The sequence below is a fragment of the Moschus berezovskii genome, chromosome 6 (assembly GCF_049115385.1).
Source record: "Moschus berezovskii isolate FMDL1 chromosome 6, NW_MosBer_1.0, whole genome shotgun sequence".
Taxonomy (NCBI): domain Eukaryota; kingdom Metazoa; phylum Chordata; class Mammalia; order Artiodactyla; family Moschidae; genus Moschus; species Moschus berezovskii.
The window spans coordinates 15710174-16863606 of record NC_142465.1 but is presented as its reverse complement, the minus strand read 5'-3'; the positions used below and the strand labels follow the sequence as shown (position 1 = coordinate 16863606).

General features: G+C 39.0%; 3 protein-coding genes, 1 long non-coding RNA gene and 2 other non-coding genes across 15 annotated transcripts; 3 read left to right on the top strand and 3 right to left on the bottom strand.

Moving 5' to 3' along the window:
• The first annotated feature begins 231000 nt into the window (after positions 1–231000).
• LOC129537321 (small nucleolar RNA SNORA18) lies at positions 231001–231132 on the top strand. The gene has a single exon (XR_008681988.1). It is a non-coding gene; the product is annotated as a small nucleolar RNA SNORA18 (small nucleolar RNA).
• Positions 231133–360476: 129344 nt separating this feature from the next.
• Positions 360477–822336, bottom strand: TMTC2 (transmembrane O-mannosyltransferase targeting cadherins 2). Of its 2 annotated transcripts, XM_055396593.2 has the most exons (12): positions 821570–822333; positions 645107–645677; positions 596945–597773; positions 565539–565653; positions 531366–531451; positions 530684–530868; positions 529503–529581; positions 505360–505481; positions 475168–475249; positions 442676–442790; positions 429446–429509; positions 360477–363136 (listed from the first exon to the last, which is right to left on the bottom strand). In XM_055396593.2, exons 1-12 carry the CDS (start codon positions 821650–821652, stop codon positions 362957–362959), a joined length of 2511 nt encoding a protein of 836 aa, XP_055252568.1. In that variant the 5' UTR covers positions 821653–822333; the 3' UTR covers positions 360477–362956. The 2 variants fall into 2 exon arrangements, with proteins under 2 accessions (XP_055252568.1, XP_055252569.1); XM_055396594.2 differs by lacking the exon at positions 475168–475249 and having other exon boundaries at positions 362979–363136; positions 821570–822336.
• On the bottom strand, positions 486147–486251 carry LOC129537290 (U6 spliceosomal RNA). The gene has a single exon (XR_016037753.1). It is a non-coding gene; the product is annotated as a U6 spliceosomal RNA (small nuclear RNA).
• Positions 822337–822409: 73 nt separating the features above from the next.
• On the top strand, positions 822410–841236 carry LOC129537180 (uncharacterized). Of its 6 annotated transcripts, XR_016037553.1 has the most exons (11): positions 822410–822823; positions 823157–823923; positions 830543–830795; positions 831018–831175; positions 831404–831478; positions 832046–832135; positions 837984–838114; positions 839242–839281; positions 839459–839533; positions 840641–840674; positions 841105–841236. It is a non-coding gene; the product is annotated as an uncharacterized LOC129537180 (long non-coding RNA). The 6 variants fall into 6 exon arrangements; XR_016037550.1 differs by lacking the exons at positions 840641–840674; positions 841105–841236 and having other exon boundaries at positions 823157–823504; positions 823729–823923; positions 839459–839728; XR_016037554.1 differs by lacking the exons at positions 840641–840674; positions 841105–841236 and having other exon boundaries at positions 822410–822751; positions 839459–839728.
• A 179770-nt stretch (positions 841237–1021006) lies between these two features.
• On the bottom strand, positions 1021007–1146458 carry METTL25 (methyltransferase like 25). 3 transcript variants are annotated; one of them, XM_055396598.2, is made up of 13 exons: positions 1146215–1146458; positions 1118627–1118791; positions 1118038–1118144; positions 1113318–1113911; positions 1110078–1110225; positions 1080093–1080187; positions 1069259–1069288; positions 1066102–1066175; positions 1048591–1048684; positions 1035935–1036009; positions 1035295–1035366; positions 1033628–1033736; positions 1021007–1028009 (listed from the first exon to the last, which is right to left on the bottom strand). In XM_055396598.2, exons 1-12 carry the CDS (start codon positions 1146456–1146458, stop codon positions 1033644–1033646), a joined length of 1791 nt encoding a protein of 596 aa, XP_055252573.2. In that variant the 3' UTR covers positions 1021007–1028009; positions 1033628–1033643. The 3 variants fall into 3 exon arrangements, with proteins under 3 accessions (XP_055252573.2, XP_055252574.2, XP_055252570.2); XM_055396599.2 differs by having other exon boundaries at positions 1021007–1028006; XM_055396595.2 differs by lacking the exon at positions 1021007–1028009 and having other exon boundaries at positions 1032969–1033736.
• CCDC59 (coiled-coil domain containing 59) lies at positions 1146376–1152857 on the top strand. 2 transcript variants are annotated; one of them, XM_055396603.2, is made up of 4 exons: positions 1146376–1146798; positions 1149073–1149385; positions 1150614–1150713; positions 1152360–1152857. In XM_055396603.2, exons 1-4 carry the CDS (start codon positions 1146648–1146650, stop codon positions 1152519–1152521), a joined length of 726 nt encoding a protein of 241 aa, XP_055252578.2. In that variant the 5' UTR covers positions 1146376–1146647; the 3' UTR covers positions 1152522–1152857. The 2 variants fall into 2 exon arrangements, with proteins under 2 accessions (XP_055252578.2, XP_055252579.2); XM_055396604.2 differs by having other exon boundaries at positions 1146673–1146798; positions 1149029–1149385.
• Positions 1152858–1153433: the final 576 nt, after the last annotated feature.

Here is a 1153433-nt window from a genome sequence, read left to right as displayed (position 1 = left end):
ATTTTGTTAAGCATAGGGAGTCCAGAACATATGGAGTTTGGGAGTATTTGTGGTCTTGCCCTTTTCCCCGATTAGGTTAAGTAAATCTGGGCCCAGCAGCATCAGAGGAGGACTCTACTATTTATTCTTATCTTTGTAGGAAAGTGCCCGTTCATCCCTGTTTTCTGTCACTAAGCTAATTCTCTATCCATGACTAAACAATTCCTCCCTGGATTCATTGCAATTTCACAGTAACTCACATTCTTAGAAAATAGCCCTTGATGAGGAACTTTGCCAAAATCTAAATGAAGTCTAAATAACATATACTCCCTAGCCCTCACTAATTTATTATTTTAGTTACCCACTCAAAGATCTATAATAGTCAAGCATGATTTCATTTTACAAAAACCAGGTTCATTTCCTACTAGAAGGGCATATTTATTTATTCTTTCAGCATTCTTATTCTTTAACATAGATTCTACTGGCTTATTGGCTCCAGACTTTGTACCAGATAAAACATAAATAGTCCTAAAGAATTATTTACATTTAAAATGTCAATAGAGATTTTAAATTATATTATATCTTACTAGGTATTATTCACATAAACCTTATAAAAAGATATTTCAAGAAAGCAAAGTAAAATAACCCCATAGTTTCCTTAGTCAAAACAAAGATATGACAAAAACTAACTAAATAAAATGTTTATGACGACATAGATTGTTCAGAGACAGAACTGAAAGACAGAACCATCAGTACTAAGAATAAATTCTAAAGACTAGAGATATTCAAGTATATAGTAGATAAAGCATCCCAGAAGATGGAGAAAGTGAGAATGAGAGAGAAAGAAAAGAGTAGGAAAGTATGTTACCTCACCTGTACGATTCTGAGATTTTGTGCTTCTATTAAATTATTTGTTACTATCTCTAGAATCTAGTTATTTCACAAGAGCATGACATTCTCCTTAGAAAACAAAAATCATACCAAAGGGGGGACTATGGAATTTTATTTTGTTATATATATCATGAAGAAAAGGCTTGACTCTTTTCTAGGAAACTAGATTTTACTATATGTATCTTTTTATGTAGTAGCATCGATAATGTGATCACTGACCTAGAGCCAGACATCTTGGAATGTGAAGTCAAGCAGGCCTTAGAAAGCATCACTAGGAACAAAGCTAGTGGTGGTGATGGAATTCCAGTTGAGCTATTTCAAGTCTTAAAAGATGATGCTGTGAAAGTGCTGCACTCAATATGTCAGCAAATTTGGAAAACTCAGCAGTGGCCACAGGACTGGAAAAGGTCAGTCTACATTCCAATCCCAAAGAAAGGGAATGCCAAAGAATGCTCAAAATACCGCACAATTGCACTCATCTCACACGCTAGTAAAGTCATGCTCAAAATTCTCCAAGCCAGGCTTCAGCAATATGTGAACCATGAACACCCAGATGTTCAAGCAGGTTTTAGAAAAGGCAGAGGCACCAGAGATCAAATTGCCAACATCTGCTGGATCATGGAGAAAGCAAGAGAGTTCCAGAAAAACATCTATTTCTGCTTCATTGATGATGCCAAAGCCTTTGACTGTGTGGATCACAATAAACTGTGGAAAATTCTGAAAGAGATGGGAATACCAGACCACCTGACCTGCCTCTTGAGAAACCTGTATGCAGGTCAGGAAGCAACAGTTAGAACTGTACATGGAACAACAGACTGATTCCAAATAGGAAAAGGAGTACGTCAAGGCTGTATATTGTCACCTTGCTTATTTAACTTATATGCAGAGTACATCATGAAGAACGCTGGGCTGGAAGAAGCACAAGCTGGAATCAAGATTGCTGGGAAAAATATCAATAATCTCAGATATGCAGATGACACTACCCTTATGGCAGAAAGTGAAGCCTCTTGATGAAAGTAAAAGAGGAGAGTGAAAACGTTGGCTTAAAGCCTAACATTCAGAAAACAAAGATCATGGCATCTGGTCCCATCACTTCATGGGAAATAGATGGAAAAACAGTGGAAACAGTGTCAGACTTTATTTTTTTGGGCTTCAAAATCACTGCAGATGCTGATTGCAGCCAGGAAATTAAAAGACACTTACTCCTTGGAAGGAAAGTTATGATCAACCTTGATAATAGTTTAAAAAGCAGAGACATTACTTTGCCAACCAAGGTCCGTCTAGTCAAGGCTATGGTTCTTCCCGTGGTCATGTATGGATGTGAGAGTTGGACTGTGAAGAAAGCTGATCGCCCAAGAATTGATGCTTTTGAACTGTGGTGTTGGAGAAGACTCTTGAGAGTCCCTTGTACCGCAAGGAGATCCAACCAGTCCATTCTAAGGGAGATCGATCCTGGGTGTTCATTGGAAGGACTGATGCTAAAGCTGAAACTGCAATAATTTGGCCACCTCATGCGACCAGTTGACTCACTGGAAAAGACTGTGATGCTGGGAAAGGTTGGGGGCGGCAGGAGAAGGGGATGACCGAGAATGAGATGGCTGGATGGCATCACCGACTCTGTGGACATGAGTTTGAATGAACTCTGGGAGTTGGTGATGGACAGGGAGGCCTGGCGTGCTGTGATTCATGGAGTCGTGGAAAGTCGGACACCACTGAGCGACTGAACTGAACTGAAATGAACTGACTGATCCTGTTTAAAGAATAATGTTCTATATTTTTAAGCCATTACAGTTAACATATCCTCAAGGGTTGAAATTGTTCCATGAGTCATAGCAGGTCAAAACTGGCAGAAAATGGAACAAATAGCTCTTTTTCATTTCATTTTTGTGTAATTTTTCATTTATACATGCTAAAAAAGGGCATCTGTAGTTTTGTGACTTAGCATGAATACTCTAAAATATTATTTATCTTTCCAAACCCCTTGATAACAACTGAACTAGCCAATTTCTCTGTACAGTAAGAATTAGAAATTAACATTTGCATTTGACAATAATTTATCATTTCTTTCCAACTCTGTTACTTGCAATTTGCTTTATTTCTTTGATTTTGATTTCAAAATTATCCTTCCACATGGTATTTTTTTAAAACAACACTCAATACAAAGTGATAATGGAGATTCTAATAACTGCCTAAGATATTTAAATTCAGTTTCTTTTCCTCTTTTATAAGGGCCATATTAGATTAACATTTTTTTTTTTACTGTTCCAGTGGCCCCTTCTCCTTTTGTATCATTATTCTTTCAGTTATACATGAATAAAATTCTCATTAAAAACATTACAGAAAAAACTAAAATTCCTTTCACATCATTGTCAATTCCACTCCTCAGATGTAACCATCATTTTTACAAAGATACTCTTGTATTTTTATGCATTTACATCCATATATGCACCCACAGAAAATACACAGTATGGTTATGTAGTTTTAAAAAAAAAAGTACAATACCTTAGACATCTATCCTACTACCTATCTCTTTTTAATTCTAACACCATATTCCATACAATGGATATATCACTATTTATTCTCTCACAGGTGGGCATTTAGTCATTTCAAAATGTGTATCAATAATACTATAGTGAATATCCTTATATCTGTTTTCTTAAGCACACAACACTTAATATTCCTTCCTTTCTATTCCTTACCTGAGTCAGCTTCTATTAAATATCATTCAGGGTATCTCAAATATTATTAATCTCTAAAATTCTACATAATAGTATTATTTTTTTTATTATCCTCAGAATATGGTTTACTTTTTGACACTTAATATAGCCTAGTTTATTTTACAGCTACTTGTCTACTCCTTGGGATATCCAGATAATTTTCTTAATTTTCACCCATTAATCAAATCTTTATAAGAATGTTCTATGTCACAAAATATTGTTCTAAGTACTAGGAATATATAAGAGACAAAACACTAGAGGCTCTGCCCATATGAAAAAGAAAGGACAATCTTGCATATCTTTATTCTCTTTCAGTGCTGAGCATATCATAATTGATAGAAATGTTCAATAAATCTTTTGCTAAGGCTGATTTATACTATGCCATAAATAAATGAGATAAACATAACTATGTAATAGTGTGATAGTTAATTTTATGTGTCAACTTGTTTGGGCCATGGTGCCCAGCTCTGTGGTCAAACATTATTCTGGATGTTTCCACAAGGATAATTTTAGCTGAAATTAACATTTAAATCGGTGGTTTTTTAATATGGTAGATTGCCTTTATACCATGCATGGGCATCAGTTGAAGACCTGAATAGAACAAAAAGCCTGACATCCCCTGAGCAAGAGAAGATTCTGGCAGTAAGATGGCCTTTGAACTTAAACTGCAGCAAGTCCTCTTCCCTAAGTCTTCTGATGGCATCTGGGCCTGAATAGGAGATTTTGAGCATGTCAGCCTCCATAATAACATGAATCAATTCCTAAAACAGACACATGTGCACATTCACACACACACACAATATCATATTGGTTCTGTTTCTCTTGAGAGCCCTGACTAATGCACAGAGAGAAAATAGTGAAATGGTTTAGTTCTTACTTGGGACCATGGAGAGGTTTTGTAGTAACTTCTACACTTCCACACCCCACTTTCTGAGAACTGCCAGCATCAGACTTGACTGTGTACATGGTAGGAACACTTCTCATTGGAAAATTGTACTTCCCCACTCTATTAACAAAATAAAGCTTGCAGATCTGACTCACTTTGACCAACAAATGTGTATTATCTATGCTATTTGAAAGCATATGCTATTTTTGCTGTGCTACACAAGCAGCACGTTATGACAGTATGAAAGATGGCTCCTTCATATTAAACCCCAGAGTGAAAAGGCATAGAGACTACAGCTTTGACTAATTTACAAGTGCTGAACATAAATGTGAACAAGAGATAGGCCTTGCTTGTTCTAATGATTTTGCAACTTCATTACTACAGCAAAAGTAGCTTTAATGGACTAGTACAATTGACCCTCGAACAATGAGGTCATTAGGTACATCAATCCTTTGTACAGCCAAAATTCCACATATAATTTAGTCAGCCCTCCATATATATGGTTCCTCCATATCTGCAGTTCCACATCCATAGATTCAGCCAAACGTAGATTTTGTAGAACTATCATATTTATTATTAAAAAACAAATCTTTGTAAAAGTGGAACCCTGTGTTCAAACTCAAGTTGTTCAAGGGTCAATTGTACTGTCTCAATGGATTATTGAACTAATGCCTTCACCCATCTCCAAAAAAATTTATGAAACATATTTTGTGTGTGAATGGATGAATAAAAGTACTCCTCCCCCTTGTCTGCTATATTTAAAGTGGAAAACCAACAAGGACCTACTGTATAGCACATAGAATTCTGCTCAATATTATGTGGCAGCCTGGATGGGAGGAGGGTTTGGGGAGAATGCATACATATGTCGGAGAGTATGTAATTCCCTCGGTTCTGTCTCCCTGCAGCAAAAATTTGCAGCAGCTGACCAGTGTTACAGCTTGGTTACAGTTCAACTTTATTTGGCAAGCAAAGGACAATACATCCTCAAGGCGTGAGGGCAGGACAACCCAAAACACGCACACAGCTCAATTTTGGCTCCTCTTTTTAAATGTTTATTTCTCCTCCTCCTGAGCCTGCCCTATGTAAATTGGATGAGCCAGAGGGGCTGTTTGCTTCACCTGAGGTTCTCACTCTGGCCCTCGGACCTTCCTTTGTTCTATTTTTGTGGGCTTTCTCCTTTCTTTGTCTTTTAGTCACCATCATTTTGGACTCCTTTTTCCTATTCTAACTACCTAAAACTCCTCCCTCAAGAGATGGGCAGCCCAATTCCGTGGGAGTAGGGGCGTCGAGGTCTCTGGCTACTTTCTGCTGAGCTGGGACAGCAAGGGGCATTGGGCCTCCCCTTCTTGCTCATCTCAAGCCTCAGAGTCCTTATAGTGGTGTCCATCTAAGGCTGAGTGATATTTTCCATGGTCGGGTGTAGTTTTATATATCCTTGTTAAACTGGCACTGCATGTTGTAGCTTGCTGACCTGGGCAGAGACAAAATGGGTTAGACAATTGATAATACATGGAGCAATCATAAGCACCATCAATATGGTGACAACAGGGATTAGTAGGGGCATTAGCGAACTCCCAATTCCCCCTCGCCAGGAGAAGAATCCCCCAAAGAGAGATTGTAGCCACCCTGTGAATTCTCCAGCTCATTCTTTGAAGTCCTGTAGGATCTGAAAGGAGAAGGAAATGGCAACCCACTCCAGTATTCTTTCCTAGACAATCCTGTGGACGGAGGAGCCTGGTGGGCTACTGTCCATAGGGTCGCAAAGAGTCAGACACAACTGAAGCAACTTAGCATGCATGCATGAATTGGAGAAGGAAATGGCAACCCACTCCTGTATTCTTGCGTGGAGAATCCCAGGGTCAGAGGAGCCTGGTGGGTTGCCATCTATGGGGTCTCACAGAGTTGGACATGACTGAAGCGACATAGCAGCAGCAGGATTTGAAAGTTTTTCTTGAGGGCTGTGAGACTTTAACTTAGCTGGAGGTATTTACCCAGAAACAACACATCTCATTCAATATGGCTCAAGTCTCTCCTTGTTCAGGGATCAGGAGATCTATCTCCTGTCTATTTTGTGTTGTCCCTGCCAAGCTGTGTTGGCTCTTTAGAGCTATCCTGAGATAGCTATCCTCAGAAACTTAATTTTGGGGGTGGTCATTAGAATGGCACTCATTTGTAGTCCTGAATAGGTATCTGAGATCTCCCAGGGGCTCACAGTTGTATTGAGTGCCCGCTTCTGTTTTCTTCAATGGCTTGATTCATGAGTAGTGAATCCAGGAGTCATGTCCTGGTTTCTTGACTGCTGTGTGGGCAGAAAGTATTACAGGGTAGGGGCCCTTCCATGTGTGCTGGAGTTGAGCCTTTGGTGACCCATCCTTCCAGACTTGAATTAGGACTTGAGTCCCTAGAGCGTATACTGGTGGCTCTTTAGAATCTTTTGGAAGAGGCTCACCTTCAGTATACCTTCAGTATATGAAGGAGTTTCTGGCAAATTAGTCTGTGGAACGAAGGTGGCAACCCCTGTTAGGTCATTGTTCTGTAGCACTGCTCTCTTAGCTGGCTGATCAGCTGGTTGGTTCCTTTATGCCACTTCGTGCTCCCTTTTTGGTGTCCTTTACAATGGGAGACTGAAACCTCTGCAGGGAGATGTACTGCCACCAAGAGCCTAAGGATTTGATCACTATACTTGATTCGGGACCTTTGGGTGGTGAAGTGGCCTCTTTCTTTCCAAATAGCAGCATGTGCATGTAGCACCAGAAAGGCATACTTGGAGTCAGTGTAAATGGCTACTCTTTTTCCTTTTCACAGCTCTAAAGCTCAAGTCAGGGCCATGAGCTCAACTAATTGGGCTGAAGTACCTGATGGCAAAGGTTTAGCCTCTATGGTCTCAAAATTGAAGACTACTGCATATCTGGCTCTTCTTTTTCCACTGAAGACAAAGCTGCTTCCATCAGTGTACCAGATTTCCTCAGGGTTGGTCAGAGGATCTTCTGACAATCCCTCTCAGGGTTTTATCCAGTGGTCCAAAGTTTCTAGGCAAGGGTGAAAGGGGAGAGAGCCCTCAGGGGTAGGCAGGAGGGTGGCTGGGTTAAGAACCTCACAGGGGGATATAGTCAGGCCTGGATTTTCCATCACCACTACTTGATATCTGAGGATTCTCTGATCAGACATCCATAATGGCCTCTCCCATCCAGGAGTTGCTTCACTTGGTGGCTGGTAAAGATAGTTAGTTTGGATGTGGTGAGTAAGTAGCACCCGTGTCAACCAAGAAATTCTCAGACCTACTCACCACATCCAGTTGCACCCTTGGCTCCAGCTCCATGATGGTTGACAGGTGGGCTGGCTGGAGCAGGCTGCTTCAGTCCTGTTGAGCATCATGAGGGAAGGCTTGGTGCTTGACCTTGAGGCTCTTGGGTCCCGATGGCACAGTGCTGCCCAATGTCTAAACTGATGGCATTTTCAGCAAGTCATTTTAGGAGAGTTGTCGCGGTTTGAACACTCTTTGGACTAATGTTCTGCCTATCTACATATTAGGCATTTGCCTCAGTGCCTTGTCTTTTAAGGACTCAGGGTTTGCCATAGGGCATCCCTGGAGGGGGGCCATCATCTGGGCATGCCTTGTCTCTTCATTTTCTCCCTTTCATAGGCCTTGGCCTCCCTCTCCTGTTCTCTGTTATAAAAGGGATTAGTGGCTATCTGGTCCATCTCATCTAAAGGGGCAGCAGGGTCCTGCTGCTGTAGCTGTTGTAACTTTATCCTGATATCTGATGCACACTGTGACAGGAATTCGGCCTTTAAAATCACCTGTCCCTTGTAAGAGTCTAAATCCAGATTGGTAAACTTTTTAAGGACCACTTTTTGCCTTTCCAAAAAGGCAATGGGGATCTCATTGGGCTCCTGAGTTATTACTGAGACCTGGGCATAGCTGATTACTTTTTGCTGGGATGCTTTTAGTCCTGCGTTTACACAGATCAGAAAATAATCCCTTTCCCAGATGTGCTCAGGGTCATTATAATTCCAAATAGGATCTGAGGAGGGGACCTCAGTTTTCCCCACTGTGTATTTATCACCTGACATGTGAAGCCCCGTAGCATACCTTCAGGCTTCCTTTAAGACCCTATCATACTCAGGGTCAGATAAAGTTTGACTAAATATGACCTTGATATCCTTCCATGTCAAGTCAAAGGCCAAGGTAATGTGTTGGAATGTATCCATATATTTTCCTGGGTCATCTGTATAGCTTCCCAGGTCTTGTTTGATCTGTCTTAGTTCTAAGAGGGAGAAGGGCTTGTAGACCTGGGTTGATCCAAATTCTCCTCCAGTTTCAACTAAGGGACATACTTGATCTGGTTGCTATTGAGGGAGTACTCCCGGATATCGGGGCATGTTTGTATACAAGGAAGGAGGATCATGCAACTCGGGAGCTGTGGGAGGTGAGCCTTCTTGGGGGGGGGGGGGGCGGTTCCTTCTCTTGGTTGTCTGTGCCTAACAACATTTGCCTAGTAGGCTCACTTTTAGGGCATACAACAATCCCATACTTAAGACAGAGTTCCTCTCAGTCATGTCCGACTCTCTGCAACCGCATGGACTGTAGTCTACCAGGCTCTTCCATCCATGGGATTTTCGAGGCAAGAGTACTGGACTGGGTTGCCATTTCCTTCTCCAGAGGATCTCCCTGACCCAGGGATTGAACCCAGGTCTCCCACATTGTAGGCAGACGCTTTCCTCTGAGCCACCAGGGAAGTCTCATATCTATTAGTCAGAAGAAAATTTGGACATAGGGAATATCTATCCATTTCCCTTGTCTTTTGCAAAATAAGTCTAGCTGCTAGATGGTATTTATACAGTTCTGTTTTGCCACAGCAAAAATTTGAAGTGGCAGACCAGTGTTATAGCTTGGTTACAGCTCAGTTTTATTTGGCAAGCAAAGGAAAATACATCCTCAAGGCGTCAGGGTGGGCTAAACCCAGGCACACAGCTCAATTTTGCCTCCTCTTTCTATATGTTTTTTCTCCTCCCCCTGAGCCTGGGCGATGCAGAAGGGCTGTTTGCTTCACCTGAGCTTCTACTCTGGTCCTTGGACCTTCCTCTGTTCTATTTTCATGGAATTTTCCCTTTCTTTGTCTTTATTTGGATTCCTTTTTCCTATTCTAACTACATAATCCCAAGGGAACATTTCATGCAAAGATGGGCTCAATAAAGGACAGAAATGGTATGGACCAACAGAAGTAGAAGATATTAAGAAGAGGTGGCAAGAATACACAGAAGAACTGTACAAAAAAGATCTTCACGACCAGATAATCACGATGGTATGATCACTCACCGAGAGCCAGACATCCTGGAATGTGAAGTCAAGTGGGCCTTGGGAAGCATCACTACGAACAAAGCTAGTGGAGATGATGGAATTCCAGTTCTGCTATTTCAAATCCTGAATGATGATGCTGTGAAAGTGCTACACTCAATATGTCAGCAAATTTGGAAAACTCAGCAGTGGCCACAGGACTAGAAAAGGTCAGTTTTCATTCCAATCCCAAAGAAAGGCAATGTCTAAGAATGCTCAAACTACTGCACAATTGCAGTCATTCACACACTAGTAAAGTAATGCTCAAAATTCTTCAAGACAGGCTTCATCAATACATGAACGTGAACTTCCAGGTGTTCAAGCTGGTTTTAGAAAAGGCAGACGAACCAGAGATCAAATTGCCAACATCCATTGGATCACCAAAAAAGCAAGGGAGTTGCAGAGAAACATCTGTTTTTTGCTTTATTGACTATGACAAAGCCTTTGACTGTGTAGATAACAATAAACTGTGGAAGATTCTTCAAGAGATGGAATACCACACCACCTGACCTGCCTCTTGAGAAATCTGTATGGAGTTCAGGAAGCAACAGTTAGAAATGGACATGGAACAACAGACTGGTTCCAAATAGGGAAAGGAGTACATCAAGGCTGTATATTGTCACACTGCTTGTTTAATTTATATGCAGAGTACATCATGAGAAACGCCGGGCTGGAAGAAACACAAGCTGGAATCTAGACTTCCAGGAGAAATATCAATAACTTCAGATATGCAGATGACACTACCCTTATGGCAGAAAGTGAAGAGGCAATAAAGAGACTCTTGATGAAAGTGAAAGAGGAGAGTGAAAAAGTTGGCTTAAAGCTCAACATTCAGAAAACTAATATCATGGCATCTGGTCCCACCACTTCATGGGAAATAGATGGGGAAACAGTGGAAACAGTGACAGACTTTATTTTTGGGGACTCCAAAATCACTGCAGATGGTGATTGCAGCCATGAAGTTAAAAGATGCTTATTCCTTGGAAGGAAAGTAATGATCAACCTAGACAACATATTACAAAGCAGAGACATTACATTGCCAACAAAGGTCCGTGTAGTCAAAGCTATGGTTTTTCCAGTAGTTATGTATGGATGTGCGTGTTTGACTATAAAGAAAGCTGAGCACCAAAGAATTGATGCTTTTGAACTGTGGTGTTGGAGAAGACTCGTGAGAGTCCTTTGGACTGCAAGGAGATCCAACCAGTGCATCCTAAAGGATATCTGTCCTGAGTGTTCATTGGAAGATCTGATGTTGAAGATGAAACTCCAACACTTTGGCCACATGATGCAAAGAGCTGACTCACTGAAAAATACTCGGATGCTGGTAAAGATTGAGGGCAGGAGAAAAGAGGACAACAGAGGATGAGATGCTTCGATGGCTTCACCGACTCAATGGACATGAGTTTGAGTAAACTCTGGGAGTCGGTGATGGACAGGGAGGCCTGGCGTCCTGCGGTCCATGGGATCGCAAAGAGTCAGACACTACTGACCGACTGAACTGAACTGAATACATATATATGCATGGCTGAGCCTTTTCACTGTTTACCTGAAACTACTACAATATTTTTAGTCAGCTATACCCCTATATAAAATAAAAGCTAAAAAGAAAAAAAAAAGAGAGATTTTGTGTGTGAATGGATGGATAAAGAAATGTAGTCCTCCTACCCCTCTAGCTATAGGGTCTACATATATCTCAGTGAATTCTGAAATAGTTTTTATATTAAAAGAGCTTAATAATCACTGAAAAATACATGATGCAAAAGAAGATATTTACAGTAAGTTGCAACAAGTATTCTAAGAAAGAAGCTTCAGTAGATTTATGTGTTATTCTGATATACTCTGCATTTTAGAAGTTCTCATATGAGAGAGAAAAAAAATACTCTTTATGCTTAAGATGTACAGCTCTAAGACAGAATTCATTCATTAAATAAAATATATATCAATACCAACTCTACTAGAGCATATAGGAAGCCCTGGTGGCAAAGGAGACATGGTATCTGCACTACTGGAGCTTATATTCCAGAGAAAGCCTGTAGCAATCTAGGGTTTTTTTAAAGCATATAAAGAAAGTAATTAATGCATCTAAATGTCAGCCTTCCTAGGAGTAGTATATATTAAATTAAAATCTTAATATTTCCTGTCAACTCTGCCCTTCAACTATTACCCCTTACTGATTGCCAGATTGTGAGCTGGATGAATGAAGACTACTTTGGAGCTGTTTACTATGAATATATATATATATATAATATATAAATTATATATATATATAATAAATTTTCAGTAAAAACATGTTTGCTAATATTTATATATATGTAATGTCTGTATCTTTGAAAACTACTGTGTTGAACTTATAATACATACTTGTTGTTCTCAAATAAATTTTATTCTTCATTCACACATCAAGTCTTTAAGAATAATACTTATCAAGCTAGGTGTTTGTTTGCTTCAATGACAGAGTTAGAATCCCAAGAATATAATGCATGTGAAAGGAACATGTAAACTATGAATCACTAGTTCTCACAGGCAGTAATAATAGCATCAGTTCAGTTCTGTTCAGTTCAGTCGGTCAGTCGTGTCCAACTCTTTATGACCCCATGAATCACAGCATGCCAGACTTCCCTGTCCATCACCAACTCCCAGAGTTCACTCAAACTCATGTCCATTGAGTCGGTGATGCCATCCAGCCATCTCATTCATAGATAATTCTAAATAAATAGTTGAAATTCCATTTATACCATTTATTCACTCATTCATTCCTTGGGGGATGGGTAAGGTAATCCTCAAGGCATTACCAAAATAATACAGGACTGCTGGCAACTGCTTGGTTGCCTAAGGCTGCTGTTTATGTGAGGGCATCAGGAGTCTTACTGGGAATTTTAAAGGAAATCCTAGAGAACTACATGACAAGGAAACTTTGAAAATGTCCAACAGGACATATTTTGGAGTTTTGAATGTACACATGTCCAGGAGAGACCTAGGAGAAAGAAGGCACCAATTACTCAACGATAGTTGACACTGTGGAGGCCCACATAAGCACTGTGATAACCTAAGGCTATCCTGTAAAATTTGAGAAGCTTGAGGTGAACCTTCTTACACAGAACCCTTTGGCAAATGGTAGAAAGCATACAGGTAAGATCCCCTGGAGAAGGAAATGGCAACCCATGCCATTATTCTTGCCTAGAGAATCCATGGACAGAGGAACCTGACAGGCTCCAGTCCATGGGGTCACAAAGAGTTGGACACGACTAAAGAAAATTAGCACACAGCACACAAGGCCTTTAAGGAAGACTAACTGATGACTGACAGACCATTAAATTATACTGACCTAGAGTTGATCTCTAGGAAGCAGATATAAAAATAAAAACAAGAACTTAAAAACAAAAAGATAGTAGAAAGCTCAGTGTCCACACACCACACAGGATACAGAAACAATAGAATTAGTCCAGCAAGGTTGTTAAACAATAAGCAGCAACAAGGGGAAAAGGGCAACAACAGCAAGTGCTAGAGAGTGAAGCAACTCCATGTCAGAGTAAATACACCTCTAAAATGCCCCGTTTTCAACCAAGATTTATGAGACATGCAAACAAAAAGGAAAGTAGCCACCTGTACAGGAATGGGGGAAAACAGCTGTGGTGACCCAAGGATGAAAGAGCAGATAAAACCCAAGGAGGGTCTTGGAATACAGGAACAGAAAAACCAGACCCCTATCATCCTGCCCTCTCCCATGTTGTAACTATTAATGGATATCAGGTCCTCCTGAGCAGTATAACCTGCCTCCCCTCCTACCCCTAAGGGAGAAGGTATTTGCCTTACTCTTCCCCCACTCAGGATATATGCTTCATCCAATCAACAAATGACCCACAAGACCCCTATCCCACTCCTTGTACCCTGGGTATAAAAGTGGACTAAAGACCACTGCTTAATGTCAGTTCTCCCTTGAGCTGGCCCACTATTCTAACAGTATCTCCCACTCTAATAAGCTTTAATTGCCTCTCATTCTGTCTCGTGTCTGGAAATTCTTTTCCAACCTGCACATGGACCATGATAGCAGACAAAAGAAAATGTTCCAGAGAAAGACAGGTATTGGAATTTCTAGACAAAAATTATTATCAGTTATTATAAACATGCTTTATTTTTTAAGGAAATTAATAAAGAGTGAATGAAAAGTGGGAGCATGATGTCTTGTCCAAATAGAGAATATCACTATCAATAAACAGTAAATTAGAAAATTACCAAATAAAAATTCTGGAGTAGCAAGTACAATAATTGAAATGGAAAACTGACGAGAGATTCAGCAAAAGAGTTGAACTTGTAGAAAAAGAATCTCTGAACTTGAAAGAAGTCAGTTTAGACTTCTCAGTCTGAGAAACAGAATCAAAGAATAATGAAGAAAAATGTAGAAACCTTCACCAAGCTATTGGTTAACACCAAGTATACCAACACACACCTGTTGAGAATTCTAGAAGGAGGAGACAAAAAATATGGAGAAAAAAATGGAAGGAATAGTAGCTAAAAAATTCACAAATTTGGTGAAAAATATGAGTCTACTCATTCAATAAGTATAAAACATAGAAGTGATCCACACATCTTAGGCAAACTGGCAAAAATCAAAGACCAAGAGAGAATATTGAAAGCAGCAAGTGAATAATGACTTAAGTAGCCTCAATAAGATTGACAGCTCATGTCTCATTAGAAATTATTGAACCAAGAAGACAATGGGATAATATCTTCAGTTTTCCAAGAAAAACTGTCAGTTAAGAATTCTACATGCAGCTAACGTTTTCTTCAAAAACTAAGCAGAAATTAAACATTTCCAGATAAACAAAGTATTCATCACTAGCAAATGTGCCCTATAAGAATATTAAAGGGAGTCCTTGAAGTGAAGTCGCTCAGTCGTATTGGACTCTTTGCAACCCCGTGGACTGTAGCCCACCAGGCTCCTCCGTCCATGGGATTCTCCAGGCAAGAATACTGGAGTGCGTTGCCATTTCCTCCTCCAGGGGAGTCCTTAGGCTGAAACATAAGGACATTTGATGGTAATTCAAATCCACACAAAGACACAGAGTACCAGTAGAAGGAACCGCATAGGTATTAAGATAATCAATTTTACATATTGATTCTTCCTCTTTCCATCTATTAAAAAAACTGTATAAATCAAATAGCTATAAAACTTTTCATATAATGATGTAATTCATTTGAAGATTCTACAATTGAGGAAAGGCAGAATTATAACCAAGTTTCTCTGTATTACTTAAAGTAATAATCTGTACTAAATACCATACTGAGCACTGAATAAATAATAACAACATGGTGAATGTAACTTACTCCTGATAAACTTACAACTGAAGGAGGAAACAGAAGTTATGTTTAATATAGCTTAAATATATTTTAATCTTGCCTCTGCAGATTTAGTTCATTTTTAAAAACATTTACTATATAATCTTATTTGCAAAACCAGTTCATATTGTAAAATCAGTCAAATCTTCCTTTAGGTTAGGAAAAAATATGCTAACTTTATTTTTCAATTCTACTTTAGTGAATTTTACAAAATACACGAAAATAATTAGAAGTAGTCAGCTAGATAATATACAGTAGCAAAAAGCATTATGTCAAAAGCAGTGCTACAGATCTAGTACAGTTATTTTTACAATGTAGGAAATTAATAAATTAGTATGTTGTTTCCTATTATTTTACTAATAAATCCATATGATGAATAGCAAATATTAAAAGTTATTTATGAGGTAAGGAATTCCTTTGGGGTATGTACTTTGGCACATTCCTCAAAAGTTTAGTTTAGCTTTTTTGAATAAGTAAGAAACAAGAACAAAAATTTAGTATCAATTTCATTCTACATGACTGTACTTTTCTAGTATTCATTTTATTGTAGTAAGAACACTTAACCTGAGATCTACTTTCTTAAAATGTTTAATCATACAATGTATTATTTTTGACTATGATACAGTGTACATAGATCTAGATATAGTGTACATTTATCTTACTTAACTGAAACTTTATGCCCCCTTGACAAGCAACTCCTTGTTTCCTCCTTCAACCAGCCCCTGCAATCACCATTTCACGGTGCACTACTTTACACCTCATATAAATAGAATTATGAAATATTTGTCTTTCTGTTATTTTTAAAGTTCATTAGCATAATGTTCACCAATGTTGTACCATGTGTCAGAATTTTTTAAGGCAAAATGAGATTCTCTTATATCCATATACATTTTCTTTATCCATTAATCTGTTCATGGACATTGAGGTGGTTTCCAATTCTCAGCTACTGTGGACAGTGGTGCAATGAACATGGGAGTACTAATGGGAGTACTAATACTCTGAGGGGGATTCTGATTTCAATTCTTTTGGATTAATATCCAGAAGTAGGATTGTTGGTTCTATTTGACAGTTCTCCTTTTTTGAGGAACCTCCGTATTATTTTCTATAGCAACCAACAATATTAACACTTGGTCAATTTTTTCTTTTCTAATAGTCATCCTGACAGGGATGAATAGATAGCTCACTGTGGTATGAATTTGCATTTCCCTGAAGACTAGTGACACTGAACATTTTTTCACATACACTTTGATCATTTTTATGTATTTTCTGGAGAAATGAATGGTCAGGTCCATCAGTTCAGTTCAGTTCAGTTGCTCAGTCATGTCTGACTCTTTGTGACCCTATGAATCGCAGCACGCTAGTCCTCCCTGTCCATCACCAACTCCCAGAGTTCACCCAAACTCATGTGCATCGAGTTGGTGACGCCATCCAGCCATCTCATCCTCTGTTGTCCTTTTCTCTTCCTGCCCCCAATCCCTCCCAGCATAAGGGTCATTTCCAATGAGTCAACCCTTCGCAAGAGGTGGCCAAAGTACTGGAGTTTCAGTTTTAGCATCAGTCCTTCCAATGAACACCCAGGACTGATCTCCTTTAGATTGGACTGGTTGGATCTCCTTGCAGTCCAAGGGACTCTCAAGAGTCTGCTCCAACACCACAGTTCAAAAGTATCCATTCGTTTTGAATCGCCAGTCCAGGTTCGATGCATGATACAGGATGCTCGGGGCTGGTGTACTGGGATGAACAAGACGGATGGGATGGGGAGGGAGGTGGGAAGGGGGTTCAAAATGGGGAACACATGTACAGCCGGGGCGGATTCATGTCAATGTATGGGAAAACCAATACAATAATGTAAAGTAATTAGCCTCCAATGAAAATAAATAAATTTAAAAATAAATAAAATCATCAATTCTTCAGTGCTCAGCTTTCTTCACAGTCCAACTCTCACATCCATACATGACCACTGGGAAAACCATAGTCTTGACTAGATGGATCTTTATTGAAAGTAATATCTCTACTTTTTATTGTGTTATCTAGGTTGGTCATAACTTTCCTTCCAAAGAGTAAGCGTCTTTTAATTTCATGGCTGCAATCAGCATCTGCAGTGATTTTTGAGACCAAAAAATAAAGTGACACTGTTTCCACTGTTTCCCCATCAGTTTGCCATGAAATGATAGGACCAGATGCCATGATCTTAGTTTTCTGAATGTTGAGCTTCAAGCCAATCTTTTCACTCTCCTCTTTCACTTTCATCAAGAGGATTTTTACTTCCTCTTCACTTTCTCCCATAAGGGTGGTGTCATCTGCATATCTGAGGTGATTGATATTTTTCCTGGCAATCTTGATTCCAGCTTGTGCTTCCTCCAGCCCAGCATTTCTCATGATGTACTCTGTGCATAAATTAAATAAGCAGGGTGACAATATACAGCCTTGACGTACTCCTTTCCCTATTTGGAATCAGTCTGTTGTTCCATGTCCAGTTCTAACTGTTGCTTCCTGACCTGCATACAGGTTTCTCAAGAGGCAGGTCAGGTGGTCTGTTATGCCAATCTCTTTCAGAATTTTCCACAGTTTATTGTGATCCACACAGTCAAAGGCTTTGGCATAGTCAATAAAGCAGAAATAGATGTTTTTCTGGAACTCTCTCGCTTTTTCCATGATCCAGTGGATGTTGGCAATTTGATCTCTGGTGCCTCTGCCTTTTCTAAAACCTGCTTGAACATCTGGGAGTTCATGGTTCACGTATTGCTGAAGGCTGGCTTGGAGAATTTTGAGCATGACTTTACTAGTGTGTGAGAAAAATACAATTGTGCAGTAGTTTGAGCATTCTTTGGCATTGCCTTTCTTTGGGATTGGAATGACGACTGACCTTTTCCAGTCCCGTGGCCACTGCTGAGTTTTCCAAATCTGCTGGCATGTTGAGTGCAGCACTTTCACAGCATCATCTTTCAGGATTTGAAATAAGCTCAACTGGAATTCCATCACCTCCACTAGCTTTGTCCATAGTCATGCTTTCTAATTTCCACTTGACTTCACATACCAGAATGTCTGGTTCTAGGTGAGTGATCACACCATCGTGATTATGTGGGTTGTGAAGCTGTTTTTTGTACAGTTCTCCTGTGTATTCTTGCCACTTCTTCTTAATATCTTCTGCTTGTGTTAGGTCCATACAATTTCTATCCTGTATCGAGCCCATCTTCACATGAAATGTTCCCCTAGTATCTCTAATTTTCTTGAAGAAATTTATAGTCTTTCCCATTCTCTTGTTTTCCTCTATTTCTTTGCATTGATTACTGAGGAAGGTCAGGACCATAGACCAATTTTTAATCCAATTTTTAAATTTTTCCCTATTGAGTTGTCAGATTTCCTTGTATTTTGGGGGTATTAACTTCTTATATATGGTTTGCACATATTTTCTCCCATTCCACAAGTCTCCTTTTCACTCTGCTGCTTTCTTTGCTGTAAAGAACTAATTTAATTTGATATGGTCCTGCTTGCTTACTTTTGTCTTTGTTGCCTCTGCTTTTGGTGCCATAACTATGTAATCACTTCCAAGACCAAAATCTGGAAGCTTTCTCCCTGTTTTCTTCTAGAAACTTTACAGTTTAAAGTCTTCCATTTCAATCTTTAATCCGTTTTGGGTTGTGTGTAGTTTAAGAGCCCAGTATCCTTCTTTTGCATATGATTTTCCATTTTTTCTCAACCATTTATCGAAAAGACTATCCTTTTCCGATTGGGTTTTCTTACCACTCTTGAAGATCCATTGACCTTAAATGTCTGTTGTTGTGCTAGTCTTGTACTATTTTGATTACTATGGCTTTGTAAAATATTAATAGCTTAAAATGAGGCAGCATGATGCCTCCAGCTTTGTTCTTCTTTAAGAAAGATTTGGCTATTTTTGAACTTTTATGGTTCTACATAAATTACTTATCTGTTAATAAAAGCCATTGGAATTATGATAGGGATTGCATTAAATCCATAGATCACTCTGAGAGCACAACATTTCTTTCCATTTGTTTTTGTCTTTTCTAATTTCTTTCATCAATGTTTTACAGTTTTCAATATATATGTCTCTCACCTGCTTGGTTAAGTTTATTCTAAAGTATTTTAGTCCTTTCAATGCTACTGAAAATGAAATTATTTTTCTAATTCCCTTTTCAGGTAGTTTGTTGTTAGTGCAACTAATTTTTGCATGTTGATTTTGTATCCTGCAACTTTACTCAATTTGTTATCAGCTTTAACAGTTTACCTTTCATTGTGGAGTTTTTCGGGGTCTATATATAAGAGCATGTCATCTGCAAACACGGACTGTTTTACTTCTTCCCTTCCAATTTGGATGCTTTTACTTTTTCTTGTCTAATTACTCCAGCTATGATTTCTCATCCTATGTTGAATAGAAGGAGTGAAAGCAAGCATTCTTGTCTCATCCCTGATTTTAGAAAAAAGCTTTCAGCATTTTACCATTGAATATGATGTTAGCAATGTGATTTTCATATATGGCCTATATTGAGACAATTCTCTTTTATTCCTAGTTTGTGAGTTTTTATCACGAAAAGTGTTGAATTTTGTCAAATGATCTTTTCTTTTGCATCTACTGAAATATGATTTAATTCCTTGTTCTGTTAAGATCAATTAACATGATGTACCATCCTATTTGGAGAAGGAAATGGCAACCCACTCCAGTATTCTTGCCTAGAGAATCCTGTGGACAGAGGAGCCTCGTGGGCAACTGTCCATAGGGTCACACAGAGTTGGACACAACTGAAGTGACTTAGCATGCATGCATGCATTGAAGAAGGAAATGGCAACCCACTCCAGTATTCTTGCCTGGAGAATCCCAGGGATAGGGGAGCCTGGTGGGTTGCCGTCTATGGGGTCACACAGAGTCTGACATGACTGAAGCAACTTAGCAGCAGCAGCACCATTCTAATATGTTGAACCAATTTTGTGTCCCAGGGATAAAGTTCACTACGTCATGGCGTGTGATCCTCATGGATACTGGCCTGCAGTTATATTTTCTTTGGCATCTTTGTCTGGCTCTGTTATTAGGGTAATACTGGACTCATAAAATGAGTTTGGAACAGTTCCTTCCTCTTCAGTTTTTTGGAAGAATTTGAAGAGAATTGGCATAAATTACTCTTTAAATGTTTGATAAAATTCACCATTGAAGCCAACAGCCCTAGGCTTTTCTTTGTTAGAAGGCTTTGACAGCTAATTTATTCTCTACATCAGCTATAGGTCTATTCACACTTTCTATTTCTTCATGAATTGACCTCTGTAAGTTGTATATTTCTAGGAATTTAACCATTTCGCTAGGAAATCTAAACTGTTGACATAATAGTTCATAGTAGCCACTCATGATCCTTTTTATCTCCATGGAATTAGTTGTAATGTCTCCTCTTTCATTTATGATTTTAAGTGTTCTTTTCCTTAATTTAGTTAATGGTTTGTCAATTTTGTTTTATTTTGAAAACTAACTCTTTATTTTGTTTTCTACTATTTTTCTCTCTTGTTTATTTTTGCCCTCATCTATTATTTCCTTACTTTTGATAAATCTAGATTAGTTTGTTCTTTCTTTACTTCCTTGGGGTATAAAGTTAGGTTGTCTGATTAAGATTTTTTTTCAGTAGGCACTTATCATAAACTCTTATTAGTACTACTTTTTGTTGTATCTCTTATGTTTTTTATGTAATATTTTCATTTTGGTTTGCCCCAGGGTATTTTCTAATTTCCTTCTCAATGTCTTCTTTGACTCAATCATTGTTAAATTTCTACATATTTGTGAATTTTCCAGTTTTGCTATTGATGTCCAGTTTCACTCCACTGTCGTCAGAAAAGATACTTGGTATAATTTCAATCTTTTTAAATTTTAAACTTCTTAAATTCTTAACTTCATTAACTAAAATTCATCTTGTGAGCCAATATGAAATTTAACTTGAAGAAAATTCCATAGGCATTTAAGAATGTGTATTTTTCTGCTGTTGGATGAAATCATCTGTATATGTCTATAGATCTGATTTTTCCATGTTATTTATATCCTCATATAAGTTGATTCCCTATTGATCTATCTAGATGTTCTAGTTTCTCCTTTCAACCAAACAAAAAGGCATAATATGTTGAAAATTGTGTCTAGTACCCAAACATTATTTGGTAAAAGTCATTCTTTAAAAGAAAACATAAAAGACTAAGCATTTTGTGGAAACAAATAAGGAAAGGATTGACTGTGATTCAGACAAATTCCATATGATTTGATAAATGTCATTTTTCCTACTTTTTAAAAATATATATTAAGTCTCAAAGAAATAACATACAAGTTTTATCTTTGGATTTTATCCAACATACCTAGATTATTTTTGCAGACCTAGAAAATACTTTAGTGATGCATTTTTAAAAAACTTATTCTTCTTCAACTTTTATGACTGTTTTTATTTCCAACTAATAATATATCCCAGAGACGAGGGTCTAGAAGAGTTGAGAAGAATTGTTTATGATTAAATACATGAAAATGCCACTTTTAAGTAGTTACTTTTGCTCTGAAGGACTGTTCCATTAGGGGAAAAAAAAAGTATGTTTTAAAAAAGGAGGGAATGGAGATGGAAGTAAGGATAAGGAGACAAATTATTAAAAAAAGAGAAGTGACCTCATATTCAAGACCATATACAACCATATATTTGAATTCAGAATATCACAAAAGATGGGAAAAAATCCAACTTGTAAAAATCATGCTTCATTTTGAAAATGATATATACATGAAAATACCTTATTTTGAATAAAGATACATATACAAAGAGAGGAAAAATGAGGAAGCACTCAGGCTTTAAGATACCTTGGTGAACCATTAAAGGATACCTCCATTTGTCTGTATCCCAGAGGTTATTATATATAGGAGCAGTGCCCAAAAGCAAGATTGGCAGCAATAAAAGGAATGGTCAGAGGATTGAGGATTACCTTACATTTGTAAAGGAAAAGTGATAGTGTGAGTCCAGGAATATCTCAGGCAGAATGATTTTAGGAAAGAGGACATAAAGTTGATGTAGAAATTACCTATGTAACGTTTTGGAACTCTCAGTTTGATAAGCAATGATTTAAAAACAAATTTCTGAGCCACCAGGAAAGCCCCTTGGAAACAGGAGAAAGCTGATAAAAGAGGGAAGAGAAGAAAAACAAGAAGGAAAGAGGCAATGACTTAATTTGGCAATAGGTCAGTCTAGTAGAAAGCTGCACAGGGAGAAATTAATGATACAGGAGTGGTCAAGAATTTTTAGCATTATGGTTGTTTCTTCCCAGGGATTCTCACGTTTGGGCACTCATCTACTTGTGTAAATTGTCTTTCTGAGTAAATACTGGACCTCTGTTCAGGTCAGTCACTCAGTTGTGTCCAACTCTTTGCGACCCCATGGACTGCAGAATGCCAGGCTTCCCTGTCCTTCACCAACTCCCAGAACTTGTTCAAACTCAGGTCCATTGAGTCAGTGATGCCATCCAACTATCTCATCTTCTGTCATCCTCTTCTCTTCCTACCTTCAATCTTGCCCAGCATCAGGGTCTTCTCCAATAAGTTGACTCTTCTCTTCAGATGGCCATCGTATTGGAGCTTCAGCACCAGTCCTTCATATAAATATTCAGGGTTGATTTCCTTTAGGATTGACTGGTTGGATCTCCATGCTGTGCAAGGGACTCTCAAGAGTCTTCTCCAACACCTCAGTTCAAATGCATCAATTCTTCATCACTCAGCTTTCTTTACGGTCCAACTCCATCATCTATACATGCTGCTGCTGCTGCTAAGTCACTTCAGTCGTGTCCGACTCTGTGTGACCCCATAGACGGCAGCCCATCAGGCTCCCCCGTCCCTGGGATTCTCCAGGCAAGAACACTGGAGTGGGTTGCCATTTCCTTCTCCAATGTGTGAAAGTGAAAAGTGAAAGTGAAGTCGCTCAGTCGTGTCTGACCCTTAGCGACCCCACAGACTGCAGCCTACCAGGCTCCTCCGTCCATGGGATTTTCTAGGCAAGAGTACTGGAGTGGCTTGCCATTGCCTTCTCCGCATCTATACATGACTACTGGAAAAACCATAGCTTTGACTAGATGGACCTTTGTTAGCAAAGTAATGTCTCTGCTTTATAATAGGTTGTCTAGGTTTGTCATAGATATTCTTCCAAGGAGTAAGCTTCTATTAATTCCATGGCTGCAATCACCATCTGCAGTGATTTTGGAGCCCAAGAAAATAAAGTCTGCCACTGGACTTACGGACTTGCTTTTAACAAATAATATTACAAAACTGATTAGATGTCAATTCTAAGATTAGATACCAAAAAAACATAATTTCAGTTCCTGTCTTTCCCTCTCACCCTTATACACCTCACCCTGCCAGAAGGTGGGGGGAGGCTGAAGAGAGGGGGACAAACTGCCATGTTGTTTTTAACTCCATGCAGAGATCTTGACGGCAAACAACTGAGATTTCCTGCCAATAAACAGCCAGACCTGAGGTCTGCTAACAGCCATGTGAATGACCTTGAAGGCTCCCCTACTAGGATAACTGTAGCCCCAGCCCATCCTTTGCATTGCAAACATGTGAGAACCTCTGAGTCAAAAACACACAGCTAAGCTGTACATAGATTCTTGACCCCAGAAACTATGAGACAATAAATGTTTGCTGTTTGAAGCTACTATGTTTTAAGGTAATTTGGTATATAGTGATAGATAACTAATATAGACATGATTATCTACTATGCTATATTTGAAGTGCTTACTTCAAGTATCCAGTAAGAAACAAAAGACTAGTATAGAATCCTTAAGAATCAGTATCAGAAGTTTTATGATATTAACAATAATACATAGATGAACACATATTTATGGGCTTCCATGGTAGCTCAGATTTAGACTCTTCCTGTAATGCAAGAGACCCTGGTTCAAGCCCTGGGTCAAGAAGATCCCCTGGAGACAGGAATGGCTACCCACTCTAGTATTCTTGCCTGAAGAGTTTCAAGGACAAAGGAGCCTGGAGGGCTGCAGTCCATGGGGTCCCAAAGAGTTGGACATGACTGACTAACACTTTCGCTTTCTTTCACACATATTTATGAAAAGTAAAATTAATTCAGAAAGTTAAAGTCTCTGATAAGCCTTTCTAATTCTAAAGCTAAAGTCACCTTTCTTCATGTTCTGTTCATTCCCATCTCGTGTACATGTCCACTCCCATTTCCCGCAATGTAGACCACGTGCCTGTGTGGGCACACACACTGGAGAAGCAGGTCTACCACTGCTCCTGGATAAAGATTAGGCATTTTATGAAGTGCCTGAGGTGATCGGACATAATGAAGCGACTGAACTGAATTGAGGTGATTCACATCATAATACAAATTTAGGAAAAAAATGCCATTTTTGGTAGTTTTCCGCAACCATCCTGATTCATGAAAACTATTCTAAGTAATCCATGCCACTCCTCCACCTATTTTTTAACCTATATAATAAAATCACATATTTGTCATCTGAAGAATTCAGTTACAGAGAAAGTGACTACAGTTAACAAAGCTGATGAGAACACTCCTTACAGTATATTTGACTTCTGATTTCTCAGTTTTGATGAAATGGCACTTCTGAGCCACAGCAGGAGCTTTCTTTTTACAAGGTTCCAGCAACATGTCAGCATCCCCCATGAAGATAGATGTCAACATTACATCCAGAGCAGAGATACTGAAAATCACTGGGTTATTTATTTTAAGGCTTCAAAATACTGTGAGGTAACGTTCATTCTATGTATTTTAAGAATGGTTTTATTTATTCATATACTTGAACCTCTTTATAACACTGTCCTCGGATTCCTTGTTTCAAATTGCATCACTTTATAACTTTTCTGACTTTTAAGTAGTTCATACAGAATCCATCACACACTCATTCCACACTCCATTTCATACAAAAGGTAAAAGATTTTTAATCCAGAAATATGCTTTAAGATATATGCTTATTATGAAAGAATTTCTCCTCTTGTGTATACTCTGCACAAACTAAACCACATTACTCACACTGAGTCTATGCATCCATTTGGAATATGCTTACGTAGAAGAATTTTTCCATCAAATAAATAAGAGCCACAGATTCTGTTCTTAACGAAAGAATCCATTATACATTTAAGTAAATGTGACTCTGCTTAAATAGTCTCAATGCTTTTTAAAATTAACTTGGCTTATTGTTTGTTTTCCAGGGTGATCATTAAAGGACAAAGCAAAATGTTAGAGCAAAGCATTATTGGCAAGCTTTGCTTGTTTGCATCTCTCTGTAAATGAGTAGCCAGTGGAACTTCTGTGTTTATGTCAGTGTTCCAAGCAAAGCATCTCTCTCAGCCTAACATCCTTTCAACCATTAAAGTCTTATTTATTATCAAATCATCCTGTTCTCTTCATATCCATTGCCGCTGCCTTACTTCAGACTCTAATCACATTCTCCTCTCTCTTAAATTTTAATGCTTTAAATTTTGAAATAATTTCAAACATACAGAAGAGTAGCCAGAACTCCCATGATCCCCTTAAATCAGAACAGTTAACATTTTACTACATTTGCCCCACTGTGCCCCCTCCATATACATATATACACACGTTTATACACACAGACAAAGTGTATATACACATGTACATAAATATATGCAACCCATGGACTGTAGCCTGCCAGAATCCTCTGTCCACTGAATTCTCCAGGCAAGAATACTGGAGTGGGCTGCCATTCCCTTCTCCAGGGGATCTTCCTGAACCCGGGATCAAACTGAGGTCTCCCACATTGCAAGGCAGATTCTTTACCCATCTGTGCCACTAGGGAAACCCCAAATATACACACATATATATCTAAGTCCTTTCCAGAAACCTTTTAAACTTTAAGGATAATTGTTTTACACTACTGTGTTGGTGTCTGCCATATAAGACGTGAATCAGCCATAAGTGTGTATATATGTGTATCCTCTCCCTCTTGAACCTCCATCCCACCCCTCGAAATTGTCACAAAACACCTGGTTGAGCTCCTGTGTTACACAGCAACTTCCCACGACCTATCTTACATATGGTAATGTATATGTTTCAATGCCATGACAGTAAGCTACAAATGCAATACCCCATTATCCTTAAACTAAAAGACACATCTATATAAATTACTATATAACCCTTCAAATCCGGTGAAGGCAATGGCAAGCCACTCCAGTACTCTTGCCTAGAAAATCCCATGGATGGAGGAGCCTGGTAGGCTGCAGTCCGTGGGGTTGCTAAGGGTCGGGCACGACTGAGCGACTTCACTTTCACTTTCACACATTGGAGAAGGAAATGGCAACCCACTCCAGTGTTCTTGCCTGGAGAATCCCAGGGACAGGGGAGCCTGGTGGGTTTCCGTCTATGGGGTCTCACAGAGTCGGACACGACTGAAGTGACTTAGCAGCAGCAGCAGCTGCAGCAACCCTTCAAATCAGTTATTCAAAACTGTTAACACCACCACCTTCTCAGACCCCAGTCTAAATTTGCTTGCTGTACCAATGTTGTAGACCAAAGATGACTGCAATGACTTCACTGCTTCTCCCACTGATTTGTGCTGTCTAATTACTCTTCCCTTGAATCAGGGTTGACACCAATAACTGCTCACCAAGATTATGCATGGTGTCTAGAGCTGCCATAGAAAGAAGTCTGACGTCCTGACACCAACATGCTGGAGCATCTACAGCTAAGTAGTTCCTTTGAAAGCCCCAACTGAACCCAGTCTTTTGACCATATCTGCCAAGGCCTTAGAAATATGATTGAGGCCATACTGGGCTCTTCATTCTTGCCTACCTGTGTCCGTTCAATACCACACTATAGAGAACAATTGTTCAGGTAAGCCTGGCCCAAATTCCTGACCTAAAATGTCATGAGATATAACACGATGACTGTTGCTTTATGTCACTACATTATGGGTAACCCTTTTGCCCAGAATTTGATAAAACATCTCCAATGTGTCTTTTCTTTCCAGTCTAATATCCTAGAAATATGTTTATATTTAGTGAGTGTGTATTATAGACCTCTTCAATCTGGAACAATTCTTGAGTCCTTCTCAATCTTTCATGTCCTCACAGTACAAAGAGAACAGGCCCTACAGTCTGAAGGGTGGGTTTCGAGCTAGGCCCATCAACAGAGCCTTCAGGACCAGACTCAGACCATGCATTCTTGGCAGGAAAACCACAGAAATGACAGTGTTCTTTGCAGTGCATTACATAAGGAAACACACAATGTCAACTTGCTCCAGCATGAGTGGTATCAGTGCTGATGACCTGGCCTGTGGTGTCTAGCAGCTTTCTCCACCTTAAATTCACAACTTTTCTGATTGGAATTGAATAGTGTTTGGTGAAGAGGTATTCTACTAATAACCTTTCCTCAAATTCTACCTACCAGCCTTAGCATCCCTGGACAGTTTCGAACTTAAACTCTTCTGATGGCTGTTAAATGGTGAATCTCTATTTCCAACATTTTTGGAAGCTCTGAGGAATAGCTTTCCATTTCTCTGCATTTACCTTCTTGCTTGCTTAATTAATGTATGCTAATACATGGTGATAGACAGGGAGGCCTGGCGTGCTGTGATTCATGGGGTCGCAAAGAGTCAGACATGACTGAGCAACTGAACTGAACTGAATACATACTAATATATTAATAGATTTTGTTTTTTTAAATCAATAATTAATGACTTTCACTATTTTAATATTCAAGTCCTCCTCTATTCATCCATTGAGACTGCCTTGAAACTAGTTATTTTATTCTTTTGTAATATTTTATTTTAGAGGACTCACTTTTTATGAACAAGATGAACAAGACTTTGGACCTTCTCTGCCACAACCTGTCATCAGTCATTTCTCCTTTAAGGGAGGGTGATATTTAGAAAGCAAACTTGGGGCATGTGGGTCGCTCACTGCTCCTGAAACATCATTGTTTCTAAGCCTGCTAAGAACTAGGAAACATTTGTATGGCATCTAACATACTGCTACGTATGTAATACCTGCACATACTAGTTTACCCTGATGTCCCATTATCTAACAGACAAGAGTCACTTCAAGTCTTCCTCATATCCGTGATTATATTAAATCCCCTCCATATTTGAGAAACAACTCAATATATTCATTCATTTCTTCAATTTACTTATTTGTCTACTTTAACCCATCTTCCAGCATATAAGCCATCTCCTCCTGTCGCTGCTTCTGCAGCAGTCCCTCATGGCCCTGTGTCCTCTTTTTCCAAGCCTGCCATCTCATGCCACCATGGAGGAGCTCTTCAACTCAGGACTGATTCTTCCTCTGATCCCCATCCCTCCCTCACTGTTCCATGTCTTTGACCACTGTACTGACTATTCCAGGAAGGATGCAGAAGAGACTAAAAAGTGGGGAAATGGGAAGCAAGTAGATGCCCTTGTTCTCCCTTGTGACACAATACCTTTAACAAAAATTTTTTTTTGGCATATAGTAGATTTATAATGTTGTGTTAGCTTATGAAAATAAAAATGAACATAAACCAATGGGATCAAATGAAACTGAAAAGCTTTTGCACAGCAAAGGAAACCATAAACAAAAAGACAAGCATCAAAATAGGAGAAAATGTTTGCAAATGAAGCAACTGACAATGGATTAATCTCCAAAATATACAAACAGCTCAAGCAGCTCAATATCAGAAAAGCAAAGAGCTCAATCAAAAAATGGGTGCAAGATCTAAATAGACATTTCTCCAGAGAAGACACAAAGATGGCCAAAAAACACATGAAACATGACCAACATCATTGATTATTAGAGAAATGAATACCTTTTTAACAGTTCTTCTTGCCCTGATCCATCCCCTATCTCATCTCTTTTCTACTCCACAAACTTTAGACAGATTATTCTTAGAAAGAATATAATGTGTAGTGAAAAAAATAGGAAGTTGAAAATAAACAATCCAATTATGCATTCTTACTCTTCCACTTACTTGTGTTACTATGGACTTTTGAGTTAGGGTCTCAGTTTAAAATAAGGAAATAGTGCCTATCTAGAAGATGTGTTGCAAGGTTCCAGGTTGAGTATGCAGAGTGCCAAGAACATAATTGTAGGTGTTGTGGCGGTTGTCAAGATGAAAAATTCTAACATGATTCTGAAACTCCTGTTCAAAACACTTTAATGTAGAATCCAATAAAAAATTTAAAGCCTTTCAATACACCTCATCACCTACAGTATAAAATCTAAACTCGTGTTATCTTAAGCTATTTTCCATGACCTGGCTTCAGCTCACATCTCCCGCCTCACTTCTCAACTCACTCCAATTGTCACTTACACCACAGTCAACTTAACAGTCTTGTGTTTCCTTGACTTTAGTGTTTTTCTCTTTGTATGCTTTGAACATACTATTACCTCAACTGAAATATATCTTTTCCTAATATCCAACTATTGCTACATTTTTATTTATACTTTACTTACACTTATTTGAAGTTAAGTTCATATCCCTCTGGAAAACTCCCTTGACCATATCCAAAATATAATAAAATTAATTCTTCCATTCATTGGGCCAAGACTCAGGTGCCTTTATTATGTATAACACTTGTCACACATGTGGCAACTAATTATACACACATACACACATACCTGCCTTACTAGATTGTGAACTCATTGAGGATAGAGAGTACATCTTGCTCATTTTGACATTCACAAGACACTTTCTTATGAATAGTTCAGTCTCACCAATAATAAATCTTCAGTAAATATTTAATAAAAAATAAAAATAAAAATAATAAATAAAATAATAATAAATCTTCAGTAAATATTTAATAAAAATCCTTATACTTATTTTAATAATTAGAATAATCAATAATTATTGATCATATATTAACTACTAATCACTCAGTACTGTGCTAAAGCACTATCAGTATTTTTATATAAAAAGAAACAGCATAAAGCTCTTATGATCAATCTAGAAGATTTCTACCCTATAAAGAAGAAAAATAAGGCTCATTCGAGTCACAAATTTGTATAAGTTTGCAGCATCTAGTAGAACTGACATCAGAGCCTAAGTTATTAATATATCTGTAATGCAAAAGATACATAGTATCTTCATGATATGAACTTGAATATTCATCATACATACCTGAATATCAAGATAAATATAAAGAAACCATAATCTTAAGATAGGCTTGTCACATTTATATCTCATTTTTAGTCTGAGATAATGAAATTGAGGTGAAAGTGAAAGTTGCTCAGTCGTGTCCAACTCTTTGTGACCCCCATGGACTATACAGTCCATGGAATTCTCCAGGCCAGAATACTGGAGTGGGTAGCTGTTCCCTTCTCCAGGGAATCTTCCCAACCCAGGGATCAAACCCAGGTCTCCTGCATTGCAGGCGGATTCTTTAACAGCTGAGCCACCAGCAAAGCTCAAGAATACTGAAATGGGTAACCGATCCCTTCTCCAGTGGATCTTCCCAACCCAGGAATTGAACTAGGGTCTCCTGAGTTATAGGCAGATGATTTACCAGCTGAGCTATCAAGAAAGCCCTTGACACAAGAAATCATAAAGTAGCTTAGCTAAACCATTAATATTTACTTTTATTATTTTTGACACAATAAATCATTAAAAGCTACTTTATAATAAGCTACTTTATAATACTGTATTATAATATAATATATAAGCTACTTTATAACACTGCATTCTTGCTAACCAAATTGCTTACAGAGGATCTGAACTGACACTAGCCCCTCCCTGGAGCACATGCCCTAGATAAATAGCCTGAAGAGTCACAATTAAATGTAAGTTCATAATACAACTCCTCTAATGGCCCTTGTGACAAACAGTTTCCCCACTTTGCAGTCTTCCTTTATTGTGCTCCTTAGATAAGATACTCAAGTAGCCTATCAAGCTCCTACTCTTTTTGTTTTCAACTGATTATTCTGGACTTACATTCAGTTCAGTTCAGTCTATTAGCTGTGTCCGACTCTTTGCGACCCTGTGAATCACAGCACGCCAGGTCTCCCTGTCCATCACCAACTCCCGGAGTTCACTCAAACTCAAGTCCATCGAGTCGGTGATGCCATTCAGCCATCTCATTCTCTGTTGTCCCCTTCTCTTCCTACCCCCAATCCTTCCCAACATCAGAGTCTTTTCCAGTGAATCAACTCTTCGCATGAGGTGGCCAAAGTATTGGAGTTTCAGCTTTAGCATCAGTCCCTCCAATGAACACCCAGGATTGATCTCCTTTAGAATAAAATGGTTGGATCTCCTTGCAGTCCAAGGGATTCTCAACAGTCTTCTCCAACGCCACAGTTCAAAAGCATCAATTCTTCGGCAATCAGCTTTCTTCACAGTCCAACTCTCACATCCATACATGACCACTGGAAAAACCATAGCCTTGACTAGACGGACCTTTGTTGGCACAGTAATGTCTCTGCTTTTTAATATACTATCTAGATTGGTCATAACTTTCTACATATAAGTTAAATAAGCAGGGTGACAATATACAACCTTGACGTACTCCTTTTCCTATTTGGAACCAGTCTGCTGTTCCATGTACAGTTCTAACTGTTGCTTCCTGACCTGCATACAGGTTTCTCAAGAGGCAGGTCAGGTGGTCTGGTATGCCCATCTCTTTCAGAATTTTCCAGTTTATTGTGATCCACACAGTCAAAGGCTTTGGCATAGTCAATGAAACAGAAATAGATGTTTTTCTGGTACTCTCTTGCTTTTTCCATTATCCAGAGGATGTTGGCAATTTGATCTCTAGTGCCTCTTCCTTTTCTAAAACCAGCTTGAACATCTGGAAGTTCATGGTTCACGTATTGCTGAAACCCGGCTTGGAGAATTTTGAGCATGAGTTTAATAGCGTGTGAGATGAGTGCAATTGTGCAGTAGTTTGAGCATTCTTTGGCATTGCCTTTCTTTGGGATTGGAATGAAGACTGAATTTTTCCAGTCCTGTGGCCATTGCTGAGTTTTCCAAATTTAAGAAGTCCCAAATTCTCCAGTCATGGACTTTATTCAAGGCATATGCCCCATGTCCTGCAATTTCTCTGCTTGCATCCTGCCTTAACCTCCCCATGAGGCCCCTTAAGGTATGCCATGTACCTTCTCCAGGAAGTAATAAACTTCTCTATATCAAATCCCTTGTTATCTACTGTTAAACCAAGGCTCACCATATAGGACCTCAGGGTTCTATGTTAAAAATGATAATTTAACAAGGTCACAATGTTAGATCACATGTCAAGAAAATGAGCTAAACATCTTATATGCATGAACTCATTTAATGAGTCACAGATAAGAGAAATGATATCCAGAGAATCTGAATGCCTTTCACACAGCCAGTGAATGGCAGAGCTGAAAATTTTCTGTTCTAATTTAAAGTTTATTTTACTGAACCACTTTGCAATCCTAGAACTTTCAAAATATAAAATACAGCCATCCTTTGTACCCATGAAGACAACACATAACATAGATTTGGGTACCAAAAAATTAGACTGGAAATAAATTTTAGAAAGAGGAATTACTAACAGGATAAGGTGGGAGTTGGTAACCTTTTTTTTTTTTCTGAAAAAGACCATATAGTGAATATTGTAGGGTTTGTGAGCCATAAAGTCCCTGTCACAGCTATTCAGTTCTGTGGTCATAGCAATAAAGCAGCCAAAGGCAATACATAAATGAATGAGTGTGGCTGTATTTCAATAACATTTTATTTTAAAAGTAGTAGACCATAGACCATGGTCCCCTGGACTAAAGAACAAAATATCTTTAATCAGAAAAAAACATTGAAAACCTATTGAGGCATTTTACTTCAAGGCCTATATTTCAAATGAGTAGTAGGTAGTATAGAAATGACATAATACGAGGAAAGGATATAAGTGCAAGTCAAATGTGGAAACTGTTGGCTTTACTGAAAATGCCAAAACCAAAAACTACCATGAGTCAGATAATGTATAAGATATTGCATGGGCTTCCCTACTGGCTCAGATGGTAAAGAATCTGCCTGCAATGCAGGAGACCTGAATTCGACCCCTGGGTTAGGAAGATCCCTTGGAGAAGGGAATGCAACCCATTCCAGTATTCTGGCCTGGAGAATTTCATGGACAGAGGAAACTGGTGGGCTACAATCTATGGGGCAGCAAAGAGTCAGACATGACTGAGCAACTAACATGTATAAGCTTGATGGAAAGAGTTTCTCAGAAATATGTGTTCACTAGTTCACAATCACTGGGAAATCAGAAGTAAAGATTGTGTCTCTAGGTATATGCATTCACATAGATTTTACTGTGAAAGAATCTTTTAGCATCTAAGACCTTTCTGAAAACTATTCTCACAAATATTGTTATAAGTAAAAGTCAGTCAGTTCAGTAGTTCAGTCATGTCCGACTCTGCGACCCCATGGACTGCGGCATGCCAGGCCTCCCTGTCCATCACCAACTACCGGAGCTTACTCAAACTCATGTCCATCAAGTCAGTGATGCCATCCAACCACTTCATCCTCGGTCATCCCCTTCTCCTCCCACCTTCAATCTTTCCCAGCATCAGGGTCTTTTCCAGTGAGTCAGGTCTTCATATCAGGTAGCCAAAGTATTGGAGTATCAGCTTCAGCATCAGTCTTTCCAATGAATATTCAAGACTGATTTCCTTTAGGATGGACTGGTTGGATCTCCTTGCAGTCCAAGGGACTCTCAAGAATCTTCTCCAACACCACAGTTCAAAAGCATCAATGCTTTGGTGCTCAGCTTTCTTTATAGTCCAACTCTCACATACATGACTACTGGAAAAATCATAGCTTTGACTAGACAGACCTTTGTCAGCACAGTAATGTCTCTGCTTTTCAATATGCTGTCTAGGTTGGTCATAACTAAGAGTAATTGACCTCAAATGTTAGTGGACATTAAAATCATTTGAAATGTTCATTAAACATGTTGACACCAGTATCTCCAAGTCTTGGATAGAGCAACCCAAGTTATTCTCATGGGGATGATCCAGAACCATGCGTGAGAAATTCTTAACTAAAGCAAGGATTCCATGTATGGCATGTATTATACCAATGAGGAGTTTTCGGGAAACAGAAAGTAGATTCTACTGGCCATCAGGGATAGTAAACAACCAGGAATAGATTTGAAAATAACATGGTTACCTTCTAAGATGGGATATGGTTCTCAAGAGAGAGTTTTTCTGGGAAGTTTTGTGTTTAGGAATGGGATATTAAGAAACTGCTCTCATCCAGATTGATGGTAAACCAGGGACCTGATCATTTAGCAATGGTATCTACTTGTCTTCTGAGTTTCTTAATGTGTTCATTTCCCACTGCTTCTATAACAAATTACAACAAATTTAATGGTTTAAAAATCAAAACAGTTTATAGATTTGCAGATCTACATGTACAGTCTTGGTTTATTGGACTAGAACCAAGATTTTGACAGGGCTGTGCTCCTTCTGAAGGCATTAAAGACAATCAATTTCCTTGCCTATTTTAGCTTCCAGAGGTCACCTACACTTCTGTAATTCCTTCAGCCATCTTCAAATCCAGTATCAGAGAATCTTCCCATGTCTGATTCTAACTCTTCTCCTTGCTTCTTCCACTTTAAAGGGATATTGTAATTCTATTAGGCCTAGTCAAATAATTCAAGATAATCTCATTTAAAAATCAACTGGTTAGCAACCTTCATTTCATCTGTAATTTAATTCCCTGTTGCCATGTAACATATTTACAGGTTGTTGGGATTAAGACTCAGACACCTTGGAGAGGAGGGATTACCCATAATTCTTTCTACCACACCGAGAGAAGCTTTTTCTCTAACCACAAGAAAATAAGGAGTAGGAAAAGAGAGATTCCGTAAGAAACAGAGAGTAGACTCTTATGAATGTTAAGGGTATTGAAGGTGCCATGTCAAGTAGCACCATACACAGAGTATAAGTTTCAGGCTAGTACAATTCAGCGATGGAAAAACCAGAAGGAAGTGAGCAACACAACATATGAAGCTGCAGAGGGGAAAAATATGATCACAGAGCATGAAGTGAAAGACCTGTTGTCAGAAAGGGAAATAAAATGTGTTATGGTCTGAAGGTTTGTATCCCGCCCCCCATCATTCATGCATTGAAGCCCTAACCCCCACTGTGGCTATATTTAGAGATGATAATCCAAGGAAATAATTAAGGTTAAATGAGGTCATAAAGGTGGGGCCCTAATGCAATAGGATTAGTGTCCTTTTGAAAAGAGACACCAGAGATCTTTCTCTACCTCCGTATGTTAACACACAAAGAAACAGCCATGTGAGGACACAGAAGGGAGCTGACCTCCTGCAAGTCAGAAAGAGATCCTTCACCAGAAACCAAAGGTTCTAGAACCTCTATCTTGAACTTCAAGCCTCCAAAACTGTGAGAAAATAAGCAATTGTGCCTGCCTGCCCCCAACCCAGTCTGTGATACTTTATGACAGCTTGAGCAGCCTAATACAGAAGGGGGAAAGGACAAAAGTCAAGGCAAAGAACTATGAGCCCAAGCAAGAATACAGATTCATGTGTATAATTTATAGATCTCAAAGTCTGGAAAATGCATTCCTATGATTGTTACTAAGTCAAACCTAATGCCAGGTCAATTGTCAATATATTCTTTTTTAAGTAAATGTTTAGAAATATCCCCTGGAAACTATTTTTATAATAATATTAAGATTAACATTTTTCATTCTTTCAATAAAACTCATTTATGACAAAACCAGATATTTTGGAATATTTATTGTGCATTTATACTTATAGGTTACTAATGTATAAAATATATAAATATGGATAAATCTAAATATTTAGATGCATTCACTTTATAGTTAATTGGAATGCATTTATTCAGTAAGAGACCAATTACTCCAAATTTCAAATTAAAATTGAAGCCTCACTGAAAAATAAAAATTCCATTTGCCTCCACAGGTCACTCATTTTGTATTCACAAGTCAATCATTCTCTTTGCTTGAGTAAATTTGTTTTCAAAAGTAAGTATTTAATATGCATTACACCTTTCGCTATATGTAAGGTTAAATAATCATAGAACTTTAGAATCTGAAAATAAGATATTTCATTTTCCTAGTCCTTCAATTTATTACTAAAGAAATAAGCATTCATAAAACAGACATAAATATTCTTGTAACCTATAACCCTCTAGTTTTCCCCTTGCCTATAATTTTGTTTCATGCTAGAAAGTATAGCAGCTACATCGAAAACAGGATGGTTTGGGTAGGCAGTTGCTTAGAAAGGGCTTATGGGAAATGGGCTAACTGGAATCCTGTTTGAACTTGAATGAATACTGCTTTGCAGGTATCATTGAATCTAGTAAGCTGAGCTTGAACATTCAGAACTACATAAAATATGTGGAATAAAAGTCTATGATCATTGGCCATCTGTTGGCTATTCCTTTTACACAGTGTCTAGCAAATTTTACCAAGAAGTCACAGTCATAGTGAATAGGGTATGTTGAGCTCAAGGGAAAGAGTGATTAAAGAAGTAACATTAATCTAGAATAGTCTACTTAGAGATTCGAACACATCTGAAACAATGAAATAAAAACTTTACATATTTTTATTTATATGTAAGAAAATGCAGCATAGTAGAAGAGCTTACTACTGAGACATTCCCTGCTTACAGTTGACATCAAGAGAAGATTCTAAAATGCTATGTTTGAGGTAAAGTTGGCAGTACTATTCTTATCATTAACTTGTTCACTTTTGGTACTAAGAGTTTTGATTAAGAGTGACATACTCCTTTAGAATGTTCAAGATTTGGACAGAATGAGAATCATGCCAGTAATTGAGATTGATTGTTGCCTTGAGAACCCCATGAACAGTATTAAAAAGCAAAATGATAGGATACTGAATGAAGAATTCCCCAGGTCGGTAGGTGATGAGATGGATGGATGGCTTCACCAACCCGATGGACATGAGTCTGAGTGAACTCCGGGAGTTGGTGATGGACAGGGAGGCCTGGCGTGCTGTGATTCATGGGGTCACAAAGAGTTGGACACAACTGAGCGACTGAACTGAACTGTACAAGTTAATGCCAAACTGCAGCCTTTTTATACACAATGCTAAGTGTAGGAGAAAAGAGGAGGGGAAAGCTAACAACTGATTTTCTTACTCTCCTTGACAAAGAGAAGGAAATCCCTAAACGCAGCCATTCACATAGTCCTGGATGTGCAACATGCATAGTAACTGAACTTTATACTCTTAAGCTTCGAAGCTACATATTTAGATTTAACTACCAAGAAAACCACACAAGCCCTTTCTGAAATTTGCTTCTTTCTTTACCAATTAATTTAACAAGCCACATTAGTCAAACTAGTCAAACCATCTGCCAATATGGATGGCTCCCAATCTACAGTTAGAGCACTGCCAAACTTGTTTCTCATTTGCTTCTTCTCCTGATTCTTAATACATTTTAATGAGGTTAAAGATAGAAAAATAATCATTCACACTTAAACAACCAGCTCATTCTTATCATTCAAAAGAATAATAGAGAAATCCTAGTGAAAACACTAATGAGTAACAGGAGTCAACCCTAAATCGAAAAATAAGATGCAGAATTGAGGAAAAAATCAGATTTCATTAATATCTTAATGTAAATTCATGAATAAATTTTAACTATATATTTGCTTTTTCAGCGTTCTAATGAAATACAAATATTTAAGAATGTAAATAATAAACATGATACATAATCATTGAAAATAAGGTAGTTAGCAGTTCCCCAGCCAGAAGTGATCGGATAAAATAAAAACGAGAAATCATAGATATATATCAAGTAAATCTGCTCATTGTTTTACAAACATTTCAAAGGATATGTACATGCCTTGTAACTTCTGTAACATAAGCCTGAGAATAGTCATAAGGAAGATTGTGTAAGCCATCATGCCTGCATCAGTTATCACCAGCTCCAGATATTAGGATGGAAAAACCACATCAACACTAACCTAGTGCCCTGAGACAATAAAAAGGATATTAGCATAGACTATCCTCTTAGGCTTCTTCCATTTCAAACTTACTATAGCACTACCTGAGAACTTTACAAACAAAAGCCCAAGAATTTGGCTATCTTGTTTCTCATCAGGATGCCAAGTCATTGCTGCTTTGTTTTCTTAGAATAATTTTTTTTAAATCACTAGCAAACATTATATATAAAAACACGCCAACTACAATAATAGTCAGAGAAGCTCTAACTAGTATAGGACACAAAGTTTCACTCTACTGGGTACAGAGAATAGGAAGAATACTAAAGACACTAAGTCCTAAAGGATTTCATGAGAAGAACAAGGCACACCTGTTGAAGGAGACATTTTAGGAGTTTACAGAAACTCAGGAAAAACTCCACAGGGACTACAAAGTAGAAGAATATGCAGTTGTTTAAAGAACAAGAAGGACTAGGGTAAATTAAGAAGTGAAATTTAAGAGTGAAATCCACATAGGAAGATGGTGTAGAATGTTTCAGAAATGTGTCTGGAAGAGAACAAAAACCCAGCCTCTCTAGAGAAGAAAATCATAGATAATTAGGTAAAAGGCAGAGTAGACAAAGTTCATATTCAATATTTAGAGGTTTCTTTTTAACCCACATTTCCAAACCTTAGTTTCAGTATCAACAAGCAAATAATCTAAATTCCTAGACATGGATGTGAGGGTGGGGAAATAATCTGAACAACAACTGCAACAAAACCTAAGAGACAGTCAAGAAGTGAGTTCACTCCAGGAAATTTTTATCACCTTTCCGAGCTTATAGGTCAACAGTAGGAAACGTTTCTAAGCATTGGGAACAACTGCAGGATTTTAAGCACAATGACAATTTAAATGATGCATTAAAATTCTTATTCATATGTGTTATATTACTTAATCTCTCAGGAAAGAATGGTATAGGCAAAGCAGTGTTATGGAAAATTTATCTGTAGAACTTAAAAAACATATTAGAAAAAGTAGGAGATACTTTAGAAGGCTATTACTTAGAACAACAACAAAAAGAAAATCGCTAAGAAGATTGTGAAGGAAGAAATCTGGTACACTTCAGAGAAATTAAGAAATTTTAAGTTACCTTCAGAACCGGAGGATAAATTCAGCCAAATCAAGGAACATGGTGGACTTAACGTTGACTTCCTGAAACTGCAATACTTTGGCCACCTCATGCGACAAGTTGACTCACTGGAAAAGACTCTGATGCTGGGAAAGGTTGGGGGTGGGAGGAGAAGGGGACGACGGAGAATGAGATGGCTGGATGGCATCACCGACTCTGTGGACATGAGTTTGAGTGTACTCCAGGAGTTGGTGATGGACAGGGAGGCCTGGCGTGCTGTGATTCATGGGGTCGCGGAGAGTCAGACACGACTGAGCGACTGATCTGATCTGATCCTGAGGAGGGGATTAGTCCACACCTCTTGCTTAGCTTTCCACTGATCCAGAAGATAAAAATACAAAGAAATTCCAAACCATTAGGCTCATAAACAGGTATCTTCAGGTCTGAAGAAGAGAAAGCAGATGCTACAAGCCAAACAAGGTATTAAGCCAATGCTTCCCAAAACTACTCTGTCAGCATGACCTGAGAACTGTTAGCTATTGAAATTACTGAGCCCTCTGCCTCATCTACTAAACTACTTACTCCTGAGGTAGAGACTGAGTCTGTGGTTTAACAAGCTCTCCAGGTGAGTCTGATCTACGCCCAAGTCTAAGCGCCAGTGGTATAGCTAGTATTATCAAGGAATAAAATTACTGAATTCAGCTCAAGACCTGAGAGAGCAGCTTCTTGACAAAAGAAATCTAGTCAAAAATCTAATTGGCTCATTCCAGGGGGTAATTAAGGACTTGAGTTTGCACATGTCCAAATCATGCAATCTTGTTAGAAATGATGTCCCTGAAAATGCACAGAAGCATAAATTGAACAAAACATCAAAGTGAACAGTATTTTATAAGACCAAATCAATTTGATTTTTCATTTAGCTCTCTTTGGAATTGCCCAATGCCAGCTCCTCCTCCTAAGCACACAATTTGCTCTATTAAAATGATAGAACTTATAAACCCAGGGAAAGGAAGATATTTGATAAAGTTTTGTTCTATCATAACATGTAGTAATATGTTCCTGCAGATTCATATTCAACTGAAAAATATATTCTATAATAGTTCATTTAATAATATATTTCATTACTATTAATTTCAGAATTGCTCCTCTCCTAGTTTTTTTTTTTTTTTTTTTCAGCACATGCCTGGCAAATTGTTTCTAAACTTAGACAAATGCAGTAGAAATAAAAATTTCAAAAGCCCATCTCATAGTACCTATGATTCTTTACTATGAAATGATCAACGTTATATTCTTAACTAAATATATGATTTTATTTTGACATGTCAGTTCTTCTAGTTTCCCCATAGAACAGCCTTTCCAAAAGGGAAAAAAAAGGAAGTGAGAGAAACTAAAGCCATTAAAGCTTTGATCTCTTACTTATTTCACTCAGTTTCAAAGTCAGACTAGTTATAAAAGTTCTAGACATGCCACATTATGTTTTATTTCTGCATTATTCCTTTACTTTTATATAGAATTTGGGAATCATATCAAAGGAAATATTTTAAATCATTCCAGACTCTAGGTTAGTACGATGCAGCTTGTATTTATTTATGAAATTTCCCATCCTATAACTATCCAAGTTTCATTACATTTGGTGATCTGAAAAAGAAGGTTCAGTTACCAAATACACCCAAATTGTGAAGGTTTATATAAAAAGATTTATCCTTCTGCTCTGAGCTAATTGTTTGGTTTATGGAGATCCCCATAAAAGTAGTCAAAGAAAACTTGTGCTTAAATAGTGTGTTTGCAAGCTCTGTTCTTGAAAAGAAATGCTCTGAAATCCCTTCATGAGAATCATCCTTTCATTGGCAAGCAAAATCCTCCTGTTGTCAATTCAAAGTTTTGCTATATCTTGAGATTCGATCTTTTACCTACTACCAAAAAAAAAAAAAAAAATGGAAAATATCTATTACCATTACAATTGTCTTCCCACATAGCCATCAAAACTTAAGAAGTCTTCAAAATGTGTTTTTGTTGTTTAGTTGCTAGTCATGTCCAACTCTCTGGGACCCCGTGGACTGCAGCACATCTGAATCCTGTCTTACATTGTCTCCTGGAGTTTGCTCAAATTCATGTCCATTGAGTCAATGATGCTATCTAACCAAAATGTGTAGATGTCACTAAAATGACATTTGTGCTTTCCTGATGGGACAGGGTTATTGAAATGGTTTATATGTAGAGAACATTATTACAGTCATTCAATTTTATAAAGTTTGTTATACACATAAGCAGTGGAAAGGAGAAATGAGATTTTAGAACTCCATATTTCTGTAGTACACAGCCATATTGAGTAGCTGAACCTTGCTATTATACAAGTGATGTAGATGCCTAAAGAACAGCCATATTTTCATTTAAAATCATGTTAAATTTAAAACTCTTACATCAATATAGTTCTCTCAGACTCACACTTACCAAATTTATTGTTTCCCCCTTTCTAATTCTAGAGGGAAAGTTAGAAGCCTTAAAAAAGCATTGTTTTCAACATTTAAAATTTAGTATCTTTATATACTCCTTCCTTTCCAAAAAAAGAAGGGGAGAGGTCAAATAACTGAGTTTTCCAATTAGAAACACATACATGCATGTATGTAGGAGCCAGGACATGTATCACTTCACACATCCAAGTAAGCAAGGATACCAGGCAATATTCAAAGGCATTATGTTAAGTGATAAATGAGTGATCTCTGAATCTGGATGGCAAGACTAATTATTATCAAATTCTCCCCATTAAATTTTATATATTTTACAAATCCACCTAATTACAATTAAAATCCAAGGAGATTCTCTTATAGAACTTAGTAAGATGATGTGGGTGCATAGCTATACTAGATAATGTGGGACGATACACCAGATACAGGAAAAAGACAACAACCCTATTTAAAATTGAGGAAATTAAACAGAGAGCAATTAGCAGAAAAAGAAATAAATAGAAGATCCTTAGACTTGTCAGTGACCAGAGAATTGTACATTAAAATAATAATGCAATATTATTTTTTCATCCAATTGGTCAAAAGAAAAAAAAATCCCCAATACTTGTTCCTAATAGAGGTATGGTGAAATAAGGTAATGTTCCACAGTAATACCTATCAAACTCTAAAATATTTACAAGTTTTGATAAAGCAAATTTTTACTAAGAATCCATCCTTCAGAAATATTTAAACAGAAAGCAGAATATAAGAGTATATTCAGGACAACATTTTCACAGCAAAGCATCAGAATCGTAAAATCCCATGTTTGACATGGGATGAGAATGTGCTAACAATATATAGATTATCTGTATTACATTTTCAAAAAGAAATATTATGTGCATATATGTAATGATATGCAGGCTATAAAAATTTTATAAATGCAATGGGAAAAATCTAAAAGGATGGTAACAATAATGTAATAAAAATAATAAAAATAACCAATACTGAATAATCACTATATACCAGGTACTGTGTTATAAATTTTTGTAAACTATCTCAGTTAGTCCTTTTATCAACCATGTACTATGTGGTACTATTTCACAAACATGAACCTGAAGATAAATATAAAAGTTTCAATAATATTACATGGTGGAGAGGAAATAGGGATGAGGGTGGCTACTCAAGTGAATGTAGATTTACACTTTTAACTATTATATCATTGGAATTTTAAAGAAACCATGCATATGTTAGTTTACTAATTAAAAACTTAAAAAAAGTTATAATACAACAGAGAACATGTTAAATACTATAAGCCATAACATGGTAATAAGGTTTCACAGAGAGACAAAATTCTGATTGAAAAAGAAATATCATTTATGAAGGAAGCAACATTTGAGATAGGCCATGAAAGATGGGTAGTTTCAAACGGTGAACAAAAAGTGCTTCCACAGAGCCTCAAAATGAATGACAGAAGGGCAAAAAAAAGTAAGTACAAAATGAATCCAGGAAATAGCAAAGAACTGCTTAATGGGTTCTGAAGAAGTATTTAATGGAATAGCAAGAGAGAGAAGAGCTATAGGAGGGCTTGTGTGCATGTGTTAGTTGCTCAGTCGTGTCCAACTCTTTGCGACCCCACGGACTGTAACCCGTCAGAATTCTCTGTCCGTGGAATTCTCTAGGCAAGAATACTGGAGTGGATTGCCATTCACTTCTCCAGAGATAGGAGGGCTTAAATGAATCTTACATGTCCGAGAAACAACGAAGCAGAGTAGGAGATAAAGCTGAAGAGCCAGGAGGATTTAAAGCATTTTGCTTTACTTATGACTAGAAAGTCAACCCTTTGGATTAAACTAACACAGAAATTCTTCAAAGACGCAATTCCCAACCTATGGGTCACAGATCCTTGGAATTATGCAACTTTATGCAGGAGGTTCACAAATCCACATACTTACTAATTTTTTTTAAAATGTCTATAGTATAAGCTCTTGAATTTTCAAAGTGGGCCTGCTTCCAGGCTGGCTGCCACAATAGAAAAGGTGATGGGGTCAGTTTCTTCTTTTTTTTTCCCCATCTGAAACTCTCATTTCTGCTTTCCCATACCATGGGCTATTTCTACGTCCTCAGGATTGAAACAGGGGAAGAAAAAGAGACAAAGGACAAGAAAACCTCCCTTGACTGACTCAGATATAATTTGGTGTTAATTTCCCTTAGGCCGGCCAGTTCAAACAAAAGCAAACAAAAAAACCCATTCTTTTTACAGGAGATTATTTCCGATTCTTCAGAGCACTTCCATTGCTGGGGACTTACTAGCAGTGTCCTCAGCCAAGGCTCCTCACACTGTGGGTGAATGCTCTTTGCTCAAGAAACTATAAAAAAATTTTATTTGTGAGTTACCTTATTCCTCTTAAACAAAAGCTTACATTTTTTTTCCTGGAAAATGGATCATCTTTGGCCTGAAACAGCTCTGAGCACACAAAGTATTTCAAAAGCTACCATGTCTCATTCTATCATACGGGTTGCTCTCTGTCTACCATCTCTTGCCTCTTGGCTTTCTCAGGTGTCGATATAAAGCTATGTTCATCCAGCCAATTGGAGACATAGGTGAAGTTCTTCAATTTGTCTCCTTGAAGACCCTCTAGGCTCATGTAAAGAGGAAACCACCTCTTCAAGGTGGAAGAAGGGGTCAATAGCATACTAGCATTCTTTCCATAGAACCACCCCCTTGACACACACACACACCAAATTTGGACAGTTCTATGCCAGCTCTTTAATATACTTGAACTAGGTGAGGAGCTGAGGATTACAAAGCATATATTGGACCATCTCTCCATCCTCCTTTGCAAGTCCTGATGAGATTCCATCCTTGCTTGGGAATGAAGAGATATTTGGCAGAAAAAGTCTTGGAATTTCTAGAAACTAATGTTGAGTCCTAATTTAACATCCAGTTACAGACCTAAGTAATCTCGAAGTCTGAAATTAAACCTAGAAAAATTAAAATTGCACTCTCCATGTTCTTTCTTATCTCCTCCATACCTCTGCACATGTTGTTCTTTCTACATAAGTTAATGAGCATTAACAAATGTATACTCTGTGAAACTACCATGCCAATCAAAATATACAACATTCACCTTGCACTAGAAAATTCTCTCCTGCTCCTTAGCAATGAATTTTCCACCCTAACGCCACCTTAAAAGTAAAGTCTCTCAGTCATGTCCAACTCTTTGTGACTCCATGGAATGTAGCCTACCAGTCTCTTCCAACCATGGGATTCTCCAGGCAAGAATACTGGAGTGTGTTGCCATTTCCTTCTCCGACACCACCTTGCTGCTGCTAAGTCACTTCAGTCGTGTCCGACTCTGTGTGACCCCACAGATGGAAGCCCACCAGGCTCCCCCATCCCTGGGATTCTCCAGGCAAGAACACTGGAGTGGGTTGGTTACCACTATTTTGAATTCTATCTCTATAGGTTAGTTTTGCCTATAGTTTTGCCTATCTTTTTCTGAACTTCATATAAACTCATACAGCAAAATTTGGCAAGCTATGGCTCATGGACCAAACCAAACGTGACACCTATTTTTGAAAGTAAAGTCTTAGAACATAGCCCCATTTTCACCTTGTTTATTACTGATTTCAAGCTATCATGGCAGAGCAGAGATAGAGACTATATGGCTCAGAAAACCTAAAAGATTTACAAACTCTACAGAAAAAGTTTGCCAACCCCCAACATATAACATTAACTCTTTGTGTCTGGCTTCTGCCCCTAAGCTTTTTTAAGAGATTCATCCATGTTGTTACATATCTCTATGTTTTTTTACAATTAATCATCCCTTCTTATTGCTGAATAGTATTCCACTGTGTGAATATAATAATTTATCAAATCCTTTGTGGATTAAAATTTGTAAAAGTCTTGGCTATTAAAAATAACAGATCTAATATAATGTTTATATTACAAATAATACAGAGAGTGCTGTAATATAAACAGAATGGCTTTTTTAAAGCCATTGTTGTTCAGTCATTTAGTCATGTATGACTCTTTGCGACCCAGTGGACTGCTGCATATCAGGCTTCCCTATGCTTCACTATCTCCCAGAATTTGCTTAAATTCATGTCCATTGAATTGATGATGCCATCCAACCATCTCATCTTCTGAGATTCCCTTCTCCTCTTGCCTTCAATCTTTCCCAGCATCAGGGTCTCTTCCAATGAGTCATCTCTTTGTATCAAGTGGCCAAAGTATTGAAGCTTCAGCTTCAACATCAGTCCTTCCATGACTATTCAAAGAATAAATACACTTAATTTTGCCAAAGCCCAATTTACCATTTTTTAATGTTTACTGCTTTATATAACCAAAGGAATCTGCCTACTCCAAGGTTATAAAGAATCTCTACTACTTTATACAAATATATTTATTTTGGTTTTATATTTATGTCTATAGCCCATAGTGAATGTATTACATGTAAAGCACTAAGTCAGGTTTTATTTAGTTTGGATTTTTTTTTTTTAATGCAGATATTCAGTTGTCTCAGTATCACTTGTTGAAAATTATCATATCTCACGAAGACTTCCCTTGGTAACTTTGGTGAAAATCAACTAATATACTATGTGTAGTTCTATTTCTAGAATCTATCTTCTATTCCATCAATTTATAAGTCAAGTAAAAAAATTACTCATTTTTAACTTTGTAAAAATTGTTTTAGCTATTCTAGGTCCTTAGCATTTTCATGTAAATTTAAAATTATTGTTCAAATTTCAACAAAAAGGATCTGCTGGAATTTTGATTGTTATTCCTTTGACTCTTCAGATGAATTGAGAGAGATTGGATACTTGATAATGTTGAGGTTTCCAGTCTATGAATTTGGTATATCTCTTCACTTGTTTGCATTTTCTTTCATTTCTCTAGACAATGTTTAGTTTTTAGTTCATAGGTCTTGAACATCTTTTGTTCGCTTGTATATATTTTACACTTTTTATTTGATTGGAAATACCTCTCTATTTTATTTTCTGTTTCTTCGTTGCAGAATTTTAAAATACTATCATTTTTATATTGATCTTCTATCATGTGAATTCACTAATTTGACTTCTTAATTCCCTCAGTATTTTAGAAATATCTTACGATGTTCTACAGAGATAATGTTCTGTTTATATAGAAAGTTTTAATTATTCCATTCCAATATTTATGTCTCTTTTTTCCCTTGCATCCCTGGAGTGGCTAGACAATTTTATTATGTCATTATTTGTCCTCCAAGTTATCCATTGTGCATTTTATTGAAAATACAGGTCACTCTTTTTCCAGATTCCTGTTTCCTCCCTAGCCAAGAATCAAAGAAATGATATATATTTTTGGCTCTAGGTTTGGGCAGCACATCACTTCCAGTATCAACTTCCCTGTGAGTCAAGTATGCTACAATTACAAACAACTCCAACCTCTCCGTGACTTACTACAAATATTTTTTTGTTCATGTTATATAAGAGCTGCTGGTTCAGTGAAACTCTATTCCAGCTGTGGTTCAATTACATGTATTCTTTATCCTGATCCAGGTTGAAAGAGCAGTTTCAATTTGGCAAATACCCATTTCCATCTGCTAAGCTTAAAACTGTTTTCCAGAATCGATTTCCCTCCGAAACTTCATGTTAGAGTGGATCATAAGACGATTTTGCTTTATATACGCAAGGCAGAAGTGAACCAGTGACCATTATTGCCTGAAGAACATCAGAGTAAGGTATCATGATGAACAGATGAGAAAGTCAAAAGTTTATGGACTCAGCACAGATAACACTACTTATACGTAGACTGGGGGCACTGTAATTTAGTCTCGCTCTTTTCTGCTCTGCATTTCAGTATCCTTTTATGAATGCTATCTTATTGACCAATAGTGGTGTCAGGAACACTAGATCACCTTATCTATATCCTAAGAAACATGTATGCAGGTCAAGAAGCAACAGTTACAACCAGGCATGGAACAAGGACTAGTTGAAAATTGGGAAAGGAGTATGTCAAGGCTGTATACTGTCACCCTGCTTATTTAACCTATATGCAGATTACATCATGTGAAATGCCAGGCTGGATGACACACAAGCTTGATCAAGACTGCCAAGAGAAATACCAACAATCTCAGGTATGCAGATGATGCCACTCTAATGGCAGAAAGCAAAGTGGAACTAAAGAGCCTCTAGATGAGGGTGAAAAAGGAGAGTAAAAAAGCTGGCTTAGAACTCAACATTCAAAAACCTAAGACCATAGCAAACAGTCCCATCAATTCATGGCACATAGATGGGGAAAAAGTGGTAACAGTAACAGATTTTATTTTCTTGGTCTCCTAAGTCACTGCAGACAGTGACTGTAGCCATGAAATTAAAAGACACTTGCTCCTTGGAAGAAAAGCTATGACAAACCTAGACAGTGATGACAAACCTATTAAAAAGCAAAGACATCACTTATCCAACAAAGGCCCATCTAGTCAAAGCTATGGTTTTTCTAACAGTCAAGTATGGATATGAGAGTTGGACCATAAAGAAGGCTGAGTGCTGAATAATTAATGCTTTCAAATTGTGGTGCTGAAGAACACTCTTGAGAGTCCCTTCATCAGCAAGGAGATCAAACCAGTCCATCCTAAAGGAAACCAACCCTGAATACTCATTGGAAGGACTGATGTTAAGGCTGCAATACTTTGGCCACCTGATGCAAAGAGTAGGCTCATTGGAAAAGATGCTAATGCTGGTAAAGATTGATGGCGGGAGGAGAAAGTTAAAACAGAGGATGAGTTGGTTGGATGGCATCACTGACTCATTGGACATGAGTTTGGGTAAACTCAGGGATAGTGAAGAACAGAGAAGCTTTCCATGCTACAGTCCATGGGGTCGCAGAGTCGGACACGACTTAGCAACTGAATAACTCCCCAGTAAATGTTTGGCTGTCGGTGCACATAGCAAAATACCTCCCTACAAACTTCTCTTTCTTTGCTTAACTTCTGAGATTCATTAATGATTTCTCTGATATTCAAAATCTCTGTCTATATCTTCTTCACTTCTTTTGACATGTAAGTTCTAATTCTCAAAATAAATTCCTCATCCTATAAAACTCATCATAATTGTTCCCCTTGTAATTCCTGACTGATACACCCATTTTCTGACACAAAGGACATTTAAAGTAATCTCTTAGATATGGCATAGATCATCACTCTTCATAAACCATTGGCATTGGCCGAAACATGTTACATTGGCCACACAGATCACTGATATGAATAGGAACATGAAGGTATAAATATTTGTCAAAATAATATAATTTACCATTATTATATATCCTTGAAGCAAGCACTAGAGTATATGTTTGGAATAATCATTGAGAGCCCTCAGAAAGGTTTGAGGATGGACACAAACTTACTCGAATTTCATGACTGACTATATGTAAAGGATATTTTGCACAGTCAACTCAAGACATAGCTATACAAGAACAAAGGAAACCTGTAAGTAGTGATACATAGGTGTTCACCATGATAAACTGGCAGCAAAGTAAGTAACTGTTCATATTAAAGTTTCAACTGTCCTTAAATAATCTTTCCATATTCCCTTTTAAAAATCCAAAATCAAAGAACTCCTTGGAGTGATGTCAGCAACAAAGCTAAATAAAGCATCTCTCATTTGTTCCCCTTCCTCAACAATAATTTGGCATCCACCCACAGTACCTTGATGGGAGCTATGGGATTCAATACAATATGCCACAGGACCCATAAAAAGCCTTGCCCATCCATGTACTGGGTAAGAGGATACGGATCTCAGCACTAGCTGTGGATCCTGCAGTGTCCTGTGAACTGGCTCCAGCCCCTCTCAGCCACAGTCCAGGAGACTCTGGAGAACACTATCCTAGACAATCACCCACAGACAAAAGAGCTTTTGTGGAAGTAAAACTTTCCAATGGAGAAGTTCCAGACGACCACTGGAGGGAAAACACACACACACACAAATTTGGACACATTAAAGAGAGAAACAGGAAGAGTTTCATTTTATCTGAATTATCCTCTCCCCCAACATGGTACTGCTAGTGCCAAGAGAGATAATCTCAGTCTATGATTCTCCTACAGGGAAAAGTAAAAGTGTGTGAGTGAGTCCCTGGATTCCCCAGCTGTAGAGAATGCAGCCAAAGAAGCCCATTTCTCTCTCACCTCATCTGTGACTTACACAACTGGGGAGTGAGAAGAGACTGAGACAGCAGACAGGATCTTCAGAAGGCGTTAAAAGGACATGGATCTTACCAATTACACTGGTGACTCTATGAATAAGCCTGCCCATGAGCCACTGGGGATGCCTTGCACATACACCCCGAACCAGCCAATCGTCACCCCTAGTGCTCTGCACGTTTTACCCACATATATCCCCATCATGTAGCCAGCTCCTTGTGCATACTCCCAACAGCAATGACAGAAAGCTGACAGACAGCTAGTGAGCATTTGCAGAAATTCTGCCAGAACCTCTGGGTCAGAGAAAACCAGCAAATTTGAGCTTTACTTCTGACCTTGGAAAACTAAAAGGAAGACTGTCAGCACCCAGGCTGATGCTTAGCAGAATCAAGAAAAGTCATATAATCTTAAGAATTTTGTCACAAGAGCTAGCAAGAAACATCAAGCAGGTATATCCACAGAAGTTCTGAGAAAGCCTCAGAATTTCTAGTAGCTGATAGAAGGTATTTCTTTTCCAAAGTAACTTGATAGAGACTAGGAAAGATGATTGCTACTTCAAATGTGAAGACAGAAACCCTCAAGAAAAATGAAAAGTCAAAGAATGAACACACCACCGAAAGATCACAGTAGTCTTCCACAAATCCATGTAGATATACAGTTTACTCAATAAAGAATTCAAAATACCTGATTTCAGGAACGTAAAGGAGATCAGTCCTGGGTGTTCACTGGAAGGACTGATTTGAAGCTGAAACTCCAATACTTTGGCCACCTAATGCGAAGAGCTGACTCATTTGAAAAGATCCTGAAGCTGAGAAAGATTGAGGGCAGGAGGAGAAGGGGACAATAGAGGATGAGATGGTTGGATGGCATCACCGACGTAATGGACATGGGTTTGGGTGGACTCCAGGAGTTGGTGATGGACAGGGAGGCCTGGCGTGCTGCAGTTCATGGGGTTAGAAAGAGTTGGACATGACTGAGCGACTGAACTGAACTGAATGAGTATCACAATTTCAAACTATACTATGAAGCTGTAATAATCAAAACAGTATGATACTGGCATAAAAATAAAAACATAAATCAATGGAATAGGATCAACAGCCCAGAAGTAAATCCTCCCATATATGGTATATTTGACAAGGGAGCCAAGAATATAGAAAAAAACAAAAAACCCAATCAAAAGATATTCAGTGTCTGTCCTAATTATCTATCAACAAGTGAATGGATAAAGACAATGTGGTGTGTGTGCGTGTGTGTGCGTGTGTGTGTGTGTGTAATGGAGTATTACTTGGCCATTAAAAAGAAATAATACCATTTGTAGCAACATAAATGGACTGGAGATTTTCATACTGAGTCAAGTAAGTCAGAGAAAGATCAATATCATATGATATTGTTTATAGATAGAATCTTAAAAATGAACTTATTTATAAAACAGATTCATAGACTTAGAGAATGAACTTATAATTACTGGGGGAAAGTGTTGTGGGGGAAGGATAGATTGGGAATTTGGGATTGACATGTATATACTCACTGTATTTAAAATAGAAAGCCAACAGGGACCTACTATAAAAATAATTTAATACAAAAATTACAAATAAAATAGAAAACTAATAAAGATCTATACCTAGTATATAGCACAGACAACAGTACTCAATACTCTGTGATTACCTATATGGAAAGAGAATCTGAAAAAGAGTGAGCATATGTATTATACAACTGGTTCACTTTACAGTACAGCAGAAACTAACAAAACATTGTAAATCAACTATACTCCATTAAATTTTTTTAAAAATCCTGTTGGAAAAATTGGACAATCACATGCAGAAGAATGAATTGGACCCCTTCCTTATAACATACATAAAAATACACTCAAAATGTATAAAAGACTTAAATGTAAAGCCCAGAGCTATAAAACTCCTAGGAGAAAACATAGGGGAAATTTTATTGATACAGATTTTGGCTGTAATTTTTTTGATATGTCATCAAATGCACAAATAACAAAAGCAAAAATCAAAAAACAGGACTACATCAGATTAAAAAGTTTTTGCATAGGAAAAGAAACAAACAACAAAATGGCAACCTACAGAATGAGAGAAAATACTTGTAGTTCACATAAATGATGAGGGATAAATGCCTAAAACATAAAGAAGACACACACACAATCTGATTTAAAAATGGACCGAATAACTATATAGATATTTTCCCAAAGAAAACATACAATACAAATAGCCAACAGGTATGTGGAAAGATGCTCAACATTAGTAATTATAAGGGAAATGCAAATCAAAATAAAAATGAGACATTCAGCTCAGTGGCTTAGTCGTGTCTGACTCTTTGCCACTCCATGAACTGCAGCATACCAGGCTTCCTTGCATCACCAACTCCCAGAGCTTGCTCAAACTCATGTCCATCAAGTTGGTGATGCCATTCAACCATCTCATCCTCTGCCATCCCCTTCTCTTCCTGCCTTCAATCTTTCCAGCATAAGGGTCTTTTACAATGAGTCAGCTCTTTGCATCAGATGACTAAAGTATTGGAGCTTCAGCATCAGTCCTTCCAATGAATATTCAGGATTGATTTCCTTTAGGATGGACTGGTTGGATCTCCTTGCAGTCCAAGGGACTCTCAAGAGTCTTCTCCAACCACAGTGTTCAAAAGCATCAGTTCTTCAGTGCTCAGCTTTCTTTATGGTCCAACTCTCACATATATTCATGACTATTGGAAAAGCCGTAATTTTGACTAGATGGACTTTTGCCAGCAAAGTAATGTCTCTGCTTTTTAATATGCTGTCTAGGTTGGTCATAGCTTTTCTTCCAAGGAACAAGTGTCTTGGAGCAAAGAAAACAAAATCTGTCATGGTATCCATTGTTTCCCCATCTATGAAGTGATGAGAGCAGATGCCACAATCTTCCTTTTTTTGAATATTGAGTTTTAAGCCAGCTTGTTCACTCTCCTCTTTCACTTTCATCAAGAGTCTCTTTAGTTCCTCTTTGGTTTCTGCCATAAAGGTGGTATCATCTGCATATCTGAGCTTATTGATATTTCTGCTGGCAATCTTGATCCCAGCTTGTGCTTTATCCAGCCTGGCATTTCACAAGATATACTTTTGCATATAAGTTAAATAAACAGAGTGACAATATACAGCCTAAATGTGAGTGCAGTGCAAGTGCAGTGCAAATTCGCTTTAGTTGTGTCCAACTTTTTGCCAACCCTTCGACTGTAGCCCACCAGGCTCCTCTGTCCATGGGGACAGTCCAGGCAAGAATACTGGAGTGGGTTGCCATGCCCTCTTCCAGGAGATCTTTCCAACTCAGGGATTGAACCCACATCTCTTACTTCTCCTGCATTTCTAGGCAGGTTCTTTTTTTCTAGTACCACCTGGGAAGCCCAGCCTTGATGTACTCCTTTCACAATTTTGAACCAGTCCATTGTTCCATGTCTGGTTCTAACTGTTGCTTCTTCACCTGAATACAGATTTTTCAAGAGGTAAGGTGGTCTGGTATTCCCATCTCTTGAATAATTTCCAGTTTGTTGTGATCCACACAGTCAAAGGCTTTGGCATAGTCAATGAAGCAGAAATAGATGTTTTACTGGAATTCTCTTGCTTTTTCAACGATCCAACAGATGTTGGCAATTTTATCTCTGGTCCCCCTGCCTTTTCTAAATACAGCTTGAACATCTGTAAGGTTTTGGTTCATCTACTGTTGAAGCCTAGCGTGGCGAATTTTGAGCATTACTTTGCTAGTATGTGAAATAAGTGCAATTGTGTAGTAGCTTGAACATTCTTTGGCATTGGTTTTCTTTAGGATTGGAATGAAAACTGACCTTTTCCAGTCCTGTGGCCACCGCTGAGTTTTCCAAATTTGCTGACATAATGAGTGCAGCACTTTCACAGCATCATCTTTCAGGATTTAAAATAATTTCAGCTGGAATTTCATCACTCCACTAGCTTTGTTCATAGTGATGCTTCTTAAGGCCCACTTGACTTCTCACTCCAGGATAACTGGGTCTAGGTGAGTGATCACACCATCATGGTTATCTGGGTCTTTAAGAATTTTTTTGTATAGTTCTTCTGTGTATTCTCCATATTATTGCAAATGGCAGTATTTCCTTCATTTTCATGACTGCATAATTCTCCATTATATCTATCTACTTGTCTGTCTTCCATCTATTTTATCTATTCATCTGAAGAGGGTTACTTAGGTTGTATCCATGTACTGGCTATTGCAAACTATGCTGCAGTGAACGTGGAAGTGCAGATATCTCTTCAGGTTCCTGATTTCAATTATTTTGGCTAAATATCCAAAAGTAGATTGCTGAATCACAGGATAACTTTACTTTTATTTTTTTTTAAGGAACATCTACACAGTTTTCCTTATTGACTGTACCAATTTACATTCCCATTAAGAGTACACAAGGATTTACTTTTATCCATATGTTCTCTGATATTTTTTGTCTCTCTTTGATAATAATCACCTAATAGGTGTGAGGTTCAGATGAACAGATAAAGAAGATGGAAGATCGATAAGTAGACAGCCATAATGGAGTTTTATTCAGTCATGAAAATGAAGGAAATACTGCCATTTGTAATAACGGATAGATTCTGAGGGCATTATGCAGTGAAATAATAGAGAGGAACAGCTACAGTATATGATATCACTGATATGTGAGATTTAGAAAAATAAAACAAAAATCAAACTCCCAGAAACAGACAGTAGAAAGGTAGGTTCCAGGGGCTGGAGGGAGGGGAGATAAACTGTCAGTCAATAGCTGCAAACTTCCAGTTATAAGAAGAATATGAAGAAGTCGCTCCATTGTGTCCAACTCAGCAAGTCCATGGACTGACTATAGCCCACTAGGCTCCTCTGTCCATTAAATTCTTCAGGCAAGAATACTGGAGTTGGTAGCCTTTCCCTTCTCCTGGGGAATAAATATAAGTCCTGGGGAATCTATGTATAGCATAGTGACTATAGTTAACAATGCTGTATTATATACTTGAAAATTACCAAGAGAATAGGTCTTTAACATTCTTAACAAAAAAATGGCAATTACATGAGGTGATGAAGTGCTAACTAGCTCTATTATGGTTACCATTTCTCAAAAATAAGTGTATCAAATTATCACATGGCACACTATCGGGGACCAGCCTCGATATGGCCCAGGGTATCCTCGGGATGAATGGCATTGGCATCAGCAAGAGAAAGAGAGAGAGAGAGAGAGGGGGGCTGATGATTCCTTGGTTTATGCAGGAAACCAATAAAACCCCAGCACGGGGTTTGCTCTGTTTACGTAGGCCGCAGGCACCCTCTCGAATCACTGGAGGTACGCCACCAGGGCACCCCCTCAAGTGGGTCTTAGAAGCCCAGGCAGATAAGTAAACACAGAGGGCCCAGCGCTCCAAGGATCTCAACCAGAAAAAGGAGAGTAGAAAAAAGGACGGAAAAAGAGAAAGAATGACATGGGGAGACCAAGCTTCAGTGAGCAAGGCCCAAAACTTTATTTTCCAGTGCTGCTTTTATACCCTAAGTTGTGCACATAAAAAATAGAGAAAGAGAGGTACAGAGTCACGACAAAATCACGCGGGGTCAGCAGTCTTGACCCTTATCAGGAGCAGGGCTTATTTTTGTATGTCTCGTGATATACAAAAGTTTTAGGTGGTTTACATCATCTTCTGGCCAGGAGACCTGCTAACAGTTTATGGCCCTCTCTCCTAACGAAGGTTAGTTAGCTAGAAAAAGGCTTATATTCTTTTAAGGTGATTTTCCTAGAGTCAGGTGCTAGACACATGACAAAGTTACATTCCTATAAGGCAAAGGTGTAGTGAGCTACAAGAAAGGACTTTATTAACTTAAGATCTGATGTGGTTAAATCAAAGGCTACTACTTATTTTCTCTATATGTGATTAATATATTTTCCAAGGATACAATAGATAGAGGAAACTTTGCAGCAAGCATTGATTCAACAATGAAATCTTTTTTAGTACTATTCTAATGATTTTAACGTTTTCAACAAATTCCTGTATTTTAGAATATTAGGTTTTTTTGTCCTTGCATGGCTGGGAGGCTGTAAACAGTCACATTCGTAGTTGTAAGAGCCTGGACAAACTTGTCATGCAAGTTAGAAAGCTATCAGAGGGGCTTGGATTGGAACACTCCTATTAAGCCAAGGAGAACTTTTTAACTACAGCTCTGAATTGTTTTCAGAGAAAGGTGGTTGGGGGGAAGCCCCCGTAAGTATTAGAGGACTTGATAAGAGGCGTAAGATAGTAAGGCAGTCAGACTCCAGTTTTCTTTGGGGTAGATGCTCAGGTAAGTCCAGGGGGTTCCTCGAGTCCTGATTAGCCTTTGCCCGTCAGGTCTCTTCCCCAATTGACCTTTGCCACGGGTAGGATTTCCCTCGCTGGCTCCTGGCAGCACACTTTAAATCTATACATTGTTATATGTTAATTATATCTCAATAAATCTGGGAAATTAATTTAAAAAAGAATCATCAAAGGCATGCTCAAGGATAATATTTGAACTAAATATGAAAATATTGAAATACTACTCTGTTCAAAGATGGTTTCAAGGGTTAACTTGTCCCCTCAACTAGCACTTCATATTAGAGAATGTTATTCTTGGTCAACCAGGCACTGCTCTCTCTCTGCAACTTTTGTGTGTGCTTGAAAAAGTGAAGGTATTGGTTGCTCGGTCATGTCTGATTCTTTGTGTCCCCATAGACTGTAGCCCACCAGGCTCCTCTGTCCATGAAATTCTTCAGGAATACTGGAATGGGTAGCCATTCCCTTCTCCAGGGGATCTTCCTGACCCAGGGATCAAACCCCAGTCTCCTGCATTGCAGGCAGATTCTTTCCAGTCTGAGCCAGCAGGAAGCCCAGTGTGCTGGAACAAGAATTTAAAGGCAATAGGTTCTTAGCAGAAGGCGAACGCTACATCTTGTCTATGCTAGTATTCTTTACATATTTTTCTACTGCAGTTGAAAATCACACTTCTGAAACAGGGATCTTGAAGGATCTTCTCACTTGGTTATAGTTAGTAACACACAAACCTTTCTGAGCATTGTTAGGAACAAACCGAACAACCTAACTGAGGTGGCAGAGAAGTCAGCTCTGAAGGGTTGTCTCCTGCTGTGCCATTTTAATTGCTTTCTGACTTCACAGAAAGCTGACATTTTCAATGAAGACATCAACGCTAAGGCGGAGCCAACACCCATAGCTTTATACTGCCTCACATTCCAGACTTACAAATATTTTTAGCTGTATCAAGTCCATAGTGCCAAATATGCTCTATTACATCCATTCCCATGGAAACAGACCCAATGTCAAAAATACAGGATTATAAATTCACTGCCTGATGGAAACAAAGAAAGGAAAGTCTTCTTTGCTAAAAGAATAGAGCTCTTATTTGAACAGCAGCAAGAAAAAGTCCTGTAGCAGGAACAAGGAAGACATAAAAAACAACCGAAAAATTACCTTTTGTTTCAAAATGTTGAGTTTTCCCAAAGGGAAAAACTATAGTTTGAAAGCTGGAATTGATCTATTAGACACATTTAATGATAAAATAATTTCAAGTGATGTCAGCTACTTAAGGCTGGAAATTATTTTCAGGGCTAGTCATTCTTTTTTTTTAACTGAACAGCAGCTTGCATGGAAAACCGTACTTAGTACAGTAGCCCACTTATCCACTATGACACCAGTCTCTAAACTCTGCCTCTTGCCATTCCACCATGTCACTCAGAACCCCTAATAACTTTCCTTCTCTAACAAAAAAACATGGAAAGTCCATCATCTGGCCTTCAAGCTTGTCCAGAGTCTGACTCCAAGCCCACAAGGGCTTTACTGTATGCACTGCCTGTGCACATCAAAGCAAACTGAGACAGCTGGTTGTGTTCACTGCCTGTACATTGCTGCTATCTATATTTTGTTCCCATTTTTCCCCCGAAGTAAAAGTTCTGACCCATCATTTCCACATTTTAAAGTCCACCTATCCTTCAAGTCATGCATCAAATGTGACTTCCATTTTGAAACCTTCCTTCATTGGCCCTAGCCATGACGTTCCTTATTTCTAATATTCTCATAAACCTAAGACCCACTGTTTTTAATTGCCTTTCTTTCCTAGATATTTTTTCCATCATCACTAGACTATAAACCAATGCATGAATTTGAAAAACACACAATTAATGTTTAGTAAATATTACTAAAAATAACCAGTAATTAAGATGCTGAAATTTTTATCTACATAAAAATTTAATATAAATGTAACAAATTCCGGGAGCACTTAAACCAGAAATAAAAGGCCCTTATAAATCTCAGTGCTGCACTGAAAGGGCTGGGATAATAATTTACCCAAAACACTCATATTTGATTCAGAAGAGCTTGATAAGTCAGGGTGAGGATGGCTGATACTTTAGTATCTTTCTTTTATAAATGAGAAAATGTATATGGCTTATCCAGTCACAGTGGAAATCAGAGCTAATATTGGCATGTGGTTTCATTTATGAAATCATTAAAATATTTCCTTTGATATGGACTGGAAGGTTTATAGAATTCAAATATTCTCCCTTACTTCTCTAATAGAGATGCAGACTTCAAACTTCAACTACTGTTAATAAGTAAATGCTCAGGAAGAAGCATTTTCTTATCTCTATTGCCAGAATTGCCTCCAGATCACAAATGACTGACAGATATCAGGGTTACTATCCTTCATAGATCAACCTCTTATTTTGCTATTAATTTGGGTCCCCTAAAAGTGATTTAAAGAACATGTCCAATTTTTAGGATATTTGCCTGGGATCAGTTAAAAGGCCTCTAGGTACTTACAATTAGCAGTTTAAAACTTAGACATTACTGAATTAAATAAAATCCGTTTTCCAAGCCTCTCACCTTTCTTAATTTGATGATTACTTTTCTTCTTGTTGCAACTGATCTCTGTTTAACCTAAGCATTCCTGATAGAAAAGGAAATAAATATTTTTACTTTAAAAAGAATCACAAACCTGATATATTTAACTCAAGTATGTATAAACTGAGTTTATGAGTGGATATAACTTCAACATTTTTAGGCATTCTTTATTGCCTTCTTGATTTGCAGCTTTGATGAAACAAGCTGTCATGTTGCAGAGGCCCATGTAGTGAGGCGCTAAGAGATGCCTATGGAGAAGGCAATGGCAACCCACTCCAGTGTTCTTGCCTGGAGGATTCCATGGATGGAGGAGCCTGGCACGCTGCAGTCCATGGGGATGCAAGGCTGAGCAACTAAGCCACCTCCGAGAGATGCCACAGCCAATAGTGAGGATCTGAGTCCTTCAGCCCAGTGATGCACAAGGAACTGACTTCCGCCAACAGCCGAACAAGTGAGCTTGGAAGCATACACTTCCCCAGCTGGGCTCTGAGATGACTACACTCCCTATTGACACCTGAATTTTAGGGTTTGTGAGGAACCTGAAAAACGGAACCCAGTGAAGACTTGACCATATTTCTGACTCACAGAAACTGTGATGTTAAACATGTGGTTGTTTCAAAACACTAAGTTTTGATATATTTTTAAAAATATAGTAATAGAATATTAATACCACATGCAGCAAAGTTCTCAGGAAGCTGATTCCATCATCAGAACCAAAGATATAGCTCATAACCTAGGCAAAGCAATCAATATATTTCATATTGAAATACATGGTGACTGACTTAGACATGTGGCCTAAATTGCACATTCATAATGAACCTTAAACCATCACAGAGAATGCTAATGGGAATGCTTAAGAAATCATACAGTCCTGGGAGTAGCCAATAGTCTTCCTGAAGTCACAAAGGGAGCTAATCATACAATGAATTTGAATCCAAAACCAAGTGACAGAAAGAAATTTGATCCTCAATATTGCTAGATATGACATCAAGCCTTGCTTGAAGTGAGTGAAGCTCTGGGTTTTTCAGTTAAATATTACCTAACCTGGGATGATGAGAAGGAAACGGCACCCCACTCCAGGGTCCTTGCCTGGAGAATCCCAGGGATGGGGGAGCCTGGTGGGCTGCCGTCTACAGGGTCGCCCAGAGTCGGATGCGACTGAAGTGACTTAGCAACAGAAGCAACCCAGGATGAAATGAATTGACTGATAATTTGTAGCAATAAAATTTGCATTCCTCATATATTTAACTAATTACAATTAAGAAATTCAAAAGACATTAAAGAGAACCCTAAACCTTTTCCAAGTAAGTGATAAAATATACCTCCAATAACAGTAATAGTCATAGTCATAAAAAGCATGTAATGAAACTAAATATTGAAAGATGACAATTGACCTAAAATGAACTTCAATGAAAGTAACAGATAAACAATTCAAAAAAACATCAACACAATTTAACTATGTTTGATTGCTTTGTAGTAATTAAACATCAAAGTTGACACTTATAAAAGGGTAAGTGAAGCGGCCGCATAAAGTGCCTAAAAGCCAACTTTTTTGAAGGTAAGTTTTGCAGTCTATTAAGAAGAAAAATAAAAATGCCCCCTGTGTAGAAGGTTTGGAAATTGAATGGACGCTTAAATAGCTTTTGAATTATCTCAACTGTATAGGGAAATTTTCCATAACTTCAAGAATTTTCAATATTATTTTCAATAGAATATTATACATTTTTTCCACCTAATTCCCCAACTTAATAATAAAATTTTCTATTAGATCACATTATTCAAAAGAATGAAAAGAAAATTAAATCCTGAAAGTTACAAGAACAAAGAAAGGCCCTCATTAATGAGAAAATGGATCACAGTTTCTTCTCTGTGATAGGAAATAATGTCTGCATAGCCAACAACCCAAGTAGCAGAACTGTTCCATTGGTCTGAGCCTTTTAATATCTTCAGCTAAAGAGATCATAAATGAGTGTATGTGTGCTTAGTCGCTCATTCATGTCCAACTCTTTGCAACCCCATGGACTGTAGCCTGCCAGGCTTCTCTTTTCTGTCCATGGGGATTCTCCAGGCAAGAATACTGGAGTGGTTGCCATGTCCTCCTCCAGGGGGTCTTCCTGACCCAGGGATTGAACCGAAGTGTTCCTCGTTGTACAAGGATTCTTTACCATCTGAGCCACCACGGAAGCCCAAAAGAGATAATAAATCATCTGACCTAAATGTTCTGCCCTATTTGCATAAGCTTAACAATTTTTGAAAGTTCTAGAAAACCTTAATATTTCCCTGTAAAATTGCAAATGTCAATTATTTTCATAGCTATGTAAAAGTTCTACTGGGGCTTCCCTGGTGGCTCAGTGATAAAGAATCTGCCTACCAGTGCAGGAGATGTGGGTTCAATCCTTGGGTCAGGAAGACCCCTAGAGAAGAAAATGGCAACCTACTCCAGGATTCTTGCCTGGAAAATCCCATGGACAGAGGAGCCTGGTGGGATATAGTCCATAGGGGCAAAAAGAGTCGGACATGACTGAGCAACTAAGCACAGCACAGCATAGCACGAAGAATGTTTTTCCCTGGAGGAGAGGGGCACGACAGAGGATGAGATGGTTGGATGGCATCACCGACTGGATGGACATGAGTTTGAGCAAGTTCCAGGAGTTGGTGATGGGCAGAGAAGAATGGGGTGCTGTGGTCCACGGGGTCCCGAAAAGTCGGACACAACTGAGTAACTGAACTGAACTGGACTGAAGGCGTAGGATACCAAGTCATGTAATGTATCGAAAATGAAAAAAATGAACAAGGTCACTGGAAAAGAAAGGATCTGAAACCTGTTAAGATACAAGGTGAAATCTGAAACAACAAATTCCTAAGATGTTCCCTTTACCCCCACCCTTGTGAATCTAGTGGCTACAGCGGAAGGAGGAGCAATTGAGAGGAAACTGAAGAAAATCGTGGTAATTTATAAAAAGGAACTCTGCTTGACTTCTATAGGGTGCCATGTAAAATGTGTCCAAATCATCATCATCATGGTCAGCATCATTACCCTCCTCCTCATCAAACTTCCTCCCCTCACCTGGTTTCTCTTTTAATTCAGGTAAACTTAAAAGCCCAGGAGTCATAGCGACAGGGAGAACAAGCCCTGGACATCTTAACTCATTAAGTAGAGTGGATCTTGGTTTATACCAGAACTAGAGATACTCATCAAATACGGTCTTATTTTCTATATCATAAGGCTCTAGGTCCTAATACGCAAAACAGTTTCAGTCATACTCATTATGATACAGAAGTTTATACTTAAACCCTTTAAACAAGATATTTAATAAGTGTTAAATATGTGAATTAACTTTTTACTCTGCATGTATTATATACAAAAAATACTGATAGGAAACTTGAAAAGTTGACTGATTATATGATTTATGAAAGAAATAAAATGAAGTCACTTGGTTGTGTCCGACTCTTTGTGACCGCATGGACTCTAGCCTGACATACTCCTCTGTCCATGGGATTTTCCAGGCAAGAGTACTGGAGTAGGTTGCCATTTCCTTTTCCAGGGGCTCTTCCTGACCCAGGGATCAAACCCAGGTCTCCCCAACTGCAGCAGACTCTTTACCATCTGAACCACCAGGGAAGCCCAAGAACACTGGAGTGGGATAGGGTAGCTTATCCCTTCTCCAGGGGAATCTTCCCATCCCAGGAACTGAACCAGGATCTCCTGCACTGCAGGTGGATTCTTTATTAGCTGAGCAACCAGGAAAGCCCCATAAGGCTCATGCCTAGACCTTAAAGTTGGGAGAGAAAATACTCAGCCCTCCCTCAGTCTCTGTCTTCAGACTACCTTTTCCATTTTTCTTTCTTTAAATTCAAATTAATGCATCCAAATGAAGTCCTGAGCCACTTGTCCTACCATTTTGTCAGCCACTTCCAACTCTAAATGGCAGTTTTGTCTCAGAAAGGACTCTGCTATACTTGTAAACTTATATATCATTTTAGGTAAACGGACTAATGCATATAAATGGTAAATAACATTTGATACTATAAAAAGTTAATTTCTATATGCCCAATTCAGTTCAGTTCAGTCGCTCAGTCGTGTCCGACTCTCCGCGACCCCATGAATCACAGCACGCCAGGCCTCCCTGTCCATCACCAACTCCCGGAGTTCACTCAAACTCATGTCCATCGAGTCGGTGATGCCATCCAGCCATCTCATTCTCTGTCATCCCCATATCCTCCCGCCCCCAATCCCTCCCAGCATCAGAGTCTTTTCCAGTGAGTCAACTCGTCACATGAGGTGGCCAAAGTATTGCAGTTTCAGCTTTAGCATCAGTCCTTCCAATGAACATCCAGGATTGATCTCCTTTAGAATGGACTGGTTGGATCTCCTTGCAGTCCAAGGGACTCTCAAGAGTCTTTTCCAGCACCAAATAAATAAGTCTTTTCCAGCACCAAATAAATAAAATTATTCAATTAAAATAAACCAAGAATCTAAATTAATAGCCAGCTTGCTACCTTGCAAATAGGCCAAAGTCAACTGCTAAGTGCTAAGTCAATTCAGTTGTGTCTGACTCTTTGCAACCCTATGGACTATAGACCACCAAGCTCCTTGCTCCATGGGGTTTTTCAGGCAAGAAGACTAGAGTGGGTTGCCATTTCCTTCTCCAGGGGATCTTCCTAACCTAGGAATCAAACCCATGTGCTTTATGTCTCCTGCATTGGCAGGTGGGCTCTTTACCACTAGTGCTACCTGGGAAGTGCAGCAGTGAGCTAATTACAAGTTGAGGTAGACTGGAGTGTTACTGGCTGAGCATGCTTTAACCAGATCTCAAACTAGCAACACAATTAGTTAAACTGATGAATAAAGGATATTGATCATGAAAGGAGTATAAGTCTGGCATAGTTAAAAATCCAGCACACGACATATCTTCATAGTGAAGAATGATGGAATATATTAGGCATTTGTTCCAGTTTTAAGAAAAGTTGTTTCATGACTCTGCCATCCTTGCCTCCGATCATGGGCCCAGGGTTGGTTGCCTAGAAGACTAAAAATCTAGAAATCCAAAGCGATCACTCAAAAGTTAGCAGTCTTATATAGATTGACAGTGACCAACAAAATCAATGGGATTCTCTTTCTTAGCAAGTTTGAATGTATGACTTATAGAGAACCAATAGGTTTCAGACTAGACAAAAACAAAAATCATTTGAAGAAAAAACAGAGAGGAATTATTGATAAGGACCAAAGAGTAATCAAGTCACCGTTCTGCTGCAGGCATGGAGGAGGAGGGGGCAAGAGTGGGCAGGGGTGAATGGTAGGAATAGTGACACTTAATACTTAAGGGCCAGCCGCCACCCTATGTGCTTAACATGTAGCAACTCATTTGTTCTTCAAAAATACAAAAAGATACCTTTTTTATCTGCATTTTTTAGAAACTATAGCATCTGCCCAACAGCTTAGCGCTGAGAATGTGCTGAAGGCATAGGCTCTGAGACACAGTGCTGAGCTTTGAATACTAGCTCTGCTGTTATGAGGACCAAATAAGGTGATATTTATAAATGTGCTTAATACAGTACGTGGCACATAGTCATCACTATATAAATGTATATGCACGCAGTCGCTTCAGCTGTGTCTGACTCTTTGCACCCCTATGGACTGTAGCCCTCCAGGCTCCTCTGTCCATGGGATTCTCCAGGCAAGAATACTTAAGTTGGTTGTCATCTCCTACTCCAGGGCATCTTCCCGATCCAGGGATTGAACTTGTGTCTCTTGCATTGCAGATGAATTCTTTACCCACTGAGCCACCTAGGAAGTCCAATATCAATGTTTAGAAGTTTACAAATATATAAACAAACATTTAAAATGTGAAGTCAGGCAGTCCAAGTCTGTATTATTCAGAGATCTCTAGAGAAACAGATCCAGTCGGATATACCAAGATCTCTACAAAGGGAGATATAGGAACTGGCTTACACAGTTAAGGAGACTGAGAAGTTCCACAAACTTCTGTCTGCAAGCTGGAGATACAGGAGAATTGGTGGTATAATTCATTCTAAGCCTGAAGGCCTGAGAACCAAGGAAGATGATGGTGAAAGTACAATACTAACTCCCATTTCAAGACTGAAGACATGAGACCCAGAAGTGCTGCTGGTGAAGTAACCGAGTCTAATGACCCAAGAACCAAGAGCTCCAATGTCCATGGCCAGGAGAAGATGAATGACTCAGCTCAAGGTGAGAGAGAGAATTTACCTTTTCTCCACCTCTTTGTTCTATTTGGACCCTCAACAAATTGAAAGATGCTCACCCACATCGGTGAGGGCAGATCTTCTTTAGACTGACATTTACTGATTCAAATGTTAATCTCCTCTGGAAACACCCTCACGGATACATCCAGAAATGTATGTTTTACCAGCTATCCCAGCATCCCTTAGCCCAATCAAGTTAACACATAAAATTAATCTTTATAGATTCCATATCTATGCTGTTAATCATTATGGTTGTGCTGCAAAGTGAGAGGAAAAATTGAGAGCTGTTATTTTGATGACACACTTACAAAAAAATAATAACCAAGGTGCTAAATAAAATATGGCCATTTTTACAGTCTTCTGGCTTTCTAATGAGAGGAAAGGCATTTTGTTAGGTTCTGTAACCTAATATCTTGGAGTGTTTCTCTAAGCCATCAGGTTTGCTTTTGGCTTATTTGTCATCAGCGTACCAGTAAGAAACAAGAAACTTTCCAGCATTTACTCCTAAAAACGTCTTTCTTCTTTATGGTGTGTGTGTGTGGAGGATTCCCCAGTGTACCAGATTCCACTCTTTCATTATGTGCAAACAATCTGTGTTGGTACACAAAATCAATGCCTCAGAAATTACCAAAAATCATACGCACATCACATATCATAGGTCTGACTGAAAACAGGTGCAGGATGTATATTCTTTTAATCAAGATATATTTTAGAGGCAGCATTTTTGGGGGGAAAAAAGGCTTTAAAATTATCAATAAATTTTTGGGAAAAATCAGCATATTCATTAAGCATTAATAACCAACAGATTATTGATTGGGCATCCCTGGTTGTTCAGACAGTAAAGAATTTACCTGCATTCCAGGAGACCCTGGTTCTATCCTTGCATTGGGAAGATCCCCTGGAGGAGAAAATGGCAACCCACTCCACTATTCTTTTTTTTTTTTTTAGTTTATTTATTTTAATTGGAGACAAATTACTTTACATTATTGTATCGGTTTTGCCATACATTGACATGAATCTGCCCTGGGTGCACATGTGTTCCTCATCTTGAACCCCCCTTCCACTTCCCTCCCCATTCCATCCCTCTGGTTGACTATTCTTGCTTGGAGAATTCCATGGACTACAGTCCATGAGTCACAAAGAGTCGGACACAACTGAGCAACTAACATGTTCAAAATCAATAGCAATACTTAAAATAGAACTTTTAAATCTTAGAGTTTGTATTTAAAAGCTTCTCAAGTTGAGATATTCATAAATTATTACTGAGGAATTATCTAGCCATTTTATAATAATTTTAGTACAGAGATATTAGAAGCAGGAAAGTTCTTAGGATAAAAGATCCCTTTATATATTTCTAAAGACAGTAAGTAGAGAAAACATGTATAAAATTAACATTGAGAATAATTTCTCAAATGAAGTTCTCTGCAAACACTGAAAAATTGAAAGGTTGGATTTAAATACAGGGGTCACCATAATAACCCCATTTTCCTCAATTATGTGAATAATTAGGTAACAGAAAAGATTGTTCTTGAATTGCCCAGATACTAGTGTCAAATTGTCCAGTATTAACTGTATTATGTCTGTCACAATTGCAATACCTTTGTGACTGTAGAGCCAAACTATTTTTCTCCTCATTTAAAAATCCCTGTAGGTAGTTGCTCATGCATTCAACTGTAACTTATCTGTAAGCACAAGTCAGTAAGCCAGAGTGGGCAAATTCAGCTAGATCCCATTCTGAAGTTATGGAAAAAAGAAATTATTTCTCTATTTCCTGACCCTACTGAGATAAGAGAGGGCTCAATTTCAGTGACACTTAATTCCCATGTGTTTCTCAAAAGCTTGGAGCAGAATTAGATATTTTTTAATCTAATGCCAAATTTATGTATCCTTTCTTCTACACCAGCTGGTTGTTCAGTTTCAAAAATAAATCCTTTTATTTAATATGAAATTTAAAGAAGGAAAGTATTTCTGTAGTTTCTTTTCTTTCCATTGATTTATTTTAAAACAAAACAAATGAAATGGTGCATGCAATCAAGATTTTGAAAAACTATACCCAATGAGGAATGTTGTATAATATCAGGAATTCTCTACAGGAATAGGAACATAATTAGATGTTATTTCTGAACCAAAATTAGAAGAAGACAAATCATAGGACAGTATTGTAAAGCTGTTGATATCACTTTCCAATCCCTCAATTTTGTTCCCTGTCTGATTTAAATAAACTTGAAAAGTTAAGGCTATATTCATTGCAAATCACTAAATTTATCTGGATTGAGTAAAAAGAAAATCACCCACATATATTCATCAGATATAACAAAAAGTCCTGAACCGAACTGAAAACAAAAACTGTAAAATTATATGATATTTCAGGTTTATGACAACATAATTTAAGTAAGACTTACATTTACTTCACTATCACACAAAAATAATTTCCCATAGTTTTGTCAACAAAAGTCCATCTAGTCAAGGTTATGGTTTTTCCAGTAGTCATGTATGGATGTGAGAGTTGGACTATAAAGAAAGCTGAAAGCAGAATAATTGATGCTTTTGAACTGTGGTACTGGAGAAGACTCTTGAGAGTCCCTTGGACTGCAAAGAGATCCAACCAGTCCACTCTAGAGGAGATCAATCCTGGGTGTTCATTGGAAGGACTGATGTTGAAGCTGAAAATCCAATATTTTGGCCACTTGATGTGAAGAGCTGACTATTTTGAAAAGACCCTGATGTTGGGAAAGATTGAAGGCAGGAGGAGAAGGGGATGACAGAAGATGAGATGGTTAGATGGTATCACCGACTCAATGGACATGAGTTTGGGTAAACTCCAGGAGCTGGTGATGGATAGGGAGGCCTGGCGTGCTGCGGTTCATGGGGTCACAAAGAGTCAGACACGACTGAGCAACTGAACTTAACTGAAACTTCAAAACAAATGCCAAACTCCAAAGTTTTGACTGACATATATTTCTTGAAGGGGCCGTCAATTGATACGTATAAGAACAGTCATAATAGTAAAAATTATTCTGGTAAATTTGGGTATATGACATTCACAAGCATCTTAAAATAATTAGATTTTGGTCCTCAACTACTTTATCTAGTCTGTACTGGCATTAACTCTCAAAAGGGAAAAAACAGTCTGCCATTAGAACTGTTTGCCTAAAAACAAATACATCTGATAGCAACAGGAGATGCTACATAATTTGTTACCTAATTTTGCTAAACTGAACCAGAAAAATGAATCACTTATTTCTGTGAAGAAACATATGGTGCAGCAGTGTGCCTGAGCTGGCCCATACCAGCTCACAAAAAGCTGATTATTTAATTTTCAATAATTTTGCAAGGTTGTTGTTAAACATAGCTATTATTAAAAATTAAATCATAGAAATTTACAATTTGAAAAATCCTATATTAAATTCTGAAGCTTCATCACTTCCTAATTATCTTCAGTTCAGTTCAGTCACTCAGTCGTGTCCGACTCTTTGCGACCCCATGAATCACAGCATGCCAGGCCTCCCTGTCCATCACCAACTCCTGGAGTTCACTCAAACTCATGTTCACAGAGTCAGTGATGCCATCCAGCCATCTCATTCTCTGTCGTCCCCTTCTCCTCCCGCACCCAATCCTTCCCAGCATCAGACTCTTTTCCAGTGAGTCAGCCCGTCGCATGAGGTGGCCAAAGTATTGGAGTTTCAGCTTTAGCATCAGTCCTTCCAATGAACACCCAGGATTGATCTCCTCTAGAATGGACTGGTTGGATCTCCTTGCAGTCCAAGGGACTCTCAAGAGTCTTCTCCAACACCACAGTTCAAAAGCATCAATTCTTGGGCGATCAGCTTTCTTCACAGTCCAACTCTCACATCCATACATGACCACTGGAAAAACCATAGCCTTGACTAGACATACCTTGGTTGGAAAAGTAATGTCTCTGCTTTTTATTATGCTCTCTAGGTTGGTCATAACTTTCCTTCCAAGGAGTAAGCGTCTTTTAATTTCATGGCTGCAATCAGCATCTGCAGTGATTTTGGAGCCCCAAAAAATAGTCTGACACTGTTTCCACTGTTTTTCCATCTATTTCCCATGAAGTGATGGGACCAGATGCCATGATCTTTGTTTTCTGAATGTTGAGCTTCAAGCCAACTTTTTCACTCTCCTCTTTCACTCTCATCAAGAGGCTTTTGAGTTCCTCTTCACTTTCTGCCATAAGGGTGGTGTCATCTGCATATCTGAGGTGATTGATATTTCTCCCAGCAATCTTGATTCCAGCTTGTGCTTCTTCCAGCCCAGCGTTCCTCATGATGAACTCTGCATATAAGTTAAATAAGCAGGGTGACAATATACAACCTTGATGTACTCCTTTTCCTATTTGGAACCAGTCGGTTGTTCCATGTACAGTTCTGACTGTTGCTTCCTGACCTGTATACAGGTTTCTCAAGAGGAAGGTCGGGTAGTCTGGTATTCCCATTTCTTTCAGAATTTTCCACAGTTTATTGTGATCCACACAGTCAAAGGCTTTGGTGTAGTCAATGAAGCAGAAATAGATGTTTTTCTGGAACTCTCTTGCTTTCTCCATGATCCAGCGGATGCTGGCAATTTTATCTCTGGTGCCCCTGCCTTTTCTAAAACCTGCTTGAAACTCTGGGAGTTTACAGTTCACATACTGCTGAAGCCTGGCTTGGAGAATTATCTTAGCGTATCTTACAATTATCTTTGCTTTTGATATTATTTGCCTTATTTCTTTATGGTGGAAAAATATAGTGTGCCACTACACACCTTTTCCCAGTTTCATGTTTTGTCGTCATTACAGTAACTTGAAGTCTGTCATTGCAAGAATATTTACACCAGGGTAACTGGGAAACCCTACAAATGGAGGCTTGATTGATTGTTTTCTTAATGGCCCAAACTTAATTCATAGAGAAAATGTTAATACTGTAGAGATAACTTAAAGTATATTATGGCTGTATCTGTTCCTCTGTGAATAGAACACAATAGCGAGGAAATATTCTTCCAGTATTTGAAAAACATTATTATATTCAACAAAGAAGTTGGTAATATCATTGTCAAATGAGTAGAATTCCAACATATGTCTTTATAGCTTCATTTATATTATTCTTAATGCAAATGAAAATATCAAGCAACAGTCATGTTGGAAATACAACCATTGGCTGCAACTATAGCTTGTCTATAGATACAGAAATTTGGCAGAAGCCAAACAGAGCATTCTGTGAGAATCAATTAGCTGTATGGAACTTACAATAAAGAGTATCGTGTACTTTATTACTATTTGTAAAATGTGCTATTCCTGCTTTCTATCTGTGATGCTTATAATAAATTTTAAAATATCAACTGTTTTGTTTTAGAGAAGTGAGTTGTTAAACTTTTACTGGTATACCAGAGATTTTGTGTCTACCTTGTCCTAACACAGGTGGTGAGTAGTTCATAAGATGTGTTCTGGATGTCTATGGAGCAGCTGAACCTCCTTGAAGTGAATGGCATCGAGATCTTCCCTAACTGCTATGGAAGACCGTGGCAGTTTTCCAGTTAAGGGGAGGAATCTTCCCTGTCACAACTGTGGCCACATTTGATTGTACAGAAAATTTTACAATAAACTGAGGTGAACAAATGGTAGGTGTGGCAATGGCTCTGGTTGAATTATCTATCCCAATACAAGGGATTAGAAAATTTCAAAAGTTATTAATTCAGAAAATTACAATGTAATCAAGTTCTTTCACCTTTCTTTTCTGCCATTCTCACTATTTTGATGTTTATCTTTCAAATAGTTGAAGCAGCTTCCAACTATCATATCCTCACACTGAAACATCAAACAGAAGAGCACAAACGTTTTCCTTACTTTGCTTCCTAAAGGCAAGAAAAACTCTTGCAGTCAACTCCCAACAGACTTTCTTACATTTTGCATCATATCACTTACACACTCCTAACTCAACCACTGAAAACAAGGGGATTGAATTACCTTGACTGATACCCTCTCCATGTCACACTCCCCTGAAACACAACGCATCCCGACACCTAAACAAAACTGAAGTTAGAGGAGAAAGTTAGGTTTGTAAGCAATGGAGTCTGCTGCAAAAATATTCTCACTTTAAGACAACTACTTCTGAAACTTTGGATGGAGGAGAGGGAAAAAGAAAACTAAGCTTCGGTAAAAGAACCCTGATTTATTAAATTATTTAACATTTTTATATATGGAGTATTTTCCACCTAGAATCTTCTTTACCAGGCTACCCTGCTGGCTCAGCAATAAAGAATCTGCATGCAATGCGAGAGTTGCACAAGACACAGGTTTAATCTGATCTCTGGGTCAGGAAGACCCCCTGGAGGAGGGGATGGCAACCCATTCCAGTATTCCTGCCTGGAGAATCCCACGGATAGAAGACCCTGGCAGGCTACAGTCCATAGGGCCGTAAAGAGTCGGACACAGCTGAAGCAACTTAGCACACACGCATACTCTTTACCAGATGCTGGGAATGCAAAGATAGAAGATCAAACTTTGCCCTCAGAGAATTCAATTTTAATTCAGCAGACAGTAAATGAGCAATTATAATACATTGTGATAAGAATTCTAATAGATATGTCCTCAGCTGGGTCATCTCTACATTGACTGTGAACTGAAACAAAAATGAAATCTGATACATCAGCATATATGAATTTTTAAAAAACCCAGATGGGTAAATTCTGATGGGTGGGCCTAAATCTATAAGAATGCCAAACCAGGTTCATATCCCAAGTTCCTCCCGTAACTTTCAGTGTAACATTGAGCAAACTCTTTAAATATTTGGTTATTTAGTTTCCTCATCTTTAAAAAGTGAATAAATTTATTACATAAAACTTAAAAGTAAGAAAAAATAATACCCATGAAGTGATATCTTATGGGACCACGATGAATGATAACTAATTTTATATAATGAAAGATGTTTTTTGCCTCCCCATCAGGAGAAAATATAAATAAATTTTAAAGCAGAGACACTGAAATTGCAAAATTATTTTCAACTAAATTGAAAGATTTTCTTAAATTAGCTGAAAATTAAGATTCTCAGAGTAACAAAAGTGTATATGGAAACTAAAAAGCAAAAATATGAGAAAAAATATGTCATAGAATGTTCCTTTTTAGCATCAGGATACTTTAACTTTACCAAGATTTCAGCTGTTCAGTGGACAAATCTGTATTGGGTGAGATGCTTTTCAGATTATTCACTGTTTTCCATAGTCTTCAAGACTCCAGAAAGATCATGGAGGAAAAGAAAAGAAAATCTCAACGGTGTGTAGTACGATTAAATGAATGAGTGAATAAATGAATTTCTTCATGGTGGCACACTTCTGCCACATTATGGCTCCAAGCCAAAATTACAGGATCAACTTTTTAAGACAGGAGCCAGAAATGTCTTCTTTCTTATTTGCTTTCTTCCTTTTTCCTTTCATTTACCATATCATAATTGTGAACATCAAGTGCAACACTGTACTAGATTCCAGGAATACAAATAATGTCCACCAAGATCTTAACTGTAAAAAAAAAAATACTATCTAGTGAAAGAAAGGAATATATAAATCAATGAAACATATTAAATACTTCAAATAGATGCATGTACAGCACATTTGAGGAGTCTATTGGAAGGAAAATATAATTTTTAAAAAAGATACCAGGTGTATGTGATACATAAAACTTTCAGAAACTTAATTATCTGTCTCTGTGCTTAATTTAGGGAGAAGCAACTATCTCTATTGGAATATACAATATCTGCTTCAATAAAATCACTGAAACATAAATTAGAAAAGCACCACAACCTTCACCTCTTCAAGTGATGCAGTACCAAGCACCACTATCTAAATCATTCAAATCATATAGTTGTCTATCAAATTTAGTGATTCCCTAGGGATTAAAATTCACAGCAATCTAACCCTTAGCAACCCAGGTCAGCATTTTGATCTACCATACTACCAAAGACATCTTCCCTCTGTGTGAATTCTTCCTTCACAATAAATAAGGTTCACACATGGGAAGATGAAGAGCAAGTAAGCAAAGAGAGCTTCAAAGAGTCTTTCATTTGCCCCTTTTGATTTATCTTTCCAGAATAAGTAATGACTACTTCTCTAGATTAGCCTAAAAATAATTTTTCCACCTCTCCAATCACATTAAATGCCCTCTAGCCTGATTTATCATTTCCTGAAATGTATGATTTTAAACTGAACACAATATTCAGATAAAGTTCTCTTTCAAACATCTTGTAAATAATGGTAGTTTAGAAGAGAAAATAGAATTACATTCTTTTGGAAATTATTAAAATATATACGAGTTTTTGATGCTAAAATAATATTATTTTAAAATCTAAGATTTAAAAATTTTAAAATCTGAAATCTTATAAGAATGATAAAAAGAAAACAGTAAGCCCATAAAAATAAACAAATAAAAGCTAAGATGGAAAGTCATTTATAAAGGTATTCCTTTAACGTAAAAAGAAAAAAAAAAAACAAAGGCTTTATATGAGAGGTTACTTTGCATTTCCAAGTGTCAGTCTTGAGAAATCAATATTACGTTCCTTATCATATACTAGTTTACTGGGAAATATAATTTTAAACAAAAAAGCTTTCACATGATTGATTACGTCAGGTTATCACTGCTTTGTGAGCTGATTTTGAATACTGATACACTTCAACTTGACTTGGCAGACCAATTACCCTAACAATTTTTTGTCCAGAATTTTGACTAATTGTTAGTCTGTCTCCAGCAAGTTTAATTTTCTGTGACAGGTTTATTGGCTAAGAGCACCAAATCTTTGAAAAGTTTCTAAAGAAATTAGAAAGTTTTGACACAGCATTTATTTATCCATTCACTTATGCACAACCGTTACTCACGTGCACAAATTTGGGACACCTAAGACATAAGAAAATAGAAATAAAATTAATAAATCAAAATTTGTAAAAAAAAAAAAAAATAAGTGGAAATCAAGATTCAAAAAGCATTTCAATATATAAGCCATTACAGGATACATAAAACTGAGCGTTTTTATCATTTAGGCTTCTTGATAATTAAAGTAAAAGGAGAAAAATGTGATCAGTTACCATATATCTCAGAAAGTCTTTTTTGTTGATAGGATTAAATTGCAAAGAAAATGTTTTACATACTGCTTAAACTCCACAACCTTAAGTGGCCATATGGAAATAACCTTCAACTATTCAAAAAGCAGAGAATAGAATATCACAAGATGCCAAATTTCATTAGCATTAAAGCACTGCTCAGTGAACATGCTGTATGGATACAAAAGCCTGGCTTTCATATATGGGGCTGGTCACCTTGAATTATCAAGAACACACTCATAATATTTGAAATGCTTGAATCTATTAATACATATGATCTTACTGAATATTCTTTTGTCTCTGATAGTTCCTTATTTTCATCTTAGTATTTTTACAACTGGAAAAATAACTATTTCTTTATCATTTTAGGCTTATAGCAAAAGACCATTGTTTATCTCAGATCTTTTTCCTTTGTGGGAACACTACATAACTATAGATATTTCTTATCTGTAATAACGGGTCAATATCTTGTCATTCTCAGGTTAAATTAGCTTTCAGCAAAAGCCCTTCCACATTAGGAATCATATAATAGAAGTAGCTTTTATAACACTATGCTGCATAAATGCTAATAAAAACAAACATCTCTTACTTTTTTGTTGTTGTTTCTAGAAAGTAAGTAAATCAGAATGCCTAAAAGGTGAAGCACTTTAAAATAAAACCAGGTCAAGGGCAGTGCCTGAGAAAATAAACCTTTCCAATCATTAATTCAGGATGGCCTAGATATCACTAGGTAGAATGTCACACACACAAAATTTGCTAATGTGATACTCTAGATGTGAATTTACTGATTCTCGATTATTTCAACTAATTCTGAAATGTTTGGGAAATTGGTTGCAGTGTAGCCTATTCATTGCATTTGCATACAAAGGAGGCAGAGATTGACGTTATACCTTTAGACACACACACCTTTATTATTGTTATCATTCCTCTCCTCCCATCTCTAAGAAACACACAGAAAAAATTGGCATAATTCCACATATTCAAAAGAGAAAAGCTTGTTATATTCTCCTCTGAATCCATATATTACAATGTAAGGGCAGATTTCAAAATAAATGAGGTAGTGGATTTCTGATTTATCATGCAATGTATTTAGTGGTCAAGACTAAAGTCAGAGAAAGACAAATATCACATGATATCATTTATATACGGAATCTTAAAAAAAATACTAATGAAGTTATGTTCAAGATAGAAAATACAGTCACAGATGTAGAACACAAGCTTATGGATATCAGCAAAGAAAGGGATGGGAGGGATAAATCGGGAGACTGGGATTGACATATACACAATACTATGTATAAAATAGATAATAAGAACCTACTGTATAACACAAGTCTCTACTCATTATCTGTAATGGTTTAAAAGGCATCTAAAAAAGGGTGGATATATGTGTATGCATAACTGATTCACTTCACTGTACAGCAGAAACTAACACAATATTTTAAATTAATTATACTCCAATAAAAAGTAATTTTAAAAAAAGAATGCTCAGAAAAAAAAAAAAAAACCCACTCTACTCCCTGCCTACATGTTACTATTTAAAATTACCTGCTAGGATTACCCAGAATGGCTGACATGATGTTGAAACAGAAGAATAAAGTCAGAATTCTGGCACTATCTGACTTTAGGAGTTATCAGAATGCTACAGGAATCAAGACAGTGTGGTAAGTGGGGAAAAACAGACTAGTGGAATAAAATGGAGAGCCCAGAAATAGACCTCACAACTACAGTCAAAGAAGCAAAGACAATATGATGAGGAAACATAGCCTTTTAGATAAACAATGCTTGACAACCAGACATCTACATGAAAAAATAAAAAATGGGCACAAGCTTATCTTCTTCACAAAAATTAATTTTAAATGGATAGTAGACCTAAATGACATGGAACAATAGACTGGTTCCAAATAGGAAAAGGAGTACATCAAGGCTGTATATTGTCACCCTGCTTATTTAACTTATATGCAGAGTACATCATGAGGAACGCTGGGCTGGAAGAAGCACGAGCTGGAATCAAGATTGCTAGGAGAAATATCAATAACCTCAGATATGCAGATGACACCACCCTTATGGCAGAAAGTGAAGAGGAACTCAAAAGCCTCTTGATGAAAGTGAAAGAGGAGAGTGAAAAGGTTGGCTTGAAGCTCAACATTCAGAAAACTAAGATCATGGCATCTGGTCCCATCACTTCATGGGAAATAGATGGGGAAACAGTGGAAACAGTGTCAGACTTTATTTTTTTGGGCTCCAAAATCACTGTGGATGCTGATTGCAGCCATGAAATTAAAAGACGCTTACTCCTTGGAAGGAAAGTTATGACCAACCTAGAGAGCATATTAAAAAGCAAAGACATTACGTTGCCAACCAAGGTCCATCTAGTCAAGGCTATGGTTTTTCCAGTGGTCATGTATGGATGTGAGAGTTGGACTGTGAATAAAGCTGAGCACTGAAGAATTGATGCTTTTGAACTGTGGTGCTGGAGAAGACTCTTGAGAGTCCCTTGGACTGCAAGGAGATCCAACCAGTCCATCCTAAAGGAGATCAGTCCTGGGCGTTCATTGGAAGGATTAATGCTAAAGCTGAAACTCCAATACTTTGGCCACCTCATGCGAAGAGTTGACTCACTGGAAAAGACCCTGATGCTGGGAAGGATTGGGGGCAGGAGGAGAAGCAGACAACAGAGGATGAGATGGCTGGATGGCATCACCGACTCGATGGACATGAGTTTGGGTAAACTCCAGGAGTTGGTGATAGACAGGGAGGCCTGGAGTGCTGCGATTCATGGGGTCACAAAGAGTTGGACATGACTAAGCGACTGAACTGAACTGATCAACTGGCATGATCTATGAAAGAAAGAAATAAGCTGGACTTAATTAAAATCTTAAAAGTTTCTGCTTTGTGAAAGACACTATGAGGAGAATGAAAAGGCAACCCACAGACTTGTATAAGAAAATATTATACAAATATTGTACGAAAATATTTGCTAAAGACATTTCTGATAAAGGATCGCTATTTAAAATATAAAAAGAATTCTTAAAACTCAATAATAAGAAAAACAACTGGTTAAAAAGTTGGTCAAAGACCTTCAGAGACACACCATGAAAGAAGAAAGGCAGGTAGTAAATAAGCATATGAGGTGATGTCATAAGGGAAATGCAAATTAGCACAACAATAATATATCACTACTTACCTATTAGAATAACCAAAATTCAAAACACTGACAACACCAAGTGCTGGAAAGGACATACAGCAACTGAAAGTCTTACTCATTGCTGGTAGGAATGCAAACTGGTGTAAATACTTTGAAAGACAGTGGTGGTTTCAAAACTGTATATACTCTTACCATATAGTCAAGCAATAGTGCTTCTTAGCACTATTCTTAACACCCATAGGAGCTGGAAACTTATGTCCATACAAAATCTGCACACAAATGTTTATAGCAGCTTTATCTGTATTGACTAAAACTTGGAAGCAATCGAGATATTCTTCAATGAGTGAATGGCTAAACTTTGGTATATTCAGAACGAAACATTCCTTAGTGCTAAATTTCAAAAAATAAACACGAAAAATGAGTTATCAAGTCATAAAAAGACATGGACAAATCTTAAATACATACTACTAAGTGAAAGAAATCAATCTGTGAAGGCTAAATACTGTATGATATCAACTATGTGACATTCTGGAAAAGGAAAACCATGGAGACAGTAACAAGATACTGATTGTCAGGGGTTAGGAAAGAAGGAGAGATGAAGAGGTGGAGAAGAGAGGATTTGGGGCACAGTGAATCTAACTCCATATGACTCTATAATGTTGGATAAATGCCATTAGCCATTTCTCCAAACCAATAATAAGTGCCACTAAAGGTGAATCCTAATGTAACTATGAACTTTTAGTGATATTACGTGTCATTGACAGTTCAGTTCAGTTCAGTCGCTCAGTCATGTCCGACTCTTTGCGACCCCATAAATCGCAGCACGCCAGGCCTCCCTGTCTATCACCAACTCCCGGAGTTCACTCAAACTCATGTCCATCGAGTCGGTGATGACATCCAGCCATCTCATCCTCTGTCGTCCCCTTCTCCTCCTGCCCCCAATCCTTCCCAACATCAGAGACTATTCCAGTGAGTCAACTCTTCGCATGAGGTGGCCAAAGTATTAGAGCTTCAGCTTTAGCATCAGTCCTTCCAATGAACACCCAGGACTGATCTCCTTTAGAATGAACTGGTTGGATCTCCTTGGAGTCCAAGGGACTCTCAAGAGTCTTCTTCAGCACCACAGTTCAAATGCATCAATTCTTCAGCGGTCACCTTTCTTCACAGTCCAACTCTCACATCCATACATGACCACGGCAAAAACCATAGCCTTGACTAGAAGGACCTTGGTTGGCAAAGTAATGTCTCTGCTTTTTAATATGCTATCTAGGTTGGTCATAACTTTCCTTCCAAGGAGTAAGCGTCTTTTAATTTCATGGCGCAATCAGCATCTGCAGTGATTTTGGAGCCCAAAAAAATAAAGTCTGACACTGTTTCCACTGTTTTCCCATCAAGTGATGGGACCAGATGCCATGATCTTAGTTTTCTGAATGTTGAGCTTCAAGCCAACCTTTTCACTCTCCTCTTTCACTTTCATCAAGAGGCTTTTCAGTTCCTCTTCATTTTCTGCCATAAGGGGATGTCATCTGCATATCTGAGGTTATTGATATTTCTCCTGGCAATCTTGATTTCAGCCTGTGCTTCTTCCAGCCCAGCGTTCCTCATGATGTACTCTGCATATAAGTTAAATAAGCAGGGTGACAATATACAACCTTGATGTACTCCTTTTCCTATTTGGAACCAGTCTGTTGTTCCATGTCCAGTTCTAACTGCTGCTTCCTGACCTGCATACAGGTTTCTCAAGAGGCAGGTCAGGTGGTTTGGTATTCCCATCTTTTTCAGAATTTTCCACAGTTTATTGTGATCCACACAGTCAAAGGCTCTGGCATAGTCAAGGAAGGAGAAATAGATGTTTTTCTGCAACTCTCTTGCTTTTTCCATAATCCAGAGGATGCTGGCAATTTGATCTTTTGTTCCTCAGCCTTTTCTAAAACCAGTTTGAACATCTGGAAGTTCATGGTTCATGTATTGCTGAAGCCTGCCTTGGAGAACTTTGAGCATGACTTTACTAGTATGTGAGATGAGTGCAATTGTGCAGTAGTTTGAGCATTCTTCGGCATTCCCTTTCTCTGGGATTGGAATGAAGACTGACATTTTCCAGTCCTGTGGCTACTGCTGAGTTTTCCAAATTTGCTGTCATATTGAGTGCAGCACTTTCACAGCATCATCTTTCAGGATTTGAAATAGCTCAACTGGAATTCCATCACCTCCACTAGCTTTGTTAATAATAACAAGTATACCTTTCTGGTTAGTGATGTTGCTGAGAGGCCATATATGTGTGGAAGAAGGTGGTACAGAGGAAATCTCTCCACCTTTAACTCAATTTTGCTATGAATCTAAAATTGCTCTAAAAATTTCTATTAAAAAAATTATCTAGGATTTATCCCTAGTAGATCCAGGTTTTCTTTGAGGCTAAAATAACCTTATTGAGAAAAATCCTAAAATTACATGACCAGAAATTTAAAGGAAAAATATGTATGACAAGTTTAATTCCATTCTAAAAGTCAAAGTTTATTGTATATACTGTATATATTTTTATATTGAAGTTCTTGTTATATAATAACATATTTGATTAACTTTAATATTATGCTAACATACTTGGATATTTACTAATTATTTGTCAAAGAGTCAGCTGAATATTCTACATGCTATTTCATTTAAATCTCATGATAATTCTTAAGGTGAGTATACTCACCTTTTACTACAGATGCTGATTGCAGCCAGGAAATTAAAAGATGCTTACTCCTTGGAAGCAAAGTTATGACCAACCTAGATAGCATATTAAAAAGCAGAGACATTACTTTGCCAACCAAGGTCCGTCTAGTCAAGGCTATGGTTTTTGCCGTGGTCATGTATGGATGTGAGAGTTGGACTGTGAAGAAAGGTGACCGCTGAAGAATTGATACTTTTGAACTGTGGTGCTGGAGAAGACTCTTGAGAGTTCCTTGGACTGCAAGGAGATCCAACCAGTCCATTCTAAAGGAGATCGATCCTGGGTGTTCATTGGAAGGACTGATGCTAAAGCTGAAGCTCCAATACTTTGGCCACCTCATGGGATGAGTTGACTCACTGGAAAAGACTCTGATGCTAGGAGGGATTGGGGGTGGGAGGAGACGGGGACAACAGAGAATGAGATGACTGGATGTCATCCCCGACTCGATGGACATGAGTTTGAGTGAACTCTGGGAGTTGGTAATGGACAGGGAGGCCTGGCGTGCTGTGATTCATGGGGTCGCAAAGAGTCAGACACGACTGAGCAACTGAACTGAAAGAACTGAACTGATACCTAACAGTATACTGTTGTTTTCCCCAAAGGGCATTGCCCTTTGTTGTAAAATAACGAACTTGAAACTGATTTCCATTTTTCTTTATACTCTAAGAGAGATACAGAAAATATTTAAGCTTTTTGTGCAAATCCTCTTAATAAAATCTTTGCTTTTAAAGTTGATTAAGTATCTCTTCCTAATTAAAAAATAATCTCTTAATCAAGGCTCTTTTAAGTACTCCTTCTTAACAACTTCCTGCCTCACTCAAAATAAAAACCAAAGTGCTCTTCATGAAGTCTAAGGCTAGTCAAGAAGCAACAGTTAGAACTGGACATGAAACAAAGACTGGTTCCAAATTGAGAAAGGAATATATCAAGACTGTTTATTGTCACCCTGCTTATTTAATTTATATGCAGAATTCATTATAAGAAATGCTGGACTGGATGAAGCACAACCTGGAATAAAACTCAACATTCAGAAAACTAAGATCATGGCATCCAGTCCCATCACTTCCTGGCAAATATATGGGGAAACAATAGCAACAGTGACAGACTTTATTTTTCTGGGCTCCAAAATCACTGCAGATGGTGACTGCAACCATGAAATTAAAAGACGCATGCTCCCTGGAAGAAAAGTTATGACCAACCTAGACAGCATTTTAAAAAGCAGAGACATTACTTTGTCAACAAAGGTCCGTCTAGTCAAAGCTATGGTTTTTCCAGTAGTCATGTATGGATATAAGAGTTGGACTATAAAGAAAGATGAGCACTGAAGAATTGATGCTTTTGAACTGTGGTGTTGGAGAAGACTCTTGAGAATCCCTTGGACTGCAAGGAGAACCAACAAGTCCATCCTAAAGGAAATCAGTCCTGAATATTCACTGGAAGGACTGATGCTGAAGCTGAAATTCCAGTAATTTGGCCACCTGGTGCAAAGAACTGACTCATTTAAAAGACCCTGATCTTGGGAATGATTGAAGGTGGGAGGAGAAGGGGACAGCAAAGGGTGAGATGAGATGGTTGGATGACATCACCAACTCAATGGAGATGAGTTTGAGTAAACTCCGGGAGTTGGTGATGGGCAGGGAGGCCTGGAATGCTGCAGTCCATGGAGTCGCAAAGAGTCGGACATGACTGAGCGACTGAAATGAACTGAACTGAACTGAACGGAAGGCTACACGATCTGGTGTCTCATTAGCTTTCAGATCTTTGAAGATCATGTTCTTTAAATATGCTAGACAAGTACTTATCTTTGGGCCTTTACATTTGCTGTTTGCTCTTCCAAGAATAACCTTTGTTCAGGATTCATTCCTTCACATCCTCAAGGTCTTTCCTCTCAGTGAGTTCATCCCTAGCTATCCTACACAAAATCAACCCATTCAAACATCTAAAAGCAACCCATCCAAATATCTCACTCCATTGCCTTGAGGTTTTTTTATCCTTAACATCACCGACTCCGGCGGCACAGACGCGGGAGACGCCGGCCCTGGTGGCGCAACATGGGAGACGCACCCCTGGGGGGAGACACCGGCTCCAGCACAACCGACCATGCGCAGAAAGGTGGCTAAGAGGAGCTACCCGACGCCCAAGGTCAGGGTAGTGGCTAAGTGGAGCTGCCCCACGTCCAAGAGGCGGTGGCTGCGCGGGCACAGGAGGGCTGAGAGGAGCTACTCCACGGTCAAGGTCAGGAGGGGCTGCCTTGATGAGATACCCCTCATCCAAGGTAAGGTACAGCGGCTGCACTTTGCTGGAGCAGCTGTGAAGAGATAGTCCACGACCAAGGTAAGAGAAACCCAAATAAGACAGTAGGTATTGCGAGGGGGCATTAGAGGGCAGACACACTGAAATCATAATCACAGAAAACTAGTTGATCCGATCATAGGGACCACAGCCCTGTCTAACTCAATGAAACTAAGCCATGCCATCTGGGGCCAACCAAGGCGGACAGGTCATGGTGGAGAGGTCTGACAGAATGTGGTCCACTGGAGAAGGGAATGGCAAACCACTTCAGTATACTTGCCTTGAGAACCCCATGAACAGTATCAAAAGGCAAAATGATAGGATACTGAATGAGGAATTCCCCAGGTCAGTAGGTGCCCAGTATGCTACTGGAGCTCAGTGGAGAAATAACTGCAGAAAGAATGAAGGGAAGGAGCCAAAGCGAAACAAATACCCAGTTGTGGATGTGACCGGTGATAGAAGCAAGGTCCGGTGCTGTAAAGAGCAATATTGCATAGGAACCTGGAATGTGAGGTCCATGAATCAAGGAAAATTGGAAGTGGTCAAACAGGAGATGGCAAGAGTGAATGTCGACATTCTAGGAATCAATGAACTAAAATGGACTGGAATGGGTGAATTTAACTCAGATGACCATTATATCTACTACTGTGGGCAGGAATCCCTTACAAGAAATGGAGTAGCCATCATGGTCAACAAAAGAGTCCGAAATGCAGTACTTGGATGCAATCTTAAAAATGACAGAATGATCTCTGTTCATTTCCAAGGCAAACCATTCAATATTACAGTAATCCAAGGCCATGCCCCAACCAGTAATGCTGAAGAAGCCGAAGTTGAACGGTTCTATGAAGACCTACAAGACCTTTTAGAACTAACACCCAAAAAAGATGTCCTTTTCATTATAGGGGACTGGAATGCAAAAGTAGGAAGTCAAGAAACACTTGGAGTAACAGGCAAATTTGGCCATGGAGCACGAATGAAGCAGGGCAAAGGTTAATAGAGTTTTGCCAAGAGAACGCACTCGTCATAGCAAACACCCTCTTCCAACAACACAAGAGAAGACTCTACACATGAACATCACCTGATGGTCAACATTGAAATCAGATTGATTATATTCTTCATAGCCAGAGATGGAGAAGCTCTATACAGTTAGCAAAAACAAGACCAGGAGCTGACTGTGGCTCAGATCATGAACTCCTTATTGCCAAATTCAGACTTAAATTGAAGAAAGTATAGAAAACCACTAGACCATTCAGATATGACCTAAATCAAATCCCTTATACAGTGGCAGTAAGAAATAGATTTAAGGGACTAGATCTGATAGATAGAGTGCCTGTTGAACTCTGGACGGAGGTTCGTGACATTGTACAGGAGACAGGGACCAAGACCATCCCCATAGAAAACAAATGCAAAAAAGCAAAATGGCTGTCTGAGGAGGCCTTACAAATAACTGTGAAAAGAAGAGAAGTGAAAAGCAAAGGAGAAAAGGAAAGATATAAGCATCTGAATGCAGAGTTCCAAAGAATAGCAAGGAGAGATAAGAAAGCCTTCCTCAGCGATCAATGCAAAGAAATAGAGGAAAACAACAGAATAGGAAAAATGAGAGATCTTTTCAAGAAAATCAGAGTTTCCAAGGGAACATTTCATGCAAAGATGGGCTCGATAAAGGACAGAAATGGTATGGACCTAACAGAAGCAGAAGATATTAAGAAGAGGTGGCAAGAATACACAGAAGAACTGTACAAAAAAGATCTTCACGACGAAGATAATCACGATGGTGTGATCACTCACCTGGAGCCAGACATCTTGGAATGTGAAGTCAAGTGGGCCTTAGAGAGCATCACTACGAACAAAGCTAGTGGAGGTGATGGAATTCCAATTGAGCTATTTCAAATCCTGAAAGATGATGCTGTGAAAGTGCTGCACTCAATATGCCAGCAAATTTGGAAAACTCAGCAGTGGCCACAGGACTGGAAAAGGTTAGTCTTCATTCCAATCCCAACGAAAGGGAATGCCAAAGAATGCTCAAACTACCGCACAATTGCACTCATCTCACACGCTAGTCAAGTCATGCTCAAAATTCTCCAAGCCAGGCTTCAGCAATATGTGAACCGTGAACTTCCAGATGTTCAAGCAGGTTTTAGAAAAGGCAGAGGAACCAGAGATCAAATTGCCAACATCCGGTGGATCATGGAGAAAGTAAGAGAGTTCCAGGAAAACATCTATTTCTGCTTCATTGACTATGCCAAAGCCTTTGACTGTGTGGATCACAATAAACTGTGGAACATTCTGAAAAAGATGGGAATACCAGACCACCTGACCTGCCTCTTGAGAAACCTGTATGCAGGTCAGGAAGCAGCAGTTAGAACTGGACATGGAACAACAGACTGGTTCCAAATAGGAAAAGGAGTACGTCAAGGTTGTCTATTGTCACCCTGCTTATTTAACTTATATGCAGAGTACATCATGAGGAATGCTGGGCTGGAAGAAGCACAAGCTGGAATCAAGATTGCCAGGAGAAATATCAATAACCTCAGATATGTAAATGACACTACCCTTATGGTAGAAAGTGAAGAGGAACTAAAAAACCTCTTGATGAAAGTGAAAGAGGAGAGTGAAAAGGTTGGCTTGAAGCTCAACATTCAGAAAACAAAGATCATGGCATCTGGTCCCATCACTTCATGGGAAATAGATGGGGAAACAGTGGAAACAGTGTCAGACTTTATCTTTTGGGGCTCCAAAATCACTGCAGATGCTGATTGTAGCCATGAAATTAAAAGACGCTTACTCCTTGGAAGGAAAGTTATGACCAACCTAGATAGCATATTAAAAAGCAGAGACATTACTTTGCCAACCAAGGTCCATCTAGTCAAGGCTGTGGTTTTTCCCGTGGTCATGTATGGATGTGAGAGTTGGACTGTGAAGAAAGCTGATCGCCAAAGAATTGATGCTTTTGAACTGTGGTGCTGGAGAACATTCTTGAGAGTCCCTTGGACTGCAAGGAGATCCAACCAGTCCATTCTAGAGGAAATCAATCCTGGGTGTTCATTGGAAGGACTGATGCTAAAGCTGAAACTCCAATACTTTGGCCACCTCATGCGACGAGTTGGCTCACTGGAAAAAAGTCTGAAGCTAGAAGGGATTGGGGGTGGGAAGAGACGCGGACGACAGAGAATGAGATAGCTGGATGGCATTACTGACTCTGTGGACATGAGTTTGAGTGAACTCCGGGAGTTGGTGATGGACAGGGAGGCCTGGCGTGCTGTGTTTCATGGGGTCGCGGAGAGTCGGACACGACTGAGCCACTGAACTGAACTGAATGTAATAAATCAATTTATTTATCATACTTATTCTCTGCCTTTTCCCTCTCTAGTCTCCAAGATTACCTGTCCTATATTTGGTGTTTAATAAATATTTTTGAGTTAAATACTTCAACCAAAGTCAATATTCTGCTTAAAAGTGAGCAATCAAAGTAAAAAACAAACAAAAAACTGATACCTATTTGATCACTATGCAATATTGTTCTCGGAGTTTTATAGATGCTATATAAAATAAAACAATGACATATAACAATAAGAAAGAAGAAAGTAAAATTTGTTTTTTACATGGTTATGACCATTCTTTTCTTTAAGCTACAGCTTTTGTACAACATACAGAAGTAAAAAAAAAAAAATTAGAGATTTAAATAAGCTGTCCAAGTATATGTGATAATTCATATCTTGCTTATATTTTATCAACATAAAAATTTTGAAAACCACCTGACCTTATCACAACAGCATCCAAGATACATGTCTTAAAATAAAATTTAAAACAAATTATAGACTTTATATGTATAAAACTATAAAAATTTAGTGAGAGAAGAAAGCACTGATCATTTGAGGAGAAAATTCAATACTAAAACGATGCCACTATTCACAAATTAATTTAGTATTAATTTTTGCCAGAGTAAATTTCAGATCAGTTACACCATGAAAATATAAATGATTAAACCAAAAGTAACTAAAGAAGATAGTAAATTGAGTATTTCTCTAATATTAAAATGAGGGTAGCTACTCTTAACATGGAAATAAAGAAACCACAATGACAAATGTTGATGTACTTAAACTATATTTTAAAACTTTTATTTAAAAATCATGTTAAGCAAAATAAATACAAACACCAAACCAGGAAAAAATATTTGTAACATATGGGAAAGTCAAAGGTTGCTTATTCTCACTATGGAAATTGTACTTGGAAAAAAATAAGAAAAATATGTTTACCTTCTATGTTAAGGAAAACAGACATTCACAGAATACATTAAATTAAAGCAACGTCAATAGACTAGAATACCTAGTGCTGCCGAACTTGAATTACAAATGGCACCTGCGCACTATTTGTGTGACTGTAAAGCAAGGCTGCTTCGGGGAGACGATTTGCAAAGTGTTTCAAGAGCTCCTAAGTGTTTATATAATTTATCCCATCAATTCACTTTGGAAAGTGCTGTTCAGGAAAATGATCATAAGAACAGAAGAATCTGTTTTTACTGTTTTTATCTAGAATTATGAAAAGTTGGAAACAACCTAAAATTTTATATAAATAATATGCATAAAGAATATAAGTAATATTTTATATAAATATATAAACATATTTAAGGATTTTTTGCAAGTGGAAAATTCTCACCTATAAAGTTAAATGAAAATGTGGCTCTCAACATTGTACTTTCTGATGATGCCAATTTTACATAATACAAATATATATTAGCTATTCAGTTCAGTCGCTCAGTCGTGTCCGATTCTTTGTGACCCCATGAATCACAGCACGCCAGGCCTCCCAGTCCATCACCAACTCCCGGAGTTCACTCAAACTCACATCCATAGAGTCGGTGAGATATTAGGTATATACAATATATAAGCACCCAATGGAAATTATTATTTTAAATGTTTTTGCATGCTATTTTTTCTGATAAGCATAAACTTACTAATTTAGCTTTCGAAACAGAAGTTTATGATTATATTTTACATGAGTTGGGTTGGGGAAAGATGGGAATAAAGGTGACTGTGTCCTCTTTCCATCCTAAGAAATCATGGTGTTAGGTGGAGTGGGCAAGATCAGTGATTCAGGAGCCAAACTACTAGGCTCACATCCCAATCAGCTTCCTATCAGCCATGTGAACTTGACAATCCCTGAGAGTCTCTGCCTCAGCTCTCTTACCTGTATAGTGAGAATAATAATAATAATAGAGGCCTCACTGACTTGTGGAAGGACTGAAATAGTTAATGCTTATAAAGCCCTTAAAACCATCTCGGGACATAGTAGGCACCACATAAGTGCTAGCTATTATTATCATTGTTAGCACAACTCTACTCAACTGATAGAGCCCTCAGGCAGTCATTTATTCCAATCCCCAATGTCTAGTCTCAGCCTTGTGCTTTGAATATTTTTATTTTAAGGAGTGAAAATGTGTTATGGACATTATGCCACACTGGTGAATGGCAGTATTAAGTCAGATCAAGCTGGCAACTAAGTTTTATATGCTTTGTGAAACCAAATTTGTCTCAAAGGAATGATTTTTTTAACAGATGTCTGAGTACCATGGAAGGTGAATAAATAGTGGACTACTATTTATCTATAATAGATTTCACAATATGTAGTTCAATGGCTACAAATTTACTGATAAAATCAGGACTGTTGAAACATACAGCTCATTAGAAATATACATAAAAAATACAGAAAAGCACAACCTGTACCTCCCAGGTGGTTCACTTGCCTGCTAAGGTTTCTTTATGAAATCAGACATAGAACCTCTGGATTGGAAATGATTGAACCAATGCACATTTTCCCTTTGGGTGTGTTCCATGCTTCTTTTCAACTTATAATTCCAAACTGAACTATGGGTATGGATACATTAAAGATTCCAGGTGGAATTTTCAAGCAATGAGGCAAGGTAATTTACTGAGCTATTAACATGTATTCTGTTCTCACTGAACTTTTCCATCCCCACATTCCCATAAGGTATCCAGATATTTTTTGCCCATTATCTCAAAAGAGGCTTGTGATCACAGGGACAACTGCATTAATTGCCAGTAGTCTCTCTTCTCAGCTTTTGTGTTTTGAAAATTAGATTTCAAGGATGAGAGGGTAGTGATAGGGTAAAGTGGAAGAAGAATATTTTGGACAAATGTAGGATCAAGGAAAAATAAAAAGAAGAGGGAAAATGCTGAGTGTCATCACAGCTAAGGGTAATGGAGGCCATTGGATCCAGAGAAAAGGTGGGAACACATTTCCTGTCCCTGGCAGCCCCCCGTTATGTGGTAGGAGTTCAGCTGGGGGCTGTATTGCGGAGTTGGACCTACTGCATGGAATTACAGACTTGGGAAAAAATCTGCCCCCACATTTGAAATAAAAGCAACAGAGATAATTATCCCCAAGCTTAAACAAGCAATCTATCAGCAACTACACAGATAGACTGACAGCTCGTGGACAGTCTTCTATTTGCCAGGTTTTTGTACAACAGGAAGAGGGGCTGCCCCCAGTAATCAAATGACTGTGATTTTTACAAGCCTGACTTTCTATATGTTCCAAGTCTAACTTAATCACATGTGTATACGCATGTGTGTATGACATTTCTTGTCCATCTGAATTTATAGACGATGACTCATAACTTATAAAAATGTAATATAAATATCAATATTGTTGCATATGAGAAGTATACTCATAACACACAGGAAAAGTTCCAATTCTTTTATCTCCATGATTCCCAAGTTGTTGCAAGACTGAACAAGAGCTTATATTGTGTTTTTGGATCAAACGTTGTAAAAGAGTAATAATAAAAATATGATTGCATTCTATTTTCCACTTTAAATAAAATGATAGGTTTCTTTTCAAAGTCACAAGTTAAATTGCCACACTGATTTTTTTTTTAAGGAGCAGAGTTGAAGTTAACACTACTTGCATATTGTATGAACTATCTAGTGAAAGGAATCATAATACTGAAATTTAGCATCCCTTTACTATCTATTGAGCAAGTCAAGCCCATTCTACACAAAAGACTGTGTGACAGTATTGAAGAATAAGTAACAAATCATTATTATTTCCTTTGCTATTCACTGAAGGAATGCTAATCATAATTAATGTGCATGTAATGTATTATTTTATAGGAGTGAGGCCACACAGTAGCATTAATTATAAGACGTTCAATTCCTCTATTAAAATGCTCAGCAATTCTCTTTAAGTCCCAGCTTTCAAAGAACCACTCGGCCATGTTTTACGTTCAAGGTGAATCTGGGGTGTGATGGATCTTTCAATCAGTAAGAGATAAAAGGAAATGCAAATTGCTTTTCCCAATCTCTGTGCTCGCCGCGCATCAGATTAGAAAAATGTTGCAGAGCTTTCTTAGGCTAGCACAATCCATAATTATGACAGAGGAAGAGAAATTCTTTTTCTCCAAAATAACCATTTAATGGCTGAAAAAAGCAAGGAAAAGACACCTGGTCTTCATGAAGCAACCTCTGGTCTGAAAGCATCTCTTCCCAAGAACATCTCATTTGAAATCCTGATTCTAGGGTTATTATCCATAGTTGACTATTTTGGTGCCTAAGATTTACTGCTCTAGTGTAGACTGACAACTAGGTGTATTACTGAAAATGATTAAGTTGTATTCTGTAAGAGATTTAAGGCCGGGTTCAAATACATACGTTAACTTTACCCAAAGCGGTCATACCACTTTTTACTTTTGGAACAAGCCATATCACAGCTCACAGCAATTCAGATGCTTAAGTCAGATTATTTTCTACAGTTGACAGTGCAAGAGCTATGCTTCAGACAGCCTCTCGTGTCCAAAGGCATGATCAACCATGTCAGGAAAGCGGGAGCACTGTCACAGTGTATTACGACGTCTGTGATTTGTCTTCCTGACAACATCACGGTCTTTTGATTTACATGGACAGGACTTAAAATAAATGAGTGGAATATTCCCCAAGGCATATAATCAATTGCATCTGTTGCAGTCCCGGTATTTCCTTTGCCCTGTTTATACCATTACTGCCTCTACTAAAGCAGTATTATCCTAAGTGTTTCCATGAATATGTCCTGGCACCAGCTCACAGCACCACTGCTATGCTACAAACTCTCTCAGCCTCAAAGGACCATGGCTCTATTAGCATTGCTCCAATGTGATATTGATTGTGATAAATGTTATGCGAGAAAAGAATATACATTTCTTATTGCATTTCTTTGTATTTTTGTGTTTGATGACATAACAGCAAACTGTGTGCAGATGAAAACATCTGTTAACAATGGTGAGGTAATGTTGCTGTACTGCAAAATAATGTAAAAATAAATGACTGGGTGTTTCTGAACAACATTCTCTGAAGTCTATAAAAATTGGAAGTATTTGACTTTGTTGTAGGAAGATTAGGAAATATCAGGCAAGAAAATGTGTTTTGCATTTAAAACAACATATGGTGAAATCAGACAATATTTGTGTGATAAGATGTAGTCCTAGAAAATGACTATATCTTTGTATATATTGTTTAATCAGTTTACCTTACTGACAGGCTCTATTAATTTATATGCCCTATATCCATTTTGGTATCTAAGTAGATGAAAAATATTAAGTTTAAAACAGGAGGGGTTAACATCAATAGGAAAAGGAAAAAAAAAGATTAAATAAAAGGTATTATTCTATAAAACTAAATAGAAATGAAGCCTATAAACTTTTTAAGTTTCCCTGAATGTTTGCTTTAATTTAAAAATAGTATCTTATACCTTGTTATATGTTTTAGTACATAGGATGTCTCATAATGTCATGGTTTCACAAAGAATTTTTTTCCTTATTAAATAAGTCATTATTCAAACCTATAAGATTTTCCTAGTAAAAATGAAAGAAACCTGGTAATGAAATGATTCCATTCTATGCAATCTAAGAATCCTTTGTATTCAATTTTATATAGAAACAAGATTTTGCTTTTCATGTTGGAAAATATATTAAAGTTTAACTGCTCTACAGATTTTAAAATACATCCAATAGTTTATGTTAGATTTTAATATGTCTTTGCAGATGCTTACAAAGAAGTGAAGAAAGTAGTGATTAAAGTATTATTCAAAAAAAGAAAAAAACTCCAATGCTAAATGAATGTTAAATTTTTATCCTTAGTTTGACTACCATGGATACAGTGATGTATCTTCTTAAATTTCTGCTAGCATTTAAAATGAAAAATTCTCTAAATCAATCTAAATGAATTACCTATCATTATTAACATCTTACATTAAAAATTTTCAAAACTGAACCTGTTACTAAAATATTAAAAGATTTGACATTTAAAGCATTATACATTGCAAGTGTTTTTACTTTAAAACTAAATTTTAGATGTTTTCACTTTTTTGTTTTATCTTATCATTTCCTAATCCCAAATACAACCAAATACAAGCAAAATATAAGTACAAAATATGCATCTATATTAGTGGCAACTTATTGCCACTAATTCATTAAAATAAATTCAAAAGTATATAAATATCCATATATGTATTAGGCATTAGTGGTTATTTATGCAAAGGGAAAATCTGATTTATTAATGTCACCAGTTTCACCACTGTCACATGACTCTCATTATGACATGGCTAAAATTATCCTGTAAAGTTTTTTCATTAACCAGCTTCCCATTTTATCCAAAGGTACAATAGGGTCATGGAGAGCAGAGACTGGTCCAAAGAAGGACTGGAAAACTCTACAACCGCCCTTGTGGTCTTGTTAACCGACTAGCAAGCTTGAGGCAGAACTACACAAAACCCTCCAGTGGTCTCCCTATCCCTCAGAGTCAATGCTGAAATTCTTACCATAACCTGCCATATCCTGCACGATATGACCCCATGAGTTCTGTGCCCTTGTATCCTATACATGCCCCTTACATTTCCTCCTCTAATCCCACTGCAATCCTAGAAGCTCTAAGAACATGCCAAGTATGCTCCCACCTCAGGACTTTGCATTATTTCTTCCCTCTGCCTGGAACAGTCTAGCCACAGATTCAGTCAGTCAGTCGTGTCCGATCCTTTGCAACCCCAAGGACTGCAGCACACCAGGCCTCCCTGTCCATCACCAACTCCCTGAGTTTGCTCAAACTCATGTCCATTGAGTCGGCAAAGCCATCCAACCATCTCATCCTCTGTCGTCTCCTTCTTCTCCCGCCTTCAATCTTTCCAACTCTCACCTTCAAGTCTTTGCTGAGTGGATTTTTTTCAGTGAAACCATCCAATGTCACTAGCAACCCACCTGTCTCTAAGCACTCTACACCCTCCCTCATCTGTTTATTTCTAATACACTACATGCCTGATAATGAACTATATGGTTTCCTTGGTTTTTAATATGTTGCCTGATTTCCTCACCAGCATGTAAGCCCTTGAAGAATGTGGATTTGAGGTGGAGGACATCTTTATTTTACTCTCTTCTATCTCCAGCACATTTGGCACAGGGAAGACACTTATAAAATATCCTGTAGTATGTTTTATACTATTGGGAATTGGGAAGACTATGGAATAAAAAATCTCATTTGAGAATCATAAAGGATTTCATTTTCTTGCTGATAAACACACCAGAGGATTGCTTCTTATGAAGCAAAGTTCTGAAGATGTAGGATACTGATTATTTACTTCCTTTTTGTCACTTCCAAGGTGGCCAAATCTTGAGACCAAGCTGTTGTATTTAAAATGATGAAAATATTGTACAGCAAAGGCTAGGCTCTAAAATTCTGTGACTCCAAGTTTTGCTCTTTGTCATTGGCAGAAATTGGATTATACCTGAGAATCCTTCCCACTGTTAAAGAACACTTTACCAAAATATTGATTTCTTAAAGCTGTTTTATACAGCCAGACATTTTGTGATATACAAAGAATTTACAGTTCAAAACATTAACCTTCATATAGGAGGATTTCCATTCAAGGTTAATGGACTATTTAGACACAAAACCATTGACGTAAATTGTAAGTCGAAAGCCAAGAGTGTGTTATGGCATACCCTGTCTGTTTAAAGGAAAAGGTGAAGTTCATTCTGTTTCAAGAACTGACTCTGCAACGTGCTGTGCTTAGTCGCTCAGTTGTGTTGGACTTTTTGCAACCCCATGGACTGTAGCCTGCCAGGCTCTTCTGTCCATGGGGATTCTCCAGGCAAGAATACTGGAGTGGGTTGCCATGCACTCCCCCAGGGGATCTTCCCAACCCAGGGATTGAACTCAGGCAGATTTTTTACCATCTGAGCCACCAGGGAAGACTCTGGGATAGAGAACAAGTTCTATATATAATCTTGGACATGAAAAGGATGAAGGAGATCATTTTCCCTAATTCCTTCTTTTCACAAATGTACTGCACATAAGAATTAATAAGGAAATGTTTGAGGAATAAAATTAAGGAAATTGAAGACAATTATATGATTTGTGTTAATTCATATGAAGTGGCAGAGCAGGAATAGAACCCCTGATTTCTCACTCACAGCAATAACCTGAAGGAATAGAAAGCTGAAGTGAGATTATAAGAATTATTCTTATATTTTTTTCATAAGGACAATTTTGACAAAGAATAAAATAGACTAGAACGATGTTTCCAAACTTACATAGTTTTTTAAAAATCTAAATTCCCTAAAGTCCCATCGTGGACAATATGGATCAGAATCTGACAATCAGCAACCTAGATATCTGTCTTTTTAACGTGTACCCTCAGTGACTGAAGGTAAGCTAGTTTGGGAAACAATAGACAATGGGCAGGTAGTTCCATTTCTTTTGGTCCCACAACTAATTAACGATGATAATTAAAAAGTATCTTTTGCTATCAGTTTTGTTGTAAAGAGTGAAGAATCAAAAATTGCAGCATTTACCCCAAAATTAATCCTCACCCCCCAGTCCTGAGACAAATGCTTTCTCACTAACACTTCAATATTTTACACTCAAACCAGAGTGTATGTCAGTTTCTCTCCCAATCCCTCTCTCTCGTGTCCTTTTCCTGAGTTTCTTAGTTCAAAGAAAGTTCTCGGAATCTATAGATTAGAAGCGAAGTTTAATATCAAAAAAGTCTAAGCTATCTGTAGTTAAGGTTGAAAGTATTAGGAATTTATGTTAATTTGCTAAAATTCAAATGTAATATTTATTTCTCAAATGTGGCATACTTCTCAACAGATGTTCATTCATCCATAGAGCTATGCTAACTTTAGCCTCAAGTTTTAATTTTTTAGAGTCTGTCTACTTTAATTCAAAGAAAAAAAGATAAAGAGCTACTGAAAATAAACTATTTTCAATAGTTCTAAACACAATTTTTAAAAATTTCTTATAAACTATTTCTCGTGATGATTATTTTCATGTTTATTTTCATTTGAAACAAAATTTGTTTTTTTTTTATTTATTTTAATTGGAGGCTAATTACTTTACAATATTGTATTGGTTTTGCCATACATTGACATGAATCTGCCACGGGTGTACGTGTTCCCCATCTTGAACCCCCCTCCCAACTCCCTCCCCATATCATCCCTCTGGGTCATTCCAGTACACCAGCCCCGAGCATCCTGTATCATGCATCGAATTTTCAAAAGCACTATTGGTTAGTCAAATTGTCATACTTGATATCTGTTTCTATTTTCCTATAGACAAAACTGCAGAAAAGGAGGAAAAAATATCAGGTAAAATTTTACATAGAGTGTTCTCTGTGTGCTAAGTCGTTTCACTTGTGTCCAACTCTGTGCAACCCTATGGACTGTGGCCTGGTGGGTTGTGGTCCATAGGCATCATCAATAGTGTATCACTGTTCAACATATCAGGAGAGAAACTAGAACTAATTTTCACTGATGCCAGGAAGATCACAGTACAGAAATAAAACATGACATATTCAGGAAAAAAAAAATTAACTAAGAAAATCAGTAATTTCTTAGGAAAGTGAGGGACTTTTGAGAGACTTCTCTGAAAAGCATCCAGAATAAGCTTTCAGGCAAGTGTTCACAAATGTTAGGAAGTACACACAGTTCCAGTTTATGGTAGTGCAAAATTGATATGCATTTATTTAGTAGAAATCATATTTGAATGACAATCTTTTCCTAGGCTAATAATTTGCGGTGCCATATTATCTCTGGATGCTGGACAGAGAGATGGGATGGACAGTGCCCAGTCAGCCACGTGACCACGAAAGGAAACAATTGATACACTTACAAGTTCTATACCCACACAACCATCCTATTTTTCACTTCTAGTACTGCATTCAATAAAATTACATGAGATATGTAATACCTTATTTTAAAATAGGTTTTGAGTGGGATAATTTCGCCCAACTATAGACTAAAGGAAGTGTTCTGAATACATTTAAGGTAGGCAAGGCTAAGCTGTCATATTTGGCAGGTTTGATGTATTAAATTCATTTTCAAGTTATGACATTCTCAATTTAAGATGGGTTTATCAAGGCATAATACCATAAGTCAAGGAAGATATGTACAATAAAACCAATAGTCATTTTTACATATGCATATTTTAGGGTTTGGACTCCATAGATTCTGAATAAATAGATTAGTCTTGAAACTCAGTAATCTGTAAGCTAACAAGTACTTTAGGTAGTGTTTGGACTAAAAGTTTGAACTTTTCACACTATAATGTAGTTTAACTCAAACATTATCACTTTTGAAAATTACACATCAGATTTAAGAAAACAGTGGGTAAGTAAATATTCCCAACTAGGCACTTCAGTGCCACAAACACTCTTTTCTGCCCAAATTCACTCCCAAAAGAAAATGGAAAACCTCCCCCAATACTAACAAAATAATATTTGGTCTGGGCTGACATCTCCTCTTACTAGATCAGAAAAGGAAGTTTCAAAGAAAGATCTTTAATGTTTTCTCTGGATCATCCAATTCTGACTCCCAATAAAATCAGAAAGCTTATCTCTTAAAATGTTAATTTCCATATTAGATGCTTGTTTGTTGAACAAACTGGACTGAGTACAAACCACTGTATGCCTCCTGGGTTCAATTTTCTCATTATAAAAATGCTGCAAAAAAGAACATATTATGAATATTAACCAAATATGGAATTACTCTAAGAAAAGTTTTATGAGAAAGCCCCTCCAAGCTCCTCCTTTAGATATTAAGCAGTTTCTTCAGCCTACTTGTTTATTTATGCTTATGAAACTGGTTAGAGCCATTTCCTTCCCTGAATAAACCCTGGCCTTTCAGATAGGTGTTCTGCAAACACCTAGAGAGTTGGTAACAGACACTCCCACTTAACATGCCTTTCCTTTTCACAACGGTACTTCTCAAAAGAGGTCAAGCTTTGTCAGAATTCAGGGCAATCGTAATGATTTTTCTTTTCCCTCAGATCATACGAGATATAAACCAAAGCTGGTAATAAGAATTGGGGATTTCATCAAGTATAGTAAACATATCTTTACCATTCCTGCATATTCCAGGTAATGCAAAGTTTAAGTGACTGGAAGGAGGCTACTATAGAAACTAAATGTATCCATCAAAATCTGTGAATACATGACTCAATAGGAAATGAAAAATCCTGTTAAACATTAACATAGAACTTTAAATAAATTTAACAAAACAAACAAACAAAAGAAGACAAAACAAAACTGTCACAATCTCCAATTTTTGATTAAACATGAAAAAGAGGTTCAAGGTAGGGATTGAACCCAGGTCTCCTGCATTGTAGGTGGATTCTTTACCAGCTGTGCCACAAGGGAAGCCCAAGAATACTGGAATGGATAACCTATCCTTCCCAAGAATACTGGAGTGGATAACCTATCCCTTTTGGATCTCAGGGATTGAGCCAGGGTCTCCTGCACTGCACGTGGATTCTTTACCAACTGAGCTATCAGGGAAGCCAAAGGTAGAAGCAGGATATTTTAACAACCAGAGGCTTCTTTGTTCATAATAGGTAGCACTTACAAAACCATTGTAAAAAGACTTAGATCCTAGTTTGAGCTTTTTGACTAACTAGCTACATGACCTGCAATCTCATTTACTTTCTTGAAACCTCACATTCCTTAACTTTAGTGGTAATCTATTACTGTCAGCAATCTCTAAATACTTTAACAGGTTGAAGATTCTTTCATTCTAGATTAATCAGAGAAGGGTTTTTACTGCTAGTTTCTTTGGGCGGTTTATAAAAAGAAATGCCTTCTCTGGTTAGCAAACAGGGAAAAGGAAACAACTTCCAAGAGACTATTCAGAATAACTTCAGAATCTTACTTCCCAAGCCAAGGGACTGGAAATATGTTGATTTAATTTTGACAAAAACACATTCTTCAGCATCTAATGGAAAGAAAATTTTAGATGATTGAAGAGTATTCAAAGAGCTTTAGGACTTCAAACAGCTCTTACGAATCATTTTACTGACTTTAAGTATTTGATTCCAGCGTATGGATTAAATTCTATAAGAGTATAAACAGGTCAAATATTAAGCCAGTAAAGGCTTGAGAAAAAATAATTTAGGCATTCGCTTGCCTTCAGTTGTCTGTAACTGAATTATCTACAAATGTGGAAAGGTTTTCAAGTGCCTTACATGTATTACAAAATTTAACAAAATATCAGATTTTTCTGTTCTTTCTCACTTATTATTATTATTAAAATATTTAACTGGAAAAAGACTTTACATAGATGAAAATTAAAAAATCTCATGAATAATTTTTCACTCTTTAAGAAACATTCTAATTATGTAACTTTAGGGGTGGGGACACAATTAGAATGTTTCTTAAAGCAGTCAAAAATTATTCATGAGCTTTTTTGCTTTTATCTGTATACAGTCTTTTTCCAGTTAAATATTTAGAGGAGGGGATAGGGTTCCCTGGAGGCTCAGATGGTAAAGAATCTGCCTGCAATGTGGGAGACCTGGGTTCAATCCTTGGGTTGGGAAGATCCTCTGGAGGAGGGCATGGCAACCCACTCCAATATTCTTGCCTGGAGAATCCCCATGGACAGAGGAGCCTGGTACAGTCCATAGGGTCACCAAGAGTCAGACATGACTAGAATCATGGACACTCTAGAATCCATGAAGTATCTGGATTTGTCGATTTACAGATGAAAATAACAAAGCACACTGAGGTAAAGTGAATTACCAAAAATCAAACAGGTATTTAATGACCAAGCAAAGCTATATTATGGGTCTCCTTACACCTGAAGCTCTTCTCTTTGCACTCACTTATTATTTCCAAGGTTCTAGAAATTAGTCAGGGGAAAACAGGTCTCAATGTCTGAAAAGCATGGTAAACACTGCATATATATTCCTTTTTTCAGAAACTCACTAGGCTCTTCAGTGAAAAAAATATTTCACTTTGTCTTGTTCAGTTCAATGGCCTCACTCTTCCTCTGCTACTCGTCACTGTGCCTACATATATTGCTATTTAATATGTTATTACATTTACTATGCAATCCTTAGAGTATTTGCTTCAGCTTAGAGCCAAATTCTGTCCTAAAATTTATAAATTGAAAGAGCTACATTCATTACTAACATTCATCAGCATAAATATAGATAAAATACTTGGAAATGGACTTTAAAAACACTAGTTGAGGGAATGAAGAACAGAAATTTAGCTTAGGCTGAAGTTACCTACACAGTTATACTGACCAGGAATTCTGGACTGAATGTGTTAGAGGACCTAAACACACTTCTGACATTTGTCCAATTGACTGCACGAAACTTGAATTCAACAATGGCCTAGGTTTATTAATTGAGGTTCTAGAACTTCTTCAGTAAAATGTAGATGAACGATACAGAAACTTAGGAAAATAGGATTGCTGACATGAATTTACCACATAAGACCTAGTTGTGTATCCCCTAGATGGCTCAGAACACGCTGAGAGATAATAGGGGAAGTAACAAGCTTGAGAACTACAAAGTTCACTGTACTCTGCAGAACAGATTCCTATGTCATCAGAAGTGCCAACCCACTCTGGTATTCTTGCTTGGAAAATTGCTTCGACAGAGGAACCTGGTGGGCTACAGTTGACGAGGTGGCAAAGAGTCAGACATGACTGAGCACACATGCACCCACATCATCAGACTGAACAGCCTACCTATTAATTGAGAGGGAGTCCATTCTGTCTTTATGGAGAATCACAAAATAGATACAATCTGCACTGTTTGGTGATGGCTTATTCAATATGTGATTTGTTTCAGACCAACCCTGGGGTAACCCTAATGATTCTTACCTCCTGGTGTTCATGTCTTTGTGTAATGCCTTCCCCATGAATACAGGTGGGGTCTATGACTTGCTTCCAACTGATACAATATAGCAAAGGTAACTGATGTCTCTTTGGTGATTATACATTAGATGGCTAAGGCTATAGGCAGCCACTCCCATTATACACACACACAGACACACACAGATAGCATCCCAGAAGGGAGGTTGTAGACTCTCTATATGGTCTTTGAAGAAGTAAATAATCAGCTTGCAGAAGTTCATGAGTCAAGAATCTATAGGATTCCTCTACAAACCAAGGGTAGCTCCAGTTGATAGCCAGGAAAAAAAAAATTCTGGAGCCTTTAATCAATTTAAATTCTGTCTCAGTTGACTCTCTATAAGAGAGTACACTCTGTTTGATATTTTTATGGCAGCCCTGTGTGTCCCTGAGCAGAACGCAACAAAACCATGCCCAGATCCCTAACCCATGGAAACTGTAAGATAATAGATGTGTGTTGTTTTAAGTGGCTAAGTTTGTGGCAATCTGTTACACAATAATGGAAAACTAAAACAGAATTCCTGAGACTGAAATAGATGGTTAGCATTTGAAAAATAGGAGTGAGGGGAGGACTGGATGATCTGAACAAACAAAACACAAAGACAAAAATCTAGGTTTAAAAAAATAAGGCCTTGTTTGATTTCACACAATGAGGAATCATAGCCCTTTATCCAATTTTTTTCCATGTTGTTGCATATTACCCTTAAGTGAAAGTGATTCTAGAACTAGAAAAAAGAATTTGGTAACTCTACCACAAATAATATGGGACTTGTGGGTTGCTAAGACTAGCAACTTATGTTGGTCAGGTTACTGATAAACAGTTTTAAAATTAATTTATCTTTATAATAGGTTAACTGACACTAAAAAAAAAAAATCACCCTATAATCCCCCCCATTACCTGAGCATGGATGGGAGGAGTGTGCTCAGCAATTAGGAAGTTCAGGACTCTTTGATCCATGAAACTGAGAGCAGTCATGATCAGAAAATCAGAAGAGCCATATGTAAGTCCATGCTAGTGTCTTTTCTACCAAACATCTGTATGTGTATAAACGTGTGTACATCAATATACACAGACACACACACACTCATATAATCTCCAATGGAAATCCAAATACAGTACCATTATGAATGACATCAAAGATGCAGATGATTTCTACCACACCCTCACTTGTTTATCCTATCAGAGGATGACTGGATAAGGAAAGCTTCAGGGAGGGGGTCTTCAGTCAGGTCTTGGTGGTCCAACTGGTAGAGAGAAAAAGAGCATTCTAGAAGAGTCTTACTAAACTGGGCCTGTCATGTATCATTCATTTAACTGGTCATCCAATATTCATTGAGTACTTGGTATATGGTTTTTTTCCTTGGCCTAATGCAAGGGTTTCATCCAAAAAACTAAGATCATGGCATCCGGTCCCATCACTTCACGGAAATAAATGGGGAAAAAATGGAAACAGTGAGAGATTTTATTTTGGGAGGCTCCAAAATCACTGAAGATGGTCACTGTGGCCATGAAATTAAAAGATGCTTTCTTCTTGGAAGAAAATCTATGACCAACCTAGATAGCATATTAAAAAGCAGAGATATTACTTTGCCAACAAAGGTCAGTCTAGTCAGAGCTATGGTTTTTCCAGTGGTCATGCCTGGATGTGAGAGTTAGACTATAAAGAAAGCTGAGTGCTGAAGAACTGTGGTGGTGGAGAAGACTCTTGAGAGTCCCTTGGACTGCAAGATCAAACCGGACAATCCTAAAGGAAACCAGTCCTCAATATTCATCGGAAGGACTGATGCTAAAGCTGAAGCTCCAATACTTTAGCCATGTGATGCAAAGAACTGACTCTTTGGGAAAGAACCTAATGCTGGGAAAGATTGAAGGCAGGAGGAGAAGGGGACAACAGAGGATGAGTTGGTTGGATGGTATCACCAATTCGATGGACATGAGTTTGAGCAAACTCTGGGAGTTGGTGATGGACATGGATGCCTGGCATGGTGCAGTCCATGGGGTTGCAAAGAATCGGATATGACTGAGTGACTTAACTGAACTATGTGTGTATACACACACACACACACACACACATTGTATTAATTATGGTGATGATAGTTATGTTCATGATTTACTCCTTTTATTAAGGATATCTAGTTAAGACAATAAATAAACTACAAGGATCGTGAACATTACCTACCTAGAGACAAATTCAATGACTGGTGGGCTCTACATAGGAAAAGGTAACTGTATCTTCCTTTGTACAAAGAAAAGTTACATTGTTCTGTGTGCCTGCTCAGAAATTCAGTCATGTCTGCCTCTTTATGACCCCATGAACTGTAGCCTCCCAGGCTCCTCTGTTGATGGAGATTTCCAGGCAAGAATCCTGGAGCAGGTTGTTGTTTTTTTCTCCAAATGATCTTCCTGACCCAGAAAATTGAACCTATGCCTCTTGCACCTCATGAACTGGCAGGCAGATTCTTTACCACAGCATTACCTGGGAAGCCCCACATTGTGCTCAGTTCCGTTCAGTTCAGTCGCTCAGTCGTGTCCGACTCTTTGTGACCCCATGAATCGCAGCACGCCAGGCCTCCCTGTCCATCACCAACTCCAGGAGTTCACCCAAACCCATGTCCATCGAGTCAGTGATGTCATCCAACCATCTCATCCTCTGTCGTCCCCTTCTCCTCCTGCCCTCAATCTTTCCCAGCATCAGGGTCTTTTCAGATGAGTCAGCTTTTCACATCAGCTGGCCAAAGTATTGGAGTTTCAGCTTCAACATCAGTCCTTCCAATGAACATCCAGGATTGATTTCCTTTAGGAGGGACTTGTTGGATCTCCTTACAGTCCAAGGGACTCTCAAGAGTCTTCTCCAATACCACAGTTCAAAAGCATCAATTCTTCGGCGCTCAACATTCTTCACAGTCCAACTCTCACATCCATACGTGACTACTGGAAAAACCATAGCCTTGACTAGACGGACCTTTGTTGACAAAGTAATGTCTCTGCTTTTTAATATGCTATCTAGCTTGGTCATAACTTTCCTTCCAAGGAGTAAGTGTCTTTTAATTTCATGGCTGCAATCAGCATCTGCAGTGATTTTGGAGCCCAAAAAAATAAAGTCAGTCTCTGTTTCCACTGTTTTCCATCTATTTGCCATGAAGTGATGGGACTCGATACCATGATCTTAGTTTTCTGAATGATGAGATTTAAGCCAACTTTTTCACTCTCCTCTTTCACTTTCATCAAGAGGCTTTTTAGTTCCTCTTCACTTTCTGCCATAAGGGTGGTGTCATCTGCATATCTGAGGTGATTGATATTTCTCCCAGCAATCTTGATTCCAGCTTGTGCTTCCTCCAGCCCAGCGTTCTCATGATGTACTCTGCATATGAGTTAAATAAGCAGGGTAACAATATACAGCCTTGACATACTCCTTTTCCTATTTGGAATCAGTCTGTTGTTCCATGTCCAGATCTAACTGTTGCTTCCTGACCTACATATAGGTTTCTCAAGAGGCAGGTCAGGTGGTCTTGTATGCGCATCTCTTTCAGAATTTTCCACAGCTTACTGTGATCCACACACTCCATTACCCTTACCTGGAAAATCTCATGGACAGAGGAGCCTGGTAGGCTACAGTCCATGGGGTCACAAAGAGCTGACAGGACTGAGTGACGTCACTTTCACTTTTACACAGTCCAAGGCTTTGGCATAGTCAATAAAGCAGAAATAGATGTTTTTCTGGCACTATCTTGCTTTTTTGATGATCCATCAGATGTTGAAAACTTGATCTCTGGTTCCTCTGCCTTTTCTAAAACCAGCTTGAACATCTGGAAGTTCACGGTTCATGTATTACTGAAGACTGGCTTGGAGAATTTTAAGCATTACTTTACTAACGTGGGAGATGAGTGCAATTGTGTGGTAGTTTTAGCATTCTTTTGCATTGCCTTTCTTTGTGATTGGAATGAAAACTGACCTTTTCCAGTCCTGTGGCCACTGCTGAGTAGTCAAGAGCAATTGATTATTGCTTTTGTTGTTGGGAAGATTCAGTATAGATAAACTGGAGATAGTGAAGGACAGGAGAGTTTGGTGTGTTACAGTTGCAAAGAGTCAGACACAATTTAGTGTCTGAACAACAATAAAGCAGGGGTAGTGGGATGAACACTGGCAAGTCAAAGGAATAGACTGCTGTGGACACTCTCCATTGGCCAATGGGCTACCTAGGATATTTCCACTCCCTCATGTCATCTATACTACAGAATCTGGCATTTTCACCTCTGTTTACAGCCTGGGATATAGGTATAGATATGCTCCTGCAAATTAGAAGTAGTCAGGTCACATTTAAAATGTGGAGGTGAGGCAGAAGCCATCATCCAGCTGAAAGTTCTTCTGAAAAGTAAGGCAGGAAAGACAGATTTTTAAGAGGTGGCTTGTGATGGGTCAGCCTCAGCTTCCTGTTCCCTATATTACAGACACTGCAAAGTGTTCTGGAAATCACTATCTCCAATCAGCTCTTCCAGTACTTTCAACAGTTTCATAACACAAAGTATTACTCAAGCACAGTATTTTGTAAGCAGGATTTTACAGTCCTTTCTGCTTAAAATATCCAGACTAATCCACAAGAAGGAAAAGAACAATTGTTCTTAATAGGATAAGTAATATTTACAACAGAGACACTGCTTTGCCCACAAAAGTCCATATAGTCAAAGCTATTGTTTTTCTAGTATGTCATGTATGCATGTGAGAGTTGGACCAGAAAGAAGGCTGAATGCCAAAGAATTGATGCTTATGAACTGTGGTGCTGGAGAAGACTCTTGAGAGTCCCCTGGACTGCAAGGAGATGAAACCAGTCAAACCTAAAGGAAATCAATCCTGAATATTCATTAGAAGGACTGATGCTGAAGCTATAATACTTTGGCCACCTGATGCGAAGCGCCAAATCATTAGAAAACGCCCTGATGCTGGAAAAGATTGAAGGCAGAAGGAAAAGGGGATGAGAGAAGACAAGATGGTGGAGGGAATCACCAATTCAATGGACATGAGTTTGAGCAAGCTCTGGAAGATGGTGAAGGACAGGGAAGCCTGGTGTGCTGCAGTCCATGGGGCTGCAAAGAGTCAGACACGATTAAGTGACTGAACAGCAGCAACACTTACAACAAGAAAAAACAACTGTAAGAAACATGCTCAGTGGCAAAATATTTCAAACTTTCCCTTGAGAGTAAGAACTAGTAAAGATGCCAACTATTGCTAATTTTATATTTGATATAAACTATATTTCAAATCAGGGTAATAAGACAATAAGTAGAAATAAGAGGCATAAGACCAGAAAGAAAGAAATGTCATTATTCACAGATAACATAATTCTTAAGAATCTACAGACATATGCTATATTTCAAGAGTCTATAGAATGAGTGAATTTATCAACATACCAGATCAAAATACAATAATCAACTGTACTGCTATATTCTGACAATAAACAAATGGAAAATGGAGTTTTTAGTGGTACCTTTTACCACAGCATCAAAAAACATAAAGAATCTAAGACTATCTAATGAAATATGTGCAAAACTTCAAAAGAAATGAAAAAGATGAAACAGAACTGTGATTCTTTTTTCTCTCCTATACATCTGTCAGTTCCTTAAGAATAGGGGCTGTCATTTCTACTTGTATTCCCTTGGGATCTGGTACAGTGCTTACCATATATTAGGTGCTCAAACAGTTGAAATACATTTAAACACACCGAATTTTATACGATTTTAACCATTATTTCTCAATCCATACAAGATGTGCTATGTACTTAGTAGCTCATTTGTTTTCAACTCTTTGTGATCCCATGGACTGTAGCACACCAGGCTCCTCTGTCCATGGAATTCTCTAGGCAAGAATACTAGAGTAGGTAGTCATTCCCTTCTCCAGGGGATCTTCCCAGCCCAGGGATCAAACCCAAGTCTTATTGTAGGCAGATTCTTTACCATCTGAGCCACCAGGGGATAATTAAATCTTTTCACAATTAATTTTCTATTCTAAAAACTGACATTATGGGGAAAGACATGGGGCTAGTTAAGGAGAAAATAAATTTTTAAGAGAAAGGCAATCCACAGCACCTGGTGAAATGAGACTGAGGGTAAGAAAGAGTATCATCTCCAAGTATTAAATTTAAATTTCTCACTGCTCTATAGGAAATAAATTGCACATTAAAAAACATCTGCTTTTTTTAAAAAAATGTTCAGCTTTTATGTAAATTACATCTCTGTTTCCTAATTATTTTAGACTGCTAACTTTGATTAAATACAGTAGGGAAATAATATAACTCCTTAAATTTCTTTTCATCTTAAATTCACTGCCAAAAAGATTGTGAGTTGAATTGACTGACAACTTAAATGTTGTTATTCTGATTAGATGTTTGGAACCCCAAATTTCACATATTTTCTTGCACTAGTACCTACTGAAATGGTTTCGTGAAAGATGTGTTGGTTTTCTAAAAGTTTTAAATATTGGAGATGCCTAGAAATTTAAGAGCAGTGCTATTGTGGTCCCTTTGGACAGGGGGACCTCACTGTATCTTCTAAGAGCTTTGAGGTATGGGGTAAGTAACTTTTGATATAAATAATACTATTAGCAAATATTACTTGTTCACTCCTGTGTTCTATGCGTTCTAGTGACCCTCCTAAACAGTGTCCCAACTAGGGCTGCTAGAACACCTGATATCCATGTCACTCTTCTTTCTATCAGTGGTATCCAGAAAATAGTAAAAAATAATAATAACAATAATAATTTGATGACTGAAAAATGAATGAATGAAAAATGAACATTATATCTTCACTTTTAGTATAAATAAATAAGAAAGGCAATAATGCTCAACACAATTCTTCTCCAACATACTACATGTTATAACACTGGAACATCCCCCCAAATATATGAAATCTCTATCTTTTTACTTAAACTTATCTCAATCTCCCATTTATAAATGTCTTACAAAAAAAAAATCAGTCTAATTTGGTTTAAAACTCAGTTTTCCTAAGTTACTCTTTAGTCAGTTTAGGATTCTCCCACTGCTGCTGCTTCTTGCCTCTTCCCCAGATGATTTCTAGATTTAGAATAAGTCTACACATAATTTCATGCATCAAAGGGGAGCTGTACATTGTGTAAATCATGTGTACATAAAGACAACCCAAATATGAGCAAGTGATGCTAAAGCTGAAACTCTAATACTTTGGCCACCTCATGCGAAGAGTTGACTCACTGGAAAAGACTCTGATGCTGGGAGGGATTGGGGGCGGGGTGAGACGGGGACGACAGAGAATGAGATGACTGAATGGCGTCACCGATTCGATGGACATGAGTTTGAGTGAATTCCGGGAGTTGGTGATGGACAGGGAGGCCTGGCATGCTGTGATTCATGGGGTCGCAAAGAGTCCGACATGACTGAGCAACTGAACTGAAAAGCTATTTATTCAGGGCTTGCTATAGGTAGGAGTCAACCATCATCACTCACATTTGGCAGAGACTCAAAGGCAGAGAGAGAACTAGTAAGTTTTGGGGGAGGGAAAAAGGAAAAAAGCGTATCACTGGCATAGGAAAGTTAAAAGTTGGCTACCTAAAAGCAGGACATCCAATGTCATTGGTCAGGGGATATAGATGTGCAAAATCTTGGGAAACTGGCAGTTATTGATCCAAGTATTAACCTTTGGGGGCTGATTGCTACAGAGAATGTGGTCTGGCTTCCTGAACTGGTTGCTTCAGGACTTTGGGTCAGTTTCATTTTCATACATGGTTTGCCCATTGTCCACGCATCATCTCTACACTTAGCCCAGAATGGTTGTCTGCCATTTCTGGCCTCTGCTGAGTTGCCCTTTGTTACCTTATTGGTGTTGGGCTAAGTCACCTGACCCAAATAAAAATATTTATGTTGGCTGTAGCCTATAAACTCTGGTCATCAGGAACAAGCACATCGTGAGGTTCCTTCCTGCCATCCTGTCCTCCTAGCCCTTTCTAGACTCCTCTGAAGGGAGCAATGAGATGTGTAGCAGATGCTGGGATGCTGCTCTCGGACATGCTGGATTCTGGCCATCTCAACATCATCTTCTCACGACCAGGTTATACCAAGTTTAGAGAGATGGCAGCTCCGTGTGCTAAAGAAGTTGGCTCCTCTATCATCTCTGGTGCTTTCATTGAACTTTCTGTCTTCCTGCTTTTCTCTAGAATTTACCATGGCAAATGGGACACTAGATCTTTTCTTAAACCAATAAACTCCAGTTACTCTCCCTCTGATGCTTTTACTGCCCTTTAATTTAAAAGGGGGGCTTTTGTATCAAAAGCTTTTCCCATTCTACAGTTTATGGACTCTATTCTGAGTTCTGGGTTCTCTAGGGTTTAGTACTGGAAGTTTAAAGCAAACATTTTGGAATTAAAACCAGGGTAACAATCAAACATTCTCCCAGAAGCCAGTTTCATGGCTATACAAGTTAACACCAGGGCTCTTTTTGTAAGGCATTTTTTTATTTCTTTGCAGTAATCATCTTAAAGACTCAAAAGTCAAGATTTAATTTTTTGTTGGTTCTTCAGTGTTCCTATCTTATGGCAGTGAAGAAAAAGCCATTATTTTCTTGTTACTGGCTGAAAGCCATTGAGAAGAACGGGGGGTGGGGGTGGGGGGCAGATAGGATACTGCACATGGAAGAGAAAAGGTTAATAAAAAGAGTTGAATAAATACATTACAAATCTCTTCTCATATCTCTTTAAAGCATCATTTTTAATGTGCTTTCATATATATTGATTAATTTGATTCTCAAACAGTTCTGCATAGAGATACAGTAACCACTTCTGCTAACAGAGAGGTCCAGAGACTTCATCAAAGGTCACACAATTAAAAATAGCAGAGAAAAGATTAAAATTCCAGAGAAAGCACTTGTCCTTTAGCAAACTTAGAATATATAGTAGGAGAACACAGTAATAAAAGTGGCTTTTGTTACAGCCATTCCTTAATAATGGGTTTAGAAAGCTTTTCTTTCATTAAACATTCAATATTCTTTGCCTACAGGGAGCACACTTTCCAGGATAAAGTAGAATCTGAAAGGGAAATTGATCCTAATTATAAAGAGAGAATACCAAGAATAATCAAATTGCCACTGTACTGTTTTTTTTAAAACTCTGCTTGCAAATAAATATTTTATATTTATGATTTATAACATTTAATTTAAACTTTTGGGGAGAGGGAGCAAGATGGCAGAGGAATAGGAGAGCAAGACCAATTTCTCCCCCACAAATTCATCAAAAGGACATTTGAAAACGCTGAGTAAATTCCACAAAACAACTTCTGAATGCCGTCAGAGGACATCAGGCACCCAGAAAAGCAGCCCATTGTCTTCAAAAGGAGGTAGGAAAAAACATAAAAGATAAAAAATGAGACAAAAGAGGTAGGGACGGAGCTCCGTCCCGGGAAGGGAGGCTTAAAAAAGAGAGAACTTTCCAAACACCAGGAAACACTCTCACTGGCGAGTCTGTGGCGAGCCTTGGAACCTCAGAGGGACACCTAACCAGGAGGAAAAAGAAAGAAATAATTAAAACCCACAGATTACCCGCCAAATGGTAACTCCCAGCAGAGAAGCAGCGCAGACGCCCGCATCCACCACTAGCAAGCGGTGGCTGGGCAGGGAGGAGCCGGCTGAACTGCTTAGAGAGAGGACCTGGCCTGAATGCCATGAGGGCAGTCTGGGGGAGCTGACTGGAGATAGCAGAGCAGACTGTGGGGTAGCTACCCCGCGAAAAGGCAAAAAACCCTAGCCTAAGACCCTGCCAGCCCCGCTCACAGAACAAAGAACTGAGCAGAGCTAGCTGGCTGTGGACAGCCCATCTCCCACTGAGACAGGCAGGGGAAAGCAGCCATAGCCGGAAGGGGGCAACTGGGGCCCCAGAGAGGCATCTGATAATAAACTGCAGGCAGGCTTCATTGCAAACCAAGACTTCATGGGTTTCTGACTGGTCAACATCCGCCCAAGAAGGTGCGCTGGCTATACACCCAGAAAACTGAGCGGGAGGGACCGGGGAGGCGATAATTTGCACCGACCGTGCTCTCCAAACACCTGGTCACCTGAGCTGCTCGGACCAGGGAAGGCACAAAACGCAGGCCCAACCAGTCTGTGCCTCTGTGGAGTACCCGAGTACCTAAAACTGAGCTGCTCAGACCTGGGAAGTGCCTACAACCCAGTGCCAGCCTCAGATAGATCCCAGCAGAGCAACCTAGAGCCTGTGCAGCGTACACTGGGACAACACATGCGCCGTGAGCAGGGGCAAACCCAGTGTGGCCGAGACACTGCGAGCACTCTCCACAGACACCAGAGATATTTGTCTGCAGCATTCCTCCCTTCCCAGAACAGGACTGAACAAGTGAGCCTTAAAAAGTGTCCACCACCGCCCCCTAGTGTCAGGGCAGAAAATAGACACTGAAGAGACCAGCAAACAGAAGCTAAAATAGAGGGAACCACCTTGGAAATGACAGATAGAGAAATCTAGAGGCTACTCCAAGAATAAGACTGAAAACCAGAGGCAAGAGGCTTAAGCCCAAATCCTGAGAACACCAGAGAACACTCCTGACTCCAGGGAATATTATTCAATAGGAGCTCATCAAACACCTCCATACCTACACTGAAACCAAGCACCACCCAAGGGTCAACAAGTTCCAGAGCAAGACATACCAAGCAAATTCTCCAGCAACACAGAAAAATAGCTCTGATTTTCAATATACAGGCTGCCCAAAGTCACTCCGAACCCAATGACATCTCATAACTCATTACTGGACACTTCATTGCACTCCAGAGAGAAGAAATCTAGCTCCACCCACCAGAACACAGACACAAGCTTCCCTAACCAGGGACCCTTTACAAGTCACCCGTCCAACACCACACACAGCAAGGAAACTACATAATAAAGAGAACTCCACAAACTGCCAGAAGAGGGAGACGCCACCCCAAGCACAGCAATATAAGCAAGATGAAGAGGCAGAGAAATAGCCAGCAAGGAAAGGAACAGGATAAATGTCCACCAACACAAACAAAACAGGAAGATATATGGAATCTACCTGATAAAAGAATTTCAAATTTTGATGGTGAAAATGATTCAAAATCTTGAAAGCAAAATGGAGTTACAGATAAATAACCTGGAGAAAAGGATTGAGAAGATGCAAGAAAGCTTTAATAAGGATTTAGAGGAAACAAAAAAGAGTCAATATACAATGAATAATGCAATAGATGAGATCAGAAACATTCGGGAGGGAACAAACAGTAGAATAATGGAGGCAGAAGTCAGGATAAGCGAGCTAGAAGATAGAATTGTAGAAATAAATGAAACAGAGAGGAAAAAAGAAAAACAAATTAAAAGAAATGAGGACAATATTAGAGACCTCTGGGACAATGTTAAACGCCACAACATTCGAATCATAGGAATCCCAGAAGAAGAAGACAAAAAGAAAGACCATGAGAGAATACTTGAGGAGTTAATAGTTGAAAACTTCCCTAAAATGGGGAAGGAAATAATCACCCAAGTCCAAGAAACCCAGAGAGTGTGAACAGGATAAATCCAAGGCGAAATACTCCAAAACACATATTAATCAAATTAACAAAGATCAAACACAAAGAACAAATATTAAAAGCAGCAAGGGAAAAGCAACAAATAACACACAAGGGGATTCCCATAAGGATAACAGCTGATCTTTCAACAGAAACTCTTCAGGCCAGGAGGGAATGGCAAGACATACTTAAAGTGATGAAAGAAAATAACCTACAGCCCAGATTACTGTACCCAGCAAGGATCACATTCAAATATGAAGCAAAAGCTGAGAGAATTCAGCATCACCAAACCAGCTCTCCAACAAATACTAAAGGATCTTCTCTAGACAGGAGACACAGAAAGGGTGTATAAACTCAAACCCAAAACAATTTAGAAAATGGCAATGGGATCATACTTATCAATAATTACCTTAAACGTAAATGGGTTGAATGCCCCAACCAAAAGACAAAGGCTGGCTGAATGGATACAAAAACAAGACCCCCATATATGTTGTCTACAAGAGACCCATCTCAAAACGAGGGACACATACAGACTGAAAGTGAAGGGCTTGAAAAAGATATTCCACGCAAATAGAGACCAAAAGAAAGCAGGAGTAGCAATACTCATATCAGATAAAATAGACATTAAAACAAAGGCTGTGAAAAGAGACAAGGAAACTACATAATGATCAAAGGGTCAATCCAAGAAGAAGATATAACAATTCCCAATATTTATGCACCCAACATAGGAGCACCGCAATATGTAAGACAATTGCTAACAAGTATGAAAGGGGAAATTAACAACAATGCAATAATAGTGGGAGTCTTTAATTCCCACTCGCATCTATGGATAGATCAACTAAACAGAAAATTAACAAGGAAACACAAACTTTAAAAGATACAATACACCAGTTAGACCTAATAGATATCTATAGGACATTTCACCCCAAAACAATGAATTTCACCTTTTTCTCAAGCGCACATTGAACATTTTCCAGGATAGATCACATCCTGGGCCATAAATCTAGCCTTGGCAAATTCAAACAAAAAAAAATGAAATCATTCCAAGCATCTTTTCTGACCACAATGCAGTAAGATTAGATCTCAATTACAGGAGAAAAACTATTAAAAATGCCAAATATAGAGGCTGAACAACATGCTGCTGAATAATGAACAAATCATAGATGAAATCAAAAGAGAAATCAAAATATGCATAGAAATGAATGAAAATGAAAACACAACAACCCAAAACCTCTGGGACACTGTAAAAGCAGTGCTAGGGCAAGGTTCATAGCAATACAGGCACACCTCAAGAAACAAGAAAAAAGTCAACTAAATAACCTGACTCTACACCTAAAGAAACTAGAGAAGGAAGAAATTAAGAACCCCAGGGTTAGTAGAAAGAAAGAAATCTTAAAAATTAGGGCAAAAATAAATGCAAAAGAAACAAAAGAGATCATAGCAAAAATCAACAAAGCCAAAATCTGGTTCTTTGAGGGGGTAAATAAAATTGACAAACCACTAGCCAGACTCATCAAGAAACAAAGGGAGAAGAACCAAATCATTAAAATTAGAAATGAAAATGGAGAGATCACAACCGACAACACAGAAATACAAAGGATCATCAAAGAATCCGTTCGTCCGTCCATCCGTCCGTCCATTCTGTCGCCCAGTCATGTCCAACTCTTTGCGACCCCGTGGACTGTAGCCTCCCAGGCTTCTCCGTCCATGGGATTCTCCAGGCAAGAATACTGGAGTGGGTTACCGTTTCCTTCTCCAGGGGATCTTCCCGACCCAGGGATCGAACCCGGGTCTCCCACACTGGGGCCAGATGCTTTAACCTCTGAGGCACCAGGGATGCCCAAAGAATACTATCAGCAATTATATGGCAATAAAATGAACAATTTGGAAGAAATGGACAAATTCTTAGAAAAGTACAACTTTCCAAAAGCGAACCAGGAAGAAATAGAAAATCTGAACAGACCCATTGCAAGCATCGAAATAGAAGCTGTAATCAGAAATCTTTCGGCAAACAGAAGCCCAGGTCCAGACGACTTCACAGCTGAATTCTACCAAAAATTTAGAGAAGAGCTAACTCCTATTCTACTCAAACTATTCCAGAAAATTGCTGAGGAAGGGAAACTTCCAAACTCATTCTATGAGGCCACCATCACCCTAATCCCAAAACCTGGTAAAGATCCAACAAAAAAAGAAAACTACAGGCCAATATCACTGATGAACATAGGTGCAAAAATCCTTAACAAAATTCTAGCAATCAGAATCCAACAACACATTAAGAAGATCATACATCATGACCAAGTGGGCTTTATCCCAGGAATGCAAGGATTCTTCAATATCCACAAATCAATCAATGTAATACACCACATTAACAAACTGAAAAATAAAAATCATATGATTATCTCAATAGATGCAGAGAAAGCCTTCAACAAAATTCAACATCCATTTATGATAATAACCCTCCAGAAGGTGGGAATAGAAGGAACATACCTCAACATAATAAAAGCTATATATGACAATCCCACAGCAAACATTATCCTCAATGGTGAAAAACTGAAAGCATTTCCCCTAAAGTCAGGAACAAGACAAGGGTGCCCACTCTCACCACTACTATTCAACATAGTTCTGGAAGTTTTCACCACAGCAATCAGAGCAGAAAAAGACATAAAAGGAATCCAAATTGGAAAAGAAGAAGTAAAACATTCACTATTCGCTGATGACATGATCCTCTACACAGAAAACCCTAAAGACTCTACCAGAAAACTACTAGAGCTAATCAATTGTAAATTATATCCTGTAAAGTTGCAGGATATAAAATCAACACACGGAAATCCCTTGCATTCCTATACACTAATAATGAGAAAATAGAAAGAGAAATTAAGGAATCTATTCCATTCATTGTTGCAACAAAAAGAATAAAATACTTAGGAATATATCTACCTAAAGAAACAAAAGACCTGTACCTAGAAAACTATAAAACACTGGTGAAAGTAATCAAAGAGGACACTCATAGATGGAGAAATATACTGTGTTCGTGGATTGGAAGAATAAATATTGTGAAAATGAGTATACTACCCAAAGTAATTTATACATTCAATGCAATCCCTATCAAGCTACCAATGTTATTTTTCACAGAGCTAGAACAAATAATCTCACAATTTGTATAGAAATACAAAAAACCTCGAATAGCCAAAGCAGTCTTGAAAAAGAAGAATGGGACTGGGGGAATCAACCTGCCGGACTTCAGGCTCTACTACAAAGCCACAGTCAAGACAGTATGGTACTGGCATAAAGACAGAAATAGAGATCAATGGAACAAAATAGAAAGCCCACAGATAAATCCACACATTTATGGACACCTTATTTTTGACAAAGGAGGCAAGAACATAAAATGGAGAAAAGACAGTCTCTTTAACAAGTGGTGCTGGGAAAACTGGTCAGCCACTTATAAAAGAATGAAACTAGAACACTTCCTAACACCATACACCAAAATAAATTCAAAATGGTTTACAGATCTAAATGTAAGACCAGAAACTATAAGACTCCTAGAGGAGAATGTAGGCAAAACACTCTCCGACAGAAATCACAGCAGGATCCTCCATGAAAATAAACAAATAGGACCTAATTAAAATTAAAAGCTTCTGCACAGCAAAGGAAATTATAAGCAAGGTGAAAAGACAGCCTTCAGAATGTGAAAAAATAATAGCAAATGAAGCAACTGACAAAGGATTAATCTCCAAAATATACAAGCAGCTCCTTCTGCTCAACTCCAAAAAAATAAACGACCCAATCAAAAAATGGGCCAAAGAACTAATCAGACATCTCTCCAAAGAAGACATAAAGATGGCTAACAAACACATGAAAAAATGCTCAACATCCCTCATAATCAGAGAAATGCAAATCAAAACCACAGTGAGATACCATTTCACACCAGTCAGAATGGCTGCTATCCAAAAGTCTACATGCAATTAATGCTGGAGAGGGTGCAGAGAGAAGGGAACCCTCTTACACTGTTTGTGGGGATGCAAACTAGTACAGCCACTATGGAGAACAGTGTGAAGATTCCTCAAAAAACTGGAAATAGAACTTCCACATGATCCAGCAATCGCACTGCTGGGCATACACACCGAGGAAATCAGAATTGAAAGAGACACATATACTCCAATGTTCATCGCAGCACTATTTATAATAGCGAGGACATGGAAGCGACTTAGATGTCCATCTGCAGACGAATGGATAAGAAAGCTTTGGTACATATACACAATGGAGTATTAGTCAGCCATTAAAAGGAATGCATTTGAATCAGTTCTAATGAGGTGGATGAAACTGGAGCCTATTATACAGAGTGAAGTAAGCCAGAAAAATACCAATACAGTATACTAAAACATATATATGGAATTTAGAAAGATGGAAATTATAACCCTGTATACGAGACAGCAAAAGAGACACAGGTGTATAGAACAGTCTTTGGGACTCTGTGGGAGAGGACGAGGGTGGGATGATTTTGGAGAATGGCTTTGAAACATGTATATTATCATATGTGAAACGAATCACCAGTCCAGGTTTGACGCATGATACAGGATGCTCGGGGCTGGTGCACGGGAATGACCCAGAGGGAGGATAAGGGGAGGAGGGAGGTGGGTGGGGGGTACAGGAAGGGGAATTCATGTACACCCGGGGGGGATTCATGTCAATATATGGCAAAACCAACCAATATAATATTGTAAAATTTAAAAAAAATCACGGGTTAAAAAAAAATTTAAACTTTCAAAATTTTACAGCTGCTTAACTATAAACAAGTATTTCATTCGGTTCAAAACTTATTTTCGAAATTTATGTCTTTTATTACCTATCTTTTAGAAAGTGAGATACAAGAGTTTGGAACAGGTTTAGAATTAAATTTCTGTTTTAAGCTTCTTTCCTATGACAATCTTCAATCACTCTTTAGCAGTCACCAAAAACATAAATTAAATCAATAATTACATAACACTTTTTCTGCTATTAATTTAGCAGATTTTTCAAAGGATAATATTTTATGCCAGGAGAAGAAGTTGAGCCAGGACCTAATATAAATTGCTATTAGAAGTGTAAATTGGTTTAACTTGTAAGAAAAAAATTTAGTGGTTGAATAGAAAATCATATCTGCTACAGAACATTCTATGGATTACCATTTTCTAGCCCTGATTGTTGTCTTGAAGCTAATTTGCAACTTTTTGTAAGCTTTAGCTAGCTAATATAGATAAATAAATGCTATCCTGTCTGCTGTCTGGTTCAAAATTAGGAAAAGAGTATGACAGGCTGTATATTGTCATCCTAAAAGATGATGCTGTGAAAGTGCTGCACTCAATATGCCCGCAAATTTCGAAAACTCAGCAGTACCCACAGGACTGGAAAAGGTCAGTTTTCATTCCAATGCCAAAGAATGCTCAAACTACCGCACAATTGCACTCATCTCACATGATAGCAAAGTAATGCTAAAAATTCTGCAAGCCAGGCTTCAACATTACATGAGCCAAGAACTTCCAGATGTTCAAGCTGGATTTAGAAAAGGCAGAGGAACCAGAGATCAAATTGCCAACATCTGTTGGATCATCAAAAAGCAAGAGAGTTCCAGATAAACATCTACTTCTGCTTCATTGACTGCACTAAAGCCTTTGACCGTGTGGATCACAACAAACTGCGGAAATTCTTAAAGAGATGAGAATACCAGACTACCTTATCTGCCCCCTGAGAAACCTGTATGCAGGTCAGGAAGCAGAAGTTAGAACCCAACACGACACAAAGCACTAGTTCCAAATTGTGAAAGGAGTACGTCAAGGCTGTATATTGTCACCCTGCTTAACTTATATGCAGAATACACCATGTAAAATGTCAGGATGGGTGAATCACAAGCTGGAATCAAGATTGCCAGGAGAAATATCAGCAACCACAGATATGTAGATTATACCACTCTAATGGCAGAAAGTGAAGAGGAAATGAAAAGCCTCTTGATGAGAGTGATAAAGGAGAATGAAAGAGCTGGCTTAAAATTCAACATTCAAAAAACTAAGATCATAGCATCCAGTTCCATCATTTCATGGCAAATAGAAGGGAAAAAAAGGAAGCAGTGACAGATTTTATATTTTTGGACTCCAAAATCACTGCCGTGAAATTAAAAGATGCTTGCTACTTGGAAGTAAAGCTATGACAAAGCTAGATAGCATATTAAAAAGCAGAGACATCACTTTGCCAACAAAGATCTATATAGTCAAATCTATGGTTTTTCCAGAGTAATGTGCAGATATGAGATTTGGACCATAAAGAAGGCTAAACATCGAAGAATTGATGCTTTCAAATTGTGGTGCTGGAGAAGACTCTTGAACATCCCTTAGACTGCACAAGATCATACTAGTCAATCCTAAAGGAAATCAACCATGAATATTCATTGGAAGGATGATGCTGAAGCTGAAACTCTGATACTTTGGCCACCTGATGGGAAGAGCTGATTTATGATGCTTGAAAAGATTAAAGGCTAAAAAGGAAGAGGGCAGCAGAGAATAAGATGGTTAGATAGCATCACTGTTTCAATAGACATGAATTTGAGCAAACTCTGGGAAATAGTGGAGGACAAAAGAGCTTGGTATGCTGCAGTCCATTGGGTCATAATCAGACAGGGTTTAGTGACTAAACAACAACAACCCTGTTTCCTAGTGACTTTAATTGCCTTATCATGCTCTGTGAAAATAACCAGTGTTGCCTCAATTTGCTATTCAGTTAGGGATCATTTACTTCATATACATTTGTGCTATTTTGATATTTCCTTTGAAATAGTTATGACATTTGCCCGGTTCCCTCATTTCTTATAAATAAAATAATTTAATATATGTTCATTTTATGTCTGTGTGAAAGTTGTGATTTTATCTTTTCCTGAAAAGTTGTTAAGAAAACTTTTTGGAAAATTATTTGTCAGTTCAATTGGCCTTTTGTGTCAAAGGACATCCAACCTATGGATATGGAGGGCTACCTATGGGGCCACTTTGTTAAAGGGACTTGAGCAGCAACAGAGAATCTGTGGTGAGGCAGGGGAAGTGGAATAAATTCCAGGCAAATATGGAGGGTTAACCACTGCAGATGCTGATTGCAGCCATGAAATTAAAAGACGCTTACTCCTTGGAAGGAAAGTTATGACCAACCTTGATAGTATATTAAAAAGCAGAGACATTACTTTGCCAACCAAGGTCCATCTAGTCAAGGCTATGGTTTTTGCCGTGGTCATGTATGGATGTGAGAGTTGGACTGTGAAGAAAGCTGATCGCCAAAGAATTGATGCTTTTGAACTGTGGTGTTGGAGAAGACTCTTGAGAGTCCCTTGGACTGCAAGGAGATCCAACCAGTCCATTCTAAAGGAGATCGATCCTGGGTGTTCATTGGAAGGACTGATGCTAAAGCTGAAACTGCAATTCTTTGGCCACCTCATGTGACAAGTTGACTCACTGGAAAAGATTCTGATGCTGGGAAAGATTGGGGGCAGGAGGAGAAGGGGATGACAGAGAATGAGACAGCTGGATGGCATCACTGACTCGATGGACATGAGTTTGAGTGAACTCCGGGAGTTGGTGATGGACAGGGAGGCCTGGCGTGCTGTGTTTCATGGGGTCACGGAGAGTCGGACATGACTGAGGGACTGAACTGAACTGAACTGTGATTACCAAAATCATGAAAATCAAACTACGTGCCCGAATAACTTCAATTCAAGAATTTGTCCTAAAGATGTAGTGAGAGATTTATTTACAATGTTAGTTTCAATATTATTTACAATAACAAAATGTTTATTTTATAAATACTATTTAAAAATTAGAAAACAATTAAACTTTGGCTGAGCATAAAAATAATAAAAGTTGTGAACTATTAATAAATAAATTCAGTAATGTTGAAGGATACAAAATCAGCATACAAAAATTAATTGCATTTCTGTATACTAACAATGAACCATCCAAAAAAAAAAAACTGAAAAGTAGATACATTTCCAATAGCATAAAAAGAATAAAATAGCTGGGAATAAAATTAAACAAGAAGATGAAAGATTTATACACTGAAAACTACAAAACAATGCTTAAAGACTTTAAAGATACATATAAATGGAACAATATTCATAGATTGAAAAGTTTAAAATTCTAGATTTCAAGAGTAACCAAAATGATCTACATATTTAACACAATCCCTATTAAAATCCCAGCAGCATGTTCAGCAGAAATAATCTATCCAAAAATAATACGGATTCTAAAGGAACCCTGAATAGCCAAAGCAATCTAGAAAAAGGAGAACAAAGTTGAAGATCTCAAAATTTCTGGTTTCAAAACGTATTACAAAGCTACAGTCATCAAGACAGTATGATAATAGCATTAAGACAGGCATACAGACATAGATGAACAGAGAGCCCAGAAATAAATAAGTACACACACTCAAATGATTTTCAAAAAGGGTGCCAACTATTCAATAAGGAAGGGATGGCTTTTGAAGAAACAATACGAGAGAAATGGATATCCACATGAAAAAATGAAATTAAATCTTTACCTTAAATAATATACAAAATTTAGCTCAAATGGATTAAAGGCCTAAAGGTAAGAGCTAAAACTTTAAAACTCAAAAGAAAATGTCAGGGGAAAAATTTATAAGACTGAATTCGGTAATAATTTCTTACATAGGACACCCAAGGCACAAGCAACAAGAGAAAACAATTGATCAATTGGGCTCCATTAAACATTTAAAGTTCTGGGCACCAAGGACACAATTAACAGAATGAAAAGATAAACCACAAAATGAGAGAAAGTATATGCAAGCTCTACATATGATAAGGATTTATATCCACGCCACATAAAGAACGCCTGTAACTCAACAAAAACAAACAACCTGATTAAAAAATCGGTCAAGGGCTTGAACAGTCATTTCTCCAAAGAAGATATACAAACTGTCAAAAAGTTCAGGGAAAGATGCTTGACATCGCTAATCATTGTTCAGTCGGATTCTTTGCAACCCCATGGACTATAGCCCGCCAGGCTTCTCTGTCCATGGACTTTTTCAGGCAAGAGTGCTGGAGTGGGTTTCCATTTCCTACTCCAGGGGGTCTTCCTGATCCAAAGATCAAACTCAACATCTCTGTGTCTCCTGAATTGGCAGGAGGACTCTCCCAATGTACTATCACTGTACTACCAATAATTAGGGAAATGCAAAGCAAAACCACAATGAGAAACTGCATTTCATACACTTTAAAATGGCTATGAAAAAAATAAAAAATTATAATGTTGGTGAGGGTCTGGAGAAATTTAAATGCTTGTGCACTGATGGTGTACTATAAAATGGTACTGCTGCTGCTGCTGCTGCTAAGACATTTCAGTCATGTCCGACTCTGTGTGACCCCACAGATGGCAGCCCACCAGGGTCCCCCGTCCCTGGGATTCTCCAGGCAAGAACACTGGAGTGAGTTGCCATTTCCTTCTCCAATGCATGAAAGTGAAAAGTGAAACTGAAGTCGCTCAGTCGTGTCCGACTCTTCGCGACGCCATGGACTGCTTCTAACCCTCTATCATAAAGCAATTACTAACTTATCTATGCCCCAAATTCTTCATTTGTTGAACAAGAAAAATTGATTTCATACATGTGAAACACTTAGATCAGGAAGATAACAAATAACAAATATTCAATTAAGGTGAACCATTATTATCTCCAGGAATTAGAGACCTTGTCTGAAATCAGACAGCCGAAAGTTTGTAGGGTCATAGTGTCAATTCAGATGTACTGGATTTCAAAAGCCAGGCTATCAAATATCAAGTGAAATACCATCTCAGGTGAACGTAGTCATTAAAATGATATTTTAAAAAATGTGGCCAGGGGTATGTTTGTATATATCAATCATATATATATTTCTGTTATATATTCACACATCTATTGAAAAATAGAGGAAAACTTTCAATTCATGTGAATAATTTCTCAGTAAAAATACATTTACAAAATACAAAAGTTTCTATAGAAAACAGTTCAGATGTGATAAAGCTCCCCTATTGCAATATACAGAAGCTCTCACAGGAAAATTTGATCTAACACATCATAATTAGCTTTTGTTTTAATGTATCTTTATTTCTACTTCATGTATCATAATTTACATTGCATAGAAATAATTGAATGATAATGCATAATTATTTATATTCTAAAAGGATAAACCTCAGGTTTTTTGTTTCTTCTTGGAGAGTTTATTGAAATTCTTCATCATTTAACTAAAAATCTCACATAGAAAACAGCTGGATTTAATATTGAGCAGTTTTTGTTTGTTGTTTTTGTTGATATTTTTAGTATTTAATTTTCCATGTATTTAAAGAGAGCAAGACAACCCCCAGCATGCCTTTATCTGGCTGTTCCTTCTTTTAAGGAGCTTTCAATGAGATGTGTGAACATGTGCTTATATATCTAAAATCAGTTGGTCATTGTTTATATCAGGGAAGCAACGGCCCATGTCTTTGCAGTCATTACCTTTATACTCCTGTGAGGCACAAATTATCTCCAGAAGGTAGCTGATTGTACAGTCAGAAGAAAGAAATTAAGACATAGAAACCAGTATGGGAGGAAAGTTGGTGTTTCACAGTATGACTGTTTTGTATCTTCTGAATTTTGTAACACATACATCTTTTTTTTTTAATGATAGCAAATAAAATGTTTAAAATTGGGGGAAAAATTATTCTCTGGGTCATACCAAGAAAGAATATTTTATGGTACAAAATCTTTACCATTTAATTTTATCAAATACACAAAATGTTTCTTCATGATACATGTGAAAATAGTTTGTTGACATTATAAGTAATTACAGATTATGATACAGTGATTACATGCTAAAAAATTTTGATTTTAAACTGGGTTAGGTATAAAGAACACAGACTTACATCCACCTTCAGGAAAACGTGTATCCTGATTAGAGAAAAAGACATGTCTGTTAATCAATATTTTAAAATGTACTAACACAACAATTGACTGCTCTATGTTATGCACTGTTCTAAATGCTTGAAATGTTACCATATATTTAATCATTACAATAAACCCATGAGTAGATATTCTTACTAGTCCTAAAGTCCATTGGAGAAACCAAGGCACAGAGGATATAAATAACATGACAGTTAAGTTCATAGAATCAGTAAATGATAGAGAAAATATAGATTCAAATTTGGATCTAAAGACAACACTCAAGTCTTAAGTTAAAGTTCCTCCTGGCTTCTGAGAGGCAGACATTACTTGAAGTCTTACTGCCCCAGGGGAATAAATAGAATTCCCTTGATATTCCTAATTGTGCCCCCTAGACGAGTAGAAACTTGGTTTCCCAGGTGGTGCTAGTGGTAAAGAACCGGCCTGCCAATGCAGGAGACATAAGAGATGTGGGTTTGATCCCGGGGCCCAAAAGATCCCCTGGAGGAGGGCGTGGCAACCCACTCCAGTATTCCTGCCTGGAGAATCCCACGGACAGAGGAGCCTGGTGAGCTACAGTCCATGGGGTCACCAAGAGTCTGACATGACTGAGCAACTTAGCAGCAGCAGCCGGCCTAGAAACTGCTGCAAATAATGTTAAATTCCCAGAGACTTCAGTTCCTGTGATTCCCTCTCATTTGGGGCTCCAAGACCTCTAAATTATGCTTTATGTCTTCATTAACATGCATATAAAACTGAGCTCACTTTCAAGTTGGGAGGAAAGATTATCTTCAATCAATTTTAACAGATTAATCTTTAAAGAATGCATGGGTAGGAATCTGAGAGTATGCAGTGGACAAGGTAACACTCCCAACCCAACTCCCCTCACTCATCTTCCTCGTTACATCCTTCACCCCTAGCAGCCATCAAGCCATTTTAACAAAGAAATACTGTATCTTCCAAGAAGACTTCGGCTCATAAAAATTACGTTCACTATGTTTTCCACACAAGTAAAATAAAAATGCAAAACTTCTTAACAGGCAATATACTACTGGCCAGGTCAGAAAGAGCTTTGCCTCCAAGGCATTTAGATTTTGATGAGAGAAGAAAGATAATAACATAAATAAAGAAATATATTACAAGATGATCAGAGCTTTGCAACAACAACAAAAATACAGTAGGCTTCAACTCAGACTGTAAATTGGGTGGTCAGGTTAAACCTGTCCTAGAAAATGACATTTGAACTGAGAGTTCAAGAAGAGGAGTCCGATTAGACAAAGAGAAAAGTCAACATTCAGAAAACAAAGATCATGGCATCTGGTCCCATCACTTCATGGGAAATAGATGGAAAAACAGTGGAAACAGTGTCAGACTTTATTTTTGGGGGCTCCAAAATCACTGCAGATGCTGATTGCAGCCATGAAATTAAAAGACGCTTGCTCCTTGGAAGGAAAGTTATGACCAACCTTCAGTTCAGTTCAGTTCAGTTCAGTTCAGTTCAGTCGCTCAGTCGTGTCCGACTCTCCACGACCCCATGAATCACAGCACACCAGGCCTCCCTATCCATCATTAATAACATATTAAAAAGCAGAGACATTACTTTGCCAACAAAGGTCCTTCTAGTCAAGGCTGTGGTTTTTCCCGTGGTCATGTATGGATGTGAGAGTTGGACTGTGAAGAAAGCTGATCGCCGAAGAATTGATGCTTTTGAACTGTGGTGTTGGAGAAGACTCTTGAGAGTCCCTTGTACTGCAAGGAGATCCAACCAGTCCATTCTAAGGGAGATCAATCCTGGGTGTTCATTGGAAGGACTGATGCTAAAGCTGAAACTGCAATACTTTGGCCACCTCATGCGACGAGTTGACTCACTGGAAAAGACTCTGATGCTGGGAAAGGTTGGGGCGGGAGAAGAAAGGGACGACCGAGAATGAGATGGCTGGATGGCATCACCGACTCTGTGAACATGAGTTTGAGTGAACTCCAGGAGTTGGTGTTGGACAGGGAGGCCTGACGTGCTGTGATTCATGGGGTCGCAGAGAGTCGGACACGACTGAGCGACTGAACTGAACTGAACTGAACACAAAGCCCTAAAGTAGTAGAATCACTATGGGTTCTTAAAACAAACGACTAAGAACGAAAGCTAGTATGGCAAAATAGGGAGCAAAGAAAAAAGAAGTCCATCACAAGGTCAGTGATGGTGGCAGAGGTGTGTAGAAGTACAGTATTTTTATTTAATTTTTATTGACAGATAATTGCTTTACAGAATTTTGTTGTTTTCTATCAAACCTCAACATGAATAAGCCATATATATACATATATCCCCTCCCTCTTGAACCACCATTTTTTTAGCTAGAATGAGAACCTTGGTTTCATTATAAGTTGCATCAGTTTGGATCAATCAGAGATGCAGAACCACTAGGAATAATACAATAAAAGGGATCTTAGTGCATTGTGGGAGCTGGTTAAACAGTTTGTCTCACTGTTATTTGTCTAGTTCTGAGCTTGAACTCATTAGAGCAAATATTTGAGAAAAAAGATGGGCATAAAGTAAGGGTGTAAAAGGACAAACTGGACTTCATGCAGACGACTAAAGGCTGAACTGGACACCACCAAGGGCAAACTGGGCAGGCTGTGGCAACAACACCTCTCTCTACATCGACCTCTGGATCATAAAAACAGATGCTACTTCACCTTCATCTTCCAACGCTCAAACCCTTGTGGCCAATGCTAGCCCAGAATCATACAGGGAAAGGAATTCTGGGGGACACAGCTCCAACTTAGTGGATAGTTCCAAGCAATGGAATGACATCTTCTGATTTTTAGAAATCATCCTAACAATTGTGGTGTGGTGGTAATTAAGTGATGGAAATGAGTCAAGTCGAACAAGTGTTATTCCAGTAAAGGTTAGCAACCTGTATGAGAGGAGAAAAACATTATTTGTATGTTTGGGAAGTTCTGTGGTGTGAAACCTCCACCATAGCCAATTTCAAGAACTAATTTAGCAACTAGTTCACCAAACTCCTGAAAATTGAGCAATTGGCTCTCATGCACTGGTTTCAGTCAGCTGAGAGATGAAGACTATGTGAAAATGAATTTCTGACATTTGAGGCTGAATGAGTCACAGCTGATACGGTTCTTCATAGTGGCCCCTCCCTATCCCTAAGCAAGCTTGGGCACCTTGACTTTCTTCAGCATGAGATACTTTCTTGGGAGGTTCCTTCAACATTCCTGCAAAGAGATCCTTCATGTACAATTTCAACATGTCTTTTAAATGTGTGTGTGTGTGTGTGTGTGCAGGTTCAGTCATGTCCAACTTTTTGCAACCCCATGAACTGCATCCCACCAGGCTCCTCTGTCCATGGAATTTTTCAGGCAAGAATACTGGAGTGGGTTGCCATTTCCTTCTCCAGGAGGGTCTTCCAGGAATCGAACCTGTGGTTTTTGTGTCTCCGGCACTGGCAGGCAGATTCTTTACCACTAGTGCCACCTGGAAAGCCATTTAAATACTGTACATTAAATCAGTGTCAGCTCAAGCAGGATCCCCCAGTAGAGAAGATGAAATGAGCCATGGCTTATCATGTTCAGCCATTGCAGTTTGACTAGAATTTGGAAGAAAAAAGTAAGAAATGTGTAGAGCTCACAGCAATGCAAAAACATTGAGAGTTGCTCTCACAAGAGAGGGCATCCCTAAGGAAGGAAGAGAAGGTTTCTATTCTACAGAGAGGAGCAAATACAAACCATAAATTATTGCTCAGGACACAGGAAAGTGATACAATATTAAATGTCTCTTCATGAAATGGCTTTCATCATTCTTTACTTTTTTTTACTACCTAGAGAAAAATCTTGTGACTTTTACACCATAACAGAACAAGTAGAAAAATGTGATATGACTCAGAACTTATATAGTTGATTTAAAATCTATCATATTTTTGAGAGTTACAAAAATCCTTCACTCTGGGACAACAGGTAATAAATAACCCAATCATGTGGAGTCCATGCTTCTCTTGCTCACCCTCAGCACTGTGATGCTGATGAAGACTATAATATTTCAGTGAATTTTGTACAGAGAGACCTATTTAGAGGCTGTCAGAGAAGACACAGCATTATTTTTATAAGCTGATTTCTCATTTGGAGTGAATCCTAGGTTTTTCAAGCAGAATGTTACATAGCAAGCCTCAAGGTTGGGAAGTCATTAAAAGGGAATCTAATTTTCCATACCCATCCAATGTTTGCACTATCTCTGTAGTACTTTTGAATATCTCAAGGCAGAGCTACAAACTAAATGCAGGTTTTCTGGTTTCTCATTTTTTTTTATTACTGGTATTTATTTATGTGTTCTCCACTTCTTAATGGAGTCTCTCTTTCTCATATAGGTAGATAGATATATACATATAGACAGACATTTATGATAAATAGCGCTATGGTTATATGGGTGGTATCTTTAAAGCCCTAGGTATGTGGAGTTCATCAAGGCTATACTACTTTACCTTGTATACTCAAGATGAACATGTTTGTGGAAGTCAGGCAGTTATACCAAATTAATTGAAGAGGTAAGAATAAAGTAATTATTAATGAGATGATGGTCTTGGTAGTCACCTAGCAATCCACCATTAATAGACAGATGGCTTAGGATGACTGAAGGATTAGGAAGTTACTCGGGCTTCCCTGGTGGCTCAGAGGTTAAAGCGTCTGCCTCCAATGCGGGAGACCCGGGTTCGATCCCTGGGTCGGGAAGATCCCCTGGAGAAGGAAACGGTAACCCACTCCAGTATTCTTGCCTGGAAAATCCCATGGACGGAGAAGCCTGATAGGCTACAGTCCACGGGGTCGCAAAGAGTCGGACACGACTGAGCAACGGAACGGAAGACTTCTAAGATCTTCACTTTCGGATACTTCAGAAGTCAATTATAGAAATGGCCTATGGGTCTATGAATGGAAACAGGGTATTTTCGTTAATATAGCTCCAAAATAAAGCTTCCCATATTAGTGGTATGAATAACCATTGTATTAACGTGAGTCAGGCATTAAGATAAGCTAAGAGGAGAGTGAAAAGGTTGGCTTGAAGCTCAACATTCAGAAAACAAAGATCATGGCATCTGGTCCCATCACTTCATGGGAAATAGATGGAAAAACAGTGGAAACAGTGTCAGACTTTATTTTTTTGGGCTCCAAAATCACTGCAGATGCTGATTGCAGCCATGAAATTAAAAGACGCTTGCTCCTTGGAAGGAAAGTTATGACCAACCTTGATAGTATATTAAAAAGCAGAGACATTACTTTGCCAACCAAAGTCCGTCTAGTCAAGGCAATGGTTTTTCCTGTGGTCATGTATGGATGTGAGAGTTGGACTGTGAAGAAGGCTGATCGCCGAAGAATCGATGCTTTTGAACTGTGGTGTTGGAGAAGACTCTTGAGAGTCCCTTATACTGCAAGGAGATCCAACCAGTCCATTCTAAAGGAGATCAACCCTGGATGTTCATTGGAGGGACTGATGCTAAAGCTGAAACTGCAATACTTTGGCCACCTCATGCGACGAGTTGACTCACTGGAAAAGACTGTGATGCTGGGAAAGGTTGGGGGCGGGAGGAGAAGGGGACGACGGAGAATGAGATGGCTGGATGGCATAACCGACTCTGTGGACATGAATTTGAGTGTACTCCGGGGGTTGGTGATGGACAGGGAGGCCTGGCGTGCTGTGATTCATGGGGTCGCGGAGAGTCGGACACGACTGAGCGACTGAACTGAACTGAACTGAAGGCCTGTATAGCTCTTTTTTCTTTTCGTCTCTTTCAGTTCAGTCGTCTCTTTAGGAAAACTCAAAAGCTAGAGGTAATTAGATGTCTGGGAGTTGAAATCATCTGAAGGCTTGCTAACTTAAATTGATAGGAAATGAAGGCAGCAGACTCCAACCTTGGCTAGGGCAATTTTTTTTTTTTTTTTTTTTTTTTTAGTTCTAAAGGCATCAATTCCAGGGGGACCAGGCTTTCCTTTCTTTTATATCCTAGAATCAGATGCAACAGGTATGAGACTTCTGTGTAATCACAAATGCACCAAAATTCAATGGGAGAGAATATAGATTCCCTACATCTCAACAAGAGGAGTATTAGGGATATAAGAAGAACATATAGGAGGGAAATACGTTTGAAACTAGTTTTGAGAAATATAGTTTCCCCCTGTATGCCGACTAGGTTCCCAAATTCATATATTGCCATGGGAAATGTGCTCTCAATTCTCTCTAAAATCCCCAAATCTAATCTAGTTATAGCATGAGCCTTAAATTAAGGGTCTTATTATCTAAATCAGGTCCAAATACATATGGGGCTCTTTAATGTGATTATTTGCATACAGTTCCTTCAGTACCATTTCTGTTAACCTGAAGAACTGTGAACTGAATTTATATCTGCCTTATACACACCCAGCACACAGTGGCGGAACATTCACAGGATAACTGCTATGGACACTTCTATTTAGAAGGGGTAAAAACAAGGGATACTAGCAAGCATTGCCCTATAGCTATTTTGATATCTAGCACATTTCTTATTTAAACTAAGTCCTACTGTCTGAGAGTTGTTCTTTGTGGCTCTTTGCTTTGCCTTCTGAGTCTCCCTTCCTTTTCTGTAAGAAATAACCCATCTTGCCAGCTCAGCAGTCCTCTCAGCCTGCATCCTTATATCACAATGACTAAGTTTTAAGAGTAAGCAGCTCACGAGAATCAAGAGGAATCTGTTGCCTCTTGCAACCCAGCCTTGGAAACCACGTAACATCATTTGTGTTGTAGTCATAAGCTCTCCAGATTTTAGAATAGGGATCACAGCCCATACACCTGTGTTAAAGATGAATTTTGAGATTAGCTTGTGGGACTGAAAAAAGTGTTTAAGGCATTCTTGAAAAATATTCCATAAGATGGTATGGGAAATCTGAAAGAACTTTTTGGCCAACCCAATATGATCAGCTGTACTAGCGATTCTGTTTCTCTGTTTGGTCATTTTAAACTGCAGCATTTTGACTCACTCTTCGGAATTTTAATCCAGTTTAGCTAGTATTAAGTAAATATAGGTGTGTGGGGGGGGTGGGGGGAGGCTCCCTGGTGGCTCAGAAAGTATAGAATCTGCCTGCAATACAAGAGACCCTGCTTTGATCCCTGGGTCGGGAAGATCCCCTGGAGAAGGGAATGGCTACCTACTTCAGAATTCTTGCCTAGAGAATCTTGTGAACAGAAGAGCCTGGCAGACTACAATCCATAAGGTCACAAAGAGTCAAACACAACTGAGCGACTAAAAACACTGTAGGTAGAGACATTCTTACATGGAGGCAAGGTGGTCAGGGACTTAATGTGTGTAATAGGAAGCCCTATTCAAAAAAAAAAAAAAAGTACCCTTTTCCCTTTGTATTAGCAAAGATTGACTAGGATGAAAGAGGGAGAAGCCTCAAAAATATAATGTCTCTGAAACTAATCATCTATCTCATGCTTTTTTAACATTTCTGAGTGGTCTGATGGATAGTTAGCTCTGTTCCATGTAGTCATTTAGGGACTAAATGCCTACTACTACTTTCAGTAGTTGAATCCCAACATATTCTTGCAAGGGCACCATCCAACGCAGCAAGAAGTAGAAAGGGAAGTAGAAAACAAAGTACTTACAAAGTTTATATGGGCCCGATCTGGGCGTGGTCTGAGTTTACTGTTTCCATTGCCAGAACTCTATAACATGGCATGCTGCTGCTGCTAAGTCACTTCAGTCGTGTCTGATTCTGTGTGACCCCATAGATGGCAGCCCACCAGGCTCCACTGTCCCTGGGATTCTCCAGTCAAGACTGCTGGAGTGGATTGGTAACATGGCATACCTAACCCTCAAAAAAGGATAGGAATAGAAGCACAGTTGGCACCCAGGATGAAGAGGTCATATATTTTCCTGAAAAGTAGCATCCAACTTCTCCTGTTCCACCAACTGCTTATGAACCACCATCTTCCTATTGCTGCTGCTGCTGCTAAGTTGCTTCAGTCGTGTCCGACTCTGTGCGACCCCATATCCGGCAGCCCACCAGGCTCCCCCGTCCCTGGGATTCTCCAGGCAAGAACACTGGAGTGGGTTGCCATGTCCTTCTCCAATGCATGAAAGTGAAAAGTGAAAGTGAAGTCACTCAGTCGTGTCTGACTCTTCAAGAACCCATGGACGCCTACCAGGATCCTCTGTCCATGGGACTTTCCAGGCAAGAATACTGGAGTGGGGTGCCATTGCCTTCCTCTTCCTATTGCTGCTGCTACTGCTAAGTCACTTCAGTCATGTCCGACTCTGTGTGACCCCATAGACGGAATCCCACCAGGCTCCCCCGTCCCTGGAATTCTCCAGGCAAGAACACTGGAGTGGGTTGCCATTTCCTTCTCCAATGTGTGAAAGTGAAAAGTGAAAGTGAAGTCGCTCAGTCATGTCTGACCCATAGCGACCCCACAGACTGCAGCCTACCAGGCTCCTCCATCCATGGGGTTTTCTAGGCAAGAGTACTGGAGTGGCTTGCCGTTGCCTTCTCCGTCTTCCTATGGCTAGGCTGAAGCAAATCTCCAACTCTGAATATCACTTATGCAGTTGAGTCTCTCTTCACACCCCTTGGAGATCCACAACACACCCTATACCCTTCTTTGTTCTGGGCTATGCTTGAGACACTGAGCTTAAGTCTTCATCTCCTAGACTTGCTTGCCCTCTGGCTTCTGGTTGGGTGTGGCCAGTGGGAGGTAGAGAGAGAAGAGCTAAAAGTAGGAGGAAAGAGGTCAAACTATTGATTCCCTCCCCCTATTCTCACAGCTTTGCTGGAGCTTCTAGAGGTTGGCCAGTTTTCCACAATGCCTGTCCCTTTCTGGATTCTAATAACACCATTCCCTCTTATGGCCCCTTTAGGTCAATGGTTTTTAACAGCTTCCCCCAAGGCTAATTTCTTACTGTTTCTCTGGTTTTCTTGGCTGAATCTCATAACCTTTCCTACTCCTCTCTAAATAATTCCTTCATTAAACAGTTCTTAGTTAGACTCTTTGAGATGTTATTTATTTTCCATCTTGTCTTTGAATGATACAGTCGTTCTATGGATTTAATTTGATTAGACATATAATTATGAGGAGCCTGTTTATGCAGGTATGGGTTACATAAAATAAAAATGGATTGCCTGTTTTAGTTACCTATTGGATGCAACAAATTATATCAAAATTTAGTGTTTAAAAATCATTTAGTATTTTGGGGTAAGGTATCTGGGAACAACTTAGGTAGGTCCTTTGACTCTGGGTATTCCAGAGGCTACCATCCAGCTGTCAACCAGGGTGCAATCATCTTAAGACTTGACTAACAGAAAATCTGCTTATAAGCTCATTTATATGTTAGTCAGAGGCCACCCTCAGTTTCTTGTCATATGGGCTTTTCCATAGGGAAGTTCATACACAGCAGCTGGCAATATTTGAAGGAAGCAAATGAGTGAATAAAAAAGGACAAATAAGACAGAGAATCTTTCTGTAAAGCAGACTCTGAAGTGACATCTCACTGTTTTTGTCATTTGTTCTCATTAAAAGCAAGTTACTAGGTTCAGCCCAGAGATAAGGCAAGGGGATTATACACGGAGAGGAGAATCAGGAGGCAGGTCTCACTGGGACATATCTTAGAAGCTGCCTACTATATTCCCTAACCTGCCCAACATCCCTGCTGTATCTCTGTGTGCAGTTTGCAAGAACTATCATTAAAGACTTTTGAGAGTATAGCCTACAAACTTCTATTAATACCTCTTATCCTTTACACATCACAAGTCAGCATAACTGACTGCCCATCATCAGAAGCAACACAGCTAATGCACTCACTACAATATATATATATATATATATACATCAACTAGAATCATACTGCATCACTTTTAAATGAAAATCATTGCATAAAAAAGGGAAAAGATAGAATCTAGAAAAAAATTGCAATCAGTAATTTCTTGACATTAACTGCTAAGTAACCAATCCTACTCTGCATTCTAATGGAAGCACTAACTGTACACAGTCCCTTGCTTTGTTCTTTGTCTCCCTTTCCAGAGTGTGAAAAATATCTATAAACTCCTTTGAGTACAGATTATTCAGTGGGTCCCAACAGAGAGTTAAACACAGAGATAGAATAAAGTTACTTTTTTCCTTTGTTATAGCCTACTATAGACATGTCCATTTTCTAAAGCCATGCCATCTTTTCCTTGAAAATAATATTTGTATGGTGGAAGGAATTTATTGAGTAAAATTAGATTTTCAAAAGGATCAGCAATAGATGTAGACTTCAAAGTAATGTAATTTACACCACTGAGCTTCTTTTGACCTGTAAATATGCAACATGCCTGCTGTCACTTTCTTGCTCAATCATGGGAGATGCAGAGCATCAGTCTTTGAAAGAAGACAGATGACCCTACAACACACCAGGTCTCCAGGGCTCCTTAAAAATGGGGTATCAAAAGAAATTGCATTTTGTTTTTGAAGTACTGACCAATAAATGACTCTGCTGCTCTGAGTTCTTTTTTAATTCTGTTAAATCTCAAAACCAACTAAAATATCAGAACTCTTTTAAGAAATAGTATAATATTGAACAGATTATAAATTAACAGCCAGCAAATTTAATTGAGTTCATTTAACCTTGTGAGCCTAAAGAGATATTTTTAAAGTATAAAGAGAAAAGAAGAGTAAAGTGTGCTCACTAGACCAGCTTTTCCCATGTCTTCGGGCATTAATTTTGTCCTTTTAAGTAAGAAGTTCCTATTAGTTTTTGAATTTCCAAATGATAAAATATCACATTCAAAAGAGCTTATTTTAGCACTGATTTTTATCTCCTGAGTTAACAGAAAAATTAAATTCAAAACACAGCAAATTGTACCACTCTATGAAAGTGGTTCGTTAACATCACTTCCTACATTGGTTTCTTCCTTTTTTATTCTTAAATTCAAATCTCTCCTCCATTTCAATGCATGCATTATGCTGAAAGTCAGATTCACATTCACTAACTTCCCTCTCATAGACATGATTCCCACTATGGTTAAATGATTAGCATTGACTCTCTCCTTAAGTCACCATCTTCAATTTTATGTTATCATTCTTCCGGAACTCAGAAACTTAATAGCACTTTGACCCAAATCAAGTGGACTTTGCAATTTTGCTCCCAATTCCAGATATCTTCCTTGTATTTGATGACACTTAATCAATCTTGGGTGTTCATTGGAAGGACTGATGCTGAAGCTGAAACTCCAATACTTTGGCCACCTCATGTGACGAGTTGACTCACTGGAAAAGACTCTGATGCTGGGAAGGATTGGGGGCTGGAGGAGAAGGGGACAACCGAGAATGAGATGGCTGGATGGCATCACTGACTCGATGGACATGAGTTTGAGTGAACTCTGGGAGTTGGTGATGGACAGGGAGGCCTGGTGTGCTGTGATTCATGGGTTCGCGAAGAGTTGGACATGACTGAGCGACTGAACTGAACTGAACCACATCATAAATGTTCTACTTTTTCTCAAAGAGATCACCCTTCCCTTGAGTGATTTCTTGATCCTCTCTTGCATCATCTCCAGAGCTTTCCTCCATTGCTGTTTTGACTGACCATTATGGTCCAAGCTCTCATTACTCTGTATCAAGACTAAGGCAACAACCTCTTTAATGATATTTTTACAATTTGTCCCTCCCTAGGGCATGTTGAAGCTGAAGTTGCAATACTTTGGCCACCTGATGTGAAGAGCTGACTCAATGAAAAAGAGCCTGATGCTAGGTAAGATAGAGGACAGGAAGAGAAGGGGATAATAGAGGATGAGATGGTAGGATGGCATCACCAACTCAATGGACTTGAGTTTGAGCAGACTCAGGGAGATAGTGAATGACAGCGAAGCTTTGCATGCTACAGTCGATGGGATCACAGAGTCAGACACAACTGAGCAACTGAACAGCAACAACAAGTGCATGCTGGAGTCAGTTTGTAGCAGTTTCTGAGAGTGGTTTGTAAAGTTTTTAGGGATTTTGCCAGCTAGTCTTTAACAAAGTATTAAAATTAAAATATATAAACTTACACTGAAATGTATTACTTAAAAGTAATAAATATGCATAGCTCACCACTTCCTACTTTGCTACATGGTCTTGAATTTATTTACATCTATTATATCTGTAAGCATGGACACAGATATATAAAGAGAGACTACTATATATCTCACCTGTTTTTCTTTAAATGATGTTTGAAATTGGCCATGGTGGGAATATTAACAACACAGAAAACAGTAAATCCTACAAATTAGGACACTGATTTTTAGAGAGGAAGTTGTTGAATGTTTGCCAGGACATCAGTGTCGCTGCAAACTGACACATCAGCCTCCTCTGGCGTATCTCTTTCTTGATAAGGAGCTCATAATCAGATATGGGTGCTGTATTAGTTAGGGTTCTCTAGAGAAACAGAACCAATGGGATCTATAGATAGATAGGATAGGAAAGGATATATCCATAAATAGGATATCTATGTACAGACAGCTATAGATAAATAGATATTAATATAAAGTAATAAGAAACTTATTATAGGAACTAGCTCACACAGTAATGGAGTCTAAGAAGTCCCAGGATCTGAAGCCTGCAAGCCAGAGAACCAGGAAAACTAGCAATGTCATTCATTCCATGTCCAAATGTCTGAGAGCCAGAAAAACCCCAGTATAAGTCTCAATCCAAGTCAAAGGCCTGAGAACCAAGAATGTCGACGTACAAAGGCAGGAGAAGAGGGATATTCCACCCTACACAGATGGCAAATTCGTCCTTCTTCTACCTTTTTGTTCTATTGGAACTGTCAGTGGATTAGATGATGACTAACTGCAATAGGGAGGGCAACCTTTTCAGTCTACTGATTCAAATGCTTATCTCTTCAGAAACACCCTCACAGATACACCTAGAAATAATACTTTACCAGCCATCTGGGTGTCCCTCAGTGGAGTCAAGTTGACACATACAATTAACCCTGCCAGGTGCCTTTGGTCAGTCAGCCGTGGAAGATCTGCCGGTCCAGTGCCAGTGGAGACGTACACCTGGTCTGTAGCTATGGCTTCAGATGAGATGCAGGCACAGAGACAAGTGATGTGATGTAGGAGAACAGAGCACAAAGCTGGTAAATCTGAGAACAGAGTGCAATCAACAAGCCCCGAGACAGCTAAGCTCAATAACAAAAGAAGAGCTTTCTCAGGTCACGTAATGACTCTATCTCATCTAAACTGTCCTAAATGGAAAAAAAAAAGAGAGAGAAAATTCTCCTCTCCAAAAGTTAACATTAAACAAAATTATCAAGGAGAGAGTTTATAAGTTGTGACTTAAACTAGAACACTTTGTGGCTGTATCTTCAAGTATAATCAGCAATATGAATTGGATAATTCCCATTCAATAAGTGTGCTTCAATATCTTTGAAGTTTACTGCGTAATTTCTCTGTCCCAAATGCAGGATGTTTAGGACTTTAATCTTTTCTCCTTTCTTATTATTTGTGAATCATGGGTTTTGCCTGAAAGCATTTTTAGCAGAATGTTGTAGAAAAACTTTTCTTATTGTATTATAATATCATTTGTTTGACAGTACTTTTATTATCCATATTAATTTCAATATTCTGAATTGATGTTATTTTTTATATATATTGTCACACTAAATTTTCCTAAAAAATTGCTTCCCTAAAAACTACATAGAACAAATTTGTTATTATTTCATGATAACTACTTTGATAAATCACTACATTATAAAAGGTAACACTTAATTTAAATGTTTTATTAAAAATATTTTATATATATTGCTAATGTTAGTTACTATGTTAATTTCTAAAATCCAATAGGAGTGTTAGAATATTAATATTTCATATCTATAAATTCCACATTAATGTTTTCCAAGACTTACCCTCTAAAAATCTTCTAGTTGTCTACACAGATAAAGAATTTTCTATAAATAAAGACAATGCAAAAGTGAAAAGCACTTGCAATTAACCTGTTGGAGCTAATGAAACAAAAAATACTTTTATTGTTTCTGAGTTATTCAAATTTGTTATAAGGAACATGAACAAAAAAATGGAATTGAGAGGTGACTGTTAAAAACAGTAAACTTACTGTATAAATAATTCTTTTTATAGTGTATTATTAAAGGATTATCACTAAAGTGATGGCTTGATAGTAACCCAAAAACAAAATAAATTAGTGAAATATTTCTTTCTACATTCCTCTTGAAATATCAGCACCATGTCCTCTTTGTTTGAACAATTACAGAAGTCAATATTTTAGCTCCATTTATATGTGAGAGAGTCAATTCCTAGGAAGGTTGACAAAAAGTCCAGGGTCCACAAGAGGGGAAAGGGGTTGAAGGCCCTTGAGAAGAAGAAAGGGGTGTGAGGCTCTCAAGTAAGAAAAAAGAACAAACATTTATTTCTACATTGCTTTGTCTTAATCAATATAAAAATGTATCTTACTCAAAGAAGAAGAGGTGGCAAAAATATACAGAACTATACAAAGAAGACCTTCATGACCCAGATAACCACAATGGTGTGATCACTCACCTTGAGCCAGACATCCTGGAAAGCGAAGTCAAGTGTGCCTTAGGAAGCATCACTAGGAACAAAGCTAGTGGAGGTGATGGAATTCCAGTTGAGCTATTTCAAATCCTAAAAGATGATGCTGTGAAAGTGCTGCACTCAATATGCCAGCAATTTTGAAAAACTCAGCAGTGCCCACAGGGCTGGAAAAGGTCAATTTTCTTTCTAATCCCAAAGAAAGGCAATGCCAAAGAATGTTCAAACTACCGCACAGTTGCACTCATCTCACATGCTAGCAAAGGAATGCTCAAAACTCTCCAAGCCAGGCTTCAACAGTACATGAACCATGAACTACCAAATGTTCAAGCTTGGTTTAGAAAAGGCAGGGGAATCAGAGACCAAACTGCCAACATTCACTGTATCATCAAAAAAAGCAAGAGAGTTTTAAAAAAAAAAAATCTGCTTTACTGACTATGCCAAAGCCATTCACTGTGTGGATCACAACAACTGTGGAACATTCTGAAAGAGATGGGAATCCCAGACCACCTGACCTGCCTCTTGAGAAACCTGTATGCAGGTCAGGAAGCAACAGTTAGAACTGGACATGGAACAGACTGGTTCCAAATAGGAAAAAGAGTACTTCAAGGCTGTATATTGTCACCCTGTTTATTTAATTTATATGCAGAGTACATCATGAGGAACGCTGGGCTGGAAGAAGCACAAGCTGGAATCAAGATTGCTGGGAGAAATATCAATAACCTCAGATATGCAGATGACACCACCCTTATGGCAGAAAGTGAAGAGGAACTAAAGAACCTCTTGATGAAAGTGAAAGACGAGAATGAAAAAGCTTTCTTAAAACTCAACATTCAGAAAACTAAGATCATGGCATCCGGTCCCATCACTTCACGGCAAATAAATGGGGAAACAATGGAAACAGTGACAGACTTTATTTTCTTGGGCTCCAAAATCACTGCAGCTGGTGACTGCAACCCTGAAATTAAAAGACATCTACTCCTTGGAAGAAAAGTTGACCAACCTAGACAGCATATTAAAAAGCATAGACATTACTTTGCCAACAAATGTCTGTCTAGTCAAGGCTATGGTTTTCCCAGTAGTCTGGTATGAATGTGAGAGTTGGACTCTAAAGAAAGCTGAGCACTGAAGAATTGATGCTTTTGAGCTGTGGTGTTGGAAAACTCTTGAGAGTCCCTTGGACTGCAAGAAGATCCAACCAGTCCATCCTAGAGGAAATCAGTCCTGAATATTCATTGGAATGACTGATGTTGAAGCTGAAACTCCATATTTTGGCCACCTGATGCGAAGAACTGACTCATTGGAAAAGACCCTGATGCTGGGAATGATTGAAGGAGGGAGGAGAAGGGGACAACAGAAGATGAGATGGTAGGATGGCATCACCAACTCGATGGACATGAGCTTGAGCAGGCTCCGGGAGTTTGTGACGGACAGGGTTGCCTGGTTGTCCATGGGGTCCCAAAGAGTCTGACATGACTGAGAGACTGAACTGAACTGAACTGATCTTGCTGGAGGATATGTTTCTCCTTAACAAGAACTTTCCAACTAATCCTACAATCTTAAAACATGTGTACTATAGGAGTGGGTCTGGTAAGATCTTTCTATTGTTAGTTCTAATCCTGTTATCTTAAGATATATGTTGTGGGAGTAGGTCTGAGAAAAGTGTATAAGGTCTTGCTAAGATGAGAGAAGGAAACGGTAACCCACTCCAGTATTCTTGCCTGGAGAATCCCATGGACGGAGAAGCCTGGTAGGCTACAGTCCACGGGGTCGCAAAGAGTCGGACACGACTGAGCGACAGAACGGAACGGAACGGAAGATGAGAGAGGGGGGCACTCTCTGTCCCCTTTGATGTCTGTGTCAGAAACTTTCTGTGTTCTTTTTCACTTTAACAAAACTCTGATACACAAAAGTTCTTGGGTGATCAAGCCTGATCCCTGCTCCTGAAGCCAAATCTTCTTCTCCGGAGATCACGAATCTGATATTGTTCACCGTAAGCTATAATACGCACTTAATTTTTGTTGTTGTTGTTTTCCACACTTTCTTTAATGAGAAGTTAATATTAGTAAGGGTAAGTTTCCACTGAAGTTTGTTTTATTTTTGGATAGAATCATCCAAGTTCTCTGGACCCAGTTTTCTTGCACATGCATCTTAAAAAATTAAGCAGAGAAATCAGCAAGAGGGTGGAAGTGACTAAATCCACATCTACATATCTGTGAAGTGATACGGGTTGGGAAGTTACCCTGGAGAAAGGAAAGGATACCTACTCCAGTATTCTTGAGCTTCCCTGTTGGTTCAGAGGGTAAAGAATTTGCCTCCAATTCAGGTGACTTGGATTCAATCCCTAGGTTGGGATGATTCCCTGCAGGAAGGCAAGGCAGCCCACTCCAGTATTATTGCCTGGAGAATCCTCAGGGACAGAGAAGCCTGGCAGGCTACAGTCCATGGGGCGCAGAGTCAGACACGACTGAGCTATGAAGCACAGCACAGTGCCACCTTGGAAACCTATATGAGCCATATGGAAGGGTTAATATACTTTATTGAAATGTTCTTATTCCAAATCTTCAAGTAACTGGTCCCCACTCAACACTCAAATCTCATTTAACTGTCCATTCTTCAGAGTGACAATATAAAATATGTATTGTCACCCTGCTTATTTAACATATAAGCAGAGCACATCATGCGAAATGCCAGACTAGATGAAGCAGAAGCTAGAATCAAGATTGCCAGAAGTATCACTAACCTCAGATATGCAGATGGTACCACCCTTATGGCAGAAAAAAAGAGGAAATAAAGAGCCCCTTGATGAAAGTGAAAGAGGAGAGTGAAAAGCCTGGCTTAAAACTCAACATTCAAAAAATGAAGATCATGGCATCTGGTCCCATCAGATCATAGGAAATAGATGGGGAACAATGGAAACAGTCACAGACTATGTTCTTGGGCTCCAAAATCACTGCAGATGGTGACTGCAGCCATGAAATTAGAAGACACTTGCGGGTCCTTGGAAGAAAAACTATGACAAATCTAGACAGTGTATGAAAAAGCAGAGACATTACATTGCCGACAAATGTCCATCTAGTCAAAGCTATGGTTTTGCCAGTAGTCATATATGGATGTGAGAGTTGGACTGTGAAGAAGACTGAGCACTAAAGAATTGATGCTTTTGAACTATGGTGTTGGAGAAGACTCTTGAGAGTCCCTTGGTCTGCAAGAAGATAGGAGATCAAACCAGTCAAACTTAAAGGAAATCAATTCTAAATAGAAGGGGATGACAGAGGATGAAATGGTTGGCTTGCATCACCTACACAAAGGACATGAGTTTAAGCAATATGGTGAAGGACAGAGAAGACTGGTGTGCTGCAGTCCATGGGACTGCAGAGAGTTGGACACGATTGAGCAACTGAACAGCAACTTAACAGTGAACATTCTGAGTCCATATCTTAAGCAAACACTAACTTAACACCCCATTTATATTCTCATCATTACATGCATAGGTGGTTAAAATGATCTGAACTTCAGTTCCATTTCAGCTTCAGGATTAGTCCTTTTAATGAATATTCAGGACTGATTTCCTTTAGGATGTACTGGTATGATCTCTTTGCAGTCCAAGGGATTTTCAAGAGTCTTCTCCAACACCACAGTTCAAAAACATCAATTCTTTGGTGTTCAGCTTTCTTTACAGTCCAGCTCTCACATCCATACTTGATTACTGGAAAAACCATAGCCTTGACTAGATGGACCTTTGATGGCAAAGTAATGTCTCTGCTTTTATTTTTTAATGTATTTATTTTAATTGGAGGCTAATTACATTATAGTGTTGGTTTTGCCATACATTGACATGAATCTGTCTCTGCTTTTTAATATGCTGTCTAGGTTTCTCATAACTTTTCTTACAAGGAGCAAGCTGCTCATGGCTGCTGTCACCACCAGCAGTGATTTTGGAGCCCCCAAAAATAAAGTCTGTCACTGTTTCCCCATCTATTTGCCATGAAGTGATGGGACCGGATGCCATGATCTTAGTTTTCTGAATGCTGAGTTTTAAGTCAACTTTTTCACTCTCTCTTCCACTTTCAACAAGAGGCTGTTTGTTTTTCTTTGCTTTCTGACATGAGGGTGGTGTCATCTGCATATCTGAGATTATTGATATTTCTCCCATAATCTTGATTCCAGCTTGTGCTTCATCCAGCCTGGGACTGTGCATGATGTACTCTGCATATAAGTTAAATAAGCAGGGTGACAATATACAGCCTTGACATACTCCTTTCCCGATTTGGAACCAGTCTGTTACTCCACATCCAGTTCTAACTGTTGCTTCTTGACCTGCATGCAGATTTCTCAGGAGGCAGGTAAGGTGGTCTGGTATTCCCATCTCTTTCAGAATTTTCCACAGCTTGCTGTGATCCAAAAAGTTAAAGGTTGTGATATAGTCAACAAAGCAGAAATAGATGTTTTTCTGGAACTCTCTTACTTTTTTGATGATCCAGCAGATGTTGGCAATTTGATCTCTGGTTCCTCTGCCTTTTTTAAATACAACTTAACTACCTGGAAGTTCACGGTTAATGTACTGTTGAACCTGTTTTAGAGAATTTTGAGCATTCCTTTGCTAGCATGTGAGACGAGTGCAATTGTGTGGTAGTTTGAACATTCTTTGGCATCGCCTTTCTTTGGGATTGGAACGTAAACTGACCTTTTCCAGCCCTGTGGCCACTGCTGAATTTTCCAAAATTGCTGGCATATTGAGTGCAGCACTTTCACAGCATCATCTTTTAGGATTTGAAATTGCTCAACTGGAATTCCATCATTTCCACTAGCTTTGTTCATAGTGATGTTTCCTAAGGCCCAAGCGCTAGGAATCCAAAATGTCTGGCTCAAGGTGAGCGACACACCATTATGGTTATCTGAGTCTTGAAGATCTTTTTTTGGACAGTTCTGTATATTCTCGCACCTCTTAGTATCTTCTGCTTCTATTAAGTCCAAACAATTTCTGTCCTTTATCGAGTTCATCTTTGCATGAAATGTTCCCTTGGTAGCTCTCATTTTCTTGAAGAGATCTCTGGTCTTTGCCATTCTATTGTTTTCCTCTATTTTTTTGCACTGATCATTGAGGAGGGCTTTCTTATCTCTCCTTGCTCTGAGGAACTCTGCATTTTGATGCTTATATCTTTCCTTTTCTCCTTTGCCTTTAGCGTCTCTTCTTTTCTCAGGTATTTGTAAGGCCTCCTCAGACAGCCATTTTGCTTTTTGCATTTCTTTTTCTTGGGGATGGTCATGATCACTGCCTCCTGTACAATGTCACGAACCTCTGTCCATAGTTGTTCATGCACTCTATCTATCAGATCTAGTCCCTTAAATCTATTTCTTACTTCCACTGCATAATCATAAGGGATTTGATTTAGGTCATATCTGAATGGTCTAGTGGTTTTCCCTACTTTCTTCAATTTAAGTCTGTATTTGGCAATAAGGAGTTCATGATCTGAGCCACAGTCAGCTCGCAGTCTTGTTTTTGCTGATTGTATAGAGTTTCTCCATCTTTGGCTGCAAAGAATATAATCAATCTGATTTCAGTATTAACCATCTGCTGATGTCCATGTGTAGAGTTGTCTCTTGTGTTTTTGGAAGAGGGTGTTTGCTATGACCAGTGCATTCTTTTGGCAAAACTCTTCACTTAGACCTGGTTTAACCAGACGGTGTCTATACCTGGCACTGGGATAGGCTCTAGGAAGGCAGAAGCCCCTGTTTAACTTAATCACTGTTGATTGATCAGCACTGAAACACTGTGGGTGATGAATAATTATTTGTTGAATAAATGATGAATCTGCCTTAATTATCTAACTCAATGTTTAGATAACCAAGCATATAACAATTAACAACAGTAGCAAAAGCCCTGTCATCCATACACTATTTTTTAGACTATGAATAATTTGATATGTAATAATATGAATCTTCTGTCCAATTCTGTGAAGGACAGCTGACTTGATTCAGGAAGCAAAAGCTTGTGGAGGTCAAGTGACTTTTCTTAAAGGCCTTAACGATAGTGTATAACTAAAAGCAAAGCTGAAATAAAAATACAGATCTTAAGTGGACAGTTTGACTCTCACTATAAGCAGAGACATTACTTTGCCAACAAAGGTCCGTCTAGTCAAGGCTATGGTTTTTCCCGTGGTCATGTATGGATGTGAGAGTTGGACTGTAAAGAAAGCTGATCACCGAAGAATTGATGCTTTTGAACTGTGGTGCTGGAGAAGACTCTTGAGTGTCCCTTGGACTGCAAGGAGATCCAACCAGTCCATTCTAAAGGAGATCAATCCTGGGTGTTCATTGGAAGGACTGATGCTAAAGCTGAAACTCCAATACTTTGGCCACCTCATGTGATGAGTTGACTCACTGGAAAAGACTCTGATGCTGGGAGTGATTGGGGGTGGGAGGAGATGGGGACGACAGAAAATGAGATGTCTGAATGTCATCACCGACTCGATGGACATGAGTTTGAGTGAACTCCGGGAGTTGGTGATGGACAGGAAGGCCTGGCATGCTGTCATTCATTGGGTCGCAGAGTTGGACATGACTGAGCGACTGAACTGAACTGATGCCATATGGAATCATGAACATTTTGTGTACAAAGATGGTAGACCTGCACAGGCAGAATTCTAAATAAACAATACATTAGAAACTCATCATCCACCTCTTAATTCAGCTTAACTGGCAAACATCCCCAGATATTCATGATAAATCTGTGCATTTAGTTCCCTTCCCCCATGCAATATGTCATTACCTGCTGACAACAGGAGCATATTTTTTACCATAGAAATCTCCTCTACCCTAAATGAAGAGAAAAAACTAATTATTCATTACCTATTAGTCTGCACAATTATGTAGCTGCTTATAATAAGTCAAATGCCTGGATGAAAATTGGCAGAGAAATAGGGCATAGAATAGAGAACCAAAAGTGCTATATCCTTCCCATATAATGTGAAGATAAGTAAAGGACTTAGCAGGAAGGTGAACTGATTAATGAACAGAGCAAACTATTCTATGAAGAGAGGGTCTTCACTGCAACAGGTCTCAGTGACAAATAGCATTTAGGATAAAAACATGAATATGCATTCCAAAAATTCTCTAGGCATACTTAAATTTGAAGCCATTTGGAAATCTAAAAATATAACGCACTTTGGTGCTGGTGGTGGTTTAGTCACTAAGTCGTGTCCAATTCTTAAGACCCCATAGACTGGGAACCTAGCAGGCTCCTCTCTCCATGGGATTCTCCAGGCAAGAATACTGGAGTGGGCTGCCATTTCCTTCTCCAGGGGATCTTCCTGACTCAGGAATCGAACCCATGTCTCCTGTATTGCAGGCAGACTCTTTACCAACTGAACTAAAGGGGAAGCCCATAATGCACTTTAACTTTCTAGAAAACACCACAAACTTATAGCTACTGAACTTTTTTCCCAAGTACATATCTTTTTACTGTGAAGATTAAGAACTGAGGAAGGGGACTAAGGAAGGAGTCTGGTGAGTCCACTTTTTAATCCACTATTCACTCAGGACAGGGATAAAGCCTTAGACAGGGAATGTAAAGACTCTCTTAGACCTAAATAAAGCATTATCTTAGTGCTAGACTAGTATCACCAGGGAAAGCAATTTCTCTGAATCACTGAAAGAAAATAAATCATTGAAAAGTCAGAGGATCAGTGTGATTCTAGTAGAAACATGTGCAAAAATAAATTAAAAAGTGCCTTAAATGTATACATTTGGATCAAAGTTTGGAAATGTGCTATTTCTTAGTATTTTTCAAGACTAATTTATAGCATTCTCATTGTTTTATGAACATTTCAGTAGTTAACCTATGCTGGTCATATTAATGCAAAAGGATAACACTATATTTGTCTAATTCCATTGTAATGATTAAAGTAAAAAAAAGCAATTATTCAATTACCATTCAGAAACTTTGTTACTAGCTTGAAAAAATAAAAGTTTATCAACAAAAATTATGCTGGGCTTATCAGTGTACAGTAAAGCACAAAATATTTTTCTGTTGTCACTATGTTTTCAAATTTATTTAACAGTTATATTTAATAGAGTTCAATAAGAGTTTATAGAAAACAGACAACATGTCTGCTGTTGTACTAGGGATACAAATGATATGCAGATGAAAAAGATGTCAAAGCTAGTCTCAAATACAACATCTGAGCTCCTCTGTAACCATACATAAAATTGCCCACCTCTGAAAATATGATCTTGATGATAAAGTTTCATCTGGTGATTTAAAACAAACAGAAAAATCTTACTTTAAAGCAGATGCAATTTTAAAATTCCAAAAGTTCCTTAGGAGATTTATTTTCTGACCATGGTTGCTTCACATAATTGACTTCAACAATAAATATAATTTTCCTAAGCATGTTGATCTAGCTAATGCTATGGAGGTAACAACACAAAAGTAAAACCAATGTTTATATGTCTTAAACACCTCATGTGTACTGGGATCATGGCATTTAGTCCCATCACTTCATGGCAAATAGATGGGGAAAAAATGGAAACAGTGGCAGATTTTATTTTTGTAGGCTTCAAAATCACTGCAGATGGTGACTGCAGCCATGAAATTAAAAGACAGTTGTCCTTGGAAGAAAAGCTATGACAAACCTAGACATCATATTAGAAAGCAGAGATATCACTTTGCCAACAAGGTCCATGTAGTCAAGGCTAAGGTTTTTCCAGTAGTCATTTACAGATGTGAGAGATGGACCATAAAAAAAGGTTGAACACCACAGAATTGATGCTTTTGAACTGTGGTGCTGAAGAAAAATCTTGAGAGTCCCATGGACAGCAAGGAGATCAAACCAGTCCATCCTAAAGGAAACCAACCCTGAATATTCATTGGAAGGACTGATGCTGAGGCTGAAGCTCCAGTACTTTGGCCACCTGATGGGAACAGTTGACTCATTGGAAAAGACCCTGATGCTGGAAAAGACTGAGGGCAGGAGGAGAAGGGGGCTACAGAGAATGATATGATTGAATGGCATCATCAACTCAAAGGACATGAGTTTGAGCAAGTTCCAGGAGATAGTGAATAAAAGGGATGCCTGGTGTGCTCCAGTCCATGGGGTTGCAAAGAGTCAGACACAGCTGAGCAGCTGAACAACAACAGCAAAACACTTCATGTATTTTCTATAATTCTGTGTACTATTACCTCTGTTTCATATTCTTTCAGCTCGTAAAATAAATATACTTACTAAAATACACACCTTTCAGACAGGAATAATATGAAATTACTATTGTCTCGATAAATTAGTATAGATAATTTAATAAAAGGAAAGGAACTTAAAAGACAATTTGGCTACTTTACAATCTTATCAGTAACTTAGTTCCTTATTCAGGTATTGAGTTGACTCACTGGAAAAGACTCTGATGCTGGGAAAGGCTGGGGGCGGGAGGAGAAGGGGACGACGGAGAATGAGATGGCTGGATGGCATCACCGACTCTGTGGACATGAGTTTGAGTGAACTCCGGGAGTTGGTGATGGACAGGGAGGCCTGGCGTGCTGTGATTCATGGGGTCGCGGAGAGTCGGACACGACTGAGCGACTGAACAGAACTGAACTGAAAATTTTGATAAAGTATCAAAACTACAGATGCCGTAACTGCTTTTTTAAAATTTCTACTTAAAATTGTATCCCACCTTCCAAAGAATGATTTAAATCACTTAAAATAAGACTCACAGTCATATACATACATATATGTACAGGCATATATATATGTACACACACAAAAATGCAAAACTCTATACACACACATACATTTACACATACACACAGCTATTAAAAGAGAACAAGAATTCAAAATTCTATAAACTTAGAAAGATACAAACGATCATTCTTAAATTCATATACTTACCATGATTGAGACTGAATTTTGAGTGCAGTTTCTCGTTTACTTGCTTATTCCTCAAAAACGGTATGCATTATGTGGTACGCTTTATCTTTTAAAAAAAATGTTCTACTAGTATTAACTTCTAAAGTAAATTTGTCTTAAAAATCCTCACACAAGTGACATTTAACACTTAATCAATCACTGACAAGTTTTGAAACCTAACAGACTACTGACAAGATTTATAGTTTATTCAGGTATATTCCTCATAGTGTTGTTTTATGTATCAAGTCTCAGTGAGAACTGAATCAGTTCAGTTCAGTCGCTGAGTCATGTCCAACTCTTTGTGACCCCATGGACTGCAGCACGCCAGGCCTCCCTGTCCATCACCACCTCCCAGAGTTTACTCAAACTCATGTCCATTGAGTCGGTGATGCCATCCAATCATCTCATCCTCTGTTGTCCCCTTCTCCTCCTGCCCTCAATCTTTCCCAGCATCAGGGTCTTTTCAAATGAATCAGCTCTTTGCATAAGGTGGCCAAAGTATTGGAGTTTCAGCTTCAACAACAGTACTTCCAATGAACACCCAGGACTGATCTCTTTTAGCATAGACTGGTTGGATCTTCTTGCAGTCCAAGGGACTCTCAACACCACAGTTCAAAAGCATCAATTCTTCTGTGCTCAGCTTTCTTTATAGTTCAACTCTCATATCCGACATAACTACTGGAAAAACCATAGCCTTGACTAGACAGACCTTGGTTGGCAAAGTAATGTCTCTGCTTTTTAATAGGCTGTCTAAGTTGGTCATAACTTTCCCTCCAAGGAGTAAGTATCTTTTAATTTCATGGCTACAGTCACCATCTGCAGTGATTTTGGAGGTCCCAAAAATAAAGTCAGTCTCTGTTTCCACTGTTTTCCATCTATTTGCCATGAAGTGATGGGACTCGATACCATGATCTTAGTTTTCTGAATGTTGAGCTTTAAGCCAACTTTTTCACTCTCCTCTTTCACTTTCATCAAGAGGCTTTTTAGTTCCTCTTCACTTTCTGCCATAAGGGTGGTGTCATCTGCATATCTGAGGTGATTGATATTTCTCCCGGCTATCTTGATTCCAGCTTGTGCTTCATCCAGCCCAGCATTTCTCGTGATGTACTCTGCATATATGCGAAATGAGCAGGGTGACAATATACAGCCTTGATGTACTCCTTTTCCTATTTGGAACCCATCTGTTGTTCCATGTCCAGTTCCATGTTGTTTTATGTATCAATTCTCAATGAGAACTGAATACACAACATTAAACACAATTCAGGGAAGATTCTACTTCAAGAAGATAAGCTAATGAAATTTTGCTTTAGACACTTCAGGTTTCATCAGCTTGGTAGGGACATAGAATATTAGAATGCTCTTGTATTACATATAGTAACTAGCAGACCTTGAGCCACATATAATGTTCTTCTTGATTTGCCTGGCCAACATTTAAAATTGCGGGAATTCACACATCTGTAGTGTCTCACTGATGCTCTTGAAACAGATACTCCCCCCCACCGGGCCTGTGCTTTTGAATGTCCACCATCAACCGGAGCTGAGTAAAGACTCACCCTTTAGATACCACTTGGAACTGTTTCTTTTTCCTTCACCAACTCCCCTCACTCATTTTAATTACCTGCCTGGCCCTTTTAGACTAAAGTCATAGGAAAAAGTGTGTGAACTCAACAGCTATTCTGCATTCAAGATGCATTTCAAGATTCACTTGTAGTCCAAAACATACAAGCTTCACACACCTTTCCAGCATTTTTGTTGGAGGTTAAGAAATAGTCATAAATACACAGACTTTTCTTAAACTACTATAAGGCATATCTTTCATCATCTCTATGTTGTATATACACATAAGTAGAAATCAAAACATGCGGCTAAAATAAAATGGTAATTGCCTGTGAGTGGGCAGAGGAAAAATTTCTTTCACAGGATTCCAGTTCAAGATTTTTCCTTTAGCACAATTCAGAAAGTCCAATTCACTCATTTTTTTAAAAAAAGCAAAGAATGAAAAAAAAATCTGCTGATGGGATGGCAAAAATGGAATTTTCACACTTCTTAAAACTTAATGCTTTAGCATAAATTTTTCTGTATTATGTTGAATTGAACAAATATGTTTCTTTCCACTCTTGCTTACGAATTTCTTGGAAGCTATTTCCATGAGATTCAATTCCAATTTGATTGTTACAAAGCAAAAGTTAAGAGACTGTCACAAGAACTTGCAAAGTGCTCATAACAATTTGACTATTTTTAAAATTACAACTGTATTTTGATAGAGTTGAAATCTCTCCTGGATTCTTTAACTGAACAGAAATTCTAAGAGGGAAATGTGCCACATTTCCCTTTCCTTCTCAAATTGTTCTTATTTTTTTTTGTTGTTGTTATTATTTAAAGGGGTCATACAGAATACTCTGACAAAAAAAAACCTTTTATGATTAACTGAGAAAATGTCTTACAATATAGATTTCAGGAAAGTTTTCAGTCCTCCAGCAAATGTCAACACTGAAAACTTGGCAGATGTCTAATTATTATTGCAGTTTTTCAAATAGACCTTTTATGACTTACCAAGACTATGAAATCAGTTCCTTTTAAAGACCTCTCCTATATTATGTCAGATATCCTGATTTATATGCTATCTTTTGAGACTCAGTGTGTTTGGTCTGCCTTTGCTGCAAACATGGCAATACATCTTGCTCTCATAACTCGCTCCTGCTCCTCATCTTCCATCCCTTCCTCTGTCCAGTCATCAGAGTCTCTGAGGCAGTAAATATCAATGGTTCCTTTTAAGAGGCAGATAGAATAACCATATTTCTAGGCACTCCCAGAACAGCTAATGTCACCACAGTCCATTTGTAATAAATGCATGCTTAACTTTTTGATACTTAGAAGGCTAAGTACAATGTGTGATGGAGTATTTTAATTCACAGATTTTATTCACAGATATCCAATTAAAATATCTAAGGAAATTATCCAACTCTAATACTCAGTTCAGCAATTACCTAAGGTCCTTAGCATTGTTCTCTAAAAGAGGATATATGGGTTTTGAAATAAAACTCATGAATGCAATTTAAAACTGCTTAAAATGCACAACTGTTAGAGTTACCAGTGGATTGTGAAGCTGACCTTGAATGCTCCTTCAAATATGGTATAATCAAGCAGGAAAACTAAATGTTTTCAAGTGCTATGCTGAAGGGAACTTGAGGGAGAGAAAGAACCATGAATCCAGCTACATAATATACTTTACATTAACATCAACAGAAGACTATTAAATTTGTTTAAAGGAGCATTGGATCCGCATAGGATCACTGCCACATAGGATCAGACTGGCAAGTAAGACAAAAAGAGTCATAGTTCTTATTCATATGAAATAATATCAAAAGGCTCAGAAGCAACAGTGAGAATTTGGGACCCTGAAAGCTGTTACTCAGTTCCTTCTTTCCAGTATTAGATGAGTGTGTGCATGCGTGCGTGTGTATGTGTGTTTGCCCAGAACACATACTGTCTCTAGATAAGGATCTTGGAGTCTTTGTACTACCAGAGGGTGCTTCAGTTAGGTTTCAATTACAACACATCTTCATTTTATACTCCATAGAAGTTCATGGCTTACATGGCATCCTCCAGGGAGCCTTGCCTTCTAGATCCTGTGTTCTATTTTTCTGTAGTTTATTCTTTCCCAAAAAGATCCTGCAAAAGGCATTTCTGACACAAGATTTCTTCTCCTTAACAAATATTAGTCAGTTTACCTGGAGTGCCAGCTGACAAAACAATTAGACATGTCACCTGACTCCATTTTTTTACCCTCTTGGGTAAAGAAGTGAATGGATAGCAATCCAACTGTCTTAAAGTCTTTCTCTCAGAGATCCAGCCACATATTTCAGAGACCCCCAAATACCCAAAATTGAATGACTTCTGAAAATTCCCATCTCAATCCGGTAAGATTTAAACATTAGAATCACCTGATATTGAAGCTGAAATGCCAATACTTTGGCCACCTGATACGAAGAGCTGATTAATTGGAAAAGACCCTGATACTGGGAAAGATTGAGGGCAAGAGGAGAAGGGGACAACAGAGGATGAGATGGTTGGATGGCATCACCGACTGAATGGACAGGAGTTTGGGTAAACTCTGGGAGTTAGTGATGGACAGGGAGGCCTGGTGTACTGTGGTTCACGGGGTCGCAAAGAGTCGGACATGACTGAGCGACTAAACTGACTGAACTGATCATATGAATCATGATGGTAATCACATAGTTTCAAATGATTGCAGTCTGAACCCATATTGCAAATTATCATTAAATGAATTCAAAATACAGATATAAGAAGATACATATATATATATATATATTTCCTATAATAAATACTGCTGTCCAAAGATGGAGTTGCTTTTATTAGTTTTGCATTCAACAAGTAAGCCTAAGTACAGATTGTCTGAAACTGTATAATATCCTGAATTTAAAACAAAAAAACTTAATGAATTTCTTGCCTTTATTTAGTTTATACTTTAAAATAGCATAACAATAAATAAAAATGTGAGGAAAAAAACAACTCTTCTGAGGGAAGGCTTGAATGCTGTTGAAAACCCATAACAACAATGATTAACCCAGATTTCATAATCAAGGCAAAGTTTCACAAGGAAAAGATTATCTAAAGAATTTGTTAAAGAAAGCCATATAAGATTGGATAAGTGACTGTTCAAGTTTAACAACACAATGGATGAAAAGCCCAGAATTTATAGGAACAGGATGCATTTGAGAAATTGAAAGCACTTCAGTTTGACATAAAGCAAAGCTGAAGAACTGAGCAAAGGGTTTGATCAGCAAGTTCTGTTAATACATTTGAACTTCAGTGTAAGTGCAATGTATTCTCACTGAAGAATGCTAATCAGAAGCATGGCATAATGCCTTTTGGAGACGTGCAAGTCCGAAAATGGGATGGTACAACATTAAAGGCTGAAAAACAAACGAAGATAGTGTTGCAGAAATCCAGGTGAGAGATCAGTTCAGTTTAGTCACTCGGTTGTGTCCGACTCTGCAATCCCATGGACTGCAGCACTCCAGGCCTCCCTGTCCATCACCAACTCCCGGAGTTCACTCAGACTCATGTCCATTGAGTCAGTGATGCCATTCAGCCATCTCATCTGCTGTCGTCCCCTTCTCCTGCCCTCAATCTTTCCCAGCATCAGGGTCTCTCCCAAGGAGTCAGTTCTTCGCATCAGGTGGCCAAAGGATTGAAGTTTCAGCTTCAGCATCAGTCCTTCCAATGAATATTCAGGACTGATTTCCTTTAGGATGGACTGGTTGGATCTTCTTGCAGTCCAAGGAACTCTCAAGAGTGTTCTCCAACACCACAGTTAAAAAGCATCAATTCTTCTGTGCTCAGCTTTCTTTATAGTTCAACTCTCACATCCATACATGACTACTGGAAAAATCATAGTCTTGACTAGATGGACCTTTGTTGGCAAAGTAATATCTCTGCTTTTTAATATGCTGTCTAGGTTGGTGAGAGCTTTTCTTCCAAGGAGTAAGCATCTTTTAATTTCAAGGCTGCAGTCACCATCTGCAGTGATTTTTGGATCCCCCAAAATAAAGTCTGTCACTGTTTCCACTGTTTCCACATCTATTTCCCATGAAGTGATGGGACCAGATGCCATGATCTTAGTTTTCTGAATGTTGAGTTTTAAGCCAACTTTTTCACTCTCCTTTTTCACTTTTATGAAGAGGTTCTTTAGTTCTTCTTCACTTTCTGCCATAAGGGTGGTGTCATCTGCATATCTGAGATTTTTGATATTTCTCCCAGCAATCTTGATTCCAGCTGGTGCTCCATCCAGCCCAGTATTTCTCATGATGTACTCTGCATATAAGTGAAACAAGCAGGGTGACAATACACGGTCTTGATGTACTCCTTCCCCGATCTGAAACCAGTCTGTTGTTCTAACTGTTGTCCAGTTCTAACTGTTGCTTCATGACCTGCATACAGATTTCTCAGGAGGCAGGTCAGCTGGTCTGGTATTCCTATCTGTTTAAGAATTTTCCACAGTTTGTTGTGATTCACACATTTAAAGGCTTTGCCATAGTCAATAAAGCAGAAGTAGATGTTTTTGTTAGCAGCCTAAGTTGAGCTATAGCTATGGGGGAAAGCTTACTGGGCTGAAAAAATTGTGGAATGCTAAACAACTAGAAAACAAAGATTTCAGTGGATGTAAGGGATGAAGAGCGGAGAAGGCAATTGCAAGCCACTCCAGTACTCTTGCCTAGAAAATCCCATGGATGGAGGAGCCTGGTAGGCTGCAGTCTGTGGGGTCACTAAGGGTCGGACACAACTGAGAGACTTCACTTTCACTTTTCACTTTCACACATTGGAGAAGGAAATGGCAGCCTGCTCCGGTGTTCTTGCCTGGAGAATCCCAGGGACAGGGGAGCCTGGTGGGCTGCCGTCTATGGAGTCACACAGAGTCGGACACGACTGAAGTGACTTAGCAGCAGTAGCAGCAGCAGCAAGGGATGAAGAGGTAAGTCAAGAATAACACCAAACCAGATGGTTGGGCAACTGAGCAAAGGATTTGCTATGAATTGAGGGAGAAAACACAGGAAGAAGAGAGAACTGCAGGGAAAAAATATGAGCTTATTTTGTTGAATGGTAAATGTGAAAAGTTAGACAGAATAACTACATGTAGTATTCCACAGGAAGTTGGAAGAATAGATCTGATGCTAATAAGAAATATCTGGTTGAAATTTTTTATTTGGAAATCATTGTCATAGAGTTGGGAATTAGAGTCATAAAGTTGGATGCAATCTTTTAGGGGAATTTTCCCTTAAGAGAGATGAGAATGGAGCATAAAAATTATTACCAAGTAGAAGAAGACCTGGAGAAGGCAATGGCAAGCCACTCCAGTACTCTTGCCTGGAAAATCCCATGGATGGAGGCCTGGTAGGCTGCAGTCCGTGGGGTTGCTAAGGGTCAGACACGGCTGAGTGACTTCACTTTCACTTTCACACATTGGAGAAGGAAATGGCAACCCACTCCAGTGTTCTTGCCTGGAGAATCCCAGGGACAGGGCAGCCTGGTGGGCTGCCGTCTATGGGGTCACACAGAGTCGGACACGACTGAAGTGACTTAGCAGCGGCAGCAGAAGAACATGTAAGAAAACTGGTTAAGAGCAAAGTAAGAAAGGAACAAACTAGTGTGGTGTCATGGAAGCCCAGAGGATAGAAGGGCTTCTTCAGGAATGGAAACTTAATAGTAGTACATGATGCCAAAATGTGACTGAGAAATACCGACTGCATTTTCTGAAACAAGTGTGGTAACTCTGACAATACTAATGGAACACTGGTAGACAGAAATCAGATGGCATTCAAAGAGAAACGCATTAGGAGGTTAACAAGCCAAGAAAGCAAGGAAAATGAACCAAGGAAAAAATATTAAAAGAAAAAAGTAGACGATTTCAAGAAAGTTAAAAGGAGGTATATAGTCAGGTCAAAGAATGTTATTTTCTTTGATTTAGTTGATTTAGTTTTATAATGAGAGAGACAGTTCTGTTTACAGATTGATGCAAAGGAAAAAGAAACAGAAGAAGGAAAGGAAGAAGAAGAGGGATGACTCCACTGTATGTGTTCCCAGGAAAACAAGTGGAAGGATTAGTCTTGGAAGGGAGGAATGAAAATCAGCAAAGATGAGTGTGCTTGTCGTTTAAGTGACAGGGAAGAGATAATTGCTATTTTACATCACCATGTGCTCTTTAAAATAGGATATACAGCCACAGCCAAAACTGAAAGGGGGTCAAGAGTTTGAAGAGAATGGAAAAGGTTTGAAATTATGTTTTGTGGAAATTAAGTACAAGAATGCTGACTTGAGGAACAAACAAGCTTTGGAGACATTATTTGAAAACACTGTAAAGTAACCCACTGATGGGATTAGGGGTAGAGGGATTACTAATTCAAGAATGAGTCAGCCATGTTAAAAACGTGAAATAATGCCATTTGCAGTAACATGGATGGACCTAGAGACTGTCCTGATGAGTAAAGTAAGTCAGATCGAGAAAGACAAATATATGATACTGCTTATTTGTGGAATCCAAAAATATGGTACAACTGAGCAGGAAATTCAAAACCAAAGAAATTATTGCCAATTCAAAAATATTTTATTTTCTATATGGATAGTGACTTGAGTAATCAAGAGAGTGAGGGTAACCAAACATGGAATATGAGTAAGTGAAGATGAAAGGAAACTGGTCCAGGTACAAAAATGGAATCCATTTTTAAAAGTCAGGAATATTTTAAGAGGTTATGTTATAAAGTTGTATACAATAATACAAATATATAGCATAAATGAACCTAATTACAAAACAGAAATAGAGTCATAGAAGTAGAAAACAAACTTAGGGTTAACAGAGCTACCAATTGAGAGATTGGGACTGACATATACATACTATTACATATAAAATAGATAACTAACATGGACCTATTGTATGGGACAGGGAATGCTCTTCAATAATCAGTAATTACCTATACAGGAAACATTTTGGAAAAGAAGGTATATATGTATGTGTATAACTGATTCACTTTACTGTACACCTGAAACCAACACAGCATTGTAAATCAACTTATATCCAATAAAAATTTAAAAATAAAAAAGAATGAGTCATTCTCTGCTGTGATATTCTTCCTTGAAACCACACACACACAAAAAAAATTATCATCCTATTTTAAACCCTTCCTTGAAATAGTCCATTTCAATCAATTATATAGCTCAAGAATTGTGGTAGTTAAAATAATGGCAAGCCATTTTTGCCGTAAGTACTCCTTAGAATTCTCCTGACTAGACAGGACAGGGGGCTTCCCACCATATTAAATAATTCTATCAGAAATGTAAACAATTATATTCTTTTACAAATTTCTAATATTTCCTGTGGCCTTCTAGATATTCCTCTGTGCTTCTTACCTGAGTTTTTCACTTCAAAAGCTTGGAAATATGCAAACTCTTAAATATCAAATGGTATTTATTTTGTTAAGGTTAAATACAGATTTTGACACCAAAATGCCTGACTAGTGGGTGATTTAGGGCTTCACAGGTGACTCACTGGTTAAAAAAAAAAAAAAAAAAAATCCATTTACCAATGCAGGAGATGTGGCAGGAGATTCAAGTTTGATCCCTGGGTCAGGAAGATCCCCTGGAGAAGGAAATGACAACCCACTCCAGTATTTTTGCCTGGGAAATCCCATGGACAGTGGAGCCTGGCCAGTTCCAGTCCATGGGGTCACAAAGAGACACAACTTAGCAACTCAACAACAACAGTGGGTGGTTTAGGCAAGTTACTGACCTCCTCAGACCCTCACACTCTCATTGTCATATGGGAATAATCACCTTATAGGATATCACAGAATTAATACATTGGAGCATCTTAAATCAATGCCTAATACATAGTAAGCACTCGGTAAATATAAATTATCATTATTTTGTTGTAACTGGGGGACAGGTGGAGAAGGAAATGGCAACCCACTCCAGTGTTCTTGCCTGGAGAATCCCAGGGACGGGGGAGCCTGGTGGGCTTCCGTCTATGGGGTGACACAGAGTTGGACACGACTGAAGTGACTTAGCAGCAGCAGCAGCAGGGGGACAGGACAAGGCCTGTGTTATAGGCTGGCTGTTCATCACTCTATGTTCTTCTCCAAGGAATATATTTTGATTCAGGGCACAGTTCAGTCCAGCCAAAGTTCCACATTGTAATAAGAAACTGCCTCACCAGTTTAGTAGGCTAAGACTTCAAAAAGACTGATTACCAAGAAAACCAAAAGTTCTGGAAAATAGAGCAAGAAAAAATTATTTTTTATACCCATCCCATTTTTAAAATTAGATCCACTGCCTATCTTTTTCTGGGACCACTGTATTTTGGCCAGAGACTATTTTCATGGCTGGGTTAAATAGCAAGCAGATCTTACTGACTATAAAGGCTGGCAGACCTGGTAATGATTTACAGAAGGAGACTGTGGTGCCTACTTGTCTGAATAATTTTTAGGACTTGGCAGATAATTCTCGAGGACTTTTTAATTGTAGTCCTCAGAAAGCCAGAGGACAGGCTAATGACCTTCGAATCTTGCTTTCTTTCATTCTTGACTCAGTAACAGCAAATTCTCCATTTACCATAGTATGATATGTTTTACATACAACGTGAATATGATTCATTCTAATTGGACAGAGCATTACTGCCAAGGATGGCCGTGGATAGAGCTCCTTCCTGTCTTCTATATAAGGCAGGGGCCCTGCCTGTTGTTTAAATTAGCCTTTCATGCAACCACTAACTCAAATCTAGTGATGATTCAAGCCAGAAACAGTAATTTTATTTATATGATGTCTTACATAGAATGGAGGGCAGGCTAGTAAAAGAAAAACAAATCAGGAACAGACAATGAATTAAATCAAAGCTGCTTTGTATTTGGGATATATTCCAGTAGGATACGATAGTCTATCTACAGAGGTTTATAAGGACTTTGCCAATATTAATTATTCATTGTGCAGCTTACCATTTTTAGGGAACCTGGGCTAATGCTGGGAAATGTAATTCTCAGGGTAATACCTTCCAACTGAATGATACAAAACACAACAGCTTTAGCTTTCATGTCACTAGTTTAAAAAAATCATTTTTCAAGGCAATATTTCAGTGCATGGAATAAGTTCAGAAAGTTCAAAAGTTCATAATAAACATACTTCATAGCTTTGTTCAAAATGGTGAAGGAAGGCTTAGTGTGGGAAATACCTGTGTTTGATTCCATTGGGATGGCCCAGTATACACGGTGGATTATAGTTAGCCCCTATCTGCTTTAAGCTTTGTTTCCTTGCCTTATACCTAGAAATGATTTCACTGACTATAACTGCATTTTACATCAAATAGAAGATACTGACTTGTTGGTTTGGTTGGCAAAAACATGTTGCCATTTGTTGACGGGAAACCAAAACCCTGTATTCGTGAATGAAGTCATTTGTAATTCTGTTTGATGGGAAGAAGTCAGTTTGAAAGGAGTATTAAAAGAGACTCTGGGTTTTTGATGGATGTTAATAACAGCATGAGAAAAAGCCTCTTCCCAGGCATGTTTTATTGCTTTATTCTATCCTTAGGATCTAGCCTTTCAAAATGGGATGCATTCGCCTGAGCAGTGGAGAAGGCTTTTCCCAAAGAGAAATGCTGTGACAGCCTCGTCTTTGTCCATCCAGTGAAATGCTATTTGGATTGACTCTATGAGTGTGTCTTTAGATTTGGCATTTCTATAATGGAAATAATAATCATTACAATGCTTTGTTTTCCTGAAGCTCTTTTCTTTACAACTAACCATACTCAGGAGAGCTCTAAAACATAAATTAAATGATTTTTCTTTGTAAATATCTAAGTGAATGACTCTGTTCAGTTAGGTTATTTTTGAAAACTTTAAAATATTTGGCTTTTTACATTATCTTTGAATCACTCTTTATAGTCTAAGTAGCTGGATGAAAATGCAAATGATTTTCATATTACATTTCCTACAGCTGGACTCTCATTCACCTTAACTGTATTAGCTAATCATCAGGGAGATCCTATTCTTTAAGTCAGACTTGATTAAAACTCTACGGAAGTCATTCTCAGCAAGGACTAAAAAACGATTTCCATGTAAAATAAATCCTTGAGTTTAAAACAGACTTTAAAAGCCTGATATTCTAGCATTATTATATATGAGAAAGATGTGTTAGAAAATAAGATTTTATCTAAAAGTCAGTGGTAGGAGTTTAATAGGAGTTAATGAGCTAAAGAGAATTTCAAAAGTTAATCAGAAATGCGTTCTTCATAATAAGATGAGAAAAAAATTAAACATTTTGGGGAGGAGCTTTAACCATTTTTTAGTTTATTTCACAAGAAGAGATAATCTTATAATCAGAAGGACCTTTACAAATACTCCAGTTAATCACTAAGGTCTATAGTTAATTATAAAATCTGTGGACAATGGAAATTATATTGTCAATTTTTTTTTTTTAAGAATTAGCAAAGCTTGTGCTAAAGTTATTGTAGGAAAGGTAGACATGTATTGAAATCTTTAAAAAAAACTCTAAGATCAGCTTGCTCATTTCATAAATGCTCAAATATGAAAAGACCTACTTAATAATTAAATAGTAAATGTCAGTACAAGAGTTCTTGACACTGTCCATGTGACTGTCCATGTTTTTATATTCTGTAAAATATAAGCATTTTGAAAACCTGTGTTTTTTATGTGTATGTGCTGTGCTTAGTCGCTCAGTTATGTCTGACTTTTTGCGACCCCATGGTCTGTAGCCCATCAGGCTCCTCTGTCCATATGGATTCTCCAGGCAAGAATACTGGAATGGGTTGCCATGCCCTCCTCCAGGGGATCTTTCCAACCCAGGGATCAAACCAAGGTTTCCCACATTGCAGGCAGATTCTTTACCATCTGAGCCACCAGAGAACCCGTTTCATGTGTACGCAAATGGCTAAAAAGTTATCTTAAATAAGGAAACAAAATGAGGAAACAGTCCATGTTATGGCATTTGTGAAAATAACTGCATGAGTTACAATATTTGACTTTGAATAATATGAAACCTCCTACACTGACACTCCAGGTCAAAATGATGATCAGGCAAGTATTCCTAAATTGCCATTGTGTTTGACCCCAAATGCATTCTCCTTATCTTCTTCCCTAAGCTAATCCACTCTGACTTACCAACGCATAAAGACATGATGAATATATGCAAGCAAGACTGATCACTGAGGGTCAGCTAGGAAACATTTATCTCCAAGATGCTTCTTCATATGACAAATATTAAAAACATTTGTAAAATAACCAAAACCCTGTCAGTCACAACCAGAGGGGCAGACCAGAAGAAGAGGGTACCTGGTCAGTAATCACAAGAAGATTCTGTAACTGTTCCCTTTTTATTCTCTTTAGACCTCATCCCACCCCCAACATTTAGTTTCTACTTTATTCAATACACACAGACCGCTCTGCTCTTACACACACATGCTGTGCTTAGTCGCTCAGTCATGTCAGACTCTTTATGACCCCATGAACTGTAGCCTGCCAGGCTCCTTTGTCCATGGGGATTCTCCAGGCAAGAACATTGGAGTGGCTTGTCATGCCCTCCTCCAGGGGATCTTCCCAACCCAGGGATTGAACCCAGGTGGGTAATGTAAATTTTTTAAGCTGAAGATCCACAAAAGAATAGGCTTGAGTCTACTCTCAGTGAGAATCAATGAGGTTAGCAAGTTACACTGTTCTCATGTAAAAAGTTGTTCTTCATATATGTTGTGCCACAAGTGCAGTGACAGGGGGATATCGATTTTAAACGCTGTATAAATACCTTTTGAGACAATTAGTCAAGACAAACACTAACATTTGTTAAGTTCATTCAGTTCAGTTCAGTCGCTCAGTCGTGTCCGACTCTTTGCGACCCCATGAATCGCAGCACACCAGGCCTCCATGTCCATCACCAACTCCTGGAGTTCATTCAAACTCATGTCCATCAAGTCAGTGATGCAATCCAGCCATCTCATTATCTGTCGTCCCCTTCTCCTCCTGCCCCCAATCCCTCCCAGCATCAGAGTCTTTTCCAGTAAGTTCTCTTTAAATCTTGACAGCACGAGAAATAAAAATCTCTATATACTGCTCCCAAAGAATAGCACAGTTTTTATTAACTCAGGGGTATTTCCTACAGCAACAGGTGCATCAGTGGAATTAACTATTAATTATTTTAATAATTTAAAGTGATTAGGTACTTAAAATTCCTTTAGGAATTACATATTACATGTTATTAATAAATTCAGTTCAGTTAAGTTCAGTCGCTCAGTTGTGACCGACTCTTTGCAACCCTATGAATTAAAGCACACCAGGCCTCCCTGTCCATCACCAACTCCCGGAGTTCACTCAAACTCATGTCCATCAAGTCGGTGATGCCAACCAGCCATCTCATTCTCTGTCGTCCCCTTCTCCTCCCGCCCCCAATTCTTCCCAGTATCAGAGTATTTTCCAGTGAGTCAACTCGTCACATGAGGTGGCCAAAGTATTGGAGTTTCAGCTTCAGCATCAGTCCTTCCAATGAACACCCAGGATTGATTTCCTTTAGAATGGACTGGTTGGATCTCCTTGCAGTCCAAGGGACTCTCAAGAGTCTTCTCCAGCACCACAGTTCAAAAGCATCAATTCTTCGGCGATCAGCCTTCTTCACAGTCCAACTCTCACATCCATACATGACCACTGGAAAAACCATAGCCTTGACTAGACGGACCTTGGTTGGCAAAGTAATGTCTCTGGTTTTTAATATGCTGTCTAGGTTGGTCATAATTTTCCTTCCAAGGAGTAAGCGTCTTTTAATTTCATGGCTGCAATCAGCATCTGCAGTGATTTTGGAGCCCCAAAAAATAAAGTCTGACACTGCTTCCACTGTTTCCCCATCTATTTCCCATGAAGAGATGGGACCAGATGCCATGATCTTCATTTTCTGAATGTTGAGCTTCAAGCCAACCTTTTCACTCTCCTCTTTCACTTTCATCAAGAGGCTTGTTAGTTCCTCTTCACTTTCTGCCATAAGGGTGGTGTCATCTGCATATCTGAGGTTATCGATATTTCTCCTGGCAATCTTGATTCCAGCTTGTGCTTCTTCCAGCCCAGCATTCCTCATGATGTACTCTGCATGTAAGTTAAATAAGCAGGGTGACAATATGCAACCTTGGCGTACTCCTTTTCCTATTTGGAACCAGTCTGTTGTTCCATGTCCAGTTCTAACTGTTGCTTCCTGACCTACATACAGGTTTCTCAAGATGCATGTCAGGTGGTCTGGTATTCCCATCACTTTCAGAATTTTCCACAGTTTATTGTGATCCACACAGTCAAAGGCCTTGGCATAATCAATGAAGCAGAAATAGGTGTTTAGTGTGTACATTAACTTGATGTATAACACTGTGTTAAATAAAATAGGGAATATATGGAAGTATATCATACAATATACACTTTTAAGGAGTTTATATCTTCTTAGTAAGACAACAAAATATACCCATGGGGAAAGTTATATTGTAATTGTATGTTAATAATGATGAGTATAAACATTATTTCTTGTTGGACACAACTTAGTGATTGAACAACAAACAATAACAACACCAACTTGAGATGTTAATACTATGCAGATACTAATGTATTTATTAACATTATATCTATGGGAGATTTAACATGCAAAAAATGCTAGAATTTATGTCATCTTTTCTAAACAATTGTCCCAAACTTATTGTAGAAATTAAAAAGTATTTCCATTATCTGTATATCAAAAGATATACATCTTTTTCTGTTGCTCAATATAAGTGTTCAAAGATAATAATGCTGTACATATATGAATATTTACATCTGAAAAAGGTTATTAGAAAATTCAAGATATTTCTGTTAATCTAGCAATGCTTATCTCTAGGACTCCCTTCAAAAAAAAATTACTAATTTCTTTCTTTATCAATTTTCAAGTTAATTCATTTACAGGATTTTTTTCTTATCCCCTTACTTACCAAATAAATCAAACTCTTAATTTTTTTTAATTGAAGTTACTTCCTGGCCTTCAGTCCCAGAGAGTACTGTAGCTGATTTACTGGTTCCCACATCAAACATACAGCTTCTATCTGTTTTCTCCAACTACTTTTTCTCCAACTGATATCTACAGAGTGCCTTTTCTGGAATCACATTTTTAACAATCCTGCTCAAATTCTGAACACCAAATTGCCTTTCCTTGAAAAATGTCTGAGGTCTGTACATGTAAGATAAGATAGTGGAAGATGACATAGTCTATGCAATTTGTCTACAGAAATCTTCTCCAAATGATCAATGACCACCTTTAATGGAAATATGGTTTCAATTCTCCCTTTGACAGATGGTCTAGTCTACACTCCCAAGAGATATGTTTTCCTTGTCAACCTTTTTTTTAACGTACATGCTAGTGTTTGGGGCCAATTTAATAACTATATTACCCTGTTGGTGCTATTCTGAGTACCACATTTGCTTTCACACTGTTTATGTTTTTCCAGTACAGTTGTGCATATACATATGTAGTATAAGAATATATATATATATATATGTATATATTTTTAAACTCAGTTTTCAGTGTGGTCATTTCAAATCTAGAAGGAAAACATCCAAATTCAACATGTTTTTATTTTTATCACTAACAGCCTTGAATCACTGACAGTTGGGCAGATAATTTAGTAGTGTAAGTTGGTTAATTGTTTCAAGAGAATATAACGTCCCTGTCTTTAACTTTGACAAAATTCAATCAAAAAGGATTTGGGGTCATCAATTATGCTGTGAAACATCACCTCCCTCCTACTGCCTCTCAGACCACAACCCTCAAATACTTAACCAAACAATCAAACTAGCTAAATTAGGAATCAGGTCCTACATTAAGAGGATTCTAGAAATGCTACTGTCCTAGGACAGAGAACCAGTTATGAAAAATCTTCAAGTGATTGTTGCTGCCTTTCTAGCTTTGTATCTTGCTTTATATTTAAGTGACTATATATCACCTGTTTATCTGCTCGGAATTATGATTTCTCCTTCAGGTTCCAGCTGTCTAGACTTAGGATCCTCTCGTTTTGCAATTTCTTGGTAATTACGTTTCTCTTACCTGGGAAAAGTTCAAAACTGAAATTGGATTTTTGGAGATCACATTTAGGGATGTGGTTTTCACTATGCTCAATCACTATCAAATACAATGTAATTTCATTTAGTGAAGAGATCTAATTTAAAGGAGGAAATAGTAGTTTGTTAATAAGTTGCTTTGCTTCAATGGTTCTATGCATTTTTATTTAAACAGTGGATGACAAACGGAATGGACATGAAAAAAATGTGAAAAGAGTTGAAATAAATTCAGTCTGGTGTTTACACAGAAAGATAATTATTTTTCAGAAAAACCTTTATGTAACCAAATGTTACTTGTCAGTTCAGTTCAGTTCAGTCGCTCAGTCGTGACTGACTCTTTGCGACCCCATGAATCACAGCACGCCAGGCCTCCCTGTCCATCACCAACTCCCGGAGTTCACTCAAATTCATGGCCATACAGTCGGTGATGCCATCCAGTCACCTCATTCTCCGTCGTCCCCTTCTCCTCCCGCCCCCAATCCTTCCCAGCATCAGAGACTTTTCCAGTGAGTCAACTCGTCGCATGAGGTGGCCAAAGTATTGGAGTTTCAGCTTTAGCATCAGTCCTTCCAATGAACACCCAGGATTGATCTCCTTTAGAATGGACTGGTTGGATCTCCTTGCAGTCCAAGGGACTCTCAAGAGTCTCCTCCAGCACCACAGTTCAAAAGCCTCAATTCTTCGGTGCTCAGCTTTCTTCACAGTCCAACTCTCACATCCATACATGACCATTGGAAAAACCATAGCCTTGACTAGACGGACCTTGGTTGGCAAAGTAATGTCTCTGCTTTTTAATATACTATCAAGGTTGGTCATAACTTTCCTTCCAAGGAGCAAGCGTCTTTTAATTTCATGGCTGCAATCAGCATCTGCAGTGATTTTGGAGCCCAAAAAAATAAAGTCTGACACTGTTTCCACTGTTTTTCCATCTATTTCCCATGAAGTGATGGGACCAGATGCCATGATCTTTGTTTTCTGAATGTTGAGCTTCAAGCCAACCTTTTCACTCTCCTCTTTCACTTTCATCAAGAGGCTTTTGAGTTCCTCTTCACTTTCTGCCATAAGGGTAGTGTCATCTGCATATCTGAGGTTATTGATATTTCTCCTGGCAATCTTGATTCCAGCTTTTGCTTCTTCCAGCCCAGCATTCCTCATGATGTATTCAGCATATAAGTTAAACAAGCAAGGTGACAATATACAGCCTTGACGTACTCCTTTTCCTATTTGGAACCAGTCTGTTGTTCCATGACCAGTTCTGACTGTTGCTTCCTGACCTGCATACAGGTTTCTCAAGAAGCAGGTCAGGTGGTCTGGGATTCTCATCTCTTTCAGAATGTTCCACAGTTTATTGTGATCCACACAGTCAAAGGCTTTGGCATAGTCAATGAAGCAGAAATAGATGTTTTTCTGGAACTCTCTTGCTTTCTCCATGATCCAGCGGATGTTGGCAATTTGATCTCTGGTGCCTCTGCCTTTTCTAAAACCTGCTTGATCATCTAGGAGTTCACGGTTCACATATTGCTGAAGCCTGGCTTGGAGAATTTTGAGCATGACTTTACTAGCGTGTGAGATGAGTGCAATTGTGCGGTAGTTTGAGCATTCTTTATCATTCCCATTCTTTGGGATTGGAATGAAGACTGACCTCTTCCAGTCCTGTGGCCACTGCTGAGTTTTCCAAATTTTCTGGCATATTGAGTATAGCACTTTCACAGCATCATCATTCAGGATTTGAAATAGCTCAACTGGAATTTCATCACCACCACTAGCTTTGTTCGTAGTGATGTTTTCTAAGGCCCACTTGACTTCACATTCCAAGATGTCTGGCTCTAGGTCAGTGATCACGTTATCGTGACTATCTTGGTCGTGAAGATCTTTTTTGTACAGTTCTTCTGTGTATTCTTGCCACCTCTTCTTAATATCTTCTGCTTCTGTTAGGTCCATACCATTTCTGTCCTTTATCGAGCCCATCTTTGCATCAAATGTTCCCTTGGAATCTCTAATTTTCTTGAAGAGATCTCTTGTTTTTCCTATTCTGTTGTTTTCCTCTATTTCTTTGCATTGATCACTGAGGAAGGCTTTCTTATCTCTCCTTGCTATTCTTTGGAACTCTGCATTCAGATGCTTATATCTTTCCTTTTCTCCTTTGCTTTTCGCTTCTCTTCTTTTCACAGCTATTTGTAAGGCCTCCTCAGACAGCCATTTTGCTTTTTTGCATTTCTTTTCCATGGGGATGGTCTTGGTCCCTGTCTCCTGTACAATGTCACGAACCTCTCTCCAGAGTTCATCAGGCACTCTATCTATCAGATCTAGTCCATTAAATCTATTTCTCACTTCCACTGTATAATCATAAGGGATTTGATTTAGGTCATATCTGAATGGTCTAGTGGTTTTCCCTACTTTCTTCAATTTAAGTCTGAATTTGGCAATAAGGAGTTCGTGATCTGAGCCACAGTCAGCTCCTGGTCTTGTTTTTGCTAACTGTATACAGCTTCTCCATCTTTGGCTGCAAAGAAAGTAATCAATCTGATTTCAGTGTTGACCATCTGGTGATGTCCATGTGTAGAGTCTTCTCTTGTGTTGTTGGAAGAGGGTGTTTGCTATGACCAGTGCATTCTCTTGGCAAAACTCTATTAGCCTTTGCCCTGCTTCATTCCGTGCTCCAAGGCTAAATTTGCCTGTTACTCCAGGTGTTTCTTGACTTCCTACTTTTGCATTCCAGTCCCCTATAAGGAAAAGGACATCTTTTTTTGGGTGTTAGTTCTAAAAGATCTTGTAGCTCTTCATAGAACCAGTCAACTTCGGCTTCTTCAGCATTACTGGTTGGGGCATAGGCCTGGATTACTGTAATATTGAATGGTTTGCCTTGGAAATGAACAGAAATCATTCTGTCGTTTTTAAGATTGCATCCAAGTACTGCATTTCAGACTCTTTTGTTGACCATGATGGCTACTCCATTTCTTCTAAGGGATTCCTGCCCACAGTAGTAGATATAATGGTCATCTGATTTAAATTCACCCATTCCAGTCCATTTTAATTCACTGATTCCTAGAATGTCGACGTTCACTCTTGGCATCTCCTGTTTGACCACTTCCAATTTGCCTTGATTCATGGACCTATCATTCCAGGTTCCTATGCAATATTGCTCTTACAGCACCGGACCTTGCTTCTATCACTGGTCACATCCACAACTGGGTATTGGTTTTGCTTTTGCTCCATCCCTTTATTCCTTCTAGAGTTATTTCTCCACTGATCTCCAGTAGCATACTGGGTACCTACCAACCTGGGGAATTCCTCATTCAGTAGCCTATCAGTTTGCCCTTTGATACTCTTCATGGGGTTCTCAAGGCAAGTATACTGAAGTGGTTTGCCATTCCCTTCTCCAGTGGACCACATTCGGCTGTGGTCCATGTGATCAGATCAACTAGTTTCCTGTGATTATGATTTCAGTGTGGTTTGCCCTCTGATGCCCCCTCGCAATACCTACCCTCTTAGTTGGGTTTCTCTTACCTTGGGCGTGGGATATCTCTTCACAGCTGCTCCAAGAAAGCGCAGCCACTGCCCCTTACCTTGGATGAGGGGTATCTCCTCAAGGCCGCCCCTCCTGACCTTGAACGTGGAGTAGCTCCTCTCGGCTCTCCTGCGCCCGCACTGCCACCGCCTATTGGACGTGGGGTAGCTCCTCTCGGCCGCCGGCCCTGGCCCCAGGCATGGGGTAGCTCCTCTTGTCTGGACCTCTTTGTGTGGTCGGTTGCACCGGGGCCGGCGTCTCTCACGTACTATCTAGGTTGGTCATAACTTTCCTTCCAAGGAGTAAACATCAGCCACTTGTAAAAGAATGAAACTAGAACACTTCTAACACCATACACCAAAATAAACTCAAAATGGATTAAAGAGCTAAATGTAAGACCAGAAACTATAAAACTCCTAGAGGAGAACATAGGCAAAACACTCTCCGACATAAATCACAGCAGGATCCTCCATGACCCACCTCCTAGAATACTGGAAATAAAAGCAAAAATAAACAAATGGGACCTAATTAAAATCAAAAGCTTCTGCACAGCAAAGGAAACTATAAGTAAGGTGAAAAGACAGCCTTCAGAATGGGAGAAAATAATAGCAAATGAAGCAACTGACAAAGGATTAATCTCCAAAATATACAAGCAGCTCCTGCAGCTCAATTACAGAAAAATAAGTGACCCAATCAAAAAAATGGGCCAAAGAACTAAACAGACATTTCTCCAAAGAAGACATAAACATGGCTAACAAACACGTGAAAAAATGCTCAAAATCCCTCATAATCAGAGAGATGCAAATCAAAACCACAATGAGATACCATTTCACACCAGTCAGAATGGCTGCTATCCAAAAGTCCACATGCAATAAATGCTGGAGAGGATGTGGAGAGAAAGGAACCCTCTTACACTGTTGGTGGGAATGCAAACTAGTACAGCCACTATGGAGAACAGCGTGGAGAGTCCTCAAAAAACTGGAAACAGAACTGCCATATGATCCAGCAATCGCACTCCTGGACATACACACCAAGGAAACCAGAACTGAAAGAGACACATGTACTCCAATGTTCATTGCAGCACTGTTTATAATAGCCAGGACATGGAAGCAACCTAGATGTCCATCTGCAGACGAATGGATAAGAAAGCTTTGGTACATATACACAATGGAGTATTATTCAGCCATTAAAAAGAATGCATTTGAATCAGTATTAATGAGGTGGATGAAACTGGAGCCTATTATAGAGTGAAGTAAGCCAGAAAGAAAAACACCAATACAGTATACTAACGCATTTATATGGAATTTAGAAAAATGCAAATGATAACCCTGTATACGACACAGCAAAAGAGACACAGATGTATAGAACAGTCTTTTGGACTCTGTGGGAGAGGGTGAGGGTGGGATGATTTGGGAGAATGGCATTGTAACACGTATGTTGTCATATGTGAAACGAATCACTAATTCAGGGTCGATGCATGTTATAGGTTGCTCGGGGCTGGTGTGTGGGGATGACCCAGAGGGAGAATAAAGGGAGGAGGGAGGTGGGAGGGAGGTTCAGCAGGGGGAACTTATGTAAACCCGGGGCGAATTCATGTCAATATATGGCAAAACCAACCAATATAATATTGTAAAATAATTTGCCTCCAATAAAAAATAAATTAATCACTTAAAAAAAAAATTTCCTGGCTGAAGTCAGCATCCACAGTGATTTTGGTGCCCAAAAAAATAAAGTCTGACACTTTTTCCACTGTTTTCCCATCTATTTCCCATGAAGTGCCTTGCTACTTGTTCAATGACACTTAAATCTTCACAATACATATGTTTATACTTTAAGCCTAAAGTTTTCACATTAATACCTTTTTCTGAACAATTACAAGTCTATCTATTGAGATGAGGAGTTTGATAAGCTTGATTTTTACTTGTCCATGTGGCTTTGGGCAAGGAAGTCTAAGACTGTGTACATAGGCCTATGTATATCTTGGTGCTTAGTCTCTTCATCGTGTTTGACTCTTTGTGACCTTTTGGATTATAACCTCCAAGGCTCCTCTGTCCATGGGATTCTCCAGGCAAGAATACTGGAGTGGGTTGCCATTTCCTCCTCCAGGGGATCTTCCTGACTCAGGATCCAAACTCACATCTTCCATGTCTCCTGCATTGCAGGATGATTCTTTACCCATTTAGCTATTGGGGAATACCCAATGTATATCTTGCTGCTGCTGCTGCTGCTAAGTCATTTCAGTCATGTCTGACTCTATGTGACCCCATAGACGGAAGCCCACCAGGCTCCCCCACCCCTGGGATTCTCCAGGCAAGAACACTGGAGTGGGTTGCCATTTCCTTCTCCAATGTGTGAAAATGAAAAGTGAAAGTGAAGTCACTCAGTCAAGTCTGACTCGTACCGACCCCATGGACTGCAGCCTACCAGGCTCCTCTGTCCGTGGGATTTTCTAGGCAAGAGTACTGGAGTGGCTTGCCATTGCCTTCTCCGATGTATATCTTGGTTTAGGTTAAATATCAAAACTAAATCTCACAAGTTTATTCAGATACCTACCAGATCTTTCAAGCCAGCTTAAACTTCCCTAGGATCAACTCCTTGACTTCAATGGTTCAGAGTCTTATGGTTAGAAAGATAGTATCCACACCAAATGAGCAGAATTTCTGTGGGAAAAATCTAGCTACCAATACTTTGAAAGGCTCCTTAGGTTTGAGAAGTGCTGCTCTATTCAATATGCAGTTCTTTGGCAAGTATGATCTACCCTCCAGGATGTTATTACCTTCCTGAAGAGATAATAGAGTTGAAAAAAATGTCAGTGACTACTGGGAGATAATTTTGATATAGCATGCACTCTGGAGTCAAGTAAATATGCACTTAATTCTGGGCTCTGCTGATCACTAGATATGTGACTAAGAGCAAGTAGCTAAACATCTGAGAGTCAATTGTTTCATTTGCAAAATGTTGACACCACAGTACCTCAAGAACTTGTTGTGAGAAATAAATGTCAAAGGTATTAGTGAGCAAATTAGAGACAGTGTAATGTCTGTATTGTGAGTTAAAAAATAGTTGTACTAACAGATTCCAGTGAAGACTGTTAAGTGAATGAGGAGCTTAATAAGGATCAAGAAGTAAGTGGAGAAATTTTTATATGAATTTAGCTGTGGCTGTGCCTACACAGAATTATGAATCAATAAGGATAACTATAGCAGCAAATTAAGTCAAAGCACCTGCTAAACTGTTCTTTTAACAGAATTTTCACCCCTCTGTTTCAGGGTTTTACATATTGACTATGAAACACACTTCTATGATTTTAATTAAGATATTTAAATCTCATTCTAGTACAAGGATATAATTTTAGCAAACTGCTACTGAAAGGGTGACCAACTGCCCTAAGGATTAAGGAGTTACTTTGGATGTAGGACTTTAGCTGCTCAAAGTCCAGTTATCCCCAGCACACTGGGACTGGTATCCCAGATGCTTAAAATCACACTGTTGTCTCTCTACCTCATCCAGTTCTCTGTATAAGCTACCCATTATCCAGATCCTGGCTGTGTATCCTACAGATAGCCACACTTAATGCCTGCTGATTTCCTTAACTGGGTTATCTAAACTTTCCACTGATTCTTCCCATGATTCTTCCTTTTCTAAATTAAGTTGAATTCATTTCTGATACTAAGAATCTGATTGAAACAGCCAAATCAACCAGGAGAATTCTGAGCTGTTATAGTTACTATGCCTTTTCAAATCTTTTCCATGACTACAAATATGTTTTATGAGGCAGGGATGTCAAATAAATGATTGTTCATAGTAGGTGATAAAAAAAGCGACCATTCGATGAATATATTTTCTCACTAGGGAAGCTTGATACCCACTAGCTAGCGCATGACCAAGTCTGTCATACATCTTTATCATGACAGAGGGGAAGATCAGGAACAGAGAACCTGGACACAGCTAGAAAAACTCACTGTTTTAAAAAATGAGGTTTTTTTAAAAAAAGAACCAGAATTTGAAAATTTAGGAATGTCCATGGAAAAACCATGAAAACAAAATGCCCCTGTAAGTAAAATGTTATGTGTTAGAAAGATTGTGGGAATGACTAATAGCCAAGAAAATCAAAACAGCAAGTTTTTCAAGTTATGGTTCTATGATTAGTTAGAATGTTCATTAAATACACCTTTCCACCTTGCCAGAGTATTATCTCCTTGCAAATGCCCACAGAAATATAGTTATCCCCTACTTATATATTGTTTTTTCCTTGGGAGAATCTTGCCTGGCTCTCAGCACTGTTCTATCTTTTTCAGACGTTTCTGTTCTCAGTCTGCTTTTGAAATGTTATGGTTCAATGTCTAATCAAAGTTTGTGTTTGTCAGGTCATTTTTATTTTTAAGCTCAACCTTTCAAAGAAAGAATGTCAGAGCATTTCCATTTTTAACTTCTTTTAAGGTTCACAAACTATTGGGAGTTTCTGGAATTTTTTTTGTCCTTAGAGAGTTTATTTTTAATTTACTCATATAGCTCTAATTTTAAAAGTTCATATTTTTCCAAAAAAATTGGACAACATATCTCTCAGTAGTTAGCCAAATGAAATGAAGAAATTCATATATTCATTCCTTTCCCCTTCAGAGATTTCTCCCTTAGAGACTACACTCAAAAATTGTGTAAATAGCTAATGTGGAGTCCAAAGACACTACTATTGCCATTAGAGAAGAAAACTAGATTTTAAGGAACAAGCCAATTGAAGGTATAAATACAAAAATTAAAAATATATTCTGTGTTTTACTTTGTTAATATCACATTATGAACCCAATCCAATCACTATATTACCTTGATAGAGTATCATATACTTGCTGCTACTGCTGCTAAGTCGCTTCAGTCATGTCCGGCTCTGTGCAACCACATAGATGGCAGCCAATCAGGCTCCCCCTTCCCTGGGATTCTCCAGGCACCAACACTGGAGTGGGTTGCCATTTCCTTCTCCAATGCGTAAAAGTGAAAAGTCAAAGTGAAGTCGCTCAGTCGTGTCCGACTCTTCGCAACCCCATGGACTGCAGCCTACCAGGCTCCTCTGTCCATGGGATTCTCCAGGCAAGAACACTGGAATGGGGTACCATTGCCTTCTCCATCATATACTTACTTGTCTTAAATAATCTATATTGCCACTATTTTCCTTGTTCAAAATTAATAGTTCCCTTTCTTCTCTCCTTCTGAATTCTTTTCTTTCTTAATAATTCAGATAAAGAGCCATTAGACAGTTCCAAACAAAAAAGGAGAGCCTGGCAGAAGTTGATATCATGGAAACTTCCAAGTGGGACAGCAGCTCAGTGGGATTGGAAAATTTAAGAAATTTAAATTGAGCTTTCTCACTGAAAGAGGAAGAAATTGAAAATACGGGGAAAAAAAGGAAATCTAGATGATAAATATATATGCTTTAGCTCAGAAGAGTCAGAGAGTCTGGGAACAGTGATACTCCAACAGCAATCAGCACACATTCACTAAGACCTACTCTGGCTCCTTTGATTAAAGAATCAGTTTTAGAGGCAGAGCAAGAAAATCACAGAATAAGCCTAGAAAATGTTATTCCAGCAATTATGGAAATGCCCAAAGGGTGATGGAATCATATCAGAAAGACACAGAAGCTAACTTTGCCCCACTGGCATAATCTGGGACATTTTGTATCAAAAAACTTAGTAATAATAACAAAACATATAAGAATAAGAATGAAATAAGAATCCATAAGCCCACACTGAAATAAATAAATAATAACAAAGTTTTCCATACAGTAAATTACAACAAATAAATGCAGAAGAAATGAAATTTGAAAATTACCACTTGTCAGCCATAATCATAATAATTAATTCGGCAAAAAAATCCACAAAACTAGTGGGTAAAAGTTGAATGAAGAGTGGGGTATTTATGTAGCATAAAGTATCTCCCCACAAAATATATACTAATTATAAAATAGAAAACAGTAGCTTTACAGTGGAAAAATCTAGAAGACATCATCTTACTCAAGTGATCAAGGTGAAGGTTACCAATGATGGGACAAAACAACCCAAAAATGATGTTTTACAGGGAAAAGGGCACAGAATCACTACTATGACATTCATAGCCTGACTGTAAGAAGAGGAAACACCAGACCATGCCAAATTCTACAAAATAACCAGCCTGTAACCTTCAAGTATGTTAAGGTCACGAAGGACAAGGAATGAATGAGGAACAGTCCCAGATAAGACAAATACATCCAACAGAGGATGCTGAATTAGATCCTTTTCCTGTAAGAGACCTTGTAACAGTGGGTGAATTTGTTTTATATAAAAAAGCATTTTATGGGATTTTCTGCAGTGTCCTTAGAACTTTTCTACAAGTTTGAAATTATTTCAAAATACAAAGTCCAACTTCATCACGTTTATGGACAAGGAAACAAAGGCAAAATGTCGGCCAGTGTCAAAAAGCTAATGAGCATCTGATCAGGCACTCCAATTACAAATGACCATTGCAGTCTTCTATCCACTGGACTCTCTGTACTAAAGTACAAGGAATATCATCCCATAAGGTCAGGGATTTTTTGTGTGTGTACACCGCTGAATCCAGGGGCCTATAACTGTGGTAGACTCCCATTCAGTGATCACAATTACTCTTTGGATTATTACGACCAACCTAGATAGTATATTAAAAAGCAGAGACATTACTTTGCCAACCAAGGTCCATCGAGTCAAGGCTACCGTTTTTCCAGTGGTCATGTATGGATGTGAGAGTTGGACTGTGAAGAAAGTTGATTGCTGAAGAATTGATGCTTTTGAACTGTGGTGCTGGAGAAGACTCTTGAGTGTCCCTTGGACTGCAAGGAGATCCAACCAGTCCATTCTAAAGGAGATCAGTCCTGGGTGTTCATTGGAAGGGCTGATGCTAAAGCTGAAACTCCAATACTTTGGCCACCTTATGCGATGAGTTGACTCACTGGAAAAGACTCCGATGCTGGGAAGGATTGGGGGTGGGAGGAGAAGGGGACGACAGAGAATAGGGGAGAGAGAACAAGATGGCAGAGGAATAGGACGGCAAGACCACTTTCTTCCCCACAAATTCATCAAGAGAACATTTGAACACGGAGTAAAGTCCACAAAGAAACTTCTGAATGCTGGCAGAGGACATCAGGCACCCAGAAAAGCAGCCCATTGTCTTTGAAATGAGGTAAGAAAAAAGATAAAAAGAGAGATAAAAGAGGTAAGGATGGAGCTCCGTCCCGGGAAGGGAGGCTTTAAAAAGAGAGAGGTTTCCAAACACCAGGAAATACTCTCACTGGTGAGTCTGTGGTGAGCCTTGGAACCTCAGAGGGCCACATAACCGGGAGGAAAAAGAAATAATTAAAATCCACAGATTACCTGCAAAACGGTAACACCCAGTGGAGAAGCAGCGCAGACACCTGCATCCGCCATTAGCAAGCTGGGGCTAGGCAGGGAGAAGCTGGCTGAACTGCTTAGAGAGAGGACTGGGCCTGAATGCCATGAGAACAATCTGAGAGAACTAACTGGGGATAGCAAAGCAGACTGGGATAGCTTCCCTGCAAAAAGGTGGAAAGCCCTAACCTACAACTCCACCAGTCCTACTCACAGAACAAAGGACTGAGCAGTGCTGGCCGGCTGCAGTCGGCCCATCCCCCATCCCCCACAGAGACAGGCAGGGGAGGGCAGCCAGAGCCGGAGGGGGCATCCGATACCAAACTGCAGGCAGGCTTCGTTGTTAATCAAGACTTCTTGGGCTTGGGCCAGTCGATATCTGCCTGAGAAGTTGCGCTGGTTGTACACCCAGAAAAACGAGTGGAAGGACCGGGGAGGCGATAGGTCGCAGCAACCGTGCTCGCCAAACACCTGGTCACCTGAGCTGCTCAGACCGGGGAAGGCACAAAACGCAGGCCCAACCAAGTCTGTGCCTTTGTCGAGTACCCAAGAACCTGAACTTGAGCCGCTCAGACCTGGGAAGTGCATACAAACCAGTGCCAGCTTCAGACAGTTCCCGGCAGAGCAACCTAGAGCCTGTTCAATGTACACTGGGACAGCACATGCACTGTGAGCAGGGGCAAACTCAGTGTGGCCGAGATGCTGTGAGCACTCCCCACAGATGCCAGAGATATTTGTCTGCAGTGTTCCTGTCTTCCCAGAACATGACTGAACAACTGAGCCTTAAAAAGTGTCCACCACCGCCCCCTAGTGTCAGGGAAGAAATTAGACACTGAAGAGACCAGCAAACAGAAGCTAAAACAGAGAGAACCACCTTGGAAATGACAGATAGAGTAGTCTAGAGGCTACTCCAAGAATAAGACCAAAAACCAGAGGCAAGAGGCTTAAGCCCGAATCCTGAGAAAACAGAAGTCTTGACTTCAGGGAACATTAATCGATAGGAGCTCATCAAATGTCTCGATACCTACACTAAAACCAAGCACCACCCAAGGGTCAACAAGTTCCAGAGCAAGACATATCACGCAAATTCTCCAGCAACACAGGAAAGTAGCCCTGAGCTTCAATATATAGGCTGCCCAAAGTCACTCCAAACCCACTGATATCTCATAACTCATTACTGGACACTTCATTGCACTCCAGAGAGAAGAAATCCAGCTCCATCCACCAGAACACTGACACAAGCTTCCCTAACCAGGGAACCTTGACAAGTAACCCGTCCAACCCCACACACAGTGAGGAAACTACATAATAAAGAGAACTCCACAAACTGCCAGAAGAGGGAAAGGCCACCCCAAGCAAAGCAATATAAGCAAGATGAAGAGGCAGAGAAATACCCAGCAAGTAAAGGAACAAGATAATTGCCCACCAACACAAACAAAAGAAGAAGATATAGGGAATTTACCTGATAAAGAATTTCAAATTTTGATGGTGAAAATGATTCAAAATCTTGAAAGCAAAATGGAGTTACAGATAAATAACCTGGAGAAAAGGATTGAGAAGATGGAAGAAAGATTTAATAAGGACTTAGAAGAAATAAAAAAGAGTCAATATACAATGAATAATGCAATAGGTGAGATCAGAAACACTCTGGAGGGAACAAACAGGAGAATAAAAGAGGCAGAAGACAGGATAAGCGAGCTAGAAGATAGAATTGTAGAAATAAATGAAACAGAGAGGAAAAAAGAAAAATGAATTAAAAGAAATGAGGACAATATTAGAGACCTCTGGGACAATGTTAAACGCTCCAACATTCGAATCATAGGAGTCCCAGAAGAAGAAGACAAAAAGAAAGACCATGAGAGAATACTTGAGGAGGTAATAGTTGAAAACTTCCCTAAAATGGGGAAAGAAATAATCACCCAAATCCAAGAAACCCAGAGTCCCCAACAGGATAAACCCAAGGCGAAATACTCCAAGACACATATTAATCAAATTAACAAAGATCAAACACAAAGAACAAATATTAAAAGCAGCAAGGGAAAAGCAGCAAATAACACACAAGGGGATTCCCATAAGGATAACAGCTGATCTTTCAACAGAAACTCTTCAGGCCAGGAGGGAATGGCAAGACATACTTAAAGTGATGAAAGAAAATAACCTACAGCCCAGATTACTGTACCCAGCAAGGATCTCATTCAAATATGAAGGAGAAATAAAAAAACTTTACAGACAAGCAAAAGCTGAGAGAATTCAGCATTACCAAACCAGCTCTCCAACAAATGCTAAAGGATATTCTCTAGACAGGAAACACAGAAAGGGTGTATAAACTCAAACCCGAAACAATATAGAAAATGGCAACGGGATCGTACTTATCAATAATTACCTTAAACGTAAATGGGTTGAATGCCCCAACCAAAAGACAAAGGCTGGCTGAATGGATACAAAAACAAGACCCCCATATATGTTGTCTACAAGAGACCCACCTCAAAATGAGGGACACATACAGACTGAAAGTGAAGGGCTTGAAAAAGATATTCCATGCAAATAGAGACCAAAAAAAAGCAGGAGTAGCAATACTCATATCAGATAAAATAGACTTTAAAACAAAGGCTGTGAAAAGAGACAAAGAAGGAAACTACATAATGATCAAAGGGTCAATCCAAGAAGAAGATATAACAATTCTCAGTATTTATGCACCCAACATAGGAGCACCGTAATATGTAAGACAATTGCTAACAAGTATGAAAGTGGAAATTAACAACAAAAGAATAATAGTGGAAGACTTTGAAACCCCACTCAAACCTATGGATAGATCAACTAAACAGAAAATTAACAAGGAAACACAAACTTCAAATGATACAATAGACCAGTTAGACCTAATAGATATCTATAGGACATTTCACACCAAAACAATGAATTTCACCTTTTCTTAAGCGCACACGGAACCTTTTCCAGGATAGATCACATCCTAGGCCATAAATCTAGCCTTGGTAAATTCAAAAAAATTGAAATCATTCCAAGCATCTTTTCTGACCACAATGCAGTAAGATTAGATCTCAATTATGAGAGAAAAACTACTAAAAATGCCAACATATGGAGGCTGAACAACGTGTTTCTGAATAACGAACAAATCATAGAAGAAATCAAAATATGCATAGAAATGAATGAAAATGAAAACACGACAACCCAAAACCTCTAGGAATCTGTAAAGCAGTGTTAAGGGGAAGGTTCATAGCAATACAGGCACACCTCAAGAAACAAGAAAAAGTCAACTAAATAACCTAACTCTACATCTATCTAAAGAAACTAGAAAAGGAAGAAATGAAGATTCCCAGGGTTAGTAGAAGGAAGAAATCATAAAAATTAGGGCAGAAATAAATGCAAAAGAAACAAAAGAAACCATAGCAAAAATCAACAAAGCCAAAAGCTGGTTCTTTGAGAAGGTAAATAAAATTGACAAACCACTAGCCAGACTCATCAAAAAACAAAGGGAGAAGAACCAAATCAATAAAATTAGAAATGAAAATGGAGAGATCACAACTGACAACACAGAAATACAAAGGATTATTAGAGAATACTATCAGCAATTATATGGCAATAAAATGGACAACTTGGAAGAAATGGACAAATTTTTAGAAAAGTACAGCTTTCCAAAACTGAACCAGGAAGAAATAGAAAATCTTAACAGACCCATCATAAGCATGGAAATAGAAGCTGTAATCAAAAATCATCCAGCAAACAAAAGCCCAGGTCCAGACAGCTTCAAAGCTGAATTGTACCAAAAATTTAGCGAAGAGCTAACTCCTATTCTACTCAAACTCTTCCAGAAAATTGCTGAGGAAGGGAAACTTCCAAACTCATTCTATGAGGCCACCATCACCTTAATCCCAAAACCTGGTAAAGACACCATAAGAAAAGAAAACTACAGGCCAATATCACTGATGAACATAGATGCAAAAATCCTTAACAAAATTCTAGCAATCAGAATCCAACAACACATTAAGAAGATCATACATCATGATCAAGTGGGCTTTATCCCAGGAATGCAAGGATTCTTCAATATCCGCAAATCAATCAATGTAATACACCACATTAGCAAACTGGAAAAGAAAAGTCATAAGATTATCTCAATAGATGCAGAGAAAGCCTTCGACAAAATTCAACATCCATTTATGATAAAAACCCTCCAGAAAGTGGGAATAGAAGGAACATACCTCAACATAATAAAATCTATATATGACAATCCCACAGCAAACATTATCCTCAATGGTGAAAGATAGAAAGCATTTCCCCTAAAGTCATGAACAAGACAAGGGTGCCCACTCTCACCACTACTATTCAACATAGTTCTGGAAGTTTTGGCCACAGCAATCAGAGCAGAAAAAGACATAAAAGGAATACAAATTGGAAAAGAAGAAGTAAAGCTTTCACTGTTCGCTGATGACATGATCCTCTACACAGAAAACCCTAAAGACTCTACCAGAAAACTACTAGAGCTAATCAATGAATACAGTAAAGTTGCAGGATATAAAATCAACACACAGAAATCCCTTGCATTCCTATACACTCATAATGAGAAAATAGAAAGAGAAATTAAGGAAACTATTCCATTCACTGTTTCATCGAAAAGAATAAAATACTTAGGAATATATCTACCTAAAGAAACAAAAGACCTGTACATAGAGAACTATAAAACACTGGTGAAAGAAATCAGAGAGGACACTAATAGATGGATAAATATACCGTGTTCATGGATTGGAAGAATAAATATTGTGAAAATGAGTATATTACCCAAAGTAATTTATACATTCAATGCAATCCCTATCAAGCTACCAAAGATATTTTTCACAGAGCTATAACAAATAATCTCACAATTTGTATGGAAATACAAAAAACATCGAATAGCCAAAGCAATCTTGAGGAAGAAGAATGGAATTGGGGGAATCAACCTGCCAGACTTCAGGCTCTACTACAAAGCCACAGTCATCAAGACAGTATGGTTACTGGCATAAAGACAGAAATAGAGATCAATGGAACAAAATAGAGAGCCCAGAGATAAATCCACGCACTTATGGACACCTTATCTTATGGACACAAAGGAGACAGTAATATAAAAAGGAGAAAAGACAGTCTCTTTAACAAGTGATGCTGGGAAAACTGGTCAGCCACTTGTAAAAGAATGAAACTAGAACACTTCCTAACACCATACACGAAAATAAACTCAAAATGGATTAAAGATCTAAATGTAAGACCAGAAAGTATAAAACTCCTAGAGGAGAACATAGGCAAAGCACTCTCCGACATAAATCACAGCAGGATCCTCCATGATCCACCTCCCAGAATACTGGAAATAAAAGCAAAAATAAACAAATGGGACCTAATTAAAATCAAAAGCTTCTGCACAGCAAAGAAACTATAAGCAAGGTGAAAAGACAGCCTTAAGAATGGGAGAAAATAATAGCAAATGAAACAACTGACAAAGAATTAATCTCTAAAATATACAAGCAGCTCCTTCAGCTCAATTCCAGAAAAATAAACGACCCAATTCAAAAATTGGGCCAAAGAACTAAACAGACATTTCTCCAAAGAAGACATAAACATGGCTAACAAACACGTGAAAAAATGCTCAAAATCCCTCATAATCAGAGAAATGCAAAACAAAACCACAATGAGATACCATTTCACACCAGTCAGAATGGCTGCTATCCAAAAGTCTACATGCAATAAACGCTGGAGAGGGTGTGGAGAGAAGGGAACCCTCTTACACTGTTGGTGGGAATGCAAACTAGTACAGCCACTATGGAGAACAGCGTGGAGAGTCCTCAAAAAACTGGAAATAGAACTGCCATATGATCCAGCAATCGCACTCCTGGGCATGCACACTGAGGAAACCAGAACTGAAACAGACACATGTACTCCAATGTTCATTGCAGCACTGTTTATAATAGCCAGGACATGGAAGCAATCTAGATGTCCATCTGCAGACGAATGGATAAGAAAGCTTTGGTACATATACACAATGGAGTATTACTCAGCCATTAAAAAGAATGCATTTGAATCAGTTCTAATGAGGTGGATGAAACTAGAGCCTATTATACAGAGTGAAGTAAGTCAGAAAGAAAACCACCAATACAATATACTAACGCATATGTATGGAATTCAAAAAGATGCAAATGATAACCCTGTATGCTGCTGCTGCGTCATTTCAGTTGTATCCGACTCTGTGTGACCCTATAGACGGCAGCCCATGAGGCTCCCCTGTCCTTGGGATTCTCCAGGCAAGAACAATGGAGTGGGCTGCCATTTCCTTCTCCAATGCATAAAAGTGAAAAGTGAAAGTGAAGTTGCTCAGTCGTGCCCGACTCTTAGCGACCCCATGGACTACAGACCACCAGGCTCCTCCATCCATGGGATTTTCCAGGCAAGAGTACTGGAGTGGGGTGCCATTGACTCCTTTGTATACGAGACAGCAAAAGAGACACAGATGTATAGAACAGTCTTTGGGACTCTGTGGGAGAGGTTGAGGGTGGGATGATTTGGGACAATGGCATTGAAACATGTATATTATCATATGAGAAACAAATCACCAGTTCAGGGTAGATGCATGTTACAGGATGCTTGGTGCTGGTGTGCGCGGATGACTCAGAGGTAGGATAAGGGGAGGAGGCAGGTGGGAGGGGGTTCAGGAAGGGGAACTCATGTACACCCGGGGCAGATTCATGTCAATGTATGGCAAAACCAACCAATGTAATATTGTAAAATAATTAACCTCCAATAAAAATTAAAAAAAGAGATGGTTGGATGGCATCACCGACTCGATGGACGTGAGTCTGAGTGAATTCCGGGACTCGGTGATGGACAGGGAGGCCTGGCATGCTGTGATTCATGGGGTCGCAAAGAGTCGGACACGAAAGAGCGACTGAACTGAACTGAACTGAACTTTAGTACTTTTGACTATAAGCAACTGGACATGGAACAACAGACTGCTTCCAAATAGGAAAAGGAGTACATCAAGGTTGTATATTGTCACCCTGTTTATTTAACTTCTATGCAGAGTACATCATGAGGAACGCTGGGCTAGAAGAAGCACAAGCTGGAATCAAGATTCCTGGGAGAAATATCAATAACCTCAGATATGCAGATGACACCACCCTTATGGCAGAAAGTGAAGAGGAACTCAAAAGCCTCTTGATGAAAGTGAAAGAGGAGAGTGAAAAGGTTGGCTTGAAGCTCAACATTCAGAAAACAAAGATCATGGCATCTGGTCCTATCACTTCATGGGAAATAGATGGGGAAACAGTGGAAATAGTGTCAGTTCACTTCAGTTCAGTCGCTCAGTCGTGTCCAACTCTTTGTGACCCCATGAAACACAGCATGCCAGGCCTCCCTGTCCATCACCAACTCCCAGAGTTCACTCAAACTCATGTCCACAGAGTCGGCGATGCCATCCAGCCATCTCATTCTCTGTCGTCCCCTTCTCCTCCCGCCCCCAACCTTTCCTAGCATCAGAGTCTTTTCCAGTGAGTCAACTCATCACATGAGGTGGGCAAAGTATTGCAGTTTCAGCTTTAACATCAGTACTTCCAATGAACACCCAGGATTGATCTCTTTTAGAATGGACTGGTTGGATCTCCTTGCAGTCCAAGGGACTCTCAAGAGTCTTCTCCAACACCACAGTTCAAAAGCATCAATTCTTCGGCGATCAGCTTTCTTCACAGTCCAGCTCTCACATCCATACATGACCACGGGAAAACCATAGCCTTGACTAGACGGACCTTGGTTGGCAAAGTAATGTCTTTGCTTTTTAATATACTATCTAGGCTGGTCATAACTTTCCTTCCAAGGAGTAACCGTCTTTTTATTTCATGGCTGCAATCAGCATCCGCAGTGATATTGGAGCCCAAAAAAATGAAGTCTGACACTATTTCCACTGTTTTTCCATCTATTTCCCATGAAGTGATGGGACCAGATGCCATGATCTTTGTTTTCTGAATGTTGAGCTTCAAGCCAACCTTTTCACTCTTCTCTTCCACTTTCATCAAAAGGCTTTTGAGTTCCTCTTCACTTTCTGCCATAAGGGTAGTGTCATTTACATATCTGAGGTTATTGATATTTCTCCCAGCAATCTTGATTCCAGCTTGTGCTTCTTCCAGCCCAGTGTTCCTCATGATGTACTCTGCATATAAGTTAAATAAGCACGGTGACAATATACAACCTTGACGTACTCCTTTTCCTATTTGGAACCAGTCTGTTGTTCCATGTACAGTTCTGACTGTTGCTTCCTGACCTGCATACAGGTTTCTCAAGAAGCAGGTCAGGTGGTCTGGGATTCTCATCTCTTTCAGAATGTTCCACAGTTTATTGTGATCCACACAGTCAAAGGCTTTGGCATAGTCAATGAAGCAGAAATAGATGTTTTTCTGGAACTCTCTTGCTTTCTCTATGATCCAGCGGATGTTGGCAATTTGATCTCTGGTGCCTCTGCCTTTTCTAAAACCTGCTTGAACATCTGGGAGTTCACGGTTCACATATTGCTGATGCGTGGCTTGGAGAATTTTGAGCATGACTTTACTAACGTGTGAGATGAGTGCAATTGTGCGGTAGTTTGAGCATTCTTTGACATTGCCTTTCTTTGGGATTGAAATGAAGACTCACATTTTCCAGTCCTGTGGCCACTGCTGAGTTTTCTAAATTTGCTGGCATATTGAGTGCAGCACTTTCACAGCATCATCTTTCAAGATTTGAAAGAGCTCAACTGGAATTTCATCACCTCCACTCGCTTTGTTAGTAGTGATGCTTTCTAAGGCCCACTTGACTTCACATTCCAAGATGTCTGGCTGTAGGTCAGTGATCACAGTATTGTGACTATCTTGGTCGTGAAGATCTTTTTTGTACAGTTCTTCTGTGTATTCTTGCCACCTCTTCTTAATATCTTCTGCTTCTGTTAGGTCCATACTATTTCTGTCCTTTATCAAGCCCATCTTTGCATGAAATATTCCCTTGGAATCTCTAATCTTCTTGAAGATATCTCCTGTTTTTTCTATTCTGTTGTTTTCCTCTATTTCTTTGCATTGATCGCTGAGGAAGGCTTTCTTATCTCTCCTTGCTATTCTTTGGAACTCTGCATTCAGATGCTTATATCTTTCCCTTTCTCCTTTGCTTTTCACTTCTCTTCTTTCACAGCTAGTTGTAAGGCCTCCTCAGACAGCCATTTTGCCTTTTTGCATTTCTTTTCCATGGGGATGGTCTTGGTCCCTGTCTCCTGTACAATGTCACGAACCTCCGTCCAGAGTTCATCAGGCACTCTATCTATCAGATCTAGTCCCTTAAATCTATTTCTCACTTCCACTGTATAATCATAAGGGATTTTATTTAGGTCATGTCTGAATGGTCTAGTGGTTTTCGCTACTTACTTCAAGTTAAGTCTGAATTTGGCAATAAGCAGTTCATGGTCTGAGCCAGTCAGCTCCTGGTCTTGTTTTTGCTAACTGTGTACAGCTTCTCCATCTTTGGCTGCAAAGAAAGTAATCAATCTGATTTCAGTGTTGACCATCTGGTGATGTCCATGTGTAGAGTCTTCTCTTGTGTTGTTGGTCAGACTTTATAATTTTGGGCTCCAAAATCACTGCAGATGCTGATTGCAGCCAGGAAATTAAAAGACACTTACTCCTTGGAAGGAAAGTTATGACCAACCTAGATAGCAATTTAAAAAGCAGAGACATTACTTTGCCAACCAATGTCCGTCTAGTCAAGGCTATGGTTTTTCCCATGGTCATGTATGGTTGTGAGAGTTGGACTGTGAAGAAAGCTGATCGCTGAAGAATTGATGCTTTTGAACTGTGGTGCTGGAGGACTCTTGAGAGTCCTTTGGACTGCGAGGAGCTCCAACCATCCCATTCTAAAGGAGATTAATCTTGGGTGTTCATTGGAAGGACTGATGCTGTAGCCGAAACTCCAATACTTTGGCCAACTCATGCGACGAGTTGACTCACTGGAAAAGAGTCTGACGCTTGGAGGGATTCGGGGTGGGAGGAGACGGGGACGACAGAGAATGAGATGGCTGGATGGCATCACCAACTTGATGGACATGGTTTGTGTGAACTCCGGGGGTTGGTGATGGACAGGGAGGCCTGGCATGCTGTGATTCATGGGGTCGCAAAGAGATGGACACGACTGAGCGACTGAACTGAACTGAATGTTTTTAATCTCCATTTCCAAACTGCTATTTCTGATCATAATCAAGTGATAAGGAAAATGTTCACTGGTGCTCGCAGTCTATGCAACCTCTGAAAACTAAGAAAAAAAGTAATTTTCCAGTGTTTTTCAGGAAGCAGAAGCAGATCATGTAAACAGTAAAATAACCTACTGAGTTTTCTCTATTCTCACTTACACCTCTAAAGGTTGTGCCAATCCATTCATGCACTCACGATAAATGTCATTCTTTGTCCTTTATAATCTGCTGTGGCCTCCAACAGTGAGCGTAGACAGGTTAGTTTTCTCATTCCTTCTAGGAGAATAATATTGAACATTCACAGATACTTACAAATGCTTTATGTTAGCTCTTAACATGACTATAAAACCAAAACATCTTCATAAATCAAGCATGGAAAAGGCCACATAACCTTTAAAATTCAGGTGATGATATCATTTAATGTCATGGATCATGTAGTATTTCTGATACTACGTCATCAATTTTGAGTTTTCAAGTAGAAAGGTGTATTTATAAGTTCAATTTGTCACCCATCAACTCGATTCTTTAATTTGGGGCAAGAGAGACCATCTATCCAAAATACAAATACTGCCTAATGAAAATTTTTCAGTTGAATATTTATGGCTGACAATGGTAATTTACTGCTTCATTCACTCATTCAACATTTATTGCATGTCAGTCACTTTTAGTTAATGAAACTATTGCCAGAAAAGTACATACAGAAGTGGAATTTGATAAGACAGCTGCTGAAAGGCTGAGTAGGCTACTATCACAGGCCCTTTTTGAGTAGTGTGCCTATAGCACTCACTACTTTCACCAAATTATTATAGAAACTTTGTTGACACAGTGCTTCCTAAAGTCAATTAATTTCATTTTGGGGGAATTCTATTTTAAGCTCCTCAAACATTTCAAATCCTTAGTTGCCATGACACTCAGTTATATTTCAGACTTGATTATGGTATATCTATGGTATAAAGTATGAATATATCTTATCTATACTTTTAGTATTTTAACACACATTATTGATAATAAACACTTATTGAGTTAAATAATGACATGAATAAAGAAATGCCTGTCTCTCTCCTAGAGCTAATTTCTTAATTGAAATAGTATATTTAACCAAACTGAAAGAATATTATCATATGGCTCTTTCTGTCAAGGTTTGTAAATATAAGTGAAAAACCACATGGCTATGTGACCACTACTCTTATGACTTTTAAAAAGTGTTTGAGGATACAGGAAATTGTAAAGTTTTGCAAATTTATTGAAATTGGGGGGGGGGGTTTGCATTAGATGGAATTGCTCATTTAAAATGACCCCTTCCATAATTTATCCAACTTGTCTTTTCCCTGCATGCCAAAAAGTACACAAAACAATCATTTTAGAGAGAGCAGCATGTTCAGAGTAAAAGGACTCATAAAACCTTAACACAATTTAAATTATAAGGAAAACAGTAACAGATGATATTTTAAAGTCTAAAATAAATAGTTGCCCACAGTTTGGAGAAAAACATGATTTCAGAAATATATTATGTATTTCACATGAAGAAATCAATTATCCGTGTATATGCATCATAAAACAAGTAAGGGATTCTGTTATATCCTGATGACTCACTTCATTTAAAGGAAAACAGCTTCCAGAAGAGGTTAAGCTTTTGAAAAGAATAGTCTCTGAACAACAAGGACCTGCTGTATACCACAGAGAACTATATTCAATATTCTGTGATAAACCACAATGAAAGAATATTTTAAAAGAATGCATATGTATGCATAACAATCACTTTGCTGTACAGCAGAAATTAAACAATGTAAATTAACTATACATCAATTAAAAAAAAAAAGAATAGTCTCACTTTAGGACTCTGATCTCAGAACCAATGAAGTAGATAAGTCTTCAAAGAATACTAATCATCAAGTTTGTATATGAAAAGGGTTGTACTTCAATTTCTCCAGTTTGGTGACCAAACACATTACCTGAGGTTTCTACATTTCTTCAGAGTATTGGGGTAAGGATGGGGTGGGGGAGGAGAGGTTAGGGAGACTTTTTCTTACAGTGGGAATTAAGAAACTTCCAAGGTGAAAAGATAAGCTTGCACTTTATCTGCCCCCATGTGCTTTTCCAAGTATCAACTCCCATAATGCCAACCTGTAAGAGTTCACTTTATGTGGACACTATATTATGATGACAAAGCATAGATTTCTCTTTTCCTCCCTGATGTTACTTACAAGTAGTGAAGTTAGGGTAGGAGAGGAGTCATTTTTCATGGTTTGTTGTATTTGAAACACCAATACAGACTTTAATAAAACTTCTAGAAGTCAAAGGCATGTTTCTCCTTTCTCTTTATGATATCTAAGTGATATCCAAGTGTTACTGCTAAACCTCCTGAGAGTCACTGAATATGATTATATATACACTACATTTAATTAAAAGTTTCTTTTTTTAACTCATACAATGATAGAGTAATAGCATCATCCCAGCCCTTTGACTTGTCACAGGAATTTAACTAAACCAACAATTTGCTTATCCATTTGCTTCTTTCTCTCTGTTAGGTTTCTCTCTCTTTAATTTGTACTTTTACAGCCTTATTCTACTGTATTCTCTTAAGCTTTGTGTGTGTGTGTGTGTGTGTATTTTAAGCTTTACTGACGATGTGTTGTGTTTAGTCACTCAGTTATGCCTGACTCTTTGTGGCCCCATGGACCTGCTAGACTTCTCTGTCCATGGGATTCTCCAGGCAAGAATACCAGAGTGGGTTGCCATGCCCTCCTCCAGGGTATCTTCCCAACCCAGGGATTGAACCCAGGTCTCCCACATTGCAAGCAGATTCTTTACTGTCTGAGCCACCAGGAAAGCCCTTTATTGTGGTATAAGTGACAAATAAAATATTACTGTTTATTCTCACTACAAATATACCCAAGCGATTTCCAGGAGGAGTGAGATGTAAAAAATAAAAAATCACTTTTAGAGTCTCGCTGGTGGCTCAGTGGTAAAGAATCTGCCTGCCAATGCAGTAGACACGAGTTCGATCCCCGATCCAGGAGGATCGCACAGGCCGCAGAGTAACTAGACCTATGCGCCACAGCTACTGAGACTGTACTCTAGAGACCGGGAGCTGCAACTACTGAAGCCCATACACCCTAAACCCCATGCTCTACAACAAGAGAAGTCACTGCAATGAGAAGACTGCACACCACAGTTGGAGAGTAGCCCACGCTTGCTGCAACCGGAGAAAATGAAACAACAAAGACCCAGCACAGCCAAAAATAAATTAAAATTATTAAAAAATCACTTATAAACCATTTTTGAACAATGCATTTACATGTTTACAAGAGTACATTTATTAAGCTTCTGTTGTATGTCAAGTATACCCTTACATTTCTGCTTCCTCTCTCAAACAATAAGAAACTTTATAACAATTTTAATCTGAATATTAACTTAAATCATAAAATTACATAAATATATAATCATTTTCACTACCACAATAGGGAATTATATGGTACAACAAGATCATATACTAGCACCTTGGTATGTTTAAATGTTTAAACAGGACAGAAGAGAATCAAATAACACCAACATTTCCCTTATTAGAATATTTTAGAGCACTGTTCATTCAACCAATGGTCAAATTCGGTCATTTCTGTATATTTTCCATATGTACTTTTTAATTTCAATCTCTTATTTACTTAAATTCAGGTTTTTACGTAGATCAACACAATAACTAACCTAAATGGTTTCTGAATATATTTCAATTAATTTCTACCAGAGTTACTAACACTAAAAGTGCTACTTTTTAAAGTACAAATTTGACCATAACACAGAAGAAATAAATGGCTATGAACTGACAATTTTTGAAGCTGAGTAATATGGAAATGAATGCTCAATATGATATAATCAGGATTGTATATATGAAACTTTTCATAAAAATAACTGCAAGATAACCTTATATGATAACTATGGGATGCAACAATTTCATATTACAGACAGTTTATTTTCAGATACATGTATATTAAAAGTTTTGACTAAAGTCAAACAGAATCACGTATTTTATATCTTAGTTTATATTTCTAACGTCACCCTAATCATTCATATTAATAAATTTTAACCTCTTCCTGGAGAAAAAATTAATCATGAAGGGAAAATAGGAATAAGAAAGAACAAGCAAAATAAGAAACTAAGATGGAGTTTCTATTTCTACTGCAGCCCATGTGAATCATAAAATGAATTATTTAACCTTTGAGAACAGTCTCCCTGTGCATCAAATTACAGTTATTATTTAGTCTAAACACCACTGAAAATTCTTCCTACAGTAGTGTCATTATGTAAGTGCAAGCTGCAGTTAAATAAAAGTGGAACACAATTCGGTAAAACAAACTGAGCAAAGCCCTGCAAATTGGCAAGTGTTCAGAAGATGACTAAAAATTATTAGGAAGAACAACCCAAAACTTTGGTAATTTTACTCAAATAGCACAAGTCATCCACCTACAAGAACATAAATATTGCTCTTAGTCTTGATAAACCTTCCATGATCCTTCATTAAGCTGATTTTGATGACCTTAGAACTGATAAATGACCCTGTGAGATTACTGAAGATAGTCACTAAAATCAACGAACTTTCATTTTAGTCCTGCCTTGCCTCTAATCCCCCTTCAACTAATAAGAGCATCTCAAATTTCCTTTACAAAGCAATCCTGCCCCAAATTTTGGTTCATGAAATTCAGGTTCAATCAATACAACACCTTCTTTATGTAAGTTTAACCAATCGGTGAATCACATTCCACTGGTTCCAGCAATCAGTTCAGGGACAACATTTTTCCCAGGCCATCCTAAGACTTTTGGAGCATCTATTGGGAAAGAGAATGTTTCTTTCCACCAAGGTTAACAAGTTATAAGGGTGTGAGTCTGAAGTGACTAGCAGCCACTACGGCAAAGGCTTGGGAGGGGACAGTATTGGGGAAGAGCCACATTGAGAATGAATCCAACTCAGAGGGAAGCAAAGAGAAGAAAGTAAGTATTATATAACCTCTCTGAAGAGACTAAACTCATCTGTGCTGGACAACACTCCCCTGGACACTCCTACTACCTGAGCCAATAAGTTTGTGAGTGAGTTTGGTTTCTGTTGATTTTGATTTGTTGACACAATCTTGATCAATAAATTGCTCTATGGTTTACTATGACTTTGTTTTCTTATCTAAAAAACTGGTATAATAGTTCTCTTGAGAGAAGTAAATGAATTAATACATTTAAGGTGTTAGTCCAAGGCTTGCATATAGGAAGTGCTTATTAGTAGTACATGCAATTATGATAGTTTTTTTTAATATTTAAATTTTATATATCAAAATAGACAAATGATGGCTTTGCCTGTGACACCATCAGCACTGCTGCTGCTGTTGCTGCTGCTGCTGCTAAGTCGCTTCAGTCATGTCCGACTCTGTGCGACCCCACAGACGGCAGCCGACCAGTCTCCACCGTCCCTGGGATTCTCCAGGCAAGAACACTGGAGTGGCTTGCCACCATCAGCACTAGTGAGTGTTAAATATTCATGTAGTAGTATCACTTCATATTTTGAACACACAGAAAAGCATTCCCACAACTTTGCCAAATGTAAGACACAGTAAGTGATTCCTGCAGAATTGCTCTCTGTTGAGATTCAGTTCAGTTCAGTTCAGTTCAGTCGCTCAGTCGTGTCCGACTCTCTGCGACCCCATGAAGCACAGCACGCCAGGCCTCCCTGTCCATCACCAACTCCCGGAGTTCACTCAAACTCATGTCCACAGAGTCGGTGATGCCATCCAGCCATCTCATTCTCGGTCATCCCCTTCTCCTCCCGCCCCCAACCTTTCCTAGCATCAAAGTCTTTTCCAGTGAGTCAACTCGTCACATGAGGTGGCCAAAGTATTGCAGTTTCAGCTTTAACATCAGTCCTTCCAATGAACACCCAGGATTGATCTCTTTTAGAATGGACTGGTTGGATCTCCTTGAGGTACAAGGGACTCTCAAGAGTCTTCTCCAGCACCACAGTTCAAAAGCACCGATTCTTCGGCAATCAGCTTTCTTCACAGTCCAACTCTCACATCCATACATGACCACGGGAAAAACCATAGCCTTGACTAGATGGACCTTGGTTGGCAAAGTAATGTCTCTGCTTTTCAATATACTATCTAGGTTGGTCATAACTTTCCTTCCAAGGAGTAAGCGTCTTTTAATTTCATGGCTGCAATCAGCATCTGCAGTGATTTTGGAGCCCCAAAAAATAAAGTCTGACATTGTTTCCACTGTTTTTCCATCTATTTCCCATGAAGTGATGGGACAAGATGCCATGATCTTTGTTTTCTGAATGCTGAGCTTCAAGCCAACCTTTTCACTCTCCTCTTTCACTTTCATCAAGAGGCTTTTGAGTTCCTCTTCACTTTCTGCCATAAGGGTAGTGTCATCTGCATATCTGAGGTTATTGATATTTCTCCCAGCAATCTTGATTCCAGCTTGTGCTTCTTCCAGCCCAGCGTTTCTCATGATGTACTCTGCATATAAGTTAAATAAGCAAGGTGACAATATACAGCCTTGACGTACTCCTTTTCCTATTTGGAACCAGTCTGTTGTTCCATGTACAGTTCTGACTGTTGCTTCCTGACCTGCATACAGGTTTCTCGGTTTCTAATGACCCTGGAAGCTAATTTTATGAGTGGAGCTGGTTTGCTCTTTGCCAGATTTACTGCTATTGCCTTCAAGTACGTTAACAGTTCTAATACTCCCATTTAAGACTTCACACACTTGTCACTGTCTACCAACTCCTTCACTTCCTCATTCAACCAATAAACTTCCCAAGGTCCCTTCCATAAAACCTCAAGTCCCTCATCCTTATCACCTGCTATAACACTCACTTGACAAAACTTCAAACCTGGTTAAATACACTTCTTCACCTATTTGATCTGTTACACGTAGAGATAAGCAGCTGAACTGGCTACAGAAAAATACCTCTGAAGACTATGCTGATTGGATTCACTTTATTTTTAAGACATGAAATATCAAGTAGATTCTTACCAGTCCAAAGCATCCTTACATATTTTTTTAGTTAATCCCCCCATCCACAACACATACACACACACACACAATTTGATACCATCTATTTTTTTCTTCAATACTCCATTACCTTTACCCCTTTTACTCACTCTCAACTTGAGGCCTGGCTTCATGTTTCACCACAAAATAGAAATAATTAGATGAGAACTTCCACATTCTCCTAGAATCAAAGATAAAACTTACCTACCTTTGCATAGTAATAATTAGCCTTCTGTCCTGTCGCAGTGGATGAACTATCCTGGCTTATGTCTAAGACCAAACCCTTTAGGAACTGCACTGATCCCTTGTTGCATACTCGTGGCATTTGTTCCTATAGTTTTCCTTCCCTTCTCTCTTAAATTCTCAGTTTCCTCATAGTAGCATCCCCGTCAGTATATGAACTCCAACACACAAACATCCTGCACCACAGCAACAGTGTTGGGAGGACTGATTCTGGAAAATACTGTTGATTCTGATTTCCCAGCTTGAATTAGCACCCACACACCTTACTATCTGTGTGAACTTAAGCAATAGATTTAATGTCTCGGTCCTCAAGCTTCCACTAAAACAAAAATAACCACAGTGTCTCCATCCTATAGTTGATAAGAATATTAAATTAGATGTCTACAGAGCACATAGAAAAATGTCTGGCACATTGATATATGGCTTTATTAAAATAATAGCAATCATGTAAGTAAGTCGCTATAACAATACATCTGCTTCTGGGTATTGATCAGTTTATCTAAAGAACTATGCTTTGTTTGCACTGTCCTTACTCTCATATCCAGCAATTATTCCTGAACTCCCATCTCTCAGGCTTCTGTTGTCACTAAAACCACCCTTATCAAGGTCATCAACTTCTGCCTTCATGTTTCCAAACTCAGCAGTGATACCTATCTTACTGTGTTGTAACTTTCAGCAGCATTCATCAGATGATGTTTTCTTTTTTTTTTTTTTAATACTTTCTTCAGTGGCTCCCTGGTACATGCTCTCTTGACTCTTTTATTGACTCAGTCGTTATGTATTTTTGGACTCTGTAAGGGGCTTTTTCTAGTTTTTCTGATGTCTACACTAGTAATGCCCTGAAAGTATGTACTTCTCTATCTACTCTCATTTTCTAAGTGAGTTTATCCACTCCTATGGCTTAAATACTGCAAAAGGCTAATAACATCCAAAAGCCTACCTCCCTTACTGACCATTCACCAAAATCCAGACTTGTAAATCCAACTAAGTGTAAGCAAGATGATATGCTAAATTGAACTTTTGATTTTTTTTTTCTAAGCTTCCCTAATCCCGCTGTTTTAAAAATGTTCTCCAGTTTGGTGGAGAAGCAACTCCATATTCCAATTTTTCAAGGCAAAAACGTGAAGTCAAACCTGACTCCACTCTTTCTATCACATCTCATATGTAACATATTAATAATTACTATTCATTTCACTTCCAAAATATATCTGCAATCTTTCTCTCAAAATCTCTTCTCTTACTAACATGATGTGAATAACCATGATTTCTTACCTGAGTTAACACAACGGTCTGTAAATTCATCTCCATTTTTCCATTTATCACAGGTTGGGTTTTCCAGCATGCAGACAGAGATGGAACGCGGGGTGCCAACAGTGCCGTGGGGAGTAGTTGCTGTTGGATAGTGATGCCCACCAAATCACCGGATGAAGCTTCCGCCAGCCCTCCAGAGAGATCTCACACAGAGCGGAAATGGCAAGGCCCTTCTCCCACCCCACCACTTTGCTCAGTAACTGACTGGGGTCACTCCAAGAAGAGGGTGATCTCACTTAAAACTGAGGCAGAACCTGGAGGAAGCTCACCACCAGAAGCTATCAGCCATTCACGCACTTCGCAGCTGGGCAGTGCGTCCCTTCTAAAAGGGAATTCAGTTCAGTGCAGTCACTCAGTCATGTCCGACTATTTGCGACCCCATGAATCACAGCACGCCAGGCCTCCCCGTCCATCACCAACTCCCGGAGTTTACTCAAACTCATGTCCATCGAGTCAGTGATGCCATCCAACCATCTCATCCTCTGTTGTCCCCTTCTCCTCCTGCCCCCAATCCCTCCCAGCATCAGGGTCTTTTCCAATGAGTCAACTCTTCACATGAGGTGGCCAAAGTATTGTAGCTTCAGCTTTAGCATCAGTCCTTCCAATGAACACCCAGGACTGATCTCCTTTAGAATGGACTGATTGAACGTCCTTGCAGCCCAAGGGACTCTCAAGAGTCTTTTCCAACACCATAGTTCAAAAGCATCAATTCTTCAGGGCTCAGCTTTCTTCACAGTCCAACTCTCACATCCATACATGACCACTGGAAAAACCATAGCCTTGACTAGACAGACCTTTGTTGGCAAAGTAATGTCTTTGCTTTATAATATGCTATCTAGATTGGAGAAGGAAATGGCAACCCACTCCAGTGTCCTTGCCTGGAGAATCCCAGGGATGGGGGAGCCTGGTGGGCTTCCGTCTATGGTGTCTCACAGAGTTGGACACGACTGAAGCAACTTAGCAGCAGCAGCAGCAGGTTGGTCATAAGTTTCCTTCCAAGGAGTAAGCATCTTTTAAATTTACGGCTGCAATCAGCATCTTCAGTGATTTTGGAGCCCCCAAAAAATAAATTCTGACTCTGTTTCCACTGTTTCCCCATCTATTTCCCATGAAGTTATGGGACTAGATGCGATGATCTTAGTTTTCTGAATGTTGAGCTTTAAGCCAACTTTTTCACTCTCCTCTTTCACATTCATCAAGAGGCTCTTTAGTTCCTCTTTGCTTTCTTAAAGGCATAAATCATCCAGCTTCCAGAGTAGCCTTGCTCCTCTCCATCCTAGTCTGATTCCTCTGCCACTTATTTGACACACAGAAGCCAGTGTTGGCTTTAAAATATGAGGGAGACCATGTCATTCTTCTGTCATGTTTCTCGTGACACTCAACATAAACACCATGGTCTATAAGCCCCTACAGCACCTCTCCCTTCACTCTCCCCTTGACCTCATCCAAGCTGCTTTCTTTTATTCCCCTCAGTCCAGCCCCATCTCAGGGGCACTTCCACCAGGATCCTGGCCTTTGGTGTTTGCCCTATCTCAATCTCAATCTTTCTTTCTGAAATATCTTTATTTCCTTCTGATCCTTGCTTAAATGTTACCTTATTTGGACCATTCTCCCTGACCCGTTATACAAAATAGCCCATACACATCCCCTACCAGTCTCCATACCTAAATCTTATATGGGTTTTCTATATACTGACATTAAGTAGATCACATATTTATTTTACATAAGCTTCATGAAGGTAGTGACTTTTTTTGTTTTTATTAATGAACATATCTTCGGTTTCTAGAGCAGGCCTATAATGGACTCTAAATAAATATCTTGAATGAAAGAATTTTCTCCCTGCTTCCTCCTGCATCTTCCAAAAACATCTCATCTCAATATAGCAGCTAGTTGACACTTCTAAATTTAAATTAGTCCATTAGCGTTCACAGCCTTCTAATAATTTATTCTTGCAGTTAGAATAAAGTCCACAGTCCTTATGATGCTCTCGGTGACCTGGCCCTTGGACACCACTAATATAACAACCTTCTGCTTTTCCTCTTTCTTATTCCATACAAGCCACAGGGGCTTTTTGCTTCTTTTTGAACATACCCAGCATGTCTGACAGCCATTAAGTGTCTTTGCACTTCCTCTTCTCTTAACCCAGAACACTCTTCCACAAAGATGTTGCAGGAAGGGGGACCCCTTCCACGGCTCTTGTCTAACACTCAGAAATGAATTATCCGAGGAGACACATGTGCTTGACAAAGCAAGAGATTTTATTGGGAAAGGGCGCCCGGGCGGAAAGCAGAAGGGTAAGGGAACCCAGGAGAACTGCTCTGCTGCTTGGCTCACAGTCTTGGTTTTTATGGTAATGGGATTAGTTTCCAGATTGTCTTTAGCCAATCATTCTGACTCAAGAGTCCTTCCTGGTGGTGCATGCCTTGTTCAGCCAAGATGGATGCCAGAAAGGATTCTGGGAGGTGGTCGGACAGGTGGTGTCTCCTTTTGACCTTTCCTGAACTCTTCTGGTTGGTGGAGGTTTATTAGTTCCCCGTTCCTTACCAGGACCTCCTGTCGTAAAACAACTCATGCAAATGGTTACTGTGGTGCCTGGTCAGGGCTGGCAGTTTCAATCAGTGAGCTTCGCCTAACAAAGATATGCACATGGTTTTCCTCAGACTTTGCCCTCAGGCTGTATCTTGAAGAAGATTGTCAATCTGACTACCTTCAATAGCACCACCTCCTTTACAACACTTGTCACTAATTGATTTTACTCACAGCATTTATCACTACTTGATACATGTATTTATGTTTATAATGTGCTCTTCCTACCAAAATATAAGTTCCTTGAAGGCAGAGACTTTTTCTGGCATTTAATGACAAACAAAGCAAAGCCCACATTTATTTGTATAGATATCGTCACAACAAACACACACTTGAAACATCAATCTAATAGTTTCGAAATAAAGTCTAATAGTAAGACTTAGAGGCTTGGGTAGAATTAGAGAACCTGAAATATTTGGATTTTTTTCTTTTGGTAAATTTTCCCTCCATGTTAAGAATTATTAAAGCAAATATTATCTTCCCAAAAAATAACACAAAGAGAAATCAGCTCAAAAATCCCATTTTATTGAAATGTTGATACATCTTTTATATTAACTGAAAGAAGTTAATTCTAGACCTATTGTGATGGAAATTAATCTTCCTTGTGACTTTTACCTAACAGAATACAACACATGATTTAATGGATAATGGATCTGAATGCATTTCAGACCTCCAAGATTTTAAAATATTAAAGGCATACCTGCATTCTTCACCTGAGGTTTCCATGTGGAGGGGCTTTGCTGGAAAAAATTCCTGGCCTGTAGCCTTATACTTTACTCACTTTTCTGCGGGGAGGAGGAAAGCTCATCTGTTTGGCAGGTTTGGAAGGGGGGCCCAGTGTGCTCCCCCATCTTTCCCTTCTCGTCCTGAGAGGCAGCTGTCTGCAGGAAGCACGACTTTTCCCTGCCCTACATTTTACACAGTCAGGTGCCCAGATGGGATGGCAGTGGCTTTTTATCAATGCCCATGACTATGTAGGTACAATAAATTTTCACATGAAGTAATAGCAGGACTTCCTGGTACAGGCCAAGCCACATTTTTCCAAATATGATTTCCAGACACAATTCTTTTATCTGTGTCTCAGGTGCTTCCAAATAAAAGCTGAGAGAGGTATCATGCTTTGATGCACCAAGAAACCAACAACCACATCAATCTTCTTTTCAATTTGATAAATAATATGGCAATTTAATTTAAAATATTTGCCATGTCCTTTTATCCAAACACTATGACTTTAAAATACTTAAGTAATGCTTTTTTTCAATGCCTTGTTTTCTTTCTATAAAGGTCCAAAGGCATTTTAATGAAATAAAAAGAGTAAGAATGAATTTAGAAGATAAATTAAAGACAGGTTTCAGTGTCATAGAGTAGAGCCTCTTTAAAGATGGGCTTTCTTTTCTTTTGACTATTATGGGTTGTCAACCTCCATTCAGAAGAGAATAAAGAAAGGCACTGCTCCCTTGAAATTCCCACCTCACCTTGCCTAACCTTGAAGTCTCACATACCTCATTTCAAATCAGTGTGATAAATGACACCCAGCCCTTGTGACTCTTAGTAGAATTTCAATTAATCATAACTTTTAAATTCTATGATTCTCTCAGTCCTTTCTCACCTTGTCTCCTAGAAAATTTGATACATCTTGGTAATGTTTAAAAGCTGAATTTTTCATGGATTTTTTTACAGTCATCTCAATAAACCTGTCTACTGTTTTCAAAATAGAAGTATGTCTGGAATTCACTGCCTATTGAAAGAAGAATCCACTCTACAAGCATTAATTACAAAATAAGTGATATATAATGAATCTGCAAAGGGGAGGGGCAGTGGAAGTGGCCTGTGGTAATAATCTTGATAACAAACAAATTGCCATTAAAGGCTTTCAGGGCATTATAAAACATGACTAGAGAATTCCATGGACTGTACAGTCCATGGAGTCACAAAGAGTCGGACACAACTGAGTGACTTTCACTTTGAACAGAAAATTAAATAGACATAGAATGTCTTTTGTGGACTACTGCATATATGAATATAATTTTAAAATTCATATTTTTTTTTATGACAGACTTTAATACTAGATTAGGGGCTTCTCTGGTGGTGCAGTGGTAAAGAATCTGCCTGCTAATGCAGGTGACAAAGGTTTGATCTCTAGGACAGGAAGATCCCCTGGAGTAGGAAATGGCAATCCACTCCAGCATTCTTGCCTGGAAAATCCCATGGACAGAGGAGCCTGGAGGGCTACAGTCCATGGTGTTGCAAAGAGTTAGACACAACTGAGCGACTAACCAGCAAAAAATAGAATCCCAGGGATGGGGGAGCCTGATGGGCTGCTGTCTATGGGGTCACAGAGAGTCGGACACGACTGAAGTGACTTAGCAGCAGCAGCAGCAAACTGTGAAATGAGTTTGGTAGTAAGATCCAGTAGGAAATTGCCCTAGAACACAGTGGAGGTATGCTATGTACCTTGAGTTTTCATTTTTCTCTTCAGACTAATAATTAAATTTTTAATTGAGTGTGATTCCACCAACCCACCGCTAGTAAAAACCTTTCTTGCCAGAATCCAGCAGAAAATGAAAATATGAAGATTTAATGTTATCTCAATGACAACTCACGTGCACAATTTGGAAAATGATACAGATATGAATAAACATAATACAGACATGACAGCAAAAATTTTTAACTAAAAAATTCAGTAAAATAAAAATAAGAAAAACTTAGAAATTTTAGAGCAAATATCCATGTTTAATAAATACATATTGAATGAATAAATGAATTATTGTTTGAACAAGTAGATATATGGATTGAAGAATAAAGAAAATAAACAGCATTTAATAACAGATTGCTAAAAGCTGAAGAATATTTTTATTATAATACTGTGTGTATATGGGTGTAGAGAGAATGAAATACATATAATGCATATTTAATTATTAGCTCTAATTATAAAAAAAAATTGGAATGTCCTAATAAAAATAGTACCCACAATTTACATATGCCTATCATATACATTATATATTCACGTACTTTATGAAAACTAACATGGTTTAACAAGTCACATTTTGCCTAGCTGAAAACTTTAATACGTGTGATGTTCTATGCAGAAAATACCAATTTCAATTTTTAAATACCTGTTTTAAATGCTACAACCAAGATATACAGAAGTTTCTACCCGTACAAATCAGCCTTTTGTAGAAACAGAAAAAATAATACGTTTTTATAGCAACTGGAAGAATTTATGTTTTTCATATCATAAGGCTTGCTATCAAATCGCTTTGATCTCACTAACATATTTCAAAAAAGCATCATAAAAGTTTATAAGATCTTATCCAAACATTTTCTTAATTTAATATAGTAGATGGTATTGATGCTTGTTGTCCAGTCACTAAGTTGTGTCCAACTGTTTGTCACCCCATGAACTGCAGCACACTAGGCTTCCCTGTACTTCACTATACACTGGGTTATAAAATACAAATATTCACAAATGAGTGAGGTTACTAATAATCAAAGCAAAAACAATCAAAAATAAATTATTAAAGCAGCATTTGAACCTGTAAACAGGTTCACATCGAACTGCAATATTCATCAGCATAATCATAAAAAATGGCCACAAATGTTATCCGCAACTTCTACCTTGAAAGGGCACCAATTTTTATTTTAAATATCTTCAGTTTGCAGTAGATAATAATGAGGCTTCACACGAATAAGAAGTGTTTCTTTATTAAATTTAACTAGTGAGGCTTTAGGTTTTTGTCTTGCCACATTGAAATCTTTTATAAGAAATATATGTAAAATACATAATGAAAAACTCATAGCATATGTCAGAGATAGTTCTGAGCTTTCTTATCAAGGGCTATACAGTATATAAAAACTGCCTTTATGGAAACAATTTATAAACAACCTGCCAATTTCACTTTCTGCTCCTGGTAGAGCCACTGTGGGTTCTTATGGAAGCAATGAACTCCTTCATATTTACAATACATCAATTTAAAGTTTACACGTATTTTTACCTTTTTCATAACCACCTTGGATGTTAGCTCATCCTGACCTCCCAAGGGCCCTGGAAAGTACATCAAGTGTATCTTTTTTCTCCAGTTTTAGAAGTTAGGAAATACACCAATTTACAAGAACTATCTAGGAGGGGCTATCTAGTCATGTGTTCGCATGAGAAAAATAGTACTGTACTATAAGTCTAGGCCCATCCCAAATTCAAGAATTGCTCTTGTTTTGTATTCTGGTCTTAAAAATATATATGCTAAGGATCTGGAGTTAGATTTAAGTGTTCCTAGTCATTTACTCTTTCTGGTTATATAAGACATATCGAAACCAAGTTGCTCCTTCATAATTTGTTACATCCATATTAAAAAGCAGAGACATTACTTTGCCAACCAAGGTCCGTCTAGTCAAGGCTATGGTTTTTCCAGCGGTCATGTACGGATGTGAGAGTTGGACTGTGAAGAAGGCTGATCGCCGAAGAATTGATGCTTTTGAACTGTGGTGTTGGAGAAGACTCTTGAGAGTCCGTTGGACTGCAAGGAGGTCCAACCAGTCCATTCTAAAGGAGATCAATCCTGGGTGTTCATTGGAAGGACTGATGCTGAAGCTGAAACTGCAATACTCTGGCCACCTCATGCGACGAGTTGACTCACTGGAAAAGACTCTGATGCTGGGAAAGGTTGGGGGCGGGAGGAGAAGGGGACGACAGAGAATGAGATGGCTGGATGGTATCACCGACTCTGTGGACATGAGTTTGAGTGAACTCCGGGAGTTGGTGATAGACAGGGAGGCCTGGCATGCTCTGCTTCATGGGGTCGCCGAGAGTCGGACACGACTGAGCGACTGAACTGAACCGAACTGACTGAACATTTTGGGAAAGGTAGGTTTAAATATAGATATTTTCAGGTCAGTTTATGTTTTCTCTCAAAAAGTCACTGTGGTTTTGTAACCAAGAGACAAGTTCTGTGCCTCTGGACCTGTCCATCTGTCCCTCTCATGCTGTATTTGCATACACATGAGATGCTGTCATATAGACTTTAGCTTTTCTCATTGAAAATCAAAAGTAATAACAAATTTCCTGTTTCCCTGTATATTTCACTTCAAAATGCTCCTCTAGCACCTATCCAAATGCAAACAATAATTCATTATTCCTAATTTTTTTAGCAGACACAGGAACATGGATTCATCGCAGAGGAAAAAGAGTACTGGGCTAAGAATCAGGCCCTTAATTAGCTATGAGATGCTTGACAAGTCCTTCAGTGTCTCATTTTAGAGGGGATTCAACCATATAAGCACTAACGCTTCTAGCTCTAATATTTTATGATTGTTCAAAATGAAAAGAAATTGCTTATAGAATACATGTTATTTACTTACAATGTGTAAAAATAAAGATAAGAAATAGCATAGAGTGTAAGGTGTTAGTAAGAATAAGATCCTCAGATTGAAAGTCTGTTTCTGCCATTCCATTTATCAATCAGAAGTTTCCATCACCATCTTACCAGACCTAAAGTATAAATCAAAACACATATCCTAAGCATCCGTAAACTGATGGTCCTAAAAAGATACCAAAAAACCCCACAAAACCCCAAAACGTGCCTACTGCCACTTCTAAAGAACCAGAAGCAAAAGCAGGGTACTGAGCATGTTCCCTGCACTCAACACCACCAGAGGGGTGGACAAACCACACTAAGCCACCCTTTCTGACTGACCCTTGGACACACCCCTACCCCAACCCCATCTAAGGTACATGCTCACTCCCTACTCAGGGAGTGAGCAAAACAAGGGATTCTGTTGTTTGTTCTTACTCCCTCCTGTTGCAGCAGGGACCCCAATAAGGCCTCGCCAGAAAAAAAAAAGAACAAAAAACTGATGGTCCTAAAATGTTCAGGTCGATTTTCACCCAAGTTGGAGTTTTTGAAGTAGGAAATTTCATCTCTTCAGCCTATGCAAAAGTCTCTTGGGAGTCCATGTTAGGCAACACAAAGGTAGGCAATTCTTCAGGGTGTCAGGGTTGCGTATGTGAACTGTCAGTCAATATGTATTCACCCACGCATTTTAAGTCAGAGAAAATAAAGACAGTTTAAAATTTGAACATCAAGTCAGAAGTATAAATAAGGGGAAGGCATTTGGAATTGGCAATAACTTGCTATCAAAGTCTTTTTCAAATGGAGAATTTTTGATACTTCTTCAAAAGTTAATAGCAACAGACTGTACTATAATGGAGATATGATGATTCCTCTAACAACGTGGAGAGAGTTAGTGATCAAAGTATTATTAATTGCCCAGAGATGGTAGAAAGTTCATGCCTCAGCACACTGGTTCTAGTTTATTTATTCACTGAAAAATTTTGCTTCAGGAAATAAAGTGAGACAACTTAGGTTAGAGAGGAAAACAAGATATGTGAATGTACTTATATTTTTATACAACACTTTATCAACTATGATTTTTTATCTCATACCAGAAACAAATGTGGAAATGAAGCAGATCAATCTGAAGTCTCTTTGGTAGAACAAGACTGTAGGTCACTAGAAATGAAAAACAACATAAACATGCCCCTTCAGGATATTTCATCATCTTGACAATATTGGTTGTGGGTTTAAAACCTGTTTAATAGTCTGAAGAGAAACTTAAGTACACCCAGAAATTGGGTCAGTTAAGTTACACTCATCTCCGAAATACTCTCAGTAATGACATAAAAAGAAATTTTAACTTAAAACAATTACATCAATCAATTATAACTCTATTATCAGAATCAGCTAGAATAAGTCAGAAAACAGGTGGTCTAAAATCTCAGTGAATTATGATATCAAAGGTCAATTTTTACCAAAGCTAGGTATCTATCAGGAATTTTAAGGTTCAGCTGCATGTTGCCTCTTTCCAGAACTCAGGACTCTATCTGGAATATCGATGATTTTTGACAGAGAGAAACAAAACATGGAAAACTACCACAGACCCTTAAAGCTTCTGCCTGAAATTTACACAGGTCATTTACACCCATATTTCATTGGCTGGAGAAAATTGCAAGACCACCCCTGCATTCAGAAGGGCTGAGACAATTTCCTCACAGGATGGGGACATCATGGAACTAGAACTCTATGGGAAGAAAAACTGGAATGCAAGACCATTCTATTTGATGCCCACACATTGCTGTGTTACAATGTTGTGTAGAGTTTTAGATATGTAAACCTCAGTTTTCCATTGGCCAAAATACATTATACACTCTATGAAGTGATCATTCCAAATTAAAAGACCTTCCACAAGAAAACATGAACTGGGGAGCTATTCATGCACTATGTCTGTATTTAGTGAACAATATTCCATCTTTCTCTGGAATTCTAAATATCTTTGCCCCATTTTACAGTGCAAATTCTTTCTTTTGCTATCTTTATGCTTTAGGTTTACATTTTATTACATTTTAGAAGTTGAAATGAGGCAATAATTATATTGGTTAAATGCAGATTGGTTGAAACTGGAACTGAAACTTCAGCAGTCCAGATACCTGATCTGCTACTTATTAGTTATGGAAATTTGGCCACCTGACTTAGCTTTTCTGTATTTCAGTTTTCCTGTCAGACAAGGAGGGTCATATTATCTTTATCATGGTATTGCTTTGAAACTTTCAAGAGATAGAACACGGAAATGAACTAGAGCACTTCCTGGCATGCAAGGAACTGCATTTAAGTGAAGAAGACGGTCTGAAGTTGAAGTGAAATCTCCCATGTGACTAAAAACAACTTATTGGAAAATGCAAAAATGATCAATGTATAATTTGAGATAAATAAATTTGAGAAATAATCACCTGCATCATTTTTTTTCTTGAAAAATACTATTGAAATCAATTTGAGTAGGTCAAGAGATAATCAATGAACTAGTGTAAGACTCTAATATACATCTGACTGAGGCATTCTCCAACTGGAAGAGTCAAGTTTAATATTGAGGTCAGATCATATACAGGTTGAACTAAGACGGTGGTATCACATGCTACACCTAACATCAATTATTTTATACTCAAGAAGAAAATGACAGAAATTTTGCCAACAAGTTGCCCTTCAAGCATTTGCTTTCCCAATTATTCCCTCTCATCTTGATCTTCAGGCTGATCTCTCCATAGGTTTATTCCCTTCTGCTTAAGAACATGTCCCCAAAAGAAAAGCCTGTATTTGATACTGCTCACTCTCCAGCCGCCATTCTGTATCTTCATATTTCACTTTAAGAATTCCTGCAGAAATTTTTTAAAACAATCCACTGTTTAACACATGCAATTTGATACATTATGGAAACTTTGGTCTGGTTGTCCAAGTCTATTCCTATATTCTAAATCCTCAATTTCCTTCACTTTTTGAAAACATGTAACACTCTTGACCAAAATCTCCTTATTGAAATCTCCTTCCTCTTTCATATATGATATCTCAAAGCTTAGATTAGTCCCCTCAGTAAATCTTTCCTTGTTCTATATTCCTGAGTCTCCAACAAAAGTACAATATTAAATAAGATAATAAAGATGATGGCATATACACTAATAAAATATATTCCTAATGCAATAGCTGGCTAAAAAATGAAAATGGTATTAAATGTTCAGTTTGCAAGAGTGAAAACAAAAAAAACTAGAAAATCTTACTGAAGAATGATATACAACATTGAACAAATGGAAGCATGTTCTTAGATGAGAAGGTCTACAGTAAAAACAAAAGCCAATTCTCCCCCAAAATTTTAATTTAATGCAATATCGATCATAAACCTAAGGTATATTTTTTACGTGTTTTTAGAACAAGAAAAATTTAATTTAAATACAGAATAAATTTAGCAAATGTGTCCTAGAGTATTCAGAGGGAAACAAAGAAAATAGAAGGATGGAAGTAGGTAGTTTACTTTAGGTATAGCTTGGGCTTTCCTGGTGGCTCAGATGGTAAAGAGTCTGCCTGCAGTGCAAGAGACCCGGGTTCAATCCCTGGATCAGGAAGATCTCCTGGAGAAAGAAATGACACCCCACTCCAGTATTCTTGCCTGGAATATCCCATGGATGGAAGAGGCTACAGTCCATGGGGTTGGAAGGAATCAGACACAACTGAGCAACTTCACTTTCTTTAAATGTACTTGAAAACCACTAAAATAAAAACAGCTTGGTGCTGACAGAGGAAGAGAACAAGAAGAAAAACAAGGCAAGGCCTGCTCAATTATACCCAGGGAAACTAATTCTGGTTATTTTCTCTTGAGAGAATTGTTTGCTGATGTGAACTTAAACAAAATTATGTTGCTGAGAGATCATGAAATTTATGGTAAAGCACTAACCACACTTCCAGCTTGAGTCACCAAATAAAGTACCTGCTGGGACCAATTGATATCCTGTTAATGATACTAAGAAAATTTTTTAAAGATATTATACTTCTTTCTTATACTGCAGAAACCCACAGAAATGAGCATTTCTCAACCTATGTATCAGAGGTCCACTGTACCAAAATAAAACTTCAGAGATCCATTTACTGCTCCATGATCAATTAATTGTTAGCTATGACTGAGCCATCTCTCCTGAGTCTGGACAATTATACCTACCACAAAGAGGGTTGCTAATAATAAATGAGACTATTTATGTAAAAAGCCCTGGGCATAATACTTAGCATATATAAAATTTTTCGTGTATTGGTTTGCTTTGGGTTTGGTGATAAATGTCCAAAATAATTCCAATTTTCTACAGTTTTATGTCTCTTATAAACCACTTGGGCTATGTTCCTTTCTATTTCTTTAGTAAACCAAATCCCAACTCTGATATGTCTGAGTTTTCTTTGGCACATAAAGTTCATTAGCTTTATAGCAAACAGATTTTGGACCATAGTCATTTAACCTCCAGTTTTTTGACTGAATGTGTTCTGCTGAGAAAAAAATATATATAATGCCCCAAACTTGTTTATTCAGCAGTATAACTTCAAGAAACATTAATAGGCCTACCAGCCAAGCATAAACCTGTTAGATTTTGCTTGTGGGATCTGCTGTCACAGCTTCTAGTTATTACTCGCTCGAGTCTGGGTAAAGCATGGTGCTCTGCGTTCATGATCCAGCTTCCTCAGTGTGAACAGTTAGTGACAAGATTAAAAAATACGAGCTTCGAAAAGAAGCTGAATTTTCAGTGAGAACTTTAGCCTTGTTAAGCATGCAATTGGCATAATTTTAGAAAGAGAACAGAACAATTTGCTTCTTTGCATAAATAATTTAAGAATCAGCCACTCTGGTAGCAGCCACAATGAATGTAAATTGGTCTTTCTGCAGATTTAAGCTCTCCGGCATCAATAATAGAGGCTTTGACCATGGAGATCACAGTTGCAGGAAACAGAAGATAAATTTTCCAATTCAAATATCTTCTGTTTATTTCAGAGTATTTTTTAAACACTTGTTCTAAATGTTAGTGTTACAAGATCATTTGTTACATAAAAATAAATAAAAATTAAAATACGAGGTAGAAAAATTAAAGCATTCATGGAGGGGTTAATAAAGTCAAATCTACATGGTTTCAATAAATTTATTATTTATGTGGATAGTTTTGAGGGTTTTTTTTTTTCTGCTTTTTCCTTTTCTTTTGAACAAGGAAGAGTGAAAACTAGCTGTCTAGAAAATATAAGTTTATGGGCTACACCAAGAAGTCAGAGTAAACACACAGACTTTGTGTACAAATTTAGTGTTACACATATTTAGTGTAGAAGAGAGTGTAATAATTCCCTTGAGTTTATGGAGTTTTCCCTTTATTCCTTTATATTCCTGTTATTCTTAGAAAATAAAGTTCCAAGGTGATAAAAACCTTCTGGTTCATCCACATGGATGCCTACATCCATGCCCCTCTTGCATCAGATGAAAGGTAGTTCTACCAGAATCTCTACCCCGGCCCCACCTCTCCCTCTCCCCAAACAAAGGAGCTTGTTGGCATTTTTTGCAATGCTGAACTGTAGTACGTAGAGTTTCCCTGGTCATTACTTACTAAATGACAGTATTGTCTCCTCTCAATATAACAATCAATCAACAACCCTACTCATTTAAAACCAACCCCTACCCAGGAAGGGAGAGCAGCTATCACCTACAGTAACCAAATTATCAACTATTGGATATTGCCTTGTGGAACACAGTATGTTAAAAAATCTCCAATATAGCATTCAGTTCTTGGAGAAGGCAATGGCAAGCCACTCCAGTACTCTTGCCTAGAAAATCCCATGGATGGAGGAGCCTGGTAGGCTGCAGTGCGTGGGGTCGCTAAAGGTCGGACACGACCGAGCGACTTCACTTTCACTTTTCACTTTCACACATTGGAGAAGGAAGTGGCAACCCACTCCAGTGTTCTTGCCTGGAGAATCCCAGGGATGGGGGAGCCTGGTGGGCTTCTGTCTATGGGGTCACACAGAGTCGGACACGACTGAAGTGACTTAGCAGCAGCAGCAGCATTCAGTTCAGTTCAGTTCAATTCAGTCACTCAGTCGTGTCCGACTTTTTGCGACCCCATGAATCACAGCATGCCAGGCCTCCCTGTCCATCACCAGCTCCCAGAGTTCACTCAAACTCATGTCCATCCAGTCGGTGATGCCATCCAGCCATCTCATTCTCTGTCGTCGCCTTCTGCTCCCGCCCCTAATCCTTCCCAGCATCAGAGTCTTTTCCAGTGAGTCAACTCGTCGCATGAGGTGGCCAAAGTATTGGCGTTTCAGCTTTAGCATCAGTCCTTCCAATGAACACCCAGGACTGATCTCCTTTAGAATGGACTGGGTGGATCTCCTTGCAGTACAAGGGACTCTCAAGAGTCTTCAACACCACAGTTCAAAAGCATCAATTCTTCAGCGATCAGCTTTTTCACAGTCCAACTCTCACATCCATACATGACCATGGGAAAAACCATAGCCTTGACTAGACGGACCTTTGTTGGCAAAGTAATGTCTCTGCTTTTTAATATAGCATTATTTTTATAATTACCCCTTTGTAGCTTAAGAATCGGAGAAGGCAATGGCAAGCCACTGGAAAATCGCATGGACGGAGGAGCTTGGTGGAGTGCAGTCCATGGGGTCGCTACTAGTCGGACACGACTGAGCAACTTCACTTTCACTTTTCACTTTCACACATTGGAGAAGGAAATGGCAACCCACTCCAGTGTTCTTGCCTGGAGAATCCTAGGGATGGCGGAGCCTGGTCGGCTGCCGTCTATGGGGTCGCGCAGAGTTGGACACGACTGAAGCGACTTAGCAGCAGCAGCAGCAGCTTAAGAATATGCAGAAGCAAGAATCTATTGTTCTCAAACAGGAAAAGGGAAACAAAGATTTATCCTCTCCCTGAGCTCGCCTTGTCAATAACTGTGGGGTTTCTTCTGAGTAGATATGCTGGTAGTTAGATAATTGGGTCATTCTTTTCCTCCTTTTCCTATTTTTCTCATTCTCCTAATGATTTTCCTGAAGTTACCCCCCACCCGCTTTAGTATTATGAAATAGTCCAGTCACAAAGAAGTATAAGAAAAATAAAATGGAGGCTCACCTACCAACTAGCTAAGGAAAGAAAATAAAATAAGTTAATCTGAGGTCACTATGTCGTCTGCCTCCACACATTCCTGGGCTTCTCTGTGTGCTGGGAACCACTAGCTTACTTTTGTTATTTGTCATTCTCACATATTTTAAAACAGTTTTATTGTTATTATATGATGCAAATACCAACCAGCTTTTGAATTACTAATAACCTTGATTAATTACCTTGTCACTGTTTATGTGGGAAAAAATAAATTTCTACTGTTTTGAGACTTTGTGCCACTTGAAGCCAAATGTAATTCTAACTAATAATATCTTTCACCTATTTTTCACGTTGTACAATTTTCTTTTTTGTTTGTAATAGTGTTTTATAAGTTCTGCACACAAAATTTCATTGGCTATATGTATGTTACATTTAATAACTATCAGTAAAGGAGGCTGCATGTCCAAGACACAAAAAGTTGTGATTTTCATTGCAGTTGAGTGTGTCATGATTCAAGCTTTATAAATTTTCAATGTCATTTTTCTGCTATAGAATTCTACATGATGATGATTAAGGATATTTGAAAAATGAAGAGCAGTTATGTCTGTGTTTGAATACAAACTCTGATATTAACTAGTTAATTCACATTAAGAAAATTACCAGAAATAAACCCATGCACCTATGGGTACCTTATTTTTGACAAAGGATGTAAGAATATACAATGGGGCAAGGACAACCTCTTCAATAAGTGGTGCTGTGAAAACTGGACAGCTACATGTGAAAGAATGAAATTAGAACACTTCCTACCACCATACACAAACACAAACTCAAAATGGATTAAAGACCTAAATGTAAGACCAGAAACTGTAAAATCTTAGAGGAAAACACAGGCAGAACACTCAATGACATAAATCAAATCATGATCCTCTATGACCCACCCCCAAGAGTAATGGAAATAAAAACAAAAGTAAACAAGTGGGACCTAATTAAACTTAACAGTTTTTGCACAGCAAAGGAAACTATAAGCAAGGTGAAAAGACACCCCGCAGAATGGGAGAAAATTAAAGCAAATGAAACAACTGACATAGGGTTAATTTCTAAAACATATAAGTAGCTGATACAACTCAATACCAGAAAAAGCAAACAACCCAGTCAAAAAGTGGGAAAAACACCCGCATCTCTCCAAAGAAGACATATAGATGGCTAACAAACTCATGAAAAGATGCTCAATATCACTCATTATTAGAGAAATGCAAGTCAAAACTACAATGAGATGTCACCTCACACTGGTCAGACTGGCCATCATCAAAAAGTCTACAAACAATAAATGCTGGAGAGGCTGTGGAGAAAAGGGAACCCTCTTGCACTGTTGGTGGGAATGTAAATTGATACAGCTACTATGGAAGACAGTATGGAGATTCCTTAAAAAACTAGGAATAAAACCACCATATGACCCAGCAATTCCACTCCTAGGCATATACCCTGAGGAAACCAAAATTGAAAAAGATACATGTATCCCAGTGTTCATTGCAGCACCATTTACAATAGCTAGCACTTGGAGGCAACCTAGATGTCCATCAACAGATGAATGGATAAAGACATTGTGGTACATATACACAATTACTCAGCCATAAAAATGAACGCATTTGAGTCAGTTCTAATAAGGTGCATGAACGTAGAGCCTATTATACAGAGTGAAGCAAGTCAGAAATAGAAAGATAAATATCATATATTAACACGTATATATGAAATCTAGAAAGATGGTACTGAAGAATTTATTCACAGGGAAGCAATGGAGAAACTGTTCATACAGTTCATGGGGTTCCCAAGGCAAGAATACTGAAGTGGTTTGCCATTCCCTTCTCCAGTGGACCACATTCTGGCAGATCTCTCCACCATGGCCTGCCCGTCTTGGGTGGCCCCACACGGCATGGCTTAGTTTCACTGAGTTAGACAGGGCTGTGGTCCGTGTGATCAGATTGGCTAGTTGTCTGTGATTGTGGTTTCAGTCTGTCTGCCCTCTGATGCCCTCTCTCAGTGCCTACCATCTTACTTGGGTTTCTCTTACCTTGGACGTGGGGTCTCACTTCATGGCTGCTGCAGCAAAGCGCAGCAGCTGCTCCTTACCTCTGATTCTGGGTATCTCCCCTCAGCCACCGCCCCTACCCTCAGGCGCAGGGCAGATCCTCTCAGCCTCGCTCCTGCGCTGTGCAGCCACCATGAACAGTATGAAAAGGCAAAAAGATAGGACACTGAAAGATGAATTCCCCAGGTCGGTAGGTGCCCAATATGCTACTGGAGATCAGTGGAGAACTAACTCTATAAAGAATGAGGGGATGGAGCCAAAGCAAAAACAACACCCAGCTGTGAATGGGACTGGTGATGGAAGCAAGGTTCAATGCTGTAAACAGCAATAATGCATAGGAACCTGGAATGTTAGGTCCATGAATCAAGGCAAATTGCAAGTGGTCAAACAGGTGATGACAAGAATGAACGTCGACATTATAGGAATCAGCAAACTAAAATGGACTGGAATGGGTGAATTTAACTCAGATGACCATTATATTTACTACTGTGGGCAGGACTCCTTTAGAAGAAATGGAGTAGCCATCATGGTCAACAAAAGAGTCCGAAATGCAGTACTTGGATGCAATCTCAAGAACGACAGAATGATTCCTGTTCGTTTCCAAGGCAAACCATTCAATATTACAGTAATCCGAGCCTATGCTCCGACCAGTAACACTGAAGAAGCCGAAGTTGAATGGTTCTATGAAAACCTATAAGACCTTCTAGAACTAACACCCAAAAAAGATGCCCTTTTCATTATGGGGGACTGGGATGCAAAAGTAGGAAGTCAAGAAACACCTGGAGTAACAGGCAAATGTGGCCATGGAGTACAGAAAAAGCAGGGCAAAGCTAATAGAGTTTTGCCAAGAGAACACACTGGTCATAGCAAACACCCTCTTCCAACAACACTAAAGAAGACTCTACACATGGACATCACCAGATGGTCAAGACCAAAATCAGATTGATTATATTATTTTCAGACAAAGATGCAGAAGTGCTATCAGTTCAGTTCAGTTCAGTTCAGTCGCTCAGTCGTGTCCGACTCTCCGCGACCCCATGAATCACAGCACGCCAGGCCTCCCTGTCCATCACCAACTCCCGGAGTGCTATAAAGTCAGCAAAAACAAGACTGTGAGCAGACTGTGGCTCAGATCATGAACTCCTTATTGCCAAATTCAGACTTAAATTGAAGAAAGTAGGGAAAACCACTAGACCATTCAGATATGACCTAAATCAAATCCCTTATGATTATACAGTGGAAGTGAGAAACAGATTAAAGGGACTAGATCTGATAGACAGAGTGCCCGATGAACTATGGATAGAGGTTCATGACATTGTACAGGAGACAGGGACCAAGACCATCCCCATGGAAAAGAAATGCAAAAAAGGAAAATGGCTGTCTGAGGAGGCCTTAAAAATAGCTGTGAAAAGAAGGGAAGCAAAAGGCAAAGGAGAAAAGTAAAGATATACCCATTTGAACGCACAGTTCTAAAGAATAACAAGGAGAGATAAAAAGCCTTCCTGAGCAATCACTGCAAAAAAATAAAGGAAAACAATAGAATGGGAAAGACTAGAGATCTATTCAAGAAAATTAGAGATACCAAAGGAACATTTCATGCAAAATGGGCTCAATGAAGGGCAGAAATGGTGGAGACCTAACAGAAACAGAGGCTATTAAGAAGAGATGGCAAGAATACACAAAAGAACTGTACAAAAAAGATCTTCATGATCCAGATAATCACAATGGCGTGATCACTCACCTAGAGCCAGACATCCTGGAATGTGAAGTCAAGTAGGCCTTACGAAACATCACTAGCAAAGCTAGTGTAGGTGATGGAAACTGGGTTGAGCTATTTCAAATCTTGAAAGCTGATGCTGTGAAAGTGCTGCACTCAATATGCCAGCAAAATTTGGAAAACTCAGCAGTGGCTACAGGACTGGAAAAAGTCAGTTTTCATTACAATCCCAAAGGAAGACAATGCCAAAGAATGCTCAAACTACTGCACAATTGGACTCATCTCACACACTAGTAAAGTCATGCTCAAAATTCTCCAAGCCAGCCTTCAGCAATATGTGAACCGTGAACTTCCAGATGTTCAAGCAGGTTTTAGAAAAGGCAGAGGAACCAGAGATCTTGCCAACATCCACTGGATCATTGAAAAAGCAAGAGAGTTCCAGAAAAAAACATCTATTTCTGCTTTATTGACTATCCCAAAGCCTTTGACTGTGGATCACAATAAACTGTGGAAAATTCTGAAAGAGATGAGAATACCAGACCACCTGATCTGCCTATTGAGAAACCTGTATGCAGGTCAGGAAGCAACAGTTAGAACTGGACATGGAACAACAGACTGGTTTTATAGGAAAAGGAGTACCTCAAGGCTATCTATTGTCACCCTGCTTATTTAACGTATATGCAGAGTACATCATGAGGAACGCTGGGCTGGAGAAAGCACAAGCTGGAATCAAGATCGCCGGGAGAAATATCAATAACCTCCAATATGCAGATGACACCACCCTTATGGCAGAAAGTGAAGAAGAGCTAAAGAGTCTCTTGATGAAAGTGAAAGAGGAGAGTGAAAAAGTTGGCTTAAAGCTCAACATTCAGAAAACTAATATCATGGCATCTGCTCCCATCACTTCATGAAAAATAGATGGGGAAATAATGGAAAGAGTGGCCGACTTTATTTTTCTGGGCTTCTAAAATCACTGCAGATGGTGACTGCAGCCATGAAATTAAAAGACGCTTACTCCTTGGAAGGAAAGTTATGACTAACCTAGATAGCATATTAAAAAGCAGAGACATTACTTTGCCAACTAAGGTTCATCTAGTCAAGGCTATGGTTTTTCCAGTGGTCATGTGTGGATTTGAAAGTTGGACTATAAAGAAAGCTGAGAGCCGAAGAATTGATGCTTTTGAACTGTGGTTTTGAAGACTCTTGAGTATCCCTTGGACTGTGAGGAGATCCAACCAGTCCATCCTAAAAGAGATCAATCCTGGGTGTTCATTGGAAGGACTGATGTTGAAGCTGAAACTCCAATACTTTGGCCACCTGATGCAAAGAGCTGACTCATTGGAAAAGACCCTGATGCTGGGAAAGGTTGGGGCAGGAGGAGAAGGGGACGACAGAGGATGAGATGGCTGGATGGCATCACTGACTCGATGGACATGGGTTTGGGTGGACTCTGGGAGTTGGTGATGAATGGGGAGGCCTGGCTTGCTGCAGTTCATAGTGTCGTCAAGAGTCAGACCAACTGAGCGACTGAAGTGATGTGAATGGAGAAATAGACATAGAGAACACACTTATGGACATGAGAGGGGAGGGGAGGGTGAGATGTATGGAGAGGGTAACATGGAAACTTATATTACTATATGTAAAATAGATGACTAGTGGGAATTTGCTGTAGGTCAGGGAACTCAAACAGGGGCTCTGTACCAGCCTAGAGGGGTGGGATGGGGAAGGAGATGGGAGGGAGATTCAAAAGCATGTGAATGAAATATGTTTACCTGTGTCTGATCATGTTGAGGTTTTATAGAAAACAACAAAATTCTGTAAAGCAATTATCCTACATTTAAAAAAGAAAGTAAGTTACCCAGTTCTCTGATCCTCAGTGTCTTTGTCTAAAAAACCAGACGAATAAAAACAACTTACAGTGTTCAAAAGAAGAGCTAAAAGAACTAATGTGTACAAAACACTTAATATGAATATTGCACAGAATAAGCACTTAATAATTGGTACCTCCCATTATTTTTGGTACGATTGTTGTCATTTATCTGGAGGAAAGTAAGCAGCAATCATTTTATTCTGTGTACATCAATTCTGACCACTGGGTTACACCCTAACCCCTGGCTGTTTCATTGAGTATAACATTTCCCTTTTCTAGGCTGCATTTCAGGTTTTGCCAAAAAAGACAGGATGAAAAATTATATGAAAAGAGATCAAAGGATAACTCATAATATCAATAACAATCATTAACAATAATAATCACAAGATAATAGAAGCTGTCCTCAGAAGAACTTCACAGCTATTGCACAATTTAGTCTCTGCAATACTCTGTAAGGCAGTTACCATTCTACCAAAAGCTATTCCACTTGCTCAAAGTTACACAGAAATGAAATAGAAGAGAGAAAACTAAAACTTAGATTTCTTTGACACCAAAATCCTTGTTTTTACTCCATAGACAATAGTTTGAAAAGACAGATGGAAGCTATGGAGCCATTTTTACTCCCTCAATAATGAAAGAACACTACTAAAGGAAAAACACACTCCAGCCTTTGTATTCCCTAATGCCCATTCCGACCATTGGCTTTGATTCAACAGCATCATCAGTTCAGTCAGAACAGTAGTCAAGTGCAACGCTAGTCTCCACCAATTTACTTTTTATTTACTTTAGCAGATTTGTAGCAGGCAAAGTTTGAGTGAAAGTTGTAAAAAAGCATGGTGAACACAATTACGCTTTTGCATTTGGAATCTTTTCATTGTGCTGGAAACAGCCTTATCTTAGTCATAAATACACAGGTACACAAAATAAAATAAAAATAAATAAAAATTATAAATAACAAGTCACTCCATCTCTCTGAATCAGTTTCCTCATAGGCTCAATGATGGTTTGGTAGGATGGTCTCAAGAGCTGGAGTTCAGGGATAAAAGAGAAAAAGGAAAAGAACATTTTCAAGTTTTTTTGAAGGTGACCCTCCTGATTAGGTGATAAAAAGCTAAAATACTAAAAGGGAGTGTTTCTCATGCTTTTGGTGAGGCAAAAGGAAACATTTTGAAGAGCAACTATATACTGCATGATTTATTTCATTTAAAGGAATCAAATGTGGGTTTTTTTCTTTGTTTGTTTTTTGCATCTTGTCTCCAATAAACAGCTACAGAGCTGAGGCTTAAAATTTCTTCAGCTTCCCTGGAACCTATGGTACTGCATGTGATGAACCAAGTGGAACAATAAATAAGAGAATAATAGGAGCTGTCAAACTCCCTTTTTAATTTTGTTTCAAGTCAACAGAGTTCTCCACTGGTTGACTTGCCATTCAGTTCAGTTCAGTTCAGTTCAGTCGCTCAGTCGTGTCCAACTCTCTGCGACCCCATGAATCACAGCACGCCAGGCCTCCCTGTCCATCACCAACTCCCGGAGTTCACTCAAACTCATGTCCACAGAGTCGGCGATGCCATCCAGCCATCCCATTCTCGGTCGTCCCCTTCTCCTCCCTCCCCCAACCTTTCCCAGCATCAGAGTCTTTTCCAGTGAGTCAACTCATCGCATGAGACTTGCCATTACAGGAATGAAAAATAGAACACCCATTTATATACTCATTAAGAAGCTTTTCTGCCCTCTAGTTACATACCACAAATGACAACAATGAGATTTCCCACAGAACAAAAAAAAAAACCTTTCAGACCCCAGCAGTGACTTCAAAGAATGAACACAGGAGAAGACAGTTCTCTGCAGCAGCGTCCCTTCCCAGGTCTGCAGTGTGATATATGGCAGATCACTCTCTTCCTTGCATTTTATTGTCCCCAGATGCCACTAAGGTGTTAATAATGCTTATCACTGATCCCCTCAGTCAAGGTTAGGAGGCTAATGAGAAAAGACTATAAAGCAGTGAGTTAGCAAATAAGGTGCTCTGGAGATACACAGCCTCCTAATACTTTCAGAAGTTGTGTACCGCTGGCCGAGCCCTGCCCTGTACGACATACATGCCCCCTCCCAGTGGGGCTGTACCGTGTCCATGCGCACAATTCTCTGCATCCCCTCACGCAGAGAGTCCTCTGCCCTACATCCAGAACAACTGGAGCAGAAAAAGGAATACTTTGATCATCTCTGTACTCTACTTTTTGTAAAGTTGTAAATTCCTGACCATAAAATCAGACCACATAGTATGAAAACCAGGCCACATGGGCTCCTTCTGGCTAGTGGCTTGAAAACAGTTCAATTAAATGGACAATTCGAGCTCTTTACCTGTGTGCCAGCACCCCACAGTAGACACACCCTGAATAGGTGACGCTCATAGAGGGAGGGCAGGTGACTGAAGGAATAAAGTACAGTCTGCTTACAAAGATTATCTGGTGTATCAGTTAGGGATTTTCGGATAAAGAGAACCAATAGAAAGGATGTGTATCTGTGTGTGGAGAGAGAGATTCCCTTTAAAGAATCGCTTTGCACAATTCATGAGGGCTGCAAGTCCAAAATCTACAAGGTGGGCCAGCCAGCAGGACACTGGGAGAGGAGCCAGTGCTGTAGTTCGGGTCCAAAGGCTGTCCACTGGTTGAATTCCTTCTTGTTCAGGAGGTGATTCTTCTGTTGACCATCCACTAAACAGATGAGACCTACCTACATTATGGGGGCTTCCCCAGGGGCTCAATGGTAAAAAATACGCCTGCTGATACAGGAGATGTGGGCTTGATTTCTGGGTTGGGAAGATGCCCTGGAGAAGGAAATGGTGACCCTCTCCAATATTCTTGCCTGGAAAATCCCATGGACAGAGGAGCCTGGCGGGCTACAGTCCATGGAGTTGCAAAAGAGTCAGACACAGTTAAGTGACTAAACAACCACCTACATTATGGACGGCAATCTGTGCTATTCAAAGTCCATAAATTTAAATGTTAATCTCGCCCACAAAAACATACTTCTCCAGAAACATCCAGAGTCATGTTTGACCACCTATCCAGGCACTGCGACCCAGCCAAATCAACACACAAAATTAACTCTCACACCTTGTAATTATGTATTTACATCTCCATTTCATCTATTTGACTAAGGAAGCAAAGGGTACAAGTCTTTACTGTCTTTGTTTAAAGCCTAGCCTAGTACTTGATGTGCAATAAATTTATTAAACTGAAAAATGTTGGGTCTTGAGTCAGTACTCTTTATGCTTTCCTGCTGTTGTTCAATCATCGAGTCCTGTCCAGCTCTTTGCAACTTGGACTGCAGCATGCCAGGCTCCTCTGTCCTCCAATATCTCCCACAGTTTGCTCAAATTCATATCCATTGAGTTGTAGTACTATCCAACCAGCTCATTTTCCACTGCCCTCTGCTCTTTAGGCTCCTACACAGTACAACCTTTAGATTCTTCCTTGTGAAGTTACTTAGTCAAAATTTATCTCTTCTGGACTGCACTGTGTCTCCCCCAAATTCATAATGTTGAAACTCTAACCCCCAATGTGATTATAGTTCGAGATGGGGCCTTTAAAGAGGTCATAATAGTTAAATGAGGCCATGAGGGTAGCACCCTGATATGATATGACTGGTGTCCTCACAAGAAGACGAAGAGACACTGAGAACACAAATACACAGGAAAAAGGCCGCTTGAGGGCAGAGTGAGAAGGGTCCTGTCTGCAAGCCAAGGAGAAAGGCCTCGAGAGAAACCAATCCTGCGAGTAATGTGATCTTGGACTTTCAGTCTCCAGAACTCTAAGAAAAAAATTTCTGTTGTTTAAGTCACCCAGCTTGTGGTAATATTTTTTGCGGCAGTCCTGGCAGACTAATATACCCTCCAACACACTGTTCCCCAATTCATTAACAAACAAACCTGTCCAGTCCTGGCTCTGGATCAGAATAGGGGCCTGCAAAAGTCACAATGAAGGAAAAACAGTTGGTTTGAACTGATTGGAGCCAGTATGATATGTGAACAGGAAGAAATTGTAATAAGGTTCCTTTAAGGAAACGAAATAAAAATCCAAAAGAGGTGGATATATACACATTGGCTTCCTCTGCAAACCTGCAGAATACGAGGTACATTTTCATTTTCCCAGAGTAATAAATGGCATAGTCTCCTTCCTGGAATTTTTTTTTTAATAACTCAGAAGAGTTTTAGGAGTATTAGTCATTCATTCCTCAGTCTGAATTTGTAGTAATCTGCATTCTTAAATCACTGGAATCTGAAGAAAAGAGGGAGCAAAACATAATTCTGAATTCAAAGATCTTTAGTAGGGTGACACAGAGAATTATTTAATGTGGCCTTAAGTCAGAAACTGGGCTTCCCCAGTGGCTCAGATAGTGAAGAACCTGCCCACAATGCAGGAGACCTGGGTTCAATCCCCAGGTTGAGAAGATCCCCTGGAGAAGGGAATGGCAACCCACTTTAATATTTTTGCCTGGAGAATTCCACAGAAAGGGGAGACTGGCAGGCTATAGTCCATGGGGTCGCAAAGAGTTGGAACAACTGAATCACTAGTACCTTCACCAAGTCAGAAACTAGGGACTTCTTCCAAAATTTATCTAGGGTTGCAGGTCCCCTGCATCTCAGTGACAGGCCAGAGTCAAAGAACTTCAAAAAAGAAAATACAAAATTTCATGACCATTAAGTTTCTGCCTTTCAAAATAAAATCAAGAAGAACTTTAATGCCACTGAATCTCCTTTAAGAATTGCTTTTTTCTCATTATTCCTCTAAAATTTATCAAACTTTCCTATCTATGTTAGTTCCTTTGCTGTCCACAGCATTTTCTTCAAAAAGGGCTTGGCTCCTCTGCCTACATTAGCTATCTAAATCCTCATTATCCTTGAAGATACAAATGAACCACTAGAACCACTGTAAAGCCTTCCTTGACCAATTCAATAGAAAATTCCCATGCATCCTTTACCTCTTTTTGCTCTTTTTAGTCTTTTGACACTTGAAATATATACAAAACATCAATTGCCTTCTCGGACATTCATCTTAATCCACCAATTAGATAAGTTTTTCACATCAGGGAATATTTTCTACATTTAATGTGGGCTACATGAAACAATAAGGCTCAAACACATAATGTCTTCAAAATCTCTGCACTGACTTGTGAGTAGGTAAGTGATGAAACAGCAGTCTATCCTTGCTCCCAACAGTCTGCTTGCTCTTTAAGCATAAATTTCATGCTTATAACGATGTTTGGTATGTGAATATATGCTGCATGGAATGTCTGATGTGTAAGGAAGTAAGGCACCAAAGAATTCTAGCATGTTATGGAACTTCCTTTTACTTGGCATTTGACTGAATACAGATTTCTGCCTCCAACAGAGATCTGTATTCAAGGCTAGTGTTTTCCGGGACAATCCAATCATTTCTTCATAAAATATTATATTCCAATGTGTACCATTAACTCTGAGAAGTTCTGGAGATGTAATAGTTCGTATGCTGGGGGAGGAGAAGGGAGCAGGACAAATTTGTCTTCATGAAACTCCTAGTCCAGGGAGACAGTCATTATGAAGAACTACACAAATGAAGACAATGGGAAGGAGACCACACCTAGTACCTCTCCCTCAATCCATCTTTCCATTCATGCAATATTGCTATAATTGAAGTTCTCCAAAGGGAGTTATACTGATTTGTAAGAGCAGAGAGCAATGGAATTTGGTGAATGTGGCAGGCAGCATCTAAAATGGCCCACAGTGACCCTAATTTCTGGTATTCCCACTCTGATGTGTGAGCTGAATCTAGCGACTTGCCTTTAATAAAGAACACAGCAAAATTGGGTTTTAAAGATGATGATTTGTCCCTTGCGTGCACACTCTTTCAATGGCTTTTTTAGCCTCCTCAATTTGATGATGCAAGCTACTATGCTGTGAGTATTCAGTGGCAAAACTGAAATACCTCAAGGAATGGAGGTAGCCTCTAAGCAATAGCCTCTGAGGAACTCAGTCCTGCTAGAAACTACACGAGTGAGCTTAGAAACAGAACTTCGCCCAACCCTTGAGATGTCTATACCCCTGAATGACACCTACATTACAGCCTGTGGTGTCCTCTGCTCTGGAAGACTCAGCTACGTTGCACCCAGACTCTTAACCCCCAGGAACTTTGAAATAATATATATTTGTTGCTTTAGCTAAGTTTTTGGATACCATAATAGGTAACTAATAAAGTCAACCATATTGGGGAATATATTTCTGGGGATTCCCTTCATGTACTTTACAACAGGCATAAAGATGGAGAAGAGAATTTAGGCAGAAGAGAATATTCACAAAATGTAGTGTGCTGTGCTAAATATGTGGAGTTAAGAATTTAGGATTCTATGTTTTCTTTGTACATAAAACAAATTTATAGTAACCAAGGGGGAAAGGCAGCAGGGAGGATTAAATTGGGATATTGGGATTAATACATACCCACTACTGTATATAAAATAGGTAACTAATAAGGACCTACTGTATAACACAGGGATCTCTACTCAATATCCTGCAATGACCTATATGGGAAAAGAATCTAAAAAATAATGGATATAGGTGTATGTGTAACTGATTCACTTTGCTGTACACCAGAAACTAACATAACTGTATAAATCAACTATATTCCAATAAAAATTAATTTAAAAAAGAGAATTCAGGATTTTAGCTCAAATTTATACCCTGAATAGGTAAATGACCCTAACTGCACAAATACTGATGTCTATAACATTTCCTAACCTAACTGAACCTAAATTTGCTCTTTCATAAATTTAAGAGAAGAATTAGTTTAGAGCTAAGTTTCCTCCCTGAGAAAAATCCCTTCCTGTATGAAAACTTTGAAATTATTTCAGTGTAATTATCCTTTGAAATGGTCCTTTGTCACAGGTCCTGGGCCAACGTTCTAAGTCTGTATACTCCAACAGGACTGCTTTTGTCTTTCTCCTTGTCTTCTTTTTTTTTTTTTTTTTCAGTTAAAAGTATTTTTATTGAAAAAGCACAAATGCAAAGAAATGAACAGAGGAAAATTTATGCGTCGAACCTGGACTGGTCACTTATGATAATATACATGCTACAATTCCATTCTCCCCAATCATTCCACCTTCACCCTCTCCCACAGAGTCCCAAAGACTGTTCTAAATGCCTATGTCTCTTTTGCAGTCTCTTATACAGGGTTCAGGTTACCATTTTTCTAAATTCCATATATATGCGTTAATATACAGTATTGATGTTCTTCTTTCTGGCTTACTTCACTCTGTATAATTGGCTCCAATTTCATCCACCTCATTAAAACTGATTCAAATGCATTCTTTTTGATGGCTGAGAAATACTCCATTGTGTATATGTACCAAAGCTTTCTTATCCATTCATCTGCAGATGGATATCTAGGTTGCTTCCATGTCCTGGCTATTATAAACAGTGCTGCAATGAACATTGGAGTACATGTGTCTCTTTCAATTCTGGTTTCCTCGGTGTGTATGCCCAGGAGTGCGATCGCTGGATCATATGGCAGTTCTATTTCCAGTTTTCTGAGGAATCTCCACACAGTTCTCCATAGTGGCTGTACTAGTTTGCATTCCCACCAACAGTGTAAGAGGGTTCCCTTCTCTCCACACCCTCTCCAGCATTTATTGCATGTGGACTTTTGGATAGCAGCCATTCTGACTGGTGTGAAATGGTGTCTCATTGTGGTTTTGATTTGCATTTCTCTGATGATGAGGGATGTTGAGCATTTTTTCATGTGTTTGTTAGCCATCTTTATGTCTTCTTTGGAGAAATGTCTGTTTAGTTCTTTGGCCCATTTTTTGATTGGGTCACTTAGTTTTCTGGAATTGAGCTGCAGGAGCTGCTTGTATATTTTGGAGATTAATCCTTTATCAGTTGCTTCATTTGCTATTATTTTCTCCCATTCTGAAGGCTGTCTTTTCACCTTGCTTAGAGTTTCCTTTGCTGTGCAGAAGCTTTTGATTTTAATTAGGTCCCATTTGTTTATTTTTGCTTTTATTTCCAATATTCTGGGAGGTGGGTCTTGGAGGATCCTGCTGTGATTTATGTCGGAGAGTGTTTTGCCTACGTTCTCCTCTAGGAGTTTTATAGTTTCTGGTCTTACATTTAGATCTTTAATCCATTTTGAGTTTATTTTGGTGTATGGTGTTAGGAAGTGTTCTAGTTTCATTCTTTTACAAGTGGCTGACCAGTTTTCCCAGCACCACTTGTTAAAGAGACTGTCTTTTCTCCATTTTATATTCTTGCCTCCTTTGTCGAAGATAAGGTGTCCATAGGAGCGTGGGTTTATCTCTGGGCTTTCTATTTTGTTCCATTGATCTATATTTCTGTCTTTATGCCAGTACCATACTGTCTTGATGACTGTGGCTTTGTAATAGAGCCTTAAGTCCGGCAGGTTAATTCCCCCAGTTCCATTCTTCTTCCTCAAAATTGCTTTGGCTATTCGAGGTTTTTTGTATTTCCATACAAATTGTGAGATTATTGTTCTAGTTCTGTGAAAAATATTGTTGGTAGCTTGATAGGGATTGCATTGAATGTATAAATTACTTTGGGTAGTATACTCATTTTTACAATATTTATTCTTCCAATCCACGAACACGGTATATTTCTCCATCTATTCGTGTCCTCTTTGATTACTTTCACTAGTGTTTTATAGTTTTCTATGTACAAGTCTTTTGTTTCCTTAGGTAGATATATTCCTAAGTATTTAATTCTTTTCGTTGCAACAGTGAATGGAATAGTTTCCTTAATTTCTCTTTCTATTTTCTCATTATTAGTGTATAGGAATGCAAGGGATTTCTGTGTGTTGATTTTATATCCTGCAACTTTACTGTATTCATTGATTAGCTCTAGTAGTTTTCTGGTAGAGTCTTTAGGGTTTTCTGTGTAGAGGATCATGTCATCAGCGAACAGTGAAAGCTTTACTTCTTCTTTTCCAATTTGTATTCCTTTTATGTCTTTTTCTGCTCTGATTGCTGTGGCCAAAACTTCCAGAACTATGTTGAATAGTAGTGGTGAGAGTGGGCACCCTTGTCTTGTTCCTGACTTTAGGGGAAATGCTTTCAGTTTTTCACCATTGAGGATAATGTTTGCTGTGGGTTTGTCATATATAGCTTTTATTATGTTGAGGTATGTCCTTTCAATTCCCACTTTCTGGAGGGTTTTTATCAAAAATGGATGTTGAATTTTGTCGAAGGCTTTCTCTGCATCTATTGAGATAATCATATGATTTTTATTTTTCAGTTTGTTAATGTGGTGTATTACGTTGATTGATTTGCGGATATTGAAGAATCCTTGCATTCCTGGGATAAAGCCCACTTGGTCATGATGTATGATCTTCTTAATGTGTTGTTGGATTCTGATTGCTAGAATTTTGTTAAGGATTTTTGCATCTATGTTCATCAGTGATATTGGCCTATAGTTTTCTTTTTTGTGGGGTCTTTACCAGGTTTTGGGATTAGGGTGATGGTGGCCTCATAGAATGAGTTTGGAAGTTTCCCTTCCTCAGCTATTTTCTGGAAGAGTTTGAGTAGAATAGGTGTTAGCTCTTCTCTAAATTTTTGGTAGAATTCAGCTGTGAAGCCGTCTGGACCTGGGCTTTTGTTTGCTGGGAGATTTTTGATTACAGTTTCAATTTCCGTGCTTATGATGGGTTTGTTCAGATTTTCTATTTCTTCCTGGTTCAGTTTTGGAAAGTTGTACTTTTCTAGGAATTTGTCCATTTCTTCCAGGTTATTCATTTTATTGCCATATAATTGCTGATAGTATTCTCTAATAATCCTTTGTATTTCTGTGTTGTCAGTTGTGATCTCTCCATTTTCATTTCTAATTTTATTGATTTGGTTCTTCTCCCTTTGTTTCTTGATGAGTCTGGCTAGTGGTTTGTCAATTTTATTCACCTTCTCAAAGAACCAGCTTTTGGCTTTGTTGACTTTTGCTATGGTCTCTTTTGTTTCTTTTGCATTTATCTCTGCCCTAATTTTTATGATTTCTTTCCTTCTACTGACCCTGGGGTTCTTCATTTCTTCCTTTTCTAGTTGCTTTAGATGTAGAGTTAGATTATTTACTTGACTTTTTTCTTGTTTCTTGAGGTGTGCCTGTATTGCTATGAACTTCCCCCTTAGCACTGCTTTTACAGTGTCCCAGAGGTTTTGGGTTGTTGTGTTTTCATTTTCATTCATTTCTATGCATATTTTGATGTCTCTTTTGATTTCATCTATGATTTGTTCATTATTCAGCAGCGTGTTGTTCAGTCTCCATATGTTGGCACTTTTAATAGTTATTCTCCTGTAATTGAGATCTAATCTTACTGCATTGTGGTCAGAAAAGATGCTTGGAATGATTTAAATTTTTTTGAATTTACCAAGGCTAGATTTATGTCCCAGGATGTGATCTATCCTGGAAAAGGTTCCGTGTGCGCTTGAGAAAAAGGTGAAATTCATTGTTTGGGGGTGAAATGTCCTATAGATATCTATTAGGTCTAACTGTTCCATTGTATCATTTAAAGATATTGTTTCCTTGTTAATTTTCTGTTTAGTTGATCTATCCATAGATGTAAGTGGGGTGTTGAAATCTCCCACTATTATTGTGTTATTGTTAATTTCCCCTTTCATACTTGTTAGTAATTGTCTTACATATTGCGGTGCTCCTATGTTAGGTGCATAAATATTTATAATTGTTATATCTTCTTCTTGGATTGATCCTTTGATCATTATGTAGTTTCCTTCTTTGTCTCGTTTCACAGCCTTTGTTTTAAAGTCTATTTTATCTGATATGAGTATTGCTACTCCTGCTTTCTTTTGGTCTCTATTTGCATGGACTATCTTTTTCCAGCCCTTCACTTTCAGTCTGTATGCGTCCCTCGTTTTGAGGTGGGTCTCTTGTAGACAACATATATGGGGGTTTTGTTTTTGTATCCATTCAGCCAGCCTTTGTCTTTTGGTTGGGGCATTCAACCCATTTACGTTTAAGGTAATTATTGAAAAGTACGATCCCGTAGCCATTTTCTTTATTGTTTTGGGTTCAAGTTTATACACCCTTTCTGTGATTCCTGTCTATAGAAGATCCTTTAGCATTTGTTGGAGAGCTGGTTTGGTGATGCTGAATTCCCTCAGCTTTTGCTTGTCTGTAAAGCTTTTGATTTCTCCTTCATATTTGAATGAGATCCTTGCTGGGTATAGTAATCTGGGCTGTAGGGTATTTTCTTTCATCACTTTAAGTATGTCTTGCCACTCCCTTCTGGCCTGAAGAGTTTCTGTTGAAAGATCAGCTGTTATCCTTATGGGAATCCCCTTGAGTGTTATTTGCTGCTTTTCCCTTGCTGCTTTTAATATTTGTTCTTTGTGTTTGATCTTTGTTAATTTGATTAATATGTGTCTTGGAGTATTTCGCCTTGGGTTTATCCTGTTGGGGACTCTCTGGATTTCTTGGACTTGGGTGATTATTTCTTTCCCTATTTTAGGGAAGTTTTCAACTATTATCTCCTCAAGTATTCTCTCATGGTCTTTCTTTTTGTCTTCTTCTTCTGGGACTCCTATGATTCGAATGTTGGAGCGTTTAACATTGTCCCAGAGGTCTCTAATATTGTCCTCATTTCTTTTAATTCGTTTTTCTTTTTTCCTCTCTGTTTCATTTATTTCTACAATTCTATCTTCTAGTTCGCTTATCCTGTCTTCTGCCTCTGCTATTCTACTGTTTGTTCCCTCCAGAGTGTTTCTGATCTCATCTATTGCATTATTCATTGTATATTGACTCTTTTTTATTTCTTCTAAGTCCTTATTAAATCTTTCTTCCATCTTCTCAATCCTTTTCTCCAGGTTATTTATCTGTAACTCCATTTTGCTTTCAAGATTTTGAATCATTTTCACCATCAAAATTCGAAATTCTTTATCAGGTAGATTCCCTATATCTTCTTCTTTTGTTTGTGTTGGTGGGCAATTATCTTGTTCCTTTACTTGCTGGGTATTTCTCTGCCTCTTCATCTTGCTTATATTGCTTTGCTTGGGGTGGCCTTTCCCTCTTCTTGCAGTTTGTGGAGTTCTCTTTATTATGTAGTTTCTTCGCTGTGTGTGGGGTTGGACAGGTGACTTGTCCGGGTTCCCTGGTTAGGGAAGCATGTGTCAGTGTTCTGGTGGGTGGAGCTGGATTTCTTCTCTTTCCTTTAGAAGACAATGGGCTGCTTTTCTGGGAGCCTGATGTCCTCTGCCAGTATTCAGAAGTTGTTTTGTGGACTTTACTCCACGTTCAAATGTTCTTTTGATGAATTTGTGGGGGAGAAAGTGGTCTCGCCGTCTTATCCCTCCGCCATCTTGTTCCTTCCTCCCCAGAACACTGGATTCTTATATTCCACTTGGTCGTGGAGTATCTCTTCCCAGCTGCTCCAGCAAGGCGCAGCCGCTGAACCTTACCTTGGACGAGGGGTATCTCCTCAAGGCCGCCCCTCCTCCTTTGAATGTGGATCAGCTCCTCTCGGCCCTCCGGTGCCCAAGCAGCCACCGCCTCCTGGACGTGGTACAGCTCCCCTCGGCCACCGCCCTAACCCTGGGCGCGGGGCAGCTCCTCTCAGCCACGATTCTGCACGTGGTCGGTTGCGCCCGGAGCCGGGCGTCTCTCGCGTCTGCGCCGCCGGGAGCCGGGCGTCTCTCGCATCTGCGCCACCGGGAGCCGGGTGTCTCTCAAAACTTTGAAATTATTTCAGTGTAATTATCCTTTGAAATGGTCCTTTGTCACAGGTCCTGGGCCAACGTTCTAAGTCTGTATACTCCAGCAGGACTGCTTTTGTCTTTCTCCTTGTCTTCTCATCCCTTTTGCTTAGTTTTTTTATTCACATGAGATTTTAAACCAACAAATTATGACAGAGAATCAGCATGATTCACCACAATGCCTTTCAAAAATAGTAAAAAAAAGAAAAAAGTCCACTAAACTATACTAAAGTTTAGGAAGGTAGTTTCTATATTCAAAGCATTTGTTTTGTCTAAAAAAAAAACAAAGATTCAGATCTCCAGTTTTACTGCCTCTTAATAGAACAGATGATAGAAACAAAGTGAAGGAAATGGCATTATCTATTCATGACAGATGTTTCAACATATTTTAACAGCCTTGGTTGATATTTCTTTTTGTGTTCTTTTAAATAAAAAAAAAGTTCAATTACTATACTGAAATACCTTATACCAATGGCTTTAAATGGAAAATGTGGCTAAAAGCAATAATTTAGTCTAATCCAAAACTGGCTTGAGAGAATATATCGAATCCTTCAGTACAGGGTTCCTTCCTTTCCATGTGAATGACTCATAATTGCATTTCTGGGTTTTTTCCTAAGTAACCTCAGTTGTAATATATTTACACAGCAAATGGTGTAGCTCTATATCCCTGGTGTCTGTACACTACCAGGGAACTCTTTTGGAATTCGTTCATCTTTTTAGCTGAGGGCAATGGGATAAAATGAAAACGGGTGTTACTGGAACTTCTCTGGCAGTTCAGTGTTTAAGACCCATGCTTCCACTGTAGGAGGAACAGTGTCGATCCCTAGTCCAGGAACTAAGACCTTACAGGAGCCTGGGACAACCAAAAAACACAAAATAATCAGTGCTACCAGCTCCACCATAAGGAAATTGATGTATGGAAAGGCCTCCAAAACTGGATATGATCCTCATTCTAGTCAGAAATATTCATTCTGAACCACCTTCCTTCCTCCTGCACACACATACCCTTCTCTTATCAGATCCTCAAAGTTTTTGTTGAACTGGCAAAATAGTTTGATATCAACTATTGTTTTATGATATTTATTGAATTGAATAAAGAGATAAACACCAGAATGCACTTTAGTTCCCAGTTAGTCCCCCTATCAAATCCTCATTAAATTTATGGGATATTAAATAATAAATATGTGGAAAATTTTGTCATGATTCCATTACACATTTGTCATCTTGTGTTTTACAAATGTGTCATAGAGGAAGAGAGGACCAGATTCCAGAAGTCTGAAAGATAGCCCACATGTCGGTCAGTCAGTCAGTCAGTTCAGTCGCTCAGTCGTGACCGACTCTCCGCGACCCCATGAATCACAGCACGCCAGGCCTCCCTGTCCATCACCAACTCCCAGAGTTCACTCAGACTCACCAGCCATCTCATCCTCTGTCGTCCCCTTCTCCTCCTGCCCCCAATCCCTCCCAGCATCAGTCTTTTCCAGTAAGTCAACTCTTCACACGAGGTGGCCAAAGTATTGGAGCTTCAGCTTTAGCATCAGCCCACATGTAAACTACCTTAATTTGTAGAATAAGCAACAAATCAGGTATCAGTTTAATAATGGGTCACAAGGTAGAAAATATAATGACAATTTTGGAGGGAAGAGATCTTTGGAAAACTTTATCAGCTTTATTTCTTCTTATGAGAACAAGAATTTAAATGGTTTTATTATACAATATGCTAAAAGTTATTCTTAGCTCTGTTACAGAAACCTAGGAGCATAAACACCCTATTAAATGGACTCCAGCATGGAACACTTATGGCAAACCCAATCTGAAGATCATCACTCCCCAAGTCAAGGGAAGAAAGGAATGAAAGGGCCACATCATAACATGAGAAAACAGCAGACACTAGTAACAGATGACACTGTCCATTTGTTCATTTGTTCACTTATTCATCAACACTGAATATGCCTTTTTCAGCAGTGAGTACTAAGCTTGGCACCAGGGTTTCAATAATGAAATAGCCTTGTGTTTGATGATAATTAGAGTCTACGGAGGAATATAGTCAAGTAAACCACATTTGACGCATAAGCAATTACAGAGATACTGAAGATACTGGAAAGTCTGATAATAATTATAGACTCCCTTCCAAGAAAATGCATATTCTAAATATACAAAAGTTTAGTGTTCAATTGTAGACGTCTCCAGGACCCTCAAATATTCATCCACAGACCACTAAATACTACCACAGAGTCAGAACATCTGGTTTACGAAGTCTCACTAATTTGTATCTGTGGTGCCCAACTGTAGAATAGCAGCACGTAAGAAGTTCTCAGTGACCATGTGAACATTTTCGGTAGATAAAGCTTTCTGTGGATAAAAATATCCTTGCTATGGGCCAGATGCCCTTGGTACAAAGTAATTTCTAGAGACTTACCACAGTTGACTTAAACTTCAGTAATGCATGCCCTGTTGTACTCACATAATCATTTGTTTATAAAGTGCTGTTCCAACAAGCATAAGATTATTAACAAGGTTATTTTCATTTACCATGTTTCCCAACCAGGTCATCTACCAGAAGAATTAATTTATAAGGTAAAAAGTACAGATAGTCCAAAAGAATTGGCTCAGATTAAGTATGTGCTTGTGGTAAAATGAAATTCTTCACTGATATTTCTGGATTCATCCAAAGCTAAATCCAGACCTTTTTTTTGCAGCTTTAATTCCATGTTTAAACATTTTGAGGTTGCCAACACATAGGCTGCTAACTAAAATATAACTGAATAACATTAAAATACTTTTTCGATTGTCAATTCAAAACTTCCATGAAAAAAGAGATTTTTTTCCCCTTTTTACACAAATCAAAAAAAATCCAATAAAATGCACTTACGTATAGATTTAGATACCCTTGAAAATTAGCTGAGTTTCAATCAAAAATAAAAAGGAATAACCGAAACAAGCAAATGTTTCTTTTGGAAGGAAAGTGATTAACTAAAGTAGATTTATTTTTATAGAATGAGAAACTGAAGCTCAGATTCATAAAAGGGGCACTTGGTTATAGGGAAAATGACATAGTCCTATAGACAAAGCTTTCCATCTCTATCAATACCACTCTTTATAATAGTGAATGCTTTTGTTTTCAATTTTATTCATTTCTCTAGGCTAGATTTAGTTAAAGGAAAAATAAAGCAAAACATTCATTCATTGAAAACAAAATTCATCCACTTATCATGCATTTTTTTATCCATCCCATCAGTTAATACACTAAGTATCTATTGAGTAACTTCCACATGTTCTGCCCAAGGCTTGGAAAGGAGACCTGGCTACAGCAGTCAACTAGGGAACTGGTGCTAAGACAGGAAGTCGGAAATGTAAGCAGGAGCCCATCCAGAAGGCCTTGCTGGGATAGAAAAGAGCTCAGATTTTCTTACAAATGCAAAATTAACCCATTCAAAGGTTTTAGAGAAGGGTGTAATGCAAACCAACATATTTTAAATCAATCTACTCTTAACTTTGAACCTTCTGCTCTAGTAAAATTACAGTTTCTATCAAAACACACCTTGCATTTTTCTTTCTCTGTGATGCACAACTTCTTTCCATGTGGAAATTAACTTTTATACCAACTAACTATTTGATGATATGAAACTTTGAGGATCTAAAATACTTGACCTTTGAAAATCATTTAGGAAAAACATATTTGGAGGCATACTCAAGTTCAGAAGATTTTAAGTTCAGTCCAGAATGTTAGTTTCCATGACTATGTCACAGTGAGAATGCTGTGTCCACTTTACTTTGACTCTAAGAGTCTACTGATTTGTGGCTACTGCTTCAAACTGGCTACAAAAATATGCTTCTTTTTTATCTATGTATTGTCTTCCTCACACTTCTCTCAGGGTCACAGTATTGTCTTTCCTTGCCCTGACACTCCTTCATATCTTATTAGTAAAGTCAGCAAATGTATCATGTTACCAGGTTATCAAGAAACTTCTTTATACTAAACACCATGAAAGATATTACAAAAGACACACACAAAAGGAAACTCTTAGGGAAGAAAAAGAAGAAGAAGAAAATAACACAATATATTTTAGGCAAAGGCATAAATAAGATTATTTTAAAAAAGTGAAAATAATATTTATATTGCCAGCAAGTTTATAGGCAGATATGCATTTATTGAATACCAAATATGTTGTTCAACTATTAGCAGCTAATGTCATCATATGATTACTAGCACTGAAGAACATGCTAAACACTGTGCATACACGATCTCATGCAATCTTTCTAGCAGCTCTATAGTCAAATAGATGGGCACTGTAATTATTCCATATTATAAAGTAAGAAACAGAGAATTTGGCTCCAGAGCTTGGACACTTTAACCAGACTCTTTTCAAACTCCTAAAAGGATGAGAATCACTTGAAGAACTTGTTTAAAATACAGAGACATAAATACTATCATTTTTAGCAGGTTCTGAGATGAGGCCAAAGAATGTGAATTTTTATAAACTCATAAACTATCATTAATCACTACCACCACCACCAAACCATCACCCTAACCCAATGCAATGATTCTGATGTTGATAATCCATTAGCTACATTTGAAAAACTTTGTGCTATGATACACTATATCCCCTAGGACTGTATTAAAGTTTATATGCACACACTCACTGGGAAATAATGTTAAAATATTTTGATTCAATAGATCTAGGGTGAGCCCTGAGATCCTGTATTCCTGAAAAACTTAGAGGTGATGCCAACGTGGTTAGTCAAGACATATATTCTCAGTAGGCAAGACCAACTACAGTGCCAGAAAGTTTAAGGTTAAAGATATAAGAGATGTCAATTCTCTTTCATAAAGAATTTATACTCTCCATCAACAAAATGAACAGATAACCTATGAAATGGGAGAAAATATTTTCAAATAATATATTTGGTAAGGGTTAATACCCCCAATACATAAAGAACTCATATAACTACAGACAGTGAAAAACCATCTGATTAAAAAATGCGGAAGAACTTTGAGGTCTACCCCGATGGGGCTTTTTCTATAAAACCTACATTGTTGGAAATGCCTCAGAGAGCAACTATGTAGTTCCCTTTACTCATAAAAATACCTGTTATATCTGTGGGAAAGAACTACAAGAGAGAGCTGCCAATTAAACTATGTGCTCCAGTGTTCATCGCAGCACTGACTGTTTACAATAGCCAGGACATGGAAGCAACCTAGATGTCCATCTGCAGACGAATGGATAAGAAAGCTGTGGTACATATACCCAATGGTGTATTACTCAGCAATTAAAAAGAATGCATTTGAATCAGTTCTAATGAGGTGGATGAAACTGGAGCCTCTTATACAGAGTGAAGTAAGCCAGAAAGAAAAACACCAATACAGTATACTAATGCATATATATATGTGTATATATATATATATGTATATACTAATGCATATATATATATATATCGTTATCACAACGATAACCCTATATACAAGACAGCAAAAGAGACACAGATATATAGAACAGTCTTTTGGACTCTGTGGGAGAGGGTGAGGGTGGGATGATTTGGGAGAATGGCATTGAAACATGTATATTATCATATGTGAAATGAATCGCCAGTTCCCAGGCTGGTGTACTGGGATGAACCAGAGGGATGGAATGGGGAGGGAGATGGGAGGGGGGTTCAAGATGGGGAACACATATACACTCAGGGCAGATTCATGTCAATGTATGGCAAAACCAATACAATAATGTAAAGTAATTAGCCTCCAATTAAAATAAATAATTTTTTTTTAAAAATGAAAAAAATAAAAGAAAAACCTAACAAACTTTTTCTTTTAATCTTCGGTACTGGCATATCACAATGATCTGGTAAGTTCCAGGGTGTGATAACTTAAGAATGAATATTATTTGAACTTAATACATTTTTAGAGGGTGCCATTATGAACTAGGCAGATCCATTTTCTGCCCCTAAACATGATCCTATAATAAACTGCTTGAGGAAATTGCATCTCCAAATTTATAGGTGGGAAATTTTGAAGTGCATTCCATTGACGATCAAAGAGGCCCAACTAAAACAACTGTGGGCAGATACACGTAACAGCTGTGGATTGAGCAGAACTTCTTTTTGAAAGGGCTATCTTGAAGATTATGACTTTGGAGGAGCTAAGGTGATTGGCAGTGGAAAGAATCATAATGTGTGAAAATTCCTTAAAAATCTATTGACTTAAATCACTCTGCCTATATTACATGTAAAAAACAGAAACCCTTTACACTGTGGGGAAAAAATGTGGCAGAGGATCTGAATAGACTTTTTTCCAAAGAAGACATACAGATGGTCAATAGGTACATGAAAAGATGTTCAGCATCACTAATTACCAGGGAAATGCAAGTCAAAGCATAATGATATGTCACCTCACCTCACCCCTATTAGAAAAGCTACTATAAAATAGTCAAGAAATAACAAGAGTTGGTGAGGATGTAGAGAAAAGAGAACCCTTGTGCACTGGTGGTGGGAATTTAAATGGGTATAGACACTATTGAAAACTATGTAGAGGTTGCTCAAAAAATTTAAAAATAGAACTACTGTATGATCAAGCAATTTCACTGTTGGGTATTCATTCAAATAAAACAAAAACACTAATTAGACAAGATATACTCACACTAATGTTCATTTCACAATTATTTTCGATAGCCAAGATATTGAAGCAACCTAAGTGTGACAACCAATATTTAATAGATAAAGAAAATACACACAAATAGTCACACATACACACACACACAGAGGAACATTACTCAGTGACAAAAAAATAATAAAATCTTGTAGTCTGTAACAACATGGATGGATCTAGAGGGTATCATGCTAAATGAAATTAAGTCGACAAAGACAGACAATACATGATTTTATTTACATGTGGAGGGAAAAAATAAAAACACTAAATTCACTGATACAGAGAATAGATTGGTGGTCCAAGAGCAGGGACTAGAGGACAGACAAAATTGATGAAAGGGGGTATGCACTTCTACTTATAAGATAAATAAGTCATAGGGATGTGATATACAGCATCATGATGATAGTTAGTTATGCTGTATTGCATATTTGAAAATTGCTAGGATAAAAATATCTTCAATGTTTTCAACACAAGAAAAAATTATAACTATGGATGATGACAGATGTTCACTAAACTTACCGTGGTGATCATTTTGAAATATATACAAATATTGAATCCTTATGTTGTACACCTGAAACTAATATAATGTTATATGTCAATTTTAGCTCAATAAAATAAAGATTTGTAGTCTAGAGAACCAACTGGAGATAAAGTCAGATGCTCTGGGAACATGAGGCCTGTGGAGGGGGACGTGGCAGAAAGCTTACTAGAAAAAGATACATGAGTTGAGATTTTAAGGAAACAATCTCATTCCGTTACATGTTCTTTAGGAATTTATTTAATACAAGAAATGAGGCAAACACAGAAACAGCTGAAACAAGTCACCGAAGGCAGATACTTGTATAACTAATACAAATACCGTAGACCTTCATGGGAAGATTATTTCTGATTCTCTCTCCTGTAAACATGCCATACATTTATGAATGGTTTTATATTTATTAAATTACTTTTCCCAGTAGACAGAGTTTGTGGAGAGCAGAAACTGCCATCTTCATAGTGCCATCAATAGCCATCCCTTTGGCAAATATACAAGACCTATTTTATAAATACATGTTGAATGACTACTTCAGGCTACAGAAAAAGGAAGGTTTGTAGTCTGTGAAAACATTCCCCATATAAAGGAGCCTGAGAGATAATATTTTAAAATGGGAAAGAGTGCAAGATGCCACTACTACTCTGGTTCTATTACCTCTCATTTTGAGCACTTGTCAGTATCACAGAATGAAACCAAACCTTCGTGTTAAGTCTCAGTAACACAAGTATATATTGAAGACAACAGCACCAAACTTTATATAATTAAAGATTCTAGAAGATCATGCCTTTTGCTTTGTTGTAGTTCTTGTCAAAGACAATAATAGCATTGTTTCTCAGATTGTCTCATTCTTAACATTGTCAGTCCCACAGGGGTCAAAAGCATATGTAAAGACAATTAAATTACCCAGAAAAATCTCAATAAGGCTCAGTTTCATTGTATTGGACATTTGGGATTCAACAGATACATGGGATGTGGTCAGCTCTGTCTGAAAACTGCATTGGAAGGCATGCATATTAAAACAACTCACTGTAATACAGTGTGATTTGGTGAATCCTCTAAGGGCATGACCCAACAGACCTATCTTTTCACTCCACATCCCACTTGCCTGTGAAATACCATTCTGCCAGAAATCCTGAAGCTTTGTTGTTCTAGGTAAACTTACCTTCTTGGCTGTAATTATTTCATCAAAAGGCAGAGATCAGACCCAGAGGAGGCTACCCATTGGATGGCAAGCAGAGAGAGACTTTTTCATGAGAATATGGATTGAGTGAAATAAATATAAAAATCTGGGAGCTGAGTGCAGTCGGTAAAGTACTAGAATAAAATTCCACTTTCATTAGGGCTGCTTCCCCATAGTTGCTGCTGCTAGTCCCAGAGTTATGCTGAACTCTTTCACTTATTCACTGTATGACCATCAGCAAGTTACTTTGCCCCTCAGTGCTAATTTTTTCTGTGGTAAATAAGATGATACTATTGCAATGGGCATTATAGTATTGTTGAGTGCAGGGTAGCAGGCAGTCTGTGATAGACAGGCTTCTAAAATGGCACCAAATGATCTTCACCTCCTGTATCCACAACCATGTGTCTTTCCCTTCTCTTGCATGTGAGATAACCTTGCGTTTAACTAACAGAATATCACAAGGATAGCAGGATGGCACTTCCATGATAAAGTTACAAATAATTGTGATTTCTGTCTTGCTACTGGACTCTTGGTTGGCATTGATGAAGCAACTGCCATGCTGGAGAAGACTGAACAGCAAGATGCTGAAGGCCTCACTCCAACAGCCCTCAAGGAACTGAAAATTTGGAACTGAACTTAGAAGTGAATCTTCCCCCATTCAAGCATAAAGGTAATAGTGCCAATCCTAAGCTGATATCTGAATTACAGTCTTTTGAAAAGCCATGAAGTAGAAGACCCAGGCAAGCTACACCCAGGTTTCTGTTCTCACAGAAACTGTGATCTAGAAAACATGTATTGTTTTAAGCCTCTAGCAGGAGACATAAAAGATACAGGCCTGACCCCTGGGTCAGGAAGATCCCCTGGAGGAGGGCATGGCAACCCATTCTAGTATTCTTGCCCGGAAAATTCCACGGACAGAGGAGCCTGGTGGTCTACAGTCTCTAGAGTCACAAAGGGTTGGACACGACTGAAGCAACTTTTAGTATGCAAGCCTCTAAATTTGGGACTAATTTGTTATGCAGTGATAGATTACTAATACAAATGGTTATGTAAGTGAAGGATATTTTATCTTTTTCCCCCTTGAATCTCTTCCCATTTAATCTAAACTGACTACATTTTTGTATACAAAAGCAAAATAGCCACAGGTGAGATATGGAGAAGAGAGGGATTATTTCTGCCTGAGTGCAGAAGTAGGGAACAAAGAAGAAAACACGTGTAAAGAGATTTATAAGTGGCTAGAATTTTACCAAATAAAGCAATTTACTTTATTTACCAAGTAAAGTAAAAAATACATTTTATTTCATTTATAAGTAGCCAGAATTGTTCCAAAAGGAAAGTTAGGAACTGTAAGCAGAAGAAATAAAATGATCAAAAGCTAAAAATAGTAAGCTTTTCAACATTCTATTCCTAAAATTGTTATTTCAGTTCAGTTCAGTTCAGTCGCTCAGTCGTGTCTGACTTTCCGGGACCCCATGAATCACAGCACGCCAGGCCTCCCTGTCCATCACCAACTCCCGGAGTACACTCAAACTCATGTCCACAGAGTCGGTGATGCCATCCAGCCATCTCATTCTCCGTCGTCCCCTTCTCCTCCCGCCCCCAACCTTTCCCAGCATCAGAGTCTTTTCCAGTGAGTCAACTCGTCTCATGAGGTGGCCAAAGTATTGAAGTTTCAGCTTTAGCATCATTGGAGGCTAATTATTTTACAATATTATATTGGTTGGTTTTGCCATACATTGACATGAATCCGCCCCAGGTGTACATGAGTTCCCCCTCCTGAAAACCCCTCCCACCTCCCTCCTCCCTTTATCCTCCCTCCGGGTCATCCCCGTGCACCAGCCCCAAGCATCCTGTATCATGCATCAACCCTGAACTGGTGATTCGTTTCACATATGATAACATATATGTTTCAATGCCATTCTCCCAAATCATCCCACCCTCACCCTCTCCCACAGAGTCCCAAAGACTGTTCTATACATCTGTGTTTCTTTTGCTGTCTTGTATACAGGGTTATCATTTGCATCTTTCTAAATTCCATATATATGCGTTAGTATGCTGTATTGGTGTTTTACTTTCTGGCTTACCTCACTCTGTATAATAGGGTCCAGTTTCATCCACCTCATTAGAACTGATTCAGATGCATTCTTTTTAATGGCTGAGTAATACTCCATTGCATATATGTACCAAAGCTTTCTTATCCATTCATCTGCAGATGGACATCTAGGTTGCTTCCATGTCCTGGCTATTATAAACAGTGCTGCAATGAACATTGGAGTACATGTGTCTCTTCCAATTCCAGTTTCCTCGGTGTGTATGCCCAGGAGTGCAATTGCTGGAACATATGGCAGTTCTATTTCCAGTTTTTTGAGGAATCTCCATGCTGTTCTCCATAGTGGCTGTACTAGTTTGCATTCCCACCAACAGTGCAAGAAGGTTCCCTTCTCTCCACACCCTCTCCAGCATTTACCGCATGTAGACTTTTGGATAGCAGCCATTCTGACTGGTGTGAAATGGTATCTCATTGCGGTTTTGATTTGCATTTCTCTGATTATGAGGGATGTTGAGCATTTTTTCATGTGTTTGTTAGCCATCTGTATGTCTTCTTTGGAGAAATGTCTGTTTAGTTCTTTGGCCCATTTTTTGATTGGGTCGTTTATTTTTCTGGAATTGAGCTGCAGGAGCTGCTTATATATTTTGGAGATTAATCCTTTATCAGTTGCTTTATTTGCTATTATTTTCTCCCATTCTGAAGGCTGTCTTTTCACCTTATAGTTTCCTTTGCTGTGCAGAAGTTTTTGGTTTTATTTAGGTCTCATTTGTTTATTTTTGCTTTTATTTCCAATATTCTGGGAGGTGGGTCTTGGAGGATCCTGCTGGGATTTATGTCGGAGAGTGTTTTGCCTACGTTCTCCTCTAGGAATTTTATAGTTTCTGGTCTTACATTTAGATCTTTAATCCATTTTGAGTTTATTTTGGTGTATGGTGTTAGGAAGTGTTCTAGTTTCATTCTTTTACAAGTGGCTGACCAGTTTCGCCAGCACCACTTGTTAAAGAGACAGTCTTTTCTCCATTTTATATTCTTGCCTCCTTTGTCAAAGATAAAGTGTCCATAGGTGCGTGGATTTATCTCTGGGCTTTCTATTTTGTTCCATTGATCTATATTTCTGTCTTTATGCCATTATCATACTGTCTTGATGACTGTGGCTTTGTAGTAGAGCCTGAAGTCCGGCAGGTTGATTCCCCCAGTTCCATTCTTCTTCTTCAAGATTGCTTTGGCTATTCGATGTTTTTTGTATTTCCATACAAATTGTGAGATTATTTGTTCTAGCTCGGTGAAAAATATCGTTGGTAGTTTGATAGGGATTGCATTGAATGTATAAATTACTTTGGGTAGTATACTCATTTTTACAATATTTATTCTTCCAATCCATGAACACGGTATATTTCTCCATCTATTCGTGTCCTCTTTGATTACTTTCACTAGTGTTTTATAGTTTTCTATGTACAAGTCTTTTGTTTCCTTAGGTAGATATATTCCTAAGTATTTAATTCTTTTCGTTGCAACAGTGAATGGAATAGTTTCCTTAACTTCTCTTTCTATTGTCTCATTATGAGTGTATAGGAATGCAAGGGATTTCTGTGTGTTGATTTTATATCCTGCAACTTTACTGTATTCATTGATTAGCTCTAGTAGTTTTCTGGTAGAGTCTTTAGGGTTTTCTGTGTAGAGGATCATGTCATCAGTGAACAGTGAAAGCTTTACTTCTTCTTTTCCAATTTGGATTCCTTTTATGTTTTTTTCTGCTCTGATTGCTATGGCAAAAACTTCCAGAACTATGTTGAATAGTAGTGGGGAGAGTGGGCACCCTTGTCTTGTTCCTGACTTTAGGGGAAATGCTATCAGTTTTTCACCATTGAGGATAATGTTTGCTGTGGGTTTGTCATATATAGCTTTTAATATGTTGAGGTATGTCCCTTTTATTTCCACTTCCTGGAGGGTTTTTATCATAAATGGATGTTGAATTTTGTCAAAGGCTTTCTCTGCATCTACTGAGATAATCATATAATTTTTATTTTTCAGTTTGTTAATGTGGTGTAGAGGAACTCAAAAGCCTCTTGATGAAAGTGAAAGAGGAGAGTGAAAAGGTTGGCTTGAAGCTCAACATTCAGAAAACAAAGATCATGGCATCTGGTCCCATCATTTCATGGGAAATGGATGGAAAAACAGTGGAAACAGTGTCAGACTTTATTTTTTTGGGCTCCAAGATCACTGTAGATGCTGATTGCAGCCATGAAATTAAAAGACGCTTACTCCTTGGAAGGAAAGTTATGACCAACCTTGATAATATATTAAAAAGCAGAGACATTACTTTGCCAACCAAGGTCCGTCTAGTCAAGGCTATGATCTTTCCCGTGGTCATGTATGGATGTGAGAGTTGGACTGTGAAGAAAACTGATCACCGAAGAATTGATGCTTTTGAACTGTGGTGCTGGAGAAGACTCTTGAGAGTCCCTTGGACTGCAAGGAGATCCAACCAGTCCATTCTAAAGGAGATCAATCCTGGGTGTTCATTGGAAGGACTGATGCTAAAGCTGAAACTGCAATACTTTGGCCACCTCATGCGACGAGTTGACTCACTGGAAAAGACTCTGATGCTGGGAAAGGTTGGGGGCGGGAGGAGAAGGGGACGACCGAGAATGAGATGGCTGGATGGTATCACCGACTCTGTGGACATGAGTTTGAGTGAACTCAGGGAGTTGGTGATGGATAGGGAGGCCTGGCGTGCTGTGATTCATGGGGTCGCAGAGAGTCGGACACGACTGAGCGACTGAACTGAACTGAACTGACTGAATGTGGTGTATTACGTTGATTGATTTGTGGATATTGAAGAATCCTTTCATTCCTGGGATAAAGCCCACTTGGTCATGATGTATGATCTTCTTAATGTGTTGTTGGATTCTGATTGCTAGAATTTTGTTAAGGATTTTTGCATCTATGTTCATCAGTGATATTGGCCTGTAGTTTTCTTTTCTTGTGGGGTCGTTACCAGTTTTTGGGATTAGGGTGATGGTGGCCTCATAGAATGAGTTTGGAAGTTTCCCTTCCTCAGCAATTTTCTGGAAGAGTTTGAGTAGAATAGGTGTTAGCTCTTCTCTAAATTTTTGGTAGAATTCAGCTGTGAAGCCATCTGGACCTGGTCTTTTGTTTGCTGGAAGATTTCTGATTACAGCCTCTAGTTCCGTGCTTGTGATGGGTCTGTTCAGATTTCTATTTCTTCCTGGTTCAGTTTAGGAAAGTTGTACTTTTCTAGGAATTTGTCCATTTCTTCCAGGTTATTCATTTTATTGCCATATAATTGCTGATGGCATTCTCTAATAATCCTTTGTATTTCTGTGTTGTCAGTTGTGATCTCTCCATTTTCATTTCTAATTTTATTGATTCGGTTCTTCTCCCTTTGTTTCTTGATGAGTCTGGCTAGTGGTTTGTCAATTTTATTTACCTTCTCAAAGAACCAGCTTTTGGCTTTGTTGATTTTTGCTATGGTCTCTTTTGTTTCTTTTGCATTTATCTTTGCCCTAATTTTTACGATTTCTTTCCTCTACTGACCCTAGAGTTCTTCATTTCTTCCTTTTCTAGTTGCTTTAGATGTAGAATTAGGTTATTTAGTTGCCTTTTTTCTTGTTTCTTGAGGTGTGCCTGTATTGCTATGAACATCCCCCTTAGCAATGCTTTTACAGCACCCCAGAGGTTTGGGGTTGTTGTATTTTCATTTTCATTCATTTCTATGCATATTTTGATTTCTCTTTTGATTTCCTCTATGATTTGTTCATTATTCAGCAGCATGTTGTTCAGCCTCCATATGTTGGCATTTTTAATAGTTTTTCTCCCGTAATTGAGATCTATTCTTACTGCATTGTGGTCAGAAAAGATGCTTGGAATGATTTCAATTTTTTTGAATTTACCAAGGCTAGATTTATGGCCCAGGATGTGATCTATCCTGGAAAAGGTTCCGTGTGCACTTGAGAAAAAGGTGAAATTCATTTTTTGGGGTGAAATGTCCTATAGATATCTATTAGGTCTAACTGGTGTATTGTATCTTTTAAAGTTTGTGTTTCCTTGTTAATTTTCTGTTTAGTTGATCTATCCATAGGTGTGAGTGGGAATTATAGACTCCCACTATTATTGCATTGTTGTTAATTTCCCCTTTCATCAGTTCAGTTCAGTTCAGTTCAGTCGCTCAGTCGTGTCCGACTCTCCGCGACCCCATGAATCACAGCACGCCAGGCCTCCCTGTCCATCACCAACTCCCTGAGTACACTCAAACTCATACTTGTTAGCAATTGTCTTACATATTGCGGTGCTCCTATGTTGGGTGCATAAATATTTATAATTGTTATATCTTCTTCTTGGATTGATCCTTTGATCATTATGTAGTTTCCTTCTTTGTCTCTTTTCACAGCCTTTGTCTTAAAATCTATTTTATCTGATATGAGTATTGCTACTCCTGCTTTCTTTTGGTCTCTATTTGCGTGGAATATCTTTTTCCAGCCCTTCACTTTCAGTCTGTATGTGGCCCTCGTTTTGAGGTGGGTCTCTTGTGGACAACATATATGGGGGTCTTGTTTTTGTATCCATTCAGCCAGCCTTTGTCTTTTGGTTGGGGCATTCATCCCATTTACGTTTAAGGTAATTATTGATAACTACGATCCCACAGCCATTTTCTTTATTGCTTTGGGTTCGAGTTTATACACCCTTTCTGTGTTTCCTGTCTAGAGAAGATCCTTTAGCATTTGTTGGAGAGCTGGATTGGTGATGCTGAATTCTCTCAGCTTTTGCTTGTCTGTAAAGCTTTTGATTTCTCCTTCATATTTGAATGAGATTCTTGATGGGTACAGTAATCTGGGCTGTAGGTTATTTTCTTTCATCACTTTAAGTATGTCTTGCCATTCCCTCCTGGCCTGAAGAGTTTCTGTTGAAAGATCAGCTGTTATCCTTATGGGAATCCCCTTGTGTGTTATTTGCTGCTTTTCCCTTGCTGCTTTTAATATTTGTTCTTTGTGTTTGATCTTTGTTAATTTGATTAATATGTGTCTTGGAGTATTTCGCCTTGGGTTTATCCTGTTGGGGACTCTGGGTTTCTTGGACTTGGGTGATTATTTCTTTCCCCCTTTTAGGGAAGTTTTCAACTACTATCTCCTCAAGTATTCTCTCATGGTCTTTCTTTTTGTCGTCTTCTTCTTGGATTCCTATGATTCGAATGTTGGAGCGTTTAACATTGTCCCAGAGGTCTCTAATATTGTCCTCATTTCTTTTAATTCATTTTCTTTTTTCCTCTCTGTTTCATTTTTTTCTACAATTCTAATTCTAGCTCGCTTATCCTGTCTTCTGCCTCTGTTATTCTACTGTTTGTTCCCTCAAGAGTGTTTTTGATCTCATCTAGTGCATTATTCATTGTATATTGACTCTTTTTTATTTCCTCTAAATCCTTATTAAACCTTTCTTCCATCTTCTCAATCCTTTTCTCCAGGTTATTTATCTGTAACTCCATTTTGCTTTCAAGATTTTGAATCATTTTCACCATCAAAATTCGAAATTCTTTATCAGGTAGATTCACTACATCTTCCTCTTTTGTTTGTGTTGGTGGGCATTTATCTTGTTCCTTTACTTGCTGGGTATTCTCTGCCTCTTCATCTTGCTTATAGTGCTTTCTTGGGGTGGCCTTTCCCTCTTCTGGCAGTTTGTGGAGTTCTCTTTATTATGTAATTTCCTCGCTGTGTGTGGCGTTGGACGGTGACTTGTCAAGGTTCCCTGGTTAGAGAAGTGTCGGTGTTCTGGTGGGTGGAGCTGGATTTCTTCTCTCTGGAGTGCCATGAAGTGTCCAGTAATGAGTTATGAGGTATCATTGGGTTTGGAGTGACTTTGGGCAGCCTATATATTGAAGCTCAGGTCTATTTTTCTGTGTTGCTGGAGAATTTGCATGGTATGTCTTGCTCTGGAACTTGTTGACCCTTGGGTGGTGCTTGGTTTTAATGTAGGTATGGAGACGTTTGATGAGCTCCTATCGATTAATGTTCCCTGGAGTCAGGAGTTCTCTGGTGTTCTCAGGATTCGGGCTTAAGCCTCTTGCCTCTGGTTTTTGGTCTTATTCTTTTAGTATCTTCTAGACTACTCTATCTGTCATTTCCAAGGTGGTTCCCTCTGTTTTAGCTTCTGTTTGCTGGTCTCTTCAGTGTCTAATTTCTGCCCTGACACTAGGGTGCGGGTGGACACTTTTTAAAGGCTCAGTTGTTCAGTCCTGTTCTGGGAAGGGAGGAACCCTGCAGACAAGTATCTCTGGTGTCTGTGGGGAGTGCTCGCAGCGTCTAGGCCACACTGGGTTTGCCCCCGCTCACAGCGCATGTGCTGTCCCAGTCTACACTGCACAGGCTCTAGGTTGCTCTGCCGGGAACTGTCCGAGGCCGGCACTGGGTTGTATGCACTTCCCAGGTCTGAGTGACTCAAGTTCAGGTTCTCGGGTACTCCACAAAGGCGCAGACTTGGTTCGCCTAAGTTTTGTGCCTTCCCTGGTCCGAGCAGCTCAGGTGACCAGGTGTTTGACGAGCACGGTTGCTGCGACTCATCGCCTCCCTGGTCCCTGCCAATCGGTTTTCTGGGTGTACAACAGGCGCACCTTCTCAGGCAGATATCGACCGGCCCGAGCCCAAGAAGTCTTGATTAACAACAAGCCTGCCTGCAGTTTGGTACTGGATGCCTTTCTGGGGCCGCCGTTGCCCTCTCAGGCTCTGGCTGACCTCCCTGCCTGTCTCGGCAGGGGATGCAGTATGGGCCGACTGCAGCCGGCTCGTTTTGCTCAGCCCTTTGTTCTGTGAGCGGGGCTGGCGGAGTCTTAGGTTAGAGCTTTCTGCCTTTTTGCAGGGAAGCTATCCCAGTCTGCTTTGCTATCCCCAGTTCTGTCAGATTGTTCTCGCGGCATTCAAGCCCAGTCCTCTCTCTAATCAGTTCAGCCAGCTCCTCCCTGCCCAGCCCCCGCTTGCTAATGGCGGATGCAGGCGTCTGTGCTGTTTCTCCACTGGGAGGTACCAGTGGGTAATCTGTGGGTTTTAAAAAAAATCTTAAAAATAAAAAAAAGAGGGTTATGTAGCCCTCTGAGGTTCCAAGGCTCACCACAGATTCGCCAGTGAGAGTGTTTCCTGGTGTTTGGAAACTTCTCTCTTTTTAAAGCCTCCCTCCCGGGACGGAGCTCCGTCCTTATTTCTTTTGTTTCTCTTTTTATCTTTTATGTTTTTTCCTACCTCCTTTCGAAGACAATGAGCTGCTTTTCTGGGTGCCTGATGTCCTCTGTCAGCATTCAGAAGTTGTTTTTTGTGGACTTTACTCCACGTTCAAATGTTCTTTTGATGAATTTGTGGGGGAGAGAGTGGTCTCGCCATCCTATTCCTCCACCATCTTGTTCCTTCCCCATGATATCTGTTCTTAAGACTATTCATGAGGTGTTGCTGTGGGAAAATAACTTTGATGTTCTAGATGCTAGTAACAAAGGAGCATTTAAAAGTAAAAAAATAATTTCCTTCAAGATTTCTGTGACTGAGTCTGCTCTTAATATTTCAGAGGCTCTTTGCCAGGATTATTCTGCATTAGTCAGAAGGTAAGTTCTGCTGATTGCCGAAGAACTGACGCTTTTGAACTGTGGTGCTGGAGAAGACTCTTGTGAGTCCCTTGGACTGCAAGGAGATCCAACCAGTCCATTCTAAAGGAGATCAATCCTGGGTGTTCATTGGAAGGACTGATGCTAAAGCTGAAACTCCAATACTTTGGCCACCTCATGCGAAGAATTGACTCACTGGAAAAGACTCTGAAGATGGGAGGGATTGGGGGCAGGAGGAGAAGGGGACGATAGAGAATGAGATGGCTGGATGGCATCACCGACTCAATGGACATGAGTTTGAGTGAAATCCGGGAGATGGTGATGGACAGGGAGGCCTGGCGTGCTGTGATTCGTGGGGTCGCAAAGAGCCGGACATGACTGAGTGACTGAACTGAACTGAAGTTCTGCTGAAACAGCTCAGTGTTCTAAATAAACCCCTGTCCCAGTTATTCATCAAATCATCTGATCCAGTCTCTCATGTCTGCCTGATAACTCTGTTGTAGACTTATGAGCACATACCTAGATTCTGCCTGGTCCTTCGAAATAATTCCCAGATGGTAAAGCATATGCCTGCAATGCAGGAGACTCAGGTTCAATCCTGTGTATTGAAGATCCCCTGGAGGAGGGCATGGCAACCCCCTCTAGTACTCTTGCCTGGAGAATCCCACAGACAGAGGAGCCTGGAGGGCTACAGTCTAGGGGGTCACAAAGAGTCAGACACGACCAAGTGACTAACACTTTCAATAATTTTCTCATTAGACTACCTGTCTTAAATCTCATTTTCAGATTTGTTGCCTCAAAGCTATCTTTTAGATTCCACTGGCTATCATGGTCTAGGGCCTTCAGGTCAGTCTTGTGTATGTGTCCTGCCTACAATGGGGCTCATATAATGCCTCTGGGTCTTATTAGACTCTGACCTCCATGAAAGCAAACACAGTGGCTAATGTGTATGAGAAACTCAATTAACAATTAACAAATAAATCTAGTCCAGACACAGCAACCACAGTATCTGCTTCTGCGGGGAAGAAATTCAGACAAGTTCCCCTGTTCTAGACTACTTTGTCCCTTGGTACAAAAACAATGTTACCTTCCATATCTATAGAATTACATGGCAATTCGATGGTCAGTCTTCATTCCAATCTCAAAGAAAGGGAATGCCAAAGAATGCTCAAACTACCGCACAATTGCCCTCATCTCACATGCTAGTAAAGTCATGCTCAAAATTCTCCAAGTCAGGCTTCAGCAATATGTGAACCGTGAACCCTCCAGATGTTCAAGCAGGTTTTAGAAAAGGCAGAGGCACCAGAGATCAAATTGCCAACATCCGCTGGATCATGGAGAAAGCAAGAGAGTTCCAGAAAAACATCTATTTCTGCTTCATTGACTATGCCAAAGCCTTTGACTGTGTGGATCACAATAAACTGTGGAACATTCTGAAAGAGATGGGAATCCCAGACCACCTGACCTGCCTCTTAAGAAACATGTATGCAGGTCAAGAAGCAACAGTCAGAACTGTACATGGAACAACAGACTGGTTCCAAATAGGAAAAGGAGTACGTCAAGGCTGTATATTGTCACCTTGCTTATTTAACTTATATGCAGAGTACATCATGAGGAATGCTGGGCTGGAAGAAGCACAAGCTGGAATCAAGATTGACAGGAGAAATATCAATAACCTCAGATATGCAGATGACACTACTCTTATGGCAGAAAGTGAAGAGGAACTCAAAAGCCTCTTGAAAGTAAAGAGGAGAGTGAAAAGGTTGGCTTGAAGCTCAACATTCAGAAAACAAAGATCATGGCATCTGGTCCTATCACTTCATGGGAAATAGATGGAAAAACAGTGGAAACAGTGTCAGACTTTGTTTTTTGGGGCTCCCAAATCACTGCAGATGCTGATTGCAGCCATGAATTTAAAAGACGCTTACTCCTTGGAAGGAAAGTTATGACCAACCTAGATAGCATATTAAAAAGCAGAGACATTACTTTGCCAACCAAGGTCCATCTAGTCAAAGCTATGGTTTTTCCAGTGGTCATGTATGGATGTGAGAGTTGGACTGTGAAGAAAGCTGATCGCCGAAGAAGTGATGCTTTTGAACTGTGGTGTTGGAGAAGACTCTTGAGAGTCCCCTGGACTGCAAGGAGATCCAACCAGTCCATTCTAAAGGAGATCAATCCTGGGTGTTCATTGGAAGGACTGATGCTAAAGCTGAAACTGCAATACTTTGGCCACCTCATGCGACGAGTTGACTCACTGGAAAAGACTCTGATGATGGGAAAGGTTGGGGGCGGGAGGAGACGGGGACGACTGAGAATGAGATGGCTGGATGGCATCACCAACTCTGTGGACATGAGTTTGGGTGAACTCCGGGAGTTGGTGATGGACAGGGAGGCCTGGCGTGCTATGATTTGTGGGGTCGCGGAGAGTCGGACATGACTGAGCGACTGAACTGAACTCCAGAACAGATCTAAACTTTTCGATGTTTGATGCTGATGAGCAAAAATGTCTGAATGTCACAAAGGACAAGGATATCTGAATCCCTGAAAGATTAGAACAGTTGTGTCATCTTCCTACTTGTGAGACCCAAAAGGTAAATTTATGGGATTCAAACCCTGTCTACTTTTGGATGTTCATGTCTGGATCACCAATTTAAGCCACAGTTGGAAACTTTGAAATTTTTCCAACAAAAGATTCCTGGAATTTTTCAAACAATTCAGTTTAAGTTAAGGCAGAACGTTAGCATCTTCAATGAACTGTAGACAAAAGAGAAAGAGGTCATGCAATTCAGTGCTCAGAAACTGATGAGTACTGTACTTCAAAAAATATCTCTCCTTTGATGAGTCTGACAAGAAGAACTATGATAAAAATCTGTACCTGAAAGTGTTATTAGTGAAACAGGTCAGCTGTATTGCTCTCCCAAAGAACGTCACCCCTATCTGGAGCCTAGAAACACGAACTTTTCATGGAGAATATCTTTCTAAAGAGCACAACAATCAGGGTAAATGTCATCTTCATTAATCATCCTCTCATATAATAGAGTCAACTGTGAAATAGCATTAAGCATTAAGTCTAATTTCCTGAGGAGATGATGGGGAACCATGAAGCTTAAGCAACTATCAGCCCTAAATGTTAACTAAAATAAGACCCTTTCCTCACGTGCTTCTGACTTCTTTGGTTTTCCCCTTTTTCTTCGACCTCCACTCTCCCCACTATGCTATATGGAAAAGCAAATTCAAGGAAAAACTGAAAATGACCCGTAAATGAAAAGGTCATTTTAGAAAGAAAAGCAGCAGTCTGATAAATCCTGTTTTGTCAAATGGGATTTACTTTCCAATCAACTCAAAGTTCTATAAATATGAAACTTAAAATAATCTGACAAATTATAACTTGGACATTCTCTTCTGATCATCACAAAAAGAAAATATTCTAGTGTAACCTACTACAGTGACAGAGAACCTGGGAATGGCTCCTCAATTCATTGATAGCATTTTCATGAAAATTCAAGTTCTTTTCAAGCTATTTCTGTCACCTTCAAATATCATCAGGACTATTATCCTTTACTGTCCTTTAAGTGAAATGACAATTCACCAGTCGTTCACTTAAGGTAAAATCAATTGAAATATTACCATGGAACAGAATATTAGGTTGAAAAATAAACAAAACAAAGGTGGGATTTACTATCATGATCAAATACACACACACACACAAACGCAAAGACGATGCTAACAACAAAATCTCCTATTGTAGAGAAATAAATAAAAATCTGTAACAGAGTCAATAAAATGAACATATACATAAAAATATTTTTGTTTTGCAGACTTTTTTCTGTTAAAGACCAAATGGTAAATATTAGGGGTTTTGAGGTCAATATGCTTTTTCACAACCCATCAACTCTGCCCTGGAGAACAAAAACAGCCATAGACAGAGGCAATCAACTTGGTGTGGCTATGTTCTAAAAAGATTTATTCACAAAATAGGTGGCAGGTCACGTTTAGACTGGGGACCATGGTCTGCCAATCCTTGATTTATGTCAGTGAGCGCAAATTGCTAGCAAATTGTACACACTGGCTAAAATGAATGAATAGGTATACAGTGTAGACAGGATTTTTGATCACTCACACACAAATATATCTTATTTCAACAGAGAGGAACTGTTTCATGTGGTGTAACTAAATAATAGAATCTGACTTTCAGTACTAGAAGTGACCTAAAAAATGTCTAAAAATCAACCCATTAATTTTACAGATGAGTAAATGGAAGCCAAGAACATTTGAATGGCAGGTACTATGTTACACAGACTTTTTTTCTAAAAACATGAGCTTTCCAGAAAAAAAAATCTTAAGTAAAACATAAGACATAAATGCCAAAATGGAATCTCTCTAATGTGATAATAAGAGAAACATTAATTTCATGGGATTTTATTGTTTGTGATAAACACAAGCAACAATTTATTGCTTCTCTGTTATTTTTATTGCTCTACCACAATTGGCCACAAATGATGTTACTGAGAGAAGTGACTTTTTCTAACAAAAATAAACTGAATTTCCACCTACTATCATTGTGAACGAAATTGTGTGCAAAACAGCAGAGGTTCAATTTTATATGAGTAAGGTAGGATCTACTAATGTTTATAACCCAATTTCCCACTGTCTGACTTTGGTTATCAGGCAAATCATAATGTAAACCATGCTATCTACTATGTATTTGCCCCGCTGTTTCTCTAAAAAGAGGGTCTGCATATGGAAAAATTATATAGATATCTTTATTGATGGATCAATTGAGGGAAAAAAAGGTGTTATATTTGTATTTAATGGCCATTAAGTTAAAAAAAAAAAAAAACCCAAACCTCAGGTATAGATGTCTACTAGGAGAATTTTAAGGATAAATGCGCTTGCACAAACATACACACACACAAAGCCAAAGCAGAACAAAACCCAAATCCTCTCTTGTCAGGGCATTAACTTTGTATGGTATTTTAGGGACAACAGAGGAGGCTCTAAGGACTAGTTACTAGGGGTGGAATAAAGCATTGCTGTTGTTGTTATTTAGTCACTAAATCGTGGTCAACTCTTTGTGACCCAAGAGACTGTAGTCTGCCAGGTTCCTCTGTCCATGGGGTTTTCCAGGCAAGACTACTGGATGGGGTTGCCATTTCTTTTTCTGGAGGATCTTTTCAACTCAGGGATGGAACCCGAGGCTCCTGCAAAGTCCCTGCCTTGGCAGGCAGATTTTGTTTTTGTTTTTTTTAAACCACTGAACCACCTGGGAAGCCCAGAATAAAGCATGGATCAGTGCTAAAACCAGACAACTGATAGTAATTTGGGAAAAGAGTCAACATTTTATACCTTTCTATGTTAGAGGTCATGGAAAAAGAGTCATGGCCAATTAATTAAGAGAAAGTAAATACACTTAAAAACAAACAAATATGCCAACTTCAAGGTTGGCATTTGTAAACTTACATAAACTTGTTTATCTGAAAGAGAATTTCCCCTCTGGATAAAGCTTCATGATTCCTTTAAAAAAGCAATGCTTTCCCTATCAAAGTGAACAACCTTGAGGCAAACAATTACTCTTCCTCTTTTTCAATTTTCTAGTTGCTGAAATGCAGGTTTGGACTAGATGTTCTGTAGGTTCCCTGGAAGTCTCTAATTTTATGTGTTTGCTCAAATGCTTTGTTTTTTCTAAGTCATTGTCCAACTAAGTGAAACATTATCTGAACATTATCAAAACTTCAGTGAGATCATGGAATGAGGGGATAAAACCATTGGCCATTTCTTATTTATCTTTCATGAGAAAATGACTTTTCACCAGAATAAATTTCAACAAGAATTTTTATATCATAAACTGAATTACAAAGTAGCATAATATTTAAGAAGCTTTTAATGAATTAATCATGTTTGGAGAACTTCCTAAAACAATGGATAATGCTTTTAAAAGGTAACACATTTTTCTGATTAATGTTGTCAAACAACAAGGACTGTGTGTTAATGGCAAGAAGTTCTGTTAGTTCATTCAGGTATTACAGTGCCACTCGAGATTAATACATGGCATCTGGTACAGTATATCTCTGAAAAAAATTTAATTGGGTCATGAAAGTGAAAGTCATTCAGTCATCCAACTTTCTGCAACCCCATGGACTATACAGTCCATGGAACTCTCCAGGCCCGGATACTGGAGTGGGTAGCCTTTCCCTTCTCCAGGGGATCTTCCCAACCTAGGGACTGAACCAAGGTCTCCTTCATTGCCAGCGGATTCTTTACCAGCTGAGCAACAAGGGAAGCCCAAAAATACTGGAGTGGGTAGCCTATCCCTTCTCCAGGGGATCTCCCCAAACCCAGGAATTGAACCGGGGTCTGCTGCGTTGCAAATGGATTCTTTACCAACTGAGCTATAGTTACATTTTTTCTGTACAGAAAACTGACTGCCTCTGTGCTCTTGGATTGAAAGCTCTGAAAACTAACATGTATGTACCTAAAGGTTTAACTTCAGCAGAGTTAATACACATTTTAAATCTTTACCAATATCAATAAAATTCAAAACTGTTAACTGATTTGCCTATCTCTTGTAAATCACTAGTTCTAGGGAGATTTTCAAAATTTTATTTAATCAAGGGCAGACCTGTTCATTCACTTCTTTTTTGTTGTTCATTTGCTTGTTTGGTAAATATATATTGAGCATAAACTGTGTGCCAAGGATATATGGTTTTTTGATTTCTGCTACAATACCCAGAAAACTAATTGAGGGGGAAAAAAGCTTTGATTCTACTAGAGCTAGGTATTTAGACATGTAAAATTGTTTTATTTTTTTTCTTTTCTTTTTGATTAATGGTTCTTTTACCATTGGTGATATATGTTTTGCTTAATAATAACTTTACTTACTAATACAGGAATACCTCAGAGACATTATGGATTTGGCTCCAGACTACCACAACAAGGCAAATATCACAATAAAATGAGTCATATTGGATTTTGTGGTTTCCCAGTACTTATAAAAAAGTTATGTTTACACTTTAGTTTATTAAGTGTGTAATAGCATTATGTAAAAAAAACAAACAAAAAACCACAATGTACATACTTTAACTAAAAAAATACTTTATTGCTTATAAATGCTAAGCATCATCTGAGCCTTCAGTAAGTCCTAATCTTTTTGCTGGTGTACAGTCTTGCCTCAAGTTGATGGCTGCTGACTGATAAGGATGGTGGCTGCTAAAGGTTGGGGTGGCTGTGACAATTTTTTAAAATATGAGAACAGTGAAGTTTGACCCACAGATTGACCCTTTCATATTTTCTCTGTAGTGTCAAATACTCTTTGGTAGCATTTTACCCATAACAGAACTTCTTTCAAAATTGGAGTTGATCCTCTAAAACTCTGCTGCTGCTTTATAAACTAAATTTATGTAATACTCTAAATCCTCTGGCATTTCAACAATCTTCACAGTATCTTCACCAGAGGTAAATTCCATTTAGATAAACCACTTTCTTTGCATATCCACCCATAAGAAGCACTCCCCAATGTGAATGCTTTATCACAAAGCTACAGCAATTCAGTCACATCTTTATATTCTACTTTTAATTCTCTTGCTCTTTCTACAGCATCTGCAGTTACTTCCTCCTCGAAGTCTTGAACCCCTCAGTTATTCATGAGAGTTGGAATCAACTCCTTTCAAATTCCCATTAACGTTGATATTTGATATTGTTTCCATAAACCATAAAAGTTATTAATGGCATCTAGAACAGTGAATACTTTCCAGAAGGTTTTAATTTACTTTGCCAGATCCATCAAAGGAGTCGCTATCTACAACAGCTACAGCCTTAGAAAGTGTAATTCTTAAATAATAAGACTTGAAAGTTGAAATTAGTCCCTGATCCATGGGCTGCAGAATGCAGGCATGAAAACAACATGAATCTCATCATATATTTCCATCAGAGATCTTATGCAAGGCAATCAGGTGCAATGTCAGTGAGCAGTAATATTTTGAAAGAATCGTTTCTAAACAGCAGATCTCAATAGTGGCCTTAAAATATTCAAGAAACTATGTTATAAACAGATGTGCTACCATTCCAACTCTATTGTTCCATTTAGAGAACAAAGAGTAGATTTAGCAAAATTCTTAAAGGCCCTAGGAATTGGGGAATGGTAAATGAGCACTGGCCTCAACTTAAGGTTCCCAGCTGCATTCAGTTCAGTTCAGTCGTGTCCGACTCTTTGTGACCCCATGAATCGCAGCTGTATTAGCCCCTAACAGAAGAGTAAGCCTGTCCTTTGAAGCTTTCAAGCCAGGCATTAACTTCTCCTCTCTGGCTTTGAAAGTATAAATGGCATCTTCTTCCAACATAAGTCATTTCATCTACATTGAAAGTCTGTTGTTTAGTGTAGCCACCATCATTAATGATCTCCACTAGATCTTCTGGATAACTTGCTACAGCTTCTGCATTAGTACTTGCTGCTTCATCTTGCACGTCAATGCTATGGAAACAGGTTCTTTCCTTAAACCTCATAAGTCAACCTCTGCTAGCTTCAGACTTTTCTTCTGCAACTTTCTCACCTCTCTCAGCCTTCATGGAATTCAAGAGGGCTGTGGCCTGGCTCTGGATTAGGCTTTGGCTTAAGGGAATGTTGCGGTTAGTCTGCTCTTCTATCCAGACCACTACAGCTTTCTCCATATCAACAATAATGCTGTTTTGTTTTCTTATTTGTGTGTTTACTGGAGTGGCACTTTTAATCTCCTTCAAGAACTTTTCCTTTGCATTCACAACTTAGCTAACTGTTTGGTACAAGAGGACCAGCTTTTGGCCTGCCTCAGCTTTCGACATGCCTTCCTTATTAAGTGTAATCATTTCTAACTTTTGATTTAAAATGAAAGCTGTACATCTTTCCCTTCACTTGAACACTTAGAAACCAATGAAGGGTTATCAAACTGGCCTACTTTCAATATTTATTGCATCTCAAAGAACAGAGAGAGAGAGCTGAAGAGAGGGAGAGAGATTGGGAAGAGCGAGTTGGTGAAGCAGTTGGAATTTATCAATTTATCACACTAATTTATCAATTAAGTTCTTCAATATATAGTATTGGAGAAGAAACTGGCACCCCACTCCAATACTCTTGCCTGGAAAATCTCATGGACGGAGGAGCCTGGTGGGCTGCAGTCCATGGGGTCGTGAAGAGTCGGACATGAGTGAGGGACTTCATTTTCACCTTTCACTTTCATGCATTGGAGAAGGAAATGGCAACCCACTCCAGTGTTCTTGCCTGGAGAATCCCAGGGATAGGGAGCTGGTGGGCTACTGTCTATGGGGTCGCACAGAGTCAGACATGACTGAGGCAACTTAGCAGCAGCAGCAGCAGCAATATATAGTATAGTTCATGGTGCCCCAAGACAATTACAGTAACAACAAAGATCAAAGATACCATAACAATATCATAATAATGAAAACGTTTGAAATAATGCACAAGTCACCAAAATGTGATACAAAGTGAGCAAAGGCTGTTAGAAAACTGACACAGACAGACTTGCTTGACGCAGAGTTGCCACAAACCTTCAGTTTGTTAAAACATGCAGTACCCATGAAGCACAATAAAACAAAGTGCATTAAAATGAGGTATGCCTATACCTTTAAAACATAGATGGAAAACTATACCTCCATAAAACGGTAAATCGAACTGCCTCATCGTGCTGAGGACCCTCAGTCCCCAGGTATGATCCTCTGATTTCCCTGTTTCTGATCTTTGAGCCAAGATGCTCGATTTCCTAATCCAAAGTAGCTGGGTATCAGTGCTAGGATCTGTAGTCCTAGAATCCATGGGTACTGATCTCTTAAGACTTCATAGACAAGAGTTCCACAGAAAATAGCATGCGATGGCAGGGAGGCAGATGTCAGAAAGAAACAGCGATGGTAGTAATAAAAGCTATCAAGTGCCTCCCTGTCTGGTACTATGCCGCACTCTTCACATACAGTATTTCCTGTAATCTGACAACTGTCTCCCACTTTACAAATGGGAAAGGTGAGGTTTAGAGTGAGCTCAGAACTAGCTAGACTGAGTATAATTTAGTCTGACTCTGAGATTTCAGTCCTTTCAGAATATTCCAGAAGCATAAACAGACCAGGAAAGAGAGGTAAAAAAAAAAAAAAAAAACCAAAGAAATGTACCTCTCTGCTACTCCCCTAACCTATATCCCATGACAGAAGGAAATTAATCATTGTTGGTGTTCACAGCACTTTGCTAGGGACACTGTAGCCACTTTCTAGACAATGTTACATAAATGATAGTTTACTGGTATACTCTTCCTTCCATCTTTATATAGTGCCTTTGTGTTTATCATGGGAAAAAATCAACAAGTAAAATTAATATAAAATTATATACATATATGCAGGGTTGTACATTTATCACAATGAGAAATGTTGAACATTACAAAAGTAGATTGACTGGTTTGATAATCTATCAAGCAAACTCCAGGAGATGGTGGAGGACAGAGAAGCCTGGAGTGCTGCAGTCCATAGGATCACAAAGAGTTGAACATAACTTAGTGAATGAACAATAACACAAAAGTAGATATAAGAAAATATTAATAACAATTGTCCTTGGTTTCAAAATTGTCAGAGAAGGATCATGCATAAATATACAAAGCATCAAAAAGAACAAAGAGTGACTGCCAATTATCTCAGATTCTACTCTTGGCTAATTTCACCAAAATCATGTACCAGTTGGATTTATCATTTAGATCATCTTTCTGATTTAGAGAGGAATAAATTTATTTTATAAAGGGTGCTTATGACTTACATTCTCTTCAAAAATATCATCCCCTCATCATGTTGTAATGAGGCAAAGATTATATTTAAACATAGAAATCTGCACCTACTGAGGTTGAAAATGATTGTCATTTTTCCACTGGGACTACAAATTTCATTTCTTAGAACTAAACAGAACAGATTCAAAATCCTAAGCTTTCTCATTAATGGACACAGTAATATCAGTCTCTAAGCATAAACAGGAATTGAACAACAGAATAGCAAACAATTGGTCTCTCACACCTAAACAAAAATATCACAGTGATTCTATTGCCAAGTGTGAATGGGTGTAGAAGAAAGGGCATATGACAAGCAGAGAGCAGTAAAGAAAATAACTCCTCCACCCAAATATCGAGTTGGGTAGGAGGACCGGAGCAGCAGCAGATTCCTGATCCTCAGTGAAATGCCAGGGGTATGGGCTAGTTCTTTGGCATTCTTCTTGCTTCCTTCCTCATCTTTATCACAGGAACTTGGTTAGAGAATCTGGGCAATGCATTTAATGCAAACAAACAAACGAAAACTAAAACATGTGAAGTTCAGAAGGAATCCAACCAGGTCAATCCAGGCTCTACCACATAACACAGGTTGACGTGAGGAAAGCAATTTCTGCAAAATTCAATTTCTTACTCTCAAGACTGGAAATGCTACTTGTTTACACAGTTTGTTGAGATAATTTTAAATAATGATTTTAAATGCTAAGCACTGAGAGGAGATGCTTCTAAATTGATGGAAGCTGTGGCTGTTTTTGTTTTTAGTAATAACAGTGGTAGCAGTAATAGTAGTTAATAGAAGTAAACTACTTAGCTAGTAATTTACTAGCATGCACCCTCTCTTTATTATGAAAAAAGAGACTTCAGTGGTGCTGCTGAGTTAACCGTGTTCTTTTTCCCAATCCTGTATGTGGAAGTTACAGTGTCAGAGACTTTAGTTCATTTTTCTTAGACAATATCAGGTTCCCCCAAGATACACTAAAATTAATGGCCTAATCACATAGTCCAAGATCACTTCTAGTTACTCTCAAACCAGTTTTTCCATTGGTGACAGAGGGGCTGCTCCATGTTCAAACCCAGGTGAGGACACACTTCCCAGTAATTCATTTCTCAGCTGATAGAATGACCGTGATCATCAGTAAAATTTCAAAATCAGTTTTAATTCATAGCTTTTCTTAGACCAAGCGTCAATATTTAAATCTGCAGAAAATTGTAGTAAAAAATAAAACAGGCATTGACAACCACTATTAAGTCTGCCCAGTAAGCTAAAGATGTAAAAATTGGTAAATGATATATAGTGTTTAACAGAACCATGTGAGTGGAGTAGGAAATGGCAACCCACTCCAGTATTCTTGCCTGGAAAATTCCATGGACAGAGGAGCCTTGTAAACTACAGTCCATGGGGTCACAAAGATTGGGATACGGCTGAGTGACTGCACACACACACACACACACACAAAAAAAAAAAAAAGCTGTGTGAGGAGATTTTGATTAGTTTCAACATTCAAATTCAGAAAGTGATTGAAGTAAAATCCCCAATACATATTATTGCAAAAGGTTTCTTTTTTTTTTTTTTTTAACAGTTGAACAGCACATCAGGTAATTTAAAGTGTGTTCATAACAAACCTGTAAAGCTTGGAAACTCTTACTAATCCTCTGTCTTTGCAAAACTGCAGTTGACAGCACTTTCCACTAAATTAGAAATAATTTGAATTGATGAAGCCATTATTTCCTACTATTTTCTTTATATTCTGTTCTTTCTGCATTAAATGTTCAGTTTGGAAGATCTCAAAGTCACATCACCCCTACTTTCCAACTTATATAGTGAAAAATGGTTATTAATAAATGTAACTGAACTATCATTCTTTTTCAAAATATAAGGTCAGTGGAGTAGTGAACAAGTGAAAGTTAAATTGACTACTGGTAAAGTCGATAACCACTGACATAGATCTTAGTTATCACAAGAGACTTTCATCATACAAGGAAAATAAATAGTATTTTTTCTGAAAAAATTAATTTCCAAACTTTTTCTATTTTGAATTTCATGATAGTTTCACATAGTAGCTTATAACCTTCTTATTTCCCTGCTCACTTTTTTACTAAATGTATGGGTCTCTTTATGGGACTTTCAAACTTGACAGCATTTTCTCAGCTATAAGTAAGAAAATCATTTTCTTGACCCAAACATTCACTTCTCCTATATCTCTCTTCCTTTCACTAAAGTTTTCAGGTGAAAGCTGTCCTCTATCCTTCTATGGTTTGATTTTATTATTTCTGATCTACAAAAACTATGATGACCTAGGTCGACAACAATCTTTCTCTATAGTTTCCTTCCATCTCCACTTGCCATGATACATATAGCAGGCAAAGAGAAGTGAGAATAGGAAGGACATTTGTGACCCATTTTTAACACTCACCCAAGTCCAGCAGCATTAGGCTATTTCCAAGTTAGAATCTGTGTGATATCTTTTTGTCCCCACAGCCTATCCTCATCCTACTCCTGCTGAGACTTGGCTAAGTCTCTTTATTTTGTGTGAATTGTATTTCTGCAAAATTCTGAAATACATACTATTTTTCTTTCTGACATCCTATTCTCTAGACTATACAAGTGTCTGCTGCCTTTTAGAAGAGCAGGGTAGCCACCTCAGCCTCTAAAGAAGATGAAATTCTAGAAAGCCAGAAACTTTGGGAGGCTCAGAATTAAGGTTTTCGTTTTATTGTTTTTTAAAGATGACAAGATCACATCAAAACCACACCAATATTGTGATTCCTAAAATTTAAAGACCTTGAGTAATAAATTTTCATTAAATCATTTGATCAACTGGCTGAATGTAAATATGCCAATGAGACAAGAGGGAACGGGGCAGAGCACAGACTTTAAAAAAATGACAAGGCCACTGGGGAATACAACAAAAACTAGTAAGAACTCATTAGGCCTAAGACGACAGAAGATTCAACTTCCAGTAGATCTTGAGTTTCATTATATGCTTATTGTAAGACATTAGTCTATGCTAAGGGACACAACCAGAGGTGCCATGGCAGTTTTGAGGCTGCCCACAAAAGGCCAAAAATTGGGAAGTGGCCCAATTCCTGGAAATCTCTGCTTCTTCCCTATAATAGTTGAAATAATCCTCCTAGTCATTAGCTTATGAAATTACCCAGCCTATAAAAACTAATCACCCCATATTTCAGGGCCTCTTGCCTTCCAAGATGGCCCACACTCTGTCTATGAAATCTGTTAGCACCATAAATAAACCTACTTTCCCACTTAGCTCTTGGGGCAGAGCTCTCTTGCCTGCCTTTCTGTATCCTTTATAAGCATTTTATATTAATAAATCTACTTCTTGCCTATCACTTTGCCTCATGATGAATTTCTTCTGCACTGAAACAAAGAACCTGAGTTTCACTAAGTCCTGGGACAAGGTGTGTGGTTTCTGCTGGGAGACTGTGGGTTCAAGTCCCCTCCTAAGCCAGGGATGGTGTGTTGAAGTCCCAATTGAGGTGTGATAGGGTTTGAGTCCCAATCTGAGTTACGCAGTTCTGCCAGGATCCAGGGTAGGTGCTAGTAAAATAAACACAATCATCTCTCAAGGGGCTCATATTCTGTTAGAGGAAACCCACAGGTAAGCCAACGAGTGCTAATACAATGTGATATGTGGTATATAAGAGATAAACACAGAATGTTGTAATGTATACATATAATAAAAGCATAAAGGGACAGTAGCCAATCCTACAGGAGCTGGAAATAGGAAAGGTGGAAGAAAGAGAAACTGAAGTTGGATCTTGAAATACTTGAAGCAGTAGTTTACCAGGCAAAGGGAAGAGTTCTTCCATTTATGCTTTCTCATTTCAAAAACAATAATACGTTAAAACTTGAAAACTTTTTTTGTAAGCAGAAGATAAAAGGAATATGCTCATAACATCTTCCATTCTATATTATGCTAGTCCCTCAATCCCTGTGTAAGATGCAATTTACTCCCTAAGTAAATACTACCAGTGTCTTGGATCTCTCTCTTTTCCATTCAGCTCTTTATATTCTTCCTCATTTCCTCCATTGTATTTTCTCTGGACCCTTTCTTGACAACTACTCTTCAATTATCCAGAGATATCTTTCTCCGTTTCTAACTATGGAACTGCTGTCTCAGAAGCAAGATGCCTGATTGGGTACAACTTGATCTCCAGAGTATTTTTGTCCAGAAGTCAGAGTAAAGAAATTTAGTTTGGAGAAACTTTTATTCATTGGGCATTAATTCTACTTTCCTTTTTAATCTAATTGGGTTCAAAGAGAGGACCCAGTTTTCCAAGTGGATATTTTGTTTCTGCCTCAACATGTGACTGAGGAAACTTTCAGATGGAAGGAAGGCACAAAAGCCTTAGTCAAGGCAAGTTTACACTCAGAAAATAAGATTTTAAGCAAATAGTTCAGTTTAAATTTTATTTTTTTAAAAATAGCTAAGTTTAAATTATATTCTTTGATTCTATAAATGTATTCAAAAGTCACTTGAGCTTCCTTTGAAACTTTCTAGAGTTAATCCCTTTGCAGAGTCCCTCTGGTGCTTAAGTAAATAGCACTATTTCCCACCTTAGAGAAAATACTTGTTAAGGAAGAATTAACTAGATCTACAAAGTAGCTATTTTCTTATCTTGGACTCCCACCATCTCTAATTCCCACAAGGTCTTGACCCTGCTGCCTATGCAGCTGTGACATTTCTAGTATCCTTCCCTATAACACCCTCTGAAAAGCAGCTTATTTGATTTAGAAATAATATATTTGTTAAGTGTATTTTAGAAATAATAATCCTGTACTTTAAATATCATATGCATTTATACTATACACAAAACAAACTTAAGTTAAACTAGAATGACATATAATAGCTTCATGCTAAGTCGCTTCAGTCATGTCTGACTCTTTGCCACCCTGTGGACTATACAGCCAGCCAGGCTCCTCTGTCTATGGGATTCTCCAGGGAAAATACTGGAGTGGGTTGCCATGCCCTCCTCCAATAACAGCTTCAAAGAAATTAAAAGAATAATATATCCTAATCATGTTATCATTTTATAGATAAAGCAAGTGATACCCAGAAACTTGGTAACTGCTCAAAATTATATAACCTAATTGATATTAACAGCAGAATCAGTTTGAACTGGTATGAGAAACTCCTCACTTCTACTCCAATGTCTTGTCCACATTATATATTTTATAATTAACTTGTGGTATTAAATGAGAGTATTAAATGAGAAAATGCTTGCAAAGTCCTGCACTCAAAATGTAAGAAATTATCGATAAATGTCAACATTTGTGCTTGCTATTGCTGTAGCTGTTTTGGTTGTTATTGCCACACAAATATTGTAACTACTATAATGATAGCTGCCAGAATTATTTAAGATCAAATCATTTCATCCAGCATCTTGCCAGTCAGGGATTCTTAGCTTGGGGTCAAAAAGCCTTCAGTTCAGTTCAGTTCAGTCGCTAAGTCGTGTCCGACTCTCCGCGACCCCATGAATCACAGCACGCCAGGCCTCCTTGTCCATCACCAACTCCCGGAGTACACTCAAACTCATGTCCACAGAGTCGGTGATGCCATCCAGGCATCTCATTCTCCGTCGTCCCCTTCTCCTCCCGCCCCCAATCCCTCCCAGCATCAGAGTCTTTTCCAGTGAGTCAACTCGTCACATGAGGTGGCCAAAGTATTGCAGTTTCAGCTTTAGCATCAGTCCCTCCAATGAACATCCAGGATTGATCTCCTTTAGAATGGACTGGTTGGATCTCCTTGCAGTATAAGGGACTCTCAAGAGTCTTCTCCAACACCACAGTTCAAAAGCATCGATTCTTCGGCGATCAGCCTTCTTCACAGTCCAACTCTCACATCCATACATGACCACGGGAAAAACCATTGCCTTGACTAGACGGACCTTGGTTGGCAAAGTAATGTCTCTGCTTTTTAATATACTATCAAGGTTGGTCATAACTTTCCTTCCAAGGAGCAAGCATCTTTTAATTTCATGGCTGCAATCAGCATCTGCATGGAGAAGCTGTATACAGTTAGTGAAAACAAGACCAGGAGCTGACTGTGGCTCAGATCATGAACTCCTTATTGCGAAGTTCAGACTTAAATTGAAGAAAGTAGGGAAAACCACTAGACCATTCAGATATGACCTCAATCAAATCCCTTATGATTATACAGTGGAAGTGAGAAATAGATTTAAGGGACTAGATCTGATAGATAGAGTGCCTGATGAACTCTGGATGGAGGTTCGTGACATTGTACAGGAGACAGGGACCAAGACCATCCCCATGGAAAAGAAAGAAATGCAAAAAGCCTTAGGATTTCACAAAATATTTTAGGAGACTTGTAAATGTCCAGAAATGTGTGGTAAAGTTTTTGTCTGTATATTTGGAAATGTTTTATTTCTGGGGAGAGAAGTGATAGTTTTTATCGATTCTCAAGGTATATCCACGCTGCTGAATGTATCAGTATTTCAATTATTTTTGTTGCTGAATAATATTCCATTCCAACTGGCATTTGAACTGTGTGGACCCATTTAATGCAGGTATTTGTCAATAGATCCAACCAGTCCATTCTAAAGGAGATCAATCCTGGGTGTTCATTGGAAGGACTGATGCTAAAGCTGAAACTCCAATACTTTGGCTACCTCATGCGATGAGTTGACTCACTGGAAAAGACGCTGATGCTGGGAGGGATTGGGGGCGGGAGGAGTTGGGGACGACAGAGAATGAGATGGCTGGATGGTATCACTGACTCGATGGACATGAGTTTGAGTGAACTCCGGGAGTTGGTGATGGACAGGGAGGCCTGGCGTGCTGTGATTCATGGGGTTGCAAAGAGTCGGACACAACTTAGCGACTGAACTGAACTGAACTGAAAGACTATAGCACTAAACAGTCCATGGTTGGTTGACTCTGTGGATGCAGAGAAACCACCATATGGAGGAAAAACTGTAAGCGATACACGGATTGATTCTGCACTGCTCAAGGGTCAACTGTATACAGATATGTCACATTATCTTCATTCATTCATCAGTTAAACATTTGCGGTTTTTGCACATTTTGGCTCTCATTTATAATACTATGAAAAACTGCTGAGTCAAATGATAAATCCATGCTTAACATTCTGAGGATTTGCCAAACTGTTTTCCAAAGGCGCTACAGTATTTCACATGCCCATCATCAAACTATAAGGGTTCCCATTTCTCTACATGCTTGCCAATATTTGTTACTTCCTAAACAACAACAACAACAACAAAAGCTATAGTCACCAAACCACCAGACAAGTGCTCTCATCTCCCATGCTAGTAAGGTTATGCTCAAAATCCTGCAAGCTAGGCTTCAGCATTACATGCACAGAATTTCCAGATATCCAAGCTGGATTTTAAAAAGGCAGAAGAACCAGAGATCAAATTGCCAACATTCCCTGGATCATGGAAAAAGTAAGAGGATTCCAAAAAAACATCAACCTCTGTTTCACTGACTGTGCTAAAGCCTTTTACTATGTGGATCGAACAACCTGTGGAAAACTCTGACAAAAGAGATGGGAATACCAAACCATCTTACCTGTCTCCTGAGAAACCTGTATGCTGTCAGAAGCAGCAGTTAGAACTGAAAATGGAACAACAGACCGGTTCAGGACTGAGAAAGAAGTACGACAGGCTGTTAATTGTCATGCTGTTACATAACTGATCATCAAAGCTGTGCTGTCTGCTTAGTTGCTCAGTCGTGTCCAACTCTTTCCAATCCCATGTACTGAAGCCTGCCAGGCTCTGCCCATGGAATTTTGCAGGCAAGAATAATAGAGTGAGTTGCCATGCCCTCCTCCAGGGGATCTTCCCAAACTAGGGATCGAACCCAGGTCTCCCACACTGCAGGCAGCCTCTTTACCGTCTAAGCCACCAGGGGGACCCAAGAATACTGGAGTGGGTAGCTTATCCCTTCTCTAGGGAATCTTTCCAACCCACATCATGAGAAATGCCAGGCTGAATGAGTTACAAACTGGAATCAAGATTGCGAGGAGAGATATCAACAACCTCAAATCTGCTGATGATACCACTCTAATGGCGGATAGTGAATAGGAACTAATGAGCCTCTTGATAAGGGTGAAGGAGAGTGAAAAAGCCAGCTTAAAACTAAATACTAAAAAAAAATTAAGATCATGGCATCTGGTCTCAACACTTCATGGCAATAAATAAGGAAACTATGCAAACAGTGACAGACTTTATTTTCTTGGGCTCCAAAATCACTGCAGATGGTGACTGCAACCATGAAATTAAAAGACGCTTGCTTCTTGGCAGGAAAGCTATGACAAACCTAGACAGCATATTAAAAAGCAGAGACATTACTTTGCTGACAAAGGTCTGTCTAGTCAAAGCTGTGGTTTTCCCAGTAGTCAAGTATGGATGTGAGAGTTGGACCATCAATAAAACTGAATGCTGAAAAATCGATACTTTTGAACTGTGGTGCTGGAGAAGACTCTTGAGAGTCCCTTGGACTTCATAGAGATCCAAACAGTCCATTCTAAAAGAAATCAGTCCTGAATATTCATTGGAAGGACTGATGCTGAAGCTCCAATACATTGGCCACCTGATGCGAAGAGCTGCCTCATTTGAAAATACCTTGATGGTGGGAAAGATTGAAGGCAGGAGGAGAAGGGGACGACAGAGGATGAGATGGTTGGATGGCATCACCAACTCAATGGATGAGATGGTTGGATGGCATCACCAGCTCAATGGACATAAGTTTGTGCAGGCTTCAGCAGGCGGTGATGGACAGGGAGGCCTGGCGTGCTGCAGTCCATGTGTTCACAGAGAGTCAGACACAACTGTTCTACTGAACTGAACTGATACTGAAGCTTCATTAATTTGGCTACCTGATGCAAAGAGCAGACTCACTGGTAAAGACCCTGATACTGGGAAAGACTGAAGGCAAAAGAGGGTGAAAGAGGATGAGATGGTTAGATGGCATCACCAATGCAATGGACGTGAACTTGGGCAAACCACAGGAGATGGGGACAGGGACGCCTGGTGTGGGTCAGTCCAAGGAGTTGCAAAGAGTCGGACACAACTTGGTGATTAAAGAAAGCATAACTATCTTAGTAGGTAGGAAGTGATATTTTATTGTGGTTTTGATAGACATGTCCCTGATAAGTAATGATATTGAGCATCTTTTTGTATGCTTATTGGCCATTTGCATATTTTAGGACTATTTAGATAACTTATTTTTATTAAGCTTTTTTAACATAGTAGTAAAAGTTTCGAATATTCTGAGTATAAGACTTATCAGATATGTGATGTGAAATTATTTCCTCTCAATCTGTGAACTGTCTTTTCACTTTCTTAATGTCCTTTGAGGCACATAAGTTTTTAATCTTTAGGAAACTTGATATATCTATTTTTCAATTGTTTATGTTTTTGCAGTCATATATTACACTCCATTGACTAGTTTTCTCATAATCAGAGAAAACTAGTCAATCTGATCACATGGACCACAGCCTTGTCTAACTCAATGAAACTAAGCCATACCGTGTGGGGCCACCCAAGATGGGCGGGTCATGGTGGAGAGGTCTGACAGAATATGGTCCACTGGAGAAGGGAATGGCAAACCACTTCAGTATTCTTGCCTTGAGAACCCCATGAACAGTATGAAAAGGCAAAATGATAGGATACTGAATGAGAAATGCCCCAGGTTGGTAGGTGCCCAATACGTTACTGGAGATCAGTGGAGAAATAACTCCAGAAAGAATGAAAGGATGGAGCCAAAGCAAAAACAATACCCAGTTGTGGATGTGACCGGTGATAGAAGCAAGGTCCAATGCTGTAAAGAGCAATGTTGCATAGGAACCTGGAATGTTAGGTCCATGAATCAAGGCAAATTGGAAGTGGTCAAACAGGAGATGGCAAGAGTGAACATTGACATTCCAGGAATCAGTGAATTAAAATGGACTGGAATGGGTGAATTTAACTCAGATGACCATTATATCTACTGCTGTCGGCAGGAATCCCTTAGGAGAAATGGAGTAGCCATCATGGTCAAAAAAAGAGTCCAAAATGCAGTACTTGGATGCAATCTCAAGAACGACAGAATGATCTCTGTTTGTTTCCAAGGCAAACCATTCAGTATTACAGTAACCCAAGCCTATGTCCCAACCTGCAACGCTGAAGAAGCTGAAGTTGAACGGTTCTATGAAGACCTACAAGACCTTCTAGAACAAATAACCAAAAAAGATGTCCTTTTCATTAGAGGGGACTGGAATGCAAAAGTAGGAAGTCAAGAAACACCTGGAGGAACAGGCAAATTTGGCCTTGGAGCACGGAATGAAGCAGGGCAAAGGCTAATAGAGTTTTGCCAAGAGAATGCACTGGTCATAGCAAACACCCTCTTCCAACAACACAAGAGAAGACTCTACACATGGACATCACCAGATGGTCAACACCGAAATCAGACTGATTATATTCTTTGCAGCCAAAGATGGGGAAGCTCTATACAGTCAGCAAAATCAAGACCAGGAGCTGACTGTGGCTCAGATCATGAACTTCTTATTGCCAAATTCAGACTGAAATTGAAGAAAGTAGGGAAAACCACTAGACCATTCAGATATGACCTAAATCAAATCCCTTATGGTTATACAGTGGATGTAAGAAATAGATTAAAGGGACTAGATCTGATAGATAGAGCGCCTGACAGAGTTTCACGACATTGTACAGGAGACAGGGACCAAGACCATCCCCATGGAAAAGAAATGCAAAAAAGCAAACTGGCTGTCTGGGGAGGCCTTATAAATAGCTGTGAAAAGAAGAGAAGCGAAAAGCAAAGGAGAAAAGGAAAGATATAAGCATCTGAATGCAGAGTTCCAAAGAATAGCAAGGAGAGATGAGAGAGCCTTCCTCAGAGTTCAATGCAAAGAGATAGAGGAAAACAACAGAATGGGAAAGACTGGAGATCTCTTCAAGAAAATTAGAGATACCAAGGGAATATTTCATGCAAAGATGGACTCGATAAAGGACAGAAATGGTATGGACCTAACAGAAGCAGAAGATATTAAGAAGAGGTGGCAAGAATACACAGAAGAACTGTACAAAAAAAGATCTTCATGACCCAGATAATCACGATGGTGTGATCACTCTCTTAGAGCCAGTAATCCTGGAATGTGAAGTCAAGTGGGCCTTAGAAAGCATCACTACAAACAAAGCTAGTGGAGGTGACGGAATTCCAGTTGAGCTATTTCAAATCCTGAAAGAGGATGCTGTGAAAGTGCTGCACTCAATATGCCAGCAAATTTGGAAAACTCAGCAGTGGCCACAGGACTGGAAAAGGTCAGTCTTCATTCCAATCCCAAAGAAAGGCAATGCCAAAGAATGCTCAAACTACCGCACAGTTGCACTCATCACACGCATGTAAAGTAACACTCAAAATTCTCCAAGCCAGGCTTCAGCAATACGTGTACCATTAACTTCCAGATGTTCAAGTTGGTTTCAGAAAAGGCAGAGGAACCAGAGATCAAATTGCCAACATGCACTGGATCATGGAAAAAGCAAGAGAGTTCCAGAAAAACATCTATTTCTGCTTCATTGACTATGGCAAAGACTTTGACTGTGTGGATCACAATAAACTGTGGAAAATTCTGAAAGAGATGGGAATATCAAAAACCTCTTGAGAAACCTACATGCAGGTCGGAAAGCAACAGTTAGAACTGGACATGGAACAACAGACTGGTTCCAAATAGGAAAAGGAGTACGTCAAGGTTGTATATTGTCACCCTGCTTATTTAACTTCTATGCAGAGTACATCATGAGGAACGCTGGGCTGGAAGAAGCACAGGCTGGAATCAAGATTGCTGGGAGAAATATCAATAACCTCAGATATGCAGATGACACCACCTTTATGGCAGAGAGTGAAGAGGAACTCAAAAGCCTCTTGATGACAGTGAAAGAAGAGAGTGAAAAAGTTGGCTTAAAGCTCAACATTCAGAAAACTAAGATCATGGCATCCGGTCCCATCACTTCATGGCAAATAGATGGGGAAACAGTGGAAACAGTGTCAGACTTCATTTTTTGGGCTCCAAAATCACTGCAGATGGTGACTGCATCCATGAAATTAAAAGATGCTTACTCCTTGGAAGGAAAGTTATGACCAACCTAGAGAGCAGATTAAAAAGCAGAGATTACTTTGCTAACAAAGGTCCGTCTAGTCTAGGCTATGGTTTTTCGAGTAGTCACGTATGGATGAGAGTTGGACTATGAAGAAAGCTGATCGCCAAAGAATTGATGCTTTCGAACTGTGTTGTTTGAGAAGACTCTTGAGAGTCCCTCGGACTGCAAGGAGATCCAAGCAGTCCATTCTAAAGGAGATCAGTCCTGGGTATTCATTGGAAGGACTGATGCTAAAGCTACACTCCAATACTTTTGCCACCTCATGCGAAGAGTTGACTCATTGGAAAAGACTCTGATGCTGGGAGGGATTGGAGGCAGCAGGAGAAGGGGACGACAAAGGATGAGATGGCTGGATGGCATCACTGACTCAATGGACATGAGTTTGGGTGAAGTCCAGGAGTTGGTGATGGACAGGGAGGCCTGGTGTGCTGCGATTCATGGGGTAAAAGGGTCAGACACAACGTGAGCAACTTAACTGAACTTCACACTAGATCTTAACCAGAAAGCCAAGAAGTGATTTAGTTGCATATTTCAAGAACCATTACCTAATCCAAGGTGATAAAGATTTACACCTATTGCTTTACCAATAATTTTACAGTTTTTGCTTTTACAATTGAGTCTTTGCTGTTTTGAATTTATTTGTATTTACGTTTCAAGGTGGGAATCCAGCCTCTAGAATCAGTTCAGTTCAGTTCAGTCGCTCAGTCGTGTCCGACTCTCCGCGACCCCATGAATCACAGCACGCCAGGCCTCCCTGTCCATCACCAACTCCCGGAGTACACTCAAACTCATGTCCACAGAGACGGTGATGCCATCCAGCCATCTCATTCTCGGTCGTCCCCTTCTCCTCCCGCCCCCAACCTTTCCCAGCATCAGAGTCTTTTCCAGTGAGTCAACTCGTCGCACGAGGTGGCCAAAGTATTGCAGTTTCAGCTTTAGCATCAGTCCTTCCAATGAACACCCAGGATTGATCTCCTCTAGAATGGACTGGTTGGATCTCCTTGCAGTATAAGGGACCCTCAAGAGTCTTCTCCAACACCACAGTTCAAAAGCATCGATTCTTCGGCGATCAGCTTTCTTCACAGTCCAGCTCTCACATCCATACATGACCACGGGAAAAACCATAGCCTTGACTAGATGGACCTTGGTTGGCAAAGTAATGTCTCTGCTTTTTAATATACTATCAAGGTTGGTCATAACTTTCCTTCCAAGGAGCAAGCGTCTTTTAATTTCATGGCTGCAATCAGCATCCGCAGTGATTTTGGAGCCCCCAAAAATAAAGTCTGACACTGTTTCCACTGTTTTTCCATCTATTTCCCATGAAGTGATGGGACCAGATGCCATGATCTTTGTTTTCTGAATGTTGAGCTTCAAGCCAACCTTTTCACTCTCTTCTTTCACTTTCATCAAGAGGTTTTGAGTTCCTCTTTACTTTCTGCCATAAGGGGAGTGTCATCTGCATATCTGAGGTTATTGATATTTCTCCCGGCAATCTTGATTCCAGCTTGTGCTTCTTCCAGCCCAGCGTTCCTCATGATGTACTCTGCATATAAGTTAAATAAGCAAGATGACAATATACTATGATATAGCTGAAGCAGATACCCAAATGATCTACATTACTATGTTTAAGATCTCTTCTAACCAAAGGTTTAGTATAATAACTTTCAGTTTTATATAAAGGAAAATGGAAAACATGTATAATGCAATTTTAAATGTTAAACTGCAATTAAAAAAATGATCTTAATTAACATGTACACAGTAGAGCCATAGAGGGAGTGTCACATCATTAGCATTTCATTTAAACTGAGCCAATCACCTCTCAGATCATACAACCTAGAGCAGCTCACAGAGTTGTCACAACATGAGACCAGCTACAAAATAATCAAAATGAAGAAAGTAATGAGAAAGCCAATTCCTTGGCTGCTTGATATGAAGTCTGGAGCTCCCAAGGAGGAGAGAGAGGTCTAAGTCTCTTAAAGAGGAGATAGGGGTCTGGAATTCTCAAGGAGGAGGAAAGGACAAACTTTTTTTTTTTTTTTCTTCTCTACATTCCTTAATCTTAGTCACATAAAACGTTTTTTTCTTTAAGCCCAGAACTGATGATTACATAACAAACAACTCAGTTTAAACTCTATAATCTAAGGATTATATAACAACAATTTTTCCTGCTTAAGGACAGTTTCTCCTTGAAAACCTCCTGACTAATCCTGTTATCTTAAAACGTAAATTGTGGAAGTGGGTCTAATAAGATCTTTACAACCTTGAAACATTCTTTTGATTTATTGTAATAAGCAGTTTAAAAAGTATATAATTCCCTTTTCTAAAACTAGTGAGGGGGGCACTCTCCATCCCCCTTCTGATGTCTGCATCAGAATTTTCTGTCCCTTTTCATACTTTAATAAAACTCTACTACACAAAAGCTCCTGAATGATTAAGCCTAGTGTCTGGTCCCAAAGCTAAATCATCTTCTTCAGAGATCACAAATCCGACATCTTTCACCGTAAGCTATCATCTTGGGGGCTCGTCCTGGATCTTCTGGACGATGTAAGAACACTCGAGAGCTCTAGCCTCTCTACTATCTCGGTATACATACTTTCTGCTTTACTTTACTAACTTTACGGTGTGCTTGTGTGAATGAATGACACACCCTGCGTGAAGCAAGTGTTGAGCCCTGCTCTGTGGTTTCAAGGTGCCTCATAATGACTGAAGGCAGCTCCAAAAAGGGGAACCTTGTTGGGGGTTTATACTGACTTGCCAATGCCAAGTGACACCCCAAGTCCCTACAAAGGCCAGAGATGGGCAAAGCGTGTAGCCGGAACTTTCCCTTCTCAGTCATCTTTTCCTCGTCTCTTTGACCATTTTGTAATTGTGTGGGGAATTAGAACTACTAACCTAATCTGTCAGATCATAGACTTTCAAGGGAATTGTTATCTTAGCTGTTACTATGTATTTTTACTTAGACCCCAAGTATGGAAGCGCCTAGCCTTGCTAGGAGCTGAAAGTTACAAGAACACCTTTGGGAGCAGGGAGGAGCTCTAGCTCTAGGAATCTCTCAGGCTAGCGGTCACACTCTTGGCTGCCTGCCTCCGGAGCCAGATTCCTAAATGTGAATCTCTGTCATGGCTGTTCCTCCGATCTATATACATAGAAGCACTGCTGCTGACCATAAGGTTTTGAGGACACAGATTGGGAACTGCAGGATCTAATCAGATTGGAAGTACAGTGGGCTTCTTCCTTTGGTAGCACTAGCTCTTAGTGGACCAGAGGAGGCTCTCATATGGCTTTTGTCTCAACTCTCTAGATATTCCTTTTGTGGAATCTGTGGGAATGAACTGGAAGGGCTGGCTCTAGTAGCTTGAGAACAAAAATCACTTTTTCCTCGCTGGCCAACCCTCCACCACCTCTTTATGCTCTATTGGTGTGGTGACACTCAGAAGGGACATCTTGGTTGTTGTTCATCCCTTTAAGACTCACCATTTCTATTGCAGTCAGGACTGTACTCAGGGATGTGCATGGGCACACATAAGACGGATGCTTCCCCTAGTAGTACTAGCTTGGGAAACATTCTGAAAAGCTACTCTGCTCCACCCAAGGTGGCATCAGAGAAAAGGGCAAATCAAACAAAGGTCTTGGAGGTATGGAACTAAATCAGTCTAGGATACCATCAGGGCTACCCCTCATGCATCTCCACCCCGCCTCAGTGGTAGAACCGGGAGGGACGAATAAGGTGCCTGTATCAGTAAGGGATGGACTAAGTTCGACCAGGGAAGGAAAGCTTCGGTGGATAGTCTGTGTACACCTCCATCTAGAACAGGGAAAGATGCTTCTGGTGGAAAGAAGCCACGGCTGTGAATGCCACTTTTTTCTCTCTTACAGATGGGAGCTAGCAGTTTTAGAACCACTCCTTTAAAATGTATTTTAAAAAAAGCTGGGACAAGTTTGATCCCCAGAATTTAAAAAAGACATGCCCGATCTTCTTCTGCGATGCTGAATGGCCACAGTATCCTTTGAAAGATAGGGAATACTGAACTGTTATTGAAGGGTCTCAAATATAATACTGTTTCACGATTAGATCAGTTCTGTAGAAACAAGGTAAATGGGTAGAAGTGACATATGTGTTGCTCTTTCTCTCTCTGTGAGACATGCCAGACTTATGTCCTAAGGGTACAGATTTGGTGTGAAACCTTCAGCTCCCTCCTGTTCTCTTACTTTGCCCACGTATCTGGGGATCCCAAATGAACAGGCTGAAAATCGGGACACCCTTCCAGGAGGGGTTGCCTCAGTCTTCATAGAAATTCAAACTGTTCTGATTGTCATCAATACTATTTTGAGGATCCAAAAAGTACATAGAAGTCTTTATGGTACTAATTTTACTTTATGACCTTATTTAGAGTGATATAATACATGTCTTGGGACAGATGCTGACTCCTGACTTGAGAGCTTAAGTTTGGGGGGAAGCTACTACTACTTTTGGAGATGAATGGCTTAAAGGCAGAGGAAAGAGGAAACACGAAATAGCCCTCCTCCCCACTGGAGGCCAAGCAGTTCCTCTAACAGAGCCACTTTGTCCAATGTATTCTTGTAGGGCTCAAGAAATCACGTGCTAAGACTTTAAAATTATGCTAAGTTGGCTGATATAGAACAGGGAGAAAAGGAAACTCCTGGTGAATTCCTAGATAATTATGGGAGGCTCCCTACAAGTTTACTGATGTTGATCCTGAAAGTTCAGAGGGAGAAATGATCTTAAAAGATAGATTTCTTACTCAGTTGGCTCCAGATATCGCTAAAAGTTACAAAAACAGGAATTTGGACCAAATCAGTCTATAAAAAATTTGTTGCAGCTGGCTCAGACAGTATATTATGGTAAAAATTACACTTAGGAAAATAGGAAGGAAAAAGAACCTACAAAAAACAGAAGCCCCAACAATGGCTGTTAGACCTGCTCTGAAACAGCCTGAGGGAAAAAATGCCCAGAGGAACAGAGGTGTAAAGGGATGAGCTTGTTCTTACTGTGGAAAGGAGGGGCATCTCAAGCGGGATTGCCCTCAGGCATCTAAGCCATCCACAGCTCCATGTCTGGTCTGTAAAGGACCATACTGGAAAGGAGACTGGCCTCCGAGGTGTAGGCCCCAGGGGTCGGACTCTCAAGACAATCTGGACTGAAGATGCCTGGGGGTCCCCACACAAGCTCTCGTCCTAATTACACCTGAGGAACCCAGGGTATTAATAACTGTGGAGGCCAATCAGTCAACTTTCCTTTGGACACTGGGGCAACTTTCTCTGTGCTCAGTGGTCCACTTTCCTCCAAATCCACTACCTTAATGGGACTGTCTGGACAAGCCAAATGATATTATTTCAGTCATCCTTTAAGCTGCAACTGGGACTCTGTACTATTTTTCTCAAGTTTCTAATTGTGCCAGATCTCCCTCACCCCTTCTGGGGAGGGATATACTGAACAAGGTCCAGGCCTCTGTTTTCCTAAATATGGAGACTGCTCTTTCTCTCCTATTAATTGAACAAAATGTAAATCCTAAAGTGTGGGCTGATGGAAAAACTGGATTGAGCACAAAATGCTGTTCCTGTCTTTATCAAGCTCAAAGACCCTCATCTATTTTCACATCAAAAGCAGTATCCATTAAAGCCTGAGGTGTCAAGGAAAGGTTAAAACCCATCATTGAAAATTTAAAGGAACAGGGGCTACTAATTCCCTGTAACAGTCCATATAACACTCCTATTTTGGATGTAAAAAAGTCAAATGATAAGTGGAGACTAATTCAAGATATACAAATAAAAAGTGCCTAATCCTTATAACTTATTGTCTGAAATTCCTGAACAAGCCAAATATTTTTCAGTCACTGATTTGAAGGTTGTTTTCTGGAATTAAACCTATATTAAATCATCCTCTACCTATGACTTTAAGACAACTGAGAGGATTCTTGAGCATTGCAGGCTATCTTGGCATTTGGATTCTGGGTTATGGGGAACTTGTCTGGCCTTTATATAAACTTATAACTGAAACTCAGCAGTCCCAAACCAACAAACTGGCTTGGTCCCCAGAGACTCTTGGATTTTAAGTCTCTTCAAACTGCTGTCTTGCAGGTTCCCACTTTGAGTTTGCCCACACGATCAGAGTTTACTTTGTTTGTTACTGAAAAAAGGCTATGGCACATTGCTTACGGGTAACTGGTACTGTTGTTTTGCTAATGCCCAAAGCTCATAAGTTTACCAATGGACAAAATCTTACTGCACTGACTTCTCATGATGTAAGTGGGATCTTAAACTCTAAAGTTCAGAGCAACAATGTCTCCATCTTTAAAGCTGCTATAACTCAAATGGTATCAAAAGCTCTAGGAATAGAATATCATTCATATTGTTCCTGGGGACCCCAATCTTCAGAAAAAGTTAAAAAGGCTAATGACATTATTAAGAGGCATCTGCATAAGGTAACTAAGGAAACACAAGACTGTTGGTTTAAAGTTTTACCCACAGCTTTAATGGGAGCTTGAACTGCCCCTTAGAAGAAGGGAGTGTCTCTATGATAGACTGTTTGTGCACACAGATGTTGTCATAGATATTAAAGCCTTAGAACTAACTATTTGACTCAGGTTTCAGATTTTCAACCTCCTTATCAATTGAAGGCTTCACAAGATGGGTTTCTCCAGTTTAAGGAAAGGACTCTCTTCAACTCTGCGAATAGCTTCACCAACAACAATCATATGTGATGTTTCTTCTTGATCTCATGACATCTAGCAATCCTAAGATGGACTGATGAAACTATGGACATAATGTAACTTTTAATTTTGATTATGCTTTAACTTGGTTTAATGACTATTTTGCCTTACATTTGTAACTGTATAATGGGGTTTGTTCCTAACCATCTGAAATCGTTTGGGTTACAAATGGTTGTCCAGGCTCCTACAAGTGCCACAGCCTCCTCCAACCATTACTTGGGGCCCCTGGATCAAAGACCCTCAATATGAGGGTTAGGAGAATATGTTGTCTCAACAATTTAGGGACAGATGCACCCTATCACAGCAGAAGTAGCTATGGAATGAAAATGATGCCTCTTTCCCTTGGCAACATAATTCTCCTAAAAGAAAATGGGGGAATGAGAGAGTCAGTTCCTAGACAGGCTGATAAGAAGTCTGGGGCTCCCAAGGAAGAGAGAGGGGTCTGGAATTCTCAAGGAGAAGGAAAGGACAAACTTTTTTTTTTTTCTTCTCTACATACCTTAGTCTTAGTCACATAAAACATTATTTTCTTTAAGCCCGGAACTGATGATTTCACAACAAACAATTCAGTTTAAACTCTATACTAATTATACAACAACAATTTTTCCTGCTTGAGGACAACTTCTCCTTCTTGAAAACCTCCTGACTAATCCTGTTATCTTAAAATGTAAATTGTGGGAGTGGGTCTAGTAAGATCTTTACAACCTTGAAACATTCTTTTGATTTATTGTAATAACCAGTTTAAAAAGTATATAACTCCCTTTTCTAAGACTAGTGAGGGGGCACTCTCCATCCCCCTTCTGGTGTCTACATCAGAATTCTGTGTCCCTTTTCATACTTTAATAAAACTCTGCTACACAAAAGCTCTTGAGTGATCAAGCCTAGTCCCTGGTCCCGAAGGTAAATCATCTTCTTCAGAGATCACGAATCTGACATCATTCACCTTCAGTCAGTCAGTCAGTTCAGTCGCTCAGTCGTGTCCAACTCTTTGCTACCCCATGAATCACAGCACGCCAGGCCTCCCTGCCCATCACCAACTCCCGGAATTCACTCAAACTCATGTCCATCGAGTCGGTGATGCCATCCAGCCATCTCATTCTCTGTCATCCCCTTCTCCTCCCACCCCCAATCCCTCCCAACATCAGAGTCTTTTCCAGTGAGTCAACTCGTCGCATGAGGTGCCCAAAGTATTGGAGTTTCAGCTTTAGCATCAGTCCTTCCAATGAACACCCAGGATTGATCTCCTTTAGAATGGACTGGTTGGATCTCCTTGCAGTACAAGGGACTCTCAAGAGTCTTCTCCAGCACCACAGTTCAAAAGCATCATTTCTCCGGCAACCAGCTTTCTTTATAGTCCAACTCTCACATCCATACATGACCACTGGAAAAACCATAGCCTTGACTAGTCGGACCTTTGTTGGCAAAGTAATGTCTCTGCTTTTTAATATACTACCTAGGTTGGTCATAACTTTCCTTCCAAGGAGTAAGCATCTTTTAATTTCATGGCTGCAATCAGCATCCGCAGTGACCTTAAGCTATCAGTAATCTCTTAGGAAACACTTTGTTGTTGTTCAGTCACTGAACAACATATTGTGCGAAGTGCATCTAAGTATCAATGAAACTCAAACTTTGAGCAATTAAAACATCAAAGAAACTTTAATGTTTTTATAAGTACTAATTCAATCTCAATTCTAGAAAGTAGTATTCTAGCACAAATCAAACCAAGACGCTCAAATCATCAGCAAATAGATAACTTCTCAAGAGAATGTTAGACTAATCTTCGATAATCATCTTCAGTTCAGTTCAGTCGCTCAGTCATGACCGACTCTTTGTGACCCCATGAATCACAGCACACCAGGCCTACCTGTCCATCACCAACTCCCGGAGTTCACTCAAACTTAGTTATATCTAAATAGATACCTAGTCAGAGCAAACTCTCTCTAGACTGTTTTTTGTTACATTCTTAATTTCAGTTTAAAGATTAGGCAAACAAGGTAAGTAAAAGTGAAGTCGCTCAGTCATGTCCAACTCTTTGCGACCCATGGACTGTAGTTGGCCAGGCTCCTCCGTCCGTGGGATTTTCCAGGCAAGAGTACTGGACTAGGTTGCTGTTTTCTTCTCCAGGGGATCTTCCTGACTCAGGGAACAAACCCAGGTCTCCTGCATTACAGGCAGACTCTTTACAGTTCTTACCTTGTAAAGAACAAGGTAAGCAACCTCACAAAAGACAATTAACTGCAAGGAGGGGTGAAGACACCCACCTGTGTATGCAAAATGACCTATTGGAGTGACAGGAAAAAAAATTAAAAATCTCTACTTACAGTTTAAAAGAATGACAAAAAAACAATATTTACTGGTATTTAGCTATTAACATAATTTCATAGCAATATCATCAGTCTATATGAGATTCATATTTAGATAAATTCATGTTATGTGCTATTGTTATACCAAAGAAACAGAAGTTCCACAATGGAGAGTTTGATATGGTGGTCCCACTCATATATTTGTACTTTCAAACAGAGAGTATTTTAGTGTACAGGCAACCAAGAAGGAGATTTGCATATTATATTATCCAGTTGTAAATAAACTTATCCTTATTAAATGGGTATAAAACTACAGGATATTTTTGTTAAAAGTCATGAATTGGTGATATGAGGAAGAGAGAAAAACTGAACAATAAAAAGTTGCAGATTAAATCTTATAATCTTTAGTACCAGCTCATCAGCCACATTGAAAAATAAATAATAATAATCTAATCAAATCAGACAAGAAGTTGTCCAGAATATTGAAATTATCTAGAAGACTTTTGAAGTGTGAATTCATATATTATTTACAAAGAACATTTTTATAGACTTTAACATTAGGGCTTCCCTGATAGTTCAGTTGGTAAAGAATCTGCCTGCAATGCAGGGGACTCTGGTTCAATTCCTGGGTCAGAAAGATCTGCTGGAGAAGGAATAGGCTACCCACTCCAGTATTCTTGAACTTCTCTTGTGGCTCAGCTGGTAAATAATATGCCTGCAATGCAGGTTCAATTCCTTGGTTGGGAAGAACCCCTGGAGAAGGGAAAGGCTATTCACTCCACTATTCTGGCCTGGAGAATTCCATGGACTGTATAGTCCATGGGGTCACAAGGGTTGGACACAACTGAGTGACTTGCATTGCACTGCACTGTGACTTTAACAAGGACTGAGAAAGAAGTTAGTTTCCAAAATATCTTCATGTTATGAAGAGAACATTCGAAGAAAAAAATTTTGGGAAATATCTCTCCTGATGTGTAGTCATTGTCAAAATGTGTGCATATCAGCATTTTAAATGAAAAATTTGTCTGTACATTTTCATTCAAAGAAAGAGTTTTAGATATTTACAGCATCTGTTCAAAATCTAGATTTTGTTTGCTAGAATAAATTATTGACTCCCAGGAGAGACTAGAATTTAAGATGAATTCAACCTACAAATTTTTGCATAATTAGTGAAACAGTTTAAAATTGAATATCATGTTACATTAGCTTCAGCCAATGAAATATTTCTGCCATTTTTACACGTGTTTAATTTTTTTTAGTTTTGAGATATTTTTAGTTTTGGTATATATTGTTGAATAAGCTTAAGACATACAACATGATGACTTGATACATATATATTGCAAAATCATTATCACAATAGGAATAGATAACACCTCCATCATGTCACACAATTACCACTTTATGTATGTATGTGTGTGGCAATTGTGTGGTAGTTTGAGCATTCTTTGGCATTGCCTTTCTTTGGGATTGCAATAAAAACTGACCTTTTCCAGTCCTGTAGCCACTACTGCTTAACTGCACTCATCTCACACACTACCAAAATAATGCTCAAAAATTCTCCAAGCCAGGCTTCAGGAATACATGAACCGTGAACTTCCAAATGTTCAAGCTGGATTTAGAAAAGACAGAGGAACCAGAGATCAAATTGCCAACATCCGTTGGATCATGGGAAAAGTATGAGAATTCTAAAAAAACATCTATTTCTGCTTTACTGACTATGCTAAAACCTTTGATTCTGTGGATTACAACAAACTGTGGAAAATTCTGAAAGAGATGGGAATCCCAGACCACCTGACCTGCCTCTTGAGAAACCTATATGTAGGTCAGGAAGCAACAGCTAGAAATGGACATGGAACAACAGACTGGTTCCAAATAGGAAAAGGAGTACGTCAAGGCTGTATATTGTCACCTTGCTTATTTAATTTATATGCAGAGTACCTCATGAGAAACGAGGGCTGGAGGAAGCACAAGCTGGAATCAAGATTGCTGGGAGAAATATCAATAACCTCAGATATGCAGATGACACCACCCTTATGGCAGAAAGTGAAGAAGAACTAAAGAGCCTCTTCATGAAAGTGAAAGAGGAGAGTGAAAAAGTTGGCTTAAAGTTCAACATTCAGAAAACTATGATCATGGCATCCGGTCCCATCACTTCATGGCAAATAGATGGGGAAACAGTGGAAACAGTGGTTGACTTTATTTTGGGGGGCTCCAAAATCACTGCAGATGGTGACTGCAATCCTGAAATTAAAAGATGCTTAGTCCTTGGAGGAAAGTTATGACCAACCTAGATAGCATATTAAAAAGCAGAGACATTACTTTGCTAACAAAGGTCCATGTAGTCCAGGCTATGGTTTTGCCAGTAGTCATGTATGGATGTGAGAGTTGGACTGTAAAGAAAGCTGAGTGCCAAAGAATTGATGCTTTTGAACTGTGGTATTGGAGAAGACTCTTGAGAGTCCCTTGGACTGCAAGGAAATCCAACCAGTCCATCCTAAAGGAGATCAGTCCTGGGTGTTCATTGGAAGGGCTGATGTTGAAGCTGAAACTCCAATACTTTGGCCAGCTGATGTGAAAAGCTGATTCATTTGAAAAGACCCTGATGCTGGGAAAGATTGAGGGCAGGAGGAGAAGGGGACGATAGAGGATGAGATGGTTGGATGGCATCACTGACTCAATGGACATGAGTTTAGGTAAACTCCAGGAGTTGATGATGGACAGGGAGGCCTGGCATGCTGCAGTCCATGGGGTCACAAAGAGCTGGACATGACTGAGCAACTGAACTGACTTTGTATGGTAAAAACATTTCAAATCCATTCTCTCAGTGACTTTCATGTATATAATATAGTATTATTAACTAGTTACCATGCTGTAGTTTAGATTCTCAGAAGTTAGTCATTTTATAAGTGGAAGTTTGTATGCTATTTCTTCCATTTAAATGTCCTACTTCTATGATAGTCATTAATACCAACAATCCAAATTACGTGAATTCAAAACCTGACTCTTACATCACTCTAAATAATATTTAAATCAAGATTTTCAAAAATAGTGAAGCATATTAAAATATAACACATTGATTCTCTACAATGTTAATAATAATGTTAGATGAAAATAGAAAAGGATGCTTGTATTAATAATAAAAATTAAATTATTTGGAAATGTTATTACTCTACACTATTATTTTCAAATTCTATTATGAAAATATATATACAGTACTTTAGTAAGTAATTTTTTAATAAATAATTTTAGAAATTTTAGAGTATCCTCAAAATTATCATTAGAGTCTGTTATTGAAAAAGTTTGAAATCACCTCCACAGAAAATGTTGCACAAACAGGTTTATCACTCTCTGAATGTGCCTAATGGTACACAGTCATGTAATAAAATGGAAATAGCCCAGCACTAAGTGACCTAGATTCTAACCCCTTTAAAAAGTTGTAAAACTCGAGGCAAGTCAACTTCCCTCTCGGGCACATTTTTGCCCATCTGTAAAATAAAATGGTAGGACTGGCTAATCTCTAATGACCCATCTAGTCCTGAAATTCTGCTTTCAGGATCTTCTTTCTATGAGACTATGAATTTTCAGCTATATTATTCAATCATAATTACATGATAATTTATCATAGACTTTAATGATGACAAAGGACAAACAAAAAAGCAATGACTAATTTTGAGAAAATGAATAAAAATTCATATTAAATACTAGCTCTCTAGAGTATAATCACTCTGATTGATCATTTTTCAAGCACTGTTTCCTGCCGAATGTTAGACATAGTGCTTTGCTTTTAGAGGAACACAAAGATAATGTTATCCCTCTCAATTACATTCTACATAATACTTTATAAATAATAGCAGCACCGATAGAAAGCTCACATCATCATTTAATTCTTATTTTACAATGGGAATTATACATTTTTTTTTAAGTAGAGTTACAACATAATATTTAAAAGTAAGAAAATAAATCAACCTATGTAGATGATCCCAAATAAATGCATTAGAGGGAGTTCTGGTTTCTGGGTAAAATACAAAAGAAATTTCATATATTATTGATCTAGGCTTTGTTCCAAAATTTTCTACAACATATATATGTATCAGTTCAGTTCAGTCGCTCAGTTGTGTCTGACTCTTTGCGACCCCATGAATCACAGCATGCCAGGCCTCCCTGTCCATCACCAACTCCCGGAGTTCACTCAAAGTCATGTCCACAGAGTTGGTGATGCCATCCAGCCATCTCATTCTCTGTCATCCCATTCTCCTCCTGCCCCCAATCCCTCCCAGCATCAGAGTCTTTTCCAGTGAATCAACTCTTCGCATGAGGTGGCCCAAGTATTGGAGCTTCAGCATCAGTCCTTCTAATGAACATCCAGGACTTATCTCCTTTAGAATGGACTGCTTGGATATCCTAGCAGTCCAAGGGACTCTCAAGAGTCTTCTCCAACACCACAGTTCAAAAGCATCAATTCTTCGGTGATCAGCTTTCTTCACAGTCCAACTCTCACATCCATGCATGACCACTGGAAAAACCATAGCCTTGACTAGAGGGACCTTGGTTGGCAAAGTAATGTCTCTGCTTTTTAATATGCTATCTAGGTTGGTCATATCTTTCCTTCCAAGGAGTAAGCGTCTTTTAATTTCATGGCTGCAATCAGCATTCGCACTGATTTTGGAGCCCCCAAAAATAAAGTCTGATACTATTTCCACTGTTTCTCCATCTATTTCCCATGAAGTGATGGGACCAGATGCCATGATCTTCGTTTTCTGAATGTTGAGCTTCAAGCCAACCTTTTCACTCTCCTCTTTCACTTTCATCAAGAGGCTTTTGAGTTCCTCTTCACTTCTGCCATAAGGGTGGTGTCATCTGCATATCTGAGGTTATTGATATTTCTCCTGGCAATCTTGATTCCAGCTTGTGCTTCCTCCAGGTCAGCATTTCTCATGATGTATATCACTTCTCAAATCATACTTTTTGTTAGAAGGAACTAACTGTTGTTTTTTTGGCTCTTTAATGTGAAAAAGTGTAGACTATTTACTATAGTTTATTTACTATACTATAATTTACTGTACTATAATTTACTGTATTTATTAACTTACTCTAAAGTAAACATCAACCCCAAAATGCACATGCTTCTGAGATAGTTTTAGGGAAACAATCTTATAGACATGATTGAAAAAGTTAGCTTAATATACAATAATGTTTTTTTAAAAAATACCTGATTCACTGGAATTACCTTATTCGTTCAACAATTCAACAGATATTATCTAATGCCAACTCTACATTGTGCACTGTTGTAAATTTTGGCCATGTATTATGAACAAAACTCCTCTAAGAGTTTTCATTCTTGAGAGAGAAATAGTTATATGGCATTTTTGAGAGGAAATATTTATTTAATAAACAAATAATTCTTAATAGTGATGAACATGCTAAGGAAAAATAGAGCTAGTTTCTAAAAGTTATAGTGGCTACAATGTTAATAGAGAGATAGGATTCTGATGAGGTGTTTGAAAGATTTTGTTATGGAAAAGACTGGAGAAGTCTGGAATTTCAGATAATACAGAATCTACAGTCTGTCAATGTAATGAGTAGAAGAATATAGTTCACATGGTCTGGAATGGAACTGCAAACTCTGAAGACGTCACATGGGTCAGGAATATTGAAATGAACCAGGGGAAGGGATGAAGAGGGACATTTAAAGCTGTCCAAATTCTTGGTATATATGAGGGAGTAACTGAAATTAGAAAAGAGTCATGTTGAAAGTAGGCTTCCCAGGTGGTGCAGTGATAGAGAATCTGCCTGCCAATGCAGGAGACGCAAGAGACATGGGTTCAATCCCTAGGTCAGAAAGATTCTCCTGGAGTAGGAAATGGCAACCCACTCCAGTATTCCTACATGGAAAATTCCATTGACAAAGGAGTCTGGTGGGCTATAGTCTAGGGGGTCACAAAAGAGTCAGACACGACTTAGAGACTAAACAACAACAACCGAAGTTAGAAAACTTTCATATTTAAAGGTAGGAGAGATAACTGGACTTCATTAGCCTGGAATAATGAATGAGTTTTACAGAGAGGTGAAATATGATAATTTCTATAATTACTCAAAAAATTTAAAGAATGCTTAATTGATCTAAAAATCATAGTAAATCTAAATCTATATATATATATATGTTGGCATGTAGTAGAATGAGCATCATTTAGTTTGAATGATTATACAGACCAAGTGTCTTCAATAGACAAAGGAAATTACATCAAGGAAAAGAAAGGACATCAGAAGCATTCTGTGAGGAGGGAAGACAAATATGAGAGCAATAGAAAGAGCCAAGAAGTCAGCTAAGGAAGAATGAACCTTGGCCAGAGGAAAGCACAGACAATAAGAACTTAGCTACTAAAGAGGATGAATAATGAGAGGGACTTATACTTTTACATCTTACTTTTATGGCACACATATAATGACAGGAATGTAAATAAGAAATACAAAAATATGAAGTCAATTCAAATTTCTAGACACGGGACTTCTCCGGTGGTCAAGTGGCTAAGACTCTGCGCTCCCAAAACAGGGCTCCTGGGTTTGATCCCTAGTCAGGGAACTATATTCCACATACTACAACTAAAGACCTCACGTTGCAGCTAAAGATCCTATGTGCTGCAACTAAGACCCAGCACAGTCAAGTTTAAAAAAAAACAACAAAAAAACTACTGGACACTAGCAAACACATACATGTAGTATATAATGTAACGTACGTACTATAAACTGCAATACATATCAGACCTATAGTATTACATACACATTTTTTCTTCATAAGATGTTTAAGAAAGCTTCACTAATTCATTGTTTCAATAACTATTTTCTGAGCATCTACATACTATTCAAAGGCATAATCAGGAAAAGTCTGTTAAACATGAATATATAGAAACATTTGATAACCACAGTTTTCAAGACAACTGTGCTAAAACAATGAAGTAAGCATACACATTAAAATAATAAAATTATTTGAGTTAATTCTCTAATCTGGCTCCCTTTACCATACCTGATTCACAGAAATCTAAATATACAATTTTTCAAAGTCCTTAAGTTTAGAATCTTGGGCTTCCCAGGTGGTGCAGTGGTAAAGAATCTGCCTGCAATGCAGGAGAAATGGGAAATGCAGTTTCAATCCCTGGGTTCGGAAGATCCTGGACAATCCCATAGACAGAGGAGTCTGGTGGGCTAAAATCCATGGGGTCACAAAGATTTGGACATGACTGAGCACTCATGCAAGTTTAGAACTGTATACTCGTGTTAACACAAGCAGGATGGCACGTGAACTTCTGTTGCTGCCAGTTCATTAACTTTACAATCATTTTCCACCTTTTTCCATCATCTTTTTTGAGTTCACAAGTATTCTTTCTGAGTGTCTGAATGGTATACAAATACAAAAGATTATCCCATAGTCCAGATTAGTCACTGTGTGGCTAAAATCTTTTAACATCGTATCTTCTACTCCCTGAGAAATTTATTATTTAGCAAAATAATCTACTATCCAAAAAATTCTATGAAAGTATTTATAGCTGATGTATCTTAGTAGCATCAATCATTTCCCCATCTCCAGTTATTAAGTTAAACCACATGACAAGCTAAACTACTTACTAGAGGTGAAAATCAGCTTGAAGCACTCATAGAGGAGTAGACAGATTCTTATCACCAGTCCACTTAAAAATGTTTTCAAAATGATCAGGATAAAATCTGATCTATACTGAGTAAGAAAAGGCAACAAAGAAATTCAGAAAACCAATCAGCAACAAAAAAAGAAAATTGGTCATTTGGTCATTTCAGCAAATGACCCATAGTGTCAGTAAAAGTGTCTGAAAAGTGAAAGTCACTCAGTTGTGTCCAACTCTTTGTGACCCCATGTACTGCAGTCCGCCAGGCTCCTCTGTTCATGAAATTCTCCATACTGGAGTGGATAACCACATCCCTTCTCCATGGGATCTTCCCAACCCAGGCACCAAACCCAGGTCTCCTGCATTGCAGGCAGATTCTTTTCTGTCTGAGCCACAAGGGAAGCCCCCAAACTGTCCAACTGACTCCATTTTTTTGGAGAGAATTAGTTTCTTTTCAGCCACTGTGACCAGAGTATCATTAACACTTTAAACCTGTGTTTATGATAAAATTGTCTATACAATATTAGTGATAGATATTATAATGACTCCAAAAGGAAAGTTCCAGAAATTTAATATCTTTTTATGGGGGGAGAGAGAGAGAGAAGCAGATTATTTACCACAAGAAGTATTTGCCTTGTACATACTCCAGGTAAGCAGCTTAAAACTAATTTAGCACAACAAAAGAAAAAAATTTTTACTCTCCTTTTTACCACTCAGTTTTCAATGAGAAATTTCCTAAGACATTCTTCAGTAAATATGAGTAAAATATGAACTCTTCAAGTCAACAGCATTATTCAGACTATATAGGTTTTGGGGGTCATAAAGGAAATTTCACATCTTAAAATAATTCACTGGTAATTAAATCAATATTTAGGCTATTGCTCAGAAACAAAGACAGCAAAATGGGAGAAAGACATTTCCTGACATGACTCTCTCCTCTGCAAGTAGTTTCCACCGCTGTTAGCATATATATCATCCTTCTGTTAACTACAGATAACTTCTTGGTCTTCCTCCTTGCCTGTTTTTCACCCTTTCATTCTATCTGGAGGGCTGGGTTTGTTTTTCCTAACAGTATCTGAGATTTCTAAGCTACCACAACGGTGCCAGCCCACACTGTGCACAGTAAGTGAAGAAGAAACAATCTGGCGGTTGCTGTAACACTTTGCAAATAGAAACGCGTTCCTTCCGCTTGATTTTTGCCCCTGGATATCCGACAGAGCAATCATCAATCCACCGAATAAAAGGCAGGTTTCCCTTTCATCTTCCCTACATGTAAATTTGGCAATTTCAGATGGATATTTGCAATTCAAAGAAAAGTGTTGTTTTTTAATCATGTATTGGCATTTTTTTACACAGTAAGAAAATCTGTTACCTTCCTCAAGTTTTTTAAACTAAATTCGAATAAATAACTCTAGAATTTATGCCCACTACAATACCAAAGAACAAGACTTTTTTTTTTCCTTTACATGGATCCATATGACAAGATTTTTCATTAACTGTGTTGCTAAACAATATAGCAAACCATCAAAGGACAAGAAAACTGTTCTCACAGTTTGGGTACGACAAAGGTATTTAGTGAAAGAGTACTTACTAAGTTTGTATATGGGAGCAAAATTTACCAACAAAAAAATGTGTCTCTGCGGCATGAGGATTAAATTAGGCTGATTATTTTTAAGAAACAGAAAATTCAGGAACTTTTCTTGTTATTTCTTTCTTAACTGCCTAAAAATAATTTAGATAAAAGGCCTGTTCCCAGAATAAAGCTATGACGAGAGATATCTGCCAAGAACATGGGCCCCATGTGGTTGGGGGCCCTGGCGATCAGGGCACTCTCTGTCCCACTGTCCCCGCGTGGCCCATCATACATTTGCTTACCAAACATTTGCTTTTTGACTTCCATGGGAGTTTTCTTCCTCCCTTTTGAGTTCCCAAGCCACGACCCACAACATCTTCCTTTGCCCTTACCTGAAGATGGTAACTAAGGTGAGGGTTTCAGCCATTTTGGCAAATTACTCAGTCTTCTGCACTTCTCCCATGTAATTCATGTAATTTTAAACTTTAAAGTTTTTTCTCCTCGTCATCTGTGTCATGTCAATTTAATTCTTAAATCAGCCAGAAAGAAGTTAAAAAGCAGAGGAAAATTTCTGCCTTGCAAACAGTTGCTGTAGTTGGCAGGATTCAACTTCATAGGTTGGACACTTCCCTGAGGTTGCTGCAGCAAAGTGGAGATCCCAAGACAAGTGAAAAAGCCCAACAGAAGGTAAGAACTCTTACCATGTCAGTCTCCCTGATCTCCACCTGCAGGTTCTATTGGAAAGGAGGGTGGTAAGAATTTTTTCTGCTAAAATTAAGATTAGCAGGAGAAAACATGTGTGGAAGTAATTCCTTGGACTTCACAATTCTAGTCTGGTGGCTCAGAGGTTAAAGTGTCTGCCTGCAATGCGGGAGACCTCGGTTCGATCCCTGGGTTGGTAAGATCCCCTGGAGAAGGAAATGCAACCCACTCCAGTATTCTTGCCTGGAGAATCCCATGGATGGAGGAGCCTGGTGGGCTACAGTCCACGGGGTCGCAAAGAGTCGGACACAACTGAGCAACTTCACTTTCACTTAACAACTCTAGTAAATTTAACAGAATAACTCATGGCTTTATTGATCATTACTCTCCCAAAGATGGTCACTTTCCTTTTGTCTCTGTTGTGACCAGTGAGGATATCCTTTCTGATCTCTGCCATCTGGAAGGTGTACATACTGGTGTGTATCTGGTGGTCAGTCTTTGTGACCCCATGGACTGTAGTCTGCCAGGCCCCTCTGTCCATGGAATTTTCCAGGCAAGAATACGGAAGTGGGTTGCCATTCCTTTCTCCAAGAGATCTTCCCAACCCAGGGACTGAACCCAGGTATCTTGCCTTGCAGACAGATTCTTTACCATTTGAGCCACCAGGGAACCCCTGAGTAGACTGGGATCAAAGAAGCCACAGCCAGGTGATCAGAAGCAGGTAACACAGCAACTGGAGTCTGTTCATCCAGCTATGCTAGCTGTCAGGGGAGTTTATCATAAGGGGTCCCTGTCTATAAGGGATATTTTTCATCTCAACCATTGTTGTTTTGTGACTAAACTTGTGCAACAAGGGCCTTTACTTTCTTAGAATATTCTTGGGAGGGGACTTTCTAGACCATCTGAGGACTTCATCTTTTTGTACTCTCCGCTGACAATGCTTCTTGCAACCATAATGCCATAAAAAATGGCATCATTTTATGACTTATGATTAAGCCATAAAAAAGCTTCATTGGAGTCACTATTAAGATCCTACTTATCAATAACCAGACAGTGAGTCCTTTAAATTGGAAAAACTTCTAAATTGGTAATCTTTAGTGCACTTTCACAGCAAACAGTTGTTTTCTTGGTACCCAGGAAGGATCAAATTAAAAGGTGGATAGACAGAAATAGAATAGCTAGTCTTAAGAACTCTCGATTAAAAAAAAAAAAAAAACAGCTCAAGAAGTCTCATCAAATTTGCCTGTCAGTTTCCACTCATGTGCTTTACAGATGCTACCAAAAATATTAAGTTATTTAACAAAAGAACTTGAAGAACCCAAGGGGAAACCAAGGGCCTCTTCCCAACAAATTGGAAACTTTTGAGGGGTTTTTAAGAAATACAGTATATAAAGGGAAAGTCTCTCTCTCATGTCTGACTGCTACTGCAGAGAACTATTCAAAGAGGCAGAAGAAAAAAGAATCAAAGGAAAGAATTATGGGACTCACCCCAGCAGGACAAAAAATTTTAGATGATTATTAAAAAAAGATCTTCACAACCAAGATAATCATGATGGTGTAATCACTCACCTTGAGCCAGACATCCTGGAATGTGAAGTCAAGTGGGCCTTAGAAAGCATCACTACGAACAAAGCTAGTGGAGGTGATGGAATTCCAGTTGAACTATTTCAAATCCTGAAAGATGATGCTGTGAAAGTGCTATACTCAATATGCCAGCAAATTTGGAAAACTCGGCAGTGGCCACAGGACTGGAAAAGGTCAGTTTTCATTCCAATCCCAAAGAAAGGGAATGCCAAAGAATGCTCAAACTACCGCACAATTGCACTCATCTCACAGGCTAGTAAAGTCATGCTCAAAATTCTTTAAGCCAAGCTTCAGAAATATGTGAACCGTGAACTTCCAGATATTCAAGCTGGTGTTAGAAAAGGCAGAGGCACCAGAGATCAAATTGCCAACAAGTGCTGGATCATGGAAAAAGCAAGAGAGTTCCAGAAAAACATCTATTTCTGCTTCGTTGACTATGCCAGAGCCTTTGACTGTGTGGATCACAACAAACTGTGGAAAATTCTTCAAGAGATGGGAATATCAGACCACCTGAACTGCCTCTTAAGAAACCTATATGCAGGTCAGGAAGCAACAGTTAGAACTGGACATGGAACAACAGACTGGTTCTAAATAGGAAAAGGAGTATGTCAAGGCTGTATATTGTCACCCAGCTTATTTAACTTATATACAGAGTACATCATGAGAAACTCTGGGCTGGAAGAAACACAAGCTGGAATCCAGATTGCCAGGAGAAATATTAATAACCTCAGAGATGCAGATGACACCACCCTTATGGCAGAAAGTGAAGAGGAACTAAAAAGCTTCTTGATGAAAGTGAAAGAGGAGAGTGGAAAAGTTGGCTTAAATCTCAACATTCAGAAAACTAAGATCATGGCATCTAGTCTCATCACTTTATGGCAAATCGATGGGGAAACAGAGGAAACAGTGTCAGATTTTATTTTTTGGGGCTCCAAAATCACTGCGGATGCTGATTGCAGCCATGAAATTAAAAGACGTTTACTCCTTGGAAGGAAAGTTGTGACCAAAACTAGATAGTATATTAAACAGCAGAGACATTACTTTGCCTACAAAGGTCCATCTAGTCAAGGCTATGGTTTTTCCAGTGGTCATATATGGATGTGAGAGGTGGACTGTGAAGAAAGCTGATCGCCGAAGAATTGATGCTTTTGAACTGTGGTGTTGGAGAAGACTCTTGAGTGTCCCTTGGACTGCAAGGAGATCCAACCAGTCCATCCTAAAGGAGACCAGTCCTGGGTGTTCATTGGAAGGACTGATGCTGAAGCTGAAACTCCCAGACTTTGGCCACCTCATACGAAGAGTTGACTCACTGGAAAAGACTCTGATGCTGGGAGGGATTGGGGGCGCGAGGAGAAGGGGACGACAGAGAATGAGATGGCTGGATGCCATCACCAACGTGATGGACATGAGTTTGAGTGAACTCCGGGAGTTAGTGATGGACAGGGAGGCCTGGCGTGCTGCAAATCATGGGGTCGCAAAGAGTCGGACACGACTGAGCAACTGAACTGAACTGAGGAAATAGGATGAATAAAACTAACATCGATGGAGTTAAAACAAAAGTTTTAATATAGCACAACTGAAGAGTGAGTAGGCCAAAGGGATACCATGCTTTTCCCCTGACACTAAAGGGTCCAAAGCAAGTCCACTCTATTTACCCCAGTTTGGAGAAATTTAAAAATCCAGAAGGCAAAATTTACAGTGAGAAACCTAACCAGCAATCATTTAGGAGTAGCAGTTAGGCTGATTATTCTAACTAAAGATTGACAAAAATGGTCCGTTGTCTTGACCCCTCCTGGGGACCCAAGGCCTTTTATACAGAAGTGGGTAAAAGGGCTTGGGAATAAAAAGGAGATGTTACCTAGGATAACGGAGAAGGCAACGGCAAGCCACTCCAGTACTCTTGCCTGGAGAATCCCAGGGACGGGGGAGCCTGGTGGGCTGCCGTCTATGGGGTTGCACAGAGTCAGACACGACTGAAGCGACTTAGCAGCAGCAGTTACCTAGGATAACTTTTCTAGTTTCCAGTGGTTAAGACTCTTCCTTCCAATGCAAGGGGTATAGGTTCAACCCCTGGTCAAATTATTAACAAATAATTAATAAATAAAAAAAATTAAAAATAGAAGTTAACAGGAATCCTTGATGTAGTTACCCCATGAGCTATGCTACCAAAATCATTGGTGGGACCCAGAAACAATTAGATTAAAAAATGCAAGGATTGATAAGATTATAAAGGCTGGAATGTTTAAATGGGTGTTATGTGAAGAGGTTATGTCAACATTGTCTTAATGTATCAAGGGAATGGATGTTGGGTCTGACCAGGAACATTTTCCCTACCCAGTACTGTAAGACCAAGACTTGTCAATGGGGTCCTAGAGGAGGCAATGTTTAAAAGTATAAGAGTTCATGAAAATGAAGTGGAAGTATTTCAATGGACTTTATGTAATGTAGCTGCCTATTTTTCGGATGACTGTGTTATGAGGATGGGTGTCCTGTCTCACCGAGAAACATTCCCCCTCCCTGGTATTATAAAACAGGACATGTAAACCCCACCCCCCAACTTCAAGCAATGTCAATCAAAGATGCTAATGGGAGCCAGTGGGATAGTCTGAGACCACACAGTGTGACACAGAAGCTTGAAGCCAATTGTTCAAGGCTTAAGAGAAGCAACTATCTTTGTCTTGCAAACCTATACAAAATCAGAAATGAAAACACAGCCCACAATAAAAAAGCTAGAGATAAAACTACCATGCTGCTGCTGCGAAGTCACTTCAGTCGTGGCTGACTCTGTGCGACCCCATAGACGGCAGCCCACCAGGCTTCCCCATCCCTGGGATTCTCCAGGCAAGAACACTGGAGTGGGTTGCCATTTCCTTCTCTGTAAAATCCAGCAATTCCACTCCTGGGTACCTACCCAGAGAAAATGAAAACACTAATTCAAAATGATACATGGACCCCAATATTCACAGCAGTCTTAGTTACAGTAGCCAAGATATGAAAGCCCACCTACATATCCATAGACAGATGAACAAATAATAAATATTAATAGTATATGTATATAAAATCTTTGTACATATATATCTCACACATACACACACAATATTGAACACGGGTCAGCCATAAAAAAGAATGAAATTTTGCAATTTGCAATAATATGGATGGAGCTAGAGGGTACTATGCTAAGTGAAATATGACAGAGAAAGACAAATACTGTATATTTTCACTTACATCTGGAATCTAAAAAAACAGATGAAAAAAACAGAGAGACATATAGGTATAGAAAGTAAACTGTTCCAAGGGGAGGTGGGTTTGAGAGTGGGTGAAATAGGTGAACGGAATTAAGAGGTACAACCTACTAGCTATAAAACAATTCATAGGATATAACGTACAAAGGAAACAGAGTCAGTAATATTGAATTAACTTTCTGTGGTATATAATCTACAAAATCATCAAATCACTATGTTGTATATCTGAAATTAATATAAGACAACTACAATTTTTACAAAATTACATAAAAATAAATCTCCAATGAATGAATACATAACAATGATTCAGGAAGTTTTCCTTATTACATCCTTCTTAACTGCCTCAAAAGAATTTAGATAAAAGGCCTGTTCCATATGAGAGGTGTCAGAGAGTTATCCACAAAGAAAATGGGCCAGGTACAGTTGGGAAGTTTGACATGGGCTAGGATCAAAGTCCACTCTGTCCCACTGTCTCTGCATGGCCCAACAATTAGTTACCAAAAATTTGTTTTCCCATCTTAATATGATATTCCCCCTTTTAAAGTTCCAAACCACTGTCCCCACATCCTCTTTAAGTTTAGCTGAAGATGGTATCAAAGGCAAAGGTTTTGGCCATTTTCAGGGGTTAGTTTTCCTAGGTCTCTCCCATGCATACATATTAAATTTTTTTCTTCTGTTAATTTCATGTAAATTTAATTTTTAGACCAGCCAGAACTTAGAAGGGAAGAAAAAAATGTCTTCAGCAGTTGCAACTATATACAGCAATGGTTTAATAAGTGCTTAATAAAATAGCATCTCTGATGGAAATTGCTGATTTCAGCTAGTATCAACACTTTAATAAGATTATGATTCTCAGTATTTGATGTACAAATTAATACCTGATATTACTTAGAATTGGTATTTTTGCCTCAATACTAGAAATTTTATTTCAGTAAATATGTGAGTTCAGAAACCTCTGAATCTGTATTTGGTCACATGAGTTGAACATAGGTGACTCAGAAATAATTTGAAAAACACCCTGGCTACTCCGTATTGACTTAGAGCCAACTATGAGACACATAGTGTTATGAAATGAATTGTTCCCCTCCTCTCCAAATTAATATGTTGAAGTCCTAACTCTCAGTATGGTTGTATTTGCAAATGGGCCCTCTAAGCAAACAATAAAGGTTAAATGAGGTCCTAAGTGCAGGGTCCTGCTCTGACAGGATTAATATCTACAAGAAGGGACACCAGGGAACGTGCTCTGTCTCCATACATGCACTTAGGAAAGGCCAGTTGGGGATATGGCTAAAAGGAAGCTGGTTGTAAGCCAGCAAGAAATTCCTCACCAAAAACTGAATCAACTGGAACCTTGATCTTGGACCTCTAGCCTCCAAAACTGAGAGACAATACATTTCTTTTTTGAAGCCATTGCCATCTACAAATTGGCACTTGCCATCTGCCTTTACAAGGATGAACTTATGAGCCTCACAGCTGCTGACCTTCAACACTCCCTGTAAGGAGTCCATGGAGGAGACCAGGAATGAGTTACACTTGTGCTCTGAGAAAAACTGGCAGAGCAGGTCTTCAGACAGATATTTTCAGGAGATGATTTTATGAATCCAATTCTTGCATCTTCTTGTATCTATAAAAGCACTAAAACCCTTCATGGTGACATCTGCTCCTTGTGACCAGCAGTAACCTTCTGCAAAAAAGATATGTGCTTGATTGAATGAACTCCCCCTTCACCAATGACCTCCCCCCTACCTCTTTGGAGTGCTACCGCTCAGAGCTACCTGATTGCTGTCTCCCAGGCTACAGTCCTCATTTTGCCCCAGATAATAAAGCGTACAACTCTCACATGACACTTTTTTTCTTTCAGTTGACATCATCCAAGTTGTTGTAGCAAACTAATATACAGAGTTCTCATCAGAAGTTGTTTATTCTGGATCTCTGGAAACTTCCCCACCCTCCTTCTCTTAGCTTCTCTCCTTAGACTCTCCCTGAATACTTTATTTCACCTAGGGTATCTAATACATGAGTACAGTTTTTAATACTTCAAATCTGAATAACAAAATAGACAAAGCTATAGAAATACACAGAAAAAGCGGCAGAAACTACTCAAGTGTCTGAATCATTCACACTTATTGTAGCCTTCTTCCTTAAGACTTTCTAATTTGATTCAGTTGGTACTAAAATATTAGTGATTCTTAACCTGGGACCAATGCATACATTTCAAGAACAGTCAAACATTGCAAAATGTTGGGTACATAGAAATTTCTCTGGTGAAAGAATCTCAGTGGGATCCACTGACAAAGCTTCCCTTAAAATATAAAAATCTACCTACTTGAATTATAGGATGTGTTTTTCCAGATGTTAGATATAGGAATAAAGAGTTTCCCTTTCAACTTAACCTGTTAAAATAACCTTACTACAAAAGAAATAAGTTGCCCATAAAATGTTTAGCGGTTTATGGCTTAACAGAGAGAAGACAAAAGTATAATAGATTATTTCAAGTCCCGTTGTCTCCTTCAACCCTTCCTGAACTCTCCGATTAAGTGTAGTCATCCATTCCTCAAATCCGCTATCTTCCCCCGTCTATGCTGCCCATCTGGTGCTTATACTTTACATCAGCTTTTTCCAGTTCAACTTTCACCAGCAGTCATTCCTTCACCTTTATAATAATTATAAGATGCAGGTTGGAAACCTTTCTGGAACTGTGAATAAAGTCAAGACAATGTCTAAGAGAAAACCTGCACAAGGGCCACAGAACAGGATTTCTTTTTTTAAAAGCAAACATTACTTTAAAAAGAAACAAGCCCCCAAACTCTGCTAAGCTCACCTAGACTTACGTAATATCCAACCCAACTTCAGTTTTAGCCTCTCCTAGGAAGGGAATTTTCAAAGAAGGCAATGGCACTCCACTCCAGTACTCATGCCTGGAAAATCCCATGGATGGAGGAGCCTGGTAGGCTGCAGTCCATGGGGTTGCTAAGAGCTGGACACGACTGAGCAACTTTACTTTCACTTTTCACTTGCATGCATTGGAGAGGGAAATGGCAACCCACTCCAGTGTTCTTGCCTGGAGAATTCCAGGGATGGTGGAGCCTGGTGGGCTGCCGTCTATGGGGTCACACAGAGTCGGACACGACTGAAGCGACTTAGCAGCAGCAGCAGCAGTTATAACTGGAATGTGGGTAATTATGAATTTAGAGCTGACCCTTAAACAACGTGGGGGTTAGGGATGCCAAACCTCTGAACAGTCGAAAATCTCACAATTGCTTATAGTCAGCCCTGTATCCACAGTTCCTCCTTACCTTGGGATTCAACTAACTTGGGTCATATTTACTAAGGGAAAAAAAAAAATTCAGCATATCAGTGGACTATGCAGTTCAAATCCATGTTGTTCAAGCATCAACTTGTCTTGTGTTATCAAATTAGTTCTTCTTCCCTAGATTAAATATCCCTGAAAGACATCTTGAAAGAACAATAATGAGAAAGATGACATAGTACTGACTAAAATGAAAACTAGATAACAGCAGTCTTTTGGAAACAATTCAAACAACTTAGTCTGGGAATAGCTTGGATTCTCACATAAAGTATAAAATTGAGAGAGGCAGTATGACTAGAAAGCAGTTATCTGGCAGCCCTAACATTTCAGATGCTTTCAAAATGAGGAAACCTCCCAGTTTCTTCATCCATATGAGAAATTACAGTGTATGGCTATCAGTTGGGGCCAAAATAAACTCAAAAATTGAGGTTGACTTTCATTTTTAGCAATATGTCCAACTAGTTGGCCTAAGAAATCTTCCTGGTAGAGAATACCTAAGAAGAATGCATGAGTACCTCAGTAAAAACAGATAAAAAACCCTTAACACTAATTCACTGATGAGCTGGCAGAAAAATAAGGGAAATTCTCTGAAGCCAGAATTGTCAAAGTACAAACCCATAAAGTACTGAAACACTAAAAATGGCATTCCCAAGGAAGTGATTTTAACTTACCACAAGCCTTAGAACCTAAGTGTTAAAGAGAAAGCTTAGGTTTTCTGCAAGTTGGAAAGTCAGAATGGAGACTTTGACACAACTCTAGACACCCAAACAACATTCAACATCGCTGCACATGACAGAAACAATATTATATGTTGACCATAATCTTTTCTCTTCCTGGACACAGAGGAAGGCCCACTACCCACACTTCCTTGCCATTTTGGGGGGACTGTGTGACAGCTTGCTGGCCAAATAGGATGTGGGTGGGAATGATGTTCTCCATTTCCAGACCTGGCTTTCTAGAGGTAACATATAACACATTGTAAAGTTTAAAAATGTGGAAGGAAAGCTCCCTTCACATCAGACTTGGCATGAGGCATAAATCTTCAGTCTGTTAAGCCATTGAAATTTGGGAGTTTATTTTTAACTACATTTAACCTAATAATTTTGATTAAAATTATTCAACAAGAAAAAAAACAAACTTTGCTCCACAGAGAGAAATAATTGGAATACCTGCCCTCAATAGGATATAGTGCTGAAATTAATATTCACAGGTGTTGTGGGAAAAAAGTAAAATCCAAGCAAAAAATCAGAATAGCCTCAAAGTTTTTCAGAGTCCCCAATACTTTGAGGATGAAACACAAATTCTCTCTCTACAAACAGACTTTAAATCTAAGATCAAATATTCTCAAAGATATAATTCCTGAATATTACAAGTAAAAATAATAAAAACCGTAAGGAGACAAATGACCATGCAAAAGGGAGCAGAAACAATAAACTACAGAAGTAGAAAAGCAAAAGCTACCATTACTAAAATGGACCTAACAGAAGCAGAAGATATTAGAAGAGGTAGCAAGAATACACAGAAGAACTGTACAAAAAAGATCTTCACGACCAAGATAATCACGATGGCATGATCACTCACCTAGAGCTAGACATCTTGGAATGTGAAGTCAAGTGGGCCTTAGAAAGCATCAACAAAGCTAGTGGAGGTGATGGAATTCCAGTTGAGCTATTTCAAATCCTGACAGAGGATACTGTGAAAGTGCTGCACTCAATATGCCAGCAAATTTGGAAAACTCAGCAGTGGCCACAGGACTGGAAAAGGTCAGTCTTCATTCCAATCCCAAAGAAAGGCAATGCCAAAGAATGCTCAAACTACCGCACAATTGCACTCATCTCACACGCTAGTAAAGTCATGCTCAAAATTCTCCAAGCCAGGCTTCAGCAATATGTGAACCGTGAACTTCCAGATGTTCAAGCTGGTTTTAGAAAAGGCAGAGGCACCAGAGATCAAATTTCCAATATCTGCTGGATCATGGAAAAAGCAAGAGAGTTCCAGAAAAACATCTATTTCTGCTTCATTGACTATGCCAAAGCCTTTGACTGTGTGGATCACAATAAACTGTGGAACATTCTGCAAGAGATGAGAATCCCAGACCACCTGACCTGCCTCTTGAGAAACCTGTATGCAGGTCAGGAAGCAACAGTCAGAACTGTACATGGAACAACAGACTGGTTCCAAATAGGAAAAGGAGTACGTCAAGGTTGTATATTGTCACCCTGCTTATTTAACTTACATGCAGAGTACATCATGAGGAACGCTGGGCTGGAAGAAGCACAAGCTGGAATCAAGATTGTTGGGAGAAATATCAATAACCTCAGATATGCAGATGACACTACCCTTATGGCAGAAAGTGAAGGGGAACTCAAAAACCTCTTGATGAAAGTGAAAGAGGAGAGTGAAAAGGTTGGCTTGAAGCTCAACATTCAGAAAACAAAGATCATGGCATTTGGTCCCATCACTTCATGGGAAATGGATGGGGAAACAGTGGAAACAGTGTCAGACTTTATTTTTTTGGGCCCCAAAATCACTGTGGATGGTGATGGCAGCCATGAAATTAAAAGACGCTTACTCCTTGGAAGGAAAGTTATGACCAACCTAGACAGTATATTAAAAAGCAGAGACATTACTTTGCCAACCAAGGTCTGTCTAGTCAAGGCTATGGTTTTTCCACATCCACATGTATGGATGTGAGAGCTGGACTGTGAAGAAAGCTGATCACTGAAGAATTGATGCTTTTGAACTATGGTGCTGGAGAAGACTCTTGAGAGTCCCTTGGACTGCAAGGAGATCCAACCAGTCCATTCTAAAGAAAATAAGTCCTGGTTGTTCATTGGAAGGACTGATGCTAAAGCTGAATCTCCAATACTTTGGCCACCTCATGCAACGTTGACTCACTGGAAAAGACTCTGATGCTGGGAGGGATTGGGGACGGGAGGAGAAGGGGACAACAGAGAATGAGATGGCTGGATGGCATCACCGACTCGATGGACATGAGTTTGAGTGAACTCCAGGAGTTGGTGATGGACAGTGAGGCCTGGCGTGCTGTGATTCATGGGGTCACAAAGAGTTGGATACGACTGAGGGACTGAACTGAACTGAACCATTACTAAAACCATTATTATCACAGGGATAATATAAATGTTTCTATTAAGAAAATACTATATTAACACGATACACTAAAATTATAATTAAAGAGTAACAAAGTTTCTAAATTTACCATGCAGATTTGGAAAAACTCAATGTAATTTCTAGAAATAAAAATGCAATAATTGAATTTAGAAACTCCACATTAAACACTAATTACATTCTGAAGAGAGAATCAATGAATTGAAATATATGAAACTAATATTTAGAATGTAGCTCAGGAAAAAACATAAAATAGAAAAGAGCTAAAAATAAGATAGCCATGTGTTCTAAAATATGTTTATAAAATCTGACCTTAGTAATTAGAAATAGTACTAGAAACTCTGGAGCCTTAAATCTCTTTGAATTAATTCAACAGCAGAAACAGATATAGTTAAACAGAACTAGTAAGCTGGTAGGTAGGTCAGAAGAAATTATCCCTAACAAAACTTAGGAGGAGAGATGCAAAATACAGATGAAAGTAAAAGATTTAGAAGATGTAATGAAGCAATATAATAAACACTTCATTGGACTTCTAGGAGAGCTAGAGGGGAAAAGGGGAGAGGGATTATTCAGACGTAATAATATTTTCCAGAATTGATAAAAGACTCCTAGATTCAGGAAGCTAAATACATCCTAAGCACAATGAAATGAATAAATCTACAGTCAGAGCATCTAAGGAAACTGAAAAGCACCATATATAAAAAGATTTAAAAGCCCAACAGAAAAACAGAACCACTTACAACGTGCTTACCTTACACCAACAATTTATTTCTCAATAATGGAAGGCAAGAGAGAGTTGGATTAAATCTTAAAGAGGAAAAAAAATAACATTCAGTGTATATCCAATTTAACCATATTTTAAGAATTGGGGGTGAAAAAAGACATTTTTATGCAAACATTTACTAACATTATTATCATCAACAAATGCTCCTTAAAAGGAACTTCTAAAGAAAGGGCTTCAAGAAGAAATAAATTGACCATAAGGAATAAAAACAAACTAGGTTATAATAAATGAATTCAACTCAAATAAATCATTGAATGCTTGATCTTACCAAATCATAATATTAACAATGTATAATTAATGGAGTTAAAAACTAATGACAAGGGGAGTTTTGTTTTAGAATAGGTCAGAACAAGAAAGCACATTTACTTTAAAACTAGACAAAGCCAAATAAATTATAAATGTAATATTTTTAAAGCATCAGGGAACTTCAGAAGCAACAGACTAAAATTCCAGAAAGAAGAAAAACTCTCTCTTTTTTCTGTGAACAAGTGTTTTTCTCTTTCCCGTTCAGGCATTTTCTGATTCCAGGTGCCTATGGAGGCTCCGGCTGGGAAACTCTGGGCCTTGGCTACAGAAAAGAGAAACTAGCAAAATTTCAGTGATTCTGCAGGACTAGTGTGATAAACTGGAAACCTGGAAGTTTTTAAACTCACAACTGCTCTCCCCAAAGAACATTTGCTAAATTTTGTGCTAAACAGGAAGCTGAGAAACTAGGTGGAAAGATTCCTGAATGCATCGTGGAATTTCCAGATGGAAGTAACCTAACTCAATTAACCACCAGTCTTACCTTCAAGGAGCAGGTCGTATTTTGAAGTAATGTAAGCAGGAAGACCAAAGAGCTGAGCTAAGGTCTCTGAAGGACACAGCTAAATTTTCTGCAGTCTTCCAAACTGGAGGAGACAGAGATATACCGAATCTCTAGAATCTTTAGAATCAAACTCTGTGCAGGCGGAGAAGGAGCACAGCAAACAGAGGCAGGGGTATTGCAGAAGTGGGCTGGGTCTACCTAAAACAGAAACCCAGCCCCAACTTTAATTAATGTCTGATTGGATTCAGGAGTTCCAATCCTCACTCTTAGTATCAATAAAGGAAGAAAACGTTAATGTAGAGCCTCGAGAGTTAAAGCACCAACATGAATTAAGAAAGTACTAGAAGTGTGACGGCAAGAAAATATGACCAACTCTCATGAGAAAAGGAGAAGTGAGCCAAATACTGCAGTTGGCAAACAAGGGTTTGCAAACACGTCTGGTTAATGTTAAAAAACATGGAGAAGAAGAGAGGCAAAGTAGATCAAAGAGTGGAAAATTTAACAGAGAATTAAAACCTATAAAAGAGAATCCAATCCACATTTCATAAATAAGAAAAGAAAATATCTGAAGCTAAGAAATTAATAGATGAGTAGAACAGGAGACTGAACGCAGCTGAGAAAAACTGAACTAGAACTAGGTGCTAGAGTTTTCCGTGAACTAGGAATGAGGTTTTTAAAACACTGAAACAAACCAAAAGGAATGAGAAAGTATACACATACGAAGATGTAAAAGACTGTGGGACATTGTTTTTGTTCAGGTACCCCAGAGAAAACACGTTGATGAAAAGATCTGCCTTCATGAGATTTGATAGTGAGAGCTCTCCAGAAAAGCATTGTTAGGGAGTGAAGCATGATTGAGACGGAGAAACTAAACTGAAATGCAATTGCAAGAGAGGGCTTTATCAATCTTGCACAAGTTCTGGAACTGGGAAGGCCCTTCAGAGAGGTCCTGAATTGAGGCAAGGAAGCTGGGCACTTTGACTTCCATTCTGACCTGTCACTGAAGGCAGCTGCCTCTGAAAAGGCACCATAAACTTAAGCAAAGCCCAGCTCTTTGGCTGACAGCCAGGCCGAGATGGGCCTCAGCTGTGAGTTGTCAGAGTTCAACAATCCTCGTGGCTGGGAGAATGAGTACAGAACCTGCATTCGGGAAGGTTCCCCACAACCTCCACAAGCACTCACACTTGGCGCTACCTGCTGCAGCTTAAGTTCACCTACCTAGAAACAATTCCTCCTGGATTCTGGTCTATCTCTTCTGTGTAAATTTGCCAGGGCAAAATTAGTGGACATATTACAGCCCTCACAATTGCAACAGTTCCTGGAGATACAGTTGAATTTCATTGTCTTCCTCCTCTACTGACAATTCCCGAGTCACTCTTGGCTGCCACATCTACTGGTTTAGGTGCTTTGGGTGTGGGGTGACAAACACTTGTTCTAAGCATTATTCACTAAAGCCCTCCTTCAGCTGTGGCTGCTGCTCGTATTCACTCACCATCAAAACTGGGGAAAGAAATGATGAAGGACACATCATCTGAGTGGTAAATACATTCTTATCACCTTCAGTCTGCAGCAGAGAACTAAAGTCAATTACCCTTGCCAATATAGCACTTTCTTTTCTCGTCTACTGGTCTCTTGGAATGAGGAATCCAAAGTGATTAGATGGCAACCATGGAATAAAATTTCTTAGGAATCTGTGTCCCCTGATGGAAACATTCCTTCCCTGGGAACCAGGCTCTCTATAAACGTAAGCACTGGGGATTCAGTTAACATAAAATCTCCAAGTGGATCATGGAGAATGATGGTCTGTGAGTCCACTCCTATTTCCAGTATTTGGTTCTAGCTCCTTACATTGTGATTAATTAGGACCGAGCATTTTTCATGGTTGTTAGTTATGGTGTGTCCTGTGCCCTGGAGAAGGAGGCCTGTCCTTGCAGAGTATCATCCCTAAGATAACGTTCAGGTTGCACCTTTACAGTCCGTTCCATTGCTCTATCAAGCCAGAAGTTTCTGGGCAGTTGAGTAGGTGATGGGAACATTGGATCTCAAGTCATGTGCTCACAGCCACAGCTCCTTTGCATTAGAGGGCTTCCTGGTATGAGGCATGTTAAATCACATATCAGTGAATCAAACAACAATAAACTCTTACAGAAGGGGTGCTGGCTAAGGTTCTCTGAAGGCAAGTTAAACACATGTAAGAAATATGCGTCAGTTCTAGACAAATCACTGACTTCCAAGATGTTAGGAATCTGGTGTACTCAGTTTCTTACCAATTAATTCTTTGGTCTCCTTGAAGGGTGGGACCATCCTGAGGTATAACATGGGTCTCTTGCTGGCAAGCATGGTGGCAGCCCTGCTGAGTGGGAGCCCATGCAAACCCATCCTTGCCACCGGTGCTGTTTCAGGCCTGATCCCACTGTGCTAGGAGCAGAGTGGTGGATGACAGAGGTTAGCTGGCATCCACTGACAAAGGCTTTCTGTCTCTTTTGCTGTTTGATGCCTATTGTGTCAGTTTTCCTTGTATTTCCTCTCAGCTGTGAATGTCCCCTTCAGTATAGGCAGTGTGACAAACAGCAGACTCACTCAGGATTTTCGCCTTCAAAATGAGCTTGATGTTAAGCTTTCTCAGTACAGGGTGCTAAAGGAATCTTAAGGAAGGAAACAGTCCTAGGATATCCAGTGTGGGCTAGGCGTCAGCAGCGTGGAAGAGAGGACATCCAAAGAGCCTACCCCCGTCAAGGGCCTTGTGCATCTTCACTGCATTGCCTCAAAGCTATTTCAGTTTTCATATTCTCCACCATAATCAGCCTGCAGAGAACTAGTTCACTTTCTTGTCCATCCCTGCCACCCTGGACCAGTTCACTGTGTTGTGGTCACCACCCCAACCTGATCTGCTGAGCAGGATGTAACAAGGACTTTAGGAGGTTATCAGTACCAGAAAGAAATAAACTCTGTATCATTTCTGGGGCCCAGCATCATGGTCACATTTCTAGGAGTTAATTGGTCTGTAGAATGCCAGCAAAATCCCTTCAAAGAAAAACTATCATACACAGCCTCACTTAGCACTGAAGAAGTCATAATACTTACTAGGCATTTTTGGATTCCGAAGGCAAAAGTCATATTTGAGTGTTCTGCACTGATCCATTAAACAAGTAACTGTAAGTTTGAGAGTTATGGGGCTTAAAGTAAAAGAAAACGACATGAAGTCTGACCATAGTGAAACATGTTTATCAATTGGATTTTATGACCCAGCAAGTTCAATGACACTTAAACTGTCCAGTGCAGGAAGGGCTCTATACAGAACATTTAGGCAAGCCAAATAGGAGAATCACACTGCTGACCCCCAAGGGATAGAAGTAAAACTGTATCCTGGTTTTATACTTGTTACTGGATCTAGCAAAAGACTGAGTATCTGACCAGAGAGCATCCAGAGATCTTGAAACATGTCATGGATTGTTTTTTTCAACTGATTTACCCAGTTTTAGTTCAGTCATGCAAAGCAGTAATTAAAAACCAAGTGGAAATGGTACAAAAATGTCAAACTAAAGCAAGTCTACAAACACCCAAGTAAGCTGAGTGAGCAGACAGTCTAAATGTCTACACAGCAGCACATCCTGCTGTTTTGCCCCTGCTGCCTTAACCCACACTCATAGCCTTGTAAGGTTTCTTTATGATCAACAGACTAGAAAAAGCACCTGCCAGATTTATAGATGATGTTAAGAAGATACCACAAGATATTACAATAAACTGGTTTATGTTCATACAACAAATATTATTCAACAGTGAAACAAATGAATAGTAACTACATGTATCAAACAGAATCATCAAGAAAATGTAATTCCATGAAATGCTTTATGTAAAAGAGTATATTCAGTATGGGAGAAGGAAATGGCAACCCACTCCAGTGTTCTTGCCTGGAGAATCCCGTGGACAGAGGAGCCTGGAGGGCTGCTGTCCATGGGGTCACACAGAGTCAGACACGACTGAAGCGCCTTAGCATGCATGCATGCATTGGAGAAGGAAATAGCAATCCACTCCAGTATTCTTGCCTGGAGAATCCCAGGGAAAGAGGAGCCTGGTGGGCTGCCATCTATGGGGTCGCACAGAGTCGGACACGACTCAAGTGACTTAGCAGCAGCAGCGGCATATTCAGTATGCGTGCATGCTAAGTCGCTTCAGTCATGTCCGACTCTTTGCAAGCCCACAGACGTTATCCAGCCAGGCTCCTCTGTCCATGGGATTCTCAGGCAAGAATACTGGAGTGAGTTGCCATGCCCTCCTCCAGGGAATGTTTCTAACCCAGGGATTGGACCCATGTCTCCTACATTGGCAAGTGGGTTCTTTACCACTAGCACCACCTGGGAAGCCTCATACTTAGTATAACTCCATTTATAAAAAGATCTAAGACCAGAAAGCTAAAAATTAAAATATTTGGAGATGCATGATAGAAAAGCAAGGAATGATTAATAGAAAGTGAAGGATATATATGCCTTTCTGTATTTGGGCTGAGAAGCTGCAGTAATTCTGTTAGAGAAACACAGAGGCCTTAAAAGGAATATGTTATGTTATATATCCTAAGCTTGTGATTGATATATGAGTATTAATCTTATAGTCATTCTTTTTGCTAGTGGCTCTCAATCCAGGCTGTACTTTGGAATCATCTGAAGAGCTTTCAAAACCAAGAACAAGACACAAAACCTGACGCCCTGGCACTGATAGATTTATCCTGAGATGTTTGGGTTCAAATGTTTTCCAAGCGATTCTAACTTGCAATTAGATTTGAGAAACATTGTTTTACACTCTTAATGTACACTCTTTTGTATTTTAACACTTTTTTTTTTTTTAGAAGATCAAAGACACCGGAAATGAAGCAATTCTCGACTTGGAGTTGCGATATATTGACCCATTTTGCTTCTTGCTCCGTGGCAGCCAGGTCACACGGTAGTTTATTGGCTTTTAAGGACAAGCCACATAAATGTTCTCATGAGGTAATAACTGCTCCCACCCTAACTCAGTAAACCCCATTTGCTCCTTCTCTTTAGTCACCACCTCATCTGCCAATGAATTTTACCCTAACCTAGCACACTTTACGGAGAAGGCAATGGCCAGCCACTTCAGTACTCTTGCCTAGAAAATCCCATGGACAGAGGAGCCTGGTAGGCTGCAGTCCGTGGGGTCGCTATGAGTCTGACATGACTGAGCGACTTCACTTTTCCTTTTCACTTTCACACATTGGAGAAGGAAATGGCAACCCACTCCAGTGTTCTTGCCTGGAGAATCCCAGGGACAGGGGATCCTGGTGGGCTTCCGTCTATGGGGTCACACAGAGTCAGACACGACTGAAGTGACTTAGCAGCAGCAGCAGCACACTTTAGGCATCTGAAACACAGGCATTTTTCTTTGTGCTATTTATCCTCTGATGTTTCTCTTTCTCTCTTATTATCTCACTTTTTCCTGCCCTTATGCCTTCAGGCCTTATTATTTTGGCTTTCTTCTTCCCTTCCTGACTATCCCATTTAGTGCTTTTCTTTCCACTACTTTTTCTTCATGGAAATATCTAAACACTGACTTAGGTCTCTTCCTACATAAAAGAGATTATTTTATAAAGAAAAGAAGAACTAAAATGCATTAACTAAAGACCTTGTCTTTTAAATTTGTAAAAGAAAAAAATAATTTAACAAGGATATTAACTCTGACAGCTCTGCTTCAGGTTTTTCTCTATTTTTATAAGTTCCTAAAAATTATACAGCTTCTTGGACAGGAGTAGAATCAAGTTCTTAAATGACACGTCTTCAGAGTAGTGCTTTAATATCACTAAGAAACAGTATATTTTAAATATCCCTGAATCCAAATCAAAGATATCAAATGTGTAAAAATGAAAGGATGTTCATTTAGGATAAAATGCAAGAAGCTGAGCCCAATAAAATCAATACTAGCTCTATTTTTATCATGTAAACAAAGTGTGAACATTCAAGCTAATAACACAAAGGGGAAATTTAAGGCATGAAATGTTTCAAATTCCCATTACTGAACATAAGAGGCTTAAATGTTAACGGTATGCTGAGAATAATTGCATTTTTTCACCAGGACTTTCAAGAACTATATTGTGATATCTCAAACATTTTTATTATGCAAGTTATTGCAAATGAAATATTTTTCTAACACCTTTGAAGGACCACTTTGTCATCCTAAATATTTAATAAAAATAGAAATAGAATAATTTCTTAAATAGCTCTAATTTTTCGGATATTTTAATTTATTTTCAGACTGCAAGCATCTTGAAAAGAAGGAAACATACAAGGCTTATTCAAATGTTTATGACATTTTTCCATCATATGTTCTCAAAATATTTGATAGAAACAAAGCTTAGAGATCATAGTTTTCCAAAATAGTAGCACAAAAAGACAAATACCAGTTGCCAAGAAAATAGAATAATTATGTAAAAGTTGTTAACCTTTGAGAGAAGACTGATTCATTTAAGCATATTTCAAAAGATTCCTAGCTTCCAGACAGGAAACTTGTATAGGTCAAAATAGTCCTTTCAGAAAAGAAACCAAGATTAGGCAATTAACCTTTTAATCCACTTAACAGTTCAAATTCCCTTCATTTCAAAGTTATACAGGCAACACAAAGATAATTGTTGGAATAAAAGAGTGTTTATAAAAAAGTGAGATTATGGTTGGTTATGTGTGTCTGAGTGTAGAGGAATCTGATAATTAAAAGCGAAAAAGACAAGGTTATATGAGCAGATGTTTATTCCATAAGGGTATGCTTTTTTTAAAGAAGTTTTAATTTGAGGTCATTATTTTTATAACTCAATAATTTACGGTGGTGATAAGTATTTCATCCTGGATTTTTAAAAAGATAATATGTAAATAAACATTACACTTGGATAAAGAAAAATACCTACCTAATTACCTAGTAGTATCCACTAAGATGTACAAAGAAGACCTAGGGCAGAACAAAAGAACTCAATGTACTCTTGGAAGTGGATGTGAGAAGGAGGTGAATATATCAACTAGAGTAAACTGGGGAGTATCAGGATATTTATGCCTCTACCCAAGTGAGGATATTTGCTTTTAGCTTAAGTAGATTGGAGAATAATGGCAAACCACTTCAGTATACTTGCCTTGAGAACCCATTGAACAGTATGAAAAGGCAAAATGATAGGACACTGAAAGATGAATTCCCCAGGTCGGTAGGTGCCCAGTATGCTACTGGAGCTCGGTGGAGAAATAACTCTAGAAAGAATGAAGGGATGGAGCCAAAGCAAAAACAATACCCAGTTGTGGATGTGACTGGTGATAGAAGCAAGATCCGATGCTGTAAAGATCAATATTGCATAGGAACCTGGAATGTTAGGTCCATGAATCAAGGCAAATTGGAAGTGGTCAAACAGGAGACGACAAGAGTGAACACAGACATTCTAGGAATCAGTGAACTAAAATGGACTGGAATGGGTGAATTTAACTCAGATGACCATTATATCTACTACTGTGGGCAGGAATCCCTTAGAAGAAATGGAGTAGCCATCATGGGCAACAAAAGAGTCCGAAATGCAGTACTTGGATGCAATCTCAAAAACGACAGAATGATTTCTGTTCGTTTCCAAGGCAAACCATTCAATATTACAGTAATCCAAGCCTACGCCCCAACCAGTAATGCTGAAGAAGCCAAAGTTGAACAGTTCTATGAAGACCTACAATACCTTTTAGAACTAACACACAAAAAAGACGTTCTTTTCATTATAGGGGACTGGAATGCAAAAGTAGGAAGTCAAGAAACACCTGGAGGAACAGGCAAATTTGGGCTTGGAGCACGGAATGAAGCAGGGCAAAGGCTAATAGAGTTTTGCCAAGAGAACGCACTGGTCATAGCAAACACCCTCTTCCAACAACACAAGAGAAGACTCTACACATGGACATCACCAGATGGTCAACACTGAAATCAGATTGATTATATTCTTTGCAGCCAAAGGTGGAGAAGCTCTATGCAAAAACAAGACCAGGTGGACTGTGGCTCAGATCATGAACTCCTTATTGCCAAATTCAGACTTAAATTGAAGAAAGTAGAGAAAACCACTGGACCATTCAGATATGACCTAAATCAAATCCCTTATGATTATACAGTGGAAGTGAGAAATAGATTTAAGGGACTAGATCTGATAGAGTGCCTGATGAACTATGAACAGAGTTTTGTGACATTGTACAGGAGACAGGGACCAAGACCATCCCCATGGAAAAGAAATGCAAAAAAGCAAAATGGCTGTCTGAGGAGGCCTTACAAATAGCTGTGAAGAGAAGCGAAACGCAAAGGAGAAAAAGAAAGATATAAGCATCTGAATGCAGAGTTCCAAAGAATAGCAAGGAGAAATAAGAAAGCCTTCCTCAGTGATCAATGCAAAGAAATAGAGGAAAACAACAGAATAGGAAAAACAAGAGATCTCTTCAAGAAAATTAGAGATACCAAGGGAACATTTCATGCAAAGATGGGCTCGATAAAGGACAGAAATGGTATGGACCTAACAGAAGCAGAAGATATTAAGAAGAGGTAGCAAGAATACACAGAAGAACTGTACAAAAAAGATCTTCATGATGAGGATAATCACGATGGTATGATCACTCAGCTAGAGCCAGATATTCTGGAATGTGAAGTCAAGTGGGCCTTAGAAAGCATCACTACGAACAACGCTAGTGGAGATGATGGAATTCCAGTTGAGCTATTTCAAATCCTGAAAGATGATGCTGTGAAAGTGCTGCACTCAATATGCCAGCAAATTTGGAAAACTCAGCAGTGGCCACAGGACTGGAAACTGTCAGTCTTCATTCCAATCCCAAAGAAAGGCAATGCCAAAGAATGCTCAAACTACCGCACAATTGCACTCATCTCACACGCTAGTAAATTCATGCTCAAAATTCTCCAAGCCAGGCTTCAGCAATATGGGAACCATGAACTTCCAGATGTTCAAGCAGGTTTTAGAAAAGGCAGAGGCACCAGAGATCAAATTGCCAAGATCCGCTGGATCATGGAGAAAGCAAGAGAGTTCCAGAAAAACATCTATTTCTGCTTTATTGACTATGCCAAAGCCTTTGACTGTGTGGATCACAATAAACTGTGGAAAATTCTGAAAGAGATGGGAATACCAGACCACCTGACCTGCCTCTTGAGAAACCTGTATGCAGGTCAGGAAGCAACAGTCAGAACTGTACATGGAACAACAGACTGGTTCCAAATAGGAAAAGGAGTATGTCAAGGTTGTATATCGTCACCCAGCTTATTAATCTTATATGCAGAGTACATCATGAGGAACACTGGGCTGGAAGAAGCAAAAGCTGGAATCAAGATTGCCAGGAGAAATATCAATAACCTCAGATATGCAGATGACACAACCCTTAAGGCAGAAAGTAAGAGGAACTAAAAAGTCTCTTGATGAAAGTGAAAGAGGAGAGTGAAAAGGTTGGCTTGAAGCTCAACATTCAGAAAACAAAGATCATGGCATCTGGTCCCATCACTTCATGGGAAATAGATGAGGAAACAGTGGAAACAGTGTCAAACTTTATTTTTTGGGGCTCCAAAATCACTGCAGATGCTGATTGCAGCCATGAAATTAAAAGACGCTTACTCCTTGGAAGGAAAGATATTACCAGCCTAGATAGCATATTAAAAAGCAGAGACATTACTTTGCCAACTAATGTTCATCTAGTCAAGGCTATGGTTTTTCCAGTGGCCATGTATGGATGTGAAATTTGGTCTGTGAAGAAAGCTGATCGCCGAAGAATTGATGCTTTTAAACTGTGGTGCTGGAGAAGACTCTTGAGAGTCCCTTGGACTGCAAGGAGATCCACCCAGTCCATTCTGAAGGAGATCAGTCCTGGGTGTTCATTGGAAGGACTGATGCCGAAGCTGAAGCTCCAACACTCTAGCCACCTGATGTGAAGAACTGACTCACTGGAAAAGACCCTGATGCTGGGAAAGATTGAAGGCGGGAGGAGAAGGGGACGACAGAGAATGAGATGGCTGGATGTCATCACTGACTTTATGGACATGAGTTTGAGTGAACTCCAGGAGTTGGTGATGGACAGGGAGGTCTGGAGTCCATGACTCATGGGGTCACAAAGAGTCGGATACGACTGAGTGACTGAACTGAACTTTACTCAACTGAGACCTCTTATGGACTTCCCTGGTGACTCAGCAGTGAAGAGTCTGCCTCCTATGTGGGAGATGTGGGTTCAATTCCTGGGTCACAAAGATTCCCTGGAGAAGGAAATGGCAACCCACTCCAGTAATCTTGCCTGGGAAATCCCATGGACAAGAGGAGCCTGGCATACTACAGTCCTTGCGGTCGGAAATATTCAAACACAACTTAGTGTCTAAATAACAAAAACAGATGTCAAATAGGAAAATTTCAAAGTAACCCAATTTGTAAATGTCCACCTTTTTCTGATAATCCAGAGGCTAAAATTAGCTTAAATAACTGGGATATTGACTATCACACATAACAAAGCATCCAGAGGAGAAGACTCCACATTGATTGACTCAGCAGCATAATTACATTTTTAAAGGACCAGTTTGGGATTCCTTTTTTCCCCAGTCTTTCTGTACTTCCAAGCTTCATGTTGTCTTCATGCTGGCACATGAAGTAAAGTGGCTGTGTAATTTCCAGGTACTGGATTCAGATCCAGTAACAAGCCTACAAAGAAGCCTGTTTTAAGAGTAGAAATATCTTCACTAGAATCTTCCAGCACTTCTAACATTTCATGGAAGAGGTAGCCACATTCTATTTGGAACAGGTCCCTGATAAGGGGTAATTTAATATCATGTGGACAGACTATTCATTTGAGGTGAGAATGTTGTGGAGAAAACTCTAATATTAACAACATAATATATTTGAACTCATATGGCATTCATTATTTCATTTATTTAATAAATACTTTTAATCGTAGGTATCTATTATGTGCCACTAGACAAACAGTAGTAAACAAATACAGTCATTGGTTTTGATCTAATGCAGCTAACAATCTATCTGGAAAGGTAGATAGTTTTTAAAATTTTGGAAATAGCTTAATGACTAAATTTTTAAAAATACTATTGAATCTGATAAAATATGGATAAATCTATACATGTAAACTATCAAATTCTGGTCATTAAACTTAAAGAAGTAAATAAATGGAGAGATATTCCATATTCTCACATAGGCAACTTAATACTATTAAGATGTCAGTTCTTCCCAACTTGATCTATAAATTCGGTACAATACCAACCCAAATCTCAGTAAGTTATTTTGCAGGTATCAGGAAACTGATTCTAAAATATATATGGCAAGGTCAAAGACCTAAGTAGCCAGCACAATGTGAAAGGAGAAGAATAAATTACCTGACTTCAAGACTTACCATAGGGCTTCCCTGGTGGCTCAGTGGTAAAGAATTCACTTACAATGCAGGCGACATGGGTTGGATCCCTGATCTGGGAAGATCCCACATGCCACATGGAGAAGGCAATGGCACCCCACTCCAGTACTCTTGCCTGGAAAATCCCATGGGCGGAGGAGCCTGGTGGGCTGCAGTCCATGGGGTCGTGAAGAGTTGGACATGATTGAGCAGTTTCACTTTCACTTTTCCCTTTCATGCATTGGAGAAGGAAATGGCAACCCACTCCAGTGTTCTTGCCTGGAGAATCCCAGGGACGGGGGAGCCTGGTGGGCTGCCGTCCATGGGGTCGCACAGAGTCGGACATGACTGAAGCGACTTAGCAGCAGCAGCAGCAGCACACATATATTAGAAAGGCCAAAATCCAAACCACTGACAGCATGAAACACTGATGAGGGTGTGGAGCGATGGGAAGTGAAGTGTAAAACTATACAGACACTTTCAAAGAGGGTTTGGCACTTTCTTACAAAAGCTAAACATCTTACCATACAATCCAGCAATCAGGTTCTCTGGCATTCAACCAAATGAGTTGAAAACCATGTCCACACAAACACTTGAACACTGATATTTGTAGCAGCTCTGCTCATAACTGCCAGAACTTGGAAGGAACCAAGATGTCCTTTAGGAGGTGAATGGATAAAGACACCACAGTATATCTGGACAATAGAATATTATTCAGCACTAAAAAAAATAATGAGCTGTCAAGTCATGAAAAGACAGGGGAAACTTTATATGCATATTAATAAGTGAAAGAATTCAATCTAAAAAGACTAGATGATGTATGACTTCATCTCTGTGATATCTGGAAAAGGCAAAACTGTACACAGTAAAAAATGAAAAAAAAAAGTGGTTCTAGGGGTTGTGGGAGAGGGAGGAATAAATAGTCAGAGCACAAATGGTTTCTAAGGCAGTGAGGCTACTTCTTCCCAGATGATACTGAAATGAACTTTGGGTGAGTACAAACAATATAGATTGTTCATAGACTATAAAAAATGTACCACTCTGGTTCAAGATGTCAATAGTGGGGGATGCTCTGCATATCCCAGGGCAGGGGGTATATGGGAACTTGGTATTCTCCACTCGACTTTTCTGTGAACTTAAAATTTCTCTAAAACATAAAGTGTATTTTCTGATCATTTTTATTTCAATCAATTAAAGCATGGACTCTAATTTGGCTCAATTCTATGCTGAATTCACTTTGCTAAAGCCCCTTCATGACTATGCATGTATCCTTGGCTTAAATATGTGAACTGTGAATTTCCAGATGTTCAAGCTGGTTTTAGAAAAGGCAGAGGAACCAGAGATCAAATTGGCAACATTCACTGGATCATCGGAAAGCAAGAGAGTTCCAGAAAAACATCTATTTCTGCTTTATTGACTAGGCCAAAGTCTTTGACTGTGTGGATCACAATAAACTGTGGAAAATTCTGAAAGAGATGGGAATACCAGACCACCTGACTGGCCTCTTGAGAAACCTGTATGCAGGTCAGGAAGCAACAGTTAAAACTGGACATGGAACAACTGACTGGTTCCAAATAGGAAAAGGAGTATGTCAAGGCTACATTTGTCACCCTGCTTATTTAACTTATATGCAGAGTACATCATGAGGAACGCTGGGCTGGAGGAAGCACAAGCTGGTATCAAGATTGCTGGGAGAAATATCAATAACCTCAGATATGCAGATGACACCACCCTTATGGCAGAAAGTGAAGAAAAATTAAAGAGCCTCTTGATGAAAGTGAAAGAAGACAGTGAAAAAGTTGGCTTAAAGCTCAACATTCAGAAAACTAAGATCATGGCATTCGGTCCCATCACTTCATGGGAAATAGATGGGAAACAGTGGAAACAGTGGGTGACTTTATTTTGGGGGGCTCCAAAATCACTGTGGATGCTGACTGCAGCCATGAAATTAAAAGACTCTTACTCCTTGGAAGGAAAGTTATGACCAACATAGATAGTATATTAAAAAGAAGAGACATTACTTTGTCAACAAAGGTCCACCTAGTCAAGGCTATGGTTTTTCTGGCGGTCAAGTATGGATGTGAGAGTTGGACTGTGAAGAAAGCAGAGCGCTGAAGAATTGATGCCTTTGAACTGTGCTGTTGGAGAAGACTCTTGAGAGTCCTTTGGACTGCAAGGAGATCCAATCAGTCCATCCAAAATGAGATCAGTCCTGGGTGTTCATTGGAAGGACTGATGTTGAAGCTGAAACTCCAATACTTTGGCCACCTGATGCGAAGAGCTGACTCATTGGAAAAGACCCTGATGCTGGGAAAGATTGAGGGTAGGAGGAGATGGGGATGACAGAGGATGAGGTGGTTGGATGGCATTACTGACTCAACGGACATGGGTTTTGGTGAACTCCGGGAGTTGGTGATGGACAGGGAGGCCTGGCGTGCTGTGGTTCGTGAGGTCGCAAAGAGTCAGACATGACTGAGCGACTGAACTGAATTGTACTGAATTTGGCTTAAAACCTCTTCACTATTACTGTTCGGGGAGACACTGCTTTGGCAAAGATCCCTGGTGATCCCCTTTCTTGCTGCAAGTAAGGGTAAATCCTTTCTTCTCATGAACTTTGATTTACTAGTGTCTACTAGTTCAACAGCCACTAAGAAGTGAGCCCAGTTTTCAGGTCACAGCTAGGATAATGATGTCATATAAAGTATGCTCAAGAAATGTTTAGAATGAATAAATGTCAAACATTATTCTTCTTGCTACAAACAGAATGGTGACCAATATAGACACTACTTCAGGGAGCTTACAATTGAGAAGATAAATAATAAAATAGCAAGTTACCCGAAAATAAATATGGCAAGCTATGTGATAAAGGGAATATAGTATGCAATGTTTTCTTTGTTGTTTACTTTGCCAATTTTTTCTGGAGCCAGAGAGGCAACTAGTTTCATCATTCTATGAATTAACGGTAATGACTATTGCAGATGACTCCCAAATGTTTGAAGGTCAGTGTCATTAAATCACCTGTTGCCTTTCTTATTTGAGATTGCTCTCACCTCCACACTCTATGCTGATGCTGTATAAACAACGCTCAAGCCACACAAAACTTAAAATTAACTTGTCTCTCCACTAGTTACATCTAGGCAATAACATTACTGCCGAGGTAGTACAGAGGCCAGTTATTGGAACAAGGTTAAGTCCGGGGTTGTTTCCTACATGAAGACTCACATTCATTCAGCTGCTATTATCATTTTCATATCTTCAGTCTGATTGTAAACTTGTTCATCTCACTATGACTGGTATATATTAGTGGCCTAATCAATATTTGGTGAAGACTTGGACTGAAGCTCTGTTGGTGCCACCCTGTAAATGCCTCTTACAGAAAGGTGAACTGGATTCACTTCTCTTCTGTTATTAAGCGCTCCATCAGTGAATAGTATACTGCCCAAGTAGCAGAATTTGGCAAGTGTTTAATCCTACGCTGTTGGCATAATAACTTTGACTGTGTTCCAGCATTGTGTTCTTCTAGCAAGTTTAAAATCAACAATAGGGAGGTTACTTCTGGAATCTTCTTAGTCCTTAAACTGAAACCAATTGATCTGTAATAAGAAAAGTCACTTTAGGACACAATGCTTGACAGTGTCTATTTCACATGTATAGTGTCTAGAAAATTTACAACCAACTTTTCAGATGGATAATGGTTTCTTGTAGAGCCATTCAATTTTTTTCTTACTTGCTTCTACAGAAAATCTGTGCTCCAGGCTCAGGACTTTTTTTTCTTTTTTCTCCCTTCATGACACTGTTTAGAACACGGAGGATGTTTGCCATGATAAGAGGATTCCAGCGAGGACTTGTCACAAGCAATTGCATGCAATTTGGTTGAGTATGAGGTTGTGGGTGTGGATTTTGTGCTTGACATAATGTCTCTGCTAAATTACTGACAGTAGTTTGTGGCTGTTCTGACTGTTCAGGACTATCAAGCCCTGCAATATATTACACTCTTCTTTTTGATGTCTGGAGACAAACTAGATACTTTCTAACTTATTCTTTCCCTTTCAGACTCATTTCCTGTCTCAAGTCATCTCTATTATTTCCTGATTCATCTCTCTTTTTCTTATTCTCTGCCTTAACTGTATATTCTTTCCCAAAAGAAGAGACATTTTCTAATAATAATATAAATAATAATTACAATTTATCTTTCACCTATATTTTTAACAGAAAATATCTGATAATTAAGTACATGTGCATAGTTTCTTTGAAATTTTAAATACAGTTTATATCTTTCTTTGTTTAGTTTTAGGAGTTACTGGCTTTTGAAAAATATTTGCATAACAGTTTCCTAACTTTAGAGTTAGTTTTTGTAACATCTGCTAGAACAGTGTTTATTAAACTACAACATACGTATGAATTACCTGGGGATCTTGTTGAAATACAGATTCTGATTCAGTAGGCTTGAGGAGGGCCTGAGATACTGGATTTATAACAAGCTTCTGGGGGATACCTTGGAAAAGGAAGTGGAAGCCCACTCCAGTATTCTTGCCTGGAGAATCCCAGAGACAGGGGAGCCTGGTGGGCTGCTGTCTATGGGGTCACACAGAGTTGGACACGACTGAAGCGACTTAGCAGCAGCAACAGCTGGGGGATGCCAGTGCTATAGTATGCCCTGCTCTTTCAATGGCAGAGTGCTAGAGAGTAAAAGCTACAAAAGAGTAAAGACCTTCACATCCTTGCTCACCACTGCATCTGTTTTATCTACTGTAGTATCTGTTACACACTTGGTTACAAATAAAAATTTATTAAGAGAATAATTAACTCCCTGAATCATCCACACAGCACTGTGACAGAGCAATGGCAGACACTCTGCTCCCACTTTACAGAAGCTCCAAAAAGTACAGTGATTTGCCTAGGACTTCCCTCATGATCCAGTGGTTAAGAATCTGCTTCCCAGTGGGGGTTTCATCCCTGGTCGAAGAACTAAGATCCCACATGCCACAGGGCAACTAAGCTCATGTGCTGCAATGAATACCCAGTGCTGCCAAAATAAAAATGCATTCATTTGAAAAAGAAGCACAGTGATTTGCCTGTAGATCACAGAGAAGCAGAAACATAGCTTAATCTGATTGTCTAGTTCCTATTAACAAAGGACAGTAACTGCTCAACTTTCCAGTGTCTGCTCACTTATTTTTCCTTAGAAGATGTCAGAGGTTTCCAGTGATTTTAGTAACTCTAAATTTGACTTCCATGAGTAGCAGATGACTTTGTCTAGAAGGAAGCAAATTTATCTTTGGAGTGCTTTTATCTCCAATCACATGGCCATGTATAAGAGCCCTTGTAAAACTTTGGGTGAATTTTCCCAGAGACCAGTTGGGCCTGTCTCTCTTTGAATGGTAAAATTTGGGAATATCATTTAGGAGGGAGGAAGATTTAAGATTCTAGTTAACAAAAATAAGAATTACTTTAGCATCACTGTATAATTCCACCTAAAAAAAATTCACAAAGTACAAAAATTCAAGGATATAATCACCTTGTTAAAACTGGAATTGCAAAAACAACATAATCTGGAAAGAACATGAAGCTATCCTGTCAAGGTTATGATTTAGAGGCTTCTATTAGTCACTTCTGAAGTAGTGGGGGTAAATTATTCTCAAATGTTAGAAGCCACTTAACTGCAATGAAATATAGTTGAATGACAATTAGTCATTCTACTTCAAAGCATAGTAATGGACAGAACATAAACTTTCCAAAGAATCACACTAATTGTGCAATTCTTTAAAAAACCACTTTGCCAGGTCACTTTTGATTCAAGGTGTTTTAAACCATATTTTAGCAGGAAGTCTGACAGCAGGGAAAAATCCACCTGCTGAGTTACTACCTTTTAATTACTGAAATAAAGAACAAAGTAGAAAGCATGAAAACTTAAATAGAAAAAGCAAATTTAAAGTTATAGGAGAGAGATTACTGAGGTATTCTAAGGTTAACTTAGCTCTCCCATGTACGAGAGAAGAAAACCATATTTATTATTTCCCTCCACTGTCTAAGGAGAATAGATCTCAGAGAAACTCATTTGCACTGCTGAGTAGAGTGGCAAGCAAAGATAATTTTGAAGGATGCAAGGGAAACAGGAGACAAGAAGAAAAATAAACTAGAGCTAAATTGTTCTAGTGAAGAAAAGGAAGTGTGAATTTTATGAGAGGAAGGGTGAGGCAGCTTGAAGACTGGAGTTGTGGAAATAGACGTGACTACTGCCAAAGACACAGAGCAGAGGTAATGCAAATTTTGAGGGTTTTTTTTGGCTGTGCTACGCACCTGATGGGATCTTAGTTTCCTGACAAAGGATTGAATCCCAGCCCACAGGAGTGAAAGCTCTGAGTTTAACCACTGGACACCAGGTAAGTCCCTAGATGGAATTTTAAGGAAGTCTTAAAAGGTGATAGACTTATAAGCCCCCATATCTCTCCAATCTAGGGTTTCTCAGCCTGAGCATATTGCCATTTGGGGACTAGGTAGCTCCTCATTGTGGGGACACTCCTATGCACTCTACTCAGTGCTGGCCCCTAGGGACAGCAGCGTTCTCCTCTAATTGTGACAACCAACACGTCTCCAGACATTGCTAGATTTCTCCTCAGGCAAAATCACCCTGTACTGAGAACCACTAATCTAGTCCCAAACTGTTTGATAGGTCCACACAGGTTATCTGCCCTTCCGGGATCTGGTAGGGAAATGTGTGCCACGTTTTATTATGTTGCTGGTCCCCTTTGTTTGTTTCCCACAATGTGCAAGTTGGTCTCAGTGCAGCCCAGCACAATAGCAGAGGTTTCCAAGAGGGTCCAGTTACATTCAGATTAACCGTTAAGTGTTCCTGTCCAGAATATTTGCCCTAAAATTCAAGTACAGCCACAGCTCAGTTTGAATTATCACCTTAGAATGGAGGAAACATTGCATTCCTATAAGGACTGTGACGGGCAAGCCAGTGGCTATCGAACTGACAAGAGGTATGATGACAGACCACATCAAATGTAGAATAAGAGGGTGGGAATCCCCCCCTTAATCATGCTTTCAGTTTTTCACAGATTAGATATTTAAGGAAGTATTCAAGACTGGTCTGTCCATTGAAAGCATAGATGGACACAATGCTGTAAACCCTTAACTCTAATAAAATAATCCATGTGCAACTCTAGACTGAAAATTGCAGATCGACCCAACCTTTCCTTACATGATATGTCTTATTAAATTACATTATTTCCTGGAAAAAAGAAAATCAAAGAATGATCAGGTATCAGCAGATCAGTTCAGTTCAGTTCAATTTGGTCGCTCAGTCGTGTCCGACTCTTTGCGACCCCGCAGTGTCAGATTTTATTTTTGGGGGCTCCAAAATCACTGTAGATGCTGATTGCAGCCAGGAAATTAAAAGATGCTTACTCCTTGGAAGGAAAGTTATGACCAACCTAGATAGCATATTAAAAAGCAGAGACATTACTTTGCCAACAAAGGTCCGTCTAGTCAAGGCTATGGTTTTTCCCGTGGTCAGGTATGGATGTGAGAGTTGGACGATGAAGAAAGCTGATCGCCAAAGAATTGATGCTTTTGAACTGTGGTGTTGGAGAAGACTCTTGAGAGTCCGTTGGACTGCAAGGAGATCCAACCAGTCCATTCTGGAGGAGATCAATCCTGGGTGTTCATTGGAAGGACTGATGCTAAAGCTGAAACTCCAATACTTTGGCCACCTCATGCGACAAGTTGACTCACTGGAAAAGAGTCTGATGCTAGGAGGGATTGGGGGCAGAAGGAGAAGGGGACGACAGAGAATGAGATGGCTGGATGGCATCACCGACTCGATGGACATGAGTTTGAGTGAACTCCGGGAGTTGGTGATGGACAGGGAGGCCTGGAGTGCTATGATTCATGGGGTATCAGCAGATGTTTGCTGGCAAATGTGTCAACAAAAAAGAGCACTCACTTGCAACACATTTGCCAATTTCTGTGGTATAGCTACTCCCACTGTGGCCAGTTTCAACACTGATGCTGTCACTAACATGATGTCACTGAAGGCAGTGCTAGAAATTGGCTCTCTCTATGCTTCACTTGCTCAAAAGTGACCTCTGAAAGAGAAATGTCTGGCGGCTGTGAGGTATGTTACGAAGTAAGTTTTAAAAACATTGATCCACTAGCTGTTTTGGCATTTGAAAATATTGCCTTTTGGTGTCTCTTATCTTTCATTTTCTAGAATAAGTTGTGAGTGTGTGCATGCTCACTGCAACTCCTATGGACTGTAGCCCACCAGACTCCTCTGTCCATTGAATTCTCCAGGCAAGAATACCAGAGTGGTTTGCCATTTCCTCCTCCAGGGGATCTTCCTGACCCAGGGATCAAAGTGTCTCTTGTGTCTCCTGCATAGCAAGTGGATTCTTTGCCACTAGCACCATCTGGGAAGCCACCCTTATGATTGAAATCTCTGGGGATATTACTTGGTGCAGATTAACTAGAAACACTGGCGCATAAGGAAAAAAATTATTCTAAGCATGTAACATATTTACAGTTAGTATGTTATACACCTATAACACTGAAATCTGAAAATACATGCATGTGCGAGATGTTGTCTATGGAGTAATGATTAGAACATGCCTGAGTACTATATTGTATATAAAGCCTCCCAGGTAGACAGGTAATAGAGATGACCTAGGAGTTTAGAGATCTCCAGTACTATAATTATATGAGAACTCCGTGTCCCAAAGCTCTGTGTGTATAGAACAACATTGCACTTCATTCTAAAGAGCTTAAGAAAAGATGGAGAGATGTGTGAATTCTTATATTTATAACCATATGTAAACATTTGAAAGAGATTTTTCCTGAACATTTATAAAGAATGAAAAGATTCTCGTTGCCAAATTTGAAGAGTATGTGGAGAGCAGTTTAAAGAACTGGAAATGACTGGAACAAGGAAGAATCAACAATGAATCAACACGTTGGCCCAAGAGACTGAAAAATCTCACAGATTAGTGAAACCGAATTAGAATAAACAAGGAGAAAGTAGAAGGTGGTTACCCTGAAGGAATAAGAAAACTATGTGACACACTTGTGCAGTAAGTTGGTGGAAGCCTTCCTGGAGACCTGAGGTGAGCCTCTTGACCACCGAGGCCCCTGGGCAGAAAGGTTAATTTCCAACCCAAAGGCTCCTCAGAGCCAGGCAGGACCCTGGAATCTGCATTAAATGTGGTGAAGTATGATGCAAGCAAGACCACCATAATCACCCCGGCACTGCTCACTGAGAACTAGACCGCAAGGCTGGAGGAGAAAATTTGAGAAGTAACCCAATATTGCTTAACTCTTGGGAGAGGGAAATCCTCCCAGATTTCAGTGTCAAAAAATAACTCTGAAAAAACACTATCTGATCCCTATTAAAGACATAGGTGGAGCTAAGAGCTACAGTGGGCAGTTATTACACTCAGATCCATTGACGACGTCTAATACCAATGGATTTACCCTAATCCCTGGTCAGCCTACACCATATATTAACTTCCCCAGAGGTTTCAATGATAAAAGGCAGCAGAGGGTGTTAGAATACATAGCGCTCTCAATGTAAAGAAGATTGAGAAGCTGTTTTGGTTTGTCTATTTTTATTGTTGTTTTTAATAAGGAGAATATGACGGAAATATTTTATTGCATGCTTAAAATAAGAAATACATATTATTGCAACCTAGCACACACACACACAGAGAATTGCAGCAAAAGCCTTGCAAAATAAAACCTACTTATTTTCTGATCTACTATATTAGAATGAAAAAAGACTGATCTTATCCATTACCTTGATTTGAGGATTCATTAATGGATAAATACCTACATTTTGGAAACTATGTTATATAAAACCTCCCATTTCAAGGTGAATGAGTCCTATGGCTAAATTTTTCTACATAATAAAAGATTAGAGTCACACAAAGAGAAAGATTTGGGAAGGGCAAAGAGACTGGTGATCAACACTAGAAATAGACAGGAAAAACTGATTAGAAAGAAAAGGGGGTGATGTAATTTCTACCAGAATCAGAGGCATTTTGAGAAAAAAAAATGATATGATTAAAATGGACTTAAAGTTTTACCATATTAGTAGAACTTTAAAGCCATCCTTCTTCTGGAGGATAATATGAAGCACTGCATGTTATTAATATGGATTAAAATTCTACATTATTCTCTAGTGGCTTTAAAAGAGGTATATTAGTACCATAAAATCAATTTTTGGTCCATCATCAGCATTTAAAAAGACAGAATAGAAAATACCTGTGAGCACTGCATGTAATATTATTTGTAAACATATTGGTTTTAGTTATATATGCACATACACATGTTAAATGTTAATATGTGTACTTCATTACAACGTAAAACAATTTTTTTACTGAGGGATGGAGTCAAAACAATTTAAAAGCCACTGCCCTAGAATATGTTTGAACATGTATCCTAAGAAACACAAACCATGAAAGCAGCATTATTTATAACTTTAAAAAGTGGCAACTCTGAACATCCTTAGGCAGGAAAATGGATAAATAAACAGTGGTATTTTGATATCATAGAATACTAGATTGCAACAGAAATGAATACACTACCACTTTACAAAACAGCACTGATATATCTCAGAAAACATGTCAAATGAAAAAACTGTTCACAGAAGAGCATACATGGAATCACTCCACTTATATTAAGGTGCTAAAATAATCAAAATAGAAAATGCATGGATTAGTTACCACTAAGTTCCACAGATATGGAAAAATCATTTTTTTAAAAAAAGGAATAATAAGTCAGAGTTGTGATTACATCTTGGAGTTTGAAAGGACAGGAAGACATCTAGGGAAGTGTGCTTTTTCCATTTCTTAAGCTGATGTGGAGTGTAGATGTGTTTGCTTTTTTTGTTTGTTTTGTTTGCTTTGTTATACTTTTATATACAGATTATAGGCAGGTACTCTTTTGTACATATATTTTAAAATACAAATTCCTACAATGAAAAAATTGTTGTTGAAACAACATTCTTTTAGTTAATAATGGAAGAATAATTGCTTTGAATATTTTATATATAAAATTTTAAAGAATACCTCAAAAGTTTAAGAGCTTTTGTGTTAATTTTGGGTGGGATGTAGTTCTAAATATACAGTCATATCATCAAGAATACACAGAACTGTACAAAAAAGATCTTCACGACGAAGATAATCACGATGGCGTGATCACTCACCTGGAGCCAGACATCTTGGAATGTGAAGTCAAGTGGGCCTTAGAGAGCATCACTACAAACAAAGCTAGTGGAGGTGATGGAATTCCAGTTGAGCTATTTCAAATCCTAAAAGATGATGCTGTGAAAGTGCTGCACTCAATATGCCAGCAAATTTGGAAAACTCAGCAGTGGCCACAGGACTGGAAAAGGTCAGTCTTCATTCCAATCCCAAAGAAAGGCAATGCCAAAGAATGCTCAAACTACCACACAATTGCACTCATCTCACATGCTAGTAAAGTCATGCTCAAAATTCTCCAAGCCAGGCTTCAGCAATATGGGAACCATGAACTTCCAGATGTTCAAGCAGGTTTTAGAAAAGGCAGAGGCACCCAGAGATCAAATTGCCAAGATCCGCTGGATCATGGAGAAAGCAAGAGAGTTCCAGAAAAACATCTATTTCGGCTTCATTGACTATGCCAAGGCCTTTGACTGTGTGGATCACAATAAACTGTGGAAAATTCTGAAAGACATGGGAATCCCAGACCACCTGACCTGCCTCTTGAGAAACCTGTATGCAGGTCAGGAAGCAACAGTCAGAACTGGTCATGGAACAACAGACTGCTTCCAAATAGGAAAAGGAGTACGTCAAGGTTGTATATTGTCATCCTCCTTATTTAATTTATATGCAGAGTACATCATGAGGAACGCTGGGCTGGAAGAAGCACAAGCTGGAATCAAGATTGCCGGGAGAAATATCAATAACCTCAGATATGCAGATGACACCACCCTTATGGCAGAAAGTGAAGAGGAACTCAAAGGCCTCTTGATGAAAGTGAAAGAGGAGAGTGAAAAGGTTGGCTTGAAGCTCAACATTCAGAAAATGAAGATCATGGCAACTGGTCCCATCACTTCAAGGGAAATAGATGGGGAAACAGTAGAAACTGTGTCAGACTTTATTTCTTTGCTCTCCAAAATCACTGCAGATGCTGATTGCAGCCATGAAATTAAAAGACGCTTACTCCTTGGAAGGAAAGTTATGACTAACCTTGATAGTATATTAAAAAGCAGAGACATTACTTTGCCAACCAAGGTCCGTCTAGTCAAGGTTATGGTTTTTCCCGTGGTCATGTATGGATGTGAGAGTTGGACTGTGAAGAAAGCTGATCACCAAAGAATTGATGCTTTTGAAATGTGGTGCTGGAGAAGACTCTTGAGAGTCCCTTGGACTGCAAGGAGATCCAACCAGTCCATTCTAAAGGAGATCAATCCTGGGTGTTCATTGGAAAGACTGATGCTAAAGCTGAAACTCCAATACTCTGGACACCTCATGGGAAGAGTTGACTCACTGGAAAAGAGTCTGATGCTGGGAGGGATTGGGGGTGGGAGGAGAAGGGGACGACAGAGAATGAGATGGCTGGATGGCATCACCGACTCGATGGACATGAGTTTGAGTGAACTCCGTGATTTGGTGATAGACAGGGAGGCCTGGCGTGCTGTTATTCGTGGGGTCGCAAAGAGTAGGACACGACTGAGTGACTTAACTGAATTAAACTGATTATCTACATATTATAATTCCTTTTCCTCCTTTGTGTTATACTTCTTTTTGCTATGGTTGTTTTATGTCAGATTGTTTCGTCTATAAGTTCCAGAAAAATTAAAAAACATTTTTAATTAAAAAAGATTTTCTTTTAATCCACATGTAAAAGAAACAATATCTCACAATTGAGTGTAAGGTACACTATTCCTTTACAAAAATGTTATTTATTATAAACGATGATGTTATGAGCTAAAAAGCATCCTTCTAAAATTCACATGTTGAATTCCTAACCCCAAGTACTTCAGAATAAGACTGTGTTTGGAAATAGGGCCGTAAAGAGGAAATTAAGGCAAAATGAGGTTTGATTGGGCAGGACCTAATCCAATGCGACTGTTGTCGTTAAAAAAAAAAGATATTAGAATACAGGAAAGTAGGCACAGACGAAAGCTCACTCAAGGACACAGTGCAAAGGCAGCTCTCTGCAAGCCAAGGAACGAGACCTTGAAAACACCAAACTGTGTGTGTTGAGCTTCCAGTCTCCAGAACTGTGAGACAATACATTTCTGTTGTTCAAGCCACCTAGTCTATGGCATTTTGTTATGGCAGCCAAACAAACCAATTCAGGTTATATATCCTTATAATCAGAAAAATGGAGAAGGCAATGACACCCCACTCCAGTACTCTTGCCTGGAGAATCCCATGGACAGAGGAGCCTGGTAGGCTGTGGTCCATGGGGGTCGCTAAGAGTTGGAGACGTCTGAGCAACTTCACGTTCACTTTTCACTTTCGTACATTGGAGAAGGAAATGGCAACCCACTCCAGTGTTCTTGCCTGGAGAATCCCAGGGACAGGGGAGCCTGGTGGGCTGCTGTCTATGGGGTTGCGCAGAGTCTGACATGACTGAAGCGACTTAGCAGCAGCAGCAATCAGAAAAAAACTAAAAATTATGCTTAAAATCTGGTTCTAGCATGAACTAGCTGTGTGACCTTGACTGTATTACTTGAAATCTCCAACTGTTTTAAGGGATGAATAATATTAATACCTACCAAAAGGGAGGTATGAGAGGATGTGCTTGAAGTATTCAAAGTAAATGTAGCTATTATTAAAAGTTGTCAAAAATTTTAATGCTATCTCCACACAACTCAAAATGCATAAAAATATTGCTATCATGAGATCCAGTCATTTTATCCAATGGGGGAAAAATGCAGACAAAGATTTACACCACAAGACATTAGTCACAGTGTGGTTTATATTATCATAGAGTGGAAATAGTCCAGATATTTAAAAATAGCATGCGTGTGTTAGTTGTGTCTGATTCTTTTCGACCCCATGGACTGTACCCCACCAGGCTCCTCTGTCCATGTAATTGTCCAGGCAAGAATACTGGAGTGGGTTGCCATTTCCTTCTCCAGGGGATCTTCCTGACCCAGGAATTGAACCTGTGTCTCTCACATCACAGGCAGATTCTTTACCATCTAGTAAGTTAAAATATAACTACAAATTGAATATTTTGTAGTTGTTAAAAAACACTGTGATAATATTTATGACACATTAAGTACAAACAACAAAACCTTAAGTTATGCTATGACCTTAAAATATACCTAGGGAAAAGACTAAAAAGAAAGAGAGCATGTTAAGATTATTAATAGTGGTTATTACATTTCCCTAAAAACACAACCTACATGTATTCCTACCCAAAAACTAAATAAAATATAATTGAAAACGACAAAAATATTAGTGATCATCCTATCTTTAAAATATACAATAGAATTTAGATCTGTCTAAATAATTCATGTGGCTTAGAGCTTAAGCTCTGTAGGACTTAATAATCTAGAAATATTTCACTTCAGGTCAACAAAATTTTATTAGGCACTTGTTATGTGATAGGTTCTTATATACTAAGATTTCTAGAGACGTAGTGAGTCTTCAAAGGAGAGTTACAAATATTCCAGAAAATGAGAATAACACACAAAAAAGAGACAATTCTGTATTAATAGATTCTAAGTGGCCTATTGTATTATCTACTATGGAAAATTAACACTTCGTTATAAAATTTGAACTGCCCACAGCCATATTTCTTAAATAACTTCATTTGTATCACTCACAAGTTTTTTATTAATTTCAAATGCATATAAGTTATGTTACTTTATTATTTTTATACCTCCTTCTTTGTCAATCATTCGTAAACATAAAATTATCATCACAATGTGATATTCAATCTTAAGTTAAAAAAAATATAAGATCACAATGTAACAGGAAAGACAAAAAAAGTAAAGAAGTTATTTCACTCAAAATTTGTTGGCAATTTATTAGAACACTAGTACTTAGGCTTTTATGAGTGAAAAATTGGTCAGAAGGGATAACATTATTTTGTTAGGCGTACAAAAGTAAAAGTTGAATGGTGTGAAAAATTGTTTGACAGTCATTAAGCACATTACTAATTAAAACTCTTCTGCAACTTGCTGTATGAATAAGTACTTAAATAGAATTGGATTTAGTTCAATTAAGAATTTCTCTTTTTATGGTTCTTCACTGATGCATTGTTTCAAAAAATGAAGTGTGATACTACTATAAATTGCATATTATTATTTTAATCATGTCAATCTTTGCATAATTGGTAACTGTTAGATACACCATGGATATGTCTAATCTAAAAACATAAATATCAAATACCTTTTGTTTCCATTTCCTTGATATTTTCCGGTTGCAAGCAGAAAAAGTCATAATTATCGGACTGATTTTTTTCAAGTAATATTTAATGATCTATACAATAAGGACTATGCTGGAGGCTAAGTGAATAAAACTGACAAATTTCTTGCCCAAATGAAGATATCATTCTAGTGGGGAAGTTAAACAATAAAGAAGGGAATAAAATTATAATCAAATTAAATGCTGTTACAAGTGTGGTGAAAAATAAGAGCAGGTGGTAATAAAACAGAAGAAGTAAGGATGTGCAATCTATTTAGATGGTAATAAAAATCATCTCTGAGGCGAAGATCTCTGCACTGAAAGCTGAAGAATGAGAGCTTGACTGTGCGGCTGAGCTTTCTGGTCAAAGGGGTAAAAAGCCATGAGATTAGAGAAACAGAGAGGGGCAGATGATGGCAATTCTTGGATTTCATTTGAGACACAACAGGAAGTCAAAGGAGGCTCCAGGAATGAAAGTACCACGTTTGAATTTATATTTTTTAATACATTGTTTTGACTGCTTTTTGAGAATAAGTTGGAACGGGATAGGAATGAAGCAAGGAGAGCAGTAAGGAGGTTCTTAGAGCAGTCCAGATGAAGCATGATGGTGGCTTGCAGCAGAGTGCTAGCCATGGGAATTCAAAGTTCTGAGCATAAGTTGCTCAGGATCTGCTGATGGGTTAGATGCAGAGATACTGAGAAAAAGTAGAAAGCAGGCAGGATGCTTAGATTTCTGACTTGAGCAAGCAGGTGAACGGTGATGTCATTTACAAAAATTAGCAAGTGTGTATTTTGAGAGCAGAGAGTGGGCTCAGTTGTTCAGTCTGAGATGTGTGAAGTCTAAAGTGCTAAAGACAGACAAGTAAAGATACTGCATAGGACGTTAGATATACTAAGAAAAGAAGTTTGAGATGCAGACATTATCGCAGGGTCACTTACCTGGTTTATTCCGATAGCTGCTGACATTTCCTACCATGCAATAATGTGAACTCCGGAGGACTGATACATTTCTTTTTCATAGCTGTTCACCAAATTTCTGGTGCTCATCATGGTATAAATGAATTAATACTATGAACTTAAACCCCAGGCTTGACTATGTACATTTTTAATTGTGCAATATAAGAATTGTGCCATATAAGGGCTTCCCTTGTAGCTCAGTTGGTAAAGAATCAGCCTGCAATGCAAGAGACCTAGGTTCGATTCCCGGGTTGGGAAGATTCCCTGGAGAAGGAACTGGCAACCCACTCCAGTATTCTTGCCTGCAGAATCCCATGGACAGAAGAACCTCGTAGGTTCCCAGTCCACGGGTTCACAAGAATCGGACACAATTTAGCGACTAAACCATTACCATTACATATAAGAATTAAAAACATTAACAATGTTTAGCTTTTTTTACATGCTGCCTACCAGCTGTGTCAACTCCTAAAGTTGAGATTAAGATCTGGAAAACATCTTAAGAATCACCTAATAAAACTCCTCCTTTCATAGGTCAAAAAACTGGTGCTCAGACAGAGTGACTCAAGATTGTATTAGTAGCAGAGTTAGAAGTGGAACCCAAGTTTTCTTATTCCACAACTGGTGATCATTCTACTGCTTTTCTGATCAAATTCATGAAAAACCAATTTCCATGGCATAGAGATAACTAAAAGCTTCACAGAAGATCACAAACACTGCTTAAATTATAGACTTGCCTATGAAATAAATTCGCCTCAAAAATAACAAAATGTGGAATACTAACACACCATTTTTTAATTTACTTGCTCAAAGAACTTCATAAATTAAAGAGAAAAACACCCCCCACACACACACACTAAATGACTAAATGTTCTTTGGTTTCCAAGGAATTCTCTCACCAGGTCTTAAGAGTAGAGACATTTACGATGGAAGATGAAGTCACTTTTAAAAAGAAAACATTGGTTCTTTTGAATCTATGGAAAAGCAAATGTGTGTCAATATGCTGCTGACTCAATCATACCACAGTAACCAGATGAGATTATTCCACAGTGTTCCCTGACTTCTGAATACTTATGACATTTTCCCATATGAAGATGATGCCCAAACGACAACAAAAAAAATTTGCACAACACAAACATGGCCATGCTTAAGAGGCACACCACAAGGTCCTGCATTTCCAGCCCAGGGTGGATGAAACCTGTGCCACAGACTATACAAATTTTTCACGAAAAAGGGAACGCTTGGTTCTCATGCCATCTTTCATCGAGAGCTTTAAATAAAACACCCAATACTTCTTTTAGGGCTTAAAAACACAATAAATTTGGAAGTCCATGAAAGCTTATGACACACTTTGAGACAGCTAAGCCGTCAAGTATGGACTTCATATAGGGTTCTTTGGAATTTGCTGGATATAGTTTAAGAAAACAATACTGGCTCCTTGAAACTGACCTATGCCTTATATTGACTGCGAATTCAGACATGTGTGGCACATCTGGAAGGGGAGTCTGTCTGTAGAAAGAAATGAAGAGACTCGTGTAAAAGAATTAATCCAAAGGGAACAGAGCATCGATACATGAGCATGGTCCAAGGACATTAGCACCACTGTGAATTCATAATTTCCAACCTCAACTTGGAACTAAAAAGTGACAGAAACTCTCTGTTGTTTCCTGATTCAGAATTCATTCCAACCCTCCACAACAGCCATTGTAAACGCTGCTCTCCTAAAACCTCTAAATCCTACCCATTCCTTTCGCAAATGGTTTCACTTCCTGCTTCAGAGAGATAATAGAGGCAATCGGGTGTGAAAACCCTCAGCTCAACACTACCCGAATCAGTAAGCCTTTTCAAACCACAATCATTTTTTATGCTTTACTACTATTTCAGGATAAATGACATATTTTTTTTCTATTCATTTATCAATTAACTAAAGAATAAATCATTATAGAATGCTTTGAATTTCATCTTCTTTGGGGGGAACTCAACCTGTTGGTTATCTTCTCTCTTTTTTAAACATCTTCATTCTCTCCCTCTTTAATGAATCTTTCCCTCCTGGCAGCATTTAAACACATTAATTTGCCACATCTTAAAGAAACAGAACAATTATTCCTTTCGCCCTAGCTTCCTACACCCCTATTTCTTATCCCTGGTTGTCCTTTCCTTCCCAGACAAAAGACTCCAACAAGGTGTCTCTACCTCTCATTTATCTCCATTTCCATTCCTCCATTTAGTTCTCAACCCACCCCGAGTGGCTTTCAGCCCAACCATTCTTCCGAACGTGCTCACTGTTATATAACCAATGACTTCTATAGAGCAAAATCCAGCAGATACTTCTCATCCCTTCTCTTGAAGTATCATCAGCATTCAAAATTGTTGACTGCCCCCCTTTTTCTGCAAATAATTTGCTTCCTTAGCTTCTCTGATTGCATATTCTGTTCTCTGTTTTTTCACGGTATTTCTACGACCTCTTCCTCTCAGTCTCCAATGACAACACTACATTTTAATGCCCCTCAGGGTTCAGTCCTAGGTCAACTTTCTTTTTGTTGCGGATACTCCATCTAATCAATTCCACCTACTCTTACAAAGTGAATAGCCTCCCAAGTATATGCTGATGACTCTCAAAGTTCACCTCCATCTCAGAATTCCCTACTGACTCTCAGACCCATTTCTGACATTTCCAACATCTCTAGTTGAAGAAAGCAATTCACATTCATTTTGCAAACAATGTATTTATTACCTCTACCCATTCCTGTAGCTGTCAGTACAATCCTTGCTCTCCTCTTCAGTAAACAGAAGCACAAGTGACCAAGCAACTCTAGCCAGAAAACTGAAAGTCGCTTGACTCCTTTTTACCCGAAATACCCTCATAGCCAAACTGGTATCCTAAAAATTCTACCTTCTAATAGCTCTGGAATCTACTTCTCCCCCTAATCAAATTTTCAACTGTGGTTCAACTCCTCTATTGTAGTAACTTATTAACTGGTCTACTCTTGTGATTGCATTCTTAAAACTGTAGCCAGACTGAGTTTATAAAATACAATTTCTACTATATATAATCCCTGCTTAGAAGTTTCAATGCTTTTTACATTTTCACTACATATATTTGCTTCCATAAATAATATTGCTTTATTTATGCATTTAAATATTTTATACATGAACCAAATATTCCTTTGGAACCAGCCTTTTTAACTTTTAATCTTATTTTTTAATGTATTATCAACAATTCATAAGCTCCAAGGCATTTCTTTTCAACTGATGAATCGGGTTCCATTGTATGATTAACCCAGGGTTTCTTTATTCATCCCTCTATTGAGAATGGTTAGGTTAGTCCCAGTTTTTCACTGCAATGAGTAATAAATTTCTTGAAAATGTCTCTTGTTCATATATGTAAGGTCTCTTCAAAATACATACCTAGAAGACAACTTCCAAGGTCATGATGACTTACTTTTTGAGCTTCATTAGATACTGCCTCATCACACAGGACTGATACACTCCAACTTCAGGATAGTGGTTATCTGGAAAGAAAGGGATGGAGCAGGACCAGTGTTTGGGATTTTAGCTGAAGTGAAACATTTATTTCTTCAAAACCTGTGAAGCAAATGCAAATATTAGGCTTAATGATGACTAGAGAGGTAAGTAACATATTCTTTTCACGTTATTTTGTACTTTCAAACTATTTCATAATCCACATATGTTAAACCAAGCTTTCAGTGTTTTTCATTATCTAAGAATAAAATGCAAGTCTTTTATTGTGACTTACAAGGCCTCATTCATATGGTTTTCATTGGCCTTTCCAGCCTCATGGAAGAAAGCACCCTGCTCTTATCTGACCGAAGATGGGGTTTGATCTCAGGAATGCAGCGTCTTAACAGACTTTCCTGATCCTAATTCTCTGAGTTGACTGGATTCCCACATTTTAGCTAACGTTTTACTTATTTAGTTAATTATTCCACTGCCAGAATATCATTTTCAAACATGGCTTGAGGTGCCACTGCTTTTCCTCCAATTTACCCTGCAGTTGCCTACTTATTTTAATTACTTCTCAGCTCCCAGATCTCAGCCTAAATGGTATTTCCTCAAGAATCCTTCTCTGACCTTCTGAGGTTTTTAAAATTTTCCTCATTATACCCTTTTATAACACTCTTTCCTTCCCATTTTGCAACATCCCTTACATTTGTAATCATTTCTTCAATGTCTTTAAACAATTTATTGATTGACTGATTGATTGACTCTCTTGAATCTATCATTCCCATTAGACTCTAAGCCCCTTTAGGAGAGAAACTGTGTCTGTCTTGTCCAAAACTCTATTTCCAGCATCTAGCGTAATGCCTAGCACAAATCAACCAATAGTCACTGGGGAATGAAAGTGTCAGAGAAACAGTGCTGGGCAGGGTATGCTGGATCCTCCAGATCAGTTCCCAAACTCCAGTAGAACTATGAAGATCTAGGGCAAGACCTATGAAACAAAATAAAAAATGAAAATCACATTGCACAGATTTAAGAGATACTAAGACAAAGCGGCAAGACCTTGAGCACCATATAAGTATAGGTGACTCAGGCTGATGTTAAGTCAACTTTCCACTTTTGATGTGATAGTTGGTATGGGGTGGATCAAGAATGGGACACACCATTGTCTGAGCCACAGGCAAGGCTAGCCAGACATGGAATTGATAGGTAGTTAGAACAGGTAAATGGAGTCCAGAATGGTGGCGGCCAAAAGTCAAGGAAGGGAAAAGCCTGTGAAAGTAGACCAAAGGAAGGTCTGAGGACCACAGTGAGACCCTCAGAGAGAACAAACAGCCCTCCTGGCTAGCTCAACTCATACAGGGCAGACCCAGAGGAGGAGAAAAGTATATAAAAGGAGGAGCCAAAAGTGGGCTGGGGGTCTCTCTTCTCTTTGCGCCTTTTGGGTCACCATGCCCTCACATCTCGAGGATGTATTTTCCTTTACTTTCTAAATGAAACTGAGCTGTAACATGGAGCTGTAACACTCGTCCATCTGAGAGCTGTGACACTGGTCTGTCCAAGGGCTGTAACACTGGCCCCTCGCTTCACATTTTTGTTGTGAGGAGACAGAATTGAACAAATTACAAACTTCCCAGATAGAATCAAACACTAGGCTTCTGAGGGACAGGAGACATCATTGAGAGAATCAGAGAAGTGACCAGAATGGCATGTCTTAGTCTGGAGCTCAACATTTACAAGCTCTTGTGAGAAGGTATCAATTTATCACACAGTGGCTAGAGATAGAATTATAGAAATAAAAAATTGTTACTCTTCAGTCAGTTCAGTTCAGTTGCAGAGTCGTATCTGACTCTTTGCGACCCCATGGACTGTAGCACGCCAGGCCTCCCTGTCCATCACCAACTCCCAGAGTTTACTCAAACTCATGTCCATTGAGTCAGTGATGCCATCCAACCATCTCATCCTCTGTCATCCCCTTTTCCTCCTGCCTTCAATCTTTCTCAGCATCAGGGTCTTTTCCAATGAGTCAGTTCTTTGTATCAGGTGTGGCCAAAGTATTGGAGTTTCAACTTCAGCATCAGTCCTTCCAATGAATATTCAGGACTGATTTTCTTTAGGATGGACTGGTTGGATCTCCTTGCCGTCCAAGGGACTCTCAAGAGTCTTCTCCAACACCACAGTTCAAAAGCATCAATTCTTTGGCGATCAGCTTTCTTTATAGTCCAACTGTCACATCCATACATGACTACTGGAAAAACCATAGCTTTGACTAGATGGACCTTTGCTGCCAAAGTAATGTTTCTGCTTTTTAATATGCTGTCTAGATTGGTCATAACTTTTCTTCCAAGGAGCTAGCATCTTTTAATTTCATGGTTGTAGTCACCATTTGCAGTGATTTTAGAGCCCCCCAAAATGAAGTCAGTCACTGTTTCCATTGTTTCCCCATCTATTTTCCATGAAGTGATGGGACCAGATGCCATGATCTTAGTTTTCTGAATGTTGAGTCTTAAGTTAACTTTTTCACTCTCCTCTTTCACTTTCACCAAGAGGCTCTTTAGTACTTCTTCACTTTCTGCCATAAGTGTGGTGTCATCTGCATATCTGAGGTGATTGATATTTCTCCTGGAAATCTTGATTCCAGCTTGTGCTTCCTCCAGCTCAGCATTTTTCATGATGTACTCTGCATATAAATTAAATAAGCAGGGTGGCAATATACAGCCTTGACATACTCCTTTCCTGATTTGGAACCAGTCTGTTGTTCCATGTCCAGTTCTAACTGTTGCTTCCTGACCTGCATACAGATTTCTCAAGAGGAATATTTCTCATTTAAAATATAGAAATAAAAAGTGTGCTACATACTTAAATAAGGACAGATTGAAGGCAAAGAGAGTTCAAGTTTGCAATCTATGGCTTTCAATAAAAACATCTGCTTTCAACATTGTACCTGATCAGTTGTTACAAATTGTTTACATCCTAAGAATACAGTTATGCTATGTATACACACAGGGATGAATAATGCATCCAGAAATATCCTTCCCCTCAAAAAATTGTTTTTAAAAAATGAGTTATTTTGTCTACCTGATACTAAATCACTGAATTGACTGACTTCTCACATTTTATCTAGTTGCCTTAGTTATTCTGTTAATTATTTCATGCTAGACCGTCATTTTTTAACATAAACCTGGCATAGATAATGAAAACATAAGCTGTGTTAAAAGCAGCTCTCTAAATCCATAAGCTGTGTTAAAGCAGCATACCTCTTACTGCTGCCTTAGTGCCGTTATAAAACATATCACTTTCCTGACCTCCAAAGACATTCCTTGGGGTCAATACTGTAGATCCCATAATTCACTCAAAAGCTAAAGCTATTGTCAAGGCAAGAGTTACATTCCGAAGAGTCTTGATAAATAATTCATTGAATACATTCTTTTCCAGAATATCCCCCTGGTCATGAACTTGGTTCTTCTTCAAAACAGTGTGAATACTGCCTCAAAATTGAAGAGCTAGTTCAGTATGGACCAACTATAGGGGAAGCTGAGGTAGAAAGACAAATTTTAGTCTATAAACATTGAAGTAGATTGTAAATGCCTGTTGACTTGCAATTATGTTGCTGTCTTCCAGAGCAGCATTTGCAACCATGGGGTAGAAGAGGCAGGGAGAGAATCCACTGACTAGCAAAGAGATAGATGTCTGTGGTTCTTACAAAGTTCCCGGTAATGGTCCAGGGAAGAAGTAAAAACCCCAGATAGCTGTGGCCGTTGGAGAGGCGAAGGTGATACAGAATCAGTATGTCACCTATTTCCTCCCCTCTAGCTACTGTGTATTCACTGTTTCTCTAGATAGTCACACTAAAAGTGAAAATAATAATCCTTGTAAACTGCCATTTGCTGCTAAGTCACTTCAGTCGTGTCCGACTCTGTGCGACCCCATAGACGGCAGCCCACCAGGCTCCCCCGTCCCTGGGATTCTCCAGGCAAGAACACTGGAGTGGGTTGCCATTTCCTTCTCCAATGTGTGAAAGTGAAAAGTGGAAGTGAACTTGCTCAGTCGTGTCCGACCCTTAGCGACCCCACGGGCTGCAGCCTACCAGGCTCCTCCATCCATGGGATTTTCTAGGCAAGAGTACTGGAGTGGCTTGCCATTGCCTTCTCTGAGCAGAACTGTATTCAGTTTAACATTTGTCATGTGAGATAAACTGCATCATTCTGCAAAAATAACAGTCATGTGTGGCTTTGGCACACTGCCAGCATTTTCACCAGGCACTTTTGTCTTCTTGCCACTCCCATCCATTATCTAAGCTCCAGCATTTGCCCTCTCTGGTCCAGAAACATAACCTGCACCAACCCATGTGGTGTCTTAGAGACCTCGGCCTCAGAGTCCCACTGGAACGTGGGAGCCTTTAGAAAGGTTAGGAGGCCACGATCCTAGGATACTATGTCCCTGGGAATGACATCCAAGGGAAATCTTTACCTCTTTGCTGAACCTAACACAGTATCTGTCAAAAATACCTGATCAGTCATTCTTTTTCAATATTCTGTCTTTTCTATTTTGAATATATGCCACATGAGGACAGAAATTATATCTTTCTCGCTCACTATATGCCTGGAACATGGTAGTGATTTAAGAAGTAGTTGGTGAGTGAATAAATGTTTAGGGGGCGAATAGATAGATGGATGGATGGATGGATGGATAGATGGATAAACAAATGGGTAAAAGCAAACACTTTCTCATAGGCCCTTTGGTTTTACAGAGTGCAAAATTGTTTGAAATGAATCACCCCAATATCCCTACAAAATGGCATTACAAAAGAGAAAGAAAGCCTTGTTAAAGACTCTACTAAGTACAATTAATGATAAAAAAAGAAAATAAGGCCCTTTAGGACCTCTGTGTTTATTAACCTCACTAGGACTCCTAAGCTGAATAATATTTTCATTGTGTAATCTTAACATTTTTAATTCTAGTAAATTAATATGTGAGCATGCTGCTAGACTAGGAGAAACTATTTGCATTTTCCCTGGAATCTGCCCTGTCAATCATACCTCTAAATACAACTACAATTATTAGTGTTTTAATCAATTTCCAGATCTCATGGCTCCACAGACTGTAACGTGCAGTGAAGGCATTTCCTGAGTGAGACTGTTGTAAAGACTCAGAAATGATATTTTCCATGGAGGTGGGTATGTGCGTGAGGAAGCGGGGGAGGTTCCCCTGACCTCAGGCCTTCATATTGTCCAGGGGCAGCAACACAATTAGAATGAAATTTTTGAAAATCTAAAACATGAATTAGTTCTGTCCTAGAAGCCTTAATGTCCCTACTGTATTAGCTTTGTTGGCATTTATAGGGAAAAGAACTTCTAAGACATTTTATTTTCGGTGAACTTGGAGCCACATGTAAATACAATTTTTTTTTCTTTTTTGATGAGGAGTCCCTGCTAATATTTAATAATGTGAATCTGTGCTATGAAAATAAGTTCTTTGGTTGGAGATTACAACAGGCAACATTCCAGGGCAGGCAAGGCCAAAAAACTTATTATTATTACAATTTCACCTTCAATAATACTAGTCTGAGGCAACTAGTTTCATGGAAAATGTGTTTGGACTCAAACACATACGTTAAAACTGCCAGAAAATTGCAGAAACATTGAACATCTATTTAAGGACCAAAGAAGAAAACTGCTAGACTCATTAATGACATATCCTTTTGCTTACTGGTACTTAGGAGACCAGCTATTTTAATTTTTTGGTCTTCTTATAATTATGAGGGGCTTCCCAGGTGGCACTAGTGGTAAAGAACCGATCTGCCAATGCAGGAGCCATAAGAGTCATGGGTTCAATCCCTGGGTTGGGAAGATCCTCTGGAGGAGGGCATGGCAACCAACTCCAGTATTCTTGCCTGGAGAATCTCATGGACAGAGGAGCCTGGTGGGCTACAATCCATAGGTCACAGAGTCAGACATGACTGAAGTGACTTAGTGTATTTAGCAGGATCACACATTTTCAGACAGAAAACTGAAAAGGAATGATTGCTCATAATCCCCTATCTGTCTTTAAATAACAGGGTCCTTCTCCCCAGCCCGGTATCTCCTCCAAAAAAGAAATATTTTTAAACCAAGATTTCACCATTCATAAGGACTTATTCTTATATGCTATGAAATATCTTTAATTTTCAATTTCTGTGCTCTCAAGCCGCCTACTGTTCCTGTTGATTTTTACTTTGGACACCAGAGGAAGCAAAGGAAGCTAATATTTAAGGGTGATCATAGATGGTTGAAACAGTCAGGGGAGCTCATTACTATGCCATTATGTTTGGTACATAGACGCTTTCTTCTGAGGAAGTAAGGGATCTTAATTTCAAATAGGAGGTCAACTTTGCAATTCCCCTCTGAAACTGGCAAATTAAAACAAACAGGCATCTTCTATCGAGTATTGGGATTGTAATGGAAAGTAGTTGGGAGACCTGGGTTTGTGTTTTTGTCTGCCACTTGCTATTACTTTGGATTTCAGATCTCTCTGTTTTAATATCTTCTTCATAACCACAAATTATGGCCATGAAGAATAGAATAATGTATATGTATAATAGCATGTATGAGTATTATATATTTTTTTTAATGTTTATAATATACATTTAGGTTCCGTTGCTCAGTCATGTCCAACTCTTTGCAACCCCATGAATCACAGCAGCATGCCAGGCCTCCCTGTCCATCACCAAACCCCAGAGTTCACCCAAACTCATGTCCATCGAGTCAGCGATGCCATCCAGCCAGCTCATCCTCTGTCGGCCCCTTCTCCTCCTGCCCAGAATCAGAGTCTTTTCCAATGAGTCAACTCTTTGTATGAGGTGGCCAACGTATTGGAGTTTCAGCTTTAGCATCAGTCCTTCCAATGAACACCCAGGACTAGTCTCCTTTAGGATGGACTGGTTGGATCTCCTTGCAGTCCAAGGGACTCTCAAGAGTCTTCTCCAACACCACAGTTCAAAAGCATCTTCAGTGATCACCTTTCTTCACAGTCCAACTCTCACATCTATACATGACCACTGGAAAAACCATAGCCTTGACTAGACGAACCTTTGTTGGCAAAGTAATATCTGTGCTTTTTAATATGCTATCAATGTTGGTCATAACTTTCCTTCCAAGGAGTAAGCGTCTTTTAATTTCATGGCCGCAATCACCTTCTACAGTGATTTTTGAGCCCAAAAAATAAAGTCTGATACTGTTTCCCCTTCTATTTGCCATGAAGTGATGGGACCAGGTGCCATGATCTTAGTTTTCTGAATGTTGAGCTTTAAGCCAACATTTTCACTCTCCTCTTTCACTTTCATCAAGAGGCTTTTTAGTTCCTCTTTACTTTCTGCCATAAGGGTGGTATCATCTGCATATCTGAGGTTATTGATATTTCTCCTGGCAATCTTGATTCCAGCTTGTGCTTCTTCCAGCCCAGCATTCCTCACGATGTATTCTGCATATAAGTTAAATAAGCAGGTTGACAATATGCAGCCTTGATGTACTCCTTTTCATATTTGGAACCAGTCTGTTGTTCCATGGCCAGTTCTAACTGTTGCTTCCTGACCTGCATATAGGTTTCTCAAGAGGCAGGTCAGATGGTCTGGTATTCCCATCTCTTTCAGAATTTTCCACAGTTTATTGTGATCCACACAGTCAAAGGCTTTTACATATAAAAATAATAAGAAAGCTGTGGTACATATACATAATGGAATATTACTCAACTATTAAAAAGAATACATTTAAATCAGTTCTAATGAGGTGGATGAAACTGGAGCCTATTATGAGGAATGAAGTCAGAAAGAAAAACACCAATACACATATGGAATTTAGAAAATGGTAACAATGACCCTATAGGCGAGACAGCAAAAGAGACTCAGATGTAAAGAACAGACTCTTGGACACTGTGGGAGAAGGTGAGGGTGGGATGATTTGAGAGAATAGCATTGAAACTTGTATATTCAGTTCAGTTCAGTTCAGTTCAGTCGCTCAGTCGTGTCTGACTCTCCGCGACCCCATGAATCACAGCACGCCAGGCCTCCCTGTCCATCACCAACTCCCGGAGTTCACTCAAACTCATGTCCACAGAGTCGGTGATGCCATCCAGCCATCTCATTCTCCGTCGTCCCCTTCTCCTCCCGCCCCCAACCTTTCCTAGCATCAGAGTCTTTTCCAGTGAGTCAACTCGTCGCATGAGGTGGCCAAAGTATTGCAGTTTCAGCTTTAGCATCAGTCCCTCCAATGAACACCCAGGATTGATCTCCTTTAGAATGGACTGGTTGGATCTCCTTGCAGTATAAGGGACTCTCAAGAGTCTTCTCCAACACCACACTTCAAAAGCATCGATTCTTTGGCGATCAGCTTTCTTCACAGTCCAACTCTCACATCCATACATGACCACAGCAAAAACCATTGCCTTGACTAGACGGGCCTTGGTTGGCAAAGTAATGTCTCTGCTTTTTAATATACTATCAAGGTTGGTCATAACTTTCCTTCCAAGGAGCAAGCGTCTTTCAATTTCATGGCTGCAATCAGCATCTGCAGTGCGTTTGGAGCCCAAAAAAATAAAGTCTGACAATGTTTCCACTGTTTTTCCATCTATTTCCCATGAAGTGATGGGACCAGATGCCATGATCTTTGTTTTCTGAATGTTGAGCTTCAAGCCAACTTTTTCACTCTCCTCTTTCACTTTCATCATATTCTGTTCCGTTCTGTCGCTCAGTAGTGTCCAACTCTTTGCGACCCCGTGGACTGTAGCCTACCAGACTTCTCTGTCCATGGGATTCTCCAGGCAAGAACACTGGAGTGGGCTGTCATTTCCTTCTCCGGGGGATTTTTCCCCACCCAGAAACTGAACCCATATCTCCTGTATTGGCAGGCAGATTCTTTACACTGAGCCACCAGGGAAGCCCTAAATTATATATGTGTATGTGTGTGTATATATACACACAAGTATATAAAAATGTGCATATATTCCATATCAGTTCAGTTCAGTTCTGTTATATACCTATATATATAGGTTCTCTAGGAATGATAAAAATACTGTTTGTGTAAAGACATTTTTAACATTACTGTTGTCAGTAATCTCTATGCAGAGGAGTTGAGAGAAAGGAGTTGTAAGATGTCATTCATGGGCATTCTTGTGCCCTGCTTCAGGCCGTTTTCACGACTGCTGCTTCCCTCCTCAGGATCCCCTCAGGAGACAACAGAACAGATGTACACTCTTCCCTGGGCCTGGTCAACTACACACTTTGTATCCCAATCTTGAAGATGGCAACTACTGCAGTGGTGATAAATAGCAGTCCAGTCTGGCTGAAAACGGTTTGCAGCTGCCTACCCAAGAGAAACCTCTCAGTCTGGCAGAAGGGAAACGACATAAGTTTTACAATCAGACAAGCTCATTTTCTAATCATGGTTTATCACTTGTCTACTAACAGTTGGATCCTGAGCAGTTACTCAATCCTAGTAAATCTTGTAATCTTGGTTCCCTCCTACTAGATTAAAAAGAGCTGAACTACCTTTTAACAATATTGTAAGGCTTAAGTGAGAAATCAAAGTGAAGTTTCTGGTGCAGCTTTGTTCACTTGGTAGTTTTTAATATGTCTTCTTTATTTCATCCTCAATTCTTTTTCTGTTCTTCTGACAGCATCCAAGAAGCTATCAGGACCATTCATTGCAGACGCCTCTCTGAACCAGTACTCCTTGGCCCGTCCCCCGCAAAACCAGCATCTCCTCTAGAAAAAAAAGTGTTCTGTTTTTCTTCCTATAAACCTCAATGACATTCACTGGAAAAGTTATCCTTTTGTGATAATTTCTTGTGATCTAAAGTAGCTTTCCAAATAATTCTTTATTATGATTATTTGCTATATTTTGTAAACCAGACATTGGGAGAAAGCACTAAAGGTCTCTTATTGCTCTTCCTCTACATCACAGTATTTTGGTTTCTAAATTTTTTGTCTTTTTTGAAACCAAAGAAAGCTTTTCATCTGCAGTCTGTTCTTTTATAAAGAGTTACAAACTTTTAGAGTCAGTTTTGCTGTCAGTTTGCATTTATTTTACTTGAGTTCCCTAGTGGCTATGCCAAGAATACAATCAGTTGGGTGATTCAAAGAGAAATTCTGCTGGCAAACACTGATAAATCAGTAATGGTTATTAAAACCTCATATGATAAAGAGTCAGTTCAAAGAATCAGATAGAACATTTTCAAATGTCACGGCATGCTCTACTAAATGTATCACGTATATTGTCTAAATTCCACATGATCTCCAGCTAACAGATGAAAATATTGAGTATCTGAAAGATTTAATAAATTTTCTAAGGTCATATGTCAGAGAAAGATTTAGACACTGCTGATTCTTAACCATGGCTCTTTACACTAAGCAGTTAATTGTTGTTTTATGTGAAAGGGAACTGACACCAAGGGCTCTTCACTGATTTGAAGGAGGAGACGTCTTGTGTCCGGAATACCCAGGTTACTCTTCATTTTGACCTTGTCACTAAGATATTATGAGATGGGCTCCCTTCATATTTTCTTGAGGGGTTTCATTTAATATTAAGGAATGAAACACAAACATGGTTCCCTGCCTTTTTACTTTGTCTCAGTTTTCCATTTGTTTTCATGTTTTCTTTTTCATAATTCTTCACTTCTAGTTCTAATAAATGTATTATTTGTTTTCATCACATAAGGCCTTTTAAATCATCCCCATTCCTTAAAGGATAGGTATGGAATGAATGGAAGTATAAACAGCTCTATAGAGAAGTGAAAAATGCATGATCATATGAAATTGTTTAGGGCTATAAAAAGTGTGATGCTTTGAATATAAATGATGTTCCTTATCCTCTTTGCCCTATATTTCACTCTATTTTATATGTTAAAACAGCACAGATCACTGCATGTCCCAGAGAAGTACAGCCAGGCTGAAGCCCATGAGAAGTAACCAGGAACATTCCAGGAATTTTAACACTTGCAAAAACCACCTTGATTTGCCCTGTCCTTATCACCCACCTCTTGGTTGGATCCAGGTTCTGATTTAGGTCTCTTTTCTTTGTCTTTTGATTCCACCTCCGGTGCTTGGACTTTATGGCTGAGTGCATCTGGCTCTGGACTTGCATCTTCCCTGCTTTCCTAGGCCCTGGCTGACATTCACCTCTAGAGTCTTCTGCTCCTTGCTGCTTCAGGATCCACTCCTCTCTTGGCCTAGCCTCCAGGTCTCAAAATCATACACTCTGCTTAATGGAAAACTGTTCAAGCCAAAATTGTTATTCCCCAGTCATCAGATACATTTTCCCAAGGCACTGATCAATTTATCCATGTCTCCCCTGCCATCACATGATCTCCCCTGTAAAGTAAACATTCAGTTCAGTTCAGTTCAGTTCAGTTGCTCAGTCGTGTCTGACTCTCTGCAACCCCATGAATCACAGCACGCCAGGCCTCCCTGTCCATCACCAACTCCCGGAGTTCACTCAAACTCATGTCCACAGAGTCGGTGATGCCATCCAGCCGACTCATTCTCTGTCGTCCCCTTCTCCTCCCGCCCCCAACCTTTCCCAGCATCAGAGTCTTTTCCAGTGAGTCAACTCGTCGCATGAGGTGGCCAAAGTATTGCAGTTTCAGCTTTAGCATCAGTCCTTCCAATGAACACCCAGGATTGATCTCCTTTAGAATGGACTGGTTGGATCTCCTTTCAGTACAAAGTAAACATTAAGACAATGCAAAAGAGTTTTTTAAAAATCCAGGAGGTCGAGTAAAGAATGTTGCCATAAAGTAAAATAAAAGTCTTTACATGAGTGGCATATTTTTTCCTTTCTTATTCCCTTATCATGTAACATAAGATGTATTGACTTTATAGCATAGTATTTCAGGATTGTGAATTGGCATAAAAGCACTTAAGTTACTGGATATCAAGGAGAAGAGTTAGCATCCCTCAAGGACTTTCCTTCTCTTCTGGGGAAGGGGGGAATAATTGTATCATGTTTGGCAGAATTATGATATTATTTCTGTCTTTATTTGGGGATTAAGTATGGTTAAGGAGATGTGAATGGGTGCCAAGCTGACAAGAGGTGGACTTGTTTGTGATGGGTGATTTTACATGTCAGCTTGACTGAGCCATGAGGCATCCAGACATTTGGTTGAACATTATTCTGGATACGTCTGTGAGGGTGTTTCTGCATGAGATTAACATCTGAATTGGAGACTGAGTAATACAAAGTGCTCTCCCGTTGGTGAACCTCATCCATCTGTTGAGCGTCTGAACAGAATAAAAGGCTGAGTAAGGGAAAATGTGCCTTCTCTGCTTGTCTTTGTGCTCAGATATAACTCTTCTCCTGCCTTTGGACTCAGGTTCAGACTCAAGCTGGAACTTACACCTTCCACACTCCAGATTCTTGGACTTAAGCTCAGACTTGGACTGGAACTCTACCATCAGCTCCACCGGGCCTCCAGCAGATCTTGGGACTTCTCAGCTTGCACACTCTTGTGAGCCAATTCTCCTCATGAGCCAATAATAGCCTATTCATTCTCATTTTGTTTCTCTGGAGAACTCTTTTAATATACCTGTTCAACACGTAATCACTACTTGTCATTAAATAATTATTTATGAGATCATTTATGGTTCAACTACATATCCCCTGGGTGTGTTCATTTGCTCAGTCATGTCCAGTGCAGCCCGCCAGGCTCCTCTGTCCATGGGATTTCCCAGGCAAGAATACTGGAGTGGGTTACCATTTCCTCCTCCAGGGAATCTTCCCAACCCAGAGATAGAGCCCACATTTCCTGCATTGCAGGCGGATTCCTCACGGCTGAGCCACCATGGAATCCCACATATCCCCTGACTGTACTACAATATTAAAAACCATTGTTATTATAATTACAACATAAATTACAAGACTATCCACTACAGCAACAGTAATGACATCCCATCCTTGTTTTATACTTTAAAAATGCTAGGTCCAGGTTTTAAGTACTTTATGTGCATTAATTCATGCAATCTCTACAGTAAGCCTGTGAGTTAGATATTATTATGATCCCCATTTGTTAATAAGAAAACTGAGGCACAGAGAGATTATTTAATACACTGGAATACATGCACAGCCAGGCCTATAAACCTAGCAAGTTGGACCCAGATCGCCATCATGCAAAATGTATCTCACACTATTTTGCTTTGGAATCCCATAATGAAGGGCAGTAGTCTTCTTCACACTGTATTCTCTACACCCAAATACATGAGAGAGGCAGCTTGAAAGTATAATAATAAGCAAGGATGTTGTATCCTGGAGCTAGGGCCACTAGCTATGAATCCCAGTCCGAACTCAATCACTTTTGACTGTTTGATTGGAGGCAAGTTACTTAACTTCTCTGTGCCTCAGGTTTTTCACCAGCATTATTGTTAAAATTAAATAAATCAGTACTTGTAAAGTGCTTAGAATAGTATCTGGCAAATACTCAGTAAATGCTAGTTTTTCTAATGATGCTGGTTTTATTCATTAATTTATTCCCATCGCCCAGAAAAAGGCATATAACAAGAGATTCAACAAATATCTGATAAATTAAAGAATGCATTTGTTGTAGTCCATGTTGCATTCTTTCATCTGACAAGTGGGCTGCTTACTTGCTTACTTACTTCACCCCTTCATCACCTGTAATGTATGAGGCACTGCGCTAGAGACTAGGGTGGTGAAGCTGAGTAAGACATGATGCTGTTCCTGCGGCATTTGGAGCTAAGTACATAGACTGACGTAAGACACACAATGTGGCATCATGAGTAGAATAACATTTTAATATGAACATTAAGTCAGAGCAGATGATGGAACATCTAACTTGGGAGTAGAGGGGAGGAGAAGGTCCACAACCACCAGCGGTGTGGATGACCTTCTGCTGTGAGCGACCTGTAGTAACAAAGGGAAACAGACTCTTCTCATAACCATTTCCCCAAATATCAAGATAATGCTGCTGAGGACACTGGTTTGTTAGGAGAAGCAAACTCAGGTGTGACCTTACCCACAAAAAGATGAAATGGCTACCCATTTCTTATACACCAAACAGAAGCCAAAAAGGGTCTCCAGGCCCCTGCAACTCTTTTTATACTACTGAGACCAAACAGGTTCTAGGTCTAAAGGAAAGAAAGAGGGCATGTCAGTGAGGAAGATATTTTGCCTGCTAGAATCTAAATGCCCAACAAAGACTTCCTTCCAGATGGGGATGACTTTTCTCAGGTAACAGGAAGCCTGGCGATAGGTAGGTAAGGGCCTTGGTTCAGCTGCTTAAGAATTTTATCAGGATCTGAGGTCTAAGGTGCTGGCTTTGGCTTTTATATTCATCACTCCATAGTTGCAAGATAGAAGCTCTTGCCTCCAGATTTCACTTTTCTATTCAAGACCTGAAGCAGAAGGTAAGATGCCAGCCTTTTAGAAGAATGCACAGCCTTTCCAGAACCCCCCTAGCAGCCCTTTGCTTGCATTTCTTCGTCACATGGGCAATGCCAGCTGGCCTCGGGCCTGGAAAAGCCAGAGACAACTCTATCACAATTCACTGAGACAAAGGGTCATCTAACTTTTCTGTAACAGGCCAGATAGTAAATATTTTAGGGTCTGTAGGCCATATAGTCTGTGCCGTAATCACTCTACCCTGCCATTCTAGCCTCCATAGACTATCTAGAAATAACCAAGTGCTGCGTTCCAACAGCACTGTATTTATTGATGGACTCGGGAACTTGACATAACTCTCACATATTATGAAATATTATTCTTTTGATTTTTTTCAAACATACAAAATAATCTGAGGTCACAGCTGTATAAAAACAGATGGCAGACCTGATTTGGCCCAGGAGACCATAGTTCGCTGACCTCTGACTCAAACCAAGGACAATCCACCTACTGGATCTGGCCAAAAGTCTATGACAAAGTTGGTGTTCTGATCATTGACTCAGAGGGAGAAATGACTACTGGAGGGGAAACTAACAATGCAGCAGTAAAGGGTAGGTTTAATTTTCCATATGATATAGGATATATAGAAAGCATTTAGCATATGATGGGGACATATTTTAACTCCTTTCATTTTCCTCCATTTTCATTAAAATTCTTTCTTCTTTATAAAGGCCTTTTCTCTGCTCCATGAAAACAGCTGTTCTCCTGATTTTGATTTTTAAATAATATTAGAAAAGTTTTTTGGGGGAGGTATCTTTCAGTCAACATGGGACTAATTATTTCCTGTTGCCATACTTTAAGGGAAAGCTGCTGCTGCTGCTGCTAAGTCACTTCAGTAGTGTCCAACTCTGTGTGACCCCATAGACGGAAGCCCACCAGGATCCCCTGTCCCTGGGATTCTCCAGGCAAGAACATTGGAGTGGGTTGCCATTTCCTTCTCCAATGTGTGAAAGTGGAAAGTAAAAAGTGAAAGTGAAGTCGCTCAGTCGTGTCCGACCCTTAGCGACCCCACGGACTGCAGCCTACCAGGCTCCAAAGAGTCCTAAAATTATGAATTAGAAACTCTAAGTTTCATAAATGTTTCACAGTTTTCTTCCTGGCTTCCAATGGTGAGGGAAATGCAAATGAAAACTCAACATAGAAAAAGATACCCTGGGTTCTGCTTTGGCCCAATCTCATTATACATTCTCCACTTACAAGAGAGAGGGAACTAAAAAAAAAAAAAAAGATTTGTAGCAAGCAAAAAATAGGCTCCTTCTTTATATATTTAATTACAAAGGCAATTTCCTTTATAGCCTACTTACAGGAATACCTCTTAATATGTTGCCAACAGTATCACAACTTGTTTATTCAAAGGTTATGTGTGAAGGAAAGCTTTTTGATATTAATCAAGTAATTTGCTAGCATTGCTGGGAAAGGGAAAATGTTAACTTTATCCTGAAAAATGAAACAGCTCATTAATCAAGTTCACTCTATTGAAGACAATTATGGAGAGACAGAGAGGGCAAACAGGCCCTTCAGATAAGAAATTCCTAAACTGATGGTACTTTTAATAGGATTTGACATAGACTTCTGCATAGAAACTAATGAAGTAAATAAACTTTAATCACCTTACAAATCCGATATATCGGGTATTTACAAATTCAAAAGTTACCATTTATTTTTAATTGAAAAAAATCCTAATGAATGAACCAAATTCAAGAGCTAAATTCTTGCACATGAACAATTTAGTTGGTGTTCATTTATTATCTCCAGTTAAAGTTAAGAGATGAAACAGAATATGCCTGTTCTTAAAACATCTGTCTCATTTTTTGGTTCCCTCAGCAGCACACCCTTGTGGGTTTGAGACTGGGTCTCCATCCATCAATATTAAATTCTGCAGTAGGAGGCTTTTAAAACTATTTGTATAAATGTAGCTGAATGGATAAGGTTGCCAGATAAAGAATATGACAAATAACTCTGTTCTGGGGCAATATGGTACATTAGGAGGAGGTCTTTTTTCCTAGCATGATGAATTGCAAATATCTATTAGTCAAAAGCCAATGAAGAGTTAAGTTTTATAAGCCAGGCATATTTGATTAGTTAATAACATTAAAGCTATTGAGAGAAAAAAGAAGTTTCCATAATATTGCCAATTATTCCCCCAATTCATTTGCAAACTTTATTGTTACTAAAATTAAAAATTCACTAAATTGTATGATGTTAGCCATTATGGAAATGAAAATTAATACCACAATGAAATACCACTTCCCATCTACTAGGATTGTTACAATAATAATTTTAAAAGGGGGCTTCCCTGGTGGCTCAGGAGCAAAGAACCTGCCTGCCAATGCAGAAGACATAGGTCTGGTCCCTGCTCTGGGAAGATCCCACAGGCCACAGAGCAACTAAGCCCATGCACCCAACTATCGAGCCTGTGCCCTAGACCCCGGGCACTGCAGCTACCAGAGCCCCCACACCTTGGAGCCACGCTCCCACCAAAAGAAGCCACCAAAATGGGAAGCTCAGGTGCCACAGCTAGAGAGCAGCCCCCGCTCGTCACAACTAGAGAAAGTCAGCACAACAGCAAAGACTAGCACGGTCAAGAATAAATAAAGAAAAACATTTTAAAAAAGAAAATATTAAGTGTTGGTGAGGATATGGAGATGTTAGAACTCTCATATACTGGGGATGGGAATGTAAAATGGGGCAGGCACTGTGGAAGACAGTTTGGCAGTTGCTCAAAAAACTGAAATAGGATAATTCTTCAGTTCAGTTCAGTTCAGTTCAGTCGCTCAGTCGTGTCCGACTCTCCGCGACCCCATGAATCACAGCACGCCAGGCCTCCCTGTCCATCACCAACTCCCGGAGTACACTCAAACTCATGTCCACAGAGTCGGTGATGCCATCCAGCCATCTCATTCTCCGTCGTCCCCTTCTCCTCCCGCCCCCAACCTTTCCCAGCATCAGAGTCTTTTCCAGTGAGTCAACTCGTCGCATGAGGTGGCCAAAGTATTGCAGTTTCAGCTTTAGCATCAGTCCCTCCAATGAACATCCAGGATTGATCTCCTTTAGAATGGACTGGTTGGATCTCCTTGCAGTATAAGGGACTCTCAAGAGTCTTCTCCAACACCACAGTTCAAAAGCATCGATTCTTCGGCGATCAGCCTTCTTCACAGTCCAACTCTCACAACCATACATGACCACGGGAAAAACCATTGCCTTGACTAGACGGACCTTGGTTGGCAAAGTAATGTCTCTGCTTTTTAATATACTATCAAGGTTGGTCATAACTTTCCTTCCAAGGAGCAAGCGTCTTTTAATTTCATGGCTGCAATCAGCATCTGCAGTGATTTTGGAGCCCAAAAAAACAAAGTCTGACACTGTTTCCACTGTTTTTCCATCTATTTCCCATGAAGTGATGGGACCAGATGCCATGATCTTTGTTTTCTGAATGTTGAGCTTCAAACCAACCTTTTCACTCTCCTCTTTCACTTTCATCAAGAGGCTTTTGAGTTCCTCTTCACTTTCTGCCATAAGGGTAGTGTCATCTGCATATCTGAGGTTATTGATATTTCTCCCAGCAATCTTGACTCCAGCTTGTGCTTCTTCCAGCCCAGCGTTCCTCATGATGTACTCTGCATATAAGTTAAATAAGCAAGGTGACAATATACAACCTTGACGTACACCTTTTCCTATTTGGAACCAGTCTGTTGTTCCATGTCCAGTTCTAACTGTTGCTTCCTGACCTGCATACAGGTTTCTCAAGAGGCAGGTCAGGTGGTCTGGTATTCCCATCTCTTTCAGAATCTTCCACAGTTTATTGTGATCCACACAGTCAAAGGCTTTGGCATAGTCAATGAAGCAGAACCCCACAATTCTACTCCTATGTACCTATTCAAAAGAACTGAAAACATGTGTTCACATAAAAGCCTGCAAATAAATGTTTGTAGAAGCACTATTCATAATAATCCAAAAGTGGAAATAACTCATTAAAAAAAATGGTACAACAGAATTTCCAGCCTAAAGAAATTATCAAATGTTTTAAAAAATTCTAGGTAAATCATCATCTTTTAACAGTTGGGAGCACATTTTTATAACATCATGTAGTGGAGAAAGAAATATTGACAGCAGATGTGAGAGTCATCTGGGAAGGGAGGAACTGCCTTTGATTAGAGCAGGAGTCTTGAACTCAAATACCTCTAGAGGCCGAGCATAAGCAAGGGTGGCGGGGACCATGACACACACGGCAGAAAAGTCCCATCTGAAGGGAACAGCAACTGCCCACAGAGATATGACCCCAGTTGCGAGATATTTTGTATTTCAAGGAAAGCCAGAAACCCAAGTTTCTGTTTTGTCTTTTGTTTTTAACTCTGAATTCCTAAATATTTGTTCACATTAAAAAAAAAAAAAAAGTGTGGAGGCTAAATTCAGCCTGTAGGCTGCCAGTTTTCAAACTGTTTTAGGAAAAACACCTGGATAATCAGCTTTCCTTCCAGCAGAATAGGTTTGGAGGCTTTGCCTAGGAAGATGACAGGAGTTTTGAGATTGGAGTGAGCGCAGGAAAGAGGACTGCCTGAAAGGCGGCTGAAACCCATGGAGAGAAGTGACCAGTGAGAAACTCCACTCGCCAGGGCAGCTAGAGAAATACAGAAAACCAGGATGTTCAATATTCAATTTTAAGTTTTTGATTAAATCCACTCCATCACTGAAACCTTTTAAACTGGCCACATACACAAATGCAAATAGTTTTAGGGGAAACCAGAAAAGAAAGTGCTCTGAATGGCAGAGCAGTAAAAATAAAAGGCCAGCAGAGAACAATAAATAGAAGCTGAGGCTAACAGCCTTGGGATTTAAGAGGAAGGTATTAACGAGAACTAGGGAATGGCACTGAACTCCCCATAGAAGATGGGGAGGCCAATCATCAGGCTGAGCTCAGCTGCCACCTGAACTGCAGCAGAAAGCTTCAGTCAGTACAACATTTTGGTTAGAAGCAATCCATGCCAAACTCCCACTACTGACAAGCAAAGAAAGATAATAAAGGGGTTGTGACCCAAGTATTTGTACAACTGAGTGATTCTCTCCTCTTCCTCCTACTTTCTGACCATGTATGGATGTAGTTGGAATTGGTCTTCAGATCTGAGTGAAATTATTTCAGGCAGAAACACTCCTCAATCACATCTGATCCTCAAAGAGTAAGAGGATCAGAAAGGGAAGCAGGACTTCAGTGGTGTATTGATTGCGTCCATATCCATCAATGTCTGCTCAGGATTTAAAGTCATCAGATTAGGAGTCAGAAAGATCTGCTTTTGTACTGAACATTATCTTGAACAAGTCGTATGGCCATTGTAAGATTCTGAATCCTCATCTGGAGTTTGGATTTGAGGATTCTCTTGTCTACTTTGCCAAATTATTTTTAAGAAATAAGTATAAAAATAAAATGAAGCCTTTTGAAAACTGCAAAACATTCCACATACAAAAAAGACAATGACAATAGGAACATAATATTGAGAGTGAAAAAATGAAATAATTTACTCTCTTTATTCAGATTTATATCTATGGGAAGGACCCCACGGCCCTGCAGTTTCAAGAAGCAAGTTGAATGTCACATATCGGATATAAAGTCCTTAAGGGAGTTAAAGCCAATGGAGAGAGTTGATACAGTGGGGCGTTTGGGTGGTCACCTCATTTTCAGCACTGCTCAGAATTACTGCATGTGTTGCTTCCAGTAGTAGAGAATTTGTATTGCTTAATTAGAGAATTGTATTGTTTAATAATCTGGTTAATGTCTCCAAAATGAAATATGTTTAAAACTAAGACTTTTAAAGGTCAATTTGGAAATTTCTCTTATCCTAGAAATGAAGAGCCACAAATCTTCATTTGTCGTGTCTTCTCAATACCTGAGTGGTATTTCTTTTTCAGAATGATAGGAAAGTACCCTAGATAAAGGAGTGATTCAGCTTGTTTGTTGACAGGCACAGAGAAGAGTGTGAAGAAATGTGCCAAGGTGTTTATAACAATATCTTCAGAAATGTCTGCCCCCATGTCCTTTTGACCCTTGATTGTCTGGATTTTAAAAAATTCATCTTTGGACAAAAGCTTTGATCTCACTTTACTTCCTCTGCTAATCAAAACATCTCAAAGCATATCTCATTCCTGATAATGACTTCCTCTCCGGGAGGATCAAATGAACAGTCACTTATGTTTTGACTCATGTTTAGTCGCAGACTTTGCAGCCACACAGTGAGTTAGAGTGTGAGTCTGCGTGTGCGTGTGTAATGTGTGCAAGCACACGCATGTGCATTGCAGAGAGGAGATGGACAATGTTGGTTAAAGGGACTCACACAGATTAGTCCACGATCATGACTCGTAGCAAATCTATTTCCCGTTTCTACACTGCTGTAGAAAAATGGCAGGCAATTCATATCTTATTCTCAAGTGGCACAGTGCTGAAGAATCTGCCTGTCAATGCAGGAGACACAGGTTCAATCCCTGAGTTGGGAAGATCCCCTGAAGTAGAAAATGGAAACCCACTCCAGTATTCTTGCTGGGAAAATTCCATGGATAGAGGAGCCTGGTGGGCTACAGTCCTTGGGGTCTCAAAAGAGTCAGATACAATTGAGCAACTGAGCATGCATGCAGATTCATATTTCACAATTATTCTCTGGTCTATAAAAGGCTTTCATCTAGATTACATAGTTCATCTAGCTTGTACACTCCAAAAGATTTACATAGAACAGCTTCAAGTAAAACAAAAGATAAAAAGGTATCCAATTTCAACATGAAGGATCATATCCAATTTGGTTGTATTTACTGAAATCTTGCACGTGGTGCTTGTTGAAATCATTAATGAACTTTGGATCACTGATTCATCATGGCTAGGTCAGAAGAAATAACTGAGCAGTCATCAGATGACACAGAGAAGGCAATGAAACCCCACTCCAGTACTCTTGCCTGGAAAATCCCATGGACGGAGGAACCTAGTGGGCTGAAGTCCATGGGGTCGCTACAAGTGGGACACGACTGACTGACTTCACTTTCACTTTTCACTTTCATGCACTGGAGAAGGAAATGGCAACCCACTCCAGTATTCTTGCCTGGAGAATCCCAGGGACGGGGGAGCCTGATGGGCTGCCGTCTATGGGTTCACACAGGGTTGGACACGACTGAAGCGACTAGTAGCAGCAGCAACAGCATCAGATGACAAGAATGGATCTTTGGAAATAGTTTTGTCAATCCTAATACTTTTTCTGTACCATTTACTCAGTTCAACTGTATGTAGTTAGGCATGGTTGATAAATTTATCCTAAAATGAAGAGTTCATGTCTAAAATCAGGGACCCACACTGAATTTAGTAACACACTCATGTATGCCAGCCATAAAAAATCCATGAGCAAACCTTTACTGGTATCAACATTCTCCTCCAAAAAAGAAAGATGCTTCACAAACTCTAGGTGGCTGGCATTGGGCCATGGAGGATGCAACCTACAGCTAGGACTCGACATTTTACCTGCTGCATTTGATCGCTGTGAATGTATAAGCTATGACAGTTACTGCTCTAAGCTACAGCTCCTTCATTTGAAAGTGCAGAGGTCAAACCTAATATTTGTTCTTGTTCTTGTTATGATTTCCAAGAATATCACTTTGTGGCCACTTGAAAAGTAGACAAGGCTGTGGTCCATGTGATCAGATTGGGTGGTTTTCTGTGATTGTGGTTTTCAGTCTGTCCACCCTCTGATGGCAGGGAAGGCAATGGCAAGCCACTCCAGTACTCTTGCCTAGAAAATCCCATGGATGGAGGAGCCTGGTAGGCTGCAGTCCATGGGGTCGCTAAGGGTCGGACACGACTGAGCAACTTCACTTTCACTTTTAACTTTCACACATTGGAGAAGGAAATGGCAACCCACTCCAGTGTTCTTGCCTGGAGAATCCCAGGGATGGGGGAGCCTGGTGGGCTTCCGTCTATGGGGTCACATAGAGTCGGACACGACTGAAGTGACTTAGCAGCAGCAGCAGCAGCAGCCCTCTGATGGAGAAGGATAAGAGACTTATGGAAGCTTCCTGATGGGAGAGGCTGACTGAGGGGGAACAATAGAATGGGAAAGACTAGAGATCTATTCAAGAAAATGAGAGACACCAAGGGAACATTTCATGCAAAGATGGGCTCAATAAAGGACAGAAATGGTACGGACCTAACAGAAGCAGAAGATATTAAGAAGAGGTGGCAAGAATACACAGAACTGTACAAAAAAGATCTTCATGACCCAGATAATCATGATGGTGTGATCACTCACCTAGAGCCAGACATCCAGGAATGAGAAGTCAAGTGGGCCTTAGAAAGCATCTCTACAAACAAAGCTACTGGAGGTGATGGAATTCCAGTGGAGCTATTTTAAATCCTAAAAGATGATGCTGTGAAAATGCTGCACTCAATATGTCAGCAAATTTGGAAAACTCAGCAGTGGCCACAGGGCTGGAAAAGGTGTTTTCATTCCACCCCCAAGAAAAGCAATGCCAAAGAATGCTCAAACTACCACACAGTTGCACTCATCTCACACGCTAGCAAAGTAATGCTCAAAATTCTCCAAGCCAGGCTTCAACAGTACATGAACCGTGAATTTCCACATGTACAAGCTGGTTTTAGAAAAGGCAGAGGAACCAGAGATCAAATTGCCAACATCCGATGGATCATCGAAAAAGCAAGAGAGTTCCAGAATATCTACTTTTGCTTTATTGACTGTGCGAAAACCTTTGACTGTGTGGATCACATTAAACTGTGGAGAATTCTTCAAGAGATGGGCATACCAGACAACCTGACCCACCTCTTAAGAAACCTGTATGCAGGTCAGGAAGCAACAGTTAGAACTGGACATGGAACAACAGACTGTTTCCAAATCAGAAAAGGAGTACGTCAAGGCTGTATATTGTCACCTTGCTTATTTAATTTATATGCAGATTACATCATGAGAAACTCTGGGCTGGAAGAACCACAAGCCGGAATCAAGACTGCCAGGAGAAATGTCAATAATCTCAGATATGCAGATGACACCAACCTAAGGCAGAAGGTGAAGAGGAACTAAAAAGCCTCTTGATGAAAGTGAAGGAGGAGAGTGAAAAAGTTGATTTAAAGCTCAGCATTCAGAAGACTAAGATCATGGCATCTGGTCCCATCACTTCACAGGAAATAGATGGGGAAACAATGGAAACAGTGGCAGACTTTATGTTTTTCGGCTCCAAAATCACTGCAGATGGTGATTGCAGCCATGAAATTAAAAAACACTTGCTCTTTGGAAGAAAAGTTATGACCAACCTAGACAGACATTACTTTGTTAACAAAGGTCCACTAGTCAAAGCTATGGTTTTTCCAGTGGTCATGTATGTATGTGAGAATTGGACTATAAAGATAGCTGAACACCAAAGAATTGATGCCTTTGAACTGTGCTGTTGGAGAAGACTCTTTAGAGTCCCTTGGACTGCAAGGAGATCCAACCAGTCAATCCTTAAGGAGATCAGTCCTGAATATTCATTGGAAGGACTCAAATAGAAGCTGAAACTCCAATAATTTGGCCACCTGATGTAAAGATCTGACTCATTTGAAAAGACCCTGATGCTGGGAAAGATTGAAGATGGGAAGAGAAGGGGACAACAGAGGAGGAGATGGTTGGAAGGCATCACCAACTCAATGGGCATGAGTCTGAGTAAACCCTGGGAGTTGGTGATGGACAGGGCGGCCTGACGTGCTGCTCTTCATGTGGTTGCAAATAGTCGGACACGACTGAGCGACTGAACTGAACTGAATTGAGAAATGGTAGCAGGAAATGGCAACCCACTCCAGCGTTCTTGCCTGGAGAATCCCAGGGACAGGGGAGCCTGGTGGGCTTCCGTCTATGGGGTCGCACAGAGTCGGACACGACTGAAGCGACTTAGCAGCAGCAGCAGGCTAACTAGTCTTCAACATCGCTCACAGAGACAAATTTTCAAATGAATACAAGTCCAAACAGAAATTAGTGCTATAAAGAGAAGTGACAAAAAACAGATAACACTCCTTGACCCACTTTACAGAAAGAATGACATTTTGCCAGTATAGGTACATTTTAAAACTATCATCAACAGGGTAATTAGGAAAACAGATCTGATGGGCTATGATGAAACCTAATATTGATGTACTCTTCCATATCATTTAATGCAAAATTATTCCATTGATATTTAATAGAATACAACAGAGAAACACCCAAATCTTTGGTGGTATTGGACAGATTTCTAAAAACATACTTTAAAACATCATAATTTCATTGAAAGTTCCCCAACGGCCATCATCATAAAGTACAGACAAAGGCATATTTACAGAATAATAGTCTATTGCAAAGGAAACAAAAAATATCTAGATGTGAAGTATAATTACATATTTAAAATCACACAAAAAGATTAAAAATGAAAGCCTATTGAGATTATTAATTGGCTTTATGTAATTTGATAAGTTGATGTCTAAAGAATTAAAAAGGTAATTATTGCTAGAGTCAATGTGGTCATGACTTGTTAAGTGAGATCAGAAAAGGGCCTGCATTAAATCGAAGGTGATCACTTGTTTCTACTCCTCACATTCTGGTTCTTTGGTAACAGATGATCTAACACACAATACAAAGGGAGCGTCCAACTGAAAAAAGGCATTTTAATTATTTTATGACATTTTTAGTATTTTTGGAAAGAAATTAAATTGCTTGACTTCTCTCTCAATATGTTTTATAAGCTTTCATTATAGTCTCTAGCTGCTCAAAGATGATGCCAAGAGAATGTTCTCAGATGGGTTATTTCACTTTGAGTCTTCTGGGATAGAAAAGAAAGATACATGATAGAAAATTGTTTGAAAAAAGTGTTTCTAGGAGTCTTGAGCTATTGCTGAAATATAGAACTCTATTTTCTCCATCTCACTAGAGAACAGCTGATAGCTTTGTCTTGAATGAGGAATATACCTGTCAAATCCAAAGGAGATAGGAGAGAAATTAAATATATTTTAGATCGGAATTGATGGACAGTTCCAGTGGAAACTTCAAATGGGTTGAACATTTTTCCAACCTCTTCGCTGGTTGTACTATCCAGGCTCTTCTTTGTTCAACTTTTTCTCCCCTACAATAGAGTGGCTCAATCTTGGCAGCTTATTAAGCAACGAAAAAGGACAGTTTCAAACTATTCTAATCAAATTCTCCTCCCTCTGCAACAGAAACTTAATTATTGAGTGAACTCCGGGAGTTGGTGATGGACAGGGAGGCCTGGCGTGCTGTGATTCATGGGGTCGCAGAGAGTCGGACACGACTGAGCAACTGAACTGAACTGAATGGCAATTAACTGTTAATTCTCCACATGCCCATCCTTTCTCTTTCCAAAAAGAGAAAGGCTTTGGCTTTCACAAAAACATAGATTGATGGTCAAATAGAGAAACATGGTGGTTAATGTATAATCAACAATAATAATTAATTTGTAGTTGCAAAGAGTTGTTGATATCAGATTTACTGTGTTCAGAAAAGATGACATAGTTTTGGTTTTGTTTCATTGCTGAACTATAGCATAATCTTAAGATCCTAAGCTGGGCCAAATTCCCTACTTCATACATTTTTTTTTTTAAACTGTCATACTTGGAAGACCCTGATTCTCTAGTTCTGATCGTGGAGGAAAGTACAACCCTATTTTGCTGAGAGACAAGGGTGCAGCACAATCAGGAGTAAGCTATAAGGAAATCTTGAGCTGTTGCTGAGTAGAACACAAAACACAGAAGACAAAGGTGAAAATTTGACAGATGAAACTTCAATTATCTTGTTAAAACTGTTATATAACTTGATTATGCATGGCCTTATTCCTTGACCATAGGATAAAACTTAGCTGTAAGGATTTTATGTTATGCTAAACACCCTATGGATGTATGAGGTTACATTCCAGCTTCACAGTTAAGGAAAGCAGGGCTCAGAGGTATGAAATAACCCGTCCATGTCCCAAAGCTAGCAGGCAGCAAGCCTGTACCTGCCCTATGCTCACATGTCCTGTGTCACAAGAGAAGTCTGGCAGTGAACCCGAGTCTGGAGGTGTTTCCTCCACCTGCTCTGGTACTTCTTTAGCTATTCCATATTCCACGAATCACATTCTCTACTTCTCTTACAACAGATGATCATGAAGATTAAAGGAGGTTGCTATGAATGTTTCAGTTCAGTCATTCAGTTATGTCCGACTCTTTGCGACCCATTAATCGCGGCACGCCCACTCCAGTACTCCTGCCTGGAAAATCCCATGGACGGAGGAGCCTGGTGGGCTGCAGTCCATGGGGTTGCGAAGAGTCGGACACGACTGAGCGACTTCACTTTCACTTTCACTTTTCACTTTCACGCATTGGAGAAGGAAATGGAAACCCACTCCAGTGTTCTTGCCTGGAGAATCCCAGGGATGGCGCAGCCTGGTGGGCTGCAGTCTATGGGGTTGCACAGAGTCAGATACGACTGAAGCGACTTAGCAGCAGCAGCAGCAGCAGCAATCGCAGCACGCCAGGCCTCCCTGTCCATTCCAAGTCTCGGAGTTCACCCAAACTCATGTGCATCGAGTCGGTGATGCCATCCAGCCATCTCATCTTCTGTCGTCCCCTTCTCCTCCGGCCTCCAATCCCTCCCAGCATAAGGGTCTTTTCCAATGAGTCAACTCTTCGCATGAGGTGGCCAAAGTATTGGAGTTTCAGCTTTAGCATCAGTCCTTCCAATGAACACCCAGGACTGATCTCCTTTAGGATGAACTGGTTGGATCTCCTTGCAGTTCAAGGGACTCTCAAGAGTCTTCTCCACCACAGTTCAAAAGCATCAATTCTTCGGTGCTCAGCTTTCTTTATAGTCCAACTCTCACATACATACATGACCACTGGAAAAACCATAGCCTTGACTAGACGGACCTTGGTTGGCAAAGTAATGTCTCTGCTTTTTAATCTGCTATCTAGGTTGGTCATAACTTTCCTTCTAAGGAGTAAGCGTCTTTTAATTTCATGACTGCAATCAGCATCTGCAGTGATTTTGGAGCCCAGAAAAATAAAGTCTGACACTGTTTCCACTGTTTCCCCATCTATTTCCTATGAAGTGATGGGACCAGATGCCATGATCTTAGTTTTCTGAATGTTGAGCTTTTAGCCAACTTTTTCACTCTCCTGTTTCACTTTCATCAAGAGGCTTTTTAGCTCCTCTTCACTTTCTGCCATAAGGGTGGTGTCATCTGTGTATCTGAGGTTATTGCTATTTCTCCCGGCAATCTTGATTCCAGCTTGTGCTTCTTCCAGCCCAGCATTCCACATCATGTACTCTGCATATAAGTTAAATAAGCAGGGTGACAATATACAGCCTTGACGTACTCCTTTACATCCCACCAAAATTCACATGGTGAAAACCTAATGCCCATAGGTGATGGTTTTAGGAGGTGACTAGGTCATGAGGATAGATCCCTCAGGAATGTAACTAATGCCTTTATAAAAGAGGCTCAGAGATCTCGCTCACCCCTTCTACCATGGGAGGAGACACGAGAAGTCTGCAACCTTCAAGAGGGCCCTCACGAACCATGCTGGCACTCTAATAATAGACTTTCAGATTTAGCACTGTAAGAAACTGAATTCTATTGTTTATAACAATGGTCCCCATCCCTTTTGGGACGAGGGACCGGTTTCATGGAAGACAACTTTTCCATGGACCAAGAGTGCAAGGCCCCCAAGTTAAGTGATTTAGCCAAGTTTCCAAAATTAGTGGCAGTTATACAACAGCTATACAAATGTCAGATATTAAGAGGTCTTAGGATATGAAATCATTGTGCAATTGGTTCTATAAAAGTAGTTTTAACCTGGATTGAGTAACTACACTCTGAAACCAGTGAAGCCCATGTCTTTCTTTTCTGACATTGTTTTCTAGGCTGGCATATTGTGTCGAGAAGAAGAACATAAAATAGACCATAAATGAAAATTACGTTTATCATTTGCTCATGATCAACTTGATATTTTTGAAAACCACTTTTTAAAAAGTTGAGATTTGGGGATCAAGTGACTTTTTATTTGATGTTTTCATCCTAGTGATCACTGTTTTCACAGACTACACGTTTCCAGTACTAAGAAAGAAAAGGCATCTAAGGCTTGGTTATTCTCTTACAAGGGAAAAACTGGGTTTCCATGGATAATTTAAGAATTGTAAAGGACCTCCTTAGAGATCCAGTGGCTAAATCTCTGTGCTCCCAATGCAGGGGGCCCAGGTTCAATAACTGGTCAGGGAACTAGAGCCCACATGCTGCAACTAAAGGTTTGCATGACACAACTAGAGTCCACAGGTCACAACTAGAGTCCACATGCCGCAACTAGAGAGTCTACATGTCACAACTATAGAGTCCACATGCCACAACTAGAGAGTTCACACACCACAACTAAATAGTCCACATGCTGCAACCAAAGGGTCCACATGCCACAACTAGAGTCCACACGCCACAACTAAAGAGTCCACATATCACAAGAGTCCACATGCCACAACTAGAGAGTCTACATGCCACAACTAGAGAGTCCACATGTCACAACTAGAGAGTCCACATGCCACAACTAAAGAGTCCACATGCCACAACTAAAGAGTCCACATATCACAAGTAAAGAGTCCACATGCCACAACTAGAGAGTCTACATGTCACAACTAAAGAGTCCACATGTCACAACTAGAGTCCACATATCACAATTAGAGAGTCCACATATCACAACTAGAGAGTCCACATGCCACAACTAAAGAGTCCACATGTCACAACTAAAGAGTCCACATGTCACAACTAGAGTCCACATGCCACAACTAGAGAGTCCACATGCCACAACTAGAGAGTCCACATGTCACAACTAGAGTCCACATGCCACAACTAGAGAGTCCACATGCCACAACTAGAGAGTCCACATGTCACAACTAGAGTCCACATGCCACAACTAGAGAGTTCACATGCCACAACTAGAGAGTCCACATGCCACAACTAGAGAGTCCACAAGTCACAACTAGAGTCCACATGTCACAACTAAAGAGTCCACATGTCACAACTAAATAGTCCACAGGTCGCAACTAAAGAGTCCACACATCACAACTAAAGAGTCCACATACAACTAGAGTCCACATGCCACAACTAAAGAGTCCACATGCCACAACTAGAGTACACATATAACTAGAGGCCACATGTCACAACTAGAGTCCACATGCTGCAACTGAAGATCCCGCATGCTGCAATGAAGCTTGATGATCCTACATGCCGTGATTATGCCCTAGCACAGCCAAATAAATAAATAAAAGATGTATGTTTAAAAAGAATTATAATCATTACATCTCTATGTATTTTTCACTTAATTTAAATATTATTTTCAATACCATAGAATTTGCTCCTGACTATTTAAGACTCAACTTAGTTTAATGAAGGGATATTGCTAGAAAACTTGGCTTCAGCATTGGAATTGCCACATGCTGCAAGGGGAGAACAAGCTGAAATGACAATGCAATTAGACTAACTCTGCTATATTTGGTTTAGCAGTAGAGAAATATGTGCATGTACCAGGGCTTTAACCTTCTTGTTATGTGATTTTGGATGGTCTTCCTACAAGATGCAATCAGAGAGGACCCTAAATTGGCTTTCATTCCCTCTGCCACTTCGCCACACATTGACCTTTTATTACTGTTATTCCATAGAAATTTGAGATATATTTCTCTTTGGAATACTGCTGAAATTTGAAGTTTCTTATTCACTTGAAATTTCTGTGAAGTTTTCTCCCAAGTTTTCTAAAACATTCCTCCAACTTTTTACAACTGCTCTCTGATGTTATTGCATTGGTTCATTGTTGGCTTCCAAAGCGTGCAGAGAAGAGTTTTTGTTTAGCAAGGAAATTCTGGATCAAATGAGAAAGTTTCAAATTTGTGACACAACTTGCTTGAGGTTATTAAAAAACAAACCTACAGGAATCTACAAAGCTAATATCAAAAATAGTGTTTGCGAAGTTTCCAGAGATTCCCAAATTTCTCCTAGGTCTGTTAAAATCCAAGAGAACATAAGTATTACACCTGTAGAAGATTTTAAAAAAGGCTTATAAACATATTTGTTATCAATGCTTTATTGTTGAAAACAAAATCAAAATTCTCTGGCACATAAAACAATTATTTCTACAAAAGGAAAGCCTACAAAACTTGATAATTTATACAAATAACAGTTTCTCAAAAAAATAAAATTTTAATTTAGTAAACTTGTCTTGTGCTCTATAGTTTTAGCACTGTCTGCAATAACCCACCATAAATCCCTGAGCGGAGACATTTTTTTGACCATGTTCTGTAGACCTTCCCCAACCCTCCCCCCAAGTTGGTCAGTAACTAAGTCCAGCCCTGTAGTGAAAGGTGTCAGGGACATTTAGTTATTAATGATCCATGCATTTTATGACACAGGTCCAATTATTATGCTACTTGGGAACTGGGTCAACATGAAGGTGCCTCTACTGTGCAATCAGTGAAACTATCAAGAACCAAGTGTGTGAAGGGAAGAACAATAACAATTTAATGACACAAAATGTTAAGACGAGGAAGCCATCATACGTCAATAACTATTTAAATAAATAAAAATGTTAGACATTGAATTCACCTCTATATCCTTATATTAAATTCCTTTTTTTCTTTTTTCTTTGCAATTGCCAATGCAATAGAAGATGAAAAATATACCTCAACCCATGCTTTTGGTTTGACCATGGGTTTGTTGTTGTCAAACATTAAATATCATTCTGAAAACACAGTGATTCAGTTATAATTTAACTTTTGGCCCTTCAATGAAATGCCTAGCAATAAAATGTTACATATTTGGAGGGCCTTCTTTTAATGCCATTAACAAATCTCTCTCACTACATTATCTTTCTCACCAAAACACTAATGCCATAGAAGCACTACTTTAAATTCTTTACCCCATCATATTCAGATATGCAGCAAAACATACAAAATATGAAGAAACATATTATGATCTATTTGCACATATAGCTCCCCTTAAATGGGGATGCTGACCATATACACGTGGAATATGAAAGGACAAGAAACAAAGCTAACTTTAAGTTGCAAAGAACTGGCTTAATGAGTCAGGTTTTGTTATTTTGCTATGGCAGAATAATAAATAAATAAATATGTAGTGTACTGTATAGCTACCTTCTCTAGGAAGAAGTGCAGAGTGGATTGCTGTTTTTACAAAGTTAATTTTTAGTAACAAAGTTTGACTGCAAGTCAAAAAATGTTCAATAAATGTTTCTCTCTACTTCATTTATAGTCTTTTACTTGTGAAATGATCACTGAAGTGGTTACTAATAGGCAATGAAATAAAATGCCAAATTTGCTAGTGAAAAATAGTTTTCAACAGTGAAAAGCACTTGGCAGGAAACCTAGAAACACATGGACTAACGCTATAGTCTACTGCAGCTTAAAATAAGTCATTTTTTACGTCTTTTGGGAAGAACAAGTATGATTAAAAATAATTTCTCAAAAACTTATCAGCACTGCTGTTCTGGTACCTATTAGAAAGTGATTAACATTTCATACCAATTCTTTCCAAAATATAAAATTGTCGGTAACACTGTCACCCAGACTTGATTTTTAACCCAGCAACATCTGGAAGGCACAAAGCATCTTCCTTTTTGGACTAGCTGCTGGTTAGGTATTGGAACTAGAACACTTTTTAAAGTTCCTCTTGATTTACTTCCTTATATAAGCACGGGTATTAACTAGGAATAGCCATTTTACAAGGCAATTTCAAAAACCTAAGAATTAAAACAATGAATTCTCCTAGGCAGTTTTGGGGAAAATTGGTGACGTCAAAGTAAAAAATGCCTGCCTGGCACACATGGGCCTCTCCCCTCCCCTCCGAGGACATCAGTGAGAAACGTGGTTTGCTTTCTCCTGCACATCCATTACAGAACATGAAAAGCAAAGGATGCCCACATGATGGTGACATCTAAATCATAAAATGTTATGTGCCTCAGTCAGGAAACAAATATAGACTCTGACAGATTCTGACACAGTATTAGAAAAAGAAAAGTTTTCTAGGTTTTGGAAACTGATAAGTAGGCTGTCCCAAAGAGGGAAGGCAGCAAGGTTAAGACAAATGGCCAGCTCACCAGAATTCACACCACACTTGAATCACCTCCCATGAACTTGACCTTAATGGTTTACCACAGTTGAAAAGACACCCTTGACTTTCTCTCACAGTGTTTAAGGAACAGTATAATTTCTAAATTAGCTTTCATAAATGAACCACATTTGAAACTTACACCCCTTCCCCCTTTTAGAATGCCAAAAGATCCTGTTAAGTGCTTGGGTTTACAGTTTTATGGGTAACAATTATATCCTTCAGGAAATTTCCAACATTCCCCCCGTTTTTGGTGTTGATGGCTGTGTCCATAGCAAAGTGGATACTCCCAGAAGTGGCGGTGGCCTCAGGGAACCTCTGCCCCTGGTCTCCAAGTCCGAACTAGCTCTTGTCATAGCACTGCTGGGAAGCCCGGCTCCTTCATGAGTCTGGCTTTCACGTATGGAGGAGGGTGCGGTCCGGCCTTCCTGTGTCAGGTCTTGGATGTCTTTAGGCCTTGCTTTTCCATGATGTTCCAGAGTTTTCGGAGATTGGACTGTGTGATGATGTCATCTGGCTTGAGCTGTAGTGCCCGCAGGTAGTTGGCCTCAGCCTTCTGGAGTCGGCCATTGAGGTGCAGGATGGCTCCCAAGTTCATCAGAGCAGCCGGATACTGGAACCAGAGAGAGGAAGGAAAACGATTAACAGACCGTGCGAAGCTTTCCTCCATGGAAGACAAAAATCTTCATCCACTTATGCAAATGATTCCCTTATGTCTGGAGGCATTTTATGGAAGTAATTTAGCAATTTATACCAATAGATAAGGATACCAGGAAGGAAAAAAAAAAAGTTTTCAAACAGCTGCTGTGTACTTTGGGTTTTAAAGAGAGCAGGCAGTTAGATACGACTGAGCGACTGAACTGAACTGAACTGAATGAGAAAGTATAGGTTACATATGAAGACCTAGTAACCTAGTCAGACCATCCTTTCATGAGAAAAAAAGTTAAAAGGGATACAATTTTAGATGGAAAGAACTGAACTTCTTTTCAACTCAATGCCAAGAAAACAGAAAAGAACTAAGTGGGAAAAGGTGACAAATATGCGTCTTTACTGATGTTTTTAGGGTGAAAACCCTGAAAAAAATGCAAATGCAATCACTAAAACCCCTTCTAAATTTAACTCAAGTAGTTTAATGAGATAAAGTTTTAACCTTTTAAACTTATAATGATCAATGTTTAGAATAAATATAGCAATATAGTATGCAGCATGGCTTCCCAGGTGGCGCTAGTGGCAAAGAACTCACCTGCCAATGCAGGAGACCTAAGAGATGTGGGTTTGATCCCTGGGTTGGGAAGATCTCCTGGAGGAGGACATGGCAGCCCACTCCAGTATTCTTGCCTGGACAATCCCTATGGACAGAGGAGTATGAGGGGCTACAGTCCATAGGGTCGCAAAGAATTGGACATGGCTGAAGTGACTTAGCATGTACAGTAGTAGTACTAGTTTAATACAATGGTTCCCATACCCAAATTCTCAAACATTAGTTAACAATAAATAACAAGATCCTCCCAGAGGGGGAAAAAAAAAACAACACTTTGCTAGCTTTCTATGAGTAAGTGCTCTTCTGTTCTTGTCTTGTCCCTGGAACTTTCTAGCTAACAAAGTACAGTTAATATCTTGGCAGTTACATAAATGCATACTTCAAACATCAGATAAAACCAAAATTGTTTATGCTAAGATTACGTTTTCATTTTACAGCTGGTGTCAACTATTAATTTCCTGGCAACTCTATGATGCAGCCTAAAATAATCACAATTATTTTTGCAATTTAGTGTTTTTACAATGCAAGAATTTTTTTCAACTGAATTCATATGACTCTATTCTTTACTGTAAATATAATTACTTCTAAATCAAAAACTATGCTGGGGAGGGGTATGGTTGAATAACTCAGAGTAAATCAACTGGAAAAAGATGGATTTGGATTTGAAGAGATCTGGATTTGAATTCTTGCTTAACCAGTGGCTGTGACCTTGGTGAGGTTCCCTAACATATCTGTGCCCCGATTCTTCCATTTATGAAATACTGAAATAACATCAGTTTTTTGCATGTTGTTAGAGAGTTAAAGTGAGAAAATAAATGTAGTATAGTACATGCACATAATAAACACTCTACAAATGTCAAGTTCACCTTTTCTTGTCTCATTCTGCTCAAGGTCTAAAGCATGCATGTTTATGATTTTTGTGTTGTTACACATACTTTATAATTTTTACTCCAATGGCTGCCTAACATGTCTCTGGATGTATACCAAAGTTCTCTTAAGTCAGCTTCTGGGCACTATTTTCCAACTTTTCTGTATCCTTTTTCCTTTCCAAAAATAATGTTGCAAATATAAACTATTCCTGACCTTCAAAAACCTTTTGGTCAGGATGACTCCACACTTATCAAGAAAAATACAGATGGTCAACTTCTAATTTTAAACACCAAGCCAAATAAACATAGCTCTAAATTACATGTGCAGTGAATAGCTCCACATTGGGAACCTAAAATAACACCACCTACTCTGTCTTCCTAAAAGAACTCTGTTATCACACCACACATTATTATACTGAGTTTCTTGATGCTGCGACACATTTCTGAATTATGTTCACTCCCATAGCTTAGCACAACTGTCAATAAACAGCTACTAAATTGATGGTGAAGCATGTTCACAGCCTGGCTTGCTGGATATGCAAAGTTGATAAAATGTTCAGACTTCCTTCTGTCCAGAGTGGGAAGAAAGGAAATGGGGAGAGAGCCACAGTTGGAGGCCTTTCCTTACTAACCAGAAATAGAAAAGGCGCAGTGATGGGGCTGAGAGAATCTAAATGGCTCTGTGGGGTGGTGGTTATTTCTTGAACCACTTGATTATCAGAGTCTATACTTAACTATAATTGCAACTCAAGGGGATTATTAAAAACACTCAGAGGTTACAGAGTCACATTGCCTGGGTTCCAATGCCAATTCTGCCCCTGAAGATGAGTGAGCGTGGAGACTTCAGTTTCTTCTGGAAATGGGACAACAGAACCTGCTTCATAGGCTTGTTGATGTTATATGATCATGTAAAAGTGTCAGTTCCTCTTTTCTGTCTACTCATCATCTCAAACACACAAAACAGAATCTGTCAATGTGCCTGAATGACCACTGAGTCCAAACGCTGAGGATTTGTGAACTGGCTCTGCCTATACTAGGTCTGAAGCCTTTCTTAGGTTACACCTGGAAAAGCCAGCGGGGAACACAGATGGCACATAAACAGGCTCTATTATTGTTACTGAATTGTGGCCTGGGGTCCTTCTCCTAGACTACTTCGAAGTAACCTTTCTGCTGTCAAATGATGAAAAAAATTAATATTTTCTAAGAAAGCACAACTAGGAAATTAAATCTGCTATCAAAATAAGTTTGGAATGTTAATTTATAATGATGTTTTGAAATAATTATAATTTTGCATTATCCATGCTAATACTCATTAAGCAAAAGTAATAAAAAATAGACACTATGAAGTTAATGTGGGACAATCAATCTCTTGAAAGCTCACATATACTCATATACTCATTGTGTTCTTTAAAAAATAAAAATCCAAATAAACTAAAAACGTGCATACTTAAGAATATCATTAAATACTGTTAAGCAGTTATATACTTCTATGTTCAAATGAGACATTTTGGTTTAAATATGTCTATTTTAATAGAGTTTAAAAAAGTTCTAAAAAATTTTTAAAATTCTATGGACATATATAATGCTTAAAGCATCACTACAGCTTCTTACTTGAGTAAATAGAAACTGATGAAATTTACATACTGGTGTGCTCACCTGTGACATAAGTATCACTGCTTTAGGTAACTACTTTAATAGTCAACCATTATTTTGATAAACAGTTTCATGTTTTTGTTAAAAATTTATGAGTTAAAGTGCATACAGGTTGTTTTCTTATACGGTTGTTTTCTCTCTTCAAAGACAAGGGCTTTACCTTTTAAGCCTGTTATATGTCCCTTCCACAGCACTGACTAGGGTAGCTTAGTGGACGTCCACTGGACTGAATGCTTTCAGGTCTTCCAGCCTTGCTACAAAAAGCACCGGCATTACCTGGGAGCTCGAGAGAAACTCAGGATTTCAGGTGGCATATACTGAGTCAGAATCTAAATTTCAACAAGATCTCCCTGATGCTTTGTATGCTTATTAAAATTGGAGAAGTACGGTTCTGGAGATCATTTCCAGATTCTAGACTATGTCCTTTTAGGTCTTCTGAGATGAAGTTTCCTATAAAAGGATGAAGTTCCTATAGAATAAAGTATATCAGATCATATTCTATCCTTTCTTAAAGTAGGATTCTTCTCTTGACCATGTAATTATTTTAGGGATTAAATGTTCCAAAGAGACTTTATTAACAGAAGCCATAATGACTAAATATTGTTAGAAGGAGAGGGAATGAGAAGAATTTTCATAACCAAAGAAGAGCAAGTAAGTTTTCTAAATGCCTTTAAAGACTACCTCACTGTATAACTGAAAGGCAAGAAGTCCAGGTGACAGGCTGTCTGATTACACAGTGGTGTCACTGCTCTCTGCCAGCTGTGACTCATGGGCTGGGGAATAGAAAAGCAACCACAACTGCTGATGTCTTCCCTCACACACATCCTCCTTTATTAAAGACAGCCGATGAAATGTTCAGGATGTTAACCAAGGCAGTCAGGCAGCTTGCAACTCAGGAACATCGGGTTTGTACTCATCACAGCAAATGACACCGGCTCCTACTTCACAGACTAGAAAGGAGAACCAGATCTTTCTTGTTTCCTTGAAGAGAACAGATGCTTTACATCAAAGGGGTTGACTAGGAGCCATACTGAGGCAACAAATGACGTCGTTTCCAAGTCTCTAGGGAATTATGCTTTTATTGTTACTTTACTGTGGTCTTTGGCTTACTTCTTGAGCACTGGAAGAAATAAGCAAAATTAAAATAATAGATGCATACTGGGGTGGGGTAGAACAAAGGCAAAATTATGAAAGTCTGATTCTAATCGATTGCTCTTGAGGCTCTCAAGGAATCCAGCTGTACTCACAGGGTATTCTGATCACACAGGGTTAGAAAAAAAAGTCATCTTCCTTGCTTTGCCTATTACATACTCTTGGAAAGTTATCTAGGGAAAAGGGATAGTGAGATCACAAGGGGATTTAGGACTGGAAATTAATCTTTCTACTGGGAACAGGATTAAAATATAGAATTTTTAAACAGAGGACACTCTTTTCCTACAAAAAAGGAAAAGAAGGACTTGGTTGAAATGTTCTAGAGTTGAAAACCCACACAGGAACTGGTCTCTCTGTATTCCATTAGTCTCTGAGACCACTTCCTTTTTATGAAAATAAATCAATAGGAAAGAGAAGCTATGAAAAAGATGAAGCCAGAGAAAACAGTCTAATTTATATATCTATTTTCACTCCAAGTGTTGCTAAAATTATCCATATAGTTGTATGTTTACTGTTATAAGAATGAAATAAATTTTAAGAAAGACTGTCTCAAGTTAGCTTTACCTAGCTATTGCTCAGTTAATACATTACACATTTTGGGAATGTTTTCAAGATAACCACCTTTAACCTCCTTTCTGAATTTGCAAACTTAAGTGAGTCTGCATAGTCTTAAGTTTTTATTGGATTATTACTCCTTTTCAAGTAGTTATACATGATAACTTAATGAAGGTTGACTACTGCTGTTGAACTGGATTCAGCTGAAATTGCTTACCCAATTTAATTTACTGGAGCAGTAAGATCTTTTTGGGAAGTTAGAGATATCAAGGGAACATTTCGTGCAAAGATGGGCTTGATAAAGGACAGAAATGGTATGGACCTAACAGAAGCAGAAGATATTAAGAAGAGGTGGCAGGAATACACTGAAGAACTGTACAAAAAAGATCTTCACGACCAAGATAATCACGATGGCGTGTTCACTCACCTGGAGCCAGACATCTTGGAATGTGAAGTCAAGTGGGCCTTAGAAAGCATCACTACGAACAAAGCTAGTGGAGGTGATGGAATTCCAATTGAGCTATTTCAAATCCTGAGAGATGATGCTGGGAAAGTGCTGCACTCAGTATGCCAGCAAATTTGGAAAACTCAGCAGTGGCCACAGGACTGGAAAAGGTCAGTCTTTATTCCAATCCCAAAGAAAGGCAATGCCAAAGAATGCTCAAACTACCGCACAATTGCACTCATCTCACATGCTAGTAAAGTCATGCTCAAAATTCTCCAAGCCAGGCTTCAGCAATATGTGAACCGTGAACTTCCAGATGTTCAAGCAGGTTTTAGAAAAGGCAGAGGCACCAGAGATCAAATTGCCAACATCCGCTGGATCATGGAGAAAGCAAGAGAGTTCCAGAAAAACATCTATTTCTGCTTTATTGACTATGCAAAAGCCTTTGACTGTGTGGATCACAATAAACTGTGGAAGATTCTGAAAGAGATGGGAATACCAGACCACCTGACCTGCCTCTTGAGAAACCTGTATGCAAGTCAGGAAGCAACAGTTAGAACTGGACATGGAACAACAGAAAGGAGTACGTCAAGGTTGTATATTGTCACCCTGCTTATTTAACTTATATGCAGAGTACATCATGAGGAATGCTGGGCTGGAAGAAGCACAAGCTGGAATCAAGATTGCCAGGAGAAATATCAATAACCTCAGATGTGCAGATGACACCACCCTTATGGCAGAAAGTGAAGAGGAACTAAAAAGCCTCTTCATGAAAGTGAAAGAGGAGAGTGAAAAGGTTGGCTTGAAGCTCAAGATTCAGAAAACGAAGATCATGGCATCGGTCCCATCACTTCACGGGAAACAGATGGGGAAACAGTGTCAGACTTTATAGTTTTGGGCTCCAAAATCACTGCAGATGCTGATTGCAGCCAGGAAATTAAAAGACGCTTGCTCCTTGGAAGGAAAGTTAGGACCAGCCTAGATAGCATATTAAAAAGCAGAGACATTACTTTGCCAACCAAGGTCCATCTAGTCAAGGCTATGGTTTTCCCAGTGGTCATGTATGAATGTGAGAGTTGGACTGTGAAGAAAGCTGATCGCCGTAGAATTGATGCTTTTGAACTGTGGTGCTGGAGAAGACTCTTGAGAGTCCCTTGGACTGCAAGGAGATCCAACCAGTCCATTCTAAAAGAGATCAATCCTGGGTGTTCCTTGGAAGGACTGATGCTAAAGCTGAAACTCCAATACTCTGGCTACCTCATGCGACGAGTTGACTCACTGGAAAAAACTCTGATGCTAGGAAGTATTGGGGTTGGGAGGAGACAGGGACGACAGAGAATGAGATGGCTGGATGGCATCACCGACTTGATGGACATGAGTTTGAGTGAACTCTGGGAGTTGGTGATGGACAGGGAGGCCTGGCGTTTTGTGATTCATGGGGTCGCGGAGAGTCGGACACGACTGAGTGACTGAACTGAACTGAACTGAACTGTACCATGATGCTTAAAAATTAATGGTATAAACCTTTAAGAAACATATTCATGAAAAAAGTATTTCATATTCATGAAAAAACATATTCATGAAAAAAGCATACATAAAGGATCTCTTTATATTTACTGTGTCTTGTACATGGCAAATATTTAATAAACAATTACGGAATCAAAGTTTTTAAGATTATCAGGCTTGTGGAAGAAAACCTGTAACATGGACTGAGACAAAAGTAGACATCTTATTCCCCTCAGTTCCAACATAAATCCTTCTTGGTCCCATCGGCATGCTTAATGGTTTAATGCCAAGCTGCTGCTGCTTCCACTAAGTCACTTCAGTCGTGTCCAACTCTGTGTGACCCCATAGACAGCAGCCCCCCAGGCTCCCCCGTCCCTGGGATTCTCCAGGCAAGAACACTGGAGTGGGTTGCCATTTCCTTCTCCAGTGCATGAAAGTGTAAAGCGAAAGTGAAGTCTCTCAGTCGTGTCTGACTTTTAGCAACCCCATGGACTGCAGCCTACCAGGCTCCTCCATCCATAGGATTTTCCAGGCAAGAGTACTGGAGTGGGGTGCCATTGCCTTTTCCATGCACACATATACATTCATCTAACTGTCTTTTGGTAGCTTCATCCTCAAATCTCCCTTACACTCTCTTTTAATCATAGTATTTTCCTTTTTCCCAACTTGATTTAAGCCATAATAAGTTTTTCAGATTGTTTAAATACAATTATTTTGACAGAAAAGAAGAATAAATCAATGGGTAGCTGAAAAGACCAATGGGTAAAAGATTAAATGAATGAACACAAAGGTAAAGCCATACGCAGAGTTTCTTATTATGAATATTTCAGGGCATACAAAATTTCAGAGAATACTATAAAAACTGTGTTACTTGCCTAGGAAATAAAACTTTATAAAGACAATTGAAGCCCCCAAATATCTTTCACTGAACTCTCCTCTTCTTCCAAATAAAAACCACTATCCTGAAGTCAGTATTTATTGTTCCAATATATGATTCACAGTTTTATTTTTTGTGTGTCCACAGCAAATGTATGACCTTGTATATAAGTTTTCATTTTATACATTTGTCATTATCCATCATGGGATGCCAACCTGCCAAGCACTCACTTGGAACTTGAAATTTGGGCTTTTCATTTTGTTTATCTTTGTTGATATATGTGAGGTTTAGCTCTTTCACATGAATTCTGTTGAATGACTACCCATTTGCTGAAGGATGGGCATAGAGACTCTTTTAAAGGATGCTGCCACTATAATTCAAAAAGCTACATGAATCCCTACATTCATAGAAGCACTATTCACAATGGTCAAGAGAACGAGACAAATTAATGCCCAACAGACGCGTGAATAAAGAAGATGTGGTACATACATGCAATGGAATACTACTCAGCCACAAGAGAAGAACGCAGTAATGCCATTGGCAGCAACATGGCTGCCACTAGAGATTATCAGACTAAGTGAGGAAGCAAGAAAGAGAAAGACAAATATTATACGATCACTTATATGTGGAATTTAATATAAGACACAAATGAACCTGCCTATGAAACAGAAACAGACCCACAGACATAAAAACACAGACTTGTGGTTGGCAAGCAGGGCGAGGGGTAAGGCAGCGATGGATTGGGGGATTTGGGTTACAGTCAGAACGGATAAGCAACAGGGCCCTACCACACAGCTCAGGGAATTCTATTTGATAACCAGTGATAAACCATAATAAAAAAAGAATACAAAACGGATGTGTATATATATAAACAACTGAATCACTTTGCTGTATAGCAGGGGCTTATATAACACTGTAAATCAGCTATGCTTCAATTCAAAAAAACACTCTCATCTTAAAAAAAGAGGCTGCCATCAATATTCTTGTGAATATCTCTACACGAACTTGTGGGAGAGTTTCTAAGAGTGGAATTGCTGGACATGGGGGATCTTCAACTTTGCCAGATGTCACCAAATTACTCTTCTGTGTGATTGTAGCAAAATGCTTTAGCATCAAGCACCTTTATTTCATATCCTTAATAATACTTGGTACTGTCTAGTTTTTAAATTTTGCAAATTGAGAGTTGTAAAACAGTATCTTATCCTGTGTTTAACTTTTTTCCTGATTACCAGAGAGGTTAATAATATTTTGAGACGTTTATTAGGTTTTACATTTCCTTTTCAGTGATCCACTTGTTCTTTATTATTTGGACACAATAAGTTCTGTTAAGATTGTCAACTACATGGTGATATCTGAAAGGGAATTACTCAGCGCTCCCACCACCTCAAAATAGTTGGTAAATAAGACTATCTTGCTTGGTGTTTTCTTGGTCAGAGTCCCTTTCTCAAGACTGACAACCAGATAACCACTGTTTCCAAGGTGGAGAATCTGTTATACACAAAACAGAAAATCCTTGATATAGGAGCACTTTCAATATGGTGAGAGGATGATGGCGGCAATCTGGGCAGCAAGAGGCGCAGCCAGCACAGTGTGCCACAGTGACCATGGGTATCCTGGACCTCTGTATGTGGGAGAAGGATGGCAGCGCCTAGCGGTGCTTCCAGCACTCACAACAGATTTTCTTTATGGCCTAGTTCTTGGTCTATTCAGATTCCTTGCTTTCTGGCTTCTTCTTAGCTCCTTTTCTCAGGGGCAACAAGGAAATTTACGGTGAACATGTTTCATATTCTTTCTCTCTTTACCCCCCTCCATTTCTACTGGCCCTACCTGGGTTACTATCTTATACCATTCCTAAATGCTATCAGTCCCTGCGTCTCCCCACCTTCAGCTTCTTCCTTATTCCAATCCCTTTGGCTGGACCATTGGTCTTTCTTAAATACAATGGGGCTTTAGAGGATCAACCTGTGCTGAAAGAAAAGAATCCACTCTTCATATCAGTACTAAGAAACCCTTTACAACTTGGCACCCCACAGAAGCCCTCCATCTACATTCTGCATGAGCCACGTGAAACTTCTTTCTGCCAGGTGCTATTTGGACCATCCATTTCTCATCAAACTCCTCTTCTGACAAAGCTCTTCTTCCACTCTATTTCTGACACACTTCTGATCATTTCAAAAATGACCATATTCATAGACTACTGCTCTGTGTTTCCACAGTACTGTCTACATAGATTAATTGGCAACACTTACCACAGTGAATGATACCAACTTATTGTGTCTATCTTCTATGCTGGAGGGAAAGATAGTGAATTTACTATTATGTTACTGCCAAGCTCTGGCATGTGAAAGAAGCTCTCGATGAACGCTTTCTGAAAGAAGAAAATGTGTATGGTTTAGCAAAAAGAGGTGACCTTGGAGAGGTAAATTCTAGTCTAATCTCAGCATAGTTTAACAAACATTTATTAAACACTTACTGTATGTCAAGGTTGCTGCCAGATACTCTAAGTGATGAAAAAGAACAATATATATTTTCAGTCTGCATGTGGCCTGAGCTAACTTTAATTGCACACTTGGCATTTACCGCAAACTATTAGGGGGTGTACCTTCTATTACATATCATTTATGCTCCTGAAATTTATGAGGCAGACGAAACTGATATCTATGCAGCGTTTTCAGAACTATAGGGAACTGAATAGAAGAAGGCTTCACTGCTCTCAAGGAGTCACAGTCCAGGGCTTGACTCCATATCCTCCTATGCCAAAGAGAATCAGACACTTCTAACAGAGATATGAAGACAGAGCTATGGGGTGAAAGGAGATTCCCTCCTCATGGCTGTGAGGCTCTTAGACAAGATAGATGATCAGGTTGCTTCAAGTTCTTTATTCTTCCAAAATGAGAATGATAAATAAACCTTTGAAATGAATGTGTCATATCAAAAGCAATTTGTTACTTTTTAAAGCAAACTGCAGAGAGCAGAGACAGCAATGGAGAGATGCCTGCATAAAGCTGGGTTGCTGCTGCTGCTGCTAAGTCGCTTCAGTCGTGTCTGACTCTGTGCGACCCCATAGACGGCAGCCCAACAGGCTCCCCCGCCCCTGGGATTCTCCAGGCAAGAACACTGGAGTGGGTTGCCATTTCCTTCACCAATGCATGAAAGTGAAAAGTGAAAGTGAAGTCGTTCGGTCATGTCAGACACATAGCAAACCCATGGACTGCAGCCTACCAGGCTCCTCCGTCCATGGGATTTTCCAGGCAAGAGTACTGGAGTGGTTTGTCTGGAGATTCAGATGTCAGTAGAGACAGTTATGATGTGAAACCTTCTGAGATTAAACCAAAGTGGAAAAAAAATTGTTATTAAAAATGAAATATTAATACAACTAAACTATCTTTCACAAAACTTTAGGAACCAATGCAATGCTCCCAACTCAGAAATAATAGTTCTTTGCAAGTTATATTTTGACTACAGTCGTATTTTGAATAAAGCATCTCTGCAAAAAGATTTACCAAAGTGTACAACCAGCAAGGGAAAACAACACAGGGAGTCTAGCAATGGCAAGGCACATTCTGACAGATAATAGAAATGATTTATTCTGATTCTCAGTTTCAACACAGTATTTGTGTTTTAGAAACAGCTTTGAATAAAACAAAACAGAGATAGGTGACAAGCAAGACACTACACTGTATTAAGGGAGTGGTTTCAATTTGTCAGTTAGATATTTTATCCTGTGTGCTCAATCCATCTCTCTTACATCTGTCCCATCACAGCGGGTATTACAAGACTGTTCATTTAACTTTTATGATGGGTGTGATTGCCACAATGTGGGGTGCTATTCATTTCTATGGCAATCAAAATGCCAACAGCTGTGGTTTGGGGGATAACAAACAGTGATTGTAACAGTTACTTCAAAGGTAGTGGTGATTTCTAACAGATTTTAAAGTACATCTACTAAATTAAGGATAAGACCTCAGAAATTATTCTTCACCAAGGATGATTCTATTTCAAAGACAGGTTTTCCTGATGCCCTTAATTTCACAGGAAGTCTCTCACATGATCCAAATGGCAAATCTTGATCCCAGGCTACCTACATCTCCCTCACAGCTTTTTTCCTTAATTTTACTTCTTCTTCTTCTTTTTTTTTTTTTACTTTTTAAATGGAATGATTCTTTAAATTCTATAATGCTTTACAGTTTTCAAAAGTTTCACACACATTTCATATAATCCCATAATAACCCTTTTCTCCCCCATCTCTCACTCACAGTTTTTATAAAATGCAATCAGCACACTGTTTATCTTGATTTGCAGCAAGCATGTAGCTCATCATGTGTGCCTGCATGCTGAGTTGCTTCAGTCCTGTTGAACTCTGTGCGACTCCATGGACTGTAGCCTGCCAGGCTTCTTTGTCCATGGGACTCTCCAGGCAAGTATCCTGGTGTGGGTTGCCATGCCTTCCTCCAGGGGATTTTCCTGTGCCAGGAATCAAACCCACGTCTCCTATGGCTCCTGCATTTGCAGGAGGATCCTTTACCACTGAGCCACCGGGGAAGCCCCACATAGCTCATCATTTCAAAGAAAATGCCAAATAAAAGTTCTACCTGTGTGAGAAAATATATGACGGCTTACAGGGCATGTAGATTAGAACAATGGAAATAAGAAGAACATACTGAAGGTTAAAAACATTGAAGGAAAGTTTAGAGAAAGATGAGCACACTAAGCAAACATTATGTATCTCAATCACTACGAGCTGCCTTCTCTTACCAAGCTAGAGAGCAGCTACAAAAGCCCAGAGCATCTTCTCCTCCTGTTCTGTGAACCAAATTTCTTGTCTGTTTCTAGTCCAAATATGATTTAAGTGATATAATTCACTCTACACTTTACTAGTTTCTTTTTAGCATGAAGGGGAGGGAGGAACATGTGCATGCTTTCTCAATCACAGTCACATTACACAGAAGGATTTCCAGCTGTACAGGCCATCCAAATGTGTATGTGTGATGCATGAGTGTGAATATGTCTAATACAATGACTGCTCATTCCAAGCAGTTGAAACATGTCACTAGAATAATCATGTTGTTATTAAAATGTATTTTCAGAGATATGCTGGAAGCTGAGATTTGGACTTATAATACTTAAGAACTCAGCTGCCATGGAAGACGGAAACAGCTGATTCTTATTTTTCCCAGCGTGGGGAGGAGGAGGGCTGGCATTTTTTTGTTTGTTTTTTTGCTTGTTAATTGATCTGATTAAAAAAAAAATACAATATAGCAAGAGGCATGGACATACCACACTGACAGAATCAAAGTTATACTTGAATAAAGGCTTGACAGATGCCATGATAATCAAATTCAGGAGATTACTTTTAACCAAAATACATCACTTTTCTAATTGACTTCTATGTTTTCCAATGAATAGCTTTGATCTGATGGAGGTCAACTGAGAGACACTAGTTTGCATGTTGTGGAAATGATAGATTTGTTCCTATATGGGACTAATTGAAAATACTCATTTTTTAAATGGAAATGAGCATGTCAGAGACCTTAAAACAGTGGATTAATGTGAAGTTTGGGTTAGGCATACACTCTCTAAAGATGGATAACACATTTTTTCCCCTCTTATAAAGCAGATGGGGATCCTGGTGTGAATAAGCAGGATTAATGCAAAGGTGACAATGCCATTCAGAGCAATCATATTTCAGCATGACATTAGAAGGCAGCAACTGTCCACCCACAGAATGAGCAGGAAGAAACACACATCCCCGGGAGAACACACAAGAAACTTCAAGCACACAGCAAGTGGAGAGTTTTCCAAATGCTCTGAGTTAGGATGATCAGACCAAATGCAACATGCAGGAGCAAAGTAATTCCTCCAGAAACTATAAATCTCTCAAGGGACTAAAAGTAAAATGTAAACATACTGTCTGCTGCATGGCATTCTATTTGCACTTTCCTAGGACCAAGACTTTGTTGATACATGCTTGGAAAAATAATGATGCGAGGTCTGCACACATCATTTCAGAAAATATTCCATCAGGACACACTGATCAAGGTGAAGCCATGCTGTACTCCAAGCCATTACACTTGCCAAAATGTCACACCTGCTGAAAATGTAAAAATAAACATGGCTTTTGTGTATCAACACTCATGGCAAATCAAGGGAGGCTAAATGGCAGATCTTTTGCAACTCACATAGTCTCACATTCACACTTAAGATATCTGAAATGATTCAGAAACCCTCAAGATTTCTGAAATGTTCACATTCAATTGCACACTTGGCCTTTATTTCTGAAATGTTCATATCTGAATGTTGTCACATTCAGATTGCTCCTTCCAAGGTAAAGTCTGTAGAGTCAGCATATTAGAGGAAGACATTAAAGACTGGCTTGATGACATTTTTCTGCATAGTGCTTTCAAAATTGTAAATAAAACAGAGCTGTTATTGCCTTGACCTATTCTTATCTCTTCTCTGAGTAGCTATATTTTTGAAAACTCTATACACTTTCTTACCTTCCTTCTTTGATCTACCCTATTAATATAAAACAAGCAGGCAGGCAAGTTAAGCCATCAGGGAAGCAACTGTGAATTTCAAATACATTTACTGAACAGTCATTCACCCATACTTGCAAACAACAACCAAAATAAGACTTGAAAAGGAAGGTAGAACAAAATGAATTATTCCAATGATTAATTCTCACATGCCAACTTTGATTTCTGTTAGACTCACCTTCAAGGCCGTGTTAGAGAACCATAATGATTATGTGATGCATGTCAAATACATTTATAGAATCACAAAGTAATATGTTTCACCTACTCAAAAAACATAACTTTGTATTGACAATGCAACAGCCTTGAATAGTGATTTGATACCAGACCACGGAAAAAACTTGGCTACATTTCACCTCTACATGATTTGTATCTGAACAAGAGAAAGAGCTTCTCTAGAAGTACAAGGGAGGTACATCTCAATTCTTTCACCTAAAAAAACTGGAAGCAAGATCCTTTTATTTCTATTACATACTGACTATTCTGAAAACAAAGTATCTTATGAATACTTCACTAAGTATCTAATTAAACTACAGGTCATTTGTCTCATATATGTTTAATGTCCATTATATATAATAACTAAATCCAATTTCAGCATCTTGAAATGGCTCACAGAAATTAAGCTATGCTCTAATGCTTATAATTTAACACTTTCATTTACTTCTCTCAAAGATAGAAGTTTAAGAACTTTTTTGAAATTCTTTGGCTCATCCAAGAGAAGAAGAAATTGAGCAGTAATTATAAAGGCAATACTCTTAGAAAATTAAGTCCTGGATGCTAAGTGAACATGACCACTTATAGTGGATGAGAGTGCAGCCTCCAGCAGAGAAGCAAGAGGGCATGTGGCAAATCAGCAGGTCCATTCAGCTCCAGAACTTGAAGAACCTGTGAACCAAAATATTGTCTGCCATATCGGTAAATAAAGGATGTTGCCAGTCATCAAACCATCACATTACAGCTGCCCGCACAGTAAGCCCTAAGGAAAATCAGGATGCAGACAAAGAAGCTGCCTACTGCCAAGCCCATCTTGAAGTCAGCTGCTTCAGCCACCCCTGACAATGCACCCTGAGACAACTCAGGATGAGAAAACACAGGATACTGGTCCTAGTTAGCTAAACTGTATATCAAAGAAATGACTTCAATCAGCCCTGACTCTTGAATCTTTCTATACATAATATGGGCGTGCTCAGTTGCATCCAACTCTTTGTGACCCCATGGCCTATAGCTGACCAGGCTCCTCTGTCCATGGAATTCTCCACACAAGAATGCTGAACTGGGTTGTCACTTCCTACTCCAAGGGATTTTCCTGACCCAGGGATCAAATTCACATCTCTTGCTTCTCCTGTATTGGCAGGTGGATTCTTTACCATTGAGCCACTAGTGAAGTCCATTCCTATGCATGAAAAGAAAGTGAAAGTGAAGTCACTCAGTCATGTCTGACTCTTTGCGACCCTATGGACTGTAGCCTACCATACTCCTCCATCCATGGGATTTTCCAGGCAAGAGTATTGGAATGGGTTGTCATTGCCTTCTCCAGAGGATCTTCCCGACCCAGGGATCGAACCTGGGTCTCCTGCATTGTAGGCAGACGCTTTACCATCTGAACCACAAGGGGAGTCCTATGCACAGAAAAGGGCTAACTTCCCTAACTTGAAGTATCTGGTTTTGTTTTATTAACAGTAATGTTTTGATGTTCAGACTATCTGGTCTTTTGTTGCAAAAACTCAAATATATCCTGGCTACCAGCCCTGGCCTCTCTGGGAATAGTTTCTCAGCATTATCTGAGATGCTGTGTTTTGGGCTTGAAATCCTCAGAATGTTCCCCAGGTAAGACATAACTCTCATATTTTAGATTGTGTAATTTTTTTCAGTTGACAAGCCACAGTAGGACAGGAAGCAAGACCAACCCCAAAACAGGTAGATCAATGCATTGTGTTTCTTACTAAATAAACGGGATTTACACGCACTGGAGAAGGAAATGGCAATCCGCTCCAGTGTTCTTGCCTGGAGAATCCCGGGGACGGGGAGCCTGCTGGGCTGCCGTCTAAGGGGTCGCACAGAGTTGGACATGACTGAAGCGACTTAGCAGCAGCAGCAGCAGCAGGAAGGATGAAAAAATCTCTAACAATGAAATAAAAATTTCAAGAAGAAAGTCACTAAAGAAACATTTTGTAGGCTGCAAATGGTTAACACATGTCTTCTATAGTTCTATGACTAGAATTTCTAAAATATTGGGTTGGCCAAAAAGTTCATCTGTGTTTTTTGTAAGATGTTATAGAAAAAACTGAATAAACTTTCTGGTCAACTCAATATATAATTTGCATGCAGCAGTGATCTCATCCATTATAGTCAAATTTCTTTAGTTTCTTTTATAATAAAATTTGTTCACATTTTCATTCATCTAATTATTGAGCACCTGAAACTCCAATACTTTGGCCACCTCATGCGACGAGTTGTCTCACTGGAAAAGAGTCTGATGCTAGGAGGGATTGGGGGAGGGAGGAGACAGGGACGACAGAGAATGAGATGGCTGGATGGCATCACCGACTTGATGGACATGAATTTGAGTGAACTCTGGGAGTTGGTGATGGACAGGGAGGCCTGGCGTGCTGTGATTCATGGGGTCGCGAAGAGTCGGACATGACTGAGCGACTGAACTGAACTGAATGTTAGGGATTCAGTAGTACACAAAACAGTTCAAAACCCCAGGCCTTATGGAGCTCAAATTCTACTTGAAAGATACACATGAGAAAAATAAGTAAAATATGGACTTCCTTGGTGGCTCAGAGGTAAAGAATCTGCCTGTAGTGTAGGAGACACAGAGACCCAGGTTCAATCCCTGGGTCAGGAAGATCCCCTGGAGGAGGAAATGGCAACCCACTTCAGTAATCTTGCCTGGAAAATCCTATGGACAGAGAAGTCTGATGGCTTATATTTTTAAATGGTTGAAAACCCTCAAAAGAAAGAGGAATACATCAAGATACATGAAAATGACATAAAATTCAAATTTCAATGTCCATAAATAAAATGTCTTTGGAACATAGCCACATTCACTCGTGTATTGTCTATGGCCGCTTGCATGCTACAAGGGCATGCAAAGAGCTGGGTAGTTGCAACAGACACATTATAACTGGAAAGCCTAAAATATTTTCTGTCTGGTCTGCTACAACAAAAGTCTGTCAATATTAAATAGAGAGATTAGGAAAGGTCTTAAGAGAAGATGTTATCTGAGTGAAGGAGTTGGAGGAGTAAGCTCTCAAGGAGTGACTTGATCTGACTCATGCGTCAAATGCTGTGTTGAAGTAGATGAATAAAGAAGTCAACTGTAGTATTATAGGTCAGCAGCGATACTGATGTCTTTGACAAGGATAGTTGCAGAGGAAGTTGGCTTATGCAGCTAGGAGAATGAAATGATTTATTGCAGGGAAAAGGACAATGAGAGAAAGTGTGGGAAGATCAGGAGCTCAGTTCTAGACTATTTGCTTGAAGGTACCCCTGCAAATGAAGATACTCATTGGGCACTAAACAGATTAGTCTGGCATCCAAAGAAGAGACACTAGCTTGAAATACAAATTTAGGAATCACTTGGGGAGTCTTTTTGTTTCTGAATTTTTGGAGGCATAATATCATGTTGAAATGCTGATGAGAAAAATCTGGTACAGGGAAAAAATTAGTTAGTATGAGAGTCAGCGATACAGAAACAGAGAAACAAGAGGGAGGGAGGAGAGACTCAGAAAGAGGAGGGGTGACATCCTGAGTCAAGAACAAGATCACTGAGCGAAGAAATGAAGGGTTTGCCTCTAGCTAGCAGTACGGACAGTTTATCCACAACAAGAGGAAAGGGAGCATGAAAGGCACAGATGCTAACAGATGGTCAAATTTGCTGACGGGATACTGTGCAAGTTCCCTCTGATTACTTCTATGTTCTCAGTGAAAGAGGAAGCAAGGCCATCACTTGAGTGCGTGATGGAAGAAGGGCTGTGAATACTTTAGGTGAGACAGGTAAGTGTGAACATTCATCCAGAAAAACGTCAGACAGACCAGAAAATTGTAGTAGGTTTGCCTTGAAGTGGTGATACTGAGCTTAAAGTATATTGGCTTCTCGAGCTACATTTTGCTTCAACGTGCACACAAGGAACCAGCAGAGATGGATTCAACCAGGTGTTGATTGGGCCCCAAAGACATGATAGGACAAAAAGAAGCAAAGGAGCTGAGGTTGCATGCAAGGAAGTGATCATGACTGACCTTGAAAGGTAATCTCAATAAAGAGTAATGTGAGGTATGATGATCAAGAACACTCCATGGACTAGAGATTCTAGTTGTGACTGAAACATTCAGAAAGCTGGTGCCAGAGCTAGAGATGGCAGGCAGGTAGGCTGTGTGAAATGAGGTCATGGAGGCAGAGAAGAGCAATTGGTTAAGAGGGCTGTCTTGACAGAACACAGTTAATAAAACTGTTAAAGAGTTGGGCAGTGAATGATGGGCAATGCAGGCAGAGGAGAGAAATACAGAATCTTAAGGGGATTAGATTCTGGGGAAGAGGTATGACTTATGAAAACTAGGTTTTCTGGGGTGATATCTCTGAACAGGGATAGAAAACATGACTTAGATTAGCTCTGATGGTACCACAGGAAAAAATAACACACAATTTCATTAACAAATACTATCAAGCAGCAGTGTGAGGATAACATTTTAGTAATTTTTTTCCCCCCAAAATAATCACTACTTGCTTACACCTAACTTAAAGTTCTAAAGTAGCCTCTGGAACTTTAATCAAAAAATAAGCTTGGCACCAAAATCATTTCCTAAGATGTTTCTAATGACTGGTGAATACATTTCTTAATTTTATTATCAGATTGCTCTAGCAGCCTTGTAGTTCATGTGACTAGCCTTAATTTTCCAGGTACTTCAGTAGCTAAAAATAATATTCTCTAGGGAGGATTTCTGTCTGTCACTGCAAACAGCCAGAGAAAGCTACCAACCTCAAACCATCATATTTCACCTGCAGGGTCTTGACTCCATTGCAGGCTCTGCTTGGTAAATAGCACAAAGGCTCATGAACAGGAAAGCAGGGCTGCTAGTGGACTCCATGATGAGGAGAATCCTGCTTCTATAAGGGACTCACTACTTAGAATCTTCAACTCCAGTTTGAAGTTGTTTTACCCCTTGCCTGCAGAAGAGTGATTCTCATCTCCCCCTTAAAAGTACAACAGCATTTCAGAAGAAAAACATTATCCTATCCTCTACCAGAAGACAGAACCTCTGTGTTCTTCTCTACTGACCAAAGTAGACATCTTTGTGATTATAAAAGTCACTGAAATTTGAAAACGACATATTAAAGAGAAGTTGCTGCTGCTGCTGCTAAGTCACTTCAGTCATGTCCGACTCTGTGTGACCCCATAGACGGCAGCCCACCAGGCTCCCCTGTCCCTGGGATTCTCCAGACAAGAACACTGGAGTGGGTTGCCAGTTAGTTAACAACAATTACGGAGCCTGCATCTTGTGCAGAAGACCATTCAAAGTAACAGAGGGGTGCTAAAAGGAAAGTAGATTTCACTCTCAAAATGTTTTCAAACTCAAAGGAAGTGAAGAAGTGGCAAATATACAGATAAGCAATATAAACCAATACAAGCACACAGACAGCTAATGAAACACGCTGACATCCTCCTAGAATGTTATCCACTTTTGGCAGTACTCCACTTTGTTTAGCTTACCATTGAGAACCACTACACAACCCACAGTTTATTTATTGGCAGTATATGGTCCTTTTCCTATAATGAACTCTGACTGATTTGCATTTTGACATAACCTTTCTCTTATATTTCAGTCTGATATCATGCTGCAAGCAGGGAAATAATACTTCTTGCCAAAACAAAGTCTAATTTCATCCCCATAAAAAGAGAAGAAATGAATTTGCTTGTCTTCATCTATTCTCTCCCTTTATCATTAAGCAGCAAATTAGACTAGTGACCAAATATATTTTGTTCCTTTCTTCACTTACAGAAGAGTAAAAAGTGGCATACTTTTCATGCTGCCAGTATTGATTTTCCCAGGATGGATGAAGGATTTATGTGTCTACTTTTATTGTTGTCTATCCAAAATCATGCTTTTTCTCATGTGGGTACAAACTCACTTACAGGAATATCTGCACTCTAATGTCACTATGTAAGCTAGTCACATATGCACTGCTGTCACCTGCAGTATTTGAACTATCCTTATAATCTGAATTTGTTACCTGCTTTCTACACACCATTTCCCTAGTGAAAACAGCAGTAGCCCACTGTTAACCTTAAACATGACAAATCATTTTCATTCTCAGCACAATTATTTGTTTGATAGGCATTGTATACAAAGCCCCTAGATCTTTTTTAACCCTTAGTGTCTTAATGGGTCTGAAAGCCTGCCTTCCATTATTTATAATACAGCTATCTTACTTTTTTTTCTTTTTGCTATTTAAAATTTTTTCAAAGCACATACACTTATAAGATCTCAGACCCTGAAGGATTAAGTTGTTCAAAGTAACACAGCCAGCGATCAGTATTGCTGAGTCCAAACCCAATTCTTTCCACACTCTTTCCATTTCTCTTTCTGCTCTATTCTTCCAACTTGCCGTGATGGTAATACAGTGACTGTTTCATCACGCTAAACGCTGGCAGTGATTCACAGTGTTTGTCACAAACATTTGGAGAGATTGCATTGAGAGTATCCTGCATCCTTAGGGGCACAAGGCTAACTGGAAGACGGAGAGAATGACTGACAGAGGTATTGAGAGATACAGAGAACCTGCACCAACATGAATTTTCCATGATTTTCCTGAAACACTATAAAGTGTATCTGGGGTCAATGAAGCCATTCTTAATTTAGCCCTTATTTCTTGCTTCATGCATTCTAAGGGTGAAAATAAATCAATAACTACTTGAATAAACATGAAATTAATTTGTATCTTTATAATTGGTTCACTGCTTACAAACAACAGGATTAAGATTATAATGCTTAGATAGTTAAAAACAAAATATTGGTGTCCAAGATTAACCACACCAAATTTCTATTCAGGTTTTTAATCTCTGAATGCAAACTCATGTCACAAGCAATCATGCTAAATATGTTATTTTAATTTATTTGATTAATAAATATATTTTTCATTTATGAAGATCTATTGAGTAGAGAATGATTAAAAACATGGTTAATATTGTTTTCAGATATCCACCAAAGTATAAGGAAAACTAAGATTATAAAACATGAATTGCAAGGCAATTAGAGTAATAAAATAATTTTTAATCAATTAGAAGCATTAAGGATGTGCTCATAGCACCATACTTATTTTCTGGAAGAAAGTTCCAGAAACTTTGTAACACTTCAGTGATTACTAAGCCACTCCAGTACTCTTGCTTAGAAAATCCCATGGATGGAGGAGCCTGGTGGGCTGCAGTCCATGGGGTCGCTAAGAGTCGGACAAGACTGAGCGACTTCACTTTCACTTTTCACTTTCATGCATTGGAGAAGGAAATGGCAATCCACTCCAGTGTTCTTGCCTGGAGAATCCCAGGGACGGGGGAGCCTGGTGGGCTTTCGTCTATGGGGTCACACAGAGTCGGACATGACTGAAGTGACTTAGCGACTTAGCGAGAAGTGGGAAAGTCATCTTAACTGTCGCCATTCTTGTTAGTATTTGTTAATGGGAAAAAATAGTGTTCCAGATAAGCAAAATATAGAATTATCATCACATATATTTATCTCAGTTAAAAAGCATCACAATGGGGGTTTCTCCAAGCTATCTGATCTACAAAATTATATTTTGTTCAGACAGATTATTCCTGCTGAACAACAAAAAGACCTCAGATTTTAAAGGTGTTGATAAACTTATTCCTCAAAAAGGAGGAAATGTTTTAGGCAAACATACTAAAACAGTATATGCATGTGTGTGTGAGTGTATGTGTGTATGTGTGTGTATGTATATATATATACACATATATATATATCTCCAAAATAGCAAGTGGGAACAATTCTAGATTAATAGTAGGAAGATCCAAATTTTAATTTTTATTTTAGCACTTCCTACCTATATGACAGGAAAAATTATCCAACACTGCCAAATCAGTTTCCTAAATTAAAAAAAAGTAAATAGACTTACTAAAATAACCTTTGTTTTCCTCATTTGATATTATGAGGAATAATAAAGTAGGTATACAAACATTTGGCAAATGTATAAAACACTACAGGAATGTTAGATATTATTTTATAGCATGTTACCAAAAGAAGAGCCATAATACTTTAGTGGCAATGTACAAACTTCCAGATGACAGTAATGTCTTAGTAGAAAAAACTACATCAAGGGTGAAAATACATTATGTATAAGGGTAAGGTAACCAACCCCAAATTGAAAGAAAATTAACATTTTTGTCCTTGAATTTGTGGGGGCAAATTCTGTTTTGTATATTCTTCAGTTGAAGAACAACAACAATAAGTCTTACAGAATCTCCTAATCTGGTTCATTCTCAAGAGGCATCTGAGGAGACATAAATATTTGTGAAAAGAGCATAGACACAAATGCTGGAGGGATTTCGACTCTGGCAAAAAGTAAAATATATTAACAGAGCACGAGGAAATTCACAACAGCATATGGTTAAACTTCAGCTCGGAGTCACAAGTGTACATTGAGAATCCACTGTGAGAAGACTGAACGTTGTGCACAGAAAGAATTTTATTAGAGAAAAAAATTAAACTGAACTCATCTGGTTACCCATGGCGTTGTTGCTATTTAGTTTGGAAAATTTCATTACTGTTATAAATCTTCAACATAAACGCTAAAGACTAACACCTACTGTGCAAGAAAAAAGAACAAAATTAAGGTTTTTAATCAAGAAATTAAGAGCTCCCTGGGAAACAGTGGGAAAAAAGGATGCATCATATTTCATCCTTTTGCAAAAAAGGAAAGCCTGAAAACACACACACACACACAAATTAGACCTTTCAGCAGGAACTGGCATTAAGGACTTCCCAGGTGGCGCTAATGTAAAGAACCCACCTGCCAATGCAAGAGACAAGAGATGGGGGTTGGATCTCTGGATTGGGAAAATCCTTTGGAGGAAGGTATGGCAGCCCACTCCAGTGTTATTGCCTGGAGAATCCCATGGACAGAGGAGCCTGGTTGGTCACAAAGTATCAGACATGACTGAAGTAATTTAGTGTGCAATGGTATCCAGACACTCGTGATTATGGAGAAAAATCATTCAGCAATGGAAATAGATTTCTCTCTTAGTATAGCATATTCATTAAAAGTGAAAAGTGAAGTCGCTCAATCGTGTCCGACTCTTTATGACCCCATGGACTGTAGCCTACCAAGCTCCTCCATCCATGGAATTTTCCAGGCAAGAGTACTGGAGTGGGTTGCCATTTCCTTCTCCAGGGGATCTTCCCAACCCAGGGATCGAACTCGGGTTCCTGCATTGCAGGCAGACACTTTACCATCTGGGCCACCTGGGAAGCAGCCTATATTCATTAAAAAGATATGACGTACTCATACTAAAATCCTTAAAAGAGTGTAACATACCCTAATCTATCTACCAAGTCTTCTCAGTGGGTATTTAGGTTGTTTCTACTTTCTTTGCTGTTAGAAACAATGATGTTGAACACAGAGATGGTATTTGATACTGATTTTCAAGGATGGATTCATGGGGCCAGAGAGAAGAATAGGACAGCATGTATGGGCAGGAGAAGAATTTCAGGGGAATAGGAGGGTAAAGCTGCATGAACTTTCACAGCATGAAGAGTTCGTGGATGGTGGTGGCGCTGGTGATCAGGAGATAGTAAAAGTTAGTGCCTTGTATGGTTGCATGCACTGGGTAGGGGCACCTTTGCTAAGGTGAACTCAGATTTTAGATCTTTGGTTTCTGATAAAACTTCTGTTAGAAAAATGATTCCATTTCTGCCCATGAAGTGTGGGAAAAGGTTATTCTCAGTATTAGAAGTCAAAGAATATTTATATTTGTTATTTGAAAGAAACATGTGTGTGTTGGAAGCCACTTTAGTTGTGTCTAACTCTTTGCAATCCTATGGACTATAGCCCACCAGGCTCCTCTGTCCAGGGGATTCTCTAGGCAAGAATGCAAGAGTGGGTCGCCATGCCCTCCTCCAGGGGATCTTCCCAGCACAGGGATCGAACCGTGTCTCTTAAGTCTCCTGCATTGGAGGCAGATTCTTTACCACTAGTGCCACCTGGGAATCCTGGAACAAACATGTTGAGATACAATTCTCATGGCTAAATTAGAGGATCACATTGAGGAACCTGAGATTTGAGGCAGAGAAAGCAGTAGCTTGAATTAGAATCTTGGTTCTGCCACTAGTTAGGTATGTGACTGTAGGTAGATCACCCATCTTCAGCTATTTATTCAACAGCTATTTGCTAAGCATTCACCATGGAAAGACAATGTGCTGGTGTATAAAATAAATATACACTCTGCCCCCATGGAGATTACAGTCTTGTGAAGGGAATGAACATCAAATCATCACAAAACTAAACGAAGATCAACTATGATATAAACTATAAATATGAAGCAAACTGTAGGAAGAAAATGCAGCTCAGAGTTTTCCCTCAGTGATGATTGCCAAGTTGATATCAGAAGAATGAGCAGAAATTCACAGAAAAGGGAGGAACAAGCTCAAATTCTGGAGTTGGGACAAAGAAGTGCATGTGTAAGGCTCTGATAAAAAACTAGGCTAACAAGTGCTTGCTTGTTAGGAAAGCAAGGGAGAGAGAGACACGACTACTCACTCAAGACTCTATCAGAACTTAGTGAATGCAGGGCCCCCACAGACTTCCTTTCCCAGGGAGCTTCTCCCACTGAGAACACCACACATACTTTGGTGTAGGTATGGCAAACTTTCCGGATGTGACAGAAAACTTACTATCCCAAACAGTGGCTCTAAAACTATCCCATAGACTCTTTTAGAAACACAGAAGGCGTATTTGAATAATCTGTAAAGTACCTGTAAATTCAACTGAATAAAAGCAACTTGGTTTGTGTTGGTTCAAAGGGATGCATCTGCGATACTTGCAAGATGTTTCTTTCAATCATATACATGTCAAATGTTTATAGTAAGAAGAAATCATCAGATACAGAGCAGTCTTCCTCATCTGAATGTAAAATTCCACTTCTAATATTTAAGAAGAAAGAGCTTGTTAAGCAAATTAATATTGTAGAGAGGGTTTCCTGAAGACATATTTAACCTATGTGCAAGGCCAACTACTTTATAACACAGGGCTAACATGCAAATGAGAAGCTACTAAATGTAAATGAGTTTGTTCATTACAATGGTCTAGTAAGGCTCAGAAACGCATTATCGTCAGTGAAGTCACTGTGATAAAGTCATAAAGTTGCATTTCTATTAAAACACCGTCTTTCTCTATTTCTTTCATTCATTTACTCGCTCACTCACTAAATCTGCTCCTTGGGGAGTCTTCCCTGTCTCAGGATATGGCAATTCTACTCTTCTGAAAGTTTCCCAAGTAAGAAACCATGGGATCGTCTCGACTTTTCTCCCTCACACCCGACATCAAATCCATCATCTTATACGTAGGTTCTGCCTAAACATATGTACACACAGACACAGACACATACACACACCCATGATCATCCTACCTCTGCAAGAATTTTTTCTTAGTCATCTTTGTAGTTTCACTCTTTTTTTTCTGCTTTTTTTTAACCACCCTCCCGGTACACCCCAGATCTCACTCTTAATTAGCCCTAACATATCAAGTTTAGGCATCACAAAACCTTTTGATATCTTTCCACAAACTTTGGGTTTAAAACACTTATTCTTTGTGTACTCTTGGTTTTTTTTTTTATTGCTTTTCAAAATTTTGTTGTTTTCTGTCAAACCTCAACATGAATCAGCCATAGGTATACACATATCCCCTCCCTCCTAAATCGCCCTCCCATCTCCTGTCCCATCCCACCCCTCTAGATTGATACAGAGCCCCTGTTTGAGTTTCCTGAGCCATACAGCAAATACTCCATTGCTGCCCTGTAAATAAATTCTTCAGTACCATCTTTCTAGATTCTGTATATATGTATTCAGTTCAGTTCAGTTCAGTCACTCAGTTGTGTCCGACTCTCCGCGACCCCATCAATCACAGCACGCCAGGCCTCCCTGTCCATCACCAACTCCCGGAGTACACTCAAACTCATGTCCACAGAGTCGGTGATGCCATCCAGCCGTCTCATTCTCCGTCGTCCCCTTCTCCTCCCACCCCCAACCTTTCCCAGCATCAGAGTCTTTTCCAGTGAGTCAACTCGTCGCATGAGGTGGCCAAAGTATTGCAGTTTCAGCTTTAGCATCAGTCCCTCCAATGAACATCCAGGATTGATCTCCTTTAGAATGGACTGGTTGGATCTCCTTGCAGTCCAAGGGACTCTCAAGAGTCTTCTCCAACACCATAGTTCAAAAGCATCGATTCTTTGGCGATCAGCCTTCTTCACAGTCCAACTCTCACATCCATACATGACCACAGCAAAAACCATTGCCTTGACTAGACGGACCTTGGTTGGCAAAGTAATGTCTCTGCTTTTTAATATACTATCAAGGTTGGTCATAACTTTCCTTCCAAGGAGCAAGCGTCTTTTAATTTCATGGCTGCAATCAGCATCTGCAGTGATTTTGGAGCCCCAAAAAACAAAGTCTGACACTGTTTTCACTGTTTTCCATCTATTTCCCATGAAGTGATGGACCAGATGCCATGATCTTTGTTTTCTGAATGTTGAGCTTCAAACCAACCTTTTCAATCTCCTCTTTCACTTTCATCAAGAGGCTTTTGAGTTCCTCTTCACTTTCTGCCATAAGGGTAGTGTCATCTGCATATCTGAGGTTATTGATATTTCTCCCGGCAATCTTGATTCCAGCTTGTGCTTCTTCCAGCCCAGCGTTCCTCATGATGTACTCTGCATATAAGTTAAATAAGCAAGGTGACAATATACAACCTTGACATACACCTTTTCCTATTTGGAACCAGTCTGTTGTTCCATGTCCAGTTCTGACTGTTGCTTCCTGACCTGTATACAGGTTTCTCAAGAGGCAGGTCAGGTGGTCTGGGATTCCCATCTCTTTCAGAATGTTCCACAGTTTATTGTGATCGACACAGTCAAAGGCTTTGGCATAGTCAATGAAGCAGAAATAGATGTTTTTCTGAAACTCTCTTGCTTTCTCCATGATCCAGCGGATGTTGGCAATTTGATCTCTGGTGCCTCTGCCTTTTCTAAAACCTGCTTGAACATCTGGGAGTTCACGGTTTACATATTGCTGAAGCCTGGCTTGGAGAATTTTGAGCATGACTTTGCTAGCGTGTGAGATGAGGGCAATTGTCCGGTAGTTTGAGCATTCTTTGGCATTGCCTTTCTTTGGAATTGGAATGAAGACTGACCTCTTCCAGTCCTGTGGCCACTGCTGAGTTTTCCAAATCTGCTGGCATATTGAGTGCAGCACTTTCACAGCATCATCTTTCAAAACTTGAAATAGCTCAACTGGAATTCCATCACCTCCACTAGCTTTGTTAGTAGTGATGCTTTCTAAGGCCCACTTGACTTCACATTCCAAGATGTCTGGCTCTAGGTCAGTGATCACGTTATCATGACTATCTTGGTCGTGAAGATCTTTTTTGTACAGTTCTTCTGTGTATTCTTGCCACCTCTTCTTAGAATACAATATTTATCTTTTTCTTTCTGACTCACTGCACTCTCTATAACAGGTTCTAGGTTCATCCACCTCGTCATAACTGTGTCAAATGCATTCCTTTTTTATGACTAATATTCCATTGTGTATACATACCAGCACTTCTTTATCCATTCATCTGTTGATGGATATCTAGGTTGCTTCCATGATCTAGCTATTGTAAATAGTGCTGCAATGAACAATGGGTTACATATGTCTTTTCCAATTTTGGTTTCCTCGGGGTATTTGCCTACGAATGGGATTGCTGGACATATGGTGGTTTTATTCCTAGTTTTTAAAGAAATCTCTATACTGTCTTCCATAGGTTTTTAAAGTAACTTCCAAATCTGCATCTCTATCTCCCCTAATTTTCAGGCTTGTATTCAGTTGCCTGATCTGCACTGAAGGACATCCAGCAGTCATTATTAATGCACTGTATTGCCTATGAGAATGTTCATCTTTTAAGATTCCCTATTTAAATAACAAGTAGTAGAATTCACTTGATCACCCAAACTACAGACTCCTTCCTCTTCCTTACTTCCTTGCCCCTACTAAAGAATCATCAAATGCTGCCCATTTGAACTCCTAAGTACTTCTCAAATATGCCTGTTCTCCCTCTCCCACTTAGCACTGTCCTCGTCTAAGGGAGCTTATTAGTGTTCTCTTCATTTTGAGATGTCAGTTTATCTCCTCCTCTGTTCAGACAAGAAGGGCATAAGAGGTTCCTCTGTAGAGATGTAATAGGCACAAGCTGAGTATAAACTCATCTGCTACAATCCCTTGCTACCTATTTCAGTTCAGTTCAGTTCAGTCACTCAGTCGTGTCCGACTCTTTGCGACCCCATGAATCAGCACGCCAGGCCTCCCTGTCCATCACCAACTCCAGGAGTTCACTCAGACTCACGTCCATCCAGTCGGTGATGCCATCCAGCCATCTGATTCTCTGTCGTCCCCTTCTCCTCCTGCCCCCAACCCCTCCCAGCATCAGAGTCTTTTCCAGGGAGTCAACTCTTCTCATGAGGTGGCCAAAGTATTGGAGTTTCAGCTTTAGCATCAGTCCTTCCAGTGAACACCCAGGATTGATTTCCTTTAGAATGGACTGGTTGGATCTCCTTGCAGTCCAAGGGACTCTCAAGAGTCTTCTCCAGAACCACAGTTCAAAAGCATCAATTCTTCGGCGATCAGTTTTCTTCACAGTCCAACTCTCACATACATACATGACCACTGGAAAAACCATAGCCTTGACTAGACGGACCTTTGTGTGGAAAATTCTGAAAGAGATGGGAATACCAGACCACCTGACCTACCTCTTGAGAAACCTGTTTGCAGGTCAGGAAGCAACAGTTAGAACTGGACATGGAACAACAGACTGGTTCCAAATAGCAAAAGGAGTATGTCAAGGTTATATATTGTCACTCTGCTTATGTAACTTCTATGCAGAGTACATCATGAGGAATGATGGGGTGGAAGAAGCACAAGCTGGAATCAAGATTGCTGGGAGAAATATCAATAACCTCAGATATGCAGATGACACCACCCTTATGGCAGAAAGTGAAAAGGAACTAAAGGGCCTCTTGATGAAAGTGAAAGAGGAGAGTGAAAAGGTTGGCTTGAAGCTCAACATTCAGAAAACAAAGATCATGGCATCTGGTCCCATCACTTCATGGGAAATAGATGGGGAAACAGTGGAAACAGTGTCAGACTTTATTTTTTTGGGCTCCAAAATCACTGCGGATGCTGACTGCAGCCATGAAATTAAAAGATGCTTACTCCTTGGAAGGAAAGTTATGACCAACCTAGACAGCGTATTAAAAAGCAGAGACATTACTTTGCTACCTTCTTAGACTCTCACAGAAACAAGCCCAACAATACGCTGACAACTTTATTTGATACACAGGAAAAAAGTCAGAACAAGAGTTATAAAAAATATTTTACTGCCCTTTCTTCCCTGTTTTATATGATACCTTTGGGAATTCATTGGAGGTCCTTTCTCATTCACTGAACTTGGCAGCTGCAACTCTCAGACACAAAGAAAAAGAAGTCTGGAGATGTGTAAAGGGCTCTGTTTTCCTTTTTCCTATTCTTTGCTTTTTTGGTTAAGTTCAGTCAGGGCAGAAAATAATAAAATATGCAAAATATCACTTGACCACCTGAAGTTTGCAAGGGTTTCTTTTTTCTTCTCTAATGGTGCATTACCAACTATCTTGCTGAGCTACTCCACAGGATAAGGGAAAATGGACTCTGATAGCGGAATGTGTACACACACACAAATATACACACAGGGTAACATTGTGAACAGCCAACAGATTTCCTTATGTGCTGCCGAAGAGACAGAACAGGGATCTCTGAAGCACAAACAGTACTTCAATACTGAATACATCATATCTCAAAAATGTTCCGTATTACCACAATTACATTTCAAACCTGTGTGCAAACAGCTGTTTACATAACTATAGGGGGAATGACGCGTTACACTTTTGTTTAACTTTGCACGCATCTATTTCTGAAGAAAAGGAGCATCTGAGCTTTGCTTGTCTTTTTGTGGTTGTAGTAAATACAACTTGACACTGCTTCATAGAGGGATGCCTGATAGGGAACCTGTGATAAAAGGTTGGATTTTAATCATGGGGAGAGCAAGAACGTAGATGCTGTATTTATTTAACTGAACTATACAAAACTACCTATTATAAATAGAAACATGTATTTAGAAAGGTAAGGGTAAATGATGAAAATGATACAAATAACATGGTGAAGTCTGCTGATTGCTCCCCTAGTACAATCTGGTTTTCCCCACTCTGTCCTGGGGCCAGGCTTGGTCATGTAATTAAGTTCTCACCACTGAAATGTAAGCAGAATGGATATGTGTAACTTGTGTGAAAGAAAATTTTTACCCTGAACTTCCTTTCTTTTGTTCTCCAACACGTCAGGACACAGCCATGCCTATAATCAATTATGACTGTGCAGAAGAGGCTAATACTCTCGGGGGTGGCAGAATGCAAGAAGGAGTCCCTTAGAATCTCTTGGGGGCTTGGAGCAGTCAGGCCTGCCTTCTGTCACATTGCGTCCGGGTTGGGGGTATCTGGGTTTACGTGATATGACTGAATGTATATGTTAATCTACCAATGTTTCAATGAGGCAGAGCACCAGAGGAGCTCTTGGAGTGTTGAGTGTAAGAGGAACCTAATGAGTGTGAACTTCATTAGTAAAGTATTAGGAACAGATTCACATTTTAGAAACATCACTTGGCAGCTACCGGGAAATAGATCTAAGAAGGAAACAGACAATTCATGCAATAGTAGGATCACCCTGAGGTGGGTACAAGAGTAATGTGGGAAGAGATAGAAAGTGAGGGAAGACAGATTTGAGAAGAGAGGGAACACCTAACAAAAGGGCAGACTTGGAGCTGTGTCTATGTCTCTTGCTCAGTGCCAGGGCAGAGGATGGCACCATCCATAAACCCTGGGAATTCAATAAATGCTAATCTCAGAAAACCATCTTATCCAAAGAGGTTAACTTTTTGCAGACACTTGTGATATGTCAGCTGTATGACTCAATGCATAACAGTGGAAACAGAACCTTCAATATTAAATTACAGCAAATGAGTTTTCTCCCCAAAGGGCACAGATGTGTCACTTTTAGCAGGATATGATATTAGAATGAAGTACTTTAGTGATTATATTTCATTTGATTTTCCCAACTATAATTGGTTTCTTTCTTTTCTCCTTCCCTCAGCACATAAATTTCGGTAATTTTTTCCAAGGCAGACGAAATCTAAGAAAATACACCTACATCTAACCTTTCTCCTCTAAGGCTTCTGAAAATCAGGTATTTTAATGCCACACTCAAAATATCTAAACCATGGCAACAATCTTACAGAATATGACTGTGCCTAGTCTTTCCAACCAACTTATTAAAAATTTGATGGGAAAAGGAAGACATAAGAAACGGTAAATATGGGACAGGAAGATGCTGTTTCTCTCCATGTGCTCTGTCACAATTAAAATTTGAGTTCATGAGCCCATATTGACTGTAATCCTAGGATATATTCATTGAATTCTGCGAAATGTAGCAAGCAGAAAGCACATGCACAGAAACACAAAATAGACCATAAAAACGTGCCTTTTTGTTTTTAGGCTATCAAGCCAATCCCCTGTTCTGCCTTTATCAAAATGCAACACTAAAAACCCCTGGAAGCAACTCTGCCTAAGAAAGATCATGACCTAGCAGAGGTCAGCATTTAGAGTTGAAAGCAGTTTCTTTTGCTCACCACCATGCCATACTTCAAACTGAGATTCTCACGATGAGCCTGTAAAGATTTTAAGGATTTAAAATTTAAGGATTTTATAGCTTATGCTTTTGTTCTTATACTTCTAACAGAGGCATCATGCTGGCTAGGGAGCAGGCTATAGCAATTTGATTTAGTTCAAGAGTGCTTATTGGGCCCAAGTGATTACTTAGTTTGGTTAAATGCACATAAAAAATACAAAAATGTGTGTGCTGTATTGTGAATTAGTTATCTTCTAAAACAGTTCAGTTAATAATAGCAAGTACCAAAGAGTTAATTTAAAACAATAACAATTATAGTGACATCCATTGAATGCTCAAGATGTGCCCTTCAATTTTTTTTTCAATTCTCACACCAGCCCAACACAAAAAAAGATACTCAAGTTAATTTGAATGTAATGCAACATGTAAGTGGCTGAACCAGAATAAAAGCAGACGTTATACTCAGTTTTATAATATAGAAAAAGCACTAATGAGCAGATGTTCCAGAAGAGCCCAAGTTAGGAAGTATACAGAACGAAGCAATCCAAAGCTCACTATTATCACTCTGATTTTAAAATCAGGTGATAATACTGATGACAGCTAACCTTTGTGGGACACTTCCCTGGTGGGCTGGGCAGTAAGGAATCTGCTTGCAGTGCAGGAGACATTCGATCCATGAGTCTGCAAGATCCACTGGAGGAGGGAATGGCAACCCACTCTAGTATTCTTGCCTGGAGAATCCATGGACAGAGGAGCCTGGCAGGCTACAGTCCACTGGGTCTCAAAGATTTGTACATGAATGAAAGACTAATATATATCATACATACTATGTTTCAGTTCAGTTCATTTCAGTCGCTCAGTTGTGTCCGACTCTCCGCGACCCCATGAATCACAGCACGCCAGGCCTCCCTGTCCATCACCAACTCCCGAAGTTCACTCAAACTCATGTCCACAGAGTCGGTGATGCCATCCAGCCATCTCATTCTCTGTCATCCCCTTTTCTCCTGCTCCCAACCTTTCCCAGCTTCTGGGAGTCTTTTTCAGTGAGTCAACTCGTCGCATGAGGTGGTCAAAGTATTGCAGTTTCAGCTTTAGCATCAGTCCTTCCAATGAACACTCAGGATTGATCTCCTTTAGAATGGACTGGTTGGATCTCCTTGCAGTTCAAGGGACTCTCAAGAGTCTTCTCCAACACCACAGTTCAAAAGCATCAATTCTTCGGCGATCAGCTTTCTTCACAGTCCAACTCTCACATCCATACATGATGTGAATGTTTCAGGCACTATTTAAAGTGCTTAAAGTCTGTGAACTCCTTTGATTCTCAAGATGACTTTACAATTTAAGTACTACTGGGCTTCCCTGGTGGCTCAGAGGTTAAAGCGTCTGCCTCCAATGCAGGAGACCTGGGTTCGATCCCTGGGTCGGGAAGATCCCCTGGAGAAGGAAATGGTAACCCACTCCAGTATTCTTGCCTGGAGAATCCCATGGACGGAGAAGCCTGGTAGGCTACAGTCCACGGGGTCGCAAAGAGTCGGACACGACTGAGCGACTTTACTACTTACTACTACTACTAAAGCAGAAGTTGGAATCAAGATTGCTGGGAGAAATATCAACAACCTTAGATATGCAGATGACAACACCCTTATGGCAGAAAGTGAAGAGGAACTAAAAAGCCTCTTGATGAAAGTGAAAGAGAAGAGTGAAAAAGTTGGCTTAAAGCTCAACATTCAGAAAACTAAGATCATGGCATCTGGTCCCATCACTTCATGGGAAATAGATGGGGAAACAGTGGAAACAGGGTCAGACTATTATTTTGGGCTCCATAATCACTGCAGATGCTGATTGCAGCCATGAAACTAAAAGACACTTACTCCTTGGAAGGAAAGTTATGACCAACCTTGATAGTATATTAAAAAGCAGAGACATTACTTTGCCAACAAAAGTCCGTCTAGTCAAGGCTATGGTTTTTCCAGTGGTCATGTATGGGTGTGAGAGTTGGACTGTGAAGAAAGCTGATCGCTGAAGTATTGATGCTTTTGAACTGTGGTGTTGGAGAAGACTCTTGAGACTCACTTGTACTGCAAGGAGATCCAACCAGTCCATTCTAAAGGAGATCAGTCCTGGTTGTTCACTGTAAGGACTGATGCTAAAGCTGAAACTCCAATACTGTGGCCACCTCATGAGAAGAGTTGACTCACTGGAAAAGAGTCTGATTCTGGGAGGGATTGGGGGCAGGAGGAGAAGGGGATGACAGAGCATGAGATGGCTGGATGGCATCACCGACTGGATGGATGTGAGTTTGAGTGAACTTCGGGAGTTGGTGATGGACAGGGAGGCCTGGTGTGCTGTGATCCATGGGGTCGCAAAGAGTCGGACACGACTGAGCGACTGATGAACTGAACTGAATAACCCATTTTTCAGAAGAGGAAATTGAAAGACCGAGAGGTTAAGGAATAAACTCAAGATCACAAAGTAAATGGTTTAGTTGAAACAGGTTGATGTGAGAGAAGCCAGTCAAGAGAAGAATGCTAGCTGTTAAACTGTGCATGTGTGCGTGCCAAATCGCTTCAGTCAGGTCCGACTCTTTGGGACCCTATGGACTGTTGCCCTCCAGGTTCCTCTGTCCAGGGGATTCTTCAGGCATTACTGGAGTGGGTTGCCATGCCCTCCTACAGGGGATCTTCCCAACCCAGGGATCGAACTTGCACCTCGTACATCTCCTGCATTAGCAAGCAGGTTCTGCACCCCTCGCACCACCTGAGAAGTCCAGCTGCTAAACTAGGGGCCCACAATCTCATGGCACATTAGAATCAACCGGGTAGCTTTAAAAACTAGGGTGATGGGTTCTGTATTTGACCAATTAAAGTCAGGGTGTCTGGTGAGACTTAGGGCTCACAGTGTTGGGAAAGCGACCCAGGTGATTCTAATGCAGCTAGGGATGAGACTCACTGTACAGAACAAAGTCAAGACTACTATTTCTATTCTTAGAAAATTAACATTTGGGCTTAAGGTCAATGGCAGGAGGTAGATTAAAAAACTCAGTAGTAAATAGGAGAACTATTACTTCTGTTGTGATAGAAGATATTTTAGCATTGATTGTAAATAAAATCATTACAGACGACCTAAAAGAGAATCCCAGAGTGAATGTAGAATCCTGGGCTTGTTTAATGACTATCAAAGCTGACTTTCTTATTGGTCTTAATCAGATAGTAAATTTATCCTATTGTTTCCAGAAACAGTCTAGGAAAACTATATTAGAAGAGGCCTTGCAGATTTTTTTTCAACTGGGCTCAAATAGATGATTAATTTCTAAACCACCTATTTAGGTGTAAGAAATATCCCTCTCAGTTCAAGTGAACACACCCCATTATCTTCCTACTGTTTTACGAATAGGGTTTCAAACAACAAATGAAGTCCCAAGGAGAATTCTAGGATGCAAAATTGTTTGTAGCATGATAGGAACTATCTATGGACCACTTTTAGAAAAATAAAGAAATCTGTGCTTTCTCTGGGGGCAAATTTGAGAAAAAGATAAAGCAGATAAAAGATAAAACCTGGTAAGCCTTACCTGTTTAGGAAAGTGAAGACAAATGCTGACGCCACCAAGACCTTTTCCCAAAGCCATAGTTTTATATATATATGTGCATTCCTTGGTTTTCCACCCTTGTTCTACTTTTCCTCAACTGATGGAACTCACTGAAGAACTAATAGCAAGTGTAAATTGGGGAGTGGGCTCAAATTGAGTGCTCTCTTCCAATGATAAAGTGTTGATTCCACAATCCCATTAAAACCAGAACATCACCACCAGACCCCAACATAGAAGGTACAGTCAGCACTCTGGCCCTTGCTTCCTGACCCAAGAGAATCACTACCAGGCCAGACACAGTGATGGCAGGAAGAGCTGGGGGTGGTGGTGAAAAAACTCTCCCTGGAAAGCACACATACTGGTTTAGCCGATTTGTACCTTTTGTTTTTAAAATTCTTAACCACAATCAGGTTTCTTAAAATGTAGGCAGTTTTTCTTTTAGAGACTATACCCTTTCATTCATTCTTATGGTTGACATAAAACCCTAAATTCCCAGGGCTGTGGCTATGGCTTGTCATATTAGGTCTTTGGCACACTTTTCCTCTCCATATAGGTGCCATACCTTTTTTTTTTTTTTTTTTTTGGTCATTTCCCTCTTCACTGGTATTTTTGTCCTATTGTGCCTTCAAATTTCAAAATAGGTCATTCATAGACAATAGTACAGGTAAATAAACCACAAAATCTAGTCCTATTTTATTTCTACATAAAACTGACTAATGGGGAAGAAAACTTTTTGGCTTATTATTTTAAGTGTTTTTCACATACTCTTATTTTTAGCATTGACATATTTGTCATTAGTTTTTTTAAATTATTATTTAATTGGAGGCTGATTACAATATTGTGGTGGCTTTTGCCATACACTGACTTGAATCAGCCATGGGTGTACATGTGTCCCCATCCTGAACCTCCCTCCCACCTCCCTCCCTACCCCATCCCTCTGGGTTGTCCCAGTGCACTGGCTTTGAGTGCCCTGTTTCATGCATCCAACTTGGACTGATCATCTATTTCACATACTGTAATATACATGTTTCAATGCTATTCTCTCAAATCATCCCACCCCTATCTTCTCCCACGGAGTCCAAAAGTATGTTCTTTGTATCTGTGTCTCTTTTGCTGTCTCGTGTAAAGGGTTGTCATTACCATCTTTCTAAATTCCATATACACGCGTTAACATACTGTATTGGTGTTTTTCTTTCTGGCTTACTTCACTCTGTATAACAGGCTCCAGTTTCATCCACCTCACTAGAACTGATTCAAATGAATGCTTTTTAATAGCTGAGTAATATTCCATTGTGTATATGTACCACATTTCTTATCCATTCGTCTGTCAATGGACATTTAGGTTGCTTCTGTGTCCTAGCTATTATAAACAGTGCTGCGATGAACACTAGGGTACATGTGTCTCTTTCAATTCTGGTTTCCTTGGTGTGTCACTAGTTTTTTTAAAAAAGTCTTATATAGGGTAAATCACCTGTGGAGAGGGAGAAATGCCTTTTAGGGGCTAATTTTTTTAAAATATTTGACAAGTTTTCAATAAAGTCTGAATGGATTTGTAAAATCAGTTTGTACCTTATTAGTTTGTGTCTTGTAGAGAAAATTGAGGTCTCTAAAGCAGTCATCTTAGCATTGGATAAGGAAATGGCAACCCGCTCCAGTATTCTTGCCTGGAGAATCCCAGGGACGGCAGAGCCTGGTGAGCTGCCGTCTATGAGGTTGCACAGAATCGGACACGACTGAAGCGACTTAGCAGCAAAGCAGTCATACCATTGGGTCAAGCAAAGAAGTTTAAGAGTTAATATCGCTTTTCAAGGTAATGATAAATATACCTTATTTGGATTATATAGCTGTACAGCAGCTGGTTCTAAAGTTTATAGCTACTAATTCTAATAGATTTGTTATAACTTCTACCCCAGGCTGAGTTTCAGAAACTGAATAGATGAACACTTATTAAGAGACCCAACAATCTGAGTGATTCTGAATTTCCTGAGAGTATGAATTCATTTAAAATTTGAGAGAGCACCCAGTTCGTTAGAATCACTGTCTCCTGAGAGTCAGGTGAAGAGACCCAAGAGACCCAGGGTATGTGCAGGTCAGAAGCAGCAAGAAAACATTTCAAGATTCTCCATTCAGTGAAAGTTAAAAGATCAGTATTATTCCTGAAAATCTTTTTTAAAAACTCACTCACATGGCTCGTGATGCTTCAGTAAACTACAGTACAGCCTCTCAATGTGTTCTTGGCAGCCAGTCTCGTCGTGTTTGATTTTATTTCCAGCATTGTAAAAGATCATCGTGTTTTGTGCTGAGCAGCCCATGTTGTGGTTGGCTTGCATTTGGAGGCTGAGTTTTATTGGGGGAGGGACATGTTTAACACAACATGTTTCAAACACGAGAACTACACTCAGTGCTGCGAGATATCCATACTAGGAAAGGACAGGAAGCCAACACAGACTGAGAGGACAGAAGCTTCCCGGGAATCCCTTCACAATATTGACCAAGCACCTACTGTCTTCCAGGCACCACTGTATGTGCCGGGGAGAGCAAATACAGAAAACAAAGGCCTTGCCATCACGGAGCTCATGTTCTGGACAGCGGATGCAGTTAATACAAAGATGTAAGAAAATACGTAGGCTGTGTACGCTGATAAAACCAAAGAGAAAAAGTACAACAGGACAGGATAAAAGAGGTAGGTACTGGTATAGTGGTGTTTCCTGTGGGGTAGAATGGGAAATCTTACTGACACAAGTTGCTATTAATGTTTGCACAGAGAGTTTAGAAAGTGCCAAAGCTGGCCATGCTGCTATCTGAAGGAAAAGCATGGCAGCCAGAGGAAAGAATATGACTATAAATGCGTGGAGGAAGGAGCATGCTTGAGTCTGAGATGGGTAACACCGATCTGGTCACTGTTTATGTAACCTGGCAAGTGGAATTGATTTCTTTATTTACGAATTATTCTTTGTGAAGAATATATAGACAGATTCCTGCAATGTAAATAATTTAGCACTGGCTGTGGACCAAGAAGTATTTTAAGTGCTCTCTACATACTGTTTAATTCCCATAACAAACCCTCTGAGGTAGTTACTATTACCTCCATTTACAGAGTGAGCAAATGAAGCTTAGGGATGTAAGCAACATATCCAAGATCTCAGAGTGACAGGAGGTGAAGCCCTGTTGTACACCCAACCCATCTGATTACAGGGCCTATACTGCCTGCCAGGGCCTGTGAAAACAGCATGATTCCATTGGGAGAACACTGTAGAGACTGCTCTTCCCAAACCAGTGAAATCACCGAAGAATGCTATTTATAGCAGCACCCAGGAAACAGACAAAGTCTATGTACTACACAAGTCTGTGCACAATCCAGAAAGCATAACCCAAAGGTTCTTTGTGAAATATCATGTTGGAAGTATGATATTGAAAGTATGAAAAAAGTATATTTTTTCATTGATGCCATATGAGTGGAATATAGTTTTCCCTAAACATTAAAAATGTTTTGCTGCCATTAAGGCACATAAAATACGATTCATGACTAAGTGATGTGTTGTGATGGATATAGATTCCTAAAAACATGTAAAAATAAAAACTTGATTTTTAAAACACATTAAAATACATCTGAAGGGGTTTCACTATATCAAGGACCATTTAGCACTATATTCTGTAATTTCATGAAAACAGTTCAAAATAGACATTCAAAACATGTAGTACTGAATTGCCCTTTAACTTTCAAACTTTACTGATGGTGTATATCATGTTTTGTCATCATTCCTGCCTTCATTAGGAATTCTAACTTGTTCTGAGGCTATTGCCACCTAGTATCTGGCAGAACTTTGGTTATTGCCAGAGCCTAGCATGTTATAGTACACTTTAAGTAGCACATACAGATTTGAGGAGGTAATAAATTTCCATTAAGCCAGAGTTAAAAATTCAAGTTTTAAAAAGAACTGAGTCATATAATATCGCCATCCTACAGTTCCTTTCAAATAAACATCTTTACCATATCCAGCAACTTCAGTTTAGACATATGAGACATACTAGGACTGAATAAACTAAGGACTGCAACACTAAAGTGTTCCATCATTGTGATGCATATTAATCTTGGATAATCAGACCAGTATTAACCCCCTCCCTTTGCTTAACCTCAGTTTTTCTGTATTCCAGAAAATCTTATTTGCTTATGCTGATGATTTTAGAATAAATTGCCCTAGAGATATTACTACCACTGTAACTGCATCAGTGTGCAGGAAATAAAAATTTCTATATGAAATCATGTTATTATAAAAATGATTGTATAAGTAACAAGTTGAACATTTCTTTATGCAGTTACACTGATCAGAAAAAAAAGAGCAATTCTAAATTACTTATTAAAAGTTTCTTGCTGTAATACTCCATTAATGACAGTTCATTAAACAGATTAAAAATACACAATCAATTTAGCATATTTCCAAGTAGCTTTTTTTTTCCTTTCTAGGAATTTTTAAAAGGAGAATGTTAATATTATTTTATTTATAGGTAGGAGAATTTTAGCTTCTTGTATATTGAAACATTTAGTTCAGTTGCTCAGTCGTGTCCAACTCTTTGTGTCCCCACGGACTGCAGCACGTCAGGCTTCCATCTCCATCACCAACTCCCGGAGCTTGCTCAAACTCATGGCATCATCGACTTGATGGACATGAGTTTGAGCAAGCTCTGGGAGTTGATGATGGACAGGGAAGCCTGGTGTGCTACAGTCTATGAGGTTGTACTGGAAATCAAAATAACCTTAATATGTGATCATTCATATTATACATCTCACATACATCTTTTGACCATAATAAACATATAGTAGGAATAAAATAAGATCTGATGTGATACATCTATATCATTCTATAATAACCTGCATTTAAAGAACACAAATTAACAACTAAACTTTACAAAGAAACCACCAGGTAAGTAAGAGTCTACTGTCCAAAGTACCTGGCCTTCCAAATCCTAAACCAACATTTCACAACATCATTTTGCTTGCTTCAGCTTATTAAAGAAAAGGAAATAATTTCTATGAGAAAATGAGAAGCATATTTACTGTGGTTGCATAAGTCAGTCCAAGACAACCAATACATCTCAAGCAATATGAAAATAGTAATCTGTTTGCTATGTTTCTTAAAGTCCCTAAATAGTCCTTGAAGACAACATAGTGAGTTCATGCATTTTTAGGCACTGTATAAGCTGTGGAAAATGCAAACTTTCAAAACTCATAAACTATATAAACCACTCATAAAAAAAAACTAAGAAACAAGTAAATCCTAAGCCTGCATCAGCTACAGCTGTGATACAGCAGAAATCACAATATTCTTGTTTCTCATTATATCCCTGGTACTTATATTAGAACCTGACATATAACAGGCACTCTGCTTGGCTGGATCTGTATTCTGACTCGACCACTAGCTGTGAGATCCCGGAAAACTTACCCTGACTGTCTCTCCATCTGTAAATAAAAATGGGGTAGAATTGAACCTTTAATGTTTAACTAGTGTAGATGCTGTTAGGCTGAGATTTCCTGTTTTAAAAAAATTGTCTGATCTCAACATTATCATGTTTATCCTTCTACAAGTTATAGAGATATTGTTTGGCAATAATTCATAATACAAGCAGAAATACAGACCTATAATAGTTGTTTACCAACTTTTAAGTCACTCAATATTATCACTTCCATTTAGGTGAATGCTCTCTTTTATTTACCTCATTAAGTGTGCGAGAAAAAGGTTCCTAAGTTCCAAGCATGGAGACACAGTTTATACAAATGCGAATGTAAACACTGGGTTTAAAGCAATCATATGGTACTCCAGCGCTTGTGGCATAACCCATCATCTGCTCACCACACAAGTTCCTAACAAGAAGAAAATGTCTAGAAGTTACTGTGTCAATTAGCATACCGGAAAATAAAATGATAATGATATATTACTCAATGAAAGGAAAACTGAGCATATGTGCATGTATCCAGTAAAATTTCCAAGACTAATCAAAGTACATAATCTTCTCTGGGCAGCAAAATAATTCCCTCTTCAAGGCTTGTGGAATCTAGTGCTCTCAGCGTGAGGCTAAGAAAACTATAGCAAAAAGAAGACATTAAAGTGAAGAAAAGTAAATAAACATAAGTGAAAAATTATAAATGCTACATAGAAATCTCTTTCTAGACAAGTTCATAAGCAAGCACAGTTGTCCATGTATTTGAGATTTATTAAGAACAGCGACCTATAGAAATGCATTTTTAAAGCCCTTTGTTCTTTCATTATTTTCATATTGACATTTTTTCAAATATGGTTTTTCACAATTTCTGGTATCATTTTAATAATGCATCTAATCATGGATATCAATGTATGTTAAAGATATATTTATTATAGTAGCATTGATTTGCTGACTGTCATTGCTGCGGCTGCTGCTAAGTCACTTCAGTCGTGTCCGACTCTGTGTGACCCCATAGACGGAAGCCCACCAGGCTCCCCCGTCCCTGGGATTCTCCAGGCAAGAACACTGGAGTGGGTTGCCATTGCCTTCTCCAATGTGTGAAAGTGGAAAGTGAAAAGTGAAAGTGAAGTCGCTCAGTCATGTCCGACCCTTAGCGACCCCACGGACTGCAGCCTACCAGGCTCCTCCATCCATGGGATTTTCTAGACAATAGTACTGGAGTGGCTTGCCATTGCCTTCTCCGCTGACTGTCGTTAGTCAGTCTCAAAGCTGTGTCTGACTATTTGCAGCCCCATTGGCTGCAGGATGCCAGATTTCCCTGTCCTTCACTATCTCCTGGACTTTGCTCAAATTCATGTCCATTTAGTTACTGATGTTATCTAACCATTTCATCCTCTGCCTCCCACTTCTCCTTTTGCCTTCAAACTTCCCCAGCACCAGAGTCTTTTCCAATGAGTCAGCTCTTCGCATCAGGTGGCCAAAGTACTAGAGCTTCAGCATCAGTCCTTCCAATGAATATTCAGGGGTGATTTCCTTTAGGATTGCCTGGTTTGATCTCCGTGCTGCCCAAGGGACTCTCTAGAATCTTCTCCACTACTACAATCTGAAAGCATCAGTTCTTCAGTGCTCAGTCTTCATCATGGTTCAACTCTCACATCTGCATATGCCTACTGTAAAGATCATAGCTTTGACTATACGAACCTTTGTTGGCAAAGTGATGTCTCTGCTTTTTAAGACACTGTCTAGGTTTGTCATAGTTTTTCTTCCAAGGAGCAAGTGTCTTTTAATTTCATAGCTGCAGTCAGTCACCATTAGCACTGATTTTGCAGTTCAAGAAAATAAAATCTGTCACTGCTTCTTCTTTTTCCCCTTCTATTTGCCATAAAGTGATGGAATTGGATGCCATGATCTTAGTTTTTTGGATTCTGAATTTTAAGTCAGCTTTTTCACTCTCCTCTCTCACCATCATCAAGAGGTTCTTTAGTTCCTCTTCATTTTCTGCCATTAGATTTGCTGATAGGTATATAAACTAGCATGGGTTTCCCTGGTGGTTCAGAGGTTAAAGCGTCTGCCTCCAATGCGGGAGACCTGGGTTCGATCCCTGGGTCGGGAAGATCCCCTGGAGAAGGAAACGGTAACCCACTCCAGTATTCTTGCCTGGAGAATCCCATGGACGGAGAAGCCTGGTAGGCTACAGTCCACGGGGTCGCAAAGAGTCGGACACGACTGAGCGACGGAACAGAACGGAACGGATATAAACTAGCATACTTGTAATTATAAATAAAAGTTCAGCAAGCTGAAACAGATGAAAGCTATGATTATAAAAATTTAACAGGGACATCCTGGGTGGTCCATTGGGTAAGAATCCTTCTGTCAATGCAGGGGACACGGGTTCGATCACTGGTCCTGGAAAATCTCACAGGCTGCAGAGCAACTAAGTCCATGCAACACAACTCCTGAGCCTGAGTGACCTAGAGCCCGTGCCCTGCATTGCATGAGAAGCCCGTGCACCACAATGAAGAGCAGCCCAGCGCGCTGCAACGAGAGAAAGCCCGTGTGCAACAGCGAAGACCCGACCTAGCCCCCCACCCCAAAAGTTAACAAACAGTATCATTCTTTGGGAAAAGATAGCTGAACTTTACTAAGGAAAGAGAAAACCACCATTGCTTTCTCTAATGTTAGTGGAAAATGCAGTATATATTTAAGAAAAATAATTTGTCTTACAAGAAAACTAAATATGTGTCAAGGATTTTCATTCATTTCTTTTAGTAGCTTTTATTAGGATTCCTATATAAACAACCAATGAATATTACAAGTAGAACCAAAAAATAAACCAGTACAAATATAGATTCTTTGGGGGATATCCAGCTGTCTTTCATATGATTATACAGGTAAGTAGATAAGGATAGAGTAACTTATATTGAGAATAAGAAAAAAAAAGTGTTTGAGTTTGCTGAGATCTATCATATCACACTTCCAAAAAGCACATTTGATTATTTCTGCATGTAATTTAAGCAATTATTTTCTTTAGATATAAACTGTTGGAAGTATTATGTGTATATATACACATATATAAATATATAAATTATTTGCTAAATCATCCTAACAAATCTTTTCAAAATTACTTTTCTCTTGAAATTTTAGCATTCCTAAGCTGAAGAAGTTACTTTTAAAATAAAACAAATTCAGTGAATTGAGCATTTCAAACTCTTGTCACAAGATCTTTAATGTTACCACATTTGCCCTCTTTAAGTTGCCATTTAGTTTTCGGAGGGCAACATGTCATAATATGCTGCAGGGTATCTTAGAGCTGCCTTCCTGGGAATTATTTTGCTAGAGATTTCATTTAATAAAGTGACATAATAACAACAACCAAACAGAGATGAAAACCACACAGAAATAATGAGAGTAAGTCAAATATAAAAGCCCTATGAAATTTAGTCCTCTATAGTTTTACTTTTATGCTTGTATCGCAACACAGGTTCTGGACAACTGATAAAACTCTGGATACCATACCACAGTGGCCATTTGTTGGCACTTGGTATATGAGAAAGTAACAGTTGACTATAAGGAAAAGACTGAAAAAATTTGTAGCATACACATTTTTTTTTTCCTCCTTCTTTTAAAGATGTCATTCTTTCCAGCTTTCTTGTAGGGTCTGTTAGCAAAATTCTGAAGCAAATTCTTTTCAAGTTGATAAAGAAAACTCTTGATTCTGACCTTATCTAGTGACAAGAATTTTAACATTATAACAACTCAGCCTGGGGAAAATAATGTCATTCAGGATGACACAGATTCTCCTTGAGCAAAGGAGACACCCTTCTGAATCCTCTTTTTGAGGAGGCCTCATCTCTGTAGGCGGAGAAGGCAATGGCAAGCCACTCCAGTACTCTTGCCTGGAAAATCCCACGGATCGAGGAGCCTGGTAGGCTGCAGTCCATGGGGTCGCTAAGGGTCACGACTGAGCGACTTCACTTTCACTTTTCACTTTCACACATTGGAGAAGGAAATGGCAACCCACTCCAGTGTTCTTGCCTGGAGAATCCCAGGGACGGGAGAGCCTGGTGGGCTTCCGTCTATGGGGTCTCACAGAGTCACACACGACTGAAGTGACTTAGCAGCATCTCTGTAGGCCAATGTAGGCCTTCTCTTAGGCCTGCCTAGCCCAGCTGTAAAGAACTTTGGTAAGTTAATTGAGAATCTCTTCATCCTCCCTATCTGATCAAACTGGCTTGTCTTCCACAAGAATTCTGTTAAGTTGGTTTACCAAGACCACTCTTACCCTTGAGGTCTCAGTTATTTGCCATCCACTGAACACCCCCTGCTGCTTCTGCTGTAATTGGTCTCCCCTCCTTCCACAGTCATGACACTTATCTCAGGAGTCCTGAATAAAGTCTTCCTTACTATCTTCAAAAGCACAGAAAAATTCTATTTTTTTTAGCAAAGACACAGGACTTTCAAAAAGAAATTAATCCATTAGTCTATTCATTTCTCAGGATCTGCAAACTTTTGTCTTTAGGGTAAAGTATAATATTATTTTATGTGTAGATGCAAGAGTTCAGACAGATAACAAGTAGTTAGGAGTAGAAAATAAGGAAACAAACAAAAAAAGAAGTGGAATGTTTCAGTAAAATCAGAAGACAGATGGGATAAGAAAAAACATGGCTTTTTGTTAACATTTCAGGGTATCTTTAGAAAAACATGGCCCCATAAGACCAATAGAGGATCAGAAACATAAATGTCTGAAAGGTTAATAGAAATAAGAGAGAAATTTTATATAGAGTGGATTACTCAGTTCAGTTCAGTTGCTCAGTCATGTCCGACTCTCCGCAACCCCATGAATCACAGCACGCCAGGCCTCCCTGTCCATCAACAACTCCCGGAGTTCACTCAAACTCATGTCCACAGAGTCGGTGATGCCATCCAGCCAACTCATTCTCGGTCGTCCCCTTCTCCTCCCACCCCCAACCTTTCCCAGCATCAGAGTCTTTTCCAGTGAGTCAACTCGTCCCATGAGGTGGCCAAATTAATGCAGTTTCAGCTTTAGCATCAGTCCTTCCAGTGAACACTCAGGATTGATCTCCTTTAGAATGGACTGGTTGGATCTCCTTGCAGTCCAAGGGACTCTCAAGAGTCTTCTCCAACACCACACTTCAAAAGCATCAATTCTTCAATGAGCAGCTTTCTTCACAGTCCAACTCTCACATCCATACATGACCACTGGAAAAACCATAGCCTTGACTAGATGGACCTTGGTTGGCAAAGTAATGTCTCTGCTTTTTAATATACTATCAAGGTTGGTCATAACTTTCCTTCCAAGGAGTAAGCGTCTTTTAATTTCATGGCTGCAATCAGCATCTGCAGTGATTTTGGAGCCCCAAAAATAAAGTCTGACACTGTTTCCAGTGTTCTTCCATCTATTTCCCATGAAGTGATGGGACCAGATGCCATGATCTTTGTTTTCTGAATGTTGAGCTTCAAGCCAACCTTTTCACTCTCCTCTTTCACTTTCATCAAGAGGCTTTTGAGTTCCTCTTCACTTTCTGCCATAAGGGTAGTGTCATCTGCATATCTCAGGTTATTGATATTTCTCCCAGTAATCTTGATTCCAGCTCGTGCTTCTTCCAGCCCAGTGTTCCTCATGATGTACTCTGCATAGAAGTTAAATAAGCAAGGTGACAATATACAGTCTTGAGGTACTCCTTTTCCTATTTGGAACCAGTCTGTTGTTCCATGTACAGTTCTGACTGTTGCTTCCCGACCTGCATACAGGTTTCTCAAGAGGCAGGTCAGGTGGTCTGGGATTCCCATCTCTTTCAGAATGTTCCACAGTTTATTGTGATCCACACAGTCAAAGGCTTTGGCATAGTCAATGAAGCAGAAATAGATGTTTATCTGGAACTCTCTTGCTTTTTCCATGATCCAGCAGATGTTGGCAATTTGATCTCTGGTGCCTCTGCCTTTTCTAAAACCTGCTTGAACATCTGGGAGTTCACGGTTCACATATTGCTGAAGCTGAGCTTGGAGAATTTTGAGCATGACTTTACTAGCGTGTGAGATAGAGTGGATTACTACTCAGCCATAAAAAGAAAGAAATAACGCCATTTGCTACAACATGGATGGATCCAGCAGTTATCATACTAAGTGAAGTCAGACAGAGAGAAAAATATTATATGATATCACTTATGTGTGGAATCTAAAATATGACACAAATGAATTTACCTACAAACAGAAACAGACTCACAGATGCACAGAACAGGCTTATGGTCGCCAAGGCAGAGAGTGGGTGAGGGAGGGGTGGACGGGGAATTGGGGATTAGCAGATGCAAACTACTGACTGTATATAGAATAGATAAACAACAAGGCCCTCCTGGGAACTATATTCAGTATCCTGTGATAAATTATAACAGAAGAGAATATAAAAAAGAATGCATATAGGTATAGGTGTGTGTGTATATACATATATATATACATGTATGTGTATACATGTATATATATATATATAAAAAAGTGAATCGCTTTTATGTACAGCAGAAATTAATACAACACTGTAAATCAACTATACTTCAATAAAATAAATTAAAAAAAAAGACATGGGGAAGACCAGCTGCGGAAATAACCAAAGGGAATTATGAAGAACATAGTAACTGGGGGTGGTGGGAGGTCACATCCTTCTGATGGTGGCAGCTACTGGTCCACCCTAGCTGATATTTCCAGGAAGGAACATGGGCCAGTGTGGTTATCTTAGCCAAGATAAAAGCAAAGCAAAACCTGAATCTAGTTTCTCTGGAGGAGAAGAAACTAAATGTAATTTTAGTGTGTGGACGACAATTCAAACACTTACAGCTATATATCCACACAAAGGATACCCCCACAAAGAAATGTGAGTAAAAATAAACATGCTTGGAATCAGAGAACATAATTAAGTGGAATTCCTCAAAAGTTTTGATGTTCTTCAGCCTCAAAGTACTAAAGCTGATTTTCTCTAGAACCAATCGTCATGTAAGTTTCTGCCCATGCCTCACATCCCCTCAGCCTTTTCTGGTTGTAAATCTTACACACACACCACGTACACACATTTTCAAAAAAGTGTTCAAAAAATGACTGCATGTGGATTGTGATGAATAACAATACCCCAAGGATGGAAAAACCTTAAATGCAGCTTAGTTCAGTCCAAATACCTGACCCCACTCTAGGCCCAACTAGCCCACACCAATAGCTAGTAAACAAGTGGATTGTACTCAGCATGCTTGTCTTCCAACCATGAAGAACTATACAAGATGGTAAACAAAAGCAGTAACCACAACAGAAAGTCATTTTTTTCTGGTTTATCTAACATTTCAAAACAGAAGGATAACAAAAAGTAACAACAATGCAAGCAGAAAGAAATAAATGCACCAAAAACTCAACTTTGTAACTTGTTAGAAGAAAAGCAACATCCAAATAATTTGAAAAGAAGATCTACAGTAGAAAGAGGTTTGAAGACAGATAGGAGAAGGCAATGGCAAGCCACTCCAGTACTCTTGCCTAGAAAATCCCATGGACGGAGGAGCCTGGTAGGCTGCAGTCCACAAGGTCGCTACGAGTCAGACATGACCGAGCGACTTCACTTTCACTTTTCACTTTCACACATTGGAGAAGGAAATGGCAACACACTCCAGTGTTCTTGCCTGGAGAATCCCAGGGACGGGGGAGCCTGGTAGGCTGCCATCTATGGGGTCGCACAGAGTCGGACACGACTGAAGTGACTTAGCAGCAGCAGCAGGGACGTGATAGAACTAAAACTGATCCTGGCATCACTGAAGCTCTCAGGGTAGTGGGCATCTATCTTGCTAAAATTAGACATGAAGAATTAGAAATTTGATTTCTCTGGCTCTGTGCATAAATGTACATAACATCAATCGGATTAAGCCTATTCATTAACTGAGGTAGAATTTAGATTTGTTGATTTAAATGGGTATGTGTGAATAAACAACTGTTTTTGTTTCAATGACATCTCTGGGCCCTTTTAAAAAAACCATGTAAAGTGTAGGGTTTGGGAAACTAATGGCAATTTCTCTCTTGATGGAAACGTATTTATTCTGGGTTTGTCAACTTACTTCATTTTAAAAATCTTTTTTATTTTTTAAATTTTTTTGGCCACGTTGAGCAGCATGTGGGATCTTAGTTCCCCGACCAGCGATGGAACCCAAGCCATCTGCATTGGAAGTACAGTCTTAACCACCGGACCATCAGAGAAGTCCATTAACTTACTCCATTTCTGACTATAAAATGTACAGATATATTTGTAACTGAAATGACTAGTGAGAGTGGGAAATATATTTGCAATATTAAAACACATTTTACTCATAAAGTCAAACTGCTGATTCTGGGATCCATATATTATTAATGCCTAAAAGTCAAGAGACACATGGTATGTGATTTTCCCACATCACAGAACCTTGTGGAAAGTTTTGGAAAAGGCCATATGGTTTTTCCTCTATTTACAAGCAGAAATGTGGTTTATCTGCTTCCCAGACACATCATTATTAACTCTGTCATTTTTTTCCCCAAGGAGACGGCAATCTCAGTAATTTTCCCCCACCAAAATCCCCTATATGGTCAAATCTGAATCTGTCCTTCTGTCCTGCTTAACTTAATTTCATGGTCTTTTGTTCTAATTAGGGTTGAGGAATATCTTTCCACCAGAAAACAACTATAACTCAGAATATCTTCTGTCTCTTCTACCAGACAGTAATTCTTCCATGAGAGTTAATTTTTAACTTTCTTCCCCAGATTCTAGTCTCCATGGTTGTTTCTACTGCTTGGCCATCTCTCCCTTCCCAATCCCACTACCATATTTACTATTAAAGCGTAGTCCAAACTGAAAGTAATAGATTGCAGAATCTATGTACTATCTCAAAACACAGCTCCACTCTCTTACAGTAAGCTCATTTCTTTGAATCTCATTTCTCATTTGATCTTTTGACATATAATCATTGTTAAAGAGCCCAAATGGATAACATCACCTTTGGTTTTATAGAAACACTCTGAAATAATTTATGTTCTAAGTACCCAGGAAAGGTATACTGGATACATGTAATCTTCTATTGGACAGTCCAATCCTTGGAACACATTCCCCTTTAAATGATACATAGTGAATGCACATTGAAAAACATTTATAAAATATTACACATATTGGAAATATAAAGGATGAATACAACAATTACTGTAAAAGTCAGAGAAATGAATCAAAGCTAGAAGTAATCTACCAGTGATTTCAGAACTTTATTTAGAATTAGCAAAAAATGACAAAGGGCTAATGTCAGTGTCTCTACTGGCTTTTTCTTTTTTTATCATGTAAAGCCTATATAAAATGTTATCTACTATATGGCCCAGCATATCCAGCTACCCACAGGCCTCTGACTTCATATTCTATCCTTTTTGCCACAGGATCACGAGAGTCAAAACAATACGACAGTAGTAAATTACTACCTAAGCTCCCTCTATTTCTAATGTTTCCCCCCCTGTATCTGTATAGTCTATTTTTTCTTCTTCAGTCTCCGGGGAGGAAATAATCCTTTAGGATCTTCAATACTTTCTTTGCTCTCCCCTCTACTTGGACACATTTAAAACATCAAATGGGAGGGAGGTGGGAGGGGGCTTCAGGATGGGGAACACATGTACATCCGTGGCAGATTCATGTCAATGTATGGCAAAACCAATACAATACTGTAAAGTAATTAGCCTCCAATTAAAATAAATTTATATTAAAAAATAAACACATTCACACATACATATTCCCTTGAACACATATTTTTAACATTTAATAAGCACACACTTAATATTTCTTTGGTATTGCCTCTTCATTTACCTCCACACTTATTTATAGATTAAATCTAAACGCTCTGCTCCCAAGTCTCCATTTTCTTAACATCAAAAACTTCTGCTCATGTCACTGAATTCTTGAAGGTAACCAAGTAGTGGAGACTGTTCTCCAAAGTTGATATCTATGGTGATATCATTCTCTTCCTCAATGACATTATCCTCTTCTTTGGTACTATCTCGTTTCTGCAAATGACTCCCACATCTCTATGTCTCATGGTGGTCTTCCCACCAAGCACTTGTTCAGAACATCCCACAGAAAATCAGAACATCCCACCTCTCACTTAAAATCTGCTTGGTCCAAACTTAACACTTCCTTCTTGAAATAAACAACTCTTCTGTCCTATTTCTGTTTTTTTTTTTTTTTAACCCAAGTTACCGAAGTTCAAAAATTTGGAACATTTGTTGAGACAATTTTTCTACTTATATCCTATTAAATAATATTCCTGCTTTCTCTGAATGTTCTTTTCCATTCCACAGTGTTTCTGTACTTTAGGATCTATTATGTCTGTGCCTATACTATTCAAAGGACCTTTTATTTGGTTTTCTCAAAGCTGTATCTGTCATCTCTACTTTCCCAATGCAACTCACATCCTTCATCACATCATATAAATGTGATCATTTTCATTATGTCATCCTACTTAACACAATTCTGGAATATAAACTCCTCATTCTCAGTAAGGTATTCAATGCCTTTCACTTGGTTTCACATTATTTTTCAGTTCTATCTTCCCCTACTCTTCCTCTCTGCCCTTCCACCACTGGCAATATTAACCATGGCTGCTTACTGTTCCTTTGGCAAAGCTTATGCTTTCTGAGGCTGCTGCTGCTGCTGAGTCACTTCAGTCGTGTCCGGCTCTGTGTGACCCCATAGACGGAAGCCCACCAGGCTCCCCCGTCCCTGGGATTCTCCAGGCAAGAACACTGGAGTGGGTTGCCATTTCCTTCTCCAATGCATGAAAGTGAAAAGTGAAAGTGAAGTCGCTCAGTCGTGTCTGACTCTCTGCGACCCCATGGACTGCAGCCCACCAGGCTCCTCCATCTGGGATTTTCCAGTTTCTGAGGCTATGTCCTTGTTAATACATATGCTTCTACCTGCCAGATTTCTCCCTTTTCTGTTCATCCTGCTAAAAACTTCACCTATATATGTCCAATCATTTCAAGATTCTCTGTTTGTCAACTATGACTCAGTGTCTTCTAGGATCAGTCCAACTGAAAGTAACTTTTCCCTTCTGTATACTTGTCCAGCACCTAGCTTCCACAACTCACAGAGCCCTTATTATGTGCATCATTTACTGCCGTGAACTGTAAGGATTTGAGTCCGTGCATTCTCTCCCTCACTCTCCACCCACACTAGATCGCACATTTCTCAAGGTCAGGCAGGGTTAACTTTTCACAACTTGGAAATTCTACTGCACTTAGCATAGGGTTTTACATAATGTTGGAACTTAATTTAAAAATTAAGTTGAATGAATTCAGACGAAAAACAACTACATGCATAAAAATACAAAATATACAGAAATATAATTCCTCATCATTAGAAATTACTCTCTTCAACTCTGGGATTGACTAAAAGCCAAACAGAACTGGGTGACTTGTACTACCCAAATTCCCCATTATTCACATTTTAAAGAAAATTTAAAAACCCATAAATTAATGCAGAATTTGGCTTACTTCCCACAGGAGGAACAAAACATTTCATTTTAATGTTCCCTCGGGTCCTTAAGAATCAACAGTTTTTGATGTGCATAAGTGGGGGAGAAGACAGAAAAGCATTGCCTTTTTAAAGTACTCTCTATAGAAAGATCGATTTTATCTATAAAAGTGGAAAAACCTAAAATGGCAATGTTGGTAGTTTTCCCACTACGGAAACATGTTTTCATACAATAAGAAGTTTGATTTTAGAGCAATCACTCCCAGCAAAATAAAAATTAGGTATCATTTTTGTAATAGATGTATTTCTTTAGTCTAAATGTGCACTTCAGTAAATGCCTATGTATTAAATATCCCTGATGAAAAAATAGTATCAGAATCTAACATTTGAAATTATAGGTACCTGCTAATTTAGAATTCTCTCAGTACTCTTGCCTGGAAAATCCTATGGACAGAGAAGCATGGTAGGCTCCTACAGACCATGGGGTCGCAAAGAGTCGGACATGACTGAGCGACTTTACCCACTCACTCACTCATTATTTTAGCATTTGGGTCACTGGAATTCTTCAAATATTAATATTCCTGAAAGTCAATCAATAATTTTAAAGCAAGTTGTATAGAAAAATAAGTCTTTTGTAGACGAGAAAACATAAAACGATTCAGCATGGAACATCATGAAGGAATGGAATAGGTATTTTACTAAGAGGGAAATCCACCCCACAGATAATGAACAATCTTCTTATAACAAGTGGGTAGTACATGAGGGTTACAGTTAAAAATGTAACTTTGGATAGTTATGATCTGATACAAACACTGTTAGAAAATTCGCAGAGTTCCCCACATACAGCTACAGATTGTTGTAGCTGAAACTAAACAGAAAAAAATGCTTTATGAAAAGTGAGAGTAAGATTAGATTACCATATAGACAAGAAAAATAGAAGAGACAGTGAAAGCACATAAACAGGAAATCAGAGTTGAGGTCTGTTTACCAAGCTCTCATATAAGCAGGTAACTGAAATTTATTAAGTACAGAAATAACAAAGAATGTTTCTATGACAAAAGGAATAAACAGCTATGAGCGAGATAGATGTCAGATGGATGTTTTAATTTAGATCTAAATGTTAATAATTCAAGGCACGGGGCAGTTGTTTACATCAGTCTCTTCATTTCAGAATAGAAACCTGTATTATTGTCAAGGTCTGTATTTTATCAGTCTTGTCTTAGTGGCATCTTACTCGATTATGTACAGGAAACCAAACACAACTTGTAAAATAGATTAGAGAAAGATCACATATGTTGATCCATAAACTGTAACATCATTTACTATTGCTAAATATAAACCTCATATCCTATCCAAGTCTATAAACTACTTAATTTATTGTTACCAGATAAGGGAAATATCATTTGAATAAATGCATTTTTTTCAAAAGCCATTTACAGCATGTTTATGAAGAAACTTTCTGGGATTTCATAAATATGACTTTGAGTTAAATGTTGATTTTATGATTTGGCCAGTCATTTGAAATAAATACTCTCATAAGTCAGGTTTAAATCATGTGGTGCCCCATTGTCTTTTTCATTTCTGAGGTATGGTCAGAGAGTTCAGATAGCCCTTTTCTCACTAATCCAGTACAATGTGCTGAAATGGCCAGCTGCCCAACCACTTAACAAAAATAAAGTTGGCAGTCAAGGGACTGCTACTGGCTGAATAAACGTTGAACACACCATCATTTAGTATGGATATTAAGAGTGTTATATCTTCTATTATTGATTCTATCAATCAATTCTATTAATCCAAGAAAAGAAGGAAGGGTCAGAGGGAGGAAGTCAAACAAAAAAATCCTGATTCCTGTCTTCAGTGCACTTAAAATAATAAGTTTAAGGTTGTAAGTCCAATCCTCTTCTTAGAAATGTCACACAAAGATGCTCAACTTGGGCATATACAAAACTGTGCCTCCTGCATATTTATGTCCCCTTGCAACTCCTAACTCCCTTTTCCTGATCTGTTTTTCTTCAAAGCACTTACTGCTGTCAGACATATTATATACTTTATTTATCTGCTTCTGTTCTGTCTCCTCACCTCTAAACTCCTAAAAGCACAGACTCTTTTCAGTTTTGTTCATTGCTGTGTATCCAGTGTCTGGCTCTCAACAGGTGCTCTCTAAATATTTAATAAATAAATGAGGAGACCATTATTTTTTTGTTTTTCTAGACTTCTGGTGTATTATCTAAGACACAATTGCATTTTTTTCCATCAAGCTTTTTTCTTATACACACAGCAGCCTGGGCTACAATGTGATTCCACTTACTAGCTGTGATACTGGGTGAGTTATTCATTTCTCTGAACTTCAGCAAAACAGGAATCACAGAAGTATCTGTGTGTTGTTGTGAGAGATGACTGAGAGAATTCACATGATGTACTTAACTTGGTGCTTGACACATAACAAATGTTTAATAAATTTTAGTGCTACTTGTTCTTACAACTATTAAATTATTTTCTTCTGTTGCAAACAGCTTACTGATTCTTAAATCACCTTGTAGTTAATGACATTGGGGACATTTAGATTCAAGAGCTAAGGTTACATGCAGCTGAGTCTCCTGAAAAAAAAAGCTACTTCCTGTGTGCACTGCTTTCAGGAAGCATTAATCGTTCTCTTGTTCCATACTGTATTTCAATTAATTGTTTATGTTCAGTCGTCTCTGCTACACTGTCTGGGTTTTTAGAGTATAAAATCTCTGTATTCTGTCACAAAGCAGGCGCGCTATAGATGTTTGTCCGATGGTGAGTTACTGTGAAGAAATGGGACTGATTCCACTGTTTGCAGTCACATCAATCACATCGCACATGCACTACCATTCCTTCTTGAAAACGACATTTCTCAATAGCTCGTAGAGACCTGGAGAGCAGAGTGGGGGCTTTAGTGTCGGAGAGCGACGCAGAGCAGTGTGGGTGAGAGCAAAGCAACGGCATGCGGTGATGCGCCGCGAATAAAAGCCTGCTCAGAGATCGATCTAAAACCAGTTCTTACACTCTCATAAGTTTTACTCTGTCTCAGTAGTAATGATCTAATGTCCACCCATCTTACTTTACAGAAGTGTGACTACTCAGGGAGAAATTCTCATAAAAAAATACTTGATAAAGTTGAAAAGAAAAGTTATTTGAAATGAGGACTATGGAATAGGGGCATGGCACATCAAGGCTGCATGTTGTCACCCTGCTTATTTAACTTATATGCAGAGTACAGCATGAGAAATGCTGGGTTGGATGAAGCACAAGCTGGAATCAAGATTTCCGGGAGAAATATCAATAACCTCAGATATGCAGATGATACCACCCTTATGGCAGAAAGGGAAGAAGAACTAAAAGAGGCTCTTGATGAAAGTGAAAGAGGAGAGTGAAAACGTTGGCTTAAAACTCAACACTCAGAAAACTAACATCATGACAACTGGTCCCATCACTTCAGAAAAAACAGATGGGGAAACAGTGGCTGACTTTATTTTTGGGGGCTCCAAAATCACTGCATATGATGACTGCAGCCATGAAATTAAAACATGCTTGCTCCTTGGAAGAAAACCTATGACCAACCTAGACAGTATATTAAAAAGCAAAGACATCACTTTGCCAACAAAGGCCTGTCTAATCAAAGCTATGGTTTTTCCAGTGGTCATGTATGGAAGTGAGAGTGGGACTATAAAGAAAGCTGAGCACAGGAGTATAGGGCGCATGGCTGAGAAAGGACACATGGCAAAGGTGCACCCATAAAGATGGCGCCTGACGGATGTCAGGAGGGCGTGGCCCCAGATAATCACAAAAAATTGTGATTGGCCCCTGAACACTTCCCCTTGCATGAACAGTGCATGATCACCCTAGACCTCTGTTGTGACATCAGCGCGTGACGACCTGACCTTTAATATGATTGGAGCCGACCACAGGAAGTCCCTTGCAAAACCCCCACGCTTGCCTTTATATATGGAGAGCTTGTAACAATAAAGCGGAACTGCCTTGACAGAACCCCCGCTGCATCTGAGTGTCCTTCTCTGGGCGAGGAGGGCTGCGGGGCAGGCGGCCAGCTCACCCTTCCCCTGGGGTTTCTTCCCCACCGCTCCGGCGCGGGGAGGCAAAACGGGCTCCACATCCGAGGCCGAGGATTTGCCAATGCCTTGCTCTCCCCCGCAGCGCCACCGGGGGAGAAGCAAGGGGACCCTACATCTGGCGCCGTGACTCGGATTCCCTCGGAGAAAGAGAGCCCTCATCGAACAGTCTTGAAAGAGAGATGACGAAAATGTTCCACGAGCCTATGTGCGATGCTCCCATTGAGGAGTGCAACCCCAAGCCAAGTATATCAAGGTTGAAAAGAAACCTTCAAGGGTGGGCGCTATAATCCTTCTGTCCCCCTCTCTCTCTTACTCTGGGAGTTCAGTGAACAGCAATCGCTCATGGGCGTAATTGAGGCTACCTGCCCAGCGCACTCCCTGGGGGAAGCCAAAGACCCCTCGAGCTGAGAACTTAGTAACAGGAGCCCAATTGGGTGAACCCCCTCTTTGCGCTTCCCTTTCTTTCTCTCTCTTCTTGCCAAGAGTGAGGCCAGAACCCCTGTGGGCACCGGATGGGCACTTAAAAGCCGATAGGGCACCCACCACTTTAAGACTCCCGTGACAGGATAAGGGGGTCACAGAACAGGCTAGAGGCCCCTAGGGCGCCCGCCCCCATCAAGAAAATTTCCGTGCAATGACAAAGGCACACAGTTCCATAAGCATCACACAGGTCCAATCACTTGGCCACCACCGCTCCCCATAGGACCTTTCTTGGTGGACACTCTTGGCAAACGTGCCTTCCTCTGTCTGCTCACCATGGGGACTGCCATTAGCAAAACCGATGAGCCCGCTCTGAAGGCTCTGAAGTACATGCTTAAAAGTAGAGGACTTGAAATCTCTGACACCCAGGCCGTCAAAGTCTGGGGGGCTATTACCAGATTAACCCCATGGATAGATTCGGCCAACCTATTCTCATGGGATACCTGGGATAGGGTCCAAACTCTAGCTAGAAAAAGGGAAATCCAAGACGGAGAGGAGCCACCCTTGGGGTTCTACCCCACAATCTCCGCCCTTAAGACCTGTTTCGCCCCTGAAAAGGGACAGGTAAATGAGGGAGAAGCCACTACCCATAATACCGAGAGGCAATGGGAACAATTTGACGATGAACGAGCCACCATAAATTCCGGGGAATTAAAGAAAAAACCACTATAGCCAATAATTTATGGCCTCCCTCGGGGAAGAAAAAAGGTCCAACAAGACTGAAGACTTCCTTAGCACTCCCAGCGCCCCAGAGGCCCCAACTTATAAGTCTAACTTGTATCCTCCTCTAGCCCTCCCTTTCAATGGGGGACTCAATAACGTCCCCCCTTGGAGACTGGAGGAATCCCCATGGAGAGGAAGGACCTACCCTGAAGACCCTTGGGGGACACCGTCACCATTTAATGCAGACTCAATACAGGCCTTTCCCGTAAATGTAAACTCCAGGGGGAACCGGCTGGCGGCCTGGTACCCTTGGGAAGCCCAAGACCTAAAAGAGCTCAAGAAGGCGGTGGCAGATGGCCCCAATTCTCCATAGGTGGAGACTATTCTCCAGGGTTTGGCTCATCAGCCTTGCAAGACCCAAGATTGGAAAATGCTATGTAAGGTGGTACTCCCCAGTAACACCTACATTAAGTGGTGTGCTTTTTTCAAGGAGGAATGTCATGCCCAAGTGGAAAGAAACCAAGCTGCTAACCTCGTCATCCCTGTAACTTTCGGGATGTTATCCTGGACGGCAGATCAATGGAGCACGGGACCCCAACAGGCCACTATCCCTGCTCCTTATACAGACCAGGTGCGAGCCATATGCCTAGCCACCTGGAGAAAATTAGCTGAAGGTCCCAGCGAACCCCCATATCTGGCATTACCCAAAAAAATAACGAGGACCTCTCCACCTTCATAGATAGAGTAGAAAAAAGCATGCAAAGAAAGCTCCCCCCAGGTCCCTTAAGAGATCAATTTGTCAAAATGCTGGTATGGGAGGGAATGAATTCCGACCACAAGGTGGCCTGCGCAGGGCAGAAAGATCGATCCATGGAATGATGGGTGGTAGCCACCAAAGATATTGGGACAAAGCACCACCAAACTCAAGCAATGGTGGCTGCAATGGAGGCTCAAACCAAGGCAATAGCTGATGCCCTCGCCTCTGCCTTCAGCAAGATGCCCATGGCCCAGGATGCCTCCCCTGAAGGGACCCTCAAATATCAAAAAACAGGCAATTGTTTTCAATGTGGGAAGGAAGGGCACTTTAAAAAGGACTGCCCCCTGAGGCCGGGGAGAATTGGAAATAGAGGGCCACCTACAACCCCTTGTCCGCGCTGTATAAAGGGATACCACTGGAAAATAGATTGTAGGTCCAAGTTTGATAAAGACGGGAAACCTTTAAACTAAATGAGGGGCACTCCCCAGCCCCGTCATCCCAAAGGGAAGCCCCAAGCCCTCCTCCTGGGGTATGCCAGCCTAAGGTTACTGAACTCTCCCAAGAGATGTCTGATAGATTAGAAAAGCCCTTCCCTGGGTGCAATTCTACCAGAAGGCCCCCTTACCAACTAATGGGCATTAATAAGCCCTGACCTACCAGGCAAGAGATCAAATGGACTGTCCCTATAGTATCGGGGTTGAGACCAAAGATGGATATAACAATAGGAGGAAAAAGATTTAGATGTCTAGTATACACCAGGGCAGACAGAACTATACTGAGGCAAGAAGAGGTTCCTCCCATGTGGCCTATGGCCGAGGGACCTCAACTAGCGGGTGTCAGGGGCATTACATCCTCCAAGGAATCCTCCAATTGGCTCAAATGGGAAGATCCTGACGGCTCCGAGGGCCTAGTCCAGCCCCTCATCACCACAGGACTCAATGCCAACCTATTAGGACAAGACATTCTAGGGCAAGCTGACGCCTGTATAACCACTGACTATCAGGGTTTTTACCAAGATTTATTAGATGAAGAATATCAACAGCAATTCCAACTTCCCGGAATCCCCAACTACCGGGGGGAATCCAGAATTTGAAAAGATAAGGAAGGGAGAACCACTGACTCGATGGAAGCCTCACCCCCAATCCTAAAGGCCATTGCTCCCTTGGCGCCCCCTATCATTTGGACGCCGGGACCCCCTATATGGGTGGAGCAGTGGCCATTTCCCCTTCCCAAACTCCAGGTGTTACAATCTTTAGTAGAGGAACAACTTAAATTGGGACATATCCGGCCATCTAACAGCCCCTGGAATACCCCCATCTTTGTTATCAAAAAGGCCTCTGGAAAATGGCGCCTCTTGCAAGACCTCAGAAAGGTTAATGAAAGGATGAAAATTCAAGGGACACTCCTAAGAGGGATGCCCTGGGTCCCCGCAATTCCTGTCACCCTGCACCTCCTGATAATGGATATTAAAGATTGTTTCTTTTCAATACCTCTGGACCCACAAGAGTATGAGAAATTTGCCTTTTTGGTACCTTCTATTAATTATGAAGGTCCGGACAAACGATATGAATGGGTTATCCTACCTCAAGGGATGGCTAACAGTCCATCCTTCTGTCAACAATATGTGGCTATACTCAGCCCATCCGACTGCTATCTAACATCTTATTATACTTATATATGGATGATATCATTCTTGGGGCACCTAATACCACCGAGCTCACACGGGCCTCCAAACTACTATTTGATTGTCTCGCCCGGGGGCAACTCATAATTTCTCCTGACAAAATCCAGCATGTCCCGCCTTTCAAAGTCCTGGGGACCCAACTTACCCTTGAGGTGGTCTCCCCCCTTAAACCACAGATCAAAGAAACTTATTCCTTGGTTGAGCTCCAAAGCCTTCTGGGGGAAATTAACTGGCTGAGGACCTGGATCCCCATATCCACAGGGGACCTAATGCTGCTGCTGTTGCTGCTAAGTCACTTCAGTCATGTCCGACTCTGTGTGACCCCATAGACGGAAGCCCACCAGGCTCCCCTGTCCCTGGGATTCTCCAGGCAAGAACATTGGAGTGGGTTGCCATTTCCTTCTCCAATGTGTGAAAGTGGAAAGTGAAAAGTGAAAGCGAAGTCGCTCAGTCATGTCCGACCCTTAGCGACCCCATGGACTGCAGCCTACCAGGCTCCTCCATCCATGGGATTTTCTAGGCAAGAGTACTGGAGTGGCTTGCCATTGCCTTCTCAAGGGGACCTAATACCCCTCCTTAATTTGCTAAAGGACAAACTCCCCCACAAAAAAATCACCCTGTCCCCGCCCCATAAACAAGTTATTAAAAGGGTTCAACAGGCTCTCGATACTGCTCAACTCTCTCGCTACGACCCCACTCAAGAGCTTCAATTATGGTTCTTGGCCTCCCCAGAGACACTCCTGTCCGTGCTAATATAAACAGACAAACTCTTACAATGGATCCATGTCTCTCTGCGGGGAGGACCCCGAGTCTACACCTGCCTAGACCAGATGGTTGATCTGATACAAAAGGGAAGGGACACTTCAATCAGGTGCTTTGCCCATAAATCCAATAAGATTGTTATCCCCTACAGATTAGCTGACTTCCAATGGATCCAGAGAAACAACAACCTAATGAACTTAGCTTTCGAAGGGTTCTTGGGAAAGACTGACTGTCACTATGGGCCTCACAAATGAGTTGCCGCCTTTTGCCAGTTTCCCTGGAGGGCACCTCAATTATTTCCTTCCAAGCTCATAATAGATGCCTCCAACATCTTCACAGACGGAGGAAAGCACGGTACAGCCACTGTCATCTTTGAACCCTCCTCAGCCCCTACTGGCGCCCCCCACCAACACCATTGCCCATGCCAGGGCTCAGCGCAATACAAAGAACTCTTTGCCGTCATTCTGGCGCTCTCTAAGTCTCAGGTCCCATGAATCTTTTTACCGACAGTCTCTATGTGAAAAATCTGCTCCCTGGGCTTCCCCAATCTCATATTCGGTTAGATGATAATCCTATTACCCCTCTTATGATACAGGCACGCAGGCTCCTTCAGGCAAGGGATCAACCTATCTATTTACATCACCTCAGAGGCCACCAAAACCTGCCTGGAATGCTATCATTAGGGAATTCCATGGCAGATCAGCTGGCATCTACCCATGTATACACACTCCAACAGGCACAGGATCTCCACAACCTAACCCATATTAATTGGAGAGTCCTACACCAAAGGTTCCCACAAATACCTATCAAGGATCTAAAGAGGATCATACATACCTGCCAGTCCTGTACCCCATTCTTGCAGGTTCCTCCATTACAATCACCAGGGGTTAACCCTCGAGGACTAAAACCTAACATAATATGGCAAACAGATGTTACTCACTACGCCCCCTTTGGTAAACTAAAATATATCTTTGTATCTGTAGACACATATTCCTGTGCCTGCTCGGCCACCGCCCATACAGGAGAAAAGGCACCACATGCCAAGAGTCACTTTCTCCAATGTTTTGCTACTCTGGGCCTCCCAGCCCAAATAAAAACAGATAACGACCCTTGCTTCATAAGTAACTATTTGCAAGATTTTTTTAAACAATGGAACATCCAACACACTACAGGCATACCCCATAATCCTCAAGGACAGGCTATAATAGAACACCAAAACAAAACTTTAAAGCTGCAACTACAAAAACAAAAAGGGGGAATAAACCCTCATCAGCAGTTAGGAATAGACCTTTTTACTTTAAATATTTTAAATTTTTCAAAAAATGAACCACTCACTCCATTCCAGAGACACTGGTCCAACCAAGAGCCAAGACCAGAGATAACAGTTAGATGGAAAGATCCCCTTACAGGGTTATGGAGAGGGCCAGACCCACTCTTAACATCAGGAAGAGGGTTTGGATGTCTGTTTCCCACAGGGGAAACAAGACCCATCTGGATACCAGCAAGGAATCTTAAATATCTACATGATAACCACCAATCAGCCCAAGAACCATGAAAGTTCATGAGGCCGCCTTCTACTTTGGATCTCTTACAGATTGGCAACTAAGAGGCCTTGTCAAAGGCTTAGATGAACTCTCCCCTTGCCACCTGCAAATCCCAGGATCATCGGCCTAACTGTGACCTGCCCTCGGACCCCATAGAAATGACCATTGTGTTTGTATTAGCTGCACTGTTAAGTGTGCTCTTTGCTATAGGCCTTGCATCTGTTGCCCCAGAGGAGTGGCCTCCTGCACTCCGCTTCTCTCTAGCGCTGGGATATCTTGCCTGTTGCGGCTTACTATCGATAGCTTATTCCTTTGTAACGACCTATCACTCACGCTTTCTGACCCGCTCACTGGCATAACGGTTTAGCTATGATCTTCCTGTGCCTCACCCTGATGGCACTCCCCGGGCTTTTAGACACTGCTTCCTGTCCCTGCTCAGAAATTATAGCTATGTCCATTCCTCATGCTACTGCATGACCCCTACACCATGCACCATGCGCATCAACAGCAAACAGACCAAGTCCCTACTCACTGTTAAGGTGCAAAAGACAGGGAGCCAAACGAGCAACTGCTATAAGCCAAATGGGAAAAACATATGTTTTTACCCCTGCACTCACACTGGATACTCAGATGGAGGTGGGATACAAGATACTAACAAGCATAAGGCACAACAGCAATACATAAATAATATAATTACCCAACTAAAGGCGATTCCTGAACCTTACAAATGCACAGACCTACTCACTCAGCTGAGGCCTCTCCTGCACGCCCCCCCACCGACGATCTACACATCACCCGCCTCCTCAACTCCTCCTTCCAATTTTTTCAGAGTTCACAAAAAAAGCCCTCCGAGGCATGTTGGATATGCATGTCACTAACCCCCTCACTGCATTTCGCAGTCCCTTTGCCCGACACCTGGGTATTAGCAGGCAATTACACTCTCAAAACCAACAATACCACCGAAAGTATCACGCAGCTTACTGGGCCAGTCGCTGATGATGTCTTGCTTGCCGTCTCTTCAAATCTAACTTGCCTTCTTAATACTTCATCCTCTAATGCTTCCTATTATAATGACACCCACCCTTGCACCTCATGGGTCCCATGGAACAGTACAAGCAACTGCACCAGCCCTGGGATCTTTCTCCTCTGTGGGACCTATGCCTATTCCTGCCTCCCTCCGGACCCTACAGGGTGCATCTTGGTTTTCTTAGCCCCAGGACTAATCTTCATCAATGAACGGGATATGGATCAAATTGTTGACCATCATGAGGGGTTACCAACAAAGCCTCCTCACAGAGGACGGCGGGCTATCATTGCTCCTATCCTAACCGGGACTGGCATAGAGACGGCCCTAGGTGCTATGATCGGGGGCATCTCAACTTCTGCTCATTTTTATTACAAATTGTCTCAGGAACTTAATGAAGACATGGAACAAGTGGTAGAGTCCCTTGTATCCGTCCAGAGACAGATTAATTCACTGGCCGCAGTAGCCCTACAAAATAGACGGGCCCTTGACCTCATCACTGCGGAAAATGGGGGAACCTGTCTCTTCTTGGGGGAAGACTGTTGTTACTTTGTTAATGAAACGGGCATAGTCCAGGGAAAGGTAGAAGAGTTAAGAGATACAACTGAACACCGGATAAAGGAATTATAAAACTTTTACAAGCCCCAAGGCCTATGGCATCAATTCCTCCCCTGGCTGCTCCCCTTCCTGGGACCAATAATGATCATTGTTATACTTCTTTTAGTTGGACCCTGTCTTATCAACCTTTTCCAGAAGTTCCTGCAGGAGTGGATTCAGACCATTTCCTGGGAACAAGTAAAGACCATTCTCTTTGCTCAAATACGGGGGACAGACCCAAAGTCCCGAAAGACCCATGATGACCATCTGCCAATAGGTTACAAGCCTAAGATGGGGGGCACTCAAGCTGCCCCAACAAGCCAATCTACTCGCCCGGGACATAAAGGGCCCAAAAGCCTCAACACACGATGGGTCTAGGGTCCAATGGCACTTACACAAGGCCCTTTACTAGTCCTGCCCCTGTCCAATACAATATACCTCCATCCAATGTCATCCCAAAGATCGATTATAGGCCAAGCCCCTTGCCACAAAGCCTGAGTCCGGACAGCCCTCCAAAAGACCATCAGCCAGGTCTTAAGCTGCCGGGGCCTATGCTTGACTGGATAGCCAATGACGGGTAAGATCCCCAGAGGGGGACAACCTAAGACAGGCACAGTCCCTGAGTCTCCGGCGAGGCCATGCGGGTGGCCCCCGATGGCCCCCAAGAAAGACCCCACAAATAAATAAAAAAGGGGGATATATAGGGCGATGGCTGAGAAAGGACACATGGCAAAGGCGCACCCATAAAGATGGCGCCTGACGGATGTCAAGAGGGCGTGGCCCCAGATAATCACAAAAAATTGTGATTGGCCCCTGAACACTTCCCCTTGCATGAACAGTGCATGATCACCCTAGACCTCTGTTGTGACATCAGCGCGTGACGACCTGACCTTTAATATGATTGGAGCCGACCGCAGGAAGTCCCTTGCAAAACCCCCACGCTTGCCTTTATATATGGAGAGCTTGTAACAATAAAGCGGAACTGCCTTGACAGAACCCCCGCTGCGTCTGAGTGTCCTTCTCCAGGCGAGGAAGGCTGCAGGGCAGGCGGCCAGCTCACCCTTCCCCTGGGGTTTCTTCCCCACCGCTCCGGCGTGGGGAGGCAAAACGGGCTCCACATCCGAGGCCGAGGATTCACCTATGCCTTGCTCTCCCCCGCAGCACCACCGGGGGCGAAGCAAGGGGACCCTACACAGGAGAATTGATGCTTTTGAACTGTGGTATTGGAGAACACTCTTGAGAGTCCCTTGGACTACAAGGAGATCCAACCAGTCCATCCTAAAGGAAATCAGTCCTGAATATTCATTGGAAGGACTGATGGTGAAGCTGAAACTCCAATACTTTGGCCACCTGATGGGAAGAACAGACTCATTGGAAAAGACCCTGATGCTGGGAAAGATTGAAGGTGGGAGGAGAAGGGGACAACAGAGGATGAGATGGTTGGATGGCATCACCGACTCAATGGACATGAGTTTGAGTAAACTCTGGGGGTTGGTGATGGACAGGGAGGCCGGGCGTGCTACAGACTATGGGGGTGCAAAGAGTCAGACATGACTGAGTGACTGAACTGAACTGAACACAGCTTGAGGTTTGACCACATGCAAGAATCAGTGAGAGGTTAAGAAATCCAGATGTATGTAACATCACAGCAAAAATACTTTCAAAGAACTTATGTTAATAGTCATCCAAATTTAATAGTGCTAAAACCTGTATTCAAATGATAAAAATATACAGTGCTTTACACAGGATAGTAAACAGCAAAATGTGTACCTCTGGAAACAGAAAGAAGCTTGAGACTGGCAGATTTTATGGTTGAATCAGCCATTTAGCATGCATTCAAAAGAAGAGATCAGAGAGAAAAAACCCCAGTATCAAAAGGTTTCTATGTCTATAACTCTCACATGCTGTGAATCTATCTCCTTGAGTAATGCTTCTCATTAGGAAGGTACTTACATTAGGCCGCAGTCTGGCTGCCAGATCATAATACTTCTCAGCTGCTTCATTGAGGCTAGCCTGTCTGTTAAAGAGAAAAACATCAAACTATATTAGTTATTTCAAAATTTCAGACTGATGAACAGAATCATGATGCAGCAAAATAATATTAACTTTTAAAAAAATCACAAAGTGTAAGTGTGAGTCACTCACTTGTATCCGACTCTTTGTGACCCCATGGACTTAACAGTCCATGGAATTCTCCAGGCCAGAATACTGGAGTGGGTAGCCTTTCCCTTCTCCAGAGGATTTTCCCAATGCAGGGATTGAACCCAGGTCTCCCGCATTGCAGGCAGATTCTTTACCAGCTGAGCCACTAAGCCATGTCAATCAAATAATAAGCTGACTAAGCAGAAAAAGATAATTAAAAATTGAATGCATGCAATGTACTTGTGGATCTTCCAGGGTGGCTCAGCAGTAAAAGAATCTTCCTGCAATACAGGAGATGCGAGTTCAATCTCTGGATTGGGAAGATCCCTTGAGAAGGAAGTGGAAACCCACTCCAGTATTCTTTCCTGGGAAATCCCAAGGACAAAGGAGCCTGGAAGGCTACAGTCCATGGGGTCACAGAAAGAGTCAGACATGACTCAGCGACGAAACAACAAATAATGTACTTTGTCATGATCTTTTAGGCATTGTAAATAATATCTCAGTATCTCAGCCTAATCCTATTCAGCAGATATTACTGTAAATTTACACATTAGAAATTAGAAATGTCATTTTTCTTTTCCAAGACAAGATAATATGTTACAGGGTTGAGATTCTCCTGCTTCAATACGATGTCCCAGAAAAACCCTTACTTTTAAAAATAAATTGTCAAGATTACTATCTAGCTGTTTTTGTTTTAGGAAAATCATAAATGTCTGCAGTTTTGTTTTCTTTTTTTAATCTGTATCTATCTATACAGTTACTTTCTTTTCAATTCAGGAGAAGAAACTTTCAATGTCTGTAGTCTACCAAAAAAAAAAAAGTCAGCCTCTCCCTCTCTTTGCTCTCTGGCCACAAGGGTAGGCACGTGATGCAGCCTCAGCTAAAGGGACATTCTTGCTTAGGACCTCGATTCCTGAGCAAATGGCTGTAAGATGAAGAAACAGAATTACTCACAATGGTAGAGGCAACAGGGCTATGTCCTTTCAGACTCTTCCTGTAAAGAATTGTTATTGGATGTCCCGCTTCTTTCCAGGAAGAGCCTGGGGTACCTTATTTCTTGCTGATTCAGGCTTCCAGCCTGTCTTGAATTTTGCAGTTCCCACAGCCTTCAAATAGCAACCGTTTTTCTTAATTACCACAAAATACCGTGACTGTCACAGCTGACTGACACAAATAAGATGTACACTAAACTTTATAGATAAGTTTGTGTATTGTCTATTCTTGCAATTCACAGCAAACTCATTGCTTCAGCCAACTAGTTAATAGAAGAAATCAAATGTCTTGAGTTTCCAGGAAGTCCAGTCAAAAAGCCATTAAAACATGGTATGCTTGAGACTTTCCTGGCAGTCCAGTGTTTAAGACTCCGCACTTCGAAGCAGGGCACATGGGTTCAATCCCTGGTACAGGGAACTAAGAGATTACATCCCACATGGTGCAGTCAAATAAATAAATAAAATATTAAAAACAAACAAACATAAAACAATACGTTTTATGATCATGCCATGCTGCTTTCAGAAAACCTTCCAGAACAGTAGATAATAAGAGTTAGAAGCTCTTGCAGGTTGCACTGTAGTCTGGTGAGCATATTTGTGGGGTTGAAAAGAAACGCTATAGAAAAAAGACAAATTCAGCTTTAGATATATGTACAGCACAGTTATAACATGAACAATAGTAGTTAATGCCTTGAGGTCCTGCTATTAAATGGAGTGTTCTCCTGAAACGGTGACATGAAGAAGCTTTTGAGATAAGATTGTAAAGAGGCCAGGAATAAAGAAAAGAAACAAAAATTAACCTTTTCAACTAGAAAGCTACCACTCTCTTTAAAAGAGAAGGCAAACTGGGCATACCTATAAAATTGAATTTGCACTTTGGTCAGGCCACATAAAAACTATAAAGACATATACCATGCAACCATAAAAATTATAGGAATAAGTGAAGACAACATTTCTCCAGAGAGCAGGACATATTTTTCTAATTTTTAAAGGAAAAATAATTAGAAACATTGCTATTTTTAATGGGGTTATGAGAAAGTAAAAACCCTTGACTTAAGACTCTACTGGACTCACGACATGTTACACTGTGCTGTTGCAATTTATATTCTCATAAATGTTGAAGTTCAATTTCAATATGTCAAGAAAAGTGCTTTAGTCTGGTATGAAACTGTAAAAATTCTCTCGCTAGAGTATTTAATGAAGGCTCCCTCAACCAAATTATAAGATCACTTTGGTTCAGATTCATTTGGAAATTTGAACCAGAATTCATTAGGTCATGCCCTGGAAAGGTTTTCTCCAGAGCAAAATAAAAGGCATGGAGGTAGGAAATTAGAGTAACTTAATACTACAAAGAAGTAGGTCACTTTGAAGCAAGATAAACCAGTGTATGTCAAATATAGAAAGTATGGCTATCATTAATATTCATCTTAAGGACATTCAAAGTCATGAGGTATATAAGGATCAAAAGTGGAACTAAGGAATTCACTGGGTAAAATGCCTTTAAAATAATAATCGATGCAACTGAAAAAAGGTTTCTCCCCCTAAAAGGGTTATCAGTCTATCAAGCCTTCCCTGTCTTCAGTCCTTTGAATTTGAAAAAGGAAAAATCTAGTTTAGATGACTTAGTCTATTAAGCCAGAAGTAGAATTAACGATATTCCATTTAATAAAAAAATATAAATAGTAGAGTTTATTATATTTGCTATATAATTGTGAAAATTAATTTTGACTCTTGAACTTTGCCTCTAATATTAAATGGCTTTTACTGACTAGTTATCAGGAATTTATGGCAACACATGTAAAATTGTGGGGAAAACAGTTGTATCAGCTCTACCCACTCAGTCTTCATGTATATGCTTGTTATATTCTCTACAAAGAAAACTCTTGAGGAGTTGTCCAATGTCTACTTTATGGCCTAAGCTATACTGCATACTCCCCTCTGCAAGAAGCATCCGGGGAGTACTTAATAAATCTTAATTGTTAAAATGATTGAATCATTAATCAACATTTGAAAATTGAGGAAATTAGCAATATTCTGATAATTGCTTAGGGGATTTTAGTAAATACTGTCTAAAAACTTAATCACTGTTGTTAAAGACTGATTACAGGACTCAGGTTCCCAGGATTACTGGGATCAAACTATTTAAAGAAGCTGATAAGATATATTTTTCCTGTATACCCATATTTTTTATTTGTTCACTATTTCTTTTCTGGGACACTAAATTCTCTATCATTTATAAAATTCCATGAATTGATTACTGCATTTGCCAGTTACATCAGTACCATGAACTGACTGCTATTATTAACCACATTTCAAAGATGATTAAAATTAGGTTTAGAGAAGTTGACATCCCCCAAGTTAACACAGCTGGTAAATGGTTGAGCTCGAAATCAAAGACTCTAAAGCAAAATATCTGAACCTTGACAAGACCAGGCAGATGTCTCTATAAGCATCAGATATATCAGAAGGACATGTGATACATCGTTCTGTGGCAGATGATCACAGTAGTTCCCATCAAATACTAAGAAACGAATAAAACATGTTATTTGATTATCATGATTTAAAAGTAAGAAATGAGATTCGAAACAGTAAAAATATGGAGAACATTTGCAGTGACAGGTTTTACTTCCTGCATGACCCTAACTCCCAAACTAATTAGAAGTAAACTTTACCAGACCCAGTTGAGAAAGGACAGTTTGAGAATGGTGAAATGCATATCATGTTTTGCACTATGAACCTCACCCTCTCCCAAAAATGGGGGAAGAAGAGAAACTCAGGGGAAAGGCAAGGAACTAGGGAATGAGAAAAAGCAAGAACAGTGTTTGGATACTCACTTTCTTACCCCCACGATCTCCTATTTTTGGCGGCAGGAGTGTGTGAGATCACAATTAGACAGAAAACGGAACCCTAAGTTTCCCACTATGTCCAAGTAGAAGACTCAGAATGTGTAAAGGGGAAAGCAGTTGGCTCTGCCAAGAGATCTCCCAGGCCAAATGAAGATACCCTTGTATTCTGGCCACAGTACATTTTTAAAAGTCAGGAATGAGATAGTGAGGAAGAAAAATTACTCTTACCAGGAAAGTACACTAAGTCCAGATGGGTGACCATCCTCATCTAAGATGTCACCTTGAGTCAGCATTATGTCCCCTGTGCATGCGTGCTCAGATTGGTCCAAATGTTTGTGACCCCATGAAGAGCAGCCCACCAAACTCTTCTGTTCATGGAATTTTTCAGGCAAGAATACTGGAGTGAGTTGTCATTTCCTCCTCCAAGGGATATTCCCCACCCAGGGACTGAACCCACATCTCCTGAGTCTCCTGAATTGGCAGATGGATTCTTTACCACCGAAAGGAAAGTACATTATGTCCCTTATATAGAAAATAAAGAGTTAATCACTATGCCAACAATAGACTTCAACTGCAGACTCGTACAAAGGCTCCTTTCTTATTATTAACTCCTGCCCATCATATATGTAAGGCCTTCTTTCTCTGCATATTATCTGTGGCGTCTTGGGGCCAGAAAAGATAGGAGGTAGAAAAAGCCAGATGGTATTTGTAAACTCAACTATGAAGTAAACCCTGACTTCTGAAGAAATCACCAGATTGGGCTAATTGTATTTTTGGTCTTTAGATTCAGTTTTTCTGCCGTCAGTGAAAAGACAGGCTTGGAGTTGAAACAGATAGTAACAAAAGTCACAAATAAATGTCATCATTTGATTACTATGGGGTTCTATTTTGCACAAGGGACTATGAAGCTTATATGCTAAAAATAAAGAAATTTTGTATTACTAATTCTTCTCTCTGATATGATTTTATATCAGAAAAGTATCTTTTAGAACACAGGTTTAGACTCAATATTCCGACAAGATATGTATAAAAGAAATCTGGGGATCGATTACGTTATGAAACAACAACTTAACATATCTTGTAAAATGAGGAGAATCTAATTAAAGAATTATTTACAATTACCTACATTTTTATGTATTCTGTGAAAGTTGGTAAATTTAAATGACTTCTTTGAGAATACAGAAAATAAAAACTCAAGTAGCATTTAGAAGACTCTCTTTAACTACAATTATTAATGCTTGTGAATGGCCAATTTTGAATTAAAAGTATTTAATGTGGATAATAATCACTATTTGACTCATCTAAAAGATAATATTAAAGTCTTGGTGATCATCTTCAAGAATAAATTATGAGCATTTTTTTTTTTAACTAGAGAGCTGTTTGTTCCCTGTATCATGAAAGTAGAGTGAAATAGTAGCTGAGGTTTCCTGGGTTTGTGCCAACTTGCTAAACTTACATTTAGCTTTAAGTAACTCAAAGCAGAGCCACATTTTAATTCTAGTTGATCAATGTATGGTAGAACAGATGTAGAACTGAAATAAACAAGGACATAAAAATGTATGGAGAATCTTAAATAGCAAAATCAGAGTCACATATATATATGAAAATAATGGAGCAGAAAAAAATCATTGTAATGAAACTCCTAGAATTAACTGTTAATGATCATCAAGGATTCTCAAATGAAAACTCTCAGTCAAGAAATCAAAAGTGGCCTCATGGTCTGTAGGCATCCATCTCAATGCTAAACATCAAGGAGAGAGAGGCAAAGCATAAATGTAGCAGTAACAGAAGAAAAGACTTTATTGATGCTTCAGTTTTACAAAATAATTCCTTAATGTTAGACATTTCTTGATGTCCCATAAGAGTGACAGCCCATTCTTTAATGGCCTCAAATCTTTCAGGGCTGCTAAGGAAAGGTTAAGCCTGTATCTGTAAAGATTACACAATAAAAAGAGAGGAAATGGGGAAATGTACAGCAGCAACGTCCACTACAATATTCCCATATAGTACTTATATTAAAGGTGTAATGCTCATGTGGAGAGACTGGGTTGAGAGGGATGACCAAAGGACAGGCAATAGGAGAGGTCCAAGAACCAACATCATAAGCATCACCTGGGACTTTCTTTGGAAGGGTAAAACCTCAGGTACCACCTCCACATCCTAAACTAGAACACGCAGTGTGACAAGATCTCTGGTGATTCACGATTCACACATACATTAATGTCTGAAAGGCATGGAGTAGGAAGATGCCTACCTTCCTTCAACCTCATCTGCCATGCCTCTTTTAACAGTTTTTTTTTTTAATTTCTTGGCCCTATTTATTTATTTACTATTATTTTTCTTTTTTTACTTTTTGGCTGCGAGGGATGTGGGATCTCAGTTCCCTGATCACGGATTGAACCTCTGAACTCTGCAGTGGAAGCATGGAGTCTTAACCACTGGACCAGCAGAGTCCCTTTGCTTTAAAGACCTTACAACCCATTACAACCTAGTTGAAACAAGCCCTTCCTGACCAAAATTGGTCAGAAAAGTACAGTTTATAAATGGAAAACCCAGTAACTTTTCGAGTGGGCTTTGATAATTTGCTAAGTATTAAAGAAGAAAGCATATGACCCAGAGGGCCTTGGAGATATTTCCAACATCCAACATATGTGTGCATGTATGTGTGCATGTGTATTCATAATATGCTCTGAGAAAATAATCTGACTTTGTTCCTTTATCCCTTAAGAACTTCAATTTTATGTCACTTCCATTAAAATTATTTGAGAATATAAACCAAAAGATAATCTTTTCTCAAATATTCACTCTGCTCTCTGAACATTAGGGAAACATTGGGAACCTGTTGGTACAGTGTAGGTTTGCTTGTCTTACTACCTTAGGAAGCAGTGACAACTTGGACCCTTAGACCTGGAAAAAAGGAAACTGTGGTTATCTCAGCAGTATGACACTATCCTAAGATGATATGTCTAAAAACTTAACATCTCCAAGTACAAACTTGGAGTTCACTCTCCTATGACTATGAATCTACTTTCTAAAATTTATCAAAAAGGGTAATTTAATAATATTGGAAGGATCTCACTATTTAGGATTTACATATTTGAAAATCTGTTGCTCCCTGTAAATCCTTTTTCCATCAGTAAACTCAGGAGTCACAGCTTCTGGGTAATTGCTCAGTTATAAAGATGTGAGAGAGTTAATGGGACACAGTGAAAACAGTATTAAACTTGGCCAGAATATGCTAAGCATAAATCCCAGCTTTACCAACCGTGGGAAATAACAACTAACATTGAGGCTCAGTATCTTCATCTGTAAAATGGGAATATAAATATCTTCTTCATATATGTGCAATTATAATTAAGAAGGTGACACATAAAATGTAAAATATGGTCCAGGTAGACAGGAGGTATTTGAATAAATGCTACTTTTGTTCCTTCATTACCCTATAAGTGGATTAAAAATAAAAGAAAAAAAGCTTCTCATCATAGCCCATGAATGCTGGAGTAAGTTAAATTTGTTTTCAGCATCTCAATACTTCCTCTCAGGTGTCAAATATCCTTGTATGCTTTCAAGCTTCCAGTTCTGGGAGAACACTGAATAAATTCATTCATACAAAATGCTTCTAACAGAATAATTGATTCAATACTTTCCTCTCACAACTCTATAGACATAACTCTACTGAGTTTTAGTATTTTAAATTCCTTTGATATTTTCCTTTGATGATAACCAATCTGCTTTTTTTTTGTAATGCTCTCATCTGGAAACATCCAGTACTTTTTCCTTTTCCATTTTATTTGAAGTACTAAAAATGTCAACACATGTAGTCAATGTTCTAATATTATGTGAGGCCTTCAACATCTGTGATCACTCTTCCTGTAAATATATTTAGTAATTAGCCAAAATGTGGATCTTGTCTTCCCAAACAAGGCAAAAGCCAGAAATTCCCTCATCTTCCAGCTTTCTTTCAGCCAAAGGTCAGCACAAAACTCAAGTTCCATCAATCAGATGCAATCTCATGACAGTCACAGTCAGAAGTAAGCATAATGGGCTGGGCATGGAGGGGGCGGTGGGGGTAGGACAGCTGCACCCAGAATCGTCATCTTATGAATGTGGTGCTTGCTCTTCTTGGTTCTTTGTGGGTGATGATGACAGAGCTCTGGATTCTAAAATCTGCTGTGCTGCAAGTTCAGTTCAGTTCAGTTCAGTCGCTCAGTCATGTCCGACTCTCCGCGACCCCATGAATCACAGCACGCCAGGCCTCCCTGTCCATCACCAACTCCCGGAGTTCACTCAAACTCATGTCCACGGAGTCGGTGATGCCATCCAGCCATCTCATCCTCCGTCGTCCCCTTCTCCTCCCACCCCCAACCTTTCTCAGAGTCTTTTCCAGTGAGTCAACTCGTCACATGAGGTGGTCAAAGTATTGGAGTTTCAGCTTCAGCATCAGTCCTTCCAATGAACACCCAGGATCGATCTCCCTTAGAATGGACTGGCTGGATCTCCTTGTGGTACAAGGGACTCTCAAGAGTCTTCTCCAACACCACAGTTCAAAAGCATCAATTCTTCGGCGCTCAGCTTTCTTCACAGTCCAACTCTCACATCCATACATGACCACGGGAAAAACCATAGTTAGGCGGTAGAAATTATTTCTGGTTATGTAGAGTACTCTCAATCCTGTCAGAAGAGCCTGTGGACTGTAGAATTCTCTACAATAAATCCTATTTCTGTTTAAACTGGCAAGAGTGGATTCTTTAGTGAGCAACTAAAAACAGTGACTCAAATAAGATAAGTTTAGGGGTAGATCTCTTTTCATTAATTTTACTTTTAATATGATGATTAAAGACCTTCTTCCTATCTTGGAAATTTTCTCTGTTGATAACTGTTTATCTGCTCTAGGTTCTCTTTCAAAAATTTTCTATTTACATTAAAATCTATATAACAAATACAATTATATGTGTATATATGCCATATATGGGCTTCTCTGACCCCTCAGATGATAAAATACCTGCCTGCAATGCAGGAGCCCCAGGTTCAGTCCCTGGGGTGGGAATATCCCCTGGAGAAAGGAATGGTTGTCCACTCTGGTATTTTGGCCTGGAGAATTCTATGGACTGAGGACCCTGGGGGGCTACAATCTATGGAGTAGCAAAGAGTTGGACACAACTGAGAGACTAGCACTTCACCTTTTCATTTTTGTGCCACATATAATAGCATATAATTATATACACATATTCATATATACAGACAAAAGTATCACATACTACATGTGTACATGTACATATTACCTGTATATAAGTAGTATATAAACACTACCTATATACTATGCTGCTGCTGCTGCTGCTAAGTCACTTCAGTCATGTCCGACTCTGTGTGACCCCACAGATGGCAGCCCACCAGGCTCCGCCGTTCCTGGGATTCTCCAGGCAAGAACACTGGAGTGGGTTGCCATTTCCTTCTCCAATGCGTGAAAGCGAAGTCGCTATATACTATACATGTATATATAACTACATGTACACAGCTGTATGCTATATGTAATTATACAAATATATATATAACTACTGTCTATATATCATTCTCATTCTATCCTCCAATCTTTTATCCTTTCAGTCATCATATTCATATTTTTAGAGTTTGTCATTAAGTTCTGGGAAAATATCTATAATTTCTATTTTAATTATCTATCTATGAATTTTACAATGCCCCCACTGTAGTTATAAACTCAGAGATCCTATTAATCACTGAGTACATTTTTCTGATGTTATATGACCCCTCTTTTCAACAGCCTATTTTAACAGAAACATTCAGTTTGGACAGGTTAGATTACACTTCAATAATAGACACGTCCTAAATCTCAGTGAAGGGACAAAATTTATTTTGCACTCATTCAACCTATCTAATGCAGGTGAGAAAGGAGGTTTGTCTCCCATTGATTATTTCCGGATCTATTTCCACTGACTCCTCCAATTTTGGCTTGAAAGTAACGTACATCACATTCACACATTCAGTGACCCAAGAAGACCCAGGGAGGCCTTCAACTTGGGAGAAGTCAGGAAAGTGCAGTCCCATTATGTTTTTTGAAATCAGAAGGCCAAATATATTTGGTGAGCCGCATTAATACTTCCACACCACGTAGCGCTCTTGTGAATCACCTTGACAAAAGAAATTGGTGGTGGTGGTTTAGTTGCTAAGTCGTGTCTGACTCTTGCAACCTCATGGACCGTAGCCTGCCAGGTTCCTCTGTCCATGGGATTATCTAGGCAAGAATACTGGGTGGGTTAATTAGAAATGTTCTAATTCTATAGAAAAAAATCTTCATCTACTATTGAGAATTAAAATGAGTCTGTTAGAAATTTTGTAAATTTCTAGCCTCTTAAAGGTCTGAATAAGATAAAGATTTTCCCCTTAATGGGCTCTTCCAATCTAGTTTCTTCTAGGGGAATATTTCTTTTTTTCCTCTCTTCCTTTTTGGCTTTTGTGATGAGCAGCTTTTTGTCTATTAACAGATTTATTGGGTCAACTCACTGGGAATTAGCCTAGGAAAGGGAAGTTAAATGAGGATGCTTCAAATCATGTCTTGAACTCTAACATTTCTTAAATTGCTGATTTTAGATCTTAGGTCAACCATTAATTCAAGACACAGCCAGGGAGACTTCTGCCCTTTCCCTCACATCCAACTCATCACCAAACCTTGCCAATTCTGTCTCCTAAATATCTTATGAAAGAACAGCGTTCTTGAGGAAAAATTAACATCAAACTCAATTTACCACAATGTGGCATTACCAAGGGAAATATTAGATGCAACATTGAATAAGCAAAATCTTGACAGCTAACCATTTTGATAAGGCTGCATTCAAGGGAAAACCAATAGCCTTTCTCATTATTTTTCAGAAAACCCCTAAATTTTCTTGATTAATAAGGGAAGAGGCTGGTGTTCAGCTTGCACAATAAGCATTCAAGAAATACTTGAATTTGACAGAGCTGAAAAAACAATCAAAAACATTCACAGGAGCTGCCACCCAGCTGACTAGGATGTGGGCAGGCTGCGGTGGCCACACTCGCAGTCCCGATAGGACACTGACTGAATGCAACTTGATGAGGAGTGCATACTGCAGAAAGCTGGAGAGAAGGTTTTGAAAAATACATCCTACGAATTTCCACGTTGCCAATGTATAACGAAACTTTCCACTGGTTTCTAGCACTACGGTAACTGAGGAAAAATTACAAGTGATATATTTAACAAGGACCTTTTATGTAATTGTTCTTATGACGAACATTGGTAGACCTTGAATTTCAGATATTGATTTAATATGTAGCAAAATGCCTTGTTGATGCAAGTATCTATTATGATTAAGATGAATTAGCATCTAGAAACTTGTGCACGCACATTCTTGTAAATGGTTTACTGTGACTAAAAGCATAGTGTTTTATTCATGAAGAACAAAAAGTCCCCTTCCCATCACAGCACCTGACCTTGTCATGCATATTAAACCTGTCTTTTAAAAAAATTATCCTTCCATTGAAGGTTCTTGAAAACTGGTTACAATTTATTTTTAAAATATACCAATAGTTTATTGAATCCTGATTTCTCTTTGAAAGTATCTGCTTTAGGAATGCTAAGCATTAATGTGAAATGAAGGTATTCAATGAAACCTCACAGTATTCTTTTTCCTCTCAGACTTTGAATTTCTTCTTAAAAATTTATTAAAAGCCAAGGAGGAACCACTAAGATATAGTTACATTAATAATCTCAAATTATAAATAAAATCTCAAGGTAATTTATAAAACTTGCTTTAAATATTGGTTCCTGGTGGGTACGTGATTATAAAAGGACAGGATGCTTGTGGTGATGGAAATCGTCTGTATTTTGACTGGAATGATGGATACACAAACTGATACGTGTAATAAAAGTGCACAAAACTAAATACACACAGATACACACAAGGGTATAAGTAAAACTGGGGAAACCAATAGATTAGTATCAAGGTCAAAATACCAGTTTTGATACTGTATGGTAGTTCTACGAGATATCACCATTGGGGAAAGTGGATAAATTGTATAGGGATCTCTCTGTGTTGTTTCTTAACTGCATGCAAATCTACAATCATCTAAAAAACTTTTATTTTTAAATTCTCCTCAATTTTTCTCAAAAGTCCATGTTTTAAAATCATCAAAATGTAGACCAATTGTCTTTTATTCTTCTTCCCAGGTAAGAGTGATCTATGTAATCAGGAAATTCCCAGAAGCCAGGCTCTGAGTCATAGTGGGAATGTTACCTAAGGAAGCATTGGCATGGAGATTTTTAGAGTGTATTTCAAGTAACTGCATCTGAAAAGGGGTGTACACATGGCTATTAGAACAAATAATGCTTTTTGAAAAACTGTATAAATCATTCGAGTTTCGTTAAAACATTCTCATTTAATGCATTCACTTTCATTTTATACTGACACAAAAAAATGTTCATATGCCTTCTAATTGTTTTAAATTTTTGCAATTAGTCTCCAAAACAATCTTTCTGAGAAGAGATGCATAAATAGGTCTAAAAACATACTATTTCAACACATAACGACAGTGTTAATTATAGGCCCATTTGAGAATTTGATAGGCCTTCAGTATATTTGTGGAGAAGGAAACGGCAACCCACTCCAGGGTTCTTGCCTGGAGAATCCCAGGGACGGCGGAGCCTGGTCGGCTGCCGTCTATGGGGTCGCACTGAGTCGGACACGACTGAAGCGACTTAGCAGCAGTAGCAGCAGTATATTTGATAATCCTCTCTACTATCAAGCATAATAAAATATATTCATGTGCCATATTCAAAATAATTAATACAAAAACACAAATACTAAGATGCAGTTGACTAACTGACACAATGTTCTGTCTTGGAGACATTTAATTAGACAATTATTAATTTCAATTTTGCAGTTTTCCTTTTGTATTTTATGGACAATAATTTTTTCATGGAAAAGGGTCTCAAATAACTTTCAGAGAATCCTAAACACTCATATACCCTATATACTGGGCACAAAAATTATAATGAATTAAATAGACCCAAATGATTTTAACATGATTAAGCAGCATAATTCATTTTGGAATGTAGTGTAAGGTGGTACTTACAATAAGGGGAATTAGTATAATTGATTAAATTATATTAATTTAATAGGTTTAAAGCTATAGTGTTAGTCTTTTCAGGCACAGTAGCAAAAACTAACCTGAGCATGTGGGCAGCATTGAAGACAACGTCAAACTCTGTGCTGTCCAGCTCAGCAGCTTTTTTTGCCATCTCAGCTGCTTCAATGAGGCGGGCTTCTTCCAGAAGAAACTGACCTGCAAAGAATGAAGTCAAGTGAGCTGAAACCTAGAAAATAATAATCCTGTGAAACAACTAAAGCTGCTATAGAGAAAAATGTAAGAACTCTGGTAAAGGTGATACAAAGCTAAGATTTATGTATGCCGCACATCTACATGCTCATTATTCACGTATACTTTATATGCCTTTCCCTTAATTGCAGAATATTGTAGTGCACCAAATCTGTTACATTAATACATTTTTTTCTTAAAAATACTCCGTAGATTATTGAAGCAAGAAACAAAATGAACAAATTTAAAGGTATGTTACAAACATGTAAAATATATATATACTTTTTAAGTATAACAAAACAAAAATATTTCTGGGAAGATTTTAGTTTTCTGATGGTCAAAGCTGCTGCTGCTGCTGCTGCTAAGTCACTTCAGTCATGTCCAACTCTGTGTGACCCCATAGACGGCAGCCCACCAGGCTCCCCTGTCCCTGGGATTCTCCAGGCAAGAACAAAGGAGCAGACTGCCATTTCCTTCTCCAATGTGTGAAAGTGAAAAGTGAAAGTGAAGTCGCTCAGTCGTGTCCGACCCTTAGCGACCCCACGGACTGCAGCCTACCAGGCTCCTCCATCCATGGGATTTTCTAGGCAACAGTACTGGAGTGGCTTGCAGCCTATTAAAAAGCAGAGACATTACTTTGTCAACAAAGGTCCATCTAGTCAAGGCTATGGTTTTTCCAGTGGTCATGTATGGATTTGAGAATTGGACTATAAAGAAAGCTGAGAGCCAAAGAATTGATGCTTTTGAACTGTGGTGTTGAAGAAAACTCTTGAGAGTCCCTTGGATTGCAAGGAGATCCAACCAGTTCATCCTAAAGGAGATCAGTCCTGGGTGATCATTGGAAGGACTGATGTTGAAGCTGAAACTCCAATACTTTGGCCACCTGATGTGAAGAGCTGACTTATTTGAAAAGACCCTGATGCTGGGAAAGTTTGAGGGCAGGAGGAGAACGGGATGACAGAGGATAATATGGTTGGATGGTATCACCGACTCAATGGACATGGGTTTGAGTGAACTCCGGGAGTTGGTGATGGACAGGGAGGCCTGGCAGGCTGCGGTTCATGGGGTCACAAAGAGTCGGACACAACTGAGCGACTGAACTGAACTGAACTGATGGTCAAAGCAGGGATTAAAGCACTATGTTAGTTGTGCTAAATCTATAGCTCAGGTGCAATATATTTCAGTAAGCCACTCATCAACTGGTTTAAACATTAGTTGTTTCACCTATGTAAGTCACTATAATCATTATCATTTGCATCACTAGTTCAAAATTTAATTATTAGCTATAAACCTCTGAGACTCTAAGGTGAGAGTTGCTTGTAGGAAAAAAAGATATATTACAATAAGTTGATTTTAATTATTGGTCCTTTAAAGCAGCTTTTGTCTCTGATGTGTATGCACAGTACTACCCATATTAAGATACATTCATTTCCTTATCTAAGTAACACTAAAATTACTGAATAGAAACATAGAAAGTTTGGTTTAGAATTATCTTATAGATTGACTACTAAACATGGAAGAATATTCACAAATTCAGATTTTTGAGATTACTTTCAGGTCAGTTTTGCAAGGTTAGAATTATTGCAGCTAGAGCCACACAATTCTTCAAAACTCTCTCTTAAGAACTGTTGTATGATGCTACCCCAAAATCATATTGTAAAGGCAAAGAAAGGCGAAAAAAGTTGGGACCAATTTTAAGGCTGTAAATATGCAAACCGAGAGAACAGGCTGCTTTCTATAGGTAAGGATTTACTAGCAGCAAAAGTAATGATGTTAAGTCTTATTTGATAGAGATAATCAAATGAAAATCAAATCAAGGGAGGACAGAGGTATAGAGAAACCACTCAGGCAATTGACAGGCTTATAGAGTTGTTTAATTTTATTATTTTTGTTTGTTTGAGATTCCCGTTTTCTTAGAGTTCAAGACTTTAACAATATGAAATATTGCTGGAATAATAATATGCAAGTCCTAAGGCATACAAAGAAAGTGAAAAACTTTAAAAATGGTAAATTCTTTGCTTACTTCTTATCTAGTAAATATTACAAATTATCTTCTGACCTAAAAGACGGTTCTTAAAATACAGGGGAAACTTTCTACTTTAAGGTAGAAAAGCCACAGCCACGACCACAGTCACTGCTTGTACTTAAGTGTGGCTTCTAAACTTCAACTGGTAAAGAGTGGTGAGTAAAGCTAGGCCTAGGCTTCTAATCCTACTTTTTGACAGGAGTTGGAGGTCCTTTAGTTGTTTCTACAAAACGTTTTATATCACTTTCTTAGTTTTTCACATAACATTTGGCGCCTTTCTCATCTCCCAAAAAAAACGTAATTTTGGGATCAGAAAATGATTAAGAAAACAGAGTTGTAAGTAGTTATGTTGATACATAGAAAAATGTATTACTTAAGGAATTCATGTAGACATTAACTCTACAGACATGTTGAAATGAGATTCAATTTAAAGTATATGAGGTTTTAATAGAGTAGGACAAAGATAGACAATCTGCAGCATGCTGAATATTAATATCTCTGCACATATGCCTTGGTACTGGATACCAGGCTAAACTCATTTTTCAGTTAGTTATGCTTCTTACAGATTAAAAATTAGAACATAATATTAATTGCTACCTATCTTTAAGGCCTATTTACCTAACTAAATGTATTAATAAATATACTAATTACTTATGTGATATTTAAACAAAGGATAATGTAGGAATTTATTAATCTTTTTCCTTTCCAGACAGTTATTAATTCTGAAATGTATTCTGTATTAATAGAAGGGAAATGCAACAATTAATGGAATAATGAAAGTTATTTTATTATTTCAGATGGTAAAAGGAAAAGGAGATATATTAGTTCTGGGTAAAAAAAAAAAAAAAAAGAAATCTATACCGTCCATGCAGAAACAGAGGGACAGTGACAAGAAGACAATGGTGATGAAGACAATGGTACTCAATGGCCTAAAAGGACAGTTGATATGCAATGACCAGGTCAAAGCCTTTTAAGTTCTACTAATGCTGAACATATCTCTGATCTTCATCAACAAAAAAGAAGAGTAACTAACGAGTTGTGTAAAATCAAATAGGCATTTTTTAAAATATTTAAAAACATTTCCTTACAGTTTAGGTAAGCTTTGCCACAGAACGTAGAATTTGTAGTAGTTTTCAAGATCCAAAAACTACACAAAACACATAAGTTTTAGTACTGCAAATGGTAACCAAAAAAAATAAAAAATCCTATATGATAATTTTCTAACAGTAGGATTCATTTATCATATTGACATGCAGAAAAACAATAATACAACATATGAGTTAAGTATCTGCCTAATTCCCTCCATTCTGTTCACGGTATCATAGATCTCAATAGTCCAGTTAGTGTTCTGCTATGACAAAGCTATAAAACATTAGGCAATATGGATCATGTGGTATTTTTTAAGTGAATTTGAAAATCTGAACCAAAGTCAAAAATATTGATACATTGTTTTTATACTGTGTTATCAGTTCAGTTCAGTTCAGTCACTCAGTCGTGTCCGACGCTTTGCGACCCCATGAATTGCAGCACGCCAGGCCTCCCTGTCCATCACCAACTCCCGGAGTCTACCCAAACCCATGTCCATTGAGTTGGTGATGACATCCAGCCATCTCATCGTCCCCTTCTCTTCCTACCCCCAATCCTTCGCAGCATTAGGGTCCTTTCAAATGAGTCAACTCTTTGCATGAGGTGGCCAAAGTATTAGAGTTTCAGGTTCAACATCAGTCCTTCCAATGAACACCCAGAACTGATCTCCTTTAGGATGGACTGGTTGGATCTTCTCGCAGTCCAAGGGACTCTCAAGAGTCTTCTCCAACACCACAGTTCAAAAGCATCAATTCTTTGACACTCAGCTTTCTTCACCGTCCAACTCTCACATCCATACATGACTACTCGAAAAAACATAGCCTTGACTAGACAGACCTTTGCTGGCAAAGTAATGTCTCTGCTTTTAAATATGCTATCTAGGTTGGTCATAACTTTCCTTCTAAGAAGTAAGCATCTTTTAATTTCATGACTGCAATCACCATCTGCAGTGATTTTGGAGCCCCCAAAAATAAAGTCTGCTACTGTTTCCACTGTTTCCCCATCTATTTCCCATGAAGTGATGGGACCAGATGCCATGATCTTTGTTTTCTGAATGGTGAGCTTTAAGCCAACTTTTTCACTCTCCTCTTTCACTTTCAAGAGGCTCTTTTGTTCTTCTCTTTCTGCCATAAGGGTGGTGTCATCTGCATATCTGAGGTGATTTATATTTCTCCTGGCAATCTTGATTCCAGCTTGTGCTTCCTCCAGACCAGCCTGACTCATGATGTATTCTGCGTATAAGTTAAATAAGCAGGGTGACAATATACAGCCTTGATGTACTCCTTTTCCTACTTGGAACCAGTCTGTTGTTCCATATCCAGTTCTAACTGTTGCTTCCTGACCTGCATACAGTACACTGTGTACTGTGTTATACAGTAATCGTTTGAAGTAGAGCTCACAATTGATGGAAAAATAGAGCAAAAAGCATTTCAAATACACAGAACCAACATAAATAAAGAAATAAAGATATGCTAGGTTTCCTCTACATAATTATCCAAAGATCCTAAATTGATATATTATTGGGGAATAACAAAATTTACCCTTACTCCTAAAAGACTACCTTAATCGCTCCTCTTCTACTAGCTTCTTCTATTATTGCTCCCACCATACCCCGGCTCCAGACTCTGAACTACTCTGCTTCCCTTAGTGTAACTTGTTGCTTCACATCCTTATTTGGCCCTCAACTCTCAGCCTCTACGGTTTCTCTGCCTTGTCCTGCCCCAATCTCCAGGCTGCCTATCTTGCCCACCTAGCATAATAGGACATGTTTTACTTCCTTTCTAAACACTCCTTCCTTCCTAAAACACTTCCTTTTTGGTGAAGCCTTTGACCACTTTCCAGTAGAGTTAGAATTGCTTACTGTTTAAGTTCACTGTAATATAATTTACTAGTCTAAACTAGACGACTTACAAGAGTAAAAGAGAATTGTATTGTTAATTGTACTGGAACAGAGGCAATAAACCAGAATTGTTCCACCATGACTGCCCCACTTATAGCACATGTACAGGTTGATTATCTCAATCCTCTTGTCTTGATTACTACTGGGAAGTGAACTGTTTTATACAATAAAGCACTGAATCAGTGTTAGGAGAAGTGATCAATACTAGCAAGTGAGTCAGAAGTACTCTTCACTGAAGAATATAAAGGTTGACCATTGAGCCCACCAAGACTGAGCCAGATCCTGAAGCTTGGTGAGTTGGATCTCCTACTGGGGCTCTGAGATTGAGGCTTCCCAGGTGGCTCAGACGGTAAAGAATCTGCCTGCAGTGCGGGAGACCCAGGATCAATCCCTGGGTTGGGAAGATCCTCTGGAGAAGGGAATGGTACCAACTCCAGTATTCTTGCCTGGAGAATCCCATGAACAGAGGAGCCTGCTGGGCTACAGTCCATGGAGTCTCAAAGAGTCTGACACGACTGAATGACTAACACTTTCACTTTCATTCTGAGACAAGATTGAATCAGGACACTTCGTGGAGTGAAGGGTGCTAGAAAGGAAAGGAAGAAAACTTGAGAAGGGCAGGCCCTCTGGGAGTCCATCCACATTGATAGATCTGTAAGACCTGAAAGGCCTTTCTCAGTGGTTCTCCAGTTTTAGGACGTATCACAATCACATTGAGGACTTGATAAAACAGAAAGCTAGGTCCTGTTCCTAAAATTTCAGATGCAGTGGGTCTAGGGCAGAGCCTATGATTTGCATTTTTAAGAAGTTCCTACAGAAAACTGATGCTGCCAGTACAGGGCCCACAGCCTAAGAGCCAGCTGTCTTATGGGAACAAGAAAATGAATGTTTTGCACCATACCCTGGACTCCTGTCTGCGATTAGCTACCAGTAAGACTGAGCTCTTCTGGAAACAACCACATGTGCTATGCCCTCCGTCACATTACAGGCATAATGACCAGGTTCTACATACATGTACAGCTAGAAATACATATGTATATGAATAAGAAATACTATATATAAGTTTACTCTCTCAAACTCAAAATGAGGAGATTTAAGAGTTTTATTCCTAACAGACTAGATGTCTGAGAAATCACTTCTCTTTCACATACAGTAGACAAACACATTCTTTGTGTTTGATAATTGAGCAGAATTTCAAATAAAGAAACCACAAATATTTAAGTAAAATGCATTTTGTTCTCTGGGTGTACTGTGCTACTACACCTTATCATTATTTCTTTGGTTTGTAATTTGTTTTACTCAAGTTAATTACAATCATCTTATTTCCTTGTATCCAATCAAAGGGAGAACAACAACAACAAAAACATGAAGAGTTAAACAAAAAATACATTTGAGGAGGGAACGGCAGAAGAGAAAAGAAAAAGAGAAAACTTTCTCCAGAGGCCCAGATACAAAGCGTAAGTACCCTCACAGGGGAAAGAAGGAAAGCAGTTGAGAGTTTTGAATTCAACTATTTCAGCATTAGAGGTGTGCTGCTTCTTCTCTGGACAATTCTCTCACTGAACAATTTAACTACTTTGTAGATTCTTACCAACATATCAATATGACAAGCCTGTGAAGATCAATCTTTCATTAATTCCTGGATTTAAAAAGCTGCCTGAAAGGTAGAAACCCGTAAAATTGTAAGCTGGCCTTACTGTAGGTTCAAGACGTTCTGCATTTAAACTCCCATGATTAGTTGGGACTGTGATTTCTCACTACAATATTATGAAAAACTCAGTCTTATGATCAATGCAACTAAATTAAAGAACTAAAACAATTAGTAATAAGTGCTATGATAATCCAGTTCTCTTGAGGAAAAATCACTCATACAAAGAAACTTTAAAAATGGTTAAAGACAAAGGAAAATCTTTAACTAGAACAGGGAATTTTTGTTAAAATAGTTCCCCTTAGAGAAGACATCAGGTTATCAAAATATATCTATGTCTATAATATATGTCTGATTTCCGATATCACCCTATCTCAAACCATCCTCCCCCATGGATAACAGCAGTAACTTCCTAATGGGTCTCTACACTTCTGCCCCTGATGCTACAGGCTACTCTCAACACAGCAGTCAGGGATCCTGTCATTCTACAGTTGGCTCAGGAAGTTGGAAGTCATTACACCGGACTGTCCTGCCCGACATGACCAACCCGGAGTTCCACCCTCCATCTTTCCTTCAGTCCTCTGACCTCATCTTTGTTTGCTACTACTCTCCCTCTTGTTCACTGCATCTATATTAGGCTCCTGCTGTTCATCTAAACACATCAGAGTAACAAAGACCCCTTCACCAGGGTCTTTCTGCATTCTTTCCACCTGGAATGCTCTACCCCAGATATTACAGTGGCTCACTCTCTTAACTCCTGGCACACAGTGGGGATTTACTAAATACATATTCAATGGCAGGACTGAATTAACCTAGTCATAGCTCTATGTGGCTAACTGCTTCATCTTCCAGACCAAGTTAGAACCTGGCCAGCCCAGGTCATCAGGCACTTGCCTATTCACAGCCTCTCACCTCACGGTCATTTTAGGCAAGGCTGCAGTGAATGGTCACACATGCACAGTACACAAGGGTGCCATTCACAATGATGTCTCTGTAAATGTGCCTCTTGTACTTGAGCAACAATGTGCCCCGATTTTAGACCTTTGAATTTCCCTTAGAATATAAGTGATCCAGACATCAATTATATTAATACAATCAAAGATATTTAATTTCAGAAAAGTTCAAACTATGTAAGGTGTCTAAAATTTATTATATTCTACTGCACTGTGAAATAATACCAAACATTTGGGAAAATAACAAGCTGAAGATTAAAGTATCCAACCCAAGATATGGGAATATGAAGATAAACTCAACATTTATTTTTGGAAAAGCTTCCATCTAGCAGTGTTCTTGCCTGGAGAATCCCAGGGACGGGGGAGCCTGGTGGGCTTCCGTCTATGCGGTCGCACAGAGTTGGGCACGACTGAAGTGACTTAGCAGCAGTGGCAAGCAGAGGAAAAGGGAGATTATGAGGATAGTTTAACTATAAAATGTTTATAAATTTGAAAAGGGAGCTGAGCAAGGTACCACAAGCAAACTGCATCATTTCTGGATGGAGGTGAATTGCTTGCCTTTGTTCAAATTATAATCAAATTTAAGTATACATAAAGGGCACAATGTAAGTGTTCGGTTCAGTTCATTTGCTCAGTCATATCCAATTCATTGCAACCCCATGGACTGCAACACACCAGGCCTCCATGTCCATCACCAACTCTCGGAGTTTACTCAAGCTCACGTCCATTGAGTCGGTGATGCCATCCAACCATCTCACCCTGTCATCCCCTTCTCCTCCTGTCCTCAATCTTTCCCAGCATCAGGGTCTTTTCAAATGAGTCAGTTCTTTGTATCAGGTGGCCAAAGTATTAGAGTTTCAGCTTCAACAACAGTCCTTCCAATGAATATTCAGGACTGACTTCCTTTAGGATGGACTGGTTGGAACTCCTTGCAGTCCAAGGGACGCTCAAGAGTCTTCTCCAATACCACAGTTCAAAAGCATTAATTCTGGAAAAAACCATAGCCTTGACTAGATGAACCTGTGTTGGCAAGGTAATGTTTCTGCTTTTTAATATGCCGTCTAGGTCGGTCATAAATTTTCTTCCAAGTAGAAAGCATCTTTTAATTTCATGACTGCAGTTACCATCAGCAGTGATTTTGGAGTCCAAAAAAATAAAGTCTGTCAACTGTTTCCACTATTTCCCCATCTATTTGCCATGAAGTGATGGGACCAGATGCTATGACTTAGTTTTCTGAATGTTCATTTTAAGCCAACTTTTTCACTCTCCTCTTTCACTTTCATCAAGAGGCTCTTTCCTTAGATCTTCTTCACTTTCTGCCATAAGGGTGGTGTTATCTGCATATCTGAGGTTATTGACATTCCTCCCAGCAATCTTGATTCCAGCTTGCACTTCATCTAGCCCAGCGTTTCTTATGATGTACTCTGCATATTAGTTAAATAGGCAGGGTGACAATATACAGCCTTGACATACTCCTTTCCCTATTTGGAACCAGTCTGTTGTTCCATGTCCAGTTCTAACTGTTGCTTCTTGACCTGTATACAGATTTCTCAAGAGGCAGGTCAGGTGGTCTGGTATTCCCATCTCTTGAAGAATTTTCCAGGGTTTGTTGTGGTCCACACCGTCAAAGGTTTTGGCATAGTCAATAAAGCAGAAGTAGATGTTTTTCTGGAACTCTCTTGCTTTTTTGATGACCCAACGCATGTTGGCAATTTGATCTCTGGCTCCTCAGGCTTTTCTAAATTCAGTTTGAACATCTGGAAGTTTACAGTTCATGTACTATTGAAGCCTGGCTTGGAGAATTTTGAGCATTACTTTAATAGTGTGTGAGATGAGTGCAATTTTGCAGTAGTTTGAGCATTCTTTGGCATTGTCTTTCTTTGGGATTACAATGAAAATTGACCTTTTCCAGTCCTGTGGCCACTGCTGAGTTTTCCAAATTTGTTGGCATATTGAGTGCAACACTTTCACAGCATCATCTTTTAGGTTTTGAAATAGCTCAACTGGAATTCCATCACCTCCACTACTAGCTTTGTTGGTAGTGATGCTTCCTAAGGCCCACTTGACTTTGTGACTTCACATTCCAAGATGTCTGGCTCTAGGTAAGTGATCACACCATCATGATTATCTGGGTCATGAAGATCATTTTTGTATAGTTCTTCTGTGTATTCATGCCACTTCTTCTGAATATCTTCTGCTTCCATTAGGTCCATACAATTTCTGTCCTTTATTGTCTATTGCTAACATTTGGAAGCAATTATTTATACCTGAGAGCTCTTCCCAAAGATTCAGATGACTGGCACAAGAATAAAAGTCACTGTGGAAGTATTTGGATTGACTGGTTTTGACATGTAATAATGGTTATGACATCTAATTATAACAAGAGTAGTGAAGTTGAGCAGAGTTGAGTGAGCCCTTTCTGTTCTGTTTCTAACTGGGGAGGTGAGTAGTGAAGTTCTGATAAGATGGGTGGGTAATAACCAAATGCGCAAGATTTAGACTAGCTTTTGGAAAGAGATTCTACTGAAGAGAGGCTACTTGTTAAATGTGCTCATTACGCCTGGGAGAATTAAAATTAGAGAAGAGAATCTTTCTTTTAGTGAGGTTTGCGCTCAGTCTTCACACCAATCTCTCTCTCCCTTCCCTTCCAATTTTGCTTCATGTTTTTGTGCTTTGGCAGTCTGAGTTAATAAAAGCTCTGGCTTACTGAGACAGACCCAGAGTGATAACTGTGCCACAGTTACTGGCTAAGAAAACAGGTGGGCCAAGAAAACAAGGAAAAGGACACCCAGGAGATCAATCTGGACAGTTCAGTTTGAGGCTAGAAGGCCCTGGAGCTGTCCCTATGTGACCATGAGGCCAAGAATCTGGCCTGAATTGGACAGGTGGCACAAAAGGTGTCCAGGTCAAAGGAGATTAGGCGATTAGCAGGCTAGGGCTCTGTGCTCACCCAGAAAGGAGGCCAGGAAGGCTAGCGTTCCTTTATTGCTTTTATTTCTCCCCTGACTCTTTTCAGAAGGGCTATGAAACTCGGGGAGGTACAAGGACTATCAGATGGAGAGTGGGAATTAGAGGGAGCAAAGAGGGAAAAGAGGGAGGCCCAGGGAGGAATTGAAGAGATCAGAGAAAGGGGAGGAGTGGTGTGGGGGCATGGAGTGGGGAAGCAACCGATCCCATTATAGATTTAGTAATAAAGAGATTCAATAGGGATCAAGCATGCTCCATCAAGGACAAGACGTTCATGCTAAGATTCCAAAGAGTCTGAGTTTCATCACCTGAAGATGAGGACAAAGCCATAACTAGCTGAGGGATACAACCTAATTAAAGACAGGGGGAAGTAGTCACATTTTGTTCTAGGATGTTGTGTAATCTTGAGACAAGCGAGCTGTAAGGAAAGAGATGCGACAGATGTAGGACTCGAAGGCAGACACTGCACTTGCTACGGAAAGGAACATGCCTCTGAGACTATGTTAAGGTGGGTGGTAATGAGACTGGAGAGAGGTGGTCAAGGAGCTGGCATCCTCTGCTTAAGAAGAGCTCAGTCTTTTCACTGTGCTCTACAAAATTCCTGAGGGATTGTGGGAGATATTCACTTACAAATGCGTCCACAGGGGCACAGAGGCGTCAATGGCAGGATACACAAACTTTGGGAACAACTATCTTACTTAAGCAGAGGCAGACTGCAAACAACCTCTGAAGCACATTCAGACACTGAATGAAATATCTAAGACTGGGAAGACAGCCTCCCTCCCTCCTTGTCTCTCTCTCTCCTCCCCAACTCTTCTTCTCTTGTTCCTAATTACTTGTCACTTATAATCCTTCTTCTTACAAGCAACTTTTCCCTTTCTCTCTGGTCTTTTTGTCTACATGCTGACAGGCAAGGATTTCTTCTTTTTCTTAATTCCTACATCTTTATTCTATCTCCCCTTCCCCTAATTTCTGTCCTTTATACACTTTATTCAAAAATTGTTCAATACAATTCATTCATTCTCCAGGATATTAGTATGATTCTCACTATAATTTTAAAATTATTATAATTTACTCAGCATTTAACTTATATGCAGAGTACATCATGTGAGATGTTGGGCAAGAGGAAGTACAAGCTGGAATCAAGATTGCTGGGAGAAATGTCAATAACCTCAGATATGCAGATGACACCACCCTTATGGCAGAAAGTGAAGAGGAAATAAAGAGCCTCTTGACGAAGGTGGATGAGTTTGAGTGAACTCCGGAGGTTGGTGATGGACAGGGAGGCCTGGCATGCTGTGATTCATGGGGTCGCAAAGAGTCGGACACGACTGAGCGACTCAACTGAACTGAACTGACGAAGGTGAAAGAGGAAAGTGAAAAAGTTGGCTTAAAACTCAACATTCAGAAAACTAAGATCATGCCATCTGGTCCCATCACTTCATGGGAAATAGATGGGGAAACAATGGAAACAGTGACAAACTTTATTTTCTTGGGTTCCAAAATCACTGCAGATGGTGATTGCAGCCATAAAATTAAAAGATGCTTACTCCTTGGAAGGAAAGTTATGACCAACCTAGATAGCATATTAAAAAGTACAGACATTACTTTAACAACAAAGGTCCATCTAGTCAAGGCTATGGTTTTTCCCGTGGTCATGTATGGATGTGAGAGTTGGACTGTGAAGAACGCTGATCATTGAAGAATTGATGCTTTTGAACTGTGGTGCTGGAGAAGACTCTTGAGAGTCCCTTGGACTGCAAGGAGATCCAACCAGTCCATTCTAAAGGAGATCAGTCCTGGGTGTTCATTGGAAGGACTGATGTTGAAGCTGAAACTCCAATACTTTGGCCACCTCATGCGAAGAGTTGACTCACTGGAAAAGACTCTGATGCTGGGAGGGATTGGGGGCGGGAGGAGAAGGGGATGACAGAGAATGAGATGGCTGGATGGCATCACCGATTCGATGGACATGAGTTTGAGTGAACTCCGGAGTTGGTGATGGACAGGGTGGCCTGGCGAGCTGCGATTCATGGGGTCACAAAGAGTCAGACACGACTGAGCAACTGAACTGAACTGATGGCTTCAGAGTTAAAGGTAACATATAACAGATGAACAAAGAGTATTTCATCATTCACTGAAGCATAGACCTAAAATAAGTTATCCATGTTTGACAAGATAAATAGAAAGTCTTCTATCTCTGAATGCCCCAAATAATGATAAAAGGTGATTCCCAACTTTCAGTGTATTTGACACATATGGTATCACCCACCAATAAAGCATCCATAGATGTAAATGGCAACCCACTCCAGTGTTCTTGCCTGGAGAATCCCAGGGATGGCGGAGCCTGGTGGACTGCCGTCTATGGGGTCGCACAGAGTCGGACACGACTGAAGTGACTTAGCAGCAGCAGCAGATGTAAAATATCTGTGTTTATCCCTTACACTGACATAGAGATGATGACAGTGCAACGTGGTAGTCAGGAGAGTTTCAGTTCAAATGCTGCCTCTACATTAAATAGCATTGAAATCCTAGGTAATCTGCCTTATAGCATGATGACCTCACCTTCCTCATTACAACTGGAGAGAAGTAACCTCACCACTTAGCTTTTTTATGGGGATTAAATGAGATGCTATATGTTAATTTCTTAGGATATAAAAGCACTGAGTAAATGTTTGCACTATTATTATATTTGATGAATTCATTAAGGAAATAGAGTATTTAAGAGAAATCAGACAAGATGCCTTTCTCTACTTTTTATTCCTTTATCACATAATTTTTAATGTCTTAAACTTTACATATTGAGTTCTATTAAATAATTTTTGGATAATTATTTGATTCTTATAATAATTTTCCTATCTTTTCTACAGACTGAGCAGTAGACTAAGATGCTTATTCTTTCACATTTTGCTAAAGTATTAATTACTTCAAAAACTAATAGGCTTATTAAAGAAAACAAAATTAAAAATATTAAGCCTGCCCTCCCAAATTAACTGCACAAGTCCAAAAAGCTAAAATTCTTGACATTTTTCCTCATTTTACTTTACTTTTTTAAATTATATAGTTATTTTGTGTAATTTATGATTCTTCATGTACCATAATATATAATAGATAGTTGCTCCTGTTATTATTATTCTTTATAAATTTAATCTAGGATTTATAATATTTCCTCAAAAGGGAATAACCATAGTTTATTTAATTATTTTCCTTTTTGGGGCATTTAGATATTTAAAATTTTTTTTTCCTCTAATAGCAATGCTGTGCTCCAGTTACTTTGCTGATAACCTTAAACATAGAAAAAAATTAGTACTTTCCTAAGATATATTACCAAGAGAAGAATTACTGAGAATACACACTAGAGCAGCGGAAAGCGATTCATTGTTACTTAAATTTGATTTCTAATGAAATTGTATGTTTACCTATCTTTTAAAACTTGCTCTATTTCTTCTTTTGAGAATTATTTGTTATTCTTACTATACCCCTTAGTCTTTGTGTTCTGTTTCACTCATAGTTCTATAGAGTTTCTCACATCTTAAGTAGTCCTATCTTTTACCTTTTGTTTCTAAGTAAACTATTTCCTACCATGTAACTGTCCTTTAACTGTCTTCTTTTTTTGAAACACATAAATCATGTAATTTTCCCTTTATTTTTGGTTTGTAAGCTTAGCTAATTCCTTCCTTATTTCTTCATATTTTACTCCTGGGAAAGTTTTAATTCTAAAAGTCTGTGGAGAGTATCTCACATAAAATGCACTCTGGTATGAAGATTAAATTATATTAAATTACTAAACATATTGCTATAAAAGTGAATTTAAAAATAAAAAATCTTAGGCAAGAAGTAAATTGCTTCGAACAACATTTAGAAAGATCCTGTTCTAATTACACACCTGTGAACTGCCTGTACTGTCATTGAGCAATAAAGGCACACAAAACATTGATATTTTAGCAAAATGCTTTAGTCTGAAGCACTGAACGTAACTGGAATCTCCATGTAACTTTTGCTAAGGCTAAAAACATCTATTCATTTTCAATTAAGAAAATATCATTATTAGTTCCTTATTTAATTTTTAAAACTACTCTTATAATTTCTGAAGTGATTAAAAATGAAATGCTACAACACAACCAATCTCAGTTTACTGTCTTATCTTAATTATGAATAATAAAAGCAGCCACACGCCTCTCACCAGTTCAACCCATTAAATAGTTTTCAGGCTTTTTTAAGTGTTCACTGATGAAAAACCAAACCCAATATTTTAACTATTTCTACCTTTAACTATTTAAAAAGTGACTACTTTTTAAAATGAAATTTAATATATATAAATTATTCTGAAGAAAAATAGTCTATGATGGTTACAGTAGAAAGTTCTGGACTTAAAAGTTGAAAAAACTGTATTTTCAAGTTCTTCTCCCACCATGGACATATGTTGAAAATTTCTGATCTGAGAGTCACTTGAAAATTCTGAACTTCTACTGTTTTAGCCAAATGTAATTGCGATCCATTCCTACCTCACAAAGGTTAAATAATGACCAAACAAGATCAGTGTCAGAAAACACTGGGTAAGATCAGAAAATGTTAGACAAATGTAATAAGAAGTTTTCAGGATTCTAAACTTGTTGATAGTAATGATTTAAACAAAAAACAGATAATTATAGCCTTTAAAAAACTTCACACTTCTCTTTAGGCCCAAGATGAAAAATGATTAGCTCTCATAATTTGGATGTACTTCAGTTTGGATGTATATTCCCTGTGTTTCCCTTAGCATCTAACTATGGTTCTAGTTCTATCCTTGAACTATTCCCAGATACATGCTATACCTTCTCCTCAAGCATTTTCTCTGGTTTAATGTTCTTCATTGCATCCTCTCTCTTCTACACTTTTGTCTAGAGAACTCCTACTTATCATTTACATGCATCAGTCATAGCTCTCCTGCACCCCAACAACCCAGGTCAAGTCCACTTGTTGACAGTGTGTCTCCTTTTAATAACTAATTGTAATTATAATTAAATCATCATTTTTATAATTTGTGCCTCCCTTTCCAGTTTTCAGTCTACAGTGGGGCCTGTCTTATGCCCCACTGTACCTTGATGACACTGGGGAGAATCCTGCTGCCCCTTCCAACTCCCACCCAAGCACAGGGATCTCTCCATCTCCCTTGCCTCTTGTTTGTAGAAAAGTTCAAGTCTCCTCAGTCACAAAAGAGCAAACTCAAGTAGTTAATGATCAGGACAACTGAGTCACAGAATCTTTCAGTTTCTGATACACATTTTTGAGTTGTTTTACAGATATTATAACTAATTGCTCACTGAATTCTCCCGGCAAGAATACTGGAATGGGTAGCCATTCCCTTCTGCAAGGGATCTTCCCAACTCAGGGAATGAACCTGGTCTCTCCTACACTGCTGGCAGATTCTTTACTGTCTGAGCCATAAGAAAAGCCCCAACTATAACTACTATCAGAGGGGAAAGCTAACTGAATGACGACCACACCACAGCCATGGCATAGGCTGCTCTATCTTGAGCAGAACTGGCCTCCAGAGAAAGGAATTAACATTATTGTTCATAATAATTGATAACCCTGTGGGCGTCAAAATAATTGTAGCTTGCTCTGCTCATATATGTAAGCAGGCAACTAAGATTGTCAGCAAAGATACGCTACAGAGCCATGTCAACATCTACTACTCTAAGAATATGGTGCACTTATGTCAGCAGGAAATTTTAGAACACAGACTTTCACCCCTAATCTCATACAGACAGAATAAAGTGAAAGTGAAAGTGAAGTCACTCAGTCGTGTCCGACTCTTTGCGACCCCAGGGACTGCAGCCTACCAGGTTCCTCCCTCCATGGGAATTTTCAGGCAAAAGTACTGGAGTGGGGTGCCATTTCCTTATCCAGGGGATCTTCCCGACCCAGGGATCGACCTCCGGTCTCCCACATTCCAGGCAGACGCTTTAACCTCTGAGCCACCAGGCAAGTCCTAGAGACAGAATGCTGCTGCTGCGTCACTTCAGTCGTGTCCGACTCTGTGTGACCCCATAGACAGAACCCCACCAGGGTCCCCCGTCCCTGGGATTCTCCAGGCAAGAATACTGGAGTGGGTTGCCATTTCCTTCTCCAATGTGTAAAAGTGAAAGTGAAGTCGCTCAGTCGTGTCCGACCCTTAGCGACCCCACGGACTGCAGCCTACCAGGCTCCTCCATCCATGGGATTTTCTAGGCAAGAGTACTGGAGTGGCTTGCCATTGCCTTTCCGATATAGTCACTAGCTGTCTGTTAATGAAAGAAACAGAGACAGAGTAGTGTCTGACAAACGGAGATTTGTAAGACTCTTCTGCCCCTTTTCTGTTTGTCTATTTCTGTTCTGCTTAAACCTTATAGAAATGAGATCACTAGAACATTTAACCTAACTCCTGACTTACGCTCTACTGAATGCCCACAATATCTTGCCTAACCTGTTGATTCTTTCCCTAGATTAGAAGAAGAACGAATGATTAAATAGTTAAAGAATGACTAGCTTTCTATGCCCAGCAGCCCCCTTAGCAGTTCTTCAGGCAGACAACACAGGCAAGGTAACATCTGAAGAGATCATGAGGAGTCAGCTAGCCTGCATGCAATGGAAAAAGATGCAGAGTTTGACCTCTTGCCTTGATGATTCTCAGAGATCCGTCCCCCCTTTTGCCTTTAAAAACTATCACAGCTAAGCAGAATCTTCTGAGCTGCTTTCAGGACATGAGTCTGCCTTCTCCCCAGATAGTCAGCCTTCTGATTAAAGCAGCTTTTCCCTTCCACCAGTACATGCCTCTGGAGTATTGGTTTTTGAGCAGCAAGCAGTCAGACCCGAGTCTGGTAACAGTTATGGTGCCTGATAAATATTGAGTTGCAGGAGGAAGATCAGGATGGGTCACTATAGGGACTTCCCTAGTGGTCCCATGGCTAAGACTCTGTGCTCCCAATGCAGGGGCCCCAGGGTTCGATCCCTGGTCAGGAAACTAGATCCCACTTGCCACAACTAAGAGTTCATATGCAGCAACTAAAGATCCCACATGCTGCAATGAAGATCAAAGGTCCTGCATGCCACAACTAAGGTCCAACACAGCCAAATAGATAAATAAAATAAAATTTTAAAGTCTTAAAAAGGACTCATCATTATATAGCTGAATCCTTGGAAATGAACATCATTGAGAGAAAGGATCAATTATAAAGAAAAGGAGGCTAAAGTCTTTGCTCTTAGAAACATATGGTTAAGAGATAGATAGGAAAAGAAGAACCACCCAAGGTCTACATAAAAATGTACTTCTCATTAGAATTTCGGAGAAGGCAATGGCACCCCAGTCCAGTTCTCTTGCCTGGAAAATCCCATGGACGAGGAGCCTGGTAGGCTGAAGTCCATGTGGTCGCACAGAGTCAGACACGACTGAAGTGCAGCAGCAGCAGCAGCAGCATTAGAATTTATCACAATCTGCTCCCTTTTAATTTTTTATGCTTTGGTGATTAATATCTAGTGACTTGACATCTGTCCAAGATTTATGCATAGTAGGTACCTTATAACAGACATACGGATTTTAGTTTATCAGTCTACATCAAATTTACTACTATGCATTGTAAAAAAAAAATTATAAAATATTCTTTCTGACAAAATTGTCTCCCAGTAATCCTTTAAAACACAAAACAAGACCAAGAAACAAGGAGGGACTTGTCTTGACTTTCATTCTTTTGGCAGAAGCTTCCTGTTGGAGCCAAAAGAAAATTTATGGAGAATCCCTTTGCTAACAGGCACAGAAGAGACATCCAGGCACCAAATGCTCACTTATTAATAAATTAAATTCTATAAAGACCAGATATGATTTATTTTATGTGGACATGGATATTCACTGTAAGCTTGATGAGATATGAACACATTATACTAGTACCAATAGCATAGTTTGAAACCTATTTCTTTTACATTGCTTAAAATTTCTGATGAAAGACCAGTGAGAAATTAAGCATACATTAGTAACAATGCGAAATATGAGTTGGAAAACAATTTGGAAGCCCATATCAATCTTTTCACTTTACAGATGACTCTTAATCCCAGAGACTATATGTACCACGTAGGCTACATTTAATTAATTTATTAAACTAGTTTTATAAATCTTCTTAGCTTTCTTTCCTGAAAGTCAACACGAAGAAAAAAATGGCAGTTTCTAATGTAATCCCTTCTCCCAAGGCATAAAACCAGTGGGTTCAAAACACAAGTAACTTTATAATAACACTTTTAAATACTGCCTTCTAATTGCCATTGCAGTCACTCTAAATTCCTATAATATCCTCTGTCTAGTGCCAACTGGATGGCATATTTCAAGTCAAACGTACCATTAATAAGCCAAAAAACAAACAAGCAAACAAAAAAACCCCACAATCACCATGCAGAGCGACTTTCCAACAGAACAAAACTCACCCACTCTGGCATGCTCATTACCATTTGCAAAAGCATTAAAAAAAGACTCAGAACAACATTTAACATTTCATTTACATTACACAAATACTCATTTAACATTAATATTTCATTTAAACTTTTATTTTTAGGCTGAAGTGTCATTATTCATTCAGTCCATGGGCAGAAATACCATTAAGAATATCCATAACAGTAAGTGGGAAAAAAAGTGATATAAAAACCATAGTATGTATCCTCTTGGACAAGGAGTAATAACAAAATTTAACATAACAAATTTTCAGTCAGTTTTGGAACCTGTGTCCAATTTTAAAATTAACTGAGCTCAGCATTTATTGTGCATTATTGTGATATGGTAATATGCTAGACATTGATGGTGCAGAAATGAAAAATAGGTCCTTCCCGTTAATTACCTCAGAATTTTCTAAGGAAGGTAAATGTATAATTTCATTATAAATATTTACATCCCCACAACCACTCTGCAGCCTAAGTCACCATCATTCTTGCCTGTGAAATAGCAATTGAGTTCTCTTTGCTCTACTCTGATCCTTTTCTAATCTTGTCTCACCACATGGTTCCTTCCATTGCTCTTAAAATAAAAAGTGAACTCCTTAGCCTGGCTACAGAAACCTCCTGGGCTTGGGGGCTCTACCTCTGCCTGCTCTTCAGTCTCATCTCCTTCCACTTTTCCATCACGTTTAATAAGCTCTGGTCATAGTAGCCTCTTTTTTGCTGTGAATACAAACTTGCTCTTGCCTATGACCTTTGAACTTTGTTTCTTTGTCTGAAATGCTCATATCTGGCTCTTCAAAGTGTGGCAAGATTTAAAATATCAGCTGAGATTTCAAATATCACCTCCTTAAAGATGTTTCACCTGACTATTTGGTTTCAAGAATATTTGTACTCTACTTCCTATCACATCAACTTCTGTAAAGGACATCATCCTATTTATTATCTACATAGCACAACTTCCATTCTGAAAATAGACCAGTGCTTTGCATCTTATACAAATTAAAAGTAATAAAAACCCTTTGCTAAAAATGATGCTTTTGAACTGTGGTGCTAGAGAAGTCTCTTGAGAGTCCCTTGGACTGCAAGGATATCCAACCAGTCCATTCTAGCAGAGATCAATCCTGGGTGTTCATTGGAAGGACTGATGCTAAAGCTGAAACTCCAATACTTTGGCCATCTCATGCTATGAATTGACTCACTGGAAAAGACTGATGCTGGGAAGGACTGGGGGCAGGAGGAGAAGGGGACGACAGAGAATGAGATGGCTGGATGGCATCAGCGACTCGATGGACATGAGTTTGAGTGAACTCCGGGAGTTGGTGATGAACAGGGAGGCCTGGCGTGCTGTGATTCATGGGGTCGCAAAGAGTCGGACACAACTGAGCGACTGAACTGAACTGAAGAATTTTAAGTTGTGATTTATATGAACTTGACATTCTAAAACTACACAAAAGGGCTGACAAATCTGTTAGGGGACGTGCACTGATTGAAATCGCCCACCCTAGCCAGGCACCACAGTAACCATTTGCATGAGTTGTTTTACGACAGAATGTCCTGGTAAGGAACAGGGAACTAATAAGCCTCCACCAACCAGAAGAGTTCAGGAAAGGTCAAAAGGAGATACCATCTGTCCGACCACCTCCCAGAATCCTTCTCTCTGGCATCCATCTTGGCTGAACAAGGTGTGCACCACCAGGAAGGAGTCTGAATCAGAATGATGGCTAAAGACAACCCAGAAATTAATCCCATCACCATAAAACCCGAGACTGCGAGCCTTGTGCCAGAGCAGTTCTCCTGGGTTCCCTTACCCTCCTGCTCTCCACCCGGGCGCCCTTTCCCAATAAAATCTCTTGGTTTGTCAGCACATGTGTCTCCTCGGACAATTCATTTCTGAGTGTTAGACAAGAGCCCAGTTTCAGGCCCTGGAAGGGGTCCCCTTTCCTACAACAAATGCGACTCTGGTGGGATTCTTCTTCACTGAGACTCACATCCTGACCACTTGGGGTACTCAGGGGCCAGCTTGCCTGCCAATGTACCAGACCCAGCAGCCGCAACTCACACCCTTTTGTCCCTGGTCTCCTCCTGATGCGGACAACTGGCCAGAGTGCCCTGACCGGTAAGGAACAAGAGACTTTATTGACCTCTCTCCCCTTCCCTCTCCCTTTCCTCTCCTTAACCCTTCCCATCCTTCCCCGTTTTTCTAGTCCCCCAGTCCTGGATGCAGGAATCTTGTCGAATGGCCTCAGCCTGAAGCCTGATCATCTCCTCTTGGCAGAGAACTAGAATTCTGGTTCTGATTTCTGGTAGGGCCAAGTTCCAGTGCTCCCTTCTCTGGAGGCCCAGGGTAAAGTCCCATAATGCCTGGGTATCTACAAGTGGCAGGAGACGTCTGTAAGGCCACTCCTTTTGCCCCCCTCTCCCACCTCCTCCCCTTTCTTCTTTCAACCTGGCTTCCTTTCCTCCCTTTGAAATCTTTGAAGACCTGAGATATTTTCCTTTACTCTGTTAGTACTTGGATCTGAAGTTCTGTGTCTCTATAGAAGGTTTTCTGAGAGACTGTATTCTTGTATTTAAGGGAGTGTCTGATGAGGACAGCCAGGTCTATATGTGTGTTTAAACTCTGTGTTCTGTGATTTTTGATGGCCATTTTGCTTTGTCTGGCCACCATTTGGTTTAGACCAGCCACCATTTTGGTAGAACCTGATTTTCTTTCCCTGTCCCTTGAGACCAGGGCTCTCAGGAACACTTATCCAGACCATCTCTAACTCCTGAGATTGAGGGAAAATGGGAAAAAGCCTTTAAAAATTTTATTTATTCCAACTGTTTTTTTTTTTATAAACTAGTAAATTTTATATTGTAACATCTAATTCATGACTAAACTTAGAAAATGAAGCTAGATCTTGCACTGTGTCTGTCTAAATATGCCTTGGTATGTCTCTCTGGGTAATATTTTTGAGGTTAATTTGTAAATGAGCTCTCTTTAATTGGCTTAAAAAAAAGTAAGCATTTACAAATCAAATAATTCTAAATTAAACAGTAAATTCCAGGTTCAGGTGAACTGGGAAATATTCAGTATTAAATACCTGATATTAATGTTTGTTTGTCAACCTATCTAATATAGACATGTCCTAGAGTAATTAACATTAAGTAGAATATTTTCATTGTACCTAGGTTTAATATAAGTTAAATATTATATCTGTTACAAGGTTGTCAACAAGGAAATTACCTCGAGTGAAGAAACTTCTAAAAAAATGTAAATGAGATATAAGCTTTGATATAAACTCAATTAAGAATAATCATTCTCTGGAAATATCTGTCTAAAATAGTCTCTCTAGACTGGTGTAACGTAAATTTCTAAGGTTTGTGTTAAGTGTGCTAATTGTTGGAAGTCTATTGAATAGTTAGGTCATTTTCAATTAAAATAATATTTTGAAACATTTACTACAAAATCCTAATTTCCTTTTACAGAAAAACTAAAGAGATTTGGGACTATAAATGAATAATATTTGGTGCCATCCTAAAATGTTATAAGAAAGCAAGGGTTTTAGAAATTATCACTGGTATTTATGCTCACCAATCTATAAAATGCTAATGTAAAAGTTCTTGGTTGCTAAAGGAAAGTAGGAAGTGTGTTTTCAGTAAAAAAACAAAAAAAAAAGGTGTGAAAAAATACTAAAAAGAGTTATGCATGATCATGATTTTCTAAAATTGGATTACAATTAGTTAGTTAAATGGATTTTGTTAGGAATGATACAACCATAAAATAACTGGTTACAGCTAACTAGGTCCAAGATGGCAGAGCGGACTTTCACTAGACCTTAAGCCTTGGTATTTACACCCATTGTGACATATCAACAAGCTAAATGATACACCCATCAACATTGATTAAATGTGACCAAATGTTCTAAACCCATTTAATTGATCTTTTCAATAAAAATTCCTAAATCGAATTCTTTTGAAGTTCCTTTGACCTCTAGTTAACTTTGGGGTGCTTCAGAGGGCCCCTGAAACATCCCAAAGAGAGACAGTAAACTGTGTTTATTTGGTTGGCTAAATTACATGAAAAAGATTATCAAATGAGTAATAAATCCTCTCATGTTATAATGTAAATATTACTAATATAGATAGCCTAGAAATTATATGCAGCTCTTAACATTCTGATATGTCCTGGTATTTTAATGAAAAATCCAATGACTTCACAAAAGTCAACAAAGGACTGAATGAACCAGCGAATATGCTTATAACTTTCATGGTTTCAATCTGAAAAACTACAGGTTTGAATCTTGTGTTTTCCAGGAGAAAGGAAAACCTTCCTCTCAAACTAATTATGAAAATAATTTGGTAAAATTATACGTTATAAACAAAACAATTATATTTTCTCTATCTGACTCCTCCAGAAATTTGAAACTCTTAGGTTTCCAGTAAGTTTATCAAATGAGCTAAGAAGGTTATCTCACTAACAGGTACAAAAATCTCAAGGAATTTTTGAGACCTTCAAAAGGGAAGAATTCACCTAGATTTGTTAGGCAAAATCTGTGATAAGCCTTTGGTGTGAGTTTCCCAGCCCAGATTTATTTTAAAAGTTCAGTCTGAAATTCTATAAATGTTTCAGCAAAATAAAAAGTCTATGATCACTTGTGGTTATATAAATCATCAGACCAAAATTGGTGAGAACAGACCTATTTTGCAAATAAGCTAGCCTTAATTAGGTTATATTTTATAAAAATGAGGGTAATTTTAGGGAGAAAAAGATGTTTCAATAAATGTTAAATCCCAGTTTGTTAAGGGAGGTCTGCACATAGTAAGACTCATTTCTTGGATAGTTCTTTGATGCTATGTGATATTAATTTAAATTTTAATTGAATTCTTTTTTTTTTTTTTAGGATTTATTTATTTTTTTGCATTACAATAGTTTAATATGAACAATCAGAACTAATTAACAGTATAACAATATTTTACAACTGAAATAATTAAACTATAAAATTACTACATAAAACAGGTCTGATCTAGCTTATTTACTTTCTATAATCTCTTCAGTGCTGCAAAACCATTTATTTCTTTTTTTTTTTCATGTTTTAATAAACACTTCGTCTTTTTGTATTGCTTTCTTTTTCATCACAATAATAGAAATATAACACCATATATCACTGTAAAACACATTTCCACATAAATGCTGATAAGCACAAAATATTTTTCATCATTTACATTTTAACTGTAATAATATATGGCAGGATTAAAGCTGCATCCATCATGTGTCTAACTAACCTTGCTGTAATGAATTTTTAAATGTAATGGTTTCTGTCGCAAAGTAAAATTGTACATAATGTCTAGTGACACAGTACGCTGGTGGATGGGTGGTTTTGGAAAATGGAAATGCAACTTCATTTTTAATTAGATTTATAAACTTCACCACCTCCTTAATTGAATTCTTAAAGAACACCCTAAGTTTGTTTCTGAAGCTTATCTCAGTAATCTATCTGTGGATGAAGATCAGATGCCTCATGCCCTGCAACCAGGACTGGAAAAAGACATAATTTAAGGGACTGTCTCCAACCTGAATGGAAGGACTTTTTTATCAGGTACTCTTAACTAGCTCAGGCACAATGAAACTGAAGGGAAATTAACTCTTAGATTAGTTCCCACTTCCAAAGGCCCCTACACTGGATTGGTCTATAGAGAAGACAGCTGACCTGATCTCACCTTAAAATGATGCTCAAACAGAGGAGAAACTACGCTACACCAGGATGAGAAGGTGACGACATCAGAGGTGGACAGCTTACCCAAGATGCTGGACCTGATTCGTATGATCATTTATAATGTTATCTTGATTTCTTAGACCTTTGCATATAAATCAAATGCTTTTCTATCATAGGACTCATCCTATGCTAGTTTTAGAAATCAATCCAATTGTTGGGTTTGTGGCCAATTACCTGTGTCTAGTTCTGGGTTACCTTGGTAAATTTCTCTACTACAAGACTCTAACCTGTTGTCCCTGAGAAAATTTACTTTAAAAAAAATTACAGTCATATTCAGGTCACTGTGATATTACCAGATGGGATCCCTTCACCAGGCCAATTAATAATGCCTGCTCTGACTCTGGCCATAAATTTGAGCTTTCTTCTATTACTCAAGCTCAATCAGAGCAACAAGAAAAGTTTCAGCAGAGGAGAAAAAAAATCTCCCACAATTATGGGATGGATTTATATAGATAACACCAGGCTATGGTAATTTAGGTTTAAAGTCTCCTCAGGGTTGGAAACAATTAAATCATACTAAGGACAACAAGAGATCTTTTCAAGAAAATTAGAGATATCAAGGGAACATTTCATGCAAAGATGGGCTCGATAAAGGACAGAAATGGTATGGACCTAACAGAAGCTGAAGATATTAAGAACAGGTGGCACGAATACACAGAAGAACTGTACAAAAAAGATCTTCACGACGAAGATAATCATGATGGTGAGATCACTCACCTGAAGCCACACATCTTGGAATGTGAAGTCAAGTGGGCCTTAGAGAGCATCACTATGAACAAAGCTAGTGGAGGTGACGGAATTCCACTTGAGAATTCCTGAAAGATGATGCTATGAAAGTGCTGCACTCAATATGACAGCAAATTTGGAAAACTCAGCAGTGGCCACAGGACTGGAAAAGGCCAGTCTTCATTCCAGTCCCAAAGAAAGGGAATGCCAAAGAATGCTCAAAATACCGCACAATTGTACTCATCTCACATGCTAGAAAAGTCATGCTCAAAATATCCAAGCAAGGCTTCAGTAGTATGTGAACTGTGAACTTCCAGATGTTCAAGCAGGTTTTAGAAAAGGCAGAGGCACCAGAGATCAAATTGCCAACATCCACTGGATCATGGAGAAAGCAAGAGAGTTCCAGAAAAACATCTATTTCTGCTTCATTGACTATGCCAAAGCCTTTGACTGTGTCGATCACAATAAACTGTGGTACATTCTGAAAGAGATGGGAATACCAGACCACCTTACCTGCCTCCTGAGAAACCTGTATGCAGGTCAGGAAGCAACAGTCAGAACTGGACATGGAACAACAGACTGGTTCCAAATAGGAAAAGGAGTACGTCAAGGTTGTATATTGTCACCCTGCTTATTTAACTTCTATGCAGAGTACATCATGAGGAACACTGGGCTGGAAGAAGCACAAGCTGGAATCAAGATTGCTGGGAGAAATATCAATAACCTCAGATATGCAGATGACACTACCCTTATGGCAGAAAGTGAAGAGGAACTCAAAAGCCTCTTGATGAAAGTGAAAGAGGAGAGTGAAAAGGTTGGCTTGAAGCTCAACATTCAGAAAACGAAGATCATGGCATCTGGTCCCATCACTTCATGGGAAATAGATGGAAAAACAGTGGAAACAGTGTCAGACTTTATTTTTTTGGGCTCCAAAATCACTGCAGATGCTGATTGCAGCCATGAAATTAAAAGACGCTTTCTCCTTGGAAGGAAAGTTATGACCAACCTTGATAGTATATTAAAAAGCAGAGACATTACTTTGCCAACCAAGGTCCGTCTAGTCAAGGCAATGGTTTTTCCCGTGGTCATGTATGGATGTGAGAGTTGGACTGTGAAGAAGGCTGATCACCGAAGAATCGATGCTTTTGAACTATGGTGTTGGAGAAGACTCTTGAGAGTCCCTTGGACTGCAAGGAGATCCAACCAGTCCATTCTAAAGGAGATCAATCCTGGATGTTCATTGGAGGGACTGATGCTAAAGCTGAAACTGCAATACTTTGGCCACCTCATGCGACGGGTTGACTCACTGGAAGACTCTGATGCTGGCGGGAGGAGAAGGGGACGACCGAGAATGAGATGGCTGGATGGCATCACCGACTCTGTGGACATGGGTTTGAGTGTACTCCGGGAGTTGGTGATGGACAGGGAGGCCTGGCGTGCTGTGATTCATGGGGTCGCGGAGAGTCGGACACGACTGAGTGACTGAACTGAACTGAACTTTGCCAACAAAGGTCCGTGTAGTCAAGGCTATGGTTTTTCCCGTGGTCATGTATGGATGTGAGAGTTGGACTGTGAAGAAAGCTGATCGCCGAAAAATTGATGCTTTTGAACTGTGGTGCTGGAGAAGACTCTTGAGAGTCCCTTGGACTGCAAGGAGATCCAACCAGTCCATTCTAAAGGAGATCAATCCTGGGTGTTCATTGGAAGGACTGATGCTAAAGCTGAAACTGCAATACTTTGGCCACCTCATGCGACGAGTTGACTCACTGGAAAAGAGTCTGATGCTAGGAAGGATTGGGGGTGGGTGGAGACGGGGACGACAGAGAATGAGATGGCTGAATGGCATCACTGACTCGATGGAGGCGAGTTTGAGTGAACTCCGGGAGTTGGTGATGGGCAGGGAGGCCCAGCGTGCTGTGATTCATGGGGTCGCAAAGAGTCGGACACTAGTGAGCGACTGAACTGAAGGACAATCAGTCTAGTATCACCAGAAAACTGGGCTATATGCCTTATAGGTGGTGCCAGTATATAATTTCCCTGGAAGATAAAAATTCTACAGAGTAGACCATGTCAGATGACCTAAGATATACTGGGCCACATCTAATGGAAGCTCTTAACTTAAGTCTTACTTGTGATTTTACTAATACTGCTGGCTATGTTATTTGTATTTCGCCTGTTTTACAAAACTGCTGTTTCGTGCACTGCCAAATGTGTGACTGAGGCCTCTGACAGAATAATATATAGTTCCATATGAGATCAATGATGGTAACAGTATAACTCTAGATATGGGAAGAAGCAACAAGAAGAAATATTTTCCTGGACCAAGAGGCTAGTAAGACAGGTGGTCCAGAGAATTTTGGATACTGTTTTATGGACTAGTCCAGTAACAGCACATTGAGTGGCCTATCAATAAAATCTTTGTCAAACCTGAGAAAGGACATTCTCAGCACCATATGATAAAATGGTCATGAAACGCCCCCCTCAAAATCATGGTCAAGTTTATAAGCAAAAAGGGTCTCTGTCAACTGAAGACTGACACTTGTCATCTACATCTAGAAAGATTAAATCATGGCCACTGCAACTAATGACTTTCAATGCCCCTGAAAGTAGTTCAGGGTGAAAATCAGGAATAAGGCACTCTGTGCTCTGGGAAAAACTGGCAGAACAGGCCTTTAGATAATTAGATCTTTTCAGGAGAAGATTTTATGAGTTCCAATTCTTGCATCTTCTCATACCTAGAGAAACACTGATGTCATTAATGGTGACATCTGCTTTGGCTATTAAGAAAAATTTTACAACTAAAAGTCAAAATAGAGTAGCTATGGTTCAGAAATCCTGGGAAATAACTATTTCCCAGATATCCTGAGAAATGATATTATGGGTGTAATTTAAGATTAGACGTTGTATTGCTAAACACTTGAGTTTTCTGAGTCATGTCAGGCTTAGAGGCCACCATTTTCAAACCAATGTCTGCTGGAAGCTAGTAACTGCAACCTTACTTTTTATAAAACTAGGCAACTGGCTACCTGGCTACAAGTCTCCCCGAAGTGCCAGGTCCAGACTGGGTTTCAGGCCTATTCTTCTAAAAAGAAATGAGATTTATTTTGTCTATTAAAATTCCAGTTATCTCTCCTCCAGCTACTTCTAATTGGGTCTGTTACAACAAAATGGCAGACCAAGGGATTGAGATTTTAATCATACAAGGCTCAGATCTAGGACTTGGAACTCAGGAATACTTCCAATTCAGTGTCTCTTCTGAAAGCTGAGGCAGTCCTATGCCCCATTTTGTCAGGAAGTTATCACAGTCATAGTTGCCCAGTTCCCTAAATTAAAACTGAGCAGGACTCTGTGGGGCTCTGGAGTACAGATCTGCTGTGTGTTCTCCATTTCTTATCTGTAGGATATAAGCTTCATTCAGCCTCCTTGACCTTCCCTGAGTTCCAGTGGATGGATTCAAACAAGTGCTAATCAGGGAAGGGAGGGGATACAGAAACAGAGGAGAAACAATCAAATGGTGGTACAGCCTTGAGACAGGCTCCTGGTTTCTACTCAAATAAATATGCATAACAATGTCTTTGAGTTCCTCTACAGAACTGGAGCCCCTACCCAGGTGGAGGATGGTGACTTTAGACTAAATACAAGACTCCTGGAGCATAGCTCTGTTGCTTCACCACCAACCAATCCAAAAAAAAAAAAAAAAAAGTCACAAACCCTGCAGCCCTCACCCCAAATGTTGCCTCCTGTTCCTGGGGACCAGTGATGACAATCCTGTTAGGTATCCTGTTTGGCCCTTTTCTATTTCATCTCTGAGAGGAGCCAACAGTTTCAAACTAAATTGCTGTTATTACCAGGGTGAATGTTGGTTTCAGTCAAAAAATACTTGATTTAGATCTAGTAGAGAGAGACTTCCGCTCTGCTGGGCAGGACTATGCCCAGGTACAGCAGGAAGAAGTCACAGAAGAAAGAGACCTCCGCCCCAATTCCCAAGAATTATCTTGAGTATGAAATGAAGTCTCTCAGGGGGAAGCTGTTAGGGGGAAGTTCGCTGATTGAAACCACCCACCCTGGCCAGGCACCACAGTAACCATTTGCATGAGTTGTTTTACGACAGGAGGTCCTGGTAAGGAACGGGGAACTAATAAGCCTCCACCAACCAGAAGAGTTCGGGAAAGGTCAAAAGGAGCCACCACCTGTCTGCCCACCTCCCAGAATCCTTCTCTTTGGCATCCATCTTGGCTGAACAAGCCATGCACCACCAGGAAGGACTCTGAGTCAGAATGATTGGCTAAGGACAACCCGGAAACTAATCCATCACCATAAAACCAAGATTGCGAGCCACGTAGCAGAGCGGTTCTCCTGGGTTCTCTTACTCTCCTGCTCTCCACCCGGGCGCCCTTTCCCAATAAAATCTCTTGCTTTGTCAGCACATGTGTTTCCTCAGACAATTCATTTCTGAGTGTTAGACAAGAGCCCAGTTTCAGGCCCTGGAAAGGGTGCCCTTTCCTACAACAAATCCAAAATAGCCATCTACCTACCCAGCCACCTTGTGTCTGTCTACAACAGATGCTTTGTGTCTATCTAATTGTGTCTTTTTACAATGTTGTGAAAAGAAATGGAATATATATTATAGGAGAAAAGCAATGACGGCTATCAAGGGAGCCAAAATTTAGTTACTTACAACTAACTTGGGCAAAAACTTCATCTCTCTAGGTTTCAATCTACTGATTTGTACATCAGAGGTTACATTAGACAAATTTAAAAGAACTTGTCAGTTCTAAATTTTACTCATTTGAAGCAGACTTCTTTTAAATAAAAACTTTAATATTCCCTTAAATGTACATTTTAAAATAACTTGAGCACAGGGAGATAGGAATATCAGGCACTCAGTTATGGGCTTCCTATCCATTTGTAGTTATTTTGTCTTAACTACTCTTTTTTGATGCCCTATTGTTTGACTCCTTTCCATTTCCTATTCCAGAGTGGGGAAATATTGAAACTATTCATAAAAGCATATTTAATTATGCAGTCATCCCTCTCTTAGAAAACAAATGTACTTCTAATAATGGCTATATGCCAAAAATTTTTAAATAACCAAAGAGTACTAAGAAGAATTAGTTTTACACATGCATTTACAGAACATTTATCACTATTTTCCTAATAACATATACAATAAAGAATCTATTGTATTTTCTGTTAAAACTAAATCCAAAAATTTCTTCTGAAAGGAATACTCCCTATTACCACCCCAGGAAAAAGAAATTCAGGAGAATATTGAAATATAAAAAATAAATTAAAAGGTTAGTAGTGGGTAAAGACAGAGAAGTCAGAATAAGGGAGTTAACTCTTAAAATTAATAGTGTTTTTTTTCCCCCAATGGCATTTCAAATGAACCAATAATGAAGTTTAAAGGAATTGGTTGTGAAAAACCTAAAGTATATAATAAAATTAAAGGAAAGAAGCTTAGACAATGCAGTAAGTAGAATTAGTTTGAAGTACAGAAAATGCAAGCAGAAAGATAGGATTTTAAAAAATAATAATAAAAAACCTATTTCATAAAATGACAAGAGGTCTTTCAGCACTCCAAGAAAATAATCAGGGAATTACTTCAGTTCTGCAGGGGTACCCAAAACAGTATGCATGAGAAAACCCTAATTTAAAATACTTCATATAAGAAAAACTGAAAAAATAAACTAAATTCTGCAGTAAACTTAAATCAGTTGACTACTATCTTAACGTGGCAATAAAACTGCATTGTGAAAGAAAGTCAGGGGTGGTGGTGCAGTTAGTTGCATGAAATTCCATGCTGTGCTATGCTGAAAAGAAAATGTCACAACCCTACATTTATAAACATATACACACAATATATATAAACAAATGAACTGATGGTTAATTAAGTGTATCCTCCATTTTTTAATTTTCATTTTACACACTCATAGCCCATCATTGATTCATTTTTACCAGCTGGAAAATGAGAGAAGGAGTGCAATATTATACAAATATATTAGTTTTATTTCCTCAAGATATTTCATTCCCATTCATCTTTAAGTTTTCATCACCTGATAATAACTTAACTCATCAAAGTCAATAATGGTCAAAAAAATTCTTTTTCCAAGGGATCAGCAAAAGTAAATGCTTTTCAGCTCCTTGAAAGCTATTGAAAATGCAAATAAGATAGAAATCAGTACATCTTACCTGACACCAAACCAGCTATATACATCTCCTCATCTAACACATGACTCACTACTAATGACAGTGTGGAGTGTAACAGAGTTGTTATATAAGTTCATTCTGGACTGGTTAAGATAATCTGAGGGTAAACCCAATGAAAGACACATCCTTTATAGTCTACAGTTTTTATCCTTGACCCCAATCTCAGGCCTTTAGAGGCTGGGATACCTCCAAATCTTCCAGAAAGCAAGATTTTGTGGGCAAAATGTAAGCCTCTAAAACTTCAAAATATTACATTCAGTGAGTAATACATTATCATTTAGAATGAAAAGAGAACTAATATTAACATTTTAATTATGTACCATGCATCAGGCAAGGAGTGAGATGATTTGCTTATGAGATCTCATTTAAACTCCAAACTGAACTGGGGAGGTGGGGAGGGACTGAAAATACCTTTCACTACTAAGTCCTACAAAAATAACTAAAGGAAAACATAAGGCATAGCCCTTGTTACCATGACTGCTTTGAACAAGAAGGGAAGACTACAACTCAAGGCTATATCTGCAATGGCGAAGTCAATGTCCTCTCAAAGTGTCCTTTATCAGTGCAACCTGAATCTCATATCAGCATTCATCATAATTGTGGGGGACATGGAAAAAACTATCAACCACTCACCATAATGCATGTAACAGTTTCCTTTGGTGGGGTCCAGCTCAATAGCCTTCAAGAAGAACTTTTCAGCCTCACTCTTACGACCCTTGAAAAACAGAGAAAATGGATGATTCAGCAGCACATCATGAAGGATTCTTCACCTCCTGGGCCCGTATGAGGTAGACTAATGTCTACCTGGTACTCATCATCAAAAACCAGTGCTTTGTTTTTATCTAAATGGGATGACCAAGCAGAATGTGTTGAGAGAGAAGACTGAAGTCAGAATCCTGGAACAACATCAAGATTAGAAGAAGAGACAATGAGAATGAGTTCATCAAAGATGTCACAGAGAAGAACCAGGACAGCAAGAGAAAAAAGGGAAAAAATGGTTTCACGGAAACCAAAAGGATAAGAGACTTTCAGGAATGGTGGGAAATGTGTTTTCATTTTCTGTTTTATTTTCTCCCTTCAATTTACGTTGTCGACATTCATTCATTCATTCTTCCTTGTAAAGAATGATGATCATTTTAGCTTTTGAGATGATTTGTCCTAATGTTTACTTTATATAGGAAGAAACTAAGTCACAAATACTGTTTATCCTTGCTGCTGTCGCTCAGGACTAACTACATCAGGATTTAGTCTAAAGCTAGATCTTCTCCCTAGCTACAGTTTTAAGTAAACGTTACCATCAATCTCAGAAGAAACTAAGCAAAAAGTAGGAGCAAAGGCTTATATATAATAAACTGATTTTTCATGAAATAATAGCATAATCCCGGCAGATTCTAAAACTAGACATTCTTTGCTGTGTTGTAGCTTCTGAACCAAAACTGCCTACAGTGTAACAAAAAGGGGGTGACTCAAGGTAACAGAACAGTCCAAAGAAGACCCTTCCTGAAAAAGCGCTGTCCTGTACGGCAAGGGTAAAATGAAGATCTATGTTAACTGGGTGGAAGCAAGCCATGGGTGGTGCCCGGAAGCTGTGGGTCTATAGAAAAGAGAAACAATCTCATCTGATCATTCCTTCTAATTCATACACTGTCTACCACATTAGCTTCATGTGATGTCTTTCTTTCCCCTTCACAAATATATTTTTAAACCACTTAAATTATCTCCTTAACAGGAGATAATTATTCCAAAGATAGAGGTATATGATTAACCTAATATTCTACATTTTATGCAACTTTGACTCATGTCTCCAAAAGACCTCTCCTTTTTGTTTATTCATTTCACTTAAAAAGTTTATTCTGTTGCTCTTTTATTCAGCCATTATTCCAGCAGCTAGTGATAACTATACAATCAGACCACTGACTTTCTCTTTCATTTTACTAATGCTACTCATGTCAATAACTCCTGTATAACATAAGAAACATTTGGCCAAATATCCAATAATTAAATATTAAAAATTCTCCTATGATATTTCTCACAGTGTTTTAAATTCAAAGGAAAGCACAAGCAAAATACTTGCTACACATAATACCCTTTGTTGAAGTTAGTAAGAATTAGCAAGAATCTTACCAAGATAGGATCCCCTAAATGATTAAATAATTGTGATGAACTAGGCAGTCTATGATATGAGCTAAGAGCACAGATTTCAGGAGGCAGAGCAGCTCTCATACTTTTGTAGCTAAATGACCCTTGGAGAATAATTTCATCTATTAGCTATAACTTTTTCTATTACAAAAAAAGAGGGCAGGTGGAGCACAGAAGATTTTTTAGGGCAATGAAACTATTCTGCATAGTACTATAATGAAAGATAACATGTCATTCTACATTTGTCAAAAACATATAGAATACACAGCACAAAGAGTGAACCCTAATGTAAACTATGGCCTTTAATTAATAATAATGTGTCAGTATTGGCTCATCAGTTGTAACATGTACAAGACAAGTTCAAGTTAACACAACCAGAGAAGTATAGGAGGAAAAGAGACTATATGCCAATTCAATATCTTCTGCTCAATTTTTTTGTAAACCTAAAACTAAAACCTAAAACGAGCACTTATTATTTTTTAATATGATGATAATAAAATCTATTTCATGTGATTACAGAATTATCTGAAAGGATACACATGAAGTAGTTGTTACAGTAGATAGGCATATTCTACGCTTATAATAAATGTTCAGTTCAGTTCAGTCGCTCAGTCGTGTCCGACGCTTTGTGACCCCATGAATTACAGCACGCCAGGCCTCCCTGTCCATCACCAACTCCCGGAGTTCACTCAAACTCAGGTCCATCGAGTCGGTGATGCCATCCAGCCATCTCATTCTCTGTCGTCCCCATCTCCTCCCGCCCCCAATCCCTCCTAGCATCAGACTCTTTTCCAGTGAGTCAACTCGTCGCATGAGGTGGCCAAAGTATTGGAATTTCAGCTTCATTTGTAGAGTGTTGTTATTGTTCATTCGCTAAGTTGTGTCTGACTCTGTGACCCCATGCACAGGCTCCTCTGTCCTTCACTCTCTCTTGGAGTTTGCTCAAATTCATATTCCTTGAGTTGGTGTTGCAATCCAACCATCCCATCCTCTGTTGCCCTCTTCTCTTCCTGCCCTCAAACTTTCCCAGCATTAGGGTCTTTTCCAATGAGTTGGCTCTTTGCATCAGATGATCAAAGTACTGGAACTTAAGCTTTAGCACTGGTCTTTCCATTGAATATTCAGATTTTATTTCCTTTAGGATTGACTGGTTTGATCTCCTTGCTGTCCAAGGGACTCTCAAGAGTCTTCTCCAGCACCACAATTAAAAAGAATGAATTCTTCGGTGCTCAGCCTTCTTTAGTGTCCAGCGCTCACATTCATTCATGACTACTGAAAAAACCATAGCTTTGAATATATAGACCTTCATCTGCAAAGTGATGACTCTGCTTTTTAAAATGCTGTCTAGGTTTGTCATAGCTTTTCTTCCAAGGAGCAAGCATCTTTTAATTTCATGGCTGCATTCACCATCTGCAGTGATTTTGGAGTCCAAGAAAATAAAATGTCACTGCTTTCACTTTTCCCCCTTCTATTTGCTATGAAGTGATGGGACGGGTGCCATGATCTTAGTTTTTTGAATACTGAGTTTTAAGCCAGCTTTTTCATTCTCCTCTTTCATTCTCATCAAGAGGCTCTTTAGTTCCTCTTCACTTTCTGCCAATAGAGTGGCATCATGTGTCTATCTGAACCTGTTGCTCTTTCTCCCAGCAATCTTGATTCCAGCTTGTGATTCATCCAGTCTGGTATTTCATATGATGTACTCTGCATATATATACATACATAGTATGCAATAAAATACAGAGTTCTGAATGACAAACACTGTATCTTGCTTTATTCAGAGCCTCAAAACACATGGTCAGTTTTTAAATCATCACTGGAAAATAATATACTAAGAATTGCACAAGATAATAAAAGAAAGATACAAAATGGAAACTATCATTGTTAAAGAGTCTGGACAAATGTTTTATGCAAAAATATAAAGGCGTCTGTGAACTTTATTCCACTTAAGTTTTAAGGACAGAAGAGAAGAAAGTGGCTCACTTACCACTGTCATGGTAAACAGTGTCGTAAAATCCTTATGTGTATGGTCCACTGGCAAAGCAGCAGTGGTGGTGGTGTAGTTGCTAAGTCATGACTGACTCTTGCAACCCCATGGACTGTAGCCCACAAGGCGCCTCTGTCCATGGGATTTTCCAGGCAATAACACTGGAGTGGGTTGCCATTTCCTTCTCCAGAGGATCTTCCAGAGCCAGGGATTGAACCCGGGTCTCCTGCACTGCAGGAAGATTCTTTACTGACTGAGCTAAAGCAGCAGTATATAGCTTTAAAAAATAAATCAGAATTCAAAGGCCAGTCATCTCAGGTTACTCAAATGAACCAGGTTATTACAAACAGTGAGCCCTACCACCTCCTAGATGCAAAACAAATACATTGAAGGCCAGAACATTCTTTTTTGTGGGAAGCTGCAAACCACCAAGTAAAAACCTGTCTTCCTACTTTGATCACTATTTAGTCAAGTGCCAAATTATGTGGAGAATAAAAGTCTCAGGAGAGTATATAAAATTTAAGATTCAGCCAGACGCATAAGCCAACCAAACACACACATCACTGGATCATAGGAAGGGTGGTAGGGAGGTAACACTAAGTTTAATCAAGTTTACTCTTTTCACTCTTACTATTTTAGAGGGACTTCGGTTAAAAAAGTAGAGAAGAAAAAATCATGTCTCAGCAGGTTTTTCTTGGCATCGTTTAGATTATGTCAGCATTTCTACAAGCAAGTATTATGGAATTTTCTCTGGTTATACAAAACCCCTCATATCAAGCATCCTTACTCATTGCGTGTATTGTCTGGGGTGTTTGGACATTTGTGGTGATTGAGAAAACCAAGAAAAAGGGACTGTGGTCAGTGTGAAAAATAAGGGAAATGTGAGTGGAGTGGCTTAGTTTCCACTGCCAAGTCTATGACTTATTTGCATATTCATTTGTTTTTTTAAATTTAAAATTTTATTGAATTCCTTTTGCTGTGCTAAGTACTAAGGATATAACCATTCAACTGAACCACACAGAATGTCCCTTGCAAGTCCGAGTTGCAGGAAGCACATAGAAAACAAGTAAGCCAATAAGCAAGGGAGTCAGCCGCAGAGAACTGAGGGCTAACAATGACTTTCTCTGATTCTCATTGAGGAATCTAGCCTGGAGCCGAACAAGCCTCTGTTTGAATATTGCTGCCTCTATTTATTTAGCTGTGTGACTCTGAGTATCTTTTGTAACATCTCTGAACCTCTTTTTCCTCACTGGGAAAAATGAACATAATACCAATTTTGAAGGGTTGCTAAAAACTGTTAAGTCAAGTGGAAATTACTGGTTTCAGCAATTTTATATAATCATCTGAGATTTTTATTTTCCTCAGAATTTGGCACTTGAGTAAACAGTGATCAAAGGAGAAAGATGGGTTTTTTCCTTGGTGGCATAGAAAGCTCTGACATTCTTTGATTTTTCTCCTATTTCCTCAAAAAAAAAAAAAAAAATTCTTTCCACCTTGAAGGCCACTATCTAGTTCCTAATTACCAAAATTCAAAAATACTCTGTAGAACTTTATGTCACGGTAGAAACTAAGCTTCACAATTTTCCTATAAAATGTCTCCCATTCCTATCACTTTCCCCTTCCTCCAATAAAAGACTCTTCCAGCTCACATCTTCAATGTTACTATATATTTCAGATTTCCTGACTTATAAAGTTTGCAGCACTTAACTGAGTATGAAAAAGACAGACTCGAGATTAGTATCATTTAAATTCATGAAAAAAAGCATCCTCAATCAGAACCAGGCTTGGTCAGGTCCTATTCTGATTGGTAGCAGTAAAACATACACATTAACGTAAATATTCAGTAAAGTTTAGGTAGCCTATTCTACAGCGTAAGATTAGTTCTCAGCGCATTTATTTTGTTTTCTAATTAAACTGGATGCTACTTTCCCTGTTCAGAAACAGGTGCCCACCTGAGCATGTATACAAGGTAAACAGTGTAACTTTCAACAGCTGATCAATGCTTTTTCCAACTACAAAATAAAGCAATATAAAAATAGATACTTAATATTTACACATACACAATTCCTCCCAAACCCAGAGCTCCTACTTAAGGAAGCACTCAGGAATATTAAACATGAGAGAATTATATGTTATCAATGGCTTCATTTTTAAAAGTTGACCATACACCAATTTTTTAACTTATTTTTAGTAGCAAATCACTCATTGTATCTACCTCCCTACACACAAGTGTGTTTTGATGCCACAGCTTAGAACTGCTATTTTACTGAATGACCTGAAACATCAAGATTGTACATTCTTGCATATATATATTTATAATGTAAGTAGAATACTAATCTTGTCCTCTAAACTAGATTACTCCCTTAAGACTTTACTTTTTTATCGATAGCATTCCAAATATTCTATAAATATAATTATCAGTCAACAAATGAACAGGCCAGCACTATTTTCTTATACATAACTTAATAGCATACAGTACTCTTTAGTTATTCACGTGTTCACATTTTCAGTAAACTACAGAGCTATGAATAAAGCAGTAATTTCTCCACTTTATATGTGGAAACTGCCACACGAGCCAAGGTCTGTGCTGTGCTTAGTTTCTCAGTTGTGTCCAACTCTTTGCGACCTCATGGACTGTAGCCTGCCAGGTACCACTGTCCATGGGGATTCTCCAGGCAGGAATACTGGAGTGGGTTGCTGTACCCTCCACCAGTGAATCTTTCCAACTCAGGGATTGAACCCAAGCCTCCTGATAAACCATAAAAAATGGTCCTCAGATTAGCCTGATTCTCATCCAAATATTTATATCCCAATAAGGGATTACTTGTGCCTTCAGCATTGGTAGGAACACCAGATGTGGGCATGGGTGTTCAGTCATATCCAACTTTTTTGCAATCCCATGGAAGATACAGCCTTCCAGGCACCTCTGTCCACGGGATTCTCCAGGCAAGAATAAATGGGTTGCCATTTCCTTCTCCAAGGACCTTCCTGACCCAGGGATCAAACCTCTGTCTTCTGCATCTCCTGTATTGGCAGGCAGATTCTTTACCACTAAGTCAACTAGGAAACCCAGTAACATCAGTTGGAATAATGTAAAAAATAAACCAGAGGATTTTCCTTAGGTCGCCCTACTCCTATTTAGATGCTGCTTTAAGTTTACTGTAGAAGAGTCTTTTTCTGCGATTGTGATCCAGCAGTCACTTCCATACATTTAGTGTTTATTTTGGGGAAATGTCTGATGATGGTAACTGTTGCTCATTCATTCAAATGTGTATCTCCATGGACAAGAAATAAGAAAGGGAAGCAGCCAATAAAATGGATCTAAAAGCGTATATGGGCTTCCCAGGTAGTAAAGAATCCACCTGCACTGCAGAAGACCTGGGTTCTCCCCTGGAGAAGGGAATGCAACCCACTCCAGTATTCTTGCCTGAAGAATTCCATAGACAGAGGAATCTTTGTCTAGTGGGCTATAGTCCATGGGGTTACAAAGAGTTGGACACGACTGAGCATGCAAAAGCATATATGCAACTCAGTATGTGCATGCTCAGTCCCAAGCTCCTCTGTCCAGGTAATTTTCCAGACAAGAACACTGGAGTGGCTTGCCATTTCCTAGTCCAGGGGATCTTACCCACCCAAGGATTGAACCCACGTCTCTTGCATCTCCTTCACTGTCAGGTGGATTCTTTACCACTGTGCCACCTGGGAAGCCCAAAAGCTTATATATAGTTTGGTAAATGTGCTGTTTACAGCTGCATTACAGTTTGAGTGCAAAAGGAATCGCAATAAAACAGCCTTGAAAAAATAATTTGTGAAGGTCCTCATTTACAAACAGAAGAAGCATTGTTTGATAGTACATCTTAACATCAGTGTTTATATGTGAAGTGTCTTCAGGATATAAAACGTTTACTTCTCATAAGAAATAGATCATTTAAAAAAAATCTAAAAATTGAATTAAATCTTACTAATGAAGATGATTTACATCAAATCATTTAGTTCTAAAGTCCCTCTCTAAGTCATTATGCATAATAAGCCAGAGATAACCCTAATTAAAGGCAAAGTGAAGGGGCAAGGGAAATGATAACCTTCAGGATGAAATACTTTATTATTATACTACAACAATATTTACAGCAATATGTGAACCATGAACTTCCAGATGTTCAAGCAGGTCTTAGAAAAGGCAGAGGCACCAGAGATCAAATTGCCAACATCCGCTGGATCATGGAGAAAGCAAGAGAGTTCCAGAAAAACATCTATTTCTGCTTCATTGACTATGCCAAAGCCTTTGACTGTGTGGATCACAACAAACTGTGGAAAATTCTGAAAGAGATGGGAATCCCAGACCACCTGACCTGCCTCTTGAGAAACCTGTATGCAGGTCAGGAAGCAACAGTCAGAACTGGACATGGAACAACAGACTGGTTCCAAATAGGAAAAGGAGTATGTCAAGGCTGTATACTGTCACCCTGCTTATTTAACTTAGATGCAGAATACATCATGAGGAACGCTGGGCTGGAAGAAGCACAAGCTGGAATCAAGATTGCCGGGAGAAATATCAATAACCTCAGATATGCAGATGACACCACCCTTATGGTAGAGAGTGAAGAGGAACTCAAGAGCCTCTTGATGAAAGTGAAAGAGGAGAGTGAAAAGGTTGGCTTGAAGCTCAACATTCAGAAAACAAAGATCATGGCATCTGGTCCCATCAGTTCATTGGAAATAGATGGGGAAACAGTGTCAGACTTTATTTTTTTGGGCTCCAAAATCACTGCAGATGCTGATTGTAGCCATGAAATTAAAAGACGCTTACTCCTTGGAAGGAAAGTTATGACCAACCTAGATAGCATATTAAAAAGCAGAGACATTAATTTGCCAACAAAGGTCCGTCTAGTCAAGGCTATGGTTTTTCCTGTGGTCATGTATGGATGTGAGAGTTGGACTGTGAAGAAAGCTGAGCGCCGAAGAATTGATGCTTTTGAACTGTGGTGTTGGAGAAGACTCTTGAGACTCCCTTGGAGTGCAAGGAGATCCAACCAGTCAATTTTAAAGGAGATCAGTCCTGGGTGTTCATTGGAAGGACTGATGCTAAAGCTGAAACTGCAGTACTTTGGCCACCTCATGCGACGGGTTGACTCACTGGAAAAGACTCTGATACTGGGAGGGATTGGGGGCAGGAGGAGAATGGGACGACAGAGTATGAGATGGCTGGATGTCATCACTGACTCGATGGACATGAGTTTGAGTGAACTCCGGGAGTTGGTGATGGACAGGGAGGCCTGGCGTGCTGTGATTCATGGGGTTGCAAAGAGTTGAACACGACTGAGCGACTGAACTGAAGTGAACAATATTTACCAGAATATTTACCATCAAATTATCAGGGACCCAAAATTTGACATTCATTTTTTAGGGGCAGAATACTTTATAAATATATATATATAATATATATAAATATAATAATTTAAAAATAGTAGAATAATGTTACAAATAAAAAAAATGAATGTAGCTAAATAACTTAGTGATAATAGTTTGTGTTTCTCACTGAATTGTCCCTCAAGTTTCACTGTCTATAACTGTCACGTCTTTTGTGATCTCTTTTCCTAAATGTCCCACAGCAGAAGCCACTTCACAGACACTTGGAATATATTGTCATTAAGCCTAAACATATGTCAAATTAAGGGCAGCCAGTGGTGACAGGGAGTGACCTCACAGTGTCCATGGGTAGCATCCAGAATAAGTGTTGAGACCTCAGCAGGGAGGTATGGCTCTGGGGCATGCCTGGGCAAGGCTGCAGCCCAGAACCACAACTCCCAGACCTGAGCAAAGCTTCCCTGAAACCCATCCCAGGTCCCACTGCACAGCCATCAGACTTCAGGGTGAGGAATTAGCTCAGACCCAGTTGACTAAGGCAGCTTCCTTCCTAGGTTTTTGAATACCAATAAGCCTTCAGATTTAGGTGAACCTTTGGACAGGAGGAGGCCACCAAACTGCTTGAAACGAAATGGAAGCCCAAGTGGGATAAAAGCCTGCAGCAGACTGAATTTCATTAGAAGAAGTTAAAGCGCATCAGCCATATGCAGCTGGTATTCTGGCTTCAACGTCAAACGAGTTACATTAGCAACAGGCATAAATCAGCAGCTTGTTAATACCAAAATATAGGGGTCAATATCCCTAAAAAAGGTATGCTACATTTACTCAATATCCAATTTACCTAAAAGGTAAATTCATACATCGAGGTGTTATTATTCATCTATTAGCAATGTTGCTCCCAAATTACAGAACTCAGTATTCCTGATGGCTCATTAGAAACCGCACTCAGCTAACACACAGCTAAAGTATAGAAAAAGATGGTAAGATATTCCTGGGAGTAATTTGATATACCTCAAAACTTTTAAGTCACAGATACACTTGGCTAAACAATTACATCTCTAGTTATTTGTCCTAAGAAATACCTGTAAATTCCAAGAGGTAGCTATTTATTTTCATTACAGCATTGTTTATACAAATTCAGTGTCTACCAGCACAGACTTGGTTAACCACATGCCATTTCAAGGAAATATGTATCTATTAAAATGATTTTGTAAAAAGTAGTTAAACCACCAGACATTTTATGATCCATTTCTAAATGAAATAAGCAGGTTGCAAGATGTGCTTATGTTCTAATTAACTTTTTTTTAAATGAAAGAATATTTTAAAGAGGAGGCTAGCACTGCCTCTATCACTGGCTCATTTTACTGCTGGATTTCAAAGGTGAATGAGAGGGTTGGTTCTCTGGTATCTTAAGACTGATGCAAAGGGAAGTACACACCTAAAGTAAACTATTAAAAAAAATACTGCTGCGTTAGTGTCAAACTAAGTGTCCTGAGAACACAGAACAACTTCATCCACTGGAAAGGGAATTATTCAGAGATGTGACATTTCACTACACAGAAATGAAATAAGCTCCCGCTATGTCCCATGCTGTGTTACAGTCCTGGTAATGAAGTTCCTGCCTTCCTGCAGTTCACACTCTAGTGGTGGAATGGCAGTTCACACTCTAGTGGTGGACTGGCAGTTCACACAGGAGCAGTGACACTGTCGGGCTAAAGTAGTTTGGTAAAAAAAAAAATCACAAAGGCTAATGTGAGAGAGCAATACACACTGGGGAGTTTGAGAAAGTCGTCAAGAAAAGTCTCTGTTGATGCTGGAAAAGCAACCTAAGTAAAGGAAGTGAGTGAACCATGCAAAGATGCGGCATGTTTGGAATGTTAGCGCCTGACAAGAAAACCAATATGGCGGCAGGGGAGTAAACCCCACCAAGAATCACAGGGAATGCACGTGAGAGGCTGGGGTGATCAGACTGCCTAAGGCCACGTCAGCACCGTGAGGGGTCTGGAGTTAACGTTTTTTGGTAGTAAAAGTCACAGTTTCAATACTGGATGTCACATGTTGCGTTGACTTGTAGCATTTCCTTGGTGTTAACCAGCAAAGCCAACCAACAGCCTCTAGGAACGACACAAATATGGAACACTTCATGAATGTACGTCATCCTTGTGTGAGGGCCGTGATAATCCTCTCTGTATCATTTCAACTTTAGTGTATGTGCTGCTGAAGCAAGCCCTGGAATTTCCCTTAACTAGAACAGAACACCAAGGAGGGTTTCAGATAGAAGCACAACATGATCTCACACACTTTTACAAAAAAACCTGAGATCTGGACCGGAAAACTGACTGCATCAGGCACAGAAAAAAGGGAGACCACTTAGGAGGCTGTTAATACTCCATGGCAAAGACTAGGGTAAAAGCAGTGGAGCCAGTGAGATGTGGCTAGATGTGGAGTATCTTGCAGATGTATGACTGATAAGATTGGATATAGGTATAACATAAAAAAAGGAGTCAAAGACAACTCCATAGCTTTGGCTTGTGGCACCTAGGTAAATGAAGATATCATTTATATACATGAGAAAGATTTCTTGAGAGCAAGTGTTGGTAGGAAGGGGCATGTGTAGTGGAGTAATCAATTCTGATTAGATTGAGATGCTATAGCAGGAGAGTATGGAGGACAAATTCAGAAAGCCTGACCAGAGAGGAAGTCACAGATAAAGCCTTGGCAAAAACACCAGATATCTGGTAGCTTCCCTGAGAAGTTAAAAGAAAACTTGCAAGAATGCCAAGAGGAAAGCAAAAAAAGAAAAAAGGGAAAAAACAAAACCAAACAAAAACAAAACAAGCATTCTATTTAAAGCATGGTTTCAGTAAAAGAGAAGAAAAAATATATTAAATTATTATATAAAATAAGTACCTTGACTTTCACAATATTTGAAATATTTTATTAGTAAAAAAATAAATTATACATAGCTTTCTATATAGCTTTGACATTTATGAGTAAGATAATAGTTAAGATTTTAAGGTATTCATACAAATATCCAATTTCTAAAATATAATGAAAGATGCTTAGCTTTATTCAGATATCCTGTTATATAACAAATTTTTACTTTCTTTCTACCTCTGTTCACTTGCATATTTTCCCTTCGGCTTAAAGAGGTCATCCACACATACTACAATAACATTTCAGTAGGAGATAATTAATTTGATAGGATACAACCACATCTTAAGCTCTATCTGAGCTAACTGCTTAGGCTGTTACATTGCATTGCTACCCTAAACTCAGTTAAAACTCTTCTCCATCTATAATATAAATATATGAGAATATTTTATTATCAAAATGTCTGAGGATATTGTGGTAAAGTAAAAATTTTCTTTAAACTCATTTATAATTAAATTGTGTTTTCTTTAAACACATATAGACTAAAATTTTACTTTCAGTTCAGTTCAGTTCGGTCGCTCAGTCGTGTCCGACTCTTTGCAACCCCATGAATCACAGCATGCCAGGCCTCCCTGTCCATCACCAACTCCCAAAGTACACTCAAACTCATGTCCATCAAGTCGGTGATGCCATCCAGCCATCTCATTCTATGTCGTCCCATTCTCCTCCTGCCCCCAATCCCTCCTAGCATCAGACTCTTTTCCAGTGAGTCAACTCGTCGCATGAGGTGGCCAAAGTATTGGAGTGTCAGCTTTAGCATCAGTCCTTCCAATGAACACCCAGGACTGATCTCCTTTAGAATGGACTGGTTGGACCTCCTTGCAGTCCAAGGGACTCTCAAGAGTCTTCTCCAATACCACATTTCAAAAGCATCAATTCTTCGGCGATCAGCTTTCTTCACAGTCCAACTCTCACATCCATACATGACCACGGGAAAAACCATTGCCTTGACTAGACGGACCTTGGTTGGCAAAGTAATATCTCTGCTTTTTAATATACTATCTAGGTTGGTCATAACTTTCCTTCCAAGGAGTAACCGTCTTTTAATTTCATGGCTGCAATCAGCATATGCAGTGATTTTGGAGCCCAAAAAATTAGTCTGACACTGTTTCCACTGTTTCCCCTTCTATTTGAATGAAGGGGAATGGGACCAGATGCCATGATCTTTGTTTTCTGAATGTTGAGCTTCAAGCCAACCTTTTCACTCTCCTCTTTCACTTTCATCAAGAGGCTTTTGAGTTCCTCTTCACTCTCTGCCATAAGGGTGGTGTCATCTGCATATCTGAGGTGATTGATATTTTTCCCAGCAATCTTGATTCCAGCTTGTGCTTCTTCCAGCCCAGCCTTCCTCATGATGTACTCTGCATAAAGTTAAATAAGCAGGGTGACAATATACAACCTTGACGTACTCCTTTTCCTATTTGGAAACAGTCTGTTGTTCCATGTCCAATTCTAACTGTTGCTTCCTGACCTGCATACAGGTTTCTCAGGAGGCAGTTCAGGTGGTCTGGTATTCCCATCTCTTTCAGAATGTTCCACAGTTTGTTGTGATCCACACAGTCAAAGGCTTTGGCATAGTCAATGAAGCAGAAATAGATGTTTTTCTGGAACTCTCCATGATCCAGCGGATGTTGGCAATTTGATCTCTGGTGCCTCTGCCTTTTCTAAAACCTGCTTGTACATCTGGAAGTTCATGGTTCACATATTGCTGAAGCCTGGCTTGGAGAATTTTGAGCATGACTTTACTAGCATGTGAGATGAGTGCAATTGTGCAGTAGTTTGAGCATTCTTTGGCATTGCCTTTCTTTGGGATTGGAATGAAGACTGACCTTTTCCAGTCCTGTGGCCACTGCTGAGTTTCCCAAGTTTGCTGGCATATTGAGTGCAGCACTTTCACAACATCATCTTTCAGGATTTGAAATAGCTCAACTGGAATTCCATCACGTCCACTAGCTTTGTTTGTAGTGATGCTTTCTAAGGCCCACTTGATTTCACATTCCAAGATGTCTGGCTCTAGGTGAGTGATCACACCATCGTGATTATCTTGGTCGTGAAGATCTTTTTTTGTACAGTTCTTCTGTGTATTCTTGCCACCTCTTCTTAATATCTTCTGCTTTTGTTAGGTCCATACCATTTCTGTCTTTTATCCAGCCCATCTTTGCATGAAATGTTCCCTTGGAATCTCTAATTTTCTTGAAGAGATCTCTTGTTTTTCCTATTCTGTTGTTTTCCTCTATTTCTTTGCATTGATCACTCAGGAAGGCTTTCTTATCTCTCCTTGCTATTCTTTGGAACTCTGCATTCAGATGCTTATATCTTTCCTTTTCTCCTTTGCTTTTCACTTCTATTCTTTTCACAGCTATTTGTAAGGCCTCCTCAGACAGCCATTTTGCTTTTTTGCATTTCTTTTCCATGGGGATGGTCTTGGTCCCTGTCTCCTGTACAATGTCACAAACCTCCGTCCAGAGTTCATCAGGCACTCTATCAGATCTAGTCCCTTAAATCTATTTCTCACTTCCACTGTATAATTATAAGGGATTTGATTTAGGTCATATCTGAATGGTCTACTGGTTTTCCCTATTTTCTTCAATTTACATCTGAATTTGGCAATAAGGAGTTCATGATCTGAGCCAGCATCTCAGATTGAAGGAATAGAGGCGGGCTATTCGAAAAGGTTGAAGGTAGAGCCCACCTGGCAGATAGATTACATGAAGGAATTCGTCCTTATCTGTTTTGTCAATATCACTCTAAGGGTTGTGTGGATAACAGTTGTAATGGGAACAGAAGGATGCAGGCAGATTAATCCAGGCTTTTAAAAGAGAGTGATGGGCTGATAATGGAGAGGAAGATTAGTGGGCTGACAGGAGGGATATTTAGGTAATACAGATAGGATTTCAAGATGGATAGGACAGGGAGAGCCTGTGAGATGGAGGTCACAAAGATGACCTCAAGGTTTCTGATCCTGAAACTGAGATAAAGTAAGTAAATAATGGAAAAAGACCAGGTTAAGGGAGGAAAATCACAAGCTCAGTTCTGAGAATTATACAGACTGAGGGACCTTTGAGACATCTGAGCTGTCAAAGATGTGGTTTGTTAGTCAGGCTGAGTCAAGAACTGAACTGAAGTAAGGTACAACAGTATTTCAAGAAGACACGAGTAGTCAATTACGTCAATTTCTGAAAAACACCCAATTGGCTTAGTGACACAAAGATCAGACACTAGTAAGTTCAGTCAGGTGTCTCTTTACAGAATAACAGGTCTTGAAGCCAGAAGGAGTGGGGGACAGTCTGGGGAGAGGGTTGAGGAAACTGATGCCCTCCGTCAATATGTCTGGCTCTGAAGGAGAGGGGACATGATCATGTCAGTAGAAGAGAATGAGACATATTGAGTGTTTGGAAAAAGAACACAGAAAATCAAAACATAAATTGAAACTGGAAATAAAGATTAATGTGTAGATTTATTTTTTAATAGTTGAACTGAAAATTAAAAGAGAAAACCTCAAAATTCTAGAATTCTTAGTTAACTTTCCAATTATAACCAAGGCCAAAATAAACCAGTCTGGAATTCTTTAAACTGAGTCTTTTCTTTCCGGGTCCCCTAAGAGAACATTTGATTCCTGCTTTTCTTGTGACCCTTACCAGCCCCTTACCATATGCACTCTTATTCCCACTTGTAATCTCTTCTAATCGTAAACCACTGTAGGAGATTGGTTTAGTCAACACACTGGAAAAGACTCTGATGCTGGGAAAGGTTGGGGGCGGGAGGAGAAGGGGACGACAGAGAATGAGATGGCTGGATGGCATCACCGACTCTGTGGACATGAGTTTGAGTGTACTCCGGGAGTTGGTGATGGACAGGGAGGCCTGGCGTGCTGTGATTCATGGGGTCGCGGAGAGTCGGACACGACTGAGCGACTGAACTGAACTGAACTGAACTAGCCAAGAGCTGGGACTTCCCTGGTGGCTCAGACAGTAAAAGCATCTGCCTACAATGCGGGAGACCTGGGTTTGATCCCTGAGTTGGGAAGAACCCCTGGAGAAAAAAATGGCAACCCATTCCAGTATTCTTCCCTGGGAAATCCCACTGATGGAGGAGCCTTGCAGGCTACAGTCCATGGGGTTACAAAGAGTTGGACACGACTGAGCAACTTCACTTTTGGCCAAGGGCCAGATGCTGTGTGTGTGTGAAGTCTCTTCAATCATGTCTGACTCTTTGTGACCCTATGGACTGTGGCCCTCCAGGCTCCTCTGTCCATGGGATTCTCCAGGCAAGAATACTGGAATGGGTTGCCATGCCCTCCTCCAGGGGATCTCCCTGACCCAGGAATCAAACGTGAAACTCTTACATCTCTTGCCTGGGCAGTTGGGTTCTTTCCCACTAGCACCACCTGGAAAGCTGCCAGATGCATGGTAGGTAGTCATAAATGCATGAAAACTTTAAATATCTTGGAAAAGCACATACTGAAAACACACTTCATACTCTCATTGGGAAGTCCTGTTGCCTCCATGATAGTGTGTAGGCTTCAGTGGGTAAATCTGACAAAATCATGAGGCTCGAGTGATACCCAGAATGTCACCCCTGTCACTTTTGTCAATACCTCTTCTATACAAGGGGAAAAAAAAGAAACCATAATTTCAATTAGCCTTCCGTGGTCCATAAGCTGGCACCACAAGTTGATGAAAACAGACACTAACAGGACACTTTAGATGGACAAAGCGGTCCATGTGATCTGTTTCAGGAATCAGTGTCATTGGAAAGCCCCCAGATTTAGCTATTGCAACAACTCCAACCATTCGGCTACACTGTTTGTGCAAATGGGTGCTTCTTGTTTGTCATAAGAAATTGCTGGATTGCTCCATCCCAAACTGTTTAGCCATGACTTGGAAAGCTGCTATGCTGATTGGTCCCCAAAAGGCAGCCTTGGCTCACAGAGCACAGAAATGACACTTGTGTTCAGAAGTTAAATCCCATGGGGATGGTTAGGAAAGCTGCATTGTGAGAGTGAAGAAGCAGGAGTGCCAACAACAGCTGCATTGCAGCTGGGTCACAAAGGAGAACAAGCAATCCCTTGACACCATAAAAGGTAGTGGATGACAGGGAGGCAATCTCTGCACCTCCATTTGTCACTGGCAGGCTGCCACAACTCAAAAATCCAAATGCTTTCACAAGAAGATAAAGCCAGATAGAAATAATTCCCTAATTTCATACCTTTCTTTGGTCGAAATCTTTAGCAGTAAGGATAGAGAGGGTTATTTAATTTATTTAGATGTAAACTTCTTTGATGACTGAACCAGTATACTGAATAAATGCACGGGATTCAGTCGCAGAAAGTGTTAGTCACTCAGTCGTGTCTGACTCTTTGTGACCCATGGACTGTAGCCCACCAGGCTCCTCTGTCCATGGAATTCTCCAGGCAAGAATACTGGAGTGGCAGCCATCTCCTTCTCCAGAGGATCCAACCCAGGGATAAAACCCATGTCTCCTGCATTGCAGGCAAATTCTTTACCATGAGCGCACTAGGAACCTGGATTCTAGTCTGGTTCTGATACCAAGAAGATGAATCACCAAGGAAAGCCACTAATTTGAATAGGTTTGCTTTTCTCAATTGTCAGTCAAAGGATATGGACTGATTAAACTCTACTGGTTTAAAAAATGGAGTTCAATTCAGGGAAGTCATCATTGGTTAAAAATTCAGATTAAAGAAACTTAAGCTCTTAATTCACAGTATACTCCTTTGCTTCCATTGCTTTTCAATCCATGACAGAGAAAAGGAATGCCAGTTCCTTTTTGCCTAGATCCAGCCAGCTGACACTGAGACTGTGGATAGTAGCCAAGACCTAAAACTCACTGTATTTTACTTTAGTATCAAACAAAATTAAATGGAATTGGAATGAATGACCCCCTTATTTTCTTCTGAAAGGACTTTAAGGTAAAGATGCCTATCAAAGGTAAAATGTCCTGAAAGTGAAAGTGGCTCAGTTGTGTCCAGCTCTTTGGGACCACATGGACCATACTGTCCATGGAATTCTCCAGGCCAGAATACTGGAATGGGCAGCCTATCCCTTCTCAAGTGGATCTTCTTGATCCAGAAATTGAACCAGGGTCTCCTGCATTGCAGGAAGATTCTTTACCAACAGAACTATCAGGGAAGCCAAAGTGTCCTAGAAAGGTTCTTATACCAACCAGACCACATGCATATTGAAATAGTATACTGTGCTTCTCATTTTGTAAGTAGTTCTCAGAAGTAATTCTGGTTTGCCTGAAACTACACTACGTTCACTGTTATAGTTCAAAAATAATAGCCACCCCTTCTTGGTTTGGACAAGTATTTTACAGTTACCCTAATTCTTGTTTCCCTCTCACAAGTATTCACCTAAATCAGACAAGTCAACAATGGCTTGCAATTGCAATGACACTGCAGTATCAGCTGAAACCAGGAGACTCCAATAGCAGCATCGGTGAGGTCTTACTGTGACCTCAGCTTCCTATTTCTGCCACACTCCTAACAAAGAAGACATGAACAAAGATATCCTTTCACAGCACAAGGCCATCTGATCTTTGTCAAGTGTAATTAAGTTTCCATTCATCTCTGCTTCCCCAAGACAGATTTTTCTGGGAGTCTGTTGTCCTAGCGCGTTGCAATTCTACTTTCTCTTTACAGGTTATATGATAAGAACAGAAACACTGTAAGAGCAGCTTACTACATGCCAGGTGCTATTCCAGGCACTTTCTGTGTATCGTCATATTAAATCCTTATATTACACCTGAAATATTATTATTATCTGTTTTACAAAGTAAGAAACTGAGGGGGCAGTGAGATTAGTCTACTTTGTCCAAGGCACAAAAGCTTGATTTGTCAGAACTGGGGTTCAAACAGAGACAATCTGGTTTCACAGTTAAGGTATTACATTATTGTAATATACTGGTAATATACTGTAATACTGCTCCAGAAGTTTATTACAAGGAATCATTATGCTATTTAAAGATGAGCTTAATGGAGCAGGTCTACCCATACACTCATGCACCACCACCCCCACTCCCATCCCTCAGCAGAGATTCAGAGAGTATCCACTGTATGCCAAGCACGGTGTCAGACAGTGGATTATGAGATGACTCCTGCTCTTATAGACTGAATAATACCATGGTGACTCTGGAAATGGGCATTTACCAACTGCAAGATCATACTTAAAAGGGCTCTCATTGTACATAGTACCTAAGGAGAAAACAGAAATGAAGGAATCTGTTGTGTCTGAGCAAGTCCAGGAAGGGGAGGTCTCAAAAAGGAGGTATCATACTTCAGCTGGTTCACAGACAGAGAAAAAGTTGGCCAACATCGAGACAACAGACTACCTGCTCAGTCCAAGTGCTGGTGGCTTACAAGTTCTCTTTACAATATCCAAATTCAGGAAATTATTAAGAAAGTCAGTCTAATGGAGAAAATGTTCCTTGTTTTAACACCATTAAAATACCCTGCAGCTAACAAAGGTTCATTTGATACCAACCATCTCAAAACCCACATATTTGAAAAAATAAGGTTACTTAACAACACAAGTGACCAAATATCTACTTTTCCTAGTCTAATAATTCTTGAGTTACCTTCTGTGAATAATAAACTTCTGTGACTTACAAAGAAAGAGCTACTGAAATTAAATATTAAACAATGTTTAGTAAGCAAAGCTCATTCACTTTAATTTCCAGAGTGTGAAGTGACCAGAGGTAGTACATACACAATTATAGGAACCTTTAATCCAGGCAAAAACGGAAGACACACACACACAGTAAATGGTCAGAGACTGGCAGATTACCAGGAGAATGAGTTTGTGTGTATAACTGCGTATGACAAGCATATCTGCAAACTGGATCCTTCCCAAGTCTCAGCAGAGTGTGCGAGGAGAAGTGTATACACATGGGTGTTTTGGCATTATTACAGAATAAGATTTTCTCTCTCTTAAGAGAAAATGTGTAAGATCATAAGAAAATGTGGGTCATTAAACAGGAAAAAAAATCAAGTACAGAGGTGACAGAGAGATGGAAAATAGGAAGTCTGAACTTCTCTGCCTCTAGATAGACAATTTAATAGTCTATTTAATAGTCTTCATTATCTAATGAAAGGTCTAAATTATCTAAATTATCACTGTCAACATCTCATGCCCTCTTGATCTCGACTGGAAAAATGTGCCATGAAGGCTTCGTAGAACTCATTAGATATCAACCTCCCAAATAGTCTTTGTCAAATTAGGAGCTATGAATTGATGGGTACATTTTAAGTAGTAATTTTGATGACCTGCTGGAAGCCAACTGTGGATTAGCCTGAGAGTGAGAGACTCCTGAAGGCCAGTCTTTGGGTGGAGGGTGTGGTTCCCACTCTTTCATGGTCTTAATGTCCAAAGAACCCAACAAGGTTCTCAGAGTAAAGAACCAAAAAACATCCCCTCCTGGTGAAGGCAGGTGAAGAAGAATAACCTTTGTGAAATATACTCCATTATGAATTCAACATATCCAACATCCCACACACAAAAATTACATAGCATGACAAAAGGAAAGAAAAACACAGTCCAAAAAGACGAAGTTAGTGTCAGAACCATACTAAGGTACTGAAACATGAAACACATTATAACTGTCAGAAAAGAAACTTGAAATAACTATGATGAACATGTCAAAGACTCTAATGGAAAAAGTAAACATGCAGAAACACATGTATAGTGTATGCAGAGAGAAAATTCTAAGGAAGAATGAAAAGGAAATGCTAAATATCATAACAGAAATGAAGAATAAATTTAATGAGATCATTAGAAGACTCAACATGACCACAGAAAGAATCAATGAATTTAAAGATAAGTCAATAGAAACTTCTCATACTGAAATGCAACGAGAAAAATCAATGAAAAGTACAGAACATCCAAGAACTATAGGAAAATCTCAAAACATGTAACAAACATACCAGTAACTGGGATATCAGATGGGAAAGAAAGACAAAGGGCAGAAGAAATATTTAAAGTAACACTGATGCACAACTTTCCAAAATATAATAAACGCCAAACCATAGATTCAGAAAACACAGAGAGCACTAAGCCAGACAAATTCCCCAAATAATAAGCCTAGGCATAGTGTGTCCAAACTACAGAAAACTAAAGACAAAGACAAAATCTTAAAGTCAGGGAAAAGAAAATACCTATGGAGAAATAAGATTAAGAAATACATTCGATTTCTTGGACATACTTGGTGGTCCAGTGGTTAGGAATCTGCCTGCAGGGGACGTGGGTTCTATCCCTGATCCAAGAGGATTCCACATACCTTGGGACAATTAAGCCTGTACGCCATGACTACTGAGTCCTCGCACTACAACTACTGAAGTCCACATGCTCTGGGGCCCCTGCTCCACAACAAGAGAAGCCATCACAATGAGAAGCCCACACGCTGCAGCAAAGAGTAGCCCCTGCTTTTATTTTTTAATGTTTTTTTTATTGTGGTAAAAGTCACATATTGAACTGTACAGTTCAGTGGCAATAAGTACCTTCACATCATTGTGCAACTCTCACCATCATCCATCTCGAATTTTGCACCTTCCTAAACTGAAACTCATTAAACACTAACTCCCCATTTTCCTTCCCCACTCCCAGGCTCTTTAGGCATCCACCAGTATACTTTCTGACTCTATGAATTTGACTATTCTAGGTACCTTGTATAAGTGGAATCAAACCTAATGTATACTGAAATGCATTATTAAGGTTAACTTAATATACGTCCTATGAACAGATTGTATCTTTTCTTCTGTGCCATATAGTAGGCTCTCATTAGTTATCTATTTTATACATTGTAGTGTATAAATGGCGGAGAAGGCAATGGCAAGCCACTCCAGTACTATTGCCTGGAGAATCCCATGGATGGAGGAGCCTGGTAGGCTGCAGTCCATGGGGTCGCTAGGGGTCGGACACGACTGAGCAACTTCACTTTCACTTTTCACTTTCACACATTGGAGAAGGAAATGGCAACCCACTCCAGTGTTCTTGCTGGAGAATCCCAGGGACGGGGGAGCCTGGTGGGCTTCCATCTACGGGGTCACACAGAGTCGGACACGACTGAAGTGACTTAGCAGCAGCAGCAGCAGCAGTGTATAAATGGAGGAGGGCATGGCAACCCACTCCAGTATTCTTGCCTAGAGAATTCCCATGGACAGAGGAGCCTGGCGGGCTACAGTCCATGGGGTCACAGAGTCAGACATGACTGAGCACAGCACAGCACAGCACAGCAGGAGTGTATATAAGTCAATCCCAATCTCCCAATTTATCCCACCTTCTCTCTCCTTGGTGTCCATATGTTTGTTCCCTATGTCTAGTGTCTCTATTTCTGCTTTGAAAATAGGTTCATCTGTACTATTTACTGTTTATGAGGCTTCAGAAATGAAATCTCTCACATTTTAGAACAGACGTGGCTTCATTTACATATATGCCTCTGTGTATAGATCTGTTTGTATAAATATACACACATACATATGTCCAGATGGGGAAAAAAAAAGGCAACTTTCTTTTGGAAGTGTTGGTCCAATCACTGGAATGAAAGACATTTACTTTGAAAATGTATGCGGTCAGTACCACCTTTTATAAAAGTAAAGTAAAGCTAAGCACTCAGTCATGTCCGACTCTTTACAATCCCATGGACCGTAGCCTGCCCAGCTCCTCTGTCCATGGAATTCTCCAGACAAGATACTGGAGTGGGTTGCCATTTCCTTCTCCAGGGGATCTTCCCTACCCAGGGCTTGAACCCAGGTCTCCTGCATTGCAGGCAGACTCTTTAACAACTGAGCAAAATGTAAACATGGGTTTAAATAAGCATGCTGTTTTAATAACTAAAGATGCTCAAATTTTCTTCTATTAAAAATTATCAAGCTAGAAAAATATAAAATATAAATTATAAATGAAGTTTAACTCACATTAAAATGTGTTCACGCTTTATTACAGAACAGGAGAGTCAACATGATGCAACAGAAATAACAACAAGGTTGAAATTGTGATGTTAGGTTAGGGTGTATCATGGTCAGTCAGTCAGCGGTATCTGACTGTTTTGCAATGAACTGAGCCCACCAGGCTCATCTGTCCATGAGATTTCCCCAGCAACAATAATGGTGTGGGTTGCTATTTCCTTCTACAGGGAATATTCCTAACCCAGGGATCAAACCCATGTCTCCTACATTGGCAGGCCGATTTTTTACCACTGACCCATCTGGGAAGCCCAGTATCATCTTATTTACCCCTAAATAAAAAGCTAACATTTCTTTTCAAACATAGCATCATGATACTTAGATGTAAAGCCAGGTATGATTATTTCACATGACTTTCAATGCCTGAGAATTTGAGTATTTTGATTTTACTATTTCTGAGAATATCTGGCAAAAGAAAATCTCTCTTAACAATGACTTTCAATAACTGACATACAAAAGCAGAATAAAAGTCTGAGATACTTCAGAGGTACTTGGATTCTTAGGTCACTTGGTGGCAACAAGTAGAGTAATTATAAGATTGATTCTATAACTATACCTAAATTTAAAAAAAGATTGATTCTACATGTCAAAATGCATAATGAGAACTATCAGATTCATTATGATTTAGAGTAAAAATAATACAACGATAAGTGAATTACTGCCAGAATGCTAGTAAGTTTAGACGCGGCAACTTCATATAAAATGTTTAGCTGAACACTGCATTGAATCAAATTTTCTTCTATATTTCATTCAATATTTCAGTAGCACAATATATGTGATATACGCCTTTTCTTTTCACAGAATAAGTTTTGTGACTTCAACGGTATATATCCATAATAATCATTCAGTGAGTCACAGGAAAATTTTTTGTTTCCTGCTCCCTCCAATCTAAACATGACTGTACGGTGATTATAATTAAACAAAGGAACCTAAACGTTAGTCAACGTGCAAAGTGGGAAGAGTTTTGCTTTAGAGAAGACCAAATGGAAAAATAATCTCAGCTCTAAACAGTAATAATCATTATAAAAGGCCCAAGGAGACACACAGTGCTGCACTTCAAGATAAACTGCACTGCCACCATTCTAGCCTGGGGTATGGAACTTTTCTATGGAACTTCAAGTACTTTCACAACTGGAGTTTTATGTAGCCCAATTAACTCTGGCTAGACACAGAAATCTGGCTCAGTGCTTCCATGCAGTAGCCAAAATAAAGGTTTGCTGTGTCAAGAATTACTGTCAGAGTCTCCCATATCCTTCCTTCTCTCTTACTAATCTAACAGCCAAGTTCCTTTTACTACAATTTAGATCAATACTAATTTTACTGGCTCAAAAAAAACTACAAAATAGTTGACTGAAATAAACTGAACAAAGACACAAGGAGGACCAGAAAAAAAAAAGTAAGGATGGACACGCAACTAAAGTACATACATGGTTTTAGAAACAACTATAAAACCATTTGAAACATGGTGATAATGGAAACTTATTCCTTCCTTTCTCAATGCTTGTCCAATTTTAAATTCATGGCATTAGTCCTAGGTAAGAAAGTTCAAATAAGGAATAAATCACAATTTTGAAGAGAACTTGTGTTTAGTATTTTAACTGGACATGACATTGGTATGAAAGCTCTATATATCCTATAGTTGGGTCACCCAGGCCCAACTATGTTTAAACATGGAGGCTACCAATGACCCTAAAGCAAAACTATTTTCTAGGGCACCCTGGAACATTGATGATTGAGTAACATAGGACCTTAAAAGTGCCAATAGCCAAAAACAGAAGTCCTAAGTTCATGAGCTATAAAGCTTAATAATGAAAATGTGTTTACCCATTCAAACTAAACTAGTATTTAGAGGTAATGCCTAAAAATAAACTATTTTCATATCTTATCGGGAGGCAGGAGCACTAGCTTACTTTTAGCATCTCTAATCAGGTATAAAAGGGAGGAAAGCATCACACAAAATTATTTAATATAGAATGTATATTAATGATGCTAATTCAGAAGTCCTTGAGTATGTATTCAATTCTACTATTGAGTAGCTTATTTATTCTTGGGACATGTCTTAAATCTTAGAAGCTCAGTTTTCTCATTTATAAAAAGAAGGTAGTACTCATCATAAAGCTTCAACACATATCATTTCACATATTATTTCAACACATATCAATCAGAGGCATTCAGGAGATGTACACCCTCTTGTGCCCACCTCCCCTTCCAGGGTCTTAGAGGTAATGCCTAAAAATAAACTATTTTCATACCTTATCGGGAGGCAGGAGCACTAGCTTACTTTTAGCATCTCTAATCAGGTATAAAAGGGAGGAAAACAACACACAAAATTATTTAATATAGAATGTATATTAACGATGCTAATTCAGAAGTCCTTGAGGATGCATTCAATTCTACTGTTGAGTAGCTTATAAAATTGCACTGTGCCCACTCTATAATCAGGCCACTCTAATTCATTCACTCAGTATATGCCACTGGGAATTAGAGTGGTGCCTTAGCGTGGATTAATAATCTCAAAGCACACGCTGGCAAATGAAGGGACTAATGAGGACATGAGATTCAGACTAGGAAAACAAGAATATTTAAAAATCAGCTACCTGTACACCTTTAACTGAAATAGTTTGTTGTTGTTTAGTCACTAACTCGTGTCCAAATCTTTGGGACCCCTTAGACTGTAACCTGCAGGCTCCTCTGTCCATGAGATTTCCCAGGCAAGAATACTGGCATGGGTTGCCATTTCATCCTCCAGGAGATCTTCCTGACCCAGGGATCAAACCCATGTCTCTGTGTCTCCTGCACTGCCGGCAGACTCTTTACAGCTGAGCCAATGGGGAAGTCCAACTTGTATAGTACTATGTACTATACAGCAATTACATCTAAATAAAACTGAGGAAAAGTGACACATGTCCAGCCCTTACATAACTTAACAAGAGAAATATAAAGGAGGGTGCAAGGACAGTGGCTAAGATTGTGAAATGCCTTATACTAAAGATATAAAAAGATAAGTAAAGACTTAGTCTCTGCCCCACATTCAGGGTCAAAAGACATAGATTTATATCTGCCATTCAATTGAAAAAGTGCCACTACAGACATACTGAAAATCAGCATCATAGAAGTATAGAGAAAGGAAAAAAAAAAAAAAAACCAATTGCTTAAAAGATGCTGGAAAGACATCACAGAGGGAAATAAAATTCGAACAGGCAGAGAGAGGAAAAGGACATTTTTGTCAGAGGAATAAAAAAGGATTTGATCTACGGAACTTGTCAAAGCATTCTGGGAAATCCTAAATCTTTTTGAACTTTTCTAAATACTATCTATACTAAAAATTCTTAAAGAAAAATTTGTACAAAAATGTTCTGAAAGACATACCGCTGGCTATAATAAAAGCAGCAACATTTTTTTTGTCAAAATTGTTTCAGAAAAATATACAATATTGAAATCTTAATATACAATATAAGTCTAATTTTGTTGTAACTCAGTCGTTGCAAGTCAGTTGCAAAGTACATATTTTATCTTTGGTCAGTTCTGATGGAACAGTAAAAACACTATTTCAGTTCTTTTCCTCTCTCTTCAGAGTAATAGCCAATTCCATTTTATAATATTTTATATTTAAAGCATTCAGAAGTCAAAATGTGTGGCATTTTCTACCTTGCCAATTTCATGTTAAGTCAATGGCATTTTACCAGGCTAAGAAGCCCAAAATTAGACAAAGGCAATCCACTGGGATCAGAAATTTGCCAAATCTCATAATTCAAAAAGAAACTATTAAGGATGGTTTTGGACTTTTTGGCACTGTGAGTTTAAGCCATTCCATAATAGGGTTTATATTTCATCTAATCAGCAGGTCGGAAACTATAAAAGTTCTGTTGGTGGGGGGATTAGAATTTGAATTGTAATACATGTCTTTTCTTCCCTTCCTTCCATATGCTTCAGTAAATTAAAACTGCTAAATTTTGTTTTTAAAAATATCTTCTTAAAAATAAAGCAGCTTATAAAATCATAGCTTTAGTATAGGAAACTTAAAATATTCAGGCTTGAAAACAAGAAGGAAAAATAAAGGATACGTGGTTTCTATATACAAACTTATGTCACAGTCTAGGTATATTCAGAATTAGGTACAGATAAGTTTTCAATGTTTTTCTTTTCCAAGTGATTTTATTGGAGGAAAGATAAATCAGGCATTTGAAAATTTTATTTTTGAAGGTGGTATTTTTTGAAGGTGGTCATTTATCAATCTAATTTAAAATGTTTCTATTTTAATTCCATAAGAACATCTCTAGGCAGTAGTGGCAGCAAGAGGTATATTATGAATTCTCTTCTTATTTGGAGCTGTGTGAATTACCATCCTATCAGAATAGGAAATGGAAAAGGTTTTCGTAAGGTAAAACACATTTTTTTCTAACGGATTAGACTAGACATAGGATGATCTTGTAAATGGCTCAAGGAGCAACTCATACCCTCCAATTTTGAGTCATGTTCTTTCCCTTTCTCTGTTCCTTAATTTCTTTCATAATTCTTTCTTTCATATATTTTATTTCACTTTTTTTGTTTGTATATGAAAACATTTCCACATCTTTATTCTCCTACCCTTCAAATGAAAAGTGTTTTGCCATCACTTTTTAATTTCTAAAAGCTCTTATTTTTTCATATCTATTTCTTTATGTCATTCTGCACTCCACAAAATGCTATATTACCATCTCGAACGATTTTTTTTCCTCTGTTCCCTCATTTCCGTTTGCTAATCCATTTGTTTCAGCTCCAATCTTTTACATTTGAGGGTTTCCTAATATGACAGATGATCACTGATTGCCCATTGTTATTTTACAAGTTGAGTTAATAAAAGCTGAATGAATTCCTTAGGCTTAAACGTGCTTTCTAGACTGGAGTCACTTTTGTATGTCTGGTGAGGGAGCTAGTCATTTTCAGAGATCTCCAAATGTAGGTATGTGGAAATCTTTTCCCCAGAGTGATTCAGTTTTTCCAGATAAAAATGCTACCATTTCTTGGGAGGTGATGTTTGTGTATATGTGTTGCCGGTGGGGGGTTTCAACTCTTGTGTAGTTGTGTTCTGCATGTACTAGGGGAGGGGTACTGACAGTCTGAGTACTCCACTGGAAAACATTTGATCAGGCCTCTTTTCATTCCCCTCTGCATTCCACCCGCGACTGAGCAAGCTGTTCCAGAGTTACGGAGCTGTCTCATTCAACCTTTCCACCACTAAGAACATAGCTTCCCTTGACTTGCAGTGAGCGCTTGGTCACCAGGGCTGTGCACACAGGGAGAGACAACTGATTCCCCCATTTTATCCTCCTTAATGCACTCTCTTCTGTGTCAGCCTCTACCAAGTCTTGAGTCTCTAGATTTCTTATTTTTATCCCATTCCAAACCTCCTTTAGACTGTGGTTTATTCTGTTTTGATGAATCAGTTGTAACACCTCTTGCTGCTACCTGAGTTCCAAAAATCAACTTAAATTTCACCTCCCGTCCCATTCTGATTGTTCCTATGCGGTTATTCCTTCTCAATATTTTTTTCAGTAAAAGTTTATTCTGATTTACTCACACAATCACCATTTCTGTGCTCACCATTCTTTTCAAAACCCACTCTGTAAATCTCCTTCTAGATTTAAGTATGTTTTTTCAAAAGACACGTTTAGTGTCATCTTCTGCTAGAGTTTTCAGTGAACTGACTTTAATTTCCTGGCCTAGGAATTCCTTGCTCATTCAAGTTAAGTAAATTCAAAACCCAAACCCCAGTGAGGGGAGGACAGTGGTGACAAATTCTCTGCAAAGATTTCAGATTCCATGCTGAGAAAGGCAAACTTTCATGCTGCCCTCTTTTATCAGTATGTGAACTTTTTCTACATTGTTCTTTCACAGAGGATACATACTTTCCTACTTTATTTAGACACCTAATTCCTGGCCTTCTGTTGCTCCAAGACTTCATCTCTTATTCATCAAGAAGGAAAGACAAACAATAAGCTCCTTCCCATGGGATGTTAAGACTAGTAAACTATCCCAAATCAATTTTAAGATCAGCCTACTGTTCACTGTTCTGGTGTTTAGTTACTGTGTTATTTCCATCCTGGGGACATTCTCTTCCTACGCTTTCAGCTCAGATATGCATTAAGAGCGTATCTGTTATATTTTATTAAGCATACCTAGATGTGTTGTAGTGAGGCATTTTCTGGTTACTTAGTCTGCCTATACAATCTCTTTAATAGCATTTTAGTGGTATCTCAGAATGGAAAGGTAATACTTGTGATTGTTTAGCTTATCATCTTCTATGGGAAATAACATTATTTTTAAACAATTATAAGATACCTTCCTATGAATTTACTTAGGAATTACTTTCCTGACCATTTTCTCTATGTTTTGCTAATATTCAATTATTTTTAGTAACACTGGAGAGAAATGAAGGGATATGACTAAAATAACATAGACAATAGATTTAGATTCAGACTGAAGGCTGCTGCTGCTGCTAAGTTGCTTCAGTTGTGTCCAATTCTGTGCGACCGCATAGACGGCAGCCCACCAGGCTCTGCTGTCCCTGGGATCCTTCAGGCAAGAACACTGGAGTGGGTTGCCATTTCCTTCTCCAATGCATGAAAGTGAAAAGTGAGGGTGAAGTCGCTCAGTCAAGTCTGACTCTTCCCAACCCCATGGACCGCAGCCTACCAGGCTCCTCCATCCATGGGATTTTCCAGGCAGGAGTACTGGAGTGGGTTACCATTGCCTTCTCCAGATTGAAGGCTAGTTGTACCATTTATTAGTTGGTGAGCTCAGAAAAGTTATTTAAATATTTTGAACAATCTCCTATTGTAGAAAACAAAAAAAATGTTATTACTTTGAAGCACATAAAATTACAATTTTTGTAAGTCACAGTGGTTGACTATAAACAAGTCCTTATGCTTCCAATATAGCTTTCATAGAAATATGGCCAAGAGACTCATCACATAGTGGGTAGCCAAATTATGGGTGCATTTCTCTTAAAGAATGACTTCCAGTTAATAGGAATTCTAGGTGACACTGATGGACACACATGCAATATCTTATATAATACTTGCTTTCTGGAAAGAATCAGGTATTATAGCCAATCTGGGGTTAACAATGGCTTACAGAACATAATCTTTATATAAATATTGCTATTTTGACAAGTTCATTATATAATCACACATTTTGGGCTCTCCATTTCTACATTTCAACCAAGTTACATCAAGGATACACATCATACTTTATCTATGGCAAACCCCATAGCCAAAGGAACTCATTTTTCTATATTTTTTTGTATATTGTTCTAATTTAGTATGACCATCATTACATCCTAATAGTCTGGATTAACTGGCCAGGAACAGGTACCTCAGACCCTATCTACCTCAATCTGCACAGGAGAACCAATTTCTAAAGGGTGAAAGAGACAGTTACTCACTGTTAGAGCAAGCAGTTTCCCATAGGTAAGATGAGCGGGGATGTGGTCAGTCTTGGATCTCAGTGATTCCATATACCAATGCTCTGCTTCAGGGAGCATGCTTAATCGCATGTACGCTTCACCTGAAGAGAATCAAAAGAAAATCAATCTGACAGTACAGTTTTCTAAGAACATTTGCAATGGCATCATATCACATGTTTATATTCCATACATTTTCAGATTCTGTGAGAAGTACTCTCATCCATTATCTCACTTGGTTCCCCTAAAGTCATCATCACATCAATTTCACAGATGAGAAAACTTGTGTTTGGCAAAATTAAGTGAAATGCCTAAGTCAAAAATGTAGTACTCAGTAAAGCTTTGCTTTTTTTTTAATCTAGAAATGTCTCTCAATCATATGTGCTTTGCCACCATTTCATTTTTTAAGGTTGGGTCTTTCTTATCTACAATCATTTGTTCTTTTTTATTCATATTCATTCTTTCCTTTACAAACTCAAGTATTTACAGAATAACTACTAAGTGGAGAGTATTATGCAGGACCTAAACAACAAAAGTTCAAGGTCCTACCCACTAAAGTTGAAAACTCTGTTGAAAAGTAATATTAAATGAAGAAGTTAAAGGGAATTCCTTGGTGATCAAGTGGTTAGGGCTTCATTCTTCCACTGCAGCGGACACAGGTTCAATCCCTGCAGAAGCAATGGGGCATGGGTTCGGTCCCTGGTCTGGGAACTGAGAGCCCATAAGTGATGTGGCTGGGGGGAAAAAAAAGAGCTAAAAATATTTGGGATGAAGCATTGGTGCTAGATCTTAGTTTTTTCAGAAATTATTTACATTTTAATAAGTAAAATTTACCAGTTTCATTTGGCAAATCCAGTGAATATGTGACAATTATTTAGCATGCCCATTATTACCAAGTGCAAAGCTAGTCTAAGGTCTTTCAGCTATTATTTTCTACTTATATAAATTTTGCCCTCCAAAGAGCTTTTCATTAACACCCAAGCAAGAGAAAAAAATCAGAAATAAGCCAAAAGTGTATCAGTTGCCTTCTTATCACCACCCACCTCTCTTTTCTACACTTATAGTTTGAAATAATATTCCACTTGATAGGAAGATTAGATTGTAAAATGACTTGTGTATTTAAGTTAAATATTAGTTATATTAAATACTTCAAATGTAGAAACTACTCAATTTCTGAGACCAAGCAACAAACTGGTGACCTGCATTATTTTTCAAGCAGATTTTTATAATAGCTTAACTAATCATAATTGTGATGGCTCTTTCCATTTAGAGGAATAATCAGAGGATTTCCTAAATGTATCACCCACACTGGCTGTACATCTTTGCTTCAAAGAAAGAGCTAGCTTCCTTTTATTTTAATAAAATTCTCTTTACATTACCACAGTGTTGTCAATACAAATATGTTTGATGAATTGAATTGATCTGAGTCTCCAGGCCTTTTGAGTGCCCTTTGCTCAACCAGTTAGTAAAAAATATTGGTGACAAATTACATGTAACATAAACAAAAATGTATGCACCACTCACACATCTATGTGTTTCTAGTTCTGAGAACAGTCCTTAAACTATATTATCATAAAAATGATAGCTTGATTTTTTTTCCCTAAAGCTTAAAATGTGTTTACATTTAAAAAGAATTTGGCTAGACTAATCAAGTGCTCAGGTTGAGATGCAAGAAATACTGAAGCAAAGACCGAAGACTAGAATAAAATACACAAAATACTCATAGTTGTTAAGAGTGGTAGGATTAGGTACAGATTTTTTTTCATGTTTTCATGTTTCTGTAATAATTATATTGTCTTATTATCACATCTCATAATAAGTTAAACACTTCCAGGCAATTTTCTTTTTACAATGTTGAACTAATAAACATTTCCAAATAAAGCAAACAGTAATCTTTCTTAGGAAGAGTGAACTGCTTCTTTATACTGCTGCTGCTGCTGCTGCTAAGTCGCTTTAGTCGTGTTTGACTCTGCGCAACCCCACAGATGGAAGCCCACCAGGATTCCCAGTTCCTAGGATTCTCCAGGCAAGAACACTAGAGTGGGTTGCCATTTCCTTTTCCAATGCATGAAAGTGAAAAGTGAAAGGGAAGTCGCTCAGTCGTGTCCGACTCTTAGTGACCCCATGAACTGCAGCCTACCAGGCTCCACCATCCATGGGATTTTCCAGGCAAGAGTACTGGAGTGGCTTGCCATTGCCTTCTCTCGCTTCTTCATACTAGATATGATTTATATAAAAAATATAAAATCAAATATTAAAAAATTTAAAGCAATTAATGATAAACAAAATTTAACTATCTCTGAAGTGGATTTTAAAGCCAGTAGAAATTTCAGAGTCAGAGCTGAAAGATGGGTCTGCTTTATGAGGTTCTGTTTCGAATTAACCTGAAATTCTACTGATAGTCTTCAACTGCTCATAGATCACTTTTTAGAAGTTGACAATCATTGCATTTAATATGGGTCAAGGCAATGGTTTTTCCCGTGGTCATGTATGGATGTGAGAGTTGGACTGTGAAGAAGGCTGATCGCCGAAGAATCGATGCTTTTGAACTGTGGTGTTGGAGAAGACTTCTTGAGAGTCCCTTATACTGCAAGGAGATCCAACCAGTCCATTCTAAAGGAGATCAATCCTGGATGTTCATTGGAGGGACTGATGCTAAAGCTGAAACTGCAATACTTTGGCCACCTCATGCGACGAGTTGACTCACTGGAAAAGACTCTGATGCTGGGAAAGGTTGGGGGCGGGAGGAGAAGGGGACGACGGAGAATGAGATGGCTGGATGGCATCACCGACTCTGTGGACATGAGTTTGAATGTACTCCGGGAGTTGGTGATGGACAGGGAGGCCTGGCGTGCTGTGATTCATGGGGTCGCGGAGAGTCGGACACGACTGAGCGACTGATCTGATCTGATCTGATCTACTTTTATTTAAAAAAACAATGAATTTTTAGAACAGTAAGTTATAGGCACAGAGAAAATACAGGAGAATGCTAAGTCCATGGTGCTTTTGAGATTCAAATTTTCATATTTAAGTGGTTGATATTTGAAAATCATTTCAAGAAGCATACTCCTCCTTTTTTCCAAGTCAGAAATCTATCATTATTAAAACCCATTTTGAAATGAAATATTAATTTGCTAACTACTTGACATATTTTGTTCAGTAAGAACTCATATGCAACTTATTAAGTTATAAAGCTAGTGAGGTGGGAAAATATAAAAGGACCATATATAAAAAATATAATGTAATAATGCATCTTGGCAAGTATATAAAAAATGTAAATAACAAGCTTTCTTAGGTTCTATTCATTACAGCTCAGAAAAACTTCATGTAGTCATTCACTGTATCTCAGTAATAACGATGACAACAGCATTCACTGAATGTTTTTTGTGAATTAGGGTAGCAAACTACGAGGAGCGACCTCTGACTTGCATGTACCTACTCCTCCCATTCTATACCTCTGGGTGCACAGGTTTTCTCACTTAGCCCCACACAGGTCCTCAACACCTCACCCTCACTGAGCCAGTACCAGCTAACTTCGAGATTACGTTTGTGAGAGGAAACATATTTTCAGCCTCTATATTAGTTGCTCTGCACCTCATTTTTTTAAATTAAGTAATGCCCTTAATTAACCTGGATTTTACAGATGAGAAAATTGAAAAGCAGAGCAGCTAAATGAAACACACAAAACCATGAATGTAGAAAGCTGCAGTTCAAACACAGGACGACCTATTTCAGTGCATTGCTAATCTGCTGGCAGTGAACAATCACTAACTTTCCAAGTCTCCAGCTCAGGTGAAAATTATACTTTGTCTCACTTGTGGGAAACTGTTTTCTAGCTTGTGATACACAGGCCATCAAGTTCATTTCACTTTGCCTTGAGCTTATCTATTGAATTAAAGGAGTAAGAAAGAGCAATAATAATCCATGGTTGACCTTTAAAAACGTTCCTGACTCAAATTGGAATCAATTCTTAACAAGGAAATATGTAGCACATAAGATGTACTTTAGTTCTTAAGGTTAACCTTAACACAAAAACAGCTCATAAAGTGGTAATAAAGATGCAAAACCAAAAATGCAAGAAAATAATCATGGATGAATTTAGATGTGTTTAAAAGGCAATTCAATAAAGGTTCAGGCAACAAACAATATAAGCCCAAGTTCTTGCTGTATTCCTGGCATGGCCAAAGTAGGAGCTTCACATTTCTCATTTCTAATTCATACAAGGGGCTTTTTATGAATGAGGTGAAAGGCTCAGGAATAACAAGTGACCTGCACAGCTAACAATCCTATCTTAAAAGTTTTGGGGACTCTCCTGACATGTCAGTGGTTAAGACTCGGTGCTGTCAATACAGGGGGTGTGGGTTTGATTCCTGCTTGGGGAACTAAGATCCTACATGCTGTGTGGTGTGGCCCAAAGATTAAAAAATGTTTGAAAGTCTTGAAAGTCCATGCTTTTTGCCACGGCAGCAAGCAGTTACCAATCATATAAAGTTTACTACTTATTGAATATCCACTGAAGTATTAAATGTATTAACTTTATGCTTTTATATTATTCTTACACTCTTAAATAGTATTAGTCTCATTTTACAAATGAGGTGACTGTGGGTTACTGAGCTTAATCAACTTGTTCAGGGTTCAAAAACAAGCAAACGACACTGAAGATTCAGATTAGATTCTCTCTCTTTCTACCATACCATTTAGTCCAAATATGTAAAAAAAAATTAGAGAAGAAATAAAATAACTTCAAAAAGTACCATCACTGAATTCAGCATTAGGAGATAGAATGGTGTTTATGTAATTCTTCAAGCTTGATTAAAATAGTAAAATCATAAAAATTCATAAAGGAAATGATCACAGGAAAAGAAAGTTCAGTAAATTCAATAAGGAAGAGAATGAATATACTTGATTAGGAATAGGGTGCAGGAAGGTGGGTTAAGTCATCTTCTGTGGTACTGTAATTCTTCTTAACTTACAATAATAGAAAAAAATGTTTATAGCACCCAGGAAGAAAGAAGCAATGATGAGTATTTTTCTTTCTCATCCTACAAAAAAAAAAAATGATATAAAGGAGGCACTTTTCATAAGAATTCAAAGATGTGCTGTGTGATGATACAGTGATCAGGTTCATCACCCAGATTTATTTCTGCTTCACTCACAGACAAAGAGGATTTGGATGTCTCCAGGCTGGCTTCAGGCAGATATAAACCAGTTTCAGATGCAGAACAAATAATGTCACTCTTCCTCCCTAAAAAGCCCTGATCTGAATAACCCAGGCAAAGCCTAACTCCTTAAAGGAAAGGATGCTAGATGATTGATGATGTAAGAGTCCAGATATCAGTGATTCTCAAGTTTCAAGTTACTGGACAGCTCAGTCTACAGATAAAGAACAGGGCAAACAGGGGTGCATATTACCACTATCTGCTAGTGTTACCTTTTGTTTTTCCTGCTTTTGCACAAAGTCATACATTTCTATTTCTATATTTCAGTTTAGATTCCTCTTTTTCTCCCCTTTTAGATTTATTTAGATAGAAGTGGCACAAAGCGCCGTAAAAGTTTAAGGTATACAACATCATGACTTGACATACACTGTGAAATGATTACCACAATAAGGTTACTTGATATATTTCATATAGTATAGATATAAAATAATGCTTATTTCCATTGTCACGAGAATTTTGAGGTTCTATGCTCTAAGCAAGTATATCATATAGCAGTGTTTAACTAATATATGATATTGTACATTATTAAGTTCAGTTCAGTTGCTCAGTCCTGTCTGACACTTTGCTACCCCATGAATCACAGCATGCCAGGCCTCCCTGTCCATCACCAACTCCCGGAGTTCACACAATCTCATGTCTATCGAGTCGGTGATGCCATCCAGTCATCTCATACTCTGTCGTCCCCTTCTCCTCAAACCCCCAATCCTTCCCAGCATCAGAGTCTTTTCCAGGGAGTCAACTCATCACATGAGGTGGCCAAAGTATTGGAGTTTCAGCTTTAGCATCAGTCCTTTCAGTGAACACCCAGGACTGATCTCCTTTAGAATGGACTGGTTGGATCTCCTTGCAGTACAAGGGACTCTCAAGAGTCTTCTCCAGCACCACAGTTCAAAAGCATCAATTCTTCAGCAATCAGCCTTCTTGACAGTCCAACTCTCACATCCATACATGACCAATGGAAAAACCATAGCCTTGACTAGATGGACCTTGGTTGGCAAAGTAATGTCTCTGCTTTTTAATATGCTCTCTAGGTTGGTCATAACTTTCCTTCCAAGGAGTAAGCATCTTTTAATTTCATGGCGGCAATCAGCATCAACTGTGATTTTGGAGCACCAAAAAATAAAGTCTGACCCTGTTTCTGCTGTTTCCCATGTATTTCCCATGAAGCGATGGGACCAGATGCCATATCTTTGTTTTCTGAATGTTGAGCTTCAAGCCAACTTTTCCACTCTCCTCTTTCACTTTCATCAAGAGGCTTTTTAGTTCCTCTTCACTTTCTGCCATAAGGGTGGTGTCATCTGCATATCTGAGGTGATTGATATTTCTCCTGGCAATCTTGATTCCAGCCTGTGCTTCTTCCAGCCCAGCATTCCTCATGATGTACTCTGCATATAAGTTAAATAAGCAGGGTGACAATATACAGCCTTGACTTACTCCTTTTCCTATTTGGAACCAGTCCGTTGTTCCATGTACAGTTCTGACTGCTGCTTCCTGACCTGCAGACAGGTTTCTCAAGAGGCAGGCCAGGTGGTCTGGTATTCCCATCTCTTTCAGAATTTTCCACAGTTTGTTGTGATCCACACAGTCAAAGGCTTTGGCATAGTCAACGAAGCAGAAATAGATGCTCTTCTGGAACTCTCTTGCTTTTTCCATGATCCAGCGGATGTTGGCAATTTGATCTCTGGTGCCTCTGCCTTTTCTAAAACCTGCTTGAACATCTGGAAATTCACAGTTCACATATTGCTGAAGCCTGGCTTGGAGAATTTTGAGCATGACTTCACTAGTGTGAGATGAGTGCAATTGTGCGGTAGTTTGAGCATTCTTTGGCATGGCCTTTCTTTGGGATTGGAATGAAGACTGACCTTTTCCAGTCCTGTGGCCACTGCTGAGTTTTCCAAATTTGCTGGCATACTGAGTGCAGCACTTTCACAGCATCATCTTTCAGGATTTGAAATAGCTCAATTGGAAATCTATCACCTCCACTAGCTTTGTTCATAGTGATGCTTTCTAAGGCCCATTTGACTTCACATTCCAGGACGTCTGGCTCTAGGTCAGTGATTACACCATCGTGATTATCTTGGTCATGAAGATTTTTTTGTACAGTTCTTCTATGTATTCTTGCCACCTCTTCCTAATATCTTCTGCTTCTGTTAGGTCCACACAATTTCTGTCCTTTATCGAGCCCATCTTTGCATGAAATGTTCCCTTGATATCTCTAATTTTCTTGAAGAGATCTCTTGTCTTTCCTATTCTGTTGTTTTCCTCTATTTCTTTGCATTGATCGCTAAGGAAGGCTTTCTTATCTCCCTGCTATTCTTTGGAATTCTGCATTCAGATGCTTATATCTTTCCTTTTCTCCTTTGCTTAGGTCCATGAATCAAAGCAAACTGGAAGTGGTCAAACAGGAGATGGCAAAGTGAATGTAGACATTCTAGTAATCAATGAACTAAAATGGACTGGAATAGGTGAATTTAACTCAGATGACCATTATATCTACTACTGTGGAGTAGTAGAAGTGGAGTAGCCATCATGGTCAACAAAGAGTCTGAAATGCCGTACTTGGATGCAATCTCAAAAATGACAGAATTATCTCTGCTTGTTTCCAAGGCAAACCATTCAGTATTACAGTAATCCAAGCCTATGCCCCAACCAGTAATGCGGAAGAAGCCGAAGTTGCACGGTTCTATGAAGACCTACAAGACCTTTTAGAACTAACACCCAAAAAAGATGTCCTTTTCCTTATAGGGAACTGGAGTGTAAAAGTAGGAGGTCAAGAAATCCTGGAGGAACAGGCAAATTTGGCCTTGGAGCACAGAATGAAGCAGGGCAAAGGCTAATAGATTTTTGCCAAGAGAACGCACTGGTCATAGCAAACACCCTCTTCCAACAACACAAGAGAAGACTCTACACATGGACATCACCAGATGGTCAACACCGAAATCAGATTGATTATATTCTTTGCAGACAAAGATGGAGAAGCTGTATACAGTTATCAAAAACAAGACCAGGAGCTGACTGTGGCTTAGACCATGAACTCCTTATTGCCAAATTCAGACTTAAATTGAAGAAAGTAGGGAAAACCACTAGACCATTCAGATATGACCTCAATCAAATCCCTTATGATTATACAGTGGAAGTGAGAAACAGATTTAAGGGACTAGATTTGATAGATAGAGTGCCTGATGAACTCTGGACAGAGGTTCGTGACATTGTACAGGAGACAGGGACCAAGACCATCCCCACGGAAAAGAAATGCAAAAAAGCAAAATGGCTGTCTGAGGAGGCCTTACAAATAGCTGTGAAAAGAGGAGAAGTGAAAAGCAAAGGAGAAAAGGAAAGATATAAGCATCTGAATTGTACATTATTAGGCTGGTGCAAAACTAATTGCCGTTTTACATGGTGGAACGTTGCTGTTTGATATTGAAATACATTCTTAAACAAATGTGGCTATGTTATACATTATTTTAATGTGTACTTCTCAGTTCAATTTTTTTTTGCTAATGAGTTATTACTTGCTGTTAATTTTATATTTATTTTAGACTATATAAATGATGTTAGACAAGAAGCAAACTCAAGTGATTTTCTTATTCAAGCTCAAAATAGATCATAAAGCAGCGGAAACAACGCTCAGTGTCAACAACGCATTCGGCCAGGAACTGCAAACAAACGTACAGTGCAGTGGCGGTTCAAGAAGTTTTGCAAAGGAGACTAGAGCCTTGGAGGTGAAGAGTATAGTCACTGGCCACTGGAAGTTGACAAAGACCAACTGGGAGCAATGATTAAAGCCAATCCCGTTACTACTACAAGAGAAGTTGCCAAAGAACTCAATATGGATCATTCTATCGTCATCTGGAAATTGAAACAAATTGGAAAGGTGAAAAAGCTTGATAAATGGGTGCCTCATGAGCTGATTGTAAATCAAAAAAATCATCATTTTGAAGTGTTGTCTTCTCTTATGCTACACAAAAACAAACCATTTCTAAATCTGATTGTGACATGGGACAAAAATTGGCTTTCATACTACACCCAGTGATGACCAGCTCAGTGGCTGGACCAAGAAATTCCAAAGCACTTCCCAAAGCCAAACTTGCACCAACAGTCATGGTCACTGCTTGGTGGTCTGCTGCCCAACTGATCCACTAGAGCTTTCTGAATCCCAGTGAGACCATTACATCTGAAAAGTAAGATCAGCAAATTGATGAGATGCACTGAAAACAGCAATGCCTGCAGCTTGTAGTGGTCAACAGAAAAACACAATTTCTGTTGGGCCCAAAACAGAAAGGGCCCAATTTTTCTCCACACAACACCTGACCACACATCACACAACCAACATTTCAAAAGTTGAACAAATTGGGCTATGAAGTTCTGCCTCATCTGCAATATTTACCTGACTTCTCGCCAACTGACTGTCACTTCAAGCATCTCAACAACTTTTTGCAGGGCAAATCTTCCACAGCAGGCAAGAGGCATAAACTGCCTTCCAAAAGTTCCTGAAATCCCAAGGCATGGAATTTCATGCTACAGGAATAAACAAACTTATCTCTCATTAGCAAAAAATATGTTGATTGTAATAATTACTATTTTGATTAATAAAGATGTGTTTGAACCTAGTTAAAATGATTTAAAAATCACAGTCTGAAACCAAACAGTTGGTCCAATTACTTTTGTACCAACTTAATACATCCCTGGAAAAAGCAAGAGAGTCCCAGAAAAACATTTATTTCTGCTTTACTGACTATGTCAAAGCCTTTGACTGTGTGGATCACAATAAACTATGGAAAATTCTGAAAGAGATGGGAATCCAAGACCACCTGACCTGCCTCTTGAGAAACCTATATGTAGGTCAGGAAGCAACAGTTAGAACTGGACATAGAACAACGGACTGGTTCCAAATAGGAAAAGGAGTATGTCAAGGCTGTATATTGTCACCCTGCTTATATAATTTATATGCAGAGTACATCATGAGAAACGCTGGGCTGGAAGAAGTACAAGCTGGAATCTAGGTTTCCAGGAGAAATATCAATCATCTCAGATATGCAGAGGACACCACCCTTATGGCAGAAAGTGAAGAGGAACTAAAAAGCCTCTTGATGAAAGTTAAAGAGGAGAGTGAAAAAGCTGGCTTAAATCTCAACATTCAGAAAACTAAGATTATGGCATCTGGTCGCATCGCTTCATGGGAAATAGATGGGGAAACAGTGGAAACTGTCAGACTTTATTTTGGGGGGCTCGAAAATCACTGCACATGGTGATTGCAGCCATGAAATTAAAAGACGCTTACTCCTTGGAAGGAAAGTTATGACCAACCTAGACAGCATATTAAAAGGCAGAGACATTGCTTTGCCAACCAAGGTCCGTCTAGTCAAGGCTATGGTTTTTTTTTCCATTGGTCATGTATGGATGTGAGAGTTGGACTGTGAAGGAAGCTAATCGCCGAAGAATTGATGCTTTTGAACTGTGGTGCTGGAGAAGACTCTTGAGAGTCCCTTGGACTGCAAGGAGATCCAACCAGTCCATTCTAAAGGAGATCAGTCCTGGGTGTTCACTGGAAGGACTGATGCTAAAGCTGAAACTCCAATACTTTGGCCACCTCATGCGACGAGTTGACTCATTGGAAAAGACTCTGATGCTGGGAGGAATTGGAGACAGGAGGAGAAGGGGATGACAGAGGATGAGATGGTTGGATGGCATTACCGACTCAATGGACGTGAGTTTGAGTGAACTCTCGGAACTGGTGATGGACAGGGAGGCCTGGCGTGCTGTGATTTATGGGGTCGCAAAGAGTCGGATATGACTGAGCGACTGAACTGAACTGAATACATCCCTAGTATTTTGTATTATAATGGAAAGTTTGTACCTTTTGACCACGTTCATCCAATTTCTCCACCCTCCAAATTTCCTATTTGAAAAAAAAAACAAATTTTGACTACCTTTACCAAAAGTAGTCACTCTTAACTCTTAACAGTAATTGTTAAATTTCTTTTTTTGATTCTTAAATATGTATCTTGCATATCAATTTAGGTTAGCCAACATGGATAACGCATATGATGGTAAACCTAAAGTTTAATGAGATAGCATTCACTGTTGCCTTCTGGTACTTAAAATCTTTTGACAAAGAGATATGTTTATCATATACATTTATACTATCAAACTTTTCTAAAATTTGATTTTTAGGTGTACATGAAACAAATAATACAAAAAACTTTTAAAAAATTACTACTTGAAATTTCAGTGTTTAAAATCTGTGTTTAAAAATGTAATTTCCTAGATATCATGTTTAGAATGAAGAAAAATATCAAGGAAACAATAAAACAATAAAATCAAGGAAAACAGTAAAATGGTAAATGGCTGGGAGCAAAGTCACAGTGAACAGATAAACATGAGTGAAAAAGGTTATGAAACAGAACTTCCTATACCTTGCTATAATTTAAGGAGTTATGAAAGTTTCAGAAGTATGTTTGCAAAATACTGGGATACCAGCACCCTGGGGAGAAAGGCTATCTTTATAAGAGGCCTCATATAGGTTGCAGGATTTTTTTCTGGCCTCTAAAGAATGGGCACATTCAGACTATAGCCCCACATGTTTTCTAGCAGATTTCCTCCTGCTGATAGGGTGAAAGCATCTCATTGTCATTACTGCAAGTGTTGCAGGATACTTTGCCTCAAGTTAGGCATTCTATGGTAATCTGGCTACTTTCCAAGCTTTCCCAGTTTGAGGAACAGGCTGGCGACTAAGTTAATCATTCCCTTCTTATGGAATACTTATTTTCCATTTAAGATATCAGGTTTGTTCCAGTGATTTTTATAAGTAGTGTTTCTCTGTGCTGGTCATTTTTCTTTTAATGAGCACTTTACCCATGTTCAAGTTTGTTATTATTTATTTTATATATATTACTGTTCTTCCCTTAGAAACTAATTTTGCATAGAATATTAAAATGAAATATTTTAATTAATTGACTTATTAACTTGGTTTGTCTCATCTGGTAAAATTATTTATAATTATGATGCAGTACTGAATTATGAGATATAAACAAAAAGAATAATAAGATGACTGGGTTTTTAATTCTTATTTTGCCATTAAAACTTTGTATGGTTGTAGACAAACAGGTTATTTGAAAGGGACTTAGTTTTTTTATTTATTTAATTTGGCTTAATCGGAGGATAATTACTTTACAATATTGTGATGGCTTCTGCCATACATCAACATGAATCTGTCCATAGGGACAGATTCATGGCCATAGACAACATGAATCTGTCCCCCCAATCCTGAACACCCCTAATACCTCCCTCTCCACCCCATCCCTCCAGGTTGTCACAGAGCACAGGCTCTGGGTGTCTTGCTTCATGCAGGAACAAGCACTGGTCATCCATTCTGCATATGGTAATGCACATGTTTTGATGCTATTCTCTCAAATCCTTCTACCCTCCCCTTCTCCCACTGAGTCCAGAAGTCTGTTGTGTCTCTATTGTTGCCCTGTATGTAGGATCATCAGTTCCATCCTTCTAGATTTCAGATATATGTTCAGTTCAGTTTTCAGTTCAGTTCAGTCGCTCAGTCATGTCCGACACTTTGTGACTCCATGAATCACAGCACGCCAGGCCTCCCTGTCCATCACCAACTCCCACAGATCACCCAAACCCATGTCCATCGAGTCAGTGATGCCATCCAATCATCTCATCCTCTGTCATCCCCTTCTCCTCCTGCCCTCAATCTTTCCCAGCACCAGGGTCTTTTCCAATGATTCAGCTCTTCGCATCAGGTGGCCAAACAACTGGAGTTTCAGCTTCAACATCAGTCCTTCCAATGAATACCCAGGACTGATCTCCATTAGAATGGACTGGTTGGATCTCCTTGCAGTCCAAGGGACTCTCAAGAGTCTTCTCCAACACCACAGTTCAAAAGCATCAATTCTTCAGTGCTCAACTTTCTTTATAGTCCAACTCTCACATCCATACATGACTACTGAAAAAACCATCGCCTTGACTAGACGGACCTTTGTTGGCAAAGTAATGTCTCTGCTTTTTAATATGCTGTCTAGGTTGGTCAAAACTTTCCTTCTAAGGAGTAAGCGTCTTTTAATTTCATGGCTGCAATTTCTTTTAATTTCTGCAGTGATTTGGGAGCCCAGAAAAATAAAGTCAGCCACTGTTTCCACTGTTTCCGCACCTATTTCCCATGAACTGATGGGACCAGATGCCATGATCTTAGTTTTCTGAATGTTGAGCTTTAAGCCAACTTTTTCACTCTCCTCTTACACTTTCATCAAGAGGTTCTTTAGTTCTTCTTTCCTTTCTGCCATAAGGGTGGTGTCATCTGCATATCTGAGGTGATTGATATTTCTCCCAGCAATCTTGATTCCAGCTTGTGCTTCATCCAGCCCAGCATTTCTCATGATGTACTTTGCACATAATTTAAATAAGCAGGATGACAATATACAGCCTTGATGTACTCCTTTTCCTATTTGTAACCAGTCTGTGGTTCCATGTCCAGTTCTAACTGTTGGTTCCTGACCTGCATACAGATTTCTCAAGAGGCAGCTCAGGTGTATGTGCAGATATATTTGTTAATATACCATATTTTTCTTTCTCTTTATGACTTGCTTCACTCTGTATAATAGACTCTAGGTTCATCCACTTCTTTAGAACAGACTCAAATGCGTTCCTTCTTTAGCTGAGTAGTATTTCATTGTGCATATGTTCTACAACTTCCTTACCCTGAAAGGTCCTTAGTTTTACCATCAACAAAATGAGGAGCCAAGACTAAATAACTTTTTAATCTCCCAAATTAGATAATAATTTATAGACAATCACTGTCCAGTAATCTGTATAGTTTCATAAACCAGTGACTATACCCTAGTTTAAGGAAATGTCAAATTGATGGATTTTCTAGACGATCTATTCAAGACTGACTAGATCAAGTCCTGATTACTACTATAAATTTATTTTTAATACTTATTACTTAATTATAGCTACTCATTGTTGAAAGTCTGAAAGGTGGTACTTTTAATAAATCAAATGAATCCCATCAATCACAGATACTGATTAGTAAAACTTTGTTTTTTCCACAGTTTATCTAAACATTAAAAAAGTAAATTATAAGTAAAACAATCTGCTAGTTTTAAATATTTATGTTCCTTCTAGCAGTTTACTGCATTAAATAAAAATATGCTGTATTTTCCAAAATTATATTTTCTCATTCAATACTAACTGCTTGTGTATTCAAATTCCCCTCCCACATTCTTGTAGGTACTAAACCTACTTTAGCAATTATCATCCTTTTCTTTTTTTAATATACATCTTTTTATCTTAGAACACATATACAGCAGTGAAATCCTTGAACTAATGAAAATGCATATATTGTTTTTGTTTTCTGTTGTTTTTTTTTTTGGCTATACTGTGGGGCTTGTGGAATTTTAGTTCCCTGAGCAGGGATTGAACCCAGGCCCCTGACAGTGGAAGTAGAGAGTCCTAACCATTGGACTGACAATGAGTTCCCAAAAAATGCATGTTTTCACAAAATTTTTCCACAAAAGTTTAACCATCAATAGTTTTTAAATTGTGAGTCATTGTTTAATGATTTTAAGCCAGTTTTTAATAAAGACATTTATCTTTATCTTATGATAGGCAAAAGACATTTAATAGCTTTTCATTTCAGACTACTTTAATTTTTACACATGCAAATCAGGTTGACTTTTCCTGTGTAAATTTATCACTAATGGCAACCCACTCCAGTGTTCTTGCCTGGAGAATCCCAGGGACGGGGGAGCCTGGTGAGTTGTCGTCTATGGGGTCACATGGAGTCGGACACGAATGAAGTGACTTAGCAGCAGGAGCATTATGCACAAAAAACTATTCCCTACCACAGGGATATATATTCACCTTTAATTACATAGTTTCACTATTAAAATTAGCTACCTATTCCATTTGAAATACATTCTGCCATGTGGTGTGAGGCAGATAGCTAATTTCATTCTTTCCAAACATTTAATCAATTCTCCTAGAAAAACTTTTACGAAAACACCCTTCCCTAAAACATATTTAATTTCACATTTATTATCTATAAAAAATTAATACATTTTGATCTGTTTCTAGGGGCAAGTCATTTTAGCATCAAATTTAAGGGAAATCCTTGAAGCTAGAAAGACTGGTTTTAAAGCAAAGAGAGGAATTGCAGGGGAAAAAACTGAATAGTTGTTTCATTAAATTGAAACACTAGAGAGTCGGACACGACTGAGCGACTGAACTGAACTGAACTGAACTGAATCATGAGGAAAGAGGTTAAACTTCAGTGAAAGTTTGAAAGGTTCCTAATACCTAGTGTTACATACTGGAAATATTTGATGTGTCATCAAAATTTAACTTGAAAAAGAGCCAGAAGCCTATGTCAATGTAGTTCTTTTTGCAACTGGGTATCCTGAAATTCTCTAGGCTTATCAATTTCCTTTATGCTTTCAAGGAAATAAATCACTAAAAATAATCAATCAACAAATGTTGGAGACAATCCCATAAAATGCTCAGAATTTCCCAAAAAAGAGAAAGTGAGACTCTCCATATGTGTGTGTGTGTAATCCTCTCCCTCCAAATATAATACTATCCACAAGATAATCACAATAAAATAAAATGGCTTAATAGAACTGAAATATTTAGAGACTACTAGAAATATATGTAAGGAATTTATAAATTGTGTTGAGAAAAACCCAAAGTTTATTCCAGAGAGAAGAAAAAAGAATAAGTAAATGTAGTACTAGTTTGGGAAGAATTAATGAAAATAATAGTATTCAGAAAAATAAGTTATAAACATTTGCAGGAAACCATAGAAAAGTATAATAAAAGCATTTTTGATTTTATATACATCTTAGGAATATACTTCATATGTATGGATTAAGCAACAAGGCCTTGTAATATGTAATGAATAATGCATTTTATACTATAAATTTTTATATGAATGTTAATCACTAAGAGAGATCAGAAATTTAAAAATTCATCCTATTTTCAATGAATACTTAAAATAAGGTTCTACTAACAGCTCATAGAACCCTATGCTCATAATTACATGCTTGGAGGAAAAAAAAAAAAGACTTGCAATTTGGAACAAAACTCATGTTCTATTTTAATTCTTTGTTCAATCTGAATATGACAATAACTTTTATCATTATAAATAAAATCACAACTATGTAACAGCTCATGGGGGAGTTAAATGAGATTTTCTTGTAGAAAACAATCTCTCCGTACCTATTAGAAAAAACAGATATAAATATATACACAGCAAAGGACATACAATTAGTAATGTACTTAATTTTTAACTTCATTTGTATTTCTGGTCTATTCTAAATATGTGCAACAAATGATCATTTTCTTGACACTGATTTTTTAAGACTGCATTTTTCATATATGGCTTTTTCCTTCTTCATGATTATGTCTATTTCATCTCAATGTCATCAAAACTGGCATCTTTTAAGAATGCCAGGATTTGAAATTTAGTTAATTTTCCAACTATAGCATAACAATACATTAATTCTCTAAGAACAATCCCACTGATATTTATTAACCAAATAAAAGATTCATTCCATGGAAAGCATCCAATGAAAGAGCAAATTATACATGTTTTTTTCTCATTTACTTCTATTGAAGCCTCAGAAAACATATTTTAAAGTAGAATATATTGAAACTATTTGGGAATCAGATAATAAGGGTATAATTGGGTATTAATTTGAATATATTCATTTCTTTATAACTCAATTTAAAAATAAAGTTTTTAAGTTCAGTCTTTTCCTTTACCACTAAACTGGCATAAGTATGAATTAATGGAACAGGTGGGCTTGTGTGGTTTTAATAGCAGTGAAATATAATCAACTGTCTCATATTTCCAGGAAAGCAAGCGACATCTAGACCTAAGCTTGATCCTTCAGCAACCCTAGTACTGGCAAGAAAATGTTCAAACTCCCCATAGGGACCATATATCTTCTGGTCCTGGGTTTAATTGAAACTTTAAACAAAATATATTACCGATTTAATGCAGCTGAACTGGAGGCTGGCCTTTGTAGTGTATAGACTAATGCCTAGCAAATTAATGTCTGTAACTATAGTATGTAATGTAGAATTTAAATCAAGCGTGAATGGTAAAAAGAGGAAAAAAAACACTACAGTTTTATACTAAGAAATGAACTTTTAGGAGCAAACTGTGTACATACATTTTATATATTTATTCTTTTTGATACACAGCCAAAAACTCATGATTTCCTTTTATTATTGGCTCCACAGCTTACAAAGTGCATTTCTAAAATGTGCTGGTATTGGTCTTATCCTTTCTCCTGGTCTTGTCTCTTCTGATGATGCAGAAATAAAAGTTCAATGAATAGATTTACCTCAAAAATTCAAAGTTAATATTCTTTCTGGAGGTAAACAAATCAATAGCTAATCCAGTTATATAGTCATATCATATTTGAAAGGCTGACTCATAGATTTTTAAGAGTGCCAATGGGAGGAATCATAAGAAAATCACCAGAACTCAAAATAGGGGAAGCAGGTGGTATAAAAAGCTTAACACTGCTGGAGTGTTAATGCTTCCACACTTGAAAGATGTGAAGTTCAAATCTCACACAGTAAAAAACCATCTTTTCACAGTCAGCATGCTAAATGACTTGAGCATTCCACTTAAGAACCACCAGTCACAGAAGAAAAATTAAGCATGTGAACCATCCTGTGAGAAATTTACTCTGAATATTTCTAAATATACTCTGAAAACAGTGATGTAAACACATACACACACATAGATACACACACTGGAATAATTCAACAAAAAGAAATCATTTAGCTGAAAAGCCAGTTGTACAGAGGCTGAAAGAAAAGCAGACTTCTTTGACAGCCAACCTACTCTCTGAACTCAGTACAGAGTTTACATCCTTCAAGTGAGTTAGGATAAATTTACAAGTGAGAATTTTGGTGTTTTGTTATCAGGAGATGCATTTGACATCTTTGTCAGTTCTCCTCACCTAAATAAGAATAAGGAACCTAAAGTTCCCTGATAGCCATTTATGACACAACTTTCTCATCCCACAAGTTTACTTCTAAAAAATACAAATTTTAAAATTTGTGTAAGCTTTTTACTCTAAAAAAATGCCCCAATAAATTCATTGTGTGGTCTATTTATTGGTTCTTTCACCATTCTCACTAATGAACTCAAAGTGGGGAAATTTCACAAAACTGAAAATTAGGTCACAAAATTTCTTCTTTTTATGAAACATTGTGAGAAGAAAGCATCTTGTCAATCTTAAACCTATGTAAGTAAAAGACTTGTTAGTTGCAGGCTAACGGATGAAAATATATTTTCCAGTACTGAGTTACAGTTTTATAAGTAACAGGGGTGTGCACCAAAAGAGTTCTAGGAATTATCAGAAATAAGAGAATCAAAACAGTATTTTCCTAGGAGATCAAAATAAAGGGAAATAAGTTAATAAATAGCAATGATTATTATTATGCATTTCCCTTGGAAGAATGCAATCACTTCTTATAGTAAAAGCATGTTACCCAACACAGACATTCATTAAAAAAAAAAAGACAAGATCTATACACAAATTGGGATAATAGTATCACATTAGAAAAAAAGAAAGCTTGAGATTTTCATTGGTTTGTTTGGCAAGTCAACATAGTATAGCCTACATAGTGATAAAATATTCTGGAGGCTACAGTAATACAATTAGCCATTTGCTTTATAGCCATTTACTTATTAAGGAAAGATACTAGAGTTTTAGCCTAATTGTAAACTCATTTAAAAAGTTCTGTGAGAGCAGAAACCGTATGGACTATTTAAGTTTCACCCCACCACCACCTCTATATCCTGTCCCTTGTATCTTTAAGATTTTTTTTTCTTTTTGCATACAGATTTTTCTAAATATAGTGATTGCAGACTGCAACAAGGCATTAACTCTAGACTCTCACTCCATGAATTCATCATGCCCTTTTGTTCTCAAGATATATTACCAAGATGAAACGGCCCAAATTGCTTACGTAATTAAACCCAACAATCACTTTGCATTGAGAAAGCCAAGTAATTTTAAACAGTAAATAGGCTTAAAAATGACCTTTGGAATTGGAAAGATTCATACTGATAAAATTGAAACTTACAGACTAATTTAGTTTCCCACAATCTCTTAGGATTATTCAAAAGCAATGCTTAAGTATACACAATAAGGGAAATAAAGAGAAAGAAAAGAAAAAAATGAAGGTGGTTAAAAGTTATCCTACATATAAAAATTTTTAATATCTTGCATATTTTATACATATGTGATGAAACAATTTTGTAGGTGTTTCATTCTTTTTAAGATAAAAAGGTGTTTAATATATATTTGACAGGGAATGATATCTATATCCATATATCTATATAGCTGTATCTATACATAAATATAGATATTGTTATTGTTCAGTCACTCAATCAGTATTGAGTTGGATATTGTTCAGTATCCAACTCTTTGCAACCCTATGGACTAAAGCATGCCAGGTTTCCCTGCCTTTACCATCTCCATATGATAGTTTTTAAATGGTTAAAGATAAGTTATATTGATAGAGTAAAAAATGCCAGTTTTGGTAAGACTGCTAAATAGGAAACACATTTAAATTTAAATCAGGAAACTACACTTCTGTTTCTAACACAAACAGTACAATCCCAAACAGATCAACCTAACTCTTTGGGTGTGAATTTCCAGCATATAAAATAAAAGATTATGTTAGGAGGATTTTAAAATATCAATCTTCTATCTCTAACATTCTATGATTCTAAAAATCATTTACAATTTGAGAAGAGGAGAAATTGAGAATCAATAAAGGCCTACAATGGGTGTCAGAATAAAAAATAATTTCAGAATAAAGAGTAATTTTGACTAAGTCTAGGGGGAAAATATGTAATGACAGGAAAAGGAGAAAAAACTCTAAATATGATGATTTCAATTTAGAGGGAATACTGTATTAGTGGAATTAAATTAATTGGGCACTAACTAAGGCTGTTTCAGTTTTGGCTGATACAGTTAATGATAAAAGAAGGATTTTGACTGTGGTTGTTGAAAGATGAGGAAAAATGAACTTCCAGAGAAAATACAGCACTTATAGATAGGACAGAGCTAAACAGAATCCACGTTGGTGACTCCAGAGCCATCACTATCTCAATTGTATCTATATAGAAATCAGATTTACATTGTTAATACGGAAAGAACTGCCAGAGTTCTTTCACAATTAGTGATTTCTGGAGTTTAAAGCCCACAGAAATGATAATGATTATAAAGGAAGATATTATTATGAGCCACTGACTAGGTTGGGCATTTGGTTCAATATTCTTTACCTTCATTTTCTCAATCAGTCCTCAAACAGACACTACCATTACAGGCACCTTATGGATGGGGAAACTGAGGCTTCAGTAAAGTGATCTGTCCAACTTCACTCAGCTACAAAGTGCTAAAGCCATAAGTTGAACCTGGGGTTTCTGAATCCAACCTATTTCCTCTGAAGAGGAAATACAGAAATGAAGTCGCACAACTGGCTAGGAGCAATTATTTTTTATGATTTGGCCTCTTAATAATTCATGTGTTTTCATACCTTACTAATTATAACTGCTGCCTGCTGCTGCTACTAAGTTGCTTCAGTCGTGTCCGACTCTGTGCGACCCCATAGACGGTAGCCCACCAGGCTCCCCCGTCCCTGGGATTCTGCAGGCAAGAGCACTGGGGTAGGTTGCTATTTCCTTCTCCAATGCGTGAAAGTAAACTCGCTCAGAGTAAGTTTAATTTTTGTTTATAAAAATGATATACAGTATCTTTTATTTATTTTTTTTAAATTTTTATTGGAGGCTAATTATTTTACAATATTATATTGGTTGGTTTTGTCACACATTGACATGAATCCGCCCATGAACTCATGTACAGTATCTTTTAAAACATGATTTGTACATGCTTATAAATGTACTTAATTTTAGATGGGACACAATCCTCAATTATTGTGACTTAATCATCCTGACGCTATGAAATCAAAAAGAATAATGAAAACGTCTATGCAAGTAGATTTTTAATTTTACTTATAAACTGCCACAATAAAAATTAGCAGTATTATGATAAAACACGGAAAATTTTAAGTTGGGATAGCAAGCTAATCAACCTTGTTATTTTCTATTAATACACAGATTCAAAAAATAGGCTCATTTGATGTTCAGGGTAAGTCAACTACTAGCATGCAGCAGGGAGTGATGTTTTTCATAAAATGTCCAAGGAAAGAGGAAATACAAAGGACCAGAGTGTGTATTTTCTTTAAGCAGCTACAATGAATTGCATTATCAAACAAATAATAGAATTAAAATATAACTATATTTTTTCACACATATTCCTTTATTTCTCCTAACCTCTCCAAATAAAAGAAAAAAAAATTTGCATATACACATACAAGTGCTTGGGGCTAATGATCTTCAAGGGGTAAACGAATGAGCCATGAAAAAAATGAATACTTGCAGGCTAAATCTAGCCAGACATTAAAATCCATCACTGATCCCTAAAGGGCACCAATAATATGCAAACATGAGAATTAGAAAACATTCAAGGCTGTTGATAAACTTGATAGGATAATCAGCACATGCTGACAGACTAATGAAACTGATGAACCGATAGGGCAGTTTATCTCCTGGGCCACTTTTTTTCTTGTCAAATGGAGGCTAATCAAAATGTATTAGGAGTTAAAGCCAACACTCAGAGGATATCACCCATTTGATTAGAAGGTGAACTCACTCTCAGAGAAAATTATAGTTTCATGAACAACTGAAACTGCAAAACCTAGTCAGCTGACAGACCTTCACGTAAAATTAAACAGAAGGCAGCCGCTATAATTATGGAAGAAATCTGGAATTTTAAATTATATTGAGATTCTCCCCTCGCAAATTGTTAGAGGGCTTTGCAGAGTCTGGGCAAAGAGGCTCCCTCCTTCTACGATGGAAAATAAGACAAAGCACTAAGCAATCACCCCAGGGACACACTTATCTTTTGCTGCCTATGAGTGCTCAGCATCTGTGTAACCATATGAGACACAGATCCCAAGGTAACAGCTGAATTTCCAAACAAATGTATTTACATAAAATAATGGAATGAATTTTTGAAATTGTAACTATAGTCAATACCACAGTTCCTGTTAACAATGAAGATGCCATATGTAGTCTATTGCCAAGGAGCTGAGTCCTTTCCTAATTTAAAGAAAATGATCTTCATTGATAATCGAGGAAAATTGGGAAATAGTCCTTCCTAAGCAATAGTGTTAAAAATGAAATTATAAACTAAAACCAATATGCCTTAGAGAAAACTAGAGAACACAGTTCTTTCAGTATTCACTGTGAAATGAATAACCATCCAGCACCAACACAGAAAAGTTCGTTCAACTGATACATCTACATATTGTAGGTTCACATTTTATGGACATGAACATTTCACCTGGGTGGACAGAATGACAGTAGAATGTCAAATAGTAAGAGGCGTGAATTTACCTCATAAGATAAGGAAGCTAGATTTTACCTTTTAGTGATAATATCCAAGGGAAAAATAATAGCAGCTAAAAATACTTCAGTGTCCTCTTTAACAGGAGCATTAAATCACCCTGCTGCTGTCCAGGCTAACTAGGGGCAGGATTTAAGAGACAGATGAATATATTAACCTCTTCCAAATCATTTTTTTTTCTTTTTGCTGACGTATGCCTTGTTCGAGCTCTAAAACATTTCTAAATTTTCTTTTGTTTAAAAAAAAGGTGGAAGTGAGTGTCCTTGCCAGGCATATATTTTCTAGTTAGGGAAGGCATGGGATTTTTTATGTGTATTCAAAAACCATACGGCTACGATCAGATTTCTCAAATCACAGGATACAGAAGTATAAAATAATCTTAGAAATGGTGTAGTCACATATAGTTTATATACATGAGGAAGGCCTAGAAATATTTTTTAAAAACTTAGCCAGGTTTAATGAAAGGAAAATTTGAGGTTTAATTTGTACTTTGGAGGAAAAGAAATATTTGATTCGAAGACAAAAACAATCCTCTCACTTCTCTCCCCTATCTAGAAATAGCAACGTTCATCAACAGGACCTCTTAAAATTCGGGGATTCTTTTCAAGAGTCACATACTGAATAGATAGTTTTTAGGTGTGTCCACGATCAAATAGCTGTGGTAACAATTTACTATGAGACTGTCATGGACCAATCACAGGTTATAGGCAGATTTTATTAGTAACTCTAGTTCTTGACCTCTTGCACCTGGAAAAATCTATGCCCGCACTTGCATACTTTCTAGAAAATTGAGTTAATTACTCAATGTAGAAAAAGGAACAATTGTACTAGAACATTTATACTCATCACAATATTGCTTTTACTCTAAAATAATACTCTGGAAAAAAAAAAAACAACCTCTTGCAATCCAAACCTTTATCAATGCAAACCACACAAATTGGCTCATTCTCATCTACTGTAAGCATCAAAATCACGAATCTCTGCATCACAGCATGTTTACTTTTGAGAATATTCTGATTAGGAAAATAACATGATCAAAAATTATCAGAAATTTGATAAACTCATCAAAATCTGTATGTACTTTATTCATCATTTGCAATCTCAAGAGTTTAGCTAATATTTGATACCCACTGTGGTTTATAAGCCCCTTTTCAACAACTCTGGGATCCAGCCAATTTGTTGAGAATCACTATATTAACAATATTTATTTGCTCTTAGAATAGGTGTGCTTTGTGAAAATTTAAATGTGACATCCAATTGTGAATATGTTTTTTTATTTTTTAGTGAGGATTAAAACATGATTTAATAGAGATCCATTTAAAACAAGTACAGGTTTTAATTTTTCCACAGATTCCTGAAATATCAATGAAAATATTACTATTTTACTTACCCATCATGTTGTACAAGCTCTGTGGGGCAAATTGCCTAGGCATTTTCTGAATTGCTTCCTTGTATACACTAAGGGCATCCTAATTTAAGAAACAGAAAAAGAAATAAAGTACAAGGCTATTCACTGAAACAAAATAACAACATCTTTCCAAAATTAAAATATTCCATTGCTCTTTCTAAATGGTTCATTACAGGAAAATTCAACTGAGCTATTCTTTGATATCAAATTACCTCAGTTTCATGAATAAAACCATTCAACCCACCCAGTGAAGGTTATACAAAAAAATCAGTTTAACAAGGAGTCAAATGTTACCAATACTCTTTAAATTTCTCAATTCAGATAGATTATGCAATAAAAACTAGAAAAATTTATATTTTGGAGTCATCTATAGTCCTCTAAAATTTGTCATTATTTCAAGCAATTAAGTATAATCTAAATAAAATATCAACTGATCAATCTTCCAGCTACTGAGACATACTGAGATCATGAAATGCAATTATTTTTAAAATTGCATCCTTATCCTCAGATTGCAGTCATAAAATATCATGTAAGGGTCTCTGGTGGAGTGGTTTGAAAAAGTGGGTCGTGGTATTGAATGGGAGAGACAAAACCCATGAAGGCAGGCTTCATATGAGAGATAGGGAACACAGGACTAAGTAATCCTCCTAACTTCCTGTACAAGATCCTGTATCCATCACTTTCCCCCTCTTCCCAATTCAGAAAAAAAAAAATTAGTTTTCATTGCATTATTGTGTTTAAAAGAATAAAAAGAAACAAGTAGGGTTTATACCAAATCACTTAACATGCAGAGTATAAAAAAAAGTATTTTTTAACATCAAACAATGAATACAGATAACAATAATAACATGTCTTAAATCATAAAATCAAAGAAATGGTGAGCGAACAACTTGGGCAGTAATGCATGTTATTTCCCTTTCATAAGGAGTCATATTACTCTAAGAAAATCATAGTGAAAAAATCTGTTTTGTTTAAACAGAGATTTTTCCCGAAAGAATTTCCCCATAAAATTCTTTTATTAAAATATCAGTTCTTAAATTATCACTCGGTTAAAATATCAGTTCTTAAATTATCAGTGTTCCTACAATGAGATCACAGGTAGAAATCATTGAAACCAGATCAGAACAAGGGGGAGGAACAGGGCAGAGAGGTTCTGGCCTGACCTCATAGTGTCCCTGCTCATGATAGAGTTTCCCCAGATTGTACAGACAGCTGGTGACCGAACTCTTGTGGGCATGAGGGTCCTTTAGGTTTTCGTCAGGGATCTCAGAACACTTCAGGAATGTGCGTCGGGCTTCTTCTGTCTTTCCTTGGTTCATTAGAATAATACCTGTGTTTAAATATGCAGCTGAAGGGTAAAAAAGTGGAGATATAAATGAGAGAAGATGATGTACACTGTGGAAACAATAAAGCTATTTTTACTTCAACTTCATTTTTATGCATTATTTCTGATTTTAAAAGAAAACCAAGAAATGAACCTCCAGGGAATAAACGTACAAAAGAACAATAATGTAGTACAAAGTACAAGTATCACTTAGGTACCACTAATATATAAATGTGTTAGGTGTCACTAATATACATATAAAGTAGTTTCTGCCTTCAAAGTGTCAGAATATTTTGAGCTTAGAAACTAGATAAATAAAAGCTGCATGTTTCTTAATGTGTCAGAATGATAATCAGACACCAAAACATTAAAATTGAGAGATATACTTGTTAAAGGCTCTTAATTTGATTGGAAAGTATTCACAAATAGAAGTATCAGGTTTTTTAACCCATGAGGCTTTAGGTCACCATTTTCATGGAGAAAAAAAACAGATATTTTAAAAGGACTCAAATATCACTTACAAGCCAGTGTAGGCCTGCTCCCAATCGCCAATTTATAATAATGTAGTGCTTCTGCAAACCTGCTGTTCTCTTGTAGAAGTAGCCCTCTGCATGAGGAAAATAGAAATTTGGAGACAAGACAGTATTAGAATACATAAAACCACAAATTTTCATTTTATATTTCAAAAATAAAAATGGTCAATGGAGTCATAAAAATGACCTGGTACTATAAAAATAAATTCTGAATAGAAGGAAATGATTCCTCAGGAAAGAAAATGTTTGGAGAGGTATCAGTTGCATTTATGTTGCATTAGAAAGTATTAAGAAGTATTTTTTAAAAGCCTTTTACCCCTCACTGAACTTTCCCTTCCCAGCAGTCTTTTCTCTCCCATTAGAATTACCGACAACTTGCATTTCTACTCGGAACATGCACGGTTTTCCATCATTTTAGAAAAGAAACTTGTCTAAAGCCCTAAACTGAAGGTCCAATACTTTGGCCACCTGATGCATAAAGCCAACTCACTGGAAAAGACCCTGCTGCTAGGAAACATTGAAAGCAGAAGGAGAAGAGGTTGGCAGAGGATAAGATGGTTAGATAATATCACCGACTCAATGGACATGAACTTAGGCAAACTGCAGGAGATAGTAAGGGACAGGGAGACCTGGTGTGCTGCAGTCCATGGGGTTGCTAAGAGTCCGGATAAAACTTAGCAACTGAACTATATATATATATAGACACAGACACACATTTAAACCTAAGATGCCTCTCCCATTGGCCCTATTGTTTGGGAAATACTGGCCCACAATTGCCAAAAAAGCAACAGGTAACCTGGGTCAACAGGATGGAGCCAGAATCTAATCAGATTCCATCAAAGAACACAGACTGAAGGCTGTACACCTAGTTACTTCTTTATTACTTGGCTTTGGCCAAATAAGCTTGAATTTCAGAACAGTGAGCAAATTTCAGCTCACCGTTGTGAGACATGCTTTTGTCTACAGACCATCAGACTCTATGCGCCTCCCAAGGAGGCTGCTTCAGCCGTGACTAGCCACATGGATTATCCCAGCGTTTCCAGGCCCTGGCCTTATGACCAAAGTGAGAATCAATTACTATTATGTCTGTGAAAATACAGTGTCAGGGACCTGGGACTAAGTTCTGAAAGCTCTCACAAAGGGCTCTGTGACCTATCTTTGCTCTCTTAAAATCAGCGAGTGTCTTACAGACATTTGGCACCTCTCTTGGACCTGAGTACCACTGTCATCAGTCTCAAACTGCAGATTCCACTTGCCAGCTCCTGAGGTCTTCAAAAGGCAGTAAAGTGGAGGTTTGAAAAATGAGAAGCCTACTGGTAAAAACTTATCATTTTTTTCAAATACTCAGCTTATTATTTAATGGGCATGATTGAAAAATAATGACGTAAATCATTTTGAAATTAAAGTTGCTTCACTTGTTTTATTGGCATAGATTAACCTCATTATTTCTATTGTTAAAAGAGCCATGTGAATAGATGAAACCACTTCAAATCATATTAAGAGTTACATATTCACAGAAATGTACATATCTATTAAAACTTAAGAGCAACAATTTGATTACAAAATTGATATGCTTTGCTGTTAAGTACACTTTTCTGCTGCCGGGTACAAGGGAAAACAAAGCTTCCTACAGTATTCAAGAGTCTGAGAATGTTCAGTTGTCTTTAAAAGCAAGTAAAATTGATAAAGAGAAAGAACACTTATATACTTTCCACAAAAAATAATATCCTTTATAAAAATAATTTAGACAAAATGTTTTTCAATTAACTAAGCTCATATATATTATCTCATTTCAGAAACTTATTCACAATCTTAAGTGTCTTTCCTTTGAGGTTCAGATAAAGAGGCCCTTCTTCTCTGATAAAAAGCTAATGTCATCAGAGGAGAAATTTATCTTAACCCAAGTCTTCCTACTTTCCTTAGGAATTCAAGTTCTCCCATGAGCTCCTCCTTATCCAGTATCTTCAATCTTTTTCCCCACTGCAATTTCCTTTCCCTCAAGACAACAAAAATGTTTGTTTGCCTCTGAGCAGAGGGGAGAAGATAAAACCTTACCACCTTATCATTCTTGCATCCAGCGCTTTACTTCTTACTGCCATGCTTCCCTCCAAAGTCAGATTTTTCTTTCATAATGGTCTGTGGTGTGTATGTCCAATGACTCAAATCCCATTTACACCTAAATCCAATCTAGGCTCTTTCCTAGAATTCAGCTGAAATGTCATAATCAAATTTCCACTAACAAACTCCCCAAAGAGTTTGCCTATATGAACGACCTACTCAACTGTAGCATTTGTGACTATTAAACCCATTTTACTTCCTGAAACTCTGTGTTTCCTTAGCTTCTGGAAAGCTGGTCTTCCTTAGTTCTATATCCCTGAAACTATACTTCAGAGTATGAAGAAAAGCACATCTCTATTCATATATTCTTTTAAAAGAGGTTGATAATTCACAGATCGTTGTCTTTTTTTCCTCTTCTTGATAAGCACAGTCTCTGCATGACAACATGCATACATCCAGCTCATATGCTGACTGCTCTCAATTCTAAAATAGTGATTTCTCTCCTGACAGCCAGATCTGCTCAAAATCCAGCACCTTACTCAGCCACGTCAATCTAGGTGCTTGCTGGAATTTCAAAACCAATATATCCAAAACCCAAAAGCAATATCTCCCACTTAAAATTATACAAAGAGATAAATGAGATATATAAAAGAAGAAAGAAATCTTCCCTCAGCAATCAGCACCATCATTTATGCCACTGCCTAAAATCAGGAACCTGGCTATCACTCTTGACTTTTCACTCACTCTCACAAGCCCAAGTTTAAAGAAGTCTCCAAAGCCTACCAGTTCTTGTTTTCTAAGGCTCTTCACTGTGGCCCCTCAAGGTTCACTTTTATAGATCTAGCAGAGCCCTTTTTATCTTTCCTGTCACCTAAATAACTGCAATTGACCACTAATTAGTCTGCATATAATTACATTTCTAAAGGGCAAATATGCTGTTAGGCTAGACAGAAAGAACATGAGGTGACAAGTGCGTATCTTTGAAAATGTGCCTAAAGCTCATAAACCTTGAAAATGATGTATTCAGCCTCATGGGCTCCCTGATGCTGATATATTATGGTCGTGTCATTTTCCAACTCATAAAATACTACATGATAACTACTCCCAGACAATCCTGTTCAATCTGCCTCATTCTTTGGATAAAACTAGTCACACACAGTGATGTAGTAGCAAGTTACCAGGATTATAATATAAAGCAGCTCTTTGAATTAGAGAGCATCATCCTCTGTATATCTGAATAAAGTTAGCAACAGAGTGAGTCCAAGTTAGACATCTATAGTGACCAGTTTCTTATGGCTAAGGATTTAGTTGAGCATCAACTATACCCTAGTACGCCTGCTACAAATATGAACAAGGCAAATGCACTTGCCTGTGGATGTACCATCTATTCAGGGAGACAGATAAGAAAATAAATGGTGTGGAAAATTACTATGATGGAGGACAGAGGAGTAACACCACTCTAGTTCAGGAATTGACATGGGAAGATTCAAGGAGCTGCAGTGCCATTGGCACAGAGTTGAAAGTAACCAGTAGTTAGCCAGCAATTAAAAAAAAGTATCATCATCAGTCCCATGTTACACAGGAAAAGAGGGCCACAGAGAATTTACCAACTAAACTTAGGTTTTCTGGTTAATAAGAGGCAAAGGCAGGACTGGAACATAGTTTCTCTGACAATAAATCCAATGCTCTCTCTGAAAGTAAAAAAGAAGAGAGAGAAGATAATTCAATTCTAGATGCATGGGTTCTGGATTATGGTTTCATTTGCTCTAAAATTCTCCATATTGTGCATGTGAACTTGAACTGATGCTCTGAAAAGGACTCAAACTGCCATTTTGTCACTTCAGGATGAACCTGGGTCAGCTGTGCCGCTGTAACAGTGATGCGTCCGTTCCTGCTGTTTTCCACATTTACTGCATCCGTCTCTTACTCTACTGAAGATTGGACAGTGGGATAGAAATCCTTCTCATCATGTAAGTCATGGTAAAAGAAAGAGCTAAACTACTTGGCACTTACAATGTTATATACAATACTTAACATTTACATATATTAACTTAATTATTACTCATCAATAATATTATAAGACAGGATATTATACTAGCCCCATCTTACAGATGATGGGCTTGGGGTAAGAAAAATTTAGCAACATACTAAAGGACACACCACTAGCAAGAAGGGTCCCACAGTAAAGGAGGATCTGTATTTTAATAGAGCATTCATAGCAAAGGCTTTTCCACAGCTGTTTAAAATAGATGACACAGTTTGTTTACATGCTGATCATGTCAATAAAGTCTTTAAGTTTCTATGTAGCACATTAAAAACAACAATATATTTTAATATACCATCAAACCAGAATCTAGTAAGAAATAGTTTTACTCATATTGTATGAAGTTGCTTAACAATTAAGGGAACTGTCCCATGCTATACATTAATGTAAACTTAAAGTGTCTTTGGATGAGAAATTGAAAAAAATGTTGCTGATCTCTAATAAGTAGTGGCACACTCCTTTATGTGTAGGAGGATATATTACAGTGTATTTTAATAGGTTGAAATATATTACTTCTCATATTTTCCCCCAAATAACTTATCTTTCAGAACCACAGTCACTGGAATAAAGCAGTCGGTGAAGAATACAAATTGGGGAAACAGAAAGAATAAATACTTGTTACAGTTGAAGGAAGAACACACACTGGATATATAAAGTACTATTCACTCTAATACTTAGACTAAAGACCACTTTACTTAAAGGAAAAAAACAACAAAATGTCCTGTCTTAAAATGTTTCAGCATTTTGTTAACCTGATTTTGATCATGTTCTAGGATTACCACTGAGTGTGGAGACTTTCTTTTTCTGGTGGAAATTTTGCCCATCATTACCCTAGTCTCCCCCAACAAACCCGTCTTTGTCCAAATATACTTTTGTTAAAAATCACAGGACTCTAGACATTTGATAAATGAAAACCAGTCAACTCCACGGTAACAGTGGACTGGACATAGTTAAAAACAAACAGTGAGTACAAACAGGCATACGATCTCTGTCTGATTCTACATATTGACAGAGACAGAAAGGGAACACTTTTTTTTTTTTTCTGCACAGTGCTTCTCACTCAGGGATGACTGTCACCCAGGGGACACTGGGCAGCGTCTGGAAATGTGTATGTCTGTCACAACCAGTAGATGCTATTAGCATCCTGTGGATAGAGGCCAGGTATGCCGTTAAAAATGTAAACATGTTAGAAGACACAAGACAGTCCCCTCAAAGCCAAGACATCTCTGTCCCCAAATGTCAATAGTGCTTAGGTTAAGAAACTACATTTAGTATTTCATATGTACTAACTGCAATGCATTTCTTTAGAACATAGGGTCCTCATATGTTCAATAATCACATACATGAACCATATAAAGAACATAAATTATAAAAAAGCAAAATACAGGGAATAAATTATTTTTTCAATAAAAACTTTATCATCATTTCTACTGACTTTTCATTTAAAAATACAGAAAAATACATTTTCTCATTTTTTTTAAGCATGCTATTCCCCACCACTGTCAGTACAGTCAAACAAAATGTCAGTGGCTCTTGGTATTAATAGAAAGTTGCCCTCAATATAGAACTGTCAAAACATAGAAATCTTCAAGTAAAGCTCCATTTTGCCTCAGGTTCAAACAAAGGTCTTTAAAATGGCTGAAATCTGACGTGTTCAAAGTTGGTGTTAATAAAGCACATTAGCAGAAGAAAAGTATACTTCTGAAGAATATGTATTGCATTGAGTGAAGTGGACACTTACATAGACCATGGGTGAAACAGGATGTGGTTTACATAGTGTCATGAACTGTTAAGACCAGGGAAATACTAAAAAATAGTAAAGTAGAAAATTCTTAAAGAGTTGGGAATACCAGATCACCTTATATGCATCCTGACAAACCTGTATGCGAGTGAAGAAGCAACAGTTAGAACTGGACATGGAACAACGGACTGGTTCAAAACTGGGAAAGGAGTACGACAAGGCTGTGTACTGTCACCCTACTCATTTAACTTACAGGCAGAGTACATCATGAGAAATGCAAGGCTGGATGAATCACAAGCTAGAATCAAGAATTCCGGGAGAAATATCTACAACCTCAGATATACAGAAGATTCCACTCTAATGACAGAAAGTATAGAGGAACTAAAGAGCCTCTTAATGAGGGTGAAAGAGGAGAGTGAAAAAGCTGGCTTAAAACTCAACATTCAAAAAACTAAGATCCTGGCATCTGGTTCCATTACTTCATGGCAAATAGATGGGGAATTAGTGGAAACAGTGACAGACTTTATTTTCTTGGGCTCCAAAACCACTGTGGATACTGACCGCAGCGACAAAATTAAAAGATGCTTGCTCCTTGAAAGAAAAACTATAACAAACCTAGATATCATATTAAAAAGCAGAGACACCAGTTAGCTGACAAAGATCCATCTAGTCAAAGCTATTTTTTTTTTCCAGTAGTCATGTACGCATGTGAGAGTTGCACCATAAAGAAGGCTGAGCACAAAAGAACTGGTGCTTTCAAACTGTAGTGTTGGTGAAGACTCTTGAGAGTCCCTTGAACTGCAAGGGGATCAAGCCAGTCAATTGTAAAGGAAATCAACTCTGAATATTCATTGGAGGGACTGATGTTGAAGCTGAAACTCAAATACTTTGGCCACTGATGCAAAGAACCAACTCACTGGAAAAGACTCTGATGCTTGGGAAGATTAAGGGCAGAAGAGGACGACAGAGGATGACATGATTGGATGGCATCACCGATTCAAAGGACATGAATTCAGGAAAACTCCTGGAGACAGTGAAGGACATGGAAACCTGGTGTGCTGCAGTCCATGGGCTTGCAAATAGTTGGAGACAACTTAGTGAATGGAAAACAACAACAAAGAACAGTAGCTTTCTTTTTTCAGTTTCATTACAACACAATTTATGGCACTCCTGTTGCTGCTAAGTCACTTCAGTCGTGTCTGACTCTGTGTGACCCCATAGACGGAAGCCCACCAGGCTCCCCCTTCCCTGGGATTCTCCAGGCAAGAATACTGGAATGGGTTGCCATTTCCTTCTCCTACAACACACTAAATATTGAGAATAAGATTATCAAACATAGATTGATATTTTTTGAATGAGCTATTTCATGGTGAAGCCATATGAAGAAACACTCACAATACAGTGTAAACGAAACATATTCTGGAAACCCACAAAAGGGATACCTTTCCATGATGACAGGCCAGATAAAATATCTACAGAAAGTAAGTGTACAGGGAATAGAGTTCCAGACAGATCAAGACCACTATGCTTATAAAAACCAGAGTTACAGAGGGTAGCATTTTCATCTACCAGCAGCAGTCATGGCAAGTTTTATGGAAATTAAATGACTATCTATGTAGGAAACTTTCTGGAAACTGAAAAGCCAAGGCAATTTAAAATTAAGATCATATTATTAAAAATATTTCAGTAATAAGTTGCTTGCTACTCCCTGGGCAAGAATTCTTAGTCATCAAAATAAAGTAGATAGCTTACATGGAACACTGCTCAATGTTATGTGGCAGCCTAGATGGGAGCAGAGTTTGAGGGAGAATGGATACATGTATGCATGTGGCTATAAGTCCTTTCTTTTTTCATCTGAAACTACCAGAACATTGTTAATCAGCTATATCCCAATACAAACTAAAGATTTGAAGCCAAAAAATAAATACATACAGCAGATAGCTTAATGTTTATAGCAATGGTTGACAAAATAATTTATAATCCCTAAGGTCCAATTACTAACAAAAACATTATGTTCATCTTGATTTGAGCCTTTTCTTCTGAATTTTATTTTATTATACTTTAACACATGTAGGTACTTTGTAACTAAGATTTCTTTCCTAAGATATAGACATATACATTTCGGATGTTCAATATTTTCCTAATGTATTCATGACTTTGAAATTTCCCAACTGAAGTTAATTAGTATTGGTTTGGCATCATAGTCAAACTTTGCATTCATCCAAATTACCTAATCGCATTTAGTAATTTAGCTAATGACTCAAAGAATGAGATTTTATATAATTTAACTGTGAAATGATATTACAGTTGCATTTCTTCTGTTATTCCAAGATTAACGCCTAGTTTCAGGCTATGTTCATAATAAGATATTTGGAAAAATAAATTGTTAATCTCTATTAACAGACAGAAGTGATAATTAATAGCTTGTTAAACGCATAACACACAAATGCCCCCAAATCTTGCTTGATAAAATAGACATCAGGCAAAAATCTCAAGTGACTATCCCAGCAGTAAATGGAATGAAACTCAAAAGTCCTTTTTAAAAACAGAAGCTGTAAATAAACTAAGTTACTACAGCTTGAATTAACTGCAGTAATGCCAAGGTTTAGAATGATACAAGAGTTTAGAAATTAAGCACCTAGTAATCCTGGGTGTTCACTGGAAGGACTGATGCTAAAGCTGAAACTCCAATACTTTGGCCACCTCATGCGATGAATTGACTCACTGGAAAAGACTCTGATGCTGGGAGGGATTGGGGGCAGGAGGAGAAGGGGACGACAGAGAATGAGATGTCTGGATGGCATTACCGACTCGATGGACTTGAGTTTGAGTGAACTCCGGGAGTTGGTGATGGACAGGGAGGCCTGGCGTGCTGTGATTCATGGGGTCGAAGAGAGTCGGACACAACTGAGCAACTGAACTGAACTGAACTAATGCACAAGCCACTAAATATACACAAAGAATCAGAAGCAACTGGTACAGTAGCCTTGGTCATGTGACTGAATTCTGTCCAATGAAGTAAAAGCTCAGTGGCCTGAGCACCTCTAGGAAAAGTTCTTAAAGAGGAGGGAGCATGTTCAGCCGTATTCTTCCTCTGTCTTGCTGAGAACAGGTTCAGGCCCTGTTCTGAGGACAGGGGACAGGGAGCTGAAGGGAGTCGAGGAAACTGAGCTCTTTATGAAAATTTCCTACAACCATAGGAGTGCATACCTCTGGACTTCTCTGAACAGAAAATAAAATTTTATTTGGGATTTCTTATCACTAACTTTCTTATCTGTTCTCTACTGATAAAAGAAGCACATGCATTGTTTCATTTATGTTTTCTTTTTTTCTATTTATAAAATATTTAACATCTAGTATAGCTCTTATAGAAAAATTTAAGGAAAACTTATTTTAATTATATTTGAATGAATACAAAGCACGGGTTGTCTGGTTTTGACTGATAACCAGATGAGGCAACTGCCAAGTATGAAATTTCCAATTAAAATATTCAATTAAACTTAAATAATTCAAGAGCATTAACAGGTGCATGAAACAGGAACTCTTAAATTAAATGCCCAGACGTCAGAGTGGTCAGAGTTATCATTCTTTGCCCAAAAGAGTAATGCATTAGTAGCATTTTTATATAAAAACATTTTAATTAATCCTCTCAATCCCAAAATAACTAACAAGAAGGAAACTCATAGGAATTATCAAGTGAGACGAAAATAGGTAGAATTCTCTTCTCAGAAGATTCAGTGAGATATAAGTGACTGAATCTATGTTCCATGGGAGATTTCAAAGACAAAGTTATACAATTTTCTGGTCTCACATGGCATGTCTACTATGGCTTTCAGGTCACCCTAGGATAAGAGATTTTTATTGAGGACCGAGCAAAATATTTCCCTCTATTCATATTTTTTTTTCCTAAAAAAAAACCCAACTTTCCTCCTCTCCTTTTCTTTCTTTTCTAAATTAAACTGTTTCAATATAATAGGTAAATATAACATTTTTACAAAGAGAATTTTGGATAGAAAAGTTCCAAGAGAGAAATGGAATATAAAAAGTTAACTTTTACTTAAAACATACAATTTCAATTTATTAGAATAATAATGTGTGCTACAAAAAGCACAATTTAATTGGATATTTATTTTAAACTATTGTTAAGTTATTATACATGGTTATTATATACTATATGTACTCTGAGCAAAATCAAAAGATGTCACTTCTTGAAAAGGTTAAATTCCACTAAACAGGGTACTGAGCGTGTCGTTTCCAGCTCTGTATTTTTATTACATGAAGAAGGATGGAAATGGAGATGGAGAAAAGGACAACAACCGTGTGACGTGAACTAGACAGAAGCGCACACATTGTCCTGTTACATCCCACCCCGAAGCTGAACCCTGTTTCACTGGACATCCCTTCCAAGTGTCACAGAACTGCCAGGCAATCCAGCTTCACTGACTACAGTTAAGCCTCCTCTCTGGTATCTTTCTTTTGACACAGATCTGTTTATTTGTTCTAAATTTGATTTTATATAAACTTTGCCAACTGAATAAAGTATAATAATGACATCCTATTTCCTAAAGATAATGATTTTTTATTCTAACCTATCAAATATGGGGCAGTAAGCATCCACAAAAAAAATTGTTTTTATTTTTCCAATGTATTACTAAAAACCACATCAATTAACGTTAAGAAAATGAATAAGTTGTAGCTTTTATGTTTTTTATTTTAAAATTAAGGTTTGCCTAGGGTCTAAAGAAAGAGAAATGTAGCCTCACTGTAGTAGCATGTCTGAAAAAAAGATGAAGACTCAGGTAAATGGAGCATTCATTACAAAGATACTTCTAATTTAAAACTTGGACTGTGACAGCTAATTAAGCATTTACCCATATAAGTCCATTTCTATTCTGTAACAGGTCCTGAACAAAATGCTTCACAACTATTATCTTGTGTAATTCTCTTAATAAACCTATAAGGGTATAATCCCTATTTTACAAATAAGGAACCACCAAATCAGAATTGTTACTCAAAGCTACTTAGTTAATTCTTGTTGGATACAGGATTCACAGACTATATTGTATATTAATATATGCATAATTAACTTTATACCTGTCTTCTGAATGCATAATTAAGGCTATATTTTCCTCTACCTGTCATATAATAATAATAGGTGTGAATATACTTTCCCAGTTAAAAAAAAAAAACTACTTAATAGGAAGTAAGAAAGAATTAAACTGGATGGCTTTATGATAGTGTTTTCCATATTATTTCTTTTCATACTTAAAATCAGCAACTGAAACTATTATTACTCATTTCACTTTAGAGATGTGAAAACATCAGAGAGAAAAGTTAAACAGCTTGCCCATGGTAATATAATTTCAAAGCTTCAAGATGAGACTTAAGTTCAAAACTGCCAGGCTTCAAATCCCACTCTTTCCATGACCCCACAGTGGTAGACTGGGGATACATACCTGTTCTTAGTTTAAGCATTAATAATTGCCCTCTCTCTCTTGCTCATATACCCAGTGTTTTTTATGTTCTATACCAACAAATTTCTCTTCTCTCTTTCTGTATTTGTACATGCCAACCCCAAAATATAAATATCTCAGACTTGCTTCAAAGGTAGATAAAATACAGCCTCCAATACCAAATCAACTTCACCAAGAAGTGCATTGTAACCAATACACTTGTGATAGTTAATTCCATGTGTCAATTTCACTGAATCACAGGGAGCTCAGAAAGCTGGTTAAACTTTTTTTCTTTTTAATGTTTATTTCTCTGGCTATGTCAGGTCTTAGCTGTAATATGTGGGATCTAGTTCCCTGACCAGGGATGGAACCCAGGCCTGCTACAATGGGAGAGTTGAGTCTTAGCCACAGGATCACCAGGGAAGTCCCTAAACATTATTTCTGAGTGCATCTGTGAGGATGTTTCAGGAAGTATCCAGCAGATGAAGTAAAGCAGATTGCCCTTCCCATTGTGGGTGGGCATTATCTAATCTGTTGAAGGTCTGACTAGAATCAAAAAGAGAACAGGAAGATTTCTTCCTCTCTGCCTGGGCTGGGACAGGAATCTGCCCTGAGCACTCCTGGTGCTCAGGCTTACAGACTTGGACTAGAATTTACACCAGGCTCTCTCAAGGTCTTTCAACCACACCACCAACCTTACTGGGTCTCCAGCTTACAGAGGACAGACTGTGGAACTTCAACCCCTATAATCGCATGTGTCAAGCCTCACAATGAATCTCTTTACTATATACGTACACAATCAGTTCTGTTTCTCTGGAGACTTTGATCAGTGTAACCTATTCTTGGGCTTAAGACCCATTCCTCTTAATCCAAATGCTTACCAGTGAGTGTAAGCAATATCCTCCACAAAAGCAGAGCTGTATACAATTAGAAATGGAATAAAACCAACAGCTAACAAACTCTTTAACTTTCATTATTATACAATTACATCGAGTTTCCAGGCACTTCATTTAATCCTTACAACACCAGGTGATATCAGAACCTCATTTTGCAGATGAAGAATAAGAATTAAGCAATTTGACCAAGCACGAGATCAATAAATGGGCAATTTGAATCCAAATCTGTTTAATGCCAAAACCCCTGGCCTTAGTATTTCACAAATCTGCCTCCATGATGCAAAGGTGAGTGTTCAACTTTTTAAAAAATCAAAACTTTTCCCTCTTTTCTACTCCTTTTCTCCCCACAAAAACAAATATCCCTCTTTTTCTACTCCTTTTCTTTCCACAAAACCAGTACTATTCAAATAGGTCTGTTTTCTGGGATCATAGTCAAATCTCTTTCAAACATTCCCTCATCCCCTTAAGAGAATTTTTTGATTTAAAACAAGCAAAATTAAGAATTAAAAAACACACCTAACACAAATTACAAGAGGTAACTACCAAGGATGGAACTTTAAGCTGTATACAGACTGGCTTTTATTCTCTGCTATTTACAGGGGCTATGCAACATGGATGACTAATTATAATGTCACTTTTTAAAGGAGAGACATTTATCAGTTGGACGGTACACAATCAGTGCTGAGGAATCCCAAGCTGGGGTATACATACATGCCAAAGGCTGACCTACTCGTAAAGTCGAGGTAATGAGACTCTTAATTTGTTCATTCATTCATTCAAAACAGAGCTTGAAAGGGCCATTATAGAGATTTTAATGACTGGAAGGGAAGAGAGGTAATTTAAAAAGCAGTAACAAAGTTGTGTACAGGGTACCATGACGCCGTCTTGATGCATGGTAGAAGTCCAGAACTAGGAAATCTAACTTAAACTAGTTTGTTAAAGCACCGGGGGGAAAAATATGAACATTCGTGAATAGCACAGGAATCAACACACTCAAAAAAATATTACCAAAAAAGAAAACAATCAGGCCCTGATTCCATCATAGATATGGTTATAATGTGGGATAGAGATGCTCCCACAGGCACACAGAGATTTAGCACAATGTACTCACTTTAAACATAAATGTTCAACGAAGTGGGTGTTTTCTTTGTCCCTTAACAGCAGGGCTCTAACAAAAGTCTGCGTTGAAGCAATAAATTTGAAAGGGGAAAAGGTATCATGTATCTTACAGACCAGCAGGAATTGGTGCTAGGTCAGCAGCAGTTACAGCAGCAGTTTCTCACTTAAGAATAAGCAAGAGGAGTTCCAAAAATGGAAGTTTTCGCCTATCTCTATTAGCCTGGAATATATTTTACAACCTAGAAACAATTCACTCAAGGGCTTATCCTGAAGTACTTGAGGAATTAAAACACAGTTTATAACAATGTTCCTAAAACTAACTTTTCAAGTTTACTTTTGGTGATGAGAAGACATATACCTTCACTCAACTCAACGGCCAAGAGAGCAAGGATCTGTTTGTGGCAAGAGTCATGGTTTACAGGTTCTAGCAATCAGAGCTGGAGGCAAATTAGTGGCTGAAGACAGGGAAAAAGAACTGGCAGGGAAGCATAAGATTTGAGTGGAATGATGCAAGGTAGGGGCTTGAGGTGCTCAATGAAGAGAAAATGGGTGAATACTTTCGGCACCACTTGCTTTTTATTCTCTAGTCTTTTCTGTTTACTCCGCCCTCATATTTTATAAAGGTACTGGCCCTGCCCACGGAAACTTCTCATCTCTGAATGTTTCCCATTACTTTTTTTTTAGAGCAGAGTCTAGAAATTGGCCATCTTGCTCATCTTTCTTTGATATCAGTTGTTGCCTTTAATTACAGTTCCACTCTCTTCTCCAATCTTAAGTTTCAGGAGACTGAGTACTCATTTTACATCCCAGGTTTGCTTCGACTCCAAAATCTGATCTTTGAAGATTTAGAGAACTTCCTGAGAATTTTTACATCAATTAGGCAAAGATACAGGGTATACACACACACACACACACAATCATTAAAACAAATAAACCAAAGGCAATCTATAGAATCTAAATGGCACTAAAAACTGGACTACCTTTAGATTTCAGGGTAGCTCAGATGAATCCCCTAACCTGAAATCTCTATTTTTTAACAAAGAGCTTGCCTGCCATTTTCTGAGTCTGGAGATGAGATGTGGTTTCACTGACCAGGCTGGATCTGGGTCTTATTCTCCAGATGACTAGTAGGTATTTCCTCACTCTATTCTCCGTATTATCAGAACAGAAGATGGGAACACGCCTCCCTCTTGCCTTTCATCCAACCTCCTATCTAGTCACATCCACAAATAAGGGTGCCTGGGGAAAGTCAATGTAGGGGTGCTGTAATTGAAAGCAATGGAGGAGTACAGAAAAAGGGCCTCTTTTGGTACTCATTCTTCTTCTACAGAGGTAAGCAGTGATGGAGGAAGAAAGAAAAAGCAGGGCCGCAAGGCCCTAAAATAATCCACGACACACCCTTCACACACAAAGAGTTTAAGGAAAATGGATGTACCTAAATCTTGGACAGCACATACAAATATACATCCAACACATATTTATCAAGCTTGTGCCATGAGCTAACCACTATACCAGGCACTTAGGCGATACATAAACTCTGTCTTCAGGGAGATTACATAAAGCTTATATATACAAAATGAACTAATAGTTGTACTTATTTAAATACCACTATATAGCTAAATAGGAATTTATAAAGTTCACTAGAAGGTGATAAATGTTAAAAAAAAAAAAAGAATTAAGTAAAGGAGAATAGGAGTATGAGAGCAGTGCAGGGGCTGCAGTTTAAATACGGCAGCTGGGGAGCCTCGTGCAATTCTTTGGAGCAAAGAATTGAAAGGAGTGAGTGATATGAGATATAATTTAGCCCCAGTAATAATTTAGTACACTATTTATATGAATAGCATGCAAGATGAAATAAGCAGCAGATGACAAGATATTAATTTTTTAAATTCATCATCTTAATATCCAGATGGTCTCCCTCAAAACTTCAATTATACTTTAAGAAACTTCTCCAACCTATGAAGCAACTTCTCCCAAAATGAAGGCAAAATTAGTTAAGTTTTGTGTAAGAGAAAAAATAAAATTGAAGATAAGATTACTGTATTTCCTGGTGTGTCTAGGAAACAATTCTTAAGTCACAGTAATTGTAAATCTGCAGAGGACTGACTGGAACTATACAAATAACAAATTCACATCTGTTCATTTTTCTACAAGAGTAGAGGAAGATATTCTTTTTTTTCCCATGATGTAAAACCTCCTTCTGAGCAAACTAAATTTATTTGAAATCCTGCTGCCTATCAGCCAGCACTGTCCACATGAATATAATTTTAGGAACTACAGCAAAAAAATGTTTCTGGCCATTCGAGCAACTTCCCATCAGTTTTAAAGTTAAACCAAACACGAGGCACTAAAAAGCAGGATGCAATTATGAATCTCTCAATAAACCTCTTTTATAGGCTTTCTAATACATGTCTTCAAATGCACCTTCAGTGCTCTGGACAAACAATGATTATAAAATTAAAGGCCGTTTTAATGAGATTTCAGAAAAATGTCTTTCATCATTTTTCCAACATGGAAAATAGTTTAACTCTCTCTGCACAGTCAATTTTGAATGAATATTTCTACATGCAAAAGCGTGACCCACACTGTGCCATTTTAAAACTATATTTGTAATAGAAAACCTATAATACCCAGGCTCCTATTTTTAAAAAGATTCTGATTTCTCTCAATTTTACTTTAGGTTGCAATAGGGAGGGCAACATTTAACAGTTCCAGCAGGCAATCCTAGACATCAATACCATGATGTGTAGTATCCATCACTATAATGAAATGGGTGTAAAATAATAAGTGGTTTAATTCAGTCCTATCCAAAAGCACTTGTTAGTACCAAGGAGGTGTCAAGGACTCCACTACGTGCTAGAAACAAAGACATAAATAAACTATATCCCCAGCTCCTAAGGAGTTTCTAGTGTGAATTTCAATTCCTTGGTGATTGTGTCCATGCATTTTGTAGGAAAAAAATTATTCTCCAGGATATCCTGTTGCTTTTTGAAGATAAAGTGTTATCCTCTACTACATTCAGAAGCTCATAATATTTCCCAGTTTCTAGACCCATGATTAATGTCAAGATTTTTCCCCCACAGGGACACAAATCCTCATAGAAATACTTCTCTACAGTACATGATCTTGAGCCACTTTCTCCCTTCTTGCTGTCCTATACATCAGCTTCAATGGCATCAAATACCCTAGGTTTCTCTTTTTCTTTGAGCACACTTTATGGTTCCACTTTCAATACCAAGTTCCTCTAATATTGGTGTTACCCAGGGTTCCATCCATGGTCCTTCTTTCCTTTATCCATATATATACATACATTACACACACACACATACACACCCTCCAAAATTATTTACAGTTAAGTTTCAACTCACACATTTGTATAATTACTCCTAAATCTATATCCTCTACCTCAGAATGCTCTCATGAGTAGTAGAAACACATTCTAGCGGCCTAGTGGATGCCCAACTAGTCATCTGAAACTTACGCAGTCAATTCTGTACAATTTTCCTCCTAAATTGAACTTGTTCGTGTGTCTTTCTAGTTTGACTCCTCTTATCTTTCTCTTTATTATTCTTCCTTTTGCTCCAACCTGAGCTAAGTCTTTGCCTTTTCATAATAATACAACCATCTCTTGCTTAGAAGAGATGTTGCTTTATTAACATACTTTTAAATCCAAACTTCAAGCGACTTGAGGACAGAAACTATACTCTGTCAGTTTATTCTCCCCATCCAATGTCTATCACTCTGAGGGCTCTAACATTTGTTGAATGAATGACTGAAACCTTATTTCCAATAAACAAACTTCAAATGTGTTCATGCCTATTTGCTGTTGTTGTTCAGTCGCTAGGTGAAAGTTGCTCAGTCATGTCCAACTGTCTGCGACCCCACGGACTATACAGTCAGTGGGATTCTCCAGGCCAGAATACTGGAATGGGTGATCTTTCCATTCTCCAGGGGATCTTCTCAAACCAGGGGGTCTAACTCATGTTTCCCACATTGCAAGCGGATTCTTTATCAGCTGAGCCACAAGGGAAGCCCAAGAACACTGGAGTGGGTAGGCTATCCCTTCTCCAGGGGATCTTCCTGACTGAGGAATTGAACTAGGGTCCCCTGCATTGCAGGCGGATTCTTTAGCAACTGAGCTATCAGGGAAGCCCTTCAGTCACTAAGCTGTGTTCAACTCTTTGCAAACCCATGGACTGCAGCACAGCAAGCTTCCCTGTCCTTCACTGTCTCCCAGAGTCTGCTCAAACCATTGAGTCAGTGATGCCATTCAAACATTTCATCCTCTGTCACCCGCTTCTTCTCATGCTATCAATCTTTCCCAACATCAGGGTTTTTTCCAGTGAGTTAGTTCTTCACATCAGGTGACCAAATGGAGCTTTGGCTTCAGCATCAGTAATTCCATTGAATATTCAAGGTTGATTTTCTTTAGGATTGACTGGTTTGATCTCCTTGCAGTCCAAGGGACTCTCAAGCATCTTCTCTGGCATCACAGTTCAAAAGCATCAATTCTTCAGTTCTCAGCCTTCTTTACGGTCCAGCTCTCACATCCGTACATGACCACTGAAAAACTCATAGCTTTGACTAGAAGGACCTTTGTCGGCAAAGTGATGTCTCTGCTCTTTGATACATTGTCTAGATTTGTGACAGCTTTTCTTCTGAAGAGTAAGCATCTTTTAATTCTGTGGCCACAGTCACCATCTACAGTGATTTTGACCCAAGAAAATATAATCTGTCATTGTTTCCACTTCTTCCCCATTTATTTGCCATGAAGGGAAGGAACCAGACAATATCGTCTTCATTTTTTGAATGCTGAGTTTTAAGCCAGCTTTTCACTCTCGTCTTTCACCTTCATCAGTTCAGTTCAGTCGCTCAGTCGTGACCGACTCTTTGCAACCCCATGAATCACAGCACACCAGGCCTCCCTGTCCATCACCAACTCCCGGAGTTCACTCAAACTCATGTCCATAGGGTCAGTGATGCCATCAAGCCATCTCATTCTCTGTCATCCCCTTCTCCTCCCGCCCCCAATCACTCCCAGCATCAGAGTCTTTTCCAGTGAGTCAATTCATCACATGAGGTGGCCAAAGTATTGGAGTTTCAGCTTTAGCATCAGTCCTTCCAATGAACACCCAGATTGATCTCCTTTAGAATGGACTGGTTGGATCTCCTTGCAGTCCAAGGGACTCTCAAGAGTCTTCTCCAGCACCACAGTTCAAAAGCATCAATTCTTCGGCGATCAGCTTTCTTCACAGTCCAACTCTCACAGCCAGAGGTTCTTTAGCTCCTCTAGGCTTTCCTGATAGCTCAGATAGTAAAGAATCCTCCTGCAAAGCATGAGACCCCAGTTTGATTCCTGGGTTGGGAAGATCCCCTGGAGAAAGGAAAAGCTACCCACTCCATTATTCTTGGGCTTAGCTGGTAAAGAATCCGCCTGCAAAGTGGGAGACCTTGGTTTGATCCCTGGGTTGGGTGGATCCCCTGGAGAAGGGAAAAGCTACCCACTCCAGTATTTTGGCTTGGAGAATTCCATGGACTGTATGGTCCGTGGGGTCACAAAGAGTTGGAAACAAGCAACTTTCACTTTTCCTTTCTGCCATTGAAGTGGTTCATGTCTATAAACATACTCAAAATATAATCTGTATTAATCAACCTTTATAATTGGTCAGTACATCTCATAAATGTGTGAAAATTAGTATTGTTTGACATAGGTATTACAAGCATTGGGGATTTTACAGTGGCAAGAAAATAGACTTTACCTTGAAATCTAAACTGTAAAAACAAGCCACAGTGATTCAGAGAAATGGTATTCCAAATGAACTGTGGGCAAAAAAATAAGATGGCTCTGAAGTTAGCAGGTATGAAGTGATAACCTGTTTAATTGTATTAACACAACAGAATACAGTACAAAACTCTGCATGTAAGAAAGGTAGTGTGACTTAGAAAAAAGATCTGTAAGTGGGGATTTACAGAGGTAAATGCCAATAGCACTTTTTCCAGCACTTTCCAAGGAAGGAGGAACTTCAGTCAAGAGGTTTCAGAGCATCAAGCTGTCCTGAACTAATATTATTATAATTCATCCAATATTCTTTTGCCTGATACTCTTATATACTGAAAGTTTTTAACACTTGGATAGATAGGTTTACCAAAGAAACTAATAATAAACTAGTGGCTCAGATGGTAAAGAATCTGCCTGCAATGTGGGAGACCTGTGTTCAATCCCTGGGTCAGGTATATACCCTGGAGAAGGGAATGGCTACCCACTCCAGTATTCTTGCCTGGAGAGTTCCATGGAAAGAGGCGGTTAGGGGGCTAGAGTTCATGGTGTCTCAAAGAGTCGGACACGACTAAGCGACTGAGTCTTTCTAGTTCCTGTGACAATACAGTGGGGGAAATCACCCCAAAACACTACTTCTATAGGATAACCCTGTCAATCTTCTGTGTGTTTTTAGTACACAAGTAGGTTTCTTTGGGACTGATCACCTCAGGAAACTAAGAACCCCAGGCACCTGACCTGATAGCTTTTTCCTGCAAACCACTTGTAAAAACTCACTACTTTGAAAGCTGTAAAATGAGCTTTCATGTTACCTATAATTTGTACTTTGAATAATCATATATGATTTTTTCCACTATAAAATCTGCAATGAAAACATTTTCATTGTGATTTTTTAATGATCTGTATGTATTATAATTTAGCTTCTCTATTAAGTTATTTCTGACTTCTTCTTTACCATCCTACAGATGTTTAGGTCATCATATATTAATTCTCTCACGTTAATCTATCCAGGCATCTTGACAAGACAGAAGACGTGGGCAAATCTCTTGAATGCAGTATATAGCATTCTACATTCTACAGCATATAGTATAGCATTCAAAACTCGAGTGGATAATGTAATGCTAACATATACTCAAGAATTTACATGCACAAATGCATATAAGTAGTTGATGAAATCATCAACCATGGTTCAGTTCAGTTCAGTTCAGTCGCTCAGTCGTGTCCGACTCTCCGCGACCCCATGAACCACAGCACGCTAGGCCTCCCTGTCCATCACCAACTCCCGGAGTACACTCAAACTCATGTCCACAGAGTCGGTGATGCCATCCAGCCATCTCATTCTCCGTCGTCCCGTTCTCCTCCCGCCCCCAACCTTTCCCAGCATCGGAGTCTTTTCCAGTGAGTCAACTCGTCGCATGAGGTGGCCAAAGTATTGCAGTTTCAGCTCAAGCATCAGTCCCTCCCATGAACATCCACGATTGATCTCCTTTAGAATGGACTGGTTGGACCTCCTTGCAGTACAAGGGACGCTCAAGAGTCTTCTTCAAAACCACAGTTCAAAAGCATCGATTCTTTGGCAATCAACTTTCTTCACAGTCCAACTCTCACATCCATACATGACCACGGGAAAAACCATTGCCTTGACTAGACGGACCTTGGTTGGCAAAGTAATGTCTCTGCTTTTTAATATACTATCAAGGTTGGTCATAACTTTCCTTCCAAGGAGCAAGCGTCTTTTAATTTCATGGCTGCAATCAGCATCTGCAGTGATTTTGGAGCCCAAAAAAATAAAGTCTGACACTGTTTCCACTGTTTTTCCATCTATTTCCCATGAAGTGATGGGACCAGATGCCATGATCTTTGTTTTCTCATTGTTGAGCTTCAAGCCAACCTTTTCACTCTCCTCTGAAATTTCACTTTCATCAAGAGGCTTTTGAGTTCCTCTTCACTTTCTGCCATAAGGGTGGTGTCATCTGCACATCTGAGGTTATTGATATTTCTCCTGGCAATCTTGATTCCAGCTTGTGCTTCTTCCAGCCCAGCGTTCCTCATGATGTACTCTGCATATAAGTTAAATAAGCAAGGTGACAATATACAACCTTGACGTACACCTTTTCCTATTTGGAACCAGTCTGTTGTTCCATGTCCAGTTCTAACTGTTGCTTCCTGACCTGCATACAGGTTTCTCAAGAGGCAGGTCAGGGGGTCTGGGATTCCCATCTCTTTCAGAATGTTCCACAGTTTATTGTGATCCACACAGTCAAAGGCTTTGACATAGTCAATGAAGCAGAAATAGATGTTTTTCTGAAACTCTCTTGCTTTCTCCATGATCCAGCGGATGTTGGCAATTTGATCTCTGGTGCCTCTGCCTTTTCTAAAACCTGCTTGAACATCTGGGAGTTCACGGTTTACATACTGCTGAAGCCTGGCTTGGAGAATTTTGAGCATGAGTTTACTAGCGTGTGAGATGAGTGCAATTGTGTGGTAGTTTGAGCATTCTTTGGCATTGCCTTTCTTTGGGATTGGAATGAAGACTGACCTCTTCCAGTCCTGTGGCCAGCGCTGAGTTTTCCAAATCTGCTGGCATATTGAGTGCAGCACTTTCACAGCATCATCTTTCAAGACTTGAAATAGCTCAACTGGAATTCCATCACCTCCACTAGCTTTGTTAGTAGTGATGCTTTCTAAGGCCCACTTGACTTCACATTCCAAGATGTCTGGCTCTAGGTCAGTGATCACGTTAATTTGCCCTAATTTCAAATAATTACTAATTTTTACTTTTGAAAATATTTTCAATAAAGGCTACACTTATATCCTTAGTTGATCCACTTTTCCTGTAGGGATGCTTAATGTTATAGGAAGTCTACAAATTAGAATTAAAAATTACTGAAAGATATATTTAAACAATGTATTTCTACAAATAAAAATCAATTGTATAGCCACTTACACATCTCAAGTAGGATTTTAAACAGATTATTTCTATTTTAGGAACCATGAAACATCATCATAGTTTTAATAAATCAGAATAGAAGTAAATGCTTTATTAGTTACTATTTGAGTTTTTTTGATTAACAAAGATATCAGAATTTGTTGTGCTGCAACATCCCTTGGCTGGTTATCCAATTATATAACATAATTATTTTCTCTTATCAATGCTAAAAAAAATTGTGTGTTTTTTTTTTTCAATATGTTTGTCATAAATAAAATATTTTGGGTTTGGTGGGAGAAAGGAAGTGAGAAGTCAGATCTTGACATCAGATGATATATTCCAGAATCTTTATCCCACCTCAGTATGCATAAAATAACCATGTTACCTGTGAGGTAATTCTACTACTCTTACATTTTCTGGACTTGGCTTTTTCATAGGTATACATAATGGAAAAAGTAGTAGAATAAATCAATACGAAGAGTCAAATGGAAACATGACTAGTAACATGAGTTGGAAAAGAAGGGATTTGACTAGATACACTTGGCAAACCTGAGACTGTTTTCTAGGAAACCTGCATTTTGATAGTTTATTTTCACTCAGTGAATTCAGTAACTAACTTATTTAATAGTTTATTAACTCATTAATTAATCCATATATACATAGTTTAAATCATTCATTAGATTCATAATCACCATGGATTAGTGCACAATTTAAAGCTCATGTGCTTGGCATGGTGTTTGGTACTGGGGATGGAATGGTACCTAAACATCCCCTGGCCTTACAGAGATTGCACTGTAACTAACAAGAACAGGGTATCATACATGCGGGGCCATTGCCTTCTCCGTTATATATATATCTATATATATATACTCAAGTTATGTACAATAGATTATCATAAGAAAATTAAAAATACAAGCAAAAACTAGGAGAAAATACCTGCAGAACAAACGTTTGTGTTATACATATAAGTGTAACACAAGGGTCTATTTTTACCTTAAATCTCATAAATCAACAAGAAAAACATCTTAGTAAAGAATTAGATAAAATGGCTGAGAATTAGGTATGCCTGAGTCCCTTCGCTATTCACTTTAAACTACCACATTTTTAATCAGCTATGCTCCAATACAAAATGTTTTTGATGCTAAGAAAAAGAACTAGGTAAGAAACCTGAATAATTAATTTCCAAAAAATTACTAACAGCTAATAGAGCAAACTCCACTGGTAATTAGGGTAATGAAGAATCAAGCAACACAGTCTTGAGACCATCCTACTCGACATTTATTAATGCTGTCTATGTAATAGACCCAATTGAAACAATATAATCAGAGGTAGTAATGAAAATTAAGAAGAAACATCTGTACATATACTCAGAAGTAAAAAATCATTAGTGATGCACATATGCAGAGGAAAGGTTAAAATTATGCTTGGATAACTGCATATAGAAAAAAGTTAAAAGATATGTACCAGAGGAGAGGATATGAAGTGTGAGGAATGCAGCAATAACTTATATTTTACTCATGTTCTTCAGCAGTGTTTCAGTGTTTGACAACAATACTGTATTCAAGTACAAATGAAGTAGTAAAAATGATCGGTTAAAACAAAATGAAAGTATATAATAAGTGTCAGGTCTTGTTTTTTCCATGTGAACAAGTAGGTAAGTACCTGCAAGCTGTTTCACCTTCTTCCAGGAATCACTGAAGAGCCAGATGAGTCATGTACCAGAGCTCTGATGACTCCAAGCCACTGGAATATGACCAAAGTCTCTGAGTCCCATTCATCTGATATTAGCCATGGCAAGAACTTCCTGGCATTCCTGTTTGATAGCCTCTCCTGAATTCTCTATTTTGCAAGACCTGTTGACGTACCTGGTATCTTCTGAGCACCTCACTCCATTCTTTACATGCACACATCCATGGAAACTGGCAGGAAACTTTGTCCTGAACTCTAGCCATTTGGCTAAGTGTTATGTTCCCCCTCATTTCTACAGATCTCACTTTCATAGGCTTCTCACGCCTTATTTTCAATGAGGATTCAAAGAGTGGCTCGACCCCATTATCAGGTAGTCTCACCACTTCCATTTTGTAATCTCTTATCTTTCTAAGCTCTCAGTACAGTTCAGTTGCTCAGTCGTGTCCAACTCTTTGCAACCCCATGAATCACAGCACGCCAGGCCTACCTGTCCATCACCAACTCCTGGAGTTCACTCAAACTCATGTCCATTGAGTCGGTGATGCCATCCAGCCATCTCATTCTCTGTCATCCCCTTCTCCTCCCGCCCCCAATCCCTCCCAGCATTAGAGTCTTTTCCAGTGAGTCAACTCGTCGCATGAGGTGGCCAAAGTATTGGAGTTTCAGCTTTTGCATCAGTACTTCCAATGAACACCCAGGATTGATCTCCTTCAGAATGGACTGGTTGGATCTCCTTGCAGTCCAAGGGACTCTCAAGAGTCTTCTCCAACACCACAGTTCAAAAGCATCAATTCTTCGGCGACCAGCTTTCTTCACAGTCCAACTCTCACATCCATACATGACCACGGGAAAAACCATAGCCTTGACTAGATGGACCTTGGTTGACAAAGTAATGTCTCTGCTTTTTAAGATGCTATCTAGGTTGGTCATAACTTTCCTTCCAAGGAGTAAGTGTCTTTTAATTTCCTGGCAGCAATCAGCATCCGCAGTGATTTTGGAGCCCAAAAAAATAAAGTCTGACACTGTTTCCACTGTTTTTCCATCTATTTCCCATGAAGTGATGGGACTAGATGCCATGATCTTTGTTTTCTGAATGTTGAGCTTTAAGCCAACCTTTTCACTCTCCTCTTTCACTTTCATCAAGAGGCTTTTGAGTTCCTCTTCACTTTCTCCATAAGGGTAGTGTCATCTGCATATCTGAGGTTATTGACATTTCTCCCAGCAATCCTGATTCCAGCTTGTGCTTCTTCCAGCCCAGCGTTTCTCATGATGTACTCTGCATAGAAGTTAAATAAGCAAGGTGACAATATACAGCCTTGACGTACATCTTTTCCTATTTGGAACCAGTCTGTTGTTCCATGTACAGTTCTGACTGTTGCTTCCTGACCTGCATACAGGTTTCTCAAGAGGCAGGTCAAGTGGTCTGGTATTCCCATCTCTTTCAGAATGTTCCACAGTTTATTGTGATCCACACAGTCAAAGGCTTTGGAATAGTCAATGAAGCAGAAATAGATATTTTTCTGGAACTCTCTTGTTTCTCCATGATCCAGCGGATGTTGGCAATTTGATCTCTGGTGCCTCGGCCTTTTCTAAAACCTGCTTGAACATCTAGGAGTTCATGGTTCACATATTGCTGAAGCCTGGCTTGGAGAATTTTGAGCATGAGTTTACTAGCGTGTGAGATGAGTGCAATTGTGCGGTAGTTTGAGCATTCTTTGGCATTGCCTTTCTTTGGGATTGGAATAAAGACTGACCTTTTCCAGTCCTGTGGCCATTGCTGAGTTTTCCAAATTTGCTGACATATTGAGTCAGCACTTTCACAGCATCATCATCAAGCTCTCAAGTGTCCTCAAAACCTGGCCCTGAACAAATAAACAATTCTCTCACTAGAACTGTATCTATGGTCACAACTCTGCACCCTACATTTCCCTCATTGCTCTATCCTTCTAAATTAATTCCTCTGAAGACAGAGCTCTTGGATCATGAGACTTATAAATGTGTTCTATGTAAGTTTTTAGATTAGTTAAGGAGTCTTTCCCTTAACCCCTCTCTCCCATTAAAAACTCACATGCTTGACATTGTGCTTGATACTGGGGATAGAATCTGTCACTCTGCCTCAAAATAAAGCTCCCAACAGGCAGATATTGTGGGTTGAATTATATCTCTCCTAAAAAAGATGTGTTGAGTTGTAACTTTCAATACCTTATTTGGAAAAAGGGTCACTGCAGATGTGACGTGATAACAAGAGTGAGCCCCTAATCTGACTGGTATCCTTATAAGTGGATGCAAAGGCAAAGTCACACAGGGAGATTGTCATGTGATGACAAAGGTAGAGATTGGAGTCATGCAGCTGTGAGCCAAGGAACTCCAAAGAATCCCAGAAAACCACACGAAAGAGGGAAGGAAGGATTCCCCTAATCATTTCTGGGGGACCATGCCGTGTGGACACCTTCGCTTTGAACTGCTAGCCTCCAGAACTGGGCCACAATAAATTTCTATTATTTTAAACCACTTAATTTGCAGTACTTCATTGTGGCAGCCCTGGGAAACTAATACAGGAACCAACCCTAATATAAATGTATTTCTTTCTGAAACTTTAAGAAAATACAACTCTAGACACCTTATTCAAGAAGGCTCTTGTTGTCAAGAATTGTTCAGTGACAATGACCAAAACAATCATTCAAACAACCACAAATGTGGCTATCTAATATCCATTGCTAACCTTATCGCTTCTAGTGATAAATGTAATCTCCTCTGCTCTGATATGAATTTCATAAACCATTTATAAAATCAACAAATACAGTTAGAATTTCTGTAGATAAGGAGAGATATAATGACCAATAAGAAACTGCCCTACCTCAAGAAGCTGAATTTGAATCATAATGACCACTGTATTTCAATATAAAATATGGTATTTCCATAACTTTAGACAGATAATCATTATCTTGCAGAGATATTTATTTATCCCCAGTTTATGTCTTGTTCACTGAGGCAGATGTTGATCAAAAGTTTTCCTAGCACTTCTAGAGCTGATAATTTTTTGCCTCTTCTGATTTTTTAAATTGAAAGGGTATAGCCATTGAATTGTGGTATTGAATACTCCACCATAAATCATAGACTAAATCCCATTTGAAAGTGGTGTTGTAATCTTTAATATGCTATTGCATCCACTATATTAATTTTAAGGTATGTTTACATGTATATTGTACTGATGTGCTCAGTCATGGCCGACACTTTGCGACCCCATGGACTGTAGCCCACCATCTGTCCATGGAAGTTTCCAGGCAAGAATACTGGAGTGGGTTGCCATTGACATGAATATTCATAAGTCTATGCAGCCTGTTGTGATTCTGTCATTTGTTCTTGCTTGTTTGCTTTTTGTTTTTGAGTTTTGTTGTCATTATTCTCTTCTGTTTTTTGGTTTTTAATTTCATCAGACTTTTTACTATCCATTTTATCTAGCTTCACAAAATTAACTGAGAAGCATAACTAGCGCAACAAATACTGTTTGATTAAAGATTTGATAGAATTTACTCATGAAATGCCTTAACTTGTTTCCTTGGGGGAGAAAATCCTTCAATGTGGTTTTCAAATTTTTCCAAGGTTTTGATTCAGATTGTCTACTTCTTCTTGGGCTAATGTTAATCATTTATATTTTCCCAGAACAGTAACCGTATTACTAAGATTTTAATATACATAACTAACATTGTTATTTTAAGCTTCCATATATCTGAATGCAGGCCCATTCTCACTCTCAATATGGTATATTTGAGATTTTGTATTTAGTCCATGATCTTTGCCATAAATTATTGATCCTTTAATAGAATAAGCTCTTACACTTATTCATTTCTTCCCATTGTTTCTCCATATCCTACCTTATTAGCATTTTCTATTTTTAGTTCTCTTAAATTTATTAGTTTATTGTATCACTCTTTTCCTAGCTTTTCAGATTAGATGATTACTTACATTTTTATAGAACAAAAATGACAGCTAATTTGTGGTGGCAAAATCTCTATTATCCACAGAAATAATCCCCTCTGTTATGTAAGATAATCAAGAATTGATTAAACCACATTAAATTTATTATCTGCATTCTGAAATCTGGTGCCTAATGAAATATTCAGTGTTCTATTGAATTCCCTGTTTAGGTAGCAAATGGAACAGACTGACTGGGATAAATCTATAACAATGAAAGAACACTGAGTATTTTTCAGACAAGAAATCAATTATATTTCTGATGGCAGTGGGCAATGTAGTTAAAAGGTTGAAAGTCGGCTGTGCATTTATAAGATTTGACAGTGTAAATCACTGAGCAATGGTCCATCTGACTTATCCCTGAAAATTTATTACACCTGAAAAGATAAATGAGTATCAAAAGGCAGATCTGTTAAACTGGCATTAAAACAACTTGTGGGAACTACTGAATTTTAATAAATTTGACATTATGAATAAAAGACTAAATACAGGCTATGCAACATATGTAATACATCTATTACTATTAACAGTAGAATTGTTAGGAAGTAGGTAAAATGGCTAAGGGGGTCAAAAGGTGCAAATCTGAGTTATAAAATAAGTAAGTCCTGGAGATACAATGAACACATGGCAAAGTGACTAGTTAATAACATTATATAAAGATCTGTCTAGTCAAGGCTATGGTTTTTCCCGTGGTCATGTATGGATGTGAGAGTTGGACTGTGAAGAAGGCTGATCGCTGAAGAATTGATGTTTTTGAACTGTGGTGCTGGAGAAGACTCTTGAGAGTCCCTTGGACTGCAAGGAGATCCAACCAGTCCATTCTAAAGGAGATCAATCCTGGGTGTTCATTGGAAGGACTGATGCTAAAGCTGAAACTCCAATACTTTGGCCACCTCATGCGACGAGTTGACTCACTAGAAAAGAGTCTGATGCTGCGAAGGATTGGGGGCGGGATGAGAAGGGGACGACAGAGAATGAGATGGCTGGATGGAATCACCGACTCGATGGACATGCGTTTGAGTGAAATCTGGGAGTTGGTAATGGACAGGGAGGCCAGGCATGCTGTGATTCATGGGGTCGCAAAGAGTCGGACACGACTGAGCGACTGAACTGAACTGAACTGAAAAGTTGCTAACAGAGGGATGTTAAATAAAAGTTCTCATCACAAGAAAAAAAATTTGTAACAGTGCATGGTGACAGATGTTAACGCAATTTCCTATAGTAGTCATTTTGCAATATAAATAAATATTGAATCATTGTACATCTGAAACTAATAAAAGTTGACTTACATGTCAATTATACCTCAACTCAAAAAGGTACAACTGTTTTAAATTTCACATTATATGACTATAATCTGTAACATGGCTCAAAGTGTATCAAAATGTGACAATGTTTAGCCAATTAAAACAGTTTCTACAGTACGTTCTCAAAGGCAACTCAGCTCAGATGTACAAACCCATGATGTTTTTAACAAAACAGTACAGCCTAAGTTTAATAAACTAAGGAACTATCATAAAAAAATTTAACTTATACTTTTTGTTAGATGTAATTCCAAGTATTTTATTTCTACATTAAAGGTGATTTAACTATTTTCCTGAATTTGAAAGTTGTATACTGAGATTTTTTTTCCCACAAAATCTTGGTTTATTTTTGCCAGCTTGGACAGAAATACTATTGTTGCAGCCTTGTGGCATCAGAACATCTTAAGTTCAAATACTGGTTCCTCTACTTTGTGTGCGATTTTACACAAATTATCTGAGTTTCATTTTCTTTTTTGTGCAGACATCAAGTGAAGATAAACTGTCATAACATGTATAAGCAACTAAAAAGAGTGGTTAGGGCATAAATATAATTCTGGTAAATATTCCCAAAGAAAAAATTTAAATTATTCTATCATGAGAGTTGTACTATAAAGAAAACTGAACGCTGAAGAATTGATGGTTCTGAACTCTGGTGTTGGAGAAGACTCTTGAGAGTCCCTTGGACTGCAAGGAAATCCCACCAGTCCATCCTAAAGGAAATCAGTCCTGAATATTCATTGGAAGGACTGATGCTGAAGCTGAAACTCCAATACTTTGGCCACATGACACAAAGAGCTGACTCATTTGAAAAGACCCTGATGCTGGGAAAGATTGAAGGCAGGAGGAAAAGGGGACAACAGAGGATGAGATGGCATTACCGACTCAATGGACATGAGTTTGAGTAAACTCCGGGAGTTGGTGATGGACAGGGAGACCTGGCGTGCTGCAGTTCATGCGGTCGCAAAGAGTCGGAGACGACTGAACAGATAGCTATACATATGCACTGCTTGGATATAACTTGGTATTAATTAATCTTGTATAAAAGAAGTCCTCAAAGTTTTAAAATCTTTCAATGCAATGCTTCCCAAACTTCGGATATAACCGTTTATCATTTGTACTATTTCTTACTTAATAGATTTCCAAATCATTCTTTTTATCTCTTTTCTCTCCTAGAACAATATTTGGTTGTGCTAGTTATATTTTTAAATACAAACATAAAACTATAGGAATTAATTTAAAGACTATCTCTGGCTTCTTAGAATCATCCTGAGTCTGGTCAGTGGTGGCACACCTGTCTTTAGTAATTATTGTTTTGAAGTTACAAAATGAAGTATGTTTCCAGGTTATATTCCAAATAAAAACTTCCAATAATATGATTTTTTCTACAATTTACAAAGCAGATAGATTTATGAAGATTGAATATGTTTTTTAAAAAACCTAGGTTACTTATTTAAAGCAAAGTAGAGGGCCTAATAGGAGCTTATGATTCTCAACAGCTTTTATGGCTCAGTGATAGAGAATCTCAGGGGTAGAGAATCTGCCTTGCAAAGCAAGAGACACAGGTTTGATTCCTCGTCTGGGAGGATCCCACATGTCTCAGAGCAACTAAGCCTGTATACCCCAACTATTGAGCCTGTGCTCTAGAGTCCAGAAGCCACAAATACTGAAGCCCATGAGACCAAGAGCCCATGCTCCCCAACCAGAGGAGCCATGACAAGGAGAAGCCCTTGCATTGCAACTGGAGAGTAGCCCTCACTCGCCTCAACTAGAGAAAAACCTGCGCAGCAATGAAGACCCAGCACAAAAATAAATAAATAAGACTATAAAATTCATTGATAAATATGAGCATTTCAGGTTAACTATTATAACAGCTTCATTAGCTTCAGGTTTGGGTCATAAAGCATCTTAAGGAGACTTAACAGATAATATGAAATGTGATTAAAAACTGCTGCTACCACAAAGGAATGTTATGGGGCTAAAGTGAGCAAAGTAAACTCCTTTACTTTCAGGATTTGCAATAGAACAAGGAACAATTTCTGTATATTAGAGAAAGTTATGTGATATAGCATATATATCTCAAAAAATGTATAGTCCTTAAATTGTCCATGAAAAAACCTTAACTACATAAAAAAATAGAAAAAAAAAGATTGCTTCTAGGTATATATGATACCATGCATATTTGTGATATTATGGGTTGCAAAATATCTATCAATGTATTTTATTACTATTTAATTAAAAATCATTGAAGGATTCACCTATTTTGAAACATAAGTATGTAGCAGAATTCTGTGAACCACATGGGTTATATAACACAATACATTGAAACTCATTGCCTCCTTTTCTTGTGGAATTGCCTGTTCATTTGAGCTAACAGTTAAGTGTTGTTAAAGAGACTTGACATATTAGAAACATTACTTTGACACTATTTATGCCATATTCCATTTCCTACAAATGGTGAGGTGGGGGTACCCAACCTTGTTAACAACCACTCCTCCAGCAGGAATTTTCATTGTGGTTCAGGGAGGTTTATCTATTTGTTCTCACAGTTTATATATGTGTCCACAGAGTTGAGCTATAAAACGCAGTTCTTAAATTGTATCTCAAGTACGTTCATCTAATTGAGTAAATTTCTCAAAAAATGTGTGGGTAGACATTTTCTTTTTGTTTCAACACTTGCCCAACAAACATCACCAAAAGATAGTTAAGTTTTTAACCAACGGCTGCAGATGAGAAAAACAAGTTCAGAGATGAGATGCTATTCAGCTTTCTTTCCCCCCCCAAAAATGTATACAAAACAGGCACAAGAAGCAAAGTGGTCATATGTGATCCAAATTGCAAGGCAAAAGGTCCCTCTGACAATATTATTTTCAGAAGCAAAAGTAAACAAACATTTGTATAAATTTATGAAACTGATAATGTTCTTTTTTTATGAAATAATACAGTAGGAAATTATGAATTTATTATTTATTATGAATAATAAACTATGAAATTAAAAGACGCTTACTCCTTGGAAGAAAAGTTATGACCAACCTAGACAGCATATTAAAAAGCAGAGACATTACTTTATCAAAAAAGGTCCATCTAGTCAAGGCTATGGTTTTTCCAGTAGTCATGTATGGATGTGAGAAAGCTGAGTGCTGAATAATTGATGCTTTTGAACTGTGGTGTTGGAGACGACTCTTGAGAGCCCCTTGGACTGCAAGGAGATCCAACCAGTCCATCCTAAAGGAGATCAGTCCTGAGTGTTCATTGGAAGAACTGATGTTGAAGCTGAAACTCCAATTATTTTGGCCACCTGATGAAATTCCAATATTTTGGCCACCAGAGCTGACTCATTTGAAAAGACCCAGATGTTTGGAAAGATTGAGGGCAGGAGGAGAAGGGGATAACAGAGGATGAGATGGTTGGATAGCATCACTGACTCAAGGACATGAGTTTGGGTAAACTCCGGGAGTTGGTGATGGACAGGGAGGCCTGGTGTGCTGCAGTTCATGGGGTCACAAAGAGTCGGAGATGACTGAGCAACTGAACTGAACTGAAAATATGAATCAATAATATGGTATCATCATATTATTTAGATGAAGAAGACATGGGGGAGGAGCTTTGCTAGAGAATCTAGACACATCCATTCAAGAAAAGAAAAAGATTCAATCTCAAATTATTTCAGGGAAACGATGGTTTTACACACACACACACACACACACACACATATATATATATAGATGAAGTATAAAACAGCAGAGATCTCGTAAATATCAGGGGCTGTATAAACTGGAGAGGGAGTGCTCCACCTGAAGGCACAAGTTAAAAAGAGAAAACTGAACTCTACAGGTCAACACAAAACACGTATTGATCTAATTTAGACTACAGGCCAAAAGACTGAGACCCCAGGTTTAAAGTCTAGGAGGTTAAAGCCAAGGTAAATGTACAAACAGGAAGTTAAACTGAGCTCATCTTGTCTACTTTCCCTTAAAATATCTTGACTTTGGTTTGTTTTTGTTCTTCCTGAATTTTTTAAAAAGCATATGTGCTTGAGATTTAGCCATATTAAAAATGAGTTGCACTGCAGTCATCAAACACAAGCAGTAGACATCTTATGATGCCTGTTCCCTTCCTACAGGAAACTGGTCCTCCGCCTTTCTATTCCAATCCTGGAGGCACTGTCAATGGAGGTCTATTTCAAGAATGCATGACCTTAGGAAGGTTATTCAGGACCTTTTTCAGGATTAATAGACACACCAAAACATCTCCTTCAGAGCCTGAGAACACTCTATATGCATAGCGGTGTAGGAGTCATCTCATTAACATAGACAGAGTACCAGAAAAAGCAGTGAACCTTGAGGAAACCAAAAATACAAAATAGAGACAAATACTCAAAACATAATAAAGCACCTGGACCTATTTATGCCTTCATTTGGTCAACCCCAGGAATTTTTCAATTATGGGGCCTAATAAATTCTCTTCTGTGTTTAAGCAAGTTTAGACTAAGGATCTATTACTTATAAATAAAAAAGTATCCAATACAAGAGACAGAAAAGGATTTCAGTTTAGCTTGCATTCATCCACTCACATCTAACTGCACCCCCCAGGCTTTCCATTCAGAGAACAGAAGAGCATTTTCCCCCAGGGATTTTTCTAATCTAACATACACAGGCATTCCAAATTGTCCCATTATTCCAATCTAATCATCACTACCTTTGGAGGACAGGGTGGAAAAAGAAAAATATTATCTTATTAACTTTCCAGTTTCAGTACATACTTTCTATACATACTTTGACACCAGCGACTCTTTAACAGAGGATAAAATCTACCATTAAAAAATCAAGATATCAATTATATAGAGCATCATGCATAGCAGTCTTATTTTATGAACCCAAGTACTAAGGTACAAACTTAAAAAGAAAAACTAAAAGCAGTTAAACCAATTTTTGCATGTTATATGGCATACTACTTCAAAAATTTCAGCCATATTATGTCAATACACATGAATACCAATGATGTGACCCAAAACAAAGAGTTGTAATACAAATACCATCCATTTGCTAGCCTCAGAAGCATGATTCATGAAAAGACTTTCAGAATATTAGCTATCATCATATCCATTTCCAGCAGTGAAAGCAATAGCCTTGCTCATCACATGTTTCAAAGATACCAAACCAGGGAAAGCAACTCATACTCACAAATTATAAAGCATGTCAGCCATGTTGCTTCGGTAATACAAAGCATTTCTATAGGCGCTTTCAGCTTCAGAAATTTTGCTCTGACTCTTGAGAACATTTCCAAGGTTACCCCACGCTGCCAAAAAAAGAAAGAAGTATTCAGACTAATGTCATTCCGATTATATATGATATACTATCAGGCCGACAGGAAGTAATACAAGGAGAGAAAAAAGCCTCATAAAACATCTTTAAGAAAAAAATTTATTTCCTTTAAACTCGAACTGAGGGATTACATGTGAAAGCTTAAAAGATGATGATTATGTCTCAAAGCAAATATATAGACATACAATTTATCATAAAGCCAAGAACAATGTTACCTAAGATCACCTACAAAGATTTGAAGCTCTTTCAAATTTCAGTAGAGTTCTTCACGAACTGAAATTATTGTATATCTACTAAACCAGAAACTGTAAGAAATGATCTTAAAGGTTTCATTCAAATACAAAAACACTGATAAATAACAGAAGAACTGGGAACCAAAAAGAAGATAACTAAGATAAAAGATATAAAGAGGCTTAATAGTCATCAGAATATATCAGCAAAACATTATGCTTCTTAAAATAGTTAAGTATATATGGTTTACTCAGATATAATACTTTTACACCTTTCCTGCTGATAAATTCACAAGTGGGAAAATCAGTAAGTTTATGTCTTCACACATAATCACGCTTAAAAATTTACATTTTCAGTATACCCTTTGTTTTTCACTCCAAACAATCATGATTTCTCAATATTATAAGATACCCCATCACCAGCTGCCCATAAAGCAAAGTGCTCAAGCAGACCTATCCTTCAAACTTGGATGCTTCTCTTTTTTCCCACAAGGAGATGGGATGCTAGGCCCTCAAACCAGAGTCCCTCCCAACTAGAAGTTGAGGATGAGAAGGCTCATGTGTGTCAACATCTATTTATCTTGAGAATTACTAGTTCTTTATGGAGAATAAAGGGTTTCAGATACCAATTTTTAATGCATAAAAATGTATAGAATCTTTTGATCCCAAATGTGCTCATGTGCCCTGTAATTTAACACTCTGTGCCTTCATTTGCTAACCGGCAACATGGGGGAAAAGAATATCTCCTGGGTTTTTTGACAAGGACTAAGTCAATGGCAAGCCACTCCAGTATTCTTGCCTAGAAAATTGCATGGACAGAGGAGCCTAGTGGGCTGCAGTCCATGGGGTCGCTACTAGTAGGACACGACTGAGAGACTTCACTTTCACTTTTCACTTTCACACACTGGAGAAGGAAATGGCAACCCACTCCAGTGTTCTTGCCTGGAGAATCCCAGGGACAGCGGAGCCTGGTCGGCTGCCATCTATGGGGTCGCAGAGTCAGACACGACTGAAGCGACTTACCAGCAGCAGCAGCAAATGAGTTAGTATATGGAGAATGTTTAAGATAGTGCCAGCCATGTGGCAAACAATAAATGTTTGCTATTATCATTAATATCATTGTAATGGATGCTCTTCACAGTTTACAGTGTCAAGCATTGCTTATAGGAACAAGATCAAATATAATGCACTTTACACACTTTATCAGCTGAGCCACAAGGGAAGCCCTGGTGATCTTCCCTGGTGGTTCAGACGGTAAAGCGTGTGCCTACAATGCCTACCATGTGGGAGACCCAGTTCAATCCCTGGGTCAGGAAGATCTCTTGGAGAAGGAAATGGCAACCCACTCCAGTATTCTTGCCTGGACAATCCCATGGATGGTGGAACCTGGTAGCTACAGTCCATGGGGTTGCAAAGAGTTGGATAAGACTGAGCGAATTCACTTCACTCACTTTACACACTTAGTATTATCTACAGAGAATGATAATCTTTCATATTTGGAAAGTCATATACCTTCTTTGACTTCTGATGGAGAACAGAGGAGAGCATATACTTACCGTTATGCAGTACCTAATCATGCTACATGTCACACCATATACTTGGAAAATATTGTCTCACTAAGCTGTCAACATAGTACTGTATATAAAAATGCTGTCCACTGCCTGGATAAGGAAACAGACTCAGAGACACTAAAGGACTAGGACTTGCCAAGTTAATACAGGAGTATGAAAGCAGAGATTTCAATCCAAGGCTTGTTGGTGGTGTTGAGTTGCTAAGTCATGTCTGATTCCTTTGCAACCCCATGGCTGTAGCCCATGAGGCTACTCTGTCCATGGGGTTCTCCAAGCAAGAATACTGGAGTTGGTTGCCACTCCCTTCTCCAGGAGATCTTCCCAATCCAGGGATTGAACTGGGGTTTCCTACATTGCAGGCAGATTCTTTACAGTCTGAGCCACCAGGGAAGATATTTAAGAGGATGTTTTAATACAAGTCTCTTAGGGTTGGCTGATAGTAGAAAATAATCAACTTTTCCATCATGGGAGTATCATGCAAAACTTTATGGATTACTATACAGCAGTGAGAATCAACTGGAGAAGGCAAAGGCACCCCACTCCAGTACTCTTGCCTAGAAAATCCCATGGATGGAGGAGTCTGCTGGGCTACAGTCCATGGGGTCGCTAAGAGCCGGACACGACTGAGCGACTTCACTTTCACATTTCACTTTCCTGCATTGGAGAAGGAAACAGCAACCCACTCCATTGTTCTTGCCTGGAGAATCCCAGGGACAGGGGAGCCTGGTGGGCTGCCATCTATGGAGTGGCACAGAGTCCGACACGACTGAAGCGACTTAGCAGCAGCAACAGCAGCAGCAGCAGTGAGAATCAACAAGTTCTGTGTAAATATTTTAACAGGAATAGACCTTGAAAAGCCAAAAAGTATTCAAAATAGCTAATGCATTGTCACAACATTACTTAAAAATATTAAAAATTCATTCCTACCAAAAATATCACTATATACTTTATAAGGATACATAATAAATCTAAGGACAGAAATCAATTACATTAGGACAGTTGCCTATGATGCAAAGGGATATTCAAGCTAGGGCTAGAGGTAAAGGGAATAATATATGAATAAAAGAGGAAATTTGTAGGGATTATTCTGAAAACTGGCCAGGAACTAAGGAATATAATTGATCTAACTTCTGCAGCTGGGAGAAGGAAAGGGGGACAGAAAGGAGGTGAGGATATGAGAAAAGGGGAAAAGAAAAATTAAGGTCATACCACACATTCTTTTAAAATTGAGATGGAGTTATCCTATATCCTACTTACGGAATAAAGGGTTTTAACATTCACTAAACTGTTTCTTGTGTTGATGTTAAGACAATTCAAACAGATGTTTGAGGTTATCTTCAAATTTGCACTTGGTGAATTTTTCTTTGGACTAATAGAACTTAAAGATCTCGTATTTTTACTAATATTTAATGTCATTTTACGTTTTTAAGCTCATATATGTTATTGATTCATTCATTTCATGCAGCAATCTTTAAAACCCAACCCTTCAGTTTCATTGGAATAAAATCCCTGGAATACTTCCAAGAAATTGTGATTAAAGTCTGAAAAAAAAAAGTATTAAGTTTTTTAAAGTCTGTATTTTAATAGAGAGTGTGCCCAGATGAATTCAATTCTCACATTAAAACACTGGAGGTAATAAAGTACTTATTTGAAATTTTAAGAAACTGTATTTAGTTTATTCTAAAAACTTCATGTAATTTTTTAAAGTTTTTCCCAACAGCGTTTCAAAATATTGAGTACTAATTTTATTTCTGTTGTTTGACAAAATGAGTATTGTAAGAAGCTGCTCTTGTTGAGGGAGCACTGTCTCATCTCATGGGCTTAGCTTGAACAACTGCAAACCTAGGTGGAGAAAAAGAAGAAGAAAAGGTAAAGGGAGAAGGCGAGGTAGAAAAGAAATAAAAATGTATGTATGCTGGAATAAAAATAATAGCACTTTATTTAAAGTTTACTATATGCTTGACAGTGTCCAGAATTTATATAAGATAATAATAAACTTTGAGGTCCATCACTATACCCATTTAATTGATGTATAAACTAAAGTTAACTCCTTAAATTGCAAAGTTAATGACAAGAGAAAACCAGATCTGTTTCTAGATGTCAAAATCTCACCTGTAAATACTGAGTCTAACTACAAAGTGAAATCACATATCATAGTATTCAATATTTACACATATTTAATTGAGGGACTAAATTGTAAAATGGAGCCAAAATAAATTATCCGAATCAGTCATTCCCTCAGAACTGGTAGGGACAAAATACTCCAGCAACAACAAACTTTAGTACCCACGGTACCAACAAACATTAGCTGCATGGTATCCATCTTTCATAGTGCATTTTTCACACCACAGAAAAATTAATGCCAAACAATATATTAAGTACTTCACATTTCTGTGGAAATGGGATTTTAAATGTCACATTTTCTAGAAAGTGCAATGGAAAGAGAACATAGTTATATCTATGTAAATAAATGTTTGTTGCTCAAAGATACTGGAGATTAAGTACATTTATCAAGGACTCCTAAGTACCCTAAAGGTGCCTTATATGTGATGGAGATTTAAAAAGTATTGTTTAACAAGCATGTGACTTATTTCTTAGGAAAGTGAAAAGTGAAAGTCGCTCAGTCATGAGTCTGACTCTTTGTGACCCCGTGGACTGTACAGTCCATGGAATTCTATAGGCCAGAATACTGGACTGGGTAGCCGTTCCCTTCTCCAAGGGATCTTCCCAATCCAGGTATCACATCTAGGTCTCCTGAATTGCAGGCAGATTCTTAAGCCACCAGGGAACTTCAAGAATACTGGAGTGGGTAGCCTATCCCATTTCCAGGGGATCTTCCTGACCCAGGAATTGAACCAAGCTCTCCTGCTTTGCAGGCAGATTCTTTACCAGCTGAGCTACCAGAGAAGCCTTTATTTCTTAGGACTAAGCATATATAATGATTATATTAAGGAAAGGTGAACCGAAGCTTCAAGGTTATCACTGGATAAGTTTCAGGAAATCTCATCTGTGAAGTTATTTTAGTTTCAAAAGGAAAACAAAATTTTTCTTTTGAACGAAATCAGGAAGAAAAGAATCAAGAACAACTCATATCTCAAGGGCCCTTCATACTGGCATTTAACTACGCAATGGCAAGGCACTCCAGTACTATTGCCTAGAAAATCCCATGGATGGAGGAGCCTGGTAGGCTGCAGTCCATGGGGTCGCTAAGGGTCAGACACGACTGAGCGACTTCACTTTCACTTTTCACTTCCACACATTGGAGAAGGAAATGGCAACCCACTCCAGTGTTCTTGCCTGGATAATCCCAGGGACAGGGGAGTCTGCTGGGCTTCCGTCTATGGGGTCACACAGAGTCGGACACGACTGAAGTGACTTAGCAGCAGCAGCAGCAAAAGGTATCCACTTACTAAGAAATGACCTTAATTCACAAGGAAAGCTACTCAAAGGCCACAAACTGCCACAGTTTATGTTCTTTGAAAGGCAGAATAACAATTAAATATTTCCACCTTGCAAAAGTTCTTCTAAAGAGGAAAATCAAATGTTAGCTCCTTCTGGAAATGTTAAATGATCTACAATGAATACTCCAAAACTTTTTCAAAGACCTCATTCAAATATAGTATTTCTAAGTTCACAGAGTAAGTTTAAACTTACTCTAAAGTATCAACTATTGCAATTTCATAGTGCTTGATATATTTTACAAAAATCAATGCAGGCAGATTTGAGCAATTTTTTCCAGGATATTTTTACTTTACATTAAAAACTGGAAGATTTTTATATTCATTGATTATAAAAAAAAAGTTTTATTTATTATGATTATGGCATGCATTGCTTTTTGAAAAATTAGCTAATAAGATGAAATAATCTAATATGCAAATTTTAACTACTTAACATTCACACAAACAATCATACTTCAGGGTTAGCATACCTCTATTTCCATTACACTGATCCTCTGAACACAGTCACCAAAATCAACAAGGGCTCTCACTTTTTACTTCCACCTTTAGCTGTAATTTACCTTAGAACTTTAATACATGTCTTTAGTCCCTGTATCAACACCAAGTTCTATGTAAAGATCTTGCAAAATCGAAACATTGAATAATGCTTTAGCTATCATGATAAATTCTAAATTTTGCTTTCTCCAATTCTGAGTAACTTGTTTGAAATCAGAATGCTATCACAAAAAGGGGTTACACGTTGAAATCTTGCCAGTTACATAAGCCAGATCAGCTGCAAAAGAAAATAAATACAGGAGTGCACAGTATACCTGATAATTGTTTTTCTTCAGATTATAGCCCTATTTTTAGGCTTCTATATATACGAACTCTTTTAGTCCTCCTAACAAAGATTATCATCCAGTTAGTACTTGAGAAGGAAACTGTGCCTTAGAGAAAGGGACACTTAAAAGCTAACAGAGATAAAAGTTGTGTCTGTTAGGTTCTGAAGTTCTTGTTTTAACCACTATGAAACACCTGGACTTCAGATGTGTTCCAAAAACAGTGTTCACATAGATGGAAGTTAAATAAGTGTCATTTTAAAAGATGAGGAATTGTTATGTTAAAATTTCTAATCTCAATGAAAACAGTAAAAAAGCAAGCAAGCAGAAGGAGAAGGAAAAAAGGGCCATGTAATTGCATGAAACTTAAGATAAACGTGAATGTGTTTTGTTTTGTTAATGCTTTCTCACTCTATCCATTAACAAACATTGTAAGGGGGTCAACTTTTGCAGCCTGGGTTTTTACTGATTTCATGATAGTCACTTCACATGTTCCAGGGAAATCACAGCGCTTATAAGCCTACAAGGATTTATATTTCCCAACCAAGGTCCGCCTAGTCAAGGCTATGGTTTTTCCATTGGTCATGTATGGATGTGAGAGTTGGACTGTGAAGAAAGCTGAGCGCCGAAGAATTGATACTTTTGAACTGTGGTGCTGGAGAAGACTCTTGAGAGTCCCTTGGACTGCAAGGAGATCCAACCAGTCCATTCTAAAGGAGATCAATCCTGGGTATTCATTGGAAGGACTGATGCTAAAGCTGAAACTCCAATACTTTGGCCACCTCATGCGACTCACTGGAAAAGACTCTGATGCTGGGAGGGATTAGGGGTGGGAGGAGACGGGGACGACAGAGAATGAGATGGCTGGATGGCATCACCGACTCGATGGACATGAGTTTAAGTGAACTCCGGGAGTTGGTGATGGACAGGGAGGCCTGGCGTGCTGTCATTCATGGGGTCGCAAAGAGTCGGACATGACTGAGAGACTGAACTGAACTGAACTGAAGGTAATTATACCTTAGATTTTAATGTAAAGAAACGTAATGTTAAGTGGGTAAAATAGAACGTTTTTAGAAATGTTAAGTGGAAAAAATAGAAATAATTTAAAGATTATGATTCATACGATACCAGAATACATACACTATATACTTTTATGTAATTCTAATTATAGCAACTTTATAATATGCAATTATCTCTCTTGTTCCTCTATCTTTCGTTACTTTGGATACACCTGAAAATCAGTATATTCCTAATAAGGGAAAAAGTATTAAAAATGAAAAAATAAAATTGAGTACTCCAGTGATATGTTAACATTGTCTTCATAGCATTGTTAATTAGCATAACATCTATGTGCATATTTTAATATCCATATATACATTTCAGGGCATGTTTTTTGGTTTTAACAAATATAGGATTATTCCTTAGCATTTTACCGTGTGCAATCTCTATTCTGACTTTGACTACAAGCCACCCCCACATCCACAGTTCAGTGTCTGCTATGAACTCTCAAGGATCACAGCTATGTGCTGGCAAAAGGGCTTGCATAACTCGATGAAGCCAAGAGTCATGCTGTGCAGAGCCACCCAAGACTGATGGGTCACAGTGAAACGTTCTGAAAAAACATGGTCCACTGGAGGAGGAACTGGGAACCCCCTCCAGTATTCTTGCCTCGGAACCCCATAAACAGTGAGAAAAGGCAAAAACATACAACTCTGGAAGATAAACCCCTTCCCAGATCAGAATTTGAGCAAACTCAGGGAGACAGTGAAGGATAGAGAAGCCTACAGTCCGTGGGGTTGCAAAAAGTTGGACAGGACTGAGCGATTGAACAACAGGTCAGAAAGTGTCCTATATGCTACTAGGGAAGAGCTGGAACAATTACAAATAGCTCCAGGAAGAACGAAGCAGTGGAGTCAAAGCAGAAATTATGCACAGCTGTGGATGGGTCTGGTAGTGAAAGTAAAGTCCAGTGCTGTAAAGAATAGTATTTGCATAGGAACCTGGAATGTTAGGTCCATGAATCAAAGTAAATTGGATATGGTCAAGCAGGAGATGGCAAGAATGAACATCAACGTCTTAGCAATCAGTGAACTAAAATGGACAGGAATGGTTGAATTTAATTTAGATGACCATTATATTTACTACTGTGGATAAGGCTCCCTCAGAATAAATGGAGTAGCTCTTATAGTCAACAATAGGGTCCAAAATTCAGTACTGGGGTGCAACCTCAAAAACAACAGAATGATCCTGGTCTGTTTCCAAGGTAAACCATTCAACTTCACAGTAATCTGAGTTTATGCCCCAGCCACTGATGCCGAGAAAGCTGAAACTGACCAGTTCTCTAAAGACACATAACATCTTTTAGAATTAACACCAAATAGAGATGTCCTTAGGAGAAGGCAATGGGAACCCACTCCAGTACTCTTGCCTGGAAAATCCCATGGATGGAGGAGCCTGGTAGGCTGCAGTCCATGGGGTCCCAAGGAGTCGGACACGACTCAGCGACTTCACTTTCACTTTTCACTTTCCTGCATTGGAGAAGGAAATGGCAACCCACTCCAGTGTTCTTGCCTGGAGAACCCCAGGGACAGGGGAGCCTGGTGGGCTTCCGCCTATGGGGTCGCACAGAGTCGGACATGACTGAAGCGACTTAGCAGCAGCAGCAGCAGAGATGTCCTTTGCATCATAGGGGCTTCAGAAGCAAAAGTAGGAAGTCTAGAGATACCCAGAATAGGAGGCAAGTTTGACCCTGGAGTACAAAATGAAGCAGAGCAAAGGCTAATAGAGTTTTGTCTAGAGAATGTGTTGGTTAAAGCAAACAACCTTTTCCAATAACCCAAGAGACAACTATACAAAAGGACATCACCAGATTGTCAATACAGAAATCAGATTATGTTTTTGCAGCTGAAGATAGAGAAGCTCTATACAGTCAGCAAAAACAAATCCTGGAGATGACTGTGGCTCAGATCATGAGCGCCTTGGTGCAAAATTCGGACTAAATTGAAGAAAGTAGGAAAAACCACTACCCTCCTGGCTCAGCTGGTAAAGCATCCGCTTGCAATGTGGGAGACCTGGTTTCGATCCCTGGCTTAGGATGATCCCCTGGAGAAGTGAATGGCTACCCACACCAGTATTCTGGCCTAGATAATTTCCTGGACTGTACAACTCAGGAGATCACAAAGAGTTGGACACGACTGAGTGACTTTCATTTCACTTCAGGAAAAACCACTAGGCCACTCAAGTATGATCTAAATCAAATCCCTTATGATCATTCAGTGGAGGTGACGAATAGACTCAAGGGATTAGATCTGGTAGATCAAGTGACTGAAGAACTATGGACGGAGGTTTGTAACTGCACAGGAGGCAGAGACCAAAACCATCCCAAAGAATATAAATGCAAGAAGACAAAGCGGTTGTTTGAGGAGGCTTTACGAATAGCTGAGGAAGGAAGAGAAGAGAGAGAGAAGGCACAAAGGGAAAGACATACCCAACTGAATGCAGAGTTCCCAGAGTAGCAAGGAAAGACAAGAAGCCTTCCTAAATGAACAATGCAAAAAATAGAGGAAAACAACAGAATAAGAAAGACTAGCGATCTCCTAATAAAACTGGAGTGATCAAGAGAACATTTCACACAAGGATGGGCATGATAAAAGACAGAAACAGTAAGGAACAAAGAGAAGCAGAAGAGATTAAGAAGAAGTGGCAAGGATACACAGCAGAACTGTACAAAAAAGGTCCTAAAGACTCAGCTAATAATGATGGTGTGATCACTCACCTTGAGCCAGATATCCTAGTGTGAAGTCAAATGGGCCTTAGTAAGCATTATTATGAACAAAGTTAGGGGAGATGACGGAATTCCAGCTGAGCTATTTCAAATCCTAACAGATGATGCTGGTAAAGTGCTGCACTCACTATGTCAAGAAATTTGGAAAACTCAATAGTGGCCACAGGACTGGAAAAGGTCCAGTTTCATTCCAATACGGAAGAAGGACAATACCAAAGAATGTTCAAACTACCATACAACTGTGCTCATTTCATGTGCTTGCAACTTTATGCTCAAAATTCTTCAAACTAGGTTTAGCTGTACATGAACCAAGAACTTCTAGATGTACAAGCTGGGTTTTGAAGAAGCAGAGGAACCAGAGATCAAATTCACTGGATCATGGAGAAAGCAAGGGAATTACAGAAAAATACCTACTTCTGCTTCATTGACTATGCTAAAGTCTTTGACTGTTTGGATCATAACAAACTGTGGAAAATTTTTAAAGAGATGAGAGTACCAGATCACCTTACCTGTCTCCTGAGATACCTGCATGTTGGTCAAGAAACAACAGTTAGAACCAGACATGGAACAACTGACTGGTTCCAAGTTGGAAAAGAAGTATAAGGCTATATGTTGTCATCCTGCTTACTTAACTTACATGCAGAGTCAGTCAGTTCAGTTCAGTCACTCAGTCATGTCCGACTCGTTGCGACCCCATGAATCACAGCACGCCAGGCCTCCCTGTCCATCACCAACTCCCGGAGTTCACTCAAACTCATGTCCATCGAGTCGGTGATGCCATCCAGCCATCTCATCCTCTGTCGTCCCCGTCTCCTCCCGCCCCCAATCCCTCCCAGCATCAGACTCTTTTCCAGTGAGTCAACTCTTCGCATGAGCTGGCCAAAGTATTGGAGCTTCAGCTTTAGCATCAGTCCTTCCAATGAATACCCAGGATTGATCTCCTTTAGAATGGACTGGTTGGATCTCCGTGCAGTCCAAAGGACTCTCAAGAGTCTTCTCCAACACCACAGTTCAAAGCATCAATTCTTTGGCAATCAGTTTTCTTCACTGTCCAACTCTCACATCCATACATGACCACTGGAAAAACCATAGCCTTGACTAGACGGACCTTTGTTGGTAAAGTAATGTCTCTGCTTTTTAATATACTATCTAGGTTGGTCATAACTTTCCTTCCAAGGAGTAAGCGTCTTTTAATTTCACGGCTGCAGTCAGCATCCGCAGTGGTAGAGTACATCATGCCAAATGTGAGGTTGGATGAATCACAAGCTAGGATCAAGATTGCCAGGAGAAAGATCAACAACATCAGATACAGGAATGACTCCACTCTAATGGCAGAAAGCAAAGAGGAACTAAAAAGTCTCCTGATGAGAGTAAAAGAGGAGTGAAAACCTGGCTTAAAACTCAACATTCAAAAACCAAGATCATGGCATCCGGTCCCAAGACTTCATGGCAAATAGAAGGGAAAAAACTGGAAGCAGTGACGGATTTTATTTTCTTTGGCTCCAAAATTACTGTGAATGGTGACTGCAGCCATGAAATTAAAAGATGCTTGATCCTTGGAATGGAAACTATAGACAAACCTAGACAGTGTATTAAAAAGCCGAGACATCACATTGCTAGCAAAGGTCCATATAGTCAAAGGTACAGTTTTTCCAGTAGTCAGGTATGGATATAAGAGTCGGACCATAAAGAATGCTGAGCACTAAAGAATTGATGCTTTTGAACTGTGGTGGAGAAGACCGTTGAGAGTCCTTTGGACTGCAAGGAAATTAAACAAGTCAATCCTAAAGGAGATCAATCCAGAATATTTATTGTAAGGATTGATGCTGAAGCTCCAATACTCTGGCCACCTGATGCGAAGGGCCAAGACACTAGAAAAGATCTTGATGCTGGAAAAGATTGACAGCAACAGGAGAAGCAGGCAGCAGAGGGTAAGATGATTAGATAGCATCTCCAACTCAACAGACACAAATCTGAGCAAACTCTGGGAGATGCTGGAGGAGAAAGGAGCCTGGCACGCTGTGTTCTATAGGTCACAAGAGTCAGGCAGGACTTAGCGACTGAAGAACATCAACAATCAGAACCATGCATGGTCTGTAAAGCTCAGTCTTCTCTGTAAAGGCCTTCACTCTAATTTCCCATCTAGGCTCAGAATGTTTCTCACTAAATCTTAATCAAAACAAAACAAAACATCTGCTTCATGTTCCTCTCTGATAGCATGGTACTGTGAAGTTTCCGGTTAACTAAGGCACAGTATTATATAATAAATGAAGATAGTAAGGCATTTGCAAATATAATGACTGGACAAGGAGGGAGAATTTGGAAACACCTGTGCTTTAAGGCTTTCTTCAAATTTTATAAGACATTTTTCTAATATGCCTATTACACTGTTGAAAGTAGTCAATCTAAAAGACTTAGTGAATAATAACTGGCATGCCACAAATAGTGACCCTATTTATATGAAGTGTTAGTCACTCAGTTGTGTCTGACTCTTTGGGACCCCATGAACTGCAGTCTGCCAGGCTCCTTTGTCCAGGCAAGAATACTAGAGTGGGTTGCCATTCCTTTCTCCAGGAGACCTTCCTGACCCAGGGATCGATCCTGGGTCTCCTGCATTGAAGGTAGATTCTTTACCATCTGAGCCACCAGGGAAGCCCATTTATATAAAAGACACACCAATTCAGTATAGGGTCATAAGAAATTCCTCACATTTGGCTGATCTCTTAGTCCATGTAGCCGTTCAACCATCACACATAGATTTTTAGCAAAATATACAGAGTTGCTTTTGATTTCATAGTCAAAATATAATTGACCCAAAGGATCTCTTACAGCTTGCCTCCATCATAATTGGTATCATTTGAGTCTGGTTCAGTTCTAAAACATGAAGAACCTTTAGAAACGGTGAGAATTCTAAACAACTCCAGTGGGGGTGAGGTGGGGGAAGAGAAGTGATTAAAAACAAAATTCTCCCTTTTATAATCCAATTCTCTTATAATCCAATCTCATAAGCTACTTTATCTCACAGTGAATCCTGTCATCATTCAATGGGTTCCTGCCATTTAATAACCCCAGGTTAGTTTCCAAATATGTGTCACTAAAAGGAAATTTGATGTGGAAACATAAACCAAAAAGATCCCAAACCTAAGTTTTTAGTTTTATTTCTGTTACCAATTAGATCTGGGTACGCTGAAGTAAATTACTGGATTCTCCCATTTCTTATTAGCAGTAATAAGTAAACATGCAATATTGGCCAAACTCTGGGCCAGGGGTGCTATACATACTTGGTCCCACACAGGGCTATTGCTTTACTTGCTATACAGATCAGCCACCTAGAAGCTCAGAGAGGTTGTAACTACACTGTAAAGATGAGGATAACAGCTCCTCATGTCCTGACTTCCAGTGGCTCAGTTGGTAAAGAATCTGCCTGCAAGCAGGAGACCCAAGTTCGATACCTGTCTGGGTCGGGAAGATCCCCTGGAAGGGGAAATGGCAACCCACTCCAGTACTACTGCCTGGGCGAGTCCAAGGACCAGAGGAGACTGGCTTAGGGACTAAACCACCAAGACCATGCTATCTACCTTATTCAAATCTGACCAACCTACCATGCCTTTTCTCCCTAAGCATTCTGCCTCTCAGATGCTCATCAGTAAAACAGGTGTAACAATCCTTGCCCAAGTTCAACTCCAGCAGCACTGAGGTAATTAAATAAGATGATAGATGAGTAACTCTACAAAGTACATTTCTATGGAACAGGAATGATATATCATTAATAGATCATCATCCATAAAAAACAAATGGGTAGAAAAATCCTTTAATAGTGTATCTCCTATATTCAGTATCTATGCGTCCCAGTCTCCTCCCACCCCCAATCCTTCCTAGCATCAGACTCTTTTCCAGTGAGTCAACTCGATGCATGAGCTGGCCAAAGTATTGGAGTTTCAGCTTTAGCATCAGTCCTTCCAATGAACACCAGGATTGATCTCCTTTAGAATGGACTGGTTGGATCTCCTTGCAGTCCAAGGGACTCTCAAGAGTCTTCTCCAGAACCACAGTTCAAAAGCATCAATTCTTTGGCACTCAGCTTTCTTCACAGTCCAACTCTCACATCCATACATGACCACGGGAAAGAGAATGAGATGGCTGGATGGCATCACCAACTCGATGGACATGAGTTTGAGTGAACTCCAGGAGTTGGTGATGGACAGGGAGGCCTGGCGTGCTGTGATTCATGGGGTTGCAAAGAGTCGGACACAAGCAACTGAACTGAACTGAACTGATGGTCATGCTATTGAGAATTTCATTGCCAAACAAATCAAGGCCTAGAAAAGAAAACTCAAAGCAACATTAAATACTCCCGAGGCCAGTTTTTTGTGATTTTCTTTTGAGAGTATCATTTACAAAAAATTTGTTGGCATGTTCCCTAACCAAGGATCCAGCCCATGCCCCCTGCAGGGGAAGTGCAATGTCCTAACCATTGGACTGACAAGGAAGTCCACAAACCCAGTTTTAAGATAAGAAAAATTAAAAAAAATAAAGATTACATTTTATTTTAAAACAGCTGTTCCTAAGATAAAATGTCGTAAATATCAAATACAGTACATCACGACACCATGTTATAACCTATATTAACTTCAACATATTAATTTTTGACAGTAGCTTTTAACTCAGCAGGTAGTGCTGAACATGGAAAAAGTAGAGTTAGTAATAGAGAAAAGGGCATTTTAAAAGTAAGAAATGTTCAGTAAAAGCATAATATGAAGAATAAAATATTTATGTGCATAGAAAAATATCCTTGAATGCTAATAAAATAAAATTAGCTATTAAATAAAATAAATTTCTAAAAATGTCAATTACCTTTACTATATGCTCCAATCTTGGGCAACTATCATTTTAATGTATATGTTCCACTACTACAAACAACAGAAAAAAAGAGGGAGGTTAATTTCCTTTACCTTTTTTGCTGCTATAGGGCAAACAGATAGGGGCTCTTCAAAGGCTGTGCAGCCAGTACTTATATGAGGCATTTTTGCATTACTTAAAAAACATGATATTGATATAAAGGATGATGCCACTCATTTTACAGCCTTAAGCACACAACTCAGAAAGTTCTATGTCCAAACAGCAAAAGGAAGCTAGTACGCAGAGAGGAAATTAAATAGGAAGAACCAGAAGAGTGAATGCACCAAAGTGACATTCTCACATCAGTCAAGCACGATGAGAAAGAGAAGGGCGGGGCCATTTTCCTGAAGCTCTAACAGGGAATTTGCAATGTCTCTTTTACACAAAACACATCTACTGGATATATATTAGCTTTAATAAATATTACCAACTAGAAATTATGACTAGATATGTGGTTTTAGAGGCATAAACCCATATAATGCATCCTAAATGGTGTTGACATTCAGAGGATTTACATGTTAAGTCGATTAAAATCCATAAAGAAGCAGTATTTTCCTAGGAAGTCATCAGGACTGGGTTACAGTATACTTCTTTAAGTCTAAACTCCTCCTTAAAAGCTTCAAAAGTAAATATCTACTCTAGGCTCCATTTGGAAAAGCCACAATCAGAACACGGCAGACCTCTGACCAAAGTGTCACTTCTGCCTCCTGGTTCTAGAATCGCACCACAAAACCCAAAGATATGGCACAAAAAGAACCTTACTGACAGTATTATCTGCAAAAAAAAAAAAAAAACAACTTTCTCAAAATCGTTGTCCTAAACTGTAACAGCAAAAGAGATTTTTAAAAATCCTGTAACATTGTTTAATTCCAACAGCAGAAGTAATTTTAAATGTAGTGTGATTGGAGATAAGAAAAAGGCACAACACAGATTTGTATGGTATCACTAATTAATATGCTCATGTTTTCTTTATGTAAATGCAGAAACTTATCTCTACTTGAAAACTGTTTTCAATACTCACATGAATACAGACAACAGCATTCAGTTTTAACCACTAGAATGAAAACAACTTGAAGCCATCCTTGGAAAATATTCAGATTATATGAAAACAGACTACGTAGAGAAATGAGGTATTCTATACCAGTACTGCAAACCTCCAAAGCTTATTTGTAAAAACTCAAAGAGAATAAGCCAAGTGATAAAGTCAGACCAGACATTATCTCAAAATATCTCCGACCTCCTGGTCCCTCCTGGTAGCCATGCGATACATATTTTGAGAAATTTATTTTTTCGCAAGGAAAAAGAAGAGAGAAAGAGAAGAAGAAATGTTTATTATGTTTCTTTATTAAACAAACTCCCAGCTTTAAAACATAGAGCCCCTCAACACTGTAAGACTAAGTTTCTTCCACCATCCAGGGAAAGAACTGCACTTACCAAGAAAAGTTTCTTGACACCTCAGTTCTCTGTTCTGGTCAAAATTTGACAGTCATCTGTTGTATTAAATATGTAATCCAGTTCCTTCTTCCTAACTTACAATTCCTAGAAAGTACTCCTAATTAAAATATATGCCTACATTACTCCCAGAAAAATATTAAGTGATATTTAAAAATAATATCCCATTATGTTTTACATGAACAAATTGAATTATGCTCTTTAAAGTGACTGAATAAATGTTCAGAGTGGCAGCAAGTATTACTGAGATTTAGACACCTAAATACAAGACTCAACAAAGGCCCTAATTATAGTTCTGCCCTCCAGAAGGGTTTTGTGTTCGTTTGTTTCTGCTGTTTAATCAAGTTATATTTTAGAGTCTTACTTGGAAAACAATATTATCATTTTTAAATAAAAACTTTTAGTGTTTGGTTCTTATTTAATTGTTTTAGTAAGCACCTACGTGTGTTTTCTACAAGATCCCCTAGATAGTAATATTCAGATTTTTAAATTAATACTAATACGCAAGACTAAAAAGAGGAGAGATTTCTAATTTAACACTCCTATGAATAAAAAAGGGCTCACAGTTTGTTTTCCCATTGAGTTATATATATAAAGTTTCCTAAATCCAAGTTTTTTTTTTTCAATAATTATATGATTTGAACATCTCAGACTCTTCCATAATCCCTTAAGTCTTAACTGGAATTTTCCTTTACTTCCATGGGCACAAGTACAGGTGTGCATGATTAATAAGGATAAAACTGAAAAGTGTGTCTTACTGAAAATCTGCTATATCTGTGACATTATCTGTAACTATATTACAGCAGAAAATGAATATATTTTAGCTCTTTGGCCTTCTGTGTTTTATACAAGTCAAATAACTGAAATTTGATTTTGCATAAAACACTGCTCTAATACTTTTCTGACTGACTTTAGCAGTTTTGTTCTCTTTTGTTGAAGGAGAACTTAAAATTTAAAAATATTAGTTATGTCTTAAACTCTATTCTCAAATACAATTTCTAACATAGCTAGCCTATTCCTTAATAGATGCCAGATTTATGGATATTTCTTAGGGGTTTCTCTTTCTGGTAATGCGGTAAAACTCTGTCCAGAGATTCTCTCCTTATACAGAACACATAAAAACTCAATCCCAAAGAAATGCAATGCCAAAGAATGTTCAAACTACTGCACAACTGCACGCATCTCACATGCTAGCAAAGTAATGCTAAAAATTCTCCAAGGTAGGCTTGAACAATACATGAACCAAGAACTTCCAGTGTTCAAGATGAATTTTAAAAAGGCAGAGGAAACAGAGATCAAAATGCCAACACCCATTGGATCATAGAAAAAGTAAGAGAATTCCAAAAAACCATCTACTTCTGCTTCATTGACTACTCCAAAGCCTTTGATTGTGTGAATCACAACAAACTGTGGAAAATTCTTCAAGAGATGGGAATATCAGACCATCTGACCCACTTCTTGAGAAATCTGCATGCAGGTCAAGAAGCAAATGTTTTAACCGGACATGGAAAAACAGACTGCTTCAAAATTGAGAAAGGAGTATGTCAAGACTGTACATTGCCACCCTGCTTATTCAACTTCTATGCAAAGTACATCATGCGAAATGCCAGACTGGATGAAGCAAAAGCTGGAATGAAGATCGCCAGGAGAAATATCAATTACCTTAGATATGCAGATGACACCACCCGTATGGCAGGAAAGCAAAAAGGAACTAAAGAGCCTATTGATGAAAGTGAAAGAGGAGAGTAAAAAAGCTGGAATAAACTCAATATTCAAAAAACTAAGATCATGGAATCTGGTCTTATTACTCATTTGCCTTAATTACTTCAAGGCAAATAGATGGGGAAACAATGGAAACAGTGACAAACTTTATCTTCTTGGGCTAGAAAATAACATCAGATGGTGACTTCAGCTATGAAACTAACAGACACTCCCTGGAAGAAAAGCTATGACCAACCTCAGTTCAGTTCAGTTCAGTCGCTCAGTCATGTCCGACTCTTTGCGACCCCATGAATCACAGCACGCCAGGCCTCCCTGTCCATCACCAACACCCAGAGTTCACTCAAACTCATGTCCATCGAGTCAGTGATGCCATCCAGCCATCTCATTCTCTGTCGTCCCCTTCTCCTCCTGCCCCCAATCCCTCCCAGCATTGGAGTCTTTTCCAGTGAGTCAACTCTTCACATGAGGTGGCCAAAGTATTGGAGTTTCAGCTTTAGCATCAGTCCTTTCAATGAACACCTAGGTTTGATCTCCTTTAGAACGGACTGGCTGGATCTCCTTGCAGTCCAAGGGACTCTCAAGAGTCTTCTCCAGCACCACAGTTCAAAAGCATCAATTCTTCGGTGATCAGCTTTCTTCATAGTCGAACTCTCACATCCATACATGACCACGGGAAAAACCACAGCCTTGACTAGACGGACCTTTGTTGGCAAAGTAATGTCTCTGCTTTTTAATATGCTATCTAGGTTGGTCATAACTTTCCTTCCAAGGAGTAAGCGTCTTTTAATTTCATGACTGCAATCAGCATCCACAGTGATTTTGGAGCCCCAAAAAATAAAGTCTGACACTGTTTCCACTGTTTCCCCATCTATTTCCCATGAAGTGGTGGGGCCAGATGCCGTGATCTTTGTTTTCTGAATGTTGAGATTCAAGCCAGCCTTTTCACTCTCCTCTTTCACTTTCATCAAGAGGCTTTTGAGTTCCTCTTCACTTTCTGCCATAAGGGTGGTATCATCTGCATATCTGAGGTTATTGATATTTCTCCCGGCAATCTTGATTCCAGCCTGTGCTTCTTCCAGCCCAGCGTTCCTCATGATGTACTCTGCATATAAGTTAAATAAGCAGGGTGACAATATACAACCTTGATGTACTCCTTTTCCTATTTAGAACCAGTCTGTTGTTCCATGTCCAGTTTTAACTGTTGCTTCCTGACCTGCATACAGGTTTCTCAAGAGGCAGGTCAGGTGGTCTGGTATCCCCATCTCTTTCAGAATGACCAAGCTAGACAGCATATTAAAAAGCAGAGACAATACTGTGCCAACAAAGGTCTATCTCATCAAAGCAATGGTTTTCCCAGGAACCATGTATGGATGTGAAAGTTGGACCATAAAAAAAGCTGAGCCTCGAAGAACTGACGCTTTTGAACTTTGGGGTTGGAGAAGATTCTTGAGAATTCCTTGAATAGCAAGGAGATCAAACCAGTCAATCCTAAAGGAAATCAGTCCTGAATATTCATTGAAAGGATTGATGTTGAAGCTCCAATACTTTGGCCACCTGATGTGAAGAGCTGACTCACTGGAAAAGATCCTGATGCCAGGAAAAGAGAAGGGGATGACAGGATGAGATGTTGGACAGCATCACCGACTTGATGGATATAAGTTTGAGCAATCTCCTGGAGCTGGTGATGGACAGGAAAATCTGGCATGATGCAGTCCATGGGGTCACAAAGAATCAGACATGACTGAGTGACTGAAATGAACTGAAAAATGCTAGATAGAAAATATAAGTATTTGTTAATGAATGTATTAATTAATGGGCTTCCCTTGTGGCTCTGCTGGTATAGAATCTGCCTGCAGTGTGGGAGACCTGGGTTTGATCCCTGGGTTGGGAAGATTCCCTGAAGAAGGGAACGGCTACCCACTCTGGTAATCTGGCCTGGAGAATTCCATGGACTGTATAGTCCATGGAGTCAAAAAGAGTCAGAATGATTAAGCATCTTTCACTACCACTGCTTGGTATTAATTGATGAGACAATAAGGGGAATCCTCAAACCTAGAAAGTGTTCAAAAACATGAGTCCAGAAGGTTAATAGGTTCTGAAGATGGCATTCACCCTGTGTAAATTTGCAGAACTAAGAGGAATCAGGGTTTGGGATTTAGTTGGCTTCGAAAGAGAGGTTGTGTAGGAGAAGCCACACAAACTCAAGCCTTGGGAAGAGAAGCACTGGTCTCACTCTGGAACATGGGTGAAAAATTTAGAAGAATATAAATTAGATAATACATAATTAGCAATTCTTGGACATATTCTAGTAATGCAAAGTAAGTTCAACATTCAGTTCAGTTCAGTTCAGTTCAGTCGCTCAGTCGTGTCCGACTCTTAGTGACCCCATGAATCACAGCACGCCAGGCCTCCCTGTCCATCACCAACTCCCGGAGTTCACTCAAACTCATGTCGATCTAGTCGGTGATGCCATCCAGCCACCTCATTCTCTGTCGTCCCCGTCTCCTCCTACCCCCAACCTTTCCCAGCATCAGAGTCTTTCCCAGTGAGTCAACTCATCGCATGAGGTGGCCAAAGTATTGGAGTTTCAGTTTTACCATAAGTCTTTCCAATGAACACCCAGGATTGAGCTCCTCTAGAATGGACTGGTTGGATCTCCCTGCAGTCCAAGGGACTCGCAAGAGTCTTCTCCAGCACCACAGTTCAAAAGCATCAATTCTTCGGTGATCAGCTTTCTTCACAGTCCAACTCTCACATCCATACATGACCACGGGAAAAACCATAGCCTTGACTAGACGGACCTTGGTTGGCAAAGTTCAACATTAGAAAATCTATTAATATAAATCATTAACATAAATAGATTAAGTGGGGAAAATGCCTATCATTATTAATATGAATTCACAGAAAGACAGACTAGAAATAAGAGGAAAACTCTGATAAAAGCTGTGTGCTGAACAATATAAAATGCACATAATTAATGGTGAAATATTTAAAACATTCTTTCTTAAAAAAGAATGAAATAAAAATCAGCTGTCATCACTTCTGTCTGACATTGTAATGGAGGTTCTAGCATAAAACACAATGTTTATTATAGTGGTTTCCTTTAAGTGGTTCAAATATAAGGTATGTGGATATATTTCTCAATGAATGAAATATTTCATATATGTTTAGCAAAAGAGAAGCAAAGAAATGCTGCTGCTGCTGCTGCTAAGTCGCTTCAGTTGTGTCCGACTCTGTGTGACCCCATAGAAGGCAGCCCACCAGGCTCCCCCGTCCCTGGGATTCTCCAGGCAAGAACACTGGAGTGGGTTGCCATTTCCTTCTCCAATGTGTGAAAGTGAAAAGTGAAAGTGAGGTCACTCAGTAGTGTCTGACTGAGTGACCCCATGGACTGCAGCCTACCAGGCTCCTCCATCCATGGGATTTTCTAGGCAAGAGTACTGGAGTGGCTTGCCATTGCCCTCTCCGAAAGAAATGCTAGACCATTTTATAAATGAAATACAAAAACTAATATGGAAATCAGAATAACTTCATACTTCTTTTAATTATATGTGAGTTTATTTCTTTGAAATACAACCACTAGTAAATATATTCAATCTAAGGCAGCACTAATTTTAGGATTAAAGGCTTTCAAACACCCATATTCTGTAAGTGTTGTTATGGTAATCCCAAAGACACAGTGATATGTCACCTACTTTATTGTTAATACACAATAAGACTATTTTTACTGAATCGCTGTGTTGTCTTTTTTCTTCCCTGAAAAACTGTACCTGCAGGCATTAGAACTGGAACCAAAGAAAAGATTATATGCTACTCTGTTCTTAGAGGAACCATATGCTTTTGAACTACTGTGACTTACTCCATGTCATTGAGAAGCCATAGTTAACTTATTTAAGAATCAAATGTTTAAAAGGTGCCTTAACAATTTAGGATATTTACTTTTTAAAAATCCTTTGGTTGAGATTTTAATTTCATTTCAATGAGACATTTTCATTTCATTCTTGTCAACCCCTTTATTTTATATTTCTTTTTTCTACTCAGAAGAGACAAATCAAGAAGAAACACAGGATTTCCAGTTCAAGACGGCAGAGTAGAAGAATGTGTGCTCATCTCCTCCTGTGAGAGCATCTGAATTGCTCCTATCTGTTGAACAATCATTGACATGAGGACACTGGAACCCACCAAAAGAAGATACCCTATGTCCAAAGACAAAGAAAAAGCCATAACAAAATGGTAGGAGGGGCACAATCACAATAAAACCAAATCCCATACCTGCCAGGTGGGTAATAAAACGAAAGAAGTTCTCCCACTGTTGTGAAGGTTCTGAGCCCCATATCAGGCTTCCCTTCCTGGGGATCCAACAAAAGGACTGGGAATTCCCAAGGAATCTGACTTTGAAGGCCAGCAGGATCTGAATACAGGACTTTCACAGGACTGGGAGAAACAGACTCCATCCTTGGAGGGCACAAACAAAATCTCACATACACCAAGACCCAGAAGAAAGGAGCAGTGACCCCACAGAAGACTGAACCAAAATACCCGTTAGAATTGGAGGGCCTCTCATGGAGGTATGGGTCAGCAGGCTTGCCACACAATTGGGGAGCTGGCAGCAGCAGTCCTGGAAGGGGCCCCATGGCATAAGTCCACTTGGAGGTTTCCACTAACCCTACCATGGACCCCATAGACCCCAGGTCTGGGTCACTTCAGGCTAAACAACTAACAGGGAGGGAGCACAACCCGAATCATAAGGAGACAACTGGTTTAAAACTTTACTAAGCACAGCCCTGCCCTCTAGAGCAAGACCTAGTTTATCCCACCACTAGTCCCTCCCATCAGGAAGGGTACACAAGTCCCTCAGTCTCCTCCATCAGAGAGCAGACAGAAGAAGCAAGAAGAAGCACAATCTCATGGTGGCTAGAACAAAAATCACATAAATAACAACGAAAAAGCAGAAAGTTATGTCGCAGTACAAGATAAAAGCCCCAGAAAAAAAAAAATGAATTGGAGATAGTGAACCTTCCAGAAAAAGAATTCAGAATAATAATAGTGAAGATGATCCAGGATCTCGGGAAAACAATGGAGCAGATTCAAGAAATGTTTACCAAGACCTAGAAAAGCTAACCTTCCCTGGTAGCTTAGATGGTAAAGAATTTGTCTGCAATGCAGGACACCCAAGTTTGATCCCTGGGTCAGGAAGACGCCCTGGAGAAGAAAATGGCAACCCACTTCAGTATTCTTGCCTAGAGAATTCATGGAGAGAGGAGCCTGGTGGGCTACATTGCATGGGGTCGCAAAGAATTGGATACGACTGAGCAACTAAACATACGCACATGCAAAAGAACTAAACAAACAAACAGATGAATAAATACACTAGAAGGAATCAAGAGCAGAATAAATGAGGCAGAAGAATGGATAAATGACCTAGCGAATGGAATGGTGGAAATCACTGCTAGAGAACATAGAAAAAAAGAAAAATGAAGACACCCTAACAGACCTCCAGGACATTAAACACACCAACATTCACATTATCATGATCCCAGAAGAAGAAAAGTGAGAGAAAGGACCTGAAAAAAATACATGACAAGATAATAGCTGAAAACATTTCTAACGTGGGAAAGGAAATAGTCGACCAAGCCCAAGAAGCACAGAGAGTTCCCGGCAGGAATACACTGAAACACATAATAATTAAACTGACAAAAACTGAAGACAAAAATAAATATTAAAAGCAACAGGGGAAGATGACAAAGAACATACAATGGATCTCCTATAAGGTTATCAGCTGATTTCTCAACAAAAACTCTACAAGTCAGAAGGGAATGGCATGATAGATTTAAAGTGATAAAAGAGAAGAATCTACAACCAAGAATACTCCTCCCAGCAAAATTCTCATTCAGATTTGATGGAGAAATCAGAAGTTTTACAGACAAGCAAAAGTTAAAGAGAATTCAGCACCACCAAGCCAGCTTTACAACAAACACTAAACGAAATTCTCTAAGCAGAAAACACAAGAAAGGAAAATACCTACACAAAATAAACCCAAAACAATTACGAAAATGGTAACAGGATCATACATACGGATAATTACCTTAGATGTAAATGATTAATGCATGAGCCAAAAGACACTGACTGGTTGGGCAGATGAAAACACGTGCATGCCTGCACTTCCACTTACCATATCACTCTACTTAACCCCTCAAATTGTATGGAAATATTTTATATTGCTAGGTAATCATGTTCCCCTTATGGCTTGCAATTTTAATGATCTTTTATTTTCTGTCGGGCTGTTGATTGTGAAAACTGATAAACATCTTCTACTATTGTGATTCTGGATTAGTACAATAATTGTATCATGATTGCTCAACAGAAAATAACAGAATCCTACATCACTTAAAAAAAGCAGAAGAAGAAACACCGAATTTCTTTACCCTATGGAAACCTTATTCCACTTTGTATTGTTTTTCTCTCAATCAGCCTTTTAGGGAACTTTTTGCTAGCTATCTCCTACCACATCTCTCTGTCAAAAATGAAAATTTGCATTTATAGCTTTTTAACTCAAGACAGTCAGTCTTATAAAATATTATGCTGGTTTTCCTTCTTGACTTAACTGCTAAATTTTATTTTTCATAAAAATCTGAACCTCTGAAATTTTTTCATCTTACCTCAGAAGTATTGTAAGTTGACAAATTATCTAAGAAATATAATAAGATTTATTACACAATCTCAAAGTTAGCTGGTTAATTGCAACATCCCACAGTTAAAGAAGACAGTCAATTAGAGGTAATCAAAAACTTAGACCATAAAATCCACAATGAATTAGTCAAGTTTCACATGACTCCATGGTTTAGATTTCACTTAAATTATGAATTTTTTCCTACATAAAATGATATTCCTTCCACATACTTGTTTCTTAAAATCTGCAACCATGTGAAGCTGACATAGAAGTATCAATTTCACAGAAATCTAGGAAAAGAGAAAAACTGTCAGATGCACGACTGAAACAACTATTTAATCTGTTTTTCTATATCTAAATGGACAGTATTTGTTATTTGCATAAGGAGGGGTTGAATATAGGAAATACAGGATGTGTGAATAATCACCTTTATAATTTCAAATATGTGGTCATTTTATATAATTTTACATATTTATGTTAGAAAAGAGCATTAAAATAAATGTTATCATGTTAAATTTTCCTCGGATGAACCCTGCTTCATTAATCACAAAGAGTTTCAGAAATTGTTTCTAAACCAAAAAATCACAATCATATGTTTTGTAAAGCAAATTGCTATACAGCTAATAAACCAACCATTCTAAAGAGATGATTTGATTTTTAATTTATAACTTGAAAAAATGTAAATGCCTTTTAGCACAGTAAATATGCTGCCATATACTATCATTATCATTCTTTCTTATGTATATGAGCTCACTGATCTGTTTATCCATAATAACTTTGTTAGTCTCTGCTTATGACCATAATTAATATGTAAGTCAGCAAATAGGTGGTTTAGGGAAAACTGGTGATGAGCTTGAGACGCAAACAAATCACCAAGGTGGAGAAGTCCTACAGTCACGGGGAAAGTAACTTGGAAATTCAGTGACACATTTATTGACTCCATACTAATATATCCCAAGTAGTGTTCTGGATTCTATACAGAAAGGAAAATGAAGGCACACTTTGCATAGAACCTTGCAGAATGAATCAATTTTAAGAGGAGGCAAAACCATACATGAGACAGCTGTGGAAATGAGAGAAAGATAGTTAAAATTGTGTAGTATGCCTTGAAAGTCCTAGTAGCAGAAATCAATGATGCCAAATTCTATAAGAGCCAAAGACACATGGGGATTTAGATAAGGCCAGAGTCCAAGAAAGAAAAGTGATCATACATTTAACCACCTTGTAATAAATTAAGAAATGTTTTTTTCAAGCAAATATTTATCAATATAGTATATAAAACACAGTATTTTAAACAAACATTAAAAAATCTTTTAAATATTATTATATTTAAATAATATAAATATATTGACTTTCCGATTAAAGGAAAGAAAATTTCCTCCTTCCTAAGCACAAATATGCAGTCACTGTAAATGAGCAAACTACAGCAATCAACTATGTCTAGTATTTTCCTGACACTGTCAGCCACATAATGAGATAGGACTTGTGGTTTATATAGTCCAAATCAGCTATCATTTCTCTACCATCCAGATTTAAACCACAAATTAGCAACACATTCACTATCAGGCTCTACCTATCATCATTTGCATCCAATCAGTTAATGACTGGCAGCTGTCAGTACGACCCATTAATGAAGGCAGCAGCTTTCAGGTATAATGCTCCATGAGGTTTAAAATCATATTCTGTTGAAGTAACAGTAGACTGAAGAACTCCAAAATTTGCAAAAGCTTTCAAAGGAAAAAAAAACAACAACAAAACTAACTCAGTGAAAACACTGTAATCTCAAACACAGTTACATAAGACTGGCTTTAAAGCATTTCTAATCTTTGGCTAGGCTCAAATAACATCACAAACTAAGAAAAAACTATCTTAAAGAAGATGACTACCAGTCTCACAGTCACTAAGGAAGTCACTGTAGCCAGGATATTTATCAGCATGTTATAAATAGAAAAAAATCAGGAACCTGGATTTTAAATGTTTTGCCTTGTATCAAAATGCAAGCGTATGTCACAGAAGGGACTCAGGAGTCCAAAACTAACTCCACTCCCAATCCTATCCCTCTCATTATGAAACATGCCTTAGTATGGAATAAGGGTTAATTTTAAATTTACACTAGATCTACTTCTTTGACTTCAACCCTTTTTTTGTTATTATAAACATACATAACGGCCTGCCTCAGGGAGATAACCTGAGCCAACCACCTGTGAAGGACATGTTCAAGGACTGAATAGTCTTTTTACTTTGTTTCCTCCCCTCCCCTTCATCTCTGATCTATGAGAGAACCTGGCAACCAGGCCCTGACAAGATGATTATTTTGAGGTGCTAGCCTGCCATTGTCTAGGTCAGCTGGCTCCCCAATTAAAGTCTCTTCCTTGCCTCAACACCTTCTCTTCAGAGTTATTGGTATGTCGTGCGGTGAGCAGAGTGAGCTTGGACTTGGTAACAAATACGTGGGATATCAACAACATAGTTTACACTTTCACTTCCTTTAATAAATGTACATCTTATCTCTAAGTTCTAAAAGTTTTTTAAGGAGGAGGATTACGACTAACATTTATTCATCAGTGTATTCACTCAAAAAAACCTTCTCTCTTCCAGGCACTGTCCTAGTCACTACATACATACCATTAAAAAAAAATGCAGAATTCCTTGTCTTCCCGTGTCATGCATTATAGTGTACACTGAACACATTCAAACAATAAACACAGAAATAAGGGAAATATAGCATGTCAAAAGGTCCTAAATGTCATGGGAAAAACAAAGTATAGAAAGAGGACTGGGAATGCTAGACAAAGCAGAAGCAGAAGCGTAGCTGCAATTTTACAAAGAGCAGACAATTTGACATTAAGCACCTTACTGATGATGCAACGTTGCACCGAAGACCTAAAGGAGTTGAGGGAGAGAGAGGTGAGACTATCTCAGGAAACACATTCAAAGGAAAAGCAGTAACAAGTACCAAAGCTCTGAGGCCAGGGTTTCCCTGGCATAGAGAAGGCACAACATATGGGCCAGGAGGGCTGGAGTGAAGCAAGTGAAGGCAAGGCTGGGAGACTACACTGTCCAGTCTCTGCCTGTGTGCTTTTGATTTTGAGAGAAATGGGTGCCAGTGGGGCACTGGGAGCAGTGAACACCACATTCCAGTTTATGTTTCAAAAGAATCATTAGGGCTCTGATGAAAGGGAGACGCCAGGATAGAAAAATGGAAGCAGAGGTTCAACTCAGACATATAAAAAGCTTGGAACTCCTCACTCCCATTCGTACAAGAATGTGCTAAACAAATGGCAAACTCAAGGAAAATCCAGCTGCAAAGAGATGAGATTACCTGGAGGAGAAACTGATAGGAGTAAGTAACTGGCAATTTTGAGCAGAGCTGCTGAAGGCTGAATGTGGTGGAGCTTAAGTGAGAGGAAGAAACTTCTAGAGCCCCTAGTCTTAAAGGCATCTAGCATTTCCTCTTTTGTGGGTTTTAGTTCCAGGGCTAAGGGACTCCCAGGCTCTTGCATTAAAAAGCCAAGAAACAGGCCTTCCTGGCTCTGCGGAGGAGGAGAAAAAGTACTTCTATGAAATGATCCTCCTTCATAACAAAGGTCTCCCCTCCAGGGAAGCAGCTTTACCATTCTATTTTTCAGGGCTGTGGGGGACAGGCACTCTTCTCACTCCCATCCCCTCTCGCTTTCCTGTCCCAACAAGAAGGAAAGAGAAGGAAAGTTAAGAAACTCTCATAAAGGTGACAGCCCAGAGACACGAAAAAGAGGACACATCCCTTCTCCTACATTTAACCAACACACTTGCAGGGCTCCAGTATAAAAATGGTTAAATTACAGGAAAAAGAGATGCAAAATACAGACTCCAAGTTTGGGCTAAAGCCCAAAGACCATAGAAGAGAAAAGGAAACCAGGGAAATACAATGCCTCCATCTATGGCAAACATTCAACTCAAGCCCAACTCAGGGTCAGATTAACATTAAAACTCACACTAAGCCTTTTTTTACCTAAATTCCTATTATTAATACCTGATAATATCACGTCTGACTCTCACAAAAGCATGCTAAAAGGCAAGGAAATGGAAGCAGGGAGATTTCGCCACAGACTTTTAGTAATAATCTAATAAAAGATGGTGGTGACTTGGGCCATGATGGTTCCGTGGAGATAGTAATACATGGTCAAGTTTTGGATGTATTTTTGAAGATAGAACAGAGGGGATTTGCTGATGAAATGGATGTAGGGTAGAAAATAAAAAGAGGAGATATAGATGACTCCTAATGCTGGGCAAAGCTTTTGAGAAAATGGAGTTGCTATCACCTGAGATGGTAAAGCACTTGGCTGGAGTACAGGTTGGGAAGGGGGTTGTTCAAGAACTCAGTTTTTGATGTCTCAGAGGATTTATACTACTGGTCAGCTGTATAGTCATTTAACTAATAATATTTGGAGTACCTAAATACTATCGCACTTCTTAAGTAGTAGGAGACACGAAAATATATCAGACATGCTTAATAACTGTTTTACTGAGTGAACAGATGGATGAAGAAATGACCAATCATTTTAACCATGTCACCAAAATAATTTCAACAAAGTCAGAATCATAGCTGTCAACAGTATAGTAGCTAATGCTGGAAAGTATTCGGGAATTTTTTCACCTACCCTGGGAGAGAGACTGCTACTTATAGTAGCATCTCAGGATCAGCCCTACCCTTCTTCAAGAGCAATACAGTGTGGCAGGGTGCTTGGATTCCCAGAATAAAGATAATATTTCCCAGCCTTCCTTGTAGTGAGGTGTGGCCCAGAGTCTGGGAGCGAGCATGGGATGGCATTTTCTGTGATATGCTCTTAAAGAGAATGGGAACACCCACCATTTATCCCTTCTGTCCCTCTTCCTGCTAGCTGAAGTGCTGAAGTGACACTGAGCCATCTTGGACCACTTGGACAGGGTGACCCCACTGAGATGGCAAGGAAACAAAAGCAAAGGCACACGGATCCAGAAGACCCACGGCGCCATCTTATCAGCTCTGGACTACACAGGCTTAGACTGTTATGAAACAATAATGATTCTATCTTCTTTCAGCCACTGTTATCTTGCCTCTTTGTTACAGGAGATTAACCTGAAACTTAACCAATACATTTAATAAATCCTCCATCAACCCTGTGATGAAATATGCTGAGGTTTTCTTTTAATTCTTTACTATGTATCTCTTTTAAACAGCAGGAAAATAAACTGGCAACCTAGCCATGTTTTATATATTCTCATGTACCAGTGAAGAAAAACTAGCCAAAAAGCATTCTATCAGAATGGATTGCAACAACTTTTACAGCAAGATTCAGGTGCAGACATTCAATAAATTGTGCAGTGCTCACTATATAAAAAGCCACAAGGTAAAGATTTTTCCATGAAAACTGAAGAATTCTATGCCATGTATCAGTTCAATTTTAATGTTTCTGCCTCTATTAAAGTCTCTGCAATGTATTAAACATTTTAAATACCAACAATTAGTCCCTTGTCTTAAAGAAACGAGTAGTTGTACAACAACTCTAAATTGGTAATCAGATAGGAATGCCAGAGTTGTTTGTGGGACATCTAGATATTTGGATAAATATCGTCATATGTATCAGCAGGCCATTCCATTCATTAGGAACAGTCTCACACATTCAGTATTTGAATACCGGAACAGAAATGTGAACAATCCAATGTGTTGGAAATGTGCTGGAACAGAAATGTGTTGGAAAAAGTAGAAAAAGCCCAGTTCAAACGCTATGCAAGCTGCCATAATTTAAAGGATAAATCACAAAAAAATAGTTTATGTAGAACAAGACTCTGGCACTATTTACTATGATATATTTTTGTACTTAAAATGTACACTTATTTTCATTCAACTGCTCTGCAGCTTCTGTCATCATTTCCTTGCCTAAACCAGAGAAATCACTGAATTAAACAGCTTTTGACTATTCATTTACACTTTAAAGGCTACTTTCTTCTCTAGCAATAGATTGTGAGATTTGCTAAATAATTTTCTAAATCAAAAGCAATCATGAAAAATATACTCAATCTTCTCATTGTACAGTAAAAAGTGTATTTCCTTAAGTGACTTACTTGCAAATGAGAATGTGCAAACTGCTTGGCAACATCCAGATAATTTAGTCTCTGCAAAACTAAGGATGACTCAACGCTTACACAGGCAGGCACTGACACCTACAGACATGATGCCAAGATTCAGAGGTAGCCTGATCTCCAAATCTTTTAAAAATGTCAGTGTAAGCTGTGTGGTATTTCCTCAGGCGATGCTTGGAAAACAGAAGAGCTAAACTATCCAAGTGAGATAACCTGACTTTTATTACACGATGAAAAGAGATGATGTCCATATCACTATTTTAAAATGTGGAAATCAAGCATTTTTCTAAATTCTGACGACAGTCAATATTTTAACACAATAGGAGCTCTAACTCCTATGGACAAGTATAGTCAGGAACTCAGGAAAACACTCTATTCCAAATACGGAACAATGGTAGTCTCTAAAATGGTCACATTGCTCATCTCTTAGAAAGAAAAGAAAATGTTCAAGTAAGTATTACAAGAACCTCTTCTTAACACTGTTAAAAAGCAAGAAGGAAAGATATAAAAAGGCAGAAAGAGTAAACCATCCAGGTAAAAGCATAAAATAAAATATTACCTTTAGCTGGGTTTACTTTTATCCCTGACCTATACAGCATTTCCTCATTCTGCCAGTCTCCGTTCCTGATTGCCGTCTTGAGTCCATAGAAAACAATTAATGCAGCTGTAGCATAAAAAATCAAGCTCTTGAGAAACCTCTTTTGGACTTTGACATAAAGGGCTCTGGCACCCACTGTAATGAGGAGGCAAAAGCCCATACTAGGAATATACAATACTCGCTCTGCAATTACAAAGCCGACATAGAAAAACAGGTTCGTGGCAGGAACAAAGGGTATTATCAACAAAGATAAAGACAGAACAACTATGTTCTCCGTAGAAGGAAGCTGTGTTCTCTGCGATGCATTGTTTCTAATGCCATTTTCTACTTTGGATGCAAAGCTGGGTTTAATCTCTGAGCTCCCGTACTCCACCTCTGAATGGCAGCTATGTCCATTTGCATTCTGCTTGCCATTTGTTACAAATTTCCCGTTGCATTCTCTTTCTATGCTTGGGCTCTTCAAACCATAGTAGGCAAGGAGGAGGAGTCCAGTATAGAAGGCCACAGTGTGTAAGTTTCTCCAATCAGAAATTGTTTTGAGCAGAGGCACGGCGTCCATTGACCAATCAAAACTGAGGGTATCTGGGCATAGCAACAGCCAAAGGTTCTTGGTTGGCAAGTAGAAGAAGGTGAGCGTGCGAGCCAGGAGGCTGTCCGAATCAGCAGCTGGGTTGTCAGAGTTGGAAAAGCTTGGTGGTTTGTTTCCCATCCAGTATAAACGGGCACCCAAAAGGGAAGTTCCCCAGAAAGTTAACAAACTAATGCTGAGAAAAAGAGACAAGTTCTTCCTCTGAAACCAAAAAAGAGGGGGAAAAAATTAAGATCGTCATCAATACAGCACAGGAACAGATCATTTAAAAACGAAAAGTATCTTTAAATGGACAACTAAAAACAGAGTATTAGGTTTCAAATATATGACTTTGTTTCTATCTTCTTTAAACATGCTTAGGGCTCCTGTAAGCTTAAAAAAATTGACTATGGAATCCAGTTCTGTATACAACTTTTCATGAGTGTCTTTTCCTCTTGTTTCTCACTAAACAGCAGTAACCAGAGCTTCACTTTCTTGACCTCTATAAAAGGGCTGAAAATATTTCCCTCCCAAAAATGGTATTAGGTCAAAATGAGACCACAATATAAAGTACTCAGCACTGTATATGGTTATAGTAAACATCTAATGTCTTCTTTCATTTTATAGTTTAGATTCTGGGGAAAACAAAGAGCAGGCATGCCAAAAAACATGAAGTTGACAGGATTCCACATAGCTCAAAGGAAAAAGAGAATTTAGCTACAGGTATACCCTGCTTTTCAAGTGTTCACTTAATGCCATTTTGCTTTCACAAAAGACCTAAACTAGTACCTAGTCTCATTAGCAACAACAACAAAAATGCAAAGAGGATTTTCACTTTTACAAAAAAAAGGTGAAAAGTGAAAACAGGTCCAGCATTTGTTTTTGCAGAGAGCCATCTAGAGAGGCAATGCATACCCCAAACAGTGAGAGTGGAATCCCCAAGGTTTTTCCCCAGGAACTACACTCAGCATCAAGCTACCACGGCTTTAAACAGTTTCAGGGACCATCTGCACTTCATCTCCATTTATTTTGTACATCTGCTAGCAAGATGTTTCCTAAGGGAATATAGCTTATTTGCTTTATGCTATTTCAGCTTACAAAAGGTTTCACAGGAACAAATACTTTCATATAATAAGGGGAACTGTGGTATGTCTATGTCAGTCCCTGTTTAACTCTCTTGATCTCTCTGCAGAATTCATAAACTGGGCTTTCATCTACTATCTGGTGCTCTCAGTGACATCAGTGATAATAAACATTTAAGAAGACTCCTCATGAATCCTAAAATTTTCATGTCAATAATAACTTTTTAAAAGTAAAATGGCTTTAATAAAAAGACAAAACTGAGGGAGGAAGGCCAAAGGGCATCACTGTTAATAAAAATTTCTGGCAAATTCTTTCCCCAAATAAGAATTTAGGGACCTCAACGTAAGTTCCAAAGAGGCAGTGGGAAAAGGAGAAGAGCTGATGCCATTTCCCAACTTTAATGATTCACTGCTAATGTGACCTCTTATGGAGATCACACAGAATGGGTGCACACATTCTGGCACTATATAAAACTGTCTTCCTCAAAGACGTTCAGAAAGGTGCTTGGAACCACACAAAGAACATGCCAAATATTGAGCTTAAAAAAACAACCTGTAAAAGGTAACAAAAGCAAAAATAAACAAGTGGGAGTATATCAAATTAATCTGCATAGCAAAGGAAACCACTGAACAAAATAAAAAGGCAAATCACTAAAAATGTGAGATGATATTCGCAATTCATGTATCTGGTAAGGGGTTAATAGACAAAATATATATAAGAGCTCACATAAGAGAAAAAAACAACAATCTTTTAAAAATGGACAGAAGATCTGAACAGACATTTTTCCAGGGAAGATATACAGATGACCAACAGGTATGGGAGAAGGTGCTCAATATCACTTATTCTCAGGAAAATGCAAATGAGAATCACAATATATCACTTCACAACTGTAAGAATGACTATTATCAATAAGAGAAGAAAGAGCAAGTGTTGGCAATAAGGTGAAGAAAAAGGAACACCTTTGCACTTTTGATGGGAATGCAAAGTGGTGCAGCCACTACACAAAACGGTGCGGAGGCCTCTCAAAAAATTAAAAATAGAACTACCATATCATTCAGTAATTCCACTTCTGGACATCTGTCCAAAGAAAATGAAATCTCTATCTAAAAAAGATACCTACATACCCATAATCACTATTTACTGCAACATTATTTACAACAGCCAAGACAAAGAAACAACGTAAGTGTCCATCAGTGAATGAATGGGCAAAGCAAATGTGCTATATATGTACAATGGAGTATTACTCAGCCATTAAAGTATAAGTTCTGTCAACAGCAACAAAAGAGGCCCTGAAGGCATCATGCTAACTGAAATAAGTCAGACAGAGAAGAACAAATATTGTATGACCTCACTAATAGGTGGAATATTAAAAAAACAAAAACAAAACTGAAATTGTAGATAAAAACAGACTGGGATTGCCAGAGGAAGGGGTTGTTAGGACAGCCAAAATGAGTGAAGGGGTAAGGATAGTCAAAAGGTTAAAAAAAAAAAAAAGTCCAATTATAAGATAAATAAGTTCTGGAGATGTAATATACAGCATGGGGATGGTAGTTAAAAACATTGTATTGCATACTTGAAAGTTGCTAAGAGAATACATCTTAAATGTTGCTATCACAAGAAAAAAACAGAAATTTATGTGTTTGTGGTGATGGATGTTAGCTAAATTTACTGTGGTATTCATTTTGCAATATATACATATATCAGATCATCATGTAGTATACTTAAAACTAATTCAATGTTAAATGTCAATTATATCCCTTCCAAAAAAAAGGAAAAATCCTAGTCTACAAAGCAATGTATTTTGAGCATGGACACATTCTATGAAAATAGTGTCTTATCATATTGTGCAGCCATCACTGAACTCTCCTCTTCTGACTGTCTCTCATTCACCCCAGCTCTTCTTGCTATAAGCCACAGAACTCATCCGGGATCATCTGCTCCATCTCTACTCTGAACCTATGTCAGCAAGGAACATGATATTACCAATTGTTAGTAAATACTAATGACATCATCTTAACTTTTCTTCATCTTCAGGTCATTTACACAACTGCCTACTGGGTATAGTCAAAGATACGTTAGGTACCTCAAACTTAAACTCGCCAAAATAGAAATTTTTCATTAATGTCAGATCATTCCCTGGTGGCTAGGTCAGTAAAGAATCTGTCTACAATGCAGGAGACCCAGGTTCAAGCCCTGGGTGGCGAAGATCCCACAGAGAAAAAAATGACAACCCACTCCAATATTTTTGTCTGGGAAATCCCATGGGTAGAGGAGTCTAGCAGACTACAGTCTATGGGGTTTCAAAGAGTCAGACATGACAGAGCGACTAACATACACACACATTAATGCTAAATTCACAGAATTAACTGCCTAAAATTAATTGTTCAACAAGTGTTAAAACATTTGTGGCAGATTCCTTCTCAAAATTAATTTATGTAATTTGGAAAACTCAGCAGTGGCCACAGGACTGGAAAAGGTCAGTCTTCATTCCACTCCCAAAGAAAGGGAACGCCAAAGAATGCTCAAACTACCGCACAATTGCATTCATCTCACACGCTAGGAAAGTCATGCTCAAAATTCTCCAAACCAGGCTTCAGCAATATGTGAACCGTGAACCTCCAGATGTTCAAGCAGGTTTTAGAAAAGGCAGAGGAACCAGAGATAAAATAGGCAACATCGGCTGGATCATGGAGAAAGCAAGAGAGTTCCAGAAAAACATCTATTTCTGATTCATTGACTATGCCAAAGCCTTTGACTCTGTGGATCACAATAAACTGTAGAACATTCTGAAAGACAGGGGAATACCAGATCACCTGACCTGCCTCTTGAGAAACCTGTATGCAGGTCAGGAAGCAACAGTTAGAACTGGTCATGGAACAGCAGACTGGTTCCAAATAGGAAAAGGAGTACGTCAAGGTTGAATATTGTCACCCTGCTTATTTAACTTATATGCAGAGTACATCATGAGGAACGCTGGGCTGGAAGAAGCACAAGATGGAATCAAGATTGCTGGGAGAAATATCAATAACCTCAGATATGCAGATGACACTACCCTTATGGCAGAAAGTAAAGAGGAACTCAAAAGCCTCTTGATGAAAGTGAAAGAGGAGAGTGAAAAGGTTGGCTTGAAGCTCAACATTCAGAAAACAAAGATCATGGCATCTGGTCCCATCACTTCATGGGAAATAGATGGGGAAACAGTGGAAACACTGTCAGACTTTATTTTTTTGGGCTCCAAAATCACTGCAGATGCTGATTCAGCCATGAAATTAAAAGACGCTTACTCCTTGGAAGGAAAGTTATGACCAACCTAGATAGCATATTAAAAAGCAGAGACATTACTTTGCCAACCAAGGTCCGTCTAGTCAAGGCTATGGTTTTTCCCGTGGTCATGTATGGATGTGAGAGTTGGACTGTGAAGAAAGCTGATCGCCGAAGAGTTGATGCTTTTGAACTGTTGTGTTGGAGAAGACTCTTGAGAGTCCCTCGGACTGCAGGGAGATCCAACCAGTCGATTCTAGAGGAGATCAATCCTGGGTGTTCATTGGAAGGACTGATGCTAAAGCTGAAACTCCACTTTGGCCACCTCATTGGACGAGTTGACTCACTAGAAAAGAGTCTGATGCTAGGAGGGACTGGGGGTGGGAGGACACGGCGATGACAGAGAATGAGATGGCTGGATGGCATCACTGACTCAATGGACATGAGTCTGAGTGAACTCTGGGAGTTGGTGATGGACAGTGAGGCCTGGCGTGCTGTGATTCATGGGGTCGCAAAGAGTCGGACACGACTGAGCGACTGAACTGAACTGAACTGAATGTGGTGTATTACGTTGATTGATTTGCGGATATTGAAGAATCCTTGCATTCCTGGGATAAAGCCCACTTGGTCATGATGTATGATCTTCTTTATGTGTTGTTGGATTCTGATTGCTAGAATTTTGTTAAGGATTTTTGCATCTATGTTCATTAGTGATATTGGTCTGTAGTTTTCTTTTTTGTGTGGGATCTTTACCAGGTTTTGGGATTAGGGTGATGTTGGCCTCATAGAATGAGTTTGGAAGTTTCCCTTCCTCAGCAATTTTCTGGAAGAGTTTGAGTAGAATAGGTGTTAGCTCTTCTCTAAATTTTTGGTAGAATTCAGCTTTGAAGCCATCTGGACCTGGGCTTTTGTTTGCTGGAAGATTTCTGATTACAGCCTCTAATTCCGTGCTTGTGATGGATCTGTTCAGATTTTCTATTTCTTCCTGGTTCAGTTTCGGAAAGTTGTACTTTTCTAGGAATTTGTCCATTTCTTCCAGGTTATTCATTTTATTGACATATAATTGCTGATATTATTCTCTAATAATCCTTTGTGTTTCTGTGTTGTCGGCTGTGATCTCTCCATTTTCATTTCTAATTTTATTGATTTGGTTCTTCTCCCTTTTTTCTTGATGAGTCTGGCTAGCGGTTTGTCAATTTTATTTGCCTTCTCAAAGAACCAGTTTTTGGCTTTGTTGATTTTTGCTATGGTCTGTTTCTTTTGCATTTATATCTACACTAATTTTTACGATTTCTTTCCTTCCACTAACCCTGTGGTTCTTCATTTCTTCCTTTTCTAGTTTCTTTAGGTGTAGAGTTAGATTATTTAGTTGACTTTTTTCTTGTTTCTTGAGGTGTGCCTGTATTGTTATGAACCTTCCCCTTAGCACTGCTTTTACAGTGTCCCAGAGGTTTTGGGTTGTTGTTTTTTCATTTTCATTTATTTCTTTGCATATTTTGATTTCTCTTTTGATTTCTTCTATGATTTGTTCATTATTCAGCAGTGTGTTGTTCAGCCTCCATATGTTGGCATTTTTAATAGTTTTTCTCCCGTAATTGAGATCTAATCTTACTGCATTGTGGTCAGAAAAGATGCTTGGAATGATTTCAGTGTTTTTGAATTTATCAAGGCTAGATTGATGGCACAGGATGTGATCTATCCTGGAAAAGGTTCCGTGTGCACTTGAGAAAAAGGTGAAATTCATTGTTTGGGGGTGAAATGTCCTACAGAGATCTATTAGGTCTAACTGGTCTATTGTATCATTTAAAGTTTGTGTTTCCTTGTTAATCTTCTGTTTAGTTGATCTATCCATAGGTGTAAGTGGGGTTTTAAAGTCTCCCACTATTATTGCATTATTGTTAATTTCCCCTTTCATACTTGTTAGTAATTGTCTTACATATTGCAGTGCTCCTGTGTTGGATGCATAAATATTTATAATTGTTATATCTTCCTCTTGGATTGATCCTTTGATTATTATGTAGTTTTCTTCTTTGTCTCTTTTCACAGCCTTTGTTTTAAAATCTATTTTATGTGATATATGTATTGCTCAGTTCAGTTCAGTTCAGTTCAGTCGCTCAGTCGTATCCGAATCTCCGCGACCCCATGAATCACAGCACGCCAGGCCTCCCTGTCCATCACCAACTCCTGGAGTACACTCAAACTCATGGTGATGCCATCCAGCCATCTCATTCTCGGTCGTCCCCTTCTTCTCCCGCCCCCAACTTTTCCCAGCATCAGAGTCTTTTCCAGTGAGTCAACTCGTCGCATGAGGTGGCCAAACTATTGCAGTTTCAGCTTTAGCATCAGTCCCTCCAATGAATACCCAGGTTTGATCTCCTTTAGAATGGACTGGTTGGATCTCCTTGCAGTATAAGGGACTCTCAAGAGTCGTCTCCAACACCACAGTTCAAAAGCATCGATTCTTCGGCGATCAGCTTTCTTCACAGTCCAACTCTCACATCCATACATGGCCAAGGGAAAAACCAATGCCTAGACTAGACGGACTTTTGTTGGCAAAGTAATGTCTCTGCTTTTTAATATACTATCAAGGTTGCTCATAACTTTCCTTCCAAGGAGCAAGCGTCTTTTAATTTCATGGCTGCAATCAGCGTCTGCAGTGATTTTGGAGCCCAAAAAAATAAAGTCTGACTCTGTTTCCACTGTTTTTCCATCTATTTCCCATGAAGTGATGGGACCAGATGCCATAATCTTTGATTTCTGAATGTTGAGCTTCAAGTCAACCTCTTCACTCTCCTCTTTCACTTTCATCAAGAGGCTTTTGAGTTCCTATTTACTTTCTGCCATAAGGGTAGTGTCACCTGCATATCTGAGGTTATTGATATTTCTCCCAGCAATCTTGATTCCAGCTTGTGCTTCTTCCAGCCCAGCCTTCCTCATGATGTACTCTGCATATAAGTTAAATAAGCAAGGCGACAATATACAGCCTTGACGTACACCTTTTCCTATTTGGAACCAGTCTGTTGTTCCATGTACAGTTCTAACTGTTGCTTCCTGACCTGCATACAGGTTTCTCAAGAGGCAGGTCAGGTGGTCTGGGATTCCCATCTCTTTCAGAATGTTCCACAGTTTATTGTGATCCACACAGTCAAAGGCTTTGGCATAGTCAATGAAGCAGAAATAGATGTTTTACTGAAACTCTCTTGCTTTCTCCATGATCCAGCGGATGTTGGCAATTTGATCTCTGGTGCCTCTGCCTTTTCTAAAACCTGCTTGAACATCAGGGAGTTCACGGTTTACATACTGCTGAAGCCTGGCTTGGAGAATTTTGAGCATGAGTTTACTAGCGTGTGAGATGAGTGCAATTGTGCGGTAGTTTGAGCATTCTTTGGCATTGCCTTTCTTTGGGATTGGAATGAAGACTGACCTTTTCCAGTCCTGTGGTCAACTGATGAGTTTTCCAAATCTGCTGGCATAATGAGTGCAGCACTTTCACAGCATCATCTTTTAAGACTTGAAATAGCTCAACTGGAATTCCATCACCTCCACTAGCTTTGTTAGTAGTGATGCTTTCTAAGGCCCACTTGACTTCACATTCCAAGATGTCTGGCTCTAGGTCAGTGATCACGTTATTGTGACGATCTTGGTCGTGAACATCTTTTTTGTACAGTTCTTCTGTGTATACCTGCCACCTCTTCTTAATATCTTCTGCTTCTGTTAGGTCCATATCATTTCTGTCCTTTATCGAGCCCATTTTGCTTGAAATGTTCCCTTCAGTTCAGTTCAGTTCAGTCACTCAGTCGTGTCCGACTCTCCGCGACCCCATGAATCACAGCACGCCAGGCCTCCCTGTCCATCACTAACTCCCGGAGTACACTCAAACTCATGTCCACAGAGTCGGTGATGCCATCCAGCCATCTCATTCTCCGTCGTCCCCTTCTCCTCCCGCCCCCAACCTTTCCCAGCATCAGAGACTTTTCCCGTGAGTCAACTCGTCGCATGAGGTGGCCAAAGTATTGGAGTTTCAGCTTTAGCATCAGTCCCTCCAATGAACATCCAGGATTGATCTCCTTTAGAATGAACTGGTTGGATCTCCTTGCAGTATAAGGGACTCTCAAGAGTCTTCTCCAACACCACAGTTCAAAAGCATCGATTCTTCGGCAATCAGCTTTCTTCACAGTCCAACTCTCACATCCATACATGACCACGGGAGAGGTCTCTTGTTTTTCCTATTCTGTTGTTTTCCTCTATTTCTTTGCATTGATCACTGAGGAAGGCTTTCTTATCTCTCCTTGCTATTCTTTGGAACTCTGCATTCAGATGCTTATATCTTTCCTTTTCTCCTTTGCTTTTCGCTTCTCTTCTTTTCACAGCTATTTGTAAGGCCTCCTCAAACAGCCATTTCGCTCTTTTGCATTTCTTTTCCATGGTGATGGTCTTGGTCCTTGTCTCCTGTACAAAGTCACGAACCTCCGTACAGAGTTCATCAGGCACTCTATCAATCAGATCTAGTCCCTTAAATCTATTTCTCACTTCCACTGTATAGCCACTCCTGCTTTATTTTCGTCTCTATTTGCATAGAATATCATTTTCTAGCCCTTCACTTTCAGTCTGTATGTGTCCCTCATTCTGAGGTGGGTCTCTTGTAGACAACATATATGGGGGTCTTGTTTTTGTATCCATTCAGCCAGCCTTTGTCTTTTGGTTGGGGCATTCAACCCATTTAAGGGAGAAACCCCACAAAACCATAGAAGTTGTAATAACTTGTTAAATCAATCACATAATTGAGTATTCTTAGATTACACAAAGGAGAAACATATTATTTGGCAAAGACAAATGAGGCAAGGTACCAAGTTATCATAAAGAAGACAGATCAGGGAAAACAATTCAACTTTGAATTTGTACCAAAAGTCCATTTTGTAACCGAGTATTAACCAAATGCTCTAAGTGTAACTAGAGCCATTCTACTACAGTATCTTCTGGTGGGGGTAAGCAGGGAGCATGAGAGGGAGAAAGAAGGCATTACAAAAACAGCTATAATCAGGCAAGAAAAGTAAGGGAGTAAGAGAATTACATGGGGAGAGAAATGTAATCAGGTTTCTTTGCTGGTCGTGAAACTCCAGAATAAGTGAGTCTTCAGTTCAGTTCAGTCACTCAGTTATGCCCTACTCTTTTTGAGCCCACAGACTGCAGCACGCCATGTTTCCCTGTCCATCACCAACTCCCGAAGCTTGTTCAAACTCATGTCCATTGAGTCAGCGATGCCTTTAACCATCTCATCCTTCACTGACCCCTTCTCCTCCTGTCTTTAACATTTCCCAAAATCATGGTCTTTTCAAATGAGTCAGACCTTCACATCACATGACCAAAGTAATGGAGCTTCAACTTCAGCATAAATTAGCCTTAATGATTACATAATTTTGATAATTATATAACCATAAATTAGCCTTAATTTTATATAATTTTCATTCTTATAGAAATGTCACAAGGCAAAACTGTCTTATTAATTTTTAATAAAATATCATTATATTAAATTTTAATAAAGTATTAAAAAATAAAACATTAAGAATTAAGATATGATAAAATGATTCTAGTCTTAATTATGATGGAAGAAAATATCAATACACTCAACTACAAAATAAAGATGTGAGTAATGAAGACAATTTAATGATAAATATTATATAAGAAGGCTGCGAGCATGCTCAGTCTCATCCAACACTTTGCGACCCCATGGACTGTAGCCTGCCAAGCTTCTCTGTCCATGGTATTATCCCAGCAAGAATACTGGAGAGCATTGCCATTTTTTTCTCCAGGGGATCTTCCCCAACCAGGGATCGAACTCGCATCTCCTGTGTCTCCTGCATTGACAGGTTGATTATTTACCACTGAACTACCTGGGAACCCATAAAGCTAAGTGCTGAGAAAATGAGAAAAGTGAAAAAGCCTGAAAAATAAAATGTGCATTAACTTATAAAGTATTTATATGTCCATTCTCCCATAATGGCAAAATCTACGTGGGCTAAATAAATGGCACTATGAAAGGAAAACTGAGCTAACAGTTTAAAGACAATTAAGGCTAAAATTTTTAAAGTAGAAGAATTTCTAATGCCTCGAGGTGGGTTCATACTTTAAAAAGTGGTAGCCAAAGATTAACATTGTGACTTTCAAGTCTCTGTAATGCCTCATCGAATTTTGTTTAAATTATCATTTATAAGAATGGGACTCTGATAAAAACCAAGTCTCACTTCTAACCTCATATTCAATAATCCTGCGGAGATGGAAAGCTTTTATTTCTTGATTTTGGTCACTAAACTCTGATTTACATATTAAGTCAAATTAACAATTTTTATTGAGGTACCAACAAGGAGCCAAGTGACCACGTGATTAGCCTCAGCACCTCTGCACTGTTTTGTTCTCCAAGTGGGGCAGAAAAATGATTCAACACAGATATTCCCAAGATAAGGCATGAGAATTCTGATGAGTTGCCACCTTAGACTTGAAAGTCAAAACTGGTAAAACACCGCATACAGAAGATGAGATTCCAAAGTCTGGGAAATTTAAACATGATCTGGGTATAACCTATGACTGAGAGCATTGTAAAATGATTGCAATGTAACAGTATAAGCCTAATCAGTTCATTCAACAGATTAATAAGGCTTCTTTACGTGGCAGACACTCTTCTTTTATGTGCTGTAAGAAAAAATGATAGCCCATGTATTCTTGGCGCGTCACATATTCTACTTTGTCTACAAAAATACTTTGGAAGGAGAAGGATCACAGTGGCTTCAATGATAGTTTTCAACCTAAAGAATGATCAGTATCAATTGTGAGCTTTTAGAAATACTGATGCTCTAGTATAACATCTCCAGAGGAGATTTTAACATAGACAAGGGCGAGAATCATCAAATATTTGCTCAAGTCTAACCCTCATTACTACCACTGAAAATACTGTTGGACTCTTACCTTTCATTTCACAAAGTCTAAGGCACGTTTTCCTCCCGTTCAAAATGAAGGAACCATAATGAAATATAAATAATGCTTCCTTTCAGGCTCTGGGACGAATTGAATTCCTAGTGTAATAAATGAGTGCCATGAAGGTCAGACTACAAAGAAATTGAGATCTTTGGAACAAGTAGAATTCGGGGTTGAAATATTCAAGTCTTGTTGCACACACGGAAGACAAAGGGTTTGTTCTCAGAAAAAAAAAAAAAAATGAGTCTTCTAAGTATAAACCACAAAAAAGCAAATAATCCAATAGTAAATACCGGTGTGAAACTACAGACATGAAATTCAGAGAAAAGAGAATAATAAATATCTGAAAAGATGCTCAATCTCAATAATCAGTGAAAGCTGAAGTGAAAAGAACGTATTTCAAATCAACTTAAGAAAAAAAAAAGAGAACTGGATATTAAAGTCCCTGAAATTGTGCTAAAATGAGATCTACCATACACTGGGGAAAAAACATAAATTGCACAAATTGGGTCGGAAATTTGGAAGTGTTTAGGGAAATTAATAATTTATATCCTCTGTCATTTGGTCATTTGAATTTAGTTACATACTCTATAATAAAACCTCTTAGATCTGAATATAATGCCATCTAATGCACCATTCAGATATGACCTAAATCAAATCCCTTATGATTATACAGTGGAAGTGAGGAATAGATTTAAGGGACTAGATCTGATAGATAGAGTGCCTGATGAACTCTGGACGGAGGTTCATGACATTGTACAGGAGACAGGGACCAAGACCATCCCCATGGAACAGAAATGCAAAAAGCAAAATGGCTGTCTGAGGAAGCCTTACAAATAGCTGTGAAAAGAAGAGAAGCAAAAAGCAAAGGACAAAAGGAAAGATATAAGCATCTGAATGCAGAGTTCCAAAGAATAGCAAGGAGAGATAAGAAAGCCTTCCTCAGTGATCAATGCAAAGAAATAGAGGAAAACAACAGAATAGGAAAAACAAGAGATCTCTTCAAGAAAATCAGAGATTCCAAGGGAACATTTCAAGCAAAGATGGGCTCGATAAAGGACAGAAATGGTATGGACCTAACAGAAGCAGAAGATATTAAGAAGAGGGGGCAAGAATACACAGAAGAACTGTACAAAAAAGATCTTCATGACCAAGATAGTCACGATAACATGATCACTGACCTAGAGCCAGACATCTTGGAATGTGAAGTCAAGTGGGCCTTAGAAAGCATCACTACAAACAAAGCAGGTGGAGGTGATGGAATTCCAGTTGAGCTATTTGAAATCGTGAAAGATGATGCTGTGAAAGTGCTGCACTCATTATGCCAGCAAATTTGGAAAACTCAGCAGTGGCCACAGGACTGGAAAAGGTCAGTCTTCATTCCAATCCCAAAGAAAGGCAATGCCAAAGAATGCTCAAACTACCGCACAATTGCACTCATCTCACATGTTAGTAAAGTCATGCTCAAAATTCTCCAAGCCAGGCTTCAGCAATATGTGAACAGTGAACTCCCAGATGTTCAAGCAGGTTTTAGAAAAGGCAGAGGCACCAGAGATCAAATTGCCAACATCCGCTGGATCATGGAGAAAGCAAGAGAGTTCCAGAAGAGCATCTATTTCTGCTTCATTGACTATGCCAAAGCCTTTGACTGTGTGGATCACAATAAACTGCGGAACATTCTGAAAGAGATGGGAATCCCAGACCACCTGACCTGCCTCTTGAGAAACCTGTATGCAGGTCAGGAAGCAACAGTTAGAACTGTACATGGAACAACAGACTGGTTCCAAATAGGAAAAGGAGTGCGTCAAGGCTGTATATTGTCGCCTTGCTTATTTAACTTATATGCAGAGTACATCATGAGGAATGCTGGGCTGGAAGAAGCACAAGCTGGAATCAAGATTCCTGGGAGAAATATCAATAATCTCAGATATGCTGATGACACTACCCTTATGGCAGAAAGTGAAGAGGAACTCAAAAGCCTCTTGATGAAAGTGAAAGAGGAGAGTGAAAAGGTTGGCTTGAAGCTCAACATTCAGAAAACAAAGATCATGGCATCTGGTCCCATCACTTCATGGGAAATAGATGGAAAAACAGTGGAAACAGTGTCAGACTTTATTTTGGGGTGCTCCAAAATCACTGCAGATGCTGATTGCAGCCATGAAATTAAAAGACACTTACTCCTTGGAAGGAAAGTTATGACCAACCTTGATAATATATTAAAAAGCAGAGACATTACTTTGCCAACAAAGTCAAGGCTATGGTTTTTCCCGTGGCCATGTATGGATGTGAGAGTTGGACTGTGAAGAAAGCTGATCGCCAAAGAATTGATGCTTTTGAACTGTGGTGTTGGAGAAGACTCTTGAGAGTCCCTTGTACTGCAAGGAGATCCAACCAGTCCATTCTAAGGGAGATCGATCCTGGGTATTCATTGGAAGGACTGATGCTAAAGCTGAAACTGCAATAGTTTGGCCACCTCATGCGACGAGTTGACTCACTGGAAAAGACTCTGATGCTGGGAAAGGTTGGGGGCGGGAGGAGAAGGGGACGACGGAGAATGAGATGGCTGGATGGCATCACCGACTCTGTGGACATGAGTTTGAGTGAACTCCAGGAGTTGGTGATGGACAGGGAGGCCTGGCGTGCTATGATTCATGGGGTCGTGGAGAGTCGGACACGACTGAGTGACTGAACTGAACTGAAATGAACTGAATGCAGCATTATTAATAAAAGCAAAAACAAGGAAAGAACTAAAAACTTCATTACATCAATATGAACATAAATTATGGTAATGATCATATGGTCTATTCTATAAAAGGAAAAGCATTTATATAATCTCTATATATAGTATACAGCTACTTATATTTATATAAATATATATCAACATGAAAAATGCTATATAGCAATTAAGGCAAACAAATCATTTTATAGTAACATAGCTATTGAAAAATCACTGTGTAAAACATGCATATTATAAAATCATATTAGCCATTCAGGAAATAATACTCTGTTTTTTCACAAATGCATACATACGTTTCTAAAGGTTTTCTGTCGGTTTATTTTTTCCAAGTCTAGAAACAATTAAACCAAACATAAGATGATGAAATATCTGGGACAGGATATGGCAGAGAGATGCACTGATGGGTAAGAAACAAAAATAGTTTCAAATTTCTGAGTAGTTGCTATTTATTCACAGCCACCCAAAATTTATTACAAAAAATAAAAGGTTCGAAGATCTGTTATGCCTAAACTTATATTTCTTGAGTTTAAAAGAGAATTTTACTGCTTTGAAATATACAAATAATGTTAACAAATCTAAATTCTGGTTCAGATCAGATCAGATCAGTCACTCAGTCGTGTCCAACTCTCCGCGACCCCATGAATCACAGCACGCCAGGCCTCCCTGTCCATCACCAACTCCCGGAGCTCACTCAAATTCATGTCCACAGAGTCGGTGATGCCATCCAGCCATCTCATTCTCCGTCGTCCCCTTCTCCTCCCGCCCCCAACCTTTCCTAGCATCAGAGTCTTTTCCAGTGAGTCAACTCGTCTCATGAGGTGGCCAAAGTATTGCAGCTTCAGCCTCAGCATCAGTCCCTCCAATGAACATCCAGGATTGATCTCCTCTAAAATGGACTGGTTGGATCTCCTTGCAGTATAAGGGACTCTCAAGAGTCTTCTCCAACACCACAGTTCAAAAGCATCGATTCTTTGGCGATCAGCCTTCTTCACAGTCCAACTCTCACATCCATACATGACCACGGGAAAAACCATTGCCTTGACTAGACGGACCTTGGTTGGCAAAGTAATGTCTCTGCTTTTTAATATACTATCCAGGTTGGTCATAACTTTCCTTCCAAGGAGCAAGCGTCTTTTAATTTCATGGCAGCAATCAGCATGTGCAGTAATTTTGGAGCCCAAAAAAATAAAGTCTGACACTGTTTCCACTGTTTTTCCATCTATTTCCCATGAAGTGATGGGACCAGATGCCATGATCTTTGTTTTCTGAATGTTGAGCTTCAAGCCAACCTTTTCACTCTCCTCTTTCACTTTCATCAAGAGGCTTTTGAGTTCCTCTTTACTTTCTGCCATAAGGGTAGTGTCATCTGCATATCTGAGGTTATTGATATTTCTCCCAGCAATCTTGATTTCAGCTTGTGCTTCTTCCAGCCCAGCGTTCCTCATGATGTACTCTGCATGTAAGTTAAATAAGCAAGGTGACAATATACAACCTTGACGTACACCTTTTCCTATTTGGAACCAGTCTGTTGTTCCATGTCCAGGCACTTAAGTATCTGATGTGTTAGTCCTATAATTTTCTATATTTAATATTATGGTAGCTATTATAATTTTCTTAATCAAAAGATCTTTTCCATGTCCCTATTTAATATATCTATAATTATTTTGTAATCTTTACCCTAATTTTGCTAGAAAATCTCTTAATTTCAAAATACACCCTAGCTGGCATACAAAACTATGATAATGTTACCCTACTCCTTTATATCTGGGGTAAAATAACTGACACATCTTTGAATTCCCAGAAGTTAGCATACACTCTGACATTTGTAGGTATTCCAATAAATTATTCTTAAACTAACTCTGACCCTCAAACCAAAAGTCTGTTTATACCTATCATCTCACACATTTTGAATCTTGTTATGCTAAATCCTCATTCCTAATCCCTTATGAAGGGCTATAAATTAAACAACATCGCACAACTCCAAGGCTATTTTAAAATAGCTTGGTTATCATCATATACAGAAAGTTGGCCCTATCACCTTTATATTATAACATTTTTTGCCTGTCTCAATCTCTCTCCATGAAGAGTACACAAAAAAAGCAAAGACATATGTTCTAGAGGAACACTGTTCTGACTACAATTTCATTCCAAAAGTAGAATTAAAAACGGGAAAATGACTAGATCCCTAAAAATCTCTCAGCAAACATATTTTATGTCAATAATTGAATGGACAGGGTTCCTTCATGGTTTAATTCACTATCTACTTACAGAATGATATAAATCTGCTTCATGAAAGCCTAATTTCTCCACAAATTCAAATATCTTTTTTTTTAATTTAGCATAAATTTAACATAAAAAGAGAAACCTTTAACATAAAAAGAGAAACCAGATCTAATCTCCATTTCATTTTAAAGAATTATGTATTTCTAATCACAAAATTTTATAGATTTTTCTGGAACTGTCAAACAGGAAATCATAGAATGGAAATCAGGTAAAAATGTGAAATTCATAGCTGACAATTTTATCTCTCGTCTTTGGATACTTACGGAATAAAAGGATGTAGCTAGAGCTTAACCAAATAATGAGAAATTTATCATAAAATATCAAAGTCTTTCCTACACATCACCTGAAATATGAAGGCAAAGCTGATGAGAAGACCCTGCCACATGAATTAGTGGTGATGTCTTTATCGAAGCCATACAGTGATTCCCCCTGCCCCATGGGAGTCCTTGACTAATGAAATAATGTAAGAGAAAAGCAAAAGTCAATTACAACAGCTGCCCTCTATATTGTTCAAGGAAAACTACCATTCATGATGGCAGCACCAATACTGCCTTCTGCTCTCACATTTTGTGAGACAAAAAGGAAACTGAAAAGAATTGTTTCAGACTCAACGGAAGAAAAATGTAAACATTCCGCCTTGGAGTATTAAAACCATCATGAGACTCACTTTTTGGCAAACTAATGAAAATAAATTACTTAACCATAAGGCTCATTTAATTCTAAATTAAGCCCTTGGCAATGATAGCAGCACAGTAATAATAAAAGTAGATAAAATCAGTATCTGAAAGTTATAAGAATAACTGAGAGAAAAGACTATACAGACATAACAAAAGTTGAGCATCCTCTATTTTGAATCCACCATTCATCACTGTAGTCATAAGCTTTTGTTATATCAACAATACAGGATTTCTCCTCGCTGTTCTCCTTTCTGAAATAGTTCTCACTGGAGACTAACCCTAAAAGATTAATATAAAAACAGATGTTTCTGAATACATGACACAAAGGAATGCATGGCTAAAAGTACACTTGGAAATTATTTTCTAGAATATATTCTGAGATTAATCAGTTTTGCCATAATCAAGTTGTCAGGGTAGTTCTGTTTCCCTTCAAAGAAAAAATTATTTTCCTTATTAATAATTACCCTATTACAACATCAGAAACTTTTTTCTATATCAACTAACAAACAAGATAAAATAATTTTAATATTTGATATTTCAAAATTATAAAGAGGTTCAATGGGTGGGTTCATCCAGTCTTTGTGAGGAAAGAATTTAAAAACTGACTGAGAACATTAAAAAAAAATGTTAGTACATTAAATATATATATATATATGTTAGCAAGATACTTAACACTTTATATTATAAGGAATTTTTTCATTTATTCAAGCTGACTCTATAATATACCATAATACTTTCTGTTAAGTTTGGCCATGTATTAGAAAGTATTCCTTATATTCAGGCAAATATTGAGCAGCTTCATAAAATCAGATATAGATTAAAATTCACTGATGAAAATGTACAGACTATTTAGACAAGATTATAACTTATCCAACAAAATTTTCATGAAGGGAAGAGTATGGCAATATAAAAAGCCAGAGTTTCAAAGCATATTGATGTATGTGATACACTGAATAACACATGATATTTATCCAAAGTTTAAAATCAAATATATTTGGATTAATTTGGTAATAAAAAGCAACCAGAAACAACAGGATTTTTTAAATTTCAATCACAACTATTAGCCTATTTGAAATTTTCTCTTCATGTGATATGTCTTCATGTGATACTAGCTAACATTGGAGAAAATGGACATTTAAATTATTTTTAAATGTGATGTAAGGGGAAAAAAAATCTAAGATGACCATCTTGTTCTTTCATTTAAGTATAGTTGAAAGCTCCTTAATTTTACTTAAAATTCAGTTTTAGTTATTCCTTAAAAGGTTACCTAGTGTTCACATCTTGATTTCAAATACCATTTTCCAATAAGAAGAACCAAGGTTCTTTGGACAAATGTACTGATTTTAGGCATGGGCCAGGAAACATAGAAAGTGAGCCTGGAGAATCTTGTAGTGCTGGAAAGTAAGAAAGTGCTCAACAAACATACACAAACAAACACACACACACACACACACACACACAAAACAGGATATGGCAAAGGGTCAAAGGGACACACAAGCATGCTTAAAGAGCTCCCCTGGCCAAAGCCAGACAATTTGATCAATAAGAGAAGTAAAGTAGTATTAGGTTATAATCTAAAGCATAAAATATCCATGAGTCTATACTGACAAATGATATAATAAAATGATATGAGAAAATGGGAACAAGAGGGAATGTAACTTTACAAGAGAAACTTGAAAAACACTATCTCAACCAAACGATCAAGGTCAACCTGAACAGTGATAAATCACGTTGATAGAATGTACCCTTCATTTCTGATACTCTGTGATGAAAATGTCACTTTATCTGTGTGCTTCCTTTCAAAACCAAAAAATCCAGTCTAATCATGTGAACAACATCAAGCCAATTCCAATGGAGAACACCTTACCAACTATCTGACTAAGAATCCTCAAAATTGTCAAGTTTAAAAGTTTTACAATGGCGTGCTGTGATTCATGGGGTCGCGGAGAGTCGGACACGACTGAGCAACTGAACTGAACTGAACTGAACTGAAAAGTTTTGCAAAACTGTCAAAACCAAGAGGAGCTGATGAAGACATGCCAAATAAATGTAATGGGCTATCCTAGATGGCATCCTGAAACAGAAAAAAAAAGGGGGGGCATAAAGGAAAAATGAAGGAAATCTGAATGAACTATGAACTTTATCGCATGTATCAGCATTGGTTAACTAACTGTAACACATATACTGTACTAGTGTAAACTGTCAATAACAGGCAAAACTGTATGTGACTATATAAGAACTCTGTTCTACTCAATTTTTCGGTAAACCTAAAACTGTCCTAAAAAATAAAGTCTATTCTAAAGAACGGTTGTTACTAGAGTAAGAGTTGTTAGAAACCAAATGAAATTAAATAGATGGCCTCTGATGGGTCAATATCTAGGAGCCAAGAAATATTAACTGAAAAATTAACATCAACATAAATGTCTGTTAACACTTACATGTCTTCAAAATTAAAAGGACAGTATAAAAGAAAAAGTATAAAAGTATACTTTTATAGTATACTTATACAGTATACAAGCAAATGACCACTGAATTCAGGTTAAATGATCACAACCGATGAGAGATGATTTCGAATCCTGTTTTGTGTTTCGTCTGGCATTCCACAGCTTTTGCTTTACTAGAAACCTCCAAAAGAGAAGCAAATATCCTGGGAAGGATGCTTCTAAACCCATGGCTAGGGTGTTTGGGTTGGCATGGTGACCCATTCTTCCTCATTAGCTAACATGGGGAAATTAAGCGGTTAGCAATTCCTTGTGCACCCATGGCGAGCTGCTTCCAGAGCTAACTATTAGAAACTGAAGTACCCGAAGAGTTCAATTACTAAAACTGCACGGGTGTGCCACAGCCCCTAAACCATTACACTGAAAGCTACCCCCTTAATGCCAGCCTTCAGAGTAATCTTGTTTAGCTTAAAATAAGAGGTTTAACGCTTCCCACCAGGCAGTGCGCTATGGTCAAATCAGGTTAGCCATGAAACAATCCAGCCTTTATGAAGAAAATATGTGAAGAAAGTAGCCTCGTGACCTAAGAAACAAAAAATACTTTAAACCAAAGAAGACACCTCTCTGACTATCGAAACACTTTCGGTTCTTACTACTTTCCCTATATTTTAAGATGACACACAATAGGGGGAGAAATCAAAATAAAAGTGCTCAAAATTAACAGAATTGGGAAAAGGAACTCTTTTTCTATCGATCTCTCCTCAAGTGGGCAACTGTACTGCAAATGCATTTCCTGTGCCAATGGATTAAAGGGCAACATTCTTTTAACTCTGTGTGGCTTTAGTGCTACAAAACAGCCATTATGAGATGCATTCCAGTCTCATTAATGAGGTAAGCATTAGAGCCAGCATTTTGGAAACATAAAGAGACAAATTATAATGAGACTTCACTCAGTGGGGAGGCCAAGATAGAGCAGTCTTCTCTCAAAGAGAATAGACAGCTATTTAATGCATGTGGGAGTTTTCCTATGAAGATACAAAAGACACCAATAAGAAATTAAAAGATTTTATATGTATATAAACAAAAAACACACATACCTTTATAGGTAGGTTTTCATTAATAAGCATAATTTTAATGCTTAATGTCTTGGCATGGAAATGTGTTCCCATTCTATGATTACACTTATCTTCTACTAGATACGAAGAGTAGATTCAACGTCTAAATGAACAAATGATTATTTACTTATTCTCAAGGTTAAAAATGTAGCACTTTATCTAGACAATCCTCAGGTGGACTTTGTCTACATTCTCAAAATGCTCACTGATATAAAATAATATTCTTTTTTTGATTGGGAAACTGAGGTAGAGTGATTAGAGTCTTTGAAAGAAAATTTTCACCTGGTAAAACATCCATCAATTTTTCAAATTCTTTCAATATCGGGTGATTACAAGCATTCAGAAATTCCCAGACAACACTCTGGCACAAACTTAGACATAATAATTATTAGTCATTAGGAACAGAATTAAACAGAACGGGAATCCTCAATAAGAACACTTGAGTAGAACACTCTGGGCTTACTAAGTAAGAACAGGCATCATCATCTCCCTTCCCTTTACCTCTGCCTAAAGACAAACAGAATAAGCAAACACCCATGCCAGATTTTCAAGTGATCAGTGTAGGAAGCGAAGTAATGGTTACTAGACTCTATTACAGAACAAAACAACTCTACTTTAAATCTTTTTTGGGTGGACAATTTGGTTTCTTCCATTGACTACAGAAACATGTAAGCAGCAGCAAAGTAGTGATGTCAGCAGTAACCTAAGGCTGCTGCTGCGTCACTTGAGTCGTGTCCGACTCTGCGTGACCCCATAGACAGAAGCCCACCAGGGTCCCCCGTCCCCAGGATTCTCCAGGCAAGAACACTGGAGTGGGTTGCCATTTCCTTCTCCAATGTGTGAAAGTGAAAAGTGAAAGTGAAGTCGCTCAGTCATGTCCGACCCTTAGTGACCCCACGGACTGCAGCCTACCAGGCTCCTCCATCCATGGGATTTTCTAGGCAAGAGCACTGGAGTGGCTTGCCATTGCCTTCTCCGAACCTAAGGCTAGTTGTTCGAAAATACCTTAAGCCAAAAATTGAGTCTAAGAATGCGTGATGTGGGCAAAAACAAAAACTATACCTTGAGTTCTCAAAATCACTGCAGCCATGAAATTAAAAGACGCTTACTCCTTGGAAGGAAAGTTATGACCAACCTAGACAGCATATTAAAAAGCAGAGACATTACTTTGCCAACCAAGGTCCGTCTAGTCAAGGCTATGGTTTTTCCCGTGGTCATGTATGGATGTGAGAGTTGGACCATAAAGAAAGCTGAGCACCGAAGAATTGATGCTTTGGAACTGTGGCATTGGAGAAGACTCTTGAGAGTCCCTTAGACTGCAAGGAGATCCAGCCAGTTCATCCTAAAGGAGATCAGTCCTGGGTGTTCATCGGAAGGACTGATGCTGAAGCTGAAACTCCAATACTTTGGCCACCTGATGCGAAGAGCTGACTCACTGGGAAAGACCCTGATGCTCGGAAAGATTGAGGGCAGGAGGAGAAGGGGACAATAGAGGATGAGCTGGTTGGATGGCATCACCAAATCGACAGACATGGGTTTGGGTGGACTCTGGGAGTTGGTGATGGACAGGGAGGCCTGGCGTGCTGTGGTTCATGGGGTCTCAAAGAGTCGGACAGGACTGAGTGACTGAACTGAAGAGTCATTTCTCACATCTATGCATCTTATTACTCTAAAAAAGAATTTCCTCTGAAAATAGTAAACCTAGATGGCAATACTTATTATAAATAAAGAGGATGGCTTTTTGAAGAGCACCAATATTTGTACCATCAAATAAACATTTTTAAATGCATGCCTTTATTAGCTGAAATTAATCATCAAAAGGGCTATTCTCAAATTATACTTACTTTATGAATAATAAACTAGTTGCATGTTTCATATTATGCAGAGACAGAAATGATTGATATAGATGCCAAGTGGCCATGAGCCAGATGTTTGGGAACAGATGAAAATACAAGAAAGTTTCTCAGTTCAAGTTCTGTTCTGATGGCCTCTCCAAGTATGTCTTCTTGCCAGAAGCAACTTGGCAAAATGCAATTTTGGGAGCCTTTTGGTAGCAGCTACCAATCTAAACAGATGAAATCTTTGTGTAAATGTTATCCATCTAATTTCTTTTTTTCCCTCTTTTAATGTGAGATTTGAAATTAAATTTTAATCATACACTGATTTTTAAAGATTATATATGTGAACTGAGGTGCTTCATAAAGTTCATAGCCAACTTCACGAGACTTTGAGACAGAAAGGAATTTGACAACTGTGAAACCTATGTAACCACTGCAGTATTTGTCTTCCACTTGAATAAGACTTTAATACAACACAAAAGTTTGTTCTGACTTTAGGTTAGTTTGAAAAAAATTTTTGCATTTATTAAATACCTATTTTGAGGACCATTAAAACTTTCCCCATTAATCTTCCCTTTTTAGCATGTCCAGCTTTTTTAGCTATCATTAAAGAATGATATTGCTAACCATTTCAAACTGGGTTAAAATGCAGTATTTTTAAAGATGTAGATCTTTGATTTTAGTAATATCAATTTTAATAACTCCTAGATTTAAGTAAGAATTAATGCAAAAATCTCGCATGAGTCTTCAAAACATATTTTGGATAATTCTTTCAGCCCAACACAGCTCCAATTAGCACTAATCAATGCCATACCCTAATTATTTAAAATTAAATAAATTGAAGTTACACGTGCAAACATTTTGCAATTCACCCTGCATCCACTTCTCTTTTCAAGTTAACTCATAAGATAAGACAACTTGTTTTAATAGATTATTATCACTGGATCATATCCAAAAAGCATTTGTCTTACGGGAATTCTGTCTGCTTTAATAGTTGTGGTTTAGTGGATGCTCCCGGGCTAAACTGTCAATCATTTTGATTGGCTCCTGGCTCCGAGAACCCTACTGGGAGTCAAGCAAGAAGTGTTTTCCAGGTATGTGACTGGCACTCAGTAAGTCTAGATGAAGCAAAGGGGAAGGAAGTAATTGGTTAAAATATCTGACTGGAATGCTCTGGCTTGTTATTCCATATTTAACATGCCCTTGTTTAAATGCACTAGTCCCTGTGTCCTCATAATGTGATGTGTTAGGCACCTTCAACACAGCAGTAGACACCAGCAATGCTTAGAAGTGTAGAAAACTCATGCGACCATTGCCATGGGCAATCAAACATTAACAAAACCCAAAGATGAAAAATCATAACCCTGTGCTATAAATTTTGATAGCTAGAAAATAATAAAAATTACAGGATACACTTGAGTCTTTATTTAGCCTCTGTGACTCAAATATTCCCTTTTAAGGAAAACCAGGAAATTCCATCCTCGAATAGGTTCCATAAGAACTCCTAAATACAGTGAGGATCAAATTACTCAAAAAATCATTTCTGTTCTACTCTGGGCCATATCTCAAATCTACCCACATATCTTGTTCCTTCAATCATCTAAACAAATTCAGGTCATCCAAATGATATGCTAACATGACTACAAATTAAGCTCCATTCTATTTTTCTGTGAGAGACCAGATATTACGAGGAAGGAGAATTGTGTGCAATTGACTTATGAATTCAAACACCTGTTAAGTCATTGTATCCCTCCCAGATGAGGTCCCAGCATCTAGTAAAGAGAGCAGTGCCTAGAAAACAACGTTCTAGTCTGTCATTATATTTCACTGGAGTGCGGGAGTAATCTTTTATTAGGAGGAGTAACACTAATTATGAAGGTTTAGTAAACATTATACAGAATGTTTTCACATATATTATCTCAAGGAATTCTTTCTAAAACCCTGTTTGTAAATTCTGTGAATCTGTATTTTACAAAAGGGTTGGTGAAACTCAGATGAAATAGGTTGCCCAGAATCCCAGAGCTAACAGATAGAAGGACTAAGACTCCAAGTTATGTCCTTTAAAAGTCCAGGGTGCCATGTCCTACCCCCGGCCCCACCAAACCACACAGTTCCCATTTTGCAACCACTGCCTCCAGTCCTTCACCACCAGGTTCTTTAACCTGCTCTCACCCTCTCCAACCTCTAAGTGATATCCAACAGGAAAGACCATTCACTTCCACAGGAGAAGCTCAAAAAGCCACAGATGGGCAAATGCTAGAAGAGGCCTAGAGATCAGAGATATCTATTTGTAAAATCCCAGAACTCCGGAGATTTATCTCCTCAATGTTTACTTCTGCAGTGAGGAAATGGATGCCCACTGAGTTTAAATGTGCTCACCAAGAACACAGAGCTATCTGGTCAAGTTCGGGATCAGAAATTTCATCTGTCTTTGTGCTTGTGGTACGGAATGTGATCCCTCTGCTTCACTCTTCAACAAGAATCTACAATAATTCAGGAATAGACTCCAATGTTTTTGACCTAGTATTCAAAGCTATCCAAAATCTGGCCCACCTTTACTACATAAACTTCAAAATTATTCAGAGTTATCAGCCTCATTACTCTATATATGAAGCAACTTTGCATCCATCTACCTAATGGTGCCACTATCTTTTTCACCTCCAGCTTAAATTCCACAAGACATTCACCAACTTCTCCAGGCTACATTAATCCCTGCCTTTTCAAAGCTCTCCAGTTTTATAAATTTGTACCATATATGAAAGATATATTGTATAGGTCAAGTCTGAAGGTGCTAAGGCCCACAGTGACACTAAACACATATAATCTTAATGATTACCAGAAATAAGTCTCACTGCTCCCACAGAAATATAAGCTTCTAGAGGGTACGGGTGTGTCTGTTTACTTCACTAAAGTGAACGTATCCCTAGTAACTGCACCTACACCTGACACAAGGCAGGCACTCGGCACTAGATAGAAGAGCAGGCACATGAATGACGGCGCGAATGAATGAAAAATGAACAAAAGAATAAGGAACCAAGACAGCAGTGTGGAGGGAGTTGGAGGGCAGATACGAGTGCGGCTTTAGATACAGCAGAATCGTGATACAATGATCAAACTTTCCAATCAGATCTCTCTCGTCTACATACCTATAAAAGGCAATATAGAGAGGGGGTCCTTAACCCTAATGGCAACCCACTCCAGTGCTCTTGCCTAGAAAATCCCATGGACAGAGGAGCCTGGTAGGCTGCAGTCCATGGGGTTGCTAAGAGTCGTGCACGACTGAGTGACTTCACTTTCACTTTTCACTTTCATGCGTTGCAGCAGGAAATGGCAACCCACTCCAGTGTTCTTGCCTGGAGAATCCTAGGGACGGGGGAGCCTGGTGGGCTGCCGTCTATGGGGTCGCACCGAGTCGGACACGACTGAAGTGACTTAGCAGCAGCAGCCTTTACCCTAATATTTTTTGAAGTCCACGTGGCTAGGTGATGATGCAGCTCCTCATCTCTTTAACTTACATAGTTTATGTCACTGTCCAAACCTTCTTTAACATATCATTTACTTTTCCTGGTGGGTTCTGTATTGACTTAGAAGTTAGAACAATGATACAGCATTTAAAAGTCCCTGTAGCTAATAAAGCCTATCCTGCTTACTGAGGAAAAAAGTTCAAATATATTTTTTAAATATACTTGAAACATGAAGCCCGGTCAGCTCCTAATCTTTAGGGCTCTTTGTAATCAATGAAGAACAGTAGAAGAACATAGTATCTTAAAGAAAAGAAAAAAGGAGAGGGAGAGACAGAGGGGAAAGGAGCCAGGAAGACTTGTGACCATTAGACGTGTGAGATCACCTGAGCAAGATGACAGTCTCGTTCAGATGACAGGAAACCTCTGGGCATCATCAGCTCTAAATGAAGAGCCTTAAAAAGCCCACTTCCCTTCCCAAGGTCTGCAGGAGGTGATCTGAGGTGTTAGAAAAGTTTGTAAAAAAAAGTTGCAACACTGGACAAATGTAAGACATTACAGATATGAAGGATGGACACTCATGAAACAACTACGTTAGTTTCTTCAAAAGGATGCTATTGTGAGATATGAGAAACTTCTATGTAACTGTATACCTCCCAGTAACGGGAGATTATCATCCTAGGGAGAAAGTTATTTTTAATCTCATTTCTAAACATCCCTATTAAAAAAAATGCAGTCACTTCCTAGTTTAGTGTTGTACAAAGTGAAAATTTTAATGATTAATAAATATAAAAATGGACTAATCTTAGCAATGTTAGATAACAGTATCAGAATATTCAAACTAACTGAAATTCTCTAATGAACTCTGACATAAAAAGTTTATAAAATAAGAGGAACAACCATTCGTATGATATTAATGGCACATATTTTAAAACTGGCCAATTTTCAGAGAAGAGTAACCATCTTAAATGGATAAAATATAAAACCAGTTGCACATTAATGGAGCATTTAGCTTGTACTAGGCATTCAGAAATTTTTACATTTGAACTCACTGAATCTTCAAAAATCCCTCAATTTGAGGTGTCCTGAGAAACAAAGAGGTAAAATCAGAATTCCCAGACCAGGCCACCATTTAAAACAGCAGGCTTTATTTATTCATCCCTTCATGCAACCAGTTGCCTCATTAAGATAAGGAAGAAAATATTACAAATCATTGCCAAAAAATCTGAAATAACTTTAAAAAGGGCCAAATGTAAAATTGCACTTTGAAAAATCCTTAAACAATACTTACTAACTAGAATGTAATATTTATACAACATTCAGGACTGAAGATTGTGGCTTAATGAGTTTGAAAGAAAGGGAAAGAGATGCCAAATTCACATGGATCCTTACAGATTTAGTTATCCTGGAAAACTCAATCAATACTTCTAATGATGTCTGATTGCCAAGTGCTCTTCATTCAAACAAGACTTTCCCAGTGGCACTCATGGTAAAGAACACTCCTGCCAATGCAAGAGATGTAAGAGATTCAGGTTCAATCCCTGGGTCAGGAAGATCCCCTGGAGAAGGAAACAGCAGCCAGTAGTCTGGAGAATCCCATGGACAGAGGAGCCTGGTGGGCTACAATCCATCGGGCTGCAAAGAGTTAGATCCAACTGAAGCGACTCAGCACAGCAGGCCTCATTCAAACAGAAGGAAATGGCCAATTTTCAAAAAGACAGGATGAAAGTTATAACACAGTAATATTGTCAAACTTCCCACTACCCCCAAACTGGCATTTACTTCTCAGTTGTTTTTTCTTTTTTTCAGTGACAGCTTCCCTTCATAATAAAAATGCTTGGCCTTTGTAAAAGGAGGAATAAATAAATATCTCAGCATCTCTTTCTTAATAATTTGCAAAAAAAAAAAAATCAAGGAAGATGAAGAAAAATTCAAGTATCTTTCTATTGCAAGCTAAATTTGTACTGAAGATATATTTTTACAGCTGTGATGAACTTCTAGAGATGGTTATTCTTGGAAACTGCTTTCAGCTTACTTGGGCTTCCTTTGTGGGGAATTGTTACCAAAGTTTACTTTGCATGATTATTTGGAATGAATTTGGTATCCAGAGAATAGTAGAAGTGCTAAATTTGGACTTGAATTTACTTTCAAATTTTAGGGTAAAGAACAGTCGACTAATACACAGCAGGATTGGAGATACCTGCATGGTGAGCTTACTGGTACTCAGGTAAAATACAGAGCAGAAAATGAGAGGAAAGGACTTGTGTTCTCAGGGTCACCTTAGGCAAATTCCACCACTCTAGGTTTCCACCACTGTAACAGAAATAGATTTATATCCGCTTGACAAAAGTATTAAAGATTCAGATAAAAATGACTGTGAAGGTCCTTTGTAAAATGCATATAGGACGCTGAATGAGTGATACTGCTATAAAGACATTACCCCACACTTAGCCTCTATGGAGAGCACGTATGACTTAATTCACATGGGTGTGTATATCAACTGAGGTACTAAATAAAGTCAACAAGCTATGGTCAGCAAATTGACCAAATCTAGTGCCCACCTGTTTTTCAGATAAAGTTTTACTAGAACACAGAACATCCAGTTGTTTTCAGTAACCCCACAGAGTTAAACCATTGTCATGGAATCAACATGACAGAAAACGTTTACTATCTGACCCTTTACACTGTTTGTAAAGGGCCAATATGAGACTTTACAGAGGCTCTGAGACAGAGGATTCAATATGGAGAGTTCTCAGTCCAAACCACTGTTTGACACTTGACAATATTATTTTGTTTAGGCTTATTTTTTTTTCCTTTTTCAATTCCCCTACAGAGAATGGCAAGTTCAATTTGGTATTTCAGGAAAACATGCTATTTTTCTTGCATGGAAAAAGGATCAAAGTCAATTTCTAATTACATGCCTAAAATGACAGCACAGCTCTTGTAAAATGACATAAGGAAACAATTATGTAGGCTAGAATAGGGAATTAAGAAATAGAAGACACAATGGACTTTTGGGAGAATCCATTGAAGAAAATCAAGTATTTAGGTTTAGAAGATAATGAAAAAGATAACTTCAAACCATCATGATCACAGGGAGATATGAAGATAATTTAAAGCAGATTTCTCTGAAAGGTGAAAGAAAACATAGAGCCCACTTAAGTTTGCAATAAATACTCGGTCCTCAAAAAATATTATCCTAAGTACTTGAGGATCTAATCTTCTGTTCTGGGAATGAATGAAGTACTTCATATTGGCATAATGATTCCATCTTTCCAATCAGATTATTTCAAAGACAAAGGAAGTTTATGATCTTACTTTTTAAAAGATTTGCAATGAAATTAATTTTTAATTATGATTAAAAATAACATGATATAATTTGGTTCTTGAAGCATCCCCAGAAACTTCCATATTAGGAAAGTAAACCCTGGAGAGGTTAAATTACTTGTCCACAACTACACAAGCAGGTAGTGGCACAAACTGTGAGAACCCAGGCCTCCTGATTAGAACTGCAGGATTTATGTCATTATGCCAAACGGCCATACTTTTCACAGCGTGTTCCCTTTATCTCTGAAATCACAACTTCTCTCAAATGTCTAACATTTTTCAGAGGCTCGAATGCAATTAACCTAGAAAAAGGCCACCAGCTGCATGCAAAGGTGTAGCTTCAAACAACCTTTATATAAATCCGATGTAAATCAGCAAATGTCTTCATGGCATATTAAATTTTTATAGAATCTTTCTCCCATAATTAACTATGTTATTGCTCTTTTAAAATTGATCAAAAGTAAAATCTGCCTCTAGGGAATAATCTGGGACATATTTTAAAGATGGCCATTTCTTTAAAGGGGTAAAGAAAGACTCCAAATTCTTTTCCTACTTTAAATATGTTTAGTTTGTCTAAAAATATGTTTCCTTTTTTTAAAAAGTTAAGGAATGGAAATTGAGTCTATGTTAGATTTTAAAAGCACCCTTACACTTTGAATAAAAAACCCTGGACACAGCTAAAAATAAGTCAACAATATGTACTTAAACAAAACACAATTACTTCTGCATGTGTAAGACATCTGTAATACACACTGAGAGGCAAATATATGAAAAAGGCTACAAAGTACTCAGATTCCTATTTACACTATAAGCAATTGTTACCCATTCAAGAACCAAGAGCTGCATGTACTAAACACACAGCCAAGAAAGCTATCAAATACTGATGTCAGATTCTTACTGCAGAAAGCTACATTTGTGTAGGGACCTACAATTTATCATAATTTTGAAAAAAAACAAAATAAGGATCCAAGTATTCTGACCCAAACATAACCCCAAAAAAGATACCCTAACTACCCAAACACCACAATCAATTTGTTAAACAGTAAATAAGACAGGCAAGCATATTAAAGACATCAGTGAAAACATGCAGGAATCTCTGTAAGACTTAACCAACCACATGGACTGAGGTCAGAACTTTTTTTCTACAGATCTTGTTAAACTTGGAAAATCAAAAAGAAAAAAGAAGTTAAAACAACACTACCTCTTTGAAAATCAGTAACTTTAGATCCAAACTCCCTTGCTCTTAATTTCAAAATATGGAATTAAGATTATGATAATAGTTGCAAAAACTTGGTGAACACATTCAAAAGCAACATTAAGAATAAACTGATTTTATTATATGCAAATATTATCTCAATAAAACTGTTAAAAACTACAAAAAAGGCCAACATGACATGCGGCTATTTACAGTCTTTATTCTATTTATTGTAAATATTCAGATATTTCCCTTCAGAAATACTAAAAGGTTCTTAGTCTGGAATGTGGCTATGTTGGTGGTGTTACATGATACAGAGTTTATGAACCCTGTTATCTCCAAAATAATTTTTAAAAATCAGAATTACATCTGGCCTCAAAGGTTATGAGTACTGAATCAGGGAAACTAGAGCTCTTTTTTGATACAAATGGAATCTCAGATTCTAAAAAACACACTTTACAATCCACACTCAATAAGGCCTGACACATCCTGTGCAGGGTAGGACCCCCAAAAGACACACAGGCACTGGACATCACAACACTGCTGGTCATTCTAAGCTGCATCGTATTTCTAATGAAATTTATAGAAAAATGTTTTTAATCTGAATTATAAAGCAAACTCTTTAGCACAAACTTATCTTTTCCCTTATAAAGCCATTAGGAATGCATTGCCTATACACATAAGTTAATAAGGTTGATTAGCAGTGATGCAGCCACATGAATTCAGAGTCAAAGCAAATGCTTCGATGTGAACTGACTCCAGAAAATTCAATTTTGCATGCTTTGGGGAAGCACCATGCATTATAGAAGAGGTACAGAAAATCATAAGCAGCCTCAGAAGCAAATCTAACCCAGTCCAACCTCAAAGGGTGTATATACAAGGCCCCTCTTTTAAATCTGTTCAGTTCAGTTCAGTTCAGTTGCTCAGTCATGTCCAACTCTTTGTGACCCCATGAATCACAGAACACCAGGCCTCCCTGTCCATCACCAACTCCCGGAGTTCACTCAGACTCATGTCCTTTGAGTCGATGATGCCATCCAACCATCTCATCCTCTGTAATCCCCTTCTATCTTGCTCTCAATCTTTCCCAGCATCAGGGTCTTTTCCAATGAGTCAGCTCTTCGCATCAGGTGGCCAAAGTATTGGAGTTTTAGCTTCAATATCAGTCCTTCCTATGAACACCCAGGACTGATCTCCTTTAGGATGGAATGGTTGGATCCTCTTGCATTCCAAGGGACTCTCAAGAGTCTTCCCCAACACCACAGTTCCAAAGCATCAATTCTTCAGCACTCAGCTTTCTTTATAGTCCAACTCTCACATCCATACATGACTACTGCTAAAACCATAGCCTTGACTAGTTGGACCTTTGTTGGCAAAATAATGTCTCTGCTTTTTAATATCCTGTCTAGGTTGGTCATAACTTTCCATTCAAGGGATAAACGTCTTTTAATTTCATGACTGCAATCACCATCTTCAGTGATTTTGGAGCCTAGAAAAATAAAGTCAGTCACTCTTTCCACTGTTTCCCCCTCTATTTCCCGTGAAGTGATGGGACCAGATGGCATGATCTTAGTTTTCTGAATGTTGAGCTTTAAGCCAACTTTTTCACTCTCCTCTTTCATCAAGAGGCTCTTTAGTTCCTCTTCACTTTCTGCCATAAGGGTAGTGTCATCTGCATATCTGAGGTGATTGATATTTCTCCTGGCAATCTTGATTCCAGCTTGTGCTTCTTCCAGCCCAGCATTTCTCATGATGTACTCTGCATATAAATTAAATAAGCAGGGTGACAATATACAGCCTTGACGTACTCCTTTTCCTATTGGACAAACCCATGGTAGACATGCTATGCCCTTGCAGGCCAATGTGATGTTGATGACCAAGCTCAGAGTATCAGTATCTCAATGCCTGTTACTCTTCTGGGATAGGAAGATGGAAAAGAAAAAGAGTATCCAGTACTTCTTCTCAAGGAAGCTTCTAAACCATCTACATACATACATACACACACACACGCAATCAGTTCAGTTCAGTTCAGTCGCTCAGTCGTGTCCGACTCTCCGCGACTCCACGAATCACAGCACGCCAGGCCTCCCTGTCCATCACCAACTCCCGGAGTACACTCAAACTCATGTCCACAGAGTCGGTGATGCCATCCAGCCATCTCATTCTCCGTCGTCCCCTTCTCCTCCCGCCCCCAACCTTTCCCAGCATCAGAGTCTTTTCCAGTGAGTCAACTCGTCGCATGAGGTGGCCAAAGTATTGCAGTTTCAGCTTTAGCATCAGTCCCTCCAATGAACACCCAGGATTGATCTCCTCTAGAATGGACTGGTTGGATCTCCTTGCAGTATAAGGGACTCTCAAGAGTCTTCTCCAACACCACAGTTCAAAAGCATCGATTCTTCGGCGAACAGCCTTCTTCACAGTCAGTACTATTCATATAATAAATAATCAGGCAACATTTTACTTGAAGGAATACAAAGACAATGATCTATACTGAAAATGATCACTGCATTCAGAATCAGCATTGCCTTTGAAATCCAGCTTCACTGCAGGTTAATTGATTCAGGGGGATTCACTCAGTCTCTTTTAAAATGGGTACAAACAATGACGCCACAGGGTCACTGTGACAGTTAAATTAGAAAGTAAATGTAAAATTCCAGGGGGCTCAGTGGTAAAGAATCTGCCTGCCAATACAGGTGATGCAAGAGACATGGGTTTGATCCTTGGGTCAGAAGATCCCCTAGAGGAGGAAATGGCAACACACTTCAGTATTCTTGCCTGGAGAATCCCATGGACAGAGGAGCCTAGCAGGCTACAGTCCATAGGGTCACAAAGAGTCAGACATGATGGAATGACTGAGCACACATGTGCACATAAATTCCAAGAGAGTAGTTCTGTCTGTTTTCTTCATTACTTTACCCTTGACACCTAAAAAGGTGCCTCATGTTTAGCAGACACTTGGTATCTATTTTTCAAAAAATGAAAAGATAAGGGAGCATCTAGCAAACTTGTCACATGATAGGCACTGAGGGAGAAAAAAAAAGGAAATTGACTCTGAATCCAAATTAAATGCACAAGCATGAAATGGTTTTCAGTTCAGTTCAGTCACTCAGTTGTGTCCAGCTCTTTCAGACTCCATGGACTGCAGCACGCCAGGCCTTCCTGTCCATCACCAACTCCTGGAGCTTGCTCAAACTCATGTCCATTGAGTCGGTGATGCCACCCAGCCATCTCATCCTCTGTCATCCCCTTCTCCTCCTGCCCTCAATCTTTCCGAGCATCAGGGCTTTTTTTCAGATAAGTCAGTTCTTTGTATCAGGTGGCCAAAATATTGGAGTTTCAGCTTCAGCATCTGTCCTTCCAATGAATATTCAGGATTGATTTCCTTTACGATGGACTGGTTGGATCTCCTTGCAGTCCAAGGGACTCTCAAGAGTCTTCTCTCAACACCACAGTTCAAAAGCATCAATTCTTTGGTGCTCAGCTTTCTTTATAGTCCAACTCTCACATCTATACATAACTAGTAGAAAAACCATAACTTTGACTAGACAGACCTTTGTTGGCTCAGAGTCTTAAAATTTTAATGACAAAATTCTGGATAATCTGAGCTACTTAGTTGTCACTGCTTTTCTTTCACTCAAGACTCTCCCCTACCCAAAGGAACTGGGATAACATATTATCCATCTTTGTAATTTTGCTGCTGCTGCTGCTAAGTCGCTTCAGTCGTGTCCGACTCTGAGCGATCCCATAGACGGAAGCCCACCAGGCTCCCCTGTCCCTGGGATTCTCCAGGCAAGAACACTGGAGTGGGTTGCCATTTCCTTCTCCAATGTGTGAAAGTGAAAAGTAAAAGTGAAGTTGCTCAGTCGTATCCGACCCTTAGCGACCCCACGGACTGCAGCCCACCAGGCTCCTCCATCCATGGGATTTTCTAGGCAAGAGTACTGGAGTGGCTTGCCATTGCCTTCTTAGTAGCCATAAAACTCGTAATTGCATGTAGAAGTGTGTATCACTTGTATTTAACACTACTGTAGGTAACAGCACTTTTCGCAAGACCAAATAATATGAGAATGACTGATTCTTTCATCTTATTTGGATTTTCCATTTTAACCAAACCAGGAGCTTTGGTGTTAAAACTATGGAAGAAGATCCCTTCTTCCCTAGCTAGGCACTCTCTGAAATCCTTGGGCAAATCACTTCTATAAACCTCACTCCTATAAGTTTCCTTATCTGTAAATAATATCTACTCTCATAGAATCGAACAAAGAAATGCATAGAAGACACTTCGCTAGCACACAGTAAGCCTTGATCAATGGTGGTTGTTATCATAATTACCACCAGCTCTGTGCATATGCAAATGAAGGCTAATGAATTTAAATGGGGTATTTCTCTTCCTCTTTCAACAATATGGAAGTCAGCAGGGCTGCAGAGAAGATTACACTGCAGAATGCAAGAGAATCAAAGACTACAAATTATCCTGTCCAAGAACCAGAAACTTTCAGCTGCTGCTTTGACAGCTTAAATTCAGCCCCTTTCTCACTTAGCCTGCCCATTTTTCAATTGGCATCGCTGCATTTTCTCCTTTCTGGCAATTTTACCTCTGAAGTACCTTCATTTGGAACCATCCTCTCTTTTGACGTTAGGGTTGTCACTCATTTGAATATTCATCCAACAGAAAGAAACTAAAGTCATATTGTACGATCACAAGAAACTTTCAGCATCTTTAAGAAACGAGTGGCATCCTACAATATTCCTGGAGTCGTGAGTATCAGGGTGAATGAACAACAACACACCAAGCTGATGAGTCTACTACTAATGCCCCAAATTTTTCTTGCTCCAAGTTTGCACGATGGTGCCCTGGAGAGCTGGAACAGGGTGTTAGAGAACAGCCAAGCCTGTATTCATCTTCTCCACCTCTAAACCAATCCCAGGCTCGTATCCTCAAACAGAAGACCCCTCTATCGAGGGGTGATCTATTCCAAACATAATATCCCGTTAGTAAAGGAAATTAATCAAGTTAGGAAGAAAAATACACTGCGATTTTAGTCTCTTTCTATTAAGCTTCTGTTAGCTACAAAAGTATATGTTCCATTTGAGGGAATTCCCTGGCAGTCCAGTGGTTAAGATTCCACATTTCCACTGCAGAGGATATGAGTCCCATCCCTGGTTAGAGGAATAAGATCTCTAAGGCTATGCAGTGTGGCCAAAATAAAAAGAGTATGTTCCATTTGAAGGGCTTAAATCAAGCTGGAGCCCTAGAATGGCAACAGGCAAATACAGGAAGCCTTAAATCCTGGAATTACTAACATAGCTAAAGAGAAAGTATCTAGGGGGAAATAAGAAGGCAGTCTTATTCATGACACACCTGAGGAACGGTACATGGTGGTGGTCCATTACAAGTCTCTAAAGTGGCAAATTCAAAATTATTTTTGTAGTCACAAGTTTGTTTGTTTGTTTCTATAACATAAAGGCATGGAAGCAATGTGCACAGTGGTGAAAGCACTGGACCTAGAGGAAGAGGTACTTTAACTGTATACCCAACTAACCTCTGTGAACCCCAAATTCTGCCAAAAGAGATGGGTTAGCATATAGATGGAGAATTTCTAATATCCCTTCCAGACCACAAAATCTTGTGTCCTTATGAAAATCTCACAATGTTTCATAATATTGTATGGGGTATCAGACTCTCAATGTACATCAGTGGGTGCCAGACCTGGCTACTCATCAAAATTACAGGAAGAGCAGCCCTTTAACCCCTTTCCTGTTTACCCACTTCTGCTGCCCTCTACCCTTAAAAGAACATAATTATAGGAATGAGATCACTAAGCAACTGGAACTAACCCCTGACTTACGGTCTCCTGAATGCACACCCTGCCTTGTCTATCCTGTTGATTTTTTCCTAGATAAAGAGAAGAATGAAGCACTAAGCTGTTAAAAAATGACTGGCTCTCTACCTGCAACAGCTACGCTCCCAAGCCCTTCTAGCAATCCTGCAGGCAGATCACAGCGGGGTAAAACAACATCTGGAGAGAGAGTCAGATAGTCTCGACGCACACAACGAGGAATGATGCAAAACCAGCCTCTCCCCACTACCCCACGGTTCCCTTTAAAATTTGTCACAGCTGAGCAGAATCTACAGAGTTGGCCTCGGAACAGGAATCCATCTTCTCCCCAGATTGCCATCTTTTCTGATTAAAGCACTTTTCCTTTCTCAGTTTAGTTCAGTCGCTCAGTCGTGTCCGACTCTCCACAACCCCATGAATCACAGCACGCCAGGCCTCCCTGTCCATCACCAACTCCCGGAGTACACTCAAACTCATGTCCACAGAGTCGGTGATGTCATCCAGCCATCTCATTCTCTGTCGTCCCCTTCTCCTCCCGCCCCCAACCTTTCCCAGCATCAGAGTCTTTTCCAGTGAGTGTATGAGTGGCAAGGAGATGAATGAACCTAGATTTGATAACAACAGCGGGAATTTTTTAAAAAGTAGATCTAAGAACTAAGATCCCACAAGCCGTGCAGAGCAAACTGTGAGACAAGGACATAAGTAAATAAATAGTAGTTTTTCCTGCTACTTCTCCACCAGCTCCTCCCTAACACTTCAAAAAAATAAGTAAGCAGAGCAAAATATCCTTATTCAGTGTCCAGTTTGGAGCTACAATCTCCGATTTAAAAGTTTCCCCATGAGAGGCTGACAATCATTCCAGTTTGGAAACCCATAATAAATCCTAATGCTTAAACAGCCTCCATCCTCTACCCACCCTAGTTATTACCTGTAACTTAAAACATATTCTTAAATATTGGGTTTTTCAAACTCAAAACCAATCTTGTGCATGTGTGCTCCGTTGTGTTCGTCTCTTTGTGACCTCATGGACTGTAGCCTGTCAGGCTCCTCGGTCCATGCAGTTTTCTAGGCAAATATACTGGAGCAGATTGCCATTTCCTACTCCAGGGGGTCTTCTCAACCCACATCTCTTGAGGTCCCTTGCACTGGCAGGCAGATTCTTTACCACTGGCAAGTATAATCTTACCTATAAAAGGAAAACCAGTTTTACCTATAGACTTTTCTCAGCAAGACCAAGTTACCAGGAATTAAGTTCCTGTAAAAATAAGTTGCTCTGAATGTTGTTAAGGCATATGAAATATTTTATAAAATCTCCAGCAGCCAGAAAACAGTATTGCTTTAACAACAAAAATGTTGCCGTCTCTGCTCTCCTTAGGAGGTAAGGAAATAGACTAAACTATGGAACAACAGCAATAACAACAAAAAGCAGCCTCAATGTTTTCCTGAAAAGGTTTGTTATAACAGATTCTAGAGTCAGCTGCCACAGTGTTGCCTGCCAGGCTAGGGAAGAACAAGAGGAGGCAAGAGATGCGCACTCACCCTTAGGTGTTAACAGCGCTTCCTCTTTCCCCAAAGAATGAGATGAACGCTGCAAGCTACTGCAGCCACTGCACTAATCTTCCTTACCATCAACCTTAGGAAAAGCAAATATACAGGAAACAGGGTGTTGGTGGGGAGCAGAACAGAAAAAGCTTGGATCCCCTCCACTTCCAGATACATAAGCAACAGCACCATCCTGAGCCCAAAGGGGAAAAATCAGGCTAGAAAATTATGAAATGATGGTAAGATATTATCAATGGAGAAAAATGAAAGGATGAGTATGTGTACTTATCTTTAAACAAAAGATAAATGATCAAATCAGTTGTTCAGAAGAATTTTCCTTGAAAAGGGCCTTTTTCTCAATATTCTTTAAATTGTCAGCACCATTGAATAGGATAGTAAACACTTTGATCCACATTTCACCCAGCATCCCACTAGTAAAATCAGAGCTAAGTCAACTGACCACTCTGTAAGACAACAGACAAAAAGTTCAGTATTACAGAAATGCTAAGGAAATGTAACAAAATGCTGTCGAGGATGGTGATACCTACTACAGAAAATGAACCTACCTGAGAGTGTACATTTACTATATTCATATCTGGCAATAATTAGGGAAGGCAAATATTATATTCCATTGTCTCTACAGACCCTGTAATGATATTCAGTACATTTAGTGATTTATCCAAAATCACATCATTTAAATCTAAATCTTCAGAATCCCATCCAAAGGCCTTTCTAAAATATTCTTACCTGGATCTATACATGAGAAGACTAGCCAATCACCAAGTGCTTCTTCAAAAGTAAACATCACTTGCTTTCATAGCATTAGGTATATTTAACTTTTTATCACACTTTGTTATGAGATTTTAAGAAATGCCACTCAGTGGAACAGGTAAATTTTTGCCTGAATCTGCAAATTAGCAGCAATAATTCTATGTAATTTGGAGTTTTCCATTTCATAAAAATTACAGAAATATACGCAAACCACTCATATCTAGCTTTGATATAATCTGACATTATATACACATGTATTCCTGCAGGTAATTCTGGTGGGACACACAACATGCACACTCACAATACACCCTTTTATAAGGGGAAGGGACTCAGTGTCTCATGCATTTAAAACTAAGATAAGTTTTTAATCTTAGTTTTTAACCTGCCCTCAAAAGGCTGGGTTGGTACTGCTAACAGGTATAATGACTCAAAATTTACAAAATTAAAATGCTGAGGTGTTTTCTTTTTGTTTGGTTTTGTTGCTTTTAAATGTATAAAATGTAATTACTTCTAAACTGTCACAACTGATGTTGCATATAAGCAATGACTACTGAATGTGCTTGGTGTGTGGCTATCTTTAATAATACAATAATGGGAATTCTGGATCTAGCTTTCATTGTCTTCACATACTGAAAGCTAAGTCATTCCTTTGTTTTTAACTGTGCCTCGTTTTTCTCATGTTGTCCTTGCTGTTTTCTTTGAATCTTACATTAATTATAAGCAAAATGACAAACACACACCCAAATGCAGGCCCTGCAGTTTCCCTTATTACAACAGAGAGAAGTATTACAATCGCTGCATTCTATTTGATTTCCTGAAATAAAATGAATAAACATGTGGAGAAAGAAAGAACGTGTCCTCTGGAACAGAAATACCGACTTCACTAATGAAGGCCATAATTACTGAGGAAACATGTATTAAATTCTGAATTCATGCTATTCCACTTGATGCAAGCGCTCTAATCAGACCAACAGAGCATACAGGAGCCATCTGGGTGATGCAAAGTTGTAAAGACAAACCCTGAGAGCAAGGGCACATCGACCTTCCTGGTACCAAATCATCGTAGACTTTTGTATTAGAAAGTGCTATTCTTCCCTTTCCATTTCTTATTTCCCTTCTGAAGAAAGGAATACTGTGATCGATAGGTATGAAACTGGATATTAACAAAAAAATCATACCATGCGACCTTTACCCTATTATCAATGACTTAACATTCAGTTTCACCCAGCCCACCTCCCACCCTGCTCACACCTTTTAAGGACTCTGATGCACGCCAGAAATCTGGCTTCCTACAGCTTATATTTCACTTGCGAAATCAGTCCTAAGTTAGCATTTCCATTGTTCCAGGCATTGAAGACAGAAATCTGACTTCTAGGCAATGACAATGGGTTTCAAATTTGTGCAAACCACATCATTTTCCGTGAAATTGATGGAACCCAGTTGAATATGAGTAACCTGACAATCACCAGATCCCTGTCAGTCAGTTTGATTCCTGTGAGGCAGCAGGTTATCGAAAATTGAACCGAGTGATGTAATACGCATCCCAGACCATGTTATGAGAACAGCAGAGATGATTTCAATGAGACTCTTTATTTATTCATCACAAGGTCCAATTTGCGTGTCATTTTCACTGACGGTGTACTCAGTTAACTGGTTGAAATTCAGTGCTGATAGAGTGTTTTATTCCGTACTGTAAGAAGGACCCTTTTAATTTTTTTTTTCTGTCTTCCTGTATGAGAGTACAAAACAAAGAGGGATTTTGTGTTTGTGGCCATTCATGGTAATATCTGAACACCATTCAGCAAAGCTGGAAGAGCAGACATAGGAGAAAGCCCTTAAGGACTCCCTGTTTTTCTCATTAGGAGTGTCTAATAACATGTCAAATATTACAGAGTAAAAAGTGAAATGATACTATTATTCAGAAAATAACTGCTTTTCCTTTAAATGCTACAGAACGAGATAAACACTGATAGGGAACACACTCAGAGAATGAGATATAACCTCCACTCCGGAGTCGGAGCCTTAGCATCATCACCCAAGGGACCTTCTCTAAGGCTCAGGCAAAGAACAGGAAAGAAAGCTCTCCCAAGCGGCAAGAAAGAGAGGGCCTGTGCATTCTTGGGCTTTTCCCATGGACCAGTCCAAGGGCTAGCACATTTGAAAACCATGCATCATCTCTCCTCAATGTTGGGGTCACATCATACCTTAAATGCCCTGACATCATTAGACACAGCAGCTATCTCTGGTTACCTTTCCTAATTCATTTTACTAAGTTCATGTGCTTTATGTATCTGGTGAAAGGACTGCTCAGTGCTCCTCAGTAACTTCCTGAGTTTCCCTCAAGGAAGTACTCACCCACCACTTTCCACTTTTCCCCACCTCTCTATTTATCAATACCTACATCCAAACAATCCTTCAGGGCCCTGCTCACACACCCTGCCCCAGAAGGTGCTTCCCATCCCCTCAGCTGAAAGTCACCTCCCTGTCCTCTAAGCTCCCCTTGGGCTCCAAGTGCCTGACAACCCCCACCACTCTTCAGCTTGAATTTCAGTTCAACACTTACATGTACTGTTCTCAACTTCCTCCTACTCTCAAATGTCCTCAAGAACAGAGTTTTATTGATTCATCTTAGATTCCTCACATCACCTACCACAGTGCCTAGCACAAAGATGGACCTTTAAAAAAATAATCATAATTTGTAATAAGATCGCTGTCCCAGTTATTAACACTCTAATGCAAGCATCATAGAAACTTGCAAGAATAGTCAGTTTCCCAAATTTAAATGACTTGACTTGAATCTAAACAGCAAGCAGAATACAGAATCATCTCAAATCAGCTGAGTGAGGAAGCCAACCTGCAGGAATAAAATACCCTATTAATCTTTGACTTTTGGAATTGAAAAATATTTCTGAACCTCGACTTTATTTGTGGTATTATCTGGTTAGCGGTCTTGGCAGCTGTTCAAAGTTTTAAAGTACTACAGGTCATGAATATTAAACACTACAACAAGTTTACTGGGAGGAAATCCAAATTCATTTGTAAGTGCATGACAAATAGTCGCCCCCTCCAGTTTTAATAATGCAAGGAAATACTGTGATCGGAACCAGAGTTTCTTGCTATATCTAGATTCTCACAAAGTCAAGTGTAAGGCAAATGAAAGGAAAGACAATTTTCAGAAAGCAAGAATACTACTTGAAGCAGAGTGGCACAGATGGTGCTTAAAGACAATCAGAATCAGCAAATATATCCTATTTCATTCAAGGCAATGGATATGAAGGTCACATCTTGAGTAAAACCACAATCTGGTCTAGAAAGAAAAGGGACGAAGCCATAAATGATAACAGACTCTGCTAATGCCATCCAAGCAGCTAATCAAGTTAAAAAAGCACATGTGGATCCAATGTGCAAATACCTGCAGGCTATACACTGGTTCTTCTGTACGTGGGGAGCCACACAACATAGTCTGATGTACAAAAGCACCACATTTAAGGTCTTCAGTGTTCAGACAGTGATGAGCCCAAAACCTTCAACAGAATATAAGCCCCGACCCTGGGAAACCATTCTCAAAATACGCCCAGTAAATGGCTTGGAAATATGCGACTATTTGTTAGTGTGGGTCTGATGGTTGCATCCCATTATAGAGCCCAGCTTACTTAATACCCAAGATAAAGGTAAACTTGCTCACCACAGGCAACTTCCATCAATCACATCTGGCTTTGCATTAAAATAAAATTTTGCTAGACAGAGATGATTTGTTTTTCAAAAGTGGCAATGCCTCCCATGTCCCTCTCTAGTAATATAGTGTCTTTATCTTGTTTACCTGAAATAGAGCCCCAAGATTTCATTTGAAAAAAAGGGGGCTATCCAGATAACACATATCTTGGAAGCAACTATGGTAAAATAAATGCAGTCATCTGTAGACAAAGTCTTAAAATATCAAACTCAAAGGGCTTCATTTTTTCAAATTATTTTGGGCTATAATTAGAATTGTTACACTCACTTTCAGATTTCCTTTCCTTTTTAATTTTTTTCCACCTGTAACTGAATAAGTGATTATGAGGCTAATAAAGGGGGGAAAAGATATTTCCACATTAAAACAGTTAACAGATGTTAAATAAGCAGAGAAAATGGCCACTAGGCAAGCAATGACTGATGTTGGGTAAGTAAGAAAAATGTTGCCTTTACTGATTTTATTACCCACGTACCTCCTGGGATCATGGGAGACTTGTAAAATATTTTGTGGGCAGATAAAAGTCTAGAATATATTTGCAAGGCTAGTTTAAGTGTCTTTCAAGGGTTCTCCATCCCCCTTACTTTTTGACAACATAAAGCTAAGTAAGTGAAAAACACCCAAGAAAGGCTAAAATAGTCATTTGTTGAGAAATCAAGAAAACTTATTTTTCAACATTTTTCTGACATGCATCTCTTCCAGTCCCACGTTCCAGACCTCACTAATCAGGAATGAAATCCTCATTGTAGAAAGGAGAAGGTATAAGATTTCACTTTACCACTGCAGGCACATCCATTTCAAAAGTCAGTCTCTAAGTGTGAATTCAGTAATTCACTGGGGAAGCCCACATATTTAACCTCTTACAAATCCTCCAATTTTTTCCCTAAGTATTGCAAACTGTATTATTTCATGTTATAATGAACCATATTATTTCAAAAGTCATATTATTCTCTTGATAAGCATTTACTAACTAAGCTAAATGTGCTAATATTTTCGGCATATTCAAAAGAGTGCCCAGGAGATATAAACACTTTACATGGTTGTGTGTGTTTGTGTGCCCATGTGCACGTTTAGTTGTGTCCGAGTCTTTGCGACCTCATGGACTGTAGCCCGCCAGGCTTCTCTGTTCATGGGATTTCCTAGGCAAGAACACTGGAGTGGGTTGCCACTTCCTCTCCAGATGATCTTCCCCACCCTGGGATCAAACCCACGTCTTCTGCACTACATGTAGATTCTGTACCACTAAGCCACCTGGGAAACCCATACATGGTTACTAAATACTAAATAAAATATCTACAATATTCTGGGTACTTACTATTTTTTAAAACCTTCACTAAGAAAAATAAGACTTCCTTATTTCCTTTGCAGAACTACAGAAATTTTACACGTCATATGGACACAGGCATCATTTGCTTGAATCTGAGCAGTCAAAAACTGGCACCTAAGAATTCTGGCCAAATTCAGTCATCCTGAGAAGGCTGTCTGGACCAAACAGGGCATATTTGTTCTTAAAAAACCAATATTAAATAACAGGAGATGTCACAGAAAATCCAGATGGAAGTCTTAGAAAAATCTTAACCTTTCCCAAACAGAACCCTGTACTTTCTTATTGCAATGACGGGATGAAGAGAAGTCCCAGGGAGGGGATGTATTTCCTGTCCCTACAGTTCCTTCTGCCTGATCCTAGTAAACGTTGACTTTGGGACCTGAATCTGACAAGAAGTACGGAATCAAAACATCTGACATTACTAAAGGAACGTGAAGCGAGAAGCTAAGTGTGATTGCTACGAAAAAACATTACTGACAAAACTATAAAAATGGAGAGATTGCCCCTCTAGTTTGAATCATTTCCAGCTTGAGGAGGACCACCATTTTTAGATTTTTTTAGCATTTGGCTAGTTCTTTGGTTTGCATAATAGAGCTAAACATTTGTGCACTGGGTTTTTCTGTTTACATATAAATTCTGTTTTAATAAGGCAGGGAAGTTTATTTCTTCTGGCAAACTATGATAACTCTGATGTAGAGTTAATTAGTAAGACATTCAAGATGTATTCGTTTAAGGTTGAAAGGTCTTTTAATCCACTTCCTTCAGAGTCTCTTCTAACTCACCCCAGGCATAGAAATCTATATATTTTAAAGACAGAATATGAAATTTCTCTATAACTTCCATATGTAATCTATGCCAGTGTTTACAGGCCCTATAGTCATGAAATTCTAAATGGAAGTTTTTGCTTAAATATTCATGCTTCTGCTTCCGTTGATTCCTAATTCATACGCTTTCAAACCACTGGAAAAGTTTGGTCTTCGCTTTCTTGAAATAAAGAATTATAATTTCCATTGATTTTTCTTCTTTCCCTTCAACTAATACACATTAAGTGCCTTCCAACCAGTTCACAACAACGGAGAAGGCAATGGCACCCCACTCCAGTCCTCTTGCCTGGAAAATCCCATGGACAGAGGAGCCTGGTGGGCTGCAGTCCATGGGGTCGCTATCAGTCGGACACAACTGAGCGACTTCACTTTCACTTTTCAGTTTTATGCATTAGAGAAGGAAATGGCAACCCACTCCAGTACTTTTGCCTGGAGAATCTCAGGGCCTGGGGAGCCTGGTGGGCTGCCGTCTATGGGGTCGCACAGAGTCAAACAAGACTAAAGCGACTTAGCAGCAGCAGCAGCAGCAGTCCACAACAAACGCCATACAATTTCATAGAATCTTCCCAACTTCTCCAGGGGAGAACATGATCTCTCTTCTGACATGAAGAAACAGGTCATTGAACTAGTCCAAGGTGGTTCACTCAGTGCAAGTTAAGATTCGGTGCTTATTATTTCCTTCTCTACTGTGCAGTCATCTACTTTCTTTATTCATCTTCATACCCTTACAGTGTAAGATCACTAGACAGTCACAAATATGTCTTCTAGTTCTAGGGAATTCCATTTTCTGGGTGACCTTCACATCTCTGGTTCTCTACACCTCAGCTGGAGACAAGGGGCCAGGCATAGATCATCTCTAGGTATCTCACAAATCTATAAAATCTATTATCCAAACGCCCTCATTAAGCCCACAAGGCTAAACCTAAGAAAAAAGAAAAAGCTAAGCTGAGACAGCAACCATCAGATGAAGGGTATTGCTGCCATGACTAACTTCCTTGCCCACAAGCAGTGGTTACCAGACAGCCTGGGTAAGTTTCCATTTGAGAACTTCTCAAAACACTGAACATGCAAAGCATTAAGTCTTTTCCCATAGGATAGGGAACTTTGTGCCCGACTCTTTGTGACCCCACGGACTGCAGCCCACCATGCTCCTCTGACCATGGGATTTTCCAGGTAAGTATACTGGAGTCGTTTGCCATTTCCTTCTTCAGAGGATCTTCCCTACCCAGGGATCGAACCCAGGTCTCCTGCACTGCAGGCAAATTCTGTTAATCGGTCCAATGGCAATTTAATTATTAGCACAACCGAAGAACTTAGATGGAAAGAAAAGTTTTCTTTCCTTGCACTAGTGGCATTTCTCATTTTCTTAAGCAACAGTTGCATGAGTAAGGCTGCCAAATAAAATACAGGATGCCCAGTTGTATTGTACTTTCAGATAAACAAAGAATAATTTTCTATTATAAATATGTCCCAAATATTACATGAGACAAGTTTATAGTAAGGAGCTCTATCAGCAACTTTATCCTTCAAAATAAGCTTAGAGAACTAAAAATTTCTCAGAAGAGAACTTCAAAAATCCTAAAAGCAAGTCCTAAACTGACATAGCAAAATAATTTCCTAATTTATGAAATGGTAAGATGAAAATTCTGCAGAAAAAAACACAGAGCTTCTCAGGCTATCAAGGTCTTAAAACACCCAATCTGCATCCCTAAATAGCTCTCACACTGCAAAGGACAAGGACCATGTCTTATTCTATTTGTATTTCCAGTACAACAAGAAAACTTGCTATTGTTGATGATGTGGTTTTAAAAAGAAAAAGATTGTTCTCTCTCAATTTCTTTGAATGAATATTTAAAATTGATTTGAAATTAAGAGCTTGGCTTTCAAACCCATGTTGTTTTCAAAGCACCAAATCTGATTGAGGGTTCTCAAGTTTCAGCAGTTAATGGAAATCACAAAAGAACTTCATTAAGCACTTAATACTTGAGTTCTAAGTAAACACGTTGTTTCCCCCACAGAGCAGAAGTACAGCAGTAATTACTCTTCCTAAATTTAAATAAAATAAAATAAGTCATTTCAAATAAATGTTTCTATTTCTCTCCATTTTGTTCCTCGATTTCTGCCCAATTCGATTTTAAGTAAAATTAAGAATTGAGAGGGAAAAAGTAGTAAAAACTACAATACTTGACAGTTTTCTCAGGGTCAGTATCCTAAACTATTACACTCCTTGCTGAAGAGTATCCAAAAGGATAAAGGGGCTGGTCTGAATCATGTCTGAGGTTGCAAGCACTGGCCAAGTTCAGTCTTTTACTTCAAGGCAAGGCAAGGATGAGTTTATGGTGAGGGAGGGAAGATGTGGAGATGGGAAGCAGACAGTTTCTCAAGATGCACTAGTCCACTCAAGGCATTCCCTTAACACACCAGCAGGAAACCGCTCAGTTCTCTTCAAGTACTTGGGATCCAAAAGTGCTTCTGTGACCTTCAAACAACACTACATTTGAAACTACTGAGGGAATTCGGAAGAACACATATTAAGCCCTGAGGCAAAGGTCTTAATTGGCCTCAGGGGAGAACTTACAATAACCAATTTCTGTTTTGACTCTTCTATTCTTATATACTACAACAAGGAAAAGGTGAATATGACTCATTATTTAAGAATGTGACTTCCCAGAGCACAGCAGAGAGGTTTGTTTTCCAAAGTCAGCTCAGGAAAAGTGATATTAACAAATGGCAGAGGATTTCCTCTTTCCAGAGTCAAGCATCCAGTTCACTGATCAGCTGTGTTATTTTTTCAAACACCTATTACAGGCAATTTATTGGATTACAGGACTTGGACTGAAATAAAGGAATAAAAGATAAATAAAGATGCATATTCTTTACAAGGCAGAACTGTCCTTCTACCCTCTTGAAAATCATGAAACTAAGTTAAGTAACCCGAGAAATAAAATAATCAGAGACTGACACCCAGGTTAGTATGGAAAGGTCAGAGAGGATACTTCCACCTCCCAAAGATCAAAAAGGAACTTATTTTAAATTCTTTCTGAAAAGGAAGAATTTGCTTTTTTAAATGGGGAAAAGGGAGCAAGCAGGGAGAGAACTCAGTAACCCAATGCTCATGCCCAACAAGCACTTACTTTGTAGATGGCGGGTAAGATCTGTTTCATTTTCAGTCTGTGAAAGACAAAGACATCATAAACGGCAGAAACTGCCAGGACCGTGACTCCTTGCTCCTTCCATAACATGCTGCATCCGGCACACATTCCCGTCCCCAGGAACCAGCCCCAGGTCCTGACCGAGGAGCCTCTTGTAGAACAGTGTTTCATGTAGCAGAGCAAGGACAGGAGGAAGAAGAGACTGGCCCCCACATCAGCCCGGCCCACGATTCCTGCCACTGCCTCCGTGTGGATGGGATGGGAGGCGAACATCAAGCCAGCCATGAAGGTCCAGTACCCGTCGCCAAGGAGGATCTTAGAGAAGTTTGTGAAGAGACCAGTGACCGCCGCGTGCAACAGCACGTTGACCAAATGGTAGCTCCAGGGATTCAGCCCTCCGATGGCATGGTTCAGGCGGAAAGAAAGAGTGCAGAGGGGCCGGTAGGACTTGTGGCTGCCGCTGTGGGTTAGCAGGGTCCCCCAAAAGTCATTGTAGAAAATGTGGGTCCAGGGGGTTTCTGGGAGAAGGTCCTGGTTCGTCTTGATAGCACGGCTAAAAAACAATGTCAGAAAAGAAATCAAATGTAAAAGACAGAAAGAAAAAAAAGAAAACACATCTCTAAAATATACTGCTGAAACATCGCCTTCCTGCGTAGCTTTCTCTTCAGGTGGTTTTGGATGGGCTTCCAGGTGCATGTGATTAATGCAAAAAAGCCTTAGAGCGGCTTCGCAGGGAGACTGAATTCAGACCCCCCCCTTCACGCTTACTAGGTGCCACAATTAGGGTTGTATTTCTTCTCCTCAAAAGTTTTTCTTCTTTGTTTGAATGCAAATACCTTTGGAGAATGAATGCAGAGTTTCCATCCCTTAGTAAAATCTTAATAAATAAGTTGTCAAACAACTGCCCTTCTGTGGCTTGATGGCTAGAAATGCAGATCTCAGGCACCAGGCTGATATAAGGCCTGAGGATAGCCATTTTTTAGGAAGCAAAGTCTCAGGTAATACTGATGTAGGGGATAGACTTAGAGGAAGGACTAGCTCTATTAGTAGAAATAAATTTTAGATAGAATCTCTGCCCAGGGAAATGATTCCCATACATGAGGATCACCTGGGGATCTTGTTAACAGGCAGGCAAAGGTTCTAATTCAGGTGGAGAAGGAGCCCAAGATTCCACATTTCTAACTCTTGTAATTGTTCATTTATCTTCTAGGCAGAAAAGCAAAGGACACTGCTTTGCAGATTCATGCATGTTCTGGAAACCTAGTGCAAGGAACATCTTGGCCCCGTTAGCTGTTGCTATTACTATTCTACAAAGACTAATCTAATCTACAGAAAGTCCCTTATTAAATTCAGCGTGACCCACAACTTCTGAAATCAGGTGTACCTGGGGAGTAGAATGAACCAGTTACCATTAATGTACGTCGATGCCTGTTTTATCTACTCTGCCAAACACTATTCTAGTCCTTCTACATATATTATCTGCTTATGAGAACTAGCTGACTTTTTGAGATATTCAATAAAAGGCAGAAGATCTGTTAAAATCATGTTTTAAGAAGTACTCAGTGTGACAGTTCTCCAATGTCTATATTTCCCTTTTCCCATATTTATAACATCTTTAGTTTTTTGCTGGGTACATGTCTTCTGGAAAAAAAAAAAAAAAGATCATTTCCTATCTTCCTTGGCTGTTAAATATGGTCACATGACTAATATTTGCCACTGACTAATATTTGGCCAGTGGAATACAGAGAACTACTTCTTCTGGGGAAAAGGATCCTTAAAAAGAAAAAGCTTAGTATTCTTCCCTCTTCTACCTCCTTTCTGCTGGAACACAGATGTAATAGCTGGAGTTCCAGCAGCCATCATGACCCATAAGGTGTCCTTAGGAATAGAAATCATGCCCAACAGAGCAATAAGACTGAAGGAAATGGAGGCCCTGTCATAGTAGACCATACCGGCTCTGGGCAAACTATATGAGTATGAGAAATAAATTGTTATCTTGTTTAAGGTGCAATATTTAGGGTGTTGTACTTCCCTTGTGGCTCAGATGGTAAAGTGTCTGCCTGCAATGCAATAGACCCAGGTTCAATCCCTGGGTCAGGAAGATCCCCTGGAGAAGGAAATGGCAATCCACTCCAGTACTCTTGCCTGGAAAATTCCATGGACAGAGGAGCCTAGTAGCCTACAGTCCATGAGGACACGATTGAGCGACTTCACTTTCTTTCTTCTTTATTTAGGGTATTAGCGAGTGACAGCTGAATCTACTCATCAGTGAAATCCTTTGTTAACAGAAGACCTACTATATCGTGGTGGTTTGAGTTTCCATTTTGATTTGATTTTTACAAGGCTCTGTGTATTGACTGTGTATAAATGAATTCCCATATAAATTGGCTTTTAAAATATTAGAAACAGATGTTATTCTGGATCCATTAAATTAAAACACCTTGTTATGACATTCATCAAGAGTCTACCCCAGAAGTAATTGCTTAAGACTTGATGGGTTATAATTAAAATTTTTAAGAAATATGAAAAACTGCCAAACAGTGTTGTCAAAGAAAGCTGATTTCAAACCATTTAGAATAAAAAGCCAACTGGCCTGCACTAAACATTAACCTAAATACTGATGTGAATTTCTCTAATATCAATGCAGAAGCATTCATATATTCAAAGTCAGGGCAGCAGAAAGCTCAACAGCAGAACATTGTGGGATAAGACTTGACTAATTTAGCAAGGAAAGCTGAGAAGCACGTTTTGTTTAGGACAATACTTCACCCTTTCAGTGGCAGACCCACATAGGATGGAGCCACGTTCCGTAAACCAGGTTTTCTACATGCTATTAGTTCAGTTCCACAACCAGCTTTCCTTTTCAAGTGAAAGAAAAAAGAAAAAAAATACTTAAAAAAGAATTGGTTCAAAGTCGCCAGCATGTCTTATGTCCATAGCAATAAATCTAGTAATCCACAGCAGCCAACAATATATAAGTCTAACTCCAATGAAACAAGAATTTCAAAACAAAGGACAAAACGAACAAATCTCATAATATCACTGTGAGAAAAAAACTGAGATACAACCCTAAATTTTCTGCACTATAGGAAAAAAATTTAAAGGGCAAACAACATCAATAAAAAATGTAAGAGCAAAGGAACATTTCACCCATGTTCAAAATATACTCCACTAGTGGAGACATCAGTCTGATAAAATTATCTGATGGGTGTTATCTTATTAGGTAGGTTTTTATTTACTCAATGAATGTTATGGCATAAGAACATGAAATAAAGACTAAATTATACTGGGCTTTAGAATATAAGTCATCACACACATGCAAGTCAGTGATAAGGGATGAAATATACATCCCTTTCATCATATTAAGGAAGAAATGGACCAAAAGGGATTTAATAGAATCTAAACAATCCTCCAGCAAAATGAGAAGCAAAGGTAGTCATTCAACACTAAACATAATAGGTTTTCATCTGTTTGAATTTTCTTACCTGAGTCCAAAACTGAAAGAGGGAAACCTCTTCTGCTATTACTCAGCTAACAGAAGGCTTAAGTCAAAACAAAATTTCATGCTATTATAATCTGAAGTTACTTCTGTGAGTGGGTATTGACAATTCAGAAAGACACTTAAGCAATTAGGAAATTTTCACTCTGGGAAAGATGAAGAATGTTAAAGTAGCAGATGTGGAAAAGAAACAAATGTAGGCAGAATTCTCCAGAGAACACAGGACTAGGAGAATGTCTCTGGAAGCAAAAAAATCTGTTCTCTCAAGTCTTCAAGGAGGGTTTAACCTGTTTTCAGTTTTGTTCATTTGTGGCTCTTTGTTTTTTGCTGCCTTATGATTTTTCCTTTAAAAAATGTTGACAAAGGCCAACACTGTTATAAAATTGATGAATGATGTGACACCACCATCCCAACTGTCCTTGTGTTTCTCTGCTATTTTTTTTTTCTGTCCATTGACCTTTTCAGTCACAAGCACCCACATAAATGATGACCATTAGTCCTTCAGAGCAGGAATGATGCTTACATTTTCCAAACATCAAATGGCACACTCTCCCCAAAGTGCTTTCAATTGTTCTACTAAAAACTGTATAAAAGCCAAACTTTACTCTTTTAAAAAAAGCAATTTTTTTTTTTAGGTGATGGATTGAAATTTGTTCTGCAGGATAAAAAAGAAAGAGCATATATCCTTTGTTAATCTGGCCTGCTTCTGTGCTACCCAAGCACACCTATATATCTCCAGGAAAGGCAGTAAGATGCAGTAGGTAAGAAAAGTGACTCTGGAACCAATTGGACCAATTACTCCAACTCTCTGTACCTCAGTTTTCTTATCTGCAAAATAAGGATAACAACTGTACTTGCTTTATAGGACCATGCTGAGGAGTTAATGAGTTAGTAAGCAAAAAGCACAGTGTTACATGTAATATATGTAACATATTAGCTGCTATCATTATTAGTATTATCACCATTAACACAAAACAATTATTGCTCCAGCCATCCATGAAAACACGGAGGTCTTTCTTCATGTTTACAGCTGTCAACATCTGTGCATCGGGATCATGACTGTTTTACTTAAAAATCCTTTAAGATTTAATGACACTCTCAGAACAAAATAATAAACATTTACATATTACCTTTAGTCTTTTCCTATTCTTCTCTTTTTTCCCCACGTAATAGTCTTTTAACAGACTTGATAGTAAAATGTAACTGCATACAAGCAAACTTCTATCTTCTTTGACTTCCTCTTTCCAACCCTCCTTGGCTACCATCTCCTTCAGACTTTTCTCACAAGTGTGGACGTTTCTTCCCCATTCTGTCTCCCGACCTTTGCTCACTCTACACTCTTCACCTTGGTGGTCATCATCTCCAATGCCTGCAACCAGGGGACACTTGCTCATCGACACCTTCAGCCTGGGTGGCACTCATGAGTCTACATGTCCCCTGGCCCAGGTGACAGTTGTACCTGAATGATGAAATACTGCTTCCTCTACGAACACCAAATGGCCAGTTATCCTCTCCAGAGACAGCTTCTTTACCAAGTTGGCAGATAAACTTCTCACAAATTGTTGTGCTGAAGTTCAAATGGGGCAATGTTAAAATGTTTGAAAACTACTTTGCCTGGTGTCATGGACTGGTTTTTCCAAACACCTTCTTCTAGTTAACAGTGTCCTGTTTTTCTTCCGAGAACAGGCCAAATCCACTCTCCATTCATGTGGACAGAGTGAAGCTGTTGCCCTCACCTCCTGATGAAAGTTATCTTATGATCTGGCCAGTCAGTGTACTGTATCCCCCATCCTCATTCCCAGCCATAAGACCTGACTGAGCAGCCAGCCAGGTCGATCAGAGTCAAAGCAGCTCCAATAATCTACCAGGAAAGGACATCTCAGGGGAATGAGATCAGTCCTACGGGTGCTAAAGGCCCTGAAGACAGAGCCTAAGAATGAGACCAACACACACAAAAGGGAACCCAGATCAAGGAGACAAAGAGGCAGTTAATTCCTAGTGCAGCTGGAACCTGTCTTCTCTCTTTGCTCCCACATCTACTTTCAGTTTGGTTACGGATAATTTGACACTGGTCAAGACCTCAGCGAAAAATTCAACATGCAAATTTCCCTTCAATCTCCTCTAACTTCTCTTTTCTCTTCCCCTCATTCAGGTTTCCTTCATTTCTGACTTCTATTGCTTAGGAGATCTACTAAAAGTGACTGTTGATTATTTTCATTAGGCTCTAAGTCCCCTTATGGAAAGAATATATTTTCTCCAATGCTCAATATATATTAGGCACATAACAAATATTTATTAAACAGAACTAAATAGTCATCCCTGCCTGCTTTCATTTCCCTTTTGATCTATTATGCATGCTGTGGACAGAGAAACTTCCTGAAATTTAACTCCTGAAGTATAGCCCTAACACCATCACTCTGCTTCACAAGACTCCCTCATCATGCCCTATTTCTTACCATAATAAACACCCCTCTAAGCCCAGAGTTCACAGCCAATCCCATTATGACTTCTAGGCCAATCTCCCATTACTTTTCCACATGCATACTAATGTCAACTTGAATTCCTCAGCTCTCAAGCCTTTGCTCAGATAATTCTTTCCCTCTTTCTGCCCGAACTGTTGTTCTTCAACCAATTTATATCTATGTGAGGGCTCAGTTGTGTCTGACTCTTTGCCACCCCATGAACCGTGGCCCACTTGGCTCTTCTGTCTTTGGGATTATCCCAGCAAGAATGCTGGCATGGTTTGCCATTTCCTCCCCCAGGGAATCTTCCAGACCCAGGGACTATGTCTCCTGTGGCTCCTACATTGGCAGGCAGATTCTCTCCCACTTGAGCCACCTGGGCAGTCCATTCAACCAGTTTACATCTGTCCAAATGTGCTTCAATCACCAATGCTCATTTGTGATGCCACAGTCTCCCCCAAAGTATTTACTAGTTATTGTTGCAAATCTACTAGATTTTGACATTGCACCCTGCCACATTCCCATTGATAACACTGACTTCTTACTACCGTCATCAGGGATCTTAAATGGGATGATATGTGAAAGGCATTTCAGAAGAGTAGAAGGAAACATTTGTGTTGAAATTAGGACACAGGTGATTTTAATAGTTCCCCTCCTCTGCTGCTGCTGCTGCTAAGTCACTTCAGTCGTGTCCAACTCTGTGTGACCCCTTAGACGGAAGCCCACCAGGCTCCCCCGTCCCTGGGATTCTCCAGGCAAGAACACTGGAGTGGGTTGCCATTTCCTTCTCCAATGTGTGAAAGTGAAAAGTCAAAGTGAAGTCGCTCAGTCGTGTCCGACCCTCAGCGATCCCACGGACTGCAGCCTACCAGGCTCCTCCATCCATGGGATTTTCTAGGCAAGAGTACTGGAGTGGCTTGCCATTGCCTTCTCTGTCCCCTCCTCTACCCTATTAAAAATTACAGCTCAACAAAATGGATTGATTCTGTCTTAAGAAAATTATTCACCCACTCATTTATTCATTCATTTCATGATGAGCTAACCACTACAAAGGGCACTGCAGATAGAATGGTGAGCAAAATAGATGCACTGACTTTAAGAAACAGTCTAGGAGAAGAGGCAAAGATGTGTACAAGCAATTTCACTGCAGCATGAAAAATACTACTCTAGCATGAAATCATGATTGCTGTGGGAGAATAGAACAGACTCCTGAAAGTCTTAGCGGATCAAGAGCTTGCTGGGGGGAAAGCATGTCTACATATATGGAAGGAGTTAAAGGGAGTTGAATTGGGAGATTACCAGACTAATGGGCAATATTTTCAAAGACCATGAGGCAGGAGAGAAGGTGGAGAGCTTGGGTTCTGGAAAAAAAAAAATAGGTAGGCTGGGTTGGAATAAAGTTTGAAGAATAGAGCGGCAGGGATCACAGGCATTTACTCTGTGTTACTACTTTCCTTCATGAGATGGAGAGCAATGTTGCTAGACATCAAGCTCCCCAATGGTCGACAGGTCCAATTCAGCTATTGTCTTGCTAGAACTTGCACTATTTCCCCAATGCACTGTTAATACCTAAGAAACAGAACAGCTTCTTATTTATCTTTCAGAGCCCTGCATATAGGAGGCATTCAATGTGTATTATTGAACTGAATTCTAACTAGAAATGATTGGTATTGATGAACTGCATTCATTTTTTTAGAAAAAACTCTATGTTGTTTTAAGTATAGAGAGAATTATCACTTTCATCTAAAAGCAGTTCATTCACTCAGTAATAATTAACTGAGAAAAACCATGAGGAGTAATTGGCTTACCCAAAAGTCTTTGGCACACATTTGCCACTTAACCTATAATCCTTTGATTAGAGTCCTTCTTTAGGGATAAGCCATTATATTTAGAAAGCTCTAGTTAATAGCACGGAGAAGGCAATGGCAAGCCACTCCAGTACTCTTGCCTAGAAAATCCCATGGATGGAGGAGCCTGGTAGGCTGCAGTCCGTGGGGTCGCTACGAGTCAGACACGACTGAGCAACTTCACTTTCACTTTTCACTTTCACACATTGGAGAAGGAAATGGCAACCCACTCCAGTGTTCTTGCCTGGAGAATCCCAGGGATGGTGGGGCCTGGTGGGCCGCTGTCTACGGGGTCTGCACAGAATTGGACACGACTGAAGCGACTTAGCAGCAGCAGTTAACAGCAATACTTAGCTACCAGGGTAGGGAAATGAAAGATACACTGTAACATCTGAGGGTTGGTCTTAGTCTGGGGAGAAGCATGCATTTCGGATTCCTGGAGGAAGGTCTACAGGTAGAGCAAGTAAATTTTGGTGCAGGGCACTGTTCTGGTTCTGGGGCATATTAGCTTTCTCTCAGGTCCTGCAGAAATGGAAAGGAACTATGCTTTAGGCATGAATTTATCATTAACACACATAACACACTCCTAAACTTACTTGTTTCCATCTTCATCTCCTGCTGCTGCTGCTGCTAAGTCGCTTCAGTCATGTCCGACTCTGTGCAACCCCATAGACAGCATCCCACTAGGCTCCACCGTCCCTGGGATTCTCCAGGCAAGAACACTGAAGTGGGTTGCCATTTCCTTCTCCAGTGCATGACAGTGAAAAGGGAAAGTGAAGACGCTCAGTCGTGTCTGACTCTTCACAACCCCATGGACTGCAGCCCACCAGGCTCGTCCGTCCATGGGATTTTCCAGGCAAGAGACACTAGATTGTAAACCCTTCAATGGCAGAGATGATGACCTCCTAAGAAACTAGCCTTTTTTAAAAAATGTAAATCGTGCTGTCTTGATGTTGGATGAAAAGAGGCCACAGGAGTAACAAAGTGCGTGTTGTCAAACACCTAAGGGACATGGTCCCCAAGTACCTCTAGCTTTGTGAGAAGGCAAAGTCTGACAACGCGAGCCTTGTAACTAAGGAATATTCTTAGTGGTCCCCTCTTCCATCCCTTTAGGAGTTTTTCCTATAAGCAATATCTAAACAGCAACCCTCTCCTGTCCCCCATCCCCAAAACAAAGAAAGTAAGGATCTGATTAAACATGGCCCCAGACGCAGCTAAACTGAGCCCCAGAGCTGTTGCAGATTCAGATTCACTCTCTAAAGCTTCCCAAGTCGAGAGTTTTCCCAGACACTCTCTTGTCTTGGTGGGAGAAAATGAAAAGGATGAACCTTGACTAAATAAGTGTCTTTAGTTCCACAAATAAATCCATGCTGCCATTTTCAGAGTTTCTACAGGAAATGGTCAAGGAAAAAATCAATAATCCATGTAAAAGAAAGCTGCTGATTTAAAATGAAAACTTCTGGGGCCTTTCTGGCAGCCCAGAGGCTAGGACTCTGCATTTCCACTGCAGGGGGACATGGGGAACAAACAGCCTGCATATGATGGCATGCCATATGGTACAGCCAATAAATACATAAGTAAAATAACATTTTTTTAATTACAAAATTAAAACTTCTGTTACCTAAAAATGTTTATTCAAGTATTAACATGAAAAGCATTTTGCAAGATTAAAGCAAAATCTAATAGCATGAGATTTTCATGAAAACCATACTCCAAGCATTTAATTTCACTGATTAAAATAGTCCTCTACCTTCATATTACCTTTTAACAACTTAAAATTTTTTCATTGCAAATTGCATGATAAAAAATATTTTCCACACATTTGTTCACTATATCCATATGATGTCACCATAACATAAAATACTATACTTACAACTCACCTCCTTCACATTTGCACTAAGTTGAATCAATCTCAACTTAAAAGCTTAATGAAAATATCTTTATTCCTAATTTTCCAGACTTTAAATTAGCAACATCTAGATGAGGTTCTGGGCTTCCCTGATATGTAAGAGATGTGGGATTGATCCCCTGGAGAAAGAAATGGCAAACCACTCCAGTATTCTTGCCTGGAAATTTCCATGGACAGAGGAGCCAGGTGGGCTACAGTCTATGGGGTTGCAAAGTCAGACATGACTGAGCAAACACACACAACAATAACAAGAAGAGGTTCTATGAAGCTTTCTCACTTTCAAAAGTTAACTCCAAGTTTATGAACCACTTTAGTACACTACTCTGTATATTTTATGAATTTCAGTTACACAGGTTTTCATAAATTCATAGTTCTATTAAAAGGTAATTAAATTTTGATTTTCTTACATTTCATACTATGTTTCCCTTACAATTGGGTCTGTGCATTAAAGTGTGACTAGTTCCTTATAATTTTTCTACTTTAAAATTTTACAGGACTTCCCTGATGGTCCCGTGATTAAGATTCTGTACTTCCACTGTGGTGGGTTCGGGTTTGAGCCCTGGTCAGAGAACTAAGATCCTATGTGTCATGCAGCCAAACAAACAAACAAACAAAAAGTTACAAATGTTTGTCTTTTCTAAGAGGAGAAATGAATATGAGATTATATATTTTAATATAATTCAAATCTTTCAAAAAAGACAGGACTCTATCAGACACCAGAATCCAAGAAAGAACACAAGCATAACCATGTGATTCCAAGAACACCTAATTTGTGTGTAGTCCTTTTCTATGTGCTTTTAGAGAATAAAAGATGATGATGTACCTTTGTGCTTAAGAATTTGATTAGCCAGATGCATTCTAAATAGGTAAGCATGGCAAGCTTAGAATACACCTTTCCAGTTAAAACTTTTGCCTATGTATATAAACATGCTGTACACATTTCAGAACAGATATGCTAAAGTAATGGAAGTTTTCCCAACTAGTCAAGTATTACCTTAAAAAAAAAATCATATCCTTGAGAAGGGATCATAAAATCGTCACTTAAAGTAAATAGGAAAACTGCCTTCCGGCTAAGACCACTGCTTGGGAACCCAATGAGAGCTCTTGCTGCCAGACCCTGGAAGGCAGGAGAAATCTTTTTCCAACCAAGAAACTAACAGGCTTTAAGAAAACAGGCACTGGGAGATGGGACGATATTCACACTACATCATCCAGATGTTTGGCTTATCTGTAAGCCTAACTCCTGTCTTCTCTGAATTAAGTCTTAACCAAATCACCATTCTTTATCCATGCACCTCCTTCAGCCAGAGATGAGCCAAGAAGCTTCTTTAAGCCAAATGTTTGCAATGATCTTTTCTCTCTTCTACTTAAAATTTTCCACATGCTGCCAATGTATCCCTCACAGGTACTTTTGTTATTATACTACCTCGCATTTATATCATGACTTTACATTTTACAAAACATGCTCATGTTCACAGCTATCTTGAATCCTTGTCACCACCCCCATAAGTAAGCAGCTGTGGACATGCCAAGTTAGCAGTCTCGCCAGAGACAAGCGCACTGGTAAAGATCAGAGCCACTCACACTGGAATCCAAACCTCGGTTCCTCGTCTGCTGCCGACCCGATATTATGTGCTGAACTGTGGGCCCCTAAAATCCATATTTTGAATCTTTAAGTGCCTCAGAATGTGACTACACTTGGAAATCAGGCTTTAAAGAGGTAACAAAGTTAAAATGAGGTCATTAGCCTGGGCCCTAATGCAATCTAATAACTGGTGTTATCAACAAAATTTGGACACAATTAGGCACACGGGCAAAGAAAAAAATAATAATAAACATGTGCAGATCAACAAGGAGGTGGACATCTGCAACCCAAGAAGAGGCCTCAGGGGAAACCAAACCTTCCTACACCTTATTCCGTGGCTTCAACCCTCCAGAACTGTGAGAAAATAAATTTCTGTTGTGTAAGCAACCTATTCTGTGGCATTTTGGTATTGCTGTCCACGTACACCCTACTATACCATAGAGACAATCATACATAATTACATACACTCTCCTGTTTATCCTTCAGAGTTTCAGACCAACTAGATTGCACACAAAAGCTGTATCTGCCCAACACTATGTCTGGTGCTCTGTCTTTGATGACAGGGGTTGAACTGCTTTGTAAGCTTAAATAGGACTTTCAGAGGTATCTTATTCTTAGTTCTGCCAGGATTTGTCTACATGCTTTATCAGAGAGGGGGAAATGTCCTGTTCATGCCAATGAAGCATTAACTCTAACTAAACACACATAATAAAACACGTGCTACTTCATATTTACACTGAGATCACAAAGTTTACAAAGCACACACACACATTATCTCCTTTGATTCTCACAACACTGCTATAAAGTAGAAAACTAAGCTGGATGGGTTAAGTTAGTTAAAGAAGAGCATATACTTAATAAGAGGCAGAGAAAGACCTTGAACACTGTTCTCTAAACTACTCCATTTAACCTTCAAAACAGCTCTGTTTCTCCACATGGACAATAAATCTCCCAAAAGAAGTGTTTGTAAGACGATTTGAAAGTAAAATCCTAGTCTATTATTGCATTTTGTCTGGAATCCATATATCTGCCCTCAAGACTCAATAAGGCTATAAAAATGCTTTTGTGCCATATTCTTTTAATTTCTACATTCCAGAAAGAAAGTCTTCTTTTAACACTAAGGAGTCTTGGAAAACGTGAGTCAAAGGAAGGTGTTACTTGTCTTCCAGTGACGGGTGAAAAAGGCAGCTTTATGAAAACCAAAAACTAACCTATAATTTCACATTACAAAATATAATAGAAAACATATTCTGGCAGAAATTGTGCTGTCTGCATCCCTTTTGAGCCATAAAATAGTTATACACACACACATACATCTGAGAAAGATCAGACTTTAACCATATTGTAACAACACACACACAACAGGGACGTTTCACCAGGACTGCCTGTGATGACAGGAGACACAGACATCCCGACAATAAAAGCAGCCTCACAGCTATGTCAGAGAGTCTTTTTGGACACAAGAATAGATGAGCCCTGATGAAAAACAGATAGGCAAGGGGAAAACACTCTAATTTAAAACTAACACAGATGAGCCTACACAAAGTACCCAAACATTTGGTCCACAAACCACCAGCAAGTCTCTAATCTGACATGGAAGGCAAGAGATATTTCATCCCAGAACGAGGAAAGAAAGATATTACCTCCACCATTCAAATGTATCAGCATTCCAAAACATAGTACTTTCTAATATATATTAGATGTCATTCCCTGACCAAACTTTAATTATCAGGAAATATATCAAACTTCAGGAAGCCCTGACACTTTTTGCTCTGTGGCCCTTTAAATAAATCACATAGTAGGCATTTAAAACACTTATGCTGAATAAAAACTATCATCTTTCTCAGATCTCATGTTATAAACAGAACAAATTGTGAAGTACCAACATGCCCCTTTAAGACTCTTCAGCATGGTATATTTTACCCTTTTTCTGGCCCCTGAATCCTCAAACTTGGAAGAGCTGTATATGAGAAGGGTCTGTTTTACCCTCTGTATCTAAGACTACTAAATCCTCCACAAGACTAGAAATCTCAAAACAGACTACGAGGTCATTTTTGCTCAGTATTAACCGTCATTGCCTTCATTAAACATAGTTTCTGTCACCTTGTCCATTGTCAATAAAAGAAATTCTTTTTCAACACGTAACTATCCATGCTAATTAAATAAATTCACAAGTAATGAAACAAACAAGCAGAACCTTTCTGTAAGAAATGGGAGATAGTATTTAATCAGAGGAATCTAAGCATAACAGATCCAATTTTTCACTCCAATCTATAAGAAAATATTCTACATCTTATATCTGAAGCAACTCCTAAAATCCCTGTTAAGTGAAAAACACACAAACACACATATAAAGAGTAAACATTCTTTAGAGTTAGCCAAATCTCAATTCAAATGTTTCCTCTTGAAAATACTAACTGGACGAGTCAGTATTCTCATCTAGAAACTGCTGTTCCTGGGGGGAGATAAAGTAAGATAATAATGAAATAACCTAAGGTTAACTCCTGACACACAGTAGTTGCTTAGCAAATGGCTGTTCTCACAGTGAATCACCTCCCTTGCCTTCCTGGAGCCTGCAGTATACCACTCTACAACATAGAATTCCATCTAGCATTTAGTTCCTGGCATTGTTTATCTTTTTTCTTAGCATATTCTTCAGATCCTTTTGTTCCTCTCTCCCTCATCACACCCACTTGAAATTGTGCCTGTATTCATCATTAATTAATCCCACGAGCCAAACTTAAGAGAGTGAGAATGATGTTCCCAGAGGTCTAACTCATCTGGGATAATGGATGACAGTAAGGTTAAGTGAAAGGACCAAAAAGGGTAACAGAAAGGAAAAAAAAGTCACAGGACTGATGTCACAGAGCAGTCTAATTAGGATATTCTGGGAAGCGGCCTCATGGGATGCCCAACAGCTGTATATCATCAAAGAAGATAGACTTGGGTATTTCTTTTTGACAAAAAGATCATCAAGTCTAATAAAACTATAATGTGCTCTGTGAACTATTTTTTGAGCTTCCCAAGGCCTATTTTTTTCTTGGACAAAGTAGGAAAAGGATTACTCCAGGAATTTCTACTGTCTGTCTCTCACACACACACACGCACACACACAGTTCATTATTTTCAAAGATACCAACTTCTCAACAGCAGGACAATACATATTAAACCTTTTAAATCTTGGCTAACAAAACGTAAAAGTCAACATAGTATCTGAAAGAGTCCTCTATACATTCTTCATATAAGCCAATACTTGGCAGGTGGGCAGTAAACTGAGTATAATTTGTGATGGCCCGGAAGACAATCTAGAAGAGTTTAAGATCAGAAATGTGATCATCGTGCAAGAAAAGGCAATGTCACATACTCTATCATGGTCATTCCACTCAGAGCAGATGGATTTTCACATTGAAAAACTAACATTAAAAGTTGCCTTGGGGAGGAGAACAGAACAGACATCCCCAAATGCTATATCGCTCTGCCTTCTAATGGTTTCTTTTCTGGGAGCATCATGGAGAGAAGTTCAGTCTTTCTAATGGGAATATAACTGTACGACAACCCTCCAAGGGCATTTAACACTCTAAAAAAAAAAACTCCAAACTCCGCTGTCTTTAAAAAGCAGGAGGTCACTGGGAAAGGTCATTTTTCAAAGCTCCAGTGAACTAGCACTCTTCTTTTAGCCAGCCACAGAGATAAGGTGTGCAGTCTCAGTAACAGAATCACCTCACTTTAATTTTTAATACTTGTCCATAATGACTTACAGCACATCAATGGCTTGGACTATGTGTATGCCTATGTTTGTTAAAGCAGAAAGGAAAATCATCCATCAATGATTCATTTTGGATGAGTTACTTGATACAGGTTATAAAGGGAAACAAAAAGGGATCTTCTTCTCCATCCCCCCAATAAAGGAAAAAATAATAATAATCTCATCATTGTCACCTCTCAGAATTTAAGTGAAAAAAAAAGTTCCTAAGGGGACAGCACGTGTTTTTTATTTCCCATTCTGAAAGCACACACAGGTATCATTTTAAATGGCAGTGAATTCATCTGGAATTTGAAAGACCATGAGGTTCACACATATAAAGATCAACAGTTGTTTTAGAAATTAACTACACCACATCTTAAACTTCTACATCAGTTTTAAACTGATCCAGGTGCTATCATCAGGGCAGAAACAGATGCAGTGTTAGCACATTAAACTGTGAATCCAGTTCCAACACCACTTAATGGGCTCCATATGCTGAAAATGATCATCATGGTTGGAAGTGCACTCCACCAAAAGCCCAACTTTCAAACCAAACAAGAGTTTCATTATCTGCATTATGCTCACAAGCAACTACTCTGGAACTAACACTCTTTTTATACTAATCACGGTGCATTAGCAGTATTGAGGGTAGAAATGGTATTAGGAGAGTGATGCAAACGACAGAGAAACAAAGCCACACTTGTCACAGACATGTGGACGTCACGACACTCACGCTGTCACCACACTACAGTCAACCCTGCTCACACCAGTCTGTCTTGGCTTGTGACTCTGGGTCCCCTAAGTAGTTAACAGAGGACAGAAGAATGATGAGGAACTTTATATCAGAACCACCATGACTTAACATATACATAGAACTTTCTAGTTTTCAAAGTATTTTTATATGCATCACCTGATGTCACAAAAGCTTTTCCTATTTTTTTAGAGAGGAAAATAAATGCTCTCATCCAAGATCGCACAGTGAGGAAGGAGGAGGATTAGGGAAAAAAAAAAAAAAATCAGATCTTTAGATTGGAGTTCAAATGCTATTTCTGCTAATCCAATGTCTCTAGTCTTGAAATTTCTGCACTGGGCCCTTGCCCCTATTTAATTTACAATTACACACACACATGCATGCACACACACACACACTCAAAATTTTTTTTAAAAGTTATTCTTGAAGAAAAATAATGTACAATAAAGCAGCACAACTGTGTTTTAGTCAATCCCCCTTGGTCAATATTGTTTCTTTTGCAACTCACAGCATGGTCTGCTGCTGCTGCTGAGTCACTTCAGTCGTGTCCGACTCTGTGTGACCCCATACACGGAAGCCCACCAGGCTCCCCCGTCCCTGGGATTCTCCAGGCAAGAACACCGGAGTGGTTTGCCATTTTCTTCTCCAATGTGTGAAAGTGAAAAGTGAAAGTGAAGTCGCTCAGTCGTGTCCGACCCTTAGCGACCCCACGGACTGCAGCCTACCAGGCTCCTCCATCCATGGGATTTTCTAGGCAATAGTACTGGAGTGGCTTGCCATAAAGGTCTAAATGATACAAAATTAGTGCAACAAACTGGAAAGCTGTCTGGAACAGAAGGATTTCACCACGGAGTGTTCTACATTTATTGACTTTTCTATTGATCAAAAAGTCTTTAAATAACAACTTCAAAAACAGATTATTAAAATCATGCCAAATTATTCTTTATAGTTTTCCCAATTTTAGAGTTCAACTCTGATAAAAATTAATTGACTAAACTCCACTGAGAAGTCACTATTCTACATTTCTTGAATCAATTCATTTACTTTTTAAATTCCTCTTATTTCCTGAGCTTCAGCCTTAGTACTTATTTTGCATCAAGCAGACCTCTGTAGTTGGTTTATCCCAAGTCAAGCTATCTTTCAAGTGTAACTCACATTAAGAATCAAAGCTTCCATTATGACAAGGCAACAGGGCATGTCACATTTCAAGCAGGGGGTATTAGTTTATGTGAAAAGATCTTTCTGAAAATTAGACTTCCATCTTTATTTTTCATCTAATAGGGTTTTATTTTTGTTCTTTTTTGGCTGTTGTATATATTACACAGATTAGATGCTAAGCAATAAGAGGAGACAAAAAGAAAGAAAAAAACCATGAGGGCAGAACAGAAAATTTTGAGTACATTTGTGAGAGAGAACACCAACCACACAAAACCCCAACCTTTCTGTCTCCACAAAGACGGAGGAAGGGAGGCAGTCCAGACAGTTTTGTTTTTTTCTGTCCTCTGGCTTGTAATTACCACTATAAGAACTGCAACCAGATAAATCTAATTAGTGGACAAAAAAAAAAGGTTCTATTGGTGTTTGCATGATTTTCCTATCGTTACTATATACTTAGTACCAAAAAATCACAAATTTATCAGCTCTCAGTTAAAAGGCCTTAAGTCCAAAAGGGGCTTTACTGGACAGAAGTCAACATCAGGACTGTTCTCCTTCTTTTGGCTCTGGAAGAGGATCCAGTTCTTTTTCCAGCTGACAGCAGCCATTTGCGGACTCATGGGCTCTTTCCCCATCCTCACAGCCAGCAACAACTTTCATCACACAACCTCTGCTTTCATCCTCTCTTCTCTGACTCTGACCCGCCTGCCTCTCTTTTTCCACTACAAGAACCCTCATGACTCTACCAAACCCACCCAGATAACACAGGATGATCTCCCATTTTAAATCTTTAAAGATAGCATATTCACAGATTCTGCGGATAAGAGTGTGGCTATACTTGGGAGGCCATTACTTTGCCCAACATAGTGTCCCACTTAGCTAGGCTTGTCCAAGCATATTAACAAGGTGATCAAAATCATTTCCTGGCTAAAGTATACACAGGACTCCTTTTCCATAGGCACACAGGAGCAAGAGTCAACAATCTTTGTGAACATACAAAGAATGCCATTGTTTCTTACTTTCTGCACTAACGAAAGGAAAACCTGATGCAAAGGGCTGGAGCAACACTCTGATAAGACAAAGTAAAGTGGAAAATAAGTTGATAGGTAGAACAAAGTCCCAAACCTTTTCCTGATTTGAATGAGAGGAACAATTTTCACAGTAAGTGAAAGTTCCACATAGCTTTCACAGTAAGTGAAAGTTCCACATAGCTTTCATCACTGAAAACTCCCTCTAAAATCCCTCCTGTGCCTCAAATACAATCTGGAGGACTAGACCTTGTAATTAAGGTAGTGGTCAGTTGTTGGCTGTGGATTTCACATACATTATGTTATATTCGGGGATGATATTCAAAACATTAACAACAGAGAGAATTGGCAGTGCTGAAACAGGGTTTTCCAGAGCCTCTACTACATTCAGCATTAAACTTTAAGTAGCTGGTCCTTGGGGAGGTCCAGCTCGTCTCAGATGAGGGAACAAGATGGTAATGGAAGAGAAGAGCCTCAGAAGGAATGGGACACTATAGCTATTTATCAACTGCAATTCTCAAACCAATGAAAACTGACTAAATATTAGTGTTCCAAAAGAACTGATTCAGTTGGCCAATGATTGCTCAATGAGTATGCATTCCATTTGTAATCAGGGAAATAAAGTCAGATGGAAAAGAATGCTTGATCTAAAAAAAAAAATAAGAATGTATATTGATACTGTTTTAAATGGGGGGATGATTAGATTAACAGAGTTCAGTACCCAAAAAGATCCTGACAGAATGGAATGACCAACTGAAGTAAACCAAGTGAGGTTTAATAGGGATAAGGATTAAACTCTAAGACCTAAAATTGGGCTCAAGGCCAGGAGCTGCAGGATGAGAGATCATGAGTCAGCTACAAATGAATGGAAAAATACTTGAAGATTTCAGAAAAATGGAAAATGCAGTGAGTCACCATGACGTGGCCACCAAAGAGAAGAAAATTAAATGCAAATTCAGACTGCAATAAAAACAAACACAATACATAAGCAAAGCTATGATATCTATAACAAGGATAAAACAAGCTCAAAATATCTCAGTATTGTTATGTATTACTGTAAGCGGTTACCGCTGTTACTACTGCCTGTTGCTATTACACATACTAACAGTAAAAAGAGTGAGGAGAAAGATTTTCTAATCAGTTTTTGTGACACATGCTGTAACAAAAGAATTCAAATTCACCATCTACTTTACAGGGTGGTGTAACATTTAAGCTAATATCCTCATTTTCAGAATGCTTAAGTCAATTACCCAAGGTTTTCTAACTATAGGGAACCACTTGAGGAGAGACTTTAAAACTGGAATATATTCAAAGAAGCAAACAAAATGACATCTGAATCTTGGAACCATGTCACTTGGGGAACTTTTGAAGAAAAGAGGCTTATTTATCCAAGTAAAAGGTAACTTCAGTTCAGTTCAGTCGCTCAGTCGTGTCCGACTCTTTGCGACCCCATGAATCACAGCTCGCCAGGCCTCCCTGTCCATCACCAACTCCTGGAGTTCACTCAAACTCATGTCCATCGAGTCGGTGATGCCATCCAGCCATCTCATTCTCTGTCGTCCCCTTCTCCTCCCACCCCCAATCCTTCCTAGCATCAGAATCTTTTCCAGTGAGTCAACTCTTCGCATGAGGTGGCCAAAGTATTGGAGTTTCAGCTTTAGCATCAGTCCTTCCAATGACTTAGAAGAACAAAAATAAATTTCTCCAAATTATCATTATATCAAATTTAGACTTGATCTAAACTTATCATGAAGACAGAGATCATGGAATTACTTACTCACAGTTTGACACTGAGCTACATGGAAGAACTTGAACGTCTAGTGATGGTACACACCACTTCAAAGGTTAGTAAGTTCTCCAAAACAGAGGCAAGATGGTCATGATAAATAAGATCAGATGAGAGCTACACTAGATATATTACAAGCACACTCCACATTTGGGGATTCAAAGACGCTCTATCTCTGTAGATACCACATCTAATACCGATATTCAGAACTCAATATTTCTGATTCCTTAAGCGATTTATACAGAACCTTCATGATTTCCATCACACAAATATACTAATTGTACTACTAATTTACTTAATGCTTAAGCTGATTCAGTCATGTCTGACTCTTTAAGACACTATGGACTGTAGCCCGCCAGGTTCCTCTGTCCATAGGATTCTCCAGGCAAGCATACTGGAGTGGGTTGTCATGCCCTCCTCTGGGGGATCTTCCTGAAGATAATTTACTTAATATCTTTCTTTAAATTGCCTCCCTTTATTTTCCTTATATTTTGTCTTGTTCTTAACAATAATATCCATGAACAAAAACCCCTTAAAATAATGGGCTTCCCTCATGGCTCATCTGGTAAAGAATCCACCTGCAATGTGGGAGACCTCAGTTCCATCCCTGGGTTGGGAAGATCCCCTGGAGAAGGGAAAGGTAATCCACTCCAGTATTCTGGCCTGGAGTATTCCATGGACTCTATATCCAAAGTCTACACAAATACCTCCTGAAATCAGAGCACACATACCACACTTAAACACACTATTGTAACTTCTCATTTACAAAAGTATATATGTTTTTCTAATTACACACTTTCCTCCTATCTCTAAATCTTGAAAATCATCTTTAACACACCTGATGGGCAATTATCATATTTTTATACAGCTGTGGCATTATTGCTGTGTTTGTTTGTTTTATTTAAGATTGGGCAGTGTAGAAACTTTTCCCAGGCTTCCTACTTACTTGGCCATATTTGCTTCACATTTTGAAAACCAATTATTCATATAATGGACAACAGCCTTAAGTGTCAAGACAGAGTTCTGGTCACCGTTAACTCTTCTTAAAGTTGAGGTCAAAATCTTAAACACATTATTGAATTTGTCAATATTCCAATTAACTAATAAATTAACAGCTGCATATTTGCCATATTTGTTCAGGATTTCCATTTTCCTTATAGACTTATTTGGCAACATACCATACATTTAGTGAGAGTGAAACAATTCAATGAAGCGTTTTGAGGAAAAGAAGTATGATTTGTCTAATTGCTTTTCCTCCACAACTACCTTAAGAAAGATTCTAAATAAAGAGCACAGACTTCTTACTGTCCAAGCTACTTACATTTTAAAACACAGAGGCTTCTAGTAGACCTATTTTAGTTGACACTGCATTGTAGCCTCACTAGCAATTTTGCAAATATCTGCTATAAACTGAAAAAAAGGCTCTTCACACATGATCAAGGTTCAAATGGGGATTCTCACCCAGCTTTAGCACCTACTTTAGTTGATAAATATTTATTCAGCTGGTTTTCCTCCTTTATTATGCTGTGGTAAAATAAAACATTTTCCACCTTGCTACCTTAAAAAATAAACAACTCTGTCATTAAAAAACACTTCAGAAAATATTGCAGTATTATATGTTCTGGTCCATAATGTTTATTGACATCTTAGAAAAGAAGACAAAAAGGAAAGAGGAAAACATCCACTAAAGAAAGTAGCCAGGTCTAACTACAATTAGACGGAATATTGTGCTAGACTGAAGCCATCTTGGATAGTCCTTGTTGCTGCTGCTGCTAAGTTGCTTCAGTCGTGTCCGACTCTGTGCGACCTCATAGAGGGCGGCCCACCAGGCTCCCCCGCCCCTGGGATTCTCCAGGCAAGAACACTGGAATGGGTTGCCATTTCCTTCTCCAATGCATGAAAGTGAAAGTGAAGTCTCTCAGTCATGCCTGACTCTTAGTGACCCCATGGACTGCAGCCCACCAGGCTCCTCTGTCCACAGGATTTTCCAGGCAAGAGTATTGGAGTGGGGTGCCATTGCCTTCTCCGTGGATAATCCTTCAGTTCAGTTCAGTTCAATCACTCAGTCGTGTCCGACTCTTTGCGACTCCATGAATCACAGCACACCAGGCCTCCCTGTCCATCACCAACTCCCGGAGTTCACTCAAACTCATGTCCATCAAGTCAGTGAGGCCATCCAGCCATCTCATTCTCTGTCATTCCCTTCTCCTCCCACCCCCAATCCTTCCCAGCATCAGAGTCTTTTCCAGTGAGTCAACTCATCACATGAGGTGGCCAAAGTATGGAGTTTCAGCTTTAGCATCAGTCCTTCCAATGAACACCCAGGACTGATCTCCTTTAGAAGGACTGGTTGGATCTCCTTGCAGTCCAAGGGATTCTCATGAGTCTTCTCCAGCACCACAGTTCAAAAGAATCAATTCTTTGGCGATCAGCTTTCTTCACAGTCCAACTCTCACATCCATATATGACCACTGGAAAAACCATAGCCTTGACTAGACGGACTTTTGTTGGCAAAGTAATGTCTCTGCTTTTTAATATACTATCTCGGTTGGTCATAACTTTCCTTCCAAGGAGTAAGCGTCTTTAATTTCATGGCTGCAATCAGCATCCGTTTCCCTTAAGTAGTATTAAATCTTTTGGACAGTGTCTTCCTTGACCATGACCCAAAGTTTACATTCAATTTGCGGCAGGGGTGGAAGCAGCAAGGAACGGGGAATGCAAATCCAGAACTAAAACATTTGCCTCCTAAAACAGATCTATTCCATCTCCTTCTGTTCACCATTCCTCTCTCCTCCTTTTAAAGCTGTTTCATGTCTTTGGATGACAAATTAAGTTCAAGTTATAATTCAGAGAATTTGAAAACTTTCTACTAGGATTCAAAAGCTGCTTTGAGTGCGATTGTTCGCACTCCTGGGCATACACACCGAGGAAACCAGAATTGAAAGAGACACATGTACTCCAATGTTCATCGCAGCACTGTTTATAATAGCCAGGACATGGAAGCAACCTAGATGTCCATCTGCAGACGAATGGATAAGAAAGCTTTGGTACATATACACAATGGAGTATTATTCAGCCATTAAAAAGTATACATTTGAATCAGTTCTAATGAGGTGGATGAAACTGAGCCTATTATACAGAGTGAAGTAAGCCAGAAAGAAAAACGCCAATACAGTATACTAACGCATATATATGGAATTTAGAAAGATGTAAATGATAACCCTGTATACGAGACAGCAAAAGAGACACAGATGTATAGAACAGTCTTTGGGACTCTGTGGGAGAGGGTGAGGGTGGGATGATTTGGGAGAATGGCATTGAAACACGTATGTTGTCATATGTGAAACGAATCACTAGTTCAGGGTTGATGCATGTTATAGGATGCTCGGGGCTGGCGTGCGGGGATGACCCAGAGGGAGGATAAAGGGAGGAGGGAAGTGAGAGGGGGGTTCAGGAGGGGGAACTTATGTAAACCCGGGGCGAATTCATGTCAATGTATGGCAAAACCAACCAATATAATATTGTAAAATAATTTGCCTCAAATAAAAAATAAATTAATTACTTAAAAAAATTAAAAATTAAAAAAATAAAGCAGTAGACTATAAAAAAAATAAAATAAAATTCATAAGTCAAGAATAAAAACAGATTTTATTATAGAAATTAAAAAAAAGCTGCTTTGAATTAGTAGCTGCCATTGGCATGCAATTTATTTATAGTGAAGACTTGTGCCTTTCAGTAGATTTTTTTTTTTTTGGCTAAGCCTTATAAATTAGTAAGAGCTTAATAAACCTCACCACTGCTTTGCAAAATAAATACTGTTGGAATTACAAAAGCAATACCTCAGGCAATAATATAGGATAAATTATCACTCAGGACAAAATACAGGGTTACTTTAAGCCACTTAGGAAGACAACATCTGTGATAAAAGTAACTGCTGAAACAGTCCACAGTAGTATATTATTTATTCAGTCTGAAAATGTGTAGTACTAGTTCCACTTACAAAAGAATTACACATATAATTAAAAACAGCCACTGGATCTCAAGTAAAATGTACATCATGTCTGGTTAGGGTGAGAAAAGAAGGAATGATGCAGCAAGTTTGACAAGACATTTTGCTGTGTGTGACATTCAGCTTTCAAAGTTACATTTTAGGATTTTTTTTTTCTTTTTAACGTCACACTTGAAGTGAATTTGGCTAGATGACCAGTACGAAAAAATTAAGACACCAAGCATGTCTAATTTCATGGAAAAAAGTGGTTATTAACCTGGTTATCCAAACTAAGCAGCTCACCGAGATCTTCAAGTCACTTCAAAATGGTAATGGTTGGGTATTTCACACATAAAATACTCCATATTTGACCTTGATAATCAATAACAGCTTTGGTTAAAAAAAAATAATAACCATTTCCTATCAATGATGAAAGCAACACTGAGCTATGAGTACAAATTTAGTCAAATGATGACAATAATAGTAAAGAATGCAAAGGGGACTTCTATATATCTCAAAACCTTTCTTAACACATCTTTCAGACACAACAAGAGTTGTCAGCATGATCCTTTAGGAGATTCACAGCACCAGCTACATTCTGTGAACACACACAGAGACACACAGAGACAGGAAGAGACACGAGAGAGACAGCGCATACTGGAACAGACGTCAGGGGCTGGAAGTTTCAGCATTAGTATTTACCACAATCTGTTTCAACATCTATCTATTCCCTCATCTAGGAAAAAAAAGTTTGAGACCCATGATCTCTAACAGCTCCCTTTTGGATCACTTAAAAAAAAATACTAAGGACATTTCTATACTAAGCATTTCAGGACAAAAGTATGTAATCAATAAAGACTTTGACCTGAAGGTAAAGATCGCACACAAACCCAAACCCCACAGAATTACTGTGACAATCCCACTGCTCTTTCATTAAAGATAAAGCCATTCAACGAATATTTATTAAGCACCTAAAATCCAGCAGGCTCTGTCTTATGAGAGGACTTAGCCTAAGTTCTGGTCAATGAGACATAATAAAAAATCTTCTGGGGATTATTTTCTCATTGACAAGAGAGAAAAGCACCCCTCATCCCTTCCCCTTCCCAGGTTGGTGAATTCCAATGAGAACATGATAGTGTTGAGCTGCAGCAACCTTAAAAACAGGAGAGAAACTGCTGACCTATAAAGATGGACAGATCATGAGCTCTTGGTATCATGGTTAAGTCAGGAAACCGACTCTGAGACCATCTTCCTCCTGATTTCTTCATAAAGAAGAAATAACCTTATTATAGTTTAAGCCACTTTTATCTGCTGTTATGGTTACCAAAGTTAAAGCAACTGACAATAGCCTTATATATCTATTTGCTGATAGCTCAGCTGGTAAAGAATCTGCTTACAATGCAGGAGACCTCGGTTCAATTCCTAGGTCAGGAAGATTCACTGGAGAAGGGATAAGCTACCCACTCCTATATTCTTCATCTTCCCTTATGCTGAGTTAGTAAAGAATCTGCCTGCAATGCAGGAGACCTGGATTCAGTCACGGGGTTTGGAAGATCCCCTGGAAAAGGGAAAGGCTACCCACTCCAGTATTCAGACCTGGAGAATTCCATGGACAGAATAGTCCATGGGGTCACAAAGAGTTGGACACAACTGACTGACTTTCACTTCCGCTTCTATTTGCTATTTCATATACCTTTCTCTTGGAGAAGGCAATGGCAAGCCACTCCAGTACTCTTGCCTGGAGAATCCCATGGATGGAGGAGTCTGGTGGGCTGCAGTCCATGGGGTCGCTAGGAGTCGGACACGACTGAGCGACTTTACTTTCACTTTCACACACTGGAGAAGGAAATGGCAACCCACTCCAGTGTTCTTGCCTGGAGAATCCCAGGGACGGGGCAGCCTGGTGGGCTTCCGTCTATGGGGTCACACAGAGTTGGACACAACTGAAGTGACTTAGCAGCAGCAGCAGCAGCATACCTTTCTTTTACTATCTAGAACCAACATATATTCAACTTTTATATTATTTATTTCAATTAGTCATCTTTTAGAACCAACATATATAATTGGTGTTGTTACTGTTGTTCAGTCGCTCAGTTATGGACAACTCTCTGTGACCTCATGGACCACAGCACGCCAGGCTTCCCTGTCTTTCACTATCTCCAGGAGTTTGCTCAAACTCATGTCCGCTGAGTCAATGATGCCATCCAACCACCTTGGGTTTACTTATTAACCTACGTACTAAGGCACTTCAGTCACATCCAGTTCTTTGCCACCTCATAGGCTTCTGGCCCGCCAGGCTCCTCTAGCCCGCCAGGCTCCTCTGTTCATGGGATTCTCTAGGCAAGAATACTGGAGTCGGTTGCCATTTCTTCCTCCAGGGCATCTTCCCAAGCCAGAGATGGAACCCTCATTTCTTAAGTCTCCTGCATTGGCGGGCGGATTCTTTACACTACCACCACCTGGGAATGCCATTTTTTAAACTAACTCTATCCTATTCTTTACCTTCCCTTTCAGAAATTACCACCATCTTGAAGTTGGTCTGATTTTTCACCCTGTGTTTTTATACTTTTACCATTTAAATATGTTCCATGTAGAACAGATGGCATTGTTCTGCATGCATTTAAAACTTACTGAAATATATTATAGGCTTCCCTGGTGGCTCAGACAGTAAAGACCCTGTCTGCAATGCAGAAAACCCAAGTTCAGTCCCTGGGTTGGGAAGATCCCTGGGAGACAGGAATGGCTAACCACTCCAGTACTCTTGCCTGGAAAATTCCATGGACAGAGGAGCCTAGCAGGCTAAACTAAGCGTCATTCTGCAACTTACATTTTCACCCAACTGGTGTCAGATTTACCCATTCCTATGAAACTCCAATACTTTGGCCACCTCATGCAACAAGTTGACTCACTGGAAAAGACTCTGATGCTGGGAGGGATTGGGGGAAAGAGGAGACAGGGACGACAGAGAATGAGATAGCTGGATGGCATCACTGACTCGATGGACATGAGTTTGGGTGAACTCCAGGAGTTGGTGATGGACAGGGAGGCCTGGCGTCCTGTGATTCATTGGGTCGCAAAGGGTCGGACACGACTGAGCAACTGAACTGAACTGAACTGATACAACTTCTTCACTGTAACTATGTTACAGTAGCTCAATGAGTGAGGATTCTACAACACATACGTACAGGCAGACATTTAGACTGTTTCTAATTTTTTTGTTTGGCATGATTTTTTAACAGATAAACCTCAAAGCTATTGCTTAGTCTTCCAATTATGCACTAAATACAGGAAAAAAAATAAATCTGAAGACACACAGTACATACCCTGGGAGACTATTATGGCATGGTAAGAAAAAAAGGGCTACTGGACATACTGTATTATAGGAAAGCACCACTGTTATCCGATGATGTTTTATTAACATTATCTCTAAGCTATTTTATAAATTGTTGTCAATATCACCAAAACACTGTTCTCAACACTAAAGGACAAGATATAATGTACAGCAATGAAGCCCTAAACAGCCAATTCACCTACACTGTAGACATTTATATTGGCTAAAAGGGAAGTCTAGATCAATAAACACTTTAAGGCCACTGTGCTAGGCAGAGACACAAAGGTGCAATTATAAAAACACAATAGAATTCAGTTTGAGAAGATACAGTTTAATTTGTAAAAATGCTAGTTCAAACCTTCCAATCTTGCACTCATTGTTTAGAAACCAAACAGATTTCCTTTAGAGAAAAAAAAAAAAAAAAAAGCTGTCAGATTCCTTTTGCAGCAGATTTGCAAACCTTATCTGTAACTCCTTACCTCCATGCTTTTTAAGTGCATCCCATTGCTCTAGGGATAAAAAAGAAAACCTTTAATATTATATACATAGTTCAGGATTACACAGCCTCTGCTCACCTTTTCAGCCACATCTGAAGCCATTTCTCCCCTAATAACAAACTTTCATTCATATCAGACTTCTATCGCTTCTCTTACAGAGCTCTTAACACTTTCAGTATCCTTCTAAAGACTCTCTAAAGTTTTTCCTCCCATTTTAACCCCATCCACCTTTACCCTGCAAATTTCCACTCATCCTTCAAAGTTCACCTTCAAAGTTAATTACAGAAACGCTCCCAACATTTCTGAGTCCATGATCTCTCTGCTTTACCTTTATAACACCCACCACAATGATAATTATTTGCTTAGTGATTCCCTCCTCCACTAGACCAAAAAGGCTGGAAGGACAGAGATTATACTCCATTTTTCCACCAGTATATTCCTAGATTCTGGATGAAGCAAACCTGGAATCAAGATTGCTGAGAGAAATATCAATAACATCAGATATGCAGATTACACCACCCTTATAGCAGAAAGTGAATAAAAAACTAAAGAGCCTCTTGATGAAAGTGTAAGTGTGAAAAAGTTGGCTTAAAACTCAACATTCAGAAAACTAAGATCATTGCATCCGGTCCCATCACTTCAAATAGATGGGGAAACAGTGGAAACAGTGGCAGACTTTATCTTGGGGGGCTCCTTCACTGCAGATGGTGACTGCAGCCATGAAATTAAAAGACACTTGCCTGATCCTTGGAAGGAAAGTTACGACCAACCTAGACAGAGACGTTACTTTGTCAACAAAGGTCCGTCTAGTCAAGGCTATGGTTTTTCCAGTGTTCATGTATGGATGTGAGAGTTGGACTGTAAAGAAAGCTGAGCGATGAAGAATTGATGCTTTTGAACTGTGGTGTTGGAGAAGACTCTTGAGAGTCACTTGGACTGCAAGGAGATCCAACCAGTCCATCCTAAAGGAAATCAGTCCTGAATATTCAATGGAAGGACTGATGTTGAAGCTGAAACTCCAATACTTTGGCCACCTGATGCGAAGAGCTGACTCATTTGAAAAGACCCTGATGCTGGGAAAGACTGAAGGTGGGACGAGAAGGGGACGACAGAGGATGAAATGGTTGGATGGCATCACCGACTCAATGGATAGGAGTTTGAGTGAACTCCAGGAGTTGGTGATGGACAGGGAGGTCTGGCATTCTGTGATTCATGGGGTCACAAAGAGTCGGACACAACTGAATGACTGACCTGGACTGAGATCCTGGAAGAGTGCCTGGACAAATCAGGTACTCAAATAACTTCTCAAAACCAATAAAAATACTGCAAGGGAAACTGTCATAGGCTTTAACACAAGTAGACATGCTATAAATGCTGCCTGAATAAACAAATCTCTAACAATACCAAATGCCAAGTAGCACACAACTTGAAATCTAAATTCAGTGTTGGCACCTCTGTAGACCAAATACTGTAGGATACATTCTGGTTTTTCTCCCTCAGAAACATGAATATAACATTGTGACAATCATTATCATTAAATAAAATGACTCTTATATAAATAGTCTCATTCACAGACCTGAATGGTCTGTAATTACTGTATCCTAATATGTGCAGAGTTTATATTTCTACTGACATTTAATTTTATTGTTTGCAAATGAAATAAATTGAATTTAAATAAATTAGGCCAGATAAAGGTTAAGGGTAACTATGTACATCATAAAAGATCAACCATTTATTATTCCTAAATTACAGTGTTCAATCTGACAATTCAGAATATTGATATTTAAAACTTTTTCTATCTCCTCTTCCTAAAGAACTAGAAAGCATGGATCATGTATCATCATCTATTATATACTTAACATGTACCTATTTACTTAGCGGTAACATATGATATTAGTTTCAGGTATACAACATAATGATTTGATGTTTGTATATACTGCAAAAAGATCACCACAATACATCTAGTTAACATCAACAATTACTTAACAAAGACTTTTATATCCCATGTGCCAGGCACTATTCTACCTTTACAAATGAGAGCTCATGTAAGGTTTAAGAGATTGAATAACAAATCTCTTAAGGTTTAAGAGATTGAATAACAAATAATAATCGTACTTATATATAAGCAGCACTAAGTTATCTATGTATAACTTTTTTTTAAACTAATATGGATCAATTTGGAAGTTTGCCAAAATTGGCTAATGACATATTTATTACTACTAATTTCTATCACCAAGCTGGATTACTTTGATTCTTCTTTCTTAATGTCAAAAATCTCTTCACTTGCAAAATATTTTTTTTAAACATTCACAAAACCCAGAAGCTTGGTAGGTGCCAATTTTCTTTTAAACGCCATTCATTAAATAAAATTCAAATGAAAAAAGCAGATAATCCCTGATTTGCTACTTTTAAGTTGCACAGAAAAAGGCCTTATCTTTACGTCAAAAAAAGGATCCAAACAACTGATTTTGTGTCGCCTTCAAAATCTAGTACTCTATGTTTCTACAATATCACCATGAAAATAACTCAGACACCATGAAGTAGGTTTGGTTCTAACTGTTCTAACTGGTTCTTTTCAGAGAAAAAGAGATCAAATTCAGGCATTTAATACTTCACAGATAGGTACAGTTTTGGTCACCAAAAAAGATATTCTAGTATCCAGTAAACAAGATTGCATGTTATATGGCCATGTAAGAGAGAATTTCAAATAGCTCAGCAGGAAGGCCACATATATTCAACCAGAGGAAAAAAATCAATCCATCCAGTAATTAAGAAATACTTTCTATTCCCACCAAAGATGTGCAATGATTTGAAGCAAATGTTGCTGTATAATTACATGTGAACATAACTGAGGCTCTCCATCTCCGCAAGCCCTTTTATGTAAGTAAATGATTTGAAATGGAATGCAAAATTTAAAATATCTTTTTATGCTGACCATTAAAATTATACTTCAGGCTCTAAAACTTAGCAGGGAACAAGAACTCTTTAGAGATGTGGAGTAAAAAGATAAAAAGTTAGTACAAACTTAAAAAGCAGAATATTACACATTTAGTAAAGCCATTATTGGGACAACATTAGCATGGTCGTCAAGGGGTCTTACTACAGAAGCAGAAAGTATGCCAGTAATTCATACTGACCCTTCCTTCATAATTACCCTTTTAGTCTACAATCTTCCTAAGAAGGATTGTTACACCAGTATATCTTATGAGTACAAGATATAAAGCACTGTAATCAAAGTTCAAACCACAATGAAGCATGTATTCATTTGCCAGTTTCTTTCATGGGATGTAATGATATTCAAATTATTTTTCAGGATACATTAATGAATTTGCTTAAACATTTTACTTAAAATGAAGTTTGGATATCAACTTGATATGTTCAGTTCAATTCAGTTCAGTTGCTCAGTCGTGTCCGACTCTTTGTGACCCCATGAACCACAGTACGCCAGGCCTCCCTGTCCAACACCAACTCCCAGAGTTCACACAAACTCATGTCCATTGAGTCGGTGATGCCGTCCAGCCATCTCATCCTCTGTCGTCCCCTTCTCCTCCCACCCCCAATCCCTCCCAGCATCAGACTCTTTTCCAGTGAGTCAACTCTTCGCATGAGGTGGCCAAAGTATTGGAGTTTCAGCTTTAGCATCAGTCCTTCCAATGAACACCCAGGACTGATCTCCTTTAGAATGGACTGGTTGGATCTCCTTGCAGCCCAAGGGACTCTCAAGAGCCTTCTCCAGCACCACAGTTCAAAAGCATCAATTCTTCGGCGATCAGCTTTCTTCACAGTCCAACACTCACATCCATACATGACCACTGGAAAAACCATAGCCTTGAGTAGACAGACCTTGGTTGGCAAAGTAATGTCTCTGCTTTTTAATATACTGTCTAGGTTGGTCATAACTTTCCTTCCAAGGAGTAAGTGTCTTTTAATTTCATGGCTGCAATCAGCATCTGCAGTGATTTTGGAGCCCAAAAATATAAAGTCTGACACTGTTTCCACTGTTTCTCCATCTATTTCCCATGAAGTGATGTGACCAGATGTCATGATCTTAGTTTTCTGAATGTTGAGCTTTAAGCCAACCTTTTTACTCTCTTCTTTCACTTTCACCAAGAGGCGTTTTAGTTCCTCTTCACTTTCTGCCATAAGAGTGGTGTCATCTGCATATCTGAGGTTATTGATATTTCTCCCAGCAATCTTGATTCCAACTTGATATGTATAAAATCAGAATCACTTGCCGCTTCCTCTCAATTTACTATATATAATACAACCATCAATCTGAAATAAGTTTTTTGAACCCATGGTAAAATTTTCAATTACTTTTTATTTATGTATACTCTCTCACTAATGTTGAAGAAACTTGGTTTTCTCCAGCTACCTGGTGGGTTTGTTTGTTTGTTTGTTTTTTAATTACAGAGTGAATAAACTGGAAGACATATTAAGGAAAGTTAAATATACAGATTCAGGATAAACAAAATGTCTTATTATAGGAAAATTTCCATTTCTTAAGTCTTCCCCAGAGTATCCCGGTGATTTGAATAAAAAAACTGTGTTTACACAGCATATGCGAAGATATACACCTATCTGATAGAGTTCTCTTGTGGTGGTGGTTGTTTTTAAAATACAAAATAGGAGTCCTTCATCCTACCGGGTTGGACAGATAGTTAGACACTTGGAAGAGAAAGGGTTAGAAAAAGAAGCAATCAGGTATAAAATGCTTGAAAAGCAGAAAAGGAAGCACCAGTGAGAAGAGAAACTAACAGTGAAGCACTAAAAATGCTTAGTTGAAATGAGAAATTGAAATTCTTTTAAAAACACAGCATTGTTCCCCCAAGTCCTGGTTGTCCACTGACTGCAGGTCTCTACTTCCGTGGCGGACAAATCTGGGAGTCCTGCCTGCCCACCCCATTCATGTTCAGCAGGAAAGTAAGAGTAGAGGACCACGCCCCTCACATATCCAGTTGTTTCTGTCTCATTATAAATACCTTCCGTTTTCAGTGGCTATTAATAAGTCCAAAAGTTTTTCAAATAAAACCACTTCAGAAGACAATTTTGAATCAATGTAAAAATCTGTTTTTGTAGTCTCCTATCTCTTCTGTCAGAGGAAGGGCTGAATTATATTGAAACATCTAAATTACCTGTGTATTTGTAATAGATTATTTCCTGAAAACAATCTCATCAGTAATTAGCTTCAGTTCAGTTCAGTTCAGTCGCTCAGTCGTGTCCGACTCTCCGCGACCCCATGAATCACAGCACGCCAGGCCTCCCTGTCCATCACCAACTCCCGGAGTTCACTCAAACTCATGTCCACAGAATCGGTGATGCCATCCAGCCATCTCATTCTCCGTCGTCCCCTTCTCCTCCCGCCCCCAACCTTTCCCAGCATCAGAGTCTTTTCCAGTGAGTCAACTCGTCTCATGAGGTGGCCAAAGTACTGGAGTTTCAGCTTTAGCATCAGTCCCTCCAATGAACATCCAGGATTGATCTCCTTTAGAATGGACTGGTTGGATCTCCTTGCAGTATAAGGGACTCTCATTTAACAAGAAAACTCAAAATGCAAATTTCAATGATCACAAATCATAGAATCTATGACATTCATTTCTAACATCCTAGTGAATAGCGACTTTTCAGGCCATTTAATGTTACTAAATTTTCACAGGCATGAAATTCCTACGGATTTCTTTGTAATCCATTCTATATCTTTTCATTACATAAAGGATTGACACCATTCCCTTTCTGCAGACGATAGACGTGGTAGAAATTGATTTTCACTCAAATATCTAACTAGCGTTTCACTACTACTCATCCACACATTTTTACTGAGTGCTTGCTATGTGCCAGACACTTTGAGTTAATAGGTGAGTTAGAGAACAATCTTTGAACCAAATTATTATAATTAGTAATGTATATGTTTAGTGTATCAAGGTCACAAGTTGACCTAGTCTGGCTACCAAATCTCACTAGCAAAAAGTCTTGGACTCTGCTTATGCACCCAGCCTGCTGCATAATTATTAGGCATTCTCTCTTTAAAGGTCAAGTCTCTGCAATACAAATTATAAGATCCAGATAGAATATCTGTTATTTCAGAAATGGAGTACCGACCAGCACCAAGACCAGGACTTAATGTCTACACACTACTCTTTTCTCACTCTCTCTGTTTGGGATGAGACAGGAGAACAGAGAAACAGAGGGCAGGGCAAGGGAGCGACAAGAGACTCAAGCCTGGAACACAGGCAAACACTTAGACTTGGTGACTACACAACAGCAACTTCTCTGGTTCAAGAAGATACTCAGACTAGAACATCAGAGCAAAGAAACGGCTGCCCATTCCCCTTCTCAGGAGCTGGGCTACATGGGTCTTCTCTGTGGAAATAATGAAGGGGAGTCAACATGAGAACTATCGAAGGTCCAAATCCTCAAATAACTGTACATTCTCCCACTGGAGATTTTTATCCATTTCTCTTTGAGCCGAGGAAAATATCTATGCTAACGATTATCCATTCACTCTTAAAAAAACGAAATACTTTTTATTTTTCATTCCAGAGCAAATTGGTTTTAACAGATCAGGAAATGTGGAAAGCCTGGTATAGTACTCATGTGAAGAGCAAGAAGTAACAGCTGGATGTGTAATCACGAAGGAAAAAATATTAAAGATTTCTTTTTAAATACTGAAATCATACTCAGCGTCTGGGGTCATTCTGTGTAGTGAAAAATTTGCCTAAACATATAACGAATTCCTGAATGTGTCTACATAATACAACAAAAAACAATATTCAATGATTACATGACGGTGATATTACTCATGACTTAGTTATGGTATTGAGTCATGGGGAAGGATAAATCCAATACACTTCAATTATGAAGGTAAGTACAGAATATATTTTATAAAGATTTTTCCACTAATTTGCTAATGTTTCAGAATATAAACCACTAATATTATACTAATAAGAGAATTAATTTATGGAATATGTCATTTTCCAAAATCAACAGTGTGGGAGAAGATAAACTCTTACAGGTTAATTTCAGTTCCATAAAAGAACACTGAAGTAAGAGTTAAAAATGCTCAGAATACTCTAGACTTGCTTTTAACATCATTCCAAAGAAGGTTTCTAGGATGACCCCTCCATTCTTCTTTTCTCTTTTTCTAGCATTTTCTCCCACACCGGCCTCCACACTGTGGCTCACTCCCAGGCTGTGTAAGGATTATGAAGCTAATTTGTTTGGTCACTACTAGATCACCACATGGAAAATGAAACCATGCCACACTGTAATGTGCTCTGCTGTACTAAGGACAACAGAGTAACATCACAGTAGGAAAGTCACAAGCATTTTAATAAAACTGTTTCAGAAAAAAATGTCACCTATTTTTAGTAACACTGTCAAATTTTCCATTTGCTACTGGAAATCTGAAGGAGATGTTCACTGGAAATCAAGTTTGTCGCAAAATTACCCAGGAACATTTTACTTGGTACCACGGACTGATAGAGTTTGACTTGGATACCCAGGGGATACATTGTTAGAGGTGCATTTGAGTTTTAGTTTGACATTTTATAAATCCTTCATGATCTTTGTAGATCATCTCCCAAGAAAAGAGAGAAATATAGGTTATATATTATTTTTTACAGTAGTTTCAAGTTCACTGAAAAACTGAGCAGAAAATACAGTGTTCCCATATACCACTACTGCCCCACATACAACCTCCCCTACCATCAACATCCTGCACCAGAGTGGGACATTTGTTATAATCAAAGAACCTATGCTGATACATCATTACCACCTGAAGTCCACAGTCTACATCAGGGTTCAGTCTTGAAGTATTAACACTTCTATAGGTTTGACAAATGTAAAATGACATGTATCCAGCAATACAGCATAAAGAATAGTTTCACTATTTTAAAAATCCTTTGTACTATGTCTATTCATCTCTTCTTCCTCCTTAGCCTCTGGCAACCACTGATCTTTTTATGGTCTCCATAGTTCCGCTGTTTCCAGAATGTCATATTCTTGGACTCATACAGCATTTTCAGATTAAATTCTTTCATTTATGCATTTAAGGTTTTTCTATATCTCTTCATGGCTTAATAGCTCACTTCTTTTTAGCATTGAATAATATTCCATTGTAATACAGCACTTCTGATGAAAATTTTACAGCACCTTGTAAGAGGTACAAGGCAGAGGCCACACGCATTATTAAACTTCCATGTTCTGATCACATAACAGGGATACAGTAAATGACTTGTTGAATGAATATATTATTGATTTATAAATGATACATCATTTTCACTTCCTATAAAATGAGGCGAATATCTCATAATGCTATATGAGAACTGCTGCTGCTGCGACACTTCAGTCGTGTCCGACTCTGTGCGACCCCATAGACGGAAGCCCACCAGGTTCCCCCGTCCCTGGGATTCTCCAGGCAAGAACACTGGAGTGGGTTGCCATTTCCTTCTCCAATGCATGAAAGAGAAAAGTGAAGTCGCTCAGTCGTGTCCGACCCTTAGCGACCCCACGGACTGCAGCCTACCAGGCTCCTCCATCCATGGGATTTTCTAGGCAAGAGTACTGGAGTGGCTTGCCATTGCCTTCTCTGATATGAGAACTAGAAGAATATATTTAAAGAGTTATTATCAAAGCAACTATTATTATTTACTTAACTAAAACAATATTTTCAATTTGGGGTCATGAATCTTTCAGTTCCAGGAAAATAAAATGGTGAAGGAAAGAGGAAATCAAGGTCAGAGATAGGGTAAGATATCTAAAAGGTACAAAATTGAAGAAGTCACTCATTCTCCTGTTTGCTGTGTCAAGATCCAAAATGTTTCCGACAGACTAATAGAGAGAACCAAAACAAGCAACATGATACTTAATGTCCTTGAATAGAAAAGCCTAGAATCCAGATCTACAAATTAACTATGCCAGTAAAGGTCAAGAGAGTGCTGATTTAATAGCAGAAAATGTGAGTGTTTTAACATTATTCCTAAGGTTACTAAGAATCTACATTAAGAAAGTGAAAGTCGCTCAGTCGTGTCCGACTCTTTGCGACCCCATGGACTGTAAAGCCCATGGAATATAATGTTTGTGTCGCATAGAGCCGGACACGACTGAGCGACGGAACGGAAAACCAATTGAGATAAACATAAGGTGAATTACTAAAAATATACAGTAATATTACTATATAAAATATTGTAATAGTGAAAGTCACTCAGTCGTGTCTGACTCTTTTCGACCCCAAGGACTATACAGTTCATGGAATTCTCCAGGCCAGAATACTGGAGTTGGTAGCCATTTCCTTCTCCAGGGGATCTTCCCTACCCAGGGATCGAACCCAGGTCTCCCACACTGCAGGTGGATTCTTTACCAGCTGAGCCAGCAGGGAAGCAACAAATGCAATAAAAATATATATCATATAAAATAATATTTCTTGGTAAGTAATATGAGGTCATCAACAGTGTCTAGTTCTGAACACTTCATTTCAAAGTGAATGATGATGTAGGCTACCAAAATATCAAATCACTTTGTTGTGTACCAGATGCTCATACAGTGTTATAGATAAATTACACTTACAAAAATAAATTCATAGAAAATCAGATTTATAGTTACCAGAGGAGGGGTGATAGAGGGAAAATTAGATGAAGGAAGACAAATGGTATAAACTTCCAGATACACAGGTACTATGAGTATACATACAACATGGTCAATATAATTAATACTGCTCTGTTAATACATGAAATTTAAGTAACTCCTAAGAGTTCTTATCACAAGAAAAATAACTTTTTTCTATTTCTTTAACTTTATATCTATATGAATGATGGATGTTTGCAAACTTATTGTGGTAATCAATCACTTCATGAGGCACATAAGTCAAACCATTATGCTGTACACCTTAAACTTAACCAGTGCTATATGTCAATTATATCTCAATAAAACTGGAAAAAAAGAAATGAGGAAAACTTTACTGAGAGAGCAAGAATTCTTGCTTGTTAAAGACAAAAATTATTATAGGAGGTTGCAATATCTACTTTTCTGAAGAGCACTAGGCATCAGGCTCCTCTGTCCATGGGATTCTCCAGGCAAGAACACCGGAGTGGGTTGCCATGCCATTCTCCAGGGGATCTTCCCGACCCAGAGATCAAACCCTCATCTCTTATATCTCCTGCACTGGCAGATGGGCTCTTTACCGCTATAAAGCCCTCATCTTCTATAATCTCTGCAAAATTTCATTAGGAAACTAGAGACAAACATTGACTAAAACTAGTTAAATTTTAGCCACCATTAAGAGTAGTATAGCATATGAATGTTTATAAAAAGAAAAATTCAAATGCTAAAGAGAAAAAAGAAAAAAACCAAAAGTATCTTAAAGGCCAATAATGTTATTAAAATGACAAAAAAAAAAAAAAAGGAACTATAGAGAAGTTACCCAAAAAATGGAGAAAAGAACTGAGGTTACCCAGTGTTTTATACATCCGTAGAAACAGTGTAAGTTAAATATAACATACTCATATACCCACTCAATCGGTTCATTTAATAACTGCAAGGAAAAAAGGAATGATGATAAACTGGAGAGTAACTAAAATAATACCAGAAGAGTAAAGTATCTAGGAACCAAGTTAACTAAAAGGTTAGAAAATGAGAAGTAAGTCTCATAAAAGAGATACCATGTCATATAAGAAATTAATGTTGAAAGTAATGAGGAATAAAATTAACTTTGAACTGAAATAAAAACTTTTAATAATGAGAGTTGTTAAAAAATGGACAAAGTTGTGTCTTAAGTAGTAATCTTCCTTTCTTCCTTTTAAAGACAGCATTGAAACAGGGGATAGATGACCATCTCTTACTGAAGATGTTGTAATTCTGGCATTTTTCTTACATTTAGAATGAACTATAAGTAACCCTACATACTATGTGAAACACTCATTAAATAACAGAGGATGGCAATTAGACTAATTCTTAGAAATTACTTAGAAAAGGTTAGATCTTAACTGAGTCTTAACATGAATTTGGTCTCTAAGTTTATTTTCATATAGCACAATGAAAAATAACAAAAATGCATGCTAGTGGTCAGAAATCTTATCTACTACAACTATTTCAGATTTGAGATGAAGTCTATGGCTGCACATTTAGCCATCAAATGATCTGCTTTTTATTTTCATGTTAAATTAAACTAGCTTGAAGTTCATGTGGTTCAAAACAGATCTCTTTTCAGGACAAGCTCTCATCATCATAAAATTCAAAGAAGGTGAACATGAGACAGTAAATAAATGATGGTAAAAAGACTAGAACACTATTTGACATCACTGAGTATTCATTAAGCAGCTATTAGTGAGAACTGCCATACTAAGTGTTATAGAGATTTAAAGAACCCTAAAAATGCTGACAGTCAAACCAGAGGAGGCCTTTCTCTTGATACACTTACACATGAAATAAACACAAATACTTCACCCATATCCATGCTCACTGTTAGCAATGACCTAAAGAACCCTACAATTAACCTTTCTATTGGATCATGGTCTATGGCATGTGGCCAAGCACATGGGAAGAGTTAGGCAAAATTTTGTTACATGTTTGAAAAGAATGGAAGCATTAAAGTTAAGCCATCCATCATTTTTTTAGACCTCCCATAATTAAGAAACAATTTAACTTTGCAAAGATTTACTATGGAAAACTTATGTTGAGAAGAAAAGACCACAAGATGAACACGCACAGAAGAAATAACTTTTCTATAATATCCATCATCTGGAAATATTTAAGAGTTCTACTGTCCTTCATTGATTAACATATATATATATATATATATATATATATATATATATATATATATATATATATATATGGAAAAAGGCCAGTCAGCAGTTCGGTAACAATTACTAGAATAAAGTAAAAAATTAAAACTTAGGACCTGGGAGTTCCAAAAGTTAAGACTCTATGTCTAAGAAATGCTAAATTATCTTCAGAAGTGAGCAGAACAAAAGGTTAAATACAAGTAATGAATGATGAGACACAAGGGAAAATTAACAATTTTACTTCTACCTTAAGAATCTCAGTTCCAGATCATTTCTTCCTTTAAGGTGTAAATGCAAGTAAAATGTGCTGCCTAATACAATATAGAAAATGCTACCAAAGATAGAGAAGAAAATTAGAGTCTTAAAATTTTCCATTATCACAAAGGTCAGCCTACACACCCAGGAATGACTGGCATGTGCCACCAAGCTTAAACTTACCAGTGAAGAGATTGATAGTTCAGTCTGCATAATACGGACAACTCTACTACCAAATGAACCCAATGGATCAGGCGACCCTTATAACTGTTACCTTTTTAAATTCCACAGTCTGTTGCCTTTTGCCTCTCTGCATTTTCCCACTGGCAGGTTTAAGCCCAGTGGCACATGCCAGTAGTTTTTGGATGTGTACACTGACCTTTGTGATAATGGAAACTTCTAGACTCTAATTTTTATCTTCTCTGTTGCAGAAAGGCAAAAGACAACTAACTGGGAGTATAAAAAGTTAACAATATCAGGGTCATCTAATCAACTTGGTTCATTTGGAAATAAGAGTCCTTATTATGGAGGAGGGCTTCCCTCCTGGGTGAGCTGGTAAAGAATCCACCTGCAATACAGGACAACTGGGTTAGATCCTTGGGTTGGGAAGATCCCCTGGAGAAGGGAAAGGCTACCCACTCCAGTATTCTGGCCTGGAAAATTCCATGCACTATACAGTCCATGGGGTCACAAAGAGTCGGACACGACTGAGTGACTCACTTTCACTACTATGGAGCAACTTAAGTGCCATTTTCTTCTCATATGACCTCACTGTGTGCACTCTCATTGAGGAATAAGACAAAGTTTAATTATTAAAGACACAAATGACCTAATAAATAAGGGTGAGTAATTTGATTCAAACAAGTCACTGGTAGTAAACACTTACACACACACATAGTGGTTCTTTTTTCCTTTGCCAATGGCAATAGATTGTAACACCACAAATGGCCTTTTGTCACTCCACATACAAAGACTAACATTGAAGAATTATTACATGACATAGTCCAAATGGTATTATACAGAATTATTGAACTACAGGCTCAACTCCCAAAAGAATATTACATAACAGTGAAATAAACACAAGATGGTTTTAGGGAAAGGAAAACTACATCTTATATGCCAGGTAAAGTGTATAAAATTGACTTTCATAGAAGAAAGAAAAATTCTTGCTTCTTCTAACTTTTATTTTCATGTTTATATCCTATGCTCTGTCTACTTCAACAATTCAACACAAAATATTTCTAGAATATGCATTGGAATACAGAAGAAAAGTTCTATTTGCCTAGACAAATATGCAATCCTTCTTCTAAGAGAAGATTCCAATCAGAATTTTCTCTAATTTTTCCTATGTCTACTAAATATTTCTAGTATAGTACTTGGAAATTTACTAACTAGCAAGACTCCCCTTTTCATTCTTAGAAACAACAAAAGGTCAAAACAGTTCTTCTCATCTGTAGAAATAAATTTATACGCCCAGGATGGAGTCATGCCTGCCCAGAATGCATGTCATCAAACCAAAACTTAGATAACTTTTGTGTTCCTGTAAATGTTCTGCTTGGCTGGAAATTTGGTTATGTCCAATCAGCCATCCCCAAATGCCAGGCCAATTTCAGGCCTTCTCACTCCAAATTAGGTTGACTATGTGACCCCAGCCATCGGATATCTCCTATGCTTTCCTGTTTTTTTATTCTTTATCCCATGAAAGCTACCTAAAGCTACCCACTTTCTGCCCCATTTTGCAGTACTATGAAAGGAAACTGTCCACTTCATAAAGTGTTAAAGTTTGTATCACCTAAATAATTTAGGCTTCTTTAATCTTTTTTTTTTAATATCTTAACATCAGTTTAATGTTATCTGAAGCAAAAACAGCAGATTCTTGGTGGTCCTGAGATAATGGAGCCACTCTCCACACACACTCAGGAGGATGAAATTCTACTGTCCTGGACATACTCACTGCTGCTGCTGCGGCTGCTAAGTCGCTTCAGTCGTGTCCGACTCTGTGCGTCCCCATAGACGGCAGCCCACGAGGCTCCGCCATCCCTAGGATTCTCCAGGCAAGAACACTGGAGTGGGTTGCCATTTCCTTCTCCAACGCGTGAAAGCGAAAAGTGAAAGTGAAGTCGCTCAGTCGTGTCCAACTAGTAGCAACCCCATGGACTGCAGCCTACCAGGCTCCTCTGTCCATGGGATTTTCTAGGCAAGAGTACTGGAGTGGCTTGCCATTGCCTTCTCCGGACATACACACTAACTTTTTACAAATAGGTCCCAGAGGCCACAGTATTTTAGAACCATCACCAGAGCACCATCTAATCAAGAGGATTTTTTGTTTGTTTTTTTTTAGATTTTCTAGTAGTCTCTTAAAAACTCTGTGGCCGGACTTCCTCAGTAGTATAGCAGATAGGAATATCCCTGACAATGCAGGTGGCAAGAGTTCAATCCCTGGTCCAGGGAGATTCCACATGCCCCAGAGCAACTAAAGCCCAGGGGCCAAAACTCCTGAGCCTGCATCCTGCAACTACTGAAGCCCATGTACCTAGAGCCTGTGCTCCACGGCAAGAGAAGACACTGCAAGGTGAAGCCCACATACCACAGTGAAAAGTAGCCCCCACTCGCTGCAACTAGAGAAAGCCTACGTCCAGCAAGGAAGACCCCACACAACCAATCAATAAATAAATAAATAAAAACATCTCTGAGGCTCTCAAAGAGATAATGAGCATTACAGGCCCCTGATTCTAGGGTGATGTGAATAGAGTATGTGGACTGCACATGTGTGTTAAATAAATGCCTTTCCATTTTACATAAATTCTCCATGAGTAAAGCATAATTTCACTCAAAGAATTTGAGCTACTGCTATCACTGATCATTTTAGAATGATTTAGGTTTTCTTACATATCCTAAGGTTCTACTGTCCTAAGGTTTATACATTTTTAGCAACTAAACGTTCTCTGAGTAGAAAACTTCCATCTTCATTTCTAAAATGAAGAATTAGAGAAAGCATAACCAGCACATTCAACTCAAGAAAAAAATTTTAAGGGGGAAATTTCCCTTTAGACAAAATTTGTTCACTCATATTACTTAATATATACCTACTATATCAAGCATTGTGCTCAGTAATGGAAATACAAAGATGAGTACCATCTGCTTACAGAGGAGACAGAGAGAGCTGCAGTTCATATAAGTCTATTAAAATCCTTAAGGAAGTGAGAAGAATCATCCTGTATAATGGAAATTAATGGAGTCTATTATTCTCTCCTGGGAATAGGCAATATAATCCTTCAGTCTGATTCAACATGTCACTCTGAAGTACACTGGGCTCTTCAAATTTGTTGAGTCACACCTTTACTGTTCAGTTAATCAAAATGTTTCATCCTCCAAACTTTCACTCCTACTTCTTTTGGGGACAGAAAAAGCAACAAAATATTTATCTACAGCAGAACACTTGCCCACATCAGTACAACTTGAAAAAGATTTTCCACAATGGAGACTGACTATCATGATCCCTTTAAAATGCAAGCATAATAGAAAATTCAATTCCTGATTCTACATGTCAGAGGATTCTTTAAAAACTTTGTAAAAGTAAAAACACAGCATTTAAAAGAGTATGGTTTTAAATATTTTCCAATACAATAATCTTACCACTAGTCGGTATAAATTTGATTGGCTGCCAGAGGCATGTTAAGCCATGGGTTTCTAAGACTCTGAAGACCACACAAGAAACCCCAAAGAACTCATTACCAAACAATATAAATCAAGCTACATTTTGCCAAACGGATAAACTAAATGTTTTACAGCAACTTCAGTGAGGTCAGTAGATTCAGCCTACTTGATGGTGCTACAAGAGGCTAACAAGAAAGGAAATATTAGGAATACTGAATCAGAAGAAACGATAGAATTTATCGGTTACAAAAGTTAAGAGTTCAGAGAAGTAACCATGACGAATTTAAGCCGAGTGATGAAAGGAATGAAAATAAGGCAAGGATCTGGTTGTTAATTTTAAAGTAAAATCTGAAACTTTGGCAAAGATAATGGAATTAGCATCTGGTCTTTGTAATGAAGTGTTTGAGGTTGACCCACTCATGGAATGAAGCGTAAAAATTAAGAAATGCATAAATGAAGATTTTAAACTGAAATTACATACAAAGTCCTTAAGAAAATGCCCAACCTGTTATCTGTCATATACTCCTTTCAGAAAATCCCAGTGGTCATCTCAAGTTCAGGAGCACCGGCCATGTCCCCTCCCTCTTTCATGACCTCGTGCATTGTCTCACACCTACACCTTTACATTAAAAGTGGTTTACATGTTCAAAGAATGAAACAAATAACAGGCCCCAAATGAAGTCACTTGTGCTGAGCCACAGATCAACAAATCAAGACAATATCTAATCTAATCATAGTTTCAGCCTAACCAAAAATGCAACCTTTAACCAGTCAATCTGGAATTAAGTGATTAGCACCAGTGAAGTAATCTTCCTGACAGATCCAAGTCTTTCCCCCAAAGGAAAGTGACCCTGCCTGAAACAATTCACCTTTTCCTGGAAACTTCCCTTTTCTGCCTCCTTCTGTCTGTCTCTAAAAGCTTCCCATTTTGTACATTTCCTAAGGACCAACTTTCAACTTGCTAAATGAGATGCTGTCCAACTCATGAATCACTGAATAAAGTCAATTGGCTCATTAAATTTGTTCAGTTGAATTTTTTGTTAACAACATCTCCACTTTTATCTTTTCTTCCATTTCACTGATTCTCAAATTGCCTATTAAATCTTTCCATCTGGATTTCAAGCAGTACTTCAAACACAACATTTTTTAAAGGTCAACTACTCCTCGGATTCCTCAACCATATATGACTAGTTCTGTGAGCAGCATCTTCATTTTCATTTCTTACTAACTCAAATAGTCATTTGGTTTCAAAATCAAACAATTCAAGAAATGCCCTGTCTTCTGTATCTGCTCTTTATGTTCCTTTCAGTAATAACTGGTAATTCTGGCTCTCATTACCTCTTAGTTTGATTACTGAAATAGCCCTAATTTGTTTCTCATCTGATTGCTTTCTATATGCTTCCTTTCTAATCCTCCCTAAATACTACATCAAGATTATGCTGTCAGCACAAGAGATGACTATGGAACATCCTTGTTGAGAAATCATCCAAAATTTCCTTTTACTTACCAACAACATACTTATTTTGGCTAGACATGAAGGGTTCCCAACAATTGTTCTTCTCTAGTTTGTTTTTTCGATCTTATTTTCCTCAACACGCCCATGCGTAAGTCACATTATAACCAAACTAGGCAAAGAGGACATGACTGAAGTGACAGTACAAGCACACACAGATGAGCAGGATTTCACCTCAACACTTGTACTTTCCTGCCTGAGTAGCTCTACCTGGTAATAACTTTCTAGGCTAGAAACATCTCCCTCAAAAGTTAATCTCCTCACAGAAGCCTTGGCCATTCATGATGAAAAGCAAAGTCTTCCCCTTACTTAAATTGCTAAGACAGACGTTACAGAATAGTGGTTAAGAAAATGGATTTGACATGCCAATTATCTGAATTCTAAAGCTAGTTCTGCCAATCACTAGATGATCCTCAACAAGTTACTTTCTCTATAAAACCACACTTTTTTTTAACCTGTAAAATGGGAATAATAATAATAACTGCATTTTAAGGACTGCTATGAGACCTAATTGTACCAGCACCAGGTAAGTAGCCATAATTACCAATCATCAGTATCTTCATCGTTATCATTTCCTGTTCCCTCTTGTAGCATAATCACAGTTATACCATATACCACAATGTAATGTGACACAAGAAAAAATACAGTTGGCACTACATCTTACACATACATAAATGAATGAATCTACAGATATGAAATTGATAAGGCACACTTAAAACTAAGTCTTAAAAAGATGGCAAAAATACAGCTGCACGTAGAAAAGATAATAGAAGGAAATATAGCTTGAAAGAACAGGACTGCAAGGAAAAAATTTTACCAAGCCCAGGAGTGTAAACTGGTTGCCAGAAAAGCTTATGAAACTGCAAATGCATAGCTGATTGATCAAGGAAGTTGTAATTTCATGGAAGTGCTCAGTGTAGGACTACATAGTAAATGTAGTACTGAGTAAAGAGAAGATGTCAAAATAAAGGTGACTAGAATGGCTAAGGATTTAAAAATAAAGCCAAATGAGAAGCTTCCAAACAAAAGAAATGGTACAATTAAGTTGAAAGTGAAAAGCTAAAGTGCAGATAGGACCAATGCCTTGAAATATTTGAAAGACTGTCACTTGTAAAAGGGAATACCTGTTTACTATGTGGCTTCATGGGGGAAAACTTAATACAGAAAAAATGTAATGGAAAGAAATTTTGCTCAATAAAAATAGAGCAACTATTAATGATGCCCAGGAATATATCAGCCTACTTACTATTACAGACTAATGAGCACTCCATAAACGTAAGCATTCAAGCAGAAACTAGACAACACTGCCAGAGAGGTTTGGAAATTTATATATAATACATATATCCTAAGTACTATGTAGTTAAGTTCCCACACATTTTAAGGAAAAATAACATCATTATATTGCACCGAGGCTAGGGAATAAATGAATGTATTGGTTTGATATGTCTGTTAAAATTTGAATTCCCACAGAATGATAAAATTGGGTATCTAATGTGATCTCAATCAAGTAAATTACATATTTTGGATTTAAATATAATAATTAAAAATAAAAACTTTTTCTAAGGATAGAAGCTATAAGTGATGTTATTATTTCTTAAAATTTGTCTCTAATTATAAAAAATGTTCTAAATCAGTCACATTTCTTGCATAAAAGAAACACCTAATTCTCAATATTTTTCTACATGCTTGTAAGATATTTACAAAAGAAACAAAGAAGAATAAAAGAAATGAAAAAAAGGACAGAAGAAAACAGACCAAGCCAGTCAAGGATTTATCTATCATCTTACGTGTTCACTGATTTCAACAAGTCTAGTAACAACCTTTATCACATATAAAAGACAGCCTCCAAAATTTTATCATACCTGTCTTTAACAAAGCTATTCAACATGATCCAGAAAAAAATATCCAACAGATTAAGTTAATAAAATTCCATTTGATTTTAGGTCTATCTGTATTTCACATTGATTTGATGTCACTTTAAATACCCCTTCCATTCAAAAGAATTAGTTAAGTCTGTTGACATTTTCCAATAAATGGATAAGCGGTAATACATGCAGATTTTCAGTTTGGCCATTAGTTTAAAGTAATTCCTTCTTCCTATAAAATCTTTCTTTAATTTCCAAGAAACTTAAGGATTCATGAATTAATGTTCTCCATATAATCAGAATCACAGAGAGATGCAGGTAAAATAACATCTAACAACAGCTAGTCTACGAAGACAACTGCAATAACTGATTTTTTTTCTAATGTGTTTCAGTGAGACGGAGCAGCCACTGAGAAAGAAAAATTAAGACATCAACAATCTCCTTAAATTTCAGACATGTTTAAATCGCTTAGGAAGCAGAGCATGCTATAGAAAACTTCAAACAAGTCTTGCAAAACATACTCAGTAATTTTCCTACAGCAGGATCCAGTATCATGTTATAAAGGGTACATTCATTCAGATAAATGTATATGAGCTCTTATCGTGCAATTTTTTTAAAAAATGTATTTTGAGTTTCTAAGTAGTTTGCAACTTCAGATCTGCCTTTTGTTCGAAATAACTGAAACAATTTTTTCCCAGAGTATTCCTTGTAAAATATCCATTTATACTTATTTTTCCTATTTGTATTGCTTCTAAGACTGATGATAACCTATACATAATAAAAGCTTAAGAAATATGTATGGTACACAGCCAAATTATAAAACCTCACTAATTCATTTTAATATAATTTCTGTGCAGGTAGACTTTTCTTTACCACAATGTTTAGAAGTACTCACCTCGAAGTAGCACCTAGAAGTACTCAGTAGGTGCTAAATAAGTATTTCCTGCATTAACTGAGTGAAAAACATTTGATTTCTGTTTTATAAAAATCTGGTTGAAAAATATAAAACTTCTCATGCTTTAAAGAAAATTTTGGGCTTCCCTGGTAGATCAGACAGTAAGAAGTCTGCCTGCAATGCAGGAGACCCAGCTGGAAGATCCCCTGGAGAAGGAAATGTCAACCCACTCCGGCATTCTTGCCTAGCAAAACCCATGAATGGGGGAGCCTGGCGGGCTACAGTCCACAGGGCCACAAGGAGTCTGACACAACTGAGCAACTTCACTCACTTAAAAGATTTTATGGACTTAATTTGAGGATCAAAATGTTATGTGTGAAATGTTTTTTCCCCTAATAGTTCTGTTATTAGTGTAAATTACAGTTAATTTCTATGTTCTTTAAAACTAAAACAGCTTTTAATGTGGAACTCATATAAACATAGTACCCTTGCCTTTTACATGAAAGACAAAATCTCATCCACTATAAGGAAAATCAAAATCTTCAAACAATTGATCGGAATCAGTATAAGCTTCCTTTGATCATAGCAAAGGGAAAAAACATCCATTTTTACTTTTTTAAAGAAAATGGTGTGTAAGAATGCTACTGAAACATAAAGACGTACACCTGATACACAAGGCCAACAAAACAAAAATGACAAGTTTGGAACAGAGAAAGGTCTATCTGAAGCATGGCTCATGCCTTAGAAATCTCAAAACTCCCCAAAAGCCCTTTTCCAGGAAAGGTGAGGGAGGAGTGGGCCTAGTTGTTGTAAACTTCCCAGTATCAGGCACTTTGTTCTTAAGGTCAGGTTATGGTCAGGAGGTTCCAGTAAACCTCCACCGAAAGAATGTTATCCCCTGTTGCGACAAAGAAAGGTCAAGGCCCCAAGGCACAACTTTCCGCCTCTGACATCCAGGTCCTAGCGAAGAGGAGGCAGATTTCAGCTGGCAGCTCCCTCAGGGCCAAGTTCTCAGACCCTGCTCAGCTGTTACAGGAAGGATCGAGATGCCCAGCACCCAACTGGCCCCCAGGCGGCCCAAGTGGTGGGGGCAGGCCCCTGGATGGCAAGATGGCATCCTATGGAGACTGCTGCCGCCATTAAGTCACAGAGGCAGGGGTGGGTAAGGGTCACCAGCAAGGCCTGGGCCTGGCCAGTGGGTAGCCATGGCGAGGGTCCTGGAACCCTGCAGGACACAGTCCTCAGCTTGTTCTCTGGGCCTCCCAGCTCACATGCTTGCCCAAGATGAGGTGACCTGAAGGGCCCCAGGGAAAAGGCGAGGATTTGCCTCTTACCTCTCTCCACCTGAGGATCAGCACTCTGTCAAACTTGACTTGAATGTGTCCACTAACAGTTGCTCGTGGACAGTTGCTTGCTTGGGGGAAGGGCACACAGGGCCCTGACCAATGACTGAGCAGGACCACTAATGGGCACTCATTAAGAGTCCCTCACTTGGGGAAGGGGCCCACTGTGTCACTGAGGAGACCATTCAGTTCAGTTCAGTTCAGTCGCTCAGTCGTGTGCGACTCTTTGCGACCCCATGAATCACAGCACACCAGGCCTCCCTGTTCATCACCAACTCCCAGAGTTCACATAAACTCATGTCCATTGAGTAGGTGATGCCATCCAGCCATCTCATCCTCTGTCATCCCCTTCTCCTCCCGCCCCCAATCCCTCCAAGCATCAGACTCTTTTCCAGTGAGTCAGCTCGTCGCATGAGGTGGCCAAAGTATTGGAGTTTCAGCTTTAGCATCAGTCCTTCCAATGAACACCCAGGATTGATCTCCGTGGTCTCTAACAGTTGCTGGTAATGGTAAAGCAAGGTATGGCATGCAATGAAGGCCCATGCGAAGGGCAGCACGTGGCTGTGCTCTATTATAAGAACGACTGATTATACTTCCCTTATCTCTCATTACACAGGTATAGATTTTGCTGCTGCTGCTGCTGCTAAGTCACTTCAGTCGTGTCCAACTCTGTGTGACCCCACAGACGGAAGCCCACCAGGCTCCCCCATCCCTGGGACTCTCAGGCAAGAACACTGGAGTGGCTTGCCATTGCCTTCTCCGGGTATAGATTTTGATTACGAACATTTTCGCTTTGTATACACAACAAAAGTTAACATCATTACATAAAAAGCTGGCTTAAAACTCAATAAAAAAACGAAGATCATGGGATCTGGTCCCATCACTTCATGGCAAACACACACAAAATAAGTGGATAACAGTGGCAGGTTTTATTTTCTTGGACTCCAAAATCACTGAGAAAGGTGACTGCAGCCACAAAATTAAGACTTGCTTGCTCCTTGGAAGAAAATCTATGAAAAACCTAGACAGCATATTAAAAAGCAGAGAAACCACTTTGCTGACAAAATTACATCTAGTCAAAGCTATGGTTTTTCCAGTAGTCATGTATGGATATGAAAATTGGACCATAAAGAAGACTGAGCACCAAAGAATTAATGCTTTCGAATTCTGGTGCTGGAGAAGACTCTTGAGAGTCCCTTGGACTGCAGGGAGATCAAATCACTCAATCCTAAAGGAAATTATCCCTGAATATTCATTGGAAGGATTGATGTTGAAACTGAAACTTCAGTACTTTGGCCATCAGATACAAAGAGCCGACTCATTGGAAAAAACCCTGATGATGGGAAAGACTGACGGCATGAGGAGAAGGGGACAAGAGACGATGAGACTGGCTTGATGGCATCATCAACTCAATGAACATGAGTTTGAGCAAACTCCGGGAGATAGTGAAGGACAAGGAAGCCTGGCATGCTGCAGTCCATGGGGTTGTGAGAGTTGGACACAACTAAGCAACTGAACTCTAATACTTTGGCCACCTCATACGAAGAGTTGACTCACTGGAAAAGACTCTGATGCTGGGAGAGATTGAGGGCAGGAAGAGAAGGGGATGACAGAGGATGAGATGGCTGGATGGCATCACCGACTCGATGGACATGAGTTTGGGTGAACTCCGGGAGTTGGTGATGGACAGGGAGGCCTGGCGTGCTGTGATTCATGGGGTCGCAAAGAGTCGGACACGACTGAGAGACTGAACTGAACTGAACTGAACTCAAGCAACTGAACAGCAAGGCTTTCCGAGTTTCTTCAGAAAGAGACTCTTCATATAAATTCTGAGTTTTAGCTCCTTCAGAATGGAAAGAGATTAAGATAAAATACATGGAAAGGAATAACCTAATTTAGAAAACACACAAATTATACAAATCCATTCCACAAACTTTTCTATGAGAGATAAAAGATAGCCAAAGGACATACTATACATCCCAAGCATGGGATTTCTATGCTTTTTCCTCAAAGTCACCAATCAGGAGTAAAATAATATGAAAAGATTATTTTTTACCTATCACTCACCCCAGAGATGAATACCCAACTCACTCTCACATTCCAGTCCCAAAAACACTAGGCGCCTGGCAACTGACGGGACTGACTACTCGGACAAAATCCACTCCTACCTCCAACCCCTATCTGTGCCTAGAGACCATGGGTTCATAAAGCAAGAAAAAATGGAAATGAATAAGTGTTTGTGAGAAGGTCTAAATACAATAAAACATCTTTTTAAAATCTATTTCTAGCTTCATTTATATCCTGTATGTTTATGCCATTTCTGTGTTGGTTGTTTTTTTTTTTCCCCATTCTGTGGCACCATCTCAACATCCATTTCCCCTACAGAAATCACCTCCTTGAAAATGAGTTCTAATGTCACTTTCTCCTTAAACCCACCAAAACCACACAATGATGAATGAAGCATTCTTTCTTCTCTTTAGTCAAAAAGCTAGCTGCACTGATTTTACTCTCCTCTGCAGTGTGAGCTGTATAGTACATAATGAATCTCTTCCCAACTAGGTTATGATGACACTGAAAACAAGATCTGAGGCTTCTGAGGCTTTTTCTTTTATCCTATAAAACACCTAGCATGATACAGAGTAGACATTCAAGAAAAATTTATTGAACTGGATTTGGAATTTTCTTCCAATGTATATTACTTATACTACTGTATATTACTGATAACTAGCTGTAAATATGCTTTATTTCTCACCATGGATGCTTTCATTTACAATTTCTAAATATTAGCAGTTTTTAAAGTAAATAATTTCAGAGTCAATTGTTTTCTTTCAGGATAGAAAGTCAACTTAGATACCTTTTTTTCCTTTAAAATAAATTGGTGAGTAATGGATTAAAGAGAATAAGAAATCTTGAAAGCAGTGGCTAATACCAAATGGAGAGAGAGATTATATAAAAGCTTAGGAGTAATTTAATATAGTAATGGGAAAAATTTTGCCTTATACAAATTCACATTTGGGAAAAAGAAAGTTGAATATAGAAAGTGAAGTGAAGTCGCTCAGTCATGTCCGACTCTTTGCCACCCCGTGGACTGTCTGTCCATGGGATTCTCCAGGCAAGAATACTGGAGTGGGTTACCATTTCCTTCTCCAGGGGATCTTCCCAACCCAGGGAACCTATATACAAAAATGTTAAGAGAAAAGAAAAATGTATCTAATACAAAATAAATTGAAACTAATTAGAAATTCTACTTGGTAAAAAGGCTCATTATAATATCTGAACAAAACAGACAAGAAGGGATTACGGAAATAGTAATTTTCAATCGCATTTGAGATGCAGTAAATAGCAGCAGAAAGAATACTGGACTAAAAAAAAGACAGTACAAGCTTTGCCCCCCAGTAGTTATAGAGGGCCTCTTGGTATCATAGAGGGTGATTAGTGAATATCTGAACAATAAACAAACAAATGAAAGAACTGAGAGTGTATAATGCTTGATGATTAATGTATTTGATCTTCCACTTCAGTTGCCGTATCTACAAACCAACAACAATAATTCCTTCCTTATCTAGGAATTTTGGAGATTAAATAAGATTTTAAACATAAAAGAGCTTTTAAAACTGCAAAGCAATGTACAAATAAAAGTCATTTTATTGTAATTAATTTATTACCATATAATACATAGAAATAAAATTATATTGTCAACTATTTTCCAAACAAGAATAATAGCAAAAATTCTGGAAAAAATTTTAAAACATACATGTACATTAATCAAATTACCATCCACTTCTTTTTCAGAAGCATTTCAAAAAACTTCATGTTGTTTTAGGTAATTAATCATCTCTGAGTTTTCTAGAATTTTAACAAAATTTTAGTTCAATTTATATTAATAAATTCTATTGCTTTTTAATCTCCAGAGAAGCCACAATCTATTTTTTAAAGATTAACTCTAGAGATGTCAATTTCTACATCCAATTAAAATTTATTCAAGTCTTTATTAACTATATCAAATAAAATTTGACATTTCTTCGAGCCCATTATAAGAATGGGCTACTCAATTTCAGATAACTACCCATATAAACTGGGTAATTCTGCTTTTAATTTTTTCATCTATATTTTAAATAGTTTTACTCACATATATTCACATGAATTCAGACAATTCCTTTCTAACCTAAATCTCAATCTAAACCTGTAATAGGGTGACTCCAATATTTTATGCCAATATTCTGCTACTAGTTTATTTATGACACATTTATGATGTCCTAGAATAAGATCCCTGGGTTGGAAAGATCCCCTGGAGAAGGGAACAGCTACCCACTCCAGTATTCTGGTCTGGAGAATTCCATGGACTGTATCGTCCATGGAGTTGCAAAGAGTCATACACAAATGAGCGACTTTCACTTTCAGAATAAGTTTAGTCTGGATATTTTGTGTTTGTTAGTTACTCCAGGGAAGGTGAATTTTGCCTCATATGATGCTGTTCCATGTACCTTCATTCAACTTCACTACACATTCAGAGGTCATGTATTATTTACCTAAGGTCCAAGAATACATATATAGAATATTAATTACATAGAGTCACAAATATATACATCACCTCACAGATTAACCTTCTGGTGCATCTAAGTTTCAGTTCAGTTCAGTTCAGTGGCTCAGTCCTGTCCAATTCTTTGTGACCCCATGAACCACAGCACGCCAGGACTCCCTGTCCATCACTGACTCCCGGAGTCCACCCAAACCCATGTCCATTGAGTCGATGATGCCATCCAACCATCTCATCCTCTGTAGTCCCCTTCTCCTCCTACCCTCAATCTTTCCCAGTATCAGGGTCTTTTCAAATGAGTCAGCTTTGCGCATCAGGTGGCCAAAGTACTGGAGTTTCAGCTTCAACATCAGTCATTCCAATGAACACCCAGGACTGATCTCCTTTAGGATTGACTGGCTGTATCTCCTTGCAGTCTAAGGGACTCTCAAGAGTCTTCTCCAACACCACAGTTCGAAAGCATCAACTCTTCAGCACTCAGCTTTCTTTATAGTCCAACTCTCACATGCATACATGACTATTGGAAAAACCATAGCCTCAACTAGACGGAACTTTGTTGACAAAGTAATGTCCCTGCTTTTTAATATGCTGTCAAGATTGGTCATAACTTTCCTTCCAAGGAGTATCTTTTAATTTCATGGCTGCCAACACCATCTAAGTTTACATTTGGTGTTATGTCACAGATGAAACTTAAACTGCACTATATCTACTTTACCTCACAGAGGTAGCACTCACACATGATTTGAAAAGGAAACGATATGTTCCCACCAATCAACACTGAACCAAAGGGAACTAGTTACCGTTTTTTTTTCCCCCTGCTCCATATGAACAATACAATTTAGAGGCTGTTAGAAACACTCTGGTTTCAGCGTCTCTGCACCTCCAGTCATCTGTCCAGGAGTTAATGGTCTGGAAACTAATACTTAAATACACTGGGTAAACTACCTAATTAAAGAAACCCTGGGTGAATCCTTCCATAAAGAGAAAAGTCATTTGGCAGTGAACACAATCACATCCTTACATGGTATTTCATAGGTTTAAAAACTGTTATGTTGAGTCATGCAGCACATTTGTATACTAGACTATTTCCATTAATTATTTAGAATTTGAAGGACAACTTTCCCATTCCTGTTTGCTTCAAACAACTTCTCAATTGGTCCTACATACTAAGGGTTTGATTTGAACTGAAAGAGGTTTTCTGCTATCATAAAGTCATAGGTAGATCTTCTAGGAATGGATAAAACATATACACAATCCATGGATTTAAGAAAGGTGTGGGTGTATATCTATGTGTATATATATACGTGTGTGTCTATACATACATATATATATTCACATTTTCAATTCATCTCTCTAAAGGAAATAAGTAGAAATGCCAAACACTGAGGATAAAATAAATAAAAATGTGAAATATTATCATCTGAATACTGATTTGCCCTTGAGGCAAGGTGAAGAGCACTTTAACTGTAGTTGCTAAGGAAAATCACAGACATCACTATTAAGTACTAGACTTAAGTAATCTTTAAGCATTGCTTGTATGACTAATTGAGTCACTTCTTCTTACACTAAAAAGAAAATGCTACGGATAGAAACAAAGGATCAGGCTTTTCTGTATCTTTCATCATCTGTGAACCACTCAGAGTGCTGCTATCTGACAATATTTAATCAGTTCAGTTCAGTTCAGTCACTCAGTCGTGTCCGACTCTTTGCGACCCCATGAATCACAGCACGCCAGGCCTCCCTGTCCATCACCAACTCCCAGAGTTCACGCAAACTTCTGTCCATCAAGTCGGTGATGCCATCCAGCCATCTCATTCCCTGTCGTCCCCCTCTCCTCCTGCCCCCAACCGCTGACAGCATCAGTCTTTTCCATTGAGTCAACTCGTCGCATGAGGTGGCCAAAGTATTGGAGTTTCAGCTTTAGCATCAGTCCTTCCAATGAGCACCCAGGACTGATCTCCTTTAGAATGGACTGGTTGGATCTTCTTGCAGTCCAAGGGACTCTCAAGAGTCTTCTCCAGCACCACAGTTCAAAAGCATCAATTCTTCGACAATCAGCTTTGTTCACAGTCTGACTCTCACATCCATACATGACCACTGGAAAAACCATAGCCTTGACTAGACGGACCTTGGTTGGCAAAGTAATGTCTCTGCTTTTTAATATGCTATCTAGGTTGGTCATAACTTTCCTTCCAAGGAGTAAGCGTCTTTTAATTTCATGGCTACAGTCAGCATCCACAGTGATTTTGGAGCCCAAAAAATAAAGTCTGACACTGTTTCTACTGTTACCCCATCTATTTCCCATGAAGTGATGGGACCAGATGCCATGATCTTTGTTTTCTGAATGTAGAGCTTCAAGCCAACCTTTTCACTCTCCTCTTTCACTTTCATCAAGAGGCTTTTGAGTTCCTCTTCACTTTCTGCCATAAGGGTAGTGTCATCTGCATATCTGAGGTTACTGATATTTCTCCCGGCAATCTTGATTCCAGCTTGTGCTTCTTCCAGCCCAGCGTTCCTCATGATGTACTCTGCATAGAAGTTAAATAAGCAGGGTGACAATATACAACCTTGACGTACTCCTTTTCCTATTTGGAACCAGTCTGTTGTTCCATGTCCAGTTCTAACTGTTGCTTCCTGACCTGCATACAGATTTCTCAGGAGGCAGGTCAGGTGGTCTGGTATTCCCATCTCTTTCAGAATTTTCCACAGTTTATTGTGATCCACACAGTCAAAGGCTTTGGCATAGTCAATGAAGCAGAAATAGACGTTTTTCTGAAACTCTCTTGCTTTCTCCATGATCCAGCGGATGTTTTGGTCTCTGGTGCCTCTGCCTTTTCTAAAACCTGCTTGAATATCTGGGAGTTCATGGTTCACATATTGCTGAAGCCAGCTTGGAGAATTTTGAGCATGACTTTACTAGCATGTGAGATGAGTGCAATTGTGTGGTAGTTTGAGCATTCTTTGGCATTGCCTTTCTTTGGGATTGGAATGAAGACTGACCTTTTCCAGTCCTGTGGCCACTGCAGACTTTTCCAAATTTGCTGGCATATTGAGTGCAGCACTTTCACAGCATCATCTTTCATATTGAGTCCTTACTTTTTATATTAACAAAGGAATATAGCAAGACAAAAGAGGAATTTAAACAAATGTTTATTTAACCTATTACATCCCAGACAATGCCTGCCCTTTGTTATTAAAGTCAAAATATAATCATCACTGATTTATATATTTCTCAGGGGCAAAGATGTACACATTATTTCATTATAAACTTCCAGATTTGTCTTTCAAAAATGTAGGTTCCAAGTAACAAAAATATCAAGGCTTTTCAACCAAAGAAATTCTCAAAAATTTCAGGGAAAAAGTCATTATGAGCAGTTTTCACTTTTTTAACATTTACAGACTCCGATTGCGGGGAGAAATATCAATAACCTCAGATATGCAAATGACACCACCCTTATGGCAGAAAGTGAAGAGGAACTAAAGAGCCTCTTGATGAAAGTGAAAGAGGAGAGTGAAAAGGTTGGCTTGAAGCTCAACATTCAGAAAACGAAGATCATGGCATCTGGTCCCATCGCTTCATGGGAAATAGATGGGGAAACAGTGGAAACAGTGTCAGACTTTATTTTTTTGGGCTCCAAAATCACTATGGATGCTGATTGCAGCCATGAAATTAAAAGACGCTTACTCCTTGGAAGGAAAGTTATGACCAACCTAGATAGCATATTAAAAAGCAGAGACATTACTTTGCCAACCAAGGTCCGTCTAGTCAAGGCTATGGTTTTTCCCGTGGTCATGTATGGATGTGAGAGTTGGACTGTGAAGAAGGCTAATCGCCGAAGAACTGATGCTTTTGAACTGTGGTGCTGGAGAAGACTCTGGAGAATCACTTGGACTGCAAGGAGATCCAACTAGTCCATTCTAAAGGAGATCAGCCCTGGGTGTTCATTGGAAAGACTGATACTAAAGCTGAAACTCCAATACTTTGGCCACCTCATGCAAAGAGTTGACTCACTGGAAAAGACTCTGATGCTGGGAGGGATTGGGGGTGGGAGCAGACGGGGACGACAGAGAATGAGATGGCTGGATGGCATCACCGACTCGATGGATATGAGTTTGAGTGAACTCCGGGAGTTGGTGGTGGACAGGGAGGCCTGGCGTGCTGTGATTCATGTGCTCACTAAGAGTCAGACATGACTGAGCGACTGAACTGAACTGAACTAACTCTGTTTACTTTGATTTGGAACCCTCTCCTCTTGGCCAAAAATGGTTTCTGAAAAGCAGCCAATCTCCTTAATCTCATAAAAACATTTAATGCTATTGACCAATGCAATTCCTTCTAAAATTCTCTCCTCCACTATTCCGTAAAGCTGTACTCCTCTTTCTGCTCTTAGAATCTCATTTTCTCTTCTCTGTTTTCACTTCTTCCTTAAACCAGAAACCTTTTAACTCTATTGTTTTCTTTGATTTACCATCCCACAGAACTCAATTGTCTTATCTTGTCAACAAGAATGAGTCCAATGTTTGTTCCACCAAAAGAGTTTCTTTCATATTTCCAGTTGTCCTATTAGTCGTATCTATCTGGATGCAATGATGTCAAACCAGCCACTCAAACTCAACATATCCAAAATTTAACATCTTTTTTCTTGTATATCTTATTTTTGCTAATGGCATCCACTCTTCCCGGACACCCTGGATCAAAAACACTCTCATATTTTACCCTGCATAAAGTCCTGTTGATAATACCTTTATCGTATTCACTCCTCTTTTCATTTCCTCTATATTCCAGCTTCCATTTACAACATTCAGGCCCACATGGCTATAAACTAGGAATACCTTGGAAGCTCTTTAAAGCTCCCCATCACCATACCATTTTAAGAATCCTACACTGCTGGACGATCCCTCCTACAGCAGATTCCCCTTAACGGAGTTGTTCCTTACCACAAGGTCTAAAACCCTTAGCTGCCATTTCTAACCTTACACAATCCATTCACATTCTGTCTTTCCAGCATTACCTGTAAACTTTATCCATCAAACCAGGCAATTCACTTTTTTATACCTCATGCCTTTTCATTCCACTTTCTTTGTCAAAATCAGTTTCATCTTTCAAGGAGAAAACTTTACAAGTTTCTTGGAATTCCTCACTTGGGAATCAGTTCTTCTCCTTTAAGTGCCTTCAGACTACTGCCTGATGTCCCTTATTACATTGGAAGCTATCCTCATCCTCACCCTACACATACGAGGTTCTTAAAACTCATGGCCAAATATTTTGAAAGTTGTCCAAATCCTTGCCTCCCCTTTAAAAGGTTTAAAAATAAATACTGTTGATACAAAAATACATAAGATTTACAAAAATATATAGCCTGGTACCTAGCACTTCCAAGCACATGTTTTCTAGGCATGCCAACGTGTGTTTCTGATTTAACCCCCTCTTTGTTGTTTAAAATGATCTACAACCAACAGGGACAGCTCTAAGCCACACACAAACACATTCCATATTTCCCAGTAAATGCTAACAGGAAAAATGTGTTTGTATAGGATTCGACTCTACCAATCAAAACTCAACAAGGACAAACCCTGTATTCTCCCTACCCCTCCAAAAAGTGTGGACATGAAATTTGTATTATCTCATCAATGAGAATAAATCATGCATCTTCAAGTTCTGACGTGTGGGAACACTACAACTACTATAATCAGAGGGGTGGTGTTAACAAGTACTGATTATTTTAAGAGTTTAAGTAAATTCTGACGTTTATACTTTTCCTCCAATTTAACAACAAAATTATGAGCTCTGAAAGTGCAACAAAGAAAACAACTTGAAAGAAAAGGAAGCCTGATGTCCAGCAGGGTGCCCAGGGCTGAGATCAAGTGCCCAGAGACACAGCTGAAGAAAGCAGAGACCGTGCAGAGTGGGAGCTGTGAGCAACTCTGCGAGGTACAAAGGCAGATGTTTCCTCCCACCTTGGGCATGCCTGCTCCCCAGCATCCACAAGGGTCGCAGGCCCCTTTGTTTGCCTTCTTATCAACTGTGCTCTAGTGTGCTCCTACCAGGGGCCAAGCACTGCACCTAGAGCTGAAGGGTATCATCTGAGTCAATCTGCAAGCAGTCCTCAATGAGTAAGACACTGTTGCTCTCTACAGATGAAGGAGCTGATGCTAGAGTGGTTAACAGCTTGCCCAAGGTCACACACACAGCTAATATGTGCCATGTTCAATTTTTAACCTCTCTACTTCATCCCTACATAGATTATATTGACTTTTATTTGCTTGCATTTATTTACTTTGTTATTTACCATTATTGTTACTTGCTCCTATGTGTGTCTCATAAAAAGCCAGAGAACATGACTCACCCTGTGACTCCTGACAACTAAGCAAGCCTGACTGAACGCTTTGCCATGATGCTCCTTCATGCTCCTTTGTGATACAATCCCTCAGGCAAGGAACTCTGAGGGCTTCACCAGTCAGAACTGTTGAACTGTATTCTCCCACAAATGATTCACTGCAGTTCAAACCTCTATTGTCTCAGAATGTGACCCAGTCTGAAGATAGATAAGGTCTCTACAGAAGTAATCAAGCTTAAATGAGGTCATTAGGGTGGGCCCTAATACAATATGACTGGTGTTCTCATACAAAGGGGGCAAATCTAGACACAGGACTGCCCCACCCCCAATACACACAATCGTGTGATGATGAAGACAGAGATCAGGGTGATGCTTCTGCAAGCTAAGGAATGCCATACCTTGCCAGCAAATCCCCATAAGCTGGAGGAGAGGCATGGAACATATCCTTCTGTCACGGCCCTCAGAAGAAACCCCCTCTGCAGACACCCTGATTTCAGTCTTCTAGCTCCAGAACCAGAAGGCAATGGCAAGCCACTCCAGTACTCTTGCCTAGAAAATCCCATGGATGGAGGAGCCTGGTAGGCTGCAGTCCGTGGGGTCGCTATGGGTCGGACATGACTGAGTGACTTCACTTTCACTTTTCACTTACTTTTACACATTGGAGAAGGAAATGGCAACCCACTCCAGTGTTCTTGCCTGGAGAATCCCAGGGACGGGGGAGCCTGGTGGGCTTCCGTCTATGGGGTCACACAGAGTCGGACACAACTGAAGTGACTTAGCAGCAGCAGCAGCAGCAGCAGCTCCAGAACCAGGAAACAATAAATATTTTTTTCCTGTATCACCCAGCTTGTGGTACTGTGCTATGACAGCTCTAAGAAACTAATACACCACCCTACTTCCTTAAAAGACATGTGGCCACAGTAGCGGCAAGTAAGAGACCATATTTCTATTCTACCTCTGCATGTATTCTCTAGGAAATGTCTCTTAGTATATTAAGCTCACTTCTTACCTCTGGGAAAGAGCAGGGCACAACCTCTCTTCCTGTAATAAGTGGCTTGGAAGGGAGAGCCAAGTGATTCCTGATCAAGGCAGGCTTTGCATCATCAGTTTGTACTAACCTGCTCTCTGGTTTACAGAACTCAGTTCATTTTTCACCACTTAGTGTATTTCTCATCAGTGTTATCAAGAGTGTAATAAGCCTATGTAAGTTTCAAATTTATAGATAGCTACTAGAGATAAGTCAATTACCTAGTAGCAATTCTTCAATGGAAATATTTTTTAAGCTTGAATATCAGCTACACTGATGCAAAGGCTGGCAGAAGGGAGTGACCTAATGCTGTCTAGGGAGGGAATGGTATTTTTGGCTGGAGTTACAAATACTACATGAGCTTTTCTGAGTGCATCAACCACAGCATCAACCATTGCTCTTCAAAGCAAAAGTTGGCCTGCATATATCATTGCTTGGATTTGTTTCAAAGGTACATTTTCTTTACTTCTAGCTATTAGTTAATCACAATTTCTGTAAGTAGCAAATCCTTAAATCTTTTTAAATAAAAATTAGACAGGTTACATTACAAAGAATACTCTTGAAAATATGCTCTGTAAACAGAAATTTAGAGATAACCGTAGTACCTAGGGGGCATCCCAGGTGGCACTAGTGATAAAGAACCCACCTGCCAATGCAGGAGACATAAGAGACACGGGTTCGATCCTTGGGTCGGGAAGATCCCCTGGAGAAGGGCATAGCAACCCACTCCAGTATTCTTGCCTGTCCATTCTATCCCATGGACAGAGGAGCCTGGTGGGCTACAGTCTATGGGGTCGCACAGAGTTGGACACCACTGAAACAACTTAGCATACACAGTACCTAGAAACTATAAGTGTCAGAGTATTTTATATAAATCACATGATCCAATCTTCTCACTGAATCTAAAATGACAATATTGTCCTGGTTGTCTATATAAAACCTTCAAAAACATGCATTAAACATGTGAATAAAACAGTAAGCCATTGTCAGATAATTCAAAGGCTGATGAACTACAGCCTGATATCTTAGAAAGTGAATTTACTGTACAATTCACAGAGGTAGAAAACAGAGCTACTGAGATATGTTTTCACGTAAGTTTTTGACATGACTTTTCTTTGTCTCCATAGACTTTATTTCACACAGCAACTGATAAATATGATGGCATTTGAAGAACAGAGTGATTCCAAAACAACCACGTATCAGCATACTACATGGTCATTTCTATGAGAATTCAGCCAGCCTAGTCACTTTGACAATCTATTAGGGAGGTTGGTTAGGGACAGGTTAACCTGTCTGGCAAAGAAGGCCTATTTCTCTGAAGTCCATAAGAGTGATTATCTCATTTGTTTAAACTGTAAAATAAGGACTGCCTTCATGAATTAAACAATGAATGAAAAGACAGCCTCCACCCCCCTCTCTTGAAATTATAATTAGCAGCATATAACGTCACAGAAGCATCTAGACTTCACAGAAAATAATATTTCATAAAATTATTTTCAAATTGTATAAATAAAAATTGCATAATAACTTGCAGAGCATCTATAATGTTATGAAAAATAGCAATCAGTATTTGAGGAAACAAGGCAGGAACGATAATAAACAATATATGAAGAGTATAGTGTAAATAGTTTGAGCTTGAAAGGCAACTAAAAATGATTGTTTCAGAAACTCTGTTGATCTAAAGCACAGCATGAACCAACCATGTAGCCTTTTATAACATAGACATATCTTAAATTATAATTATTACTGTAGCTAACTTTTATTTTGTTCTGATTATATCTAACCACATGATGACTTTAAAAGAATTTCACAGTATTTTGAAATAGAAACTTTCATATCTCTATTTTATAGGTGAGGAAATGGAGGCTTAGAGGAAGTGAGTAACCTGCCCAAGGTTATAACAGTAGCTGGCAAGTTGCAGAACCTGAACTTATAACACAGGCTCCCCAGGTAACTTCCTCTGGATTTTCAGGGCACTGTGATTCTTAACAGAACTGGACTGGAAAGAAAGGGGCTTGGGCAGAAGCTTCAACCAAGGTTTAGACAAAGAGGCTGCTAAGGAGGATACTTACAATCTCAGATAAGGTCTCCAAAGGAAATGCTGAAACTGATCCAGGGTGGCCTTTCTGGGTTCAGGATGGCTTTGAGCAGCTAGCACTCCCAGATGTAGCCACATCCTCAGTAGGTACAGGAATCAGCCTAGGGTCAGCAAGGGAAACCTCAACCACAAGGCAGAGAGGAGAGGACCACAGAGCAGAGGAGAAGATCACAGGGCAGGAATCCTCCCTGGACTCCAAAGGTGTTTTTCTTTATCTGGTAACAAAAATCTCCAGCGATCGAGTGGAAAGTGTATTCCTGATTAATATAAGTATTTATTAATAATTATCTTAGAGTGTGGAGAAGAGGTCCTGGGGTGACAGGACAAAGAAACAGACTAAATAAATTCAGGGTATATCGGTTATGCTAGATGCCAAATACTGAGCAAAGTGTTTACAAATACACTAGCTAATGCAGGAGAAATAGAGGAAACTTCTTTTTTTTTTAGTATATGTGTTGCCAAAGTGACCACTGTTTTATTGATGTTGGCCGGTCATTTCCTTGTGCCAGGTACTCTGACGGACAGTGAACAAACAAGAACACTGAGGTTTTCAGAGGTTAATCATACTCCTCAAGGTCACAGGGCTACTAAGAAGCACAGGATCTAAATCCTGGCTTGGACTTCATTACACCCTTGTGCCATACACCAAGAGAACGCAATGATTACATGGGGCGTGAAATGGTTTTGGACCACAGTGAGATTTCAATTAACCCCTGATGCCCCATCACCTTGGCTCTAACTCATAAAATGGCCTTATGTTTCAAATAACACTGCGTTATTCAAATATACTATATTAGTATGGTCTTAGTAAAGAAAGATAACAAAAGCTAAACCATGCATCTAACATATCCTCAAAACTAAACACAAATAGAACTGCCACTTTTCCCTCACAAAATTACATTTGCCTTATCAACTAAATGCATACTACTCTTCTAAAATTCTTTGCCACCTACTTTTTTCTTAAAGTTGAAGTATAGTTGGTTTACAATGTTGTGGTAATTTCTGCTCTCCAGCAGTGATCCAGTTACATAGATGCATTCTTGTTTATTAGTTTCCATTACGATTTATCATAAGATATTAAATACAGTTCCCTGTGCTATACAGTAGGACCTTGATGTTTTGGCACCTTTTTTAAATTCTATTTCCCAATGGTTACATAGACTACAAACATCACTTCTTAAAATACTGTTTTTTAAGCTATATAGGATTATGACTAACTTCAGAAAGACATTAAATTTAACATGTCTGTCACTTAGTACCACTTTATTAAATCTGTATGCAGAATACATTTTTTCCATAAACTAACCACTTTAACAAAGTTATTCTTAGTCCAACTACTTAAATTGCTAGAATAGGCTGAAGTTACTTTGATCAATTTTTTCACCAAAAGATAAAGCAGGTTGTTGAGTAACTTAAAATATATGTAAAGGATCTGAAATCATTGGTCATTGTGTGCATTAAAATAAATTTATCTAACTTTCCCTGAAGTTTTTTCAGTAGTAAAATCAGAAGCCAAAGGGTTCAATTTACCACCAGCCCCTCCAGCTGGTATCAGTCTATTATAAAACTTCTTTTTCATACCAAATAAAATCATTCTTCAGCCTTGTTTCAAGATACCTTAGTAACCAGCTCTATTTAGTAAGCATTACGCTTCCGTTGTGCTCAATACTTTCATGGAAATACTGGCAAAGAAGCTGGCCAGGTCACCTTGGCTACAGACAACCTCTCCTTCCAACAAACCACCCTCTTCAATCTTATCTTATTAAAATCCAACAACTCAAAAGGCTCATAAGAGCCTCTCATCTCAGATACACACACTCGATGTCTTCTATGATACTGGCACTATTCTGGTGCTCAGAACACTCTGGTATTCCAGCACATCGCCTTATGTCTAAAAGACCAAAATCACTGATAACACATAAACCTGTATCTACAACAGAGGAAGATCAGGGGACATTATTTAATTACATTCTACAACTATAAACCTGAGGAAACCAACATTCAAGTAAGGCAACTCAATCCTGATCCTTCGGATACAAACACTAGGCTGAATACAGGACCAGGATATCAAGACAAGGGTGAGCTGCAGAGAGAATTTATGGAATGAACAGGTTGCCTTACCATATAATTTTCTCAGCTACTTCCATTTTAAGAGATTCATTAATGAACTATTCCATGTGGTCTTCAGTGTCTTACGATCCCAGGCTCCTTTTCCTTATTTTTCCAAAAGATTTCTATCAGCATCATGCTGCCTTTTCTGACATGCTTACTACAAAGCAGAGACTGTTACAGGAATTTTATATGAATATTCACAAGGATCCCATGATTACCTTCTTTTTGTGTTTCTGTTTGTTTGCAGATGGAGAAAATAAAACTTACAGTAGTTAAGTATTGAGTCTAAAGTCAACCCATCAGTTACTAGGGATCTGTCTTCCAGCTCTAATCTCTTAACAAATATACTGTCAAGAGATGGTTAGATTGGTCTTCTCAAATTGGAATATCATATATTACAGTAACTGAAGTATCATTTTCATATGTTTATAATAGAATCCTTTATACAAAGTAGGAATACATGTAAGTCTTTTGACATCACACACACAAAAAAACTGTAGATCCTTTTTCTTAAAATCTAAAACAGCTAAATTCACAGGAGGGAGAGTCTCCCGTTAGTTTGTGGAATTAACATTCTCTAGGTAAGCAAGGCAGGGCTCAGCCTGGTAGTGAAATGTCACGAACAATATACCTCAATTTATTTCCACCAACAGAAACCCTTTTTGTGTGTCAGTGGATAGATGTAGAGGAAGAGGGGAAATGTGCATCATTTATACCTTTCAAGAACAAAGCTCAGTGACAAGCAGTCAAAGGAGAGAGGACAAAGGCTAAAGGGAGGAGTTAGAAAGAAGGCGCGCGCCCCAGGAGCCAGCACTAGCTGAACAAATTGCAGGGCTGTGCCCTGTCCCACATGCTGGCCCGGGGCACAGAGTTGCCCCAGGCCCAAGTCACATGTGCCTTCTTCTCACGCATCAACAGACCCTGTGCAAATAAGTGAATAGCTGCAAGTGAGTGACCATGGCACCCTGGAGCCATCGGATTGTAAAGAGGTTTTCTATCAGAAAGCTGGAAATCAAATACGTGAAATTTACATTGTGGGTACAAAGCAGCTGATGCTGAAAAACTTCCCTAGAGATCAAGCAAGCATAAAAGTTAAGTCATTTTCCCAAGTTTCATATACAGTAGATAAGCCTATTAAGAACATTGCAAGTGATGCTAATTGGCTCAAGGGTTATATATCTCTTTTGTTTGTTCCAATTGAACCTTCACACACTGCAGTGAATTGGGGAGAAAGACAGTGTAATAAATCTATCTGAAACAAAACAGCATTAGGGTTTGAAAGATGCTAATGAGCTCCAGTGTTCCAACATAAAAACCTTCCATCCCCACCCCCACACAAGACTACTAACTCCTAAGTCATTTCTAATGGGCATAGGAAGAAGCTGTGTAAAAATTCAATCCTCATGCTGTTAATTCCTTAATTCCTTTACTATTTTTAAAGGGAAATCAAGTGTCATTTGAGATAGTAACACTAATTTAGTCATTTAGAATGAAAGAGTGCTCTTCTGCATATAAAATATTAAGGATAAATTGAATTTATATCATTTCACCGGAAAACTCCATCACCATTAATTAAATAATGCTTTTTAGAAGTTATTATTTTCAGAGTAAATCTGTGCCTAAATTCAGAACTAAAGATGTGTTTTAATTAAAAAAAAATTGAGTCAATCACTTTATTATCCTGAGATAATATCAGTGAAACATGCAAATGAAAGAACTACATAAAATGTAAAGTCTTTTACAAATGCTAACTATTATTTTGAGAGCTTAAAAACCCAAGAACTGGAAGGTGAAAGTGAGGGGAATCCTAAAAAAGAAAATAATACATCCCTTAATCCGTCACATACCAATAATCAGATTTGTGTAAATACCAAGTAGTGGAAACTATTCAGAATTATTAACCCATGCAGCTATCATGCAGCTGAACACTGACATGGCTGTATGTATATATGTATGCATGCATCTAGTCAAGAAGGAAAGATAAATGTACAGCAGCACACTTCTGGAAATCACAAAGGAATTATAAAGACACAAAAGAATTATAAAATAGACAATGCTTTTTGGTCTGATCCAGATACTCAGCACATTTTAATTTATTATGTAAATAATTAACTGAATTTAACTTAAATCAAAGGAGGGAAGGGTTTAGTAACTGCATAAGAGGACAGCTTTTCTAGGACTTTGCCTTCCCTCTACAGTAGAGGCACATGTACTGTCCTGAAAGTCTTTTCTAATCAGAAAAATCTAATAGTGTGTTAGCTTCTTTCACTGAAGGTTGCAGAAACCAGGAAAGAATAATATTATGTTATTCAAACTTAAAATATATATTGTTGAGTTGGCTTCCCTCTTCAGAGCAGAAGCAAAACACACTCCAGATGACGTGTTTATTGGACTGGATATACAGAGTGCCTTTGGAGAGCAGTATCTATCTGGTCCTCTACCACAGAAGACCAAAGGTGATGCCTACCCTCCACCCATGTCATTTGAGTACTATGGATGATTTTATGTAACCAGCTCCCCTAAACAGAGGCTATGGTACCCCAGCAATTATGAAGATTTGTTACAAAGAAAGAAGGAAGACAGACAAAGAAGGAAGGACAAGAAGGAATTTTTTTCAAGTACACTGAAATCTAGCTAGTAATTTACTTATTTTAAGCAAAGCCAGCATTTCTTTCTTCTAAAGAGAATCCATGAGAGAAAAATAGTGTTATCAACTGACAATTCCAAATCAAAACAAAACAAACTACTAATACTAAAGAAATTTCAAATCTTGCGTCTTTCAAACAGCAACAGGAATCTATAGCCAGAGAGAAGACCAACTCCCAGCAGCCCAACCTATTGCTCCACAATTGTGACAATGTCCTGGGCTCAGTATCAGAAAGCGTTTTACTCTGGCCCTGACAGCATGACCTTGGGTAATTCACTGATTTTTCTGAGCAGTTTCCTCCTCTGTAAAGTGAACAATAATATCAATACCTGCCTTGCCTACTCCACAGGTTAAATGTGAGAAACCAATACAACACAGAAAGCAAATTGAAAGCATAATCAATCACAAAGTCTTACGCATTCCTATTACAAGTCATGTCCGACTCTGTGCGACTGTAGCCTGCCAGGCTCCTCTGTCCATAAAATTCTCCAGGTAAGAATACTGGAGTGCGTTGCCATGTCCTCTTCTAGGGAATCTTCGTGACCCAGGGATTGAACCTCCATTTCCTGTGGCTCCTTTGGCCACTCCTGTGGTTTCTTTACCGCTGAGCCCCTGGGGAAGCCCTTTAATACACCATAGTGATATTTACACAGAGTCCACATGTATCTCTTTCTTATTTCAAATGTTTCTTAACTATAATAGTATACTTAAACCCACTGGACCGTCCCTCTTTATTAACAACTTCTGGAATTCAACATACACATAATTAGAGCCTATAGGATGCAATTCTCTTCCCAGACTGCTCTGGATCCTCTTACTCTTCTGGCAAAGCCTCACTTCTCACACTTGCCATTCAGAGATTAAAAAAAAAAAAATGCTTACCTTTGTTTATCCCACGTTTCAGTAACTGGTTTCAAAAACAAACAACAAACAAAAGGAATGAACCAAGAGACTTTAGGAAGCCATTTGGCACACAGAAACGCTTTATCACCTGAAAGGCGCATCCGTCAGAGAGTTAGGAACAGCTGGTGACAGAAACAGGAAAGGAGCTTTCCTGTGAAAGTCAACTCAGAGTTCCTTGGTTCTGAAAGTGACTTCAGAATTCTAGAAAAAGGAGACACAGAACAGGCCAAGAACCCAAGAACAGTTAAGTCTCAAGGTGAGCACAATGTGAGTTGTGAAGGACATAATATAACACACATTTTAAAGAAGGAAACTACATAATGATCAAAGGATCAATTCAAGAAGAAGATATAACAATTATAAATATTTATGCACCCAACATAGGAGCACCGCAATATGTAAGACAATTACTAACAAGTATGAAAGGGGAAATTAACAATAACACAATAATAGTGGGAGACTTTAATACCCCACTTACATCTATGGATAGATCAACTAAACAGAAAATTAACAAGGAAACACAAACTTTAAATGATACAATAGACCAGTTAGACCTAATAGATATCTATAAGACATTTCACCCCAAAACAATGAATTTCAACTTTTTCTCAAGCGCACACGGAACCTTTTCCAGGATAGATCACATCCTGGGCCATATCCTCAATGGTGAAAAACTGAAAGCATTTCCCCTAAAGTCAGGAACAAGACAAGGGTGCCCACTCTCACCACTACTATTCAACATAGTTCTGGAAGTTTTGGCTACAGCAATCAGAGCAGAAAAAGACATAAAAGGAATACAAATTGGAAAAGAAGAAGTAAAACTTTCACTGTTCGCTGATGACATGATCCTCTACACAGAAAACCCTAAGACTCTACCAGAAAACTACTAGAGCTAATCAATGAATACAGTAAAGTTGCAGGATATAAAATCAACACACAGAAATCCCTTGCATTCCTATACACTCATAATGAGAAAATAGAAAGAGAAATTAAGGAAACTATTCCATTCACTGTTGCAACGAAAAGAATTAAATACTTAGGAATATATCTACCTAAGGAAACAAAAGACTTGTACATAGAAAACTATAAAACACTAGTGAAAGTAATCAAAGAGGACACTAATAGATGGAGAAATATACCGTGTTCGTGGATTGGAAGAATAAATATTGTGAAAATGAGTATACTACCCAAAGTAATTTATACATTCAACGCAATCCCTATCAAGCTACCAACGATATTTTTCACAGAACTAGAACAAATAATCTCACAATTTGTATGGAATTACAAAAAACCTCGAATAGCCAAAGCAATCTTGAAGAAGAAGAATGGAACTGGAGGAATTAACCTGCCAGACTTCAGGCTCTACTACAAAGCCACAGTCATCAAGACAGTGTGGTACTGGCATAAAGACAGAAATATAGATCAATGGAACAAAATAGAAAGCCCAGAGATAAACCCACGCACCTATGGACACCTTATCTTCGACAAAGGAGGCAAGAATATAACATGGAGAAAAGTCAGTCTCGTTAACAAGTGGTGCTGGGAAAACTGGTCAGCCACTTGTAAAAGAATGAAACTAGAACACTTCCTAACACCATACACAAAAATAAACTCAAAATGGATTAGACAGCTAAATGTAAGACCAGATTCTATAAAACTCCTAGAGGAGAATGTAGGCAAAACACTCTCTGACATAAATCACAGCAGGATCCTCCAAGACCCACCTCCCAGAATACTGAAAATAAAAGCAAAAATAAACAAATGGGACCTAATTAAAATCAAAAGCTTCTGCACAGCAAAGGAAACTCTAAGCAAGGTGAAAAGACAGCCTTCAGAATGGGAGAAAATAATAGCAAATGAAGCAACTGATAAAGGATTAATCTCCAAAATATACAAGCAGCTCCTGCAGCTCAATTCCAGAAAAATAAGTGATCCAATCAAAAAACGGGCCAAAGAACTAAACAGACATTTCTCCAAAGAAGACGTAAAGATGGCTAACATACACATGAAAAAATGCTCAACATCCCTCATAATCAGAGAAATGCAAATCAAAACCACAATGAGATACCATTTCACACCAGTCAAAATGGCTGCTATCCAAAAGTCTACATGCAATGAATGCTGGAGAGGGTGTGGAGAGAAGGGAACCCTCTTACACTGTTGGTGGGAATGCAAACTAGTACAGCCGCTATGGAGAACAGTGTGGAGATTCCTCAAAAAACTGGAAATAAAACTGCCATATGATCCAGCAATCGCACTCCTGGGCATACACACCGAGGAAACCAGAATTGAAAGAGACACATGTACTCCAATGTTCATTGCAGCGCTGTTTATAAAAGCCAGGACATGGAAGCAACCTAGATGTCCATCTGCAGATGAATGGATAAGAAAGCTTTGGTACATATACACAATGGAGTATTTTTCAGCCATCAAAAAGAATGCATTTGAATCAGTTTTAATGAGGTGGATGAAACTGGAGCCAATTATACAGAGTGAAGTAAGCCAGAAAGAAAAACATCAATACAGTATACTAACACATATATATGGAATTTAGAAAGATGGTAACACATGTACACCCGGGGCGGATTCATGTCAATGTATGGCAAAACCAACCAATATATTAATGTAAGGTAAAAAAATAAATAAATAAAAATAAAGTTGTTACATGATCAAAAAATAAATAAATAAATAAAAGAGAGAGAGACTGGTCATGTAAAAGGGGGCCATGTTTTCTTTGACTTCCACCCCTAGCAGGCCTGGAATGGAGAAGACTCTAGAAATGATGGTTGAAGGAAGGGAGACACGGTGACTTTGAAATGTGGCAAGATATCCAGAAAGCAGCTGGGAACAGGGGCCTAGATCTCAGGAGAAATGAGTGAAAGAGGGCTATTTTTGGAATCCTTCCTCACCCGTAAGTTACCTGTGAGTTTCACTAACCCTGACAGGGCAAGTGTATGGGGGTCCCAGAGCTTACCTGGAACATGAAGAAAGGAAGAGTCTGCATTCCTGACCCAGGATTAATAGGTTAATAAATTAATAGGTTAGATATCAAGCTTAGCTATCCCTTGAGCCCAGGGATATCCTTCAGTCCAGGGACCTATCCCTGCTCCCACTCAGAACACATCCCATTTAAGGAATTGGGACAAGTCACCTGCACTCGAGCGTCAGATGTTCATCAGCGAAAACACTTACTATGGAATGTCCATAGCATAAGTGCACTAGTGTCAGTGGGGAGGAAGGCAGGCTGCCTCCATGCAGTGCCCTGGACAGCAAGTCACACCTCCAGACTCCAGACCAATCAGTGAATAGGTTTTTCCTCATTTAGGACAAGACTTCAACTCCATCTGAATGCCCGTGGAACCGAGCAAATCAAATGTCGATCCCAAAGTGACATCAAAAATGGAAAGGGCCTGTATTTAACATGGATAACCAACACAGACCTACTGCATAGCACATGGATCTCCACTCCATGTTATGTGCCAGCCTGGATGGGAGAGGGATTTGGGGGAGAGCGGGTACATGTATATGTATGGCTGAATCCCTTCGTTGCTCACCTGAAACTACCACAAAATTGTTAATCGGGGACACCCCAATACAAAATGTTTTTGGTGTTAAAAAAGAAATAAATAAATAAAATGCTTTTAAAAAAAAAAAAAAGACACATTTTTCAGAGCCACTAAAGTGCCAGCTGGAAAAGATGGGGACAGTCGATCTCACACATGAAAATGCTCTGGGAGAGCTGCAAGGGAGAGGAATGAAACAAACTGAGCAAAAATTACTGAGGAAAGGAACAGTTTTGCTCATCATACTAGGAAGATCTCAACTGAACAAACTGTAAATAAAGGAAAAAGACACTGGCAAAACACAAAGGAGCATGTACTCAGGGGCTAGTGGTGGGAGGAGTTGGGGAGGGCGGCAATGGGGAGAAGGGACATATTTACAATCCCAGCCTCTTCAACCCCCACTCCCGGCAACCCCACTATATTCCGAGCCTACCAAACTGCTGCTGAAAACATATCATGTAACCAAGAGAACGGAGTCCTCCATGAATATATGCCATCTAGCCTCAATTTTGCTAGTAGCTACAAGTACCTGCAAGGATGGAAGAATTTTGAATACTTCCTCTGACTTTGTGGGGAAAATATTTACTTTTCTTATGCCACATACCTATATAAAGGGTCAGAAGCACTCCTGTCATGTCATTGTTGTACCTGGATAATACTGCTATAATTAACTCCCAAAATGAAAAGTACTTTACCAAAAAGATGTTTCTAAAATATAACATAATAATATAATAATGGAAAATACAGAAGCAGATCTGAATTTTTCTTTTTTAAGAAAACTCATGACAGACTTTTTGTAAAGAAATCACTGGAACACTATTGGGACACTGGAAAGTCTATTCCTATCTCACACCAAAATGCCATTTTAGGAAAGCACATATTACTCTCTTAAAATAGGAAACATGCTTTATCAGGATGGGGAAAGGAGAGAAAAGTTCAGCCACTGTTGCTCTAAGAACATTTAATGTTCAATATCTGCTTTTAATCGCTAAGAGAATTATATACACACAAACCTGTGCTGACATGATAAAATAAATTAAGTCAAAGATAACTGTAAAAGATAAAGACCTTATAAGTAAATCTAGCAAACAGTCTAGGCAAATTTAGCAAATACTAACACTACAGGGAAAAATATAAATCATTTATGTATAGACGAGTTCTGGGCGAACCCTGTAAAAGTATAAACATCATTATAAGCAATCCCTTAATAGCATCTCCTGCCCAATTCAGAAACAGTTAAATAGCAAAAAAGCTATTACATATAAGCGGAAATTCAGTTCAGAAAAAAAGTCCTATGACATTTCATAAATAATATCCCTTAGCCATCCCATCCTATTCAGATCATCTAAAATTAACTGTGGAAGGAAAAAATAAGGAAATACAGAAAACGATAAAAACTGCTTCATTTAGTCATTAGTGAAAATATAAACAGGAAAAAGATTTTTACCACTTTTCATTGGGTATAATCACTAAAATATAAAACTCCACCATCCAACCAAAACATAACATGTGTTAAGAAGAAACAGCCTGTTGAAGATCATTGAGCAAACAAAACAGCATCACAGCTGAACACAAACTGTATTGTTATACAGATACAGAACAACGCAAAGAAAACAAATGAAGCACTTTTCATTTTCGCTGACTTATAATAAGAAAACAGGTCAGCATGAGGGATTCATTTTTAAATGCTATAGACATAGATCAACTACAGCAGAACTGAAGAATTAACATGTTCTTAGAATAAAACATCTATAGGACCCCTGGGACCTGGGGTTGTTCCCTCTCCAGGGTCCTTGCAGAGGCTGGGGAAAGTCTCTCAGGAAGAGCTCTAGGGGCCTGAGATGTCTTACTAAAAGATGATGGAATCAGTCACTGCTGGAGACAAAAAGAAGCAACAATATTCTAATCAAGGAATCCCCAATAAGTGAGAGTCAGCAGAGTCCACATTTCAACACTCGTCATCAGGGCTACTTCAAAATAATGACTGAGGCTCATTTCTCCCCTCCCCCCCAAATTAACCAAATTCTGTTTCTCTACCAGATATACCAGCTAGTAAAAATAACTTTCAAAGTACAAATGGAAGGCAATTAATTCAGTACCACTGATCTCAGTGTCACAGTGTCAACATGAACTTCTGAACTGTGAGGCTTTCCTGACTCTCAACTGTGAGGGCCACTACCATACGTTAGGTCATATCTAACGTCTTTCCATTGTTAACTAACACTGCAATTAAAACTGGGGTGGAGCAGATCATTAACCTTCCAGGTATATATGTCATAATTTCTCAACTAGACTGAAATTCCTTTGAAGAAGGAAAGTAAAAATTTAGATGCTTGTCTTTTTTTCTAACTCTGCACACATGGACAATCTGATCTATTGCTTCTTAATGAAAGGAAACTTCAGCAAACTGAACACAAGGAAATCAGAAGATATCAGCAAAACAACAATCAGGTTATCAGGGAAGCTTAATTTTCTATATTGTTTTACAGGCAAAAAATTTAGAAACACCTTAGAGATGGTCTCTGCACTGACCAAAACTTGGAAAGAAATCTAAAAATCAGAGAGGATACATTATAAAGTAGTTGTACTTTATAATATAATTATAAAATGTACTATTATAATATTTACTGTATTACAATATTTACTGAAATTGTAAATTGAAACAGAGACATAAACTCCTTCCACCTTTCAGAGAGTGAATAAATGTCTGCAGAAATGAACCAGTTCTTCCAAGGGTCAGGGGTCAGCTCTGAGTCATGGTCTCTAGAATCATGAAGACGAGAGAATCCTAAAGTAACAAGGACAATCCAGCTTTCAGCTTTCAAGTCAGATTTGAGAGACTATATTTTTTCCTTCAATTTCACTTCAATTTTCTTTAGGACATTTGGGTTATTAGAATGAATGTGGTAATAAACATTCCTTCTGTTTCTGCCTTGTCTTGTAAAGTTTGCTTACATGACTCAGTCCAATAATAAACAGACAGACATAATTGTATATAAGTATGCATACACATGGTTTTTCCCGTGGTCATGTATGGATGTGAGAGTTGGACTGTGAAGAAGGCTGATCGCCGAAGAATCGATGCTTTTGAACTGTGGAGCTGGAGAAGACTCTTGAGAGTCCCTTATACTGCAAGGAGATCCAACCAGTCCATTCTAAAGGAGAGCAATCCTGGATGTTCATTGGAGGGACTGATGCTAAAGCTGAAACTGCAATACTTTGGCCACCTCATGCGACGAGTTGACTCACTGGAAAAGACTCTGATGCTGGGAAAGGTTGGGGGCGGGAGGAGAAGGGGACGACAGAGAATGAGATGGCTGGATGGCATCACCGACTCTGTGGACATGAGTTTGAGTGTACTCCGGGAGTTGGTGATGGACAGGGAGGCCTGGCGTGCTGTGATTCATGGGGTCGCGGAGAGTCGGACACGACTGAGCGACTGAACTGAACTGAACTGATGCATACACATACACACATATAATACATATATACGTAGGTACATATGCATATCAATAACTAAAAGTATATCTCTTATACAAACTTAAATTCTGCCAACTTCCCCAGTCTGAAAAATAAATGAGGGGGGCTGGTGAGACAGAAGGAACAGTCTCTATGGCAATTTTATCCACCAAAAAAAATAACTTTTCTATAGTTATAAATTTATAGCCAAAATTGAGAACTGGTTTTTAAAATTCCATTGATGGACAAGTCATACAGGAAATAATATTGATAAGGATAAACTAAATAGCTTTTCTTAGTAAAATAACTAATAAAACATAAGCAGGATATATTTCAAAATACTGGAAAGAGTTCTTCACAATATTTTTCATATAATTTAATCATGTGGGGTTAAAAAAACACCTCTCCAGCCAAATACTCTTTTTTTTGCAAAATGGATTTTCCAGTTTGAAACAAAGAGCTTTACTGCTGCTGCTGCTGCTGCTAAGTCACTTCAGTCATGTCCGACTCTGTGTGACCCCATAGACGGAAGCCCACCAGGCTCCCCCGTCCTGGCATTCTCCAGGCAAGAACACTGGAGTGGGTTGCCATTTCCTTCTCCAATGTGTGAAAGTGAAAAGTGAAAGTGAAGTTACTCAGTCATATCTGACTCGTAGTGACCCCATGGACTGCAGCCCACCAGGCTCCTCGGTCCATGGGATTTTCCAGGCAAGAGTACTGGAGTGGCTTGCCATTGCCTTCTCCAAGCTTTGCTGCTGCTGCTGCTGCTAAGTCACTTCAGTCGTGTCCGACTCTGTGTGACCCCATAGACGGCAGCCCACCAGGCTCCCCCGTCCCTGGGATTCTCCAGGCAAGAACACTGGAGTGGGTTGCCATTTCCTTCTCCAATGTGTGAAAGTGAAAAGTGAAAGTGAAGTCGCTCAGTCATGTCTGACTCGTAGCGACCCCATGGACTGCAGCCCACCAGGCTCCTCGGTCCATGGGATTTTCCAGGCAAGAGTACTGGAGTGGCTTGCCATTGCCTTCTCCAAGCTTTACTGCTAGTGACCTGCTAAACCAACTAATACTGACATGATACAAAGAAAAGAAAAAGTTAATTTCTTACATTCCAGTGCAGAAGAAAATGCTTTATTTTGGGGTGTTTTTAGTTTTCTGTTTTAGATTAAAAATTAAGGGACTTCCCTGGTGGTTCAGTGGTTAAGAATCTGCCTTGCAATGCAGGAGACGTGGGTTCAATCCCTGGTTGGGGAACTAAGAACTCATATGCCACAGAAGAACTAAGCCCAAGTGCCACAACTAGAGTCTTCTAATGCAATGACAGATCTTGCACACCACAGCTTAAGACACTACACAGCCAAATAATTAAATCAATAAATATTTTTTAAATAATAGTTAATAAATAAAAATTCTTTGGCATTGCCTTTCTTTGGGATTGGAATGAAGACTGACCTCTTCCAGTCCTGTGGCCACTGCTGAGTTTTCCAAATTTGCTGGCATATTGAGTGCAGCACTTTCACAGCATCATCTTTCAAGACTTGAAATAGCTCAACTGGAATTCCATCACCTCCACTAGCTTTGTTCGTAGTGATGCTTTCTAAGGCCCACTTGACTTCACATTCCAAGATGTCTGGCTCTAGGTCAGTGATCACGTTATCGTGACTATCTTGGTCATGAAGATCTTTTTTGTACAGTTCTTCTGTGTATTCCTGCCACCTCTTTTTAATATCTTCTGCTTCTGTTAGGTCCATACCATTTCTGTCCTTTATCGAGCCCATCTTTGCATGAAATGTTCCCTTGGAATCTCTAATTTTCTTGAAGAGCTCTCTTGTTTTTCCTATTCTGTTGTTTTCCTCTATTTCTTTGCATTGATCACTGAGGAAGGCTTTCTTATCTCTCCTTGCTATTCTTTGGAACTCTGCATTTAGATGCTTGTATCTTTCCTTTTCTCCTTTGCTTTTCGCCTCTCTTCTTTTCACAGCTATTTGTAAGGCCTCCTCAGACAGCCATTTCGCTCTTTTGCATTTCTTTTCCATAGGGATGGTCTTGGTCCCTGTCTCCTGTACAATGTCACGAACCTCCGTCCAGAGTTCATCAGGCACTCTATCAATCAGATCTAGTCCCTTAAATCTATTTCTCACTTCCACTGTATAATCATAAGGGATTTGATTGAGGTCATATCTGAATGGTCTAGTGGTTTTCCCTACTTTCTTCAATTTCAGTCTGAACTTCGCAATAAGGAGTTCGTGATCTGAGCCACAGTCAGCTCCTGGTCTTGTTTTCGCTAACTGTATACAGCTTCTCCATCTTTGGCTGCAAAGAATATAATCAATCTGATTTCGGTGTTGACCATCTGGTGATGTCCATGTGTAGAGTCTTCTCTTGTGTTGTTGGAAGAGGGTGTTTGCTATGACCAGTGCGTTCTCTTGACAAAACTCTATTAGCCTTTGCCCTGCTTCATTCCGTGCTCCAAGGCCAAATTTGCCTGTTACTCCAGGTGTTTCTTGACTTCCTACTTTTGCATTCCAGTCCCCTATAATGAAAACGACATCTTTTTTGGGTGTTAGTTCTAAAAGGTCTTGTAGGTCTTCATAGAACCGATTAACTTCAGCTTCTTCAGCACTACTCGTTGGGGCATAGGCCTGGATTACAGTAATATTGAATGGTTTGCCTTGGAAACGAACAGAAATCATCCTGTCATTTTTAAGATTGCATCCAAGTACTGCATTTCGGACTCTTTTGCTGACCATGATGGCTACTCCATTTCTTCTAAGGGATTCTTGCCCACAGTAGTAGATATAATGGTCGTCTGAGTTAAATTCACCCATTCCAGTCCATTTTAATTCACTGATTCCTAGAATGTCAACGTTCACTCTTGCCATCTCCTGTTTGACCACTTCCAATTTGCCTTGATTCATGGACCTAACATTCCAGGTTCCTATGCAATACTGCTCTTTACAGCACCGGACCTTGCAGATGTTCAAGCAGGTTTTAGAAAAGGCAGAGGCACCAGAGATCAAATTGCCAACATCCGCTGGATCATGGAGAAAGCAAGAGAGTTTCAGAAAAACATCTATTTCTGCTTTATTGACTATGCCAAAGCCTTTGACTGTGTCGATCACAATAAACTGTGGAACATTCTGAAAGAGATGGGAATCCCAGACCACCTGACCTGCCTCTTGAGAAACCTGTATGCAGGTCAGGAAGCAACTGTTAGAACTGGACATGGAACAACAGACTGGTTCCAAATAGGAAAAGGTGTACGTCAAGGTTGTATATTGTCACCTTGCTTATTTAACTTATATGCAGAGTACATCATGAGGAACGCTGGGCTGGAAGAAGCACAAGCTGGAATCAAGATTGCTGGGAGAAATATCAATAACCTCAGATATGCAGATGACACTACCCTTATGGCAGAAAGTGAAGAGGAACTCAAAAGCCTCTTGATGAAAGTGAAAGAGGAGAGTGAAAAGGTTGGCTTGAAGCTCAACATTCAGAAAACAAAGATCATGGCATCTGGTCCCATCACTTCATGGGAAATAGATGGAAAAACAGTGGAAACAGTGTCAGACTTCGTTTTTTTGGGCTCCAAAATCACTGCAGATGCTGATTGCAGCCATGAAATTAAAAGACGCTTGCTCCTTGGAAGGAAAGTTATGACCAACCTAGATAGCATATTAAAAAGCAGAGACATTACTTTGCCAACCAAGGTCTGTCTAGTCAAGGCAATGGTTTTTCCCGTGGTCATGTATGGATGTGAGAGTTGGACTGTGAAGAAGGCTGATCGCCGAAGAATCGATGCTTTTGAACTGTGGTGTTGGAGAAGACTCTTGAGAGTCCCTTATACTGCAAGGAGATCCAACCAGTCCATTCTAGAGGAGATCAATCCTGGATGTTCATTGGAGGGACTGATGCTAAAGCTGAAACTGCAATACTTTGGCCACCTCATGCGACGAGTTGACTCACTGGAAAAGACTCTGATGCTGGGAAAGGTTGGGGGCGGGAGGAGAAGGGGACGACGGAGAATGAGATGGCTGGATGGCATCACCGACTCGATGGACATGAGTTTGAGTGAACTCCGGGAGTTGGTGATGGACAGGGAGGCCTGGCGTGCTGTGATTCATGGGGTCGCGGAGAGTCGGACACGACTGAGCGACTGAACTGAACTGAAATAAAAATTCAAATAGCTGATACCAAGAGAAAGAGGAAGAGGGCTCAAGATTAACCACAAGGCAGGGAAATTCCTTTTCCAATAAAATAGATTAATGTCAATGTATGGCAAAACCAATACAATAATGTAATTAGACTCCAATAAAATAAATAAATTTTAAAAAAAAAGAAGCAAAATGAAGTTTTCCCTCTACATCTTTCTTGTCTATTGTTTTGGCGCTTAAGAAATTCCCTAGCAGCTTCACGCATTAAGGAGAGCTTGCAAAGTAAAAATGAGTCCTTTCCCATTGAACAGTATCTTGATGAATCCTCCATTGCTGTAGGCTTAAGAGAAAACACGCACGCACGCGTGCACACACGCACGCACGCACGCACACACGCACACACACAACATACACATAAGGAAGGCAGGGCAAATCTTTTCCCTTCTGTGACAAGTAAGAGCCTTCAACTGTTCACCCTTATCATTCCCAAATAGAAATGGAAAATAAAGAAGACATAGCAATTATAACCTAGGCTATTTTCTGAAAAATCTAATGTGACTGGAACATACTCACACACCGAGGAGATAAATCGATGACACACAGAAAGCTCCAGGGCAGAATTCTGCAATAAAGTTGATGCTCTCCAGTAAGGAAATTAATATGCTGTTAACTCCAGCTGAACATTTGTTGGGAAAATTAAAAACCAAAACCAAAAAAATGAAGCATAAACTTGCCATGAACAAAGCGCAAACCCCGCATATCCTAACCACTGCTAAACTTCCAGAGAGAAGTCAAAGGGGAGTCAGCCTTGCTCTACAACTGGACAGAGAGAGAACTGATGTGGGCTTAGGATACCTGAGAGAGAGAAGGCCAGAGTGCTGCTTCCTTACAACACCCACCAACTCAGCCAGGCCACTGGTGGTGAAGAAGGACACCATGACAACAAATTATGCCCTGCTGTTAATTTCTGACAGGGTAGGAGGAAACATGAATTTTATCAAGTCATAGGAGCATAGCAATTACATCAGACCTAACACCAACTCCACCAAGAAAATTTAGTTAAAAAATAACATACCATGTCAATTTCATTCCACTTTCTAAATATGTCCTCCTCCAACACAACCCATCTTCTTCTGGACAGAGTGTCCTAAACACTGCTTTTAAAGAGGGTTTTCATACTCCCCAAAAGGAAAAGTGGCACAAGATAATCACTGGGGTATAGGAGAAATATACTGAAGCTTTTATCTGCATCTGTTTATTTTAGTTTCCATTTTTGTAAACCTGTCATATACAGAATATCATATTACAGTATTATATGTACATATTGTATTTTTCAAATATTAATTTGTTTTGTTGAGTCGTGTCCGACTCTTTTGAGAACCCATGAACTGTAGCCCACCAGCCCCCTCTGCCCACGGGATTTCCCAGGCAAGAACACTAGTGTGAGTTGCCACTTCCTTATACAGGGGATCTTCCAAACCCAGAGATCGAACCCACATCTCCTCCATTGGCTACAGTACTATACTGCTACAGTATTATATGTATAGAATGTATTTTCCAAGTATCTATACTGTGTTCACCAATGTTTTTGGAATGGTAGAGCAAATTGGTCAAAACCAGGGAAGAATAACTACCAGCAAACAGACAGGCCTATTCAATACATTCCTATTGGCTGAGGGTAATTAGTGTCGAATATGGTAGTAACCAGAATTCTTCTCATCTTTATGTATCCGATTCTAAAGCCTCCACAGGATGGTTATAAACAGAATCTCATTACAGCGGCTCACAACCCTGTTACACAGCATTTAGGTGGGTGCACCCCACTCTGTAACAGCCAAGAAAGGCAAGCACTGGAAAGGGCCATCTGGGGTTGATTCTGTCCTCTTCCCCAGCCTGCTCCTCCACTAAAAGTTTGTATCCTAAGACAAAAATCACTCCCATGAGGATTCCTCAAGTGTTGGGAAAACAACAGTAAGATACACTCTCTAAGATGATGACTTGGTAGTGTTGGTAGTGAACTTCTCCCCAGGTTTTTACAACATAACCACTCTTCCAGTCAGATTAAAAATCATGAGTCCCTCATTGATGAGAATGTGAATTTAGGTACAGAGGAAAACCAGTGAACTACTAAAGAATATGCACAATCAGAATTCCATAGACAAGACACACTTCTACCTGCTGGGCTAAAACATCCCACTGTCAGGTCAAGGCCAGAGAAAAAGAAAGTCTGTCTCCATCTACCTGCTTCAAGTTTGTATTTGAGGAGGAAACAAAGTTAAGGGGCAAGAGCCAAGGGGGGTAACTTTAAATTTGCCTTTGGACCACTCAAGAGTGTCCATCTCTCTCTCCCTCTCTCTCTTTTACTTTCTCTGTCTCCTGCACACACACACACACACACACATACTTACATCCAACTTTACAGAAAGAGCAACCAGAAAACTACTTAAAAGCCAAAAACCTGCCCAACAACCAGAAAACAGGTTTGTCTTTTCATGCCATGAGTTGTCAAAGTAAGGACTTTGATTTACATGACCTTTCTTCCTTACTTTTTAGTGCCTATTAAGTTTCACTCCAATCCAGGAAGTCATTCAAACCCATTCAGCATCTAATCTCATTTGCCCTTAACTGAAGCATTTCTAATCAAAAATTCTAAATGTACCCAATTTTCATTGTAAAAGAAACTGCATAAACAAGTTTATCAAGTCAAGCAGCCTATTACCATGTGATATAGCATGCCCATGAAAGAATAAATGGAAGCATCCTCCCCAAACTCCACATATTCATTCTGTATATAAAGTGACAATCAATAATTTTTGTTAAATTTCATTGCAATAAATTTGTTATATTATCAAAATTGGGGATAAAGAGGCTACTCAGAAGTAACTCAAAGGTATTGTGTATCACACAAGCCTTTGAATCTTAATCCTTTAAACAGCCATCTACATTGTACTTCATCTGGAAAGGATATGGCTGCTATCCAAAAGTCTATAAGCAATAAACGCTGGAGAGGGTGTGGAGAAAAGGGAACCCTCTTACACTGTTGGTGGGAATGCAAACTAGTACAGCCACTATGGAGAACAGTGTGGAGATTCCTTAAAAAACTGGAAATAGAACTGCCATACGACCCAGCAATCGCACTCCTGGGCATACACACCAAGGAAACCAGAAATGAAAGAGACACATGTACTCCAATGTCCATCGCAGCAGTGTTTATAACAGCCAGGACATGGAAGCAACCTAGATGTCCATCGGTAGACGAATGGATAAGAAAGCTGTAGTATATATACACAATGGAGTATTACTCAGCAGTTAAAAAGAATACATTTGAATTAGTTCTAATGAGGTAGATGAAACTGGAACCTATTATACAGTGAAGTAAGCCAGAAAGAAAAACACCAATACAGTATACTAACGCATATATATGGAATTTAGAAAGATGGTAACGATAACCCTGTATACGAGACAGCAAAAGAGACACAGATGTATAGAACAGTCTTTTGGACCCTGTGGGAGAGGGCGAGGGTGGGAAGATTTGGGAGAATGGCATTGAAACATGTATATTATCATATGTGAAATGAATCGCCAGTCCAGGTTTGGTGCGTGATACAGAATGCTCGGGGCTGGTGCACTGGGATGAACCAGAGGGATGGGATGGGGAGGGAGGTGGGAGTGGGGGTTCAAGATGGGGAACACATGTACACCCGGAGCAGATTCATGTCAATGTATGGCAAAACCAATACAATAATGTAAAGTAATTAGCCTCCAATTAAAAAAAAAAAGAATATCCATGGCCACAGGTCACAGGTTTCTTTCCATTGTCCTCTTTTCAGAGACAGTGTGCTTCAGTGACTATGCTAAACACTGAGCTCAAAGGTTCTGTTTCAAAGTGTAGCTTCGTACCCAGCTCCTCAAAGTGATGGCAAAAGAGGTCTTTGACTTGCCCTGGCTTCAGTTAAACATGTCCATAAGGCAAGAACGGCAGAAGGCAGTGTTGGTCAAAGAGGTCTGTGAGGCATTTCTGATCCTTCATTAGACAAGCATCACGAGGACCCACAGAACTCTCAGCTGAAATGCAGATTTAGCGTTTCAGATGAAGTCAGTAATAAATTCCAGGGCCCGTATTTACCAAGGTCAAACACAGGCCAAGCATAAAGTCCACAGAAGTCTGTCTTTCTGTTCTATCAGTTTTATGAAACAGTAGATAACCAAATTGTAAATATTTCCTAAACCTGAGGTCACTGAACCTGCTCTCTTTTCCAGCACTCTCATCATACCTCTAGCCACTGTTCACAGTCCACAAGATTAATGTGAGGACTGAGATCATGAACTGAGATTATCTATTTTTTTAGGACCCCAGAGTTAAGGATTAAGGATTAAAGCAGCTTCCTAAGGAGCATCTGTCTATTATTAAGAAGCATTGAGGCCAAAAATACAGTGCGTCATTGTTTGTTTATTTATGTTAATCATGTGATTGTTACATATTTCTAAATAAATAGAAATGTTAAGAGGCTTTCTCCAGAGGTGGGGGGCCTTCAAGCCTAGTAGTTTAGTTTAAGACCACCAATGTGGCCTTTGGAGAGGGCCTTGCTTTCTAAAGCACACAGTTGTAAACAGCAACTGGTTGAAGGCCTAATTAGCATTAAACAGGCCTCAGGAATGAACAGCAAGATGATAAGGGTCACTAAACTGAAGGAGGGGTCAAGCTACCCCAGTCTCACAGGACAATGCCCAAGCTACCCATGCAAATTAAGGAAGCAGCGCAGGCATGTAGGAGATGAGCAGTTGGGACCCAAACCTCCAATCCACTTTGGCTCCAAAATAGAAAAAATATAAAAGAAAACCAAATGGCCCACTTCTTGGGTGCAGCGTGGTATGTAATTAGTAATCACTTCTGTCTGGGAGAAACAACAAATAAAAGGCAGCTAAGAACATCACAACGCAACCAGGAGGAATTACAGGACACAATTAGCATCTGTGTTAAGATGGGCAGTGGTTTTCTCCCACAACATCCCAGTATTTCCACCACAAAGAGGAAATCTGTACAACGAACTGCCAGCTTGTTGATTTCTTTTTTCTATTGAAAAAAATAATAAAGAACAAACTCCACACACATACTCTATTCAAATGTGACAAAGAACCCTTTTTTTCAAAATGTACTATAGGCCTGTGTGTTTTTTCATTCTCCAAGCAATAAAAACCCATCCTTCTTCGAATGATTGCCAGATAACTACAGAAATTTGATTTGGGGAAGTTTAAGAGAGTTATTTTCAGCATTTGTGCTCTATTAACTTTGATCTGATCATCTACCATAATCCCCTGCCCTGTTTTGATTTGTTTTTTGTTTGTTTTAATCCTACTTTCATTCATAGCCAACCTAGGGTAAGTTTTAGCTAGTCTGAATGAGAATAGACTTTATATCAGTGATCAAGTTATTTAAGGTCAGAAAATATTTGTAATTCCAAAGGCAAATTTTTCCAAGATAACACAAAAAGAAACAGAAGCTCAGAAAACTCAAAATAAAGTGTACATTCATTATTCATTCATTTTTCTAGCCCTACTTTCTAAAATAGAAAGTTGTTTTTGTAACAAAAATGAGAGCTGTAACCCTACTAAGAAACTTTTCCTCTAACTATACAGCAACTTCAGAATAAGCATTTGCAGCCAGAAAGCCCATTAAGTCTATTTTAATTAAAAAGTGGAAAAAAAAAAAAAAAAAACTTCAGATATGTTGAAAAATCAACAATAAAAAAGGAAGATGAGATAGAACATTTTTATTCAAATACCGAAGTACATTTTGTGGCCCATGCATTCTTTAAAACTTACCTTTGAGATGCAAATACATTCTTACCACAAAACTGAAAAGTATTAGTTCAAACTTCTCTTGGGAAAAACACAATATTTTTGATTTATATTTCTACAAGACTTTTTTTTAAAGCACATTTCCTAATCGTCCTTGGTCATTCCATTTGACTGTGAAGGAAAACTAACTTAACAAATTTCTTAAATGATGCTCTGTGTGTAGTCGCTCAGTCGTGTCCGACTCTTTGCAACCCTGTGGATTGTAGCCCACCAGGATCGTCTGTCCATGGGTTTCTCCAGGCAAGAATACTGGAGTGGGTTGCCATTTCCTTCTCCAGGGGATCTTCCCGACCCAGGGATCGAACCCAGGTCTCCCACATTGTAGGCAGATGCTTTTACTGTCTGAGCCACCAGGGAAGTGATGGTGATGATGGTACATGATGCTGCTGCTACTGCTACTGCTGCTAAGTCACTTCAGTCGTGTCCGACTCTGTGTGACCCCATAGACGGAAGCCCACCAGGCTCCCCCATCCCTGGGATTCTCCAGGTAAGAACACTGGAGTGGGTTGCCATTTCCTTCTCCAATGTGTGAAAGTGAAAAGTGAAAATGAAGTCACTCAGTCGTGTCCGACCCTTAGCGACCCCACGGACTGCAGCCTACCAGGTTCCTCCATCCATGGGATTTTCCAGGAAAGAGTACTGGAGTGGCTTGCCATTGCCTTCTCCGATATGATGCTACTTATGCTTATTTTTTGACCACTCCACATAGCATGTGGATCATAGTTTCCCATGCACCCTTGCAGTGGGAGCATAGAAACCTGACCACTGGACCAGCAAGGAATTCCCTATTTATAGTTTTTTATATATATTCATACCACAAGGTATCAGTACAACACATAGAATTTATATCATATACTCAATGATATCAGTATTATATGAACATTCAATAAAAGAGGTGAGGATTGCTGTCAAAAAAAAAACAAAAACAAAAACACTGAGCCTGATATTTTAGGGAACTTTCCTTAAAGCCATCTATTCTATATTTCTTAGAACAGGGAAACATGAAATAAAGTTATTTTATTGCTCTTTGAGGGGCTGGCTTCCCAGGTAGCTCCGTGGTAAAGAATCCATCTGCCAATGCAGGAGACTTGAGTTCAATCCCTGGGTTGGGAAGACTCCCTGAAGAAGGATATGGCAACCCACTCCTGTATTCTTTCCTGGCGAATCCCATGGACAGAGGAGCCGGACAGGCTATAGTCTATGGGGTCGCAAAGAGCCAGACATGACTTAACAACTGAGCTCATACACAGCTCTTTGAAGCTACAGAAAACTATTTTCCTTAGATGTTGGAGTGATCAGTTAAGCTCATTTAGCTAATAGAAATTAACAAAATATTCTCCTTCACTCTAACATTATCCAAGGCAGACAAGTAAGCAGCCGTTTTGCATTAAACACTTAAAGGTTTAAAAAGCAGATACTGGCAAACATTTATATTGTGCTTTGCCTAATTTATCAGTGATCTTACAGAGGGTGTGGGTTTGCTAAAAGGGAAATAGAAAAGACAGAGAGCAGAAAATTAGTCAAAATAATCTTTCCTGTAATGAAATATTTACAAATAAGTGGTACAGAAAGGAACTTATGAAACATTCATCTTTGAAGGAACACCCTTCCTGGAGGAAGAAAGGAGAAATTTAATGGATGAGACTCCATTAATGCTAGAACTAAGGCATATAACAGACTCTAAGAATGTGGCTATTTTGCTTCCTTGCTATGTTAAGTGACAGTGCTAAAAGATCCAATCTATTATCACCTTTTCACTATTCTTGATCACAGTACGACCCATACTTGCTAGTACAGGATATGCAAGAGATGCAGGTTCGATCCCTGGGTCAGGAAAATCCCCTGGAGTAGAAACTGGCAACTTGCTCCAGTCTTCTTGCCTGGAAAATTCCATGGACAGAGGAGCCTGGAAGGCTATAGTCCATGGGGTCACAAAGAGTGACATGACTGAGTGACTGAGCAGGAGGATGGGCTTTCTGAATAACATAAATATTAATCATAAACCTATCCTGGCAGGTTTTACAATGTACAGCTATGCCCTGAATGTTAAGTTTCTCAATTATAATAAATGTGAGTTACATCTGAAAGGATTATCATGTGAAATATTCTTATTTGCTACCTTCTGTGAATGATTATATTAGAATGCTCAATTCAATAGATCCTATTTGATATCTGACATCCTATGCCTAAATCCTTGAACATCTCCCCATCAGCAAAGTTACCATAAGCCCATGAAGCATTTGGTTGTTAACAATCTTTCCCACCTTAGTTCCCATCACTGCCAACATCATTACGCAGCACTGCAACCGTTTCCAATTTCCTTACACTTTCCACCTCGATGTTAGGATTCTTTGCCTGCTTGTGTTATGCTCTCTGTCTGGAATGCCCTCAGCCACATTGCTTGTCCAGAGAGCCACTCAGCCTTGAAGCGTCAGGCTGTCCAAGAATTCTTAACTGACTGACAGCTACAATAAAAGGAACTCTCTAGCTTAATACTTAGCAAGCCTTATTTCAGACTTCTTCAGAAGGATGAAGCTGGAGAGAAGACTTGGACAGACCTAGAATGCTCAATATTTAACCATGTGCCCATTATAGCTCTCTAGGCAGGGCTGGGACATAATGAAACATTGTAAGATATTGTAAGATATCATCGCTGCTTTAACTATGTACAATATCATGGGGGGAAGTAAGACTCTTAAACATATAATAATTAGTAGAAACTAACAAATTTGACCAGAAAACAAGGGATGGGAATAAGACCCATATGAATATTTATATAGTATTTTGCAGTTGAAAAAGTAACTTCCATATATTACCAAATTTAATCCTTGAAATTGAATGGGGTGATTTTATATTATACCCAATTTACTGAAAGTAACACTGATTCACAAGATTACACAACTCTTTTTAGGATGGATCTGAGAAATCATTCTAGGGCATAACTCTTTCTCACTTCACTTTCTCAAATGACACAAAGAGGAGACAGGCAGAGGAAAGGGACCCTGATATAAGGGACTCTAGAGGGGTGGGGGAGCCTGGTGGGCTTCCGTCTATGGGGTCACACAGAGTTGGACACAACTGAAGTGACTTAGCAGCAGCAGAGAATGGGAAGGAGCTGGAAAGGGAGAAAATGGTTTTTTTCCACTGAAAAACAATGAAGATAGTATGAACATCAAAAATTTTGGAGACAGTGAAGAGAGGAATCTGCAAGAGAGAAGCATTCAGCTGGGGAGCCAGTACCTAAAGAGATGCAAAGCCAAGAAAAGGCATTTGGAATGAGATAGTATATAAGTCTGCAGCTGGCAGTTTGTGAGCAAGTCAACATCAGATTTAAAGAATTTAAGAAAGACTTTTTAAATAATTGTCTCCAGAACATTTTATTGGGAAAAACCTCACCAGGATCCAGTATAAATTTAACAGTTTAGCAGCCGGAGAAACTTGGCCTTAGACACATAAAGAGGGGAATACTGTGCATCCTTGGTAAATCTGGCCACAAAACAAAGACATAAAGCCACCCTCTAAAGATTTCTTTTAGAAATTACACAGTATGGAAAAAAGAAACCACTCTCAGGATATTTCACTTTGATTCATTTGTTTCACTGCCTTATTATATCAACAAATATTTCAAACAGAAAAACCTATTCAACCTATTTTAATAACCAACCAAGTAATATACTGATTGTTACAAGAAGGAGAAATGTAAGTGCCCACTTTTCTAGGAAAATCTGAGTTTGTGTGTGTTTTTCTGCTGCAGTTACTAATTATGTCCCGTTTCACTCTCAAAATCTGGCTTAGACGATAAATGATAAAGTCTCTCCAGTGAGAATATACCAATACTGCAATGAACACAGCGATTTCAAGGCTGTGACCAGAGACTTCCTCTTACACAACCCTAAGGGTCACCATTCACACTAAACTCTATGAACAGTGCACCCCCGGAGCTGTGTAACAGAGAAGAAGAGCAAACCATGAAATCAAAGCATGTTGGCGGGCTCTTACCTTCAGAACAGTTTAAGGAATACTTTTCAAAACTTACTGAACATGATCCACCCTTGCCCAGCAGTTTTAAGTATCCAAATTAACAGCGCAGCAGGAAATGAACAAAAACAAAGTGTGCAGGTGACTCCAAACCCAGCACACACCCAGAGTGGAAATGGGGCATGGTATTAGCACTCCCTAGGGACTCATGTCAGACCCATACCTTCTGATAATTTCCAGGAACCACCAGTAAGGCCTACATTGGCCCTTTCCTCTCTTTGCTCCAAGCTAGCGCTTCCCAAGTGGCGCAGTGGTAAAGAATCCACCAGTCAATGCAGAAGCCACAGGAGACACAGGTTCGGTCCCTGGGTGAGGAAGATCCCTTGAAGGAGGAAATGACAACCCACTCCAGTATTCTTGCCTGGAAAAATCCCATGGATAGAGGAGCCTGGTGGGCTACAGTCCTTGGGGTTGCAAAGAGCTGGACATGACTGAGCAACTGTGCACACACATAGGTCATGCTATGGTTAGCATATTTATGTTTTAAGAGAAAGATCTAAATATAAAGCAGGCATTATTAGAAAGGCTACCGTAAACAAACCAAAACATTCCTAACATACATGAGCTAATACTGATATTTACATGTGTATCACTGGAAACTCCGTAAAATTTGGTTCAATTCATCGGGATACTCTATTTGTACATACGTTTGATTTTCTTGGTAAAACCAGAAATGAGGTTTTATGCACACACATACAGACAACCCATTTACAGATTTTTCCTAAATTATGTTTCCTCTTAAAAGGAAATAATACAATCCTCTCAAAACCCTGCCAAGCCCTCGACTACAGACTAAAGAAACTGATAGATTATAAATGTGTCAGAGAAAAATCAAATCAAGCATAAAAGGAAAACGGACTGAGTTTTGTCTCCTTCCACTCGATACGACTTGGTACATTTACATTCCCTACCACAGTGCTATTCAAAAAGGAAGAAATATGAGCATCATTATATATCACAGGCTTTTACTGCTACTAGAGACTAAGGCTGGCCTCAAGCAGAACATTTCTATTCTCCAGGAAAAATATTTTTCTTTTTCAGATTGCAAAAAAGTTTAGTGACCATTATTAGTTACCCAGAACTCCATGTACTTCATGAGACCTAAAATCAGCCACAATCACAGCTCAAATCCTCTTTTAACTTTCCTTCATTTGCACCTCTCTCAAAGTTTACTCTCCTGGGCCCTCACACATAGCTCCTAAGTATGGGAATCCTGTTTGTATCTATTTAGTTCATGCAGGCTTTAAAAACTAGACAGCCCTGTTCTAATTTTTCCTTATGATTAAATTAGTATTTTTATTAATAGAAAAATCAACCCTAAAATAAAATCCTATTTACTGACAGCATTTTGGGGACAATCTAATCAATGGGAATTTCCGCAGTTTATTTGAAAGTTGACTGGAACACATGGGTTTTTGGCAGAAGCACCACGCTTTTGCTGATATATTTCCCATTATTGTTTTACAATGAAACACCAGGTTGGGGCCAAGGACACGAAGACTCAAACACTTTCTCGGCCTCCCTGGTAGCGATGTCCCTGTTAGAGGAAACATTGGCTGACACCACTCATTCTGGCCAGACACCATAGTAACTATTTGTATGAGTTATTTTACAACAGGAGATCCTGGAAAGGAACACGGAACTAACAAGATACCAGGAACCAGGAGAATTTGAGAAAGATCAAAAGGAGACCCCAGTCCCTATGTCCTATCAACCTCCCAAAAATCCTCCTCGCTGGAATCTATCTTGGCTGAGTGTAGTGTGTGCCATCAGAAAAGATGCTGATTCAGAATGAAATGCCAAAGACAACCCGAAAACAAATCCTCTCATCATAAAACCCAAGACTGAGAGCCATGTGGCAAAGCAGTTCCCCTGGGTCCCCTGACCCTCCTGCTCTACCTGGGCACCCCTTCCCAATACAGTCTCTTGCTTTATCAGCAAATGTGTTACCTCGGACAATTTGTTTCCGTGTGTTAGACAAGAGCCCACCCATTCTCAGGCCCTAAAAGGGGCCTCTTTTCCTGCAATATGACCATGTGATCAAATTCGAGCAAACGGGACCCAGGAGAATTGACAAGGACAATTTGCAGGCCCTGCCTGTGGAGGAAAGCGGTACCACCCAATTTCTCTTCCCAGGGACTTCCGTGAGTGGAGACACAGTGCTGGAAGGCATGGCAGCCACTAAGAAATGAGATAAAAGCCCAATCTTGAGGATGGATTGAAGGAGTTCTATCAGCCTCAAGGGGAATTTTTATGTGAGAGCCAAATAAATTTCTGTCACTCTGAGATCACTGCTATTTTGGCTTCTTTTTTATACAGCAGCTTCAATCTATAAATTGATGACCAAATCAATTCTTCTCTTCATGTCTCTTCATTGTTCTTCATTTTCCAGGTAAAATAATAGAGAGAAAAGGTAAAGATATCCTGGTTGAAAGAAACATTCTTCCTAACCATTGCCAGAGCAACAACAATTCTAACAAAAATGTCCAATTCTCACACATAAAAAATACCTTTACATACTAAGGCCACAAAGAGGGGTATCACTCTTCATTCTGACAGAGAAACATCTTTCCTAAAATTCTCATCTCTGAAATGCCTGCAAAAAAGAAAAGGTAACATCGCTCTAAGAAAACAGAAAAAGAAAAAGAAACGTCCCCAGGGGCCACTTAGGGCTCAAGCATTAATATCCTGGCTAAAAAAAAAACCTTCTCATTTTTCTGTGGATAAATTACATGCTAGAAAAGTTTTCTTTCATCCTGAACACATAAACAACTGCCTAGGAAACTCCAGCAGTTCGAACAATACTAATTATTTATCACAAATCAACAGATATTTTATCACAAACTGTAATACAATCAAAGGAACGTTAGGTTGAACAGTAACAAATCACTGCCAAGCTTTTGACTGCATATAATTTGAAACAAGACTCTAAAACTGCCAAAAAGACATAGAAGCTGGTAGTCCCTGGTGACAACCGATGTAACTAACGTGGAAATAACTGTGAGGAGACGAGTGTAGGGGGAAGTTTAGGAGCAGCCAAGCAACATATAACATTTTCACTTGGGCTCAATTTTTGCATCAAAAAAACAACGTGACATATAAATTATATGAAAAAAAAACATTCGATGCATATACATCAAAATACCAAACCATATTTAAAGCTAAACAAACAAACAAAAATCTTCCTTAAAACCTATGTCAATAAAGAAGTACAAGGATAATTTTCTCAAATAATCAGTAATATTCTCTTTTCCACTTAGAAAAAAGATAGCCTCATCTATCCCAACATCACTTTCACCAGCTGAATAATTCCACAAATGATTAATGAAAACAGGGACCCAGCAGAGAATGTGAACATTTGTAAAATTCCACAATTTCTTGGGTAATTAGCATTATTTGACTCAGCTTTTGTGTCCAGAGGAGAAAGAATTATATTTATTTCAGGGTAGGGAGGGTGGGGACAGGAAATACTCTAAATTAATTCTTCACTCTTCATCTTAACAGAGGTCAAAATTTTGTACCTCCTGCAATGATGTAAAGTGCTTCCTTCCTGCAGGCACCATCAGTAGACAGCAGAACCATCAGGAGAACATTCTACAGTAACAGAAATGTTCTGTACTATATAATATAAGCCACTAATCAAGATAGTTTACTGAGCTCTGGAAACGTGGCTAGTGCAATGAGGACCGAAGTCCTTATGTCTTGAATTAATTTTCATCGGAACATTTGGCCAGTGGCTACCATATTGGAAACACGAGTGTAGATGGAGCTCCATTTCCACCATCTTTCAAGTCTCCACTCAAATGCTATCTCCTCTACGAAATATTTCCAGATCCTGCAGCTTCAAAGTTAGACCTCTTTCCTCTGGTAGGGCACAGCAACTTAAATAGAAAGAAGTTGCAAGGAGTTAGGCGAGCACATAGTCAGTTAAACATCACAGTGGCATATTTATATTTAAGGGCCACGATGTAAGAACAATTCATATTTAAACATCCAACGGACAGCAGTAGAGAGAGAGAGACAATGTGAATGAAACCAAAGGGGAGAATCACAGACATTCTGGTGCGAACATGAACTGAAGGCAGCATGGGGAACCCATGCAACAGCCCCTGTTCCTCTTTCCTTATCTGCCACTGCTCCCCTTTTCAAGCTCACCTACCTTTCTTCCTTAACTACCTACATTTTGCCAGTTTCCTCTCTCTTCTGCAACCACCTTAGATATATGAATTCTTATATACATATATATATATACACACACACACAAATACATATGCAAATTAAATGCAGGTATGATGATATAGTAGTACTGTTAGTCGCTCGGTTGTGTTCAACTCTGGACTCTAGCCTGCCGGGCTCCGCTGTCCATGGAATTCTCCAGGCAAGAATACTGGAGTGGGTTCTCCCATTCCCTTCTCCAGGAGATCGTCCCAACCCAGGGATCAAACCCAGGTCTCCTGCCTTACAGGCATATTCTTTACCCATCTGAGCCACCAGGGAAGCCCAGGTATGATGGAGTCCCACTGAAATGGTGCTTATCACCTTCTATTCTTCATTACTTACTTACGTATAACCTCTCTGTCCCACTCAATCATTTACCATTGTTTTCCCATGTCAATATAATTTGTGTTGTTGTCAAAGGCAAAGGCATTTCATTTAAGCCACACCATTATTTGTTCTTATTTATAATGAAATTAAGGACTGGGTTGAAAACGAGGGTACTAAACTCTTAAACCTTTGTGGTCAAGAGGCTTAAGAAAAAAGGAAAGTGTCCTGTCTAACGTGCGACAGCCATTACCCAGTCCTGCTGCCGATGCCACTTGGTGCTGTGAGGCTAGGCTTGCCAGCTCCTTCAGCTTTTCAAGAGAAGCCAGAAACTCAGGTGTTATTTAACACCCAATTTATAAACGCTAACTTATTCAATTAAAAGAGGAATAAAAACAAAAAGATACTGAATGTATCAAACAAATGTCTTCTGGAAAGACCCTGCAGGCCACAGATTTCTGATCTCTGCTCTAGGCAAATCCACTTTTTTGCATTCAATAGACTCTTCTGGGCACCCAGTCAGGAATACTTCGATGAGCAGGACAATTCAGGTTTTGACAGAGCAGAAAGATAACATAAGCAAGAAAACAAATTAATAAGGCTATTCTAGATCACCATAAAGGTTTCACCAAGACTGATTAAAAGAATGATGGGCTCATTTAGATTAAGTGCTTCAGTTCAGTTCAGTTTAGTCGCTCAGTCATGTCTGATTCTTTGTGACCCCATGGACTGCAGCACACCAGGCTTCCCTGTCCATCACCAACTCCCAGAGGTTACTCAAACTCATGTCCACTGAGTCAGTGATGCCATCCAACCATCTCATCCTCTGTTATCCCCTTCTCCCGCCTTTTCTTTCCTGGCATCAGGGTCTTTTCCAATGAGTCAGTTCTTCGCGTCAGGTGGTCAGAGTAATGGAGTTTCAGTTTCAGAATCAGTCCTTCCAATGAATATTCAGGACTGATTTCCTTTAGGATGGACTGGTTGGATCTCATTGAAGTCCAAGGGACTCTCAAGAATCTTCTCCAACACCACAGTTCAAGAACATCAATTCTTCGGCACTCAGCTTTCTTTAAGTCCAACTCTCACATCCATACATGACCACTGGAAAAACCATAGCTTTGACTAGACAGACCTTTGTTGGCAAAGTAACATCTCTGCTTTTTAATATGCTATCTAGGTTGGGCATAATTTTTCTTCCAAGGAGCAGGTGTCTTTTAATTTAAGGGCTGCAGTCACCATCTGCAGTGATTTTGGAGCCCCCCCAAAAAATAAAGTCTGCCACTGTTTCCCCATTATTTGCCATGAAGTGATGGGATCAGATGCCATGATCTTCGTTTTCTGAATGTTGAGTTTTAAGCCAACTTTTTCACTCTCCTCTTTCACTTTCATCAAGAGGCTTATAAGACAAATCAATCTCCCCCTTGGCTATTCTTGTACAAATGAAAAAATTATCTCAAGGGAAGGCTCAGGGGCAGCTATTCTAAAGGTCAGTGGTTGTGTTTATTTACCTTGCTTTGAGGATTAACACGTTCTCTTTTGTAGGTTATACCCTATGGAAGACAAGTTATCAAAGCCTCAGACAGAAAAACCTCGCTGAACTAAAATAGAGCATTCAGTTCTTCCACCATCCTACAAATAGAGTAACACATTATAGGTATCTGAAAATCTGAAACCCTAACTCTTTCAGATACTCTTGTAAACAGTGGGCCAAGAGCTACCAGATGCAAATCAACTCATCAAATACACATGTTTAAGAAATTTAACTGCTGATCATTTACTACAGTCATAATGTATTAAATAGGACACTAAATTTCACAGACTGGACGGTTTAGTTTATTATTTCCTAGGCAAACTCAAGTAAAAGTCAGAATCTGACTTGCAGTTATGCATTTTATTAAGGGCATAATAATAAATTACTCAAGGATACTTAAATTCTAATGAAATTCAGATCCACACACAAAATTAAACTCCAATAGTAGAATTTTATACTTGGGGTAACACAGATAATTTTCAGTAATAAGTCAGAATAAAGGCACGTTAGTTCAGATTTTGAAAGGATTATGTTAAAAGAAAACAAAATTGAGCCCATGAAAAATAAATATTCTCACATCACTTCTCAGTTTTATGCTTCAGAAATATCTAGCGAAGATGATGGCTTAAACACATGTAACTACTAGGTCATCATCATAATTGTTCAGTTGTTGTTGGTGTTCAGTCACTAAGTCGTGTCCAACTCTTTGCAACCCCATGACTGCAACATGCCAGGCTCCCTGCCCTTCACTATCTCCCGGAGTTTGCTCAAACTCATTGAGTTAGTGGTACCATTCAACCATCTCATCCTCTGTTGTCCCCTTCTCCTCCTGCCCTCAATCCTTCCCAGCAACAGGGTCTCTTCCAATCTGTCAGCTCTTCACATCAAGTGGCCAAAGTATTGCAGCTTTAGCTTTAGTATCAGTCCTTCCAATGAAAATCCAGGTTTGATTTCCTTTAGGGTTGACAAGCTTGATCTCCTTGCTGTCCAATGGACTTTCAAGAGTCTTCTCCAGTACCACAATTCAAAAACATGGGTTTTTCAGCACTCAGCCTTCTTCATGGTCCAAAATTCACATTCACACATGACTACTGGAAAAAATCACAGCTTTGACTACATGGATCTTCGTTGGCAACATGAAGTCTCTGTTTTTTAATATGCTGTCTAGGTTTGTCATAGCTTTTCTTCCAAAGAGCAAACGTCTTTTAATTTTGTGGAGGCAGTCACCATCTGTGGCAATTTTGGAGCCCAAGAAAATAAAATCTGTCATGGTTTCTACTTTTTCTACTCGATGGTGACTGTTCAGAAGCTGCACTTAACCTCTGCATCTCATGCTGCTATTGGAGCAATTCTGTCAGACTCTCATGAGCCCTCACCTGGTCCTCCTCAGAGAAATGGAGAGACTCGGATGGGTGAGCTGTGGATGGAGCTGGGCAGGGGTGGCTCAGTCCCTCCTTGGCATTCTTTGGGATTTACCTACCTGCAGAGATTATATATTTAGTTATGCTTCCTAAGCCACCCAGAAGCTAGGCAGATTCTGTCCCAGGAAGAGAAGGTCTCGAATGCCCCTGCTGCTTGTGGCAAGGTGTGAAAGCCTTGTTAAGGAAAAAATGATTAGTACTTCTGATTGTCACCATTATGGCACATTAAAGCATCTTATCTGGAATCAAACACAGTGAGATCTCAAGCTGACTCCCGTACTCTTTCAATTGGTTCTGATTCTAGGCAAAAACAAAAAACTTTATGCTCTCAGAACCTTAACTGAAATGACCCATAAATATACAGCTGTAGAAAACCCTGCAACCACACTATAAATTAAGGAAGCACCCCTATCAAGATGTCAGTAACTTTGAGGAATTTCTCCTTGATATATGGAACCTAATCAAAAAGACATTAAAGGCTTAAAATAGGGCCACACCACCAGAAAACCACCCAGTGCTGTATGAAGTACACAAAGTCTGTTTGGGAGAATTCCATAGATGCATCCCACTTTGCAGGGCTGTGGGCGGGAAGTGTGGACAGGCCCTGGGAGATGGGCACGCACTGCTCAGCATAATGCAGAGCAGCTGTGCTGGGAGGCCCACTGTTTAATTGTTCTAGGGCCTTTCCTTCTGTAAAGAGCTGAAGTACCAAAAAGGAGGTAAGACACAGCCATAGTGCAAACGCGGCACTGAGGTCAAAGCAAAAAGGCAGATAGAAAGTGTGAATTCTGACAGTAGAGCCACAGCAAACAGCAGAGTGAAAGAAGCAGACAAAACACTCCTCTGCTGGTCTCTGTAGAGCTCCACCTTCCTCTCTGTCTCTCCTTTGACTTCTAGAACCTTCATCCTGTGATGCTGAGTTTTATCCCCTTGCTCTCGAGCACAAGTTCTCAGAGAAGGAACCTCACAGAAATTCTGTAGGACAAGGCAAACTATGATTCTGAACAGACCTCTCCATTTGCAAAGACAGTGTAGCAGGAAAACAATCTACATAAAGTAACTTTAAAACAAAATATAACACACTACTAGGGGTAAAACTGATTGCTAGTGCGAAGCTGCTCTATAGCACAGGAAGCTCAGCGTGGTTCTCTGTGATGACCTGGGGGGGAGGAGGGAGGGAGTTCAGTGTGTGTGTGTCTGTGTGTATCAGATTCACTTCGCTATATAGCAGAAAGTAATACAGTATTGTAAAGCAATTATACTCCAATAATAATATAGGATGGATTTGGCATCAGAAAAATAAATAAATAAAACATAAAATATAGAGAAAAATTTATTTCTGAGACAGAATTACTTCAGGGAACAAATTCTTAAAACTCAATCTTTTCAATACAATCTGAGAAAACATGGTCTCTATGAACCAGATCTGAGAAACCAAAACAAGATTTTGTATAGAACTGGTTGATAAAGCAGCAGAATTTTAAGGTGGTAGGGTTTCTTTAGGAAATTTATGAAAACTGAAAATTCAATAACAGAATTTAAATACTCACAGAACAAAATAAACAGCAGAATCAATCAGTGGAAAACAAACTTCCTCCATCCCAGTGAGTGTGAAAGTCGCTCAGTCATGTCCAACTCTTTGCAACCCCATGGACAATACAGCCCATGGAATTCTCCAGGACAGAATACTGGAGTGGACAGCCTTTCCCTTCTCCAGGGGATCTTCCCAACCCAGGGATTGAACCCAGGTCTCCCACACTGCAGGCAGATTCTTTACCAGCTGAGCCACAAGGGAAGCCCAAGACAAAGAAATATCAGACGAATAAAAAGGGGAAGCCAGGTAGGGCGCAGAAAGAACAGAAATCAACCTACAGGTAACCCCAGAAAGAAAGACCAAGGAAAAGGAAGAAACTATCAAACGTTGGTGAAAGAAACTTTCAGAGGCTGATACAGAGCCGAAGGACTCAGGACAAGGTAGTGATAGACACCAGAAAATCTAGTGAAAACTGATCAAAATCTAGTCTACATCCTAGTTCATTTTTGAGATGTAACAACTAAAAAAGAATCCTAAAAGCATCGAGACAGAAAAATGTTTATACTACAAAGAATCAGACTGACTTCAAGCTCTCCCAGAAACCAAGGAAGCAACACTGAAACTCGAGATCAACAGAGAGAAGTTGTTCATTGTTGATTGAAAGAAAAATAGTGACAGACATGCAAAGGCCCTTATATATCTGTATATAAAGATGGTATTCATACACAGATCCAAGAGAAAGATGAAAATCAGATATTGTAAACACTGCCATAACAGAGAATGCAAAGGCACAAAAAATTTAAAGAAAATATAAATACATGATAATATAAAAATAATAATAATAGGCCAAAAAGAAATAGAGGACAAGTGTGATGAAAATAAATTTGAGTAAATATTGTCAATTTTAAAAGAGGATATCAATGTATCTTTTCTTGTACTAATAAAGAATATAAAACTTTATGTTCATGCTTTAAAACTTAAGGCAGATCCTACTGGAACTAAAAATGACTCATTCCTCTCAAGTAAGTTAAAAACAATTCATCAAGAGCATCAAAGAGAAAAAGATACAAATACTCAGTCAAGGATGTGACATGGACTGTAGCCCGCCAGGCTCCTTTGTCCAAGGGGTTGTCCAGGCAGGAATACTAAAGTGGGTTGTCATCTCCTTCTCCAGGAGCTCTTCCCAACCCAGGAATTGAACCCAGCTCTCCCACATTGCAGACAGATTCTTTACCATCTGAGCTACCAGGGAAGCACTATGTGACTACATTTAAAGACAGTTTCTTGAAAAGACAAAATACAAGTGAATATATGCAGCAGCAGCAGCATACATATACACAGATGGATAAATAGGGGTGCATGAACACAGACAGGAGAAGACAGGAAGGAGGAAGGGAGATATATACATATATATAAATTCTTCTATTGAATAAATGTAACGACTCTGACAAGAATGTCTATATAGGACACCTGAGCAAGACTAAAATCTGTACAGTTGGCAGGACCCCTAAATTGTGAATGAAAAACACAAATCAGAGAGCTTTCACACAGTAAGAAATAAAGTATCAAAAATATATCATAAAAGAAAATAAATGTAGAAATAAAACAGAGTAGGAAAAATTAAGGACTCTAATTCTCTTTCCACTGACACAGGCAAAAGAAATGGATATACAGAGAATCTGAATATTACAACTGATAAGGTTGCTTGGACAGACATATATTAAGTTCTAAACTGTATAAAAGATTTACCTTCGATTGTTATGGAATACTTTTAAAACTAATTCTGTATTATAACAGAAAAAAGAAATCAGCACATTTGAAAAAGGAAGCTTTTCCATTATCACAATTAACTGAAACGATAAATCATCTTAAGATGTACAAATTAAAAATTTGCAAATTAAATATTACCTTAATAAAAACAGAAAACTTTCAAAACGAATAATGAAATTAACACCTATGCTTTGTTGCCAGGTAGTAATGAAAAGCAATTTTACAAGAAAAAGCTTTCATTGCTAAACACTTTAAAGTAGAAAAGGGTGATAAGGATTCAATGACAGAAGTTAGAAATATACCAAGAAAAAAAACTAATCAAGTCAGAGATTCATTAAAATACTAAAAAAAAATATTGTAGAACTGATTAGTAATATCAACAAGTATTATGAAATAAAAGTACATGAAAAACAAAACTTCTAGATCAATAGTTCTCAAAATTTACTAAACCTACAGATCATTTGGAGAAATTATTAAAAATATAAAGACGCAAAAGCAAGGGCTAGTGTTCAGGACTTTCCACTTCAAATTAACACCTTAATGGTTCTTATAATTCTGGTCTTAGGACAACTCTTTGAGAATATAAAAAAATGTTTTAGACTCAGTGCTCATGTCTCTCAAAGATACATAAAATAATAAAATAACCCAATAATAAAAAGATACAGATAAAAATACAACAAGGATATTTCAAGTTATAAGAAAACACTATTCGCCACTTTATCCTAAAAAATTTTAAACAAAGACATAAATTACTCTCCCGTAAAAAAGAAAAGATGAATAATTACAGTAGAAAACTAAAACTGAACAGATCAATAGCCATAAAAGCAGTAAAATCAGTGAAATACCTTCCAAAGAGCACCAAGCCGAGACGGTTACATAGATAAATGCATACGAACCCAAGGGACACATACTCATGTTATATAAAACGTTTCAGAGACCATAAAAACTTTCCAAATGATTTTATGATGCTAGCATAATCCTGATAAATACAGTTTAAAAAAAAGAAAGAAAAAATCACAGGCCAATCTCACTCATGAAAACAAGTACAATCCACTGCTAGCACAGACGCCAGCAATGTGTTAGCATATCATCACCTGGTACTTAAGCTGGTTTCAGTCTTCGGGGCAATATTCATTTAGTTGTATGAAAATTATTAGTACTGCTTTTATATCAACATGTGATGGTAGAAAAATAGATGTATTTTTTTTTAATAGGGGTTGTTTGTTAAGGAAAACAAAGTGAAAACACGTATTTATGTCTTCTCAGAAAACCCCAGGGAAGCATCAGTAAAGGAAAATTTGTTGACAAAGACAACACTTTGCCCATATACTCAGGGAACCTTTTTGTAGCACAGTATTTAATCATTCATTATGTATGTATTAAAATTTAGTCTGTCAAAGAGTATGTATGGTGTTCTTAACTTTTCTCCTTCCTGTGGGTAGATTATTAGCTTCCTAAAGCAAGCAGTCTGTCATCATATTCACCATTTTCTCATCCCAGTCATATCGGCAGGGCTCAAAAAGTATTTGTCAAAAAAAAAAAGATTGAAACAAAAGAACTCAAAAAAGAGATTATCAAACAAAATCTTTGAATGAAAACAGTTTAAAATGTTCAAGAACTCTGGATGTTAACATCACTTAGCTCTTACTAGACAGGGATTCTTTGTGGGGAGGCCTCCTTCAGATGGAGACTGGCACTGCAAGCCAAACTAAAAAAGCTTCAGGTCTCAACCCAGGCTCTGCTGGCCTAGGACTCTGGGACAGCTTAAGAGTTAAAAGCCTCTTGCTGCTTCGGATCATGAAGGCTGAGAAGTTTCTCTGTGTCTGGGAAAGCAGTGCTCCGGCCTTCCACCAATTTCCAACATCACAGAGTTGAGGAGGCTTCGAGTGTTCACCGGCCGCCTCCTTCTGCTTTAAGGCCTCACACTTTACACTGTAGGCTTCCTGGAACATCCTGACAAATGTGTATTCTTATCTGTGACGACACACTCCCCTGGCTGGGAAGGATCCCGACACACGAAGTTTCTGTGTCTCTGCCAGCTTCCTGTTTTTCCACAAATAAAAGCCTCAAAAGGAAAAAAAAAAAAAATTTGCCGTAGACTCAGTGCCTCCTCCTGTGCTGATCCTTATTTGAGCAAGGAGGAGCAGACAAACATCTGCTCGGAGACTGATCACTCATTATGGTGTTCTGACTTAGTTCCTGCACTTCCTTTCATCCTTACAGGAACCACAATGAACAGCAAATAGGTTTTGTTGCTATCTGCCATTCCACAGCTGCATTTTTTCACCTAACTTCTTATGAAGGACACAGGGATCTCAGCCCTGTGCTCCTAAGAGCTAGACAGAGAGGTATTAGAGAGGTGACAGTAAGGGTGATGCCCGGCCTGTCCCCATCATGGGCAGTATGGGAGGTCCAGGAGGGACTGGGTATACGGATACATATCAGTTCAGTTCAGTTCAGTCGCTCAGTCATGTCCGACTCTTTGCGACCCCATGAATCACAGGACGCCAGGCCTCCCTGTCCATCACCAACTCCGGAGTTCACTCAAACTCATGTCCATCGAGTCGGTGATGACATCCAGCCATCTCATTCCCTGTCGTCCCCGTCTGCTCCCACCCCCAATCCCTCCTAGCATCAGACCCTTTTCTAGTGAGTTAACTCGTCGCATGAGGTGGCCAAAGTATTGGAGTTTCAGCTTTAGCATCAGTCCTTCCAATGAACACCCAGGATTGATCTCCTTTAGAATGGACTGGTTGGATCTCCTTGCAGTCCAAGGGACTCTCAAGAGTCTTCTCCAGCACCACAGTTCAAAAGCATCACTTCTTCGGCGATCAGCTTTCTTCACAGTCCAACTCTCACATCCATACATGACCACGGGAAAAACCATTGCCTTGACTAGATGGACCTTGGTTGGCAAAGTAATGTCTTGCTTTTTAATATGCTATCTAGGTTGGTCATAACTTTCCTTCCAAGGAGTAAGCATCTTTTAATTTCATGGCTGCAATCAGCATCCGCAGTGATTTGGGAGCCCAAAAAAATAAAGTCTGACACTGTTTCCACTGTTTTTCCATCTATTTCCCATGAAGTGATGGGACCAGATGCCATGATCTTCGTTTTCTGAATGTTGAGCTTCAAGCCAACATTTTCACTCTCCTTTTTCACTTTCATCAAGAGGCTTTTGAGTTCCTCTTCACTTTCTGCCATAAGGGTGGTGTCATCTGCGTATCTGAGGTTATTGATATTTCTCCCTGCCATCTTGATTCCAGCTTGTGCTTCTTCCAGCCCAGCATTCCTCATGACGTACTCTGCATAGAAGTTAAAAAAGCAGGGTGACAATATACAACCTTGACGTACTCCTTTTCCTATTTGGAACCAGTCTGTTGTTCGATGACCAGTTCTAACTGTTGCTTCCTGACCTGCATACAGGTTTCTCAAGAGGCAGGTCAGGTGGTCTGGTATTCCCATCTCTTTCAGAATGTTCCACAGTTTATTGTGATCCACACAGTCAAAGGCTTTGGCATAGTCAATGAAGCAGATATAGATGTTTTTCTGGAACTCTCTTGCTTTCTTCATGATCCAGTGGATCTTGGCAATTTGATCTCTGGCTCCTCTGCCTTTTCTAAAACCTGCTTGAACATCTGGAAGTTCACGGTTTACATATTGCTGAAGCCTGGCTTGGAGAATTTTGAGCATGACTTTACTAGCATGTGAGATGAGTGCAATTGTGCGGTAGTTTGAGCATTCTTTGGCATTCCCTTTCTTTGGGATTGGAATGAAGACTGACCTTTTCCAGTCCTGTGGCCACTGCTGAGTTTTCCAAATTTGCTGACATATTGAGTGCAGCACTTTTACAGCATCATCTTTATAGCTGATTCAATTCCTTGTACAGCAGAAACTAACACAACATTGTAAAGCAATTTATTCCAATAAAAAAGAGATAACTATGTATTCTAAATGTAGACTGATGAAAATATCAAATATGACAGAATCCCTGAATGTTCAGATTACTGTCCTCTCTGTCACCATGTCAGCTTCCTTTACCACTTATCTATTTGCATCACAAGCAATACTATTCCTCTCATCTAGAAATTCTGGACTTAACACCTTCTTCTTCATCCCTTATATTCAATCTCTCAAGTCTTACAAAGGAAATGAAGATGTTATGTGGCCACAGCATTCCTTTCAGAAAGGTAAGGAATTAGGGTAAGGCTGGTATTACACATGTGATGAGGACCAGGATGCACTGGCACAAAACACTTCAACAGCTCTACAGCAGTCCTGCACAAACATTTGGGAGAACAAGGATGAGCAAGGTAAACAAGAAAGAGAAAATGGTCAGCAATCGGGTAGACAGCCAGTCCCCGAGTAGAGAGGCAAGAAGCAATGAATGAACATTTTCCCAAGCAGTAATCACTGAGGGGCTTTTAAAGACTGACATCTCTAAGAGACCATTTTAAGTTGTTGCTTTATTATACTGGAAACTCCCTCACTCAAATCAAACCTGCATTTAAGTCTGGGTTCACAGCAGTGACATCAGCAGGACTCTGGCAAGTATAAAGACCACTTCAGCTTGCACGGGGTCTAGCGGGGTGGAAAAGTGACCAACAAGTAGGAGACACAATGCGTAATGAGATCCAGATCTCAGTAAAAGCGGAAACTTAGAGACGGCAACAACTACGAAAATGTTAGACTTCTATGAACCCCTCCAGATGGTAAGGTCACAGGGAATTCCAACCCATGTGGAACAGGGATTCAAACTAATACTTATTTCAGTCTCCAAGGACAAGGTGGCCACAGCACATGTCTCCCTGTTGGGCCATCAGCCAACACCATACTTGTCCCAACCCTCAGAGCTCAGCAACTCCTCCTGCCAGATCAGGGGCACACCTCATGAACCATTACCAAACATCATGATGTTCCAGGCAGACAGGCACTTTCCATCAGCATTTCCTTTAATACTTAGTACAGTGAAAAATACAGTCCATTTTGTCAGAAGTGAGAAAATGGAGACTTAAGAGAAGTTACCAAACTTGATCAAGATCGCACTGCTGTTTAAGTGGCAAGGACAAAATCTGAACTCATCTTCCCAAGACCAAGACCCCATGCTTCTTACTGTTCTCTGTGCTGTAACCACAAGCTAAGAGGCATTTTTCTATAGGTGAATTCTGAATTTCTAACTGCCAATTTGCCATTGAAAGTCCTCCAAAGAAACCTGGGGCAGTATGGAATAATTTTAGTAGAAGATTTAATATTCTTCTAAAGCTAAGAAAATGCAATCATTGAATGAAAATCTGAGGTATGCATTTGTGTGGGTTTTTATACTGTTTGTAAACGGGAAAGTAACGCCAAATGATGTCAGAAATCGTGCTAGAAGACACTACAGATACCTGTGAAGAGATTCAGCTAAATGAGAGCTCCTCAAATATGCTGATGACACATTTTAAAACAACTAAAAAGGACTTCCTGGTGGTCTAGTGGTAAAGAATCCACCTGCCAATGCAGGGGACAGAGGCTCGATCCCTGGCCTGGGAAGATTCCACATGCCATGGAGCAACTAAGCCCAAGAGACATGACTGCTGAAGCCTGTGTGCCTAGAGCCCACGTTCTGCAACGAGCATGCCACTGCAGTGAGCAGCCTGGGCATCACAGCCAGAGTAGTCCCTGCCCTCCACAACGAAGGCCCAGTGCAGCCAAAAACAAAGAAACGAAATCTATAAAGAAACAAAACTAAAATAACTAGAAAACTTAGGGATTTTTTTAATGTCCCAAATGTACTTGGTTAATAATTTGTTTTTCTCATTCTGAAACTTGACTTTGGACAAAAGTGACAGAAGGGTTTGAATAATGAAGAAACGAGAGTGAAAGGCCGAAACACAAGCGATAATCCGTTCACCACTCACCAGATGGTTATTTTAGATATAATCCTCTAAAAATTAGGTTACTCAGGTACCCCAGAATCTATTAAAATAATACTGTTTGCATTTAGCTTAGCGGAGCACCAAAGGTTTAAGCACCCTTACACTTAACCAAATAGTTTTATCCATCAACTCCCAGGTTTCCAACCCACAGGTATTTCTTCATCCAGGCATTACCTGGAGTTGATATTTACAAGTTGTTTAGAGTTTACAAACTAGCTGGGGGTACAAACTAGTTTGTTATCTACAAAAGGGCATAACTTTTATTTAGCTTGGAAAATTTGTCAATTTGTTTAACTTTTTATAGTTCCATCTTTTCACATATCAAGTTTTAAAATTATTATTAACAACGTTTTTAATATAGTCACTCAGGTACTGGAATTTTGCCAGTACTTAGCTAGACCTCAGTGCTTATACACTAATCATGTCAGATAGCTACTGACACTTAGGATCAAGGCTTCAATATTATAGTGTACTCTCATCATACAGGAGTGTTTTTGTTTCATTCTAGGAATTTGTTCCACAAAGAGTAAAGAAAGTATTCAAACTTCACCACAGAATCCTATCTCTCTTTTAAGATAAGTTTTAAATAAGCCATATAAGGAGAAAATGTTACTTTAAATTCTTCGGACAGCTTCTTGTTCACTATATGTAACAAAATATAGAGAAGATTTGGTATTAAGCAGGGTTCAAAACATCCTCTAAACAAGTCTGTTTCAATATACATCAGGCCACTGAGACACATTCTCCTGATATAAATGTTCAAAAAGACATGATCTGGATTTGCTTCCTAAAACAAGGTTCTTCAAACAACAGTGATGGTAACAATAACAGTAAACAGTGTTCAGTTCAGTTCAGTCGCTCAGTCGTGTCCGACTCTCCGCGACCCCATGAATCACAGCAGGCCAGGCCTCCCTGTCCATCACCAACTCCTGGAGTTCACTCAAACTCATGTCCACAGAGTCGGTGATGCCATCCAGCCATCTCATTCTCAGTCGTCCCCTTCTCCTCCCGCCCCCAACCTTTCCCAGCATCAGTCTTTTCCAGTGAGTCAACTCGTCACATGAGGTGGCCAAAGTATTGCAGTTTCAGCTTTAGCATCAGTCCTTCCAATGAACACCCAGGATCGATCTCCCTTAGAATGGACAGTGTACCCAGTACTTTATCACTAAAGGAATTTTCCCATTTTGTTTCATTTAATTGACACATAGCCATGGAAATAAGTCTGACACCATCACCTCTATTTTACCAACGATGAAACTAATATTAAGAGGTTAAGATCAACTGAGACTTGAGAGGTGGGGCACTTGTGTAGATTCCAATTCTTGACACCCAGTCCAGGATTTATTCTTCATGGCTAAGCTGCCTTCTCCAGTGACATACAAGGGTCTGAATTTCTCAAATCAAGTTCATGTAAATATTTACGAGATGGGAAGCTCTATTACTTACATATTGACATCAAATAATGCAAAATTAACCAAAATTATCTTAATCTTCAGTGCTTTTCTTGGGCTTCTCTGATAGCTCCGTTGGTAAAGAATCTGCCTGCAATGCAAGAGACCCCGGTTCGATTCCTGGGTTGGGAAGATCCGCTGGAGAAGGGATAGATTACCCACTCCAGTATTCTTGGGCTTCCCTTATGGCTTAACTAGTAACGAATCCACCCGCAATGCAGGAGACTCGGGTTCAATTCCTGGGTTTGGAAGGCCCCTGAAGAAGGTAAAGGCTACCACTCCAGTATTCTGGCCTGGAGAATTCGATGGACTATATAGTCCATGGGGTCACAAAGAGCCGGATACCACTAAGCACCTTTCACTTTCTTTTAGTGTTTCTATTATTGTCAAAATCTATTTTTACTATGAGTGATAATATGCTTTGAATTTAAATTGGTGTTTGAATAGAAAGTAATTATTTCACAGCTGTATTTTCCATTAATGATATTAGTTATAAGTCACACACCTAACCATGTATACTACAATTATGAAATGAACACTGTAATGGATAATTCCATAACAATTATAATTCAAGTTTATCCTTCTAGATCTGGAATCTATATCTAGGAAAGAAACTATAAAATAACTTAATAAGTCAATGTTAAACTGTTTTTCAAAATTTTATACCATTTACACTCACATTTGTAATATCTCAGAATTCCCACAGATCCATACCAACTCTTAGTATTGTCAGGAACATTGCAGAATATTATATAGTAGTATAAATCAGTAAGAGAGCTACATACCACAACAAGGATGAATTTTTAAATATTATATTGCTTTTAAAAAGCAAATGATCAAAGGCTTTATAGACCTCAATATCATTTTCATAAAGCTCAAAATGAGAAAAATGTAAATAGAGATATATACATGTATGATAAAACTACTTTTAAAAAGATAGCAAAGTAATAAACACAAAATTCTAGATGGAATTTTTTTCCTGGTGAAAGCAGAAATATGGGATTTGGGTAATGTAGCTAAGAATTTATATTTTACTACATTCTTTCATAAGTACAAAAATCATATAAATTTGCATTTTTATTGAAATATATTTGACTTATAATATTGCACTAATTTCAGGTGTACAGCATATTGATTCAGTATTTTTGCAGATTGTGGGTTATTACAAGACAATGGCTATAATTCCCTGTGCTATACAGTATATCCCTGTTACTCACTTAATAAAATTTCTGTTTTAAGTGAGAAGCGTACCATACAAATCTTACTTCACATTACAGTAAAATCTTAAAAACACTATTTCTGCCAAAATAGTCAAGAATTCGAATCAATCATACTCTTTTGAAGGGCCTCTCTTGTAATTATCCATAGTTATAACTGCCTGATCCAGTCTCATCATACTCTCATTTATCTATGGGATTACATCTTAACTCAGATATTACTGTGCCATTTTCACTGACTTCATGAAACCCCACGCATACTTTGCAAAATGTCCAAAATTTATAGGCTTTCTGTATTGCCCTGGCATGTGATTTTGAGATGTTCTCAGAAGATAGTAAAACACTTACTGACTTGATGCCAAAGAACAGAGATGCTAGTAGGATTAAGTGCGGAGGGACTCATGAATAAGGAGTCCTTTGATAAATCATTAACAAATATTTTCTTGGTTTAGAGAGCAACTATATCCCTATAGGAACTATGATAATAAGCACTGCACCAGTTGGATTCCTAGCACTGAGTACATGTCTTAACCTACGTAGAACCTCAGATTGGCCTTCAGTGAACTGACTGACAGAAACATTAATAAACTACTAGCCCCTCAACACTGCTATAAGGGAGGCAAGACAATTTATATGAAAAACTCTGTAAACATTCAAGCACATCTAATCAAATATTAATATTTTTAAAGAGATTTGTATTCATGAGCAAACTGTCAAGAGAAGGCAATTACATAAATGAAGAAACCTTTATTTCAACTTGGAACCAAATGAACAAAGCACATGACAACGAATAACAGAGGAATAAATCAGCCCTCCATATCTGTGGGCTCTGCATCTATGGATTTGACCAACTGTCAACTGAAAATATTAAAAAAAAAAATCCAGAAAGTTTCAAAAAGCAAAACTTGATTTTGTCCCACACTGGCAACTACTGATGTAGACTTCACATCATATTAGTTATTACAAGTAATCTAGAGATGATTTATAGTATAAGGAAAGATCATGTAGGTTATATGCAAATATTACACCATTTTATATAAGAGACTTGAGCATCTGGGATCCTAAAACCAACCCCCAGAGGATTCCCAGAGAAAACTACTGCTAAGCATGTTCCAACGATTTCTAGAGGAGGCTCCCATGGGCTTCCTAACAGAGTTCCAATAAAATTATTGAAACCTCAAGCTCTTCAACCATGTAGAAAATGGGACTGACTAATTTTCAACTTTGCAGGAACATATCTATATTAATGTCATCTACGTACTGGAAGCCAGGCCAAAACTGAGAACATTTGGAGTTTGTCATGCGTTTTCTTTTTATTCTTGGAAAACCAGGTTTGTTTTAGGAAAAGAAGTTGGATTATAAAACACAAGAGATATTAAGGAAAATAAAACAACTTCTAAAATAGCAATATTTTTATCATCACTACTAACACAATGATTCAATTTTCCTCACAGGAAGGAAAAGGCCCTTGCGGCAAGGGGCTCATATAGCGCCATTTGCACGCCTTCTCCTTTAACAGTGTGATATTTGGATTGGTGGTTGCCCATCTGTGTGTACAAGATGCAGGGCCATCACTTCCACTATGTGGCTGACTCCCTTCAATAAAAAGCAACTGTTGTTAGGCCAAAGGAAAATGCCGTCAAAATCCACAAATGCCTCCACAATCAACAGAGCTGGTGATTACTGCTAAATAATTCCCCAAAGCCAAATCTCTCCAGGTTCTCTATCCGCTGGTTTTGTTTATATCCCATCACTGTTCAGGATACTAGCTGACGCTAATTATTCAAAGGCAGGAAGGAGGTCTGTATATTCCTTTGTCCCATGCTGGGACCGAATCTGGAAGCAGTAATACCTGCCAAAGCAGTGAGGCCACATCAGTAAGGTGAAATCCTCATGCAGCTTTTCTGGCAGGATGAATGCTCCCAAGCACAGTCAACTCCTTCTTTCATAGAGAAAACGCATGTGCTCCCCTTAACTTTTTGACGCAGACTGAAAAACGGACTGTTCTGTTAACCAACGACTTCTCTGTCCTTGGGAGTGTTTCTTACACCTAAAAGCCCTGAAATTGTCAATCATTATAGATGGCAGGGACATAGGGCCTGGGCTGTTCAATTTTCTTTAGAACCTTACATACTTTTATTGGTAAATAGAGAAAAAAGCCAAGCATCCAAGCTAAGAAGTTAAAAAAAAGTAAGACAGAAAAGGCCCAAAGAAAATACAGAAAAATGATAAAACCATGGACAGAGGAATCTGGTAGGCTACAGGCCATGGGGTCACAAAGAGACACAACCTAAGGACTAAACTACCACAGAGATAATTTAGAGATAATTTGCTACTGTAACCCTGTTGCTCAAACTAAACAAAGGCCATTTATGTCACTTATAAGCCTGGATGTAACAGTTTTGATTTTTTCTATTATGCCATTTTATCTTTAGAAGGTATTTACTTTTCATATTGCAACTAAAATCTTTTTTTTTAAGAAAAATGAAATTACTGATCAAAAAAAGGAAAAAGCAATGAGTACTGCAGACAAAAATGTTGCCTGTCATCCCAGTAAACAAAGAATGTGGCCTGCCATCAGGCCATCAGCCACTACAACTGTCCCCAACAATACACCCTGCGAGGAACTCAGGATGGATCAAAACAGGATCCTGGCCCTAGAGAGTTAAGATGCACATGTAAGCAATGAGCAATGCATATCTAATTTCAATGAGCCCAGACTCCTGCATACATAGAAAAACACAAAAAGCATTAACTTGAGATGTTTGTTTTTGTGATTAGCAGTAATCTCTTGATATTCAACTACATATTTTTTGCTGTTATTTTATTTTGTTATTTTTTGTTTTCCTGTTTATCCTGTGTGCTCAGTTGCTTCAGTCGTATCCAACTCTTTGTGACCCTAGGGACTGTACCACACCAGGCTCCTCTGTCCATGGGGATTCTCTACGCAAGAATACTGGAGTGGGCTACCATTTCCTGCTCCAGGGGATCTTTCCAACCCAGGGACTGAACCGGCATCTCTTATGTGTCCTGCATTGGGAGGTGGGTTCTTTACCACTAGTGCCACCTGGGAAGCCCCTGTATATCCTGGCTCCTCCCTTACCTCTTTGGAGCAGTTCTGCAGAGCTCTCTGAGAGGCTGTCTCCCAGGTTGTAGTCCTCAGTGAGGCTCCAAATAAAACACAACTTCCAACTCTTATGTTATGTGTTCTTCTTCAGTTAGGACAGTACATATAGCAAGTTAATTTTGAGGATGAGGTGGCTCCAACATTAAATCAGTAAGAGTGTATAGTTTAAGTCTCTCCAGTCACAAGTGACAGAAGCCCAGCTCATATTTGTCCACCAAAAAAAAAAAGAGAGAATTCACTGGATCACAAACTGATAAGATATTCAGACTGGGCTGTCAGGATTCTGAATTTCCAGCTCAAACTCCGCCTTCCCTTCAGGAGTGATGGGAGCTCCCACCCACATCAGACAGTCTTGCTCACTGCTACTGATTGGTTTAGTGGTGAAGTCATGTCCTTTTGCAACCCCATGGACTGTAGCCTGCCAGATTCCTCTGTCCATGGGATCTTCCAGGCAAGAATACTGGAGTGGGTTGCCATTTCCCTCTCCAGGGGACCTTCCTGACCCAGCAATCAAATCTGTGTCTCCTGCAAAGCAGGCTGTCTCCTGCACTGCAGGAGGCTTCTTTACCACTGAGCCACGAGGGAAGTCCAGCAGCAAGACTATCTTGCTTATTACTACATGCTACGAAATTCCAGGGGGGGAAAGTTAACAAGTTTCCTTTCCAATAATTTCAACAAAAAATTCAAGAATTGAGTCTCACTTGATCAATATTGGTTACTTACTCCCTGTGGGGAGGAGATGGTCCCCTGCTTATTACAGCAAGGAGAGGGATGAATGCAGCCCCTCCTGAGCCACACTGAATAAAGGAAGAGAGGTATTCCAGATACTGTAAGGAGAAGAAAAGGGAAACTGATGCTGATGCTGGAAAAGCATAAACAGTATATTGCCACCACAACCAACCACTGCTCCGTATCTTTAAAAAAAAAAAGCAAATGAAAAAGAGAGGTACTGAGCAGCTCAACTTACCTGCCCAACGGTCACCTCTGTTATCAGAGTTTAAGTTACATTTGCTTACAACACTAATGAATCTGAAGAATTTTCCCCTCAAAGTGACTGCAAATTGGAATGTTGGCAGGCACTCCAAATACAATAGTATACAGATGAACTTTGATTGTAATTTCTATTTCAAGGAAGCTTTGATTTGTGAAAGTTGCTCACATATAATACTTGGAAAATAATTACGTCTCACATGGCACTTTTTTCTGAGGTGCTTTCTATAGCTCATTTAACCCATCCTCAAACATTTCTGTTCACAAGGAGATGAGTGCAATTATACTGTACTCTGAGAAAATCAAATATAAGAAAATCCAGTTTGCAGGCCATATAAATTCAGGAGTGCTTTTTGCATTTCAAAATGATACAACATTGCATGAACTGACTCAGCTGAAGTACTTTTTTAAAGTACCTCTTTTAAAATCCAAATACTTAAAAAAAAAAAAGAAAGAAAGAAAAAAAAGAAAATCCAAATACTTAATTTATAAAGTTTTGTTCTACAAATAAATTAGCAGAGCCTATATACTGTTTTAATTGAGGGCCATCCACTTCTTATAATACAAAGTCACTAAGCCTGACACCCCATGGGTTTTTGATTTATAATAGTTTTCTGAACTCAGTGAATTAAACTACTGATGAGAAAAATCAATAACAGAATATTTGTTTCTGGAAGATACTGAGAAAGAAACATATTTGAAACAATGCATTTACTCTTTATTTTTATTGTCTATGAAATACCTTAATTTCTCAATATTCTCTCAATTTATTTCTGATGAACAAACGGCAGAATAACGGAAATACGAGCAGATGTCATTCCCTAGGGGAATCTCTTGGAAAAACAGGTGGACTCCCAGACATAACTCTCAATCTCTTGATTCTGGTGACATCTCCATTTGTCCCTTTCACAGATGTGACTACAGGATTCCAGAATGTTCCAATGCCTGGCAAAACATGACCTACTAAGACGCCCTAGAGCATTTGCTCAATAAAAGCTCTAACTCCATCAAGCTTTTCTAATTCATGTAGTACAATTTACTTTTACCTCTATTTTCCTAGGCAAGCTAACCAGTTTCATGGACATAAGACACAGGCTGACATTTAAATCAACTAACTTTTCCATCAAAAAACTAGAAATGCATTTTAGAAGACCTTTGAAAATTTGAACAGCTTTACACATTAATCAATTGGGTCTCCCAGAAAATGTATTATGCCTTTGGCTGTCTCAAAAGAGAGACCTAAATCTCAGAAGTTACATGTAAAGTTTTCAAACCTTCTTTAAAAGAAATGAACTCTAAGTTTTCTTTTTTTACAGATTCTTCTCAATTCAACAAACAGAAATGAACAACTATTTTCTTAATCAGTTTCCTCCCGTTAAAATTACTAAGCCACTCAATATATAAAAAGGCCAATACATAAAACTAATCCTAAATACTTGTTATAACATCATGCTGACTTTTAAACTTTAACCTTATACTCAGTAAAACCACAAATGGGGAAATCATTTAAAAAATATTTACACATGGTTGGTCTTTTTGTTTTCACAAAACTTCTTCTTTCTTTTCATTTTTTGGCCTAGTCACATAGCTTGTAGGAAATCGAACCCAAATCCACAGCAATGAAACCACAGAGTTCTAACCACTGGACCAGCAGGGAATTCTCTTATTTCCTTCATTAAAAAATTAAATAAAGAAAAAAAGCCCAATTGAAGTGCTTATTTGCTTTGAAGTTTTACACACTAGATGTTTACTCGTGTTAACTAAGGTATATGATGATGTTATAGACATATTTATATCCTTGATACAGAATTAATTTTCTAAGGGTGGTGGCTATTCTTTATGAGTTTTTAAATTAACTATATACTGAAAGAATGTCTAGTTGTTCCTGAGTTTATGCTTGAAAAAATATAAATAGCTCATCTATCAGTAATTTCCAGTGGTTTTTCTTTCAACAGGAGTTAGGGAGGGCTGTATATTCATCTTTAAGCAATCTGTAGCAAGGGGGCGGAGAAGGCAATGACAAGCCACTCCAGTACTATTGCCTAGAAAATCCCATGGATGGAGGAGCCTGATAGGCTGCAGTCCGTGGGGTCACTAAGGGTCGGACACGACTGAGCAACTTCACTTTCACTTTTCACTTTTACACATTGGAGAAGGCAATGGCAACCCACTCCAGTGTTCCTGCCTGGAGAATCCCAGGGCCGGGGGAGCCTGGTGGGCTTCCATCTATGGGGTCACACAGAGTCGGACACGACTGAAGTGACTTAGCAGCAGCAGTAGCAGCAGCATCAGTAATTTAGGATAACCCCAGCCATGAGACTGTTATAACCAACTAGACAGCTTTAAAAAAGAAAGAAAGAAAAGGGGATTACCAATAAGTGAAAAAAAATTGACCGTCCATGGGGAAGTGTACTTATTTAATAACCATTTGGAAAAAATATTTAACTTTATCAAAAATACAGACTGAAAATTAAAATTGAATGCTGATTTCTCCTCTATAAAAACTGAAATAATTTTGAAACACAATAGCCAATAATTCCACATTGGTTGGAATAAAGTATATGTTCACAATATTCTAGAGACAGTGGAAACTGGCACAATCTTTTTGGAATTCTGTTGAACCCTTTTTTTAATCTTAATTTTTTTTTTAATTTTTTTAAAATTTATTTATTTTAATTGGGGCTAATTACTTTACGTTATTGTATTGGTTTTGCCATACATTGATATGAATCCACTCCGGGTGTACATCCGCCCTCTTGAACTCCCCTCTCACCTCCCTCCCCATCCCATCCCTCTGGGTCATCCCAGTGCACCAGCCCCGACCATCCTGTATCATGCATCGAACCTGGACTGGTGACTTGTTTCACATATGATGATATACATGCTTCAATGCCATGCTCCCAAATCATTCCACCTTTGCCCTCTCCCACAGAGTCCAAAAGACTGTTCTTTACATCTGTGTCTCTTTTCCTGTCTCGTATGTAGAGTTATCATTATCATCTTTCTAAATTCCATATATATGCGTTAGTATACCGTGTTGGTGTTTTTCTTTCTGGCTTACTTCATTCTGTATAATAGGCTCCAGTTTCATCCACCTCAGTAGAACTGATTCAAATGTATTCTTTTGAATGTCTGAATAATACTCCATTGTGTAAATGTACCACAGCTTTCTTATCCATTAGTCTGCAGATGGACATCTAAGTTACTTTCCATGTCCTGGCTATTATAAACAGTGCTGCGATGAACACCAGAGTACATGTGTCTCTTTCAATTCTGGTTTCCTTGGTGTGTATGCCCAGGAGTGTGATTGCTGGATCATATGGCAGTTCTATTTCCAGTTTTTTGAGGAATCTCCACACTGTTCTCCATAGTGGCTGTACTAGTTTGCATTCCCACCAACAGTGTAAGAGGGTTCCCTTCTCTCCACACCCTCTCCAGCATTTATTGCTTGTAGACTTTTGGATAGCAGCCATTCTGACTGGCGTGAAATGGTATCTCATTGTGGTTTTGATTTGCATTTCTCTGATTATGAGGGATGTTGAGCATCTTTTCATGTGTTTGTTAGCCATCTGTATATCTTCTTTGGAGAAATGTCTGTTTAGTTCTTTGGCCCATTTTTTGATTGGGTCATTTATTTTTCTGGAATTGAGCTGCAGGAGTTGCTTGTATAGTTTTGAGATTAATCCTTTGTCAGTTGCTTCATTTGCTATTATTTTCTTCCATTCTGAAGGCTGTCTTTTCACCTTGCTTATAGTTTCCTTTGCTGTGCAGAAGCTTTTAATTTTAATTAGGTCCCATTTGTTTATTTTTGCTTTTATTTCCAATATTCTGGGAGGTGGGTCATGGAGGATCCTGCTGTGATTTATGTCGGAGAGTGTTTTGCCTATGTTCTCCTCTAGGAGTTTTATAGTTTCTGGTCTTACATTTAGATCTTTAATCCATTTTGAGTTTATTTTTGTGCATGGTGTTAGCGAGTGTTCTAGTTACATTTTTTTACAAGCAGTTGACCAGTTTTCCCAGAACCACTTGTTAAAGAGATTGTGTTTTCTCCAATGAATATTCTTGCCTCCCTTGTCAAAGATAAGGTGTCCAGAGGTGCATGGATTTATCTCTGGGCTTTCTATTTTGTTCCATTGATCTATATTTCTGTCTTTATGCCAGTACCATGCTGTCTTGATGACTGTGGCTTTGTAGTAGAGCCTGAAGTCCGGCAGGTTGATTCCCCCAGTTCCATTCTTCTTTCTCAAGATTGCTTTGGCTATTAGAGGTTTGTTGTATTTTCATACAAATTGTGAAATTATTTGTGCCAGCTGTGTAAAAAACACCATTGGTAGCTTGATACGGATTGCATTGAACTTTATAAATTACTTTGGGTAATATATTCATTTTCACAATATTTATTCTTCCAATCCATGAACACGGTGTATTTCTCCATCTATTGGTGTCCTCTCTGATTTCTTTCACCAGTGTTTTATAGTTTTCTGTATATAGGTCTTTTGTTTCTTTAGGTAGATATAGTCCTAAATATTTTATTCTTTTCGTTGCAACGGTGAATGGAATTGTTTCCTTAATTTCTCTTTCTATTTTCTCATTATTAGTGTATAGGAATGCAAGGGATTTCTGTGTGTTGATTTTATATCCTGCAACTTTACTATATTTATTGATTAGCTCTAGTAATTTTCTGGCAGAGTCTTTAGGGTTTTCTTTACAGAGGATCATGTCATCTGCAAACAGTGAGAGTTTTACTTCTTCTTTTCCAATTTGGATTCCTTTTATGTCTTTTTCTGCTCTGACTGCTGTGGCCAAAATTTCCAAAACTATGTTGAATAGTAGTGGTGAGAGTGGGCACCCTTGTCTTGTTCCTGACTTTAGGGGAAACGCTTTCACTTTTTCACCATTGAGGATAATGTTTGCTGTGGGTTTGTCATATATAGCTTTTATTACATTGAGGAATGTTCCTTCTATTCCCACCTTCTGGAGGGTTTTGATGATAAATGGATGTTGAATTTTGTCAAAGGCTTTCTCTGCATCTATTGAAATAACCATATGATTTTTATTTTTCAGTTTGTTAATGTGGTACATTACATTGATTGATTTGCGGATATTGAAGAATCCTTGCCTCCCTGGGATAAAGCCCTCTTGGTCATGATGATCTTTTTAATGTGTTGTTGGATTCTGATTGCTAGAATGTTGTTAAGGATTTTTGCATCTATGTTCATCAGTGATATTGCCCTGTAGTTATTTTTGTGGCATCTCTGTCAGGGTTTGGTATTAGGGTGATGGTGGCCTCATAGAATGAGTCTGGAAGTTTACCTTCCTCTGCAATATTCTGGAAGAGTTTGAGTAGGATAGGTGTTAGCTCTTGTCTAAATTTTTGGTAGAATTCAGCTGTGAAGCAGTCTGGACCTGGGCTTTTGTTTGCTGGAAGATTTCTGATTACAGTTTCAATTTCTGTGCTTGTGATGGGTCTGTTAAGATTTTCTTTTTCTTCCTGGTTCAGTTTTTGAAAGTTGTACTTTTCTAAGAATTTGTCCATTTCTTCCAAGTCGTCCATTTTATTGGCATATAATTGCTGATATAGTCTCTTATGATCCTTTGTATTTCTGTGTTGTCTGTTGTGATCTCTCCCTTTTCATTTCTTATTGATTTGGTTTTTCTCCCTTTGTTTCTTGATGAATCTGGCTAGTGGTTTGTCAATTTTGTTTACCCTCTCAAAGAACCAGCTTTTGGCTTTGTTGATTTTTGCTATGATCTCTTTTGTTTCTTTTGCATTTATTTCTCTCCTAATTTTTAAGCTTTCCTTCTACTAACCCGGGGGTTCTTCATTTCTTCCTTTTCTAGTTGGTTTAGGTGTAGAGTTAGGTTATTTAGTTGACTTTTTTCTTGTTTCTTGAGGTATGCCTGTATTGCTATGAACCTTCCCCTTAGCACTGCTTTTACAGTGTCCCAGAGGTTTTGGGTTGCTGTGTTTTCATTTTCATTCATTTCGATGCATATTTTGATTTCTCTTTTGATTTCTTCTATGATTTGTTCATTATTCAGCAGCGTGCTGTTCAGCCTCCACATGTTGGAATTTTTAATAGTTTTTCTCCTGTAATTGAGATCTAGTCTTACTGCATTGTGGTCAGAAAAGATGCTTGGAATGATTTCAATTTTTTTGAATTTACCAAGGCTAGATTTATGGCCCAGGATGTGATCTATCCTGGAAAAGGTTCCGTGTGTGCTTGAGAAGAAGGTGAAATTCATTGTTTTGGGGTGAAATGTCCTAAAGAGATCTATTAGGTATAACTGGTCTATTGTATCATTTAACGTTTGTGTTTCCTTGTTAATTTTCTGTTTAGTTGATCTATCCATAGGTGTGAGTGGGGTATTAAAGTCTCCCACTATTATTGTGCTATTGTTGATTTCCCCTTTCATACTTGTTAGCATTTGTCTTACATATTGTGGTGCTCCTATGCTGGATGCATATATATTTATAATTGTTATATCTTCTTCTTGGATTGATCCTTTGATCATTATGTAGTGTCCTTCTTTGTCTCTTTTCACAGCCTTTGTCTTAAAGTCTATTTTATCTGATATGAGTATTGCTACTCCTGCTTTCTTTTGGTCTCTATTTGCGTGGAATATCTTTTTCCAGCCCTTCACTTTCAGTCTGTATGTGTCCCTCATTTTGAGGTGGGTCTCTTGTAGACAACATATATTGGGGTCTTATTTTTGTATCCATTCAGCCAGCCTTTGTCTTTTGGTTGGGGCATTCAACCCATTTACATTTAAGGTAATTATTGATAAGTATGATCCCGTTGCCATTTACTTTATTGTTTTGGGTTCGAGTTTATACACTCATTCTGTGTTTCCTGTCTAGAGAAGGTCCTTTAGCATTTGTTGGAGAGCTGGTTTGATGATGCTGAATTCTCTCAGCTTTTGCTTGTCTGTAAAGCTTTTGATTTTTCCTTCATATCTGAATGAGATCCTTGCTGGATACAGTAATCTGAGCTGTAGTTTATTTTATTTAACCCCTTTTAAAAAAAACTATTTGTCTAGAAATACCCTAAATATGTGGGTTTCCCTGATGACTCAGCAAGTGAAGAATCTTCCTGCAATGCAGGAGACACTGGAGACACTAGACTAATTTCTCTAGCCCCTGGAGAAGGAAACAGCAAACTACTCCAGTATCCTTGCCTGGGAAATCCCATGGACAGAGGACCCTGACAGGCTACAGTCCAAAGGATATCAAAGAGTCAGAAACAACTGAGTGACTAAGCAATATTAAGTATCAAAAACCACATTCCACACTCCATATAATGTAAGTGTTCATAATTCCAGATATTTTTTCTAGAAGAGAAAAAGAAATATTAGGAATTGGTAATGATAGAAGCTAAAATCAGCAAGTTTTGAAAATTCATATTTTATGAAGTAGTGATGCTGGGAAGGATTGGGGACGGGAGGAGATGGGGACGACAGAGAATGAGATGGCTGGATGGCATCACCGACTCGATGGACATGAGTTTGAGTGAACTCCAGGAATTGGTGATGGACAGGGAGGCCTGGCGTGCTGTGATTCATGGGGTTGCAAAGAGTCGGACACGACTGAGCGACTGAACTGAAACATCATAAAACTTCATGCTAAAACATACTTCCAATTTTCCTTTTTTAAATGAACTAAAAACGTCACTGAATGTGTCACAATATTTTCCTATATTTATGTATATTCACATACATATTAATATTTCCTATATAGATTCATATTTTCCCAAAACAAAGTTTTCATTCCTTCTAGATTAGCCTTCTAAGCCCATAGAAGATATTTCCCATTAAGAGATGATTTACAAGTTTCAAAATAAATTTTTGCACAGTTTCCAAAATAACATTGTTTTTTTATTTCAGAAAGCTAAAATTATACACCATATTTGGTATGCCTCAGAATTTAACACTGTTCCAGAAATCTATTAACAAAAAAATACTCTCATATCACATAGGTAACGATCACAAGCTCTGAAGTCACACTTACCTGAGTGTGAATTCTAGCTTCACCACTTGCCCTTGGCCAAGTTATTTACCTTTTCTTTAACAGTTTCCTTATCCAAAAACTAAAAATTATCCATTCGATAGCTATTCACTGAGTTTCTAACAGGCACCAGGCACTATAATAACTGCTGTTCTAGGATTTAGCCTAGAAGAAGAAAACAGTCATCGACCTCATGGAGCTTATACATCGGTAGGATAATAACTCAGAAGGCTGTGGTGAGGAACTAGAAAAATAAAACCACAGATGAAGCACCTTGTGCGGTGCTTTATAAGCATACACTCAAAAGACAAGGGCTCCAAAGTCACAGGATTGATAATAGTTATTATCTCACAAGACTGATGATACGACAAATTATCTCATAGGATTGTTGTGAAAATTAAATGCGCTAATTCATACAAAGCACTTAGCCTTACGTTAAAAAATCTCTACACATATCAGTTATTATTATAAAATAATTAACATCATTATTATTTCTAACACAGTCTCTATTCACTCGAGATAGTAGATGGGAGAACAAAGTGACAATTAACAGGAAAATCTTTTAAGTCCCTTTAAGAAACAGCAAATGGCATGCTGTGTCAGGTCACCTCTCAAAAACACGAGAAAAAGATGTCAAGATCCATTTCATTCCTTCATCTCCCCCATGCATGCTGCTCCCTAACAGAAGTCTGTCTGACTGGGTCAGTACTACAGGAAGCATGTAACTTCAATCACACTTTGTTTAAAAAATAGTTTTAACTTTTAGAGCTCAGGGATATAAAACTTCAGAAGCACTTCATAACTTGAATCACAAATGATTAAAGGGAAGGAAAACAAAAAGTGCAAATAAGTGTATGGTGTGACATCACATAAGCTTTGGAACTGGCCAAAAGAAAGAGAGACACAGTTCTCCATGCTGAGGCCAGACCTCAAAGTCAGGAATTCAGCAGCTACACACACACACACACACACACACACAAGCATCATGGGCACAAGGGGGAGTTGTGCCCACAGTTTCAGACTCAGGTGAGCAAGGCTGAGCAGACAGGTGGTGACAGGAAAATACAGTTTCTCTCTGTCTTCTCCAATGTAAATTAAGGAGGACAACAAAGGTTTTACTTTCTTGCCACCTAGTACTAATGAATGTGTATCAGCGTCTAAAGTGGAAGGAAGTCCGAGTTGAGAGAGTTTGGTAAATCTTTATTTTTCCAAACAGAAGAAGAAATGATAATGATGGGATATGACAGAAGCATTAGATACTGCTACACTGGCCATCATATTGCACTATGACATCAAATCAGTACGTTGTAAATCTTAAACTTACACAATGCAGCAAGTTAAATACAGCTCAATTTGGAAAAAAAAAAAGAGTTGGCACACTCAGGTGATGCCAGAGTGATCCCACGGTAGCATGCGTCCTCTGGAAAAGAGGAAAAACACGGTTATGAAAACAGAGGAAGGCCCAGCCTACCTCCTATGGGAAGCAGACAACCCCCAGGCTGCCACCAATAGGGTCTACATAGATTTGGTACAAAATTACCAAAGAATGGAATTCACAGGGGAATTCCATTTGTTTGGTTCAAGTAAAACAGGAAGCTACTCTTATTCATCAAAACTGAACATCTAATTTACCACTAAAAGTAACATTCTGAAAACCAAACTAGGCTTCAGCACAAACTACGGATAAGGTTTATAGGTAAGAGTTTTGCAAGACTAGTGCTATTTAATCCATTCATTTCATTCTTTCATTGAGCATCTCCTATGTGACAGGCATAAAGAAAATGCTATTGCCTCCATTTTACACATTAAAAAATCAGGATATGTAGAGACTAACTCTCCCAGGATCCTACAACTAGAAAGTTGTCAAAGTCAGGATTCCACTCTCTCCAAAGCACATGTTCGATTTAACCACATACCAGAAGCAATGGGTATTTACTCTAGTCATGCAAACACTGTTCCAAATAACTTCCAAGCTTTCTTTAAAACAGTCTATTTCTAAACTTTCTTTAAAACTATGGTCTGTTACATTTAAGAAACAAATAGAAAAGCCCACCTTAATACATGAAAGCAGTATTTTCTTTTTATATCACCCAGACCAATTTTCTTATATATTATTCAGAATGATTTTTGTTATTAATAGATTATTCAGATTTCCAAATCTGACTTGGCATATTACAACCATCCAAAAGCTATCTGGAAACAATATCAAATAAACCCTCAAGGGTAAGAGAGCTGCCATCACTTGAGGATGCTCAAACAAAAGTGCTAAATGTGTTTAAAGCAAAAACACAAAAAAATACATCAAATAACACCAGGATCACTGAATAGCTCAGTCATGGGTCACCTGGAAGGAAAAAACACTGCGCTGAGCGTGTCAATGTTTCTATACAGGGTTATGAACGAATCATAACAAAGCACATACTTTTTTATTCCTTCTTTAAGGGAAAAATAATAATGCTCTCCTGAAATTACCTTTTGTCCTATTACTGTCCTTCCTTATATCTGGCATAATGACAGAGTAATTGCTATTATCTGGCTTTGCACTTTGGTTCCAACTTAAAGCTAGAATTCATTATGCACTGTATGGAGATATAATGGAAACAACATTGAACCTTCAATCAGGATACAAGCTCATTCCCTGCTCTGCCACTAGCTAGCTCTAAAACCTTAGACAAAATCATCACTTCTCTGGACTTCTATTTTCTTATGAATACAATTAGAATATTGATGGTAAATCTAAAATTCTGATAATGTTATCCAATTCTCTCTCTCTTTTTTTTTTTCTGGTGTCCCGAAAACCCTCTCAGCAGACAGAAGCATGCATGGGGTCATGCATACTGCCATGAACGGAGCCCTGGCATTCACAATGCAATAGGAATATGACATACTCACCTCAAAGCAGATACTTTATTAGGCAGATGGATAAAATGTTGATGGTGCATTAGTTGTCTCAATAGAAAAATGCCGGATATACAGCAAAAGCTAAATAACTGAGCAAGTGAGGGAAAAGAACTTTTTTTTTCTTTTTCTTTTTTTTTATTTTTTTAAAATTTGTTTATTTTAATTGGAGGCTAATTACTTAAAAGACACATACAGTTCCTGATTATTTCAAAAACTCCAGTGTCCCATACCTTTTCCTAACTTTATAACAAAACCTTTTGTATCACTATAAGAAATGTCTAATGTAAAAGAACGACTTCGCTATAAAAATTCTTCAAAGTATTACATAATGCTTTGAGTAGCACAGTAAGACAGGCAAGCAATGACCTTTCCAGTCAGGGCCAGGAAGTATGACAATTTAGGATCAGCACCTTCAATAGAGCCAACAAGCAAACAGTTGGCCCATGTAAAGAGCAGGACAAAAGAAAAATTATTTGGCCAGAGTCCCTAAATAAGAAGGCTGAAGCAGCATTTCTTAAATTTAAAAGGGGGTGGGGGATAAAAAATATGCACATTTTATTCCCAGATGCTCTGAATAAACCACAGAATCCATATCAACTCAAATAATTTATTCTTGAGCAACTATTTGCCTGCTTTGCATCTTCATGAAAACAAAATGGTACTTTATTCCAAAGCATAAGTAACCCTGTTCTTTCACAGACTGATGTGATATCTGCATAAAGATAATTAATTCCCATCTTCCGCTATTATCTATTTGTCCATTACCAAAGGGTAAGTGGTGTTTTCCCTAGGCTCTTGTGTGCTAATGCACAATGTTTACTGGTAATAAGCATTTCGAGCTATTGAAGAGCAGCTTCAAAAGGACATGAAATTAGCTAAACATACATCACAACACTGTGGTATTTACAACAGGCTCCCATGGATAATGGAACTTCACTTAGGACACTCGATTTCTGTTCAGTCAACACATATCAAATATTACTAAAGGGATTGCTACCTGCAAAGGACCTCAGCTGATCTAATTTAGCTTTATCTTGTAACACAGGGGAGTTGGAGCATTCTTTGTGACAGTCGTCTTTTCAGATTCCACAAAAGGTTTTTCTGCAACAACTGTTATCTGTCCATCTTCAATCTAATCATCATGTGCGGCATGGCATGAACTGCTTTAATTTGGGGTTGCCTGAGCTCTGCTGAAGGAATGAAAAAATTAAAGGGCACATACACGAACAGAAGAGAAAATAAATCCCTGTTGTGTCTTTCAAGATGCTCACTGATACTTTGTTCTTCTTTTCCCTTCTAGCAATAAAACTGGATTTATATTCTGAATATTTCTCAATCCAAATCTGAGACTGCAATATCTTTTGCAGACAGGCTTTGACAACAAAAAGAAAGCCAACAAGCATGAGAATTCCCCCACCTCAAAAAAAAGTAAAAACATCCCTTCAGAAAGTTAAATTATGGGGACTACCCTGGTGGTCCAGTGGTTAAGAATCTGCCTCCCAATGCAGGGACACAGGTTCTATCTCTGGTCCAAGAACCAAGATCCCACATGCCACGGGGCAACAAAGCTTACACACTGAAACTAGAAAGTCCACACTCTGTAACAAAGACTTAGGACAGCACCCCTCCAACAAAACAAATGTTAAATTAGTAGTTTCATTAGATAAAAAGTTATTTTTTCTAAGAGGTATCTAGTAGAGGGCACTTTCAAAATGGGGCTTTAGTTGGGAAGATCACTACTAAGTAGTGGCTTAATATTTGGGTGGAATACTGCTGGTGCCTGCCCCAAGCCCCATCAGCCCCTTGCTCCCAGTCACTCTCCAGAGAAGGGTCACCAGGCGGCATCCATGCAAGGAGATATAAGTAGAGGTCTGCAGGTGGAACTACCATCAAAGTTTATGTCACCTCTATAAAAAACAAAAAATCAAGCAGATGTGCCCTTTCCTATACTTTGCTCCCTCCACTTCTCTCTGCCCAGAATATGGACCTGACCATGGATGTGGTGAGGATCCAAGGCAACATGCCAAGAATGGTAGAGGAGAGAGCCCGGCCCTAGTGAGTGGTAGGGAGAGCCCCAGATGCTGCCCTCTGAATCTCCTGTTACCTGAGACAGACAAACTCCTACGTATTTAAAGTCTCCAGAGACAGGTTTCCTATCATTTTCAAACAAAAGTATTTCAAACCAAAACCATGTGCTGTATGCTCAGTCGCTCAGTCATGTCCGACTCTTTGAGATTCCATGGACTGTAGCCCACCAGGCTCCTCTATCCATGGGGATTCTCCAGGCAAGAATATTGGAGCGGGTGGGCCATGCCCTCCTCCAGAAGATCTTCCCAACCCAGGGATCGAACCCAGGACTCCAGCATTATGGGCAGATTCTTTACCAGCTGAGCTACCAGGGAAGCCCTAACCGAAACCATACTTGATTCTTATGACCTTAGATGAGAGTACAAAAAGTTCACATTTCAGAAGGTCACCATAATATTTGCTAATATTTCTCTCAAATATGCAAATACTAATTTGATACTCCACAAAGACAGTTACAGAAGTCTAATACATGTCATTTAACAGTTATTGCTAGTCAACAGTAAACAAAGTCAAAATTTCCACACAAAAAAATATGAAACACTTGGTTATCAAGCACTTAATATATGCTTGCTTAATTACAAAAAAAAGCACAGAAACACACAAAACTTTTCTCCCCAGAAACATACTAACAGCTAAAGAAAACAATGGAAAACAATGAGGAAAAAAATACAAAATATACACATGAAATACATAAATCACAATGCATTGTGATTAAGGAGTCATTTCTATGGTGCTGCGAGAGTTACGTTTTCTATAGTGCTAAGGTAGTTAAAAGAAAGGACAGATTAGTGGGAAATAAGACTATCAGAAAAACACCTATAAGACAAATAAGGCTCGCAAGGATTTGTGACAGTCAAAATGGGACACAGAAAGTTTAAGAGACAAATACTACCACTCTGGATGAAAGGGAAGGCTTGTGCTGGGAAACAACGGAAAGGAATAATAAAAACTACCGCTAATTGAGTGTCTGGTGGTCCTTACCTGACATGGCAGTAAAGGCTATATATCTCCTCTTTCATTTTGTACTCACAGTAATTGGATGAAGCCAGTATTATTATCCTTATTCACAATGGGTAAATGACGGCTCAGGAAAGAATTAACCAGACAAATGCCCACAGCAACTATTGTACATGCAAGACCATTTTCACGAAAAAGATGGCGAAAGGATATAGCAACAGTCTAAATCATCACAGAAAGGTAACTGTGTACATATGTATCAAGCACAGTGCAGTAGAGAGCAGAGTCGGACACGACTGAGCGGCTGAACTGAACTGAACTGAAGGTGGTCACATGGTCTGGGAACGAAAGATGCGTGGGTAGTAATAAAAAACAGACAGGATCTGGGGAATGAAGGCTGTACAGGATATAGCGGGAAATCATCCTCTTTAGAAGTCAGCTCTTTGTAAACTCATTTCTTCTCATTTAGACTATCCAGCTGCTTTGTGTTCCAATCTACCATATAGTGAATGCATATAATATAAATATTATAGATATCACAATATTCTTGATTATCTTGTTTAGGCTTAGCCTTGTGTCATTTAGGCTTAGTCATGAGGCTGAAGACATAAAGAAAGATGACATGACAGAGGGGGAAGTCTCCAGAAGGAAATAAATGAAAGCATGCTTCTATCTTAAAGGATGTTGGTCATGAGGATACAGAGCACAGAAGAGTTAATGAAAGGTAAGGACAGTGGTCCTACACTCAATGTGAAAGGGATGTGCTTCAGTGGGAGCCCCAAAACATTGGGGGGGCTGACAATCCTCTTTGGCCATACCAGGTTCATGATGACCTCCACACAGTATGAGGACTATAGCTGTGGTCTCAGAATAGTAGGTAACCCAGGAAGGGAAACGCAAATGCTAAGAAATATATGTAGGCTGGAAGAACAGTACTGGGATCCAAACAAAGGGATCTGTCCACAGTCTCTCAATAGAAAGACAGACCTGCTTACTTCTTAGTAATCACTTGTCCTGATCACAGAAACAGATGAGAATTCCAAGGGCTCCATACAGATCCTAAGGACCATACAGATCTCTACACAGATCTCCATACAGATCTCTACCAAATGTCTCACTTTCTCTCCCATATTCCCACATGGCTTCCTGAATGAGAGCAAAGAGATAGGAAGGCAAATCCTAGAGCCTCCCATTTTACCTAAAGATATGACTTAATTGCGTTGGACTAAGTTTCTTCTACTAGACTATTTAGCGGTTCCCTTTCTTACTATCCAGGAAGCAAGGAAAGCCAGATCAGTTAAGAGAGTAATAAAAAGTCCTCAGTTTCTCTGCACATCTGGACTGAGATTGAGTCATTTAACCATGCATGGAAATTTTTAAAAATTTTTAAAAATCAACACTACCCCTAGGAAAGCCCTCTTGAGAGGGAATACAAATAAACAACTTTTGAAAAGCATGTATAACTGGATATAAGCTTTGGTTGAGGCCCCAGATGACAAATATCAGATACACAAGGAGGTGCAATCTAAAATGCAAATTTCAAAGTAGGCATCACAAAAGTATCTGACCACTCGCTGATGTATCGGGAACAAGTGTCAGGTCACAGAGACAACAAGAAGAGGGACGTGCTACCTCCTTCACCTCAAGAAAGAGGAAACTCAAGGGCACATCCTAAGCTTATTATGTTGTCTCAGGGCTGAAAGTCAACATTTAGTGGGGTCTCTAACCTGGGAAATACCAGGTGGCCTGGGGCAGCACGACAACGCTGTACCTGGGAAGTACTGATGGTTTTCCTTTCCAAGAGGAGGTCTAAGATGGGCAAGTGTTCCCTGTGGATCAGCAGTGAGTCTGGCAGAAGGAAGAGCCAGCATGAAGCCACTCTGAATTCTTCCTAAGAGGGCCAGAGGAACTTCCTAAGAAGTCTCACCAAGAGAAACTGTGACAGAGACCATCAAAAAACAAGGGCCGAGGGGAAAGGGTCAGCCAGAGGCAAACACAAAACACTCCAGGGAAGCCATGGTCAGCAGTTCCCAGCAGGGAAGGCACTGATGGATTCAGAGACACACCCGTAAGAAAATGATTCAGCTCCAGTTCCGAGTATCTCTGCTAGGTCTTATGTACGCAAAGCCTGCATGAATTCACAATATACAAAAAAAGAACTTTCTTATGGACCTTTTATACAGTTCTTATATTTCAGAAGAACCTCTGACAGAAGATAGGAGAAGAAACAGAAAGAAGAAACAAGTATGTGCAAGAAGCAGTGGTTTCTCTCAGCTTCAGCACTTACTCAGGCTAGGATTACCAGATGCAATGAATGAATGCCAATTACAACCCACTGTCCAGAATGCAGACTCCCCTTCTACAGCAAAGTCCACCAGAAGCAGAGGATTTATTTCCCAAATGAGACTGTCATTGCAAGTAAAGGGGTTATAAGGCTTTCTAGTACCAGAAAAGTCGGAAGATTTGCTAGAGTTTTAATTAACAGGGGATAAACTTCACCCTCTGAATATATTTTAAATGGATAGTAGGAAGCACAATTTAAATGTGCCTTGTAATTTCATTCCATAACTTGTACATGTTCAATGTACTAATTACCCAGGAAACGGTTTACAAAGCAACTTACCACACATGTTCCATTTCATCCTTGTATCAATCCATCATATTAACATAGTTTAAAGAACTAAGGCTCAATGAACAGTTAAGTAGCAGTACTGGTTCCACTTTATACATCTTGAAAAGCCAACTCTAGGATTCTTTCCAGTACACCTTCCTGTTCTCCTGTAAGTTTTCCTGAGTCAGCCTTCCTCAATTCCTGTTTAGCATCTCCTATCCACATAAAGCTAGATAACCCTGGACTCTTGCCTTAATTACACCCCAGCTATTCCTAAACAGATAACCCTTTCATCCATTATTCAGTTCACTTAGCCTAGTTGGCCTCCTTGCCAATGATTGAGAAATTTGTCTCATTAGATTTAACAGAGGGCAAGTTCAGTAAAAATAAATAGAAATTCCAAAATAATAGTGATGCACATAAGATGGCATATCATTCCATCTACATAACATACAGTCCAGTGCTAGAAATGGCAGGTCCCTGATAATAGGGGGCCCTGAAAGAATCCTGTATCAACTTGTAACATCTGTTTTTGGGCCATCTTGGTCCTACTATCACACCTACATTCCAGCCAGCAGGAAACAGGAAAAGAAACGTCTATCAAGTTACAGAGCATTCTTCTAGTTACATCCCATTGGGCAGGATGAAATCTCGTGGCCACACCTGCTTGCAAAGAGGCTGGAGAATCTGAGCACTTACAGAGCACAGATGTATATTATTCACATGGTCAACACATAAGTGACACTGTTGAAGACACTGGTCACTCAATCAGTTCAAGATGTGTATATTTCAACTTATTATGCTGTATGCCTTAAACTTACACAGTGCTGATATGTCAATTATAGCTCAATAAAATTGAAAAAAAAAAAAAGAAAACTTGAAGAAAACCAAAGAAGTGACACTAGGAAATCCAGGATGCTGATCACCTTTGTGAAAGAAGAATATAGGAAGTAATATCCGAAGTGAGAATATGGGAACTTTGGAGTACTGGAAACATTCTATTTGACCTGTGCATTGGTTACACAATCATTTTATAATAATTCATTGAACTGTGTACTTCTGTTTGTTTTATATTTTATTTGGTTTCTCTATGTGAATTTTATTTTTTAATGTCTTACATTATAAAAAAGCTGAAAAAAAGAGACACTGGCCACTATGATTGTTACAATCATTGCTACAGTTATTCATATGATAAGAATTCATTAAGCAATTCTCTATGTATCATTCTTAATTAACCAAAGAGAAGACTTACTAAAGATCATTTTATTAATTTTTTTTTTCATCACTGGTCAAAACAGCTACCACTGACATTAAAAGAACTAACAATAACTGTTGGTTCTGCTCTGCCACAGTAGCCTCAAAAATGTTTAAATATTTGGTGGTAAATGATCTGCAATTCTTACTCCATATGAATGAGAACATATTCAACTTCTATATTTTCCTACTAGGTCAACAGATAATTTATTCCAAGTCAGAGGAAAATGTTCCCAAGCCTTAAATAAAACTCATCACACAGCACTGAAACTTGAAAGACACTATGAAACTAAAAGGAACACAGGAGCCCACCTGCTGCTTATATCTATTGGAGAAAACACAAGAAACTATTAACAATTATTAGTGCATTGATTTGGAATGCAAATGTCTCTGTCATTCAGTGAGTGATCAAAAAATTTAAAAGGCAACCAGATCACTCTTCTTAATCAGAATCACAAGAAATACTCTCATAAGACAACTGAAAGGGAGAACATCCAATAAAGCAGCTAAAATCATACGATAAAAATAAGTTCCTCCATGACATCAACTTACCACTGTGAAGGATGCTGTTTTATGAATAAAGAAGACACTCCCATGTATCCACTAAAGATAACACAGGTTTGTCCCTGGCATACTAATTTAAGGGAACACAATCATTTTTGCCATTTGCCCTTTGCAAACTAGCAAATGAAAAAAAAGAAAAGTACTTAATTATATTAAATCAAAAGATTTACACTATTTTATTTAAGCTGGAACTATTAGAAATGTTTAGAGAGGCAAAATGAAAAATACCAGAATTCAATGTCTCCTATAAATTACTATCAGGAAAGTTGAGAATTGAAAGCTAACTTTTCACACCAATGGACTCTCTTCCCTTTTCCCAACATATATTTATTATTCCACATCACTGCCTAAAATACTTTCTTTGGAATGTGATCTTTTGAAGGACGTCAGGGAATTGTCTCCCTTTGGGTACTGGTATTGAAAGTAATATGTTCCCTCTTTAAAATGCACATAACAAAACTCAATAGAGTGGTTGTGGCTTACTCTCTGGGAGCTTGAGCATCACAGATTTAAATCAACCTCAAATTTCTTAACAATCAATCAAATCTGTAGTTGGAAACTTCTGCGTTTGTTTTAATCTTTAACTTCTGACTATTTATTCATTTATTCCTGAACTATTTGCAATATGTATATAAACAAAACCTAGACACAAACCTATTATGTTGCTTACCATGGCATTTACTTCCTGCTCCCTCCCTGGGGTAGGCAGAGCTGCCTGCCATTTTAAATAAATATACTAATCATGTGGCTGTTTTTAAAAGTTCCCCACAGAGTGGTTGCTCTGAAGCAGTAAACATAAGTGTCTAGTCTCTCAGTGTGGGTGCTCTGAGTGTAGGTTCAAATTCATTTCTAAACATAGCTGCACATAACAATTTTAATTATTAATGTGACTCTTCCGGTAGTGTCATTTCAGACCTGACATTTTTAAAAAGTACACGTTAGATTGTTCAGTTGTACATAGCAGAGGAAGAAATTATTTGGCTAAATTAATGTTATATTTACTGTTATTCAACTTTATCATTAAATTGTTAATTTTCTCAAAAGGATGGAGATTAAACAATATCATAATTTCACAATTCCTAGTCAAAATTTTATTAAGGAAAATACTCACAGCATTAGTCATTCAAAGTTTATAACTATTCAGCACAATTTCTAAATGGATCAATCAATATTACCTCCCCTTGGACATTTTAACAGTCATAAATGCTAACTGATCTTTAGTTGCTTACATTTCATATGATTTAAGAAGGTCTCAAATCACAGATATATTAGTGCATAAAAGTACTGCATTTGTTCATCTGTAAGGTAAAAGGGAGATTAATAAATCTCCCCACAATATCTTAAAAGCTGTGTAGCTGGAACGTTCAATAAAGATTTCATCTTGGATTTGTTGAACGCAACCAACATTTTCCTTTTTCAACTGTCTATTCTTAGGTAAAGCCTATTGTTTGGAACACATTCAAAACAGCAAGTGGCAATCTTGGTTTGTACTTTTCAGAAATGTTAAAATGCTAGCAATAATATAGTAATCATGCGACTAAATATCCATCATGGGAATAATGCCCAGACCATAGAAAATGTTAGCCTTTCCAGACAAGACTGTAGAAGAAAAACACAATGGAGTAAAGATTTAAAATAAAAAAGTTATTCTATACTATGTTGCATTTACCCTCACCATTTATATTACTGAAAAGCATACATAATAGAATGCAATAGCTTCAAAACAACAATGATTATAAAGCCACTGAAATCAAAGAGGAATTAAACAAAGAAGTTAAAACTGGCAGGCTTTTTATTATATGAACACTCTAATGGTACTTTATGGATACTGCAAGATGTTTAAAGCAGTTCTAAGACAGAAAGAAATTCTGTTCTTCATACACAGGACATGTTCGTCAAAAAATAAGTTAATCATTTTGACAATGATTGATAAATATTTTAATAAATGAGGAAATGGAAGAGCTATTGAGAATGCCAAGATACTAACCTAAAATAATACTTAAATCAAGTCAAAATAGTATTCAAAATGAAATTTAACTTTGATTAAATTTTCCATACTATTTACTCACCATTTAAATATGTTCTATCACTTACTTCCAAGGTACTTCAAAGAAAAAGAAAAAACTTAAACCAAGTGAGCAGAGCCTGGGCTAGGGTTAGATAAGAAAGTTTTAGGTACAAAACTAAAAACTCAGTAATGAGACAAGAAAGTAAAATAATCTTTTTAAAAATCAAGTTAATGCAAAAAATGTTTAAATAAACACAGGATCAGTAAAATGACCAAACAGGACCTTTCAGGACAGACACCTCTCCCAATGTCTCTTGTTTGCCTAAAGCTAGTCTCCCAGGCCTTTCCTTAGTCAAAAAAGCCTGGTGCAAGAATCAGTGATTTAAAAGATGTGAATACGAGTATCAAAAGTAGCTGTTAGGCCAGGAGAACTAATAACAATTTAAATAGTAAATTAGCCACATGGCAATCACAGAATCTTTAGTTCCTCCCTAAAGTACACAGATAATAGTATTTGATACATATTCTAAGTTGTTTCACAGATACTGAAACCTCTAAAAATTGGAAAAAGTTAATTATATGATGACAGTGAGCATGTAACCCCCAGACCAGCTGAAGCCTAAGAATTGATCACATTAACCCTTGTGACACTGCACTGCTACCCTATCATCAGCCAATCAGAGAACTCTCCACAAGTTGATCACACACCCAGAAATGCCTCTCCCCCACCATGCCTTTAAAAACCCTTCCCTGAAACTCACCTGGGAGTTCAGGTCTTTCCAGCATCAGCTACCCAGACTCCTCATTTGGTGCCTTAAAATAAAAGTCACACCTTCATTCACCACAACCTGGTGTCAATAGATTGGCTTTACTGCACATTCATGAGTGAGTAAATTTGGTTTAGCAGCAGGATTACCAACTTTTCCTTTTGCCTCAGACAAGTGGTATATGGCTCAGCACAAGTGGTTATTGCTTCTGCCTTCATGTGAATATTTGATTCATCATTTGATTTGGCCTTAATTTGATTTTTTTTAATATTACATTAGCATATAATCTATCTTATTACTGAGTTTTCAGCATGACTCTTTCTCCCTAAAATTTTATGCTCAAGGCAAGTATCTCCCTCACTTCCTCCTAGTCTCAGCTTGCTATTTAGTATTCAATAAATAACTGTTAAATGAAAGACAGAATGTGTGAATTAACTTATGTCAATATCTCCTTGCCACCTGCAACAAATCTCAGACTCTCTCCAATATATTCTCTCGATAGCTCCATTTATGAGCACCCCTCTTGTCAGGTATTTTATTCATATTACTTCTAATTCTCACAAGAACTCTTCAAGGTAAATATAACTCTTCAGATTTTATGACTAAGGAAAATGAGTCTCTGAGAGTGACTTGCTCCTAACACAGGCCCTCAGTAAATACTGGTTGGATAATGAGAAAGCCAATAAAGAAAGACCTAGACTTTAACCCCGGAGAAGGCAATGGCAAGCCACTCCAGTCCTCTTGCCTAGAAACTCCCATGGATGGAGGAGCCTGGTGGGCTGCAGTCCGTGGGGTCGCTAAGGGTCGGACACGACTGAGCGACTTCACTTTCACTTTGCACTTTCACACATTGGAGAAGGAAATGGCAAACCACTCCAGTGTTCTTGCCTGGAGAATCCCAGGGACAGGGGAGCCTGGTTGGGCTTCCGTCTGTGGGGTCACACAGAGTCGGACACGACTGAAGTGACTTAGCAGCAGCAGCAGACTTTAACCTAGGTACCTGTTCCTCTGGCTCAGCAAACATCACCCCCATGCTGCCATTGTTAAACTGCTCTCATTGCATTGTGGAGTTCCTCCTCTGTTCTGTGGCAGGCAGAATATTAAGATGACCCTCATGATCTTTGTCCCCTGGTGTCACTGCTATGATTAGGGCAGAAGGGTGATCATATGAGTGGGACTATCACATGAGCCCTTCCTTCAAAAGCAATGAGTTCTCTCTGACAGAAGGGGACAGAAGCGGATGTCAGAGAAATTCAGAATACAAGGACCTGACACACCACTGCTGGCTTTGAAGAACACTGTCCCCAGCTGACAGCCAGCAAGGTAATGGGAACCTCAGACCCACACACACCAGAAACTGGATTCAGCCAACAATCTGAATTGAGCTTAGAAACAGCTCTTTCCCGGAGCCTCCAAATGAAAGTTGATGTCTATGTATTGAATGACAAGGTATGTCATTACCAAGGCCTAGCTATTTACTCACACACGCTGGTGTGACTTGCCCAAGGCCAGATAACTGAGAGTCACACAGATGATGTTGAAGAAATGAATGAATTCACGCATTAGTTCTTTAATAAAAGGTTAAGGTGTTGACAGTAATGATGTAACGGAAGCAACTTAAGTCTCACATGGTCCCTCATCAGTATTTGTAAGCTAAACTTTGTCATTCTATACCTTGTCATGTAATTGAAAGAATGCACATTTCATAGACCAGTGCCACACTATGTAAACTTCGGATATCTACTTAGTGTAACTTCAGCTTTATTTTATAATCTATAAAAAACTATACAAGTTCAGGTATAAAATGGCTTTTGCATTATGTCCCGTGCAAAGAAGACAAGACAAAATATCCCTAATGTCACCACATTCCTTATTTCTCTTCACTCCAATTGCTCTGCCTTCCAGCTTCATCACTGCTGTTAGGGTGACACCCAAAATTATAATGTCTGAAAAATCTCCCCTCATAATTACTTCTAACTTCCCCTTGTGCACTGTTGGTAAGGGTGAAAATTGGTGCAGCTACTATAAAAACAGAACCACCATATGATTCAGCAATTCCATTTTGGGGAATTCATCTGAAAAACACAAAAGCACTAATTCAAAAAGAGTTATGCACCCTATGCATAAATACGTTCACTGTGGCAATATTCATAATAGTCAAGATATGGAAACAACCTTAGCATCCACCTGTAGATGAATGAATAAAGAAGGCATTATTCATGTATACACATACATGTACACACACACACACAATGGAATATTCAGTTCAGTTCAGTCACTCAGTCGTGTCCGACTCTTCACGACCCCATGAATCACAGCACGCCAGGCCTCCCTGTCCATCACCAACTCCCGGAGTTCACTCAAATTCATGTCCACAGAGTCGGTGATGCCATCCAGCCATCTCATTCTCTGTCGTCCCCTTCTACTCCCACCCCCAATCCCTCCCAGCATCAGACTCTTTTCCAGTGAGTCAACTCGTCGCATGAGGTGGCCAAAGTATTGCAGTTTCAGCTTTAGCATCAGTCTCTCCAATGAACACCCAGGATTGATCTCCTTACTCAGCCATAAAAAAGAATGAAATCTTGCTGTTTTTGACAACATGGATGGACCCAAAGGGTATTATGTTAAGTAAAATAAGCTAGACAGAGAAAGACAAATACCATATGATCTCACTTATATGTGAAAACTAAAAAAATCAAACAGAAAAAAGCAAAAGGATTCATAGATACAGAGAGCATACTGGTGACTGCCAGAGAGGAGAGTGTGGGAGGCAAAATAAGTGACAGTGATTAAGAGGCACAAACATCTAGTGATAAAATACATAAGTCATGTGGATATAAGATACAACAGAAGGAATATGGTCAATAATATTGTGAAAAATTTGTACGGGGACAGGTTACTGGACCCATTGTGGTGGTCATTTTTTGTAACGTATTTACATGTTGAATAACTATGTTGTACAACTGAAATTAATACAATATTGCACATTAACTTTACTTCAATTAAGTAAAAAGGGTATATTCAAAGGCATGTCATTTACAAGAAAAAAAAAACAGTAAAACTAGTTACTTTGACTGTCCACAAGCAGTTCTTAGAAAGGTACACCCACACACACACACAAAGTCAAAACACTGAATTAGCTGTTTAATGTTGACTGCCATACATAACCTTAAATTCTACACAAAGGAGGGAGCTGGCATGTACACTGTGTATTTACTCATTTTTTGATCCCTAACACTTATCATGATACCTAGACACAGTTGATACTCACTACATGCTTTTTTTAATGTGTGCAACATCATTTACTCTTTTACAATTTTTAAAGGTTACACTCTATTCAGTTATTTTTAAAATGGCTATATTACTTGTGTTGTACATCTTTGTAACCCACCTTAAACCTTAAAGTTTGTTATCTCCCACTTCGCAACCTACTGCCTGACCCCATAACCACTAGCTTGTTCTCGTTATCTGCGAGTCTACTTCTTTTTTATTATACTTTTTAGATTCCACATATAAGTGATATCATAAAGTATTTTTATCTAACTTATTTCACTTAGCATAATGCCCTCAAAGTCCACCAATGTTGCTGCAAATTGCAAAATTTCATTCATTTTTATGGCTGAGTAGTATTCCATTGTATAATGTATACAAACACATCACATATTCTTTATCCATTCATCTGTTGATGGACACAGGTTGCTTCCAAATTTTAGTAAATATACATAATGCTTCTATGAACAGTGGGGTACATGTAACTTTTCGAATTTAGTGGAGTGTTTGGGTGTTTTTTAGACATATACCCAGGAGTGGAATTGGTGTTGATACACATTTAGTGAACTGAAAGGGCACTGAAATCTGTGATGACTTTTGGTATCCATAAACATATATGCTACCCTCAGTGAATTTTCTATGAATCAGCAGGCTTAAAATAAATTATATTTCCCAATATTCACGGTTTCCTAACTGCACTTCTATTATTCAATTTGCTTTCTTAGTCATATTTACATACACTAATGAACGTGCTTCCCTGGTGGCTCAGACGGTAAAGAATCTGCCTGCAATGCAGGCAGAAGACCTGGGTTTGATCCCTAGGTCAAGAAGATACCCTGCAGAAGGGAATGGCAACCCACTCCAGTATTCTTGCCTAGAGAATCCCCATAGACAGTGGAGCCTGGTGGGCTACTGTTCATAGAGTCACAACGAGCTGGACACTTTTTCTATACTAATGAATAGGGAAAGTGCTTCACCAATGGAAAGTATCATGAAGAAAATAAAAAGAGGTTAGAAAAATAAAAATAATTTCTATGATGTTTTAATATATTAGTCAAAGCCTTTAATTGCTGTAATTATGTAAATACAGCCCACTATCATGATGCTGGTATTAGTATCCATGCTTTGAAATTCCCTTACAAGGTCCTCTTAGGGCAATTAACCTTATCCAGATGATACCCAAGAGGAACCTAAGTTTTATCATATCCTGAGCTCCAGCTAGCAGTGTTTTAGGTAGGTACTGGAATATTCCAAATTAGAACTATAAAGTTACTTGTGTGACCTACAAAAATTCAGATAAACCATGTTTCTATACAGCTGGAAACCTAAATTAGTCCTCATCTATTTGTGAATAACTATCACACTCAACTGTTCATTGAGACTTTAAGATCAAAAGAACCAAAATGCAAAGAGGTTACAGCTGTCCTCAGTAAAACAGTAGCCAGAATAAAATTGTTTTAAAAAGTCCATTGAGACATTTACTCTGATAAAAATCTGTATAAAAATCGATAGTAAAGCATGATAGAGAATTTTAAACTTCCAGAACTAGTATTACACAGCCAGCATCAACTTGAAATTGCCTTTGGTAAAGAAGGCTGAATAATCTTTCAAATACATTAAAAAAAAAAAATCCTGAAATTTAACAGCAGCAAAACACTTTAACAAATCTTAGCTCCCAAAAACACCAGCAACAATTGTTACCAAACAAATTTCCAACCGCTCTCTCACCCCAAGTTTTTCCAAGCATTACCTCCTAGTGGACAGGAAAATAAGGAGGGAAAGGGGTGAGACAATAAGAGTAAAAAGAGAAAGCTCTCACGACTTACAAATTAGGTAAACTTACTATTAATCAGGAATTGGCTCTGTGTTGTTTTTGCATATATTATCATGATCCAAGAACTAAGGCCAAGCCATTTAGTCATTTATTACACACACTATTCCTCATAAAACAGAACCCTGCCAGCTAAACACTTAACTTGGTTTACTAGTTCCTGAATACACAGCAGTCTAATTGCAGTACACACACATAACTAATCTGTATAGCTAAGATATTACTTTTGCTAAATCCCACATTTGTTCTTTCCCTTGGCATGGCCAAAAATAAAGCCTATTATTTATAGTTCAAGCCTGAAAGTTTCAACAATTGATAAGTAAACAAATTAACACACATATCAAGTATTTAAATAGAGGCTTCTGATGCCTACAGTTTTAAGAGCACACAGCTATAAATTTTTAGCCCCAAATCCCCACTGTTCTAAAATTTGTATATGACCTACTAAATACTTCTCACAAATTATGTCCTGACAGCATGTTATTTCTCCTTACTGAAAATATTACTGTACTCACTAACATATAATTTTCTTCCTTTAAAAGATGAGAAAAAACCCTGAACTCCTACATGCCAAGTCTTACCACCACAGGGCCAGACACTCTGGAGCCCCATGCTGGCAACCTACAAAGTCGCATTCGCTCAGTTCAGCGATAAGCCTGTTAGGTTGCCCAATACAATCTTCTGTGCTACACATTACACAGCAAATTTAAGTGGTGACAACTATCAAGTACTGTGCTTGGCAAACTCTGAAACAATGCACATTTGTAGAGGTAGCAGCCAATATTCAATAGGTTTTTTTCATTTGTTGAATATATAAACACAGATAACACTGGCACTTGATTCTAAATTTGCCAACTGTAATGACAAACACATGTGCACATTACATAGCTGCAGATGCACTTAAAATAATTACCTTATTGAAGATGTCTGCTTCCCCACAAGCTACCAGAAATAGCTGCAGAGCTACTCTGAATGCAATAGCTTTCCATGTCCAAATACATTAATCAGAACAACTTAGATACTTGGAAAGGCAATATCGATATCTGTATACCATACTTCTTCATTTTTTACCTCTCTAAATATTTTCTCCACAGTTTCTAAGGAGCTCTCACTTTGCATTTGTGCTCATTAGAATTCTAAAGAAGGCAGCTATAATAAAAGAGGGCACTGAGCTATGGCCACAGCTTCTTCTTCGGGATGGCCCCATTCCATTTTCCTCATCCCGTTGTCTCCGATTCTGAGATTTCTTAACCAGCTCACTCTTAAACTAGTGGCTTCACTGAAGAATATTTATGTAATACACACAAAACTGTACAAACAAATACGGTAAGACTGTTAATCTCTGTAGAGGATGTGAATTGAAAAGAATGGGCAACACTCAAGAGCATTTATTGGAAACCTGAAAATCTGTTGCTGCTAACTCAATGTTGTTTAAAATGGACAGAGTTGTGGGCCGGGTACCCAGCACTGTTTCTTTCCTAGGACATATAACTGATAAATGGCCCTGGGCCACCCTCTTATTTTTCCAAAACACAGATACTCATTCAGGAGAAGAGCTCAGAGAGATGAAAAGTGGTTGCTTGAGGGAAACACAACTCTAAGACAGGGAGTGGATGAAGCTGGCTCTGGTTTTCATTAACCGTCTTATAGTATCTTTGACTTTTCAAATTAGAAGGATTACTTCAATAAAAACAAACTTCTTATAAAAATTAAGAAAGTTAAATAATCTCAAAACAAGTTTTAAGTAATAATGTTCCTACTGTTTAACAGGCTGCAGGCATACACAAAATAAGAAATCGAATAGGACCTTCATCACTATTAGCAAACTTCTCACAACCAGAGGGCCAGCACAGGAGCAGGCGCTCCAGCTAGGTAAGTGATACCAGGGGCCTTGATGGGACAAGAGGGCCAGCTCTTCTGATGTGTGTGTTCCAAATGCTGGAGACTTCCTGGTACCACTGGGAATCAAAAGCAAATGAAGACCAGATCCTTAGTTGTGGCTCTGCCATTTTGTGAGGCACTTTACATTCCTGCTTTAGGCTCTCAAAACTCAACCTCGTTAAAGGGAGATGCCAAAATAACAATCATGAAAGTGCTTAACAGCTGTAACTTATACGACAATATAATATTCTGTTATGCCACTTTGATTTTTCTCTCCTTTTCTCCCTCTCTTTTTCTCTCCCACCCCTCCCCCCAACCATTCTTCTCTCTTTTCTTTCTTTTCGACTTGTTGGAATAATCTGACACTGGTGTGCTTTCAAGCAGAGCTCCATTATGGATCGATCTCTACCTACACTGCTCAGATTTCTGGGTAAAGGCTTGAATTAAAACTAGATTTTTTTTTTAAGTTGCGTATCCCCTATGTTGAGAATGAGACTGGCATCTCTGGAGACAATTTATTCACACCCATAAAAAAGAATCAAATTGGAAGATTCAAAGCCCCAACAAACAGAATGCAAATGGCTCTGAATAAGTAGTGTAATTTAATCTCAGTAGAAGAAATAAATTAATACATACACGGAAAGGACTAGAAGAAAATATAACAAAGGGTTAAGAATAATGATAGGGTTGAGGTGGTAGAAAGAAGTTTAATTCCTCTTTTTTTTCCATAATGAGTATTTATGATTGGGGGAAAAATGTTATAAGTGTTTTCTTTTTTAACTGTTTTAAGAAAGCCAACATAAAAAGATCAGAATAAGAGGGCAAACAAAGAAAATATCAACCCTTCCTTATTTAACCAGGTCACTCAGATGTGTATCACTCAAGAAAAGGAACTTTCCTAGGAATGTACATCAATTTAAAGGTGGTGTGGGATAACTAGTTAAAAGTCTACTGTGCTGTACTGTGCTTAGTCGCTCAATTGTGTTCTACTCTTTGCGACCCCATGGACTGTAGCCTGCCAGGCTCCTCTGTTCTTGGGGATTCTCCAGGCAAGAAAACTGGAGAGGGTTGCCACACCCTCCTCCAGGGGATCTTCCCTATCCAGGGATTGAACCCAGGTCTCCCGCATTGCAGGCAGATTCTTTACCATCTGGGCTACAAGGGAAGCCCAAAAGTATACTATCTGAACCAAAACCCTGCCTTTGCAACTTTCTAGCTGTGTGATCTTGGGAAAAATACATTATGTCTAGGAACCTCAGTTTCCTATCAAGGTCACTAGGAGATCTACATGAAGTGCCTAACCCCATACCTGGCACATATGAAAAACCCAATTTTTTTCACTAGGGAAAAGAATTACAGGGTTATTACCATCTCATTACCATCATCTGCTCGGCAGGTGTCACACATACTATTCAATCATCTAAGGCTTTCCCTGTGTTTGTAATCTCAATCTGTGTGTACGATTAACAACTGGGGACCACTTGTTAAGGGCAGTTAAGGGCAAAGAGACCCCAAACTATGCTTGCTGACCACTCTTGTGAACGACTCGTCACAAAAATGGAATCCATAAATCATAATTTCAGTTTGTTAAAGCAATCTGTTCAAGAGAAAATTAATATTCAAAACAAATACATTCGCACTTAATGAGAACACCTCCAGGTATTACGAAGCTGACAGGAAATAAAAGAGCAAGTCTAGGAAAGTGACTGGAAAAAGAAAACTGACTTTGAATATACAGAATAGCAAGTTCTTTTGAAAAAATAATCCTCCTTAACTCTACTTCCAAATCTGGATGCCATCCAAAAGTATTTTCTACTGATTTTTAAAGACATTTTATTAACACTTCTTTAAAAAATTAAAATGCCTCTTGCCCCAAATCTACTTTGTAATTTCCCTTCCTTCTCTCTTACCTCTAGAAAAGATTATTCTGAAATTTTGGACAATTAATAGGAAGAGTTCGCAAAACTTTGAAGCTGTTATCTTTGCCTTTTCTGACACTCAGGGCTTCTCTGATAGCTCAGTTGGTAAAGAATCCACCTGCAATTCTGGAGACCCTCGTTTGATTCCTGGGTCAGGAAGATCCGCTGGAGAAGGGATAGGCTACCCACTCCAGTATTCTTGGGATTCCCTTGTGGCTCAGCTGGTGAAGAATCCATCTGCAATGCAGGAGACCTGGGTTCGACCTCTGGGGAATTCCCTGGAGAAGGGAAAGACTACCACTCCAGGATTCTGACATGGAGAATTCCATGCCAGTGTTCTTGCCTGGCAAATCCCAGGGACGGGGGAGCCTGGTGGCTCCCGTCTATGGGGTCGCACAGAGTTGGACACAACTGTATAGTGTATGGGGTTGCAAAGAGTCGGACACAACTGAGCGAGTTTCACTTTCGCTTTCTGACACCCTACGGTTTGCATGTATCATCTCGTCACTAAGAGCAGAGAGATGTTTATTGTACAAGAATACCGTCAAAGGTCATGAAGTCACTCAATAATTTTTCCTAGGAAAGTATAAATGGATACTGCTATCTACAAGAAACAAAATATGAGACAATAATGTCACTCAATAATGGCCACATGTTCTCAGAGAGTCATACCAGTTCTACCTCTAAAAGATTCATGATGGAATATAAGCCTGATAATTGATTATCAGTCTCTTTTCCAAGTCTCCATCCAACAATTTTATTTCCTTCAAGTTTAACAAGTAGCATAATTGTAATGTCCCTCCTATTTAAGACTGACAGATGAGGGGCTCTGACTCAATAGCAGATTTCTCTTCATTTCTCATTAAGGTAATGATAGATTTTTAATGCACACTATGGCACTTTCATCTGACTCCAAAATTAATAAATGATTGCTTCTGAATTTCCAGCCTAGCTTGCACATCTCAATGCTCAAACTTGAGCTGTATCAGAAGGAAACTGGACAAGATTTTCCTTCCCCAGGGTAATTAACCTTTATTATCACTAACTCTTCTAACAAATTATAAGAACAATTGATTCTTATAACAAACCCAGAGGCTCTTTGTATCCTCATTTTACTGATGAGGAAATCAAACCTCAGAGAAACTGAGTGATATATCTCAGGCTATAAGTGACAAAGGCTGGCACTCAAATGGTTACTTGGTAAGAAAGTCTATCCGCTGCCTTTCAGTGCACTGAGCAGGTGACATGTTTTCAGAAGTCCTAGGACGCTTTGCAATGCACTCCAGATGGTGCCTCGGTTTGGTAATGCACAAAAAGCTGTATTCGGTCCCATCTCCCAGAAGGCCTTGCACAACCACAGCTAATAGGGAGGAGGAAACTGCAATGGGAGTTCCTAAATGGAAACAAATGGAAACCTCCACACCACAAGCTTTCCCCTCACAAGCAGCGTCCCACTTGTGAGTGGGTTAAGTGTACCAGTTACTCCCAGCTTCAAAACCCCCTTCTTGTACCAAATGACAAGACTTGAGATCTCATAATTACTATAGTTGTAAATTTCTCTTCACATCAGATGATGAACGACTGAATCCTAATTCATTCATTCAGTCTATATTGAGTGAGTGCCTACAACATGTCAGGCTCTGCGATAGGTACCATGAAGATTCAACGAACTAGCACTTGTCATGAAAAACCTGCAGTCTTACAGATGGAGCACACTTCAGTCAAATAATTATAGCAAGAGGCAGAAAGTAAGGATTGCTGGTCAAAACTTGCTTTGTTTCTTAGGATAGATTTTATTGACAGTCTATGAAATCTGGGGAAAGAACTAGAATAGAATTTTTTAATGCCACTGAAGTTAATTTCTCTTGAAACTACCTCTGTTCCACAGCTTAGCAAATCACATCTTCTTCAGGTGGCAACATTACAGAAAGTTTCACATTAGTATTTAAATCATTCTTTCACAAACCATTTTAGGGCAAAAGAAAAGCATGTAAGAAGTAGTACGTTTCCATGTGAGAATACTACTTAAATCCAAGTCCTTTGATTTTTCTTTTTTAAATCAAATGCTGATGCATAATTCATTAGAAAAGTCTTTATAATGGCAGAAATGGGAGAGCTGGTGAACAATTTGCCAAGTACACAAAGGGAAAAAAACCTTATATTTCTTCCAGCAGCAATCCAGCAAAAACGAAAAAAGCCACAGAATGTGTCAGAAAAACGCAGTAATGATGTCAGAGAACCCAGTTTCTAATCCTCAATCTGTGGATAACCAGAAGACAGATCTGGGCAGGTCATTACCATCTTGAGACCGCAATTTCCTCTACAAAGTGAGGCTAGAACTTCTTGGCCTATTTACACCACATAGTTCTCATGAGCAGTCAAACACAATCGTGGATGGGAAAGCACTTTGAAAAAAAAAAATTACCTCCCACATAAATGGTCATACATATCATCACAGAAATCTCAGAGATGTAGTCAGAACAAGGCACTGACTTTTCCATAAATCTTTAAATAGCTTGCATATTTTAATCTCTATTTCTGTCTTCTCTCACCAAAATTAACTTGGATTTTTTTTTTCAAGGAGTTTGCTGAAATCAATCAGTTGTCCTCTTTAACTATTTTTAGAAATTATCTCATAGTCAACTGTTGGATGCAAAGAGTCATTTTTAGACAATAGGTTCATCACATAATTGTGGACATAGTCCCTATTCAGTAGTCAACTATAATAAAGAAGTCATTTCTCAGTTCTTTAAATGTTAACACTGAAAGTACCAAAACAGAATTTGTGGAATTCAGAAAAAAACAAAAAATAAAAAACACAATTCAAGCTATTATGAGGACAAAAGCAAACAGAAATCTTTTTTTTTTTTACTTTCAAAACTCCTTTGTTTAAATGCTGATGTTTTCTGGTCCAGATGAAAACTGAACAAGCCTGAGTTTCATATCTTACTGGGTGGCATACACTGCTGAAGCCCCCCAGCAGCTGCCATTTACAGAAAGCATGGGAAACAAGGAAGAAAAAGGCTCTTCTGAACAGTAACTTATTTACCAGAAACTGGAGAGGGGGAGGAGGGATTTTTAGCTATTTACTGGAAGGTACACAGATTAAACCCAATGACTTGTGTGTCCTTTCAAATTACTTCCATTTAGAAAACCTCTCATTAAATGTAATCTAATTTAAATGTGTATCGGAACCACTTATATTTGTAACTCCTCTCTTGATGAGCAATTAGTTCTGTTCTTACTTTCCTTTCCTCATCTACTTACAGCTAAAAAAAAGCAGAGGTGAGAAACTTTTATTAAATTATCTTTTGCCGAGTTTCCTAGATCCAAATAAATCTTTCTCCCCATCCAAGCCTCACTTCAGCCATTAGGAACTGGACAAGATAAGTAATACAAAAATCGGGTTTTTGCTCCAATTAAATGAAAAGGAAACATAAAAACATGCTCAGCAGCACGAGTCATCAAGAAAAGGTAAGTCAAAACCACAAGAAGATAACCATTTCATACCCTCTACAATGACAAGAATGAAAACTACAAGTGCTGATGAGGATGTGGAGAAAATGGAACACTCACGGACCACTAGTGGGAAGGTAAAGTGATGAGACCACTTAGGAAAACAGTCTAGCAGTTCCTCAACTGGTTAAACACAGAGTTATCACAGTACCAGCAACTCAACTCCTAGGAAGATTTCCAAAACAACGGAAAATCGGTTTTCAAACAGAAGCTGTTAAAGGAAAGTTCACAGAAGCACTAGTCATGATAACTGGAAGGCGGAAACGATCCAAAAGTACACCAACTGATGTACGGCTAAACAAATTTGGTGTATCCACACGATGGAATCCACAGTGAACTACAGGTGGCCATAAAAGAGGAACAAAGTACTGGTGTATGCTACAACATGTTAAAGCGTGAAAATATTTTGCTAAGAAGTCAGTCACAGAAGCTTACATATTATGTGATTCCATTTATATAACTAATCCAGAACTGGCAAATCTATATAACAAAGATTAATGGTTGCATAGGACAAAGAAGGATGAAGGTAATAGAGGTGACAGGAATTTCTTTTTGAAGGGATTAAAGTGTTTTAACCACTGTGGTAACTGTTGCATGACCTGTGATTGTATTAATAACCCTGGGTATACCCCAGAAAAATGAACTCAGGATCTCAAAGAGATATCTGTATTCCCACGTTCATTGCAGCATTATTCACACTAGCCAAAATATGGAAACAAATCAAATGTCCTTCAACAGATGAATGTGTAAAGGAAAATATATATGCCTATATAAAATGAAACATTATCCAGCCATGAGAAAGGAGGAGACCCTGTTTTTTGTGGTGGTATGGATGGACCTTGAGAATATTATGCTAATCAAATAAGCCAGATTGAGAAAACAAATACTATATGATCTTGCTTTTATTGGAATCTAAAAATAAGGAAAAAAATGAAACCACAGAAACAGGAAGTAGAATAGTGGTTACCAGGGGCCACGGTAGTGGGGAAAGTGGGGAGATACTGGGCAAATGGCACAAAGATGCAGTTATGTAGGACAAATAAGTGTGGATAACAAACGCGCAGGCCTGACAACTGTACTTAATACTGTACTGAACACTGGGAAAATGCTGAGAGTAGATTTCAAGTGCCCTCATCACACATAAAAATGGTAACTAGAGGAGATATGTTAGTGGGCTTGACAATAGTAATCATTTCACTAGGTATATGTATACCTAGTCATATACATCTAAAATATACACAATTTTTACTAAAAATATATAAATGGAAACTTCTCTATAGCACAGGGAACTCTACTCAATACCCTGTAATGGCCTATCTGGGAAAAGAATCCAACAAAGAGTAGATACAGGTGTATGTGTAACAGATTCACTTTGCTATACTCCTGAAACTAACACAACACTGTATATCAATTATACCCCAATACAATTTTTTTCAATTTTTAAAATATAAATGTAAAAACACTTAAATTCTACAACTGAATCCATCCTGTGCTTCATCCAGCCTGGTTTAAATTGTACAATTAAAATGGGTGAGCTGTATGAAATGTGAGTTATATCTCAATAAAGCTATTGTCAAAAGAGAAAAAATGTAAGACGAGCACAAAGTATGCAATTTTAGAGATCAAATAATCATTATACTTCAAAATTCAAATCCCTTTAACTGTAAAAATTGCATTATAAAAATTTTTTCAAGAAACAAAAAATAATAAAAATTACCATTTACCTGGCATACATTTGTAGGAACCTTACAAAAGTCATGTCAAACTTTCTTAACATTCAGATGTTGCTATTTCCATAAAAATATGAGTTAAATGAAAATCTAAGAGAAAGCATAAGTTGTGGTCACACAGTTGGAAAAATAGCACCAGAACATGTATTCAAGGTTGCTGCTGCTGCGTCACTTCAGTCGTGTCCGACTCTGTGTGACCCCATAGACGGAAGCCCACCAGGCTCCCCTTCAAGGTTAGCTGACACCAAAACTGTGTTCTTTCTCGTACGTTATAAGATCCTGATTAAAGGAGACAGAATCATGTTTTCCCTATCAGGCCCAAAGAAAATTATTACATAAGTAATTTAGATATAAAGAAGGAACAGGAATTCACCCAGCAACTGTTGTATATTGCCACCCTGCTTCTTTAACTTATATGCTGAGTACATCATGTGAAATGCCAGGCTGGATGAAGCACAAGCTGGATTTAAGACTGCCAATACCAATAACCTCAGATATCCAGAAATATGGAGCAATGTCAATAAACTCAGATATGCAGATGACACCATCCTTATGGCAGAAAGTGAAGAGGAACTAAAGCGCTTCTTGATGAAGGTAAAAGAGGAGAGTGAAAGAGTTGGTTTAAAATTCAACATTCAAAAAATGAAGATCATGGTACCCGGTCCCACCACTTCATGGCAAACAGATGGGGAAACAATGGGAACAATGACAGACTTTATTTTCTTGGATTCCAAAATCACTGCAGATGGTGACTGCAGCCATGAAATTAAAAGACGTTTACTCCTTGGAAGAAAAGTTATGACAAACCTAGACAGCATATTAAAAAGCAGAGACATTACTTTGCCGATAAAGATCCAAAGAGTCAAAGCTATGGTTTTTCCAGTAGTCATGTATGGATGTGGGATTTTGACCATAAAGAAAGCTGAACGCCAAAGAATTGATGCTTTTCAACTGTGGTGTTGGAGAAGCCTCTTGAGAGTCCCTTGGACAGCAAGGAGATCAAACCAGTCAATCCTAAAGGAAATCTATCCTGAAATTCATTGGAAGGACTGATGCTGAAACTGAAGCTCCAATACTTTGGCCACCTCATGCGAAGAGTTGACTCATTGGAAAAGACCCTGATGCTGGGAGGGATTGGGGACAGGAGGAAAAGGGGACGACAGAGGATGAGATGGCTGGATGGCATCACCGACTCGATGGACATGAGTCTGAGCAAGATCCAGGAGATGGTGAAGGACACTGGCATGCGACAGTCCACGGGGTTGCAAAGAGTCAGACACGACTGAGCGACTGAACAACAGGAGACCTGCTCAAAACTTCCTATTTAAATTTCCTATGAAAGGTTAAATCTCTGTAAACATAAAGGAAAACACATCAAAAATAATGGTAAATAGGCAGATATCTAGACGTAGTCAATGAGTCAAATGAAATTGCTGAACCTGACCACTGCTGGCAGACAAAATGGCACTGCCATATGGCTTATCGTACACTTAAGAATTACACATATATAAAGTTCAGACTTTATATTCAAACTGTTGGCCAACTCTTGATCTTCACTGTGTTACAAGGGCTCCAGCACCAGAGCCCAGGGAGCAGAGTTCTAATCCAACACGGTAGCTTAGTAGACTTGTGACTGACCAAATGGAAAAGACTGTGATGCTAGGAAAGGTTGGGGGCGGGAGGAGAAGGGGACGACCGAGAATGAGATGGCTGGATGGCATCACCAACTCTGTGGACATGAGTTTGAGTGAACTCCGGGGGTTGGTGATGGACAGGGAGGCCTGGCGTGCTGTGATTCATGGGGTCGCAGAGAGTCTGACATGACTGAGCGACTGAACTGAACTGAAATTATGCCCAGGGCTTCCCACTGTGAAACCTGTGAATTAAAACTCTTGCCTGGATTTACAGTTGTATTGTTGGGATACACTGGAAAAGCTCAGATTTCATAGATTAAAAAGCAGTGCCACATAGGAACGTTAGTTTCTATCTTGCTTTGCTTTGCAACTTCAAGTGTACTCCGTAGCATTAAAAGTAGAAGTTTTTTGGTTTTTAATTGGATTAGATGAAGTTTGAAATATAACTCCACAACAACCCATTTTGTGTCCTTGGGGATGCTGCCTTACACTGTTCCTTAAATTGTCTCATCTATAAAACTGGTAATGAGGGGGCAGCCACTCTTTGGCTCCTGCTAATTGGTTCCGTGCAGGAATATGAGCCCACGGTTGTCAAATTCTTAATTTACCTTTAAAATTAAGAAAGCTGTAAATATGAACCAGGGAGTAGGGTGTTCTGATTTTTACAGGCTGGCTACCTACTGTTTTTTTGTTTTGTTCTGTTTTCCTTTGCTTTTTATTTTTTTGTAACACAATTCAGAATAAACCAAAAACCTAGGCTGCCAATTTACAACTTCAAAAATTTACAAAATGCCTGATATACTGTCAGTGCCAAACAATTTCCTGAATGACTGCCCTCTGGATAATTAATAGAAAATTTCAAAGTGCTTTGTGATGTTCAATTCCTGCTTTCGATTTTCCAATTGTTTCCAATTTTTTGAAGAGCTTATTTTTATTTGCTCAATTTAAGTGCCTAAAATAAGCCTCTTAGAGTACACAATATAAAAATTACCCTTCACCTATTACTCTTACGAGTAAAATCAGCAGATAATAAATTTGTTTTGGGAGCAGGTTCACAATGTGGTAAAGAATTTTATCACTGAATTGCTTGAAGGTTCTCAACTTCCCGGCACACCAGGGAAGCGGTGATAAATTTCTCATGGATACAAACATCCCAGCATTCTAAATCACCCTCTCATCTTCTACTCTTAGACTTGTGATGCTTTATACATGAAGATGTTTATTTCTCTATAAATTGTGTGAAGAATGCTTGTATATAAGAACCAGAAAAAGCTCATTTCAATAACTAAATCTTGGTTTTATGTACCAACCTCCTTATTTTCTACATAATGAATGATGCACCATAAGGTACTATTGGACACAGCCTTAAAAACACTCTACTTGATTTGGTGATAAATCTAGGCACCTGACATATGCTTGCTCCCACATTTAATTGACACTCACAGAAACAATTTACCAAATATTCCAAAGCACTCAAATATGAATGAACCAATAACACTTGACAAGGTCAAAGTGAAAGTGTTAGTCATTCAGTTGCCTCTGACTGTGCCACCCCATGTTCTGTAGCCTGCCAGGCTCCTTTATCCATGGGCTTCTCCAAGCAAGAATACTGGAGTGGGCTGCCATGCCCTTCTCCAGGGGATCTTTCCAACCCAGGGATTGAACCCAGGTCTCCGGCATTGGCAGAAGGTTCTACCACTAGCACCACCTGGGAAGCCCCACTTGACAAGTGTCCACTAATCCTGATAAAAGCACCCTGGTCATTTTTAATTCTACCAACAATTTGTGTCATTTTCAATGGCACAAATAAGAATAGATGAATTAAAGTAAAAACTTTTTCCTCAGAACATAATATTTACATTTCATGTCATAAAATATAATGAAAAATGGGCATTTTGTCCAAAGATCTACCAGATTTGCCAAAGATTTACCAGAAAAATCTACTGCATTCAAAATCAGGTTCATTTGACCAAAGAAAAAAGAGAAGAAGAAAAATAACTCACATACCAAGTTTTCCAAAAGAAATAAAGTAAAAGAACCAAAACAACTATTGCCCCTCTTGTATTCAATCATACATAATATTAGATAATTTAATTTTCATTGTTTCATAATGACAAAAATAAAATGAAATGATGATAATGTGACAGGACTTGGGAGCCAGTGAGAGTGGGAGAGAGAAGGAAGTAATTGCTTTTTTTGGTCATTATCTGGCTTCTGGAGGTTATCTTTGCCAAAACAGTCACAGGGAACCCTTTTCATTGACTGTAACAAAACGTTAACTATCTAACCAAGGTTGTGCCCTACTTATAATCAAATCCCACGAACCAAGAAATAAACCAAGAGCCATAAACAGAGGAGCAATTCTGTAAAGATTCCTTCCTGGTCTGTATAAAGGAAGACTCAGAGGCCCACTGAGTCATTTATAATATTAATTTTAGACTACCAGTTATGATAATGCTTCGTCGTCTTCTTTTTTTTTAATTCCTAGTCCCTCACACAGTTCCTGAATACAGAAGGAAGGGAGCGAGCAAAGGAGAACCTGAGGGAGCAGGAGCCAGCTTAGTCACCTAGCACCTTATCTCAAAAGAGACCAGAAGCAGCAAGTCACAAGAGGCAACAGGAAAAGGCTTCACAGATGGTAATCAGCAGCTGAAAGACTGGCATTAAAAGAAAAAAAGAAAAACACCTTTTTAAGTACAGGTACAACATACCTAGATACCTCTAAGAGCATTTTCCTATTGCAGTCCAGTGAAAACAACAACTACAATAAAATATTTTATAATGATCCCAACTCCAAATGCTTTTTTTTACAACTTTATTGAGTTTTACTTTACATCACAAGATTCACCCATTTCAAGTGTACAATTCAATGATTTTTAGTAAATTTACTGAGCGGGGCAGCCATCACAATAAATCAGTTATAGGATATCTTCACAGCCTTATTAAGATCCCTGATGCTTATTTGCATTAATGCCATGCCCACTCCCAGGAAACCGCTAGCTTACTTTCTCTCTTCTACAGACATTTGCCTTTTCTAGGCATTGTACATAGATGAAATCATATGCTAATATTGTATCACTTTCTAAATATGTAAAGTCACTTAACTTTGCTGTGCCTTGTTTTCTTCACAATAACCATTCCTAACTTCACAAGGAATAAATGGAATAATCCATGTAAAATGCTTAGGACTCTGGCTGGCACATGTCAAGGACACAATACACTAACTGTAAAGTAGTTAATACCCAACTACAGTTTGCTTGTAACTCTACCAGTTTCTGAATCAGCGGAGAGCCTCAAAGTCAACATGTCCAAAGATGGATTCTGTACCTCTCCCTTTAAAACTGGTTTCCTTCTAAGTCCCCTCATACAGAGGACATTCTGAGTATCCAACCAGTTATCAGAAACTTTCACAATTTTTACACTCTTTCTCACCCACTCACATCCAGTCAGCAAGTTCTAGAGTCCTCCTTACCCCTAGAATTTGCCTTTCTCTTCATTCCCTTAGCTTCAGTTAAAGCTCTCATTCTTTTTTCCTATCTGTCCTCTCTACTTTCAACAGGGTTCTCCTCCAATCTCTCTCTTTTTTAAGGATTCTCTCTTAAAATCCAAATCTGATCATTTCTTTCTCCTTCAAGGGCCACCCTCATTTCGCTCCTTACCTTGGTACCCAGGCCTCATCTACCTACTTCTGTATTTCAATTCCAGGCCAGTCTCCCAAATACGCCCTTGGTACCTATCGTTCTGAACAACCTGCTGTTTTTTCAGTGTGTGAGCCAGTCTTAGCACTTCAGGCAAGTCAGTTAGTTCATAGCATCCCTAAGATGGCCATCTGCCTTGCCTAAAGCTCAGCTCAAGTAGCACTTTGTTTATCAAATTCCCAGGCATGAATTACCACCAAGCATGATTGGGAGGTAACTTCTCTGTCCAGAGCTCAATGAGGTCATAGTCAAAAAGAAGCTCTCACAGTGCCAGGAACTCGATGAAGCGGCTCTCCTTGAGCCCAAGAGCAACTTCACTTAACCGTGGTGAAGGGTGGAGGCGGGAAAGCATGGAGGAGGGAGGGGGTGTAGAGGGACGAAGCATAAGCAGAGAGGAAACAGGAACTGGAAAGAGAGAGGATATGAGAGGATAGGAAGGGAGGAGGGGAAATCGGAAGATAATAAAGATAAAAGCTGCTCGCTGCGGACAAAGGATATCAGAGGAGAAAGAGGAAAAAGGGGTAGGGCCCACATCTCTGAGGGGAAGCTTTTCTTTTAGGTATGAGACTTTCATGACAATGGGAACCCTTTCTTTTCCTCCTACCTGTGATGATAATCAAACTGCTTTTCTTGCTATTTTTCTGATTCTGAAACATCACCACTCACAGTGATTCTAGCTCTAAAGTGGAAGGAAAATTTACACACTTCCATGTGTTGGAGACAACATTTCATTTCCTTTCTAATGCATTCTCCACATTTACTGTCAATCCACCAAGAGTTACTTTTCAGGTTCTCCATCTGTTTTCATTTTTTTTCTTTTCTTTCATCAGAATCTACGGAAAACTAGACTTATTTCAATACGCCATAAATATCAAGGATATTTGGGTGAAAGAATCAAGAGTTAAAAGAGGCATTAAAAGATTATCCAAATCAGCAGTTTCCAGTATTTTCTCCACAAACCCCTTTAAGTATATCCACCTGTACTCGACCCAAAGCCTGCTATCTAACAGCTTCTATGTCTCTGTTTTTTCACAGTGTATTTTCCAACTAATTATTAATCAAAAGTCAAGGCTAACAATCAGATTTTCTGACTAATATAATTTACTCAGTGTTAAGATCCCTGAATTTATAAAATTATTAATCAAAACCCAAGACAGAAACAAAATGTTAACATTTTGTTAGCCAATATAATCCTATATTGGTTCACTACAAGCTTGGGGGTTTTAATGGAAGTTGATGGTGGACTGTGATGATGAATCTGATGGACAAAGGGTTCCATGACACAGAAAAATCTGATTTGAAGGCAAAATTCACTCAAATGCAGCTCTGTATGCTCTGCAGTAACAAGGTGGGGTAAGACAAAGTAAGTACGCCTTTGAGTAAATTGTGCAATCTCACAGTTACTGGGAAACAAAACAAGATTCAATTTAAATCTCCAGAACTCTCGTGTATACCAATGGTTTCACAGAGGGAATCAGGCAGTTGAGCTCCGACATGTGAGTTCAAATCTGATTCATCATTTAATAGCCAATGACCTCAGGCAAGTTACTTACTTCACAGAGCCTGTTTCCATGTTCATAATAACTGCCTTATTGGGTTGAAAGGATTAACTGCAATGAAATATGTAAACGACTTACTATGATATTTTGCACATAATTTAACAACTTAAAAGATACAATAATCTACTTCATGCCTACATATTTTTATGGAGTTTCTCAAACACTGTCAATATTCCATATAGCTGTACCATTCTCGAAAACTTCATCATTGCCAGTATGATGCCATTTTTCACATAACCCTCAAAATCAGAGCCTACTTTCCTCTCAAAAGAATGGATGGCACCAGAAGACCTGAAGCAAGGAGCTACAGTACCACAGCCTCAACCCTAGTTTCCATCTTCAGACTACTGATAAGTCCACCTTTGAACTCCACAACATTAAGCCACATTACCTACTCCTGCCCTCGTTATCTGCTAGGCCAAGAATCATCTTTGCAGGAAGATTTTTTTTTTTTTCATCTACCATTATCCATGCTGAGGATATCCATGCAAAACTCTGTAGTCACAGTTTTGAGGTTTCTATTCTTCTAACAATCTGATATTTCCTCTATAAGTCCACATGATTCACCATTTGCATGCCATTCCAGTAACAGAGTACTTAATGGATTAGACAGAAAATTAAAGTGCATGAAGCTGAATTGGATTTCATGCTCATAACAACCCTATGAGATCAGGAATTACTGTCCTTTCCATAAAAGAGCAAACCCAGGTTCAGACAAGTAACTGACTTGCCCACTGTCACACCGCCAGAGAGGAAGAAACTGAAGAATAAACTCAAGGAATCCTGTTAGTCAATGATCCATCATAGCTGATTTTTCTTCTCTCTATTAACAAGAAATAATTAGCCCATTTTCTCAATTTCTTATTTCCCTGGAGAATTAGCATACACAAATTCTAAATATTTCTCTTTGTAATGCATTATTCAGGTATCATGTTCATAACGATCATGATTCATTCAAATCTTAATTTAAGTACACAATAGGTGGACTGGAAATGACTTGAGATGGAAATATTGGGCTGCCCGGAAGAGAAAGAAGCATCCTTGCAAAAGCAAGAATCCAAGCCAAAAAAAGAACCCAAGCTATAAGAGCTGGAACAAAAGAGAAGCAACTAAAAGGGAGACTATAACATATTGAATACTTTGAACTTCGTGGGAGAGAACAGGGCACCCATGTTGGAAGTCACGCTCCCCTTGACGATAGCTCAAAGTGATCAATGTGATTAGAGCAGAGCCAATAAGATGTTAGGTTCAGACGTGAACCCCCGCCAGAGGGGAACTATGTCTCAATTGATCACACAGCATCAAGCCAAACCCTTAAATCTGAAATGTGAATTGGGAGGGTAACTTCAATATAAACACTGATTTTATAGATACGATTTCAACAGTACACATTTTCCTATTACTTCCATAAAGTATTTCGCCGATATCAAAATACCTCCCAGCCTTACATAATGTAAGTACTGCTTGGACACGTTCACAAATCACCAGATCTTTGGCTCAGAGCAACATTAGCAATTCACCACTTGCATATTGAAAAAACTACAGAATTACAATAGGCCAGAACTGCTGCCAACAAATTTACTGCCTCTGTGTTATTTGTAAATTGATTGTTTCTCCTCTGGCTTATGGCAAGTAGACAATTGCTAAAAACTTATATATATTACATATCTACTCATAAAATTGAACATTAGAATTCAACTTTCCCCAAACTCATACTATTATGATACCCTTTAAACAATATTACACTATATGTTTGATTCAATGAATTTCTTCCAGATTAATTTTTTTAATTGATTTCACTAGCTCCAGGTTAAAGCCTTTCTATCTAAATGTCTCCTTTCACAGAAACTGTTTACTACCTGGCATATCCATTAAGAATTTTTAATAGGCCCTTATTGAAAATCAAATGAATGGGTTTTTTGGTGCTGTTTTTAAGCAGAACTGGTAGCGTCTGGCTAAAATGTATTCCATGCATTTATCAGGCCTCTCAAGTTCATTTCACATGCAAACATAATTAGTTAGTCTTCAAATTAACTACTGAAAATAATATAAAAGGCAGCATTTTCCACTCGGGAAGGATTAATCTATTATTTCAAATCTGAAAACCAAACTTTGAGAAACAAATTTTGAAAAGCCAGGTACAGTGGCTTTGTAAAACTTACACTTCTCGCCTGGCAAGTTAACAAGACTCCCAGAAAGTGCAAGAATCAGATACAATCCTGCAGGGAGGCACTCCTGGTTCTGACATTGATTTTTCTACCTGAGGACAACCACATCCAAACCACAACCACTAAACACCTGAGACTCTAAAGGAGGGTGGACGAAGGCAATCCAGTTCAAAGCAGAAACACACTGCCTTTTTCCTTGCCAATAAGGGGGGAAAAAAAACAAAACCAGTGTATTATGAACACATTTTATCGACGGTGCCTCCTGGGAAGCCCAGAGAACAAAAAAGCATCAAGAGGAGGCTGTCAACAACCAAGTAGTGACGCAGAGTCACTTTGCAGGTGTCAAAACCTTGATCACAGAAAATCAGGACCAGTGGGCGACCCCATGAGAAAAAAGACACCAGAAGAATACCAAACAGCTGCTTAGGGCTGAGCTCAAACCAGGCCTGAACCCAGGAGGAGGTCAAGCAAAACACTTGGAGAGCACGGTTGAAGCACAGCCTTTGAAACAATGTAACAAAGCAGCAGACAGCTGGGCAACAACTGCTGGGAGACCCCAGCCTGCAGCTCCAGAGGCAGGGGGGGCCAGGCTCACAAACAGCTCCAGCAGCATCCCCCAGGCAGCTGCTCTCAGATGAAGCGGAGAGTGCTTCCTACAGGCCCAAAGGGACAGCCAGACCCCATGGCAGGGGATGGAGCAACAGCTCACAAAGATTCACTGTTGCCCCCAAAAGCCCCCGCTCACCAACACACTCGGGCTCCAGGGACAAGATAGGACAAAACCCAGAAATGACCACCACCCAGTCCCTGACTGCTATTCTAGACAGACCGGCTGTGGGTTTGCCAAGTTCTACCAAAAAATCACCTGCAAGCGCTCACTGTCATACTGGTCCCAGGGAAAAGGAAGTCAGTTAACATTTTACATCTGTAAGTCTGACCCCTGAGCTTTCACTCCTAACAAGTATATCTCAAACCTGTGTTTCCCATCAAATGTCAGGGGGCCCCTGAGAGGGCACAGATGTGCTCTCGCAGACCAGAAAGATCCTCAGGGCCAGAGTTTATTTCAGATTTTATAAGCCCCAAGGTCCCCACTGGAACTACTCAACTCTGCGATTGTAGAAACAGCAGCCAGAGACCGCAGGTCCACAGATAGATGTGGATATTTTTAAAAAATAGGCTATAGGGTAGATTTGGCCAACAGGCTATAGTGTCCACTCCAACATTTGGATGATAATCCAAGGTACACACACACACACACACATCCTATTTGAAAGTTCTACCTCATATATATGACCACCTTATAATGCACATGACTTCTGAGACTGCATTTGTGATCGAGCTGGAACCAAAGAGTACTACTCAAATGACCACGGGCATTAACAGACTGGAAGTGGACATCCTGGGCTGCGTGGCCATCTGTGGGCGCCGCCTTCCCAGAATCGCTTGTCCCTTCTCCTAACTGACGCTCTTTCCTATACTACATGCGGCACGGCCTAAGCAAACCCGTCTCCTCTTCACTCCGACACCCGGTGGGAGGTGCCTTCACCCATGAGCTTGTCGTCTAAGTCAGGACAATGAGGGGTCCCCCCCACGCCGGGAGCATTTCTGGGAGAGCCTGGGAAGAGACCCGAGGCTGCCACTGGCCACAGCGACCGCCACGATGCCCAGCCCGAGAGACGGAGCGAGAAATGAAGTCCTCACGGCCTCCTCGGAGCTCTAAGTTCAGACAAGCGAAGAGGCTCTGTATTTCCTGAAGTGGGTTTGGGGCGCTTCAAACCGTATTACTAAAATGTATAACTTGCTAGCAAAAATTAAGGCCAATGACAAGGTTTCAGCAGCAGTTCAAAGCCGAAGTACAGGCATGCCTGAGCCCTGGGCACGGGGCACATCCACGCTGGCAGCTGGGCAGCTGTTCTTGCTCACCGAGGAGACGCCGCAGAGCCCCTCGCCGGCTCCCCCCAAACCCAGCTCGGGTCTCTTCCCTTTTAACCACTTGTTCAAACACAGAAACCCGAGAAGAGTCCCTCTCCTAAAACCCTCCACATTCATCAACTTTTCTTCATCTTTTCCTAACATGCTCTTTTTAAAAAAAAAAAAACCTCTGTTCCTACCTTACTTTTAGGCCGCATCACTGCCAGGAACACAAATCCTCCAGAATAATCCTATTACAGACATCTTTCTGGGTGCTCTGCTTTAGCTTTCACCCTGTTTCAGACAGCTCTCCAAACTTTAGCAGGGGTCACAAGACTGTCAATGATCTGGCTTTTGCCTCCCTTGCCAATGCACCTTTTTTTCCCTCCCGCTCCCTACCTCCTGCTCTAGCTTTATGCCCTGCTATTCGGACACCAAAACTTTCTCTTCCTGCATATCTTTTCCCTCCCTCCTCCCCCCTCATATTTATTAAGTGATTCCTTACTCTTCAGGAATCAGTTCTCACAAGAGCTCCTTATCTACTCCCTCCTAGGCTGGGTCAAGTGACCCTCTTATGTACTTACAATCATAAGCATGTCTTCCTGTTAGAGAAACTATCTATTTACTTGGTTTCCCCTCGAGATTCTAAAATCTTTGAGATTATGGACTACATCTTCTTCAGAGTCCCTGCCCCCCCCCCACCCATATTAAACACGGTTCCTGACACAGTTAAGCACTTAGAAATGCTTGCTTAAAAAAAAAAAAAATAGGAATGACATGAGCTGAAAGCATCCCACACTGATGCTTTCTTGAGAGATAGAACACTTCTATATGAGAATGACTTAACACTTTTAAATCAAAGACCAATGTCTATTTGAGTGTTGGATTTCCTGAATTTAAAATAAACCACATTCAAATCTTTCTCACAATCTTTGAATAGAATTATCATTTTTTATACTATAATTTGCACAAGTCAGGCTACTTAAATGGTAAACATACCAATCTATACGTTTTCTTTCTTTCCATCACTTCTAGTAACAACAGTTGTTTGCAGCCTCTGAGATAAGTGACCAGAAAACACAAAACAATTTACAATGCTACAACTAAATATCTTTAAACCTTTTGATACGGGTATAAGGAAATATGAGTATAAGGAAATTATCTCCTTATTCGTTTTGTTGCTTGCCTACTTCCTATTCATCTCTTTCTCTGTTCTAAAACCAGTGCAGATAGAAGTCAGCAGCAACTGATGTGGTTTTCTTGGGAACACACACACTTAAAATACAAATAATCTCCTTTAAGTGAAGGAAAAGTGATAATATTTCACAAATGAAATCACTCTTTAACTTTGATTTACTCAAGATTAAGACAGGGAATACCATTCCAGTTTTCAATAAAGTTACAGCTATAGTGCTTCTTTGACCTCTTTCTACCAGTTTCAGTCGAGTCCGGTAAATTCTTTCTGAACACACAAATAGCTTGCAGACACACACAAAAGGTTTTTTCTCAAATGCAGTAGGTAAGCAGCATACAAACCATTTACTCTGTTTTTATATAGATTCCCAGTGATGCTCAAAGGAAAAACATCTGGGCTAAGTTACGGTTTGTGTTTAAGTTTTTATTCAGGTTCAGAGAAAACTTTTAAAGTAAATAATGTTCTTGTCATAACTTGGGTTTTACAGAAAATTTGTCAAATTCTTTTGTCAACCAGTTTTCAGAAATAATGATGACGCAAAATAAAAGTCAAAATTTAAACTTAAGATTATTCTTAGCATTTAGAACAATCTTAACTTTAAAATATCATTTATGGTCTACCTTAAATCTGAAGGTTGAGTATATGACTAAAGTGTCCAATTTAACATTAAATTTGCTAATTATTTCAGGCTTTAGTTAAAAAAACAAACCCAACCCCCTCTCAAAATAATAAATCCTCAGAATTCAAATTCCAAGAACACAGAGATAAACATCTGGGTACTTATATTATGATAACTGCCTTTAAAAAAAATACAAACATGATGCTGTCTTATAACAGACACCCCAAATTCAGCATGGAACCAAAATCTGTCATAGAATTTAAGATACCAAAGAACCACTTTCCAACAAATGGAGTTGAATCCAAAGGATTCCATTCTAACAACCTGTCTTGATTTAACCTCAAGAAGCTGATGATCATTTGCTGCTCTGGTTCCAGTCTTCCATTACAGTGCCTCTGTTTCCCATCCTGATTTCTCCATAATGATCCCTCCTCTAAATCATAAGAGGAAAGTACTGTATCATAAACAAGAAAAGGGTAGAATCCTCTTCGAGTCAACTCCTGCCAATTTCACCAAAATTCATTTACAGGGATATCAAACGTAAGCTTCTCTTTCATAGCAGATAATCCCTCTTCTCATCCAACCCCTCACCCTGGAGAAACCTAGCTGTTGGACTTTTCTTTAGTCTTAGGAATCAACTGCCGAGGCATGTTGAATAAGGTCCTGAATTATTGGTTTCTTGTACTCATTTAAATTACTCCCAAAGAGTTGAGAGCCATCATGCAGAAACGATTTGTCGTTTCCCTTTAATAAATTAAAACAGTATGACAAAAATGGTTTTAACCCATCAGTAACAGAATCTGGCTTATTAAAATACTGGGTGAATTTTCACCTGAATATTCTAAAAATGTTCCAAGGAACAGATGTGCATTAGAGAAAACTAGGCTGCTATCCAACAAGAACCAAAAGTGCTCTCCTTTTTAGGAGTTTGCCACTTGCTGTTAGAATTTAGTTATCAATAGGAACAGAGTAAACATTCCAACTGAGAAGAAGGTAACACATAAGACAGAAAATGATCATTATGGCTGCAGTGAAAACATCTTCGGTTCATATGGCTTGTTGTATTAGAGCCTCATTTTCCCTGTATGCATAGCAAAATGCACGATGTTTCACTGAAAACATTATCAATGGCCCCCCGATGGCCAATTTCAGATATATTTTTTAGACAAACGGACCCAAATCCCAAACCCTAAAATTGTGACCTGCTTTAAGCTGGAAGGAACCTTGGAAAATCATTAGAGCCACACCTAGACTTTAAAGAGGAAATAGTCTAATCAGTTCCATAAAACTTCAACATCCTAAGCTTAGTTGTACTTTGAGGAGGAAAGTATTTCTTGTTTGGAGGGGAGGAGGGCAGGAAGCAGGGAAGGAAGCCAGAAATGCTAGTGTCAAGTGGTAAGTAAACATGTGAAAGATCTGTTGAATCAAAAGGGAGATCAATATTCTTAAAGGCAGAACTACTGTAAGTAAATTAATATGAGTCATAGGTCCTGATCAAAGAGCAAGTCAGTGACAGAGTAACAAGTTTCCCAGAAAAGGCTTCAAAGAACAGAGCTTTTATACCCGATAGACTCACTGTAAAGAGAAAGATACATAAAAAGTAGTCCTGGGTTGTCCCCCGAGAGGGATGGGGTGTGGAGGGAGGTTGGAGGAGGGTTCAGGGTGGGGGACACCTGTACACCCATGGCTGATTCATGTCAATGTATGGCGAAAACCACCACAATACTGTAATTAGCCTCCAATAAAAATAAATCAATTTTTTTTAAAAAGTATTCCTGGAATCTGGGCTCTCAATTCAACATAACCTTTTGCAACATAATTCAAAATAACTCCATATTTTCATGAAGATTTTTTCTCATTAATATTAATGAGGAATATCTTAAATACTAAGATATGTCCTTAAATAATGATCTTCCTGAAAAATCTAAGATATGCATCAGAGAGTAGAACAACTCTTACAAGATGCTAAGAAATCATAATTTTCCATATGCTCCTACACACAGTATCTATCATCTAATCTAAAGAAGAAAGTTACTTTGCTGTGAAGATGTCAGGGAGATATCTGAGTTCTGGTTTTTGTATATACTTTTTTTTAATTGATTGCTAATGAATTTTTTTAATAATTTAGTTCTATTGGAGTATAGTTTATTTACAAGGTTATATTAGTTTCAGTTATACAACAAAGTTAATCAGTTATACATGTAATTGAGTATATACCACAAACATTTTACTGGCAAACTCTGGTGTGTATACATATATGCATATGTGTGTACATAATGGTTAAATTTCAAAATAATTTGTCCAAATCTGTAACCTGAAACGCCAATACTTTGGCCAACTCATGCGACGAGTTGACTCACTGGAAAAGACTCTGATGCTGGGAGGGATTGGGGGCAGGAGGAGATGGGGACGACAGAGAATGAGATGGCTGGATGGCATCACCGACTCAATGGACATGAGTTTGAGTGAACTCTGGGAATTGGTGATGGACAGGGAGGCCTGGCATGCTGTGATTCATGGGGTCGCAGAGAGTTGGACACGACTGAGCCACTGAACTGAACTAATAACCCAAGGTGAAAACTGAATTTTAAAAAAAGTAATTACTTAATATAGCTCACTGAACCCTCTCAGTGACACTAATTCTATCTGAAATACCAAGTGAAAAATTATCAGAAATAAGTTTAAATTTTGAATATTGGCTTTAAAGAAAAACTCCTAAATAGTCTATAATATTTTTTGATATTATTAAATAATTATCTTTAAGTATCAGCTATAGAATTAATTAATATTTTCTTGATTAAGCGAAATACTTGTTAAGATCCTAGCACTGCACTTTATAAAACTAAATTCTCCCAACAACACTATAAAGTAGCTATTACTATCCTCATTCTATAGAACAGGGAACAGAGGCTAGAAAACTTTTAGTAACAATCAAAATTACATAATTAGCAAGTAATAGTTCTGGGATTAGATCCCTAGGCTCTCTGATTTCAAAATTCTTGTGGTCTCTCTTAATTTCTGCCACTCTGTTGCTTGGAAAGTTCTAAAAGAAAAAAAAAAATGTTGTAATTAGCTACAAAATTGTATCACCAGGCTAGATATTAGATGTCACCCTCCAGTACATGTGCTAAGCATACTTATTGGAAATTCTCAATACACCACTGATTAACACAAACACTTCAATGCAGGAAAAACTTCAACTTATCTGACATATATCTTTCCTAATCACCGGGCTGCCAGTACTGCTCTGACTCTGAATATACTCCCCAAAGAAAAAGGTTTTATTGAAGAGAGAGACCATGAGTACCCAGTAACAATATGCCCTATGAAGCAGAACCAGAGTACCAAAAATTTTTCACACACGAGGCACTGCAATCGGTCCTTTTACCTTGCAGAAGGAAGAAAGTACTCAGGTTGGACAGAATATCTATCCAAAATAAGCACAGAGACCAGCAACATTGGAAAAGCAACAGAAAAGGAATCATTGCCATTCAGCCGCAAAGCTGTGTCTGACTTTGCGACTCCATGGACTACACTACGCCAGGCTTCCCTGTCCTTCACCATCTCCCAGAGTTTGCTCAAACTCATGTCCATTGCATCGAAGATGCCATCCAACCATCTCATCCTCTGTTGCCACCTTCTCCTCCCACCCTCAATCTTTCCCAGCAGCAGAGTCTTTTCCAATGAGTTGGCTCTTCACATCAGGTGGCCAAACTACTGGAGAAAAGGTATGCTGCTGCTGCTGAGTCACTTTAGTCGTGTCCGACTTGAGAACAAAACCTGCTTCCACGGTGAGACTCGGGACAACTGATCAAAGGGTGAGCAGAGATCAGAAGCAGAGATGGGGTGTGGCAGTGTGGGGCATCAGAAGCCGGGACAGGAGTTCATCCACTGACTCCAAATGGAAGAGTGAGCAAGGACATGGTGGAGAACACAGCTCTGTTTTCAGGTGAGAAGGCAGTGAGATGCCAACCACTCAGGGACAACCGAGTCATTCATCCTCTGGCCCAACACCCTCTACCTCTAACTGTACCTTCCTGAACCTCTTTAAACACACAGAAAACATTCATCAGACCATTTCATTCGATCTTCACTCTGTGGTTGGCAGTTGTCATCATAATTTGCACTTCCTGATCAATTAGAAGAGCAAATTTAAGAGGCTTAGCACCTCAAGTACTAGATAAAGTGTTAATTCTGAGACTAAAATGATATTATCTTATGTTGGCCTGCTGTTTTTTCAGTACTGTAGACAGAGTACAATATTTCAAAAGAATTAGAATTTATTTTAGAATAAATTCTTTAAAACGATTTCTACTAAGTAGGCATGTAAACCTTCAGATATATAAGGAGTTCACCTATTTAGAAAAACCCCAAAGGTTAAGGTATAGTGTACCAAGTTAAAAAAAAAAAAATCATAGGGGCCCAAGCATTTCTAACACATTTCAAAAGGTAGATATGCCTTTATCCAGTAGTATCACCCAGTGCCTGAATATCATTAATAAATCTTTCTCTTTCCTACTTTCAGCTGCCTAAATGTCTATATTTTGCTGCCTGCCTGACATAAAGAGTCTTCATGCAATATAAGCCAAGTTTCCTTACAAGGAAGGGATTGCTCAATAAAAGTACCACTCATCAAGGCACTTTCTACAGTCTCATTTAGACATCAGTTTCTGGACAGCATCACTGGAGCAATGAACATGAACTTGGGCAAGCTCCGGGAGATGGTGAGGCCTGGAGTGCTGCAGTCCATGGAGTCACAAAGAGCCAGACACAACTGGGCGACAGAACAACAAATCTGTTCAAGCCATAAGCCTAAGGCAACTGCCTATCAGTTTGTCAAAATCAGAACCCAACATCTGTCTCCACAGTAATGTTACAAAGAAGATGACATTTTAATACAAGATAGTGACAGATATTTCAATAGAGATCATCTAGATTTTAGCAGGCTCTCTACATTTTTAAAATATGTATAATAGCGCAAATGCTTATGATCAATTTAAAGATGTCATGATTAAGCAAATATGAGAACAAAACAAAGAGGTTAAATAAAAAGGCAAAACTCATATGCTTTTGAGATATAAAAGATTATGCTAAATCTTTTTTAATCCAGGAATTTAGGCAGTCTTTTCCAAATGTCTGTAAAACACACAGAGCTAACGTGTACATTACATGAATCAGTAGCATTGATCACACGTAAGAATGACAGAAATGCAGACCCTTAGACGGGAGCCAGGCAGAATCTGCATTTTAACAAGCCCAGGTGACAAGCGGGTAGACTGAAGTTTGGAAAGCAATAATCTAGAAATATATACATATACACATACACAGATGGAAAGAGATCCAACAAGAAGCCCAGCTTGAAAATGTGCTTTTAGGAGAGGGACAAAGACCTTCATCTGGTTCAAAAAAACTGAGAACTTAAAAAGTATCTTAGAAGAATTTTTAAAAGACAATCATCCATATCAAAGGATGAAGGTGGGGTGTGGAGCGGGAGGTAGTTATGAGAGAGGACCGGGTCTAAGCCCCCTTGCCTGCCACAGGCATCCTCAGCCTCATATCAGGTCTGAACTTAAAAGGAGCTACACAGACGTAAAGAACAGATACACTGGGGCAGGAGGAAGGAAGGGTGAACTGGGACATTGAGACTGCCATACATACGTCACCATGTGTAAAACAGATAGCTAGCGGGAGGCTGCTGTACAGCTTAGGGAGCTCAGGTCAGTGCTCAGTGAGGACCGAGAGGGGTGCGATAGAAGCAAGCAGGTCCACAAGGGAGGGGATGCATGGATACAGAGAGCTGACTCACTTCACTGTACAGCAGAAACTAACAACATGGTGTAAAGCAACTATATCCCGGTTTGTCTTTAATTAGGTACTAAATAGTCTCTCATGCTAAAGCTGAAACTCCAATACTTTGGCCACCTCATGCGACAAGTAGACTCACTGGAAAAGACTCTGATGCTGGGAAAGGTTGGGGGTGGGAGGAGACGGGGACGACAGAGAATGAGATGGCTGGATGGCATCACCGACTCTGTGGACATGAGTTTGAGTGAACTCCGGGAGTTGGTGATGGACAGGGAGGCCTGGCATGCTGTGATTCATGGAGTCGCAAAGAGTTGGACACGACTGAGTGACTGAACTGGACTGAACTGAACTGAACTGAAATAGTCTCTCATAGAAATGGTGTACTTTATGTTGATGACATGTAAGAGTCATCAGTAACAGTGAAATTTCATTTTCTGTTCAACATGGAACACTATTAGCAAAAAATACTATTGTTTTTAAAAGGAAAATGCAAAGACTTTTAAAAATATAGAGGTGGAGGAAGCAACCTAAAAGACATAATTTCAATGGGATATTTTAAATAGAAGATACCTATGGCAAACTACAGTTGGTAATTTCAGGCTGGACACTAGTGTCTTTATAACAGATTTCTTCTCAAATCTCAAATTCATTTTCGTTGGTTAAGTCAGTACATATCCCTGTAAGAGTGGGTTCAAGTGTAAAACATTCTTTCTTTAATATAAATTCAGTGATACAACAGCACTGTTTTTTCCCCTTTCAATAGAATAACAAGAATAACCTATTTTAAATGAGGTTTACCAAATGAATTCAGGTATAGCAGTTTTTCACATCAGCTATAAGTAATTGCCTCCCTCTAAAGGGCCTATTTCTGCAAATAAAAATGTCTTTTTGCCTGATTAAACTTCTTCATCATCGGAGAACTTTTCCTCTGCAAATTTGTAGTTGGGAAATTTGTCATTAGAAGCTTGCTTTGTCAAAATGAGCTCTTTTCAATTGCTTTGGGAAAGCAGTCCTGCAGTTAATTACTTGGAGGAGGAGAGAAACACCCTATTCTAAAAGAAGTACACTTGACAAAATATTTGGACCCAAGTAATCGGGAGGAGATGGGGACGACAGAGAATGAGATGGCTGGATGGCATCACCATCTCGATAGACATGAGTTTGAGTGAACTCCGGGAGTTGGTGATGGACAGGGAGGCCTGGCGTGCTGTGATTCATGGGGTCACAGAGAGTCGGACATGACTGAGCGACTGAACTGAACTGAATCTACCTTAAGACATCTTTTACAATCCAAGGCAGGAGGCTCAGTATTTATAACACCTTTAAAAACCTGAAGATAGGAAGGCTGAGGTGGACAAAAGATAGAGTAGAAAACAATGAGAAAGGTCCCCAAGGGGAGCAACACAGCTGTCACCTTTACCCTTCTTTCCCAAATGGCTCTATAATGACAAGTGTCCTCTCCAAACTGCCAAAAGCAGTCAAGCCTAAGATGCAGTCTCCACAGTCACCACCCAAGGCGCCCCCTGCGGAGGCCACACCTGGAAGGAATGTCACCTCAACACGCACTGACACTGTAAGGAGTCAGTCTGCTGACTTTCTGGTCCAAAAGGCGCTCCAAAGAGGAAAGAAAGCGCGGCAGACATGACAAGCCGGAAATTAACAAAAACAAGGTGTTCGCTTCTCCCCAAGTGTTTTCACTTATCTGCCTTGCTCAAAGACTACTTTTAAGATCACGGATTTATAATAGATGCTGAATAACAATATGCATTATAATAACATCCTGAATATAGGTATATAACCCAGCTGAGAAAGCAAAGCAAAAACAAAAAACAAGGCTATGGCCTGCATCTTTTCAGTCCCTTTATAGAATACTTAAAAGCAGCTGAAAAAAAGAACACAAAATTCCAAAAGACCCAGCTGTAAAAATTTCACTAGCCTTATTCATCTTTCTTAAAAAAAAAAAAAAAAAAACACAGCATTTTGTAAAAAGCAAACTTGTGAACTGCATTTAAAATGAATACGCAAAGAATTCCAAATATGCAGGGTTCTATGGGCTGCCATTTTTCCCACTGGATTTTTAAACAATGTTGAATCATGACTGTTTGAAATACTTCAGTGCCATCATTTAACACCGTTCAAAATGTCAAGAGCCATATTTTGCCCCAGTGGCCACTTTTCAGCAAATAACACATCCTTTGAAGTCAAAATACTCCTAAATGATGCCAAGCGAGAATTTCTAGGCTAGAACAGTCGAATTTTTCTACTTTTAAAGAAATCAATAATCCTTGGAATGGCAAGTAGGAAAACAGCACTTTCATCATCAAAAGTTGTGAATTTTTCAGTTTCAAATGTCAGTAAATTCCTTTACCCCATGGCAATATTTTTACACATTGTTTCCTAGTTAAACCATAATCATAAGCCTACAGTGAACTTTTTTTTTAAACTTGCTGCTCCTGAGGAATAATCACACATGTATCATAATAAATTCCACAGAAATAGAGGGCAATCATCAAACACAAAGGGAAAGAAATACTTTATTTGGCCTCAACACGACCACACAGCTGCTATTTCAAGGGCACTGATGTGTGTTTCATTTGACAAATATGTAATTTATCCAGTTTTCTTGACTAAAACTACATGCTGAGCCATGCTTAAGACCCTGCCTCACTCTGGTATCACAAAATGCCCTGGCCAAGAAATCATAAAACAAAAGCTTAAACCAAGTAATCAAAAGTAAATAGCATCTCCTCTGCCATGTTCTAAGATACTTTTAAAACAAATACATTAGCACCGCCCTCAAGCAATGGGGTAAGTGTACATAGCCTTGGAATAAGTAAATGTATATATAATTTCACTTCCACAACAAAATGGAATCTAAAGGTGGAACTAGAATTTCAATTCTAATCCCTTTTCCAAATTAATCCTTTAGACATGAGCAAGTTCAAAATGTCTCTCTCTCTCATCTTTAAAATAATCATTTCTAGTTACTCAAATTAGCTATATTTGATGAAATGCCCTTAAGTAAGATAAGTTACTTTTAAAACATAATAAAAACTTTTAATGTAGAATCTGGAAAATAAATCATTTTAGTGTTCCTACTTTCTTCAAATTTCTCCAGAGTAGATGGGCTTATTCAATTCTTTCCCACTTAACTATAAAGAAGAAAGGTCATGGATGAACCCAAAATGGTAATCCCAAAAAATTTCTAAAAGATTTAACCAAACAACTATACCTTTTATTCTAAGAAACCTTGAGTACCAGAGAAACTAACAAATATAACTGAAAAGTTAAATTGTCAGAGAGAAGATCAATAGAAATTTGATAGCACTGCATCTTGTTAGAATTAACTGCCTAGAAAATACAGCCCAGATAATATCTAAGACAAAAGTCTTCAATCCCTATGACTAGTCAAGGCAAATCCAGTTAATTCAAAGAGTTCAGTCGATGCAGACCTTCAAGGAAAACAACTGACATGGACAACAGGAAGGAGCCATGTGGCAAAAGCTTTCTAAAACTTCCACAGGTACAAATAAGGTGCCAGTGAGCACTGGATCAAGAATAAATCCAGTTCAAACCATCTACCATGGATCCTCAGCAGAGATGCTCTGGGGAAGAAGCCAACAGAAGCCCAGTAAAAGTTTAAAACTGTGAGTATCCATCAAAATAAATATAAGCCAATGCAACTGAAACTCTGCTAAAGGACAAGCTATCAGCATTTTTTTATGTCTATCATCAGACTCCCAGATTCAAACACCATGCAAGCACCTGGCCAAGTGCAGGCAGGAAAGGACAGGCAGGTAGGGACGCTTCCTGACAAGGGTGAACAGCTGTTGCTTGTTCCATGCACCATATACATGGGAAGCCCATGTCCAGTGGTGTTTATAATCAGTGAATTAATGAATGTAGCCCTTTATTCCTCAAAAACACATACAAATCAAATCTTTAAAGAAACCATCAAGGGTTGTGCATAATCCCACCTGGAATGATTCCAAATATTATGCCTTTTTCATCCCTTGAAAAGTAGACGGATGTAGCTCCTGGCGATGGGTTCTCTACTCTCTTTCAGCTAGGCTCTTAATGAAGACAGCGATTCATAGAGGGAAGGTCATTACATTCAGCAACCCACTTGTCCTTTCCATCAAGGCTGCCACACTTGTCAATTTTGTGAAGCCACTAAAGGAAGGACTCCAAGTTCATATAAGATTTAGCTTCCCAGAGAGAATCAAAAACTTAAGAGATGAATATTAGTGTGTTAAAAGCATGCTGGGTGAGAATAATGAGGTTAGAAGAAAGTAGGTTTGTCAGCCACAGATTTACCAGAGCGCCTTAAGGGTAAACTTTGTCCTTTCCTAGTATTTTGAAGGTGCTGGGTTTAGACAAAACATACCCTTCACCTCTGATAAAGAGCTGCACCATCAAGGGCATTTTAAATAGGTGCTTTTAGCACGCTGAACAGCAACAAAGAGATTAGGAAGACAAACTGCTCTTAACTCATGTTGGAATCCAAAAGGCTGAAGCTCTTTCAGAATTATAGCAGCAGGGAATTCAGTGTTACTACAGGGGTACATCAGCCCTGAAAAACTAAGTGCAGATGACAAGATGATGTAAAATGATAATATGCAATAATACAGGCAGCACCCCCACCCCCGCCAATATAGCACATTTATATGAAAACAACGAAGAGACAGATGGCTGGCCAGAAATTTCCCTATGGCATTTGTGCATGTCCGTTCAGTGCTTGTATCTGGGTCATTTGCTAGGATAAACCCCATGTGACAAGCTCAACAGAGGTAAGGCAAAGCAATCCATGACTGGCTTCACTTAATTTTAATTTACTGTTAAGAGATGTACTTGTTCAAACAACAAAATGACTTTCTTCACATAGATGTGATTAAACGGTCAAAACTTGGCTAGAAAATAAAATGTCTTATAAAATACTTTATAAACTGTAAATTGTATGCACTGGCGTTTTTTTTTTTTTCTTTCAGTACATTTTCAACTGGGAACTAATTGAGAATGAAATAACAGTCTTGTACACACTGGCTTCTTCCAGTAAAGACCTGAAGAGACAACCTTAGATACAGTGCAAACCTCTCTCTTATTTACTTTGATTTTATAGTAATTCTTTCTAAACATTCATTCACTAAATACCAGACACATCTTCAATGGTTGAACATACTACAACTTTAAGATAACAAACCCAGATTGGTCCAAGGCAAATTTATTAGAGAGAACATTTTACAGAGAAGTTAGAGGAACTGGTCATTTCACAAGAAATTCTTATACCAGGTCAAAAGCCCAAACTGATAATAACATTAAAAGATCAAGTAGAAAATACAGTTTAATACCTTTAGGAAAAGAAATATATATATGTATAAAAAAACTTGTGTATATACTTTAAATCCTCTGTTTCTTCATTTAAATACTGTTAATGAAACTCTTTATGACATTCAGAAAAAAAAATGAGTATTTTTAAACTGAGATTTATGTTTACACCTAAATGAATAACTAAACTAGGGATATGCTATTGAGAATTTGGGGTGGTTTTGATTTCAAGAGTAGAAATTCCTGTTGTGGAGTTGCTTCTCCAAATTTTACACAATTACTGCACACCAGTAACTAAGAAACCCAAAGATAATGTTAATGATCATGGTTGAGTTTAACAACTGCAGAATGAGCAATAAGGAAAATTTTTTTCAAAGCAGCCACAAGCCCATTTCCTACTTTCAGAAACTCAAAATTGTCTTTTTAAACTAATGTGTTATTTTACTCACATTAGAATAAAAAGATGAATTTGCAGCATTAACTTATTTACTTGTTATCTACTATAAAAAGCATGCCATCAATTAGAAGATGTGCAAAATGAAATCAGAGTAGGAAACAGCAGTTATAGTTTACTTTGGTTGCTTTGAAGTAAACTGACTCTTCTGTTGGTGTTATCTCTATGCAAAACATAACAGGACTTTTAAAGAGGATGAAGGGAAAGTGATGCAATGTTATCCTCAACAAATATGTCAGAGAGCAGAGAATTTGGGGTCAGCAAGTTTTCCCCACTAGCCTAACATTAAATTTCTCCAGAAAATGAAATGGTCCTTCCAGAAGTCATATGCAACATGACTTAAAATTTAGCAACAACTGTATATTTATAATTCCAGTTTTACTCTAACCACAAATTAAGGTTCAATACAGTTATTACTAGACTGAAGGCAAGGGGAGAGGAGGAAGAAGCTGAAACCATATATGCTTTTTCATCAGATACGGTGAATTCCACTCTTCTACTGTTTGTTTCATCACATCAGAGCCATATTCTTAACTTTAGCACAGAAACACTAGTAAAACATTAAATTTTACCATAGGGAAATTGATTTTGCTAAAAGAAGGTTTCAGATTACCACTTAATCTCAACCAAGCTACATCAAACACTGAACGTAATTACATGTATAGTTTATAAAGTAAACTTGATCACTATATTTAAAAGAAATGATAACTTGGAGAAGTACCACAGCAATAACGTTTAAGCTGAAGCAATAGAAAGCCCTCCTACAGCAAATGCCAGATTCGTCAGCTAAAATGCAGTCTTGATCTCACTAAGCAAGTCAAGCATAAAAGTCATCTCTCTCCTTGAGCTGCTCTCTCTCTCCCAGTACCGCTCTCTCCTTTGAAACCATATTTCACTAAAGTTCTTGGGAGGGGTGGGAAAGCAGGGAAGCAGCAGAAACCACAGATGTACTTGAAACAAGTTTCACACCTGAGTCCTTGTAGTCTGAAATGGAGTGGTGGAAATAAACACATTACCATCCTCCTACAATTTCCACTTGCCACTCCCAGCTCTTTTCCCCTTCTCACACGTGAGTTAGAGCAGTGGTCAGAAAGTCTACATGGAAAGTCACAATCTACAGTTCACCTTGGCACTGAATTGCCTGAACATGCTATGCAGACACCAAGTTCCATGCTCCTATTAATACGTACTTCATAATTTCTAGGATTCATAAAAACCAAGTGATACTTGTAAGACTTCATACTCTGAAGAATATGTAATCACACACGCAGTTCTGCTACTAGGAAAACTAGGGTCAAATTAACTTTTCAAATTGTTCCGTTCCGTCGCTCAGTCATGTCCAACTCTATGCGACCCCGTGGACTGTAGCCTACCAGGCTTATCCGCCCATGGGATTCTCCAGGCAAGAATACTGGAGTGGGTTACCATTTCCTTCTCCAGGGGATCTTCCCGACCCAGGGATCGAACCCAGGTTTCCCGCATTGGGGCCAGACACTTTAACCTCTGAACCACCAGGGAAGCCCCACTTGTAACTAACCATAATTTATATTCACAGGCCTTCAACATCATATTGGTATATACTGTCTATATATCATATATTGGGCATGCATCAACTAGATGATATGGGCAAATTATCACATTAAATTCATCTATGCAGCTAGGTATGTCAGGAATTTTGACATTCCATTCTATCTATATCAGGTAAAGAACTTACAATTGCCAACTATCAAAGCACAACTAATTTATCATCATACTTACACTTTGTCCAAGTTACAACACTAACACGTCTGACTGAGGATTCAAGAACACAAAATAAACTTTAAGTCTACAGAGAAAAGTACATTCAAATGTGGTTTAGTTCCAGCCTTAATCTTTATTGGATAGATTCTTCTGACATGTACTTTTTAAAGAACTGGACAGCAATTAAGAGTAGCCACGCCAGTGATGCTTGATTTAACAGTGTTCTACAATAGTTAACAGTATTACAGTAAGTTACTTTTTTATATAAGCTCTTAATTATTGGCTTACTTACTCTTCAAACTGTCCCCAACAGGACCAGTAACAGCCCAGATTCTCCCCTGAGCTCACTTTACTGAAAAGTCAACTCTGGAAAGCAAGTTTTTTCTGCCAGTACTCTAGAAATAGCAGGTGCACAGTAACACAGAATTGGAGGGAACAGAAGCAGCTCATATCACTCTTACACACAGACCATCTATTTCTCAGAGCTTGCAGCATAATTGCTAAAGACGTATGCACATTGCTTGAAAGTGAAGGAAAAGTTTATGTCTAACAGTGGCTTTCCATCAACTAGTATCTGATAGACACTCGCACAGAAGGCACGGAGAAGGGTCTGCCGGATGTTCTTGCATCGATTACCAGGGGGTTTCCTAACAGACGTGGGTGTGAACCAAGATTTGGTGACTTAAGGCATGCAACCACGAACACGCTTTTAAGTGGGAGAGGGGAACGGTAGAGGATATAGACTCTGGCTAATCACCGTCTAGAGAAGATTCTGCTTTCATCTTCCCTATCAACCACTTTGCTTAAGTTCACTCACTGCCTCGCCCTGACCCTGGGGATCCATTCACTTTCCATTGCCCGGAGAGGCTGCTGAAAAGCTGTCAAAGTAAATCTGTGCTCACTTTTTGGATGGTTTAATTTCAATGGAGCATGAAACACCCCAGGACGGTTAATAAGTTTAGCCAGGCGTGCTGTTCTCCCTAATATATTTTAATTATGCATCTGTTTTAATTGTAATCAGATTAAGTCACCGGAAAGACACAAATTGGAATTTCCCCTAATGGAGCTTTTCATCAGTTTCTAAACACTAACAACGTTTTAAAAAAATAGGTAGAGACACGAGCACAACTGTGACATTTCCCAGAAATCGATGCAGTTTCTTTGACAACACAGTTCAGGTCTCATTAGCCACCCAAACTAACCCAAATGCAGAAGACAACTTCAGTCTCTAGGGGCGTCTTCTTCCCCCAATTAGCACAAAAGAATCGCTAACGTCTAAAGTAAAACTCCCAAACAGAATGAAGGCCCAGGCTTTTATAAAGTAATGCTCCATCGATTTGTGAGGGACGCGGGGGCGCAGCACTGCCCTGGCGCAAAGTAATGTACACCACGCGTCAAAAGGGAAAGTTGAAACAGTGCGGTCTCTCCACTATTTTGGCAACTATCAAATGTGTGTTTCAACCTCGGGAAATAAAAGTGTCCCATCAATAAAAGGAAACGTTACAGGGAAGATCTATTAGAGGGCAGGGAGTAGCTTCCTTCCAGGACAGACGTAAAATCGCTCAATGTGCTTTGTGTTGCACCAAGGAATACCTAAGAATTGTTTTTAATGCGTTCATTAAACAGTTTCCCAAATTGCTGTGACTTCCGCTAAGAAACTTAATACGTCTGCCAACAGTCTGGAAGCAAGGGAGAGGAACCTGCTGCAAAGTAAGAACCCAAACTCCCTCAGCCCGCCCTGTGCGCCCGCGTCCCGAATGTCTGCTTTAGGTTCGGATGTTTACGCGTCTCCGAAGCCGTCAGGTGCAGGAACAGTCCCTCCAAGATGCACTCCCAGCCTTAAAGCGGGAAGCTTCAAAGCCACCGCGGAGTCCCCAGGCAGCCCGTCACCCCTTCCTCTCGCCCCCTTACCTGTCATCATAGCAGAAATCCGCGCTCAGGGTGTTGAGATACAAGGCGAGCCCCAGAGCGCTGCTCACCAACTCTGCAATCATCTCTCCACCGCCTTCCCTCCGGCTCGGCTCCCAGCGCGAGGGCAGCAGCGGCAACAAAAAACAGAAGCATCAATCCCCACCTTCCGCCGCTTTCTCCTCCCAGCTTCACTTTTCCCTGGCTTCCCCACCCTTCCTTCCTCCCTCGGGTCCTTCCAATCCACCGCTCTCCGCCTCCTCCTCGCCCGTCTCCGCAGCTCCTGCGTCCTCCCCGGGTGCGGGCTCACACCGCGCTACCCATGCCCTGCGCCGGCGAGCGGCGAGCGGGCTCCGCGGCCCCCGGCGGATGCACAAGGCTGGTCCTTCGCGCGGCTCGCAGCCGCCACCCTAACCCATGGCAGTGCGGGGCGCCCTAGGTGCGGAGTGGGACTTGGAGAAGGTGGCAGAGTGCGGGGTCGGGGCAGAGGGACCGGCCCGAGCCGGGCTCTGGGACCAGCTGGAGGAAGAGAGAGAGAAAAGGGCGGCCGGGAGGGACAAGGCAAACCGCCTCCCCTCGCCGCCTCCCGGGCGCACGGCTCCTGTGCCGCTCCGGCAGACTCCGGCCGCCACAGCGGCTGCAGCTCATTCACTCTTTATTAGCTCCCCTCCCGGCCCTAGCCCCTTCTCCAGTGAAGTGAGAAGCGGTGGCTGGAGCCTCCAGAAGCTCCCGCGTGGGGTTCTCGGCTCGGCCCCCCGCGCCTGCGTGGCCAACCCTCCATCCCCGGATTGCCCAGCCCCTTTCCCCACCCGGATCCGCCCCCCAAGGTTCCGCCCACGTTGCCCCCGCGGCTGGAGGCTCCTCCCACTCTCTCCCCGGGCGGGAGGCTCCGCCTTCCCACCACCCGCCCTCCCCCGGTTTCTCTCCCCTTCGATTTCACCCTGGGAAGCCGCGGGGACCCAGGGGCGACGGCTGGAAAACAGCCCAAAGAGGTAGCTGGAGTGCGCCCTGGGCGCGGGAGCTAAAGGAGAACGAGACCGGGGGAAGCGGTTGCTCGCTCCGCTGCTGCCTGGCGGCGCCGGGCACCAGCGGGATCTCAACCCCGGGCGCTGCGTGTGCCAGGCGTTGCCAGGCGTAAGTCCGGTCAGTTGGAGAGACTTCTGCGGACCGGGAGAGGAAGAACAGGTTTGGCTAGTGCTCGCCACTAACACACACGCGACACGTCAGACACCCGCACCGTGCAGGAGCCGAAATGGGGTGGGTAGTGGGGGTGGCGAGTTTAAGGGGGCATCTTAGGAGGGAGAGATTTCAGCTCCGAGCCGACCTTTATCCCAAATGTCAATGGAGAGACGGGTGGGGAGGGAAGTATTCCCGCAGTTAGCTTAAAAAGAAAGGACCCCAACAGAGGACAAAGAGATTAGCGCGCACACAGGCGTACCTGCAGCTGCGGCGGCTTTTCGTGGTTTCAAGGGACCTGTCAGACAGACTGGGAGAACGCAGAGAAGAGACGTCCTAGCGACCCAGTACAGCGCGAGCCTCAAACCTAGAAAGACGGGAAGCTAATGCCCTTTCCTTTCCGCCCGGATGCAGGACTGGATGGAAGGCATCCAACACGATGAAATATCGTGTAGAAGAATGGTCTGTGTAGAACGAGCTCTGGGTACTAAAGTTGCAGGACCGAAGAGGACCGTGGGCTGCCTGCCACACCTCTTCTCGACTTGGCCTTTCCGGCTGGATGAGCGGCTCCCTTGGACCACGAAGTACACTGCTGCAGCGCCCCCTGCTGCTTAGCAGCCGCAAAGCATAGAAAACTGACCCGGAGAGCCCGACTTCCCATCTCCCCGCCCTCCCCAAACCTAACCAGCATCTAACCAGCAAGTTAGGTGATCAACCCCCCACCCCCACCCCCAGGATGTCTGGCAGTGGCCGGAAAATCAGGTACCGGGTTGGTTTGGGTGTCTGCAAAACAAAGCTTCATCTTTTCCTGAGTTCACAAGGAAATCGATGTAGACACAGATGGAAACCATGAATATTCATTATATTGTGCCATGCACGATAGGCCCGTTTTTGTGCCCTGGGAAAAACATACGTAAACGCATATAAGAGGAAATTGTATCTTTAAAAGTAGGGACTGATCTATACCTATTTTTTCTTTTTTTGAGGCCTGGCGTGCTGTGATTCATGGGGTAGCGGAAAGTCGGACACGACTGAGCGACTGAACTGAACTGAACCTCTGCCCACTGTCAAAAAGTTTGGCCCATCAAAGGTCCACTCTCTCTCCACTGCACTTACCTGTTGATACTGGATCCTAGGACGCTCGAAGAAGATCGAGCTTCTCTAGGATCAGATGCCTGAGTGTGAGTCCCAACTCTAGTGCTTCCCATCTGGGTGACCTTTAGCCCGTCACTTAACCTCTGTTCCTCAGTTTTCTCACCTATAAAACAGTGATGATAATAATACCTATCTCTGGGCGTATAATGATGAAGATGAAAGTAGTAGACATATGTAAAGCACTTATTACCTAAATGCAATGCAAGTGGTAACTATTATTGTTATTATTACTCTCTCCTGGGTTCCCTGGTGCCTTCAGTGCACAAGACCTGGGTTCCATCCCTGGGTCAGGAAGATTCCCTGGAGAAGGGAACGGCTACTCGCTCCAGTATTCTTGCCTGGAGAATTCCATGAGATAGAGGAGCCTGGCCAGGGACTATAGCTCATAGACTTGCAAAGAGTTGGACACCACTGAGTGACTAACACTTTCACTTTCATTCTTTCCAGCTTCCTCTTATCCTTTAGGCTGTCAATTACAACCTATATGTTTACCTCCAAAACACATCTCATCACATCCACACTGCTGCAGTGCTCATCCCAGCCACCCATGTTCCCATCATGGACTAATGCAGAAGCTTTCCAAGTGGTCTCCTTGCTTCTACTGTAATTTCCATCCATCCTCAGTTATAACTTCAGGTATTAAAGGACTCTTTTGAAGCCCTATGAACTCCCTGCTTAGGTGGAAAAAAAAAATGTTCAGCGACTTCTTGTTATACATAGAATAAAACCCAAATCCTTACCACGACCAGCCAAGCCTCCATCTGGTCCCGGGACTACTCCACGTGTCACTGTGCTCCAGTGCCCCAGTCACACAGACATCCTGTTCCTCTGGAATTTACACTTTTCTTTCTTCCACATGGAATGCCTTCTACACAGACCTTCTCCAGTTCCTTCTCAGCATTCAAGTCTTGGTTCAAATGCCATGGCCTAGAAAGGACTTTCCAGCCCACACTTTAGGAAGTAGCTTCTCCACCAGCGATCCATATCCCATCTGCCTGCATTAATTTCTTCATCATAGGTGTCAGTATCCAGAATCACCACCAGAAGAGCAGCTCCAAGAGGCCAGAGACCTTATCAGTCTTGTTTCCCATGTGGTGCTCAGCACCTGTAAATATTTGGACAGTTAAAAGGAAAAAAAATGACAATAAATAAACAAGTAAATATGTTCAGCAGTAACTATAACAACTGAAAATACACAAACTTTAATCTTGAGAGAATAGGGCAAACTGATTTGTTCTCGATGTTAGAGATAGTGAAAAATTAACAAAGGAGAAAGGGAGGAAGTAGGTTCCAACTTCTTAAGAATGCATCGACTCTGCAGGAAAGTGGGAGACGTAGGAAGTCACAGACAGCCCTGTTCAATAGTTAAGAGGACTCAGGAAGGAAAGTTTAAGAGCTTTGGGTTCAGCCTGCTAAAAGCTTGTGAGCTTCCCAGAGCTGTCTCCATTTTCAAGACTCCAACAGTTTTAAAGGAACATTTTCGACACTCCTCCCTCGGCCCCTCCTGTTCTCTCCCCATCTCCAACTTCTCTGAATCAGAAGCACAGGACACTGTGAGACATGCCACAACGTGGCTCATCTTGCCATCCCTGATGGATGAAAGGCTGGAAATCCAGCTGTGTGTGAGAAATCCCGTTGCTTTTAACAAATTTTCCTTCTATAATTTAACTTGGGTCTCGGTATTCTTCCAGTGCATTAAGCCTTGGTCTCTTTCACCGCTTTCCAAGGGCTCAGAAGCAGCCGATGCCTGCATTTTCAACCTTCCTTAAACAGCTTTGGGGAGAAATCAGATTAAAGATGTAAAGATGTCATCACTTTCCTTGGAGATCATTTCAAACCTGAGGACATTCCTTTTTAATTTATTAAGGTGTACTTGCCCATTGTGAGATTGCTGCCTGAGTTCTGAAATATATATATACAGTCTATTTAAAGTTACTATTGCTCTTCACAGATGAAGGAAATTAAGCTGGCTGCCTTGAGTTTTCTACCTTAGATACAAGACTGGCCAAAAAAGTGCTAAGCCCTTTTTTTCCCCAAGTAGTTTCCACACATCTGCTACCTCACCACTTCCTCAATGAATTATTTTTTATAGTTGCCCCGACCTACCCTGCGTTTGTTCTGCGTTCCCAGCCCTTTGTTGTATAATTCATACCTCTGCAGCACCAGTTCCTTGGGGTAAAGATTTCCTTATTTGCCTAAGACATTTTTAGTTTATTGTGCAATGCCATCTTCCCTCTGGGTGTTGCATAAATATTAACTAAAAATCCACATCTGGTCTTGATCGTCATTTCTGTTTGTCCTAATACAACTTCTCTTTGAACAATTCATTTGGAAAGTGTGCCAACGGTAAAATGTGGCACATAAATTCTCCTGCTGCCTAGGATGCCTTTTAAAGCACCCACAGTTTGGTTATTTATGAACAGAAGATTTGCACCTCTTCCTTGCTCTCTCAATTCTAAAATTGTACCAGGCCAAAGTAATTACAATCTCCCATATGTTTTGTGAAAAGGTATCCAAGAATCTCCTGCTAAAATCTTAACGGATTGACTAGGAAGCAGAAAGGCACTAGCCCAGCAGGTGAAACTGCCTGTTAAGGGAGGTCAGAACAGGGCTTTCTGCAGAGGGGCTCCTAAGCTCTGGGCTTTACTCAGGAAATAACCCTGCGGGAGAAAAACAGCAGAGTGTGGATAAAATGTGGGGCAGGGAGCTGAAAGAGGCACCCGGGCTTTTTGGGCAACTAATGGCAGTCAATGCATTGGCTACACATGTTACCTTTCCACGTTTCCCAGCATACCTTAAAATGCTACCCTGTAGATACTACAAATGTAACCACGCTTTATCCCCACACTTGCCATCTATTTAGGAATGTAATTAAGAAGAAGCAGCAATGGACAGAGATCCTGTCCCCCTCTGTCACCCAGGGCAGTTAAGAACCAGATGCTAGAATTATCACTTTAAGAATCTCCCAGCTTCCAGTTCAGAGGCGTGGAGGTGGAGGAGGAGTGTAGAAATAACATGCTATTAACCAGACATGGATAATTGCAGAGATGTTGAGGCTAATGACAGAATTCAGAAACTCAATCAAAAAAACCAAGGACAGCCTTCTTCATAGAATCTCTCTGAAAGCAATTACATGCACTGGTATAAACAGTGATCAAAAATATTCTAACAGCTTGAAAATGGCACACAATTTGGGGTAACAGTTTTGATAAGACTCAGATTCTATATAATAAAAGAAAAAAAGTAGAAAGAAGATTAGTTTTGATGTGGACCTTAGGTAAATTAACCAGTTATTCATGAATATTGCCTTGATGCTTAGCCCAACCTGGATGGACTCTTTAGAGCCAGCGTCATCCAGTAAAACTTTCTACAAAGGTGGTTTAATACCTATGCTCCTCAGTGTGGTAGCCATCAGCTACATGTGGTTACTGAGCATATAAAGTATGGCTACTGTGACTAAGGCATTAAACTTTAAGTTTTATTTAATTTTAATTAATTGAAATGTACACAACAACATTGTCTAGTGGTTGCTACGCTGGACAACACAATGATTTCACTTAAAAGCTAGTTGTCTACTCCTCCCAGTGGTCAAAGCTTTATTTAACCTGGCTCCTCTTGCTCTAGTATCTTCTACAGCCATGTGTGACCTGCTTTTATGAAACAGCTACAGGCCCTGAACACTTTTTAGGTATTAGGCATTTTGTGGAGCACAGTCTATGTTATGATCTCATTTAATCCTCTCAAGAGCCCTGGGAGATAGGCACCTTTACCGCCATATTTTACAGACAAGGAAATGAAAGTTGAGAAATTGTCTATAGTCTGACAGCCTCTAAGTGATGAATCTGACATTTGAAATATATGTCTTTTAACTCAAAATCTATGTGCTAACTCTGCAGTCTCACATTCAAAAGGCCATATCTTCATTAGGATCTATTTCAGGAAAGGGAATTCCTGGCTATAGTCAAGGTGTTTTGATTAAATTCCTATTTTTCCTCCTCTACTGTCCCTCAGAAGATTCATGTTAAAACACTGTGGAAGTCTTTCTTTGTCTACCATTTTTGCTTGATTTTTCACAAATCTGATATAGACACCTGCAAAGACCACACTCTAACCTGTGATAGAAACTCCCCCATAAAACATACATGCATACCATATATTTTTAAGAATAAATGTATTCAAGCATGCATAGACTTTTTCCTAACATAATCCACACCATCTATGAGGAATAATTAAGATAAGCATAACCCAAAATTCAACACAATAATGAAACTATTAATGAAAATCAAACTTTGGAAAACCAACTACAATATTTATACAAGTGACTTAATATTATTAGTGTATTATATAATACATTAATATATAATTACTATATAATGTAATGTTATGTTATATTAATATAATTTCATTAATATTGTATTATTGTATAATATTATATATCATATACAATTAGTTATATAATGATATTAAGTCACTTGTATAAATGCTTTAGTTGGTTTTCCAAATGTTAAAGACATTTTATTATGTTAAAGACACCACTATATATTTGTACATCATAAAGCCTGTTAAATCCACTTATTATTCCTATTAAAATGATTAAAGTCCTATTAAATAAATGACAAAATCAATTCATTTAAAACTTTTTCAATAAATTTAATTAACTTGCCCCTTTGAATGAATAAATATCTTAAAATTTATGACTTATTTAATAATTACAAGTGAATTGTACATTTATGGCCTTGGATATAGTCTTCCACTATGCCGTACTTTTCTTTCCAATACTCTTTAATCTTTTTTTTTCTTGTTCTTTTCATTCTGTTCTTTCATTTTTGCCTGTTTTGCTCCAACAAAAGGATTGAAATCTCAACGCACAAAACAACAAGGGTCTTCACCCTCACATGTGTGAAGATCTTGCCCTGTGATATACAAACTAATCAGCAAAGAGTCTGTCTGCACTGGTAGATGTGAAGCTAGGGCATTTATTTTCTTGGCAGTCAGTTCCAGAGTCAGTCCTTGGATTCAAATGGACAAATGATGTCAACATTAAATTCATCAGTTCCAAGCGGAACACCAATGGGAACCAGGATCAGGAGTCTCTCATTCCTCTGTACCTCCTCCCTGAAGTTGATCACACGCCAGTGCTGGCCTGGAAGGCTGGATCCATTACTTTTGATAATTTTGGCTGAGTGTCTCCCCTGATTTATACCGCAAAGTGACACAGGCAACTACTGAATCTGCTTCCTCTCAGGAGAGATGGGTTTTCATTTTCTAGAATTTTACATAAATGGAAATAACACTAGGCGCTTTTTCAGGGGTGAGAGTTGCCTTCTTTCACTGAGCATAATTATTTTGAAAGTCTTCCATGTTTTGTGCATATTAATAGTTTATTTCTTTTCATCTCTTTCTCTGAGTGATATTCTATTTGTATGGCTGTACTACCATGTGTTTTTCCATTGACCTGTTGATGAACAGAATTTGAATTGTTTCCAGTTTACAAACAAAGCTGCAATCAACACTTATGAGAAGGCTCTATTTGAACATAAACTTTCATATATCTTGGTTAAATACCTAGGAGTGGGATGGCTGAGTCATTTGGTAGTGTTTAATATTTTAAGAAACTGCCAGACTTATTCGAAGGTAGTTATAATATTTAGCATTCCCATAAGCAGCTTATGAGAGTTCCAGTTATTCCACATCCTTGCCACACTTCAGGATCAGTCTTAATTTTAGACATCTAACTAAGTGTATAGTAGTATCTCATTATACTTTTAATTTCCATTTCCCTAATACTAGTGATGTTGAACATGTGTTCATATGCTTATTTTCAACCCATACATCTTTGCTGCTGTATCTGTTCAAGTCATTTCCCCCTCCCTTCTCCCCTTCCTCCTCTTCCTCCCTCTCTTCTTATTTTCCTTCTTCTACACTGTTGTTAGCTGCTTGAGCAACACCAGTTTATTAGCTCACAGTTTTGTAGTCCTAAGTCCAGCATGGCTCAACTGCATCCTCAGTTCGAGATCTCATATGATGGGAATTTAAGGGTTTAGATGCTTCCCTGGTGGGTCAATGTTAAAGAATCCTCTTGACAATGCAAAAGATGGAGCTTTGGTCCCTGGGTCCGGAAGATCCTCTGGAGAAGGAAATGGCAACCCACTCCAGTATTCTTGCCTGGAGAATCCCATGGACACAGGAGCCTGGTGGGCTACAGTTTTGTAGCCACGCATTCCGGGAAACAAACTCACTCAGAAGGACAATGCAGATAGTGAAGTGCAGTTTATTACACCGGCGGGCCCAAGGCAGAGTCTCCTCTTAGCCAAGGACTCCGACCAACATTTGTGAAAGTCTTTTATACCCCATGCGTACATGTCTGAACCCACCACTCCAAATTCCTTAAGACTTACATAAACCAAGGAAAATACAACCACAGTAACCCCATCATTCACGTGCTATGTGCTCAAACAGTCAAACAGCTAGCCAATAATCCATAAGCCCGAGGTTACACTCCGAAATAGACCGAAAAATTTACGGCCTGTCTGGAGGAAGGGGTGATTAGTGTATGTTTTCTCTTAGGCGATGAGTATCCTAGATACGACCTTCAAGGTTCCGCTGTCTGGAGGGGGTCTTATCCTTCTGTTGTCGTTTTCATAGGCACTAAACACAGAGTTCAGAGTCCATTGGAAAGATGGCTGAGCATGATCAGCATGAACAGGCCTAAGATGGAGTCCAGGCCCTATGAATTCCTTCTTCAACAGTCCATGTGGTCACAGAGTTGGACACGACTCAGCAACTAAACAACAAAGGTGTTTGGAGAGCTGGACTGTCATCTGGAGGCTTTAGAGAAGAATTCAACTTCCAAACTCACTCAGTTGTTGGCAGAATCCAGTTCTTTGCAGTTGTAGAAGTGAGGTTTCCATTTCTTTGCCTCTTGAGTTTTGTTTGTTTGTTTTTGCTGTACCACGTGGCATGTGATATCTTAGTTCCCCAACCAGGGATCAAATCTGTGCACCCTGCTGTGAAAGTGGGGATACCTAACCACTGGACAACCAGGAAATTCCCTACCTCTTAGCTTCTAGAGGCTGTCCCTTTCTTTCTCACAAGGACCCCTTTGTTTGCAAACCAATAGCTGTGTTTGAAGGCTTCCCTGGTGGCTCAGCAGCAAAGAATCTGCCTACAGTGCAGGGGAGATGTGTTGGATTCCTGGATCAGGATGATCCCCTGGAGAAGAAGATGGCAACCCACTCCAGTATTCTTGCCTGGGAAATCCCATGGACAGAGAAGCAGGTGGGCTACAACAACAAACGTTTTGGGTTTTAGTGGTGTTTTTTTTTTTCCTTTAAAACAATTGCATTGCTGTTTTCTTATTGGATTTTGAGAGTTCTTTATTTAAAACAGAAGTCCTGTGTAAGATAAGTAATTTGCAAACATTTCTCTCAGCTTGTGGCTTGTCAGTGTCTTCCAAAGAGTAGAAATTCTTAATTTTGATTAAATTCATCTTTTTTTTGTTTTTAGATCTCATTTTTGATGTTTGACCCAAGAAATGTTTGTCTATTTTAAGGTCACAAAAATTTTCTCCTGTTTTTCTCTGTAAGTATTATAGTTCAGGGTTTTAGAATTAGATCAATGATTCATGTTGACTTAATTTTTATATATGGGATATGGTGTGACTCAAAGTTTGCTTTTGTTGGGCTTGGTTGGTTGGTTTTTTGTGTGTTTGTTTGCTTTTGGTCCTTGGATGTTCAATTGTTCCAGCACAGTTTGTTAAAAAGTCTGTTTCCCCACTGAATTGCCTTTCAGTTCAGTTCAGTCGCTCAGTCGTGTCCAACTCTTTGCAACCCCATGAATCACAGCACACCAGGCCTCCCTGTCCATCACCAAATCCCAGAATTCACTCAAACTCATGTCCATCGAGCTGGTGATGCCATCCACCCATCTCATTCTCTGTCTTCCCCGTCTCCACCCGCCCCCAATCACTCCCAGCATCAGAGTCTTTTCCAGTGAGTCAACTCTCTTTGTTAATTGTTACATACTTGTTTAGTCACTAAGTAGTGGCCGACTCTTCTGTGATCCCGTGGACTGTAGCCCACCGGGCTCCTTTGTCCATGTGATTTCCCAGGCAAGAATATTGGAGCAGGTTGCCATTTCCTTCTCCAGGGGATCTTCCTGGCCCAGGGATTGAACCCCTGTCTTCTGCATTGCACACAGATTCTCTACCACAGAACCACCTGGGAAGCCCTAATTGAGGTATGGGTAGGTCTTTTTCTGGGTATATATTCTGTCCATTGATCCTTTTGTCTATTTTTATGCCAGTATCAAATTGTCTTGATTACTGAAGCTTTATAAGTCTTGAAATTGGGTAGTATAAAACAAATCTGTTCTTTTTTTTTTAATCATTCCCTACTTCTGTTTAATTATAACAGTTTAAGCTGTATTTCTCTTTGCTATTTATTATAAGCCCTTATAATCTGGCTCTTACTTGCTTCTTCTTGATTTATTTATTAAGTATATTTATATGTAAGTATGTGACTAGGTACATGTGGCATTTAGGTATTTAAATGTAATTGTATCTGTTTCCTGAGTGTGTTTCTCTGTATGAGAAGCAGAGTGAACATTTATGACCTACAGTAATAGAAGTAGAATGTGCAGTCACTATTAAGACATGCAGGCATCACTGCTTCTAACCAATATCCTTAAAATATTTGTTCGATGGGTATTTTTCTTTATGTTCAAAATGACAAACCTATTATATGCTTGGAAAGTGACACAACACTATAACCTAGGTGGGATTATCACTCACACCTATACTGTCATTGGATTGCCTAATCACCAACATTCAACCCTGGTGGCTGAGTGATAAAGAGGTGGCCTGCAAAGCAGAAGACACAGGAGATGGAGGTTTGATCCTTGGGTCAGGAAGATCCCCTGGAGAAGAAACTGGCAACCCACTCCAGTATCCTTGCCTAGGAGATCCCATGGACAGTATGGGCAGAGGAGCCTGGCGGGCTGCCATGCGTGGGGTCTCAAAAGAGTCCAGCACAACTTAACAACAAAACAATTTAATGGATGTGGTTACAAGGCTTTTTGTTGTTTTACTTTTTTGAGTCTTCAGAACAAGCATCTAAACTATAGTTGTAAATCATTGGTTCTCAGCAAATAGCATAGATCATATTCTATAGTCAGTTTTATCCTTCAGCTGATGGGAACTATAGTCTTAAGTCTCAGGGTTATTGCGCCAGGCCCCCTACTTGCAGGAGCAGGCTACAGAACTACCCAGTGGAAACGGGCTGATTCTGACCCAACGGGATTTCTGAGTTGCAATTCAAGGGAGTAATCATCTTTTTAGCTTGCCAGTTATGAAAGGAGTCAAGCATGCACTATATTTCCAATTTGTTTCAGTTGTAATTTTGTATCCCTAGTGGATTGGAGTACTGGGCAACTGCCTGGCTGACCCATCTTCTAACCTGGCTCTGGGTATGGGTGCCAATTCCATTGCCGACAATACACTACAAAAAGTCAAACATGGTGGCTGCCTACATGTACACTTCTACCTTGTATGAATACGTTGTTTTCCCTTATCCCTCCTCCACATCTCCTTTACTGTCTCTCTTACCTACTTCCAGATTAAGGGTTTCTGAGGGGAAAAAAAGGTGTTTATTTTGTTGTGTCTGTGCTTAGTCACAACCAACTCTTTGCAACTGTATGGACCTTAGCCCACCAGGCTCCTCTGTCCATGGAATTATCCAAGCAAGGATATAAGAGGGGGTTGCCATTACCTCCTCCAGGGTATCTTCCCAACTCAGGGATCAAACCTGGGTCTCCTGTGTCTCCTGCACTGCTGCTGCTGCTGCTGCTAAGTCGCTTCAGTCGTGTCCAACTCTGTGCGACCCCACAGACGGAAGCCCACCAGGCTCCCCCGTCCCTGGGATTCTCCAGGCAAGAACAGTGGAGTGGGTTGCCATTTCCTTCTCCTGCACTGCAGGCGGGTTCTTTACCTGCTGAGCCATTCTACCAGCACTATGCCAGCTATTTTAAATACAATGCTGCTGCTGCTGCTGCTGCTGCTGCTGCTGCTGCTGCTGCTGCTGCTGGTGGCTCAGAGGTTAAAGCATCTGCCTCCAATGCAGGAGACCCGGGTTCGATCCCTGGGTCGGGAAGATCCCCTGGAGAAGGAAATGGTAACCCACTCCAGTATTCTTGCCTGGAGAATCCCATGGACGGAGAAGCCTGGTAGGCTACAGTCCACGGGGTCGCAAAGAGTCGGACACGACTGAGTGACTGAACGGAACGGAACGGCTGCTGCTGCTAAGTCACTTCAGTCGTGTCCAACTCTGTGCGACCCCATAGAGGCAGCCCACCAGACTCTCCCGTCCCTGGGATTCTCCAGGTAAGAACACTGGAGTGGGTTGCCATTTCCTTCTCCAGTGCGTGAAAGTGAAGTCGCTCAGTCCTGTCCGACTCTCAGCGACCCCATGGACTGCAGCCCACCAGGCTCCTCCATCCATGGGATTTTCCAGGCAAGAGTACTGGAGTGGGGCGCCATTGCCTTCTCCATTAAATACGCTATGTAACTGAATTCCCTGTCTCACCAGATGGGCATTGTTAGTGTCTTTTCACAATTCACAAAACTGAGTGTCAATGATATGAAGTAACTTGTGCTAGATGGTACAACTAGTAAATGAAATGATGGCCCGGTAGTCTATGCTACACCCGTCTTGTTTCGAAAGCTTTTTTATTTTAAATCATATACGATGTCTAGCTTATTCACAATATTGAGAACTATCTTCAGTATGAATTTATCATCATCTTTTGATGTGTGTAAGATGCTAAAGCTGAAACTGCAATACTTTGGCCACCTCATGCAACGAGTTGACTCACTGGAAAAGACTCTGATGCTGGGAAAGGTTGGGGGCGGGAGGAGAAGGGGACAACAGAGAATGAGGTGGCTGGATGGCATCACCGACTCTGTGGACATGAGTTTGAGTGAACTCCGGGAGTTGGTGATGGACAGGGAGGCCTGGCGTGCTGTGATTCATGGGGTCGCGGAGAGTCGGACACGACTGAGCGACTGAACTGAACTGAAGTGAAGATGAATCATCAGGCTGTATACCTTAAACTTATACAGTGCCATGTGTCATTTATATCTCAAATAAACTAGAAGAAAACACTTTTTTTTTGGCCATACCACTTGGCTTATAGGATCTTACTTTACCCAGGGTCTTGGCAGATAAAGCACCAAGTCCTAACTAATGGACTGCCAGGGAATTCCCAAATATTTTTTAAAGAAGCAGCTAAGATTCAGGCAGAGAAGGGATTAATTCCCACTGTTGGAAGTTTTATACTCCAATTTAGTATTGAGAGGCAAGTGAGGGAGCGGCCACTCTACACAGATAGACATAAAGAAATACTTTTAAAAAACTATTTTATAGATAGAGAAAAATTAGTCTTTTACCTTGAGGCCAGATGTAGAGATTATAGAATACAATGTATTCACAAAGATCTACTAACTACATTTCCTATCTTTCATCTGATTAAAATTGCCTCTTAAAAGTTATTTTTTATAACAGAAACATCAGATAACAAAGAAGTAAAAATTGGCTCTCCATCCTTGGAAAGCATTCAAAGGTTCTGGAAACAATTATTCGGTAAAAGCGACTCAAAACAACAACAAAAATTCCTTAAGAATATGTGTAGATACTTTTGGAAAATTCTAGAACTGTATAATATTAAGTCAAGGATCATTCATTAAAAGTGATGTTGGAAATGGTTGCCAGGGGCTGAGGGAGGGGTGATGCAGAGTTCCTGTTCAGTGGTATAGTGTTTCAGTCAAGTTGAAAACATCCTAAAGCTCCGCTGTCCTACAATTTGCATATAGTCAACAATACTGTACTGTACACTAAAGGATTATCAAGAGGGTAAATTTTATGTTATCTGTTCTTTACTGCAGGTAAAAAAGAGAGATACTGGTAAATCAACTTTAAGTGATAATTAATGAATACTTGCAGAGTACCTCTTTTAAGACCATTTCAAGTTGTCAGATACTTTTGTAATTAAGAACTATTTATTTGCATCATTTTTTAAGTTACCCTACTAAATAGATTTTTAAAATATACATTACAGCATATCTCTGTAATACCAACACATTTCAATAAGCTGACAGTTGGCAGAATTATTTCAGCAAAATAGACCATGTATTTAATTTGTTTGCTATTTTTCTAATGCATTTAGCAGAAAATAATATAAAATGAGTTAAAATCAAAATGTTTGTCTGAATGTCCGTAAAATAAAGCTGCTACCAAAGTGGTCTTAGAAGAGGCCATTTCCTATCTCAGCTCAGTCATTGGACCTAAAATATTATTTAAGATACTTTTTAGGGAAAACATCAACAAAAATAGTTTCCATTTCTTAGGATTTGCTAATTGCCACTTATTATTAAAGTGTACAGTGCCCAAATATAAGTGACTACTTCGTTCCTTAATTATGCTTCTCCTGGGTCATATAAAAACAAAAAAACCTTTGCCATGTAAAGTCAGTGAGAACAGGAAAATACTTCACTATCCTCACCAGTCCCTTGAAATCCAAGTTCCTAATCCAAAGCCCTTCTCTTTGAAATCTCATGCAACAGCGGTGTTACTGACAGCACTGAAAGTCATCTTTAGAATGTAATTCAGAGTTACTTTTCAGAACTTGAAAGCATATAACTTGTCTTTCTTTTAAGATCATGTGTTCAGAAAATTGCATCTTCATGGACAGAGCTGATCCATGGGTTAGCTTAGTTTCATAACAGAGAGAGTTTTTACCAAAGTGAAAGTGTTAGTTGCTCAGTTGTGTCCGACTCTTTGCAACCCTGTGAACTGTAGCCTGTCCATGGAATCCTCCAGGCAAGAATACTGGAGTCAATAGCCATTTCCTTCTCCAGGGGATCTTCCCAATCCAGGGGTCAAACCCACATCTCTTGCAGTGCAGGCAGATTCTTTACCATCTGAGCCACCAGGGAAGGCTTGATGACAAAAACAGTTTCAGTCATTCAACATTGTTGCAGAAACGATCCATGTCAAGGTAACTGCTGAGTCACAAGGACCCAGTTTGATGCATCGGGAATAGCAGTTTCAAGAGTCTTAAGAGGTATAAGGATTTTATAATTGATTTTATAATATACACCCATTTAAAATAAATTAATGAAAACTTTCATAATGTTTTAATACAAAATTTACCCATAAAGATCAGGGCAAAATGTAATCATAGCTAAATTAAACTTCTCCAATATATTAGGCCTATACATTAAAACCATAATAAATAATTTCCCCAACAATCCCACACTGTTGTTGTTGTTGTTTAGTCACTAAATCATGTCCAACTCTTTTGTGACCCCGTGGACTGTAGCCTGCCAGGCTCCTCGGTCTATGGAATTCTCTAGGCAAGAATACTGGAGTGGGTTGCCATTTCCTCCCCCTGGGGATCTTCTGGACCCAGGGATCGAACCCACATCTCCTGCATTGGCAGGCTGATTCTGCACCACTGAGCCACCTGGGAAGCCCAACAATCCCATATATGCACTTTATATATATACCAAGCACGGTTTTTAAACTGTTCAGTTCATGTCTTCTTAGCGCCACTCAACAATAATCACAAATGCCCTTTTCATTCGAGTTCAAACCTCAACCAAAGCCTGAAATGATTCTCACCATGGCAGAAAATACATCTGCACCCTTCGCAAGAGGAGAGGACCTGGGGTCCATGTGCTTCCTGTTTTCCCCCACAGTTTGCTTACTGAATGAATACTTGCCCCTTAGCCCAGTTGTGTTGGTTAAATCTATGTATATATCCAGACATCTGTTTTGGTTTTCTCTCATCACTTCAAACTCCATCTGGATGTAGAGCTTTTCCCTGCACCCAAGCCCACTTGGCCGGGGCCCTGACATTCTGCCTAACTTTGACAGGCTTATCCATGGAGGCTGAGCTCTGTTACCTGGACCCTCTCACTACTCAAGGAGGTTCTGCTATATATCATTTAAAACCACAGTTCCATCCGTCTCTTGACTTCTAGTCTAGGCTGATGCTTATGGACTCCTTTGGCTGTATTCCCATCCTGCAGATTGAGTCTCCTTGGATAGCCATACCTGCTGGAATCAAGCCCAAATTCATCAAACATCTTTGGACTCTACAGTTGGACAGGAGAGTCCCTTCATAGAGTCACCCAACAGCTGGGGAGTTTTTTGTTTCACAGTAAGTTTTTTCACCACCTTCAATCTTGCTGTGCTGATTAGGTCCCAGTGCGAATTGCATCTTTATATATTTCCATTTACAATTCTATCCATTCTCACAAATTTAGTGTGATACTTTCAATTCTGGCACATGGTAGCTGAAGAATGCTATGGAATAGTAAACAATTCATTTCTTTTACATTTATATTTGGAGACTAGCAATAAAATGTGTACTAACTCTTTACACTGGCAAACACAGGACCCTTGAATAGTGAGATTATTAACTGATTTTTATAAAATTATTTAATGAGATTTATTTAAATTGCTTTGATTAAAGTATTTATACTTACTAATTATAAATTGTAGCTTTCTGTATGACTATTTTAGAAGAAATATCATTTACTTTGAAAACAAAATAATTTGTTTATATTTTTTATATATATTCATAGTTTTGATGAAAATACATTTTGTACACTTTGGATGTAATTGTATATTTAGTTCCTTAGATCATTACTGTTATCAGAAAATAAACTAGGTAAAAATCTTGATTTCACAACATAATGAGTTTTCTGAGTTGAAATATGAATGCCAGAAAATAATTTTATAGAAAAAATATAATAATGTATGTACTACAGTTGTTTATTTTATGATTTATCAAGATATCACTAACCTATCAACCAAATGCCCAACATGAGCAAAAGTAATTAAATTCATTCAGCTTTGGTATTTGGCCAAATGTCAGTCGTACAAAAAATCATAACTTTACACATTTTCAGATTTTGTTATGGAAGTGTATTTGTCACAGTAGAAAACCTATTTGATTTACAAGGTAGATGGTATGTTTATACTCCATTTACACTCTTGCCTTGGGCTTTGCAAATGTTAGGGGCAGGCATAAGTTCCATTCCATATCAGAAGAAAAACTTAAAAATAACATGTACTTAAAGTAGAGTAACAGAACTTTGCCCCTAATTTCTCTCAGCTTCAGTTGTTATTTGTCTGTTTTTGTCAGTGAAGGTGAAAGTGGGATTCTACTTCCTAGAGAAGTGTTTATGTGAACCTCTGATTACCAATGTTAAAAGATATTTTGAGATGCTTTCTAAAGAATGTCACAAAAATACTCATTTGCTTTACTTGATTCTTCTATAGAATACAGTGTTTCACGTAAGAAGACAATTTCGCTTCACAGGTAGGTCTCCCGTACTTGAATCAAAGACACGCTGTGACTTGTCAGGACGCAGTGCAGGTGGAGGGGTTACGTGTGTGTCATAATCTGCGTATCCTCATTTCTTGGCAGCTTTGTTGTCCAGTAGAGGGGAAACTTAAGGAACAGCTGAAATCTGTTTCTTATCATCGTATTTTCCAGAGAATGGAGCTAGTCCTCTTGTCATCTGTTGGCTCAGTCTCTATCTGCCGTTCGTTCTGCATGATTTCCCTTGAGGTGAAAATGTTGAAAGACAGCTTCATTCCTTCCGTGCTCCAGTCCTTCCGTGCTCCAGTTCTTTGCATAACACCTGCTCCGAAAATGCTCATCACTCCAGTATGGTTACAAGTCATCCAATTGTCAAGTGATCTGGTTTAAAATTTTAATTTATAAAATAAAAATATTTTATTTAATCTTTTTAACATACTATAACCCAACTATTTCATCTGTTCTGTTGTTTCTCTTTCCCAGTGTATCCTGTACACATCTGATTTTATAAACTATGAAAATGGCTGCATGCAAAACATACATTTTCAAAAGATGGTGTTCATATATCATGCAGGGCACTTTGATCAGTCCTAAGCCATGGCCAGTCACTATGAGAAGAGACTGGAAGAAGTCCTAGGAGGGAAGGACTTCAGCTGAGTTGATGGTGGCTTTGTGCAGTGACGTATCCCTTTCTCTAAAGAGAAATGTTGCCTGCAATATTCTGGCCACGTGCCCAGTTGGTCATTTGGGATGCTGTCTCTCCAAATCTGCAGCTCCAGTTACATCCACTGTCTTAACACACTTCCGGTCAGGAACGGTTGTGTAGATGTGCCAGTTCAAATAGCTGTTATATCTGATACGTGAGAAGCTGGGATCAGGAGAGCAAAGAAATTCTCCTATATGATGCCAGGGCAGAAGTCAGAGATGTGCTAAATAAACAAATATATCTAAGAAAGTTGTTTTGAAGTATTCCCAATTGCTGATTTATTTAAATATATTTCTTCATGCTGCCGCAGCTTGTGTATTGATTTTTAGAAGACATCCTGCTTATACTTATTTTGAGCTTTCTAGGTTTCTCAGAAATTTTAATCAGAATAGTCAGACTGACTGCTCTCAGTGATTACACTATCGACTGACTGCTTTTGTCAACTGTGTTGGGTAAATAAAAATAGCACCACCACAAAGCCGTATATTAAACACTTTGTTAGCATGATGTTGTTTTACTTACTACATGGTTCCTGACTTTAGGAATACCCCAAAATTGTTTTCAAATAGGTATTTTGATCACAAAATAATCTTCAGCTTTTTGTTTTTCTTTAAATAAGAAAATTATTTGTCTATTTTTTCTATTTCCAGGCAGAGAAAAAATAAGAACCATGCTTGGACCACAGTTAAGTATGCATATTGTTAGACCTTTTCCTCCACTTTTCCATTGAGCATAAAGATTTTTTAAAAATTCAAACAGCCAGGAAAGATCCAAGTAAACTGAAAAGCATCACAGAAATTTGCTTCTCTTATCGTGTTAAAGGCAACTTCCCCAAATTTTGCTGGCACCCAGTGGTTGCATAGTAATTGCTTGCTGGACTGAATTAGTAAACCCTTTCCCTGCATTTACCCGTACAAGAGGCAGTTTAAAATAAAATATCAACTTAAGCATTGATTTTTTTCTATAAAAACCTTGGCTTCTATTATAAAGTCCAACTTAATAGCAGATGTTAAATTATTATCTCTATTACAAAGTGATGAGGACCAACCGTGGAGGGAAATATGCTACAGTTACTTATTTATACACAGTCTTCCTATTTTTGTATTTTTTTCAGTTACTAAAATGGAACCATAGACCAGAGGGCAATGCATTCCTTTTCTCTACCACCAGATGCACATAAAAGAACTATGGCTTACAGGGAGGATGCTTGTTATTTTGTGTGGAAACATCAAGAAGCAGATGGAGGGTGATTACGTGGCCTATGTCCTGCTGACTGTTTTAAAGCGAATAAACATTAACTTGTATTCTTTGAGTTTGGATTAGTAAACAGTGATCATGTAGAATGAGGAAAACGCAGTTTCAGGAGATCATAGATAATAAAAAAATGGTGGGAGTTTTGAGCCATTGAGATCTGCTACACAAATCCTCCTAGCTCAATAGGTAAAGAATCTGCCTGCAATGCAGGAGATTTGGGTTCAACCCTCAGATCAGAAAGATCCCCTGGAGAAGGAAATGGCAACCCATTCCAGAGTTCTTCCCAGGAGAATCCCATGGACAGAGAAGCCTGGCAGGCTACACTCCATGGGGTCTCAAGAGTCAGACAAAACTGAGCAACTAAACCACCACCACCACACAAATCCTGGACCTCTGTTTAATGAATAGTGAAATATCTGGGCTGGATAAAGCACAAGCTGGAATCAAGATTGCCGGGAGAAATATATAACCTCAGATACGCAGATGTCACCACCCTTATAGCAGAAAGCGAAGAACTGAAGAGCCTCTTGATGAAAGTGAAAGAGGAGAGTGAAAAGTTTGGCTTAATGCTCAACATTCAGAAAACAAAGATCATGGCATCCGGTCCCATCACTTCATGGCAAATAGATGGGAAAACAGTGGAAACAGTGTCAGACTTTATTTTGGGGGGCTCAAAAATCACCGAAGATGACTGCAGCCATGAAATTAAGACACTTACTCCTTGGAAGAAAAGTTATGACCAGCCTAGACAGCATATTAAAAAGCAGAGACATTACTTTGCCAACCAAGGTCCGTCTAGTCAAGGCTATGGTTTTTCCACTGGTCATGTATGGATGTGAGAGTTGGACTGTGAAGAAAGCTGATCGCCGAAGAATTGATGCTTTTGAACTGTGGTGTTGAAGAAGATGCTAGAGAGTCCCTTGGACTGCAAGGAGATCCAACCAGTCCATCTTAAAGGAAATCAGTCCTGAATATTCATTGGAAGGACTAATGTTGAAGCTGAAACTCCAATACTTTGGCTACCTGATGGGAAGAACTGACTCATTGGAAAAGACCCTGATGCTGGGAAAGATTGAAGGCGGGAGGAGAAGGGGATGACAGAGAATGAAATGGATGGATGGCATCACCGACTCAATGGGTGTGAGTTTGAGTGAACTCTGGGAATTGGTGATAGACAGGGAGGCCTGGTGTGCTCCAGTCCATGGAGTCGCAAAGAGTCAGACACGACTGAGCAACTGAACTGAACTGAACTGAACTGAAGTATCTGTTGGAGATAGCCCAGAGTTCTTGTGCAAAGTGGAATTCATTACATAATTAAGCCCATCATGTGCTTAGGGAAGTTTTGAGCACATTGTTTTACACGACTGAAGTGACTTAGCAGCAGCAGCAGGGGTATAAAAACCTGCTTGAACATCTGGAAGTTCACGGTTCACATATTGCTGAAGCCTGGCTTGGAGAATTTTGAGCATGACTTTACTAGTGTGTGAGATGAGTGCAACTGTGCGGTAGTTTGAGCATTCTTTGGCATTGCCTTTCTTTGGGATTGGAATGAAGACTGACATTTTCCAGTCCTGTGGCCACTGCTGAGTTTTCCAAATTTGCTGGCATATTGAGTGCAGCACTTTCACAGCATCATCTTTCAAGATTTGACATAGCTCAACTGGAATTCCATCACCTCCACTAGCCTTGTTCTTAGTGATGCTCTCTAAGGCCCACTTGACTTCACATTCCAAGATGTCTGGTTCCAGATGAGTGATCTTGGTCATGAAGATCTTTTTTGTACAGTTCTTCTGTGTATTCTTGACACCTCTTCCTAATATCTTCTGCTTCTGTTAGGTCCATACCGTTTCTGTCCTTTATCGAGCCCATCTTTGCATGAAATGTTCCCTTGAATTCTCTAATTTTCTTGAAGAGATCTCTTGTTTTTCCTATTCTGTTGTTTTCCTCTATTTCTTTGCATTGATTGCTGAGGAAGGTTTTCTTATCTCTCCTTGCTATTCTTTGGAACTCTGCATTCAGATGCTTATATCTTTCCTTTTGTCCTTTGCTTTTCACTTCTCTTCTTTTCACAGCTATTTGTAAGGCCTCCTCAGGCAGCCATTTTGCTTTTTTGCATTTCTGTTCCATGGGGATGGTCTTGGTCCCTGTCTCCTGTACAATGTCACGAACCTCTGTCCAGAGTTCATCAGGCACTCTATCTATCAGATCTAGTCCCTTAAATCTATTTCTTACTTCCACTGTATAATCATAAGGGATTTGATTTAGGTCATATCTGAATGGTCTAGTGGTTTTCCCTACTTTCTTCAATTTCAGTCTGAATTTGGCAATAAGGAGTTCATGATCTGAGCCACAGTCAGCTCCTGGTTTTGTTTTTGCTAACTGTATAGAGCGTCTCCATCTTTGGCTGCAAAGAATATAATCAATCTGATTTCGGTGTTGACCATCTGGCGATGTCCATATGTAGAGTCTTCTCTTGTGTTGTTGGAAGAGGGTGTTTGCTATGACCAGTGCATTCTCTTGGCAAAACTCTATTAGCCTTCGCCCTGCTTCATTTCATGCTCCAAGGCCAAATTTGCCTGTGACTCCAGGTGTTTCTTGACTTCCTACTTTTGCATTCCAGTCCCCTATAATGAAAAGGACATCTTTTTTAGGTGTTAGTTCTAAAAGGTCTTGTAGGTCTTCATAGAACCGTTCAACTTCAGCTTCTTCAGCTTAGAACTGGACATGGAAAAACAGACTGGTTCCAAATAGGAAAAGGAGTACATCAAGGTTGTATATTGTCACCCTGCTTATTTAACTTGTATGCAGAGTACATCATGAGGAACGCTGGGCTGGAAGAAGCACAAGCTGGAATCAAGATTGCCGGGAGAAATATCAATCACCTCAGATATGCAGATGACACCACCCTTATGGCAGAAAGTGAAGAGGAACTCAAAGGCCTCTTGATGAAAGTGAAAGAGGAGAGTGAAAAGGTTGGCTTGAAGGTTAACATTCAGAAAACGAAGATCATGGTATCTGGTCCCATCACTTCATGGGAAATAGACGGGGAAACAGTGGAAACAGTGTCGGACTTTATTTTGGGGGGCTCCAAAATCACTGTAGATGCTGATTGCAGCCAGGAAATTAAAAGAAGCTTACTCCTTGGAAGGAAAGTTATGACCAACCTAGATAGCATATTAAAAAGCAGAGACATTACTTTGCCAACAAAGGTCCGTCTAGTCAAGGCTATGGTTTTTCCCGTGGTCATGTATGGATGTGAGAGTTGGACTGTGAAGAAAGCTGATCACTGAAGAATTGATGCCTTTGAACTGTGGTGTTGGAGAAGACTCTTGAGAGTCCCTTGTACTGCAAGGAGATCCAACCAGTCCATTCTAAAGGAGATCAATCCTGGTTGTTCATTGGAGGGTCTGATGCTGAAACTGAAACTGCAATACTTTGGCCACCTCATGCGACGAGTTGACTCACTGGAAAAGAGACTGATGCTAGGAGGGATTGGGAGTAGGAGGAGGGGAACGACAGAGAATAAGATGGGTGGATGGCATCACCGACTCGATGGACATGAGTTTGAGTGAACTCTGGGAGTTGGTGATGGACAGGGAGGCCTGGCGTGCTGTGATTCATGGGGTCACAAAGAGTCGGACACGACTGAGCGACTGAACTGAACTGAGGGGTATAAAGATGAGTTTGGTATAACATAGTTCCTATCATCAAGGAATGAAAAAATGAGGTGGCTATCATTGCCCCTCTGGTAGTTTGCCATTGATGCCACTGCTTAAGCCAAGCTTCTAAGAACGTAGGCACTTGGTCAATAGTTGTCCAGTAGGTGACTATTATGCAGAAGCTATGGTAGCCCCCTCTGCTCGGGATGGTTAAAAAAGATTAATGGGATTTCATGACTTCTACCCATTAGCATTTAAGCCCTCAATTCCTTTTGCTCTTCAGTCATATTTGGGCATTCTCTCTTTCTCTCAGGTGCAGACTTTGTTTTTCTTCCAATGGTCAATCACATTTGGCATAAACTTTCCTCCTCCCTCTCCCTCTAATGCTAATTTGGTGGTTGAAACTCTTAGTCCCCCAAATAAGGTGTGCAAGGAACAGCACCTTTAATTCCTTTGAATAAAAAAGAAACCTAACTAGAGCCCTGCTGTGCTGGGTTGTTTGGAGATTAAAGCACAGCCATTTGGTGGACAACTGCTTTCTTTTCCTGGGCTTTCTGAGGAGTCCCATGGCTCATGTGTTTGACTGAAATGGAAGGGGAACCCTTCATGTTCAACCCATCATGGTTACTGCAGGTAATTCTCATTGTCTAAGCCCAGGAGAGGCCTTGAAGGTCAGTAGCCTTTCTGCCATGTTTGGGGCCTAAGAATCTCATTGATGCCCAAATCTCAGAGTCAAATGTTCAAACTTCCAAAATCTACAATGCCTTTTTTAAGATTCTGTCACTTCCTTCAGGCACTGCTAGGGAGTGGGTTGAAAATGACTGAGAATCCCCACTAATCCCATAAGACTTTAATCTTAGCAAATCTATTTTAATTTACCAGTTTAGACAGGAAGTGGGTGTCATCTTCAGATACTTTTGCTTTAGCTCCACAAACTCCTCTTAAGACAAGGGAGCCCAAAGTTCCTGGATAACTTCTTAGATGGAAGGGATGGGAAATTATAAAGAACAAAATACACTCTCTCATAATCATTAACTTTCTCTCTAAGGACTTAACCTCTCTCTCTAAGGATTTAACCTGTCTGCTTCTTCAGTTTTCTTTTTCTTTCTTTTAATGCAATGATTGAATGCTTGCTAGGGGCCAACATCACAGAAATTCTTAGGGATCAATATCACTAATTCCATCTGAGAGTTGAAGAAACTAGAGGGCAGAAAAGATGAATAAAATAGCAGAGCTGATATTTGACATTGCATCTGTTTACCAGTTTCAAGAGAAGTGTATTTAAATGGAAAGAAATGTCTAATAGGAGACTGGGACTCCTGAAAAACAACCCAAACTCCTGCAAAGTGGGTGATCTTGACAAAGTTGATTAACCTCCCAGATCCACAGTGTGCTTATCCAGAAACCGAGGTAGCTGCTCACAGAGTTATTTGGTTATTAAATGAGAGCATGTATGATCTACTTCTTTGTAAAGTACTTTGTAAAGTTCGAGGCGCTGTACAAATGTAAGACACTAAGCTCTTTCTATAACATTATGGCTCTACAAATTACACTTTCAGATTACACACACACACACATATATATTCAGATATATATGAAACATGCAGGCCTGTACATACACACACACACACACACACACACACACACACACACATATATATGAATCACTTTTCTATACACCAGAAACTAATACAACATTGTAAGTCAAATATACTTCAATTTAAAAAAGGAAAAAAAATCATGTTCGGTGATCCCCAACTACTAAAGATGCAGGAGACAGTCTACAAGCAGAACTGAACATCAATTAAGAAATAAACAGAAACCAAGTGATGAGCCATCTGTGAAGAATCTATGCACATTAAATTCAAATTTAAAAATCTAAGCATTCCGACGGAGCAAGTTATAGACTACAAATGAGAACAGGATGACAGTATGTGTTATGACTACCGACAAAAAGAAACACCAACAAAAAATTACGGCCCCAAATTGAGGATACAAACCAGAAAACCTGTAAAGTCTTCCATTTTTATCATGTCTAGCGTGATACAGGCTAGGAACAGGCCAGGTACACTTGAAGGTAAGTGTTAGATGGTCAGTGATGTGACTATTCCTTTTGCATTCAGTCTCATTGAGAAATGACAGACAGATGTCAGAGAGAAACAATACCTTTTTACTAGTAATAACAATTGTTCATTTGGTACTGAGCATTTACTAAGTGCTTTACAGGGATTAATTAATCGCCTAATAATGCTCTGATTATTTTATCCCCATTTCACGGAAAAGGAAATGGAAAGACAGAGAGAAAAAGGAAGAAAGAGAGACATATAGTATTAAGTAGCAGACCAATATCTGAACCCCAAAACTGGCTTCAAGAGAGGGCACTTAACAAGTATGCTGTGAAATTGGATTAAAGAACCTAACTTAGCCCTGAAGCCAGAAGAGCCCTCCTTATATAGCAGCCCAGATATATATCTCTGCACACACATTTTGTGAATTTGGGCTTCCAGAACACCCTAGGGAATTATTGCCTGCCTCAAACCTCCTAAGTACAGAGAGGCTGGAAAGCCCCACACTTGAGAGACTAGTGGATTTTTATCTGAGTCTCTGAGGTGTGCCAATCTGAACCAAGGCTTCTAAGATGGGGTTTTGTCCCTCCTCACCATCTTTCCCTTTCTTCAAGTAACTGCAAGGCTAGAAAACAGCAGAGCCACAGATGAAAGTATTCTCAGTCTCTGAATCACGTGTTGGAAATGTACCCCTCCCTCCACCTCCCGGGGCTTCCCTCATAGCTCAGTGGGCAAAGAATCTGCCTGCAATGCAGGAGACCCCAGATCGATTCCTGGGTCGGGAAGATCCGCTGGAGAACAGATAGGCTACCCACTCCAGTATTCTTGGGCTTCCCTTGTGGCTCAGCTGGTAAAGAATCTGCCTGCAATGCAGGAGACCTGGGTTTGATCCCTGAGTTAGGAAGATCCCCTGGAGAAGGGAAAGGCTACCCACTTCAGTGTTCTGGCCTGGAGAATTCCATGTATTGTATAGTCCATGGGGTCACAAAGAGTCGGGCACAACTGAGCAACTTTCACTCACTCACTCACTCACCCCACCTCCCGCAGCCAGAAATATCTTCTTCTGATGGTTAAGAGAAATAAACCTTTGTTGTAAATGAGCCACAACACACATTAGGGGTCTGTTTGTTATTACAGCTAGCCTGCCTGCCAATGCAGGAGACACAAGAGACATGGGTTCCATCCCTGGGTTGGGAAGATCCCCTAGAGAAGGGAATGGCAACCCACTCCAGTACTCTTGCCTGGAAAATTCCATGGACAGAGGAGCTTGGCGGGCTACTGTCCCTGGGGTTGCAAAGAGTCCAACAGGACTGAGCACACACATTTACCCTAACCAGAATAGAGGAGCAGAGAGAGAAAGACCGTGTTTACATCAAACTTGAACATATTATCCCTGCCCAGCAGAGCAATACGGATTGATTAATGGATCCCAGACACTCTTCACTCCACCAATTATATAAATTACTCCTTTTCCTGTGGGGACAAGCTAATGACAAAGGTGAAAGGAAGCGCAGAAAGCGTTACACCATTACCTCTCAGAAGGAGAAACTTCTATGTTGAGGCAGAAATGTGAGGAGAGTGAGAAAACTGGGAGAAAATGGTTTCCCCCATTCTATAGATAGTGTTATCCTTCTTTGAGATAAGAAAATGGAGGTACAATGAGGTTAAGTAACTTGTCTACATTTCCTTATACTTCTACTTTCATTTGTAAGACATAATTTGATTATATGACAGCAAAACAAATGGTCTAAAAGCAATATATGTCAAATGTGAACACAATTACGGAGATGTGAACATACATTCATGCTCTAAAGACCAAAATTAGGGAAGAGACTTTTTAAACAAAATGCCTTTGACAAGAAAAGCTTAAACCAAAATACAATAGATTTGCCCATTATACTTCCTGAGTGTAAATATTAATCTCTGTTAAATATTTAACAGTGAACTGTTCTTCTCTCAAAAAGAACATCCAGGGAACACAGTAAGGAATCAAGGCTGTGTCCTTGGTTTTGAGGAAGAAAATCGTGTAACAGTGCAATGCAGTTTTCCGACAAATTCAGAATCTCTACTTTAAACTGGGTCTTTGCATGTGTGTGTGCATGCTAAGTCGGTTCAGTCATGTCCAGCTCTTTGCAACCCCGTGGACTGTAGCCCACCAGGATCCTCTGTCCATTCTCCAGGCAAGAATGCTGAAGTAAGTTGACATGTCCTCCTCCAAGGGATCTTTCTGAACTAGGGATCAAATCTGCATCTCTTAAAAGTCTCCTGTATTGGCAGGCGTGTTCTTTACCACTAACAAACCACTTTACCGCTAAAGCCCAAAGTGGGTGTTTACTGCCAGATAATCAGCTTCCATACTTTATGTTGATTCCTTCAACTTCACATGGTACTCATCCCCAATCATTTCCATCTTCCTCAAGGTCTGGGCCTCTAAAGAATCTCACTTTTAGTTCCACAGACACTGAAAGCTGGGATGTGAAAATAATTCTGTTTTATGGGAGTTGAAAGTGGGGGTCTATAAGACAGAGAGCTGTGTTGGATGCTTCCTCTGAAAGTGACCAAGGCTCTGAGACTCTCCTAGCATCTGAAATGCACAAGTATAAGATAGCATCAGAGCGCTAACTTACTAATCTAAAATACAAAATAGGAGACTTCCCTGGTCGTCCAGTGGTTAGGAATCCATCTTCCAATGCAGGGGATGTGGATTCCATCCCTGGTCAGAGAACTAAGATCCCGCACACCGCGGGATGACTAAGCCTGCACAGTGCAACTACTGAGCCCATGTGCTGCAGCTGGAAAGAAGCCTGCAAGCCACATTGAAGAGTTCACGTGCCACAAGGAAAGATCTCATGTGCCACAACTAAGACCCGAAGCAGCCAAAATAAACAAATATTTTTAAAAACACGCAGTATGATTGCCTCATTCACACGATCTGCACATTCTCCCTTTGGGTGCACCTATGTTAGAATCTACATCATTCTCAGGAACAACATGTGAAGGACTGGCACGGGAATGAGACCGCTTGATCTCCCCAGGATGAAGGCCTTCTCTCTCTGGAGCCAGCTCACCTTGAATCTGCAGGTTGCCTGGAAGGCAGGAACCAGAGCTTGGGGCTCGGAATTAACGTTGAACTTTCTCCAGCTTCCCTGCTTGGCCCTCTTCTCATTCTATATCTGTTCCCCAGGCTGTCTCGCGCACACACATAACTTATATCATGTAATAGAGGAAGATGACTCACCAACGTCTATCTCCCAGCCTTAACCTCTTCTCTGAGTTCCAATCCATCCATCAGTCTTGCCATTTCCACTTGAAAGTCTCAAGGGCATCTCAAAATAAGCACATCCCTGAAACCAGCTCATGAAATTCCCACTCAGTAGGGAATTTCCTGGTGTGCTGTCTCAGTAGAATGGCACTAATTTTACCTGGCCGCATAGGAAGAATAGCAGCAGTCATCCTTGATGAGATCCTCTCCCTTACCACTTTCATAGTTGATTCTTTCCTGAGTCTTGTTGATTCTAGCCTTTAAAAAAGTCTCACCAGTATTTACACTTCAATCCATCACAATCAACAAAATTATCTTTCAATTACCCTCACCTCTAACCTGGGCAATTTCAATAGACTATCTGATCTCCAGGCTTCCATTTTCCAGTTTACCCTTCATATTATAATTATAATGGTTCATCAATATTTAAAACATTTATCATTATCCCATGCCTCCTCCAGCAATCATTTCCCACTACTGTTGGGATAAATAATACAAATCTTCTTAATGCCATTTGAGGCTTTGCCTGGCCTCAGTGCATCTCTCCAACTTCCTCTTCCTCCACACTCCGCACCTCCCCCCACCGCCACAGCCCCGAACACCCTGGTATTTCAGGGTCTTGTATTTGCTGTAGCTCCCTGAGCCCCAGCATGGCACTTGCTATGCCTCCTCTCAAGCACCTGCATGCATCCATCCGTTCTTCACAGAGTTACTGCTGCGTATTTTTTTCAGATTTTGATTCAGATATGACATCCTCAAAAACTGCTCCCTGGCCTCACTGACTCGAACAAATTTCCCTGGTCTAGGTTCTCCAAGGCCCATGTTCCTCCTTCATAGCGTTTGTCATCATTGCCATTTTATATCTGTAAGTTCTGATGGAAAGAATTGTGTCTGTTTTTACTCATAACTTTGTATCCCAATGTTTTGTACAAATTTTGCCCATAATAGGTAGTCAATATTATTTTGGCAAACAAGTAAATAAAAATGATAAGTGGAAATAGAACTACTGTATGACCCAATAATTCCACACTTGGATATATATTTATTAAAAAAAATAATTCACAACACTAATTCAAAAAGACACGTGCACCTCAGTGCTCACAGCAACACTATTTACAATAGCCAAGATATGGAAGCAACCTAAATGTCCATCAACAGATGCATGGATAAAGATGAGGTATATATAGAACAAATATTCATAGTAGTATATGGAATGCCACTTAGCCATAAAAATGAATGAAATTTTCCCATTTACAGCCACAAGGATGGATCTGAAGGGTACTATGGGACATGAAATGTCAGACAGAAAGACAAATACTGCATGATATCACATATGTAGAATCTCTAAGCTACAACAAACTAGTGAATAAAACAAAAAAGAAGCAGACTCACAGATATAGAGAACAACTGATGGTTACCGGTGGGGAGGGGGCAGAGGGGAGGAAGGAGGGGCGATATTGGGCTAGGAAGGAACACAGTTATTATGAGATTACGTGAAGTCATGTATGGGAAGCTTTTGAAAGCTGTTACACACTACACACACTCAGTTCTCAACACATGATAGTTATATTGATATTACAGGTTTCTCTCTTTTTCTGTACTTCTTTTTCTTTTTATCCCTTGTACTTCTAAGTCTTCTCGGTGGCTTCATAATCTGACTGACTAGGTCTTTTTGTAATCACATTAGTATATAAAGTCAGTATTCCCTGTCCTTTGAGAGATGGAAGTTGGATCTGGTTTAATGTGAAAGCATAGCCCATTCCCACCCACCCAAAATGCAGAACCAGGCTTCGCCCATGCAGGAGAACATACTTGTGACCTATGTAACTTACAATCTGATCCTCCTTACTCTCTCTCCTCTGAAGGGACAGTCCTCTTGCAGAAGGATGTGATGGCATCCCAAGTCTCTTCTTCAATAGCACAACCCCAGTAATTACCCATAAAACACCATTTCTAAAGTCTTCATAATCGTGGTTCAACTACATTCCCTCTCATGGATGATGTACCCAGAATTGAGTATAATGCTTGGAATGTGGTTTAATGAAGTGCCCTCACCACTGGCCAGTAATAAGCAACTTATGACCAAATTTATGGGATTCCCAGGTGGCTCAGTGGTAAAGAATCTGCTTGCCAATGCATGAAACAAAGATGTGAGTTTGCTCCCCGGGTCGGAAAGACCCCCGGAATAGGAAATGGGAACACACTCTAGTATTCTTGCCTGGGAAATTTAATAGACAGAGGAGCCTGGGGGGTGGCTACAGTCCATGAGGTTGTAAAGGGCCAGACATACCCACAACTAAGTTGATAGACTTTTGTTGCTTATTGTTTATTCACTAAGTCATGTCCAACTCTTTTGTGACCCCCATGGACTGTAGTTCACCAGGCTCCTCTGTCCATGGGATGTCTCAGACAAGACTATTGGAGTGGATTGCCATTTCCTTCTCCAGGGGATCTTCTGGAATCAGGGATTGAAATCAAGTTTCCTACAGTGGCAGGCAGATTCTTTACCACTTAGTCACCAGGGAAGTTTATAGACACACTTCCAAAACTATAGTGCAGCCTATTTTAAATTGAGAATGAAGGGAAGTGTATTGGATTGAATAGCATTCCCTGTTCCTCTCAATTCATGTCCTTCATGACCTTAGAATGGGACCTCATTTGGAAATAAGTCATTGCAGATATAATTAGTTAGATGAGGTCCTGTTGGAGTAGGATGGACACTTTATCCAACACAACTAGTGTCCTTATAAAAGAGACAGGGAGACAAATAAAGATAGGAGAATGCCCTGAAAAGACACAGATGCCCAAAAGAAAGACAGCCACGTAATGACAGGAGATTGGAATTATGCAGGAATGTCAAGGATTGCTGGCAGCCACCCCAAGCTGCGAGAGAGAGGCGTGGAAAAGATGTTCCCTCTCAGTCCTTCAAAAGGAACCGATCCTGCTAACCCTTGAGCTTGAACTTGTAGCCTTCAGAATGGTGAGAACATTAATTTCTGTTTTAATCCTAGACAAAATTTTTAAAAAGAAAAAGTCACTGTTTCCTGTAGGCACCTCCCTCTCCTTCCTCCCCATCCCCCTCATGTACCTTGAAGCGGAGGGGTGCTTTAGGTGACCTTGCACATCTATGCTTGGATCTACTATGTGTTGGTCTCAAAAGTCCTCAGTATTCAAATTCGTGGGACCACCTTAGCCATAGTTCTCACAACTAACCAAAGAAAATAATGTTGCTGGATTTATATTGGATTCTTACCACAGGCATTTGCATTAATGCTGCACTTATCTTGAACAATCTAAAGGCTTTCAAAAAACATGAAACAACTTTGTTTATGCTCCTCTTAAATTATTTCCAAAACATGTATTTAAGCAGAATTGGACAGGTTTTCAGACTATTTGGGTTATCATATTTAGGTGAGAAAATTAAACATTGGCAACGTTCCTTGCATTTGGTCAAGAGCACCATTTCCAGCTTGTTCTACTTTCTCTTTGGCCCCGTGAATCTCTGTTTGCATTGCTATTCTCCCAAGGCCTCTGTTTGTCAACTCTAATAGCCCCTCCCCTCCCTTTTGCATAGATTGACCCTGGGGAATCTTGTGGTTTTCATTTTCATATCAAACACAAGTCCGTCTCTCTTAAGGAAATGTTTTAATAAAGCATGCCAGTCTCACCAACCTGATGCTTCTCTGAGTGCCCTCTTCCCATTGCAAGAGAGTCGGGCCACTGCTATGATTCAGAGTTAGACATTCTACCATCACAAAGTCACACTTGGCTTGGTGAGTGGCAGCAATTACTTAGTGAGGATTTGTTGTGCTCCAGACAGAGGTCATGGTAATAGAATCCCCCTTTATTCAGGGTCCGGGGACCAATGACCAGAACAGGTCTATCCCTGAATAAAGCATTTCTGATGAGATGCTTATCTTGAAGAATCTTCTACATTGACTTTATCACTGCAGTTAGAGAACCAACATATATTCAATATATTGCTATAAAATGGAGCGCCAAGAGCTAAAAACCACAATAAAATCTAGTGGTTTTGCAGTCTCAGCAAGCGACTCTCAGAATGAAGAAATGTTGCTATTAAAAAATTATTTGAAAAGCAGAGACATTAATTTTGCATGTCTTATATTACTCTGTTTACAATCTGTTGTTTTAGATAAAGGTCTAGAAAAGATTTCTCAGACTTTGTGGGCGGCTTAGTTTCAGTGTGCTCCTCCAGGGGAAAAGAATAAGGAAAAATCACATAAATATGTTTTCACATAAGAAACAAATAACTTGGTTGCCAAAGGGAAAATTCATTAGGCTGAAAATTATTCTCTAGAGATAGATCTTGTGAAATCAAGGTTTGCTTTTTTTCTTCTTCAAAACTTCTTTGATATTCCATCTTGTTATTTGTGGAGAAGCTCAGTGGCATGAAGAGTCTCAAAATGTATTATCATTAAAAGTCATGTGTTCTTAAACAAAACTTATGTAAAATGTTAGGGATTCAAGTCCTTAGAAAAATACCTAATGTATCAAAAACCAAAGCAGTCTGTTTTATCATTAAAATTAAGGCAAGAACAGCAAAACACTCCATTTATATTCCTTTAGAGAAGGAGGGCTTAATCTCCCATGTCTAGGGAATCTATGCTGGATGATGGATTTCAGGGGATCCCTGAGCCTCATGATTTCAAAATTGTAAAGGTGGGATTATTCACTTTCTTCTGAGACAAGGGTCTATCATTTTACCAGATTTTCAAAAGTCTATGACATCTCAAAATTAAGATTCACTGCCAAGAAAACTCTGTTTGAAATTTTTAAAATAAAGCTGTGGATTATTATTACTAAAGTAATGATTAAATATTAGAAAATTGAAATGTTTATTTTCTTTCAAATATAAGAGAAGAATTAAGATTTTTTATTAATTTTCCTTCTATCAGGAAATGGAGCAGGAAAGGGGAACTAGAGTAGTTCCTTTTTAGAAAAGGGTAGTATAGCTACAACTCAGGTAAAAAAATTGAGGTAGAGAAAAGGCTTCCCTGGTCTCAGAGGGAAAGAATCCACCGGACAACGCAGGGGACACGGGTTTAATCCCTGATCCGGGAAGATCCACATGCCTCGGGGCAACAAAGTCCATGGGCTACAACTCTGAGCCCTGCACCAAGAGAAGCCAATCCACAACTGGAGAGTAGCCCTGCTCAGCACAGCTAAAGAAAGCCTTCATGCAGCAACAAAGACACAGCACAGCCAAAAACAAAAGAGAAATAAACTAAAACAACCAAAAGTATTGAAGGGAAGAGTTGAGAAATCCTAAAGCCTTCAATAAATTTTCCTATAGAATATGACACATTTCATTCAGTACCTCCTGGATTAAATGCAATGCCCACTTTTGCTAAACGCTACATTTTTTGACAATCATCTTCAAAGCTCATTCTATTTTCTCTCCTCTTTATTCAGCAAGACCACCACTCTCTGTTCTCTAAGGATCCTTATATTTCTTACGCTTAGATCCCTCTTCAAAGAGGCAGAGCTTTGTACATCTCCACTTTGTGACTCAATTGTCTGCGTGTCTAGTCTAAAGGTTGTATCAATTTTTGGCAAGTGGATATCCGGTTTTCCCAACACCATTTGTTGACTGTCTACTATTCTACATCATGTCCCCATATGTATTCTTAGCTTCCACGTTGAAGATGAGCTAGCTGTATACACAGAGGCTTATTTCTGGGCTCTCTCTTCTGTTCCATGGTCCTGTTCTATCTGTTTTTACATCAGTATCATACTATTTTCAATTAATGCAGCTTTGTAACGTATCTTGAAATAGAATGTGATACTCCCAACTTTGCTCTTCTTTCTCAGGATTACTTTAGCTATTCATGATCTTTTATGGTTTCATATGAATTTCAGGATTTGTTTTATTTTTCTTTTTCTGCCCAACATAGTGTATATAGGTAAGGATACTGCATACTTTAAAATGTATTAAAAGGGTAGGCCCCATCTTAACTGGTCTTACCCCACAGGGGGAAAAATGCAATAAAATAAAATTCATGTTGAAGAGGCATGTCAAATGATACATATGCCATTCCTTTCTCTAAACTCAGACACTCTCCTGATAACTCTTATCTCATTAAAAGCCTCATACAGTTGCACAATGGGACTTCCCGGGTGGCCCAGTGGTTAAGAATTCGCCTGCTAATGCAGGGGACATAGGTTCGATCCCTGGCCTGGGAACTAAGATCCCACATGCCACGGGGCAACTAAGCCCCTGTGCCATAACTACTGAAGCCCAAGTGTCCTAGAGCCCATGCTTTGCAACAAAAGAAGCCACTGCAATAAGCCTGCATACCATAACTAGAGAGGAGCCCTGAGTCACTGCAACCAGAGAGCCTGTGCACGGGCAGGAACTAAGAGCCTGTGCACCGCAATAAGACCCAGTGCAGACAAACAATTAATTAAAAAAATGGTGTTGTTTCTCTTCAACAAAGATCATGGCATCTGGTCCCATCACTTCATGGCAAATAATTGGGGAAAGAGTGACAGACTTTATTTTTTTGGGCTCCAAAATCACTGCAGATGCTGATTGCAGCCATGAAATTAAAAGACGCTTGCTTGCTCCTTGGAAGGAAAGTTATGACCAACCTAGATAGCATATTAAAAAGCTGAGACACTACTTTGCCAACAAAGGTCCATCTAGTCAAAACTATGGTTTTTCCAATAGTCGTGTATGGATGTGAGAGTTGGACTATAAAGAAATCTGAGCCCCGAAGAATTGATGCTTTTGAACTGTGGTGTTGGAGAAGACTCTTGAGAGTTTCTTGCACTGCAAGGAGATCCAACCAGTCCATCCTAAAGGAAATCAGTCCTGAATACTCATTTGAAGGACTGATGCTAAAGCTGATACTCCAATACTTAGGCCACCTGATGCAAAGAACTGATTCATTTGAAAAGACCCTGATGCCGGGAAAGATTGAAGATGGGAGGAGAAGGGGGAGACAGAAGATGAGATGATTGGATGGCATCACCGACCTGATGGACATGAGTTTGAGCAAGTTCTGGGAGTTGATGATCAGGCAAGCCTGGCATGCTGCATCCATGGGGTCACAGTCGGACACGACTGAGCAACTGAATTGAACTGTAGATCTTTCATAAAGGTTTTGACCTTATAATCAAATTTGTAAAAGAGAGAACAACTGAGGACCCATTTTGGACACCTTCCTCTCCCTTATCCTCACATTCTATTTTTCACAAATTCCTGCCAGTTTTACACATCTCTCAAATTTATCCCTGTTTCTCTATCTCTATAGCTCCATCTTGGTTCAGGTTACCACCATCGCTTGCCTGGATAAGAAACAGTCTGTCTCACTAGCTTCATATCTGTTGCCTTCTTACAAGCCATTATTTTTGTGGCAGCCAAAGTTATTCAGAAACATAAATCTTGTCATCATGACCTGTATAAAACCATTCAATAGCCTCTAATAGCTCTTGAGATGATGTCCAAAATGTTTAACATGGATGCACACTAGCTAATGTGACCCCTAGCTTGTTCCTCATGTAATCTTTTACTATTCTTCTTGCTCTCCACAATCCACTTTCACTGGTTACTATGAAAAGATCTCTCAAAACTGTTAAGTTCTGTGTCTCCTCAAGGCCTTTGTTCTTTTCTTCTTTGCTCGAGACTATCATACAAGCACGCTACATGCTTTACCTTTCCCCAATTCTGCTCTGAGTTACTACTCCCCTCCTTCAAACCTTAGCATACACATTGCTCCCTATGGAAGCTTCCACTGGCTTCCTTCCAAGGTCATAGCACCCCTATTCCCATACCCAGTGTCATCTATTTTTCTTTTATATCAAGTAGCACAGTCTGTAATTTTATATTAATATTTGTGTCATTATTTGAAGACTGTCTCCCTCCATCTCCCACTATTAGCCATAAGACCTAGCGTTATCTGTTTCACACAACAATTTTATTCCAAATAAATACTGAATATTGAATGAATGGGTAGTTCTGATCTCTATAAGGAAATATACACTATAAGGGTGAGAGTCAAAATGCATAAAGAGGGAGAGTGCAGAAAGCTCTGCTGGCTACATCCTTTCCTTTCTTCACGGCCACTTTCATACATTCATCAAAGCAGAACTTTCAGCTCCACTGAGCTGAAGATCTATTTGTTTTACCATTAACAAAAGACAAAAATGTACTTTAAAAAATTTGCCTGGGGATATTGTGTCAGAGTTGCAGTGGAAAACAGGACACGTTTCAAGGAAGAAATTTGTTGAAAAACTTCTCATTGAAGTACAGATGGGTAAATGAAGGAAACAAACAAGGGATGGTGACGCTCCAGAGACCAGTATCAGCAGGAGAGCATTACTGCCCTTCATACCAAAGGGAAAAGAGGAGGAAATATGGACTAACAGCCTCCCAGTGGAAGTTATAGTTTAGAAGCAGGTGGAATCAGCCCCAGTGGAAGTTATAGTTGAGAGGCAGGTGGAATCAGCCCTATGTAAGTTTAGTGCCAAATTTGGGATGGTACAGGGGAAAAATATGATCTTTCTGCCCTTGTCTCCCATTCATTGAACCATCTAGAAGCCAGATGTAAGCAAGCCTGGGATGTGTAGTCCACAGGGGCCAGCCTCTTCTGCAAATAATGCGTGACACACAAGAGAAAGAGTGAATCTGGGGCTGAGTATGGATTTAGGCACATGTTTTCTATTTATATGAGGTGAAAAGCATCCCTATTAGGAATGGAGAGTTTCATTTTACTACAAGAATCCCACGGACAGAGGAGCCTGGCAGGCTACAGTCAATGGGGTTGCAAGAGTCAGACACAACTTAGCCACTAAACCACCACAAGAAAGAGATGCCTAGAGAAATGGGGTTCATGGTGTCTGTGTACTTATCAAATTCGGGTCACAAAGACAGGTTAGCCACATAGGAAGACTACAATAAAAATTCAAACTCCTTTAAAACCAAAAGAGATTTATCTTAGTGAAAAGAGATAGAAGAATGAATTTAATTAGCAATGAAGAGCTAAAAGATAGGTAGCAAAGATATAACTACAGTTATAAAATGAATCTAAACATTGACAGTGCCAACTTGTCATTCATAAACCTCAATTTCTGTGATAGGCACAGTAATGCTTGCTAACACCCCCCTCCCCCACCAAAGATATCCAAGTCTGAATCCTTGGAACCTGTGAATATGTTAGGTAACGAGGCAAAGGAGAATTAAATTTGCAGGTGGAAATAATTTTGCTAACCAGCTGGCCTTGAAATAGGAAGATTATCCTAGATTATCAATGCAGGCCCACTGGAATCATAAGGTTTCCTAAAAGTGGACAAGGGAGGCAGGAAAGGAAGTTAGAATGACTTTTGTATAAGAAGGACTTCAAAGCTACCGTTACTGGCTTTGAAAATGGAGGAAGAGACTGAGGAGACAAGAAATGTGAGCAGCCTCTAGAAGCTGGAAAAGGAAAGGGACTGGATTCTCTCTTGGAGGTTTAGAAAGGAATGCCAGCCTGTAGATACCTTGAATTAGCTCAATGAAACCCATGTCAGAGTTATGACTTACAGAACTGCAAAATCATTAATTTATGCTGTTTTAAGCCACTAAGTATGTGGCAATTTTTTTTTTTTTACAGCACAAACAAAATGAATACAGTGTCCTCATTTGTGAAATGGGGGCTAATAATACTGCTCTTGAGAAGAAATTTAAAATGACTGAGCTCCTCCCCCAAAACAAATATTTTAAGGGTCAGACTTGAGGCTTATGAAATGATAGGCTGCTTTGTAAAGACATGTCTTTATTTCTGGAGCAGAAAATGTCTTTAAAAGCCTACCTGGCTGAATCAAAGAGAAGTCTGTTAAAAAGATTTTTTCCCTGTTTGTGGAATACAACTGCTCTAAATCAATCAGTCAGCCAGACATGATCCCATTTATTTTAATTAATTAACTAAATATGTTATATATATTGCCAACAACAAGAAAAAATGCATATGTTTATAAAAATTAATTTTAAAATACAAAGTAAAATCTAAAATGTGTACAATTAGTTGGGGTAGAGTAGCCTATAGTACCAAATAGATTTTGAAATCTCATGTTACAGTCCAGGAGAGCTGCTCAAGTAGCCAGGGTGACTCTCCTCTGGGCTCTTTCTTTCTCTGGCCCACCTTCCTATGTGTCTTGTCACTGTATCCATCCAGCCAGTGGAAGAAGAAAGAGCAGCCCAGACAGCAAGGAGGTCTGTGAGTAGGATCTAGAAAGTGCACATATTCCTTACCATGTATTCAGTCTTAATCACTTAGCAACACATTACGACAAGAATACTGAGAAATGTCATCTAGCTGCGTGTGAGTCCGCAAAGAAGAGAGACTAGATTTGGTGAATAGCCAGAGGCCTTCACTTCATGCATAATGTAACAAAAGCTAAAAACCTGGCATTGTCTATATTTAAAAACTCATGTCCCATTGGTTCAGGTCTGAGGCTTCAACAGTGATTAGTAAAGCTATTGTTTGACTATCAATTATCAGTGGAAACCTGTTGCTTCTAGTTTCTAAAGCCTATCACATAGCTGTTTGAGAATTAAAAGTGGTTACATACATGTCACTTATCATAAAGTTTGGCACAGAATAAGCACTCCATTAAAGTTAGATCTAATATATTATCGAAATTATTACCACAGTTAAAATTGTCACTATGTAATTGTGATAGAAAAGAGAATAAAACTAATAAATTGAGATCAAAAGCAATAATACAGTAAGAGTAAGGAACTTTAGCAGCCCACCTATATCAATGGATAAATCATCCAGGCAGAATGACAGAAAATCAGTAAGGAAACACTGGGCTTAAGTGACATTTTAGAGCAAATGGACATTCATATACACATATATACATATATTATATATGTGTGTACATGTAAATATATAAACACACACAAATATATGTAACATTCCATTTAAAAGCAGCAGAATACACATTCCTTTCAGAAAGTGTATATGGAACATTCTCCAGGATAGTTCACATGCTAGACCACAAAACAAGTCTCAGTAAATGTTTAAGAAATTGGAATTCTATCAAGCATCTTTTCTTACCACAATGCTATGAGACTAGAATTCAACTACAAGAAAAATAAAAAAATAAAAAACTCAACACATGGAGGCTAAACAATGTGCTACTAAACAACCAATGGATCACTTAAGGAATCAAGAAATACCTGGAGACAAATGAAAATTAAAACACACAATTCAAAATCTATGGGATGCTGCAAAAGCAATTCTAAGAGGGAAACTTATAGAGATCTGAGCCTATCTCCAAAAATAAGAAAAATCTCAAATAAAAAACCTAAACTTACATTTAAAGAAACTAGAATAATAACAACAACAACAAAAGGGTAGAATCCAAAGTCAGTAGATGGAAAGAAACCTTAAAGATTAGAACAAAAATAAATAAAATAATAAAATAGAGATTAAAAAAATGATAGAAAAGATTAATGAAATTAAGAACTGGTTCATTTAAAATATAAATAAAATTGATAAACCCTTAGCCACACACATCAAGGAAAAAAAGAGAGGATACATATCAATGTCAGAAATGAAAAAGAAGTCTACACCTGACACCACAGAAATACAAAGGATTATAAGAGATGACTATGATCAATTATATACCAATAAAATGGAAAACCTAGAAAAAATAAACAAATTCCTAGAAACGTACAATGTCACAAGACTGAGCCAGGAAGAAATACAAAACATGAATAGACCTATCAGCAGTGATGAAATTTAATCATTAATAAAACAGTTCCCAATAAAACAAAGACCAGGGCTAGATGGCATCATACGTAAATTCTACCATACATTTAAGAAAAGTTAACAATATCCTTCCTCAGTTCAGTTCAGTTCAGTCGCTGTCGTGTCCGACTCTTTGTGACCCCATGAATCACAGCACTCCAGGCCTCCCAGTCCATCACCAACTCCCGGAGTTCACTCAAACTCATGTCCATCGAGTCGGTGATGCCATCCAGCCATCTCATTCTCTGTCGTCCCCTTCTCCTCCCGCCCCTAATCCCTCCCAGCATCAGAGTCTTTTCCAGTGAGTCAACTCGTCGCATGAGGTGGCCAAAGTATTGGAGTTTCAGCTTTAGCATCAGTCCTTCCAATGAACACCCAGGATTGATCTCCTTTAGCATGGACAGGTTGGATCTCCTTGCAGTCCAAGGGACTCTCAAGTCTTCTCCAACACCACAGTTCAAAAGCATCAATTCTTCGGCGATCAACTTTCCTCACAGTCCAACTCTCAAATCCATACATGATCATTGGAAAAACTGTAGCCTTGATTAGATGGACCTTTGTTGGAAAAGTAATGTCTCGGCTTTTTAATATGCTATCTACGTTGGTCATAACTTTCCTTCCAAGGAGTAAGCGTCTTTTAATTTCATGGCTGCAATCAGAATCCGCAGTGATTTTGGAGCCCAAAAAAATAAAGTCTGACACTGTTTCCACTGTTTCCCCATCTATTTCCCATGAAGTGATGGAACCAGATTCCATGATCTTTGTTTTCTGAATGTTGAGCTTCAAGCCAACCTTTTCACTCTCCCCTTTCACTTTCAATAAGAGGCTTTTTAGTTGGAGCCCAAAAAAATAAAGTCTGACACTGTTTCCACTGTTTCCCCATCTATTTCCCATGAAGTGATGGAACCAGATTCCATGATCTTTGTTTTCTGAATGTTGAGCTTCAAGCCAACCTTTTCACTCTCCCCTTTCACTTTCAATAAGAGGCTTTTTAGTTCCTATTCACTTTCTGCCATAAGGGTGGTGTCATCTGCATATCTGAGGTGACTGATATTTCTCCCAGCAATCTTGATTCCAGCTTGTGCTTCCAGCCCAGCGTTCTTCATGATGTACTCTGCATAGAAGTTAAATAAGCAGGGTGACAATATACAACCTTGATGTACTCCTTTTCCTATTTGGAACCAGTCTGTTATTCCATGTCCAGTTCTAACTGTAGCTTCGTGACCTGCATACAGGTTTCTCAAGAGGCAGGTCAGGTGGTCTGGGATTCCCATCTCTTTCAGAATGTTCCACAGTTTATTGTGATCCACACAGTCAAAGGCTTCGGCATAGTCAATGAAGCAGAAATAGATGTTTTTCTGGAGCTCTCTTGCTTTCTCCATGATCCAGCGGATGTTGGCAATTTGATCTCTCGTGCCTCTGCCTTTTCTAAAACCTGCTTGAACATCTGGGAGTTCACAGTTCACATATTTCTGAAGCCTGGCTTGGAGAATTTTGAGCATGACTTTACTAGCATGTGAGATGAGTGCAATTGTGCGGTAGTTTGAGCATTCTTTGGCATTGCCTTTCTTTGGGATTGGAATGAAGACTGACCGTTTCTTCAACTGTACCAAAAAAATTATATTAACAGAAGGAGTACTTCTGAATTCATTCTACAAGGCCAATATTACCCTGATAAAAAATCTGGACAAAGATATCACACACAGAAAAATTATAGGCCAATATCACTGATGAACATAGATGCAAAAATCCTCAACAAAAACATTAGTAAATTGAATTCAACAATAATTTAACAGGATCATATACCATGATCACGGAGAAGGCAATGGCAACCCACTCCAGTACTCTAGCCTGGAAAATCCCATGGATAGAGACTGGTAGGCTTCAGTCCATGTGGTCGCGAAGAGTCAGACACGAATGAGTGACTTCACTTTCACTTTTCATTTTCATGCATTGGTAAAGGAAATGGCAACCCACTCCAGTGTTCTTGCCTGGAGAATCCTAGGGATGGGGCAGCCTGGTGGGCTGCCATCTATGGGGTTGCACAGAGTCGGACACAACTGAAGCAACATAGCAGCAGCATACCATGATCACATGGGATTTACCCCAGGGATATAAGGGTGGTTCAATACCCATTCAGTTCAGTTCAGTCACTCAGTCATGTCTGACTTTGTGACCCTACAGACTGTAGCACGCAGCATGTCAAAACCCACTAAATCAATTTAATGTACCATACTAACAAACTGAAGAATAAAAATTGCATGATCATCTCAATAGATGCAGACAAAGCTTCTGACACCATGCAAAGTTCTTTTGTGACAAAAACCCTCAACAAAGTGGTTATGGATTCCCAGGTGGTTCAGTGGTAAAGAATTCACCGACAAATGCAGGAGACACAGGTTTGGTCCCTGGGCTGGGAAGATTCCCTGGAGAAGGTAATGGTAACCCACTCCAGTATTCTTGCCTGGGAAATCCCATAGACAAAGGAGCCTGGCAGGTTACAGTCTGTGGTGTCGCAAAGAGTCAGACATGATTGAGCATGCACAAAAGTGGATACAGAGGGAACATAATTCAGTATAATGAAAGCTGAATATGAAAAGCCCACAGCTAATATCATACTCAACAGTTGAGAGCTGAAGACAATTTCTCTAAGTTCAGCAACAGGCAAGGATACCCACTCTCACTACTCCTCTCACTACTCTTATTCAACGCAATATTGGAAGTCCTAGCCACAGTAGTCAGGCCAGAGAAGGACAGAGACCAAGGGGTAATTGAAGGAAGGCAGTGAAATGATTAAAATCTCAGTTATAAAATAAATAAACCCTCAGGATGCAATATTCAACATGATAAATATAATGAACACTGCTTTATGCTATATATGAAATTGTTAACAACATTAATCCTAAAGTCTCATCACAAGGAAAAAAACTTTTTTTATCATTGCTTTATTTTACATCTACATGAGTTGATGGATGTTCTAAAGTTACTGGGTAAGTGTCTATGATGCATGTAAGTCAAACCATTATGCTGTACCTCTTAAACTTATACCATGCTGTATATCAGCTATACCTCAGTGAAAGTGGGGAAAAAATAAATTAAAAAAAAAAAATCGCTTCATGGTTAAAAAAAAAAAAAAAGTAATATTTTAAAAGACATGTTGAATAGTAGTGGTGAGAGTGGGCACCCTTGTCTTGTTCCTGACTTTAGGGGAAATGCTTTCGGTTTTTCACTATTGAGGATAATGTTTGCTGTGGGTTTGTCATATATAGCTTTTATTATGTTGAGGTATGTCCCTTCTATTCCCACTTTCTGGAGGGTTTTTATCATAAATGGATGTTGAATTTTGTCAAAGGCTTTCTCTGCATCTATTGAGATAATCATATGATTTTTATTTTTGAGTTTGTTAATGTGGTGTATTACATTGATTGATTTGCGGATGTTGAAGAATCCTTGCATTCCTGGGATAAAGCCCACTTGGTCATGATGTATGATCTTCTTAATGTGTTGTTGGATTCTGATTGCTAGAATTTTGTTAAGGATTTTTACATCTATGTTCATCAGTGATATTGGCCTGTAGTTTTCTTTTTTTGTGGGGTCTTTATCAGGTTTTGGGATTAGGGTGATGGTGGCCTCATAGAATGAGTTTGGAAGTTTCCCTTCCTCAGCAATTTTCTGGAAGAGTTTGAGTAGAATAGGTGTTAGCTCTTCTCTAAATTTTTGGTAGAATTCAGCTGTGAAGCCGTCTGGACCTGGGCTTTTGTTTGCTGGAAGATTTCTGATTACAGCCTCTAGTTCCGTGCTTGTGATGGATCTATTAAGATTTTCTATTTCTTCCTGGTTCAGTTTTGGAAAGCTGTACTTTTCTAGGAATTGTCCATTTCTTCCAGGTTATTCATTTTATTGCCATATAATTGCTGATAGTATTCTCTAATAATCCTTTGTATTTCTGTGTTGTTGGTTGTGATCTCTCCATTTTCATTTCTAAAGCAGAAAAAGACATAAAAGGAATACAAATTGGAAAAGAAGAAGTAAAACTTTCACTGCTCACTGATGACATGATCCTCTACACAGAAAACCCTAAAGACTCTACCAGAAAACTACTAGAGCTAATCAATGATTACAGTAAAGTTGCAGAATATAAAATCAACACACAGAAATCCCTTGCATTCCTATACACTAATAATGAGAAAATAGAAAGAGAAATTAAGGAAACTATTCCATTCACTGTTGCAACGAAAAGAATTAAATACTTAGGAATATATCTACCTAAGGAAACAAAAGACTTGTACATAGAAAACTATAAAACACTACTGAAAGTAATCAAAGAGGACACTAATAGATGGAGAAATATACCGTGTTCGTGGATTGGAAGAATAAATATTGTAAAAATGAGTATACTACTCAAAGTAATTTATACATTCAATGCAATCCCTATCAAGCTACCAACGATATTTTTCACAGAACTAGAACAAATAATCTCACAATTTGTGTGGAAATACAAAAAACCTCAAATAGCCAAAGCAATCTTGAGGAAGAAGAATGGAACTGGAGGAATTAACCTGCCGGACTTCAGGCTCTACTACAAAGCCACAGTCATCAAGACAGTATGGTACTGGCATAAAGACAGAAATATATATCAATGAAACAAAATAGAAAGCCCAGAGATAAATCCACACACCTATGGACACCTTATCTTTGACAAAGGAGGCAAGAATATAAAATGGAGAAAAGACAGTCTCTTTAACAAGTGGTGCTGGGAAAACTGGTCAGCCACTTGTAAAAGAATGAAACTAGAACACTTCCTAACACCATACACCAAAATAAACTCAAAATGGATTAGAGAGCTAAATGTAAGACCAGAAACTATAAAACTCCTAGAGGAGAATGTAGGCAAAACACTCTCCGACATAAATCACAGCAGGATCCTCCAAGACCCACCTCCCAGAATATTGGAAATAAAAGCAAAAATAAACAAATGGGACCTAATTAAAATCAAAAGCGTCTGCATAGCAAAGGAAACTATAAGCAAGGTGAAAAGACAGCTTTCAGAATGGGAGAAAATAATAGCAAATGAAGCAACTGATAAAGGATTAATCTCCAAAATATACAAGCAGCTCCTGCAACTCAATTCCAAAAAGATAAATGACCCAATCAAAAAATGGGCCAAAGAACTAAACAGACATTTCTCCAAAGAAGACATACAGATGGCTAACAAACACATGAAAAGATGCTCAACATCCCTCATAATCAGAGAGATGCAAATCAAAACCACAATGAGATACCATTTTACACCAGTCAGAATGGCTGCTATCCAAAAGTCTACATGCAATAAATGCTGGAGAGGGTGTGGAGAGAAGGGAACCCTCTTACACTGTTGGTGGGAATGCAAACTAGTACAGCTACTATGGAGAACAGTGTGGAGATTCCTCAAAAAACTGGAAATACAACTGCCATATGATCCAGCAATCACACTCCTGGGCATACACACCGAGGAAACCAGAATTGAAAGAGACACATGTACTCCAATGTTCATTGCAGTACTGTTTATAATAGCCAGGACATGGAAGCAACCTAGATGTCCATCTGCAGACGAATGGATAAGAAAGCTTTGGTACATATACACAATGTAGTATTACTCAGCCATTAAAAAGAATACATTTGAATCAGTTCTGATGAGATGGATGAAACTGGAGCCTATTATACAGAGTGAAGTAAGCCAGAAAGAAAAACACCAATACAGTATACTAACGCATATATATGGAATTTAGAAAGATGCAAATGATAACTCTGCATACGAGACAGCAAAAGAGACACAGATGTTTAGAACAGTCTTTGGGACTCTGTGGGAGAGGGTGAGGGTGGGATGATTTGGGAGAATGGCATTGAAACATGTATGTTGTCATATGTGAAACGAATCACCAGTTCAGGGTCGATGCATGTTACAGGATGCTTGGGGCTGGTGTGCCGGGATGACCCAGAGGGAGGATATAGGGAGGAGGGAGGTGGGAGGGGGGTTCAGGAGGGGGAACTCATGTACACCCAGGGTGGATTCATGTCAATGTATGGCAAAACCAACCAGTATAATATTGTAAAATAATTAGCCTCCAATAAAAAATAAATAAATAAAAATAAAAGACAACTAATAAAGATAGAAAGAAACTGCCCCAATATCATTTGATTAGTAACAAGGTTGAAAATGAGAAGTTAACATAGCCTGAATGAGAAACTTGTCCCTCCCAAGATTTTCTAAATATATGATTTAGGGAAAGTTCCCTTTCCTCTCTAAGGGTGTGATCCCAAAGTCACTGTAACCATGTTCTTTCTCCAGGGAGAAAGCCTGAAACAATAAGGTCAATATCCAGAAAAAGAGCAAAAAAAAGAGTGATGCTACAGGAGAATCTTAATTTTTAGTTCCCATTGACCCTGTAGCCATCCTGTTTTAGCTATCTTCATTTTGAGAGATATTTCAGTATCTTTCCAATAAATCAATCTTTGCACTTTTTGTAGCTCAAGCTGACTTTCGTTACTCACTACGAAAAAGTCCAAACTAATATAATACATAGATGACAAACTTTTGAAGTCTTGATTAAAGCTTAAAAGAAATATTAAGTCTTTGCTACCCAAGTATGAAGATCTACTCTCCCAGAGGAGGGGTAAATGTGAGATAAATACTAACTGTATCTATAGAGAAGAGAATTACTTGCAAAGAAAGAAACCAGAAAATTTAAAACTGCCTCAGGACAACTTTAAACTACTGGCTCACTTATCAGTGCGAGATAGATCTTGATTCTCCATGCTAATGTCCTGAAGGGGATGCAGAGAAAAATCTCATTTTAGCTATTGGTTTCCATTGTTCCTGATAAGAATTGCTAATAAGAAACAGAATTGACTTCATCAGTTCCTCCCCACCCCCGCCCCCACTACTTTCCACTGGATTTTGGAAAATATTGATTAATTACTGGAATGGGAAAAGACAACAAAACAGATGAGAAAAAAGGGGGGAAAGGGGCATTTTTCAATTTGGAAAATTCATCCTAGGTCACTGAGAGATGACATGATAGTGGATAGAGGGAATTATTAAGTCTCACAAGATAGCAGTTTGAAAAGAAAAAAAGAAAAGGAGAAATTGAGACTAACATCTTGGCCATAATTAGGTGTAGAGGAGGAAAAAATTTCCTTGAACTTCTAGAGTCTCTGGCTGGGTCTGAAAATTAAACTGACAAAGACAGATTAACAGAAGAAAAGCACAAAAATGATATGTTTTATGTGACACAGAAGACTTCATAGGAAATGACCCACAGAAGCAGGGTTGAATGTTTATGCTAGGTTTGATAAAGAGTGGAAAGTAAGAAATTTTCACATATTGAGGTATGGAGGAAGTTATTCTAGCTTATACTTGGACTAACCTGAATTTTACTCTGACTAGAACAGCCTGTTTGCAGACTATTGAACATCCATTGTACATCTGCTTTAATTATTAGGGGAAAAATACATGCAACCAAAAGGAAGAATGTTCATGTTAAAAATAAAGATTAAATGTCTCTCTTTTTGGACACTGATACTGGTAACTCCTTTGACAATAAGACTCCCTTACCAGTTTTTGTCAAGGCCAAATGACTCACTGTGTACATGCTGGACTGTTCCTTTTTTTTTTCTTTGAAACCTTGAAGAAATGTAACTGTGACTTATTTATTGTTCTTTGGTCTGACAAGATATAAAACTGCTGAAAACCCTGTTTCTCTGGAGCAGTTTCTCAGAGTGACCTGGCAAGGGGGCTTCTGGGCTAGTCCTCACATTGGCTCAAATAAAAGTCTTGTCTAGTCTTATTATTGATTGTTTACTGGTTATCTTCATCAACAGCAGTCATGGAGGAATATGATAGGTTAAAGAGTATAAGGTAAGTACAGAAAACTGGAGACCTTTAGCAAGGCCTGTCTGTCCAGATTCTTCTCAGAGTCCTGCTGTTTTTGGAGACAAGCACGTGCCTTTCCTCCAGGGATTAAAGAGCTTCTCTCTGGTAAGGTTTTTGACTCATTTTAGGGAGAAGTAGTGAGGAAGGTCCTTCCTGCTTCTGTCTGCTCACTCCTTCACTTTAAAATCTTCAGTATGCCAAGATGCTGTGTTTGGGGTAGCTGAAGAAAATTCTAGAACATGTGAAAACTATTATGTTGGTGGTCTGTCTAGGTGAAAATGATATCTCACTTCTAAATGTTACCCAGTTACAGAATCACATTTCAAAGTGAGATACTCAGTTACAGAGAGGGCTTCCCTGATGGCTCAGAGGTAGAGACTCTGCCTGCCCTGAAGGAGACACAGGAGATGTGAGTTTGATTCCTGGGTCAGGAAGATTCCTGGAGGAGGAAATGGCAACCCACTCCAGTATCCTTACCTCAAAAACTCCATAGACAGAGGAGCCTTGAGATGTACAGTCCACAGGGTTGCAATGAGTTGGACAAGACTGAGTGCACACACGCACAGTTATAGAGGCTACCAACAGGATCATTTGTGGCCAGGTTAAGTCTTCTTGAAGCTGACTTCAGAATAGAGTTTCCTCTTCCATCACTGTTTTCAAATATGTCGTGACTGGGGAGGTTGCCACCATGTACGGGTCTTCTATTTGAAGGGTGGCCTGCGTCGGCGTGCCATGATGCAGAGTTGCACACGTGGGTGCGGCAGTCAGAAGTGCTCAGGGCCCAAACAATGACCAGCTCAGGGGACTCACATCGAATTAGGGGTATCTGCTCACCTGCTCTTTTTCCTCTGACAATAATCAGTTGTGTAAATAACAACGACTCCCCTGCCACGTGTTCTGATGTGTCAAGAATATATTCCAGCGTTTAGTTTAGGTTTTGGCTGTTTCAAGGGAAGGAAGCAATGGCTATTTATAGCAAGTTATTAGATTCTGAAGTTAACAGTTTGTGCGTATTAATTTCTATATTAAAATGACTCTGGCTGAAACAACATTTTTTAAAACCTAAAAAAAAAAACCTGCTAGTGAGTTTAGACAAAAAACAAACAGTAGATGACATTACACATTTCTTTCTTCTAAATTTTGAGCATGTGTATTTACCCTTGAGTTAGAGCACCTGTTTATTTGGCGGGGGGTGGGGGGGTGGAATCCACACACCACAATGGGCTTTTTAGTGACAAAATTGTGAAACTTGATCCCTCACAGTATCCTGAAGACAGGGAAATGACTCAAATGCAGATGTTTCAGGTCCAAGTCATTTATTGTGTTTGGAAATGTAAATTGAGTACCAGGTCTCTGGGGATTTGGTTGTCTCTGGGAGAAATGTTCACTTTTAAAATCTTCCCAGTGCTGAAGATTATTGCTTCGTCTCAGAGTTGTGGGTGTTCTCCTTCAGGCAACTGTTTATAGGAAATCTGTAACTGAGGTCACGGGGAATGCTAGAAACAGCAGCTGACAGACAGCTCACTCTAGAGAACACCCCGACAGGAGGACCTGACGCCTCGTTTGTGGCTTATCTAAGACCGCATAACTTGGCTACAGGACAGTGCTCCACTTTGTTCTTTTGAGCTATAGGACCACACTCTGGTGGGTAGGTTTCCTTCATAATTGCTTAACTAATGTCCTCACTGTCCTTCGCACAGAGAAAGGCTAGCATGGGGGCAGGAAACAAGTCAAGCCTGGAAATGATGTCTCTGGGACCGACTGGTAGTTCGATCAAGATTTCTGAAGTGTGGAAGGAAGTCTTATTGCCTAAGGGTTCAGAACAAAACCCTGGAGTCAAAACTTGACCTGCCACTTGAGAACATGTTGCTGAACCCACTGCTCTGATGTCTGTGCATCTGAGCTCATCCAAGAAGTCTGTGCTCTCAGTCAGTGCTGAGAAAGTACACAAATGTAGAATCTGAAACCTGTAAAGCAGATTGATAGAGAACTTTATATTTGTTCAATGTAATTATATGTAAATTGGAATGTGTATTTTTATAGCTTTTTTTCATGTTGTTATTTACTTTTATTACACTTTAACAGCTTCTGTGGTGGCTCAGTGGTAAAGAATCTGCCTGCCAAGTAGGAGGCATGGGTTCAATCCCTGAATCAGGAACATCCCCTGGAGAAGGAAATGGTAAACCACTCTACTATTCTTGCTGGAGAATCCCATAGGCAAAGGAGCCTGAAGGCTACAGTCCTGGCGTTTGCAAAAAGTCAGACATAGCGATTGAGTATGTTATAGTTAATAAAAGTTTTTGTCAGTGTTGGACTGGAAATAAACTTGTTCTTCATCACAGATACTTTGAGAGCACTTGCATGAAACAACTGATGGAGTTTTCTTACTGCAGAAATATCACAGAATAATAAATGAGAAAATGTTTGAAAAGTGTTGATACCTGACAGCACTTTCATGCAAATATGGGCACAATAAAGGACAGAAATGGTATGGACCTAACAGAAGCAGAAGAGATTAAGAAGATGTAGTAAGAATACATGGAAGAACTATACAAAAAAGATCTTAATGACCCAGATAGCCACAATGGTATGATCACTCACCTAAGGCCAGACATCTTGGAGCGCAAAGTCAAATGGGCCTTAGGAAGCATCACTATGAACAAAGCTAGTGGAGGAGATGGATTTTCAGCTGAGTTATTACAAATCCTAAAAGATGATGCTGTGAAAGTGCTGCACTCAGTATGCCAATAAATTTGGAAAACTCATCACTGGTTACAGGACTGAAAACGGTCAGTTTTCATTCCAATCTCAAAGAAAGGCAATGCCAAAGAATGCTCACACTACCACACGACTGCACTCATCTCATATGATAGCAAAGTAAGGCTCAAAATTCTCCACGCTAGGCTACAACAGTACATGAACCATGAACTTCCTGATGTTCAAGCTGGATTTAGAGAAAGCAGAGGAACTAGAGATCAAATTGCAAATATCCACTGGATCATAGAAGAAGCTAGAGAATTATAGGAAAACATCTACTTCTGCTTCATTGACTACACTAAAGCCTTTGACTGTGTGGATAACAATAAACTGTGGAAAATTCCTAAAGAGATGGAAATACCAGATCACCTGATCTGGCTCCTGAGAAATCTGTATGCAGGTCAAGAAGCAACAGTTAGAACAGGACATGGAACAAAGGACTGGTTCCAAATTGGGAAAGGAGTATGTCAAGGTTGTATATTATTACCCTGCTTATTTAACTTACATGGCAGAGTGCATCATGCAAAATGCTGGGCTGGATGAAGCACAAGCTGAAATCAAGATTGCAAGGAGAAATATCGATAACCTCAGATATGAGGATGACATCACCCTAATGGCAGAAAATGAAGAGGAACTTCACATCAAGAGCCTCTTGATGAAAGTGAAAGAGGAGAGTGAAAAGCTGGTTTAAAACACAACATTCAAAAAACAAAGATCATGGCATCTGGTCCCATCACTTCATGGCAAATAGATGGGGAAATAACGGAAACATTGAGAGACTTTATTTTCTTGGGCTCCAAAATCACTGCAGATGGTGATTGCACCCATGAAATGAAAAGACACTTACTCCTTGGAAGGAAAGTCATGACCAACCTAAACAGCATATTAAAAAGCAGAGATATTACTTTGCAAACAAAGGTCTGTCTAGTCAAGGCTATGGTTTTTCCAGTGGTCATGTATGGATGTGAGAGGTGGACCATAAAGAAAGCTGAGCACCGAAGAATTGATGCTTTTGAACTGTGGTGTTGGAGAAGACTCTTGAGAGTCCCTTGGACTGCAAGGAGATCCAACCAGTCCATGCTAAAGGAAATCAGTCCTGAATATTCATTGGAAGGACTGATGCCGAAGCTGAAACTCCAACACTTTGGCCACCTGATGTGAAGATCTGACTCTTTTGAAGACTCTGATGCTGGGAAAGATTGAAGGCAGAAGGAGAAGGGGGCGATAGAGGATGAGATGGTTGGATGGCATCACTGACTCAGTGGACATGATTTTGAGCAAGCTCTGAGAGTTGGTGATGGACAGGGAGGTCTGCTGCAGTCCATGGGGTGGAAACAGCCAGACATGACTGAGCGACTGAACTGAACAAGTGACACATAGTATCTTAGAACCGAACCTGACACTTAGTAGTCATCAATAGACACAAACTAATTTTATCATATATAAATTGTAGCTATTTAAGCTAGGACTTAAAGAATAAGGTGAAATTTACCAGACGACAGAGTTAAAGGAGGTTAGTTAGCAGTACCAGTTTATAGAAAAGTATGAATTTATGAAAGGCCATTAAGCTGACTGAAAATTTGAAAGTGTAGGTCAAAGCCCTAAAACTTAAAATATATTTGACCCATGAACAACCGAGTTTTGACCTGCACAGGTCCACTCAACCGCAGATATTTTTCAATAATAAATATCTCTGAGCTACACAATTCATGGCTGGTTTAGTCCTTGGATAGACAGAAACCTCAGATTAAAAGGACCAGCTGTGAATTATACTCAAATTTTCTACTGTTCGGAGGGTCAGCACTCCAAACTGCATTGTGTCTATTATGTGTTCTGGGAATTGATGAATACTCTTGATTAATAGCTAAGCCTATTCTCCTTAAAATTCATTTTTAAAGTCTTCAAAATTCCAATATTTATAACTCTAGTATTTGTCCTAAATTTAATTCTGGAAATGTGGCCACTCAATATATTGGTAGTGTTTGACATTTTCACATTGGAGAACTTCAAAATTGTGAAACATGGAGAGTGGAGTGTATTTTTGTATGGTGTTGCACATATGCACACTAAGGAAATCACAATAATGGCAGAAAATGAAAAGGAACTAAAGAGCCTCTTGATGAAGGTGAAATAGGAGACTGAAAACGCTGGCTTAAAACTCAACATTCAAGATAAGGGGAGGAAGGAGGTGGGAGGGGGGTTCAGGAAGGGGAACTCATGTACACCGGGGGCAGATTCATGTCAATGTATGGCAAAACCAACCAATATAATATTGTAAAATAATTAGCTTGCAATAAATAAAAATAAATACATAAATAAAACGTAAGTTCAGTTCAGTTCAGTTCAGTCGCTCAGTCATGGCCGACTCTCCGCGACCACATGAATCACAGCACGCCAGGCCTCCCTAACTATCACCAACTCTCGGAGTTCACTCAAACTCATGTTCATCGAGTTGGTGATGCCATCCAGCCATCTCATTCTCTGTCGTCCCCATCTCCTCCTGCCGCCAATCCCTCCCAGCATCAGAGTCTTTTCCAGTGAGTCAACTCTTCGCATGAGGTGGCCAAAGTATTGGAGTTACAGCTTTAGCATCAGTCCTTCCAATGAACACCCAGGATCGATCTCCTTTAGAATGGACTGGTTGCATCTCCTTGCGGTACAAGGGACTCTCAAGAGTCTTCTCCAGCACCACAGTTCAGAAGCATCAATTCTTCAGTGATCAGCTTTCTCCACAGTCCAACTCTCACATCCATACATGACCATGGGAAAAACCATAGCCTTGACTAGACGGACCTTTGTTGGCAAAGTAATGTCTCTGCTTTTTAATATGCTATCTAGGTTGGTCATAACTTTCCTTCCAAAGAGTAAGTGTCCTTTAATTTCATGGCTGCAATCAGCATCTGCAGTGATTTTTGGAGCCCCCAAAAATAAAGTCTGACACTGTTTCCACTGTTTTCCCATCTATTTCCCATGAAGTGATGGGACCAGATGCCATGATCTTCGTTTTCTGAATGTTGAGCTTTAAGCCAAACTTTTCACTCTCCTCTTTCACTTTCATCAAGAGGCTTTTGAGTTCCTCTTCACTTTCTGCCATAAGGGTGGTGTCATCTGCATATCTGAGGTTATTGATATTTCTCCTGGCAATCTTGATTCCAGCTTGTGCTTCTTCCAGCCCAGCATTCCTCATGATGTACTCTGCATAGAAGTTAAATAAGCAGGGTGACAATATACAACCTTGATGTACTCCTTTTCCTATTTGGAACCAGTCTGTTGTTCCATGTCCAGTTCTAACTGTAGCTTCATGACCTGCATACAGGTTTCTCAAGAGGCAGGTCAGGTGGTCTGGGATTCCCATCTCTTTCAGAATATTCCACAGTTTATTGTGATCCACACAGTCAAAGGCTTTGGCATAGTCAATGAAGCAGAAATAGATGTTCTTCTGGAACTCTCTTGCTTTCTCCATGATCCAGCGGATGTTGGCAATGTGATCTCTGGTTCCTCTGCCTTTTCTAAAACCTGCTTGAACATCTGGGAGTTCACAGTTCACATATTGCTGAAGCCTGGCTTGGAGAATTTTGAGCATGACTTTACTAGCATGTGAGATGAGTGCAATTGTGCGGTAGTTTGAGCATTCTTTGGCATTGCCTTTCTTTGGGATTGGAATGAAGACTGACCTTTTCCAGTCCTGTGGCCACTGCTGAGTTTTACAAATTTGCTGTCATATTGAGTGCAGCACTTTCACAGCATCATCTTTCAGGATTTGAAATAGCTCAACTGGAATTCCATCACCACCACTAGCTTTGTTCGTAGTGATGCTTTCTAAGGTCCACTTGACTTCACATTCCAAGATGTCTGGCTCTAGGTCAGTGATCACGTATCTTGGTCGTGAAGATCTTTTTTGTACAGTTCTTCTGTGTATTCTTGCCACCTCTTCTTAATATCTTCTGCTTCTGTTAGGTCCATACCATTTCTGTCCTTTATCAAGCCCATCTTTGCATGAAATGTTCCCTTGGAATCTCTAATTTTCTTGAAGAGATCTCTTGTTTTTCCTGTTCTGTTGTTTTCCTCTATTTCTTTGCATTGATTACTGAGGAAGGCTTTCTTATCTCTCCTTGCTATTCTTTGGAACTCTGCATTCAGATGCTTATATTGTTCCTTTTCTCCTTTGCTTTTCGCTTCTCTTCTTTTCACAGCTGCAAGATTGCTGGGAGAAATATCAATAATCTCAGATATGCAGATGACATCACCCTTATGGCAGAAAGTGAAGAGGAACTCAAAAGCCTCTTGATGAAACTGAAAGAGGAGAGTGAAAAGGTTGGCTTGAAGCTCAACATTCAGAAAACTAAGATCATGGCATCTGGTTCCCTCACTTCATGGGAAATAGATGGAGAAACAGTGGAAACAGTGTCAGACTTTATTTTTGGGGGCTCCAAAATCACTGCAGATGCTGATTGCAGCCATGAAATAAAAAGACGCTTACTCCTATGACCAACCTTGATAATACATTAAAAAGCAGAGACATTACTTTGCCAACCAAGGTCCATCTAGTCAAGGCTATGGTTTTTCCCGTGGTCATGTATGGATGTGAGAGTTGGACTGTGAAGAAAGCTGATCGCTGAAGAATTGATGCTTTTGAACTGTGGTGTTGGAGAAGACTCTTGAGAGTCCCTTGTACTGCAAGGAGATCCAACCAGTCCATTCTGAGGGAGATCGATCCTGGGTGTTCATTGGAAGGACTGATGCTAAAGCTGCAATACTTTGGCCACCTCATGCGACGAGTTGACTCACTGGAAAAGACTCTGATGCTGGGAAAGGTTGGGGGCGGGAGGAGAAGGGGACGACCGAGAATGAGATGGCTGGATGGCATCACCAACTCTGTGGACATGAGTTTGAGTGAACTCCAGGAGTTGGTGATGGACAGGGAGGCCTGGCGTGCTGTGATCCATGGGGTCGCGGAGAGTCGGACACGACTGAGTGACTGAACTGAACTGAACTGAACTGAAATATATAACATTTCTTTTCTCCATAGCTAGTGTTTGACATGAGTCAAATCTTGTTATTCAATCTATTTAGCTTGTACTTAATCTTTATTGATCTTTTTTTCATAAAAAAGAGAAAACTCAATTTTTTATTATGTTTGTTAAACAGGTAGAGTAAGACTGAAGTGGGCACAGCAAATAAAGCAATAGATAACTATTTGCTGAGATGTTCAATTTTATACACACACATTTGTGTGTGTGTGTGTGTGGTTTAGTTGTTAAGTCATGTCTGACTCTTGTGACCCCATGGACTGTAGCCTGCCAGGCTTCTCAATCCATGGGGATTCTCTAGGCAAGAATACTTGAGTGGGTTGCTATTCCCTTCTCCAGGGGATCTTTCCAACCCAGGAATCGAACCCAGGTCTCCTGCAATTGCAGGCAGATTCTTTACTGTCTGAGCTATGTGGGAAGCTCTGTATATTATATATATATTATATATGTAATTTGTTTATTTGACTGCACTAGGCCTTAGTTGACGCATGCAAACTCTTAGTTGCAGCATGTGGGATCTAGTTCCCTGACCAAGGATGGCATCCAGGCACCCTGTATTGTGAGCTTGGAGTCTTAGTTACTGGACCACCAGTCTTAGCTACTTCCCAATTTAATATATTAAAGGGAAACTATGAATAAGACAATAAATAAATAGAGTCTTACATATCTATTGAGATAATATCTATCTTGATCTATCTTGATTTCTATTAGTACTTCCGTTTTTTATGCTGAACTTCCCAAAACACGTGCATGGATTTGAATGTTAAACATTAAAGCAGTTTTTAGAGGAAACAGACATATTGAAACATATTTACAATTTAGATTTCTAATTTTAATATGTCTCCAGTGTGTCCAGTGTATACAGGGACTAAAAGATATTAAATTAGTCCAAGTAATCTGGCATATATTCTGAGGTTAACTATCTTCACCCAACATATAGCACTCCCGAGGCAGCTACATTTAAGGTTCTGTCATTTTCATGCTTTGGCTTATTTAGAAGCTGAAGCTTATCTAATTTTCATGTTTGAGGATTTATACTGTTCATTTCTCCTAAATTCTGGAATATGACACAACGCAGAAAAGAATCTGTTACATAGTTTTGCCATTCTGTAACCAGATTTTCCTTTTTCTAATTGAGAAAAACTGCCCATCTACAAGGGAAATTAGGCAGAGGACATTTGCATGCATTTATTTTATGCACCTGTTAAACATCCATTATGGGGGGATCACTGTGTAGTTATTCGAATACAAAGAGTTATGAAAAACAGATCGCTACATTTAGAGCTTGAAGTCAAAGGGGATGATGACCTATCTGTGAACCCACTGATAACATATGTGATGTTTAGGAAAAGGGCCCTAAAGCCTTTATCACAGGACAGGGAACTTTATGAGAACGTGGGGTTTCCATAAGTGATCCATACAGGCATATAAGTGTCTGCCAGGATTAAGTAAGTAGGCTGAGGCAAGAGCATGCACATGGGAGTCATTTTAAAGCAACAGTGAACTTCGTTTATAATGATATCCTGCCTATTATTAAAACATGGGCGGCATTAAACACAATTACTTCCAAAATGTGGCTGCACGGAACACAGGCTACAGCTCTTATCGTCTCTGCCCCGAGCCTGGTAAGTAAGATATACTGTGTCCTCTCAGCAACTTTATCCACATGACTGGGGGGAAATGAAAGCAAAGAGAGCCAGTGCAATGTGTACAGTGTCCTGAAATTTGAGACTGTAAAAAATTAATCAACAGAAACTTCAATTAAATACAGCTCTTACACGCTGTGAGGACTGCAGAGTCCAATAACTCTTGGTAAGAAGAAAGATTCTTCTTTCCTGGCAGGAACTCAGCTAGTGAAAAGCCACAGACTCAAACTTTCTCCTTTCCTTGCCATGGTTGGGGTGGGGGGAGGTTGGGGAACTTGTATATGGCCCACCATAGTTACAGACCCCACATTGCAATTCTTTCCTGATCCTGAATAAACCCATCTGTGCCAGAGAAATATCTGGCCATCTATTTATTTCAGGTGAAGATCAAGTTTTATCAGGGTAATGTAGAAAACATAAACCACTAGTGTGTTACTCAGTACTGGCCCTACCATAAAGCACACTTAGGAGACTTCTCTGATCATTTCTAACTCTGGTGTCTCTTGCTACCAGAGCAGAACATCTCCAGAAATCAAGCTGGTTGGAGGAAACTGGGAAGGTTCTGTGGTCTTCAGTCACTTCGCACCAAACCAAATTTAGGGCTAGTGCTGCCTACTATGGTTGTATATTGGAACTGGTTGTATATTTTAAACCATAGAATGGGTTAAAAATTCTGATACCTGAGCTCCATCATTAAGATTCTGAGTGAATTTAATTGCTTTGCCATATGACCCAGATCACTGACTAATTCTGGCTTTCCCAGGTCATTCTAATATACAGGTAAGGTGGTTAATTACTGTTCTAGGCAAAGATATAAGACTGACATTCTCAACTCAAGGGGTTGAGCCAAGCCTTGATCTTTAAAAAATCCTTTCAAGCTATAACTTTGTGACATTTTCCCTTGAATGCTACCCTTGATATTTATTTGAATCTGAATTTCTATAAGTAACAACATTCAGGATATTGGGAGAAGAGGCAGTTGGAGGATAATTGTGTTGTCCACACTGAACTGAATTCACAAACTAGTGGCAAATGCACTTTTGACCAAAGCGCCCAACTTGTAACAAAGCAGGACGTTAGTTATTGAAAGCTGGAAAGTGATAAAGAACATGAGACTAAACATATCGCAGGAACTGCAATTTTTCATATTTATGAAATAAATGAATAACGGGCATAAAATCATGGTGTGTGCATTTACTGTGGGCTGTCAGAGAAAAAGAATGTCTTCATTACCAACCAGGCCTCAGTGTTAAGTATTTTGGAGCCTATGGGACTGTTCTAGATATTAGAAATCTTCAGTAAAGTCACAAATGAGAAACACATTGTAACACACACAGAGTCTGGACGTTCCAAGCACATATGTCTATAATCTTAACCAAATCCTTGGAAGAAAACCATTGCAACTAGATTTTCAAGATGCCTAGATTTGGGGGTCTGGAAAGTATTAGGCAACGGGGAAGTGAACAAGAATGGTTGTGTATAGTAACAGCTGGAGTTCACTCCTGCCTAGCTGGCCACCTAGGTCAGCTCCATAGCTGCATGTTGTCTTGTCACTTTTGACTATTTACTTGCAGGGGTGAAACAGCCAAGTACACACATTCTAAATTCTGAGCATCAGCAGGAAGTCCAAGCCCCAGCTCTCCATATTTGCCTTGCTGGACTGCTGAAAATCTCCAGCAACGTACAACAAGGATTGGAAGACAGATTCGGTTTCAGGACTTGCTGCTAACCAGGTACTGGTAACTCAGGGGCCTCCCTGGTAGCTCAGCTGGTAAAGAATCCCTCTGCAATGCAGGAGAGCTCAGTTTGATTCCTGGGTCGGAAAGTTCTCCTGCAGAAGGGATAGGCTACCCACTCCAGTATTCTTGCCTGGAGAATTCCCGTAGACAGAGGAGCCTAGCAGGCTCCATGGGGTATCAAACAGTTGGACATGACTGAATGACTAAGCATAGCACAGCTAAGGGAACTTGGACAAGTTTTTCAAAATCTGAGTATTGTTTTCCTCAAATGTAAGACAAAATTAATTTTAAAAATGACCACACCTAACTCCAAGTTTAATATAGGAAAGAAAATAATTTTAGAAAAAATTTGATGTGCAACTTGCAAAGTTCTGTGAGATGGGGGACTATTAGCCTTACTCAGGCATCAACTTTGTAAACCTTGAAGAACAATCATGAGGATAATAACCAAAGTCATCAGTTACCTAATGCTGCATAACAAATTATCCCCAAACTTTATTATACTCATAAAATCTCAGGATTTGGAAATTCGGGAAGGGCTCAGCCAGGCACTTTTCACTGAAGCTTTCTAATGGCTACAGTCATTTCTGTTGAAGCTTATTCAGGCTTCTGAAGGCATAACTGGGGTTGGAGAATTTACTCAAGGTGATTTGTTCAGGGTTGGCAAGTTGGCACTGGCTATCAGCCTCCGCCCCTTTACAAATGGGCCACTGGGTTGCTTGAATGTCTTGACAGTCTGAAAGTTGGCATCCACATAGCAAGCAATCCAAGAGACCATGGTGAAGTTGCATTACCATTTGTGACCAAATCTTGGAAGTGATCCATGATCACTTCCTCTTTGAACTCTGATTCAAAGCAGCTGGTACCATAGAAGAGCGTGAATTCCAGTAGATGAGAATCACTGAGAGCCATCCAGGAGGCTTACTACCAACACTTAGCTGTTTATGTTTTTCCACATGATAGACCATCAAGCTCTCAGATAGAGACATGGAAAGGAGAAAGAAAACTCAAATCTGCCAGATGTAAGACTTACATGTACTGCATCACAAGGAACCCAAGACAAGAGGATCCCTAAGAAGAGAAAGCAAACCAAATCATAGATAAAACCTTAAAAAAGAAGATAGAGGAACAGGGAACAGTGGAAATAACCCACACCAGATGGCATGGTTTTCTGAGATTAGTCTAGCTCACAAATAGCTCAAAAGTGGTCCATGTTCAAAGATCTTGTAATCAAAGTGGGCTTCTACTTGAAAATACAATATTCATAAACTAAAAAATTAGCTATCATTTGAAGAGAGCATATGCTGTAAATATTTGATTCTGCCAGCTGTGCTAATGATTTTACTACTTCCAAATATGTTATCCACCCTTCCTTTGCTTTGCATTTGTTGTTGTTGCTGTTTTAGTTGCTAAGTTGTGTCTGACTCGTTGTAACCCCATGGACTATCGTGTACCAGGCTCCTCCATCCGTGGGATTTCCCAGGCAAGAATGCTGGAGTGGGTTGCCACTTCCTTCTCCCTTGCTCTGTGTTACAAGTAACTGAACCCTGTAGACTTTATTCTCAGATTCCCTTGCCTCTGGCTGCTTTCTACCAACGGCAAGCATTGGCTACAGACTAGTATATAGGGCAAAGAAGTCAAGGTATTTTTCCCCTTTCCTCTCTACTTCATGCAGCTTCTCCAGCAATAACTGCCTCCTCTCCACATTTCTAACTCCCCTCAGACAGCTGCTCCCTCTGTGGTAGGAGCTCCCACTGGACAAGGTCTGTCAAGGTCTGGCTCTCATGAGGAGACACTGCCTGTCAGACTTGGCTAACCCGACTTCCTTCCCAAGGCTTCTTGCTATGGTCCTGTTCAGGATGGCCTCACTATTGCCAGCGGACCGCTCAGTTCTTCCAGCATCTACTCTCAAGCTAAGACAGGTGATGTGAGCTCTGTTTTTCTGACTTAGTCCAACTGATAAGGGTAAAGAACGGGTCATACATGTCCCAAATCTTGCTCTAACCATGGCATAAAATGTCAGTCTAAAATTGCTGCTGCTGCTGCTTCTAAGTCGCTTCAGTCGTGTCTGATTCTGTGCGGACCCCGTAGACAGCAGCCCACCAGGCCCCACCATCCCTGGGATTCTCCAGGCAAGAACACTGGAGTGGGTTGCCATTTCCTTCTCCAATGCATAGAAGTGAAAAGTGAAAGTGAAGTCGCTCGGTCATGTCCGACTCTCAGCGACCCCATGGACTGCAGCCTACCAGGCTCCTCCGTCCATGGGATTTTCCAGGCAAGAGTGTTGGAGTGGGTTGCCATTGCCTTCTCCAAGTCTAAAATTTGGTAGAATAATTATGTAAAGGTCACACACCTCCCAAAAAGAATTGGACTCCCCACCTCCCACTGAGTTTCAACGTTCACGTGTCTGTGGACTTTGTTGAATATTTGGGAGGACAGGAAGGAGAGAAGGATAATAGGCCAGATATTGACAGAATAAACACAATGTGCCACGAACATGTCCAGGCAAGTTGCTCTATGGGTTCAGAGCAAGAAGAACATGTTGTACCTTCAGGAATCTGGATGGTATGTACAGAGTTGGGCATCTTAGGGCCTTGATGGATGAACAGATCTTGAAAATTAAAGATGGGGATGACAATATTCCAGGAAGAATAGTTGCAGACTTCAAAAGTTAAAAAAAAAGGCTGGGGGGATGGGACGGTGAACCTAGAGTCTATTATACAAATTGAAGTAAGTCAGAAAGAGAAAAACAAATATTGTATATCAACTCATTGGAAGGACTGATGTTGAAGCTGAAACTCCAATATTTTGGCCACCTGATGCGAAGAACTGACTCATTTGTAAAGACCCAGATGTTGGAAAAGATTGAGGGCAGGAGGAGAAGGGGAAAACAGAGGATGTTTGGATGGCATCACTGACTCAATGGACATGGGTTTGGGTGGACTCCGGGAGTTGGTGATAGACAGGGAGGCCTGGTGTGCTGCGGTTCATGGGGTCGCAAAGAGTCGGACATGACTGAGCGACTGAACTGACTGAACGCATACATGTGGAATCCAGAAAAATGGCACTGATGAACCTCTTCAGGGCTGGAATAGAGACACAGACATAGAGAACAGACCTGTGGACACAGCAGGGGAAGGAGAGGGTGGAGCAAGCTGAGCGAGTAGCACTGAAACATACATATTACCGTATGTAAAGCGGACAGCTGGTGGGAAGAAGCTGTACAACACAGGGAGCTCAACCCAGGGCTCTCTGACAGCCTAGAGGGGTGGGATGGGGTGAAGGGTGGGAGGGAGGTTCAAGAGGGGGGGACATGTGTATACTTATGCCTGATTCACGCTGTATGGCAGAAACCACACAACACTGTGAAACAACTATCCTTCGATCAAAAATAAATTTTAAAAAAGATGAGAAACTTACACTTTATAATGGGTGCAAAGAATTCAAGGACTTAAGTAAAATTTTAAGAGTCCCAGTTGCTATTTCTCATACACCCAAGACTTGTAACTAGTGTAAAAGTGACACTTCCAGTGTGTGTGCAATGATAGGGTACTTAGGGACTGTGCTTTGCTTATTGCCCAATCCAAGATACCTAATGTGCTTGGCATGGTGGGTGCTCAGCAGATACTTGTTAAATGAACTAATGAGGCACAGTCTTCATGTCATAGTTCACAGGAACTATACAACTATTCACTCCTTCTTATTAGGATCAGGCACACCCTCAGTGAAGACATTATTTAAGTGTCTTCCCCAAACATGTCATAAGAAGAAAGCATAGCATCACAAACCACTCTAACTTCATTATCGAGATAACTGCCAACACCTCTCAAAATGTGAGCTTCGAAGCACATGAGCCTGTGAGATACCCAAGATTATTTAGTGCCACTCTTTTTTAAAGCACAATCTGGGCTTAGATTCAACAGGATTCAACACTTATTCATCCCTTAAAAAATGTTCATACTAAAATGTGGCCCTAAGCAGGGGTTAATGGATCTTCTAACTGGAATGTCTTTCCAAACTTATACAGCTGCTCTGAGTGAAAACACCAGACTCCCAGATGCCAAGCTTGTGTGACAGAGATCTGGCACCAACTGAGTTTGCTAGTCCTTATTCCATTGTCTTACAACACACCCGGAAAACAAAGCCCTGTAGATGGTTGGTGGTTTTCCTGGCTTATGAAAAGAGCAAAGGCCCATAGGGCAGTACTTGGAAGAAATCCATCTGTGGGTAGGGACTTTTAATTGAAATCTCAGATACACTTTAAAGCTTCAGAATGCCACTTCTTGGAGTTATTGCTATTCTTCCCCACTGGGCACATCTTTGCTCTGACTTTGTAAAGATGGGAAGCTGTGCCATATATGCTGCAGCCCAGTAAATGTGACTACCGTGAGACATTAACAAATCCTGCCTTTGGAAAAAGTGTTTCTGAGCATGGACACTTGCTCCAAGCCCATCTACTTCAATTAGTGAGATTTCATTTCTCACTTGGCCTATTTTTAACAAGCAGCTAAAAACCATACATAAATGAATATGAAGAAAGTTTGCATTCTTTGTAGTGGGAATGTCCATTCAACAAATGTTATTTCAAACAAGTGAGTGTGTGTGTGTTTGTACAGAAGATTTCATCATAAAAGAATCTGATTCTTTAGAGTGCCCTTGACATTTGGGGAGAGGGATGTTGGAGGTTGAGAGGAGAGAGAAAGACCACACTGGTAATTGTGTCTGTGAAAAGAAAATTTATATGATGGCTGGGGTTAGGGTTAGGGTTGTTACTGTTTTATTCACTAAGTAGTGTCTGACTCTGCGACCCCATGAACTGTAGCCCACCAGGCTTGTCTGTCCATGGATCTCCCAGGCAAGAATACTGGAATGGGTTACAATTTTCTTCTCCAGGGCATCTTCTTGATCAAACCCACATCTCCTGCTTGGCAGGCAGATTCTTTACCACTGACCCAAGTGGGAAGTCCCTAGGGTTAGGGTATAGGTTACCAAACTATTGCCAGAATTCTACATTGTAATCCTTGGAAAACAGTTTTGGTGTTTGTTTTCTGTTAATGAGCCGATACCATAAATGGGAACTGTAACACTCTAGGCAGCAGGCTAGAGCTGAGGAGATACTTTTACTTCTTACTTTTACCTAAGACCAAAGGATTTCATTTGCCAGTTGCAATGTTTGGTTTAGCAGGGAATAAAACACTCAGACGGCATGGTAAGAATTGGACCTTATAGGATCGAGACTATAGCAGCTGACTGAGATTCTAGAAATCCAGAATATTATAGGACCATGATCATAGCCATGAGAACCAACTGGCCATCAGTTACCACATACGATCCTAATGAAAAGTTTAAAAATCTGAGGTTTGCTTGAGAAAGACTTTTATGTTATATAATCCCTATATTTCTGTTCAACTTCTTTCCATAATATGTGAGATAAGTGGTGGTGTTCAGTCACTAAGTCATGTCCATCTCTTTATGACCATGTGGACTGCATCACACCAGGCTTCCCTGTCCTTAACTATCTCCTGGAGTTTGTTCAAACTCATGTCCATTGAGTCAGTGATGCCATCCAACCATCTCATCCTCTGACGCCTGCTTCTCTTCCTGCCCTCAGTCTTTCCCAGCATCAGGTTCTTTTCCAATGAGTCAGTTCTTCACATCAGGTGGCCAAAGTATTGGAGATTCAGCTTTAGCATCAGTCCTTCCAATGGATATTCAGGGTTGCTTTACGTGAGTAGAATCTAAAAATGATTGCCTGTTCAAAATATTAGACACGCCCAAGCGCACTGGGTAGAATATGCTTAGTTACCGACATGAGCTTGGGCAAAATTTGACTAATAAATAGAAGGAAGAATGTGTGCTTTGTTAAGCTTTAAAATTTTTAAATCCATAGCAACACTGTGTGTATGATTACTTTATATCTTGGTAAACTGTTTCAGTGTATATAATTTTTTCAAAGCCCACCTTTAGTATTAATTTCTATAAGGAAACTTAACATGAGATACAAATATGAGGAACAGCTTACAGTAACATTAAAAAGTGTCTAGTTGTAGTAACAGTCAGAGATATTCTGATATTCAAATTCAATTCTGATTTATATACACTGCAGATTCTCTTTATGTATTCATCCCTTACCTTTCTAATCCCATTATCTTATCAATAACATATTTATTAGTCTTGTCTTATAACCAATTTTTTGTAAAAATTATTTATCATTTTTGAAAAATTATAGCAGTACAAGTACATTTTTTAATCCAAATAACCTAGAAATAACCATTATAAATATTGAAATGGGAATTAATCCCGTCTCTTGTGACAAGGAAAGTTCAATATATCATTTTATTATTTCTAAATTAATTACAAGTATATAAAGCTGGGTTCCCTGGAACCCAATGCTAAGGTGGGATTTGAGGAGCAACATATTTCTCAGGGGCCAGCACTCATGAAGGGAAAGGGGAGGAAGAGACATTGAGCAGAGGAGACGTTCCACTGTGGAAGATGCCTGGGAAAAGCCTTGGCCAACCCCGCAGGGAGTCCTAGGGCGAGCGGTGCCTGAGGAGGATCCTGCGTGAAGCCCTCAGAAGCCCACTCCATGAGGGAAGGCGCTATGGCCCCTGCAGGAGTGTGACACAGGCGTGGGGTCTCCATGCCACTGTGGCTGTCCTCGAAGGAGCTGGGGGCCTCAGGCTGTCTGCTGACTACACCCTCTCTGTCAGCTGGGTAGTGAGTCCTTCCTTGGAGCTAGATCTGGGCAGAATGTCTCCAGGCCCACCACAGCAGGAGACTATTCCAGTCTTTACTCGTAAAAGCATGGCCAAGGAACCAACTCTTCTAGTGGTGTCATCAAGCCCAAGAATTAAATCGTCTCTTACAAGTAGCTTATGTACGCTTGTGTGCGAAGTCTCTACAGTCATGTCTGGCTCTTTGCAACCCCATGAACTGTAGCCGGCCAGGCTCCTCTGTCTATGAGATTCTCCAGGCAAGAACAGTGGAGTGGGTTGCCATGCCCTCCTCCAAGGGATCTTCCCAACCCAGGTATCGAACCAGTGTCTCTCATGACTCCTGCACTGGCAGGCAGGTTCTTTGGCACTACCGCCACCTGGGAAGCCCAGGTTATGTGTAACATCCAACAAAGTGCATTCAGATTCACTCTTGCAACTTCCCTCTAGTTAATTGCTTCAATAACTTGTTTATCTTGTAGTTTTAGAACTGAATCTCTGTATCTACAACTTAGGGATACTTTTTTTTTTTTAATTATCTGCTAAGCTAATTCCTATTTGCAAGAATTGTTAATGTTAAAATTACAGACTCAAAGTTGGAAAAGACCAGAGAGCTCATCTTGTTTTACCTCTATGAGCCAGTGCTCTCAGATATAAAGCCTCTCCTCCAGGTTTTGCTGGTGGTAGAATAAGGACAAGACTTATCTCTTAATTCCTAATATAATTGCTATTTTATAAAAGATAAAGTGGGTTCTTAGTTTCAGAAAATTTATCCCACCAGGGGTATGATATTTCAGAGTTTATTATGATAGCTTTCGTTATAAAAACTACCACTTGAATAGGTGATTTCCAAAGAAAAACCATCTCAGATGTGATCTTATGAAAAAGATGAGCTGTAAGTCTGCTCTAAGAAATTCAACAACATCCCTGTAGCTCAGTCGGTAAAGAATCTGCCTGCAGTGCAGGAGACCCGGGTTCGATCCCTGGGTTGGGAAGATTCCCTGGAGAAGGAAATGACAACCCACTCCAGTATCCTTGCCTGGAAAATCTCATGGACAGAGGAGCCTAGTGGACTTCAATCCATGGGGTTGCAAAGAGTCGGGTACTGCTGGGCGACTAACACTAAACACTAAACTCTGTAGAGACTTGGAATTTTCACAAATGATATTTCATATTTAATTCAGGGTATCCTTGTTTGGTAATTTTAAAAAATTGAGAATAAATTTGAATCTCTCCTTTGGTCTCTCAATAAGAATTCTACAGCTACTTAAGTGAAAGTAACAATCTTAGAAAAGAAAAAAAAACTAACATCCTAGCAGGTTTAACACTGGCAGCTTTAGACTTACATATACTTACCCTTATTACTTATGCACTGCCTCTTCAGGGCTACAAAATGGCTGGGAAAACCCTGAAGAGTATGTGTGGCCATCCAGAGGACTGAGGGGGTACTGAAATTTGACACCCAGCACTAAGTATTAGCAAAGACACAAGATCACATTTGTGGGTCAACCCTTTACAATTACGCTGACCCTTTCAAATTCTCACGCAACACAGAGAAGCCAAGACCAGCGTTATCTCAGAATCTCAGGAGGTTCCAGCAATGCCATAATGTTCAGAGGACTCTCAGGGCCATGTTCGATATGTCTCCTTCCCCATTCATGTTTTATATAAAAATATTTCAGAATCCTCTCTTAGTATCTGGAGCCTTTCGTCACTGTGACACCGAGAATCTTCTCAAAGATGTCGGCAAGTCACTAATACCTTCTCAGCAAATCCTGAGACATGGGGTTCCAGAAGCTCCACTTCTTCACACACATTTTTGGAATCTTGTGACAGCTGACACTAACCCATTAGCATTGACATTTGGATGCCAATGTATAGTTAGTTAAGATTTTGATGCCATGTGCTAAAAACCCATCCTAAACTAGATTAGACGAAGAAAGGGAATTTGTTGGCTCATGTGAGTAGGAGGTCTAAGCAGTGAAGACTTTAGGCATTGGTAAACCCAAGTCTAAAGATGCCTTCATTAAACTACTCCCTTTCCTCCATCTCTATTTCTGCTTTTCTCTGGGATGGCCTCAAACACATGTATGTATTGAGTATTCCCCAAATATCCACTGGCAGCTTTAGACTTACATATACTTATTCCTGGAGAAGGGCATGGCAACCCACTCCAGTATTTTTGCCTGGAGAATCCCATGGACAGAGGAACCTGGTGGGCTACAGTCCATAGGGTCGCAAAGAGTCAAACATGACTGAAGTGACATAGCATGTATACTTGATACTAGAATGCCAGAGAACAGGGGGTAATTCTCCCATCCAAATACTAACCGGGTCCAACCCTGCTTAACTTCTGAGATCAGGTGCGTTCAGGGTGGTATGGCTGGAGACAGAATGGGGTAATTCTTTCTTCCACAAAGTCTTAGGGAAACCTCGAATTGATCTGAATCATGTGCCCCAGACACCCCTGGAGCTTGGGATGCAGTCAGTACCACCCAAAACAACTGGGCAAAAAATGAAGGAAGAATAATTCCACAAAGAGACATTGAGCATCAATAAAACATTCACCAAACAGCTTATATTTTGGGTTGTCTCTCGTACAGCACAACATTAAAACAAACAATGTGGAAATCTCATACATCACCCAGGGGAAGGGAGAAACTCTAATCTAAAAGAGATCAGTGGCAGCAACCTAGATGTCCATCTGCAGACAAATGGATAAGAAAACTTTGGTACATGTACACAATGGAGTATTACTCAGCCATTAAAAAGAATGCATTTGAACCAGTTCTAATGAGATGGATGAAACTAGCGCCTATTATACAGAATGAAGTAAGCCAGAAAGAAAAACACCAATACAATATACTAATGCATATATATGGAATTTAGAAAAATGCAAATGATAACCCTGTATACGAGACAACAAAAGAGACACAGATGTATAGAACAGTCTTTGGGACTCTGTGGGAGAGGGTGAGGGTGGGATGGTTTGGGAGAATGGCATTGAAACATGTATATTATCATATGTGAAATGAATCACCAGTTCAGGGTCAATGCATATTACAGGATGCTCGGGGCTGGTATGCGGGGATGACCCAGAGGGAGGATAAGGGGAGGAGGGAGGTGGGAGGGGGGTTCGGGAAGGGGAACCCATGTACACCCAGGGCGGATTCATGTCAATGTATGGCAAAACCAACCAATATAATATTGTAAAATAATTAGCCTCCAATAAAAAATAAATAGAGATCAGGCTGCAAGACAGAGGGCTGAACATTAAATAATTCTGAATAATCACAGAAACGCAATATTATCCAGAGAACCTGTGACTCTATTCATCCCCAGAAAACACATGACTGTTCACTATGATTATACCTCATTTAAATTTTGATTAGATCACTTCCTATTTTGAGTTTTTTTTTTTTTAACTAATTAAACAAAGGAGGGAAGTTATTAGCTAATGTAACAGAAAAGAACAGGGCTTGGTTTCAGGCAGAACTAGGTCTTGGGCTCAAATGTTAAGTGGATTTTATTTCTCTCCATATCTCAGGTCTACTTTCTCTTTATTGGCTTTAGAAGTGTCCTGAGGCAGAAGGGCATCATCTCTGACTGGAACAACTTGAGTCATCATCCCTGTACCAATCACTGGACCACAGGGATGTGGTACTTTGGTCAGACTCGAGTTGTCTACTCATTCAGGGAGTCAGGGGCTCAGGTCAATCTTATTCAGACCACATTGACAAAGGCTGGGGATTATGCAAAGGGGACACGGCATCAACAAGAGGAAAAGAAGAGATCCTCCTGTAGTCTAAGCATCCTCTTCACATTCTATGAACGGACATGGTGTAGCATCCTCAGAATGACAGGAGAGGACGAGATCAAGGGTTTAGATAGAAAGATTTTGTAGGACTTAACAAACTTCAGCCACATAAGGATAGGAACTTTTAAAAATCTGAAAGGGTGAAGCAAAAACCTCTGGGTCACCAATGACAAAAAAAAAGCTTTCAGCACAATTTACACTTATGTTCTTTGATCCCTTGGCTGCTCTGACTAAACCTATTTCCATCATTGAGTTTTAATATCTTCCCACTTGGCAATAAATTCAGCTATTTACAGCTCTGTGCTCTTTCCATGACTTCAAGTTTGGTGTCTCTCCTGGTCTCTCAAATCCTAGCCTTCTTGATCCTGTGATCTATCCTTGTTTCTAGGTACCCTGTCAACCACAACTGTCCCTCAGCTCCTCTTCTTTGAGATCTTAATCATCTTCAGTTCAGTTCAGTCGCTCAGTCATGTCCAACTCTCTGCAACCCCATGAATCACAGCACGCCAGTCCTCCCTGTCCATCACCAACTCCCGGAGTTCACTCAAACTCATGTCCACAGAGTCAGTGATGCCATCCAGCCATCTCAATCTCTGTTGTCCCCGTCTCCTCCCGCCCCCAACCTTTCCTAGCATCAGAGTCTTTTCCAGTGAGTCAACTCGTCGCATGAGGTGGCCAAAGTATTGCAGTTTCAGCTTTAGCATCAGTCCTTCCAATGAACATCCAGGATTGATCTCCTTTAGAATGGACTGGTTGGATCTCCTTGCAGTCCAAGAGACTCTCAAGAGTCTTCTCCAACACCACAGTTCAAAAGCATCAATTCTTCGGCGATCAGCTTTCTTCACAGTCCAACTCTCACATCCATACATGACCACGGGAAAAACCATTGCCTTGACTAGACGGACCTTTGTTGGCAAAGTAATGTCTCTGCTTTTTAATATATAATCAAGGTTGGTCATAACTTTCCTTCCAAGGAGTAAGCGTCTTTTAATTTCATGGCTGCAGTCAGCATCTGCAGTGATTTTGGAGCCCAAAAAAATAGTTTGCACTGTTTCCACTGTTTTTCCATCTATTTCCCATGAAGTGATGGGACCAGATGCCATGGTCTTCGTTTTCTGAATGTTGAGCTTCAAGCCAACCTTTTCACTCTCCTCTTTCACTTACCCTACAATTATTCTCTATCATCTCTCTCCAGCCTCCATCTGCCCATGGACAGCAGGAATCATTCTTCCTCCTGTAATCTATTAATATATGTTATTATCTGGAAAAGACTTAAAGTTTTAGGACTCTGGCAGGATTATCCTTGGGAAAGAAAGAAGGTACTTCTTTTGCACGCAAGGTACAGAGGCAATACAGTCATACAGAGGAGTGTTCAGGTGGAGAGGAATGAGGATCCATGTGGCACAGCCTCCATTTTCCCAGAGAAACAGATGCTCTCAGAAACGGAGGAACAGTCTGCAGAAACAGCTGTGGAGAAGTGGTAGGTAATCCTTCAGATGGCTGAAAATATTTCTGAGCTGCTGTGAGATCCCAGCTGTGGTCACAGAGCCTGAAAATATGTAGCAGAAGGAAATACATGGCATTTTCCTTCTCTTGGTATTTGAAGATATTTTTAATATCTGCACATGTGTGCATAAACTCCATCAATATTTATACCAGTTGAATAGTACAATCATTACCTTCTAGGTTGGTAAAATCATCAATGAATCATTGGTAAATTGAGTCTAAAAATAAGTCTGTGATCTTCAAACAGCTTTCATCAGAAAGTGGTGCAGAAAGACCAAAGACCTTTAACATAGTCTTTTGTTTTGCTTTATCTTATTTTATTTTAAAAAGCTAGAACCTGTAAGCTTGTTTTGTTGTTCAGTCACTCAGTCATGTTTGACTCTTTGTGACCCCATGGACTGCAGCACGCCAGTCCATCTTCCCTGTCCTTCACCATCTCCCAGTGTTTGTTCAAACTCTTGTCCATTGAGTGGGTGATGCCATCCAACCATCTCATCCTCTGTCACCCCCTTCTCCTCCTGCTTTCAATCTTTCCCAGAATCAGGGTCTTTTCTAATGAGTCAGTTCTTCACACCAGGTGGCCAAAGTATTCGAGCTTCAGCTTTAGTCCTTCCAATGAATATTCAGGATTGATTTCCTTTGGGATTGAATGCAAGCTTATAATCCTTTACTAATAATTCTTCAACCCTTGTGTTCATGAGAGAGATTCTGTTTCAGCAGGTCAGCATCAGAGATACTAAATGTATGTTATTAAAAGCACTCGATGAACCTGTGAGAGCTGCTCCCTTGATAAGACTCCAGAAGCATGGTCTATGTAGAGGAAAAGGCACAGTGTCTGTCAGTCTGCAGTCTCTGTGCTGCAATTAGCCCATCAACTCATCCTTCCCACCAATTTATCCTAATGCTGAAGGGTCAAATTTACCCTTTTTCTGTTTCAGCAAAGTACAGTATATTCCACCAGCTTGCAGAAATGGAACATGGGTCCCAGTAATTAGCAAAGCAGTTCAAATGGCAAACTATATTTACAAAGGAATCAAAATATAATAATGAGCAAAGCTAAAAGCCTCGGGCATCACGTTTTAATGATTGGATGACAGGGGCCTCTGTTAATGGATTGCATTTTATAACCACAGTCTAATGAGGAAATTCATCTTGAAGGATTGCCCAAATTCCTACACATGAATTTCTTAGAGATAATAAAGTAATAGTGAAGATGATGGCATATTTTAAATACAAGAGCCTATGATAAACGTGACTCATAATACGAAGCTGGAGATGCTGAGCTGTAATTTAACAATCTTAAGAAGAGGGAAAGTCGCGACTGTGATGAAACATGTGTTATGAACTTAGAATAGTAACTCAGATCACCTGTCTAATATCTCTAGCTGAAAGATATTTAGCCAGGCTCAGGGAAACCTTTGCTATCTTAGTTTGGGGAGCATAGAACGAGTGGAAAGCTGTGCATGTTCCCTGCAGTGGGAAAGTAATAGAATTTAGATTTCAAGCAAGAGGAAAGAGAAGAGACAGGATATGGCTCATTTTTTAAGGGAATGGACAATATTCATTTTACTCCATCATTTCTGAGTACAAGTATGCTGCTCTGGATGGTTCCTCTTTGAGGTATCTAAAATCCAAAGTGAACAGAAAAAGGCAGAGGTGAGTACAGAGATGGATGCTGACCAGCCGTGGGACAGGGTTGAGGATGGAATGGAGTCAAGATGGGAATAAGGGAAGTATATTGATATGCTCATCCTTCCCTAATCTCCTAATCCAAACAATTAAAACCCAGTAGGAATTTCCTGTTATAATTTGCTAATTCATTCAGTTATTTATTCTACAATCTTTCCGTTCGTTCCGTTCCGTCGCTCAGTTGTGTCCGACTCTTTGCGACCCCGTGGACTGTAGCCTACCAGGCTTCTCCGTCCATGGGATTCTCCAGGCAAGAATACTGGAGTGGGTTACCGTTTCCTTCTCCAGGGGATCTTCCTGACCCAGGGATCGAACCCGGGTCTCCCGCATTGGAGGCAGATGCTTTAACCTCTGAGCCACCAGGGAAGCCCTACCTACAATCTACAATTTTTAGAGAACACCTATTATGTACTGTGGTAGGTTAAGCTCTCATCTAAGGAAATACAACATTCTTTTTCCATTTTACAAACGAGAAAACCAAAATGCTGGCAACAAAAATAGAACAAAATTTTTTTTCATTAATAGAGAGGGAGAGAGACAGGAGACAGAGAGAGAGGAAGAAAGGGAAAAAAGAGAGAGAAAGGATGTCATCTTACCATGAAACATATATTTAACTCCATAGGCTTATGGGGTGCTGAAGACTTAATAGTTGTGCAATCTATGATACATTAACTAAACAGAACATTATGTGCTCAGTCAGTCCTGTCTGACTCTCTTGCAACCCCATGGACTGTGGCCTGCCAGGCTCCTCTGTCCAAGGGATTCTCCAGGCAAGAACACTGGAGCAGGAAGCCATTTCCTACTCCAGGGGATCTTCCCAACCCAGAGATCAAACCCTTAAAATGTGATGAAAAGCATAAATAATGTGAAAGTGCTTATAATATCATAGAAAAATTTTAAAGATATAACAAAGTACAAATATACGTTAGAAGATATATAAAGGCAAAGGAAATTAATCAAAATATTAACACCGGATATGTTTAGGTTAGTAAGCCTATGAACATCCTTCTTCTTTCTCTTTTTCTTCCTATTTTTATCTGCTTCCAGATTTCCTTTTATGGAAATAAAATGTATGTACTAGAGAGTGTCTAACTTTGGCTATTTTAAAAGTCTCCATATACCAGTACATGTTCCTTTTGAATTTTTGTTACTGCTATTTATAAATAACAGCTACACATTCTAGACTGGGTTTCCTCTAGCCTTTTAACCAAAGAATACATAATGTATCTGTCTGTCTATTGCGTATGTCCTTGTAAATCATTAAATTATCACCTCATAACTATTACATAATAGGAAAGAGAGCCACAGTTCTACAAAGGTTATAAGATTGTGATGCAGCAAGCTCTGTTTTCTGTATCTGGTGTTACTCTATGTTATTTGGAAATTATAATTTAAAAAAAGATTACCTAACAGTACAACATAAATTCTTTCAGTGGCTTTGAGGTTGACTAGTATTCATGTGTGTTAATATGTGGATTTCTTAATACGAATGGAATATTCAGAAGCATAAATATTTAAATATTTAAAATAAATTTAAATAAATATTTAAAATTTTGACATATAGCAAAGTGATACAGTCATATATATATATATATATATGAATTAACAAAAGCAGTTCCCATCTTTTGATGGGGTGCTCATGGTTTATAACATAAATGGCATTATTTTGATAGAGGGATAACTTAGGTATGGTATTAGGTTTTTTTTCTTTTTGCAGCTGAGGCAGTTGTAAAATAACTTAATGTAGCTTTTTACAACTGTGTATTCTATAGTATTTTTTCATTTGGTGAAATTTTAATTGTTAATGTTTTTGGCATTGTGCTTTGTACCATTTATTAAATAAAAATTAAAAAAATAAAATAAAATTTTGACATATAGTAGAAGTTGAAGATAACCACATTTGGTTCAAGACTCAGTGACTCTCAGTCCTTCATTTACTATTCTGGGTATTAATTTTAACATTAAATTAATGGAAACTCATTTACTTCTTCTGGGTGGAGAATTGGTGGTCAAAATTAAGGTGGTGATTTGAGCTACCTATCAAAAATATTTTGAAAGTGGCAGAGAGATTTATAAAATATAAATAGAACGAAATATTTCAAATACTTGAGAAATGATCATTTGTATATATTTTATGGATTCTATGGATTCTAAAGGTCCATCTAGTCAAAGCTATGGTTTTTCCAGTAGTCATGTATGGATGTGAGAGTTGGGAACATAAAGAAAGCTGAGCACTGAAGAATTGATGCTTTTGAATTGTGGTGTTGGAGAAGACTCTTGAGAGTCTCTTAGACTGCAAGGAGATCCAACCAGTCCATCCTAAAGGAAATCAGTTCTAAATGATTTTTGGAAGGATTGATGCTGAAGCTGAAACTCCAATACTTTGGTCACCTGATGTGAAGAAGTGACTCACTGGAAAAGACCCTAATGCTGGGAAAGATTGAAGGCAGGAGGAGAAGGAAATGACAGAGGATGAGATGGTTGGATGGCATCACCGGCTCGATGGACATGAGTTTGAGCAAGTTCTGGGAGTTGCTGATGGACAGGGAAGCCTGGCATGCTACTGTCCATTGGGTCACAGTCAGACATGACTGAGTGACTGAACTGAACTGAACTATGGATTCTATTTATAGCCCCACCCACCATGACTGGGGCCTAGTAAACATCTTTAAAGTAAGGTCAATTTACATTGTTTTTATCTTAGTTTGATTCAGCAGAGCTATATTAATATAGCAGAATAACAACATTCAAGGTACAAGTACTGATACTCCATTGTATGTACATGAGTGTGCAAGTGTGGCTGTGTGTTTAAGAAAGTGTGTACACCTTTCCATGATGTATGACAAAGCATACGTCTCTGAGGGTAACTTGGGAGAACTCTAGTCTCCCTTTCTCATTTCCAACAAACCCTTTTCTATGCTTTTCACATGCAGCATGGATGTTTACTTAATTGATTGAGAAATTCTATGCAAATGCAGAGTCACAATTCATCTCACCTCTTTCTCAAACTAGATGACCAACTTCAAGACTAAGAAATATCATGTAAGTGAAAATTCTGGAGCTGCACTCCCAGGGCAATCAAGGGGCTCTGAAGACTCCCCCTGCCTTTGCTTCTATTGCCTTCCTGGACATCAGGTAGAATTTTAGTGTATTCCATGGATACATTTCTTTCTTTGTTTTGAATTATAGTTGATTTACAATGTTGTGTTAGTTTCAGGTGTACAGGACATATACACACACATATATTCTTTTTCAGATTCTTTTCCCTTATATGTTATTACAAAATTTTTAGGATAGTTCCTGTGCTATACAGTAGGTGCTTGTTGGTTATCTATTTTACATTTAGTAGAGAGTATATGTTAAACCCCAACTCCTAAGCTATCCTAAACCCCAACTCCCTATTTTCTCCTTTGGTAACAATAGCTTTGTTTTCTACATCTGTGGGGCTATTAGCATTTTGTATTAAGAAACAAGTCCATTTTATCATTTTTTAAAGTTTCACACATAAGTGATACCATATGATATCTGTCTTTCTCTGTCTGGCTTACTTCACTTAGCATGATAATCTCTAGGTCCATCTATGTTGCTGAAAATGACATTATTTCAGAATTACCATGAAAAAGTCTAGAAATAATGAATCCTGGAGAAGAGCTGGAGAAAAGGGAACTCTGCCATACTCTTGGCAGGAATGTAAACTGGTGCAGCCATCATGGACGACAGTTTGGAAGTTCCTTAAAAAATAGAGCTACATATGATCCTGCAATCCCATTCCTGGGCATATATCCGCAGGAAACCATAATTCAAAAAGATATATGCACCCCAATATTTATTGCAACACTATTTACAATAGCCAAGACATGGAAGCAATCACAGCCACATTTTTGTGTGATATGCATTCCACTCCTAAACTGTAGTTGTGAAAGAAATCAAATTAAATCTCACTCTGATCTTCCATCTTCCCAGAACAGCAGAAAGTCAACATAAGACACTATTGTTGTGGGGAGGAGGTGGGGGAGTTGCCATTTCTCAAAATCCCACAAAAATTCAAGAAACTTATCTAATGCCTCAGAAATGAAAGAGGGCACTTCAGTTCAAAAAGTTTTCCATTGATTCATTCATTCAACAAATACTGAAAACTTACTAACGGACGGGCATTGTTCCAGGCACTAAGGACGCATCAGTGAGCTAGGCACCACCATCCAGATGCCCTTGGTCCTTTCCAGGCAGGTGGCTCTGTGGCTCCAATGCTGGTGGGTTTGCTGATGTTGGGTGACATGAGGCCAAGGTCAGCCCCTGTAAGTCTGCTTTTCAAGCATCCTCCACGGAGGCCTTGGTTGCTCCAGACATTACTCCCACCTCTCTCTTACCCGTCTTTTCTCTCTGCCTCCTCCTCATTCTATACCAAACACGCTCTTGCCAACTCTTCCTCCGGTATGTTTCCAAAGCCCAGAAAATTGTCTGTAAGCAACATCTGCTTTTTGTCCTCTAACAAAAACCTCCTCTCTAGCAAGCTGGCACAAAATTCTGGCTTGGAAGAAAGGGTGCAGTGGAAAGGTAAGGGAGGAGAAAGAAACGTAAGTTTATGTGACGATAACAAACACTGAGGGAAGCGTGGCGGGGTCTTGGGGAGGCCTTACTTTCCCAAACCTGTTCACCTTTGGCTTTCCAGAAATACTTTCTTTTTACAAGTTCAATCTGACCCTTTATGAAATTGTGTTTATTTTTGCAAGAGGCGAAAGGATTTAAAGTCAAGTCTCAAGAGTTTTATCTAGGTTCTAATATTTGTGTGATTCTAAATCTTATCTCTGTAATCTGATCTAAACAAAAAATAGATGAACCAGAAATATTCTGGACTTTTTAAAGTCTATTTTTCCTATTGAAGCTTCCTACATCCTTTATTCTTTATGAATTCTCTATAACCTGGACATATTTAATACAATTATTAGGGATCAAAACAATGTAAGAGAACAACACTCATAATTACTCCTGCAATAAAAGACACCACATCGACTCCATTTCCATCTCAGGCAGGAAGAGGATATTCAGGCACAGAGTGAAAGGAAAATCAAACGATCAGAGGAAGTTTTAAGAATGCACAATACTCAAGGCAGCCTCTGATAGTTTAGCTCTTGGAGAATCAAAAGCTAAACTTTGGGGTTTTGAAGCCAGCACTTATCTGAAAGTCTAGACATCAATGAGCTGATGTGAGAAGGAATATAATTTGGCCTTGGAATGGAATAAATAGCAGGGCAAATAAATGAGGAGGGATAAACTCTATAATTTGCCCATTTTGTAAATCATCTTCACAGCTATTTTCATGGAATATATAATACCTTTTAACTTTGACTGTGGACAGCTTTGGCATTTCTGAACTTTAGGGTGACTACTGATTACTCAAATCCTAAATTACATATATTCTCTTCTATTTATCTTTTTTGCCAGTTTCTGGTTCAGAAGAAAGCCTTGCATAGGGAGTAGATATCTCTTTCTGGAAAACAGGGTATTCCTGCCCTTTATCTACTCCCTGCCACCCTCACCTGAAACACTTCCTTGTCTTGTTACCTGTCTGTGCCCTGTACAACCCCCTTCCCCGCAACCCTCGGCAGGAACCCATATTTCACTTCCAGTACTACACCCTGCAACAGTAATATATATGAAAATGAAACCAAAATGCCTTTAATGCATTCTGGCTAAGAGATTTGGTAAGTTCAAAGATTTATTACCCTGGAAGGCAAATGCTTAAGAGTTCTCTTTTCAAATAAAATTTCTATGGAAATCATATATTTGCTTTGGAATTATTTGTATGCTAATCATTTACATCTATCTGGATGTGAGCTTTAAGAAGAAAACCTACAACTCTGTCTCTGCCATGGTGGTGAACAGAAAAAGATGGGGTGGATTGGCTGATCTGGCCTTTGGTAAATTCAGCAGCAGCATAGTGTTCCAGATCAGGGGTAGTGATCATTTTACTACCAGCGAAGTACTTCTGAGACTCAGTTTTTGCTGGAATCTGACCTATGGAGTATTTAAGTAATACTACTTGAAACTGTTTATACTTCTAAAGAATTTAACAGTATTTCTTCTTCCTCAGATCCTTTGTAGAAAGTAAGAAAGAAGAAATCAGAGGACGAGAGGAAAGAAAGAAGAATAAATGTGATTAAACACGTGCTGTACAATGAACTTTTCTAGGTATTTTCATAAGCATCAATGCATAAATATGTATAATTTGGGTTTAGATTTATGATATTACTTATATTTTTGGAAGCTTATTTTGACTCTGAAGGCCTACAATTTCACATAAGAGCCTGAAATATTAATTCACATGCATAAGCATATTAATCAACCTCTGTGTCAAAATGACCTAGAGTGAATACAGTGAAGCCTCATTCTCAATAACTAAAAACATCCACTTCTCAAAGCAAAAGAAAATCTAACTCTTTATAAAAATCTAAATGCATGCCATAAGCTCTACATCTAAAACAAAAAGCAAAGTTTTGGGTTTTTTTTAATTAAAATAATAAAACTATGTATTGAGGTCTGTACCAATCTTCCCTCCATTGTTACAGCCTAAGAGAGATACAGTTCCCTTCACTTTACAAGGAGGGGCCAGAAATATCTAAGGTCTCATAAATATTATCTAACAGTCAGTCTAGAGTTCTAGCCTAGGGCCACACAACTTTAAAGGCTTTTTTTTTTTCCCTTTCCAAAAAAAATATTTTCAATTGGAGGATAACTGCATTACAGTATTTTGTTGGCTTCTGCTATACAACAATGTGAATCGGCCACAAGCAGACATATGTCCCTCCCTCCTGAACCCACCCCATCCCACGCCTCTAGGTTGTCACAGAGCACTGGGCTGGGCTCCCTGTGAACATACAGCAGCTTCCCCCCGGATGTCTGTTTCACACATGGTAGTGTACATGTCATGGTAGTAGAATTTTACACAGGGTGGTAGCATATGTCAGTGCCACTCTCTCAATTTGTTCCACCCTTTCCTTCCCCCTGGAGAAGGCACCCCACTCCAGTACTCTTGCCTGGAAACTCCCATGGATGGAGGAGCCTGGTAGGCTGCAGTCCATGGGGTCGCTATGAGTCAGACATGACTGAGCGACTTCACTTTCACTTTTCACTGTCATGCATTGGAGAAGGAAATGGCAACCCACTCCAGTGTTCTTGCCTGGAGAATCCCAGGGATGGGGGAGCCTGGTGGGCTGCCGTCTATGGGGTCACACAGAGTCGGACACGACTGAAGTGACTTAGCAGCAGCAGCAACTCATTCCCCCATATGGAGATTCCTTTAAAACAAACAAACAAACAAAAACCAACTAGGAATAAAACTACCATATCACCCAGCATTCCCACTACTGGGTATATATCCTGAGAAAATCATAATTGAAAAAGACACAAGTACCCCAATATTCATAGCAGCTCTATTTATAATAGTTAGGATATGAAAGCAAACTACATGTCTTTCAGTAGATGAATGGATAAGAAGTTGTGGTACATACATACAATGGAGTATTACTCAGCCATAAAAGGAGTGCATTTAAGTCAGTTCTAGTGAGGTGCATTTGTTATAGAGAGTGAAGTAAGTCAGAAAGAGGAAAACAGATTTCGTATATTGATGCACATATACAGAGTCTAGAAGAATGGCACTGATGAACCTATTTGCAGGGCAGGAATAGAGAGGCAGACATAGAGAAGAGACTTTGGCCACATTCTTACTTTAGGCATCTTACAGCTTTGGTATGAGCACAGCATTGAGGCCAGAAATGAAAGAACGATATTTGAAAGATAAAGCATCTCTTTCAAAGCAATGATATTTGAAAGAGGAAACTTGTGGCTATGTCAGTAAGGTTGAACTCATCACAGTTCAAGTTCAAGCTAAGGGAGTACTCAGGAGCAGTTCAGCTCTCCAAACCCAGACAAAACCTCTAAAGTAGAATAAGAGGCAAAGTAAAGGCAGTGAGGGCAAGTAACTCCAGGAGATGAGACATTTCCACCTGACTTCTGAGCAGGTCAGGAACATAAGAAAGTAAAATTAATTTATTTCAAAAACAGGTATTGAAGGTATCCTATCTGCCAGGGATACAGAGATGAGTCTTATGGGGAAAAGCAGAGGGTTGCCATTTCCTTCTCCAATGTGTGAAAGTGAAAAGTGAAAATGAAGTCGCTCAGTCGTGTCCGACCCTTAGCGACCCCACGGACTACAGCCTACCAGGCTCCTCCATCCATGGGATTTTCTAGGCAATAGTACTGGAGTGGCTTGCCATTGCCTTCTCCAAGCATGTCAGTTACCTAACCCAAATTAGTCCAAGCAAAGAGACTATATTGCAATCTTAACTGATCATCCAGATGTTCAAGAGGCCATCTGTTTTCAGACATGGCTTCATTTAGGGCTCAGTGTCACCAAATGTTTTATTACCCCCAGTGATTTCAGGCTTATACTTGCCTTTACTTTGTCCTACAGGTGAGAGGCTGATATAAATCAAATAACCTCTTGAAAGTGAAAGTGTTAGCCACTCAGCCATGTCTGACTCTTTGCGACCCCATGAACTGTAGTCCACTAGGCTCTTCTGTCCATGGGATTCTCTGGGCAAGAATATAGGAGTGGGTTGCTACTTCCTTCTCTAGGGGATCTTCCCGACCAAGGTCAAACATTGGTCTCCTGCATTGCAGGCAGATTCTTTATCATCTGAGCCACAGGGAAGCCCAAACAACCTCATAGGAGGACAAAAGCATGGGAATTGAAATTTAATAGCTCTGATTTCGGAGAAGGCAATGGCAAGCCACTCCAGTACTCTGGCCTAGAAAATCCCATGGATGGAGGAGCCTGGTAGGCTGCAGTCCGTGAGGTCGCTAAGGGTCAGACACGACTGAGTGACTTCACTTTCACTTTTCACTTTCACACATTGGAGAAGGAAATGGCAACCCACTCCAGTGTTCTTGCCTGGAGAATCCCAGGGACAGGGGACCCTGGTGGGCTTCTGTCTATGGGGTCACACAGAGTCGGACACGACTGAAGTGACACAGCAGCAGCAGCAGCAGCTCTGATTTGCCTGGCTTGGGTGTACTCAAGGATGAAGCAGTCACTACGGTTAAGCAGATGAAATGCATCCACTGGCTTAGCCAAGGGGTGGGCTTAGCCAAGGGGTGGGCTGGCCAAAGGGTGGGCTTAGCAAAGGAGGCAAGGAGGTAGAGACTAGATAAAACAAAACTGAAATCTTAATGTCACAGGCAGAGAGAATGAACCTTAAGTGACAAAACAAATGTTTGCCACCCATATACAAATAATTATTTCAATGTGATGAGTCATCTAATAGAATTACAATGGAGTAAAATCAGGAAGTTTCTAACGTCAAAGAGTAAGAAGTTTCTAACTTGATTAAATATAATATTTGAGCCAAGTCTTGAAGACAGGTGGAAATGAGGAAAATGGGGAGAAAAGGAAAAGTTGTAGCAGTAAGTTAAAATGACAGATCAGGGTAGTTGTTTGGAATGGTGAAGACTGTGTGACTGGAAAACCAAGTGTTAAGATTGTGAGAGGCAGAGGGAAGGAGCGGGGAGGACTGAGCAATAAGCAACCTTATGGTCACTTCATGGGGAGGATCCTGGCTTTGGGCTTCAGTTACTGAGTGACGTGGTTCACTGAGGTTTTCAGACAGTGCTTCAAGACAAGAGTTGGTTGACTTTTGTGTAGAGGGCCAGTTAGCAACTATTCTAGGTCTTTTTTTTATGCCATATGTTTCCCACTACTCATCATGGTCATTGTTGTGTGGAAACAGCCACAGGCAATACATAAATAAATAAGTATGGCTGTGTGCCAAGAAAACTGGACTTATGGACACTGAAATTTGTATTCCATATAATTTTTACATTAAAGGAAAGAAATATTATTCTTTAAATGTTTTTCACCCATTGAAACTTGTAAAAATAAAATCTTAGCTTAGGATGGTTTAAAAAAAAACTAGAAAGAGGTGGGCCAGGTTTGGCCTGTATACCTGCTCATCGTTTCGCTGACTCCTACTCTAAAATGATCAGTTCTATGTTTCCGGATTACCTAAAACACATACAAAAGGAGCAGTATATTAAAAAGAGAGACAGCAAGGAGAGCTATTAGGAGACCATTGCACTAATCCAGATTGAAGTTGGTTGACTGTAAATGAGAAATTGAAAGTCTTGAAATTTAAGGCTTCATACTTTAAGGGAGGAGAATCAGGAACTAGGTGACGAGGTACTCTTTGTTAGAGAGTCAGGCCTAGCAAAGAATTAAGCTGGTGTAATTGGAGAGAGGGCCAGATGGAGGTTGGTGATTCAAGTTGGAGAAGAGGGAGTAATATAAGCCAAGGGGGTAGAATGTATTTCCTGAGACTTGCAGGATGTGGCAGAAATGGTAGGTCAGTTCTGTTGTGGAAATCCTGGAAGCACAAGGACCTCAAGGTATAGGGAAGCTATGGACAGCTCCGTAGATGTTAGGATCAGTGGTTCCCGATTCCCAGCACCTGGGAATGGATGCTGTTCCAGGAGGAGATAGTTTTGGACCGTTCTTCAGTGGTCTGAAAAGAATCTCAAGTGGTGACTATTATGGAATGTATACCCAAAGCCTTCCCTCTTCTTCTAGATTTTACAAATCATCCTGTTCTTTACTAATTTTAAGAGAAAAGGAAATGTCTTTTGGAAACAGACTAAGTTGGAATGTCTACAATCTGTTTAGATATCTCTGCTTATTGATTCCAATTAGTTGGAATAGACTACGAGATAAGTAGATTTCATTCTTAACCAAATAAAAAATCCCAGCTATATACAGCAGCTGTGAAGCATTCCTGCCATCTTGAAAATTTAGTCACTGTGTATAAAGTCAGAAAGGAACAATTACTTCACATAAATAATGACCCATCCTGGAAAAAGAAACTCTAAGGTTGGGTCCTTCACCCTCTGAATCAAAACAGAATCCACCCAGGTGAAGTATAGTCTATAACTGAGGCATTCACCTATGAAGCAGAGCACAGTGCTACAAAGAATATAGAGGTTCTTTGCAAGATAATTTATCAGGTAGGAAAGAATTTATGGACATGATGTAAGAGAACACTTGCTGTGGTATATTTGGAACTTTTATTCTATTTGTAGTATTCATTATATGAGAGTTAAATTCACTAAGCTTTATAGGAACAAATTCTTTGAGTTTTTTTTTCAAAGGGCCTATTCAATGAAGTATTACTAATGGCCACTTTATCATCCAACTAAGGCATGGATATAGTACTGTGGAAAGTAAAAGGGTTCACTCAAGGCTACTCTCGTCATGAAAAAATGGAAAGCAAATGAAAATCTTCAGATTCTTAACTTAGCTCTCATCTTTACCATTATTATTGTGGCTCTTTGTTTTTTCTCCCACAATTTTTACTAACATAAGCACCTTTATCATTTATGGTCATTTCTGATGAAGAGGAGAAATAAAATTATTCTGCTTAATGTACTTTTTTCTCCCGTTCCTGGAATTTTTTCACCCTTTCATTTCTTTCTTTAAAAATAGTGAGTATCTGTTAAAAAACAGACTCTGGACTAGATGTTTGGGAAACAAAGATAAATAATCAATTCAGTTCAGTTCAGTCACTCAGTTGTGTCCGACTCTTTGCGACCCCATGAATCGCAGCTCGCCAGGCCTCCCTGCCCATCACCAACTCCTGGAGTTCACTCAAACTCATGTCCATCGAGTCGGTGATGCCATCCAGCCATCTCATTCTCTGTCATCCCCATCTCCTCCCACCCCCAATCCCTCCTAACATCAGTCTCTTTTCCAGTGAGTCAACTCATCACATGAGGTGGCCAAAGTATTGGAGTTTCAGCTTTAGCATCAGTCCTTCCAATGAACACCCAGGATTGATCTCCTTTAGAATGGACTGGATGGATCTCCTTGCAGTCCAAGGGAGTAAGCCAAAATCATAGTCTAAAACAGGGGTATTCATAATATGTATGAATGGTACAATGGTACAAATGTATGAAACAAAGGTAAAAATCATTAGCATCAGCCCAGAATGTGTTCAAAATGCAAAATCAGGCTCCCCACTTTACCTAACAGTTTGTCTTAACAACACCTCCAGGGAATTCTGATCTATATTAAGGATTGAGAACAATTGGTCTAGGGAAAAAATATAAGCAAATAGATTTACAAAACATTTTGATAAGATGAATAAGAGTTACGTATAAATTCCTGCTGGAGCAGAGAGGAGGAAGCTTCTAATCTCTTCTACATTTGCGTTAGATAATACATGCTCTATCTAAATGCACAGATGTCCTTGGCATACCTCTTTTGCATAAAGTAATCACTATTTCCTACTGCCTTCAGAATCAAGTCTGAGGTTTCCAGCATAGCGTTTGAAGGGCCCCCGGATTTGACCCTGTCTTCTCTCCAGTCTCATCTCTTGCCACTCCATCAACACTGTACAGTTTGGAGTAAAAACGCACAAGCCACACTATTTGCACCTCGCCCTGTGCCTGGAAATCTCTCCCTCATGCCGCTCAACTTTAGAGTCTTGCCCAACGTCCCTATGGCCACCACAGCTCCATCGCATGCTGCTGCATCACTGGACTTGCTGCACTGCAGAGTTTCTCAGTGCATCTGTCCATCTCTGCCACATACTCCAAGCTCCCGCAAATGAGAGTGCTTAGTATTCACTTCAGTGTTCTTAATGCCAATGCGGTGCTTGGGACCAACTGGAAGGACAAGAAAACGTTCAATGGATGCATTTTAAGAAAGAGTGTGTTTCTTTTCTAAAGGTTTCTGTATTATATAGCTAGCCTTTCAGGTATATGCTTGTTCTTCGAGTCTACATTATTAGGGAAGTCCATGGATTGGAAAGTACCAAGAATTTGCAAACTTTTGGGATCAAAATATTGCTCAAAAATTAATGGAAAAAAATTTAAATAAGAATTTCAAATACCATCATTCAAATTCATGGCAAGAATTTTTATAACTTTCTTTGGAAACTTTTCTGTGTGTATCTGATTAAGTGACTTCTTCCCCATTTTGTCATTTTTATACCAATTTTAGGATGCCGTGTAAGTCTATACTTTGTTGTCTTCCTATTATTCAAAAATGTAATGGATATCTACTGTGTGCTAAGTGCTAGAGGTAGAAAGTAGAGTGCTGTGACATAAATTCCTAGCATAGAAGATGCTGCAAGCAGAATACAGATTTAATACTACCCAGGGCTAAGGTTCATCAGTTCAGTTCAGTTCAGTTCAGTCGCTCAGTCATGTCCGACTCTTTGCGATCCCATGAATCACAGCACGCCAGGCCTCCCTGTCCATCACCAACTCCCGGAGTTCACTCAGACTCATGTCCATCGAGTCGGTGATGCCATCCAGCCATCTCATTCTCTGTTATCCCCATCTCCTCCCGCCCCCAATCCCTCCCAGGATCAGAGTTTTTCCAGTGAGTCAACTCATCTCATGAGGTGGCCAAAGTATTGGAGTTTCAGCTTTAGCATCAGTCCTTCCAATGAACACCCAGGATTGATCTCCTTTAGAATGGACTGGTTGGATCTCCTTGCAGTCCAAGGGACTCTCAAGAGTCTTCTCCAGCACCACAGTTCAAAAGCATCAATTCTTTAGCAATCAGCTTTCTTCACAGTCCAATTCTCACATCCATACATGACCACAGGAAAAACCATAGCCTTGACTAGACGGACCTTTGTTGGCAAAGTAATGTCTGCTTTTTAATATGCTATCTACATTGGTCATAACTTTCCTTCCAAGGAGTAAGCGTCTTTTAATTTCATGGCTGCAATCAGCATCCGCAGTGATTTTGGAGCCCCAAAAGATAAAGTCTGACACTGTTTCCACTGTTTCCCCATCTATTTCCCATGAAGTGATGGGACCAGATGCCATGATCTTTGTTTTCTGAATGTTGAGCTTCAAGCCAACCTTTTCACTCTCCTCTTTCACTTTCATCGAGAGGCTTTTGAGTTCCTCTTCACTTTCTGCCATAAGGGTGGTGTCATCTGCATATCTGAGGTGATTGATATTTCTCCCAGCAATCTTGATTCCAGCTTGTGCTTCTTCTAGCCCAGCGTTCCTCATGATGTACTCTGTATATAAGTTAAATAAACAGGGTGACAATATACAACCTTGACGTACTCCCTTTCCTATTTGGAACCAGTCTGTTGTTCCATGTTCAGTTCTAACTGTAGCTTCCTGACCTCCATACAGGTTTCTCAAGAGGCAGGTCAGGTGGTCTGGTATTCCCATCTCTTTCAGAATGTTCCACAGTTTATTGTGATCCACACAGTCAAAGGCTTTGGCATAGTCAATGAAACAGAAATAGATGTTTTTCTGGAACTCTCTTGCTTTCTCCATGATCCAGAGGATGTTGGCAATTTGATCTCTGGTTCCTCTGCCTTTTCTAAAACCTGCTTGAACATCTGGAAATTCACGGTTCACATATTGCTGATGCCTGGCTTGGAGAATTTTGAGCATGAATGACTTCACTAGCGTGTGAGATGAGTGCAATTGTACGGTAGTTTGAGCATTCTTTGGCATTGCCTTTCTTTGGGATTGGAATGAAGACTGACCTTTTCCAGTCCTGTGGCCACTGCTGAGTTTTCCAAATTTGCTGGCATATTGAGTGCAGAACTTTCACAGCATCATCTTTCAGGATTTGAAATAGCTCAACTGCAATTTCATCACCTCCACTAGCTTTGTTCATAGCATGCTCTCTAAGGCCCACTTGACTTCACATTCCAAGATGTCTGGCTCCAGGTGAGTGATCACACCATCGTGATTATCTTGGTCTTGAAGATCTTTTCGTACAGTTCTTCTGTATATTCTTGCCATCTCTTCTTAATATCTTCTGCTTCTGTTAGGGCCATACTGTTTCTATCCTTTATCGAGCCCGTCTTTGCATGAAATGTTCCCTTGAAATCTCTAATTTTCTTGAAGAGATCTCTTGTTTTTCCTATTCTGTTGTATTCCTCTATTTCTTTGCATTGACGGCTGAGGAAGGCTTTCTTATCTCTCCTTGCTATTCTTTGGAACTCTGAATTCAGATGCGTATATCTTTCCTTTTCTCCTTTGCTTTTCACTTCTTTTCACAGCTATTTGTAAGGCCTCCTCAGACAGCCATTTTGCTTTTTTGCATTTCTTTTCCATGGGGATGGTCTTGGTCCCTGTCTCCTGCACAATGTCACGAACCTCTGTCCATAGTTCATCGGGCACTCTATCTATCAGATCTAGTCCCTTAAATCTATTTCTTACTTCCACTGTGTAATCATAAGTGATTTGATTTAGGTCATACCTGAATGGTCTCTTGGTTTTCCCTACTTTGTCTTCAGTTTCAGTCTGAATTTGGCAATAAGGAGTTCATGATCTGAGTCACAGTCAGCTCCTGGTCTTTGTATTTAAAAAAAGAGATTAAATAATTTGCTAAATATCATGTGCTTGGTAAGGAACACAGTCCCAGATGTGAACTCAGGTTGTTCTGATAATATTGTGCTCTAATGATTGTTTATTGCTTTTCTTGGCCCCCTGCTAAGTTTCATGGAACTGTTGGTTAGATATGCTTATCTCCATATTCATAGTTGCCTTTGTTATCAAGTACAAAATTTTACTTCAGAATGTGAACCCCTAGAGGTGGACACCATTTATTCCCAATTCCCTTGTACAATCCCTGGTATTACTCTACTCTGTCATGCATTTACAGTGACTTTAAAAGATTATTGAGATGATTATATACCACAAATTGCTTCAACTCAGTTTTCACACTATTAATTCATTCCACAATTGTTGATTATGTACCTATTTTGTGTAAGATAAGTCTTTGCCCTCAAGCTATATAGAGGAGATAATCTCTCTTTGGAGAGATTATATCTAATAGACAAAGAGACAAACTGGTAATTACTATGCAGTGTCTTGAGAACAATAAGCAGAGTGCTGTGGATACACAATGGAAGGACACATGAGGGAGAGTTACAAATGGATTCCTAGAACAATGATACAGATGATACCTTTCACTGAAGGACTAATGAAAGTTATCATAAGGGAGGAGATGATTTCTGTGCAGATGGAATTGCATGGACAAGAATCTGGAGGTCATAAGTCATCTTCATAGGCAAGGTAGCAGGGTGTACTGGACATCTTTTGTTTTACAATGAGTTCAGACCTTGTCCTAAGAAACATGGAAACTGGTAAAGGAATTTAGATGATTTACATTTTATAAAAGTCCCTTTGGTTAGCATGTAATCACAAAATCAAAGGGATAAATAAATATTTGAGCACAAAATGATCTGTTAAATGGTTGTGGTACTAATCCAGGAATGCTTGATGGTGACCTAGAGCAGAGACATTGGTGTTAAGAGAAGTGGATAAACTAAAAAGATACCTAAGAGTTAAACTGACAGGAGATGGTGGTAGATTGTAGGTGCTGGAGGAATTAAAGATGGAATTGGGAGTACTATCTAGATTTGTGACGTGAATAGCTTTTACCAGGCTGGGGAACTTAAAGGAAGGATGCTTTTAGAGAGCAAGATGGTGAATACTGGTTTTGAAAGAACCAGTGAAGCAGGCAGAGCATCTTACAGTGAATTTGGACCCTTCTGGTCACAAAGAAATTTATAGGCAACCTAAAGAAAGTATCAGAAAATGTCTGTAGCACGTCAATGGTTTCTTAAAGCCTAAAATGTTAATAGAGTTTACTACCCTCTTTTGAGCTTAGAGTAAGCTTGAAGCCCCAAATTTCCTTATAATCCTTAAAAATGTTAAATGCATACCTGTCACCATGCTTAGTAACCACTTATACTTAATTTTGATTAGTATTATTCCAACAACTAAAAATATATAACTGAAAATAGATATCCCCATATATCTTTAACAAATCAATCATCCTTGGGCACCACTTAACTGATCTTTTCTTAATATTCCAGAATTTCTGAGTTCACTTTTTAATTTTCCCTAAAGACCAGATAACTGAATTTAATCCTGCTGCTGCCACTGCTGCTAAATCGCATCAGTTGTGTCCGACTCTGTGTGACCCCATAGACGGCAGCTCACCAGGCTCCCCCATCCCTGGGATTCTCCAGGCAAAAACACTGGAGTAGGTTGCCATTTGCTTCTCCAGAATTTAATCCTAGAATAGCTTAAATTCAAGAAGAATATTTTGGGGGTATTTTGATTAATTGAAACATATACATTTACTGAGGAAAGAATAATATATATGCTCACATTATTTCAAAAGCTAGTTTTATTTTTTTCTCACCTTATTTTATTAATCCTAATAAAATTAGTGGAGAAATAGCTCATCACCATGGCATGGGAAAATGTCACTGAATCATCATATCCAGAATATCCTATTGCAATTTGCTTTAGTCAATGCTGATATATTAGGTATTTTATTCTGTTAACTGGCTGATGATAAATGCTGCTTTTAAATGGACTCTTTACTTTGTACTATTTTGAATATATGAGTGCTGTCCTAGGGATGTGAAGAGCTTCTACCAGCTCAGATGGTGAATCAGCACACCTAACCATGCACACAGAGGTCCGTTATTGTTAGTGTTGAACCAGGTTTCAATGGTCAGCAATAACCCTCCTAGAGATCATGTCAGCATGCGTGCTATCAAATATTGAAATATGAGCAAACTCAAATAATATCAGTCATAAATACAATCAGTGAGATGAAAATGATCTGACTCAACTCCCTGAACAAAGACTGTATCACTGTCAAATTCAGTTGAGGCATATGCTTTGCAGGTTTCAAGTAAAATTCCATTCACTCCACAGTAAAAAATAACACTTGAAGGGCTTTCATGTTCATGGGGCAGAGTCATTTAAATTAAAGCAACCAACAGTGAAAAGTGTAGGATCTAGCAAATGTCATTGAATTTGAAATCTTCTAAGGATTCATCAGAACCTTCCAATTCCCTTTTCAGTGCTGTATCAACTGATACTGAAAAATGGAGGAGAGAAAGTAACATAATCAAAGAGCATTATAAGGTCTATTAACTAAGTAACTCAGTCGGATCCACTGAAGGGTAACAGCTGTGGATGCTGAAACCCTTAATAAAGTAACCCTCCTGTCCTTATTTATAAAACCTCTCTGTCATCATGCCTGTTGCGTCTGTCATTTGCACCTGGTATGAGGGTTCTGTGGTGCAACAACACATCACATTTCCATGCACTCAAGAGCCAGAATGATTGTAGAATCATTATTTCTAAATGCTGACTCTTTTGAATTCAAAGAAAAGACTCAATGCATATTTAAATAGATAACACACTACAAAGAAGATTATTAACTGAAGATATGCATAACCTTAAAGTTTTTTTTAGTTCCTATTGCTTTTATTTTGACTGATGATGCTTAATTAATCAATCATTATCATATCTCACTGTGATTTAGAATGTCAAATGCATGCTTCTGCTCAGAATGAAACTGTCACTCAAATATATATAAATTTTTAAAATTTGTTTTCCTTCCTTAGATGTCTATATGATGATCGCAGTCTATTCAGAAAAAGTAAAGTAAATTTCTATGTTTCTTTCTTCACATCGTCTCCTTTAGCAAGGCAATTACTTGGTTGAAGTAATTGCAAAGTTCTCTGGACAATGAAGGACCTTTCAACTCAAATGCAGACAATGGTCAAGAAATAGACACTGACCAACCACACAGTTTTGCACTTGATATTTAAGTTTCTAGGAGCTGATGAAGAAGGATAATGGAAGGAAAAGGAGATAATGAAGGCTGGGAGACAGGAAGATGGCTAACATACACCAAAGGTACCTTCCAGACTCTTAGTTAAAACAGAAATGTTGTTCTTGATTGGACTCCCAAAGACATTTACTGCTCTCCAGTTATCCCCAGAATATATTAAGAAGAGGTGGCAAGAACACACAGGAAAACTATACTAAAAAGATATTCATGACTCAGATAACCATGATGGTGCAATCACTCACCTAGAGCCAGACATCCTGGAATGTGAGGTCAAGTGGGCCTTAGGAAGCATAACTACAAACAGAGCTAGTGGAGGTGATGGAATTCCAGTTGAGCTATTTCAAATCCTAAAAGATGATGCTTGAATGTGCTTCACTCAACATGCCAGCAAATTTGGAAAACTCAGCACTGGCCACGAGACTGGAAATAGTTTTCATTCCAATCTCAAAGAAAGGCGATGCCAAAGAATGTTCAAAATCATTTCACACACTAGCAAAGTAATGCTGAAAATTTTCCAAGCTAGGTTTCAACAATACATGAACCGTGAACTTCCAGATGTTCAAGCTAGTTTAGAAAAGGCAGAGGAACCAGAGATCAAATTGCCAACATCCGTTGATCATAGAAAAAGAAAGAGAATTCCAGAAAAATATCTACTTCTGCTTCATTGACTACGCTAAAGTTTTTGACTGTGTGGATCACAACAAATTGTGGAAAATTCTTAAAAAATGGGAATACCAGACCACCTCACCTGCCTCCTGAGAAACCTGTATGCAGGTCAGGAAGCAGCAGTTAGAACTGGACGTGGAACAAAGGACTTGTTCCGAATCGGGAAAGGAGTACATCAAGGCTGTATATTGTCACCCTACTTATTTAATTTATATTCAGAGTACATCATGCAAAATGCAGGGCTAGATGAAGCACAAGCTGGAATCAAGATTGCTGGGAGAAATATCAATCACCTCAGATATGCAGATGACACCACCCTTATGGCAGAAAGTGAAGAGAAGCTAAAAAGCTTCTTGATGAAAGTGAAAGAGGAGAGTGAAAAATCTGGCTTAAAACTCAGCATTCAAAGAACTAAGATCATGGCACCTGGTCCCATCACTTCATGGCAAATAGATGGGGAAACAATGGAAACAGTGACAGACTTTACTTTTGTGGCTGCAAAATCACTGCAGATGGTGACTGCAGCCATAAAATTAAGACGCTTGTTTTTTGGAGGAAAAGCTATGACCAACCTAGACAGCATATTAAGAAGTAGAGACATTATTTTGCCAACAAAAGTCAAACAGTCAAAGCCATGATTTTTTCAGTAGTCATGTATGAATGGAGAAGGCAATGGCACCCCACTCCAGTACTCTTGCCTGGAAAATTCCATGGATGGATGGAGGAGTCTGGTGGGCTGCCGTCCATGGGGTCGCTACAAGTCGGACCACAACTGAGCGACTTCACTTTCACTTTTCACTTTCATGCATTGGAGAAGGAAATGGAGCCCACTCCAGTGTTCTTGCCTGGAGAATCCCAGGGTCGGGGGAGCCTCATGGGCTGCTGTCTATGGGGTCGCACAGAGTCAGACATGACTGAAGCGACTTAGCAGCATCAACAGCAGCATGTATGAATGTGAGAGTTGGACGCGAAAGAAAGCTGAGCGCCGAAGAATTAATGCTTTTGAACTGTGGTGTTGGAGAAGACTCTTGAGAGTCCCTTGGACTGCAAGGAGATCCAACCAGTCCATCCTAAAGGAAATCAGTCCTGAATATTCATTGCAAGAACTGATGCTGACGCTGAAGATCCAATACTTTGGCCACCTGATGTGAAGAGTTGACCCATTAGAAAAGACCCCGATGCTGGGAAAGATTGAAGATGTTAGAAGAAGGGGACAACAGAGGATGAGATGGTTGGATGACATCATTGACTCGATGGACCTGAGTTTGAGCAAGCTCCGGGAGCTGGTGATGGACATGGAAGCCTGGCTTGCTGCAGTCCATGGGGTCACAAAGAGTTGGAAATGACTGAGCTGAATTGAGTTACCCCCCCAACTCAGCCCCTGCTTTTCAGATTTGGAGCTGCACCCATAAAGGCTCTTTCACTTCACATCACACTCCTCTAATCTACAAATAAAAAACAGTGCTAATCACTATCATCGAGCTCTCTGCCTGCTGTGTGAGGTTTCTGCTATTGGCAACAAGTCTCTAAGGACCCCCTGCCTCTAGAAATAACCCTACAAAGTTCTGATGCTTCATCCCCCAAACAAAAATTTCTCTTCACTTTGAAATGCTTCTGTATGATAATTTCTGCTGAGCTGAGCAGCATGAATGTGTGTTGCAGATAAGGCCACTTCAGTCAGTAAAAGTGGCTAACACTTTTACTCATGCCAACAGAAGTCAAAGAAATGGTTTTCAGAGATATGTTTACATTCTCTTTACATGAGTTCTTGTTTATCATTGACCAAGACTCTGGCAACTGGGAGCGTATGACTGGTTCCCAGAAGGCCCTTGAGTTCTATCCTGCTCCTAATTTTGAATGTGACATACTCAAAACTCAGATAAATACCAAGGAAGAAAGACACCACTGAAATCATTAAGCTAAACCCGTATCACAGAAGGACATATGCAGATATTCCTAGAGTGCAAAATATTTCTCTTAGCATGGTTTTGGAGTAAGACTCTCTCCTATTTAAATCAAATGACCCAAGGAATGCTTTATTTAGGAAATGTTCTACTCAAGTTCAATGCATTGTTATAAGTTTCTGTTGGGTTTTTTTTTTCCCATTTGTTTAACTGACTATGGAAAATTTAAGGTGTGTTAGAGTTCACCAAAGAACAGAACCAACAGGAAATATACATATATAGACATATGCAAGAGGAGGGTTATTATTGGAATTGGCTCATGCAATTATGGCAGCTGAGAAGTCCTACAATCTGTCATTTGCAAGCTGAAGAACCAGAAAAATCAGTGATGTAATTCAGTCTGAGTCCTAAGGCCTGAGAACTGGGGAAATCAGTGATGTAGGTTCCTGTCTGAGTACAAAGGCCTTAAGAACAGGAGGCTCCCTGTCAAAGGTAGGGAAGGATAGACATTTCTCCTCAAGCAAACAGAGCAAATATGTCCTTTCTCTGCTCTTTAAAAAAAAAATCTGTTCAGGCCCTCAGTGGACTGAATGATGTGCATTCACATGGGTGAGGATGGAATTTCTTTCCTCAGTCACCTGACTCAAATGATAATCTCTTCTAGAAGTACCCTCACATAGATATACCTAGAAATAAAGCTTTTACCCATTTTATGGGCATCACCAAGCCCAGTCAAACTGATGCATAAAACCATCCATTTCATAAGGGCACTGGTGTAAGCTATGGATTCATGGGGTTGCAGAGAGTCGGACATGACTGAGCGACTGAACTGAACTGAACTGAACTGAAGAGCATAAAGAAAAACACACATTTCTTAGACAACCTTGTAGTTAGGACTTTTCACATGACTTCAGTTTCACCAATGACATGTCTTCATCCAATACTAAGTCAGAAGGGATTCTCTGGGAAGAGAAACAGGGTGTAAGGCAGCCAGTTTTCAGGCACAGATTGTGGCAGAAGTGCCTGGTTCTGGACCCGACAGCTCTAGGGACACATTCCCAGTTTAGCAGACAATGTGCTACCTAGAAATCCTACCAAAGTGAAGGTAGCTTTTCTGATTATAGCAAAGGAAAACTGTTCTGCAGATTGGGGCCGTCCTCTGTGTGCTCAGCATGGAGCCTGTTCCTTCAGTCCAGCTAAAGAAATTGTAAGCACCCAGTTCCCTGAAATAAACCCCTCTCACTGAAATAAATCTGCAAGCTGAGGGATCCTATTATCTGTGATTGAAACTTAAAGAAGAGTCAAGAGAAAAGAAACTTAAAGAAAACCAAGAGAAGAGTAAATTAAACAAGAGAGCCTTTAATATTTGTTGATTATTCATTTCCCATTTATGGTTCTAACTTAATTTCAATTTCTAGAACAACACTGTGAAGTAGGTACTTGGGTCACATAGTGTAAAAACAGTAAAGTCATGATTCGCAGCCAGCTCTGCATTATATTCAGCCCCATTAGCACAGTCACTGAGATTTTCCCAGTGAAAAGGAAAGCTGAGTCACTCTCAGCAACTTGGCAGGTGGTGATTGAGGGCAATTTTGTCAAGATCAAGATATAAAGAGTTATTATGCTCTTGAATACTCTCTCAGAGTCATTATTACTGATCAGGATCTGTATTTCTTAAATGTTACACATTTCCTTATTCTTAGGTAGGAAGTGGCTGGTGCCTCTGGGTGGACTATTTATGAGTTAACCCATTGATGGCTTTTGTTTAAGAGCTAGATTGATGAATCATTTCTGAGTTCTGTGAGTACATTTATGTTCAGCATATAGTTTTGTTGCCCATTGAATAAGACTTTAGCCTGCCCAGAAAATAAGGATCATTTGTATTTAAATGACCAACCATTCCAATTGCCCATGACTGTCTTTAATGTTAAAAGCAAAAGTTTGCCATCCTGGGAAATCTTGTAGTCTCAAGCAAATGAGGATGTTCGGTCATCCTATTTAGACCCTCCCTTCTCAGTCTGCTCTATCTGCCCACCCTTAACAGCTTTGATGTACAGCAAGTCCATAACAACCAAATTTTTCTATAGCCACTGGGCTTTTCAGAGAGCAAACACCTGTCCCCTCTGTCTCCTAATGAGCCTGTTCCCCGGGGGCAGTGATCTATGATCTACGCTTTTCTTCCTTTCCCAGAGAATCAAACAGCCCACACTAGCCTTGACTGCCTGGTTCTTCCTTGAGGGACAAAATACCCTTCAAAGCAGAAATAACTGAAGACAGGCAGAGTTCAGTTTCAGTAACATGGCAACCACTGCTGGCTGCTTTGAGGCTGCCTGTTACTTTAAGAGTTTTTCTGCACAAACTTATTTGTTAACTGGGCTAGAAACTTCCAGTTCCCTGGAAGTCTTGCTTTCTTACAGTTTTTTTTCCCCCCTCTCAGGGATCTTTATGATTCATAGAAATTTGAAGATATCACATGAATAATAGGAAATACCTTTTAACACACTTCTAAGTGGTTGAGAATGTCCCTGCGTTCTCAGGCTAAATTACTGGAGGTGATTTCTTATTCCTTTGACTACTAAATGACAGAACAGAACTGCACTCAAATATTATTTCCCACCCATTCAAGATAAAGGCTCACTCTCCATCCCATTCAGCCACTTAGAGGCATCACAATGACAACTGCAGATTGTTAGAGGAAGTGTTTAGTGATTACCCACACATTCTCACCTCCAAACAAAAGGAAATTACCGACCTTCATAATTTGCTGTCTACTGTTAATTTACTTCAGTTCAGTTCAGCCGCTCAGTCGTGTCCGACTCTGCGACCTCTTGAACTACAGCACGCCAGGGCTCCCTGTTCATCACCAACTCCCGGAGTTTACTCAAACTCATGTCCATTGAGTTGGTGATGCCATCCAACCATCTCATCCTCTGTCATCCCCTTCTCCCACCTATAGTCTTTCCCAGCATCAGGGTATTTTGCAATGAGTCAGTTCTTCGCATCAGATGCCAAAGTATTAGAGCTTCAGCATCAGTCCTTCCAATGAATATTCAGGACTGATTTCCTTTACGATGGACGGGCTGGATCTCCTTGCAGTCCAAGGGACTCTCAAGAGTCTTCTCCAACACCACAGTTCAAAATCATCAATTCTCCAGTGCTCAGCTTTCTTTATGGTCCAACTCTCACATCCATAAACGACCACTTGAAAAACCATAGCCTTGACTAGATGGACCTTTGTTGACAAAGTAATGTCTCTGCTTTTTAATATACTGTCCAGGTTGGTCATAGCTTTTCTTCCATGGAACAAGCGTCTTTTAATTTCACGGCTATAATCACCATCTGCAGTGAATTTGGAGCCAAAAAAAATAAAGTCTGTCACTGTTTCCACTGTTTCCCCATCTATTTGCCATGAAGTGATGGGACCAGATAACATGATCTTAGTTTTGTGAATGTTGAGTTTTAATGCAATTTTTTCACTCTCCTCTTTCACTTTCATCAAGAGGCTCTTTAGTTCTCTGCTTTCTGTCATAAGGGTGGTGTCATCTGCATATCTGAGGTGATTGATATTTCTTCCAGCAATCTTGATTCCATCTTGTACTTCATCCAGCTGAGCATTTCTCATGATGTACTCTGCATATAAATTAAATAAGCAGGGTGACAATATACAGCCTTGACGTACTCCTTTCCTGATTTGGAACCAGTCGGCTGTTCCATGTCCAGTTTTAACTGTTGCTTCCTGACCTTAATACAGATTTATCAAGAGGCAGGTCATGTGGTCTGCTATTCCCATCACTTGAAGAATTTTCCACAGTTTGTTGTGATCCACACAGTCAAAGGCTTTCGCATAGTCAATAAAGCAGAATTAGATGTTTCTCTGGAATTCTCTTGCTTTTTTGATGATCCAGCAGATGTTGGCAATTTGATCTCTGGTTCTTCTGCCTTTTCTAAAACCAGCTTGAACATCTGGAAGTTCATGGTTCACATACTGTTAAAGCCTGGCGTGGAGAATTTTGAGCATTACTTTAATACCATGTGAAATGAATGCAATTGTGCAGTAGTTTGAGCATTCTTTGGCACTGCCTTTCTTTGGGATTGGAATGAAAACTGACCTTTCTAGTCCTGTGGCTGAACACTGTTGAGTTTTCAAAATTTGCTGGCATATTGAGTGCAGCACTTTAAAGCATTATCTTTAGGATTTGAAATAGTTCAACTGGAATTCCATCACCTCCACTAACTGTTCGTAGTGATGCTTCCTAAGGCCCACTTGACTTCTCATTCCAGGATATCTGGCTCTAGGTGAGTGATCACACCATCGGGTTTATCTGGGTCATGAAGATCTTTTCGGTATAGTTCTTCTGTGTATTCTTGCCACCTCTTCTTAATATCTTCTGCTTCTGTTAGGTCCATATCATTTCTGTTCTTTATTGTGCCCATCTTTGCATGAAATGTTCCCTTGGTATCTCTAATTTTCTTGAAGAGATCTTAGTCTTTCCCAATTTACAGTTATCAAATGGGAGAGGGGGATAGTAAATTAGGAGTTTGGGATTAAAATATGCACAGTACTATATATGAAATATATAACCAATAAGGACCTACACTATATCACAGGGAACTCTACTCAATGTCTTATAATAACCTATAATGGAAAATAATCTTAAAAGGAATATACATATATATATATATATATATATACTGTCAACTACAAATTGGCACTTACCAAGAGCATTGGCAAGGACTGAACAACAAAGGCATTTGCCATCTGCCTCTATGGAGGTTGAAATTGGAGAAGGCAATGGCAACCTACTCCAGTACTCTTACTTGGAGAATCCCATGGAGGGAGGAGCCTGGTGGGCTACAGTTCACAGGGTCACAAAGAGTCAGACAGGACTGAGCTACTTCACTTTCACTTTCTATGGAGATTGAACCCCATGCTGCTATAGCTGTTGACCTTCAACAACCCCTGAGGGAATTTAGGGTGGAGTGAGGCACTCTGTGCTCCAGGGAATCTGATGGCTCAGGTCTTTAGGTAGTTGGATGTTTTTCAGTTCAGTTCAGTTCAGTCACCCAGTCGTGTCCGACTCTTTGTGACCCCATGAATCACAGGACGCCAGGCCTCCCTGTCCATCACCAACTCCCAGAGTTCACTCAAACTCATGTCCATCGAGTTGATGATGCCATCCAGCCATCTCATTCTCTGTCATCCCCTTCTCCTCCTGCCCCCAATCCCTCCCAGCATGAGAGTCTTTTCCAGTGAGTCAACTCGTCACATGAGGTGGCCAAAATATTGCAGTTTCAGCTTCAGCATCAGTCCTTCCAATGAACACCCAGGACTGATCTCCTTTAGAATGGACTGGTTGGATCTCCTTGCAGTCCAAGGGACTCTCAAGAGTCTTCTCAAGCACCACAGTTCAAAAGCATCAATTCTTCGGCGATCAGCTTTCTTCACAGTCCAACTCTCACATCCATACATGACCACTGGTAAAACCATAGCCTTGACTAGATGGACTTTGGTTGGCAAAGTAATGTCTCTGCTTTTTAATATGCTTTGTAGGTTGGTCATAACTTTCCTTTCAAGGAGTAAGCGTCTTTTAATTTCATGGCTGCAATCACAATAGTTGAGTGAAAGTTTATGATGTTTTGAATAATACTGCCTGGGGCTTAAATCCTGGTTGTGTTATTTACCAGTTATGTGACCCTGGGCAAGTTAATCATTTTTTTTTTCCTTGCTTATGGAACATGGGTAATCCTTACATATAGGATGGCTGTTACAATGAAACAGACATAAAGTATTCTGACTGTGGCCATTAGCAAGTAAATGCTCCAAAAAGGTAATTATTATTAAATCATATCAACTTTGCAGGATGTGCATGGGTTTTAGTGTTTGTTTACCATGTGGGGTGTGATCATCAAATGTACGAGTGCTCAGGGACTTGGTGGTCTTAAAATGTTTCCTGGCAACTATGGAGGTATGTGTATTCTGCTTAGGGAGGTCAGGGAAGTGAAGAGAGAAGGGGAAGCTTGGGATGAATCTTGGTCTTCTATCAAGTGGCTTTCTGATTCTTGTGATTCTTTATCTCCAGGTCAGAAAAAGGAAACTGAGGATTAACTATTGTTTTTCTCATTTTTTGAAAGGGATAAATTTGCCTTTCCATCACACTTTTGGACCTGTGCCTGACATTTTTTTAAAAACTTTTTCCCAGGCATTTTGTTTTGTTTCCTTGGCCTTTGCTCTGTTATTTTGTCTTCTTGGGTTCTTTCTGAGAATATAGGTCCATAGCAATATTTTTTCCTTCTTTTTTAAAAAGCTAAATTTCCTTCAACTTTGATTTAAAAAAGCTCAAATATGCTTGTTTTTGCTTGACCAATTCAGTAAAGTAAATTGGAAAACTTCTTGCAACATGAACACTTCTTGGAGAAGGGCAGACAAGCTTATAATGTAGCTAGAGATAGCTTTAGTTACCATTACAATTCAATTTGTTTTCTTTCTATGGAGGGAAAAGCATAAGGGCATACTACGACATGAATTCTTGAGTGATTCTTAACACATGAAGGCATTTTCAGAAAAGAATCTTGCATTCATTGCCTTGTTAATGGCAATGTGAAATATTGACAGCTAGAAATGAGCTGTATAAACTAGCATTTTGTTTGTCTGGAAATATTAAGAACTTTGGAGATGTTACTTATGTGCTCAGGCTCTTTGCTCTGGCTAAAGACTGAAACTTCACCCTATGTACTTTACTGGCATGAGATTTTTATTTTTAGAACCCGAAAATAATTACATACCATGTTAAGCCCAGACTCTTGCATATGGAAACAACCCCATGCAATGGAGTTCCAGATTTGTCAGAAAGCTTATTTGATATTGCAATTTGAGGACAGGGAACGGAAAAGATATTTTCCTTCATAATCCAATTGGAAATTTTTTTATTAGGGAAAAGGTCATACTAATACTGTTTAGTGTTCCTATATAAGATATAATAAAATTTAAGAAATATTTTAGCTCTTATTACGTTTTCCAATATCTCCTGGTATAAGTTTCCTCATTTGTAAAATTAAGTTGATAATACACAGGGCTTCCCTGGTGGTTCAGAGGTTGAAGCGTCTGCCTGCAATCCGGGAAATCTGGGTTCGATCCCTGCATCGGGAAGATCCCCTGGAGAAGGAAATGGCAACCCACTCCAGTACTCTTGCCTGGAGAATCCCATGGAGGGAGGAGACTGATGGGCTACAGTCCATGGGGTCGCAAAGAGTCGGACACGACTGAGCTAATTCACTTTCACTAATTATAAGGATTAAAGGAGAAAATTTATGAAACGATATTATTCTTGATACCTATTCAGCCAAGAAATATATGTGATTTTCCTTCTTTTTTCTAAAGGATGATTCTGAGTTTATCCCCTTAATCCAGAAATCCTGACCACTCATAGACAATCAGATGGCTGTAATTAATTTTAAAGTTGGTGATGGAGAAAGAGATGGGAAGGACTTGAGACTCTGAATACTCCTGTCTTATCTTTCTTGTCCCTAGCAGTCACCAAGAAGATAAGGCCATGCTGAGTACACCCCTTTGCACTCTGAGGCTTTGGCCCTAAAGTACAGTGCAGCACACCTGAGCTGAGCTAAAGTGAGCCACACGGATGACTGCTCTCCAAGGCCCAGAGCTTTTTCTCCTAAACCCTATGTGAATCTGGCTCTCCTTTTGGTGGAGAAAATTCTTAAATAAGAATAATAACCCTGTTACGGAATGCTTCTTCTCCACTCATGAAGAAAGGGCCATTAACAGAAACTCTCAACCCCTACCTCCCTCTTCTGCATGAGACTTTGGGGCAAAGGGTCCAGCATATGCAGCTCAATCAATTCTGACTTCCCACTCTTCTTTTTGAGAATCAGCTGCTTGCAGGAGGTAGACCCTCTCCTCTGCTCCTTCTTGCTGCATTTTGTAGGGGCATCCTCCCCCTGACCCGCCGTGGGATGTTCAGTGGTGGCCAAGTGTCACCTCTGAGTGTCTAAGTCTGAGGTTCAATATAAGGAAGTACATTGTTGCCATGCACCCAAGCCATATTTCCCAATATTTCATGTTAATAAGGTGGTGTTCTCCCCCATGGGCCAATTCCTCTAATCTCCTTTTTGGTTTGGAGCTTCTGCAGTGAGTCAGACACCTCTTGTGGTCAGCCGCATATTCTTTTGGTCTCCCTTTCACACCAGCCATGCTGCAGTATCCAACTCTGCGTAAGTGTACCCTGACAGCAGCTTACATCACTGGACCTCGCTCTCACTCTCTGCCACAGGGCTTTTCAAACGCTACAGTTTTGGATGCCTAAGTCACCTTTCTCAGCACTCACGCTTGCATGGCATTGACACGTGTCCTGCCCTCACGCATGCACAACCCGGATCTGCAAGGGAGTTATTAATAACACTCCTTGACCAACACAGGAACAGGAGCTGGTGGATAAACACTTTCTTCTCGCTGGGGCACAGTTCCAAGGTATATATTACATAGACCTGAAAACATTTCCAAATGAGATAAAGACCCATTTGCTCCCGGTCATGAACTTCTCAAGAAGTCATTGTTGTACTGGCTTTCTTTCCGTCATGGGCTCAGTTTCCACCCTTCACTAGCATTCTCTAGAATCATCTCCTAGGAATGAACTATCTGCCTGCAAACCCACGTGTCAAGCTCTTCTGTCAGGGGGCAACCTAGGCTAAGGGGCTTCCCACATGGTGCCAGTGGTAAAGAATCTGCCTGTCAATGCAGGAGATGTAAGAGATGTGGGTTTGATCCATGGCTCAGGAAAATGCCCTGGAGGAGGAACACCCCTCCCCAGTATTCTTGGCTTCCCCTGGTAACTCATCTGGTAAAAAAAAAAAATCTGCCCACAATGTAGGAGATCCTGGTACAATTCCTGGGTCAGGGAGATTCCCTGGAGAAGAGATAGGCTACCCACTCCAGTATTCTTGGACTTCCCTGGTGGCTCAGATGGTAAAGAATCCGCCTGCAATCCTGGAGACCTGGGTTTGATCCATGGGTTGGGAGTATCCCCTGGAGGAGGGCAAGGCAACCCACTCCAGTATTCTTGCCTGGAGAATCCCCATGGACAGAGGAGACTGGCAGGCTACCGTCCATGGGGTCTCAAAGAGTTGGACACAACTAAGTGACTAAGGATACATTCCAGAATTCTTGCCAGAAGAATCCCATGGACAGAGGAGCCTGATCGGCCATTGTCCATGGGGTCACAAGGAGCCAAACACAACTGAGCATCTAATAATAACCAGGGAGTTTAAGAAACAGAATTCAGTGGAATCTGAGGATCAAAATAATACTGAGCATGAGAATTTGGATTAGGAATTTTTCCCCCACTTTGGCTCATCACTCAACCTCTGTTGCTTTATCCACCAGCAAAGGCAGTTTTAATACTGGCCAAGCCGGCCTGAGAGTGCACTCAAGTCTCAGGCTGCTTTGGTTTAACCTTGAAATGAGCAGGTACCGATTTCCCTAAGATGGTATGGCCTGGGCAGAGTTTTGATAAGTAACTTTTGAATAACAGAGGCCAAAGGAATATTTTCTATTTAACTATATTATGAGATAAATTGGGCTTCCCTGATGGGTCAGACGGTAAAGAATCTGCCTGCAATGCAGGAGACCCAGGTTTGATCCCTGGGTAGAGAAGATCCTCTGGATAAGGGAATGGTAACTCACTCCAGTATTCTTGCCTTGGAAATCCCGTGGACAGAGGAGCCTGGTGGACTACAGTGCATGTGGTCACAAAGAGTCAGACACGATTGAGCAACTAATACTTTCACTTAGATCAATTAGGTAAACCAGGGCTTTAGACAGCAACTGAGTTTTCTGAGAGTTTACAGAAGTTCTATTATGCAAGCTTCTAGCTTCAAGTCATTTGTGCCAGACCTGGGTTGGGAGAAATGCTATGCTGCCTCAGATTCTGGGCCATTGTCCTGTGCTTTCAACTGCTTTTAGGACTCAGGGAGGAAGAGGACTCTGCTGAGGACAGAGAAAGATTCATCCTGGAGCTAAATAAGTTTTGGTTTCAGGGCCCCTGCATTGCATGGGTCCCTTCCAATATGCTCATGCGACTATGTTTTCATGGAATCCGAGAATTAAGACATTTTCACTGCAGTTGCTTAGAGACTGCTTCTTTTGACAAATGGCTGCAGGCTGCCATGGAGCCTGATTTGGAGATACAATGGAATTGGATTCAGTGAGATATATTTCTGTGGTTCACAGTCCCTTTCAGAAAAGTTATTGCTTGTCATCCCTGAGTGGGAATAGTTTCTGGGAGTTCATCAGTGCTCATTGACTTGCCTCACTGAACAATCATATACAAAGGTGCAGGCCCAAAGTCCATATCATGATAGAACAGAAACACATAAGCAGAGGAAGATAAACAAGGCCTGACAAGTGAACAATTCTCCTACCTATAAACACACAAAACTAGATGTGGTTATTCCTTTTTCATTAATCCCTGGTCCAAATGGAGGTTCCCAAACAACAGAAATACATTTCATGAATATACCTAGAATTCATTGTATTTCTTTTGCTGATAGCATTCAGGTAGAAACTAATATAACAGAATTCCTCTTTGAACCACAGTTCCGTGGCAGTATGATGAATTCTAAATATATATATGTCTGTGAAATAAAATACTTGATGGGTTCCTCTGGCCACTAGCAGGTGGCACAGTTGGTAAAGAATCTGCCTACCAATGCAGGAGACGTGAGATGCGAATTTGATCCCTGGGTCAGGAAGATTCCCTGGAGTAGGAAATGGCAACCCACTCCAGTATTCTTACCTAGAAAACAGCACAGACATAAGAGCCTGGAGGGCTTACAGTCCATGGGGTTGCAGAGAGTTGGACAGAACTGAGCACTGAGCACACACTATTAATAACAAATCAATCAACCTAAGAATAAGCTAGACATCTTCTTATACTCTCTATAGCACACTATATAGGGAGTATCATCACTGAAGGAAGAGGAGATCAAAAAGCATGCAACTAAAAACGTAGGAGAAAATTACTACCTAGATATTTAAACAATTAATGAAATACATTATTTTATAGATACGGTAACCTTTGTCAGATTTTAAAAGTTTATAATTTACTGTGCTTTTCCCTATCATTCTCAGACACTGTATGTTTTTCATATTTAATTCTGTATTCAAAATTCTGTTATTTTTCCAAAATTATATAAAGCTTCGAACCTATAAAACCTGATTTTTGACTCAGGTAGATGGGCTAACTCCCTACCTTCATTTGTTTACAGACCCTTAAATGTTTCTTAATTATGCAGTACCAAATTTGCTTCGGGTTTCCCGGGTGGCTTAGATGGTAAAGAATCTGCCTGCAATGCAGGAGACCCAGGTTTGATCCCTGGATCAGAAAGACCCTCTGGAGAAGGAACTGGCAACCCACTCTGGTATTCTTGTCCAGAGAAGCCCATGAACAAAGGAGCCTGGCAAGCTACAGTCCATGGGGTCACAAAGAGTTGGACATGACTGAGTGACTAACACACACACAGCTTTGCTTTGGATTTGAAGATATGTTTCCTGACTTTGCCTTTAGATTTTGGAGATATAAAGAGTTAACTCACACATGAAGGGGTACTTGGTACCCATATTAAACTCTAGGGTTCTAAAATGACTAAAATAACTAGGAGTCTTGTGCCTGGGATGTTCTGGTTCCAGGAATTAGTTTTGTTCAGGAGATGAAGGAGAAACCAGAATAGTTTGAAAAACATCCTTCAGTCGTATTGTCAGAAAAAGAGGAGCAGGATAAGAACCAAGAAGTAAGCAAGAGGAAGAATTCCTTCCTCCTTAGGTGGAAGTTGAAATTTTATTTATTTATTTTTTTGGAAGTTGAAATTTTAAAGGCAGACCAGAGAGATGTGGATGGAAAAATTAGGTCATGAAGGCTAAAACAGAAGGAGAGAAAATCACAAAGGAGATAAATATGGTTTTAACCTTCCTGAAAACGTGATTTAGAAATGGGTTTCATGTTTGACTTACTGTTTAACTGAAAACCGCACTGGGTTCTGACAGAATCCAGCCAAGAAAAAGAGAGAAAAGGTCTTAGAAAGTTTCATGGAATAAACTTCCCCCCAAAGGGGTGGAAGTTCCCCAGAAAGAAAATCTGTTAAAATCACAATTAGCATCTATACTAGGAGTTACCTGGAAATTATCCCCATAAAGATTGTGACAGCTGTTTGAAATAGTTAAATAAATTGGACTGGTCTGCAAAAGGAAGTCCAGAGGACCAGCATAAAACATTCAAAGGATTATGGAGGATCAAAGTGAAATGAAACTCTTACTAGGTTGAGGGGGAAGAACAGCTATTGCCTGTGTCCTGAGGGAGCCAGATTAAGAAATTTATGTAATTGAGATTCCAAGAGAAGGTGCAACAAAGTTATTCAAGGGACGCCAAATTGGAGAATAATAGATCAAGGTCAGGCTTTGGACAGAGGTTGGTCTGTTGGGAGAATTCCTCCTGAGTGAGAATATCCAATCCATAGACTTGAAGGTGGCCAAAATTTATTTGAAAAATAGTTGCTTTCAGAGCACCAGAGCTCACTCATTTCTTATTTCTTATTATGAAAGATCCTCACTGAGCCAAATTTATGAAAAATGGTTACACAAATAAAAATCTGTCCAGAAAGCAAAGTAACAATGAAAAAAAAAACCAAGATCTTAAGATTTTGTAAATGGTACCGATTTTATACTGATTAGGGAAGCAAAGGGTCCGTTTAAGAAGCAGATTCAAGTTTCTGAAAAGTATTGAGAGATGACTGAGGCAGAAAAAGATATAATAACAGGAGAAATGCTATTCATGTTCAGCAAATTACAAATGTGATAAATTTCCATGTCTTAAGAGCACGTTGCAGGGAGAGCAGTCTACCCTGGACCCCAGAGGTATGTTTTAAAGACTCAAGAGAAGCTTCGGTATTTGAATAGGTTGAGGATGACTTTTCTGCTGAAACAAATGTGGAGATGAAAGAGACATTACCCAGGAGGCAGGTTTCTTCAGCGTAAGCAATTTCACACCAAGAGGCATTGTCAAAATCTTTTGTAGCCAGACTGAAACTGCTGCTGCTGCTGCTAAGTCGCTTCAGTCGTGTCCGACTCTGTGCGACCCCATAGACCACAGCCGACCAGGCTCTGCCGTCCCTGGGATCCTCCAGGCAAGAACACTGGAGTGGGTTGCCATTTCCTTCTCCAATGTGTGAAAGTGAAACATGAAAGTAAAGTCGCTCAGTCGTGTCCGACTAGTAGCGACCCCACGGACTGCAGCCCACCAGGCTCCTCTGTCCATGCGATTTTCTAGGCAAGAGTACTGGAGTAGCTTGCCATTGCCTTCTCCTAGACTGAAACTACTGGATATCAAGTAGAGTCTTTGTGGGCAGATTCAATTTACATTCTCTTCAGTTCAGCAGTGGAGGACCAGAAACAGTAGGATGGATAAGCAAATGGAAATTAAGAAGTATTTTGTTGTTGTGCAGTTGATAAGTCGTTTTGGACTCGTAGCTACCCCATAGACTGCAGCATGCCAGGCTCCTCTGTCCTCCACTATCTCCAGGAGTTTGCTCATATTCATGTCCATATTCATGCTATCTAACCATCTCAAATCTGCCACTCCCTTCTCCTCCTGCCTTCAATCTTTCCCAGCATCGGGGTCTTTTCCAGTGAGTCAGCTCTTCACATCAGGTGGCCGAGGTACTGGAGCTTCAGCATCAGTCCTTCAGTGAACATTCAGGGTTGACTTCCTTTAAAATTGACTGGTTTGATCTCCCTGCAATCCAAGGGACTATCAAGAGTCTTCTCCAGCACCACAATTCAAAAGCATCAATTCTTTGGTGCTTGGCTTTCTTTATGGTCCAACTCCTACATCCATTCATGGCTACCAGAAAACCATAGCTTTGTCTAGATGGATTTTTGTCAGCAAAGTGATGTCTCTGCCTTTTAATTTGCTAAGTTGGTCATAGCTTTTCTTTCCAGGAGCAAGTGTCTTTTAATGTCATATCTGCAGTCATCATTCAATAAAATATGCAAAAGATACTCAGCTTAAGACCTGATAATTGGGGCTACCACCACAAGAAATTCCCAAACTTGTAAAAGGCAGGGATGTAAAAAATGTCACTCTCTGAGAGAGAAAATCATATGCATAGGTGAACTTTCTGCCACTTGTGGTATAATCATATTGCCAAAATTAATCTCTAGGTGGTTCATCTCTTGCAACTAAATTTAAGGTCCCAAAGATGGAGACCTTGGGCAGCTCACCTTGGTTTGATTCCCAACTGGTGAGGTTTATACATACAAGAGAGTACTTAGTTTCTGCTATGGTCTTTGATAACACTAACTCTAGGTCTGGAGTACTGCATCAAGCCTGATGACTGGCTTATTTTCTAACTTTTTTGGGTATAGAACTGTTAGAATATTCTGTTTCTTATTAACCTTTGGACTCTGAGGCCCTGGGCTTTCACTTACTTGAATTTTAATTCACAGGAAAAAGTACATTTGATTTTAAATTTTTAATTACTTTAATTTACAGGTTTTGAACTTTTGTTTCTTTAGGAAATTTACCTCACTGAGAACACAATTTGATTTCTAAATTTAGTCTTTAGCTTATAACTTTTGGTGAGATTTAATCTTTAAATCTCAGGAAATTCTTTTTCCTCAGGAAATTCATAATAGGAGAGGTTTATATTGAATCCAAACTTAAGTGAATAATATGTGTATATAAATTAACAATATATGCTCAGAAACATACATTGAGATAATGGAATTTCAAAATTTTAATTTATTAATGAGACTTCAACTGTCTTACATAAAAATATTTTAATAGTTTATTTAAAATTTGAAGCTTATGTTTAAAATGTTGTTTCACTTTTGTTAATCTTGTAAAGCAAGAAAGAATAAGAGCTAAAATAACATAATTTTATTGCCTGGGGGAAAAAAAAGCTGTTTTGATGAGAAAAATTGACTTTTAATACTTCCTGAATTTTGTGCAGATTATGTTAGAGGAAAGTTAGGGGACAAGTTGAGAGCTCCTGGTAACATTTTAGAAAAATTTCCAGATGTTTTAATTTAGCACTGACTTAATCACTGTATTTAATTGTCACTGGATGATACAAATAATTTTAAGTATTTTCTTCAGTTCAGTCACTCAGTCATGTCCGACTCTTTGCGACCCCACGGACTGCAGCATGCCAGCCTTCCCTGTCCATCATCAACCCCCGGAGCTTACTCAAACTCATATCCATTGAGTTGGTGATGCCATCCAACCATTTTATCCTCTGTCGTCCCCTTTTCCTCCCACCTTCAATCTTTCCCAGCATCAGGGTCTTTTCAAGTGAGTCAGTTCTTCACATCAAGTGGCCAAAGTACTGGAGTTTCAGCTTTAGCATCAGTCCTTCCAATGAATGTTCAGGACTGATTTCCTTCAGGATGGACTGGTTGGATCTCCTTGCAGTATAAGGGACTCTCAAGAGTCTTCTCCAACACCACAGTTCAAAAACATCAATTCTTCAGTGCTCAGCTTTCTTTATAGTCCAACTCTCACATCCATACATTACCACTGGAAAAACCATAGCTTTGACTAGTTGGCAAAATAATGTCTCTGCTTTTTATTATGCTGTCTAGGTTGGTCATAACTTTTCTCCAAGGAGCAAGTGTCTTTTAATTTCATGGCTGCAGTCACCATCTGCAGTGATTTTGGAGTGCCCCAAAAAACAGTCTCTCACTGTTTTCATTGTTTCCCTATCCATTTGCCATGAAGTGATGGGACCAGATGCCATGATCTTAGTTTCCTGAGTGTTTAGTTTTAAGCCAACTTTCACTGTCCTCTTTCACTTTCATCAAGAGGCTCTTTAGTTCTTCTTCGCTTTCTGCCATAAGGGTGGTGTCATCTGCATATCTGAGGTTATTGATATTTCTCCCAGCGATCTCGATTCCAGCTTGTGCTTCATCCAGCCTGGCATTTCGGATGATGTACTCTGCATATAAGTCAAAGAAGCAGCGTGACAATATACAGCCTTGACATACTCCTTTCCTGATCTGGAACCAGTATTTTCTTGATAAACTTTTATTTACTCCCATTCATCAAATAAACTTTGTATGGAGTCAAATAACATTATCGTAAGATCTTGGATCAAAATAATGAAAATTGGAAGAATATTTTTACGTCAGTGGATGATGTTTTGTGCCAAGACTGCAAAGGCTTCATTTAATAGAAATTGTGAAATGGGATGTTTACAGAGATTCGGCTTTAACTTCTAATAATTTAACAAAGATTCAATAAAGCCTTTAACTTGACAATCAAAAAATATATCTTGGTTACAAATGCTGATGTTAATAAACAAAAATATATCTTGGTTACAAATGATAAAAATGATTGTAAATATAAAATTAAATAAATTATGATAATGATACAAATGAAATTAATGTAAAATCATATTTTAAATAAAGTAAAATAATATTTCAATAGATTTTATTTGAAATACTGTTTATTGAAATACCATTTCAACAGAAATCAGTAAAGTGTCCACCAATCAAATGAAAATGCAATTGTTTTGATAACTGAAGAAAAAAAATCTTTCATTTCATTGATTCCTGAAAATTGTACAAATAAACTTTGCAAACTTTGTTCAATGAAGTAGGAGAAAGAAATCAGTGAAATTAAGCCTATTAAATAAATATTTCAATAAATTATTTTATGACTCAGTAAATAATAGAGATACTGAATATATAAAAATTTCATACAGGATTTAGATAAAAAAGGGAATTAATATTGATTTATATATTAATTTATATTACTATACAGATTAGAGATTTTCACAGGTAAAAGGCTAAATTTTTAAAAAGTTTAGTTTGTATTATTGAAATAAGAGCATAATCTGAGACAGTAGCACCATGAACAAATTAATGGATATTCCTTATTAAATTACATGTCATCTAAAATTTATAACTTTAATTGGGAAGCTGAAAAGGTTGATGAAACTCCAAGATCATGGCTTAGACAAGTTGTTACAAGTCTATCAAACAAAATTATATATTAAAAAATTATAAAAATTAACAAATAATTTAGAAATTATTGGAATTATTTGATCACTGATTTATACTACAGGATATCGTTATTTAGGATTTTACAATATATTGTATAGTTAGAAACTATAAGGAACTGTATTTAAATACTGATTTATATTACTATAGAGATTATCAAATCTTTTATACATGAACTCTAAAAAAAAAGGATATTTTCTCTATCTGCCAATTCGTCATCTCATTTCTTAAGACATTCAAAAATTGAGTAGAAAAAGAGAGTGCTTACATCTTTCAAGGGCTTCTTGCATAGCTCAAATGGTAAAGAATCTGCCTACAAAGTGAGAGAACTGGGTTCGATCGCTGGGTCAGGCAGATCCCCTAGAGAAGGTCATGGTAAACTTCTCCAGTATTCTTGCCTGAAGAATTCCATGGACAGAGGAGCCTGGTGAACAACAGTCCATGGTATTAAAAAAAGTCAGACATGACTGAGCGACTAACACTACATGTTTGCATATTCCAGCCCTCAGGAAGCAGAAAGGGCAAGAAGATATGTCTTAGTGCCTAGCACTTCCAAGGTCTGGGCAGCCCATCTCACGACATTTTAGGATGGAAGAAGCTACTATCATCTTTGATCAGGAACATGGGAAAGAGTAAGAGGGAACTGAAGACAGAGCTCCAGAGGAGGAGAAAGGAAAGGGGGCATGGCCTGACAGCAGCTGTAGACCTCACTGGACAATGTGTCTTTTAGAGAGACCCTGACCTCAGCTCCATGATCTAGTAGAATGTTCCTGAAGTGGGCTGTATTTGTTTTCTATTGCTGCTATAACAAATCACCACAAAATTAGATTTAAACTTTCACCTATTTATAGTTCATAGTTCTGTAACTCCAGAGTCATAGATTGAGCCATAGATTGTGAAGATGGAGCCATAGATTGGAGCTATGTAGCCAAGGAGTGCTTGGAGTCACTTGAAAGACAAGGAGTCTACCCTAGGGCTTGGCTTACCCTTTGATTTTATATATATAAATATCTGAGTCACTTTGAACACCTGATTCTAACACAACATTGTAAATCAACTATAGCGCAATTGAAAAAAACAAAAAAACAAACAGACCTCAAATCTTCTGATCCCTATTCATAACCCTAAATGGAACCACAAGTTTTTAGTGGGAAGTACTTATAAAAATTATTTTTGAAGACTTTCAACTGTGAAAAAAGTGACTATTAAAGTTTCTCTATACACAACACAAGGTAATTTTGTTCACAAGACCCGCGTCTGCTAAAGGTAAACAATTAAAGCTTTACCAATTCAGGAGGCCTCCATCACTTCCCCTGAGAAATAGTCACCTGGAGGTTACTCAGTAAATCCAGTCTGGGTTTCCCATCCCTTTCTCTTTCTCCTGTTCTCTGGAGAACGACTATGGGTTGGCGAGGGGCCATGCCAATCCCAAGTTGCTACCCCTGATCCTACTATCATCTTCTGCTCTTCCTGGCCTCTGCTGAGGGCAGCTCACCGTGTCTGGAAGCAGCAGCTGGCCTCTGTAACACTCAGTGCCACAACACCCAGCGCTGCACTAGCCTCCTTCTCTCCCGGCTTCTCCATTCCACTCGCCTCAGCATTTCTTCTCTCCTCCTTGGGACTCGGGGAGTCTATGAGGCTGTCTTTAGACCCAGACATTGGTACACCCTCTCAGGCACTCTACTGCTCAGTGAAAGTCGCTCAGTCATGTCCAACTCTCTGCGACCCCATGGACTAGTCCATGGAATTCTCTAGGCCAGAACACTGGAGTGGGTAGCTTTTCCCTTCGCCAGGGCATCTTCCCAACCAGGGATCAAGCCCAGGTCTCCCGCACTGCAGGTGGATTCTTTACCAGCTGAGCCACCAGGGAAGCTTACTGCTCAGGGTCTGTGTTAGAAACATGCAGTAGTACCTTGCAGAAGCCTGTAGTCTTTTATATTCTGGGAGCCTCTCAAATATGTTCTGGATTTCTACCACTGTTTTCTTAATATACACACACACATAAATACTATTGAAGTATTGTTGACTTACAATGTTTCAGGTGCACAGCAAGGTGATTCAGTTATACAAATACACATATATTCTTTTTCAGATTATTTTCCACTACAAGTTATTGTAAGATGTTGACTATAGGTCCCTGTGCTATACAGTAAACCTTTGTTGCTTATTACATATCTAATTTTAAAATCAGAAATCAAGCATTCTATTCATACTAAGTCAAACAAGTGGAATCAAAATGTCATACATTTTTTAGTTAGGCAAAAATTCATAAGTTTTCCAAAATATATATATTATACATATAATTTGTATATATGTATACAAAAGGTTTTCTACTACACTTGGTAAAGGCTTCAGAAAGAACATAAAAAGAAGAAGATATGGAGAAATTGGAAAACATAAACTAAATGAAACGGGAGCACTGAATATGAAATAGAAAAATTGAAACATTTAGAAAAAAGTAAAAGATCATCATATAATCCAGTTGTGTTTAAACATGGCTGCTCATTAGAAACATATCTGGAGCTCTGGAGAAAAAACAGAAATACCTGGGCATTTGTATTTTTCAAAAAATTCCAAGATAATTCTGATATTCATCTGGAGTTTATAAAGTGATTATAGTTTCTTTTTTTTTATTAAATGGTAGTTTTGGTAATATATAATTCTATTCTGTTTTCCTTGACTAATCATGATACATATTGTGTACATATACTAATCATATTGTGTGAGTAACAGTTACATAATCACAATAGTAAAGGAGGTATCACTGTTTTCATTATGCTGCTGCCCACCCACTCCCATTCCAGAAATGTGGACCCCCGAGGGATCCACAGTCTAAGGTTGAGCTGTGTCCTAATAATTCTCCCTTATTATTTGTTGTCCTAACTTCCTGATCTTTTTTTTTTTTAACATTTATTTATTATTTGGCCACACAGCATACAGGATCTTAGTTCCCAGACCAGGATCTTAGCTAACCCCTGCAATGGAAGCTCAGAGTCTTAAGCATTAAACTGCAAGGGAAGTCTGCCCATCTTTTTGAAATAGAATATTGTCATAGATTTCCCCCTATCTCTGATTTATGCATAAACACTGTGCCCTGAGAACTCCAAAGATCTCAGGCTTTGGAAATCATCAAGATGTTGTATCACTCAAAAAAACTGAGCTTCTATAATAGAAAGGCTTGCTTTTACTTTTTTTGTGTGTGAAGCCTGATTTGAAACTTGAAGATGAGCCTTGTCTTCTTTGCAGTTACATTCTCAGTGGCCCTGAGGGCATTCATAAGCAAAGATCTAGTGGCTGTCTGGATGGCAGGAGGCTAATCTGTATCAGAAACCAGGAGGAAAAGAAGCTGAAGTTAGTTTACATTAAAATGCTAACCACAATATTTTACACAAGGCATCAGCAAAATGGAAGTGCTACTAAAGGTTTCTTTTATATATTTTTCTCTTCCTATTATCTTTACAATTTTAGTGAGATGCAATTCCTAGTAAAATAGCTGTCTGTGGTACAAATGGCCAAAATCCAGTTGAGTTAGCTATGTGGCTTCCCTGGTGGCTCAGAGGGTAAAGCATCTGCCTGTGATGCAGGAGACCCAGGTTCAATCCCTGAGTCGGGACGATCCACTGGAGAAGGAAATGGCAACCGACTCCAGTATTCTTGCCTGGAGAAACCCATGGACAGAGGAGCCTGGTGGGCTACAGTCCACAAGGTCGCAAAGAGTCAGACACAACCAAGTGACTACACACACACACACAACAGAGAAAGAGATTTATTATAACAGCACTGAGCTATCTCAAATAATCCAGGGACAAAAATGAGGTTGCTGGGCTTATAAGACAGCTGACACCAGGCATGTAACATCATCAACACCACTGGCGTACCAGAACCAGCTCACCAGAGTCAATTATTAAGTTCAAGAATTTTATAAGCTGGTTGTAAAACATAGTCATCATTAAAAATTAAACTTACAGTTAAGTAAATTATATTATTTAGGTACTAATTTATTGGGTCTCACCAATTCTTAATTTTTTTAATGTTATTTACTTTAATATTCTCTATTTGGTATTTTAGTATTATATAGGCTCCTGAAATTATTCAGATTTATTGTCTGTATGTTGGAAAAACTGTATAGCAGTGTGCTACTAGGAATCTCTTTTCAATTCACATTTGGTACCATCCCATTAGTTAGTTTGGAATCTAACTAATGTGGGAGAGCCAGGTTCAATCCCTGGGTCAGGAAGATCCCCTGGAGACGCGACTGGCTACCCACTCCAGTATTCTTGCCTGGAGAATCCCACGGTCAGAGGAGCCTGGCAGGTTACCGTTTAAAAGGTTGCAAAGAGTCAGACATGAGTGAGTGGCTAACACACACACACACACACACACACACAGAAAGATGTATACCACACAAATGAGGCAATGCTACAATTAGCCCTGGTATTTTAAGTAGGGAACTGTTGTTAAACATTGTCCAGCATACCAACATTCAGGACTCTGTCTCTATTTCTGATGTCTTTTTCTCTCATCCTTTCATACCTCTGCCTCACTATTCCTCCTTTTCCCCTATTGGCCAGTTATCTCTGAGTTTTTATGTGTGTAGCAAGAAATATGGATACCAAGAAGTTTTATGATTCCAATTTATAATCAAGGCATTCAAAGACAGTACTACTGTGCTAGTGCCAAGGGGATGAACTGAAATAAGCAAAAATTCCCAGGACAGGGATGCTGGGAGATAATCTCAAGATTACTTCCTATATTTCAGTTACATCCCCTGTTTAGACTTTTCCCTTGAAAGAGTTTCCCGTATGGGTGCTCAGGATGTCTCCAGGAAGTCTGTCTCTTGGTGTCCTGATTGTTTACATTCCATTCTAGCTTTTTGCCACTGTCCTCAATGCAAATTAGAGTTTTGCCAGATTCAAATGTCTAGATTGATTTCTTCCTCTGAAAGTGAGACTTTGACACATGTTTAAGTGAAAAAGTAGTCTTTCAAGCTGCCCATGGAGGGCCAATAAAACAGAAAGATTCTTTTTGAAAGCAAGTTAAACTTTCACTAACCCCAGGAAGTTCAGAGGACTTATTTTTCCAAGCTCTCATAACTGTAGTTAATTTGCTGAAAAATGTATTCTATAAAATATGAAAGGTTCTTTATCAAAATTATTTCAAAGGCTAGGGACTCTCCTGAGCTTTCTTCCCAGCCAAGATGATAGAAAAATGCTTACTGGACAGAATGATGCAATTCAAGTCCCTCTACAAAGGTGACATATTATTCCAATTACATGACAAACCTGCATATAATTTCTCTCTTTAATACGGAGAAAGAAACCACCACAGGAAACTCTTTGTTGAATTCTGTCATATGAAAATAAAATTCCAGAGATTTTGTTATTCTTCTTTTGAAGAATTAAAAAAAAAGAATTTAAGAATCAGCTGACTCTCCTAGAAATCCATTTTTGATTAATGACACAAAATATTTAATGCTCTTCTGGTTGACTTTCATCCCCAAACCATGTATGTGCACTAGTTTCTTTAAAACAAAAAATCTGTGAGTAAAATATTTGCCACACAATTCTGGTGTACTGGGATAAACCAGAGGGATGGGATGGGGAGGGAGTGGGAGGAGGGTTCAAGATGGAGAACACATGTCCACCTGGGGCAGATTCATGTCAATGTATAGCAAAACCAATACACTAATGTAATTAGCCTCCAATTAAAATAAATAAATTTTTAAAAAATGCTAAAGACTTTCTGATTTATCTTTTATTCCAACAATTCTATATACTTGACTTTCAAAGAAACCAAGAAAAAATTGAGAATAGGCCATGTGATGATACAACACAAAAATGTATATTTTAATTTCCAAAAGTAGAACTCTTAACATTCTCATTAATATGGCCCTGGGTCATGTCTAATATCTGCTTTACCAGCTATGATGTTTAGATAACTAGGTCGAAGTTCGCTCCATTACTCCCTTCCAAATCTCTGCCCAGGTAATTTTTCTCTACAAATGGAGTCCTAAATTTTGAGGGAATTGTGATCAAATCCAGGTCAGAGACTCTAATGTGCATTTCTGAATCAATAGCACTTAACACAGGAGAAGGCAATGGCAACCCACTCCAGTACTCTTGCCTGGAAAATCCCATGGACAGAGGAGCCTGGTGGGCTGCAGTCCATGGGGACGCTAAGAGTCGGACACGACTGAATGACTTCACTTCCATGCAGTGGAGAAGGAAATGGCAACCCTCTCAAGTGTTCTTGCCTGGAGAATCCCAGGGACGGCGGAGCCTGGTGGGCTGCTGTCTATGGGGTTGCACAGAATCGGACATGACTGAAGCGACTTAGCAGCAGCAGCAGCAGCACTTAACACAGCCCTGGACCTACAGAAGATAGCCAATAAATCTTGGTTGAATAAGAAATGAAGGAAGGTGAGAAACCCTTCTTGAGAACTCTTCACACTTCAAGAACTATGTATCTGTAATCTTTGAGAATACTAATTATAGTTTTCATGGTAGTTCAAACCTGCAGTTTTTCCTCATATGAAGAAAGAGAAAACAGAAATGTGCAACAGCTGAATTGGGTGTGTCATGTCATAGTGTTGTTAATATGTGATATTTTAAATGCTTTCTACAAAATTGGTAGTTAGAACTAGAGGCTGAATTAAATTTATATTAAAATAATTTTTGCAGTAATATTTCATGGATGGTGCTGTGTACTTTCTACAGTATCATGTTAGTGTAAGAGACATCAGACCTGGGTGCTCCTTTCTGAGTGATGAGAAGATTAATTAGTGAGTTTGGGAAATGTCTCATCCATCAAGTTCCTTGTCAACATTTACCTAATGGTTTTAGCAGCCACTGATGATCTTTGACCAAACCTGTTATTTCACTAAGGATTATAAAATGTGGATGTACTTAATTTTACTATGTTTTTTGAATTATCTGTTCTACTGTAAATAATTTTTCCACATTAACTATTTGTTACCTTGAAATGTGCTTTGTATAGGAAAGGCAGGAGAAGTGCTTGATTTATTTCCTTTCTTAACCAGTTTTCAGAATAATAAGATGTTGCTCTAGCAAATCAATGAGGCTGCCTTTTTTGTTTTTAGTATCATGAATTCACAGATTTTTCTTTACATATGTAATCTGTTTTATACAGTGGTCATTCTTTTCAGTGCTAATTTTTTTCATTTTATGCCAGTGAGAATTTCTTCAAGGTGGCTCCTGAGACCTTTTTACCTGACTCCTATAATCTTGGAATAGCTTCCCTGTTTTTAGTTCAACAACATATATCAGAATCATCTTTTATATTTCCTGTCAGAGACCTGGAACTAGTTTAAAAAGGATCTCTGGATCTTTTTCATGAGAAATAATAGAGACCAAAATCTGGGCACTAGAGTTGCTTGTTTATACCAGGTTTTCACTATTTGAAGGCCTTTTCAATATACAAAGGTATGAAATAGACTATTAAATTTTGTTATATTAGCAAGATAAAAATAAATAAACTGTACTGATATTCCAATAAAAGCATAAAGTCATTACATGACTTTTAGTTAATTTCACTGATTTTGCATTTCTCTTTTTTATTTTACAAATCTTAGTTCCTAAAAACATTAGCACAATTGTTTATTTTTTATATTTTCCAACATATAATTAGTAGTTTAAAATATCATTGCATAATGCAGTTCAATATTTTTTTTATTTTCTTTTGTTCTTAAACTAAATCCTGCTAGGAATGTACAAGTTGCTATGTGTTAAAGTCACTTGAAATAATTCTTCTCAATGTTCATTCATCTCACTTTTTTTTTTTTTGATCACCAACATCTCAAATGCCTATTTTCTAAGGTGGAAGTATGAGTGCCTCTAGCTTTTCTATCATTTCTTCAAATCTCTATCTTAGCTTAACTTTTAATACTTAACAATTTTCACTTTTAGATGTTCAAGGTTATTAGAATGTATAACTGGCTCTACAATTATTGGAATTTACTGTTTGATTTGGTTTTGGTTTCTGGAATTGATAATTGCCTTTCTTTTTTTTTCCTTGAACAATTTGATTTTGTTATTTATTAAACATACCATTTTTTTTTTACAAACATGTTTCATAGAAAGACCACCATTTTTCTGCTCCAAAATGCATCATTTGCTCTCCAGCCTTGCTCCATAGCTGTCATTCTGCCTTTCTTTTATCCTCAGTTTTGCTTCTCTATTTTCTGACTCTCTCATTTACTCCCTTATTTTGCTGGGCTAAAGTAAATTCCTTCAAAAGGTATTTGGGCATTTTTCCAGACTCAGTATAAGTACTCCCTCAGATCCACGCAACTGCTCTGCTCTCCCTGAGTGCCTCAGCTCCCCACTTGGCATCTTGCCCACAGCAGTTCTACCAATGGCTCAATCCATTCCCACAGTCATGGAGCCAATTTTTTGTAGGTGCTGCCACAACTGCATTATGAAGAGGCCCAACCATGTTGCCAGTGCTGGAAAGAAGAACCTGACCAAGTCAGCTTCACGGGACCTGTAGGGCTTCCAGAACCTTCCCAAAGAGATGGTAACACAATCACGAGGTGCTATGATATGGGTTGGACTTGAACAATAGGAGACCTGAGACAGCAAGAAGGTAACAGAATAGTTCTAATGATTCTAATAGTTCTTCTAATAGCTCTTCTTCCTTGACTATGGAACATTCTGGGACATAGAAGTTTATATGGCCTCTCCAAACCCAAGAATTGGTTGCCCAAATTAAAAATGTTTGACCAGCTCAAAGATGTACCACTTTAATTTCCTACTCCTCCTTTTCTACTTTACTCCTCTCTTTCCCTCTTCCTTGCTTTCATGGAATTGAACTTCCTGACAAAGAGTTAGCACCTTACCTTTACTATTATGAGCTAAGCCCATCCTTGTCCTCTTTTTCTATATTTCTATAATTTAACATCAGTGATATACAATTACAACGCTCCAGAGGGACAGTAGGCAAACTTTTATATCTAGTTTACCATTCTGAACGGCATGTCACTGTCACTAGTTTAGGAGATAGGCATGTCACACTGGGCAAGCATATGCACTGTGGCCAAGGCTAGAATAATTTCCGTTCAATCATTTAGTCAGTGCATATCTGATAAACATACTCTAGATGCAAGGGATTCAGAAATAAAAGATATGTTCTCATACTCTAATTGATTTCTCATGGAAATACACCTATTTTCTGAACGAATACTGTGGCAATTTCTCAGTCGTGGTATACATTTCATGTACTTTAATTTTTGTAAAAACTCTTCCCAGAGCCTCTGTTCTGTCCTTATTTCTAGGGAGTTGCATAACCTGAAGGTTGGCCTTTGAAGGTGGCAACAGAATCTCAATCTCCTTTTCTTTAACTAACTGTTTTTTAAAGCTTCTCTCTCTGACATGGCTGAGAAATGACTGTTCATAACACAGGTTGGAAATGATGCCGAAGGGAACATAACATTTTTCTCTTGATCTTTTTTCTCAGTTTACTGAGCTACTGCATCCATTTCCTCACGTGTTTCTCACAGCTCAGGAGGTAAACAGAGAGAGTGTTGTTTCTTCATTGCATAGAAGAGGAAATTGAGGCTGCGAGATTAACTGTCTGGCTCATGGGTACTAAATGCAACATCAGGCAAGAATCCCAGTTATAGCTCTTGGAGAATTTTTTTCGGTGACATTTTAATAGGGTTTCAAGGCCCAGGTAAAAGATGGAAAGACACTAAAGGAATCTCTGGGCCTTCTGTTCTTAGTGCTACCTATGGACTCAATTACCTATGAACACAGGTACAGAAATCAATTTCAGAATTTCCAGACTCAAAGGAAGAGGGAAAGAACCAGGCTCAGGAGTAAGAATGAGGTGGCCGTGGGCATCCAGGTAGCTCGGTTGTCTTGTGGATTCTGTTCTTGACTGCTCTCAACTCCAATCTATTCATCCTCACTCTTGGGTCCCACTTTCTTTGCGTTGGGCTGTCCAACTTACCTACTGAATCCCTGACATGTGTTATGGGATCTTTTCATTTCCATTCATTCATTCGAATGTCCACAGGTTGTTATCTGACTACTGCTGGACACAGATTAGCTATTTAATAAAACTGTATGAAACCTACACATACAACCTAACCTGAAATTCTGTTTCAGTCTTACTTATAAAAACTTCAGGCATTGCCTTTTCTTTTTCACTGTTTCTTTAATTTCTCATCTTATGTCCTGACATGTTTATATTCCTGGGAGCAGTGCAGTAATTAGAACTTTTGGGTAGTGAGCAAAAGAAATTGACTCTGCTCTACTAAGCGAAAAACTTTAAAAATATATTTAAAAAAATAAATAAACGTGCCTAATATGGGATAATTCAAAAACAGAAGGAAAAGCCAAAGAAACAGACTCACAAGAAATGAGGTGGCTCCAGGGATCCAAGAGCTGAATTTAACTGATAGGCTTGTCAGCTTGCCACTGCTGAGATGACTCAGCTTCATCTGAGATGAAGGTTTTGTCCTAGATTCTGTGTTCAGAATTCAAAGTCCCAGAGAGTGAGTGGAACTTGTCATCATTGTGTCCTATACTCAAGCCCTAGCTGGGGCCAACGTGCCCCTCAGTTCCCTGGGATGGCAGACAATGGCAAGAATGAACACCCCCTTCCCCACATTTAAAGCACTATGACAAAAATCAGGGGGAATGGGTTGTAATCATCCAGTTTGCAGAGTATAGTGGCAAGAGCAATGAGCTGGACCTGTTTCTGCTACTTACTGTGTGACTGTGTGAAACAACCAGTGTGCTGTTTCATATTTCTACAATTCAGTTTTCTCATTGACAAAATACAAAGCTTGGGCAGATGATAATTAATATTTCTTTTTTTTCCCTAAAACTGTTTTTCCAACTTCACAGAGTTCTCCTCAGGTAAGTAGTTTGTACTTTAGTGGTTTTAGAGGCCAGAAGCATTTCCTCTGCTTCTATTCAGAGCATTGTTCATGGATGAGCAACCCTCGTGTCTTCCATCTTTGAAATCTTCTTGCTTCTCACCAGTGCTCACCGTTCTGTGCTGACCCCAATACCTCTCCTTAGTCCCGGTCTTCACTAGCAAAGCCCATTCTCTTCTGATGTATGATATTCCATCTCTTTAATACTGTCCATGAAATGCTTTCTTAATTTCTTTTTCTACCAATAGTATAATCAGTAGAATTCAGAAGTTACTTGCTTCTTTATTTTTGTTTACCAAAGGAAACTTGTCACACTGCTAGTAACATTTTCAACCCAATTTTACCCACCCTGATATTTTTTTAAACTGTTAAAAAACTTTTTTAAGTTTTCAAAAAGTTTTCTCTGTTTTATCCAGAACAGCCATTGAATTGGCCTTGAATAAAAAGTTGAGACATCTTTTGTGCCCACCTTCATGCTTTTTTAATGTGGATACCAAAAGTCATTTATTTTTTTAATTCTTTCAATAGTTATATAGACTGCAACTGAATTGATTCTATGTATTGCCATAAACAATAGGCCACCTGAAGCGAGGAGTCGGCTCATTGGAAAAGATCCTGATGTTGAGAAAGACTGAAGGCAAAAGGAGAAGGGTGTGGCAGAGGATGAGATGGTTAGATAGCATCACTGACTCAATGGACATGAATTAAAGCAAACTCTAGGAGATACTGGAGGACAGAGGAACCTGGCATGCTGCAGTCCATAGGGTTGCAAAAAGCCAGACATGACTTAGCGACTGAAGAGCAACAACAAATTACCATAAGCAAAATAAAGTTTTACTTTTTCATCCTCATGTAATATTAATTTTGGATTAGCCACTAAGTTAAGCTCTATTACAAATGCAATGATACACAAGGTATAGTCACTACCTTGTAGGAACTTATACATCCTAAGCTTTTCAAGGGGAGATGAAACATAACAGCTCCCTAAAGTACAAAACTGGATATAATGAGTGTCCTAAGACAGTAGTGATGCAGTGTTAAAACGTGCAAAGAAGAGAGAAAGTATCTCCATTCAGGCAAGCAGGGCAGGCTTCATGGGACAAGGAAATACCAGGACAAGGAAGCAGATAAAGAACAAACAGGTCCCCCATCATCCTCTCTCACTTCCCAATAATCTATTCCCCAAATACAATTAGTTAATTCATTCTTGACTCATTTGTACCCAGCCCTCCAATGACTTCTCACTATGCTGGGGATAAAATGCACCCCTCTTACTATGGCTCACAAGACCCTACATCATCTAGCCTTTTTTTATACCATTCTGACATTCACCTATCATTTTCCAGCCATGCTGGCCTTCTTTCTAAGTCTTGGATACAGTAAAGGACATTTGCTTTAGGACACTGGTTCTTACTGTTTTTTTGCCAGAACCCTCTGCCCTCAGATTTTTATAGGACTGGCGTTTGCTTATCATTTAAGTCTCACCCCAAACATCACAGCTGCACTGAGACCTTCCATGACCCTAGTCCGGATTAACATGTTTCCGACATTCTGCTGCATCACTCTACTTTGCTTCTTTTAAATTATCTGAAATTTTCTTATTTGTTTGCTTTTTAAATTTATACTTTCTCCTGACAAGAATATTATCAATAGTTTTTATTATATGATAGGCCTTTATGTGAGACAGTAACACAAATATTTGGCTTTATTAGTATAGAATTTATTAATAATATTATTATTAGAGTAAATAGTTTTAAAATTCTTCTAAAAAGTACTTACAGAAATCAATAAAACAAAGTTCAAGAATTTAGTGAAATTCCCTAAACTTTTAAATACATCTTACCAAACAAACACTTTATGTTTTAGGTTACTTTAAATGTCTTAAACACCTTTTGAAAATAGACAGCATACTACTCTAATGATTATAAAACTAACACACACATTTACTCTAAAACCAGGAATAAAGTTATATATATAATATATATTATATTTTGTCTTTTTATTATTTCTTCTCTTATTTTCCTAGGTTTCCATTAAGATCCCTGTACGGGGTTTTGCTAATCTTACCAGATCTTTAAGAAAATGCTATCATTTCAACCTAACTAGGTTTTGAGTGGCTCAGACAGTAAAGAATCTGCCTACAATGCAGGAGACCCAGGTTTAATCCCCGAGTCGGGGATATCCTCTGGGGACAGTAACAACAACCCACTCCAGTATTCTTGCCTGGAGAATCCCATGGACAGAGGAGCCTGATGGACTCCATACAGTCCAGGGTCATAACAAGTCGGACATGACTGAGCAACTAATACTTTCACTTCATGAAAAGATTAATTCTTAGTTGAGACGCGGCCCTGACTGAGAAGTCTAAGGTGATTTCTAGGCTGCTACTGCAGATGCTGATTGCAGCCATGAAATTAAAAGACACTTGCTCCTTGGAAGGAAAGTTATGACCAACCTTGATAGTATATTAAAAAGCAGAGACATTACTTTGCCAACCAAGGTCCGTCTAGTCAAGGCAATGGTTTTTCCCGTGGTCATGTATGGATGTGAGAGTTGGACTGTGAAGAAGGCTGATCGCCGAAGAATCGATGCTTTTGAACTGTGGTGTTGGAGAAGACTCTTGAGAGTCCCTTATACTGCAAGGAGATCCAACCAGTCCATTCTAGAGGAGATCAATCCTGGATGTTCATTGGAGGGACTGATGCTAAAGCTGAAACTGCAATACTTTGGCCACCTCATGCGACGAGTTGACTCACTGGAAAAGACTCTGATGCTGGGAAAGGTTGGGGGCGGGAGGAGAAGGGGACGACGGAGAATGAGATGGCTGGATGGCATCACCGACTCGATGGACATGAGTTTGAGTGAACTCCGGGAGTTGGTGATGGACAGGGAGGCCTGGCGTGCTGTGATTCATGGGGTCGCGGAGAGTCGGACACGACTGAGCGACTGAACTGAACTGAACTGAACTGAACCGGTAGTAAATTTCTTTTTCTAGTAAAATTCCAATCATTGCATTGCAAGGCTTTTAACTTTTTGGTTTTGTTTATATAAAAGTTTTTATTTTTTGAGACACAGTAGCTTTCAAAGAGGTAAGGAATTCTTCTAAGTTCTATCCTATCCACTGCCTTGTCACATTGATGTATTAGTGTGGTTTGTTAGTACTATTAAAATCTTATATATTTCTTGTTAGTATTTTATTTTAATTAGTTGGACCATCAAGAATTGTCAGCTCCTAGGAGATGAGGGATACTGTCTGCATAGCCAGCTTTACTCTTTTGTACGTTTGCTTAATTCATCATTTAGAACACTCTGTTGAATCCTCCTTTTGCTTGATTATTGTGTGTGACCAGTGAAGCTGATTAGCTGCAGACACCCTTTGAATCTGATTAATTATATGTGCTGATCAGGCTTTCCTTTTCTTGCTACTGAATCTACTTTTGCTGGGATAACCTGACTTCCTTATGGACTCACTGGATCAAAGAAAGTACATACCTAAACTTTACAGATAGATATTTAGGTAAATTTTTTATAAATTAGCAATTCCTTATATATTTGGATCAATAAAATATGAAGCATATTTTATTAGATACACTCTTCTATAATGTAATACCTTTTGGGGATCTCATATAAACTTTTCTTGTTTGAGTATTATTAGGAACTTCCAGCCTTTCTTAGAGTCAACTTCTTTAGTTAACTTTAGTCACAAGAATCATCATTAATCTTATTTTAATTTGCAAATAAACTTGGTCAGTAAGAGCCTCTGTAATTTGCCTTTCTTTATCTCAGCACTTGTGCTGACATTTTTAAAGCATGCTTGTGTCCAGCAACATCCTTTGGAGTTCAGTTTCCTTATTTATAAAATTAGTACAAATAGATTGGCCCAGGTCCACACAAATCCTTTTTTGTGCCCTAAAATATGGCATCATCTACCTTTCAAAGAGCCTTTATTGTGTGTGTATGTGCACATGTGTGTAGATTAGTGATCTAGAAACATGTAATGAGATACAGGTCACTGACAATAGTCACAAAGCAGGAATACATATCACAAATTCGCAGTTTTCTCCATTCATCATGTCACACGACTGCCCTGATACACACACACATATACATGAATATATAAAAATATGATTATGTATTTAAGAGAGAATAAAAATATATAAAAGCATAAAACCAAAAAACGTAGGTGTTTAAACATTCAAGGTGGAGGACTCTGGGAAGGTGGTGGCAGTGGGATCTTAGTTCCCGCATCAGGGACTGAACCCAGGCCCCCAGTGTGGAAGTGTCAAGTCCTAACCCCTGGACTGCCAGGGAATTCCTGGTGGCAGAATTTCTAAATTTCCCCAAATCTCATCATGTAAATAGGTACAGGGACTAGGACAGCAAAATCTAAAACCTACATGGACAGCGTCTATCACTCGGTTAGCTATAAACCCCAGATATGAGCAGGTGCAGACCAACCACCATCAGCAAGAAGAGTCAGATGGTGTCAACAACGCTGGGAGAGAAAGCAGAGGAAAGACAAAAGTTCCTGATGGCTCCAGAGCTGAACAGCATCCAAAGTGCCAGCAGGTACTCACTGGGAAACTCAGCAAGATATTTCAAGGCTAGCAGCTGGAATCAGGAGGCAGAAGCAGACCTGAATTCACAGTGTGAGCTAAGGGACCATGGTATGTCTAGTCGTGCTAGAAAAATCTGGTCTTTATAAGCTATTGAGAGTAATCAGCTAAAATTTGCTTTCAGTATCAAATAGTGAAAATAGAACTCCCAATAAGGAAAAAAAGACAAAAAACGGTTCAGGAAAATATTGGAGAGAAAGAACCAGAGTTAGAAGATCTTATGAAAATGTCAACTTTTATTATTGAACACATTTTGAAAATTACAGAAGGAAATCTAGAGTTATGATTCAAAGAAAGCTGTCTGGATTTCCCTCTCTGTAATACAGAAAAATGCAAAACATATGAAAAGCATAAGAGAAGAGGATTTTATAAGGAGAAAATTTTATAATAAGAAAGAAAATGAGAAGCAAAATAATATCCTTACAGATAATGATGGCATGCCAGGATGATCTGAACGCAAAAATAGATAAAAACTGTAACCAAATTCTTCAAAGTGAAATTAGATGATTTAAGAAAATGTTAATAACCAGGAAATAACATAAATCTTAATTCTAAAAGTTTAGAAATTATACAATTGGAGAACAGGAGAAGAAATAGAAAAATCTGAAATTTGAGCTTACAAATGTAGACAATCATTAATAAATGAAAATGTCATTTCAGAATTGAAGAATAAACCAGGAAGGACACAAGAGAAAATCAATAAACACAGTGAATGCCTTAAGAGAAATAGAAAGCAAAAGATAAAACAATGAATAAGAAGTAGGATGTTAAAAAGTATTTGAAAAACAGTGAGAGGTATCGCTGACAGGCAAGGAAGACTAAACACACATAGAAGGAGATCCTCAGGACAGAAACGAAAGCAACAGAAGAGAACAAACACTATAATATACAAATCAAAAGGCCTTTTCTGAAACAAAAGATGGCTTGAAACTGCCTGTTGAAAGGGTCACTGTATTCCTGCTTATGGAATAGCTAATGCTAATAGCTTGTGTCTTTCTTGTAATATTTTGCCAAACAGTCACTAGAAGCTAAGACTTGCTACTAATATTTTGTCTTTCAACTTCTTCTCCTAAAGCTCTAGTTCTAATAGGTATATTAACTGCTTTATCATTTCTTTTGGTGACCATTTTACCATGCCTTTTGTTACTGCATAATATGAATCCCCATCTTTACAGCCACAGATAAAAGTTTTCTCACTCATCAACCACCACCAGCCCTTAACCCAACTCCGCATCTTCTTTTTCGCTGTAGCACTGCACTTCTGGTGCTATTAGCAGGATAGATTATGCTGCAGTCAGAAAATCTCAGCGACTGAAACAATAAGGCTTTTTTTTTTTCTTCCTCATGTTGTGTCTCTGCTGCACGTCAACTAGAGACTCTGCTTCATGGTTTTCTTAATCTGGGATCCAGTCCTTCACCTGGAGCATTGCCAGGAGCCATGTCAAAGGAAGACAGTAACCGAGGAACTTAGATCAACAATTAAATCTGGAAGTAACTCATATAGTATTGATAACTCGTTTACAAGAACTAATAACATAGCCTTGTCTAAACACAAGGTCAGAAAATATATATCTGTCTTAGAAAGGGAATGAAACAGTATTTGCCAAAAAACACTAATGACCATCAACACAAACAGAAACAAATGATATTTTATATTTTGCGTTTAGCACCTAACAGTATTTTAGAATTCTTCCTATCAGTACACCTATACAGCATTTTTGAAAGTCACATAGTGACCCATTAGATGCTATAATGGTCAGTGATTAAGCCTTTCTGTTGCTGGTAAATACTTAAACTGTTCTGCTATAAATATTGCTACACTGAACATCTTTGTAAATAAATAACTTTGTATAAGTAAAACTAAAGCTTTCAGATCTGAGAAAGAAAAATGCAGCCTTGACATCACTTACAGACAGCTTTCTGTTTGGAGCTGGTGTGGCACTCACAGCTGGACCACATTGTTCTCTTGTTGGACATACACAATCTGTGGAATGCCAGCATCAAACAGGGTCACTCTGAAACTGTGATAAAATTAGTCTAAACAAGACTATGTCATAATTTCTTCTCAGCACTGATAAAAAACAAGGTCCCTGTACAAACACCACAAAATACCAAACAGCCTCTCTCTCACAATTTAATAAGACTGGCTGCAGTTTTTTTTTTTTTTTTTTTTTACTAATTTACAGCTCTAGCCTCATTCTAGTCTGCCCTCTCTCCAGGTAAGATTAACTGAGATACTCAGTCATAGACTTGTTGCAACTTTCTGACGGCACCCAATAGAGGGGAAAATTCCCTCTTCCTTGGACTCTTCCTCAAAGCATCCAATCAAAGCTGGTATCTCCTAACAGGGAGTTAGAATGTGTCTAACAGCTCTGTCTTCTAATTTCATTTCACTCCTAGTGAGAGTTGCACTTGGTAGGCTATGCCCTGATTCTGGCTTATAGCTACTTTCTTGTTGGCCCACACAGAATAGACCTATAGAATAAACTGGGTTGGCCAGAAAGTTCATTTGAGTTTTTCCATAAGATGTGACAAAAAAAAAAAAAAGAACTTTTTTGCCAACCGAATCACTTTCCTTTTTTTTTATTTTTCAAAAATTATTTTTTATTGGTTACAGTGTTGTGTTAGTTTCTAATGTACAGCAAAATGAATCAGCCATCAGTTCAGTTCAGTTCAGTCGCTCAGTCGTGTCCGACTCTGCGACGCCATGAATCGCAGCTCGCCAGGCCTCCCTGTCCATCACCAACTCCCAGAGTTCACCCAAACTCATGTCCATCGAGTTGGTGATGCCATCTAGCCATCTCATCCTCTGTTGTCCCCTTCTCCTCCCACCCTCAATCCCTCCCAGCATCAGAGACTTTTCCAGTGAGTCAACTCTTCACATGAGGTGGCCAAAATATTGGAGTTTCAGCTTCAACATCAGTCCTTCCAATGAACACCCAGGACTGATCTCCTTTAGGATGGACTGGTTGGATCTCCTTGCAGTCCAAGGGACTCTCAAGAGTCTTCTCCAGCACCACAGTTCAAAAGCATCAATTCTTCGGCAATCAGCCCTCTTCACAGGCCAACTCTCACATCCATACATGACCACTGGAAAAACCATAGTCTTGACTAGACAGACCCCCATTGGCAAAGTAATGTCTCTGCTCCTTAATATGCTATTCAGGTTGGTCATAACCTTCCTTCCAAGGAGCAAGCGTCCTTCAACCTCATGGCTACAATTAGCTGACATTTAAAAATGGAAAAGGATTTCCATCAATAGGCAGATTTGTCAATACTGGGCCTACGATTCCAATTGGTTGGAACTAAGTAACACCTATGATAAGGGCTAAGTCACACTGGTTCCAGTTTTCCAATCTCCATACTTCCCTTGCCTTACACTGGTCATCGGTTCCTTTGTTTATTTACCTGTCTGATTTCCCTGGGTTTTTGGGTTAGTGATTCTGATCTATAGCATGGTAGATAACAGGAATGAAGAAAAGAGGGGTCAGATTTGTTTCTATGTAGAATACTTAAAGAAAGACCCCACAGGATGTCTTCAATATCTTAATCTCTGTTTTTCTCAAAGTATTCACTGAACTGCCCGTTCTGCAAGAGTCCTTAATAAAAGATTAATTGAAAAAATAAGAATTTTCCAAAACCTGTGAAATGCAAAGGCAGTCAACACAAGAAATCTTAAAATTATTTTCTTCTGCTTAATTTGATATATTATATATGCATAAAAACCCATCTCCTATTTGAATGCTACTTTAATGAAAATGCTAATGGTAGCATAAGACTTTTTATGTTTAAAAAGATCTAAAAATATCACTCCATTCTTATCTCCAAAACATTCTACTTTGTATCAATCCAGCTTGACTGAGTCTAAATGACACTCAGTGGCACACTTTAGTTCTTTAGAAAAGACTGTACTAACAAGCAAATGTAACTGCAAGATGCTATCAGCCCTTCTAAGAAGGAAAAGGAAATCAGTCCTAGGCTGGTGACATGTCTGGGAGGATTGCCTGCCCTTTTGAAGTCAAAGGGGGCAGGCATATTTTTGAAGAGAGCCTGAATTTTGCCCACCCTGACTTTTGGTGGATTACAGCTGTCAGTTATAAAAAGCAGCATTATATAGATAAGAGCTTTTATTTTTAAAATAAAAATCTATCACACTCAAAACTTTCTTTTGGTATGATATGAACATTGGAACAGCAGATATATCTAGTCAGTACTTTTAGTATAGACACTCAAACATTATATGTGAAAATACACTTTCATAAACATTTTATAAATATTATGCATGCTATATTTCCTTAGAAGAAAGATATGCTTATTTCTTTGTGCTAAGATTCAAGATCAAGATTCAGGTTGAAGGCATATAAATTCGTTTAGTGTTCAAAGTCTAACCTTTTCACTGATGAGTCTGAACATGGAGTTGGACACAATAAAGAGGAAAAGTGAAGTCAAAGGCTATTGAATCATAATAATAGCCATCAATACCAAGTACTTTCTATGTGTCAGGGATGGTATTAAAACTCTCTGCATATTTTCACAGAACCTTTACAATATATCCTTATTATTCCCATTTTCTTCACCCAGGGACTCTAGAAGGGTTTGGAATGCTGTTCTGTTTTAGGAGCATGTAGTCTTTGTTGGGAATCCTGGCCCAGAGATCAAGAGAAAGATACTCTGAAGGAGAGTGCAAGCTGGAGATACATTCGTGTACTAGATTGTTCAGTGGCAAGTTACTTTCTCTAGTATTTCCATTTAGTTAAGTCTTAGGCAAATATTTCAGACCAGGTGAGCCTCACTAATTTACATGTTGTCTTTGTGCAATTTAGGACTTCCCCGATGGCTCAGCAGTAAAGAATCTGTCTACAATGCAGGAGACACAGAAGACATGGGTTCGATCCCTGGAGAGGAAATGGCAACCCACTCCAGAACCTGAAAAATCCCATAGACAAAGGAGCTTGACTGTAGCCCAGAAGGCTACCTTCCATAGGGTCACAAAGAGTCAGACACGACTGAGAGACTGAGCACAAAAGGACTCCCCTCTGGGTAGGCAAATCTGGCCAGGAGAATGTGAACTGCATTTTCACCAATACTAGCTCAGTTTGTCAGAAGCCCTTGCACAGAACACAGTCTACAGAACAATTTCCCATGTCTCTGGCTGAAAAAAATCCCACAAAGCTGAAGCAGTGGCCCCTGAGGTCATAACAGTAGGGGCATGATGATGTGTCCTGACATTCAAGAGGAGGCTGAATCTCAGGGTCAGTCGATAGCTCAGTAACGCCTCTTCACACAGAGGTTGTTTTGTTTCGAGAGACTTAGCAAGCCTGAACGTACTTTTTATCAAGGAAGTTATAGCAGCCCTTTAGTTAGGCAGACTGCCATTTAGAAGATAAGGCCCTCAAACAGATTAGGAGAAAAAGACTACCTTTAAAAAGCAATACTTAGGTGGCACTAGTGGTAAAGAACCTGCCTGCCAATGCAAGAAATGCAAGAGGCACAGGTTCGATTCCTGGCTGGGAAAGATCCCCTGGAGGAGGGCATGGCAACTCAATCCAGTATCCTTGCCTGGAGAATCCCATGGACAGAGGAGCTTGGTGGCCTATAGTCCATAAGGTTGCAAAGGGTCGGGATGACTAAAGCGCCTTAGCCTGCATGCATAAACTACATTAATATGAAAAAGCAAAGACATTGTTAGCTTGTTAACTACAAGTAGTGGAAGATTACACTATGATCCACTTGGGATGCTTCCTAGAGAGCAGGTGATTGGAAGAGTCAAAGAAGCAGAAATAGTAGATCAGTGTGAGGAAATTTTGAACTGGAACAGTGAAGATACCTGGAAGTGGAAAACTGGGCAAGGATACTGAAACAAAAGAGATGAAGTAATATGAGAGCCTTGATCACAACTTGAAAAAAATTATGCTTAATGCCATCTATCTAGCAAGTTCCATCTTGATTACTTACTATTTGATTTTACCAAAGCATTTGGCCTCTCTCTCTGAATGTTTGTTTGCTGACCTATGAAAGAAAGTTAAGGATTAAGGGAAGTGCAATAACAATATCTACCTTACGTAGCTCTTTGATGGCTAAGCCAAGTGATGTAGGTTGAAGTGCTTTGTAACCCTTGATGCACTATGTCAAGTGGTGTATCTATTTATAATAATTTCTCATTCATTTAAGCAGACCCTGCCCATAAGGTAGAATGTCAGATCCTAAAGGATGTCAACTTCCAACTCTCTCAAAAGACCTAGATACCACCAGAATAACTGGCTGATCAAGCAAATCTGGACAATTACTTAATTTTCTTAAAATATTTTTTCCCTACTGTTAGAGAGAATATCACATTGCATGCATGCATGCTGTCGTGTCTGACTCTTTGAACTATAGCCCATTAGGCTTCTCTGTCTATGGGGTTTTCCAGGCAAGAATACTGGAGTGCATTGCCATTTCCTTCTTCAGAGGATCTTCCCCACCCAGGGATCGTACCCACATCTCCTGGCATTTCGGGCAGATTCCTTACCACTGAGCCATGGGCGAAGCCCTAAAGTTTTAATAAAGTCTCTGAAAGAAAAGGTCAGAGATAAGTATTTACAGGGGCTTAAGGTCTGGACTTCTGTGGTTTAATCTTAGTCTTTCAAGGCAGGGATCTGTTTGTGATTAGAAAAAGTTCATGATATAAATCCAATAGTTTAAGATTGGTAGTCACAGACAGGTGAGGATCTTAAAGTGATTCTTGAGGAGTAAACAATTACTTATCAGCAAGCAGCTTGAGCAACTATTGTCCTAAGAAGGTGACTGGTTGAATAGCTTATTTTGCTGAGTGAATTTTCTTGAAGTTCCTGAAGCAAGCTGAGAAGTAGCAGAATGTGACACCTCAAAATAATCTTTGGCATAAGGATTATTTTGAGCTGATTATTTTTAAGAAACTGCAGGCCCTGGAGAAGCTCTGAAAACACAGAAGCTACCCTTTCATAATAAAAATCTATATTTATGAAGAGAATTTACATTAGAAGGGGGTCTGTACCAGGAAGAGATGTATTACTGGAGATAATCTTTTTACCTGAGAGTTACCTGCCTGGCAGGATAACCTTTGTTCACTAAATGTTTGGTCCTCTCACCTTCCCGGGAATGGCTTCCCCTCTTTAAAGCCTGAGCCCCTTATCCCTTCTCTTCACGCAGGATGACGCATGAGCCTCAGTTGCCTAGCTGCCTTTACAGTCTCATATCTTTGTGAAGCTCCCCTATGTGCATATGCAATTAAAAAGACTTTTTTCCCCTGTTAATCTGTCTTTTATTACAGGGGTTCTCAGCCAAGAACTCAGAAGGGTAGAAGGAAAATTAATTTTCCTCCTCCACAAAGCACTGAAGTAATTTACTGGTTTATAGTCTTATCTTCCTGGTAAAAGATAGTAACATCATATTGATGGAGGGAACCTTAGTTCTGTTGCAATCCAGGGAACCTTAGTTCTGCTGCATCCAGGTCCAAAATGGAGCCGCTCCTTCCAAGAATGCCATGTCAGCAAACTAAAATTTGGATAACGTTTGTGTCCTTATAAATACTCTGCTTGACGAGAAACACTATAGCCAGCCAACCTGAAACTGAGTCCCTCTAAAACCGAGTTCCCCTGCTGAATATATGATTAATCTCTCTATAGAAAACTTTATTTCCTTTCTTGTCCTGTCCCTGTTCCCCTCAGGACTAGCAAAGAAAAGGTGGGATTGAAACCGAGCAGGACTGCGGGGCCTTCCCAGGTACAAAAGCACCTCTGTGTCTCCCATTTCTTGAGTTTTCTCCCCAAAGCTTCAGTCTCTGAGGCTTTCCACTGAATTCCAAAGAGCAGATTCAAGCAGTTAATGATTAGAACAATAGTCATAGGACTCCTGGTTCCTCCTGAAGGGATATAGATAGAAATCTGATGCATATCTTTAAGTTGCTCATCAGAAGTTAAGACTGCCCCTGTCCCCCGACCCCCACCCCCAAAAGGAAGAGGATGATGACAATATGCTGACCATCAGCATACCGATTCCAGACTGGGTGGAATTAGAAGGCTGATGATAGAGATTCCTGAAACATCACCCTGTTACCTCTCACCATCAGGCAGTTCGAAAGCCACTCAGAAGCTGATCACGTATTCTATGACCCTCTCCTCTAATGCTGTTTTTAAAAACCCTGGCCTGAAAGTGACCAGGGATTTTGGGTCTTTTGAACATGAGCTGCCCATTCTCCTTGCTTGGTGCTCTGTGTAAGCTAAAAATGCCACCTGGCATATCAGTAAACAAAGAATGTTGCAGCCATGAAGCCATCACATTACGGCCACCCTAAGTGAGCCCTGAGGGACTCAGGATGAGAAGCACAGAAATATGCCACAGGCAGCTGAGGTGTACCTCAAAGGAATGATTCCAGGGAGCCTAGGCTCTTCTCTTCCCATACACAGAAAAGCCAGCATTACATTTCTTAACTTGAGATATCTGGTCTTCTTTAGGTCTTTCCAACTACCTGGTCTTCATTGTAAAAACTCCTACACATCCTGGCTCACTCTCTTGCCCCCTCAGTCTCAGAGAGTTACCTAGGGTGCCAAGTCCCAGGTTTAAGTCCTCGGTTTTGCTCACCAAGTCAAACATAGCTCTCAACTTTAAGGCTGTGCAATTTTTTGTTGACAACTGCAATAAACACTTTCCTTCACAACCACCTGGCATCAGTAGATTGGTTTGCTGTGCCCAGACAAGAAGAGTTTGGTTCAATAACAAGCCAATCCTCAATAAAATAAAATAAATAAATAAATAAAATAAAAAGCCAATTCTGGGCTTTTTACTTATTTCCCTGTTCCTTATTCATTTTTAAAATGTTCTGGTCCTTGCTCCTTATTTTTTCCTCTTTAACTGCTTGCCACATTTCCCCCTGCTTCACTGTTCTCCATGGAGACTGCTCACTTCATGGCGTATTAGTTTGCTTGTATCACCTAAACTGTCTTCTTTCATCATTTTTACCAGCCCTTAGCCTTGGTGGTGATGTGGCCACACGTAGTCTTATTTTCAGGGATATACAGATATATTTGGAAGGAGCACCTTATGCTGTTAACCAAACTGGGACTTTGGATTTATTGAGTTCTAGGTGTGATTCTTGAAAATTATTAAATTTCCTCATTTCTGAAACTTAAGACTAACACTGTCAACATGACTTAAATATTAATTTCAGGTAATTCACATCTAGAAAGATAAGAAGGCAAATTAATGCATTATTTCACTTTTTGCTTTAAGAAACTTTTGCAAATTAATTCTCCTGGGCAAAGAATTTTCTCATTCTGGGAAACAGTTCTTCTGTCAGACAAAAGATTCCTCATCTGAGCTAACAACTCACTTATTAGAAAATTTCACTATCAAGACCCCTTTAAAACCTTCATCTTGTTGCGTCCTCTAATTTTGAACTATTATATCATGAATTTTGCCCAATTCCAATAAATTTCTTGCAAGGAAAGACCATGCTTAACCATTTAATCACAGACTCCAAACCCTATAAATATGGTTTCCCACCCTTTTAAGGAGAAGAGAGTGACAGAAAATAAGATGGTTGGATGGCATCACCGACTCAATGCAAATGATCTGGAGCAAACTCTGGGAAATAGTGATGGACAGGGAAACCTGGTGTGCTGCAATCCATACAGTCACAAAGAGTCAGACACGACTGAGCAGCTGAACTACAACTCTTTTAAGATGGTATTAAGACTATGCCAAGGGCTTCTCCAGTGGCTCAGATGGTAAAGACTCTGCCTGAAATGCACGAGACACAGATTCAATTCCTGGGTCGGGAAGATCCCTGGAGAAGTGAATGGCAACCTGCTCCAGTATTCTTGCCTGAAGAATTCCATGGACAGAGGAGCCTGGCGAGCTACAATCCATGGGATCTCAAAGAGTTGGACACAAATGAGCAACTGTCACTTTCACTTTCAAGACTGTGCCAAAGTGGTGTTCTCCCTTAATGCAGTAAGTCTATTAAAATTAAACTTAGCTTCACTTGATTGACAAGCTTTTATAAAGGTCTCTCGGGTTCAATAATTGACATCTTAAAAAAGAAAATAATAAATAACTTCCAGGTTGGTTATGTACCTACAAAATACTGAGCATGGTATCTGGCATATGACAGTTCAGTTCAGTTCAGTCGCTCAGTCGTGTCCAACTCTCCGTGAACCCATGAACCACAGCACACCAGGCCTCCCTGTCCATCACCAACTCCCAGAGTTCACTCAAACTCATGTCAACAGAGTCGGTGATGCCATCCAGCCATCTCATTCTCTGTCGTCCCCTTCTCCTCCCGCCCCCAACCTTTCCCAGCATCAGAGTCTTTTCCAGTGAGTCAACTCGTCGCATGAGGTGGCCAAAGTATTGCAGTTTCAGCTTTAGCATCAGTCCCTCCAATGAACATCCAGGATTGATCTCCTTTAGAATGGACTGGTTGGATCTCCTTGCAGTATAAGGGACTCTCAAGAGTCTTCTCCAACACCACAGTTCAAAAGCATCGATTCTTCGGCGATCAGCTTTCTTCACAGTCCAACTCTCACATCCATACATGACCACGGAAAAAACCATTGCCTTGACTAGACGGACCTTGGTTGGCAAAGTAATGTCTCTGCTTTTTAATATACTATCAAGGTTGGTCATAACTTTCCTTCCAAGGCGTAAGCGTCTTTTAATTTCATGGCTGCAATCAGCATCTGCAGTGATTTTGGAGCCCAAAAAAATAAAGTCTGACACTGTTTCCACTGTTTTTCCATCTATTTCCCATGAAGTGATGGGACCAGATGCCATGATCTTTGTTTTCTGAATGTTGAGCTTCAAGCCAACCTTTTCACTCTCCTCTTTCACTTTCATCAAGAGGCTTTTGAGTTCCTCTTCACTTTCTGCCATAAGGGTAGTGTCATCTGCATATCTGAGGTTATTGATATTTCTCCCAGCAATCTTGATTCCAGCTTGTGCTTCTTCCAGCCCAGCGTTCCCTATGATGTACTCTGCATACAAGTTAAATAAGCAAGGTGACAATATACAACCTTGACGTACACCTTTTCCTATTTGGAACCAGTCTGTTGTTCCATGTCCAGTTCTAACAGTTGCTTCCTGACCTGCATACAGGTTTCTCAAGAGGCAGGTCAGGTGGTCTGGGATTCCTACAAATAGCTGTGAAAAGAAGAGAGGCGAAAAGCAAAGGAGAAAAGGAAAGATATAAGCATCTGAATGCAGAGTTCCAAAGAATAGCAAGGAGAGATAAGAAAGACTTCCTCAGTGATCAATGCAAAGAAATAGAGGAAAACAACAGAATAGGAAAAACAAGAGACCTCTTCAAGAAAATTAGAGATTCCAAGGGAACATTTCATGCAAAGATGGGCTCGATAAAGGACAGAAATGGTATGGACCTAACAGAAGCAGAAGATATTAAGAAGAGGTGGCAAGAATACACAGAAGAACTGTACAAAAAAGATCTTCACGACCAAGATAGTCACGATAACATGATCACTGACCTAGAGCCAGACATCTTGGAATGTGAAGTCAAGTGGGCCTTAGAAAGCATCACTATGAACAAAGCTAGTGGAGGTGATGGAATTCCAGTTGAGCTATTTCAAGTTTTGAAAGATAATGCTGTGAAAGTGCTGCACTCAATATGCCAGCAGATTTGGAAAACTCAGCAGTGGCCACAGGACTGGAAGAGGTCAGTCTTCATTCCAATCCCAAAGAAAGGCAATGCCAAAGAATGCTCAAACGACCGCACAATTGCACTCATCTCACACGCTAGTAAAGTCATGCTCAAAATTCTCCAAGCCAGGCTTCAGCAGTATGTAAACCGTGAACTCCCAGATGTTCAAGCAGGTTTTAGAAAAGGCAGAGGCACCAGAGATCAAATTGCCAACATCTGCTGGATCATGGAGAAAGCAAGAGAGTTTCAGAAAAACATCTATTTCTGCTTCATTGACTATGCCAAAGCCTTTGACTGTGTGGATCACAATAAACTGTGGCATATGACAAGGACTCCTTAAATGGTGGTAATTATTAATATAAGTAAGTTTCAGAAAGATTCTATTCTGTTCAGCAGTGTAAGACCAGCAAAGATTTCTTTCCAAATATAAGGGTTATATTTCTGAAAATCCCTTCTGTCTAGAGATATAAGAATGTGAGATATTAACAAAAGGAGGATAAGGGCTTGAGAGATTAATATGTACACCTGAAGGTCCTTAAAAATAATATTTTTTTACATTTGCCAAAATAAAACAATGATAATATATTATATATGCTCTTAATTGCAAGAGTAGTTCTTTATTTGCATATTTTAAATGTAATTAATTTCCAATAACTATTCCCAGCTGCCTAGAAGAAAAACCAGGTTTTCTTTCTCAGTTTCAAGGAGGTAATATTCATTTTTCTTGGTTGAATAAAATATGCTATTTAGAATTACCCAAACTTGAGGTTAAGGACACAGTCTTCCAGACTGCCAAGTCAGTCCAAGACTTGACATCAATTACGAGATTGAGTATTATCCAAAACTATTATCAGTTTCAACAATTCACCAGAATGACATATAATTCAGGAATATGCTACACCTGTGATTATAGTTTTATTATAGATAAAGGATACAACTCAAAACCAGCCAAAAGAAGAGATGTACAGAGTTGAACCTGGGATTAGGCAGGCTTCAAATTCCAAGCTTCTGCTTTCTCAGGGACACCTTGGCCTTATTAGCATCGAGTTGTGGTAATTAATCTTTGCATGAAGTACTGTCAACCCACAAAGCTCATCTGTGCCTCAGTTTCCAGTTTTTACTGACATTTTATTCAGTTCACTCCAGTTCAGTCACTCAGTCGTGTCTGACTCTTTGCGACCCCATGAACCACAGGACACCAGGCCTCCCTGTCTGTCACCAACTCCTGGAGTTCACTCAAACTCATGTCCATTGAGTCGGTGATGCCATCCAGCCATCTCATTCTCTGTGGTCCCCTTCTCCTCCCGCCCCCAATCAGAGTCTCCTCCCAGCATCAGAGTCTTTTCCAGTGAGTCAACTCGTCGCGTGAGGTGGCCAAAGTATTGGAGTTTCAGCTTTAGCATCAGTCCTTCCAATGAACACCCAGGACTGATCTCCTTTAGAATGGACTGGTTGGATCTCCTTGCAGTCCAAGGGACTCTCAAGAGTCTTCTCCAGCACCACAGTTCAAAAGCATCAATTCTTCGGCGATCAGCTTTCTTCACAATCCAACTCTCACATCCATACATGACCATGGGAAAAACCATAGCCTTGACTAGACAGAACTTTGTTGGCAAAGTAATGTCTCTGCTTTTTAATATGCTATCTAGGTTGGTCATAACTTTCCTTCTAAGGAGTAAGTGTCTTTTAATTTCCTGGCTGCAATCAGCATCTGCAGTGATTTTGGAGCCCAAAAAAATAAAGTGTGACACTGTTTCTACTGTTTCCCCATCTACTTCCCATGAAGTGATGAACCAGATGCCATGATCTTTGTTTTCTGAATGTTGAGCTTCAAGCCAACCTTTTCACTTTCTTCTTTCACTTTCATCAAGAGGCTTTTGAGTTCCTCTTCACTTTCTGCCATAAGGGTGGTGTCATCTGCATATCTGAGGTTATTGATATTTCTCCCGGCAATCTTGATTCCAGCCTGTGCTTCTTCCAGCCCAGCATTCCTCATGATGTACTCTGCATATAAGTTAAATAAGCAGGGTGACAATATACAACCTTGACGTACTCCTTTTCCTATTTGGAACCAGTCTGTTGTTCCATGTCCAGTTCCTGACCTGCATACAGGTTTCTCAAGAGGCAGGTCAGGTGGTCTGGTATTCCCATCTCTTTCAGAATTTTCCACAGTTTACTGTGATCCACACAGTCAAAGGCTTTGGCATGGTCAATGAAGCAGAAATAGATGTTTTTCTGGAACTCTCTTGCTTTCTCCATGATCCAGCGGATGTTGGCAATTTGATCTCTGGTGACTCTGCCTTTTCTAAAACCTGCTTGAACATCTGGGAGTTCACGGTTCACATATTGCTGAAGCCTGGCTTGGGGAATTTTGAGCATGACTTTACTAGTGTGTGAGATGAGTGCAATTGTGCGGTCGTTTGAGCATTCTTTGGCATTGCCTTTCTTTGGGATTGGAATGAAGACTGACCTTTTCAGTCCTGTGGCCAGCGCTGAGTTTTCCAAATCTGCTGACATATTGAGTACCGCACTTTCACAGCATCATCTTTCAGGATTTGAAATAGCTCAACTGGAATTCCATCACCTCCACTAGCTTTGTTCGTAGTGATGCTTTCTAAGGCCCACTTGACTTCACATTCCAAGATGTCTGGCTCTAGGTCAGTGATCATGTTATCATGATTATCTTGGTCGTGAAGATCTTTTTTGTACAGTTCTTCTGTGTATTCTTGCCACCTCTTCTTAATATCTTCTGCTTCTGTTAGGTCCATACCGTTTCTGTCCTTTATCAAGCCCATCTTTGTATGAAATGTTCCCTTGAAATCTCTAATTTTCTTGAAGAGGTCTCTTGTTTTTCCTATTCTGTTGTTTTCCTCTATTTCTTTGCATTGATCACTGAGGAAGGCTTTCTTATCTCTCCTTGCTATTCTTTGGAACTCTGCATTCAGATGCTCATATCTTTCATTTTCTTCTTTGCTTTTCGCTTCTCTTCTTTTCACAGCTATTTGTAAGGCCTCCTCAGGCAGCCATTTTGCTTTTTTGCATTTCTTTTCCATGGGGATGGTCTTGGTCCCTGTCCCCTGTACAATGTCACGAACCTCCGTACAGAGTTCATCAGGAACTCTATCTATCAGATCTAGTCCCTTAAATCTATTTCTTACTTCCACTGTATAATCATAAGGGATTTGATTTAGGTCATATCTGAATGGTCTAGTGGTTTTCCCTACTTTCTTCAATTTAAGTCTGAATTTGGCAATGAGGAGTTCATGATCTGAGCCACAGTCAGTTCCTGGTTTTGTTTTTGCTAACTATATAGAGCTTCTCCATCTTTGGCTGCAAAGAATATAATCAATCTGATTTCGGTGTTGACCATCTGGTGATGTCCATGTGTAGAGTCTTCTCTTGTGTTGTTGGAAGAGATTGTTTGCTATGACCAGTGTGTTCTCTTGGCAAAACTCTATTAGCCTTAAGTGTAATAGAAGCTCATGTGGTTGTACTCAAAGTCTAGTCCTTTCTCCTCCCCAGAGTACAGGCTGATAACCCTGGCCAAAGCCTCAATCTTCTCTTATCACATGGTGTTTGAGTGTGTCCAACCCCCATCTCGAGTTGTCTTGGCAACATAAAGTATCCAGGGGCCCATGGAGTCACCTCATTACCATAAAATATCAGGTGTGGTCTGAGGAACCCACCATGAATAACAAAAATGCTATTACATGGGAAATTCCATGGGTTTAGAGTTTAACTCCAAAAGCAGGGACAAAGCCCAGACTGCTCTTTGGGTAAAGTTAATTCTTCACCATGTATATGCTTAATACTAATATTTATAAATTATTGAGTACCTGCAGTGTGGCGAACACTTTATATATTATTTCTAACTCTCACTAGGATTATTATGATAAAGTTTTATAAGTCACATTTTGATAGTTAAGAGACTAAATGTTTTACCTTACCCAAGACTGTAGTCTAGTATGTAGTTAACCTATAATTAGAACCCTGATCTGTCTGGTTTCAAAGGTCACATCCTTTCTACTATCTCTAGCTTCATTTTACTGTCAACAAATACAAATAGACACTATATTTTCCACCATGGCTTCTCATCCATCTAAATATTTAATATCTTTCTGGCTTTTTTTTTTAAGGTAAAAATACCCAAGTTATGCTCCTTAGATAAGAACTTGGAGTGACAGCAATATACTGTAAGTTTTTGCAGGGAAGGAAAGTGCATAGGTAGTAAAATTTAAGGGATACATTTCCCAGTGTTCTCTAACTATAAGGAATACAAAACACTTCTGGGTAACTCGCAAAAGGAAATTTCTTGGAAAGCTATGATGTAATTCATAGAATTAAAGGAGACACCAATGCACCAAGTATTAAAATTCCCTAGGTAGAGGGGCCATTGGCCTAAGTTGAGTTATGTCCCTATATCTTGACAGTCATGAGAGTCCTTCACAAAATGGAAGACGGGGTATTCCCCATAGAAATAAAAAATGCTGCTATGGTAAGGAGGAGGAATATATGCTTAAGGGAAGAAAAAAAAAAAAAAAAAAAAACAGAGATTTTAACACCAAGGGGAATCAGTAATAGTGGAAGTACATACACACAAGTAAGTATAAGAGAGACATTAATCATACTCTCCATGGAAATTTTAAAGAAAAAAAAGTCTTAACTTTTATGTACAAAGAAATTAAAGATTCATAATGTGAGGTTTGTGGATATTGGAAAAATTTTGCTTCGATAAATGAAGTCCTGAATTACTAAAATGTACCAAAAACTTGAACTGATTTGTCTGATTTTTTCACAGGGTTTTTCCACAGGCTGTCAATAGTGACAGCCACAAAGTAGATGGCATCACAGCTCCCTTAATACAGAATCTACATAAAAGCTGGGTGCTTGCTTAGAAAATACAGGCTTGAGTCACACCCTCCCTCCCCAATTTCCATTTCTACCAGTGTTGTTGTCCTATATAAAGGATTCACTGCAAAAACATCTCAATTTCTACCCCTCTCTCTGCCCACCCTGTTGTAGATAGGACTTTTTAGTTCCTTCCATGAAGACCTAGAGTCTGTCTCCCGGCCTTGGCTTTGCTTTGGTCATAACAATGTTCTGTGATTTCAGTTCTGAGCTTGGGCCGCTAGAGACTCTGTGCACCTCTACTCGCTCTCTTGGGCTCCTGCCACCATTGTGAGAACGAGTCCCAGTAGCCGACTAAAGGGAAGTGAGAAAACCTTGGAGGTGAGCAGAGTGGCTCCTCCTGAGGCCAGCCTAGAACAGTCAGCTCTTAGCTGGCCTTCCAGTTGGCTGCAAAGCAGAAGCAAGACCAATTCAGATTGGTTAAGCCTATCTGCATTTTTTCATTTGTAAAATGCAAAAGTAGGAAGTCAAGAGACACCTAGAGTAACAGGCAAATTTGGCCTTGGCATACAAAACAAAGCAGGTCAGAAGCTAACAGAGTTTTGCCAAGAGAACCCACTGGTCATAGCACACACTCTCTTCCAACAACACAAGCGAAGTCTCTACACCTGGACATCACCGGACGGTCAATACCGAAATCAGACTGATTACAGTCTTTGCAGCCAAAGATGGAGACAAACTCTATACAGTCTGCAAAAACAAGACCAGGAACTGACTGTGGCTCAGATCATGAATTCCTGATTGACAAATTCAGACTTAAATTGAAGAAAGTAGGTGAGACGGTAACAAGCAGGAAGGCCAGGGGTCGCCAAATGAAGGAAATAGGCTGCAAGTGTCAGACATTTTCTCTCTTAAGCAGCAGGACGAAATAAACTACAAGTGTCAGATTTTTTCCCCTTCTCTATACAAAATTAAAAGGAGGTTTCTCTTAAAATTCTGTGTTGTTGCAATGACACCTGGCTTTACCTGAACTTAACTTTTCTCAAACCAGGACCTAACGACGTGTTTTTCTCTTATGGAAATGTTTTTCTTAAGCTATATTAATGAACTATGTATTTACCTTAGACTCTGTCTTTCTTCAAGTCTCAACAAACCTGTGTGCTGTACTCATACATTGTTCTTCTCATCTATGTTAGAGAAACTATATATGTACTTGGAAACCTGCCTCTCTTCAAGATTCATGTCAATCATTTTATGGCCCAGGATGACTCACCTGGTGGCAATGTTATCTCAAAATTCATGTTGTGGGTGATGGGCCTGGTGCCTCTCTGAGTTTTGAGACGTCTTTTTGCTTGAGTTAACAGCTTGCTGATAGGTATATAACACACTGCTAAAGGCTAACAGGGGGGCACTCTTTCTGTCTCTTCCTGATGTCTATGTCAGAAGTTTTCTCTATCTCTTTTATACTTAATAAAACTTTATTACACAAAAGCTCTGAGTGATCAAGTCTTGTCACTGGCCCCGGATTGAATTCTTCTCCTCTGGAGGCCAAGAATACCAGCATCTTTCACAGATCAGCAGCAACCTTTCAGTAGGAAAAACCACTAGACCATTCAGGCATGACCTAAATCAAATCCTTTATGATTATACAGTGGACATGAGAAATAGCTTCAAGGGATTAGATCTGATAGACAAGGGTGCCTGAAGACTATGGACAGAGGTTTCTGACATTGTACAGGAGGCAGGAATCAAGACCATACCCAAGAAAAAGAAATGCAAAAAGCAAAATGGTCCTCTGATGACGCCTTACAAATAGCTGAGAAAAGAAAAGAAGCTAAAGGCAAAGGAGGAAAAAAAAAGATATACCCATTTGAACGCAGAGTTCCAAAGAATAGCAAGGAGGAATAACAAAGCCTTCCTCAGTAATCAATGCAAAGAAATAGAGGAAAACAATAGAATGGGAAAGACTAGAGATCGCTTAAAGAAAATTAGAGATATAAGGGAACACTTCATGCTAAGATGGGCACAATAAAGGACAGAAATTGTATGGACCTACAGAAGCAGATGGAGAAGGCAATGGCAAGCCACTCCAGTACTCTTGCCTAGAAAATCCCATGGATGGAGGTGCCTGGTAGGCTGCAGTCCGTGGGGTCGCTAAGGGTCGGACACGACTGAGCGACTTCACTTTCACTTTTCACTTTCACACATTGGAGAAGGAAATGGCAACCCACTCCAGTGTTCTTGCCTGGAGAATCCCAGGGACGGGGGAGCCTGGTGGGCTTCCGTCTATGGGGTCACACAGAGTCGGACACGACTGAAGTGACTTAGCAGCAGCAGCAGCAACAGAAGCAGAAGATATTAAGAAGAAGAAGCAAGAATACACAGAAGTACTATACAAAAAAGATCTTCATGACCCAGATAAAGATGATGGTGTTATCACTCACCTAGAGCCAGACATCCAGGAGTGTGAAGTCAAGTGGGCCTTAGGAAGCATCACTACGAACAAAGATAGTGGAGGTGATGGAATTCCAGTTGAGCTATTTCAAACCCTAAAAGATGATGCTTTAAAGCGTTGCACTCAATATGCCAGCAAATTTGGAAAACTCATCAGTGGCCACAGGACTAGAAAAGGTCAGTTTTCATTCCAATCCCAAAGAAAGGCAATGCCAAAGAATGTTCAAACTATCACACAATTGCACTCATCTCACATGCTAGCAAAGTAATGCTCAAAATTCTCCACACCAGTCTTAAACAGTATATGAACCATGAACTTCCAGAAGTTCAAGCTGGATTTAGAAAAGGCAGAGGAGCCAGAGATCAAATTGCCAGCATCCATCAGACCATTGAAAAAGCAAGAGAGTTCCGAAAAAAACATAAAAACATCTACTTCTGCTTTATTAACTACGCCAAAGCCTTTGACTGTGTGGATCACAATAAACTGTGGAAAATTCTTAAAGAGATGGGAATACCAGACCACCTGACCTGCCTCCTGAGAAATCTGTATGCAGGTCAGGAAGCAACAGTTAGAACTGGGACATGGAACAACCAACTGGTTCGGGAAAGGAGTGCGTCAAGGCTGTATATTGTCACCTTGCTTATTTAACTTATATGCAGAGTACATCATGTGAAATCCTGGGCTGGAAAACACAAGCTGGAATCAAGATTGCTGGGAGAAATATCAATAACCTCAGATATGCCGATGACACCACCCTTATGGCAGAAAGTAACAAAGAACTTCAAAGAGCCTCTTGATGAAAGTGAAAGAGGACAGTGAAAAAGTTGGCTTAAAACTCAACGTTCAGAAAACTAAGATCATGGCATCTGGTCCCATCACTTCATGGCAAATAGATGGGAAAACAATGGAAACAGTGACAGATTTTATTTTCTTCAGCTCCAAAATCACAGCAGATGGTGAAGGCAGCCATGAAATTAAAAGACATTTGTTCCTTGGAGGAAAAGCTATGACCAACCTAGACAGCATATTAAAAAGCAGATACATTACTTTGCTGAAAAAGGTCTGAATAGTCAAAGCCATGGTTTTTCCAGTAGTCATGTATGGATGTTAGAGACGCACCATAAAGAAAGCTGAGCACCGAAGAACTGATGCTTTTAAACTGTGGTGTTGGAGAAGACTCTTGAGAGTCCCTTGGACTGCCAGGAGATCAAACCAGTCCATCCTAAAGGAGATCAGTCCTGAATATTCATTGGAAGGACTAATGCTGAAGTGGAAGCTGCAATACTTTGGCCATGTGACGTGAAGAGCTGACCCATTAGAAAAGACCCTGATGCTGGGAAAGATTGAAGACATGAGGAGAAGGGGACAACAGAAGATGACATGGTTGAATGGCATCATTGACTCAATGAACATGAGTTTGAGCAAGCTCCAGAAGTTGGTGATGGACAGGGAAGCCTGGTGTGCTGCAGTCCATGGGGTCGCAAAGAGTCGGACATGACTAAGTGACTGAACTGAACTGAAGTAGACCTAGCTGAGATTCACAGTACACCAGCCAAGCCCTATATGCATCAGAAAAAAAAATCAATATTTATTGTTTTATGCATCTCCAAAGTGTCCTGTGTATTGTTTACACAGCAGTGTTGTGGCCAAAAAGTCCCTGATTTGGTCTCCTGCAGTCTAGCAGCTACTTCAAGTGAAGAAATAGAGCCTTGCTCTGGATGTTCCATGTTTCCTCTTGCCAAGACTCACAAATAAATAAAAAAATGAGAAGTAAATTATACTATTTGACCATCATGTTTTCATGAAGCATTAAGAGGAATACAGGCAAACTAAATTTTACAGAACCAACTTTCATGTACAAACACATAACCACAGCCTAAATTTACTTGATTACAGTCAACTTTTCTCTACACTTTGAGGCTTTCTAGACCCATATACAGTGTCTATTAAAAATAAAATTCTCAAAAAAATAAAATAAAGTTATCATTAGTAGGTATTTTAAAAATAAATAGCTATGAGTACATTTTAAAACATGTTTTCATTAAAAATTATTTGTTTATATGATACAAACTTTCCTTTCTAATCCAAACAAGCCAAGAGAATCCTCTCAAGCTTGAAATTACTTTTCTGGAATTAAAAAAAAAAGAAGTATATAACGAAATCAGAGCTGAGAATTAAAATTTTAAATTTGCCATTTTCTTCTCCAGGGGATCTTCCTGACCCAGGGATTGAACCCAGGTCTCCCACATTGCAGGCAGACGCTTTACTCTCTGAGCCACCAGGGAAGCCCCTTTCAATATATATGTTAACATGTATTGCATGCTAGTGGGACAGTCAGAACTATATATACCCATATACGTCCACTTTATTTTTATAGATCTTGGGCTCAGCTTATTTTTTTACGATTCCTTCTGGAAGTTGCTCAGGACCTATATCTATGCCAAAATCAAATTGCATCCTCACTTATAAATCTTTTCTGTTTTTAGTTACCCCAACTATAATCTCAACAGAGGTTTCTGAGTTTCTTCCTTTCCCAAATTTCTCCCTACCTTCATCTGCTTCTTAAACAATGCAAGATAATTTTAAAAGAAAGTGAATAACCTGTCTTAAAGGAGGTGATAAGAGCTTACAATGTCCAACTGCTTTTTACCCCAATGCTCTCTGGGATTGCGTTTATTCTCTCTGCTCCACACTGTAACAACTTTTTATAACTGGTTAATACATAACTATTTGAAACCAGATTATATTCTAGATAAGCTGGAATGAAAGGAGCCAATTTCTTGAACACAAATAGCTGACACTTTTCTCTTTAAATAGTATGATAGCAAGCTTTTTAATTATGGACTTTTCATTGTAGTTTAGCACCCTTATCAAATAATTGTTTTCCACCCATTTCATAGAGCAGCATTCTCAAAGGACTGAATATGTTAATCCATGTCTGATAGAGAGCTTATTTTGTTTTGCTTACTTATATGTTTCAAACAAAGGACTGGGATGCAAAATACACTCTGTGCCCCAAAGCAATGATAAAAAAAGAGGTGCTAGTACATAGGGAGTGAGGGGAAAGGGTAGTGTGCTAAAACAGTACATACAGGCATCTCAGAGAGAGAGCAATGGGGAAGTCTAAGGACAAATAGATGATTTGTCTTTTAAGGTGAAAATATGCCTTTTGAATACCTCGTTGGGGATTTGGATGGGTGATGGAAATGAAAAGGAGATATGTAGATTTTGTGTTGAAAAGGCACTATTGGCTGGAGGAGACCCTGCCTTGAGACAGTTGGTACCCAGGGGTCTAGAATTGTGGAATGGCAAAGGCCATTTCCTGAGGCCTAAAAGAGGAAAAGGACAAGAAGATAATATCCAGGGATAGTCAAAGAGATCACTATTTTGGGAACAGCTGGAAAATTGGAACTAAAAATACAGATTGAAGAGAAGAGACAAAAAAAGACTGTCACTTGGGTGTGGCCTAGGGAAAAATGGTAAATATGGTGAAGTGTGTGGGTGAATTATAGAGGCAGAGAAGAGAAGTCCTACCTGTGGCCTTATTTGGGTAGGATCAAGCTCCTATAGAAACCCAAAGGAAAGCTAATTAATCACAATAAATAATCATTACCTGGACCCAGAACAGGAATTAGAAGTGGAAAGGGCTATTTGGAATTCCATGACTGCACTTGCTGAGCAGTGGTGAGCACATTACTGTATATGAATTAATTTGTGTCAAAAGATGAGGCATTAACCAGGCTTGTGGCCTTGCATAAAAACCCTTATAAAATGAAAAGGTTGCGCAACCTCATACCTTAGATGTCAGCTCTCATATTCAAGGAATCTGATGCTCTTGTAAAATCCTCATTGCATTTAATCTGTAGACGCATGTTTCTCAATGAGGGAGGAGGTTATTTGGCAATATCTGGAGATATTTTTGATCATCATAACTTTGGGAATGCTACTGGCAGATACTAGGTACATGCAGAAAGTGAAAGTGAAGTCGCTCAGTCGTGTCCGACTCTTTGTGACCCCATGGACTGTAGCCCGCCAGGCTCCTCTGTCCATGGGATTCTCCAGGCAAGAATACTGGAGTGTGTTGCCATTTCCTTCTCCAGGGGATCTTCCAACCCAGGGATTGCACCTGGGTCTCCTGCATTGCAGGCAGATGCTTCATCCTCTGAGCCACCAAATATCCTACAATGAACAGGGCAACTGCTCTCCTTCCCCCAACAGGGAATTGTCTAACTCACAACATCCATAGTGCTGAGGCTGCAAAACTCTGCTGTAGGCCGAAATCTCTTGCATCCAATTCTTGTTTACTGATCAGTTAGTTCTTCGGCTCCCCTAAATGATATAGAAAATACTGGTGTTAGCATCCCATTAAAGAGGATAGGCTTAAGCTGAGATCAGAACTTTCTGAAGGAACAAGGCTGTCCCTTGAACATATCCACTGATAAGGCGAGAATATCACAAACATATTCATGTTAGAATAGCAATGGAAAAATTATTTTGTCCTTAATTCTCTATTGAGGCCTATTCAGCAGTGGGAGCAGATTTTAAGAGTCAGGAAATATGGATTCCAATGTGTTTTAGTCCCATTCTATCATTATCCAATTGTCACTGAAGCAAGTCACTCAGTCGTGGAGATCTGATAGGAATATAGAATAAATGCCCCTTTAAAGCCTCTTGATGAAAGTGAAGGAGAAGAGTGAAAGAGTTGGCTTAAAGCTCAACATTCAGAAAATGAAGATCATGGCATCTGGTCCCATCAATTCATGGGAAATAGATGGGGAAACAGTGGAAACAGACTTTATTTTTTTGGGCTCCAAAATCACTGTGGATGCTGATTGCAGCCATGAAATTAAAAGACGCTTACTCCTTGGAAGGAAAGTTATGACCAACCTAGATAGAATATTAAAAAGCAGAGACATTACTTTGCCAACAAAGGTCCGTCTAGTCAAGGCTGTGGTTTTTCCAGTTGTCATGTATGGAAGTGAGAGTTGGACTGTGAAGAAAGCTGATCGCCGAAGAATTGATGCTTTTGACCTGTGGTGCTGGAGAAGACTCTTGAGAGTCCCTTGGACTGCAAGGAGATCCAACCAGTCCATCCTAAAGGAGATCAATCCTGGGTGTTCATTGGAAGGACTGATGCTAAAGCTGAAACTGCAATAATTTGGCCACCTCATGCAACGAGTTGACTCACTGGAAAAGACTGATACTGGGAGGGATTGGGGGCAGGAGGAGACGGGGACGACAGAGAATGAGAGGGATGGATGGCATCACTGACTCGATGGACATGAGTTTGAGTGAACTCTGGGAGTTGGTAACAGGGAGGCCTGGCGTGCTGTGATTCATGGGGTCGCAAAGAGTCGAACACGACTGAGAGACTGAACTGACCCCTTTTTACCTGACACCTGGAGAAGGAAATGGCAACCCACTCCAGTATTCTTGCCTGGAGAATCCCATGGACAGAGAAGCCTGGCAGGCTACCCATAGGGTCGCAAAAAGTTGGACATGACTGGGTGGCTGAGCACACACCTGACCTCAGGATTGCTATGAAAATCAAATGAAAGGAGATCTGAAAGTTATTTGAAAAATCGAAGTGCAAGAACTATATAAAAAGTGATTTACACTTATGTTTGACATCATTTCAAGCAGATTCTCTAGCTAAATCTTGTGATATATGAAATTGAGCTCAATAAAAATTTGAATTCCAACTAGGAAAAGCATAGTAATAGCTATTATCCACACTACAAACAGGAAAACAAGTTTCTATTCACTAAGTGCTGAAAGTCTAGGGGGGAAAGGTAACAGTTATCTATTACCACAATATGGCTGCACATAAACTATTACCTAACCCTAAGTGTCACACAGCATTAAACCTTTACTGCTCATGTGTCATGATCAGCTGAGATTTAGCCAGGTGGCTCTGTCTTGACGTAGCTTACTCATATATCTGAAGCTCAGCTAGCTGTCAACTCACCTAGGACACCTCAACGGGGCCAGCTGGCTCTGCTTCATTCATGTGTCTCTCTCATCTCTCTTTAGGTCAACCTTGAGCATAGTCTCATGTTAGTAGCAGAGGGCAAACTTCTGCTTACAACTTGTCTTCTACCAACCCACTAGTCAAAGCAAATCATGTGGCTGAGCTCAGAGTCAAAGGGTGGGTGCAAATTTTCACCCACAGTGAGTCAGACACTGTAAAGTGTCCAAGGATACAAGGAGTGGTTAAGATTTGAGCCAATGTTGCAATCTATTTTAGGAAACAAACACAGACACTGGATGATGAAGAGTTACATCATACCTGATGGAGGGGACTCAGATTTTTCTGAACTTTGAGTTTGATGAAGAAGTTACTGAATGTAATGTTGACTTGAAGGGGAAATGACTTTGCTTCATGGGTAAGAAGAAGGGTATTCACAAATGTTTAGTGGTCAGAGGATTGGATGGTGGAAAAGACAGCTAACTGTGCATCAAAGTTTGTGCCTCTCTTTCTCCCTAAATTTATGTAGAATTGTATGATTTACTCATGCCAGTGGAATATGGAGCAGAAGTCCCTGTGTCACTTCCAGGATAAGATAGTTAAGAAGGGTGGGAGACGCCCGGCTCCGGCGGTGCAGGAGCAGGCGCGAGAGACGCCCGGCTCCGGCGCAACCGACCACGTGCAGAATCGTGGCTGAGAGGAGCTGCCCCGCGCCCAGGGTTAGGGAGGTGGCCGAGAGGAGCTGTACCACGTCCAGGAGGCGGTGGCTGCTTGGGCACCGGAGGGCCGAGAGGAGCTGATCCACATTCAAAGCAGGAGGGGCGGCCATGAGGAGATACCCCTCGTCCAAGGTAAGGTACAGCGGCTGCACCTTGCTGGAGCAGCTGGGAAGAGATGCTCCACGACCAAGTGGAATATAAGAATCCAGTGTTCTGGGGAGGAAGGAACAAGATGGCGGAGGGATAAGATGGCAAGACCACTTTCTCCCCCACAAATTCATCAAAAGAACATTTGAACGTGGAGTAAAGTCCACAAAACAACTTCTGAATACTGGCAGAGGACATCAGGCTCCCAGAAAAGCAGCCCATTGTCTTCTAAAGGAGAGAGAAGAAATCCAGCTCCACCCACCAGAACACCGACACATGCTTCCCTAACCAGGGAACCTGGACAAGTCACCCGTCCAACCCCGCACACAGCGAAGAAACTACATAATGAAGAGAACTCCACAAACTGCAAGAAGAGGGAAAGGCCACCCCAAGCAAAGCAATATAAGCAAGATGAAGAGGCAGAGAAATACCCAGCAAGTAAAGGAACAAGATAATTGCCCACCAACACAAACAAAAGAAGAAGATATAGGGAATTTACCTGATAAAGAATTTCAAATTTTGATGGTGAAAATGATTCAAAATCTTGAAAGCAAAATGGAGTTACAGATAAATAACCTGGAGAAAAGGATTGAGAAGATGGAAGAAAGATTTAATAAGGACTTAGAAGAAATAAAAAAGAGTCAATATACAATGAATAATGCAATAGATGAGATCAGAAACACTCTGGAGGGAACAAACAGTAGAATAACAGAGGCAGAAGACAGGATAAGTGAACTAGAAGATAGAATTGTAGAAATAAATGAAACAGAGAGGAAAAAAGAAAAACGAATTAAAAGAAATGAGGACAATATTAGAGACCTCTGGGAAAATATTAAACGCTCCAACATTCGAATCATAGGAGTCCCAGAAGAAGAAGACAAAAAGAAAGACCATGAGAGAATACTTGAGGAGATAATAGTTGAAAACTTCCCTAAAATGGGGAAAGAAATAATCGCCCAAGTCCAAGAAACCCAGAGAGTCCCCAACAGGATAAACCCAAGGCGAAATACTCCAAGACACATACTAATCAAATTAACAAAGATCAAACACAAAGAACAAATATTAAAAGCAGCAAGGGAAAAGCAGCAAATAACACACAAGGGGATTCCCATAAGGATAACAGCTGATCTTTCAACAGTAACTCTTCAGGCCAGAAGGGAGTGGCAAGACATACTTAAAGTGATGAAAGAAAATACCCTACAGCCCAGATTACTATACCCAGCAAGGATCTCATTCAAATATGAAGGAGAAATCAAAAGCTTTACAGACAAGCAAAAGCTGAGGGAATTCAGCATCACCAAACCAGCTCTCCAACAAATGCTAAAGGATCTTCTATAGACAGGAAACACAGAAAGAGTGTATAAACTTGATCCCAAAGCAATAAAGAAAATGGCTACGGGATCGTACTTATCAATAATTACCTTAAACATAAATGGGTTGAAATTTTCAAAAAGGCTAGGAAACAATTCTCATAGCCATCAATAGTTCAGTGTTGAGTTCATGAATAGTTTTTAAAGTTTGGGACAAACTGTAGTATTTGCTATTTGAAGTACTATTTGTAATTGGCATATTACGATGTAACATTGGCCTTCATTTCCAACTTAAAACGCCTAAAAATGCCTAACAGGTTTTTAGATTTGTGAATTTTAGTTGAAATGTATTTTACGATGTTACTAAACCTGCAGAAATATTGAAATATTTCAGAGAACTTATTCACTGTACATTTAATTTATTTTATTTATAAAAGTTATGAACTGTAGAAAGTTTACTTGTTGGGTCAAATGCTTGTTGCTTCAAATGCTTGTTGCATTTGAAGTGCTAGTTACAAGAAAATCAAATACCTTCAATGTATAAATGCTATTAAGTTTTTAAAGGACTCTGGAGTATAAGTAAGTTTGTTTAAAGAAATTTAGTCTGTTCAACTTGAATCAGCTCTGTCAAACATTAATTAAAAGCCTCATTAAAAAAAAAAAAAAAAGATAGTTAAGAAGCAGGTGTACCTTCCCTTTTCTCTCTCTCGCCTTCCCGTGGCTGGAAGCAAAGTACTTCAACACACAGGGAGATGATGAGCCATAAGACCTACAGAAGCTGAGTCTCTGAATCTCCATATAAAGGAAAATCAACTTCTAACCATCAATAAACAACATTGGACTAGTGCCTAGTTCAAAAGAAGTGGTAGTATTAAGCCACTAACTGTTTTAGACTAATCTGTCACATCACCCAGGATTTTCCTATTATCTCACAATTTTGATATAACACTATCACCAGTTAAAAATTTTTTAAAGCATTAAAATTGTTCTTAGAACTTTAGTATAGCTTCTCATGCAAATTTAAGTTAAATCTCTAACACATTCTTATCAAGTGAATATCTAATCCATTTGAATAGTTTGACTGATGGTAAACTTATTAACTTCTGAAGTAATCACTTCTGTGTGATAAAATTCTGTTTATAGGAAAAACTTTCCCTAGTTTGAGTTGCATATATCTCTATATCTACCCATTTATCCATTCTGGAATTACCAAATTAACCCTATTCTCTCTTCTAAAGGGTTGATTTTTTTTTTGTGGGGGCGGCTGGGGTGTGGGGTGTGTGTTTCATGTCTTGTGAGATCTTCATTTCCCCACCAGGAATTGAACCTGGGCCCTGGCAATGAAAGTGCTGAATCATAACCATTGGAGTGCCAGGGAATTCCTAAGGGCTGATTTTTTTTATTATTTCAAGATATCTATACATTCTACCTCCAAACTATAATGTCTTTTCTTCCAAGTCAATCATGCCTTAAAAGAAAACAAATTAAACTTTAAACTATCTTTGGAAAACTCAGCAGCAATAATCACTTATCAGGCTTCAATATTCTATGTAAACTGTGATAGGCACTAGTTATAGTAACTCTATGACACGGTAACTTGTATTGTTAGTTGAGAAAACATACATTAAAAAATCTAATATACAGAATGAAAGTCACAGGATATATTTGGGCAAAAAAATGTATTTGAGACTTTTAAGAGTTCCAAACATATAGAAAGAGACAGTCATTTTACAAATATACAAATTTTGCCATGTTGAGATTTGATAACTTTTTGAGGTTTTTGTCCCAATATTTTAACATAAAGAAGAATCTGTATTAACTAAATCAACTAGAAGAATTTTTAATGTAATTTCTAAGAAATTCTATTTTTTGAAGTTTTATAACACCAACATCTTGTAACTATTATTTTTATTTATACTTTTTTCTCTGACTTGAATATTGAGTCAATTATGCGAAGCTTCCAAGAGGAAAGCTTCATATTGAAAACTTCTGACCGTGTTGTGCATTTTTTACTAACGAAACTGATTTTTTTCCTCTCCCATAAGTGCTAGAATGTGGTTGATAGCGACCTCTACTGGTTCTCAGATAATGTAGCCAAACTTCAACAACTTAAGCAAATGGCAGCTGCTCTTTGGGAATTACTAACATGGGCTGCCGTCTCTGGGGTCGCACAGAGTCAGACACGACTGAAGCGACTTAGCAGCAGCAGCAGCATGAATTGAAAAGTAAATGTTCAGAAAAAATAACAGATCTCTGCTGGCTTTGATGCAATTCCAAATTCTATATTCAATCATTCTTTAGTTCAAGAAATGTGTTCTGGGTTTTTACCTCCACCTCCCACCCGTTTTACTTATTCCTGAGAATAAAAGAATAGTTCTTATAGAAGCAGGAAAACACAAATTTCAAAAACAATTCTTGATAGATTTTTACTCATTACAAAAGAAAGACAAGCTTGTTGTAAAATAAAAATTCAAACACTCATGAACTGATGCCAGTTAAAAAGTGAGAGTCTCTTCATTAGCATTCCCCTTACTTTCAAGGATTCAGATTAATTTACTATGGAATTTTTTGGGGGTGGGAGGTGTGGATTACCTGGTTTGGGATTTTAGACTTAGTTTGTGTGAATGGATGAAATTTAAGAGTATGTTGTCTTTAGAGTAACAGGGTAGGGAGGGAATACTATACTCTCCTTCCTTGGCCTTTAAGAATTTAATACTCAAGAAGACTGCTCAAGGGCCTTGCTAGAGGGAAAATTTAACCAGGTCTTTCTCCTTAAAATATCAAGGTGCTAATATTAATTTTCAAACAGGTAGGAAAAAGAAGTACGTGTTCTTGAATATAAGGATCCCAAATCAAGTTTTTCAAAAGTAGGTACAGAGTAAGACTTGATTTTTAGAGTTTTCATTTTCAGTGGAAAGCTACTCCACCAGAATTAATAAAAATTAAATTCTTTTAAAATAATTCCAAATCCCATTTAGAAATATTGCAAAATCAAAAATCACTAAATAATACAATTTCTTAATTCTCTGCTTATAGGAGAATTTAATATTAAACATCCAACACAAATACATGACAGTGCCAATAAACAAGCAATCTTAGTAGATTCTTGGAGTTCATGGTTTGACTTAACCTGTTAAAAAAAGAGTATTAAAAAAAAAGTTCTATTCAGGATAAGAATAAGTATTCTGTGCTTGTAAGTCAGAAATTTACTAGCATTTCAAGTTAAAATAATAGTCTTAAATATTTAAAGATGGTTAAAATTCTAGCTATATCAGCTCCTTAAAAAATAAATAGTATTCCAAGAAATTTATTGCATGGGTACAGAATAAAATATCATTCACCAATAAATGCAAACATTCACTAGAAGATTTAATCACTTTGTGCTAAATTACAGGAGTTTGCTGGATGCTGAAAGCTTTCGAATTAGATTTTAATGGTTGCTTAGGGTAGAGAACCAGCTCATTCTAATGAAGTGAATCAAGCTAGTGGTTTTCAACTGTGGGTTCACAGACCAGCTCTGGTTTGCCACAATATTTTCCCTGGTCCACAATGAAATCAGAACATGAAGGTAAACCAGGATGATTTTTCATGAAGCTAAGTACATTAATTTAAAGAACTGTACTTTAAGCTCTGTGTCTGTGTTATCAATAATATCTATTATCTTTTTCATAAAAAATAAAATTAAAACTGATCTTATTTGGCAAAAGAAAAAGTTTGCAATACTGTGGTTCCCTTCTCCCCAAACTTTTGAAGTTTTAAAATTTATCTGTAAAACACCAAAGACTGTAGTCATTGCCTTGTCAGTCCTTTTAAGTTTTTCAAAACAGTCATTTTACCCTAACATCTCAGCATGAAATTTCTGAACCAAGTTTCCTCAGGTCAGAATTGGTACAGCACTTACAAAATTCTCTATTTAACAGTGAGAGCCAACATAACACATGACTTATCATAATTTCAAAATATCATAGAACTTCTACATTTTGCGGAAAGATTTTTTTGTCTTGTGTTTTTTGAGAAACACTTGTGAAGTCCACATATATATCAGTAGGATTTATCTTTCGGAATTGGGAAGATATGTTTTGCCCGGCATAAATGAACTGTAATCCCTGTAGACTCAAGTTTAATTCAGAAACACTCTCTCCAGAGCTGCTGAATTTGGCAGTCCACAGTTTCTCCTCCATATGCTATCCTTGGGGGATTTTACATACATTGTCAATAATGCTTTCTACTTAGGATGTCTGGAAAAGTAGATATTATGGTCACAGAAGGGCCATTAAAGGGAATTTGAAAACAGATCCATTAAGTTGAAGTATTCAATTTTAAGAGTCTTCAAGTTGGATGGACTATGTTAATTAATATTCAAGAAATAACTCTATCCACACGCTGCTTATATCATAGCATCTAAATTCTAATGCTTGTATCGCTAACCAACCTGGTTTGGTAGTCTCCCTGGAGAGGGGAATATTAGCAGAACGCAGTGTGCATTAAAAGAACAGCAGATAAATAACGAATTGTCCCTAAATGTGGGCCTCATTTCCATTCCATTCTGTTGTTCAGTGCCTTCACTGTTTTAAATCGCCATCTTTTTTCCATTAATTACATCAGCTCTGCTTTTGTTGTGTCTTGTTGGAAAAGAGAAAAGAAAGTTTCCATTATTTCCCTTCTAGACTGTGGAATGCAGCAGCTGTTGTGTTTGCAAACATCCAGCCATAGCTTAGAATCTCTGGTCAGTTTTTGAGTGGATTTAAAAATACTTTTCTGTATTGTTATGCTCACTTTCCCCAAATTTGCTTTTCTCTTTCTGCTCGTCTGCTGTGAACTTACTCCCTTTTCCTCCACCTGGCTGATTTTCAAGCCTTAGAATCATTCTCAAGAGCAAAGAAAGTATCCCAAAGCTTTCTCAGCTTGGCTCTGTCTCAGCCCTACAACACCATTTCTGAAGGTTTTGTTTTAACTATGTTTCCTTTCCTTCTGTTTAAATGATTTTCAGGACACAGTCTCTCTTCTGCCATGCCTGTTGGACAGCATCACTGTGGTCCCTGTCATGGGACACTTGGCAGAGGATGAACTTGCAGTTTTACCTACAGCAGCTGCCTCTGTGGGATGGGAATAACATGGTCATAATGATTGCCTGAATGTGGACAGTACTTTGTGAGTTGTAAAAGTTCTTTCCCATCCAGTGACTCATCTGACCCCACAAGGATCCTATGAAGCAGACAGTAGTAGCAGCAGTGTCAGTTGCTCAGTTGTCTCTGACTCTTTGTGATCCCACGGGCTGTAGCCTGCCGGGCGCTGGCTATGGTCCACAGGGTCACAAAGAGTCAGACGTGACTGAAACGACAGCATGCATGCACTATTTACAAACTGTATTACCATGGACTGGACAAAATTATTTTATCTCTCTGTGCCTCAGTTTTTCCTACTGATAAAATGGGGATATTGAGGCTTATCAAATAGGCTTGTGAGGGGAATAAATGAGTATAATAGGGATATTTCATTGAACATCTTAACCAGGGCACCAAAGTATACTAGCTACCAGATAAAACAGATCTTCAAAATGCAAAATTATAACAAAAATAATCTAGTCCTTTGAAGTTATGAGCTCTTTACCTGGGTCCTTCTCTCAGAGCAGTGACATAAAAAAACAAAAAGATTGGGATTTGGAGGTCTGTCAGGAGACTTTCTGAGGTGAGAACAGCAGAGGGGCGTGCTGGCACAGCCTCCCGAAGCCAGGCCTGGTGAGAGGGGCTTCCCTGGAACCACTCAGAGAGAGAAAGAGGTGTTCCTTAGCCCCAGGGACTGCGGTCCACCTCAAGCCTGAGGAAGTGAGAGCAGCTGATGACAGCAGAGCCGAGAGCTGCCTCTGGGCAGTAACAGGACTCGCCCTGAATCAAGTTAAGTTACATGACCCCTGGGGATTAGCTGTGGAAACTGGCTGTGACGTCAGACTGCGGCTGTCTTTGAAGGGATCCCACCGGAGGGCATGGTCTGCCAGGAAAAGGAGATAGTAGACACACGTGACTATCCTGGCTGGGGCAGGGACTCGGGCTAGGGTGGAGAGGCTCCGCCAAAGCTGGGGCCCAGACCGTGATAAAGGGGTTCAGTGGAGGGGTCTGTCAGGGAGTCCCCAGAGATGGAAGGTTCTCGTGAGAGAATGTGTCAGCAGCAGCCCCACCTTGCCCCCCACAGCCTCCTGAAGACAGGCCTGCGTGCTGCATGCTAAGTCGCTTCAGTCGTGTCCAACTCTGTGCGACCCCATGGACGGTAAGCCTGCCAGGCTCCTCTATTCAGGGGATCTCCAGGCAAGAATACTGGAGTGGGCTGCCATTTCCTCCACAGGCAGAGGTCTTATACAAGTGTCTGTTAGGGAAAAGTCTCTCCTGCCCCCTGTTCTCCTTCCGTGAGTCTTCTTGTGAGGCAGGTAGGCAACCAAAGGAAGGCAGGCCAAGGCAGACGTGGAGGCCGGAGAGTGTTCACCTGAAACCAAGTTTAAACTCTGAGGATAACATAGTAATGGATGTTTTAAGTCACAAATTCGGGTGTGCTTACGATTTGAAGTGAATGTGCTACTCTTCATTAAATTTAACCTGTAAAGTCACAGGCTGGCCCAAGATGCTATCCAAAGACCGAAAGGAACAGCTCCATTGAGCAGGACTAAAAGGAGACAGAGACAGAAAACTAGGTTATTTTGTAATTAAGCCCATAGGCTTCTGATTAAGATCAGTTAGGTATTAAACATAGTACTTTCACCAAGCTATTAGTATTCTTTTCCTTTGCTCTGAAAGCCTGTTTCCTTATCTGAAAAGTAAACAATTTGAATGCAAAAGAGTATTAAGAAGAAAAGTTTAAACATTTAAAATCTTTCATCCAACAGAATTCAAAGACAGCCATCATTACTTCCAGTAGTGAGAAGTTCACTAACTTACTGAACTAATAGAAACCTGCAGATGCTAGAAAGTTTGTTCTTATATAAAACAAAATCCATATTCATGGAATTTCTATACACTTGCTTACATTTTATCCCCTAGAGGAATACAGATCATGTTTACCTAAAATTCTTTGGTTTTAAGGGTTTTTTCTGCTTTCCACCTAATATTAGAAGAGAGTTCCAGCTTCCCTTATTCTTTATTTTCAGCCTAAATATTAATGTTTCCCTCAATTCTTTTTCATATAATGTAGCTCACTTCTCATCTTCATCTCACTTCTTTGAGGAGTTCCCAGGTTCGTCAATTTCCCTTCTCCTGAACTGAACAGGATGCCGGGTGTAACCTAAGGGCTGCTGCTGCTGCTGCTAAGTCACTTCAGTCGTGTCCGACTGTGTGTGACCCCATAGACGGCCTCCTACCAGGCTCCCCCATTCCTGGGATTCTCCAGGCAAGAACACTGGAGTGGGTTGCCATTTCCTTCTCCAACCTAAGGGCAGAGCTACTTTACAGCTGTCATATAACATACATTTAAGTTGTGGTCAACTCAAACTTCTCAAGTTATTTTCTCAGGAAATATCCCCACAAGTCAAGCCCTCCTTATTCCACTCGCAGTGCAGCTGGTTAGTAAAAGTGAAGCAAAAAAAAAAAAAAAAAAAGTACCTTTTTTACACTCCATTCTGTGGGGGTTACCCTAGTGTTTCAGGCTTCTGAAAACATTTGGAATCTCTCTTCTGATTCAGACTGATTTTTGAGAAATTATTTTTTCTCTCTCCCAGCTTTGGCCATCTGGTAGTTTCTAAGCATTTTTTAAAATCCGCACTTATGGCATCAATTAAAAAAAAAAAAAAATTCAGGATGACTATTTCCCAAAGAGCATTCTTGGGTGTGGAGATCCTTGTGTATACTCAGTGCATTTCGCCAGGACACATACTCCAAAGTGGAGTTACTGGGTGTTAAAATGCAAGCATTTCCATTTGTATTAGATGTTGGTAAATTGTACACTTTTAATATAAATTAAATACAGTTTGGTTACAATTAACTTTCTTTATAAGTGGGAGTTGCTGTTCATGAAGTCAGTGTTTACACTGACTACGTGTAAAACAGGCATGTGGCAATGACACTCAGTGTGCAGGGCTGGGCGAGCCAAATGCATGGTCCAGATTCCCATGAAGGCAGCCGAGATGATCTCATCTCACTGGCTTGTAGCATGATTTTGGTCTGGTCTGACCTTGTTTCTGTCCACATTCTAAGCCTGGCTATCTGGTTTTATGGTGCTTCTATGAGCTAACCTTTATTCATTTAACCAAACTCCATTTCTGCTTAAAAGCAGGCCAGAATTATTTTCTGCTGCTAAGAGGGTATTGCAACTCTCTTCCTAATGCAACTTGAATGCTCACTTCCATTTCTTTCCCCAGCAGTTTCAAAGTAAGACCTCAGTTCAGTTCAGTTCAGTCGCTCAGTCGTGTCCAACTCTCCACGACCCCATGAATTACAGCACGCCAGGCCTCCCTGTCCATCACCAACTCCCGGAGTACACTCAAACTCATGTCCACAGAGTCGGTGATGCCATCCAGCCATCTCATTCTCTGTCGTCCCCTTCTCCTCCCGCCCCCAACCTTTCCTAGCATCAGACTCTTTTCCAGTGAGTCAACTCGTCTCATGAGGTGGCCAAAGTATTGCAGTTTCAGCTTCAGCATCAGTCCTTCCAATGAACATTCAGGATTGATCTCCTTTAGAATGGACTGGTTGGATCTCCTTGCAGTCTAAGGGACTCTCAAGAGTCTTCTCCAACACCACAGTTCAAAAGCATCGATTCTTCAGCGATCAGCTTTCTTCACAGTCCAACTCTCACATCCATACATGACCACAGGAAAAACCATTGCCTTGACTAGACAGACCTTGGTTGGCAAAGTAATGTCTCTGCTTTTTAATATACTATCAAGGTTGGTCATAACTTTCCTTCCAAGGAGCAAGCATCTTTTAATTTCATGGCTGCAATCAGCATCTGCAGTGATTTTGGAGCCCAAAAAAATAAAGTCTGACACTGTTTCCACTGTTTTTCCATCTATTTCCCATGAAGTGATGGGACCAGATGCCATGATCTTTGTTTTCTGAATGTTGAGCTTCAAGCCAACCTTTTCACTCTCCTCTTTCACTTTCATCAAGAGGCTTTTGAGTTCCTCTTCACTTTCTGCCATAAGGGTAGTGTCATCTGCATATCTGAGGTTATTGATATTTCTCCCGGCAATCTTGATTCCAGCTTGTGCTTCTTCCAGCCCAGCGTTCCTCATGATGTACTCTGCATATCAGTTAAATAAGCACGGTGACAATATACAGCCTTGACGTACACCTTTTCCTATTTGGAACCAGTCTGTTGTTCCATGTCCAGTTCTAACTGTTGCTTCCTGACCTGCATACAGGTTTCTCAAGAGGCAGGTCACTCCTCTGTTAATACACATATTCACAGATATATGGGCACTTCCACAAACTGAACAACCGCTCTCCCCAGTGAGATGCACCCTGTTTCCTTGACCACCCAGGCTGCTTCTTCAGCTAGGAAATTCAGTAGAATGGGGTTTCCCAGTCTTCCCAAGCTCTGTATTCTTTCTTCTCTCCTTTTTTACTCTGCTGTTTGTTTCATTTAGATTTTGTTCCATGTTTATTTGTCACACACTCAACAAAATAAAATCCAGAAACAAAGAAATGATATCTATCAGTGGCAGTTAAAATTAGCAAATTTAACAGTGGTCAATATTTGGAGGAGAAAGTTGCATGCGGATGAAGAATACAACATAGTTTTTTTCCTGTTGGAAGCGAGTATTTTCAGCGCCACATATACATGACAAGTTACAAAAGTCAAATAAGAGTATGCAGTGCGTGTTTGTTGTCCTGCCTGCCTCAAGCTCCACTCTGCTCCCTTAGTTTGCTCTTCAGATTTATACTCTAATACATTGATTGTGTATCTTACAATTTGCTTCTCACAGGACAATTTTATTTCCTTTACTTGCTAATTTATAGGAAAAGGAATGTCATTTTTGGTACACACCGACATTTTAGTAGTATTTTACACAAACATTAAAAACTGGTTGAATTGGAAGTCTCTCCAAAAATTCTGGTCACCAGTTCTAATGTGCATGTGTGTGTGGGGGGGCAATTCTAACAAGGAAGTCTCTGACACCAGCTTTGGGGCCTACAATTCAACTCCATTCTGACCTTCCCTGGAGAAGAGCATGAGCTCCTACAAATTAGGGGCTCAGTCCCACAAAACCATCTTCTCCCACATCAGATGCTAGTCACAAGCCCAGGTGTTAACTATGCTTCTGGCCAACCAGCTAGAGATTGGAAATTCCAACGAGCATCTCACAGAACTAAGAAGAACAGTTTACTCACTAGACTGTGCGTCTGTGCTTAGTCACTCAGTCGTGTCTGACTCTTTGTGACCCCATTGACTGTAGCCCTCCAGACTCCTCTGTCCGTGGGATTCTCCAGGCAAAAATACTGGAGTGGGTAGCTGTTCCCTTCTCCAGGGGATCTTCCCGACCCAGGGATCAAACCTGTGTCTCCTGTAATGCAGGCAGATTCTTCACTGCCTGAGGCACCAGGGAAGCCCTTCACTAGATTACTGATTTATAATAAAAAGGTGTAGCTAAGGATCAGCCAGGTAGACGGCAGCACCGAGAAAGGCACGGGGATGGCATGGAGCCCCATGACCTCTCTCAGGGCCTCACTCTTTCCAAGCCCCCACGTGTTCACCAACCCAGAAGCTCCAAACCCTACCTTCACTGTTTTTAAGAAGGCTTTAGATTGATCAAATCATTGGCCCTTGGTGATTGACTGAACCTCCAGTCCCTCTCCTCTCCGCTCCCCAGAGGTGGGGTGGGATTGAAATCTCCAACCCTCTAATCACTTGGTTAGTTCCCCAGGCAACCAACAGCATCCTTAACTGCTTACAGAAGGGACCAGGGATTGTATTAACATAAACTCATGTGTGGTTGAAAGGGGATTATTAGGGATATTAAGACACCTCGAGAATTCCCTGGTGGTCCACTGGTTGAGAATTTGCCTTACAATGGAGTGGACTTAGGTCCCATCCCTGGTCAGGGAGGGAACTGGGATCGCATATGACACAGAGCAACTAGGCCCATGAGCAGCACCTACTGAGCCTCTGAAGTCTGGAGCTGCCTTCTGCAACTACAGAAGACTGTGCGCAGCCACCAAAGATTCCGCAGGACCCAATAAAGATCCCACATGCCACACGGAGAAGGCAATGGCACCCCACTCCAGTACTCTTGCCTGGAAAATCCCATGGAGACTGGTGGGCTGCAGTCCATGGGGTCGCTAAGAGTTGGATGGACACGACTGAGCGACTTCACTTTCACTTTTCACTTTCACACATTGGAGAAGGAAATGGCAACCCACTCCAGTGTTCTTGCCTGGAGACTCCCAGGGACGGGGGAGCCTGGTGGGCTGCCGTCTATGGGGTCACACAGAGTCAGACACGACTGAAGCGACTTAGCAGCAGCAGCAGCACATGCCACAACTAAGACTCGATGCAGCCAAACAAACAAACAGTAAATAAACATGCATTAAAAAAGTATAGCTTCCAAAAAAAAAGGAGAATATTAAGATACCTTTATCGCTCTTATCCGGAGAAGGCAATGGCAAGCCACTCCAGTACTATTGCCTAGAAAATCCCATGGATGGAGGAGCCTGATAGGCTGCAGTCCATGGGGTCGCTAAGGGTCGGACACGACTGAGCGACTTCACTTTCACTTTTCACTTTCCACTTTCACACATTGGAGAAGGAAATGGCAACCCACTCCAGTGTTCTTGCCTGGAGAATCCCAGGGACGGGGGAGCCTGGTGGGCTTCCGTCTATGGGGTCACACAGAGTCGGACACGACTGAAGTGACTTAGCAGCAGCATCGCTCTTATCACATAAAACATTCAAGGGTTTTTGGAGCTCTGTGCCAGAAATAGGGATGAAGATCAAACACGTATTTAATCACAACATCACATTCTTGTGAGGTTCCAATCACTTGTATCTAAAAACACTGAATCTCAGCATTAAGCTGCTGCTGCTAAGTCACTTCAGTCGTGTCTGACTCTGTGTGACCCCATAGACGGCAGCCCACCAGGCTCCCCCGTCCCTGGGAGTCTCCAGGCAAGAACACTGGAGTGGGTTGCCATTTCCTTCTCCAATGTGTGAAAGTGAAAAGTGAAAGTGAAGTCGCTCAGTCGTGTCCGACTCGTAGCGACTCCATGGACTGCAGCCTACCAGGCTCCTCCGTCCGTGGGATTTTCTAGGCAAGAGGACTGGAGTGGCTTGCCATTGCCTTCTCCGCTCAGCATTAAGCTACAAAATGAAAAAAGAACAGTGTCTCAGACTAGAGCCCTGATGTCTGCACTCTCCAAAGGCTTCTGAACAAAGCTGTCTAATCAGAATGGCTGAGGGTGAGCCTCTGGCATCTAGTTTTTACAAACTCTCAAGTCATTTCAATGCATAGCCTCTGAGTGACCAAGGAGGTTAATAACGAACCCAGTGGTGGACTTCTGGCATTGCTGGTCTGTGTCCCTCAGCTCGCCCGGTGCAGCCACCTTGATTTCCTCCTGGGTCCTCAGGCTACTCCAGGTACAGCCCGCAGAGTTCAAAGGGGGCAGACCCCAGGCTGCGAGCTCCGGGGGAAGATAGGTTAAGTCAGGTTTAGCCAATTCATAGTGATGGTGGCGGGGGTAGTATCTGAACCCAGCAAGCCCTGCATGACTTGATTGCAACACTTTTGTTACAGCTGTGGGTGAAGAGAGACGCATTCTTCTCATTGGGATTTCATTGGGATCATGTGCCCAAATCACTAGGACTGGCTAGTGACAGACAGCTGTTAGGTCAGCCTGAGGGCTGGGAGCACACAGAGGGTGCTGAGTTGAGAATAAAGTCCATTCAGGGGAAAGCAGAACAAGAGTGGTCAGGAAGGGACAGAGGGAGGGCGAGAGACAGTGAGAGCGCAAGAGCCACAGTTTGTGTTAGGGTTTGAGCCCCGAGTCCATCTGTGTCTGAACTAGGTTAGTCCTAGGAGTTTTCACAGCCATAATATATCTTAGTCTGCTGTGGCTGCCATACAAAATACATACCCTGGTGGCTCAGATGGTAAAGCGTCTGCCTACAATGTGGGAGACATGGGTTGGGAAGATCCTCTGGAGAAGGAAATGGCAAGCCACTCCAGTACTCTTGCCTGGATAATCCCATGGATAGAAAAGCCTCGTAGGCTACAGTCCATGGGGTCACAAAGAGTCGGACACGACTGAGTGACTTCACCTTACCTTCACCTTCACCTTACTAGGTGACTTAAACAATAGAAGCTTATTTCTTATGGTTATAGAGGCTGGGAAATAGGTGCTGTGCCAGCAAAGTAGTCACTCAAAGGCTTTTTCTCTTGGTTTACAGGCAGCCTCTATGCTGGGGTGTGTGGTTTGTCTGTGTGTGTGTGTCTGTGTAGAAGGAGGAGAAGTGGGGAAGGAGAAGGAGAGAAAAAGAAAGGTCTGTGGTGTCTCTTATTATAAGGACACTAATCCTATCATTACCCTTATGATCTCATTTAACCTTAATTACCTCCTTAAGGGCCCCATCTCCAAATATAGTCACACTGGGCTTCCACATATGAGCTTTGTGGATATAAAATTCAGTCCAAAGCGTGATACAATAAATTCCCTCTCCTCCTTTTTTCTGAAGGCAATGGGTTGGATTTTCAGTCAATTATGACAGAGTTCCAAATGCTACATAGCCACTGCTGTTGACGTCAGCACTTAACTCATTCTATTTCTGTTCTTATGAGTCTGCCTTCCTAAGCAGCCAAGTGCTGGGGGTAACAAAACCTTTAGGATAGAAGGGGCCATCTAGTGTGGTGGTTCAAAGCATGGACTCTGGAGCCTGACAGCCTGGGTTTGAATTCCAGCTCCATTATTCATTTAATTTCCCTCTGACTGAGTGAACTCACCTGTAAATGGTTCAGACGATCTGGAATTATTGAGGATTTGATGTGTTACTCTTCATAAAGTCCCTAGAACAGTGCCTGGCACTGTGCTGCAATGATGTTTGTTAAATACATATGTAGACTCTGAGTTCAGGACCGGGCAGCCCGTCCATGCTCTCCTGAGCCATGGCCAAGACTGACCAGGGCCAGTGCCCCTAGGCGGTGGTGGCAGACTGACATGCCCTGGATGCAGCTGCGGCCGGTGGGCAGCCCGCTGAGGCAATGAGCCACTGTGGCCAGAGAGGAGCCCGGTGGTGGGGGCATCGCATACCTTTCTCACCGCCCCCTCACTTGCCCACCCTACCTGAAAGACTGAGAGGAAACATGGCGACCCCACTGTGCAGATGTTCCTGATTGCTGGAGCAACAGCGGCTGCTGCCTAACCTGGAAAATGGCAGAGTAGAAGGATGTGTGCTCATCTTCTCCTGTGATAACTCCAAAACTACAACTCACTGCTGAACAACCATCGACCGGAGGATGTTGGATCCCACCAAAAAGAGATAGCCCATGTCCAGGGACAAAGGAGAAGACCCAGGAAGATGGTATGAGGGACAAAATCACGTTGAGAATCAAACCCCTTACCTGCCAGAGACACTCAGAGGGCTCATGCAAACCTTGTGCACAGCAGGACCCAAAAAAGGAGCAGTGACCGCACAAGAGACTGACCCAGACTTGCCCAAGAGTGACCAGGAGTCTCTGGTGGAGGCATGGGTTGACGGTGGCCTGCCCCAGGGTCGGGGGCACTGAGTGCAGCAGTGCCTGCATTTGACCTTTGGAAGAGGTCACCATTATCTTCATCACCTCCACAATAGCTTGGCCTCTGGTCAAACAACAGGGAGGAAACTCAGCCCCACCCATCAACATAAACTTGGATTAAAGATTTACTGAGCATGGCCCTGCCCATCAGAACAAGAGCCAGTTTCCCCCTCAGTCAGTCTCTCCCATCAGGAAGCTTCCATAAGCCTCTTATCCTTCTCCATCAGACGGCAGACGGACTGAAAACCAGTCACAGAAAACTAAACAATCTGATCACATGGACCACAGCCTTGTCTAACTCAATGAAACTATGAGCCATGCCGTGTAGGGCCACCCAAGATGGACGGGTCATGGTGGAAAGTTCTGACAAAACATGGTCCACTGGAGAAGGGAATGGCAAACCGCTTCAGTATTCTTGCCTTGAGAACCCCATGAACAGCATGAAAAGGCAAAAAGATAGGACACTGAAAGATGAACTCCCCAGGTCAGTAGGTGCCCAATATGCTACCGAAGATCAGTGCAGAAATAACTCCAGAAAGAATGAAGAGACAGAGTCGAAGCAAAAACAACACCCAGTTGTGGATGTGACTGGTGATGGAAGTAAAGTCCAATGCTGTAAAAAGCAATATTGCTTAGGAACCTGGGATGTTAGGTTCAAGGCAAATTGGAAGTGGTCAAACAGGAGATGGCAAGAGTGAACATCGACATTTTAGGAGTCAGTGAACTAAAATGGACTGGAATGGGTGAATTTAACTCAGATGACCATTATATCTACTGCTGTGGGCAGGAGTCCCTTAGAAGAAATGGAGTAGTGATCATAGTCAACAAAAGAGTCTGAAATGCAGTACTTGGATGCAATCTCAAAAATGACAGAATGATCTCTGTTCATTTCCAAGGCAAAGCACTCAATATCACAGTAATCCAAGTCTATGCCCTGACCAGTAATGCAGAAGAAGCTCAAGTTGACAGTCCTATGAAGACCTACAAGACTTTCTAGAACTAAAACCCCAAAATGATGCCCCTTTCATTATAGGAGATTGGGATGCAAATGTAGGAAGTCAAGAGTTACCTGGAGAAACAGGCAAATTTGGCCTTGGAGTACAAAATGAAGCAGATCAAAGGCTAACAGAATTTTACCAAGAGAACGCACTGGTCATAGCAAACACCGTCTTTCAACAACACAAGAGAAGACTCAATATATGGACATCACCAGAATTCAATACCAAAATCAGATTGATTATATTCTTTGCAGCCAAAGATGGAGAAGCTCTATACAGTCAGCAAAAATAAGACCGGGAGCTAACTGTGGCTCAGATCAGTTCAGTTAAGTTTGGTTGCTCAGCTGTGTCCGACTCTTTGTGACTCCAAGAACCGTAGCACGCCAGGCCTCCCTGTCCATCACCAACTCCCGGAATTCACCCAAACTCATGTCCATTGAATCGGTGATGCCATCCAACTATCTCATCCTCTGCCGTCTCCTTCTCCTTCTGCCCTCAATCTTTCCCAGCATCAGGGTCTTTTCAAATGAGTCAGCTCTTCGCATCAGGTGGCTAAAGGATTGGAGTTTCAGCTTCAACATCAGTCCTTCCAATGAACACCCAGGACTGATCTCCTTGCAGTCCAAGGGACTCTCAAGAGTCTTCTCCAAAACCACAGTTCAAAAGCATCAATTCTTCGGTGCTCAGCTTTCTTTATAGTCCAACTCTCACATCCATACATGACTACTGGAAAAACCATAGCTTTGACTAGATGGACCTTTGTTGACAATGTAATGTCTCAGCTTTTTAATATGCTGTCTAGGTTTGTAATAACTTTCCTTCCAAGGAGTAAGCGTCTTTTAATTTCATGGCTGTAATCACCATCTGCAGTGATTTTGGAGCCCAAGAAAATGAAGTCTGTCACTGTTTCCCCATCTATTTGCTCTGAAGTGATGGGACTGGATGCCATGATCTTAGTTTTCTGAATGTTGAGCATTAAGCCAACTTTTTCACTCTTTTCTTTCACTTTCATCAAGAGGCTCTTTAGTTCTTCTTCGCTTTTTGCCATAAGGGTGGTGTCATCTGCATATCTGAGATGATTGACATTTCTCCCGGCAATCTTGATTCCCACTTGTGCTTCTTCAAGCACAGTTTCTCATTATATACTCTGCACATAAGTTCATGAACTCCTTATTGCCAAATTCAGACTTAAATTGAAGTAGGGAAAACCACTAGACTATTCGGATATGACCTAAATCAAATCCCTTATGATAATATTGTGGAAGTGACAAACAGATTCAAGAGATTAGATCTAATAGACAAGTGCCTGAAGAACTACGGATGGAGATTTGTAACACTGTACAGGAGACAGAGATCAAAACCATCCCCAAGAAAAAGAAATGCAAAAAAGAAAAATGGTTGTCTGAGGATGCCTTACAAATAGCCACGAATACAAGAGAAGTGAAAGGCAAAGGAGAAAAGGAAAGATATACCCATTCAAATGCAGAGTTCCAAAGAATAGCAAGGAGACATAAGAAAGCCTTCCTCAGTGATCAGTGCAAAGAAATAGAGGAAAATAATAGAATGGGAAAGACTAGAGATCTCTTGAAGAAAACTAGAGATGTTAAGGGAACATTTCATGCAAAGATTGGCACAATAAAAGACAGAAATGGTATGGACCTAACAGAAGCAAAAGATATTAAGAAGAGGCAGCAAGAATATACAGAATAACTATGCAAAAATATCTTCATGACCCAGATAACCACGATGGTGTGATCACTCACCTAGAGACTGACATCCTGGAATGCAGAGTCAACTGTGCCTTAGGAAGCATCACTACGAACGAAGCTAGTGGAGGTGATGGAATTGCAGTTGAGCTATTTCAAATCCTGAAAGATGATGCTTTAAAGCATTGCACTCAATATGCCAGCAAATTTAGAAACTCTGCAGTGCCCACAGGACTGGAAAAGATCAGTTTTCATTCCAATCCCCAAAGAAAGGCAATGCCAAAGAATCCTCAAACTACTGCACAATTGCACTCATCTCACAAGCTAGTAAAGTCATGCTCAAAATTCCCTAGGCCAGGCTTCAACAGTACATGAACCATGAACTTCCAGATGTTCAAGCTGGATTTAGAAAAGGCAGAGGAACCAGAGATCAAATTGCCAACATCCATCGGATCATCAAAAAAGCAATAGAGTTCCAGAAATCATCTACTTCTGCTTTATTGACTATGTCAAAGCCTTTGAATATATGGATCACAATAAACTGTGGAAAATCCTGAAAGAAATGGGAATACCAGACCACCTATCCTGTCTCCTGAGAAATCTGTATTCAGGTCAAGAAGCAACAGTTAGAACTGGTCATGGAACAACAGGCTGGTTCCAAACAGCGAAAGGGGTATGTTAAAGCTGTATATTGTCACCCTGCTTATTTAACTTCTATGCAGAGTACATCATGTGAAATGCTGGGCTGGAGGAAGTATAAGCTGGAATCAAGATTGCTGGGAGAAATAGCAATAACCTCAGATATGCAGATGACACCACCCTTATGGCAGAAAGCAAAGAACAAAAGAGCCTCTTGATGAAAATGAAAGAATACAGTGAAAAAGTTGGCTTAAATTCAACATTCAGAAAACTAAGATCCTGGCATCCAATCCCATCACTTCATGGCAAATAGACGGGGAAACAGTGGAAACAGTGACAGACTTTATTTTCTTGGGCTCCAAAACCACTGCAGATGATGACTTCAGCCATGAAATTAAAAGATGCTTACTCCCTGGAAGAAAAGTTAGGACCAACCTAGACAGCACGTTAAAAAGCAGAGACATTACTTTGCCAAAAATAGTCTGTCTAGTCAAAGTTATGGTTTTTCCAGTAGTCATGTATGGACGTGAGAGTTGGACTTTAAAGAAAGCTGAGTGCCAAAGAATTGATACTTTTCAACTGTGGTGTTGGAGAAGACTCTTCAGAGTTCCTTGGACTTCAGTGAGATCCAACCAGTCTATCCTAAAGGAAATCAGTCCTGAATATTCACTGGAAGGACTGATGCTGAAGCTGAAACTCCAATACTTTGGCCACCTGATGTGAAGAATTAACTCATTGGAAAAGACCTCATGCTGGGAAAGATTGAAGGTAGGAGGAGAAGGGGACAACACAAGATGAGATGATTGGATGGCATCACCGATCTGATGGACATGAGTTTGAGCAAGCTCTGGAAACTGATGATCAGGCAAGCCTGGCATGCTGCATCCATGGGGTCACAAAGAGTCCAACACAACTGAGTGACTGAACTGAAGACCTGAATTAAATCTGTGCATTTATTTGTGTGTGACTACATGTCATCTCACTTTTCTGAGCTGATCCCTTTGTGTGATAACACACACATATATATATTCTAGTAGAGGTTCTGACACAGAAAACATTCAATAAATGGTATGAGAATAGATAAATTGCAATTAGTGAAGAAGTTCACCTTTTTATATTGAAATTTTCACTTTGAGTTGAGTATTTAATTTGGAACTCATTCATAGATTAGATTCATCTAGTTTTCTCTGTTAACTTCAGAAAGCATGATATCTAATGCTCAATGTAATTATATGAAAATGACATTTGTGTCCAAATGAGACAGAATAATTTAGACGAGCATTTGGTAGTAGTGTTTTCCACAGTTCTTAAGAAATCTGTTGTTGAAAAAACATCAGGGCGAAGTGGAAGTCTAACAGGAGCTGTGTAATCAGCAGTTATTTAGATGGATTACTTTTTGAAGAAACTTACTGTAATGGAAGAAACAGCTGCCTATTTAAAATAAAGACCACAGAAAGAGAAAGATTTGCCTCTTCTGACTTATTTAGCCAAAGCAGGAGTTTGTTCAAAGTCAGAGTTCTATCTGACTTTAGATGAGAATTATATCATGGAATGCCACATCAAAAGTTCTCCTGAACTGTTGACTTCAGTTGGCAAAGGAAGATGATAATTGTGCAATTTTGCAGCCAGATTCACATATTAAATTTTTCCACTTTCTCCAAGTTGGTGAGTCTCAGAAGCAGATGTCTCTTTCTTATTAGGGAAACTGGATTCGTATCCAAACAAACAGGCTATGAAGGTTTGTTCAAGGTTTTTGTTTCCACTTTTTCACTTAATTTTTTTTTTTCTATTTTAAAAATCAGTCCTACAAACAGTCAAACAATAAAGACATGTTTAAAGGAGAAGTTAAATGTCATTCATCCTACACCGCCCTCTCTAGCATTATTTGCCTGAGAGCAAACAGCATCTTCAGCGTATTTCCTTTTCTTAATGAAAGTGGAATCATGTTTTGTACATTATTGTCTCCTGCTATTTTTTTCTCTTGTTATTATGTGCTTAACATCCCTTCTCCAGGGCAGTACATGTAGCTGTAACACATTCTTTACATAGTCGCATAAAATTTCAAGTAACCATCACCAGATTTAAAGTTTTTTTGTCATCACAAAGAATGTGTGAGTAAGTATGCACATGTTCTTACATTGACAAAAAACACAAAGTGAGATTTCTCTAATGTGCAGTGATATTAGGGTAGTTTCAAGATGATACCATATCCAACACACTAAAGGGTGTGTTTGTGGACAGGGTACTTTGAAAAAAAAAGGATGTAAGGAATACCTTTAAATAATTGAGGTTCACAAGTGATCCCATTTACTTCTGCAATGTGCTGCCTGTGGTACTCAGTCTTTGTAAATCATTTCTAGCTCTGTGAAGAGGGTTGTGAGCTCTCCATGCTCATTGGAAGGCCTTGGGTAGTTTTCCAAAGTATGATTCCTAGAGGCACACTGGTGGGGATCACACACATGTTCACCATAGATTCCATAGCTCACGACTCAGAGTTTTACTTAGTGGGTTTGGAGTGGGGCCCCAGAAGCATCATATTTCGACCAAAGATTCCCAGGTGGAATTTCCGGCTGAAAGTACTGGAGTGTGTAAGCTTGGGACTAGATCTGGGGTCAGTCAAACCTGACCTTCCACCTGTTTTTATGGTCCATAAGCTAAGAATGGGTTTTACATTATAAATGGTTGAAAAACAACAGAAGAATAATATTTCATGGTATGTGAAAATTAAATGCTATTCAAATCTCAGTGTCCATAAATAAAGGCATTGGGATGCAGCCACACCCATTCATTCTGGATCTATGGCAGCTTTTGCGCTACAACAGCAGAGTTGAGTAGTTGCCACAGAAACCTTATGGCCACAGAGCCAAAATATTTACAATCTGGTCCTCCACAGAAAAAGTCTGCCAACCAGATGATCTCTAAGGCCCCTATCATTTCTGAATGCAAGCTATTTGTTGTCTTATTTACCTTCTTCAATACACAAATACATGGCCAAACCCTAAAGCCGATGTGGACCCCAGAAGGTACAGAGTACACAGCGTGAAGACCAGACTCCAGGATGAGTTATAAATTAGGAGACAATGTGAGTCATATACAATAATTATACAGCGCATGATGAGAAAGCAAGTAACAACTGTACCAGCTAATCCTTCTGGGCCACATTATTTGTAGTGGGCTCTGTTTCCAGTGATTCCCACACACTGGCTCATAGAATCCTTGCAACAACTCTGTGATTTGAGAGCTCTTTTTATCTTCCTTTTATAATTGAAGAAACTGAGGCATAGAGAGGTTAGGTAACTGGCCTAAGCATCCATATTATAAGTGGCAGAGTGGGAGCTTGAACCGGGGCAGTCTAGCTGTAAAGTCTAGGCATAAAACCACAAAGCTATTGTTGTTGTTGCTTAGTTGCTCAGTCGTGTTCAATTCTTTGCAACTCCGTGGACTGTAGCCTGCCAGGTTTCTCTGTCCATGGGGTTTCCCAGGCAAGAATACTAGAGCAGGTTGCCATTTCCTCCTCCATTGTATCTTCTCGACCCAGGGATTGAACCCGTGTGTCCTGCATGGCAGGCAGATTCTTTACCATCTGAGCCACCTGGGAAGCCCACTAAAGCCATTACTGCAAGTGATAAGGTAAAAGTCATTTAAAGGTAAAAATCACTGTTTGGACTTGTATTGCAATTCCAATTTGAGAGTTGGGATAGTGGGTTGCTATGCTCTGGTGAACACGACCTCACTTGTTTACCCAAGGTCACAAGGTCAAATATCCTCAGTGCCAGTTGGAGACATCACTGAGTGAGGAACACTGCCTTCTGAAGCACAGCTCCTTTTCCTACTTTGAAGAGCACTATGGAATCGGAGCCTTTTCATCATAGGAAAACAGCTGAGTAAGGAGTGATGGTAACTGGTAGTTGCAGGGCAGGGAAACAGTTGTGTGGGGTGGGCACTATGTGTGGCTGGAGAGGATATGCCCCATTGAAAAAGAGCTCTCTAGCTTTTCACTGACTTGTAGAAATGAGGGCAATTCAGATTTCAGGAGTAAGATCTCCCAACATTTAAGAGTTAAGCAGTTAATTCCAATATTAAAAGCCAACAAACAAAACTTTCTCTCTGGGCCAAACGAAATAAGACTTCAAGCCACCAGTGTGGGACCCATGCTTTAATAATTTTCTCTTTGGGCTAAATCATCTCAATGCCAAAACTTTACAAATGGATCTGCAGGCTTGGACCTTTAATCAGAGCATGGTCGCCCACTTGAACAGTGAAAAGTTTTGCAGCCATCTGTAGTTGATGAGAGCTACAAAGTTACCTCCAGAAGTCAGAGTCCTACCTGGCAGATAGTTATGGTGTGATCAAGCCTAATGCCCTCCTTCATGTACAAGAAATGTCTGCTTCATATTAGAGAATCTTTACTGGGACTGGCAGCACTGATAAGTGCTTTTCCTTAATGGAAAAGCATATTTTCATAGTTTTTCCAGGAATATCTTGCTGCTTTTAATAGAACCATGAACCATTCCCTTAATCTTCAATCACACAATACTTATTTCATTGAACATAATGGCTCATGCCCATTCACTAATGGGCCCCAGATAAGAGACCTTTTTTGAAATTTGAAAGTGCTGCAGAGTAGAGTACACAACAAGGAAAAGAACAAAACAGAAAAATGCTAGTTATTCAGTTGAAGCCAAAAAAATAATGCTCAGAGTACTGTAAACTTAGGTGATAAATCACTATAATAAAATAATTTAAAAACATTCATCATTCTGACAATATGAAATAGTATTTAAATTGTTCAGATATTTTACTAAAAACCTACCTAAAGAATTTCCAGATCCCATAGGAAACAATTTTTTATAAAACAATATTTTAAAGATTTTTCCATGAGATTCTATACAGAAAAAAATAGTGCCTTAAATGAAATGTAAAAATCAATCAAAATTTATTGCTCAAATTTGACGTTTATGTGTTTTATGTGTTCCGGTTGGAGTTCATGGACTCTGCACAAAGTAAGCAATATTTTTAATACTTTCAGTTACTTTAATATTGATATATAGTGTCATAAATAAAGGACAAGTTGTCTTCAGAGGCCTGCCTTGGAGTTTGGAGAATGAAAAACACAGCACTTTGGCACTCAAAAACAATTGTCAAATAAAAGCTAAAGGATGACACAGAAGCACAAACAGGACACTGAATTAAGAAATGTGAAACTTAACATCAATTAAAAAAAAACACTTAATACAAAGTGGTATCCTGGATTAGATCATGAAACAAAAAGGCATTAGTGGAAAACTACTAACTCTTAATCAAGTCTGGAGTTAATATACCGTGTCATCGTTGGCTTCCTAGTTTTGACAAATGCATGGTGTGAATGTACTATATTAACATTCGAAGAAACTGGGTGCAAGGTATATGGGGACTTCATTTCTGTAAACCTAAAACTAGTCCAAAATAAAAAGCTTATTTGAAAAAGCACACACACACACAAACAATTGGTAAGAGTGTTATTCTGTGCCCTTAAAGCAAACACCGGAAAAGGGTAAGCCAATAAAATCTACATGGCAGCAGTGCCATCTGTTGTGTATGGCCGTGTGGCTGGTGTCTGTGTAAGCCAGGGCAAGGTGGGAAGTGTAAACACATGTAACCTGCTTCCACCTCTCCCTCAGTTGACAGTCTGCTGCTCAATGTGAACGGACAGAAATGAAAGTGAGAAGTGAGTTCTTAAACATTCTAGTAATAAACATATTAATTATATTTACATAAACATTAGGAATTCCTGTGTTAAAAAGATAGGTCGTGGAACTAGATAACTTCCAACTTTGGCTCTTTTAGTATTTTTGATTTTTTTTCTTTTAAGTTTTATGTCTCTTGGTTGTATCTTTAAATATATACCAGTGAAAAGGGCTACAGTTTGTTTCCAGACCCTATAAAACACACTCTTATATTCATTTCTATCCCTTCACCAAAAAAGCGACATTGTCACAGGTTTCCCTTTTGCTGTACTGAACAGAGGCATTAATGAGGTGGAGCAGACATATATCAGCGTGTTAAAATAACTTGAAAAGGCCTGCTTTGGGCAGGAGGTAGTAGGTCACAGCAAGCCAACAGTTTTATTGCAACCACCAAAGAAAAAAAAAAGGACAAATAAACTACTGAAAAAGCACATAATTAAAATATATTCGAAAGTAAGGAAATGGCATAAACAGAAAAAGGAAAATCACTTTCTGAAGTAAGCAGACTGTTATTGGCCATCATTTTCTTTAAGGTTTGAGGACTCGTCTTGGTTGAGGCAGAGAGGCTCTACTGGGGAAAAGAGAACCCAGCAAATCTTTTAGCTTCCTCTGGGGCTAGAGGAGTCAAAGGGAAACATGAAGTACTTCAGATGATAGCAGTGGAACATTTGAAACGCAAGTAGAGAAACTGGGTTGTGCCAAGACACGTTTTGATGTGGTTGAGACCTCAGGAATGAGGATTAAGACACAGGGATCCAGACAGAAATGAAGGGTGGGGCAGATCCAAGATGGCTGCAGATCCAAGATCTCCTCTCTGACTCCAGCAGCCAACTGTGACCCCCGTCCAACTCTGCACCAGCAGCAATTCCTGCGTCAAAGGTTCTAGCAAACAGAAACCAACAGAAGGGCACTGGGTCCAGCGGCGATGCTGTGGTGGGGGTGAACCAGAGCGAAGCTCCTTCCTGGAGACCGAAGGAACCTCAGAGGGAAGCACAGGGTGATCCATCTACAGATTGCCCATCGGGTGCTGAGAGGCTCCATGGTCCATGAGGAAAATATATGCCAATTGTCAACATGCTCCATCCCTGATGACATTAAACGGCGTTACTGTGCTAGGCTGCCAAGCCTCTGTGTTAAACAGGCATGACTGCTTTTCTCTCTCAATGAAGGTGAGTTGAGGACACTGACACTGAGGGAGCCAGAGTCCTTAATTTTCACATAAAGTGCATTACAGAATAACGGAGCATCTCTGGCTGAAACTGTACAAAGGTTGAGAGGAACAGTGCTGAGGCTAGTGAGTCATATACGGAATCTTCATATGTGGAATCTTTTCTTGATAGATTCAGTCACAGTTTTTAAATTTGTTTTTAAACCCCACTATTCTTGGCATTATTCAAACTCGCATTGTTCTAAGATGTGATGGGAATGCCGGATTTTAGTTTCTTGGAGCATGTCATTTGTCACCATAAAAGAACAGCTTAAACCTGAGTCGTGACATTGTACAGGAGGCAGCGATCAAGACCATCCCCAAGAAAAGGAAATGCAAAAAGGCAAAATGGCTGTCTGAGGAGGCTTAAAAAATAGCTGAGAAAACAAAAGATGCGAAAGGCAAAGGAGAAAAGGAAAGATATACCCACTTGAATGCAGAGTTCCAAAGAATAGCAAGGAGACATAAGAAAGCCTTTCTCAGTGATCAATGCAAAGAAATAGAGGAAAAGAACAGAAGGGGAAAGACTAGAGATTTTTTTTTTCTTCAAGAAAATTAAAGATATTAAGGGAATATTTCATGCAAAGATGGGCACAATAAAGGACAGAAATGGTATGGACCTAACAGAAGCAGAAGATATAAAGAAGAGGTGGCAAGAATACACAGAAAAACTGTACAAAAAAGATCTTCACGACCCAGATAACCACAATGGTATATTCACTCACCTAGAGCCAGACATCTTGGAATGCGAAGTCAGGTAGCCCTTGGGAAGCATCACTACGAACAAAGATAGTGGAGGTGATGGAATTCCAGTTGAGCTATTTCAAATCCTGAAAGATGATGCTTTAAAGTGCTGCATCCATTATGCCAGCAAATTTGGAAAACTCAGCAGTAGCCACAGGACTGGAAAAGGTCAGTTTTCATTCCAATCCCAAAGAAAGGCAATGCCAAACAAAGTTCAAACTATTGCACAATTGCACTCATCTCACACAGTAGCAAAGTAATGTTCAAAATTCTTCACACCAGGCTTCAATTGTACGTGAACCATGAACTTCCAGCTGTTCAAGTTGGATTTAGAAAAGGCAGAGGAACCAGAGATCAAATTGCCAACAGCCATCAGATCATCAAAAAGCAAGAGAGTTCCAGAAAAAACATCTACTTCTGCTTTACTGACTATGCCAAAGCCTTTGACTGTGTGGATCACAATAAACTGTGGAAAATTCTTCAAGAGATGAGAATACCAGACCACCTGACCTGCCTCCTGAGAAACCTGCATGAAGGTCAACAAGCAATAGTTAGAACTGGACGTGGAAGAACAGACTGGTTCCAAACAGGGGAAGGAGTACGTCAAGGCTGTATATTGTCACCCTGCTTATTTAACTAATATGTAGAGTACATCATGTGAAATGCCGGGCTGAATGAAGCACCAGCTGGAATCAAGATTGCTGGGAGAAATGTCAATAACCTCAGATATGCAGATGACACCCTTATGACAGAAAGTGAAGAAGAACTAAAGAGCCTCTTGATGAAAGTAAAAGAGCAGAGTGAAAAAGCTGGCTTAAAACTCAAAATTCAGAAAACTAAGATCATGGCATCTGGTCCCATCACTTCAAGGCAAATAGATGGGGAAACAGTGGAAACAGTAACAGACTTTATTTTTTGTGCTCCAAAATCACTGCAGATGGTGACTGCAGCCATGAAATTTTAAGACACTTGCTCCCTGGAGAAAAGTTATGACCAGCCTAGATAGCATATTAAAAAGCAGAGACATTACTTTGCCAACAATGGTCCATCTAGTCAAAGCTATGGTTTTTCCAGTGCTCATGTATAGACGTGAGAGTTGGACTATAAAGAAAGCTGAGTACTGAATTGATGCTTTTGAACTGTGGTGTTGGAGAAGACTTTTGAGAGTCCATTGTACTACAAGGAGATCCAACCAATCTATTCTAAAGGAAATCAGTCCTGAATATTCATTGGAAGGACTGATTTTGAAGCTGAAACTCCAATATTTTGGCCACCTGATATGAAGAACTGACTCATTGGAAAAAACCCTGATGCTGGGAAAGATTGAATGTGGGAGGAGAAGGGAACGACAGAGGATGAAATGGTTGGATGGCATCACCGACTCAAAGGACATGAGTTTGAGTAAGCTCCAGGAGTTGGTGATGGACAGGGAAGCCTGGCATGCTGCAATTCATGGGGTTGCAAAGAGTCGGACACAACTGAGCGACTGAACTGAACTGAACTGAAACCTGAGTCAGCAGGATTTGTTCCTGGGCCTGTTAATTTTAGTGAAACTGAAGAATTAAAACTCCATGTCATGACCTTAGGAAATATTTTATCCCCTTCATTTCATTCTCATCTTGGTGTATAATCAGCTGCATTTAACAGTTTGGGGTTATTTATTGAGACAAAGCAGATATATAGCTCATGATTTAATCTCAAAACAATTTCAGTTTGGCCTATTTGTCATTCAAGGTGTGTATTCAATTTAGAATGGTTTCTGCTCACTCAATTCCCTCTCACACATGATCAGTGATTAAATATTTAGATTCACAGCAAGGTCTTGACACTACCATAAAAAAGCCCACATTTAAAAGAACTTCAAAGTGCAATAAAGGGCTCAGAAAATCAAATATAATCTTGAGAGACATTGCCAATACATAGGAAGTCAGGATAATATATATTTTAATTTTTTGTTGTTGTTGTTCGGATTACGTATACTGAGCTCTCATAAATGAAAATAAGACCTAGGTTTATATGCATCACATTATTTCATTTAATAATGGCCTCAATTTGAATTTTGATAAAAAGAATTAATAGAAAACTTGGGCCATTTTAGGAGTTTATCTGTGGCAAGTTTTTCTGGGTTACAAGGAAACATTTAACTTATACACTTTAATTCTTATACAAGATGCTAGACAAGAAAGACAAAAGACCAAACATCAATAAATATTACATTTATAACAAATGTAATTATATTTATACAGATATAATTTCTGTCATTGGATGTACTATTTCACATACATAAAACAGATGGTAGGTAAGAATATATTTGAACATCAGCCTATTTAGAAATATTATGTAGATTTATTAATTATTACAATGCTGTTTTCAAATGGGTCAGCTGGAAAGCCTAATAGTTGCTATATTTAAAAAAAATATTAGTTACAGATACTTTTTAGAATCAACTCAATGTTTTATCCAGTTTAGGTTTTGTTAGGGTGCCTTTCTTATTAAGGTCTGGACTACATGAGAGCTGAGACTATGTTTCTTGTTCACTGTGCTATGCTTAATATTTAGTCCAGTGCTTAAAACATAGATCTGTTCAAAACAGATGTTCTTACTGAATAAAGGACTGGATGACTGGAACCAGCAGTGGGCAAACCATGGCTCAACTCCAGTCTGCTGCTGGCTCGTCACTGCCTGCAGGAATGTTTTTTCCATTTTTAAATAGAGCTACTTTTCAAATGCCTAAGTATTGCCTATATAGTAACCTCAGTTTTACCTGTTGGCCATAAACGCTACAGGATTTACTACAAAAAGACAGTTTTCTGACGCTGATCTAGATCTGCACTGCTCCATAGAAGTCATGCGATGACGGGAAAGTTCTGGTCTTAGAGGGTAGCCACAGGCCACATATGGCCGCTGAGCACTTGAAATCTGTCTGGTGTGAGTGAGGAACTGAATTTTTTATTTCATTTTAACTAACTTAAATACTCCCATGTAGCTAGCAGCTAGTGTGTTAGATGGCAGCAGACCTAAAGATATAAAAGAATAAACCATGTAAATACAGCAAATCAGCAAATAATTACTTGAAGATCAAGTATATCCATGGAGAAACGTACAAATATGCACTGATTTAACAGTTTAGTTGGCTTTTCTGGCAAAAAAAAAAAAAAAGAATGTAAAAATAAACTAAATTATTTACCACCAGTTCATTAAAACAACCAATGTTATGACAATACAAAGGCACAAAGGTAAAAATTAATTCATTTGATAGTTACACAGAAACTCATTTAAAATAAGTGGTGGTTCTTTCATTCTATGAACTGTGGACTGGAAAAAAAAAACAAAACCTCTTTTAGATAAGGTAGGTAACATTAACGTTCTATTAATAAATAAATGAAGAATATTGCTTTTATGAAGATTTTAAAGCTTATCTTTGCTTTATTTGCAAAGAAATTCTTGAAAAACATAGAATTCTATTAAAGCAAACTGTTCTGCAGCACAATAGAAAGACATTAGAGCCTATACACAGGTAAAAACGATAGAATCAGATGGTATCCTCAAATGGTTAGCCTTAAAGTAGGCATTGAGAAGTAAAGATTCAAATTGCAATGTGAAGTTTACAACACCCACATTAACAAATGATTCTAAATTTTTAAATTGAGAAACTCTTAAAAGGAAATCTGAATTATGTGCTACTTAGGGTTGAAATTGTTTGCTGCTGTTGAAATAAGCTAAAAAATGTTAAAAATTGGAGTAATCATCTTTTCTTGCTTATGCTGTTTCTGACATGTCTATGTATGAAATAATATCTCCCTGAGTAAAATTACTTTGGCTGCCCTCTTATATTTCAAATGATTTTATCATTAGGGAAAAATCTGAAAACACAGTGGACAAATAATCCCTTAATGCTTTTCCTGGCTAGCAAGTAATCTGTCAAAACAATCCAATTTCCAAATAGCATACAAACCCAATAAGATACTGAGCCAATACATCTGTTCTTCTCTGTATTTAGAGTACAGACAAATGCCTATTTTCATTTTGGGTGGAAAATCCTGATTTTGAATTCTCTAACATGACACTTTAGCTCTAGTAACAAAATATTTACAAGTTCTCTTTGATAAAACTTTAGAATTTTTTATAAGTCAGGTTTTGAGATACAAATTACAGACAATAACATTCACCTTTTTTAAGGGCAGTTTTAAAATCTGACACACATGCAATTGTGTGTTCAATTTTAGCCAAATTAACATATGGAACATTTGCATCACCCTAGGAAGTTCCCTTATGACCCTGTAGGCAATTCCTCCCATCACCCACAGCCCAGTGGCAACCAATCCAATCTGCTTTGTTTCTACAGCTTTGACTTTTCCAGAATGTTGTGTTAATGTCATAGATACAGCATGTACAGCATGTGTCCAGCTTATTTTGCTTGTCCACTTACAGCAATGCTTTTGAAATTCACATATATTGATGCTGGTATCAGTAGTTCATTGTTAGCTGCTGCTGAGAAGTATTCTATTATATATTGTAATACCACAATATTTTAATCTATTCTGCTGCTGATGGGCTTTTGACTACTAGGAATAAAACTACAATTAACATTTGCTGTATGGACCTCTGTTTTCATTTCTCTTAGGTAAACATCTATGGAATTGTTGCTAAGCCGGGAGAAATATCAATAACCTCAGATATGCAGATGACACCACCCTTATGGCAGAAAGTGAAGAGGAACTAAAAAGCCTCAATGAAAGTGAAAGAGGAGAGTGAAAAAGTTGGCTTAAAGCTCAACAATCAGAAAACTAAGATCATGGCATCTGGTCCCATCATTTCATGGCAAATAGATTGGAAAACAGTGAAAACAGTGTCAGACTTTATTTTTCTGGGCTCCAAAATCACTGCAGATGGTGATTGCAGCCATGAAATTAAAAGACGCTTACTCCTTGAAAGGAAAGTTATGACCAACCTAGATAGCACATTAAAAAGCAGAGATATTACTTTGCCAACAAAGGTCCATCTAGTCAAGGCTATGGTTTTTCCAGTGGTCATTATGGATGTGAGAGTCGGACTGTGAAGAAAGCTGAGCACCAAAGAATTGATGCTTTTGAGCTGTGGTGCTGGAGAAGACTCTTGAGAGTCCCTTGGACTGCAAGGAGGTCCAACCAGTCCATCCTAAAGGAGATCAGTCCTGGGTGTTCATTGGAAGGACTGATGCTAAAGCTGAAACTTCAATACTTTGGCCACCTCATGCGAAGAGTTGACTCACTGGAAAAGACCCTTATGATGGGAGGGATTGGGGTCAGGAGGAGAAGGGGAGGACAGAGAATGAGATGGCTGGATGGCATCACCGACTTGATGCACATGAGTTTGGGTGAACTCTGGGGGCTGGTGATGGACAGGGAGGCCTGGCGTGCTGTGATTAATGGGGTCGCAAAGAATCAGACATGACTCAGCGACTGAACTGAACTGAACTGATGGTAAGTATGTTCAATTTTGTAAAAATCTGCCAACTGTTCTCCAAAATAATTGTGTCATTTGCATTTCCACCAGCAATCTTTAGAGCTCTGTTGGTTGCTCTCCAAGTTAGTAGTATTAATCCATTTAATTTTAGCCATTCGAATGGGCATGTAGTGGTTATCTCCTTTTAGTTCATTTTTCCTGATGATTAATGATATTGAATAATTTTACATGTGTTCATTGCCATTTGTATGTATTTTCTGGTGAAATATTGTGCAAATCTTTTGCCTTTTTGCTGAGCTTTTATTTCACTATTTATGTAATCTGTCTACAAACTCTTCATTAAAAATGTGCTTTGCAAATATTTCTTACCAATCTGGGTCCTGTGTTTCATTTTCTTCTGAAGGGCAGATATTTAAATTTTTTGAAGACCAATTGTCAAATTTTTCACTTATGGCTTACAGTTTTTGTTTTTCTAAGAAACCGTTCCTTAACCAAAGGTAACAAATATTTCCTCCCACGTTTTATTCTAGAAGGCTTCCAGTTTCCTTTTACATTTAGCTCTAACATTCATCAGAAATAAAGTTTTATGTATGATGTGTGGTAAGGTTTGAGATTTTCTTTTTTCATTTTGATACCTAATCGTTGGTTAGCACATCTTGTTGAAAAGAGTATTTTTTTTAACCCCTTGAAAAGCTTTGACACCTTTGTCAGAAATCCACTGACTATATATGTGTAGATCTATTTCGGAATTCATTAGTTGGTTCCATTCGCCTATATAACTGCTTTTAGACAAATATCACACTCTTGATTACTATAATTTTATAGTAAGCCTTGTAAAATTTAACATTGTAAATAAATAAAGGAATGGTTATATCCTTCATAAATCTAACTACTCCTGAAATCATTGTTTATCACACAGTGTAGGTAGAAGTTTGTGCTGATTTGGGAAGATATCTTTCCTCCAAATATGGATGAGTTGCTATTCATAATTGTTATTTTAGGTGGTCTGCTTTCCTGTGTTCCACAGATTGAAAGTTTACCCAATGTAGGGGATCCACAGGTCGAATTTAGGTCATCCATAACCTTGGATCTTGAACAAAACTTTCTTCTTTATTTTCATGAACCTCTGACTGAAATTCAGCGTTTCCTTCAATTATAAATGTGGACAACAAACTTCAGTAGGACTGGCAGTACTTGAAACTACCGCCAAGAGAAGGTGCAGGTATCTTCATATCCTGTTGCTGCTGTCCTGACGTCTTCAGGTATTTCTCACACTGGTTGTTACTTCAAAATCACAGTGGCTTTTAGGACTGCTACTTAATCTTACTATTTAATGAGTAATAAAAAAAACCACACACATTACTGAATTATAATTTTAAAAAACTTTGTTGTTAACTATCTCAATATGATTAGTTTCCCTTGTCAAATTATGTATTTTGTTGTTGTTCAGTTGTGAAGTCGTGTCCAACTCTTTGCAATCCCATGAACTGCAGCATGCCCCAGGCTTCTCTTTCCTCCACTATCTCCCAGAGTTTTCTGAAATTCATGTCCATTGAGTTGGTGATGCTATTTAACTAGCCCATCCTCTGATGTCCCCTTCTCCTTCTGCCTTTAAGCTTTCCCAGCATCAGGGTCTTTTCCAGTGAGTTGGCTCTTCGCACCAAACGGCCAAAGTATTGTATTTCACTATATATTTTTAAAAATTGCTTCAGAAGGGGCCCAAGGGGTCCTTGGCACAGGAATGGTTTAGCTCTGCCCTCTGTATTCCCATTCACAAACCTACTGCTTAGGCTGTCCTCCAGCCTGTGTGGTCCATTCAGAGTGTCTTTAATGCTTCAGTTTAGAATATTGCAGTATTGCCAGCTTTGGGTTATCTCATCTTGTACCATACGTAATTATGATGTATAACATATTATACATTGATAATTAAAGTTCAAAGCCTTTATTAAACATGTGGGACTGGACAGTGCTCTGTGTCAAAATCTAGAGAGTCAATGGTTTTCTTGTGGCTCTTGCCTTTGAGTCAGTTCGGCCCAGAACTGAGGGCAGATAAGAAGGAGGCATGCCGGTATGGCTCGCGTGCTCGCAGGACCACATGGCGGTGGCCTGGACGGTGTCCTGGCCCCTTGCTGGGGTCGTGGTGGAAGTGTGGGCAGAATGTGAGCCCACAGTAACTGACACGTAGGAGGACGCCCGGAGAGTGAGAAAGTGTTAACCAGAAGGGGAGAGACTCACACGAGGGATCCTGGGCAAGTCTGGGACTTACATCTGCCTGCGGTCCTGGGGCAGCAGGATGGCTGAGGGAGGAGACACACATTGCCTGCCTTCCAACGCCCCCTGCATGTGCCCAGGAAAACGATATTCCTCACAACGCAGAAGTCAAGTGGCTTCCCACTCTGAGGAGAATGCATTCAGCTTGCATTCACCATTTTATTCAGGCAGGTGAATATTCCTTCTCTCAGGTCCTTCCCTCCCCCAGAGGCTGATGGAGCCCTTTTGGAAGGGCCCCTCCCCATTCCTTGTGCCTTTTTCGGCTTTGTCCTCCACCCAAGAGCTCCCTCAGCATGCCTCCTGGGCTTCAGCCAGTTCCTTCCCTCCTGCATTAGGGCACGACACAGGAGCGGCTGCTTAGACACCACAGTGCAAATGGGAGGGACACCTGGGGACAGACCCACAGTCCCAGTTTCTCCTTCGGCACTTCAGCCCAGGGATCCAGGCTAGAGGGGTGGCAGTCTTCTCCCACCTGGATTAAATGAGCCATTTATTACATCTTAAGCAGAAATTATTGAACTGTTCTCGAGCGTTTCTTCAAGCCGGCCAGCAGCAGGGGCTGTTCAGCTAATTAGGGACTACTGGACGCTCCAGCAGTGTTAGCAGTGGGGACAGAGCCTTGCCAGTCCTTTGTGACGGGCTCTATTTTCACCTTGCTCACCAGAATTTCAATGGATCAAATCCCACCCACGCATTTCAATAAGACAGGGGTGCAGATGAAAAAAATCTTTGTTTTTGCGGGTTTCTACGTAGTTCAGGAAATTGTTTCATCTTGTTCACTTATCATTATGAGAAACAGGCTGCCTATCTTTGAGGGGTTTCCACTTCCAGCTGCCAAAGAGATACTATACTTTCTGAGGAAAAGGATGGTCCCCTTTTTTGCCCTCTGTAGGAGAGATTTTTTTTTTTTCCTTTTTGGAGGACATTTTAAATTATGACCATAAAATTTCATGACCTCACTTACTGGGTATTATTCTTTGTTTTTAGAGGGTAAGCTGGTCCCCACCACCTCACCACCACCCCCAGAGGATCAGGGTATTCATTTCCTTCCTTTCCTATACAGCATGTTCTGGATGCTTTCACTGCTAGGCATAGGACAAACAGTAAAAATGATAGATTTCCTGCCCTTCTAGGTCGAACAGAGGAATACAAACTTTTTAAAATTAAGTGCTATGATATTGATGCTGTCACAGTCATCTGTGCAGAGTATAGTTGGGCTGTAATAAAACGCTAGGGATTTAAATGTGGGGGCAGGCTCATAAATAGTGAAGAACAACACAGGAAAGTGTTGACAGGAAGAGAAAGGGATGTTAGCCTTCCTGGAAGAAGGATCTGGGAGAGCAAAGTCCAGATGGAGGCAACACTTGATATACTGTGGGAGTTGCAGAAAGTCTGAATCATTTGCAACTGGGGTTAGAGGGAGTGCAGAGAAGGACTGTGTGGATGAGGTAGGCAGGGAAGCATCATGGAAGAACTGGACGCCACAGCTTAAGAGTTTGGCTTTTCCTGTAAGAAAATGGGAAAGCCACAGAAGAGTTATAAGCAAGGGTAGAAGACTGATGCCAAGGAAACCAAAAGGGCAGTTGTTATGAGGCTCTGAGCTTAAGACAGCAGCAGTGGGACTGGAGAAGAGGAACAGTGACGAGACATGTTGGAGGCTGAACGCCTATGACTTAATGTTCATTTTTCTGGGCTCCAAAATCACTGCAGATGGTAATTGCAGCCATGAAATTAAAAGACGCTTACTCCTTGGAAGGAAAGTTATGACCAACCTAGACAGCATATTAAAAAGCAGAGACATCACTTTGTCAACAAAGGTCCGTCTAGTCAAGGCTATGGTTTTTCTAGTAGTTATGTATGGATGTGAGAGTTGGACTATAAAGAAAGCTGATTGCCGAAGCATTGATGCTTTTGAGCTGTGGTGCTGGAGAAGACTCTTGAGAGTCCCTTGAACTGCAAGGAGATTCAACCAGTCCATCCTAAAGGAGATCAGTCCTGGGTGTTCATTGGAAGGACTGATGCTAAAGCTGAAACTCCAATACTTTGGCCACCTGATGAGAAGAGCTAACTCATTTGAAAAGACCCTGATGCTGGGAAAGATTGAGGGCAGAAGGAGAAGGGGATGACAGAGGACGAGATAGTTGGATGGCATCACCGACTCAATGGACATGGGTTTGGGTGGACTCCGGGAATTGGTGATGGACAGGGAGGCCTGGCGTGCTGCAGTTCATGGAGTCGCAGAGTCCGACATGACTGAGCGACTGAACTGAATGTTCCAATGGATCCAGGAAGCAGAAGTCTAAGGTTATTTTAGTTTTCCACTGAAAGATTCTTTCACTGAAAAGGAGTTTTAGAGGAAGAGTAGGTTTGACCCGAAGTGTGACTTTAAACATGTGGATTTTGAAGTACTGGTGGAATGCCAAGACCACGTCCCATGGAAAGTGTGTGTGTGTGCCAAGTCACTTTAGTTGTGTCTGACTCTTTGCGACCCAATGGACGCAGACTGCCAGGTTCCTCTGTCCAATGGACTATAGCCTGCCAGGCTCCTCTGCCCAGATTCTCCAAGCAAGAATTCTGCAGTGGGTTGCCATTTCCTCCTTCAGGGGATCTTCCCAAGGAATTGAACTCAAGTTTCTTATGTCTCCTGCGCTAGCAGGTGGATTCTTTACCACTAGTGCCACCCACATGGACTGAAAAAGGCCGAAGGACAGAGCCTTCAATGGAAAAGGCTAATAGTTAAAGGGGGCTTCTCTGGGGGTTCAGCAGTAAAGAATCCACCTGCCAATGCAGGAGATGTGGAGTCAATCCCTGGGTTGGGGAAATCCCCTGGAGGAGGAAATGGCAACCCACTTAAGTATTCTTGCCTGGGAAATCCCACGGACAGGGGAGCCTGGCAGGATACATTCCACAGGGTTGCAAAGAGTCGGACACAACTTAGCAAGTAAACAAAACAACAACAGTTAAAGGACAAATAGAGAAGAGCTCGTGGAGGGCGGAGAGAGAACAGACAATGGGAGGCGAAAGTGTCTATTTGGCTTCTGGGAAGCAGCTCTTGGAGGTCATGCGCTCTCTCTATCTCCCTGAATCTTTTGGCCTTTGTGGTTCTCTCTTTGTATCGGCTTTATCTCTTTCTCTCTAAGGACCTGTTTCTCTGCTCATTGATAATTTCTGACCCTCATAACTTTGGGCTCACATGATCAAACAACTGCCTCTAGAATCTCTTCAATATACCCTGACCTTTCAACTCTCACCCCATACTGTTGTCTATTTCAAATTCCTGAGAAAGGGAGAACCTGATAGGTTTAGCTCTTCTTGTAGAGCCAGGTCACATCAAGGATGTGTGTGTGCTCACATTCCAATCACCTACGGTCCCAAGAGTCTCGGGTATAAAACACGGTTGGCTGTGTTCATCCCTTTGAGAGGAGATATGGGCAAGGAGAGAAGAATGTGGTTAGTTGGGCTGACTGATATCTGTAGTTTAAGAAAGTTTATGGAAGGGATTCTTCAACAATGGCAGACTCTGTGGTACAGTCAAGAAAGTAGCCTGCAGATCTGGTGATGTGGATGCCAGCTGCTGGGATGGTGGGGAGGGATCTGGTTGCTGTGAGTGGACAGTGAATGGGGGATGGAATTGGAGAGGTAGAACTGTGGTTTCCCCTTCATCAGGATCTTTACCTCAAGCTTTATAATATAAAGGAGAAGAAGGAGGCTGATGTTGATCCGGATACAGAATCTAGCGATGGTTGCCCTTTTCCTCACTTCTCAAACATGTACTTTATTACTTTAGGCATTTGCCCCTGTTCTGTACTAGAGCAGTGGGTTTGGACCTATGAGCACAGATAACAGCACTATCCTTAGAAAAGGGAGAAGGGATCCCTTTAAATGATACTGTGAAAGGGAGGTAGAAGTGATGTGGGTCAATTGCAGGAAAGGGAAGAGGTCGACAAAGGACACTAAGTCCACTCTGCAAGGTCCTTACCCCTTCACTTCTTTACTTCTCCTCACCTCCTAAGAGTAAACAGGTAATCAAATGATCCTGCAGATTCTGAGACATTCTAAATGGATCCCCTAGAAAATCCAATGTAAGGGAACAATCCTGGTAAGAGCAAACGGGCTCTGCTGTTGAGGGCACTCACCAAGGAAAGTGAGGCTGCCCGTAGGCTTGCTTTATGATTTCTCTGGGATGCTCCATGATGCTGATTCATTGGCAGGGGTTTCTGCCAGTCCTGGCAGCATGCTAGGCCAGCCCACCCGGGATGCATGCTGCTCCTCCAACCAGCGATGGCCATGGTGTCACGGGCTACTCATAAAGTATCACAGAACTCATGGGCTTTCATTATATGAATTTGCTCACTATTCACATAACATAATGTCTCTCACTGACTCTCATTATATAAACTCTCTCATCATATGAAGAAGAGAACTGAGGCCTGAAGAGGTGAAGTCACTTGCCCAGGGTCACATGGTTGGTGGCAAAACCAGGAACAGAACACAGGCTCCCCAACTCATGACTCAATGTTGTCGTTACTACTATTAGTTTAGTATAGTCATTTTCCACTATTTTAAAAATAGCCTTCCACTATCCAGTATATACTCCACCAGAGTCCTGGTTTTTCCTGAAAAGATGACATTTCAGGTGGGTTGTGAACTGTGAGCAGAGCTCACCAGGCAAAAAGGTAAGGCAAAGGGTGTGACTTGGGCTAAGTGTGTAATATCTACTGCCTGGGATGAGGTGATTATCATGCCTGGAGACAGAGGCCTCTTGTGGTCTCTGTTTGGATTACCAACAACTCGGAACTACCTGCCTTCACCTTGTCATCCTTCCCAGGTAGACAAAGTAGCTGCAGTGCCCATCCTCTTGCCTGTTCGTGCTCTGACATCTAACCTACTGGGCTTCTTCCCGCTTCTCACTCACTCTCCCATTGCTGCTGTCCTTTCCACCAAGAGCATCTAGAAATCCTTCTTCACAGAAAACCAACCCTATGCCATCATGTTTCTCATTTAACACATGCCTCCTGAAGCTTGGCTGCCTTTCAAGGAACCACTTGTCAACCTCTCCAGTGCAGGATGCTTATTTTCTGACATCACGTGGACCACAAGGAGACACTGGGAGGCTGAATGGAGGAGAGAGGGGTTAGCCTTCTCCCTGGTCCCCACTCCTAGTCTCATCGTTGATTCTCCACTGTTGAAGTAAAGCAGCCCATCTGAGGATGTTACCTGGCTCTGGCAGCTGCCATCATTGGTCTTCCACCACATTTTCAAGAAGATTGAACATTTGTCTGTTGTCAACTAATATTTTCCTAGATAAATCTCTGCATAACATTTTTTTCAATACTCCTCTCTCGAGATGATCCTCCTCAGTAACTACTTGAACACTCATGACTTAAACAACCACTTACAGATCTTGAGCTGAAACTTTCCTAAGGGTTCTAGTTTGCATATGGGATATCTTTAATATCTGGGTATTCCTCAAGCCCAGCAAATCTAAAATTGAATAATAAGAAACCCCTAATTCCCAAGCACCCCTTAGACCTCTGTTTCTTCAGAGACTCCTCCTCTTCAGGAAATTACTGTACTATTCAGCTAGCCACCCACATCAGGAACGTGTTGGGAGGTGAAGGGTGAGTATCCTAGACTTCATTCTCTCTCTCACTTACAATACATAACCAGTAATCAAGCCGTAATAATTTTACCTCCTTAAGTCTTTTTTTCATTTCTACTTCCTCTGCCTTAATCAAGGCATTACCTCTTTTCATTTAGGTTTTTGAAATGGGCTCCTAACTGCTGTCCTGGCCTTCAATGAATTCTACTCTAATCTATCCTGTAGGCTATACAGTCATAGTGATTTTTCTAAAACAGACCTATAGTCACATTAGTCTCTCCCTAACTTCCCTCCATAAACCTTTATGTTTTGAGAGGAAATGTACATCACTCAAGGCTTCCATGTTTGGGACCCCCTTCAACCTGGCTGTTCTTATCTCCATACTCACTCTTCGCATTCATCAAATTTCAAGTCCCTAAAGAAGGCATGCTCTCTCATGTTTTTGCGATGCTTGTTGCTAGTCCTTACTGAGACGTTACTATATAAAAGGATCTCTGCTACTTGATCTCTTCCTGCTCGCAACTCCATGTGGTCAGTTACTGTTTTCCCCCAGTGGACAGATGGAGAAAGTGAAGCAGAAATAAGTCACCTCACCAAGGTCACACAGCTAGTGATGGAAACAATTTCAACTCCATCAGTCTCTCTCTAGAACCAATTCTTTTAATCACTATTTACAGCACTGTCATACTGAAAGATCCTTCTTTCTTCATTTTTTAGCTTACCTTATATATTTCTCCGCATTCTGACTTCTGCTTCCATCAAAGTTCTGAAAAACCTCTCACAAAAAGTATCAATGATGGACTCCAAGAGAAAATTTTCCATTCTCTTGTTCCTTGATCTTTCAAATGCTTTTCAACCACTGGTTACTCCAAAGGCCTTGAAGTAGCCTCTTCCTTGACTCATGGAACGATCTGCCCCTGGTTTTCTGCTTTATCTTTGGATGTGCTTTCTCAGCCACCTTTGCTGTTCAGCCTTCTCTGCAGAAGCTTAACACTGGAGTTTCAGTTTCTTCATTCTCTTCTTATGCTTTTTGTACTGAGTGATCTCATCCATGTTCCGGCTTTAATTTCCATCTATCTCTTGATAACCTCAAAATTTGCATCCAGGCTCCCCCTTTGTTCTACAAACCCTTTTGAACCAGTGCTTCTTTCATATTACTTGAATTTCTCAGAAGCATCCTGCACTCACCATATCTGAAACAGAGTGTTTTCTCCCCGATACTGCCCTTCAGTGCACTTGAGCACCACCTCCCACCAAGACAACCGAGAAACTTTTATAGCCCATCAACCAAGAGGACTGAGAACAAAACTGCCACCCAAGTTAGATTTATTTCGCTTACTAAAGCCAGCAAAGAAGCACTCTAGGAGAATTGTGGGTTGTCTCAGTAAGAGAAGAGTTTTTAGGAGCTTCTTACAGGATTCGGGCTTGTAGTGCAAGGTTGTAGCGAGGATTTAAAAACACAAGGTATACAGTTTTGAAACGGAGGTTGTCAAAAAGCTAGGGACATTCAACACGGTTCTTTCTTTAAAATCTAGAAGTCAGGAGAATTAAAGTGGGCTGAAAGTAGTCTCTGTTACAAAGCAGCAATAACATATTAGTCAGAAGACAGATGCTGAGAATGTTCTTGTCTGTCTTGTTCCAGACATGTCATGGAGTGGCTTTCTCTAAATATTGTCCATAATTGTCATTTGAGTTTTAGCACTTCCCAGTGTTAGTTATTTTTGGAAAAAGTGACTTGAACTTTCAGCTTTAATTTTCCAATATATATAAAAAAAGAAAATATTATTATTTGGGGCATAAAGTTCAAGATCACTTTACTTATGATTTTGAAAGCATTAAAGTGTTAGTTGCTCAGTCATGTCTGACTCTTTGCAAACTTATGGACTGAAACTCATCAGATTTCTCTGTCCAGGCACAAATACTAGAGTGGGTTGCTATTCCCTTCTCCAGGGGATCTTCCTGACCCAGGGTTGAACCTGGTTCTCCTACACCATAGGCAGATTCTTGACCAACTGAGCCATTTCCTTTTAATAATGAAACTTTTTTTAGGTGTCTAAGAAAAAAAACAAAACAAATATTTTTCTGGCCATTTGCAAAAACAGTTCTGTCTGATTGGTAGATTATGAGACCTACCCTTTAGAGGTAGGACAACCAAGAAAGAATCAATTACTTGAGGTTTTTAGGGTTATACACCCACCAATATTTTGATTTTCTCAAGATGAAGCTGAAAAAATTAAGACCAACACAGAAGACCCTTAAACAATCAAGAGGTGAGACATGACCTTGAGTGGTTAGTTGGTTGGACCCTGAAGCCAGATGCCTGGATTTGAACCTTGACTCTACCATTCTCATGCTTCCTCTTACTTGGAGCAAGTTGCTTGACCTCTCTTTATTTCAATTTTCCCTTCAGTAAAGCAACAGAAATAATATAGTCCCTTCCTCTTAGGATTGTTATAAGGATTAACTAAGTTAATAAATATAAAATGCTTAGAACAGCACCAAGCACAGAGTAGGCACTCAATAAATATTTAGTTGGCATTATTATTATAATCCATCATGTCATTTGGAGTTTAAAAAACCTTTTAAAATTTGAGTAGTTGCCAAGGACACTCTGTTTAATGGTATGTATGTATATAAGAGAAACATAAAGTTGGAGTCACCTTTAAAATTTTTAAAACAGATCTGGCCATTCAAGAAGACTCCTTCAGAGAGAGCTCTCAGATGCCAGCACACTTGAGAATAGTGAATCTGGAATTATGTTAACATATTGGAGGCTTCCATGGAGACTGCGATGGTGAAAGAGCAATTTGAATAGTAGACTTTCAGAACTGTCAAAGAAATTGATGATGTATCCCTGCTTGCCAGGAAGGGGCTTATGCAACACCTTTGGACTGCATATAAGAGGAACTATTTTGGGGGGGCAGATTTCATGAAATCTGTAACTGAAGTGGCTCCTTCTTCTCTTCCTGTCAAATTGGCCATTTTGACATCTATTAACTAATACATGTAAGTGGGGTAAGTTTTTTTTTATTATGACATCTGTTTAAATTGGCCTTCTCTGCCTGTTCATAATTCCAGTTAAACTATATGCTTTTAGCATTTACTAGATGAGGTGGGTACTTTGGTTGGAGAAAAACAGGATTTGCAGGAAAGAATAAATTGTAGGTTATTTTTTAAAAATAATCAAATAAGGAACATAGAAAAGCTCTTTGTATTTGGTGACTGATCATTTGTGCATCTTTGGAGGGTATATTTAATTTATTGGCCTACTTATGCAGACTTCAGTTATCTGAATTGGTTTCTGTCTAGTCATTAGTGTATTGCCTGCCTATGTTTCCTTGTATTTTATGTATAAATATGGAGACAGGATCCTATTCAGGGTTTGCAGTTCATTGTTACGAAATTGTGGATTCTATGTTTAACCATCAATGATTTCCCAAGCTGGCAACTTTTCTGAAAAGAACTAAATCCAAATGTCCTGTATATTTGTTTAAAAAAGGGAAATTCATCCATTGCTCAAGAAAAAGCAGAGTTCCTAAATAGTTAATGTATACAATGCATTTAATAGTATTAGTAACCTTAAATTAGCAATTTTCCTTCTGAGAATATATTCATAGAAAGTAAATGACTGAAGCAAAAAATAATGTCATGTGTTCAAAGGCATTTGCAGTAGTCTTAGGCACAATAGCAAGAGGTTGGCTGGAAGTCTAATAATAAAATAATGGATAAATAGAGTAAATGTCATTAGGATGGGCTCAGGTCATAAAAATAATCATGATGAAGGCAGTGTAGAATCATGGGGAAACATTTCTTACATAATGTTAAGTAAAAGAGGCAGAATATAAATGGCATGTTGACTGTTAAGGCAAATGTAAACAATAAATACATTTGAACTGAATAAAAATAACTACTTGGTGGTGGGAATATAAGTAATTTAACTATATTTTCATTTTTTTTTAAACAAAAAGAAAGTAAAAAGTTCTAAATGGCATGACCATATTATTTGAGAGCCAAATTCTTCATTCATTTCTCATGGATTTGTACAAATGATAGCTTGTATATTAGAGCAATTTGAGGTTTAGCCCAGGAACCTGATTTGTTTGCCTCAAAAAACTCACTGTATCTTGACTTTTTAAATAAATTCTGTGTAAATTCCAATGCCTACTGGCTTGCTAATTTTATTTCTATGAAAAGATCACATGGGTGAGAGATACCATAATCAGAGATAAACAGGAAAGGCACAATATACAATGTGGAGAGTCTATCAAAAGATATAAAGGCCTTCTGAAGAGTTGTTCCTAACCTCTATGTGTGTAAGTTAGAGTTTTATGGTAGATATACAGATAACACAGAACATTTTCACATTCTTAAATTTTACTTTCAAATTAAATCTTTGACATTATATTAAAAAGACGGCCATACTCAGCTGAAAAATGGCTGCAAAATACTCCACAATTCAATCCCAAAATTTATTAACAAGTCTTGTTGGGGTAATGTCTGTTAAAAGTCAGCTGCACTCAGAAGGGATTTGCGAAATTCTGGTCTCCTTTGTATTTATTCTTTGATAGGGAGCTCTAACCTTCTCAGATACAGACCTCCTGTGCATGAGTCAAGATGTGGTCCACTTAAGGCAGATCTGTGAGTGAGGTGAGGCCCCTGGGGATCTACACGCTCCCTAACCTTGAAATGCAGCAGACACTATGGGGCCTGGCAATGTCTTGTGTGTTCTTGGGCATAAAAGTATCTCAGAGGAGCCTTAAAGAGTGTGTCTTCTCAAATGTTAAGCATTTCAGGATCTCCTTAAAAAAACAATTCTGATTAAGTAGGTTTGGGGTAGGGACTCAGATTCTGCATTTTTAACAAGTTCCCAGGTGACGCTGATGCTGGTGGTCTGCAGAGTCCATTTCTGAGTAATAGGACTCTTAAGCTCAGCTTATTTCAAGGAAAAAAAAAATGTGATGCAGGGAATTTCCGGCTTAGTCTTTGTTTCCCATATGGCTAGAAGATAATCTTTGGATATGTAAGCATGCCATTCACGTGGACTTCAATGTAAGAAGAAGTGTTATATATTGGAATATTTTCTTAGAATTTTAATTTATCACTCTGATGTCCAGAAAGATCAGTATTGGTAACCAAGAAACACACTCTTTAACACACATATTGAAGTTTTAAGCATTGCTATATGCCCACAAGCTGTTTGAAATGTTGCTTCTCTAACATTCTGCTGTGCAGCCAATCATCTATTTGGTTAGCTGTTTTTGAAATTTTCTTTGGAATTTTCAAATTTCATGTATAGGCCTCTTTATAAAACCCCTATTCTGATTCTTTTGGGGGTGGCCCTTGTATACACAATATGTAAAATGTCAAAGTTCAGTTCAGTTGCTCAGTTGAGTCCGACTCTTTGCGACCCCATGAATCACAGCACACCAGGCCTCCCTGTCTATCACCAACTCCCGGAGTTCACTCAAACTCATATCCATCAAGTCAGTGATTCTATCCAGCCATCTCATTCTCTGTCGTCCCCTTCTCCTCCTGCCCCCAACCCCTCCCAGCATCAGAGTCTTTTCCAGTGAGTCAACTCTTCGCACAAGGTGGCCAAAGTATTGGAGTTTCAGCTTTAGTATCAGTCCTTCCAATGAACACACAGGACTAATGTCAAAGTAGTTGGTATTAAATAACTAGCAATTACTTTAAGTCTATTTTTAGTAAATATCTTGAGATTTATTTTTAAATTAAAATTAATACCATGGGCAGGAAGTTTCTTGGTATTTGTTGATCTTCCTAGGCAAGTTAAAACTAACCACTATCATTGGTGTTCAATTCTTTCAAAAGTGGCCTTGGCTAGAAGTTTTAACTTTAAATTGCAAAGTTCTGATTTTAACTTTCATATACTTATGAGATAATAAAAGTTAGGTATGAATCTATTATACAAAGTAGTAAAAATAAAATACATTATTTGGAATGTCAATGGGATTGTTATCATTGAATCCTTTTTTTTTCTTTTAGTATTCTTTTTTTAATTATTATTATTTTTTAATTTATTTATTTTAATTGGAGGCTAATTACTTTACATTATTGTATTGGTTTTGCCATACATTGACATGAATCTGCCCCGGGTGTACATGTGTTCCCCACCTTGAACCCCCCTCCCACCTCCCTCCCTATCCCATCCCTCTGGTTCATCCAAGTACACCAGCCCCGAGCATCCTGTATCATACATTGAACTTTTTTCTTAAACCTACTAACAGCTGAAAGATCTCTTAAATGTGTTAAGAATATAATTCTATGGGAAATTTACATGGTGATTTGTTTACTTTTGAATATATAGTAGTATATATCTTAATTCTTTGGCTCACCAAAGTCTGGAGACCACAAAGCTAGACAAAAGGAAAGAACAAAAAGGAAGTTTGTAAGTAGATATAAAGCACTGAAATCATTATGCCTTTAAGATAACAATTAAGTCCCTAGAGTGAAGGAAGAATGGCTGAACTATTCTAAAATATTACTGCTTGTACCTTGGGCGTAGACTACTGTTTTGATACTAACAATCTGTATCCCCAATGCACACTGAATTAGTTTACTGCTCTGAGAATTGAGGTTAAGTGTCAAAACATCCAGTTATAGATGTTCAATAAAGTTTTGCTTCCCAGATGGCTCAGTGGTAAAGAATCCGTCTGTCAATGCAGGAGATGCAGGTTCGATCCCTGGGTCAGGAAGATCCCCTGGAGAAGGAAATGGCAACCTGTTCCAGTATTATTGCTTAGAAAGTCCCTCGGACACAGGAGCCTGGTGGGTCACAAAGGAGTCCATGGAGTCACGAGAGTCATTTTTTTTTATGACTTATTAACTAAACAACAACAAAGTTTTGTTGAACTTATGTATATCTTACTTGAGACACACATAGACTGTTTTGGGGAAAAATTAGATTTGATTGTCTGTTTCTTATTTTTCCAAGATGGCATTTCTATTTTAGCCTCCACAAACTGCTATCCTTTCCTTCTCATGCATTTGCATCTTGTAGACAGTTTAGAATCTAAAAATCAGGACATAAATGTATACTTGATGTAATTCCACTAGGCTACTATGACCTTCAGAAACTCTGTAACATTGCTTTATTTCCTTAACTAAACAAAACTCCAAGAGATATAAAGTTTTACTTTTCATAATAATAGACGAGTAAGGAGATTTTGGTTGAATTTACTTTTGTTTCATTAATCTTAAAGGTAGGAGGTATGCTATTAACAGCCGCAATTTTAATGAAATCCTTTCTTCTCTGAGCATCTGCAACCAATTTATTAGAATGAAAACACATTACCAGTAATATCATTAACAAAAGTGGATATTAAAACTGTGCTAGAGATCTAAAATATGAAGCATATTTAAAAAATTCAAATGTTTATTTTCAAGAGCAATAACTACTTGCTATTAATAAGAAAAGTTATCCAAGAAAACCATTTACCTTGCAAAAGTTTTCAGTTCTTACACTGTAAATGCTGACCCTCAAAACTACTAAATATCATTCCTCAGTACAGTGCAACCTGCTGTGAAGGAATGACTTCCCAAATGTTGTATAAGCTGGTAACATGAATGTAAATGTGGAGCCTTGAAAGACATTGTTTATATACTAGAAAGATGGCCAACATCCTATATATTAAAAATGAACCCTCTTGGCCTTCAATTTTAGTTTCTGTCTTTTTGAATTAAAGTGGAAATGCAGCACTAACATTTTTTTCTTTATGATTTAAAAATCTGTCCCTTATGCATTTATTCACAGAGGTTTACCTGCACAGTTATATTGTCTACTAAAATTGGAAATGGTCTGAAGTCACCAGAGCACCAGAGATGTCTGTTGTTATAATCAAATGGATCTGGAACTGTTTTATCTTTCCCTTGAAACGCATTATTGTAGTATATTTTGCTCAATGCAAAACCACCATCAACTCTTTTTTTTGAAAGAGTTGTAGCAATATTAGAAGACTGGATTCTTTCCTGAGAAGGCAGTTCACTCAGAATATGTGTGCATTTAGTTCAAACTGATTAGCTGATGCACACCAAATCCCATGCGGACTAAATGGAAAGCAATGTGTTGAATTTTAGGTTGGAGTTTGCACACGTTCTCTATTTTTCTAAAATCCAACGTGTTCAATCATAACTGTCTGAGAACAAGTTAAAAGCTTTTCCTCCCATAAGGTTTAAATACATGCTACTTTCTTCTGTGCTGAAATGTGTTAACTCTCTTATTCTGGATTGTGCATTGGAAAATTCTAATAAAAACAGTACAATTAAAAAAAAAAGGTCTTTCATTGACAGAACACCTGCAAACTTAATGAGGTAATCCACTGAGATAAATACATCAACTAATAAATTCCCATACATGTAGCCAATAGTATCACTGGCCAAGTACAAATTATCAGGGAGGTTTGGAGACTTTCAGTTCCTTTGGTCACAGGTTTACCAGAGTACATATTTCACACAGCAGATTATTTCTTAAACAGTCCTTTCCTCCATGAAAACAAACCGCTCTACTGACCACATTTAGAAACAACCAACAGGAAACTATAGCTGAGGGGAAGAATGGGACAGAAGTGTACAGTCTAGGACACAGCTTATGGAAAAGCATTGTGTGTTTCTGTGGACACTTTCTTTGTCTCCTCTGGTAGGTCGTTATCTAACTCTTCACTCTTCCACATGCCTCACATACGTGTGTCAATGACTAGATTATGAACTCCTGAGTTTAGGAACTGAGCGACTGAACTGAACTGAACTGAACCGAATAGCTTTGAAATCTCTCTCCTCAACCTTTACTTGTAAACCAACAAGACAGTGGGTAACAATTATATTTAACATCCACAAAGTACTTTTGTTGAGATGTAGGGAATTAATAGAGGATTAACTGCAAATTCAATATAACAGTTACATGATTATTCATGTTTTATTTTTCTTCTTGAGATAGTTTTGGCATATTGCATTTGAGAAAAATTTCCATTTTATATAAATGTTCAAAGGTATTGGCATAAAGCAGTTCATACTATTCTTACTACCTTTTTAATTTCTCTAGGATCTATAGTGATGTCCCCTTTGATATTCCTTTTTTTTTTTAAATGATTACTCTTGCCAGAGTTGTGTCAGTTTTTTTAAATTTAAAAACCAACTTTGGAGGTGTTAATTATCTCTCTGTGTATTTTCCTTCCACTAATTACTAATCTTTTGATTTTTGGTCTTTTATTTTCTAATATGTATTCACAAATAATGTTTCCTTACATCACAGTTTAACTTATCTCATACATTTTGATGTGTAATTTGTAATAAAAGTTACAATTAGTGTGATCAAAAATTGTAATTTTTCATTATAATTCAATTATTTTCATTATTATTCAAGATATTTTCTCATTTCCACTTTCTTCTTTGACTCCAAAGTTATTTAAATGTATACTTCTTAAATTTAAAGCATACAGGAGGACTTCCCTTGTAGCATAGCATTTAAGAATCTGCCTGCCAATGGATGGGACATGGGTTTGATCCCTCTTTCTGGAAGATTTCACATGCTGTGGAGCCACTAAGCCTGTGAGCCACAACTACGGAGCCCTCATGCCTCAGCTACTAAAGCCAGTGAGCTCTCGGGCCCATGAACTGCAACTACGGAGCCTGCTTGCTACAACGACTGAAGCCTGCGCACCTAAAGCCTGTGCTTCACAACAGGGGAAGCCGCCGCAATGTAGAAGCCCCGCGCACTGCAACTGGAGAGCAGCTCCCACATGCTACAACTGGAGAAAGCCCACACAAAGCAATGAAGACCAGATGCAGCCAAAAAATAAAATGAATTAATTAATTAAAAAATAAAGCATATGGAACTTTATCAAAATGTCAGTGGTATTTTTCACAGAACTAGAAAATATAATTGTGAAATTTGTACGAGAAAACAAAAATCCCTGAATAGCCAAGAGAGTCCTGAGAAAGAACAACAAAGTTGGAGGCATCACCCTTCCTAATTCCAAATATTACAAAGGTACGCTAATCAAAACCATATGGTACTGGCACAAAAACAGACACATAGCTCAATGGAATAGAATAGAATCAAGAAACGGACCCACACTTAAATGGATAATTAATCTCCAACAAAGGAGGCAACAATATACAATGAGGAAAAGACAGACTCTTCAATAAATGGTGTTGGGAAAATTGGACAGTTACATGCAAAAGAATTCAAGTGGACTACTCTCTCAAATCATGTACAAAAATAAATGCAAAAGAGATTAAAAACTTACATGTAAGACCCGTAGCCATAAAAATTCTAGAAGAAAACAAAGGAAGAAAGCTCTTTAACACTGATCTTAGTAGTATTTCTTAGATATGTCTTCTTAGGTAAAGGAAACAAAAATAAATGAATGGCACTACATCAAATGGAAAGGCTTTTTCAGAGCAAAGGAAACTATCAACAGAATGAAAAGGTCACCTACTGAATGGGAAAAGATATCTGCATATGATATATCCAATAAGGGGTTAATATTGAAAAATATACAAAGAACTCATATAACAACATCAAAACCCTTCCCAAACAACCCAATCAAAAGTGGGCACAGCATATGAGTAGACGTTTTTCCAAAGAAGATATACAGATAGTCAAAAGGAACATAAAAAGATGATGATCAATATCACCAATCATCAGAGAAATACAAAGAAAACCACAATGGGGTACTACCTCACATCTGTCAGAAACAGCTACCATCAAAAAGAACACAAATAACAAATGTTGGTGAGGATGTGGTGAAAAGGGAACTCTTGTGTACTTTGGTGGGGATATAAACTGGTGCAGCCACTATGGAAAACAGATGAATGTTCCTTAAAAAATTAAAAATGTAACTTCCATACAATATAGCAATTCCACTCTTGGGTATTTATCTGAAGAAAACAAAAACACTAACTTAAAAAGATGTATACACCCCTGTGGTCACTGCAGCATTACTGACAATAGTCAAGATATGAAAGCAACCTAGGTGCTTGTCAATAGACGAATGGAAACAGAAGATGTGGCGCACGCACACACACACACACACACACACACAGGAATATTACTCAGCTAAAAAAGGAATGAATTTTTGCCATTTGCAACCACATAGATAGACTTGGCAGGTATTATGCTAGGTGAAATAAGTCAGACAGAGTAAGACGAATGCTAAATGATTTCACTTATATTTGGAGTCTAAATATCAAAACAAATGAACAAACATAACTAAACAGAAATAGACTCACAGCTACAGACAACAAACAGATGATTGCCAGAGGGGAGCAGGTTAGGGAGGGGGAGGATAGGTGAGGGAAATTCAGTTCAGTTCAGTTTAGTCGCTCAGTTGTGTCCGACTCTCCACGACCCCATGAATCACAGCACGCCAGGCCTCCCTGTCCATCACCAACTCCCGGAATTCACTCAAGCTCACGTCCACAGAGTCGGTGATGCCATCCAGCCATCTCATTCTCGGTCGTTCCCTTCTCCTCCCGCCCCAATTAAGAAGTAGAAAATTCCAATTGCAAAACAAATGAGTCACGGTTATGAAACGTACAGTGTGGGGTGGGGAGGTGGGATGAACTGGGAATTTGGGGCTAGTAGATGCAAATGATTGTATGTAGAATGGATAAACCATAAGGTCCTAGCATATAGCACAGGGAACTATATTCAATATCCTATGATAAACCACAAATGGAAAAGAATACAAAAAAGAATGTATGTGTGTATGGGCTTCCCAGATGGTACTAGTGGTAAAGAACCCACCTGCCAATCCAGGAGATGTGGGTTTGATCCCTGGGTGGGGAAGATCCCCTGGAGCAGGAAATGGCAACCTGCTCCAGTATTCTGCCTGGAAAATACCATGGACAGAAGAGCCTGGTGGGCTCCAGTCCATGGGACTGCAAAGGCTGGGATATGACTGAGCGCATACACCGCCACCATCCATATATATATGAAGTAAAGTGAAGTGAAAGTTGTTCAGCCGTGTCCGACTCTTCACAAACTCGTGAACTGTAAAGTCCATGGAATTCTCCAGGCCAGAATACTGGAGTGGGTAGCCCTTCCCTTCTCCAGGGGATCCTCCCAACACAGGGATTGAACCCAGGTCTTCTGCATTGCAGGTGGATTCTTTACCAGCTGAGCCACAAGGGAAGCCCTTGTGTGTATGTATATTCATATATGTGTGTATGTATATTCATATATGACATATATATGACAATCAATTTGCTGTACAGAAAAAATTAATACAACATTGTAAATCAACTATACTTCAAATTAAATTTAAAAAATAACTATGTAATATCTTTGAATGGTGACAGATTGTAACTGGAGTTATTGTGGTGATCATCTTGACCGGTAAAGAAATATCAAATCACTGTGTTGTGTAACAGGTACTCACATAGTGTTAACTGTAGATAAATTACATTTTAAAAGCAAACAACTCATAGAAAAAGAGAGCAGATTTGTGGTTACAAGGGAAGGCAGGGGGAACTGGATGAAGGCAGTCAAAAGGCACAAATTCTCAGTTATAAGATAAGTAAGTATTGTACTAGTGAATATAGTACACAACTTAAATACAGTTAGCACTGCTGCATGTTATATATGAAAGTTTTTAAGAGAGTAAACCCTGAAAGATTTTATCACAAGGAAAACATTTTTTTTCTATTTCCTTAATTTTGTGTCTATATGAAATGACAGATGTTCACTAAATAATGTGATAAACACTTCATGAATTTAAGGAAAATCATTATGCTGTATACCTTAAACTTAAACAGTACTGGATATCAACTATATCTCAATAAAACTGGAAGGAAAAAATGAAGCATATAGAAATATTATATATATAAACACACACACACACACACACACATATATGTTGGTGATGCTATCTAACCATCTCCTCCTCTCCTGACACCTTTTCCTTTTGCCTTCTATCTTTCCCAGCACCACGGTCTTTTCCAACAAGTTGGCTCTGCACAACAGGTGGCCAAAGTATTGGAGCTTCAGCTTCAGCATCAGTCCTTCCAATCAGGGTTAACTTCCTTTAGGATTGACTCGTTTGATCTCCTTGCTGTCCAAGGGACTCCCAAGAGTCTTCTCCAGCACCACACTGCGAAAGCATCAATTCTTCGGTGCTCAGCTTTCTTTTTGGTCCAACTCCCACATCCGGACACGACTACTGGAAAAACAATAGCTTGGATTATACGGACCTTTGTTGGCAAAGTGATGTCACTGCTTTTTAATATGCTGTCTAGGTTTGTCATAGCTTTCCTACAAACGAGCAAGCATCTTTTAATTTGCGGCTGCAGTTGCCTGCAGAGGTTTTAGAGCCCAAGAAAATAAAATGTGTCACTGATTCCACGTTTTTCCTCTTCTATTTGCCATGAAATGATGAGATTGGATTGGCACAGCACAAAAATACAGACAATACTTTATAAAAACTATAAATGGAGTATAATATCTAAAAGTTATTAATCACTATGTTGTATACCTGTAGCATATAATATATAAGCCAACTATACTTCAATTAAAAAAAAATAAAAACAAGTATTTAAAAATACGTTCAGTTTAGCTCTTAGCCACCTTGGAAAAAATGAAACCACATGACTCATGCAAAGACTTTGGAATAACTATGGATGTTAAAGAGGATAACAGTAATAATTATTGTCATTATTGCGTACAGTAGCAAGAAACACAAATTAAAGAAAAATCAGATTTATGTGGTGTAGAAAGCCTTTTGTATAACTCTAGGCATTTATACCTATAGATACAATCACTGTTTTTCCCCTACAAAACACTGTTTTTCCCTACAAAAATCACTGTGATAAAGACGGTTAAGCTTCCATTTGTCTCCCTCTAGGACGTTTAAAAACCACAACTATTGCTTTTATATTATGCATTATGTGCCAGGAATTAAGTACTTTACGAGGAGAACTGCAACCATCTGCACTAATCTGACAGAGCTATGGAGTCTAAGAACTGAGACCACCTGTGTCAACACGATTTATTTGTGACAAGAAAACTTTGCCCAAGGAAGATAAGACCATAAACCAATAAATAACTTCATTATTTGTTTCAGGGAAATTCCCATATGTTAATTTATCTCAGATAAACTGTTCACCTTGGCAAAGAGTTAACTTATCAAGCAACAGTTTACTTATCATCAAGACATGCTTTGAGACCCTCACCCTGCTACAGATAATAACCATAAAACTTGTATCAGGTCAGGAACTTTCCCAAATCCCTGTCTGTTCTCCACCTTAAAAAAGCTACCTTACACTACTTGAGCCCAGACTTTCAAATTCTACAAATATCCTCCCCCTGACTTCCCTTTCAGAGACTGTCCAGGAGGAGTTTCCTCTTACTGCAGAGAATTCTAATAAACTTAATTTTGCTTGATAAACAGGGTGCCTGGAGATGTTTTGGGGGAGTTCAGTGATACATACTTATTCCTTTAACCCTCATAATATACTTGGAGTAAATTCTATTCTTACGTTATTTCTGCAGATGAGAAAATTGAAACACACCAAATAATTAAGTGACATAGGCAAGAACACAACTTAATTTACCTGAACCCAAACTATGGTACTAATATTACTGATCCCCTCTTGCCCCAAAGTGGATTGATCTAAAGATGCCCTGAAGAATCCTATGCCCTGATCCTCTCAGCCGTGTCTAGTAATTATAGTATTAGTTACTGTAATTAGTAATTTTATTGTCTTTCCTCACTGAACTCACATTTCTTGTTTGTCTCCACGCTGCCAGTGCCTACATACACCTGACACATGGTAGGCATTCAATTATGCATGCACGCATGCTCAGCCGTGTCCAGCTCTTTGTGATCCCATAAATTGTAGCCCGCCAGGCTCCTCTGTCCATGGGATTTCCTAGGCAAGAATACTGGAGTGGGTCACCATTTCCTCCTTCAGGGGATCTTCCCGACCCAGGGATTGAAACCATGTCTCCTGATTCTTTACCACTGAGACAACTGGAAAAACAGGCACTCAGTAAATGTTAATCAGTTCAGTTCAGTTCAGTTCAGTCGCTCAGTCGTGTCCGACTCTCCGCGACCCCATGAACCACAGCACGCCAGGCCTCCCTGTCCATCACCAACTCCCGGAGTACACTCAAACTCATGTCCACAGAGTCGGTGATGCCATCAAGCCATCTCATCCTCCGTCGTCCCCTTCTCCTCCCACCCCCAACCTTTCCCAGCATCAGAGTCTTTTCCAGTGAGTCAACTCGTCGCATGAGGTGGTCAAAGTATTGCAGTTTCAGCTTTAGCATCAGTCCCTCCAAAGAACATCCAGGATTGATCTCCTTTAGAATGGACTGGTTGGATCTCCTTGCAGTATAAGGGACTCTCAAGAGTCTTCTCCAACACCACAGTTCAAAAGCATCGATTCTTCGGCGATCAGCTTTCTTCACAGTCCAACTCTCACATCCATACATGACCAAAATGTTAATAAAGTGAACATTAAATAAACCCCTACTTTACAAATGAGGCTCTGAGATATTAAAAGTTTTGCTTTAACACTCCCAGAAAGTAACTGTCAGAACTGGTGCTTTTGCCAATGCACCATTCTTTAGTTCAACTTGTAAATGAGCTCTCAAGTGGCAGCTTTTATGAGATGAGGGTCTACATACAGTTCGGTGGGGATTCATGTGTATAAAGTCCTACCAAAATATTGTATTTCTTTTCTTTTTGCTGACATCTCAGTGTGATCGTACAGATCATCTCATGCTAATTTGATGCTGATTTCTCTCATTTCTCTCTGATTACTAAAAAATGGGAAGTGTTCATTGGTTAATGCAATTTATGACAATGTTTTAAAACACTGGGAAGTTACTACATAGTTTCCTTGGTATTAAAACATTTGTAATACTAAACAGAGATTTACCCATATAAGGTTTCTCTTTTTTCTTTATTATAAGGAGGAATGAATGTTATATAAATATTTGGACTTTAGAAAAAAGTTTAAAATTTTACATACAAGTAAAATTATGACAGGAAAGAAAGTAGCCTGGAAAGGTTTTCTGCTCCTGAGAAAGCTACTCATATAGGAAACAACATGATGAAAGAGAATAAAAGAGTAACGTAAAGACACACGTCAATCAGATGCAAATGTGTGAACCCTGTTTAGATTCTGAACTGAACCAACTGATGTATTAATATATAAAGACATTTTGAGCCAATCATGGAAATGTGAATGAGGACAAGTAATAGATTACTATGAAAAAAAGTCCTTAACTTAGAAATACACACGAAAATGTTTAGGTAAAATAACAAGTTGCCTGAGATCTGCTTTACAATTCTCCACAGAAGGTGGGTACGTGTGTATGTGAGCATGCTCATGTGTGTACTGATGAAACAAGATTGGTAAATGCTTCTAATTATTGAAGTCTGAGATTAGTACATGGGGATTTATTCTATTCTCTACTTCTGTACATGTTCAAAACTCTCAGCATAAAGAGCTTGAAAAATGGCTAATTTTCCCAGTATCTAACTCAGTATACAAAGCACCTGATCATTCACATATATTGCTGTTGCTGTTCAGTCGTTCAGTCATGTCTGACCCTTTGCAATCCCATGGACTGCAGCACACCAGGCTTTCCTGTTCTTCACCATCTCCTGGAGCTTGCTCAAACTCATGTCCATTAAGTCGGTGATGCCATCCAACCACATTGTCCTCTGTCATCTCCTTTTTCTCCTGCCTTCAATCTTTCCCAGTATCAGGGTCTTTTCTAATATATACTGGTTACATCTGGGTCTTTTCACATATATACATATATGTAATATGTATATGTATATATGTGTATATACATATACACAAGTACATATGTGTACACACATACACATATATTTCCCAGCATCAGGATCTTTCCACATATATACTAGCTTCAAACTCAGTATCACAACCCAAAGCAAAAAATTATTCTCACCTGTGGATAGACTCTAAAATTTAAGAAAGCAGTTACTCTTTCTCCTGGAAAAATTTTATGTAGACTCTAGCTGAGAATCAAGGAAACTTCCCCCCCCCTCCCCACCTGTCCACTTCTCCTGTGCAAATCAGAAACCTCAAGTTTTCTGCTAATGAAAGGACTCTGCACCACTCTGGGCAGAGTACTGGTCTTCCCCTATTCACTCCTGTTTTTCCTAGTTTGACTTTTCTACACAGCACCAGATGATTCATTAAGTGACAAATCATCCTTTATTTTGGTAAGATGCAAAGCCCCAAGAATCCTTAAAGTGAGTAAAGAACGGATTTTTGGACTGTGTGGGAGAAGGTGAGGGTGGGATGATTTGACAGAATAGCACTGAAACATTTATATTACCATTTGTAAAATAGATGACCACTGCAAGTTTGATGCGTGAAGTGGGGCACCCAAAGCCGATACTCTAGGACAACCCAGAGGGATGGGGTGGGTAGGAAGGTGGGTGGGTGGGGTTAAGGATGGGGGGACACATATATACCTGTGGCTGATTCATGTCAATGTATGGCAAGAGTCATCACAATAATGTAAAGTAATTAGCCTCAATGAAAATAATTAATTAAAAAAAAAGAATACTTATGGTGAATATCTCAATCATAAGGAGCATATTCCTTTAAGGACACAGAATATTTCCTCATGTAATTTAGATTAAAACAGAGTATAAAATATTATATTAAGGATTTTTTATATCTGGCCTGTTTCCTGGGTATTTATTTAAGTGTGACTTTTTCTTTCCTGATAACATGAAAAATACTTCCAAAATGTGAAAGAAAATGCTAATGATCTTCAGGATCAACTAGTTTTACTATAACTTATGTTAAGTCAGTAAAATGTCAAAATGTGATATGAAACAAATAGCAAAAGTCTAATATTGAATAGGAAACAAGGCCCAGATTATAATGTCCTCAGTTCAGTTCAGTTCAGTCGCTCAGTCATGTCTGACTCTTTGTGACCCCATGAATCACAGCATGCCAGGCCTCCCTGTCCATCACCAACTCCCGGAGTTCACTCAAACTCATGTCCATTGAGTCGGTGATGCCATCCAGCCATCTCATTCTCTGTCGTCCCCTTCTCCTCCCACCCCCAATCCCTCCCAGCATCAGACTCTTTTCCAATGAGTCAACTCGTCACATGAGGTGGCCAAAGTATTGGAGTTTCAGTTTTAGCATCAGTCCTTCCAGTGAACACCCAGGATTGATCTCCTTTAGAATGGACTGGTTGGATCTCCTTGCAGTCCAAGGGACTCTCAAGAGTCTTCTCCAGCACCACAGTTCAAAAGCATCAATTCTTCGGCGATCAGCTTTCTTCACAGTCCAACTCTCATATCCATAATGACCACTGGAAAAACCATAGTCTTGACTAGATGGACCTTGGTTGGCAAAGTAATGTCTCTGCTTTTTAATATACTATCTAGGTTGGTCATAACTTTCCTTCCAAGGAGTAAGCGTCTTTTAATTTCATGGCTGCAGTCAGCATCCGCAGTGATTTTGGAGCCCCAAAAAATAAAGTCTGACACTGTTTCCACTGTTTCCCCATCTATTTCCCATGAAGTGATGGGACCATAGGGAGGTACTAATTCAGAAATGTAGTCAATCCATTTCTAATATTTTCATGAGTTTTAATTTTTTTAAATTAATGTATGCTTTGACAATGGAAAATGGATAAAGGCATTCTGCTGTTAGCTATTGTTTTATTGTCTATTTAAGATATATGACAATATCTTTCAAATATTTACATAACATTGTATTAATGTTTAGAAAAACAAAATTAGCAAAAGATTCCGCAAACACATATAGCTAATACCTTGCTTCAATTGAAATCATTGCTGCTTCTTCAGGGCAATAATGGCATAACATCTGGGAGATTTCACAGGATCAAACAACCTCACAAGTGCAGACCACACAATATCATCCTGTAAATTGATAAGTGATTTAAATAGACAACTGTTTGTTGAAGATACAAATGAGAGATGTTAGACTACATATCAGAATATGAGAGCTCTTTGTTGAAGAAAATTAACATATTTAATTAATTAAATTAATTATTTCAGAATTAAATTCTAATTTAGAATTCACCTTCAGGAATTTATGTTGAGGAAATAATTAAAGATGTAGGGAGAGAGTGAAACATCAGGCTACTCCTTGCTACAACTGTGAAAAACTGAAAGTGGCTAGAAACAAGTGGGTATCACTCAAATAAATTATATGATGAAACATCATTCAGCCTCTGGGTATCACTCAAATAAATTATATGATGAAACATCATTCAGCTACTGCAGTGCATTTAATGAGAGAAAAAATCTAAATAAAACAAAACAAATTAGATGAGAAGCTGTATTTATAATTTGATTCCACTTTTAATTAAAGTAGAAATAATGTGCTCATGCATACACATGCAACATACATATATTAAAAGCTCTATAAAACATAATAATTTAAGAGCTAATGTTGAAAGGTGTCAACTTTCTTTTTGACATTCTTCACTTAAAATTTTCTAACATTAAGTATGTATTACTTTTATAACAGTGATATTATTTAAAATATCAAACCAACAACTGCAGGATTTCTATCACATAACTGTATTACCAGTTAAACTCGGTACATACTGTTATGCCTACCTATTTTATCTAGGTCACTGGAAATTGTTTTGAAAAGGAAAACGATGAGTAGCTAGTAAAATAAGCCTGATTCTGTGAACTACCAAGGTGAAAAGCAAAAGTTTCCAGTGATTTTGAGTTAGTTAGTAGCTTAGCAAAGTATCTAATTATCCAAATATTTAAAAACTGCTTTTTTCCATAAAAATATCATTTATTAAAACCCACTTGTTCCAAGTAGCTTGCTGAAAAGAAGTGAAGCTCTTCATATGATAAAAGAAATATTAAAAGAGTTTATAGTGAAAACATAAGGCTGAATCTACAAATGGGATTAAACTGCTCAAAAACCTAATTTTGATTACAGCTTAGACTAGAATCTGAAAAACACGTTTTCTCCAAAGATAACCAAAAGATCACTTTTCCAGTCATTCGACATAGATAAAACAAGTAAGACTGAGAAAACAGAAGCCATGATTAGAACGAAATTTCTGTACTGCGGAGTACATATGTCCCCAAATTAAAAAATGAATTAAAAGCTGATTCTTACAAAGTGAAACATATAAATGATATCCTTTATGCGGATATCCTAGCTATACAGTATGTCACATATGATGGTTTGTGTGCATTGTCTACTGTATAGTAATTACCATACAGTTAAAAAGAATGTATACTTTATTATAGCACTTTTTTGGGGAAACATCTGTTGTACATATGCTTTTTTTTCAAAAGAGATGGAAAGAATATTTAAACTTGGAAAATATAACAAGAAAAATTATCTTACTAGTTATGTGAAAGAAAGTTATCGTAGTTATAAGCAGACGATATTACTGGATTTAATAAAGATACTTGTTATGCATTTAAAATGAACATAATTTACCTGCTCTTTCAGGTAGCAAAGTCGATCCAGAAGAATCAAGGTCTCTATGCAAGGACCTAGAACAACTTTCAACTAAAAGAAAGAATAAGATAGCACAGTGGTACTTTAAAACAAACAAAAATACTAACTTAACACTTCCATTTAAGAAAATACATCGACAGAAACTTGCATAAGACCAAAACTCCAATATCCACTGTACATCTTCAGAAAATAAATACTTCAGAGATCAAAAGTTTTTCTTTTAATAGTTAAAGGAAAAGAATATCATTTGAGTGACTTTGGGATGGAATCCAAAAGCAATCATACATATGTGATAGAAAGCTTTTAAAGGGGTACTAAGAATGAAATTCATTAAAAGGAATGCTTGTGAAATAATTGCATTGAGACCAATATGTGTTCAAAGAACTCTAAAACTTCTTTCCATGCATTTCTAATACATTTTAAGAGAAATGTGCCACGTGTTCTCTTTATTACAGTACTGACACCTAATATAGTTCTAAAATAGGAAACGATCCAAAACGGTTTTTCTACATTAAGAGAAAAACAACATAGATTGGTTGGCCCCATAAAAAAAATTTAATAGGATCTCACTCAAGTCTAGCAACATATTCAATTTAATACATTTAGTTCAGAGACTCACCATATTAAAAGCCGCCAGTTCATTCATTCTAGGTTTATACTTCTCATAGTAGTCCATTATAACTTTTTCTGACAGCTTCAAGATAACAACAACAACAACAATAATAAATTTAGTAACAGTTAAAAAATACTTTTTTTTCCTAATTAGATGTACCCTAAAGTAAAACAAACATAATAATTCAAAGCAATGTTAGGTGTCTGAAGAGCTCTAAGGATACTCATGAAGCAAGTCAATTTAACTAAATCCTTTCATTTAAATCTTCTGCATCAATATAGGTTATTCAGTATATCATAAGTAAAATCAACAATAAAATCCTATTAACTTTGATTTTAACAAGTAGTAATGATTCATGGGGTCGCGGAGAGTCGGACACGACTGAGCGACTGAACTGAACTGAACTGAACTGAATGAAATATTTACTTTCACTTGTTTCTACGTTTGGGCTACACAGTAGGTAGGAGCTCAATACATAGTTTTCGAATAAAACTAAAATTTAAACAATATATCTAAAAACATATAGAGAACAAAAAGGCAAAAGGAACACAGTAAAGACATATTCATACTGAACATAATTTCTTCTAACAACACTTAACCAATCCATCAACAAGCACTGCTTTCTGTCTTTTCTCTAAAACATGACACCCATAGTACACTGAATCCTTGTGGTTAGTAGGCCACTTTGTCGATAATTTATTAACACATGTTCTGTTCTCACCAGTTGAGCTTTATGTCCACTGCATTTGTTCTTAAACTTTTTTACTACAGTTATATTATAATGACATTATATAAATATTAGAAAAATCAATAAAATATAGATACAAAAGGAAAAGTTTCGTTATATGTTGAATGCCTTTGTGAAAGGCTTGATAAAGGAAAGTCACCAGAAGAAATTGCTGCCAATTTATATATGATCAAGGGGTTTCTCAGGTGTCACTAGTGGTAAAGAACCTGCCTGCCAATGCAGGGGTCATAGGACAAGCAGGTTCGATCCCTGGGTTGGGAAGATCACCTGGAGGAGGGCATCACAACCTGCTCCAGTATTCTTGCTTGGAGAATACCATGGGCGGAGGAGCCTGGTGGGTTATGGTCCATAGGGTTGCAAAGAGTCAGGCATGACTGAAGCGACTTAGCATGTATGCATGCATATGTGGTCAAGACAAATGACAGACTGAATAAAAAGAGTCTAAGATCTGAAAGGATTTGTATTCAGATCTCCTTGCAAATGTATAAATATTTTTTCAAAGACCCCATTCTTTTTCTATTACATGAAATTTCTTTTGAATTAAAAAAAATACAAAAGGGTAAGTAACAGTGAAAAGTAAGGCTTTGTCTCCTCCAATTTCTAGTGTAGCCTTCCAGAAAATATTAGTATCTCCCCTTTGGTACAGAACCTAAGATTATGGTTTTTCTCTCCAGCCCTTTTTTTGCTCGTCTTTGAATTGAATGAGTACCTCCTGAATCAAATTTTTACAGTAGGGTATATTAGATAAAGTCTAGGCCTGAACTTCAAGCCGGCAAAACTCATCTCAAAAACCTGTGAACGTGTTTGAATTACAGCCTTTAGTCTTTACCTCTGTCCTGTCCTGTGAGATTAGCAGTCACAGAACAACTCAGAAGTCACAACCTTTTTCAGTCCTGCCTCGCTGCATACTGCTTCCTACAAACGTGGTTTTTCATGATTCCTTGGGTTCTGCAATAGTCTCTGTGTCTCCTTTATGTCAAATTGAGAAGAACCACCCTGGTCATAAACTGGTTTTGTTTCAAACTAGGAATGGTCGATTTTGCCCCTCAGGATATGCTGCTTTAAAGTACTGTACTGTTGGTTGTGCTGGTGAGCTGCAAGCCTAGGCAATTTCTCCTGACATCACTCTGCATCCCTCTTTACCTTCACTGAACTTCATAATACACATGGTTTGAGATTTAATAGGCTTTTTTATTTTGTCAAAAAGGAGTTTGTATTTCTGTTTCTCTTTCCATTTGTTGCTTTTGTGTGATTTTGAAGAGAAAAGATGAGACTATCATCTTTATTTTCCTATTAAAAAAAATGGACGTCTTGTCTTTTGCCTTACTTTGAATAATCCAAAACTGGATACTATAAACTATGCATTATAGATATTTGATGGACAGACGTTAAGGTAGAAATCCAACTAGAGAAACAATATGCAAAGCTGTGTGCAAAAAACAAAATAAATGGCCTATTCTTACACCAAATGCTTGGTGGATACAATTATATTAATGTTTCTAAGTGAAAAAAATTCAGTGTTTAAGATATGGTTTCATGCTTTAATCAACTTTTCCAATAAAATGCTCAAGTATCAGTTTCATAAGATTAGATCAGAGAATCGATGGAAATTTTATGAAGACACTATTTAGTTCTAGGATGAATCTGTAACATACCTATATCCATGGTCTCATTTGACTGATGAGATTACTGTAGTTAAACTCAGTAAGAGCCAAGATAGGACAAACATCCTAGAGATAAAGAAGGCATATAATTGAGGAGGTGCTTGGTGTAGGCCAGAACATCCACGGAAACTTATAAGTTGAAGTGCACATTGAATACCAGCTTGGAGCTTTGGTCATGAATTCCATTGCTCCTTGCTGCCTATCTCCGAGACTCCAGAAAAAGGGACTAATATTAGCTAAGCTGTGTAACGGGACCCTGCTGCTGCTGCTAAGTCACTTCAGTCGTGTCCGACTCTGTGCGACCCCATAGACGGCAGCCCACCAGGCTCCCCCGTCCCTGGGATTCTCCAGGCAAGAACACTGGAGTGGGTTGCCATTTCCTTCTCCAATGTGTGAAAGTGAAAAGTGAAAGTGAAGTCGCTCAGTCGTGTCCGACCCCTAGCCACCCCACGGACCGCAGCCCACCAGGCTCCTCCATCCATGGGATTTTCCAGGCAAGAGTACTGGAGTGGCTTGCCATTGCCTTCTCCGAACGGGACCCTAGCTCAGTGTTTTAGGGAGATACCTGGTCCTAAAGAGAAACTAGCTGAGAGACAGCAAATGAGAGGTCACATCGAGGGCTTTAGGCTTTTTCCCTTTCCTACAATTTTTTTTTTTTTTGCATTTTAGACTCCATTAGCCCTGTTGGTTTTGACAGACTTGCCTAGTTTTTGATGACCTTGGCATTACTCAGGAGCCCTAGTCAAGCATTTTGTATGATATTCCATCACTGGGAACAGTTTTCCTCATAACTAGACTGGGGCTATAGATTTTGAGAGGAAGACTACAGATGTAAAGTATCATATTCCTCATGTCATATCCAGGGTATTTACTATCAGTATGACCTATCACTGTTGATATGGATCTTGAGTACTTGGCTGACATTGTTGTTATTCAGTAGCTATGTCATGTCTGACTCTTTGTGACCCCATGACCTGTAGTAAGCCAGGCTTTCCTATCCTTCACCATCTCCCAGGGTTTGCTCAAACTCATATCCATTGAGTCGGTGATGCCATCCAACCATCTCATCCTCTGTTGCCCCCTTCTCCCCTTGCCTTGGCTGATTTGTCTCTTTTCCTACATTATTTATTAAAATTATCTTTTTATAGATCTATATATGGTGGCCCAGATAAGCAAAGGTGGACCATATTTAAGCTCCATGGGGAATGGACCAGATGAATGGATAAGAGATACACAATTTTCAGAGATCCTCCCCACACACTACCCAATCAGAAGACAAGTTAGTAACTGACCTTCTTTTCATCAGTAGATGGTAGGACTGAGGCTGCTGATACACCCTTGGGTAGAACTCAAGGTGGGAGGATGTGGTACCACATTGAGAATGCAAAGGAAGACTTCAGTTAAAAGTGCTACTCCAGTGAACACATGAATGATATGGAAATGAAAGTCTTATTGCTGACTGAGAAAGTTGTAGTGGTCTGGATAGAAGATAAAACCAACCACAACATTCCCTTAAGCCAAAGTCTAATCCAGAGCAAGGCCATAACTTTCTTCAATTCTATGACAGTTGAGAGAGATGAGGAAGCTACAGAAGAAAATTCTGAAGCTAGCAGAGGCAGATTCATGAGGTTTAAGGAGAGAAGCCATCTCTACAACATAAAAGAGCAAGATGAAGCAACAAGTACTGATGCAGAAGCTATAGTAAGTTAGTTATCCAGAAGATCTAGCTAAGATAATTACACCAAACAACAGATTTTCAGTGTAAATGAATCATCCTTCTACTAGAAGATGCCATCTAGCAATTTCGTAGCTAAAGAGGAGAATTCAGTGCCTGGCTTTAAAGCTTCAAAGCACAGGCTGAAATCTCTTGTTCAGTTCAGTTCAGTTCAGTCGCTCAATCGTGTCCAACTCTTTGCTACCCCATGAATCACAGCACACCAGGCCTCCCTGTCCATCACCAACTCCTGGAGTTCACTCAAACTCAAGTCCATTGAGTCGGCGATGCCATCCAGCCATCTCATTCTGTCGTCCCTGTCTCCTCCCACCCCCAATCCCTCCCAGCATCAGACTCTTTTCCAGTGAGTCAACTCATCACATGAGGTGACCGAAGTATTGGAGTTTCAGCTTCAGCATCAGTCCTTCCAATGAACACCCAGGGTTGATCTCCTTTAGAATGGACTTGTTGGATCTCCCTGTAGTCCAAGGGACTCTCAAGAGTCTTCTCCAGCACCACAGTTCAAAAGCATCAATTCTTTAGTGATCAGCTTTCTTCACAGCCCAACTCTCACATTAGATAGGGGCTAATATAGCTGGGGACTTTGAAGCCAACCTCATTTACCATTTCCAAAATCCTAGGGTCCTCAAGAGTTTTGCTAAATCTACTCTGCTTGTGCTCTGTAAATGGAACAACAGAGTCTGGATATTAGCACATCTGTTTACAACATGGTTCACTGAATATTTTAAGACTATTGTTGAGATCTACTGCTCAGAAAAAAAAGATTCTTTTCAAAATATTACTACTCACTGACAAAGTACCTGGTCACTCAAGAGCTCTCATGGAGATGCACAACAAGACTAAAATGCTATTTTCATGGCTGCTAACATAATATCCATTCTGCAACCCATAGATCAAGCAGTAATTTCGACTTTCAAGTCTTATTATTTAAGAAATACATTTTGTAAGGGTATAGCTGCCATAAATAGTGATTCATATGATGGATCTGGGCAAAGTAAATTGAAAACATTCTGGAAAGTATTCACTATTCTAGATGTAAGAACATTCATGATTCATGGAAGAATGTCAAAATAACATTAACAGGAGCCTAGAGGAAGCTGATTCCAACTCTCATAGATGGTTTTGAGGTGCTCAAACTTGAGTGGAAGAAGTAACTGCAGATGTGGTAGAAATAGCAAGAGAATAAGAATTAGAAGTGGAGCCTAACAATGTGACTGAACTGCTGTACCCTCATAATAAAGCTTTCACAGATGAGTTGTTTCTTACGTATGAGCAAAGAAGTACTTTCTTGAGATGGGATTTACTCCTAACGAAGATGCTGTGATGACTGTTGAAATGACAACAAAGGATTTATAATATTACACAAATTTAGTTGATAAAGCATAGTTTGAGACACTTGACTCCAATTTTGAAAGCTGTTCTGTGGGTAAAATGCTATCAAAAAGCACTGCATGCTTAGAGAAATCATTCGTGAAGGGAAGAGTCAGCCAACTTTACTGCTGTCTTATTTTAAGAAACTGCCACAGCCACCCCAACCTTCAGCAACCACCACCGCCATCAGTCAGCAGCCATCAACTCTGAGGCAAGACTCTCCACCAGGAGAAAGATTATGACTGGCTGAAGGCTCAGATGATGGTTAGTAGTTTTCAGCAATAAAATATTTTTGAGTAATGCATGTACATTGCTTTTTAAACACAATGCTATTGCACACATAACAGACTACAGTACGGTGTAAACACAACTTCTATATGCACTTGGAAACCAAAAGCTTCATATGACTTGGTTTATTGAAATACTCACTTTATTGCAGTGCTTTGGAACAGAACCCACAATCTGAGGCATCCCTGTTATTATGTGTGCATGCTTAGTCACTCAGTTTTGTCTGACTCTTTTTGACCCCATAGACTGTAGCCTGCCAGGCTCCTCTGTCCACGGAATTCTCCAGGAAAGAATACTAGAGTGGATAGTCATTCCCTTCTCCAGGGGATCTTCCAGATCCAGGGATAGAACCCAGGCCTCCTGCATTGTAGGCAGATTCTTTACTGTCTGAGCCACCAGAGAAGCCCTGTGTTATTATAATGGTTGCAAAAAGCAGCAGGAAACATTTATGGGAGTAATGCACATGTCATCACCAAAGATGACAGGCTACCTATATGTTTAAATTGTATCAGGGATTCACTGTTTCTTTAGGGTCAGAGGACCTCATTTACTGTAGATCGTTTATAAGCAGTCAGTCCTCAGTATCCACAGATGTAGAACCCACAGATACAGAGGGCTGCCTGTACCCCACCATTTTATATAAGGGACTTGAGCACCCTTGGTACTTTGTTATCTGTGGGGGGGTTCTGGAACCAGTTCCCCAAGGATACCAAGGGACCACTGAATATCACTATAGGAAAGTTTATGAGCTCTTGTATTTGTGGTTGTCTTCTCACTTGTATTTAAACCACTTAGTCGTTACAATTACTACTGATTCATCTCTGATCTAATGTCCAAAGGTAAGTTTGTTTGGACAACTTACCTCGTCCTTTGGCTTCATCTCCCACCACTGCCTCCTCCACTTGCTTTATACTTCAACTGTGCTGATGCTGAGTCCAGAATCACATTTCTTACATCTCTGTGGTTTTGCACAAGCTATGCTCCCCACCACACACACCTGAAATGAGTTCCTTGCTCACTACCTGCCCATCTTGTTCACTTAATGCATTCTTACACATCCTTCAAGACCAAGCTAAGGCATCAATGTCCTCTGTAAAATCTTCACAGGCAGACTGAGTCACTCCAGGCATACATACTGTATATATGTATCTATTACTACAAGTTCATGCTATAATTACTTGTTTTCTTTTCTCATGGGTCATGTCTTAATTATCTTTGTAGCTCCAGAGTTTCCACGGTTCTTGGCACATTGGAGATTCTTCAAAGTAAGTATTTGTTGATGAATACCTAAATGATTATGGTCTCAAAAGTTTTGCTTTTGCCGGCTTGTTCTAGAGAAATATTTAAGGATAATTTTCTGAATTATCCTCTGCCAACTTTCACTAAGGTTTTAAATGTTTAGTGATTTTCAACTTAGTCCGTTCAACAGCATGCATCCACCCCATTTAATCACCACTTTTATTGTCTATTTCATTCTCAATATCTGGGAGTAACATTATTTCAATATTCATTATATGTATATGGGCTTCCTTGGTGGCTCAGACAGTAAAGAGTCTGCCTGCAATGCGAGAGACCTGAGTTTGATCCCTGGGTTGGGACGATCCCCTGGAGAAGGAAATGGCAACCCATTTCAGTATTCTTGCCTGGAGAATTCCACAGACAGAAGAGTGTGGCAGGCTACAGTCCATGGGGCTGCAAAGAGTTGGACACGACTGAGTGACTTTGACTTTCGCTTTTCTATTTGTACATAACCCCACACACAAAAGCTCTAGAACATTAAGTTCCTTTTATTTTCTTTTCTTTAGGACAAATGATCCAGCTCACTCTTTCTCTAGCAAACAACAGTAGTTTCGTTGCTTTTAAAATCGGATGCTTTAAAAATTTATGGATGTGTGTGTGTACACTACACGTACGTGGAAGGAAAAAGAAAAGTAACACAAACAAAGAAAAAACAAATGCTGTCGACCATGAAGATAACATGAAACCTTACAGACAGTTTTGGAGGTTTCCTAAAATGTGGAGAGACACTAAAGTTTGGGACAGTACACCCGGGGCAGATTCATGTCAATGTATGGCAAAACCAATACAATAATGTAAATAATAATAATAATAAAGCAAAAAAAAAAAAAGAAAATACCAAACTTTTTTTAAGGTCAAGGTAAAGTTAATCACTAGGATTTTGTTATTTTAGACTTTTGTAAAGTTCTATAAAAATAATTTACAAAGAAGTAATGTGCTTTACTAAATAACAAAGAATTTTACTATAAAATTTCATTCTAAGAAGTCCATCTATCATAAACAGTATTCTCACTGATGTAAAGTAGCTCAAGCTCCACACCATTTATTGTAGGCTTGGCTTTACTGTGAAATCGAAATATTCTTCTTAGACAGAACTATATCTTATGCAGGATTGAAACAATATCACCATTAAGCGGTTAAAGTTATACAAAATTAAAGATCAAGGATGAGATTATTTTGATAAAAACTCTTCAAAATATAAGAACAGAATCACTGCCTTCCCACTCTTTCACACTCTATGTTTTTTTGTATAAAGTGGCATTTTAAGATAATAGGGGGTTTACAATGAGAATATTAATGGAATCGTTAAAATGACAAATGCTTGAAGACAGCAGATCTCAACCAAGTGTGATTTTGCCCCCCAAGACATTTGTGTCTATGTCTGGAGATTTTTCAATAAATTTATTTTTGATTGCTACCATTAGGGTGCTATTGCTGACACCTAGTGGGTAGAGTCCAAGGATGTTAAACATCCTACAACACACAAGTTAGCTCTCCACAACAAACAATTACCCAAATGTGCTGAGTTTGAGAAATCCTGCTCTAAGAGAAAATGTCCAATGCTGTGTGTCACAACTGACTACAGGACTCACGGATTAATATTTTCTGCTGTGTATGGGCCACTGATATATCCAGCACATGCTGTTCCAGTCTCCTTTGGAATGATGTTTTGCCTGGGAATATTCTTTGTCTTTCCATAGGTTTACATGGTTTCTTGTGACTAAGAAAGCGTCAGAGCATGCTAGGAGATTTTCTAGGCATTTTACCTAATTATGCCATTTTGACTATGAAGAGATGTGCTTTGAGAGATCAGAGACACATCAACAGCAATCATCACATTTTCAATTATATGCAAAATTTGTTAATAAATGATTAAAAATTTGGTTAAAGATCTTTTAAATAATTTGATATATCTAACATTTTAAATTTAAGCGATTTTGATACTTTTTAGAATTAGAATCTCACGTGAAAGTTAATGTCATTTTTTAAATAAAACCATTCATATCTTGAATGAATAGTATGCCCACTGCTGGGCATATACACCGAGGAAACCAGAATTGAAAGAGACACATGTACTCCAATGTTCATCGCAGCACTGTTTATAATAGCCAGGACCTGGAAACAACGTAGATGTCCATCAGCAGACGAATGAATAAGAAAGCTGTGGTACATATACACAATGGAGTATTACTCAGCAATTAAAAAGAATACATTTGAATCAGTTCTAATGAGGTGGATGAAACTGGAGCCTATTATACAGAGTGAAATAAGCCAGAAAGAAAAACACCAATACGGTATACTAACGCATATATATGGAATTTAGAAAGATGGTAATGACAACCCTGTATATGAGACAACTAATCTTTGAATGTATAGGCATAAAGTTGTCTCTATTATTTACATTCTTTATGCTTCTATGAGTAATTCCCATTTTGAGTATTGTTTATCTGCAAGATTTTTCTTGTTGATTATTGTTACCTGATGTTTCCCTTTGTAGAGAAGATTTTTAAGGCAGCTTTGACTCTGTTGAGCGTCTCAATTTTATCTTTATTTTTATTGCATTAATACCTGGTATGCATTAGTTGCTTTCTTTTCTTTATGATTATTCTGTTTATTTTGCTAACTTTTTAAACTGGCTGTACTCTTGCCTAGAAAATCCCGTGGACGGAGGAGCCTGGTAGGCTGAAGTCCATGGGGTCGCTACAAGTCAGACATGACTGAGCGACTTCACTTTCATTTTTCATTTTCACTCATTGGAGAAGGAAATGGCAACCCACTCCAGTGTTCTTGCCTGGAGAATCCCAGGGACGGGGAAGCCTGGTGGGCTGCCATCTATGGGGTCGCACAGAGTTGGACACGACTGAAGTGACTTAGCAGCAGCAGCATACTTGTATACTCATTGTTTTTCCTTTTTATGTAAAGTCTACTACATTTAAGGCCTCAGTGGATAATGTTTTCCATATCCCGTAGGTTTTAAGACTTTGTATTTTTGTTATCTTTCTACAATGATGTTGTTTTTAAATGCCATGCACTCAGTGAGTGATATAAACACACTGTAAATTTCAGTTTTCTAATAAAACATTTTGAAAATTAAATTTAAAAAACCTATTCATATAATTTTATCATGCATGTGGTCAAACTTTCATTTTAGCACTGACACTTCATGATGTGAGAGAAAAACAATAGGATTTTGTATTTGATCACAAATGTAAGTTCAGTTTTAATAAGTTATCCTATTTCCAACTACTCTGGCCTGATAGACACAATTCTCTTAATTTCTCTCCCATCACAATTAAAACAAAAATCCTCAAAACACATACTCATCTATTTGCTTCCTCTCACCCCACTACCTTTTAAACACCTTATTATATTCTACACGTTCTTCCCCTTCCAGCTTGGGCTTCTTATCCCTTTTCTTTTCCTCGCTTATTTTATTCAACACATTTGTCTGTAAATGAGCTTGAACAGTTTTAAGAGAAAAATCAGCAAGTCCTGTTATTACCTTTTAATAACTAAGAAAGACAGTCATTTAAGACTGATCTTTTTATGGTGATACTTAACTACATTAGCCTTTTTCCTTTTGTTTTTAATTGCACTTCTTAGCACAGTGGTGGCTGACAGTGGAGGTTCTGTTGGAACCTGAATCTGTGTGCAAGTTCCAGCTCTGCCCCTTCGACCAGGGGAAAATGACTTGCCTTTCTTTGAGGCTCTCTTTTTAGATCACTACATTGGTCACAATAAGTGTCTGACATAAGAGTTTTAGTGAAGAGTAAGTGAGATAATGTTGATGTTTATGGCATAATAACTAACACATAGTAAGTCCTCAGTAACAAGTTGCTCAGTCGTGTCTGACTCTTTGTGACTCTATGGACACAAGCCTGCTAGGCTCCTCTATCCATGGAATTCTCCAGGCAAGAATACAGGAGTGGGTTGCCATTGCCTTCTCCAGGCGATCTTTCTGATCTGGGGATCAAACCCAGGTCTCCTGCACTGCAGGCAGATTCTTTACTTTTGAACCACAGGGAAGCTTAGTAAATATTATCTATTAATAATATTTTAATCAGTAATATAATAAGCATACTAAGAGACATTTACTATGGTTATCATTAAAGACAAACCTGGGAAGAGAAAGCCATCAAAAAAAATAAGTGACATTCTATCTGGATTTCTGGCAAAGGATAAAGAATTTTTAAGTAAAATAATATTTGTAAAAATTATGCTTAAGTTTATATTTTTAATATTACTGTAAGAAGTGGAATTGAAGTATGAAATAAATATATGCACTAATTAAGACTAACGGAAGAAAGACCAGTCTGGTTAAAAATACATTTAAAAAAACAGAAATAAAATAACTAGTATAACAGTGTTTATTCTTATTTATGCAAAACTAGAAGGCTCTTCATTTTGGTGACAATAAAAATATTCATAGAAGTCACATCAATTGCATTATTATAAGCAGTACATATACAAAAAGTAGAATAAAAACTAGTATTATTTAGTTAAGTACTTGCTATGTACAAACATTGTATTCAGTGTTTTATGTATATTAATTAACTTTTCTTGAATCCTATAAGTTTGAAATGCTTTTTAATAGCTATTTTATAGAGGACAAAAGTGACTGTACCAGTCTAATCATTTTAAGTAATAAACAACTGCAAAGTAAATGTATATTTGGTACAAAAAATAATATCCTTTAGCTTTGATATGACTTAACCATATCTGTATAACTTTTTTCCTTTAAGAAACCCATTTCATTCTTTAACCACCTATTTCATTCTTGATTTCAATTTACAATCAATTCAAAATACCAAAGCGATCCAGGTTCAACTTAATATTTTATTTAATAACTCTTCTGAATCATGTTACTTTTTTCTCAGTGTTAGAGTATTTATTACCACCAGTCCATCAGCTTACTTTTTTGTCTTCAACAATATGTTCTTAATTATTCCCTTGGGCCTCCTATGTTGTAACAACTTTCCAGGATTCTCTCATTCAAAGACTCTTTGAATTTAAGATTTTTAATTTTAATGAGTCACAGAGCCTTTAAATGGGTATTATCTCTGGATTGGGAAGATCCCTGGAGGAGGACAAAGCAACCCACTCCAGTACTGTTGCCTGGAGAATCCTTTGGACAGAGAAGCCTGGCCAGCTATAGCCCATGGGGTCACAAAGAGTTGGACATGACTGAGCGACTAAGCACAGCACAGCCTTTAAAGGCATGCAGTTTAAAATTAAAATCATCATCTTCTGCTTTACTTACAATTCTCATTTGTTCTGTTATCTTGCTTTTTAAGTCTATTTTGATTTGAGAACTGGAAGATTTTACCTGAATAAACCTAAAAGGGGAATTACTCTAGAGATGTACAACAGCAAACTATCCACATTGACAGGAAAGGTGAACTGGAATTAAGATAACTGAAGTTTGGTTTCAATATAATTTAGATGTTTTCCACAAATAAGAGAAAAGTAGAAGGCAAATAATTTTGTATTATCTCAATCCATAACCCCATAGAAGTGCTTGTGTTTCTTATAAAACGGTGGGAAATAATATACTGACCTTGGACTCATCTAACCCAAGCTTCTTTAGAGACTTTCTGACATAATCCGGAAAGGAAGAGGATTTGGAATAAATTTTACCAACATGCCGGTCACTGCAAAACAAAATCGAATAACTCTTTAGTTTTTCTGATTTAAATTATAGACGATTTTAAATTCAATCATGAAATGTTTTTAAATACCTTCTGTACATATGGCACAAGCTCCACATGTGATAAAAATGTAGCAATATTTTTGTGAACACTTAATTTACATATTATAAAAATACATTCAGGATCTGCTTTTGAGAATTCCTCCAACATACAACAGTAGAAGATAATATTATGAGAAAAAAGTTGTAAACCTAGTACAGATATTTTTAAAAGCCTCATCTTTAAAGGGTACTACAGGTCTTTCCAAAGGTTCCACTGTGCTACAAAGCACATTTTTACTTTACTGGCTCAACATCACAGTGCATATTTCATGGCAACACCTGCTAATAGCGGTGATATCCAACAGCCATGCAAAGAGAACTTCTTAAATGCCAGCCATTGAGCAAGCACCATATACTGCTGAGTTGGGTCTGACTTAATTTCATTTGTGTCCTGCAGGTTTTCATTATAGTTTAAAAACAGAATACAAGATGGTTGGAAATTTAAATAATGCAATGCTGGACTATCGTATCTCACAATTTTGGTTACAATTCAGGCATAACGTAAAAATCAAGAGAAGACAAAAGTCACCACCTATAAGTATCAAAAACAATGACTAAAAGCTCGTTTACTCATATGTGTGTGCTAAGTCGCATCCAACTCCTTGTGACCGTATGGATTATAGTCTGCCAGACTCCTCTGTCCATGGGATTTTCAAGGCAAGAATACTGGAGTAGGTTGCCTTTTCCTCCTCCAGGGTATCTTCCCGACCCAGGGATTGAACCCTTCTCTCCTGCATTGCAGGCAGACTCTTTACTTCTGAGTCACTGACTCTTGGCAGTATAAATATTAATCACTATGTTCTAGTTAGACATGAAGCTCCATCAATTCTTTCAGAGAAATATATCTCAAATTATAACTTCAGCTCCATTTCTAGATGGCCACTTCAATTATACTTATTATTACCTTGGGCTCTAGTTATTACAGCTACTTCCTAAATAAAGCTGATGTTGGTCCCTTCATTCTTGTCTACATTGTTATGCTATTTTCTTAGAAGAGTATTTTCATTTACCACTTCCCTGCTCAAAAATTGCTTTGAAATACTAGTTGTTTGAATAGATATAGGTTCCAGGAAGAAGAAATTATATTTTTTGTTACTTTTTGTGTAATACTCAGATCTTATACATATTAACATATAACAGACATCATGTAATAGATATGAGTATGTATCATAGTGTATTGAATTGATTAACTGTGTAGCCAGAAAAATAAGTCAATATTAACTCCCTGCTTCTCATCTTAAAAAGGTTTTTAAACTCTGGTTATTTTTAATTCAAAAGGGCAAATGATTCTTTCCATGAGATAGTGATTTTGGTTCTTATCTTATAGGATCCATTACTGCCTAATGGAGAAGCTTAAAAGAGAAAGCAGAGCATAGTACGTAAGAGTGTGGCTTAGTCTGACTCTATCACCTCCATGTTTATAAAAATGTGATATTAATAGTACCTATTTCATAAAGTCACTGTATTAGGGAATACATGTAAGATCCTCAGAACTGTGCCATGATGTGAGCTGTTTTTGTGCTGTCATGAAAGTTGTTTTTGTCATAATTGGAAGCGTTATTTGGGAGCTTCTTTGATTTCAAATGATAAAGAGCAAGGGTAAGATGCTCACAGGTTAAGTGCTAACCATGGTAAGCTGAAGAGAGAATGTGTTATAATGTAGGTGTAGGTACCAATTTGTTCCCTGGGTTTTATATTCCAGATTGCTTTCAAAATAAGAGAAATACTTAAAATTTTAATTTGTCCTCATCAAGAGTTTCCCTGGTGGCTCAGAGGGTAACGCGTTTGCCTGCAATGCGGGAGACCCGGGTTCGATCCCTTGGTCGGGAAGATCCCCTGGAGAAGGAAATGGTACCCCACTCCAGTACTCTTGCCTGGAAAATCCCATGGATGGAGGAGCCTGGTGGGCTATAGTCCACGGGGTCGCATAGAGTCAGACACGACTGAGAGACTTCACTTTCATCAAGTGTAGGTATTGATTTGTTTCTTGGGTTTTATATTTCAGATTGCTTTCAAAATAAGAGAAACATTTAAAATTTTAATTTGCCCTCACCTTACTTTCTTCTTTCGGAATACACTACCCTTTTACTGTTACAGAATCTCACAACATGATTATGAGGTTACTTTTAGTGTATTAAGCAATAATTTGCTGCATAAGACTTTCCCCTTAATCCCTTGTTGATCTGTACTATTTCAGACCTGTTTTTGGCAGTAACCAGTAAGGGAGGGGGCTTCCCTGGTGGCTCAGTTGGTATAGAATCTGCCTACAATGCAGGAGACCCGGGTTCAATTCCTGGATTGGGAAAATCTCCTGGAGAAGGCAATGGCAACTCACTCCAGTATTCATGCCTGGGAAATCCCATGGATTTCTATATCGTGGTGGGCTACAGTCCATGGGGTCGCAAGAGTCAGTCATGACTTAACAACGAAGTCCCACCACCACCACAGTAAGGGAGAAAAGTATCAACCAAATAGAACTAGGAAGGTGATTATTTGATCATGTTCAGTCAGTTCAGTTCAGTCGCTCAGTCGTGTCCGACTCTTCACAACCCCATGAATCACAGCACGCCAGGCCTCCCTGTCCATCACCAACTCCCGGAGTTCACTCAAACTCATGTCCATGAAGTCGGTGATGCCATCCAGCCATCTCATTCTCTGTCGTCCCCTTCTCCTCCTGCCCCCAATCCTTCTCAGAATCAGAGTCTTTTCCAGTGAGTCAACTTGTCACATGAGGTGGTCAAAGTATTGTAGTTTCAGCTTTAGCATCAGTCCTTCCAATGAACACCCAGGATTGATCTCCTTTAGAATGGACTGGTTGGATCTCCTTGCAGTCCAAGGGACTCTCAAGAGTCTTCTCCAGCACCACAGTTCAAAAGCATTCTTCCAGAGTTTCCCATGACCATTAGAATTAAGGTCTAAATGCTTATAGTGAAAGCAAAAGTCACTCAGTTGTTTCCGACTCTTTGCAACCCATGGGCTATAAAATCCATGGAATTCTCCAGGCCAGAATACTGGAGTAGATAACCTTTCCCTTCTCCAGGGAATTTTTCCCAATCCAGGGATCGAACCCAGGTCTCCCGCATTTCAGGCAGTTTCTTTACCAGCTGAACCACAGTATATAACAAGCCTTGTACCACCTGTTCCTTGCTGACAACCTTTCTACCACTCTTAGGACACTGGATCTCCATGTACAATTAGAGCCTTTCCAGTTTCTCGAACACACCATGCTTCTGGCTATAAACACTATTTGTGTTACACTACGCCCTTTATTTTTTTGCCTGCTGCTGCTGCTGCTAAGTCGCTTCAGTCGTGTCCAACCCTGTGCGACCCCCTAGATGGCAGCCCACCAGGCTCCTCCGTCTATGGGATTTTCCAGGCAAGAGTACTGGATTGGGTTGCCATTGCCTTCTCTGATTTTATTTTTGCCTAGGGAATCCCAAATTCATCCTTTTCAGATTCTATCTTAAATGTTGCTTTCTTAGGAAAATCTCTGGCCCTCCAGGTGAAGTCAGGCTCCTGACAGAGAACTTTTCCTTCACATGATTACTCTTTTAGAGTCAGTGGACTCCAAAGAGGGGTGAACATATCCCAAGGAAAGAGAATATTAGAACTGTTCAGTTCAGTCACTCAGCCGTGTCCGACTCTTTGCGACCCCATGAATCACAGCACGCCAGGCCTCCCTGTCCATCACCAACTCCCGGAGTTCACTCAAACTCATGTCCACAGAGTCAGTGATGCCATCCAGCCATCTCATTCTCTGTCGTCCCCTTCTCCTCCCGCCCCCAATCCCTCCCAGCATCAGAGTCTTTTCCAGTGAGTCAACTCGTCGCATGAGATGGCCAAAGTATTGGAGTTTCAGCTTTAGCATCAGTCCTTCCAATGAACACCCAGGACTGATCTCCTTTAGAATGGACTGGTTGGATCTCCTTATTAACTCTGGCATAGCACTTCAAGGGGCAGTAAGCAATCTGCGGGCAATGTAGGAGCCACAGGAGACACCAGCTCAATCCCTGGGTCAGGAAGAGCTCCTGGAGGAGGGCACAGCAACCCACTCCAGTATTCTTGCCTGGAGAAGCCCATGGACAGAGGAGCCTGGCAGGCTACGGTCCATAGTGTCACAAAGGTCAGACATGACTGAAGCAACTTAGCATGCACCCACACACAGCACTACAATAAGATTTACATTTGATACTGTTAAATTCCAGATGAATAATGTCTACCTCTGTATTATCGGCAAACAGAAGTAGATAGATTCCATGTGAACTCGAGACTGAAATGAGTTTGAATCCTTGCTCTCCACTCATTTACCACTTAAAAGCCTCTCTTTTCCCTGCTTATTCAGCAGTAGAAGGTTGAAGATTCAGTAACAGAGTCTATATATCGTGCTTGGCTCAGTATCCGACAAACACTCAATGAATGGTGGTCATTTTCCTGTTACTGTGCTGCATTCTAGGGGTAGAATCATCCACAATTTATGAGGGAAGACAGGTGAAGAAATGTTAGAATTCAACGTGATAAGCGCAAGATGGTGAGCAGAATACAGCACAGTGTAGGGAGTGCCTCAGCTAGTGCAATTGACAAGCGGAAATTTCTTAGAGGAAGAATTGAGTTTCAAAAGGTCTCAATTTCCAACAGTATTGTGAAGAGCAATGTTGATAGAAGTGATGAATATATAGTAACATTAAAATTAGGCCAACACTTAAAATTTAGAAACAGGTTAAACAATTTTAAAAAACTGTTTTCCTTAAGGACTTCAAAGAGGTACTCTAAGATTTACAATTTTCCATGAAATATGAAAGGATAACTGTGTAAGAAAAAAGTTCTTTTCTAAAACTTATTAAATTTATTTGGTTCTATATAAGATTGTACTTGAAAATGGAGTGCTGTTGTTAAAAAAGTTCTGAAAAATGGTTTATTACTTTCATGGGTATAGGAAGAGAGGAAAGTACCAATAATTCCATTTTGGTTTAAGAAATAAGAATATATTATAGAGAAGAGAAAGTCAATTTAAATATTATTACCAAAGCAACATAAGATTAAGTAGAATGAATCAGGCTTTTAGAATTTTTGGAGGTAAAAAGTTACTTCTGCCAGACATGGGCTAATATCTAAAGTCTGGGTACCTTACAAAACAATATTCTTAAAAATAACAACTGCAAAGAGAGTTTATAATGAAGAGTGCAACCTGCTCCTTTGCAGCTACAAGAAAAAGACTACTTCCCTCATCAGCCTTTAGAAGAGTCTGTAGTTTTAAAGATAAATATTGCAATTCTAATAATTAAGAAACAAGAGTAAAAAAGGGCAGGTGCAAGAAAAATATCAATACTATTCAGAAAGTAAAAGGGCAGAATAGGATTGTTAGTAAATGGAATATGGGGCAATCCCACTTTTAATTTTAATTTTCAGTAAGTGCCAACTGTATTTTTCTCATTATTTAACACCAAAGTTTGGAGTCTGCCTTTTATAATTACATATTATGACATCACAGAATCACTGTAGTCTTAAATTTTGCTGCTGCTGCTGCTGCTAAGTCACTTCAGTCGTGTCCGACTCTGTGTGACCCCATAGATGGAAGCCCACCAGGCTCCCCCGTCCCTGGGATTCTCCAGGCAAGAACACTGGAGTGGGTTGCCATTTCCTTCTCCAATGTGTGAAAGTGAAAAGTGAAAGTGAAGTCGCTCAGTCGTATCCAACCCTTAGCGACCCCATGGACTGCAGCCTACCAGGCTCCTCCATCCATGGGATTTTCTAAGCAAGAGTACTGGAGTGGCTGACACGTGTGAAAATAAATCCTCTCTGTTAATTACTTAATATAATTAATATGTGGTGGTTTAGTCAGTAAATTGTGTCCAGCTCTTTGTGACCCCATGTACTGTAGCCCACCAGGCTCCTCTGTCCATGGGATTCTCTCTAGGCAAGAATACAGGAGTGGATTGCCATGCCCTTCTCCAGGGGACTTTCCCCACCCAGGGATTAAACCTGGGTCTGCTGCATTGCAAGTGGATTCTTTAGCAATAGAGCCACCAGGGAAGCCCACATATATAATTATATATAATTAATCTCATTAACATAATTGTTTTCTGTATGAAAATGCCAAGATCAAGGATCTGGAGGCCATCTCATTCTGTCTCCTATGATGTATTAAGTATCTTTAACTTCTCTTTACTGAGTCTTGACTCTTATCACAGGAAAACGTTCAAGTTTTTCTGTCTGAAAAAAGCAAGCAAGCACACCAAAATCTCCCACCCCACACAAAACCTCTCTCTGATCCTATATCCTAAAACTACCTACCAAGGGTGGTTGTCACATGATCAAATGATGAGTTGAGTCCCAGAAGCATTTAATGTATGTGAATTCAAGTATGTACGCTTGGCATGTCATGAAAAATACTGTGAAACATTTTATGTATGTATTTTATACTGTATACAGGCAAACAATATGCACTTAAACATTTTACACATTTAATTACAATATTGGGTTATAACACTGAATCTACGTACTTTCCTACAGTACTTTGTAGGAAATGCAAGAATTTTCATAGGTAGATTTTACTGTACATGACTCCTATGTTTCCACTGTATAGAATAGCTTTTCTATATAAATTTTCTTATTAGACCACACGCCCTTGGTTACTTGGTCCAGAAAGCATGGGAACCATGTCAAATAATAGGTGGCAGTTGCTGTGATAAGACTGCTAGACTAGTTTGCAATACTCTGCTTACCATCCTCCTGAGAAAGAGTAACACTAGAATCCTTTTGATAATGCAGGGAAGCACATAGTTACCTGTTTAATATATCTGTCTCTGTTACTCTACTATGAATGAGCTCCCTGATAGCAGGGTCCACAGATTACTTGTCAGGTTATCTTCAAGGCCTCAGACAGAGCCTCAGATCATAGAGGGTAGTATTTAACACAAAACAGACTGTCTGATCAACAGGACAATGACAGCAGAGTAAGAGACAAATTGAGGCCATGATCCAAATTTTGGCCTCCCTGGCAATAGCACTCTTTCTCATACAGACTTCAAGAATGCTCTAATTTTAATCAAGAATACTCTCTAAAACTGCATTGTACTAGGAAAAAAACACTGGGACAAGGAGTCAACAGATCTAAATTCCAGCAGCAGTAAACAAATCAGCTCTCAGAACTTCAACTTTCTCACTGAGGAAACTGAGATGAAAAGGAGGTAACATCTACTTAATAGCTCAACAGAAAGACGTAAATGAGATAATGCACAATAACAGTAAACTGTAAAGTGTTACAGAAATATTAGGTAAGGTAGTACTTATATTACTTTATAAAATTATAATTTGGTAATATAACTGTGTTGGTATTTTATGTTTTAAATAAGTACCTTGACTTGTTATTAATAAAAGTTTTGGTTTTTTTATTGCTTATATAAGTGGCTTGACCACTTGCCATGGAATGCAGTAAGGTTAAATGCAGCGATTTAAAACAGTGGTCTTCACTAGCTATGAGGAATCTGCAAAGACTTTGAAAGGGGTACACTGTTGGGGCTGATTTAAAAAAAATAAGTTTCCAAATCCTCTACTTCCTTATACCCACTTTCCTTAAACTCATCTGTCTGGGAAAATGCCTGTTTTCTACATCTCCTTTCACAGATGGCCCTTCTGCTCTAACTTGGCAAAGAAAAGGCATACCTCTCACCCATATTACCATGTTGCATTGCTGTGAGGTGCAAGATCCTCTGGAGAATTGTTGACAAATAGTTTCTTCACTAAAGGCATTATAAAGGCCATACCCATCTGTCTCAATAGGAGAAGCATTCCAATAAAGTTTAACTGTTCATATTTAATAATTAAAAATAAAAACTTTAAATTTATGTTGTTTACATGTATTCATGTAACAATAACTTGATCCTAAATAATTTTTTAACATTTAGAGCTTTGACAGGTATAGGAAATTTTGTCATCAGGTTGACATGACATAAAATAACAGGAGAACAAGGACTAGTCACCAAAAGGAAAGGATGTTAGTTGCACTATGTTCCTATTTTGGATTTCAATGGGACTAGACTAACCCACTCCAGTGTTCTTGCCTGGAGAATCCCAGGGATGGGTGAGCCTAGTGGGCTGCCATCTATGGGGTCGCACAGAGTCGGACACGACTGAAGCGACTTAGCAGCAGCAGCAGCAGCAGACTAACCCACTCCAGTATTCTTGCCTGAAGAATCCCACGGACAAAGGTGCCTGGTAGGCTACAGTCATGGGGTCGCAAAGAGTCAGACACGACTGAGGGACTAGCACAACACACAGACTTACTGTATACAACAGAAAATACTCCAAAGTATTCTATAGTTGACTATCAACAATATATGTGATATTAAACAAAATAATCAAAACAATATTATTTTGGTATTGTCATTTCCTTTGGAACTGAAAGACAAATAATCAAATAATCATATTAATCACAAATGAGATCCTAGGATGAGTTATAATAATTATTTTCAAGATTTTTCTGTGCTTCTTAGAGTATGCCCCATAAAACATTTAGTGTTACAAATTTTAATACATGTGTATATAGTTTTGAGAGAAAAACTATCATATGAACAAATAAACACATTTCAACAAAGTTCAATAGATTAATTTTAATAATAATAGCAATTACTCACTATGTTCCAGGCACTATTTTAAGCACTTTATATATACTAACTTACTTTTCACAACATCTTTTTCAGGTAGGTACCATTTTTCATCCCAGTTTACAGATGGGAAAACTGAAGCAGAAAGACAGGTCATGAGCCCAAGATCACAGTGTTATGACCCAGTGAGGACCGGGTAGAGCTGTTAACCATCACACCCTGCTGTGTCTCACCAAACTGCTTAGAGTCTTTAAAATAAACATGTGCATTCGAATCTTAAAACAGGACGATAGTACATGAAGCATTTACTTGGTCAAGAAATTCTTTTCTCTCAAAGTACTTTTATAGAATCATTGCTCTTCAGGACAATAATCTGAAGAATACTGTTATAGAGTAATCAGGATCTGATTTATCTTTCTTCAAGGGCATTGTTAAAATACTCTGGAGCCAGACTACAAGGTTCCATGACTTGTGAATGGAACCAGCCAAACAAAAATCATTTGAATTGGGAAATGATCAGAGACAGGTAAGTAAAACATGCAGTATATTGCGTGCAGCAGAAGAGCTCATGAGCAGCTGACGACATAGAGAGAAAGTGGATGTAAAATGTTAGAGAGGAGTGGTGGTGGGTGTCACAGAGCAGATGACTTTGAGTGAAGAACTGAAGGAGAGTCAGCTAGCCACATGGCTATCTGGCGATGATATGCATCAGAGAATGCATTACAGGGGAAGGCCTTAAAGTAGAGAGGGTTCCTGTCATTTCTAAGTAATAGCAAGGAAGGCAGTACAGGCAGAAATAAATGGGAAATTAGTAGAAATGAGATCAGAGAGATAAAGATAGCTCCACCATGTAAGGCTTTGTAGGTCATAGTGAAAATAATCAGCTTTACTTCCACGTGAATAAGAATCCATGGGAAGACTGTGAGGAAGATCTCACTCAAAACTATTAACAGGATCACAATTAACAGTATTAATTGTGTAGAGAATAGACTCAACAGGGCAAAAACAGAAGCAGGAAGAGCAAATAGGAGGTTATTATAATCATCCAAATGAGAGATGATGGTGGCTTAGACCGGGGTGGTGGCCCTGAGGATGGTAAGAAGTGGTAGAATTTTAGATATATTTAATGAGAGAGACTACGAAATTGCTGGACTAGATCGAGGCAGCAGAATTCCTGACCAGAACAACTAGAAGAACTGGACTATGGTGAGCTACAGTCCACAGGGTCGCAGAATCAGACACAACTTGAAGGAACAACAACGATTAGACTAACGATTTGAGATTCATCAGCATAGGACGGTATTGAAAGCCAGGCGATGTTATGAGATCACCTGGTTAGTGGGGATAGAAAAAAGCACTTTAACAATGAAAGGTTTCAAAGAGGAAGAGGAGTCAGCAAAATAAACTGGGGGAAAAAAAGAATGAAACGAAAAAAGCGACTATCTTAAGAGCGACTTTCTCTAGCCTAAGAGAAATAGTGTTTCCATAAAAAGTAGTAAACTGTGAGAAATACTGATGGCAGGCGAGGGAAGATGAAGAACTGACCACCGGATTTAGCCATATGGGGTCACTGTTGTTGTTCGGTCGCCAAGTCATGTCCGACTCTGCTGTCCCATGAACTGCAGCATGCCAGGCTTTCCTGTCCTTCTCTGTCTCCCGGAGCCTGCCCAAAATCATGTCCACTGAGTCAATGATGCTATCCACCCATCTCATTTTCTGTCAACCCATTCTCCTCCTGCCTTCAACTTTTCCCAGCATGTGATTCTTTTCCAATGAGTCAGCTCTTTGCATCAGGTGGCCAAAATATTAGAGTTTCAGCTACAGCATCAGAGTAATAAGGGTTGATTGCCTTTAGGATTGACTGGTTTGATCTCCTTGCAGTCCAAAGGACTCTCGCGAGTCTTCTCCAGCACCACAGTTGGAAAGCGTCAGTTCTTTGGCACTCAGCCATCTTTACGGTCTGATTCTAACATCTGTACATGACTACTGTGGGGTCACGAGTGATCCTAAAAAGGGGAGTTTGATGGAGTGATGGAAGTAAAGTCTGATTGGTATTCAAGCAAAAATGGGAAAGAAATTGGTAGCCCTTTCAAGGATTTTCCCAGTAAAGGAAAGAAGAGATATGAGATAGTAGTTGGAGGGGAAAATGGGTCCAAAGAGGATTTTCAGAATCAGTGTTCTTAACCATGATGATATACGACTTCATTAAGTAAAGCTAAAAACTGGCCACCAGGGCTCACTAGGTGGCAGAGGAGCAGACACAATAACTAATTGTACATTTAGATTGGATAAGAGCAATGAATCAAACAGATTAAGTACTATGGGGGAAGAGAGTGAGAAGAAGAGAAAGATACTAGAGATGCTTTCTAAACTGGGTTTTCAGGAAACCCTAGGATTTTCCTGCCAGAGGTCAGGGGAGGAAAGGATGACAGGAATGGAGAGGTGAAGATTTCAAGTAGGCAGAGGAGCTCCAAGAACACACATGAGGTGCAAAATTAATTGCACGGGAAATGAATAATCTGGTGTACAAATGATGTGCATGAGCAGCTGCTTGGGGTGCAGAGAAGGAAGAAAGGGGTGACTGAGGCTGGAAAGGACATCAGTGACACCGAAGAAACTGCCCTGAATGCCATAATAAGGATATTTTAGTTTTTGCGTATGAAGAAGAGGAATTATCAAACATATTGAAATAAGAAAAGTGACATGACTGTTTCTGAAAGATAAATGATGGGATTTGAAGAACAGACTGAAAGGGGGCCCTCTGTTAGAATAAGGCATGGTTAGCATGCTAAAAAGGAATGCACATTCTTTCTTTTAATAAAAGTGAATGCAGTAGATCTAATTAAAATTCTACTCAAGTGAATCCAACACCATCCACATGCTGTCCACAAAATGAAGAACATGGCTTACTTGTAGCATTTTCCAAAAAAGCAAAATCAGCGTAGGAAATTTTAAGAAAAGGTAAAGTAGAGATATACTAAATAAAAATAAGCAGAAAGTATAAAAATTCAGTTTCTCTATCATCACAAAATACTTATGAAATTATTTATCTTGTGCCTTTTATATGCTAATATACACTGAAAGACAAGGAACCTTTAAGTATTTTTAAGACTTATAAAATTTTTCTGAAAATGGAAATCCCTTAAGGAAGTACCAAAAATCTTCAAACTACTCTTCAATTTAAAAGATACTGACTTGCTAATTTGACCACACATTAGGGACTAAATAATTAATTTTGTGAGCCAGTGTTGATGATCTGGCTTTTCAAATATTTATCTGATTACTGTAAAATCATAATGAAAATTAAACTAATTCATAATTACAGGCATCAGAAATGATGTATTTTGTATACAGCAGTTTACAGTACTCAGTATGAAAGAGAATTGCAAAGTATACACATCTATTTCTTTGTCCTCTTTTGAAGTGTTCTGAAGGATTTTTAATGCCATGAAATGCTTTCTTTGGCATTTTATTCCCTTAGAGAGTTTCCAGATAAGGACTAATTATAACATCTTAAAAATTATACAAATTATTGAGTTTTAACATAAATGTTAATTGCTAAGTCACAATTACAATCAACAAAGATACCCTGTTAATTTAAGTTCATGAGAAAAGTTTACTTCTAATATAAACAATTATACTTAAAGAACTTTCAGAACAATGTTTCAAGTATTCTGAAGTGGGATATCACTTGAAGACAATATATTTTAGTTAGCAAGGAAAAGTAAACAAAATGCAAAAGAAATTATTAAGTGATCTTATTTCTATCTTCAGTACTCTTGCTGGCTAGAGATTCCAATCAAGGTAACCTTGTTACATTGCTAATACAAGGAGACCTATAACTCAACTCATATTAAAAATATCCCAAAGAATTTACAAGGAGACCTGTAACTCAGCTTGTATTAAACATATTCCAAAGAGAAGCATGGGATAGTGAAAACATTTGTAGACTACAAATTTGGTCCCTAGTCCTGGTTCTTTTAAGCTGTAGGACTTAAGACAAGCTTTTAACCACTTTATCTTAATTTTCCTTATTACTATAATGAGGTGATTGCAATAGATACTAGGGGTATAATATCTAGCTCAACTAACCCTGAGGTGTGGCCTGAAACGAGATTATAATTTTATTGCTACTGCATAAAAACAAGGATTGAAAAAACACAGTGTGTATGTCAATAAAATGAACCCCTGAGCAATACCAAAGCCAAGAAACAGAACATTACCAGCCTTTAGAAACCCTACGATCCGCTCGCCTTCCGCACCTCCTCGCTCTGTACACTCAGCTGCCCTCCTTCCCGCAGGATGCTACACCACTGAACAAGGCTTGTGTTTATCACTGCTATGCTTCTCTTGATTGCTTACCACAGATTTATCCTCCTGCATAATCATACAGTTGTGCTTGTTTCCAAATTATAAGAATGGATCCATCCTACAGGGATTTTTCTATAACATTTACATTTACAACATTCATTCACTTTGATGCATGTAGTTGTAACTCATACATTTTCACTAAGGCACAGTACTCTACTACAGTTTATCCATTCTATTACTGAAATTTTTGTTCATTTTATTCATTCTGTTTAGACTACTGCTCTTATAAACACTGCTACTATTGATCATTCTTCTGCTGTTGCTGTTGCTTTATTCTATTTATTTTCTTAAATTTGGTCACACTGGACAGTTTGTGAGATCTTAAATCCCTGATTGAATCAAGGATTGAACCCAGGCCCCGGCAGTGAAAGCACTAAACCTTAACTGCTGGACTGCCAGGGAGTTTGCCTTTTGTGTATCTAAGAGATGGCATCTGGGGAAAAATGAAAACCTAAAGCTGAGCTCATTTCTCTTGGTTTCCATCTTCTCCTAAATATCTGATAATTTTTAATTTCCTTGCTAGTATGTGATGTTCACCAGCCAATTAAAAACAAATTTGAATACACACATACATACAAACACACATACTTGTATACATTCAACACACACACGCATATGTACACATCTCAGCAGTTTCAGCTTTTCTTAGATGGCGCTTTAGCTCTAATTACTTAGTCTGCTATTCTTGGATGTGGGTTTCTCTTATTTTCATTGGTTTTTGCATATGCCATCCTGACTAGATTATGAAAGACTCCTATGTGGATACTAGATTCATAATATGCATTCAGAACTTGATAGACTGCCTGCCACACAGTAAATAATCCCTGTGTTAAAAAATGTAACAAGTTCAAGTCTTGGCAACTTATTAGAATGTGTGGCTTGACACTGGGAAAAGAAAATAAGCAAACATCATTTTAAGATTCCTAAAGATTGATAATGGCTAGAATGAGATGGCTGGATGGCATCACTGACTCTGTGGACATGAGTTTGAGTGTACTCCGGGAGTTGGTGATGGACAGGGAGGCCTGGCGTGCTGTGATTCATGGGGTCGCGGAGAGTCGGACACGACTGAGCGACTGAACTGAACTGAACTGATGTCATTCCCCAGAAAGGACAAGAGAAGTCAAAGGACAGAAGAAACAGCAATAGAATGGGGGTGAAGCTGACTTTGTTTTTTGGCTATGGCTGAATCTGGTATATTTTTAAGGTACTTAAGTGAAGCTATTAGAGTTAAATTGAGAAATGTAGATTGGAACTTCAGAAAAGAGGTATGAGCTGGATACATGATGTAAGTTATCTCTTGTTACAGTAATTGCTAAGAGAAAGAAGAAATATAAAGAGACAGCAACTGAGCATAAAACACTAGAGAATTTCTAGAAACACCAAGGGGCTAAGTAAGAATAACATTTAAAGAAGACAGATGAGTGTTGAGAGTAGGAAGAGGAAACTTAGGGAAATGTAGCTTAATGGAAGATAATGAGGAAGGCAGTCTGGCAAGAGCAATTATTGCATGATCAAATGTGGCTGAAAGGTTAATAAAGGTCTGGAATGAAAAAAGTCTTATAATAAATAACATGTATTGAGTAATCAAGGCAGGCAAGAATGTGGAGGGTTGGAGAGATTTGAATTTTTATGCAAGAAGAAAGGTTTAGGAAAGAGTTTAGATGATTTTAAGCAGGCATTAAGAGAGCAACAGAACAATAAACACACTAATGAATAGATCTGGGGGCTTAAAGGAAGGCAAGCAGTCCATATGTGAGTGAACATGAATTTGCACAATTTTGTGACTTTTGCCAACAAGGATAACATCTTGGGGTGAGAAAGAAATCAGTTTTCTAGAAAGAGAAAGGAATTAAGTTAACAGGAAACCATGAGAAATTCATTTCTAGACATTTTGAAGATTAATATTTGGAAAAGAGAATGGATAGTGGGATACAGATTTGGGAGTTAACTACATAGAAATGACAATTAAAATCAATGGCATATGTAGATATTTACATGTCGTAATGTTTTTAGTTTTTTTAAAAAAGACTATTTTTCTTAGAGAAATTATCAGTTCAGTTCAGTTCAGTTGCTCAGTCGTGTCCGACTCTCCACGACCCCATGAATCACAGCACGCCAGGCCTCCCTGTCCATCACCAACTCCCGGAGTACACTCAAACTCATGTCCACAGAGTCGGTGATGCCATCCAGCCATCTCATTCTCCGTCGTCCCCTTCTCCTCCCGCCCCCAACCTTTCCTAGCATCAGAGTCTTTTCCAGTGAGTCAACTCGTTGCATGAGGTGGCCAAAGTATTGCAGTTTCAGCTTTAGCATCAGTCCCTCCAATGAACATCCAGGATTGATCTCCTTTAGAATGGACTGGTTGGATCTCCTTGCAGTATAAGGGACTCTCAAGAGTCTTCTCCAACACCACAGTTCAAAAGCATCGATTCTTCGGCGATCAGCTTTCTTCACAGTCCAACTCTCACATCCATACATGACCACGGGAAAAACCATTGCCTTGACTAGACGGACCTTGGTTGGCAAAGTAATGTCTCTGCTTTTTAATATACTATCAAGGTTGGTCATAACTTTCCTTCCAAGGAGCAAGTGTCTTTTAATTTCATGGCTGCAATCAGAATCTGCAGTGATTTTGGAGCCCAAAAAATAAAGTCTGACACTGTTTCCACTGTTTTTCCATCTATTTCCCATGAAGTGATGGGACCAGATGCCATGATCTTTGTTTTCTGAATGTGGAGCTTCAAGCCAACCTTTTCACTCTCCTCTTTCACTTTCATCAGGAGGCTTTTGAGTTCCTCTTCACTTTCTGCCATAAGGGTAGTGTCATCTGCATATCTGAGGTTATTGATATTTCTCCCAGCAATCTTGATTCCAGCTTGTGCTTCTTCCAGCCCAGCGTTCCTTTTGATGTACTCTGCATATCAGTTAAATAAGCAAGGTGACAATATACAACCTTGACGTACACCTTTTCCTATTTGGAACCAGTCTGTTGTTCCACGTCCAGTTCTAACTGTTGCTTCCTGACCTGCATACAGGTTTCTCAAGAGGCAGGTCAGGTGGTCTGGGATTCCCATCTCTTTCAGAATGTTCCACAGTTTATTGTGATCAACACAGTCAAAGGCTTTGGCATAGAAATTATACCTAATCTGAAAATATTAATGGCTTCCATTCCTATTAATGAGTTTGGATTTGTTTTTGAGAACTTGAAAACTATCCTATTTTAATTTTAAGAATAATTCTATTATAACCAAATGGCAATAAGAATCCTAAAATTATAACTAGTAGGAAGAAACTCATGAAACCCAAAGGGATTGCATATATATGTTTGAATATAGCAGTTGTTAAGGAAGAAGGCAATGGCACCCCACTCCAGCACTCTTGCCTGGAAAATCCCATGGACGGAGGAGCCTGGTGGGCTGCAGTCCATGGGGTCGCTAAGAGTCGGACACGACTGAGCGACTTCACTTTCACTTTTCACTTTCATGCATTGGAGAAGGAAATGGCAATCCACTCCAGGGTTCTTGCCTGGAGAATCCCAGGGACAGTGGAGCCTGGTGGGCTGCCATCTATGGGGTCGCACAGAGTCGGACATGACTGAAGTGACTTAGCAGCAGCAGCAGCAGCAGTTGTTAAACCACTATTATGAAAAACTCTCCTAACCCTTGCCTTTGTGTATAGGCAGTTATTATCTGGGGAAAACAGAAACAAAACAAAATATATGCAGGGCTACTATTTTATCAGTAGAGACATGGCCACAATGGCTGTTTACAATTGATATCTGTTCTAATTGCTTAAGTTTCATGCTCCAGTGGTTGTGAAACTTTTAAGATATAACCTCTGCTCATATTTGGGTTTCCCAGGTGGTGCAGTGGTAAAGAATCTGCCTGCCAATGCAGTAGACAGAAGAGATGCAGATTCAATCCCGGGGTTGGGAAGATCCCCTGGAATAGGAAATGGCAACCAATCCAGTATTCTTGCCTCCACCATGGAGGAGCCTGGTGGCCTATATAGTCCATGGGGGTCACAGAAGAGTCGGACATGACTGAGCACTGACACACACATACACACACACCTGCTCATATTATATTCACTGAATTACGAATAGATAACATTTCAATAATTCTCACACTCTAAAGCACGTTTTACATATATAACCATATATAACTTTATCATCATAACAACCTTTCAGTACAAAAGGGAATCAGTAGAAGTTTTATTTCATGCTCAAATTCAAAGCTTCTTCTGCTAATAACACTGACCCTAAATAAATTCACCTGAAAATGAACAGTCACTTCACTTACAACACAGGGTAGTTACTATTATTGAAAAGAAATCATCATACCATTTGGTGATGCCATAACACTCTTTAATAATATCCTGGAGTATGGCACGATAGAAGAGGGACTCAGTAGGCAGCTGAAAAGAAAGCAGATACATATGAGCACAAGAAACAAGTAAAAAACAGAAATCAAATCAATGCTTGAGAGTCGGGACCATAAGTGAATGTTAGAAACCTGAGTTTGTTGTTTATGAACATAGAGGATAACATGATAACTTTTCTACTCTAAATAAAATGTACCTGGAGGCTAATTCTCAAAGAAAATAGAAGAAACTATAAAAGAAGCAGTAGTGAATGAAGTAGAAAAGGAATAATCAAAGAAAAATGAGCTAACATCCCAAATGAAGTGCTTATCATTTAAAAACGTAGAAATAAACTTTCACAACTGCATCAGCACTGTACAAGAGAGAAGCAGGATATATTTTCTATTTGATAGTTTCTGATCTTGAGTAATTCTTTTCTGCAGTACCTACAATCTCTATTATCTGTCCCCCATTCCCCTCAAATCCTTTCAGTTCTCTCACAGAAATGTTGAAATCCCTTTTCATATATTAAAACCTACTGATATTGTTCTACTAAAATGCAAGACATCCTGGGAAATAGTTAATGAAGTGAAATATTAGAATTATAAATGGTTTACAAAATTAATTTTTTATTTGATTAGTTTATAATAGATAGGAACTTCAATTTTATGTAAATTTTATATAAAACTAAAAATATTGAAGCTGTTGTTTGAGCTGAGGAAGCCTGGCTCTGATGTCCCACTACCAAGCCATGATGCTATTTTGCTTCTTGCACATTTTGGCAAAGATGGGGTGTCATCAATTTTTTTATTATACACTTTTATGTAGGAAAGCTGAGAAGAAACTCTTAAAAAATAAAGCTCTTCTTTCCCATACCTTTTTGAAAAATTATATAAAATGATATTCAGATAACTTAGAAATACATGCACATTTGTTATTAAAAACTGACTATAGAAAGGCCACCAAAAAGACCAAGAAACATACTTTAAGCAACAGAACATACAAAAACGGAATGCACAGAGGAATGCAAACAGGACAGAATAAATCATTCCCCAGTAACCCTGAGTAAATAAGAACGTCACAGCTGTTTCCTAAGAGAAAGGAGAGAGTTATGGAGTGCCTTCGAATGCGCACTCCTGGAATAACCAGGACTATCCATCCTGGTAAACACAGATGGGGGTAAGTGGGAAGGAAGTCAACATCTTCTGAGCAGCCTGTGCCTGACCACTCCAGGAAAAAGCTGGATGTGCCTCAGAGTTTACTTTCTTTCCTCTGCAAATGATAAATCAACTTAACACTTTAATGAATTTTAAAATGAGAGGGAGGAGACACCCTTAAAGGATATATATGTATATTAAGACATACATGTTATAGATCTAGTGGAGAGGGCACTAAGCTGGGAAAACTCTACAATTAATTGAGCTAGAATGTACTATTAAACCTGTGCTGTGCATCATGTTCTCATGTAAGTTTGGGGAATACTTAACTCACAAGATGGACTGTAAACATGAGCAAGCACTTGGGCAACTGAAGAGCGGAGCACAAATGCATTGGGGCATTATTATGATTAATGCTCTTTCCTCTTCCAGACCCCTAAGGAACCACTATCTTGATCTGTACTATAGTCAAGAGCTTGGGCTCCAGAGTCAGAGATTCAAATCTCACTGTTCACTACTTAACAGTGTTTTTGTGTGTATTGTGAGATAACAGTGCCCACCTTAGAGGCCACATATGGGGCACTTTAATTGATAAAGCAAACTTTGAACTGAACTTTGGTAAGCACTCTATGAAACTAAGCTTTAATTTTCAAGATCATAATTAATCACCTAAAACAGTAACAAGAGTTGACATGTATTGAACACTTACTATGTGACATTGTTTTACACATTTTACATCTTTCACTTATTTAATCCTCACAAAAGCTTTATGAGAAAGGTATTATTATTACTCTTAGTTTTATGATTGTTATTATTTGTATTTTACAGATAAAGAAATTAACCTGTGGAGAAATCATGATGTGTCCCCAGCTCACTGAGCCAGTAGCTGATGTAAGACAGGATGCAAACCAGCAGTCAGAGACTACAGCCTACATGCTTAAAGTATGCTTGAATGTCTTAAAAAGTCAGTTCTGTCACTTTTTATGTAGCTACAATCAATATTTTTTAAACTGTGCTCAGTGGCGTCCAACTCTTTGTAGCCCCATGGACTGTAGCCCACCAGGTTCCTCTGTCCATAGAATTTTCCAGTCTAGAATACTGGATATGGGTTGCCAATTCCTCCTCCAGGGGATCTTCCCAACTCAGGGATCGAACCTGAGTCTCTAGTGCCTCCTGCATTGGCAGGCGGATTCTTTACCACCAGTGCCACCTGGGAAGCCCCTACTTTTTAAAAAAAATCCACACAAAGTTCTTAGCATTGTGTCTGACCCAAAGTAAGCACTCAGTAAATGATACTTGTTACTACTATTATATATAAATATTAAAATTGACATATTAATACTCTGAAAAGAAGTTAAAAAGAAATCTCTAAAATTTAGGTCTAGTAAGAAAATTTTGTGATAAATTTAAAAGGAACTTTTAAAAAAACATTAAAAATATTAAAACATTTCATAAATCATAAGGTAGAAGATAAAGCAATTACACTGAATACATTTAACATCTGTTTATATATAAAAACTCATTTGGTTGTTGCAACTAATGAAGTCAATAAAAAAAGAAAAAAAAAAGAACCAAATAAAATGTGTGCTTTGAACCATAGTTAAAAAATAAGTTGAATGCTATATCTTGTTTATCTTTGCTTGAACTAAGCCCATAAAAGGTTGATAGTCAGCAACAACATTCTTCAGAAATATTTATAGACTGTTTAACAGAATATGAAGCAATGAGACCCTAGTATAAGAGTATAACGTAGAAATTTTCCTAAAAGCTTTATTTTCTTTTCCTGAGAGTTCAATTCTCTTTTATAATAAAGTAAACTTACAGAAAACATGTAAGTTTGAATATGAAGAGGAGACAAGAATAGGGAGTATTTATTAAAATCCATCAGGTTTTAGGTTCACCAGCAGGTCACATATGAAGAGCACTTTGAGAAAACCTATCACTTCCATCAGCTGGATTAGAGTAAACACTCTCACTTACCCCTTGGCCAACTGCAACCCGCTCCAGAGCCTTGAAGGAGAAAAAAATAAGACAAAGATAGTTGATATGTTTAGTCTTATCTTATAAGACTTATAAACACATTATATGAGGGCTTGTAAAAGTGACATTTAACGAGATTAATTAACTGATAACACAATAGTTTATACCTTAGAAGTGTTAATATCATGAAGGAATGTTAACGGGTACACTTGTATAATTTAGGGCTGCTATATGCATGTGTGCCATGTACACAAACACATACACACAGAAACTGTATACACTCTTTGAATTTAGAAGGAATTAGAAAACAGGGAAGATATAAAATGACACATTCTTGGCTCTCTTTTATTGTAGCTAAAATACAAAGCTATTATCATATATATATAATAAACAATTTATATGTTACTTTTTAATTTTCTTCCAATTTTGAAAAAACATATAATCTTATCTTTTATTAAATAAAATTATATTGAACAAATTATGGTTGAAATCTTAGCTTACAAAAGTACATGCTTTTGGTCTGCATGGTCTACAAATTCAAATCAAATTCACATATGATCAAGTCACTTTAAGAGAAAGTAATACATATTTTTACAATTTTACACGTAGTTGGTTTTACACTTATATTTATTTAAAATACAAAATATTTTTATAAAACATTTCCTACTATTTCTAATAAATACTCATAATACAATATACATGAAAGATGTGTTATAATTTAAATATGGAATAGAGCCTTCTGAAACTTTCAGTTTTTTTAGAAACATACATTTCCACACTTACATTGTTTTATAACTGAATTGCATGATAATATTTTAACTAAAATTTTATTTTTAAAGCTTTATTAGAATATATTTCAAACATAAAGTAGTAAAATGGAACAGATTTGCATACACTTCCTAATTCAAAGTACTCATATTTGCTTCAGATGCCTATGTCTTCTTAAATATTACTTTTTCGATATAGCTGAATCATGTCCTTTTAAAGCTGAAAGAAAATTTACAGATTATCCGAAGTGCAATTTTTGCAGATGCACAAGGTCACTGACAATGAAAGGAACTTGCAACAAGTTGCACAGTTAGTTAGCAGGTGAGTAGGAATTAAAAACTTGCTTTCCAAATCCCAATTTACTTTTCATGATCTCATGTCATGAAGATTTAGTGGGAAAATGAGCTCGTGTTATGGAAGTCTGCTTCACAGAAATTGTTTGAAGAAAAAAATGGAACTTTTCCATTGACTTCAAGGATACCTTCACTGAATATCAAGAGCAAGAGTGTTATGAATACAGAAGATGATTATTAAATAATAAACTTTTTATTTTATATTGGGAGTATAGACAATTCCCTGTAGCTAAGATGGTAAAGAATCTGCCTGTATTGCAGGAGACCTGGGTTTGATCCCTGGGTCGGGAAGATTCCCTGGAGAAGGGAATGGTAACCCATTCCAGTATTCTTCCCTGGAGAAATTCATGGATAGTGGGAGCCTGGTGGGCTATGGTCCTTGGGATTGAAAAGAGTCAGTCAGACATGACTGAGTGACTAATGTTATAGCCAATTAATAATACTGTGATAGATAAGTTTTTAATAATATATTATTTGGTGTCAATACAAATATCATATAACACAGGGCTACTTTTGTTATGTGTTGTTGATGAGTATATTTTAGAAAACCAAATGTTAACTTTTGATTACATGATGATAAAAGAAAAACAGGTAGGTGATAAACAGTTTCTTACAAATATTAATAATTTTTCTTGGCCAATAAATATAGATGATGAGAGAATATACTAAGTGTTCATTTCATACTAATATAAAATATTTTGAAATTTTATCAGTCTAAAAGTATGCTGATAAGATTTGAGTTCAGTTCAGTTCAGTTCAGTCGCTCAGTCATGTCCGACTCTCCGCAACCCCATGAATCACAGCACGCCAGACCTCCCTGTCCACCACCAACTCCCGGAGTTTGCCCAAACTCATATCCACAGAGTCGGTGATGCCATCTAGCCATCTCATTCTCCGTCGTCCCCTTCTCCTCCCACCCCTAACCTTTCCCAGCATCAGAGTCTTTTCCAGTGAGTCAACTCGTTGCATGAGGTGACCAAAGTATTGGAGTTTCAGCCTCAGCATCAGTCCTTCCAATGAACACCCAGGACTGATCTCCTTTAGAATGGACTGGTTGGATCTCCTTGCAGTCCAAGGGACTCTCAAGAGTCTTCTCCAACACCACACAGTTCAAAAGCATCAATTCTTCGGCGATCAGCTTTCTTCACAGTCCAACTCTCACATCCATACATGACCACGGGAAAAACCATAGCCTTCACTAGACGGACCTTGGTTGGCAAAGCAATGTCTCTGCTTTTTAATATACTATCAAGGTTGGTCATAACTTTCCTTCCAAGGAGTAAGCGTCTTTTAATTTCATGGCTGCAATCAGCATCTGCAGTGATTTTGGAGCTCCCCAAAATGAAGTCTGACACTGTTTCCACTGTTTTTCCATCTATTTCCCATGAAGTGATGGGACCAGATGCCATGATCTTTGTTTTCTGAATGTTGAGCTTCAAGCCAACCTTTTCACTCTCCTCTTTCATTTTCATCAAGAGGCTTTTGAGTTACTCTTCACTTTCTGCCATAAGGATAGTGTCATCTGCATATCTGAGGTTACTGACATTTCTCCCGGCAATCTTGATCCAGCTTGTGCTTCTTCCAGCCCAGCATTCCTCATGATGTACTCTGCATATCAGTTAAATAAGCAAGGTGACAATATACAGCCTTGACGTACTCCTTTCCTATTTGGAACCAGTCTGTTGTTCCATGTCCAGTTCTAACTGTTGCTTCCTGACCTGCATACAGGTTTCTCAAGAGACAGGTCAGGTGGTCTGGTATTCCCATCTCTTTCAGAATGTTCCACAGTTTATTGTGATCCACACAGTCAAAGGCTTTGACATAGTCAATGAAGCAGAAATAGATGTTTTTCTGGAACTCTCTCGCTTTCTCCATGAGCCAGCGGATGTTGGCAATTTGATCTCTGGTGCCTCTGCCTTTTCTAAAACCTGCTTGAACATCTGGGAGTTCACAGTTCACATACTGCTGAAGCCTGGCTTGGAGAATTTTGAGCATGACTTTACTAGCGTGTGAGATGAGTTCAATTGTGCGGTAGTTTGAGCATTCTTTGGCATTGCCTTTCTTTGGGATTGGAATGAAGACTGACCTCTTCCAGTCCTGTGGCCACTGCTGAGTTTTCCAAATCTGCTGGCATATTGAGTGCAGCACTTTCACAGCATCATCTTTCAAGACTTGAAATAGCTCAACTGGAATTCCATCACCTCCAGTAGCTTTGTTGGTAGTGATGCTTTCTAAGGCCCACTTGACTTCACATTCCAAGATGTCTGGCTCTAGGTCAGTGATCACGTTATTGTGACTATCTTGGTCGTGAAGATCTTTTTCGTACAGTTCTGTGTATTCTTGCCACCTCTTCTTAATATCTTCTGCTTCTGTTAGGTCCATACCATTTCTGTCCTTTATCGAGCCCATCTTTGCAAGAAATGTTCCCTTGGAATCTCTAATTTTCTTGAGGAGGTCTCTTGTTTTTCCTATTCTGTTGTTTTCCTCTATTTCTTTGCATTGATCACTGAGGAAGGCTTTCTTATCTCTCCTTGCTATTCTTTGGAACTCTGCATTCAGATGCTCATATCTTTCCTTTTCTCCTTTGCCTTTCACTTCTCTTCTTTTCACAGCTATTTGTAAGGCCTCCTCAGACAGCCATTTCGCTCTTTTGCATTTCTTTTCCATGGGGATGGTCTTGGTCCCTGTCTCCTCTACAATGTCAAGAACCTCTGTCCAGAGTTCATCAGGCACTCTATCTATCAGATCTAGTCCCTTAAATCTATTTCTCACTTCCATGTATAATCATAAGGGATTTGACTTAGGTCATATCTGAATGCTCTAGTGGTTTTCCCTACTTTCTTCAATTTAAGTCTGAATTTGGCAATAAGGAGTTCATGATCAGAACCACAGTCAGCTCCTGGTCTTGTTTTTCCTTAACTGTATAGAGCTTCTCCATCTTTGGCTGGAAAGAATATAATCAATCTGATTTCGGTGTTGACCATCTGGTGATGTCCATGTGTAGAGTCTTCTCTTGTGTTGTTGGAAGAGGGTGTTTGCTATGACCAGTGCGTTCTCTTGACAAAACTCTATCAGCCTTTGCCCTGCTTCATTTCGTGCTCCAAGGCCAAATTTGCCTGTTACTCCAGGTGTTTCTTGACTTCCAACTTTTGCGTTCCAGTCCCCTATAATGAAAAGGACATCTTTTTTGGGTGTTAGTTCTAAAAGGTCTTGTAGGTCTTCATAGAACCGTTCAACTTCGGCTTCTTCAGCGTTACTGGTTGGGGCATAGGCCTGGATTACTGTAACATTGAATGGTTTGCCTTGGAAATGAACAGAAATCATTCTGTCTTTTTTAAGATTGCATCCAAGTACTGCATTTCGGACTCTTTTGTTGACCATGATGGCTACTTCATTTCTTCTAAGGGATTCCTGCCCACAGTAATAGATATAATGGTCATCTGAGTTAAATTCACCCATTCCAGTCCATTTTAATTCGCTGATAAGATTACACTAATATAATTCATTTACCCCCCCGCCCCTGTTAGTACCCTTAACAATTCATCTGAAAGTGTTACCAGAAAGATACCTCTCTCTTTGTCTCACTCTCTCAATCCTTTAAGCTCTGAATATTTGTAGAAAAGGTGAGTTATGAAGAAAAAGGCAATGAAACAAGAAACACGAAAAATATGTTCCTTAGACTTTCTAAGATTAGTCAATAAAAGAAATACACGTGAGCAAAGAGAAGGACAGAGCTAGAAGGAAAGGGGCATTCCATAAGAAGCTGACATTAGTCAGGCAAAGTGGCTGATAAATTCTTTATTTTGGAATTTACTTTTCAAAAACCTTCTTTATGGTTTGTTGAATGTTTCAGTTCAGTTCAGTTCCGTCGCTCAGTTGTGTCCGACTCTTTGCAACCCCATGAATCACAACACGCCAGACCTCCCTGTCCATCACCAACTCCCGGAGTTCACTCAAACTCATGTCCATCGAGCTGGTGATGCCATCCAGCCATCTCATTCTCTATCGTCCCCTTCTCCTCCCGCTCCCAATCCTTCCCAGCATCAGAGTCTTTTCCAGTGAGTCAACTCTTCACATGAGGTGGCCAAAGTATTGGAGTTTCAGCTTTAGCATCAGTCCTTCCAATGAACACTCAGGATTGATCTCCTTTAGAATGGACTGGTTGGATCTCCTTGCAGTCTAAGGGACTCTCAAGAGTCTTCTCCAACACCACAGTTCAAAAGCATCAATTCTTCGGCGATCAGCCTTCTTCACAGTCCAACTCTCACATCAATACATGACCACAGGAAAAACCATAGCCTTGACTAGACGGACCTTGGTTGGCAAAGTAATGTCTCTGCTTTTTAATATACTATCTAGGTTGGTCATAACTTTCCTTCCAAGGAGTAAGCGTCTTTTAATTTCATGGCTGCAATCAGCATCCGCAGTGATTTTGGAGCCCCAAAAAATAAAGTCTGACACTGTTTCCACTGTTTTCCCATCTATTTCCCATGAAGTGATGGGACCAGATGCCATCATCTTTGTTTTCTGAATGTTAAGCTTCAAGCCAACCTTTTCACTCTCCTCTTTCATTTTCATCAAGAGGCTTGAGTTCCTCTTCACTTCCTGCCATAAGGGTGGTGTCATCTGCATATCTGAGGTTATTGATATTTCTCCTGGCAATCTTGATTCCAGCTTGTGCTTCTTCCAGCCCAGCGTTCCTCATGATGTACTCTGCATATAAGCTAAATAAGCAGGGTGACAATATACAGCCTTGACATACTCCTTTTCCTATTTGGAACCAGTCTGTTGTTCCATGTACAGTTCTGACTGTTGCTTCCTGACCTGCATACAGGTTGAATGTTTAGTTTATAGCAAACAGCTCTGTTTTGTTAATATACTATATTCTTTTATCTTTCTAAGGGATAGTAATTGTTATTATATATTATTTTGGATAGTATCTCTTTTTATTTTGGATCGTTTTCTCCAAGTTGATTCTTTCCTATTTGTTTATCTGATCTCTATTCTTTCCTGTTAGACGTTCTTAGACAGCTAATGATTCTTGGCTGTCTGCTGATAATTAAAATGTGGGTATCATAAACTTAAATGGAAGCACTGTGCTTATGAGAGGACTATTAATTGCAGACGTCACCACAAAGGTCCTATTTTATTGTGAAATTTCTAATGCCAGTATCTTCAGACTTTTTCTTAGGCTAGTCAGACTCCCTACAAAAAGACTATTTCAGCAAACTAAAATGGACAGGAATGGGCCAATTTAATCCAGATGACCATTATATCTACTTCTGTGGGCAAGTATCCCATAGAAGAAATGGAGTACCCCTCATAATCAACAAAAGAGTCTGAAATACAGTACTTGGTTACAACCTCAAAAATGACAGAATGATCTTGGTTCGTTTCCAAGGCAAGCCATTCAGGACCACAGTAATCCAAGTCTATGTCCCAACCACGGATGCCAAAGAAGTTTATCCATTCTATGAAGATCTAGAAGACTTCCTAGAACTAACACCTAAAAAAGATGTTCTATTCATCACTGGGGATTGGAATGCAAAAGTAGGAAGTCAAGATATACCTTGAGTAACAGGCAAGTTTGGCCTTGGAGAACAAAATGAATTAGGGCAAAGGTTAACTGAATTCTGCCAAGAGAATGCACTTGTCATAGCAAATACCGTTTTTCAACAACATAAGAGACGACTTTACCCATGGACATCATCAAATGGTCAATACTGAAATCAAACTGATCACATTCTTCGTAGCGGAAGATGGAGAAGCTGTATACAGTCAGCAAAAACAAGACCTGGAGCTGACTGTGGCTCAGATCATCAACTTCTCATAGCAAAATTCAGGCTTAAACTAAAGAAAACCAGGAAAAACACTAGGCCAGCCAGGTATGACTTAAATCAAATCCCATGTGAATTTGCAGTAGAGGTAATGAATAAATTCAAGGGACCAGATCTAGTTAACACTGTGCTTGAAGAACTATGGACAGAGGTCTGTAATACTGTATAGGAGGCAGCAAACAAAATCATTCCAAAGAAAAAGAAGAGCAAGAAGGCAAAGTGGTTATCTGCGGAGGCTTTACAAATAGCTGAAGAACGAAGAGATGTGAAAAGCAAGGGAGAGAGAGAAAGGTACATCCAATTAAACGTAGAGTTCCAAAAAATAGCCAGAAGAAACAAGAAGGTCTTTTTCAATGAACAATGCTTAATAATACAAGAAAACAACAAAAGGGGAAAGACTAGCGATCTCTTCAGGAAAACTGGAAACATCATGGGAGTATTCCACCCAAAGATGGACACAATAAAGGATAAAAATGGTAGAGACCTAGTAGATGGTGAAGATATCAAGAAGAGATGTAAAGAATACATGGAAGAACTGTATAAAAAAAGATCTTAATGAAACGGATTACTACAATGGTTTGGTTAATCACCCAGAGTCAGATATTCTAGAGAGTGAAGTCAAGTGGGCCTTAAGAAGCATTGTTGTTAATAAAGCTAGTGAATGTGATGAAATTCCATTAGAACTATTCAAATCCCAAAAGGATGATTCCATCAAGGTTTTACATTCACTATGTCAGCAACTCTGAAAGACCCAGCAGTGGCCACAGGACTGGAAAATAGTCAATCCTAATGCCTCGTGGCTCAGAGGTTAAAGCGTCTGCCTCCAATGAGGGAGACCCGGGTTCGATCCCTGGGTCAGGAAGATCCCCTGGAGAAGGAAATGGTAACCCACTCCAGTATTCTTGCCTGGAGAATCCCATGGATGGAGAAGCCTGGTAGGCTATAGTCCATGGGGTTGCAAAGAGTCGGACATGACTGAGTGACAGAATGGTACGGAACGGAATCCCAATCACTGCAGATGGTGACTGCAGCCATGAAGTTAAGACACTTGCTCCTTGAAAGAAAAACTATGACAAACCTAGACAGCATATTAAAAAGCAGAGACATTATTTTGCTGACAAAGGTCGAATAGTCAAAGCTATGGTTTTTCCAGTAGTCACATATGGATGTGAGAGTTGGAATATAAAGAAAGCTGAGCTTTGAAGAACTGATGCTTTTGAACTGTGGTGTTGGAGAAGACTCTTGAGAATCCCTTGGACTGCAAGGAGATCCAACCAGTCAATCCTAAAAGAAATCAGTCCTGAATATTCATTGGAAGGACTGATGCTGAAGCTGAAGCTCCAATACTTTGGTCACCTGATGTGAGGAACTGACTCACTAGAAAAGACCCTGATGCTGAGAAAGACTGAAGGCAGGGGAAGAAGGGGATGACAGAGGATGAGATGGTTGGATGGCATCATCAACTCAATGGACATGAGTTTGAATAAGCTCCGGGAATTGGTGATGGACAGGGAAGCCTGGCATGCTGCAATCCACGGGGTCACAGAATCATACACAACTGAGTGACTGAACTGAACTGAACTGAATCCTAATCCCCAAGAAGGGTAGTACTAAAGAATGTGCTAACCATTGGACAGTTGCACTCATCTCCCATGCTAGTAAGGTCATGCTTAAAATCTTGCATGCTAGGCTTCAGAATTATGCGAACCAAGGACTTCCAGATGTCCAAGCTGGGTTTAGAAAAGGAAGAGGAACTAGAAATCAAATTGACAACATTTGCTGGATTATAGAAAAAGCAAGGGAATTACAGACAAACATCCATCTTTGTTTCATGGACTACACTACTGCCTTTGACTGTGTAGATCATGACAAACTGGAAAGCTCTTAGAGAGATGGGAATACCAGACCACCTTATCTGTGTCCTGAGAAACCTGCATGCAGGTCAAGAGGCAACAGTTAGAATCCTGTATGGAAAAACTAACTGGTTCAATATAGAGAAAGGAGTACGATAGGGCTATCTGCTGTCACCCTGTTTAACCAATATGCTCAGCACATCAGGAGCAATGCCGAACTGGATGAGTTACAAGCCAGAAGTCAAGATAGTCGGGAGAAACATCAACAATCTCAGATATGCGGATAATACCACTTCAATGGCAGAAAGTGAAGAGGAACTAACAAGCCTCTTGATGAGGGTGAAGGAGGAGAGTGAAAGAGCTGGCTTAAGACTAAATATTAAAACAACTAAGATCATAGCATCTGGCCCCACTGCTACATGCAAATAGAAGGGGAAAAGGTGGAAGTAGTGACAGATTTCCTCTTCTTGGGCTCTAAAATCACTGCGGACGGAGACTGCAGTCATGAAATCTGAAGACAATTGTTCCTTGGCAGGAAAGCGATGACAAACCTAGACAGTGTGTTGAAAAGCAGAGACATCACTCTGCTGGCAAAGGTATGTATAGTCAAGGCTATGATCTTCCCAGTGGTCAGGTACAGCTGTGACAGCTGGCCTGTAAAGAAGGCAGAATGGCAAAGAATTGAAGCTTTCGAACTGGGATGCTGGAGAAGACTCTTAAGAGTCCCTTGGACAGCAAGGAGATCAAACCAGTCAATCTTAAGGGAGATCAGCCCCGAATATACCCTGGAAGGACTGATGCTGAAGCTCCAGTATTTTGGTCATCTGAAGTGAACAGACAACTCACTGGAAAAGTCCCTGATGCTGGGAAAGACTGAGGGGAGAAGGAGAAGAGGGCATCAGAGGATGGGATGGCTGGACAGCATCACCGAAGCAATGAACATGAACTTGGGCAAACTCCAGGAGATGGTGAGGCATAGGAAGGCTGGGTGCGCTGCAGTCCGTGGTGTCGCAAAGAGTTGGACAAGACTGAGTGACTGAAAAACAACAAGAAGTCAGATTCCCTACAAAAGACTATTTCAATTTCTTCTTGCTTAGAGGGTATAAGCTGCCAACATTCTGGGAATCAAGTCATTCCAAAAATGAGCTGCCATTCTAACAAGACCCTAAATGAGTATTGTTTACAAACATAATGAAAGAACAAGACTAATTCCCAGAAAAATATTTTAAGAGGACTTATCAAAGGAAATAATTATTTTAGAAAAAAATAGATTTCTAAGTTAACTCTAAGATATATGACCTAGAACATTGCAGCACTATTTCTTTACATTGCTATGTTACTGGCAATATAAAATTATCAAAATAATGACCACATAATAGTTAATTTACCTTGGGGTTGTACATTAGAAACATTATTGTAGAAACTATATTTTACATTTATGATGGCAAAATCCATTCACACCATTTAACTGGCATTTGGTCCTTTTTAGACCAACATAACACCACAAACAGAGAAGACTGTGGGCCAAAGTGTTCTAGATCTAAGGATAAAAGCCCACTCAGACATTTTAAATAAAGATTTCAGTTAAATAGATAGGTACATCCTATCCCAGACAGTTTAATAATATTTTCCCCATTTTATGAAAACTTAGGAGACCAAATGATCTGCCACACACACACCCACACCCACACCCAAACCCACACCCACACCTGTGGATAAAGCACTAAAGTAATTTTGCGTTTAAGAATTGGTTGTTGGTACATTTTATATGATAATTAAAGTAATTACATGTAAGAAATTAAGTACCACAATGCAGAATTCAAGTATAACTATAAATTGTGACCATACTGCATTCAGAGTGAATAATGTTGTTTAAGGGCAAGCCGTTTTTTTCCCCTCATAATTTGCAGTGCATAAAAGCATTAATAAAGATACTCTTCAAAATTTGGCATTTAACGGAGCCAAAGAAATAAATTTAGCAACATCTGGATAAAGCTCTTAGTTGAGAAAGAACAAATCCTACCAAACAGGCTGACATTCTGGCATTACGGCCACAGCACCATCTCTCTTCCTTCAAATAGTGGCACATTGGAAATCCCCGCCTTTCTTGGGTATATTCTGCAGATGGAAGAAAAATATGAATTATTTAAATAAAATTCTTCCTCTTTTAGTTAAAGTAAATAATCTATTGAGAACTCAAATCAGTCATTTGAAAGTCAAACAGTAGTTAAACATGGAAGTGGTAATTCATTCCAGTATGTTAATTGAAAACATATTAATGTTATGAAAATGGTATTTTCTCAACAACAGCTGTTTTGCATTCAAGCTCCAGGTCTGATACCAAACAATTTACCAAAATTATTTCTCAAAGATTTAGCAAAAGCAATTTAAAATGGAAATACTTTTCATGTTCAGTGTAACTACAGAAGATAAGTAATGAGATACTGGGCATTTCCTGCTGACCCAACTTTCTAATAAAATGATTTATTAAATGTAACATTTGGCAATTTATCCTAGAACAATATTAATTTATTCCCAACAATGCTGAAGCATCAATATTTTTTCCCCAGCCACAATGTTCACTTTCCAGAACAGCTGTATGCACTCTTCTTTTTTCCATTATATTAATAGGATGTTACACTTTCAACTGTGATTCAGTTTGGCTCAACTGCATTTATAGTTTAAGTAACAACAACAAAAAAGTCAACATTCACTACTTAAACACACATATCTGCTGTTGACTCACTTATAGAGTTATATATGTAACTTGCTGATGTTAAAACCCCTTATGAACAACTATTAATTACACAGCATTTCTGACAAGGGAAAAAAAATCTATTTTAAATTAAAGCCTGGAAAATAAGAACTAAAGTTTATCAAATAGTGGTAATGAAAAGAAAATTGAGATACATATATATTTCCTACTAGGTTAAAAAGTAAAATAGAACTGGAAAATAAGAAAATGGTTTAAAACAAAGTATTATTGAGGCTGTTGCTGTCGTTTGGTGACTAAGTGTGTCTGACTCTTCTGCAACCCTTGTGGCCCACCAGGCTCCTCTGTCCATGGGATTTCCCAGGCAAGAATACTGGAGTGGGTTGTCATTTCCTCCTCCAGGGGATCTTCCCAAACCAGGGACTGAACCCATGTCTCTTGCATTGGCAGATGGATTCTTTACCACTGAGCTACCAGTGAAGCAACACTGTTGATGTAGATTCCACCAAGTAAACTTCTGTGTTATGAAATATCAGATGGTTTTCGATTAAAATAGAGAAAATTGAAGTTTCATATAGACATAAGCCTGTGATAGTGATTTCCTTCTTTTCATTAAGATTTATAATTGACCTTATTTGATAATCAGATGGAAGATGGAAGACATACTCTTTGCCCCAGGAATATAAATAATAATAATTCTAGTATTTATACAACACAATATTGTTAAGCACTGTTATAAGTACTTTAAATGTATTAATTACCTTTAAATGCTAGGAGCTTTCAGTGTATTAACAAGTCCCCACAGCAATTCTATGGAATAGGTATACTATGATTCTCGTGTTTCAGATAGAAAACTAAGCACAGGGACTTTAAGAGAATTGCCTAAGTTGCCAATCTGGCACATGACAGACCTGGAATTTAAACCAGCAGTCTGACTCCAGAGGCCATGCTCTTAACCACCAGGCTATATAAACAACTTCACTTACAATTGCCCAGGACTCATGGAGCCCTTGAAGCCTATCCAAGTCCAAGGGGCCCCAGTCTACTTCCTCCGTCAATTACCAAGATGGCTTGAAAGAGAGGTTTGAGTTTTACTGAAGGCTTTACGATTTAACCAAAACATGATTATTGCTAAACGAAAGGGTTACTGTAAGTAGTTTAATTCTTTTTCTGACAGCTGAAGAAAGAAATAGCTAAACTTTAAAGAGTAAGGGGCTGAAGAAATAGGGTTTTGCTTTTTTATTGAGAGTGTTTAGGAAAGTCCTAACTAGTAAAACTGTTTTTTCCCTTCCCCCATCTGCTCTCTCCTTCTTCCTTATAAAGTAACAGAGCATTCAATATTCAGCTGTTCGGATTAAAGACTATAATTCCCAGACTCCCATGCAGCCACGAGCATAGCTAGAGATTCAGTTTTGGCTAACAGGATGTGGGCAGAAGAGACGCGTGCAAATGCTCAGAAAGGGGAGTGGTAAGCTCTCCCCGCCCCACTTTATGGTCATGTTGGCAAGCAGATGATGGAGTGACAAGACAGAAGGATGCTGGGTTCTTGGAAGGCTTTTTGGTACAGAGCTCCTTTGTGTGTGTCTGTGTGTTAGACACTCAGTCATGTCTGACTCTGCAACCCCAGGGACTGTAGCCTGCCAGACTCCTCTGTCCATGGAGTTCTCCAGGCAAGAATACTGGAGCAGGCAACCATTCTCTTCTCCAGGGGATCGTTCCAACCCAGGGATCGAAGCGGAGTCTCCTGCATCGCAGACAGATTCTTTACCATCTGAGGGCATCTGTGTGGATGCCCACAGAGCTCGTTTAACTAGTTCCAACTGTCTACCTTGCGACCGAAATAGAAACATCCATCTGTTTTGTTGAAGTGACTGCTACTTTGGGTTTTTTTGTTGAAGTGACTGCTACTTTGGGTTTGAACCTATCTAGCATCTAAATCTTTATCTTAATTCAGTGTTTCCAAAACTTTTTTTTATAGCTCAGCACTCAGAGAATATGGTGCATTTTGTAAATCACAGTGGAATAAAAAGATGATGATAACTATGTTGAGCGAAAACCCAAGGGATGAAGGAAGCAATATCACAGGGATTCCCATGGTGCATCCATGACACACTGGTTGAATCCTTCTGTTCTAATTAATACAGGAGTCTTCTTTGAGAATGTGTATTTGAGCAGAGACTTACATAAGGAGACAAGTCATGAAAATATTTGTTGGGAAGACTTAATGAAAAGCAAGCAAACAGAGCTCCAACAAGACATAGTTAACTTCCAAAAATATAATGCCAGAATATTATACAATTTAAAAATTATTAACTAGCAATTTTTCAATTTCTAATACTCCAACCAAATACCTACAAAACAAACTTGTAAGAATGGAAAAGAGGAGATGAAAGTCAGCTTGCTACAAAACAGGAAAAGAATTCCACTTAAGAAACAAGCAATGGATTTGTAATGAAAAGTATAATTAGTGTACCATCTCTACTCTGCAATTTGCCTTATGCTTCCAGGAAAAAAGCACATCTACTTGCCTGAAAATAGGTAGAAATTTCCTCCACCAACAATAAGCTAAAATTACTACTTAACATCAGACTGAAATGAGAAGAGTATTTCTGGAAAATGTATTACAATGGAAGGGGTATATTATTTCCAGGAAAAAAAATCTAATATAAGAAATCCATACCCAAGTTAGTCTCAAACTTTTAGCCCACAGAAATTGCAATAAGATATAATAAAATTTCTTCTGTCTCTAAGTCATTCAGTTTTGTGTGTTTGATCTCTCAAACAGCATTAGATGATGAATACAGTCTTGAAGTACCAACAAAGCAGCCAATTACCTCATACAAGGGAACTGAGACAGAAAAATGCACTGCTTGATGAGTACAGCAAGTGTGCTTCCTCAGGGAAGAGCTCCATTTTGATTAGACAGTAAAGTGATCTTCAGAGAATAGGTTGCACATAATGGCAATGTTGGTAATGAATGACCAAATTCAAGAACATTTTGGAATTGAGGACAGGTAGAAGGCAAGGCAGAACAAAGGACATATATACATTTGATCAGAATCCTGGAAGTCAGGAATGAATTGTGAGGACTGGTGACGACTGACACGAATGGGGATCAAAGGTGCGATGGGGTTAGGCCTTACCATCCCTAGAGATAGTGGTGAGGCTGTGAATGTGGTGGTGGGGGCAGGGAAGAGGATTTTTTAGGAAAATACAGAGCTCTGGGCTTGCCATTGTGGTAAAGGGGAGTCGCAGATAGGGGGCCATAGGACTGAGATTCCTCTAGATTTCAGATGATATGGTGTGGAAGCCAGAAGGGGAGCAGTCACATACTGAGCACACTAGGCTGTCACTCAAGAAATGGAGGCTGAAAGATGCAAGCATGTTCCCTCACTTGTGCTGGTGAATGTGATGAGGGGGGAAGAAGGTTACTGTCTTCTTTCAGTTCAGTTCAGTTCAGTCGCTCAGTCGTGTCCAACTCTTTGCGACCCCATGAATCACAGCACGCCAGGCCTCCCTGTCCATCACCAACTCCCGGAGTTCACTCAAACTCATGTCCATCGAGCTGGTGATGCCGTCCAGCCATCTCATTCTCTGTCGTCCCCGTCTCCTCCCACCCCCAATCCCTCCCAGCATCAGAGTCTTTTCCAGTGAGTCAACTCGTCGCATGAGGTGGCCAAAGTATTGCAGTTTCAGCTTCAGCATCATTCCTTCCAATGAACACCCAGGACTGATCTCCTCTAGTATGGACTGGTTGATCTCCTTGCAGTCCAACGGACTCTCAAGAGTCTTCAACACCACACTTCAAAAGCATCAATTCTTCGGTGATCAGCTTTCTTCACAGTCCAACTCTCACATCCATACATGACCATGGGAAAAACCATAGCCTTGACTAGACAGAACTTTGTTGGCAAAGTAACGTCTCTGCTTTTTAATATGCTGTCTAGGTTGGTCATAACTTTCCTTCCAAGGAGTAAGAGTCTTTTAATTTCATGGCTGCAATCAGCATCTGCAGTGATTTTGGAGCCCAAAAAAATAAAGTCTGACACTGCTTCCACTGTTTCCCCATCTATTTCCCATGAAGTGATGGGACCAGATGCCATGATCTTTGTTTTCTGAATGTTGAGCTTCAAGCCAAACTTTTCACTCTCCTCTTTCACTTTCATCAAGAGGCTTTTGAGTTCCTCTTCACTTTCTGCCATAAAGGTAGTGTCATCTGAATATTTGAGGTTACTGATATTTCTCCTGGCAATCTTGATTCCAGCTTGTGCTTCTTCCAGCCCAGCATTCCTCATGATGTTCTCTGCATATAAGTTAAATAAGCAGGGTGACAATATACAACCTTGACGTACTCCTTTTCCTATTTGGAACCAGTCTGTTGTTCCATGTCCAGTTCTAACTGTTGCTTCCTGACCTGCATACAGGTTTCTCAAGAGGCAGGTCAGGTGGTCTGGATTCCCATCTCGTTCAGAATGTTCCACAGTTTATTGTGATCCACACAGTCAAAGGCTTTGGCTTAGTCAATGAAGCAGAAATATATGTTTTTCTGGAACTTTCTTGCTTTCTCCATGATCCAGTGGATGTTGGCAATTTGATCTCTGGTGCCTCTGCCTTTTGTAAAACCTGCTTGAACATCTGGAAGTTCACGGTTCACATATTGCTGAAGCCTGGCTTGGAGAGGCTCATCAAACTTTTCTTTCCCCCACAATGAAGGCCTTATTTCATATCCAAGAAGGATACCCTGACCATAAGCTTCAGTAAGTTCCGCCTCCAACCCTACCTAACAGTGTGAAGGACAGCAGACGGGCAGTCTCATTCATGCACATGGCTCCCCAAACCTCCATGCAAAACACCTCTGAACTTTTTGGGCAGTTTACAGGAATCGCCAGCCTTGGTTCAGGGTTATGTGACACCACAGGAGAGACTCAGTCCTCTGGACATCCAGTGGTTGTGTCATCACCTTGAGGTTTTCTGAATCTGTATCACAGTTTGTTCTGTGACTGGGGTGAGAGCAGCCTCACAGCTTTGTTGATTTCCTAACAGCAAGAGCAAAAAGCTGACATGGAGGAGGGATACCTCAAAGTCAAACAAAGCCTTTCATATACAGATTCACTATTATCTTTGGAATCTGTTTCATCAGCTTCATTCTGACTCCAGTGAAGAATGAGGCTCCCTTCTATGTCTTGAATCAAAGTCACAGTGTTCACCATTTCTACCGTTATGTCTTGGTTTCCTATTTAACTGTGTTCATACACTAATAACCAAATCTAGTCAATTGGGCACTAAACTTCCTTATCAGTGAACAGCCGATTCATTGGAAAAGTCCCTGAGGCTGTGAAAGATTGAGGGCAGAAGGAGAAGAGAGTGTCAGAGAATCAGATGACTGGATGGCATCACCGATGCAATGAACATGAACTTCAGTAAACTCGCAGGACAGAGGCCTGGTGTGCTGCAGTTCACGGGGTGGCAAAGAGTTGGACATGACTGGGGAACAGAATAAACAAACAAATCAGTGAAATCAAGTTGCTTTCCTTGAGGATCATTTTCATGCTATCTTTAATTTTGGAGGAGATGAAGTTTCTTGTTTTCTCCTTCTATTCCATTTCTTAGTCTTTTCTAGCTTTAGAAATGCATTAATCTTATCAATCTAGATATTCTACTAGTTCTTCCTTTTTGTGTTAATAATATTATCATCCAGTTAGTGACACAAGTTTGAATTATAGAACCATTTTTTAAAATTATTCTCCCTTTTAATCCCCAAGTTCTTATATACTCATCCTCTTAATTATATCTCCTTTTCATTTTCAATCTTCATTAGCTCTTAACTGGGTGAATGCAATGCCTACTAGCAAATTCTTTCCCTTTCCTTTTGTCCTTCCTCTACATTAAGAGTAAGACCAGCTTTCTGAAATCTATACATTGATGTATGCCACTGAAGTGGCCCCTGTTACCATCCCCACCAGCATCTATGAGGCCAAACCCAATGGGTATTTTTCTTACTGCAGATTTTCAGGAGCTTGTGATGTTCCCTGTTTAAAACATTCTCTTCACTTGGCTTCTGTGATCTCATTCTCTCTTATCTGTGGCCTAATACTCTTCATGGCCCCTTGACAGCTTATTGTTTTCTGTCTATTGAATGTTCTTAAGGGTTAATCCTCCTACTCTCCATGCCCCTTTTATGCTTTCTTTGACTAAAGGCTCATAAACTCCATGCCTTCAGCTGGTAAAAATATGAATGAAATGGCTAGGCAGAATACAATAGGTACTAAAATTTTTGCATGGTATGATAAAAAATATCACACTTCCTGGTCTTTACTGCTTTTTAAAATAAAATTTGGTCTGTCAAAATTGCCTAAAATTGGTCTGAATCTATCTATACTCTTTCCCAAGGCAACCTTGTCCATATCTCAATACATGCTGATCACTCCTGCTATTACTTTCCCAGGGCTGCCGTAACAAATGACAACACGCTGGGTGGCTGAAACAAAAGAAGTGTGTTCTCTCACAGTTCTGGAGACCAGAGGTCTGAAATCAAGGTATCAGTTCGGGCATGCTCACTGTGAATGCTCTTGGAAAGAATCTCTCCTTGCCTCTTCCTAGCCTCTGGTGGTTGCTGGCAACCCTTGCCTCACTCGTTTCTGAGCAATTACATCTACTCCTTTAAATTTAATTCCCAAGTTATCTCCAGTCTGAACTTCTTTCTGGATGTTAAGGTAAGAAATTTTAAAGTTATCTGCTGAATATTTCTAAAACTAAAAATATGCAAAAATAAACTCATTTCCTAAGCCTACAAATCTGTTCTTCCCCAGTAATAATATGTCATTATGTAATCATGCTGTCATCAACTCAACAGACATGAGTTTGACAAACTCTGGGAGATAGTGAAAGACAAGGAAGGCCGGCGTGCTATAGTCCATGGGGCGCAGAGTCAGACATGACTGAGTGACTGAACAAAACCATCATGATATAACCTAAAACCGTGCCATCATCTTTAGCCTTCACTGCCTTCACACCCACACCACCACCCCACCCTGTTTCCCTACCATTGGTTACCATGTCAGTTGGTTTTATCTCTGAAAAGTCCTAGTGACTTGTTGTCGCCTCCTATTTTTCAGAAATGTAAATGAATAAATGCAATTATTTTGTAATAAACACTCAAAAATATTTTTATGGAACTAAGTATACTTTGCCTTCCACTGAATAACATTCTGAGGCTTCAGTATATCGTTCATGGCTCTCATAATCTGGCTCAGATTTGTTTTTTCATTTTTCTAAATGAAAACCAAACGTCACCTTTTTTAGAAAGCTTTCCTTTATCCCTGAGTTATGAAAAATTACTCTCTCTTCTAGTCTTAATAGCATTTGGTTTATACATCCATCACTCATTACTTCTTTTATTCACTTTTTCAATAATTCATATTGTAGTTGATTAAGATCTATAGATCATGAATACCTCACTCTCAGACATGCATGAAAGTTCTCTGTAATTGTTTCTGAATTCCCCACTGTATCAAGAGCTCCCAAAGGGGAAAGACAGACTCTCACTTATCTTATACCCTCCAGTGCCTATTACAGAACTTTGCTGAACTGAATCAACAGAATTACATAGATGAATCAAGATTATCTGCATGCCCTCATTGAAAATATACGCTCTTAAAATTTCTTTAGACTTAAATGAAATTTGACATATAATTTTATCCAGAAAAAAATAAACAGGCATTATGCTGTTAGAGACATAAATTTTTGTCCCCAAGTTAATAATCCCAACTTACATTATACTTTCATATGTAGAGGGTTTTAGACTATTTTATTTAAAACCACAATGATTATTACTGAGATAGGGGAAAAAAGATAGGAAAAAATACATAAAGTGACTTTTTAAAGAATTTGCTTTGCTCTTCACATACCTTGCCCTCTTCTCCCTGTTTAGTTGTTCTCCTGTTTATAACCTCCTCACTGGAAAAGACTCTGATGCTGGGAGGGATTGGGGACGGGAGAAGGGGACGACAGAGGATGAGATGGCTGGATGGCATCACCGACTCAATGGACATGAGTTTGAGTGAACTCCGGGAGATGGGGATGGACAGGGAGGCCTGGCGTGCTGTGGTTCATGCGGTCGCAAAGAATCGGACACGACTGAGCTACTGAACTGAACTGAACTGATGTATCCACTTATTCATTTTTCTATTGCCTGATGCCTTCTTTCAAAAAATTTATTTTTGGCTGTGCTGGGTCTTCATTGTCCCTGGGAGGGATTCCTCCAGTTGCAGGGAGCGGGGGCTTCTCTTCCTCGGGGCGCACAGACTTCCCACTGCAGCGGCTTCTCTGTTGCAGAGCACAGGCTGGAGGGCGCCTGGGATTCAGTGGTTGTGACGCGCAGGCTCAGCAGTCATGGTTTGTGTGCCCTCGGACAGGAGGGCCTCAGTGGCTGTGGTGCACAGCCTTTCCTGCCTCGTGGCATGTGGCACCTTCCCGGACCAGGGAATGAACCCATGTCTCCTGCACTGGCAGGCAGATTCTTATCCACTGCTCTGCCAGGGAAGACCCTGATGCCTTCTTATCAGAATAGAAGCATAATGAAGGCAGAGGCTTTGTTTTGTTTAATCTTATATTCTTGGTCCCTGAAACAGTAACTAGCGTGTGTCAGGCCACCCAATAAATGTTTCTTATACCAAAGGAAAAGACCCAACAAAATCTTTCTGAATAAACTAAAATGGGGTAAGATTAACAAAAATATCTGAAATAACCACCAAATAAATGAAAAGATAATTTGTTACAACAGGAAAAACATATCAAAGACATAATTTATCCCCACAATAATCTATAAATTCACTGTATGTCAATAAAAATCCCAACAGCTTTTTTAAAATGGATTTTAACAAACTGATTCTACAACTCATTTGACACACAAATCATCAAAATCAGCTTTTACTTTGAAACTGGTCAACAATGTATATTATGATCTAAACATTAGAAAGGAAATGAGATAATTTAAAAATCATTCTTTTTAAACACAAAACATTTTACAACTTTTCTATGAATTTGCACTATAAATCACATAAACTTTAATCCCAAATGAAAGACTCAAGCAAACTTTTCTACCTAAGCCTTATTAAATTGTTGATGTGATCAGCATCAAGTTTTCCTCTTGCCAAGATCTCTGGATAAGTAAAATACTCCATGATCAAATTTTAAAATAGTTCCACTGTTAACATTAAATAAGCATTTTAATATTAATTATTTCCTTCTCTGAAAGATGGTATATCCTTTTCCCAGCCACACAAGAAATATTAGAAAGAACTCTAGCAAAACATGAAACAAAGCCTTATTGCTTGACTTTCATATCTGGTACTGTTCACCCAAATGTGCACTGAATATCCTGGCTTCCATTGCTGAGCCCAGACAATAAATGAGATGCAGACAGAGCGACTTAGCAGCAGCAGCAGTCAGCAAGCCTTTCTTGACAGAAATCTCTTTGAGGAAACTCACTCAATAACCCTGTACCTGGTTTTTAAAAAATATAAAACTGCATTTGTATGTCTTACACAGACCAATTAAATAAAATGGTCACTCTTTTAAAAGTAAATAAATAAAACTCATTTGAAAGAGAAAAATGCATGAGTTAAGAAAATTTTGAAAACTAAGAACTTTGACGGACTTGTTCTACCAAATCTCAAAGGTTCAAATAAACTACAGAAATTAAAACAGTATAGTTTTATTATAGGAACCAACAGACTAAAGGAAAAGATAACCTAAAAATGCACTATCTGAGAAGGGAGTCATTTCATATCAATGTGTAAAAGCATGGATTATTCATTAAGTAGAATTTAGAAAAAATAGAACCATTTTGCAAATCACAAACAAATATAAACCCAGATTGTGAAAGTGAAAGTTACTCAGTTGTGTCCAACTCTCTGTGACCCCATGGACTGTAGCCCACCAGGCTCCTTTGTCCATGGAATTCTCCAGGCAAGAATGCTGGAGGGTTGCCATTTCCTTCTCCAGGGCACCTTCCGGACCCAGGGATTGAACCCAGGTCTCCCGCATTACAGGCAGACTCTTTACTAACTGAGCCGCCAGGGAAGATAGATTATGGAACCAGATCAATCAAAAATTATAGTCAGAGGAGAAAATTATAGAACATATGTCACCAATACAGGAGAAGTGAAATAGAATGTGGTACATCCATTCTACGGAGTACTGTGTCCTTGTTAAACAAATTTAGTAAATCTATAAACGTTAACAATGAAAGTGAAAGTCGCTGTCGTGTCTGACTCTTTGTGACCCCATGGACTGTACAGTCCATGGAATTCTCCAGGCCAGAATACTGGAGTGAGTAGCCTTTTCCTTCTCCAGGGGATCTTCCCAACCCAGAGATCGAACCCAGGTCACCCACATTGCAGGTGGATTCTTTAACAGCTGAGCCACAAGGGAAGCCCAAAATACACTGCTAAGTGAAAGAACAACACTGTACTGTTCTTCCTTATTAGATCACTTCACAGGTCCTCCTCGTTTTCCCAAACTCCTTTTGGAAAGTAGGGATGATTTGGGAGAATGGCACTGAAGCATGTATATTATCACATGTGAAACGAATCACCAGTCCAGGTTCAACGCATGATACAGGATGCTCGGGGCTGGTGCACGGGGATGACCTGGAGGGAGGATATGGGGAAGAGGGAGGTGGGAGGGGGGTTGAAGAAGGGGAAACACATGTACACCCGGGGCGGATTCGTGGTATGGCAAAACCAACCAATGTATTATTGTAAAGTAATTAGCCTCCAATAAAAATAAATAAATAAATAAATAAAAAGGAAAGTACTTTGGACTTTAAAGAATGTTTCTAGGTTTAATCCCTGTATTTTTTTTTAAGATCTCTACTCCCTAAATGGTATCACTCAAACTTACCATCTCTATGTTAATAATTCAGAGATTTATCTTAAACCCAGATTTGTCCTCAGAAACACAGAATTATCTATCCAACTGATAATATAACCTCCACACTTGTATTTTTAAAATGAATGTCAAACTCAATTGCCCAAAACTGAACAACTTTCTTTTCAATTCTACTCTTTCAGCAGTTATATTCAGGTCACTAAACAACTCCATTTTTCCACTGTTTCAGACCAAGAAACTTGAGTTATACTTGACTTTTTTCTTACGACAGTCAAAATATTATCTAAGGGTAAAAGGCATATTAAAACTATACCAAATTGCTAAGATTTCTGAAGTATTCATATCTTACCAGTTGACTGAATATATTAAAACTAAAAGAATAAATATAATTAAACTATATAAGTCAGACTCATACTGTTGTGAAATAAAACTCACATTTTATGGCAAGACAAGACAGATTTAACATAAAAAGTTCTTCTCTGCCCTTTGGCCTCCTCTCTCCCAACACAGTGCATTGCATATGTGCACTACGCATCAACAAAACCTTCCCTGTCAGCAGAACACCTGCTCAACCATAAAGAACAACAATCTCCTAGCACTGAAAACACAACTCCTTAAAAGATTACATTTCTTCTTGATCTTGAAAGGGGCCAAAATGATGCTTAGATCTGGACTGTGTAACCTGTCAATAATATGCCATTTAATGTATAGCCCCGTGTTCCAAAAAACTTACGTAACTGTGCCTTGACTGCTAATGGGTGGAGCAGTTCTCAGAGCTTTCTAAGATGCTGTTCCCTGGTTATAATCCTCAGTTTGGCTCAAATAAAGTTTTCCATCTCTTAGATGGACTAATTTTCATCAACACTCTCCAGTTAAAGGACAAATTCAAAACAGTACAACCAGATGAGGCATAGCTAGATAATTTAAAAGTAGATAAATTCTAAAAATTGATCTACTCTCTAAAAATGCTTAGAATAAATATGGGTATAAAATTTGGTAACTTAAAATATAAAACTTACGTGTAGCTCTCAGTAAGTTTCAAATTGTAAAGGAAGTACAGAAAAAGATCCTATTAGGTTGGCACAAACATAATTGCAGGATCGGATTGTGAATTTTAAATCATTATAACTAGGCTTAAACACATCTTTATTAATCAAAATAGGAACCACTACAATCAATACATTTTTGCCAATGAAAAACAAATTTGTTTATTCCTGTAGCATAAAAATCTGTGCTTCAGGATTCGATGGACTCTTGGAAAGCATTTTCTGCCTCCTGCTGGTTGTGGAAGCATTTTTCCCTGTAAAAAGTCACTGAGACGCTTGAAGAAGTGGTAGTCAGTTGGAGAGAGGATAGGTGAATATGGCAGATGAGGTGAAACTTCATAGCCCAATTTGTTCAACTTTTGAAGCATTGGTTGTGGAGAACTGAGCCCATTCTGCTGACCAATGCTAGCTGCAGGCATTGCAGTTTTCAGTGCATCACATCGAATTGCTAAGTATACTTCTCAGATGTAATTGTTTTTCTAAGATACAGCTGTAATGGATCAGATAGGCAGCAGACCATCCAACAATGACCATGACCTTTTTTTTTCCCCTACTGTACTTTTAATACCAAATTAATAGTTATTAATTAACGTATTAACATATTAATGACATTTTACTCTATGTGTCCATTAAGATATTCTATACATAGGTTGAATCATATGAAACTGCTATCATTGCTGGTTTTTGTAGGTGAAAAATGGTTGAACACCAGCAATTTCATTGAGTTCAACCTGATCACTCCTTAACTTAAATAATGTTGCTATTGTTTAGTCTCTGAGTTGTGTCTGACCCCATGGACTATAGCCCATCAGGCTCCTCTATCCATGGGATTTCCCAACCACGAATACTGGAGTAGGCTGCCATTTCCTTCTTCAACCATGACCTTTTTTGGTGCAAGTTTGGCTTGGGGAAGTGTTTTGGAGCTTCCTCTCAGTCCAATCACTGGAGCAGGTTGTCGCCAGTTGTATAAAATCCACTTTTCATCACATTGCAATCCCATTGAGAAATGGTTCATTGTTGTGTAGAATTAAGAGAGAACGGCACTTCCAAACAACGACTGCTTTGATTTTCGGTCAGTTCGTGAGGCACCCACTTACCAAGCTTTTTCACCTTTCCAATTTGCTCCAGATGCTGAATGACCATAGAATGGTCAACAATGAGTTCTTCAGCAACTTCTCACCTAGTTATAAGAGGATCAGCTTTGACGATGGCTCTCGATTGGTCACTGTCAGTCAACTTCCGATGGCCAGCCACTATGCTCCTCATCTTCAAGGCTCTTGTCTCCTTTGGAAAACTTCTTGAACCACCATTGAACTGTATGTTCATTAGTAGTTTCTAGGCCCAAGTGTGTTGATGTTATGAGCTGTTTCTGCTGCTTTATGATCCATTTTGAACTTGGATTAAAAAATCACTTGAATTTGCTTTTTGTCTAATATATTTTCTATAGTCTAAAATAAATATAAAATAAACAGCAAATAATATCATTAGCCAAAAAAAATCAAGAAATGGATATTAAATTGATGAATAACATAGCCATATTTATTTAAAAATGTATTCCAATATCAAAAGGCAAAGTTCAACAATGCAAATCCACAACTAGTTTTGCACCAACCTAATAGAATTCAAGACATTTGAAGAAAGTCACAGCAGAACAGATATTCACATTAATTAATTATCAAATCTATAATATGAATTGAGGCCCTACTGTGTCTTCTACTTCTGCCTTCACCAAAAGAATCTTCAATTTAAGTAACTGAGATATATATCCCATGTATGGTCTTTTGCTTCACAGAATACTCAAGAGAGTGGCTGAATAGTCAATGGTAAAAGGGTAATTAATCATTTCTCATTTGTTTCTCTTTAGACTATACCAGGTTAGCCCTATTTACATCATCTTTTTTTCTGTTTCTCATCTCCACTTGTAGCTCTATTATATAATCAGTATATTAATATTTCACCTATCCTTTGGTTAAAAATGTAGCTGGAAACATAATCTCACATGAATATGTAAAATATATTGCTTTAACAGAGTCACATCTACATTCAAACACTGTTTCCTAATGAATCAGCCTAAAAACTACTGCCTTGGTAGTTTTTTTTTTTATTTGGCCATGCCATGTGGCACATGGGATCTTAGTTCCCTGGGCAGGAATTGAACCCGCTTCCTCTGTAATGGAAGTGCAGAGTCTTAATCACTGGACTGCCAGGAAAGTCCTGCTTTGCTATTTTTATGCCTGACTATAAGAACAGCAATGTCTGAGTACAGAGAGAAAACACTGCACTGATCTGGCAAACACTGTGATAGCAGCATCTCAATGGTGCATCTTACTGTGCATGATAGATTTCCTCTGTTGCTCTTCATACACTCTATATTCAAGACTCCAGGCTTGATAAAATAGTTTATATTGAGACACATATGGAATATCTGAAACATTAAGACAATGAGATAATTTTTACATGAATATCGTGAATCCCATTGTAAACTTCATTCCTAGGAAAATTTTGCTCATTGTGCCAGACTGATGATGAAAGAAATTTAGACAATGTGCTTATAATTTATTTATCACATGAAAAAAGAAATGTGCAAATAGAATATTTATAGCAAAATATTTTCAACATCATTTGCTATATAGGATATAAATCCAAATTTGTATATAAAACTGGTAGAACGTAAACTATTTTTTTAAGCCTGTTTTAGTTTGATTGTAAACTTTCTGATAAGAATTTCTATTAGCTTTGATTTCATATTACCTTATGGTTTGAAGCATATATTTCTCTTTAGTACTTCTTTTAAGTGAATATATACTAATTTTTGATTTTAGATTTAATAAAATTCTTCTTTTACTTATTATGAGTACAGTGAAAAGTTGTTTTTTTGCTAAATAAATGCAACTACATGAGCTTCTAAAACCACTTTCTATTAGCCATGAAAAACAATGAAGTGAAAATTAAAGAAAGGGGAATATATATTAAAATTCCACGTCTAACTACTTGTAGGCAGCAAGAAGATTCCCTATGGCAAAAGTAATCAGAGCCAATACTCTAGAAAGTGTACAACTGACTGAAGATCAGATACAGCTGTCAGCGTGAGGCAATTATGCACAGACTGTCAAGTACATCTAGAAATGTCTGTATTCACTCCATGTTAATTGGCAAGAATTTCCCTTAGACTTCAGCCCAGCTGAAGAGTGAGAAGTAATGTGATGTTGTAATTAAAGGTTATAAACACCTGAATCTACAGAGTTGACAGTAGAGTCTACTTATCCACTCTTAAGATTACAAGATCAATACCTTCTTCAAGCCAAGGTATCTCCTGATGGTTACTGATTCTAAACAAATTTAATAAACTGTTAATATTGATAATTAAGAAAATGAAAACTTAAGCATTTAACTAGGAATTTATTGTTAGATAATTTTTACTTCTTAACATTAAGCTTTCAGAAAATTTAAGGCCATTATTATAATGACATAGATTTAAGAGTATGATTTGCAAAAACTCTCCATTATCCAAATGCAGAATCATAGCAGGAAAGCAGAGTATTTGTTTATGCAAACCCTATATAATTAAGAAGAAAAGAAACCAGGGCTAAATCTAAATATTGTAATAAATACAGGTGAGGTTCAGTTTAAGATATTTTGGAAAGCTATATTCAAGTCATAAGATCATATTATCAGAGTCATAAGTGAGACCTTCATGATCATCTAACTTTTATTTTTACTAATTGACAAATGGTCCACAAAAGCAAACTTATTTATACAAGGCCACAGCACTGCAGAGGATAGTGAAACTCTAGTCAATCAAGGAATCTCCTCCCTATGGGATATTTTTGGATTTCCTCGGGAATTTACATATTACTATCTCGGAACATCTGAATCTAATACAGCACCTGTTACACTGTCTTTTGTTATACATGTGTCTTTTGTTAAATGTCTTCCCGTTGGGTTGTCAATTTCTGTATACTGTCCTACCTAGGTATCTAGGAAAATGGGCAGTTGGTGGATACACAGTTTCCTGAGTATCTCCTGTATCTTAGCATATCCTATGCTGAATAAATTTTCTCTGATATTCTCAATGCCCAAGATCGGTTCTTATGCTCTAACTAAATCAGTTCTTATGCTCTCATAATTTCAGAGAGTCTTCATTTTAATTTCAGGTTGATTTTAAAATTAGTCAGACTTGCTAAAAGAATTCCATGCCCCAATATCCAGATTCTGGATCAAACAGTAATGATTTATAAGAAAGGCTAAAATAAAGTTAATTGAAACAAATTAATTTGAAATATTACCAATCATTTATAAATTACTTGTTTTTAAAACGTTATTTTTGGATGATGAAGGAAGGGAAAGATGGGGAGTTTGGAATAAGAAGATGCAAACTACTATATACAGGATAGATAAATAACAAGATCCTACTATGTAACACAAAGAACTATATTCAATATCCTGTGATAAACCATAATGGAAAAAATATGAAGAAGAATGTATATATGTACTGGAGTAGGAAATGACAACCCACTCCACTATCCTTGCCTGGGAAATTCCAAAGACAGAGAAGTCTGGTTGGCTACAGTCCAAGGGATAGCAAAGAGTCGGAAACCACTTAGTGACTAAACAAACAATATATAAGTGAATCACTTTGCTGCATAGCAGAAATTAATGCATTATAAACTATCTATACTTCAATAAAATTAGCTTTGAAAATCTCTTTTCTTCAAACAATCATTTTGAAATATAATCAATTGCTTATAATTTGTTTTTAATAATAACATGTTTTTATTTTCTCAAACTTTATGCTAAAATCTTTTAAAAATTTTAAGTAATTAACATGTGATATAGTAGGAAATTTAGAAATCTGAAAAAAATCTCTGTGAAATTCATTTGAGAAACTGAAGTCCTTATATGAAAAGTTGGCCAGTGAAAAAGAAAGAAACTAAGGAAGGCATAAATATTCCTTTATATTTGTCTAAATAAAGGAACTTATTCTTTTGACAAATATATATTCAGCATTTGCTGCATACCAGACACTGTTTGGGAGGCTTTACAGATAGGTTGATTTGCTGCTTAAGTGAATAAATTCACTTACTTAAAACAAACAAACATTATTTAAATTTATTTCAAACTGTGGGTCAAAGTCAGTGGTGCAGTGAGGTCGACTCCAGAGAGAGCTGACTGCGTCATCTTTTCCCAGCTAAGCATTCAGTGACAACAGTGATAGCTTGAAACTGGCCAATCTGGGTGTGTTTATACCATGGATACCAGGAAACGCTACGTATTACAGCTTTCATAAAGGGACGGAGCAAATCATTTAAACATTTACTGTCACACCACTGGCTACAACCCACTAATGGGTCATGGAATTTAGTGGATCGTGATCAGTATTTCTAAAAAATTCAATAGAAATAGAATGAAAAAATATGAGCACACATTTGTGTGTTGTAAGATCCAGCACCTTTCAAAGAACAAATATATTAAAACCTGACCAGAAACTCCTGCTGCATGTGCTCCAGTTTTCCACTAAGCCCCTCTGATAACAGATGTCAGCTCACATCTGACTGGAGTTTGCCTTTTGAACAGGAATGTAAGCAGCTAGTTAACTCCTTTGGGGTGAATGCTTCTACTGCACTAGCTGTCCTAGCCTTAATCCCACGATTTCTGGTTTTCCCACTGTTTCAATGTTAGGGTACCAGAGAATCTCATAGTTGAAAATTCATAGTTCTTGAGAGCTTCTGCTTTTGGTCATGTTACCGCTCTGCTCAAAATTTTCATTTCTGAGATGGACTTTCCATATGAGGCCCTCTTAGACTGCCCTTTGCCTTTCTTTGCCACCTTATATCACTCTTCTGTATGTCATAAGAATCAAGCTACCACCTAGAATATTCATTCATCTCCAATGAGTGACCTGCCATGCCTTAACTCACCTTGTTCCTAACACTTGGAATGCTTCTCTCAACAATTTTGCCTACCTAAATCTTAACCTACAAAGCTCAATTCAAAATATTAATATCAAACTATTAATATCTTTGCAAAGCTTTTCCTGATTTCCTAACAGGAAATCCTTTCCACCTTCTAGCTGGAATAGCTCTTTTAATACTTATCATATTCTCTTTTTTTCCCTTACCTCTAAGAAATCATTTATAAATTATATATATTCACATATAATCTGTCACATAAAATTTGTTATCCTTTGTTGTTGCTATTGTTGTTGGCTTGCTATATATTTACAGTGCGTTAACAGTTAGTCTTAAGGTGAAAGTTTCACCAAAGAAGCAGCATTCAGAACAAGACCTTAGATCCACCTGTACTGGATAGGATCTCAGAACATAGGTCTTTAAATAAGACAGAAATCTTTCTCTCCTGTCATAGTACAGAAAAACGTAGCAGGTATAGAGTGTGTTATCCAGAGCCCAGAGGTCAGGCTGCTCTGCAATGCTTAAAGAGTTAGCTACAAACTTTAGTATCAAGGTCACTGTTTTCCTTAGCCAGTAAGAAGAGTGAAAAAAATAGAGGAGCAAGCAGCTTCCTTTTAAATAAAGTGCACACATTGTCCGACTACATTCTACTGGCTTGAATTTGTCACATGGGAGTCAGGGACTCTAGCTGGGGGACGTCTGCTCTACTAAAACTAAGAGAAGTTCTGTTATTAAAAGAAAGAGGACGATGGATGTGATTACACTCTGGTACATGCACATACTGTTACATTATCCACACTCATCACTTTATTCATCCTTATTCATGCAGTAATATTCACACATGACTGTCCACATACACACTAACACACAGTGGCAGAGAATGCTGCTGCTGCTAAGTCACCGTCCCTGGGATTCTCCAGGCAAGAACACTGGAGTGGGTTGCCATTTCGTTCTCCAGGCAGAGAATGCTAAATGCCTATAAATATCTAGTTTCTCCTTCTTTGTTACTCAAAGAATCTTGATTCATTTGGAGCCGTAAGATGCCTATCTAGAAGGTTACATTTCTCAGACTACCTAGACTTCTAGAGATGACCAATGGAGGGGCAGAACTTGTTGGATAGAATTACCAAGGGCTTTCTTTAAAGGATGCTATCTCAGATGGGAAAAGTTCGTCCATCTTCATATTTCTTTCCATTTGAACTATAATGGCTGGAGCAGCAGCAACCAGTGTGCGGCCACAGTGAAAGGCCAACAAAACCACAAAGACCCTGGCCCTCAAACTCTTGAACCATGTGAACCAATGTCAGCTACTGCCTCACAGATTTTCTGGAAAGTAAGACAAAAATAGATCCTATGTGATTACACTATAGTAGTTCCATTTCCATGTATTTATAAAACTTGTCCAAATATGATCACTCATATATAAAACAATCTTAAGTTATTAAACATGTGCAAAACTTTGTCCTGAAACTTGCCCTTCCTTAATTTTTTCCGTAACGTAAACTGTACCATCCCTGCCCAGTGGCTCTGAACAGAAACTCGATAATAGTCCTTGAAAATCCCTTCTCCATTATTGCCACCCTTCTAAGTAATCTTAAATGTTTTAATCTACTGTATTTCTGCTGCAGCTGCTCTAAATTTAGTCTTTATCCTTATGGTCTCAACTTCTGAGAGCACGTTCTATGTGCATGCCTCTGTGTGTGCTTAAGTACTAGTTTTATCATTTGTACCCAACTCCTTGTAGGGCTTTGAAACCAAAGCTCAACTTTGCCACAGTACACAAATACCCGTAGTAGCGTCAGCATTTCTGTTATCTTTGTGGACTCCTAATTTCTCCTGTATAAATACTATACATCTTTCCAGTATTTCAATGTTTTACGAAACAAAATTTAATTATATTCAGTATTTTTAGCTGAATGGAGTCGGGGTGGGGGGCAGGCAGGATACCTAGCCAGACAGATTGTAATACAGTTTTTTGTTTGTTTGTTTGTTAAAGTTCTGAGCTTACATTTGGTAGATTTTAATCAGTAGAAATTCCAGGGGCCAGAATTTGGGATATATTCCCCCACAAAGATTTGAATTTACCTCTGCATGGGACTGAAGACTGCTTTGCCTCATTCAAGGTCATGGCTTAGTAACAGCTCTTCAGGTCCAGCTCCTCCACCAAGTAGGTGGGCCCAATGTTAGTCTCTATATCCCAATGTGACCAGCATTTGCCTCAGGACAACACTGTCTGCTATCTTGTAACTCACAGTTCCCTGCTCTAGTTTCAACTCCTCTTCCCCTTCTTTTTAATCTTTTGGCTTTGATTTTTCTTCATCCATCGAGATTTCCCTTATTTTTGTAGACTCAGCAACGCTTAAAGGAATACATGTTTTAATTTAGGCAGGACCGAGAGCATCACTACGAACAAAGCTAGTGGAGGTGATGGAATTCCAGTTGAGCTATTTCAAGTTTTGAAAGATGATGCTGTGAAAGTGCTGCACTCAATATGCCAGCAGATTTGGGAAACTCAGCAGTGGCCACAGGACTGGAAGAGGTCAGTCTTCGTTCCAATCCCAAAGAAAGGCAATGCCAAAGAATGCTCAAACTACCGCACAATTGCACTCATCTCACACGCTAGTAAAGTCATGCTCAAAATTCTCCAAGCCAGGCTTCAGCAGTATGTAAATCGTGAAGTCCCAGATGTTCAAGCAGGTTTTAGAAAAGGCAGAGGCACCAGAGATCAAATTGCCAACATCCGCTGGATCATGGAGAAAGCAAGAGAGTTTCAGAAAAACATCTATTTCTGCTTCATTGACTATGCCAAAGCCTTTGACTGTGTCGATCACAATAAACTGTGGAACATTCTGAAAGAAATGGGAATACCAGACCACCTGACCTGCCTCTTGAGAAACCTGTATGCAGGTCAGGAAGCAACAGTTCGAACTGGACATGGAACAACAGACTGGTTCCAAATAGGAAAAGGAGTGCATCAAGGTTGTATATTGTCACCCTGCTTATTTAACTTCTATGCAGAGTACATCATGAGGAACGCTGGGCTGGAAGAAGCACAAGCTGGAATCAAGATTGCTGGGAGAAATATCAATAACCTCAGATATGCAGATGACACTACCCTTATGGCAGAAAGTGAAGAGGAACTCAAAAGCCTGTTGATGAAAGTGAAAGAGGAGAGTGAAAAAGTTGACTTGAAGCTCAACATTCAGAAAACAAAGATCATGGCATCTGGTCCCATCACTTCATGGGAAATAGATGGAAAAACAGTGGAAACAGTGTCAGACTTTATTTTTTGGGGCTCCAAAATCACTGCAGATGCTGATTGTAGCCATGAAATTAAAAGATGCTTTCTCCTTGGAAGGAAAGTTATGACCAACCTTGATAGTATATTAAAAAGCAGAGACATTACTTTGCCAACCAAGGTCCGTCTAGTCAAGGCAATGGTTTTTCCCGTGGTCATGTATGGATGTGAGAGTTGGACTGTGAAGAAGGCTGATCGCCAAAGAATCGATGCTTTTGAACTGTGGTGTTAGAGAAGGCTCTTAAGAGTCCCTTATACTGCAAGGAGATCCAACTAGTCCATTCTAAAGGAGATCAATCCTGGGTGTTCATTGGAGGGACTGATGCTAAAGCTGAAACTCCAATACTTTGGCCACCTCATGCGACGAGTTGACTCACTGGAAAAGACTGATGCTGGGAAAGATTGGGGGCGGGAGGAGAAGGGGACGACGGAGAATGAGATGGCTGGATGTCATCACCGACTCTGTGGACATGAGTTTGAGTGTACTCCAGGAGTTGGTGATGGACAGGGAGGCCTGGCGTGGTGTGATTCATGGGGTCGCGGAGAGTTGGACACGACTGAGCGACTGAACTGAACTGAACTGAACTGAGCTGAACTACAGAGAAGGCAATGGCACCCCACTCCAGTACTCTTGCCTGGAAAATCCCATGGACGGAGGAGTCTGGTGGGCTGCAGTCAATGGGGTCGCGAAGAGTTGGACACGACTGAGCGACTTCACTTTCACTTTTCACTTTCACGCATTGGAGAAGAAAATGGCAACCCACTCCAGTGTTCTTGCCTGGAGAATCTCAGGAACCGGGGAGCTGGTGGGCTGCCATCTATGGGGTCGCACAGAGTCGGACACAACTGAAGTGACTTAGCAGCAGAGCTGAACTACAGCAGGAAAGCTCCTCAGAACAATCACACATGGCTAGAAATGGAAGTCAAACAAATGCTCTTTCGATAAAAGAAACCAAACTCTATTCCTTTACATCCTCCAAAATTCTAGCATTAAATGCTCAAAGCAAACAGATTTACTAAAATGCACAATTTATGAAATAGAAAATACTGTTAATTCTTTACTAAAAAGACAGCAATTTTATGCATTGCTGGAATGATGAGATTAATTCACTGTTTTTTGCTTGACTAAAATTAGTCATACCTTTCTATAGACACAAAACATGGTGTAAAGCTAATCTTAACTAGTTAATATTGCCTTAGAAGTTTTTAATATTAATACCATATATTGACTATCCAAAAGGTCTCAAAATACAAGATACGCTTATTTTTAACCTGTGTGTTACATTTTCAAATAATACGCTTAACACTTTTCCTTCATCCTCCAGATACATTTCCAGGTGAAGCACTTCTAAATTTAAAACAATGTAACCAGTTGTTAATTCTAAAAGCCAGTGAAGCTGACTATATAGGTATCTAGCCTCCTCCCTTAAAATTCCTACTGGTGTCCTAAATTGAGAAACAGTTCTACAGTAGGATGGGTATCATATGTCCTTGACAAATTTCTATTTGATACAGAAATGGCAGGACCAGGCTGAAAGATGCAGCTAAAAGATGACCTGTAGCCCTCCTTTGTTTAAAAAAAAAAAAGCAAATGGAGGGCTCTAGGGAGGATCACCTTAATGCCTTCAGACCAAAGGTAAATGCAAAAGTGAGCCATAGGCTTTCAAGGGTTACACCATTTGTATTTAACCCTGAAGATTTGCAGTATTAGGAGGGCAATGAAGATATGAGCAGACTTCCAGGAATTGGGTTGAGAAGATGAGAAGAGACCAAGCAAAAATCTGTTCTCTGACAAAGGCTGCTCCCAGAAAGGGCTCCTATCAAGGCCACTGAAGAAGCTCTATGAAACCACCTGACGTGACTCTCTAGGGTCCTAGCTCCTTCTGTACTCATCCTGCACTCCGAAGTCTCTGATATGGTCATATCAAGTTATAGGAAAAGTAAATTACCTTTCATTCCTCAGACCAGGCCTGAATGACTCAGTTACAGAACTGAGATCAAATTCTGACAGAACGCTGAGTAGGCAGAATTAATAAACTGAACAAACAGGTACAGATGACCAAGACCAGAGGCAAAAAAGAAAAAGAAAAGCAATGCTTCTGTCTTGTATTCAATTTTAAGAGAAAAAAATATTTCCCAGGAAACCCCTTTGGAGATACGCTCCTCATGCTTCATTGGTAACAACTGTCTCATATCCATTCTTAAATAAACGGAATCATCGTAGCTAATTTAGATTGAGAGTCACACATTTCTGAGCAGAGAGCAGCACTCAGGCTTCCTAATAACTGACGCTGGAACAAAGCCATAGTTCAGTTAACACGGAAGGAGAGAGACGTGCATCTGGAGAGGTAACCAGCAGTGTTTCTTCAGCATATCTCTACCTTGACAGGAAAAACAATCAAAAGAAGTTCTCTCTCCAGCTTCAACAGAAAGAAATACTATGAGTATTTCAAATTACTTATGATGATGATAATCAATATTAAGACAAAACACTGAAATAAGTCAAACTTGGGAAAACATATACACATATATATATATTCTACAAAGCACTGCAATGAAACTGTTTCTTTATTTCATGTTCTCCTAGGAACTACTGGCTCATAATATATAAATATTTAAAAGCAGTTTTTAAAGCATATGGTAGAACTTTGGTATTCATAATTGCTCAGAGAGTTTTGGGGTATTTTTGAAAATTAACATTCATGACAGACCACCTCTATAGTCTACCACAGCGTACTGGCTAAACATATTCATGTAAAACACATATTGTTTACATAGTACAATATCGTCATAAAAAGTTGCAGTGTACTAAGCAGACTTTTCTACTATACTATGTTGGACTATTAATAACTCAGATTTATATCCCTAAGGGCAATACTGCCCCAATTCAAACTTGAAAACAGCTGTGCAAACAAACTGAGGGTTAGGGGCAGGTGTGTGAGATATGAGGGGAGCAACTCATGACATACTTCATTATTCAAAGACATCACTCCATGGAAAAGTGAATGAAGTGGCTCAGTCGTGTCTGAGTCTTTGCAACCCCATGGACTGTAGCCTACCATGCTCCTCCGTCCAAGTGATTTTCCAGGCAAGAGTTCTGGAGTGGGTTGCCATATCCTTCTCCAGGAGATCTTCCTGACCCAGGGATCGAACCCGGGTCTCCCGCATTGTAGGCAGATGCTTTACCATCTGAGCCACCAGGGAAGTCCATCACTCCATGGAACCTAGTCCTAAATATGTGACAGGAAATACTCTAACCTTGTCCATGCAAACATCTTGCCATATAAGTTAGTTTATCTTAATATTACGATCAAACTGTATAGAGGTGGATTTCTGTTTTAGGAATACTATGAATGCTGTACATACAAAACAAGACCACATCCGTATTCCATCTTTCCAAACAGTCACTGCTAAATAGTCAAGAACAAAAAGTCTGCTGTTGTCTGCTTTCACACACACACACACACACTGCTCATATAATTATCTGGGACATTTTTTCCTTGTTCCAGATTGTCTTCCTTGATTTTGTCTAGTTTCTAACCCTTAACTTTATTGTGCATTTTTGCCTGTATGTTTGATTTCCCTGGGTTTTCACTCTGAGCTCGATGCTTCAAGGACTTTTGAGGGGTTAATTCTCGGTAGTCTAGACTTTGATATGCCCTTCTTAGATCTTCTTGGATTCAGTCTTTTGTTTGGATCTGCAAAGTATCATATGAATAGAGTCCAGCTAAGTCCCCGCATGGGAGAGGTTAAAATAACTACAAACAACCTTGAATATATTTCTACAGAACAGCTTCTAAAATTCTGTATGTCTTCTTAGGAACCATAATAAATATTTGTTTTCAGTGATGCCATTCATTAGAATTCCTACAGTGCTTCTTAAAAATGCTTATATTAAAATCCCATTCTTAGAGATACTTCAGAAGGTCAGAAGCAGGTCCCAAAAATCTAGAAACTGCAACTGTCATTTATGATCCATCTGGACAGTCAGAGTTGAGAAATATTATTATAAAAATCACAGGAGATGGTTCATGTCTTCTCTCCTTTCATTATAGGCAATGGCAAGAAAAATGAAGATGGTGTGTGAGAAAGAAAGGAGTGACTTTTTGCCATCCAGTTTTTGAGAAGAGACCAAAGCTAGGCAAAGCTCAGCATAAACCTAGGTTGCTTTTGTCTTTCCTATCACTTATTTTTCTACATTTTCCTCCTACCTTTTGGCTTTCAAACCCTCTGCTTTCAAAGTATTTGAAGGTAATCACCTTGCATACACCTCCACCAGCTTCATCTTATCACCCAGTCCTGTTCCTTCCTGCTTATTCTTTGCTATCCTAACAAGCAAGACTCCCAAGCCTCCGTGCTTTTCAGGTATTTATGAGGAAATCAAATAACATTAGGATAATACTATCAGCTTTTGCCACTTAAGTCTAGTTCATAGATCTTAAGCCACTGAGATCATAATCTTAATGATTTCCGATGGTTAAGATATCTTTGACAGGAAAGCCTCTGCATGAATTAACTCTGCCTACAAGAAGGGAAATGAGAATTTGTAGCTGCCAGTCAGTCATTAACAAACCCTTCCAACACTTTTTCTTGTCTGAGTTCTGGGCCTAAACTCCTCCTATCAATGCAGTGAACAAGGGCAATTGCCACTCAAGTATCTATTCAGCACATACTGTACAAACACTGATCAACGTGAACCATGTCTGAGGCAATGTACTGAGTTCTGAAGATAAAAAATAAACAAAAACTAGTGTCTACGTTCTGAATACTCAATCTATCAAATCTTTCCATGGCAGAAATGAAGCAGCAAAGCTGAAGATGTGGTGCACCAATCTTCCTTCAGATTTTGCGAAAACCTCTCCAGTGAACATGCCTTATTCAAAGATATTTTATCATCTTAATTTGAATACATGGTCAATAAATACTTCTAAACAACTTATAATTGTGTGTCAGAAAAGGTACCTAAGTGGTCTCATAACACAAAGGACTTTCCTCAATCATTACATTTAGCTCTAAAAATATTTATCTTCCCTTATGTTTGTTTATACTTTATTGAAACACATTCCTGGTGGCTCAGAGGTTAAAGCGTCTGCCTCCAATGCGTGAGACCCAGGTTCGATCCCTGGGTCGGGAAGATCCCCTGGAGAAGGAGATGGTAACCCACTCCAGTATTCTTGCCTGGAGAATCCCATGGACGGAGAAGCCTGGTAGGCTACAGTCCACGGGGTTGCAGAGAGTCGGACATGACTGAGTGACTGAACGGAACGGAACGGATAAATAAATGTAACTAAGAATATTAAACGACTATTTGCCTAGAGAAGACTGACATAAAATGGACTGACAAAGGAGCAACTAGTGAGCAACTAGTCAATCTCTTAAATTGCTTCCTACCCTAGCAAGTAGTTTCTGCCAACCCCTTTAAGAATAAAATGGAAGAACCAGACAAAGGATGTAAATTGTACCAATAACATTTCCTGGCTGTCATGAAATGATAGCCACTTAAATCCGAATTTCTTTACATATTCAACAAAAGTCAGAGAATAAATAAAATTACTCATAAACCTCTTATACTAGATATGTAGATTTAAATGTACATTAAGAAATAAACATCTCAAATCAGTGGAACCAGCTCTGGGGATCATTCCAGAGGGAGAGTCAGATGTGGAAAAATGTGTGTGACAGGGAACAGAGTACACTGCCAAGAGACAGGACCCCACTGCGTGAAAAACAGAGATAAAGTCTGAGACCTGACGATACACAGCAAGGGCTGCAAGGGTCCCGCAGGCCCAGAAATGGCAGTCTTAAGATGGACCACCTACAGAGAGGGAGGCCCTTTGGAAGGGGAAGGCATTTTGATGGTGGGTGGCGGTGGGGGTGAGGTGGAGGAGGATGATGTTAAAGTGAAAGAAGGAAGCAGGAAGCTGAAGTTAAAGATCTTACACTGTAAGACAGTATTTCTGAACTGAAAGACACTCCAAGGGCCTCCATCTACTCCCAACTGGGTCAACTGTTGAAAAAACCCTATCTCACTGTACCTGTAGAACGGGAAGTGCTTGAACTAAGAACAAGAACTTCCCTACATAGAATTTTATGCTTGCTGAGCCAGGAGAGCATTTTCCATTTAATATTTTAAAAGCTGTAAAACTGTGATCGCATTAAATGTTTTGTTTTGTGTTCGTCCCCATTTCTTTTAGGAAAGAGGTACAAAAAGGGTTATCCGTTCAGTTCAGTTCATATACACTAATGTAAATATTTGGTTATATATTATAGAGTAAAAAAAAAATTTAGGTTCATTTTTCCCCCCAAGTTTTATCTTGAAAATTTGTGTACTCAGAGCAAAGTTGGAAATAATAATATGATAAGCATATTTTCCATTTAAATTATTGTTAACTTTTTGCCAATTTGCTTTCTTTCTCTCACTCTGCGTATCTCTACATATTCACAATTTTACATCTGCATATCTTTTCTAAAAGATAGTTTTTAAAACACTAACATAAAAAAATTCAAACTCCATTCTTCTCCACAAAAATTTTTACCAGTTTTAAGGAAGACCTCTGTTTCACCCAGCCAAATTTCAGTATACAAAAATAATTTTTACCTCTTGGATATGACTGCTGCTGCTGCTGCTAAGTCGCTTCAGTCGTGTCCGACTCTGTGCGACCCCATAGACGGCAGCCCACCAGGCTCCCCCGTTCCTGGGATTCTCCAGGGAAGAACACTGTAGTGGGTTGCCATTTCCTTCTCCAATGTGTGAAAGTGAAAAGTGAAAGTGAGGTCGCTCAGTCGTGTCCGACTGAGGGACCCCATGGACTGCAGCCCACCAGGCTCCTCCATCCATGGGATTTTCTAGGCAAGAGTACTGGAGTGGCTTGCCATTGCCTTCTCCTTGGATATGACTAAATAAAAAATAATCAAAATTTCATACTCATCTGGGCTTTATAACTGAAAAAAAGAGCAAACAATGCCATCTACATTGATACAACTTCCTGACCTAAAAATTCTTGGCAAGGGACACTGGATATTTATAAATAACTCATTAGACTAATAGAAAAGAGAACCGCTAATATTAATAAACTAAATAACCACTTAATGTGACACCATGTCTAATAGAGAGATATAACATATAAAATGGGTCAAAAGGAGGAATTTCTGGAGCTGCTGTAGATGAAAGACTGAAGGTACTTTCAGTCTTCTCAACACACTCTGGACTTCACTCCTCAGGCAACTTTTCAGCCCAAGGAGCAAACAGTTTGAATACTACTATTTTAAAGCAACTACAAGTCTCTACCTTTTAGAAAGCATAGTGTTTCAACACTTCAAAACAGAGTAAGAAACTTTTTGTGAGGGAGAAATATCAGTATACCTTGAAAGATGGAGAAGGGTTTAGAAATGAAAGCAAATCTTATCAATTCTATATTTATGACAAAATAACTTAGCTTCACTACATTAGTCAATGTGTATTTGACAAATGTTTTTAAATAGAAGTTCTCTAAAACATGTATCACACAAAATTTTCACATATTTGCAGTTCTTGGCACTCTTTAAGACCATACTGAGCTTAGGAATTGATGCTTTTGAAGTTGGTGTTGGAGAAGACTCTTGAAAGTCCCCTGGACTGCAAGGAGACCCAACCAGTCCATCCTAAAGGAGATCAGTCCTGGGTGTTCATAGGAAGGACTAATGTTAAGCTGAAACTCCAAATTTTGGCCACCTGATGCAAAGAGCTGACTCATTTGAAAAGACTCTGATGTTAGGAAAGATTGAAGGCAGGAGGTGAAGGGGACGACAGAGGATGAGATGGTTGGATGGTATCACAGACTCAATGGACATGAGTTTGGGTAAACTCCGGGAGTTGGTGATGGACAGGGAGGCCTGGTGGGCTGCAGTCCATGGGGTTGCAAAGAGTTGGACATGACTGAGCAACTGAAGACCATACTATGATAAAAACAAAAAACTATCACAAAATACACCACAAGTGACAATGCATCAAATTTCATTTGATATAACATTTCTAAATTTGCAAGAATATCAGATCTTATTTCAAATGCTAATTCAAAATGACAATACTGTCAACAACAAAAAAGAGGGAGAGACAAAGCAGTTATTTTGCTCGAATAAATAAAATCATGAGACATGAAGAACTCTGTACCTTTATGTGCATTTTCAAACTCTTCAGATAAGAGGTGATAGCAGCAACCCACACTGCAAACTCCTTTGACTTCAGACTTGGAAGTGAATATTCGCAGAGTATTTGGAGCAAGATCACCACAAGTATGTAGACCTACCATCAAACAATCCTTAAAAGATAAGAAGAAAAAAAAATGTTGGAAATTAAAAGGAGGGGTAAAACACATTTCAGGTGAAGACTGCACAAGTTTATCAGAATGCAGAGCTTTAAAACAATGATAAAGTTCTAACTAGAAAGTATTGTATGTCCCATTTTCATAACATAATTATTTCCTTTATAGGTAAAATGATTGTGAACTTTTATCAAAACCGACATACTTCTGAGTTGATTTTCTGATGCTTTTGGTTACTTGTCCATTTTACTTTTCTCTGGTCTCTTTTACAATTAATATTTGCTTAACAACTAGTCAAAGTAAAGGTTGATTTGACCAATTAAATGTAGGTAGTATCACTAGGACAAACTTGTGATTTGAGATACTTTAATATCTTAATAGTCAATTTTTAAATTGCACTTCACCATTCAAAACTTATAATACCTGTCATACAAAAGAGATTCAAAAGAAATTAAGCCTTGCTACGTTGGCATTTCTATCCCAACATCAAAAAAGTTTACTTAGTTCACTCATTACACCAAATATGACAATATTAATTCCAAATAAAAATGTTGCTCTTAATTTTATGGCGTGAATTATGTAAAATTCCTATGCAATGTTTCTCCTAATTACTTAAAGCCTAATTTAAATGCATATGCAGAGTGGTTACACTGGCATGCACTCAAAAGAATTTCGATCAGTATGCTATTTAACTCTTCAGTTGCATAATTTCCTCATCTATAAAATGAGGCCAATAATAGTATCTCATCTCAATGGGTTGCTGCAAGACTTTAATAAGTTAATACTTGTGATTTAGTATAATCTCTGGCACATAATAAAATTCAGTACATGTTTTATATTCTTATCATCAATATCAGGTTATTGTAAATATGATGTATATTACAAATATTTAAAATAAGACATTAAGTTGTGAATCAAATATAATAACTATTTTAAGAACAAATACAACTACTTCATTTGAGTTATTTTACAAAAAATAATACTTTAGTTCATATAATCTAGATATGTGTGTGCCTAGTTAGTTGCTTCAGTCGTGTCCGACTCGATGGGACTCATGGACCATAGCCCTCCAGGCTCCTCTGTCCATGAGATTCTACAAGCAAAAACACTGGAGTGGGTAGCCATTCCCTTCTCCAGGAGATCTTCCTGACCCAGGGATCAAACCCAGGTTTCTTGCATTGCAGGCAGGGCTGAAATCTAACCTTTCTAAAGAAAAGAACTGTACCTGTACACTGCTTTGACCTGATAAAATATTCAGTTGCTTCAATCATTATTCTCTTCAAAGCACATTTTATGGAATGTTGTGCAATTATTTTGCTTTTCTCAGTGATTAGACAGCTTGGGTAGGTTTTACTTAGATGTTATGTTATAAATAATAAGGAATTCAGAGAGAAAGGGTTTATTGCTAATTAAGGGTAGATCATAGAGGTACAAATCTCTTTTTAAGCTTCAGTTCAGTTCAGTTCAGTTGCTCAGTCGTGTCTGACTCTTTGCGACCCCATGAATCACTTAGCTCTCCCTAAAGACAACACAAAAACATTCAACCTCATTCTTTACTGGATTCATTATACAGGATTGGTTAATAATATCAGCAGGTGGCAAACAAAAATCTGCAATTAGCATAGTATCCTAATAGCAAAATATTTAAGAACTGCATGTGTGTTGTGCGGTGGGGAATGGAAAGGATAAGAGGTATTGGTCAATTTTGGTTATTAAATTACTGATTCACTAAGGACCCAAGAAACAATCTTCCAGCATACATTTTATCAGCAAATTATTCTAAAAGCTTGCATACAGTTTTGATTGTATACTTTTCAGATAACTTTTAAAAGCAAAAATAAATGGTAATAAGCACTAAAAGTGTATATATCGTGAAGTCAAATTAAAGTAACTGGGATTGTTTAACCCCAACAGAAGGTTAAGTTGTAACTTAATTACTGATTTCATATATAGGAAAAACAATTAATAAGGATTAACCAGTTTTCTACAATTAGTGAAATACAAAAATACCTGGGAAAAAGAAAAATTCCCCACTCTAAAATGACAAAGTACTGAAACACTGGTTAGCAACCAAACAAGGATTTAAATTTATAAAGAATTCTAGGATCTTTTGTTTATTCATTCTTTAGGGAAGACTTTTCAAAAAATTTAACAAGAGTAGAATATGATAACTTCAAAGGCTACCTTGATTTCTAAACATTGAGTTAGGCCAAATGATTTCTAGAAACTCCTCTAATATTGTTTTAACATGCAATGCTGCCTTTTTTAAAGATGCATTGTCTCTTAAACATTATACGACTCGACATACTTGAGTTTAGAAAAAGTTTAAAATTTTTTAAGAATTCAGAAGCTACTCTTGCTCAATAAAATTGAAATTTTGGTTACCAAGTCTAACATTAAACATAATGTTGCCCTTGTGCTCATGCTTGGTCATGTCAGACTCTTTGCAACCCCATGAACTGTAGCCCTCCAGGCTCCCCTGTTCATGCCCTCCTCCAGGATTCTTCCCGACCCAGGGATCAAACCCAGGTCTCCCGCATTGCAGGTGGATTCTTTACCATCTGAGCACCAAAGAAGCCCAAGAATGCTAGAGTGGGTAACCTATCCCTTCTCCAGGGAACTTCCCAACCCAGGAATCGAACCAGGTCCCCTGTGTTGCAAGCAGATTTTTACCAGCTGAGCTACCAGGGAAGCCCAATATTTTCCTAGATACATCTTTACTTCAAATGTAAACGAAATGTAAGAATTTTCTTGGAGTGGAATTTGAAAAATCCATCAATTGATTAATGAGAACTTATCTAACTAGCTTCTGTATTTTTACTTATGTTTAATTCAGGATTAAAAATGAGGGGAGGGTAAGGGCACCCCATTCTGTAAAACTATGATTGTCAGATTGTCAGATTTGTACACTTATCAAATTTTGGTATCTATGGAAATCATGAAAGCCTGAATATAATTTTATTTTCTTGGTTCTTTTAATTAATGTAATCAAATAAGATATGCAGCTTAAGTAAGCTAATATTAAAATTTAATTCTATGTTTTAGGGCCTTTACATAAATCAAATTATAGAATTCAAAACTGAAATCACCTCCAGATCTTTAACAATATCATGTAGTTCCGAATCAGCAGTGATAATAGATGTTAAAGGTGAATATATATTTGATTCATTTGACTTTGAAGTAATTTTTCTTCTCTCTTTACTTGCTTCAGACATTTTTCTCTTAGGTATTTGGGATGAGGAAGTAGGTTCTATGGCATTAACAGGCAAAAGGTCTCTAAGAGATAAGGCATTTTCAAAACACAAATTTTCCTCTCGGTGTGAATAAACCTTTAGGTTTTCCATTTGTCTTCTGATGTCAGAAATCACAGAACCTGAAAACTCTGATGGAAAGTCTGGGGCTGATGGCTTCTCCTGATTCGCAGGACTGCTGTTACATATCCCCTCCACGTCTGTTTTACGTCGAGTTTCGTCTTGCGCTTTCCTCTCTTTGGTTGCTTGTAATGCCAGTCCATTGACATCTGGTTTTGCCCGCCTATGGTAGACTTTCCAGTGTTTCTTCAGTTTCCTGTTTCTCTCCTCAGCTCCACGAGTATTTGAGGAATCGATTCCATAAACTTTTAAGCCGTACTTTAAGGACAAAAAGGAGCTTAGGTAGCCTTTTCCAGAACCCAGGTCAATTATCTAAAGAAAATCAGAACGAATTAAAGGGATTTCAGTTAGATGCTAATAGCAATCTCAATTTTTTTAGAAAACAAATAATGGATGGTTGTAAAATTTATACAACCTGTTACGTTTTACTCTATTTTAATTTTTTGTCCCATTAAAAACAAATAACTCATCATTTTTATTCACTATTTTAAGAGAAGTTCTAAGCAGTGTAATAATAAGTCAAGAAAAAGATGTAAAAAATGAATATTGAAAATGAAACTGTCTTTCTTCACTAGAACATTTAGGTGTGACCTAAATCAAATCCCTTCTGATTAGTCAGTGGAAATGACAAATAGATTCAAGGAATTAGATCTGGTAGACAGAATGTCTGAAGAACTATGGACAGATGCTCCTAACATTGTACAGGAGGTGGTGACCCCAACCATCCTCAAGAAAAAGAAATGCAAGAAGGCAAAGTGATTGTCTGGGGAGGCCTTACAAATAGCTGAGAAGAGATGAATAAGTGAAAGGCAAAGGAGAAAAGGAAAGATATACCCAACTGAATGTACAGTTCCAGGAATAGCAAGGAAAGAAAGCCTTCTTAAGTGAAAAATGCAAAGAATTAGAGGAAAACAACAGAATGGGAAAGACCAGAGATCTCTTTAAGAAAACTGGAGATAAAAGGCAACATTTCAAGCAAAGATGGGCACAATAAAGGACAGAAATGACAAAGACTTAACAGAAGCAGAAGAGATTAAGTAGACGCGGCAAGAATACAACAGAAACTATACAAAAAAAGGTCTAAATACCTGGATAATCATGATGGTGTGGTCACTCACCTAGAGCCAGACATCCTTGAGTGTGAATTCAAGTGGGCCTTAGGAAGCATTATTATGAACAAAACTAGTGGAGATAATGGAATTCCAGTTGAGCTATTTCAAATCTGAAAAGATGATGCTGTTTAAGTGCCGCACTCAATATGTCAGCAAATTCCGAAAACTCAGCAGTGGCCATAGGACTGGAAAGTTTGTTTTCATTCCAATCTTAAAGAAGGGCAATGTCAAAGAATGTTCAAACTACCATACAATTGCACTCATTTCACATGCTAGCAAGTAATGATTAAAATCCTTCAAGCTAGGCTTCAACAGTATGTGAACTGAGAACTTCCAGATGTATAAGTTGGATTTAGAAAAGGCAGAGGAACCAGAGACCAAATAGCCAACATCCATCAGATCAGAGGAAAAGCAAGGGAGCTCCAGAAAACAATTACTTCTGCTTCATTGACTACACTAAAGCCTTTGACTGTGTGGATCACAACAAACTGGACAATTTTCAAAGAGACAGGAATACCAGACCACCTGACCTGCATCCTGAGAAACCGGTATGCAGGACAAGAAGCAACAGTTAGACCCTGATATCAAACAACGGACTGGTTCAAAACTGGGAAAGGAGTACATCAAGGCTGTATATTGTTACCCTGCACTTAACTTATTATGCAGAGTAAAGCATGCCAAATGCCAGGGCGGGGGATGACTAACAAGCTGGAATCAAGATTGCCAGGAGAAATATCAACAATCTCAGATATGCCGATGTTACCACTCTAATGGGAGATAGCAAACGATAACTAAATTAGAGCCTCTTGATGAGGGTGAAAGAGGAGAGTGAAAAAGTTGGCTTAAAACTCAACATTCAAAAAATGAAGATCATGGCAGCTGGTCTCATCACTTCATGGCAAATAGAAGGGGAACAATGGAAAAGTGACAGACTTCATTTTCTTGGGCTCCAAAACCACTGCAGACAGTAACTGTAGCCATGAAATAAAAAATGCTTGCTCCTTGGAAGAAAAGTTATGACAAACCTAGAGAGTGTATTAAAAAGCAGAGACATCACTTTGCCCACAAAGATGTGTATAGTCAAAACTACGGCTTTTCCAATAGTCATGTACGGATGTGAGAGATGGACCATAAAGAAGGCTGAGAGCTTAAGAATTGATGCTTTTGAACTGTGGCGCTAGAGAAGACTCTTGAGTGTCCCTTGGACAGCAAGAAGATCAAACCAGTCAATCCTAAAGAAAATCAACCCTGAATATTCATTGGAAGGACTGATGCGTAAGCTGAAGATCCAGTACACTAACCACCTGATACAAAGAGCCGACTCACTGGAAAAGACCCTGATGCTGGGGAAGACTAAAGGCAGGAGGAGAAGGGAGCAACAGAGGATGAGATGGTTGGATGGTATCACTGACTCAATGAACAAGTTTCAGCAAACTCCGGGAGATGGTGAAGGACAAGGAGGCCTGGCATGCTGCAGCCCATGGGGTCACAATGAGACACAACTAAGTATCTGAACAACAACATGAAACAGGCAATTTCAAATTTTTTCTCTGCACTTTAGAAATCAATGTTTTATCAATTTAAAATTATTTATTATATAATATTTCATATAAATAATAAGTATACTCAAAATGAAAAGTTATAAAGGACAACAACAAATACCCATCAAAGATTTAAGTATAAGTGATTTATTTGGGAGGTGAAGAAAACATTGATAGGGAAATAGTGAAGAAAAAAGAGAAAGGAAGGTATCCCAACAAAAGGTGTGTTTGTGGGCAAAGTATGACTTTAGAACAACCTGGGTTTAATCCCACTGGAAAACTCGGACAGCCACTGTAGAACACATACCTCAGAGTCAAGCTACCTGGAAGTCCGGGAGTTGATGTATTTGTTTATTAACTTGTATTAGTCATTAATTCAAGGATGCACACAGGGAGGAATTAATCCCCAGAATGTGTATGCAGTCAGTGCCCAACTTCAGCACACAGAGAAAATCCACAGGGAAAGAAATACAGCAACTGCCAGGTAGAAAGTAGCCGGGCCACCACGATGTGGTAAGGCCCAACAGTATTTGAATAAGGCATCCAGTAGCATCTGCTATACCCATGAAGCCACCAGCCAGCCTAGGGATGGGTATGTTAGTAATTACATTCCATATAACTGTGTTCCTTTCCATATCCTATCTCCCTGCTTCCCCTACCAGAGGTAACAGTTATTTTCATATTATTATCTATGATTCCCTTGCTTCTTTAATTTTTTTTTGCATATATTTTTTTGCACTAAGAACATACTATTATTTTCTTCAAGAGCTTTTTAAAAATGGTACTATTATTTTAAGAGTTTTTTAAAAATGGTACTATAAAATATGTAGTCATCAGTAAATTGCTTATTTTCCCCAATCATTTGTATGTTTCTAATATTCCTCCATATGTTATGCACAGCAGCAGCTGGTTAAGATTTACTGTGTACTTGCCCCTTTACTCTGGTTGGGTATCACCATCATGGTGAGCCTGATACTGATCCTGACAGGTACCACTTGGGCATGACACATGGAGAACAGGTTGAAAGCTACTGCCTCAGCTCTTGCCTTAGTTCCTACCCTCAAGATCTATGTTGCCATAAGTGGTTCTGCAAGTCTGCCTCAAGCCGTGATCGTTTTCTAACCATCCTTAAACTCTCTAGAAGTCTGGACGAATACATGGAAAAGATTCTAACACCTCTTAAAAACTGAAGAAGGGAAAGTCCTCCATGACCTCCATAGATGTTCTTGTAGTGATAAGAAAAATGACTATTTTTATAGGCCAATATAGGCAATCACTGATTTTATTTTAGCATCTGTTTTCAGACATTACTGCCTTTCACAAAGGCTACTTTTGACAACAGGAATGCATTATGATTCTGACACTATGAAAGAATCCAGGTTTCTTTGTGCTACAATAATGAGGCTGATGCCCCCAACCACAGCTTGGTACCCCAGGTCCTTGGGAACACCTAGTGGTAAACAATTCTGCAGGTAGTCATCTTCATAATGATGCTTCAAAGTAGAAATACAACATAAGAAAATTACCATAGCTTCGATCCACTCTGAAAAGAGTGAAATTTAATAGCCATATCTTCTTTTTAGTATAAATTGGTTATAATCGCAGTGTATTGGGTAGTGAGAGCATATTTAAAGGATCAGAAATGATGTGACGTATCTCACATTAGCTATTACTTAATGACATTTTAAAGACTAGACAAGGACAGTAGAAAAGGAAATTTGAATGATACCCCCCAAAACGGCGATAATTTTAACATGAGAATATATAGGGAAATACTCTTATTACCTGCTTTATTCCACAGTATTCAGCAATACTGCTGATGAGTTCTGACATTGCCTGAACTTCGTGAGATTTTTTCAAATTCATAAACTCATCAAGTTTCACATTTTCATCTGAACAAAAATAAAACAAAATTACATACTGCTACTAAAGAAATAAAATGTGGTAAGAATCATCAGTTGATGATCATGTTTTCTATAATTAAATATGAAAATAACACAGAGATCCTATTGTGGTCTCTATATGATAGATATCTACTAGTTTAGCTATTATGAATCAAATTTGAATTAATAAAGTGAAAAAGACTCACATAACATTATTAAAAATATTCCCTGAAATATAAAACAATTAACTACAAAGGAAACCATTGATAACTAGTCTACAATGCAGGAAAAAAAAATGTGGAGATTTATAGCTAAATTGTTTGTTTAATATGGCGCATAAGAAAATCAATTCATTTAGAACAGCTAAGTCTACCAGGGCTCATGATACAAGGTCTAACAAATTAAGAACATGTTGGAAATACAGACATATATGAATGACATATTACTTCTAAATGCCTAAAAAACATACATAAACATACAAACACACCTACCAGTTCTCTGCTTTTGATTTCCATGAAGGGCCACAAGCAGTTGATCAAAAGGAGTACATATCCCCAAGTTTTGTACAGAATAATACTTTGCAGCCAGAGCAAATGCTTCCACATTCACCAGCTTCTGGGAAGTTTCACAAAATATTTTTGGAAAATCAGTAACATCTAAAAAAATCAAGATAAAAAGAGAAATGTTGGCAACAAAATAAGCATTTACTAGCTAATTGGTTGGAGATTTAAAAAACAATCAATGAAAAATGAATATTGTATATTAATGCATATATATGCAATCTAGAAAGATGGTACTGATGAACCTCCTTGCCAGGCAGCAATGGAAACGCAGACAGAAAACAGACTTAGGGACACAGGGACGGGGTAAGGAGAGGCTGGGACAAATGGAGAGAGTAGCATGAAAACATATACTCTATCATATGTAAAACAGATAGCCAGCGAGAATCTGCTGCATGACTCAGGAAACTCAAACTGGGGCTCTCTAAAAACCTAGAGGGCTGGGAAGGGTAATAGGTGGGAAGGAGGGGACACATACATGCTGCTGTTGTTTAGTCACTCAGTTGTGTCTGACTCTATGCTATCCCATGGACTGCAGCACACCAGGCCTCCCAGTCCTTCACCATCTTATGGAGCTTGCTCAAACTCATGTCCATTCAGTCAGTGAGGCCATCGCCAAACATCTTGTTCTGTGTGGTCTCCTCCTCTTCTTACCTTCAATCTTCTTCAGCATCAGGGTCTTTTCTGATGAGTCAGCTCTTCACACCAGGTGGCCAAAGTATTGGTGCTTCAGCTTCAGCATCAGCATCAGTCCTTCCAATGAATATTCAGGGTTGATTTCCTTTAGGATGGACTGGTTGGATCTCCCTTGCAGTCCAAGAGACTCTCAAGAGTCTTCTCCAACACCACAGTTCAAAAGCATCACTTCTTCAGCTCAGCCTTCCTTATGGTCCAACTCTCACATCTGTACATGACTATTATAAAAACCATAGCTTTGACTAGATGGACCTTTGCCGCAAAGTAATGTCTCTGATGTCTCTGCTTTTTAATATACTATCTAGGTTGGTCATAACTTTCCTTCCAAGGAGTAAGTGTCTTTTAATTTAATGGCTGCAATCAGCATCTGCAGTGATTTTGGAGCCCCCAAAAATAAAGTCTGACACTGTTTCCACTGTTTTTCCATCTATTTCCCATGAAGTGATGGGACCAGATGCCATGATCTTTGTTTTCTGAATGTTGAGCTTCAAGCCAACATTTTCACTCTCCTCTTTCACTTTCATCAAGAGGCTTTTGAGTTCCTCTTCACTTTCTGCCATAAGGGTATCTGAGGTTATTGATATTTCTCCCAGCAATCTTGATTCCAGCTTGTGCTTCTTCCAGCCCAGCGTTCCTCATGATGTACTCTGCATAGAAGTTAAATAAGCAGGGTGACAATATACAACCTTGATGTACTCCTTTTCCTATTTGGAACCAGTCTGTTGTTCCATGTCCAGTTCTAACTGTTGCTTCCTGACCTGCATACAGGTTTCTCAAGAGGCAGGTCAGGTGGTCTGGTATTCCCATCTCTTTCAGAATTTTCCACAGTTTATTGTGATCCACACAGTCAAAGGCTTTGGCATAGTCAATGAAGCAGAAATAGATGTTTTTCTGGAACTCTTGCTTTCTCCATGATCCAGCAGATGTTGGCAATTTGATCTCTGGTGCCTCTGCCTTTTCTAAAACCTGCTTGAACATCTGGGAGTTCACGTTTCACATAGAGTTGGACTATGAAGAAGGCTGATCGCCGAAGAATTGATGCTTTTGAACTGTGGTGCTGGAGAAGACTCGAGAGTCCCTTGGACTGCAAGGAGATCCAACCAGTCCATTCTAGAGGAGATCAATCCTGGGTGTTCATTGGAAGGACTGATGCTAAAGCTGAAACTCCAATACTTTGGCCACCTCATGCGACGAGTTGACTCACTGGAAAAGACTCTGATGCTGGGAAAGGTTGGGGGCGGAAGGAGAAGGGGACGACAGAGAATGAGATGGCTGGATGGCATCACCGACTCTATGGACATGAGTTTGGGTGAACTCCGGGAGTTGGTGATGGACAGGGTGGCCTGGTATGCTGTGCTTCATGGGGTTGCAGAGAGTCGGACACAACTGAGTGACTGAACTGAACTGAACTGAACTGAATGTCTCTGATTCTTAAGATGCTGTCTAGGTTTGACACAGCTTTTCTTCCAAGGAACAAGCGTCTTCTAATTTCATGACTGTAGTCACTGTCCATAGTGATTTTGGAGCCTAGAAAAGTCTCTCGCTGTTTCCATTGTTTCCCGATCTATTTGCCATAAAGTCATGGGACTGGATGCCATGATCTTCGTTTTCTGAATGTTGAGTTTTAAGCCAGCTTTGCCACTCTCCTCTTTCACCTTCATCATAAGGTTCTTTAATTTCTCTTTGCTTTCTGCCATAAAGGTGGTGTCATCAAATATGTGAGGTTATTGATATTTCTTCCGCCAATCTTGATTCCAGTTTTTGGCATTTTGCATGATGTACTCTGCATATAAGTTAAATAAGCAGGGTGACAATATACAGCCTTGACATACTCCTTTCCCAGTTTTGAACCAGTCTGTTGTTCAAAATCAGGTTCTAACTGTTGCTTCTTGTCCTGCGTACAGGTTTCTTAGGTTTCGTAGGAGGCAGGTGGTCTGGTATTTCCATCTATTTAAGAATTGTCCACAGTGTGTTGAGATCCACACAGTCAAAGGCTTTAGCATAGTCAATGAAGCAGAGGTAGATGTTTTTCTGGAATTATCTTGCTTTTTCTCTGATCCAGTGGATGTTGGTAATTTGATCTCTGGTTCCTCTGCCTTTTCTAAATCCAGCTTGAACGTCTGGACATTCTTAGTTCATGTACTTTTGAAGCCTAGTTTGAAGGATTTTGAGCATTACTTTGCTAGCATGTGAGATGAGTGCAATTGTGCAGTAGTTTGAACATTCCTTGGTGTTGCTCTTTTTTGAGATTGGAATGAAAATTGGCTTTTTCCAGTCCTGTGCCCATTGCTGAGTCTTCCAAATTTGCTGGCGTATTGAGTGAAGCACTTTAAAGCATCATGTTTTAGGATCTGAAATAGCTCAACTGCAATTCCATCACCTCCACTAGCTTTGTTTGTAGTGATGTTCTCTAAGGCCCACTTGACTTTGCTTTCCTGGATGTCTGGCTCTAGGTGAGTGATCACACTATTATGTTTATCCTGGTATTAAGATCTTTTTCATATAGCTCTTCTGTGTATTGTTGTCATCTCTTCTGAATACCCTCTGCTTCTGTAGGTACATATTGTTTCTGTCCTTAATTGTGCCCATCTTTGCATGAAATGTATCTCTAATTTTCTTGAAGAGATCCCTAGTCTTTCCCATTCTATTGTTTTCCTCTACTTCTTTGCATTGATCACTTGGGACAGCTTTCTTATCTCTCCCTGCTGTTCTTTGGAACTCTGCATTCAGATGGGTATATCTTTCCTTTTCTCCTTTGCCTTTTGCTTCTTGTCTCTTCTTAGCTATTTGTAAAGCTTCATCAGGCAACCATTTTGCCTTTTTGCATTTCTTTTTCTTGAGGTCTTGATCACCACCTCCTGCAGAATGTCACGAACCTCTGTCCATAGTTCTTTGGGTACTCTGTTTACCAGATCTAATTCCTTGAATCTATTTGTCACCTTCAATGTATAATCATAAGGGATCTGATTTAGGTCATACCTGAATGATCCAGTGGTTTTCTTCAATCTAAGTCTGAATTTTGTGATAAGGAGTTCATGATCTGAGCCTCAGTCATCCCCTGGTCTTGTATTTGCTGACTCTATAGAGCTTCTCCATTTATACCTATGGCTAATTCATGTTGACAGAAACCAACACAATACTGTAAAGCAATTATCCTTTCATTAAAAATAAATAAATTTTAAAAACCTATAAAAAAATGAAAAACATTGACCTTATAACAAATTACATTTTCATTTTGGTGTGAATTTGGGCAATATCACTAATGGTTCCATTATATTTATTATTTAAACTATTAGCTATTTATTTGCAGCAGCTAGTTTTCTTGTAATACACTATACAAGTATATACTTAGATTCCACAAAAAATTTGGTATTTTTGTTGTTGATGCTTCAGAAAGAAAGAAAGAAAAACATTTAAAACCATGCTAAACTGAAATATGGTCATTAGATTTATGAATGATCCTGGCTGACATACAGCCGTATATTTAAAGGTCAGTCCATCTAATGCTGTTACACCCTGTCCACATTGCAGGTGGAACAGCAATATTTTCAATGGTGAAAGTGAAAGTCGCTCAGTCGTGTCCGACTCTTTGTGACCCCATGGACTATACAGTCCATGGAGTTCTCCAGGCCAGAATACTGGAGTGGGTAGCCTTTCCCTTCTCCAGGGATCTTCCCAACCCAGGGACTGAACCCAGGTCTCCTGCATTGCAGGCAGATTCTTTACCAGCTGAGCCACAAGGAAAGGCCAAGAATAACGAAGTGGGTAGCCTATCCCTTTCCAGCAGAACTTTCCTACCCAGAAATCGAACCAGGGTCTCCTGCATTGCAGGCAGATTCTTTACCAACTGAACTATCAGGGAAGCCCTTCAATGGTATAAATATTATTATAAAAAAGTCCCTGCACCCTGACTCACTGGACCATGTAGACCTATGAGTGGTGTGTTTGTATGTGTGTGCATGTGTGTTTGTTCAATAAACTCTCAATATGAGTTCTAAAATTAATCAGGTTATGATTATGTGAAAACTATTCATTTTCTTCCAATGTCAGTTTAAAGCAGACATTATCTAAGCTTCATATAGAAACTACTGATAGCTGCCCAATGCTCACTGATTTAGCAGAGCAAACTACCACTCTCTAAACACCTTGCGTCCCTCTCTGTGTGAGGATCATATACCCTGTCGAACTCAGATGTAGCTGCATCTCACCAAGGTGAATGAACTATGCCATTTTCAGGCAGATTTTAAAAATATCCAAAGATTCACCACACTTTCTTTGCCTAGAACTGTAATTGTTAAGACGTGTCAAAATAGAACCTCCCTCAACCTGAGTCCCCAAGAGGTGACAACAAAGACATCGCTGCTGTCAAACTACAAGGAACATGCAGTCAGTACACATGAAAAATAAACATCATTGTTTTCAGTCACTGAGATTTTAGGTTTATTACTGCAGCGTAATCTTGCCTGTTCCAATGAATACACATAGTATAGATTTGCTCTTTATTTGTTCAGTTTCATTTATCTATAGCCATTTTTAATACATGTTAATTTATTTATCAAGGTTTTTTCAAAAAAGGCATTCTGATTTGTAGGCAGTAGCTCAAAGAAACTCTTTGGATGGAGTAGTTCATTTTCAAGTCCATTTACCAAAAAAATATTTTTAATAATCAAAAAATACATCTAGTGGTTAAATAAAATATTTAAAATGGACTTTACAAAAGCATGGTACAATTCAGGGAAAAACTTAGGTTCTACCAGACAAACCACAATATATGCTATGAAGTTTTATCTAGCATTGATGATCCTCCAAAGTTACCTAGGAAATTATAAAAACCTATTTAAACACGAAAAGCAATGATGCTTCCTAGCAAAAATTAAAAGCAAGAAAACTGATGAGGGTTTACAGAAAGCTAACTAAAACTACATGTTTAAGACAGTACTGTTTGAAAGTTAGTATCTACTAAGTTGATAGTATTACTAGCAATACTTACTAAATTAACAAGAAAATTAGCAGAGATGTATAACCTCCATTTCTGAATCAATTAAGTAGAAATTTAAACTATAAGACTACTACAAGTTTATTTTAAATACATTTTGTGTATTATACAAAGTTCTTTGGACATTTTACAAACTGAATTTACAAATGCAGCCAAAAATAATAAAATCCACATCACAATATTTAGGCATGATACAGTGGGGAAAACTCAGTTAACGATTAAGTGAGTCTCAGTTTTAAGGGCAGTCTCAACATCCCTACGTACCAGGGCTACAAATTCTTAGAGTGTGATAGAAATAAGAGCATTAAATCTCAGAGTGCAGAGGGACTATTAAAGCAGTCAGTTATTGGACAAGGTTGCCAACAGAAAGAAATGTGATGTTTCTGTTGGAAAAGTAAAGGTTCAAAGCAATTTAACTACTGAATCAATCCTACTGAAAATATATGAAAAAATTCCCATCCAAGTCAAATTAATGCTGTTAGTTTGTTTTTAATTATAGGCCTCCTAGTAATTTCAGAAATTTGGAGATCCAAATTGCAAAGATACTAAAATTTTATTAATTTACTTATATAAAAAAGACGGTGTTCTGATTCAGTCCTGTTGTTTGAGGCTATACCAGTTTATTCAGATAATCTAGAAATCTGTGAAAAAATTTTTTGAATTATGAAAATAAACCTTTTGTAACTTTGTTTTCAAATGATCCAATCTGTAACTTCCATTACTTAAGATGTTTAGAGATTCGGAGAAAGAGAGGTGTCAATGGTCGCCTTCACTGCTATTTCTGAAACAGTAAGTTCCATTGGGATGGAAATGGTGTTTGTGGTCTGCACAGTGCATTCCCAGATACCTGTATACTGAGCTTGGGTTTGGCAACTAGCAAAACAGAAACCACAGTGTTACTCAACTTATTATTTAATTAATTCTTGATTACTTAAACTTTGTACCCAGGAAAAGCTTCATTTTTAAATTTGATGCCCGTTGCAACTGCATATTACAATGCTTGATTACTTTGCCAATATCTCCCTCTACTGGAATTATCTGCCCTGCTTTATTACATGCTTTGTCTTTATTTACTCTTATTTTTCTGTCCACCCACAGAAGTTTCTTACAAGACAGATTAGACACAAGTTTCTGACAAGACAGAAGTTTCTTACAAGACAGATTAGACACAAGTTTCTTACAAGACTTGGGCATGAGGGAGCAAAAACAGCAAAGAGGCAAGGGAAAAGTTAATTCTATTAAACATAAGATCAGGATATCTCTCTTTTTTTTTTTTTTTTTACAGCAGAGATCAATGTACAAGGAAACATAGAAAGCTTATACATACACAAGTTGGATTATGAAAATCTCAAAGTAGAGGAATAAATAATAACATTTCAAAGCTAGAAATAAAATAGAAACAATCAATGAATATATAATACTAACCTTTAATATAAATAAAATTTAAAAACTAAATGTCTGATATTTTACTAGACTATTACCTAGCACTTTAAGGACCACAGAGTTAGGATTCACAATGATCCCATCACTATTACTGCTAACATTTATTGTACATATACTACATGCTCAGTTTAGTTCAGTTCAGTTCAGTCGCTCAGTCGTGTCTGACTCTCCGCGACCCCATGAATCACAGCACGCCAGGCCTCCCTGTCCATCACCAACTCCCGGAGTACACTCAAACTCATGTCCACAGAGTCGGTGATGCCATCCAGCCATCTCATTCTCTGTCGTCCCCTTCTCCTCCTGCCCCCAATCCCTCCCAGCATCAGAGTCTTTTCCAGTGAGTCAACTCTTCGCATGAGGTGGCCAAAGTATTGGAGTTTCAGCTTTAGCATCAGTCCTTCCAATGAACACCCAGGTTTGATCTCCTTTAGAACGGACTGGCTGGATCTCCTTGAAGCCCAAGGGACTCTCAAGAGTCTTCTCCAACACCACAGTTGAAAAGCATCAATTCTTCGGTGATCAGCTTTCTTCACAGTCCAACTCTCACATCCATACATGACCACGGGAAAAACCATTGCCTTGACTAGACGGACCTTGGTTGGCAAAGTAATGTCTCTGCTTTTTAATATACTATCAAGGTTGGTCATAACTTTCCTTCCAAGGAGTAAGCGTCTTTTAATTTCATGGCTGCAATCAGCATCTGCAGTGATTTTGGAGCCCAAAAAAATAAAGTCATACTACATGCTAGTGCCAAACAATTGATATTTAATGGAAAAAACTTATAAGCTAGTTATACTGTGCTCCTATCCACACTTACAGAGGAAGAAATGAACACTTAGAGAGGCTGCAATTTAGCCAGGTTCCCACAAACACTAAGCAGCAAGGCATGTGGGCCAAGGCTGTGTTCCCACATTCAATCAACATGCCACAGCGGTGAGTTCCGTGGACAAGAAACAAAATCAGGAAGGACAGCATTTTAAAAAGGTCCAGGCAGATCTGTCATAATGAGTTAGCAAGAATTCTCTCTGGCAAAGATCAATGATGGTAATATCTTAAGATATGTTCAAACTCATTTTATCTTTTAATCATTTCACTGTCCTCACTCCCCCCAATAGCTTCCTCTTTACCACAAGTGATTTCAAGATTTTAAGAAATTAAAGTGTAATTTCTACATATAAAACAACTGATAAGTCCCTGAAAAGTAACAGATTTTATGATGTTGTGGTTTTCTGTTTGTGGAAACTAAGCACCCCCACTGTTTCACGCCTAGGTGGAAGGCTATAACACCTTGCACACAGCAGGTACTCAGTAAGTAGGGAATGAATGGATGGATGGATGCAAGCAATTCCTCAATGCATTTACCACTGTGGCATCACCAGGCACACTGGGAGAAACAAATTCTGAGATTCTGTGGTAGCAGTCATCACTGAGGCCACTATGAAGACTTCAAGAGTACTGCTGAGCCTGTTAGCAGAGCTTAAATCCTCATCTCAGCCCTAATGTATACAATCATAAGGGGAGACAAAAGTGATTTAAAACATTTAGAAAGTGAGATAAAATAAAATACAGCTATGTGCTAAATTCTGACATTTACCTGTGTTACAGGGGTTAGGGTAAAGGTCATGATTGTTATAATCACTCAACCTGAAAATTTCCTATGGTCCAGAGTTTCAGGAAGAAATCAACAGTGCCCTCTTAATAACAATAGAAATGTTATGGACTCACTTCTACATAATGACCTACAGATGTCTCCAATTCAAAAGGCCCCAAACTTTAATTAGGTACCATTTGTTTTTTGCTTTTATTTCCAATATTCTGGGAGGTGGGTCATAGAGGATCCTGCTGTGATTTATGTCAGAGAGTGTTTTGCCTATGTTCTCCTCTAGGAGTTTTATACTTTCTGGTCTTATGTTTAGATCTTTAATCCATTTTGAGTTTATTTTCATGTATGGTGTTAGAAAGTGTTTAGTTTCATTCTTTTACAAGTGGTTGACCAGTTTTCCCAGCACCAGTTGTAAAAGAGATTGTCTTTTCTCCATTGTATATTTTTGCCTCCTTTGTCAAAGATAAGGTGTCCATAGGCGCGTGGATTTATCTCTGGGCTTTCTATTTTGTTCCATTGATCTATATTTCTGTCTTTGTGCCAGTACAATACTGTCTTGATGACTGTGGCTTTGAGTGAACTCCGGGAGTTGGTGATGGACAGGGAGGCCTGGCGTGCTGTGATTCATGGGGCCGCGGAGAGTCGGACACGACTGAGCGACTGAACTGAACTGAACACTGTATTGGTGTTTTTGTTTCTGACTTACTTCATTCTGTATAATAGGCTCCAGTTTCATCCACCTCATTAGAACTGATTCAAATGCATTCTTTTTAATGGCTGAGTAATACTTCATTGTATATATGTACCACAGCTTTCTTATCCATTCGTCTGCAGATGGACATCTAGGTTGCTTCCATGTCCTGGCTATTATAAACAGTGCTGCGATGAACATTGGAGTCCATGTGTCTCTTTCAGTTCTGAAGTCAGGCAGGTTGATTCCTCCAGTTTCATTTTCTTTCTCAAGATTGCTTCGGCTATTTGAGGCTTTTTTGTATTTCCATACAAATTGTGAAATTATTTGTTCTAGCTCTGTGAAAAATACCATTGGTAGCTTGATAGGGATTGCATTGACTCTATACATTGCTTTAGGCAGTATACTCATTTTCACTATATTAATTCTTCTGATCCATGAACATGGTATATTTCTCCATCTATTAGTGTCCTCTTTGATTTCTTTCACCAGTATTTTATAGTTTTCTATATGTAGGTCTTTTGTTTCTCTAGGTAGATATATTCCTAAGTATGTTATTCTTTTCATTGCAATGGTGAATGGAATTGTTTCCTTAATTTCTCTATTTTCTCATTGTCAGTGTATAGCAATGGGACCTAATTAAAATTAAGCTTCTGCACAACAAAGGAAAGTATAAGCAAGGTGAAAAGACAGCCTTCAGAATGGGAGAAAATAATAGCAAATGAAGCAACTGACAAACAATTAATCTCAAAAATATATAAGCAACTCCTGCAGCTCAATTCCAGAAAAATAAACGACCCAATCAAAAAATGGGCCAAAGAACTAAACAGACATTTCTCCAAAGAAGACATAGACGGCTAACAAACACATGAAGAGATGCTCAACATCACTCATTATAAGAGAAATGCAAATGAAAACCAAAATGAGGTACATTTCACACCAGTCAGAATGGCTGCTATCCAAAAGTCTACAAGCAATAAATGCTGGAGAGGGTGTGGAGAAAAGGGAACCCTCTTACACTGTTGGTGGGAATGCAAACTAGTACAGCCACTATGGAGAACAGTATGGAGATTCCTTAAAAAACTGGAAATAGAAGTGCCATACGACCCAGCAATCGCACTCCTGGTCATACAAACTGAGGAAACCAGAACTGAAAGAGACACATGGACTCCAATGTTCATCGCAGCACTGTTTATAATAGCCAGGACATGGAAGCAACCTAGATGTCCATCTGCAGACGAATGGATAAGAAAGCTGTGGTACATATACACAATGGAGTATTACTCAGCCATTAAAAAGAATGCATTTGAATCAGTTCTAATGAGGTGGATGAAACTGGAGCCTATTATACAGAATGAAGTAAGTCAGAAACAAAAACACCAATACAGTGTTCAGTTCAGTTCAGTTCAGTCGCTCAGTCGTGTCCGACTCTCCGCGACCCCATGAATCACACCACGCCAGGCCTCCCTGTCCATCACCAACTCCCGGAGTTCACTCAAACTCATGTCTACAGAGTCGGTGATGCCATCCAGCCATCTCATTCTCCGTCGTCCCCTTCTCCTCCCGCCCCCAACCTTTCCCAGCATCAGTCTTTTCCAGTGAGTCAACTCGTCGCATGAGGTGGCCAAAGTTTTGCAGCTTCAGCTTTAGCATCAGTCCCTCCAATGAACACCCAGGATTGATCTCCCTTAGAATGGACTGGTTGGATCTCCTTGCAGTATAAGGGACTCTCAAGAGTCTTCTCCAGCACCACAATTCAAAAGCATCGATTCTTCGGCGATCAGCTTTCTTCACAGTCCAACTCTCACATCCATACATGACACGGGAAAAACCATTGCCTTGACTAGACGGACCTTGGTTGGCAAAGTAATGTCTCTGCTTTTTAATATACTATCAAGGTTGGTCATAACTTTCCTTCCAAGGAGCAAGCGTCTTTTAATTTCATGTACTAACGCATATATATGGAATTTAGAAAGATGGTAACGCTAACCCTGTACACGAGACAGCTAAAGAGACAGATGTATAGAACAGTCTTTTGGACTCTGTGGGAGAGGACGAGGGTGGGATGATTTGGGAGAATGGCACTGAAACATGTATATTATCATATGTGAAACAGATCGCCAGTCTAGGTTTGATGCATGAGACAGGGTGCTTGGGGCTAGGGCACTGGGATGACCCTGAGGAATGGGATGGGGAGGGAAGTGGGAGGGGAGTTCAGGATGGGGAACATATGTACACCCGGGGCGGATTCACGTCAATGTATGGCAGAACCAATACAATAAAGTAAAAAAAAAAAAAAAGAGAAAATAAAGGCCCCAAACTGAAATGAACCTTTTTATGCTCACCAAAACTTTCCTTCCTCCTGTTTCCTCTCCTGTTTAACATTGGCATCAGTCACCCAGTGCTGAAGTTAAAAATCTTCACATCATCTTCAATGCTCCTTGTTCCCTCAATCAACATATCCAGTCACCCATTAATCCTAATGGAATAATGTCTTTCATTTGGAACCGCCCCCCCTTAATTTGCCCATCACTGCCACGGTTCAGAACTGTGGTTCTATTAACACCACTCCTGTTACCAAAATAGTAATTTTTTTTTTCCTTAGCAATAAAACTTCCAAAGCACAATGATCAATAAGTGTTGGTTGAGATGAATTTTACATGCTTCCTAAAATGGAAATTTAAAGTTTATGCAAGTTTAATTACACATTTTAAAGCATTTCCATAAGAGTTGACTTTAGGCTTCAATCTTTTATACTTGTTTACTAGACTTCAATCAAAAGTTAAAGCTGTCTTGCTGAAGTATGAAAATTAAAGATGGGGTATATTTAATTTTATGAATGCTTAAATATACCCATAACCCTATAATCTATGTAAGGTAGAAACAGAATATATACTGTGGCCTTTTAAAATAAATCAATATATGTTACTCAATTATGTGCTAGGAAACTTTTTACAAAAGCTCCAGCATAATTTATGGTTGCATACGAAATGAAAAAAATGTAATCTCAAGACTAAACCATGCTCTTAGAAAGAATGATTTAATTAACAAGAAATTGATATGCATATCCTTATTGTGCCAACATTACATCACAATGAATGTATAAAGTACATGGAACAATTTCAAAAGCATTTTCACAATTAATTAGGTTATTTATACAACTAGGAAAATCAAGTTTTATTCTAATATTTCTTAGAGTAAATACACAGTATGTAATAGACACTTTTCATAGTTTAATTTGAAGGAAAATAAAAACAGCATACAAAACAACAGCAGCTTAGAAAACTGATTTGGTATATAAAAAATAAACTTGGTAAAAAAACATTCGGGGATACCTACTACATGCAAAGTAATAACTGAACCGGATAAAGCTAATTTGTTAATGACTGGCGATCCATCTATGTATATAGTGTCTTATTTACAAAGCACGGGGACAACAAATGTTCAGTGTGGATTCCAGAGAGCTCAGTAATTCCCAGTTACAATTCTTTCAAAATGTCACGTGGGATGTGCTTACTCAGGCCTTCCTCTTGTTTTTACCTCTGATACCATCTCCCCTCAGATATTTTCAGGGTTCTCTCTCTTACTTCTTTCAAGTCTTTGTTCAAATGTCACCATTTCAGTGAAAACTTCTCTGACAACCCTATTTTTAGCTGCAACTTCTCTCAGCTCCCATTCCTCACTGACCTTCATCAGGGTTTTATAGCATTTACCATCATTTGACATAGCAATATGCCAGAGGACACAGATCTTTGTTCACTGCTGTGTCCTGAGGAAACGTAGAATGATTTCCTATCATAGCAGGCCCTCAATGACTAGAATGGGTACATGAATAAGCAAGAACTAGGTCTGAATTTTGGTTCTCAGACTGTCTTTCCCTCTATGACCATGAGTAATCTATTTATCTGTTATAAGACTTGATACCTGCATCTATAAAATGGGGGCAAGTATCTATTTTACAATATTTTAAGGAACACATACATACATAAGCACATGTGCGTGTGCGCGCACTCAGTCACTCAGTCCCTTTGTGACCCCATGAACTGTAGCCTGCCAGGCTCTCCTGTCCATGGGATTTTCCCAGCAAGAAAATGGAGGTTGCCACTTCCTCCTCCAGGTTATCTTCCCAATCCAGGGATCAAACCCTTGTCTCCTGCATTAGCAGGCAGATTCTTTACCACTGAGCCATCAGGGAATCATAAGCACATGTACAAATATGAGAATATTCAGAAATACACATACACTTGGAGAAGGAAATGGCAACCCACTTCAGTATTCTCGCCTAGAGAATCCCATGGATGGAGAAGCCTGGCAGGTTACAGTCCATGGGATTACAAGAGTCGGACACGACTTAGCGACTAAACCACCAAACCAGACATATACTTACATGTGTATATGTATTTGTGTACATATACACTCATCCAAAAACAGAGTCTAGAACACAGTAGACAACTCCCAAACCACTGCATGCAAACTAAGTAACTGGGCCTCCTAACATGACACTTGGGACTTTGTTAGAAAAACATGGGATAGAAAATACTTAAACATTAGGCCCAGAGTCCCATATAGGCTACTAGAGAAGAACTTGAAACAATGACCAATACAGTTTCTAAACACAAGGCCTGCTGGGGAAAAGAAAGTTTGGATTCTAGAAGTTGGAGGCAAGTCCTCAATCATTAGAATGAAAACATAAGTAGAGACAAGTGAGCTGCAATTTGAGACCCAAGTTTAAGAGCTGGCACTGGGTTTTGTAATACAAGTAGGATGAAAGCAAGAACTTCTCAGTACTTGGCAGCCCACAGTCAGCATTGGACACTATGTCCTAGAATCAGCTTCAAAGCTCAAGAAAGAATATTATTACCAATGACACTTTTTACTGAATTTGATAGGAAATTCGGTAGCTAGGTTATAATCCTCACCATGCCTTAGAGACCTAATATAGAGCTCAAGTCTGCTTTACTATAATGCTTTAATTTCCTTTATCAGAAGTCTCTCTTTTCAGAAAATAACCAAAATCAAGAGACAGATTATGACAAATTCTACAACTTCAAACTCCATTTAAAATTAGAAGCACTGAGGGATAAATTAAATATTTGTAAATGTTTTCTGAAAAATAAATTCAATTTAAAAAATCAAATCAAATTCAATTTAAAAAATCATATGATTTTGTTAGTAAAATACCAATAAATTCTAGATTTTAAAACTTTAAAAACTGCTTGATAGTTGTAAAGAATGCTTTACAAGTGAACCCTCACTGCAGTGAGTGCTAAAATCAATTCTTGGTTCTTTTGTTTCTGCCACAGACATCTCATTTCCTATTTCAGTTGTTGTTTTCTGAACACCACTGTAAGCTCCACTGCCCCACAATACCTCAAGGATGGCAATATCTTAGTAATTAACACTGCTATTGATCTCTTACTGAGAAGACCAATATTTCCTTTCTATATAACCACATTGACTTGGGCCTAGACTTCCAGGCTTTCAAGAATTAAAACAAAAGACTTTCCAGTTTGTTTATTATTAGGCAGGAAAAATAAAGGACTTTTTGTCCCGAGTAAACAGTAATTGTAAATATAATTAAATTGCTACTAAGAAATTTTGAGAGAGTAAAAAGTCACACCTCTCCCTTAAAACTGTACTTTTCTCTATTGTGTATTTCATTAACTTGAGTTTAATTCTATCTGTTATTCTTATTCTAAATTCCATTACCTCCATTTCAACATTAGCACAAGATAAATGGGTGTCTATTCTGTTTTTCAACTGAATACAGTTATAAGCATTTGCCCAGCAAAAAGAACATGCAGAAGGAATTTGCTTTAAATATTCCCTTTCTCTATCTAGTTCCTACCACAACTCCAGCAGATCTTGCTCTTTACTTACTTCTTGTAAATGATGTGTATAATCCATAAAAAAACAGATCAGTTTTATTCTTTAGGAGCCATTATTCAAGGCGGCTGCTGAATAGAGAATTAGCAAAAAAATGCCCACCTAACTTTACATTTACACTCACCATTCTGATTTTAATCATTAAGTAAGAGGAAGAATTCGGTTTCAGTAATTGTCACTGGTGTTGCCTAAAGATACTGGTCAGATATTCTGCAGTTACATCTGAAATACAGTTCCTCTCACATGGGAAGTTTCAGAACGTCATAAAGATTGGTTAAAGAAAATTCTGGAAATATACATCATAATAAGGAACAAAAAGTGACAAGGGAAAAAAGAATGAGTACAAGTACTGGTCTAAACCAAAAGTTTTATAATACTAAAAATGCTTTCAACCAGTGGTTCCTATCTTGAGGTCTAAGAGCTACAGAAGCTTATGAATCACCTAAAGCTGTCTGTAAAGTGTTACGTCTATTTGTGAGCATATATGCCTTTTTCCTAAGGAAGAGGTACTATAACATTCATGTGAATTAGCCTTTTAATGGGATTTGTGACCTAAGATATTAAGAATCACCATCTTTTACTGTTTCCTCACCTTTTACTTTGCCCAGTGTTAATACTAAAACAAACAATTCAACTAAGTACTTTTCCTCTGGCTTCTCGAGATCATTTTAAATATTTAAAACAACCTAAAATTATTCTTTTAGCCACTGATAGAGCTATTAATTTTTAATATAAATTTCACAGTTTTAAATTAATCCAACTCTGAAAAGATAATCCCTTTCTTCCAGTATTTCTAGTATTAAACAGATCTCTTATTGTTGATGGTCTAAGTTACTAGTCTTGAGTTTTTTAGATAATACCCATCTAACAAAAAAACATAAATGAGCTACCAAAACATACAGGTCAGTCTGTTTAATTTGACAAAATATATGTTAATCACACTAAATAGCTTTAATTTCTACAATATAAATTTCAATTTCTAATGAAGGCAAGGTAGATACCTTTCTGCGTAATTCCAGAGACAGCCTAAATGACACATACGACCAACTAATCCAGAAGAATGAAGCACATATTTTCTTTTTGACTAAAAATATAAATTTAAAAAACAATTCACATACCAGGTGAACAAGAAGAATAAAAGGAAAAATGAAAAAAAAAAGCAGAAATAGAAATAAATTACACTGTTAGTTTGTGAGGTTAAAAATGACCCTCCTGATTAAAAAAAAAAAAATTAAGATAATAACAAAATTTTACTTCCAAATATCTTTTTTTCATAAAGGTGATTTACATGATTAAATCTCTCTTTGGTAAAAAACATTATAAAGTATTAAGGAGTATGAAAAGTTTATAAATGGAGCTTTGAAGACAAAAGGATAGATTGACTATATTTAGAAAACCTTCATAATCAACAGAGTAGTCACTTAATTTTTGAGAAATAACTGTTGACAAAGATAGAGCCATGTGTGGTGAAATTCTGAATAAACTGTAAAAATATTGTCATTTTTTAAAATTAAAAAATAGCTGTCATGGAAGATTACTTCAATTGTCATTAAAATAACATAAAAATTCCTGAGAAACACACGGAAAAGAATAAAACAACAAATGAGAAACAGCTTGACATGTGAGGGGCATGGAGGGGAAGGGAAGAATTAGAATTTTATTGTGGAGAATTATAAAATTAACCTGTGAAACAATACAAAAACTCAAATACTTACAGCAGGATGCTTAACATTTCAAATATAAACAATGTTGAAAATTTTATTTAGAAAATGAAATCAACTACTTTTGGATAAAAACAGTCTCACATAACTGGAAATTAAGTTTTAAAAAAACCTTAAAGATTGAAATGCATTTTCTTGGGCAGTGCTCAGACTTCAGATTTTCATCTATCACTTAATCTAGAAAGAATATAATAATTTAACTCTCTGACCACATCAAATAGGAAGAAACTAGAATAAAATTCTGCCAAAGAAAGGAATATTTCATTCATCTTCCCATTTTGTTTTGTATGACGAATACTATGTCTTTTACTTTCCTTATTGGAATGTGAATTTTTGAAGACAGATTATGCCTTATACATCTTCGTATTCACCCATAACACCTAGCACAGTGTTAAGTCTAAGAAGATGCTTAGACTAACACTTAGAAGTAGCGGGAAGCCTGGCATGTTGCAGTCCACGGGGTCGCAAAGAGTCAGACATGACTGAGTGACTGAACAACAAACAAGAAGATGCTAAGTAATTTTTGCAAAAATAAATTAGGTTATAAAAATAGTCAGGCACCCAGAGGTCATAAGGTTTAGAGACAGTCCTTAAGAACTATTCTTAAGTCTATCAATGACCACAGCAAGTTCTGAAGAATACTGATCTTGCAGAGGTCACAGAAGAGATGCTCAAGGACAGCCCACCCCTCCTCTCAAAAATCAATAGAATTAAATTTGCTTTAGTCACTTCTGGGTCTTTGTAGACCAGAGCAGTGATAATTTATACTACTCAAATAAAACATGGGAGCTAATTCTAAAAATGTAAGGTGGTATGTGAATGGTTGGGGTCAATGAATGTGAATCCTTAAATATCTCTATTTGGGTGACCTCAAACACAATATATCTAGAACTGAATGCATTATTTCCCCAACCAGCTTCCTCAGCTGATTTTCCTAATTTTGCTAATGGTACCATTTATTATCATTCTTCAAGATAGTTCCACAATCAATCTCTTAAAATTATCTTTGATTTCCCCATTTCTTTGAACCACATATAAAGAAGAGTCACCAAGAACTACCAATTTTCTCTGTAAAATGTATTTTAAAACTATCAGTTTCTTGGTATTCTCACTGCCATCATCTTAAACCAGGCACATCCTTCATCTCTAGACTACCACTAAGGGATCCTGACCAGTGTCCCCATGGATGGATGATTCAAACATCCCTATGATAGATGTTTGGAATACTGGCTGCAATAGTTTATTCTGACTTTAGCTATGTAAAAATTTGTGGATACTTGGTTTTATGTTCCTACTGTCCACGTTTTACAGTTTTCCACCTTCACTGTTTGCTTGCACTGTTCTATCTACTTGGAATGCCCATACACTCTTTATCCAACCTATTAAATTCAACAAACATTTAATGAGAGCCTACCACATGGCACTTATGATACTGGAACGCACAGAATAGGAGGGTTGAAGGAAACATGTCATTACAACACAACACGCTAAGTGCTCTAATAAAGGAAGGAATAAAACAATATACAAATGACTAGCTCTGTTATAGATTTCAGTTCAGTTCAGTTCAGTCGCTCAGTCATGTCCGACTCTTTGCGACCCCATGAATCACAGCCAGGCCTCCCTGTCCATCCTCCCTGTCCAACTTCCGGAGTTCACTCAAACTCACCTCCATCACGTCGGTGATGCCATCCAGCCATCTCATTCTCTGCCGTCCCCTTCTCCTCCTGCCCCCAATCCCTCCCAACATCAAGAGTCTTTTCCAGTGAGTCAACTCCTCGCATGAGGTGGCCGAAGTATTGGAGCTTCAGCTTTAGCATCAGTCCTTCCAATGAACACCCAGGATTGATGTCCTTTAGGATGGACTGGTTGGATCTCCTTGAGTCCAAGGGACTCTCAAGAGTCTTCTCCAACACCACAGTTCAAAAGCATCAATTCTTCGGTGATCAGCTAGCATAAGTTAAATAGATAATGTTCCAGGAGAGAGTTACAGGCAAAGAGAGTTACATGAAAAAAATCAGGGAGGGGAAAAATGCATGGAACATTTAGGCAACAAGGCAGCAGACGTATTAGATAAATGGGTGGCGAGAGAATGACTAAGAGAAGTGTTGGTAATACTGCACCTTTATACTCTTTCCTTCCTCTTTGGCTGAAGACGTATCTTAGAAATCCAGAATTGACATTATATTATTTCAGTCATCTCCATAATCAAAGGTGACCTGGAGTCAGATCATGTGGGAAGTTCAATCATTTATTGACATGACCCAGTCATGACTGGTTATAGGCTTTTTCATCTCAAGACTCAGCTTGGGGACTTCAGTGGTTAAGACTTTACCTTCCAATGCAAGGAAGGGGTGCGAGTTCAATCCCTGTGGAGAGCTAAGATCCCACATGTCTCATGGCCAAAAAACCAAAACATAAAACAAAAGCAATATTGTAACAAATTCAATAAAGATTTAAAAAAAATTCAGTTTGATTCAGGCCTTCATTGTGATCATGGCTTTAACAAGAGGAACTAATAAAATCTGGAGGTAAAAACTTTGTCATTATAGTCTGTGCACTAGAAGCAACACTAGAAGTATTTTAGCCAGATGATCCATAGCTATTTTTGGTTCTTGGTCTCCTTTGAGAATGTGAAGCAAACTCCTGAAAGTGCAAGTGCCTGAAGTCCAACTTTGGGGAAAAAAAAAAAAAGAACTTTGGGGAGCCACATCTTTTCTTCTTTTAAGAGAAGCTGCAATTCTAGACTTGTGTGAGTTAGCTTAAAATATATATATATATATATATATTTATTTATTGGTCATTCAAGACATGTTTATAAGCCATATGAGACAGGCTGGCTCTTCTTCTGCCTCAGTTATTAATGCACATCCTAGGCATCTTCTTAGATGAGGAAGTTGATGCTTCCTCAATGCACAACTAAATGCCCTGTGCAAATTCAGTTCAGTCCAGTCGCTCAGTCGTGTCCAACTCTTTGCGACCCTATGCACCACAGCACGCCAGGACTCCCATGTCCATTGAGTTGGTGATGCCATCCAACCATCTCATCCTCTGTCGTCCCCTTCTCCTCCTGCCTTCAATCTTTTCCAGCATCAGGGTCTTTTCAAATGTGTCAGCTCTTTGCATCAGGTGACCAAAGTACTGGAGTTTCAGCTTCAGCATCAGTCCTTCCAATGAACACCTTAGGTATGAAGCATCACTACAAACAAAGCTAGTGGAGGTGATGGAATTGCAGTTGAGCTATTTCAAATCCTAAAAGATGATGCTGTGAAAGTGCTGCATTGAATATGCCAGCAAATTTGGAATACTCAGCAGTGGCCACAGGACTTGAAAAGGTCAGTTTTCATTCCAATCCCAAAGAAACGCAATGCCAAAGAATGCTCAAACTACCTCACAATTACACTCATCTCACATCCTAGTAAAGTCATGCTCAAAATTCTCCAAGAAAGGCTTCAGCAATACGTGAACCGTGAAATTCCAGATGTTCAAGCTGGTTTTAGAAAAGCCAGAGGAACCAGAGATCATATTGCCCTGTGCAAGACACACAGCTAATCAGAGTCAGATATGAACTAGAACCCAGTTTTCTGACTCTCAGCCTATCCATCTCTATGGGAGGAATGCAGAATATGGAAATGATGGCTAATGTTTGTTAAATGCCCACTCAGTTATGTGCTAGGTTTTAACAGGTATCTCATTAACTTCTACACAACCCTTTCAGAAAGAAATTATGATTTCCATTTTTCAAATGAAGAAACTGAGGCTCAAAAGCTTTACTAATTCACACAAGATTCTACTCCATCCATGGAATTTTTCAGGCAAGGATACTGGAGTGGGTTGCCATTTTCTTCTCCAGGGGCTCTTCCCAACCCAGGGATCGAACCCTGGTCTCCCACACTGCTGGCAGACTCTTTACCATCTGAGCCACCAGGGAAGCCCACACAAGATTACACAGCACTAGAGTAACAGAGACAGGATTCAAAGCCATATGTGACAATCACAAAACCCATATTTACACTATCAGCTGAGGTTCCAGCTGGAGAAAAGACAGTAGACAACATCGAAGGTGAAGAGCTTTGTTTTGCAGGAAATGAAGACCCACTAGATGACTTTTGAGTAAAGGAATAACAAGATGAGAACTATGATTCTGGAAGATAACTGGAAAGCAGTTTGAATGGAGAAGCAATTGAAATAGTCTGAAAGCGAGAACAATTTGGAAGTTATTGCTAAAATTTTTTCACAAGATTGAAAAAGGAGGGAGCTGAAATGGAGAAACAAGAGCTGGCAGATTACAAGCTGACGTAACAAGAAGATTGCTAATGTCATTTATAGAGGACCTTTTTAATCACTGAAGTGAAGAGGTAAAAAAACAAAAAAATACATGTAGACCCCATTAGACATGAAGCCTTGTAGGCAAGTTTGTTTTTTTTTTTTAATTCAACTTAAGAATTTAAATCATGATAAAACCATGAAGACAGGTTACCATAACAGCAAATTTCCAGTGAAAGTTTAATGATTTGATAATTCAAACAAATAACATGAATATATAGATAAATGGAAGACACTTAAGTTTATTCAGATTGGCTAAATATAATTTGAATAGGCTGATGGAAAAAACTGCCATAGATAAGAGGAATCTCCATAAACTTTTACTCAGCTTCTTAATAACTGAATGATATGAGGGAAATCAGAAGCTGTGGGAGTGGGGGGAGGCGGGTAACCATTAAAAACCAGAAAGTAAATTCAAGTTCTAAATGGCCCCATCTAAAAGGAACAATCAGAAGCACTCCCTATACATCGATTAAGTTAAAAATGATGACCAATATCCAAACACATTCCCACAGACGTGTTTGCATTTTTGCTCACTTTTAACACATAACTATAGTAGCAACCCAAGAAACTGGGCTGACACTTGCCACTATCGTTTTGTCCTGCGAAATTATGTCCACACTTGAAGTCTTCTAAAAAGATGCAAAAAATATGAAAAGGGAAAACAGAGTTCAGGAAAAAATATATGGAGAGTGAAAAGATAAAAGTTAAACACAACAGAGTAAAACAGATGACACTAATTATTTCTCTGCTGTTCTCACTATTTCCAACAAGCTTTTGTTTCATGTGTTTCAAATTAAATGTGAGTGTAATTTTAATGCACCATAATCACCACCATCACCACCACCAACAAAAAATACTTAGAATGGCCAAGAAGCAATTTAATCTACCGAGATGCAATAAAAAAAATTTAAGGGAAACGTCAATGAAATAATCTATCATAGGCAAAAACTTCCTGTGTCGTTCAATTAAAATGACAGTAAATTAATTATCCAGATGCTCATCAAAAGGAGCCAATTCTAAACATTTATTCAGCACCCACACCTGGTAAGGATCATGTGAGTGATGACAACAAGAAACAGGAGATGCCGCCTATGGCCGAAAGAAGGGAGTCAAGAGAGGCCCTGGAGGCTCAGGCGGAGTCTTGGAGCAGCCCTGGGCTTTGACAAAGTCACAGAGGCTGGCTTTACAGACACAGGAACTGTATTTCCTTAAAGCTGAATAGGTTTTCCACAACTGATTCTAAGCAAACTTACAAGAAACTGACTTTATAATTTATTAATTTACACTGAGAAATACATTAACAATAATAGCCCATATCATTTATTTGAGAGGACACTCCTTCCTAATTTTAGAATTGCAACTAGGGCAGATAAAGCCAGATATTCCTAAAGAAAATCTTAATCAAGCTGGGTAGCTATTGAGTTGCCTGTGTAGTCTTGATCTATTTCTGTTTCATAAACTATTTTGGCTATCTAAATCAGAATACCTCTTCTGTTTTGCTTTTGAAAGATTTCTCTATACTTAGGAAGACCAATTAACTACTGAAGACCAAAAGATAATTCACTTGAGAATGTTACAGATTTACATATATAATCATTACTTCCAAAAAACAGTTTGGTTCCCTTGAAGTGGGTAAAACAAAATCTTAATCCCTGAGATGAAATACAGAACACTTGTTTATTAGTAAAGTACTTACAAGGTATCACTACTGTTTTTTTTTTTTTTTTCTGCAGATGGTTAATTTCACCTATATATGTAATAAACTTTTTAAAATTTTAGCCTGAAATGATGCCTGCCTTGATTTTTACCTCCAGACTCCCAGTGTATCTTTCTGTAATCTTCAGTGTATTGAACCAAGTACTGCATTTTCACAGAGGGAAAGAATAGTTACTGTTTTCTGTTTTCTCAAATTAAGTTATAAAGCCTATTAGTTGGAATAAGCCATATAAAAACAATGATGATTAATATAATATCAGAAATAACAGCTATCTAGTTCAGTACCATATTTCCAAAAGTGCCTTCAATAACATTCTTTATAGATCTATGTTTCACTTCATTCTTTAAGAATAATTTACTCATCTAAATGCCAGAAACTGTTCAATGTGCTAAGGACACAAAAACAAAAAAGGAAAACACTGTACTTTTGTTTTTTAATCTAACTGTAGACAGAGAAGTCAGTGGACAATGAAAACCGCATGATGTGTTAATATATGAAATATACAGGTTGCTATAGGAGCATATACATTTCCAGGAAGTTCTTGAAAATCTCCTTTTTTTCCCAAGGAAAGAAAGACCTAATTATATCATCACCATCACAATCATCATTACCACAATCCTCATCATTTATTAGCCACAATTTGTTGAATCCATGCTCTATTCCCAGTTCTGTATCAGGAGCCAGATCACATCATCTTTCATCTTTACTACACCTTTGTAAGATAGGTAATATTATACTTTTGAAAAAGGAAAAAAAAATTACAATAGCAATCAGCTGTGACAGAGAGCAACTCGTAGCTGGGCTGGCACTGACACACAGACCACACTCTTCCCTAGTAAATATGCAAACATGTACCGTACACCAATACCAGACAAGGTCTATGACCAGGCTAAGTCCACAATCATGAGCATAGACAGAAACAAAAACATCTGCAAACACGGCAGCTCCCGTGAAAGCAGCCCCTGGGAGATGCTCGCGTGGTGAGAAGCAGAGGCCTTGTTCCGACAGGCAGCGCCAACTAGTCACCAATGTAAGCGAGACACTGTGGGGGTAAGTTCTCCAAATTCCATCAACTTTCAGGCACTGCAGCATCTTGACTGTGAAAGCATGAGACCCCAAGCTTGATCCTCCAGTCCATCTGCTCATGAATTGCTGACCCACACGCTGTGTGAGAGCGTGTTATCAGCAACAGATAACGTGTAACATTGTGTAATATTAATATAATTATGGGTCAATGAGTGTGTACTCTTCCAATTAAAAGAATTATAAGGGAGGTCATACAATTGTGTTTCCCTTTAATTATTAGGCTACTTTGTTCTGCTTCTTTGAATGTATTTGTAACAGCCACTTAAATCCAACATCTGAGCCCAATCAGGATCAGCTCCTATTAACTTATTTTCCCCTCCCTTGGGTCACACTTTTAATTCTCTGAACACAGCTACTTACAATGAGCATCGGGGCTCACGTGCAATCAGTGTTTTGAGCAGGAGTCCCACTTTCCTGTTTCTCTGCACATTGAGCAGTTTTTGGTTGAAAAGCAGCATTGTGGATAACTTGCTGCAGGGGATCTCTTTTATTTCTCTAAGGATTGGGTTGTTGTTGCTGTTCTACTCAGAGAAGTGAACTTGCTTGGACCCACACTAAAATCTGTCTCCCCTTCCCCACGCAGCAGCCAGTGTCTCTGCTCAGCTGCTGATTTACAGCACCCTCTCCCCAGAGTATACCTGAGCCTGTGTAGTTCAGCATGCAGATAAAGACTTGGGTACATGTGACAGTCAGATTGGGGGTGGCGGGGTAGGGGGGGAGGGAGGTTCAATCTTTCTGTGGTTAAGTTTGTTCCCAAGGCGACCCAGCCCAAGCTTCCAGTCATCCCATCAGCCCTGAATTCTGCCCTTTGATACAGGAATTCAAACAGGCTTTGGATTTTTGTTACCCAAGCTGTGTACACTTTGGGGAACCCACTCTGTCAAAGTTGCAGCAAGTCTGCACATCTCCCCGGGAGCTCCGTCTTTCCAGGGATCACCATCCCCCTAGCTTTGTCAGCATTTTTGTGGGACTCTCTGGGTCAATGGCTTGTGGGTGGATGTGTGCAGTCCGGTGATCCAGGTCTATATTCATCTTAGATCTCAGTCCTTCTGTGGCCCTCCTTCCAGAAGGTGCTTCATCAATTCCCATCTGCTCTGATCTGAACTCTGTCATGACCATCTTGAGCCAGGAAGGATGTCGTTTTCCACTGATGCCCCACAAGAAAGTCATGAACTCACAGTTTTCCCCAATCAGTAGCAATCTCTCAACACAAACTCTTCTCACATTTCTGTCCCTGTTTGGTTGTCTTCTAGAGACTTCCAATAGTTGTCTTTAATAATCTAGTCAGTGTTTGTCATTGCTGTCTGCTGGAGGAACTGCCTGAAGTCCACTCTGGACTATTTTAATAGCCTTCGGGCCGTCTTCCTGCTTCCACCCGCACCTCCTCCACACAGAAACTAGCTCCTAGAAAAGTACTGGCACACAGCAGGCACTAAGTAAATGTTCCCTGAATGAATGAATGAACGAACTTCCCTAAGATAACAGAGCTGGTAGAATTGGAATTTGTACCCTGTCTGACTAAACAGTCTACAAATTTAACAGCTAAATTACACTGTACAGAGTGGCTAACAATTCTTTACTAAGATATAAATCTGGTCAAAGAGCAAAAAATGCACTTCTTCGACACAAACAATAAATCTCATATAACGATGAAGAAAATGTCCTTCTTTTCATAATCTTTACATAAACAAAAATTAATATTCCGTTACAAACATGCATTATAAAAATCATTTTTAATACTACAGGCAGCTGACCATTTGTAGAACTGAATATCTTACATAAAAAAAATTTTAACAGGGTAAGATACACTTCAAAAGTGAATATCCTAGTCTAGATTGTATTATTGTTGAATAGGCTTAAAACTCAACATTCAAAACTTGAAGCTCATGGCATCCAGTCCCATCAAATAGATGGGCGAAAACGGAAACAGTGACAGGCTATTTTCTTGGGCTCCAAAATCACAGTGGATGGTGACAGCAGCCATGAAATTAAAAGACCCGTGCTCCTTGAAAGAAAATCTATGACAAATCTAGACAATACATTAAAAAGCAGAGATACCACTTTGCCCACAAAGGTCCCTGAACAGTCAAGGGAATGTTCTTCCCAGTGATCATACACAGTTGTGAGAAGAAAAAGTGAAGTTTCTCAGTCTTGTCAGAGTCTTTGCAACCCCATGGACTGTACCCTACCAGGTTCCTCCGTCCATGGGATTTTCCAGGCAAGAATACTGGAGTCGGGTGCCATGTGAGAGCTGGACCCTAAAGAAGTCAGAGCGCCAAAGAATTGATGCCTTCCGACTGTGGTGCTAGATAAGACTCTTCAGAGTCCCTTGGAGAGCAAGATCAAACCAGTTAATCTTAAAAGAAATCAACTCTGAATACTCATTGGAAGGACTGATGCTGAAGCTGAAGTTCCAAGACTCTGGCCATCTTATGCAAAGAGCTGACTCATTGGAAAAGACCCTGATGCTGGCAAAGACTGAGAGGGCAGTAGGCCATGGCAGAGGGTGATGGTTTGATGGCATCACCAAGGCGATGAACGTGAACTTGGGCAAACTTCAGGAGATGGTGAGGGACAGGGAGGCCTAGGCTGCAGCAGTCCATGGGGGTCTCAAAGAGTAGGACACCACTGGGCAACTTCACATTTTCTTCTTGGTCATAATCACCTGGAGAAGGCAATGGGAACCCACTCCAGTACTCTTGCCTGGACAATCCCATGGATGGAGGAGCCTGGTAAGCTGCAGTCCACGGGGTCTCGAAGAGTCGGACACGACTGAGCGACTTCACTTTCACTTTTCACTTTCGTGCATTGGAGAAGGAAATGGCAACCCACTCCAGTGTTCTTGCCTGAAGAATCCCAGGGATGGGGGAGCCTGGTGGGCTGCCATCTATGGGGTCGCACAGAGTCAGACACGACTGAAGCGACTTAGCAGCAGCATAATCACCACTTGAAATGATCTTTATCAAGAATCCAAAAGACTCATCACGTTAGGTGATGACATCTCCTGCTGTGTTTTCACACCAACCTGTAAACACTGTTCCGCGTTTCCCTCCAATCAAAAAAATTACTGTTGAATTACTAAAGAAAGGGCCAAGCACTGATTCTTGTTGTTTTTAAACTATGGAAATGCAAAAGCACCCGAGGTCCGAGAGGCCAGAAGCGAGGTCCGAGAGGCGCGTCCCAGCGCCACGCCGCCAGGAGGCGGAAAAGCGGCTCCGCTCCCCGCCTACACAGCTACCCGCCCGGGCCCGCTCCCCGCCGGCACCGGCATCTGCTCGACTTCCGCGACCGGGACGCTACCCGGGCCCGGGTCTCGCCCCGCCTCCTCGCCCGCCCCGCCCACCCGTCACTCACCTGACATTCTCCCGGCCTCCTCTAGGGGGCACGCCTCTGCCGCCGCCGCGGACGTGCTGAGGGCCGACAGCACCGCCTCTGGGGGCACGTCAACCAGTTTCTCCCACACAGACTCCGTGTAGAAGTCCACCGTATGTGCATTAGAAATGGGCAAGGCTTCCCTCAGGAACCGCAGCAGCTTCTGCAACTTGGCATGTAACGTGGACAGGTCCTGGGTCACCGGGAGCGGGCCAGAAGCCGCCATGACGCCCCACCCTCCCGGACTGTAGGTGGCGCAAACGTGGCCGCGAGGCAAGGGCTCGGTGGGAAGCAGGAAAGGCTGGATAAGTAGAACTCAGATGTGGAGTTTTGGGTGGGCGGATGAATTGCTTCTGCCTGATGACGTATTTTGACTGAGTCTGTGGTGTTTTTCCTGCGCCTTGGTTGGTGTGCCATGGCGCCCGTATGGCCGGCAGCAAGGGGGCGGACAGGGAGTTTGGGGCCGCGTGGAGGGGTTTCACCGGCTGAATTCAGAAATAAGAATGTGAAACGGAGAACGTGGCGACCTAGTCATCCGCAGGCCTTCGCGGGGAGCGTTCGCGAAGGTACGTACGTAAGAAGGCAGCCTTTTCTATGTCCTCGGGCCTGCGAAATCGTCGGATAGGCCATCCACCCAAGCTGGGAAGGATTTAGGAACCAGACCCAGCCCTACTTGGAGCCAAGAAATCTGTCCTTAAATTCGCCGAAGCCGTGGGGTTTTCAGAGCTGGATGAGAAGGCGAGAAAGTGTTGCTCACTCTAAATCTTTAAACATTTTTCTCGATTTACACTCAATTTTAAAATATCAGACCTCTTTCCTTTATGTTTTCCCCATGAAACCTACATTATTACAGTAAAGACTGGAAGGTAAGCCAGAAATGTACCGATTCACACCCTTAAAAATATCACAGAACCGTGTATTTTTCTCTTGCTGTCTTTATTAGTTTGCTTTAGTTTGTATTTTCCGTTTTATCTTGCCGTCATTCAGTACCCTTAAATCCCATCTGGAGTACTAAATCTTGAATAAGTACAGTTTTCTGATAATTGCTGATAAGAAAGTCATACACCACCATCAACCTGGTTAATGTTGAATTACTTTTAAAAAAATCAGTCATAGGGTAGTTTCTATAAGATAAAATAATAGATGTGAAGTGAAATGAAAGTCGCTCAGTCACGTCTGACTCTGCGACCTCATGGACTGTATAACCCGCCAGGCTCCTCTTTCCATGGAATTCTCCAGACCAGAATGCTGGAGTGGGTTGTTAAGTCACCCAGTCGTGTCTGACTTTTTGCGACCTCGTGGACTGTAGCACGCCAGGCTTCCCTTGTCCTTCACCGTCTCCCCGAGCTTGCTCACACTTGGTGATGCCATCCTGCCATCTTGTTCTCTGTCGTCCCCTTTTTAATATTTTCCAGCATCAGGGTCTTTTCTATGAGTCAACTCTTCACATCAGGTGACCAGAGTATTGGAGCTTCAGCTTCAGCGTCAGCCCTTCCAATGAACATTCAGAGTTCTGTTCCTTTAGGATTGACTGGTTTGATATCCTTGCAATCCAGAAGATGCTGAAGAGTCTTCTCCAACACCACAGGTGTTCAAAAGCATCAGTTCTTCAACAGCAGCCTTCTTTATGGTCCAGCTCTCACATCCATACTTGAAAAACGATAGCTTTCAGTAGATGGACCTTTGTCCACAAAGTAATGTCTCTGCTTTTTAATAAGCTGTCCAGGTTTTTCATAACTTTTCTTCCAAGGAATAAGCATCTTTTAATTCCCTTTTAATTTCATGGCTGGAGTCACTATCTGCAGTGATTTTGGAGCCCAAGAAAATAAAGTCTGTCACTGTTTTCCATTGTTTGTTTCCTCATCTATTTGTTTGTTTCCCCATGAAGTGATGGGACTGGATGCTATGATCTTAGTTTTTTGAATTTTGAATCTTAAGCCAGCTTTTTCACTCTCCTGTTTTCTCTTCATCAAGAGGCTCTTTAGTTCCTCTTTGCTTTTTGCCCTAAGGGTGATGTCATATGCATAACTGAGATTATTGATGTTTCTCCCTGCAGTCTTGATTCCAGCTTGTGCTTCCTCCAGCCCAGCATTTCATGTGATATACTCTGCATGTAAGTTAAATAAGCAGGGTGACGATGTACATCCTTGACGTACTTTTTTCCCAATTTGGAAATAGTCTGTTGTTCAATGTCCAGTTCTGCTGCTTCTTGACCTGCGTACAGGTTTCTCAGGAGGCAGGTAAGGTGGTCTGGTATTCCCATCTTTTGAAGAATTTTCCAGTTGTGATCCACACAGTCAAAAGGCTTTAGGGTTGTCAATGAAGCAGAAGTAGATGTTTTTCTGGAATTATCTTGCTTCTTCTCTGATCCAGTTGATGTTGGCAATTTGATCTCTGGTTCCTCTGCCTTTTCTGAGTCCAACTTGAACATCTGGGAGTTCTCGGTTCAGATACTGTTGAATAGAAGTGAGGGGTTTTTCCCCTCCTTCGGTATTTATTGAAGACCTCGATTAAGTGTTTAGATCAATTAATGAATCTGTTTAATTTTTGAGTACAATAAATTGGAGTTGTGCAACACTGTAGTTGTTTTTCCTTCTTTGCAAATCTCACTCAAGTTCTTCCCAACTTCTGTTAGCTTAGTCTTTTTGCAAAGGACCAAGATACTATTTATTCCAGTAGCTTCAACTTCTTTTCTTGAAATAACATTTTAAAGCAAAACATAATGAAATCTAGCATCTGAACATGATGGTGTAAAAAGTTTTCTGTTTTAAATTAACAACAACATTTTTCATGCAGTGTTTTCTGAGGAGGTAATTCAAGACTGATGTATTCTTCAACAGGACAAGGCTTTGCATTTCGAAGAAAACTCAAGATACAGCAAACTTATAAGAAATTACTCCGGAGGGAAAAGAAGTCTCAAACCCCAAGTGAATCCCCCTTCACAGATTGGTATCCTGATCATCTGAAACATCTTTATTTAGCTGAAGAGGAAAGACTTAGGAAGCAGCTTAGAAAAGCTGACCAGCCTCTGTCAGAAGAACAAGTTGATCAGCCTTTGCCAGAAGACCAAGGTAGCAATGACCAGGCTTTGTCTGAAGAACACTGTCGCATTGAGCAGCCTCAGCCAGAAGAACAGTATAGCATAAGAGTAAAGTATGTATTACAGTCTTTTGAAATTCTTTATTGTGGATGTAAGTAGCATTTTATGAAAGAGATTATAGAACAGTTTCTATAGTAGTGGGAATTTGCCTTAGGACATTTCAGAAGTTGCAAGTGATTATGTGAAAATATTTTCATGGAGGCTTTCTTGTTAGCTTAAACGAGTTATGGTAGGTAAGCTTAATAAACAGTAATGGAGAGGAATTAAGAGATCTGGGTTTTAGATTTAAGCCTCTCAAGTACATTTATTTGGACCATGATTAACTCTTGCTATTTATGTTTTTAAAAATCTAACTTTTGAGAGGTATTATAGTGTAGTGCATCATAGACTCTGGAGTTGACTTTAATATGTTGGTGCCCAGTGTCCTCTTCTTTAAAATGGAAATAATAATAGTAAGTATGTGATTTACAGCTACCATGTTGCACACCCCAGGATGGATTATTTATAGACTGTGGTATCCCTGACCTATCTCATGATGTTGTGATGATTAAATGACTTCATTTATATATGGTCCTTAAAAAGGAAGTGGTTCAGTTCAGTTCAGTTCAGTCGCTCAGTCGTGTCCGACTCTCCGCGACCCCATGAATCACAGCACGCCAGGCCTCCCTGTCCATCACCAAATCCCAGAGTTCACTCAAACTCACGTCCACAGAGTCGGTGATGCCATCCAGCTATCTCACTCTCGGTCGTCCCCTTCTCCTCCCGCCCCCTTGCCACTGCTACCAATACTACTATTATTAATATGGATTTTTTTCCCCAGAGAATACAGACTTGATTACAATTAAAAAACAAATGAAATGGAATAGAGACAAGTTGGTCAGAGAACTTTGGGATTGAAGTTCCTGTACACCTGTAAAGTCCTCTATAACATCCTTCAATTTAATGCCTTTGCAGTCTGTCATTTCTACCATTCATATGCTGGTTTACTCTTTTAAGCATTTTAGGACCTTTCAGAACTCTGTATTTTCCCTGGTTGCACTGTTTCTCCAAGACTCTATATTTATCACTTTCTACATCTTGAAAGGTGTAACAAAAATGTTAATGTGTTATCTGGATGTCTTCCTAGCAAGATTTAATGTCTTTCTTTCAACATCTCTCCCCCTGCCCTAAGTTGCATTAGTGAGATTTGACTATATAAGTACTATATTTGATGTAATTTTGTAATAGTTTTGGTTACATTATTTTTAATACTTACGATTTGTTTTCATTTATCTTGCGAAGTTCCATTAATACTCCAAAGAAAAATAAAAAGAAAACGTCAAATCAAAAAGCACAGGAAGAATATGAGCAGATACAAGTCAAGCGTGCTGCTAAGAAACAAGTAAGATCTATTTTTAAAATATTTAGATTAACTTTTCTTTATTCTAAGTGTATATGTAAGCTATTCTTCTAAATATGGGGCCCATAGTAAGACCATTTGTAAATATTTACTGGGTAAATGAATAATCTGAGAGGAGCTGGAGAATTTCAACATTCTGATTCTTCCATTGTTTATATTACCCTCGAAGGTGATAGTTATAGTCATTTTTTAACAACTGCCTCAAGAGATTATACATAATAAAATTTGGGAACTACTGAAAAATACAGATTTTTATAAATTTACATCAAAGCAAGTAGAAGTCAGAGGGAGGTATTAGAATAAAATAATATTTTAAAGAGTTTTTCTTGCTCATTAAAAATCCTACTAGATTAACTTAGCAGTAAGTTACCATTCTTTGTTATCATTCATAAACCCACAATTATAATAGCTTTTTTTTAAATCAGTAGAACAAAACCATGTGCAGCTTCAGCAAAATTGTTTATCTGTGGTTATTTCATATTTCTTATATTAAAGCTCCATTAATTTTATCACATTAAAAAGGTTTAGCACATCAGTCAAAAAGACCCCAAAGTTGGTGCTGATATATAATTTCTTGTATGTGTTAGTTTTACAGTTTGTGTAATTAAGAAATTGGAAGTTTGACATGTAAACTTTATTTGATTATTTTTAAACTGATGGTAGACTAGAGTGAAGTAGGCATATTTCTCCATGGAAACACTAACCCTCTGTTTCATAGATTGCTACAGTATACTGTGCTTTCTAAACCAACCTTCCAATACTGCCACCTGTGTAAACAATGCAGCAGATGAGATAAGAGCCATTTTAAACATACGTAAAACAGACAACATTTTTTAAAAGTCTCATATATTAAAATATAGTATATTGATATATATAATTATGTAATATATGTGAAAGCACTTTGTTAATTATGTCATCATACAAATGTAAGGCTGTGTCATGTGGAAGCTATATGTGTTACAGGGGAAGTTGAAAAACAGTGCACGTATTATATTATTTCAAGAACTTTTAACTTTTATATATAAGAATATAGTATTTTAAGTAGTACTTTTCAGATCCATATAACTTTGAATTATTTTTCTTTAAGTGCAAATGAATTTAAGTCTTGATCTTAGCAAATCAGATGAACATGGTAATTCTTAAATAATCAAAATCATAATATCTAGCACAATATTTTACATATATACAGTGTAGAGTCAGTAAGTACTTCTTGAATTTAAATACTTCTTGAATTAAATCTGTCAGATGGCAAATTTAAAAGAATCCCAGATATTCTAGAAACGATTTCACTGTTACAGGGACTAGATAACCTGTAAAGTCACTTCTCACTCTTCATTGGATCTAATTAAATGATGAAATTATTAAATGTGACTTCTCTTTTTGTGCTTTGATTTTATTCATATGCAAAATTAAAATTGTTAAATAATTTTGCATTATGCTATGCTATAGCACATATGATAGTTTAAAGGCAAAGAGAGTACACTACTGCGCTTAATAGTAGTATTTCACATTTTGAAAAATATAGGACAGACTGTGAAGTGCTTGCATGGTGATTGCTATTTCAACAGAATTGTGAACAATATTTACTGTTTATCACTAATGAAGATTACATATGTTAATGATTTCAGGAATTTGAGAGGAGAAAACAAGAGAGAGAAGAAGCTCAAAGGCTCTACAAAAAGAAAAAAATGGAAGTGTTCAAAATACTGAGCAAAAAGACTAAAAAGGGCCAACCAAACTTGAATTTACAAATGGAGTATCTTCTAAAAAAAATACAAGAAAAGAATTAACTCAGATGTTGCCTGACTAATCAACTGTTAAAATAATGCTTGCTATTGAGTTCTTTTGTATATGGAGTGTCCCTCCTAACATGTAACTAAATTTGTCAACATAAACTGAATGGCTAAGCTATATTAAATATAAGATATCCAAATATTTTTGTTTTTTTATAAAAGAAAATTTTCTGTATATGCTCTACATTATATATGATTTGATTTTTATTTATTTGCACTGAAGGAAGGTTACCCTTAAGAACTGAAAGAACCTGCTATTTGCGTGACAAGTTCAAGCATGTGATAATTTTGTACCATTTAAAATTCAGATGAAATAAAGTGTTTTGAAAGTAAGGGAGCAAAGCTTTCAACAAATCATTTCAATAAGTGTTTAAGTTTAGCAGTGAACTGTTATGGTTTTAAAATTCTATAATTATGGAATCCTGAAGGAGGCAGAGACTCCCCTTGAACTTTTTTAATTTATCTTCAGTACATTTTATAGGGGGAAGATCCTATACACCATGTTTTATATATATATGTGTGTGTATATCCTATACACCATATTATATCCTATACACCATGTTATAGTGTGGTCCTCATAAAGCACAGTTTGATATTTATAATCATTCCCTTAAGTGGAAGTAATGGATTGGCCCAAAAAGTTTCTTTGGGCTTTCCTATAACTTACAGAAAAAACCGAATGAACTTTCTGCCAACTCACTGCATAGTGTAGTATTTTTTGAAGGGTGATGGCAACCTAGCAGTGTCAGAGCAGGTCTTAAGCTTTCCAGATCCTATGGGACCGTATCATGTAAGAACATTGTTACGGGACCTACCAGTGTTGTGTCTGTTGGTACCTTTGTGAACCAAGGGAAAGTACTGCAGTGCTGCTTCTCCTGTTTCCTTGAAATCACTGCAAAATCAGATAGG

What these genes read in the sequence shown, in the direction of transcription:
- TMTC2 (XM_055396593.2), bottom strand. Translation starts at nt 821,652, where the DNA reads ATGATTGCAGAGTTGGTGAGCAGCGCTCTGGGGCTCGCCTTGTATCTC. An exon ending in ATGAGCAGGGACACTATGAG is followed by an intron (nt 529,582 to 530,683) that starts GTCAGGCCAGAA and finishes TTCTTAAATTAG; the next exon opens with GATGCCCTTAGTGTATACAA. An exon ending in GAGCTTGTACAACATGATGG is followed by an intron (nt 505,482 to 529,502) that starts GTAAGTAAAATA and finishes GATTCTCTTCAG; the next exon opens with GTGAAGCGTACATGCGATTA.
- METTL25 (XM_055396598.2), bottom strand. Translation starts at nt 1,146,458, where the DNA reads ATGGCGGCTTCTGGCCCGCTCCCGGTGACCCAGGACCTGTCCACGTTA. An exon ending in TGTTATGGCATCACCAAATG is followed by an intron (nt 1,048,685 to 1,066,101) that starts GTATGATGATTT and finishes TTTGTTTTGCAG; the next exon opens with TGACCGGCATGTTGGTAAAA. An exon ending in TTGGGTTAGATGAGTCCAAG is followed by an intron (nt 1,036,010 to 1,048,590) that starts GTCAGTATATTA and finishes GTTATCTTGAAG; the next exon opens with CTGTCAGAAAAAGTTATAAT.
- CCDC59 (XM_055396603.2), top strand. Translation starts at nt 1,146,648, where the DNA reads ATGGCGCCCGTATGGCCGGCAGCAAGGGGGCGGACAGGGAGTTTGGGG. An exon ending in CGCGGGGAGCGTTCGCGAAG is followed by an intron (nt 1,146,799 to 1,149,072) that starts GTACGTACGTAA and finishes ATTCTTCAACAG; the next exon opens with GACAAGGCTTTGCATTTCGA. An exon ending in CAGTATAGCATAAGAGTAAA is followed by an intron (nt 1,149,386 to 1,150,613) that starts GTATGTATTACA and finishes TATCTTGCGAAG; the next exon opens with TTCCATTAATACTCCAAAGA.